General features: G+C 48.2%; 2 protein-coding genes across 7 annotated transcripts; one reads left to right on the top strand and one right to left on the bottom strand.

The window, feature by feature from the left end:
* Positions 1-377027: 377027 nt before the first annotated feature.
* On the bottom strand, positions 377028-491939 carry LOC119962943 (gamma-aminobutyric acid receptor subunit alpha-6-like). 6 transcript variants are annotated; one of them, XM_038791276.1, is made up of 10 exons: positions 491909-491939; positions 459281-459418; positions 458993-459111; positions 458219-458286; positions 457415-457635; positions 457213-457295; positions 456382-456525; positions 456038-456190; positions 396558-396817; positions 377028-381312 (listed from the first exon to the last, which is right to left on the bottom strand). In XM_038791276.1, exons 2-10 carry the CDS (start codon positions 459361-459363, stop codon positions 380770-380772), a joined length of 1674 nt encoding a protein of 557 aa, XP_038647204.1. In that variant the 5' UTR covers positions 459364-459418; positions 491909-491939; the 3' UTR covers positions 377028-380769. The 6 variants fall into 6 exon arrangements, with proteins under 6 accessions (XP_038647204.1, XP_038647202.1, XP_038647203.1 ...); XM_038791274.1 differs by lacking the exon at positions 491909-491939 and adding an exon at positions 461067-461228; XM_038791275.1 differs by lacking the exon at positions 491909-491939 and adding an exon at positions 460366-460509.
* gabrb1 (gamma-aminobutyric acid type A receptor subunit beta1) lies at positions 461179-895924 on the top strand. Its single transcript, XM_038791278.1, has 9 exons — positions 461179-461323; positions 461414-461505; positions 461721-461788; positions 730451-730671; positions 785201-785283; positions 847406-847543; positions 851224-851376; positions 859302-859549; positions 895421-895924. Exons 1-9 carry the CDS (start codon positions 461244-461246, stop codon positions 895766-895768), a joined length of 1431 nt encoding a protein of 476 aa, XP_038647206.1. The 5' UTR covers positions 461179-461243; the 3' UTR covers positions 895769-895924.
* The last annotated feature ends 255 nt before the right edge of the window (positions 895925-896179 follow it).

Below are 896179 nucleotides of genomic sequence, written 5' to 3'. Positions count from 1 at the left end.
TCTTTGGGCAAGAATCCTCCCTCTGTTCCACTGATCCTTTCATGTGCATCCAACATTCTGCCTCCAAGTGTACCCCCCCATCGGGACAATGACCTTCCCTTGATCTTGTCATTGAGAACTGTCGACGGGTCATTGGCCTTCTTAATTTTCTGCCCCCTTCACCCATTCCAACCACTCTCTTTTCGAACTTCCTGCTCTTCACTCCGTCGGGTCTAACCCCGACTTTGTCTTCAAATCTGCCGACAAAGGGGGTGCTGTTGTTGTCTGGCGCACTGACCTCTACCTCGCAGAGGCTGAGCGCCAACTCTCCGATACTTCCTCTTACCTCCCCCTGGACCATGACAAGACCACTGAACATCAAGCCATTATCTCCAACACCGTTAGCGACCTCATTTCCTCCAGATGCCTTTCCCCTACGGCTTTCAACCTCATAGTCTCCCAACCCTAAACAGCCCACTTCTACCTACTTCCCAAAATCCACAAAGGTGACTGTCCCAGCAGGCCCATTGCATCAGCATGCTCTTGCCCCACCGAACTTATTTCCTCTTATCTTGACTCCATCCTCACTCCTCTGGTCCATTCCCTCCCCACCTACATCCGGGATTCCTCTGATGCCCTGCGTCATATTGACAGCTTCCAGTTCGTGTGCCCTAACCGCATTCTATTCACCATGGATGTGCAATCCCTCTACACCTCCATCCCACACCAGGATGGCCTGAGAGCCCTTTGCTTCTTTCTCGAAAAGAGACCCGGACAATTCCCATCCACCAACACTCTCCTCTGCCTGGCTGAACTCGTTCTATCTCTCAACAACTTCTCCTTTAACTCATCTCACTTTCTCCAAATCAAAGGTGTAGCAATGGGTACCCGCATGGGTCCTCGCTACGCTTGCCTTTTTATGGGGTATGTGGAACATTCCTTGTTCCAGGCCACTCCGGGCCCCCTCCCACAACTGCTTTACCGATACATTGATGACTATTTTGGTGCCGCGTCATGCTCTCGCCCGGACCTGGAAAAATTCATCAACTTCGCTTCCAGTTTCCACCCCTCCATCACTTTCACCTGGTCCATCTCAGACACTTCCCTTCCCTTCCTTGATCTTTCTGTCTCCATTTCCGGCAATAGACTATCTACTAATATCCACTACAAGCCCACTGACTCCCACAGCTATCTGGACTACAGCTCTTCACACCCTACACCCTGTAAGGACTCCATCCCTTTCTCTCAACTCCTTCGCCTCCGTCGCATTTCTTCCGATGATGTCACTTTCCAAAATGGTGTTTCAAAAATGTGTTCCTTCTTCCTCAACCGTGATTTCCCACCTACAGTTGTTTACAGGGCCCTCAACAATGTGCGGTCCATCTCCCGCGCCACTACCCTCACCCCCTCCACTCCCTCCCAGAACAAGGATAGAGTCCCCCTCGTTCTCACATTTCATCCCACCAGCCTCCGTATGCAAAGCATAATCCTCTGCCATTTTCGCCAACTCCAGCGTGATGCCACCATCAAACACGTCTTCCCTTCACTCCCTCTGTCAGCATTCCGCAGAGACCGTTCCCTCCGAGACAATCTAGTCCACTCCTCCACCATACCCATTACCTCTCCCATCACCCATGGCACCTTCCCATGTAATCGCAGAAGATGTAACACCTGCGCCTTTACCTCTTCCATGCTTAACATTCCAGGCCCAAAACACTCATTCCAGGTTAAGCAGCGTTTTACTTGCATCTCTTCCAATTTGGTCTACTGCATTTGCTGCTCCCAATGTGGTCTCCTCTATATCGGAGAGACCAAACGCAGACTGGGTGATCACTTTGCTGAGCATCTTCGGTCTGTGCGCATTCAGTATCCTGACCTTCCTATTACTTGCCATTTTAACAAAAGACCCTGCTCCCATGCCCACATGTTTGTTCTTGGCCTGCTGCAATGTTCCAGTGAAGCTCAACGCAAACTGGAGGAACATCATCTCATCTTCCGGTTAGGCATACTGCAGCCTTCCGGCCTGAACATCGAATTAAACAACTTCAGATGATCAGCTCTACCCCACCTCGACCCATTTGCTTTCATCCCATTTCATTTTATCTGTCTTTTACCATTTCTTCCTTTCTTAATATATATTTAATTCCCCCCTCCCCCCAATCTTTCCTTCACCTTTCTCCTCTTTGCTTCCCCCTTCCCCTCTCCCAACATCTACAGTTCATCCTCTGATGTTAGTCTCCCTGCTGTCTGACCTTTCACATCTTTTGTCCTCTCTGGGGACTGCCATTTGCTCTCTTTCCCCTTGGTTTCTGTGGCCATTAGCACCCAGTTTCCCTGGGTTTCTGTGGCTGTGACTCATCTTTCATTCTCACTCCACAATATAAATATTTCCCACTTTCTCTGTCTGTTACCTTTGACAAAGAGTCATCGGATTTGAAACGTTAGCTCTTTTCTCTCCCTACAGATGCTGCCAGACCCTGCTGAGATTTTCCAGCATTTTCTCTTTTGTTTCAGATTCCAGCATCCACACTAATTTGTTTTAATCGAACCCGGGCCCCTGGAGCTGTGAGGCAGCAGTGCTAACCACTGTGCCACCGTTAGACCTATACTCTTTACCATTTAGAAGAATGAGAGGTGATCTTATTGAAACATACATGATTTTGAGAACACTGGACACAGGCTGAGGGGACCTTTATCTCATGGGGAAACCTAGATTTAGGGGAACAATTCAAAAATAAGGGGTCTCCCATTCGAGACAGAGATGATGAGGAATTTCCTCTCTCAACGGAGCATTTGTCTTTGGAATTCTGTTTCCCAGTGAGCAGTGGAGGTTGGATCATTGGATATATTCATGGCAGAGTTAGGCACATTTTTGATTGACAAGGGGGTCGAGGGTTCTGGAGGGGAGAGGCTTTTGTAACCCTCAAGAGAGTCATGAGGTGTGGACTGTCAGGTTCCCTGTGACCTCGGAAGAATATGAGCTTCCCCGTTAAAGGGGCAGGACTTTCCCTTAAAGGGAAGCGAACCGGACTTGGACATGGGTCAAAGGGGGAGACCCTTCGGGGAGTTCAGTTGTATATTGTAGTTTATTGTGTGATTAAAACCTTGGTTAGCTTTCATCTTCACTTCCTTGTGATCGCTCTGTCTGGATATAACACTGCCCACAGGGATAAAGTGAAACTGCCGGCAACACTAATTTCTCAGGACTTAGCCCACTTTTCATCAGCTTCAGGAGGCCACTTTACCAACGGCAGACATGCCACACATAGGGAAGTTGGAGGTTTTTAATGCAGGTATGGATGACTGGTCACAATATGTGGAGAGAATGCAATATTTTTTTCACCCCAATGCCATCACTGGGGTGAGCGCCAGGCGACCTTCCTCCTCACGGCCTCCACATACAGCGTGATCAAGAACCTGATCAATGCAGCCACCTAAACTCAGGGGGAGTCCATGACGGAATTTCTGGCCTGCTTGTGGATGCTCACAGAGCTCTGCGAATTCGGGACATCACTGTCTGAAGTCCTGCGAGACAGGCCGCTTTATGATATTCGCAACACGGCAATTCAGAGAAAACTATCAGCCAAACCACGGCTAGACCTGCAGAGGGCAATTGAAATAACTCTATCACCATCATCTGATAGCGTAGATCAAGGTGTGCAGGAATTGCAGGACAGTCTAGGGCATTCAACTTCCAGCAGAGAAACAGCTTCTCAGTGAGATGAGTCTAATCCTCGACCCTGGGGCGCAATTGCCGAGAGCCGAATCAACATCAGAGGGGCTGGGATGTTAGACAGGTGTTTTCCCCCACACCGGAAGACCCAGACCACTAAGACAGCAATAAAATTGACCACTAGGACCGTGGTGAGGAGCACCCGAGATATGGCCCGCCCTCCTGCTGCCCCACCAGGTATGGCTGCCCTCCCCAAGCTCAGACATTTTGTGGACGAGACTGCTGATGACTACCCAACAGCTGAATTGCATTGCTGCACCGAGGATAGCGCCAATACGAGTCATGCTCCGCATAAATAGCCACCCAACCTTAATGGAGTTGGATACATAAGCTACCCGTCTCAATCATCAGTCGCCCCACTGGCGATTGAACCCGGTCGGGCATGCAAGCCTTATCTTTGTAGGACACGGACGCTCAATTAGCCATCTGTACCAGAGTGCTGTTGCCGATTGCCAGAACTTGTTGATGACAAGGTGCAGGCAATTCAGCAGGCCCCCATTCTGGACGGCCCAACAGAATTTCATTCATTCCTCAGACTCATAAACTATTGTGGGAAGTTCATCCCAAACCTCATGATCCTATTGGCCCCTGCACTGTTTGCTGATTTACCATGGGGTCCATTGCAGCAGGTGGCCTTTGCCGTGGTAAAGAAGCAACACTCGTCTTCACAACTGTTTACCCACTTTGACCTTGCCAGACCGCTGCTAATCACCTATGATGCCTCACCTTATGGCGTCGGAGCAGATTTGGCTTAGCGAATGGACAACGGCATGGAACAGCCACCGTTTTCCTCTCGGACTCATGCCGCGGCCGAGCGAAATTACGCCCAGATCGAGAAGGAAAGGTTGGCCATTGTGTTTGCGGTTAATAAATTCCCACAATGCAAATGCTTTCACGGTGTTGATGGATCACAAACCCTTGCTGGGGTTGTTCAAAGCAGGCAGGGTGATCCCTTCCTTTGCATCCACACGGATTCAGCGATGGGCTTTATTGTTGGTGGCTTATGAGTATGTGTTAGACCATCACCCCAAGACAAAGATCCCTTATGCAGACACTCTGAGTCAACTTCCCCTGCTGACCAGGCCATCGATGCCCACTTGCGCCAACGAGGTCATTGTAACTTTACATTTTATGGACAGGTTCCCCGTCACTGCATCCCAAATACGTGCTTGGGCCCAGACAGACCCCAGCTAGCCCGTGTCTGGCATATCATTTTGTACAGGACCCAATAGGGCCCAATGACCTGAATGCCTTCATGAGAAAGAACTCAGTATAGAAGATGCTATCCTTCTATGGGAAACGTGTGTCATGGTCCCAATGAAGGGCCGTAGCCCCATTTTGGGGATCTCCATAATGGTCACCCCAGGGTATGAAGAATGAAAATGCTGGGGGGGGGGGGCGGGGGCTACATATGGTGGCCAGGCATTGACACCAAAATCGAGAAACTCACCCAACAATGCGGCCTCTGCCAGGAGCGCCAGAAGCTTCTGCTGGCAGCACCCTCCAGCCTTGGGAATGGCCAGGGCAACTTTGGTCTTGGTTTCATATTGGTTTTGCTGGCCCTTTAAAGGATCGATGTTCCTGACTCAAAATGGATGGACTTTTACCGCATGTTTTCGATGATCTCCAAGGCCACAATGGAAAGGCTCTGACAGACATCTAGCACGCACAGCATATCGGAGGTCCTCACATCGGACAGCAGAATAGCGTTCACCAAAGCAGAGTTTGGGAACTTTTTACAGACAAACAGGATTCACCACATCCTCACTATAGCACCCGGCATCAAACGGGTTGGCCGAGCTGGCGGTCCAGACATTCAAGCGGGGAATCCAGAAACAGAATACGGGTTCCCTCGAGGTACGTCTGACACGGTTCCTTTTCTGTTACAGCACGCCACCATGGGGAGGGGGGCGCCATCAGAGTTGCTCATGGGGCGGCGCCTAAGCTTTTGCTTGAGTCTCGTATTGCTGGACATTGGTAGGAATGTTCACAGTGGGCAGGAATCATCAGAATTGGACTCTGGTGGGGCAGCTTGATGGCGCAGTGGTTAGCATTGCTGTCTCATGGCGCCGAGGTCCCAGGTTCGATCCCAGCTCTGGGTCACTGTCCGTGTGGAGTTTGCACATTCTCCCCGTGTTTTCGTGGGTTTCGCCCCGACATCCCAAAAGATGTGCAGGGTAGGTGGATTGGCCACACAAAATTGCCCCTTAATTGGAAAAAATGAATTGGGTACTCTAAATTTATAAAAAATAAAAAAAAGTATTGGGCTCTGGTAGGCATATGCCACATCAGCGACAATGTAATGAAATGAAATGAAATGAATATTGCTTATTGTCACAAGTAAGCTTCAAATTAAGTTACTGTTACAAGCCCCTAGTCACCACATTCCGGTGCCTGTTCGGGGAGGCTGGTACGGGAATTGAACCGTGCTGCTGGCCTGTCTTGGTCTGCTTTATAAGCCAGCTCTTTAGCCCTGTGTTAACCAACCATGTGGGTTCCGGGTGTCGGAATTAAGCAGACGATACGGGCATTGTACATGGTACGGGCGCAGGATCGAGCATCAAATCAGCACGCAGATAACTAATGTAACCATCTAAAATGGCTGCCGGCAAAGAATGTTGGGAATTATGGCCAGGTTTGGGACACAGACAATCTGCCGCTTGTACCTTTGCAAACGGCAGCCCAGAAGTATGCAGGAATTCACACCTGCAAATGGGCCATTCAAGGCAATTAAAGTAACAATGGGACCACCAGGTCCATCGCATCATCTTCCAGACTAGGTGGCACCGAGCTCCTGCTTGGAGTCCTCCTAGGATTGACCACTGAGTGCCCACCCCAAAAGTGATGCGACCAATCAGAGGGTGGAGCCCTGAGGAATTGATTGACAGTGACCCAGAAACTGCCCACAAATGGGGCGGGGGAAACTCAGGCCAGTTAAAGGACAATGAAGCCATGATTTTTGCCTCTTTTGGGATCGGCCTGTGTGCGACCAACTGCAGCAGAACAACCAAGTTCAAGGACCCTCGACCATTCCTGAAGGACGAGCCCTGCTGAGACGAATGCAACAACTTCCAAACCAGCCACATGGACCCGGATAAAGGCCTTATCTCGCACAGTGCCGGTCACTCCAGGTTAAGTAAAGGTCATCTTGGTCGCTAGGTGTAGTTTATTATTGTGTTATTGGCCATGCTAAATTGCCCGTAGTGTCCTTAAAAGTAAGGTTAGGGGGGGGGGGGGGGGGTTGTTGGGTTACGGCTATAGGGTGGATACGTGGGTTTGAGTAGGGTGATCATTGTTCGGCACAACATCGAGGGCCGACGGGCCTGTTCTGTGCTGTACTGTTCTATGTTCTATGTTATTGCATAGAGATACAAGTCTTGTGTTATTAATAAACTGTGTATTTGAGCTAACATATTGGTGGTAGCAGGGTAGCATGGTGGTTAGCATAAATGCTTCACAGCTCCAGGGTCCCAGGTTCGATTCCCGGCTGGGTCACTGTCTGTGTGGAGTCTGCATGTCCTCCCCCTGTGTGCGTGGGTTTCCTCCGGGTGCTCCGGTTTCCTCCCACAGTCCAAAGATGTGCGGGTTAGGTGGATTGGCCATGCTAAATTGCCCGTAGTGTCCTAAAAAAGTAAGGTTAAGGGGGGTGTTGTTGGGTTATGGGTATAGGGTGGATACGTGGGTTTGAGTAGGGTGATCATGGCTCGGCACAACATTGAGGGCCGAAGGGCCTGTTCTGTGCTGTACTGTTCTATGTTCTATGGTGTGGTCATTTGGTAGATATAATAAACAGCTTGTGGTTCACGCAAAGTAAAGAAGGCAACACTAAGTTCAACCGTCATTTAGAATTCATACAGTGCTAAAGGAGGCCCTTTAATCCATCGACTCTCTGAAAGAGCAACCCATCTAGGCCCACTCACCCGCCCAAGCCCCGTAACTCTACCTAACCTACACATCTTTGGACACTAAGGGGCAATTTAGCATGGCCAATCCACTAACCTGCACATCTTTGGACTCTAGGAAGAAACCAGAGCACCCGGAGGAAACCCCAGCAGACATGAGGAGAATGTGCAAACTCGCAACAGACAGTGACCCAAGGCTGGAATTGAGCCTGGATTCTTGGCGTGACGAGACAACAATGCTAACCACTGTGCCACCGTTTTAATTTAATGGAATAATTGCAAGAGAATTACAGTAACATTAACAATTGGAGGCAGTTTTCAATTTTTAATTTAAGTTTTACTGTTGGCAGTAAGTTATTTGAAAAAAACAGTTTGACAGTAGTATTTACATACACTTGCATTAAAATTATCACAACAAGCTTCTAAATATATATAAATATCTCAAAGAATGCGTTGGGAAAGTGATGCCTACTTTCAGATTAGCAAAGGTTTCCACCTTCACAGAGATCAGCAGCAGTTTACAACCTAACACCTCTGAATTCATATTGACATGAGATACCCCAGAAGTGCTGTTCCTTTAAACTGGAAGAGTTCTTCACAACTTTAGTTCTTGCATTACAGAGAAGACCAATTTTTGTAGACTATTTGTCCAGAAGTACCAGGAAGAATGTGAAAATGCGGATATTGGAAATAGATATAGATACATCCTTTGAAAAATAAATCCATGTGCACGATAGTATGACAACAGACGCATCTGGAGGCAACTGTAGCTCGGCTACATTGTCCCAGTGATTGCTGAAAATGAAAAAAAAAATTGCCCAGGTGATATGTGCTATGCTTTTAAGCTAGTAACAGGTTGATCAGTTGTCAAATTATTAGCTAACGGTTATTCTTTTTGGCTGAGCTTAAATAAGTTTTCTTTTAAATTTTGATTAATTTGACATGCCTTGTGATGGGAGAATGAAAGCAAATCAATCTTCTACGGTTTGATAATTGTGTATTTGAGCTGGCAGATTGAGTGCTCTCCACTAACAATGATTGACCAGCCAGCATTGTTCATCCAAGGACCCTCATGTCATGATGTGCACTCATGCACATAATGAGATACAGACAGGCAGTGACAGACACCCAGTAAAGCCAATCAACACACAGGACAGAACACAACCAATCACCAGGCAGAATGCTAGAGGGGGGTTTCCCTCTATAAAACACACAAGACATCAGCACTCTGCCTCTTTCCACTGGTGACAATTGTAGTGACAGTCAGAGTGTATATATCAGTTAGCACCTTCTACACATGATGTGGAGGCTCAGAGCTAGTCTGGTCAAGTCAGTTATAGTTAGCACGCTTAGATTAGTAGAGCGTCAACCCACAGCGAACTGTGTGCACTGCTCAACAAGTTCAATAAAGTGTATTGAACAAACATCAAAGTTTGGAGTCTACTTTCCTGTACAACTGCATCCAGTTGCAGTCCATGTTACCCCAGGGTGAATAACACGACACCTCAGACAAAAGACTGGAAGTTGTGAGCACTCCAATCTACCTCCAGGTGACCATGAAAGCTAATATGCACATGGATGGCCTGGCTAAAATGTGATGAGAAGTTTACCTGTGCATGTTTACTCGAGTGACACAAAAGCTCCCACAACAATATTTCAAAGAAAACTCAAGGAAGATCTTCCTGGTGTCCTGGCCAATATTTATTTCTCCAACAACATCACTGAAAGTACACATTGGGCAGGATTTAATGGAAAAAAAACAGAATCCCATTTTGTGAGTAAATAGCAGCATGTTTCTCAGAGCCTGCAGCTCCAAGAACAACCCCGCTATCAAACAGAACTTTGTTTTTTTTTTTGGGAGCCACCCCCCGTGAGGAACGCCCCACCGAGGCTACACTTACCTTAATTTCCGCACCTTTGTTTTGATGCGGCACGCTCCCGCCGGCAGCGGGATGTTCCATCTCAGCATCCAGCCAATGGGGTTTCCAATTGTCGGGAAATCCGCGGACATGAGTGCCCTGCCAGTGAAGCGGAGGATCCTGCCAAAGGAGAATCCAGCCCTGCGTATCTCATCCTGGGCAGGGTAGCTTGCTTTGGATACGATTGAGCACTGTGATGGACTTCTGTACAAATCGGATAGCCAGCTGTTAAAAAAGGACACATGTGCAAAGCACTATCCTAGCAATTGCAAATATATATAGTTCTACATAACTATATTGCGCTGGAGACAGATGATCAGGTGACAATATTGTTGCGATGCGAGCTCCACAGACTAAAATCATGTAAAATGTCTCTGAGTGCTCAACAAGGTGGAATGGTGGGCATGGAAAGAAGTTAGAAGTGGGGAGGTTATCAAACACATAAGCAAATAAAATGGGTTTAAAGAAATATTTGGAGTCAGACAGAAAGGTGATAATTAACGCAGCCGGCAATTATTTGAAAGATAAGCCTCCGATACTGGAGTAGAAGTCTAAAGTTAAAATAGAGAATTCATAAAGGGAAGTGTAGTTGGGGAAGATTGCTCAGATAGATTGGAGGAAAGCTGTGGAAGGGACGGAAATCAGGATGAAGGTCCTGAAGTGAATTTGCACATGGCACCAGTGAAATTTGTCAAGGACTGGGGAAAAAGCAAAGGCTGTGGAACGTGACTTGGGGTGGAAGTAGGGGAGCCATTAGATCAAGTGTTGGATAGGGCAATTAGGGAAGAGCAACAAATGCTGGACTTCCAACGATACTCAGATAAAATGAAAGAAAAAAGAAAATATATATTTTTTTGTTCGCAGGATGAGGGTGTCACTGGCCAGGTCAGTATTTGTTGCTCACCCCTAATTGCTCTTGAGAAAGTGGTGATGAGTCATTTTCTTGAACTGTTGCAGTCCACATAGTGTAGGCACACCTACAGTACTGTTAGGAAGAGAGTTCCAAGATCATCACCCAGCAACAGTGAAGGGACAGCGGTGTAGTTCCAAGTCAGGATGTTGTGTGGCTTATTGGGCAACTTACAGGGGGTGGTTTTGCCATCTCTCTGCTACCTTTGTCCTATTAGGTGGTAGAGGACAAGGGTTTGGAAGGTTCTGTTGATGGAGTCTTGGTAAGTTGCTGTATTGCATCTTGTAGGTGGCACATACTGCTATTACTGTGTGCCTGTGGTGAAGTGAGTGAATGTTGAAGCAGTGGATAGGGTTCAAGCCAAGCAGGCTGCTTTGCCCTGGATGGTGTCAAACTTCTTCAACATTGTTGGAGCTACACTCTGTTATGGGCCAGGGTTTAGAGAACCCCAAAATGTATCATGGAGTTCACCTAACCCACAACTTTTATTAGATTGTGGTATGGGGAGCACACGGTCCACTCTACAGGTGTGGTACAGCAGAAATGGAAAAGTGTTTTTTAAAGCAAAACAATGTTTATTTTATGAACTCAAGCTAACCTTTTTACAACATACAGTGAACATCTTAGCAACCATTAATTCAAATACAACCCCCAAAGACTACAACACTTTGTAAACCTTTAAGCTTTCCTTTTTAACATCCATACTACTTAAAAACAAAACCTTTATCAGAAGCACATCAGGTTAAAGTCACTACTGAAATCATTTATAATTCTGAATTCACCAAATGATCAAGAGACAGTCTTTTGATGGCAGAGAGAACAGCAGTAAACCTGCTTGGTCTGGCTTCAGTTCCAACACTGAAAACGAAACTAAAACACACCCTGCAGCTTGCTCAAAAGCAAAAGTAAAAAGCTGACAGACAGCCCAGCTCCACCCACTCTCTGACATCACTGCAGTAGTAAACACCCATTTCTTAAAGGTAGTCTCACATGACAACTCATCCAGCCAAGCGGCGGTATTCCGTCATACTCCTGACTTTTGCATCATGAAGAGGCTTTGGGGTGTCATTAGGTGAATTACTTGCCACAAAATTCCCTGCCTCTAACCTGCTCTTGTAGCCACATTATTTATATGGCTGGTTGAGTTCAATTTTTGTTCAAAGGTAAATATAGGGGCGCGATTCTCCGCACCCGCGGAAAATCGCGAAGTTGGCCGTGAAAATGGCCGAGTTTTGCGACGGCCCGACACGACCCATTTCCCGAGGTATTCACATCCGGGAAATGGGCTAGGAACGGGCCCGCGTCAATCACGTGCGCGATGACGGCAGAACGCGGCGACGCTACGAGCACGCCAACGTGACGCCGCCCGACGCCGTAAAAAGGCGCGAGCGAGCACAGAAACTGTAGGCCAAGATGTCGGAGCTGAGGAGAGCAGCCCCGCGATTTGTAGAGGCTGATGTGGAGATGCTGCTCGATTCCATCAAGCAGAGGAGGGGCATCATATGCCCGCGTAGAGGTTCGCCCATCCTGCAGCCCCTAACCACTTTTGAGCAGAGGGCCCTGGACCTTGTTGGCGGATCTGCTACTCGGGAGACCGCGCAATGCGAGGTTGGCGGAGCTGCAACAAGTGAGACAACCCTGCATGACAAACACCCCCCCTCCCCCATCCTCTGTCCCTTCACACACCCTGCCCACTGGGATACCTCCCCCATCCTCTGTCCCTTCACACACCATGCCCACTGGAACACCATCCTTTGTCCCATCACACACCCTGCCCACTGGGATACCTCCCCCATCCTCTGTCCCTTCACACACCCTGCCCACTGGAACACCTCCCCCATCCTCTGTCCCTTCACACACCCTGCCCACTGGGATACCTCCCCCATCCTCTGTCCCTTCACACACCCTGCCCACTGGAACACCATCCTTTGTCCCATCACACACCCTGCCCACTGGGATACCTCCCCCATCCTCTGTCCCTTCACACACCCTGCCCACCGGAACACCTCCCCCATCCTCTGTCCCATCACACACCCTGCCCACTGGGATACCTCCCCCATCCTCTGTCCCTTCACACACCCTGCCCACTGGAACACCTCCCCCATCCTCTGTCCCATCACACACCCTGCCCACTGGGATACCTCCCCCATCCTCTGTCCCTTCACACACCCTGCCCACTGGAACACCTCCCCCATCCTCTGTCCCATCACACACCCTGCCCACTGGGATACCTCTCCCATCCTCTGTCCCTTCACACACCCTGCCCACTGGAACACCTCCCCCATCCTCTGTCCCATCACACACCCTGCCCACTGGGATACCTCCCCCATCCTCTGTCCCTTCACACACCCTGCCCACTGGAACACCTCCCCCATCCTCTGTCCCTTCACACACCCTGCCCACTGGGATACCTCCCCCATCCTCTGTCCCTTCACACACCCTGCCCACTGGAACACCTCCCCCATCCTCTGTCCCATCACACACCCTGCCCACTGGGACACCTCCCCCATCCTCTGTCCCTTCACACACCCTGCCCACTGGAACACCTCCCCCATCCTCTGTCCCTTCACACACCCTGCCCACTTGGACACCTCCCCCATCCTCTGTCCCTTCACACACCCTGCCCACTTGGACACCTCCCCCATCCTCTGTCCCTTCACATGCTGCCCACTGGGACCGTCCAGCAGCCTGCCGAGCAAATCTAAATAACCCGTTTCATTCTCTTCCCTAGGACGTGATGCCGAACGACCAGGGCCGTCTGGCTCCAGACGGACACAGGCATCTGCCCCCACCTCACCCGGGGCCGCACGACAGAGGGTGCCTGATCAGCGGGGAGTCCCATCCTCCCCAACAGAATCTGTGGAGCAGGACGCCCAAAGGGCGGCGACACCGCTAGATAAAGATATGGCCTGCGAACGCCCTGCGGCCTCTCAGCGGGCCGATGACATCGAGGAGGCGTCCACCCAAGACGACCTCGAGATTGCGGCACAGCTTTCTCCCACACCATCCACCATCCCAGAGACACTCATCCCGGCTGGCCTATTTAGTGATGAGGCTCCTGGGTCACAGTCTGGGTCGCACATCACAGCTGAGCAGGTGGAGGTCGGAGCAGCCGAGGGCCCAGACTGGCGGAGGCCAGGCCAGGCCCAGCATGCAGCTGGCTCCCAGACGTTTTCAGAGTTCCTGGACTTTCTCAACCCACCCGCACAGCCGATGCATCAAGAAACCCAGGGACACAATGACGGGATGAGGGCTGTCTTCCAGACTCTGCAGACGCTGTTCGAGGAGTCGAACCGCGTCCAGGAGCAGGGAGTGGTGCCGCTCATGGCAGAAACCCAGGCCGACACCGCACGGGTGGCATCCGCGGTGGAGGCAATGGGTGAAACGGTTTCGGCCATTGGTCAGGTTATGCAAGACGTTGGGCTTCACGTGCAGGCGTCATCCTCGGCCCTGGACAGGGCTGCCCTCTCACAGGCAGCAATGCGCCAGAGCCAAAACGACATTGCCGGCGCGCTGCGGGCCTAGGCCGAGTCTCAGCAGGTCATGGCCCAGTCGCAGCACGCCATGGCACAGTCCCAGCAGTCAGTTGCGGAGATCATCAACCGCCTGACACATGTGCTGGATGGCGTCGTGCACTCACAGGTTGAGGTCGCACAGTCCCTGGCGGGAATGTCTAACTCCCTGGACTCCGTCTCTGCAAACCTTCGGATCCTGGTGGATACCGTTGCAGGCCTCCAGGACTGGCAGCGCCAGGTGTCGGTGGCGCAACGGGGCACCTCCCCGCTCGCACCTCTGTCCCAAAGTGAGGCCCGGTGGCCACCGGGCTCCCCGAGGGAGGAGGAGGTTTCGGGGCCCGTCCCATTAACTCCATCACGGGACGTCCCGGAATTCTCGGCCTCCCCCCGTCCCATCCCTGGTGCATCGGGTGGGCAGCAGGCAGAGCAGGGTGGCACAACGTCACCTGAGACGCCCGCAGAGCAGCCTGGCCCATCAAGGCCGGGTCGCCCCAAGAAACGCTTGCCGAAGGAGAAACTAGTCGAAGGGTGCGATTTGCAGCAATCCTCCTCCACTCCTGCTGTATCATCTGGGGAATCACTTAGACGTAGTGGTAGGGCCCGTAAGGCAACAAAGAGAGACACCGAGTAAGTTGGCACGGGTGAAGGGCACAGTTTAGTTGTAGGGGATAGGGCACCTGTAAATGTTTGTTCACATTAAACGCACTGTTCCACCTTACTTGTAATACCGTGTGATTGTTCCACAGCCACAGGATTCGTGATGGTGACCGAGTGTCGCTGGGGTTGACGAGCGGTGAAACTTCGGTGCCGGGTGTGAAGTCCCTTCCCCCCCCCACCCCCTCCCACAACTAGCCCACGCGGGCACGTGATAGAGTGTCCGTGACGATCTCAGCGGCCACCAAGGTGGATGGTTCAGCTATTGCCATGGGTCAGAATCTCTCTAACAATTCTGAGCTCACAGCTCTTCGCAGAGCGGGCTGTCATCATTCCACATGGCACTGATCACACCCGCTGACACAGCCATCAATGTTGTGCCATACCGTCTGGACCCAGTAGTAAGGGTGATGTCTAAGTAGAGCAGTGTACACTGAGAGGGGGTGGGGGGGGGGGCTGTGGTGGTGGCAGTTGAGTGTTGACCCTCTGCACGACTAGCGATGCAGGTGGTGGTTTGGTGTTCAGCGGGGACGTCACATGTGACGCGTGAACCGTGCTGCCACCAAGGCGTCGCGTGCCCGCCGTCCTCACCGGGTCCGTCGTGCCGCCTCCTGGATATTACCAGCACCTGGGTCGTGTCTGCGTGCTGCGCCCGCCACTCCGCCAGCCTCCTCCTCCTCCTCCTCCTCCCTCTCCTCCTCCTCCTCCTCCTCCTCCTCTGTGCTGGCACCACTGCCACTGGCTTCTCCCTCCGCCTCCTGCAGCAGGTCATCTCCCCTCTGCATCGCGATGTTGTGCAACGCACAGCAGACCACAACAATGCGAGCGCCCCTGTCGGGCTGGTACTGCAGGGCCCCTCCGGAGCGGTCCAGGCACCTGAATCTCATCTTCAGGAGGCCAAGGCAGCGCTCCACCACACCCCTGGTTGCTGCATGGGCCTCGTTGTATCGTGTTTCCGCATTGGTCTGAGGCCTCCGTATAGGCGTCATCAGCCAAGACCTCAGCGGATAACCCCTGTCGCCCAGCAACCAGCCCCTCAGCCGGGGGGGGGGGACGCCCCTCAAACATCACAGGGATGTACGACTGCGCCAGTATGTAGGAGTCATGCACACTCACTGGGAACCTTGCACAGACGTTCATGATCCTCATGTGGGGGTCGCATACCACCTGGATATTCATGGATTGTGTCCCCCTTCTGTTTGTGAACACGTCCCTGTCCCCTGCAGGCGGGCGCATGGGGACGTGAACACAATCGATTGCCCCCTGCACCCTCGGTATCCCGGCCACGCTGGCAAATCCACGAGCTCGTGAGTGTTGACTTGCTCGGTCCTCGGGAAAGGTGATGTAGCGGTCCGCGATGGCATAGAGGGCGTCGGTCACATCCCGGATATACCTGTGGACCGATGACTGGGAGATCCCGGAGAGGTCCCCGCTCGGAGACTGGAAGGAGCCGGTCGCATAGAAGTTAAGAGCGACCGTCACCTCGATGGCAACCGGGATCGCGTGTCCTCCCCCCGTTCCACGTGGGGTGAGGTGCGCCACGAGGTGACAGATATGTATCACCGTCCGCCTACGCAGCCGGAGTCTCCTCCTGCAGGTGATGTCTGTCATTGTTAGGAAAGAGATCCGGACACGGTACACCCTCGGCCTTGGTCGTCGCCTCTGGCGCCGTGGTTGCACCCTCACTCTCTCCTCCTCCCCCTCCTCCTCCTCCCCCCCATGCTGCTCGACGACTGGCAACTCCTCGGCCCTTCCCTCTGCTGCTGCAGCTGGCCCTGCATCCACTGCGGGTTGTGGGTGTGGATGCTGCTCCATCTCCAAATGCTGTACAGCGGCCCCAACCACTGCACAGAACATAGCCGTTCTGTTCACAGACATTGTGCTAACCTACAGAAGGGTGGTGGGGGGCAGAGAAACGGGACATGTTAGATGGAGGTTAGTCGACACCTCGGCAGCCGCCTGCCACGGGATACCTGTGTGCCCCGGTGGCCTGGTCGCGCTGCTGACACGCAGGCAGCCTAACCCCTGGTCACTTTCTGCATCCAACGGGCTGTTAACTACGTCCTTCTCACCGGTGCGTCAGTGGCCTGCGGCCGTAAGCCACAGGGCAACCAGCGCCGTGTACTCGTGACCGGCACGCCATGGCATGGTGGCAGACATTTTGTAACCGGGGTTGGACGGGTCACTCGCTCACTCTCTCCCTACCCCCCCCACTCCCACTCCCCCCGTCTCCCCCACTCCCCCACTCCCCCCTCCGTCTCCCCCACTCCCCCCTCCGTCTCCCTCACTCCCCCCTCTGACTCCCCCACTCCCCCCTCCCCCTCCCCCACTCCCCCCTCCGTCTCCCACACTCCCCCTCCGTCTCCCCCACTCCCCCCTCCGTCTCCCCCACTCCCCCCTCCGTCTCCCCCACTTCCCCCTCCGTCTCCCCCCACTCCCCCCTCCGTCTCCCCCACTCCCCCCTCCGTCTCCCCCACTCACCCCTCCGTCTCCCACACTCCCCCCCTACCGCTCTGGACCCCCTCCCCCGCTCTGGACCTCCCTCCCGTTCTCGGGGATGCCTTCCCCGTTGTGGCCAGACTCCAGCAGTGCGCTGAGCGGTGCGCTGAGCGGTGCGCTCACCTCCTCGAAGCTCTCGTCAGCCAGCACGACTGGTTGACGAACTTGAAAAGCAGGTTTGTTGGCTGGTGTGAAAACAGTGCGTGATGACGTCGGGACTTTGGCCCATCCGGGCCGGAGAATAGCGGGGGGCCAATAAGTAGCGATTCTGGTCGTGTCGGGGGCGCGTTCGAGGCCTTTGCCGGGAATGCCGACGTTTAGTTTGTGCGGGGTTCTGAGAATAGCGGGAGGGCGTCGGGCCTGCGTCGCCGTGAAAATTTGTGCGGTGCGCTATTCTCAGAACCGGCGTGAGTGCGGAGAATCGCGCCCCTGGATGTTAATAGTGGAGAGTTCAGTGATGGTATTGCCATTGAATGTCAAGGGGAGATGGTTCGATTTTCTCTTGCTGGAGATGTTTATTGCCTGGCACTTATGTGGCATGAATGTTACCTGCCAATTATCAGTCCAAGTCTGAAAGTTGTTCAGGCCTTGCTGCATATGGGCATAAACCAGTGGTTCCCACCCTTTTTCTTTATGTGACCCATAGATCGTCATCAAAAGCTTTTGCAGAGCACAATGCACTCAAGCTGTTTTAAACATTATTTTTTACATTGCCCATGGCTGCCAGGAGTCAAACTTATGAATCAGTGGGTATTAAAAAGCAGCTATCCAGGGTGTTTGTGAAGCAAATTACATTGCGAATAATAGTGTAACATTGATTATGATACAAACGAGGTACACATATTTATTTTTCCATGGATCACCTGCAGGACCTTAGGTTGGGAACCAGTGACACAGGTTATTTGAGGAGATAAAGTGATAAAGACAGGAATAGGTATTTCTGTATTTCTGAGGGAAGAGCTATGAGTATGAGCAGACAAAGAGATGGAAGGAAGGAATCTTGGCAACAGTGCTTCAAATCGAGCTAAAACTCAGCTTGGAATTGAACAGGATGCTGGAGTTGTTTACCTCTATTTTATTCTGTCAGGGATACCAGAAGGCTGATGAACTCAAGTGCTGGCAGGAGACAAAATAGATAGTTTTCGTTTTGTCAACGTTGAGGCTGAAGGGAATGTTGATGCGTTTAGAACTCAATATCTGACAGGCAATCCGAAAGTAAGACAACATCCTTGACATGAATGATGGAGACAGAAAGACAGGGCTGTAGAGGTTGAAAGTTTGCTCACAGATCAAGTTGTAAATTCAGAAAAAAAACAATGAGAGAAGACATAGCTGTCTGTTCACAAATTAGCTTAACTTGCCTGATAATTTAAGATATGCTCTTTTGCATAATTCTCTGACCCTTTGACACATGACATTCTGAGAGTGCAAAGTGCAATAAAACCATAGAATCCCTACAATACAGGAGGGCATTCAGCCCATCGAGTCTGCACCATGAGGAAATGCACGCAGACACGGGGTGAACATGCAGATCCACACTGACAGTTACCCAAGGCCGTAATTGAACCTTGGCACTGTAAGGCAGCAGTGCGAACAACTGCACCATCAAGCCACTGCTGATTTGCCATTGTCGCCAGGCAATTTTATTGCATGGGATGAAAGGGCAACAGCTGTGTTATTGGGAACGTGGAATAGCAAGATCAGGGATGGCAAAGTTCATTGCTTTAAAAACACAGCCTTTTAATTTATAAATCTGGTCAAATGAGCATTATTCCCTGCTTCTGCGCAAGCTCCAAGCCCTCTATGTGTTCATCTCATACTTGACATATACTAATGCATGCATATTCCTGCAGGGAGAGACTCTTTGGCATTGTAAAACTGGTGCCGGAAGGCAAAATCCACAAGACCCGCTTTTGAACCCAGCCCCCACAATTTACAAAGGAGGAAACAGGGGCAGGTCAAACTTTGCACAACTGTGGCTCACAAAGGCAGCAAAACATGAATAGTTGCCTTCAATCTGATCTGGTTTTTGGAAGTAGAAAATGGGAAATATGACTTGTGCACATTAGACCTGGTAGGACAAGGTCAAAACTTACTGAAGTTCTTCAGAGTGGTCGGGATATCCTATGTGGGAGGTAAGGTGCCCTTTACGGTATGAGGGCAGAATTTTCCCCAAAAATGGACAAAGTGTCAGGTTCTGAGTGAAAATCGGTGGGTTTCTCCCCAGACAAATAGCCAGGTTTTCTCTCCAGATCTTCTGACACTTTCTCAAAGAAAGTAGGTGGGTGTGTTTTGCGCCAACACGCAAGGGCTCCCCGATCTCAAAGTGGAAGTGAGCCCCCCACACCATCGCCAGCATTAGGGATTCAGTGCCCCCCTCCACCATCGCCAGGATTAGGGGTTCAATGCCCTCCCCCTCAGTTTTATCAGCATTGGGGCTTCAGTGGTTTCCCCCCCACCACTATCACTGGCATGTTTGCATAGTGGGAATCCCCCCCCCCCCTTGGTGGGGTTCCTTGAAGGTCCCACACCTGGCCCAGGCCCAGCCCTCTGGTGAAGTTGGCACTGCCAGGGTGCCAAGTCAAGGCACTGCCCTGCCATGTCCCTAACCACCCAGGGGCTACACTGGCCTCCATGCCCTGGGCGTGGTCACCTTGACTGCTGGAGAGCAGGAGTGATTCCTGCCAGCATGACATTCTGAGATCTCCACATCGCAAATCAAGTGATGGCCCTCTCCCGTAGGTTAGTGGGTGGGGGTGAGGGGGGGTTGGGGGGACATCCATATGGCCAGTGGTGTTCTGTGTATTTATGGGCCACAGTGGGCAGTCAGTGGGGTGCACAGCTAGATGGCTGCCTTGCGGGCATGAAACCCTGATTCTCTACCCTCTCGTGATTCACAATTCCAGCATCACTAGATAGAGAATCCAGCCCATGGTATCATTTGGGACAGGTAAAGTGTCCTTTGTGACTGTTAAAAGTAGACATGAATGTGCATAAAAAGTGGAAAAACTCATTGGAAATGACAAGTTGTCTGGAGCTGTCAAAGGACCTGTCAAAGGGAAATGGCAAGAGAGACATCAAGATGTCAAGGCATTTAACTCGTTCAACGATTTAAAAGAAATCTTCATTGTTAAAAAATATTAGTGCTTGCTATTTCACTCTGTCTGTTGATAGGGGTTACCATTACCAGATTGCATGACGGATTTCATACCTTACCATTATCACAGTGGGGTGCCCTTCAGTTCACAGTTTGATTGACTTATAAAATCTTTGAAGTGAGACTATTAATGATTGTTCTTCTAGGAGATTAAAAAAGGTAAATACAATGACTGGATTTTTATGAAAGAGAGTATTTTAAAAATACTAGTGAATTTATCAGTATACAGTTAAGAACTTTATTTAATCTCAGCTTGAGGTCTTCCATGATCTTCTGAATGTGCATGACCTCTTTCAAAATCTTTATTCTGCATCCACACCCCTAAATCCCCACATAGGAGTGCTTCAGTAAGAAAGCAGAAGACACACATCAACAGGAAGAGTCCTGATGAATCAAGCAGAATTATCTCAGTCAAAGATCACTCCTGAGCAAGGTACAGCCATCTCAGATTGACAACTTGAAGGCTAATTGTATGTTTATCTGAAACTCTTTTGTTTACAAATCTCACAGAAGCTATTGGGACCCACCAATCAATGTCCTCGGTTTCCAAATTTAAGGAAGAAGTATAGCAGTTTGAAAGTCCAGAGGGGTAAATATTGGGGTGATGATGATGGTTTTGAAAGTCAGGTAGCATGGGTGGGGTGCAGGAAGTGAATTTGGGCAGTCAGGGGTTAAGTGATAGTAATAATAATAATCTTTATTAGTGTCACAAGTAGGCTTACATTAACACTGCAATGAGGTTACTGATAAAATCCCCTAGTCGACACACTCCAGCGCCTGTTCAGGTACATGAGGGAGAATTCAGAAAGTCCAATTCACCTAGCAAGCACGTCTTTCGGGACTTATGGGAAGAAACCGGAGCACCCGGAGGAAACCCACGCAGACACGGGGAGGACATGCAAACTTCACATATACAGTTACCCAAGCAGGTATCGAATCCAGGTCCTGGCACTGTGAAGCAACAATGCTCAGCACTGTGCTACTATTACGCCCCATAGTAGGGATGCCCCACAGTACATAGTAAGGCCAGGGCAGCAGGAAGTGGCTGCAATACATGATGCATTCAGCATAGGCATGGGAAAGGTAAAAGAGAAACCTGAGAAAGGCAGGAATGATTATATTTGTGGAATCTGCAGTGGGGTTTGTTTATTGGGCAAGGGGGGAAGTAACAGATTCAGCTGGTCAATGGTCTTTATTTTGGTGACAAAGTTAACTGCTGGAATAAGTCTTGATCAGCTCTTCACCAATATAGAAATGTCAGCAACAGGTTGTGAAAGGAAGGAACAAAACATTATCATACGTTTCGCTTAAGAAACTATTCTAGATAAGAGGTAAGCTGTAGGGGATTTAGTTAGGGGGCGGGGGGAAACATCTCTGCCCCTTCTACATCCGTCATATAGAACATACTGCAACTCAGTAGACAACCTGCAGGCTGAAACTGTCATTTTGTGAATGATTTTAATTGTCTTGATAGGTTTAAATCCGACATGACTGCATACAGAATGCAAAGCTGCTGTAGTGCATATTTTATTGGTATTGATTCCAACTGCAAGGATTACAACGCGCCTTTGTTTCAACATATTGCTCCTGTTTTTCTGACATGTGTGGCAATCCATCTAAAACCGAGAATAAAAAAAGGAGCATACGGCTATGGCGCTGCCATTAAAATTGCAGCCAATAATGTGAAACAGTGGTATTTGCATTCAATCTTGCACTTGTACTTCATAATGATAACCGTTAATTGCAGTCAGTGTCTTACTGAAAGCTAAAATCAGTGTCTGTTTTATTAAATCCTGATCTGACGTTTGTTTTTAACCTTAAGTTTATTTGTTGTCATTGCCAGAAGTTAGATTGAAGCCTGGAAAACTCTAAAAAGAAAGTGTTGATGGTCTTGGCCCAAGGCAGAAACAGCAAATTACAGCAGTGGAACTGTAAGGCTTTGGAGAGAATCGCAAGAGAAATACCTAAGACAGATGCTGACCTGGGAATTCCCCGTGTGATGGAGAACCTCTGTTAGCCCATTCAGTATAATGAGCTCCCTGGCCATATACAGCCACTAAGTGTCTCATTTATAATGGTAACCTGATGACTAGACATTATGCTTATTGGATATTGGCAAGATTTCAACTGTCACAGAGTAAACTGTAGCTGTCTCTGAATAAACAATCACAGATGCAGTGGTAAATAAACATTTTAAACATGAATCGTTTCATCTTTAGCTTTGCAACATCAATTGATGATACATTTCCATTCTTGTTGCCTGATTTTGTCATGCATTGAATTAGCAATTTAAATTATTGAAAATTATTTTTCTACACAGACACCAACTTTTGGGCCAATCCCAGATGACCTTTGCAAGTTTGACTTCAATACTTAGACCCACCTCAGTTCGAGACAATCAGTCTTTGGACTGTTTCCAATGCCTTCGTGAATTTATCCAGTGAATATTTGAGCCATAAAATCCAGGAAACTCTTGCATTACACATTATATAGGTAATGAAAATCAGTTTCTCTCAGCTAACCACAGTTTTTAAAATGTGAGTTTGTTTTCGTTTTGCAGGTTGGATCTTGTTATTGGATAGGTCTTCCAGATGATTCCCTTATTTCCCATTTGTTTAATTTTTGGCGTTATCACTTTGATCCATGGATGCTTAATGGAAATGGATCTTTAATTCAAGCAGCAGAGGGAATGAGGAATTCAAAATGTTTCAACAGTACGTGGTACTAGTTTTCAAGCAACATAACCCAGACTCTGTGGCACCCAAGAGATAGGTGGGACTCAGTTCGATGGGTAGCTGGTGGTCAATGAATTGGCCAAAAGGCCATATTGTGCCTGGTAACAGGTAGTGGTTGTACCCTGCCTGATTGGGATGAATTCCAGACCTAAGGAAAGCTGAGTCTGGTCCCTGGACACTCAGTGGGTAGGAGCTGCTCTCTCTCTTGTGCTTCCTCCAGAAAAGCTACTGTATTTCTGAAACTGCAGTGAAAATCATTACAGACTGGAAATCAGAAATCTCTACCTGAGAGCCTGGTTTGAAGGAAAGTGTGCTGGCAACAACCATCTGAAACAACAACTCTTATCTTTTACATATTATTTTCACCTCTCTCTTTCACTCTGTATTTGTTTGTCATGTGTGTGTGTGTGTGTCTGTATGTGTGTGTGTAGAGGGTGGAGGACAAGTTGGGATTAGGAATTAAATAATAGTTAACCAGTTGTATTTGCTGCTTATTTTATTATAGTTCTTGTTATAAATATAAAGCAATTGAGTTTACATTTACAAACCTGGTGACTGTAACTATTGGGCAACCAAGCGACAAAGACTTTGGGTATTGTTCTGAGAATTATTGGTTAATTCATTTGTTTTGCGGTTCCGGGTCAAAGGGGCCTGGAATTGACCGCACCCTAGCCCAGGGTGTTGTAAAAATGCCCTCACTTTAAAATTGGTTTCATCCTGTTCTCCATGTTTGCTCAAGTACAGATGAACATATGAACATACAAACATAAGGATTAGGAGCAGGAGTAGATCAATCGCCTTTCAAGCCGGCTCCACCATTCAATAAGATCACGGTTCATCTGATTACAACCACAGCTCACATTCCCGCCTCCACCCAACAACCTTTCACCCCCTTAAGAACCTATCTAGCTCTGCCTTCAAAAACTCAGTTTCCACTGCCTTTTAAGGAAGAGAGTTCCAAAGACTCACAAACCTCTGAGAGAAAATAATTCTCCTCATCTGTCCCCGTGAGTGACCCCTTATTTTTAAACAGGGGCCCCTTGTTCTAGATTCTCTCCCAAGAGGAAACATCCTCTCCCCATCCATCCTGTTGAGACCCCTCAGGATCTTACACATTTAAATCAGGTTAGCTTTTATTCACTTTCTTGAACTCAGTGGATACAAGCCTAGTCTAATAAGATAACCCACCTATTCCAGGTATTAGTATGTTAAACCTCCTCTGAACAGCTTGCAATACACTTAAACCCTTCCTTGAAAATTATGTGGAGATGCCGGCGTTGGACTGGGGTGAGCACAGTAAGAAGTCTTACAACACCAGGTTAAAGTCCAACATGTTTGTTGTTGTTTGTTGCAAACACTGTTGTCGTTTGTTTCGGAGCACTGCTCCTTCCTCAGGTGAGGAAATGAAATGAAAATCACTCATTGTCACAAGGAGGCTTTAAATGAAGTTACTGTGAAAAGTCCCTAGTCGCCACATTCCGGCGCCTGTTCGGGGAGGCTGTTACGGGAATTGAACCGCGCTGCTGGCCTGCCTTGGTCTGCTTTAAAAGCCAACGATTTAGCCCTGTGCTAAACAGCCCCACTGGGGCTGTACTCCGAAAGGAGCAGTGCTCCGAAAGCTAGTGTTTGAAACAAACATGTTGGACTTTAACCTAGTGTTGTAAGACTTCTTACTGCCCTTCCTTGAATAAGTAGACCAATACTGTGCACAGTATTCCAAATTGGTCTCATTGATGTCCTGAAGAACTGAAACCTCTCTAATTTTGTAGACACTTTCCTTTGCAATAAATGTTAACATTCCATGAGATTTCCTCATTACTTGCTGGCCCTGCATACCAGCCTTTTACGATTCATGCATCAGGACACCTATGTCCCTTGCATCTTAGAGCTCTGCAATCTCTCATCATTCAGATAATTGGCAGGATCCTTTGTTTGAGAGACTGTTCTCCCGCCGGAGCTGAATTTAAGGAATTTGTTCTGGATAACATCAAAGGAGTATTTAGGATTGGAAGTCAGGCTTCAGGGGGCTTTAAACATATAAGCCATGATTATCCCGATCGGCGTTAAGTGCTCATGCCAGCAGGAAAATCAAAGTGATTCCCGTTGGCGCAAGGAGCAACCCTGACTTGCAATTGACATGCCATTAAATGGCACTTAGCAAAGATTCTACCCTCAATCGTGTTTTCAGTACAATTCAATGGCCCACCAGGGTCTTGCTGGGACTGAAAGAGGCAGGAATAGGGCAGGGTTCTCTATTTGGGAGACTAAGGGCGAGAATCCCTATAGCCCGACAGCGAAATCACGATTGGCGATTGGGCGGAGAATGGCTTCCAACATCGGATTTGGGGCCGGCGCCAGTTTGACATTGGTTCGCGATGCTTTGCCCCCTCTAAATCAGTGCCATCGGGATGTGCGTCGCACCATTGGCGCGTGATTAGCCAGTTCACCCGCAATGCTTCATCCCCAATGAGCTGGGTTCTGACGGCACGGGCCATTTGTGGTCCCAGTGGTCGAGGACCTGAAGTGCCAGCTACGGCCAGTGTCCAGAGCCTCCACACTCCTCCGGAACCCGTGCCGCTGGCCGAGGGGCTGATACTAAAGCTGGGGGGAGTGGTGAGGGGTGCCAGGGGGTGGGCTGTGGGATCGGGGTGGGTGGGTTAAGGTTCCTGCATGGCCGGCGGCATGTTTCCCAGCATGACCGGTGCAGCTTGACAGCCCTGCGCATGCACGGCCAGGGACTTGGCGATTCTCTGGCTGTTATCCGCACGATCCGCAGGTGTTCCACAAAGCACCGGTGCTCACCCCTTATCGATACCGGAATCGGTGAGGGATTCACGCTGATTTTTCTGTCGTGAATCACCCGCCGATTCTCCATTGCCGCTCGCTCACAATGGCCGCCCATGTTTCTACATTTTTTCTTGAGGCCTATCCAAATCTCATGTTGTCTACGAGCAATGCCAATAATGAGATGCAAAAATTCCACGGCTAGGAATCGCTTCCTGATTTGCGTTCTCCATTCAACTCCGGCACGCTAGAGTACTGAGTACAGTCCTAGTCACTGCATTACAAGATGGATGTGATTGCACCATAGAATCTTATAAGGATATTGCCAGAAAAGTAGGATTTTTGTTATGAGGAAAGATTGGATTGGTTGGAGTTGTTTTCTTTGGAACTGATGAGGCCGAGGAGAGATTCAATTGAGATGTCTAAATTATGAGGGACTTGGTTAGAGTAGAACAACCTATTTGCCTGAGCAGAGCGATCAAAAACCTGGGGTCTTGGATTTAAAGTCATTGGTAGAAGGATTAGAGAGGAGTTGACACAACGGGCTGGATTCTCTGTTTTGAGAAACGGTTTTGGAAAACAGGCATCTAAAGGCCACAGATTCACTGTCTTGCAGGGGGCTAGCAGGCAGCTGTTGTGGAGCTCGCAGCTCCAGCTGCCGATACGGCCCCCCGCATGCCTGCATGCACACGGTGGTGGCCTCCAGCAGCCGAGCCGTGCTCCATGGCAAACACAGCCCATGGACCTGGACCGCCGAAATAGTGCCCCGCATCAGCCACTCACCACACCTAGAATAACCGCGTGTGCCTCATGGCCTGAGGTGGTTTTCAGGGGGGTGGATAATAGCGGAACCGGCGGCGGTCCCGATTTCATGCGGGAAAACGGATTCCCCGCCCCGTCGCCAAATGCAATTTCGGTGTTGGGGTGCGGAGAATCCAGCCCAACACATTTTCACACAGTGGATGGTGGGTTACTGGAATTTGCTGCCTGAGAGTGTGGTAAAAATACTTGTACATACACTTGAAGTGTTATAACCTCCAGGGCTATAAACCAAAAGATGGAAGTAAGATTAGGCTGGATAGCTCTTTTACCGCCAGTATTATCACAAAGGTCTGAATGGCCTCCTTCTGAGTCATAAATTCTCTCTGTTTCTACATTTTTTTCTTGAGGCCTATCCAAATCTCATGTTGTCTACGATCAATGCCAATAATCAATTTGGGCAGAAAATTTAAAATGCTGCACAGTTAGGGGCAATTTGATGGTTGCGGTCTCAGTTCAAGATTCAAATTAATAACTGTTTGATCTTTGGTCTTGCAAGTCATGACTTCATTTTAATCCCCTGACTACTCTTTACTTCTGTGCTCACAATTATGGGAAAAGTCTCACATTTGCACTGAAGAAAACATGATTGAGGAGCATATTGAACGACGTAGAATGTCAAGGCTTGTAGATGTTAGTGGAATATTTATGTTTGTCTCTGAGCATAGAACTAGAGAATATAGGAAAAGATTTTGCGTGGTCTCTTATAACCTGGGTTAGAAATTTGCAAGTGTCCAGTGAGATTAGCCAATCATTAAAACTTTTGCCCACACATATGCTGAAGACATGAAATAGAGTCCCTGCAAAAGTAACTGATGCTGCAAAAATACTACACACTACAAAAAAATAAATGACAGTGAGCAAGATCGAAAGTGAGTATAAAACAAGGTAATCAAAAAACCGTGAATCCATTTCTCTCCTGTGTTGCTGGTATAGGATAAGAAAGTTCCCCTTGGAAGTGAACCAACATGAAGAGCATGTTGACATTACATTGAATTTATAGCACAAAACAGCATTCAGCCCAACAAGTCTGTGCCAGTGTTTATGCTCCATGTAATTCTTCTATCACCCTACTGCTTTTACCCCTTCCTCATTTACTCCTCCATCATCCCCTTACAAACATTTATGCTATTCATTGCGATTGCTCTATTTAATAGCAGGTTCCAATGTTTAACTACTCTCCATGTAAACAAATTTCTCCTGAATTCGTTCCTGGATTTATTATTAATTATCTTAAATTCATATATCTAGATCTTGCTCCCTTTTTGTGGAAACATCTTCTCTACATCTACCTTATCATTGGGTTCACAATCTTTTTTTAAAAATTAGAGTACCCAATTCATTTTTTCCAATTAAGGGGCAATTTGGCATGGCCAATCCACCTACCCTGCACATCTTTGGGTTGTGGGGGCGAAACCCACGCAGACACGGGAAGAATGTGCAAACTCCACACAGACAGTGACCCAGGGCCGGGATCGAACCTGGGACCTCGGTGCCATGAGGCAGCAGGGCTAACCCAGTGCGCCACTGTGCTGCCCGGGGTTCACAATCTTAAAGTCCTTTATTGGATCACTCCAATCCTTCTGGGGTTTTGATCGGCCTTTATAGAGAATACATTCACTCGCGAAAATCAGTTGGTGTGGTAAAAGTTCATATTATCTGTGGAAGGGGTAAATTGCTGCCTATTCTATTCTTATGTTCTTATGTGTTTCAATGCCATCATTGGCTATCAGTATCCATTACATTAGTCAAGGGGCTGCACAGTAGCACAGTGGCTAGCACTGCTGCCTCACAGCACCAGAAATGTAGGTTTCATTCCAACCTCAGGTGACTGTCTGTGTGGAGTTTGCACATTCTCCCCGTATCTCTGTGGGTTTCCTCCGGGTGCTCCGATTTCCCACCACAGTCCAAAGATGTGCAGGTTAGGTGGATTGGTTATGCTAAATTGCCCCTGGGTGCTGTATGGGGATATGATGGGGATTGGGCCTAGGTGGGGTGCTCTTTCAGAGGGTCGGTGTAGACTTGATGGGCCGAATGGCCTCCTTCTCAATTGCAGGGATTTTATCATTCTATGAAGAGTTTTTTTTAAAAAACTGAATCAAAATACATTCGTTAACTTCCAAAAAAGTGCTCAATGTATTGGTTAAACTGAATGGATTATAGGCTGAATTTGCTTTTGATGGTACAGATGACAGTTAGAAATGGCTAGAGCTATTCTGGTTAATACGGTCATGTGAATCTCTGCATGGAATTATTGATATGCTCTATTACTCTCTATGCAACGTCCAGAATCTTCATATTATCTTCTTTCATGTAAAGGAACCTGGTATTTCCCACTGCCTTAGTACTTATGAAAAAATGAAATGAAAAATGAAATGAAAATCGCTTATTGTCACGAGTAGACTTCAATGAAGTTACTGTGAAAAGCCCCTAGTCGCCACATTCCGGTGCCTGTCCGGGGAGGCTGGTACGGGAATAGAACCGTACTGCTGGCCTGCTTGGTCTGCTTTAAAATCCAGACATTTAGCCCAGTGAGCTAAACCAGCCCCTTACTGTTCCACAATCATGCTTTTTGTAAAAGATTTGATGGATTTATTCAAATAAGAAGACAAACCTTTTTTGCAATAATAGTTACACTACAAGCAGTATCGATTGGAGACCTATCTGATGATGCAGCTTTGTTGTTTCTGATGTTTGCTACAGCCATGTTGCAAACTAAGTAAGGATATTTTCCTTAAAACAGATGTACTGAATCAATGCATTACGTGACTAACACAAGATGAACTATTTTTGAGATTGAAAGATACCAGACTTCCAATATGGTGCACAAAGTTATGCCCAAGGAATGCAAATTTGAAATATTTTCAGTTTTTACATTATGTGCATATATTTGCTGCACTCCACATGGCAGATTTGCATTTTCATCAGTTACAAGTCAATGCCAAAATGGTCCTATCCAATTAACATTGTTCTGCGAACTCCCTCCCATTCTTTCTGGTGCATTTGATACATTTGACCATGTTATCCACTATCTTCTTCTGATGCCTTTACTTAATTGGCCGGCACATGAACAGTTGCCCTCCATTGCTTAATATCTATCCATCCAAAACCAGTCAGAGCATCTCCAGCAATAGCTACCCCAGCAATCACCTTAAAGATTTTCAAGGATTTCAACTTTGATCTTGATTTCCTTCTCATTTTCATGCTTTCCTACGCTAATATCATCTGCAATCCATCTTTCATTGACGATAAATGTCTTCAGAGAAGTTACACATGTAACAGTTTGCAAGGCGGATGTTATTACATTGTCTTCACATTGAGGATGACCTCCATTGTGTTGTGTGGCATTATCACCGTGCTAAATGCGATAGACTTCGAACATATCTGGCAATTCAAGGTTGGGCATCCATCCTCCTCTCTACCATTACCACAACACCAGGGTGTCAATGAAGAGTGCACGAGCAACATCAGGCAGACCGAAAAATGCAGTGCCAACCTGGTGAAGCTACAACACAGGACTACTTGTGTGTCAAAAAGCATAAGCAACAAATATTAGACAGAGCTAAGCAATTTCACAGCAAATGCATCAGATCTAAGCTCTACAGGTCTGCGACATCCAGCTGTGAATGATGGTGGACAGTTAAACAACTCACTGGAGGAGGAGGCTACACAACTATCCAATCCTCAATGATGGAGGAGCTCAGCACACATGTGCAAAAGACAATGCTGAGGCATTCGCAACAATCTTCAGGCATAAGTGCCGAGTGGATGATCTATCTTAGTCCCTCAGAGGTCCACAGCATCACAGATGTCAGTCTTCAGCCAATACGATTCACTTCACGTGATATCAAGAAATAGCCGAAGGATACTGCAAGGCTATAGGTCCTGACAATAATACTGAGGATTTGTGCTCCAGAACGTGCCGCACTCCTAGCCAAGCTGTTCCAGTACAGCTACAACACTGGCATCTACCTGGCAATATGGAAACTTGCCCAGGTCTGTCCAGTACACAGGACAAATCTAACCCAGCCAACTACTGCCCTTTCAGTCTCTCCATCATCAACAAAGTGACGGAAGGAGTCATCAACAGTGCTATCAAGCGGCACTTACTCAGAAATATCCTGCTCATGGACACCCAGTTTGGGTTCCGCCAGAATCACTTAGCTCCTGACCTCATTACAGCCTTAGTTCAAACATGGACAAAATACCTGAATGTCAGAGGTGAGGTTAGAGTAACTGCCCTTGACATCAAGGCAGAATTTGACCGAGCATGGTACCAAGGAGCCCCAGCAAAACTGGTGTCAATGGGAATCAAGAGGAAAACTGTCCTCTGGTTGGTGACATACCTGGCACAAAGGAAGATGGTTATGATGGTTGGAGGTAAATCCTCTCAGCTCCAGGACATAACTGCAGGAGTTCTTCAGGGTAGTGTCCTGGGCCCAACCATCTTCAGCTACTTCATCAATGACCTCTCTTCCATCATATGGTCAGAGGTGGGGATGTTTGTGGATGACTGCAATATTCAGCACCATTTGTGACTCCTCAGATAATGAAGCAGTCAATGACCAAAAGCAGCAAGACCTGGATAATATCCAGGCTTCGGCTGACAAATGGCAAGTTACATTTGCACCACACAAGTGGCAGGCAATGGCTATCTTCTACAAAAGAGGGTCTAACCATGGCCCCATGACATTCAATGGCAGTACCATCGCTGAATCGCTGAAACTGAATTGAACTAGCCATATTAATACTGTGGCTACCAGGGCAGGTCAAAGGCTAGGAATCTTACGGTGGTAACTCACCTCCTGACCCCCTCCAAAAGCCTGTCCACCATCTACAAGGCACAAGTCAGGAGTGTAATGGAATACTCTCCACTTGCCTGGATGAGTGCAGCTCCAACAGCATTCACGAGGCTCAACACCATCCAAGACAAAGCAGGCTGTTTGATTGCTCCCCCTTCCACAAACATTCAAACCCTTCACCATCGGCGAACAGTGGCAGCCATGTGTACCATCTACAAGATTTACGACAGGAATTCACCAAGGTTACTTCGACAGCACCTTCCAAACCCACAATCACTACCATCGAGAAGGACAGGAGCAGCAGATACCTGGGAACATCACTACCTGGAGGTTCTCCTCAAAGTCACTCACCACCCTGACTTGGAAATATATTGCCGCTCCTTCACTGTCACTGGGGACAAATCCTGGAACTCCCTTCCTAACAGCACAGCGGGTGTTCCTGCTCCTCAGTAACTGCAACAGTTCAAGAGGGCAATTCACCACCATCTTCTGAAGAAAAAGTAGGGATGGGCAAGAAATGCTGGCCTAACCAGCGACACCTCCATCCCGTAAATGAATAAAAAAAGAAGCACTGGGCACTTCCCATGCTAAATTCAAGATGTATAACTATATAGTTTATAACAAACATGTAAATTTATTTCCATTTTTCTTATTCTGACTGGTATAACCAGTGGAAATATAATTCAAATTTAGTCCTGAGATATCATTGGCAATAGCCAACTTTAATTATTGATTATGTCAAAATGCAACTTCTTCAAATCACATGACTACAAGCTGCATGTGGTACCCCAAGTAACATGGAGAGATTCATTCCCTCTCGACACATTCATATAAGTTCCTGCCTGTGTTATGTTAACTCAATGGTATTCTGTTTATTTTAAAATAGCAGAGAGATTAATTTATGTAAATCCAGTCTACTAAAAATAGCAGAGAAGTTACATCCAGCATTGATTTTTAAAAGGAATTATGTCTGTATGCTGACAGATGCCACAAGTGTAAAGTTAGACTGAGGCGGGTGAGCATGATGTGTTCTCATGACAATCTTCTGCTCTTTATTTTAAGAAGTACTGAGCTATTTAAAGTAGAAAGTAGAGGAATATAGAAATTCAACAAAGAGCAATTGTGATTGTATCATGTTAATTTGTAATGTTTGGAAACATTAATATTTCCCTGTGTTATCATTTTAAATGAATTGCTTAGATATGTTTTAGTCATAGAATCATACAGCACAGAAAAGGCCCTTCGGCCCATCGCGTCTGTACCAGTCCAAAAACAACCACCTAACTATTCTAATCCCATTTTCCAGCACTTAGCCCATAGCCTTGGGATCGCACATGCATATCTAAATACTTCCTCCATGTTATGAGGGCTTCTCCCTTCATCGCCCTTCCAGACTCCCACTACCGTCTGTGTGAAAATGTTTTTCCCTCACGTCCTGTCTAAACCTCCTGCCCCTTACCTTAAATTTATGCCCTTTGGTCATTGATCCCTCCACCAATGGGAAATGTTTATTCCTGTCTATCTATGACCCTCATAATTTCATACGTCTCAATCATGCCCCCCCCCCGATTATAAACAAACTTTATTAAAACGAAATAAAACACTATTTCAACTTTTACTTCAGATCTAACACTATAGATTAAGATTGCCATTTTAGTCACCACTGCTGAGAAATTGCATATTATATTTGATGAACTCAATCATCATTGAAGAATCAAATATAGGTAGCAATCAAGGAGACCTTTTGTTGATTGCAAAGGTCTCAAATATTTTCTAACAGATGTTTCACAATTTTTACATTGCGTTACATTATGTTTTTTTTCTTTCATGGTATGTGAGTGGCACTGGCTAAGCCAACATTCGTTCTAATTGCCCTTGAAGAAATGGTGGTGAACTGCCTTTTTGAATCACTGGAGTCCATGTGGTGTTGGTACATTCACAGTGCTGTTAGGGAGGGAGTTCCAGGATTTGATCCATTGAAGGTGAAAGAATGGCAATGTATTTCCAAGTTGGGGTGGAGCATGAGTTGAAGGGGAACTTGTGTGAGTGTCTGCTACCCTTGTCATGGGGAACTGGCTTGCCAACTGGCACAAGCACTTTTGGGCCCCATCAACCTCCATTTCCAGTCCCTGGCGGGGACTGGAAATCCAACCAAAATCGACTGCAAAGGGTTATATTTAGATTCGGTGAGTGGGAAAAAATTTGACAGATGGAGTATAATGTGGGAACGTGTGAGTTTGTCCATTTTGGTTGGAAGAATAAAAAAGCAAAATATTACTTAAATGGGTAGAGATGACAGAATGCAGCAGTACATAGGGATGTGGGTGTCTCATACATGAAATGCAAAAGGTTAGTTTGCAGAAACAGCAAGTAATTAGGAAGGAAAATGGAATATTGGTCTTTATAACATTGGTGAAACCACACCTAATAAAAATAATAATAATAATCTTTATTGTCACAAGTGGGCTTACATTATCACTGCAATGAAGTTACTGTGACCTAAAGTACTGAATATAATTTGAGGCTCCTTATTTAAGCTAGGATGTAATTACATTGGAGGCAGTTCAGAGAGGTTCGCTCGGTTTGTTTCTGGGCTGATAGGCTTGTGTTCTAACGTGAAGTTGAGTAGATTGGGCTTATGCTCACTGCAATTTTGAATAAGAGAGGTGAATTTATTAAAACATCAGACTGTGGGGGGCTTGATAGGGTATATACTGAGATTATTTTCCCTTCATGGGAGAAACTAGAATGAGGGAGCATAGTTTCAGAATGCGCAGTCACCATTTAAGATAGAGATGAGAAGGAATTTCTTCTGAGGAGGCTCATACTTTTGTACCACAGAGAGCTATGGATGATGGGTCATTAAATATATTCAAGGCTGAGTTATACAGATTAATGAATTAAAGGGGAATCATGAGGTGGTGGACAGGCAGGAAAGTAGATTTGAGACCAAGGTCAGATCAGCCATGAACACATTGAATGGTGGAGCAGGCCTTTGGGGGAGGGGGGCGCTCGGAGAGGGCGCCTTCTGGCCCAGTCCTGTTCCTATTTCTTATGTTCTTAAATCCTGGAGATTATTTTTGACAGACCCCTTGAAACCTTTTGTGAACACCCAGAGGAAATGCACACAGACACGGGGAGAAAGTGCAAACTTCACACAGTCACCCAAGGCCGGAATTGAACCCGGTTAACTGGCACTGTGAGGCAACCGTACTAACCACTGCACGTGCTGCCCCGTGCTTTGTCAGAGTCCTCAAAAAATAAATTGTGTGATGAGATGTAGCGTTAACAAAAGGAATTCCACCCCTTCAGTGTTCAGTTATTGTGCACCCACACGCAGTGTATAATGAGGCTGGATTTAAGGTTTCTGGGGCGCGATTCTCCCGACCTATGAAAAATCGGGAAATCGGCGGGAAAAACGGGCGCGTTTGACGACGATCGGGAAGGGTCCATTTCCCGACGTATTCACTTCCGGGAAATGGGCTAGTAACGTGGCCGCGTCAATTACGTGCGCCATTATGATGGAACGCGGCGACGACACGAACACGCCCACGTGACGCCGCCCGACGCCGTAAAAAGGCGCGGGCGAGCACAGAATCTGTTGGCCATGATGTCGGAGCCTAGGAGAGCTGCCCCTCGGTTTGTTGAGGGTGATGTGGAGGCTCTGCTCGATGCCGTCGAGCAGAGGAGGGGCATCATCTGCCCACGTAGAGGGCATCGCCAACCTTCCGGCGTGGTACGCCAGGCCTGGCGTGAGGTGGCTGCTGCCGTTAGTGCTGTGGGGCAGAACCCTCGCTCTGCAGAGCAATGCAGGAAAAAGCTGCACGACCTCACCAGGGCTGCCAGGGTAAGTGCCAAGAGGGTGCCCCCTGGTCACAACCATCCCTCTCCCCTTAACTTAATCACCCACCTGGCACAGGGGGGTGGAGGGGGATTGGGGCAGAGTTAATTGAGGGTGGTTCACAAAGTTGTCACAGACCCAGCGCTTTGGCCTCCGTGGAGAGGTGGAATGGTCTTATGACAACTTCACCCCCAAACTGTGCCAGTATCTGAAAGGACTGCTGATACCTGCCGTATTGTAATGATCTACCTATGTCCCCTCCCCCAACAGGCCAAGTCCGCTCACAACACCCGTGAGCGGCACAAGACTGGAGGGGGTTCGCCCACTGGGATACCTCCCCCATCCTCTGTCCCTTCACACGCTGCCCACTGGGACCGTCCAGCGGCCGGCCGAGCAAATCTAAATAACCCATTTCATTCTCTTCCCTAGGACGTGATGCCGAATGACCAGGGCCGTCTGGCTGCAGACGGACACAGGCATCTGCCCCCACCTCACCTGGGGCCGAACGACAGAGTGTGCTTAATCAGCGGGGAGTCCCATCCTCCCCAACCCAATCTGCAGAGCAGGACGCCCAGAGGGTGGCGATACCAGAAGCCACAGAAATGGCCAGCGAACACCCTGCAGACTCTCAGCGGCCCCATACCATAGAGGAGGCGTTAAATACAGACAACCTCGTGCTTGCGGCACTGCTATCTCCCACACCATCCATCATCCCAGAGACACTCACCCCGGTGGGCCACTTAGTGATGAGTCTCCTAGGTCACAGTCTGGGTCGCACATCACAGCTGAGCAGGTACAGCAGGTGGAGGTCGGAGCAACCGAGGGCCCGGACTGGCGGAGGCCAGGAAACGCCCAGCATGCAGCTGGCTCCCAGACGTTTTCTGAGTTCCTGGAGATTCTCAACCCACCCGCACAGCCGATGCCTCAAGAAACCCACGGTAACAATGACGGGATGAGGGCTGTTTTCCAGACTCTGCAGACGCTGTTAGAGGAGTCGAACCGCGTCCACGAGCAGGGAGTGGTGCCGCTCATGGCAGAGGCCCAGGCTGACACCGCACGGGTGGCATCCGCGGTGGAGGCAATGGGTCAGGTTATGCAAGACGTTGGGGTTAATGTGCACGCGTCATCCTCGGCCCTGGACAGGGTTACCCTCTCACAGGCAGCAATGTGCCAGAGCCAAAACGACATTGCCGGCGCCCTGCGGGCCATGGCCGAGTCTCAGCAGGTCATGGGCCAGTCGCAGCAGTCAGTCGCCGAGAGCATCAACCACCTGACACACGTGCTGGATGGCGTCGTGCACTCACAGGTTGAGGTCGCACAGTCCCTGGCGGGAATGTCTAACTCCCTGGACTCCGTGTCTGCAAACCTTCGGATCCTGGTGGATACCGTTGCAGGCCTCCAGGACTGGCAGCGCCAGGTGTCGGTGGCACGACGGGGCACCTCCCCGCTCGCACCTCTGTCCCAAAGTGAGGCCCGGGGGCCACCGGGCTCCCCGAGGGAGGAGGAGGTTTCGGGGCCCGTCCCATTAACTCCATCACGGGACGTCCCGGAATTCTCGGCCTCCCCCGTCCCATCCCTGGTGCATCGGGTGGGCAGCAGGCAGAGCAGGGTGGCACAACGTCACCCGAGACGCCCGCAGAGCAGCCTGGCCCATCAAGGCCAGGTCTCCCCAGGAAACGCTTGCCAAAGGAGAAACAAGTCGAAGGGGGCGATTCGCAGCAGTCGTCCTCCACTCCTGCTGTATCATCTGGGGACTCACGTAGACGTAGTGTTAGGGCCCGTAAGGCAACAAAGTGAGACACAAAGTAAGTTGGCACGGGTGAAGGGCACAGTTTAGTTGTAGGGGCTAGAGCACCTGTAAATGTTTGTTCACATTAAACGCACTGTTCCACCTTACTTGTAATACCGTGTGATTGTTCCACAGCCACAGGAATCGTGATGGTGACCGAGTGTCGCTGGGGTTGACGAACAGTGAAACTTCGGTGCCGGGTGTGCAGTCACATAAATTTACTAATTGCACACTGACAAATGATAACAAAAACTTTTTTTATTCAAGACTCACAACAATACATATAAGTTTCAGGGAGTTCTACATGCACAAATTACAAGGGAATCAACACAAATCCTAATGTTCTGTGACATCACTTCCTGCAGTGAAGGTACACAGTCACTATTTACACATTCCATAGAAGCAATATCACAACACTATTCAAGCTTGCATGAGAACATCCCACTGCTCAGTCACAGCCTGAAGGAGGATGTATAGGGAGTCATCATCAAACCGTGTGGACACCTGGCTTCTGGCCTCTTCTAGATGCCATTAGAACATAGAACATAGAACATTACAGCGCAGTACGGGCCCTTCGGCCCTCGATGTTGCGCCGACCTGTGAAACCATCTGAAGCCTATCTGACCTACACTATTCCATTTTCATCCATATGTCTATCCAGTGACCACTTAAATGCCCTTAAAGTTGGCAAGTCTACTACTGTTGCAGGCAGGGCGTTCCACACCCCTACTACTCTCTGAATAAAGAAACTGCCTCTGACATATGTCCTATATCTGCCACCCCTCAATTTAAAGCTATGTCCCCTCGTGTTGGTCATCACCATCTGAGGAAAAAGACTCTCACTGTCCACCCTATCTAACCCTCTGACTATCTTATATGTCTCTATTAAGTCACCTCTCAGCCTTCTCCTCTCTAACGAAAACAACCTCAAGTCCCTGAGCCTTTCCTCGTAAGACCTTCCCTCCATACCAGGCAATATCCTAGTAAATCTCCTCTGAACACGTTCCAAAGCTTCCACATCCTTCCTATAATGTGGTGACCAGAACTGCACACAGTACTCCAGGTGCGGCCGCACCAGAGTTATGTACAGCTGCAGCATGACCTTGTGGCTCCGAAACTCAATCCCCCTACTGATAAAGGCTGGCACACCATATGCCTCCTTAACAGCCCTATTAACCTGGGTGGCAATTTTCAGGGATTTATGCACCTGGATGCCGAGATCTCCCTGTTCATCTACACTACCAAGAATCTTGCCATTAGCCCAGTACTCTGCATTCCTGTTACTCCTTCCAAAGTGAACCACCTCACACTTTTCCGCATTAAACTCCATCTGCCACCTCTCAGCCCAGCTCTGCAGCTTATCTATGTCCCTCTGTAACCTATAACATCCTTCAGCACTATCCACAACTCCACCGACCTTCGTGCCATCTGCAAATTTACTAACCCATCCTTCTACACCCTCTTCCAGGTCATTTATAAAAATGACAAACAGCAGTGGCCCCAAAACAGATCCTTGCGGTACACCACTAGTAACCGAAATCCAGGATGAACATTTGCCATCAACCACCACCCTCTGTCTTCTTTGAGCTAGCCAATTACTGATCCAAACCGCTAAATCACCTTCAATCCCATACTTCCGTATTTTCTGCAATAGCTTACCGTGGGGAACTTTATCAAACGCCTTACTGAAATCCATATACACCACATCAACCGCTTTACTCTCATCCACCTGTTTGGTCACCTTCTCAAAAAACTCAATAAGGTTTGTGAGGCATGACCTACACGTCACAAAACCATGTTGAGTATCGCTAATCAACTTGTTCTTTTCAAGGTGATTATAAACCCTATCTCTTATAACCTTTTCCAACATTTTACCCACAACCGAAGTAAGGCTCACAGGTCTATAATTACCAGGGTTGTCTCTACTCCCCTTCTTGAACAAGGGGACAACATTTGCTATCCTCCTGTCTTCCGGCACTATTCCTGTCGACAAAGACGACATAAAGATCAAGAACAAAGGTTCTGCAATCTCCTCCCTGGCTTCCCAGAGAATCCTAGGATAAATCCCATCTGGCCCAGGGGACTTATCTATTTTTACACTTTCCAAAATTGCTAACACCTCCTCCTTGTGAACCTCAATTCCATCTAGCCTGGGCGACTGTACCTGAGTATTCTCCTCGACAACATTGTCTTTCTCCAGTGTAAACACTGACCAAAAATATCCATTTAATGCTTCCCCTATCTCCTCTGATTCCACACACAGCTTTCCACTACTATCCTTGATTGACCCTAATCTTACTCTAGTCATTCTTTTGTTCCTGATATACCTATAGAAAGCCTTAGGGTTTTCCTTGATCCTATCAGCCAATGACTTTTCGTGTCCTCTCCTTGCTCTTCTTAACTCTCCCTTTAGGTCCTTCCTGGCTAACTTGTAACTCTCAAGTGCCCTAACTGAGCCTTCATGTCTCATCCTAACATAAGCCTTCTTCTTCCTCTTGACAAGTGCTTCAACTTCCTTAGTAAACCATGGTTCCCTTGCTCGACAACTTCCTCCCTGCCTGACAGGAACATACTTATCAAGGACACGCAGTAGCTGTTCCTTGAAAAAGCTCCACATTTCGATTGTACCCATCCCCTGCAGTTTCCTTCCCCATCCTATACATCCTAAATCTTGCCGAATAGCATCATAATTGCCTTTCCCCCAGCTATAATTCTTGTCTTGTGGTATATACCTATCCCTGCCCATCGCTAAAGTAAACATAACCGAATTGTGATCACTATCACCAAAGTGCTCACCTACATCTAAATCTAACACCTGTCCGGGTTCATTACCCAGTACCAAATCCAATGTGGCCTCGCCCCTTGTTGGCCTGTCTACATACTGTGTCAGAAAACCCTCCTGCACACACTGCACATTAACTGACCCATCTATAGTACTCGAACTATAGTATTTCCAGTCAATATTTGGAAAGTTAAGATCCCCCATAACAACTACCCTGTTACTCTCGCTCCTGTTGAGAATCATCTTTGCAATCCTTTCCTCTACATCTCTGGAACTATTCGGAGGTCTATAGGGTGACCTCTCCTCTCCTGTTCCTAACCTCAGCCCATACTACCTCAGTAGACGAGTCCTCAAACGTCCTTTCTGCCGCCGTAATACTTTCCTTGATTAACAATGCCACACCCCCCCCTCTTTTACCATCTTCTCAGTTCAGTTCTTACAGAAACATCTAAATCCTGCAACCTGCAATAACCATTCCTGTCCCTGCTCTACCCATGTCTCCGAAATTGCCACAACATCGAGATCCCAGGTACCAACCCATGCTGCAAGCTCACCCACCTTATTCCGGATGCTCTTGGCGTTGAAGTAGACACACTTCAAACCAGCATCTTGCTTGCCGGTGCCCTCTTTCGAACTTTTAACCCTATCCCTGACCTCACTACTCTCAACATCCTGTACACTGGGACTACAATTTAGGTTCCCATCCTCCTGCTGAATTAGTTTAAACTCCCCCCCGAAGAGCACTAGCAAATCTCCCCCCCAGGATATTGGTACCCCTCTGGTTCAGGTGAAGACCATCCTGTTTGTAGAGGTCTCACCTACCCCAGAATGAGCCCCAAAACCCTCCCTCCTGCACCATCCCTGTAGCCACGTGTTCAACTCCTCTCTCTCCTTATTTCTCACTTCGCTAGCACGTGGCACGGGTAACAACCCAGAGATAACAACTCTGTTTGTTCTAGCGCTCAGCTTCCACCCTAGCTCCCTGAATTTCTGTCTCAAATCCCCATCTCTCTTCCTACCTATGCCGTTGGTACCTATGTGGACCACGACTTGGGGCTGCTCCCCCTCCCCCTTAAGGATCCCAAAAACACGATCAGAGACATCACGAACCCTGGCACCTGGGAGGCAACACACCAACCGTGAGTCTCTTTCGTTCCCACAGAACCTCCTGTCTGTTCCTCTAACTATGGAGTCCCCAATGACAAGTGCTCTGTTCCTCTTCTCCCTTCCCTTCTGAGCAACAGGGGCAGACTCTGTGCCAGAGACCTGTGCCCCATTGCTTACCTGTGTGAATGAGCAAAAATGAACCAAAACGGAGGTGAGGGAGGAAGTGAGGTGATGGGGGTTGGTGCCTGGAAGAACTGTTATCTTTTCCTCCTGTATTATGCGGTAGTGGCAGGAATGTAGCTGCCACCGGAGTTGTTATGCAGACAACTGGTTTTCTGCCCTTCCACCTTGTGTGAGGCATTTGAACTTCTTGCAGCATCCATCCAAATTGTCAAGGTTAGAATCCTGTAATTGACTGCCATGGTTATCTGCTCCCATTGCATTCACAGAATTTTCCTGAAAGCCTCCTGTGGATTGATAACATCTCTCCCTCTCTCAGAGGATACAGCAGACTTGGGCGGAGAGATGGCAGATGGAGTTTAATTCAGATAAATGTGAAGTAATGCATTTTGGAAGGTCTAATACAGATTGGAAATATACAGTAAATGGCAGAACCCTTAAGATTATTGATAGGCAGAGGGATCTAGGTATACAGGTACACAGGTCACTGAAAGTAGCAACGCAGGTGGAGAAGGTCGTCAAGAAGGCATACGGCATGCTTGCCTTCATCGACCGGGGCATTAAGTTTAAAAATTGGCAAATCATGTTGCAGCTTTATCGAACCTTAGTTAGGCCATACTTGGAATATAGTGTTCAATTCTGGTCGCCACACTACCAGAAGGATGTAGAGGCTTTCGAGAGGGTACAGAAAAGATTTATCAGGATGCTGCCTGGTATGGAGGGCATTAGCTATGAGGAGAGGTTGGAGAAATTTGGTTTGTTCTCACTGGAACGACGGAGGTTGAGGGGCGACCTGATAGAAATCTACAAGATTATGAAGGGCATGGACAGAGTGGATAGTCAGAAGCTTTTACATAGGGTGGAAGAATCAATTACTAGGGGGCATAGGTTTAAGGTGTGAGGGGCAAGATTTAAAGGAGATGTACGAGGTGCGTTTTTTTACACAGGGGGTGGTGGGAGCCTGGAACTCGCTGCCAGGGGAGGTAGTGGGAGCAGATATGATAATGACTTTTAAGGATTGTCTTGACAAATACATAAATAGGATGGGAATAGTAGGATATGGTCCCCCAAAGGGTAGGGTGTTTTAATTCAGACGGGCAACATGGTCTGTGCAGGCTTGGAAGGCCGAAGGGCCTGTTCCTGTGCTGTAATTTTCATTGTTCTTTGTTCTTTGTTCTCTCCAGCTTCTGCACCAAAGCCTCCAATGCAGCTTTAGAATGTATTGGAGCTGGTTCTCTGACCATTGCATCAACCTTACATATTTCCCAAGTCTAACTCACTTATTCAATGACTTTCCACACCTGTTCCAGTCAAAATGTACTAGCTTTAAGTAGCTGGAACTCTTGTTAGCCACTCAGCAACGCACTTAAGTGCAGGCTGCACACTCACCGGTTAGTCGTACATCGCAATCTCTGCGATTGTTTTCGGAGTTATTCAATTTCACAGCCTCAATATCTTAAAAACCAGACTCTGGAGTACAGCAAACAAAACAGCTTAATTTCAATGAAGAAAATGCAAATGAACATTTGCTTAGGTAATGGTTCTGATGTTTGGACTCCTCTGGTGTTTTTGTATGAGCCACAGCAAGCTAAACCACAGGAGGAGATGGGGAGGACAGTGATGACTGTTAATAAAGCAGTACAAACGTAGCAGGCTTTGATTGAAGAGCTCTTTATTTGGAGCCTTTGCTGTGGGAGTCAGGATAAATTAAATGTAGTTGAAAACTTTCATCCTTTACTTTTATGAGTCATTAATGTTGTTGTCTATTAGTTTCCCCTGAAATTGCCGAGCAAGCCACTCAGTTCAAGAGCAATTAGAGATGCAACAAACGCTAGCCTTGCCAGTGATGCTGACATCCCATAAAAGAATAAATTTAAAACATTTGAAATGACGGTTCCAGCAATAAACACAACTTATATTTTCTACAAGCCTTTAACATGACAAAGACTGCCAAATAGATGCTGAACAACATTGGCAAAAGAATTAAAGGGTGAGACTGAAGGTATCATCAAACAGTTAGGTTTTAATGGGGCTTCTGAAGGTGTAGAGAGGACAGCTAGGCAGCAATGTTGAGAGAGAGAGATCCAAGTTGACTGAATATTACTTTGTGAAGTGGAGGAAGGATATAAAAGAGGTGTGAGTCAAAAGAATAGAGGAGATACATTGACAAACAAGACTAGGAATGATGCTGAACTCATTATTAAAGGGTATCCACAAATTCATTGCAAAGGGAACTTGATATGTTCTTTAATAAAATAATATTTAAAGAGTATAGGGAGCAAGGAGCACCAAAACTGTAATGCAGCAATGTTCCATGATTCAGTGCAACAGATTTCTGTCTTTGTAGAGTTCAATTATTTGGCATTTGATTAGGTGTGGCTGGTATCTGTTCTCTGTGTGTTTAATTAAACCTGGCTGTGTACTGGACAGCAGATATTTTAAAGCATTGAATAGAACTCGTGTACACACATATGATGTGACGTATTAGCCTGGACAAAGTGGCCTTCAATAAGTCTAAGCAGCGGGTGGCCAAGGGGATTGTTCGACCCAAGTGCCTGATCCTTTACCACAGCTATGTTCACAACCAGATGGCCCTGGAGAGGGAGCATGCAGTCTCCACTGATATTCATTATTAAAGGGTTTAGTTTAGTTTGTTAAGTTCCCTTTGACGTTTTGTTTCAGTTACAGTGCCCCACCAATGGCTGACCCCTCTCTCATTATTGTTGAACTAAATGATATTTTTTTTCTATTCAAAAGAGTATATATAGGGACATCATTTTAATTTAATTTGATAAATTTTCTTTAACGTTTTGTCTTTTTGTTACAATGCCCCTTTAAGGAGATTTCAACTAGCTAATTAGTTTTATTGGTTTTTAAGGAGCATATAACCTGGAGTGTTGGCTTGTTCACATGGCTATCAACAGGTCCAGTCAGCAGACAGTCAAGGGGAGTCATCCGACCTGACCATCTGCCTCTCTACTGTGGCTATGTGTTGAAATCTACCCGTGGTTAAGTGTAGTCTCGTACACCTAACTAAGTAGAAATTTGCACTACACGTCTCGGATGTGAAATGCAATCTTTATTGGGTGTCTATTGATTGTAATTGAGTTTGAAATCTTCTTGTTGTTACAAATCAAATATTGTCAATAAAGCCCCTGCCAGCAGAAGACATTAAGAGATATAATTAAACTTAGTAGCGTACAAACGATCTGAATTTTCAAAAATACAGTAATGGTTTCTTGCTCAAAGCAAAACAGCTTGTGCAGACTTAGAGTTACAGTGGAAATATGAAAATACGAAATTAAGATAGTAGATAGCTGGGCAAATAGTATAGAGTGATTCTAGAATAGAAAATGGCTGCCTGGACCACTATCTTTTAGGAATTTGTTATCAATCTGAGTCAATCTTTTTCTGCCCCTGTAACATGCTGATTGGTTCAGATGAGTTTCCAATACATTTGATTCGATGCTTGGGTTGTCAGTTTTCAATGTGCAACATTATCTCGTTGAACTTTAAAGTTAATATAAATGTTGCATGTGGAATTCTTAAATGTGTATTGGAATGCAAACTCTGCTCTTATCATTGAACTGGTATGTGCTGAAATCTGCAACTCCTTTCTTTTGAACAATGGAGAGGTCATATGAACTATAATGTCAATTTTACCTTCAGTAGAAATATTGCATTTGCTTCTAGTTCGACTGCAAATGTTTCAAATGCTATGCTTTTATTTCTGCAAGCTAGGTGCTTTTGCAAGCTGAGGTGATGGTGTGATCATTTTGCAGTCTATAATGGGACCCATTTAAAAAAATTTTTGAACTGGGCTTTAATATTTATAACAAAATGGTTAATTAATGATCCTTTTACCGACCTGAAATAGCAGGTTTCCTTCACTATGCTAGACACCTGGGGCGAAATTCTCCCCCCCCCCACGACGGGTGGGAGAATAGCGGGAGGGCCTTCCCGACTTTTTTGACGCCCTCCCGCTATTCTCCCCCCCCCCCGCCGAAATCCCGACACGAATCGCTGCCGCCGTTTTTTTTACGGCCGGCAGCGATTCTCAGCTGTTAGAAGGGCCGAAGTCCCAGCCCTTTACGACCTTTTTACGAACGGCAAACACACCTGGTCCTGCCGTTCGTAAAAACGTCGTGACCACCTGGAAAAAAATAACCATGGCACCGATTGGCACGGCAGTACCACGGCCGTGCCAAGGGTGCCATGGGCCCGCGATCGGTGCCCACCGATCGCGGGCAGCGGGCCCGATGCCCGCGCACTATTTGTCCTTCCGCCGCCCCGCAGTATCAATACGCGGGGCGGCTGAGGGGCAACCCGGACCGCGCATGCGCGGGTTTCGCGCAAAAACGCGATGACGTCACCCGCGCATGCGCGGGTGGAGTCTTCCCACCTGCGCATGCGCGGCTGACGTCATATGACGCGTCAGCCGGCGCTAAGTCCGACAAGCGGGCTTAACGATTTTCGTTAAGCCCGACTTGTCGGAGCCTCCGACGTCGGGCTGCTAGCCCCGACGGGGGACCAGAATCGGTCCCCCGTCGGGAAGGGGCGCGATGCCGTAAAACCCGCCCGGGGCCTCACGGTAGCATGGTGGTTAGCGTCAATGCTTCACAGCTCCAGGGTCCCAGGTTCGATTCCCGGCTGGGTCACTGTCTGTGTGGAGTCTGCACGTCCTCCCCGTGTGTGCGTGGGTTTCCTCCGGGTGCTCCGGTTTCCTCCCACAGTCCAAAGATGTGCGGGTTAGGTGGATTGGCCACGCTAAATTGCCCGTAGTGTAAGGTTAATGGGGGGATTGTTGGGTTACGGGTATGTGGGTTTAAGTAGGGTGATCATTGCTCGGCACAACATCGAGGGCCAAAGGGCCTGTTCTGTGCTGTACTGTTCTATGTTCTATGTTTTACGGCAGTTTGACGATTTCTCCCGTTTTGGGAGAATTTCGCCCCTGGTCGTGCGTCGGTGTGCTTCAGGCTTTCCGTGCCGGTGGATACCACATGGGCTGGGGTGCATCATCACCTCAGGAAATTATAATTTAGTTTGAGTTCTGAAGAATTACTAATTTGACTCGTTATCAACGGCAACCTCAATAGTGGTAAGAAAGGAAATGTGTAATTTCCTGAAGTACCAAGCAAAGCGGGTGAGCTCCCTGTCATCATGAGTAGCATAGATAAAAATAGTGAAGCCAAAGTAAAGAGGAAGATAAATACAGAGAAAAGGTGAGAGAAAAGCGAAAAAAGGAATACTTTATGGCTTTACTTATACTATATTGAAGGCTGGGATATTGGTTGCAACTTCAGATCAATGCAAGTGGAAACAGCTGGGGTTGTTATCAAGTTGGTAAGACAAAAGATTCAGACATGTGAATTCAAAGTCAATCACAAATTGTCCACTGCTGGCCTCCCACTGCTGGTGCATTTCCTTCTGTGGTTACCAAGGAACACAACACAGTTATTCAGAAGGGAATTGAATGCTATCTAAAGGTTTCCTTTAACATTTCAATTCTTGTGATGGTGCTCTGTCAAGGGCTGTCACCCTCTCTCGTTTGATTGATTGATTAATTGATATTTATTGTCACATGTACAGAAGTACAGTGAAAGGTATTTTTCTGCGGCCAAGGGAACGTACGCAGTACGTACAAAGTAGACAAAAAGAATAATAAACAGAGAACATTGACAAATGGTACAACAACAAATAGTGATAGGGAACAGTGCAAAACAAGGGGCAAACAAAGCAAATACAAGAGCAGCATAGGGTGTCATGAATATTGTACTTACAGGGAACAGATCAGTCCGAGGCATAGTCATTGATGAGTTTAGTAGCTGTGGGGAAGAAGCTGTTCCTGTGTCTGGATGTGCGGGTCTTCAGCCTACTGTATCTTCTGCCTGATGGAAGGAACTAGAAGAGGGCAAAGCCTGGCTGTGAGAGGTCTCTGACAATGCTGTCTGCCTTCCTGAGGTAGCGGGAGGTGTATACAGAATCAATGTGGGGGTGGCAAGCTTGTGTGAAGCGTTGGGCTGAGTTCACCACAGTCTGCAATTTCTTGCGATCTTGGACCGAGCAGTTGCCATACCAGGCCGTGATACAGCCGGATAGGATGCTCTCTATCGCATATCTGTAGATGTCTGTGAGAGTCGATGCAGATATGCTGAATTTCTTTAGCTCCCATAGGAAGTAGATGTCATAATATCCACTCATCTATATAATGAGATGCAGACAGGCAGTGATTGACACACAGAATGACCAATGAACACATAACACAGAACAACCTATCAACAGACAGGACACCACCACTATAAAGCTCACAGGGCATTAAGACTCCCGTTCTTTTCGGGACCCAGACACTGAGACAGTCAGAGTGCACAAGTCAGTGGACATTATTGCCATGTGGTAGCTAGTAAGTCTGGTTGAGCCAGTAAGAGGTCGTCAGTAGGATTAGTAGAGTGTCAACCCACAGCTGAACATGTACTTCGTTTAAATAAAACCGTGTTGGATCATCTCCGGTGTTAGGCATTTGTTTCTAGCTTCCCTGCATCCAGTTGCAGCCAACGTCAAACCAACCCGCCTAACATATCATGGACCAGAGTGATATTAATCCTGCTGAACCTACCTCGAGTAAATCTGCAACGACCGAAAAGCGGCCATCCAGCGACATGGAAAACATTCAGACTCCTCCGCAGCTCCGCATCTCCGGCAACCTCGCCGCCAATTGGAAGATCTTCAAGCAAAAGTTCCTCCAGTATATCGAGGCCTCCGACCTCGAGGCAGCATCAGATTCAAGGAAGATCGCGCTATTTCTCTCTACTGTGGGGGATCACGCCATCCATATCTACAACTCGCTTACGTTTGCCGATGGCGAAGACAAGACGAAGTTTAAAACTGAAATTCGACAGCCCCTGCGACATTTAAGTGAATGAGAGCTTTGAACGGTACATCTTCCAACAGAGGCTTCAGGGTAAGGATGAACCTTTTCAGTCCTTCCTGACCCAGCTCCGCATCCTGTCGCAGTCATGCAATTACGGCTCAGCGGCTGATTCCATGATCCGGGATCAGATCGTTTTCGGGGTCCACTCCGATTCCCTTCGGCAGCAGCTCCTTAAAATCAAACAGCTAACTCTCTCCGTCGCTATTGAGACGTGCGTGGTCCATGAGCATGCCAAGAATCGTTCTCCCACATCAGGGCGGCGGAAAGTTCAAAACTGGCCTACCACAAGGCAGAACGGGTGCAGGCCATTGAAAAAATGCTAGGAAAAAATCCATCGAGGAGAGTGGCCGTTTTGCGCGCTTTTCCCGGGTCCCAACGCATAGGTGCCACAGCCAGGTGGCTGACGAGGCTGACAACCCTAATGCGCAGGTGTGTACATCGGCCGAATGCACTGCGCATAAGCATTGGCGCATGGAACGCACTGACGTCAGCGTTATGACGTGTCCGAATTGTGGCTCCACCGATTTAAAGCGGCAATGCCCAGCCAAAGGACGGCAATGCCTACAGTGTGGGAAGCCTGGCCATTACACGGCCTGCTGCAGGTCCGCTCCACCAATTATCAGCCAGTGGTCCAAGATACGGCGCAGAAGGATCCGTTCGGTACAACAAGACATGCAGGATACTGATCCCGACAGCCCAACGGATCCCGATGCTGATTACCTCGAATCTCCATATCGGGTGGGCATCATAACCATACGCGAGCTGGTCTCCACTCTACCTGCAACCCGCCTTTCAATCCTCAGTGTGGATCCCGACGACGAGTGGTGTGTTATTCTCACAGTCAACCAGTCTCGCATCTGGTTTAAACTGGACACCGGCGCGTCTGCGAACCTCATATCGCAGTCAGATCTCAACAGCATCCGTGACCAACCCAGCATTCTTCCACCAGCATGCCAACTCCTCGACTACAATGGCAATGCCATAGCTGCCAGTGGATCGTGTCAGCTAGGGGTATCTCACAAGGAATTCAAGGCAACCTTACGATTCGAGATCGTTTGGCCTGAAGGGCGTCCCCGCTCGGTGCCCGCACCTGCAAGCTCCTGAATCTGGTCCAGCGAGTCCACACCATGTCCTCGACACCGGCGACCACCTCGACTGATGTGAATCTCCAGGCCGAGATAGACGACATCATCACGCAATACCATAACGTGTTTGATGGAATGGGCATGCTCCCATATCGCTACAAAATTCTGCTAAAGCCGAACGCCACCCCAGTGATCCATGCACCATGCCGGGTGCCAGCTCCTCTCAAGGATCACCTAAAAAAAGCAGCTGCAAGACCTCCAAGACCAGGGCATCATCTCAAAGGTCACGGAACCAACAGACTGGGTTAACTCCATGGTATGCGTCAAAAAGCCTTCTGGTGAACTCCGCATTTGCATTGATCCCAAAGACATGAACCGCAATATCATGCGGGAGCACTACCTGATCCCGAAGCGTGAAGAGTTGACCAGTGAGATGGTTCATGCCAGATTCTTCACCAAGCTGGATGCCTCCCGGGGTTTCTGGCAAATACAGCTGGACGCGTCCAGTCGGAAGCTGTCCACGTTCATTTGGCCGCTATTGCTACAACCGCACGCCCTTCAGTATCATATCAGCTTCCGAAGTATTTCATTGCATCATGCAGCAAATGGTGGAGGGCATTGAGTGGGTGCGAGTCTATGTGGATGATGTCATCGTCTGGTCCACAACATCCGAGGATCACATTGCCCGCATCAGACAGGTCTTTCAGTGGATTCACGAAAATGGCCTCCAGCTCAACAGAGCCAAATGCTCGTTTGGTCAATCCGCTATCAAGTTCCTGGGTGACCACTTATCACAACACGGGGTGCAACCTAATGCCGACAAGGCGTTGGCGATCAACGCCATGAAGACCCCGGAGGACAAGAAGGCAGTCCTCCGCTTCCTCGGGGTGGTGAATTTCCTCGGGAAATTCATTCCAAATTTGGCAGCCCACACCACGGCCCTCCGGCATCTCATAAAGACGTCAACAGTGTTCCAGTGGCTGCCCGCACATGAAAAGGAGTGGCTTGAGCTAAAGGCGAATCTCACCACAGCCCCAGTACTGCCGTTCTTTGATCCAACCAAGGACACCAAGATATCTACTGACGCAAGCCAGGACGGCATTGGGGCGGTGCTCCTTCAGCGAAACAACTCCTCGTCCTGGGCTCAGTGGCATATGCCTCCAAGGCCATGACGCCGACCGAGCAACAGTATGCCCAGATCGAGAAGGAGTGCTTGGGTCTCCTGACAGGAATAGTGAAGTTTCATGACCACGTATATGGCCTGCCGAAGTTCACAGTGGAAACAGACCAAAGGCCTTTCGTCCACATAATCCAGAATGATCTAAATGACATGACGCCTCGGCTGCAGCGCATTCTTTTTCGTCTCCGCTGTTATGACTTCGAACTCGTCTACACACCGGGTAAGGAGCTGATCATTGCAGATGCCCTATCCCGGTCCATCACCACGCCGTGTGAACAGGGCGACTTCAGCTGCCACATAGAGGCACAGGTGCAGTCGTATGCCAGCAACTTCCCAGCCACTGATGAACTTCTGTCCAAATATGTGAAGAAACTGCCAAGGATCCTCTCCTGAAGCGCGTGATGCAATACCTCGCCCATGGCTGGCAAAAGGGGCAGTGTCCCCAGTTCTTTAACGTAAAGGGAGTCCTTCTCAAACTGGACAGGATCGTCATTCCTCAAAGTATGTGAGCTATGGTGCTCGGGAAGATCCATGAGGGTCGCCCTGGGGTCGTTGCCTGCCACGAGGACACCGATCTGCCAGCGATCCCACCTGTCCACAACACTGCCGCAATGCCAGCAATCCCGCCTGTCCAAGTGCCGGCCACTCCTGCTCCATCTCTGCGGCGATTGACCAGAATTCGGCACCCGCCTCAAAGACTGAATCTATCGATTTTATTTTTGTAAATTACATTTAGAACAAAGAAAATTACAGCACAGGAACAGGCCCTTCGGCCCTCCCAGCCTGCGCCAATCCAGATCCTTTATCTAAACCTGTTGCCCATTTTTCAAGGATCTACTTCCCTCTGTTCCCCGCCCGTTCATATATCTGTCCATATGCATCTTCAATGATGCTATCGTGCCCGCCTCTACCACCTCCACTGGCAAAGCGTTCCAGGCACCCACCACCCTCTGTGTAAAAAACTTTCCACGCACATCTCCCTTAAACTTTCCCCCTCGCACCTTGAAATCGTGACCCCTTGTAATTGACACCCCCACTCTTGGAAAAAGCTTGTTGCTATCCACCCTGTCCATACCTCTCATAATTTTGTAGACCTCAATCAGGTCCCCCCTCAACCTCCGTCTTTCCAACAAAAACAATCTTAATCTACTCAACCTTTCTTCATAGCTAGCACCCTCCATACCAGGCAACATCCTGGTGAACCTCCTCTGCACCCTCTCTAAAACATCCACATCCTTCTGGTAATGTGGCGACCAGAACTGCACGCAGTATTCCAAATGTGGCCTAACCAAAGTCCTATACAACTGTAACATGACCTGCCGACTCTTGTACTCAATACCCAGTCCGATGAAGGCAAGCATGCTGTATGCCTTCTTGACCAATCTATCCACCTGCATTGCCATCGTCAGGATACAATGGACCTGAACTCCCAGATCTCTCTGTACATCAATTTTCCCCAGGACTCTTCCATTGACCATATAGTCCGCTCTTGAATTAGATCTTCCAAAATGCATCACCTCGCATTTGCCTGGATTGAACTCCATCTACCATTTCTCTGCCCAACTCTCCAATCTATCTATATTTTGCTGTATTCTCTGACAGTCCTCTCTATCTGCAAGTCCACCAATCTTAGTATCATCTGCAAATTTGTTCATCAGACCACCTATACCTTCATTTATCATTTATGCATATCACAAACAACAGTGGTCCGAGCATGGATCCCTGTGGAACACCACTAGTCACCTTTCTCCATTTTGAGACACTCCCTTTAGTTTGCTCTGTACCTGCACGATAGACACCCTCCCATGTTTAGCTGTTCGTTAACTCACCATTTGTACATAGTCAGGCATGTATATACCTTCACGTTTCATAACTTATTTTTAAAAAAGGGGAGATGTCATAACCTCCACTCATGTAAATAATGAGATGCAGGCAGGCAGTGATTGACACATAGGATGACCAATGAACACACAACACAGAACAACCAATCACCATACAAGACACCACCAACTATAAAGCTCACAGGGCATTAAGACTCCCGCTCTTTTCGGGACCCAGACACTGAGACAGTCAGAGTGCACAAGTCAGTGGACATTATTGCCACGTGGTAGCTAGTAAGTCTGGTCGAACCAGTAAGAGGTCGTCAGTAGGATTAGTAGAGTGTCAACCTACGGCTGAACATGTACAGCCGTTCGTAGTTTAAATAAAACCGTGTTGGATCATCTCCTTGTTAGACGTTTGTTTCTAGCTTCCCTGCATCCAGTTGTAGTCAAAGTCAAACCAACCCGCCTAACACATCAGTAGAGACGTTGTTAGGCTTTCTTGACTGTTGCATCAACGTGAATGGACCGGGACAGGTCATGGCAGGAACTTAAAGCTCTCGACCATCTCCACTTCGGAGCCATTGATGTATTGTTTAAATTGCTGATATTTCCATTTTATCAAAAGAGAATAACCTGGATTGTATCATCTCACCATATCTCTGAAATATAAAACACAACAATATTCACTGTTCAGGCAGTTTTATAGAAGATCAGGTTGTACTGTTCTAGAACCACCGATTTTCATTCATGACTTGAAGCAAGTAGCATAATCATGGTTATCAGAGAGTTGAGAATGATGGAGAAAAGGTAGAAATAGGTGGCAATGTATCTATTCCCTGTGGTGACATCCGGAAGGACAAAGCTGCTGGACTGGGCATGAGACAAGTTGTGGGGGAAAAGCCTATTTGACCACATACTCATGAATCCATCTGCCACTGATGCATCTGTCCATGACAGTATTGGTAGGATTAACCAACACACAGTCCTTGCGGAGAAAAAGTACTGTTTTCACTTTGATGTTACCCTCCATCATGTGTGTCTTTGACTATGCCAAATGGGATAGATTTCAAACAGAGCGAGCAACTCAAAACTGGGCACCAATAAAATGCTTTAGGCGATCAGCAGTAGCAGAATTGTATACACTGACAATCTGCAACTTCATGGCCTGGCACATCCCGCACACTACCATTATCTTTTAACTGGGGGACTCTACATTGGTTCAATCAAGAGTGCAGGAGAGCATGCCAGGAGCAGCATAAGGCATACCAGTCAACCTGGTGAAGCTTCAACACAGGGCTAAGAAACGGCAGAAGCAGCATAATATAACAATCCTTTAATAAGACCGAGAGATCTGCAGTGCGGCAACCGAAGAGGAAAGAGTTAAATTGGACACCTCAGGATGGCCGCTGCCTGAGACTCGACATGTATGCTCAAGCCGTCAGGAGTCCCGTCAATGCTAGATTCATGAGTTGCATTCACAAGACCGCCCCAAATGTCACACAAGCACAATGCAACGCCATTGTTGACCAACTCTCAAGACCAACTGCAACATCGTCATCAAACCAGCAGACAAAGGAGGGGCCACCGTCATACTGAACAGAACGGACTACTGCAAAGAAGTATACTGGCAACTCAACAACCAGGAACACTACAGACAGTTCCCCGCAGATCCGACCAAGGAACACACCCGCCATCTCAACAGACTGATCAAGACCTTGGATCCGGACCTTCAGAGCACCCTACGTGATCTCATCCAACGTACTCCCCGCGTTGGAGATCTCTATTGCCTCCAGAAAATACACAAGACCAACACACCAGGCCATCCAATTGTATCAGGCAATGGGACCCTGTGTGAGAACCTCTCTGGCTACATCAAGGGCATTTTGAAACCCATCGTAGAAGAAACGCCCAGCTTCTGTCGCGACATGACGGACTTCCTGCAGAAACTCAGCACCCACGGACCAGTTGAACCAGGAACACCCCTCTTCACAATGGATGTCTCGGCACTCTACACCAGCATCCCCCATGACAACAGCATTGCTGCAACAGCCTCAGTACTCAACACCAACAACTGCCAATCTCCAGACGCAATTCTGAAACTCATCCGCTTCATTCTGGATCACAACGTCTTCACCTTCAACAACAGGTTCTTCATCCAAACGCACGGAACTGCCGTGGGGAACAAATTTGCACCTCAATATGCCAACATCTTCATGCACAAGTTTGAACAAGACCTCCTCACTGCACAGGACCTTCAACCGACGTTATATACCAGATACATCGTGACATATTTTTCCTTTGGGCCCAAGGAGAAGAATCACTGAAACGACTATACGATGACATCAATAAGTTCCATCCCACCATCAGACTCACCATGGACTACCCTCCAAAATCGGTTGCATTCTTGGACCCACTCATCTCCAAAAAGGATGGTCAGCACTTCGCTTCACCGCAAGCCAACGGATAACCTCACGATGCTCAACTTCCACCCTAAATACATTAAAGAAGCCATCCCCTATGGACAAGCCCTTCGTATACACAGGATCTACTCAGACGAGGAGGAGCATAACAGACATCTACAAACACTGAAAGATGCCATTGTATGAACGGGATATGGCGCTCGACTCATCGATCGACAGTTCCAACGCGCCACAGCAAAAAAATGCACCGACCTCCTCCGAAGACAAACACGGGACACAACCGACAGAGTACCTTTCGTCGTCCAGTACTTCCCCGGAGTGGAGAAACTATGACATCTTCTTCACAGTCTTCAACACGTCATCAATGAAGATGAACATCTTACCAACGTCATCCCCACACCCCCACTACTTGCCTTAAAACAACCGCGCATCCTCAAACAAACTATTGTTTGCAGCAAACTACCCATCCTTCAGAACAGCGAACACGACACCACACAACCCTGCCATGGCAACCTCTGCATGATGTGCCAGATCATCAACATGGGTACCACCATTACACGCGAGAACACCACCCACCAGGTACGCGGTACATACTCGTGCGACTCGGCCAACGTTGTCTACCTCATGCACTGCAGGAAAGGATGTCCCAAAACGTGGTACATTGGCGAGACCATGCAGACGCCGCGACAACGGATGAACGGACATCTCGCGACAATCGCTAGGCAGGAATGTTCCCTTCCAGTCGGGGAAAACTTCAGCTGTCAAGGGCGGCCTCTGATCTCCGGGTAAGCGTTCTCCAAGGCGGCCTTCAGGACGCACGACAACGCAAAATCGCCGAGCAGAAACTTAGAGCCAAGTTCCGCACACATGAGTACAGCCTCAACCAGGACCTGGGATTCATGTCTCATTATATTCATCCCCCACCATCTGGCCTGGGCTTGCAAAATCCTACCAACTGTCCTGGCTTGAGACAATTCACACCTCTTTAACCTGGGGTTACCCCTATCTCTGGATCTGTAAAGACTTAATTACCTGCAAATGCTCGCATTCAAAGTATTGTCTAGCGTCTTTGACTATATATATGTTTCTGGAACCTACCTCTTCATTCACCTGAGGAAGGAGCAGTGCTCCGAAAGCTGGTGATTTGAAACAAACCTGTTGGACTTTAACCTGGTGTTGTAAGACTTCTTACTGTCCTTTAATAAGGCTCAGGGACTCCGAAGTAAGTAAAAGTAAACAACATTTATTTTACAACAATTAGAGACATGAGTACCGATAGAACCTCACTGGGTACTCTCTCTCACCTGTCAGTTGGTTCCAGACGGGCCGACCTTTTCGTTCACTATTCCGCCCCCAGCGGGGAAGCTTGCACTTCTCAAGGAGAATGGGGAAAACAATCACCCCTACACCATATGTCCCGTGCTGATTATTACATCCCCCTCCTCCTCCCTGCCAAAGTCCGAAGACCCTCTCGAAGGATGATGATGTGATGAAAAGACGACAAAGTTGCAAAGATCGGCGATGAAAAGAAGAAGAAACCAGTGCAGCACTTGCAGCATTTGGCCGACGAAGGCTTTTCGGTTCCGGCAGGTCACTGTTGGGCGGATGAGTAGGATCAACCAGCCTGTACCTTGCCGGCAAACAACGTTTATGGCAGGAGGGCCTGGGCGGATCATCAGCCGAGGGAGGTCTGCGATCCTGAGAGAAGGTGCAGCAGGAATAGATGTACAGTCAACATTAGAAGAGGCATCAAGTGAGTAACGAAGGCATAGAATGTCAAGACCAGTCAAGTAATGAGGGAGTTTGGCAACCAAAAGAGAAAATGCTGGAAAATCTCAGCAGATCTGGCAGCATCTGTAGGGAGAGAAAGGAGCTAACGTTTCAAGTCCAGATGACCCTTTGTCAAAGCAAAAAGACATAGAGAGTGGGAGATATTTATACTGACGGGTCAGGGAATGAAAGATATGTCGTAGCCACAGAAACCGAGGGGAAAGAGTACTATTTGTCTCTCTCTACAGATGCTGCCAGACCTGCTGAGAGTTTGCAGCATTTGCTCTTTTGGTTTCAGATTCCAGCATCCGCAGTAATTAGCTTTTATCCGAAGTTTGGAAAGATTGGATGGTATTCATTTTAATACAAGCAGTCTGACGATCAAGGCAGATCAATTGAATGCTCGGCCATAGGCCGAGGAGGAGGCCTCACGGTAGCATGGTGGTTAGCATCAATGCTTCACAGCTCCAGGGTCCCAGGTTCGATTCCCGGCTGGGTCACTGTCTGTGCGGAGTCTGCACGTCCTCCCTGTGTGTGCGTGGGTTTCCTCCGGGTGCTCCGGTTTCCTCCCACAGTCCAAAGATGTGCGGGTTAGGTGGATTGGCCATGCTAAATTGCCCGTAGTGTAAGGTTAACGGGGGGGATTGTTGGGTTACGGGTATACGGGTTACGTGGGTTTAAGTAGGGTGATCATTGCTCGGCACAACATCGAGGGCCGAAGGGCCTGTTCTGTGCTGTAATGTTCTATGTTCTAAAACATAGGGGCCTGGATTCTCTGAAGATCCGCGCTGAAATCACGAAACGCGATCGACCAGAGAATCGCCAGGATTCTCCAGGCCCAGAAAAACCAAGGGCCACACACACGGCAGCTTCCATTGAGGGCTGTGCCATGAAACGATGGCCCTGGCAGCAGGGATGGGGGCACTGATGGGGCAGGGATTGAGGCATACATGGTTGGACCGCGTGTTGCCAACCGGGGCGACCATGTACCCCATGGTACCTGGTTGTGCACAGGTGTATGTGTCATGATACCATTTTGTGTCCCCCATCCCCTGCAGAGTATAATGTTTAGGCACCACCCAGCAATGCTGGCCGCAGTGGTGGAGGCCGCAGCCGTGCATGCAGCTGTGTGGCAGCGTGAGCGCATGCGGCTCAGAGAGGAGGTGGAGCAGAGGAGCAGGCCGAAGAGGGGCAGGTGCCAGCTGCTCAAGCTGGAGGGCCGCCTGCCCCACAGGCCGAGGAGGAGGAGGAACAAGATGAGGAGGAGCAACAGGACGAGGATGAGGAGGAAGAGGGGGAGGAGGAGGAGGTGGTGCCAAGGAGGCACCTGATGAGGCCCCGCGTGTACCGGCGTCGCATGTCCTTTCAGGAACTCCCGCACCAGGCATGCAGGAGGCGACTGCGGGTGAGGTGGGAAACCGTCGCTCACATCTGCCACATGATGGCACACCTGGCACCATGTGGGACTGGGTGGGGACACCCGCTACCGGTGGCCATCAAGGTGACAGTCGCCCTCAACTTCTACGCCACGGGGTCGTTCCAGTCGCCAAGTGGGGACCTGTCCGGCATCTCTGAGGCATCGGTCCACAGGTGCATCCGTGCCATCACCGACGTCCTGTATGCCCTGGCGGACCGGTACATCCAATTCCCTGTGGACCGGGCCCACCAGAATGCCTGGGCAGTGGGTTTCGCTGCCGCCGCCATGATGCCCCGGGTCCAAGGGGTCATCGATGGGGTGCATGCCGCCCTGCGTCCACTGGAAGGTAACAGGCCAATTTTCACGAACAGGAAGGGGTACCACTCCATGAATGTTCAGGTGGTCTGCGCTCGATACCCGGGCAGTGTGCATGACTCGTTTATCTTGGCATAATCATTCATACCAGGAATATTCGAGGGACACCCCCCCTCCTTGGCTTCGGGGCTGGTTGCTGGGAGACAGGGGATACCCATTGCGGTCGTGGCTGATGTCGCCCATACGGAGGCCATAGAGCAACGCGGAGAACCGCGACCACGAGGCCCATTGTGGCACCAGGAGTGTGGTCGAGAGGTGCTTTGGGGTCCAGAAGATGCGCTTCAGGTGCCTGGGGTGTTCTGAAGGGGGCCTCCAGTACGTGTCAAGGAGGGCTGGCCGCATTGTTGTGGCACGCTGCATCCTCCACAATATACCCCAGTAGAGTGGTGATGTGCTGGAGGTGGATGAGGAGCAAAGGAAGGCATCTCCAGATGAGGAGGATGGTGTGGAGGGGGACAATGGACAGGACATGGGGGCTGGACATGCACGGGAGGCTGCACTATACCATCGGCAGGGCCAGCGAGCAGGGGACGCTTTGATCGTCGCACGTTTCACCGACTAGTGGGGGGGGGGGAGGGGTTTGCTGTGTAGGGGCACAGGCACCACAATACGGCACCACCTCACCACCGACCACCCTCACCTCTCACACCACCGGAACACCCTCTGGCATACCACCTCGCCATTACACATCCACCCGCGGCACAACAAGCTGGGGGCACAGGGTTGCCAGTTACAGCGGGTCTGGTCCATGGGATGGAGGATGATGACAGCCCGCTCTGTGATGAGCTCCGTACTCCACATCATTCGACAATGTCTGATTCATGCCCACAGTAACACCCTCCACCTGGGTGGTCCCTGCGTGCGGGCAGGACACGCCATCACATGGCCCTTCCGTTTTGCTGGGGACAGTGTGATGGGTACGTCCGGCAGGGGGTGGGGGGAGGTGGTGCTTGGGTGGCTGCACTGGGGCTCAGTCTTCCATTACCCCAACTCAATATTCAGTATTCCAGGATACAGGATATTCAGGCTCGGAAGGGAAGGAGGTAAAAGAGGAGGAGTTGTGATGTGACCATCAATTCACATGAAACCAGGAGTAGAAGTAAACTGTGGCTTTAATCAACTAGAACAGTGCCTGCCTGCGACTGGACTGTTAGTGGGAGCCGCCTACAGAGCGACTGCTCTTTATCCCTCCCCTCAAGGGGTGGAACCAGGGGCGGAGCCCACACAGGCCCCAGCATACTACATTATAGGTAATACCATACAATGGTCCATAGGTGGAGCCCACATGGGCAACAGCATAATACAGATCAGCAAATGGTGAATTGTTACAGCAATACATTCACCACAAGGTGTTGCAATTTTGATCAGGGAATCAATTGCAGCAGTGAGGAAGGACGACATCTTAGAAGGTTCTTCAATTGAAGCTATATCGGTAGAACTTAAAAAACCAAAAAGGAGCAATCATATTGCTGAGAGTGTTCTACAGTATAGGCCCTTTAACAGTCCGGGAGAAATAGAGGAGTAGATATGTAGGCAAAGTGTAAAATAATAGGGTAGTAATAGTGGGGGATTTCAACTTCCCCAATATCAAATGCGGCAGCCATAGTGTGAAAGGTTCAGAGGGAGTGGAATTCATAAAATGCATCCAGTAGAACTTTTTAAGCAAGTACATAGAAGGACATACAAGAGAGGGGGCGGTCCTGGACTTAATTTTTGGTAACAAAGCTGGACAAGTGGTTGAAGTATTATTTTGCAGACAATGATCATAACTCCATTAGATTCAAGGTTGTTATGGAAAAGGGCAAGGATCGGCCTGAGATCAAAGTTCGAAACTGGGGAAGGCCGATTTTAATAAGATCAGAGATGGGGAGAAATTCTCCAGTAATGGGCTATGTCCCCACGCCCACGCGAAAACGCACACAAATCACTCTGGACTTACCTGGAGTAAGTCCACGGTGATTCTTCAATTTCCAGGGGGCTAGCACAGCCCCAGAGTGCTCCTCATAGCTCCGGCTGCCGATATGGGGCCCTGCACTTCCGGTCGGGAGTCCGCGCATGCGCAACATGGCCAACCCACACTGCAGACCGGTACCAAGAAGATAAGCCCCTCCCAGATCATGTGTGCCCGCTGATCGGTGGCCCCCGATCGGAACCCGGGCCGTCGTGGACCCCGGGCGAAGGATCTCCCCGCCCCCCACCAGGACTGTGTCCGCAGCCGCCATGCTGAGTGCCCGTCGGGTGGAACCATGAGAGAACCACGCCGGCGGGAACTCGGTCAGTTGACTTTGGAGAATCACCGCGGGGGCCTTTTTCAATGACCCCCGACCGGCGACGCGTCAACCGCGTGCGCCCGATTCTCCTGTGACCAATCGCAGGTTTGACGCCCATTCTCCACCCCTGCTCCGAGCGCTATTCCGGCGTGGAGGCTCAGAGAATCCCGCCCTTGATATGGCCAGATGTACTGGGAGCAGAGACTTTTAGGTAAATCTGTGAGAGAGCAGTGGGACACGTTCAAGAAGGAAATGGGAAGAATACAGAGTCAACAAGTTCCGATCAAGAAAAAGTGTTGGAGCAACAAATCCAGTGAACCCTGGATATGGAGGGCTATACAGCATTGGACCAGGAGAAAAAGGGAGGTTTATGGTAGATAACAAGGACTCAAAACAGCAGAAGGCCTAGAGGTGTATAAATGTGCAAGAGGGAAGTTAAAAAGGAAATTAGGAGAGCAAAAAGGGGTCATAAATGGCTAATGACAGGTAAAATAAAGGAAAATCCTAAGTTGTTTTACATGTAAATTAAGGGTAAAAGGGTAACTAGGGAAAGAATTATTATGAGAGAACTTTGATACTGACTGATTGTTTAAAGGGTTTAAAGGTTGCATATGGGATGAGAAACCAAACAACCACATCCCAGAAAGGACCCCCAACCCGTGTGCCTCCAGCCCAGCACAAGCCCCCCTGACCCCACCTCCCATTGAGAGCTGCTGGACCATTTCAAACAGAATGAAGTGCTTTCCAATCAACTCCCTTCACAATTGAGTGACTTTAAAGTGGTGAGCTAGAAGCTAACAGCACTTAATTCTGTTTGAAGTGGCCCAGGGGCTGTCAATCAAAACTTGATGTTTATAAACATTACAGTTAGTTTCGCAGCTGACCACTTCAAAATTACTCAATCTTGAATGGACATGAATGTAACAATGCTGCCAGCTGGGGTATGTGGAAGTTGTCAATCACAGCTTAGTAAAATCAATATCAAAGAGAAGTGAATGAATGACTTGCAGATCAAAAATATGAAGGAGTTTCAACCCAGCTAACTGTTTTTCTCTTTCCAGTAATTGACAGGGGCTACTTCCTTTGCCTGAGCCAGCAGGTGTATTGCCCAGGTGAGTGTTAGAGCAGTGACTTTCCTTCACTGCCTCTTTCTGGACTGCTGTCCAGCTTCCAGACAGGAGACTCTCTTCTGGGGGACCCAGCTGCGGGACCTCACTCTCAGGCCGCCCACTCAAAATTGCAACCCTCGGAAATTCCTGACAATGCAAACATTTATATGGCTATGGATTGGGAATCACTTCCTGATTCGCGCTCAAATTAGGTGCAATTCAGTTCTGGTAGGAGAACATAGTCTCACAAAGGAAGAATCCTAGATCCCGCCTCTCTCAGTTCCAGTGAGACTGCGGTGGGCCAGTGAATGGCACACCCAGGTCGCTCCTAACACCAATGGGAATCATTCTAGGTTTCCTGCTGGCGCGAGCATTTAGTTGCCGATGGGCAGAATCATGGCCGAAATGGTTAAAGGCCCGTGAAGCCTGACTTCAAAACCTGAAGTCTCCTTTGATGTTATATAACAAATTCCTTAAATTCCGCAGAACCTCCCCATAGAAAATCATTGACATGCATCATAAAAATGCCCCAACTTTCTCTTTGTGATACCAGTAGAACAATGTTAGATCTGTTTTCAGTTGAGTACAGTCACCTTTCAGCAAGGGAGGCCTAACATGAAATACCATACCCTTGGTGCATCTTTCAATCTATAAATGTATTTGCTGTTCCATCGCTCACTTCTTTTGGTGATTTCAAAAACATTTCTCTTTGATATTTTTCACCCAGTAAAAATACAGCTTTTATATTGATTGACCTATATTACCATGAATGTGTGATTAAAAGAGCGAAGAAAATTCCCAAGATCACTTTTTCAGCCATAGGGCAAGTCCATTCTAATACCTTGATCTCCAATTCTCTTCAAAACCCAAAGAAATTAATCTTCTTTTATCCTTATGTGTCCGATCGAGAAGTAAGTTTTCCACACATATCCATCTCTATAGCAAGGTTGGCTGTTCCCAATCTGGCACTTCAGAGTGCACACTTTGTGTGCAGCCACCAAAACGTCCTAATCGTAAGGGATTATAATTCTATCAGTATTCCTAGATTGCTCTGTATTCCTTGTTCTATTGCACGGCCTAGTCAAGTCTTTGACTCTACTTGTTCTCCGATCACTTTCTGGACTACCACTACTGGATCTCTCCCTCCCTTCTATCACCAGTACGTGATTGCTTCCTAATGCCAGAGTCACTCCCCGATCCACTATGGAGACTCACACCGTGTTTTCTTGCTTTCCACTAATTTACCTCATTTTGACAGTCCATGATCTTGTCTCTTGTTCATCATCTTGAATATTGAGCCAATGTTTGAATTTTACCAGTGACATTCCCAGCTCTCCCTCCAATGGTCCCATCCTCCCATTCATTCAGCCTTTCTGGTAAGTATGTTACCCAAGTATTGACTATGTGCTTTGGAGACAATATCCTTGTTCTGTGAAACTGTATCACTTTGTCTATCATTATTGGTCCTTTTTCCTCCATATTCTGTTCCCCACAACTGACTATGTGAGATACTGGGTACCTCATCACCTTTCAATAATTGCTCAGATTCTGAAAGTTCACAATCAACCCTGATGAATGGACCCTAATAGATTGACTACCATGTTCGAGAACTACTGTTTTCCCATCATACCATATCACCCCACCCGGACCTTTCCACTCTTTCTGATCCTCTCTTTTATAGTATACTGATTCCCAAGGATTAAATGTTATCTCGGATGACCTTCTGTGATGCTATAACAATCACAGAATTTTCTCTGAGACTTTTGCCTCGGTGAGTGCTCTTCACCATACATGTAGGGCATTCATGTGTGCAGAACGACAGAACTCATTGTCGAACTATCTAAGACCGGGAACAGTCACACTACATAAAATATATTTCAGGATTCTGCCCATAGACTAGCTGATACAGGCTTACCACCCCCAAGATCTGAAGTAACATTTTTACATGGACTGTCCATGCAAGGGAACATGTTGGATTGCAATTTGGTTGGTCAGCTAAGATTTTATTCAGCATCTCATCAATTGAAAGGACTTTCAGTTCCAGTGTGCATAACTACAATGTCCATATTGTTGCACATGCATCTAAACTCACCATCAGCAAATTCATCAGCGGCTGCTCCCGATTCAATCGCTATCCATTTTTTCGGGCAATTACTCTTTCGTTTTTACCATTCATTACTGCAGGGTGGCAGAATGGTTAGCACTGTTGCCTCACGGCACCAAGGTCCCAGGTTCGATCCGGGCTTTGGGTCACTGTCCGTGTGGAGTTTGCACGTTCTCCCCGTGTTGGCGTGGGTTTCACTCCCACAGCCCAAAGATGTGCAGGCTAGGTGAATTGGCCATGCAAAATTGCCCCTTAATTGGAAAAAATAAATTGGGTATTCTAAATTTATTTAAAAAAACTATAGAAAGACTGGATCTTGTTACCATGTCTATAAAATGCAGGATTAAAGTGTTTCCATCGTCATCTCACATCTTTCAGTCCACAGCTATTTCTTCACTAAAGCCTCATGTGAATGGGAAACTTACAATAGGCTGTGATGGTGTCTTTGAATGCTTTTTATACATGTCACATTTTTCACTCATCTCTTCTCAAATGAGCTTTGTGTTTTTTTCTTATTCATTAAAAGGATGTGAACTTTGCTGACGAGACTAGCATATTCATTGCTCATTCTTAATTACCCTTGAGAAAGTGGCGATGAGCTGCCTTCTTGAACCATGTAAGACGTCTTACAACACCAGGTTAAAGTCCAACATGTTTGTTTCAAACACTAGCTTTTGGAGCACTGCTCCGAAAGCTAGTGTTTGAAACAAACATGTTGGACTTTAACCTGGTGTTGTAAGACTTTTTACTGTGCTCACCCCAGTCCAACGCTGGCATCTCCACATCATCTCCACTTCTTGAACCATTGCAGTTCATGTGACATTAGTACACCCAAAGTGCTGTTCAGGAGGGATCTCCAGGATTTTGATCCAGCGACAGTGAAGCAATGGCAATATATTTCCAAGTCAGGATGGTGAGTGACCTGGAGGGGAAATTGCAGGTGATGGTTTTCCCATGTAACTTCTAGATGGTGGTGGTCATGGGTTTGGAAGATGCTGGCCACGATTCTCTGGTCCGGCGCCAGAGTACCGGTGCCGGTTCCGAGACCTGATTCGCGGGTCATTGGGGAGTCAGCATGGCGCTGGAGCGGCCCACGCCGCGGGTTCACGCATGCGCAGTTGGGCTGGTGCCAACTAGCGCATGCGCAGTGGCCTTCTTCCCCGCGTCAGCCCCGACGCCAAATGGCGCAGGGATCCAGGAGCCGGCACAGAGGAAAGGAGGTCAAACGACAAAGAGGCTGGCCCGCCGATTGGTGGGCCCCGATCGCAGACCAGGCCATTATGCAGGCCCCTCCCGGGGTTGGACTCCCCTCCTCCCACACATGCAGCCCCCGGACCCTTCAACCCTGAGGTCCCGCCGGCCCAGAGCATGTTAGAATGGCGCAGGCGGACTCAGATTTTTTTTGGACGGCTGCTCGGCCCATCCGGGCCGGAGAATCGCAGCGCCGCCAGAGGATCACCGCTACGGACATTTGCGGCGATTCTCTGAGCGGCTCGGTTCCATGCACGCCCGCTCGTTTTTTCACGGGCGGGAGAATGGCGTCCCGGCATGGGGGCGGCCTAGCGCGATTCACGTGGCCCCCCCCTCCCCGCCAATTCTCCGGCCCGGCGGGGGGGTTGGAGAATCGCGCCCGCTGTATACGGTGCTTTGGTGAGCTCCTGCAGTGCATCTTGTAGATGAGACACACTGCTGCTGCTGGACATCGGCGATGGAGGGAGTGAATGTTTGTGGAAGGGATTTCAATTAAGCAGGCTGCTTTGTCCTGGAAGATGTCAAATCTCATGAGTGTTTTTGGAGCTGCGCTCATCCAGACAAGGAGACAGTATTGCATTACATCCCTGACTTATGCCTTGCTGATTGCAGGCAGGCTTTGGACAATCAGGAGATGAGTTACTCGCTGCAGGTTCCTAGCCTCTGACCAGCTCTTGTAGCCGTAGTATTTATATGGCTCGTCCAGTTCAGTTCCTATTCAATGGGAACCCCCGGGATGTTGATAATGGCGGATTCAGTGATGTAATGTCATTGAATGTCATCATTAACTACCTCTGAAATCTTTTGTAGGGTTTATCAGTCTGTATCAAAAGAGATGAACAACTTGTCAACATGACTTTAAGAATATGTTTTTTTCTCTCAAACACTTATCATCTGATGCCATTAACACATCTTTAACATCCTTATTGAGATGCTAGGTTTAGTTAAAATGATGCAATAATATCCTGGTTGGGTAAATTGCAAATCAATTGACTTTCCAAAGATAATTGCTTTATTATGTTTCATGTCCAGTTTCATTTATGTTTTTTTCTAAGAAGGCTTGTGCAGAAACAGCAGCATTGCAATACTAATATATCTGGACTAACACAGTGACTGACTCCAGCTATTCTGCATGCAATCTCCACTTTTTTTCAATAACCTCAATGTGTTGTCATATCCAAACCTGAAGCAAATAGAATTTTCATATTCTCAGACCTTACTTTGATCCTTATTATTGAGTGCACATAAATAACATTTTAAACAATCCATTCCACGTATTGTTGATGTGCAACTACCATTCAACAATGGCACAATGTAATAAATTGGAACTCATACACTCATTACCGAACTGAAACTTTCTGTGACCAGTACAATTACCTCAGCCTGATCAATATTATCAATTTCAACTTCCGAATTTTGTGTGATGTTGCTTCAAAAACCCTCTTGTTCCACTTTGGACAATTTACCCTAAATGTGAAACGTCTGTCAGCGGTTTTCCGCTATTCCTGGGGTTCATTTGTCTATGATTATTGTTCCAATCCTGGTGTCTGCCAGATGTGGCAAAAATATCTCCATCCTCATTTATTTTGTCTATAGTTTGTCTGTTGCCTGCGCCCCAGATCTGAATGGTCTCAACAGGCTGTGATCATTGAGTCCTCTGTCTTCTGTGACGCCGCTGATTGCCCCATTTGTCATAAGAAGGCTGCTGGAAATCACTGCTTTTTCCAGGATATTTTTTTAAAGAATCAAATATATGATCCAAAAGTATGTTTTTTTCTAAGGATCTAACTCCAGAGATAGCGATAGAAATGGCAATGAAGGTAATGGAACGCCTTATGAACCTTCAGGAATTCGAGGTCACAGCGACCAGTAGATTAGGACAGTGTCCAGTATGGGAAGAGGAGATTAGAAGATATCTCAAAGGGAAAGGATGGCCCCTTTGGAGTGAATTTTGTGCGAATGATGAAACAGATCCCGGAAGTATAGGGCATACTTGGTGGGAGAACCTGACAGAGATCCATAAAAAGAGCTTAGGGAAAGCTCGTAAGCCGATGGCAATCATGTCCTGCTTGGCACAATTGTGAGGCACAGAGGAGGTTGTGAGGACGCTCCGCAGAGAGATTGATGAGAGAGACAAGAATAGTGAAGGAAACGTGAGTGAGTATGAGAAAGAAAACAGGGAATTGAGAGAGCAGATAGCGGCGAAGGACAAGGAGATGCAGATGTCAAACAGGCACACCAATCTTGTCTCACCCATTTAAGCAGCTTTCAGTCGTAATATGATAAGGCCTACCAAGACACGCAACGTGCTCAAACAGGGACTCCAGTCAAAATTTGTTTCAGTTTTGGACATTAGCAAAGGCTTTGGGTCCATTCCATTGGATAAAGTGTGCCAATATAAATTTGCTTTCACCTTCCAGGGACAGCAATACACGTGGGCGTGCCTTCCACAAGGCTTCCACAACTCCCCCCTCCATTTTACACCGACAACTGGCGAATGATTTAGCCAAATTTTCCCGACCCGATTGTCTGATCCAATATGTAGATGACCTGCTTCTACAGACAGACACTAAGAAAGAGCGCATTTTGATTCTCAACGTATTATTAGGACTCCTTCAACAAATTGGCTGTAAAGTGAACCCCAAAAAAGCTCAGATTCTTCAGGAAAAAGTGATTTACTTAGGAACAATGATCACACATGGCAAACGCGAGATCGAGTAGCAACACATCGACTCCACCATCAAATTTCTAGGACTGGTTGGTTACTGTAGGAATCACATCGACGGTTTTGGCACAAAGGCAGCGCCCCTATCCGAACTTCTCAAAAACAAGCACCATGCGAATGGCTTCCACAGCACATGGATGCCATGGATGCATTAAAAAGAGCCCTCAGCACAGCCCCACGTTACAGGTCCCAGATCCACTCTCCCCGTACGCAATTGAAGTTGCAAGTACGACCGAACCCTTTCGGCCGTACTCCTCCAAGAAAGACATGATCATTTAGGCCCCGTTGCATACGCCTCACGAGTACTAGATCCAGTTGAGCAAGGGTTTTCTGCCTGTGAAAGGCACCAGCTCACAGTTTTTTGGGAAGTTCAATACATCGCCTACATTACGGGCCACAACCCCATCACCATTTTAACTGAGCACACCCCAACACAACTCCTACTTGATGGTAGATTAATGGACCCTTCTCTTACAGGGATGGGACATTACGGTAAAGAGGACAAAAACACATACTTTCCTCGCTGATAATTTACACTATTCAGGTACCCCACATGAGTGTGAAATAATAACCACAAAACACAACACAGGACCCTTTGTACCAAAGTCAGCTCCCCCGAAACCAGGAACGACACCCCAGAGACCACAGCCCACAGACATGGACGCACCCCTAAGGATTTATGTGGATGGCTCCTCCACAGTTTTAAATGGAAAAAGGATTACGGGTTGTGGTATATATGTAGAGGACATGCAGGGACGCACATTATAGGGAATATCCTTGAAATTGCCAGGACATTGCGGCTCACAGGCAGCAGAACTGGCAGCTGTAGCGTATATTGTAGAACACCCCGACTCGTTCCGGACCCCAGCTGACATATATTCCAACAGTTTATATGTCTGCAATAGTTTGACAGAATTCCTACCCCTGTGGGAATCTAGAGGATTCGTTTCTGCAGACGGAAAACCCCTACCCTCAGCCCCATTACTCCAGCATATCCTAAAGACAGCCAAAGATTGGAAATATGGGATTATTAAAGTTCGCAGCCACCATCGTTCTTCCCCCCCTGGTAACGTTAAGGCAGATGCCCTAGCAAAGGCAGGTTCCAGACATGGTCACTTTTGGAATCCTCCCGAGAGTGCCCCAGTACACTCGGTTCAGGTCTCACAGACCAACATTCAGGATTTAGCTCAGGCCCAAAAGGAAGACGCACAGCTCAGGGAAGTTTTAAAAGGCAACTTCCCAGCCCCCTACAATAATTACAAGAACACATTGACAACACATGATGGTGTGATTTTAAAAGAAGGAATTTATGTAGTCCCCAGCCAGGACAGGAATCAGATTATTTGTCAATTCCATGACAACCATGGACATCAAGGCATAGAAGCAAACCTAGCCCACCTCAGGCCTCTCTGCTGGTGGCCTGATTTAAAAGCCAATGTAACGCACCACATTGAAAACTGTTTAATCTGTGCCCAGAACAATCCGGACAGATACGCAAGGAAAGGTCAGTTTAGTCACACCCGCCCCGTTAATGGCCCCTGGACGAATTTGCAGATTGATTATATAGGACCCCTACCCCCCTGCAGGAATGGTTTTAAGTATGTGTTGGTGGTCATCGACACCTTCACAAAATGGGTGGAAGCCTTTCCATCCAGAACAAACACAGCCAAAACAGCGGCCAAAGTCCTCACCCAGCACATTTTTACAAGATGGGGACTTCCACGCAGCAGAGTCAGACCAAGGCTCACATTTTACGGACGAGTGATGAAAAACGTCCTTACAATTTTCGCAATCAAACAAAAATTCCACATTGCATACCACCCCCAGTCAAGCGGCATAGTAGAGAGAATGAATAGGACTTTAAAAGCAACCCTAAAGAAAATGGTGCAGCAGCACAATAGCACCTGGGGCAGAGTTCTCCCCTTTACACTGATGTTCATAATAAATACGGTATCCACGTCGACAGGATACACCCCCCACACCCTCATGAATGGATGACCCATGAAAAGGACAGAATATTTATTAGGACTGGATTTGGCCAGCCCCGCAGTCACCGCCCTCACGCATGAGAAAGCAGTTCAGCAGATTATCGAGAATGTAAAAGCAGCCCAGCTCGCTGCAGCTGTTAGGCTTGGGACACGCAAGAAGAAAAGCAAAGTTTGCTTTGACAAGACAGTACACACCACAGAATTTGTAGTAGGGCAACAGGTCATGCTAGCCCTATACAGCCCCAGTTCATTTCTTTCCCCCAAATTTGTAGGACCGTACTCCATTTCTGATAAAGTCAGCCCCTCCCTATATAAAATCACCTATCCCAATGGCAAGTCTGCGTGGTTCCACATAAACCAGCTTAAGGCTTATGGCTTGCAGTACAACCATTCACACCACATCTCGCTCGCAGCAGCAGATGAACACGCCCCGCCCACGAATGACCTTTTCCTACCCTCCCCCAACCAGTCCAACCCATCGTCACACACTACTTCGACTCCACCCCCAGAGGCACGGCTCCGCCTCTCCCTTCCTCCAACCAGCAGCGACAGCGACAGCTATAGTGACAGCGATAGCGACAACCCCAGCATGCCACGGCACAATTACACCCCTGCACCAGGCCCCAGTCCCAGCGACTCTGAACAAGATTCCAGCGACCCCTTCAAGACCACGTACATTAAAGCCCCTGATCCAGATCCACTGCCCGACGGTTATGGATTGCCCCCTAGCACCTCCAACTTCGACACGGAAGACCACGGATGAAAGAAGAGAACATGAAGACGACATCATGGTCTACATTTGGATCTTCGCGGGATCCCGACATTTGCGCGTGGATGCGACTCCCCTGACCCCTACCCCACAGGACGTGAATGTTTCCCATCCCTGCCACACACCACACCCAGAGACAACAACTGATACACCAACCTGGTGTGACAAGTTCATCACCTGGTATTCCCTGTCCTACGTTGTAGAAGCACGGCGCTGAGGTCCCAGGTTTGATCCCGGCTCTGGGTCACTGTCTGTGTGGAGTTTGCACATTCTCCCCGTGTCTGCGTGGGTTTCGCCCCCACAACCCAAAAATGTGCAGAGAAGGTGGATTGGCCACGTTAAATTGCCCCTTAATTGGAAAAAATAATTGGGTATTCTAAATTTATAAAAAGAAAAAAAAAAACTATGGACAATGTTAGGAAAACAAGCAGGCACAGAGCCTGTATGCATATTGGAGAGACAGCTCCCAGACGGAATTGGAACTATAGGCCAATTAACACATTAATGGCCCATCTCCGGGAACAAAGGAAAGACACTCAAGCAACCGATACTGTTTCAGACATCCCAGCGCCAGTTCCCCTAACCCAAAGCCAGGCCAACGGCCACCTAAGACACGCCCAGCCATCAGGGCACCCACCCCTTTATTGGTCAAGATCTATAACAGTGATTGAGAAGCGGCCCAATTAATTGGGGCCAAGTTTAAGGCCCACCTAAAAGCGCGCGAAGCCCCTCCGGGTATAAGATGGAACCCCCACGAGAGAATCGCTCTCTTGGAATTGGCTCTCAAAGCGGAGAGGCCCTTCCACCAGCTGCACCAGAAGAAAGTAAGTTCAAGGTCAAAGCTTGTTACCAGACGGATGACCTTAGCTGTTCTCCTGTACCTCTTCGAACCCAAAAACCAGATCCAAACAATGGCCATTGTTCCTCTGACTGAGTGGGCACCCAAAGTTAAGTATAAGCGTAAGCATTAGAGATAGTTTAGTTTGTAGTACTTTGTGCATGAGTAGATCTTACTGTGTGTGTAAATAAATAGTATTGACTTTGAACTAACTAGCTGGTGTATTGGCTCTTTGATCAGTTTTCGGGTATGAACCTTGTGGCGGTATCGAGAGATACCTGGCGACTCTAAGGCATAAACATAATTAGGATTGAGAAAGGCAACCATACTGACCGCCATATATATAACCAAATACATATGGCAACACGGGTAAAACTGTTATCAGACAGTATTACAACCAATGAAAACACGCTCACGATAATTTATTTCATTTTTAATGAGTAACAGGTTTAAAGTAAGTTGCAAAAGAAGCAAATGTGATGTATAAAACAAACCTTTTCACACAATGAGTGGTTTGGGTCTGGAATGCACTGCCTGAAAGTGTGGTGGAGGTAAATTCAATCGAGGCATTCAAGAGGTTATTAGATAATTATTGGAATAGGAACAGTGTACGAGGAAAAGACAGGACATGATGATCGTTTGGAGAACTAGTGCAGACACGATGGGCCAAATGGCCTTTTTCTGCGCCGTAACAATTTTGTGATTCCGTGTGAAAAGTCATTCAATGCATTTAATTAATTATCCAATTTGTTTTCTGTACAACATCCATCCAGTTTTCCTATTTTAAATTTGTATCAAAAGCACAACATATCCATATCATATCAAGCATTTTTTAATTATTCTTTTTATTTTATTTACACTGTTGTAGATTTTTGTATGACTGACATGGAACTTCATTAGATTTTGCCTTTTGTTATATGGCAATACGATATTAATGACAAATATTGACAGAAAATGTATCAACTCCCACTGCTTGTGTTTGTCTTCAGCTTGCTGCCTTCTCCATCATATCCAAAGGATGCAGGCATTGGCAAATCTCCATTTCCCATTTATTTTGATACAGAACATTTATGTTTTCCACACATCTGTGACTAGGCGTGAATAATTAGATCAGTTATGTGACCTGTTTATACGTTAAAGAAACAGTGGTTTAAATAGTGTGATGTACATTCATTTGTTTTCAATTCACATTCTAGTCGGATGCAATTTTTATTACATTTGTTATGTTGATAGTGTGCTGTTGTCACCAATATATTAACAATGCATTAGAAGCAGTGGAGATTACTGCTTCCCTCATTTAAAGTTCCTTCATGAAACAAGGAAATGATTGTTAATATATTGTGAAGTATCGGACTCTACAGGCATTGAATTATAATGACAATGCAGCTAATAATAGAAACAGAGCACATTTAAAAATAATGGCTTTGCAACTTTATAAACCTATGTCCTGCCAATGCAACCTTAAAACGATGATAACGTAACCTGATGGGATGTTAAAGTAATTTGATTGGTAAAACGATATCATAATTTACATTAGTTTTGCGCAGTCCTGCACTCCTTTGTTGGCTATAAGCCCCCCATGTTAGGATGCCAAATTAGTGGAAGGTATGTAAAAACATTTTAATATACAGGGCAGAGAATTTCTCCATGGTATTATGTATTATGGGGAAAATTAGTGTAGGAAAAATCTCAAGATGCTTCATGAATGCAAAAGGATTAAGATGATGGCAAGAAATGAAAATAGTTGTTTCTGTTAAATATTATGGGCGGGATTCTCTGTAGTCCGACGACGAAATCAGGAATGGCAATCGGGCGGAGAATAGCTCCAGACGCCGGATTCGGGGCAGGTGCCAGTTTGACACAGGGTCGCGATGCTTCGCCCCCCCTCCAAATCGGCATCATTGGGACGCACACCACATGCAGTCACAACAGCGTTGGTACGTCATCAGCCAGCCCACACGCCTCCGATGAGCTGAGTTTCCGACAGCGTGGGCCACGAGTGGTCCCAGTGGTCAGGTGCCTGGCGTTCCGGCTATGAAGGGAGAGAGAGGGCCTGCGGACAGTGTCCAGCGCTGCCACACTCAACCAGATCTGTGCCACTGGCTGGAGGAAATGCTTAGAAAATTAGAAGCACAAAGGTACTTGGGAGTCCTTGTTCATGATTCTCTTTAGGTTAACGTGCAGGTTCAGTCAGCAGTTAAGAAGGCAAAAGCAATGTTAGCATTCATGTCCAGAGGGCTGGAATCAGAGATGGTTTCGCGCCGATTTTCCCCTCGTGAAACACCATGTATCCTCCGTTGAGAGTATTGAGCCTCAATGCTCAGGAACAGAGAATCCAGCACTATATTCTTTGATTACTGATATACCTGGCTCTCTCCTTCCCTTGTTTACAACAAATCTTGACTCCTTGCTCTGGCACAGCACAGAAGGCATCTCGTCCAAGGTAGCCTTCATTCCTTAGCCTGGACAGTGAGTAATCACAAGCTATTCCACCACCTGAGCATCACAACCAATCTGAGTTGTCTTTAATTGACATTCATAAGTTGAGTGGCCGACCAACAGAAGTTCCTAGAAAGTACCGAAAAGCAGAACACTTGGCCATTTTACCCCATCCTAATCTTCGAGCTCAAAGGCCATTTCTGTCCTCACTATTTACTGCCCTGGCTGAGCTGAGTCAGTATGGTGGACTGGTAATGAATTCTGTTCCTGACACAAGACCTGGCTTGGATCTAATTTAATGAAAAAAGTAAACCCATACATGAAGGTCCTTCGCCAGGTACTTGTCTTTCTTCAATTGGGGTCTCCTCTGTTCCATGCAAATAGGTTACTCTGTTTGATCTTATTGCAAAAATGAGTATAAAATTTGCCAGGCCCTGTCTTGACAACAAGGGCCTCACATGCAGCCCAGTGGCAATCGGAGAATCGCCAGCGTGATTCCTGCTTTGTCAATGGAAGGCGTGTTGCAGTTCAGCAGTTCAGCAGTTCAGCTGAAATGTTATAATTTTCGTAGGTGCATGGTCTCACAAACTTCATCTTGTAGGGTAGTTAGAGAGTAAGCTACAGCACTGATTCCTAAATGAAGAAGGCTGAGCTATTGTAAACCTCACAATGTCAGTGAATACGAGAAGTATATGAGGAAAGGTGGTTTTCATCTTACAAACATATAAACAGACAGACAAGGAGCACGAGTAGGCCATTCAACTCCTCTAGCCTGCTTCCCATTAAATAAGATCATGGCTGAACTGATAGCAACGTCAAATCTGCTCTCCGCCTGCTCCCATAAACGTATCACCACCTTGCTTACCAAGAATCTACCCATCTCTTCCTTAAAAATGTTCAAAGACTCTGACCAGCAATCTCCATTTGGGAGACTTCTTCTCCCGCCGGAAGTGAATCGCTGCTGGTTTGCGCAGGTACTAGATGCAGCTCCCAGAAGTCATTCCCTCTCCCTCGCCGTGCACATTTTTACATGTCAGGTGCTCAAGGGATTCTGTTCTGAATCCTACTATCGGGCCAATACTGAGATCCGGGCGGCTGGCTCCCTACACCCTGCAATGCAAATCCTGCCCTCCACCATCCGCTGACAAGTAGGGTCATTCTCCCCCACCATGGAAATTGCTAGGTCACCTTTCCCCACAGCACGTTCGCATAAATGTGACCCAACACCCCCCCCCTCAGGAACCCCTAACCAGACCCCCATCAGAGCCCCACATCAGACCTCCCCCCACCAAAGACTCCCACCAGAGTCCACATCAGAGACCCCCATCAGAGATCCCCATCATCCCCTATCAGACCCAGATATCAGAGACTTCCCACATTAGATATCTATCCATCAGATCGTCCCGCCATATGATCTAGCTATGAGTGTCAACTCTTAACCACTTCAAAGGCAGTTAAGTGCTTTCTGTTGTGAAAAAGGGAAAGTGAAATCACTTAACTCTGAGATGTTTATAAACATTGTGGTTAGGTTCAAAGCAGGGAACTTGAGATGGTTAAAGCATGAAGGGAAATAAACAATCCAGACACCTGGCTGGCTGGAATCTATTACTCTGTCAATTACAGCCTACTAAAAGCTATATTCCTTTGAAAGAGAATACAAATCTTGCAGAACAAAGGATCTGAGGGGATTTAAAGTGTTGTGATGTGGTTTTGGCATTCTATAAAATAAAAGCTGCTACTTTCTACACCTCTCACTGAGGTAGCAGTTGCAAGGGACAGGTTAGTGAAAAAACAGTGATTGTTCACAGCTTCTGCATCGACTACACTTTAACTTCCAGGCAGGGGTGACTGATGGGAGAGGTCTCTGATAATAGGGGGGGGTCTCTGATTGGAGTCTCATATGGGAGGTCTCTCATGTGGTATCTCTGATATGGGGGTGCATGATGGAAGGGTCTGATGGGGTCTGTGATGGGGTATCTGATAGGGTGTCTGATGGGGGTCTCTGATGGAGGTCTCTTGTGGGGTACTCTTATGAGGGTGCCTGATGGTGGGGTCTGATGGGGGGCTGGGGATGGGTTGGGCAGTATTTGCATTGTGGGTGCGTGGGGGCCTGATGATGAACTTTTGAGGTACCTGCTTTAAATACTTACCCCCTTGGCTCATCTGAGGTCTACTGCATGAGGTTCACATTGGCAAATACTTGCCCTACCAATCCATATCTGCGTGTATCCCGGCCCAGAAGTCCATGAATCTTTCCCTGGTGTCAACACTTAGGGCGCAATTCTCTGGCCTCGTGGCACTCTCGCACAAGCATAACAAAGCCAGTGGATAGCAGGAGAGGCCAAAAACAAGATCCGAACCAGACGCCAAACAGATTGTAATGCAACCCGCCCCCTGTCATAGGTGTATTTGGGATCTCACCATTGCGTGGTAAGAAACCAATTATCACCACTTAAACCCCGTTTCCATACAATTATCCAATGGCCTCCTGTCATTCGGCGGCCTCCGCAGCAAGTGCTCATGCTGGAACTGATTAGTACTCCTTTTGCAAAACATGAACCTGACGGAAGGGTTTCTGTGGGGAGCCGAGAAGATGAATAGCCATCTTTGCTCACAGGCAAAGAGCCCGGGGGTGCTGGGCTTGCCACCGCAGTGCTCAGTCAGGGGTGGGGGAATCTCGACTGGGAGTGGGGGACCCTCCTCTGTGGTGGGCTGCCATTGGGGGTGTGGGGGTTGCACAGGGTGGGGCAACCACTCACGGCGACACCATGTCAACTACAGAATCGTTTACCAGTTCTGAAGGCAACCCTTGTCCCTGCCCATCAGCCCCACCAGCCACCCAGAACCCCCACCGACTGCCAAGGCCTCTGTTCCTAATAGAGAATTGTCAATAGTGGTTAAGTGAGCACATCACACATTCCAAGTGGCATCCCGCGGGTGGGTGGGCCATGTAGCATGTGGGAGTCATTCCCTAGCATCCCAATCAAACCTTGTTGCATGGACACTGTGCTTGAACACTGCGGGGGGGCAACACCACACATGCAGCAGCCAACATCCGAATGCCTAGGGGATGGAACACAGCTCCATGGACAGGTCCACGGTCGTTAGGGTGGATGAGCACCACAGGGAGGGGGTGTGGATGCCTGGAGAGATGGGCAAAGGATCCAGGGGTCAGCCAGAATTGCGTAAGGAAGTGACAGAGGCACCGTAATGGTTTTGTGAAAAGGTGTTTAATGTGTTGTACAAACCCCACTCCCAATGGGCCGCCCCAATCCTTCCACCCAAGCTCACCTTCCCCAGTGCCCCCAATGACCCTCAATGTGCTTTGTCCTCCTAAGTCTTGGTGTTTCCCATAGATGCATATCAGAGGAGGAGGCAGCCAGTTGCCTACCAAGCCCCATGGCCTTCGATGCCCCTGGCAGGCCTCCTCTGGTGGCACTGGGGCCGTAGAGTCCGGGCTCATTTGTCGGTGGCACATGCACAGCCATGTTCCCTGACTGGGAGACGTGACCTCATCAGAGGGGTGGAACTCGGGGGAGCTGGTGCCCACTGTCACCAACTGGGATGGGTCTGGTTTGGCAACCCCACCTTCTCCTCCTGATTGGTGCCCATTGAGCCCTGGGGTTCACGTTGGGATGGAGGGGCAGCTGGATCGAGACCCGGCTGCACCTGCATCATCTGGCTCTACCAGCCCTGGCGGCTCCCCATGGTCTCCACTATAATGTCGACGCCCTCGGCGATGCTCCTCAGTAGTGGGCCAAGCTCTGCAGTGCCTTGGCAATGGCCACCTGTGACTGGGACAAGTTACCACATCGCCTTGGCCATGCCCATCCCGCAGAACTTCATCAATTGCAACTTGGTGCTGGTTCACATTAATGTGTCAGACATTCTGGGCGGAATTCTCCGCTCCCGCGCGGCATCGGGAAGGCTGTCGTGAACTCGGCCGAGTTTCACGATGGCCTCGGAGGCCGCTCCTCGCACCCTATTCACCCCCCCCCCCCCAAGGGGCTAGGAGCGGCGCTCCGTAAATCTCGGCCGGCGGGCCTTGACGCTTGGGGAATCACTTAGACGTAGTGTTAGGGCCCGTAAGGCAACTAAGATAGACACTGAGTAAGTTGGCACGGGTGAAGGGCACAGTTTAGTTGTAGGGGCTGGGGCACCTGTAAATAATTGTTAACATTAAACGCACTGTTCCACCTTACTTGTAATACCGTGTGATTGTTCCACAGCCACAGGAATCGAGATGGTGACCGAGTGTCGCTGGGGTTGACGAGCGGTGAAACTTCGGTGCCAGGTGTGCAGTCCCTGCCCCTCCCCCCACCCCCTCCCACAGCTAGCCCACGCGGGCACGTAATAGAGTGTCAGTGACGATCTCAGCGGCCACCAAGGTGGATGGTTCAGCTATTGCCATGGGTCAGACTCTCTCTAACGATTCTGAGTTCACAGCTCTTCGCAGAGCGGGCTGTCATCATTCCACATGGCACTGATCACACCCGCTGACACAGCCATCAATGTTGTGCCATACCGTCTGGACCCAGTGGTAAGGGTGATGTCGAAGTGGAGCAGTGTACACTGAGAGGGGGTGGGGGGGTTGTGGTGGTGGAAGTTGTGTGTTGACCCTCTGCACGACTAGCGATGCAGGTGGTGGTTTGGTGTTCAGCGGGGACGTCACATGCAACGCGTGATCCGTGCTGCCACCAAGGCGTCGCGTGCCCGCCGTTCTCGCCAGGTCTGTCGTGCCGCCTCCTGGACATCACCAGCACCTGGGTCGTGTCTGCGTGCTGCGCCCGCCACTCCACCAGCCTCCTCCTCCTCCCTCTCCTCCTCCTCGTCCTCCTCCTCCTCCACCCCCTCCTCCTCCTCCTCCTCTGTGCTGGCACCACTGCCACTGGCTTCTCCCTCCGCCTCCTGCAGCAGGTCATCTCCCCTCTGCATCGCGATGTTGTGCAGCGCACAGCAGACCACTACAATGCGAGCGACCCTTTCGGCCTAGTACTGCAGGGCCCCTCCGGAGCGGTCCAGGCACCTGAATCTCATCTTCAGGAGGCCAGGGCAGCGCTCCACCACACCCCTGGTTGCTGCATGGGCCTCGTTGTATCGTGTTTCCGCATTGGTCTGAGGCCTCCGTATAGGCGTCATCAGCCAAGACCTCAGCGGATAACCCCTGTCGCCTAGCAACCAGCCCCTCAGCCGGGGGGGACGTCCCTCAAACATCGCAGGGATGAACGACTGCGCCAGTATGTAGGAGTCATGCACACTCCCTGGGAACCTTGCAGAGACATTCATGATCCTCATGTGGGGGTCGCATACCACCTGGATATTCATGGAGTATGTCCCCCTTCTGTTTGTGAACACGTCCCTGTCCCCTGCAGGCGGGCGCATGGGGACGTGAACACAATCGATTGACCCCTGCACCTTCGGTATCCCGGCCACGCTGGCAAATCCACGAGCTCGTGAGTCTTGACTTGCTTGGTCCTCGGGAAAGGTGATGTAGATGTCAGCGATGGCATAGCGGGCGTCGGTCACATCCCGGATGCACCTGTGCACCGATGACTGGGAGATCCCGGAGAGGTCCCCGCTCGGAGACTGGAAGGAGCCGGTAGCATAGAAGTTAAGAGCGACCATCACCTTGATGGCAACCGGGATCGCGTGTCCTCCCCCCGTTCCACGTGGGGCGAGGTGCGCCACGAGGTGACAGATATGTATCACCGTCTGCCTACTCAGCCGGAGTCTCCTCCTGCAGATGATGTCCGTCATTGTTAGGAAAGAGACCCGGACACGGTACACCCTCGGCCTTGGTCGTCGCCTCTGGCGCCGTGGCTGCACCCTCACTCTCTCCTCTTCCTCTTCCTCCTCCTCCTCCTCCCCATGCTGCTCGACAACTGGCAACTCCTCGGCCCTTCCCTCTGCTGCTGCAGCTGGCCCTGCAGCCACTGCGGGTTGTGGGTGTGGATGCTGCTGCATCTCCAAATGCAGTGCAGCGGCCCCAAGCACTGCGCAGAACATAGCCGTTCTGTTCACATACATTGTGTTAACCTACAGAAGGGTGGTGGGGGCAGAGAAACGGGACATGTTAGACGGAGGTTAGTCGACAACTCGGCAGCCGCCAGCCACGGGATACTTGTGTGTCCCGGACGTGCTGCTGACATGCGGGCAGCCTAACCCCTGGTCACTTTCTGCATCCAACGGCCAGTAAACTATGTCCTCCTCACGGGTGCGTCAGTGGCCTGTGGCCGTAAGCCACAGGGCAACCAGCGGCCGTGTCCTCGTGACCGGCACGCCATGGCATGGTGGCAGACATTTTGTTACGGGGTTGGACGGCTCACTCGCTCACTCTCTCCCTACCCCCCCACTGCCACTCCCACTCCCCCCTCCATCTCCCCCACCCCCCTCCATCTCCCCCACTGCCCCCTCCATCTCCCCCACCCCCCCTCCATCTCCCCCACTGCCCCCTCCGTCTCCCCCACTCCCCCCTCCATCTCCCCCACTGCCCCCTCCGTCTCCCCAACCCCCCCTCCATCTCCCCCACTGCCCCCTCCATCTCCCCCACTGCCCCCCATCTCCCCCACTCCCCCCCATCTCCCCCACTCCCCCCCATCTCCCCTACTGCCCCCTCTGTCTCCCCCACTCCCCCCTCCGTCTCCCCCACTCCCCCCTCCGTCTCCCCCACTCCCCCCGCTCTGGACCCCCCTCCCGGTCTCAGGGATGCCTTCCCCGTTGTGGCCAGACTCGAGCGGTGCGCTGAGCGGTGCGCTGAGCGGTGCGCTGAGCGGTGCCCTGACCTCCTCCAAGCTGTCGTCAGCCAGGCCGACTGGTTGACGAACTTAAAAAGCAGGTGTGTTTGACGCCGTGTAAACAGTGCGCGATGACGTCGGGACTTCGGCCCATCCGGGCCGGTGAATAGCGGGGGTGCCAATTTGTAGCGATTCTGGTCGTGTCGGGGGCGTGATGGAGGCGTTTGGCGGGAATGGCGACTCCGAGATTTTGCGGGGTTCGGAGAATAGCGGGAGGGCGTCGGACCAGCGTCGCCGTAAAAATTTGCGACGCCCGCTATTCTCCGACCCGTCGTGAGTGCGGAGAATCGCGCCCTGCATCTTTAGTCTCAGGAATGGAGAATCCCACCAAGGTTTCGAGAATGGCTCAAAATATTTTGACTTTTTTTTTACATAAGTGGTAATTGAGTCAATTGATGAATGAACACCGCATCTGCTGATATATTCTGGCCACCTTTCCAGGACTGTGCACTATACAGCGTTCTCTGAACTTTTTCCCTCATATTTTTAGTAGCCTGTTTGACTATCTGCTAAGTCCTTGTTTTGTTTGAAATAAGTGCCCTATTATTTCCCTTCCTCAACAATGCAGGCTTCTTTCATAATATACATCAGGAGGACCAAAGTCGGTCACTCTTCTCAACAGATTCCACCTTTGCACTATTAGATTAACTGTGAATATCATGTATTGTAAAGGTCAAACTGCTTATTTCCTGTTCTTCAAGATTCTGAACTGTAACTATAGGCACTGAGTATTCATTGGGTATCTTAATTTACTGCCAGTGGAGATTGAAATTGTTGCTCATTAGAAAGTGTCACGTTACTGTACGGACAATAATGAAGACATTTACTGACAAGGACACTGTTGTGTATTCAAGTTTGCTCCTGGTTGGACAGGTCACTTTAAGAGTCTGATCAGGTGACGTCTTTAAGTAGTCATCGGTCATTTGTGTGGGAAAACGGGCAGTCTACCCTACTACCCTACCAGCCTGTAGAGTAAACACCTTTCCAATAAAGTTCTTGTTTATTTTTACCTTTGTGGTTTTCAAGCCTATCCTTTAAAAATACAAAGAAAACGGGCGATGAGAACTTCAGAACCGCAGTGGCCGGCTCCCAGAGAAATAAAAAAATATAGAAAAATCGTCAATCTGCACATCGATATTAAAAAAGGATAAAAAGCCAAAAACTAAAAGCGACACCAAAGCTGGCAATGAAGGGTTGCCAAATATCAGTGGCAGCCATCGAAGGAACTGAAATGTAAACATAGATTTTGGAGGAAACAACGTCAAAAAGGAGCTCTCCATGTGCTCTGCCTGGAACAATCTGGAGCACCGAGGGTGGCAATTATCCTACAACAATAGTTTAGAGCTGGTGGTTTTCCAAAACTCGGAAGGAAACAGGTTGAGTCCAGGAGTACCTTGTCTGAAAAAAGAAGCGAGGTAGTGCTCAAAATGTTGTAGCACATCAAGCTTACGCAAGCCCTTTCCAGAGTAAAAATTATGACAATGTTTGCCATCATGGAATCATATGATGAGAACACCGGGTGGTGGAGTTCATACACTGAAAAATATATTATTTTGTTCAAGTGAATAAAATTGCATATGATATTTTAGTTCCAACTTTGCTGAGCACAAGTGGGGGGTAAAACATTCAACTTCCTGGGAAGTCTGATGCACTCAGCAAAAGGAGGCTCAGGGAAGCACGGTGGTGCAGTGGTTAGCACTGCTGCCTCACGGTGCCAAGGACCTTGATTCGATCCCAGCTCTGGGGTCACTGTCCATGTGGAGTTTGCACATTCTCCCCATGTTTGCTTGGGTTTCACCCCCATAACACAAAAGATGTTCAAAGTTGGAGGATTGGCAACGCTAAATTGCCCCTTAATTGGAAAAAATGAATTGGGCACTCTAAATTTTTTTTAAAATCAAACATAAAAAGGAGGCTTGAAAATCTATGATGAGTTTGTGGAAATATCGCAGGACCACTTCTCACCTAAACCTTTGGTTCGCACCGAGAGGTTCAGGCTCCATAAACATAACTGCCAAGAAGGTGAATTAATCATACAATTTGTATTTACTTTGAAGACATTTGCTGGGCACGGTGAATTTGGAGACTTGAATGACACCATTAGATACAGATGAGTGTGTGAGTTCCGAAGCGTAGCTATCAAAAAAAGGCCGGCATGAGAAAGAAACTTCAACCTAAAGAAGGCTATAGAAGTCGTGATCTTTGTGGAATTAGAAGCTAAGGAAGCCCAACAACTAAGTTCAAGCATTAGAGTCCATAAAGTGCCAGCTGAGAGCCGAACACAGACATATATTCAAAATTGCCACCAATGTACAAAAACTGGGCATGCAACTGCAGACTGCTTGTGCAAAGATGTAAAAATAATACTGGAAAAACCAAGAGCCAAATGTGTCAAATGGAAAACCGAAATAGAGGGAAAACAGATGCACATGATACAAAAAGATGTGAGAAAGGACCAGAGTGCTTCATTGGGATGGTGTGGGAAGACTGGGTCGCGTGGGGTAATGTCTATTTAATTATTATTGTAAGTTGTCTTTTTACACTATGTTAATATTCACTCTAGTTTGTTTTGTTATTATTGTTACTACTGTTTTATTATAAAAATTCTGCAAAACCTTAATAAAAATACTTTATAAAAAAAGGCTAGGTCAGTGCCGTACGCCATCAGGCCTGAGGTCAAGGCAGAATTAGAGAGACTGGTCAAGATAGGGGTCCTCAAAGCCGTTAATGTAAGTGATTGGGTCATGCCAATAGTATATGTGATGAAGAAAAATGGTTCAGTACGCCTATGTGACAATTTTAAGGTCACTATCAAACCAGAGCTGTGTTCAGAGCAGGACCCTGTGTTTAATTGATGATTTATTTGCTGGATTGGCTGGAGGCTAGCATTTCAGTCAAGTTGACCTTTGTCAAGCTTATCTCCAGATAAATGCGGATCAAAATTCATAACAATATTTGACAATCGTGACACACAAATAGCTATTCAGATATAAAAGACTTCTATTTGATATCATGTCCGCACCTGCGTTGTTTCAATGTGGCATGGATCACATTTCAAAGCAGACTAGGAGACCAGTGCTACTTAGATAATATCTTAGTTACTGGAAAGAATGGAGAAGAACACCTCCAAAATATAGATGCTACATTCCAGAAACTAGAAGATTACAGACTAGTAAAGAAAATGAAATGAAAATGAAATGAAAATGACGTTACTGTGAAAAGCTCCTAGTCGCCACATTCTGGCGCCTGTTCGGGGAGGCTGGTACGGGAAAGAAAGATAAATGTGAATTCTTCAAATCTTGTATTGAATACCGGGTCCACGTCATAGATGCAAAGGGACTCCACAAATCACCTTCAAAAGTAAAAGCAATTAACTGAGGCACCCGCAGCTCAATATGTAAATCAAATTTGATAATTTTTGGGCTTAGTAAACTATGATGGAAGGTTTGTCCCTAATCTAGCAACTTTTCTCAAACCTTCATACAACTTATTGTGTCGAAACAGCAAATGGAAATAGATGGATCAGTGCAAGAAGGCCTTAATACAAGCTAAAGAGACACTATTAAGTGAGACACCGTGATACACTTTGATCCGAAGTTACCCTTGCAACTGTCTTGTAATGTATCGATTTATGCGGTGGGAGCAGTGGTTTCTCACATATGGCCAATGGTGAGGCAAAGCATTTGCATCAAGATTCTTGAACAAAGCAGAAATGAACAATGCACAGATAGAGGAGGAAAGTCTAGGCATAATTTTCAGAATCAAACTTTCTTACCATTTCCAATACCTATATGGAAGGAAATTTACTTTAGTAATGAATCATCAACAACTGGCAATGATAATTTGGCTACACTCCAGTATTCCATCTCTAGCAGTGAGCTGGATGCAGAGATGGGCATTGTTGTTGTCAGAAATATCGTCAATCAAATCTTCATGGAAACTCTGATGGATCTTCTAGATTACCTAATCAATTAATGTTTGAGTGGTAATACTTTCTTTTTCGAAGTCGAAAACATGCCTGGAACCTCAAGACACGTCAAGCAATGTACCAGAAATTATCCACTATGGTCAGAGGTTATGGGACATGGTTCTTCGTGCCAAGACCGTGGGAGCAAATCCGGAGTTGAAGCATTATGTTATCCGAAGACTCAAACTATCCATACAGGCTGATTGTCCCCTCTGGGGAATGAGGGTTACCTACCCCCCACTGTTAAGGAAACGTGTCCTAAACCAACTCTATGAAGGTCATTGTGGGATAGTAAGGATTAAGGAGATAGCCAGAAGCTATTTTTGATGGCCAGGGCACAGTATCAAAATCAAGGAAAGGTGGGCATGTATTCGGCTTGTGCCATTACACCCGTGAGAATGGCCAGAAGGACCATGGCAAAGAGTTCATATAGATTATGCCAGACCATTCGCAAGACAAACGTTTTTCATTGTAGGAGACGCGCACTCAAAATGGTCTGAAATTGCCATTATGAAGATTACATTCACAGAGAGAACAAGAGAAAGACTGGGTGAGATTTTTGCAAGATTTGCTTACCCTGAACAACTTGGTAACGACAATGGGCCACATCTCATTTCGCGAGAATTCACAAATTATCTAACGGAGAATGGAATCCAATACATCTGACCCATTCCTTATCATCCTGCCACAAATGGGCTTCCCGAAAGGTTTGCTCAGAAAATGGTAACTTGTGAGCTAGGAACATCGTCTAAATGGCCACGCCAATTTCTGATGAATGTACAGGAATACATCACATCCCACAACCCAAAGATTTTGAGCATTACTCCTGGTAAAATGTCAGTTACGTACAGCGTTTGATTTGCTGAAACTGACGAAGACAAGAGAGATTGTTGAGAGGAAACAGCAAAGTCAGGTTTTCCAATGTGAGAAAAGGTCAGGAAATATTGACAAGGAACTATTCAACTAGTGAGAACTGACTACCTGCCATTGTCTTAGCAGAGACAGAAATTATCTCCTACACTGTTCAAACTTGGGATGAGATAGTGCGGAGGAGACATACTGATCAACCTTTAGCAACGAGAAGTAGTTTGCCAGAGACAGAGTCAAGCGAGGGACTGCAGAAAACTGTGCCAAATGAAGACCTAGACGTATTTTTAAATGAGCTGCATGGTTCATTTAAATAAGTTGTTCTGGTCATGTCCAGTGAGGGTGAGATCCAGATCGCGACGTCTTGCGAGACGCTTTGAGTGTCGCAAACCTCGCGAGTTTCAATGGCCTTGTCCTGACACCAAGTTTGTGCAATGAAGCCAATGAATCGCACTCCTGAGTTATAATGTTACTATATTCAATATTTCTCTCCAGCTGCCTGAGCTGCTGAGTGTTCTCTGCATCTTCTAAACATGCATCTGCATTTTCTAGATTCCCAGCATCTGCAGTATTTCATTTTGTTGATGTCCATAATTTTGTTCTGCATGAGACAGAATGGAAAACATTGTCACAATGCATCTACCGTTGTGTTAATTTCATAGCATTTTCTTCATTTACACTTTGATTGCAACAAAATATTTTCTGTTGGAGAATCAAAAAAGGATTCCTATTATCAACAGATTGCTTGTGAGGTCTTCAATAAAATAATATGGAACTGTGGCAACTGAATACAATCTCTGAAATCACGAGCAACTGTTATGGGTAGCATTGTTGCTTCACAGCTCCAGGGTCCCAGGATCGAATCCCGGCTTGGGTCACTGTATAGAGTCTGTAAGTTCTCCCTGTGTGCACGTGGGTTTCCTCCGAGTGCTCCGGTTTCCTCCCACAAATCCCGAAAGGCGTACTGTTAGGTAATTTGGGCATTCTGAATTCTCCCTCTGTGTACCTGAACAGAAGCCGGAATGTGGCAACTAGGGGCTTTTCACAGTAACTTCATTGCAGTGTTGATGTAAGCCTACTTGTGTTGCTCATTCTGGGTGAGTGTGCTTAACGCTAAATTTGGCTCTGTTTCGTAACTAAGCTCTGGAGACGCCAGGTATCGTTAAGATACCATCACAAGTTTCAAGGTCAAGTTCAAAGAAATAAAACCATACACCAATTAGTAAGTTCAAACAAATGAGTTTATTATAATACAATTATAATCTACTCATGCACACGCTAAGATGACTAAACTATTCCTACCACTAAATAAACCAATACTTATCTTAAAGGGAACTGCCGGATCAGGGGACAAGGCCTCTTGCTCTGCACTGGTCCGCAGACTTCAGGTTGGTATGGGTTAAAAAGGGGTCAGGAGTGTCTATCTCTGGTAGCGATCGTTGTGAGACACTTACTTGCTGGCGGCTGCTGTCCCAAACCTCTCCTCTCTCTTGGTCAAGGTCTTATAGAACATAGAACATAGAACAGTACAGCACAGAACAGGCCCTTCGGCCCTCGATGTTGTGCCGAGCCATGATCACCCCACTCAAACCCACGTATCCACCCTATACCCGTAACCCAACAACCCCCCCCCCCCTTAACCTTACTTTTTAGGACACTACGGGCAATTTAGCATGGCCAATCCACCTAACCCGCACATCTTTGGACTGTGGGAGAAAACCGGAGCACCCGGAGGAAACCCACGCACACACGGGGAGGACGTGCAGACTCCGCACAGACAGTGACCCAGCCGGGAATCGAACCTGGGACCCTAGAGCTGTGAAGCATTTATGCTAACCACCATGCTACCGTGCTACCGTGCTGGTAAAAGCTGGTCGAGAGGGCTGGTCCAGGGAGGAGGGCTGCTCAATAAGAACAAACTAAGTTTGGGACCTGTCTTTTATAGGTCCCAGGGTTTCGCGCCCTTTTGGGCGGACCCTTTACCTGCTGGGAATCGATTGGGTCTCTTCCCAATCGATTTGTTTGAATCCCCCCAATACTAAGGCTGTCCCTCGGCTACTGGGCAGGCCTTCAGGTGCTTTGTTTTCAAACCCCGTTGGTGCCGGGGTGTCTGGTTTCCCACACACTGTTGCAATCACTTCCCTATTTGTGTCCGTTGCCCCTGGGATCGTTCCATTACTATGTTAACTACCCCGGAGATTGCCTCATTAGTATGCGGAATGTTCGTTTCGGTGCTGTCTGCTCTCTTCGCAGACAGAATACACATTGGCTTGGTGCAGCCTGCTTGTGCTGCAAACTTTGTCCATTTTAACCTGCAAGCTTTGCGTTCCTCCATTTTGTATTGAGGGAATGGCCAACTTCGGTGGCTACACTTGTGACAATAAAGATTATTATTATTATGGCCCCTTTGGGGACCAAGGACTGTGCTCCATACTTTTCCCCCATTACACAGCTGAGTATGAACATCCCCGAGTAATTGGAGACGGGGTTTCCCCTTAACAAGGAGAAGCTAGTAAGAAGTTTTACAAAACCAGGTTAAAGTCCAACAGATTTATTTGGAATCACTAGCTTTCGGATCGCAGCTCCTTTATCAGGTGATTCCACATCAAGGGGAAACTACATCAAGGGGAAACTACATCCAATCACGTGATAGGGAAGCATTATCGTTGGCAGGTGATGTCTGTGCAGGAGCAGGCACCATTTTAAAATGGCTTCCAGCCCTGCCTGCACAGTTTCAATACTCTTTCACTGCCTCTCTTACAGCAGTATAGTGATGAACTTGAGAATTTAGCCATACACCTCAACGCCGAAAAAAACCTGGATCTGAGTGCTCCATGTTCAAAAACTACCCTTGCTACAAGGCGGGATTTACCGACCAGCCCTCCACGTGTTTTTTTGCGATGGAGGTGGCCCACCAGCGGGATTTACTGACCCTTCGTTGTCAACAGGATTTTGCAGTGACTGCACCCCTCATCGCTGGGAAAGCCATGCGCCGGTGTGGGACTGGAATGCGCCGTCAGCAGGGACAGCTGATAGATAGTGCCCAGCGATCTCTCCCTTGCTGCCGTTCCTCCGGCCTTGTGATACTTCCTGTTCAGCTATGGCTTGGCAGCACGGTAGCACAAGCGCATAGCACTGTGGCTTCACAGCGCCAGGGTCCCAGGTTTGATTCCCTGCTGGGTCACTGTCTGTGCGGAGTCTGCGCATTCTCCCCGTGTGTGCGTGGGTTTCCTCCGGCTGCTCTGGTTTCCTCCCATAGTCCAAAGACATGCAGGTTAGGTGGATTGGCCATGATAAATTGCCGTTAGTGACCAAAAAGGTTAGAAGGGATTATTGGGTTACGGGGATAGGGTGGAAGTGAAGGCTTAAGTGGGTCGGTGCAGACTCGATGGGCTGAATGGCCTCCTTCTGCACTGTATGTTCTATGTTCTTATAGCTTCTAACATTTTCCCTCGACATATGTTACGTTAAATGTTCTGTAGTTTCCTGCTTTTTGTCTCCCTCCCTTTTTGAATCAAGCATTAGCTATTTTCTAATCTAATGAAGCCATCCCCGAATTTTGGGAATTTTGGAAGGTTAAGAACAAACACCAACTATCTCACGAGCCACTTCTTTTTGAGGCCCTAGGATAAATTCCATCAGGACTCGGGGCCGCAGCTCCAACAATTTTCTCAGTACCACTTCCTGGTGATTGTAATTTTCCTCCCTTCCTTCCATTTCCTGATTTACAGCTATTTCTGGGAAGTTACTTGTATCTTCTATAGTGATCTTCTTTACACTGTTTTAAAATACCTGTTCAATTAATCTGCCACTCCTTAAATTCCATTATCAATTCTGCGGGCTCACTTATTAAAGGCATTATAGCAGGGCACTTGGAAACACTCAAGGAAATCATGCAGAGTCAACATGGGGTTTGTGAAAGTGAAATCACATTTAACCAATTTATTGATGTTCTTTGAAGAAGTAGCATATGCTGTGGATAAAGAGGAACTGGTGATAGGCTGACCTGAGGTTTGTGAGAAGGCATTTGATAATGTGAGACTTCACAGGTTATTGTGGAAAGTAATAGCTCATGGCGTGAGAGGTAACATATTGGCATAGACAGACGATTGGCTAGTTTGAGGAAACAGAGATCAGGCATAAATGGGACTTCTCCTGGTTAGCAGGATGTGGCGAGTGATGTGCACAAGTGACTACTATGCAGGTACAGCAAGTAATCAGGAAGCCTAACAGACTGTTATCATTTGTTGTGAGGGGAATTGAATTCAAAAGAAGGGAGGTAATGCTTCAATTGTACAGAACATGAGTAAGACCATGCCTGGAACATTGTGTACAGTGTTGCATTGGAAGTAGTTCAGAAATTTTTAAAAAACTAATACTTGGATTGTGTGCGTTATCTTATGAGGAAATATTTGATAGGTTAGGCTATATCCACTGGAGTTTAGATTAATAAGAGTTGACTTGATTGAAATATTTAAGATCCTGAGGGGTCTGAACAGCGTTGATGTGGAGAGGATGTTTCGTCTCGATGGAGAATCTGGTACTTGCGACCATTGTTTAAAAATACGGGCTCACCCATCAGGCAACATGGTGACACAGTGGTTTGCACTGTTGCTTCACAGCACCAGAGTCCCAGGTGGACAGGCACACAGCACCATTGCCGCAGCCGGAAAGGCAGCCATGCAGCTGCGCATGCCGTAACAGCCCACTTTAAACCTGGGGCCAAGGGTCATGTAGGAGTCCCCTCCAGGGCACCCCCCTAGGTGCCCTCTGGTCCCAGCCAACCCATCACCTGTGTGGGCATGCTCCAGGACAACCAGTGCCATTTGGTAACTGGGATGTGTGTGGGGTGTGTAATGTGTATGTGCGGCTGCAGCTTGTCAGCTGCCCGAATGTCGACCACGGGCGTATCCGCACCATTTTTCAGTGGAATCGAGTGTATTCCACGCGGCACCGGTGTTAGCCCCTCAACGGTAGTGAAATCGGTCCAGATGCAGAACTGGTTTTTCTGTCATAAAAGTCCATGATCCTCCGTTGGCACCAAAACTTAGGGCAGGATTCTCTGTTGGCCGACCCCGAAATCGGGAACAATGATTGGGTGGAGAATAGCTTCCAACGCCAACATCGAGGCAGGTGCTGGCTTGCCACCAAATCTCGATTCCCTGTCATCTCGAGAACGGCATCAATGTGTTTCACTCCACGCATATTTTAACCACCGTTTGCATATTATTAGTGGGCCCACCTGCGATTCTCCGCCTCCGATGTGCCGACCGATGGCTGGGTCCACGTGTGCTTTTAAAAATCATGAACCTGGCGTGGTAGCTGCTGAGAGAGAAAGAGGAGGTAGGACATGGACAGGAGTGACCACAGGCTGCCAGCCGGACACTGGCCGTGCTGGCTGGGGTGGAGGGCCCTGCCAGGGCAAGGGGGGGGAGAACGTGGGGGGTTATAGGCTGAGTGGCCGGGGTGACCCTCCACGGGACTCAAGCTGCGTCCAGGCACTGACTGCCATTATGGTGGGTATCTTACTGTGCACCCACTGACCACCCACCTTAGTCCCTGGTCTTGCCCTGTGTCACCAGCTGTATGGGTGCCCCCACCACCGCACCTCACCACCTCGCTATACCATCTTCTGTCCATGCCCCTATAACTAAACTGTGACCTGCACCCGTGCCAAATCAACTGGTGTCTAACCTTCTGGCCTTTCTGGCCCTGATACTATGTCCAGGTGGATCCCCAGATGGTACAGCAGGAGTGGAGGCGGCCTGCTGTGATTCCCACCCTGTCACCTGAGTCCCCACTGCGGACGTCTTCCGGGGTGACCGAGCCTGGATGGTTGCTACTCGAGTGTTCTGGGTGGCGTAGTGCCGCCTTGTTCTGCCCGCTGCCCACCAGATGCATCAGGGACAAAGTGGGGGGTGTTCTGGTACCTCCCCTGCGGGCGTTACTATCACCTCCTCCTCCCTTGGGGTGCCTGAAGGCCCCCAGGCTACTCTCTGGGACAGGGGTGCGAGCAGAGCTGTCCCCTGAGGCTCCCCCGCCACCTGGTGCTGTCAGTCCTGGTGACCCCCTTTGGTCTCGACCAGGTCCGCATGCTCACGGCCATGGAGCACAGTGAGTGGACCATACCCGTCTGGGACTGCGTCACATCACGCTGTGACTGTGCCACCTTCGGGGTTTTGTGTCACGTCAGCCAGTGAGTGCGCCAGCTCCCCCTGGGACTGGGCCACCATCCTCTGTGTCTACGCCACGTTGGCCAGCACCTGGGCAATGCCACTGACGTTGCCAGCCATGGCCTGCTGTGAGTGGGACATGCTGAGGAGCGCCGCTGCAATGTCAAAGTGGCTCTGGCACATGACTGCCTGTGAGAGGGCAACCCTGTCCTGGGCCTCAGCCAGCACCTGCAGGAATGCTCCAGGCCTTGGACATGCTGATCCATAGCCAAAACCCTCTCTCTCAATGCCTCCACCACGACGTCACCTGTGTCTATTGGCCTGGGTGGAACACATGGTCGGAACCACCCCCTGCTGCTGCACGCGATTGGGCTCCTCCAACTGCACCTGCAAGTGCTGGATGCTCACCAACAACCCCTTATATAGCACCTGGCTCTGCTCTAGATCCATCTGGATGACAGCTCGATCCTGGGTTTGGCCTGGCCTCCGACTGTCCGCCCCCTCGGGTGCTCCGACCTCAATCTGCTGTACTGGGTCAGCTGTGTGGTGCGCACCAGACAGTGTCTCAGGGGCCTCTTCACTAACATGCCCAACTGAGGTGAGTGTCCCTGGGATGGTGAAGGGTGTTGCAGACAGTTGTGACGGAAAATCACTGTCATCCTCCAACCCGAGCTCTCAGCGTCACTGCTCAGCTCACAGGATGGGGGGCTCTGGTTGTGGCATGGGCTGGGGGCGGGAGACACCTGATTGTCCCGCCTCATCACCAGCAGGTCCTGCAAGACACAAGACAAGATGACAAGATGCATGATTACATCATGGGCAGGGGGAGTGGGGGTGGATGTAGGGTGAGGGTGGTGTGGGGTGATGGTGTTGTCGTGAGGGTGGTGTGGGGGTGAGGGTGGTGTGGGGGTGAGGGTGGTGCGGAGGTGAGGGTGGTGTTGTCATGAGGGTGGTGCGGGGGTGAGGGTGGTGTAGTGTGAGGGTGGTGTTGTCATGAGGGTGGTGCGGGGTTGAGGGTGGTGTGGGGGTGAGGGTGGTGTGTGGTGAGGGTGGTGTGGGGTGAGGGTGGTGTGGGGGTGAGGGTGGTGTGGGGGTGAGGGTGGTGTGGGGGTGAGGGTGGTGCGGGGGTGAGAGTGGTGAGGGGGTGAGGGTGGTGTTGTCATGAGGGTGGTGCGGGGTTGAGGGTGGTGTGGGGGTGAGGGTGGTGTGGGGTGAGGGTGGTGTGGGGGTGAGGGTGGTGTGGGGGTGAGGGTGGTGCAGGGGTGAGAGTGGTGTAGTGTGAGGGTGGTGTTGTCATGAGGGTGGTGTTGTCATGAGGGTGGTGCGGGGTTGAGGGTGGTGTGGGGTTGAGGGTGGTGTGGGGGTGAGGGTGGTGTGGGGGTGAGGGTGGTGAGGGGGTGAGGGTGGTGCGGGGGTGAGGGTGGTGCGGGGGTGAGGGTGGTGTGGGAGTGAGGGTGGTGCGGGGGTGAGGGTGGTGCGGGGGTGAGGGTGGTGCGGGGGTGAGGGTGGTGCGGGGGTGAGGGTGGTGCGGGAGTGAGGGTGGTGCGGGAGTGAGGGTGGTGCGGGAGTGAGGGTGGTGCGGGAGTGAGGGTGGTGCGGGAGTGAGGGTGGTGCGGGGGTGAGGGTGGTGCGGGAGTGAGGGTGGTGTGGGGGTGAGGTTGGTGCAGGGGTGAGGGTGGTGTGGGGTTGAGGGTGGTGTGGGGGTGAGGATGGTGTGGGGATGAGGGTGATGTTGTCGTGAGGGTGGTGTTGGGGTGCGGGTGGTGTGGGGGGTGTCACGGGGAACTGCAACTCAGCAGTGTGGTGAATGTACTTCTTAATAATTCACACTGTATTGTATTGTGTCCGTGTGGGCTCTGTCTGTGAGTCGTTGCGCGGCTCTGCCCATAGGGGGAGATGAGGAGCTTGTACAGGGCTCCACCCTTGGCTCCGCCCATGGCCCCTCCCACTACCGAAAGTATAATGTGCTGCAGCCGTGTGAGCCTGCCCTCAGTTCTTCTGGTCGCAGGCAGGCTCAGTTGTAAGTCTATTAAAACCACAGTTTACTTCCAATTGTGTCTCGAGTGAATTGATGGTCACATCAAGCAGGGTCTCACTTCCTCGCCCATGGCTGACCTCCACCTCGGCGACCTCCCGTTCCTCCAAGCCGCCGGCCACATCCAGGGCCCTCTGCTTGGCCAAGGTGAGGGGCCACAGGTCTGGTGGACCCCCTCATGTCTTCTCCCGCTGCCGGAGGTTATGTGCGGCCTTCTCCTGTGGGGGGGGGGGGGGGGGGGGGGGGGGTGGACACAGGACACAAGTGTTAGTCCGGCGCATGCAGCCCAAGGCTGGGTAGCTGGTGGTCACAGTGGCCAAGGCACCCGGCCATGGCGGCTGGTATGGGTGCTGGCATGTGCGGCAGGGTGGAGGTCCGACCATCCTTTGGGGGGAGGGGGGCATGTTGCAGGTATGTGTGTGGTGGGTGGTGCCAGGGGCACAGTGCTGCCTACTCACCCTGGCCACCCTGAGGAGGTTGTGAAGTTTATTGCTGGCCAATGCGGGCGACGTTGCCCACGGCGCTGACTATCTCCTCCACCTGCGCCCTGGCATGATAAACAGCGGCAGCTGGCAGCCTCCTCCCCGGACCAGGGTATAGAATCATCCTCCTCTCTGCCACAACACCCAGGAGGGTCTCCAGTTCATGGTCAGTGAAGTGTGGAGCTGCTCTACTTACAGCCAACTTGTTGGCTGGGATGCTGTGTGTTGGAGGAGAATTGTTTATGTGTGGCTGCAGCTTGTCAGCCTCCTGAGTGTCAATCACGGACCTGGCGAATCTGGAACCGTTTTTCATTGGACTCGATTGCGTTCCACGTGGCACTGGTGCTGGCCCAGTAATAGTAGCAGAATTGGTACAGGTGTGGCGGCAATTCGCCAGCACCACTCTTCCACAACCGACGGTGAGATGCCGGACATAAGGATCCTCTCCTCCTTCGAGGAGCCCTGGAGGTGACTGGGGTGGCCGATGACAGAGCAGGTACCCTTGGGAAGGCTGGTAGACGCCACAGAGGTGAGGAACCACCAGGCTCCACCCGGGGGATCTGTGCAAGTGTGAGTTGTTACTGCCTTACTGACTGACACATCCCTCAAACTGACCATTCTCCCAGAGGTGCTCCAGCCAATGGTGCCTGTCCATCCTGGGCACCCCCTTCTCCAGCCTCCTATGAGAACACCTCAGAAGAATGCTCTGAGGAAGACACAATCGAGGCATCACATCTGTCATCCCCACCCTCCACCAGCGCAGATACACGCACGGAAATGTTAGTTGTCAGGCTTCTGGGGCACATTCTGGTGAGCACCACTGCTGCTACTGTACATCTGGTGGAGACAGGAACCCCAGGCGAGACAGCAGTCAGAGGGCTAGTGGATCCCAGGACCAAGCTGTGTCCCATCCTGATGCTGAGCCTGTAGTACAGAGGAACCCAGAGCTGATGAAGACAATAGGGACCAACCTGGGTGATCAGAGGGAAATATCAGCATCACTCCAGCAGTGCCATGGCTGATTGGAGTAGTCCCAGAGGCTACAGGTGCTAGACACGTTGCCGGCAATCCGTGGCACCAAAGCCAACATTGCTGGAGTGGCACCATTAGTGAAGGTGTCCGTGGCATCGTACAGTCGGGGACGGCCATTGCTGAAGGTCTCGACAGAATGTCCAACTCGCTAGGGGATGTCACCCAGTACCAGGCCGACCTTGATGAGGTCATCCAAGGCCATCCCAAGGTGAACCCCATACGCACCAAGTGGGAGGATGAGGCGCTAGGTGCCAGGTCAGACCCGTCCCATGGACGAGGGACAGCTCCCTGAGTTCCACTCCTCTGAGTGAGGTGGCGTCTCGGGGTCAGCACATAGGACAGGACAGCACGGCTGTGCATGAGTCACCGACAAGTGAGACGGGGCCCTCTGGCCCCAGAGCCACCAGAAGATGCCCACCAGGGGCATCGAAGGCCATGAGACAAGGTATGCAGCGGGCTGCCTCCACCTCAGATGTTCATCCTGGGGACACACCAAGACACAGTGGTCGAACTAGGAGCACAAAGCATGTTGAGGATCACTGAAAACACTGGAGAAGGGGTTGGAGTGTGTAAGTAGGGGGTGGGGAGGGGGGTGGAGGTTGGGAGAATTGGAGGGTCAGCTCCATCAGGAGTGGGATTTGTACAATACATTAAACAACATTTCGCAAAACCATTATGATGCCTGTCACTTCCTTCTGTAATGCGGGCTGACCCCCTCCCCTCCCCGTGGCACTCACCAACCCTCTGGCTGCGGACATGTCCCCAGAGCTGTGACCCATCCTCTGGATGTTCGGATGTTGCGTTTGTGGTTGTTGTGCCTCCCGTAGTGTCCATGCGTAAAGGTGTGATTGGGATGCTAGGCAATTACCCCCACATGCTACATGGCCCGCCCACCCACGGGAATCCACTTGGCATGTATGAAGTGCTCACTTAACCATGATTGCTAATTCTCGATTAGCAATAACTTCAGTCGTGCAGCCAAAGGCCTCGGCAGTCAGTGGCAGTTATGGGTGCTCATTGGGAGTGGACAAGGGTTGCCCCCCAGGATGGGTAAACTATCCAGGGATTGGCATGGCGTTGGCGCGAGCGGTAGCTCCCGGTTGCCCCCCCAGCGCACACCTTGCTGAGGCTCCGCCACCCCCAGCCGATTGTTCTTCCCCCCTCCCCTACTGCCCACAAGCACTGGGGTGGCAAGCCCAGCACCCTCGGGCACTTTGCCTGTGAGCAAAAATGGCTACTCACCTCCTTGGCTCTCCACAAAAGTACTACCGCCAGGTTCACGCTTTTCAAAAAGAGGACTGATCAGTGCCTGCGTGAGCACTTGCTGGAGAGGCCACTGAATGATGGGAGGCCGTTGGATATGGGGTCGCTCACGTTAATTGTATGGAAATAGGGCTTAAGTGGTGATGATTGGTTTCTCGCCATGCTACAGCGAGATCTCGATTTTGCTGATGAGAGTGGGCCAGTTGCATCGCAAACGTTTTGGCACTTGGCATGAATTTCAATTTTGGCCTCTCCCGTTATTCACCGCATTCATTACGCTTAAGCGAGAGTGCAATGAGGCTGGAGAATTGCGGACAGAGTTTACCAACAGTCTTGTCTCTCGCATCATCTGTCAGCCCAGATCCACGACTACCACATCTAAGATGTACAATGATAATAACAGTGTAGACAGATTTTAGATCATTGTAGAATCTCGTCCAGTCTTTGTACCCCGTATGTGATTTAAGTTAATCTGCTTTCTCATCCAGCCAAGTGTCTTGGATATCACTCTGAACTTGCATTGGAGAGTCCTATCGAAGTTTCAGTCAGCCATTGTGCTTGGATATGGTGATTTGTCATTGAGCAAAACCCTACAAAGGCTTTGGCCGTGATTGTCTGGCCCGGCACCGACTCCAAAACGGAGTACTTTACTCTGGAACCGGCGCCGGTTCCGAGACCCAATTCTTGGGTCCTCGGGGACGCCCCCCCCCCCCCCCCCCCCCCCCCCGCCACAGGCCGTCCCTGGACCCTTCAACCCCGAGGTCCCACCGGCCCAGAGCAGGTTAGAACGGCGTCGGCGGGACTTAGACTCGGACCCCTGCTTAAAAGGGGTTGGGCCAAGGGCCTCTTGAATAGTGGAGTATACTATATCCCTGAAGGTTGCTCAAACATCCTCAATGCAGCAAGTGGTCATTTTCACTGTACATGGCCAATTCTCGAGTTTCTCCAGGAGAGATTGCTTCTTGGCTGAGTGTTTGAGCTATGAGACATTGAGATCATTTTGGACCTTCATCCCAATGGTTGTCCAGGAGATAGATCTTGATCCTTAGCTTTGAAATGATAACACAGTGATCAGTCCCGAAGTCAGTGTTCCACATGGCTTTTGTTACACGTGCATCCTGCCTGTCCTTCTGCCAGGTGATGACATCTTCAATTAGATGCCAATGTGTGGAAAGGGATGCATCCATGAAGTCTTATTGACTTCAGTGTCATAATATACACCAATATACAGTAGTCCCCCGTTATGTTGGGGTCCAAGACAGCCACCCGCATTGCATCCGAGCCGCGGATAGCCTACGAAAATTTTGAAAGAGCAACACATGGCCAGATAATGTTCTGCTGCGGGAAAGAATAATTACAAGTGAACCTATCAGGGTAGTTTCAGGTATTGTGGATGTAATAGCCTTACAATGTAAGAATGGAAGGGCGTTTTAAATAAAAAACATCAAAGTTCTTTCAAGTTTTAAATTTATTAAAAAATACCACTCAAAAATATATACAATAATACATAAAATAGCACTTACAAGCATATTTTAAAAAATAATTTAAATCACATGAAAAAGTCTGTGAGTTTCTTCTGGCACATCCCCTTCCTCAAAGAGTGAAAAAAGTTGGGGTCCATAAGCACCCCCGCCGTATATCGCGAACCGCGGTATTGCGGGGCGCGGTATAACGGGGGACTACTGTATCATGGTGCAGACACACACACACTGATGGACATACACTAGGACCAATCAACATGCACAAACACCGCAGCCAATCACCAGTTAGAACACATGCACTATAAAGACAGAGGGCATCACTTTTCCCGCTCATTCTGGATGTTGCCTCTCAGAAGCACAAGAGCTTATCAGTCACAGTACAGATTCTCACCACGTGCTGAGTGATTCAACTGGTTCGGACAGGCACAGGTCACTAGTTAAACTAGCATTGTGTAAACCCACAGTAATAGTATGTCTAGCATTTTATAAGAGTTACTAAAATAGTGTTGAACTATCTTCAGTGTTGGTGGCCTATGTCTACTTCACAGATCCAAAGTGCCCAACACATCATGGTGCCAGTAGTTGAGGGATGTTAGAACTTCTGAGACCTACCTTCCAGTGATCAGCCTTCCACCAGTCTTCAGCCATCCTGCAACATGGACAGCATTCGCCAGCCGCCGCCCCTCCGCATTACCGGCAACCTGGGTTCCAACTGGAAGATTTTTAAACAGCGCTTCCAGCTCTACCTCGAGGCCATAGACCTGGAAGCTGCCTCGGGCGCACAAAATATTGCTCTCTTCCTCTCCACAACCGGGGACCACACCATCCACATCTTTAACTCGCTCACCTTCGCCGACGGGGAAGATAAATCTAAGTTCAAGAGGGTCCTCGCCCAACACATCATTCAGGAGGTGGAAAACTGTGTTGATGATTAAGAGCTCATGCTCAGCACACATCTTCAAAAGGAGACCATTACTCTTACATCTGCTAACACCGATCATTCTGATGACCCCTTCCCATGCTTGGTGAGCTGCACCAACATCTCACATTGAACACCAAGAATAAGAAACGTGTCAGTAGCAATCAAGGAATGGAGATTATCATAGAATTTACTCCTGATTTCATCAGGGTTTGTTATAGTTGGGCAGACACACTGATGTGATTTGCTTGTCTGTTGCCATGCAGGGGGGTTTAAGCACCATCAGATGATCACTAATACTATTGGGAAGACAAGCCAACTTACTGACGAGATAGAACATAGAACATAGAACAGTACAGCACAGAACAGGCCCTTCGGCCCTCGATGTTGTGCCGAGCCATGATCACCCTACTCAAACCCCCGTATCCACCCTATACCCGTAACCCAACAACCCCCCCCCTTAACCTTACTTTTTAGGACACTACGGGCAATTTAGCATGGCCAATCCACCTAACCCGCACATCTTTGGACTGTGGGAGGAAACCGGAGCACCCGGAGGAAACCCACGCACACACGGGGAGGACGTGCAGACTTCGCACAGACAGTGACCCAGCCGGGAATCGAACCTGGGACCCTGGAGCTGTGAAGCATTTATGCTAACCACCATGCTACCGTGCTACCCCCTGTTCATGACAGCTCTGCACCACTCTTATTTTCCATCGTCACTCCAAAAGAATATGTAACCTGCACCAATCACCTTGAGCTGATCCTCTTCAGACATTGGAAAGCCTTTGGACCACCATGCCCTGGGATATCTGATTCTTTCTGAGGGAGGCAACAGGAGCAGTTCTGCTCCTAGGTCAGGTTGTTGTGGTGTTGTTCATGAGAGTGCACACTTTCCATGCACCAATGCTGACAGGTGTCACTTTTACTTTCTTTGTTGAGATTGATTTTCGTCTGCATTAATGGGATACCTGACCGGGGAGGTGTAGCAGCCAATGTTTAGGGCAACTTTTCTAGTCCCTTCCTCATACTAGGGAGGTGATCAGTGTTGTCCTGAAAAGGGCTGCTAAGTCACTCAGGGGGCTGCTGAGTTCCACTTCTGCTTCATTACAGTAAAAAACATCCCGATGGCCTGTGCCGCTTGTGTGCAGGCTTTTGGCTATAGTTCCCAGTGAATCCACATCTGCTTCCATGTCATTTTCCCATTAACAGATGAGAAATAGATCATGAACATGGCTGCCATGCGAATTGGATTATAATGAGATAGGGTTGTGTATTGTCAGCCTCAGTCCTTCATCCTATCGTGTCTTAGTAGCAGGATGGGTCTCGACAGCTGGAGATAGATCTGGATGCCATGAGTGACTAGGACATCTTCAATGCCTGTGCCTTGTCAAGCTCTATGCATGCCACAATGTGGTGCTGACTTCCCATTAAGACCATTGGAGCAGTCCACTGGAATCAGTCTTGTATGCCAAGATAGACAAATCTCTAAATCACTAAGTGTAGGAGAGCCGATGACTACCCTTACCTGGTTTGGTCAAAGTGGTTTACTGGGGTATGGTCCCTGTTGCATCCTGACAAGTACTTGGAGCTCCAGGTGAGCTGTGTGAAGGTGAGAACCAATATAGAATGAGCCACTCCAAAGAGAGCAGCAAACCCACCAATGACAGGTGCTAATGCCCCCTTATACAACTTCTATCCCTTACACTTCAGCGTAGCGTGGCATATGATCACCCAACATGAATTGATTGGACTGAATGGATGTTTTCTTAATGTAATTTCTTTGGGATAAATTTTCATTTTCACAAATTGTTGGTAATCTGGCCAAGCGGGTCACATTTTAACCCCACCGAAATCAATGGAATGAAATTGGTGAGCTGTATAATAGGTGGACTATCCGGTTCACCAGACTGGAGAGCTTTCAAACCTGCCTCGAGAACAGCCTCTCCTCCCAGTGTCACAGAAATTGTACATTTAAAATCATTGCTTTTATTTTTATTGTAGGTTTTCTTTTCCAGATGTGACATAGAAAGTTGCAGGACGTTCTGGCTACAGGACATTCTGGAGGGGGAGGGTGAACAGCCCAGTTGTCGTGGTACACATCGGTACAAACAACATAGGTAAAAAAAAGGGATGAGGTCCTAAAAGCAGAATACAGGGAGTTAAGAAATCGGACCTCAAAGGTAGTGACCTCAGGATTACTACCGGTGACACATGCTTGTCAGGGTAGAAATGACAGGATATTAGGATGCATATGTGGTGTCAGTGGGAGGGTTTCAGATTCCTGGGGCATTGGGACCGGTTCTGGGGAGGTCAGACCTGTACAAACTGGACGGGTTACACCTGGGCAGGGCTGGAACTGATGTCCTAGGGGGGCTATTTGCTAGAGCGGTTGGGGAGGGTTTAAACTAAAATGCCAGGGGAATGGGAACCTACGCAAGGAGTCAGAGAAAGAGGGAGCAAGGACAAAACCAAAAGATAGAAAAGTGAAGAAGAAATGTGATAGGTGGAGAAACCAAGGACAAAATTCAAACAGGGCAATAGAGAAAAATATTGGGAGCAAGGCAAGCATTGTGAAAAAGACCAACTTAAAGGATCTGTGCCTTAATGCACGGAGCATTTGCAATAAAGTGGATAAACTAATCGCGCAGGTAGATATAAATGGGTATGATATAATTGGGATTACGGAGACATGGCTGCAGGGTGACCACAGATGGGAACTGAATGTCCCAGGGTTTTCAGTGTTTGGGAATGACAGGCATAAAAGAAAAGGTGGTGGCGTGGCAGTGCTGGTTAAAGAGGAAATTAACACAATAGTGAGAAAGGATATTAGCTCTGATAATGTGGAATCTGTATGGGTAGAGTTGAGAAATACCAAGGGACAAAAAGCATTAGTGGGTGTCATATATAGACCCCTAAACTGCACTGGTGAGGTTGAGAATGGCATTAAACGAGAAATTAGTGATGCATGTAACAAGGGAATATCGGTGATCATGGGTGATTTTAATCTTCACATAGATTAGGCAAATCAAATTAGCCACAATGCCGTAGAGGAGGAATCCAGGACTGTATACGGGATGGTTTTCTTGGCCAATATGTGGAGGAACCAACTAGAGAGCAGGCCATCTTAGACTGGGTATTGTGTTATGAGAAGGGAATTATTGTCAATCTGGCTGTACAAGACCCCTTGGGGATGAGCGACCATAACATTGTGGAATTTTTTATCAAGATAGAGAGTGAAGTAGTTGATTCGGAGACTAGGGTGCTGAATTTAATAAAGGGAACTACGAGGATATGAGGCATGAGTTGGCCTTGATAGATTGGGGAGAGTTACTTAAAGGGATGACAGTGGATAGACAATGGCAAATATTCAAGGAACGCATGGGTTAATTCCTGTTTGGCACAAAAGCAAAGGGGGTAAGAGGGCCAATGTAAGAGGGCCAATCCATGGCTTACAAAGGAAATTAGAAATAGTATCCGATCCAAGGAAGGAACATACAGATTGGATGAGAAAAATAATAGGTCTGAGGATTGGGAGCAGATTAGAATTCAGCAAAGAAGGACAAAGGAATTGATTAAGAACGGGAAGTACAGTACAAAAGGAAGCTTTGAGGGAACATAGAAACTTACACTAAGAGTTTCTACAGACATGTGAAGAGAAAGAGATTGGGAAAGAGAACTGTAGGCCCCCTACAGACAGAAACAGGGGAAAGCATAATAAGGGACAAAGAAATGGCTGAGCAATTAAATACATACTTTGGTTCTGTCTTCACAAATGAGGACACAAATCAGATCCCAGGAATGTTAGAGAATGAAAGGTTTAGTGAGAGGGAAGAACTGAGGGAGATCAACATTAGTAGAGAATGGTGCTGGGAAAACTGGTGGGATTGAAGGCGGATAAATCCCCAGGGTCTGAGAATCTGCATCCCAGAGTGCTTAAGAAGTTGGCTCTGAAAATAGTGGATGCATTGGTGGTCATCTTCTGCGATTCTATAACTGTCCCTGCAGATAGGAGGGTAGCTCACGCCACTCCGATATTCAAAAAGGGAGGTAGAGAGAAAGGAAAAAATGGTAAAAGACAGTTAAAATGAAATGGGATGAAAACAAATGAGTCGAGGTGGAGTAGAGCTGATCATCTGAAGTTGTTGAATTCGATGTTCAGGCCGGAAGGTTGTAGCGTGCCTAACCGGAAGATGAGATGTTGTTCCTCCAGTTTGCGTTGAGCTTCACTGGAACATTGCAGCAGGCCATGAACAGACATGTGGGCATTGGAGCAGGGTCTTTTGTTAAAATGGCAAGCAACGGGAAGGTCAGGATCCTGAATGCGCACAGACCAAAGATGCTCAGCAAAGCGATTGTCTGCGATTGGCCTCTCCGATATAGAGGAGACCACATTGGGAGCAGTAAATGCAGTAGACCAAATTGGAAGAGATGTAAGTGAAACGCTGCTTAACCTGGAATGAGTGTTTTGGGCCTGGGGTATTAAGCATGGAAGAGGTAAAGGGGCAGGTGTTACACCTTCTGCGATTGCATGGGAAGGTGCCATGGGTGATAGGAGAGGTACTGGGTATGGTGGAGGAATGGACTAGATTGTCTCAGCAGGTCTCGGCAGAATGCTGACAGAGGGAGTGAAGGGAAGATGTGTTTGGTGGTGGCATCACGCTGAAGTTGGCGAAAATGGCAGAGGATTATGCTGTGCATACGGAGGCTAGTGGGATGAAATGTGAGAACGAGGGGGACTCTATCCTTGTTCTGGGAGGGAGTGGAGGGGGTGAGGGTAGCGGCGCGGGAGATGGACCGCACGCTGTTGAAGGCCCTGTCCACAATTGTAGGTGGGAAATCACGGTTGAGGAAGAAGGAACACATTTTCGAAGCACCATTTTGGAAAGTGACATCATCGGAAGAAATGCGACAGAGGCGAAGGAGCTGAGAGAAAGGGATGGAGTCCTTACAGGGTGTAGGGTGTGAAGAGCTGTAGTCCAGATAGCTGTGGGAGTCAGTGGGCTTGTAGTGGATATTAGTAGATAGTCTATTGCTGGAAATGGAGCCAGAAAGATCAAGGAAGGGAAGGGAAGTGTCTGAGATGGACCAGGTGAAAGTGATGGAGGAGTGGAAACTGGAAGTGATGTTGATGAATTTTTCCAGGTCCGGGCGAGAGCATGACGCGGCACCAAAATAGTCATCAATGTATCGGTAAAGGAGTTGTGGGAGGGGGCCCAGATAGGCCTGGAACAAGGAATGTTTCACAAACCCCATAAAAAGGCAAGCGTAGCGAGGACCCATGCGGGTACCCATTGCTACACCTTTTATTTGGAGAAAGTGAGGTGAGTTAAAGGAGAAGTTGTTGAGAGATAGAACGAGTTCAGCCAGGCGGATGAGAGTGGTGGTGGATGGGAATTGTCCGGGTCTCTTTTCGAGAAAGAAGCGAAGAGCTCTCAGGCCATCCTGGTGTGGGATGGAGGTATAGAGAGATTGCACATCCATGGTGAATAGAATACGGTTAGGGCCCACGAACTGGAAGCTGTCAATATGACGCAGTGCATCAGGGGAATCCCAGATGTAGGTGGGGAGGGAATGGACCAGAGGAGTGAGGATGGAGTCAAGATAAGAGGAAATAAGTTTGGTGGGGAAAGAGCATGCTGACGCAATGGGTCTCCTGGGACAGCCCTATTTCTGGATTTTGGGAAGTAGGTAAAAGCGGGTTGTCCGGGGTAGGGAGACTATGAGGTTGAAAGCCGTAGGGGAAAGGCATCTGGAGGAAATGAGGTCGCTAATGGTGTTGGAGATTATGGCTTGATGTTCAGTGGTCTGGTCATGGTTCAGGGGGAGGTAGGAGGAATTATCTGAGATTTGGCGCTCAGCCTCTGCGAGGTAGAGGTCAGTGCGCCAGACAAGAACAGCACCCCCTTTGTCGGCAGGTTTGATGACAAATTCGGGGTTAGACCCGACGGAGTGAAGAGCAGAAAGGTCAAAAGGAGAGTGGTTGGAATGGGTGAGGGGGGCAGAAAAATTAAGACGGCCAATGACCCGTCGACAGTTCTCAATGAAAAGATCAAGGGAAGGTAATTGTCCAGGCCGGGGGTGGGGGGTGGGGGGTGGGGGGGGGCGGGGGGGGGGGGGGGGGGGGGCGGGGTCCTCTTGGAGGCAGAATGTTGGAGGCACATGAAAGGATCAGTGGAACGGGGGGAGGATTCTTGCCCAAAGAAGTGGGCACGGAGACGAAGGCGACGAAAAAAGAGTTCAACATCATGTTGAATTCATTGAGGTGGGGACGTAAGGGTACAAAGCTGAGTCCTTTGTTGAGAACAACCTGCTCAGCCTTAGAGAGGGGAAAGTCAGAGGGTATGGTGAACACGCAGCAAGGCCTGGGATACATGGGATACGAGGGATTGGGACTGGTGGAGGGCTTGGGATGGGCAGTGTTGTTGATATTGGGAGAAATGGGGTACGAGGGATTGGGACTGGTGGAGGGCCTGGGATGGACAGTGGTGTTGATACTGGGAGAAATGGAATACGAGGGATTGGGACTGGTGGAGGGCCTAGGCTGGGCAGTGGTGTTGATACTGGGAGAAATGGGGTACAAGGGATTGGGACTGGTGGAGGGCCTGGGATGGGCAGTGGTGTTGATACTGGGAGAAATGGAATACGAGGGATTGGGACTGGTGGAGGGTCTGGGATGGGCAGTGGTGTTGATACTGGGAGAAATGGGGTACGAGGGATTGGGACTGGTGGAGGGCCTGGGATGGGCAGTGGTGTTGATACTGGGAGAAATGGAATACGAGGGATTGGGACTGGTGGAGGGTCTGGGATGGGCAGTGGTGTTGATACTGGGAGAAATGGGGTACGAGGGATTGGGATTGGTGGAGGACCTGGGATGGGCAGTGGTGTTGATACAGGGAGAAATGGAGTACGAGGGATTGGGACTGGTGGAGGGTCTGGGATGGGCTGTGGTGTTGATATTGGGAGAAATGGGGTACGAGGGATTGGGACTGGTGGAGGGTCTGGGATGGGCTGTGGTGTTGATGAGTTGTTGAAGCTTGCGTTCCTTAACATCTGTAAGAAATAGGAAAAGATTCTTGTTAAGGCGTCGAACGATGCCAAGGATGAAATGAAACTGGGGACAGGGACAGCTTTGAGAGAGAGTAAGACAGCGCTGCTGGAGAGGGATGTCGAGTGTCTTCATGTGGCGGAGCATGGCACTGAGTGTGGCTTTCAGGATGCGGTGAGAGCAGCCATTGGAAGAATGTTGTATAACCTGGAGGTATCTGTAATCCTGGAGGTTACATGCAGGGTGGAATTTAAGTTGAAATCCCAGAGTATTGTGTGCAGTTTTGGTCTCCTTTTCTGAGGAAGGATGTTCTTGCTCTCGAGGGAGTGCAGCGAAGGTTAACCAGACTGATTCCAGTTATGGCGGGACTGTCATATGAGGAGAGATTGACTAGGTTGGGATTGATCTCGCTGGAGTTCAGAAGAGTGAGGGGGGAATCTCAGAGACTTATAAAATTCTAACAGGACTAGACTGGGTTGATGCAGGGAAGAAGTTACCAATGATAGGTGTGTCCAGAATCATGGGTCACAGCCTGAGAATTCAGGATAAACCATTTCAGACAGAGATAAGGAGACATTTCTTCACACAAAAAGTGATGAGCCTGTGGAATTCATTACCACAGGAAGTAGCTGATGTTAATACTTTGAATATATTCAAGAGGCGGCTGGATATAGCACTTGGGGAGAATGGGATCAAAGGCTTTGGGGAGAAAGCAGGATTAGGCTACTGAGTTGGATGATCAGCCATGATTGTGATGAATGGCGGAGCAGGCTAGAAGGGCCAAAAGGCCTCCTCCTGCTCCTATCTTCTCTGTATCTATGTATTAAGTGGTACACAATGTCTGAAGTGTGATGGACTTCTGAATTAAGATGGACAATCTTTTGTATTATCTGTCAATACAACAGGGGGGAGTTGAACTTGTATTGTCTGGGAAACTGAGTGATCGTGAATAGGCAACTCATTTTACCCTTTCCCTCATTTTCTTGTGAAAGAATACTGAGGCAAGATATAAAACAGGCTGTTGAGTCCGTCTGTCGCCTGTTTATCACCCTGCATGAAAAGTTAAAATTATTCCCCGATGGTTAACAAAAGGCGTTTCTTCACGGAATATTAATTAAAGTAGGAACAGTTTAATTGCACCAATAAAGCATGAAACATGGCTACTTTCAGTATATGTCCAATTACATTTTATCTATCATGTTGTCTGTGCCTTGTGCACAGCAGGATTGTAAATGCAAACAAGGGCATGCCTTCTTTTTGCTTACTTCTAATCCAGCTGCAGTTCCATCACACTTGATTAATGTATCAATGCACAGCTAATGGACTGTTTAGAATTCTCAATGTTTTGCAGAATAAAAAAGCAACCATTCTGCAGAAAATGCCAGGCTGGTAACTTGCAGCCTTCTCAAACTGCACTGATTTAAACCTTTAGAAAGGGTTGCAAACAAACATGAAATGGATGAGGTTTAAGCGTATCCAAAACTGACATTACTTGGAAGTGTGATTGTGCAAATACAAGGGTGGCACGGTGGCACAGTGGTTAGCACTATTATTTCATAGCACCAGGGACCCGGTTCGATTCCCGACTTGGGTCACGGTCTGTGTGGAGTCTGCACGTTCTCCCCGTGTCTGTGTGGGTTTCCTCCGGTTGCTCCAGTTTTCTCCCACAAGTCCTGAAAGACGCGGGCCGGTATTCTCCCAGAATCAGTGGGGTGGCCCGTACTGGTGCCAAAGAGCGGCGTGAACCCCTCTGGCATTGGGCCGCCCGGAAGTAGCGGAATCCTCCGCACTTCCGGGGTCTAGGCCAGCGCTGGAGGGGTTGGCCCGGCGCCAACTGGTGCCGAGGGGCCTCCGGCAGTCGGCGCGAGCTGGTGCATGCGCAGGACCTCCAGCGTGTACTGATGCATGTGCAGAACCGCTGGCGTGATCCCTGCGCATGTGCAGGGGGTTTCTTCTCTGCGCCGGCCATGGCGGAGCTTTACACAGGCCGACGCGGAGGGAAAGAGTGCCCCCACGGCACAGGCCTGCCCGCAGATCGGTGGGCCCCAATCACGGGCCAGGCCAGCCCTAAGGCCGGATTCCCTCATGCCCCCCCCCCCCCAAGGGCTCCGCTAGCCGCCCTCCAAGCCAGGTCCAGCCGGTATGGACCATGTCTAATCCACGCCGGTGGGACTGGCCGAAAACAGGTAGCCGCTTAGCCCATCAGGGCCCGGTGAATTGGCGGGGGGTGGGGGTGGGGGCACTGCCAACAACCCCGACTGGCACGGCGCGATCCCTGCCCCCGCCCGAAAACTGCCGCCAGAGAATTCGGCCACTGGCGTCGGAGCGGCGGGGCGGTCTTTACGCTGCCCGGCAGGAGGGTCGGAGAATCCTGCCCATGCTGTTTGGCGAATTGGACATTCTGAATTATCCCTCAGTGTACCCTTACAGACGCTGTAGAGTAGCAACGAGGTGATTTTCACAGTAACTTAATTGCAGTGTTAATGTAAGCCTTCTTGTGACACCAATATAGATTATTATTATTACATGCTGTATCTTTTTCCTGTAGGATAGTTTCACAGAACCCCAGAGCCATGTTCATTTATGGCATTCAATGCTGCCATTATTAGGCTTTGCCCTGTGAGGTGAGTCTCAAATTCTGAGTACATGTTAAGTTCTTGCATTTATTAACTTGATCGCTTATTGGTGTTCTCTTGCTCATCCAGCACTGCAAACCTTAAAAAACCCATTCAAATTCCAACTCAGAGAGGCTCAAAGGCACAATATTAATTCGGTGGCCAGGGTATTGAAATAAATATCATAATCATTGCTTGCTGTGATGGTGTTGTTTTTCTTTATTTCTTCATGGGATGTGGGCAGACGTGGCAGGGCCAGCATTTGTTGCCCATCTCTCATTGCTCTTGACTGAGTGTCTTGTTAGATCATTTCAGACAGACGTTAAGAGACAATCACATTACAGTAGTCCTGGAACCATAAGTGGTCAAACCAGACAACAAAGCCGATTTTCTACCCCAATGGACCCAAGTGAACGAGATGGATTTTTATAAAAATCAATGATAGTTTCACAGTCACCATTCTCGAGACTAGCTTTGTATTCCAGATTTTGTTTTTCTTTTATTTGAATTAATTCCACCTACTGCCCACAATGGGATTTGAACAACGTCCCCAAACCATTAACTTGGACCTCCAGTCCAGTGACATTACCACTATGCCAACATGCCTGTCCTACTAATTAGCGGCCATTTTAACTGCCAGCTCTGTCAGCGTTCAGTTCACCACTGCAGGCTGGCGCCGATCTTATGAGCATTTAAGTATCGTAACTATTGCTCGCAGTGATGGTGTTCAATACCTGGATCCCCAGTAAAACCAAGCAGCGGGCAGAATGGCAGAAGAAGCCTGGGTACTTATAAATGTTTTATCTCCTGAAGCACCCTTGGGCCTCTTGGAAGGATTCTTCCTGTTTATTCGCATATTTCCCCTTTCTTTTATTTTGCCATTATTATTTTTGACCTATGAATGATTTACTTTGATTTTTTTTCACCCCTTTCTTTCCCTCTGTGTTTGTCTGCTTTTTGTGTGTGTGCAGAGTGTGGGTGGGAAGTCAAAGTGGGGAATTAGGAATTAGATAATAGTTCATCAGTTGTGTTTGCTGCTTATTTCATTATAGTTCTTGTTATAAATAAACAGTAATTTGGATTACATTTACAAACCTGGTGACTGTAATTATTGGGCAGTGAAGGGCCAAAGACTTTGGGTATTTTTGTCAGAATTATTGGTGAATTCACTTGTGTTGTGACTCAGGGTGAAGTGGAGCTGCAATTGACCACTTACTAGCCCAGGGTGTTGCAACACAATTTGGGGGCTCGGGTCCTGTATTTTTGAATGGAAGACAGCAACGTTTGGGTTACAGTATAAATTGGGCAGAGGCACCGAGTTCGAGCATGAAAATAAATTCAAAAGAATAGAGATAGAGCTGAGGCAAAAAGAAAAAGAAACAAAATGGAGATGAAGCATAAAGAAAAGGATTTTAAAAAAGAAATGGAGATGGAAATGAGGCAGTTAGACTTAGAGTGATCGAGGAAAAAGTCAAAGAGAGAGCGGAGAAAGCAAAAGAGAGAGCGTTCTGGATTAAGGCCTAGTAATTAATGGGGAGCTGCCAGAAAATAGAGGGGACTTAATCTTAGAATGGAACCCAGTGGCGATACATCTAAATTTATGCAGGCCCTCTCAAAATTTGATGAGAAGTACGTAGAAAATATTTTTAGGACTTTTCAAGAAAAACAACCCAAATGGAGTGGCCAAGAGAAAAGTGGACCTTATCCATGCAGAGTAAATTGATGGGCTGGGTACAGGAAGTGTATGATTCCTCATCAGAGTGGGTGTCTAAGGATTATGATGAGGTAAAAAAGGTGCATATGAATTGGTTCCTAAAGCATTTAGGCCAATGTTTCTGAATTTAAGGAGAGAGTTGGGGCAGACGTATGCCGAATTTGAAAAGGGTTAAGGACAACAATTTTGATAGATGGACACAAGCAATGGGAGTTGCAACTACCTATTAGGTTCTGAAAGAGGTCATTCTTGTCATAGTATACACCAGTATATCATGGTGCAGACACACACTGATGGACATACACTAGGACCAATCAACATGCACAAACACCGCAGCCAATCACCAGTTAGAATACACACACTATAAAGGCAGAGGGCACCACGGTTCCCGCTCATTCTGGGTGCTGCCTCTCAGTGGAACAAGAACTCATCCAGTCCAGCACAGACTCACACCACGTGCTGAGAGAATCAAGTGGTTCGGACAAGGCTTAGGTCTCTAGTTTAAGTTAGCATAATTTAGACCCGCAGTCATCGTGTGTTAGTTAGTTAGAAGTTAGTTAATAAAATTGAGTTGAACCTTCCTCAGTGTTGGTAGTGTCTGTTCATCTCACAAGTCTACACTAGCCAACACTTCAATTCTCTTAGAGGAATTTAAGAATTCCCTATCTTCTATGATGAAAACCCAGGTTTGATTCCCTGCTGGGTCACTGTCTGTGCGGAGTCTGCACGTTCTCCCCGTGTCTGCGTGGGTTTCCTCCGGGTGCTCCGGTTTCCTCCCACAGTCCAAAGACGTGCCGCTTAGGTGGATTTGCCATGCTAAATTGTCCTTAGTGTCCAAAAAAGGTGAGGAGGGTTTATTGTATTATGGGGATAGGGTGGAAGTGGGAGCTTAAGTGTGTCGGTGCAGACTCGATGGGCCGAATGGCCTCCTTCTGCACTGTATGTTCTATGTTCTATGTTCTAACCCATGTTGAAGACCAGAGGGTGAAGACTGCTAGACAAGCAGCAATTATGGCTGAAATTATGAGCTTATCCATAAATTTAAACCTTTGTTCCGTCACTCCCAGAATTTTGAAACGGATAGGAAGTAGGAGGGTGAAAAGAAGGTAGCCAAGATAAAGAATGGATAGCTGGGAATGCTCTGAGATCTTCCCCTTAGACCACAAAGGAAGGTACTGAAGGTGAAGGTGAGACTCCGTGTAGTAACAAGGTGAGACATGTTTGTTCAGTATGTTGGAGTTGCAAAGAAAGCCCATTGGACTAATGTGGACTAGTGTAAGAAGGATTCCAAAAAGGGAACAAAAGCGGAGAATGCTACAGGGCAGACTGTAGCTTTAACTGGACTCAGGACACCTGAGTGAAGAGGTTGAATTCCGAACGGATTACAGAAGATACAAAATGGATGCCGCCTGTTGTAATAAATCTCCTCCTAACCCAAGCAGTCATGTACAACTCCAAAAGTGTACCTACTGTCTGTCTAAATGTTCACTGTCTTGTTTTCTGATAACTCTAGCGCTTTGGTGAGCGCCATTCCTTATACTCTGTAGCGGATAGGGTATTTTGGCCTCCAGGCAGCTTGCCATGTTTGCTGAACCAGGCAGCTTCCAGTTGGCCCCGTTTATTCCAATAGTTACATTGTTTCTCAACCTTCTTGCCCTTACATTCCTTCGCGAAGTGGCCCATTTTTCCACAATTGTGGCATGGCCCTTTCTTAGGCTTCGCTCCGAACTCCCACTTGGCCACGGCCGCCACCTTTTCCTGTTTTACTTTAACTCTGTAGGTGTCTTCACCAGCGCACCCATCTACCCCGCGCGCCCATTCCACTAAGTCATCATAGTTCCTGGTTGTCACTACGCCCAGTTTAATGATGGCCTGATGTTTACTTGACAAGCCGTTGTTGAAGGCTTGTATGAATGCCGGGTCTGTCCCAACAGCGTTGGCTTGGCCCAAACTTGCTTGATAAACCGTAAATAGCCGCTCCCCATATTCTGACGTCCCCCGCCTTTTCTTTGTTTGGTGGTACTGTAGTGATCTTACTCCAGTTTGTGGGTGAATCACTGAAGACTTGTTGGACTTCCGCCTTAAAAAGCGTGAAAGCTGGCTGTTGGGCGTCTATCTCATCTGTGGGAGACACTGCGTGGGTCCAGCATCCCCCGCTAAAATTCCTGGACTGCAGCAACTGCAGGACCGCCGGCCACAAATCGCCACTTGTCCGCCGGACATGCTACCCTTACTAGTTGGTGAATGTCTCTTAAGTGCAGTCGGTGACCAACCCAGATGGTATTGCGTTCCGTCCAAAAGTTTAAATTCTGGCTTCAGGGCTGAAGTTTTCCCAGGAGGGTCATAATTTGTTGTCTTTCCCCTGGGGTGAATGGTTTGTAACTGGCGGTCGGGTTTGCCAAGGTACCTCCTCAGTTCACCGGTGCCACATCGACCATCTTCTCAGTCTCCTCACTAAGAGGGTCAGTTGGTTCTATACTATCAAATGGGGGCAGGGAGGTCGTGTCCAGACACGGCCCCATTCTTCCCCCTTAATACAATTTATACTCTAATTGCTTTATGATTTTTGTTTGACACTTCACTCTCGTCTCTAGTTCTGTTTTCTTCTGTTTTACCACATTTACTTGTTCTATTAGTCCCGCCAATTGATGTATCAAAAATACCCCTGTTTTCTTGATCTTGTCTTTAGTTTGTTTTGTCAACCAATCTCTCTGGAGTTCCAAAGTGATACATCCCAGTCGTCCTTCTGCATCTTTTTAATTAACGACTGTCGGTCTGTCATATAAGAGTTTATCAGGGAGCCCTGAGCCCCTTTTAACTTCTTTCGCTGCCATTATTAATTTACCTACAGTCCCTGTGTGATTGGAGAGTGTTTATATCTAGACAGTTCCCCTATTCTTTCCTACTGAGAATATACAGACTTCTTATAGTACTCATGGCGAGGTTCCCAGAGTTCCGGCAGCGTCCTCCTCCATTCCCGGGAAGGTCCCGACGTGCAACTCTTGCCTCCGCGGGCGGGTTCCACAACACCCCCCTTTTCTCTCTGATGCCTAATTACCTGATAAGGGCCTCACAACATTGTTCTTTAACATACCTCCATCAATCACCTCTCGCACCTGTAAACAATCTCATTCGTTACTTCTCAACATGGCAGTATCACATTACAGTTAAACCAGTTGGGTCACTTCTCTCACTCACGTAGTCTGTCCACTATTTTGGTTCTTCCGGTGCTACATCCCTGATCTTGCCGAGTGTCTCTAATTTCTGGGTGGTTATAGTTTGACTGCTCACCCCATTCACTGACCCGAACGACTGCTCAGTTCCATGACATCCTGCCGACTACGCCATATTGTAGGTGAAAATATTCACGAATAGACCTTTGAGTGAGTAAAGAAGCAATTTATTAGTTTTCAGAGCTCTGGGAGAAAAGGCCTTTGACCCTCACAGTCTGTGCAGCACCTTTTCTCGCCTGAACTGAGGTCGCACTGGGTTAATATACAGAAGGAAAGCGGAATTTGTTTGCATTCACATTTCCAGATACCAAATCAATTCTGTTTGTGTCATAATTCATAACATGCATCTTCAATACCATGGGCGAGATTCTCCCAAAACGGGAGAAATCGTAAAGCTGCCGTAAAACCCGGGCGGGTTTTACGGCAGCGCGCCCCTTCCCGACCAGGGACCGATTCTGGTCCCCGGTCGGGGCTAGCAGCCCGACGCCGTAGGCTCCGGCAAGACGGGCTTAACGAAAATCGTTAAGCCCGCTTGCCGGAGTTAGCGCCGGCTGGCACGTCATATGACGTCAGCCGCGCATGCGCAGTTTGGAAGACTCCAACCCGCGCATGCGCGGGCCGGGTTGCAAATCTCTAAAAATACAGACGTCATCGCGTTTTGCGCGAAACCCGCGCATGCGCGGGCCGGGTTGCCCCTCAGCCGCCCCGCGAATGGATACTGCGGGGAGGCGGAAGGACAAGTAGTGCGCGGGCATCGGGCCCGCTGCCCGCGATCGGTGCCCACCGATCGCGGGCCCATGGCACCCTTGGCACGGCCGTGGTACTGCCGTGCCAATCGGTGCCATGGTTATTAATTGCGAGTTTGTGACGCCGTTTTTACGAACGGCAAGACCAGGTGTGTTTGCCGTTCGTAAAAACGGCGGAAAGGGCTGGGACTTCGGCCCATCTAACAGCTGAGAATAGCTGCCGGCCGTAAAAAAACGGCGGCAGCGATTCGGGTCGGGACTTCAGCGGGGGGAGGGGAGAATAGCGGGAGGGCGGCAAAAATGTCGGGAAGGCCCTCCCGCTATTCTCCCACCCTTCGTGGGGGGCGGAGAATTTCGCCCCATAAGTGACTACAAGTTAGCTCCTTTGGCCTCTAATTGGCAGTTTGCCTTACCCAATCAATTCATTATATAGATAACGGTTACATAAAGTCATGGGGTCAATAGTCCAGCCATGTTGAAACATGTCCTTCCTCATTCCTTGCTAGTTCTTTAATTTGGGGGCCCTTTGTCAGTTACAAATCTCTAAAAATACAGACATTGGGTAAAGGTTGCCAACGGCTCATTGTCTCTCCGGATGCATCTGGTTGTGGATCACTTGTTTTGCACAAAGCTTTACTACTTCAGCAGAAGACATTGATAATAACACAGGGTCAAGAACATTGACAGAGTCCATTTTATATCAGGCGGCATCCATTTTGTATCTTCTGTAATCCGTTCGGAATTCTACCTCTTCATGTCGTAAACTATGCTGCGGGAGCAGATGTGAAGAATGAGTTCGATAAGAGATATGACGGGTATGTGTGCAAGGGGAAGATCATCTCCCTTTCCTCAACTGATGGAGCCAAGCCTATAACTATCTTAAGGAACACAAGTGCTACTCAAACTCTCTTACCGGAGAAAGATTTGGTTTTCCCACCAGAGAGCTCAATGAAAGCTAAGGTATTGGTGAATGGGGTAAGTGGAGATTATATCCCAGTTCCATTGTCTAAAGTACAATTGGAGTGTGATTTAGTGTCAGGTCCAATGGTGGTTGGGGTGTTAAAAAGTTAGCAGTGAATGGAGTATATTTACTTTTGGAGAATGATTTGGTAGGAGTGAAGGTTGTAGCTTCATCCTTGATTACAGAGAGTCTGAAACAATTTCCAAAAATTTCTCCCCAGTGTGTGGTGACCAGGGAGATGGGTCAACAAGGTTCACCAGAGATTAAAGTTAAACCACAATAAGAAGGTATAGTAGCCGAGACTAAGCTTGAGAATGAGGATAATTCCGATTAAGTGCTTGGTAGGACTACCTTAATTGAAACTCAGGAAGCAGATCCAGAGATACAGAGATTGGCACAGTCAGCTCTCACAGAGATTGAGGCTGGAGGGTTCCAGACTGCTGCTGCTTGAAGAACGGAGTTCTGATGAGGAAGTGGAGACATCCTCATCGACCTGCAGATGAGGAATGGGCGGTTATCCATGAGATATTGGTACCACCCAAATATCATAGGGAGGTCCTAGGATTGTACATGAGATACCAATGGCAGGACATCTGGAAATTCGGAAAATTCAGGTCTCAGTCAACAGGCATTTTTCTTGGCCAGGACCGCACAAGAATGTAGTGCAATTCTATACAACCTGTCATACCTGACAATTAATAGTCAAACGACAGCATGTGATTAAACTCGCACCATTAATTCCCATACCCGCGTTTGAGGAACCATTTAGTCGGGTGTTAGTAGATTGCGTCGCACCATTGCCTAAACAAAGGCATGGCATCAGTACATTCTTACGGTAATGGGTACGACTACTTGATTTCTGGCAGCCACCCCTTTGTAAATCATTACAGCGAAGGTAGTAGTAGAAAAATTGACAGTTTTTCACACGCCATGTTTTACTCTTGGAAGTCCAGTTGGACCAGGGTTCTAACTTCATGTCAAAGATTTTCCAGGACATAATTTGTGATTTGGGTATCACAGTTAAAATCGACCATTGATCATCCACAAACTCAGGGAATTTGGAGAGGTATCATCAGACTCTCAAGACAATGATTAGGGCCTATCGCCATGAATATCCAAGAGAATGGGAAAAGGGTTGGATTTTTCACTGTTTGCCACGAGAGATTCTCCGAACGAATCCACTGAGTTTAGCCCATTTGAGTTGGTTTATGGCCAGCAGATATAGGGTCCGTTAAAACTGATGAAGGAGAAGCTTCCTGAACCGGAAGACAATTTGTCAATGTTGAATTATGTACTGATATTTCTGTAAAGGCTCACAGGAGCCTGTCGGGTAGCCTGGGAGCATTTAAAGGTTTCTGGGCCAAAATGAAACTGTGTGCAGACAACAAACTAGGTCCCGGACCTGAGGATGAGGTATTAGCAGTGTTGCTGACGCCTCTGAAGGTGAAATTCAGTGGATTCCTATCAGGTAATTAGGAGAGTGAGTGAGGTAATTTACTTAATCAGTACTCCAGGCCACAGGAAGAATGACCGGTTGTGCCATATAAACTTGTTAAAGAAATACTATCGTAAGGAGGAGGAGGGAAAGGGGCAATTGTGTCAGGTGGTTCAAGTCATGGAAGAAGACAGTATTGGGAAGAGAGAGGTAGGAGAAGAGGGAGATGGTACACAGAAAGACCCTCCAGTAGTACGATTAATAAATACAGATATCTTAGGACTATTAGACACCTTTTTGCCGCATTAGGACAGCAAAAAGACCCACCAAAGACACTGGGAAAATATCAACAGATTTTTAGGGACACCCAGTGTGCACTCCGTTAAGTAGTCACGATGTAGAAATTGGAAACTCCGAACCGATAAAGTATTACTCGTACCAGCTGAATCCAAGAAAACTGGCTCATTTAGAGGCAGAGATCCAATGTCTGTTGGAAAAGGACTTAATAGAGCCCAGGCGGAGTACAAAGAACAAAAGACAACACAGCACAGGAACAGGCCCTTCGGCCCTCCAAGCCTCAGCACTTCCGAGTGCGTGCCCCTCTATGCCCATCCTCCCATGTATTTGTCAAAAAGCCTTTTGGACCCCGTTAATGTCTCTGCTTCCACAACTTCCCCTGGCAGCGCATTCCAGGCATTCACCACCCTCTGTGTAAAAAACCTGCCTCGCACATCTCCTCTAAACTTTGCCCCACAGACCTTGGGCGGGATTCTCCAACCCCCCCCCCCCCCCCGCTGGGTCGGAGAATCGCCGGGGGGCGGCGTGAATCCGGCCCCCGGCGGCTGCCGAATTCTACGCACCCCCCCAAAATCCCGTCGACGTGAATCATGCCACCCACCTCGCAGACTAGCGAGGCCCGGGGCGGCGCAATGGGCCCCAGGGTTGCCCGAATTCTCCAGACCGGATGGGTCGAAGTCCCGCCGATGTGACCACGGGTCATGTCGACGTAAATCAAACCACCTATTTAAAGGCATCAACCAGTCGTGCTGGTTGACGCTGGCCAGCGCAGAGGTTGGGCTCGGCATGGGGGGGCGTAGGAGAAGTGACGGCACAGCCGCAGTTGGTGGGGGGGGTAGGGGGCGCAGGACCTGTTGGAATGTGCGTGCCGGGGGGGGGGGGGGTTGGGGAGGAGGGGGTTTGGGGAGGGAGGGTGTTTGGGGAGGGTGGGGGGTTTGGGGAGGGTGGGGGGTTTGGGGGGGGGGCGTGTGCCGTGGAGAAGAGTGCAAGTGCCAAGGAGGAGATGGCGCGTGCTGGGGAGGAGAGGGCGAGTGCCGGGGAGTAGAGGGCAAGTGCCGGGGAGGAGAGGGCGTGTGCTGGAGATGGGGGCGGGTTTGGGCAGGGTTTTCGCCTGGCCAGGTGCTAGCTTCCAACAGGCTCGAACATGCAGCCCATGGCACCTGGCTGCATGGGGGTGGGGGGGTCGGGGGGGGGGGGGTGGGCAATGATGGCATGTTGTCTATCCCCCCTAAGCCCACCCCCCACCCCCTGCAGGCCATTATGTTTGGTCACCACCCAGCGATGTTGGCCGCCGTGTCAGGAGTCGCACTTCTACATGTTGCCCTGGGGAGCAGGATGAGGAGCGTGGCAGGGAGGTGGCAGAGGCTGCCGCAGAGGAGCATGCTGCAGGGAAGCAGGTGGCAGGCGCCCAGGCTGATGGGCCGCCCGCTCGACAGGACTAGGAGGAGGAGGTGGTGGTGCCACGGCGACGGAGACGCCTGATGAAGCCCCGTGTGTACCGGCCCCGCTCATCATACCAGGACCTCACGGACTGGGCATGCAGGAGGAGACTCCAGGTGAGCCAGGAAACCGTCGCCCATATCTGCCAACTGACAGCACCCCTGGCACCGCGTAGCACTGGGGGAGGACACACTCTCCCCGTAGCCGTCAAGGTTACGGTGGCCCTGAACCTTTATGCCACGGGGTAATTCCAGGCACCGAATGGGGACTTGTCCAGCAACTCACAGGCATCGGTGCACCGGTGCACCGTGCAGTGACAGACGCCCTATATGCCATTGAGGACCGCTACATCCAGTTCCTGTGCACCGGGCCAGCCAGGATGCCCGGGCAGCGGGCTACGCTGTGGCGGCCTGAATACCCATGGTCCAGGGGGCGATCGATGGGATGCACGTCGCTGTGCGGCCACCTGCGGATAACAGGGCCGTGTTCACGAATAGGAAAAGGACGTATTCCATGAACATTCAGGTGGTCTGCGACCACCGCACGATGATCCTGCACATCTGCGCCTGGTACCCGGGCAGAGTAAATGATTTATTCGTATTGGCGCAATCTTTCATCCCCATCATGTTTGAGGGGCGCCAACCACTGTTGAGGGGCTGGTTGCTGGGCGACAGGAGTTACCCCTTGCGGTCGTGGCTGATGACGCCTATATGGAGGCCACAGACTGATGCGGAGAACAGTTACAATGATGCCCATGTACCGACCAGGGGTGTGATAGAGAGGTTCTTTGGGCTGCTAAAGATGCGCTTCAGGTGCCTGGACCGCTCTGGTGGGGCCCTCCAGTACCTGTCAGATAGGGTCGGCCGCATCGTTGTGGTCTGCTGCATCCTGCACAACATAGCCCAGCAGAGGGGCGATGTGCTGCAGGAAGAGGAGGGGGAAGGGGAGGAGCAGCAGGACGAGGCGCAGACCTCCCCAGATGAGGAGGATGGGGGCAAAGGTCAGGACAGATGGGCTCAGGGCAGCACGACGGCCTAGTGGTTAGCACAACCGCCTCACGGCGCTGAGGTCCCAGGTTCGATCCCGGCCCTGGGTCACTGTCCGTGTGGAGTTTGCACGTTCTCCCCGTGTCTGCGTGGGTTTCGCCCCCACAACCCAAAAATGTGCAGAGTAGGTGGATTGGCCACACTAAATTGCCCCTTAATTGGAAAAAAATAATTGGCTAATCTAAATTTATAAAAAAAAAAGGACAGATGGGCTGGACATGGGCGGGAGGCTGCCCACCGTTACTGGCTGGACCAGCGGGCACGGGACAGGCCCGGACTAGGGAGGGGGGGGGAATCGCCGAGTATGGCCACAGACTGCACACTACGGCACCAGCCTACCACCTTCATCCCACCCATCCACCAGCCTATAACCACCCTCACCCCACCCGCATGCACACCACCCCTCCATTGCACATCCACCTGCGGCACAACGAGCCAGGCTCACACGGTCGCCGGTGGAAGCGTGTCTATTACAGGCCATGGAGGATGATGACAACCCGCTCTGCGATGAGTTCTGGGCTCTACATCGTTGGACAATGTCTGACCCAGGGCCACAGTACCACCCTCTACCTGGACCATCCCTGCATGCGGCCGTGACACTGCAATGCACGGTCCCGTCGTCTGCCCAGGGGGATGGCGAGGGCGACCGGGGGGAGGGGGGGCACACTCACCCGAGACCAACGTTCTATCACCCCTCACACACACACTGGCGCTCACCTCACACCACACCCCCGCACGCATTGGACAGAGCACAGAGGCAGCTTCTGTAGGTGTGAAAGTGATTCTAATAACAAACAGTTCATACACGTGCCCTAGCCCCTAAAACTAATCTGTGCCCTGTACAGATCTTTTTGGCCTTCCGGTCCCTTTGACTAGGTCTAGGTAGTTCCCCGGATGGTACAGCAGAACTGGAGGTAGACTCCTGTGATTCCTGCCCTGTGACGAGGGACCACTTTGGCGGCCATTTCCTGGGGCGACCTGGCCTAGATGTGCCAGGCTGCGACTCAGACGACTGGGATGGCGAGCTGCCTGCCTGTCCTGCCCGTTGCCCATCAGATGCACCTGGGACGGAAGGGGGGAGTCCGAGGTGTCACGGTGTTCCGGGACCTTCCCCACAGGGGGCCCTGGAACGGGCCCCAGCACCTCCTCCTCCCTCGTGGTGCCTGATTGTCCCCGGGCCTCTACATGGGTCAGGGATGCGAACGGACCTATCATCCGATGCCCCCCCCCGACACCTGGCGCTGCAGGTCCTGGAGACCCGCACTGGTATCAACAAGGGTCTGCAAGTTTGCAGCCATGGAGCACAGGGAGTTAGCCATCCCTGTCTGTGTCTGGGCAACGCCGGCCAGCACCTGGGCAATGGCGCCGATGCCCTCAACGATGTTGAGACTGGGCCATTGCCTGCTGGGACAGCGCCATGACCTGCTGAGACTAGGCAACGGCATTGAGCACCTCTGCGATCTTCTGCTGGCTCTGGCTTACGGCTTCCTGTGAGAGGGCAGCCATGTCCTGGGCCACGGACGGCGCCCGCACGGAACGCCCCAGGCCTTGCATACTGCGACCCATGTCTGACACCGTCGCACCAATTGCCTTGACCTCGGACGCCACCCATGCGATTTCGGCCTGGATGGCACGCATGACCGGCACCACACCCTGCTCCTGCATGCGGGTGGATTCCTCCACCTGTGTCTGCAGCTGCTGCAAGCCAACCATCACCCCCTTCGATCATCCCTTAGTCCGTGACTGCATCGCATCTATGGGTGGTGTGGCAACTCCAGGAACCCGGGACCCGCCTGGGCAGCAGATGGTTGCTTGTGCTGGGCTGACCTCTGACCACCCGGCCCCTCGTCTTCTCCTGTCTCCGCCTGCTGTACCGGGATGGCTGTGTGGTACGCAACAGTTAGTGTCCCGGATGCCTCATCGCTAAATTTCTGCCTGGTGGGGGGAAGGGGGGAAGGGGGAAGGGGGAAGGGGGACCCCCGGGGGAGGGGGCTCCATGGTGGCCTGGCCAGTGATCGGGGCCTACCGATTGGCGGGCGGGCTTTTCCTGGTGGGGGCATATGTTCCTCCGCACCGGGCCCTGTAGCTCTCAGCCATGTTGCATCGGGGCTGGCGCGGAGAAGGCAACTAGCACGTATCGCGAACTCGCGGCCAGCCGCAGGGCGCATGCGCGGACCCGTGGCGCCCCTTCTGACACCGGTATCTGCAGCTGGAGCAGCATGAGGCTCTTCAGTGCCATGCTGGCCCCCTGTGCAGCGCAGGATCACTGCTCCTAGGGGCCTGTTGAATCCGTTGTAAAACGTGACGGCATTTACAACAGCATCAACACTTAGCCTCAGGATCAGAGGGCGGAATTCTCCGCTCCCGGGAAAAATCGGGAGGGCCGTCGTGAACTCGGCCGAGTTTCATGACGGCCCCGGAGGCCGCTCCTCGCCCCCTATTCTCCCCTACCGGCGGGGCTAGGAGCGGCGCTTCGTAACTCTCGGCCGCGGGGGCGTCGCGTCGAGAATGACGCGGCCGGTGCGCCTAATGACGTCAGCCGCGCATGCGTAGGTTGGCCGGTTCCAACCCGCGCATGCGCGGCTGGCGTCATGACGCTGACGGCATGACCCCCGTGCATGCGCGGTGGCCATCTTTCCCCTCAGCCGCCCCGCAAGACGTGGCAGCTCGATCTTGCGGGGCGGCGGAGGGGAAATAATACGTCCGATTTGGACGCCGGCCCGACGATCGGTAGGCACCGATCGCGGGTCTGTCCCCTCCTGAGCACAGTCGTGGTGCTCTTCCCTTTCTAGGCCACCTACAAGCCCCAAACGGGCTTCTCACTCCCGTTTCACGACGGCAGCGACCAGGTGTGTTTGCCGCCGTCGTGAAATGGCCGCTCGGCCCATCTGGGTCGGAGAATCGCCGGTCGCCGTGAAAAATGGAGAGCGCCGATTCTTCTGAGCCGGGGGGGGGGGGGGGGGGGGGGGGGGGGGAATCGCAAGGGGCGCGACGGGGGTGTGAATTTTGTCGGGAGGCCCTCCCGCGATTCTCCCATACCGCGTGGGGAGCGGAGAATCCTGCCCAGAGAATCCGGCCCAAGGGCCTCCTACTCTCTCTCCTCTGTGTTTTTTCCAGAAAAGCTGTGCGTGCTGTATTTCTGAACTTGCAGAGAGCCTGAATGAATCTATCCACAGGAAAACTATTACAGACTGCAAAGAAAGGCCAGAACCAGCTAAGTCTCTCTCCCGTAAGTGCTGTATTTCCAAAAGTACAGAGACCTGACTGAACCTACAGTAAAACACAAACTAAAAGCAAGTTTTGAAGAGAAGTAAGGTGCAAGAAAAAAACATCTGAAACAATTACTCTTTTTTCCCTTTTACTTTTGATTTTTTACCCCTTTCTTTCCCTCTGTATTTGTCTGCCTTTGTGTGTGTGTAGAGTGTGGGTGGAAAGTTAAAGTGGGGAATTAGGAATTAGATAACATTTCACAAGTTTTATTTGCTGCATATTTCATTATAGTACTTGTTATAAACAAACAGCAATTGTGTTTATATTTAAAATCCTGGTGACTGTAATTATTGGGCAGCCAATGGCCAATGGCTTCGGGTATTTTTATAAGATTTATCAGTTGATTGTATTCTCACTCTGGGTCAAGTGGAGTTGCAATTGACCATGCACTAGCTCAGGGTGTTGTAACATTCATATAACTTGGGCTTCCCACCCCTGACTGCCATTTCCCCAGTTCCCTTCATTTACATGCAAGGGGCAGAGGGACTGTTCCCACAGCTCCCTGATGGCAGTATCTTGCCACCTGAAATCCCAGTTCCACCTGACTTCTAGGTAGCAACTTCTGCCACATTCAGGCAGCAGGCTGATTTAGCTGTGTCCTTGATTTCTCCTGGTCCCATGTTAGGAGGCACTTAGATATCTTGCTTACGTTCCTGAGTTAAAACTGGGGATGAGGTACCTCATCCAGTCACAACAGCCTCTTAAACTAATGCAATCCCTGGAAACCATAGAACAATAGAATTTCTGTAGTGCGGAAGGAGGCCATTCATCTTATTGAGTCTGCACTGACTCTCTGCTAGAGGCCCTCTTCCTCACCCTATCCCCACCTAACCTGTACATCTTTGGACACTGAGGGGAGATTTGACATGGCCAATCCATCTAACCTTCACGGCTTTGAATCATGGGAGGAAACAGGATGAACCAGAAGAAATCCATGCAGACGGGGAGACAGTGCAAACTCTGCACAGTCACCCAAACTGAACCCGGGTCCTGGTTCTGTGGGGCACAGTGACATCGTGCCGCCCTAATCAAGTGACTAATGGAGTGACAATTGTTGCCTGTACGGTTAACTGCTAAATTGGAGTGATTTATTTTGGCAATCTAATAATAAAAACCCTTCTTTAGCTTTTTCTGTAGAAAGGTATGTAGCCCGTGGTTGGTCCAATTTATTGTGAAACATAAAAGCAAATGTCCCTTCATTCCGTTGGTTTCAAATTTCAGTTTTTTCCAATGAGCTACACTTGAATTATCAATATAATTTGATTTTAAAAATTGACAAAGTTTGCAAACTCATATAAAGACATTTTACAACACTATAGCTTTGTAACAAGGAGGGTGGAGAGGACAAATTCACCCTGTTGATTTATTTAATTACGTTTCTCCTGACCTTTGCTGTGGCATTATTATTTGGACTGAATTTTGGACAAAGAATTTGATGAAAAGAAGAGAAAAAAAAAGAAACTTAATAAAATACTGTTAGTTGCATTCTCATATAAAGTTACTAGTCAGGAATATAGATATTGTAAAGAATCACAAACACAGGTAACTCTTGTATTTTCATTCATGTTTCATTGGTCTTTATTTTCTCTCTTCCCTCCTCTCCTGAAAGTACAAGCATGCAGTTTGACAGGATGCTGGCAATCATCCCACATTTATAATTGTTTACTTTCTGGGCTAGAGAGGTTGATTGACAGTAATGAACAATTATTGGAATGTTAAAAGAGTTCTTACATTATTAATTATGCTACTTAGCATTCTGTGGTGAGTTCTGTGAGGAATTGATGTGTAAATGCAGCAACCTCATGAATATCATGAGGAGGTTGAACTCAAATGCCATTTCCATGATGCAAATGGTAGAACGGTGCAAATTGCTCAGCAAACAATCATTGCTGGGAGATTTGTGCATTAATGACTCTGTGCATCTTTCAGATGCTCTTATTTTTTTCAGCAAGATCTGGATCAACTTTTCTATATGTCCACAATTTACAGACATTGTACCCGCCCCTGGTTCCATACAGCCATTGGGTTATTTTCCCTAAGTTGGGAGGCGGGGCACTGAAGGGTTGGTTACAGTCTAGTTAACAGTCCAGTTAACATGGCGGGTAACTGGTTAAACTATGTTAGAAAATGAAATGTCGCTATATTTGTACTGGTAAACATTAGAAGTAAGATATAGATTTAAGTGGGCTTAATTTAATGTTTCTGTGTAAGGAAGGATAAAACATATGGTTAGATTCATGCTGGAAAAAGGTGTTTGTGTGTGCTGGGGTTGGTTCAGTTCAAATTGTGCTTCTAGAGAGAGTTATGGCATGAAGGGTAAATAGAGGCAGACAGAAGTAGCAGTGGTTGCTTGGCAACTGGGAGCCTTTTAAGGTAGAAAGACTTTTGAATTTAGTTTTTAGCTGAATTTATTGGCATTTGAAGATAGTACACTGGGGAGTGAAAGAGAGTGAGAGAAAGATACAGCTGCAACAACTAGAATTAATGTGGGAAAGCAGACTTCCGAGGTAAATCAAAAGTTTGATGGCATTTCCATAGAGTCTGGGAATTGATAGTTTAAGAAATTGTGAACAGGTTGTATAACAGTCAAGAAAAATAAATTCTGAAAAGAGACTTGCAAATCCTGGATACTGGATTAATTGTTAAAAGTTAAGTGGTGGCTTTGTTTAAAAGAGTTATTTGAAAAACCCAGACTGGTTTATTAGCTTAGAGTGCAGACATCCTATCCAGTACGTGCCCATCACTTTTAAATCCCTCTAGTGTTTTAATTACCTCCCTTTTTCCATGGCCTGAGTCGCATCTTACTTTTTGATAAAGGCAGATGCAAAGTATTTATTTAATACCTCCGATATTCCGATGCCTCCATGCGGAATTTCTTTTGTGGTCCCTAAAGGGCCCTACTCCTCTTTTCAGCATCACTTGACTATATGTCCAAAGAAGACTTTGCGATTCCCACTTATGCTAGCTGTCAGTCTCTTTATATAAGCTCTATTTATTTCTCTTATTTGCTTTTTCACCTCCCCTTTTAACCATTTATACTCAGTTGGGTTCTCCATTGTATATACTACTTGACATTTGCTGTAAGCTTTCTTTTTCTTCTTTTGCTTAATCTCTCTCTTTTATCATCAAGGATGCTCTGGTTTTGTTTTACAACACCAGGTTAAAGTCCAACAGGTTTGTTTCAAACACGAGCTTTCGGAGCACGGCTCCTTCTTCAGGTGAAAGAAGGCTCGTGTTTGAAACAAACCTGTTGGACTTTAACCTGGTGTTGTAAGACTTCTTACTGTGCTCACCCCAGTCCAACGCCGGCATCTCCACATCCTGGTTTTGTTTGTCCTCCCATTTCCTTTGGAGGGAATATATATTGGCCGAAGTTTACCGGCCCTTCCTGCTGGTGGAATCTTTCTTTCCCACCAATGGTTAACCTTCAGGCACATTCACCAGTGCTGGAGAATGTGGAGCATGGATAACCCCGAAGACATCAGATGGCCCCACTACCAGTCAATGGTGGGCTGCCTGGGCCTCTGGAAAATATGCCACGGGGGATGGAGAGGAGGGTGGAAGATCCTGCTCCTTGACCTCTGCCTGGAGTATCACCTCTTCATAGGTACCCTATCGCTCAGCTGCCACTTTTCATGACAACCATTGACTCTAATTTAGTTGAGTCTCTGAATAAGCCACTGAAATAGGCTTTCCCCCAGTGAATTATTCTTAATCTAGATTGTTCTTTGTCCATTTCCATAGTCAACCTAAATCTAAACCTAAAAGTGTGCTCCCAAACTGAATCTTGCCTGTGCAAATGCCATTTTTGGCCTTTCATCAGGTATAACAGCCATTATGGGATTTGCACCCATGACTAGCATGGCCTATCCCTTTTGGGGATTCTTCATCTCTTTCTGTTAATACTGATGTGTTGAGCCTGTGTAGACCTTCATTACCAATTGCTAAAATAATTTTAATGGCCTGCTTGCCTGGTTCAGATGCACATGAATGAAGAAACAATTGTGCACTATTTAAACATTTTGGCCTGGATTCTCCACCTCCTGTTGGTGCAAGTGAAGATTCCCAATGTGGCGGAGAATCGAAAAGTTGGGATTAGTGTTGGGAGGCGCCTAACCTAATGCAACGCTCCAATCCCCTCGCTGGCAGTGGGATTGAGGTTTGCGTCCATGTGCCAGCAGGAGGTTGGAAATGACTGCAAATGGATCTTAATGACCTCATTGCATGAATTTAGCAAGCCAGGCACTCTATTGTCTGGCCCTTCATGATTCTCCGGTCCCTTGAGCTGGGAATAATGTCGGCAGGGAATGGTACAGGTCCCACCAAACGTTAGCCTGTCATGGTGGACCTTGTGGTGGGCCAAGGGAGTATCTCCTGCAGGGAGTTGCCCCCAGAGTCCATCTCAGGGCCACATTCCTCCCCAAAATGCACTATCTCCCCACCCCTCCTGTACAAGACCCCCCCAATGACCCCCCCCCCAGAGACCCCCAAAATGGGAGAACACCCCCGCAAGAGACCCCCTTAATAAGGAGAACCCACAGGGATCCCGTTAATAGGGAGAGTACTTGGGGACCCCCTTGAAAGCGAGATGCTTCCCAGGGATTCCTTTAATGGGGACCTCCTAACTGAAGGGATCCCCCACAGATACCCCCAACTAAAGTAATATTCCACAGGGATTCCCTAACTAAAGGATCCTGCCCACAGGGACCGCTAACTAAAATAACCCCCTACAGGGATGACATGACTAATGGGACCCCCTCCCCTTATAGTCAACCCCCCTCAACCAGAAAAGAGATAGCAGTCCAGACAGGGGCATTGACAAAATACAGCTGCAACACTTACCTGACATCTCCACATGTCCATTCCTAGAAGGTGAACAGCTGTAACCTGTGTTTGAACCCCTCAGATCAATTAGTTGCAAGCCATTTATTCATTTCTAGTAACGGGTTGTGAATGACTGCTTCCACAAAACAGCTGCAGCCTTGATTGGTTCATCTCCCTTCATGGATGAGTGACTCTAAATGCTGAAATCCCAATGGTTACAAACATCAACCACGTCAAGGAGCAGTAAGCGCATTGCAGTCACACGTCTGAGTGATTGGAATGCACTTAGTGATTGGAACGCAGTTAGTTTAAACAGTGGGTCCCTTTGGATAGGGGCCCCTGTAGGGGTCCTTTTAGTTTGGGAGTCTCTGTGGGGTGAGGTCCCTTTAGGTAAGGTGGTCTCTGTGGGGTCCCTCTAGTTAGGGGATCTCTTCAGTTAGGGAGAACTGAGGGTGTTCCGATTCACAGGGTCCCTGGGGGCTCTGGCTATTAAGGGGGTCACTGGGGGGCTCACCCTATTCATGGAGTCCCTGAGGAGATCTTCCTATTCAGTTGGTTCCTGGGGGGATCCCCCTATTAAAGGTACCCTGCAGGGTGTCTGCCATTAAGGGGGTGCTTGGGGCGTTTCCCTATTCATGGGGACCCTGGGGGGGTCTCCCTATTAAGGGAGTCCTTGGGGGAGTCTTGCTCTTAAATGGGTCCATGGGCTGGTCTCCTTTTAAAGGGAGTTTTGGGGAGGGTTTCCCTAGTTAGGGAGGAAGAGGGGTCCCCCATACTTGGAGGAAGAGGGGTCACGTGGCAATCCGGGGTTGGGGGACTGCTTAGTGGTGTGGAGGGGGGGGGTCTTGATTTATGGTGCGTGACTGGTGTGAGGGGGTGAGAGGCCAATTGCGGGACTTCGCTATCAGGCCACCCGTGGGAATCCCTCATATTCCTCGCCATGCGGAAATGTGTATGGCATGGGTTGCTGAATGACTTCCTAATTTGAGCTTCCAGGGGGAATGTAAATCAGTCGTAATTCGCCTCCGGTGGGAGACCCTAGGGCTGGATTCTCCGATTTTGAGGTCCGCTGGTTTTCTGATGAAAAGGTTGGTGCTGCCCCTGCACCGATCCTCCGACTGGTGAGGGGTGGAGCATCGGGGAGGGCCTTCAGGTAATGTCGTGAGGCCATCCCAACAGCGTGCGGCGTATTCCTCTATGACACCGATTTGGAGGGGGCGGAGCATCCGCAAACAGGCACCACCCCGATTCAGTCATAAACAATTGTTTGCCCCGATTGCCGCTTACAATATTGGCGTTGGGCAACGGAGAATCCCGTCCATTGTCTCTCAAACGGAGAATCTAACCCTTCGAATTCAGGCAGCATGCCATTTTAAATTGGGGAATTTTGTGAATATTTTGACGATATCCTTTTGACTTTCTTTCTTCTACAGCACTTGTGGCAAGTGTCGCTTGCAGGTGCTTTTCTGAAGTTCCACCCACAAAAATGAGTTGCAATGGGAACTCATGACAGAGCAGTGCTTTCTATTCAATTTATTGTTTAGCAACTCCCAGGACCATCTATTATAATCACAACCTTCTCTGGCCCAGTTTTTATGATTTTTTTGGGGGTGTTTTTTGTTAGACTCTTCCTTGCTTGCTATTGATCCGGCCCACACCCCGGTCACTCACATTGCCTGACTGAGCTAACCCACTGCTTATCCTCGCGATATGCTAACCCACTCATGGAACTGGGAGGCAATCAGCTGCAATTTCAGCATGAGGGATCCGTCAGCTTTCTAATTGCGTACTTGCTCATTACAGTGTCTCCAAAGCTTTCCTTCTTAGTCACCATGCTGTGTTTTCACCACTCTCTGACGGTGGTGCAGTCTGACCAAAACATCAAGGGTCCTCTCATAGGATAATAAGGACAGGTGGAAGCCATTTAGCCCCTCGAGCCTGTCCTGCCATTTACTGAGATCATGGATGATTTTTTGCTAACTCCATATACCTGCCTTTGATCCATATCCCTTAATATCTTTGCTTAACAAAAATCTATCTATCTCGGATTTAAAATTTAGATTTAGAATGATTTTCCATTTAGAAAGGACTCTGCTCTACCCTTTTTTGGTCCAAAATGGATAACCACACACTTGCTTACATTGAATTCCATCTGCCACAATTTTGCCCATTCACCTAGTCTGTCAATATATCCCTGCAATTTTATGGTATCGTCTAGGCTGTCTATAGTGCCACCTCTAATGCACAATCTTAGCTGTTACCATGCCATACCTGTACTTACTCTTGCTGCCACCAGTCTTATCGCTGCTGATCACCATATGTCATTATAATAATATAATACCATGGGCTTATTTAATGTACAAGACAGAAGACACCAATCACTCATAAGGGATTTGGTAAGATTTTGTGGATTCACTTATTAATACTAGGGACATAACAACAGGGATACAGAGATAGAAAGCTTGAAGACACCAGGGTTGGGATTCTCCCCGACCCTTTAGCGGCTAGGCCCGCATCGGAGTGGTTGGCGCCACGCCGACTGGCGCCAAAACCGGCGGCAACAGCCTTTGACGCCCGGCGTCAGGGCTGGCTGAAAGACTTTCGCCAGTTCGCACATGCGCCGGTGTGTCAGCGGCCGCTGACGTCACCACCGGCGCATGCGCGGTAGGGGGGTCTCTTCCGCCTCCGCCATGGTGGAGGCCGTGGCAGCGGCAGAAGAAAAAGAGTGCCCCCACTGCACAGGCCCGCCCACCGATCGGTGGGCCCCGATCGCGGGCCAGGCCACCGTGGGGGCACCCCCCCCCCGGGGTGCGATCGCCCCGCGCCCCCCCCCCCACCCGGACCCCGGGGGCCCGCTCGCGCAGCTACTCCCGCCGGCACCAGAGGTACTCCAATTCCCACCAGCGGGCGAGGCCTGTCAGCGGCGGGTCTTTGGCCCATCGCGGGCCGGCAAATCGCCTCGGGGGGCACGCCGATCGGTGCGGGGGGCACGGCGCGATTCCCGCTCCCGCCAATTCCCGGGTGGCGGAGAATTGCGGCCACGGCGGGGGCGGGATTTACGCCGGCCCCGGCGATTCCCCGACCCTGCGGGGGGTCGGAGAATTCTGCCCGGGATCAAATGACACACTTCCCTTCGAGTGTTGTCATACTGATGTTTCTTAAAGGTATATTTTAACATATGCCCTTTTCCCTTCCTACCATCTAAGTCTATAATGGGATAAAGTCCCTCCCCATAATTCCTCAATAATTCTTGCCCCTCTCTGTAATTTCCTTCCAAATTTTTTCCTCTACATCCTTCCCATTAGTTGGTGGCCTCTCGGCTAAAACAAGCAATATATTGCTCCTTTTTGTTCTCTAGCTTTAGCCAATGATGTAGATTTTTATTCTTAGCCTATATTCAACTTAAATAATACATGTAAGAAGTTTTCCTCTGCAAGCTACAAGTTACAACTTCATAAATGCAGATTAAAAATTTGTTATGATTTCACTTAATTTGCTACGCAGAGAAAATCACCCTCCCATTTTGGTTTGCTGGTAGCTATAATCCTAGTACCCTTGACTACGTGCACAGATTTGTTCACTTCTGCAAATACTAAGTCTCAGTTTATCTTCAAGTGACTGTTTATTTCCTCTCTAATCTCAGTCATGTTATTTGGTTGAGGGAAGGAAAAGTGCGAAGTGATTAAAGTCAAACAGAGTGGCAACGGCACAGAACACGGAATGAAAACAGAAAAGGATAATACAATTAGAATTAAATTTGGGAAAAATAACACCAGGAAGGCATTACAAAAAAAAACAATCTATACAGGACTGATCATGAAAGTGGAGTCCACAGTACAACACGTGGACTGTAGTACCTACTATGAGGTGACTGAGTATTCATGGTGGGAGATTTTACAAGGTGCGATTCTCTTTATTAAATATTTATTCTGGCTCTGTTTATGGGTTCAAATGACAGCAGGGGTCAATAGTGCATGATTACCAGCTGTCTACATCTATTTTACATAAGTATTCATTTGCACATTAAAGTTAGATGTTCCAAATTATGCATGCAAATTATGAAAATAACTAAAACCACCTGTACATAGAAGAGCATAAAGAGGTGCACATTAAGCAATAATCTCCAGTAGTTAGCAGTTGACAACAGTCATTTGGTCATATGTTTCTGTTCTGTTAACTATTGAATTTACAGGCCTGCTTAATGTTCATATCTATCAACAAATGGCTATTACCATTACAACTAGTGATAATTAGTGTTATAGAAAGACGTAATTGCAGCACAATACTCCAAACTATACAAAACAAGGTTAACAACTTTAATTTAATGATTCTTTAAACAAAGGTGAGAGATGCATGTGTTTAGAATTTCTGAGCCCAGTGCCCAGCCCAGGGCAAGAAAATAGAAACTAGAATAAAGCATCTTCTACTCTTCTCTAACAAAATACCGCTCCAACCAGAGGAAAATACTCCATTCTGGGCAAAAGGCAACATTCCCTTTTCTCATTCCCTCTTATCTTTGCGGCCATATTCATTAGCAGGTGGCTCATTTGAGATCCATCAATTTTAAATTACTTAGAAGCCCCACAAACATCAATGAAAAAAAAATCCAAAATTATGGTCTGGATTGGATACCAGGGGCAGGATTCTCCGACCCCCCACCGGGTCAGAGAATCGCCCGGGGCCGGCGTCAATCACACCCCCACCGTGTCCCGAATTCCCCACCACCTGAGAATCGGCAGGGGCGGGAATTGCGCCGCGCTGGTCGGCGGGCCCCCCGCGGAGATTCTCCGGCCCACGATGGGCCGAAGTCCCGCCGCTGACAAGCCTCTCCCGCCAGCGTGGATTAAACCACCGACCTTACCGGAGGGATTGGCGGCGCGGGCAGGCGCCGGGGTCCTGGGAGGGGGGGCGCGGGGCGATCGGACCCAGGGGGTGCCCCCACGGTGGCCTGGCCCGCGATCGGGGCCCACCGATCGGAGGGCAGGCATTGCCGTGGGGGGCACTCTTTTTCTTACGCCTTCACCATGGTCTTCACCATGGCGGAGGCAGAAGAGACCCTCTCCCCTGCGCATGTGCCGGTATGACATCAGCAGCCACTGACGCTCCGGCGCATGCATGGACTTACGCCGGCCGACGAAGTCCTTTCGGCCCCGGCTGGCGTGGCGCCAAAGGCCGTTCACACCGGCCGGCGGAGCGGTAACCATTCCGGAGCGGGCCTAGCCCTCAATGTGAGGGCTTGACCCCTAAAGGTGGGATGCCGGAGTGGTTCACGTCACTCCAACACGCCGGGAACCCCCGCCCCGCCGGGTAGGGGAGAATCCAGGCCCAGATCATAAAACTAAAAGAACCACTGCTGCCTCACGGCACTGATGACCCGGGTTCAACCCCGGCCCCGGGTCACTGTTTGTTTGAAGTTTGCACATTCTCCCTGTGTCTGCCTGGGTCTCACCCCCACAACCCAAAGATGTGCAGAGTGGGTGGATTGGTCACCCTAAAATTGGAAAAAAAATAATTGGGTATTTAAATTTAAAAAAAACACAAAAGTTAAAGATTAATGTTCCAACCCTTTACTCTTCAGGCCTTTCAAAGCTTCAGGAAAGTTAACACACATTCTAATGTTTATCTGAAGTCAAAAAACTGAATCAAATTTGCTGTGGAATGATCAAAAGAGTTTAACTTAGGTGTCAAATGGTTTGACCATCTAGCAAAACAATGACTAATTAATACTTGCACTCTTTAAGACCTAATTGTGCATAAGCATCTTGAACAATTTTACAACTGCAGTCACTATTCTTACATAGCAGTTATTCCATGCTACTAACATAGTTCCACAAACATCCTATTCTCAATGATGGAGGGGCTAGCAAACCAATACCAAAGACAAGATTGAAGCATTTGCAACCATCCTCAGCCAGAAGTGCTGAGTGGAAGATCTATCTCGGTCTCTGTCTCACAGAAGTCAGTCATCAGCCAATTCAATTTGCTCCACATGATATCAAGAAATCGATGAGGTACTGGATATTGCAAAGGCTATAGGCCCTGACAACATTCCAGTACTTGTCTAGAACTAGCTGCATCCTTAATCAAGTTATTCCAGTACAGCTACAATATTGGCATTTAACTGGCAATGTGGAAAACTGCCCAAGTATGTCCTGTTAATAAAAACCAGGACAAATCCAATCCGGTCAATTATGGCCCAATTAGTCTACTCTCGATCACCAGCAACGTGATGGAAGATCCCATCAACAGTGTTATTAAGCTGCACTTACTCAGAAACAACCTTCTCACCAATGCTCAATTTTGACACTGCCAGCAGCACAGTGGCGCAGTGGTTAGCATTGCTGCCTCACGGCACCGAGGTCCCAGGTTCGATCCCGGCTCTGGGTTACTGTCCGTGTGGAGTTTGCTCATTCTCCCTGTGTTTGCGTGGATTTCAGCCCCACAACCCAAAGATGTGCAGGACAGGTGGGGATTGGCCATGCTAAATTGCCTCTTAATTGGGAAAAATGAAATGGTTACTCTAAATTGGTGTTTTTCAAACCTTTTTTCCGCGGACCCATTTTTACCAACTGGCCAACCTTCGGGACCCACGCTGGCCAACCTTCGCGACACAGGCCGGCTGACCTTCACGACCCATACCGGCCGACCTTCGTGGCCCATGCCAGCTGACCTTTGCGACCGATGCCGGCCAACCTTTGCGACCCATGCCAGCTGACCTTCGCAACCCACTATTTTCTCTTGCCTTGTTTGCTGCTGACAAAATGGAGGAATCGCAATTGCGCCCAAAGCACGTGATGTCAATGTTTGGGGGGCATGACCTGCTCACTGCCTCCCTTCAGACAGGAAGGTTACATAGAATTTAAAAAAAAATCTTCCGCGTCTACGATTGTGCAAATTTGCAGGCAACAGCCGCAGCAGCCGCTTTTAACCTTCTTTTGTTGTATTCCCAGTTCTGGCCTCTTGTGCATTATTTCCTTTGCTCCACAATTAGCGGCTGTACTGTCAGCTGCTATTGCCCTAAACTCTAGAAAATCTTCCTCAAACCACTCTGCCTCTTTACCTCTCTCTCTCACTTCTTTTAAACCTCTCCGTCCATCGCGGCGCTCCCAATTGCGCAAATTCACGTGCAGCAGCCGGCTTTCAACAATGCCAGTTGCGAGCGGCCTTCAAAAAGGCCGCAACCACATAAAAGAAATGCGGCCGCACTGCGCATGCATGCCCGCTCATCGGTGCGCATGCACAGATGTTTGCACATGCATGTTGGTGCAATATCCCAGCACCTGAAGTTCTTAAATGCTTTTCTTTGTGGGATGCCTGATTGCATCTGAAGAAGATGCAGCAATATAAATTACATGATGATGAATATCAGTGGATTTTACATCAAATTTCCCTTTAAACCACCAGGCCTTCCACGGCAGCCGGTGGAGTGCCAACAACTCCGGCGCGGGCCTAGCCCCTCAATGTTAGGGCTTGGCCCCTAAAGGTGTGGAGACTTCCGCACCTTTGGGGCGGCCCGACGCCGGAGTGGTTCATGCCACTCCATCACGCCAGGACCCCCCGCCCCGCCGGGTAGGTGAGAATCCCGGCCCTGGTCTTGCCCGGCGGGACCTCAGCATCAATGGATCCTACGGCGGCCTGGTGGGGGGAGGGGGTTCCAGACCCCGGGGGGGGGCCTCCGCTGCGGCCTGGCCCGCAATCGGGGCCTACCAATCAGTAGGCCGGCCTCTTGGGCTGGCGGCCTCCTTTGTTCTGCGCCAGCCCCTGTAGCCTTACGCCATGTTGCGTTGGGGCGGGTGCGCAGAAGGGAGCCACCACGCATGCGCGGAAATCGCGCCGGTCCCACTGCGCATGCATGGACCTGCGCTGCCCATCTGGTGCCGGGACCGGCAGCAGGAGTGGCGTAGGTTGCTCCAGTGCCGTGCTGGCCCCTGTAGGGATCAGAATTGATGCTCCTGAGGCCATGTTGACGCCGTCGGGAAACGCAACGGCATTTACAACGGCGTCAACACTTAACCTCAGGATCAGAAAATCCCACCCATGATATCCATCAGCTCAATTTCAACTGATCTCCCCGGCCAGCAATTCAGAAAATGAGGTCATTGCCTCCCTGGAGAGACACAGTCTGTGAAGGCACTGAGAGCTGATGATCATTCATCTTTAGCCTGTGTACCGTCTGATAGTATCTCCTGCTACCACAGACTGGCTGCTGGTGTTGTCTGTTTTGTTCTGGCCTTGGTGCAGCAGCAGGTCCTTCATCTCCCTAGATCACAGTGCACACCTGTACCTGAACATCTGGCCTCCTCTGTTTCCTTCTCCTCAGTTCATCCTCACTAGTGGAGCTTCCTCCAGAGTATATAATTGTGATGAATGGTTACTGCACCTTTAATGTAATGATTCCTTTAAGACCGGGTTTGGAACCCTGGGGGACTCCGCCTCCGGCTCCACCCCCCAGGGAGCCATATATAAGGTATGACAAGTGGGCAATGTGCAGTGAGCACTCTTCTCGGTAGCTGACTGGTTCTCTGCTAATTAAATCCTTTGTATTACCAAGCATCTCTCTGCTATTTCTGTGGGCAAGGCCAGCACCCACGTCAGCGTTGCCCAGCCCGCTCCGCTATCTGCAACGACTGCGGAAAGAAGGGGCATTTCGCAAAGGTCTGCTTGACTGGGCCCAAGGCCCAGAAACAAAAGTCTCATCGGGCCTAAAAATTGAGCTCCCAGGCCCACAGGCCCCACAATGCGGCTGTGCGCCGGCGGGACACGCCCCCCTTCTGATGCGTCATCAGCCTTATGCGAGTCATGGGGGTGGCCATCTTGGCGGCGGCCATCTTGAAAATCCAACATGTGCGACCGATGGCGGCAGCCATTTTGTGACTCTGGGTGGCCATTTTGTGAATCTGATTCCGCTGAGGACTCTGACTACCCGCAACTGGGAGCGATCACCCTCGACCAATCACGGCCGAAGCACCTGCGGAACTCCATGATGCAGGTCCAAATCAACGGGCGCGACACTCCCAGCCTCTTCGACTCCGGGAGCACGGAGACCCAGAAACAGTAGGGTGCTGCTCCTTGCGTACCTATCCCACCTCCCAAACTGTCGCCCTCGCCTCCAGGTCCCACTCGGTCCAAATCACAGGGTATTGTGTCACGAACCTCGCGATCCAGGGCGTTGAATACGCCCGTTTCAAACTTTATATCCTCCTTCACCTCTGAGCCCCCCTGCTGCCCGGTCTGGACTTTCAGTGTAGCCACCGAAGCCTGACACTGAAGTTCGGCGGACCCCTGCCCCCACTCACGGTATGTAGCCTTGCAGCACTTAAAGTTGCACCACCCCCACTCTTCGCGAACCTCACCCCCGACTGTAAGCCCGTCGCCACCAGGAGTCAGCGGTACAGTGCCCAAGATATGACTTTTATTAAGTCAGAGGTTCAGCGGTTGCTGAAAGAAAGGGTCATAGAGGCTAGCAACAGCCCCTGGAGAGCACAAGTATTGGTAGTCCGGTCTGGGGAAAAGAAATGGATGGTGGTGGACTATAGTCAGACCAGAAACCGTTTTACGCAGCTCAATGCGTACCCCCTTCCCCACATAGCAGAAATGGTTAACCAGATCGCCCAGTATCGGGTATTCCCTACAGTTGACCGAAAATCCACCTACCATTAGCTCCCTATCTTCCCGGAGGACCGCCTCTACATGGCCTTCAAAACAGCCGGTCGGCTTTTTCACTTCCTCAGGGTCCCTTTTGGCGTTACAAATGGGGTCTCCATTTTTCAAAGGGCGATGGACCAAATGGTGAACCAGTACAGCTTATGGGCTACTTACCCGTACTTGGACAATGTCACCATCTGTGGCTATGACCAGCAGGACCACGACGCAAACCTAAAAATGTTCCTCCAGACTGCTCGGGCCCTCAATCTAACCTACAATAAAGAGAAATGTGTTTTCCACAAAACCCGACTAACTATCCTCGGCTACGTCATGGAAAACGGGGTCCTAGGCCCAGATCCCGACCGCATGCGCCCCCTTAAGGGACTCCCCCTTCCCCGTAGTCTCAAGGCACTCAAGCGGTGCTTGGGGCTCTTCTCCTCTTACGCCCAATGGGTCCCCAGATATGAGGACAAAGCCCGGCCACTCATTAAGACCACGGTTTTTCCCCTGACGGCTGAGGCCCGGTCGGCCTTCAGTCGTATCAAGGCCGATATCATCAAGGCCGCCATGCACGCGGTGGACGAAACCATCCCCTTTCAGGTAGAAAGTGATGCATCAGACGTCGCCCTGGCTGCTACCCTCAACCAGGCAGGCAGACCAGTAGCGTTCTTCTCCCGAACCCTCACCACCTCGGAAATTCGGCACTCTGCAGTCGAGAAGGAGGCACAAGCCATAGTGGAGGCCATGCGACACTGGAGGCACTACCTAGCTGGTAGGAGGTTCGCCCTCATCACCGACCAACGGTCGGTAGCCTTCATGTTTGATAACGCACAACGGTGCAAAATAAAAAATGATAAAATTCTGAGGTGGAGGATAGAGCTCGCCACCTACACGTACGATATTACATATCGTCCGGGGAAGCTCAATGAGTCCCCAGATGCCCTGTCCCGTGCACATGCGCCAATGCGCAGAAAGACCATCTGCAGGCCATCCACAATGACCTCTGCCACCCGGGGGTCACCCAGCTTGCTCATTCATCAAGTCCCGCAATTTACCTTACTCCACCGAGGAGGTCAAGGCCATGACCAAGGCTTGCCAGATCTGTGCGGAGTGCAAACCGCACTTCTATCGACCAGACAAGGCTCGCATGGTGAAAGCCTCTGGGCACTTTGAGCGACTAAACGTGGACTTCAAAGGGCCCCTCCCGTCCACTAACCCCAACACCTACTTCCTCACTGTCATCGACGAATTCTCCCGCTTCCCATTCACTGTTCCCTGCCCCGATATGACCTCGGCCACCGTACTCAAGGCACTGCACAGCATCTTCGCTCTGTTTGGTTTCCCCGCTTATATCCACAGCGACCGGGGTACATCGTTCATGAGCGATGAGCTGCGTTGATATCTGCTCAGCAAGGGCATCGCCTCAAGCAGAACGACGAGCTAAACCCGCGGGGAAACGGGCAGGTGGAGAGGGAGAACGCGACAGTTTGGAAGGCTGTCCTTCTAGCCCTATGGTCAAGAAGTCTCCCAACCACCCGCTGGCAGGAGGCCCTACCCAATGCCCTACACTCCATTAGGTCGCTCCTCTGCACGGCCAAGAACAAGACCCCTCACAATTGCTTGTTTGTCTTCCCCAGGAAGTCCACCTCTGGGGTCTCGCTTCCATGCTGGCTGACGACTCCGGGACCAGTTCTACTCCGGAGGCACACAAGGAGCCATAAGGTTCTCTGCTAGTTAAAGCCCTTGTATTACGAACCATCTCTCTCGAGTTGTAATTGAGGGTATCTCAATAATCCTTCTGAAGACAGTGATTTAAAAAATTATTTTGTGGATTATGGGCATCACTGGCTCGGCCAGCATTTATTGCCCATCCTGAGCTTCCCTTGAGAAGGTTTGGTGAGCTGCCTTCTTGAACCACTGCAGTACTTATGGTGTAGGTACACCCACAGTGCTGTTAGAGAATGCTTTAGTACCAAGTTAGAATGGTGAGTGACTTGAAGGGGAACCTCCCTGTGGTGCTGTTCCCAGGTGGCTGCTGCCTTTGTCTTTCTGGGTGGTAGTGATTGTTGGTTTGGAAGATGCTGTCTAAGGATTTTTGACAGGTTCCTGCAGTGCATCTTGTCGATGGCATACACTGCTGCTGCTGTGAGTTGATGGTGGAGGAAGTGAATATTTGTGGATGGGGTGCCAAACAAGCGGGCTGATTTATCCTGAATGGTGTCGAGCTTCTTGAGTGTTGTTGGAGCTGCAATCATCCAGGCAAGTGGAGAGTATTCCACCATACTCCTAACTTGTGCATTACAGAGTGCGGACAGGCTTTGGAGAGTCAGAAATTGAGTTAGTCACCACAGGATTCCCAGCCTCAGACCTGCTCTTGTACCCACAGTATTTTTATAGGTAGTCCAGTTCAGTTTCTGGTCAATGGTAACCTCAGGATGTTGATAGTGGGAAATTCACTGCCAGTGTTGAAATTCCAAATGTTATTAATGCCGATCAACTGCAAAATTTCCCAGAGGTCTCTCCTACTCTCAGCAGCTGTCAGTTTCTTTTTCCAAAAGTTGTCAGTTGCTGAGAGTGGGAACTGTTTGTAGGATTGGAGGAGCAGCAGGGGTGCGGAAGAAAGAGATACTCTTCCAATCGCAGATCCTCTTTTGTCCACTTGTGCACTGGCCTCCAATACTCTCCTGATAACTTACAGTGCTGGACGGGTGATAACTCCCCTGCAAATGCCAGCCTAGCTCTGGCAGAGAATGTGTGCTCCTCCCTCAAGATAGAAACTTTTATATGCTTCGTCTTGCTGAGAACAACACAAGGATGAGACATTGGTTAGGTTTGACAGGATAGAATTCTTCTTCCAGGACAGTTGGAAAGAGCTCTATATGTTGGATAGCTTCGACTCCGTACTTATTGGGCAACTTTCCGTAACACAGCCACAAATAAAGCGGCATTGGAGCTGGAAAATTTCACAAAAGATGATCCGCTAAGATGTGTGATGTGTGAAGCAAGCAATGTTGCAGTGACGCAGTAAAGGACGCTCATCTGGAGAAGGAGTGTAGTTGGAGTTTTTACTTTGTATCTGAAGCTGCATAAGCCATGTCAGGAGGTGCTTGATGCTGGAACTCAGTGTAAGAATCATAGAGGTGGAAAATCCTCCATTCTCCAACAGACTTCATTCTGATGTGAATAATTTAGCTGCTGGTTAGGGAACTGATTTTAAAAAAAAATTTTAAAACACACTCGACCTCAAAGCTTTTCCAGCCAAGCAGGTGTGGTGAAGATTTCTGTAGTAAAGCAGGAGATTCATTTTCAGCATGACCACGTGAACTTGCCGCCCTGGTGATCTAATCTCCCCAGTAGATAATAAATACGTTGCTGGCGTAAGTAATTGTTTGTACATCTATTAGAAATCATTAGGGTTTTCAGCAGCATCAAATTCACAGGTCTAAAAGGTTAAGAAGTTTTAATTTGTGCTCTTTAGTTAAGATTTATGCAACAAAACAGAAGCACCTGCACACAGGAGGCTGGATTCTCCCAAAGTGGGACTATATCCCACACGCCGGAGTAAAAACTCTAGAGATTCCTGGACAAAAGTACAGCTAATTCAATGCCCTGCAGGGGGCTAGCAGGGACCCAGAGTAATTCACGCAGCTTTAGCTGCGGATGCGACTCCCGCACTTCTGGTTTTGAGTCCGCGCATGCGCACGGCGGCAGCCTCCAGCGGCCACGGCGAGCTCAATAGCGGTCTCGGACCGCGGAGGCAGGCATAAAAATTATACCCCCCCCACCCCCTCCCAATCAGCCGCATGCCCGAGCATCTGACCGCGCGGATCTAACCCCCAGCCCCCTATAAGGCCCCCCCCCCCCGTGTCCGATGCCCCCGACCACCGAAACCAGGTTAGTTCCATGCCATGGGAACTCGGCCAGTCAGGAGCAGAGGATCACTGGCCTGGCCTCTGTCAATGGGCCTCCAGCCGTGCGGTGTACTCCGCGATCACGGCAATTCTCGGGTCCCAGAGAATCGCCGGCCCAGCACCGAGCCCGATTTTGACGTGGAATTGGAGCGGGATTCTCTAGTCCTGAGGCTAAGTGTTGACACCATCGTAAACGCCATCGCATTTCTCGACAGCGTCAACATGGCCTCAGGATCAGCAATTCTGGCCCCTACAGGGGGCCAACACAGCACTGGAGCGATCCACGCCGCTCCAGCTGCTGATCCCGGCGTGAACTGGGCTCCGCAGGGTCCGCACATGCACAGTGGCACCAGCACCGTGGCACCAGCGCCAACCCACGCATGTGCAGTGGCACCTGTGGCAACTCGCGCATGTGCAGTGGCACCGGCGCTAACGCACACATGCACAGTGGCACCCGCGCCAACGCACACATACACAGTGGCACCGGCGCCAACGCACGCATGCACCAAGTCTCCCTTCTCCGCGCCGGCCCCGACACAACATGGCGTAGGGCAAAAAGGGCCGGCGCGGAAGAGATGAGGCCCCCAGCCCGAGAGGTGGGCCCCGATCGCATGCAGGACCACAACTGAGGCCCCTTCCAGGGTCGATTCCCACCTCCCCCCCCACAGGCCACCCCCGGACCCTTCCATGCTGATGTCCCGCTGGCTGAGAGCAGACTAGAACAGCGCCGGTGGGACTTGGGTTTTCTGCTACGGCCAATCGACTCATCCCGGGCCGAGAATCGGCGGGGGAGCCGGGTGGTTTGGAAAATCGCGTCCCAGCGTCGGGGCGGCGTGACACGATTAACGCCGCTTGCGGGGATTCTCCGGCCCGGCCCCGGGCTGAGAGAATCCCACCCTGGATTCTCAGCCCCCGCACGGAACATGATTTTGATGTGGGGCTGTCGGGATTCCAGTCCAATAGATGTATTAAATTTAATAACTGTGACATCCCACATGGCCTTTTTTAAAAAATTGCAGATTTTAATTTGCCCGTTTTTGTGGCTCCCAACATTTATAAAAGCTTCCGCTCTGCAATATTAGAATATTAATTTATTTGGGAAAGTTAAAATAATACATTCTGTGTCAGTAAAAAGAATGTTGCTGTATAAATAATGGTATTCATTAGAAAGCACCAATGTTTTTAGTTGCTGCATCTTAATCCTTTTCGCTTTTCTGACAAGTCATTTCTAACAGTCTTGAACAAAGGATGAACTGGTTTCGTAGAAGTTTGAGTCTATTCAAAACCCACACTAACTAACAGCTATCTATATTTTCAATCCAGCCATGACCCCACAGCACAGACTGAGGTCATCACCTCACTTGTACACTGCTTCCTTTCTGGGATGTCAAGCCTACCAGTGAAGCATGCACCACAGCACATTCAGGAGATCTCATAGAATACTGGTCACTGTTATCCCACTTAATCTGAGAAGCAGATTTAGTCATCTTTCTCAAAGTAAAACTGCATGCCTAGCCCAGCAAAGCTCATGGGGCTGAGATTGGACTTGGTCAGGACTGTCAAACAGGACAAATTGCTTTAATTTCCCATTATGCCACACAGATATTACTGAATCAGTGGGACTGGGTAGGAAGCGGAGTGTATCACGGGTGATGATGCGACCATCAATTCACTCAAGGACACGAGTGGAAGTAAACTGTGGCTTTAATCATCTTATAACTGAGCCTGCCTGCGACTAGCTGAACTGAAGGCAGGCTCGCAAGACCGCAGCACTTTATACTTCTGGTTGTGGGTGGAGCCATGGGCGGAGCCATGGGCGGAGCCAAGGGTGGAGCCCTGTACATGCTCCTCATCTCCCCCTGTGGGCCGAGCCACGCAATAGCTCACAAATGGAGCCTACAGGGACACAGTGATACACAGTGTGAATTTATATTATACATTCACCACATTCACTCCCTGTTAAAAAAATCAAGTCCGGCGGGGATGATGGGTCTATACGTTGAGTCGGTCTGGTGCTCGAATCGTTCGCTGGGACCGGCGGAGCACCGGAGTTCCAGCGCTTCAGATGGCTGTGTGCTCATGTCCGGTGTGAATCCGAGGGTGGACTCCGGGGGTGGTTCATTCCGAGCTTCGTTCCTAACCGGTGTGACGGGTGAAAGGGGGTGCAGGAAAACTGTAGGCACCGGGGCACAGGGCGTGGGAGGTCGGGTGGGGTGTGGTGTGAGGGGTACCTCGGCGGCAGTGGTAGTAGTAGTGGTAGATCCTGCAGGCGCCAGGTCCCGGAGGGAAACGGTGTCCTGCCAGCCATCGGGGTGCTCGATAAATGCGTAGTGGGGGTTTGAATGTAGTAGTAGGACCCTCTCTATCAGCTGGTCTGTTTTATGTGTCCGGACGTGCTTCCGAAGGAGGACAGGGCCCGGTGTCCTCAACCAAGATGGAAGTGAGGCCCCCGTGGTAGTGCCCCACGTAAGAGCTGCTGGACTTCGGCTCTAATAAATACCTTGTCCTGCAGGCTATAGCTCCTGCTGCGAGTGGCCACAGGTTTGCAGTTAGTGGTGAGGTTAGCGAAGAGTGGAGGGGGGTTGATTTTTAATGTTGCTAAACTGCATAAAGTGAGAGGGGGAAAGGGTCCGCCGAAGCTGAGTGTTAGGCTCCTGAGGTTACACTGGAAATCGAGCCCGAGTAGGAGAGGGGCGCAGAGGTCTGGGAGTATATACAATTGGAAGTTGGAGTAGTTGGCGCCCTGTATCGTTAGTGTTGCAATAGTGCGCCCTTGTATCTGGACAGAGTGCGACCCCGAGGCGAGGGAGATAGTTTGCCGTGCTGGAAATATTGGGAGCGAGCAGCGTCTTACCAGGTCTGGGTGAACGAAGCTCTCGGTGCTCCCGGAGTTGAAGAGGCACGGTGTCTTGTATCTGTTGACTTGAATGGACATCATGGAGCTTCTGAGGTGCTTTGGCCGCGACTGGTCCAAAGTGACTGCCTTGAGCTGCGGGTAGTCGGTGGCGTGGTCAGCGGTGCTGGAGCGGCCCCGTGATGACTGTTTGCGGAGGTCGTAGTTGTCGATTTGAATATCGGGTGATGGCCAAGATGGCGGTTGATCGCAGGTGGCGGGCGGCGAGGAAGATGGCGTCCAAGATGGCCACCTCTGTTGATTGCACGTGGCGGGCGGCGAGGAAGATGGCCCCCAAGATGGCAGCCCCCATGAATCGCACATGGCCGGCCGCGTGTGGGAGGACTGCCAAGATGGCGACCCCCATGAGTCGCACATGTCGTGTGGAGGCGGAGTCGGCAGACACGCTGCCACATTGCGGGGTCTGAAGGCCTGTGAGTTGGAGGGTCAATTGTTCTGGTTAGCGTTCGAGTTTGAGGTTTTGGTTTTAGCCAGGCAGACCTTCGCAAAGTGTCCTTTCAGCCCGCAGCTGCTGCAGGTCACGTTGCGGGCCGAGCAGTGCAGCCGGGGGTGTTGGGGCTGGCCGCAAAAGTGGCACGATAGCCCTCCGTGGTGGGCGGGTGGCCGCGCAGCGCAGGCCTGGGGTAGTCTCTGGTCGGGGGTCCACGGTGGTCGGCTGGGAACGGGTTTAAGCTTCGAAAAGCGACCTCTAATGAGGTCACTAGTGTTACTGTGTCCTCCAGGTTCTGGGCCCCTTTTTCGAGGAGACGCTGCCGCACATAGTTGGACTGGACCCCTGCAACATACACATCTCGGACGGTGAGTTCCATGTGCTGGGAGGCTGTCACAGCCTGGAAGTTACATTCCCGTGCTAGAGATTTCAGGTCGCGCAGGTAGTCTTCTAGCGACTCAGAAGACTACCTGCGGCGGGTAGTAAAAATATCCCTGGCGTAAACTTAATTTACGGGCCACACGTACAGGCAGTCGAGTATCGCGAGGGCCTCGGTGTACAAGTCGGTACTATCAAGTTGAGTTGAAATACGATGGCTCACCCGTGCGTGTGGAAGACTGAGTTTCTATTCTTCAGTAACAGCGGAGGTAGTCGACGCAGCTAGGTAGGCCTTGAAGCACAGAAGCCAATGCAGAAATATTTCCTTCGCTGCTGAGGCCTGTGGATCGAGTTCCAGTCGATCAGGTTTGACGGCTGATTCCATGGTAGTTTTTTAAGTCGATTAAATTGATGCGACCATCAATTCACTCAAGGACACGAGTAGAAGTAAACTGTGGCTTTAATCGACTTACAACTGAGCCTGCCTGCGACTAGCTGAACTGAAGGCAAGCTCGCAAGACCGCAGCACTTTATACTTCCAGTTGTGAGTGGAGCCATGGGCGGAGCTCCTCATCGCCCCCTGTGGGCAGATAATCAAATGGAGCCCACAGGGACACAGTAATACACAGTGTGAATTTATATTATACATTCACCACAGGTGACTCAGCCAACTCTCTCCAAACTCTGCAACATTTCTCACAGCCTTTACACTGAGAGCAGCCCCTACCTGACCTGGGGAACTGCAAGGCCTACTCTTAGGTGAAATATTGCAAATTTACAGTTAAATGGACAAATTGGAAGGTTGTCAAGAAACCTCTTCTACTGGGATTATTATTGTGATTATTTGTTTCATCAGAAGGCTGTGAGAAACTGTAAGTGGAAGGAAATGAAGTCAGGGACTCCGCCACATTGTCAGCTGTAACTGCATTTATGTTCAAGTGCTGTTTGTTTATGTTGAACATGCAAACTCCCACCATGTAAATGATCTGTGTTTTAATTGTATCCGGTGTATTTGTAACCTGATGTAATTGAAATCTTGGAATTAGTTGTGCGCTGTACAAAAATAGGCCCATCTGGTCCATTGATGGAGTCCCCACTGCTGCAATTGAGAGGAGGTCGAGGCTGCTGTTTTCTGATCCGCTGGTTATGTTCTTCATTTCCTTATTTTATTTCTGAGGATTTTTTTACCAAGCTGGTTTTCAGTAACTCTGTGTGGTGTGGTGCTGTCTGCTCCTCTTTCTCTCTCATGCTGATTACACTGTAAAAATGATCTGGCAATGCACTTCACCTTAGGTATGGGAAAAATGAACAAGTTATAATGTCTGAACAGATCTGCAGATGTGAGTGTACTGCTGAGGACTTTCTTTTGAAGCTCTCATGTTATTGTCCCTTGAAATTGCTAAGATCTATTGTATGCAATATACTGTAGAAATCTATGGGATAGGACAACACCGTGCTTTCAGTGCATTGCTCCAGCACCTCCAATCACAGCTTCTAACTCCCCTCCTCTTGCCACACTTCCTGAGACAGAATCTATGATTGGACAAGAGTTGGCGGGAGGGAGCCTGTTGAGAGCTGGGGCAGTTAGTTCTTGCCATTCCCGCTGGCCACTATGCAGGCGTCCTTCAGCTGCGCTGAACGATTTGTGACAACATCATTTGGGGGGGGGGGCAAGGGGAAGAAATAAAAAATAAAAAGCAGGAGAGAGCCTCCACCTGTAACGAGGTGAGAGCTGATCTAGAGTAGCTGTCACTCAACCTCACCACAGGCTGGATCTTTCTGTCATCCATGTCCACAGCACAAGCCACTCCCGGGGAACTGGAACTTTGCTTCCAGTGGTACTGAGTTATCTTGAGCGAGGTGAGTGGTACGTGGAGGGAGGGAGTAGGTTGTTTCAGGACAAGCGAATGAATAGGGCCATGAGACCATAAGACATAGGAGCAGAATTAGGTCACTTGGCCCATCAAGTCTGCTCCGCCGTTCAATCATGGCTGATATTTTCTCATCCCCATTCTCTTGCCTTCTCCCCATAACCCATGATCCCCTTATTTATCAAGAACCTATCCATCTCTGTCTTAAAGACACTCAGTTATTTGGCCTCCACAGCCTTCTGCGGCAAAGAGTTCCACAGATTCACCACCCTCTGGCTGAAAATATTCCTCCTTACCCTCTTCTCCACCCTGCCCTTCCGCCCTTCCTCTTTCCCTTGTGCAACTCTCCAACAAAGAAACAATGCAAGCTGCTGCATGAAGAGTCTTTCTTTTCCGTACAGAACAGGTAGTCAAAATGTATGAGACAAAACCTTGCAATCGGTGTTGCAAATATAGAATCTTACTGGGTTTGGATTCCCCGTGTCCTGATTAAAGTAACCTCTGGCACTTCCTTCTTTTCACTAATGTCATCGGTGTTGAGTTTAACTGACATTGAAGTAGGAACTTGAGGTTGTCCCTGTGTCTAATCATAAGGTGCGATGTTGCTTTCCTCAACAGTGTCCGTTAGTGTCGGTATTGTAGGAAAGGCCAAGTCATGTCTTTGTAGGTTTGAACCTGGACTTTCCAATGGCACTGATTCCAGTTTTCTAGCCAGCATACTGGTCTGCATGTCTCATCCAGATAGTGTCATCTCTGGTCTGGACAGTATAAGTGACAGGTCCAGTCTGTGCAAGGATTGTGGAGGGCCCATTTCTCCCTGTGGAGTAATTCCAAGCCAAAACCTCCGGCCCTTCGTGGAAAACTCTATGCTTTGTCTTGCTTTCCCACCATTCTATTTGCACTTGCTGTTGCTTTTGTAAGATCTCTTTAGTTTTTTGAGGTTTCAACAGATCAAACATGGAAAGTAGTTGCCTTTTAATCCTTAATAATGCAGGAGAGGACTTAATGTTTTGAATATCATTCTCTTATAAGAAACTGTTGAATTTTTGTGAGACAAATTGATGTCCGTTGATGTGTAACAGTTGTTCAGGAAAAAAAATCAACTAAACACTTCTCGCAGCTTCTCAATTGTCTTCTCCGATGAAGTAGATTTTATCACAATGACCTCTGGCCACTTGGTGTGAACATCGGCCATTACCAATAACATATGTCCTTCAAAAGGTTTTGCAAAATCCACATGCACGCCTTGCCAAGCTTCATCAGGCCATTCCCAAGGGTGCATTGGTGCTAAGTGTGACAGGGTTCTTACCTTCGCACAGGAACAACATGCTCTAGCTTTCACTTCAATTTCCACGTCTAGTCCAGGCCACCAGAAATTACATCTTGCTATTTCCTTCATGCATACATGTAGCTTCTCGAACACTCGCTTCCTCAATGGTGTGGAATAGTTGTATTGAGTCCCGATAGAAGACTTCCTGATTGTACTGACAGCTCCAGTCTCCTGGAGTGGTCGGGTTTCAGGTTAGGTGCTGGTTGCGAAGTCTTCCATCATAATCCCATATCCATTACGGATATGGTAAATCGGATTGCTCTGAGTGTGTTTCCTCGCTTGTGTGTTGACTATTTGTTCAAAGTCGAAGATAGTCCCATTTGAGCAGTCTGATAAACTACCTGGCAGTGATAATTTTGAAAGCCCTGTATTGGCATGTAGATGTGGCTGTCGGTACTTAATGGTATAATTATGTGCAGACAAAAGCAATGCCCATTTTTGAGTTCTACCTGCGTCAAGTGACGGAATCCTGTGTGTGGCCAAAAATGGTAGTTTATGCACGATGGTTCGCTAACAATGTGAACTTTCTTCCGTACAAGAATTGATGGAATTTCTTGGGCGAGATTCTCCGACCCCCCACTGGGTTCTCTGGACCCCACTGGACCCCCCCCCCCGCTGATTCTCCGGCCAGCGATGGGCCGAGTGGCCGCCCGTTTACGGTTTGTCCTGCTGGCATAAATTAGAGTTGGTACTTACCGGCGGGACCTGGCTCCGCGGGCAGCATCCGGGGTCCTTGGGGGGGCGTGGGGGGATCTGGCCCCGAGGGGTGCCCCCACGGTGGCCTGGCCCGCTGTCGGGGCCCACCGATCCGCAGGCGGGCCTGTGCCATGGGGGCACTCTATTCTTCAACATCGGCTGCTGTAGACCTCCGCGATGGCCAACGCGGAGATGAACCCCCTCTGCACAAGCACTGGGATGATGCCAGCAGACGCTGGTGCTCCCACGCATGCGCCAACTCGCGCCGGCTGGCAGAGGCCCTTCGACGCCTGTAGGCGTGGCGCCAAGCCCCTTCCACGCCGGCCGGCGCAGCACAAACCACTCCGGCGCCGGTCTGGCCCCGATGCCAGAGTGGTTCACGCCACTCCTTCGCGCCGGAGTTGCCCGTCCCACCGATTCCCGCAGAATCCCGCCCCAATACTCCAAAATGATCCTAATACTTCCCTTTCAATCTGAACATAGTTACTTTCAGATTTGGTCAAGGTTTGAGAAGCAAAGCAACAGATCTTTCTTCACCCAAAGGCATGATGGCACCGCTCCTACACCATAAACAGATGCATCGCAAGCTAACTGTTGTGGTGATATGCCTATAAGCTATATCATAGGTGGAAGGTGTCGATCTCTAACCAGCAGGTGATGGTACTGGCACACCATGCGGTCTCTAGACTAAAGTCATGTGACCTGTGACTCCAATACAAAGAGCGAGACATCCGGCCATCATCAGAAGAAGATTGAGGGTAAGAAGACAGACATGTGAATTGTCAGTGCTAGGAATTGTCAGTCCAGTTCCAGAGGAGTAGTTAGCAGACTCAATGACAACGTGCTCTGTATCAGATTGCTATCTTACCACATGAGACATAACGAAAGATTCTGGTTTGGACAAGTCGCAGTGTTTCGTGGACTCCTTCGTGAAGTACAAGAGACCAAACAAACTGTAAGGGTAACGTCGGATCAAGATGCGTAAGAACTTCAGATTTAAGTAACATTTCTTTGGCTATACAGAAAAGCATCCTTGCATTGATCTAACCTCTTCCACTTCTTGTTCTGGGCCAAGATGTTAGGTAATTGTCTCAAATTTGTTGCCAAGTCTGGGACAAGTCTTCCATAGTAGTTTAACAATCCCAGGAAGGGAAGTAACTGGTTAATATTCTGAGGTGCAGGGGCCTCTGTCATGGCCTTAACCTTTGAAGGAGATTTGTGAAGGCTGTAGCATCACCCACATGTCCCAAATACTCAATGGAGGATTTGGAGATCTCGGGTGGAATTCTCCGCTCCAGCGTGGCCTCGGAGGCCGTTCCTTGCACCCTATTCCACCCCCCCCCCCCCAGGGGGCTAGGAGCAGCGCTCCGTAAATCTCGGCCACCGGGCCTTGACATTTGCGTCAGGGCAGAGCGCCGAGAATGACGCGATGGCGGCGCCTAAGTGACGTCAGCGGCACATGCGCAGGTTGGCCAGCTCCAACCCGCGCATGCGCAGTTGCCGTCTTCCCCTCCGCTTCCCCACAAGACGTGGCGGCTTGATCTTGCGGGGCGGCAGAGGGGAAAGAGTGCGTCTCTTGGAGACGCCGGCCCGACGATTGGTGGGCACCGATCGCGGGCCAGTCCCCTCCCGAGCACGGCCGTGGTGCTCACTCCCCTCTCCGCCCCCCACACGCCACAAAAGAAACGTTGGCGCCATGTTCACGACGGCAGCAACCAGGTGTGGTTGCCGCTGGCGTGAACAGGTCGGGAACGCCAGGCCGCTCGGCCCATCCGAGCCGGAGAATCGCCGGTCGCCGAGATAAACGGCGAGCGGCGATTCCTCGAGCGGGGGTGGGAGAATCGCGGGGGATGCCAGGGCGGCGTGTCGTGAGTCGCCCGGCCCTCCCGCGATTCTCCCACCCAGCGTGGGGAGCGGAGAATTCCACCCCTCATACTTGTCTTTACGGACTCTCAGACCGTAGTTTTCCAAACTCTATCTGGATAGTGTAGTCCAGATTTCAAAGGTGTTCCTTTTTATCTCTTCCAGTGACTAGGATGTCATCCAGATAGCACTGGACTCTGCCTAGTCCACTCAGGATCTGATCCATTGCTCTTTGAAACAATGCAGGGGCTAATGTGATACCGAACGGCAATCTTCGATACCGAGATGAGAATTATTGTGTCATAAATGTCAGAAATTCCTGTGACTTCTTGTCCACATTCATCTGCCAGTAAGCTTGGCTCAGGTCAATGTTGCTGAAATGTTGGCCTCCTGCCAATCCTGCGAACACGTCATCAACATGAGGTAACGAGTACTGTTCAGCACATAACTCTGGATTTATGGTGACCTGGAAATCTCTGCAAATCGTTACGGATCCATCTTTCTTGATGACGGGAACAATTGCCGCATTCACACTGATGCTGACAGGTCCCAAGGCTCCAGATTTCACAAGTCGCCCTAATTAGCCTCCACCTTTGGATAAATAGCATATGGTACAGACCTTGCCTTCAAGCATTTTGCTTGGCTTCCTTCTTTAATTTTAAGTTTAACCATAGTATATTTCATGCTCCATAATTCACCATTGAACACAACAGTGTGCTTCTTTAAAACGTCATAATTTTTGTAAGGTTGGATTCTCCATTGGTCATCATGTTGACTTCAGCCCAGTTCAGCCGAATCTTCTCCAGTCATGTTCAACCCATCAACACTGGATAGTTTCCTTTTTCCAAATTTCGAGACTTCATGTGCTTTCAAGTTCAATGGAGCCACTTATCTTGTATATGCCTTCAGTACTATCCTTAACAGTCTGAAGGGAATATGTTTAAGTTTCTCGTTGTAGTCAATCTCTGGCACCAAAGAGACTGCTGCCCAGAGTCAACTTCCTGCCAGCTGTCCATCCAGCAGTGGATTGACTCAGTATTGGTGTGTAGTACCAGCAATGGCTTGCACATTCAATGGTAATTCCTCTTCTGACTGTGAGTCACTTCATTTTCATCGACCCTTTTGTACAACATTGACATCTCTGCTTTTATTTTGTTTAAATATTGCCTTGGTTTGTTCTTGCTTCTTGTTTTTACTTAGACTTAATTGTTCTTTCTGCTGGCACGCACTATGTGTCCTTTTTTCCACAGCTTTGACAGAACATATCTTTGCACCAATATTCAGCAGCAGAATGCCCTGGCTTTACACATGGGTAATATGAACGAATCTCAAGACTCTTGGGTGTCGAGTCAGTAGCCATTTTGTGTATTCAAGTACACAAACTCAACTGCTGAGCTTCCTTTGCAGTCAGCTCCACAGAAACAGTGATTTCCATAGCCTTCCGCAGAGTAACATTACTCTCAGTTAGCAAAGTTTCCTAATCACTTCGCTGCATAAACCACAAACAAATCTGACTCAAATAGTATCATTCAGCATATCTCCGAACTCACAAAATTCTCCAAGTATTTTAAGAACAGCCACAAATTGCGCGATTGACTCCCCCTCTTCTTGGTTTCTTTTATGGAATCTAAAGCATTCTGCAAGTACCAAGGGTTTAGGTGGAAAATGTGCTTGGAAGATATCTACAATCTGCTTGTACATCTTAATGCCTGGCTTCTCAGGTTACACTAAACTATGGTGGAGTTAAACGTTTTATGACAGCCACGTAGGCCACAGGGAACATTGCCGATGGTCCCCGGATTACGCGACTGCGGCTATTTTTGTTAACCAAATAAAATCCTGTTTGTATGCAGTCTGGCCTTGGCAGAGTTATTACACACACCCCATCATGCTCAGGAAAGCGGGCACCATAATATCTTCAACTATTTTGTTTACCTGCGCAAAATAGTCAAAACGCTCTGTAAAGGAATTCTATCGCTCCACGTTTTCATCAAAGAGTTTCACGTTGCCGAAAACCCCCGCCATTTCTTTTTACGAATGGAGGTTTCCCGTCTGCATACTTCACAACCACATTTTCAGCACCTACAGTGATTCCGTCACACACAAGGCAACAACCCAAGGTCCAGCCTCATACTTATCCTAAACAACTGTATAATCCGTTTTGCAGGCAGGTCATCTTTACTCACATCCACCTCACCCATTAGTTCTCCATAACATGTGTCATACCGGGTGAAAGGTTTTCCTTTCTAACTTTTCCTTTTCCATCTTTTTTCGGCAAATTCCTTCTTCCTAGGTGGTGAGCGAATGTATGTGCATAGTCCTCAATACCAGTTTCTATGTTGTGTTTTGGCGGTGTGAGGTTTAAAAGCACAAAGCTTTATTTACAGTGTGTTATCCCTTACATGACTTTTCCTCTCTCCCTGTTTCCTGCACTTGAAGTTATGACCTCACTTCCGCTAGATACATTAATACAACAGAGCTTCGTGTGAGCTAATAAGAATTAATGCAAATACAAAACACTCCACCTCACCTGTCTTCTCACCAGCTCCTTCCAAGATAAACTACAGAGGCATGAGAACTGCTATTTTGGTTTTCAAATGCTCAGATTATAGAATTGTAGAATACCTACAGTGCTGAAGAAGGCCTTTCGGCCCATCAAGTCTGCACCAACCCGCTGAAAGAGCACCCTACCCAGGTCCACTCCACCTCTCCATCCCCATAACCCCACCTAGGGCGCAATTCTCCTCCCGGGACCCGATTCTCCCCCCGGACGGGGCTAGCAGCGCGGCCCCGTGAAGCATGGCATCGCGAGCTTAGCGACCGTCGCTGAGCCCGCACGCCAAGCGTCACGGCGGCTGACGTGCACGATGACGTCACCTGCGCATGCGCGGGTTGGACATCTCCAACCCGCGCATGCGCGGATGACGTCATCGCGCATATGCATCAAACCCGCCCATGCGTGGGCCGTCATGCCCCTCAGCCGCCCCGCGGGCTGATCCTGCGGGGCGGCGGAGGAACAAATAGTGCACGGATATCGGATCCTCAAATTTCTATGTCTCACTGGCTGCCCACACAGCTTCCAACCACTGAAAACTTAACCTCATCAAAAATTCTGCTGTCAATGTCCTAACTTGCGCCAAGCCACATTGATCCCTCTCCACTATGCTTATTGACTTACATTGGCCCCAATCCAGCAACTACCAGCTTTTTAAATTCCCAACATTGTGTTCAAATCTTTTCATGGTCTTGCCTGTCTCTATCTCTATAATTTCCTCCAGCCGTGCAACCCACCAATATCTTGTGTTCTTCTAATTCTGGCCTATTTTGCATCGTATTTTGTGATTCACCATTGAAGGATGTGTCTTCAGCTCTCTCGAGTTCTGGAGTTCTTGGTCTCCTCATCTCCCTCCTCCTTTAAGTCTCACATTATAAAACCTTACTCTTTGGCCAAGCTTTCATAGAATCATAGAATCTCCCCACCTAAACTTTTGGACACTATGGGGTAATTTAGCGTGGCCAATCACCTAACATGCACATCTTTGGGCTGTGGGAGGAAACCGGAGCACCCGGAGGAAACTCACATAGACAGGTAAGAAAGTGCAAACTCCACACAGTCACCAGAGGCCAGAATTGATCCAGCAGTGCTAAACACTGTGCCGCCCCCAACTCAGTCAAATATCATTTTTATGCATTGTGGTGTCAGATTTTCTTTGATAATGCTCCTCTGAAACACTTTGGGATGTTTTTAACTATGTTAAAGACATTTTATATAAATACATGCTGTTGTTTCTGTTGTCTGGGGAGCTACTTGGCACAGTCATAGCGCAGCAACATGATCTTATTCACTAGATACAGTACACTTAAATTAATGTGAAAGTCAATGACAAGTAAATAACAGCTTCTGGTTGCCTTACGCTTCTGAACATTCATCAATAGCTGACTGTTTTTTTAAAAAAAGAATCACTGCTCTATAAACCCCCAAATCTACATAAATCAATTTCCGAGGTTCACAATGTGCTTGTCCTCCCAAGACCGCAGACACAGCATAAGCCTTTCAAACGAATATCAATTTTTGTTGATTTTTATTTACATGGGTGCAGAGTGCAGAATAAGCACAAACACAAATGGACAATTCTAATGATTTTCAGAGGAAATGTTAAAAAGGTGGTGAAATTCAACGTTGGTGGGGCACAGATTGCAGGTTTTGCATGTCGCTGCCAGCTGACATTTTGCCTGGTGGGTGAGGGCACATACAATGGTTAGCTTACCACCCTCCTGCCCAACCGCAAGTTGACCTCCACAATACCTTGGATGGGCAACCCACTCACGGTATGTAATTAAATAGTAAAATGTCAATTAGGCTTGTTAGAAAGCCTAATGATATGGATAATATGTTGCCCATGTCATAATACAGCTGGCACTGCCAGACTAGCAGACCAGGTTTTTCTTATGGCAAGTAGACAGGAAGGAATAACCTTATTCAGGGGGTGTGATCTGTGACAGTAGCATCCACCACTGAGCTCCATTAGATTGGTTGGCAGTTTCCAAAGGAAGGACTTCCTCTCACTGGTGTGTGTGTGTGTGGGTGTGGGGTGGGGGTGACGTGGAAGGCTCACTACCAGCCACTTTAATAATAATGATCAATAATCTTTGTTATTGGGCATCACGGTGGCACAGTGGTTAGTACTGCTGCCTATGGCGCTGAGGACCCGGGTTCGGATCCCGGCCCTGGGTCACTGTCTGTTTGGAGTTTGCACATTCTCCCAGTGTTTGCATGGGTTTCACCCCCACAACCCAAAGATAGGTGGATTGAGTTAGGATTAGGGCTAAATTACTCCTTAATTGGAAAAAAATAATTGGGTAATATAAATTTAAAAGAAAATAAAAATAATCTTTATTATTGTCACAAGTAGGCTTACGTTAACACTGCAATGTTACTGTGAAAATCCCCCAGTCGCCACACTCCGGCGCCTGTTTGGGTACTGTGGTGGTATGATTAGCATAGCTGCCTGCCATTGGTGCAGAACACGAGGTCATGTGCCTCTCGACCAGTTGGTTGAGACCAGTCATGTGACGGCTCCCCGATTGGTCGAGAGGCTGAGTTAACCCCGCCTCCAGGGCAGGGTATAAATACCCAGTACTCCCGGCGGTCGTCCTTCTACTGTAATCGACCGCAGGGCTTAACATCTAGTAGATTAAAACCATACTTTTGTTCAGCAACTCGTCTCGCGTTCAATTGATGGTACATCAGGTTCACAGAGGGAGAATTCAGAATGTCCAATTCACCTAACAGCACTTCTTTTGGGACATTGGGAGAACGTGCAGACTCTGCACAGACAGTGACCCAAGATGGCAATCGAACCTGGGACCTAGGCGCTGTAAAGCAACAGTACTAACCACTGTGCTCCCGTACCACCCACACCAACAGGGTAATAGCTTGTTCCAGTCAGATCAGCTTCCAGCCGGGTGGGTGAGTGTGGCGGACCCTCCGGGGGTGAGTGAGTGTGACGGGCCCTCAGGGGGTGGGTGAGGGTGGCGGGCTTCCGTCCACCACCGCCCCCACCTTTAAAATATAAACCCAAGTAGCAGAAAAACAACCCCCATATACCTCAATGGGAAACAATCTTGAGTGGGTGGACAGGTGATCTACTGCCATCAGTTTTATTGAAGTTAAATTTCACCTACAAAGTATCCACAAAGAGACCTACACGTCAGACCAGTTGTTTAATGTTTCATCAATGTTTCTTTCAGCATCCTAAACACCGGTCATTGGTTAAAGTGACAGCAAAACTGAAAGATTTCCTCTTGCTTTCCGGAGCACCACCCAGCCCAGTGCATACCTGCTGTGAACCTGGTTTAGTTTAATGAGACTCCAGAGAAAGTTAGTGAATGTCCCTCACCCGACTCCCGATGTGCCCACAGAATAAAATCAGTCCTCATGTTTTTGTCTTTTTGTTATTCTGATTTTTAAATGATTCAATATGAAGAATTCTTAACATGTTTCTGTATTTTAATTTTGCACTTATATGTTAAATGAAATGAAATATTTTCGCCACAATATAAAAACGGAGATGATCTACATCTGGAATCCGAAGACTAGACCTTTTACTGTAATTGGAAAACCCATTTTTCCTATTTACGAGTCAATAGCCAGACTCTATTACTCTCACCAGCTGCTGGCAGGTGCTGATACCGGATGCTTTATTACTAGTGTTTTTGCTCTCATGATTATTGTGTAGTGAGCATCCATGTATTGTCTCATTTCCCCTCTCCTTATCTGATAGTCGGGTAAATGTTGTGAGATTCTCTTGCTAACTTTTTTTGTTGTGCTCTGAAAAAGCAAGTGAACTGAGAAGGTGACCTGGGCGCATAGAGTTCATCACATCGTTCACGACTGGAATCCCATTGACAGATTCACTTTCCCGAATGACATTAATGATTATCCAGCAGCCTGCACACTCAGTTTCCAGTGTTAGTTCACAAATTCACATTTCTTGAGTTCAAGTTCACAAATTGTCATTGTGGGATATGATAAATGTAAACTCTGTCTTGTCCAATACTATAACTGCTCGGTTTTTGTACCCTTGTTTGGAAACTCATATTTGGTTGTTAGAACATACATATTGTACCAAATGCTCAAATTATACACTGAATAATGTTGAACAAGTAAAAGAGATTTGTTTTCATAGCCTTATGATGGATAACTTTATATTGACTTGGATTTTGTGGTCAGCAATGGCATTTATTGCTGACCTCAAAGAAAGCAGGCTACAAAGACCGAACAAGCTCTGTGAATTTCACCTTTCCTGGTGTTAATTTCATTCACAGCAAGGGATCTCTGGTGCCCAGCAATTGTGACATAATCAAGCAGGCTATTCAGCCACTCATGTTGAAGAAGTCTCATTGGCAACAAACCAGGAAGTAACAAGTAGGATTTATTCACTTTTATACTTTTACAAGGAATGAGATAAAGGCTGGAATATACATGCAGAATTATTAGGATATCATAAACAAACTTAAAATACATATTTTCTTGGAATTGAGAAATTTGACATCTCAGAAATATAAAATTTAGGTTTTAATGACTAGAGAGGTTGTTCAGAAGTAATTATGATATAGTGCATTGTTAAATGGGCAGCACAGTGGCATTGTGGTTAGCACTGCTTCCTCACAGCACCAGGAACCCATCTTTGATTCAGGCCTGGAGTCTGTCAGTGTGCAGTTTGCACGTTCTTCCAGTGTCTGTGTGGGGTTTTGCCGGGTGCTCCGGTTTCCTCCTACAGTCCAAAGACGTGCTGGTTAGGTGGATTGGCCATACTAAATTGTCCCTTAGTTTGCCTGTGTGTGAGTGTTGCTATGCTTGATGTGGTGTAATGCCCCTCAAGCTAAAAGCCCTGGTGACAGACTAGCAACATGTTCCAGGAATAATTAACTACAGAAACAGATAAAAGTCTGACCTATGCACCGTCAGGGTGTAGAATGTTTGAGAGAGGTAATGTTAAATAAAAGAGTTACACCTAATTCAGCAAGGCATAATATTTTTAAAAGTTAATACATGAAGAGAATGTAGAATGGCAATTTATGTCAATTTCTAATTGATTCCCATTTGTGAAGACTTCAATAGTGCATCCTGTCGAAGAACAAGAATCACTGAGAACAGCTTCTTTATTTTTGCATTTAACTGTGCACTCGTAGATACCAGAAATTTCTTTCAGTTTAGTGCAGAAATGACTTTGAACACAGAATATTTAACTGTCATTGCAATTGCAAAATCCAGGCCATTATATAAGCAATATAATTGTAGGTACTGTAGAACAAAAAAGTGCAGAAATATTAGTAGGTTAAGTTAATGAACAAAACTGCGGCAAATTATTTTCAATGTAGGCAAATAGAAGAGTGCCCATTTTGTATCTAAAAAGAATAGAACAAGGTTCTTTATAAATAACGTAAAGCTAGAATTCATGGCAACCCAAAGGGACTTTAAGATCCATGTACATAGGTAATTCAATTGCCATTGAAATGTACAGAAGATTGTTAATAAGGATAATGGATGCTGGCCGTTATATTAATAGGACAGTTGTACAAGGGAATAGTCGTTATACTTCAGCTGTACAAAGTCATTGCCATGCCAGACCTGGAATGCTATAAGCAGTTCAGAGCATCATCACTTCAGGAAGGATTAGCTTTGGAGAGAGTGTCATGTAGATTTACCTGAATGATACCTGGACTTCAAGAATTAGGTTAGGAGAAGAGGTTATACACAGCAAGGAACTTAGATGGTAAAGGGGTGATTTGATCTAAGTTTTCAAGACGTCAATGGGAATAAATAGAGCAGATAGAGAGGCATCAATTTTGCTAGGTGGGGAACCTGGAACAAGAGAGCACAATCTTAAATATTAGACCCAGACCTTTCAGGAGGGAAATTAGGAAGCAAGTCTACACACAAATTGTGGTTGAAGTTTGAAATTATTTTTGGAAAATGGCAATTCATGCCAGATCAGCTGTTAATTTTTAATCTGGGATTGATAGATTCCTGTTAACTAAAGGGTTTTTAAAGGATGTGTTAAAATGCCCATGGAGATAGGTGAATATTATCCAAGATCTCAATGAATAGTCATGATGTGGAGATGCCGGCGTTGGACTGGGGTGAGCACAGTAAGAAGTCTTACAACACCAGGTTAAAGTCCAACAGGTTTGTTTCAAACACGAGCTTTCGGAGCACGGCTCCTTCTTCAGGTGAATGGAAAGGCTTGTTCCAGAAATGTTTATATAGACACAGTCATATATAAGCAATATAATTGTAGGTACTGTAGAACAAAAAAGTGCAGAAATATTAGTAGGTTAAGTTACTCTGCAAGTCCAGGCTTGTTGGTGGGGGCCGAATCATGTCGCATTACATTCGGCCCCCACCAACAAGCCTGGACTTGCAGAGGCCTACCGACTGAACTGGCTTGGGACAATTCACACCTCTTTAACCTGGAGTTACCTCTCTCTCTGCATCTTTGATGATTTGATTGCCTGCAGGTGCTCGCATTCCGGGCATCCCTGACTGTGTCTATATAAACATTTCTGGAACAAGCCTTTCCATTCACCTGAAGAAGGAGCCGTGCTCCGAAAGCTCGTGTTTGAAACAAACCTGTTGGACTTTAACCTGGTGTTGTAAGACTTCTTACTGTGCTCAATGAATAGTGAAATGCACTCGAGGAACTAAATGGCCTAATGCTGTTTCTATGGGCAGAGTTTAACATGGACAAGGGTGTCCCTACCGTCACAACGAAAACTGGTGGCACCCTCTTGACCCAATCTCCATGAGTCCCTAAATAAATATGCCTAATTGGCAATGGTATCCCTGCCGCTGGGCTCATGGCCCCTCCGGGATATTAAATTGTGTAACCTTCCGGTGCTCCCAAGAATTGTTGGTACAGATAATCACAGATGGATCCTCCATAGTCAGGTCAGTGGGATGGAAATGATGTCCCAGGAAGGCACTGGTGTGGCAGGATGCAGGGTGTCAACATCAAGCCAATGTTGTTCCTTTGTTTAAGAAGGGTGCCAAGGATAATCCAGGGAACTACAGGCCGGTGAGCCTTACATCAGTGGTAGGGAAATTACTGGAGAGAATACTTCGAGACAGGATCTACTCCCATTTGGAAGCAAATGAACGTATTAGCGAGAGGCAGCATGGTTTTGTGAAGGGGAGGTCGTGTCTCACTAAATGGATAGAATTTTTTGAGGAAGTCACAAAGATGTTTGATGCAGGTAGGGAAGTGGATGTTCTCTATATGGACTTCAGTAAGGCCTTTGACAAGGTTCCTCATGCCAGACTGGTACAAAAGGTGAAGTCACACGGGATCAGAGGTGAGCTGGCAAGGTGGATACAGAACTGGCTAGGTCATAGAAGCAGAGAGTAGCAATGGAAGGGTGCTTTTCTGATTGGAGGGCAGTGACTAGTGGTGTTCTGCAGCGATCAGTGCTGGGATCTTTGCTGTTCGTAGTATATATAAATGATTTGGAGGAAAATGCAACAGATCTGATAAATAAGTTTGTGGATGACACAAAGGTTGGTGGAATTGCGGATAGCGATGAGGACTGTCAGAGGATACAGCAAGATTTAGATTGTTTGGAGACTTGGGCGGAGAGATAGCAGATGGAGTTTAATCCGGACATATGTGAGGTAATATATTTTGGAAGGTCTATTACAGGTAGGGAATATACAGTGAATGGTAGAACCCTCAAGAGTATTAACAGTCAGAAAGATCGAGGTGTACATGTCCATTGGTCACTGAGAGAGGCAACACAGGTGAAGAAGGTAGTCAAGAAGGCATACGGCATACTTGCCTTCGTTGGCCGGGGCATTGAGTATAAAAATTGGCAAGTCATGTTGCAGCTGTATAGAACCTTAGTTAGGCCACACTTGGAGTATAGTGTTCAATTCTGGTTGCCACACCACCAGAAGGATATGAAGGCTTTAGAGAGGGTGCAGAAGAGATTTACCAGGATGTTGCCTGGTATGGAGGGCATTAGCTATGAGAAGAGGTTGAATAAACTTGGACAATGGAGGTTGAAACAATGGAGGTTGAGGGGTGACCTGATAGAAGTCGACAAAATTATGAGGGGCATAGACAGAGTGGATTGTCAGAGACTTTTTCCCAGGGTAGAGGGGTCAATTATTAGGTGGCATAGGTTTTAACGTGCGAGGGGCAAGGTTTGGAGGAGATATACGAGGCAAGCTTTTATACACAGAGGGTAGTGGGTGCCTGGAACCCGCTGCCGGAGGAGGTGGTGGAAGCAGGGACAATAGTGACATTTAAGGGGCATCTTGACAGACACATGAATAGGATGGGAATAGAGGGATATGGACCCCGCAAGTGTAGAAGATTTTAGTTTAACGAATAGCATAGTTGGCGCAGGCTTGGACGGCCAAAGGGCCTTTTCCTGTGTTGCACTTTCCTTTGTTCTTTGTTCATTGTTCCCTGCAGGAACTCCCTTCCTGATACCGGGTATTTGGCCTGGTCTCAACTTGCCCCGACGCTGACGCACTCATTCCCTTGAAAATTACACCATTCTCACATTTTAGGGGTTCCGCTCCTTTTGGTGAAGCAGTACCTGCAAAATTTCAGGCTCATTTAGTATATCAGTTGTTAGCATACATTTTGTGTCATGATAATTAACTAACAATTTCTTTAAGTGAGTCAGTTCATGCAGGATGTAATCCCTCAGCCAACAACATGGGCTGGATTCTCTGGTCACCGACGCCAAAATCGCGATGGGCGAATGGCCGGAGAATGCAAGTTTCCGACCAAATTGGGGGCGGTGTGATGCTCTCGTGATGCTCCACCCCCTCCAAAGCGCCACGTATCGACGGCCTCAGGACATTGCCTGAGGCCCGCCCCCCCGATGCTGCGTCCAGACCGGCCTAGTTCCCGACGGCGTGAGTCTCTCATAGTCTCATCCATTGGGAACTCCACGTGGCAGCTACAGACTCAGTCCAGTGCCGCCACAGTCGGGGGCGGGCTGACCCATGGGGAGATGGGGACATTATTCGGAGCTGTGGAGCAGTGGGGGCTGGTCCGGGACACGCAAGCTGGCAAAGGGGGAGTACTATATCGTGGGCCGGGTCCGCAAGCGGCTGTCACCATGTAGCACGGCGCGGCTGCTGCAGGCCTCCCCATGTGGGGCCACGGATCGGCAATCCTCCAGGGTGTATCGGCAGTTATAGCCGGGTGCTCTATGCTGCCGTCCTGCTAGCCCCCAACTAAATGGGGAATCGGTGGCCGTTTTGCATCATTTCTTCTGGCGTAAAACGCCACCATTCCCACGTCGACGTGGGGACATAGCCCCAGAATCGGAAAATCCAGCCGTCCCATATTAAACCCAAGATTTTGGGGGGTGATTCTCCGCTCCCTTGACTAAGGGCTGGATTCTCTGATTTTGCGGCTATGTCCACAGGATCTGTCTGGTCTTACGACCAAAAAGTCGTTGCTGCCTCCGCATCGATGCTCAGGATGTCACCTGAGTCTATGGCTGTGCACGCACATAGCTGCGGCCGTGCTGTACAATATGGCACAGCCACGCATGGACCTGGCCTGCCAAAAGCTGCCATCCGCCTGCCAGTGGAATGATGGCACCGCCGACTGTGGCAGCGCTGAACACAGTCCTCAGCCGCCAAGCGAAGTCTGCAAAAAGTGAACCTCACGCTGTCGGAGACTTGGCCCATCGGGGGCGGATTTCGGGGGAGAACCTCAGGTGACACCCTGAGGTCGTCTCGATGGCATGAGGCGTACTTCTCGAGTATGCCATTTTTGATTGGGCGGAGCATTGGAAAAATGGCGCCGCCTCCGATTCCGGCTTTAAAATTGATTCTCCGGCTGATCGTCAGTGGAAAATATCCTCATTTTTGTGGAGCCCAAACAGTTAATTAGCAGGTTTTATTAGTCCTTGTGTTCTAGATCCTGTGTTAGTACATTGGGTGCCTTGCAATCTTGGCAACTAATATTGATGAGGAGACATGGGGTAGTATATGGGACTAGACCAATAGATATTTGGTATGCAACTGAATGAAGGAGAGTCAGTTCAAGATATTGCACCACTTGATCTGTGTCAAGATTCAATCCTATTGGTCTGTTGTAGTTAAAGAGCTTGAGGGGATATCTGGCAGAGCCTCAGAATTTGATCCTTTGTTCTGAATTGTTCTGAATTTTGGGCCTTCCAAATAGGAGAATTATTAACGTTAATGAAAAAAGGCTGTATAATATCCTAACTTTTGCAGCTCATAAAAATATCCTCTTCTCTTTGATCAGTGACAAGTATCTTTCAATTTAAAACTGGCATAAATTAGTTATGGAGTGTATCCCTATGGAGTTACTGACGTCTGTGATCTGTTCTAAATCTGATACATTCCGTAAAGTCTGGGACCCCGACCTCAAATTCATAGGCTCCACTTTATGTCATCTGCACCTGCAAGGTTTCCCATGAGCCATATTTCAAGTTGAGATCTCACTTTGCAGAAAGATGTTCAGCTTGATATATTATCCTATCTTGTTTGTATGGCCTTATCCTCTTCCGCTCCCATTTTCTGATCAATCCAGTGTTAAAATATTTCTGTAAATGTAAGAAGAAGCAAGAAGGACGGCTGCTCTAAATTCATCCTTCTTGCTTCTTCTTACATTTACAGAAATATTTGTTGTGTACTATATCAGTTGTGTTTTGAAAATGTTGCTGTGCTATTTGTAAACAATTACAAATCTCTGTAAAGAAAAACAAAAAAAAGATACCCAGAGGTTAGAAATTGTTTTGTTTCTTTGAAATTATTCTCTCACGGTCTCATCTGTTGGGAACTCGACGTGGCGGCTACAGACTCAGTCCAGTGCTGCCACAGTCGGATGAGGGCCGACCTACTCCTGTAAGACAGGACCATCAGAATTCTTTGATTTAAATCGGAGTTTTGGACGATTCCCAATGCAGGGCAATTACCTAAAGGAAGTTTGAACTTCCCAAGCAATTGCTGTGTGGGAACCGGCGTAATGTTGGGGTACCTGCCCACCCCCCACCCCCCACATCGGGTACAGCACCCTGTCTCAGCACAATAATCCAGTCGATTCATAATTTGCTTCTACTTGAACGACATTCACCAAAGAAAGAATATTAAAAACTTGTTTTATTTCCCCAACTGTCTAAAAGCTTAATCATTGCTTTAATAATGGCTCAGTAGATAGCTTTAATTAACGCTGCTGGAGAACATTCAACTCACTTTCAAAATACTAGAATCATGATGCTTTTGCCTTTTTCCTTGATGCTGTAGGTTTTGTCAAGTGACACAGACAACGTTTGATTCACTCTTCCTTAAACTGTTTTCTCTTCATACCGTGGCTTTCTTGCTGTAACTCTGACAAGAGCCTTTCAGAACCCATAGGAAAATAACAAGAATCCAGCTGCAACAGGGCCTTACTGTTTCTGGGATTTCTTTTGAGTCATTCTTGAAAGGAATTTGCAGTAGCCTGCCCCTTTAAGGAGGCAAGTGCTGGAGGGTCATGTGACCCAATCAGCCAATTGGACCAGAACATACAAACCCTGGTGACTCAGCACAGGTTTCCCAGTTAGTCTTGGAGTCTTGAAACATGGCAGCCTTTTATGTCACTCTGTATATAGTTATTCACTTTTTAAAAACTGTTATTCGCTCATAAAATTGGTGGTGGCATGTCTGTCAGAATATTACATTGGCGATGAGGGTCAATTGGAATGCCTTCCTACTGCTACAGGAATTGGGAGAGCAGACCTTGTTTTAAAACCTGTCCTTGGAAGCGAACTCATTCTGCAGTCTGTGAGTAAAAATACCCCTTTTTAGCAGACTAGAACCATTTGGCTCTAAAATGGAGCAATGGGCTCCATATATCGAATGCCTCTGACTTCACCAGATTCCCCATACCCCAAAACTTTTGAGGAGCCTGTGGAATTACTTAAGGGACATTATTACCCGTAGCCCACGATAATAGTGCAATGATACATAGATACATAGAAGATAGGAGCAGGACGAGACCTTTCGGCCCTTCGAGCCTGCTCTGCCATTCATCACGATCATGGCTGATCATCCAACTCAATAGCCTAATCCTGCTTTCTCCCCTTTGATCCCATTCTCCCCAAGTGCTATAACCAACCGCCTCTTGAATATATTCAAATATGTACAAATTCAGTTCAACAACAAGGGCCCCAGAGGAGACAATTGCAGCGTTCGTGACTCACCGAAACAAACAACTGAACAATGTGAGTTCGGGTCTACACTCAACAACATGTTGAGAGACAGGCTGGTCTGTGGTGTTAACAACACGGCTGCATAAAAAAAATGTTATCAGAGGCAGAGTTTGCCTTAAAGAAGGCATTAGAGGTCACCCAGGCAATGGAAAGTGTCAAACGGGGATGATGGATTTACAGAGAGTGCAAGCAGGCAAGGTCCACCAGGTTTGATGGGAAACCACTGGCAGTCATGCTGCCAGATATGAAGGTGCGGAAAGTAATGATAAAAGAAGCTTGGAGCAAAAGAGAGTTCAGGGATATAGGGAATTTGGTCCACAGAGAAAGAATGCCAGTGTGGGGAGATCATTCAAGGAAATTCAGGGAGACTATATGTTATGCCTGCAAAAGGAGAGGGCATATTAGGATGAAATGCAAGACTAGGGAGAGCCATCAAAATAAAACTCCCGACTTCAGTACAGAGTGTTGATATGATCTTAGATATGCAGTTTAAACAACGTAAAAGTGGGCAAGGCACCACCAATTATGATTGTGTTGATGGGAAATGGTCAACCACTTCGAGTGAAGGTTGACACCGGGGCCACCATGTGTACTGGGGAAGCTTTATGAATTGTAGGAACAACCACAATACCCGTAAGCTATCGGCACCAGTCAGCTCAACTGCCTCTAATAGTGGGGGGCCAAGGGCCAAGTCTGATGGGCCAGGATTGGTTTTGCCAAATTAGATTTAATTGGCAAGAAATCTTCCAATTTAACGAAGGAGGTTTGTATGACATCTTAAAAAATATTAGGAGGTTTTCCAAGACGGGTTAGGCAAGATACACAGCCTGAAAGCAAAGATTTATGTTGCTCCTGAGGCCATGCCCAAGTTTTTCAGTGCCTGACCCATCCCCTATGTCTTACATAGGAAGGTTGTGTCTGAATTCAACTGACTAGAATTAGGGATCATCAAACCTGTACAGTTTTCAGAGTGGGCGGCTCCAATCGTGCCAGCGATGAAGCCAGTTGGAACAATTTGTATGTGCAGAGACTGCAAATTAGCTGTAAATCAGGCAGCCAAATTGGACTGATACCTAATACCAAGAATTGAAGATTTATTCCTAAAATAGTAGGAGGTTTAACTTATACTAAACTTTACATGAATCATGCCTATCAACAATTAGATTTGATGTAACATCCAGGGAATTTATTATTATCAACACCAACAAAGGCCTGTACCAGTAAATCTGGTTACCTTTCGGAGTCTCAACTGCATGTGCGATTTTCCAGCGCGCAATGGAAAGTTTATTGCAGGACCTATCCAAGGACATTGTGTATCTAAAGGACATCCAAGGACAAAGACGATGTAGTGATAATAGAGTGTCCAAAGAGGAGCATGTAGCAAATCTCAAAGAAGTTTTTAAAAGATTTAAGAAGGTGGGAATAAGAAGGCTGAAAAGAGAAAAGTTTATGTTCAAACTCATGAAGTGACGTACTTAATGTTCAGGGTAGACACCCAAGGGCTGCACCCTATGGAGGAGAAGTTTAAAACAATTAAAGATCCACCGACCCTCCAAAATAAGTCAGAATTTAAATCCTTTTAGGAATAGTGAACTATTACGCCAGATTGATTCCTAAATCTTTCCATAATGTTTGCACCCTTACACACACTCCTCAAGGAACACCAGAGATGGTATTGAAAAGATCATCAGAAAGAAGCCTTTGAACAGGTTGGACTAGCTTTACAATCATCCAGTCTCTTGGTCCAGTCTCTTGGTCACTCTTACCTGAGACTCATCCCCTTCTGGAATTGGCCCATAAATGGAAGATGGTGCAGAAAGGCCTATTGCCTATGCTTCGAGGTCTTGGACCGCTGCTGTACAAGCTTACTCTCGAGTCTAAAAGGAGGGATTGGCCATATATTTGGGGTGAAAAGGTTCCATCAATATGTCTATGAATGACATTTCATAATTGTTACCGAACACAAACCCGTGTTGGAATTATTTAGGGAGGATAAGGCCATTCCACCCATAGCTCTATTGTTAGCAGCCTATGAGTACACATTTCAACATAGGCCGGGGACCCACATTTCAGACATGAATGCTTTGAGCCGCCTTCTCCGACCTCTTAGTATATCGCCTCTGCCAATACCACAAGAAATTGTCCTTGCTTTGCACTTTTTTGACACATTGCCAGTGTCGGCGAGGCAGGTCAAGCTTTGGACCCAAAAGGATCCCTCTATTACCTTGAGTCAAGCACATGGTCCTTCACGGCTGACAATATGATAACAGGTCTGCGCAGTTACGTCCCTTTCAAATAAGAAAAGACGAGTTGAGTTGTGAAGACGGGGTATTATTATGGGGAGCAAGGGTGATCATTCCCACTCTCGATAGAAAGCTATTATTACAGGAATTGCACGGTGCCCATCCAGCGTCGACGGAGGTGAAGATGCTCACATGCAGTTACGTGTGGTGGCCCAGGATGGATATCAACACAGACAATCTGGTCAAACAATGTGACCAATGTCAAATGCAGCAAACCCTGCCATCCACGGTCCTCATGCACCTTTGGGAGTGGCCAGGTCATCCCTGAGTGAGACTACACATCACTTTTGTAGGCCTGTTTATGGGCTGTATGTTCTTGCTCATCGTAGATGCCCACTCCAGCTGATTGGAAACAAACAAACTGAAGTCCACGACTTCCTCTGCAACGGTAGAAAAATTGCAACAGACCTTCGCCACCCACAGGTTGCCCAAGGTTCTGGTCTCAGATAATGGGACTTTTACAAGTTAAGTATTCCAACATTTTATGAGACCCAAAACCATTTCATATACTGGCACTGCTCCCTGCCACCATGCTTCAAATGGACTGGCTGGGAGAGCCATTCAATATTCAAAGCTGCCCAGGAGAAAGTCATCAGCTCCTTCACAATTCAGACTGGCCTGGTTCCTGCTCACTTATCAAACTACACCTCATGTCACCACAGGTTTTTCACCTCCCAAGTTACTAATGGGCAGATGCATCAAAATACATTTGGGTCTTATATTTCCTAATTTGGTGGTTAAACAGAATGCACAGAGGAAACATCACAACTGGAAGAAAACTGAGAGGACATTTGAAATGCATGCTTTGGTGCATGTGAAGAATTTCGGTCCGAGCCCAAATTGGACCCCGGGAACAGTCGTGGCCAAAACAGGTCCAGTGCATTATGAGATAGCTGTTCAAAGAAAAAGGGTAAAAAAAAAAACACCTGGACCATTTGAAAAGAAGAGAACTGCACACAGAACCAAAAGGACAGTCTGGCCCTCGTAGACTTCTGCACTGATCATTCGGCCTATCAAATCTGCACAACCCCTGGAAGGAGCACCCCACTTAAGCCTCCATTCTATCGGCTTAACCCAGTAACCCCACCTAACCTTTTGGACACAAAGGGCAATTTAGCATGGTCAATCCACCTAGCATGCACATCGTTGGATTGTGGGAGGAAACCGGAGCACCCTGAAGAAACACATGCAGACACGAGGAGAAAGTACAAACTCCACACAGACAGATACCTGAGGCGGGAATTGAACCTGAGTCCCTGGAGCTGTGAGGCAGCAGTACTAATCACCACCATCACTGGTCAGCATGGATGAGAGTAATGCTGCAGCAAGCTATCCAGAGGCAGAACCCAGGAATGTTCCAGGGGGAACTAAGGAAACTATCTGCATGGATCCACCTTCACAAATCGAGCGTCAACACATTTGAGGTTCAAACCAATATTGCCTCCACTGCTGAAGCACCCATTAGTGAATTCCTGACTGACTTACCCTATAAAAGATTGTGTTGCGATCCATTTGTTGGCTATTATTGTAAATAGTCCCAGTGTTATTGAAATGTGTTACTCAGGAACTTAAATGATAAGGAATGTGGTAGCATGTCCATTTAAGGGGGCAAGTTCCCAGAGGTTCATGTGATCCGATCGGCCAATTGGGCCACAGCACACAAACCCTGGGGGTTCAGTGCGCAATTCCCAGCTAGTTGGGAGTTTGGAGCCTTCTTATTTCACACTCTGTATGTAGTTATTTACTTTAATGAACCGTTATTCATTAATTAACCTGATGTTCACCCATCTGTCAGGATATTACAGCCTGAAGTTCAGTTTCTGTTTCCCTGGGATTATGTGCAGGATCAGAGACTGATCACGTTTTTTGAACTGAAGTGTAACAACCTCTAGGTTAAAGAATGGAGGTTAAAGCCAAGGAAGCAGTTTGAATCCTCAAAGGCTGGGCAATCATTGTTTTAATTGGATTCTCTTGCTTAGTGCCTTAGTAGGGGCAGGGTGTCTCGGGTTGGGGGGTGGGGGCGGTGGCCACATTACCCATTCAACACTTTTGCAAACATTTAGACCGGAAATGTCCTGCCCTGCTGTGGTGGGACCCACCATGGGAGATGCGGCGAGCCAGCTAAAAGTCCAATGACTTGCTATGTAACTGAGATGATCCCGGCAATGGGTGGGACTGCAAAATGGGAACCTTGTAACACAGTGGTTAGCACAGTTGTTTCACAGCTCCAGGGTCCCAGGTTTGATTCCTGGCTTGGGTCACTGTCTGTGCGGAGTCTCCACGTTCTCCCTGTGTCTGCGTGAGTTTCCTCTGGGTGCTCCGGTTTCCTCCCACAAGTCCCGAAAGACATGCTGTTAGGTAATTTGGACATTCTGATTTCTCCCTCAGTGTACCCAAACAGGCACTGGAATGTGGCGATGAGGTGATTTTCACAGTAACTTCATTGCAGTGTTAATGCAAGCCCACTTGTGACAACAATAAGGATTATTTTTATTATTGTTTTACGTCTTCTGGTTTACATAAGTTGGAAATAATCACACCTTAGACTCAAAATGCTGGAGCTTCATTGAGTATTTCTTTCAGCTCTCCATGTGGCTGGTGGACTGATAGACTGAGACATTGTCACTCAGCACCTGATTACAGTGCAACAGCAAAATGTGGCAGCCCAGATGTTCATTCTCACATCAATGAGTTCCTATTTCTTTAAGATTAGTAGTTGTGGAACAATATGGCATCACTCTTCCTTTAAAAAATTAATAATTCCTTTATGTCAAGGTAACTGTTCCAATCATTAACCTTTTTGCTAAATGGTCGACCTATTATAAACACCTTCAGAATATTTTATAGTTTGTTTACTTTTCTAAACATATTATTCACGGTATTGCTTAGGCGCTACAATGATATGTCCCCATCTTGTCACATTTGCAATAATCGCTCTCAGTGGTGATTTGGCTAGCTGCTCAGAGAATGTTGTGTGTGTTGCGCCTGGTGTCGAAGGAGCCGTGTTTGATGTTGTCAATGTATCACTTGCTGGTAGCATTGTCGATGTTGCGCTGCTTGTTGGTGATGCTGTTGGTTTTGTCTCGGTGTTTAATGATGCTGTAAGTATTGTTGATGATCTTTCCTGCTTTTCCAGCTCAAATGTCAGTCAAATATGGACTCTGCTTCTTCTCAGTTGCTTCCCGCTTTCAGTCTCAATGATATATGACCTCAGAGTCTTAGCTTCACCATTAACTTTTACTGGGTTCCAGGTTTTGAAGATTAGATTCTGTACTTGTACAATTTGTCCTTTCAAAAACTCAGGCAGGGATTTGGCAGGCTTATTAAAGTGAATGTGAATCAGTGAATAGTTGAATTATTGTTGTCTTACTTCCTTCTAATCACTTTGAGGTGGTATCTTGCTTGGCAGAGTAGTCTTCTTTCTTCCATTTAAAATTTCTGCAGGTAAGTTCATGTCTGGACAAGCAGAGTACACTTCATGGATATGCTGCACCTGTATAGCACTGAGGAGGGAGTGGGAGGGGGAGAAAGGGAAATGGGGCAGAATTCTACATTCCCTTGATGGCACGTCTGTTGGTAGATGACGGCTGTAAAATTCATCAGATGGCCTTTCCACTGGGCTTTCACCTACCCTGAACTTTCGCAATGTTATTGTGGGACAGGTGAGGCCTTGGCTGGCTGGCATTTTCCCCAGTTCAGCTCTTTAAGTAGCCAATTAATGACCACTTAAGGGCCATTTCCCACCCAGACTCAATTTTCAGGCTGGTGGGAGGAGTTCAGGCGCTGGGAGAAGTCAGAAAAGTGACCCTGCTTGGGCCCCGGGTGGGACGTATGCTGTGCCTCCATCAGTAATCTTCTTTTAACTTTGGGTTCCTCTACTCCCTTCAAATGTTCTTGTCACTGTGGGTACCTCATTTCTAGCCTCTCCACCAACATCCCTACCTCCCTTTACTCACCTCACCCACCCCCAACACCCGGCCCTCACCTCCACCACCTGCCACCTCACACAAAGATGTCTCAGTAAAGATGTGCTGCTCCTGGCAGGGGCCCTCTCTCCCCCCCCTCCCCTGCATCAACGCTCATTGCAGCAAATCTTCTCCAGTAATGAGGAGGCCATGGTCTGCAAAAGTGTAGAGTGGCTGACCCACCTCAGAGCTTTGTTGAAGGAACACACTAGGACTCCGAACCCTGAAGGGGGCTGTTGCAGACGAAAGCTTATCCTGCTTCTCTAATCTCTATGACAAGCCCATTCATTGGCAGGACACATTCAGCTCTCTGTCAGACAGCAGTCAGACATATTGTTGAGGATAAGAAGAGCATAATTGTTATAACCTGCCTAATTACTACTGGCTGGGGACTAATGGCAATCCCACAATCCTTAGTGAGTATGAGCTTCCCCAATGAGGGGGAAGGAGAAATCATGAGCAGAGTCACCTGCATAAATAGAGCTGGCCAGTGCAGAACCAGCGAGAGAGGAGTAAGCAGTGGAGTACTGCTGCTGTTGGATGTAATTGTAAATACATTTATTTCTTTAGATTCTACAAACTTGTGCTGGATTCTTTGTGGCCCTCACAAAAATCGCCCTGCCCTCAGTGCTAGACATCATCATTGTCCTGCAGAGTCTGGCCATTGGCTTTAGTGCACTGCCCATGAACTTGGGCACCATCACCAAAATCCACCGGTTGCACCACAGTGATGATGAGATTTCACACCCCATGGTGGGAGAGTTCCTCACTCGCTTGTCCTGCTTGTCCCCAAACTGAGAGGCGATGAGGGCATTCCTAACTTGTCCGCCCATGTGAGCCCTGGCCATGGCCATATCTCAACTCCGATGGGACCCTGGAGAGTCCCAGATACCTTTCCCCACGTGCTCCGCTCTCCCCCAAACCTTGCGCCAGGGCAATTAAGTGGATACCTGGACCCAGCATCTGCATCCTCACAGGGCACGTCAAAGACCTTGAACGGGGCAAGTGATGATAGACTTCACCATGAAGCCTTGCATTGGAATACACATCAGTGTAATCTGTGTAATGTTAACGCTTGTATGTGAATTGGATTTCAATGCCCGGGCCCAATGCTTCCAAAGGATTAAGAGCTGGCTCCAATTGGTGGCACTGATATGTAGCTCTACAGATTGAATTGAAACAGTTGTCTAGTCATTGATGGTGAGGTGGAGTATCAGGCCAATGAATGTCTCTTATGGAAGATGAGGCACAGTTTATTAAAGTGAAGGCTGCAATTAGCATGAGAAGTACACGCCCGACACGCTAATTCCTGACAAGTGGATTTGAACAGTTTATCTCCTTTAGCCTGACAGTGCTGCCTGGGGGGGTTCTACTCACAATGCAGCCATGCTCCCCCAAGTTAAAGAGACTTCATTCCTGAGTTGATCTTACTGTGTCCTTCACGTCCTCACTGGTGCACCCCCGAGCAATGAAGACCCTGGAGATTAATGGCTGCCCAAACGCTCACCTCCGATATCCTCTTGGAGGGAAGGCCGCCAGGTTCACGCTTTTTTAGGCATGTTGTATGATGTCATGCCTGCATCCGCTGAATATTCAGCGAGCGAGGGAAGGTCCTGAATGAGTGCTCCCGGGTTCCTGCGCTCCCTGACGCGCACTCTTCCACCAGAGAGGATGGGTGAAAACCACCAAATCCCAATCACGCCAGAGAGAAGCATATTTTCTGATTCTCTCTGAATTTTGAGCCCATGCTTCATTTCTCACTGACAGCTTAAAATCACCCCCATTGTTTGGAATAGAATTTGATCATGTGTTTCAATGGAAAAATTTGTAATCAAAGATTGGAATGTTTATAAATCTTGATTGTTGGCTTATTCACATGGAGTAATGTCAAAAATTCAAATTGATCCAATATATTTCTAATTGGATGTTGACAACTAAAATAGGAGAATTGAATCGACAAATTCACAGTAATTTCTGCTCGCAATTTATTCTGCACACTCTATGCCATGGCATAAAACTAAAAAGTGGAGGGTTATATAATTTATTACATAGTATTTACAGCACAGAATCGGCATTTGTGATACATTGCAAAGCATCACTAATTATCACTTGAGATTTTTGGTATCACCTGGTGTGATAGTCGTGGTGTCAGCTAATTACGCCCTTAATGAGTTACATTCATGGACAGCTAATTGGGTTGGTCCTATGGGAAGCAATTGCTCTTTGAGAGGAACAAATTAGCGATAAACTTTTATTGTGACGCCACAAGCTCTAGTATTACAGATGGAATCTGTTTCTGGCTGCACGAATAAACCCTTTGAACTGCAGAAAGTAACAAAGGTCTGTACAAATAATAAAAATGAAAAAAAATTTGAAATCTCAGTAAATGCCTGTGTAAATTCAATTTGATTTTCCCTTTATTTAGTTTGTCCTCTGAGTAATTGTAAAATTGATATCTCTTTTACTTGAGTTTAAAATACAGCTTAGAAACTGAATAAATGATTTTGCTGCCCAGTGCTGAATAAGATTCTAGATATGAGCACCATCCCAGATGAGCAATAAATGAATGAAAGCTATTGGACAAATTCAAACTGTGTTTAGACTGATATAAATTGGCTGATTCCACTCACAGAGACAGTAAAGGATAATACTGAGAAAAGGAGATTGTTACAAATATGGATGTTGCTATGGGAAAAACATAAGTCCTATTGTCGTAATTATATATGTGTGCAAAGTATAAGGGGGAGAATGGGGGTTGCAATGTAACTGGTCTGTATTTGGTACCGTCACTGTGGAAACTGGAAGACGATATCAGCAATGTCAGCAATCTCATACCAGAAATCTCGCCACTTAGTAGAAAATTTCTTTGTGAATTATCACAATGAAAGAATGAAACAGGCAGTAGAAATAAATGATATAATGTTAACCTGGTTTGGTCATTTTTTTCCTGATCCACAAGGTAAGGACCACCAGTGCTGGCAATGTAACACACTTTTCTCCTTTGGACACCTACTGAACGGCAGGCTGGGTGTGCTACTGATATTGTTGAGTAACTGGTCTCGATAGTGCAGTGGTTTGGGACTAATTCTCTGGAAATTGGCCAACCTTGAAGATCTTAACACAGTTTTCTGAATTAGTTTCAGATTATATTAGATTAGATTTAAATTTATTGTCACGTGTACCGAGGTACAGTGAAAAAATTGTACTGCATGCAGTCTAGGTCGATCATTCCATGCATGAAAATAAACATAGGACTTACGATAAATACACAATGTAACGACATAGACATTGGAAGAAGGATACAGAGAACAGTGCTAACAACAGTAGAGAAGTTGCGTGGAGAGATCAGTTCAGTCCATAAGAGGGTAATTCAGGAGTCTAATCACAGCGGGGAAGAAGATTTTTTGAGTCTGTTCGTGCGTGTTCTCAGATTTTCTTATCTACTGCCTGATGGAAGAGATTGGAAGAGAGAATAACCTGAGTGGGAGGGGTCTTTGATTATGCTGTCCGCTTTCCCCAGGCAGCGGGAGGTGTAGATGGAGTCAATGGAATGGAGGCTCGTTCGTGTGATGCACTGGGCGGTGTTCATGACTCTGTAGTTTCTCGCGGTCTTCGGTCGAGCAGTTGCCACACCAGGCAGTGATGCAGCCAGACAGGATGCTTTCTATAGTGCATCTGTAAAAAGTAGTACGGGTCACAGTGGGCATGCCGAATTTCCTTAGTCTTCTGAGGAAGTATAGGCGCTGTTGCTTTCTTGGTTGCAGCGTGGACATGGTTGGACCAGACAGATTGTTGGAGATGTGCACACCCAGTAATTAGAAGCTGTGAACCATCTCCATCTCGGCACCATTGATGCAGACAGGAGTGCGTACAACACTTCGCTTACTGACGTTGATGACCAGCTACTTTGTTTTAATGACATTGAGAGAGAGATTGTTGTCATCGCACCATACCACTAGATTCTCTATCTCCCTCCTGTCCCTGACTCATCGTTATTCGAGATGTGACCCACTACGATTGTGTCATCAGCAAACTTGTCGATGGAGCTTGAGTCAAATTTTGCCACACAGTCGTTTGTGTATCAAGAGCATACTAGGGGGCTAAGTACACAGCCTTGCGAGGCCTTGGTATTGAGGATTATAATGCAGGAGGTGTTGTTGTTTATTCTTACTGATTGTGGTCTATGGGTCAGGAAGACAAGGATCCAGTTGCAGAGGGTGGCGCTATGTCCTAGGTTTTGGAGCTTTGATTTGAGCTTGGCTGGGATTATGGTGTTGAAGGCGAACCTGTAGTCAATGAATAGGAGTCTGAAAGGAGTCCCTGTTGTCGGGATGCCCCAGGGATGAGTGTAAAGCCAGGGAGATAGCATCTGCTGTGGACCGATTGTGGCGGTATGCAAATAATAATAATAATATTTATTGTCACAAATAGGCTTACATTAACACTGCAATGAAGTTACTGTGAAAAGCCCGTGGTCGCCACGTTCCAGCGCCTATTCGGGTACACAGAGGGAGAATTCAGAATGTCCAATTCAACTAACAGCGTCTTTCAAGACTTGTGGGAAGAAACCGGAGCTCCGGGAGGAAACTCACACAGACACAGGGAGAATGTGCAGACTCCGCACAGACTGTGACCCAAGCCAGGAATCAAACCTGGGACCCTGGTGCTGTGAAGTAACAGTGCTGACCATGTACTACCATGCTGCCCAGTTGATTGCAGTTGATCAAGGCATTCTGGAAGTATGGAGCTGATGTGTCTCACCATCAAACTCTCTATGCACTTCATAATGATAGATGTCAAGGCAATTAATAAAGGTGCAAAATAAACTCCCTCCTTCCTTTTGTTTGATGCATTCTTAGAGCCATTGGGCTGGATTCTTCGATTATCAGCCTATGTAATGACGCAGCTTGGAAACGGCGGCGTTTTATGACCGGAAAATCAGCGCAAAATGGCCATCAGTGTTCCGTTTGGTGGGGGGCTAGCAGGCAGGCAGCATAGAGCACCGGCTCCAGCTGCTGATACGGCCGGAGAATTGCCGGGTCCGTGGCCGTGCATGTGCACGAAGGCGGCCTGCAGTGGCCGAGCCGTGCAACATGGCGCTGGCTGCGTGCTGGCCCGGCCTGCCAAATAGTGCCACCCCAAGACAAACCCCCACCTGTGCCCCCAGCCCCTGCCAAAATCCCTCCTGCCCGCAGATCTGCTCTCCTTCGACTGTGGCACCTGGACTGAGTTTGCAGCCGCCAAGGCCGAGTTCCCGGAAAAAAAGAATAGCATGAGAGACCCACACCGTTGGGAACTTGGCCGGTCGGGGACGGAGCATTGGGCGCTGGCCCTCCGGTAACGTCCTGAGGGCTCGATACGGTGTGCGGCGTACTCCGAGAGTATGCCGCTTTAAAGGGGGCGGAGATTCCCGAAAGCAGTGCCGCCCCTGATTTGGTCGCAAACTGGGATTCTCTGGCCGATCGGCGAATACGATTTCAGCGGGGGAGATCGGAGAATCGCGCTCATTATTTCTAACGCCACACTTGTTTCATTTTATAGGTTTTGAAATCCATTAAGTAAGTAACTTGATAGTAAATCCCTCACACTTGCTTAGCATTTTCTGACCAACTAATATATAACCAATCTATAATCTCGGACTCATTTCTTTTTTTTTTAAATTTAGAGTACCGAATTCTTTTTTTTAATTCAGGGGCAATTTAGCATGGCTATTCCAACTACCCTGCACATCTTTTTGGTTTCCCGGGGTAAGACCAAACACAGACATTGGGAGAATGTGCAAACTCCACACGGACAGTGACCCAGGGCCGGGATCGACCCTGCGTCCTCAGTTCTGAGAGGCAGAAATGCTCACCACTGCGCCACTGTGCCACCCTCTGGACTCATTTCTTGACGATATTTTTTGAATAGTTGTGTTCTGGATTGTTTTGAGATATGGGCCAGGAGAGAAATGGAAAGCCATGTGAGACAAATAAAGCATTGGCAAAAGGGGCCTCAAGACCAGGAGCGACGTGCTCCAATTTCTTATATTCTTAAATGATTGGGAGCAGTCGGACTGGGTGCAAAGAAATGAAAAGAAAATCGAAGGGTGATCCTACTGGGAAGCAGGTTAAGTGATTGGCTGGTGAATATTTATGTGCTCTTTTGGGGAGTGTGTCACGTGCTCTGGAGACTGCAGGAAGTGGCAACAGCTTAAATGATTATAGCTCAGACCTTGGTAGCAATGCTTGGGAGGAAAACAGTGAAGTATCAAAATGCAGTCATTTTAGGAGATTTCATAGTGGGGGAGGTGTTATGGGCCAAGGTTTAGAGAAACCCAAAGTGTATCATGGAGTTCACCTGAACCGCAGCTTTTACTAGATTGTGGTATGGGGGGCACACAGCCCACTCTACAGCTGTGGTACAGCAGAAATGGAAAAGTATTTTATAAAGCAAAACAATGTTCATAACAATGTTATTAACTCAAGTTAACCTATTTAAAACATAGTGAACATCTTAGCAACCATTAATTCAAATACAACCCCCAAAGAATACAACACTAAGTAATCCTTAAGCTTTCCTTTTAACATCCATAAGACAAACTTTTGGCACATCCGGTTTAAATTCACTACTGAGAACAGTTATCATTCTGAATTCACCAAATGATCAAGAGATAGTCTTTACATGGCAGAGAGAACAACATTACACCTTCTGTGGCTGGCTGCAGCTCCAACACTGAAACGAGACCAAAAAAACAGACACACCCAAGCTTTTCTCAAAGTGAAACTAAAAGCTGACAGACAGCCCAGCTCTACCCACACTCTGACATCACCGCAGCAATAAACACCCATTTCTGAAAGGCACTCTCACATGACTGGGGGAAATGCCCAGCATAGTCTGTGAGTAAAGTAAATCATGGAGAGGGTGCAGAATATTCTGTTGGGGAAGAGAAATGAGCCAGAAATGATGGTACATGTCGGTACCAAGGACATAGTCAGAGCAGGTATTGAGGTCCTTTGGTCTACATAGAACATAGAACAGTACAGCACAGAACAGGCCCTTCGGCCCTCGATGTTGTGCCGAGCCATGATCACCCTACTCAAACCCACGTATCCACCCTATACCCGTAACCCAACAACCCCCCCTTAACCTTACTTTTTTTTAGGACACTACGGGCAATTTAGCATGGCCAATCCACCTAACCCGCACATCTTTGGACTGTGGGAGGAAACCGGAGCACCCAGAGGAAACCCACGCACACAGCGGGAGGACGTGCAGACTCCACACAGACAGTGACCCAGCCGGGAATCGAACCTGGGGCCCTGGAGCTGTGAAGCATTGATGCTAACCACCATGCTACCCTGCTGCCCTTTCAGAAACTAGAGAGGATGCTAAAAAGTGCCAGTCCCACATTCGATAGAACTATAATGAAGTATACTATGGAGGCCGGTTTAGCTCAGCTAGTTTGTGATGCAGAGCAAAGACAACAGAGCAGGTTCAATTTCCTTACCAGCTGAGGGTATTCATGAAGGCCCCGTCTTCTCAATCTTGCCCCTCACCTGAGGTATGGTGATCTACACCACTGGTCAGCTCTCTCCCCCCCCCCCCCCCAATGGCGAAAGCAGCCAATGGTCATCTTTGGCCTATAGTGACTTTACTATCGTGTAGTGAAATTATATATTATATAATATAGTTCATTATGTGAAGTTCATTATAGCGTAAGTATAAATAGGATAACAGGAGGATCAATGTGTGGCTTGAGGCATGGTGCAGGAGGTCGGGCTTCAGATCTTGGGGATATTGGGACAGGTCCGTGGGCAGGAGGCAGGTATTCAAAAGGAATGGGTTGCATCTCAACAGGACTGGGATCACAGCAAACGTGAGAGGTTCACGAACGTGGCTGGCAAGGATTTAAACTAAATTTGCAGGGGGATGGGCACCAGCATGTAGAAGTAGAAAAGAAGAATAAGTTGCATAAAGATGTGTGAGTGTTAAACAGAGCTGTAAAGATACAGTTGCCATCAAATTTGTTTGGCAATTTGTAAGTACCATCTGACCAATCAGAACTGGGCAGGATTTGAGCAAAAAAAGATCTGACAGGACTTGCGAAGAGGCCTGGCACATAAACGAAGGCCTTCAGTGAGCGAGACACAGTGTGCATTTTGTGGACTCAATAAATCAATCAACCTGGTAATCAGCACAATGTGTTTACCTGCAGAATGAAACTGCTGATAAACAAAGTTGTTGGGCGGAATTCTCCATTTCTGAGACTGAGGGCTGGATTCTCCATTTCAATGGCTAAGTGCCGTCTGGAACGGAGAATTCGCAGGAGTTCTACGCAAAAAAATTTGGCGCTAGGGCAGCACGGTGACCTAGTGGTTAGCACAACCGCCTCACGGCGCTGAGGTCCCAGGTTCGATCCCGACTCTGGGTCACTGTCCGTGTGGAGTTTGCACATTCTCCCCGTGTCTGCGTGGGTTTCGCCCCCACAACCCAAAAATGTTCAGAGTAGGTGGATTGGCCACGCTAAATTGCCCCTTAATAGAAAAAATAATTGGGTAATCTAAATTTATTTAAAAAAAAAAAAATGGCGCAGATCACGCACCGATTCCGGGACCGGTGAGGGGCTAGCAACAGCGGTGGGTGAAGCTCCCATGCCACAAACGGTCGGAGAATGGCCTGCAGTGGTCGCGCCATACAACATGGCACTGGCCGTGCGCCGACCTGACCCGCCAAAAAACCCTAACCCTAAACCCACAGGCCACCCCCTGGCCAATCCCCACCGGTCCCTTACCCCTCGTGGAAGCTCTGCCCCAGTCAATGGCAAGGATCCCGGCTGAGTGTGGCGGCGCTGCACACAGTCTGCAGCCATCACACCGGGTTCCCGACCACTGAGACCACACTTGTCTCACGCGGTCGGGAACTCGGCCCTGAGGGGGCGGAACATCGCACGACAGTCTGCTGATGACACGTCAATGACGCGCGACATGATTACGCTATTTTGGAGGGGGTCGAGCATGGCTGATCGTCGTCAAACCAGTGCCGGCCCCGATTTGGGCGTCGGAGTGGATTATGATATCGGCATCGGTCAACAGAGAATCCCGTCCCACGTGTTGACACCAACGCAGAACTCGTGGATTTGCACGACAGAATAACTGACGTCACCTCTGCACTGATTCCGCTACTGCTAAGGGGCTAGCAGCAACGCCACGTGGTACACAATCGATTCTAATGAGAAACGGTGCTGGAATCGGCAGTTTCGCGATTGACACTCAAAAGCTGACAACCTGCAGCCGTATTTACACACGGCACTTCCCACACATTCCCTCCCAGCCAGCAAGATGGCAGTAAGAAGAGCGGCACCAAGGTTCCCGGATGCAGAACTCCAGACCCCCTTGGACGCCGTGGAGCAGAGGAGGGTGACCCTGTACCTTAGCCCAGGAAGAAGGCTGCCAGCTGCCGTCGTTCACCGTGCCTGGGCACAGGTGACAGAGGTCGTGAGCACCATGGGCTACACTGTCCGGATGGGCCAGCAGTGCCTGCAAAAACTGCACAATCTCCTCAGGGCGGCATTGTGCCGGGTGATAGTCGAACTCCCACCCTGCACCACATGCCGGTACTGAAGCCACCAGCTACCCACTTTAAAATGATTAACAATAGTATGCCTGTTTAAAAGAAAGTGCAAAAAAACTTAAATAAATGTTCTGCATACCTTTACAACACTTGTTCATAAGTTACCTGTTGTTTTCAATCTAAATCTGCTTTTTAACTGCCTGCCCTCAATGGGCATTCCCTAGCTGGCCGCAGGGCTGCACTCATCCGTGCCAGGCTGATGCCTGCGCAGACCATGGCTTTGGAGTCCCCAGGCTGCCACAGATAAAGGAGGAATAGAAGCATAATTGGAGCGCAGGTACTTGCGCATATTTCTCTTTTTAAATTAGCGGCCTGTGGCTTCCCGCCACAAGCAGGGTGTTACAGGCCATTGAGTACAAAAGCAGGGACGTTATCCTGAACGTTGATAAAGCTCTGGTTAAGTCACAACTGGAGTGTGGTAACCAGTTCACCACACCACACCACAGCAGACATCATCTCCCTGGCCATACATTAATCCCTGGAACATCTCGACAACAAGGACTCCTACATCAGACTCCTATTTATTGACTACAGTTCCGCCTTAAACGTCATAATCCCAGCCAAGCTCATATCAAAGTTCCAAAACCTAGGACTTGGCTCCTCACTCTGCTACTGGTTCCTTGACTTTCTGACCCACAGACCACAATCAGTAAGAATAAACACCAACACCTCCTCCACAAGAGTCCTCAATACCGGGGCCCCACCATGCTGTGGACTTAGCCCCCAACTATACTCCCTGTACACACACGATTGCATAGAAAAATTTGGTTCCAACTCCATCTACATGTTTGCTGACGATACAACCATCGTCGGCCGGATCTCGAATAACGACGTGTCTGAACAGAGGAGGGAGATAGAGAACCTAGTGGAGTGGTGCAGCGACAACAATCTCTCCCTCAATGCCAGCAAAACCAAAGAACTGGTCATTGACTACAGGAAGCAAAGTACTGTACACACCCCTGTCAGCATCAATGGGGCCGAGGTAGAGATGGTTAACAGCTTCAAATTCCTAGGTGTACACATCTCCAAAAATCATCTGTCCTGGTCCACCCACGTCGATGCTCCCACCAAGAAAGCACAACAGCGCCTATACTTCCTCAGGAAACTAAGGAAATTCAGAATGTCCACATTAAGTCTTACCAACTTTTACAGATGCACCATAGAAAGTATCCTATCTGGCTGCATCACAGCCTGGTATGGCAACTGCTCGGCCCAGGACCACAACGTACTTCAGAGATTCGTGAACACCGCCCAGTCCATCACACGAACCTGCCTCCCATCCATTGATTCCATCTACACCTCCCGCTGCCTGGGGAAAGCGGGCAGCATAATCAAAGACCCCACCCAACTGGCTTACTCACTCTTCCAACTTCTTCCATCAGCCAGGAGATACAAAATTCTGAGAACACGAACAGACTCAAAAACAGCTTCTTCCCCGCTGTTACCAGACTCCTAAACGACCCTCTCATGGACTAACCTGATTAATAATAATTGCTTATTGTCGCAAATAGGCTTCAATGAAGTTACTGTGAAAAGCCCCTAATCGGCATATTCCGGCGCCTGTTCAGGGAGGTCGGTACAGGAATTGAACCCGCGCTGCTGGCATTGTTCTGCATTACAAGCCAGCTGTTTAGCCCACTCTGCTAAACCAGCCCCTAATAATAATAATAGTTCTCCTAGGAGCAAAGGTGATTAAGGAGAGATTTGATAGAGTACAAGATTGTGACAGGTTTAGATATGGTCTAAAAAGAAAAACTATTCATATTGGCTTATGGTACAAGGACGAGTTAAGGTTTTGGGCAGGAGATTCAGAGGGAATGTGAGGAAGAATCACTTTTCATAATGAGTGTAATGACCTGCAACTTGCTGCCTTGTTTGGGAGCAGAGACAATCAATGATTTCAAAAGGCAATTATGTGGCCATTTGAGGGAAATAACTTGCCAAGCTGCAGGCATAATATGGGAGAATGGTACTGACTGGATTGCTCGACAGAGATTTGAAGGGTCAAATGGCCTCCTTTTTTTAAAAAACATTTTTATTGAAGCATTTGCCTAATTTTTATAACAATAACAAACAAAACAATAACATAAACATCAACATGGTAAATGAGACATTTCCCACGCAACCCCTTCTTTACATCCTTTAACCATATTGCACCTAGCCGCACCCCCCCCTCCCCCACCACCCCTTCAGAATGCTGCTTTTGCTGGTATTTTAATTTTCCCCGAGAAACTCGACGAACGGCTGCCACCTCCAGGAGAACCCCACCATTGACCCCCTCAAGGCAAACACTTTATTTTCTCCAGCTTGAGAAACCCAGCCATGTCACTGATCCAAGTCTCCACATTTGGGGGCTTCGAGTCCCTCCACGTTAAAAGGATCTGTCTCCGGGCTACCAGGGAGGCAAAGGCCAAAACGTCGACCTCTTTCACTCCCTGAACTCCCGGGTCTTCAGACACGCCAAAGATCGCTATCTTTGGACTCGGCACCACCCGCATACCTAGCATCTTGGACATTGCCTTGGCAAACCCTGGCCAGAATCCTCCAAGCTTCGGGCATGCCCAAAACATATGGACATGGTTTGCTGGGCTTCCCGCACACCTCGCACATCTGTCTTCTACCCAAAAAACTTGCTCACCCTCGCCGCCTTCATGTGTGCCCGGTGGGCCACCTTAAACTGTATTAGATTGAGCCTGGCACATGGTGAGGACGAATTAACCCCGTTTAGGACGTCCGCCCACAGACCCGCCTCTAACTCCCCACCTGTCTCCTCATCCCACTTGCCCTTCAGTTCCTTCACCAGGGTCTCCTCCGCCTCCAACAACTCCTGATAGATCTCTGACACTTTCCCCTCCCCCACCCAGGTACCGGACACTACTCTGTCCTGTATCCCCCGTAGCGGGATCAGCAGGAAAGCCAACATGTGTTTCCTCAGAAAGTCCCGGACTTGTAAATGTCTGAAACCATTCCCCGGCGGCAGCTTGAACTTGTCCTTCAGACTGGGAAAACTCCCGTCTATGAATAGATCTCCCAACCGACTAATTCTGCTCTCTGCCAACTTCGGAATCCGCCATCTATCCTGCCTGGCACAAACCTGTGGTTATTGCAAATCGGGGTCCAGACTGATGCACCCTCCACCTTCTTATACCTCCTCCATTGCCCCCAGATCCTCAATGCCGCCACCACCACCGGGCTAGTGGTGTAACGGGCCAGTGAGAATGGCAGAGGTGCCGTTACCAGTGCTCCCAAACTGGTGCCTTTGCATGATGCCGCCTCCATCTGCTTCCATGCCGACCCCCCCCCCCCCGATTACCCACTTCCTAATCATCGCTATATTCGCCGCCCAGTAGCAGTTGCAGACGTTCGGCAGCGCCAACCCACGCACCCCCCCCCCCCCCCCCCCCCCCCCCCGCCCCCCCGACTGCACTCCAACAACATTTTCTTCACCCATGAGGTTTTATTCGCCCATACAAAGCCCAAAATAGCCCAAAGGCCTTAGGGATGAAGATGGGGAGGCACTGGAAGACAAACAAAAATCTGGGGAGCACCGTCATTTTCATGGTCTGCACCCTCCCCGCCAGCGATAGCGGGAGCATATCCCATCTTTTAAAGTCCCCCTCCATTTGCTCCACCAGCCAGGTTAGGTTGAGCCTGTGTAATGCCTCCCATTTCCGAGCCACCTGTATTCCCAGGTAGCGAAAGCTCCTCTCTACCATCTTGAGTGGCAGCTCCTTCAGTCTCCTCTCCTGCCCCCTTGCCTGGTTCACAAACAATTCAACTGGCCTCCTTTTGTGTTATTATGACTCTGGGCTTCCATGTTGTGCTGAGTCACAGAGGGGGTGAAAATTATTATTGTTTCGATTACTGCCCAGGTGGGAAACTTGTATTGTCCCTCAAAAAAAAATCAATGTCACAGGCTAAATTTAGCAACATTTTAATTATTGTATTGAAATAAAACAGCAATGAAATGCAGTAACAACACAATCAATCAATTCTAAATTGATGTTACTGCATGACTTACATGTTTACCCTCTTGTTCTCGCTAGTGTGCACAATTCACGAGCAATCTAAAGTAGCAATTTAGACAGCAGGATACATTTCCATGACTGCATGGTGAACCTTGCAAAAAGCACCCATCCTGAAATGAATGGATAGAAAGTCATGCACCAACAAATTTCTGATATTCCAGCAACTATGAGCAAAGTCCCACCAGGGCCACAAGAGGCTCGATTCTCCGTTTTAGAAACTTAGGGCGCGATTCTCCCAGACAGGGAGAAATCGTAAGGCTGGCGTCAAATCCGGGCGGGTTTGACCCCAGCCTCCCCCTCCCCGACCGGGAACCGATTCTGGTCCCCGGTCGGGGCTAGTATGCCGCGGCCGTGAACTCCGGCATCGCGGGCTTATCGAATTTCGTTAAGCCCGCTTGCCAGAGTTTGCGCCGGCTGACGCGTCACATGACGTCAGCCGCGCATGCGCGGATTGGAAGACTCCAACCCGCGCATGCGCGGATGACGTCATCGCGCATTTGCGCGAAACCCACGCATGCGCGGGCCGGGATGCCCCTCAGCCGCCCCGCGAAGTGATACAGCGGGGCGGCGGAAGGACAAAGAGTGCGCGGGAATCGGACCCGCTGGTACTGCCGTGCCAATCGGTGCCATGGTTGCCAAGATCGGGACTTTACGGCCGTTTTTACGAACGGCCAGACCAGGTGTGTTTGCCGTTCGTAAAAACGGCCGTAAAGGGCTTGGAATTCGGCCCATCGGCCAGCTGAGAATCGCTGCTGGCCGTAAAAAAACAGCGGCAGCGATTCGTGTCGGGGGTTGGGCGTGGGGGGGGCAGAATAGCGGGAGGGCGTCGGACTAGCGTGGCCGTAAAAATTTACGACCCCCGCTATTCTCCGCACCGTCGTGAGTGCGGAGAATTGCGCCCTCAGTCCCCACGCTAACGTGAAAAAGGTGGGGCGCGATTCTCCGCTCCTCACGCCAGGTGGGAGAATCGCGGGAGGGCCCCCCGACAAATTTCACGCCCACCTCGCGCCCCCCCGCGATTCTACCCCCCCCCCCCCGCTCGGAAGAATCGGCACTCGCCGTTCTTCACGGCGACCGGCGATTCTCCGACCCGGATGGGCCGAGCGGCCTGCCGTTCGCGACCGTTTCATGACAGCGGCAACCACACCTGGTCGCTGCCGTAGTGAAACGGGTGTGGAGATGCCGGTTTGGGGCTTGTAGGGGGCTTGGTGGGGAATGAGCACCTCGGCTGTGCTCGGGAGGGGACAGGCCCGCGATCGGTGCCCACCGCTCGTCGGGCCGGCGTCTCAATCGGACGCACTATTTCCCCTCCGCCGCCCCGCAAGATCAAGCCGCCACATCTTGCGGGGCGGCTGAGGGGAAGATGGCCACCGCGCATGCTTAGGTTCAAGCTGTTAGCGTTGTGACATCAGGCGCGCATGCGCGCGTTGGAGCCAGCCAACCTGCGCATGTGCGGCTGACGTCATTAGGCGCGCCGGCTGTGTCATTCTCGGCGCGACGCCCCCGCGGCCAAGATTTATGGAGCGCCACTCCTAGCCCTGCTGGGAGGGGAGAATAGGGGGCGAGGAGCGGCCTCCGAGGCCGTCGTGAAACTCGGCCGAGTTTCACGACGGCCCTCCCGACTTTTCCCGGGAGCAGAGAATTCCGCCGCTGGTCTTTTACACCAGGAAAACTGGCGCAAAACAGCCACCGATTCACCGTATTGCTGGGGGGCTAGCAGGGAGGCAGCTTAGAGCTCGCAGCTCTAACAGCCGATATGGCCTGAGCATTTCCGGTTCTGTGGCTATGCATGCACTTGGTGGTGGCCTACAGCGGCTGTGCCGTGCTTCATGGTGGACTCAGCCCGCGGACCTGGACCGCAAATGTAGTGCCCCCCTTTGACCGCTCGTACGCCCCGGACCGCCTACCTACACGTGCCCAGCCCCGAATGAAGCCCACCCCTGCCCGCGGATCGGCCCTCCCCTGACTGGCAGCACCGGACTGAGTCTGTAGCCGTCACATTCCCGGAAGGTGTGAGAACACCTAAACCACGCCGTCGGGAACTCAGCCGGTCGGGGATAGAGCACCGTGAGAGGGGCCTCAGGCAATGGCCTGAGGCCCTGAATAATCGGCACGGCACATTCCTGGAGTACACCACGTTTCAGGAGGCAGAGAATACAAAAATAGGCACTGCTCCCGATATTGCCGTCAAAACGGATTCTCCGCCCCGTCGCCGAACACTATTTCAGCATCGGGGAGTGGAGAACCCAGCCCAAGGTTTCAGGTAATTTACCCCAAAATTTAAAATCATCAATGCTCCATCAGAGCTCTTTCAGTTGGCGTGTGTTTCTTCATCAGTTTTCCCTTCCTAATTCTGGTGTTTGAAAGAGGTCCTAAATATAACATGGTGGCAAACACTGCCAGTTACTGCAAACACATGGTAAACACCAATAGATTCATTTTCTGGCCTCACGCTGCTGGCTATCTTCAGCCAAATTCTGTCAGTTTAATTGTGATGGGGCAGAAATCTATCTTTACCATTTCTGACCTTGCCAGTTTATTCAGGGTCAGGGTGGAAATTCAAAATTTAAGTAGCAGAGGTGGCATGTGATCTGCTCGCCAAAGGAAAGGAAATGGGCAAAGTGGCTCTGGCAAGTTGTTAATGTCATAGCCATCACCATCAGCGAGAGAGTTTTGCACATGTGCCTCAGTATTCCCTGTAGTAAAAGGACTGAAAATAGGATGCCACAACTTTTTTGAGAGGTCCTGGCCTGAACCCAGGGCTTGGACCTGCACGTGCATCCCATTTTTGCTGCTACGCTGACTTCTAAGTTGAGTTCACCCTGGTGGCCCCACCACTGAGTGGACCAAGGGATTTACCGCTATGGGTAATCGCTTACCTTAGCCTGATCAGCTTTGATGTCAGGGGTTATTTTCTGGGGTGGATGGAAGGTTTGATCACCCGATGCACCATGAGATTAATGGGAGGCAGTGGAATTCCTGTTGGAGATCTGGCATTCAATGATCCTGCTGGGATTTCTGCCTCTATCGGGTCTCCTGCAGCTGACATCCTGCAGTGAAGTATCATTGGAACAGATTGTGGTGGCCATCTCACAGAGAGACATATACTGTAATCATGACAGTTTTGGGTGCAAACTGCAGGAAGTAGTGATGGCCAGCTTCACATTATCAAGAGCAAAACTGTGAACAATCCTGCAGGAAGGATTGTAACCCATACAGAGCCATATTCACTGTGCTCTAACAAAGTGTGCACTTCATAAGAGAATTCCCTCTCACAGTGTGGATGAGTGAACAACCAGGATTTATTCAAAGCAGTTCTGTTCAAAGTCAAAGACTAAGGCAGCTATCATGCCCATTGCCTAACCGCCTCCACTGGTATTTTACCAATGGTGGGGCAGTGTTGGACAACTCAGCCACCTTTGAGGTAGAGTGTGCCCCCACCTCGTGATGAAGCTGCAGGGTACCCCCCAGTAGTCTGTCAGAGGATTGGGGGTGGGGGTGGTTGATTCCCCCCCTGTTATGGCCCCCTGTTCCCTACAGAAGATCCCCCTGTGGAAATGGCCACTGGAATGCCTGCCAATTGCTGCCAACCCCCCTCATCAGGGTCTGCCTGACGGGCCCAGCAAGCCTGTCCCACTTACCTGAACTCCAGTCCTCCATCGCTAGCTGGATCTGAAGCTGAGTGCTGTTCCAGCACAGGCCACTGCTCCTCTTAGTACTACTGGGACTGAAGAGATGCAGTTATTTGACTGACTGGAAGTTCTTGGAGTTGGGACTGTCTTGACGGGGTAGCAGCCACAACCTAAGGGCACTGATGTGTGGTGAGAGTGACTGCCTTTGACATCAATGTAGCATTTGACCGAGTATGGCATCAATGGGAATCTGGTTGTAGTCATTCCTAGCACAAAGGAAGATGGTTCTGGTGGCTGGAGGTCAGTTTCAGGATATCACTGCAGGAGTTGCTCAAGGTAGTGTCCTAGGCCCAACCATCTTCAGCCTCTTCATCAATTTCCATCCTTCCAGCATAAGATCAACAGCGGGTGATTGCAAAATGTTAAGCACCATTCGCCAATCCTCAGATAATGAAGCAGTCCATGTCCAAATACAGCAAGACCTGGACAATATCCAGGCTTGGGCTGATATGTGGCACGCTACATTTGTGCCCTACATGTGCCAGACAATGACCAATATCCAACAAGAGAGGGTCTAGCCTATGCTCTTTGACATTCAATGGTATTACCATTGCTAAATCCCCTCAGTCAACATCCTGGGGGTTGCCATTGATCAGAAACTGAACTGGAATAGCCACATTAATACTGTGGGTAGGATTTTCCATACAACCCATCATTTGTTTTGTGGGGGTGAAGGCGACCAACCATTGGCCAGCGGTGGGATCTACTGGTCCCCGCCACTGTCACCGGGGTTTCCCGTTGATTGGACCCCTCGCCGCTGGGAACTCCATGGCAGGAATATGCCATCGATGGGACTCAAACATCCTGCCGGCATCAACGACCGGAAGATTCCGGCATGTGACTCCAAAAACCGGTCCAAGGACAGGAATCCATCAGCGAGTAACTCACTTCCTAACTCCCCACAGACTGTCCACCATCTGCAAGGCACAAGTCAGAGATGTGATGGATAACTCTCCACTTGCCTGGATGACTCAAAAGATTGAAACCATCAAGGACAAGGCAGCCTGCTTGTTTGGCACCCTTTCCAAAAAATTCACTGCCTGCACCACCGACTAACACTGACAGACATCTACAAGATGCACTGCAGGAACTCACCAAGGTCCCTTCTACATCACCTTCAAACCCACAAACACTACCATCTTGAAGGACAAGAGCAGAAGATACCTGGGAGCACCTTCTCCCAGAGGTTCCTCTCCAAGTCACTCGCCATCCTGAATTGGGAATATATCGCCATTCCTTCACTGTCACTTGGTTAAAACCCTGGAACTCCCTTCCTAACATCACAGTGAGTGCACCCATATCACATGGACTGCAGCAGTTCAAGAAGGCAGCTCACCACCACCTTCTGAAGGGCAACTAGCAACAGGCCTAGCGAGTGATGTCCACATCAGGTAACTTAATTTTAAAATCTAATTGCTTGCATTATGCAGAATAGTGTTGTGACTCCCAGGCTCGGTGGAATCACGCTCGTTCTTGACTTTCTAGCTGGGGTCATTGTCTCAGCTTTAAATCCTGGCCATACTGGCTTTTTTGAAGAGTAAAGTCTAAAACATCCACCAGAATTGGGCTGATTGCCAGACTCGGAAGTGGGTTCTGTCTGGACATTCACTTATTTCCAAATTTAGGACATTAATCTAAATGTGGAAAGTGCTAGCTGCTCATTTCTGAGTCTTTGGTCCTCTTAAAACAAAACAGCAAATAGAAAGCTCCTGGTTCACTGACATTGTTGGTATTTAAACAGAAACAGCTACCGACTTAGCGATTCTCCAGTCTCCAGGTGCTGCAGACAACCAGTAAATGAACACAAAACTGTCTGACTATCCAACAGGAAAATAATGCGCCAGATCACCTGATGCTTCTTTGAAATTTTCAGGGTTATGAGGAAAGAATGGAATGCAAATCTTTGGCAAAGAGGTGACATAGATGTGATGGGCTAAATAGCCTTTTTATGTGCTGTATCATTCCTTTGGTGGGATTCTCTGGTCTCTGACATCGAAATCGCGTTCGGCAGGAGAATCCATGATGGTGCCGAAATCTAGGGTGGCGCCGCTTTTGCGATGCTCCACCCGCTCCAAAACGGCGTACTACGCTGCATGCCGTTGGGATGGCCTCAGGATATTTACCTGAGGCCCTCCTCGATGCTCCGCCCTCAATCGGCCAAGTTCCCGACGGTGTTGGTTGTGTGTGGTATTTTCTTTTCGGGATCTCGGCGTGGCAGCACGCCAAGTCCAGCGCCACCACAGTCGAGGGGGGAGCCGATCTGTGGGCAGGGGGGGCTTTGGCGGAGGCTGGGGGCGGATTGCTGGGGAGTGGTCAGGGGGGTGGGAAGTCTGGTGAAAGGTGGCCACTATCTGGCAGACGGAGGATTGGTGGCCGTTTTGCGCCGTTTTTACGGTCGTAAAACGCCACCTTTCCCACGCCGGCATCAGCACTTAGTCTCAGAATCGGAGAATCCAGCCCCATGATTCTACTCCTGAGTCATTTACATTTGATTTCAAACAGGCAAGGACTCTGCGCCCACTCTGTAAGAAAACCAGAGTAATCTTATAAAACTGTGCAAGCATCAGGTGGAGTTCCAAACTTTATTGGACTTATACTCCTTCCTCTGCTCTGTGCTAGGAAAGAAGTGATTCCCTAGGTGCAAATCAGAGGACCATCAAATGCTTCCATTTTTATTTTGATGCTTTTATATGACTGCACAACATTTGGGAACTAAAGACAAGTTCCTTCATTAGGAGTTAATAAACACAGAGGGTGGGATTCTCCACAGCCCGATGCTGAAATTGTGTTTGCCGATCGGGGGGGGAGAATGAATTTTCGCGCCAAAACTGGGCCCGGCGCTGGTTTGATGCCTGTCCGCCATACTCTGCTCCCATCAGCCGGCCCACCCATGATTCTCTGCCCCCGATGGGCCGAGTTCCCGACGGTGCGGGACACGTGTGGTCCCAATGGTTGGGAACCTGGCATGCTGGGTGCGGATTGTGTCCAGCACCGCCACACTTGGCCAGGATCCGTACCAGGCGGGCGTCTGCTAGCGCTGGAGGGGACTAGTGAAGGGTGGCCAGGGGGTGGGCTCTGGGGTCGCGGTTTGCAGGTAGGTTATGTGCACGGTCGACGCCATGTTGTATGGCATGACCGGTACAGGTTGTCAACCGTGCGCATGCGCAGCCTAGGACCCGGCAATTCTCTGGCCATTTTCTGCGTGATCTGCGGGCATTTCACGCGGTGCCAGTGCTAGCCCTTCACTGGTACCAGAATAGGTGAAGGGTTCACACGATTTGCCGGTCGTGAAACACCATGGGTCCCACGCCAGCATCAGCACTTAGCTGAAGAAACGTAGAATCCATCCCAGAAGAGAAATATTCATTGAAAACCTCGCCCATCTCCTCTGGTTCCACACATATGTGTCCACCTTGGTCTTGAGGGGTCCTATTTCTTTCTAGTTATTCTTTTTCCTTTAAAATGCTTAAAGAATCCCTTTGGATTCACCTTAATCGTCTCTGTAAAAGCTACCTCATGCACTTTTTTGCCCTCCTAATTTCCTTCTTGAGTATCTTCCTGTATCCCCTGTACACGTCCAGGGAATCCTTTTGATTCCAGTTGCTTATACCTGAGCCATACCTCCTTCTTTTTCCTGGCCAAAACCTCAATATATTTTGTCATCCAGGATTCCCTACTCTTGCCAGCCTTTCCCTTCACCCTAACAGGAACATATGGACCCTGAACTCGAGCTATTTCACTTTTAAAATCCTCCCCCAGGGCAGCACGGTAGCATTGTGGATAGTACAATCGCTTAACAGCTCCAGGGTCCCAGGTTCGATTCCAGCTTGGGTCACTGTCTGTGTGGAGGCTGCACATCCTCCACGCGTGTGCGTGCGTTTCCTCCGGGTGCTCCGGTTTCCTCCCACAGTCCAAAGATGTGCAGGTTAGGTGGATTGGCCATGATAAATTGCCCTTAGTGTCCAAAATTGCCCTTAGTGTTTGGTGGGGTTACTGAGTTATGGGGATAGGGTGGAGGTGTTAATCTTGGATAGGGTGCTCTTTCCAGGAGCCGGTGCAGACTCGATGGGCCGAATGGCCTCCTTCTGCACTGTAAATTCTATGACACTTGCCAGAGGCCCCTTTGCCCTCAAACAAGCTATTCCAATCAACCCTTGCAAGCTCCTGTCTAATTCTAACAAGATTTAACTTGCTCCAATTTAGAACTTGCACCTGTGGACCAGTTTTCCAAAACTATTTAAAAATTAATAGAACTATGGTAGGACCATCCACATACTGCCTGAGGAAACTTTCCCAAACACACTTAACAAATTCCATCCCATCTAAGCCCTGAACACTATGGCAGTCCCACCCTATGTTAGGAAAATTAAAATCCCCTACTATGACAACCCTGTTACTCCTGCAAGTCTCCCCAATCTCCCTGCATATTTGTTCTTCTAATTCTCATTGACTATTTGGGGCCTATAGTACAACCCCAATAAGGCCACCGAGCCCTCCTTATTTCTTAGTTCCACCCACAAAGCCTTGCTGGATGATCCCTTGCTTATTTCATCTCTGACTACTGCCGTGATGCTCCCCTTAATCAAAAGTGCACCTCCCTTTCCTCCACCTCTGTCCCACCTATAGCACCTGTACCCTGCAACATTAAGCTGCCTGTCCTGTCCTTCCCTTAGCTATGTTTCAGTTATGGTTATAATATCCCAGTCACATGTACCTATCCATGCCCTGAGTTCATCAGATTTACCTGTTTGCCCACTTGTATTGAAATAGATGCAATTTAATCCAACAGGTTTTCCCTGCTCCCTGCCATGCTCCTGCCTATCATGCCTACTCAGCTTGCCGTTACTGGACCCCACCCCCCTGCCAATCTAGTTTAAACCCTCCTTTGTGGCACTAACAAATCTGCCCCTCAGGATACTGATCCCCCTCCAGTTCAGATGCAACCCATCCCTCTTAAAGAGGTCACCTCTGTCCACAAGAAATCCCAATTATCTAAGCATCTGAATTCCTGCTCCCTGCACCAATTCTTTAGCCACGTATTCATCTGCCATATTCTCCTGTTCTTACCCTCAGTAGCATGTGGAACTGGAAGTAATCCAGATATTACCACCCCCAAGGTCCTGCTTCTTAACCTTTTTCCTAGCTCTCTATAATCACTCCTCAGCCCTATTTCTATTTACATCATTTGTGCCAATGTGCATAACGACTTCTGGCTTCACCCCCTCCCCTTGAGAATGTTCTGCAGCCCTCAGAGATATCCTTGACCCTGACACCCGGCAGGCAACACACCTTCCTGGATGTCCTGTCTGTCCCCCTAACTATCAAGTCTCCTATCACTATGGTCCTGTTTACCTTTCCCCTTTCCCGCTGTGCCCCAGAGCCAGTCGTAGTGCCATAAATCTGGCTACTGCTGCTTTCACCTGAATGGTCATCCCTCCCAACAATATCCAAAACAATATACTTGTTTACGAGGAGATTTATTCTTATTCTTATACATTTATTCTTTCACAGTATGTGGGCATCACCGGCTCGACCAGCATTTATTGCACATCGCTGCAGTCCATGTGGTGTAGGTACACCCACAATGCTGTTAGGAAGAGAGTTGCAGGATTTTGACCCAGCGACAGTGAAAGAACAATGAGATATTTCCAAGTCAGGATGACGTGTGGCCGAGAGGATCTTGCAACTGGCGAGGTTCCCTTGCATCTGCTGCCCTGCTCTTCTGGTTGGTAGAGGTTGCAGGTTTAGAAGCTTTTGTCACTGGAGCCTTGGTGAGTTGCTGCAGTGAAGTGTAAATCATAACATCAAGTTTCTGGTTCCTCTTGCGTGTCACATACATGTTTGGTAGGACTTGTCCGAGCATAGGATGCTGTTGCCTGCAATAGGCAGAGATCTTATTAACAATATCATAATGATATAGATGAGACACGAGTACAACACCGCACCTTTTTCCAACCATAGCTCAAGCTGCTGTGCTAAATCTATTGTTACAACCAGGTCAGGACGCATGCCTGATGGTATTCCTGCTCCATTCGCAGACTTCTTCTTCATACTGCCTAAAAGCAACGAGGGTATTGTAACAAAGGACATTTTAAAATAGTGGTTCTAGTCACATTTTCTCAGTGATGAGTATTTCACAGAAGGTAATTGATTAGGTCATGTCTGGATAGACATTGGCTATTGTGTTGTGGCCTCGGCGATTTATCCAGCATTAACTTCTGAATGGACCATTCTTCCCTGAGATGAGCTCGGAAGAAAACATTGACACCTATTGATAACCACTTCCCAGTAAACTACCCGTCTCCGCCTGAAAGATAACTTTATAGAAGTGCAAATGGTGTGAATACTAGTGACAAATGTTAGTTAATTATTTAAGTAATTCTTGACACCAGCAGGTGTGAAATTCTATAGCAAGTTTGACTTGTCATATAAAAATTGTAATCCATATTTGAAACTTCAAGAAATTGACAAATTTGTAATACCTGACATACCGGGTGATCTGTGACAGCCATCTTAAGTCATGTATTAGCTTAAAAACTAACCAGAATATTTATAAATGTCTAGCTATGATTGGCAGGTCCTTACCCCAGCAAAAGACGTTAAGTGCTTTCTGCTGAGAAAATGAGGAAGTGAAAGTATTTATCTCCTGGACGATTATAAATATTATGGTTAGCTTCACAGAAGGGTACTTGAGATGCATTCAAGCATGAAGAGAAATTGAAATAAACAATCCAGACACCTGGATGTCTGGAAGCTATTCCCCTCTCTGTTACAGCCTACTAAAAGCTATTTCTCTTTAAATGTGAATAGAAGCCTCACAGAATAAAGTATTTGAGGTGTTTAAAGCTTTGTGATATGTTTTGGCTTGCTATGAAGTAACAGCTGCTAATTTCAAAACTTCTGTCTGAGGCAGCAGGTGTAAGGGGTTGGCAAGTGAAAATGTAGTGATCTTTCACTGTTTCTTCCTGGAATGTTCTGTAGGTTCCAGGCAAGGGTGACTGATTTGGGGGGGGGGGGGGGAAGTGTCTCTGATATGGGGAGTTCTGATATGTGGTCTCTGATGGGGTTTCTGATGGGGGTGGGTTTCTGATGGAGCGGTCCTCTGCTGGGGGTATGTTTGGGGCCGGGGGGGGGGGGTTATGGGGATCAGGTCATCCTCAAGCGTGTGTGTTCTGGGGTGAGTGGCCCTTGCTTCCCATGCTGGAGGGTGGGGGGAGGATACCCCTACTTGTCAGTGGGGGAGGGCAGGATTTGCATTAAGGGGGGAGGGGGGCCTGCTGCTGGACCACGTAATTGAACCATCTGCTCAAAATGGCAGCCCAATACTGGGATTCATGTTTCCCACCATGCATAAATTTGCATGGCAAAGGAGAGGGTATCACATACCGGGCCCCATTCCTAGCACCAGCGCAGACCAGGAGCAATGCTACTCCGATGGGAGAACTTGGTTTCCCAAACAGAGCATCCAGCCCATGGTATTATTGTGACTGATCCAGTCAAACCTCTGATCAATGGTAATGCAATGTTAATAGTGAGAGAATACACGATGGTAATGCCATTGAATGTCAAGAGGAGATGGTTAAATTCACTCTTACTGGAGATGGTCTTTGTCTGGCACTTGTGTGCCATGAATATTATTTGCCACTATTGCGAAAACACTATCATCACAAGCAATGCAGCAATTCGAGGAGAAAGTTCAGCCCCATTTATATCATGGCATTTGTGTATGACTAATAAATATGACCGTACCAGCAGTGCCATATCCCCAGAACACTTAAGAAAATAAAATTAGGAGGTTTATTTTCTGAATGCTACATACCACCCACGATTGAAGAAACAGTTAATAGAATACAGCTACAGTGACTCCACCCACGTAGCACCAACCATGCAAAAGGTAAAAATGTTACTGCGAGATGAACTTTTCTTTTTGCATTGTTGAAGACTTGGCAGAGTTCTAGAACTGTGCATCTGTCACTTCCTGCAAAGAAGGTGGGCACGGTGCCCTGATTAATACCAGCAAAATCACCTCCCTAACTAAGCCCATGGCCAAAAGAAACTAATGACTTCCATGAAGTCTACTCCCACTAGCAGAGCAGAGCTGGTGGGTGGAAAGGTTCCACAATTTTTTTTTAACACTACTGAGTTAATCTCCAAATCAGGAAATATGATGTGGTGTAAGAATTCTATGGAGCTGAAACTCTGTTCTCACTGTTTCTCTCAGATGCGAGGGAAATTAAACCAGAGAGAAAAATTTAGGTCCTTGCTTCATTTTTTTCCACTGTAAGTTTATCCCTAGCTCTAACTCTCCCCTTCAGTTCATCCCTGGTTTCAAATTTAACCTGTACGCTTATCACCCCTTCTTCCTAACCTGTTGAAACTGTTCTTTTTATTTTTTTCCAGTAAATTGATGGTGTTATAAGTTAGTAGTTAGTGAGTGAGTTGGGGAGGTAGTCAAAGAGAATAATATCAAATCAAGTGAAAGTTAGGGTCCGACTAAAGAATAAAGTAGACAGAATCAACATGTTGGGAGAATAAATATATTATTCTCAATGTGCACATTTATAGCAATCCTACAACACAGGATGCCATTCGATTCTGCATCGGCCTTCCGAAAGAGAACCCCACCTAGGCCCACTCCCCCACTCTATCCCCACAACCCCGCAGATTGATCATGGTCAATCCTCCTAACTTGCACATCTTTGGACAGTGGGAGGAAACCGGAGCACCCGGAGGAAACCCACACGGACACAGGGAGAAAGTGCAAGCTCCGCACATCACCCGAGGTCAAAACTCAACCCGGGGCAGTTGTGCTCTGAGGCAGCAGTGCTAACCATTGCGCCACCGTGCCGTCCACTAGAAAAGGAGAAGTTAAATTTCGATCGTATTCTGGCCATTTCAACATGCTTTACAATAAAATACAAACTATTTCAAACAAAATCTCATTAGCATCTCTAGATTGCATCTTGAGTGTTTAAAAACTTACAGACAACAAGAAAAAAAGAAAACAATCAAACACTGAAATTGTTACAGCAAGGGTCAGACATCTCGGGCAGGATTCCCCCCTACCTGGCGGGCGGTCAGAGAATCCCGCCCTTCTCTCCTGCATTTAATGTTTGAAATGTACATTAGAGAAACTGGGGTTCTTTAACCTCAAGAAAAGACAGTTGTACGGATTAAATAGAAGTATGTAAAATAGATTATTTTAGCCCCACATTATGTGAGTGCTCTAAGCAGACAAGCTCCCTCCCTCCATATGTTAGTTGCTGGAAGTGCTGCAGCTGGAAGGCATATCTCTATGTTCAAACATTCTAGACCACCACAATCTAAATGAAATGCAGCACACTTTCAGCTGGCGCCACCTGCAGGAGATAGATATAAATGCATTGCAGTGGAGTGCAACCTTGTATACAAAACATATGGGGTTAAAAACATCTGTCTGTCAAAGTCTAGTCAAGATGATTCATCCTTAGCCTAAGCCTAGAATGAGAAATATTAAGCATCTGGGATCCATTTGTGAAGGACTTGGTCGGTGCAATTCCCCTTCCAACTCTGAAAACATCTTACAACCGTGTGGGTTTTTAAATTCTTTCATGAGATATGAACATCGCTGGTGAGGCCAGTATTTGTTGCCCAAACTTAATTGTCCTTAAGATGGTGGTAGTGAACTGCCTTTTGAACCATTGGAGTTCCTCTGGGCAGGCACACCCACAGTGCTGTTAGGAAAGGAGTTTCAGAATTTAGACCCTGTGAAGGTGAAGGAGTGGAGATTTGATTACAACTCACGAATGTGTGTGGCTTGGAGGGGATCTTGTAAGTGGTGGTATTCTAATGGATCTGCAGCCCTTGTCCATCTACATGGTTGAGTTTCGGGGTTTAAAAGATGCTGTCTAAGAAGTCTTGGCAAGTTACTGCGGTGCATCTTGTGTGTGGTACACACTAACTAGTGGTGCAGGAAGAGAATATTTAGGGTGTTGGATGGGCTACCGATCAAGCTGGCTGCTTTTCCCTCGAAGGTGTTGAATTGAGTGTTGTTGGAGCTGCATCCTTCCAGAGAGGTGCAGAATATTCCACCACATACCTGACTTGTGCCTAGTAGATGGTGGAAAAGCTTTAAGCAGTCAGAAGGTGAGTCACTCAACATAGAATTCCTAGTCTCTGACCGGCTCTTGGAGTCACAACATTTCTGCAGTTGATCCAGCTCACATTTTGGTCAATGGTAGTCCACAGAATGTTAATGGTAGGGGTTTCAATGATAGTAATGCCATTGAATGTCAAGGGGAGATGGTTAAATTATCTTTTGTTGGAGATGATCATTGCCTGGCATTTGTGTGGCATGAATGTTACTTCACTTGTTAGAGAATGCAGGGCGATAACAATGGCCCAATCAGAAGCAGACAAAGCCAAGATTTCAATATTTGTCTTGGGAGGTTTACATTAAATGTGTGGTCATGAACATAAGAATATAAGAACGAGGAGCAGGAGTAGGCAATTCAGCTCCTCGAGCATGCTCTGCCATTTAATATGATCTTATCTCGAACTCAACTCCACTTTCCTACTCGTTCTCCGTAACCCTTCAACCGGTTACAAATTAACAATCTGTCTGTCTCCTCTAATTTACCCAATATCCCGGCATCTACTGCATTCTGGTGTAGTGAATTCCACACATTCATGGCCCTTTGAGAGGAGTAATTTCTCCTCATCTCTGTTTTAAATATGCTTCTCATTGTACTAAAAGATCTCTCATTCTAATTTGAAATGGATGCCTGTTTTATACTCTGCCTAATTTACGCTCGTCTGATGTATATCCTGCTGATTAGGGGCTGGATTCACTTTTTCAGAAACTAAGTGCTCCCGCCAGTGACAAATCAGGACTGTGTCACGCTGGGGGTAGGAGTGTCACTGAGGTGGAATTCTCATACATTTACAATGCAAAATAATGCATAGTGGCGAATATGCCAGTTTCCCTGCACTTACTGAAGACCATTTAGAGCGAGAGCCCCAATCCTCGCAGCTAGAGTCAGGCCGCCTCCACCCTACAATGCAAATGTTGATTCTCTGTTGACAGGGGAGCACCCCAAACCCCTCATCGTGGAGAGGCATCCTCCCCACATCACGCACATATAAGGGTGAACTCTCCCACCCATCTCCCCAGTCCCCCACAGGCCACCTCAGCCACCCCTCTTCAGGCCCTGCCTGCTGGCATTGTCAATGGTGCATTGCCCCCTGGCACCATGGCAGTGACTCCCTAGCCAGGCGCACTGGACCACAAAGGGGAGTAGGTCAGGGAAGTTAACCCATCACTCATGTGCCCTTCTGTCACTGCAAGACTGCAGAGGGGGGATCTCCCACTTGTCCTGGGGGGTTAGGGGGGTTCCAGCTATGGATAACGGGTTGACCCCTGGAACCTCCTCCTGGAAGTGATCCCATGTCTGGTCTGCCCCTTCCAGCTCTGGGCAACTTGAAGATCACTTTTGACATGATGTTCTTAAGCAGCACTCTGTTCAAAATCTTCATTCTTGTCCGACCTGTTTAAACTCTGAAGTCCTTCGCATTCTGAACTGCTCTGCCTGACAGCTGATGAGCAGACCAATGAAGATTCAAGCCAGGAAGACTTTCCCTCCCCTCAGTCCTATGCTTTAAAAACTGCTGCTTTTTGAAGTGCCTGAGCCTTCCTAGAAAGCTGACAATATTCGAAAAGCCTTGAAATCTCCTGAGATCCTTTTGAAATGCTTAACATCACTTCAATTTCACAGTGCAGTATCTTGAACTAGCCTTTGATTCACAGTTTAATTATTTAAACACAGCTGGAGGTTTGTTTATTTATCTTTCCCTTCACGCTTGAATGCATCAAAAGTACCCTCCATTGATCTTAACCACAATGTTTATAAATGCCGGACGCTTCAAAAACGCTAAGTGCTATTTGCGATTCATTAAGAGGAAGTGAAAGCACTTTGCCTTTTTGAAGTGATGAGCAGCTGTCAATCAGAACATGGTTGTTTCTAAACGTTGTGGTCAGAATCAGCTGTGCTTGTCAATACTTGCTGCCCAGTGCCAATCCCATTTTTGGGCCAACGCAGCATTCTTTGCCTGATTTTAGCGGCGGGGAGCGGTGTATCCCGCCCTCAGATTCTGTCCAATTCTCTTTCCTAACAGGTGGCATGGTAGCACAGTGGGTAACACTGTTGGTCGCAGCTCCAGGTTCCCAGGTTCGATTCCCGGCTTGGGTCACTGTCCGTGTGGAGTATGCACGTTCTCCCCGTGTCTACGTGGGTTTCCTCAGGGTGCTCCTGTTTCCTCCCACAAGTCCCGAAAGATGAGCTGTTAGGTGAATTAGACATTCTTAATTCTCCCTCTGTGTACCTGAACAGGCGCCGGAATGTGGCAACTAGGGGATTTTCACTGTAACTTCATTGCAGTGTTAATGTAAGCCTACTTGTGACAATAAAGATTATTATAAAATTGTAATGACTTTAACGGGAAAGAAAATCAGGCAGAATGTAAAATGAGCTGCTGATACTTGATTGACTGGTTCCAATGCTGACCAAAATAAATTCCACACTTGAGTACTCTAATAAGCTTGCGTTCTTCACAATTCCTGACCCAACAGCACCCCAGAGAACAGAAATTCCATTAAATTCACATTCGACCCAACAAAGACACACCAAGAAATCAAATGGAGCAACTTTCTCATCATCTAACACTCTATGAAGTTCAATCCTCTTAATGCAATTTAATTTAAATTACCTGATAATTCACTTTAGTGAGTTATTTGTGTTACCCTAATTCAAATTATTTGATTATTCAGATTTAAAATTTTAAAATGTGGCTTTGAATTATTAGGGATAGATTGCAATTAAAATATCCTACAGATTCATTAACTCTTTTATGAATATAAACTGTTGAAACATCAGAAGAATAAAATAATTTGAATGCACAGAAAAGAGATAAAGCCTGTTAGGACAGCAGGACATAAATAGAAACTGTCTGATGGTGACAGTAAATGCCCACAAAAAGAAATAAATTCTTGGAATAGAATTCTGGAAACAGTCATGGAGAGGAATCTACTCAATCAAGATTATCCAACATGTGGTTCGAGGGCCAAATGCGGCCCATGGAGACAGTTTTCAAAATGCCAGTCAAACAGGTAAATTAGAATGAAATATTCTTCATGGAGCTGCTCATCCAATCACAGGCTATTTTTTCCCTCCATGTTGACCTGAGAGACTCACTCGTGGAGCAAAAGTGGGAGAGGAACAATCTATGTTTGGAGGAACAGCTAACACCAGTAAGGGTGAGATTAGAGCCTGGGAAGCCAAGGGTCAGGGATCCGGGGAGCCTGGGAGCAGGGCTTAGGGCTCAGGGAGCTGAGGACTATGGAGCCCTCAGGTCATGGGGAGCCATGACTGCTGAACAAGGCCCAGTGAGCAAGCATTTCGAGGCACAGCACCGAGCGGAGGTGTTGGGGAACAGAGGTGCCAGGGACCTAGCCATCCAGAACAGGGTGTAGGCATTCCGGAATGGGGCATGAGGCAGTGGGAGTGGGACTCACTGTGTGAGCAAGTGACTGGAGACTTTGTAGAAGACAGATTGTGATGAGAAGAGAGAGAGTGGGGGATTTGGGGGTGTGTGAAAAGAGGGTGCGAGGGGGAGAGAGTGAGAGGGGAGGGTGTATGAGGAGGTGAGGGACAGTGGGGAGAGAGTGTGAGGGGGAGAGAGTGTTGAGGTGAGGGGAGAGATTGTGAGGGATTGTGGGACAGTTAATGATTGAGAGGGGTGAGGGATTGTGAGGGGGAGAGAGTGTGAGGGAGCCTGAGGGGATGAGGGAGTATGGGGGACTAACATTGCAAGGGGAAGAGTGTAAGAGGGAGAAAGGGTAAGGGGAAGAAAGGGGAAGGGGAGAAAGTGTGGGGGGGGAGAGAGTAGGATGGAATGTGAGGGGGAGAGAGTGTGTGATAGGTGAGGGTGTATGAGGGGATGAGGGAGAGTGGGAGAGAGTCTGAGGGTGGAGCGAGTGTGAGGGGGTGAGTTGGTGTGGGGGAGACATGTGGGGAACAGAGTGTGAGGGAGGTAAGGATTTGAGGAGATGAGTGTCAGAGGAAAAGTGTATGAGGGAGGAGTGAGCGTGAGGCAGGAGGGAATGTGAGGGAGAGAGAGTGTGAAGGAATGAGGAAGAGGAGGTGTGGGCAAGAGGATGTTAAGGAGAGATGGGAGATAGAGAGAGAATGTCAGCGGGGAAAAGGGAGTGTGTGTGCTGTGAGTAAATATGTATATAAGGCTTGCTGCCTCCCAATATCAGGGTTTTCATTTACTCTCACCCACACACAGCATCATGCACTCTCATCCACTCTCACAGTGACTGCGGGTAAGTGAGTGACTACACTTGAGACTGGGATTGAGCCAGAAACACGCACTCTCACCCTGTTACACTATAATACTTATCTTTAGTGACAGCTTTATTTTTGCTCATTTCTGACATTTGCTCATTAACCTTTGGAGTGAGATAAGTATTGAAAAGTGCCCCCAGCCCCCTTCATGAAAGGCTGGACAAGCCTGTACTGTACGATGTGACTGGGTTCTGATGTTTCTTTCGGATAGTTGAGCTAACATGAGTCTGCTTCATCTATATTCACCTTGTAATTTAAAGCTGGTTCTAGAAACTCTCAATGGCGCAACATGTAAATGTATCATCTAGCAGGGTACTGAGTGTCAGACAGCTTGAAACTGGTAAAGGAATAGGTTAGTTCTGTAGGTTTTGTTTACCTGGAACTGCTCAAAGTTTTGTTTCCCTGGAAATGGAGCCAGTGGAATGATTATTCTAAGATGCCGGCCCTGATACCTAGCTAGAAAAGGAATCCATGGGCAGGTTAAGCCAAGGGGAGTGCAAGTGTTAGAAAATTAAAAGAAACAGCATGGAGCTATCTCCCCACGCATTAAGCCCAGCGAACTTCCCGCGAATCTCGGAGAATAGTGGGAGAGCCACGAAACGCGGTTGTGGCAGGCACCGATCAGAGCACGATGCTCCACGCCCACAGCATTGGATGGAATTTGGATCACACCAAAATGAGTATTTAAATATTCATTTCTGGGTTTTAGCCGGTGTCTCCCAGCTCTCGGGACTCACCACTCTCGCCGGCGCAGTGTGAGGTCGGCGTGGCTTCAGACTGTTTTTCAAAAATGGAAACTAGTCATAATGGCCAAGGGTGGGGTGCGGGAGGGTTGTGTGTTCGGAAGCCATTGAAGCCGCCGGGTGGTCGGGCAAATGGATAGGTATTGCCCTTGCACTGCCCCCGCCACCCAGGCAGTGCTAACCTGGTTGACACTGGCAGGTTTGTAGCGGCAAGGGGCAAGGCCTGAAGTAGGCGACCCAACAACAGGGTACTGCTCAATGTAGAAGGCAGGAGGTCAATGCCCCAATGCCGGCAAGGATGGATGTGGAGTGGGGGTGCTGGATCACCCTCCTGTCTGCATGGTGCAGGGACGGGGGGCAGTCACCGGACATTTAGTGGTGGGGGAGGTTGCCTTTCCAGGGTCAAGGGTTGGGGTTGTTGCCCATTTCTGAAGGAGAGAGCAGTCACGATGTCCATACGGGAGGAGAGAGGGGGACTTTCACCTTTAAGTTTGGGGTGCCTCAATCGCTGAGGAGTTGGTCTTGCCAGAGAGCGCGATTCTCTGGACACATTGCCCTCTCGCGAGGCCAGTGAATAGTGGGAGAGGCTGAAAACGATAATCGTGCCAAATGCCAAACAGCTTGTGATGCAACAGGCCAGCTCCCGTAGGCGAAATCGGGATCTTGCCATAGCGTGGCGAGAAACCAATTTGCACCTTTTAATCCCCATTTCCAAACAATTAACAGGAGCGATCCCATATCCAACGGCCGGCCGTCATTCAGCGATCTCCCCAGCAAATGGTCACGCTGTTGTCGATTAGTACTCCTTTCGAAAAACGTGAACCTGGCGGAAGGGCTTCTGCGGGGAGCTGAGGAACTGAGTAGCCATCTTTGCTCACCGGCAAAGAGCCCGAGGGCACTGGGTTTGCCACCCAGTACTTGGCAGGTGGTGGGGAACCCTCGGCTGGGAGGGAGATCCTCGGCTGGGAGGGGGGGAACCCTCCACAGGGGTGAGCCGCCATGGAGGAATGTGGGGTGGGTGGGGGGGAGAGGCGCTGGGGAGACAACCACACACGACACCACCATGCCAACCCTTGGATCGTGTGTACTCATTCCGGGGGCAACCTTGTCCCTGCTCGCCTGCCCCACCAAACACACATAACCCCCACTGATTGCTGTGGCCTCTGGCCACGCGGCTGAATGCTGCTGATAATAGGGAATTAGCAATCCTGGTTAAGTGAGCACTTCACACAACCCAAGTGGATTCCCGTGGGTGGGCGGGCCAAGTAACACATGGGAGTCAATATCTAGCATCACAATCACACCTTGACACCTGCACACTGTGCTTGAATACTGTGGGAGGCAACACCACACACGGAGCAGCCAACATCCGAACAGCTAGTGGATGGGACACAGCTCCGGGGACATGTCTGTGGTGATCTCTGTACATCAATATACATGATCAATCTATGTAAAGCTGGTACAGGCAATTGAACACTAGATGTCTCACTATCAGGACCTATATAAATAACTTTCCCGCTCTTTCTGAGGAGTGTGTATCAGGAGGGCAGAGAGAACTGACATAGGAAAGCTGGAGAGAGAAGTTATTAGTTATCAAAGTATTGTATAATTTAATTAGTTATATCTACAATTGTTTATTTGTTTTACTAGTTGAGTATTAAGTAAAACAAACTCATGATATTTATTTATATTACTCAATAAATTAGTTTATCTTTACAAGAAGACTTTGCTCATTTCAACAATTTGGCTGGTTCAAAAGAGTAATATATATATATTACACAAAGTAATATAACAATGTCCACAGCTGGAGGGTGGGTGAGTGCAACAGGGAAGGGACCAGTGCCCTGTCCAGGTGACATTTGGCGGGATTCTCCCAAAGGGAGACAAAGTGCCGATGCCGGAGTGAAAACTGGAGTGTTTCACTCCGGCATCGGAGGCAGCTCCTCGCCCCCTATTCTCCCACCCCCAGGGGGCTAGGAGCGGCGGCGCGTCAATCTCGCGCGCCGTGCCTTGATGCCTGCGTCAAAGCGGCGCCACCTCAATGACGCGGCCGGTGGTGCCTAAATGACATCACCCGCGCATGCGCAGGTTGGCCAGCGCCAACCCGCGCATGCGCGGTTGCCATCCTCCCCGCCGCTGCCCCGCAAGACGATTCTTGCGATTCTCCAAGCGGCCCGTCGCAAAACGCGACACGCCGTTTTGTGGGGGGGGGGAAGAATCGCGTGCGGGTGCCAGGGCGGCGTGGCGTGAATCGCCCGGCACTCCCACGATTCTCCCACCCAGCGTGGGGGTCGGAGAATCGCGCCCATCATGTGTGTATGTCCGGGGTACAGCGTCTGGGCACCCTGGGGCAGTCGATCATTCCCGACCTCTTCGAGGAGCACTCCAGGATAGCCAGCTGACTCTCGGGGGATAAGGGATAGCCGCTGAGGGCCTGGCTAATGGAGCCAATACGGATCTCAGAGCCCGAAGTGGAGATCTGATACAGCGAGGCTCATATGGCCACTCGGGCTGTGATCGAGCGGTGCATCAGATTCCTCAAGATGCGGATCCGATGCCTTGACCGCTCTGGTGGTGCCTGCAGTACACCCCCCCAAAGGTTCACTCACTTTGTGGTCTGCTGTGCCCTCCACAACCTCGCACAGCTGCGAGGCGACAGGCTGGAAGTTGGGGATGAGGAACATGTGGCCTCCTCCTCCGAGGAGGAGGATGAAGAGGAGGACAAGGTTGATGAGGTGGCGCCGGACCAGCAGGGGCTGGCGGACGGGCCCGGAGATGAACAGGAAGACCAGCCGGAGGCTGAAGGACAGGCGGCAGCAGCAAGGGTCTGGCAAGCCCAGTGGGGCAGGGACACCCTCATATTCACCTGATTTACATAGGATGTGGCCTGGTCCGTCAACGCTACCTTACCCACCCCCACCTCCCAGGGTCTGTGTAACATCACTCCAGGATGCTGAGACTGTGTCGGCACCGTCAGCGGGTCACAGTTGAGGGCAGGGTGGTGATGGTAACCCGCAAAGAGCTGAGTGATCCTCAATTCCATGCCATAGTCTGACCCCTGCCTGTCTGCTGAGTGCTCGCTCACATCCATCACCTGCATGTAGTGTGCCCGGGGCAGTGGGGGTGCACGGTGGGATGCCTGGAGAGATGGACCAAGGGTTTCGGAGGTAGGCCCTCATTGTGGAAGAAAGTGACAGAGGCGTCATATTGCTTGTGGTCAATGATTTTTAATATGTCAGGGGTGTTTAACAATGCCCCACTCTCCCAATGGTGCCGCTCTGCTCTCCCCACCACCGCCTACCTAACCCCCCTCCCCTGGTGCCATCTGCGATCCTCAACATGCTGAACCTCCTTAGCTCTACCGCTACATCTAGGTGTGTCCCCAGGACACCCATATGAGGTGGAGATAGTCAGCTGCTTACCTCGTCCAGTGGCCTTCGATGGCCAATGTAGCCACCTAAGATGGACACTGGGCTACAAAATGGAGAACTGCTAAGGCTGCAGGGAGAAAACAGTCTTAGCAAGGACAAGCAGTTTGCAGAAGGCTAATTAGCATTCTGCACGTACAGAAACCAGTTTATGGCCAGGTGCAGAATCTCAGCTAAAGGTGTAAATGGCAACAACGATTTGCATAGTAATGAGGTGATCCAGATCTAGGCCCACACAATAGAAACATTTGGGTTTGAATGGATACTTTGAGTGGACGCCCAGACGAAACGGCACCATAAGTATCCATCACAAAGCACCATAGAGACTGCCCCACCCATCGAGAAGCGACCCTCAGATTGGGGGGTTTGGAAAATATCGATTGGGAGAAGACCCAATCGATATACAGCAGGTAGAGACCGCCCCGAAGAGGCACGGACTTTGGGGGGACCTATAAAAGTAGACCCCGCACATGGTCCGTCCTGTTGTTTGGCTCCGGCTTTCTGTTGTTTGGCTCCGGCTCTCTCCTGTCTTCATCGCTTTGCTGATACATCGCATCCTGACTCCAGTTCCATCACCAGCCGTTGAGCCACCAGCCATCGAACTGTAAGTTTCACCACGACGCTCGCTACGTGAACCAGACTTGCTAGACCCTGACGACCTCTAACTTTCTGAGAGTTGCAGACCAAGAACGGGATGAAGGCCTCGCTCCCTGACCTTGCCTGTTCCTGTTTAGATAAATATTTTAGTCGTTTAGTTTAGAAGTAACTTAGTCTTTAGCGTATGCATGTGTATTTATTATATTTGTTATAATAAATATCAATCGTTTGAACTTACTAATCGGTGTACAGTTTTATTACTTTGAACCTGACCTTGATATACTTGTGAGGTGTCTAAATACGGCACCTGGCGACTCCGAGCAGAATTACATACACAGAGCTGTAGTAGTGTTAAGCACACGGCCTTTAAACGGAGGCGTGTTAATACACTCCAATAAAACGCGTAATACACTCAAGTAAAACGTGCAACAGTGTGTCCCCAGGACACCCATATGAGGTGGGGATAGTCAGCTGCTTACGTTGTCCAGTGGCCTTCGATGGCCCTGGTGGGCTTTCTGTGGGGGCTCTGGGGATGGAGGGCACCAGCACACTTGTTGGTGATCCTGTCCCATGTGTACTCATCAGAGGGGTGGAACTTGGGGGAGCTGATGGCCACCATCCCCACTCCAAGGAGTGGTCCAGGTTGGCACCAGTGCCCTCTACCCCCACTCGGTGCCATAGGCCCTCGGAGTTCACCTCGGGATGGAGGGGCAGCTGGTTTGAACCCCGGCTGCCTCTGCATCATCTGGCTCTGCCAGCCCTGGCGGCTCCACAAAGTCTGCTTAGCACAGGGCTAAATTGCTGGCTTTGAAAGAAGACCAAGGCAGGCCAGCAGCATGGTTCAATTCCCGTATCAGCTTCCCCAAACAGGCACCGGAATGTGGCGACTAGGGGCTTTTCACAGTAACTTCGTTTGAAGCCTACGTGTGACAATAAGCGATTTTCATTTCATTTCATTTCATTTCTTGTCAACCCCTCAGCGATGCTGCTCAGTGATTGGGCCATACTCTGCACTCCCTTGGCACTGGGACAAGCTCCGCAGTGCCACAACCGTTCCCATCTGAGAGCGGGACCTGTCCCGCAGAACCTCCATTAAGGTCAGCCTGGTACTGGGTCACATCCCTAAGTGTGTCGGACATACTGCCATGGCCCTCAGCCATGGCCGTCACTGAGCGCACGACGCCTTGGACACCTCCACTAATGGTGCCAACATCGTGCACCAGGCTCTCCGCTGCGGTCACCATCCAAGCAGTGCTGTCCTCGGTGCCAGGCATTTCCGGCGACATCTCCTGTGCTCAAAGCCTCTGGGACTCCTCCAATCAGCTGTGGACCTGATGGAATTTCGCTGACAACACTCTCTGAATGTCCGGGCCACTCCCTAACCTCACCATCAGCTCTGAGTAACCCTGTTCCAGAGGCTCAGCATCTAACCTGGACCCAGCTGGATCCTAGGAGCCAGCAGATCTCAGATTGCTGTCTCGCCTGGTGGTTCCTGCCTCCACCTGATGTGCCCCAGAAGCCTGTCCACTAACATTTTTCACTGAGATGCGTGTCTCTGCGTTGGTGGAAGGTGGGGTTGACAGCTGTGACACCTCGATCGTGGCATCCTCGGAGCGTGTGACAGGTCCTCTGGATGAGGCCTTGTGGATCCTCACCTCTATGGCATGTGCCAACCTCTGCATTGGTGATCGCTCTGACCTTGGCCACCCCCGTCACCTCCAGGACACATTCCTCAAGGGTGGTGAGGATTTGTATGTCCGCATGCCTCCGCCAGTCTGGGACATCTCCCGATGATTATGGGAGAGCTTCTCCTGTGGAGACACAGGGAGGACATAGTTACCCGCACGCGTGGTTCACTGGGGCGGGAGGGGGCGTGTGAAGCAAGGGTAGGGGTGAAGGGAGTGTTGGGAACTGCAAAGAAGGTTGGGGGGGGGGTGGATGCACGCATGGGGGCGGAAAGGTCTCTGGGAAGGGGGGTAGCATTGATGTCAACTCACCCGTGTTGCCCGGTGTTGGTCGTTGACCTTCTTGCAAAACAGAGGCCAGTCCTCCTCGTTACACTCCCCGAACTAAAGGTCACAACCGCTTCCCACTGGCTGCCCTGTGGCTCACCCTCTGGGACCCTCGGAGGAACAGGACTCCACCGCATCGAGGAGCCTGCCCAGGTCTGCATCCCCATAATCTCAGGGCCGGTCTTCTAATAATAATAATAATCTTTATTAGTGCCACAAGTAGGCTTACATTAACACTGCAATGAATTTACTGTGAAAAGCCCCTGGACGCCGCACTCCGGCGCCTGTTCTGGTACACTGAGGGAGAATTCAGAATGTCCAATTCACCTAATAGCACGGGCAGAATTCTCCACTGGTGGCCAAAATCGTGGAGGCCATCGTGAACTCGGCCGAGGTTCACGACGGCCTCTGGGCCCGCCCCCCGCACCTAATTCACCCCCACCCGGGGGGCTAGGAGCGGGTTGCCGTCGTTCCCAGCCGCGACCTCGGCCGCCGGAAATGACGCCTGAACGGCGCTTCGCGGATGACATCAGCGCGCAGACGACGCGAACCCGCTGTGCCGTCTTTCTCCACCGCCACCCGGCAAGACATGGCGGCTTGATCTTGCCGGGCGGCAGAGGGGAAAGAGTGCGTCCGTTTTGGACGCTGGTCTGACGATCGGTGGGCACCGATCGCGGGCCTGTCCCCTCCGGAGCACAGTCGCGGTGCTCCCGTCCCAATCGGGCCTCTGGATGCCCCAAACAGGCATCCGGCGCCCGTTTCACGAATGCAGCAACCAGGTGTGGTTGCTGCCGTGGTGAAACGAGCGTGAAGGGCCGGCCGCTCGGCCCATCGGGCTCGGAGAATCGGCGTTCCCCGTTTTTCACGGCAAACGCCGATTTTTCAGAGGGGGGGGGGGAGAATCGCGGGGGCGCCAGTGGGGGTGTAAAAAATGTCGGGAGGCCCTCCCACGATTCTCCCACGCCACGTGGGGAGCGGAGAATTCACGTCTTTCGGGACTTGTGGGAGGAAACCGGAGCACCCGGAGGAAACCCATGCAGTCACAGGGAGAACATGCAGACTCCGCACAGACAGTGACCCAAGCCAGGAATCGAACCGAGGACCCTGGTGCAGTGAAGCAACAGTGCTAACCACTGTGATATCTCTCAGCGCCATGGCTGCAACCGGACTGGTGTTGGCTCTGCAAGAGCTGTTTAAGTGCTGCTCGACCTTGTTAGCGAGGGACTGCGAGTGCGGGCATGACAAATCGACTGGCCTTCATTAGTGGGGTGAAGATTGTGAGGCCTTGTTAAGTGGATCAAAGAACATTGAATAGCAATGCCAGCCTCGCCAGGGACAAGTGGCGGAAGCTCGTGGCCATTCCCACTCGGTACCGCACAGAGAAATCTTTCCAGCGAATCGGGCCCTCAGTCTTTCAGTCTTTACTCCAAAAGAAATATGAGCGAATTCAGTGAGAATCACTCCAAGATCCAGAAAAATGCGCGCGGGTTTCTCCGGTTTCCCAGCGTATGAGGAATGAGGCGCGGTGGCAGGAGGCAGCGCGGCGTTCACTGGCGGTGGGATTCTCTGCTCCCGCCGCTGTCATTGGGAATTCCCATTGATGCCACACCATGCCACCAGGAAACCTGCGGCTGGGGTGCGTTGCTGAATGGACCATTAAATCCCCCGGCCAGTGAATGGCCGGAGAAGTCCATCCATGCAGGATTGCAGCGGGAATAGCGCCAGAACAGCTGGCAGAAATCTCACTGGTTTCCCGTATGAAATAACACTAAGGGCGGGATTACCCATTCTGGAGACTAAGGGCGGAATTCTCCGCCCCCGCGCGGCAACGGGAAGGCCATCGTGGGGGCTAGGAGCAGTGCTCCGTAAATCTCGGCCGCCGGGCCTTAATGCTTGTGTCAAGGCGGCGCGCCAAGAATGACGCGACGGCGGCGCCTAAGTGACGTCAGCCGCGCATGCGCAGCTTGGCCGGCTCCATCCCGCGCATGCGCGGTTGACGTCACGACGGCTGCCAGCTCCAACCCGCGCATGCGCGGTTGCCGTCTTCCCCTCCGCTGCCCCGCAAGACGTGGCGGCTTGATCTTGCGGGGCGGCGGAGGGGAAAGAGTGCGTCTCTTGGAGATGCTAGCCCGACGATCGGTGGGCACCGATCGCAGGCCAGTCCCCTCCCGAGCACGGCCGTGTTGCTCACTCACCTCTCCGTCCCCCACAAGCCACAAACAAGATTTGGCGCCATGTTCAAGACGGGACGTCAGGCCGCTAGGCCCATCTGGGCCGGAGAATCGACAGTCGGTGTGAAAAATGGCGAGCGGCGATTCATCCGAGCGGGGGGTGGGAGAATCGCGGGGAGTGCCAGGGCGGCGTGTCGTGAGTCGCCCGGCCCTCCCGCGATTCTCCCACCCGGCGTAGGGAGCGGAGAATTCCGCCCTAAGTGCTGCCGCCACTGTAGAATCACAGGAACTGCACGGTCCCACTAGGAGCGCAGGCCAGCCCACGTGCAGCCTGCCCAGTTCCTGGCCCAGCAGTCGTCTGATTCACTGGGTTGGGATTCGCGTTCAGACACAAACAGGCTGGAGCAGGGTTTAAACTCTCCACTCAGCGCAGACTGTCATTCCAGCCAAGACGATGGCTGCTCAAAGAGCAGCTCCAATGTTTCTCGAGTCAGAGACACCAACAAAAGAAACGCGCATGCCAGCCGTCCTGTCCGATCTGAACCGGTGCTCAATAATTGTTATGTTGTATGTTTTTTGATATATAATATGACTTGTAGTGTATAGTATCTTAAACTCTGAGTGAGTAAACTCAACATCCCACCATATTGCTTTCGCCGAGCCAGAATGATTGATTAGATATTGCTAACTCTCAAATATCTTTCAAAGATTAAGAATAATACACACAACCGACCAGTGCCTCTTGGTTCAGAAGAGAAAACACTATCCAAAAACTTCGACCAGAAAGTAGGTGGATATTGAACAAAATGGAATCGGTGTGGATTAGGATGCCATTGGACCCAGATAATAGGCAGATATCATTGTTTGTGCTTTCATCTCATCAATGTTCAGAAAGATGAGCATTACTACTCACTACATGAGAGCTCAAAAGAATTCTACCACTCAAAGCAGTCATCTTGAGGTTTGCTGTCAGGACTGATGCCGTTTTGCTCACGATCTATGTAACTTTTGAGGTATTCAATAGAGATTTTCTAATTCTTAGCTGAGAGACACTCCCACCACTCCCTCCACACTCTTTACCGTGTATCTGCTGATTCACAATCAGTTCGCTGTTGTCGGAAAAAACTTTATGAATTATTCTTTGGTCAGAGTTTGCAACGAGGAGCTGCTTATGAGTTCCTCAGACAAACAGTCTGACTCTCCCACAAAGACTCGCTCACACACCGGCAACTTTAGCATGAGAATTATGTTTTAATGATGAAGAATGAAAGTGCTAGCAGGTTGGAGTCTCTCACTTGCGTGGCAGCAGATCAAACAAAAATGACTGCTGGGCTCCATCTGCCGCTGATGCATTCTCCCAATTCAACTGCTAATTAACAGAGCGTGGGGAAAATAACATAAACAAACATAAAGTCCAAACCCAGAAAAATGGGGGAAACTATCTTGCTTCACGGAGCAGTTTTTCTCATATGGATTAGCTGGCACAACTCGTGCAGCACCCCAAAATATGGTCAAAATTAAGGAAACACAAAATGCGAAGGGATCTATTTCATGAACACAAATTTCAGTTATGTTTTTCTTTTAATATTGAAAATATTTTGTATCAGGTGAGAGAGAATCATAGATAACAATAAATAAGAGATGAAGCTGAGTCATCGGGCTGAATTTAATGGTTGCACTGGTTGTCCGACCACTGGGTGGAAAGTTGATGGCAACCCTCCCATAGCGATTCCCAGGAACCCTGATGGGGTTTATAGCCAATCAGGCATCTACCCGGTCAGTGTTAGGCTTCCCTGATCCGGGGATTCTCCCACCCCCCCAGCCGGGTCGGAGAATCCTCGGGGGCAGCGTGAATCTCGCCCTGTCGCTCCGACGCCGGCTGCCAAATTCTCCGGCCTGGTTCTCTGGTGGGGATCACGCTTCGCCGGTCGGGGGCCGTTCTCCAGGCCCCGATGGGCCGAGCAACCGTCGTTTCCTAGCCAGTCCCGCCAGCGTGAAATGGACATGGTCCATCACGGCAGGACCTGGCTTGTAGGCCAGCTAGGTGAGTCCTGGGGGGGGGGGGGTGGCGCAGGGGGAACCGGCCCTGGGGGGGCCGTCACGGTGACCTGGCGCGCGATCGGGGCCCACCAATCTGCGGGTTGGCCTGTGCCGTGGGGGCACTCTTTCCTTTCGTGCCGGTCTCTGTAGGGCTCCGCCATGGCCAGCGCGGAGAAGAGTCCCCCCCCCCCCCCCCGCACATGCACAGGAACACGCCGGCCAGTCTGCGCATACACGGAACCACGCCAGTGGTTCTGCATATACGCCAACTTGCACCAGCCCGTCAGCGCTGGTTGGCACGGCTTTAACACCTCCGCCACCGACCTAGCCCCCGGAAGTGCAGAGGATTCCGCTCCTTCCGGTCGGCCCAACGCCTGAGTGGTTTGCGTCGCTCTTGGCGCTGGCATTGGGCCATCTGGCCAGTTGTGGGAGAATCTCGCCCCTTATGTTCAGAGAGCTGCTGGCCAAACGGAGGCTGGCAGTCCTTTAGCAGCAGCAGCACAACTGGGAGTGTGGCCACTGCTAGTACTGCAGTAGGCCCAACATTGAAGAACAGCCAGGGTAATGTTCTTGTCGGATGTCCTGATCAATATTACAAGAATACTTGGAGCGAAAACTATAAATGATTTCTTAACATTAACTGCACTGTGGGTCAAATATATGCAAAACAACAGATGAAAAACAGTATGAACATGCACAAGCACCTGCACCTCTTCTGGATTGCCTCAAAAAGGAGCTGGACAGAATGACAAAATAATTTGCGGAACGTGACACATCTCAAGGTTTCTGGCAGCTAAAACTAGAGGAACAAAGTACAAAGTACGGCACTTTTAATATACCATGTGGTATTGCTTTCTGGGAATGCCGTTTGGCATAATTTCAGCATCAGAAATTTTTCATTGAGCCATGGAGCACATAATCGAAGGCATCAAAGCTGTACATCTGTACATGGATGATATTATCATTTGGGGCTCAACCATGGAAGAGCACAATAGGAGGTTGCTTAAAGTTCTAACTTGCATCAGCAGAAAAGGGTTGAAGCTCAAGAAGCAGAAGTGCCAATTTGGAGTAACTGAGATCACATTCCTCAGTGACAAGCTCTCATCGCAGGACATTGAACCTGACAAGGACAAAATCCAAGCAATTCTCAACATGCCAAAAACGACACAACAAGAAAGCCATCCGACATCGCGCAACAATCGCCAGTCAGGGATGTTCCCTTCCAGTCGGAGAACACTTCAGCAGTCAAGGGCCTTCAGCCTCAGATCTTCGGGTAAGTGTTCTCCAAGGCACCCTTCAGGACGCACAACAACGCAGAATCGCTGAGCAGAAACTTACAGCCAAGTTCCGCACACATGAGTACAGCCTCAACCAGGACCTTGGATTCATGTCGCATTACATTCATCCCCCACCATCTGGCCTGGTCTTACGAAATCCTACCAACTGTCCTGACTTGAGACAATTCACACCTCTTTAACCTGGGATTACCCCTCCCTCTGGATCTTATAAAGACTTAATTACCTTAAAATGCTCGCATTCAAAGTATTGTCTTGCATCCGTAACTTTGTCTATATATATAGAAAAACATAGACAAATACAGCACAGAACAGGCCCTTTGGCCCACGATGTTGTGCCAAACCTGTGTCCTATATTAATCATAGATTATCATAGAATCTACAGTGCAGAAGGAGACCATTCTGCCCATCGAGTCCGCACCGGCCCCCGGAAAGAGCACCCTACCCAAGGTTAACACCTCCACCCTACCCCCAGAACTCGGTAACCCCACCCAAGACTAAGGGCAATTTTGGACACTAGTTTAGCATGGCCAATCCACCTAACCTATACATCATTGGACTGTGGGAGGAAACCGGAGCACCCAAAGGAAACCCACACACACACAAGGAGGATGTGTAGACTCCGCACAGACAGTGACCCAAGCCAGAATCGAACCTGGGACCCTGGAGCTGTGAAGCAATTGTGCTATCCACAATGCTACTGCGCTTCTCTTAAGAACAAATTAATCTACACTCCATTATTCTACCGTAATTCATGTACATATCCAATAGCCGCTTGAAGGTCCCTAATGTTTCCGACTCAACTACTTCCACAGGCAGTGCATTCCATGCCCCCACTACCCTCTGGGTAAAGAACCTACCTCTGACATCCCCCCCTATATCTTCCACCATTCAACTTAAATTGATGTCCCATTGTAATGGTTTGTTCCACATGGGGAAAAAGGTCTCTGACTGTCTACTCTATCTATTCCCCTGATCATCTTATAAACCTCTATCAAGTCGCCCCTCATCCTTCTCTGTTCTAATGAGAAAAGGCCAAGCACCCTCAACCTTTCCTCGTAAGACCTACTCTCCGTACCTGGCAACATCCTGGTAAATCTCCTTTGCACCTTTTCCAAAGCTTCCACATCCTTCCTAAAATGAGGCGACCAGAACTGCACACAGTACTCCAAATGTGGCCCTACCAAGGTTTTGTACAGCTGCATCATCACCTCACGGCTCTTAAATTCAATCCCTCTGCTAATGAACGCTAGCACACCATAAGCCTTCTTCACAGCTCTATCTATTTGAGTGACAACTTTCAAAGATCTATGAACATAGACCCCAAGATCTCTCTGCTCCTCCACATTGCCAAGAACCCTAAGGTTAACCTTGTATTCCGCATTCATATTTGTCCTTCCAAAATAGACAACCTCACACTTTTCAGGGTTAAACTCCATCTGACACTTCTCAGCCCAGCTCTGCATCCTATCTATGTCTCTTTGCAGCTGATAACAGCCCTCCTCACTATCCACAACTCCACCAATCTTCGTATCATCTGCAAATTTACTGACCCACCCTTCAACACCCTCATCCAAGTCATTAATGAAAATCACAAACAGCAGAGGACCCAGAACTGATCCCTGCGGTACGCCACTGGTAACTGAGCTCCAGGCTGAATATTTGCCATCCACCACCACTCTCTGACTTCTATTGGTTATCCAGTTCATTATCCAACTGGCCAAATTTCCCACTATCCCATGCCTCCTTACTTTCTGCATAACCCTACCATGGGGAACCTTATCAAATGCCTTACTAAAATCCATGTACACTACATCCACTGCTTTACCTTCATCCACATGCTTGGTCACCTCCTCAAAGAATTCAATAAGACTTGTAAGGCAAGACCTACCCCTCACAAATCCGTGCTGTCTATCCCTAATCAAGCAGTGTCTTTCCAGATGCTCAGAAATCCTATCCCTCAGTACCCTTTCCATTACTTTGCCTACCACCAAAGTAAGACTAACTGGCCTGTAATTCCCAGGGTTATCCCTATTCCCGTCTTTGAACAGGGACACGACATTCACCACTCTCCAATCCCCTGGTACCACCCCTGTTGACAGCGAGGACGAAAAGATCATTGCCAACGGCTCTGCAATTTCATCTCTTGCTTCCCATAGAATCCTTGGATATATCCCGTCAGGCCCGGGGGACTTGTCTGTCCTCAAGTTTTTCAAAATGCCCAACACATCTTCCTTCCTAACAAGCATCTCCTCGAGCTTACCAGTCTGTTTCACACTGTCCTCTCCAACAATATTGCCCCTCTCATTTGTAAATACTCCACCCTCGCTCTAGTCATTCTCATATTTCTCACATATGTGTAAAAGGCCTTGGGGTTTTCCTTGATCCTATCCGCCAAAGATTTTTCATGCCCTCTCTTAGCTCTCCTAATCCCTTTCTTCAGTTCCCTCCTGGCTATCCTGTATCCCTCCAGCGCCCTGTCTGAACCTTGTTTCCTCAGCCTTACATAAGTCTCCTTCTTCCTCTTAACAAGACATTCAACCTCTCTTGTCAACCATGGTTCCCTCACTCGACCATCTCTTCCCTGCCTGACAACGACATACATATCAAGGACACGTAGTACCTGTTCCTTGAACAACTTCCACATTTCACTTGTGTCCTTCCCTGACAGCCTATGTTCCCAACTTATGCACTTCAATTCTTGTCTGACAGCATCGTATCTACCCTTCCCCCAATTGTAAACCTTGCCCTGTTGCACACATCTATCCCTCTCCATTACTAAAGTGAAAGTCACAGAATTGTGGTCACTATCTTCAAAATGCTCCCCCACGAACAAATCTATCACTTGCCCTGGTTCATTACCAAATACCGAATCCAATATGGCCTCCCTCTGGTCGGACAATCTACATACTATGTTAGAAAAGCTTCCTGGACACACTGCACAAACACCACCCCATCCAAACTATTTGATCTAAAGAGTTTCCACTCAATGTTTGGGAAGTTGAAGTCACCCATGACTACTACCCTGTGACTTCTGCACCTTTCCAAAATCTGTTTCCCAATCTGTTCCTCCACATCTCTGCTGCTATTGGGGGGCCTATTGAAAACTCCCAACAAGGTGACTGCGCCTTTCCTATGTTTATGGAACACACCTCTTCATTCACCTGAGAATGGAGCAGTGCTCCGAAAGCTAGTGATTTGAAACAAACCTGTTGGACTTTAACCTGGTGTTGTAAGACTTCCTATTAATGGAGTAGTACTACAGTGGAACACAATAATTATACCTTAATCTCTTTGCAAGGATGTGCTTAAGAAGATCCCTGTCGCAGGATTCTCCAAGTCTCCACGCTGAAATCGCGATCGGCGTGGGGCCAGAGAAGTCAACAGGCTGCCCACTCCCGAACCTTTTCTGCCTATAATACCGCTGTCCCGGCCTCACAGCCTGTTCCTGAGAAGGGCAACAAATTCAGCTCGTCATATGAGAATGACAGAGGTAACCATGGTCTAGATTCTCCGTGACAACACCGAAATCGCAAAACGCGATCGGTCGGAGAATAGGCTTCGACGCCGAAATCGGGCTTGACGCAGGTTTCACGCCGATTCGGAATTCTCCGGACCCCACAACTCGACGAAATTGCGTCACCTGCCACGCACCCCGGAAGTGCAGTATGCATCTGCCCCGACGATCATTTCTCCGGGGCCTCAGCGATCTGTGCCCCGGATGGGCCGCTTTCCCGAAGGCGTGTTTCTAACATCCTTCAAAAAAAATGTGAAGCCGGCATGCTGGCTGAGGCGGGGGACGGGGGGACGGGGGGACGGGGGGACTGTGGGCTCCCGTATTGGACATCGCATGTGCTTCCTGCGGGGTGGGGGGTGGGGGGGAGGGGGGGAGGGGGGTGGAGCCCTGCCAGGGCCAGCGGAGGGGAGGGGAAAACAGAACAGGCCGAGCAGCCGGGGAGCTCCCGGCATAACAGGGGCGGTGCCCACGCTCCGAGCCCCATTATGGCAACCATCTTGTTGGCCATCTTATTGGCCACCTTCCCCAGCCACACCCCTTCACCCTGCCACCCCACGCAACCGGCGGCACCCACCTGGGGACCACCCAGGGCCACACTGACGGCAGCCCCCAGTGAGGGCATGCAGCCCTGTGGCAGCAAGAACTCGGCAGCTCACAGAGGAGGCAGAGGCTGCAGCAAGGGAGCGGGCTGCAGAGATGCAGGGGCCAGCCGCCCGACAGGACGAGGAGGAGGAGGTGGTGGTGGTGGTGCCAAGGAGGCACCTGATGAGGCCCTGCGTGTACCGGCGCCGCATGTGCTTTGAGGAACTCCCGGACCGGGCTGCAGGAGGCCACTGTGGATGAGCAGGGAGACAGTGCAACACACCTGCCACATAATGGCACACCTGGCACCACGTGGGTATGGGGGAGGACACCCGCTTTTGGTGGCCGTCAAGGTGACGGAGGCCCTGAACTTCTACGCGATGGGTCTTTCCAGTCGCCCAGTGGGGACCTGTCCAGGATTTCACAGGCATTAGTACACAGGTGCAACCGTGCCGTTACGGACGCCCTGTATGCCCTTGCTGACCGGAACATCCAGTACCCTGTGGACTGCACCCACAAGGATGCCCAGGCAGCGGGCTTCGCCGCCATCGCCAGGATGCCCAGGTCCAAGAGGTAATCGATGGGGTGCATGTCACCCTGCAGCGACCTCTGGATAACAGGCCACTGTTCACGAACAGGAAGCGGTACCACTCCATGAACGTTCAGCTGGGCTGTGACCATCACATGAGGATCCTGCGCATCTGCGGGCGATACCCAGGCAGTGTACATGACCCATTTGTTTTGGCACAATCTGTGATCCCCCACATGTTCGAGGGATACCCCTGCCCCGACTGCAGAGCTGGTTGCTGGGCTTCAGGGGTTACCCGTTGTGGTCATGGCTGATGACGCCTATACGAAGACCCGATACAATGATGCCCATTGTGCGACTAGTGGTGTGGGCAAAAGGTGCTTTGGGTTCCTGAAGGCGCGTTTCAGGTGCCTAGACTACTCTCGAGGGGCTCTCCAGTACAAGGCAAGGAGGGTCGAACGTATCGTTGTGGTCTGCTGCGTCCTCCAGGATATAGCACAGCAGCCGGGTGATGTGCTGGGGGAGGAGGAGGGGGACAATGAGCGGGACATGGAGGCTGGTCAGGCATGGGAGGCCGCACAATAGAACCTCGAGGGCCAGCGAGCACGGGCCACAATAATCGAGACACGTTTCACCAACTAGGAGGGAGGGGTTTGCTCTCCAGGGGCACGGACACCACAACACCACACCCCCTCACCACCGAACACCCTCACCTCCCACACCACCGACCACCTTCACCTCCCACACCCCTCACCACCGAACACCCTCACCTCCCACACCCCCTCACCACCAAACACCCTCACCTCCCACACCCCCTCACCACCGACCACCCTCACCTCCCACACCACCGACCACCTTCACCTCCCACACCCCTCACCACCGAACACCCTCACCTCCCACACCCCCTCACCACCAAACACCCTCACCTCCCACACCCCCTCACCACCGACCACCCTCATCTCCCACACCCCCGAACACCCTCACCTCCCACACCCCCTCACCACCGAACACCCTCACCTCCCACACCCCCTCACCACCGAACACCCTCACCTCCCACACCCCCTCACCACCAAACACCTTCACCTCCCACACCACCGAACACCCTCACGCCCCACACCACCTCACCACCGAACACTCTCACCTCCCACTCCCCCTCATCACCGAACACCTTCACCTCCCACACCACCGACCACCCTCACGCCCCACACCACCTCACCACCGAACACTCTCACCTCCCACACCCCCTCACCACCGACCACCCTCACGCCCCACACACCCTCACCACCGAACACCCTCACCTCCCACACCCCCTCACCACCGAACACCCTCACCTCCCACACCCCCTCACCACCGAACACCCTCACCTCCCACAACCCCTCACCACCGAACACCCTCACCTCCCACCATTGACCACTCTCACCCCCCACACCAGCAAACCACCCACATGCATACTCCCCTCTGTTATATATACCTGCGGCACTATGAGCCGGGGGCACTGGGTTGGCGGTGACAGCGGGTCTTGTCCATGGGCTGGAGGATGATGACAGCCCACTTTGCGATGAGCTCCATGTTCCACATCGTTAGACAATGTCTGACTCATGCCCACAGTGGCACCTTCCAACTGGGTGATCACTGCATGCGGGCTGGCCAGTCCATTACACAGTCCTGTCGAATCGCTGGGGATGGGGTGGTGGGGACGATCGGGGGAGGGGGGGCTGCACGTTCCACCCACTGGGCCTCACTCGTCCACCACCCCTCACTCCCAGTGGCCATCACTGACCATCCCACCCCCACACCCATCAGACAGAGCACAAAGGTAGGTCTGAATGGTGTTAACCGGTGTTAAATGTGAAGAGGCATATACAGTCTGCCCTAGCCCCTATAACTAAACTGTCTCCCACGTGTCTGCGCCATGCCAGCCATCACCTGGGCAATGCCGCCGACACTCTCAGCAATGGCCTGCTGTGACTGGGCCATCACCTAGGCAATGCCGCCGATGCTCTCAGCCATGGCCTGCTGTGACTGGGCCATCACCTGGGCAATGCCGCCGATGCTCTTAGCAATGGCCTGCTGTGACTGGGCCATCACCTGGGCAATGCCGCCGATGCTCTCAGCCATGGCCTGCTGTGACTGGGCCATCACCTGGGCAATGCCGCCGACACTCTCAGCAATGGCCTGCTGTGACTGGGCCATCACCTGGGCAATGCCGCCGGGCTCTCAGCCGTGGCCTGCTGTGACTGCTGTGACTGGGCCACGCTGAGGAGCGCCGCCGCAATCTACAGGTGGCTCCGGTACATGATTGCCTGTGAGTAGGCAGCCCAGTCCGAGGCCACGGCCCCCACCTGCGCAGAATGCGCCAGGCCTTGCACGCGTTGACCCATGTCCGACACCGTCGCCCCCATTGCCTCCACCGCAGACACGACTCGTGCGGTTTCGGCCTGGGTGGTACGCATGACCAGCACCACTCCCTGCTCCTGCACGCAGATTGCCTCCTCCATCTGCATCTGCAGGTGCTGCAAGCCGGCCGTCATCCCCTTCTCTAGTCACTGGGTCTGCCTGCACCTGCACTATGGGTGGGACTGAATGTTCCAGGAGCCCGGGGCCCGTCTGGGCAGTAGCTGGTTGCTGGGGTCAGCCTCCCCTCAGACCGTCCGAACCCTCGGCTGCTCCTACCTTCATCTGTTGTGTCAGAACGATTGTGTGGTGCGCACCAGTGAGTGTCCCAGGAGCCTCTTCACTAATTTGCCCAACCGAGGTGATAGTTGTCATAATATACACATCAGTATATGATGGTGCAGAGACACACACTGACTGATACACTGCAAGACCAATCAACACACACAACACAGCAGCCAATCACCAGCTAGGGCATGCTCACTATAAAGCCAGAGGGCACTAGTTTTCCCGCTGATTCGGGATGCAGCCTCTGAGACGGACAGAACTCGCAGCTAGTAGCACAAACATCCACCATGTGCTAACAGGTTAGACTGGTCTGGATAGGCATAGGTCTTCAGTTAATCTAACATAGTGTCGACCCACAGTGCAAGTATGTTCAACAGTTCTTAGCTAAATAAAATAGTGTTGTACTATTTCAAGTGTTGGTAGCCTGTCTATGTTACTGCTGAGGTAAACGCAGTCTCCACAGATCACCCAACACATCAATAGTCTCTGAGATGATGGAGGGTGTTGGGGACAGCAGTGATGGAAAGTCTGTGTCCTCCTCCGACCCGAGCTCCAGGGTCTCCTGGGTCGTGGTGTCCTGGGTCGTCTCAGACAGAGGACTGATGTTCCGGCTGCTCTCCCCGTCGGTGCTTGGCTGTCTGGAGGGCACCTCTCTGGCAGTCGGGGATGGGGGGGAGCCCAGGATGGGCCGTCCCATCCCCGGCTGGTGCTGTAAGACACAAGACAGCATGTATGGTTAGACACCCAGATGGGGGTGAGGCATGAGGTGGTGAGGGCTGGGGTAAGGGGATGAGGGGTGTGGGGTGAGGGGGGGCTGGAGTGTGTGGTGAGGGGGTTTGGAGTATGGGGTGAGAGGGGTTGGGGTGTGGAATGAGGAGGGTGTGGGGTGAGGGGGGTTGGGATGGGCACACATTTGTCGTGAGGGCTGCAACCGGGTAGGGGGGTCGCACTTTGTGGCGCGCCGCCGACCTCCACGTCGGCGACCTCCTGTTCCTCCGGCCCACCGGCCATGTCCAGTGCCCTCTGCTCAGACATGGTGAGGGGACGTAGGTCTTGTGGTCCCCCTCCAGTCTTTTCCCACGCCTGGCAGTTGTGCGCAGCCTTGTCCTGGGGGGATAAGCAACAGTGTTAGACGGCCCGACGTATGCAGCCCACGGTTTGGGTATCTGATGGATCAGCGGCCAGGGCACCCGACCATTGCGGCTGGCATGGGTGCAGCCATGTGGGTCAGCATGGGTGTCTGACCGTCCCCCTGGGGTGGGGACCCGGATCACAGTTGTGTGCAGGGTAGGATAGTTGGTGCCAGGGGCACAGCGCTGGGTACTCACCCTGGCTGCCCTGAGGAGGTCCTGCAGTTTCTTCCTGCACTGGTCTCCAGTCTGAGCCACCTCACTCACAGCGCTGATGGCACTGACAGCGGCTACCGCCTCCACCCAGGCATAGCAAACGATGGCGCCTGCTGACCTCCCTCCCGGCCTGGGTACAGCACCAGCTTCTTCTCCTCCACGGAGTCCAGGATGGTCTCCAATTCGGCATCCCGGAAGCGCGGTGCTGTCCTCCTTGCGGCCATGTTGGCTGCGCCGCTTGTGTGTGTGTGAGGAGGAGAATGGTTAATGTGCAGCCGTGGCATCGCACCAATCACGAAACTGGCGAATCGGCCGCTAACAGCGTGTTGTGGTTCCCGCTACACCCGTGCTAGCCCCTTGGGAGCGGTGGAATTGCTGCAGCTGTGGACCCGATCACGCCGTTGTGTAACTCCACCGTTTTCACGGCTGCGTCAACACTTAATAATAATAATTATTATTATTGTCACAAGTGGGCATACATTAACACTGCAATGAAGTTACTGTGAAAAGCCCCTAGTCGCCACATTCTGGCGCCTGTTCGGATACACTGAGGGAGAATTCAGAATGTCCAATTCACCTAACAAGTACTTGTGGGAGGAAACTGGAGCGCCTGGATGAAACCCACGCAGATACAGGAATAACATGCAGACTCCACACAGACAGTGACCCAAGACGGGAATTGAAACTGGGACCCTGGCCCTGTGAAGCAACAGTGCTAACCACCGTGCTACAAGTGCCACCCTTCCTCTCCAGAATGGAGAGTTCAGCCCCATATTTTCGCTTTAAAAGCTAGCTTTTTGATATTAAAGGACAAGAAAAAAATGGAGAGATGGTGGGCTTTTGATCGGGAGTTCTCTCGTGAATATTCAAACATTATGGGGCAGTCCCAAAAATATAACCCGTATGAGAGGTTTTCAGCCTTTCATATGCATAGTTTCAGCAGTGCAGTCTAACTGTAATAACTGTGAACTTCAAATAGAAGCACAACAGGCTTGAAATACTCAGCAGATTATTATCAGGCAGCATCTATCAGGCAGCACCAACAGTCTGTCCTGGTCCACTCACGTTGATGCAACAGTCAAGAAATTCCAACATCTCTACTTCCTAAGGAAGCTAAAGAAATTTGGCATGTCTGCATCGACTCTTACAAACTTCTACAGATGTGCGATAGAGAGCATCCTATCCGGCTGCATCACAGCCTGGTATGGCAACCGCTCGGCCCAAGATCGCAGGAAACTGCAGAGTGTGGTGAACTCAGCCCAGCGCATCACACAAGCTTGCCATCCTCCCATTGATTCTGTCTACACCTCCCGCTGCCTCAGGAAGGCAGACAACATTATCAGAGACCCCTCCCACCCAGGCATTGCCTTCTTCCAGACCCTTCCATCAGGCAGAAGGTACAGAAATCTGAAGACCCGCATCCAGACATAGGAACAACTTCTTCCCCACAGCTACAAGACTCCCCAACGACTCCCCCTCGGACTGATCTGTTTCTTGTAAGAACACTATTCACGACGCCCTAAGCTGCTCTTGCTCATGTATTTGCTTTGTTTGGCCCCTTGTTCCGCACTGTAACCAATCACTATTTATGATGTACCATTTGTTAATCTTCTCTACCGCAGAACCAGTTGCCACCTGATGGCGGGATAACATACATCCCAACCAGCGAGGAGACCCACAGTAGACCCCACTGAAGGAAACAGGACAGAGGCCACAGAGCCTATCACTTGACATGAGTTTACAGCAGCCACCAGTACCCCTGTTGACAGGAACAGACGGTGAGGATCGAGGCTCCCCACCTCATAGTCCTGGTGCCACTCACTGATGGAGACAAAGGTGCACTGCAGACGTCAACATATCGAGGGGGTCGGGTGAGGGGTTGGTGGTGTTGGGAGGGATGTCTTAATGGTAACGCAGCAGTACAACACAACATGACTATATAACCTGGTGGCTTTGGATGGGCAAGGAAATACTCATCTTGCTAACGTTTCTTCTCTTTCCCCGCCCCCAACCCCTGCAGAGAATGAATTTTGGAGGATAGTCAGCAATGCTCATTATTCTGCTAGCTACAGCTGCCATTAAGGATGCACGGAGGTTGGAGGCACAGGGCCAACTCAGGGAAAGCCTTGCACAATAGGAGCCTGCCCCTGAAAAACATGGGCCAGCCAGTGAGGCTCAAGTAACGGCCAACGAACAGGCCGAGGAGTAGGTGCGATGGAGGTGCATAGGGCACGTATATACCGTTGGCACCTGTCATAGAATCATAGAATCCCTATCGTGCAGAAGGAGGCCATTTGGCCCATCGAGACTGCACCGACCCTCTGAAAGAGCACCCAACTTAGGCGCAGTCCCCCGCTCTATTCCTGGAAACCCCATCTAGTCTTTGGACGCTAAGGGGAAAATGAAGCATGGGCAATCCACCTAACCTGCACATCTCTGGACAGTGGGAGGAAGCCGGAGAACCCGGAGGAAATCCATGCAGATACAGGGAGAATGAGCAAGCTCTACACAGACAGTCACCCAAGGTCAGAAGACCAAGGTCCCTGGTGCTGTGAGGCATCAGTGCTAACCACTGTGCCATCGTGCAGCCTCAGGCATATCGTTCGAGGAGCTGCCAGACAACCTGTGCCGCTGAAGATGTCAACTAAGCAGCGAGACTGTGCACCACCTGTGCCAGATGGTGGCACACCTGGCACATGGGAATCTTGAGCAGGATACCTGCTCCCGGTTGCCGTTAAGGTGAGCTTTTATTCTAGACCTTTCCAGGGCTCGAGCGGGTACCTGTGTGGGATCTTGCGGACACTCGCACACACGTGCATCCGCAATGCTCGATATCTCATCACGAACTATATAACATTCAGTCTGGACCAGGCCCACAAGGACGCCTGGGCAGCAAGATTTGCCACCATTTCTGGCATGCCCCAGGTCCAATGGGTGATCGAGAGAATGCAGTCCCCCTCCGAGCACTGGTCTGTCAGGAGGTGCCCTTCATCAATTGGAAGGTGTTTCACTCCCAGAATGTGCAGTTGGTGTGATACCACCAGCTGCACACCAGGCACGCCTGTGCCTGATACCCAGGCAATGTGCACAATGCTTACATCCTGGAGCAGTCTGAGCTTCGAGGCACCTTCGAGGCTCTCCCTTGGGTGAGGGGTTGGCTCTTGGGTGACAAGGGTTACCCGCTGATGTCATCGCTAATGATGTAAGACCGGAGGCCCCAGACTGGGGCTGTTTAGCACAGGGCTAATTCGCTGGCTTTGAAAGCAGATCAAGGCAGGCCAGCAGCACGGTTCAATTCCCGTATCAGCCTCCCCGAACAGGCGCCGGAATGTGGCGACTAGGGGCTTTTCACAGTAACTTCATTTGAAGCCTACTTGTGACAATAAGTGATTTTCATTTCATTTTATTCTCATGTGGAGTCTGGTTATAAGGATGCCCATACAGCAACCAGGTGTGTCATCGAGCGGTGAATCGGCTTACTGAAATACGCTTCCGATGCCTGGACTGATCTGGTGAGACTTCCAAAAGAAACCCATGAGGCTCTCCGGTACAGTGCTGGGCTGCTGCATCCTTTGCAACATCTCTCAGCAGAGGGGTGACATGCTGGGGGAGGTGGAAGAACACCAGACCACATCTGACAAAGAGGATGAAAGGGCGTTGAGAATGAAAGAAGTGTGCAGCCCTGGCTGGTAGGGCACATCACCCAACGTGTGCTTCAGGACGGCTGAACACGGGACAACATCATCATCTCCTGATTTTGCAACTAAGGGATCTCACCATCGGCAGCTCTGTTGCCCTGTCCCACCTCTCAATTCCCCCACACTTCAAAATGGAACCGCATAACCATTCACTTCTTCCCTCTTGATCAGCCCTCGACACCACCTCCCCTGTTCCTCAGCCCTTCATTCCCCCTTTCCTGTCCCTCAACCCTTCACTCCACCTTCATCCTAGCCTTCCAGTCCTTCCCACTTCCCGCTCTACCTTCCTCCTCCGGAGGTTCTATCAGCATCACCACAGGGTGTTGGCCCGGGCAGGTAGTATCAGCAGATCTCGTCCAGAGGACGGAGGATGATGACATCTTGCTCTGATGAGATGAGCTCTGGTGCTCCCCAATGTCTGATGTTTGCCTCCTGCTTTTAGGATCACATTCCACTGTCCGCCCATGTGACCCCTGCATGTGTGCTGACCGTTCCATCTCATGGGTTCCTATATCCTTTTGGGGGTGGGGGGTAGAGAGGGGATGGTGGTGGTGTAGGGGGTTTCAGGAGATAGTGAATGGTTAGGGCTCATTGTAAGCTGTCATATAAGGCGGGCTCACACTTCTGGCCCCACGCTCTGCCACTTCTCCCTGAGGGTGACACCATGTGAGATGTTCATGTGTCATCGGGCCCTGCCCTGACCAATCCTCCAGTTCTCCACCCCCCGCCACATACTCTCAACACGGCACACCCTCTACACCAAGACCCAACCCATCCCTCACACCTATCAGACAGAGGCTAGAGGCAGGTCAGAATGTTGGTGAAAAAGAGTTTAGTGGTGAGTGTATACATTGTTGTCACCTGACCCCTGATTGTCACCTACGCATTGCACCCATGCCAACATAAGTGTTGTCTAACTTCCTTATTTTACGTGGCCTACCCCTCCTTCTAGGTGTAACCCCAGGCAGCTCATTGGATGTAGAGGCGACCTGCTGCTTGTTTCTGAACTAGGGAGTATCTGAATTGCCAGTGGCATCCCCAATAGGTAAAAATAAATTATCCGAGGATCTTCAATTTATATTTTTGTACTTTTCTCCATCTGGAATTTCCTTTCTCCCTTGCCTGAAACTCTAACTTTGCTCTTCTCGGTGACTTTTGACTAAGATAACCAATAAGTAGCCAAGCGGGTGGATACAGTGCTTAAGAAGGCTTAATTGCTGAAGCATAGAATTTAAGAGTGGGGTGATTATGCTGGAACTGTATAAAATGTTGGTTAGGCCACAGCTAGAGTATTGTGTGCAGTTCTGGAATCTACATTACAGGAGGGATATGATAGCACTGGAAAGGGGACAGTTTTCCATGCTGTTGTCTGGTCTGGAGAGTTTTAGTTATGAAGAGAGATTGGATAGACTTGGATTGGTTTCCTTGGAGCAGAGGAGACTGAGGGGGGACAGGATTGAGATGTATAAAATTATGAGGACATAGAGTAGACAGGAAGAAAGTTTTCCTCTTGGTAGAGGGATCAATGACGGGGACATAGATTTAAGGTAAGGGGCAGGAGGTTTAGAGGGGATGTGAGGAGAACCTTTTTTACCCAGAGGGTGGTGAGAATTGGGAACTTGCTGCCTGAAAGGATGGTGGAGGCAGTGACCCTCATAACATCCTCATAGATGTGCATTTGCTATCCAAAACCATACAAGGCAATGGGCCAAGTGCTGGGAAATGGAATTTGAATAGTTAGGTGGTTGTTTTTGACCAGCGCAGTCGCGGTGGGCCAAAGGGCCTTTTCTATTTTTTATGACTCTCTGAAACTGGTCTGTTTCATAAATAAAACCAGGGGTGGCATGGTGGCGCAGTGGTTAGTACCATGGCGCTGAGGACCCAGGTTCAATCCCGGCCTTGGGCCACTGTCCGTGTGGAGTTTGCCCATTCTCCCTGTGTCTGCGTGAGTTTCACCCCCACAACCCAAAGATGTGCAGGTTAGGTGGATTGGCCATGCTAAATTGCCCCTTAATTGGAAATAAAAATAATTGGGCACTCTAAATTTAGTAAAAAAAAGAAATAAAAACAGGGAGTTCCCAAAAAGCTCAGCAGATCTGTCAGCATCTGTGGAGAAAGAATCATAGTTAACATTTCAAATCCATTAGGACTCTTATTCACAACCTGGTCTATTTCAGGTTCTATACCTTCGGCCTTTTCCAAGTCCAGGGTAAAGCTAAGAGGCTAAGCAAGCATCTTTAATACTCCGGTCTTTGTCATGCTATTATAATGATACAATACTTGGAGTTATTTACTGTGCAAGATACAAGGCATCAACACTCATAAGGGATTTGATAAGCATGGTGTGGGTCCATTTATTAAGAGTAGGCACAGGAGAACAGTCATACATAGCTATAAAATGTGAAGTGCTCTGCTGAAAGAAAGTGAACTAAGACTGGATGACATGACACATTTCCCTTCCGGTAATCTCAGGCTGATAGTCTTAAAGCCATATTGCAACATCGCCCTTTCTTTTTAATGATAGCACCCTCCAAAAAGGTTATTTAGTTACTTGTCCATAAGTGCGTAGAATTGATGGAATACAGAGTGTCCAATGTGTAAAGATAATCTGCTGCTATGCCCAGATTTTGTAATGGTAACCATATATGGAGGCGTCTTTAATTGCTCACCATGATCCGAGAGCTTGTCATTCTTGGATATTTTTCCTTGTTACATTAAGGATCATGTCCTTGATGTAATTGGACTGTACGGTAGTTGGGGGAGCTTGAAGAGATCTGAGTTGATCTTGGTTATGCCTCACCATTGCACCTTTGTGTGCAATGACTTCATAGGACCTTGGTCCTAAACAAGTTCTTGTCACCTCGACTGGTTGCCATGTACCTTCTGTGAGATCCCAGATGTGAACTCGCTATCCCAACTTTAAACTTGGCAATTCTATGCCTACATTTTTATTGAGCATATTGGCCATCTTCTTGCTTTGTTCTTCCCACACCAGTGATATCTTCTGTGACAAAGGCATATCCTGAGAGAGTGCATGTAATGTGGTGTGTGTGAGCTTAGAGGAGGTCCTGGCTAACTGATAGCCAAAGAGGAAGTTGTTAGAAAGTATCATCTGAATGGGGCACAAAATGTCGGTAGCTCTTGAGACTTCTTTGTGAGATGTACTGACCGGTAACCATAGTTGCCATTGATTTTCAAGAATAATTTGCACTTGCAAATCTTGGATTAAATTCTTCTTATGTGGGTATTTTGTCATGGCAACATTTAAAATCTGCATTTCAATGTTGTGGATCAAGGCATGTTCTCAATGATCCATCCCTCTGTATGGCAGGTGATTGAGCTGCTCCAATTTGTGTGCTCTTGTACTCTTCTAATTGACTCTATCTTTCTTCATTTTGTCTAGTTCGACCTATAATTGGTTTTGTATGTGAATGCTGCACTTATGTGGTGGATCAATTGACAGGTTTTCATTCTCCTGAAGTGTAATATTGTAGCTCCCTTGAATCTGCCAATTTCAGCAAAATATACAGCATATTTCAATATCAGGTTTTGGACAGCGATGGTGAGACTAGTTTTTGATGTTTATCTGCCTTGTGACGTCTGAATGATTGCACAGATTGTTCCCAGTGTGAGGTCATGACATGCTGGTAGACCAACAATCACTGGGCTTTTAGTTTCCATGGGAGGATTGATTGTATTTGCATTCCAGGAGGATCCTGCACATGGAATAAGTAAACTGTTGTACGCAGATAAACTCACAGTAAAAGTCTCACCAATACCTTCCACATTTGTGGATTCATGTCTTTTAGAATGGAAGTAGTGCACTGGCACTTGTCCCTGCATCAGTCTTAGCCAATAACTAATTCTGACCAACTTCCATGATACAAATAATTTGAATCTTAGCAAAGACTTCAGATGGTGTGATGGCACCAATGTTTTCCATAAGATTGACAATGTGAAACATGTGATTCCCCCCTTGTCCTCTCGCCGTGCACATCATCGGCATTTTTTTGCTTTATCAATCCCCTCATATACATGTTTCTGATGCGATACCAGATGGTCATTCTTATTGCTTGAAGTTACTTGTAATGTACAGTCTGTTTCAATCAGTGCATGGCTCTCTGTACTGAATTAGCATTTGTTCCAGTGCACTCCTCTGCCAATGGCTTTTTGTCATATACTTTGTGGAATTGATGGAAAGCTGGGCATTTCTTTGGTGCAAGTAGATAGCCACACCTTCCACATATCCTGTTAGGTTTGGGTGTTCCAGTGAGTGCGTCAACAATTGGGATTGTACTTGGGACTTGCAAGCCTTGTCAACCCACAGAGATTGATTGATACTTACATTCAACTTTGAATAGCTCTTCGATGCTATATATTTTGGGTTTGTCTGGTATATAGTTCTGGAATGCTTCCATCTGAGTGGAAGCCATCATCAACTCAACAATTCTGTCTGGTAGCTCTGCATTTGAAAAATCACAGTAGGTCCCCCTTTCTTTGCATCTGCTGATGAAGTGGTCTATGGATTCTGTAGGCTGTTGGCACAATTACATGAATGCTGGTCGATGAATATGTGAAGTTTAACCTGATTCGGAACTAATCTTCAATGTAGTCCACATCATTTGTAGATCCTTTTGCTCTTTTTTGTTAATCCTGATAATGTTCAGCCTGTGTAGACCAGTGTTTTTCAAACTTTTGTCCGGTGTCTTGTTTTTTAAAAATGGCCGCCTCTGGCGACCCACACCACGTTCACAATAAATGCTCCATGGTTACTTCTTCAAACATCACATTCATTGTTCTGTTTTATCACTTCTGTATTATTAAATGTAAAAAAATGTAAATACAAATATATTTTCTTTTTTTTTTGTTATTTGGAGATTTAAATAACTTGAAATAAAAATCTCTGCACAGATCAGTGAGCGAGACTTTTGATCGCAGACTCCTGGGTTGTTTGAAGGGAGAATGAGGAATTTCTTGGAAACACGGCTGGATTTTGGGTTGATGGGGAAGGACGGAGACTCACCATTAATCGCAAAGTCAGTCTCACTGAGAGAACGACTGTTCTCAGAAAGTGAGCGGAAAGCGGTTCCCCATTTAAAATATACATCAAACCCCTTGTGCACACACAATACGACTTTAAACATAAATTGACAAGGTTAAGAGTAACTGAAACTCAACAGACATCAACAAGATTAACTGTCGCAGAAATTGAACCAGCACTGACAACGTTAATGGTAACAGATATTCAAAATTAATTGACAGTGGTAACAGTGGCAGACATTAAACATGCATCCGATTCAGAATGTTAACCCTGAAGTTGATCTCTTTGTGTGATCATTGACTCTGTGCTTCCTATGAGCAGATGCATTTCCCCCCGACTGGGATGGATAGCATTCCCAAACTCACACCCGTTGCCCCAGAGCCAAGTTCAGAATGGGACAAACATAAATCAGCGTTGTGACAATGGACCAATTGAATGGTGGGGGGTACCCCACAGTCTACACAAGAATTCTGTGAAATCCTGTATATGGCAGTGCTCCAGCTAAGAGTTACTGACTGGGGTGCTTGTGGAAACATATTCCAGTCAGCAGTCACTTGGTTTGGGTGGGAGATGCAGGCCTGGAAAAAAAGAGCGTGAAGCACTGCTGGAAACTAACACTGTGCAGGAGGAATATCTGCTGGAAATAAATTGAAAGATAATTTATTTTTTTCTTTTAAATTCTTCGGCTGTAGGTGCAGGTGTGACTAACCTGACTGATCAGTTGCTATAGAAACGGGAGTGGCTGCCGTCGGTGGCGGTGACTAGAGTGACCCAGGGATGCAGAACGTCCACAGTACCGGCCTGTACATCAGCCTCGTGTGGCCGCACACTGTACTGCAGCCAGGATTCACCCAGGGAGAAAATGGGAAACAAGGTCAGGCGATCCTCGTGGATCATTTTTTTGCAGACCTATTTGCGACCCATTTCACATCATCCCGCGAGTGGGTCGCGACCCCCACTTTGAGAATCTCTGGTGTAGACTTTTATTCCCATGACAGGGCAATTCTTTTTAGCTTGCTTGTAGTTCAGACTGGTTCAAGGAACAATGGCCCGAATTTCTGGCCCCACTGTGGCGGTTTCACCCATGGTGGATGCGGCAAGGATCCACCACCTGTTAAGGGGAGGCAGTGACATAGTGGTATTGTCTCTGGATTAGTAATACAGAGATTCGGAGTCATACTCTGGGGACTCGAGTTTGAACCCCACCATGGCAGATGCTGAAACTTGAATGCAATTTTAAAAACCTGGAATTAAAAGTCAAAAGATGACCATGAAACCATTATCAGTTGTCATAAAAACCCATCTGGTTCACTAATGCCCTTTCAGGAAAGAAATCAGCCGTTCTTACCTAGTCTGGCCTACACGTGACTCCAGACCCACAGCAATGTGGTTGGCTCAGGGATGGACAATAAATGCTGTCCAATGATGCCCACAACCCAGGAACGAATAAAAAAAAAGCCATTCAAATGTCTGTTGACTTCAGCTGGACTGGAAGGTCTTGCTGGCAGGAGGGGCCAGAAAATGATGGCCCAGAAAATTCTGGCCCATAGCTCTGTGCGTTGTCTAAATTTTTTGAATTCAGATAGTAGGTCAGCTGCATCCCAGTTTAAACTGGGGAATTTTACGGGCATTCTGACAGTACCACTTTGATCTTCCTCCTTCTTCTGAAGTGTCTACTATTTCTTCTGCAGCACTATTTCATCACTGTGTCTCCAAAGTATTCATTCTCAGTCACCATGCTCTATTGTTCACACTCCCCAATGCTATGCTGTGACATTGTGGTCTGACTAAAAGATTGAGGGTCATCTCATACCATGCAACATGATCTAATGTTGTTCACTCCGTCATACCTGTACTTAATCCTGCTGTCTTACCAATGCTGATCACCACAAGGTGTTATTATGACAATATAATATAATGAGCTTATTTACTGTATAGGACCCATGGCACAAATTGCCAAACGGGATTTGGTGAACATTTTGTGAGTTAATTTATTAAAACTAGGCACATGATAACAGTTATAAACAGATAGAGTGCTTGAAGACCTAAGAGCTGTATTCCGTGCTGCACTCAATGCAAAAGTGAAACTAAGACTGGATCACATGATACATTTATCTTCTAGCGATATCATGCTGATATCCCTTGAAGGCATATTACAACAGCCTTCCATGCTTTATGACATATATTAAGCTCTACTTGCTTCGCTATGGATTTTAGCAGTTCTTCAGTTAGGAACACAAACGTAGTCCAAGTTCAGTCTTCCTGTGGGGCAGCACGGTAGCACAGTGGTTAGCACAGTTGCTTCATAGTTCCAGGGTCCTAGGTTCAGCTCCCGGCTTGGGTCACTCTCTGTGCGGAGTCTGCACTTTCGCCCTGTGTCTGCGTAGGTTTCCTCCGGGTGCTCCGGTTTCCTCCCACAGGCCAAAGATGTGCAGGTTAGGTGAATAGGCCATGCTAAATTTCTCTTAGTGTCCAAAAAGGTTGGGTGGGGTTACTGGGTTACAGGGATAGGATGGAGGTGTGGGCTTAAGTGGGGTGCTCTTTCCAATGGCCGGTGCAGACTCGATGGGCCAAATGGCCTCCTTCTGCACTGCAAATTCAATGATTCTATGAATACTATTGTAGAAAAGTAAGCCATCTTACTTTCTGTTGTTAGTATTCACAAATTTTATTGTTGTAATCACTTTTGGGTTTTGGTTCAACAATGTTGGCAATGTCATTTTTCCCTTTTACTTTCAATTTTCCTTTAAAATCAGATTTGGCTGATTTGCTCAAATGGATTTAAATCCTGGATGCAACTCCCAATTCTGACATGAACGGACTGTATTTGCTCTCTTACTGCCTGTAATTAGTATATTTTGTATGGAAAGAAGTACGTTGTTTCTTCCTCTTGTGTGTATTCCAATTAAATAATTCAGCAGCAACCTTCTGTGAGTTGGAAATAAAGAAAGTTATTTATTCTTACACAGTAACCCAAAATTAAAACAACATCACACACTCGATTTCACGCACACATGCATACACACACTCACACACAAAGATTTAATACATATAAAAATAAGTACTCTTCCCGATTACAGTTAATGCAGTCTCTGTTTTACAGTTTCCAGTCTCTCACATGCCAAGCTGGTTTCCTGAATGGTTTCAATAATTTGACGTTGAAGTCAGGGTCTTTAAGCAGGATAGGAGGCTTCCTGTCATTGGATTTTTCGGATATTGGTTCTTCAGTGAAATTTGAAACTGGAAATAGTTTAAGTTCTTTGCCTGTTTGATGATTTGCACCTAGTTTGAGACTCTGGTTCTCAGACTAAGAGGTGACTGAGGTTCTGATGGATCTGCTGGGTCCCTGTGGGCAGCATGGTAGCACAGTGGTTAACACTGTTGCTTCACAGTGCCAGGGTCCCAGGTTCAATTCCTGCTTGGGTCACTGTCTGTGTGGAGTCAGCACGTTCTCCCTGTGTCTGCGTGGGTTTCCTCTGGGTACTCCTCTTTCCTCCCACAATTCCCGAAATATGTGCTGTTAGATCATTTGGTCTTTCTGAATTCCTCCTCTGTGTACCCGAATGTGGCGACTAGGAGCTTTCCACAGTAACTGCTTTGCAGTGTTAATGTAAGCCTACTTGTGACAAGAAAGATTATTATTATGAAACCAACTTTGATCACATGACTGCTGAGTTGACACTTCTGCGGCCCACCCAGTCTAGTTGTTAAATGCGTTTAGAACTATTTAATCCAGGAAAACTGCATTGCCTGGTCACAGTGAATATCAGAATCTCAAAGAAATTACTGATCATGTACTATTCAATACATTGGAGTAGGAACCCAGGACAATCTCCCCTCTCATCTCCGGTCTGTTAACATAAAAGGGGGGATACTCCGGCCCCCCCTGCTGGTCCGTAGAATCGCCGGGGGGGCGGCATGAATCCCGCCCCGGCTGGCTGCTGAATTCTCCGGTGTCGGGGGTTTGGCGAGGGCAGGAATCGTGCCGCGCCAGTCGGCGGCTGCTAGCAGCGGCCCCCCGCCCCGGCGATTCTCCGGTCCGTGATGGGCTGAGTGGCCGCCCATTTTCGGCCAGTCCAGCCGGCGTAAATTACACCAGGTATTTGCCAGCAGGACCTTGCTGCGCGGGAGGCCTCCGGGGTTCCGGAGGGGGGAGGAATCTGGCCCCGGGAGGTGTCCCACGGTGGCCTCTCCTGCGATCGGGGCCCATCAAACCACGGGCGGGCCTGTGCCGTGGGGGCACTCTATTCCTCCACGTCAGCTGCTGTGGTCCTTTGCGATGGTCAATGCGGTGAACCCCCCCTGCGCATGCGCTGGGATGACTTCAACACACGCTGGCACTGCCGCGCATGCGACAACTCACGCGGCCAACGAAGGCCCTTCAGCGCCAGTTGGCATGGCAAGCCCCTTCCCTGCCGGCCGGTATGGCACAAACCTCTCCGGCGCTGGCCTGGCCCCGAAGGTGCGGAGGATTCAGCACCTTTGGGGCAGCCCGTGCCAGAGTGGTTTACGTCACTCCTTCACGCCGGAGTTGCCCTCCCCACTAGTTCACGGTGAATCCTGCCCAAAGTCTCTGAAGAAACTAAAAGCCCTTTTGCATCTCAATGATTAACAGTGTTTCCATAGTACTGGACAAGATTGTGTTTGTTTAAAAGATTGGGAATGATAATACAGAGACAGCTGTTATATCACACATTAGATTATAAATAACCTACCTTTGACTCAATTTGATTGTTTGCTCTATGCAACTCAGAACCAGTCAGCATCTTCAATTATTTATGCAGAACAAACTTTTCAACATCATTTCTTTTACATGGCTTCAATCGATTTGTCAGAAAGCACCACGTTTCAACTTGAAGTTGAGCAATGATGACCATGTATTTTGGAGGTTTTTATTTTAAATTAGCAGGTTCCAGTCATTTGCTCACTCTTCCATTGATTGCTTAGCAACTTGAAGAATCTATAATGAATTACTGCACACTGCAATGCTACAAGGTTCATTGCAATAAATAAATTAAGCGATAGTGCTGCGACTGTAAGAGTGTGAGAGAAAAGATCAGCCAGAGTTCCTGCCATTGATATTATATAGTGATCCCGGTCAGAAAATATGAAGAACATTCATCCTACACCGTGTGGTCAAATAGCCTGCTAATTCTTTTTTTAATCTCACGAGGACTGCCTTCTTGGTTGCAATAGTTGACGGAATTATATACTTGTGGTGATCCCAATTGACCCTGCTAGCTGAGCAGTTAAAGTCAACTTTCGCTTTGATTCCTCGTGAATATTAAAACATCTTCTTCAGGTCCACCACTACCAACACTTTACTCATGCACCTTGAAATTTCTCAAATGCTTATGCTTTGCTAAGAACATTTTAAGAAGTGTTAACCAAATTTAGTTTACCCACATGAAGTACAAATGTTTTCAAATAATCTTCCACAAATTAGATGGCTTGTATGTAAATTGCAAGTGCTCCGAATACAGTGGCCTCATGCTTAGTCCTGTGATTGGGAGAGGTGACAGAGAATAGCCTTGTTATTTCCTCTTGGGCCAAACAGCTATCTTAGAACATAGAACATAGAACAGTACAGCACAGAACAGGCCCTTCGGCCCTCGATGTTGTGCCGAGCCATAATCACCCTACTGAAACCCACGTATCCACCATATACCCATTACCCAATAACCCCCCCCCCCCCCTTAACCTTACTTTTTAGGACAATACGGGCAATTTAGCATGGGCAATACACCTAACGTGCACATCTTTGGACTGTGGGAGGAAACCGGAGCACCCAGAGGAAACCCACGCACACACGGGGAGGACGTGCAGATTCCGCACAGACAGTGACCCAGCCGGGAATCGAACCTGGGACCCTGGAGCTGTGAAGCATTTATGCTAACCACCATGCTACCGTGCTGCCTTGACAAGTGCACTTTTGTGCCACAGTTAACTGAACTTCTCATCAGTCTCTATTCAATAATAAAAGAAATGTTTCGATCAACAGAACATATCATTCATGCTTTCTGAACATTAAGGTTTCCACAATCAGCACATCTGTCAGTGTAATGGTCAGGAGGCTCATCTACCTGCATCTTAAGTTCTAATTTAATTATCACTGGCCTAATGTCCTGTCAGGTTAGAATCACAATAATGCTGATTGGAATGATCCAATGAAATATTGGGAAGACTGAAGCCATTGTTTGGAGACCTCACTGCAAACTTGATCCCTCCCTAAATGCTGACTGTTTGCAAACTTGATGTCTTATTTGAGCCTGAGATAAGCTCTGACCGCATTTCCACATCATCACTAAGACTGCCTATTTCCCCCTCTCCTGCACCATCCAATCCTACCCTCGCCTCAGCTCATCTGTGACTGACACCCTCATCAATGTCTTTGTTATTTCAAGACGTAACTATTCCAATGTACTTCAGTTTGACCTTCTACTTTGCAGCCTCCCTAAACTTGAACTAATGCAAAGCCCAATTGGCCCTATTCTAACTTAGCCATCGCCCCAAGTATATTTATTTTCATTTCAAAGGGTTGTGAAACAATTTGCATAAAGTTGGTTTCAATAGCCCAACACTGAGGGTGCGACTTAATGGCCGCGATGTGCCTGGCAAGAATCCGGGCGGGCCAGTTAGATCGCGGGTGAGGCTCACAACGGGAACCCCACTAGGCACCGAGCTGTTTGCCATCTAACCGCCCCATTCCCAATGGCGGGATCCAAACCCTGCCTAGACATGGTGTGAAGCTAATTGAGGCCAATTAAGGGCAATCTCCATTTCATTAGCGAAATGGAAGCCTGATCTAACCGTGAGAGGTCGCACTGGCACCGATTAGTACGGCACAAATGTGGACCAGATATCACAGCCCCTGAGAGGTCTCCAAGGCCATTAGGACAGGCCAGGGTCTCACCCTGGCTTTCCCTCTGACACCCGGGCATCTTGACTGTCAGACTGGTATCTTAGTGCCTGGGTGCCAGGGTGGTACTGCCAAGGTACCAGGGCCTGAGGGGGGCCAGGCTCATGAAAGGAGGGTTAGGGGTATGAAGGGTAGGGGGGTTAAGGGAGAGAATGAAGGGCTTCTGGAAGGTTGGCAGAGCGTGAAGGTTGGGGGTTCAGATTGGGGTGAGCCTGGAAGGGCGCATGGGAAGGTGTGAATAAGGGGGCCCTCAGTGACCCCATAGTGGGGTGTTCTCACTTGGGAGGGTGTGGTATGCCCATGGATGTTGGAGAGGGTAACATTTTCCATGAGTGGGGGTCTGGCGAACCCTCAAGCTCATTTGGAGATCAGGACAACCTTTCAAAATGGGAGACTAGAGAGAAAGTCCCCAAGGCCCCAAAAAATAGCCAAGGGTACGATTGAATCAAATGGGGGCTATGTCCCATAGTGAGTGTGTTTAGCCCTGTGTACCCTGGCACTCGCAGTGCTGAGAAACACAATACTATCTAACATGACTCCGGTTAGATATGAGGCCTCAGCGGAGAACCCGAGGCCGAGGTCACACTCAGTCCAGATTGCTGCACTGAGGAGTTCCACTCACCGAAATTCCTCAGTGCAGGGAGAGATTTGGATGCCACTTTTAAATGGCATCCCGAACTCTCAAACCCCCCCCCCCCCGACGCAACACCCAAACACATTCCCCAAGCCTCAATTCACAGTAAGGGGCTCCCTGGCCCCACTCTCACATCCCTCGCCCATGCATGGCACCCCCAGCCAATAACTACTGTGCAGAAAATGCAGCTTGGCACCTTGACAGTGCCAGTCTAGCATCCTGGCAATGCCCCTACCAGCTGGCAGTGCTACCTGGGCACATTGGCAGAGTCAGGCTGGTACCCAGATAGCAGAGGGCATGTATCTGGGGGCCCCGAATCTCCTGGGAGACCCCCATGAGTGCCGGTCCATCTGGTCCCTATTTGTGAAGAGCAGTACGGAATGGCGTTTACCCAATATCTCCAAGGCAAAGGAGATAGATCCCAAAGCTTGGTTACCTCTGAAAACTGCATATTAAAGTGAAACTGGCTGTCTCGCTCTAATTAACAGATTTTCGAAAAAGCAATCCCGCACCTAATGGGCAGGCTTCACATCGTGATGCCTCACAAGATCCTGTTAAATCTCGGGAGGCATGGCAAGCCGGGTAGATCCCAGGAACGTGGGGCGGGATTCTCCGAACCCCCGCCGGGTTGGAGAATCGGCAGGGTTGACTTGAATCCCGCCGGCTGCTGAATTCTCCGGCACCGGGGATTTGGCAGGTGCGGGAATCACGCTGAGCTGGTCGGTCTGGCAGCGGCCTCCCTGGCAATTCTCTGGCCCGCGATGGGCCGAGTGACCGCCCCTTTTCGGCCAGTCCCGCCGGCGTATGTTACGACAGGTACTGTCGGCAGAACGTGGCTCTGAGGGCCCCCGGGGTCTGGCCCTGGGGGTTGCCCCCATGGTGGCCTGGCCCGTGATCAGGGCCCACCGATCCGCGGGCGGGCCTGTATCGTAGGGGCACTCTATTCCTCCACGCCAGCCGCTGTAACAGTCCGCGATGGCCAGCACAGAGATGGCCTGCGCATGCGCGGGGATGATGCCAGCACAAGCTGATGCTCCCGCGCATGCGCCAACTCTTGCCGGCTGGCGAGGCCCTTCGCGCCAGTTGGCTTGGCGCCAAGACCCTTCCGCGCCAGCCGGCGTGGCACAAACCACGCCGGTGCCGGCCTAGCCCCTGAAGATGCGGAGGATTCCGCACCTCCGGGGCGGTCCGATGCTGGAGTGGTTCATGCCACTCCTTCGCGCCGCAGTTGCCCACCCCGACGATTTTCAAAGAATCCCGCCCATGGTCTCCCATCATTTACCAGCAACATTGCCCACAGTCCACTGCGTTTTGGGAACAGCATGCCCGTAAGATCGCGCACGAAGTGTGGTTAGATCATGGTGGGGAACTTGCTGACAGAGCCAGGGAGAAACTCCCAGCCACACCTGCCCGAAATAGCACTTGGAAAATTTTCTGTTGATCGCACCCTGAGACTCCTTGGGCGGAGAATACGCTCCAACGCCAAAATGGCGGGAGGCGCCGGTTTGACTCCAAATCAGGATCATCCAGCACCCAAAAATGGAGTACATGTGTCGTTCACCATGTTTAAGCACCGTTGGCATATTAATAGTGGGCCTGACCCTCTATTCTCTGGTGTCTCTGCAATTCACCCCCACCGATGGAAGGATTCCGGCACGGTTCACTTGTGGTCTTAGTGGGCGGGAACCCACGTGGTGGGTGCGGACTGTGTCCAGCGCTGCCATAGTCAGCTGGGAGCAGTGCTGCTGGCCAGGGGGGCTTCCGCGAGGGCTGAAAGTCTGGTGGGGGGTGGTCAGGGGTGACAAGGGGGGCAGGTCGGGACTGCACAAGGCAGCGAGCGCTGCAGGTGGTTGCAGTGCACATGCACGGCCACGGATCCGGCCATTCTCCAGCCATTTTTGTCATGTGAGCCGGGAGTTTTACTTGGCGCGGTTGCTAGCCCCTCACTGGTCGTAGGATCGGTGAGGGTTCGGAGCCGATTTTTCCGTCGTAAAACTCCACACATCCTGCACTGGCATCAACACTTAGTCTCAGAAATGGGTAATCCAGCACCTTGGCTAAGATCCATTTCAACAGCTCAGATGTAACAGTGTTTAATGTATTTTTATGGACTATGAAATTCCTCACAACCTTCAGCACTTAATCTATTATTACATCATTATTGTGCTGAAGATAGCTGGATAAAAATCACCTTTGTCCTTTTAATGTAGTATAATCCTTGCTCATTTTAGATGTTTTGGTTATCTGCCTTCACAAGGCCCTTGGGGCATAGCAGTGGCACTCAGTTAGTGGTCAGGAACTTCCTCTGATTTTCTCTCTCGTTTTGGGAATTACTTGGTCTCCACTTTGCATCTGCTCATTGTTGCTAGAGCTGAAGCCGGACTCCACTTACTGCACTGCACATGGATATTTCAGCAAACTGCATCACCACACTTTCTGAATCATTTACCACTGATGGTACCATCAATTCACTAGACACGTGCTTTAAGATATGAACAGTGGTTTTACTCTACTTACAACAGAGCCAGCCTGTTCCGCGTTGCACTCTCGATGAACTGAACGACTGGCTCTGAGCATTGGTATTTATACAGCAGTCCAGGGGGAGGAGTCGTAGGCAGAGCCAAGGGTGGAGCCCTGTACAAACTCCTAAGCATTACCAGCGCTACTCCCCCTAGTGGTCGGGCAACACAACTGCGCTTACAAATGCATGGTCTCATGTATATACAATACAGTGTGAATTACGGAGTTACATTCACCACAATCACCTTATCCTGAATCACAAATAACTCAGGTTAAGGTGGGCAGAGAGAAAAGAAGTGACATTGCTGATTGCCACACTTAAGTTTCAAGAGAATCCAATTGATACGAAATGACCTATAGTTTGCAGCACACAGTCCATCCAGCCGAACAGGTTTATGCTGGTGTTAGTGCTGCACAGAAGTCTCTTCCCACATTACTTCACCTTACTCTGTCAAGATATCTGATTATTTTATTCTTGATGCTCTTAATGTAGCTTAAATGCATTTATACTAATAATTTCAACTACCCCATGCAGTAATGACTTGATGTTTGAATCATTCTCTAAATTTCTCCTTGAATTATATTAGAACGCTTTACATGTTCCGGTCGCACCTGCCTGGAGATTAGAAATTTCCTCCCGAAATCAATGGACCTTCAAATGGTCTGTCAAATTCTCCTCCTCCCCCCCCCCCCCCCCCCCCCCCCCCCTCCCTCCTGCGCCCCCCACCCACAACGATTCCTGCAGTGGGCAGGGTCGGAAAATTTACTCCATGTTTTAAATCTCATTTTAATGAAAAACATTAGCTACTCGGTTGCTTAAAATTTTGCTTGGTGAACAATTGTAATCAATGGGTTGAAAATCAGCAAGTTTCTACAGTGGACATGTAACGTACAGAACTCCCCAGAATGTTGAACATTATCTCCATAGAAATGAGTTCCTGCTGTTAACAGATTCCTGAATGACCCTCTTAGGGTCTGAACTGATCTTATGGACTGAACTGATCTTTCTATGCATCTTCTCCACAGTTGTAGCACTATATACCCCATACTTCACCGGCTGTCTATGTTTCTGTATTTACAATATGTATCCTCATGTATTTATCGTATGATCTATGTTTTCATGTATGAAATTATCTGGACTGTTTGCAGGTCAATACAAAGAACAGGCCCTTCGGCCCTCCCAGCCTGCGCCGATCCAGATCCTTTATCTAAACTTGTCCCCGATTTTCCAAGGTCTACTTCCCTCTGTTCCCGCCCATTCATATACCTGTCTAGATGCTTCTTAAATGATGCTATCGTGCCTGCCTCTACCACCTCCGCTGGAAAAGCGTTCCAGGCACCCACCACCCTCTGCGTAAAAAACTTTCCACGCACATCTCCCTTAAACTTTCCCCCTCTCACTTTGAAATCGTGACCCCTTGTAACTGACACCCCCACTCTTGGGAAAAGCTTGTTGCTATCCACGCTGTCCATACCTCTCATAATTTTGTACGCATGACAATAAACCCAAATCTAAATCTAAATTCTGTGTTAAATGGAGTAGCCACTTTAATCCAATTTCTCTCCATTATTTTATATTCTCCCTTTTTGAGTACTTAGCCAATTCCATTTTGCCTCAATAGCAACTTGTGATAAAGCATTCCATATTGTAATAATCATCTGTGTGGAAAAGGTTCCTTAATGATTCCTATATTATGATTACCTTTACTGGCAATTTTGCCAGATTCAAAAGGACACCCAGATGACACACAGTCAGAAAATATTGGAGCATGAGCTATTTTTAGTTACTGAAGGAAATGAACCACAAAAACAAATGATAGATGCACACGCAAATGATCAAAATAGCACAGCAGGAGAGGTACCATAAATTGGTAATCTAAAATGCTTCTAGTAAATTATGGGTGGGAGTTCATGACATCTTGTTCAATCCCACCAATCCATCAGGGGGAGCAGAAAGCCACTATAAGCATCTTTCATTAATATTCTCCTTATTTCAATAGATTGTAAAAAATGAAAAATAAGATGGAGCAACATGAAAAATTCGAGCAGTGGGGGGAGCTTCTGCCGATGGTGGTGGAGAATCAGCTTATCATTTTAAACCTCTCCTAGTTATCTTTTCCATTCAGTTTGTTGCTCATTCTGGGCGAGTGTGCTTAACACTCAATTTGGCTCTGTTTCGTTCGTTAGCTTTGGAGTTGCCAGGTATCGTTAAGATACCACCACAAGTTAAGTTTCAAGGTCAAGTTCAAAGCAATAAAACCATACACCAATTAGTAAGTTCAAACAAGACACGTTTATTATATTACAGTAATCTACTAATCATGCATATAAAACTATAAGACTAGGCTAATCCTACCACTAATAGGCCAAATACTTATCTGGATAAAGGGGACTGCCGGATCAGGGAACAACGGCCTCTAGCTTTGTCCTGGGTCCGCAGGCTTCCAGTAGTGATGGACTACAGGGGGTCAGGAGTGTCTACTCTCGTAGCGTGCGTTGTGAAACTTACTTGTTGGCGGCTGCTGTCCAGACCTCTCCTCCTCAAGGTTCTTCTGCTGCAATGGTGTTCTGCTGGGAGGGCTAGCTGGTCAAGGAGAGGCTGGCAGAGAGAGAGAGCTGGGGTCGTGGTCTCTGTCTTATACTCCTCTCAGGGTCTTGCGCCCACCTGGGCGGACCCGCTATACTCTCGCAATCGATTGGGTCTCTTCCCAATCGATTGATTTGAATTCCCCAATAGCGGGGCAATTCCTCGATCACTGGGGCAGTTCTTAGGACTTATTGTTTTGGACTTCTTTGGCGCTGAAAAGCCTGGCCTTCCATTGAATGTATCGATCTGTGTTTAACTTGTTTCCATTGTATCTGGGGATTGCCTGGTATCGCCTCATTAGTATGCTAACTGCCTTCTTTTCATAGTGCTGTCTGGTTTCTGCAGCAGTCAAAACTGGTTTCTGCAGTAGTCTGAATATACAAGCGCTTTGCAAGCTGCTTGCTTTACAACATGTCCAATTTCCCTGCATTCCTTGCAATCTTCCATTTTGTGTTGGGCAGTGGCCACCCCAGGTGGCTACAAGTTCAACAGACAGAAATCAGGAGGGGTGCAGAATTGTATGTTATGGCTCAATTGGTTGCCTTTGAGTCAGAATGAGTTCAAGCCACACTTCAGCCCAAAGATCAAGGTTGATGTTTCAGTGCCATATTGAAGCAGTGCCGCACTGTTGGAGCTGCCATGTTGCAGATGCAATGTTAAACTGAGATCCCCATCTTCTCTTTCAGGCGATGTTGAAAATCTTGTCACTACTTTGGGGAGGAGAAGTGGATTATAGCCTCATGTCTTGGCCAATAGTTTTCCCTTAGTCAACATCACTGAAATAGATTGTTGGTCATTATCACATTGCTGTTTGTAGGCACCTTTCTTGCTGCTATGTTTCTGACATTATAACAATGATGACACGTCAAAAATACTTCATGGTGTGCAAAGTGTTATGGGATGTCCTGTGGTCAAGAAAGGTGCTACATAAATATAAATATTTCTGTGATCACTCGTTTTACACTGTCACTTAAAGTTAAAATTATCCCTTCGGACTCCAAATAGGAGGATGAGATAAGCAAATGAGAGGTTCTTAGTGGACAACAGTAAGTAGAATGTGGAAATAATCCAGGAGTTTAGCATACTACAAGACATGAATAATGTGGTTATATGCAAATTATTTAACATCACCTTTGACTATATTTTTAGAAGATGAGAGTTCATATTGGCAGATTTCAAGTGAGACGAGAAGTTTAAAGAGTTTGATGCATGATATGTTTTCCATCAGAGTTAATCAAAGGAACTGGGTGAATGTCTGATTTGAAAGTTGATGAAATTATGATATGCATAGGTATGAAAATATTCATCAGGAATGTAGGCCCAGTCCTTCTCTGAACCATTGCTCGATTAACTGAAAAGATAACTGGTCAAGATGGAAATTTAGAACTTATTGTCAGATTGATATTGTGTGAAGAATTGGTGAGCTGGAGGTGATAAAGAAAAAACAACAGAGGCTGCTTGAGGTGCAGGTGGGGTGAGGGAGTTGGGATGAGAAGAGGGAAAGTTGACAAGTGTTAAAACCTGATAATTGGTGGCTGGGGAGTGGGGATCAGACAGTATGCATTGGATCAGCCATTCCTCAGGAGTGCTGGTACTCAAACAAATGACCTATTACCTTATTAACAACTAAAACCTTGAAGAAAGAACATTTATTATTAGCAAATACAAACATGCGATTTAAGAGTGGGCGTAGGCCATTCGTCCCCTCGAGCCTGCTCTGCCATTTGATGAGCTCATGGCTGATATGCTTATGGCCTCAACTCTACTTTCCTTTCTACTCGCTCTACCCTTTGACTCGGTTGCAGATCAAGAATCTCTCTAAGTCAACCTTAAAAATATTCAATGACTCCACTACTTTCGGGGAAGAGAATTCCACACACCAATGGCCATCTGAGAGTAAATAATTCTCCTCATGTTCATCTTCAGTGGGAAACTCCTATTTTTGAACTGTATCCCCTAGTTCTAGTCTCTCCCACAAGAGGAGACATCCTCTCAGCATTCACCCTGTCAATTCCCTCAGGATTTTATATGCTTCAATAAGATCGCCACTCATTCTTTTAAGTTCCAATGAAGGTATCATCCTGACTTGAGACTCCAGAAACAAGTATTCTACTCGGAACTTTGACACGGCAAGTGAGCCGCAGGAGGGCTGAGGAAACACGTCAAGGACACCCTCAAAACCTCCTTGCAAATGTGTTACATCCCCACTAAAACCTGTCAACTCAGCCACCCTTAACCCAGTAATCTGTTGAGTAAACATTCTCCCAATTGCTTCAAATGCAGTGATACCCTTGTTTAAATAAGGAGACCAAAATTAGACTCACTCTTCCAGATGTGGTCTCACTAATGCCCTATGCAATTGTAGCAAAACATCCCTACTTTTATATTCCATTCAGGGATGGCACGATGGCACTGTGGTTAGCACTGCTGCCTCACAGCGCCAGGGACCCGGGTTCAATTCCAACCTCAGGTGACTGTGTGGAGTTTGCATATTCTTCCTGTGTCTGCGTGGGTTTCCTCTAGCTGCTCCGGTTTCCTCCCACAGTCCAAATATGTGCAGGTTAGGTGGATTGGCTATGCTAAATTGCCCCTAAGTGAGGTTTTGGCGATAGGATAGGGGATTGGGTCTAGTTAGTGTGCTCTTTTAAAGGATCGGTGCAGACTCAATGGACCAAATGGCCTCTATCTACACTGTAGGGACTCTATGATTCTATAATTCCCCTTATAATAAGCAACAACATTCCATTTGCCTTCCTAATTACTAATTCTCCTCATACATTTCATATTGAGAAACAACAATTTGTATTTGCATAATGCCATTGACATAATCAAATGTTCCAAGGTGCTTCACAGGTGTATAAAGCAAAGTATGACACTGAGATGCATAAGGAGATATTTTGTCAGATAACCAAAAGATTGATCCAAGAGATATGTGTTAAGGAGTATCTGAAGGAAGGTAAGTGAAGCAGAGTGTCAGGGATGTGTCGGGCTGGTTTTCAGAATTTGGGGCAGGGCCATCAAAGTTCGCGCAACTATAACTGGGAATGTACAAGAGGCCAGAATTAGAGGAGTGTAGATATCTTGGAGGGTTATGGGGTTGGAGGATATTACAGAGTTAGGAAGAGGCAAGGCTATGGAAAACAGTGGTGAGGTATAGCTGGGTGTCATTAGTATACAAGTGAAAACTAACATTGTGCCTTTGGATGATGTTGCTGAGGAACAGCATGTAGATGAGAAAGGGAATAAGATCAACAATAGATCCTTGGAGAACACCAGAGGTAATGGTATAGGAGCAGAAAAAGAAGCCATTGCAACTGATTATTTGGCTACAATTAGACAAGAAGTGTACAACAGTGGAAAGGCACTGGTGGAGGTGGTGTAGTTGATGGTGTTTATAGGCATGGGCAGCACGGTGACGCAGTGGGTAGCACTGCTGCCTCACGGCGCCGAGGTCCCAGGTTCGATTTCGGCTCTGGGTCACTGTCTATGTGGAGTTTGCACATTCTCCCCGTGTTTGCGTGTGTTTCGCCCCCAGAACCCATAGATGTCCAGGATAGGTGGATTGGCCACGCTAAATTGCCCCTTAATTGGAAAAATTAATTGTTATGCTAAATTTATATGAAAAAAAAACTGTGTTTAAAGGCTGCAGATAGGTCAAGAAGGATGAGGATGGAAAGTTTAACTTAGTCGTAATCACAGAGGATGTAATTTGGGACTTTTGAGTTGTTTCAGTACTGTGGTAGGGCCAGAAACCTGATTGGAGCAGTTCAAGCACAGAGTTCCGGGAAAGGTGAGAACAGATTTGCAAGGACTTTGGAGAGGAGAGGGAGATTGAAGATGGGACAATAGTCTGCAATAATGGAGGGGTCAAGGTTGGTCTTTTGAGGATAGGGTGACAGTACATTGTGCCAACCAATAACCATTGCACTGCAAGGCAGCATCAAAATTGAATGATGGCCGTTTCATTAATGTCATACCTTTCATAATCATGGGACTCCCAAAGTACTTTGTAACCAATGAAACACATTTGAAATATAGTCACTTTGGAATGCAGGGAAACCTAGCAACCAACTTTACACATAGCAGGAACTTAGAAACAACATGCGGCCTTGGTTTAATATCTGAACTATGAGACCCCCAAATGTGCAGCACTCCCACAACACTGCACTCATGTATCACCCTAGATTATGGCTAGAAATTTGCATGAAACTGCTCTAAACTTGTCAGGAACCACGCTCTAAGTAGGATGGGAACACCATGGAAATTCCTGGCCTATGTACTCAAATCTCTGGTCTGGGAACTCCCTTCTGATTCAGAGGCAGGAGTTTTACTACTGAATTGAGGCTGACAAAGAAGAAAAAATTAATATAAATAACTCAAGAGGCAAAGATTAAGCGATACCAAGCTTAGCTTTTAAACGGCAGAAGATTTGTGGTAGTAATTATAGGTAGGGAATTTCACAGTTTTGAAATCCTGGTAAATAATGGGTTTGAAGAGCAGAGATGTGTGAAAAAGCTGTGATTTCAACACAGTAGAGGTGTAAGGAGGAACTTACATATTTGTCATGTTTTATATGCTCTCTCGACACACTAAAGGCAAGTCAGAAAACAGGCACAATTGAACAGAGTCAGCCATCTGAGCACCATACGTAATGAACCTCATAGTAGGGGTACCAGTACATGTGCCAATGTTAAGAAAGAAGAACATAGCGATGCTGAGGTAGAAGAGGAGGAATGAATAACAAGAGGTCAAACAGTACAATACAGAGCTCCGGCATGCTAACTCCCCTTCATGCAATAAAAACAGAAAATTATGAAAATATACAGCTAGCCCATCAGTATCTGTAAAGTGAAAAGACAAGTTAATTTTTCAAATGTAAATCATTCATCAGAACTGGATCACATACTTGCAGCAGTGCAGCAGTCTGAGAAGACAATTCAGTGTTCTAACAGTTAAATAGGACATGGTTGTGCATGGCTGGTCCTTTTAATGCAAAATATAAAAACAAAACATTAAAATGCAATGACTTCATAATTATTATAATTAAAATAGGATGAAATTGGCAGGCCATAGTGTGCGTCTGAGGTTTTCTTTGTGAAAACTTGCTGCAGATTGTGAATCTGTTGATTAAGATTCAACACAACATGCACGCTTTGGTGTCTGCAAAGAATCATCATGAAAACAACTTTACAAACCACCCACTAAATGCCAAAATTAGCAGGTGCAATTAGCAGATAGATGGAGCTGCCTCCAAACCCTCTTCAGAAACCACATTCTGGCATTTTCAAATTCCATATGTGTGGAGTGTCAGAAAATGTGATATTATTCACAGCTTTATTTCTCCCAATGATGCACAAAAACGTTAACCCTTTCACACATTCTGTACTTGAATTGGCTCCTCTGATTTCATAAAGTCATCTTTGATGGCAGAATTCCAAATATAAAATTAGCAATCTATCAGGAGCTGCGCAATTGTTTCATCTTCATGAGAAAATAGAAATAATTTCTTCAGGATATTCGACATTGCATTTGTCGCTGTAAATCTTGAGTTCTGCCGTTCCATTGTCCTCTTCATTAATTCTGATACAAAATAGATTGAGGTTCAAAGTACATCCTTTTATCTTTCACTTGAGGCTTCACAGGAAGGCCCACAAAGTCTGATCCTCAAAATAGAAAGCGTGCTTACAGCTTGCCAAAGACACATTTATTTGATGAGAAGGAATCAGTGCCCTGTGTCTGAAACGAATGTGAACATTTCAATGGAAAAAATTAGGAGCAAGAGAAAAGAAAAGTGAAAGTTTGTAGGAATTTATTCTCATCTCATCAACAGTTCACGCAGACTGTTTCAGCATTCCAAGGGCATTTTGCATCCAAAATGGTGCCTGCGTTGCAAGATGCACTGGATGGAATCTTCCTGAGGTTGTGCGTACATGCATATTGAACATATGCGGGTTAGGCAGATCACGGGGCAGGATTTTTCGGATGGCAGGGTTTTCCCACCCTGCGACCTGAAAAGTCAGTGGGGAACGAGTTACTGTCAATCACAGCAGCCGCACAACCTTTCAACACTCAGAGGAGCTCCCCATGTTTGCGTGGGTTTCACCCCCACGACCCAAAGATGTGCAGGGTAGTTGGACTGGCCACGCTAAATTGTCCCTTAATTGGGAAGAAAGAATTGGGTACACTAAATTTATTTTGAGAAGGCATTCAGAGGAAGTCCTGCCTCTGAGAGCTGTTTGCCAATCTGATTGGTCAGCAGCTCCAAAGCCCCAACAGCACCAGGAGCAGCAATGGCCAGGACCGGGGCAACAAGCAGTCCTCAGATTCAACGTCCTGGGATCCAGGACCAGGTAAATGTGGGAACCTCTTGGTGGGGAGGGCAGGTGAGGCAGAGGAGGGAAAGCAGGCTGATGCATGATCAATTGAACAAAGACGAGAGTTGGATACAACTGAGGCTTTATTGCTCTAAGATGTGTGGCCTCCCACAGCAGCTGGCGAAATGGCTGCTGCATGGGGGGGACACATATTTATATTCCGCCTACTGGGTGGAGCCAGCAGGCAGGGACTACCGGTGAACCTGTAGTACAGGTCCTACCTTACATCACTTAATAAAGGTGTAACAGTGGTTTACCACATTACCGTCATATCGGGGCATGGGATGGCGAAGGGGAATCTGGAGTACTCATCGACCACACTGAGAAAATTCATGTTACGGTCGGTGGAGGGGCTGCGGGGTTCAAAGGTGCAGGAGGCCTTCACCAGGCGCGCACGGTCCGGCCGGTAGAAGTGCGTCTTGCACTCCGCACAGACCTGGCAGTTCCTGGTGATTGTCCGTACTTCATCGACGGAGTAGGGCAGGTTGCGGGCCCTTACGAAATGGTACAACCGTGTGACTCCCGGGTGACAAAGGCTGTCGTGAAGGGTCCGGAGTCGGTCTACTTGTGCGCTGGCACATGTACCTCGGGATAGGGCGTTTGGGGGCTCGTTGAGCTTACCGGGGCAATACAAAATCTCGTAATTGTAGGTGGAGAGCTCAATCCTCCACCTCAAGATCTTATCATTCTTGATCTTGCCCCGTTGTGTGTTATTAAACATGAAGGCTATCGACCGTTGGTCAGTGAGGAGAGTGAATCTCCTGCCGGCCAGGTAATGCCTCCAATGCCGCACAGCTTCAACAATAGCTTGGGCCTCTTTTTCGATGGATGAGTGCCGAATTTCTGAGGCATGAAGGGTGCGGGAGAAGAATACCACGGGTCTGCCTGCATGATTGAGGGTGGCGGCTAGGGCGACGTCAGATGCGTCGCTCTCTACTTGAAAGGGCAGTGTCTCGTCTACTGCGTGCATCCCGGCCTTGGTGATATCGGCTCTGATACGGGTGAAGGCCTGTTGTGCCTCGGCCGTCAGGGGAAAGTGGGTGGACTGTATGAGTGGGCGGGCCTTGTCCGCATAGTTTGGGACCCACTGGGCGTAGTATGAGAAGAACCCCAGGCAGCGTTTGAGGGCCTTGGGGCAGTGGGGAAGGGGGAGCTCCATGAGGGGGCGCATGCGGTCGGGATTGGGCCCCAGAACTCCATTCTGGACCACATAGCCGAGGATGGCTAAGTGGATCGTGCTAAACACGCACTTCTCCTTGTTGTAGGTGAGGTTTGGGAGAGTGGCGGTGTGAAGAAATTTGGCAAGGTTGGCACCGTGGTCCTGCTGGTCATGGCCGCAGATGGTGATGTTGTCTAGGTACGGGAAGGTGGCCCGCAGTCCGTACCGGTCGACCATTCAGTCCATCTCCCTTTGGAAGACCGAGACCCCGTTGGTGACGCTGAAAGGAACCCTGAGGAAGTGATAGAGGCGACCGTCTGCCTCGAAGGCAGTGTATGGACGGTCCGATTTATGAATGGTGAGCTGGTGGTAGGTGGATTTGAGGTCTACCGTTGAGAAGACCCGGTACTGTGCAATCTGATTGACCATATCAGATATGCGTGGGAGGGGGTACGCGTCGAGCTGCATTTACCGATTGATGGTCTGGCTGTAGTCCACGACCAGTCTGTTTTTCTCCCCAGTTTTAACGACTATCACTTGGGCTCTCCAGGGATTGTTGCTGGCCTCGATGATGCCTTCCCGAAGCAGCCGCTGGACCTCGGACCTGATAAAGGTCCTGTCCTGGGTGCTGTACTGTCTGCTCCTGGTGGCGACGGTTTTCAATCCAGGGTTAGATTTGCAAAGAGGGAAGGCGGATCGACTTTTAGGGTCGCGCGACTGCACACAGTGAGGGGTGGTAGTGGCCCGCCGAATTTTAGGGTTAGGCTCTGGAGGTTGCACTGGAAGTCCAGGCCTAGTAGTAGGGCAGCGCAGAGGTTAGGGAGGACGTAGAGGTGGAAGCCGCTGAATTCTACGCCCTGGAGCATGAGTGTGACCATTCAGTACCCCCGGATCACGATGAAATGGGATCCGGAGGCCAGGGAGATTCTTTGGTTGGCGGGCTGTACCGCGAGGGAGCAGCGCCTTACCATATCTGGGTGGATGAAGCTTGCAGTGCTCCCGGAGTCCAGCAGGCAAGAGGTCATGTGGACGTTGATTTTCACGCTGGTCGATGCTGTGGCCAGGTTGTGCGGACGAGACTGGTCGATTGTCACTGAGGCGAGTCGTGGTCGGTCATCGCTGACGTCGGATGATGGGGAGCCTGGGGGGGGGGGCCCAGGTCCTGAAATGTTGTCGCCGTGTGCCGTGGGGAAGACAAGATGGCGGCGTCTGAAGATCTTGAGGGGGACAAAATGGTGGCGCCCATGGGCCGAACGTTGCGGGGGTTGGACAAGATGGAGGCACCCATGGGCCGCACGTGGTCTGAGGGGGGGAGTATGGCGGTGCCCACTGGCCGCGCGTGGTCCAGGGAGGTAAATATGGCGGCACCCACTGGCTGCACGTGGTCAGGGGAGGTGAAGATGGCGGCGCCCATTGTGCATAGACTAGGGGGATGGGGGCGACAGCGGCGACTGCACGGGCCTGGCACACCGCGGAGAAGTGCCCCTTTTTACCGCAAGCTTTACAAAGGGCAGCGCAGGCCGGGCAGCGTTGGCGAGGGTGTTTCTGCTGGCCGTAAAAATAGCATCGGAGGCCCCCGGGGTGCGATGGTTGGCATGCGGCGCAGTTGTACTGGCTGAGTAAGGCCCCAGCTGGGGCGGCCGTCAGTGGGGTCCATGATGCATAGAAGGGGTGGGTCCCTGGCTGGGGATGTAGGCCTGAATGTTGCTCGAGGCGACCGTCATGGAGAGCGCTGGCTTCTTTTTCTCAGCTAGATCGAGCATGGCCCCCTCTAACGGTCTTTGGCGTATGAGGTCCGACCCAATCCCCGTAATGAATGCGTCCCTCATAAGGAAGTTAGAATGTTCAGTGGCCGTAACGGCCTGACAGTCACAGTCCCGGATGAGTGGGATTAGAGCCTGCCAGAAGTCTTCGATGGACCCACCAGGGAGTTGAGAGCGAGTGGCGAGTACGTGCCTGGCGAAGAGCGTGTTCGTCTTCTGCGCGTAGTTTTCTTTGAGAAGCGTCATGCCTTCAGCGTAGTTCGCCGCATCCTGGATCAGCGGGAAAACGGTGGAGCTCAACCTCGAGTACAGGATCTGAATCTTCTGAGCCTCCGAGATAGCACTGGGCGCCGTGTTGATATACGCCTCGAAACAAGCTAGCCAGTGATTAATATCCTTTTTGGCGTCGCTTGATTGTGGATCCAGCTGCAGGCGATCTGGCTTGATACGGAGGTCCATTTTTAGAAAATCTTAGAGCAATAAATTGATGCATCATCAATTGCACAAAGACGAGAGTTGGATACAACTGAGGCTTTATTGCTCTAAGATGTGTGGCCTCCCACAGCAGCTGGCGAAATGGCTGCTGCATGGGGGACACACATAGTTATACTCCGCCTACTGGGTGGAGCCAGCAGGCAGGGACTACCGGCGAACCTGTAGTACAGGTCCTACCATAAATCACCTAATAAAGGTGTAACAGTGGTTTACCACACAGTCAGAAAAGGAAAAGAAGAAGGAGGAAGAGAAGGAGCCAACTAAAATAACCGCTTTCTGATCAGGGATCTCCATGACTGTCTCATCGATGGGGATATCAGTAGATGCAACCCCAATTTTCACTCACTGATGTAAGCAGCGGTGAGACAGATCAGACAAACCAGTGATGAAGATTTAAGGAAGAATTTAATGGAAAAATCTCTAAGTTCATTTGTGCCGGGTTTTTCAGCGAGTTTCCCACCGCTATCAAACAGGTCATTTTTTTGGGCGCTGGGGTGTTTCTCACCGGTTTAGCCCATACTCGGAGGGCGTGAGTTAATAGTTGCTGCGTTTGAGGGAGAGCGCGACATGGTCGTTACGTCGTGGGAGAGGCCAGAATTGAGAACCGCACTGGGCACCGATCTGTTTGCGATGGAACTGGTCCACTCCCATTGGCGAGGTCAAGATCTTGCCCGAGCGTGACGAAAAACCAGTAATCATCACTTAAGCCATATCTCCATACAATTAATGGGAGCCATGCCCTATGTAATGGCCTCCCCTGATCTAACCAGCAAGTGGTCACTCGGGTGCCGATTAGTGCCACTTTTTAAAAATGTGAAACTGCTGAAACGGTTGCTCCGGGGACCCGAGGAGGTAAGTAGCCATCTTCGCTCATAGGCAAAGAGCTTGGGGACACTGCAACTGCTCCCCAATGCTCAATGGGGTTGTGGGAGCCCCCGGGTGATGTGCTTATATGCTGGGTCTGTGAGGATTGCGTTTACCAGAGCAGTGAGAGAGACAGGCTACCAACACTTGTAGAAGTTGAACTCTATTTTATTTAACTATGAGCTGTTAAACATACTTGCACTGTGGGTTGACACTATGTTAAGTTGACTGGGGACCTGAGGCTAACCTGACCAGACTATACTGCTAGCACATGGTAGATGCTCATGTTGCTGATCACGGGCTCTGGCTGTCTCAGAGGCTGCATCCCAAGAGAACGGGAAAACTCTGGCTTTATAGTGGCCGTGTCCTGTCTGGTGATTGGCTGCTGTGTTCTGTGTGTTGATTGGTCATTCAGTGTGTCAGTCAGTGTCTGTCTATGCACCATCATATACTTGTGTGTATATTATGACACCGGGGGCTCAGCCTTAGTCAGGGTGGGCCTCCAAGGTGGGAGCAGGGGGGTTGTGGGGAAGGGGGAGTGCTACCCATGGGCTGGGCTCAGGGTGGGCAGTGGGTGCCTCAGTGCCCGCGGGTCTGCCATGCAACCCCAGCCCCTGCCCACCTGCCCTACTAACCACCCATAACTCCCACTGACCTCAGAGGCCTCCGGCCATGCGGCTGAAAGCTATTGCTAAATGGGAATTGGCAATCGTGGTTAAGTGAGCACATCACACATCCTAAGTGGATTCCTGTGGGTAGGTGTGCCATGCAGCATGTGGGAGTTATTGCCTAGCATCCCAATCAGACTGTGCTGCCTGAGCACTGCGGGAGGCAAACCTAGGACACAGCGACCAACAGCCGAACAACCAGTGGCTGGGCCCCAGCACCGGGACATTTCCACGACTAGACGGTGGGTGTGTGCACTGGGCAGGGGACCAGTACCCAGTCCAGGTAATGGTGCATACAGGTGTCTGGGGTACATGGTCAGGGGTCCAGTGAACAGGTGCCTCCGCTGTGACCTGGAGGTGTGTGGACAGGGCATGTTGAGGGGGGAGCAATGGGATGGAAGACACCGCTGGTTGACAGTCTCACACCCATTCCCAATTCCTCACAGATATTACAGGGTGTGGACGATAGCTCGGACCCAGCAGAAGCTGACCTTGTTGTGCTGCCTACAGGCCAGGTAGCCAGATACTGGAGGAGGCGATGGCAGCAGCATCCACAGAGACGCAAGGTGGCGGCCCATGTGCAGGACCAACCCCACCCCATACCCTGAAGACCTTGTTGCCCATCAGGTAAAGGAGGGGGAGGCCCGCGATGGCAAAAGGTGTACAGGCGTCGGTGACATGCATTGCCGCCGTCTTCTCCTGTGCCTGTAGCCACTGGGGCTCCTCCAAGCGGCTATGAACCTGCTGGAGTGTTGCTGACATCTCCCTCTGAATCTCACGGCTGCAACCTAATATCTCCATCAGCTGCAGGCAAACCTTTTCCAGAGGCTTAGAACCTGACTGGGACTCACAGGTTCCTGGGATCCAGCAGCCCTTTGACTGCTGTCTCGCCTGGGCGTTACTGCCTCCACCTGATGTGCATCAGCAACTGTGTAGTGCTCACCAGAATGTGTCCCAGGAGTTTGACCACTAGCATTGCCCACCGAGGTGTGTGTCTCCGCACTAGTGGGGGATGACAGCTGTGATGCATCGATGGTTGCATCCTTGGAGCTCTACTTCGAGGTGTTCTCATGGAAGGGGGGGGGATGGAGGAACAACACTGGATGGGCCGCCGCCGTTGGCTGGATGTCCAGCGGGAGAATGAACATGTGGTCAGTAGAAGGGATGGGTCAGTCAGTAAGGCATCAACAATTCACGTGTGACACATCCGCTGGGTGAGGCTCAGTGGATCTTCACCTCTGCAGCATGCGCCGACCTCCATCTTGGTGACTGCTCTGTCCTTACCCGCCTAACCCCCCCCCCCCCCCCCCCCCCATGTAACATTGGACGCTTGTTCCTCGAAGGCGGTGGGGATTCTGATGTCTGACACCCTGTCAGAAGTTTGGGCCCTCTCCCAACCATTGTGGGACAACTTCTCTTGCGGAGACTTAGAGAGGGCATCGTTAGCCGCACGTGTGGTTCACCATGGTGGCAGGTGGGTGTGCATGTGACGGAAGGGTTGAGGGGGGTAAAGGGAAGGCTGGGGGTGTGAAGGAATGGTTGAGGGTGTGAAGGGAGTGTTGGGGGGGGGGTGAAATGAGGGTTGGGGGCATTTGCGTGGGGGTTGGGAAGGTTTCGGGTGGGTGTGCGTGCCAACTCGCACGTGCGGCCGGGTGTAGGTCGTTAACATTCTTGCATGACAAGCATGTTATACTGCTGCAGCATAACCTCCCTGCTCTGAAATTCAACACCTTGATTAATCATGGCAAAAATCCCATAGGTTTTCTTAACCACCTTATCTACCTGTCCTGCTGTTTTCAGAGATCTGTGAACATGCACACCAAGGTCCCTTTCATCCTCTGCACTCCCTAGGCTCCGACCGTTCATCACATTTCCCTTGCCTTGTTAGTCCTCCCAAAATGCATTACCTCACACTTTTCATGGTTAATATCCATTTTCCACCCTCCTGCCCATCTAACCAGCCCATCTATATTGTCCTGTAATCTAAGGCGTTGCTCCTCGCTATTTACCACACCACCAATTTTTTTTGTCATCTGCGAATTTACTTATCATAAGTCCCACATTCACATCCAGATCATTAATGTATACTACAAACTTCAAGGGACCAGCACCAATCCCTGCAGAAAACCACCGGACATAGGCTTCCAGTCACAAAAACAACCTTCTGCCTCCTACCACTGAACCAGTTTTGGATCCAGTTTGTCAAATTGCTCTGGATCCCATAGGCTCTGACCTTCTTCATCAGCCTTGTGGGACTTGTCAAAACCTTATTAAAGTCCATGTAGACTACATCAACTGAACTACCCTCATCTACGCACCTAGTCACCACCTCAAAAAATTCAATTAGAATTTGTAAGACATGATCTCACTTTGACAAAACCATGCCAATTATGTTTGATTAATCTTAACCTCTCCAAGTCGAGATTAATTCTATTACAAAATTTTTCCAGTAATTTCTCTACCCCTGAAGTTAGATTCACTGGCCTGCAATTTCCTGGTTCATCTCTACTTTCCTTCTTGAGTAATGGCACCACATTAACTGTCCTCCAGTCCTCTGGCACCTCTCCTGTGGCCAGAGAAGATTTGAACCATTTTGTCAGAGCCGCTGCAATGTCATCCATTGCCTCCCACTCCCTGGGATACATCTCATCTGGCCCTAGGGGTTTATCAATTTTTAGGTCCATTAAAACTGTTAATACCTCCTCCCTCTCAATGTTAGGTCGTACAAGTAAATCACAACACGCCTCCCTGATTTCTATACCTATGTCATCTTTCTCTGTAGTGAACACAGATACAAAGTACTCATTTAAAACCTCACCTATATCATCCGGTTCCACACACGGTGGTCCTAATGGGCCCTACTCTTACCCTGGCCGAACCCCCTGCCCTCAGTATACTTATAAAACACCTTTGGATTTTCCTTTATTTTACCCGCCAGTGCTTTTTCATGTCCCTTCTTTGCTTTTCCGAATTTCTGTCTTAAGTAACCCTCTGCACTTTCTATGTTCCGCTGTTTTGAGCCCTCAGTATCTGCCATACGCCTTCCTTTTTAACCGTATTCGATCCTGGATATCCCTTGACATCCTGGGTTCTCTGGACTTGTTACTCCCACCCTTCACTATCATGGGAATATGTTAGCCCTGTGCTCTCTCTGTTTCCTTTTTGAATGAATCCCACTGCTTTGCTGTAGATTTTCCCACAAGTAGTGTCTTGTTAAAATTGGCCCTCCCCCAATCAAGAACATTAATATCCGGTCTACATTTGCCCCTTTCCATAATACTTTAAATGCTACTGAGTTATGGTCATTGTTTACAAAATGCTCCCCCACTGAAACTTCATCCACTTGCCTCGCTTCATTCCGTAAAACCAGATATAGCATCTTGTAGATGCAACCCTTGTAGGACTTTCTATGTAGTTGCATATAAAGCCCTCCTGGATGCATTTTAAGAATTCTTTCTGCCCTAAGCCTTGACTATCCCAGTTAATATTGGGGAAGTTGAAGTCTCCTACTATTGTTACCCAATTTTTCTTACAATTCGCAGAGATTTGCCCACATATCTGCCCTTCTACCTCTCCCTGGCTGTTTGGGGGTCTATAGTGCACTCCCAGCAATGTGATTGCCCCCTTTTTGTTACTATGTTCTACCCACATGGTCTAGGACCCGACTAAGATATCATTCCTGAGTACTTCCATGATGCTCTCTCTAATCAATAAGGAAATTCCTCTTCTTTACCTCCCCCTCTATCATGCCTGAAATGTCTATACTCGGGGAGGTTCAGCTGCCAGCCCTGCCCTTAATTCAACCAAGTTTCTGTGATCGCAATAATGTCATAACTCCATGTGCTGATCAACAGTCTTACCCGTCAGGCTCCTTGCTCTGAAATAAATAAAGTTTAGCTTACCAGGCCTACCAAGTGCCTTATCAAACCCCTGCCTGCTCTGCCCACTAGCCTTGTATATCCTTTCTATTTCACTCCATCTTCTGACCCATTGTACTGTTCCTCCTGACAAATTAGTTTAAACCCTTGCCAGGAGCATGAACAAACCTCCCTGCTAGGATATTTGTCCCCCTCCAATTCAGGTGCAACCTATCCTGCTTATACTGGTCCCATCTCACCCGGAAGCGATTTCAATGATCCAAGTATCTGAAGCCCTCCCTTCTGCACCATCCTTCAAGCCACATGTTAATCTGACCTATCCTCCTATTTCTATACACCTTCATCTGCACAGGAAGAAATCCCGATATCACAACATTAGAGGTTCTGGTTTATAACCTTTTGCCTAACTCTCTAAATTCACACTCTGTGACATCCTTGTCCCCACCACCCCCACACCACCCTCACCCCCACACCACCCTCACCCCCACACCACCCAAACACCACCCCCACCCCCACACCACCCCCATACAACCCCCATACCACCCCCACCCACACACCACCCCCACAACACCCTCCCCCCACCCCCACACCACCCTCACCCACACACCCCCACACCACCCCCACCCCCACACCACCCCCACCCAACCCCACACTCACCACCACACTCAGCCTCAAACTCACCCCACACCACCCCCACTCCGTCCCCACCCTCACCCTCACCCCCACGCCACCCTCACACCACCCCCACAGCACCCTCACACCACCCCCACCCCCACACCACCCCCACACCACACCCACCCTCACACCACCCTCACCCCCACACCACCATCACACCACCCCCACATTACCCCCACACCACCCTCACACCACCCCCACCCTCACCCCACCCTCACACCACCCCCACATCACCCCACCCCACCCTCACACCATCCCCACCCCCACACCATCCCACACCACCCTCCCCCACCCCCAAACTACCCCCACACCACCCCCACACCACCCTCACCCCCACCCCCACACCACACCACCCTCACACCACACCTACACCACCACCACACCACCCGCATCCCCACCCCCACCCCACCCTCAGCCCACCCTCACCCCACCCCCACCCTCACACCACCCCCACACCACCCTCACCCCACCCCCACACCACTCTCACACCACCCTCACCCCCACACCACCTTTACACCACCCCCACCCTCACCCCACCCTCACACCACCCCCACATCACCCTCACCCCACCCCCACACCACTCTCACACCACCCTCACCCCCACACCACCTTTACACCACCCCCACCCTCACCCCACCCTCACACCACCCCCATACCACCCCCACCCACACCCCACCCCCACACCACCCTCACCCACACACCCCCACACCACCCCCACCCCCACACCACCCCACCCAACCCCACACTCACCACCACACTCAGCCTCAAACTCACCCCACACCACCCCCACTCCGTCCCCACCCTCACCCCACCCCCACACCACTCTCACACCACCCTCACCCCCACACCACCTTTACACCACCCCCACCCTCACCCCACCCCCATACCACCCCCACCCACACACCACCCCCACAACACCCTCCCCCCACCCCCACACCATCCTCACCCACAGACCCCCACACCACCCCCACCCCCACACCACCCCCACCCAACCCCACACTCACCACCACACTCAGCCTCAAACTCACCCGACACCACCCCCACTCCGTCCGCACCCTCACACCACCCCCACCCCCACACCACACCCATACCACCCCCACCCCACACACCACCCCCACAACACCCTCCCCCCACCCCCACACCATCCTCACCCACAGACCCTCACACCACCCCCACCCCCACACCACACCCACCCTCACACCACCCTCACCCCCACACCACCATCACACCACCCCCACATTACCCCCACACCACCCTCACACCACCCCCACCCTCACCCCACCCTCACACCACCCCCACATCACCCCCACCCCACCCTCACACCATCCCCACCCCCACACCATCCCACACCACCCTCCCCCACCCCCAAACCACCCCCACACCACCCCCACACCACCGTCACCCCCACCCCACACCACACCACCCTCACACCACACCCACACCACCCCCACACCACCCGCATCCCCACCCCCACCCCACCCTCAGCCCACCCCAACCCTCACCCCACCCCCACCCTCACACCACCCCCACACCACTCTCACATCACCCTCACCCCCACACCACCTTTACACCACCCCCACTCTCACCCCACCCTCACACCACCCCCACATCATCCCCACCCCACCCTCACACCATCCCCACCCCCACACCATCCCACACCACCCTCCCCACCCCCAAACCACCCCCACACCACCCCCACACCACCCTCACCCCCACCCCCACACCACACCACCCTCACACCACCCCCATACCACCCCCACACCACCCGCATCCCCACCCCCACCCCACCCTCAGCCCACCCCCACACCACTCTCACACCACCCTCACCCCCACACCACCTTTACACCACCCCCACCCTCACCCCACCCTCACACCACCCCCACATCACCCCCACACCACCCTCAACCCCACACCACCCTCACAACATCCCCACCCCCACACCACCCCCACCCAACCCCACACTCACCACCACACTCAGCCTCAAACTCACCCGACACCACCCCCACTCCGTCCGCACCCTCACACCACCCCCACCCCCACACCACCCCCACCCCCACACCACCCCCACACCACACCCACCCTCACACCACCCTCACCCCCACACCACCATAACACCACCCCCACATTACCCCCACACCACCCTCACACCACCCCCACCCTCACCCCACCCTCACACCACCCCCACATCACCCCCACCCCACCCTCACACCATCCCCACCCCCACACAATCCCACACCACCCTCCCCCACCCCCAAACCACCCCCACACCACCCCCACACCACCCTCACCCCCCACCCCCACACCACACCACCCTCACACCACACCCACACCACCCCCACACCACCCGCATCCCCACCCCCACCCCACCCTCAGCCCACCCCCACCCTCACCCTCACCCCACCCCCACCCTCACACCACCCCCACACCACCCTCACCCCACCCCCACACCACTCTCACACCACCCTCACCCCCACACCACCTTTACACCACCCCCACCCTCACCCCACCCTCACACCACCCCCATATCACCCCCACCCCACCCTCACACCATCCCCACCCCCACACCATCCCACACCACCCTCCCCCACCCCCAAACCACTCCCACACCACCCCCACACCACCCCCACACCACCCTCACCCCCACCCCCACACCACACCACCCTCACACCACCCCCACACCACCCCCACACCACCCGCATCCCCACCCCCACCCCACCCTCAGCCCACCCCCACCCTCACACCACCCCCACACCACCCTCACCCCACCCCCACACCACTCTCACACCACCCTCACCCCCACACCATCTTTACACCACCCCCACCCTACCTTTACACCACCCCCACCCTCACCCCACCCTCACACCACCCCCACATCACCCCCACACCACCCTCAACCCCACACCACCCTCACACCATCCCCACCCCCACACCATCCCACACCACCCTCCCCCACCCCCAAACCACCCCCACACCACCCCCACACCACCTTCCCCCCGCCCCCTGGCCCGTGGTCTAATGCGTATCGACTTCAGCCTTGCAGGACCTGCCGATGATGGGGGGCGGGCAACACCATAGGGGCCCGCCCCATCACCAGCAGATCATGCAAGACCGAAGATGGGACGCATGATTGGGACGGGCCCTTCTGGTGTCGCCAGAGCCCTGGGTACCGACCAGCTACGATGATACCAACATGTACACGAGCCAGAAACCTGAGACCCAGGACACCCCAGAGCTAGAGTCTGGGGATGACACTGACTTCCTCTCACAGCTGTCTCCAACACTCTCCTCCATCCCAGAGACACTCATCTCGGTTAGGCACTTTAGTGAAGAGGCCCCTGGAACTCTATCTGGTGTGCACCAGATGGATGCTCCAGTACAGTAGGTGAAGGTAAGAACTCCCAAGGGGGCAAATGGTTGGAAGGCAGGCCGACCCCAAGGACTAGCTGCCCTCCAGACTGGTTTTCGGCTTCTGGAACAGGCAACCCCATTCATAGTGGAGATGCAATCGCTGAGCCAAGAACTACATGAGGGGTTCTCGGTGAGCCTCCAGCACCGGCAGGTGCAGGTGGAGGGGTCCAACCACGTGCAGGAGCAGGAAGTGTATCCGACCATGCGTGGAATCCAGGCCAACACCACACCGGTGGCATCCGCAGTGGAGGCTTTGGGGGTGACGGTTTCAGCCATGGATCAGCATGTCCAATGTTTAGGGCAATCTGTGCAGGTGGTGGCCGAGACGCAGGTCAAGGCTGCCCTTTCACAGGCAGCAATGTGCCAGGGCCACCTGGACATTGCAGCAGCATGTCTGAGCATGGCCCAATCACAGTGGGCCATGGCTGAGAGCATCGGCGGCAGTGCCCAGGTGCTGGCCAACGTGGCACAGACACAGAGGGTGGTGGCCCTGTCCCAGAGGGAGATGGCGCAGTCACTGGCTGATGTAGCACAGTCCCAGACGGATGTGGTCCACTCTGTGTTGATATGCCTATGGGCTATTTCATAGATGGATTGTGTGCAACCTCCAACCAGCAGGTGGAGGTGCTGACACCAAATGCGCTCTCAAGACCAAGATCATGTTACCATTGACTCCCATATAAAAGTGAAGACACATCTGGCTTCAGCAGAAGATGGCAGAGGGTAATAAACACGTTTATTTAACACATAATTTAACACGTTATATGCAAGTGAATTGTTGGTGCTCGGTGCAGATTCCAGAGGAGTAATTAGCAGACTCCACGATAATGTGCTCTGTAGCAGATTGCTATCTTACCGCATGAGACTCCATAAAGATCCTGGTTTGGACAAGTCTAGATGTTTGGTGGATTCCTTCGTAAGGCATAGAAGACCAAACATAACATGGTACCATTTGTGCTGAAGATTTAAAGATAGCAATGGCAATGACAACGTTAGGCATTCGGCCAGAAGACTGATCTGCAGCCAGAGGCGACCCAACGTGGAAGGAAATGCTGAAGCTCGAGGTGGGTGGACTGAGGACTCCCCATCAGTTTCAAATGTCCAGTGAAGTAGATAAATACTGGTGGCTGTTCAAACAGCAGTTTAAACTTTATGTTTTGGCCCTGGGACTACAGGACCAGCCTGATGAAAGGCGAATTGCATTGCTGATAACGATGGCAGGTCCACAAGCGCTTGAACTGTATAAGTTGTTTGTGTTTGATAATGAGAAGGCTCAAAAGAAATTTAATGAGGTGATGAAGCACTTTGATAAGCATTGTTCTCCTCAGAAGAATGAAACGTTTGAATGCTACATGTTCCGTATGCGTTCCCAAACACCTGGCGAATTATTTGGCAGTTTTGTCGTGGACTTGAGGCTGAAGACCCAGTCAAGCAACTTCAGCGACCTGAAATCTTTGTTAATCCGCGACCAAATTGTCTTTGGTATAGCTGATGATAAGCTTTGGGTGATATTGTTGCGGGAGTAAGATTTGCTGCTGGAAAAGGCAGTGAGGATTTGCCAGGCGAGCCAGATGGCTGTACAGAGAACAGGCGCACTCTGCTCAAAATATTTTGGCACCAACTCGGAAGAAGAAGCCAGTGGCATTAGTGCTGTGAGGCACGTCATGAGAAACGTGGTCTCATTGCGGGCAGCCATTTTAAGCGGCCGACAGGAGCCGCCACCTTGTGCCAAAACGACATGCCTAAGGGCAATGTCCAGCCTTTGGAAAAGTTTGTTCCAGGTGCAGCCATATTGGGCATTTTGCAAAACAATGCTTACTGCGTTCTAGCATGGACCATGCACGAGCGATGCATGCAGTTGATGAGATTAATACGGACGAACAGTTTTTCATCAATCTCATCGTGGCGAGGAACCAGAAGAGTCTGAACAACAAAGATGAAAACAAAATCAATTGAAGCTAGTAAGAACTCTCCAAAAACCTTCACATCCACATTGAAATCGATGGTGATACTGAACAATTCTTTCATACTTTGTGACTTAGACCCTAAAGCGACAGCCAATCTCCTGAGTTGATCTGCTTTGTAAAAGTTGAACGCGCAGTGGATCTTCGCTGATCGGCCAGGGCTGATGATAGACTTCGGAACAAGAACTATGGAGACCTTCGATGCTTGCGAACTGGTGCTCTCAGCGGCAGGCATGAAGCATACACTACTCTTTCACATTGTAGACATAGACGTTGACTCCGTACTTGGTATAAAATCATGTGAATCCCTGAATCTAGTCGAGCGATATGTGTCCCAGAAGGTGGCTGGTCAGCTGAGCACAGTGGATCCCTGAAAGACATTACAGTGTGCACGGTGTATGAGGATTCGGGAGAAACCATAGTGGAGATCGACAAATCAGACAATGGGACGGAATGGTGGCAGCTCCACAAGTACGGTAGCGCAAGTGGATAGCACTGTGGCTTCACAGCTCCAGGGTCCCAGGTTCGATTCCCCCCTGGGTCACTGTCTGTGCAGAGTCTGCACGTTCTCCCCGTGTCTGCATGGATTTCCCCCGCGTGCTCCCACAGTCCAAAGACGTGCAGGTTAGGTGGATTGGACATGCTAAAATTGCCCTTAGTGTCCAAAAATAGGTTAGGAGGGGTTATTGGGTTATGGGGATAGGTTGGAAGTCAGGGCTTAAGTGGGTCGGTGCAGACTTGATGGGCTGAATGGCCTCCTTCTGCATTGTATTTTCTATATTCTAACTGCCAGTGAACAATTCACAACTCTTGTTAACAGTCTTCAAGAACGTGCACAGGCTCAATGGCATGATACAAGATCATTGTCATAATATACATCAAGGTATATGATGGTATGCAGACAGACAGTGATTGACACACAGGATGAGCAGTGAACACACAGAACACAGCAGCCAATCACCAGACAGAACACGACCACTATAAAGCCAGAGGGCACTAGTTTTCCCGCTCTCTTGGGATCCAGCCTCTGAGACAGTCAGAGCCCGTGAGCAACAACTAGAACAAACACCATGTGGCAGTAAGATAGTCTGGTCAGGTTAGCCTCAGGTCTCCAGTCAAGTCAGCATCGTGTCAAGTTGGTCAGGTTAGCCTCAGGTCTCCAGTCAAGTCAACCATCATGTTAAAGCATGTATTATAGTTAAGTGTTCAATAAAATCGAGTTGCGTTTCTTCAAGTGTTGGAAGCCTGTCTCTCTCACTACTGCAGTAAACGCAGTCCTCGCAGACCCAGCTTACCCAATGCATCAATCATGATGAACCCATATTACAGCATCTGTGAGATATGAGTGTTAAATGGACAGAACATGGGAAGCCGTGAAGCTTGACTCTGGAGTTTACATTTGAGCCTGAGTATTTCACAAATGAGGTGATCACTAAAGTGTATCAGTTTGTCTTGAAGACGCTTAAATCAGTCTTTGCTGAACCACAAATCATCGGTTGCACAGGCTGCACAATCGACTGGAGGGAGGGCAAAACTATCACGATGTGAACAATCCAAACAAAACCCAAGCACAAAGGCCGGAGCACTCCAAGAACAGCGACAAGTACTATACCAGATGAGGGCAGCATGTGGCACCGTGGATAGCACTGGGACTGCGGCGCTGAGGACCCGGGTTCGAATCCCGGCCCTGGGTCATTGTCCGTGTGGAGTTTGCACATTCTCCCCATGTCTGCGTGGGTTTCACCCCCACAACCCAAAAGATGTGCAGGGTAGGTGGATAGGCCACGCTAAATTGCCCCCTTTTTTAAAAGAAACATTTTATTGAGTTTTTTTTGGTTTTACACCAACAACAAAATAAATAATATACATAAGTCTATAAACATAGTGCATAAAGCCTGCTTCCTCCCTTACAGGTCCCACCCCTATTAACCCCCTACTCTAAGCTAAATTACCCCCCCCCCCCCCCCCTGCCTTCTGCTGACATTTAATTTTCTGCAAAGTAGTCGACGAACGGCTGCCACCTCCGGGCGAACCCTAACATTGACCCTCTCAGGGCGAACTTGATTTTCTCCAGACAGAGAAAGCTAGCCATGTCAGTTAGCCAGGTCTCCGACTTCGGGGGCTTTGAGTCCCTCCAAGCTAATAGTATCCGTCTCCAGGCTACCAGGGAAGCAAAGGCCAGAACGTCTGCCTCTTTCTCCTCCTGGATTCCCGGGTCTTCCGACACCCCGAAAATCACCAACTCTGGACTCGATGCTAGAGTTGTTTTTAACACCATGGACTTGATGTCTGCAAACAACTGCCAGAATCTCCTGAGCTTTGGGCATGTCCACAACATGTGGACATGTCTCGTTGGCCCCCCCATTGCATACAATTGCATACCTGTCTTCTACACCAAAGAACCTGCTCATCCGGGCCACTGTCATGTGAGCCCGGTGAATGACCTTAAACTGTATCAGGCTGAGCCTGGCACATGTTGTGGACGCATTGACCCTACTCAATGCCTCCGCCCAGAGACCATCTATCTCTATCTCTCCTCCTAACTCCTCCTCCCACTTGCGCTTCAGCTCCTCAGTCTGCGTGTCCTCTGACCCCATGAGCTCCTTAAAGATGTCAGAGACCTTCCCTTCTCCCACCCACACTCTGGAAACTACCCTATTCTGAATCACCCTTAGTGGTAGGAGCGGGAAGGTTGAGACCTGTCTACGTAGGAAGTCCCGCACCTGCAGGTACCTAAATTCATTTCCCTTCGCCAATCCAAATTTCCCCTCCAGCTCCCTCAAGCTAGGAAAGCTCCCCTCTATAAACATATTCCCCATCCTCTCAATTCCTGCCTTCTGCCATCTCCGAAACCCCCTGTCCATCCTTCCCTGGGCAAACCAGTGATTGTTACAGATTGGAGACCAGACCGATGCTCCCTCCGCTCCCACATGCTTCCTCCATTTCCCCCAGACTCTCAGGGCTGCCACCGCCAGGGGGCTGGTGGAGTGTCATGCCGGCGGGAACAGCAGAGGCGCCATTATCAACGCCCCAAAACTGGTGCCCTTACATGAGGCCACCTCCACACACTCCAATACTGACCCTACCCCCACCACCCACTTCCTGGTCATGGCTATATTCGCCGCCCAATAATAATTACTGAAGTTGGAAGCGACAGCCCGCCCTCTCCCCGACTCCGTTCAATCATTCCCTTTTTACTCGCTTTGTATGAGCGGGGTCTTGCCCGCACATACAAAGCCTGTGATAACTTTCTTAACCCGTTTAAAAGGTCCGTGGAATAAAGATGGGGAGACACTGGAACACAAACAGGAATCTCGGAAGGACCTTTTTCTTCACCGCCTGGACCCTCCCAGCTAGTGACAACGGGAGCGCGTCCCACCTCCAATAATCGTCCTTCATTTGGTCCACCAGACGGGCCAGATTAAGTTTGTGCAACCGTTCCCATTCCCGCGCTATTTGGTTACCCAGATACCTAAAGCTTCCCCCTACCACTCTAAACGGCAATTCCCCCAGTCGTCTCTCCTGTCCCCTTGCCTGGATCTCAAACATCTCACTTTTCCCGATATTTAGTTTGTACCGCGAAAACCAGCCAAATTCCCCCAGAGTCCTCATGATTTCTTCCATCCCCTCCACTGGGTCCGATACATACAGGTCTGCGTGAAGTGAGACTCTGTGTTCCACTCTCCCCCAGACCAACCTCTTCCAGCCCCTTGAGGCTCTCAGTGCAATTGCCAGCGGCTCTATAGCTAGCACGAACAACAGTGGGGAGAGTGGGCACCTCTGTCTTGTCCCCCGATGTAGCCTAAAATAGTCCGATGTCGTCCTATTCATCCGTACGCTGGCCACAGGAGCCTGATACAGCAACCTGACCCCGTCAATAAAGCCCCGCCCAAATCCGAACCATCCCAGTACCTTCCACAGATATTCCCATTCTACTCGATCAAAAGCCTTCTCTGCGTCCATTGCTACCACTTCCTCCACATCCCTACCCTCTGGGGGCATCATGATCACATTCAGCAACCTTCTTACATTGGACACCAACTGCTTTCCCTTAACGAACCCTGTCTGGTCCTTCCCAATCACGTCCGGAACACAGTCTTCAATCCTAAAGAATAACATTTTGCCCTACAGTTTGGCGCCCACATTCAATAGGGATATTGGCCTGTAGGACCCACACAGCTCCGGATCCTTATCCCGCTTCAGAATCAGCGAGATCGTGGCCTCTGACATCGTCGGGGGAAGCACCCCTCTCTCCCTGGCCTCACGGAATGTCCTTATCAACAGCGGCCCCAGTAGCCCAGCAAACTTTTTATAGAACTCTACTGGGTACCCATCCGGCCCTGGGGCTTTACCGCCTGCATGGCTTTCAGCCCCTCTGCTATCTCTTTGATCCCGATCGGGGCCCCCAGACCTTCTGCCAGCTCCCCGTCCACCTTTGGGAAATTCAGCACCTCCAAGAAGTGCCTCAGCCCCTCCGGCCCCGGTGGGGGTTCCGACCCATACAGCCGACTATAAAACTCCTTAAACGCCTTATTCACCAGTGCTGAGTCTCCCACCAGGTTCCCGTCTCCATTCTTTACTTTCCCTATCTCCCTGGCTGCCTCTCTCTTTCTCAGCTGCTGTGCAGGCATCCTGCTGGCCTTCTCTCCATACTCACAGATCGCCCCCCTCGCCTTTCTCAGCTGCTCCACCGCCCTCCCTATGGTTAACAAGCCGAACTCCGCCTGTAGCCTCCACCATTCCCTTAAAAGCCCTGCCTCTAGGGTCTCCGTATACCTCCTATCGATCTGTAGTATCTCCTTTACCAGTCAGTCCATCTCTGCCCTGTCTGCCTTCTCCCTGTGGGCCCGTATCGAGATCAGCTCCCCTCTAACCACTGCCTTCAATGCCTCCCAGACCACCGCTGCCGAAATTTACTCCATGTCATTGACCTCCAGGTAATTCTGAATACATTTCCTCAACCGCCCGCACACCTCCTCATTCGCTAATAGCCCCACGTCTAACCGCCAGTGCGGGCGCTGATTACTGTCTTTACTAACCTGTAGGTCAACCCAGTGCGGGGCATGGTTTGAGATTGTGATCGCCGAGTACCCCATGTCCACCATCCCCGTCAGAAGAGCCCTGCTCAGAATGAAGAAATCAATCCTGGAGTACACTTTATCCACGTGTGAGTAGAAGGAGAACTCCTTTACTCTTGACCTCCCAAATCTCCATGGGTCCACCCGCACCATCTGCTATATGAACCCTTTTAACTCCTTTGCCATGGCTGGCACCATGCCCATTTTTGAGCTTAACCGGTCTAACCCAGGGTTTTTTATTTTATTTATTTATTTTTTAATAAATTTAGAGTACCCAATTATTTTTTCCAATTAAGGGGCAATTTAGTGTGGCCAATCCACCTATCCTGCACATCTTTTGGGTTGTGGGGGTGAAACCCACGCAGACACGGGGAGAATGTGCAAACTCCTCACGGACAGCGACCCAGGGCCGGGATTCGAACCCGGATCCTCAGCACCGTAGGCAGCAATGCTAACCACTGTGCCACCGTGCTGCCCGTCTAACCCAGGGTTAATAACTGTATTGAAGTCCCCTCCCGTGACCAGTTTATGTGAATCCAGGTCCGGTATCTTCCCCAGCATGCTCTTTATAAACTCCACATCGTCCCAGTTTGGCGCGTATACATTTACTAGTACCACCTGCACCCCCTCCAATTTCCCACTGACCATAATGTACCGGCCTCCCCCATTCAAAACTATTCTTCCCACCTCAAATACCACTCGCTTGTTGATCAGGATCGCGACCCCTCTGGTCTTCGAGTCCAATCCCGAGTGAAAAACCTGTCCGACCCAACCTTTCCTTAACCTAATCTGGTCATAGAACGTACAGTGCAGAAAGAGGCCTTTTGGCCCATCGAGTCTGCACCGGCTCTTGGAAAGAGTACCCTTCCCAACCGCACACCTCCACCCTATCCCCATAACCCAGTAACCCCATCCAACATTAAGGGCAATATTGGACACTAAGGGCAATTTAGAGTGGCCAATCCACCTAACCTGCACATCTTTGGACTGTGGGAGGAAACCAGAGCACCCGGAGGAAACCATGTACACACGGGGAGAATGTACAGACTCCGCACAGACAGTGACCCAAGCCGGAAATCTAACCTGGGACCCTGGAGCTGTGAAGCAATTGTGCTAATCACTATGTCACTGTGCTGCCCTACTCAGCTACTCTAAGGTGCCCATTGAGCCCTCTTACATTCCAGGTGATCAGTCTGATCAGATAGGTCATCGCCCCCCCCCCCCCCCTTCGTCGATCAGCCATCCACCCTCTTGGGCCAGTCGCCAGCCACCTAAGCCTCCATTGGCCCACCCCCAGGCAGCCTCCGCCCCGACCTCCTCACTGTCCCTCAGCAAATGGCCCACCCTCATCAGCAGAACATTTTTCCCCCTCCCGCCCTAGTAACAGCACAAAATAAATCAACCCCTTTGATAGGCCAAACATCTGCTCACCCCCCTGCTACGCTTCCGTAACCTAGCCCAATCAGCTAGCTTAGTGGCCCCAGACATTCTCCTACCTATTGTTCTCCCCCCCCCCCCCCGCTCATACATACATATTCAAATGAAAAACAATCCCAACTCAATTGTCCTCCAGAGATAAACAAAAAAACAAGTTGAATACAACAAAAAAACAAAGACCAAGCAAAAGATCCAGCATCTGAACAAACACACTTCCATCCCCCAACATTGTAAATATAAACTTTACCTCACTCAGCTCTGCAGCTGGCCCCAGATCCATAGAGCAGGCATATCAAATAACATCCAAAAAAGCAAGAAACACAAAACTTTCTTTTGAAAAACATAAGTACTACAGCAAAATTTAGAATTCAAAGTTCTCAGTCCGACACCAGTCCAGCGCTTCCTCAGGCGACTCAAAATAGAAATGTTGCTCCTCGTATGTGACCCAGAGGCGGGCCGGATATAACAACCCAAACTTCACCTTTTTCCTGAAAAGTGTCGACCTGATCTGGTTAAACCCCTCTCTTCTCCTGGCCACCTCTGCACTCAGGTCTTGATAGATCCGCAGGATACTGTTGTCCCATTTGTAGCTCCGTGTCTGCTTGGCCCACTGTAAAACGTGCTCCTTATCCAGATATCTGTGGAATCTCACCACCATTATCCTCGGTGGGGGGGGGGGGGGGGGTCTCCCATTTGCGGCTTCCTTGCAAGCGCTCTGTGAGCCCTGTCCACCTCCAAGGGCCGGGACAATGCCCCATCCGTCAGCAGTTTCTCGATCATGGCTGCTATATATGCCCCAGCATCCGCTCCTTCGGATCACTCTGGGAGACCAACAATCTTCAAGCTCTGCCGACGGGACCTGTTCTCTCTAGGTCCTCCACCTTCTCCAAGAGCCTTTTCTGCTGGTCTCTTAGCATGCCCACCTCCACTGTTGTTTGATGTTCCTCCTGGTCAGCCAGTGCCTTCTCTACTTTCTGGATCGCCCGATCTTCGGTGTCCAATCTAAGTTCCAGCTGCGAAATTGTCTCTTTAATCGGGTCCAAGCAGTCCCGCTTCTGCTTGGCAAAGCCCTCCTGGATAACTTGCATTGACTGCTCCATTGACCGCTGGGTCGACAAGCCAGAGGTCCTGTCCTCCGCCATGCTTCCTCCCGGTGCTGCTTCATCCCAAGCCTTCTCTGTCCTCTTGTTTCTGCTTTTGCGAGCACTTCTAGTCCTCCTCGCCATGCACTGATGTGGGAGTTCAGTTCACAATTGCCTCTGTCATCAGTTTTTCAGATCAAGTCCGGTAAAACATCGGGGGGAAAGGTCCAAAAGTCCGACCCGAGCGGGAGCCACCAAATGTGCGACTTATTCCTTCATAGCCGCCACCGGAAGTCTCGCTAAATTGTCCCTTAATTGGAAAAAAAATAATTGGGTACTCTAAATTTAAAACATTTTTTAAAAAATGAACTGTACCAAATTAATCGTTCGTCAATTGGGGGAGTATTTTGTGTATTTACGGCCAGATCCTATCAGCAGAGCGGGCTTCATTGAATTATGTAAAGGTGAAATAGGAGGGTGAATGAGGTCCTATTCTGGATGATGGTGTGCAGCGAGGTTCTTCGCAGGATCAACCCCATGTCCTCTTGTGCTTGAGTTAGTTTGATCCAATTCAAGGTGGTGCACAGGGCTCATCTAACCAAGGCAACGCTGAGTGGATTTTTCTCTGGGCTGGAGGACAGGCGTGAGCGTTGTTCTCGGGGGCCGGCCAACTACATTCACATGTTCTGGTCCTGTCCCAAGTTAGTAAGCTTTTAGGTCTCTTTATGAAACAGCATACTTCATGTTGATCTGGAGCCATGTCCGCTGGTGGCCATTTTCGGAATATCAGACTCGTGGTGCTGCAGATGGGGTGGGGGTGAAGGCGCATATCCTTGCCTTTGCCTCGTTAATAACCCAGAGACAAGTTCTGCTTGGGTGGAGGTCTCCTACTCCACCCGGTTCCTCGGCCTGGTTGGGTGACCTCATGTCGTTCTTACATTTGGAGACGGTCAAGTACACCACTGTCCGTGTGGAGTCTGCACGTCCTCCCCGTGCCTGCATGTGTTTCCTTCAGGTGCTCCGGTTTCCGCCCACAGGTTCCGAAAGACGTGCTTGTTAGGTGAATTGGACATTCTGAATTCTCCCTCTGTGTACCCGAACAGGTGCCGGAATGTAGTGACTCGGGGCTTTCCACAGTAACTTTATTCCAGTGTTAATGTAAGCCTACCGCTGACAATAATAAAGATTATTATTATTATGATGAACGCAGATGATAGAAAATGGCGCAGAATGAACAGCAGCCTTACTGGGATCTCGAGGTTTTACGACCCATGACTCAGGAGCAAACCTGCGGAAATGTGGCTTTTACCATAAAGAGGAGAAAACAACTGAGAATCTTTGACATACAGGTGCCTCATAATTATTAGGATGCCCCTGTGGTTGACCACATGTGCTGCCTTGAACTCCACCCACTCAAAAAGACCCACCTCCCACTGTGTGGTCAAGGTCGGTTTGGAAAAATGATGCACGTCATCTTTCAAACTCACTCCACCATCTTCTATGACCTTCCCCCCCCCCCCCCCCCCCCTCTATGACCCAGGTTTTGTTCTGACGAGGGTGGGGCATGCCTGGAACGTGTTGCCAGGGGAGGTTGTGGAAGCAGATACATTAATGGGGTTCAAAAGGCTTATTGACAAACACATGGATTGGATGTGTATAGAGGGATATGGCACAAGGACTTGCTGAGGGTTTTGGCAAAGGTTGGTATCATGACTGGTACAGGCTTGGAGGGCCGAAGAGCCTGTTCCTGTGCTGTATTGTTTTTTTGTACTTTGTTCTTTGTAACCACAATCTGCAACCTCATGGCCCAGTATATTCCCCACTCTACCATTACTACCAAGCCAGGGGAATCAACCCTGGTTCAATGAAGATGGGTTGAGCATGGCAAGAGCACATCGGCATACCGAAAAATGAGGTTAACCTGGTGAAGCTACAACACGGAATTACCTGTGTGCCAAACAGCATAAGCAGCAAGTAATGGACAGAGCTGAGCGATTCCACAAAGAACTCATCAGATCAAAGCCGTGAATGGTGGTGGACAATTAAACAACTCACTGGAGGAGGATGCTCCACAAATATCTCCATCCTTAATGATCTTCAGCCTGAAGTGCCAAGTGGATGATCCATCTCAGTCGCCTCCAGAGGTCCCCAGCATTACAGATATCAAGCTGCAGCCAATATGATTCACTCCAGGTGATATCTAGCAATGGCTTAAGACACTGGATACTGCAAAGGTTATGGACCCTGACAATATTCCGACAAAAGTACTGAAGACTTGTGCTCCAGAACTTTCTGCACCCCTAGCCAAGCTGTTCCAGTACAGCTACAACACTGGCATCTACCCGGCAATGTGGAAAATTGCCCAGGTGTGTCCTGTACACGGGAAATGGGACAAATGTAACCCAGCCAATTACTGCCCTATCAGTCTACTCTCCATGATTAGCAAAGTGATGGAAGGAGTCATCAACAGTGCTATCAAGCGGCACTTACGCAGTAATAACCTGCATATGGACGCTCAGTTTGGGTTCCGCCAGGGTCACTCAGCTCCTGGCCGCATTACAGCCTTGGTTCAAACATGGACAAAAGCACTGAATGCCAAAGGTGAGGTGAGAGTGACTGCCCTTGACATCAAGGCAGAATTTGGCCAAGTATGGCATCAAGGAGATTTAGCTAAACTGGAGTTAATAGGAATGAGGGGGAAACAATCCACAGTTCCTCGGGGTAGTGTTCTAGGCCCAGCCAACTTCAGCTGTTTCATCAATGATCTCCCTTCCAGCATAGGTCAGAAGTGGGGATGTTTGCGGATGACTGCACACCATTTGCAACTCCTCGGATAATGAAGCAGTCCATGTCCAAATGTATCTACCCATCAAAATAAGTGTGTTGACACAGGAATTTCAGACAAGCACCTAAGGTATTTGTACTCTGCAAATATCCATTCAAGGCCTGGGAAACCTTTGGAATATTTGTAAATTTCAGAGCCCACTCCCCCACTTGCCCACCATTGAAATCAATGGGATGAAAGTTGGACATTTTCTACAATGGACGGAAGATCTGCCATGCCAGATTAGCAACCAGGTGGTGAAGTTGAAGGTGACCTCATTTCAGAGCCATATTAAGAATTCAGGTAGCCTCAGAAACCATTGTCCCTATCTGGGGCAATCTGAGATATTGCTGCAGTGGTACTGTTACTGGACTAGTAATCCAGAGACCCAATGTTTGAATCACGCCACGGCAGATGGTGAAATTTGAATTCAATAAATGTCTGGAATTACAAATCTAAGGATGACCATAATTGTCAATTGTCTTAAAAATCTATCTGGTGACTCCAGCCCCAAAACAATGTGGTTGACTCTGAATGTACTCTGACATGGCCCAAAAAGCCACTTAGTTCAAGGGCAATTTGGACCCAGTCAGCGATGCTCACATCCGATGAATTAATTTTAGAAAGAGAGATTTCAGCATTAATGTGCTCTTTTGGATTAAAAATTGTCTTGGTGGCAGGAGACAGAGGGTGTTGATCGAAGGTTGACGTTGTGACTGGAAGCCTGTGTCCAGTGGTATACCGCAGAACTGGTGCTGGGTCGCTTGTTGTTTGTAGTGTACCTTAATGATCTAGATGGGAATGTGGGTGGTATGATCAGTAAGTTCACAGATGACACAATTGGTGGTGTGGTAAATAGCGAGGAGCCTTAGATTCAGAACGATATAGACGGGCTGGTCAGAAAGGCATAACAGTGACAAATTGAATTTAACCGTGAAAAGTTGCATTTAGGGAGGACTAACAAGGCGAGGGAATATACAATGAACGATAGGATGCTAGGAAGTACAGAGGGCCAGAGGGATCTTGGGGTGCATAGTGTAGCCACCTGAGATGGCCACTAACGAACACAAAATGGAAGACTGCAAAGAATGCAGGGAAAACGGACATGTTAAAAAGCAAACAGCTTGCAGAGCAATTATGTATTGGGACAACTGCAGAAACCAGTTTCTGACTGCTGCAGAGACCAGGCAGCGCTGTGAAAGAGAAGTCGTTAGCATACTAATGAGGTGATACCGGGCAAGTCCCAGATACAATGGACACAAATTAAGTATCAATCGATACATTCTATAGGAGACCAGACCCAGTGGCGCCAGAGAAGCCCAGGACAGTAAGTCCTAAGAACCGCCCCAGCAACCAAGGAACGGCCCTATGATTGGGGGGTTCAAAACATATCGATTGGGAAGAGGCCCAATCGATCCCAAGCAGGTAAGGGAGTCCGCCCAAAGGGGCTCGGACCCCCTGGGACCTATAAAAGAAAGGTCCCACACATGGTTCAGTCTCCTGTCTCCGGCCTCCGGCTCCAGCCTCCGGATGTGCGGAGGATTCCGCAACTTCCGGGTGGCCCGACGTCAGAGTGGTTCGCGCCGCTCTTGGCGCCGGTCCGGGCCGTCCTGCCAATTGCAGGAGAATCCCGCCCATGAAATTTGCATTTTTAATTTGCAATATGGAGGTTATGCTGCAACTGTATAAGGTGTTAGTGAGGCCACACCTGGAGTATTGTGTTCAGTTTTGGTCTCCTTACTTGAGAAAAGACGTACTGGCACTGGAGGGTGTGCAGAGGAGATTCACTAGGTTAATCCCAGAGCTGAAGAGGTTGGATTACGAGGAGAGGTTGAGCAGACTGGGACTGTACTCATTGGAATTTAGAAGGATGAGGGGGAATCTTATAGAAACATTTAAAATTATGAAGGGAATAGATAGGATAGATGCGGGGAGATTGTTTCCACTGGCGGGTGAAAGCAAACTAGGGGGGAATAGACTCAAAATAAGGGAAAGTATTTTTAGGATTGAGTTTAGGAGGAACTTCTTCACCCAAAGGGTTGTGAATCTATGGAATTCCCTGCCCAGTGAAGCACTTGAGGCTCCTTCATTAAATGTTTTCAAGATAAAGATAGATAGTTTTTTGAAGAATAAAGGAATAAAGGGTTATGAAGCGGGATTCACCCGAATCCCCGCGATGGCCCAATGCCGGTATAAAAACCGGAACGAACCACTCCGGCATCAGGCTGACTGGAAGTTGTGTAATCTTCCGCAATTCTGGGGGATAGGCCGGTGCCGGAGGGGTTGGTGCCGCGCCAACCCGCCGGCGCGAGTTAGCGCATGCGCAGAACCGCCGACGTGGTTCCGCGCATGTGCAGACCGGCCGGCGTGTTCTGGCGCATGCACGGGGGCTCTATTCTCTGCGCCGGCCATGGCGGAGCCCTACAGAGACCAGCACAGAAGGAAGGAGTGCCCCCAAAGCACAGGCCGCCCGCAGATCGGTGGGCCCAGATCGCGGACCAGGCCACCGTGGGGGCCCACCCCCGGGGCCGGATACCCCTGTTCCCCCCCCCCCCCCCCCGCCGAGGACCGGACCAGCCGGCCTACCAGCCAGGTCCCACTGTGTGGGTCCATGTCAATTCACGCCAGTGGGGCTGGCCAGAAACGGACAGCCATTCGGCCCATCGGGGCCCGGAGAATTGCCGGGGGGGGGGGGGGGGGGGGGGTTTGGGCGGGAAAGTGGAGCTGAGTCCACAAAAGATCAGTCTTGATCTCATTGAATGGCAGAGCAGGCTTGAAGGACCAGATGGTCTACTCCTGCTCCTAGATCTTATGTTCTTCTATGGCTGTGCATTGATTATTTACTTGTAAATACATTCACAGAAACATCCTTTGCCATTTATTTTATCTGATGGAAAGACTTATTTAATTGAACAAATGAGGGCCACCTTACAAACTTGTGCTTCCAGTCGAGTCTCACACAGCAGTGAGAATGAATAAGATTATACCAAAGTATTACCTAATAATGCTTTATGCATTAAACCACTTATATTGATAAAACATATCATTTTAATGATATGTATTGGTTTTTGGTGTCTACTGTGAAAACTGTTTGTTCACTTAATTCTGATTTGATTTATAATAGCAATATAACTGCAAAGAATACATTTAGATTAATTTGTTGTTCACTTTCAGATTCTAAGTCAGCCTTTTAAAAGTGGTGTGGAGGTTGGGGGTGCTGGTGTTGGGGTGGTGTGGGGAGGTGGGTTAGTGGGTGGAATGGGGGTGGTGGGGTAGTGTGGGGGTGGTGTGGGGGTTGTGCCACACGTGCCATAGGGACAACTCAGCTCAGCAGGGCTCACTTGATTCCCCGATGCCGACTTCCTCCTCGGCGACTGCCCTTTCCCCAGCCCACCGACCAGGTTCGGTGCCCACCACTCTGCGACAGTGAGGGGCCGTAGGTTTGGTGGGCCCCCTCCAGTCTTCTCTCTCTCCCTGCGGTTCTGTGCCACTTTCTCCTAGGAGGGGAGACAGAAATTGCACCATGTGAAGCAGTCGGACGCGGACAGTACAGGGGGTGGGCAGCAGGTGTCCTTTGTGAGGCCACAAACCAGCTGCAGCCTTGATTCATTCATCACCCTTCGTGGATCAATGATTTGTGAAACCCTAATGTTTACACGCATTGACTACACCAAAGAGAGGGAAGCTCAGTCCCCAGGGCCTGATGGGATCTACCCCAGAATACTGAAGGAGGCGAGAGAGGAAATTGCTGAGGCCTTGACAGAAATCTTTGGATCCTCACTGTCTTCAGGTGATGTCCCGGATGACTGGAGAGTAGCCAATGTTGTTCCTTTGTTTAAGAAGGGTGGCAAGGATAATCTAGGGAACTACAAGCCAGTGAGCCTTACATCAGTGGCAGAGAAATTACTGAAGAAAATTCTTCGAGACAGGATCTACTCCCATTTGGAAGCAAATGGACGTTTTAGTGAGAGGCAGCACGGTATTGTAAAGGGGAGGTTGTGTCTCACTAACCTGATAGAGTTTTCCGAAGAGGTCACAAAGATGATTGATGCAGGGAGGGCAGTGGATGTTGTCTATATGGACTTCAGTAAGGCCTTTGACAAGGTCCCTCATGGCAGACTGGTACAAAAGGTGAAGTCACACGGGATCAGGGGTGAGCTGGCAAGGTGGATACAGAACTGGCTAGGTCATAGAAGGCAGAGAGTAGCAATGGAAGGGTGCTTTTCTGATTGGAGGGTTGTGACTAGTGGTATTCCGCAGGGATCAGTGCTGTTCGTAGTATATATTAATGATTTGGAGGAAAATGTAACTGGTCTGATTAGTAAGTTTGCAGACGACACAAAGGTAGGTGGAATTACGTATAGCGATGAGGACTGTCAGAGGATACAGCAGGATTTAGATCGTTTGGAGACTTGGGCGGAGAGATGGAAGATGGAGTTTAATCCGGACAAATGTGAGGTGAGGCATTTTGGAAGGTCTAATGCAAGTAGGGAATATACAGTTAATGGTAGAGCTCTCAAGACTATTGACAGTCAGAAACACAGGTGGAGAAAGTAGTCAAGAAGGCATACGGCATGCTTGCCTTCATTGGCCGGGGCATTGAGGATAGGAATTGGCAAGTCATGTTGCAGCTGTATAGAACCTTAGTTAGGCCACACTTGGAGTATAGTGTTCAATTCTGGTCGCCACACTACCAGAAGGATGCGGAGGCTTTAGAGGGTGCAGAAGAGGTTTACCAGGATGTTGCCTGGTATGGAGGGCATTAGCTATGAGGAGAGGTTGAATAAACTCGGTTTGTTCTCACTGGAATGACACAGGTTGAGGGGTGACCTGATAGAGGTCTACAAAATTATGAGGGGCATTGACAGAGTGGATAGTCAGAGTCTTTTTCCCAGGGTAGAGGGGTCAATTATTAGGGGGCATAGATTTAAGGTGCGAGGGGCAAGGTTTGGAGGAGATGTACGAGGCAAGTTTTTTACACAGAGGGTAGTGGGTGCCTGGAACTCGCTGCTGGAGGACTTGGTGGAAGCAGGGACAATATTAACATTTAAGGGACATCTTGACAAATACATGAATAGGATGGGAATAGTGGGATACGGACCCAGGAAGTGTAGAAGATTTTCGTTTAGATGGGCAGCATGGTCGGTGTCATGCTAGGTGCACTGGATAACACTGGCTGCAACTGGATGCAGCTTAGATCAGAAAGATACTCCAGACCTTGAAGTTCGTTCAATCAGGTTTATTGAACTAATAGCACAGTTAGCTCTGTTCTCTGTGAGTTCAACTCTCTGCTAACCTAAGTGTGGTTACTCTGTCTGACTGAACCAGACTAGCTCTTAGCCATGTGGTGGAGGTGTGAGATTGTAACAATACCCTTGACTGACTCTCTAGATGTTCATCAGTGAAGAGAGGGGGAGTGTGAGTGCCTCGTGTTTTTATAGTCAGATCCCACCCCTGAGTGTCCTGCCTGCTTATTGGTCATGTCCTGTTCCCTGTGTCCATTAGCTGCTTATCTGTGTCTGCCTGTATATCATTATGTGTGTGTTGGCATATCATGACAGTCGGCACAGGCTTGAAGGGCCGAAGGGCCTGTTCCTGTGCTGTACTTTTCTTTTTTCTTTGTTGTTCTTTGTTCATTCCAAGCACTAAGTACATTCCAATCACTCAAATGTGCAATTACAATACATGTACCTTTCGTTGATGTGGTCAGCACGGTAGCACAGTGGTTAGCACTGTGGCTTCACAGCTCCAGGGTCCCAGGTTGGATTCCCGGCTTGGGTCACTGTCTGTGCGGAGTCTTCACATTTTCCCTGTGTCTGCGCGGGTTTCCTCCGGGTGCTCCGGTTTCCTCCCACTAGTCCCGAAAGACGTGCTGTTAGGTAAGTTAGGTCATTTGGACATTCTGAACTCTTCCTCTGTTTACCCGAACAGGCGCTGGAATGTGGTGACGAGGGGCTTTTCACAGTAACTTTGTTGCAATGTAAGCCTATTGTGACAATAAAGATTATTATTATTACATTGCGGTTTCACCACTTCGTTACTGATCCATGAAGGGAACCTAAATTGTAGTCCCAGTGTACAGGATGTTGAGAGTAGTGAGGTCAGGGATAGGGTTAAAAGTTCGAAAGAGGGCACCGGCAAGCAAGACGCTGGTTTGAAGTGTGTCTACTTCAACGCCAGGAGCATCCGGAATAAGGTGGGTGAGCTTGCAGCATGGGTTGGTACCTGGGATCTCGCTGTTGTGGTGATTTCGGAGACATGGGTAGAGCAGGGACAGGAATGGTTGTTACAGGTTCCAGGATTTAGATGTTTCTGTAAGAACAGAGAAGATGGTAAAAGAGGGGGAGGGTGTGGCATTGTTAATCAAGGAAAGTATTACGGCGGTAGAAAGGACGTTTGAGGACTCGTCTACTGAGGTAGTATGGGCCGAGGTTAGGAACAGGAGAGGAGAGGTCACCCTGTTGGGAGTTGTCTATAGACCTCCGAATAGTTCCAGAGATGTAGAGGAAAGGATTGCCAAGATGATTCTCGACAGGAGCAAGAGTAACAGGGTAGTTGTTATGGGGGACTTTAACTTTCCAAATATTGACTGGAAATACTATAGTTCGAGTACTATAGATGGGTCAGTTTTTGTGCAGTTTGTGCAGGAGGGTTTTCTAACACAGTATGTAGACAGGCCAACAAGGGGCGATGCCACATTGGATTTGGTACTGGGTAATGAACCCGGCCAGGTGTTAGATTTAGATGTAGGTGAGCACTTTGGTGATAGTGATCACAATTCGGTTATGTTTACTTTAGCGATGGGCTGGGATAGGTATATACCGCAAGGCAAGAATTATAGCTGGGGGAAAGGCAATTATGATGCTATTCGGCAAGATTTAGGATGTATAAGATGGGGAAGGAAACTGCAGGGGATGGGTACAATCGAAATGTGGAGCTTTTTCAAGGAACAGCTACTGCGTGTCCTTGATAAGTATGTACCTGTCAGGCAGGGAGGAAGTTGTCGAGCAAGGGAACCGTGGTTTACTAAGGAAGTTGAAGCACTTGTCAAGAGGAAGAAGAAGGCTTATGTTAGGATGAGACATGAAGGCTCAGTTAGGGCACTTGAGAGTTACAAGTTAGCCAGGAAGGACCTAAAGGGAGAGTTAAGAAGAGCGAGGAGAGGACACAAAAAGTCATTGGCGGATAGGATCAAGGAAAACCCTAAGGCTTTCTATAGGTATATCAGGAACAAAAGAATGACTAGAGTAAGATTAGGGCCAATCAAGGATAGTAGTGGAAAGTTGTGTGTGGAATCAGAGGAGATAGGGGAAGCGTTAAATGGATATTTTTTGTCAGTGTTTACACTGGAGAAAGACAATGTTGTCGAGGAGAATACTCAGGTGCAGTCGACCAGGCTAGATGGGATTGAGGTTCAAAAGGAGGAGGTGTTAGCAATTTTGGAAAGTGTAAAAATAGATAAGTCCCCTGGGCCAGATGGGATTTATCCTAGGATTCTCTGGGAAGCCAGGGAGGAGATTGCAGAGCCTTTGTCCTTGATCTTTATGTTGTCTTTGTTGACAGGAATAGTGCCGGAAGACTGGAGGATAGCAAATGTTGTACCCTTGTTCAAGAAGGGGAGTAGAGACAACCCTGGTAATTATAGACCTGTGAGCCTTACTTCGGTTGTGGGTAAAATGTTGGAAAAGGTTATAAGAGATAGGGCTTATAATCATCTTGAAAAGAACAAGTTGATTAGCGATACTCAACATGGTTTTGTGAAGGGTAGGTCATGCCTCACAAACCTTATTGAGTTTTTTGAGAAGGTGACCAAACAGGTGGATGAGGGTAAAGCGGTTGATGTGGTGTATATGGATTTCAGTAAGGCGTTTGATAAGGTTCTCCACGGTAGGCTATTGCAGAAAATAAGGAAGTATGGGATTGAAGGTAATTTAGCGGTTTGGATCAGTAATTGGCTAGCTGAAAGAAGACAGAGGGTGGTGGTTGATGGCAAATGTTCATCCTGGAGTTCAGTTACTATTGGTGTACCGCAAGGATCTGTTTTGGGGCCACTGCTGTTTGTCATTTTTATAAATGACCTGGAAGAGGGTGTAGAAGGATGGGTTAGTAAATTTGCAGATGACACGAAGGTCGGTGGAGTTGTGGATAGTGCTGAAGGATGTTATAGGATACAGAGGGACATAGATAAGTTGCAGAGCTGGGCTGAGAGGTGGCAGACGGAGTTTAATGCGGAAAAGTGTGAGTGGTTCACTTTGGAAGGAGTAACAGGAATGCAGAGTACTGGGCTAATGGCAAGATTCTTGGTAGTGTAGATGAACAGAGAGATCTCGGCATCCAGGTACATAAATCCCTGAAAGTTGCCACCCAGGTTAATAGGGCTGTTAAGAAGGCATATGGTGTGCTAGCCTTTATCAGTAGGGGGATTGAGTTTCGGAGCCACGAGGTCATGCTGCAGCTGTATATATTCTGGTCACCACATTATAGGAAGGATGTGGAAGCTTTGGAAAGGGTTCAGAGGAGATTTACTAGGATGTTGCCTGGTATGGAGGGAAGGTCTTACGAGGAAAGGCTCAGGGACTTGAGGTTGTTTTCGTTAGAGAGGAGAAGGCTGAGAGGTGACTTAATAGAGACATATAAGATAGTCAGAGGGTTAGATAGGGTGGACAGTGAGAGTCTTTTTCCTCAGATGGTGATGACCAACACGAGGGGACATAGCTTTAAATTGAGGGGTGGCAGATATAGGACAGATGTCAGAGGCAGTTTCTTTACTCAGAGAGTAGTAGGGGTGTGGAACGCCCTGCCTGCAACAGTAGTAGACTCGCCAACTTTAAGGGCATTTAAGTGGTCACTGGATAGACATATGGATGAAAATGGAATAGTGTAGGTCAGATAGGCTTCAGATGGTTTCACAGGTCGGCGCAACATCGAGGGCCGAAGGACCCGTACTGCGCTGTAATGTTCTAATGTTCTAATGAATGAATCAAGGTTGCAGCTGGTTTGTGGAAGCTGTCAATCACAACCTACTACTAGAAAGTTATGAATGGCTTGCAACTAATGGATCTGCAGCATTGAAACACAGGTCACAACTTTTCTCCTTCGAAGAATGGGCACGTGGAGCCGCCAGATAAATGTTACAGCTGTAATTTTTTTACTGCCCCTGTCTGGACTGCTCTGTAGCTTCAACTCAGAGGTCTCTTTTCTGGAGGGAGGGTGTGGGGTTGGGTCCCCCTAGTCTGGGGTTCACTGTGAGGGTTCCATTTAGTCTGAGATCCCTGTGGGGGGTGTTTCTTTAGCTCGGGGTTCTCTCTTGGTGGGGTCCCTCTAGTTAGGGGGTCTCTGTGGGGAGTTCCTTCAGTTAGGGGGTCCCGGGAGGGTCCTGTCATTTAGGGATCCTTGGGGGATCTCCCTATACAAGGGAACCCTGGGGAAGGGGTTCTCTGTATTCATGGGGTCCCTGGGGGGTCTTCCTATTCATGGGATCCCTGGGTGAGGCATGTGGGAGGGCTGGTAGAGGAGGGGTGGGCAGGTTGCGCATTGTGAGGGGGGAGGGGGGCCTTCAGATTGATCTTGGGGGCAACCCCCCGAAGGGGTTGCCCCGTAAGGTCAAGCACGTCAAGCCCACGCTGATAAATACCAGAAGTGATCCACACCCACGGGATTCCGCCCTAGGGGAATGGAGAACCATGGAGGGTCAGATAAGAGGGTGCTGGGCCCACTACATTCATTTACATCCTCCCACTGGTGCGCGGTTGTGAACCTCAATTCTGGTGCCTTCAGGAGGTCAGAGCATTGTGCTCAGATCAGCGCCGGGGGTCAATACAAATTTTCGCTCGCGCTCAATTATCCGTCCCATAGGAAAGTGCACTTCGGGTGTCGCAGGATCGAGAATCCAGCTCTACGTTCTCCTGTGGAGTTGAATTGCACCTGATTTTTGCTCCCGCAAATGAGCAGGCAATTCCCAATACTTCGTCATGCATATTTATACACGGCGAGGATTGCGAGAAATTCCTTAGGGAATCCTGCTATTGGGCTGCCAGTTTGAGTGGATGGTCCGATAGCAAGGTTCCCCAACTGACTACCCACCCCACTTCGCAACTCAGCCCCCCATTTCTCCCTTTCCCCGCAGCGCGCTTCAGTCCCCTACCCCTGGGTTCTCTGGGTCCATCCTCTCCTCCAATACAGGAGTAACCCAACCCCCCCCCCCCCCCCCCCCCGCCCCGAGACACCTAAATAAATGGATTCCCCAAGAGACCCCCAAAATAAAAGGACCCCCAGAGACCCATTAAATAGAGACGCCCCAGAAAACCCGCATTGATGCCCTAAATAAAGAGACCCCTCACAGAAACCCCCTAAATAAAGAGACCCCCCAGAAAAGTGTCCCCTGTCAGGAAGCCCCCATAAGAAAGACCCAAGTCAGGAAACCCCCCAAAGAGAAACCCCTGGCAGGAAGCTTCCCAGAAGAGAGATTCCTGTCAGAAAGCCCCCGGAAGAGAGACCCATGTCAGGAAGCTAAAGAGCAATCCAAACAGAGGTAGTAAAAAAATATACTGCTTTAACACTCACCTGGGCAATACATCTGCTGGTTTTTTTTTTATAGAACAGTACAGCACAGAACAGGCCCTTCGGCCCTCGATGTTGTGCCGAGCAATGATCACCCTACTTAAACCCACGTAACCCGTATACCCGTAACCCAACAATCCCCCCATTAACCTTACACTACGGGCAATTTAGCATGGCCAATCCACCTAACCCGCACATCTTTGGACTGTGGGAGGAAACCGGAGCACCCGGAGGAAACCCACGCACACACGGGGAGGACGTGCAGACTCCACACAGACAGTGACCCAGCCGGGAATCGAACCTGGGACCCTGGAGCTGTGAAGCATTGATGGCCTGGAAGGGAACTTCCAGGTGGTGGTGTTCCCATGCATCTGATGCCTTGTACTGTGCTGTACTGTTCTATAAAAAATTGGTTCAGGCACACAAAGCTTGAAGTTATGGCTAGAGCACTTCAGAGTTACTCAAGCATTAAGAGAGGTGAATGGAGCAATGCTGACAACCTTGTGTGTGTGTCTGGAAGGTGTCAATCACAGTCTGGTAAAATCAATATCAAAGAGAAATTAATGAATGGCTTGCAGGTCAAAGATCTGAGGCGATTTAAATTAATTAATTCAGACCGATATGCATCCTCCCACTGGCATGGTGCACGAACCTCGATCCCCAACGCCAGTGGGGGCCGGAAGCATCAGAAACAGATCGACACCCCACTCCAAACCAGTTTTCTTCACCATCTCTGGATTCTGCGCCTCACCAGGAATCTGCTACCGACAGCACAAGGCAGAGAATTTTGCCCAGTGAAGGAATGGGATATATGGTGAATGGCCTGGAAGGGAACTTCCAGGTGGTGGTGTTCCCATGCATCTGATGCCTTGCCCTTCTTGTAGTTGATATACACAGCTGCCACTGTTTGTCGTTGGTGGTTGGAGTGAATATTTGTGGAAGGGATGCCAATCAAGTGGGTTGCTTTGCCCTGGATGGTGTCATGCTTCTTGAGTGTTGGAGCTGCACTGATCCAGGCAAGTGGAGAATATTCCATCATACTTTTGTCTTTTGCCTTGTATAAGGTGGACAGGGCTTGCATAGTCAGGTGGTGAGTTACTGGCTGCATGATTCCTAGCATCTGATCTGCCCTGGTAGCCACAGCGTTTATATGACTGGTCCAGTTCAGTTTCTGGTCAATGTTAACCTTCAAGATATTGATAGTGTGGGATTCATCGATGGTAAAGCCATTGAATGTCAAGGGGTGATGGTTACAATCCATTTTGTGGGAGGTGGTCCTTGCCTGGCACTAGTGCGGCATGAATGTTGCTTGTCACACGTCAGACTAAGGCTGAATATTGGCCAGATCTTGCTGCATTTGGACATGGATTGCTACAAATAACTCAGACATGGACCATGCAGGCAGCATACAGGAGAGCATTGAATGATCATACCCAATGAGATTCTGGGTGTATTGATCGGCCTGAAAAAAGGTATACGTAAAGTGGAATTGCTGCTTTAAGAAGTAAAGCAATTTTGCTGGTTCATTTCACAGCGCAAATCAAGACAGAGTAAAAGGCCGAGAAAATGGGGAGGATGTGTCAACCTAGATTTCCCATCTGTGCTCACAAATTAGGATTTCTAGATTGGCATTTTGTGTGGTCGTCCATGATGCAAGACTTACATTGTACATGATGCACAATGGCAGGGCCTTTCATTAAAAGTGAATTTTGGGTTGTATGCACCTTGCATATATTTTTCAATGTTCAAATGTGAACTATGTCCATTTATATAATTGTACTCATGTGAATGTGTCAAAGGCTGTGAGGTAATGGTGCATCTAAAGAAAAACATATAAAGGATTACATGAGATGTTTTTGAAGTAATCTCACTCTTTTTTTCCTTGCTTTACTTGACTTTATTTCTGTTGGTGCTTAGGTTCTCTTAAATCATTGCACTAATTATTCCATTACTGGCACCAATGGGTTTCTCACAGGGAATCCTCTGTGGGAGCTATTTAATAAAAAAACAATAGAAGAATGACACATTCAGGTCATGCAAGAAATGTTCTAAACATCTTCAGGTGGTGATGAACAAATCTTGTTGTGATAACTAATTAGCATATATAAAGATTCCTATTTCCAGTAAAAGTTGGTATTGCAAGTCTGATGGCATTAATTTAAGATTTCAAAACTCCTCAAGAAATTGTAATATTGGGTGCTTCCTCAATCAGAGTTTGTCATACCTCCAGTGGATCTGAATGAAAGAAAAAAAAAGGCAAGGTACAACAGCCAACCACATCCCAACAGCTGCACTCACCCACTGAGCATTATTGTACCTACCTGGTGATGACTGTGGAGAATTATCTTCACAGAGTCCAGGCCAAATGTAAAACTGTCATCTACTTCTACGATACCTAAACTACCTGCAGCTTAAGGCAAGAGCTAACGATAGCACTCACTAAGACCTGGATGTACCATGTAGTGAGGCACCCTCCTTGTATCAACCTTATGCAACACTAACTTTCATTAAGTGGGCATCAAAGGCTAATATTGCACAGAGGTTTGCCATACAGACTAATGCCTGCATTCTGGACTTCCTTTCATTTCTTTTTACCACATCCACTGCCCCTCAGTCTACGTTCTACTGCATTTGGACCTTCTCAAAGATGTTAAAAGTATATGTCATCCTATTCTGACACCGTCCATTAATTGTTTTTTAACTTTAAACTTTATTTATGTACAATCTTCTAAACCCTCCGCTGCAATCATCATGGGTGATTTTAATCGACATATGGATTGAATGAATCAAATTGGCAAAGGTAGCCGAGAAGATGAGTTCATAAGAGTGTTTGTGGTACAATTACTTAGAGAAGCACATTCTAGAGTTAACCAGAGAGTGGACTATTCTAGACCTGGTAATGTGCAATAAAACAGGTTAATTAGTTAACTCATAGTGAAGGATTCTCCAGGGAGCAGTGATCATAATATGACTGAATTTCACATTCAGTTTGAGGGCAAAAGAGTGGGTCTTAGAGAGTATTTTAAACATAAATAAAGGCATACAAGGGTATGAAGACAGAACTGGATAAAGTGTGAAATTAGATTAAAGGGTAGGACAGTAAAGATGCAGTAGCAAGCAGGTTAGAGTCATACCTGGCACAAAGGAATGTGGTTGTGGTGATTGGAAGTCAATCACCTCAGTGTCAGGACATGACTGCAGGAGTTCCTCAGGGTAGTGTTCTAATCGCAACCATCTTCAGCTGCTTTATCAATGACCTTTCTTCCATCTTAAGGACAGAATTGGGGGTGTTTGCGGATGACTGCACAATGTTCAGCACCATTCGTGACTCCGCAGATAATGAAGTAGTCCATGTCAAAATGCAGCAAGACCTGGACAATATCCAGGCTTGGGCTGACAGGTGGCAAGTTACATTCATGCCATACAAGTGTCAGACAATGACCATCTCCTACAAGAGAATATCTAACCAACACCTCTGGATTTACAATGACATTACCATCGCTGAATCCCCCACAATCAACATTCTGAGGATTGCCATTGATCAGAAACTGCACTTGACTAGTCATATTAATGCTGTGACTACCAGGACAGTTCATAGGCTAGGAATCCTATGGAATCCTACCTACATATAGAGGTAACTCCTGACCACCAAATTGTCCTACCCTTTAATCTAATTTCCCAACTCACTCTATCCAGTGCTCTCGTCATACCCTTGTAATTACCATCTACAAGGCACAAGTCAGGAGTGTAATGGAATACTCTCCACTTGCCTGGATAAGTGCAGCTCCAACAACACTCAAGAAGCTCGACACCATCCAGGACAATGCAGCTTGCTTGATTGCTCCTCCTTCCACAAACATTTAACCCCCCCACCACCAACGAACAGTGGCAGTCGTATGTACCATCTACAAGATGCACTGCAGTAACTCACCAAGGTTCCTTAATCAGCATCTTCCAAACCCACGACCATTAGCATCTAGAAGGACAAGAGCAGCAAATACATTGGAACCCTACTGCCTGGAGGTTCCACTCCAAGTCACTCACCACCCTGACTTGGAAATATATTGTCATTCCTTCACTGTTGTCGGGGCAAAATCCTGGAACTTCCTAACAGTACTTTAGGTGTATCTACACCTCAAGGACTGCAGCCGTTCAAGAAGGCAACCCACCAACACCTTCTGAAGAGCAACTAGGGATGGACAATAAATGCTGGCCTAACCAGCAATGCCCACATCCCATAAATGAATAAAATAAAGCATTTTAGGAAATATGTCATTATACTTAGTGACTCCAAAAGGATGCACCATCCTTGACTGACTAAAAATGTTAAAGATACTATCAAATTGAAGGAAGAAATGTACAATCTGCAGAGATTAATGATAAATCAGAAAATTGGACAGAATTAAAAAACAGCAAAGTATGATGTAAACATAAGAACATAAGAACTAGGAGTAGGAGTAGGCCATCTGGCCCCTCGCGCCTGCTCCGCCATTCAATGAGATCATGGCTGATCTTTTGTGGACTCAGCTCCACTTTCCGGCCCGAACACCATAAACCTTAATCTCTTTATTCTTCAAAAAAACTATCTATCTTTATCTTAAAAACATTTAATGAAGGAGACTCAACTGCTTCACTGGGTGAGGAATTCCATAGATTCACAACCCTTTGAGTGAAGAAGTTACTCCTGAATTCAGTCCTAAATCTACTTCCCCTTATTTTGAGGCTATGCCCCCTAGTTCTGCTTTCACCCGCCAGTGGAAACAACCTGCCCACATCTATCCTATCTATTCCCTTCATAATTTTACATGTTTCTATAAGATCCCCCCTCATCCTTCTAAATTCCAACGAGTACAGTCCCAGTCTACTCAACCTCTCCTCGTAATCCAACCCCTTCAGCTCTGGGATTAACCTAGTGAATCTCCTCTGCACACCCTCCAGCACCAGTACGTCCTTTCTCAGGTAAGATCAAAACTGAACACAATACTCCAGGTGTGGCCTCACTAACACCTTATACAATTGCAGCATAACCTCCCTAGTCTTAAACTCCATCCCTCTAGCAATGAAGGACAAAATTCCATTTGCCTTCTTAACCACGAGTTGCACCTGTAAAACAACTTTTTGCAATTCATGCACTAGCACATCCAGGTCTCTCTGCACAGCAGCATGTTTTAATATTTTATCATTTAAATAATAATCCCGTTTGCTGTTATTCCTACCAAAATGGATAACCTCACATTTTTCAACATTGTATTCCATCTGCCAGACCCTAGCACATTCACTTAACCTATCCAAATCCCTCTGCAGACTTCCAGTATCCTCTGCACTTTTTGCTTTACCACTCATCTTGGTGTCATCTGCAAACTTGGACACATTGCCCTTGGTCCCCAACTCCAAATCATCTATGTAAATTGTGGGCAATTGTGGGCCCAACACTGATCCCTGAGGAACACCCTAGCTATTGATTGCCAACTAGAGAAACACCCATTAATCCCCACTCTTTGCTTTCTATTAATTAACCAATCCTCTATCCATGATACTACTTTACCCTTAATGCCAAGCGTCTTTATCTTATGCAGCAACCTTTTGTGTGGCAATTTGTCAAAGACTTTCTGGAAATCCAGATACACCACATCCATTGGCTCCCCGTTATCTACCGCACTGGTAATGTTCTCAAAAAATTCTACTAAATTAGTTAGGCATGACCTGGCCTTTATGAACCCATGCTGCGTCTGCCCAATGGGGCAATTTCCATCCAGATGCCTCGCTATTTCTTCCTTGATGATAGATTCCAGCATCTTCCCTACTACCGAAGTTAAGCTCACTGGCCTACAATGAGGGAGAAATATGAGTATGAGGGAAAAATACAGCTAGAATTAAAATACAGGCAATTAAGAGTTTCTACAAGTATGTAAAAATTACCTAAAGTGATTGTTGGTTCTCTAGAGAATGAGAATAGGGAATTAATAATAGGAAATAAAGAAATTGCAGAATTGTTGAACATAATTTTGTACCTGTCTTTACAGTAGAAGACACAATAAACACTCCAGAAATATTTGAAAATCAAGAGGTGGAAAGAAGGGAGGAACTTGAAACAATTACAATCGCCCGGTAAAGGGTACTGAGAAAACTAAAGACTGAGAAGTCCCCAGAACCTGAAGGCCTATATCTCAGGGGTTAGACAAATGGCTGCTGAGATAGTACAGGCATTGGTGATCATTTTACAGAATTTCCTAGATTCTGGAAAGTGGGAAATAGTGAATGTAACTCCTCTCTTCAAGTGAGGAGGGATGCAGAAAGCAGGTAAATTTAGGCCAGTTAGTCTAACATCTGTGATAAGGAAAATGCTAGAATCTATTACTAAGGAGGTTATAGCAGGGCACTTAGAAAAGCTTAGTGAAATCATTCCCTTGATTAAATTTTTATCAGAGCTATTTGAGGAAGTAACAAGCAAGGTAGATAAAGGAAAACCTGTGGATGTGGTGTACTTGCAATTCCAAAAGGCATTTGATGGAGCGTCACATCAACGGTCACTACAAAATAAGGGCCACGATTCTCCGCAACCACGATGGGTGGGAGAATAGCGGGAGGTCCGCTCCCGCACCTCCCGCTATTCTCCCATTCCCCTCAAAATGGCATGTCCGGTTTTCCAACACGCCGCTCGGAGAAACACGGGCCGCCGTTTTTCACAGCGGCCCGTGATTCTCCGACCCGGATGGGCTGAGCGGCCTGCCGTTCCCGACCTGTTCACGATGACGGCAACCACACCTGGTCGCTGCCATCGTGAACATGGCGTGCCAGGCAAGATCGAGCACCACAATCGTGCTCGGGAGGGGACTGGCCCGCGATCGGTGCCCACCGATCGTCGGGCCGGCGTCTCAAGGGGACGCACTCTTTCCCCTCCGCCGCCCCGCAAGATCAAGCCGCCACATCTTGCAGGGCGGCTGAGGGGAAAGACGGCAACCGCGCACGCGTGGGTTTGAGCTGTCCAACCCGCGCATGCGTGGCTGACGTCATTAGGCTCCGCCGCGGCGTCATTCTTGGCGCGCCGGGCCTTGAAGCCAGGGACAAGGCCCGGCTGCCGAGTTTCCCGGTACGGCCCGCCTATCCCGCCGGGTAGGGGAGAATAGGGGACCGGGAGAGGCTTCCGATGCCGTCATGAACCTCTCCAGGTTTCACGACGGCGTCGGGCCTTGCGGAGAATTCCGCCCATGGTCTTTTCAAGTAAATTTGATTGTGATCTGTAAACAATGTGGATAACCTCTGATGATAGAAATAACTTCACCCAATCTTCTTTAATTTCGAAGTATTGCAGCCTCATTCCGGTTCAATCTGCACTGACCTCAAGGCAAACACCAGATTGCAAGGCTGGCTGATGGACAAACATCATTTCTTGACTTCTGCTCACACAGGATGGCTGAACCTATTTGCTTTTCTGCTTTAGCCATGTGATCAGTTTATTTTCCTGCAATTTTGTGTTTTCCACAAACACTGATTACTGTTCAAAAGTTGAAATGATAGTTCCACTACTTTATCCTCCGAGTCCTGTGGAAAACAGTCACAACAAAGTGTATTATTCCCATCTAATGCACAAACAACATTTCGCATGCTGAAAATGTGGTTTAGTATGTGGATAAATCAAGTTGAGTGTTGTAATGTACATCTCAGAAGATTTATCTCTTTATGCTCTATAGTGTCCTTCAGAACATCACCGTCCACTGAGGGATAATGTTAACCTTTAAAAGGAACAGATAATTGCTTTTAAATCACAGGCAGCAGGTCTTAGTGTCCCTGCTGAACCAGGGCTGATTTCTTTTGTGACAAGAAATTTAAAGACCCAATAATTGCCCATCATTTTGCAGAACAGTAAGAATTTAATACTTGCTTTAGATATTACTGTTCGAGAGACTTTATTTACCGTTGATTGCGAAATAGTTAACTTCAGTATGATTTGGCAGGCCTTTTTTGCTTGGCATCTTGGAAATTTATCAGAGGAGAAGAAAAAATAAACTGAAAAAACTATATTGATTCAGTGTTTACTTAGGATGTGTGCACATGCTCATTCTGTCAGTTAAACCTGGGTGTAGGACCAAGGCTGACAATGCATAACGTGACCAAAGCTGAGAACATCAGGCTAGAATAAATGACGACAAGGGTTTTAAAATTCAGTGCACTGGAGGTGGAAGGAAACACTGAGGGAAGAAATGGGTCACACCATTTTCAATGCCTGAAAATACATTGGGTGCGATCGAACAGCCTCGTCATGCCCGAATCAGAGACGTGAGGTAGGCGGTTAAATCTCGCGAAATACCTCTTGGGATAATTGTGATGCTCGGAACGTCTCGCGAGAGCTAATGGGATTTTGCGAGGTATCGTGATCTAGATCTTGCCCTCGCTGGGCAAGATCCAGATTTGCATTGTTAAGCGCCTGATGCTCCTGAGGTCCAGGAACAAACGTCCGCGCCTGGCAGACCTCGTCATGGTGTCATTTAGCACTGGTCCACTCAAGTGTGGAGCAGGCATAACGGCACTTGGGGGGATCTCCCAGGCAATCAGAGGCCCTCGGGTGGTTGTGCTCTGGGCAGGCAGTTCCCTGGCACGCCTGCCACCCTGGCGCTTTGGCACTGCCACACGGACACCCCAGCAATGCCACCTTCACATTGCCAGGGTGCCGGAGTGGCACTGCCAGGCTGACTAGGGCACTTCCAGGATGCCAGGGTGTCAAGCTGGCAGTACCAAGGTGCCCATGTGCCAGGTGCCAGTGCCAGGGATCGGGCCCCAGGGTGCCCTGCCATTAAGAGATGGAGTGAGGGGGAGGTGCTTGAGGACCCCCTCACAGGTATGTTGGGGCTTTGGGGGTTGTCCGAGGGCATGGTGGGGAGTCTGAGGGAGGTCGAGAGATTGAAATGACGTTTAAAAATGCTCAGATAGTCAGTGCAGGAAGCGAGGTCAGTGTGGCCTCAGTGGAATGATCCTCACCGAGGCAAAAAAACACAATCCCGTTCGATTACGGGGTTGTTCTCGACCTGCAGGCCGAGCCGCCATACGAGTCCAAAACAGGACTCTTTTTTGTCCTATTAAATTTCCTATTGGGCAGCACGGTAGCACAAGTGGATAGCACTGTGGCTTCACAGCGCCAGAGTCCCAGGTTCGATTACCCGCTGGGTCACTGTCTGTGCGGAGTTTGCACGTTCTCCCCGTGTCTGCGTGGGTTTCCTCCGGGTGCTCCGGTTTCCTCCCACAGTCCAACGATGTGCAGGTTAGATGGATTGGCCATGCTAAATTGCCCGTGGTTAGGAGGGGTTATTAGGTTACGGGGATAGGGTGGAAGTGAGGGCTTAATGTGGGCCAGTGCAGACTCGATGGGCCGAGTGGCCTCCTTCTTCACTGTATGTTCTATGTAAATCTATGTAAATCGAGTCCATTGTACTTGGACTGGAGTATGATGCTACTTTGATTGAGTTTGTATTTAGCATTAGAATTCAATTGGTAAGAAAATTCAGAAGGGTATATTGAAGGCAGCCAATCTTCAACCATTAAGTTTTATGTCTTGGAAGGCAGAGGGGAATAAATTGGCGGCACTGTTTCATTGACAGCAGTGAAAGATTGAAAATTACTGAAAGAGATTACTGACTTGGATCCACCAATTCAATGCACTCTTGTCATATTTCCAGTTTGTACCAAATTGCGGAAAAGGACATCAGCCAAGGATCTGTAAAGTTAGTTAAATGTAGTGGTCCAGGGCTCCCAATAAGTTACGTTGGCCTTTCCTGCTCAATTGGCTTGAAATCGGCCAAACTAGCACAAAGTATCAATGAATTTCAAATGCACGTTCTTTCACGCTGGTTTAGAAAACATTGCTTTTGAAGCCAGGTCAGCCTTACCACAGAGCTGATCAGGCCTCAGTCCCTCGATCAACTTTATCAACATCTTGATTGCACCTATCTACAGGTTCTTCAAATTAAGAACTGCGTTTTATATGCCCCTCCGGGTGTGATTTTGGCAGGAGGCATGTAAAATAGGATGTGTGCCTACTCCTCCTTCCCACCCACCCCTGAGTTCATCCCAATAATATTGGAGATGACTAGGCAACAAAATTGGCAGCCAATAAATAATCAAGGGTCAATTAGATTTGTTACCAAGCTAATTGACCCTGATAATACGCTGCCCATGTCATAAAATGGATGGCAATGGGCTGTTGGATGGCAATGGGCAGCCCAATCTTCAAAGAGCAGGATGGAAGGTGGGGGATTCCATCTTTAGGGGCTGCCGTTTGCAGACTCCTAAAATAAAACACACCTTTTCTTCCCACTAGTCTGCACCCTTAAATCCCCCCCCCCTCCCCCCCACCGTCCCGCTCTGCCATCCTCCTCCCAAACCTGTCCAAACCCTCCCTGCTCAAGATCCATGGGCCTACTTCTGTTTCTCCGCTGCAGCCATGGCAATGGCCATTAATGTGTTCTCGATGCTGCCAGGATGGATTGGCCAGCAGCTCCCAAGGATAGGTCTTCCATCCCAATGAGGGCTGGACGTCCCACACTGGTGTTGTTTCGGCTGCCCCCCAACAGTTTATGTTTATGGCTGCAGGACAGGTCAGTGTGGAATTGTTCATCTCACAGCCCCACACCAACTTTGCTACCAGGGTGGAGGTGGTGGGGAACCCCCTCCCTGACTAATGTTATATTCTGCCCTAAAAAAAAAAATTCTCAAAAGAAACATAGAAAATCGGAGCTGCAGTAGGCCATTTAGCCCATCAAACATGCTTCATCATTTAATATTATCATGGATGATCCTCTATTCAAATCCATAACTCCGCTCTGAGCCCATACCTATTGATGCCTTTAGTGTGCAGAAATCTTTCTATTTCTTTCTTAAATGTATTCATACCTTACCAATTATGATTTGTGTTTGTGATTGTGCAAATGAATTTGACCAGGAACTTGAAGCATGAAATTCAATTCAGGAAACTATTGCACTGTGCACCCAGCTTGTAGATTTTGTTCAACTCAGAAATTCTACCCCTGTATGTAAGTGGACAGGCCAATAATCGATGAAATTCAACATAGTCAAATGTGATAGATTGGACTTAGAAAATGAATGATATCAATACTCTATGATTACTTCAAATAGCGAAGGAAAGAGTAGGAAGTGACCCGGAGGCCTCAGTAAATTCAGTACTTTGAATGCCCACTGAATCCACAGCAACAATTAATAAATGGAAATCAGTAGAGTACAAGTCAGAAAGGATGATGCTGAAACTGGAGAGTGCTTTCTTCAGACACCATCTTCAGTATTGCCTTCAGTTTTGCTCACTGACACAAATGGAAACATTCAAGCAATTGATTCGGTGATTCATATCAGAGACACCCCCTAATTCTTCTGCATACTAACATTTACTAATTCCACACTTTAAAAAAAATGTTTTCTATTCTTCCTGCCAAAGTGGATGATAGCATATATTTCCACATTGTACATCAATGTGCCTTTGTAGCCACTTTGTCAACCTGCCCTACTCCTTTCAATGATCTGTGCACGTGTTTCTGTTTCCATTAGAATTTTACCCATTATTTTCTATTGTTCCTCCTCATTCTTTCTAGCAAAATGTATCGCTTCTGTTGTAAGGGTTTGTTCAGTAGGTCTCATGAATAGACATGGAATTTTAAAAGTAGTGTTTGTTGGCAACACGTAACTGTATACATATCTCCAAGTTATAGTGCAGACTACCAGCTAACTGCACGTTGATTTTTCTCAAGTCTCTCCATACAGCTCTGTGAGTACCATGTGTCCCCTTACAACACTGTCCAAAGTCCTCCCACAGTCCAAAGTTGTGCATGTTAGGTGGATTGGACATGCTAAATTGCCCCTTAGTGTTCAAAATGGTTGGTATGGTTACTGGGGATAGGGTGGAGGTAGGGCTTAAATAGGATGCTCTTTCCAAGGGCTGGTGCAGACTCGATCAGCTGAATGGCCTCATTCTGCACTGTAGGGATTCTATGAATATTAGCAGTCCACTCCACACGACACTCATCCCAGCCAACAAGATGTCAGCACGGAGAACAGCAGCCTGGTTTGTGGACGCAGAGCTCGAGACCCTGTTGGGTGCCATGGAGGAGAGATGGGCCACCCTGTACCCCGTCATGGGAAGAAGGTTGCCAGCTACCGCCATACACTGAGCCTGGCTCATGTGGCAGTGGCCACCGCCATGACTGGACAGCAGTGCCACAAAAAGCTGCACAACCTCCTCAGGGCAGCCAGGATGAGTGGGCTGCACTGTGCCTAGTCACAAACTCCCGTCCCAAACACCCATCACCTCCCCCCCACCCGGAGGGTGACCAAACACCACCCGCCGGCAGTGTGCACGCTTCCCACCATGCACCAGATGCCAGCACCAAATCGGCCACCATGACCGGGTGAAGTAGCTACGGAGGCCACCAACTACCCAGCCCCTGTGCTGCATGCGTCCGACTGCCTAATACTTTGCCCCTTCTGTTTCTGCCCCTCCCCAGGAGAAGGTGGCGCACAAGCACCAGGAGAGAAAGAAGACCTGTGGCACCTCACCACAGGGAGCAGAGGTGGTAGTGCAGGAGAGTGATCATTGGGTGGGTGGAATGGGTGTGGGGTGGGACGGGGTGTTCGTGCCATTGTCTTGGCCCCCTAGTCCGTGAACCTGGAGGTAATTAGGTGCCCCGTACGCACCTGCCAGGCACATACATTGTATGGCCTCCTGTGCCTGCCTGGGCCCCTTGTCCTGCCCATCCCTTGCATTTGTCTTCCTCCTCCAGCACATCACCCCTCTGCTGCGCAATGTTGTGGAGGTCTCAGCAGGCTACCACGATGTGGGAGACCCTCCTAGCGCTGTATTGGAGGGCTCCTCCAGAGTGGTACAGAACCGATCTTCAAGAGGCCGAAGCACCGCTCGATCATCCCCCTGGTGGCTGCATGGGCTTCATTGTAGCGGGTCTTGGCGTTGGTCTGTGGCCTCCAGATAGGTGTCATCAGTCACGACCGCAGTAGATAACCCCTGTCGCTCAAGAGCCAACCCCTCACCCGAGGGTGCGCCTCAAACATGTCAGGAACCATTGAGTGTGCCAGGATGAAGGCGTCATGCACACTGCCCGGGTATCATGCCCAGACATGCATGATGTGCAGCTGATAGTCACAAACCTGCTAGATGTTAATCGAGCGGAACCCCTTTTGGGTTGTGAAGACTAGTCCGTTATGGGCAGTGCTCGTCTTACTTTTCAGGGAATCCTTATGGTCTAACTCCTCATTTACTCTCATTGGTTTCTAATTCTTAGCTGAGACCTCCTGGTTTGTTCAAATAGATGTATGTTACTTAGAGGATGATTTATTAATCAAACATTGGCTATTACTTAAGATTTTCTGATGTCCATCAAATTTACTTCAGTGTCTACGTGCGCCAGATTACTAGAATGGGAATCTCACACCACAGCTAGCCATAAACCTTGCTGTAACTAATTATTTGATACATTCTTCTTACTAAATATATTGGAATACAATAGTCTATTCATTATATGAAACATTCGTTGAAACAATGTCCCTAAAGTTCAATAGTTTATTCATTATCTGAAACGATGACTGTCTTTTCACAGTCATGGCCTTTTGAATAAATCTATTCTCTAGCTATGCACTCAATCAGCACCTATAGACATCAATTAAATCAATGAATCAGTAAAGCAATAACCTATCAGGTGCCCTATTTTAGGGGCTACTGTGGTCGTTGCCCTTGGTTGGGCTGCGTACTCCCTACCGGCGGGCGCCGGCGGTTGTGGGGGGCATCAGTGGGATGGGGGGGTGAAATGCAGGGATGGTGGGGTGCAGGATAAGGGGTGCAGTGCTGGGTTGGTGGGTGGGGGCACCTATACGGCAACTGGTGGGTCACCCCATCACCCCTGCTGCCCCCTGGCCCTGGAAGATTCCCCTGCAGTGCCAACATGACACCCTAGCACTGCCCTGACACCCTGGCAGTGCCAATATGGCACTGCTACAGTGTCAAGTTGGTACTGGCACGGCACCAGTTTAGCACTTCCTGGGTGACAGGGGCACAGCAAGGGCATTGCCCTGACCACCCAGGGGCTCCAATGGCTTCTGAGCACCCCGGTGTGGCCATCCCATCTGGTCTCCTTTATTGGAGACCAGTACTAATTTGTGCTGGTGTAAGGCCTCACTGGTGCAGCCAGTTACTCCCGGAAGCCGGGAGAATGCCACCACAAATGGGCTGCGAGTCCATAAGACCATAAGACATAGGAGTGGAAGTAAGGCCATTCGGCCCATCGAGTCCACTCCACCATTCAATCATGGTTGATTTCAAATCCATTTACCCGCTCTCTCCCCATAGCCCATTATGAGTCATTATGGTTATCTGAATCACACCCAACGAGGGCGTGGTCCAGGCCCCGTCAGTCACCATGGGACGGGTGCACCATGCACGGCTTGGCGCCTGGTGAAAAACCCGTTTCTCGCCTCTCCCGCTATGCAGCCAAGCGCAACAGGATTGGTGCCAGGCACAACGGGGTGGGAAAATTAAACCCAACAACTGTAATGCTTGCTTCATGGCTCAGAAGGCTCCCTCTTGAGGCTCCTTCCATTGCCACCACCGATTCTTCCTTAATAGTTGATGTAATGGTGCCAACACTGTGGCTAGATTTTTTTAAAACTTTCATAGTAATTGATCATAACAAGTAAGGACTTAAGCTCACTGATATTTTTGGGTGCAGGGATATCTTGTATGGCCTTGCCCTTTTCTTCCAAAGGGTGCAAGTCCGTCGCATTAATGCAAAATCCTAGGTACGTCACTTCAGAGATCTGAAAAGTATGTTTCTCGTGTTTTAGCCATCACAAAACCTCTTCAATACCTCCTGCCGTTTGTCCAGTTCTCGTGCAGTGCTGATGGCTGGCACCTTATCAAGGTAAACCATCACACTGGGAATTTCCTAAAGCAGATTTTCCATTGTGTATGGGAAGAAAGTGCAGGCTGCAGCAATGGTGAACGACGGTCTGATGTACTGGAAGAGGCCTTCATGGGTATTGATTGAAGCAAACTTCTGAGACTCGTCATTCAACTCTAGTTGCAGGTTGGCATTGCTGAAGTCCAATTTTGAATAGGTGAGATCTCCCACCAGCTTGGCATAGAGGTCTTCAATTGTGGGTATCCGATACCGATCGCCTTAGGCATCTTACAGACCCAACAAATCCTTATCGACCAAATAAGTTCAAGGACAGTCACACTTTGAAAACTGGATCGGTTTGATTATACCCAGCTCTTCCAATCTCTTTAGCTCTGTTTCAACCTTCAGATGCAATGCGTATGGCACTGGTCCAGCTCTGAAGAACTTGGGTGCCAAATCCGGATTGACATATATCTCGATTTTAACACCCTTAATTCACCCCAATTCTTTGTGGACGATGTCTTTGTACCTCCTTAAGACATCTTGGAGGACACTGTCAATATTTTCAAGAGTTCCTGCCAGTTGAGCCGAATATTCTGTCACCAGTTTCTTCTCAATGGACAGGGTCCATATCCTTCTACATCAACCAAAGGCAGATTGGCCTCCTACCCTTTGTAGACCACTGGGGTATTGGTTGTCCTGAGGATCTTCAAAATCTCCCTGTATGTGAAAACCTTGGCTGTAGTACTCTTTAAGCTGAAAGACTGTTCCTTCACACAGATATTGAAAGGTCTGCTCACCCACTATTGTCACTGAAGCCCTGATGTTGCCTTCAATTTTACGGGTGTACAATTTACACTGAAGACAATTTCAATCAGGGTTGTTTCATTCAATTGGTCAGTATTCAACCGATACATCATATTCCCTTCTCCAGAACTCTTCTCCATTATGTTCAGTGGTGTTGTGGACTGCTGCTGCGGTTGTTTGTTTTTGCAATGGTACCCTTTACCTTCCCAATCACATGCTTCAATGCCCTCCTTTCAGTTCCAACAAAAGCACACAAAATGGCAGATGAACCTCCACAACTTAGTTTGACACTCCAATTCCTTCTCACTCCTTGGGATTCCGGTCCTGTCTTGTTGACAGTGTCTGGTTCTGCACTGTGCCTGTTGATCCCATTGAAGACATTGCAGCCATACCGTCCCATACTTGGTTAACCTCCCATTCAGGCACGCTTTGTAACTCAGCAACACCTTTTTCGGTGCACTCCATTGCCTGAGTCATCTCGGTCACTTTTTTCAAAGAATTGTGGTCTCCACCAGAAGCTTTTTCTGGATATTAAGGTTGTGGATCCCACAAACCAGCTGCTCTCGCAACATGTCATTAAGTGGGGTCCCGAACTCACAATGTTCAGTGAGCGAGCTGTTGAAACCTGGCTATGAAGGCTGAGACAGACTCTTCATGGTACCTCACTATAGATAAATTTTACAATGTTGGAGGATAATCAAGGGCATTGGGTTGTAAAGTTCTTTCACCAATTTCACTATCTGGTCAAAAGTCTTCGAGTCAGGTGCCTCCGGGGACGTGAGGTTGCCAGTCAAATTATAGGTCTGGAACCCGCAAGCTGTTAAATCTATCACATTCTGCTTGACCTCACCTGCGATCTCATTCACTAAAAGAAGAAATGGAATTGTTTGATGCATTGACTCCATGACTCAACCCCTTGGCCAAATGAGTCTAGTTTCCCAGCAATAGGTATTTTCACTCACGGTTTAAATGATTCCGACTCTTTCTCAATTGCTCCTTCCTTTCCCCATCGATTCACGTTGACTGTCAGCTTTGATCGGAAATTTCTACCTCGTCACCAATGTGGTGACTCGAGGCATACACTGGAGCTTTCCGGAGTGAACAAAAGGCCAAGGCAGTTAGATAACAGGCACAGAACACACACTTGGCAGATGGAATATAATGTAGGAAAATGTGAAGTTGTGCACATTGGAAGGAAGAATAAAGGAGCTGAATATTACTTAACATAGAACATACAATGCAGAAGGAGGTCAATTGGCCCATCGAGTCTGCACCAACCCACTTTAGCCCTCGCTTCCAACCTATCCCCGTAACCCCATAACCCCTCCTAATCTTTTTGCTGGCAGCGTAGAGCACCCAGCTCTAGCTGCCGATATGGCCGGGAGAATTGCCGGGTCCGTGGCCGCGTGTGCTACATGGCGGCCCGCGAAATTGTGCCATCCTTTGGCCGGCTCACATGCCCTGAACCACTAAGGGCAATTTATCATGGCCAATCCACCTAACATGCACGTCTTTGGACTGTGGGAGGAAACCGGAGCACCCGGAGGAAATCCACGCAGACACGGGGAGAACATGCAGACTCCGCACAGACAGTGACCCAGCGGTGAATCGAACCTGGAACCCTGGTGCTTTGAAACCACAGTGTATTCACTTGTGCTACCGTGCTGCCCTAGAGCCATTTAAATGGAGAAAGACTGCAAAAAACTTCATCACAGTGGGGTTTGGGAGTCCTTGTGCATAAATCATAAAAATCTAGCATGCAAGTTCTGAAGGTAATTGGGAAAGTAAATGGAATGCTGGCCTTTATTTCAAAGGGAATGGAGTACAAACGCAGGGAAGTCCTGCTAAAACTATACAAGGCACTAGTTAGAGCACACCGAGAGTGCTGAAAACAGTTTTGGTCCCCTTATCTAAAGAAAGATATACTGACATTGGAGGCAGTCCAGAGAATGTTCACTCGGTTGATGCTGGGTGTGCAGAGATATTCTTAAGAGGAGAGGTTGTGTAGATTGGGTCTGTGCTCAATGGAGTTTATAAAAATGAGTGGTGACTTGATTGAGACACATAGGATTCTCGGGGGCTTGACAGGGTAAATGCTGAGACAATGTTTCCTCTTGTGGGAGTATGGAGGACAAAAGGGCATAATCACAGAGTAAGGGGTCACTCATTTAAACTGAGATGAGGTGTAATTCTTTACCATAGAGGCTGTAGCGGTTGGGTGGTTAAGTATGTTCAAGGCTGAGATAGACAGATTTTTAATCAGTAAGTGAATCAAGGATTGTGGGATATGGCAGGAAAGCGGAGTTGAGGATTACATAGTGGGGCTGGATTCTCCAATTATGGGGCTATGTCCCCACACCGGAGTGGGAACGGTGGTGTTTTACACCAGATTAAATGGCGCAAAACAGCCCCCGATTCCCCGTTTTGCTGGGGGCTAGCATGCTGGCAGCGTAGAGCACTCGGCTCTAGCTGCCGATATGGCCCGGAGAATTGCCGGGTCCGTGGCTGCGCGTGCTACATGGCGGACAGAGCCCGCGGAGCCGGCCCGCAAAATAGTGCCACCCTTTGGCCGGCCCGCGTGCCCTGGACCATCCCCCCCACAGTGCCCCCAGCCCCCAATAAAGTCCCCCCCCCCCCCCGGCTCGCTGATTGAATGCACAGCCGCCACGCCGGATCAGACCACACGAGACCGACGCCATCAGGAACCCGGCCGCTCGGGGGCGGAGCATCGGGGGGCGGGCCTCAGGCAATGTCCTGAGGCCGTCGATACGTGGTGCGGTGTACTTTCCAAATATGCTGCTTTGGAGGGGGCGGTGCATCGCAAAAGCGGCGCCGCCCCTGATTTGGTCGGGAAATGTGGTTCTCCAGCCGAACGGCAAACGTGATTTCGGCATCGCCGACCAGCGAATCCAGCCCCAGATCAACCACAATCTCAGTGAATGGAAGGCACAGTCAGTGGGCTGAGTGGCCTACTTCTGCTCCTGCGTCTTATGATCTTATGAAGTTCGCAGGATGCCTGGCTGGCACTTGTCCTCCCTGGGCAGCACGGTAGCACAGTGGTTAGCACAGTTGCTTCACAGCGCCAAGGTCCCAGGTTCGATTCCCGGCTTGTGCAGAGTCTGCACGTTCACTCCGTGTCTGCGTGGGTTTTCCCCGAGTGCTCCGGTTTCCTCCACAGTCCAAAGATGTGTAGGTTAGGTGACTTGGCCATGCTAAATTGTCCTTAGGTTAGGTGGGATTACTGGTTTATGGGGATATGGTGGAGGTGTGGGCTTAAGTAAGGGTGCTATTTCCAAGGGCTGGTGCAGACACGATGGGCCGAATGACCTCTTCTGCACTGTAAATTCTATGATTCTATAGGTTCTCAATGGCATCTCTCGGACTCCTTGAGGAGAAGTTGAGGTTCCCTGTCCTCCTCTCACCAAGGCATTGCTGCACTTCATCCATACCTGCAGTGACAAAGTGCCGATCCTCATATCTATCTCCCATCCACTGTGCATACTGCTGGCCCTTGGTCTCCCAAAGCACTCGCAAGAGCATGGACAGACTCCTCCAGCTTTCGGTCCAGTCTGCGGATGACCTCTGGCAACTCTGCCTGAAAGTCCTTTGCCTGCCTCTGCATCTCTAACATGTCTCTTAGGACTAACTCCAGAGGCTCCTTATCTGCATGGGCCTGAGCAGGAGCCTGGACTCCAGCGGTGCTCCAAGTGTGAGCGACCTCAGTTATCATCTCCTCCACTATCTGTGGACCAATGTCAGTGATGTGCTCACCAGGTTCTGAGCCGAAGCTTGCTGAAGAATGTGGGCCTACCAAGGGGAGTATATCTGTGCTGGTGCAGAGTGCAGGTAAATGCTGTGACGGTGCATCCTCTGAGCCTTCTACGACATCCTCCTCAAAGGTTGGGTTGGAGATGGAACTTTGTTGGGTCTGGGTTGATGGCCTATTTTCTTTCTCGTACCGAGGGAATAGAGGAAAGAAAGATTTTGCGAATGCCTAAACTGGTTTCTTAATTAAATCAATGCCTCATACTTTGGGCCCAGCTTATGACTGCAGGCCGGAGGCATCCTCTCTGGCTGCCTGGGGGAGTCCTGTCTCGCCTTCAGAACAGGGGTCCTCCTGCTCTTCCCTGGGTATCATATGGGGTGAATTCTACTTCCAATCTGGGAGCATTCCTGTTTTTGTGGGAGTTATTGCCCTGCAGAAGGACAAAAGGATGAAATGTCATCCCAGTGTTTGCATGAGCAGTTTAAGCAGCTGCAGAGCCTTCCCCAGTAAGTGATTAAGAGGCAGGATGTTCTGCAATTGACATAAAATTGAGAGCATGAAGTGGCTGGCACACTGTCAGAGCAGATGTCCCATCTGCTGGCAAGTGCTACGATCCAAACTCTCATGTGACATCCCTGTGTATTCACATACATAGACTGCCTGATGCCTTTATTAGTGTTGGTTTGCAATGAGGAGATGGTGCCACTTATCCTGCGGAGCACAACAGGTCATTCATCGTCTTACGACACCAGGGGCACTACCCTCGCTGCAACCTCCACCCAGGCCGCTGTGATCAGGCAGGAGAGGCTCCTGATGCCATCCCTGGCAACAGCACCTCCCGCCTCACTGAACCGTGGGGCGGTGTGTTGCTTTACCCTTTTGGATTTGAGCAGAGTCCAGAGCTCCAAACCTGCAGTGAGTAGTTGGATGTCTGGGTGCCCTTGAAGAGTAGTTCCCGGAGTTTTGAACCTATGAGGTAACAGCAGGATTGGTGACTTCCTGCCTGCCACAAATTTTGCCTTTCTCCACATGGATGCATAGGTGATGAGCTGAATAGTGTAAGATTGCAGGTGGCCAGCCCCTTGTGCCCCAGCAGAAATCATTCCCACTTATCAGCACCAGCCACTGAACTTAGGCATAATGGATGAAATTCTCCATTTGGGGGACTAAGTATGGACGCCTGGGCTGAATTGCTTACGGTTCACATTCCTGTTGGGGGCACTATTTGGGAGCAATTCAGGACATGCCGGACATGCCAATAGACCACGCAAATCTCGAGCCATTCTCATTCCTGCCAACGTCAGATTTACTGTGGCCAGAAGTGGTGCTGAAGAGCTTGGCAAGCTGCAGCTGCTTAGAAGCACTTCACTCCCCACACACTCTCATTCAAGCCAAGAAGATGGCTTACAGAAGAATTGCCCTGAGGTTCACTGAGACTGAGCTTGATCAAATGTTGGATGCGGTAGAGGAGAGGCGAGACGCCCTCTTCCCCAGGGTGGGCAGGAGGCTCAAACCAACAATTGTTAACCAGGCCTGTGGGGAGGTGGCCGAGGCAGGAAGTGCTGTGATCCTCATTCATCAGGCGGACTGACATTGCAGTGTCGGAAGAAGTTGAATTACCTCCTTACGGCTGCTCGGGTGAGTCACCTCTGTTCTCCTGGCATCACTCACTCTCCCTTAACCCTCACATCTCACCCCTCCTCCCATAGAGGCCAATCAAAACCTACTTGCCCGCATCTCGCTCACATCCCACCCTGCACCAAACCCCAATATCTGAAATGTCCTCTTTGACCAGGTGCCTTGCACACACAGCTACAAACACCCCCTGTAACTCGGCTCCACACATCTCAACGTGTCCCTTAAGTGTCCCCAAGGAAAAGTCAACCCATAACAGAAGAGAGTGGGAGAAGACTGGACCTTCGGGGCTGGATTCTCCAATTTGAATACTAAGTGCTGACACGGCTTGGGAACAGCGACGTTTTATGCCAGAAAAAACAACGCGAAAGCTGCACCAATCCTCCATCTGATGGGAGGCTAGCAGCCACCAGCATAAAGCCCACAGCTTTACCTACAGATACGGCTGTAGAATTGCTATGTGGGTGACCATGCATGCACACGACGGCGGCCTGCAGTGGCCGCACCGTGAAACATGGCGGGGCAATGCGTGGACCCAGCCTGCCAAAAACCGCCCCCCTTTGACCAGGCTTGCCACCCCCGGACCACCCCCCAATAGTGCCCCCAGCCCCTGCCAAAGCACCCCGTGCCCATGGACTGGCTCCCCCCCGACTGTGGCAGCGCTGGACTCAGTCCGCAGCAGCCACGCCGAGTTCACGGAGAAAAAAGGATAAGTGTTCCACGCCGTCGGGAACCCGGTCCATTGGGGGCAGAGCATCGGGGGAGGGCCTCAGGTTACGTCCTGAGGCCGGCCCAATGGCGTGCGGCGTACTCTTTGAGTACGTAGTTTTTGAAGGGGTGGAGCATCTCAAATGAGACGTCGCCCCCCGATTTCGGCGCAAACTGAGGCTCTCCGGCCAATCGCCGAACGCACTTTCAGCTTCAGCGACCGGAGAATCCTGCCCCAGGACTCTCAGCCCTGCCAAGCAGAGGGCAATGGAATTAACCGGACACATGCAGGAGAGTGCTATATCCAAGGCAGAGGTTGGCATGCAACATAGAGTAGAGTGATGTCCCAATAGCAAGTGAGTCATCCCTCTTCCCCAGACCACTCCATCCCAAGATCTCATCATGTGTCTTGGCTTTTGTCTTGCAGGATCATTATCAGACAATGCTGGCCTGTCTACGGTACCTCGCCCCAGTATACGAGGAGGCAGTGACATAGTTTTATTTTCACTTGACTAGTAAATCAGAAAGCACGGGTAATGCTCTGGGGATCCAGGTTCTAATCCCACCACTACAGATGGTGAAATTTGAATTAAAAGTCTAATGATGACCATGAAACCTGGGCCAGAGGGATGTAGCACAGTCCCAGAACCTGGTTCAGACAAGGATGGGCCTCCATGACTGGAAGTGCCAGGTGATGGTACAGGGTCTGGCGTTCACTTCGGCCTCACCTCCATCCCATGGAGTAGCCTGGGGGCCACCAAGCACCCAGAAGGAGGAGGAACTGGTGGGGCCCATGCCAGTGTCTCCTGCAGGGGAGGTGCTGGAACACCTCAGCACTTCTGAATCCCCCCACCTGACATTGATACATCTGATGGGTTGCGGGCAGAGCAGGGTGTCATCTCCTCATCTGTGACATCTGAAAGTCGGTGAGGCCCATACAGATGTAGGCCTTCCAGAGAACGGCCTAAAAGGTACCTCAGACTACAAGGCGAGATACACAGCAGGCCGCCTCCACGTCTGATGTGCTGTCTGGGGTCACACCTAGAAAGAACGGTAGGCCACATAAGGTAAGAAAGTTAGACACCAGTTAAGTTAGCACGAGTGCAGCACATAGGTGAGAGGTAGGGCTCAGGGCACAAAAAAGATATCGTCACAATTAAACCAACATTCCGACCTGCCTTAATCTTATGTCTGAAGGGTGAGGGATGGGCAGTGCTGGGTGTAGAGGGTGATCTGGCTGGGGGGTGTGGGAGGTTGGTAGTGTGGGGTGTGGCTATTGAAGGATGGTATGGGGCACAGCCCTCAGGACAAATGAACGTTCCAACTGGGCTCACCCTCAGAGGTGACAGGAAATGGGGTCAGAATTGGGAGGCTGCCTCGTGTGACAGCTTACCCAGTGAATGACCCATCATCGCTCACCATCTCCATAACCGACCCCGCCACCTTCACCCTCCCCCTCAAAGATACATGGAGCCATCAGATGGAATGGCGAGCACAAGGGCAGGGATTACTTGGGCGGAGAGTGGAATGTGATCCTGGTGTAGGAGTCAGACTTTGTCAAACGAAGAGGAGTGCCAGAGCTCATCTCACAGCGAGTCATCATTCTGCTCTGTCTCATGGACAAGAACCCCTGATACTGTCTGCCCAACACCAACACCCTGTAGCGATGCTGAGTGGGCCCTCAGTGGGGGGAGGGGGAACTAGGGAGGAGGGTCAGGGGAGAAAGTGAGTCACTATGGGGAAGGGTGCAACACTAGGAAGGTGGTGGGGGTGTGGGGAGAATGTGGAAAGGTGGGACAGGGTGGTGGTGCTGCCAGTGGCCAGTGGCTCCCGAGGAGGCAAATCTGGAGGTGATGAGGTCGTTCCATGTGTGGCGGCCTTGCAGCACACATTGGGTGGCCTGCCCTGCTAGCCCAGGCTCCATGCCCATTCTATCTGGCCATCCACCTCATCCTCCTCGTCAGATGCGGCCTGGCGTTCTGCATCTTCCTCCTGCATGTCCACCCTCTACAGCGTGATGCTGTGCAGGAAGCAGTAGGCCAGCACGATGGTAGAGACCCTCCTGGGGCTATATTGGAGAGCCCCACCGCTGTGAACCAGGCCTCACAAGCACATTTTGGGGATGCTGATGTACTGCTCAATGATGCTCCTGGTTGCTGCATGGGCATTGTTATAACCGGTCTCCGCCTTGGACTAGGGCCTCCAGACAGGCGTCATTAGCCGAGACCTCAGGGGATAACACCTTGTCACCCAAGAGCTGACCCTCACCCGAGGGAGCACCTCGAAGGTGCAGACGTGCATGATGTGCAGCTGGTGGACACACGCCAAGCGCATATTCAGGGAATGGAAGCTTTTCCTATTGATGAAGGACACCCCATGATGAGCCAGTCGGGGGAGATGCATGTCATACATCACCCCCTGAACCTGGGGCATGCTAGCAATAGCAGCAAATCCTGCTGCCTGGGCATCCTGGTGTCTGGTCCAGACTGAAGTTTATATAGTCTGCTGCCCGGGTGCATAGGGCTCCATCACAGCGTAAATGCAGCTGTGTACGGATGTCTGAGAGATCCTAGACAATTCCCCGCTCAGTCCCTGGAAAGCGCCAGATGCATAAAAATTCAGGGCGATCATGAGCTTGAGGGCGGGTTTCCTCCATCTTACCGTGATGCCAGGTGCGCCATGATCCGGCACAGGTGGCACACGGTATCCCTGGTTGTCCAAAATCTTTGGCGGCACAGGCGGTCAGGCAGCTCCTCAAAGGACAGGCACTGACGGTATACACATGTTCTCCTTCGCAGGGCAGCACGGTAGCGCAGTGGGTTAGCACTGTGGCCTCATGGCGCCGAGGTCCCAGGTTCGATCCCGGCTCTGTGTCACTGTCCGAGTTTGCACATTCTCCCCATGTTTGCGTGGGTTTCGCCCCCACAACCCAAAAATGTGCCAGCTAGGTGGATTGGCCGCGCTAAATTGCCCCTTCATTGGAAAAAATGAATTGGGTACTCTAAATTTATAAAAGAATAAAAAAAATGTTTTAAAAATGTTCTCCTTCGCACCTCCTCCTTGCACTGGGAGCCGGCACTCAAGCTGGCTGGGAGCCGGCTGGCACCTGCTCTTCCAGGGCAGGCTCCTCTTGTGCAGGGCCCTCCCCGAGTAGGCCCTGCTCCTTCAGCCTCCGTGCGTCTGCAGCCAGGTAGATAGCGAGTATTGCTGGCTGTACTCTGAAATTCATAACAATAATAATAATAATCTTTATTGTCACATATAACACTGCAATTAAGTTACTGTGAAAAGCTACATTCTATTGGAGAAAAGAGAAGACATGTTAGCAAGATGAGTATTCCCTTGTCCATCCAGATACAACAGACTACTTGGTGACCGTCAGTTGCACTTCAGTTCCAGACTAAATATGCTCCCCCCCGCAAACCCACCCCCACCCCTCAGCTGCCAGCTGCTCCCCCTGATATGTTGCACACTGCACCCCATCCCCATCAGTGAGTGGCGCCTGGGAGCCTCTATCCTCACCACCCGTCCCTGTCAACAGGGGTACTGGTGGCTGCCACAACCGTGTTAGCGATAGGCTCTGCAGCCCCTGTTCCCCAGTAGGGTTTACTGAGGGTGTCCTCATTGGGTGGGCTGTGTGTTATCCCACCAGCAGGGAGACACCTGGTTGTGAGGTGGAAAAGGTTACCGTGTGTCGCCAATCACCTCCATACTTAGAGGCATGTGCGAAGGCAGATCCTACAGATGGGGTTGAGTGAGGGGGTGTACCAGGCAGCATGGTAGCATAGTGGTTAGTACAGTTGCTTCACAGCTCCAGGGTCCCAATTTTGATTGGGTCACTGTCTGTGCAGAGTCTGCACGTTCTCCCCGTGTGTGCGTGGGTTTCCTCCGGGTGCTCCGGTTTCCTCCCACAGTCCAAAGATGTGCGGGTTAGGTGGATTGGCCATGTTAAATTGCCCTTAGTGTCCAAAAAGGTTAAGTGGGGGTTACTGGGGCTAAGGTAGAGATGTGGGGCGCGATTCTCCGCAACGGCGGAGAATCAGGAAGGCTGCCGTGGAAGAGGCCGTCACCCACAGCAGCCTCCGCGCCCCCTCCCGGGACCCGATTCTCCAACCCCATCAGGGCTAGGAGCGGGGCCCTGGGGGTCTCTGCGGCGCGGCCTTGATGATGGTCGTCAAGGCCGCGCGGCAAGAATGACGCGCGGCTGGCGCCTGTATGACGTCAGCTGCACATGCGCAGGTTGGACGGTTCCAACCCGCGCATGCGCGGATGAGGTCATCACGCAGACGGCTCCGACCCGTGCATGCGCGGAGCCGTCTTTTCCCTCAGCCGCCCCGCAAGACGTGGCGGCTTGATCTTGCGGTGCAGTGGAGGGAAAATAGTGCGTCCGTTATGGACGCAGGCCCGACGATCGGTGGGCACCGATCGCGGGCCTTTGCCCTCCTAAGCACGGCCGTGGTGCTGCCGTGCCAATCGGGTGCCTAAAAGCCCCAAACGGGCTTCTGGCACCCGTTTCACGATGGTGGCGACCAGGTGTGGTTGCCGCCGTCGTGAAAAGGTCATAAACGGCCGGCCACTCGGCCCCTCGGCCTCGGAGAATAGCCGTTCGCCGTGAAAAACGGCGAGCGGCGTTTCGGGGAGCGGGGCGAGCGTGGGGGTGGGGGGGGAGAATAGCGGGGGGTCGTAAAAATTGTTGGGACGCCCTCCTGCTATTCTCCCAGGCATCATGGGGAGCGGAGAATCGCGCCCGTGGGCTTGATTAGGGTGCTCTTTGTAAGGGCTGGTGCAGACTCGATGGGCCGAATGGCCTCCTTCTGCACTGTAAATTCTATTAAATTTTATGTCTGCTAGGAGGTTAGCTGAAGTGTGAAGTGGGTCTTGGGCGTGACACATAGGTTGTGACAGTCTGTACAGGGACAAGTTGGATAGGAGCAGGGCTGCAGGGAGAAGGCAGAGCTTGGAGTCAGATGGTGGTGCTGTACAGTGGGTTAGCTGATAGTGTCACTGGTGAGGCCTCCGCCCTGAGAGGAACAGTGTTCCAGAGAAGGTGCCAAAGGCCAAATGCATGTATCCCTTGTTTGGAGTGAGCTCTGCTATTCCCTTGCAATGATGAATGCACTGAGGAGAGCCAACAACTTGTGTGCCACTGGTTGAGCTTGGCCACGCCCATCCTATTAATTGGCAGCCACCCGCCAGCAAGCTCCCCCTCAGCAGCCATGACGCCCAGGCACTATTTGAAAATAACTGTTATAAATCGCGCCAGCATAACACCCGCCTGGGTCATACGGAGTCAAATACGGCAACTGTATCTTTAAATGCATGCAAATGCCAGTGTTGCATACCCCCGCTGGAGGGTGCCCAGGCATGCGACTTGAGCACCAGGGAGGGGCCGGAGCTTGGCTCCCAAATTGATACTGGGCGTGGACCTCGATTTTGTCTGGCCGTCTGATTCTTTGCCCGATCGCGGTTAGCAGCGTCATGAGGTGGAGAGTTTCACTCAATAACGGAAGATTTCACCCTTTGAATTGAAATGAAATTTCTGGGGTGTTGATGTCAAACTAAAGGATTGTGCTGTGCAATATTAAAAACAATGAGGCAATGCTTTTGAGCAGTATTCATTAGTTTAGGTTAATACTTTGATTTAAATGGAGGACAGGGAATTTAAGAAAATCAAGTTAATATATCAAATACTAATATTGTACATTACAATTTTATGTCTCAGGAATCTAAGACTTTTTATAACAAATTGAAATAGTGGGCGTGGTCCAACGGCCAAGATGTCCCCGAAAAGCAACTCACAGCGGCGCAGCGTGGCTGATAGAAGCCGGGAGACCCCGCTCCCGGGGTCCACCCTGCCTGTGGCAAATCTGCATATTAAAGTTAGGCAGCTAGTCTCACTCTAATGTGCAGATTCTCGAGATAACAAAGGCATTGGGATCTTTCCCTTTTGCCTCAAGCGAGCGGCATTCAGTATTGATCCCGACAAACGGGGACCAGACGGAATGACATTTGTGGGGTCTCCCAGGGGATCGGAGGCCCCCAGCTGCATTCCCTTTGGGCAGTGTGGTACCCTGCAACTGTTGGTGCCACTTGGGCACCCTGGCATTGCCAACCTGGCATCCTGCTAATGCCAGCCTGGCGCCCTGGCATTGCCACCTGGGAATCAGCATGATATTTCCAAGGTGCCTGTGTGGCACTGCCAACTGGCAGGGGCACTACCATGGTACCAGGTTGGAACTCCCAAGCTGACAATTTGTGTGTGCTCGTGATGTTTGGGGGGGGCGGGACCCCTCCCATTGGGTTGGGGACCCTCCCATAGTTTGTTGTGGCTTGGGGGGGTAAGGGGGTTGTATCGGGGCCTCAGAGATCAGGACGCCATTTAAAAATTGCCTTGCAAACTCTCGCTATACTGAGGAGTTCCAGTGAGCGGAGCTCCTTGGTGTAGCAAATGGAGCTATGTACAGTCCTGACCATGCATTCCCTGCTGTGAGTGCCATTGTGTAGCCTGGTGTCTCTTGGCACTGTGAGCACGGGGAAACACACTTCTAAATGCATCTCTATGGGTCTTTGTTCCCATTTAGTTGAATCGCGCCCAGTAATTTATTTTTTTTCTCAACCAGATCCAGATTTACATATTTACGTGAGTAGTTGGGGGCTGTGATGTGTGAGGGGATGGAGCTATGTGAGGGGGCAGTGCTCTTTGAGAGTGTGGAGCTGCTGTGTGAGGGATATGGCAGTGAGGGGTGGGGTCGTGAGGCATCAGGACTGAGGGAGCGGGTGGAGCTGTATGAGGAGGCAGAGCTGTGTGAGGGATGGTGTTGTGTGAGGAGTCGGGGGCTGCCCTGTCCTTGTGAAGTGGGATGGGGGGGGGGGGGGGGGGGGAGCTTGAGGACCCCCTGACAGGTAATTTTGGGGCGTGGGGGGGGGGCTGCGGTGGGATGTCCAAGAGGAATCGAGAGGTCGGGGCAGCATTTAAAAATGGCAAGCTAAGCTAAGTGCGGTCTCAGCGGGGTGTTCATCGCTGAGGCCAAAACAAACAGATTCCCGTTTGAAAGCCGAGTCATTCTTGACGCTGCAGCTACCGAGAAACACCCCGCTAAACAGAGACTCTGTTATTTTCCTGTTAAAATGCGGCCAGGATTATTTAGCTCACTTGGCCAGATAGCTGCTTCGTGATGAGAGCGTGGCCAGCAGTGTTGGTTCAATTCCCGTACCAGTTGAGGTTATTCATGAAGGCCCCGCCTTTGCAATCTTGCCCCTCGCCTGAGGTGTGGTGATCCTCAGGTTAACTCTCCACCAGTCAGCTCTCCCCCCTCAAAGGGGAAAGCAGCCTCCGGTCATCTGAGGCTATGGTGACTTTACCTTACATTATTATTTATGTACTTGTGATTTGGATACAGCTTATTGCTTCCGTGCCTTTGCCTCGGTGCTGAATAACAGTTATGCATGAAAAAGAGCACAGTAGACTTAAACTAATGCCGACTACTTTAAGTTTAAGTCGGACTTTGGCAGATTTTTTATCGTCAGAGTCCTGCTTTTTTAAAATTCGTAAGTTACCTGATGTCATTTAACTAATTTCTTTAACGTATTACAGCTTGAAAAATTTAATTCTGTAATATTGCAATTGCCCATTTATAAGGTGCACCATATAATGAAATCTGGAAGTTAATTATAGTCCCTATAATACATCAGGTAATTTCTCATATTATGGGATAATTAAGATCAGTTGAGTAACTCACAACAAATCAATACTGTTGCAAAGACGGTGTGATATCTGTGAGGGTCGGTGTAATACAATGAATGCAGTCAATCCTACTTCTGTTTGATTGAGAATGTTTTAGCATGGCCTTTTATTAAAGTGGAACTTCTTCCAATGAGATCTTTTAATATGTGTAATAATGACCTGTGATCCAGTGTCATGGACTAATTATTCAAAGAATGTGAACACAAATTACATCTTGCCAGTTTGAGAATTAGATTCCAGTTTAAAACGATCTGGAAGCAAAAAGGAGCTGCTATCAGTGAAAGTTAAACTGTCAGATTGTTGTAAAACCCAAATGATTCACCAATGTCCATCAATATTTGGTTCTCATCCCGAATTGCCTTTGAGAAGGTGATGGTGAGCTGCCTTCTTGAACCGCTGCAGTCCATCTGGTGTAGGTACACCCACTGTGCTGTTAGATAGAGAGTTCCAGGGTTTTGACCCAATGACAGTGAAGGAATGGTGACATAGTTCCAAGTTAGGGTGGTGAGTGACTTGGGAGGGTGGGGGGTACTTGCAGGTGGTGCTGTTCCTAGGTGGCCGAGGTCATGAGTTTGGAATTTGCTGTTGAAGTAGTCTTGATGAGTTGCTGCATCTTGTGTACACTGTGCACCGGTGGTGGAGAGTAAATGTTTAAGGTGTGATGTGGGGAGCCAATCAAGTGAGCGGCTTTATCCTGGAATTATTTTTGTTTAAACTACTCCTTCAGCCAAATAGTCCTTCTTAAGTTAGTTCAGCCGTTTTCTTTCCATCATTGCACTTTGTTTATATCAAGAATCATTTCACAATCTTACTTAAACTTTCACAGCACATTGACACTGTGTAATTCCTTAACTCCCTCTATCTTCCCTTCCTAGAGCAGGGAACCAGTGTCCTGCAAGTCGAGGACTGCTCTTGCATGATGGAAATATAGCTCTTTAACTGACTTGTTTAATGGCCTTTCCCATGCAATCAATTCTGATGTGTGAGACGCAAAATAGCAAAAGACTCAATCAAACACATACCCCTTGATTTTAACTTCCTATCCAGTGGAGACCAAGTGGGGCGGCAGTTGAAGTCGAGTGGCAGACTTGCTTACTCCTTTCCCACCCAGCTGCAATTTTAAAATGTTGGCAGCAAGTCACTCTACCTCAAACTGACAGGACCCTCTTTAAATATTCAGATTGGACCCCAGCTGGCCATTTTAAATTGAGACCTGACAGGCAAAGCGATGCCCACCATACTAAACCTGTCAGGAGCAGCAGCCAGGGCCAGAACAGGCACAGTGAGGGTGTTAGTTTTGCATTTCAATAACAGAAGTTGGAAATAATAGCCTGGTTATGTTAACAGCGTTGCATTCAGTTCATGCTAAATTTGAAAGTATTTACATTATTAAATGTTGAAAATGATTCCTGCCTAAACAGGCTGCAAACTAATCATCTGCAAATTGGTTGACAGACCATGACAGAGCATGTCCTGGACAACAATTTTGCATTGTTTCATGCAAATACTCAAAACCAGATTAGATTTAAATATAATTTGAATTAATACTGTAGAAGAATGAAGGAGAACTACAAATTTTGTATCTATTTGAAATACCTTCCCAGTTTCAGTGGTGCGAGTTACTTGTATAAGCAATCCCCATGTCATATATTCGGAAGGACCAAACTAACCAATGTGTAAGTGTTCAATAAAATAACTCGGGGCCTGAATTATAGGATCCTCTCATTATCAGAATCAGGGGCAGGATTCTCTCAGCCCAGGGCCAGGCCGGCGCCATTGGCGCCGCCGTGGTTGGCGTTGGTGAAGGCAGAGGCTGTGACTAAGTGCTCCACAATTGACCCCTCCCTTAGAACAAAGAACAAAAGAACAAAGAAAATTACAGCACAGGAACAGGCCCTTCGGCCCTCCCAGCCTGCGCCGATCCAGATCCTTTATCTAAACCTGTCTCCTATTTTCCAAGGTCTACTTCCCTCTGTTCCCGCCCGTTCATATACCTGTCCAGATGCATCTTAAATGATGCTATCGTGCCCGCCTCTACCACCTCCGCTGGTAAAGCATTCCAGGCACCCACCACCCTCTGCGTAAAAAAATTTCCACGCACATCTTCTTTAAACTTTCCCCTTCTCACCTTGAAATCGTGACCCCTTGTAACTGACACCCCCACTCTTGGGAAAAGCTTGTTGCTATCCACCCTGTCCATAACTCTCATAATTTTGTAGACCTCAATCAGGTCCCCCCTCAATCTCCGTCTTTCCAACGAAAACAATCCTAATCTACTCAACCTTTCTTCATAGCTAGCACCCTCCATACCAGGCAACATCCTGGTGAACCTCCTCTGCACCCTCTCCAAAGCATCCACATCCTTCTGGTAATGTGGCGACCAGAACTGCACGCAGCATTCCAAATGTGGCCTAACCAAAGTCCTATTCAACTGTAACATGACCTGCCAACTCTTGTACTCAATACCCCGTCTGATGAAGGCAAGCATGCTGTATGCCTTCTTGACCACTCTATCCACCTGCGTTGCCACCTTCAGAGTACAATGGACCTGAACTCCCAGATCTCTCTGTACATCAATTTTCCCCAAGACCCTTCCATTGACCATATAGTCCGCTCTTGAATTTGATCTTCCAAAATGCATCACCTCGCATTTGCCTGGATTGAACTCCATCTGCCATTTCTCTGCCCAACTCTCCAATCTATCTGTATTTTGTTGGATTCTCAGACAGTCCTCCTCGCTATCTGCAACTCCCCCAATCTTAGTATCATCTGCAAACTTGGTAATCAGACCACCTATACCTTCCTCCAGGTCATTTATGTAGATCACAAACAACAGTGGTCCGAGCACGGATCCCTGTGGAACACCACTAGTCACCCTTCTCCATTTTGAGACACTCCCTTCCACCACTACTCTGTCTCCTGTTGCCCAGCCAGTTCTTTATCCATCTAGCTAGTACACCCTGAACCCCATACGACTTCACTTTTTCCATCAACCTGCCATGGGAAACCTTATTAAACGCTGCCCCAGAGTACACCAGCTTTATAAACAGAGTGGTGGGTTGGGCTGCAGGGAAAACAATTGTGAGAGGCAGAGATCAATGCAAACAGAATTCCTATAGGTCTTTGATTCAAATCCATTTCCATGACACATCATTGTTTGGATTTAAAGGTTGTTGCTGCTATTTGCAAATTAAGTTAAAAGGTACAATAACTAATTTTCCTCACAGTTCAATTTGCCCTTAGCTTTGAGGAAGAAACTGATGAAGACCTGAACGAGTGGAAGAGAAATCCCTGAGAGACAGGAGTCATGAAGTTGGACACTTCAAAACATTGGTACCAGTGTCAGAAGGTCTGCTGTATTCATTGCTCCTATAAGCAGTATGCATATCTGGCAACTAGATATGAAATCTCTTTTTACATGGGACACAGTAGCTGTGAAGGTAACAACAGATCTACATTTTTACGCAACTAGCTGTTTCCAAGCAGCATATGATTATGTAGATAATCAGCATTGCATAACAGCATTAAGGAGGTGGCAGATACCTTGTACAAGCAAGGCACAAATTTCTTATATTCCCATTATAGCAGAGATAGCAACCACTGCATCATTATTGCGGTGGGATTTCACAAGAATAGGATGTTGTTGATGCCACCATGTAGGCCCTGACTGAAGAGGCCCAAAGATTCATCATCAAGAAAGGTCTCCATTTGTGAATTTACTGCTAATGAGTGATGCTCGTGATCTAGATGCTGAGGTTAATGCTCGGTGACATGGTTTCAAATCGCACCATGGCAACTCATGGAATTTAAATTCAATTAATAAAAATAATCTCAAATAACAAAAAAAGCTGTGTCTCAGTAATAGTTACCATGAATTTATCATCAATTGCTGTAAGGTAATCAACAATTGTTTCCTCTAGAAAGGATGTATGCCATGTCTATAATCCATAATTCTGTTGGGGAGTATTTGCAATACTCACAATTTTTAAAAAATAAACGCAGAGTACCCAATTCTCTTTCTTTTCCAATTCAGGGGCAATTTAGCATGGCCATTCTGCCTACCCTGCACATAAGAACATAAGATAAGAACATAAGAACTAGGAGCAGGAGTAGGCCATCTAGCCCCTCGAGCCTGCTCCGCCATTCAATGAGATCATGGCTGATCTTTTGTGGACTCAGCTCCACTTTCCGGCCCGAACACCATAACCCTTAATCCCTTTATTCTTCAAAAAACTATCTACAAGAACATCTTTGGGGAGAATGTGCAAACTCCACGCGAAGAGTGACCCGGGGCAGGGATCGAACCCAGGTCCTCAGCGCCATGAGGCAACAATGCTAACCACTGCACCTCCCTGCCACCCTCAATACTCACAAATAATCACACTCCGAGTGCTACACCTTTTCAATGTTTTCAAAAAAAATATAAAAAATGCCACGAACAAATAAAAAAAAACTAAAGGCTTTATAAAAATAATCAATAAAAACATCTGCAGCCTTCATAAATCAAAATAAGTTTCATTCCTTTCCTTTGTAATCAGTTTGTGACCATGGATTCAAAATTATACATGTGACTGACTATTACACTGGTAGTGTAATATTACAAATCATATCTGTGTGGTGTTTGCAAATGTTGCATTGTTACTGATGAATAAAATTACAAAAAATATAAGATATGTAATCTATACAAATAGACTAGCCTTAGCTCCTTTGGTTCCATACACTTTTCTAATTCTTCTATGATGTTCATCAGGTATTTGCAGGGATTAGATAGAAACATTTAGAAAACTGGGAAGAATACAGTACATTGTTAGCTCAGATTTCAATGGGTGATTACTATCTGATTCCAACTGAACCAAAGTGTTTAATGGAGCCAAGATTTTTAACATAAATGTGGAAAGTCTATAAAGAAAATTGGGATTAAGCGACAAAATGCAATATAATTATAATATTAATGAACTTCAAATTGATTTGGTTATTGATATCATTTTTCATGGTTTGATCCCAAATGAAGTGTAATAGGAAAGAAGTAGAATTTTATGACTTTTGTTCTTTATCAGGGGCCAAATTCTCTAATTTGAGATTTTGTTGAATGTGAATTATGGTCTTGCTTCAGATGTTGCTAAATTTAACTTAGATTTATGAGCTATCACAGTCCATGTCTAAATACTTTATAATGTGACAGGCCAATTAGCTTGTGTTTTCTTTATTGCCTGCTGTATTTTTCCCATACACTGTCCCTTCTATGCAGAGTAAAAGCTTCTTGGTTCTTTATTCAATGTAAAAAATGTCACTTGTGCTTCACAGTACCGAAATGTTGTGTCAGCAATTTTCATGTCACTATCATCCTGTTTGTACTTCAAAATGAGACAATTGCAGGTCAGAAGAGCATGACTGAATGAAGCAGCAACTTAATGCCACCAGTTTGGATTCTAGGCCCCCATAGCCTCTTGCTGCAAACAGGGAGGAGCTTTGTCAGTGTACCTGGATCAAATGACTTTGAACGCCATTTCTGCCTCGGCGTACCAGGTTATCTCTAGTTCCTGTTTTCAGTCACCAAATGTGGGCAGCAGAAGTTGAAAGGTGACCACTGGAAAATGTTCATTGGAGCGACCCTCGGCAACAATCAGGGAAGTTGAATGTGGGTTTGGAATGCATTTTAATGCAAGTGACTTTAATGCTTTGAGGTTTAAAGACATCTGCATTTAACACTCTTGTTACTGCAGGTGCTGCACCAACTTAGCCTGCCCTGCCCGAGTTTCCACGGTACAATTCACCAAACTGCCTACAATGCAGCATTTCTTTTACTGACAATTCACCAAATTAGTGTAAACATGACCCAACCATAAGGATGGCATGGGTCCCAAACTGATACATTCAGGCAAGCACAGCGCAAACCAACCACTTACCATTAACTCAATTGTCCCTGAATTGGTAAGCCATTTTTGTCTTATTGCAGCACCACAACAATGTTAGTTCAACATCATACCCGTGTTCCAAGAGCCCATCCACTGAAAGTACCAGGGATTGCAGCATTTCACACTGACTGATTTGGGTGTATACCACTGTCCTTCATCATTACTGTGTTAAAACCAAGCAATTCCCATCCTAACACCATACAAGCCCATGGCAGCACAAGAATGTTTCAGGGAGGTGAATCACCATATTTTCTACACAATGTTTCTTTGTCAGTATCTCCCGGAGCCGGAGAGCAAATTTAAATGGCCAAGTTATCACTGAAAGAATTTAAAGTGAATTCAGAAGAATCTGTTTGATGCACAGATGGTTATGATGTAGAAGTCTTGAAAATCTTCAGAGGACCATTGTGGGCCCACTGTAACGTCAGTGTGGGAGCCAGTAGATCCCGTTGGAAAAGGGAAATAAGTGGAACTAGATCTCTGCCCTTTCTAGGATTTTGAGTGCGATGGGAAGAGCCTGTGTCTGTCGACACAAAGTCAGATACAGGGACTCTCTACAGCAGGGAATTCCCACGTCTATGTCTCTTTGGAACTTGGATATTGCTGGAAGCCGATGCCCCAGGGAGTTGAGGTGTATTTGCCTCCAAATAGTGATAAGTGTATCCCACATTGGAGGAGTGCTCCTGGCCAGGCAAGCAATCTTACACTCCCAAAAGCCAGTGGTGAAGGATGATACTGGGGCCAATCCTTATTTAGCCTTACATTTATTTACATAGTGAAACATTACAAGCATACACCTCCTACTTGAACCACATCACAGATCCAGTAAATGCCTCTTTCTGTGTACTCAAGGGAAACTCTAATTAATGCCCATTGCCTGCAAAATGCAAAATTCTGCTCTTGATTTCAATGGAGAGGAAAATCAGAAAGTTTTTATAATGAGTCGCTGACCTTCAACACCAGCTGTATGCCTGGATGGCAAGTTAAAAATCTATCCCATTGTGTTTCAGACTGCAGTGAATCAACAGAAAATGGCACTCAGGTATCCGAATGGATGAGGGGAAATATCACTGGACATTTGTTGGTGAGAATTCCATTTACAATAAATACACTTGAGGGTAATTTTGACCTTGGCTGATAGTGTAAACTGGATGATATCAAAACTTCTGCCCATTATACACCTCTGCCAATTCTTTTCCCCATTGGATTCAAGCAGCTGATTTGATATCACCTGTTTCACATTATGGTCAATAGTCCGAATTACTCCCATTGTATGCATTGAAATAAAAATCTGAATGAGTTATTCAGGCAGCACAAAACTCTTGTTTTTTGATAAAGTATTTTTATTCAACAAATTTTCAACAATTTTACAATATAAAACAACCGAACAAAAAAAACCCCAACACATCTAAACCACCCCCTCCCTCTCTCAATAGTCAATGGTAACCAACTCAGGAAAATGTGTGATGAACAAACCCCAATAATTGTAGAAACTGTCACTCCCCCCCCCCCCCCCCCCCCCCCCGCCCCCCCAGAGCAAACTTCACTTTCTCCAGGGCCAGAAACTCCAGCAGGTCCCCCACCACGCCGAGGCACAGGGTGGAGAGACTGACTGACTGAGTTAATGGTAAGTGGTTGGTTTGCGCTGTGCTTCCCTGAAGTATAAGTTTGGGACCCATGCCATCCTTCTGGTTGGGTCATGTTTACACTAATTTGGTGAATTGTCAGCATTGTGGATAGCACAATTGCTTCACAGCTCCAGGGTCCCAAGTTCGGTTCCCGGCTTGGGTCACTGTCTGTGCGGAGTCTGCACGTTCTCCCCGTGTGCGTGGGTTTCCTCCAGGTGCTCCGGTTTCCTCCCACAGTCCAAAGGTGTGCAGGTTAGGTGGATTGGCCGTGCTAAATTGCTCTTGGTGTCCAAAATTGCCCTTAGTGTTGGGTGGGGCTACTGGGTTGTGGGGATAGGGTGGAGGTGTGGACCTTGGGTAGGGTGCTCTTTCCAAGAGCCGGTGCAGACTCGATGGGCCAAATGGCCTCCTTCTGCACTGTAAAATTCTATGATTCTATGAAAATTCTATGACTGCAACAAGACCCCCCCTATGAGCGATCAGTGTGGCGAAGGCTAAGACATCTGCCCCCGCACCCACCTGCAGCTCTGGCCAGTCTGACACCCCAAATATTGTTTCTAGGGGACCGGGCTCCACGTCCACATGTAAAACCCCCAAAATGATGCTGAACACCTCCTCCAAAACCTTTCCAATTTCGGGCAAGACTAAAACATAAGTACATGATTCACAGGGGCCCTCCCACACCACTCACAGCAGTCCTCCACCCCTTTGAACAGCCAGCTCACCCTCGACTTTGTGACGTGCTCCCTGTACACTACCTTCAGGTATATCAGCCCCAGCTTTGTGCACAAAGTCGAGGTGTTTACCCTCTGCAGCACCTCAGACCACAAACACTCCTCCAGGACCACCCCCAACTCCTCGTCCCATCTTGCCAAAACCCCCTCCATGCACACCCCCCTCCTCTTCCAAGATCCTCCCATAAATTGCCGAGGCAACCCTTCCTCTCCAAACCCACCACTGGCAGCACCATGCAACTCCAACAGCGAGGGGGCAGGAGCTATCAGGAAGGTCGGGAAGACCTCCCTCGTAAAGTCCCTTACCTGCATATACCTAAAGCTTTTACCCTGTGCCAGCCGAGATTTCTCACCCAAATCCTCCAAACTTGCAAATTGTCCTCGCAAAAACAAATCCTTCAATTCCTTAACTCTTCCCATCCACGAAACCTTCCATTCATCCTCCCCGGCTCAAACCCATGATTCCCCGAAATCAGCATCACCCCCGACCAAGCTCCCAACTTAAAATGGTGTCTAAACTGTCGCCAGATATTCAACGTGGTCACCACCACCGTATCACCCTGTCCGTATACTTCCCTGGGCCATGAAGAGTGGTGCCATTGCCAGCGCCTTAAACCCCCGACCCCTGCAAGAGTCCGCCTCCAACCTCACCCACAAAGCGCCTCCCTCCCTGCTCCAGCACCAAACATTCTCTGCATTTGCTGCCCAATAATTTTTTTTTAATAAATTTAGATTACCCAATTATTTTTCCAATTAAGGGGCAATGTAGCGTGGCCAATCCACCTACTCTGCACATTTTTTGGGTTGTGGGGGCGAAACCCACACAGACACGGGGAGAATGTGCAAACTCCACACGGACAGTGACCCAGAGCCGGGATCGAACCTGGGACCTCAGCGCCGTGAGGCGGTTGTGCTAACCACTAGGCCACCATGCTGCCCCGCTGCCCAATAATAATAATACAACAAATTTTGAAGGCCTAACCCCTCATGAGATGCCACCGACAAAATGGCAGCCCCTCCACCCCCACTCCCATTCTCGGAGGGGAGACCACAAGATACTCACTTTTCCTATTTTCAATTTGTACCCTGACAAAGTCCCAAATCTCTGAAGCAACCCCATTATACTCCCCATCGAAGAGCTCTGCTCTGAAATATACAGCAACAAATTATCTGCAGATAAGGGCACACTATGTTCAACCTCTCCCCTCACTATCACCTTCCAGAACTCCAAGCTCCTCAATGCAATAGCCAAGGGCTCTATAGCCAGTGCAAACAGAAGGGGGATATGGGGCATGCCTGCCTCATACCCCGGTGTAAAGCAAAATACACTGAGTTCATACAATAAGTGCGCATGCTTGCCATTGGCTTCTTATATCAGCTGCACCCACGCCACAAACTTCTGCCCAATACCAAATTTTTCCAATACCGCCATCAAATAACAGCCGATCAAACACCTTCCCCCCTTCCAATGCCACCACCACCTCCATCTCCCTCCCCTCTGCCGGGGAAAGCACCACATTCAACAGCCTCCTCACATTCGAGCACAACTGTCTTCTCTTTATAAACCCCTTCTGGTCCTCCCCAATCATGTTTGGGAGGCACCCTTCCAGCCTATATCTACATTCAGCAGAGATATGGGCCTGCACGACCCGCACTCCACCAGATCCCTTGACCTTCTTTAGCAACAGCAAGATGAAGCCTGTTGCATTGTTTGCGGCCAGGCAACTCTGTCCATCGTGTCCTCGAACATTCCCACCATCAATGGCACTATCCTATCCTTAAATCTTTTATAAAATTCGACCAGAAACGTATTGGGCGCCGCCACATTCCCTGCCTGTTTCCTCCCAATCGCCACCTTCACCTCTTCCTCCCTTACCGGCTCCTCCAACCCTACCCTCTCCGCTTCCCCCAACGTTGGACACTCCAGCCCACCCAGAAACTCCCTCATCTCCCGCCCCTCCTCCGGTGGCTCCAACCTATACAGGTCTCCATAGAGCTACTCAAACACCTTATTAATCTATTCCGGAGCCAGCCCGAATTCCTCCGTCTTATCCCGTACCTGAACTATCTCCCTCACCGTGGCCTCCCTCCGGAGCTGACATGCCAACATGCTCCTATACTCATGGATAGCTCCCCTCACCCTTCTCAACTGATGCACCAGTTTCCCCATGAACAATAGGTCAAACTTCACCTGCAACTCCTTCCACTTTGCCGAGAGGCCCAGGCCCCAGCATACCTTCCATTCACCTCCACAATCTCTTCTATCAGTCGTTGGTGTTCCTCCCTCTCCTCTCTATCCATCTTAGCCTTAAAATAGATCACCTCCCCTCTTGCCACTGCCTTCAGATCCTCTCAGACCACTGACCGTGAGTCCACCCCCGTGCAACTAAATCCCACATACTCCTCAATCATCTTCCCTATCTTGTCACAGGAGCTTGGGTACGCTAGTGACCCCACATCCATTCTCCACCCCAGCCTCTGGACTGCCCCCTTCTCCAAAACCACATCCATCCAAAGTGGAGTGTGATCCAAGATCACAATTGCCGAATACTCCGACCTCCTAACCCCAGCCAACAGCACCTTTCCCATCACGAAAAAGTACCTTATGTACCAGGGAGAAAAACAAATATTCTCTATTCCTTTGGTGTAAATGCCTCCATGGGTCCACCACCCCCATCTCCGTAATGAGTCCATCCAACGCTTTCACCCCACCCCTCCCCCGACTAGGTCAGCAAACGTAGCTAGGACCTGTCCACCTTCGGTTCCAACACTACGATCAACTCATGGGTGTCTAGATCCGGGATGGCACCCAACACTCTCTTCACAAACCTGCATCGTCCCAATTGGGGCCATATACACTCGCCAGCGCCATCAACCTCCCCTCTCACGCACCCGTCACTATCACATGCCTGCCCCCTGATCAGCCACCACCTTCTCCATCTGAAACCTCACCCTCTTGCCGACCAATATCGCCACCCCCAAGCCCTACTGTCAAACCCCGAGTGAAACACAAACTCATCCAACCCTTCCTAAGCCTCACCTTATCCTTCACCCTCAAATGGGTCTCCTGCAGCATCATCACATCGGCTTTTAAACTCTTCAAGTGTACGATAACTCTCAATCTCTTCACTGGTCTCCCTAACCCCCTCAGGTTCCACGTCAGTGTTCTGACTATGGGTCTCTCACCCCCAAACCCCCCCCCCCCCCCCCCCCCCCCCCCGGCCCGCTCCTATCTGCCATCCCCACAACTCCATGCCCTGCCCATCCTGCCAGGCCCGCCCAACCTTTTGTTATCGTCAAACCCCTCCCATCCGCTCAGAGTCCTCCATCCACTTCTTCTTGCAAACACCTCACCCAGTATCAATCCCCTCTTTACACCATTCACACTTTACAGGTCCATCGAGACCTGCTCCACCAGGCCCTACAACCACGGCCCCACTCCCCACCACATTCCTGTTCACTAGCCAATCTTCGTTTGCATTTGCAGTGACCCCTACCCCCTCCTCAGTAAAACAGCCCCACATACCCCCCCAAAAAAACCTACCTTATATCAAAGAACAATACAAAAGCACACCCATCGAAAAAAAACAAACACATGTAAACAAATGTAAGCAATCCCCCCATTCAAGAAGCAGAGGAACAAAACTCCAATCAAATAGAAAACCCCTCCATAAGAAACACACAAACCCCGTCCCCACCAACCAAGTCCAAATCCCAACCCTCATCTCATTCCCAGTCCTTCCGCCTTCACAAACGCCTCCGCTGCCTCCATTGTCTGAAAATAAAAATCCCTCAAGTTGTGCATCACTCTCAACTTCGCGGTGTAAAAAACTCCAAACCTCACTCCGCTGCCATACAAAGTTGCCTTCACCCATCCAAAGGCCGCCCGCTTTCTTGCAGCTCTGCCATCAGATCCTGGTATATTCGTATACCAATGTCTTCCACTTCACCTCTCATCTCTGCATCGACCAGCTCAAGTCCTTCTCCTTCATGTGGAACCTGTGAAGGCAAACTATAACCGCCTTTAGTGGTTCATTCATTTTAGCATTCGGCCTGAGCGACTGATGTGCCCCGTCCAACTTGTAGCGGGAAGATTCTTTCCCCTCCCCCATCAACTTCCCAAACATCTTTGCAAAGTACTTGGTCAGCCTGGGGCCCTTCACCCCCTCAGGCGGTGCATGATTCTCAGATTTTGCCTCCTTGACCTGTTCTCCAGGTCCTCCACCTTAGCTCTGAGCCCTTTGTTGACCTCCGCAACTCTCTGTAGCTCCTCACCAATCGAGATGAACTAGTCGTTTTGTTGCAACAATGCCTCCTTCACCACCTTCAACTTCTTCCCTTGTTCCCACACCTCGACCAACGTCTTCATCGCTACCACTTTTACCAGGGCAATCGCCTCTTCTACCCACTCTTTCATCGCAGTCATCATCTCCCTCCGAAGCATCTCCATATAAACAAAGAACAAAATGAGAACAAAGAACAATACAGCATAGGAACAAGCCTGTTCCAAACAGCCTCTTCAAACTCCACCGACATCACCTCGGTCAGAGTTTCCACTGAGAGGGGAGTGGCCCCACCTGCCAACCCAACATCTGCCATCATTCTTCCTGCAGGACTCCCAACCTCGCTCGATGGTGGACTATCGCTTGCTCCCTTCTTTCCAGCACCCTTCTTATGGGCCTTCGACATTTCACATCTTACTTATAACTTCCCGCACCAACTCATTAACACACTACCCCTGAAACTGGGCATAAAAATCCAAAACCAGAGACTCCAGCAGGAGCCACCTAATGTGTGACCTCCACCTACATGTCGTCACTGGAAGTTTCCCAATAAAAGGCAAATGAAATGCAAAATTCATTTCAAAGGTAATTCAATTGTAATCTACTGCAGAATATGGAACTGGCCCAGGATGAATATAAAGTAATCATACGTTGCCATTTTTAATATAATGGCAACATAAAATGATTGCTGTTAATCTTTGTATTCACTTTATATGCAGTAACCTGCAAAGTGGATTTCCTGCCTGTTGCATATTTTGTATCTCAGAGCTATGCAGGCAAATAATGTGTACAACAGATTTTATTTTGAATTGTTTATTCCATGGCTTACAGTCCTTAGCTTCCAGCAACTTTTAGTACATTTACTTTTCTCCGAGTCCATATCCAGGCATAACTAATCAAGCACAGTGAGCATCAATAGGAAACAGACTCTCATAATCAAACTAGCAACAATTGAGAATGACACCATAAACTATAAATCCAGACCAAATTTATTTTATTGATTTCAATTGTATAAAATTTAGACTGGTTCTATCGAGGGCAGGAAATCTACTCTGCCGGATTAACACTGGTGCAAGCTAATTTTTAAAATGCTATTTGGCTCGAATTCCTTACCTTTCAAGCTGACCCATTACATAAAATTTGTCCACTTATGGTTTATGTAATGTTAATGCTTGATGATTTTGCTTGGCCGCATGGGAGCACAGGTTGTAATATAATTCTTCTAAGATTTTTTTGGTTTGACTCATTATCTCTGATACAAAACCACTTTCCCTGCCAACTACTTCAAAGGGACTCACAGTGTTAAAGGTAATAGATATAAATTGTTCATGTATGATGGCTCAGTTGGACGTTTGATGTAAGTATGTAATAAGGCTGGTTAACTATACCTCAGACCAAAGATTCCTCACAAGAGATTGATACATACAAAAGGTTCATGCTCTTTGGATTTAACAAGCTAAAACTATCAGGTGCAATACGAGTGAGCTCATCACATTAGAAACCGATCAAGAAATAATTCAAACTTATTATGTATACAGTATATTTGAAACAGGAATTTAAACCAGACATATGCAATGAATATCTTCATTGTGCTGAAGAATTGTCTTGAAAACATTGGCTTGAATTTTCAGGAAGGCAAGCACTCAGCACCCGGGTAGGGGATTCCCTGGAGGGGGTGGAGAGAGGGGGTGATCTCGGTGTTGGAAGTAGGCTGGCGTGGGTGCGGTTGGGGGAGGGCAGGAGCTCTCTAGTCCCTAAGGACAAGGTGCCCCTAACCTGAAAGGATCTTCAGATTATATTTCACCGCTCACTACTATATTTTTCAACCTCTCTCCAACCTAATCTCCATGGTCCAGTAAAGTGCAGCCCATTAAATTAGTTTTTCTCTCATTAGGTGCTACTAGACCTGCCGGCGTACCCAATACACTTGTGATCTCCAAAGGTGAAGAAGGTAAATGTATTTAATTGGCAAAATGGCAAATATTCAGAACTGGAAGTCCTGACTTTGATTAATAAGACTGAAATGGCCTGGGGTGGCATTAGGACATCTAAGAGCGGAGAAAGTAGCCATTTTACCCACTCTCGACTGCTAATTATTAATTTGTGTCTGTGGGTATTGGGTGAGAGCAGAATTGGATTTGACTCCAATTTAATTTCCTTGTCCTTTCTCCATATCCTTTTACATTCCTCCAGTTCAAATGTTTATCCGATTCATTTCTAAATGATCCTTCTGATGAAGTTGTTCTTTTGGCACAGTTTACCATGAGTACATGGCAGGAATTTAGATGGGGAGACCTGTGGACCCCACAACATGTGGATGGAAATTGCTGTTGTACCCACAAAGCTAATAATTGGCCTCAATTGTTAATTAAGTTTTACCTCACCTCAACTGACTACCTGCCACTTGCGGACAGGTAGTCCTTCCACCTCCAACACCACCTCTGGCAAAATGTGCCGGCACTGGCATGCCACCAAACAGTGGGAAATTACATGCCCACCTGATTCTTACCCCCAAATCGAGGCACAAATCCCGCGCAAAATCTCAATAGATGTAAGTTTGAGGGTCTCTTGTAATGAAGGAATGATCCGCAATGGACAGCAAGTTAAAACATTCACACCAATAGCTGTCTTTTGTAATAGAAAAGTAGCAGTTTTCTGAAGCAGAATATTGTGTGACTAGCACAAAGTAAAAACATGACGGCCGCAAAATTTGGCTCTCTAGCAACTAAGGCAACCTCCTAAAATCAAGAAAACAGATTGTCAATTGCGTGATTATAATGGCAATGCAATCACCTCATTGGGACCATGTTAATAATTGGTGACAAATCACAACACTGCCATATCACTAATATTTGAGATTGTTGAATCAAACAGATCTTCTCTCTTAAGTGCACAAGCCTGTCAGGATCTTCACCTAGTGCAAAGAATTTATAGCACAAGTTCACATCGTCCACCAGTTTAGGAAGACATACAAGGAATTCTTGATCGCTTTCCTCACGTCTTTGAAGGCATGGTCAATATAAAATTGAATTGAAGCCAGATCTCATATTCAGCAATACTCCACAGCTTTACTGATAGAAATTAGATAAGGAAGTATAAATAAGGAAGCATAAAGATAGGCATGGACTAGTTGGGCATGTTTTCGAGCCATGTATTCTATGCAATTCTGTGGAAAATAATCAGAAAATGCTTCAAATACAGAGAAGGTCAGCCAACATCGGTAGAAAAATGAAAACAGAAAATGCTGTATAAATTCATCAGGTCCAACAGCACATGTGGAGAGAAACAGAGTTAACGTTTTGAGTCTAAATGATCCTTCTACAGCACGGTAGCATGGTGGTTAGCATAAATGCTTCACAGCTCCAGGGTCCCAGGTTCGATTCCCGGCTGGGTCACTGTCTGTGCGGAGTCTGCACGTCCTCCCCCTGTGTGCGTGGGTTTCCTCCGGGTGCTCCGGTTTCCTCCCACAGTCCAAAGATGTGCGGGTTAGGTGGATTGGCCATGCTAAATTGCCCGTAGTGTCCTAAAAAGTAAGGTTAAGGGGTGGGGGTTGTTGGGTTACGGGTATAGGGTGGATACGTGGGTTTGAGTAGGGTGATCATGGCTCGGCACAACATCGAGGGCCGAAGGGCCTGTTCTGTGCTGTACTGTTCTATGTTCTATGTTCTATAACTGAAGGAAGATAAAAATATAACAAATTATATGGTTGGAAAGGGGGTGGAGGAGGTGGGGAAGAACAGAAGACCAGGGATAGGTCAGGGCAAAGGACATTCTAACAAATTTGACATGGACAAAAGGCAAAAGGGGATGTTAATGGTGTCATTAGGGGATGAAGAATGCTAAAAGTGACAAAAGGTGAGAAAGCAGAATGTGTGAATGGGAACTCCTGGGAGTAACAGCTGGAAGGAGAAAGTATCTGCTAATTGTCCAGGTCAACTCTTCATTACAGAACAAAGAAGAAAGAACAAAGAAAAGTACAGCACAGGGACAGGCCCTTCGGTCCTCGAAGCCTGTGCCAAACATTCTGCCCATCTAAACTAAAATCTCCTACACTTCCAGGGTCCGTATCCCTCTATTCCCATCCTATCCATGTATTTGACAAGATGCCCCTTAAACATCACTGTCATCCCAGCTTCCACCACCTCCTCCGGCAGCGAGTTCCAGGCACCCACTACCCTCTGTGTAAAACACTTGCCTCGAATATCTTCTCTAAACCTTGCCCCGTGCACCTTAAATCTATGCCCCTAATAATTGACCCCTCTACCCTGGAAAAAAGTCTCTGACTATCCACTCTGTCTATGCCCCTCATAATTTTGTAGACCTCTAACAGGTCACCCCTCAACCTGTGTCATTCCAGTGAGAATAAATCGAGTTTATTCAACCTCTCGTCATAGGTAATGCCCTCCATACCAGGCAACATCCTGGTAAATCACTTCAGCACCCTCCCCAAAGCTTCCACATCCTTCTGGTCGTGTGGCGACCAGAAATGAACACTACAGCTGAAAATTAAAAGATTGGCAAGAATAAAAGAAAGATTTTGCACTCATATAGTGCCTTCCATGGTCTCAGCATGCTCCAAATGCTTTGCAGCCAGTGAAATATTTCTGACATGTAGTCACTGCTGTAAAGTAGAATTGGAGAAGGGAAGAGTGGAGGCAACAGTTGGTCATGAATAATCATTCCGTCATCACAAGCAGGTGACAAAACCTCACGATAGCACGCTCAGCCCTCTGTCAGTGCCTGCAGCTGACTGCTGTTATCACTCTTTGATTCAGGTCTTCCTGTAAACGGTCACACTATCTCAGCTTTGGCATTCCAAGATATCATATCCATGCTTATTCCATCAATGTCTAACTAGTATTCAGTTGTAGGGCACACATACCTCTGTTATCACTATCTGCTCACTAAATAATGCTGTATTGCAGTGAACAGACTGTACCTTCTCGTTAACTCATTGCTGGGCAATCTATCTTTCCAGCCAGCATACAAAAATATGGTTGTGCGAGAAATCAAACTGTGCACTTAAAATGCCATTATTCTGTAACATTCTCTGAGTGGTTAGTCAGTCGGTATTAGATGCTCTGTCGATATTTGACATGACCAGGTCAGTTGAGGAAAGTCAAATTGGGCAGCGTGTAAAAGCATCGATTGATCTGATCACATCAGGAAAGTTAAGTTAAAATTATCCCTACGACCTGTCTCCCATTCCACATCGATGCTCTCTGTATTCACACAACCATTCAAACAACATGCCCAGTATACGGCGCAGTCTCTCTTGCACCCACCATTCTGCCATTTGTTGTTTTTTATCTCAGTCTGATACACCAGCGCTCCCAATAGAAGAAAGTATCACACAGGCCCCCTGTGTTCTCCTGATCAATGTTTCCAGAAATCCATACACACAGATTCCAGAGATGCAATTGGTGCATTTGAGAAAGCAATGCCCTGTAAGTAACAGTTCCAAGGCGAACAGAAGTGAGTCGTGCTTGCGGAGGCGAATCTGTCTTTGACATAAGGCCTAATTGCACTCTCACTCTGCGTGAAATGGATAGAATCATATGTCGTAGCTCGCTGTGGCAATGTGGAATTGCTGAACACCATCAATTTTCTGAAAACCCTGAAGCAAGATCAAGAGCAAGTTAAGCATTTTTTTTTTCTGCAAAGCTAAAAATGACTGGCACCGTTGCTTGCTGCTGGGTTGTTTAAAAAAATCAACTTCTTATTTTCAGAGAGAAGTTGTATATCACTCATCCCTCGCCCTGTTGATTGTCAGAGGAAGTGCAAAGTGGGAAAGCTGCCCTGCCGTGTCTGCATAAAATCTGGCATGCTAACTTTGGGTTGTGAATTTGATGCTAACGCTGCAGTTTCTCTGAATACGGTAGGTGGGTGAGTGCCGAAATGGGCAGTCCACCTGTCATTTTTAAAAAGTCATTACCAGGCAACTAAGTTTGTTAAAAGGTCAACTGACCGAATATTATACTCCCACTCCTACCATCCTGCATCTGGTGTGGGCAGGATGGCGGGAGTGGGGGTGTCCACTTTTTCACCATCTGAGGTGCAAAAGGAGGAAGGAAGGGAGCATATCCTTTGGGATGTCCTATTGAAGGTAAGTCTTCATCCCACTAAGTGGGGAGGTGGGGGGTGGGGGGGGGGGGGGGGGGGGGGGGGAGGAGTCCCACTCTCTGCTTGTTTAGGCTGTCCGCAACATGTTAAAAGTTGATTGATTCACAACTGACTTTTCCAACAGTGTTGGCCAGGGTGGGGCCAACACTGGCCGAAGAGTTATCCCCATGGTGATAACTAGTGCTACATGTCGGTTAATCAGTTCGACAAACAATATTCAAGTTCGTCAATAAATGCAACCATACAGCAATGCCCCTAACCCCAAAATGATTTATTTTGAATCTCTTTCAGAAATCATCAAGCATTTTTGGGAAGAAATTCGTCACAAAGCCTGCATGAGTGCAGATTTTTATTTCACTTTGAGTCTGTGCCTGATCACAAGAAAGCAACTAAGGTCCAAACTTGGTGCCCGTGCCTAATTTATATGTAATAGGTGGGCTGCCAACTCCAGCCAAGCTGTTGACAGTAAAAACAGGAAGTGCTGAAAAACTTAGCAGGTCTGGCAGCATCCTTCATGTTGCAAAGAAGAGTCATATTGGCCTCGAAACGTTCAATCCGTTTCACCCCTCACAGATGCTGCCAGATCTGCTGCATTTTTCCAGCACCTTCTGATTTTAGTTCAGATCTCCAGCATTCGTGTGTTTTGCTTTTATTTTACTGCCCACTTGTAGGTTGTCCAATGGAGGGTTTCAGATTGAATGTTGTTGATGCCATTTAAACGGAGTCTTAAATGTCTCACCATTAAACCTCTTGGTGAGGTTGGTAGCAGTTTTAGAGTGCCTCTGTAGCAATTGAAGAATGAAAGACAAGGCTGAAGCATTTGCAACCATATTGAGGAGTGCCAAGTGGATGATCTATCTTAATAGTAACACTACAATGAACTTACTGTGAAAATCCCCTAATCGCCACACTATGGAGCCTGTTCGGGTACACAGAGGGAGAATTCAGAATGTACAATTCACCTAACAAACACGTCTTTTGGGACTTGTGGGAGGAAACCGGAGTGCCCGGAGGAAACCGGAGTGCCCGGAGGAAACCCACACAGACGGAGAAAGTGCAGACTCAGCACAGACAATGACCTGAGCCGGGAATCGAACCTGGGACCCTGGCGCTGTGAAACCTTGGCGCCAACCACTATGCTACCATGTCTCCAGTATCACAGATGCCAGTCTTCAGCCAATTCACTCCATTTGATATCACTTTCATTATTCTGCCAAAATGCACCTTCCATTTAAAAGGTGTGTGCCGTGTTTAAATGGTGTCATCATCAGACACAAAAGTTAAGGCATGAAATCCCATCAAGAAAAATGTGTCAACCGTGGCTAACAAAGGAAGTTCAAGATTGTATTAGATCAAATGATGAGGCTTATAAAGTTGCCAAAAAAAGTAGCAAGCCTGAGGATTTAATTCAACAAAAGAGGATCAAGAATCTAATAATGAAACAGAGAATAGAATATGAATGTAAAATAGCGAGCCACATGTAAATGGACTGCAACAGCTTCTTTAGGTATGTAAAATGGAAACGATTCACAAAGACAAATGTGGGTCCATTACAGGTGGACACAGGAGAATTTGTAATGGAGAATAAAGATGCTAAATAATTATTTTATATCTGTCTTCATTGAGGCAGATACACAAAACCTCCCAGAAATAATAGAAAACCAAAGGACTCACACAAATGAGGAACTGAAAGAAATAAGTATGAATAAAAAAGTTAAAAGAAAAATTAATGAGTCTGAAAGTTGACAAATCCTCAGGACCCGATGATCTACATCCCGGAGTGTTGAAAGAAGTGGCAATAGAAATAGTGGATGCATTGGTGGTCATCTTCCAAAATTCTAGATTCCAGAATGATGCCTGCAGATTGGAAGGTAGCTAATGTAATCTCACTGTTTAAGAAAGGAGGGCGAGAGAACACAGGAAAATCCAAATCTGTTAGTCTGACATCAGTAGAATGGAAAATGCAAGAATCTATTATAAAGGATGTGCTAACTTTACACTTAGATTATGATCTGATTGGGTAGAGTCAACATGGGCAAGTGAAAAGGAAATCATATTTGACAAACCTGCTGGAGTTTTTTGAGGATGTTAATGGCAGAATAGATTAAGGGAAACCGGTAAATGTGATGTATTTGGATTTTTAGAAAGCTGAAGTAAAAGCAGAAAATGCTGGGAAAACTAAGCAGGTCTGGCCGCAGCGATTATTACTATTATTATTATTGTCTCTGGAGAGAAGCAGTTTGAATGTGTCAGGTCTGTAATCTTTCATCAGCACTTGGAATAGTTAGAAATGTAGTACATTTTGAGCAAGTGCAAGTGGGGAGGTGGGAAGAAGGACAAAAGGGAAAGTTAGGGCAGAGTATCACAAAATATTTCATGGTGCAAGGACAAAAGGAGTGGTCATGGACGAAGTAAAGAAACAAAAGATGTGTGCAGAGGAGGTGATGTGCTGAGATGTGACAAGAGGTTAATTTCAGGGTCAACTATGGCGCCAAGTTTGCATCCAGATCGTTTAGCCTCATGAAATTGTCATGGAAAGGGATGAGGTCAGTAGTTAGAGGCTGGAGTTTGGAGCAGGGACGAAAGATATTGGGCGGAATTCTCCGTCGGCTAACGCCGGAATCGCAAATCGTGGTCGGGGGGACGAGAAAGACTCGTGTTTGGTGTGTTGCCTCCCAGGTGCCAGGGTCCGTGATGTCTCGGATCATGTTTTCGGGATTCTTAAGGGGGAGGAGAAGCAGCCCCAAGTCGTGGTCCACATAGGCACCAACGACATAGGTAGGAAAAGGGATAGGGATGTAAGGCAGGAATTCAGGGAGCTAGGGTGGAATCTTAGAGCTAGAACAATCAGAGTTATTATCTCTGGGTTGTTACCCGTGCCACGTGCTAGCGAGACGAGGAATAGGGAGAGAGAGCAGTTGAACACGTGGCTACAGGGATGGTGCAGGAGGGAGGGTTTCAGATAGCTGGATAATTGGGGCTCATTCAGGGGTAGGTGGGACCTCTACAAACAGGATGGTCTACACCTGGACCAGAGGGATACCAATATCCTGGGGGGAAAATTTGCTAATGCTCTTCGGGAGGGTTTAAACTAATTCAGCAGGGGGTTGGGAACCTGAATTGTAGCTCCCGTATACAGGAGGTTGAGATGTGTGAGGTCATGAATAAGGTTTCAAGGCTTCAGGGGTGTACCGCCAGGCAGGAAGGTGGTTTAAAGTGTGTCTACTTCAACGCCAGGAGCATCCGGAATAAGGTGGGTGAACTTGCAGCATGGGTCGGTACCTGGGACTTCGATGTTGTGGCCATTTCGGAGACATGGATAGAGCAGGGACAGGAATGGTTGTTGCAGGTTCCGTGGTTTAGATATTTCAGTAAGATCAGAGAAGGTGGTAAAAGAGGTGGAGGGGTGGCATTGTTAATCAAGGACAGTATTATGGTGGCAGAAAGGACATTTGATGAGGACTCATCTACTGAGGTAGTATGGGCTGAGGTTAGAAGGAAAGGAGAGGTCACCCTGTTGGGAGTTTTCTATAGGCCTCTGAAAAGTTCCAGAGATGTAGAGGAAAGGATTGCAAAGATGATTCTGGATAGGAGCAAAAGTAACAGGGTAGTTGTTATCGGGGACTTTAACTTTCCAAACATTGTCCAATGTGTGCAGGAGGGTTTCCTGACACAGTGTGTAGATAGACCAACAAGAGGGGAGGCCACATTGGATTTGGTACTGGGTAATGAACCAGACCAGGTGATAGATTTGGAGGTAGGTGAGCACTTTGGTGATATTGACCACAATTCGGTTACGTTTACTTTAGTAATGGAAAGGGATAGGTATATACGGCAGGGCAAGAGTTATATCTGGGGGAAAGGCAATTATGATGGGATGAGGCAAGATTGATATGCATAGGATGGGGAAGGAAACTGCAGGGGATGGCACAATTGAAATGTGGAGCATGTTCAAGGAACAGCTACTGCGTGTCCTTGATAAGTATGTACCTGTCAGACAGGGAGGAAGTGATTGAGCGAGGGAACGGTGGTTTACTAAAGTAGTTGAATCACTTGTCAAGAGGAAGAAGGAGGCTTATGTAAAGATGAGACGTGAAGGTTCAGTTTGCGTGCTCCAGAGTTACAAGTTAGCTAGGAAAGACCTAAAGAGAGAGCTAAGAAGAGCCAAGAGGGGACATGAGACGTCTTTGGCAGGTATGATCAACGATAACCCTAAAGCTTTCTATAGGTATGTCAGGAATAAAAGAATGACTAGGGTAAGAGTAGGGTCAGTCAAGGACAGTAGTGGGAAGTTGTGCGTGGAGTCCGAGGAGATAGGAGAGGTGCTAAATGAATATTTTTCGTCAGTATTCACACAGGAAAAAGGCAATGTTGTCGAGGAGAATACTGCGATACAGGCTACTAGACTAGAAGGGCTAACAGTTCATAAGGATGAGGTGTCAGCAGTTCTAGAAAGTGTGAAAATAGATAGGTCCCCTGGGCCAGATGGGATTTATCCTAGGATTCTCTGGGAAGCTGGGGAGGAGATTGCTGAGCCTTTGGCTTTGATCTTTATGTCGTCATTGTCTACAGGAATAGTGCCAGAAGACTGGAGGATAGTAAATGTTGTCCCCTTGTTCAAGAAGGGGAGTAGAGACAACCCGGTTACTATAGACAAGTGAGCCTTACTTCTGTTGTGGGAAAAGTCTTGGAAAGGCTTAAAAGAGATAGGATTTATAATAATCTAGAAAGGAATAATTTTATTAGGGATAGTCAACACGGTTTTGTGAAGGGTAGGTCGTGCCTCACCAACCTTATTGAGTTCTTTGAGAAGGTGACCAAACAGGTGGACAAGGGTAAAGCAGTTGATGTGGTGTATATGGATTTCAGTAAAGCGTTTGATAAGCTTCCCCAAGGTAGGCTATTGCAGAAAATACGGAGGCATGGGATTCAGGTTGATTTAGCAGTTTGGATCAGAAATTGGCTAGCTGTAGACGACAAAGGGTGATGGTTGATGGGAAATGTTCAGCCTGGAGTTCAGTTACTAGTGGTTTACCACAAGGATCTGTTTTGGGGCCACTGCTGTTTGTCATTTTTATAAATGACCTGGAGGAGGGCGTAGAAGGATGGGTGAGTAAATTTGCAGATGACACTAAAGTCGGTGGAGTTGTGGACAGTGCGGAAGGATGTTGCAGGTTACAGAGGGTCATAGATAAGCTGCAGAGCTGGGCTGATAGGTGGCAAATGCAGTTTAATGCAGAAAAGTGTAAGGTGTTAGGTCATTTTGGAAGGAGTAACAGGAATACTGAATACTGGGCTAATGGTAAGATTCTTGGTAGTGTGGATGAGCAGAGAGATCTCGGTGTCCATGTACATAGATCCCTGAAAGTTGCCAACCCAGGTTGATAGGGTTGTTAAGAAGGGATACGGTGTGTTGGCTTTTATTGGTAGAGGGATTGAGTTTCGGAGCCATGAGGTCATGTTGCAGCTGTACAAAACTCTGGTGCGGCCACATTTGGAGTATTGCGTGCAATTCTGGTCGCCGCATTATAGGAAGGTGTGGAAGCATTGGAAAGGGTGCAAAGGAGTTTTACCAGGATGTTTCCTGGTATGGAGGGAAGATCTTATGAGAAAAGGCTGATGTACTTAAGGCTGTTTTCGTTAGAGAGAAGAAGGTTAAGAGGTGACTTAATTGAGGCATACAAGATGACCAGAGGATTAGATAGGGTTGACGGTGAGAGCCTTTTTCCTTGGATGGTGATGGCTAGCATGAGGGGACATAGCTTTAAATTGAGGGGAGATAGATATAGGACAGATGTCAGAGGTAGGTTCTTTACTCAGAGAGTAGTAAGGGCGTGGAATGCCCTGCCTGCAACAGTAGTAGACTCGCCAACATTAAGGGCATTCAAATGGTCATTGGATAAACATATGGATGATAAGGGCATAGTGTAGATGGGCCTCAGAGTGATTCCACAGGTTGGCGCAACATCGATGGGCCAAAGGGCCTGTACTGCACTATAATGTTCTCTGTTCTATGTTCTATCTGTGCCATAATGGAGGCCCTATATGCCCAGGTGGCACAATATATGAACCTAAATATGGACCGAACCCATCAAGTTGCAAGGACAGCGGCATTTACCACCATCACAGGTCCAGGGAGTTTTTAATGGGATGCATGTCCCCCTACGAGCACCGCCACAGGAGGGGGTTTCCTTCACAAACTGGAAGGGATTCCACTCCCTTCAATTTATAGTTGACGTGTGACCACTGGCTACACATCATGTACGCTTTACCACTGGGTAAAGTGCATGACCCCTTCAATCTGGCGTTTCCCAACACATTTGAGGCACTGTTGAGTTGGTCACACACTGGGTAGGCCCTATCTCATGTCGCCCACATATCTGGCCCCATCCCCCGCCTCCAAGGCAGACGCCTGGGTAACCTCCGACTACTCAGGCCCATGTCCAAATCCAACATCCACACCCCACACCGCCAGCCTCTGTTCTGCCCACTGCCCATCGGTGGGCCGGGGACAGGTGGTGGAATTCAGAGCTACTGAGGTGTTCTAGCACCTCCCCTAAGGGAGTCACCAACATGGGCACCATAATTTCCTCCTCCCTCAGGGCTCCTGCTGGCCCCTGGTCTAGTCCTTGGGATGGGGGTGTGGCCTGAACAAGCTCCCGGGGATCTCTCGCCACCGGGCACTGCCGGTCCTGGAGACCTGCTCTCGTCTCGTACAGGGTCTCAATGTTCGCAGCCATGGAGAACAAGGACTGCACCATGTCCCTCTGGGACTGTGCCACATGACCTCCGGAATTGTGCCACGTCTGCTGGAACTGTGCCACGTCCTCTGGGACTGTGCCATGTCCCTCAGTGACCGGCTCAGGCCAGCCAGTGGCCAATGCCCAAGATGCAACAGCCATGACCCATTGTGACAGGGCCACGCTCTGGAGTGCCGCAGCATTTTTCAGGTGGCCCTGGTGCATGGCTGCCTGTAACATGGCCGCCCTGCCCTGTGCATTCCCCACCTCCCACACAAGGTGCCCAGGCCTAGGACATCATGACCCATAGCCGATACTTCGGTCCCAAGGCTCCACCGTGGATGCCACCATTCGATGTTGGCCTGGGTGGCACACATGGTCGGCATCGCCTCCTCCTCCTCCTGCAGGTAGTTGGACTCCTCCACCTGCACCTACAGGCACTGGACGATTACCGACACTTCCTGATGTAGCTCCCGGCTCTGCACATGTATATCCAACATCGATGAGATCATCCTTCCTATAAGCGCAAGAGCTGTCTGGTTGGCAGCTAGCCCTGAGGCCAGGCTGCCCTCTGACCACCTGCCTCCTCGGGGGTTCCTACCTCCACCTGCTGTACCACAGCATGTCTGTGGTGCACAACAGATAGTGCCCCAGGAGCCTCTTCACTAACATACTCAACCAAGGCGTGTGTCTCTGGGATGGGGGAGGGTGCTGGTGACAGCAGTACCAGGAAGTCAGTGTCATCACCGGACGTGTGCTCCGAAGTATTCTGGGGTTGCAGCTAGGGCACGGTTCACCAGCAGGTCCCGCCTCATCGCCAGGTGACTCAAGGGATGCGATCGGGAGGCAAGAGACACCAGATGTACCCACCTTATCGCCAGGTGATCCTGAAAGACAAAAGACAAGACGCATGTTTAGATCACAGGTGGCCTGATGTGGGAGGGGGAAGGGTGCTATATGTGCCAAAGGGGCATAATAATAATATTACTCTTTATTGTCATAAGTGGGCTTACATTAACACTGCAATCAAGTTACTGTGAAAAGCCCCTGGTCGTCACATTCCGGTGCCTGTTCCGGTATACAGAGGGAGAATGTCCAAATTACCCAACAGCACATCTTTCGAGACTTGTGGGAGGAAACCAGAGCACCCAGAGGGAACCCACGCAGACACGAGGAGAACGTGCAGACTCTGCACAGACAGTGACCCAAGCAGGGAATCGAACCCGGGACCCTGGAGCTGTGAAGAAACAGTGCTAACCACTGTGCTAGCGTGCTGCCCATAGCAATTCATTGAGGGATTACTTGGATCGCCTATGCTGACCTCTGCCTTTGCGATTGCCCGCTCTCCAACCCCACAGACCAGGTCCATCACCCTCTCCTCTACGATGGTGAGGGGCCACAGGTCGGCGGGCCCCCACCTGTCTTCTCCCGCTCCCTGCAGAAGTGGGCCGTCATCTCCTGGGAGGACAGATAATGGACAGTGTGAGACCCTCCGACGTGGGCATTGGAGGGGGTCTGTGGCCAGTGGCCTGCCTGTGCATGTGATGGTGTGTGGTGGGGGAGGGGTGCGAGTGGCCTACCAGTGGGGTTCAATCACCCTCTGGGTTGGGTAAAGGGGGTTTCTATGGGGGGTGGGACAGGGGTTGGTGTCAGGAGCACAGTGGTGGTGGGAACACACCCTGACTGTCTTGAGGTATTGCCCACCTTCACCCGGCACTTCCTACCAGTTCGCCTGGTGAGGTCCGCATGTGGCGGGGGTGAAGGTGATGGATGTAGGGTGGGACGGGGTTGGTGCCAGGGGCATGGAGCTGGTAACTCATCTTAGCTGCCCTGAGGAGGTTGTGCAGCCTCTTCCTGCACTGTTGTCCGGTCTTGGCGATAGCATTCCGGGGTCCATAGCATTCACAGCCTGTGCCACCTACGCCCTGACCTGATTGACGTTGGTTGGTGGCAGCCTTCTTCCCTTCCCGGGCAACAGGATTTCCTGCCTCTCCTCCATAGCATCCAGCAGTGTCTCCAGCTCTGCATTGGCCAACCTCTGTGTCACTCTTCAGGGTGGCATCTTCATGGCTGGAATGTGGGGAGTGGCATGCTTATCTGCGGCTGCAGCTTGCCAGGCTCTCGAGTGCCAATCCCGACCCCAGCAAATCATACTCTGGCATGCATTGGGATTGCACTAGTTCCACATGGCACTGGTGCTGGACAATTACTCCTGGACTGGCGCCCCCATTGTGACTGTAGAACACTCACGATTCAGTCCCAGTCTCAACACCTAAATAGCTTCTAAAACAGATTCCCACCCAATGGCTTCAGTCTTCTGGATTCTTCAAATAAAGATCTGGGGCAGGATTCTCCATCCCCCCCCGCCGGCAATGGGACCTTCCATGCTAGCAGGCGGCCAATGTGGTTTCCCAATGTGGCGTTCCCACATTGTCGGGAAACCGCGGGTGCGGGAGGGCTGCCTGTTAAGCGGAGGATCCCGCTGACAGAGAATCTCACAGATGATTTTATCTAGCCGTTTTCATGACCACCAGACATGTCGAAATATTTTACCATTAATAAGAACGTAAGTAATAGGAGCAAGAGTCGGTCATTTGGGTTTTGAAGTGTAGTCACTGTTGTGATGTAGGAAATGTGACCAACTTGCACAAAGCAAGCTCCCAAAACAGGGATGTGAGGAAGATCAAATCAAATCTTTTTCTGGTCTTACTTTGAAGGATAAATATTGGCCAGCACATGAGAGTAACTACCTTGTTTTTCTTCAAAATGTGTGTCATGGGAACTTTCACATCCACCTTGGAGGGTAGATGGGGGTTCTGTTTTATCCTGTAAAAGGCAGCACTTTTGCCAGTGAAGAACACATTAGTACTGTGGAGTCAGCATTGAGGTTTGTGTTTTTGAACTCAGAACCTTTTGACCTAGGACCTAGCACTACTAACTGAGCCACAGCTGAAACCGCTTTATGATTGGAGGAAATTTCTGCTTATCCTGTATTGAATGCTTATATCAGATCACAAGCTTCCAGTGTGCTGCTCCTTCATCAGGTTAAGGAGCAGCGCTCCAAAAGCTTGTGATTTCAAATAAACGTGTTGGACTTTAACCAGGTGTTGTGAGACTTCTTACTGTGCCAACCCCAGTCCAGCGCCGGTATCTCCACATCATGCACATTGAATGCCAGTAAGCAGCCTGATAATTTAGTAATAGTGGAGGTAGAGCTGGATATCATCCATGTTTATTAAAAATGTATTCTTTTGCACCTTGTGGGTGACATCTGCTTGGCCAGCATTTATTTATCATCCCTAATTTCCTTGAGAAAGTGGTGGCGAGTGTCAATTTTGAACCATTGCAATCCGTGTGGTGTGTGGTCAGGTGAACCATGATCTCCAAGATTATTACGGAAATATTTCTATTTTCTTTTCATGAATATGGATAAAAACTCAAAATGTGGAAGCCATGTTTAAACCTAGCCACACCCTGCAATTTGCAAACTGCAGAGCTGGAACAGACTGTATTCATGCAGCAAGGCCTTGGACAATCAACTTCCTGTCGAAACCAGACAGACCTGGGACTGCCTGATCATGTGCTAACAGCCAATTGTTTCAGAGTGAACCGTTATTTACATCTCCAGTGAAGCCACATTGTTTCAGAACGAACTATTGTTTAAACCTCCAGAGAACCTGCTTTGTTAGGAGAATGCTGCGCAGACTTAGTGGCCCAGCTCAGTCGGGGGCCAGAGGCATAGCCTGACCAGAACAACACCTGAAAGGTGAAGGTTCAAATCCCTGTTCTGTGGCCTCCAAGTATGGGGAGCAGGTACCTCATTGCACCTTCCTGCCCCCAGGTGATGCTAGCATTGGACACAGGCCATAGAATCTTTGAGAAGGGCGCCAAGTGGAGTATAAAAAGGACAAACTAGAATCCCAGCTCTCTCCCTGCCTTTGTACCTTCTCCGACAGTGTCTTATGAGAGACTACACCAGCAAGATGACCCGAAGATTAGAACCAGTCCCAGACAAGGGGAATCTCAAATCGATGGCTGCAGATCTTGAAACATCAGCCAGCTCACAAAATACCGAGTAACAGACTGTCCTAACCTCATTGAATAGGCATTACCAGTCCTTTTCAGACAAACGCTTCATATACAGTGATAGGAATCCATGGATAGAGTGTAGCGAAACCTCGACAGCATGTGCAGGTAGCTAGTGTCGATTTGAGACTTTATTTATAGAGAGTTTGTTAAGCATTGGGCGGGGTTCCCCATTTCTGAGACGAAGTGTTTCTGCCAACACAGAATTCATGAACTTTCACAACAGAAAAACTAGTGCCACACCTGGACCAATTCCGCAACTATTAAGGGACTAGCACCGGTGCCACGTGGAACACAATCGATCTCAATGAAAAACGGCGCAGGATTCGCCGGGTCCGTGATTGATACTCGAGAGGCTGACAAACTGCAGCCGCACTTACACATTGCAATCCCCACGCACACACATCCCAGCCAACAAGATGGCACTGGTTGTGCTGGAGCACGCCCATACAGCTGATGGGTCGGCTGGGGCCCGCCCCGTCAGTAGGGGGGGGGGGGGGGGGTGTCCTCTGGGGGGACAATTACATGAACCATGGCACTAAGTTCAAAGTGAGCTGTTAGCAGTGTGCGCAGTTGCATGGCTGACTTGCCAGCTGCAGCAATGGTGTTCCATGCCCGTCTGTGTGTTCCGGAATGCATTGATGCTGCTGTCGAGGTGATGGAGAATTGCGATTTGGCGTCAAATCGGCGTCTGCCACGATGTCAGCTGAACCTATTCTCCGCCTGATCGCCTTTCTCAATTTCGGCATCAGCCAACAGAGATCCAGCCCATTCTTTTCCATAATAAAATGAAGTTGTGTTGGACCTTCACCTGACTCTTGTCTCCTTTGTCTATCTCACTGTGTAATGCACCTGAGTTAAAAAGGGTTACTGCAAACTGGGCAATGTCAATCGCGGTACATTTACACATTTTTTACTTTACGATAGTAGCTACAACCACAATTTTGTTAAGGAGGGAGGTCCAGGATCCTGAGCCTGCGATAGTCAATGAATGGTGATATAGTTCCAGGTCAGAATGGTGTGAGGCTCGGAGGTTTGTGTTTCCATGCATCTGTCACGGTCTAGATGATAGAGGTCGTGGATTTGGAAAGTGCTGTTGGACGAGCTTTGGTGAGTTTCTGTAGTGCAACTTGTAGGTGGTACACACTGCTGCCGATATGTGTCAGTTGTGAAGGGACTGAATGTTGAAGGTGATGGTTGCGGCGCCTATCAATAGTATTGTTGAAGCTGGAGTGTTGTTGGAGCTGGAGTCAGGAAATTAGTTACTCTGTACTTTTTCCAGCCTCTGACCTGCTCTTGTAGCCACAGTATTTATTTGGCTGGTCGATTCAGTTATCGGTCAATGGTAGCCCCCGGGATATTGATAGTAGGGGATTCAGTGATGGTAATGCCATTGCACGTCAAGGGAAGACTCTCTTGTTGGAGATGGTTATTGTCTTGTAGTTATTTGGTGCAAATGTTATTTATCATCCATTACCTCAAGCCTGGATGTTGTCCAAGTCTTGCTGCATTTGGACATGGAATGCTTCAGTAGCTGAGTGGTCATGAGTGCTGCTGAAGTTTGTGCTGTCATCAGTGAACATCCCTACTTCTGATATAATGAAAGGAAGGTATGGATGAAGCAGCTAAATGTGGTTGGGCCTAGGACTCTACCCTGAAGAAGCCCTGCAGCACTGTCCTGGGAGTGAGATGATTGACCTCCAACAAGCGCACATGGTTTGGGCACAGGAGGCATCTTCCATGTTGCCAGGCTATTGACCTTGTCGCGTGAGATTGAATTTACCATGACTGCTATCAGGAAATGCGGCATTGATGCATGATTTATTGTGCATGGCTGCACACCGGCTGAATGTTGAAGGAGTGGAATCCCCTCTGCTTGCAGTACATCTCAGAGTTGCTAAGAGACACACACAAAGCAAAGTGCATACAGTCAATGGCGCCCTATGCCATGGAAGGCTACAATTCTCATAAAGCCACATGCTCCGTCCACCTGCTTCTCTCTGAGCCTCAATGATTTTCCTCATGCAACAATGAACAGCAAACTGGGAGGTGTTCCAACTTTCCCTATACCCGCCTTCCCTGAATGGGACTGAGAATCGTCACATAATATCCAGCTATAATTTGTTTTTTGTAATGCTAATTGAGGGATGGATATTGGCCAGGGCGCCAGAGATAACTCTCCTGGTCTTCTTCTACACTACGCACCTGCCGAGGAGAGCAACTGGGGACTTGGGTTGAAGGTCTCATTTAAAAGTAGCATCTCTAATAGAACAGCACATCCTCATTGAAGTGTCAGAAGAGATTTCGGTGCTCCAATCTCGAGTGTATATTGAACCCACAATATTTCTGAATCAGAGAAGAGTGCAACACACTGTGCCACAGCTGACACTAACAGCTGGTAGATTTCACTGAGGATGTATTTAGTGAAGCACAGACATGTTATACATTGTTGCATGCTGAGGATCAAGTAGGAAAAGTGCTCCCTGAACACCCTGAGCAAACTTGCTCTCCCGTTGAGAGCCCTGATTCCCCTCCTTCTCTTCCTTCTTCTAGCAGATGGCTCCGCATGCTCTCTCTTTTATCTCCCAGTCATGCTGTACTCCAACGAGAATGACTACGAGTGAACAAACCTGGGAGCAACTGCTTTGTCAGAGACCTGGAAGTCAAGACAGAGCTCTTTAGCAAATACCACACCAATCCATGTGGACATTGATGCTCTCTAAAGTTATTTAAAGTTGATCAAGGCTTGTACAATCATAGCAACAGCCACTGTTAAAAATTGTGCAAAATCAAGATAAAAAAATAAAACAGGAACAAAATAAAATGGGGAATTGCTAAGTCTGTTGTCCGAAGGAGGTTTTGATATGCGAATTAGCATACCAGTAAGAAACGCACGTGTTTACAATGTGATGAGGGGAAAACAATGGGTATAGAAGTCACTTCAAAGTGGAGAGATAAGGGAGTTGGCACTTATATGCTAAAAAGCCCGGTCCACAGGGTGGGTAACATCAAAGGGAAATAATGATATATCCATAGATACAATAACTGGAGAAAGGGACAGAGTAGAGGCAGCTACCACCACAGCCACACATGGCTGCAGAAAACAGTCTACTTTAAAAACAGGTTATTGCTAAAAGGGCAGTTGGTTAAAGTTGCTGAAACTGAAGCTAGTTTTCCCAAATGTGGACAAATAACCTGCGCATGGTAATTATCCGCCGCATTTAGTTCATAGAGTTAAATAATATTGGATGTTGTTCGGGAAAAGGGATGCCTCAGAAATCAGGAAATGTGGGTAGTTGTGTAACTTCATGTATTGCTGTGCGTGTATAGCCAGTGTAGTTAGGTGTACTGTTGTTGTGTATTATGGTCCTTCTGGTCATGTGTATTTCTTTTAAGTTAATAAATATTCTTTGTTAATTGATCACAAAATGACTGGACTATTTCTCCCTGGTTTGCATATATTTTTTCACAATACCAAATTTAAAATGTGCACGAGTAAGAACTGGCGTTCGAAGTTACCCTTCTGATTTTTGGGATACTCTTGCGTTTACCATAAGCGGGGCTCTTAACAGCATGTTAAAACCAATCAGCAACCAACCTGAAAATAGCAGTAGATCTCATTAAATAACCCATGTGGTGGGTTCCTTTCTGCACCTGAATGAATGTTCAAGCAAGCATGATTAAGAGAATAATTTATCTGCCTCTGCATACTTCCCAAGGGACATTCATTGCACATGAACGGATCCCTTCAGCAATATGACATCCGGCACAACTTGCACCAAAACTGTTCATGCATACCATGGGATGCCATTTTGGACATCTAAGGGCACTCATAGCAGTTTATAAAAAGGCACAATGCATACAGCTTTTCTATGCAAAGACTTCATTAGCAATGTTTTTTTTAATACATTTAGAGTACCTGATTCCTTTTTTTCCCCCAATTAAGGGGCAATTTAGCGTGGCTAATTCACCTATCCTGCACAACTTTTTTGGTCCTGATGGTGGGACCCATGCAGACAATGGAAGAATGTGCAAAGTGCACACAGACAGTGACCCGGGGCCGGGATCAAACCCAGGTCCTCGGCGCCGTGAGGCAGCAGTGCTAACCACTGAGCACTGTATCATTCTATTAGCATTGTTATTAACAACAGTGACACAGATTTAATTAGAATGTCAGCAACCTTACTCTGAGGCCAACATTTTCCAGGCCCTCCCTCAACCCTGCAGTGGATTTTCCCACAGAGGGTGTGGCCTCCCATTCGCTGCCAGTGGGATCTTCCTGCTAATGACAATTTGCATGGCACACCCATCCCGCTGCTGGGGAACTCAGTGAAACTGGAGGATCCAGCCAGCTGAAAGTGCCGGAAAATCCCGCCCCTGTCATTTACAATAGTTTTGTTGTATGGTGCCTATTATTTTAGCCAGGACACAGTACAAGTAAGACAATGGCTAGGATCTTTCAAACCCTTTAGCTTCGGGCAGGTTTAGCAGCAGGAGCAGATAATATCATGAACAGTCCAAGGGCGAGTTTTGCATTGGCGTGAAAGCTTGACGCAATCGTTCCCTCCCCCCATCAGTCCCGCTGCTACTTTTGCGGCCAACAGAAGCACCCCCGCCAACGCTGCCCGGCCCGCGGCGCCACTTGCAAGCCCTGTAGCAAAAAGGGCCACTTCGCAGCAGTGTGCCAGGTCCGCGCAGTCACTGCTATCGCCCCCTCCCCCCTGCCAAACGCACAATGGGGGGAGCGATCTTCTCCTCCCGGGGCCACGTGCGGCCAGTGGGCGCCGCCATCTCCTCCCCCTCAGTCCACGTGCGGCCATCTTGTCCACCATCTTGTCCAGCGCCACCAGCGTGCGTCCCATAGGTGCCGCCATCCTGTCCTTCCCCAGCAAGGTGCGCCCCATGGGAGCCGCCATTTTGTTCCCCACAGGACCTCCGGACGCCGCCATCTTGTCTTCCCCACAGGGCTGGAACGCCAACTACATCCCACGATCTGGGTTGCCGACGCTCTCCATCCGAAACCTCTGACGACCACCCACAGCTTGCCTCGATGACGCTGCACCAGTCTCGTCCACACAACCTGGCCACTGCTTCGACAATGGTGAAAATCAACGGCCAGGCGACCTCTTACCTTCTGGACTCCAGGAGCACCGAAAGCTTCATACACCCAGATATGGTAAGGCACTGCTCCCTGGCGGTTCACCCCGCCAATCAACGGATCTCCCTGGCCTCCGGATCCCACTCTGTCCTGATCCGAGGATTCTGTACGGTCACTCTCACAGTCCAGGGCATAGAGTTTAGTGATTTCCATCTCTATGTCCTTCCCAACCTCTGCGCACTATTGCTGGGCCTGGATTTCCAGTGCAATCTCCAGAGCCACACCCTCAAGGTCGGCGGGCCCCTACCTCCACTCACCATTTGTGGCCTCGTGACCCTCAAGGTTGACCCACCCTCCCTCTTTGCCAATCTAACTTCGGATTACAAACCCATTGCTACCAGGCGCAGACGGTACAGCCCCCTGGACAAGGCCTTCATCAGGTCCGAGGTCCAGCGGCTGCTTTGGGAGGGTCTCATCGAGGCCAGCAATAGCCCCTGGAGAGCTCAATTGGTAGTAGTTAAAACTGGGGAGAAACACAAAATGGTTGTGGACTACAGCCAGACCATCAATCGGTACACGCAGCTTGACGCGTACCCCCTCCCACGAATATCTGAGATGGTCAACCAGATTGCGCAGTACCGGGTCTTCTCAACAATTAACCTGAAATCCGCCTACCACCAGCTCCCCATCCGTAAATCGGACAGTCCGTACTCTGCCTTCGAGGTGGGCGGTTGGCTCTATCACTTTCTTAGGGTTCCCTTCGGCGTCACTAACGGGATCTCGGTTTTCCAAAGGGAGATGGACCGAAAGTGGTTTGCGGGCCACATTTCCGTACTTAGATAATGTCACCATCTGCGGCCATGATCAGCAGGACCACGATGCCAACCTCGCTAAATTCCTCTGCACCGCTACTCTTCTCAACCTTACGTATAATAAAGAGAAGTGTGTGTTCAACATGACCCGCTTAGCCATCCTCAGCTACGTAGTCCAAAACGGACTTCTGGGGCCCGATCCCAACCGCATGCGCCCCCTCATGGTCCTCCCCCACTGCCTCAAGGCCCTCAAATGCTGCTTGCGGTTCTTTTCGTACTACGCCCAAACTATGTGGACAAGGCCCGCCCACTCATACAGTTCACTCAATTTTCCCTCGCGGCCGAGGCACAACAGGCCTTCGCCCGTATTAGAGCAGACATAGCCAAGGCCGGGATGCATGCAGTAGACGAGACACTGCCCTTTCAAGTAGAAAGCGACGCTTCAGATGTCGCCCTAGCTGCTACTCTAAATCAGGCAAGCAGATTGCGCCTGGTGAAGACTTCCCGCCCCTTTAAACGCCTCAGCGTGGATTTCAAAGGGCCCCTCCCCATCACTGACCGCAACATGTATATTCTCAGTGTGGTCGATGAGTACTCCAGATTCCACTTCACCATCCCATGCCCCGATATGACGTCTGCCACCGTCATCAAGGCCCTCAACACAATCTTCGCCCTGTTCGGTTTTACGTCTACTTCCACAGTGACAGGGGATCCTCATTCATGAGCGATGAGCTGCGTCAGTTCCTGCCCAGCAGGGGTATCGCCTCCAGCAGGACAACCAGCTACAGCCCCCGTGGAAACGGGCAGGTAGAGAGGGAGAACGGGACGGTTTGAGGGCCATCCAGTTGGCCCTACGGTCCAGGAACCTCCCAGCTTCCCGCTGGCAGGAGGTCCTCCCTGTTGCACTACACTCCACCCGGTCACTACTGTGCACCGCCACAAATAACACACCCCATGCACGTCTTTTTACCTACCCCAGGAAGTCCACATCCGGGGAGTCGCTCCCAACTTGGCTGGCAGCTCCTGGACTGCTCCATAGGCACGTCCGACACCACAAGGCGGACCCCTTGGTGGACAGGGTACACGTGCTCCACGCCAACCCCCAGTATGCCTACGTAGAGTTCCCCAATGGCCACCAAGATAATGTCTCCCTCAGGGTCCTGGCACCGTCAGGTTCCAGCCAAACACATTTCCCCACCCATGCGCCACCGGGAGGCGGATTTCAGGTTAATCGCTCATGAATACTCCCCTCCCCGGCGCAACCAACATTAACCCCACCAGGTCCATCCCTCCTTCCCCTGCCCACGCAAGAGGACGAAGAAGATTTCGGCACACTCCCGGGGTCTTCTGACTGCAGGCCAGCACCAGCACCGCCAGCACCAATGTCGGTGATGCCAGCACCGCCAGCACCGACATCGCCACCACCGTTATGTCGCTCCCAGCGAATCGTCAAAGCACCAGATCGACTGAACCTCTGACGGGCACAGGACCATCAAAATTTACATTTTTTTTCCTTCTCCACTCATTTTATAAGACACTGTACATAATTCGCAACATTGTATATAGTTTCACACCACCCCCGCTGGACTCATTTTTAACAGGGGGTGAATGTGGTGAAGCACTGTGTACACCTGTATTAGGGGATGTAAGGTAGTACTACATGTAATCTGTACTACAGGTTCGCCGGTAGCCCCAGCTGGCTGGCTCCACCCACCAGGAGCTGTATAAATATCCTCCATTGATCTGTCATTTCACCAGCTGCAGTAGGAGACCATCTGACTGCAATATAGCCACAGTTGTACCCAATCTGAGTCTTTGTGCAATTGATCGTGCATCACACCCCTGAGAACTTCTTTGAATATTCCACCGGGTATATTGCCTCCAGCCGATCTACTACTTCTACAAGCCCAATTGGGGACCCCAGGCCCTCCACCAGCTCCTCATCAACCTTCGGGAACTCCAACCCTCCCAGAAACCACCTCATTCCCTCCTCCCCGGTTGGGGAGTTCCGACTCATACAATTTGCGATAAAACTCCCTGAACACCACATTCACTCCCGCTGGGTCCAGGACCGTATTCCCAATTATATCCTTCACTTTCCCATTTACCCGTGGATAACAGCCTGAATTCCATTTGCAACCTATGCCATTCCTTTAGCAGCCCTTCCTCCGGGGCCTCTGCATATCTCCCGTCGACCTGCAGGATTTCTTCCACTAGCCTTTCTATCTCCTCTCTGCCTTCTCCCTATCGAGATAATCTTCCCCCCTGACCACTGCCTTCAGTGCCACCCAAACCGCACCTACCGACAACTCCCCCGTATCATGAATCTCAACATACCCCCGGGTGACCTTCCTCACCCGCTAACACACCTCTTCCTCTGCTGTCATGTGAGAGTGGGGCCTCACGGTAGCATGGTGGTTAGCATCAATGCTTCACAGCTCCAGGGTCCCTGGTTCGATTCCCAGCTGGGTCACTGTCTGTGTGGAGTCTGCACGTCCTCCCTGTGTGTGCGTGGGTTTCCTCCGGGTGCTCCGGTTTCCTCCCACAGTCCAAAGATGTGCGGGTTAGGTGGATTGGCCATGCTAAATTGCCCGTAGTGTAAGGTTAATGGGGGGATTGTTGGGTTACGGGTATACGGGTTACGTGGGTTTAAGTAGGGTGATCATTGCTCGGCACAACATCGAGGGCCGAAGGGCCTGTTCTGTGCTGTACTGTTCTTCTTCTATAGTACCTTTAAGAAATGGGTGTTTATAAAAGGGTATGTATATAAATATCTGTAGTGAGTGTACCTTTAAGAAATGGGTGTTTATTACTGCAGTGATGTCAGAGAGTGGGTGGAGCTGGGCTGTCTGTCAGCTTTTTACTTTAGTTTTAGGCTGTTTGCTGCAGGTGTAGGTTTTCCGGGCAAGATTCGAGTCATTTACGAGCTGGGAAAAGGACTTTGAACTCAAAGCAGTAAAAAAACAGCCATGTTTGGGGCTGCAGGACCTTGACTAAACTTCCCAGCAACCTCAGCCCTGTGTGTGTGTTTAGAGGGGCAACTCTCGAAATCCACAAGTAGCAAAAACCCAGACAGGCCGGTGATTAGTTTATCTGCAAGATAAAGGAGTTTGTGACATCACCAGGCTAGACCTGCAGGAGAACAATGCACTTGAGATAGTTTCAATACAGGCATTGATGGCCCTGGCCCAGAGGGAAGATAGAACCCATTTCCTTAATGGGATAGCATTCAGCAAAATCCGGAGAGACAATAGGGTGCAATTAAGCCCACCTGATACCGAAGATAACGAGGTTAAGCCCACGTATGCTTCAATGGGGGCTGAAGATCACAGTAGCAGATAAGGCCGTAGCCCACTTGATACCGAAGATAACGAGGTTAAGCCCACGTATGCTTCAATGGAGACTGAAGACCACAGTAGCAGATAAGGCCGTAGCCTTTACTTGGTGTATAAAAAGGATGGTCAGACCTGCCAGGGCTCTGTCTCGTCGCTGCTCTCCTGGCTGCTGATCATCATCATCGTGCTCCTGCTGCCTGCTTTTTCATTTGTTCCAGCACGCAGCCTGAGACCCACTGAGCAGTTTAAGTTGAACTTGGATTGTGAGTATCCTCTGGAAGTTGGCGAAGTTCCCAAGATTACTATAGTGGATGAGGCTTTTGGGGAAAGGGGGTTGCACGCATCTATCATAGTTTTAAGACACTGCTAACATTGTGTAAAGTAAGCTTTTACGTGGTGCCCGTTTAGTATTCCTTCCATAGTCATAGTTTTGTAAAGCATAAGGCATTTAGTGGTGTTTTCTAGCATTTGGTGATATTGACCTTGAACGTTTAATAAATACCTATATTTGGCTTTCAATTGGAGTCCGTTTTGAGTTTTCAATTCCTCACCAACGATCTCTGACCAAGTCACAATAGTAAATATCCCTTACCATAATTCCGTGTCTAGGACCGAGGGGTACCCTGGGCGCCTCGAAACCGCCCACTCAGGAAAGACTGCCAGATAAAGATGGGCAGAGACTTTCCTTTCTTCTCTCTCCTGGGGGCGCTGCTCAAGTGGAGTAGGCGCAAGGTGGTTGTGAGTCCACCGGTAAGAGAGAGAGGATCACCCGGGCAGTGATGGGGCTCGGACAAAGGGGTGTCAAGCCCAAAAAAAGCCCATTGGGTGGAGTTAGAAAGGGGGATCCCACTACACAGGGTGTGTTTTAGTTTTGTTTTCAGGGCTGGATAGCTGCAGTCACAGCCAGAAGGTGTGTTAGAGTCTCTCTCTGTACTCTAAAGACTGTAAATGGATCTTGGTGATTTAAAACTAATAAGTGACTTTTACCTAATGTGCTTCTGTTAAAAGGTGTTTTAAGTCTTACAGATGTTAAAAGAAAAGCTTAAAGGATTACTTAGTGTTGTATTCTTTGAGGGTTGTATTTGAATTAATGGTTGCTAAGATGTTCACTGTATGTTTTAAAAAGGTTAACTTTGAGTTCATAGAATAAACATTGTTTTGCTTCAAAAAATAATTTTCCATTTCTGCTCTACCTCCACACTGGCCCATAACACCGCTAACAGTCCCACATCCAGCCTCCACTGCGGGCGCTGAGCCCTGCTTTCATTCACTCATAAATCGACCCAGTGTGGGGCATGGTCTGACACCACAATTGCCAAATACTCGACATCCATCAACCCTGCCAACGACGTCTTGTCCAACACAAAGTAATCTGTTCAGAAGTACACCTTGTGCACATGGGAGCAAAACAAAAATTATTTCACCCTCGGCCTGCTAAATCCCCACTGATCCACCGCCCCCCCCCCCCCCCATGTGCTCCATGAACCCCCAGAGCTCCTTAGCTGTAAACAACACCCTCCCCAACCTCGAGCTCGACCAGTCCAGTGTTGGATCCAGGACTGTATTAAAGACCCTCCCAAATGTGCGACCTCTCTCCATGGCCGCCACCGGACGTCCTGCTCCTCATTCTTAAGTTCTTATGTGGTGTGGGGCAAGAGTGGTATGGGGTCTTGCTGAAGATTGCAAAGTAAGGACTGGGCATCCTTGCAGTTGCCAGGACTTGAGTCAGTGGGCTATGAGAGGCAGCTTAAGGCAATGAATGGGACAAGTGTGGTCATTAAGAGACAGATGCTAACTGTCAAGTCTATGTATTTGATACCACATTGAGGAAAATATACAAAACATGGAGCCTCGTGAACTGTCATTCTTCTTGCTCACAGACAGGAGAGAAGACGGCATCAATGGGGGTGCCATGCTCACGAAAGGCAGGAGCAGAACCGTGAAGAGAAAGGGGGGCAGGGCCTGCTCCTCACGCAAAGGATGAAACCCAGATGGCCGTTGCTCAGAAGCGTCTCGCTAGACCCAGGGTCCACAGATGGCACTCAACATACCTGTAGAATCCCGAGAGGCAGAATGCCAAATACGCCGCATGTCCAGGGAACTGATTGGTCATATCTGCCACATTCTGTGAGATGTGGCACCATGGGGACTTGGAGGGCATCCACCGCCAGCGCCATTGAAACTTACCGTGACACTTAAATTTTTGCACCAGTTGCTGCTTCCAGGGCTCCACTGGTGAACTCTGATTTTGTGAGCCTCTGTACACAGGTGCATCCAGGAGGTGATGGACGCAATCTTGACGAGGACACATAACTTTGTCTATTTCGACCACGACCAGGCATGCCAGGATGCAAGAGCAATGGACTTTGCACAAATCTCTGGTTTCTGACAGGTACCATTGCAGGTGCAGGTGCCATCAACTGCACTCACGTGGCATTCAATTTCCATGACACCGGGTCATTCCAGGCCTGTTTGGCATCTCTTCAAACAGAAGCGATTGAGCTCCTGCAGGAGAACATAATCTCTTGGACGGAGAATTCTGTCCAAGATATGAACCAATCAATCCAATAAAAATAATTGATATCAACATCAGTAATTCTGCAATTTCTACGTTAATTTCAGAGTCACCAACCATTCCACACTTTGTCTGGAGCAATTATATTACTGCACAGCTGCAGGTCCTGTTCAATGTAGGTATATATTCCCCCTCAGTAAAAGATGCACCCACTGTGAGTGCATGTTTGAATGCATCCATTTTTTTTATCCAATAGTATTCTCTGGGAAAATAACACAAGTAACAATTTTTCCTTTAGACTGTGAAATACCCCTTGCTCTATTAGAATGTTAGTGAAAATGTTTAATCTTCAAGCAAAACATTCCTGACTGAGATATTTTTGTATCTAAAATGTAATTTGAAACATTTCAGTGGACGTTTCTAGCAGTTGTCATTTTGGACAACTCTCCAAAATCTAAAATGGTTCTTCTCTACATACAGGACTTTCCCATCAACAAGCCAGAAATGCTTAATATAATCTGTGTCGTTTTGAACTAGGTCTATATCTACTGGACCTTTGTTTCGAACTCCAATTGCAGTAATGTAAGAGGCCATTTTAAATCAGCTGCCAAGTTGGTAAGCTTTTCATTCCCAACACATTTTTTACTCTCATTTATAACTGGTATATTTTGGAAATAACTGTTCTATATTTACCATTATAGTGACTATTTTCATTTATAAACATCTACTGATCTACCAATGTGACTTTTGCAACATAATGAACAATAATAATGGAATGTATATACAAATGTGACTTATGTATCAATTATTGTGGCCGTGTTAGATGTAATAACTAAATGCCACTGTAATATGCACTGTCTGCAACTTTCTAACTAATTTTCCTATTTCCACATGGTAACCGCAATTCTTCTTAGGAAAATCTCTTCAGATTATTATGGTTCTTTGTGGGTAACTGCATTCTTTTCCGTGACTTTTTGAAAGTAATATTTTCTTCCTGTTTTTCGATCCCCTGCTGAGGGAATTGGAAAACAATATGTGCTGTCCTTTACTAGCCTTGTTCTTAATTATTATCTGGGAAATTTTTGAGACTGATCCAGGGTCAATCAATCTCTAATCTTGCCTCCCCACTGTGAAATTGCTTTCCTCCATTCTGCAACTCTTCATGCGGCTGGGACCGAAGGTGTGACTCACACATAGAGTATCATACGTCCTACTTCTGCAATTTCTACAATAATTTCAGAGTCACCAAACATTCCACACTTTGTTTGGAGCAATTATATTACTGCACAGCAGCAGGTCCTGTTCAATGTAGGTATATATTCCCCCTCAGTAAAAGATGCACCCATTGTGAGTGCATGTTTGAATGCATCCTTTTTTTTAAATCCAATATCATTCTTGCTATGCCATCATTTCAGCTGTGTTACCACAACAGGTTTCATTATGATGTATAATCAGCTGAAGGAATTACTAATTCTAAAGAAAAAGGTACATTGGTCAGAGGTTAATTTGAACAACGGTATTTATATTTGTTAAGTACACCTACACAATTCCTATTTTAGACCAGGAAAAAGTAATTATGTTTTCTCATTCTGTCAACAAGATGCAAAATTGAACTTTGCAGGTTGCCATAGGATATTACTGCCACAGGTAATTCCACACATCATAATATTATGATAGGCTATTTGCATATTAGTCATTAAAAGATTTTTTTTACATCAGAAATGAAATATTGTGGTGGTAAGAGAATGTTAAATTAGAGACTGACCAGTTGGTTTTAACAGTCTTACTTTTTTTTCCAATTAATTTGTGGAATGTGAGCATCCCTTGTAAGGCTAATATTTGTTGCCCATCCTTGAAGGTCCTTGAGAATGTGGTGCTGAATCTCCTTGAACCTTTACAGTCTATGTGATGTAGGTACACCCACAGTCCTGTTCGGTAGGAAGTTCCTTGATTTTAACCCAGCGATATTGGAAAGTACAGTGATACAGCTCCAAGCGATAGTCCCAAAAATTGGGATAAATTTAGAATCCAGCAAAGGAGGATTAAAAAGATGGCCGGGATTCTCCCCTACCTGGCGGGGCGGGGGGTCCTGCCGTGATGGGGTGGCGTGAACCACTCCGGCGTCGGGCCACCCCAAAGGTGCGGAAGTCTCCGCACTTTAGGGGCCAAGCCCTCACCTTGAGGGGCTAGGCCCGTGCCGGAGTGGTTGGCGCCCCGCCGGCCGGCGGGAACGGCCTTTGGCGCCACGCCAGCTGGGGCCAAAAGGACTTCACCGGCCGGCATAAGTCTGCGCATGCGCCGGAGCGTCAGCGGCTGCTGACGTCATGCGCAGGGGAGGGGGTCACTTCCGCCTCCGCCATGGTGAAGACCATGCCAAAGGCAGAAGGAAAAGAGTGCCCCCACGGCACAGGCCCGCCCTCCGATCGGTGGGCCCCGATCGCGGGACAGGCCACCGTGGGGGCATACCCCGGGGCCAGATCGCCCCCCCCCAGGACCCCGGAGCCTGCCCGCGCTGCCTGCTCCCGCCGGTAAGGTAGGTGGTTTGATCCACGCCGGCGGGAGAGGGTTGAAAGTGGCGGCACTTCGGCCCATCGCGGGCCAGAGAATCACCGGGGGGGGGGGGGGGCCGCCGACTGGCGCAGCATGATTCCCGCCCCCCGCCGAATCTCTGGTGGCGGAGAAATCGGGACACGGCGGGGGCAGGATTAACGCCGCCCCCGGTGATTCTCCGACCCAGCGGGGGGTCGGCGAAACCCCCCCAATATACAGAGAGATAATAAAATACCAGGGCAAACTAGCGAGGAATATAAAAACTGACAAAAAGAGCTTCTTTAAATGTATAAAAAGGAACAGAGATCAAAGTGAAATGGGCCCATTAGAAAATGAATCTGTGGAGATAGGTATGGGGAAAAAAGAAATGGCAGAGGAGTTAAACGGATATTTTGCATCAGTCTTTATGGTGGAAGATCCTTCGAACATTCCATTAATACTAAAGAATGCAGGGGAGGAATTAAATATTATCACCATCATCAGAGAAGTAGTATTAGTCAAACTAGTGGGGTTGAAGGCTGATGAGACACCTGGCCCTGATGGCTTGCACCCTAGGATCCTAAAAGGAATAGTTACAGAGATAGTGGATACATTTTCCAAAAATCTTTGGATTCTGGAGAAGTATCAGAGGATTGGAAAACTGCCAATGTGACACCCCTATTCAAAAAGGGAGGGGGAGAAAAGCATGCAACTACAGGCTAATTAGCCAAACATCTATTGTTGGAAAAATGTTGGAATCAATTATTTTTTAAATTTAGAGTACCCAATTATTTTTTTCCAATTAAGGGGCAATTTAGCGTGGCCAATCCACCTACCCTGCACATCTTTGGGTTGTGTGGGTGAAACCCATGCAGACATGGGGAGAATGTGCAAACTCCACACGGACAGTTACCCAGGGTCGGGATTCAAACCTAAGTCCTCAGTGCAGTGTGCAGCAGTGCTAACCACTGTGCCACGTGCCACCCCAGAACCAATTATTAAGGAAGTAATAGCAGCCCATTTCAAAAATCATAATCTAATCAAGCAGAGTCAGCATGGCTTCATGCCTGACTAATTTGCTAAAGTTTTTTGAGGAAGTCTCAACCAGAGTTGATAGAGGGGAACCAGTAGATGTTTTGTATTTGGACTTCCAGAAGGCAGGCAACAAGGCACTTCAGAAAAGGTTAGGTTATGGTGTTGGGGATAGTATATTGGCATGGATAGAGAATTGGCTAATGGGTAGGAGACTGAGTGGGGATAAGTGGCTCTTTTTCAGATGGCGACCTATAACCAGTAGGTTTCACAGGGATCAGTGATAGGACGACAACTGTTTACAATATTTATTAATGACTTGGGGGAAGCAAGTGACTGTACAGTAGTCAAAATTGCAGACAACACAAAAATAGGTGCAAAGGCCTGTTATGAGAGGGATGCACACAGTTTGCAAATAGATATTGGTGGGTTAAGTAAGTGGGCAAAAAGTTGGCAGATGGATTATAATGTTGGAAAATGTGTAGTTGTTCATTTTGAAAAGCAGAACAAAAGAACAGTGTTGTTTGAATAGAGGAAAACTGCAGAAAGCTTGAACCCAAAGGGACATGGGGGTACTTGTGCACAAAACACAGAAAGCTAGCACATAGGTGCAGCAGGTAATCAGGAAGGTTAATGGAATGTTAGCTCTCATTTCAAGGGGGTTGGAGTATAAGAGAAGGGAAGTCTTGCTGCAACTGTGCAAGGTACTGGTGAGCTGGAGACCTGTGACTGTTTAAGTCCCCTTATTTAAGGAAAGGTATTTTTTAATTGTGGCGGTTCAGAGAAGGTTCACTAGGATGATCAGTGGTATGGCGGAATTGTCCTGAGCAAAGGTTAAACAGGTTGGAATTCTACTCATTGGATCTTAGAAGAATGAGAATTGATCTCACTAAACAATGAGGATTCTTAAGGAATTTGACAGGGTAAATACTGAGAGGATGTTTCCCCTCAGGGGACAGTCTTAGGACTAGAGGGCATGGTCTCAGAATAAAAGGATGCCAATTTAAAACTGAGATGAGGAGGTATTTCTTCTCTCAGAGGTTTCTGAGTTTTTGGAACTCCTTTGGGGCCAGAGAATTTGTGTATATTTAAGGCTGAGATAGATAGATTCTTGATCTGTAAGGGAATCAAGGGTTACGGGGAAAGGGCAGGAATGTAGACGTGAGGAATGTCAGATCAGCTATGATCCTATTAAATGGCGGAGGAGGCTCAAACGGCAAAACGGGCTAACTCCAGTTCCTATTTCTTATGATCTAAGTCAGGGTGGTATGTGACTTCAAGGGGAACTTAAAGCTGGGTGGTGTTCCCGTGTGTCAGCTTCCCTTGCTCTTCTATTGGGTGAAAACTACAGGTTTGGAAAGTGCTATGAAGGAACATTGGCGAGTTGTTGCAGTGCATCTTGTAGATGGTGCACATTGCTGCCAGTGCATATTGGTGAAGGAGGGAGTGAGTTTTTAAGGTGGTGTATAAAGTACCAGTCAGGTAGGCTGTGTTGTCCAGGAAGGGTTCGAGATTCTGAGTCTTGTTGGCGCTGCTTTAGAACATAGAACATAGAACACTACAGCGCAGTACGGGCCCTTCGGCCCTCGATGTTGCGCCGACCTGTGAAACCATCTGAAGCCTATCTGACCTACACTATTTCATTTTCATCCATATGTCTATCCAGTGACCACTTAAATGCCCTTAAAGTTGGCGAGTCTACTACTGTTGCAGGCAGGGCGTTCCACACCCCTACTACTCTCTGAGTAAAGAAACTGCCTCTGACATCTGTCCTATATCTATCACCCCTCAATTTAAAGCTATGTCCCCTCATGTTGGTCATCACCATCCGAGGAAAAAGACTCTCACTGTCCACCCTATCTAACCCTCTGACTATCTTATATGTCTCTATTAAGTCACCTCTCAGCCTTCTCCTCTCTAACGAAAACAACCTCAAGTCCCTGAGCCTTTCCTCGTAAGACCTTCCCTCCATACCAGGCAACATCCTAGTAAATCTCCTCTGAACCCTTTCCAAAGCTTCCACATCCTTCCTATAATGTGGTGACCAGAACTGCACGCAGTACTCCAGGTGCGGCCGCACCAGAGTTATGTACAGCTGCAGCATGACCTTGTGGCTCCGAAACTCAATCCCCCTGATGATAAAAGCTAGCACACCATATGCCTTCTTAACAGCCCTATTAACCTGGGTGGCAACTTTCAGGGATTTATGTACCTGGATGCCGAGATCTCTCTGTTCATCTACACTACCAAGAATCTTGCCATTAGCCCAGTACTCTGCATTCCTTTTACTCCTTCCAAAGTGAACCACCTCACACTTTTCCGCATTAAACTCCATCTGCCACCTCTCAGCCCAGCTCTGCAGCTTATCTATGTCCCTCTGTATCCTATAACATCCTTCAGCACTATCCACAACTCCACCGACCTTCGTGTCATCTGCAAATTTACTAACCCATCCTTCTACACCCTCTTCCAGGTCATTTATAAAAATGACAAACAGCAGTGGCCCCAAAACAGATCCTTGCGGTACACCACTAGTAACTAAACTCCAGGATGAACATTTGCATTAACCACCACCCTCTGTCTTCTTTCAGCTAGCCAATTACTGATCCAAACCGCTAAATCACCTTCAATCCCATACTTCCTTATTTTCTGCAATAGTCTATAGTGGGGAAACTTATCAAACGCCTTACTGAAATCCATATACACCACATCAACCGCTTTACCCTGATCCACCTGTTTGGTCACCTTCTCAAAAAACTCAATAAGTTTTGTGAGGCATGACCTACCCTTCACAAAACCGTGTTGACTATCACTAATCAACTTGTTCTTTTCAAGATGATTATAAACCCTATCTCTTATAACCTTTTCCAACATTTTACCCACAACCGAAGTAAGGCTCACAGGTCTATAATTACCAGGGTTGTCTCTACTCCCCTTCTTGAACAAGGGGACAACATTTGCTATCCTCCAGTCTTCCGGCACTATTCCTGTCGACAAAGACGACATAAAGATCAAGGACAAAGGCTCTGCAATCTCCTCCCTGGCTTCCCAGAGAATCCTAGGATAAATCCCATCTGACCCAGGGGACTATTTTGACATTTTCCAAAATTGCTAACACCTCCTCCTTTTGAACCTCAATTCCATCTAACCTGGTCGACTGAACCCGAGTGTTCTCCTCGACAACATTGTCTTTCTCCAGTGTAAACACTGACGAAAAATATCCATTTAACGCTTCCCCTATCTCCTCTGATTCCACACACAACTTTCCACTACTATCCTTGATTGGCCCTAATCTTACTCTAGTCATTCTTTTGTTCCTGATATGCCTATAGAAAGCCTTAGGGTTTTCCTTAATCCTATCCGCCAATGACTTCATGTCCACTCCTCGCTCTTCTTAACTCTCCCTTTAGGTCCTTCCTGGCTAACTTGTAACTCCCAAGTGCCCTAACTGAGCCTTCATGTCTCATCCTAACATAAGCCTTCTTCTTCTTCTTGACAAGTGCTTCAACTTCCTTAGTAAACCACGGTTACCTTGCTCGACAACTTCCTCCCTGCCTGACAGGTACATACTTATCAAGGACACGCAGTAGCTGTTCCTTTAAAAAGCTCCACATTTCGATTGTACCCATCCCCTGCAGTTTCCTTCCCCATCCTATACATCCTAAATCTTGCCGAATAGCATCATAATTGCCTTTCCCCCAGCTATAATTCTTGCCTTGCGGTATATACCTATCCCTGCCCATTGCTAAAGTAAACATAACCGAGTTGTGATTACTATCACCAAAGTGCTCACCTACATCTAAATCTAACACTTGGCCGGGTTCATTACCCAGTACCAAATCCAATGTGGCCTCGCCCCTTGTTGGCCTGTCTACATACTGTGTCAGAAAACCCTCCTGCACACACTGTACAAAAACTGACCCATCTATAGTACTCGAACTATAGTATTTCCAGTCAATATTTGGAAAGTTAAAGTCCCCCATAACAACTACCCTGTTACTCTCGCTCCTGTCGAGAATCATCTTTGCAATCCTTTCCTCTACATCTCTGGAACTATTCGGAGGTCTATAGACAACTCCCAACAGGGTGACCTCTCCTCTCCTGTTCCTAACCTCGGCCCATACTACCTCAGTAGACGAGTCCTCAAACGTCCTTTCTACCGCCGTAATACTTTCCTTGATTAACAATGCCACACCCCCCCCCCCCCCCTCTTTTACCATCTTCTCTGTTCTTACAGAAACATCTAAATCCTGGAACCTGCAACAACCATTCCTGTCCCTGCTCTACCCATGTCTCCGAAATTGCCACAACATCGAGATCCCAGGTACCAACCCATGCTGCAAGCTCACCCACCTTATTCCAGATGCTCCTGGCCTTGAAGTAGACACACTTCAAACCAGCGTCTTGCTTGCCGGTGCCCTCTTTCGAACTCTTAACCCTATCCCTGACCTCACTACTCTCAACATCTTGTACACTGGGACTACAATTTAGGTTCCCATCCCCCTGCTGAATTAGTTTAAACCCCCCCTGAAGAGCACTAGCAAATCTCCCCCCCAGGATATTGGTACCCCTCTGGTTCAGGTGAAGACCATCCTGTTTGTAGAGGTCCCACCTACCCCAGAATGAGCCCCAATTATCCAGGAAACCAAAACCCTCCCTCCTGCACCATCCCTGTAGCCACGTGTTCAACTCCTCTCTCTCCTTATTTCTCACTTCGCTAGCACGTGGCACGGGTAACAACCCAGAGATAACAACTCTGTTTGTTCTAGCTCTCAGCTTCCACCCTAGCTCCCTGAATTTCTCTCTCAAATCCCCATCTCTCTTCCTACCTATGTCGTTGGTACCTATGTGGACCACGACTTGGGGCTGCTCCCCCTCCCCCTTAAGGATCCCAAAAACACGATCAGAGACATCACGAACCCTGGCACCTGGGAGGCAACACACCAACCGTGAGTCTCTTTCGTTCCCACAGAACCTCCTGTCTGTTCCTCTAACTATGGAGTCCCCAATGACAAGTGCTCTGTTCCTCTTCTCCCTTCCCTTCTGAGCAACAGGGACAGACTCTGTGCCAGAGACCTGTGCCCTATTGCTTACCCCTGGTAAGTCATCCCCCGCAACAGTATCCAAAACGGTATACTTGTTATAGAGGGGAACGACCACAGGGGATCCCTGCACTGCCTGCCGGTTCCCTCTCCCTCCCCTGATGGTAACCCATCTACCTTCTTCTTTTACCTGAGGTGTGACTACCTCCCTTTAACTCCTCTCAATAACCTCCTCCGCCTCCCGAATGATCCGAAGTTCATCCAGCTCCAGCTCCAGGTCCCTAACGCGGCTCTCAAGGAGCTGGAGTTGGGTGCACTTCCCGCAGATGTAGTCAGCAGGGACACTAGAGGTGACCCTTTCCTCCCACATTCTGCAGGAGGAACATTCAACTGCCCTAGCCTCCATTCCCACTGAACTAACTTCCCAACTACTGAAAAATAAAAATAAAAAACTTGTTAGTTTAGCAATCCAACGGACAGAACTTTTTTTTTGGTTAGAGGAGGAGGATGGGTGGGAGACACTACGTAAGTAGTGTTTCGGGTAAAGCTGTCACTCAAGAACAGCCCCTTCACAAACCACCTTCAACTTACGCTGACCGCACTGCACGTATGCAAATCTCCCCAGAACAGCCAATCAGAAGCTCTGCTCTGCTGCCCTCTGCTGGATGCTTGCCTTCCGTCGAACTCCTCGGGTCACTTGTGCAGGTGCACCTTCAACTTACGCTGACCGCACTGCACGTATGCAAATCTCCCCAGAACAGCCAATCAGAAGCTCTGCTCTGCTGCCCTCTGCTGGATGCTTGCCTTCCGTCGAACTCCTCGGGTCACTTGTGCAGGTGCACCTTCAACTTACGCTGACCGCACTGCATGTATGGAAATCTCCCCGGAACAGCCAATCAGAGGCTCTGTTCTGCTGCCCTCTGCTGGATGCTTGCCTTCCGTCGAACTCCTCGGGTCACTTGTGCAGGTGCACCTTCAACTTACGCTGACCGCACTGCACGTATGCAAATCTCCCCGGAACAGCCAATCAGAAGCTCTGCTCTGCTGGATGCTTGCCTTCCGTCGAACTCCTCTGGTCACTTGTGCAGGTGCACCTTCAACTTACGCTGACCGCACTGCACGTATGCAAATCTCCCCGGAACAGCCAATCAGAAGCTCTGCTCTGCTGCCCTCTGCTTTCATCCAGGCAATTAGAGAGTATTACATTACACTCCTGGCTTGTGCCTTTTAAATAGCGAACATGATTTTAGCACTCGTGAGATGACCCTCTTTCACCAGCACTTTCCAAACTCACAATCTACTTGGAACAAAGTCAGCTATTGCGAGGTGAGTTACTTACCACAGAATTCCTAGCTCTGAATGGCTCTTACCTCTGGCTCAGTTCATTTTCTGGCCAATGGTGATTCCCGGGATATTTATGGTGTGGGATTAAGTGATGGTATTGTTATTAAATATCAAGCAGAGTTGAGGATTCAGGTAGCGAGGGAATGGGGCTCCATAAGTGGAACTTAACAAAGCTGGTGGAGGAGGCCAGGGAGGATCTTGAGAGGTGGGATACACTGCACTTAACGCTGGTGAGGAGGGTCCAAGTGGTGAAAATGAATATTCTGCCGAGGTTCTTGTTTATCTTTCAGGCTCTCCCGATCTTTATGCCAAAGGCCTTTTTTCGGAAAGTGGCACGATGATCTCGGACTTTGTATGGGTGGGGAAGGTGCCGCTGGTGGGGAGGACCCTGCTACAGAGGCAGAGGCAGCAGAGGGGTTGGCGTTGCCGAACTTTCTCCATTATTATTGAGTGGCGAATGTTGACAAGGTGCGGCGGTGGTGGGAAGGAGTAGAGTGAGTTAGGATGGAGGATGAATGTTGTAAGGGGTCTAGTTTGAGGGCTATGGTGATGGCAGTATTCCCAATGGCTCTGAGTAGGTATTCAGGGAGCCCAGTGGTGCAGTCCACGGTGAAGATAATGGAATCAGCTGAGGAGGCATTTTAGGATGGAAGGGATGTCGGTGCTAACGGCGCTGTGCGAGAATCATAGGTTTGAGCCGGGGGGAGGGGGGGTGGATAGTGTATCTCGGAGGTGGAGGGAAGTGGGGCTGGTCAAGGTGAGGGATTTGTATTTGCAGGAAGGGTTCACCTTCTGGAGGAGCTAAGGGAGAGGATAGAGCTGCTGAGGGGTAGTGAGTTCAGGTATGTGCAGGTTAGGGACTTTGCATGTAAGGTCTGGACGGGGTTCCCTCGGTTGCCGGGAAACATCCTGCTGGAGCGACTGCTGCTTCTGGATGTGGAAGGGGAGGGAAGAATTGGGGATATATACAAGTGGCTGGGGGAGCAGGGAGGCAAGCGGGTGGTGAAGATCAAGGAGAAATGGGAAGCTGAGTTGGAAGGGGAGATCAATTGGGGAATGTGGAGTGAGGCACTGCGAAGGGTAAACCTCCTCTTGTGCAAGGATGAGCCTGATACAGTTTAAGGTGGTGCACAGGGTGCATATGACTCAGGCGAGAATGAGTTGGTTCTTTCAGGGGTAGCAGATAAGTGTGAGCAGGGGCCAGCGAATCACGCGCACATGTTTTGGGGTTGTGAACAATTGGGAAGTTTCTGGGTGTGAGTATTCGCGGTCTTAGTCAGGATAGTGGAGGAGGGAGTGGACCCAAACCCTTTGGTGGTGATATTTGGGGTTTCAGAGAAGCTGGAGCTCATGGAGAGGAGGAAGGCCGATGTCATGGCCTTTGCCTCTCTGATTGCACGGCGGCGAATTCTGCTGGAGTGGTGGTCGGCATCGCCACCGGGGGTAGCAGCATGGTTGGGTGACCTGTATGACTTCCTGCAGTTAGAGAAGATTAAGTATGAGTTATGTGGCGCAGCAGGGGAGTTTGAGAAAAGGTGGGGGATGTTTATGACCGTGTTTGAGGGGCTGTTCCTTGCAGGGGGGTGAGGGGTGGGTGGAGGGGGAGAGGGTGACAAAGGGGAAAAACCTGTACAGACTGTATTGCTGATCGTAGGGAAGCATGAATCCTGGGGTGTTTATTTGCTGTAACCTGCTTTTATACATGTTTGTAATGAAATATGAATTTTTATGAAATATCAAGCGGAGAAGGCTAGATTCTCATGGGAGATAGTTGTGTGGCATACATGTTATTTTCTACTCATCAGCCCAAGCTTAAATATTATCCAGATCTTGTTGCATGTGGACACACATTTCTTCAGTATCTGAGGAGCTGCAAATTGTACTGAACATTGTGCAATCATCAGCAGACATCCTCACTTCTGATCTTATTTTGGAGGGGGTGATCGTTAATGAAGCAGCTGATGATGGTTGGGCCTAGGACACTACCCTGAGAAACCCTTGCAGTAACTATTGGAACCAAGGCTTTTGTTTTCAACAACTACCTTATTTCTTTGCACTGGTATGACTCAAATCTTCAAACAGTTTTCCCCCGATTCCCATTAGCTTCAATTTTGCTAAGTTTAACACTTTAACATCTCTCTTTGATCGGTCAAATACTCCTTGGTCACTCCGAACTCACCACGGGAATTCAGATCTTCTGTCCATATTTTTACAAAACTTATACTAAGATCTGGAGCTAAGTGGCCATGGGAGACCTGAACAGAGCATTAGTGAGCACGTTATCGCTGAATAAGTGCCAATTGATAACATTGTCAACGGCACAGAGAACACAGAACAGTACAGCACAGAACAGGCCCTTCGGCCCTCGATGTTGTGCCGAGCAATGATCACCCTACTCAAACTCACGTATCCACCCTATACCCGTAACCCAACATCTCCCCCTTAACCTTACTTTTTTAGGACGCTACGGGCAATTTAGCATGGCCAATCCAACTAACCCGCACATCTTTGGACTGTGGGAGGAAACCGGAGCACCCGGAGGAAACCCACGCACACACGGGGAGGACGTGCAGACTCCACACAGACAGTGACCCAGCCGGGAACCGAACCTGGGACCCTGGAGCTGTGAAGCATTGATGCTAACCACTATGCTACCGTGCTGCCCCTACCATGATGGCACCTTCCATCACTTTTCTGATGATTGAGAATAGATGGATGGGGTGGTAATTGGCTTGGTTGGATTCGTTCTGCTTTGTGTCAAAATACCCAGGCAACTTTCCACATTGTCAGATAGGTAAGCTATACTAAACATTTTGTTTGGTCAATTCTACAACCATGTGTATTGTCCTGAACAAAAAGAAAAAAACAATTACATGGAGTGAGAATGTATGCTTCATAATTATGAGGAATTACTAGCTGATTTATTCCAAAACCTTGATTTAATCACATCAAGTAAGGGGAAATGGTTTAGTATCTGTGTTTACTATTTATTTTGGCTATAGCACATACACATGTAATATACAAGCACTCAGTAAAGGCTACTTTTCAAGTAAAATTGTAAAATATATACATTCCCATGTATGAATCAATAAAGAATGATTCAATAACATGCAAATAGAAAAAGTGGATCACATAGTTTCTCACAAGGGATTTAATGACTAACTATATCCTTGATGGTATTGTACTGATACCAGTTTACTTCTGATTGTTTTTTCCTCTTTTGCACTTGGGTAAGGAGAATAGAACACCAGGAACAAAGACCATTCCACCCATCTCAATTAATATATGCAAACCTGAGTATGCTGCATTGTAAGTGCTTGATCCTCCCCATCCAATCTTCTTCTATATGACCTGCGCAAGGAATTATTTAATGTTCAAGAGCAAGCGAGAAACCTCTCCCTTTATTCAATGCTCAGATCTGAAATATGACGTATTTCTTTTACCCATGATTTGAGAAAATAAGATTTACATGTTTATAGTTCCTCCAGTAATATAGCAATAACTTTATCCAACGATATTCTGATCTACTTTGCACCATTTTTAAAAAAGAAACCTTTTAAGAATTGTTAAGTGACTGAAAAAGATATACACCATAAAGATTCCACTACAGCTAGAAGTTCATTTTTGCCAGATGTCCGGTTAGCCCTCCAAAATTGTGATAACTTTAACAACATTCACACTCACATTGAGAAATTCACTAGATATGAATATTGCTTTAATAATCCATTGATATTTTAAGTCAAACCCCAAAATTGAAACAACATGAATAATGCGTGAAGTTTTTTGCTTTCAAAATAACATTGGTCTCGGGCCTGCACTTTTCAAGTACATGATATGTTAGTCAACCGGCACATTTATTCGGTATCGCTTTCAAAAAATACATTTAAAGTGTTAAAATGTGCATGTTAACATTACATTCTCTTCCATTGTGGCTGTTTAACCTGTAATTGATGTAATACAAAGTCTACAAAGTGTAATTTTACATCCAATCAAATAAAATAAAAGGGCCTGGCATAGTTAAATGCTATAACAACAAGCATTTTTAAATACTTTATTCATACAATAGTTTCTATTTTTTGCAGGGGCTTCATTAGAAGGTAGATAACAGTGAGGCACACATTATTTCACAAATATGAAAACTTTAGATTCTCAAGAGAAGGAATGTGAAAAAGATTACAGAAAATAGTCCTTTAATGACTGAAATCAAATGAGTTAACTTGCAGAGATTCACCATGAAAATCGTCTATAAAGTGATCGGTAATGATAGATATATTTGTATTTGCTAACATATTTATTTAAAATATTTATACATTATATGTACAATCAAATGCCACAGTTACACAAGACGTCAATCAGTAGCACAACCTAACTTAGCACAGAACTTTGCAACAGAGCAATGCATTCATCAGGGGAGAAACAACACATAGGAAACAGTAAGATGTTCCATGTGATTCCAAACATGGTTTTAGGTTTCTTTATTACCCTAAAGTCTATTTGCAGCTTCTGATATTAACATCAAATATTTGTAATCCTAAAGTTTGACAGAATTCCTCCAACACCTTTCACAAATTATTTCCTGCTGTTCCTTCAGTTACTTTCTTTATTTTTGCAAAGCCCAGTGATTCCAACAGAAAACAAACATGGACCAATGTTTCGGTCATAAACTGGTAATAGAGCACCAATACATGCTCACAATAAGAGATGATACTGTGGACTGGAAATACCATTCCTTTATTCCTATAGTATGTGAACGCTGGGAAAAAAACAATCATAGTGATTTAATATCTTTACTTTACTCTTTTAATGTTTATCAAAAAGATATTGTACCCTTTCATCCTTAAGTGTCAGTGTTAACATCGCATTTACCCATTTATATATTGGTCATAATAGATAAACATATTGGTATCCTTGAGTTAGAACGTACTGCTATCTTTTATCTCTAAGTTTATCAAGTATCTCAGCAGATGCTCTTTTTCATTTGGGATGGTGACTTTGCTACATAACAATTAGATTTAATGAAAACACACTCATGAGATGGTCAAATAGTTCAAAATGGCTGACAGAACCTAACATGTTCAAAATTCAAATAGCTGTAAAGAGATTAAGACCTTGATGATCAAATGATTGTTATTGACTAAGAAGTAAAAGTGAATAATAAAACACAGTGGTTAGAACTGGTGCCTCACAGCGCCAGGGAACCGGGTTCAATTCCGGCCTTGGATGACTACGTGAGTTTGTACATTCTCCCCGTGTCTGTGTGGGTTTTCTCCGGGTTTTCCGGTTCCTCCGACAATCCAAAGATGTACAAATTCGGTGGATTGGCCATGCTAAATTGCCCCTTAGTGTCCAAAGGTAGGGTGGGGTTACGGGGATGGGGCAGGGAAGTGGGCCGAGGTAGGGTGCTCTTTCAGAGGGTCAGTGCAGACTTGATGGGCCACATGGCCTCCTTCTGCACTGTGTGGATTTTATGATTCTATGAATTGCTTTTAAAGTAGTTCAAGGATCATTGAAATGAGCTGACAAAAAGACTGATATGAAGAGACATTTATCAAGATGTTATGAAATGTTTTGTGAAGATAGAATCGTTGTAGAACTGACATGATAATATAGTGGAAGAGAAAGTGATGGGAGCAGTTTTGGTTGAAATTATTAAATATAGAACAAAATAATAATAATTTGGCCTTGGCTGGTAATAAGCAGGTCAGGGTGCACAAACAGACAGGTAAATGCAGAGGCAAAGTACAATAGGCAACATCATCACATCAAAGACAAATCGAGATGGGGACAAAACACTAACAATACTTTAAAGACAATAAAACATATATCTTACACTTTTTGCAGCTTGGTGGCATAACTTTCATGCTGCAGAACATATACACACCACAAACATATATGTATCCCTGTCTCTGACTAATCTTCCAGTCTCATGTTGATGAACATATTATAGGCAGAAGTCACATTGCAAAGCATAGATCAATGTAAATGTTTGTAAAAAGGGATTACAAATTAAAATAAACATCTGCTGATACAAAAGCAAAATACTGCAGATGCTGGAAATCTGAAATAAAATCAAAACTGCTGGAAATACTCAGCAGGTCAGGCAGCATTTCAGGTCTAAAACACCGTGAGCTGGATTCTCCGATTGCTGACGGCGAAATCGTGTTCGCCGATTGGCCGGAGAATCCGGTTTTACACCGAAATCGGGGGCAGTGTTGTTTTTCAGTGCTTCACCCCATAAAAAATGGTGTAATCACTGAGTAGGTTGCACGCCATTGGGACGGCCTCAGAATGTCACCTGCGGCCCTCCCTGACGCTCCACCCCCCGATGGGCCGACTTCCTGACGGCATCAGTCGTGTATCTTCTCAGTTTTCGGGGCAGTTATCTGGCAGGCTGGGGGCTTTACATGACGTGGCTGCGAGCTCCCCACCAGCGGAGCATCGGTGAGGGGGCGGCAGCATCATTTTTGTTGTAAGACCAGACGCTTCCTCTGGACATAGCCGCAAAATCGGAGAATCCAGCCCCATGTGTGGAATTTTTCCAAATATTAGCAAAGACCGATAGCAGGTGGGAAAAGTTGCATTGAAGCCACCGGCATCAACAGCGGCTTTCTCCAATATTCAGGACATAGTGTAAAATAATTAGTGAGGTGGGACCTGCGAGGTCACGCTGAAGGCAGCAACTTAGTTTTTTGAAGATTTGGGGCACCATTTCTAAAGGCGACCAAAGTGCCCAAAAGTACATATGGAATACCCCCCACACAACCTCCCCACCCATTGCCCAGGAACTGCCCCATGGCACTGCCTGGGCAGTGCCAGTGGTAAGTATCACAGGGCAGTGCCAACGGGCAGTGCCCAGTTAGTTCCCAGGCATGATCCTCTTCCCTCTGAACTTGCTTGTGCTCCTCTGGGAGGTCTGCCCGCCAGGTGCACATGTTGGGAGACAAGTGGTAATTCACCCCAGTCTGAATTCATGCCTCATCAACCGGACAGGGAATGATACCGGGAAAGAGGCTTGATAATTATATGTAAATGTATGGAAATTAGGTAGGCAATATTGAACATTGGAACATGGGCACTTTGGTCGCCTTTAGTTTTGCGCATACGCGCTGATGATCGTGGGTGCATGCGCAATGTGACTGAATTTTTTTTACATGTTCGCGGCCATTCTAAAGGCCGCTTGCAGTCGGCGTTATTAAAAGCCGGCTTCTGCGCGGGGATTTGCGCGATCGGGAGCGCCACGATGGACGGTTCCGCGACCCTCCCGACACCCGCCCGCGAGTCGCGCCCCCAAGTTTGAAGAACACTGGTCTAAGACAGTTAAAGTGACCACCAGCATATAACCAAGAAGTGGTCTCTGCCCTGGAAGTGTTTGGCAGGACAGGCAGTGGCTGTAGTTGTCCTTGTTATAGGTATACACAATATTTAAAGATGACTTGAAGGCCTCACAGATGGAAAGCCCCTCAATCCTTCCCCACCCTCGGCCCAGGAGTGACTCCCAAATTCGAACACTTCAGACCTCCGACCATGCCCAACCCCCTGGGGGGGGTTCCCACTCCCCACTCTCCCCAAGCGCTGCGGCAGCAGCTCCAGTGCCCTTGGACTGCAAGCCAGAAAATGAAAATGGCTACTCAACTCCTCAGATTCCCATAGCAGCCAGTGCACCAGCTTCAACTTTCTAAAAAGAGTAGCAAAGAACGCTTGTTGATTTCTCACTGGGGAGCTGGTTATTTCCCAGGATTCCATCACATTCGACTTCAATATCGCTAATGAGATTAAAATTGATGCTAATTGGGGTCAATGATATACACAACATATTTGGGCGTGAACTCCCCATTGGGAGCGGACCAGTCAGACAGCACAGTTGTCACGAATCTCGATTTTCGCCTTTCTCAGTATTTAACCGGGGCGTCCAGATCCGCGCCAAGCGCAATGTAGTGGTTAAATCACTCCCTGAGTTAACTTTTTTAGTACGTATTACTTTTCTTCAAAGTTAGACTTTTCTTCAGCAAATGACAAAATCCCTTGAATTAAGTTTTTTTTTAATGGATTTTTAAAGATCTGGCCACGTTGGACCAGGGAGGGAAATTCTCCGACCCCCCTCGCCCGGGGCTGGCGTCAATCCCGCCCCCGCCGTGTCCCGAATGCTCCACCCCCCGAGGGCGGGAATTGCGCCACGCCAGTCGGCGGGCCCCCTGCGGCGATTCTCCGGCCTGCGATGGGCCAAAGTCCAGCCGCTGACAAGCCTTTTCCACCGGCGTGGTTTAAACCACCTCTGGTACCGGCGGGATTGGCGGTGCGGGCGGGCTCCGGGGTCCTGGGGGTGGGGTGCGGGGCAATCTGACCCTGGGGGGTGACCCCACGGTGGCCTGGCCTGTGATCGGGGCCCACCGATCGGCGGGCGGGCCTGTGCCATGGAGGCACTCTTTTTCTTCCGCCCCCGCCATGGCCTTCACCATTGCATGGGCGGAAGAGACCCCCCTGCCCTTCGCATGCACCGGTATGACGTCAGCAGCCGCTGTCGCTCTGGCGCATGCGTGGACTTCCACCGGCCGGCGAAGGCCATTCGGCCCCTGCTGGCGGGGTGCCAAAGGCCGTTCGCGCCGGCCAGTGGAGTGGGAACCACTCCGGTGCGGGCCTAGCCCCTAAAGGTGCGGAGAATTCTGCACCTTTGGGTAGGCCCGACGCTGGAGTGGTTCACGCCACTCCGTCCCGCCGGGACCCCCCGCCGCGCCGGGTAGGGGAGAATCCCGGCCCAGGTTGGTAGATGCTACTTAGGCACTGGCAGTAACTGAAGAATCCTGAGTGTAGCAGGCATATCACCACTCGACAGCGATTTATTTCATCGAGGGACCTAAAACAGGCATGAGGTCCATAATTTACCTGTGTAACATGCCTAGCACCAGTTTTCGGTTGACGGGACGGATAACTTTATTGTGGGTGCAACGTTTTTCAGATGCCCTTGGGCTGCAGTTCACTGGTCCCCAAAATTGAGCATCCTACATGTCTTTATGCCGAAATAAAGAGTGTAATGTATTCCAAATTCTACATTGAATTGGTTCAATGTGCTCCACTTATTCCAAAAATTCTTTGCACTTTCAGTGAAATGAAATATAAATTAAAATGACTGTGCGTGAGGGCCATCTTTTTTGTGCAACTAGCCCATTCAAATTACGAAAATGGGAAAATTAAGCACAGCCTGCCTTCCAAGCTCTTGGTGCTGTGGGCCATCTCAAGCCGATTTTTGTGAAATGTGCGCCTGATGTAGATTGTAATAGAAATTGGGTGTGATCAACTGGTATCCCAATGTTGCAAGTCAGAACAAGTTACTTAATCTTGCAAATCTTTGGTAACACCATGGTTGGAACTGAATGCAGTTTTGACATCTGGACCGGGATTCTACGAGCCCCCCGTGCCGCAATTGCGCCCGTCGCGGGGACGGAGAATGGGACGTCGGACCCGCGACGCCTTTGTGCGATTCTCCGGTGACCAGAGAATCGCCGCCAGCCGCATGCACGCGATCGACGCGGCGCTGGTCAGGGGCCTTTGAAAGAGGCCCCGGGGCAATTCTCTGCAGTCGACCGGCTGCGTTCCCGCCGGCGTGGTTCTCATATGGTTCCACCCGGCGGGAGCTCGCTGTCGTGGCTGCGGTGGCCGTCCTGGTGGGGGACGAGGGGAACAGTCTCCGGGGGAGGGGGGGGCCTCTACGACGGCCAGGCCCACGATCGGGGGCCTCCGACCGGCGGGCATGCGTGATCTGGGGGGGGCCTACCTTCCTCTGCGCTGGCCTGCTGTGTGGGTCCGCCATGGCGCGCGGGGCTGGCACCGCAGGTGGCTGCCACGCGCATGCGTGGACCCACGGCCGGAAGTTCAGGGCCCTGTATCGGCAGCAGGAGCTGTGCAGTGCACGCCGGGGCCCTGCAAGCCCCCTTAAAATTGGAGAATCACTCCGGACTTTTTAGAAAAAAGTCAGGAGTGATTCGTGCCCGTATTCTGGCAGACATTGGGAACATAGCCACGTTATTGGAGAATCCCGGCCCTTATATTCAAATAGTTGATCATGATTTAAATAGAAGAGCAACAATTATAATTCCTAAGAAGTGAAGTGTATAAAATTGAAATAATTTTCATTGAGAAAGCCATCTTGAGGAACAATATGGCCTAGTTCCTTAAAATGCTGAACGGCACCACTAATGACTCATATGGGAACTCTCATTTGAATAATTTTAGAATTATTTTTCAAACCTCGTCTGCTTCATAACCAACCTTTAGTGAGTGGAACATCCATGTTGCACAGTCCACCGAGTTGGGCAAAAAAACATTGGGCTGGATTCTCCCATCGCCAGCATCCTCCGCTTCACTGGCAGTGCACTCACGCCCGCGGAATTTCCCGACGGTGTGGGGGCGCCCACAATGAGAAATCCCATTGGCTGGCTGCTGGGAAAACGGGTGCAGCGGGATGGAGAATCCCGCCCATTGACTCTGGAGCACCCAGCTCTATAGTGGAAAGCCCAAGTTAAAATGGTGGCAGAGCAGAAAGGGGAGCGTAAGACAACCGTCTTGATTTCATAGGGGCAAAACTCTCTTTCCTTGGGCAGAATCTTCTTTAGGAATTGGTGCTCTCGCCTGCTGGTTGGAGAGTCAGCGAGGGACCCACACTGCCCCTTTTCAAGAAGGCCCACAAAGCTACACGCCAATCAGGCAGTGACAAGGCCAGCGGTAGGCCTTCCTCTGTAATTAAGACCCCGGTGAGGATACCTTACTTACCGAGAGCTGCCAACCAAATAGAGGCCAGCAGCTCTTGTGCTCTACAGTGCCACTGTGATGGGTGTAGATGCTGCTGGAAGGACAGGCACAGGAGTCCCAGGATGGCGGAGCAACCCAGGCAACAAGTAAGTAATGTGGAGAGGTATGATGCGTTTTGATGGGTGAGGATCATATTGAGAGGGCTGAAGAAGAAAGGACAGCAGTGTGGTACTCAACAGGCCCCCATATTCTGTTCCCAGTCTCTTGATCAAGCATTGAGTGTCTTTGATCTAGCAAAGCCACACCCTCCCCCCCCCCCCCCCCCATATCCAAAAGGTGACAGGTTAGTCACATGGTTTCAGCTGTCGTGTGCATCACATGGCAACAGGTCCACCTGCAGCTAGGTTGTCATTAATTAGTCACTTAAGGGCCTCCGGCAGAATTTAATTCTGGCAGAGGCAAGAAGGCAGCAGGATTTCAGTACATCCCCATCCGCCTAATTAAATACCCTACCCGTCTCCAAGCTTTGTCACTAGAGAGAGCACAAGGTTCCTACCTTTGTTGCTTCCTGTTTTGGGCTGCAGCATCTCCTTATACTATCATCATGCTGTCCATTTCTCAGGCCATTACCATTCTTGTTTCAAAAAAAGAAGTGGAATTGGCTGTACAGAAATATATAATCAACGAAATAAGCCACTGGACACATGAGAGTCACATGATCACGTCCTAGTGCAGCCTAACATCATAGTGTGGGAGCATCGTGAATTGACGTTGAGTGTGAATACCATGGAAATGTTATCTTTTCCTTGTGGTTTAACTGTTCTGCTTTTGTCAGTTTTTACGTCCTCAAAGGTTGTGTCCCCTCCCTGACACTGGGAGTGAACACAGGTTCACCAAAGATGTTCTAGCCTCACCTTATTTTAGCAATTTCTATTGATGCTTCATAGGCACTTTTCCAACTATTAGAAACACACTCACTTTTTAAAATTTTGTCAGTGTTTCCAAACATACCTTGAAACAAAATATAATTTGAAAATAATAGTTGCTATAAAAATACCAAAAGATAAATTATTTTTCTTTTTTATATTGTGGATAGCCTGAAAAAGAGGACATCGCACCTTAAAATATGTTAACCTGCCACAGAAAATGTAATATTTTGTTGAATGGATCTTCAAGCCGCAGAATTAAAAGTTTCTTTAACTTCACTTGAGTCCAGACATAAAACCAGAAATCAGAAACGCAGTTCTGAAGAAGGTTGTTGCTGGTAACTTGAATTTACCATTTCTCCTTCAGACGATGAAGAACCTGCAGCATATTTCTGTTTTGTTTTCTTAAATAAATATGTTCATCGGGGTGTTTATTCTTTGTGCCACTCCTTTCTTGTCATTGCTGAACACCTTCATATATTGCACTAATTCTTTATTTGAACCTTCGGCAAATTATTATGCCATGGAGGAGGATAACAACAGCAATACAAACTTATCCTCAGCAATAAGCTATGGTAGTTCTATATGTGAGTACAGTTCAATTGAAATCAGCCATCACTGAGAATCCTGCTCTCTGTACACAATAGATTAATAAACCTTAAATGAAACCCCTGCATTATTTCATGGATTATGAATTGTTCTAAAGGATAAAACAACTTTTCTGTGGCAGCAGAATTACAAATCATCTGCTGTTTTTTCCATGGTATCTTTTGAGAGGTAGACTACCCAGTAGACCATGTTAAATGCTCCAAATGTTACCGGAAAAAGTATGCGAGCATATTTGTCAATTTTGCTAGTCCCACTATTTGCAGGTGAAGCTGCAGGAAGGGCTGGGGCAGACACAACAGTGGTGGGTGAAGAATGCTTTGAGGTTTGTCCAAATAGTCTGGAAGGTGGCAGGTTCTGTTCGAGTGCTGCTCCACATTGCTGATGAACCGGAGTGGGTCTCAATGAGGTTAGTGTGGGAGTGCAAGGAGGAGGTGGTGGTGTGCTTCTCATCAATGGTAGTGTAGGGGATGCATGGGTGTGCCCAAATTTACTAGGACTTGGCACAGAAGAAGGAGGCGCAATAGTTGAGAGGGGTACCTGGCCAATTATGGACGGTCTTGGTATCACACCCTTGCTATCATTCCGCAAGTAATCTCTTTGACTGCCAAGAATATCGGTTTGCACCAAGAAGTTCATTCTCTTCCTCAAATTGCCGTTTGAATCAGGGTGCTTTAAGAGAGGGAAAAAGAACATTCCTTCAATAGCAGAAAGTAAAAATTCACATTGCTCGCTAAAAATAATTGCGTGTAATTGATTTTGTGAATCAAACAACAATATATCTCTAAGCTTAATTTTCTTCCGCCGCTCATCAGGTAAAACTATTTAATTACTTTAGAATCTGGATTCCCAACTACAATCTCAAGAGAACCAACTGTTCCAATATCTGTTCAGTTCATTTTCAAAACTAAAAGACTGAAGGCCAGCAGCTGTGGGAATATTGATTTTGATGCCCTGTACCCTGAAGCAAAGCTCATTGTCCCGACAAATGTATTTTACCCAGGAACCATTAGTTTGCATCAGTACGTCACAAAGTAGAACTCCAATCCACAGGTGGCTATAGCAACAAAGGACTAAGCAGAAAAGCTTTGTTTATCCATAGGAAAGGGAAATTTGAGAGCAATTTATTCATATTGATTTTGCATGTCTATTATCCCCATCCAGGTCATCGAAATTGAGTTGCATAATAGGGTTGATTATACTGGGAAGAAGGGAAATTACTCTAAATTGTAAATATATGCAAACTATGTGTAAATTTGTCCAGTAGGAGTCTCAAGGTTACAGAACAGGACTTTCCAAGGTTCAAACTTCAGTTTGCACTGAACTAGTTAATCTCAGCCAGTTGGAGGTATGCAAAATGGCCACAGTTTCCACTCCTGATTGCCAGCCTAAAATTGTACAAAAGTTCAAGGTTTGAAAAGAACATGGCACTGTCTAGTCCATCTTCGAACCATCACAATTTTACCTTTAAGGTAACATTGAGAAGCTGTCAACAAACTGCTCTAAATGACGAGAGACCAAGGCTCTTTCTCTCTATCTCTCGCAGGTATCCAAGCAATATCAGTATGGAGTCAGTGGTCCTGGCTATTCTGCTTATTACAATGCTGGAGGAGCACAGACTTCAGCAGCAATATACGGGGCACCCGGGAAGACATAGCAGCAGGAGACTAGGTAGCCGCAGGGCAGGCTTAGGGGCTGATGACTGCACCTACCAGGGGGCATGAATGCGCAGAAGGAGGCTGAGGATGTAAAGGACCCGAGTGCCCTTCAGGGAGCTATTGGACCAAATGTACCATAGAAGATTCCACCTCACCAAAGAGACTGTGCAGCATCCGTGCCACATCCTTGCCAACTTAGCGCCACATGGCAGCAGAGAACACCCACTCCCTGAGGTTATAAAGGTTACAGCAGCTCTCAATTTTTGCACAACAGGACCATTCCAGGGTTCACGGGTGACCTGTGAGGCATATCACAGATATCCGCTCATAAGAGCATCTGTGAGGTCATGGGTGCACTCTATACAAGGGATTTGGACTTTATTTATTTTGATCTGGACCAGGCACAGCAGGACGAGAGGGTACGGTATCTGGCAATGTAGCTGATCTGCCACAGGTGCAGGAGGTGATCGACTGCACCAATGTCACCCACAGGAATGGGTTTCACTCCCTCAATGTTCAGCTGGTGTGTGACTACCACATGCTATTCATGCACATGTGTGCGCATTTTCCAGGGAGTGTACATGATAGTTACATTCTCGGGCAGTCACAGATCCCTGGTACTTTCAACCGTCACCCCAGGCTGCAGGAATAGCTAGTAGGGGCAAGGGGGTATCCCCTGAGATCCTGGATGCTGATACCAGTGCGGTGGCCATAGACTGCAGCAGAGGTCCAGTACAACGAGGCTCACAGTGACCGCGGTTTGTGATAGAGCAGTGCAGTGGCCTCCTGAAGCTGCGCTTCTGCTGCCTCCACAGGTCTGGTGGGGCCCTCTAGTATGGCCCTCAGAGGATCTCCCACATCGTGGTGGTCTTCTGTGCCCTACATAACCTGCTCTACAGTGGGGCGGTGACCTTCATGAGGAAGACCTCATGAAGCGGCACATGTGCTCGGATGAGGAGGACATTCAGGAAGGGGGCAAGAAAGAGGCTGCTGAAGATACCGAGGATAAAGGCCGAGCGGGGGATGGTGCGCTTGGGCAGCATGCCTAAAGACAATTGCTCCTGTTTTATGGAATAGGACCTGCATGTTATCTGTAATTGAAAATATGGAAAGACATGTCATTTGTAACATGGAATTCTGGCAATACCTGATCTAAGAAACATGAGAGAATGTCGGGGGAAATCCCACAAAGGGTTAACAGTAGCTGCAGGAGATGGCTGTGGAATGCAGATAGCCTTTGTCAAACAGGCTTAGCAAACAAAACAAGCAGGTCTTTCAAGTCACAATTGAGTGAATTTTAGTATACAACTAAAAGCAATGTTTCGCACCTCCTTTTGAAGTTAGAAAAGTTTGAAGTTAGACGGGCCCCACCAGACCTTTTGCAGATGAAAAAGAATGGATAAGGTTTTCAGCTGAATTATGTGACAAATGTTTAAATGTGAGGCAAGTCTTTTAACTCACCACCGATTGAATTTTTAGTAAAAGCTAAAACCTTCATTGAAGTTAAGTAAGCAGATGGAAAAGAATGGATGAGGTTTTCAGTTGGATTAGGTGACAAATGTATAGATGTGAAGTTCTGCTGACATCAGATAAATTAAAGAAAGCTGCAGACAATGTGTCTACGGGAACACATGTTAGACCCAAATTAAAGTCAAAATTATGAGCTGGGGACACAATTTGATCATGATAAAACTATAGAAATGACAGGAATCAAAAGTCACACCACTCTGTGAAAGTCAAAGCATTTGTGAACATCACAAAGGATACAATGTAATCAGAGATCTATGAGCTGAGGCCATCCTCAAAATGAATACTTAGTAGTGTTATAAAAATTCAGATTAAAGGTACCTTTTACAATCCAAGTGAAATAAACGTTACTTTACAATAAAGTCATAAAAACTTAATAACTGTTAGAAAGATATATAAGCCCTGAGAAAGGGGGCGGTAGGCAGAGAAGCAGAGAAGAAACAAGAGAAGCAAGCAGACAAGCTCAGAGTCAGCTCTCATAGCTCGGTCATGGGAAAGGGACAGAGCAAAGCAGCCGAGCTAAAACAGCTAATACAACTGAGAAAGACCAAAAACTAAATAAGAGAGAGAGCCAGCTCTCACAGCTCGGTACATGGGAAAGATAGAGCATAGCAACCGAGCAGAACAGCAAATACATCTGAGGAAGACCAAAAGTTAAAGAAAAGTGATTGTCAAGGTGGACCTGAATATCTCTTTAACCAACCAGGAGAATCCGGAAGCAAGATCTTTTTACTTTTCTGTAAAGACAGTGATTGCATCTTTTAAAAGAAAAAATATAATAATAAAATAACTTAAAAGTTTTAACCTGAAACAGTGGTTATTACAAAGCCTACTTTACTTACTTAGCAATGCAGGACCCAGGATATCGATGCTACTAAGTGATAAGTAGGTAAAATTCTGTGAAGGTATGGGTTATACCGGGGGATAACTTAAAAACGTAGTTTCACCTGAATAGCACCCACCTAAGCCTGCACAGGAGTCAGGGAGTGAGAATCCCTGTTCACCATTTAGAATGCCGGCCCTTTTTGGTATAGGGGGAATTCTAAGAATAGTGGTGAGTTTTTAACTTCATGCCCCCCCCCCCCCCTCCCACCTCCCAGGATGTCGTAACCCCTCTGTGCCCAGAGGATGAATGTTGGAGAGATCTGAATCTTCAGGGTGATGGGGCTGGGGAGTCCTTGAATGCCTGATACCCAGTCAATGCAGGAGGGTGATGATGACTCGCAGTGAGGAATGGTCTGTGATACTCCTCAGCTACTGATTATGTCTGACTCCTGTCAGCCTGCTGCCAGCACGCTGACTCCCCGGCTCATGTCTGAAAAAGGTTCTGCCCTACATTCAATTGTCCCTTTGTTCGAGAGAAGGAATAGAGGCAAGGGTCTAGAGTTCAATAAATCATACCTGAGACCTATAATTGCGAATCAATCATTTTCACTGAGGGCCGAACATTTTTGCGGGCAAGGAGGCCCAGTAAGAACTGTGTCTCGATGGGGATAAGCGCCATGACGCTGGGAGGAGTAAATAACGTGAGGTGCTAACAATAACATTTAACTCAGGAACATGTAAAGACATTACAAGTGCTAATTACCACAACTACCTGTGCCTAACATCACCCATGCCAAGCTGTGCCCCAACAATTTCCAACACTTGCGAACCCTTCCATTATGTCTGGGTGTGTCCCTAGGATGCACATCAGAGGTGGAGGCGGTCTGCTGCCTTCCATGCCCTGTTGCCAGAGATGCCATTGGTAGGTTGGTAGGGGTCCTCTTGCGGGGGGGGGGGGGGGGGGGGGGGGGGGGAGGACCTGGCGGGCCCCGGTCTACATTTGCGTGGCACAGGTATTGCATTATTATGTCATCTTGTTCTGCTCACTGCACCTAAACAGTCTCAGGAAGGGGGATTCATTCAGATTGCCTGGTCACTCCCAGGTTCTTCGGGGTGGAAGGCCCCCAGATGTGCTCCAATGAATCCCCCTCCCTCCGTGGGCCCCTTAGTTACTCCACGGGATGGAGGGGCAGCTGGAGTGAGCACCTAAAACCTCAACGTCATCTGATGCAGCCAGTCCTGGAGGCCCGTCATTGTCTGAACCATGCAGTTGAACCCCTGAGACATGGGGTCAGGAACTGCGCCACGCTTCGGAGTTCTCCTGCACAGATCTGACCTCCTGCCCCAGATTTCCCACTGCGGGTACCACCGATGTAGAATTAGCCTGGGTGACACACATTGCCAAAAACATCTCCTGTGACAGAAGACTTTGGGACTCATCCATTCAGCCTTGCATTCGCAGGAGTGTTGGTAAAAACCCCTCCTGAAATTTGCGGCTCTGCCTTTGCGCCTCCAGCAGCAGAGGGATGAACGTGTTCAAAGGCTCGGCACCTGGCTGGGGCACAGCTGAGTCCTGGGATCCAGAAGATCTCCAACTGTCCAATCCCTGGGATGTTCCTGCCTCCACCTGATGTTCATCAGAAGCTGTGTGATTCACACCAGATAGTGACCCAGAAACCTGCTGCTAGTTTTGTTTACTGAGGCGTATGTCTCTGTGATGGTGGATGGTTCACATGATAGCTGTGATGCTTCATTCATGTCCTCCTCCAAGGTGGTGTTGAAGACGGGTGGTGAGACACTGCTGGTACACGGACCAGGTTTTTCAGGTGATGTTCCTGCAAGACAAGGGACATGGTTTTAGTGCAAGCCTGGTCAAGGGCTTGGACTACAAAGAATTCACTTGAGACTGGTTACCTGAATAAAGGTGTAGTGGCTTCTCACTTTTCCCACGCAAGCCCACCTCGCTCTCGGCACAGGCCCACTCCAGCTCCCACCACTGCAAGCTCCATGGCTCCCTCATTGTATGGAGTCAGGATCCTCGACTCGGTCATCTCACCACCGTTTTTTTTTCACTTGCCGCAGTTGTGGGCGGGTTTTTCCTGCAGGAACATAAATAATGAGAGCTGGACGCCTGGCAGGTCAGAGGTTGATGGCACCAGGCATGTGTGGGCACTATGCCTAAGCAGGGCTGGATTATGATGAGTGCTGAGGGGTTTGAGGATGCTGGTGAGGAGATAGATGCTGGTGCCCTGCGGGGTGGCGGTGTGTGGGATTGGGGTGAAATTCCAGGGTGGGGGAACGTGGTTGCAGAAGAATGGAGTGCAGAGAGGAGACAGGGAGAACACCTTAGCTGATTGGAGTAGGTCATTCATCTTTTTTCTGCTTTGCTCACCTCTCGTCTTTGTCGGGCTTCTGGCAGAATAATAGCAAATGTTGTGGAGACATTTAAATGCACCGCCCCCTTCATTGAAATACTCAGATGACCTCTGGGACAGGCAAATCAGACACTTTGCGCCTCAGGCGCGCTGTTGTTTACGTGGGAAAAAAGTAATTCTTCTAAGAGTAGCACAGTAGTTAGCACTGTTGCTTCACAGCGCCAGGGTCCCAGGTTCGAATCCCGCTTGGGTCACTGTATGTGCGGATTCTGCACGTTCTCCCTGCGCCTGTGTAGGTTTCCTCCAGGTGTTCCAGCTTCCTCCCACAAGTACTGAAAGACGTGCTTTTTTGGTGAATTGGACCATTCTGAATTCTCCCTCTGTGTACCCGAACAGGCATCGCCGAGTGTGGCGACTAGGGGATTTTAACAGTAATTTCATTGCAGTGTTAATGTAAGCCTACCCATGACAATAATAAAGATTATATTATAAAATTGCTGTCTGGTTCGCACCACCAAAGCCAGCTGGAAGCGTTCCGATTTTCTCGCCATAAATGACACTTTGTCATTTTTCTGGAAATTTCTTTTTCTGAATATGCCTTCAAGGAGCAGAGTTCCATCTGAGTAAAGTGAAATAACCATGAGTGGTTAATTATCATTGTTATCATCAGTCTTTCCCAGCATGCATAAGTACTGATCAGCCAACTACATAATCGGAATTTGTCTCTTTATCTTGAAGGAATTTCGGATCCATTTTTGAAAATTATTTGAAGAAAGATTAAAGGTTTAATTTCAAAAGCTTCATTCAATTAAGGATCATATTGGTCCTTTTTGAGTGACGTAAACTGTGTGTTCGTTTGACCTGGAGGAAAAAGACACCCATCCATCATACAACGAATACATTTTTATTCTATTGAAATCAGTGGTACATAAATTGGGTGGATTCTAGCACAGGCAGATGAATAAGCTCTTCCACACTAAAACACAGATAGAAAGATAATATGACTCTACTAACGTGCGAATGAGTGTGTGATTGATTCTAACTTGCTGAAATTGCAAAGATAATGGATTCAAAATTGACTTGCTTCCCAATAAGTTCCAATAAACCTCCCACTGCCATAGAACCTACCACTGGGAAACTGAAGTGCCCACTCTTCAGGCTTTCAACATGCAAATCAGGAACCTGTGACTAACATTGGACTCCCATTACCATTGCAGAATAGAACTGGTTGGAGTGTACTCTTGAATGTACCTTACTGCCTGCAACTAAGTAGCCTTTGAGCTAGTGCATTTGTAGAAGTTTGGCAAAACACATTGGTATGCCCATTGGGTTTGATTTATCTGAAGCCTCTATTTTGATCTTATTGCTGGTCGAATGAAAGGCCATGAGCATGCTCCCTCAATCAGTTATTCAAAAGTGAAATTCAATACCTGTCTGTCTGTCTGTGTGTGTGCCTGTTTAAGTGTGTGTTCCTATGTCTGTTTGTGTGTGTAGTGCACACAAAAATAATGGGCGCGATTCTCCCAGACAGGGAGAAATCGTAAGGCTGGCGTCAAATCCGGGCGGGTTTGACGCCAGCCTCCCCCTCCCCGACTGGGAACCGATTCTGGTCCCCGGTCGGGGCTAGTATGCCGCGGCCGTGAACTCCGGCATCGCGGGCTTAACGAATTTCGTTAAGCCCGCTTGCCAGAGTTTGCGCCGGCTGACGCGTCACATGACGTCAGCCGCGCATGCGCGGATTGGAAGACTCCAACCCGCGCATGCGCGGATGACGTCATCACGCATTTGCGCGAAACCCGCGCATGCGCGGGCCGGGATGCCCCTCAGCGGCCCCGCGAAGTGATACAGCGGGGCGGCGGAAGGACAAAGAGTACACGGGAATCGGACCCGCTGCCTGCGATCGGTGCCCACCGATCGTGGGCCCATGGCCATGGTTGGCAAGATCGGGACTTTACGGCCGTTTTTACGAACGGCCAGACCAGGTGTGTTTGCCATTCGTAAAAACGGCCGTAAAGGGCTTGGAACTCGGCCCATCGGCCAGCTGAGAATCGCTGCTCGCCGTAAAAAAACGGCGGCAGCGATTCGTATCGGGAGTTGGGCGTGGGGGGGGGGGAGAATAGCGGGAGGGCGTCGGACTAGCGTGGCCGTAAAAATTTACGAACCCTGCTATTCTCCGCACCGTCGTGAGTGCGGAGAATTGCGCCCAATGGGTGTGATCCTAAGCTGACTGATCGGGAAACGATATTGGGCGGAGAATAGGTTCAGACGCCAAAATTGCGGCGGACACGTATTTGACACCAAATCGCAATTCGCCGTCACCTCGATAGCGGAATCAGTGTGCACCGGAACGCAAGTACAGTATACACCGTTTGTATATCATTATATCATTTGCAGGCCTGACCGGGTATTCTCTGGGGCCTCTGCAATTCTCCGCTTCCGATGGGCCGAATTCCCGATGGCATGGTTCACTTGTGCTTTGTGGCTGCTGAGGGAGAGAGGGGGTACGGAAAGTGTCCAACATCGTCATAGTTTGTTGAAAGTAGCTTTGCTGGTTGGGGGGGAGGGGATTCTGCCAGAACCAGGGAGAGTAGCGGAGGGTGGCCAGGAGGTGGGGTCTGGGGTCGGTTGGACATTCACAGAACGCCATTGCCACAGCTGGAAAGGCAGCCATGCAGCTCCGCATGCCGCTGACTGCCCACTGTGAATTTAGGGCCATGGGTCGAATAAATGCCCGCAGGCCACCCCCTAGGTGTGCTCTGGCACCAGCTGTCCCATCAGCAGTATGGGGGTGCTCCAGCACAACCAATGCCATCTTTTTGGTTGGGATATGTATGTGTGGGGAGTGTAATGTATATTTGCGGCTGCAGCTTATCAGCCTCCCGAGTGTCAATCATGGACCCGGCAAATCCCGCACCTTTTTTCATTGGAATCGATTGTGTTCCATGTGGCATCGGTGCTAGTCCCTCAAATGTAGTGGAATCGGCCCAGGCACGACAGCAGTTTGGCTGTCGTGAAAGTCCATCAATCCTGCCCCAGTGTCAACACTTAGTCTCAGAAATGGGAAATCCAGCCCAATTACTTTCCTGTTGCAGCTTTTTTTTTGTGTTCAACAAGCTTCAAAGGAGTACAGTGAGCTCAGAAAGTCTCAAATCTCAGTAATTTAAATCAAATAAAATCCAGGCTCTATCCAGACTTTAGAGACAATCCAATCGACATTAAAGTTATTGGAGTATTGTGTACAGTATTAGTCTCCTTATTTAAGGTAATTCCCTAAATACGTTAGAAACAGTTCAGAGGTTTACTAGACTAATATCAAGAATGTGTGGATTGTCTTCTGAGGAAATATTGAACAGGTTGGGCTTGTATCCACTAGAGATTATTCAAGTAAGTGTCATAGAATCATAGTCTACATCACAGAGTCATAGTCTACATCACAGAGTCATAGTCTACATCACAGAGTCATTTCGGTATCCACTGCCAGTGCCCCGGAGAGTCGCTAGAGGACTTCCTGCACAACTTAAAAGCCCTTGCTCGGGACTGCAACTTTCAGGCTGTAACTGCCTCCCAGCATATGGAACTCGCTGTCCATGATGTGTACGTTGCAGGGGTCAGGTCTAACTATGTGCGCCAGTGACTACTCAAAAAGGGTGCCCAGAACTTTGAGGACACGGTAGCGCTAGAAACCACTATGGAGGTAGCGTTTCAAAGTCTCAACTCATTCCCCGCAGACCAAGCGACCCCATCGTGGACCCCCGACCAGCGACTGCCCCAGGCCTGTGCCGCGCGGCCACCCACTCACTATGGAGCGCCAGCGTGCCATTTTTGTGGCCAACCCCAACACCCACGGCAGCACTGCCCGGCCCGCAACGCGACCTGCAGCTGTTGCGGTCGAAAAGGACATTATGCCAAAGTATGCCTGGCAAAATCAAAACCCTCTAACTCCCCCGCAGTCCAGAACAATCGCTCCCCCAACTCGCAGGCCTGCAGGCCCCGCAACATTGCAGCGTGTCTGCCGACTCCACCTGATATGTGCGAGTCATGGGGGCCGCCATCTTGGTCGCCATCTTCCTCACCGCCCGCCATGTGCGATCCACGGGGGTGGCCATCTTGGATGCCATCTTCATCATCGCCCGCCATGTGCGATCAACGGGGGCCTCCATCTTGGCCATCGCCCGATGTTCACCTCGACGACTACGACCTCAGCGGACAGTCATCACGGGACCACTCCAGCACTGCTGATCGAGCCGCCGACTACCCGCAACTCAACGCAGTCACTTTGGACCAGTCGCGTCCGAAGCACCTCAGGAGCTCGATGATGTCCGTTCAAATCAACGGATAGAAGACACCATGCCTCTTCGACTCCGGGAGCACTGAGAGCTTTGTACATCCTGACCTGATAAGATGCTGTTCGCTCCCTATCTTCCCTGCACGGCAAACTATCTCCCTCGCTTGGGCTCGCACTCGGTCCAAATACAAGGGCGCACCGTTGCGACTCTAACGACTCAGGGCGCCAGCTACTCTAATTTCCAGCTGTACGTACTCCCCGACCTCTGCGCCCCACTCTTACTCGGGCTCGACTTTCAATGCAACCTCAAGAGCCTCACACTCAGCTCCGGCGGACCCCTTCCTCCTCTCACTATATACAGCTTAGCGACTCTAAAAATCGACCCCCATCCACTCTTCGCTAACCTAACGGCTAACTGTAAACCAGTAGCCACCCACAGCAGGCGGTACAGCCTGCAGGACAGAGTATTCATCCGAGCCGAAGTTCAGTGGCTCCTACGAGAGGGAATCATAGAGGCCAGTAACAGCCCCTGGAGAGCTCTGGTGGTGGTCATCAAGACCGCGGAAAAGTTCCGGATGGTGGTTGATTATAGCCAAACCATTAACCGGTTCACGCAACTCGATGCGTACCCCCTCCCCAGAATTGCAGACATGGTCAACCAGATCGGGGTTCGTCCTTCATGAGCGACGAGCTGCGTCAGTACCTGCTTGACAAGGGCATTGCCTCGAGCAGAACTACCAGCCATAACCCCAGGGGTAATGGGCAGGTGGAGAGGGAGAACGCGACGGTCTGGAAGACTGTCCTACTAACCCTCTGGTCCAGGAATCTCCCGACATCCCACTGGCAGGAGGTCCTCCCCGACGCGCTCCATGCAATTAGGTTCCTCCTGTGCACTGCCACTAACCAGACTCCTCACGAACGACTATTTGTCTTCCCTAGGGGCACTACCACGGGGGCTTCGCTCCATCTTGGTTAAGGACACCGGGCCCGGTTCTCCTCCGGAAGCACGTCCGGACACACAAAGCAGACCCACTAGTAGAGAGGGTACTACTGCTACACTCGAACCCACACTACGCCTTTATTGAACACCCCGACGGCCGTCAGGACACCGTTTCCCTCCGGGACCTGGCGCCTGCAGGATCCACCACCACCGCCGAGGTACCCCTCACACTACACCCCACCCAACCCCCCATGCCCTGCGCCCCCACGCCTATAGGTTTCCTGCGCCCCCCTTCGCCCGTCGCACCGGTCAGGAACATAGCTCGGACCGAAACACCCCCGGAATCCACCCTCATATCCACGCCAACCGTCACCACCCAGCCACCCGAAGAGGCTGCAACCCCGGTGCTCCGCCGATCCCAAAGGACGACTCGGCCACCGGACCGGCTCAACCTGTAGACCCGTCACCCCCGCCGGAATAGATTTTTTTTACAGGGGGTGAATGTACTTCATATAATTCACTGTATAGTATTGTGTCCTTGTGGGCTCTGTCTGTGAGCCGTTGCGCGGCTCTGCCCATAGGGGGAGATGAGGAGCTTGTACAGGGCTCCACCCTTGGCTCCACCCATGGCTCTGCCCATGGCCCCTCCTACTACCGGAAGTATAAAGTGCTGCAGCCGTGCGAGCCTGCCCTCAGTTCTTCTGGTTGCAGGCAGGCTCAGTTGTAAGTCTATTAAAACCACAGTTTACTTCCAATCGTGTCTCGAGTGAATTGATGGTCACATCACACAACAAGACAGGTCTGATGCTGGGTACTTACCAGGGTCCTGCCGTTCGTCATGTACTACCTTGTCTTGTTTGTTCTGCCCAATTGCATTGCCTCACACTTATTCGTATTACAGGCAACTTGATAGAAACCTTTAAGATCCTGAGGGCTCTTGACAGGATGAATGTGGAGAGGATGTTTCCTTTTGTGGGAGAATCTAGAACTAGAGGCCACTGTTTGAAAATAAGAGGCTGGATTCTCCATTATTGGGACTATGTCCCCACTCCAGCATCAAAACTGTGGAGTTTTACTCCTGAAAATCCTGGATTAAAGGGACACAAATTCCCAGCTCCGAAGGAGGGGGTAGCAGGGACCCAGAGTAACTCTCGCAGCTTTTGCTGCAGATACGGTCCCCCGCACTCCCAGGTCAGAGGCCGCATATGCGCACGGCGGCGGCCTCCGGCGCCGTGCTTCATGGCGGACTCGGAACGCGTAGGTAGACCCACAAAGGAGACCCCCCGATTGGCCGTGCGTCCGACCCTGTCTGCCCGCACAAACATTCCCCGGTCGCCTATAAGGTCCTGCCTGGCCTCCGCTCCGCCCTTTCTCGACCTGGGCGGCCGTGGACTGAGTCCACAGCCGCCATGCGAATATCCCGACCGGCTGGAGCACATTAGTTCCACGCTCCCGGGACTTTGGCCAGTCGGGGACGGAGGATGTTGGAGTGGGCCTCGGACAATGTTCCCCAGTGGTGCAGCGTACTGCCGGTGACGTCGCTTTTTGTGGCCCACACAATGGGCAAACCGGCACCGGTCCCGATTTCTTGCAGGAGCATCGATTCTCCACCCCCGAACCGGCCGCCATTTTGGTGTGAGGGTGTGGAGAATCCAGCCCAAGCTGTTTCTCCATTAAAGAGAGAGATGAGGAGAGATTATTTTTCTCAAAGGGTCACGAGTCTCTGGAACTCTCTTCCTCAAATGGAAGTGGATCAGAATCTTTCAATAATTTTACGGCAGAGCTAGATAGATTCTTGATTAACAAGGCGGGGGTGAGAAGTTATTGGGGGTAGGCAGGAATGTGGGGTTGAGGTTACAATCAGATCAGGCATGATCTTATTGAATGGCGGAACAGGCTCAAAGGGCCGAGTGGCCTACACTTGCTTCTAATTTGAATGTCCGTATGTATTGGTTTACGCAAATCTTTGTATGCCATTTATAGATCTATGCAAAAGATTATTTACAATATATGCAAGCAATATTAGTGACTCAGAGGGGCCAGTGGAGAAGCCAGTACATAAAACATAGAACGTAGAATTTACAGTTCAGAAGGAAGCTATTCGGCCCAGCAAGGCTGCACCGGCCCTTGGAAAAAGCACCCCACTTAAGCCCCACAGCTCCACCCTATCCCCGTAACCCAGTAAACCAACCTGACCTTTTTTTTAGACACTAAGGGTAATTTAGCTTGGCCAATCCACCTAACCTGCACATCTTTGGACTGTGGGACGAAACTGGAGCACCCGGAGGAAATCCACACAGGCACGGGGAGAACGTGAAGATTCCGCACAGACAAGTGGCTGGTTTAGGGGCTGGTTTAGCTCACAAGGCTAAATCGCTGGCTTACCAAGCAGGCCAGCAGCACGGTTCGATTCCCGTACCAGCCTCCCCGGACAGGCGCCGGAATGTGGCGACTAGGGGCTTTTCACAGTAACTTCATTGAAACCTACTCGTGACAATAAGCAATTTTCATTTTCATTTCAATGGCACAAGTTGGGAATCGAACCTGAGACCCTGGCGCTGTGGAGCAACAGTGCTAACCACTGTGCTACTGTGCTGCCCTTGTGCTACGAGCTATATGTGACAGCTATAATTTGAGGCATGTTGACTTGGTTTCGGTCCATATGAAGGTTTCATCCAGTGCTATGGCATGTGCTCCATTATTTGTTACATAAGGTACCCTCAGCTGACCCACTACTGGATCAGTATGTCCCTTGCAACAATACTGGCCCGCATGGATTCCTCTCCATGTTTTTCCCTTGGACTCTGTCATGCCCATCTGCTGTGCCATGATGGCCATGCATGAGAACCTGGCAGGCAAACATTGCATCAGACCCCGAGAGTGAAAAGGCATCGGAATCTCATTTCAGCAGGCCTGTTGCCTGCTTATTCAGTGTCCTGGGGTGTGGGTGGCTTTCATTATACCCAATGCTGTGGCTCTGTTTGAGGATTTCTCATTTGGGTTTGAGACCATCTCCTCAGAGTGTAGCCCTTGTCTCCCAGAATCTGTCCACATACCTGGGAGTTGGGGAAGAAGAGTTGAGGGAGCTTTGAACTTGTGAGTATAAATAAGTCCTGCAGCTTCCTGAAAGCTTGCGCAAGTCCTTCCATGGTCACAGACCACCTGGACATTGATGCAAGGTATCTTTTGTTAATGAACATGTCTGGTCAAACCACGGCTGTCTTCATGACCATTTGGGTGCAGTCTATGATACTGTGAAGCTTGGTCTTTTCTGTCAAGAAACTGATGAAGCCAATGACCCCTGTGAAGATGTCATTTGCAACAACAAGGCTGCAGTACAGTAGTGAGCAATGGACTGAGATATTCCACAGAGGTAGCAGCAGAACCCTGAAATGAAGCTGAGGCGAAGATGTTGAACACCACAGTCACCTGCTGCCGACAGGGCCTGCCAATGAGTGGTTTGATTATTGTGGAGAGCATTTATTATCTCCCTGGCCAGTTGTCCTCTCCTGTAATAATGTTCGGACATCCCCAGTTAGGTGAGCCTGTTATGGTACACACGGAGACACAGAGCTCGGAACAATCCTGGCTCTTTCTCCTCGGTGCTGGCTGCAGAGGCTGTAGCTGCTTGGCCTGAATGGCATGCAGATATGAAGGAACTGCATCCATGTCCAATGGCAGACTTCTTCCCTCATGGTCAAGATTTAGCTGGGCTGAATGGACTGATGCCCCATTGCTGGTAGAATTTTGCTCAGGCTCTGTTTATTCAGGGACCATTACGCTGTCTCCATCCTTTTACTGTTTCAAATACGGGCCTTTCTGAGGCTGTTCTGGTCAAAGTACAGTGCTTACTTGCATCTTTTTCAAGATTTCCCAACAATGCTGAGGGCCCTCTCACTGCATTGCCGTCTGCACTGAGGAAGCAGGGTTACATTGCCTTCCGGACTTCCACTACCACCACTAAATAGAAAAAGGACTACTTCAGAAGTCCCTTTCTATGCATGTAGGTTCCAGACCAGTCCCATTTACCACATCACTGAAGATTACCAGTGTTAAAAATGTGGTGAGGTTTCCAGATCTGGGTCCACTCACCTTTTATTTCGCCCACCAATGTAATTTAATGCCTGTCAGAATGGGGAAAACTGGGCCCATGTTTCAATTGCTCACTGGGTAAACTCCGTGATGTGGGGGGAGGGGGGGTGTCAGATAATATTTAACGGCTACAACATTGAAATTAAAGTTTTTTTTAAATTAAAACTAACGACACCATTCTACAGCATTACAATAACTATTGACAAAGTTATTACCTGCAGTACAACCTCCGAGGCAGACACTGTCTTTATTGGAGTCAGTGGAGATGAAGCAAGGGACTTGGATGCCCTTTTTTTGGCTTTTTCAGCTTGTACATTTGTGAAGTAGTTAACAGCAGCAAATTCGATCAGAGCAGAGAAGACAAATGCAAAACAGACTGCAATGAACCAGTCCATAGCTGTGGCATAGGAGACCTTTGGCAGAGAGTGTCGAGCACTGATGCTCAGTGTTGTCATAGTTAGGACCGTTGTTATACCTTTAATTGAAAAAATATATTGTTTAATTGTAAAAGAATATAAGCAGGAATTCCAAGCCCAAGAACAGCAATATTATATAAGTATTTTTTTGTAAAATGCACATTTAAACTATTCTTTTATATTAAGTATATTGTTATTTTTATAATAATCTCCAATGTCACATCTGTGAATTCAAAGTGTTTGTCAGGGCATTCAAGTCAAACTATGGCCGAAGAAAATAACCTGGCGCTCAAACAAGGTTAGGTAAAAAATTACATTCTGTATCATTTAAAATGACAAAGACCACTGGGGCTATCCCCATTTCACAAGTGTAAAAATTAGGCTTAAGTGTTGAATGTAGCAGGCGGAATGTGTGTACATTCAGCCTCAGAGGTGTATTTCCTGCCCGCCTGGTAATTTTTCCTGTACAATATAGGCATTCAGGACCCATGCCTGAAACTGGTGTTAACATTTCTGAAATGTTTACTTCTAATTTTATTGTCGAATTGGGAAGAACAGGAGTGTTATTCATAGGTAGTTTCCACTCACCAGTTGCCCTATCCTGGTTGCCTCACATCATTGTGTCCACACCCCCTTCACACCCCAACCCCGGGCCTCAATCTCATAGGAACATAGGAATTAGGAGCAGAGGTAGGCAATTCATCCTTCGAGCCTGCTCCGCCATTCAATCAGATCATGGCTGATCTTTTGCTAGTCTCAAAGCCACCTCCCTACCTGTTCCCCATATCCTTTTAACCCATTTTTAAGTCAGAAATATATCTATCTCCCTCTTGAAACCATTTAATGATTCGGACCCAACTGCACTATGGGGCAGCGAGTTTCACAAATTCACCACCCTCTGCGAGAAGTAGTGCCTCCCCATCTCAGTTTTAAATCTTTGAACCTTTTAAACCTTTTCTCCCCTTTGCTTCCCCCTCCCCGCACATCTGTCACAGCTTACCCTCTGATGTTATTTTCTCTGCTGTTTGGCCTTTCACACTTTTTATTCTCCTATGGGACTGCCATTAGCACTCTTTTCCCTTGGTTTCTGTGACTGCGACTCGTCTTTCATTCCCTCACCCCACAATATAAATATCTCCCACTTTCTATGTCTTTTAGCTTTGACAAAGGGTCATCTGGACTCGAAACATTAGCTCTTTTCTCTCCCTACAGATGCTGCCAGACCAGCTGAGATTTTCCAGTATTTTCTCTTTGGTTCCAGATTCCAGCATCCGCAGTAATTTACTTTTATTCAGATTTAAATCTACCGCCCTCAACCTAAACCTCATGTGCTAGATTGCCTCACAAAGGGGGACATTTGGTCAACATTTACTTTATAAATCCCTTTTAGTATTTTATGTACCTTGATCAAAACCCCTCTCATCCTTCTAAACCCTAGCGAGTGTTAGCCCAATTAGAAAAAAAAATGTATTTTATTACAAGTATGAATCAAAACAGATAAGAGCCAATGAACACCCCGGGAAACATACTTCCCAACAATCAACTATACAGATTTTTCCCCTTTTTCTCCCCCCCCCCCCACGACAAACAGCCCCTGAAACGCGGTCACACACATCCCCCACCTTGCCTCAAACCCCCCTGAAGAGCCCCTTAACTCATACTTTATCTTCTCTAATCACAGGAAGCTGTACAGGTCACCCAACCAAGCCACTACCCCCGGTGGCGACGCCGATTTTTCACAATCCCGGCCTCCTTCTGCACTGTAAATTCTACAATATCTATGATGTGTGTGTGATTGTAAGCCCAATTTTTAAATTACTTCATATGTCAACCCCTTCATCCCCGGAATCAATTTGGTGAACCTCCTCTGAACTGCTTCCAATATCACCATATCCTTCCTCAAATAAGGAGACCAAAACTGGACACAATACTCCAGATGTGGTCTCACCAACGCCCTATACAATTGTAACAACATTTCTCTACTTTTATACTCTAGTCCTTTTGCAATAAAGATTAACATTCCATTTGCCTTTCTTATTACATTTTGTACCTGCATACAGACTTTCTACGATTCATGAGCAAAGACACCCAGATCCCTCTGCCCAGACTCATTTTGAATCTGCTTTCTATTTAGATAATGATTTGCCTGACTATTTTTTCGGCCAAAATAGATAACCTCACACTTATCTGCATTAAACTCCATCTGTCAAATTTTGGGTCCAACCTCCTAGCCTATCTATATCTGTCTGTAAAATCTTTAGCTCCTCTTCACTGCCTCCTTTCCACCTATTTTAGTATCATCCACAAATGTTGCTATGTTACACTCTGTCCCTGCTTGCAGATCATTTATATAGATTGTAAACAGTTGAGGTCTGCGGACTGACCCCTGCGGCACCCCACTAGTTACAGTTCGCCAGCCAGAGACGGACCTTTCAGTCAGCCAGTTGACAATCCAATCTAATATTCTACCCCCAATCCCCTGCGATTTCACATTCTGAATCAGTTTTTTATGCGGCACCTTGTCAAATGCCTTCTGGAAGTCTAGATATACCACATCCACAGGTTCCCATTATCCGCCTTGATGTTTACATCATCAAAGAACTCAAGTAAGTTTGTCAAGCGTGACTTACCCTTCATAAAACCATGCTGACAATGGTGGATTGAGCTTTGTCTTTCCAAATGTTCAGTCATCTCCTCCTTAATGATTGAATCCAGCAACTTCCCACCACAGAGGCCAAGCCGGTCTATAGTTTCCTACTTTTTGCCTCTCTCCAGTTTTAATAGGGAGTTACATTGGCATGTTTCCAATCCACTGGGACCTTTTCAGAATCCAGGGAATTTTGAAATATCATAACCAATGCATCCACTATGTCTGCTGCCACCTCTTTTAATACCCTGGATGCAGGCCATTAGCTCCCAGAGATTTATCTGCCTTTAGTCCCCTTAGTTTATTCAGTACCTTCTCCCTAGTGATGATTATTGCACTATGTTCCTCTGCATTAACCTCAGTTCTTGGAAATGTTTTATTATCCTCTACTGTGAAGACAGAGGCAAAATATTGGTTCAGTGCCTCCACCATCTGTGTTACCCATTATTATCTCACCAGTATCGGCTTCGAAAAGGCCAACATTTAGTTTAGCTATTCTCTCCCTCTTTATATACTTATAGAAGCTCTTGGTATCAGTATTTATGTTTTCTGCTAGTTTACTTTCATAGTTCATCTTATCTTTATTAATTCTATTTTTAGTAGCTTTTTGCTGACCCCTAAAGTTCTCCCAATCCTCCAGTTTACCACTATCTTTTGCAGTATGGTATGCCTTAGGTTTTGCTTTTATGTCCCCCTTGACTTCCTTGTTTAGCCATGGAACGTTTTTCTCCTTTTACAATTCCTCCTCCTCTCAGGAATATACTTTAATTGAGAGGTGTTTAATACCTCCCTCCCTGAACACCCACCATTGTTCCTCAACTATCCCACCCTCAATTATTTGTGCCCAGTCTACTTGGGCCAACTCTTTCCTCACACCTGTTTAATTACCTCTGTCGAACGCTAAAGCTCTAGTTTGGCACACTGTCTTCTCTCGCTCCTTCCAAGAGGAACAATAAGGCTATTTATCAACCCTTCTTCATTATGCAACCACCACTGGTTGGCTCCATAACATATTGCTCCAAGAAACAATCCCTCATGCACTCTCTGAAATCTCCCTCGAGGCTACCTTACCGATTTGGTTCATCCAGTCAATATGCATGTCGGGGCTGGTTTAGTTCAGTGGACTAGACAGCTGGTTTGTGATGCAGAACAAGGCCAGCAGCGTGGGTTCAATTCCTGTACCAGCTTACCCGAACAGGCGCCGGAATGTGGCGACTAGGGGCTTTTCACAGTAACATTATACTTGTGGCAATAAAAGGTTATTATTATTCAAATCACCCATGATTACCACTGTGCCCTTCTCACAGCCCTCATTATTTCTTGCTTTGCACTATGCCCCACTTTGGAAGTATTGCTCAGGAGCTTGTAAAGACTCCTACCAAGGAGTTTTTTCCTTTGTCTTTTATTTCCATCCATATCGATTTAATATTTTGGCCCTTAGTGCCAATATCATTTCTTCATACAACCTTGATGCCATCTTTAACCAATAAAGCAACTCCACCTCCTATTCCATCCTGTCTATCCTTTTGGAATACTGAGTACCCGGGACATTCAACTCCCAGTCCGGTCCTCCTGTAACCATGTTTCAGTAATCCCCACCAAATCATACCCATTTGTCTCTATTTGAGTCCTCAGCTCATTGACCTTATTCCGAATACTGTGTGCATTTAGTTACAAGGTTTTTAATATGTCCTACTGATTTGTCTTTTCCTTGCAGGATTTCCTTGTGCACTACGCTTTTCACACATTCTGACCTCCTTCATTAATCTATGGTAACACTCAACCTCATCCCCAACTTTCACTCCCCCAGTCATTTTAACTTTTTATGTTTTCTTACCCCTCGGTAGTCGTTTGACTGGCCCTGCCTGTTCATCCTATTAACCTCTACCTTCTCCTCACATGCTGACCTGCTGCTCTGGTTCCCAGTAACCATCATATTTCTTGTAGTTTTACACTTCCTTTCTCCCCCATTTGCTCATATAAAGTCCTCAGTGTATGAGCAGCTGAACGAAAACCCCATCTATTCTCACTCTGTGGTGTAGAGGTTGGGTCTTTAAGTGTGTTCAAGGCTGAGATAGACAGATTGCTAATTAGTCAGGCAATCAAGGGTTGTGGGGAAAAGGCAGGAAAATGAAGTTGAAGATTATCATATCAGATCAGTCATGATCTCAATGAATGGCAGAGCAGACTCGATGGACTGAATGGTCAACTTCTGCTCCTACCTTATGGTCCAATCCTAAATTCTGGGATCATTTGGAAAGCTATACACAGCCACCGGTATCTGCAAGGGCGCAAGTACTTGCTGCCCTTGTCCTTCCACACCACACAGACTTCAGAAATTCAAGAAGGCAGTTCACAACCACCTTCTCAGGGGCAATTAGGGATAAGTAATGAATGCTGGTCTAGCCAGTGCAGTCCACATCCCTTGAGTGAATAAAAAATAAATAAATAAAAGACAAGCCAGCTCAACCAATTACCCTCCCAAAGTGGAACAGAGTCCTTTAGAGCCCACAATAGATGCCGGTGTGCCAGACATGGCTTAGTTAGTATCACTCATGCCTCTGAATCAGAAGGTTATGGCTTCAAGCCCCAATTTGAAACTTGACCATAAAAATAAAAGCTAACGCTCTATGCTTAGCAGAGAGCACTATCATCGGTCCCATCTTTCAAATGAAATGTTAAACTGACCCCTATCTGCCCTCATAACCGGATAGAAAAGGATCCCAGTGCTATCTTGAAGAAGACCAGTGAAATGATCCCAGTGTCATGACCAATCCCTCAGATAACATTGAAAAAAAACAGACTTACAGTCCCATTCCTGCTCAAACTCCGTCTGCAGACACATTTTCTGGATCTTTCACTGGTTGGTCCAAGCCTCAAATGTTTCAGGCTCATTGTGACATACAGGGTCTTGTGGCTGACTTGGGTCCTCAATGTAATTTTGAGGGATAATTGGGCAGAGTGTGCAATGCATAGTCCATCCAATTGTACCCGGTCCTGAAGCAGAAGGTGCCTGGCAAATTATTTGGGTGTTGAAAGAGAATGTTGAATGGTCTGTCTGCAGCAAGACCTGCATATCTGATAACCAGTTCTCCATTCAAGGCACCTGATCTTGTACCAGTATGATTGACAATGGGATGCTCTTTGGCAATAGTCGACTAACCATAATAGTATGGTAGGAATGAACTTGCACTCCACTTGTTTCCCAGTCCATCCATGCCTGATGTTCAAATCTACCCTATCAGAGGATAACATCCCCGACAATAATTTGCAACAATCGAACAGAAGGCAAATAGCATTTTACAGTAAAGGAGTGTCAAAACCAGAGAATGAATATGACATGGCAGGAGGTGGAATTTAAACTAAATAAAATCTCTGGAATTAAATGTGTAATGATGACTATGAAAGCATTGTTGATTGCGGTAAAAAACCATCTGATTCACTACCGTCCTTTAGGAAAGGAAATCTCCTTACCTGGTCTGGCCTACATGTGACTCCAGGCCAACAGCAACATGATTGACCCTTAAATGCCCTCTGAAAGGGCGCAGCAAGCCACTCAGTTGTATTCAACCACTACAAAAGCATGAAGAAGAAATGAAACCAGACGGACCAGGCGGCTTTGACCCAGGCATCGGAAATGACATCAAACTCTACCCTGTTAATGCTGCAAAGTCCTCCTTCCTAACATCTAGTGGGGGTGGTACTAAAGTTGTGAGAGCTGTCTCACAGACTAGTTAAGCAACAGCCTGACAGAGTCATACTCACAGAATCATACCTTACAATGTCCCAGACACCACTATCACCATTTCTGGGTTTGTCCTTTCTCACCAGCAAAACCTACCCAGCAAAGGTGGTGGCACAGTGGTATACAGTTGGGATGGAGTTGCCCTGGGCATCCTCAACCTCGACTATGGATACCATGAAGTTTCATGGTTTCAGGTTAAACATGGGCAAGGAAAACCCCTGCTGATTACCACATACCGTCCGCCATCAGCTGATGAATCAGTACTCCACATGGAGGAACCAATGAGGGTGGCAAGGGCGCAGAATATACTCTGGGTGGGGGACTGCAATGTCCATCACCAAGAGCGGTTCGGTAGTACCACCACAGACTAAGCTGGCCGGGTCCTAAAGGACATAGCTGCTAGACTGGGACTGCAATAGGTGGTGAGGGAACCAACAGGGAAAAACATACTTGATCTTATCCTCACCAATCTGCCTGCTGCAAGTGCATCTGCCCATGACAGTATTGGTAGAAGTGACTACCACAAAGTCCTTGTGGAGAAAAGGTCTTGTCTTCACATTGAGGATACCCTCCATCGTGTTATGTGGCACAAACACTCTGTTAAATGGGATAGATCATAGAAGGCGGCCCATCAAGTATGCACCAGCCCCTGGAAAGAGCACCCTATTTAAGCCCACATTTCCACCCTATCCTCGTAACCCAGTAACTCACCTCATCTTTTGGACATTAAGGGGCAATTTGGCATGGTCAATCCACCTAACCTGCACATCGTTGGACTGTGGAAGGAAAGCAGGGTACCCAGAGGAAACCCACGCATACACAGGGATAAAGTGCAAACTCCACACAAACAGTCACCCGAGTCCGGAATTGAACCCAGGACCTTAGAACTGTGAGGCAGCAGTGCTAACCACTGTGCTACCGTGCTGCCCCCAATCATCCAACAGATCTAGCAACTCAAGATTGGGCATCCATGAGGTGCTGTAGGCCATCAGCAGCAGCAAACATGTACTCAACAACAATCTACAACTTCACGGCCTGGCATATCCCCCACTCTACCATTACTACCAAGCCAGGGGATCAACCCTGGTTCAATGAAGAGTGCAGGAGGGCATGTCAGGAACAACACCAGGCAAATGTCAAAATAAGGTGTCAACCTATTGAAGCTACAACACAGGACTACTTGTGTGCCAAACAACATAAGCAACAAGTAATAGACAGGGCTAAGTGATTCCACAATGAACGCATCAGATTGAAGATCTGCAGTCCTGCCACATCTAGCCATGAATGGTGGTGAACAATTAAACAATTCACTGGAGGAGGAGGTTCCATATATTTCCCATTTCTCAATGACGGATGAGGCCGGTCATCTGTGCAAAAGACAAGGTTGAAGCATTTTCAACAATCTTCAGCCAGAATGCCCACTTAGTGCTCCTCACTCTTCTTGATCCTCGATGGATGATCCACCTTGGTCTCCTCCAGAGGTCTCCAGCATCAGATATCAGTCTTCAGCCAATACAATTCACTCCATGTGATATCAAGAAACAGCTGAAGGCACTGGATACTGCAAAGACTATGGGCCCTGACAATTTTCCGACAATAGTACTGAAGACTTATGCTCCAGAAATTTCCGCACTCCTAGCCAAGCTGTTCCAGTAAAACTACAACACTGGCCTTTTTCCAACGATGTGGAAAATTGCCCAGCTGTGCCCTGTACACAAAAAACAGGATAAATCCAACCCAGCCAAAAAACACCCCTTCAGTCTACTCTCCATCATCAGCAAAGTGATGGAAGAAGTCATCAACAATGCTATCAAACGGCACTTACTCAGCAATAACCTGCCCATGGATATTCAATTTAGGGGCTGCCAGGGTTACTCAGCTCCTGACCTCATTACAACCTTGGTTCCAACATGGACAAAAGTATTGAATGCCAGAGATGAGATGAGAGTGACTGCCCTTGACATCAAGGTAGCATTTGACCGATCATGGCATCAAGGAGCCCTAGCAAAACTGGAGTCAATGGGAATCAGGGGGAAAACTCTCTGCTGGTTGGAGTCATACCTGGCACAAAGGAAGATGGTTGTGGTGGTTGGAGGTCAATCATCTCAGCTCTAGGACATCACTGCAGGGGTTTCTCAGAGTAGTGTCCTGGGCCCAGTCATCTTCAGCTCCTTTACCAATGACCTCCCTTCCATCATCAGGTCAGATGTGGGGATGTTCTCAGATGACTGCACAATCTTCAGCACCATTTGCAACTCCTCAGACAATGAAGCAGTCCATGTCTAAATGCAGCAACCTGGACAATATCCAGGCTTGGGTTGACAAGTGGCAAGTTACATCCACGCCACACAAGTGCCAGATAATGGCTATCTCTTACAAGAGAGGATCTAATCATTGCCCCTTGACATTCAATGGCATTACCATCGCTGAATCCCTACAATCAACAACCTGGAGGTTACCATTGGTCAGAAACTGGACTAGCCGTATTAATACTGTGGTTACCAGAGCAGGTCAAAGGCTAGGAATCCTACAATGAGTAACTCACCTCTTGACCTCACCAAAGCCTGTCCACTATCTACAAAGCACAAGTCAGGAGTGAATTGTGCCTGGTATCTTTCAAGACCTCAGGTCATTCCAATGTGCCAGCACAATTGGCAGCACAGTAAATAAAATAAAACGTCGCCATTGTTGTAATATATGGAAAATAATGTTCTTAGTCATTCGGAGGTCAGTGGATCTGCAAATATGATTGATGAAATTGCAGTTGTAGTAACTGGTGGCAGCTGATCTCTGAGCATGCCTTCTTCCATCTTGTACTTCTTCAAACAAAAAATACCGTATTTGAGATGGATTTAAAGCAGGCCTATCATTAATTTTACCTTATTTTGTTTATTTCTTTCATGTCTCACATAATATCTGATTTCACAGGCTGAGTTTGCTGACTTGTGGTTCCTTGAGGACCCATGAAATCTGTATTGAAAGAGCTCATAACTCACCTTGCCTTTTTTTATGTTTGTTGTGCTGAACTTCTGTCGATGCTTCATTTGTGGTCAACTTCCAGTTCTCAGAAATAACACAGTGAAAGGCACAATGGCTCAAATTATAATCTGAAGGTGCATCCTGCACTGCTGGGTGGGAGTGCAACTGTGAGGTTGGCAAACCCAGAAGGGTCAGTTTCCTCAATGTCCTGCAAAATGTAACAGCAGGAGACCTTTAAGTGGCCCAAGGGCATCGCAGGCCACAGAACATAGGAAGCAGCAGGCTGCGTCCTCCTCCGATGTGCATCCTAAGGACATGCCTAGACTTAGTAGTAGACCACGAAAGATTATGAAGAGAGAGGAGCACTGAGTGGGCACTGGGGTGGGCGGAGAGGAGTATTATCTGTAGCTCGGGGAAATGGAAATTTCAAATGTTTACAATTAAAACATGTCACACCTGATACATGGATGGGTGTGAGCATGCTGTCAGCAGAAAGGCAGGAGTCAGACTATGGGAGAAACTGAGGACCATCGGAGCTAACCTCACAGTAGTTATCATCACTCTTCTGCCTTGTATATTGACCTTCAACGCTTCTTCATCCCTGAGCATGACCGTGGGGCTCAAGGTGACTCCATGGACAGGGTGCCTTCTGTGGCACACTCTGGTGAGAACAACACAGCTGCTGATGCACATCAGGTGAAGACAGGAGTTTCCAAGGGAGTCAGCTGTCGGAGGTCCAGATGCCGAGTCTCTGGACAAGGTTCTCCCAGAGCTGATGCAGATGATAGGCAACAGCTGTGAGATTCAGGACTGGGTGTCAGTGACATTCCAGCGACTGAAAGGCTGATTGGAGGAGCCCCGAAGCCTTCATGCTCAGCAGATGGTTCCGGCATTGCATGGCAACTGCATTGGAAAATCTGGAACACGATGTCCGAGCCATGAGTGGTGGTGTCCAAGGTGTTGCTCCGTCTGTGACAATCATGGCTGAGGTCCTTAACATCATGTCGCAGACAGAGGTGGACACTGCTGAGGTACTCCAGAGCGTGGCCCAGTCACAGAGGACCATCGCTGAGGGGATCGACGCTATCGTGAAGACAATGGGGAGCCTCCAGGATTGGCAGGACCAAATGAATCAGGGGCTTCTGAAGCTCACTCCAGCTGCCCCCCTGTCCCATGGAGTCAACTTTGGCCACACGGGCATGCTCAAGGAGGAAGAAGCGCTGAAGCCCATCCTGAGGCCTTCCACCAAGGAGACTAAGACGGTCTCCTGTCCTTCTGAATCCACCTCTCCTGACACTGGCGCATCTTAAAGGCAGTGGGCTGAGCACTGTAGCACAGAGACACCTGTGGCACCAGTAAGTAGGCTGGTGCCCCCGTCTCCCAGTCCTCAAGAAGGTGACCGCCAAGGGCATCACAAGTCACAAGGCGCAGAAGGCAGCAGGCTGCCTCCACCTCTGATGTGCATCCTTGGGACACACCTCAACATAGCGCTCAACCATCGAGGATCAAGAAGAGTGAGGAGCACTAAGTGGGCATTGGTGAGGTCACTGTCCGGCTAGGGGAGTTCAAATCTGTGGCATTAAAATATTCACCAGTAAAACATTTCACACTTGAAACATGTGAAGCCTCTGTCATTTTAATTTCACAGTGGTCTACCTGCACCCCTGCACCCTGTCCCCTCCACCACCCCCCCCCGCTCTGCCACCCTCCGCACAGTGCTCCAAGATCAAAAGACCCGATGCAGAGTCTGCAGGGAGATGGGTGTGAGCGTGCTGTCAGCAGAAAGACAGGAGTCAGACTTCATCAGAACCTGAGGAGGACCAGACCTTTCCTCACAGTGAGTGTTTATCATTCTTCTACCTTGAATAGTGACCCACTGACAATGCCGACACAGGCCCATTAATTCAAAGTTACCAAGGGGCAGCTGGAGTGAGCTTCAGAAGCCCCTGTAGTGATGTTACATAGACCTTTGGATGGGGGTACAGGGTGGTCCGGAAGGGGGTGTGTAATGTGGAGGGCTGGGTGTGGGGGTAGAGGTGTCGGCTCATGTGAATCTAGAGATTATGAGGGCCTCCCTGGTCGAGCTGGCATGTTGGACCCTTGCCGCTGCCTGTCTTCTATCCTCCTGCACCTCCTCAGGCTCAACCTCCAGGCTCTCATGGTCCTCCTTCTCCTCCTCCCCCTCAGACGACGCCACATGTCCCTCTGTTTCCACCTCCTCCTCCTCCAGCATGTCGCCTTGCTGCTGTGCCCAATTGTGGAGGGCAGAGCAGACTACACAAAATAGGATACTCACTGGGGGTATACTGTAAAGCCCTGCCAGAGCATTCCAGGCAGTGGAACCACGTTTTCAGTGGTCCAATACACTGCTCAAGGACAGCAGGGGCAGCAGCGTGGGCGTATTGTAATGGTTCCGCCCGGTCTCAGGTCTCCACTCTGGTGTCATCAGCCATGACCTCAGTGGGTATCCCTCGTCCTCATCGAGCCAACCTGTCATCCTGGGGTGGTCCTCAAAGACCCCGGGGATTTCCGAGCCAACTTACTGAACATGCTATCCACGATTTCCTCAGCATTGTGGATGCTCCGAAGTGAATCCACCAGCAGCTCCAGAGCCAGCAAGCAATCTTATGATGCCAATTTTACATTCTCATTGCTTTACAATTTTTCAGGATATGTACATGAAAACATACACATTATAATGTGTAATATGGCTCACATGATGGACAACTAGTGGGTGCATTTTATGTGTTCCACCGGGTGTATTTTTGGCAGCAGAGGTTACGTAAAATAGGATGGATGCCAACCAACCCCATTCCACCTCCATGATACAACGGAAGTCGCCAATATTAATAGCCTGCCCGCCATATTTAAATACTGGTCAAGAGTCAATTAAGCTTTTTATCAAACTAATTAATCTTGATACTACGCTGCTATGCCATCAACTGTTTGGCAAATTCACAGGTGAAGACAGCGGGCGATCGAGCGGGTCATCCAGCTCGACTGTCTGCCCCTCTTCCGTGGCTCCATTTACGGCTGGGTATTCCTGGAGAGGGAGCATGCAGTGTCCACTGGCACCATCGAGGCCTTCCAGGCCCGGTAGACACCGCAGATTCTATGGCGCTTTATCAACCCTTTTAATCATTTTTGGATTACATTTTTAAAGTTTCCTTCACTCTTTGTTTTTTTTTAGGTGTGTGCCCCTTTCAGGAGCAGCCCCTTTTAATTTTTCCCTCAATTTGTTTACGTTAGAAATTAGTTAGAACTCAAAATAGTTCAATTGTTTGGCACAGGCAGTCAGGCAGGAGTGGGCAACCCGATTGTTTACATCCCTTCCAGTGTCCCTGACTCCTTCATGTGAAGGAAGTGTGTTCCACTGCAGCTCCTGTCAGGTTGCTTGACGGCTCTGGAGATGCAGGTGGATTCACTTCGGAGCATCCACAATGCTGAGGAAATCGTGGATAGCATGTTCAGTAAGTTGGCCACACCGCAGATAAAAATGACTGATGAAGATAGGGAATGGTGACCATGAGACAGAGGAAGAATAGGAAGGCAGTTCAGGGGTCCCCTGGGGTCATCTCCCTCCAAAACAGATATACCGTTTTGGATACTGTTGGGAGTCATGGATCACGAGGGGAGGCGGCAGCAGCCAGGTTCATGGCCGTGGCTGTCTCAGCTGCACAGGAGGGCAGGAAAAGGAATGGCAGGGCTATGGTGATAGGGGATTCAATTGTAAGGGGAATAGATGAGCGTTTCAGTGGCCGCAAACAACTTTCCAAGACAGAATGTTGCCTCCCTGGTGCAAGGGTCAAGGATGTCTCAGAATGCTGCAGGGCATTCTGGAGGGGGAGAGTGAACAGCCAGCTGTAGTGGTGCATATAGGCATCAACAATATAGGGAAATAATGGAATGAGGTCCTACAAGCTGACTTTAGGAAGTTAGAAGGTAATTTAAAAAGCAGGACCTCAAAGGTAGTAATCTCAGGATTGCTACCAGCGCCACGTACTAGTCAGAGTAGGAATCACAGGATAGATAAGATGAATACATGGCCCGAGGGATGGCTTGAGGGAGGGTGCAAGAAGAAGGGATTCAAATTCCTGGGACATTGGATCTGATTCTGGGGTAAGTGGGACCAGTACAAACCAGGCAGTCGGCACCTGGGCAGGGCCAGAACCAATGTCCCATGGGGAGTGTTTGTTAGTGCTGTTGGGGAGGGTTTAAACAAATGTGGCAGGGGGATGGGAACTGATGCAGGAAGTCGGGGGGGGGGGGGGGGGGGGGGGTGGGGGGAAGTAAGGTGGGGGCAGAAACAAAAGGCAGTACAGGGAAAAGTGTAAGGCCGAGAAACCAAAGAAAAATATCAAAAAGGGCCACATTACATCATAATTGTAAAAGAGCAATAAATATAAAAAAAGCAAGGCTGAAGGCTTTGGGTCTCAATGTGAGGAGCATTTGTAATAAGGGCCGGGGTTCTCCGAGCCTCCGCGCCAAAATCACGCTCGGCGCGGGGGTGGAGAATGGGGTCTCAGACCCGCGGCACCAGGACGCGATTCTCCGCGGACCAGAGAATCGCCACCAGGCTCGCGCGCGATCGAGGCAGCGCTGGTCGGGAGCCGTTGAAAGAGGTCCCCATGGCAATTCTCCGCGGTCGACTGGCCGAGTTCCCACCAAGGTCCGCTGGCATGGTTCCAACCTGGTTCCACCCGGCAGGAATGTGGGAGTCTTTTAAGGAAAGGTTGATTAGAGTGCAGGACAGACACATCGCTGTGAAAATGAGGGATAGAAATGGCAAGATTAGGGAACCATGGATGACGGGTGGAATTGTGAGTCTAGCTAAGATGAAAAAGGAAGCATACATAAGATCTAGGTGATTTAAAACTGATGAAGGAATATCGGGAAAGTAGGACAAATCTCAAACGCGCAATAAAGAGGGCTAAAAGGGGTCATGAAATATCTTTGGCTGACAGGGTTAAGGAAAATTCCAAAGACTTTTATTCGGATATAAGGAGCAAGTGGGTAACTAGAGAAAGGATTGGCCCACTCAAAGACAAAAGAGGGAATGTATGCATGGAGTCAGAGGAAATGGGTGAGATTCTTAATGAGTACTTTGCATCGATATTCACCAAGGAGAGGGACATGACGGATATTGAGGTTAGGGATGGATGTTTAAATACTCTAGGTCAAGTCGGCATAAGGAAGGGGGAGGTTTTGGGTATTCTAAAAGACGTTAAGGTGGACAAGTCCCCAGGTCCGGATGGGGTCTATCCCAGGTTACTGAGGGAATCGAGGAACGAAATAGCTGGGGCCTTAACAGATATCTTTGCAGCATCCTTGAGCACGGGTGAGGTCCCGGAGGACTGGAGAATTGCTAGTGTTGTCCCTTTGTTTAAGAAGGGTAGCAGGGATAATCCAGGGAATTATAGACCTGTGATCTTGACATCAGTGATAGGCAAACTGTTGGAGAAGATACTGAGGGATAGGATCTATTCACATTTGGAAGAAAATAGACTTATCAGTGATAGGCAGCATGGTTTCGTGCAGGGAAGGTCATGTCTTACAAACCTAATAGAATTCTTTGAGGAAGTGCCAAAGTTAATTAATGAGGGAAGGGCTGTAGATGTCATATACATGGACTTCAGTAAGACGTTTGATAAAAGTTTCCCATGGCAGGTTGATGGAAAAAGTGAAGTTGCAAGGGGTTCAGTGTGTACTAGCTAGATGGATAAAGAACTGGCTGGGCAACAGGAGACAGAGAGTAGTGGTGGAAGGGAGTGTCTCAAAATGAAGAAAGGTGACTAGTGGTGTTCCACAGAGATCCGTGCTCGGACCACTGTTGTTTGTGATATACATAAATGATCTGGACGAAGGTATAGGTGGTCTGATTAGCAAGTTTGCAGATGATACTAAGATTGGTGGAGTTGCAGATAGCGAGGAGGACTGTCAGAGAATACAGAAAAATACAGATAGATTGGAGAGTTGGGCAGAGAAATGGCAGATGGAGTTCAATCCGGGCAAATGCGAGGTGATGCATTTTGGAAGATCCAATTCAAGAGCGGACTATACGGTCAATGGAAGAGCCCTGGGGAAAATTGACGTACAGAGAGATCTGGGAGTTCAGGTCCATTGTACCCTGGAACGCAGGTCGATAGAGTGGTCAAGAAGGCATACAGCATGCTTGCCTTCATCGGACAGGGTATTGAGTATAAGAGCCGGCGGGTCATGTTACAGTTGTATATGACTTTGGTTAGGCCACATTTGGAATGCTGCGTGCAGTTCTGGTTGCCACATTACCAGAACGGTGTGGATGCTTTAGAGAGGTTGCAGAGGAGGTTCACCAGTATGTTGCCTGATATGGAGGGTGTAGCTACGAAGAAAGGTTGAGTAGATTAGGATTGTTTTCATTGGAAAGACGGAGGTTGAGGGGGGACCTGATTGAGGTCTACAAAATTATGAGAGATTTGGACAGGGTAGATAGCAACAAGCTTTTTCCAAGAGTGGGGGTGTCAATTACAAGGGGTCACGATTTCAAGGTGAGAGGGGGAAAGTTTAAGGGAGATGTGCGTGGAAAGTTTTTTATGCAGAGGGTGGTGGGTGCCTGGAACGCTTTGCCAGCAGAGATGCGGGCACGATAGCATCACTTAGGATGCATCTTGACAGATATATGAACGGGCGGGGAACAGAGAGAAGTAGATCTCTGGAAAATAGGCGACAAGTTTAGATAAAGAATCTGGATCGGCGCAGGCTGGGAGGGCCGAAGGGCCTGTTCCTGTGCTGTAATTTCCTATGTTCTTTGTTCAGGAGTGGGATAAAAAAAGGAATCAGTTTATCGCTGTTAACCTGGTTGCAACAATTTTTGAAAGTTAAGCATTGGCCCATGAAAGGCTGAGACAGATGAAATGCCTGTAAATGGCAGGAGACCCCTTTTCTAGGATCTACTTGGCTCGCCACACCTCGCGAGTTCTAACACGATCCTGTGAGAGGTTGCCGATGTGAATCTCGCCCATTGTGGCCGGGGCCACTTTGTGGTAAATCTGAATATTAGAGTGAGACAGCTGGTCTGGGCAGGGTAGCACCCTAATGTTGTTGCTATCACCCTGGCAAAGTGCCCAGGTGGTGCTGCCAGCTAGCAGGGTCACAGACAGAGTGCAAAGCTGGCACTGCCAAGGGCTCGGGGTGCCCTGGGAGTGGGGGGTACGGGTGGGATCCGAGGACTCCTTCATTGGTGTGTTAGCATGAAGGAATCCCAGTGAGCAGTGCTATCCAGTGAAGAAAACAGGACTAAGTGTGGCTTAGGCCGTGAGTTCCAGACCCCACGTTTGCCATTGAGTCCCCCAATGGCCATTCGATAGGGGGGTGTTTATTGGCGCTCCAACCGCCAGGAAACATCCAGATAATCGTGCACACTATGGGACTCTTCCTATTTGGGTAGAATGTGCCCTTTGTATGTGTCTTCCCAGTAGAAGACACAAAAGGTCTTCCGGAAATAATGAGGAGTCTACCAAAAATGAAGAACTTTTAAAAATCTGTGTAAGTGAAGTAATAGTGCTGGAGAAATTAATGGGAGTAAATGACAACTGATGCCCTGGATTTGATCTGCCGCATCCTCGGATTTTAGAAGAGGGAGCTGCAGAGATAGTGGATGCATTGGTTTTATTCTAACATAATTTGTTGAATGTTAGAACAGTTTCCTAGAATTGAAATGTAGCGAAAATAACCCTATTATTTCAGAAATGGGAAAGGTAATAAAGAGGGAGCGTCAGCCGAACATCAATAGTAGGCACAATGCTAGAATCTATTATTAGGATAACAGGACACTTAGAAAATCATAATATGCTTAAGTAGAGTCAACCTGGGTTTATGAAAGGATATTTGACAAATCTATTAAGCATTTTTTTGAAGATGTAACTATAGTAACTGTGCTAAATACAGTAGGATAATGGGAAAGCAGTGGCTGTGGTACAGGAAGCATAGATTTAAGGTAAGGAGCAGGAGGTTTAGAGGGGAATGAGGCAAAACCTTTTCACCCAGCGGGTGGTGGGAGTCTGGAACTCACTGCCTGAAAAGGTGGTGGAGGCAGAGACCCTCATAACAGTTAAAAAGTATTTAGATGTGCATTTGCGATGCTAAAGCATACAAGGCTATGGTTCCAGTGCTGGAAAATGGTATTAGAATAGTTAGCTGGTTGTTTTTGATCGACGAACACACAATGGGCTGAAAGGCCTTTTCTGTTCTGTAGACTTCTATGGCTCGAGTGTATTTGAATTTTCAAAAGACATTCTATAAGGCTCCACATAAAAGGTTATTTAATCAAATTAGGACTCATGAGTTTGGGGTAATATGTTAGTTTAGGTTAAGGATTGATTAATGTGCAGAAAAATGAATTGACATTTTGGGTTGGTAGGCTGTAATTGTGGAGTATTGACATGATCAGTACTTGGGCATCAACTAGTTCCAATCTATATTAACTGTTTAAATGAAGGAACTGACTGTAAAATATTCACATTTATACTGAGTTTAAACCCTTCCACACAACATCAGTTAACCTGACGAAGAGAATATTGGTCCCTACTCTTCTCAGATGCAACCCATCTACCTTGAAGAGGTCATCCCTGCCATAGAACTGGTCCCAATTTCCCAGGATGGAGGCTTCCCTCTTGCACCATGTCTCTAGCCGTGGATTCATCTCCCATATCCTCCTACTTCTATTCTCACCAGTGAGTAGTATTGGAAGTAATCCAGATCTTTCCATCTTTGAGGTACTGCTTTTAACATCCTACCTATCTTCTAAAATCCTGACTTCAGGATCTCAATCCTTTTCCTTTCTATGCTGATGCTTCCACCATGCACCACGACTTCTGGCGTTTTCCATTCCACTGAAAGAATATTCTGAGTCCTCTCTGTAATGTCCCTTATCCTGACAGCAGGGAAGCAATATACCACACAGAACTATAAGACCATAAGAAACAGGAACAGGAGGAGGCCATTCAGACCTTCGGGCCTGCTCCACCATTTAATAAGATAATGAGTGATCAATCACTCACTAAGTTCACATTCCAGCCGTGTCTCCATCACCCTAAATTCCCCGGCTGATTTAAAAACCTATCGATATCAACCTCGGACTCGGCTTCCACAGCTCCCTGGAGTAAACAATTCCAAAGGTTCAACACTCTTTTGAGAGAAGATATTCTTCCTCAAATCCGTCTTAAATCAGCACCCCCTTATTCTATTCCCCATAACTGTGGAATCCCCAGTTACTGCTGTGTGCCTATACTCTGCTGTACCGACTGTGGAGTCCTTTGTTTCATGGTGCCAGGCTCAGTGATAAATACCATCGAGATGTTGTCACCTTTATTGATATTCAGTGTTGATAATTATTTTGAGAGTGCCGCACTCCTAAAGGATTCCTGCACTGCCAGTCTCTTCTGAATTACTATCAACTCATTGCCCCAAAACCTCCGAAAATCTATGACCCAACAGGTGTTCAGCCAGCTGTTCCTCAAGCTCAGAAACCCTCACCATGAGCTCAAGGCATGTCCTGCACATGTAACCCTCTAGGACGCAAGACGTATCCTAAAGTGCCCACATAGCACTAAAATTGCAGTCTCAGGTCGCAACAACAGATTGTAAATTAACCAGAAATTTGATTATTCACTGTACTGAACACAAAATTGCAAAATCAGAGAAGTTACACCGCCAAAGGAGGCCATTCGGCTCATTGTGTCTGCATCAGCTCTGCGCATGAGCATTGTGACTTAATGCCATCCCCTGCCTTTTCCCTCACCCCTGCACATCAAATAATCATCGATAGCTTTAAGTTCCTGGGAGGGGGTCACCATCACCAAGAGCCTCTCCTGGTCCACTCACATTGATGCAGCAGTCAAGAAAGCCCAACAACGTCTCTACTTCCTACGAAGCTAAAGAAATTCGGCATGTCTGCTTAGACTCTCACAAACCTCTACAGATATGCCATAGAGAGCATCCTATCCGGCTGCATTACAGCTTGGTATGGCAACTGCTCGGCTGAAGTAACTACAGAGTGTGGTGAACTCAGCCCAACGCATCACACAAGCTTGCCACCCTCACTTTGATTCTGTGAACACCTCCTGCTGCCTCAGGAAGGCAGACAGCATTGTTAGAGACCCCTCATACCCTGGCTTTGACCTCTTCTCAACCCTTCCATCAGGCAGAAGATACAGAAGTCTGAAGAACCGCACATCCAGACATAGGAACAGCTTCCTCCCCACAGCTAGTAGACTCCTCAACGACTCTCCCTCGGACTGATCTGTTCCCTGCAAGAACAGTATTCATAGAATCATAGAATTTACAGTGCAGAAGGAGGCTATTTGGCCATTCGTGTCTGCACTGACCCTTGGAAGGAGCACCCCATTTAAGCCACAGCTCCACCCTATCCCCGTAACCCATTAACCCCACCCAACCCAATTTATTTGGACACTAAGGGCAATTTAGCATGGCCAATCCACCTGATCTGCATATCTTTGGGTTGTGGGAGGAAGCCAGAGCCACCGGAGGGAACCCACACAGACACAGGGAGAACGTGCAGACTCCGCACAGACAGTGACCCAAGCCGAGAATCGAACCTGGGACCCTGGAGCTGTGAAGCAACTGTGCTAACCACTGCACTACCGTGCTGCCCATGATGTCCTATGCTGCTCTTGCTCATGTATTTGCTTTGTTTGGCACCCTGCTCCGTACGTAACCAATCACTGTTTGTCAATGTACCATTTGTCGATGTACTCTGTCTATTATTCTTATTTTGTCTACTATGTATGTACTGTGTACATTCCCTTGGCCGCAGAAAAGTACTTCAGTACATGTGACAATAAATCAAATCAAATCAAATGCCCTCTTGAATGCGTCAATTGAGCCTGCCAACATCACACTTCCAGGCAGTGCATTTCAAACCCAAACCACTCATGTGAAAAAGATTGTCCTCACATCTCATTTGTTTCTTTTGCAAATCAATTTCAATCTGTGCCCTCTCATTCTTGATCCTTTTGGCAGTGGAAACAGTTTCTCCCTGTCTACTCTGTCCCCTCATGATTTTGAACATCCCAATCAAATCTCATCTTAGCCTTCTTCTCCCCAAGAAGAACAGCCCCAGCCAGTCCAATCTATCTGCAATATTGAAATTTCTCATCCCTGAAACCATTTCTGTAAACCTCTTCTGTACTCTCTCTAATACGTTCACATCCTTCCCAGATTATTGTGCCCAAAACTGTACAGAATACTCCACCTGAGGCCGAAGTAATATCTTATATAGTTTCAGTATAACTTCCTTACTCTTGCTCTCTATGCCCCTATTTATAAAGCCCAGAATACTATATGCTTCATTAACTGCTCTCTCCACCTTTCCTGTCGCCTTCAATGATTGACGCACATAAACACCCAGGTCCCTCTGCTCCTACACCTCCTAAAGAATTTTACACACTTATTTTATGGGCAGCACAGTAGCACGCACAGTTGGTTCACGCTCCAGGGTCCCAGGTTCGATTCCCGGCTTGGGTCACTGTCTGTGCGGAGTCTGCACATTCTCCCCGTGCCTGCGTGGGTTTCCTCCGGGTGCTCCGGTTTCCTCCCACAGTCCAAAGATGTGCAGGTTAGGTGGATTGGCCATGCATAATTGCCCTTAGTGTCCAAAAAGAAGTTGGGTGGGGTTACTGGGTTAGGGGGATAGGGGGAGGTGTGGACTTGGGTAGGGTGCTCTTACAAAGGGCCGGTGCAGACTCTATGGGCCAAATGGCCTCCTTCTGCACTGTACATTCTGTGATAGTGCCTCTACATGTTCTTCTCCTCAATGTGCATCACTGCATTGAACTTCTTCTGCCAGGATTTATTTTAAAATTCTTTCATGGCATGTGGGAGTCGCAGGCTGTGCCAGCATTTATTGCCCATCCTAATTGCCCTTGAGGGGCAATTAAGAGTCAACCTCATTGCTGTGGGTCTGGAGTCACATGGAGGCTAGATCAGGTAAGAATGACAGATTTCCTTCCCAAAAGGACTTTTGTCAACCAGATTGGTTTTATGACATTCGACAATGGTTTCACTAGACTTTTGATTCCAGATTTATTTAATGTAATTAAAACTTCACCATCTGCAGTGACGGGATTTGAGCCTGTGTCCCCAGAGTATTACTTTAGGGTTCTTGTTTACTAGTCCAGTGACAATGCCACTACACCACTGCTTCCCCACGGATTACTAATATATACCATGAAAAGTAAGGGTCCGAGGAACTCCACGACACACCTTCCTCCAGCCTGAAAAATATCCATTGACCATTTGTCTCTTCTTCCATGACTTCCAAGATATCTAAGCAAACTCAGCAGATGGTTTTGTGGAGCACACTACCCCTCCCTCTGGCCCTCTCCCTCTCACTCATGTTATTTGTCAACTTTCTCTGCAAAAAGATTGGGCAGAGCGTCAGTGATTGTGGTGGTACTGCCTTAGGTTATGTGCCTGCAATAGCTGAATAGTTGAAGGAGTCTGGAGGCAGTGAGAGCTGGGTCTGCAGCTGGCTGTATTGGAGTCGTGTGTGGGTAAGGTGGGAGATGTGAGTATTAGATTTGAATCCTGAATTGCAGAGATTACCGCTATGTGAGTGATAGAAACGTTGTACATCGAGCAGAGTGAAGTGGGCAGTAGTACAAATATTTATTCTATGTGATTTAATACATTTTCGTGTATTATTAATATAAATACATCAGGCTACCATTCAAGGTATTTTTTTAATGCAAGGGATAAAAATAAGCTGTTCCATGCTAAAATACTGCCCACTTGTGCTGGTTCATGGAGATTTTAGATTTGTAATTTTACAAATGAGTTTGAGCGGAATTCTAAGTACTATTTTCTCCCAGATTCCAAATGCAGTCAAAACAAAAAAGCTACCCACGCTATACCTATGCGCACCACAAACTGCAACAACTTCATCTGCATTGCTACGATTTGCATATTACAATAAAATTCTCATTGCAAAATCCTCTCCACATGTTCTTCATATACATATGGCAGCAATTTAGGTCAACAACAAGTTGCAAATCTGTTGCAGTGTAGCAACCTGGAATTGGTTAGATGGGTTTTACATGTCCAAGTTATAGAATGAGAATATTCAAACAGTAATGAATAGTTATTTTATGATATGAAGGATCAAAATTGGCCAGTAAATGCGTCAAAATACACCGGCCATTCTGTGTATGCGCGGAAATACGCCAACCATTGCGGAAACTCGCACCGACCCTTCGGCGCCGGCTGGAGCTGCGGGAACCACACCAGCGTCAACCTAGCCCCCTAGAAAGTGGGCAATTCCCCACTTGCGGGGGCCATTGAATCCGAAGTGGTTGGTGCTGGTTTTCCCGCTGGCGTGGGGACATAGCCCTATTTTTATAGAATCCCACCCATGGCATCAAGCGTGAGCTGAAGGTGATGTTATCATGCACGCCTGTTCTCCTCCCCAGTCCCTTTTCTTCAAACAAACCTTCCCTTTTGGTTTGCATGCATTCAGATACAAAGGAGCCGCTGGTTGGGCAACTTCAGCAGGGACAGGAGGATGAGGAAGAACTACTCCATGGAACTGATGATACACTGCCACGTGATCTTACACTTGATCTTACATAAGCACATGATAATAATAATAATCTTTATTGTCACAAGTAGGCTTACATTAACACTGCAATGACGTTACTGTGAAAAGCCCCTAGTAGCCACATTCCGGGGCCTATTCGGGTACATAGAGCGAGAATTCAGAATGTCCAAATTACCTAGCAGCAATCTTTCAGGGCTTGAAGGAGGAAACCGGAGCAACCGGAGCAACCCCATGCAGACACGGGGAGAACATGCCGACTCCGCACAGGCAGCGAACCAAGCCTGGAATCGAATATGGGACCTTGGGGCTATGAAGCAACAGTGCTAACCACTGTGCTACTGGGCCACCCAATAACATACCTGCACTGCTAGGCCTGAGAAATTGCCTGTTTTTGGATTGACCAGCAGTCTTTGGTGGTTAGACCTCCACCATTAAGCAGCCTGATTGTAATTGAATTTCATCAGGGCTTTTGAAAATGGCCAAGGCTGGTTTCCCTGGCTTGCTGGCTGGTGGATACTACCACTACCATTCAATTCAACCCCTTGCATTGCCAGGTTTGATCCAAGTGACAAACTCTAAAGTTTACTTGTTCTATTATGCCACAGCATCACTTAATATCTTGATCTGTGGTCAAATCCACAATTGGCCATTTGGTGTAAAATGACCACAGCACTGTGCAATTGAGCAGTCAGGCTCTTGTTCTTTACCTCATAGTAGAAACTGTTTTTATCCCTGGCCAGTATGTATTTAGATACAAACATAATTGAACTATACTTCATCGTCTTTAGTTGAAAGAGGCAACTCGATTAATTATCTGTATTTTCTGAATTGTTTCTCTGCAGTTAGAACCACAGAACCACAGAATTTCGACAGCGCAGAAGGGGGCTATTTGGCCCAACGAGTCTGCACCGACCCTCTGAAAGAGCACCCTGCCCAGGCCCACACCTCTGCCTTAGCCCTGTAACCCCATAATCCCATCGAACCTGCACACCTTTGGACACAAAGAGGCAATTTAGCATGGCCAATCCACCTAACCCGCACATCTTTGGACGTGGGACGAAACCAGAGTACCCGCAGGAAACACACCTGACACAGGGAGAAAGTGCAAACTCCACACACAGTCACTCAAGGCCAGGATTGAACCCGGGTCCCTGGAGGCATGAGACAGCACTGCTAACTACTGTGTCACTTGAGGGATGTTCATGCAGGTAAACATGATGTGGAGATGCCGGCGTTGGACTGCAGGTAAAGGCACACCCTCCATTGTCAGTATTTATTAGGATGCAGGTAAAAGCTATTCGTGCTCCTCTCTAAACAAAATGGCCAACCAGATGCTAAAGTTAAAGAGTTTTCTCTCAATAAAACATGAGTTTATAATGCCCATACTCATTTTGCATAGATGTGTTACAGCCAACAGACACAGGAGACTTTGTATTGTAATAATCTGGTTCAGAGTTGGAGCCAGAGATGCAATGTCACTGTCTAACCTGTTGCACCACCTTATGCCTTTCTACAAATTCTGTAAACCCATCAATGCCTGGGGCATTCCTGCAGACGGTTGTCACATTAATTCATCAAAGAATGAAGTATCACAAAGCTCACTATCCTATTCTATTCAAATTGATTTTGTTGGCCTAAAGGGCAATTGTGGAATTATAACCTTAAACATTTACTTGGAAAAATAAATATATTCAGTTTCTCAATTGGAGCAAAGTGTTGAATTTTTTTTCATCTATAGTTGGTACAAAGGGAAGTGAAAAGTTGGACATAAGAAATTCATCATGTTGGTTAGATAGGCCATCCATTAAATACCAACAGAAATATCGCAAAAAGAGAGGAAGCTGAAGCGTAAATTAGATAACTTTCTTCCATGTCCTGTATTTCTAATACATGGGTTCAACAAATAATAGGGCAGGATTCTCCATCCCCAGGATGTGCAGAATGAATTTCCCGATAGGACAGAGAATTGGGCATGGAGCAAAATCAGGATGGATTGCCATGCTCCGAACCCCACTGGCGGCGTGAACGAGTTCCACGCCGCAAGCCAGCGGAGTATGGAAATAAATGCAAATGGTTCGTAATGACCAATTTGCATCTGTTTCGCGGGCCCAGCACCCTATGCTCGCTCCCCCCTGTGGTGAATGTGTAACCACTATAATTCACACTGTACATTACTGTGTCCCTGTGAGCTCCATCTGTGAGCCGTTGCGCGGCTCTGCCCACAGGGGGAGATGAGGAGCATGTACAGGGCTCCGCCCTCGGCTCCACCCCCTTCAGGAAGTATAAGTGCTGCGGTCCTGCGAGTCCTTCAGTTCAGCATAGTCGAAGGCAGGCTCAGTTGTAAGCCGATTAAAGCCACAGTTTACTCCAACTCGTGTCTCTGAATGAATTGATGGTCGCATCAATTTAATCGGCTTTAAAACTACTATGGAATCAGTCCTCAAACCTGACCAACTGGAACTCGACCCACAGGCCGCAGAAGCAAAGGAAAATTTTTTTGCATTGGCTTCAGTGCTTCAAGGCCTACCTGGCTGCGTCGACTACCTCCGCTGTTACAGAAGAACAGAAACTATCATTAAACACTCTGTTGAAAATATATTTAACTTGTCATACACCATTACATTACTACACGTGAAGTTGTAAATATCTCTGGAACTCACCAGCAAAATGATTCCCAACTACAGACAAGACTTCTCCATGGTTTACAATCCTCTGAGGTGCCGTGGACCGCATTTTCTACAAAAATGGGCCCAATTCCATGGAAATAGTGGGCTCTTTAAAAATGTCCACCCCATAATAAAGTAGGCAAGGGCAGGATTCCTATGTGTGTGTTCACTGCCTGCACCTTTATCCCAAATGCATAAAAAATCCTCATTGCTTTTTTAATGGTATTTTAATTCTGGACCCATACATAAACAAAGCAATATTCCAATACAACAGCCTAAGAAACTGATTTAAAAGCTGTTGTGAACACTCTCCGAAAATACATGCTAGCTGTAAGATTAATAGACCTTCGACAAGGACATTTGTTCCTCAGATATAAACACTGCTATGTAACCTCTGCTATTTCTTTCCTGCTTTCCTGGATCCGAAGATCAATCTCTCCCTCTATCTCCCTCTCTTGCGTTCTTGAACTCTCTCTCATTTTATTTCTTCCCATGTATAGAAGATATGTAAATATATACTTCTATCACGTGCATTGGTATATAACTGTAAAATGTAGACTGCTTGGTTTGATGTTACTGCCTGAAACAAATTAATTTGATTTAATTGGTGCAAGTAACTTAAGCTTTGCTCAATTGTATGCAGTAAGGAACCTGGTGAACCAGGTCTTGGAATGATTTCTCCAATGTAATTCTGCTACTTAGCTATTGTGCTGCCTGGCAGCTATTAACTGTATTCAAGTAAACCGATTTAGTTCTAGTGAATCATGCTCGGAACTCCACTGAACTTGGGGCTTCAATATTGCCCTTAGGGTGTACCCTAAAAGAATTGGGATGAGAGTCCCTTGGTACAGTTAAATACATACGATGGAAGGGGCTGGTTTAGCATAGTGGGCTAAGTAGCTGGCTTGTAAATGCAGCACAATGCCAGCAGCGCAGGTTCAATTCGCGTACCGGCCTCCCCGAACAGGTGCTAGAATGTGGCGACTAGGGGCATTTCACAGTAACTTCACTGAAGTCTACTTGGAGCGGTAAGCAATTAATAAGGAATTAAGTTTAATTTTAAATTGCTATTTATTCTCTAAACAATCAGAAATATATGATGGTCTGAAGTCTGTGCTTTCAGATAACCATAAAACAATATTTATCTTTTCTGTAGTCAGGAAATATAAGCCACAATTAACAATGGATGAGTACCTAAAGGTAAAAGATGAACTATAAGTTATTTGGATTAATGGTCATGTACTTTTTACTATTGGTCTGCTGAGATGAAGAGGAATTTCTTCACTCAGAAGATGGTGAATCTTTGGAATTCTCTATCCTAGAGGCCCGTGGAAGCTCAATCAATGCGCATGTTTAATACAGAAATCAATAGATTTTTGGACACTAATGACTTCAAGGGTTATGGGGATAGTGTGAGAAAGTGGTGTTGAGGTAGATGATCAGCCATGATATAATTCAATGGCGGAGCAGACTCGATGGGCTGAATGACCTACTCCTGTTCCTATGTTTCTATTTTTCTGTGAACATGTGCAAATGTGACAAGAGTTCTGGAAAACACCACCAATCAGCAAGAATACAATAATCTATCTTTCCTCAAGAGCTCTGCGCTATGTGTTTCCTGCTGAGTTTCAAGAACAAGACAATCAGAATTTTCAGAAGTACAACATTCTCAATCGCCATATTGCTCAGAGTAAACAGCCTTGTTTCATCTCCATGACAGTGGTAACTGTATCCTGCCAGATAACAATTCAATCTTTTTCTCCTATATATTGCAGCACGGTAGCATGGTGGTTAGCATAAATGCTTCACAGCTCCGGGGTCCCAGGTTCCATTCCCGGCTGGGTCACTGTCTGTGTGGAGTCTGCATGTCCTCCCCGTGTGTGCGTGGGTTTCCTCCGGGTGCTCCGGTTTCCTCCCACAGTCCAAAGATGTGCGGGTTAGGTGGATTGGCCATGCTAAATTGCCCGTAGTGTCCTAAAAAGTAAGGTTAATGGGGGGGGGGGGGGGGTTGTTGGGTTACGGGTATAGGGTGGATACGTGGGTTTGAGTAGGGTGATCATTGCTCGGCACAACATCGAGGGCCGAAGGGCCTGTTCTGTGCTGTACTGTTCTATGTTCTATCACCAGCACTCTTTCAATAAACATAATCAACATATGGGGCAGGATTCTCCCCAACCCGACAGGGTGGGCCGTACCGGCGCCGAGGAGTGGCGTTAACCACTCCGGCGTTGGGACGCCCGGAAAGTGCGGAATCCTGCGCACCTTCAGGGGCTAGGCAGGTGCCAGCAGGGTTGGTGCCGCGCCAGCCGGTGCAGAAGGGCTTGGCGCCACGCCAACCGGCACCGAAGGGCCTCCGCCCGCCGGCACGAGTTGACGCATGTGCAGGAGCACCAGCATGTGCTGGCGTCATCCTAGCGCATGTTCAGGGAGTTCTTCTCCGCGCCAGCCATGGCGGTGGTTGACTGCAGCCGGTGCAGAGGGAATGAGTGCCCCCGTCGGCACAGGCCCACCTGCGGATCAGTGGGCCCCAATCGCGGGCCAGGCCACCATGGGGGCACCCCCCGGGGCCAGATCCCCCCTCTCCCCCCCCCCCCCCCCCCTCGAGGACTCCGCAGGTCAGCCACAGAGCCAGGTCCTGCCGGTACGGACCTGGTTTGATTTACGCCGGCGGGACAGCGGGTCGATCGAGGGCCCTGTTCGTCCTCTGCGATCGTCGTAGCTTCGGCGGTGATGCAGGCGCCGGCTCGGGCATCCGTGGCTCCAGGAGCATGGCTTTGGCTTCTTCGGCAGCTTCATCACCCCTGGATGGGACCGGTGGGAGGACCGATCCACCTGGGAAGGGGGCGGCTGTGGGGTGCGCCGGTGGGAGGGAGGGGTGGTGGTGGGGGTGGGGATCCAGCGGGCGCCAGGTCCCGAAGGGAGACCGTATCCTGTTGGCTGTCGAGGTAGGCGTATTGAGAGTTAGCGTGAAGGAGATGGACCCTCTCGACCAATGGGTCCGATGCGTGTGCCCGCACGTGTTTGCGGAGCAGGATGGGTCCAGGAGCTGCCAGCCAAGTCGGGAGCGAGGTCCCGGAGGAGGACTTCCTCGGGAAGACAAGGAGACGTTCGTGAGGTGTTTGGTTGGTTGTGGTACACAGCAGTGATTAGATGGAGTGGAGAGCATCAGGAAGGACCTCCTGCCAGCGGGAGACTGGGAGATTCCTGAACCATAGGGCCAGTAGGACGGACTTCCAGACCGTTCCGATCTCCCTCTCCATCTGTCCGTAACTGGGGTTGTAACTGGTTGTCGTGCTCGAGGCAATGCCCTTGCTGAGCAGGAATTGACGCAGTTCGTCGCTCATAAAGGAGGACCCCCTATTGCTGTGTATGTAGGCGGGGTAACCGAACAGTGTAAAGATACTGTGGAGGGCTTTTATGACGGTGGCTGCGGTCATGTAGGGGCAGGGGATGGTGAATGGGAACCGGGGGTACTCGTCAATCATGTTCAGGAAGTACGTGTTGCGGTCGGTGGAGTGAAGGGGCCCTTTGAAGTCCACACTGAGGCATTCAAAGGTACGGGAAGCCTTTATCAGGTGCACTTTCTCTGGCCTGTAGAAGTGCGGCTTGCATTCCGCGCAGATTTGGCAGTTGCTGGTGGCGGTCCTGACCTCCTCGATGGAATAGGGCAGGTTGCAGGGCTTGATGAAACGGAAGAATCGAGTGACAGAGGTCCTCGTGGAGGGTCCGGAGTCGGTCCACTTGTGCGTTGGCACGTGTGCCGTGGGATAGGGCATCAGGAGGCTCGCTTAGCTTCCCGGGACAATACAAGATCTCATAGTTGTAGGTGGAGAGCTCGATCCTCCACCCTAAGGTCTTATCGTTCTTTATCTTGCCCTGCTGTGCATTATAGAACATGAAAGCGACCGACCATTGGTCAGTGAGGAGAGTGAATCTCCTGCTGGCTAGGTAATGCCTCCAGTGCCGCACAGCTTCTACTATGGCTTGGGCCTCCTTTTCAACTGAGGAATGGCGGATTTATGAAGCGTGGAGGGTTCGTGAGAAGAAGGCTACGAGTCTTCCCGCTTGGTTGAGGGTGGTAGCCAGAGCTACGTCGGACGCGTCGCTCTCGACTTGGAAGGGAAGGGATTCATGGATTGCGTGCATCGTAGCCTTTCCAATGTCCGCTTTGATGCGGCTGAAGGCCTGGCGGGCCTCTGCCGACAGGGGGAAAACTGTGGATTGGATTAGTGGGCGGGCCTTGTCCGCATAATTGGGGACCCACTGGGCATAATATGAAAAAAATCCCAGGCAGCGTTTCAGGGCCTTGGAGAAGTGGGGGAGGGGGAACTCCATAAGGGGGCGCATGCATTCGGGATCTGGGCCTATAACTCCATCATGCACTACGTAGCCGAGGATGGCTAGACGGTCGGTGCTGAACACGCATTTGTCCTTGTTGTAAGTTAGGTTAAGGATGTTTGCGGTATGGAGGAATTTATGGAGGTTGGTGTTGTGGTCCTGCTCGTCGTGGCCGCAGATGGTGACGTTATCGAAGTACGGAAAAGTGGCCCGCAAGCCGCACCGGTCAACCATTCGGTCCATCTCCCGTTAGAAGACCGAGACTCCATTTGTGACACCAAAGGGAACCCTTAGGAAGTGGTAGAGCCGCCCATCTGCTTCGAATGCAGTGTATTTACGGTCGCTAGGGCGGATGGGGAGCTGATGGTAGGCAGACTTGAGATCCACTGTGGAAAAGACCTTGTATTGTGCAATCTGATTGACCAGATCAGATATGCAGGGGAGAGGGTACGCGTCGAGCTGCGTATACCTGTTGATGGTCTGACTATAATCGATGACCATCCTATGCTTCTCCCCGGTCTTTACAACCACTACTTGAGCTCCCCAGGGGCTGTTGCTAGCCTTGATAATGTCTTCCTTCAGTAACCGCTGGACCTCAGACCTGATGAAGGTCCTGTCCTGGGCACTGTACCGTCTGCTCCTGGTGGCGATGGGTTTGCAATCCGGGGTGAGGTTCGCAAAAAGGGAAGGCGGATCGAACCTTTAGGTTCGCGAGGCTGCAGATAGTTAGGGGGGTATAGGGCCGCCGAATTTAAAAGTTAAACTTTTACATTGGAAGTCTAACCCTAGGAGCGTGGTCGCGCAGAGGTGAGGGAGGACGTAGAGGCTGAAATTTTTTAATTTGCTTCCCTGGACAGTGAGGTTCGCGACACAGAACCCTTTGATCTCCACTGAATGAGACCCAGAGGCCAGGGAGAATCTTTGATTAACTGTGTGGATGGGAAGAGAACAGCGCCTTACCGTGTTGGGGTGTTTGAAGCTCTCTGTGCTCCCGGAGTCGATTAGGCAGGATGACTTATGCCCATTGATGAGCACGGTCGTCGTCCCAGTCATGAGCGTTCGGGGCCGAGACTGGTCCAGGGTCACCGAGGCAAGTCGTGGCAAAAACTGGAAATTTTCTTCGGGCAATGAGTGGTCATCCGAATCGTGGTCCTGAGACTCCAGCCAAAATGGTGCTGCCCACTGGTCGCACATTGCTGGGGGTGTGCAAGATGTCCATCCGTCGCACGTGGTCCCTGGGGAGCAAGATGGCGGCGTCCGGGGCCCACACATGGCTCTGGGAATGGAAGATGGCGGCGCCCGCTAGCCGCACATGGCTTGTAAAGAAGAAAGAAAGAAAACTGCTTATTGTCACGAGTAGGCTTCAAATGAAGTTACTGTGAAAAGCCCCTAGTCGCCACATTCCGGCGCCTGTCCGGGGAGGCTGGTAGAAGGTTGGGGTGGCAGTCCCGTTTCGTCCCCGGAGGCAGCGGCGACCGCCCGGGCCTGGCATACCGCCACAAAATGGCCCTTTTTGCCGCACCCTTTGCAGGTGGAGGAGCGGGCCGGGCAGAGCCACCGGGGGTGATTGGCTTGCCCGCAAATATAGCAGCAGAGTCCCTCGCGATTGCCTGGTAGTCATGCCACGGAGTCGGCCACGGGGGCGTTCCACACTGCCCAAGGGGCTGCCGCGCGGTCGGGGACGTACGCACGGGCGTTTCGGGAGGCTACATCCAGGGAGTTAGCAAGGGCCCGTGCCTCCTTGAAGCCTAGTGTCTCTTTTTCTAGCAGCCGCTGACGGATTTGGGAGGACAGCATACCTGCAACGAATGTGTCCTGGATCAAATGTTCTGTGTGGTCGCTGGCTGAATCTTGTGGGCAGTCACAGTTCCTACCTCACACCAGGAGCACACGGTAGAAGTCCTCCAGCGATTCCCCGGCGATTTGCCGCCTCGTCGCTGGCAGATGTCGGGCGTAGACCTGGTTTACTGGGCGAATGTAGTGTCCTTTCAACTGGGCCATCGCGGCCTCAAAATTGTCCGCATCCTCGATGAGGGTGTAGATCTCTGGGCTCACCCTCGAGTGAGGAACTTGCATCTTCTGGTCCTCCGTGGGTGTAGCTGTGGCCCCTGAGTTACCCGTTGAAGGTCGCCAGCCAGTGTCTGAAGGTTGCTGCTTCATTTGCCGCGTGGGGGCTGAGTTGCAGACCCTCCAGCTTTATTCAGAGCTCCATTCTTTAAAATCTAGTACAATACATTGATGCTCGATCAATGACTCCAGAAGCGAGATTGGATGACAATTGAAGGCTTTATTGTACTAGATGTTTCCCCCACCAGCGCAGGTACAGAATGCAGCTGCTGGGGAGACACAGAACCAGCAGGCAAGCTTCACCAATGATACAGCAGTCTCAGGTACCTCCGACACCAATGGTCTTACAGCATTGTCCAGGGTACGGTAATACCCCTAATACCGACTACCACACAACTGCATTAATCTTACGTTCCTAGCACAGAAAGGTCTAACCACAATCAACTTGTGGGCTGACAGCTCAGCTACATTTCTCCAATGCTACACACAGTGGGCTCGCCTCACAAATTCCACCAGCTGGTAAACTTTGTTTTTCACTGAATCCGTGAATTAGAGATTTTCTGCCGCTTGAAACACAGGACTGCAAAACCTATCACTCGTCCAGCCAACCTTTTCAGCTGTTCTGTTTAATGTAGATCAGTTGTGGCTATCAAGCCAAGGAATACAATGTTTGCAAGTGAACAGTTTTAAACAACATCATGATCAATATTTCTTGACAGTACTATTGATTTGGTCTGCTCACTGTAGCTTTTACCAAAACGATTTCTCAGTGACAGACACCTTTTTTTCGGCATTACTTTTACTCTGAACCTCATCGGGAGATGCAAAACTGAAAATCACTTCCATTTGTACTAAAAACAGGAGATATCTATGGCCCATCTGGCTTCCAAATGCATGATAACCATGATGGAACCATCAATTCACCAGACACGTGTTTCCGATTTGAATCTAGGCTTTAATCGACTTACTTCAGAGCCAGCCTGTTACCCGTTGATGAACTCTTAGTGAACTCAGGCTGACTCTGGACAAGGGTATTTATACAGCAGCACTAGGGGGAGGAGTCGGGGCAGAGCCAAGGGTGGAGCCCAGTACAAGTTCCTGAGTACTCCTGGAGCTACTCCCCCTAGTGGTAGGATAGCGCTACTGCGCTACAAAGACAGTGTGAATTATCATATATATATATATATATATTACATTCACCACAAACCAACAACACTTTCACCTGAGAATATTCAAACTATGTGTTGTTTGTTCGCATTTCACCAGAGCAATCTGCAATTTTCACCAGGATTGGAGGTTGTCAGTGTCAAACAATCAGATCAGGTGAAACTGGAAGCTGTCAGAACCAATCAGATTGGTTGAAGTGAAATACTGGAAACTGACAAAAACAAATCGATCAGTTGAAAGTGCAAATTGATGTTGTCAGAAGCAATCAATCAGACATTTACTTTCTCCCACTTTTGGTTGCACACAAACTTGAGGAAGAATAGTTTCAGGATGACTTCTGAAAAGGTATCATTACCCATGCATGTAATTTGTTTACGACAAATGACCTTATGATTTTCAACTTTTATAAACTTCTCATTTTTAGCAAAGGAACATTCTGCAGCATGCCTGGCAGGTGTCTGAGTGAAGTTTATTTCTTCAGGTTGCAAAATGTTTCCAGCGTGATATCATTGACACATTAAATTTCACTGACTTTCATTGATAGGGTTTAGAAACAATTTGGGGCAATCGAATGGCCACGCTGCACTGGAAAAGCAGCTAGCCGTGGTGCAGCGTGGCCACAAAAAGCTGGGAGACTCCACTCGCGCGGATTTACCCAGCTCACAATGCGATCTTGCGAGATGTTGTGATGTAAATCCCGCCATTGTGGGTGGGATCACTTTTTGGCAAATCTGCATATGAGAGTGAGACAGCTAGTCTCACTCCAAAGTGCATTTCCCGAGGTACCCTGAGACTTTGGGATTCATCCTCTTTGCGTCAGATACCTGGGCGAGTGCCGTTAAGCACTGGTCCTCACAAACATGGACCAGACAGAATGGCACTCATGAGGGTCTCCCAGGGGATTGAAGGCCTATAGCTGCATGCACTTTGGGCATGGTAGTGCCCTGGCTGCTGGTGCCACTTGAGAACCCCGGAAGTGCCACCTAGGTGCTGGTATGGCACAGCCAAGGTGCCCATGTGCGATTGGGCTGGGAGTGCCCTGTGTGGGTGTTCAGCGGGGGTTGTGGTCAGGGCCCTCGCATAGTGGGTTCAGGCTGGGGTGTTATTTTCAAATGGCATCCCGATCTTTTGCTATACTTGGGGGAGTTCCAGCGAGCGGAACTCCCAGTGCACAAAACGGGGCAATGTTTGGCCATGGCTGCGCATTTCCCCGTTCAGGCCCCTTATGTAACGTGAGTCATGTTGAATAGCATGTATTTCTCGGCACTGCGAGGAACTGCTGGTAAACACATGGCTAAAGGCGCTTGCGAGGGACGTTTAGTTCCCTTTTAGGAGAATTGTGCCCGACGATTTTACTTTATTTTGGAGATTACATTGAGCTTTCCTTAATTAGCAAGGTTTCAGCATCCACAGTGATATGTTGTGCAGGCCAACATATTGTTTGTCTATGTGCCTGATCATGATCATAGAACATACAGTGCAGAAGGAGGCCATTTGGCCCATCGAGTCTGCACCGACCCACTTAAGCCCTCACTTCCACCCTATCCCTGTAACCCAATAACTCCTCCTTTCCTTTTTGGACACGAAGGGCGATTTAGCATGGCCAATCCACCTAACATGCACGTCTTTGAACTGTGGGAGGAAACCGGAGCACCCGGAGGAAACCCACACAGACACGGGGAGAACGTGCAAACTCCACACAGTGACCCAGCGGGGAATCGAACCTGGGACCCTGGCGCTGTGAACTGTGCTGCAGTTCTATTTTCAGTCTGTTCATGTGTGCATGTTAAATATCCAGGAATGTTCAATAAGGTGCAGTAATTGAAAGAGAGCCCACACTACCTGTGGTCAACACTGGTTCAAAGGTTTAATTTTGGTGACATTGGCTTATTCCTTATCCCTTCTCAAATTATAGAAATTAAACTAGTTAGGTCAGTGTGCCCCAAATTCAAGTAAACACTATCTGCCCCTGTGTTACAATGGAATCAGGATCAAAGGCATGATAAATGGAGTCACCGGTTCTGTGATTGTAGAATACTTTACAGGGGTTAGTGTATGCATGTGTTGGTAAACACAAAATAATATAAACAACCTGGGTTAGGTTCTCAATGAAAGGAGCTGAACATTTTCAGCCTGTCCCGAAATCCCAATAATTACTTTTATTTCATTCTTAACACGTTGGTAACCCCTCATGCATAGTCACTTATAATTTGAAAGTAAGAATTCAAATGAAGTACATCAACAAAGTCAATGATTTTGGTGTGGGATATGACCCTAGCCACTGCCAGAAAAAAAATATTATAGCCTGAAGTTTCCATTAAGTTTTTGCTCGGGTTTTTTGGGCACAATTCAACAGAAATTGACACAACCGACACAAAGGATTGAAGAATTTTACCCGACATTGCATTCGTTACCAGTCTATTTAAAAGTAGGGCCCCAGCAACAAGGTTTTTATAAATTTAGAGTACCCAAGTCAGTTTTTTTCTAATTAAGGAGCAACTTAGCGTGGCCAATCCACCTAGCCTGCACATCTTTGTGTTGTGGGGGCTAAACCCACGCAAACACGGGGAGAATGTGCAAACTCTGCACGGTCAGTGGCCCAGAGCCAGGAGTGAACTGGGGACCTCGGCGCCGTGAGGCAGCAGGGCTAACCCACTGCGCCACCGTGCTGCCCAACAGCAACAAAGTTGACCATATCCCCAAAATAAATTAATCATCAATGGGAGTTTCCGGCACTTTTGTGTTTGAGGATGTCATGAAAAATTAAGGTTTGTCTTTTGGGTGCATTTGAAAAGCTTTTTTAATATAATTACATTTTAATTTACTAAGAAATGGACCACTGTGCCCCAGTGTGGCCTTGACGGACTGTTTCTTGCTGAGGCGCAGAAAATGAAGCAGAGTTATCTTCAAGTTAGGAACTTTGCGAGAAAGGTCTGGAGGAGGTTCCCTAGGTTGCCAGGAAACACCCTGCTGGAGTGACTGCTGCTTCCGGATGTGGAAGGGGAGAGAAGAATTGGGGATATATACAATTGGCTGGGGGGAGCAGGGAGGTGGGCGGGTGGCCCAGTATAACTAGGAAATTGTTCTTTATTATAATCTTTATTAGTGTCAGAAGTAGGTGATGCACCATCAATTGGACTCGAGTCGTGAAGAAGTTCCAAATATCAAGCTTTAATGAACTAGTTGTGTGCCCGGCAGTCGACTTACAGAGAAAGGCCGACTGCCGGCTGCTACGGGTTCTTATACCCCGCCTCGTAGGAGGGGCTACTGGCCTCTCGGCCAATCAGCGAGCAGTCACATGACTGACCTCAGCCAATTGGCAGAGAGACACATGACCTGCCTGAGCCAATGGGCAGCGAGTCCTCTGCACCAATGGCAGCACTACTCTGAGGTACCGTAAACCTCCTAGTCATACCACCACTGTAGGCTTACATTAACACTGCAATGAAGTTACTGTGAAAATCCCCTAGTCGCCACACTCTGGCGCCTGTGCGGGTACAACACAGAGGGAGAATTCAGAATGCCCAATCCACCTAACAAGCACGTCTTTTGGAACTTGTGGGAAGAAACCGGAGCACCTGAAACCCCACGCAGACACAGGTAGAACATGCAGACTACGCACAGACAGTGACCCAAGCCAGGAATCGAACCTGGGACCCTGCTACTGTGAAGCAACAGTGCTAACCACTGTGCTATCGTGCCGCCCTCTGTTATTTTTAAGTCGTTTTAAGTCATTTAAAATCAGGTTACTCAAAGCTGGTTCATTGACTCTGTATTTAAAAATGATAATGTATCCTCGCCGAATTACTACTCTTAAATATATCAGAGTATTTTTTGAAACAATTATTTTGGAAATTACATTTTAAAATACTATCTGATTGTACCGATTCAGAGCCGGTTTTGTATTTGATGATATTCAGATTAGTTTGAATGGAAACTCAACCAGAAAAGCATTTCTCCAAATGGCCATAATTTTAGGCGCACTTTGTGTCCATCTTACTGTTTCTGCTGAAACAGAATGCGATTTAACGGAAAGAAACAGTCCCGTATCAAGCATGTTTAGCCGGTGTCTTCTGGTGTTAGCCGCACCGTGAATGTCCCCGCTATTAAACGGACTCTGCTTAATTTCTGCGCCTCAGCGAGGAACGGCCTGTCGAGGCCAAACTCAGTCCACTTTCCAGCACTAACAAACTGTCGCCAGCTCAGGAAGAGATTGCGGAGCAATTGTTAAATGGAGTTCCGATCTCTAGAACACCCCACCGCAGCATCTGGACCCTCCCAGTGCCTCAACTTACCAATGAGGGGATCCTCGAGCCCCTGCACACTATCTCATAAGGGCAGGGCACCGCCAGGCCTGATTCCCTGCATGGGCAAGATGCCACCTGGCACCCTGGCATTGTCAGGCTGGCACCAATCTAGCACTTCCATGGTGCCCAGCTGTCACTGATAGAGTACTATGCTGACAGTGCCACAGTGTCTGGGTGGCATTGGGGTGCCAAGAAAACCACCCTGGCCCAGAACCCAACCACCAAGGGCCCCTGATCGCCTGGGAGACCCCTCAAGTGCCGGTACACCCTTGTCCACATTTGTGAAAACCGCTGCTGAACGGCGCCCGCCTGGGGTCTCCAAGGCGAGGCCATAAATTTCTGGGTAGATCTGGTGTAGACATGGTCAAGTGAGACTAACTACTCACTTGAATATGCATGGGCGGGATCCAGATCACGACGCCTCGCGAGATCGCATTAGATCTTCCAAGGGCTGTAGGGAAAAGCAAAGTATTTCCGTTGAATGAGCTGGGACAGCGGGCTAATTTAGGAGGATTCAGGTAGCAAGGGAATGGTCGGGGCTCCATAAGTGAAACTTAACGAAGCTGGTGGAGGGGGACAAGAGGATCTTAAGAGGTGGGATACACTGCACTTAACGCTGACAGGGAAGATCCAGTGGTGAAAATGAATATTCTACCGAGGTTCTTGTTTATCTTTCAGGCTCTCCCGATCTTTATTACCAAAGGCCTTTCGGAAATGGACACGATCATCTCGTGACTTTGTATGGGTGGGGAAGGTGCCGAGGATGGGGAGGACCCTGCTACAGAGGCAGAGTAAGATGTCAGGTGAAAGAGCAGTGGCTCCGAAAGCTAGTGTTTGAAACAAACCTGTGGACTTTAACCTGGTGTTGTAAGACTTCTTACTGTGCTCACCCCAGTCCAACGCTGACATCTCTACATCACAGAGGCAGAGGCAGCAGGGGGGGGTTGGCATTGCCGAACTTGCTTCATTATTATTGGATGGCGAATGTGACAAGGTGCGGCGGTGGTGGGAAGGAGAAGGGGTAGCGTTAGGATGGAGGAGGAATCTTGTAAGGGGTTTGATTTGAGGGCTATGATGGTGGCAGCGTTACCAATGGCTCCGGGTAGGTATTCAGGGAGCCCAGTGGTGCAGACCACGGTGAAGATATGGAATCAGCTGAGGAGGCATTTTTAGGGTGGAAGGGATGTCGATGCTAACATCGCTGTGCGAGAATCATGGGTTTGAGCCGGGGATGGATGGATAGTGTATACAGGAGGTGGAGGCGTAGTAGGGCTGGTCAAGGAGGGATTTGTATTGGAGGAAAGGTTTCGCCAATCCAAGCTAAGGGTGAGGGTAGAGCTGCTGAGGGGGAGTGAGTTCAGATATCAGCAGGTTAGGGACTTTACGCCAAAGGTCTGGAGGAGGTTCCCTAGGTTGCCGGGATACACCCTGCTGGAGTGAGTGCCGCTTCTGGAAGTGGAAGGGGAAGGAAGAATTGGGGATATATACAAGTGGATGAAGGAGCAGGGAGGTGAGCGGGTGGTGAAGATCAAGGAGCAGAGGGGAGTTGGGAGGGGAGATCAATTGGGGAGTATGGAGTGAGGCACTGTGAAGGGTAAACGGGACCTCCTCCTGTGCAAGGATGAGCCTGATACGGTTTAAGGTTGAGCACAGGGTGCATATGACTCCTTCTGTCATATCCTTCTGGTTTAGCATAGTGGGATAAACAGCTGCCTTGTAATGCTGAACAAGGTCAGCAGCGCTGGTTCAATTCCCGTACCGGCCTCCCCGAACAGGCACCGGAATGTGGCGACTAGGAACTTTTCACAGTAACTTTATTGAAGCCTCTATGTGACATAAGCGATTATTATTACTATTATATGACTCGGACGAGCAGTAGATGAGTGTGAGAGGTGTGGGCGGGGGCCAGCGAATCATGTGCACATGTTTTGGGGTTGTGAAAATTGGCAAGATTCTGGGCAGGAGTATTCGCTGTCTTAGCCGGATAGTGGAGGAGGAGGTGGACCCGGACCCTTTGGTGGCGATATTTGGGGTTTCAGAGAAGCCGGAGCTCATGGAGAGGAGGAAGGCCGATGTCTGGCCTTCGCCTTTCTGATTGCACGGCGACGAATTTTGCTGGGGTAACGGTCGGCATTGCCACTGGGGGTAGCGGTATGGCTGGGTGATATGTACGACTTCCTGCGGTTAGAGAAGATAAAGTATAGTTAACGGGTTCAGCAGGGGAGTTTGCGAAAAGTTGGGGATGTTTGTGACCGTGTTGGGAAGGAGCTTTTCAACGCAGGGAAGTGGGGGGGGAGGGGGAGCAGGGTGAAAAGGGGGGAAAAAACTGTCAGACTGTATAGTTGATTGTCGGGAAGTATGTTTCCTGAGGTGCTTATTTGCCTGTAACCTGTTTTGATACATGTTTGTCATACAATACATTACATCTCCCAGGGCGTAACGAGGCTGGTAAATCGTCGTGAGAGGCCTCTCGTGAGACTTACTGGCCTTGTTACATCCCGAGTCGGGCACATGAGACCGACAGTTCACGCCCAGAAACTCTCCTCCACTGTCTTCAGCAATCACATCCTTCCTTCAGCAATTCTAAATTCACCAATGTTCAAATCTATTCAGGGGAGATAGTGGCATTATAGTAATGCCTGGAACTAGTAATCTAGAGGACCAGTTTCAATTTTCTGAGGATACAGGTTCAAATCCCACCATGGTCGTTGGGAGAATTTGAATTGAATTAACAAACATGTACAACTACTGTTGATTATTGCAGGGTCGGGGAATCGCCCGGGGCCGGTGTAAATCCCGCCCCCGCCGTGGCCGGAATTCTCCGCCACCCGGGAATCGGCGGAAGCGGGAATCACGCTGCGCCGATCGGCGTGCCCCCTGCGGTGATTCTCCGGCCCGCGATGGGCAACGTCCCGCCGCGGACAGGCCTCTCCCGCCGACGGGTTTAACTACCTCTGTGCCGGCGGGATTGGCGGCGCGAGCGGGCCCCCGGGGTCCTCCCACGGTGGCCTGGCCCGCGATCGGGGCTCACCGATCGGCGGGCATGCGCCGGTGGTGACGTCAGCATGCACGGACTCACGCCGACTGGCGAAGGCCTTTCGGCCAGCCCTGACGCGTGTTATGAAACCACTCCGGCGTCGGGCCGCCCCAAAGGTGCGGCGGAGAATACCAGCCCTCACATTGAGGGGCTAGGCCCGCGCCGGAGTGGTTCCCACTCCGCCGGCTGCGTGAACGGCCTTTGGCGCCACGCCAGCCGGGGCCGAAAGGACTTCGCCGGCCGGCGTAAAGTCCGCGCATGTGCCGGAGCATCATGCGGCTGCTGACATCATCCCGGCGCCTGCGCAGGGGAGGGGGCTCTTCCGCCTCCGCCATGGTGAAGGCCATGGTAGAGGCGGAAGAAAAGAAGTGCTCCCAACGGCATAGGCCCGCCCGCCGATCATTGGGCCCCGATCGCGGGCCAGGCCACGTGTGGGGGCACCCCCGGGGTCAGATCGCCCCGCACCTCCCCCCCCCAGGACCCCGGAGCCCGCCCGCGCAGCCCCATCCCTCCGGTCAGGTAGGTGGTTTAATCCACGCCGGTGGAGAGGGCCTGTCAGCGGCGGGGACTGTTCGGCACATCGCAGGCCGTAGAATCGCCACGGGGTCCGTCCGACCGGTGCGGGGGGTCCGCCGAATCTCGGGGGTGCGGAGAATGCGGGACACGGCGGGGGGTGGGATTGATGCCGGCCCCGGGCGATTCTCCGACCCCGGAGAATCCTGCCCCTGATTTATCCTTCTTCCACTGTCTTCTTTTAGGCATCTTGAGCATGAGCATTTGAAGGGTGTGTTTAAACATGTCATTATGAACTTTGCTGTTAAGTTTCAAATGTGGAATCTGAATTTACAGAGGACATTGATGGTTCCAAAATAGACAACCAGAGACCTGAACTCCTGATCCCAGCCACAGGTTAATGAGAGGTCATTATACGGGAAGAGTGAATGTCCAATTGGAAACAGGATTATTGTGATGCGGCTCCTTTGAGGGGCGATCTTTCGCTGGCCTAGGGACCCCCTTGGGGCCTATCACATGGGAGCCAAACCAATGGGGGTAAAAGCGAGGGGCCATGGGAGTAGGGGCCCAAGCATATGGACCAGGAGTCAAGGAGTAAAGACCTGTATGATCGACCTCTGTGCCTGTATATAGCTAAACCTTATTGTTGTTTCCATTAATTCTCTTGGTTGTGTAAGAAGCTTCCTCGCATAATTATATTTTTATCTTACACATGTTATGGTAGCCCTTTCACTAGAAAACCTTTACATGGCAGACGGAAAACTAGGAAAAACCTTTGCTATAGTTATATTCCATTGCTCATTTAATTTATTATTTTTTTTACCCTGTTTTATATCTGGGGAGTTGAACTGAGGGGCTAGGTCTGGTTCAAGTGTAATAACCATGGCTTATCTTGTTCTCTTCACTGAATGTTAAAAGTCTTCTCCTCACTTTTGGCTTTCGGAATTCCACTGGTTGCTACTAGTACCAAAATCGTAAATGTTTTCTTTTTTGACACATTTACAGATCATGAGAAATAGTAAGCAGAGTAAACCTGGAATGTGTTGATTGAATTGCTACAGGTAGCAACTGAACAAAATCATTTCCACAGTTATCTAAGTGTATGCTGTGTGAATATTTATAACCAAACTCTTGTCATGATACTTTCAGACTGATCTGCTGCTCGTATATGCTGTTTGATGTAACATGAAGATCAATGGCCTCATTTTTAATTGAGTCTGCAATTCCCCAAAGATAAAGATGCTTACAATTACTTAATTTCCACTTTATCTATGAATATTCATTATTTTTCAGTCTCTTTACCGGAACAAAATTTGTACTAAAACTCGCTTCTTTCTTTAATTGCTGAAAATGACTGTTACAGATTAGATCTATAGAACAGTAATACGCTTGAAAGAATCAAGAGATAATTCAGCATATGTGTTTAGGTCCAAAAATCCTCATGTTCTACTCAATGAATTAATTTTGCTCCCCTCAATCGCAGAGAAAAATAACAGGAAATCCAATTGTCACTATTATTTCACGATGACATTGGGTAATGCTGCAATATGGATTATTTTACTGCACTTTTAATGTCAATATTTTCAACACATTACTGTTACTATCATCTTAGATTTAAGGTGATAAATCAACACTCTGTTTTCGAGGAAATTAAGTAGTACTCACAACTGGAATTAAATTAACTTGCTGACAGTAACATTCAAAATGATTAAGCTTTACTAGGCAATTTTTCTTACAATTTTTAAGTTGTCCTCATACTAACTTATGCAGGAACAATACATAACTAAGAATGCGCATTGGTTTGCAAAGACGAAGTGTCCCGAACATTTCTTACTTATTGTTTGTTTATCACTTATTCAATAAGTTCTAGCAATTTGATAACGTACCTTTTTCAGAGGTGCAAAACAGGAGTCAAATCTTTCTAAATGGTCAGTGGAATGTGCGTGCACATTCCGAGAATGAGGTGTATGTTTGTCATGTTGGCGTAGGAACAAAACAGGCACCCAGAGCATGTGACTGAACATTTATTAGGCTCTTTACATGAATAAATAGTGGCCTAATGATATTTTAATTCCCATCTTGACAATTGTTCAGTCACACCCTGGCTGGCTCCACTGAAAAAAAAAAAACAGGTCCTTAACATGCATCTGCAGCTCCCACCAAAAAGGTAACATTTTTTAAAATGCCTACCTAAAGGTGGAGGCCAGGAGGAGCAGGAGTGTTCCTACGAGAACACACCTAAATCATAGTTGCTGTTGGATCCTCTCCTGTCACTGTTCCCACCCTCTCTTGATCTGCTACTTTCCCACCTCCTTCCCAATCATTGCCTCCTTGCTGCCGATGATTGCTTCCTCATCCCTGTCCCAAACTCTCCCTTGACCTCTTTGCCATTGTCCCGCCCTATCTTCTCAATCACCCCTTTGTCCTTTCCTCCAGTCCCCTTATCTCTGATTGTCCCGCTTGCCTCAATTACACCTCCTGCTGTAAGGTCTACCTGAGGGGCCATGACTTGCAAAACACACCCTGGAAATCAAAATATGTTCACTAGTGAGCTGCACGGAGAGACCTACGCAGGTATATGAGCTCGCCATTACTTGAGGATATCAGGCCCATAGCAGGTGGGTAAAATTAACCAATGCCCATTTGAAAGTCATGCAGGTAGTCCATTGTGCTCATCACTCTAATTGTGGCATTGCAGCCCCTCAGCAGCTAAATGACTGCACGCTCGGCAGTGACCGAAGGCCCTGCATGACTAGCACCAATTAAGTTAGCCCCCACTTCTTAAAGAGGAGGTGCATTCTGGCTGTAGCAGCTTGCTCACATGGCAGGGAAAACATGTGAGGGAGCAGGAAGAATCCAGAGTATGCGGAAGCACACCAGAAAAGAGGGATCTTTAAGTCATTAGTTAAAGGAGGATCTGTTATTCTGGGTTTATCTTGGGATTCATTGGTTTTTTGCTCTGGAAGGGGATCTTGTTGAGACAGTGGTCTTTTGTTCACACACATTAGTTTACATACTATTATTTCAAAGGTTAAATAAGACCAAATCAAACCTGGAGCTGCTCTCCGAGATGTTCACACTCCTCTCCTCAGTGAGTGGCATTGCTGTGACATAGCCCATTACGCACATGTGCATTAGCTATCATTAGAATTACCCTTTCCGCCACAGAGGAGAGAAAGGTAACACAGGGATCCAGGAGACAGTCCAAACAAATAGTGGGAGAAGATAGCTACAGATGTCACTGCCAATACTCTGGGCCAGAGGGGTCAGGAAATATCAATAATCTCACATGAGTGATCAAGATCAATTAAGTCATCTTCAAATGCTATATATCAACTGCACCACCAGTCTCACACACTGATTAATGCACACACACAGTCACTCATCCTCAACAAATCTGAAATCCATAACAACCATATGCTTCTCTCACCTCATGCATTAGCATACTGGAATGCATCACACCACATCTCACAGCTTCCACATGCACACCATCATACACATTGCAACATACTCACTGGCATTTCTCCCTTTCTTTTGCTGGATTCCTGCAGGCTGTGTAGAAAAACTTTCTAAACTCAGTTTCAAAACAGCCAACAATTTTAGCTAATAGGTAGTAAGTAACATTCACAACATACACATGCCAGGCAATGACCATCTCCGATAAGAAATAAGCTGGCCATCTCCCCTTAAAGTTCAACTGCATTGCTACCACTGAATTGCCCCATCAATGTCTCGCGGGTTACCCTTGACCAGAATGTCAACTGGGCCAGCTACAGTGGCCATAAAAGCCGGTCAGAGGCTGGGGTGGGGGGGGGGGGGGGGTAGGGGACAGCAAAGGGGGAGGGAAGGGGGAGGAGGAGAAAGGGGGAGGGAGGAGAAAGGAGGACAAAGAGGCCCAGGAGGTGGGGAGGCAGAATTAATCCAAATTCCTGCTTATTTCCTCAGACTCTTCAAAAGGTTCTTTCTCCCCAGGATTAGAAAAGGTGCCTTGATAATTCACAGCGCAGAACCCTTTCTGCGCTGTGAATTATAAAGGCAGAACCCAGAAACTTTGCCAAAAGATTTCCCCTCTCTCTCCGCGCGTTTTTCCTGTTGTTGTGAAACTGACCTGAAATCGCAGAGGCTGAAGCTGAAATAGACAAACCCAGACACATCTCCCACCCAGGGATCCCAGCATTTCCCTCTGCATTCTAACCAGGCAATATTCCTGGGTTTAGGCAGATTGCAATATACTCACCAAAGCCCTGCTCTCAGCCAGATGACGGACGGGACTCCCTCTCTCTGTCTCTCTCTCTCTGTCTGTCCCCACAATCTCCCTCTCTCTCGCTTTCTCTCAAACAAAGACAAGGCAGCTGGGAGGAAGGGGAGCCTTGAGGAAGATCTGCTGATGCCCCCATCCATGGATGCCCGGGGCCAACGCACCGTCGCCCCCCCCTGCACGCCGCTGCCCCCTACCCCATCCCCCCACCCCTACCCCCCCCCACACCCCCCACCCACCCCTTACCCCCCACACCCCCCCACCCACCCCACCCCCCCCACCCCCCGCACACCCCCCCCACCCCTACCTCCCCCACCCCTACCCCCCCACCCCTACCCCCCCCACCACCACCCCACAAACGCCGGTACTCTCTCCTCCCCCCCCCCACAAACCCCGGTACTCTCTCTCCCCCCACCACCCCACAAACCGCCGGTACTCTCTCCTCCCCCCCCACAAACACTGGTACTCTCTCTCCCCCCCCCCAAACGCCGGTACTCTCCTCCCCCCCCCCCCCCCCGCACTCGCCCTAGGTCACTGAACGGCGTCAACCATCATCAATGGTTGACGCCGTTTTAAAGCTACTGTGTTTTTCGCCGACGTGGCCACGGGTCACTTCGGCCCATCCGGCACGGAGAATTTCTGACTGAAAAATCAATGACTTCCCGCCGGCGCCAGCTGTTCTCAGAGGCTGCCGGCGGGATTTGCACAACGCCGGTTTTTGGCCGCTCGGAAAATTTGAAACCCGGCGGGAGCGGGAATAATGCCGCCGCTGGCCGATTCTCCGACCCTGCGTGGGGTCGGAGAATTTCGCCCAAGGTCAGAAGACCCATGGGAACACCACCACCTGTGAGTTTCCCTTCAAAACGCATACCATCCTGACTTGAAGCTATATCGCCGTTCCTTCACTGTCGCTGGATCAAAATTCTAGGACTCCCTTTCGAACAGCTCTGTAGGTATAACTACACCAATGAACTACAGTGTTTCTATCAGGCAGCTCAGCACCGCCTTCTCAGAGGAATGACAAGAAATGCTGACCATAACATAATTTTAAAAAGGCTCCAACAATTCCAAGCAGCCAAAACTAATACCTAGAGTCTTAATAAAAGCAAATTACTGCGGATGCTGGAATCTGAAACCACAAAGAAAATGCTGGAAAATCTCAGCAGGTCTGGCAGCATCTGTAGGGAGAGAAAAGAGCGAATGTTTTGAGTCCAATGACTTTGTCAAAGCTTTGTCAAACATAGAGCCTTACCAGTTTTCACCTGCTTTCTGGGTGTTTATGGACTGTTTTTCTACACAGGCTTAAGAAGGAATGAACAAATGTTCTCGGGTGCCAATTTTCCAAAAGGACACTCCTACAGGCAAGATATTTATTTACATGTGAATGCAGAATACATTTAAAGGAGCTTCCAGAACTGCTTAACAAGCATGTTAAGCAATATTGTGATGGTCACGTTTTGAGTACTCTTCCAACACTGGATGTCTGATGGAAGACCAATAAGCGTAAGGCAAATTTTGCACCTGATAACTGGGCAAGTCGCAAATAAATTTCTACCCAAATTTATCCTCAATTGTACCTAGTTATTACAGAATTGGGATTCATCTGATGCATAACCAGAAAACTATTGTAACAAAATGCTTTTATGCTGATATATTTTCTTACAGAAATATTGAGTTTTTAACATTTCTTCACAGGGCATGGGCGTCACTGACTAGGCCAGCCTTTGTTGCCCATCCATAATTGCCCTTGAGAATGTGAAGATGAGCTGCCTTCTTGAACCACTGCAGTCCATATAGTGTAGGTACACCCACAGTGCTGATAGGGAGGGAGTTCCAGGATTTTGACCCAGCGACAGTAAAGGCGATATATTTCTAAGTCAGGGTGGTGAGTGCTGGGAGGAGAACTTCCAGGTTGTGGTGTTCCCGTGCATCTGTGCCCTTGTCTTTCTAGATGGTAGTGGTTCTGGTTTTAGAAGGTTCTGCCTAAGGAGCCTTGGTGAGTTCCTGCAGTGCATCTTGTAGATGGTACACACGGCTGCCACTGTTCGTCGGTGGCGGAGGGAGTGAATGTTTGTGGATGGGATACCAATCAAGCGGGCTGCTTTGTTCTGAATGGTGTCGAGTTTCTTGAGTGTTGTTGGAGCTGCACTCATCCAGGCAAGTGGGGAGCATTCCGCCACACTCCTGACTTGTTCCTGGCAAATGGTGGATCGTTTGGGGATTCAGCTGGTGAGTTACACTGTGCAGCATTCACAGCCTTGTAACTGTAGTATTTATATGGCTAATCCAATTCAGTTTCTGGCAATGGTAACCCCAGAATGTTGAAAGTCAGGGATTCAACATTGGTAATAACAATGACTTTAAAGGGCAATGGTTTGATTCTGTCTTGTTGGAGATGATCGTTGCCTGACAATTGTGTGGCATGAATGTTAATTGACACTTATCTGCATAAGCCTGAATGTTGTCCAGGTCCTACTGCATATGGACATGGACTGCTTCACTATCTGAGCAATCACAAAGGATGCTGCACATTGTGCAATCAACAGAGAACACCCTCACTTCTGTCCTTATGATGGAGGGATGGTCATTGATCAAGCAGCTGAAGATGGTTGCGCCTAGAACACAAACCTGAGGAAATCCTGCATATCCTACTGAGATGATCAACATCCAACAACCATTTTTCTTCATTGTTGACTCCTCGGTATGACGCTGAATAGTGGAGAAATTTCCTGATTCTATTGACTTTGGTTTGCTAGGGCTACTTGATGCCATACTCAGTCACATGCTGCCTTGATGCGAAAGGCAGTCGCTGTCACCTCACCTCTAGAGTTCAACTCTTTGTTCGTCTTTGAACCAATGCTGCAACGAGGTCAGGAACTGAAAGGCCCTGACAGAATCTAAACTGAGCATCAGTGAGCAGGTTATTGCTAAGCAAGTGCCACGTGATAGCACTGTTGACAACACCTTCCATCACCTTGTTAATGATCGAGAGTAGATTGATGGGGCAGTAATTGGCTGGTTTAGATTTGTCAGGGTGTCTGTGGAAAGGGCATACCTCACAGATACCATAGATCTACTGCTTCAAAGTCATCATAAATCCTTTTATGTTTCATCAACGAATACTTGAAACAAGCATTTCTAGACTAATCAGAATTATTGTCAAAATCAAATCAATGTGTTTAGGTGCTAGAAAGGTCATTATTTATGATTTTAACTTTGCTACACTGCTCAGTGGTATTAGCTTGGTACTAACGTGTCAGAGCTAGAAATGGCTTTGGAAAATGAGAAGGCTCCAAATTAGATTTAATGGATGGAAAACTTTACAAAAGAAGTATGGAGCAAGACAAACAAATGGGACAAGGGCGGTTGTCTCTGTGAAGAGTAAACCCATCACAAGCTGGTTAGCCAAACAGATTGTTTGTGTATAAGTAAGTATAATAAAGAAGGAAAATGCAGAGTACTGTTTATATTTAGTATCCACATTAAAGAAAGGAAGTAGAGCCATTGGAGAAATTTTGCAAAGCTGAGACCATAGCTGAGAGGTTATAGCTATGAGGAACCGTTGAATAGACAGGGCTTCTTTTCCCGCAAAAAGGCAAACAAACCTGATAGACTTCTTTCAAATTACAAAAGGACTTGATAGGGTAGAATTAGAGAAGATGTTCCCAGATGTGAGGTGGCCAAAACTAGCGGTTCTAGATATGAGACACTCATTAAGTATTCAATAGGGAATTCAAAGAACCTTCCTTACATAAAAGTGAGGTTTGAATGTGGAATTCACTTGCACAAGGAATAGTGGTGAGTAGCAAAGATGTAGTTAAGAGAAAGTTAGATGAACATATTAGTAAGAAAGGAATACAAGATTATGCTGACGGGTCAGAAAAGAGGACAGGTTGAGGTTCTTGTAAATATTAACCACTTCAGTGGAATTGCCTGTTTTTGTTATGTACATCCTAAGTAATTATTGAGAACTGACCTGATGCCTCTAAGTCAACAGTAATGACAACAAATGATGACATGGAATTCATTTTTTGATTAACATTTTAATTGTCTGTATTTGGCACAGCACTATGTATTCGTAGAGTAAAATTAACAGGGCATTCTATGCACCCTGAAGTACAACTCAGCAGAATCTGTAGTCTACCAAATGTGTGTATCTGGTTTTTAATAGCCCATCCCAGTCCGGCAAAGGTTTTGAAGATTATCTGTGCTTTTTTGTCTTTTCTGGCCTATCTGGCCTACTTTCCAGTTATGACATTACACTTTGCCCCACAGTTCTTAGCACTTTGCAACTTAATAATAATTTACAACAATCTAAATTACACCAAACTTTGAACTGTGTTATACTCTTTACAGAAGAAGTCACAGAATCAAAGAAATGTTACAGGGCAGAAGGAACCGATTCAACCCACCGTATCTGCGCTGGCTCACCAAATGAACAATTCACTAGTGCCATTCTCCTGCCTTTTCCGTGTAACTCAGCACATTCTTACTTTTTCGATAACATTCCTTCTCAAATGCTTCAACTGAATCTGCCTCCACCATGCTCTCAGGCCATGTACTCCACACCTTAACCACTCACTGTGTGAAAAAGTATTTCCTCATGTCGCCTTTGCTTCTTGTACCAATGGCTTGAAACCTGTCCCTCGGTTCTCAATCCTTCCACCAGTAGGATATTTCTCCCTATGTATTCTGTCCAGACAACTCAAGATTTTGAACATCTCTATCAAATCTCCTTTCAGCCTTCTCTTCAGCAAGACAAAGAGTTCTAGCTTCTTTTTTTTTTAAATTTTATTCTCCACCTTTTTCACATTTTCATCCAAATTTAAACTCACCAACAATCACCAAAAACAAATACAATGTCAAACCCCTGGTCAACAATCCTCTCCACCAACCCCTAAACAGCCCCCAATATTTTAAATACAAACATCAAAGAAAGGAAACAGGAATCCACCATCCACCCATATATAGTCATCAATAACATACACAGTCCAAACATATGAACGTGGTTTACGGTCCCTCCACTCCCGCAACGCTCACAAACATCCTCCACCCCCTCAAAGAGTTGCCTCATCCTCGCCTTTCAGTTCTATCAGCCCCAACCTCGCGCACAAAGTTGAGGCATTCACCCTCCGGAACACCTCCTTCATGCTCTCTCCCAACTCCTTCTCTCACTTTGTCTTCATCCCCTCCAGCGGTGCCTTCTCTTCTCCCAGAATCGCCCCATAAATTGCCGACACCACCCCCTTTTCCACTCCCCCTGTCGTCAGCACCTCCGCCAACAGTGTGGGGGCCCGCGCCACTGGGAAGCTCTGTCTCTCCTTCTTATCAAAATCCCGGACCCGATAAACCTAAACGTTTCCCCCTGCCCCAACCCATATTTCACCTCCAGCTCCTTTAGTCCCGCAAACCGGCCCCCCAGAAACAAATCCTTTAGTGCCCTAACTCCCTTCTCCTCCCACCTCCGAAAACTCCCATCCCACTTCCCAGGCTCAAATCTGTGATTCCCCGAGTCCTAACTTCTTCAATTATTCTTCATTACTGAAGTTCTTCATTCCTGGAACCATTCTCATGAATTTGTTTTGCATTCTCTCCAGTGCTTTCACATCCTCCCTAAAATGCAAAACCCAGAACTGGATGGAATAGAGTTGTGGCTGAACTAGTGTCCTATAAATGTTCAAAATAACCTCCTTGCTCTTGTACTTTATGCCCCTTTAAATAAGGTATAGAACATAGAACAGTACAGAACAGAACAGGCCCTTCGGCCCTCGATGTTGTGCCAAGCAATGATCACCCTACTCAACCCCACGTATCGACCCTATACCCGTAACCCAACAACCCCCCCCTAACCTTACTTTTAAGGACACTACAGGCAATTTAGCATGGCCAATCCACCTAACCCGCACATCTTTGGACTGTGGGAGGAAACCGGAGCACCCGGAGGAAACCCACGCACACACGGGGAGGACGTGCAGACTCCGCACAGACAGTGACCCAGCCGGGAACCGAACCTGGGACCCTGGAGCTGTGAAGCATTTATGCTAACCATGTGATACTGTTTGCTTTATTAACTGCTCTATCAACCTGCCTTGTCACTTTCAATCACTTAGGCACATGTACACACAGGCCCCTTTGCTCCTGCACCCCCGTAAGAATTGTACCCTTTATTTTATATTATTTCTCCATGTTTTTCCAACCAAAATGAATCACTTTACATTTCTCTGCATTGAAGTTCTTCTTCCATCTGCCTGCCCATTCCATCAACTTGCCTATGTTTTGTGATGTTCTACATTATCCTCCTCACAGCTCATACTGTTTCCAAGTTTCATATCATCCACAAACTTTAAATTGTGCCCTGTACAACTCAGTCAAGGTTATTAACATAAAGCAGGAAATGTAAGGGTCCCAACAGTGGACCCTCAAGAACTCCACTACAAACCTTCCTCGAGCCCCCAAAATACATTAACTATTACTCTCTTTCCCGTCACTCAGCCAACTCTGTATCTATGTTGTTTTCATCTTGTTTATTTTGTGAGCTTTAACTTTGCTCACAAATTCTGTTTTGTGACACTACTCATGACCAGGGCCCAGGAGAGTGAGGTGCAGACAATGCCCCTGGGGTCCAGGTGGCACTGGAGCTCCTTGCACTAAACGGGGGGGGGGTTGGATTCTCCGCCATCAGGATGCACCATTTTGCCGGCAGCCCGTGGGGTTTCTCGATGGCGTGGGGCTGGCACACAATGGAAAACCCCGGGCTGGATTCTCCGCAGACCTGCGCCGAAATCGCGTTTGGCGCGGAGGCGGAGAATCAACTTTTGCGCTAAAATCGAGCCCCGTGCCAGTCCAGCGATTCTCCGGGACCCGAGAATCAGCGTTTTCGTGAAGTACTCCGCGTAGCCGGAGGCCCATTGCCAGAGGCCCGCCCAGCAATTCTCTGCTCCCAACCGACCAAGTTCCCGACCCCGTGGTTCTAACCACCTATTGCCATTCGGGAACCTCGTGTGGCGGCTGCAGACTCAGTCCGCGGCTGCCCTGGTGGGGGGCAGGAGGATCGGGCATCGGGGGGGGGGGTCTTATGGGTGGCCAGGGGACACATCGAGCCAGTCGGATCTTCGAGCGCACAGCCGATCAGAGGACATACATCTTGCAGCTACCTCCATGCTCCAAGTCCGCCATGGCGCTCGACACGGCTGCTGGAGGCAGCCACTATGCACATGTGTGGACTCGAAACCGGAAGTGCGGGGGCCCGTATCCGCAGCTAAAGCTGTATGAAGCTCCCGGGTCCCTTCTAGCTCCCTGCAGGGCATTGAATCAGCTCAAACTTTCTTCAGGAATCTTCGGAGTGAAACCAGAGAATCCAGCCCCAGGTTGTGGGGCCTTGGAGGGGTGGGGGAGGTTGGGAGATGTTGGAAGGCTGGGATAAGTTGGGGGACGTTGGAGGGTTGGGGGTAGGTTGGGATATTTTGGAGGGATGGGTAGGTTGAGGATCTTGGAGTGGTGGGTATAGGTTTGGCAATGTTGGAGTGTTGGTGGGAGGTCGGGGGGTGTTGGAGGGATGGGGCAGATTGGGAGATTTGGAGGTATAGTGGCAGGTTGGGGATGCTGGAGGGATTGGGCATATGTTGGGAGTTTTGGAAGGGTGGGAGTTCTTGGAGGTGTGGGAGTAGATTGAGGGGCTCTTGGAGGGGTAGAGGTATGCTGGAGGTTCTTGATGGGGTGGGGATAAATTAGGTTGTTAAGGGGGTAGATTGGGGAATGTTAGAATGGTAGTGCTCCTGGAGGGGTGGAATGAGGTTGAGGGATGTTAGAAGGGTGGGAGTAGGTTGTAAGTTGTGAGACCTTGGAGGGGCTGGGGGAGGTTGGGGCTTTTGGGCATTGAGAGCTATCCATAGTTACCTTGCAAACAGATGGTGGAATCCTGTTTGGTGTTCTGTTTATTTTGCTGATGAAAGATTACTGTGAATGGTCTTTGGGGTCTGGGGTGAGTTTGCCGGGAAAGGAGTGGGTAATGGGCTCATCATCAGTAACCTGGTTTATCCTGCATATGACTCTCAAGAGTCCTTTCTATTGACTTTAATCCTGTCCTTTAATATGCTTACCTATTCTCTCACTCTATCTTGGTGTTTTTATGGGATTTTTGAAGTTTGAAATATTGTGATAAAGTTGTGTTGCATAATAGATAATGAAGGTTTTTTGTGGTGTGAAGCAGCATTCAGCCAAATTTTCAGACATGCTGATCCAACATCCTCAACCTACCCATCCCTCCAAAACATCCCAACCTACTTTCAGAGAAACAATTGTAACCATCCAGCCTTTGTCTTCCGGCCTCTTAAACACTGCATTCCACAGAGACACCTGAGGCTTCCAATGCTTCTCACTGACAGTGAAGACCTATGTGATTCAATCATTCCTCTTTGTTGCTCAGGAAACTGTTTAGTTTTCTGCTCTATGAGTTTACAAATAAAAATAGAATCTATTTCTACCCCTTGTATGAAAGAATTATATTGAATAATATAATACACCCAGGCAGGAAAATGTTGCCTAATTCTTCTACAGAGTGGAAAAGACCTTTTGCAGTTTATCTGGGTTGCAAGTATTGAATATTTCCTCCAAATATGAATTTATTGTTATTGTGTTCACATGGTGCAATGTGCAGAACATGTTCATGAGGGCTGAGGCAGTCACAAAAATCAGTGTTATCATCTGTACAGTGTATAAATAACTAATGGGATATCTTCCAGTCAATTTAACATTATTGCACAATGCCGTCAAAGAAAAAATTATACTCTCTGGTTTTTTTAACAGTAGTAGTGTGATCACTTATAGTGTGCACACAAACTAGCACTGCATCATATCATTGTTCCTCTTAATATTAATGAACCATGCTGCATTTTTATTGGATGATATTTGAAACCAGGTGCCAGCAATGGGCGTCATCATTTTACTTGTACCTTTTGTGATTCATGAATTGTTTGGTGAATCTTGAAAGGAGAAAAAGGGGAGGGTTAAGGAGCGGTTGGGGGGCTAGGGATGGGGGGATGGGGTTGGAGTCTGGGGAATAAGGCGCCTGGAAAGAGGAGAAGTGCCAGGACCCATGATTTTTCTCCCTAGTCACGCTCATGACACTTTTGGAAGTCCATGTACACCACATCATCTGATTTGCTCTCATCAACTCTCCCTGTTACTTCTTCAAAATGTCCCAACAAGTTAGTTTCAGTTAAACACGGTTTCCCTTAAGATGTAAATGTAGGATTTCCTTAATCAACCCACATTTGTCCATGTGGCTATTAATTTTGCCCCGAATTATTCTTCCAGAAGATTCCTCATAACTGAAGTTTAACTAACTGCCCTGTAATTGCTGGGATTATCTTTACCTTAAAATCGTGTCTGTAGTTCTCTCGTACTCAGACACCATTCCTGAGTCTGAGAATCACAGACAAATTCTGACCAGTGCCTCTGCAATTTTCACTCTCGCTACCCTCATCTTCCTTGGATCCATCTGATCGAGCCCTGGTGCCTTCTCCACTGAAAGTACAGACAGCCTATTCAATACCTTTTCTTTATCAAATTTAAACATTTTTAGTGTCTGAATTACCTCCTCTTTCACCATGGTCGGTGTCGCATCTTCTTCCTTGGTAAAAACAGATGTGGAGTATTCATTTGGTTATCTCCGCTATGTTCTCTGTCTCCATGCATAAATTTCATTTATGGTGCCTGATCGACCCTGCTCCTCCTTTAACCAACCTTTAGCTATTTGAATGCCTATTAAAATAAACTTTAGGATTCCCTTTTACGTTGGCTGTCAGTCTCTTTTCGTACTCCCTCTTTGTTTATCTTATTTGGTTTTTTCACCTTACCTTTGAACCATCTATATTCAGCCTGATTCTTAATTGTATTTCTACATCTGTCATAAGCATACTTTCTGTTCTTCATTTTAATTTCCATCTTTCTCTTCCAGGGTGCTCTCGATTTTCCCTACCTTTCCCTTTTGAGGGAATACACCTTAACTGTGCTCCGAGCATCTCTTCTTTGAAAGTAGCCCATTGTTCCGCTATAGATTTTCTGATCAACCTTTGGCTCCAATATATTCAGCCCAGATCCGTACTTGCCCCATTGAAGTTGCCTTCTCCCAGTTAATTATTCTTATTCTGAATTGTTCTTTGTCCTTTTCTAAATTCAGCCTAAACCTTCTGGTGCAATGATCACTGTGCCCTACATGTTCATGGTGCCAGGGACCTGGGTTCGATTCCCGGCTTGGGTCACTGTCTGTGAAGAGTCAGCGCGTTCTCCCCGTGTCTGCGTGGGTTTCCGCCGGGTGCTCCGGGTTTCTCCCACAAGTCCTGAAAGATGTGTTTGATAGGTGCAGCTGATATGTGACCATCAGCTGCGCATCATGCGCGTCTATTCCCAATACCCTGGCAGTGTTCATGACTCCTTCATCCTGGTACACTTAACGATTCCTGACATGCTGATACGCCCCCCCCCCCCCCCCCCCCCCCCCCCCGCTGGGCAGTTGGCTTCTGTGTGACAGAGGTTATCCACTGCGGGCGTGGCTGATGATACCTCTCTAGAGGCCACAGACCGACACGGAGCCCCGCTACAACGATCCCCATACAGCAACCAGGGGCGTGATCGAGCGGTGCTTTGGCCACCTGAAGATGCAGTTCCAGTGCATGGATCGCTCTGGAGGAGCCCTCCAGTATGATACTGAGAGGGCCGACCGCAACATGGTGGCCTGCTGCATCCTCCACAACATCGCGCAGCAGAGGTGTGATGTGTTGGAAGAGGAGGATGAAGGCCAGGCCTCGTCCAACACGAAGGATGCGGGTAGCTCGAGGGTGGGCAAGACGCTTGGTTAGACTGCGGGCCGGGGGTGGAGGGGGGATGAGCGTATGGGTGGTGATGCGGAGGTATTGCAGGGTGAGGGTGTGGTTGGGGGTGAGGGTCGTGTGGGGGTGAGGGTGGTGATGGCATGAATGCGGTGTTGGGGTGAGGATGGTGTGGGGGTGAGGGTGGTGGGAGGGGTTGGGGGGTGGTTGACACCCCTGTCACGGGGAACTGCAACTCAGCAAGGTCTCACTTGTTTGCCTGCGGCCAAGCTCCATGTTGGCAACCTCCCTTTCCTCCGGGCTGCCAACCACGTCCAGGGCTTCTGCTCGGTCACGGTGAGGGGCCGCACTTCTGCTCCTTGATCGTCAATCTTTGTCAATCCAAGTCAATCCTTGATTGACTTTCAAGATGGCGCCGAAGAGAGGCGACTCTCTGCAAGCTCTCCCCAACAGATCAACTTTTTACTTAATTTATACTCATTCTAATCTTTTAAAAAGTAATTCTAAAGCTATCTTGTGTTGCCCTATTTTGTATTTTCTTGTATTTTCTTGAATTTTGTTTAATTCCCTTTTCTTCCCATGTACTGAAAGATCTGTTGAGCTGCTTGCAGAAAAATACTTTTCACTGTACCTCGGTACATGTGACAATAAACAAATCCAATACAATCCTCCACCGTGTCCAACAGGGTCTCCAGCTCTGCAACTGTGAACTTTGGGGCTGCTCTCTTCACTGCCATCTTGTTGGCTGGGATGGTGTGTGTGTGGGGAGAATTGTTTATATGTGGCTGCAGATTGTCAACCTTTGGGTGTCAATCACAAAACCAACAAATCTGGCACCGTTTCCCATTAGAATCGATTCTGTTCTACGTGGTGCCGGTGCTAGCCCCTTCGCAGTGGCAGAATCAGTCCAGGTGTGGCCGGTTTTTCTGTCATGAAAGTCCACAAATTCTGCGTTGGCATCAACTCTTATTCTCAGAAACGGAGAATCCTGCCCCCTTACTTTTGAGGTTTAGCTTTTGAATTTTCAACCTAGCTCCCTAGATTCTGACTGCAGAACCATATCCCCTGTTCTACCATGTCATTCATACCAATGTAGACCAGGAAAATAGTGTATGGGCCCTTTTCCATCCATCATAACAGGTAGATGGAGCCTCATCCTTGAACCGGGGGAATATCTCATCCAAAGGACACTGCCTCCAATAGTGCAGCACCATCTCAATACTGCATTAGAGTTTAAACCTTTAATTTTCTGCTCAAGCTCTAGAGTAGGTATTGAACTTGGGACCTTGTGATGTAGAGGTAAGAGTACTACCTAAGTTTGAATTGCAAAGCTAAAATAAACACAATACATGTCGAAGACAAATTAATTTTCTTGAATAATCCAGTGTTTGTGACATGTATTGCCAATGTAGTACTTTCAGATGGATAAAGATATCCCAAGTTCAACTGTATTTCAGTATTGAGTAAGGTGACCACAACTGGGACACTAGTTGAGGCCTTAAAATTAGCATTAGTGTCTCTAGCTAAAGTGTGAAAATTCAACCACATTTCGTTTGTCTGGTTGCAATCTCATGTAACTCTGTTGAAATATAGTTATGTGTGTGTTTGTATGCATGCGTATGTGCTTGTGGGTGCATGCATTTGTGTGTGTGTGTGTATACATGTGTCTGTTTGTCATGTCTCAATTTCAAACAGGATTAGACTCAGATTCCTTCCACAATCAACAACAATTTGTATTTCAATAGCACATTTAAAATGGTAAATTGTACATCAGCAACAGTCAAGAGAAAACTTGAAAAGTAGAGAATGAAATTCAGTTTGTTATGTCAAAGATATTGGTGACTGGATTTGTTGGTTCTGATATAGCAGATGGTATTTAATGGAGCCAACAGGGCTTTCAGTCATGGCTTGGAGAGTGGCAAGAGTGCTATCACCTGTTTTAAGGCAGGCCCACCGTATCACCAGCCACTCTGTCAGTTAACTGGATAGCAGTGGGCCTTCCCCCAGATTAAAGACCGAGGGGGTGGAACTCCCGAGCCAACTGCTGCTGGTCAATCAGAGGCCAACAGTCCTATTGAATGGCAGTGTCACCAAGGACGTGATGACTGCTGCCAGTACTACACACACCCAAAGTCTCGTTTGGTTGCTGGATTCTATGAGTGAGTGTTGGTGGGATGGGGTGTCATGGAATGGGGTCACATTGGGAGGAATGGGGAGGAAGGGCAGGGTGTAGGTAACAAGGTTATTGAGACGGCCTTCAGCACCTCTCCACCACCCCTCACCAACTCCATCCCCGCTTCGCAATGCCAAGTCCCTCGACCAGGAACATAGTGCCTTTGAATGGGTAAATGCCTGGAGGTGGCAAGCAACCCCATATAGATTTGGTTAATGTGCTCCCTGTATGGCAAATTAATCCTTGTCCGCTGTTGTGTTAATACTAGCGGTGGCAGGAATGGGCTCTTAAGTGGGCATTAATTGTTGATAGGGCAGGAAGACTGACCACAGGCCCTTCTGCTGCAGATTTAATTGAGGTGGAGGTGAGATGATGACGGAATCTCCACCCTCCCACCTGATTAACTACCTCCGTCAAACCTGCCATGGCAAGGGCATTCAATTCCATCCAGTCATCCTGTTTATGTTAATCCTAAAACAGCAATGTGTTCCAGTCCCGTTATTGTGAAACCTTAAATTTTTGGCCCAACTCACATCAGCCCATCGACTTCCCAAAGACTCCTTTGGCCCAGAGTGGAAGTATTATAATCATACAGCAAATAGCATCCTTGTGATTAAATTAAGAAATGTGGCAACAGGAGGCAGTATTGAAAGGCATCAAAATGTTAATATTTTGAGGTAACAGAACCTCATGCACAAATCAGGTGTTCTTGAGTAATAATGGAATTTCTTGATTAAAAAGGGGATCAGGGGTTATGGGGAGAAGGCAGGAGAATGGGGATGAGGAACAAATCAGCCATGATGAAAAGGCAGAGCAGACCCAGCAGGAAAAATGGCATAATTCTGTTCCTATATCTTGTGGTCTTATGGTTAAACGTTCAATATTGGATGTGGAGAGCGAGAGAGGGAAATAAAATGGAATGATGTAATAACATAGTTTTATGGATTAAGAGTACATACCAAAAACTGTTCGTGCTGGAACAGACTCTTTGTTAATCCAAAAAGAGACTTGAGAGAGAATGACCGTCATAATGCAAGGTATATAAGTCTGAATCATGAAATAACCCATTTTTCTTCTCAAGTGAAAATGGACAGTCATCACCACATATTCTCCTAAAAGAAAGAAAAATATATATAGAACTCCTTTCCATGAGTATTGATTTAGGTTTTAATTGTAATCAGCAGTTTTGAATGAAATACAATAACAATCTAGCAATACCTTTGCAATATTAAACAGAAATATGCCTTCTAGTGCTCAGAGATTGTGACATTTATTGAAGAAATCCATAACCTTGTGTCTTTACCTGTAATGGATTTAACAGTGCCACTTGATACTGTTTGTCCAACAAGATCATACTGCACCAAGCTAGAGGACTCTTTGGGCACCTCCACTGATCGTTCAGGACCTTTTGTCCATGTATATATCATCTCACTTTTAGGATATGCATCTAAAACATATTGAAAGACTGAACTTATAATAATGTTAGTCCACAACAGTAATGTAACGATTTGTGACATAATGTATCCTGCTGAAGTTTCCTCTTTTTAGCTACATTTAAGTGATTGAATTGTTGCTCTTCATTGCTAACTCTCTGAATATTGTTCAAATTCTTCACCAACACAATAAACTTTGCAATGTGAAAACTTATTAAGCTTAGGACTTTAAAAAAAAAACTATTCCATTGTTGCTTAAATATTTGAAAGATTTCAATTATAATATGCAAATCTATTTTGATTTTATTGTAATTGTTTAATTAAGATAAAACAATTACTCAAAATAGTGTAAAGATATGATCTTATAAGTATCGCTGATGATTATAACAATTAGCCCATTCATATTAATTTACAATATGTTCAACTACTTATCCATTTTGTTTGCTTCATTCCTTCAAAACTATTCCGAACACAGATGTACAATGTAAAACACATCATTTGTTCTGTCCTTTTTAAGAAATTCTAATGTATCTGTAATTGCAAACGTGACAAACGCATATTTATTTTCCACATAGGTCACAGAAAAGAGTGACTTGAAAATCCATGCATGATTTCAACCGGATGGTTAAATAAAATCTTGAACTCTACCAGTGAACATTTGCCTTCCATAGTTAAGCCAAAAACAAGATCACGCAACTCACAGCTTCCAAATTTAAGTGGACAAGCATGGCCATCCATTGGGAAATCAACCAGTTTCATAGGACATTCTGCATTTATGGTAAGTCTAAAATCAAAAAATACAGATCATCTGAAATTAGTTTTAAATTGAAATGATCATCTCTCATTATTTTAGTTATAGTGGTTTAAAAAAAGGCCTGACGTTATGTAAAGTGTAAAACATACCTCATCGTGTACAGAATTGTACCATTCTGCATGATTCTGAACAGCTTGTTTGGAGCTGTCATGTTGTGGGAAATGGATTTTTTCCCGTTCCTAAAGAACGTATCAGGTGTCCACACTTTAGTGACCATCATGTTATTGAGACGAAGAATTTCAATAGGGCCATCGTACTTCAGCCTCTTGTCCACCCAGGTTTGGCGGAAAAACACATCCATTGTGTACTCCTTAAATGGAAACGGGGAATAGGTAATATGGATGACTAAAGTAAAGCACTATATGATATAGCGTACAAAGGAGTTTTTTTTAGTATTATAGCATTTACTTAGATTCCCATACAGAGCGCCGTTATGCACCTGCGAGATCTGCCCATTTCCTGTGTAAAACATTATTTGGTGTTCAGCCTATGTTGAAGCACTGTACAAACAGCACGCAACGCAGAACTAACTAATGACTGGAACCCACATGGGTTACAACACGCTATTGAGCTTGATTCTTTTTACATTTTGCTTTCAACTAAGATGAATGGTGATGCATTCCACCAACCATCCATTCAACTTATTTCCGAGGTGAATGTTTGAATATGTTTGCTCTCAATACATGGGGATCCTAACATAATGATGGGTATTTCCGAAAGCAGCACCGACAGTTCTTTCGTCCGATGATCTGCATTAAATGTTCGGGTTGATATTTTGACTTCAGGCAAACAATAATGGAACGCGCAAACCTTTTTTTGCAAAATAAATAAAATAAAAGTCTGAAGACGGAATATCTATTTGCAACATTGAAGTTGGAAAGGTGGGATCCTACCATCTCGACATCAGACACTGGCCCAAAGCTCGTTACGTAGATATCTGTTTTGACTTCGGTAACAGCACCTGTAGAACAGGAAGTGCAAGCCTTACTATTTTAATAGGAAGAAACAAGGAGGTGACCAGTGGCCACTTATACCTTTATTACTTCATCATAAATCACAGCACAGCGTGAGGACCGTGCTCGCTCAGTTTGAGGTGCATTTTATTCATTCTTTCCACTGTCACTCCCAAGTTCTAATGGCAATAATCAGCAAGCTACACGCTTTAGGATTCTCATATCGTGAATACGCTTCGTTCAGTGCAACCAGTGCATATCCTCAACTTTTGACAGTCTGCCTTCCTTCCCAGGCACACTTTTACATATTTAGGTTAAAAAAAATAAAAACGCCTTTCACATCGAAAATCTTCGGAACATGTTCACAAGGCAGAAACATACGTCTAACATTCATTCCAAACACTCATTTCAGTCACCCGCTGTTAAAATAAAACGCAAGCGCTTGACGGTCATATGGAATTTGCTCACATCTTCCTTCTCACCAGTGAGCCCTCCAGAGTAAACCCGTGGATGTTTCCCCTGAACAATGCCTTCGAATTTCAGCTATCTGAGCGCAGGAAGGTTGCACCTCACCCCCCGCCCCCAGTAGATTAATAGCCCTCTTTATAATGACGGTCTGGATCGGATCAGCCGAAATGTTACCATCATTCCACAAATGGCAATTTGCTCTCATTCGTCAAGCTACAGAAGTGGAAAATAAATGTTCGACCGTACCCCCAAATCCAGGTCTCAATCTGTTGTCATAGCCGTCCAGCAGTCTGTCCAGGATGCGAGTGAAATTTTCTGGGTATAATTTCTCATCTTTCTTGATCTCTCCAGAGCTCTCACCTATACTGCAGAGTGAATATATAAAAACCGCACAGTGACAAGGCAACAGCTCTTTGCCCGACACCTCATATTGATCTTTTTAGATCCGAGCGCCAGATAAAGACAGTAAAAGCAAGTAGACCCAATAAACAGTGTGAAATAAGGCGAAAGGATCGCTTTCCTTCCAATACTTACCACGCTGTCACGTAGATAAAGTAAAGCAGAGTGGGAATAGAACTGGAAGACATCCTGATCACAGTCTCCTTGGCAGGAACCATCTTTGCATGCCATACTTTAAGCCTCTTCCCGTTCCCCGTCGCCAATTGCCTTGTCCTGAGGAGAGATCAGAGCTGTGAGAAAAGACACATGGGCACTGGTGCTTGTGGAGTGCCTGCCTGCCTCCTCTCCTGTCAGGCAATGGCTCCTCGCATCAGCCCCCAATCTTTGGCTTTTAGTAGCCGTTGTGTGGCGATCGATGGCGATGGGCTGCGGAGTGCAGGGTCAGAATTAAAATGTAACTTAATATCGCCGCGCATTTATCAGAAACTCTTCTGTTAATCGTGTTCTATCACCTGCTGCATGTTAGTGGGGGGGGGGGGGGGGGGTGGCAAACACAGACCTGCTGCCAAGTATTTCTGGCTGGAGATGAACACGTACAAACGAAGCGGTTCCCGTACTTTTGCACAGGCGCCTTGCAATAGTTTTGCAGTCGAGTGTGTGGATAGATATTGATAAGCACCTAGAATGGAATTGCATATGTCATGGTCGGTTTGCCCATGAATTATGCCACTGCTGGCATTGAACTGCCGCCTGCTTTGTCAGTGTTACGCCTCTCGACCCCAGTCTCGGGTGCCTCCTCTGCTGTCGGGGGAGGTGTTCCTGGGCGCAGGGAGGAAGAGATGATTGCATTTCCCGGTAGGAGCCGAGGTAAAGAGGAAAGGGGGGGGGGGGGGGGGGGATAGAGGAAAGGACACTGAACCCTTGAATGGTCAGCTCCTATGACCATCGGGCTCTCGGGTGTACCAGGAAACCTGCTTAAGCCCCAACATTGGTTTGTTTTTGGACTGAATCGAGTCAGGCAAAGGCGTCGCCTCACTGACAGCATCATTTTCTGGAGTTCCCTGACCAACTCCTCCCTGTGAAGAGCCCAGTTCACTGGAGAGCCCAGTTCGATGTAGGAACACCCTGGCCTTACCTCATTGTTGTCACCCGTTTCACCCACCCCACACAATAAATCATCTGGAATATTTCTAAGTGTTAATCTTAATTTGTGTCTTTACCGTTTGAGATTAAAAGTTGCACATTCCAGAGTCAAAAAGAGCTAACAGTGAAACCGCAGTCATAGAAAAATGTAGTGAGAAATATGTCATCTTCAATTCAAATATCTTTTAACGTTGCCCTCTCTTTATCAGTACCGGGGTGTCAAATGCAGTCCCTTTTTTTCTATCCTTCTGAGTAAAATAATTGACATTTTCGAAGCGAAAAACTTTGACTCCCCGAACTCTCCAAATTTGTTGTGACATCGTTTTTTTTAAATTGTGTATCCCATCAAACATCAATTGTTCGAGTTGAATGATGGAGTTTTTTTCCCCTCATAATGAAAGCTGCCGTGAACACATTTGGGCGACTTGTATCATTTAAGGCGGGTAAACATCGAGGATGCGTTGGCAACAGGAGCAAGAGTTTGGAGTGATCGTTACATGGTGGCTCCGTGGCCGACTAACATGGTGACATTGAGACCGGCTGTGCGGCGCCGTACGAGGAGCAAGCTGTATTTGGAAAAAAAAAAGGTTGATCCCATTCGGCCAGGGCACAGTTTTGAATGTCATTTCCATCCCCTGAGCTACACTAGGCACCTCAAAGCAAAGCTGCCCTTCCTGCTGAAGAGAATCCAGCTAACCGGGAGTGGAGACCTCGTGATTTCATTAGCATAATAACAACCCTGTGATCATTTGAGATAGAGAGAGAGAGAAAAAAATACCTTTAAGGGTCTGATTGTTTGACTATTTTACAAGGAAATTGTTTCCACAGCAAACAGTCCATTTGATGGTGTGGAAGCTGCGCGCATGCGTTGCCGCCTCGGGATTATTGCACTGCCTTGGACTAAGTTGCATTCCTTGAATCTTCGCTTTAGACCTTTCAATAATCAAAGTTAGGAATGTGGAGAGTTCAAGACAGAGGGTGCTTCGCGGCCGTGTCGATCCCCGTGATGATGGCTATGGTTTGTTACGCACAGAGGTGAGCTCGGATCTCTAACCATTCCTTGCCATTGTTTTGTTTTCTCTGCCTCACATTTAGTGCCAATGAAATCCACATTTCTTCCCTCAGAGTTAATGAGTCCACCAACATGTCACATGTGAAAGACACCGTGGATAACTTGCTGAAAGGATATGACATTCGTTTAAGACCAGATTTCGGAGGTAAATCAGCTCCTATCGGTACAGTCCCATATATGTGCAGCTCCCATTCTCCACCAGTCAGTAGCTAGTCAACTAAACAAGATTTACTGTATATATGAGAGAGAGAGAGAAACTACAGCAATACAACATCTGCTGCCTGTGGCGATGTGCAACAATGTTATTTTTCTAAGTGGATTGCAATATAGCACAAGCAGATAATGTATTTTTACCTCAAGGTCTCCCTGTGGACGTTGGTATGAACATAGATATTTCCAGCATAGACATGGTCTCTGAAGTCAATATGGTGAGTGCACTCTTTAAATACCAGTCTGTGGAAATGCACACTGCAAACGTGTTGTTTTAAATATGTTCATCTATTTTAAATGCGTAATTCCGCATTGTTTACGAGATGACTCGATTTCGATAGTTCGTGTGGAGCCGTTTCCCGGATATTTCGTTTAGTGGGGGCGGGGGTGGGGGGTGGCGTTGTTAAATGAGTTTGTAACTGCAACTGGAGCAATAACTGTATCGATACGTACTACTGCTATGCCGATGTGACTCCTACTTAAATCTACTAAAAGTATTGCAAGTAGGCGTTTAATTTCCTATAATGTATAATACCGCCATCTGGTGATTGTAATAATTCACTACGTTTCAGTGCCTTTGACAGATCATGCCCATAACGATTATGCAGGGGGGTTCAGTGGCACAGACAGATCTTAGCCCTGGCACAAATGACCCAGTGCCCAGAAGCGCCGATAATGTCATGTTTGAGATAACACCAGTTGCAGAGCCCTGCAATAGCTGCGATTTCATGTAGCCCATCACGCTGACAAGGAAGGGTCTTGTGGTGTGTCCACAAAATGAAAGTCTACATTCGCAATATTCTCCCCTGTTGTTACATGAGTTTGTAACTGCAACCGAAACAATAACTATATCGATAAATACTACTGCTGTGCCGATGTGGCCCCAATTTAAATCTACTAAAGGTATTGCAAGAAGCGACTGTTATTGAAAGATCAAGATAAAAGAGTAAATCCCATCCTGCAGACCTACCACTATGATTGAAGAGAGTAAAAGCATTTAGTGATGGATCATGAGAAGAGTCAGGCCCAGGGAGGCAAGAACTGTTTAGGGATGAGGTGAAGCAGGAAACTTGAACCATCAATCTTCATTATAATAAGCATCATGGGGGAAAGTTGTGTAGGGCATGATATTTGGAGTAAAATAGAAAAGTTCAAGAAACAAGGAAGATTTCAATTGAGGGAGAGGGCCGAGAGGAAAAGAGGAGGACAAAATCTCTTATCAGGCAAATGTTATTTTTTTGTATTTAGTCCAACAGTGTGGAGGGATGTTGTGAAGAGATGTGATAATGTATTAAGTCTGAGCCAAATGAGGCACATATAAGACATTTTAAAGATATTGAGGAGAACAGAAACTCTACTGCATCCAGCAAAACCTATCTTTGTCATCTAAAGCAAAAACAGAACATGCTGGAAAAATGCAGCAGGCCTGACAGCATCTCTGGAGAGAGAAACAAAGTTAATGTTTCAAGTCCGAAAAGAGTGACTCTTTGAGTCACACAGACTCAAAACATTAACATTGTTTCGCTCTCCACAGATGCTGCCAGGCCTGCTGAGTTTCTCCAGCATTTTCTGTTTTTGTTTCAGGTTTCTGGCATCTTGAAGTGTTTTGCTTTTTTTTTTATCTTGGACATCCATTGCAGATATTTCTAACTCAAGTTATTGGTTGTATGAATATCAAGTGGATTATTGCAAATAAAAGTGCTTCAATTTTTTTGTTGCTGCATTCATAGAATTGTATTTAAATAAAAATCCTATTGGAATTCAAAAAATAACTACATGCATTGAGTGGCAGTTATATTCCAGAAAATTATTTGTAATTCTACATAAATTCCATAGAAAGCTGTTTGGATGAGTTGAGTGTGAGGAAAGTTTTAATTTGTACATGAAAAGAGCCAAAAGTATTTGATGAGTGAGTTTGGTCTGTTCAGAATGCGAAAGATCAGATGAATATTTTCCCTAGTGTTTGTGCTGCTAAAATCAGATGCCGGATATCAATATTTACCAACTCAAACAATTTCCCTGCATATTTTACTTGTGTGGTTTATAATAAATGATGAAAGTGACATAAATTCTTCATGAAGTCTATACACTCGCAGAATACATTTTTATACACCACATATCTCCTTAGTGAACTTAGCAGTGAGTCCTTTTCGCGTCATCTGAACTAACCGATTAGTGAAGTTCTTACACCATTCATGAAAAAAAGCCTGTCAAAATAGAGCATATTTGTATATTATGGGATATCAAAACATAAATTGATTAGGGTTGAAGGCTCATGATCAAAGTAGAAACAATCAAGGCATATCTCTCCAGTTCCTAGTACATTCATTTATAAATCTCATTGATCTCTTGCTATCATGTTTGCATAACATCTGAACAAATAAGGAGCAGCAATAACCCGCTCAAGCTTTCTCTGCCATTCAATAATGTCATGGCCGATACATACATATTGTAATGTTCCTGAGAAACACCAAGGAAAGTTTGAAATTCTGCAACAACAGAATAAAGTTTGATCAACAAGTAAATTAATCTCTGGAACTGCATATCTACTTGAGAATTTTCAAAGATTATGTTTGCTGTGTGGACTAGTACTATTTTTAAACGTGGCAATTGAACAGTGAAGCACTGAAAAGGTATTCTACAGAATGAAAAAAGCATTATTCAGCCCAAGTCAGCTCCAGTGGGCCTCTTAACATCATACAAACATATTGGTTGGAATATTCTCACTGTGTACCCACGGTGTTCCGTTCCTTTTAAAGGATTTGCATGCATCCGCAAGGGAAACTATTCAAAAATCTAGATCTGATCAACGAGTTAATATTTCCTCAAATTTATTTTAAAATAATGAAACGAGGATGCAATCGATTTGTCTTTCATACTGATTGGATACATTTGTAAACAATTAATTATAACATCTTAATGAAAAGCCCTTTAACATCAATTCCCCCTCCCAAATAATTTTGTGAGTAAGACAGAACTTGTAGATGGACAACATTAGTCACAAAGAAATATTTAGATAGTACAGATAATATATGCACATATATATGTAGCAAATCATTTGTACGACAATGAGAATTGAGTTGGGAGCTGGCACTCACACTCACACTCCATAATATCACCAGTATATATAATGACGAAAGAGGCCTGAACATTTATTCTATCTTTGTACCAAAGAATAAAAATACATATTTCCAGAGCAGAAACATACTAACATAGTAATGTTACATTTTCCTGACTGATATTACCATATCATACAAAACATATGAAAGCTTCTGAATTTTACTTTTGCTTGAATTCACGTAAGGTCAAATAGATTACTAATTATGCAAAGTTATGTATGTAATGGACTGAAATAATAATACATGTTTTAAATAAAAATACTTTCCGGATAATGTCTATTTTATGATATATCGAATTACCAAAATGCTCCTGTCATAAGGATAAATCACATATTATTTCCCCAAAAGTTACTGAAAGTTTTAATTTGCCGAGAAATGCAATTGATCGAACAAAAACATGAAATCATAGAATTATAGAATGGTTACAGCACAGAAGGAGGTTATTTGGCCCATTGAATCAGTACTGGCCTTCTGAAGGAGCAATTCACTGTTGCCCTGCAATTGTATCCTTTTCAGATAATGATCAAATTCCCCTTTGAGAGCTCAACTGACCCTGTCTGCGCCACACTCTCAGGCAGTGATTTCCATTTCGCAACCACACTGCATGGAAGTGCTTTTCCTCATGTTACCATTGATTCTTTTGCCAATTACCTTAAAACTGTACCCTCTTGTTCTCGATTCTTCCACCAATGGGACCAGCTTCTCGCTGTCAGTGCTGTGGGAGGTCGGTTAGCTCAGTTGGCTGGACAGTGGTTTTGTGATGCAGAATGATGCCAACAGATTGGGTTCAGTTCCTGTACCAGCTGAAGTTACGATAGAGGTTCAACCCTTTCATTTGCCTGAAGTGTGGTGAGATTCAGATTAAATCACCACCAGTCAGCTCTCTCTCTTTCTCTCAAAAGGGGAGAGCAGCATCTGGTCCTCTGGGACTATGGTGACTTTCATTAACTTTGTTCAGATCCCTCATGTTTTTGAATACCATTATCAAATCTCCTGTCAACCTTCTCCAAGAATAACAATCCCAACTTCTCCATTTATTCCAATCCAAAGAGATGCAGATTAGGTGGATTGGTCATGCTAAATTGCCCATTAGTGTCCAAGGATGTGTTGGTTAGGTTACGGAGTTACAGGGATAGTGTGGGGTGGACAGGGGAGTGAAGCTGGGTACAGTGCATTTTCGGAGGGTCGGTGCAGGCTCGATGGGCTGAACGGGCTCCTTCTGCATGTAATGATTCTGTGATTTCTATGTAATCTCATCTCTGGAATCACTCTCGTAAATGTTTTCTGCACCTTCTCTGATGCTTTCACATTTTTTCTAAGATATGGTACCCAAAGCTGTAAGCTGTACACCAGCTGAGGATGAACCAATGTTTTATACAGGTTTAGAATAATTTCCTAACTTTGTACTCTATGCCACTATTGATAACGTCCGGGATGTCCAATGCTTTCTCAACTTTGTTGTCAACCTGTTGTGCCACCTTTAATGATTTATGTACATATAACCCAGCTCCCTTTGTTCCTGCACCTCTTTTATCTCCCATTCCTAATTGCCCTTGAGATGGTGGTGGTAAGCTGCCTTCTTAAGTCACTGCAGTCCAATTGGTGTGCGTACATCCAAGTATTGGTTGGAAGGAAGGTACAGCACTTTGAGCTAGTGGCAATGAAGGAACGATGATATAATTCTAAATAAAAATGGTGTGTGGCTTGGACAGGAACTTGCAGGTGAAGGTGTTTCCATGCATCCGCTGCCATTGTCCTTAAAGGTGGCAGAGGTTGTGGGCTTGAAAGGTGCTGTGCTGTTCAAGGAGCTTTGATGAGTTTCTGCAGTGTAACCATCTTCCTTTGTGCAAGGTGGGACTCAAACCAGCAGAGACTTTTCTCTCTGATTCCCACTGACTCGAGGTTTGGTCATACTGCGTGATGCCACACTTTGGTAAAATGCTGCCCCGATGTCAAAGGCAGTCACTCTCTCCTCACTTCTGTTGTCCATATTTGGATTAAGACCGTAATGAGGTCAGGAGTTGAGTGGCCCTGGCGGATCCCAACCTGAGTGTCAGCAAGCAGGTTATTGCTGAGAAGGTGCTGCTTGATGGCACTGTTGATAACACCTTCCATTACGTTGCTGATGATCCAGAGTAGATTGGTGTGGCGGTGACTGGATAGGTTGGACTTGTTCTGCCTTTTGTAGGCACAACATCACTGGAAAATCTTCCAGATTGCCTGGTGGATGCCAGTCATGCTGTTGTAGCCATACTAGAACAGCATGGCTAGTGGTGGGGAGGCAGCTAATTCTGGATCACAAGTCTTCAGTGCTATTGCCAGGATATTGTCAGTGTCCACACCCTTTGCAGTATCCAGTGCTTTCAGCTGTTTCTTGATATCATCTGAAGTGAATCGAATTGGCTGAAGCTTGGCATCTGGAACGCTGGGAGCCTTGGGGAAGGCCGAGATGGATCATCCACTTGGGTCTTCTGGCTGAAGTTGACTGCAGACTTCCTTGTTAAAAACTGATACAAAGTATTAATTTACTACCTCAGCTATTCCCCTCTTCCTCCATGTATAAATCCCCATTTCTGCCCGTAATCAGCCTACCTTTCATCTTACCACACTTTTCTGTTTATAGGACTACAGAAAACTTTTGGATTCCCTTCCTTGTTAGCTGTCAGTCTCTTCTCATACTTTCCCTTATCTCCTCTTATTTACTTTTTCCATTCCTCTCTGAAACATTTATATTCAGCCTTGTTCTCAATTACATTATCCACTTGACATCTATCAGAAAGACAGTTTTCCTGTTTCATCTTAATCTCGACCTCTAGGGAACTCTGGATTTGTTTGCACTTAATTTCCGTTCTGTGAGAATGTGGGCGGGATTTATTGACCACCCAGCCGCGTGTTTTTGGGTGGCAGAGGCGGCCGCCAGTAGGATCAATCGACCCTGCCATTGTCAATGGGATTTCACGGTGGCAGCACCCCTCGGTGCGCAGGCGTGGCATCGGAATTTCCCGCCAGTGTGAACAGTTGGTAAATCCCACCCTGTTTCTTGACTGAACTTGACTGTACAATATCTCTTTAAAGGCATCTCATTATTCAGTATAGACAAATCTACGATTCAATCTGGACATCATCCATTCTTACGCCACTTAAGACTGGTTTTCCCCAGTTAATTATTCTTGCTCGCCATTGCTGCTTTTCTTTTTCCTCAGCCAGTCTAAATCTTATGAAATAATTAACACTGACCATAATATTCTCCTTCTGACACCTGATCCTCTTGGCACAGCTCATTCCCAAGAACGAGATCCAACTATGTCTCCCTTCTCATTGGACTGGAAACACACAGCTGGAAAATTATCCTGAACGCACTCAAGAATCACTTGTCCCCCTCTGCCCTTTGCTCTATGACCACCCCAGCTTATTCAGATAATGGTTATAACTAACCATTATTATAACTAACCTATGGTTTTTGCATTTCATAGAATTTACAATGCCATTCGGCATTCGGCCATTCGGCCCATTGAGTCTGCACCAGCACTTGGAAAGAGCACCCTATCCAAGCCCACACCTTCAAACTATCCCTATAAAACCAATAACCCCACCTAATCCTTTGGACCCGAAGGGCAATTTAACATGGCTAATCCACCTAACCTGCACATCTTTGGACTGTGGGAGGAAACCGGAGCACCCTGAGGAAACCTACGCAGACACGGGGAGAATGTGCAACTCCGCACAGACAGTGACCCAAGCCGGGAATCGAACCTGGGATCCTGGAGCTGTGAAGCAACTGGGTTAACCACTGTACTACCATTCTCAGCCCTCCATTCTCAGATTGTGACCCTGGTTCTGGACTCCCCCACCATCAAGAACATACTTCCTGCATCTACCTGTTAGAATTTCATATGTAAGTCTACGATCCCCCCTCTTTCTTCTCAACTGTAGTGAATATAATCCTAACCGACTCAATCTCTCCTCATATGTCAGTCCAGCCATCCCAGGAATCAGTCTGGTAAACCTTAGCTGCACTCCCTCCATAGCAAGAGCATCCTTTTCACATAAAGAAACCAAAGCTGCACAGAATATTTCAGGTGTGGTCTCACACATGCCCTGTAAGACACCCTGAATCCTCTTGCTACTGAAGGCCAACATACCACTTGTCTTCTTCACTGACTGCTGCATTTGCATGCTTACTTTCAGCGACTGATGGACAAGGACGCCCAGGTCTCACTGCACATTCCCCTCTCTCAATCTATATCCAATTCAGATAATAATCTGCCTTCCTGCTTTTGCTACCAAAATTACATTATACTGCATATGCCATGTATTTTCCCACTCACTCAAATCACACCGAAGCATCCCTGCCCCCCCCCCCCCCCAACTCACCCAACTTCGTGCCATGTGCAAATTTGGAGATATTACATTTATTTCCCTCATCTAAATCACTATTGTACATTGTGGATAGCTGGGGTCCCAGCACAGATCCCTGTCGTACCCCACTTGTCTCTGCCTGTCAATTTGGAAAAAGCCCCGTTTATTCCTACTCTTTATTCTTGTCTGCCACCAATTTTCTCCCCATCTCAATATGCTTCCCTCAATTCCATATGCTCTAATTTTACACGCTAATCTCTTACGTGGGATCTGGTCGAAAGTTTTCTGAAAGTCCAAATAAACTACATTCACTGGATCCCCCTCATCAACATTACTAGACATAAACTCGAAGAATTCCAGGAGATTTGTCAAGCATGAATTCTCTTTTGTAAATCTATGCTGACTCTGTCCGATACTGCCACTGCCACTGTTTTCCAAGTGTTCTGCTATTAAATGTTTTATAATAGACGCTAGCATTTTACCCACTACTGACGTCTGGCTGATTGGTCTATAATTGCCTGTTTTCTCTCGACATCCCTTTCTAAGTAGTGTGGTTACATTAGCTAGCCCCCAATCTGTAGGAACTATTCCAGAGTCCATAAAATCTTGGAAGGTGACCACCAATGCACCCCCTATTTCTAGGGCACCAGAATCTGAGGAGTTATCAGCCTTCAATGTCATCAAATTCCCCAACACCATTTCCCTACTTATGCTTACTTCCTTAAGTTTCTCCCTCTCACTAAACCCTGTGTTCCTCAACATTTCTGGTACATTATTTGTGTCCACTGAACAATGTAATTGCACCTTATTCGTTCTTTAGCTCTAGCCAATGTCCTTGTCCCCTCGGGACATCAGAGATTGGAATTTCCCACACAACCTGACATTGTGCTAACACCCATCATCGTGTGTTCCATGGCAGCAGAGGCGGCCTGTCTTTGACTGACTGGGGAACTTTTGGTCCCACTGTTGTCAATGGGGTTTTACATTGAATGCATCCTTTGCTTTTGGGAAACCAGCGTCGATGCACCTTCGGCGTGACTGGAAGGTCCCAATGGCGTGAACGGCCAGAAAGTCCTGGCATCTCTGTTCAGCACTGCAGCTCCACAGCATGTCCCCGTCACAGAGGAATGTGTCCAAGACGCAGATGCATATTAGCAAGGCACAGTATAGCATGACCTGGTCACAGAGGGGCGTCGCTGAGGGTGTCCACACCATGGTACAGACAATGGGGAGCCAGCAGGCCTGGCAGAGCCAGGTGAAGCAGGGGCCTCTGGAGCTCAATCCACCTGCCCCTCAATCCCAAGGTGACCCCCTGTGCCCTACGGGAACAGATGGGCATGAGGGAGTGCCGGAGGCCAACCCGGAGCCGCACTACAGGGAGACGCTGGCAGTCACCAGCTCTCCCGAGCCCCCCTCCTGACAATGGCGTGTCTTGGGGTCAGTGGGTGGAACAGGGTGGCACGGTGAGGCAGGTCCCAATGGCTAGTCAGCCAGGGCCTTCCAGCCCCAGGCCCTCCAGAGGATTTCCGCCTGGGGTGCCAAAGGCTATAGGTGCAGTAAGCCAAAGGTTAACACCATCCAGATGTGTACCCTGGGGACACACCTAGAGATAGCGGCACAGCATGGAGGGCAAAACGATACTAAGAGGATACTGGGGGGTAGGGGGAAGGGTAGCACCATCTGTAGCTACGGACAGTTAGGGTCATGATTGTTGACCATTGAAACACATTACACCCGACATGTGAAGCCTCTGTCACATTATTCCACACTGAGGGCAGACCCGCAGCCCCATACCCCAGTTGCCTTTCCCCAGTCCAGCCCCCCTAGGCATGATGGTTCTGGTTCGGCACATCCCTCCCCCCAAGGCACACCTCGTGCTGGTGATGCAGATGATGGGTGTGAGCACAATGTCAGCAGACAGACAGAAGTCAGACTATGGCATAGATTGATGAGCACATAAGGTTCCACACGATAGGCTATTGCAGAAAATAAGGAAGTATGGGATTGAAGGCGATTTAGCGGTTTGGATCAGTAATTGGCTAGCTGAAAGAAGACAGAGGGTGGTGGTTGATGGCAAATGTTCATCCTGGAGTTTAGTTACTAGTGGTGTATCGCAAGGATCTGTTTTGGGGCCACTGCTGTTTGTCATTTTTATAAATGACCTGGAAGAGGGTGTAGAAGGATGGGTTAGTAAATTTGCAGATGACACGAAGGTCGGTGGAGTTGTGGATAGTGCTGAAGGATGTTATAGGATACAGAGGGACAAAGATAAGCTGCAGAGCTGGGCTGAGAGGTGGCAGATGGAGTTTAATGCGGAAAAGTGTGAGGTGGTTTACTTTGGAAGGAGTAACAGGAATGCGGAGTACTGGGCTAATGACAAGATTCTTGGTAGTGTAGATGAACAGAGAGATCTCGGCATCCAGGTACATAAATCCCTGAAAGTTGCCACCCAGGCTAATAGGGCTGTTAAGAAGGCATATGGTGTGCTAGCCATTATCAGTAGGGGGATTGAGTTTCGGAGCCACAAGGTCATGCTGCAGCTGTACATAACTCTGGTGCGGCCGCTCCTGGAGTACTGCGTGCAGTTCTGGTCACCACATTATAGGAAGGATGTGGAAGCTTTGGAAAGGGTTCAGAGGAGATTTACTAGGATGTTGCCTGGTATGGAGGGAAGGTCTTACGAGGAAAGGCTCAGGGACTTGAGGTTGTTTTCGTTAGAGAGGAGAAGGCTGAGAGGTGACTTAATAGAGACATATAAGATAGTCAGAGGGTTAGATAGGGTGGACAGTGATATTCTCTTTCCTCGGATGGTGATGACCAACACGAGGTGACATAGCTTTAAATTGAGGGGTGGTAGATATAGGACAGATGTCAGAGGCAGTTTCTTTACACAGAGAGTAGTAGGCGTGTGGAACGCCCTGCCTGCAACAGTAGTAGACTCGCCAACTTTAAGGGCATTTAAGTGGTCACTGGATAGACATATGGATGAAAATGGAATAGTGTAGGTCAGATAGGCTTCAGATGGTTTCACAGGTTGGCGCAACATCGAGGGCCGAAGGGCCTGTACTGCGCTGTAATGTTTTATGTTCTATGTTCTACGTGCATGATCTTGAGGTGTTGGTCGCACACAAGTTGAATGTTCAGGGAGTGGAACCCCTTCCTGCCAGTGAATGGCGCACCCGGGCCGCCCAGTGCATGCAAGGTGACATGCATACCATCTATTACCCTCTGGACCTGAGGCATCCCAACAATTGCGGAGAATCCTATTGCCTGGGCATCTTGATGGGCCTGGTCCAGGAATGTGTTTATATAGTCAACTGCCCAGGAAAACAGGGCATCGGTGACTTCATGGCTGCACTTGTGGGCTGTAGATTGGGATGTGCCACACATGTCCCTGCTCGAACATTGGAATGAACCCGAGGTAACAGCGGAGAACAAGCTGTTTTTGAATCTGTTAGTGCATGTTCTGCATCTACTGCCCGATGGAAGAGGTTGGAAGAGAGAATAATCCGAGTGGGAGGGGTCTTTGATTATGCTGCCCACTTTCCAAGGCAGCAGGAGGAGTAGACAGAGTCAATGGATGGGAGGCAGGTTTATGTGATGGACTGGGTTGTGTTCCCGACTCTCTTGGGCAAAGCAGTTGCCATACCAGGCTGTGATGCAGCCAGATAGGATGCTTTCTATGGTGTATCTATAAAAATTGGTAAGAGTCAATGTGGACATGCCAAATTTATTTAGTTTCCTGAGGATGTATAAGCGCTGTTGTGCTTTTTTGGTCATAACATCAAAGTGATAGACCAGGTCAGATTGTTGATGATGTGCACACCTAGGAATTCCAAGCTGTCAACTATCTCCACCTTGGCCCTGTTGATGCTGACAGGAGTGTGTACGATACTTTGCTTCCAGTGGCACACTGGTTAGCATGGCTGCCTCACAGCTCCAGGGACCCGGGTTCAATTCCAGCCTCGGGTGATTGTCTATGTGGGGTTTGCATTTTCTCCTCCTGTCTGCGTGGGTTTCTGCCGGGTGCTCCGGTTTGCTCCCACAGTCCAAAGGTGTGCAGGTTAGGTGGATTGGCCATGCTAAATTGCCCCTTCATGTCCAAAAGGTTAGGTCAGGTTACGGGGATAGGATGGAGACGTGGGCTTAAGTAGGGTACTCTTTCTAAGGGCCGTGCAGACACGATGGGCCAAATGGCCTCCTTCTGCACTGTAAATTCTATGATTCTATGATTCCTGAAGTCAATGACCAGCCCTATAGTTTTGCTGATGTTGAAGGAGAGATTGTTATCATTACACCATGCCACTAGGTTCTCTACCTCTCTCTTGTACTCTGACTCATCGTTCGAGATCCGACCCATTACAGTCATGTCATCAGCAAACATGTAGATGGAGTTGAAGCCAAACTTTGCCACACAGTTATGTGTGAATAGGGAATGTAGTAGGGGGTGTTGCTCGTTCTGGGTGAGTGTGCTTTACACTGAATTGGCTCTGTTTATTACTTAGCTCTAGAGTCGCCAGGTATCGTTATGATACCACCACGAGGTTCACGTTCAAGTTCAGACCAATGACTCAATACACCAGTTAGTAAGTTCAAAACAAGACACGTTTATTATAACACAGTTATTTACTACTCATGCATATAACTCTAAAAGACTAGACTATTCCTACCACTAACAGGCCAATACTTATCTGGAATAAGGGAACTGCCTGATCAGGGAACAATGGCCTCTTACTTTGTCCTGGATCCGCAGGCTTCTTGTTGGTGTGGACTAAAGGGGTCAGGAATGTCTACTCTCGTAGCGTGCATTGTATGACACTTATTTGATGGCGGCTGCTGACCAGGCCTCTCCTTCTCAAGGTCTTCTGCTACAAAGGTGTTCTGCTGGGAGGGCCGGCTGGTCAAGAAGAAAGAATCAGTCCTGGGACCTGACTTTTATAGGTCCCAGGGGCTTTGCGCCCTTGTGGGCGGACCCTCTATAAACTTGCCATCGATTGGGTCTCTTCCCAATCGATTAATTTGAATTTCCCCAATAACGGGGCTGTTCCTCGATCACTGGGCGGTTCCTTCCACCTTATTGGTGTCCTTTGTCTCAGACTCCACTGGTGCTGGAATGTCTGACCTTCTATAGAATGTTTCAATCTCTTCTAATTGTTGTGTCCATTGTGCCTGGGAATCACCGGGAATCGCTCACTTAATATGCGCAGCTCGTTAGTTACAATGCTGTCTGGTTTCTTTAGCAGCTAGAATACACGGGGAATTCTGCAAACTGCTTGTCTCTTTGCAACTGTCCATTTTTCCCTGTAACCTTTGCGTTCTTCCATTTTGTGTGAGGAAGTGGCCAACCCAGGTGGCTACAGGGGCTAAATATGAAGCCTTGTGGGGCTCCAGTATTGAGGACTATCGTGGAGCAGGTGTTTTTTATCCTTACTGATTGTGGTCTATGGGTCAGGATGTCGAGGGTCCAGTTGCAGAGGGTTGATATGAGCTTGGTTGGGATTATGGTGTTGAAGGGGGAGCTGAAGTCAATGAATAGGAGCCTGACGTAGGGGTCCTTGTTGTCAAGACGCTCCAGGAATGAATGTTGGCCAGGGAGAAACTTTCTGCTGTGGACCGGTTGTGGCGGGATGCGAATAGTTAATATCCTTTTTTTTTTCAAAAATGAATGATGAACTTTGAACATATTTTCACAACCATCCTTCTGATCCAAAACTGAGCAGATATTTGTTAAAAATCAAGATTAGTGAGACATGGTAGTGATTTACCACAAACACAATATCAATTGGATGTTTCTTCTGTCAATATTATTGTGTAAATGTTCAACATATTTGAATCACATATATTGATGGAATTGAGCTACTTATGGTAAGTGGGTTAAATAGCAGAGAATAATTTGATATGTACAAAAAAACCATTTGTCCAATCTCATGAATGGTAATATTAGTCTTACTCTGCAAATCTCCATGCACCGATAGTCCGTAGATGTGTGAGAATTTGTTCATTTAATTTATTATTTTTGACTGTAATTTATGATGTTATTCCAAATTGTATTATATTCATTCATGTGTTCTGGGCATCACTGATTAGAACAAAATTTATTGCTCATCACTAATTGCTCTTGAAAAGCGGGTGGTGAGTTGCCTTCTTTGTTCATGGCAGTCTACAAAGTGCAGAAACATCCACACTGCTGTTCCAGCATTTTGACCCAGCGACAGTGAATATATTTCTGAATCATGATGGTGGATGGCTTAGAGGGGAACTTCAGGTGGTGGTGTTCTCTTGTGACTTTGCCCTTGTCCTTTAGATGATAGGAGTTGTAGGTTTTGAAGGTGCTGCTTAAGGAGCCTTGGTGGGTCCCTGAATTGCATCTTGTAGATGGTACACGCTGCTTCACTGTGCATTGGTGGTTGAAGGAGTGAATGTTTGTGGATGGGCTGTCACTCAAGCGGGCTGCTTTGTCCTGAATGATGTCAAGCTTCTTGAGTGTTGTTGGAGCTGTAATCATCTGGTAAATAGAAGAGTATTCCACCAGATTACTGACTTGTGCTTTGAAGATGATGGACAGGCTTTGGTGGGATCAAGAGGTGAGTTATACATTGCAGGATCCCTCGCCTCTGACCTGCTCCTGTAGCCACAGTATTTATATGGCTAGTCCAGTTGAGTACTGGTCAATGATAACCCCTAAGATGTTGATGGCGGGGAATTCAACAATGGTAATACCATTGAATGTGAAGGGGTGATGGTTAGACACCCTCTTGTTGGACCTGTTTATTTCCTGACACATTTATGGTATGAATGTTACTTGCCACTTGTCAGCCTAAAGCTGGATAATGTCCAGGTTTTGCTGCATTTGGACATGAACTGCTTCAGTATCTGAGAAGTCACGAATAGTTCTGAACATTGTTCAATCACCAGCGAGCATCCCCATTTCTAACCTTATGATGGGAGGAAGCTTGTTGACGATGCAGCTGAAGATAGTTGGGTCAAGGACACTACCCTGAAGAACTCCTGCAGTTAATTCCTGGAGCTGAGTTGATTTATTTAATGAAAATCCAACTACTTGGTCGGATGTTCCAATCTTAACTATAGGCTCTGCGTTCTAAGTTCATGTATTATAAACTACTAACAGGAAAATTATAGTGAAAATTGTCTCTCATATTTTAGGTTTATTTCCTTTGCCTAAAAGCTTATTAACTTTAAATGTTTTACGCTCATGATACCAATTTGTATTAATGCATTTCAGACCCTCTGCTCAAATAACTGGAATTATAAATTCTAAAGCAAGATTCCAACTGTGATATCAATTTGTCACAATTTGTAAAAGGAAACTCTATGTACAGACTTTAATACTTTTGAACATATTAGTTCATTAGTTGTTTGTTTACAAGATGTGTGATTTAGATAATGGGTTTAACTGTATTGCAACCAAATCTGCTGATAATATAAAGATGTAAAGGAAAGTAAGCTGTGAGGAGGATACAAAGAATCTGCAAAAGGATATGGTTAGATTAAGAACGTTGGGCAAAATATTTGGCAGATGAAATATAATGTAGGAACATGTGAGGTCATTGACTTTGGCAGGACGAATAGTAGAGCAGAATATTATTAAAATAGAGAGAGGATGCAGGATGCTACAGTACAGAAAGGACCAGGGTGTCCTTGCACATGAGTCATGAAAAGTTAGCATGGGGTACAGCAAATAATTAGAAAGCTGTAAGGGTCCTTTTTCTTTTATTTTGCTGTTAATATTTTTGCTCTATGGATGATTAATGGACATGTCTCTTTAAGACAAATAGCAAAATCCAGAAGTTACAGGAGAGAACAGTTCTGCTAGTCTCTGCTTGTTTAAACAGGAGCTCCAGAATTGTTGGCATCAGAGAGAGAGATGGGTTGGGACTCGGTCTGATTGATTGGCGGGTGGCCAATGAATTGGCTCAAAAGGCCATACTCAGCCTGGTAACAGGCTGTGATTGGATTCTATCCCAGGGGAATAATTTCACAGTTCCAAGGAGTTTTAATTTTGATCTTAGCGGGCCAGAGACAAGAGCCTGCTGTCTCTCTCTCTCGCGAAATTCTCTGAGTGCCATATTTCTGAAACTACAGGGACCTGAATGAATCTATCTGCAGAAAAAGCATTGCAGGCTGCGAACCAAGACCAGGACCTGCATTTTCTCTCCAGAAAGGTTGTGACTGCTGTATTTCTGAAACTTCAGAGACTTGAATGAATGATCCTGCAAACAGAGACTTTAAACTAAAAGCTTGCTGTGAAGGAAGGTTTGCTAAATAAAAACTACTATCTGAAACAAATATTATTTTTCTTTTTACTTATGTTTTCTTACCCCTTTCATCCCTCCGTGTTTGTCTGGCTTGTGTGTAGAGGGAGGGTGCATGTTAAAGTTGGGAATCAGGAATTAGACAATAGTTAACCAGTTGTATTTGCTACAGATTTCATCATGGTTCTTGTTAAAAATGAACAGTAATTGAGTTTACATTTAAAAAGCTGGTGACTGTAATTATTGGGCAGCCAAGAGCAAAAGTATTGAGTATTTTTCTAAGAATTATTGGTTAATTCACTTGTGTTGTGACTCTGGGTCAAATGTGGCTGAAATTGATCACACACTAGCCCAGGGTGTCATAAAAAAGGAAAATAGAATGTTGGCCTGTATTGCAAAGTGAAGTATAAAATTAGGGAAGTCTTGCTAAAACTGTACAGGGAATGGGTGAGCTCACAGCCAGAGCACTGAGTAGTACAGTTTTGGTCTCCTTACTGAACAGCAGGTAAACTGGTATTGGAAACTGTTTAAATAAGATTTGCTAGGTTGATTCCTGAGATGAGTGGGTTGTCTTTTGAGGAAGGTTTGAGAAGGTTAGATTTACACCCATTGGACTTTAGAAGAATGAGAGGTGGTCTTATTGAAAGATTCTGAGGGGGCTTGACAGGATGGATGCAGAGAGAATGTTTCACCTTATGGAGAAGTCAAGATCTAGGGAACATAGTTTAGAAATTAGGGCCGGGATTCTCCCCTACCCGGCGGGGCGGGGGGTCCCGGCGTGATGGAGTGGCGTGAACCACTCCGCACCTTTTGGGGCCAGGCCCGCGCCGGAGTGGTTCCCACTCCGCAGGCTGGTGTGGACAGCCTTAGGCGCCACACCAGTAGGGGCCGAAGGGACTTCGCCGGCCGGCGTACGTCCGCACATGTGCCAGAGCATCAGCGGCTGCTGATGTCATCCCCGCGCATGCGCAGGGGAGGGGGTCACTTCCGCCTCCGCCACGGTGAAGACCATGGCGAAGGCGGAAGGAAAAGAGTGCCCCCATGGCAAGGGCCACCCACCGATCGGTAGGCCCTGATCGTGGGCCAGGCCACCGTGGGGGCACCCCCTGGGGCCATATCGTTCCCCCCCAGGACCCCGGATCCCGCCCGCGCTGCCTGCTCCCGCCGGTAAGGTAGGTGGTTTGATCCATGCCGGCGGGAGAGGGTTGATAGTGGCGGGACTTCGGCCCATCGCGGGCCAGAGAATCGCCGGTGGGGACCCGCCGACCGGCATAGCGCGATTTCCGCCCCCGCCGAATCTCTGGTGGCGGAGAATTCGGGACACGGCGGGGGTGGGATTGACGCCGGCCCCCGGCGATTCTCCAACCCGGCGGGGGCTCGGAGAATCCCGCCCTAGGTGTCTCCCATTTAAGACTGAGAGGAGGAGAATTTCCCCTTTCAGAGGGTTGTTTGTGGAATTCTCTTCCCCAGAGAACAGTGGAGACTGGGTCATTGGATATTCAAGGGTGAGTTAGATTTTTGATCGACAAGGGAATCAAGGATTAATGGCGGAAGGAGGGGGAAGACAGGAAAGTGTATTTGCGTCTACATTCATATCAGCCATGATCGTATCGAAGGGTGGAGCAGACCTGAGGAGCTGAACAGCTTACTCGTGCTCTTATTTCTTATGTTCTTGTGTGTTCCAGTCTCATGTAATATAATTCATAAATGAATGAATGGATGTCTCATTACTGCTACATGTACATCATTGGCATTACATTGTCTATGGATTTTGCAATTTAGGCATTTCATATTGATTGGTAGAAGTACAGTTAGTTCTGGACACACAATCTCTTCACGGCTAATGATGATTCTGATTATACCCTATTCCAATAAATAAAGGCTGTCCTGGACATTTTTTGGTGATCATTTTGAACCAAATAAATGTATATTGAACAATACAGTACAAAACAAACAAGTCAACTGTAAATACACTTAACTACCTTAATGCTTATACACAGTTAAACTTATCCAGTTACAAATCCCTCTATTCTCTTAATCTCACAGCTAAACCTCCCCAAACAACATCCCATAGGTGTTAATCCAGCAATAGTTACCACACCAGACACATATCTTTCAGAGATTGTAAAATAAATTTAGAGTATCCAATTATTTTTTCCAATTAAGGGGCAATTTAGCATGGCCAATCCACCTAGTCTACACATCTTTGGGTTTTAAGGGTGAGACCCATGCAAACAGGGTGGAACGTGCAAACCCCACACAGACGGTGAACTAGGATCGAACCTAGGTCCTCAGAGCTGTGAGACTGTAATGCTAACCACTGCACCACTGTGCCACCGCATATTTTTCAGGGCTGCTTCCGACTTAGGATGGAACAATTGATTTCTCACTCAGGCTTTTCTCCAAGTTCATAGAATCATAGAATTTACAGTGCAGAAGGAGGCCATTCGGTCCATCGATTCTGCACCAACCCTTGGAAAGAGCATCCTACTTAAGCCCATGCCTCTACCCTATTCCCGTAACTCAGTAAGCCCACCTAACCTTTTTGGACACTAAGGGCAATTTAGCATGGCCAAACCACCTAACCTGCACATATTTGGACTGTGGGAGGAAACCAGGGCACCTGGAGGAAATCCACGCAGACAAGGGGGAGAATTTGCAGACTCTGCACCGACAGTGACCCAAGCAGGGAATCGAACCTGGGACTCTGGAGCTGTGAAGCGACTGTGCTAACCGCTGTGCTACTGTGCTTCCCTAGCTTGTAGGAAGTTGACACAATTTCCTGCTGTGGGTTGAGTTCTCAAAAACAACTAGCTGGCAAAGGGTGAACTTGTCCCTGATAAACTGGTTTCCCTTTGATCTTCCCTCATCTCAACTAAGCTTCTCAGAAATCAACCTTAATTATCTTCATTTTGTGAGTTCACCTTTTCACATGTAATTGTGAAATTCACACCTCATCACTTGGGGAATTGAAGTGAAGGCTGAAGTTTGAGGGGAGGCTCCGGAGTGGTGTTAGCCAGCTGTTATTAGAATGCTGCTGATTTCACCCTATTAAGGTGGACAAAGGGGTTGTGAAGCATTTTCATACAAGCAAGTACCATTGGGGAGATAATGGCACCTACTTAGCTAGCAACTGCCATAAATATGGTGCCATGTCAAAGGTGAACTGTTAAATTACATAAAATCAAATTGAGTTAACAGCCGAAAAACAGTGGGCGGGATTCCCTGTCCCGTTGCACCAGATTTCTGGTGTGGCGTACTCCTGCTGGCAGCAGAATTTGTCGTTCCTCCAGCTGGCCAATAGGGTTTCCCGTTGTGGGCAGCTCCACGCCGTTGGGAAATCCCCGGGTGTGGGTGCGCTGCCGGCGCAATGGAGAATCCTGACAACTGAGAATCCACCCCAGGCCGCAATTGAAGCTGACTCCACCACACCTCCAGGCTGTGCATCCCAGATCCAAACCACTTGTGTGAAAAAGATTTTTCACAGTTTTCCCCTCCACAAATGCTGCCAGACCTGCTGAGCTTTTCCAACACTTTCTGTTTTTACGTCTCTATGACAATGTTTCTCACAAAGGAAATCAATGTCATGGATCAATAGCACAGAACTACAGAGCTCTTATGGGACAGAAAGAGGTGTAGGTCCACCGTGCCTACACCTATTCATCTAATTCCCTCTTGAATGCCTTGATTGAACCTGTCTTCACCACATTTCCAGGCAGTACATTCCAGACCCGAACTGCTCACTGCGTGAAAAAGTTTTTTTCTCACATCACATTTGCTTCTTATGCAAATCACTTTAAAACTGTGCCCTCTCGTTCTTGAGCCTTTTGCGAGTGGGACCAATTTCCCCCTATCTACTCTGATTATCTCTATAAAGAATAGTCCCAACCTCTCCAATCCATCCTAATAACTAAAGTTTCTCAACCCTGGAACCATTCTTGTACACGTCTCCGACACTCTCTCCAATGCGTTCACATCCTTCCTATAGTTTGGTGCCCAGAACCTTACACACTACGCCATATGAGATCTAATTAGTGTCTTGTATAAGTTCAGCATAACCCCCTTGATCTTGTATTCTATGCTCCTATTAATAAACCCCAGAATACTATGGGCGCAATTCTCTGCAAATGCGGCGAATTGTAAAGGCTGCCGTGAAACTGGCCGTGTTTCACGGCAGCCTCCGCGCCCCCTCCCGGGACCCGATTCTCTCCCCCCCCCGGGCGGGGCTAGCAGCGGGGCTCCGTGAAACACGGCATCGCAGCCTTAGCGACCGTTGTTAAGTCCGCGCGCCAAGTGTCACGCCGGCTGATGCGCACGATGTCGTCAGCCACGCATGCGCGGGTTGGACGGCTCCAACCCGCGCATGCGCGGGGCCTTCATCTCCCTCGGCCGCCCCACGGACTGATCCTGCGGGGCGGCGGAGGGAGAAAGAGTGCGTCCGTTACGGACGCACTGCCCGCGATCGGTGCCCACCGATCGCGGGCCCATGCCCCCCTTGGCATGGCCGTGGTACGGCCGTGCTAATCGGGGCCCTGGGTGCCCAGAACAGGCATGTTGCGGCCGTTTTTACGACGGCAGCAAGCAGGTGTGTTTGCTGCCGTAAAAACGGCCGTAAAGGCCTGGGAACTCGGCCCATCGGCCTGGGGAGAATCGCTGTTCGCCGTAAAAAACAGCGAGCAGCGATTCGTGTCGTGGGGCGCCCGTGGGGGGGGGGGGGGGGGAGAATAGCGGGAGGGCGTGAAAAATGTTGGGGACGCCCTCCCGCTATTCTCCGACCCGTCGTGGGCAGCGGAGAATCGTGCCCTATAAGCTTTATTAACTGCTCTCTCCATCTGTCCTGCCACCTTTAATAAGTTCTGTACATATACAACTTCTGCTCCTGCAGCCCCTTAAGAATCTTAGCCTGTATTTTATATTGTCTCTCCATGTTCTTCCTACCAAAATGCATCACCTCACACTACTCTGTATTGCCACATATCTCCCACTCAACCTACTTGTCTGTGTCCTTTTGAAGTTCTGCACAGTCCTCTTCAGTTTACAATAATTCCAAGTTTTGTATCATCTGAAAACTTTGAAATTGTCTCCTACACACCAAGATCTAGATCATTAATATATATCAGGAAAAGCAAGGGTTCCTGGGGAACTCCACTACACACCTTCCTCCAGCCTGAAAAAGATACATTGACCATTACTCTCTGCTTTCTATCATTCAGCAAATTTTGTATTCACGTTGTTACTGTCCCTTTTATTCTATGAGTTATGACTTTTCTCACAAGTCTGTTGTGTGGCACTGTATCGAATGTCGTTTGAAAGCCCATGTACACCACATTAACAGCATTACCCTGCTCAATTTTTTCTGTTACCTCCTTTAAAAAATCCAGCAAGCTAGTTAAACACAATTTTCGACTTTAGAAATCCATACAGGTTCTTACTAATCAACCCACATTTTTCCATGTGACTCCTAATTCTATCCTGAATAATTGCTTCAAGAAGCTTGCCCACTACTGATGTTAAACTGACTGCTCTGTAATTTCTGGGACTATAAGTGGGCAGCACGGTAGCATTGCGGATAGCACAATCGCTTCACAGCTCCAGGGTCCCAGGTTCGATTCCAGCTTGGGTCACTGTCTGTGCGGAGTCTGCACATCCTCCCCGTGTGTGCGTGGGTTTCCTCCGAGTGCTCCGGTTTCCTCCCACAGTCCAAAGATGTGCAGGTTAGGTGGATTGGCCATGATACATTGCCCTTAGTGTCCAAAATTGCCCTTAGTGTTGGGTGGGGTTAATGGGTTAGGGGGTTAGGGTGGAGGTGTTAACCTGGGGTAGGGTGCTCTTTCCAGGAGCCGGTGCAGACTCGATGGGCCGAGTGGCCTCCTTCTGCACTGTAAATTCTATGTAATCCTTACAACCTTTTTCGAACAAGGGTGTAACATTTGCAATTCTCCAGTCCTCTGGCACCTCCCCAGAGTCAAGAGGAGACTGAGGATTATGGCCAGTGCCCCTGCAATCTCCATTCTCACTTCCTTCAATATTCTTGGATACATCTCATCCGGTCTCAGTGCATTGTCAATTATTGGTATTCAATTATACCTCCGTGTCAATTTTGAACCCTTCTGGGGACAAAGATTCCCTGTCTGTTTCCTTGGCCTGGATAGCATCTACCACCTTGGTAAAGACAGATGCAAGGTATTCATTAAATACCCCAGCCATGCCCCCAGCAGCCATGTGTAAATTCTCTCTTTGGTCCTTAATCGGCCCTATTCCTCCTTTTACCACCCTTTTACTATTTATGTGCTGCTATAAAACTCTGGGATTCCCCTTATGTTGGCTGCCTGTCTTTTTCATAATCCCTCTTCGCTCTCTAATGTGCTTTTTCACCTCCCCTCGGAACCTCCTGTATTTCTCTTGGTTCTCAACTGTACTTTTTCCCTGACACCTGTCGGAAGCATACCTTTTCTTCCTTATCTTAATTTCTATCTTCTTTTTCATACCGCGTCCTCTGGACTTGTTTTCCCTATCTTTCCCTTTGAATGAAATGTACCTTGACTGTGTTCAGACCATTTCAGTTTTGAATGTAGCATGTTGTTAACCTACAGTTTTTCCCACCAACCATTTGTTCCAGTCTAACTGGCCCAACTTGGTTCTTACTCCATTGAAGTCAACTCTCCTCCAATTAATTATTATTACTCTGGATTTCCTATTCTTCTTTTCATTCTTAATCCTAAACTTTATGATAAAATGATCACTGTCTCTTAAATGTACCCCGCTCATGCTGCAGAATCTTCCCAACTGGCCGTCAACACACCCCTGACGTGCATTTCCTGGCGGCGAGGGGTGCATTCAATGGGAAACACCATTGACAACTGCTGGACCCCCCCCCCCCCCCCCCCCCCCCCCCCCCCGGGGCTAGGAGCAGCATTGCGGGAAACTCGGCCGCCGGGCCTTGACGATTGCGTCAAAGCGGCGCGCTGAGAATGACGCGGCTGGCGGCGCCGAAGTGACGTCAGCCGCGCATGCGCAGGTTGGCTGGCTCCAACCCGCGCATGCGCGGTTGCCGTCTTCCCCTCCACTGCCCCGCAAGACGTGGCGGCTTGATCGTGCGGGGTGGCGGAGGGGAAAGAGTGCGTTGTTTACAGACGCCAGCCCGACGATCGGTGGGCACCGATCAAGGGCCAGTCACCTCCTGAGTATGCCCGTGGTGCTCGATCCCCTCTCCGCCCCCACAGGCCCCACACTTACCTGTCGCGTGCTGTTCACGCCGGCAGCGACCAGGTGTGGTTGCCGCCGGCGTGAACCCATCGGGGTCGTCAGGCCACTCGGCCCATCCGGGCCAGAGAATCGGCAGTCGCCGGGAAAAACGGTGAACGCCGATTCTCCGAGCGGCGTTTCGCAAAACGCGACACGCCATTTGGGGGGGGGTGGGGGGGGGGGGGGGGTGGTGGGAGAATCGCGGGGGGTGCCAAAGCGGCCCACCCGCGATTCTCCCACCTGCCGTGGGGAGCGGAGAATCGGGCCCCATGTGTGGGATTCTCTGATTCTGGGGCTATGTCCCCACGCCGGTGTGGGAATGGTGGCGTTTTACACCAGAAAAAAAGGCGTAAAAAGGCCACTGATTTCCCATTTTGCTGGGGACTAGCAGAAAGGCAGCACCTGGCTCTAGATCCGATATGGCCTGTAGAATTGCTGGGTCCGTGGCTGCTGGCGGTCTGCAGCAGCCGCGACATGCAACATGGCGGCAGCCGCTCACGGACCCAGCCCGCGAAATAGTCCCCTACATCAGCCAGCTCACACCCCCCAGCCCCTGATGAAGTCCCCCCGCCCGTGAATCGGCCCTCCCGCGACTGTGGCAGCACTGGACTGATTCTGCAGCCGCCACGCCGAGTTCCCAATGGATGAGACCACACGTGTCGCGCGCAGTCGAGAACTCAGTCGGTCGGGGTCGGAGCATCGGTGTCGGGCCTCAGGCATCATCCTGAGCCCGTCGATAAGTGGAGCCCCCTCTTTGGAGGGGCAGAGCATCGCGATAGCGGCGCCGTTCCCGATTTGGTCGCGAACTTTGATTCTGTGGCCGATAGACGAAAATCGCGGCAGGCACCGGTTTGACATCAAATCACGATGCTCCGTCACTTTGAAAACGGTGCAATGTGATGCACGGCGTGCATACGTTAAACACCATTTGCATCTGATTAGTGGGCCTACCCTGCCTCCGATGGGCTGAGTTCTCGATGAAGCAGTCCACATTTGTTCTCTAAAATTGTGAACCTGGCGTGGTGACTGCTGAGAGAGAGGGTATATGGACAGTGTCCAACATTGCCAGTTTGCCGACAGCCATCCCGCTGCCTGGTCGGCTTCTGCCAGGCCCGGGGGGAGTAGTGGAGGGTGGCCAGGATGTGGGCTGTGGGGTTGGGCTGGTTGGACATGGAACATCATTCCTGCAGCCGGCAACAACCCACTTTAAACCTAGTGCCAGGGGTCATATAGGTGTTTTTTAAACATGGAAAAATTTGATTATAATGCAATACTCCTTTAATCCCACCTCGGCATTACAAATACTCACAGATTTCAGCATTAACATGGATTACAAAGTACATCTTCATCTGCAATGGTCTCATTAACACACAAAGTGACTGTGGTTAAACACAAGCACTACGCTCTGAACCCAAGTTAGTGTCTGTGGTTTTCTCCTCAGAATCCCCCAGATGATTGTCACGTGGGAGTTTCCAAACTCCACTCCCAAGCACAGTGGTTAGTACTGTTGCTTTACGGTCCCAGGTTCTATTCCCACTTGGGTCACTGTCTGTGTGGAGTCTGCATGTTCTCCCCGTGTCTGCGTTGGTTTCTGGGTGCTCCGGTTTCCTCCCACAAGTCCTGAAAGACGTGCTTGTTCGGTGAATTGGTCATTCTGAATTCTCCCTCAGTGTACCCGAACAGGCGCAGAATGTGACGATGAAGGGTTTTTCACAGTAACCATTGCAGTGTTAATGCAAGCCTACATGTGACAATAGTAAAGATTATTATTATTATCCTCCCTCATAAGTATGCTTTCCCTTAGTGGTTTGCATTTCGAAATGCAGCCAAAGTTTTACAAATGACACTTTTAACGCAAGCATCTGCTCCACTTTTAACAGCAAATCCAGTCCAGGATTTTACACCAACCCTTTTAGGTTTCCTCGTCTGAACTGCTTGACACAAACTACGAGATCCAGCCAATGAATTCAGTTGTTATTTCACCTCACATTTCACAGGCTGTAGTAAAATCTCACAAACCTGAAAATCACTTCAGATGTCTTTTTGGTCTCTCAGCCTCCTTCTCAGCTCTGTCTGTCTTTGCTGAAAATGTGCTCTTCTGCTACCTTAAACTCAGACACGTTGGAAATTTATCTTAATTTCTCTAGTTTCCTCTTTCTAGCTGCTCCAAGATCTCTGCACTTGTTTTCTTAACCAGTATTCCATGGTATGACTTTTCTTCTAGGAATGCTGAGAGAGATGTTCCCTCTCTAGCCTTCTGAACCAACTACTTCAACAGATCTCTGAGGGTTGAGTTTTCTTGAACTACAATCAAATCTGCTAAACAAAACTTAAAGGGCTGGATTCTCTGTCAGTGTGATCCTCCGTTTTTCCAGTAGCATACTCATGCCCATTGATTTTCCGACGGTGTCGGGGTGCCCACAATAGGAAACCTCATTGGCCGGCTGGTGGGACAGAAGATCCCACTGCTGGCAGGGGTGTGCCGCACCAGACACCGGGTGCAGCATGACAGAGAATCCCGCCCACAATCTTCGCTACCTTACAAGGCCCAGCTACTAAGCAACACCCACATGCTTATGCCTATTATTTATTCTTCATGCTGTAGTCCTTTCGAAGTACAATAGTCACAGTTGGAAATAACCAACCCCCACACATACAAACATCTTTGTCCACCATGATTCTAACCATAGGTTTTAACCTTCCAAGCACAAAACCATTCAATTAAACACACTTTAAACAAATCCTATTTCTACTGTTTGCGAATACAAATCTAATTCCCTCAAAACCAGCTGTATTTTCCTAACACCATTCCCTCTCTGCTTCCAGACCCTTAAACTGCGGTGTGACTACCTCTCTGAACACACTATCCATATAGCTCTGAGCCTTGCAGATGCATCGCACTGACTCCAGTCGCCGCTTCATCTCTGAAACCTGGAGCTCACATTTCTCCAGCTGGCAGAACTTCCTGCATGTATGGTTCTCTTGGACACCAGTAGCTACCATGACTTTGCATATGCATTCCACTCAACTACCCTGATGTCTTAACTTTCCTTCACTTAAGTTAACTTTATTTGACTTTGATTACTTCTATTACCGTACTATATTGGCCCTAACTTTTCTTTAATCCAGACGCTGTTTTGTCACTTACTGCCTCTTACGCTGAGCACCTCACGGTCAATCAACTTTCTAGTCTCCTGTGACATTTTTCTTTTCACTGCTGCTTCACAGCAGCTGAAATACTCACCAACTAACTTGCTCTTCCCCGGCAGCAAAGTAAGATCACTTTCTGACAGTTCAACCCTCATGGCAAATAGAGAGTATTCCATCACACCCTTGACTTGTGCTTTGTAGACATGATATTTATATGGCAGGATGCTGATAGGGGGATTTCAGCGACTGTAATTCCAATGAATGTGAAGGGAGGTGGTTAGATTCTGTCTTGTTGGAGGTGGTCATTGCCTGGCATGTGTATCTGGCATGTACAGGCGGTGTGTGTATGTATGTGTGTACATGTGCAGTGTGTGCATATGTGTGAGCGTGTGTTTGTGTGCATAGAATCCTTACAGTGCAGAAGGAGGCCATTCGGTCCATCGAGTCTGCACTCACCCCACCCAAAAGAGCACCCTACCTAGGCCCACTTCCCCACCCTATCTCCATAACCCCATCAAACCATTGGATACTATGGAGTAATTCAGCATGGCCAATCCATCTAACCTGCACATCTTTGGACCATGGGAGAAAACTGAAGCATCCAGAAGAAACCCATGCAGATATGGCAAGAATGTGAAAACCCTACACAGCTGCACAAGATCGGAATTGAATCCGGGTCCCTGGTGCTGTGAGTGTCCCTGTGTGTGTGTGCACATGTGTACATGTATGTATGTATGGGTGTGGGTCTGAATTATTGAATGAGGGTTATTGCTTGATGTCATGTTTTTATTATTCTTTACAGATTTAGTGACCAATTAATTTGCTTTTTCTTTGACTCAAGAAAACTGTGGTTAATTGCCTCCTTGTTGCTCATACCTTAAATAGCTAAATACATTCTGATTTAGAAAAGGCATATCCTTGTGAAAAAGAAACATAAACTTTTGTTGCAGGCAACCAATGAGGTTGAATAGAGAGGATCCAGTTCCATTCTTCTCACATGGCCTGTGTGTATAGAACATAGAACATAGAACAGTACAGGCCCTTCGGCCCTCGATGTTGTGCCAAGCAATGATCACCCTACTTAAACCCACATACCCGTAACCCAACAATCCCCCCATTAACCTTACACTACGGGCAATTTTAGCATGGCCAATCCACCTAACCCGCACATCTTTGGACTGTGGGAGGAAACCGGAGCACCCGGAGGAAACCCACGCACACACAGGGAGGACGTGCAGACTCCACACAGACAGTGACCCAGCCGGGAATCGAACCTGGGACCCTGGAGCTGTGAAGCATTGATGCTAACCACCATGCTACCGTGAGGCCCCATGTGTGAATGTGCGTGTGTGTGCATGTGTCTGTGTGTGAACAAACTGTTACAATACAGTTGGAACATTGGCATCCGTTGGACAACGTGGAAAATTGCACAGGAGTGTCTTGTCCACAAAAAGCAGGACAAGTTCAATCAGTTCAATTGCTTCCCAATAGCCTACTCTTGATCATCAATAAAGTGATGCAAGCTGCCATCGACAGCACAACCAAGCAGCATTTACACTGCAATAACCTGCTTACTAATCATTAGTTTGGGTCCCAACTGGGCTCCTGACCCGTTTACAACATGAGAAATGAATTGAACTCAAGAGGGGAGGTAATAGTCGCTGCTCTTGAGGTCAAGGTAGCATTTGACCAGATGTGGTAGCAATGTGCCTTAGCAAAATGGAAGTCAAAACGAATCAGGGGGGAAAGTCTCCCCTGGGTCTGCTTAGCACACAGGAAAATGTTCCTGCTTATTGAGGTCAATCATCCCAGCCTTGCGACATCACTGCAGGAATTCCTCAGCATAATCTCCCAGGCTAACCATTTTCAGCTGCTTCATCAATGGCCTTCCTTTCATCATGAGGTCAGAAATTGGGATGTTTGCTAAAGACTGCACAATGTTCAGCACAATTCCTGGCTCTTCAGATACTAAAGTAACCCTTAGGCAAATGCAGCAAGACTTGGGCAATATTCAGGATTAGGCTGACAAGTGGTAAGTAACATTCATGCCACACAAGTGCCAGGCAATAACCATCTCGAACAAGAGAGGGTCTAACCATTGCCATTGACATTTAATGACATTACCATCATTCAATCCCCCACTTTGGACATTCAGGGGGATAACACTGACCAGAAACTGAACTGGACCAGCCATATAAATACCGTGGCTGCAAGAGCAGGTCAGAAGCTAGGAATCCTGTGGTGAGTAACTCACCTCCTGACTCCCAAAGCCTGTCCACCATCTACAAGGCAAACGTCAGGAGTGTGATGGTGTACTTTTGATTTGCCTGGATGAGTGCAACTCCAGCACGCAAGAAGCTTGACACCATCCAGGACAAAACAGCTCACTTGATTGGCATTCCATCCACCACTTAAACATCCATTCCTTCCAGCTCTGTTGCATAGTTGCAGCAGTGTGCACTTTATACAAGTTGCACTGCCAGGGAACACCACCACCTGCAAGTTCTCCTCCAAGCCAGCCACCATCCTGACTCGGAACTATATTGTCATTCCTTCATTGTTGCTAGAGTAAGATCCTGGAATTCTCTTCCCACTGTAGTGTGGGTGTACCTGGACCACGTGGACTGCAGCAGTTCAAGAAGGCAGCTCATTACATTATGGATGGGCAACAAAAGCTGACTTTGCCAACAATGCACACGTCCCATGAAAGAATTTTAAAAAATATTTATTACAACTGAATGATTTTCTTCCTTTCCATTTCATTGATCATCGTAATACCTATTTTTTGCTTCATGTTGAAAAGAACCAAATGTCTTGTTACGTGACAATTGCTCATATCACATTTTTGCATTGCACCTTTCATCGGAAGCAACAAACGCTGCATTTCGAAACAAATAGACTTTTCTAATTGCTATAGGTTCATCCATTTTCATAGAACATATTATCCGTAAAAATCCTAGCTAATATAACGGCTGTGCTCATCCTACATTGTGTTTGTTAAAATAATTAAGTTAAACAGCATCTTTAAAGAGATGTAATTAGTTAGGATTCTTCTCTGCATGTTTCAGTAGGTTGGTTTAATTAGTTGCCATAAAAATGCAATAAATGGTTTGCCATATCATTTTCCAAATTCATACTTGCAATTGTGTCCATGTATAATTCAATCTGATCAACAGGAAAGGACAAATAAAGTAACTGACAATTTATGATTTGCTCTGAAAATAATGGTCTGGTTTACCATGCATCCCTGGGAGATTTATGGCAGCAATGAACCGCAGGTACCTGAAAACTTTTATTTTAAGCAAGCACTTCTTCATTTGACAGAACACATTCATTTGTTCTCTTTCTGATGTGCAATACCTTGGTGAATCTTGTGTATTACGGGGTGGCTCATGGCGCAGTGGTTAGCACTGGGACTACAGTGCTGAGGACCCGGGTTCGAATCCCGGTCCTGGGTCACTGTCCGTGTGGAATTTGCACATTCTCCCCGTGTCTGCGTGGGTTTCGCCCCCACAACCCAAAGATGTGTAGGTTAGGTGGATTGGCCATGCTAAATGGGGCTGGTTTAGCACAGTGGGCTAAACAGCTGGCTTGTAATGCAGAACAAGGCAGCAGTGCAGGTTCAATTCCCGTCCCGGCCTCCCTGAACAGGTGCCGGAATGTGGAGACTAGGGGCTTTTCACAGTAACTTCATTGAAGCCTACTTGTGACAAAAGCAATTATTATTATTAATTGCCCCTTAATTGGAAAAAAAAATTTGGGTACTCTAAATTAAAATAAAATTAAAAAAAGTTTTGCATTACCAAGTAAAGGAAAATACAATGGATGTTGGAAATCTGAAATAAATACAGAAAATGCTGGGTCTACTCGGCTGATCAAGTGGCATCTGTGGAAAGAGATCTGCTGAGCAATTTCAGCAATGTCTGATTTTATTTATGTTACATATGTGGGTTGTTGTGTTATGCATGGTTCCTTTCAGAGCCAAGTCATGTGATAGTCCATGACACCATCGGCTACTTCGCAGGCGTTTTCCCCAAGTCTAGATCAGTGTTTTTCAAACTTTATTTCCCAGAACCCACTTTTACCAACCGGCGGACCTTCGGGGCCCACGCTGCCCGACGTTCGCGACCCACGCTGACCGACCTTAATGACCCACGCCTGCCGACCTGCGGGACACACCATTTTTTCTTACCTTTAATGCAGCAGGGGAGCATGCTTGGTGTTGATGATCTCACTTGCTTTATCATTCAATGTTACATTTCTGCGAAAGACTTCAGCTGACGATTTAAGTTCTCGCTGCATCCTTTGAAAAAAAATCAAGAGGTTTGTCCTTGAACTCGCCATGCCTTCATATGCCTTTGAATTTTTGAGGGTTTTAAACTTTCATGTGCCAGTACTTCCCTGAATTTAACACACATGGGGCGGAATTCTCCTCAAGGCCGAGAGGTTCACGACGGCGTCGGAGGCCACTCCTGGCCCCCTATTCTTCCCCCCCCCCGGGGGGCTAGTAGGGCCGTGCCATAAATCTCGGCCGCTGGGCCTTGTCGCTGGCGTCAAGGCCCAGCGCCGAGAATGACGCGGCCGGCGCACCTAATGACGTCAGGCGCACATACGCAGGTTGGCCGGCTCCAACCCGCGCATGCGCGGCTGACGTCACGCCGGATGACGGCTCAAACCCGCGCATGCGCGGTTGCCGTCTTCCTCTCCGCTGCCCAGCAAGACGTGGCGGCTTGATCTTGCGGGGCGGCGGAGGGGAAAGAGTGCGTCCCTTTGAGACGCCGGCCCCTCCCGAGCACGGTCGTGGTGCTCACTCCCCTCTCCGCACCCCACAAGCCACAAAACAGCTGCTGGCGCCATGTTCACGCCGGCAGCGACCAGGTGTGGTTGCCGCCGGTGTTAACCGGTCGGGAACGGCAGGCCGCTCGGCCCATCCAGGTGGGAGAATCGCCGGTCGCTGGGAAAAACGGCGGCCCGCGATTCTCCGAGCGTCGTGTCGCAAAACACGACACGCCATTTGGGGGGGGGGGGGGGGGGGAGAATCGCGGAGGGTGCCAGAGCGGCCCTCCCGCGATTCTCCCACACGACGTGGGGGCGGAGAATCACGCTCATGGGCTTTGCATCCTGATTTGCATTGGTACAATTAAAGCTATACCTCAAGAAATCATCTTTGTACTGCTTTGTTCCCGATTTTAGTTTCTTCTTAATTGTTTGTTCACCAGAGGCCCTGGAGCTCTGGATACAGCTCACACCGGCACTGCTTTGCCTGCCATGAACTCTCCTGAGAATCCCTCTCCAGCAGATTCAGTTGTGAGATCCTGGTCTGTTTGTACCTTGACCCTCTCTTGTTTATTACAAAATAATCCATCTTCAGTTCTTCACAAAGTCCTGTTGCTTGCTTGCTGGCAGCTACAAAATGGAGGAATTTCTCCTCCATGATTTTGTGCCCAAAGCAGGGATGTACAGGTACATGTGCTGGATGTGTGGCCTCTCTGCTGCTGTCTTTGGCCGAAAGACTCGTTCATTCATATTTAAATGCCAGCCGTTTTTTTACTTTGAAACTTTATTTCCAATACCTGATTTTTCCAAGTTTATGACTATTTACTACTGAAAATTAAAACAATTTCAGCTGACCATGGGCATGCTTACATTTACACACAAACTTTGTTTTAAATATGTTCCCATTTCTTTATAAATTTGAACAAGTATAGAGAAAAGCAGACCAAGGCAGGCCAGCAGCTCAGTTCAATTCCCGTACCAGCCTCCCCGAACAGCGCCGGAATGTGGCGACTAGGGGCTTTTCACAGTAACTTCATTGAAGCCTACTCGTGACAATAAGTGATTTTCATTTCATTTTCATTTCAGAAGTACCATCTTGTTTTTACTTTACAAACTATGACTTTAGACGAGATGAAGTAACTTGTCAAACACACACAATGTCACAATATTTCTTACTGGTTCCACTGCATTGCATTATCCAAAAATTCAATTAATCTCCTTCTCCATTCTCAGCAAAAGCAATTACTTCTTGGTTTCCAGAGAGTGGCGACACAAAGTGATGACTGTAGGTTTCTTCCAGTGTTGACATGTGTCACCCATATTGACTGGCATTGTTTGAACATTATTCCTTGCTGACACACCTGGCCTGGCTTCCCTCTCACTGTCCAGTAGCTGCATCCACCCCAGTTACAGATCACTTCCCGACCAGTACTTCACGTCGTGGGAGTGCAAGCGGACATTGTGCCGGCCGTTGAACAACTTGACCACAGAGCCGCAGGTTGCATACTGTCAGTCGGCGGTGGGGGACGAGCATGCAGAGCACTAGCACCAGAGCGGAGCTCCAAGCTGGGGCCACCTCTGTTAGCATCGCGCACCCACGTGGTTGCCTGTCAGCCCCAGTCCCCCCCCCCAGCATGCACGTGGTGACCAGCACACTGCCCTGCCTCCTGCCGCCCCGCCCCCTCAAAGGCCCAACCAATCGGGGACTGCCTGTTGCCAATATTCTTAAAAGCCGATTGCGGCCATTGGGGATTTCTTCCTGCAATCGAGGACACCACAACCGATCGCTCCACAACCCTCCCGACACCCGCCCGCGACCCTGATGCATTGCCATCATGACAGGAAAGATAAGTGTGATTTCTTTCAAATATCCATACCATATTTAGCCACCTGATCGATAGCAAGGGTACACAAGGCACCTAAGAAGATGGAGGTTATTATGGAGGTCCCACGACCAACAAATGTAACACAATTAAGGCTGGATCAGAGTATTAAACTTGATGATCAGTCATGATTGTAATGAATGGTGGAGCTGGCTCGAAGGGCCAAATGACCCCCTCCTGCTCCTATTTTCTACGAATGTTTTCTATGTTCATTTGTTTATCCTGCAAGTGCAAATTCACTACCAAGAAAAGTGGTACCAACGGTGGTAAATGTTTCCAGATAAAGTTTAAACTTTCTGCTTTCTGTTAAGAATGTGAAGTTTTATTGCTTTTAAGTAGTCAGAGATCAGGTTCAATTCCCAGCCACCAGAAGTAGCATTTGGATGAAAGGGGTTAAAAGGAAAGAAGAACAAAAGGTGTGTAAATGTGATTAGGGTCGGGATTCTCCGCCCCGCCACATTTCTGCCCCGACCGGCAGGCGGGATTCTCCATTGTGCCAGCCGGTCAAAGGGGTTTCCCATGGTGGGGCAGCCCCATGGGAAACCTCTGGGCGCCGACATAACGGAGAATCACGCCGGCGCCGAATCCCACCCTAGATCTATTTGGTTGAGTTGGTGCTCAACACTGCTGACTAATTGAGCTGAATGGTTTCTTGCCATATTGTAACTTCTATGTATTTCTATGTATTAGATCCCCATGTGGCACTTTACAAAGGATGTTGAGAAGTGTTTGTTTTTAAATAGCAAGTGCAGTCAAAAACAATGCTGATCCCAGCTCGTCTTACAGGGCACTATTTCTGGGGTCCCCAGGCTGGAGATGTTGGCTGAGAGAAGGAATCCTTATGGAGAATTAGTCTCCTGACAGTCATTATCAAAAGATACATTTGAGGAATAATTGCATGAGGTTAATGTAAGTAAAAATATTGAGAGATGAGAAACAGACTACTGATACACTGTTGCAGGTTTTATACTTTGTACAATGTAAATGCTACCCTAATCTGTAAGCTAACAATAAAAGCAATAGTTCACCCATTGATAATTTTAAAAATTAAGTTCTTCTGCCATAAGTGAAGTAAGTCAATGAAGGAAAGATTGGGCTCTGGAATGCATGTCTTCGTGTTATGCATAACCTCCTAATGGCAGAAAATGGCATTCAAGAAATGCACGCACATTTCCAATGGGCAGTGGCTAATAACTACACTATCAATTTAAGATAATTGGTTGAGCTCATGATGTGGCTCATTTACACTTGCTAGAAATGACATATAATGTTATTATATGGCTCAGGATTCATACGCCGGGACCTGTTCATTGCAGACATAAGAAGGATTTTCAAGCCTTGACCAGCATGGTGTTAGTGTTCACATGCATTATAGTATGTTATTCAGTTGATAAAGTGCTCTTTTGCATTCAACAGTATTGGGATTCTGATTTAAAAAGTTATCCAGGCATTGCTGTTTGAGTGTTACCCTGAAATTAAAAAAACTACATAGTGGTCAGACCTCTTTGATAGAAACTCCCGAGAGTCTTTGAAATAAAAAAGGAGTAGATTGCTGGACATCTGGTTCGGCAACTTTAAAAACTTGTATTGTATTGAGATCTGTAGGATTTGTTTATTCAGCTGTGCAATGTAATCCCCTTATAAATGATTTGCTGAGCTCCAAGGCGCAATAAGGGATTTAGTTCAGTCGGGATTGTTGACACAGCCATGGTAGAAGCTGTCAGGCGTGTGATGGAATACTCTTCACTAGATGGTATAGCTCCAACAACGCTCATTAAACTACAGGAAAAAGCAGCATGCTTTATTGGTGCCCCATCATCAAACATTTACCAATGCACAGGGGCAGCAATGTGCACCATCTACAAGATGTACTGCGGGAACCAAGGCTCTTTCATCAGCGCTTGCCAAACCCATAATCACTACATATAGAATGACAAGAGCAGCAGCACATGGAAACACCACCAGCTGAAAGTTCTCCTTCAAGCCACTCACCATCCTGACTTGGAAATATATTGTCATTCCTTCACTATTGTTGGATCAGAATCCTGTAAATATATCCCTAACAGCACTGTGAGTGTATCTAAACTACATGGACTGCAGCAGTTCAGGAAGGCATCTCATCACCACCTTCTGAAGGGCAATTAGGGATGGGCAACAAATGCTGGCCTAGCCAGCGGTGTCCATATCCCATGCTTTGTTTTACTCACAGTTTATGAGCAGGCAGCACGGTAGCATTGTGGATAGCACAATCGCTTCACAGTTCCAGGGTCCCAGGTTCGATTCCGGCTTGGGTCACTGTCTGTGCGGAGTCTGCACATCCTCCCCGTGTCTGCGTGGGTTTCCTCCGGGTGCTCCGGTTTCCTCCCACAGTCCAAAGATGTGCAGGTTAGGTGGATTGGCCATGATAAATTGCCCTTAGTGTCCAAATTTGCCCTTGGGGTTACTGGGTTACGGGGATAGGGTGGAGTTGTTGACCTTGGGTAGGGTGCTCTTTTCAAGAGCCGGTTCAGACTCGATGGGCTGAATGGCCTCTTTCTGCACTGTAAATTCTATGATTCTAAAACATTTTAAGAGGTTTTTGAATGATTGTTTGTTTATTTTGACAGATTAATGAGCATTCTGATGAGTCAGATTTTTTCAAGTGGAGTTTCAATAACTATGTTCTTGCTTGACTGTTTTATGAGCTTCTAAGAGGAACAGATTATTTCAACTGAAATTTTAATGGTTCTACATCTTTTCTTTTACTTTCTGAGCATTTCAAAGACTTCCTAGTGTTATTATATGGCTCAGGATTCTCTAGACTGGGTGATTGAAAAGTAACTTACTATTGTGTCTTTGTAATTCTTAATGCACGTGTGTGTGTGTGTTGCAAGGTCAGACGCAGGTTTACCTTTTTAAACATGCTTATCTCTTTATGGGGGTGGCCTTTTAACTGAATGAAGCAAATCCCTTTTTGTTTTAAACTCAAGGACGATTTTCTTTGCAATTCGTACGTAAATTATTAAGCCCAGGCATTGAATAAATGCCTTCATCCTTACAAATTCACCTGTTACGGTCAAACCTGGAGTAGTAGGGTAAAGGGAATCAGTTTTACCCCTTTTCGTGTGGCTGTACCAGTGGATAGTGCACAACAACATTATTGGACAGATTGTCAGTACTAAAGGAAGGGACAGTCTTCTCCAGCAAAACTGTGCAGCAGGTTGGAACAAAAAGCTGATACCTGCATTGATTAAAAATAAAAGAAAGTTGAAAGCATCTTTGGAAAAGCTTTGTACACTATTATCAGAACCTTTCACTGAGTTGTAATACCATAAAAAATCTTACATTCATAAAAATCTACTTGAATTTTTCGTAGGTTTAGATTACTTAGAACATAGAGAACATAGAACAGTACAGCACAGAACAGGCCCTTCGTCCCTCGATGTTGTGCCGAGCCATGATCACACTACTCAAACCCACGTATCCACCCTATACCCGTAACCCAAACAACCCCCCCTTAACCTTACTTTTTAGGACACTACGGGCAATTTAGCATGGCCAATCCACCTAACCCGCACATCTTTGGACTGTGGGAGGAAACCGGAGCACCCGGAGGAAACCCACGCACACACGGGGAGGACGTGCAGACTCCGCACAGACAGTGACCCAGCCGGGAATCGAACCTGGGACCCTGGAGCTGTGAAGCATTTATGCTAACCACTATGCTACCGTGCTGCCCACTTTGCAAAACATTCTTCATGCTTCACAATATGAACTATCTGGAGTGCAGTGATATAGCTTATAGAGAAACATTTGTAGCTTGCAAAACTCACTAATAAACTGGGTGGACAGAAACTGGAAAATGGCCAATTCTGGAACTCGCCAGCTCCCCAATCATTTTGTGACTGTGCAAATTTCCATACTGGTCTCCAGCCAGTATTGTTCGCTTTCCCTCTATTATGTGAGCTTCAATAGACATTGAAAATAATTTCAAATGACACATTACAATGCTGCCATTAGCAGCTGGAATTCGTGCCAATGCTAAAACCTCCTGAAAAATTATGGCTGTCGGGAAAGAGATTCTTAAAGGTATGCTGGATTTTGCCATCTTAATGTAAAATATTGGCAGCAGTTCAAAACAGCCCTATTAGTCAATTTCATGCAAGACCATGAAGAAGATCATGAAGGTATACCGGAGAGAGCAGACAGAGCCAGAGGTGAACTATCTGATTTAGCCTCATTAACATTCAGCTGGCAAACCCATCATCCATTAAAATCGGGAAAGCAGGAGGTCGCCTCTCACTGGAGACCAGAAGGAATGGTTTCTAGGCTAAAATAGGTGATCGGGGCACACAAAGTCAATGGAAGGAAGTTTGTGCCAGGAATGGGGCCTGTCGGACTCTGTCCACTTCACCCAAAAGGAAACAGTGTTTATTTTTTCATGCTTGTATTATTCTTGCCCTTGATATCCACTGGCAAACTGTTTTGGATTGGTGCACTGCTCAGAACCCAGGTTCATGCTGTCATCAGGTCATGATGTCACCAGAGCCCTTTCTATAGATAAAAATAGATCTCCCCGCCCCCACCACCCCCCCACCACCACCACCACCACCAATCCCAGCTCGAGGTCTCCTTGCTGTTTGAAATTTAAAATTACAATCATAGAACATACAGTGCAGAAGGAGGCCATTCGGCCCATCGAATCTGCACCGACTCACTTAAGCCCTCACTTCCACCCTATCCCTGTAACCCAATAACCCCTCCTAACCTTTTTGGACACTAAGGGCAATTTATCATGGCCAATTCACCTAACCTAACGTATTCGGACTGTGGGAGGAAACCGTAGCGCCCGGAGGAAACCCACGCAGACACGGGGAAAACGTGCAGATTCCACACAGACAGTGACCCAATGGGGAATCAAACCTGGGACCCTGGTGCTGTGAAGCCACAGTGCTATCCACTTGTGCTACCGTGCTGCCTGATAAGATTGGGACAGGAATTCAATGGGTAAATTCCAAACTCCTCTCTAATTTCTCCCATCTGGTGTCTCCCAGATTTGGGGGATGGGTTAAAGATCCCCATCCAAATTCCATGTGCTGAATTGGCTGGTGGCAGGGGTGTGGACATTGACCTCATGGCTAGGGATGAAAAATCCAGCAAGATGCCTGATCAGCATCCAATATCCTTGCTGGAGACATCATTGTGTGATGAAGACAAGATTGGGCTCAGCCGAGTTAGTTCCCTTTTAGATCAATTAGCCCACAGACATTGGGGGTCCACATTGCAGGGTAGAGAATATACCAGATTGCAATTGAGCCACATTCAAGGGACAGTCAGAACCCTTCAGGAGAAAGGTAAAATCTAAGGGAGTGTCAAAAATTTAAAAGAGAACCTGGATAAACATCATTCTTCTGAGGCTGCCTGCAATATACTGTCTTTCAATTACGAGGTTTATAAGATTGTTATATTTTGGAACTGTGCCTTGAATTTCACCCTTAGGGTGATCCCAAAGTCGGTGAAGCCGGAAGCTGATGTAAATCCTGCTCCCGCCAGAGATCCCTTTGTTAAAGCAATATAATAATAATCTTTATTAGTGTCACAAGTAATTTTACATTAACACTGCAATTAAGTTCCTGTGAAAACCCCTGGTCACCACACTTCGTCTCCCATTCGGGTACACTGAGGGTGAATTCTGAATGTCCAATTTTCCTAACAAGCACTGGCGCGATACTCCGAAACGGAGAGAAACAGCCGACGCCGGAGTCAAACCTGGAGTGTTTCACTCCGCCGTCTAAGGCCGCTCCTCGCCCCCTATTCCCCCCCCCCCCCCCCCCCCCCCCCCCCCCCCCGGGGGCTAGGAGCGGCAGTGCGCGAAACTCGGGCGCCGGGCCTTGACGCTTGCTTCAAAGCGGCGCGCCGAGAATGACGTGGCCGGCGGCGCCTAAGTGACGTCAGCCGCACATGCGCAGGTTGACCGGCTCCAATCTGCGCATGCGCGGTTGCTGTCTTCCCCTCCGCTGCCCCGCAAGACATGCCGACTTGATTTTGCGGGGCGGCGGAGGGAAAAGAGTGCGTCTCTTAGAGACGCCGGCCCGACGATCGGTGAGCACCGATCGCGGGCCAGTCACCTCATGAGCACACCCGTCGTGCTCGATCCTCTCTCCGCCCCCAACAGGCCCCACACTTACCTGTTGCGTGATGTTCAAGCCGGCAGCGACCAGGTGTGGTTGACGCTGGCATGAACCGGTCGGGTTTGTGTGGCCGTTCGGCCCATCCGGGCCGGAGATTCGCCACTCGCCGTTTTTCAAGCGGCGTGTTGCAAAACGCGACACGCCATTTTGGGGGGGGGGGGGAGAATCCAGGGGGATGCCAGGGCGGCATTTCGTGATTCGCCCGGCCCTCCCGCGATTCTCCCCCCCGGCGTAGGGAGCAGAGAATCGCGGCCCACGTCGGGAGTTGTGGGAGGAAACCGGAGCACCCAGAGTGAACCCACGCAGAACGTGCAGACTCAGCACAGACAATGATCCAAGCCGGGAATCAAACCCGGGTCCTTGGCTCTGTGAAGCAACAGTGCTAACCACTGTGCTACCATGCTGTGCGCTAACTGCAACCAAACCGTCTCCGGCTCAACGTCCCCACCAGAAAATGTCCTTGATGCTACACAACTTCGTGGACTCACCTGTGTTCCTACCACTTCTTTCAAATTTAAATGTTGAGCAATCGCGTCAATTATCTCCACCTCCCTAGCTCTAGCTGAGGTCACTGTTTTAAATCCCTTGCCAATGCAACCAGCTTCCCTTTTCAAAACTTTTTAAAATAAACCAGAGATAAGTCATCCACCTGAAGAAAACATTTAGTAGTTCCAGAGCAATCCTGTTCTATCACTACAAACCGGGGGTCGGAGAATCGCCCGGGACCGGTGTCAATCCCGCCCCCGCCGTGTCCCGAATTTTCCGCCCCCCGAGATTCGGCGGGGATGGGAATCGCGGCACACTGGCCGGCGGGCCCCCCGTGGTGATTCTCCGGCCCGCGATGGGCCGAAGTCCCACTGCTGACAGGCCTCTCCTGCCGGCGTGGTTTAAACCACCCACCTGACCGGCGGGATTGGCAGCGCGGGCAGGCTCTGGGGTCCTGGGGGGGGGCGCGGGGCGATCTGACCCCGGGGAGTGCCCCCACAGTGGCCTGGCCCACGATCGGGGCCCACCGATCGGCGGGCGGGCCTGTGCCGTGGGGGCACTCTTTTTCTTCCACCCCACCATGGCCATCACCATGGCAGAAGCGGGAGAGACCCCCTCCCCTGGGCATGCGCCGGTATGACATCAGCAGCCGCTGACGCTCCGGTGCATGTGCGAACTTACGCCGGCCGGCAAAATCCTTTCAGCCCTGGCTGGCATGCGCCAAAGGCCGTTCACGCCAGCCGGCGGAGTGGAAACCACTCCGGATCGGACCTAGTCCCTCAATGTGAGGGCTTGGCTCCTAAAGGTGCGGAGAATTCCGCACCTTTGGGGCAGCCCGACGCCGGAGTGGTTCACGCCACTCCGACACGCCGGGACCCCCCCCCCCCCCCGCCCCGCCAGGTTGGGGAGAATCCCGGCCCTGGTGTCTCATACTTTATTCTGTAACCCAAACTTTGCCATCTACCTTTCCAAAGATCCCGGACGAGCTCCAAAATTATGTTACAACATCCTGGGCTTGTGTTCGATGAATTTGAGGACACCCGCGTACGGTGGCCATCAAGGTGATGGTCGCCCTAAACTTCAACGCTGAGTGGGGACCTGTCCGGGATCTCACAGAATGCGGTGCACAGGTGCATTCGTACTGTCACAGAGGCCTAATATGCTCAGGCAGCACAATACATCCATTTCCATGGAGACCAAGCCCACCAGGATGCCCGGGCAGTGGGGTTAGTTGCCATCGACGGGATGCCCCGGGGCCAGGGGGTGATTGACGGGATGCATGTCCCCCTACGAGCACCTGCAGATGATAAACCACTCTACGCAAACTGAAAGGGGTTCCACTCGATGAACGTGCAGCTAATATGTGACCATAAGCTGTGCATCATGCACGTCTACGCCCGATACCCAGGCAATGTGCACGATGATTTCATCCTGGCACACTCGATGATTCCTGACATGTTTGAGACACCCCTCCCCCTGGTTGGGAGGTTGGTTGATGACGCCTATCTGGAGACCCGCTACAATGACGCCCATGCAGCGACCAGGGGTGTGATTGAGACATACTTCGTCCTCCTGAAGATGCAGTTCAAGTGCCTAGACTGCTCTGGAGAGGCTCTGTAGTATGGCACTAAGAGGGTCGGCAGCCTGCTACATCTTCCACAATGTCACGCAGCAGATGGGCGATGTGCTGGAGGAGGAAGATGAAGGCCAGGCCTCGCCCAACAAGTAGAATGTGGGGGAGGGCAAGGGTGGATAGCACATAGGGCCCAGGCAGGCATGGGAGACCGCACGACGTGTGTGCCAGGGCAAAAGCGCACGGGACGCTCTTATCGCTTCCAGGTTCACTGACTGGGGGGGGGGGGGGGGGGGGGGGGGATTGGCCAGGGCATGGACACTGGATCCCCTCCCTCCCACCCCTAATGCCGACTCCAACTGCAACCCTCTCTGTGATACATACCTGCCGCACTTCAGGGAGTGGGCCCTGGGTTGGCAGTAACAGCGGGTCTGGTCCATGTGGTGAAGGATGATGGCAACCCGTTCTACCATGAACTCTGGTGCTCTGCATCGTTTGACAATGTCTGACGCCTGTCCACGGTCGCACTTTCCACCACCCACCTGGGAGATCCAGGCGAGCTGGTCATTCTATCATATGGTCTCAGCGAATCACTGGGGTATCCTCAGTGTGGAGAAGGGACTTTGTCTCCACACGGACTGTGTGGTGGGTCACATCTACCGATACTGTCATGTCTGTACAGATGCATCTGCAATAGGCAGGTTGATAAGGATGAGGTCAAGTATGTTTTTTCCTCTTGTTGGTTCCCTCACCGCCTGCTGCAGTCCCAATTTAGCAGCTATGTCCTTAGGACCCGGCCAGCTCGGCCTATGGTGGTACTACCGAGCCACTCTTGATGATAGACATTGAAGACCTCCACCCAGGGAAAATTCTGTGCCCTTACCACCCTCAGTGCTTCCTCCAAGTGGTGTTCAACATGGAGGATACTGATTCATCTGCTAATGGTGGCCAATACCTGGTAATTAGTAGGAGGTTTCCTTGTCCATGTTTAACCTGAAGTCATGAGACTTCATAGTGTCCATAGTCGAGGTTGAGGACTCCCATCCCAACTGTATACCACTGGGCCACCACCTCTGCTGGGTCTGTCCTGCCGGTGAGACAGGACATGCCCAGGAATGGTGATAGTGGTGTCTGGGACATTGTCTGAAGCTAATGATTCTGGGAGTATGACTATGTCAGGCTGTTGCTTGGCCTAGTCTGTGAGGCATCTCTACCAACTTTGAAACAAGCCCTCAGATGTTAGTAAGGAGTGCTTTGCAGGGCAGGTCGATAGGGTAGAGATTGTCGTTTCCGGTGCCTCGGTTGATGTTGGGTTGTCTGTTCGGTTTCATTCCTTTTTCGTGTTTGTGTCGCAGTTGAATACAACTGAGTGGCTTGCTGGGCCATTTCAGAGGGAATTTAAGTGTCAACCTCATTGCTGAGGGTCTGGAGTCACATTAGGTTTTTTTAGCACACTTTTCTTCACAGAAAGCTTGCAGGTTAAAGTCTCTGTTTTACAGCCTATAATGATCTGTTCTGTAGATTCCTACATTCAGGTTCTCAGTAATTTTGAAATACGGTACTCAGCTTTTCTGGGGCGAGATAGCCCTGACAGCAGGCATTCTGACGAGAGATAAAAGCAAATTACTGTGGATGCTGGAATCTGAAACAAAAACAAAAAATATTGGACAATCGCAGCAGGTCTGACAGCATCTGTGGGGAGAGAAAGGAGCTAACGTTTCGTTGACTCCTTGTCGAAGCTCACAGTCAGGAGCTGTAGAACACCGCAGAATTGGCGGGGAAGAGCCAAATCTGCTCACAAAGCATGAAAGTGATGCATGGAGCTGGAGTGCCACTGGCCAGCTCACTCCACTGGACATGGTGAAGCGATGGTCTTCAATGAAGGTGGGAGTGCTGGTTACAGATGCTTGTGCTATGGGTACTGCAAACATAACTACCCAAGCCCACACCTCCACTCTATCCCCGTCACCCAACAATCCCACCCAACCTTTTTTTTTTGGTCACTAAGGCCAATTTATCATGACCAAGCCACCTAACCTGCGCACATCTTTGGACTGTGGGAGGAAATCGGAGCAGCCGGAGGGAACCCACGCAGACATGGGGAGAATGTGCAGACTCCACACAGACAGTGACCCAAGCCGGGAATCGAACCTGGGACCCTGGAGCTGTGAAATAACTGTGCTAACCACTGTGCTACCGTGCTGCCCATTGATGCTCCGATGCAGGTAACACCATGCAGCAGGTCTACATTGTCCCCTTAGTACACCTAGCATGCAGGGACACTATGATTGAATTTACTGATCTTTTTCCTTCCTTCCACAGATGCACTAGCCGCAGGAGCAGCCAGCAACCCTGAAGACTCCCTGTTAAGCTCCCAGGAAGACATCACACCTGAACCAGCTTCACACCCTCTTGGAACTAGGCACCAGTGCAGACAATCACACATCTGTGGGCATTACGTCATTGTGTCTGCAAAGAGTGCAATTTGGGGAGTGTACATCACAACTGCATGAGGAGCTGACAGAAGTTGAGACGTCCCATGGCGCCGACAGTGGAAGCATTGCTGGAGACCAGGACCATGCGGAGTCCGAGGCAGAGGATGAGCCCCTGGAGATGTCCTTCAGGTGGAAGGTGCTGTATATTCAGCGGGATGTGTGGGGAGATCTGGTGAAGATTCATGAGGGCCTGTGTGTCATGGCATCCGTCATTGAGAAATCAATGCGTAACATGAACACTGTATTTACCCTACGCACCGAGCACATGAGAGCTCCATTGAGAGCATGGTTACTCTTGTGGAGAGGCTACTTTAGGGACATCCTCAGGGATTCCAGGAGTCATGCTCAAGCCAGCACACTGTCTGTGACCAGTTTAAGAGATGGATGTGGCCCCTAGACTCTCTGCTGGGTGTCTGTCCCTCAGTGCTGAGCAGGGAGTTGCAGACACATGTCATGCTGGTGGAGGAGCTGTTTGCATCTCTGCGGGCTCCTCTCAGGGCGCTCTGAACAAGGGCAACCGTTCCTCTGCCCCTCTGCCAATGGCTGCTGCATCTGATGATACCACAACATCATGCAACTGGATGCTCCTTCCCACCCAGAGCCAACTCAGGCCTGGTAGGCAGACAACACCCATCAAGGTCATCATGGCCAGCAGAACAGCGAAGTCAACAGAATGCCTCCAATGCGGCTGCCAGCGAGGGGGGACACCATGACATAACACCCGCAGGCATAAGTTTAAGGCACCAGAAACACAGCAGGGCCGTGTAATGGGTGACATTACTTTTGTTCTGTTTTAGGTTCTGTTCGTCACATAAACATCTTCCTGAATTCAGTGGGCTGAGTTGGCCGCATGCTTTCAACGGTGGCCAAATGTTGCACAGGCTTGGAAGCTGAAGGCTTTGTGCAGCACTTCTGGGTTAGGCTCTGAAGGAAAGTTTTATTGTGAGTGAGACATTGTCATTGGATTGAGTCAGCCTCCATACCTTAGATGCCTTGCTGGAGGATGGCTGAATCAATGCTTCTCTCACATTTCTGTCCCCCCGAAAGTTCATATTTTGCACCTCAAAGTTCTTAATTGGCTCTTTAATTGCTGATGGTTGTACATCTGATTCAAACATGTGACCATCAGCCTTGAAATTGCACAATGATATTGGGAAACATTCCTGACGTCTTCTTGCAAGATTTTACCCACTTCAGGGACAGGATTCTCTGACCCCCCCCCCCCCCCCCCCCCCCCCCGCCCCCGGCTGGGTCGGAGAATCGCCGGGGGGCGGCATGAATCCCACTGCACTGCTCCGTCGCAGGCTGCCGAATTCTCCGGCGGCTGTTTTCGGGCAGGGGCGGGGATCACGCTGCGCCAGTCGGCGGCCGTTGGCAGTGCCCTCCCCGGCAATTCTCCGGGCCCCGATGGGCCGTGCGGCCAACCGTTTTCGGCCAGTCCCGCCGGCGTGAAATGGACATGGTCCATCATGGCGGGACCTGGCTAGAAGGCCGTCTACTGGAGTCCTCGGGGGGGGGGGGGCGTGGGAGGATTCAGCTCCGGGGGGGCCCCCACGGTGGCCTGGCCCGCGATCGGGGCCCACCGATCTGCGGGCGGGCCTGTGCCGTGGGGGCACTCTTTCCCTCTGCGCCGGCCTCTGTAGGGCTCATCCATGGTTGGCGCGGAGGTGAAACCCCCTGCGCATGCGCAAGAATATGCCGGCGGTTCTGTGCACGTGCCAGAACACGCCGGCGGTTCTACGCAAGCAGGGGACACGGCGGCCCTTCGGCGCCGGTTGGCATGGCGACAACCCCTCCAGCACCAGCCTAGCCCCTGGAAGTGCGGAGGATTCCGCAACTTCCGGGTGGCTCGACACCGGAGTGGTTCGCGCCGTTCTTGGCGCCAGCGTCGGACCTGGGAGAATCCCGCCCCAGGTGTGTGCCTGGCCATGACAGGTAAAATTCTGGGCTCTGTCCTTAATTTAAAGTGACCTGTTCTGAAGTCTGCCTGACAGCAAGCCTTGCTGGTTTGATTGTTAGATAATAAAAGGGGCCCAGCTTACTTTAATTGGAGAAAGGTGCAAGGTGCTTATACTTGAAGACAATGGCAGCAGCCTGTGTGCTAACAGTGGACTGACTCTGAACCTCCAAAGTCCGAGAAAAACGTTGAGAATGCCAGGTTGTAAAGAGTTGAGCTTTGAACTGCCCATTTACTTCCAAGATAAAAGTGAGTTGTAATTTCAAAGATAGCTGATTAGCATTTCTACAAGGATACAAGGCCCATCCGATTCACATTACCATGGAGATGGGCTTTGAGAGGGGAAGTATTTCTCAGATATTCATGAAAACTTACAGACTAGGTTTGTGTGCCTGAAATTTGTAGAGGGAGAGCAGCTATAGGCAACAAGATGCTGAGGTTCACTAGGCAGGAATACAGATGGGAACTCACATTCAGATTAAAAATAATAAATTCATGAGGGGTTAAAACAAGGCTGGAAGATTTGCCCAGCTTACACTACAGAAAGAACCTCTAAGAGGAAAAACTATTCATTGTGAAAGACAGTTCTGAGATTAAAAGCTCCTGGGCTTAGAAAGGAAAATAACACAAGTAGACCCTTGGGAGCGAAGAATTACTTTGAATTGGTTGTGGGAGAATTGAATGTCTGCTTCAAGGAAAATGTCAAATATATCTGAGTTTCCGGTTGTGCGAAAAGAAAAAAAATCGAATGTTCTGTTTTGTGGTTTAAGGTAAAAGATAGTGTTTAATCAAGAGTGCTTTTTAGTTTGTGTTATAGTAAAAGTCTTAAAGCATGAAATCTTGTACTGTCATCATTTCAGGCATCAACTGGAAGTTCAAATTTAATTTTTTTAAATTATCGGTCTCTGCAGAGATCGTAACAGCTGTGAAATCAAAATAAAACAGGATGAAAATGCACAACAGGTCAGTTAATATCTGTAGCAAGAAAAGATTGGTGTAATTTTTCCCATTCATACAAATGGTAATTTTACAGAAATTTCTCCTACACATCTATAGTTATTGGACAGTAGAACGTGACAACAATTTTAAAGTAGAATTCAGTGTCAATCATTAGAGTCACTGAAGGTCTATCCCATGAATATTTGGATTTATCAGTGCTGCTTAACATAGTCACACTGTAGGTGAATTGGTCCAGTGGCTAAATTTGATTACATCCTACGTTTCGGCAAAGATTAAGCCACCTAATTGTTGCTATTATTTATTTTCACAAAATTTTAAAATAACAAATAAGCAAATAACCATTGTCAGTAAATCAAATAGCGTAGCTCTGATGTGATGCCATCAGCAGTTCCATCACACACACCCATTTTCTATAGCACCTCACTGATCGTTGGTATGGGGTTTGATAGAACCATTCCATGCCAGACCTGATCACAGTCTTGATGCAGACATGAACACAAGAGCTGAATGATTGAGAAGAGGTATGAGCAGTTGCTCTCCACAATCAAGGACAACATTTGGTGCTAAGGGACCCTCATTAAACTGAGGTTAATGGGACTCAAAGCAAAAACACTGCATTGGCGTCTTCCTGATGCAAAATTAGCTTCCTTGTTTGCGGTGGGATCAATAATCGCAGCCTCAGGAAATCATGGTGGAAATTTTCCAGGAAGCATCTCAAATATGGAACAAGTGTAAAATACATGCAGGCAAACCCCACTGACCTTTTCTCCCGGTGCCCCAGTTGCCTTGACTACTGCCCCTTTGAGGAACATGGCACAGGAGAAGGGGTGGGCTTAAATTTGATGAAACAGTCTCTTAATATCAGAACAACAAGCTGAGGGGTGCAATAAAGATGTCCTAATAATGTCTCCGTATGAGATAGCTCTGACCACCTGCAACATAAGTATAGTGGCGCGAGGGGACTGGGAGGCTATTGAGGATGGTAGAAATTGTCTGTTATTGCAGGGCGTTGTGATCCCAGAGTTGCAGAAGCAAATACTATTGAACAAAAATTTGAATTTTCCTTGGCTGGGTCTCTTCAGTTCCATCAGCCATCACCCAGGGAACTGATCAGATTGTGCACCTGTACAGATTAAAATTGAGGATGATGGGATCTGGGTGAGACATCAGGGATATGATTTCAACTCTAACCCATTCCATTGGTTTCCATTGGATGGATAGGGTTAAAATTGGTTTTCATATAAATGCCAGATCATTATTTTTACTTTATATGAATCCTATTACATCCATCAGCCCTTTTAATTATGCAATCTTTACAAAGACATTTTGCAATGAATATCTCCCTGTTCCCAAAGCCCCATTATAGATTAATATATTTGCTGTTATCTTTGATTCATTGGCTTCCTTCTGGTTATAAAGAGGAAATTCTGTTTTACAATTCAGACTATCCTGCCAAGCACGAATTTAAATGAAATTCTTTAAATTAGCATTTGATGGCCGACATATTATTAAGACAATATTTAAATTTTGCCATTGACAATCGAGCAAACAAATAATTGTTGTTAAAATAGTTCTTTGCTCAAATCAATAAATCCATGAACTGTGCTGAAACAGACAGAATCTGGATAAGATGAAGGAACTGAACCTGCAGATTGCCACCCACCTGATTCCACTTCTTTGGGAATGTGTGATGCAGCGTCAGATGCTTGTCATCTCATTGTTTAGTCTGTCATTCTGTCTGCTCCCTCGGACATCAGTGGCCGACAAACCACCCTGAGCCTTGTACAAATTTTTATTTGGCAGGAATCTGAGTGCCAAATCAGGATTTTTGGATCATAAAAGAATTTTAACCTCTGTCTATGACTCTAAGACTTCCAGTTTACATTTGACGACTGTTGCTGTGGCTGAAAATTAATCCTGGTGCCTTCAAAAGGACAGGATTGTACTGGAGAGAATGCAGAGAAGACTGGTAAAGAAGAGTCCAGGACTAAGGATTTATAAATAGAGACTCACAGAGCTGAACTCGTTTACATTGAAGAAGATTGAGGGATGGCACAACATTAAATATTAAGTAATTTTGATTTTCCAGATACGAGTTGTTCTTTTGACTAAGGCTGTGATTATGGAATTAGAGGACCAAATTTCCAAGTTATTGAGCCTAAAGTGAGACAGAGGGCTGGATTTTATGACTCCCAAGGGCTGGTTTCCGGCAGGTGGAGGGGAACACGTAAAGTATGTCCATCACCTTTCCACCCATCCTCAACCCATTATACGGTAGGTGGGCAAGGGCCAAAATGAGCAGCTTCTCCACCGTTTTTAAATAAATAATTAACGGGCAATTGAACTTTTTAGCAAGCAAATTGACCCGAGTAATACACTTCCCAGTTTAAAAAACAAGAAGGAAGGGAGTTACTTTCTGTCGGGGATGCCCTGTGCCCATCGAGGGCACCCGTCCCTAACATGTTACCGTTACCCTCCTTCCTCCGCATCTGGCCTGCAAAACCTACCCTTTACCCCCTTCACGTCTCTTCCTTGGCTCCCTGATCTCTCCCATCCAATGGCTCCAGCTTACTTCACTCCCGAACCCATGTCCTCTTCATGTCAGGGCCTACTTGCAGCACCAGCAGTGCCCACTACTCAGTTCTGCCACGATTGGGACTGCCAGTCTGATTAGCCAGAACATCTTGAAGGCAAAACCTCCTCGCACTGAGGGGCAGAGGTCCAACTCTCACTGTTTTCATACTACTGACAGCATTTTATTGCTATGGTGTAGTCTTGTTGAGCATCGGTTGGAGCAGCACCAACTTTCCTTTGGCGGGGGAGGGGGTGGCATGGGGAGGAAGAGATGATCAATCCTTCTCCCCTCTCCCCCCCACCAGCATTCACAACCCCTCCCACACCCATGGTCAAATTTGTGGAAGCTATCTTTTAACATTTTAATATTTAAAAATAAGTGGGTAACTCCTCTACAAAATAATGAAAGGAGAAATTTTAATCAAGTGTATTAACTGCTTGCTCATTAGTATCCCACTATTATCCTCCAGGGGAATCAGGTTTTTAACATGATATTCTTATCTTCCTGTCCAGTGGCAAAGGGAATAATGAGAGAATCCCACTTGCACATGGCTCACGGGACTTATGGGGTGGGAATGACTACCTTCCCCGTGGTTCTTGCGGAGTATGAGCTCCCCTGCTAGGGGACGGGAGAACTCCATTCAGCTATGTATAAAAGGTCGGCCAGTAAGGCACTGACAGGAGGAGACCCGGTAGGGATCTACCGGGAAGTGTATATAACGTCACTGTAAATAAACCAAAGTTCTTTGTTCTTATTTGGTGTGTCCTTATTATCGGAGGTATTATCGTTTGCAGAGATCTGACTCTAACTCTACGTGACATCCACTGTCTATGCCTATGCAACATGGAAACAAGGTTTGATTGTATTTAAGTAAAGCCAGATACTGTGTTCAGAACCTCTGAAAATGCTCTCGGCTTTCTGTGCCCATTTGAAAAAGGTATTTTAATCGAGACCTGAGCTGAAATGTTTGCAGTAATTTCCTTGAATGTGCTGAAAAAATAATTCCCCGCTTTTTCCGTTGGTTTGTTTCTTGTCAGTAATGCCATGTTGGGCAGTTACCGGTGAACTTGTTAATTCTGTGTTGAAACTGAAAAGAAGTTACATCTGCATGAGCCCTCATGTTACTCATAATCGTGGGCACCTTTGCCCTGACAGGCTTGATTGTCATCTGTATGGGCACTCCTCTAGCATCTGCTCCAGGTTTACAGGTTTTGCAGGAGGATGGGAGGAAACATGCCAGACAATCATGTTGCCATAGTCAGGATTTAACAACAATCAGCCCTTACAGGTGCAAACATTCACAGCAGAAAGAATTTCATAAGACCTGCATTGAGAGACATTGATTTTCCATAGAAGCCGTCACAAAACTAGACACAATACTTCAACCAGTTTTAGCAGATAATTTCCTTGCAGGAATGGCCCTGTCAGTGTCTGTCAAAGTAATTGCTATGTGACTCCATAGTCTTTGCAAGCAGCAGTTGGCAATGTATGCAACAAAGCTGCAGGTCACAGTTGGATCCTACAGGTCGTAGATTACTTGTTTGCACAGGCTACTCAATTATCTATTCCCACAAGAGAAACACACAGCAGCTCAAATTCACTGTGAAAGACGGCAGTAAGCACAGCACCTAGATCACATGCCAGGAGCCATCCCTGGCATAACTATTAAGTGATACCAGCTAGCACGTAAAAGTAGGCTTTAATAGATTACGGGCACGATTCTCCGCCCCCACGCTGGGTGGGAGAATCGCGGGAGGGCCACTCTGACCCCCCCCCCGAGATTCTTCCACCCCCCCCCCCCCCCAAAATGGCGTGTGGCGTTTTGCGACACGCCGCTCAGAGAATCGCGGGCCGCCGGTTTTCACGCGGCCCGCGATTCTCCGACCCAGATGGGCCAAGCTGCCTGCCGTTCACGACCGGTTCACGACGGCGGCAACCACACCCGGTCGCTGCCGTCGTGAACATGGCGCCAGATGCTCGTTTGGGGCTTCTGGGGGGCGGAGAGGGGAGTGAGCATCACGACCGTGCTCGGGAGGGGACTGGCCCGCGATCGGTGCCCACCGATCGTCGGGCCGGCGTCTCAATGGGACGCACTCTTTCCCCTCTGCTGTCCCGCCAGATCAAGCCACCACGTCTTACGGGGCAGCGGAGGGGAAGACGGCAACCGCGCATGCGCGGGTTGGAGCCGGCCAACCCGCGCATGCGCAGCTGACGTCATTAGGCGCGTCGGCCGCGTCATTCTCGGCGCGCCGGTTCTTGACGCCAGCGACAAGGCCCGGCGGCCGAGATTCACGGCACAACCCTCCTAGCCCCCTGGCGGGGGGAGAATAGGGGGCCAGGCACGGCCTCCGACGCCGTCGTGAACCTCTCCGGGTTGTTGCACGTTTTACTTGAGTGTATTACGCGTTTTATTGGAGTGTATTAACACGCCTCCGTTTAAAGGCCGTGTGCTTAACACTACTACAGCTCTGTGTATGTAATTCTGCTCGGAGTCGCCAGGTGCCGTATTTAGACACCTCACAAGTATATCAAGGTCAGGTTCAAAGTAATAAATCTGTACACCGATTAGTAAGTTCAAACGATTGATATTTATTATAACAAATATAATAAATACACATGCATACGATAAAGACTAAGTTACTTCTAAACTAAACGACTAAAATACTTATCTAAACAGGAACAGGCAAGGTCAGGGAGCGAGGCCTTCGTCCCGTTCTTGGTCTGCAACTCTCAGAAAGTTAGAGGTCGTCAGGGTCTAGCAAGTCTGGTTCACGTAGCGAGCGTCGTGGTGAAACTTACAGTTCGATGGCTGGTGGCTCAACGGCTGGTGATGGAACTGGAGTCAGGATGCGATGTATCAGCAAAGCGATGAAGACAGCAGAGAGCCGGAGCCAAACAACAGAACGGACCATGTGCGGGGTCTACTTTTATAGGTCCCCCCCAAAGTCCGTGTCTCTTCGGGGCGGTCTCTACCTGCTGTATATCGATTGGGTCTTCTCCCAATCGATATTTTCCAAACCCCCCAATCTGAGGGTCGCTTCTCGATGGGTGGGGCGGTCTCTATGGTGCTTTGTGATGGATACTTATGGTGCCATTTCGTCTGGGCGTCCACTCAAAGTATCCATTCAAACCCAAATGTTTCTATTGTGTGGGCCTAGATCTGGATCACCTCATTACTATGCAAATCGTTGTTGCCATTTACACCTTTAGCTGAGATCCTGCACCTGGCCATAAACTGGTTTCTGTACGTGCAGAATGCTAATTAGCCTTCTGCAAACTGCTTGTCCTTGCTAAGACTGTTTTCTCCCTGCAGCCTTAGCAGTTCTCCATTTTTGTAGCCCAGTGTCCATCTTAGGTGGCTACAGGGTTTCACAACGGCGTCTGGCCTGGCAGAGAATTCCACCCCATATTTCCACAAAAGTGCCCAAAACATTGAATTTACTGCAGTCATCACCACATGTTGCCCATGCCCAAGCCATCACTGGCATTGCATTCAACCTTGAATAAATAGCATTTCTCCTCAAGCTTTGTATTTTTTTTCATTCATTCATGGGATGTGGGCATTGCTGACAAGCATTTACTTCCCTAATTGCCCTTGAACTGAGTTGCTTGCTAGGCCATTGCAGAGGGCATTTTAAGAGTTAACCCTATGGCTGTGGATCTGGAGCTACATGAAGGCTAGACAGGCAAGGACGGCAGATGTACTTCCCTGAAGGACATCGGTGAAGCAGGTGGATTTTTATGATAATTGGTCATCTTTGGAGACCAATGAAAGCATTCCAGAAAGAAGTAAATACTCGGGCTTCCTTCCATCTCAGCCAGTGGATGCACCTCTGTGGTGTCCTTAAATTATTATACTCACCATGGTGGTCTACAGCGACATCAATTGATCTCATTGTATTGCACAGTTACCAATTATGGATTCATACAAGACAGGTTTATTGACACACTTCTGACGTGTTGAACTACACAGTTACATTCATAAACAGGTCAAATGAGGTTGAAAACACTGGTCTTATCAGCTCAGCCCCCCCGGCCCAACTGACCTCCCTCCTCATTTGTGATTTGTGCTTCATTGTGGTGAATGTATTCACCTAGTGCATGAGCTGTCTGTATAATGATGTGACCTATGACCTGGAAGGGATGATATGGTCCACTTCCAGGTACTGTACTGGAACCCCGGTGGGCTCCGCCTCTGGCTCCTCCCTCACCAGGGCCATATATAGACCGGCCACCTGTGAGTGGCATTCATTTATACAGCCGACTCTGGCAGGCGAGTTCATGGTTATTAAAGCCTATTTTTCACTCGTTCTCACCATCTCACAGTGAATTGACGGTATTCATTAAGTGCCCTTTCCTGAAACTCTGCCACCCCTCTGGCCCCTCCATCCTTCAACAGACCCCTCCCCCCACCAATTGGATACCCAAAAAGATACACTTCATTTTCATCCTCCATTTTGACACAAGTTTACATGGAAAAAAGTCATGAAGGTTATCTGCAACACAGCATGTTGAGAAGTAGTCACATGTTTACAGTCTTGCCTAAGTTAACTTGCTTGGCTGAAAAAAATGTCTTCCTCACCTAATCAGCCACAGGTAAAACTGAATTTGTACACTCTAATTTCTACTGATATTGCTCTTGCCTTCTTCTTTCAAAAGAGCAACTCTTCATTGCAGAACCTCTTCATGCCTGATTACTCTTCTCCAGCCATTTCTTGAAACTTTACAGGAGCACAGTTTTCAGTATAATCAACATATTTGCAAAGTTTTTTTTAATCAATTTAGAGTACCCAATTCATTTTTCCAATTAAAGGGCAATTTAGCATGGTCAATCCACCTAGCCTGCATATCTTTGGGTTTTGGGGGCGAAACCCAGGCAAACACGGGGAGAATGTGCAAACTCCACACGGACAGTGACCCAGAGCTGCGATCGAACATGGGATCTCAGCGCCGTAAGGCAACAGGGTTAACCCACTGTGCCACCGCAGTGCGTAAAGGTGATGAGCTGGATAGCCTACCTCCAACTCTGAATATTCTCCAATATGTTACACGCTAAGTACTGGGAGCACATTTAAACTACAGCAGAGCTGACATTGTTGGGCAATGTCAGCTTATTTGCGCTGCATCTGTTTGCAGTCATCCAACAACTACTGATCCCAATCTTTAATGAGACAGGATATTAAAGCAATAAGTGTGTGAGCAGTTAAACATCTGATTCCCAGAATGCTGTGGGGTTTTGTCACGTCTACCCTACAAACCTTTTTATACCTTTCAAGACCTATCAGCTTACCCCATCAGTCTTTTTGTTCCTGCTGAAAAGGGGCCCAGTCTGTTCAGTCTTGCCGATTTAGGAACAACCGTTCAGTTCTGATATATTTCTAATATTTTTCTTTCGCACATTCTGCAGTGACTCTATCACTTTTATCATATGGACACCAGAACTGTTCACAATAGTTCAAGGGTTGGCCAAGTGGTTTCTATTAATGTTTAATATTACTTCCCTGATTTTCAATTATATGCCCCTGGAAATGAACCCTTGCTCCAATTGCCTCCTTTATGGTTTCTTTAGCTTGTGTTACTGCTTTTAAAGCATTGTGTTTATGTTGTGCTAGTTCATGGACACTTGCCATCTGGTCTTACGCCACAGCTGCAGAGTGGTGCGCCTCAAGCTGTATATAGCCAATTGTCTCCCTTTCATGGGAAGAGAGGCCTGTGGTCCTTTGTGGACACTGGCTAATTGCTTACAAATACACCCCAGATCCTTCTGCTCCTCTGTCCCATTTAAACCATTTATTTTCCAAAGGGTATGTGGCCTCCTTATTCTTCCTACCAAATGCTGGTTTAGCACAACAGCTGGTTTGTGATGCAGAATAAAGCCAGCAGTGTGGGTTCAATTCCCGAACAGGCGTCGGAATGTGGTGACTAGGGGCTTTTCACAGTAACGTCATTGAAGCCTTCTTGTGACAATAAGCAATTATTATTAACACTCATTTGTCTATATTGAAGCTCTAGTGCCAATTACCTGCTCCTTTGGCAAGTTTATTGAGGCATACCTACCTGTATTTTCTCATGGTCTTCCTCTGTTTTAAAAGCACTCACAAATTTGATGCCGTCCGCGACATTTGAAACTGTGCTTCCATTCAGTTATAGTCAGGTTTGAGAAGTGGTGAATGTTCAGCAGGTCACAAAGTTAGGCACTTATCGTTTTCGTATCAGCAGGTCCAATTTATTTACATGTGGACTTAGACTAGGAAACAAGCTGAGCATTGCAGCATTTATTAAAGAATAACTTCCAATGCTGATCACTGGTGCTCACATATGTAGAGAAAGACGATCCGCTGCTTTGCACCCTGTTTTGGGGTCTTGCCTCCTCCCAACTGAATCTCTGTGTGCACCCTCTCTCTGCCCTTTGGATGGACATGTGACTGAGGAATAAGCAGACAGTGTTACTACGGCTGTTTCTGCTCCTGGTGGTGTTGGTGCTCTTGTCCCCGCCCCCCCTGCCATCAGAGGTACAACATGGAGCTTCATAAAATGCTCCTAGACCCTGGTGAAGGCTGGCAGCAGTGCGTGCAGCTGAGGTTGAGTGAAATACAAGACAGGTTAAGTGCCTTCTAGGAGGTTGATGGTTGATTATTTAAATATTTTAATTACTTACCCGATTTTTCCATGAGGCGTTCCTGTTTGCCTTCAATCGTGCCTCGGTAAAACTCAGTAAACTCGGTAAAGCGTGGAATGATGTTAGGATATCGCTCAATGTCATTTTTTTTTTTTATAAATGTTTTTATTCAGTTTTCGTATTTTATATTGAACAAATTACAAATTGTTAGGAGAGAGAAACAAAAAAAAACAAACACGCAAAAATTAACATACATATTTACAGGTAAGCATCTTCGTAGTAGTAACTGCACCCCCCCCCCCCCCCCCCCTCAACATGTTTATTTAGCTTGGTTTTGGGCCTTAGCTAGCCATCGAACACCCGTAACGAACCTGTAGCCCCCCCCCCCCCCTCCCGCTACCTTCCCCCGACTATTCTTCCTCTTGTACATTGGCCACAAATAGGTCCCGGAACAGTTGCATGAATGGCTCCCACGTTCTGTGGAAGCCGTCGTCCGACCCTCGGATGGCAAATTTGATTTTCTCCATTTGGAGAGATTCCGAGAGGTCGGACAGCCAGTCCGCAGCTCTGGGCGGTGCTGCTGACCGCCAGCCAAACAGGATTCTACGGCGGGCGATCAGGGAGGCAAAGGCAAGGGCCTCCGCCCTCCTCCCCAGGAATAGATCTGGCTGGTCTGAAACCCCGAAGACCGCCACTATCGGGCATGGCTCCACCCTCACCCCCACCACTTTGGACATAGCCTCGAAGAAGGCTGTCCAGTACTCCACAAGTCTGGGGCAAGACCAGAACATGTGGGCGTGGTTGGCCGGGCCTCTTTGGCACCGCTCACATCTGTCTTCCACCTCCGGGAAGAACCTACTCATACGGGTTCTTGTTAAGTGGGCTCTATGTACCACTTTTAGTTGCGTCAGGCTGAGCCTTGCGCACGTGGAGGTGGAGTTGACCCTATGCAGTGCTTCGCTCCAGAGTCCCCACCCTATCTCCATCCCCAGGTCGTCCTCCCATTTCCTCCTTGTTGCGTCCAGTACGGTGTCGTCCCTATCTACCAGTCGGTCATACATGTCACTACAGTTCCCTTTCTCTAGGATACTTGCGTCCAGTAGGTCTTCCAGTAGTGTCTGTCGTGGCGGTTGTGGGTACGTCCTTGTCTCCTTTCGTAGGAAGTTTTTGAGCTGCAGGTACCGTAGCTCGTTCCCCCCAGCTAGCTGAAATTTCTCTGTCAGTTCGTCCAGTGTTGCGATCCTGTCGTCCGTGTATAGGTCCCTGACTGTCAGTGTTCCCCCGTCCTGCCTCCACCTTTTGAAGGTGGCGTCGGTCAGTGCTGGTTTGAACCTATGGTTGTTGCAGATGGGAGCCCTGTTCGACATTTTGGTCAGGCCAAGTTGCTGCCGCAGTTGGTTCCAGGATTGGAGGGTGGCTGTCACCACTGGGCTGCTGGAGTGTTTTTTGGGTGGGGATGGGAGTGCTGCCGTGGCGAGGGCCCGGAGGGAGGTTCCCATGCAGGAGGCCTCCTCCGCACGCACCCACTCAGCTTCTGGCTCCTGGATCCATCCCCTTACTCGCTCGGCTGTTGCTGCCCAGTGGTAGAATTGTAGATTCGGGAGGGCTAACCCTCCCCTAGTTTTTGTTTTTTGTAAGACCTTCTTTGGGATCCTAGCATTTTTACCCCCCCATACGAACGCCATGATGAGTTTGTCCAGCGCTTTGAAAAAGGCCTTGGGGATGTAGATCGGAATGGATCTAAACAGGAAGAGGAACCTGGGCAGTACGTTCATTTTGATCGTCTGAACTCTCCCCGCGAGGGAGAGCGGGAGTGTGTTCCATCTTTGCAGGTCCTTTTTAACTTCCTCCGTCAGGCTGGTGAGGTTCCATTTGTGGATCCCTTTCCAGTCATGGGCTATTTGGATCCCCAGGTAGCGGAATTTATGTCGGGCTTGTTTGAACGGCAGCCCCTTTAGTGCTGCCCCCCCCTCCCCCCCCCCCCCCCCCCCCCCCCCCCCCCCCCCTTGCGGGTGTAATGGGAAGATCTCACTTTTGCTCATGTTGAGTTTGTAGCCCGAGAAGGCTCCAAACTCTTTCAGGAGCGCGATGATTCCGTCCATGCTGCTTTGTGGGTCCGAGATATAGAGGAGCAGATCATCCGCATAGAGTGAGACTCTGTGCTCTCTACCTCCCCTTCGGATCCCCCTCCAATTTTTTGCTGCCCTGAGCGCGATTGCTAGCGGTTCAATTGCTAGTGCGAACAGCAGCGGGGACAGTGGGCATCCTTGTCTGGTGCCCCTGTGCAGCTGGAAGTATTGGGAGTTGGTATTGTTGGTCTGTACACTCGCCATGGGAGCGTTGTACAGGAGCTTTACCCAAGCGGTGAACCCTGTTCCAAGCCCGAACCGCTCCAGTACCTCTATGAGGTATTTCCACTCGACTCTGTCGAAGGCCTTTTCTGCGTCCAGGGAGACGATCACCTCTTGTGTTCTCTCCCCGGAGGGGGTCATTATCACGTTCAGCAGGCGCCTGATGTTCGCGGTCAGCTGTCTACCTTTGACAAAGCCCGTCTGGTCCTCTGTGACCACCTCAGGTACACAGTCTTCTAGCCTTTTGGCTAGGATTTTGGCCAGTATTTTGGCGTCTGCATTCAGCAGAGATATGGGTCTGTATGACCCACATTCCGTTGGGTCTTTGTCTTTCTTAGGTATCAGCGAGATTGAGGCCTGTGCTAACGTGGGTGGCAACGTGCCCCTAGCTAGCGAGTCTGTGAACATCTCCCGCAGGTGCGGGGCCAGCGCTGTCGCAAATTTTTTGTAGAAGTCCGCCGGGAATCCGTCCGGTCCCGGCGCCTTCCCCGCCTGCATGGAGCTAATGCTCTCCATGATCTCTCCCAGTGCTAGTGGTGCTTCCAGATCCCGTTTTCTGCCCTCTCCCACAACTGGTATGTTCAGTCCGTCAAGAAACCGGTTCATCCCAGCCTTCCCCGTTGGGGGCTCTGAGGTGTACAGCTCTTGGTAGAAGGCCTTGAAGGTTTTGTTAATCCTCTCTGGTTCTGTTTCCAACGTGCCTCTGGTATCTCTGATTTGCGCAATTTCTCTGCTGGCTGCCTGCTTTCTCAGCTGGTGGGCCAACAGGCGGCTGGCTTTGTCTCCGTGTTCGTATAGGGCCCCGCGTGCCTGGCGGAGTTGGTGTACTGCTTTCCTGGTGGAGAGCAGGTCAAAGTTCCTTTGTAATTCTTTTCTCTCCGCCAGGAGTTCTACAGTCGGGGCCTCGGAGTATTTATGGTCTACCTCCAGTATGGAGTCGACCAGCTTCTGCCTAGCCACCCTTTCCTCCCTATCTCTTTGCGCTTTGTAGGCTATGATTTGCTCAATGTCATTTTTAAGGGATGACATCCTCACATGTACCCAGATCAACCTTCCCTTGCCTTGGAAATTCCACTCTTTATTTTGCATTTTTGAACAATTTTTATATTCATGAGAAATATTGTCAGCTCCAGAAAATTGAAAAGAGACCATACTCCAAATGAGCTCCTTTTGAGTCGTCTCAACTACCAGCACATACTAGGGGCACGATTCTCCTGAACAATTTCTAAGTGCGGTACCGAGTGGGAAATGCTGTGAGCTTCCCGGCGCTCGGCCCGTGAGGCCGGCAATGTTATTCAACATTAATTGGTCCACTTAACGAAGCCCCATGGCCTTCTTGCCGCAATTGAAGGCTCACCAGCAGATTCGCCGGCATTGCGCTCACCAGCCCTCCGCTAACAAGGCCGAGCAGCACTTAAGCAACACTTGCTCAGCCAACCCCAGCCAACTCGCAACAATGGTGCCCAGGAGATCGGCCCCAAGGTTCGGGGTTGCAGATCTGCGCAGACTCCCAGACACAGTGTAGGCCAGGAGAGACGTCTAATTCCTCCGTCTGTCCCGGAGGGTCAGCCACAGGGCAACTAGTGCTGCCTGGGGCGGCAGCTGTGAATTCTGGGCGTGTGACCAGGAGGACTGCCCTCCAGTTTTGGAAAAAGGTCAATGACCTACACCGGGCAGCACGAGTGAGTAGATCTTTCTGCCTCCACGCAAGCATCCACCCCCCAACTCTCCATGCGACCCCAACACTCCCTCCACACCCCCCCCCCGCCTTCAACCCCCCAACCCTCCCTTATTCCACTTCTCAGTTCAACCTCCCCCAACCCTTCCTTCACGCCCACCCCCTCCTCCCACCACTGTGAACCACTCGTGTGGCTAATGGTGCTCTCTCAGTGTCTCCTTTGGAAAAGCTCTCCCACAATCGCGTGCAGAGGGCCCAGACTGGTGATGGGGTGCTGGACTTAAGAATCCTCATCTCCTTTAAGGAACAGGGTCTGGAGGTGACTGGTGTGGCCGAGGACAGAGCAGGAGGAAGCTGGCAGGCGCCGCTGAGTTGAGGAACTACCGGGCTCGACTCGGACAACCTCTCATACATGAGTTGTTATTGCCTTACTGACTGAACCATCGCTCCCACTGACCACGTGTCCATTCTCCCGCAGGTCCTCCAGCTGACGGCACCGGCACATCTCGGGCGGTCCCCTCTCCAGCCTCCCATGAGACCACCTCAGAGGGGAGCTCCGAGGAAGACATGATCGAAGCATCACAGCTGGCATCCCCACCCTCTACCAGTGCAGATACACGCACCTCGGTTGGAAATGTTAGTGGTCAAGCTTCTGGGGCACAATTTGTTGAGCACCACACTGCTGCTGATGTACATCAGGTAGGAACCCCCAGACAAGACAGCAACCGGAAGTTTGCAGTATCCCAGGACCCAGATGGGTCTCAGCCTGATGCTGAGACTGTGGAAAAGGTCATCCCGTAGCTGATGGCGATGTTAGGGTGTGGCCAGGACATTCAGAGGGAGATGTCAGCTACACTCCAGCAGATCCATGGCCGATTGGAGGAGTCCCAGAGGCTACGGAGCCAGGAGATTTTGCCGATAATGTGTGGCACTGAAGCCAACACTGCAGCTGCAATGGAGAGCCTGGTGCATGACGTCGGCACCATTAGCAAAGGTGTCCATGGCATTGCGCAATCAGTGACGGCCGTGGGAGAAGGTCTCGATAGAATGTCCGCCTCGCTGGGGGATGTTACCTTGATGAGGTTCCGCGGGATAGGTCCGCTCTCAGAAGGGAATGGCCGGGGCACTGCAGAGCATGATCCCTGTCGCAGGTGGGCATTGCCGAGAATGTCCCAGTGACTGAGGAGCACTGCCGAGGGCGTTGACACAATGGTCCAGGCCATGGGGAGCCACCAGGGCAGACAGCCTGATCTGATGATGCAGAGGCAGCCGAGGCTCAAACCAGCTGCCCTTCCGTCCCAAGGTAAACCCCAGGGCCCAATGGACACCGTTCGAGAGGAGTAAGTGTAGGCTGGCTAGCAATCCGGACCTGTCCCATGGAGTGGCGATGGTGGCCGCCAGATCCCCCAAGTTCCACCCCTCTAAAGAGGCCACGTCTCACATTCAGCACCCAGAACACGGCAGCATGGCTGTGCATGCGCCGCCAACAAGGGCGCTGGGGAACCTCCGGCACCAGAACCCCCAGAGGACACCTGCCAGGGGCATCGAAGGCCACAGGATAAGGTAAGCAGCTGGCTGCCTCCACCTCTGATGTGCATCCTGTGGAATCATCTAGATGCAACGGTAGAGCTAGGAGGGCAAAGCACATCGAGGATCACTGAGGGCACCGGGGGAGGGGGTGGGAAGGGTAGGTGGGCGGCACCATTGGGAAAGTATGGAATTGTAAAATGCAATAAACACCCTTGTGCACAACTAATATATGCCTCTGTCACTTTCTTCAACAATGTAACTGGCCTCCGAACCCTTGGCCCATCTCTTCAGGCATATCCCCCTTTCCCGGCCACACTGCGTCCAGGTGTCTGTGAGTGAGCATTTCAGCAGACAGGCAGGGGTCAAAATATGGTATAGATTGAGGAGATTGGCGCTCAGCTCTCTGTGGGTTATCATCACCCCCCTGCCCTCGACAGTGACCCATATGTGGTGCCAACAAAGTTCCAGGACCCCAAAGAGAAGTAACGCATTCCATGGGAGGGTTGGGGATGGGGGCAGAGGGTGAGTCAGGTAGCGATGACAGACCAGGCCAAGTCCTTAGTGACTCAGGTGAGTATAAGGGCCTCCCTGGCTGTCTGGGCTATCCAGACCGTCGCTGCCACCTGTCTGCAGCCTCCGTCTGGTCCTCCGGTGCCTCCCTGTGCTTATATTCTAGCCCCTACTAGTCTGGCACCACCTCATCGTCCTCCTCCTCCTCTGAGGTGGCCATTTGTTCCTCATAACCAACCTCCAGCTCGTCACCCCGCTGCTGTGTGAGGTTGTGGAAGACACCACAAAGCAGGCGACCCTCCGGGCGGTGTACTGCAGTGCATTAATTAAAATGGTTGGAAATTAAATTTCCAATCTTTGCTTCCAGTGAATAAGACTACCCACCCAGAATAGAAAGTTCGAAAGTTGCATTGGCAACAGCTATTCCCTGATCACTGACAGCTTGAGCTTCCTTTATACGGCTCCAACTTTCTTCACTCAGTTAACAAAAAAAACTAAATTGTATGGTGATTACATTCTGCTTTCCAAAACGATCTTTCCTCAAGTGAGACTGCCAGCAACTATTAGTCCCAAGCCATCTGCAATATTGCACCTTTGAATTACACCCAGTGGGAACTGCATTGAGACTGGCCAAATTCATTTCACTTGGAAGCAATGAGAGCTAGCAGATAGAAAAGAACCTTGCTCCATTAGTTAGGGTTGAATTCAAACTCCGCTCAAAACTAATTCAATCCAACTATGCCATTGCCTTATTTATTGAGAGATTAGTGCATTGAACCCGCAGATTAAAGGCAGGATTTTCTGATAATTTGTTTTGGAATTTCTGCAGTTCCTGAAAATTAAGCAAATTAAGCTTATGTAGGGTTGAGATGCTTCAGAATTTGCACGTTCACTTGCGTTTTCATTTTGCTGTGGCACAAGATTCAGTTTTGTTCCTCATTGCCTCACTCCGGTCTCAAGAAGCCACAAAACCAAAGGCAAGAGAGCCAAGGGCAATAAGAAAAAAACAGGAACACAGAAATACTGGAGGGAAAATAATAGTGAGCAGACAGAAAGAGGAGCAAATGAGAGCAAGTTCTTAATCCTAGGAACGATAGCATTGTGATTATGTTGCTAGACATTGTTATGATCCTGAGATGCACGTTCAATATCAGCATGTTGGCTGGGAATTGTAAAGTCAGTTAATGAAGTTATATGGAATTTAGAAACCAGCATAAGTAATGGTGACTATGTGACTATCAGATTGCTGTAAAAAACCATCTTGTTCACAAATGACTTTTAGGGAAGAAAATCAGCCATCCTTACTGGGTCTGGTCCATTTATGACACCAGTGCCACAGTGTGGTAAACCACTGTTACACCTGTATTAGGTGATGTGAGGTAGGACCTGTATTACAGGTGTGCCGGTAGCTCCTGCCTGCTGGCTCCGCCCAGGAAGAGGAGTATAAATATGCGTGTCCTCTATTCAGCAACCATTTCGCCAGCTTCTGTGGGAGCTTACTGCAATAAAGCCACAGTTGTACCCAATCTGAGTCTTTGTACAATTGATCATGCATCACACAGTAATGTAATGGACTCTTAACTACCCTCTGAAATGGCCTAGCATGCCATTTAATGGTCAAGGACAGTTAGGGATTACAAAAAATGTTGAAATAACTACCGATGCCCACATTCCTGTTAATTAATTATATTAGTTTACAATGTTATATATTTCCAAGCAAGACAATGTATGAATTATGTAAATGGATTTATTGGCCCAGACTTTCATCCTCAGGCTGGGTGTGCAGAGCTGAGTGATTTCCCACCTCTGCAAATCTTTACAAATGTCCACCCACAGGATAGATGTTTGGTTGGGGGTGGTCTGAAATAGGAGTCAGGGCAGGCAACTCCGGAACAAGCGTGGAGGCTGCCGGGTACAGAGATGGGATGGGCAGAGTGCCTGCCTCTGTGCACTGGCACTGTATTTGAATGAATAAAAGAGAGTTTGTGTGCAAAAAAGCTTAATAATGTTTAATTTTAACAATCCCAAACATTGCCTTACCTCTTACAAAGCATGTCTTACCTCTCCCAAAATGTCCTGGACCCTATCCAAAGGTGTACCTTTCCTGTCCTAAGAGCTATCCAAACGAATCCACCGAATTCAGACCTCCTCCTCCTGCCCGTTCTAATCTGCACACTTCACTTTCACACTCCTTTCATTCCAGGATCCCTTTTATGTGGCAGCAGCTAGTGATTTATTTGGCCATCTGCTTCCGCAAATCGGATATGTGTGAACCCCAGCCCGACTCCACTCCCGCCCCTGTAAAGGTGGGAAATGTTGGTTTCGGCCATTTCCAGGATCTTCACCACAACGGAGAGACTCTCCATCTGGCCAACATCTGAGCCCTTGGTTTTACAATCATTTTGTTGTTGCATCTACAATTTGTACTTGCAGGAAAAACATTTTGATTGGTTCAAACCATTATTAAACCACAACAGTGAGTTATTTTGTAATGTTAATTAAAGCATTATCTTTTTTTTCCTGAAAGACAATATAAAGGTAACAGTTCTTTACTAATCATCACGTTTTTACATCTGTGCAAAAATTGTCTGAAGGTAGTACATACGAAATACAATATTTCAATAACATCTTTCAGAAACAAAGCATAGATCCACAAATTTTTACTCTCGTCACCCAGTGAAAATCCAGCCCTAGTTGATAAGGTGGCAATCATCTCTCTGATGATTTCTTAGTGAAATCAGCTTGGCCATTCTCAACCCAGTGGGTTCTCTGTGGCATTTCATTACAATTTCAGTGCATAAACTCAAACGTAGCACCAATGTAGATCATTTGGCAAACAAAACTTGTACAGATGCTATTAAAGGTTTATTTTGTAGCTGAAATATATTAAGCAAAACGTTAAAGAAGGAGCTCCAAATTATACTAAAATGAAGGGGCTTAATTTGTGTCATGGAGGTGGAAAACTGGAGTTGTGTTTATTTTGGGTTAGAAACCCGCCTTCGCTGGTAAACCGATTTGAGTTCAGGTTTTCACATGGGGTAGCTCTTAACTGCTAAAGTCATTGATTTCTTGTTCACTTAGAGCTAATAGAGGATGAAGCAAAGTCAGATGACATGTGGGACTGATTTAGACTCCCCACAGCAGCCATCACTGAGGCTGCTGGTTATGTCCTGAGGGAGAAATCTACAGTTTGGGTCAAAGCATTGCACTGTGCCTGAGGTAAGCAATATGCCACAGGGAGGGGCTCAGGGTAGGGCTGCCCTTCCACTTCCTCAATGCGAACCTAGATCTAATGCTGGAGTCCATGAGTTAGGGAAGAAATATCCTTTTGCCAAAAAGTGGAAGGAGGAGGCCACATCATAAGAGACATCTCTCTGTTTAGTGTCCACTCCCTCCAAATACAGTAACTTCATTGAAGCCTACTTGTGACAATAAGCGAATATTATTATATACTTTTAATACCTCATCTGTCACCTCTCGCTCTGGGTCAATCCCCAATAAACTATCTCCTTCCAGGGCTTCACCATCCTCAAGATCCATACTTTGGAGGACTATGTAGTGGAGAGTGGAACGGCCCACCACAATGACAAAGATCCTTGCAAGGAACGAAGAAGAAATGGGGGGGGCATGACCCGACTGGGCTAAGCACTGAAATTGCCTCTTCAAAAGCCTCATGATCTGCTTATTGGGTTGTCGATCGAGCAGGTGGCACTGTCTGTATCTGCTTCTCTCTGGAGCGTCTGTCAGGGATTCAGTAACCACCTCTTTTCGACACCTACCCTGTCCTCTAGGATCCAGGCATACACTTTGGAATTTAACTGAAGGTGTGAGCTTTTGAACAGTGTTAATTGTCCTCAGTAGGAAGGAGAGTTGGTATATTTACTTGTCATGCTGACCAAAATGCACCCACAGTTATGTTCTTGTTATTCCTATTTAACCGACAGTTCTAATTTTCAATGTTAGTAAAAATAGAAAATGGCATAAAGCCAACTGTATTTCACTGACACAACAACAGTTCAAGATATTTTTCTCACTAAGATCATTCGAAATAGGTGCAGGTTTAGACTAGTCAGCCCCTTGAGCTTGCTCTACCTTTCAATAAGATTAAGGTTGATCTAATTATGGTCATAACTGAATTTCCCTGCCTGCCCCCAATATTCCGCGATCCCTTGTTGATCAAAAACCCATCTAACCCAGCTTTGAATATATTCAATGATCCGGTTTCCACTAGTCCCCAGGGAGAAGAATCCCAAACATTAACAACCCTCTGAAAAACTAAATTCCTCTTCATTTCCATCTTAAATGGGAGCCCCCTGATTTTGAAACTTTTCCCCTTTTTCCCTTCCACAAAGGACAATAGTAATAATCTTTATTGTCGCAAGTAGGCTTGCATTAACACTGCAATGAAGTTACTGTGAACAGCCCCTAGTCGCCATACTCCGGTGCCTGTTCGGGAATACAGAGGGAGAATTCAGAATGTCCAATTCACCTAATAGCACTTCTTTCGAGACTTGTGGGAGGAAACCAGAGCACCAGTGGGAGAATGTGCAGACTTCGCACAGATAGTGACCCAAGCCAGGAATCTGTGTGCTGTGTGGTAGTCACCACTGTTGTATTACATACTGCATACGAGGGTATTACGGTGAGGCCCCTGTACTACAGGTACGGGGGTAGATCGCTGGTTCCACCCAGTAGGTGGAGTATAAATGTGTGGGCGCACCGAGCTGCAGCCATTTCGGCAGCAGCTGAGGGAGGCTCCACATCTCTGCGTAATAAAGCCTCGATTACTCTCTACTCTTGTATCGTCGTATGCATCATGCTGTGAAGCAACAGTGCTAACCACTGTGCTACCTTGCCGCCCATCGTCCTCCTATCGTCGTTCACCCTGTCAGGCTCCTTCAGAATCTTAAATGTTTCAATACCTCTAATTCTTCCAAACTCCAGTGAGTATCAGCACAACCTGCTTAACCTTTCCTCATAAGGCACATCCTTACCTTTGCACTCTTCTGAGTTTTGCTGCAATGGCCTCTCACTTGTACCTAGTCCTTGCAAAAAATACATAATCAGCAGAAGAAGCCAATCTGAACACTAGCACCACTTCTAGAACAGCATGCAATGGAAAATCCCCCCCCCCCCCCCCCCCCCCCCCCCCCCCCCAGCCAACAGCACTTTTACAGTAAATGGACAGTTTGATTGTCAATCAAACAGCCCACTCAGTGCTTACAGAGAAAGAGTAACAATCAGCTGGTCGAAAATTCTACTTCATTGATCATTCACTGAGTACAGCTCAGGTCAATTCTCTGTATTCTTTTCAATGCTAGCTGACGTCATTGTACGTGATACCAATACGATAATAGTCAGTGATTGATCAGTAATATTGTCAACAGAACTTTCTAGATGAATTAATTGTATTTCAGGCTGTAGATAGTTTTTGCATCAGTAATGAATAATGTGAATAAAATATAACTAGCTCAATTGTCTGTTCTCTTGAGAAAACTGTCACCTAAATGAGTTTGGAGTTGCTTTTTAGCCAAACTATTTTGATTATTTGAGATCTTGGTTTTGTATTTAAACTCCAATAATTAGGGACAAGACCAAGGAGATGAGAGGATTGATTTTTTCTATTCTTGCTTACAATCAAGGTCTGGACTGGGAGAAGTAAATGCTGAATTTTTCCCATTGCGGATCAAGAAACAAGGGATTGAAAGGGAAGTCAATGTCAACTAAAAGATGGCAGAGTTTAAAAAATACAATTTATATTGCACACAAGTTATTAATGAAATAAATAAATTCAAATCATGTAGTGCTGTGCTGTAAATCGATTAACTGGGGTTAAACTCCCTCTTTCAAAGTTGGAAATTGCAAGTTATTATTCATAGATATTACATAATCTCTTAAAGAACATAAGAACGCATGGAATGCGGAGGCAATCGAGATAATGAGGACCATTTTACATATAGGCAAAGAACAGTTTGCTGTGGCACTAACTCCACCCAGGCTACCCAGTTTCCAGAGAAGATAAAGCTCTCTGAATTTGTTTCCCAGCCGACAACAGCTATTATGAAAAACAAAATGGTGCATCACAGTCACTTAATGTAAATAAAATTGTATACTGGAATGTAAAGGTTTGTTCCACTTATCATTTGCACCTACTTTTTAAAAATAAAATTGGATATTGGGGGAAAATATAATATTGGGCTATGAATGCAATTTCACAGTCCAACACAATTCAACTCTGGCCAATTACAAAGTGTAGAGGAGCCATTTACTAGTCAAGTGGTGCATTCAGCTTCATAGAGCATAGCTTTCATCCTTCACACAGTAATCATTCTCTCAGTTTACATAGAACCATACGTAGAAAATAGAAGCAGGAGGAACCACTCGGCTCTTTAAGCCTGCTCTGCCTTTCATTATGATCATGGCTGATCATCAAATTCAGTACCCTGATCCCGCCTTCCCCCATATCCCTCGATCCCTTTAGCCCCAAGAGCTATATCTAATTTCTTTTTGAAATTAGACAATTCTTTGGCCTCAACTACTTTTTGTGGCAGTGTATTCCACAGATTCATCACTCTCTGTGTAAAGACATTTCTCCTCACCTCAGTCCTAAAAGGTTTACCCCATATCCTCAAACTATGGCCCCTCGTTCTAGACTACCCCACCATCGATAAAATTCTGTCTGAATCTACCCTGCCTAATCCTGTTAGAATTTTGTAAGTTTCTATGATATCCCCTCTCACTCTTCTAAACTCCAATGAATATAATCCTAACCGACTTAGTCTCTCCTCATATGGCAGTCCCGCCAACCCAGGAATCAGCCTGTTATATTACCCTTGGTGGTAATATGTCGTTGTTCTTTGCCTTTTGTTCCGGAATGGTCCTTTGAGTTAATGACAAAGAATCCACCAATCATTAGATTGAAAAAAAACTAACTTATTGGATGACAATTAATTAAATGAAGCTCGCACACGCTATTGAGCTATAGTTATTATTAATAATAATATAATATTGAATCTATCTAGCAGTAATCAATAATCTAGTAGTCACTAATAATCTCCTCGTGTTGACTCTCTCTAATCCAATCTACTCCTCATGCTGTTCTCAGGCTTTCACATTTGCTAACTACCCAGCATTCCCTGAGGTCTGATTTATATACTGAGAACTGGCGGTGCCCTCTAGTGTTTGAATTACACAGAGATGTAATAATTAACCCTTCACTGGTTTGCCTATATACATATCATTACACAACCTGGTAAATCTTTGCTGCACTTCCTCTGTAGCAAGAACATCCTTTCTCAGATAAGGACACCAAAACTGCACACAATATTCCAGATGCGGCCTCACCAATCCCTATACAATTGCAGTAAAAATTTCTGTTCATATACTCAAATCCTCTCGCTCTGAAGGCCAACATATCATTTGCATTCTTTACTCCCTGCTGCACCTGCACACTTACTTTCAACAGCTGATGCACAAGGACACCGAGGTTTCGCTGAATATCCACCTCTCAATTTACACCCATTCAAATAATAATTTGCCTTCCTATTTGTGCTACCGAAGCAGATAATCTCACATTTATCCACATTTTACTGCATCTGTTGCGCATATGTCCAAGCCGAAACATCTCTGCATCCTCCTCACAGCTCACCCTGCCACCCAACTTTGTATCATCTGCACTTGTGGCGATAATGCATTTAGTTCCCTCATCCAAAGCATTAAAATAAAATGTGAACAGTTGGGGTCCTAGCGCAGATCCCTGCGATACCCCACTATTTACTGTCTGGCAATCAGAAAAAGAGACATTTATTCCAACTTTTTGCTTCCTATTTGCTAACCAGCTTTCTATCCATCTCAAGACACTATCCGGAATTCCATGCACTTTAACTTTACATATTAATCTGCTATGTGAGACCTTGTCTTAAGTGGGGGTTACTGGGTTACGGGGATAGGGTAGATACGTGGGCTTCAGTTGGGTGCTCTTTGTAAAGGCCTATGCAGACTCGATGGGCCGAATGGCCTCCTTCTGCACTGTAAATTCTATGATTGTCGAAGGCCTTCTGGAAGTCTAAATAAACCACATTCACCGATTCTCCTTGGTCATCTCTACTAGTTACATCTTCAAAAAATTCCAGTAGATTCGCCAAGCATAATTTTCCTTTTTTAAATCCATGCTGACTTTGTCTGATTACACACTTCTTTCCAAATGCTGTGCTATGAAATCCTTGATAATGGACTCTACCAACTTCCTTACTACCGACGTTAGGTTCACTGGTCTAGAGTTCCATGTTTTCTCTCTACCTCCCTTTTTGTATAGCGGGGTTATATTAGCTACCCTCCAATCTGCAGGAACCATCCTATGAGTCCAAAGAATTTTGGAAAATGAGCACCAATGGATCTACTATTTCTAGGGCCACTCCCTAAGCACTCTGGGAAGAAGATTATCAGACCATGGACATTTGCCGCCTTCAATCCCATTAATTTCCCTAAAATAATTTCTTTACTAATACTAATTTCATTCAGCTCCTCACTAAAACTTGTTTTTCTCAGAACTTCCGGTACATTATTCATGTCTTCCTTTGTGAAGGCAAATAATTAATTTAGTTCTTCAGTCATATCTTTGTTTCCTGTTATGAATTCCCCCGTTTCTGACTGCAAGGGGCCTACATTAGTTTTTAGCCTTCTTTTTCTCTTTACATACCTAGATAAATTTTTACAGTCAGTTCTTATGTTCCCCGCTGGCTTACAAATTGTATTTTCCCCTTCTTAGTCAATCCCTTGGTCTGCCTTTGCTGAATTTTCCAAATCCTCAGGTCTATTGTCTTTTTCTTGCTAATTTGTATGTCTCTTCTTAAATCTAATACTATCTTTAATTTTCCTTGTAACCCTTGGTTTGGCCACAGTTCCCTATCTACTCTTGAGCTAAATATGAACAAACAACTTTTGGAGTTCACCTATTCCTTCCTTATATGCCTGCAATTGCCTATCGCTGTCCTTCCTTTCAGTAATGTTTCACAGGCTCATGCCGCATATGATCATCTTTACCTCTATTGACGTTCAGCACTGTGGTCTCAGAAGCAACTTCCTTACCATTCACCTTGATAAACAATTGTACCATATTATAATCACTCACCCCAAGAGTTCTCTCACAACTAGATTGCCAACTAATCCTTTCTCATTGCACAACACCCAGACTCAGATGACCTGTTCCCTTGTTGGTTCCTCAACATATTGATCCAGAAAAGCATCCTGTATACACTCAAGAAATTCCTCCTCTATTGTACTGTGACTAATTTGAGTCACCCAATCTATATTTGGTTAATGTCACCCATAATCACAGATCTTCCTTTATCACATGCATCTCTGATCTCCTGTCTAATGCTATTCCCAACTCTTTCACAAAGAGTCCACACCGAGGAGGGCGCCGGTGTCTCTTGGTGTCTGGCTGGACCTCGTGCAACCGAAGTATCGGGTTGGGTGGTGTTTATCTGGAAGGTGAATGCCATTTCCGACACAAACGTTGCAGTGGCTGAAATTCCTGAGGCTGTGGTTCCAAAGGCTCCCCATCGGACCTTCCTGCATTTCAGCTCTCAGGTCGAGTCGACGACCTCAGTCATGTCAGCATCTCGACCACCTTAGCGCTTCACCGTGACCTGATCAGGCAGCAAATGCAGTTTGAGACAAAGTTCCTGAGGTGGAGGACGTTTCCGAAGAATTAGTCGCCTAGACCGAAAGTGATCAAGGTGCTTTCTCATGATCGGACCTTGGACTTGCACCTGGCAAGAAACCGGCCCTGTTTGGTAGAGGATAACACCAGAGACCCACTGGGCGCATCAGTAAAATTTCAAACAAACACCGAGTTTCTTGTTATACTGTGCCTGGAAGGTCGAGCAACGCCATTGCTGTTCCTTTTGTGGCGCACTTTCGCGCCCACTCTGGAAAAACCATACTCAGGTAGGTACAAAGTCTCCAGCCAATTTCAGCGCGGGTCACTCCAGTTAGTGCGTGTGGTGTGGTCTTGAAGCAAAACAAGAAACAAGCCAGCCTAGTGTCCATTGATCCAGAAGACAGTTTCTTAAGGGCTTGCTGAAATGGTTGCACTACTTGCTCTGCGAGGCCATTAGAAATCAGGTGATACGAATATGACACACACCATTCGCTTTCAGAAACCCGGCAAACTCGTCACTGGTAAACGGAGTGCCATTATCTGTGACAAGCATTTTGGGGATGCTGTGCAGGCAAATCAATGTCTCAAAGGTCGCCCGGAATGTGGTCACTGCCATCCTGTGTGCTGCTAGCTACTTCAAATGGGCGTCAATCAACAAGAGGAACATGGATTCTTCAAATGATTGGCAAGATTGGCATGCAGCTGTGCCCATGGCTGTCCTGGCCATTCCTAATGAAGTAGAGGCGCAGCCAATGGAAGCTTCTGATGCACTTGGCAAACACAGCTCCGTGAGCCCATATTCTCAATGTCCGCATCCAGACCTGGCCACCACACATAACTTCGTGCAGGCATTTTCATTTTGGACACGCCTGGATGTCCATTCTGGAGGCCCTTTAAGATCAACTCCTGACCTCTGCCAAAGACAACTATGTGCATACCCCACAGCAGGATACCCTCCTCCACACTGAATTTGGACAACGCGGACATAAATGCCCGCACTCACCTGGAAGCTGTGGACGCTGCCCTCCGTACAGTACCACATGCTGAATGTTTGATCGGATTGGATCTGTCTGGATCCATTCATGCCGTGACAGGCAAGGTGTCCATGAAAGTCAAAGTTGCGACTACCTCGACCGTCCTGGGGGTTTATAAGGTGCCAGGCGGTAAAGGCAGGTGGCTCAGTACGTCGGCATTCATGATTTGAGTCCCCGACCTATGTTCAAAAGAATACTCATAGGCGGCTATTAACAGGGCCCAGCACTGGATCCGTGCAGAGGCAATGGGCGGAATTGTCTTTCCCTTCTTGAAAAATTCAAGGACGGGGGGGAATGTGCAAACTCCACAGGGACAGTGACCCGGGGCCAGGGATCGTACTCTGGTCCGCGATGCTGTGAGGCAGCAATGCTAACCGCTGTGCCACTGGCCCATGGGTAGTTAATCATTCACACCCCGTAAGACCCATTGGAGTAATAACATTGTTGCTCTTGTCCTGGATGGAAGTGGCCGTGCGTTTGCCAGGTGTTGCCTAAGGAACCTTGATGAGTTACTGCAGTGGATCTTGTAGTTGCCACCGTTTGTTGGTGGTGAGGGATTGAATGTAGAAGTAATAGCAGTCAAGTGGCTCACTTTGTCCTGGAGGTTTTTCAGCTGCACTCATCCATGTAAATGGAGAGTATTCCATTATACTCCTGACTTGTGCCTTGTAGATGGTGGACAGGCTTTGGGGGGGAGTCAGGAGGTGAGTTACTAGCCGTAGGATTCATTGCCTTTGACCTGCCCTGGTAGGCACAGTATTAATGTGGGTAGTCCAGTTCAGTTTCTGATCAATGGTAACCCCCAGGATATTGATTGTGGGGAATTCAGCAATGGTAATGCCATTGAATGTCAAGGCATGTTCCAGCATTTGCTGCTTTTATTTCAGGTTACCCAGATTTGCATTTCGATTTTTCATTTTATTTTTAGCCCAGTGGTCTGATCCACATGTCAAGTACTTATTGACATAATAAGTTTATTCCTGTAAGAGGAACAAACAATCAAATTCTGATCGCTAAGATAGAATTTTACAGCACAGAAACTGGCCATTTAGCCCAAATATCAATGCTTCATGTGTGACTCCTCCCACCTTGTTTTCTACTGTACCTCCATTTGTGAATAACTCTAACTTAATGGAAATAATGTGTTGTAACAAGTTTTCATTATGACGCTTCACCATATCTTTGGAGTGGAGGACTAAATCCCAAGTGGGACAAAAAGTGACAATTCTGAGTGAACTATTATTTTACAATGGATCTGGGATTTAGATTTATTGTCCCGTGTACCAAGGTACAGAGAAAAGTATTGTTCTGCGTACAGTCCAGGCAGATCGTTCCGGACATGAAAACATAGAACATGCGATAACTGCATGAGGATACACAATGTAAATACAGAAACATAGACAGCGGGTGAAGCATACGGTATATAGTGCTACAACTGTAGAGAATCTGCCGAGAAAGGCCAGTTCAGTCCAGCAGGTCAGTTCAGGCCCTAAGAGGGTCATTTTGGAGTCTGGTAACGGCGGGGAAGAAGCTGTGTTTGAATCTGTTTGTGCGTGTTCTCAAACTTTTGTTGCCCGTTGGAGGTTGGAAGGGGGAATAGCCTGGGTGGGAGGAGTCTTTGATTATGCTGTCCCCTTTCCCAAGGCAGCAGGATGTGTAGACAGAGTAAATGGATGGGAGGCAGGTTCATGTGATGGACTGGGCTGTGCTCACGACTCTCTGTAGTTTCTTACAGTCTTGGGCCAAGCAGTTGCCATACCAGGCTGTGATACAGCCAGCTTTCTATGGTCCACCTATAGAAATTGGTATAGATCATTGTGGACATGTCGAATTTCCTTAATTTCCTGAGGAAATGTAGGCGCTGGACTTTACTGAACTTTCTAATATTGATAGGGTAATTTTCCCTGTGCCTGTTTAGTGCAGGGTAATATAAAATATAATTAATGATGCAGATGACGCTTGAAAATATTTTTGCCTCCCAGAGAATTCCATGAATTATTAATGTATTATGATGCTGTCATCCAGTAGTAGAATCTTCATACAATCACTAGATTTAAAATGTCTTGTGTTATTTGAATTTCAATTCATGTTCATGGTCATGTGTTTCTTTTGTACATGGTGAAGTACTTACATCAGTACGTTTTTCTATTCCTACCTATGCCTTCATAGAATATAACTATTGTACTACAAGTGTGGGAAGGTCTGGGGCACAGTGGGTAGCTGTCTGAGTCAGAAGCTCTGGGTTCAGGTCTCTGCCCAGGGTTTGATAGCCAAGAAAGGTGCATTCATAATGTGGCCACATGGTTGAGTGTCAACCTGCAAAATCCTTAAAATACACACCAATGGCAGGTGGTAAGAATGGGGGAGTCCCCTGGTCCGCTATGCTTGATACAGAGTGATGACCCTCAAGCTATAAGAGTCTGGTGCTGGAAAAAACCTTGCTATGGGAACAGAAATGGAGAACTACGTGAGGGAAGAGGAGCATCAATACAAGCCAATTTCCAGAATTCTCCGGCCGGTCGCTGGTGGCGGGATTCCAGGAATTTTTTATTTGTTTATTTTTCCTTTACCTGCACAGGAAATCCAAGTACGACCTGGGATGCCAAGAGAGAATACCAGACCAAGCTAGAATCACAGACTAGTGCTACAGACTCTCGGTGGTTGTGGCAAGGTCTGAACAACATAACGGGCTACAAAGCAAAGGGGGACACCTATACGACCCCTGGCGCCAGGTTCAAAGTGGGATGTTAGCGGTGTGCGCAGCTGCATCATTGCTTTGCTGGCTACTGCAATGGTGCTTCGTGCCCATCCACCCCGCCCCAACAGCCCACCTCCTGGCCGCACCCACTACTCCTCCCAGGCTTGGCAGAAGCCCCCCGATCAGCGGAACAACTGTCAGCAAACTATGGCGATGTTGGATATAATCTATACCCTCTCTCCCTCAGCAGCCGCCATGCCGGTTTCACGATTTTTAAAGGCACAAGTGAACTTCACCATCGGGAATGCGGCTGATCTGAGGCGGATAATCACAGAGGCCCTGTAGAGTATCTGAATGGGACGGCTAATGATATGCAAACGGTGTCTATTATAGAGCGGAATGAACCGCATTGACGTCGTTTTCAAGGTGACGGAGAATAGCGATTTTGCGTCAAATCACCATCTGCCGCGATTTTGGCATCGGAAGCTATTCTCTGCCCACTTGCGTTTCCCGATTATGGCGCCAACTAACGGAGAATCCCACCCATTGGGCGCGATTCTCCCAACGGGAGACTGAGTGCCGACGCCGGAGTGAAACCCGGAGTGTTTCTCTCCGGCGTCGGAGGCCGCTCCTTTCCCCCTATTCTCCCCCCCCCCCTCTGCCCCCCACAGGCCCCACACTCACCTGTCAAGCGCTGTTCACACCGGCAGCGACCAGGTGTGATTGGCGCCTTAGTGAACCGGTCGGGTTCGGCAGGCCGCTCGGCGATTCTCCGAGCGGCCTGTCGAAAAACGCGACACGCCATTTTTGGGGGGGTGGGAGAATTGCAGGGGAGTGCCAGGGTGGCGTGGCATCATTTGCCCGGCCCTCCCGCGATTCTCCCACCTGGCGTGGTGGGCGGAGAATCGCGCCCATTGTGTCCCAAATGGATATATCCGGCCATAAGAACAAGCAGGGCCACCCTGTTGCTCGTGGTGTCAAGATCCCAGCCCAGTGCACAGTATGGAAAGTAATTCTGAAGGGGGTCTAAATGGCTTTGAGTTGAATAATATAAAAGTTGCCCCTATCTCAATAATACTGATGGTCAATGCTCGCCTACTCAAAATGTAGGATGCAACTGCACTGGAGTAGTGGGAGAGCAAACTTATCAATATCTACAGGGAGTGTCACAATCCCTGAGATTAAAAAAACATTACTGTCAAGCTGGCCACGTATACGGGTGAAGCTATACATATCTTGGGAACAAGAACAACCTAAGTAGGTTATAAGCTGCATTCTGCCTAACTGCCCTTGATGGGCGCCGAGGTTGGCTTCAGGAAATTAAACTAAATTGACTAGAAATTTTAAATTAATGAACGAGATCTACATGAAATTCTCAGAAGGTCCCAAGAGGTATTTAAAGAAAAATTGTGCAAAATCCAAGGCTTGAAGACCAACATTCATGTGGATTCAGAGCAGCGTTTTTCAACTGTTTTTCCAGGGACCCATTTTTACCAACCGGCCACCCTTTGGAACCCACGCCGGCCGACCTTCGGGACCCGCGCCAGCCGACCTTCGCGATCCACACCGGCCGACCTTCGCGGCCCATGCCAGCTGACCTTCGCGACCCTCCATTTTCTCTTACCTTGTTTGCTGCTAACAAAATGGAGGAATCGTAATCGCGCCCAAAGCACGTGATGTCGACGTTCGGGGGATGTGACCTGCTCTCTGCCTCCCTTCAGGCACGAAAATTACATAGAATTTAAAAAAAAATCTTCTGCATCTCCGATTGTGCAAATTAGATTGCGCATGCGCACCAATGAGCAGACACGCATGTGCAGTGTGGCCGCATTTTTTTATATGGTCGCGGGCTTTTTGAAGGCCACTCGCAGTAAGCATTGTTAAAAGCCGGCTGCTGCGGCTGTTGTCCGTGAATTTGCGCAATCAGGAGCACAGTGACAGACGGTTCCGCGACCCACCCGACACCCGCCCGCGATCCACCTGCAGGTCCCGACCCCGACTTTGAAAGTGCCTGATCCGGAGGCTGCACCAAAATTGTATAGAGCCTGATCTGCACCTTCTTCATTGCATAAGAAGGTGAAGACCGAAGTTAGATGATTAGAAGATTTGGATGTCATAAAGCCCATGCAATCTGCAGAGTGGACAGCTCCCATTGTGCCAGTGGTCAAGCTGGATAACACTGTGAGAATATGTGGAGACTACAAAGTAACAATAAACTGGATAGCAAAATGAGGCAGGGGCCCTATAATTAAAATTGAGGACTAAAACATGAAGTTGGCTGGGGATCTAACATATACCAAGTTAGACATGAGTCATGTGTACCAGCAACTAGAGCTGAATGCCACTTCCAGGGAATTTGTCACTTAATACACATATGGGCTTGTACTAGTACAGCAGATTGCCATTTAAAGTCACGTCTGTGAGTACATTTTTTCAATGTACAATGGAGAGCCTATTGCAAGATTTGCCTCAGATAGTCATCTATTTTGATCCTATGCAGGGCAGCACAGTGGCGCAGCGGTTAGCACTGCTGCCTCAAGGCGCCGAGGTCCCAGGTTCGTTCTCGGTCCTGGGTCACTGTCCGTATGGAGTTTTCACATTCTCCCCGTGTTTGTATGGGTTTCACCCGCACAACCCAAAGATGTGTAGGGTAGGTGGATTGGCCACGCTAAATTGCCCCTTAATTGGAGAAAATGAATTGGGTACTTTAAATTTTTTTTAAAAGAGTATTTTGATGCTATGCCAAACACTGGGGCCATAGGACAGGTGTACCTAACTGGCCTGGAGGAGGTTTTAAACTGGATTAAGATTAAAAAGAGAGAAATGCACTCTTCAGGTGAGTGAGGTGACTTATTTGGTTTGTAGAGTGGATGCATCAGGTTTGCATCCGATTTGGAAAAGGTGAAGGCCATTAAGGAAGCACCCACCCTGAAGAATACATCCAAGCTAAAATCTTTCCTTGGAATGGTAAATTACTGTGGGAGATTCATTCCAAACCTGTCTACAATGTTGGTACCTTCACATGCATTATTACAAAACACCGAAGATGGTACTGGAAGGCGCAGTAAAAAGAAGCATTCAGATAAGTGAAGTAATCCCTAGGATGCCTTTTAGTCCATTTTGATCATTCTAATGAAATCATTCTCATTTGTGATGCATCTCCTTATGGAATTAGAGCTGTCAAATAAAATGAGTGACGGGTCAGGAAGGCCCATTGGCTACGCTTCGAGGACCCGAACTGATTCAGAGAAGGCAGACTCACAAATCGAGAAAGAGGATTTGGCTGTCATTTTCGGGATTAAAATGTTCCACCAATATGTTTATGGTCACCATTTTACCATACTCACTGATCATAAACCCTTACAAGGACTGTTTAGAGAAGATAAGGCAATCACTCTGATTGTGTCTGCAAGGATACAGCATTGTGTTTTATTGCTGGCCGCCGATGACCACACCTTCCAATACCGGTAAGGGACACATATATCAATGCAGATGCATTGAGCTGTCTGCCATTGCCAACAGGTACGCCACCTCCAGCAGTGCCACAAGAAATTATCTTAGCTTTGGATTTTCTTGATACATAGTCTGCGGAGCAGATCATATATTGGACTCAAAGTGATCCAGTATTATGCAAAGTAAAACACATGGGGCGCGATTCTCCGCTGCCCACGATGGGTCAGAGAATAGCGGGAGGGCCTTCCCGACATTTTTCCTGACCTCCTGCTATTCTCCCCCCCCCCCCCCCCACGGCCGCCCCACGACACGAATCGCTGCTCGCCGTTTTTTTACAGCGAACAGCGATTCTCCCCTATCCGATGGGCCGAGTTCCCAGGCCTTTACGGCCGTTTACACAAACGCAAACACACCTGCTCTCACCGTTCGTGAAAACGGCTGCAAAGTGCCGTTCCCGACAACCATGGCACCGATTGGCACGGCTGCACCACGGCCGTGCCAAGGGTGGCATGGGCCCGCGATCGGTGGGCACCGATCGCGGGCAGCGGGTCCGAAACCCGCGCACTCTTTGTTCCTCCGCCGCCCCACAGGATCAGTCCGCAGGGCGGCTGAGGAGCATGACAGCCCGCGCATGCGCGGGTTTGACGCATATGCGCGATGACGTCATCTGCGCATGCGCGGGTTGGAGCCGTCCTAAGCGACGGTCGCTAAGCCTGCGATGCCGTGCTTCGCGGGGCCGCGCTGCTAGCCCCGACCGGGAGGGAGAATCAGGTCCCGGGAGGGGGCGCGGAGGCTGCCGTGAAACACGGCAAGTTTCACGGCAGCCTTTACGACTCTCCGCATTTGCGGCGAATCGTGCCCATGGTGATTTTTCATGGCTGCTGTTACGATAGAATGCCTGAACAACTAAAACCTTTTCAAACAAGGGAGGATGAACTGAGGTGCGAATAGGGCATCCTTCTGTGGGGAGTGAGCATAGTCCTCCCCATGCCTGGCAAGAAGTTGTTACTGATAAATTACACAGTGCCTACCCAAAATATAAATATTGGCTCGCAGCTATGTTTGGTAGCTTGGTATAGATGCTGACATAGAGAACATGGTTACACACCACAACCAATGCCAGGTACAACAAAATTTACCATCCACAGCCCTTTGCACCCTTGGGAATGGCCAGGACAGCCATTGGTAAGATGTCAGGTGGAATTTATAGGCCCATTTATGGGTACAATGCTCCCACTTATAGTGAACGTGCACCAAAATGGCTGAATATTTATGAAATGAAGTTTACGGTTTTTGCAACAATGGAAAAGTTGAACAAGTTCAAACTTTTCCACCCAATTTGGCAGAGATGATGGTTTCAGACAATGGAACAGCAATTGCGAGCAAGGAGTTCCGACATTTCATGTCTTCTACTGAAATTAAACATATTCGTACCGCACTTAACTACCCTTCATCGAATGGACTCGCTGATAGGTCTGTACAAACCTTTAGGGCAGCCGTGAAAAAGCAAACACCAACATACCTGAAGACAAAATTGGCACATTTTCCCATTCACTATAGCACAATGCCACACATGAGCACTGGAGTTATTCCTAGCGAGTTGCTGAAGGGTAGCCATATGAGGACTAGGTTGGACCTGGTGTTTACTGATTTGGTGGGGAGGTGGAAAAGTGTTCAAAAGAAGAATCAGGATTTAACAAGAATTGAGAGGACATTCAAAGAGATGATCGAGTATATGTAAAAAGTGTTGGGACTGGCCCGAGTTGGGTCCCAGATGGCCAGAAGAGGCCCGGTATCATTATGGGGTGGAAGATCAAGATAAAATACTAACAAAGCATTTAAATCGCTTGAGAAGAAGAGATTCACATAAGGAGAGGGATCATTGGCCACGAGACACCAAAAACTCATGGGAAACCTCCCTGGAGGATAAGAAGAGCAAACACAGGGTTTTTGCAACTGTGATTGTAGGGCACACCCGAGGGAAGGCTGCCAGAATTGGCAGGACATGTACCGCCCAGGCCTGAAGACAAAGTCACCTCAGGCCAGGACTTTACAAATCAACCAGCCTGAACAGGAAGAACTAATGCAATTGAATTACATCACTGCCCCCAAAATGGCCCCAATCTGGATCAAAGTCCAAGTCAACGGTCACCCACTAGCCATGGAAATAGACACAGAAGCTGCTATTTCCATTAAAGGGAACAGACTTTCAGCATACTCTGTGATGCAGGATTTTAGAAATATTGAAAGATAAACGTTTGTCAATTTAAGGGTTAAAAGCCTGGGTTGGAGTGTGTTTGACTGCAGTAGTCATGTTTTTCAAAATAATCTTGTTTTGCAAGACCACAAAGCTTTTAGGAGCCACAAGTGAAATCACTTGTTGTTACCCACGTTAGCACAGGCCTCAATCTCGCTGATACCTAAGAAAGACAAAGACCCAACGGAATGTGGGTCATACAGACCCATATCTCTGCTGAATGCAGACGCCAAAATACTGGCCAAAATCCTAGCCAAAAGGCTAGAAGACTGTGTACCTGAGGTGGTCACAGAGGACCAGACGGGCTTTGTCAAAGGTAGACAGCTGACCGCGAACATCAGGCGCCTGCTGAACGTGATAATGACCCCCTCCGGGGAGAGAACACAAGAGGTGATCGTCTCCCTGGACGCAGAAAAGGCCTTCGACAGAGTCGAGTGGAAATACCTCATAGAGGTACTGGAGCGGTTCGGGCTTGGAACAGGGTTCACCGCTTGGGTAAAGCTCCTGTACAACGCTCCCATGGCGAGTGTACAGACCAACAATACCAACTCCCAATACTTCCAGCTGCACAGGGGCACCAGACAAGGATGCCCACTGTCCCCGCTGCTGTTCGCACTAGCAATTGAACCGCTAGCAATCGCGCTCAGGGCAGCAAAAAATTGGAGGGGGATCCGAAGGGGAGGTAGAGAGCACAGAGTCTCACTCTATGCGGATGATCTGCTCCTCTATATCTCGGACCCACAAAGCAGCATGGACGGAATCATCGCGCTCCTGAAAGAGTTTGGAGCCTTCTCGGGCTACAAACTCAACATGAGCAAAAGTGAGATCTTCCCAGTACACCCGCAAGGGGGGGGGGGGGGGGGAGCACTAAAGGGGCTGCCGTTCAAACAAGCCCGACATAAATTCCGCTACCTGGGGATCCAAATAGCCCATGACTGGAAAGGGATCCACAAATGGAACCTCACCAGCCTGACGGAGGAAGTTAAAAAGGACCTGCAAAGATGGAACACACTCCCGCTCTCCCTCGCGGGGAGAGTTCAGACGATCAAAATGAACGTACTGCCCAGGTTCCTCTTCCTGTTTAGATCCATTCCGATCTACATCCCCAAGGCCTTTTTCAAAGCGCTGGACAAACTCATCATGGCGTTCGTATGGGGGGGTAAAAATGCTAGGATCCCAAAGAAGGTCTTACAAAAAACAAAAACCAGGGGAGGGTTAGCCCTCCTGAATCTACAATTCTACCACTGGGCAGCAACAGCCGAGCGAGTAAGGGGATGGATCCAGGAGCCAGAAGCTGAGTGGGTGCGTGCGGAGGAGGCCTCCTGCATGGGAACCTCCCTCCGGGCCCTCGCCACGGCAGCACTCCCATCCCCACCCAAAAAACACTCCAGCAGCCCAGTGGTGACAGCCACCCTCCAATCCTGGAACCAACTGCGGCAGCAACTTGGCCTGACCAAAATGTCGAACAGGGCTCCCATCTGCAACAACCATAGGTTCAAACCAGCACTGACCGACGCCACCTTCAAAAGGTGGAGGCAGGACGGGGGGACACTGACAGTCAGGGACCTATACACGGACGACAGGATCGCAACACTGGACGAACTGACAGAGAAATTTCAGCTAGCTGGGGGGAACGAGCTACGGTACCTGCAGCTCAAAAACTTCCTACGAAAGGAGACAAGGACGTACCCACAACCGCCACGACAGACACTACTGGAAGACCTACTGGACGCAAGTATCCTAGAGAAAGGGAACTGTAGTGACATGTATGACCGACTGGTAGATAGGGACGACACCGTACTGGACGCAACAAGGAGGAAATGGGAGGACGACCTGGGGATGGAGATCGGGTGGGGACTCTGGAGCGAAGCACTGCATAGGGTCAACTCCACCTCCACGTGCGCAAGGCTCAGCCTGACGCAACTAAAAGTGGTACATAGAGCCCACTTAACAAGAACCCGTATGAGTAGGTTCTTCCCGGAGGTGGAAGACAGATGTGAACGGTGCCAAAGAGGCCCGGCCAACCACGCCCACATGTTCTGGTCTTGCCCCAGACTCGTGGAGTACTGGACAGCCTTCTTCGAGGTAATGTCCAAAGTGGTGGGAGTGAGGGTGGAGCCATGCCCGATAGTGGCGGTCTTCGGGGTTTCAGAACAGCCAGATCTATTCCTGGGGAGGAGGGCGGATGCCCTTGCCTTTGCCTCCCTGATCGCCCGCCGTAGAATCCTGTTTGGCTGGCGGTCAGCAGCACCGCCCAGAGCTGCAGACTGGCTGTCCGACCTCTCGGATTCTCTCCAAATGGAGAAAATCAAATTTGCCATCCGAGGGTCGGACGACGGCTTCCACAGAACGTGGGAGCCATTCATGCAACTGTTCCGGGACCTATTTGTGGCCAATGTACAAGAGGAAGAATAGTCGGGGGAAGGTAGCGGGAGGGGGGGGGGGGCTACAGGTTCGTTACGGGGGTTCGATGGCTAGCTAAGGCCCAAAACCAAACTAAATAAACATGTTGAGGGGGGGGGGGGGGGGGCGCAGTTACTACTACGAAGATGCTTACCTGTAAATATGTATGTTAATTTTTGCGTGTTTGTTTTTTTTTTTCTTTCTCCTGACAATTTGTAATTTGTTCAATATAAAATATGAAAACTGAATAAAAACATTTATAAAAAAAAAAATCACTTGTTGTTTGGCTAGAGGGAGTCCCTGGGGAGTTAAGGGCGGGATTCTCTGATCCTGAGGCTAAGTATTGACTGCGTCGTAAACGCCATCGCGTTTTACAATGGCATCAACAGGCCCCCAGGAGCAGTGATCCTGAGCCCTACAGGGGGCCAGTACGGCACTGGAGCAACTCACGCAGGTTCAGCTGCCAATACCGGCGTCAAATGGGCACCGTGGGTCTGCGACCGGCGCGCATGCGCGCTAATTTCCTTCTCCATGCCGAGCCGATGCAACATGGCGTAGAGGTACAGGGGCACGGTGCGGAGTAAAATGGGCCCCCACCAGGAGAGGTCGGCCCGCCAATCGGTAGGCCCCAATCGCAGGCCAGGCTATGGTGGAGGCCCCCCCCCCCCCCCCCCCCCCCCCCCGGGGTCGGATCCCCCCTCCCCCCCACCAGGCCGCCCCCCGCAGGATGGACGCCGAGGTCCCGCTGGGTAAGACCATATGTGAACGGCGCCGGCGGGACTCGGGCCTATCTTGGAGGCCACTCTACCCATCCCGCATGGAGAATCGGCGACCACGCCGGTGCCAATGGCACCGATTCTCTGGTGACCGGAGAATCGGCGGACCGGCGTTGGGGTGGTGTCGTGTGAATCGCGCCCAGCCCGCCGATTCTCCGACCCGGCCTGGGGTCAGAGAATCCCGCCCAATGTGTTTTCAGTTTGGGAGATGAATGCCATTGCTGGGTGGAGCTAAGGCACTCAGTCATTTTGAGAAAGATTTTGAGTTGAGTACTGATCTGGCTACCCTTTAGACTGCAAGCAAAGTGTTTTGCTCTCACAGTAGGATAGTTTAAAACAAGATTAATAATATGTAAATCAGTGCAGACTTGTCAGAGGATGAAGGGGGCAGCTGAAACAAACCAGTTGAAACAGTTTTTTGACGACATTGAACCAGTGTCTGAAGGGATTTTAACAGGAGACAAATCTGTTCTGGTAAGCAAGTATTGCTCTGTGCCATTGGGATATGGGATGGATTTAGAGCTATACGGTTTATCCTTTCTTGTTGTTTAATTGGGCATAGAGATAGTAATTAAGGGTATTATATTTACTGTACTTAGTAGCATTGTTGAATGGGTAATTGTTTTATACGATTATGGGGAAAGAATACTTCGCTCCAGGAGTGATTGCACGAAGAAATAGGGATTTGGTATTTTAAAAGCTATTTTTGGGTGTGATGATAAGGCGAAGTGTTAACACGGTCGTAAATGCCGTCGCGTTTTACGACGGCATCAACAGGCCCCCAGGAGCAGCGATCCTGAAGTTAAAAAGAGTTTAATACCGTGTTAAGCTTTGTTTTAAAATACCAAATCCCTATTTCTTCGTGCACTCACTCCTGGGGCAAAGTATTCTTTCCGCACAGTCTTACAAAATAAATTAAAATATTAGGGTTTCGGTCCGGAATCCGAGCCACTGTTGGGGTCTGGTCTGGGATCATAGTAACGTGGAGTGGGAATTTTGCTCCTGGGCCTGCGAGATACCAGGAGCAGGCTGGCTACATACACAGGGGAACCATTACCCATCATGGTAACCACAGTGACTCCAGTCGCACATGGGCAGCAGCCGGTCTGACTCCCCTTAATAGTAGTACAGGGACTGGGACCCAGCCTTTTGAGAAGAAAGTGGTTGCAAAAAGCTGTCAAGAGTGGCAACAGATTTTGAAGATGGGCATCGGGAACTTACACAAAGTCATAGGGAAATATCCTGCGGAATTCCAGGAAGTCCTCAGAAAAATGTAAATTAAAGGTGCTAGGGCACAAATCTATGTCGACCCAGCCCACGTATTTCAGGACATGGCCAGTCCTATTCCCAATTCACCAAAGTAGAGTTCAAATTATAGCGACCGGAGAACCAAGGCATCATATGCCTGGTACAATTTTCAGAATGGGCTGCGCTAATGGTCAAAGTATTGAGACCTGAAAAGTCAATACGCCCTTGCGGTGACTATTAGATGACCATGAACAGAGCCTCCTGCTTAGACCGATACCCCATGCTACGCATCAACAACCAAATGCAAAACTGACTGGCAGCCACATATTCACAAAACTAGATAGGAGCCATGCATACCTCCAACTGGAGCTTGAGGCAGCATCTATAAAATATGCCACTATTAATACCCACAAGGGCTATATGAATATACTCGCCTACCTTTCAGAGTATCATCGGTGTGTGCTATTTTCCTGAGGTTGATTGAAAACATCCATCAAGGATTGTCCAGGATGGCAATATACCTGGATGACCTTTTAATCTCAGGAGGCACCACGAACGAACATTTGGAAAATTTGGAGGCCGTCTTATGGTGACTCTCCAACGCAAGTGTCCGCCTTAAAAGAGAAAAATGTGTTTCAGGCAATTGAGGTAATGTACCTCAAGTACCGAGTTGACAAGGACGCCCGCACCCCATAGAAGACAAGGTAAATCCCATAAAAGAAGTTCCAACTCCAAGCAACACAATGGAACAAATGTTATTGCTAGATCTCATAAATTATTCTGGGATTATTAAATTATGAATCTAGCCACATTGTTGGCACCCCTGCACACACCTAAAATAAATCAGAAGTGGTTGTAGAAAATACCACTAGTCAAAGCTTTTGTGAGGGTAAAGAAGCAACGACTGTCATCTGATGTATTGCCATTTTATGACCCCTCAGGACCACTTGTATTGATGTGTGAGGCCTCCTTATGGAGTAGGAGTGGTAGTATCTAACTGATGGGACAATGGCACCGGGTGGCCAATCGGGTAAGCATCCAGGAACCTGGAAGAGGCAGAGAGGAGATATGCACAGATTGAAAAGAGGTATTGGCCATGGTATTTGCTGTAAAGAAGATATGTCTACGTATGGCTCTTCACCATCATCACAGACCACAAACCTTTATTGGGCCTCTTGGACAAGGCAATGCCTCCCATCGCCTCAGCCTGGATCCAACACTGGACATTATCATTGACGTTTTACGAGTACACGCTCGTAAACGCAAATAACAAATGCAGATGCCCTGAGTCGCCTGCCATGCTCGCGAGTCTGTCTTCCTACCAGTGATGGATGGAGTCATTATGACTCTAGAATTCATAGACACCCTGGTGGTATCTGTCACACAGATCAAAAACTGGAACCAAAAGGACCCTACACTGGCAAAGCTCCACCGCGTTGTCCAAAGTGGTGGACTGCATGGACACCCTACAGAGGACTTAAAAAGCTTTCTCACAAAACAACAGGAACTAAGTGTGGAAGACGGCATTATCCTATGGTGAGCTCGAATGACCGCCCCACACCCAGTTAGCGTCCAATATTAGAGAAGTTATATAGCAGCCACCTATGAGTCTCAAAAATTAAGATCTCGCACAGAGCTACTTCTGGTGGCCTGGACACAGTGCAGACATTGAGAGCATGGTGAAACAATGCCCTTCAGCCAAGAGAACAAGAAGCTCCCACTGTCGGCCTCGCTGCACCCATGAGAATGGCCAGGAAGAAGCTGGGTACAAGTGCGTGCAGATTTTACCGGGCCTTTCATGAGATCTATGTTTCTAATCTTAATTGATGCCCATTCCAATTGGATGGGCATGCATCGAATGGTCCCAACTACTGCCAGTGCCACCATAGAGAGATTCCGTCAGTCATTCAGCACAGAATACTGGAGGTCCTTGTAATGGACAATGGGACCTCATTCACCAGTCGGTAATTCCAGACATTTATAAAGTTTAATGGAGTAAAGCACATCCATACAGCACCATATCACCTATCCTCAAACGGCCTAACTGAATGAGCGGTCCAAACATTTAAGATCGGCATGCAAAAGTTAAACACAGGCTTGCTCAAGACAAAACTAGCGCGGTTCCTCTTTAATTATGGAACCATGCTACACACCACAACAGGAGTTGCACCAGCAAAATTGCTAATGAGGTAGCACCTCCAGACCAAATTCAGCTTAATATTCCCCAACCTAAGTGGGAAGGTAGAGTCAAAGTAAGAGGCCCAGAAGAAAAACCACGGCAGCCAGAGACCAGGCAGGGTCTTGAGGCCGGGAGGTATTATCCACGTCCATAACTTTGGAGATGGTTCCCCTTGGATCCCAGAAGTCATTATAGAGAAACCAGGGTTTGTGTCATATAAGGTCAAATCCAGGGAGAAGACCTTAAGGAAACATGTACACCACCTCAGAAGCAGGGTACCACCCACTGAGGGAACTATTCCTAGCGAGTCAGCACCCTCAATATCCTTCATGCCAGCCAACAGGCAGCGCCCAAGAGTCAGTCAGCAAGATGACGGGGACTCGGGCTTCAAAACAGAAGTGGAAGTGACAGAACCGCAGCCAGATGTCACTGTCCAAGAAGAGACCCCAGCAGTAGTCCTTCGACACTCATCATGGAAGAGCTGCTCCTCCATCTGCTATAGGCCTCCCCGACCTGGCCCTACTGATGGTAGATACACGGCCACATGCGAAGAGGCAAAGAAGGCCTCCTCATAATGAAAGTGAGGGAGAAGATTCAGACTTGGTTGGTGGGGGTGGGTGGGTGAGAGATATGATAGCTTCCACAAGGACCCCAATAGATCTCCTCGTGGGGCTCATGGACAATGCATTTCCCTGGTAGCGGACTGAGGCCCGCCTAGCTGGGACTCATTAACTGAACCCTTTAAACGCCGCTAGCCCTAACATGGATTAGCAGTGCTGGTAGTCATGGGTTGGGACTCTATTACAGTACTCTGTGTGAGTGGCTTTACTATTGTATTGTAAATAAACTGTTAGCCTCCCTGCGCGTGTTTCCTGGTTTGTCACAGTTATACTCTGTACATAGTTCATTTCTTACAATAAATATTTTGTTTAGTTACTAAACTAGGTGGTCGCCCATCCTTGAATTATTACAGAACCAAATCTACTGAATGCCAAAATCTAACAGACAAGAATTCACTTCTTACAACTTTTAGTTTTAACAATAAAAGCAAAATCAATGTAAACCAAGTATAAATTAATAGACAAACCAGTGGTCAGTATTGTAATATTTCCGCACGGGACCTATGGCGTGGGAATGCATACATTCCCTGTGATCCTTGCAGAGTATGAGCTCCCCGCTAGGGATGGGGGAACTCTATTAACCTCTGCATAAAATGTCGGCCAGTAAGGTACAGACCAGAGCAGGAACCCAGCAGTGATCTACAGGGCAGTATATTGTATTGTTAATAAAGCTATGTTTCTTAATTTTTACTCGGTGTGGACTCCCCGGCGCCGGGTCAGAGAATCCCGGGGGACACGAGAATCGTGCCCCGCTGCCCCAACATCAGCTTCCCCATTCTTCGGCGCCAATTCTCGAGGGCCCTGCCATGCCAGTCAGGGGCCGTTGACAGCGCCCCCCCCCCCCCCCCGCCGATTCTCCGGGCCCCGATGGGCCGTGGCTGACGAGTTTGGCCGAGTCCCACCGGCGTGGGTTGCTCAGGTCCCACAAGGCGGGACCTGGAAGGTGAGTTTGTGGGAGCCATCCTAGGGGGGGTGGGGGCGGGGGTGGGGGGGGGGGGGCACAGTGGCCTGGCCCACGATCGGGTCCTACCAATCGACGGGCGGGCTGGTTCCATCGGGGCCTATTTTACTCCGCATTGGGCCCCTGTAGGGCTCCACCATATTGCCCGGGGGCCGGCGCGGAGGAGGGAACCCCCGCACATGCACGGAAATACGTCGGCCATTGTGCGCATGCACGGAATTACGCCAGCCGTTCTGCGCATGCGCGAACTCGCACGGGCCATTCCACGCCGGCTGGAGCTGCAGGGACCACTCCAGTGCCAACCTAGCCCCCTAGGAAGGGGAGAATTCCTCACTTTCGGGGACTGTTGATGCCGGAGTGGTTGGAGCCACTTTTCACGCAGGTGTGGGGACATTGCCCCATTATTAGAGAATCCCGCCCTAGGTGTCCTTGTTAAAAATATATATTACAAATTGTACATTAAATAGCATATACAACAAAGATCGGGCTCATAGATTTACTAGACAGCCCACTCAGCATATGTTGCATCAATTTCATCCACAAAGTCCTTCAAAGCTCTGTCTTCCTCAGATAGGATTCTAGCTCATAAGATTTAGCCAGCAATTCCCATCCGGCAGCAATTCCCAATCAACCCGAGTTTCCTGTGTAGAATCTTCAACAAAATTGCATACTTCTCCAGAATCTTCTCAGCTCTGCTCACAACAGTGTTGATGATGTGGATCAATCAGGACAACCTTTATCTGAATCCTCAGTGACAGTGCTGTGCACCATATGGCCAAGCTTTGACAAAGAGTCATCCGGACTCAAAATATTAGCTACCTTTCCTCTCCACAGAAGCTGTTAGACCTGCTGAGATTGTCCAGTATTTTCTGCTTTTGTTTCAGATTCTAGCATCTGCAATAATTTGCTTTTATCTTATATGGCTGGGTCTGTTCAGTCAATTACTTTAAATAACAGAAAATGTTGAAGAAACCTTGTATTGCCTATTGCCAGCTCCTTGATCCAGCCTTCATTTTCTGCAACCTGCCTCCATTGCACCACTGGGTGACCTGAGACCTGATGGCTCTGTGTTTTTATTTTCTTTCAGTCAGTGTCAAATTCCCCAGAAACCTCTGCTGTGGGATGCTCCGTCAGTGGGATCCTCCGCTTCACTAGCAGCGCACCCACGCCCACGGGTTTCCCAACAGTGTGGGATGCCCACAATGGGAAATCCCATTGACCGGCTGCCGGAATAGAGGATCCTGCTGTCGCCAGGGGAGCGCCAAGTTACAGGAGCACTAATTAGTTTTGAAGAAGAAGACAAAACATTTACTGAACATGTAAAAATTAGATTGTGATACACTACTCCTTTACTCCCCCCTTAGATTAATAATTACACATAGATTTTAAGATGAACATTGTAAGCTGCAATAGTCTCATTAACACACAAAGTCCGTTTTAAGCATGCAAGATGACTCCGGTCAAGTACACTCACTCTGCTCTGAACCCAAGTTATTGTCTGTGGATTTCTTCTCAGAATCCCCACCGATGATTGCCACATGAGAGTTTCCAAACATCAATCCCCAAAAACACGCTTTAAAATCTTCTGTCGCAATAATACTTTTCCTGAGTAGTTTGCATTCCGAAATCCAGTCTAGGTTTTCCAAAAGGCACACTTTTTTTTTATAAATGTTTTTATTGGGTTTTTGAACAAGGTATAATTACCATTATGTACACAGAATAAGAAACATATATATATATATATACACATATTTAGAAGAGAAGGGCACACCCCCAAAAGACACACTTAAGCAAAGCTTCTGCTTTACTTTTAACAGCGAATCCAATCTAGGTTTTACATCAGCACCTTTGGATGTCTTTGTCTTGAATCCTGTACAAACTGTTCACAATTGCTTTAACTCCCAATTCTCAGACTCCAGAAACATTTGATTTATCTCTGAAGTCTTTGGCCCCACTTTAATCAGGTTATTGCAATTCTCTGTTTAACTCAGAATATTTGCTTACACTCCTTTGAATTCTTCTGAACAATGCCTAAGTCTCTGTTCTCTTAACATCAGTCGTCTTAAGACATTCTTTCCCAATTCTCTGGTTATCTGGATTGTAACTTGTTCCTTAGGAAGCTTGCATCTTTGCACCTCCCTTGTCCTGTTCAGCTTCTCCTGGCAGAGTTAAGTCCAACTACCAATAAATTCAGCTAAACTAAGAATAGAAAGACTTCCTACCTTAAAAGGGAGCTTCCTACCTCCGGTTGCTAAGCAACCCCTGATACTATTTATTCTTCATGCCGCATCCCTCTCTAAGCATAACAGAATCACATCTGGATTTGAAACTAACCCCCAAATATACAGACACCTTTGTCCAGCATGAATCTAATTATAGGTTTTACCTTTCCAGGCACATAAACATTTAATTAAAAACACTTAAAACTATACCTTATTTTTAATGTTGACCAATACACATATAAATTCTTCAAAACTACCTTTGTTTTCCTCACAACATCATACTCCATTCTGCATCAAGCCCAGGGAGTCAGAACTTGCCTCACACTACTATATGCTGGAGCTGAATTGAGAACAGTGAAAAGTATTTTTCTGAGAGCAGCTCAACAGATCATTAAGTACATGGGTGGAAAAGTTAATAAAAGAAAAAATATAATCGGGCAACACATGGTATACAATGTAACTGCATTAGCACAGGCTTCGGATGAAGCTTACAGGGTGTAGTGTTAATGAGGTCAGTCCATAAGAGGGTCATTTAGGAGTCTGGTAACAGCGGAGAAGAAGCTGTTTTTGAGTCTGTTCGTGCGTGTCCTCAGACTTCTGTGACTCCTGCCGGATGGAAGAAGTTGGAACAGTGAGTAAGCTGGGTGGGAGGGGTCTTTGATTATGCTGCCCGCTTTCCCCAGGCAGCGGGAGGTGTAGATGGAGTCAATGGATGGGAGGCAGGTTCGTGTGATGGACCGGGCGGTGTTCACGACTCTCTGAAGTTTCTTACGGTCCTGGACCGAGCAGTTGCCATACCTTGCCTTGATGCAGCCAGATAGGATGCTCTCTATGGTGCATCTGTAAAAGTTGGTGAGGGTTAATGTGGACATGCCGAATTTCCTTCGTTTCCTGAGGAAATATAGGCGCTATTGTGCTTTCTTGGTGGTAGCGTCGGCATGGGTAGTCCAGGACAGATTTTTGGAGATGTGCACCCTTAGGAATGCTAACCATCTGCACCTCGGCCTCGTTGATGCTGACAGGGGTATGTACAGTACTTTGCTTCCTGAAGTCAATGACCAGCTCTGTAGCTTTGCTGGCATTGAGGGAGAGATTGTTGCTGCTGCACCACTCCACTAGGTTCTCTATCTCCCTCCTGTATTCTGACTCGTCGTTATTCGAGATCCGGCCCACTATGGTCGTATCGTCAGCAAACTTGTAGATCGGGGTGGGCAAACTACGGCCCGACAAAGGTTTTTATGCGGCCCGCCAATGAAGTGCTCGGAATCATAACCGGCATTTTTGAAAAGCCGCCGGGGAAAAGCCGCTGAAGTAAATGAGCTTATTGAATAAGCGCATTTACTTCAGCGGCTTTTCCCCGGCGGCTTTACAAAAATGCCGGTTATGATTCCGGGCACCTCATTGGCAGGCCGCATAAAAACGCGCGTAGTGGGGTGGATGAGTGGGGCTGTCTCATTGGTCGGTTTAGTTGGGTGTGCGACCAATAGGAGTCCAGGTTACAAACAATAAGCCTTATTATTGTTTGTAACCTGGACTCCTATTGGTCGCACACCCAACTAAACCGACCAATAAGGCAGCCCCACTCATCCACCCCACTACGCGCGTTTTTATCGTTGACTCAGCTAGGCTGTGCTTCTGTCAGTGTTAAGGATCAGCACAAGCAACTTGACACCTGATTTCAACAAACTGGTAAATGACTGCAGTCAGATGCATCATTCTCATTGACATTGCTCTGTTACTTACTGAGTTACTTTGTTTTTCAAATAAATGTGCTTTTTTTTCTTTAAAGACCTTTTATTTTGGCTATTTAAAATATTAATTATTTTACTTAATATACTATGCGGCCCTTTAAAATAGTGAATTTCTGACTGTGGCCCTTGCACGGAAAAGTTTGCCCACCCCTGTTGTAGATGGAGTTGGCACCAAATTTTGCCACACAGTCATGTGTGTACAGGGAGTAGAATAGGGGGCTAAGTACGCAGCCTTGCGGGGCCCAGGTGTTCAGGACTATTGTGGAGGAGGTGTTGTTGTTCATTCTTTTTGATTGTGGTCTGTTGGTCAGAAAACCGAGGATCCAGTTGCAAAGTGGAGAGCCAAGTCCTAGGTTTTGGAGCTTTGATATGAGTTTGGCTGGGATTATGGTGTTGAAGGCGGAGCTGCAGTCAATAAATAGAAGTCTGATGTAGGAGTCCTTGTTGTCGAGGTGCTCTAGGGATGAGTGTAGGTCTCCACGGGCCTCGGAGGATGTTCAAGCCTGCAGGAAAAGATAAAAGAGAGAGGTTAGTAATAATGTTAGTCTTAGAATTAAATTTTAAAAGATTAGAACGAGTATAAGTTAAGTCAAAAGTGGATCTGTTGGGGAGAGCTCGCAGAGAGTAGCCTCGCTCCGGCGCCATCTTCTGGCGAATTTTGTGACAACATAGAGCTGAATACATAATTACATTGTTAAAGAGACAAATAATCCACAGAAAGACTGGAAAATTCCACAAAAAATGGAACCAAATCATTCCACTAACCCTAACCTTTTTGGGCACTAAGGGCAATTTAGCATGGCCAATCCACCTAACCTGCACATCTTTGGACTGTGGGAGTGTGGTGAATGTATTTCTGTAACAATTCACCATGTGCTTATCTGTATTATGCCACCTATGGACCATTGTATGGTATTACCTATAATGTAGCATGTTGGGGCCTGTGAGGGCTCGCCCCTGGCACCGCCCCTTGAGGGGAGGTATAAAGAGCAGCAGCCCTGTAGGCGGCTCCCACTAACAGACCAGTCACAGGCAGGCACTGTTCTAGTTGACTAAAGCCACAGTTTACTTCTACTCCTGGTTTCGTGCGAATTGATGGTCGCATCAGGGAGGAAACCGGAGCAGCCGGAGGAAACCCACGCAGACATAGAGAGAACGTGCAGACTCCGCACAGACACTGACCCAAGCCAGGAATCGAATCTGGGACCTAGAAGCTGTGAAGCAACAGTATTAACCACTGTGCTACCGTGCTGCCAAAGACAGATGGAATCACACATTGGAAGAAACAGTTTAGAAGCATTTGAGATGTTATGGAATATGGTAATCCATATGAAGGCAACTGAAGTTGAGCTTCATGGCTTTTTTCAGTGATAAATGGGGGTAGTGAAATTACTAGCAGATGAAAACGTGGAATCAATATCCCCAAGACACGAATATTTTCAACACAGCCAGTGAATATCTCATCAGTTTCTTACAACAGTTAAAAGCAGAATTCGTGGCCTGACATTTTGTTGAGAATAATTTGCATGTGGTATATTTTCCCAAGGTGGTATTTTAGAATCCTGCCGACTATTCATAGTTTCTGCTCTTACTCTGTTCTATGGTAAAGCTCAACGTCGTTAGACAATTAGATTTATAATCATGCATTGTTCACACCAAACTGAAATGAACACTTCGTAAAAATAAAGCCAAACCGCACTTGTAATACAATTTTTTGGGAAGCATTCCAGACGTACAAACAATTACCTACTTTTCATGTACCTTATTTTGCATTGGTGTAACACTAGGCAAACAGAATTGCCAAGAGTCTGACCTAGCCCATTAGCAACATGTATTAGAAATTCAGTCATGCCCACAATTTCTGACCATTAAAAAGAACAAACGTATACATTTACCCCTCACTTGTCTTCTTTAAAATCCATGCAGTAAATGTTTCTGATTGAGATGTGTGTTTGCTGTAGGATCCTGAGAAAATATTATTATTAATCATATAAATATATATTTTTTGATGCTTTAGAAGAGTTCAAGCAAATTCTTATCAGCCTCCTGAGGCAATTCATAGAAAAGACGTTGTATCTCGTCTGGTGAGGGGAGAAAATTAAAGAGCTTTCCTGGTCACCGTTCAGTTGTCCTTGCAGTAAATGTGATGAACCATGTTCCATGTGATCAGGGTTGATGTGGGATCCTGACTCCACATCATCGTTAAGGGATGGAACTGTCTACTTGCACCCAACCCCTTGCCTGTGAAAGATTTCTCCCGATTGTCAGTGCACAGATTTGCCGGCCTTCCTGGAGCTCATCAGGTTGAACATGTTGGGAGGGATGCAGCGAATTAAACACAAGTACGAGAACTAAGTGTTGTTAATGCTGGTAATCAGAAATATAAAACAGAAAATACTGCAAATACTTAGCAGGTCTGACAGCATCTGCATGGAGAGAAAGAGACCTTGCTTAACTGTTTCTCACTTTAAATATGATGCCAGGCCTGCTGAGCTTTCCCAGTGTTTTCTGTTTTTATTTCAGAGACAATTTCAGTGATTGATGGGCTAAGCCAGTGACAGGCTGGAGAGCCTGTAAATGTTGAGAGCCTTTGTCTAAGTGAAACAGGTTTACTCAAGAGGCTTGTTCAGAGCATGCTTTCACTGCTGAAGAGGTCATTTCCAAGGCTTTAGGAGGTCACTGCCGCTACCTTGGATTTTCTTGACATTGAACTGCATTTCTCTGCTGTCAGCCTTCTGAACAGCTTATACAGCTCTACCTTGGAGCTCTCATTGGGAACAAGAGGAGCAACACCAGCAGGAACACCACCACCAACAGCAGCAGCTGTCTTCTGCTTAACCACCTGCCAGACCCAGGACTGAGGGAATGAAAACACAGGAGGAGTTACACCCAGCACAAGGTCTACAGCCCTTGAATTTGATTTCTGAATATATCTGATCTCAGGTTTTCATGACAGGAAGTTGCTGATATTTGCAGTTTCCTGGAAAAATCCGCCTTGCCAGGTGGACCAGGTGGGAATGCAATGCAAGTAGCCACCATTGTCATGATATCCCTGAATTTCTCTGCCTCCAGCTCCTTCCAGGAATCAGTTAGTGACATCTGTAAAATCTCACAATCTGCTCCCTCTGTTACTGTGGTTTTATCTTGGGATTCATTGCTCCTTACTCCAGAAGAGATCTTACGGAAGGCAAGTCTTTTATTGAAAACGCATTTATTTAGATACTAATTATTTACAAAAGTTAAGGAACACTAAGACATAGCTGGAGTTACTCTCGAAGATACTTTTTTAGATATTTTCTCTCAGTGAGTGACATCACTGACATAGCTCCTTAAACACATTCCCAGTAGCTATCACTGGAGTTACCCAAGATGCACTACAGGAACTCACCAAGACTCCTGAGGCAGCACCCTCCAAACCCACAATCACTACCATGTAGAAGGACAAGGGCAGTAGGGAACACTTGGATGTAGCTCTCTAAGCCACCCACCATCCTGACTTGGAAATATATCGGCGTTCCTTCATTGTCGCTAGGTCAACATCCTGAAGCTCCCATCCTAACAGCACAGTGGGTGTACCTACACCACATGGACTGCAGGGGTTCTGGAGCAGCACAGTAGCACAAATGGATAGCACTGTGACTTCACAACGCCAGGGACCCAGGTTCGATTCCCCTCTGGGTCACTGTCTGTGCAGAGTCTGCACGTTCTCCCCGTGTCTGCGTGGGTTTCCTCCGGGTGCTCCAGTTTCCTCCCACAGTCCAAAGGTGTGCAGGTTAGGTGGATTGGCCATGATAAATTGTCCTCAGTGACCAAAAAGGTTAGGAAGGGTTATTGGGTTACAGGGATAGGGTGGAAGTGAGGGCTTAAGTGGGTCGATGCAGACTTGATGGGCCGAATGGCCTCCTTCTGCACTGTATGTTCTATGTTCTAAGAAGGCAGTTCACCACTCACAGACAATTAGAGATAGGCAATAAATGCTGAACTAGCCAGCGAAGCCCACATCCTTTGAATGAATAATATCCCTTTACACAGCCAGAAGTGCATTTCATGTTTGCTAGGACCTCCTCTTACACCCATTTTGTGACTGATGAGGCAAGTCAGGGATGAGAGGGTCCTTGGATTTGCTGCTTTGGCTGAATTCCCACAAATAGTGGGAGGCATAGACAACCCACGTGACAACCAAGGCACATACAGATCAATCAGCAAGATTTGTCAATCAAAAATGCTTCCACTCTATTGATGTTTGGCTGGCGATTTTTCCAATTAGGGTGCAATTTAGCATGGCAAATCCACCTACCCTGCACATCTTTGGGTTGTGGGGGTGAGACCCACACTGACACGGGGAGAATGTGAAAATTCCACTCAGGCAGTGACCGGGGGCCAGGATTGAACCGTGCCGTGAAGCCCTATTATTGAATGTATTTAAGATAGGAATAGATATTTGGTTTTTCAGGGCATAAAGTTTACAATAAGTGGAATTGAAGCCCAAGATGAGCCCTGATTGTATTAAGTAGCGGAGCAGGCTCGGCAGGCTATATGATCTATTCCGGCTCCTATTTCTTGTGTTCTTCTGATTACCTGTTGTGTCCTGGCCAGCATTGTACAGCTGAGAGAATTGAAACTGCACAAAGAGGAAGGTGATCAGCCTTTAGAAGAGATGAAGGAAAAGAAGCAGGGGGAAAGTAGAAAAGGAGTAGGGCAAAAGTAGAAATGGAGTAGGGCAAAAGTAGAAAGAACCTGATGTGGTAAGTGTATCTACAGCTACCAATTTCAGGGTCACACAGGGTAGACTTATGCAGCTAATTTGAGGCAGTGCAGCTATCTGGCATAGTAATGCTAAACACTGTGTCCACAGCCAAGCTGCCAGCACCAAGCTCAAGGAAATCCCACTGTCAACAATCCATACTACTCACTGACACCTTTGAAATACTTTTTGAGATTTGTGAACATTGAATATGTTATGGTAGGGCTGATGGTAAATAACGAGCTGCCCCAATCCCCAGAATGGAAACTCGAGACAGCTGCCAGAATGATTTTCATTTTGCAATTTGTATAGGTGAGATCTTTAAATCTAGAAATTATGGGTGGGATTCTCCCAGCCCCGTGCCGGGCCAGAGGAACCCTTCGAAAAGGCCACGCCGCCCCGACGCTGGCGCGCGATTCTAGCAGTGCAGAGAATCAGCGCCATTGGCGGCGGCGTGGTTGGTGCGTCACTGGTCGCGGGCCGCTCTACGTGGCCGGCCCGCCGATTCTCTGGCCCGGATGGGCTGAGCGGCCGTAGGAAATGAGCCGAGTCCCGCCGACCTGCTCTAGGCCGGCGCGACCTCAGCATGCAAGGGTCGGTGGCGGCCTGTGGGGGAGGGAGGGGGGTCCGACCCCAGGGAGCGGCCTCCGATGTGGCCTTGCCCGCGATCGGGACCCACCGATCGGCGGGCCAGCCTCTGTGGCGGGGAGCCTCCTTTCCTACGCGTGGGCCTCTGTAGCCCTGCGCCATGTTGCGTCGAGGCTGGCACGTTGAAGGAGGTCCCTGCGCATGCGCGCGCTGGCGCCACTGCGCATGTGCTCATTGGTGCCGGCGCAACTGCAAATGTGCGGATCCCGCGGCGCCCAGTACACGCCAGGCTCCGCAGCTGGAGTGATGCGAACCGCTCCAGCGCCGTGCTGGCCCCCTGTGGGAGCGGCCCGTTCGCTCCGTCGTAAAACGCAACGGCGTTTACGACGGCGTGAACACTCTGCTGCGGGACTGGAGAATCCCGGCCCAGGTCTCCAACTACTTGTGATGATTTTACAGGGAAGTAAATGCTTATTAAGAAATAAAGTGAAAAAAATAGAATTACACTGAAACGCAAAAATGTCTTCAGACGAAGACAATACTTTAAAACAGTTCCAAAAGATCTACAAATTTAACAAATTTCAGAGATGACCTTCCCTTTTCTTTTCCGCAACTTCCAAAGATGTCCAAAGCAAAGTCCAACAATGTGCAGGTTAGGTGGATTGGCTATGTTAAATTGCCCCTAGTGTCCAAAAAATATGTGTAGGTTAGATTAAGTGATAATTGGGATAGGGTAGAATAGTGAGCCTGGGTGGACTACTCTTTCAGAGGGTTGGGGCAGACTTGATGGGCCAAATGGCCTCCTTCTGCCTTGCAGAGATTTTATGATTCTTATCGATGTTTTGATCTATAAAATCCCAGTAATTCTTCACCACACATTACCTTTGCTTTCTCTTGGGCTGTCCTCTGAGGTTGAAAATAGCTGGTTATTCAAGTATAGCCTTGTTCACACCACTTTCTGGGAGTTCCGACCAGCTATTCCTGCTGTCTACAGGGAGATCTACCCCCTCACATAAAATCTCCTTAAATATGCTCTTTCCCTTTGATCTCCCCATTGTCTAAAGCTGTCTCTTCAGAAATGCCTTCTCCCAGAATGTATTAAATTCACTTGTTTACTTTAGCTCTTCGGATTTAAAAGAAAAGTAAACACACCCTAATTTTACTTGACTACCTTAAACCTTTTTTGCAGCCTGTATATATTCTCCTTTGAACCATTTACTCCTGTTATTGCCTTACGTAAACATCTGTTTGAAGTTCCTCTGGGTTCATTACCGTATCAACCACATAATAAATATTGTTGGTTTAGATTTTCAGTCACCCACTTTTACTCAATTACCATACCAAATCTGCAACAGTCTAAGAAATATGACACTGATGTTACCAACAGAAAATATTACATTATTACAAATTCCTTCTTTTCTATTTCCTATAGTTCTGTGTGATGCAACCACTCTGTCTTTAGCAGATTTTCAAGCAGGTGGCTCCTTTTCCTGCTCTGACTGCTGAGATGATTGTAGCAAACATCCTCAGGGTTTTGGAGTCTGTGATGCTTCCACCAATGACTACCTCACTCGCATCTAAGGCGACAGCATGCGGGACGCTGACTGACAGGGTGCAAATGTGCAGGAGTGTGAACATATTGAGCTAAGTCACAAAATCCATGTCTGCTTTCTCTATCCTTCCTTGCATGGCTTATCCATGCTCGCCAAGAGTTTGAGACCACTTTGCTGTGAGGTGCTGAATGGAAAAGGCAAGTATTTCCTTCACCCTACTTAAGCTGGCAGACTGAGTGTTCAGACCCCTTGGTTTCCTGCTATGGTTTAGGTTTCATGTAGGTGGTCACTTCTTCCGTGGAGGTGGCAGTTACTCAAAGACCTGAGTGATCATGGCATTCATGATGAAGTTGGACTCCTAAATCTCTCTGAGTTTGTGCAGTACCTCTGGAAATGCTGACAGAATCTCACACATTTTCTGTTGCTGCTCCAGAATTGCAACCTTTGTTGAGGGATGAGCCCAAGACTCAGGATCTGTGACCAACTGAGCAGCCCTTGGAGGGTCCTGAACCCCATCCCCTCTCCCCCACCCAAAAGGGTGTCTCCATTGCTGTCCCCGACTCGAACACCTGCTCCCTTGTGATGTGGGCCTCACTATGTGGCAATCCAACTACCTATCCTGGAGGCCCCACTAAGATGTGCCCTTGAGCCCCGTGACAATGCTTCCTCAGAGTGACTGACCAGCTCTGAGGAGCCTTCAGCATTAAATCCTGCACCAGTTCCTGCATGGTCACTTGAAGGAGCTGAAGGAGATGAAAAGCATGAAGTAGAACTAACAAGATGAGACGTTTCTCAATCATCATAGTGTGGATTGTCCTTTTTCATTGCCTGTGGACATTAAGTCAATGTAAGTGACTGTTGGTTAGCACATGGCTGTGTGATATTTAATTCTACCACCAAATAGATGGGAGAGCCCCACTTTTCCGTCACAAATGGTCATGTATGCCAAGACTCTGCTCATCTCCAGTGTATCCTCCCTTACAGCAATCAGCGTGGTGATGACCATTGGACAACCTTCTGTCCTCTGCCTCTTCCTGATGTTCTGCACTCCTCCTGTTGGAGAGACAGCAGAAAACCGAGAGTGGGACAACTGTTAACTTTTAAGAGGAAAACAGAATTTGTGGAATGTTACAGTGAGGTAATTGCTGTGTTACAGCAATAAGAGGCAGCACGGTAGCATTGTGGATAGCACAATTGCTTCACAGCTCCAGGGTCCCAAGTTCGATTCCGGCTTGGGTCACTGTCTGTGCGGAGTCTGCATATCCTCCCCGTGTCTGCGTGGGTTTCCTCCGGGTGCTCCAGTTTCCTCCCACAGTCCAAAGATGTGCAAGTTAGGTGGATTGGCCATGATAAATTGCCCTTAGTGTCCAAAATTGCCCTTAGTGTTGGGTGGGGTTACTGGGTTATGGGGATAGGGTGGAGGTGTTGACCTTGGGTAGGGTGCTCTTTCCAAGAGCCGGTGTAGACTCGATGGGTTGAAAGGCCTCCTTCTGCACTGTAAATTCTATGAAGTTAAGGGTGAATGTGTTGTGTTTTAGGTTTTGCTGGTCTGAGGAGTGCTATGCAGGAGAAAGCTGGGAAAGTCAGAATGTGGGGAGCTGGCACTTCATTGTGGCATATGACTAAGCTTTCCCGCACTGATAAGGTACTTGAATCTCTTGCAGCAGTTGCATCCAGGACGGAGACACCATACTCTTGCTACTCGCCTCACCCGCCATTTCCAGCCACATTGCTTGGTCTCCAAGACAGGCCTCTTTCTCCCACCAACAGGAAGCAGAGGGCACAATCCAATGGCCACGCTGTGCTGGAACAGCAGCTCCCGAAGTACAGTGTGGCTGACAACGCCCGGGAGACCCCGCTCCCGGGATCTACCCGGCTTGCAGCGCCTCGTGAGATCCAACGCAATCTCGTGAGACGTCGCAATGTAAGTCCCGCCCATCGTGGGCAGGATCACTTTTTGGCAAATCTGCAGTGAGTCTCACTCTAATGTGCAGATTCCCGAGGTACCTGAGGCTTTGGGATTCATCCACTTCAACTCATAGGCCTCGGGCAAGTGCCGTTCAGCACTTTTCCCTGCAAACGGGGACCAGACAGAACGGCACTTGTGGGGGTCTCCCAGGGGATTGGAGGCCTCCAGTTGCATGCCCTTTGAGCAGGGTGGTGCCATGGCACTGCTGGTGCCCACTGTGCACCCTAGCAGTGCCAGCCTGGCACCCTGGCAGTGATACCTGGTTGTCAGCCTGGCACTGCCAAGGTGCCCAGGTAGCATTGCCAGCTGACATGGGCACTATCAGGGTGCCAGGTTGGCACGCCAAGGTGCCAATGAGGCTTTTATTGCACGTACAATATTGGTCTGGGGTGCCCTGCATGGGTGTATTCGGGCTGGAGGGGATATTGCTTCGGGAGCCTCGGAGAATGCGTCCCAATCTCTCACTACAATCAGGAGTTCGGCAAGTGGAGCTCCCCAGTGTAACACACGGGCTAATGTGCGGCCTCGGCTGTGCGTTCCCTGTTTCAGCCCCTTATACAACTCAAGTCGCTTTGAATAGTCATGTGTTTCCCGGGACTATGAGTGCCAGGAAACATGCAGCTAAACGCGCTCACTACGGGATTTTGTTCCCATTTGGGTGAATCATGCCCAGAGTCTCTGCGATGATCCCCACAGCCTAGAAGCTGGATGTCCAGTGAGGTATCTGAGAACAGTGGGGACAGCCTTCACTCATTGCCACTCCACCACTCCCAACAGCACTGCGGGTGTACCTACTGCTGCAGTTCAAGAAGGTGGCTCACCACACCTTCTCTGGGGCAATTAGCGCCAGGAAATAAATGCTGGCCGAGCCTTGAAAGAATTATAAAAGAACGGGCAGCTGTAAAGTACTTCCACCCTGACCTTCGCAGTGTCCCTTTAACAAATGAAACACCAACTGTCAGGTGCAGGTTGTCATCACCACACCCTTCAGTTGGGCAAGAAAGCTAGGAAAAGGATGCTGATGTCATGCCAAAGTTAAAGAGGTGATGAAAACCCCACTGCTAGAACCTTCCGGCTCCCAATGCACTGACAGCCTCCCCCAATGTGAGTGGGTTGAAACATTAACATCCAGCCCAATGATTACCTCAGGCTTGAACACAAGAATTGTCTCACTTTAAAATGAATCAAGACACTGGTAAAGGTAATGGAGTTTGGAGACATATTCATGCAGAATGATCCATGCAGATGTGGTGCCAATCAGAAGTCAGTATTCAGTAACTGAATGCCCCATCTTCACCTTGATTGTGTTAGCCTGAGAGACTGACCTCGCTATTTACATAGTATTAAACATGCAGCCTTGGAAAAAATTATAGAAATAAGTTGCAAACAATATTTACTATATTGCCCTTAAAGCATCATATACTGCAAGTTAAATATAAGCCCAGCCTTGCTTGAAGGGTCTCTGGCCATCGAACTGATGAATTGCGAATGGAATAATGGAATCTTTTAAGAGAAGATTTAATGATTAAGTCATTCATTCAGCAGTGTGTATGAAAAAATCTAGCAGTTATTTATGTATTAATTTGCCTGTGTTATTATACACAATGTAATATATCTCCAAAGCTTTTGTGCCATGTTACTTTGTCCTCAGGAAGGAATTATGAGATTTCAGAAGTGTTAGTCACTGTCATTACAATTAACTGAACAGCGTTAAATGAAAAATCCAGCTTATTGTGATAATCATTGTGCTCATTGCTAAATAGTCTTAGCATCATTTATTTTGCTTCCATAGGAGTTGCTGTCCATTCTCATGGGATGCATACTCATTTGTTCAGTTAAAGATGAGCATTACGTAATCTAACACTTGGGCAAAATTGGTCAATTCAATGAATGTGACCAATAAGACTTTTCAAAAGCATTAGAGACTGTTAGCCAAGGACGGGGGAAGGGCGGAGTATTTCAAAATAGAAATCGGCTTCGGAGTGGCAAGGTGACACAGTGGTTAGCACTGCTGTCTCACAACGCCAGGGACCCGGTTTCAATTCCAACCTCGAGTAACTGTTTGTGAGGAGTTAGCACATTTTCCCCGTGTCAGCGTGGCTTTCCTCTGGATGCTCCAGTTTCCTCCCTTAGTCAAAAACTGGGCAGGTTAGGCAGATTAGCCATGCTATATTAGTGTCCAAAGGTTAGGTGGGGTTATGGGGATAGGGCAGAGGATTGGGTCCAGGTAGGGTGCTCGTTCGGAGGGTCGGTGCAGACTCGATGGGCCAAATGGCCTCCTCCTGAACTGTAGGGATTCTATGACTTCCACTCTCTTCTGGCTTTAACATGGCGACTGATTCAATATTTTGTTGAAGCTGTGTGGATGAATTTAAGTCTTGTGGGCTGGATTTCCACTGTTTGCGGCATGTACATGATGGGTTACAGGGGAGGCTCATCTCCCCTCTGGGCAGGGCCGGCTCAAGGTACCGGCAACTCGGGCAGTCGCCCAGGGCGCCATGTGCTAGGGGGCGCCATCAAGGAGTGCGTGACAAATTATTTCATAATTTTTATGAAGTATTTATCTGACTGTTTTTATTTATTTTACAACGCAGTGTCTATTTTTACGTGACCGACCATAAATCATTTTCTGTTGGCTATTTTTACTTGAATTCCGGTCAAGTCAAGTGCGGGACCCACGTAAAAATACAGCCCCTGGGCTAGGAAGCTATTTTTTACGTACCACAGACGATTTTACAAACAGATGTGATCTCGATGTGAATATAGCTATTAGGTACACTTCTACCATTAGGTCGATGTTAGTAAGAAATAATATTTCAGAAAAACCAAATGCTGGTGTAAACTGTGTAATATAGACGAAACTGGGACTATTTCGTTATATTAAAAGAACATAAACGTGACATGCCTAACTGCAACACAAATAATGCTAACTTTGTTCATGCTTATGATAATGATTAATGGCCATCAAACTTACCGGAACTCTAGTGAAATGATTGTCAAATGTAATGATTACAAAATACGAAGAATTTTAGAGTATGTATAAGGGCGCCGAAGTTCAGCTTGCCCGGGGCCCCAGCAACCCTAGGGCCGTTTCTGCCTCTGGGCTACCTGTCTTGCTTAGATGACTGCCTGGTGTCAGTGCTACATCATCAAGTACTTCATAAATTAGCATATCTTCTGTTCACCCTTTATTCTTCAAGAGGCACTTCCCGCGAGAAACGCAAATCAAGTTTCCCAAGTCACTTTTAATTGAGTCACGGTATTTTCGCTTTAGAATCTTCGCAATTGCTCCCACCCACCCTCTTTCCCCCTCCTCTCTGCTCACTGACTGTAGCCTGATCCTTTCAACATCGCTTCGCTCCCACCCAGGAAATGGAGAAAAAAAATTAAATGAGGTCCTGCCATTACATTGAACTGAACATCTGAGTTATCTGGATTTCGCAGCCACTATGAACCCCATCCCACCCTCCCCTTAAATATGAAGACCAAAGTAAATACAACCGCAGTGCTAACATTGAAATGTACCAGGAATGCTCCTGCTGCACCATGTTTGCTAAGCTCTAAACATAATAGCTGGTGACACATTCAATTATTTAACGTAATTCCTTATATTTATTCACTTTTTAACATTGAATTTATACACAGACGGCCAATAATTGATCTAAATTTAAAATACTTTATTTTTATCTCTTGACTTCAAAGGCTTTTATACCATTAGCATTCCCAGAAAATGAAAATGTAAACCCAGTGACAATGTAACTAATTCTAGCATTCTAGCAAAATGATACATTGTCGTTATGGAGAGTGTTTGACATGTGATACCATCAGAGCCCAGAAATGATGGAATAAAACGGAACAAACCTTTGCAGTAAACATGTGGTTCAGTTGCCATGGAGTTTAGACCTGTATCTGTCTGTTAATGTTACTGCTACCGTAAACGGACATTTTGAAAGCAGGAGCTGACTTCTAAAAGCTTTGTGTGCGAACTGTATTGCATATTCGTCAGCTATTCATTATTCTGAGGCATAGAACATTTGTCATTGAGGTAATGGTTTGAAAAACATCTCAAGAGCAGAGTAGTCAAAGCAACTGTCACAGCATTAAAATCTGACGTTATGTAATAGGAAAACAGGACATCATCACGTCTGACTAGCTAGGGTGATGTAGCTTGTCTGCTGCAGAATCTTTGCTTCATGTTAAATGATGACATTTGGACAACAAATAGAGAAAGATTTTCTAATGACTTCCAAGTGCTGGTACAATTTCCACCGTATTGAGTGATGTTTTAAAACCCAGTAAAGTACAGAACAGTTAGGTGAGGCAGCAAATACACTTATGTTAAAGGTAATTACCTATAACAGCTTACTTAAAATGAAAATAGATTAGCTACAATAGCCACTCAAGCAGTATTTTTCTTCCTTTAAACTCACTACTACGAATCGCAAAGGCAGTGCCATAGTTAAACTGGGGTCACTCCTTCCAAGTGAATGTAAATGATCTGATTGTCAATATTGGAAGACGAGCAGAGGAGTTCTCCCCTGTGACCTGAGCCAATGGCCGCGATTCACCCAAAAAAGACTAAGGGCGTGACCTAACGCTGTGTTGCACCCAGGGTAGATCTGTGTGAGCTGGTTATATCGCAAGAGAGGCCAAAATCGGGATCTGCGCCGGTGCTGGCCAGCCTCCGATCAAAACCAATCCGCTCCCGTGCGAGGTTCCAATTAACAGCAATTGAGGGCAATCTCCATATCAATAACAGGATGGACGCCCTGTCTAACAGCCTCCTGAGATCTAACCGGCTCCCCAGAAGGAGGTCACGCAGGTACCCTTTAGCATATTTTAAAACGGGAAGCTGGCAATATGGCTGCTGAAGGGGATCGGAGGAAGTGAGTAGCCATCTTCGAAATCAGACACAAAGTGATCTACTATCAATTACGCAAAGACGAGATTAGGATGTAATCGAGGCTTTATCACACTGGGATGTGTGGCCTCCTACAGCAACTGACGAAATGGCTGCAGTACGGGGAGCACACATATTTATACTCCGCCTACTGGGCGAGCCAGCAAGCAGGGATTTACCCCCCCTACCTGTAGTGCAGGGGCCTTACCGTAAAGCACCTATATCAACATCCTATATATACAATGTATACATCAGTGGTGACTACCACATTCACCCCTTGTTAAAAAATGAGTTCAGCGAGGGTGGTGGAGAACTATGTACAGGAAATTGTGTTTTAAAATTACAGATAATATTACAAATTCAGGTGGTCCGGTGCCTTGATCTGCCTTCGAGAGCGCCGCAGTGCTGGTGGTGACTCAGGCGGCGGCTTGGTCTTCGGTGACTCCGGGAGCGTGTTGAAATCCTCTTCATCCCCGGGTGGGAGCAAGGGGAGGACGGATTGTGCTGGAGCGGGGGCTGCGGTGGGGTGCGCCGGGGGAAGGGAGGGTGGCGCCGGGGAAGAGGGGGGGGGAACCAGCTGATGCCAGGTCCCTGAGGGCGACTGTGTCTTTGAGGCCGTCGGGATATGCTATGCAAGCGTACTGTGTGTTGGTGTGGAGTAGCTGTACCCTCTCAATCAACAGGTCCGCCTTGTGGAGTCGAACGTGTCAACGGAGTAGAACGGTCCTGGAGCTGCCAGCCATATCAGGAGCGAAACCCCGGAGGTGGACTTCCTAGGGAAGGCAAAGAGACTTTCATGGGGGGTTTCATTAGTCGCGGTGCACAGGAGCGAACTGCATCGGGGAGGACCTCCTGTCAGCGGGAGGCCGGGAGATTTCTGGACCGTAGGGCCAGCTGGACGGCCCTCCAGACCGTCCCATTCTCCCTCTCCACCTGCCCGTTTCCCCTGGCGCTGTAGCTGGTCGTCCTGCTCGAGGCAATGCCCCTATTGAGCAGGTACTGGTGCAGCTCATTGCTCATGAATGAGGATCCCCGGTCGCTGTGGACGTAGGCGGCAAAACCGAACAGAGCCAAGATGGTGTTGAGGGCTTTGATAACGGTGGCAGACGTCATGTTGGGGCATGGGACGGCAAAGGGGAATCGAGAATATTCATCGACCACATTGAGAAAGTACGTGTTGCGGGCGGTGGAGGGGAGGGGCCCTTTGAAGTCCATGCTGAGGCGTTCAAAGGGGCGGGAGGCCTTCACCAGGCGCGCACGGTCTGGCTGGTAGAAGTGCAGTTTACACTCTGAACAGACCTGGCAGTCTCTGGTGATAGCCCTGACTTCCTCGATGGAGTAGGGCAGGTTATGGGCCTTGATGAAGTGGTAAAAACGGGTGACCCCTGGGTGACAGAGGTTGTCATGCAGGGTCCAGAGTCGGTTCGCTTGTGCGCTGGCACATGTACCTCGGGACAGGGCATCGGGGGGCTCATTGAGCTTACCGGATGATACAAAATCTCATAGTTATAGGTGGAGAGCGCGATCCTCCACCTCAAGATTTTATCGTTTTTGATCTTGCCCCACTGTGTGTTATTAAACATGAAGGCAACCGACCGTTGGTCAGTGAGGAGAGTGAATCTGCTGCTGGCCAGGTAATGCCTCCAATGCCGCACAGCTTCAACAATGGCTTGGGCCTCTTTGTCGACGGAGGAGTGCCGAATTTCGGAGGCGTGGAGGGAGCGGGAAAAGAATGCAACGGGCCTGCCTGCCTGGTTGAGGGTGGCGGCCAGAGCGACGTCTGATGCATCGCTCTCCACTTGGAATAGTAACGTCTCGTCAACCGCATTCATCGCGGCCTTGGCAATGTCGGCCTTGATACGGTTGAAGGCCTGGTGAGCCTCGGCCTTCAGAGGAAAAACAGTGGATTGAATGAGTGGGCGGGCCTTGTCCGCGTAGTTTAGGACCCACTGGGCGTAATACGAAAAGAACCCCAGGCATTGTTTGAGGGCCGTGGGGCAGCGGGGGAGGGGGAGTTTCATGAGGGGGCGCATGCGGTCGGGCCCCAGAACTCTGTTCTGGACCACATAGCCGAGGATGGCTAAACGGTTTGTGCTGAACACGCACTTCTCCTTGTTATACGTGAGGCAGTGTGGAGACATTTAGCAAGGTTGGCGTCATGGTCCTGCTGATCGTGGCCGCAGATGGTGACATTGTCCAGGTACGGGTAAGTGGCCTGCAGTGCGTACCGGTCAACCATTCGGTCCATCTCCTGTTGGAAGATCGAGACCCCGTTGGTGACGCCGAAAGGAACCCTAAGAAAGTGGTAAAGGCGGCCGTCTGCTTTGAACGCAGTGTATGGGCGGTCCGCCTTACGGATGGGGAGCTGCTGGTAGGCAGATTTCAGGTCTACTGTCGAGAAGACCCGGAACTGAGCAATTTGATTGACCATATCAGATATGCGTGGGAGGGGGTACGCGTCGAGCTGCGTGTAACGATTGATGGTCTGACTGTAGTCAACGACCATCCTGTTCTTCTCCCCAGTTTTGACTACCACTTGGGCTCTCGAGGGGCTGTTGCTGGCCTCGATAATTAGGCTCTGAAGGTTGCACTGGAAGTCCAGGCCAGGTAGCAAGGCAGCGCAAGGTTGGGAAGGACGTAGAGGCGGAAGCCCCTGAACTCCATGCCTTGGACAGTGAGAGTGGCGATGCAGTACCCCCGGATCGCCACAGAGTGTGATCCGGAGGCCAGGGAGATTCTCTAGTTAGCGGGGTGTACCGCGAGGGAGCAGGCCTTACCGTATCGGGGTGAATGAAGCTCTCAGTGCTCCCGGAGTCCAGCAGGCAGGAGATCTCGTGTCCGATGACCTTTACTTTAGTTGAAGCCGTCGCGAGGTTGTGTGGTCGAGACTGGTCAATCGGCGGCGGTTGCAGGCCATGAGCGGCCGGATGAGGTGCTCGATGGGCAGGGGTCCTGAGTTGGGTAAGATGGCGATGCCCATGAGCCGCACATGCTGTGGGAGAGGCAAGATCGCGGCGCCCTGGGGCTGCACGTGTCGGGAAGAATGCAAGGTGGCGGCGCCCGTTGGTCCTGGAAGGAACAAGATGACGGGGCCCACGGGCGGCATGTGTTGTGAGTCGAGCAAGATGGCGGCGTCCACTGGCCGCACATGGGGGGTGCCGGGACAATAGCGGCGATTGAGGGGACCTGGCACACTACAGCAAAATGTCCCTTCATGCCACAGGCCTTGCAGAGGGCGCTGCACTCGGGCAGTCCTGTCGGGGGTGTTTTGATTGCCCACAGAAGTAGCATTTGGGCCCCCCGGGGCTGGTTGGCTGCCGCGCGGCACATGTGTGGGGTTGGCTGAGGGTGGTCGCTGATGGAGTCCACGATGGGGTGGCCATCTGCGGAGTCCACGATGCACAGGGGGGGTGGGCTGCGCGGTTGGGAGCATCTTGCGTGATGCAAGTTTTTTGGTCGCCGTGAGGTCGAGCGTGCCTCCTCTAAGAGGTACTGGGGTATGTAGTCAGACCCTATGCCTGTAACAAATACGTCTCTCATTCGCAAATTTGAGTGTTCCGTGGCCGAAACGACCTGACAGTCACAGTCTCTAACTAGGGCGAGCAGGGCGCGCCAGAAATCTTCCACCGACTGACCGGGAAGTTGGCGTCATGTGGAGAGGAGGTGTCTGGCGTAGATTTTGTTAGACCGCTGAGCGTAGTTTTCCTTCAGTAGCGCCATGGCCTCTGTGTAGGTCGGCGCGTCCTGGACAAGTGGAAAGACGTTGGAGCTCAGCCGCGTTTAAAGGATCTGGAGCTTCTGTGCTTCTGGAATTGTGTCTGGCGCAGACCCGATGTACGCTTCGAAACAGGCTAGCCAATGTTCGAAGTCCTTTTCAGCGTTGTCTGCTTGAGGATGCAGCTGCAGGCGATCCGGCTTGATGCGGAGGTCCATCTCTGAAAACTCAGTGTAATAAATTGATGCACCATCAATTACGCAAAGACGAGAGTAGAATGTAATCGAGGCTTTATTACACTGAGATGTGTGGCCTCCTACAGCAGCTGACGAAATGGCTGCTGTACAGGGAGCACACACATTTATACTGCACCTACTGGGCGGAGCCAGCAGGCAGGGATCTACCTCCATACCTGTAGTACAGGGGCCTTACCGTAAAGCACCTATATCAACATCCTATATATACAGTATATACATCAGTGGTGGCTACCACACAGAGCCACAGGGCTCTGGAGCCTGAGTTGGGGAGAGGGTGGAACGTGTTGGGGGGGGGGAGGCTGGGCGCCATTAGTTGGAGGTCACCGCTGGGCTGGGGGGGAGGAGCTCAGTGCCCATGGGTCCAACAGGCCACCCCCTGGATTGCAAACACCCATAACAGGGGCAACTTCAGCCACTGCCTGTCTGTCCCACCGAACACTCCCAAGGCTGAGCCCTGTCCGCAATAATATGGTGCAGGTCACTTTAACTCCCCCCAACCGTGAGCAGCCTCTGGCTGCACAGCTGAACACTATTGCTAGGCCGGCATTTAGCCCTCCCTCCTCCTGGATGGTGCCCATATGGCCCTGGGTGCCACCTTGGGATGGAGAAGCAACTGGAGTGAGCCTCAGAGGCCTCTACGTCATCTGGCTCTGCCATCTGTGATGGTTCCCCATTGCCTACAACATGGTGTTGATGCCTTCAGTGTTGCTTTTCTGTGACTGGTCCATGCTCTGCAGTGCCTCGGCAATGTCCGCCTGAGACTGGGACAGGCTCTGCAGTGCATAGGCAAGATCTACATGCACCTGGGACACGTCCCCAGCGACTGGGACATGCTGTCGAGGCACTCAGCCATGGCCATCACTAACTGGGCAACGCATTGAACACCACTACTCAGGGTGCTGAAGCCATGCTGCAGGCTTTCCACTGCAATCACCATCCTAACAATGTTTGCCTTGGTGCTATGCACTGCCGGAAATGTCCAGCACTTTGGGACTCTGTCAATTGGCTATGGACCCACTGAAATGTCCCTGGCACCATCTCCTGAATCTCGCGGCCCACCCTAGCATCTACATCAGTTCTGGGAAAACCTTGTCCAGATTTTCGGCATCTGATTGGGATCCAGCAGACCTCCGACTTCTGTCTCCTCTGGATATTCCTGCCTCCACCCAATGTGCATCAGCAACTGTGTGGTGCTCACCAGATTGTGCCTCAGAAGTCTGTTCACTAATGGCGGCCACCGAGGTGTGTGCCACTGCGTTGGTGGAAGGAGTGGGTTACAGCTATGACGTCTCGACGGTGGCATCCTCCGAGGTCTCCTCTGAGGTGTCCTCTTGGAAGGCAGGTGGGAGGGGGTGCAGGGGCACCCAGATGGGCTGACAACTTCCAGTGGAGATCATGTGAGAGAATGGACATGTGGTCAGTGAGAGGGAAGGAGCATTGTGTCTGACATGAACAACTCACTTGCGCCAGTACGGTCGCCAGCCACTGGCTCATTGGGGGGTTGGGAGGTCCAGGGCTGGCATGCCAGGTTGACACTGCCAGGGTTCCCGGCTGCTGAGGGCAATGCTCTCTGTGGAGACCAATACGGATCAGCGCCCGAGTGAGTTCTCGCTAGTGTGGCTGGAGACTCCCGGGAGCCAGGAGAATGCGGCCTCAAATGGGCCATGCATATTTAGGTGAGCCTAATAGCTCTTTTAATTACGATTATCTCGAATACGCCCAGCGAGGTTGTGATCCAGATCGCGCCGCGTGCAGCAAATAGGGTTACTCGACATCGGCTCAGTGCAGGGCTCGAAGCCAGTTTTGGGCCTCTCTCGCGATGCACCCTGTGCCATGTGATTGCCGCCAGGTGCAACGAGGTGGAAAAGTCACACCCAATGTTCATCCCACAATCTAATCATTAGCACATTGTTGCATCTCATACATCCAGGGTGTTTAATGGCACAATCTCACTCCGGAACATGAGGGTCACAAAAGGTGCATCAATAATGTGGCCAAACAGGTTGATTATCAGCCTGCAAGCCCTCCCAATATGCCTACAGGCTGTATACTGTGGAAAGCACCCTCCTTACTTTCACGGACTACCAGTAAAATTTTCCTCCAAAATTACTGAGTGTAATTTCGATTGTGACCTTCCGACACCTAATTTTTTTTTGGAGCTTGGGGTGATTTGTGCCTTGTTTGAGATGTGTGAGACCCAAAGATGGCCATTCATACCGGCATGGCAGCCCCCACCTCCAATCACCGACGTTCGCCCCCCTAAATCGCAGGTACCTGCCCCCCTAGCATGCTGGCTGTGCCAAACTGGCTATGAATGGCCTGCAGATAGTAGATCTGTGGGAACCAGTGGCAGACACAGTTGCTCTACTTCGAGGAATGGACATGCTGAGCTACAAGGTGAGTATTACAGCAAAATGCTTGTGTGGCCTGCTCTCTAGCTTCCGGACAGGGGTCCCTTTTCTGGGGGGGAGAGAGAGGGGGTGCTGTGGAGGGGGGGGGTCTGTGTGGGGGTGTCTGTGTGTGGGGGGGGGGGTGGTCAGTGGAGAGGGTTCTTTTAATCCTTTAAGCAGGGGGTCCCTGTGGGGAGTCCCTCTATATGGCAGGGAGGCACGCCGATGTGTGGTGTCAGGGAGAGGCAGGGGATGGGCTGGGGTTGGGACATGGATGGGAACGGATGGTCTCTACCATTGTGGCCCTGGTTTGATGGACCTCGCAGAACCCCGTTGGTCCATGGCGAGGACCAGCACGGCTGGGCCATGATTGTACAGACCACAAGTGAACCATGCCCATATGATTCCCGGCCGCGGAGACCAGAGAATCACGGGAGGGCGGAGCGTAGGGCACCAGGCCCCCTAAATAGATGCAAATTGGTCATTATGACTCATTTGCATTTATTTACATGCTCCCGCATGTAAAATAGCCAGTAAAGGGTCACCTGATGTGAGCACGAGAGCTGTTGCATTTTTGCGAACTCTGGCTGTGCTCATCTTGTGATGCTCCATTTTGTCCTGGTGCACACTTTGGGCACAATTCAGCAGACTCAAGTTAAAGCCCGCTGAACGGCGCATTTAGCAGGTGTTTCTTGACAGCTGCAGCACCGAGATACACTCCGCTATCCAACTGCACTTTGCCAATTCTTTTGGCCTCCATGCCGAAGCTACATTTAGAGGAAAGGCTCCTCACAGATTGGGGTGCTATTTTGTCCGTCTGCCCCGATCTTTTTCCCCCTTTCAGGGCTCTATGCTCTTTCTACACTCCCCCCCCCCCCCCCCCCAACCTTGGCAAGGCTCCTGGACCCCCCCTCTTCCTGGCAAGCGTCCCCCTGGACCAGCCTGGCACCCTAGCAGTAATACCTAGGCAATGGTGCCAGGCTAGCAGTGCCAGGGTGTCAGGCTGGTATACCAAGGTTCCCAGGGCGAGTGCCAGGGTGCCATCCTGCCGTGTCCCTGATCACCAGGGGGCCTCCAATGGCCTGGGAGACTCCCCCAGGTGCCATCACGACTGGTCCGCGTTTGTGTGGACCAGTACTAAATGGCGTCCTGGCAAAGTCTCCCATGTGTGGCAGGGTAATGGGTAGATGGTTGGATTAGAGTTGAATGGTAGGGTTCGTTAAGTCTTCACTGAGATGAGTTTGAGGATAGCCCCCCAGTTAGAGCTAACCATATTGGATTTTTATTTTGTTTTCTTGTTATTTTTAATTTAAGAAACTGTGCCTGTCTCCTTTGATTGTCTGGGCTATTATGTATCCTTTGGAGGGCTGGACTCTTTCTGACTCTTCCTTGACGTTGGAGTTTCAACTTTGGGTCTTTAAAGCTATTAGACTGGGAAGAACTGAGAGGAGGCACACTCTGAGGAAGGTTTGGCTAACCCATGGTTTGTCTGTTGAAGAGAGAGATAGTTTGCCATGAGTTTGCGTTGTCGGAGCCCTTCCCCTCATATGAGGATATGTTTGATGGGGGAGTTCGAGGCCCTCCTCCTCATGATTCTTATATGGTGGTTTCCTGAGTCCTCCTTGTTGTGGTTGGGTTTTCCATGTGGAAGCAATGCTTATGTCTCTGTTGAGGCTGCGCTGTCATATTTCATAGTATCCTTCTTATGTTGGCAGATAGCGGGGGAGGCACGGTGGAGCAGTGGTTAACACATCTTCCTTACGGCGCCAAGGACTTGGGTTCAATCCCGGCCCCAGGTCACTGTCCATTTTGCACAACTGCACATTCTCCCCGTGTTTGGTCTTACCCTTACAACCCAAAGATGTTCAGGGTAGGTGGACTGGCCATGCCCCTTAATTGGAAAAAAATAATTGGATACTCTCAATTAAAAAATATATATTTTTAGAAATGATGGCGGACAGTGCTGGGTGGTGGTTAATATTTTTAGGTCAGCTCGGGATTTCCTCCCTTAGGGGCTTTTTTCTTCTCATCAACTGGGTACGCAGGGTGCTGTTACTAATCCTGGTCCGGTCCAGCAGTTCAGGGGAGGTTCCTTGGTTGTGCCAGGGAGGAGGGAATCAGCCCCAGTCCCAGAGCACACAACTGTTGGGTGTCTTGACGATTATTCCCTTTGGTGATGGGTCTCCCTGGCTGGGGCTGATGTAATCATCCCTTTTTATTATGAGTGTAAATGGGAGTGGAGCACTGCCCTAGATGTGGAGATGTGCAGGACCAGTTGGGTTTAGGCTGCTGTGTGTCGTTGGTGCCTTTGGTGCTGTTAGAGCTGAGGAAGATATATATGGGTGCAAGCCTGAACATGGCGTGGAAAATGTATCCTGAGCCCTCGTGGTAATTGCCAGCAGACACTGTGTGGGAAAGTGTGCACCATTTTACCATGTTTTCATGCCTTTGTCCAGTTTCAGCTTCTGGTCGGGCTTACAGAGGCATCAAGTTATGTCTAATCATTGTAGAGAACCAGTCCTGCTGTTGTTCACCTGGCCCCCTTTGTATTCATGTACGCTGAGCCATTTTTCCTTGCTTACTGTAATGCATCATTTTCGAAATGTTATTGCATTGTTTGCAAAAATGTAAAACCTTAATAAACATACTTTGGGGAAAAAAAGCAAATACATTAGAAACCCCTATGATAAATTACAGTTGGGATTTTTGAGCATTTCTGGAGGCAGTAATGATATGACTTCAATTACATCTGCATATCTGAGTTTTCAAAATGAGTTGTTGCTTGCCTGAAGCTACAGGAACTCGTCACTTCTTGTAGCTTTGAATATGCAATCTCCAATTAGTCTTTCAAGCAGCTCTACAAGGCTTTAATATCAGCCGCAGCACCTCAAGCAACAGGCTGGGCAATAGCAGCAATGTGGGGGCAACTATTCTGCGGAGGTTCTTGCTTATCTTTCAGGCTCTCCCAATCTTTATACCAAAGGCCATTTTTCGGAAAGTGGACACGATCATCTCGAACTTTGTATAGGCAAGGAAGGTGCAGAGGGTAGGGAGGACCCTGCTACAGAGGTAGATGCAGCAGGGGGGGTTGGTGTTGCCGAACCTGCTTCATTATTATTGGCCGTGACTGTGGACAAGGTGAGGCGGTGGTGGGAAGGAGAAGGGGTAGAGTGGGTTAAGATGGAGGAGGAATCTTGTAAGGGGTCTAGTTTGAGGGCTATGGTGATGGCAGCGTTGCCAATGGCTCCGAGTAGGTATTCAGGGAGCCCAGTGGTGCAGACCACAGTGAAGATATGGAATCAGCTGAGGAGGCATTTTAGGATGGAAGGGATGCCAACGCCACTGAGCGAGAATCATGGGTTTGAGCTGGGGGGAGGGGATGGATAGTGCATGCAGGAGGTGGAGGGAAGTAGGGCTGGTCAAGGTGAGGGATTTGTATTTGGAGGAAGGGTTCGCCAGTCCGGAGGAGCTAAGGGAGAGGGTAGAGCTGCCGAGGGGTTGTGAGTTCACGTATCTGCAGGTTAGGGACTTTGCACGAAAGGTCCGGAGGGCGTTCCCTAAGTTGCCGGGATATACCCTGCTGGAGCGACAGCTGCTTCCGGATGTGGAAGGGGAGGGAAGAATTAGGGATATATATAAGTGGCTGGGGGAGCAGGGAGGCGAGCGGGTGGTGAAAGTCAAAGAGAAATGGGAAAGGGTGTTGGGAGGGGAGATGAATTGAGGAGTATGAATTGAGGCACTGCGAAGGGTAAACGGGACCTTCTCTTGTGCAAGGATAAGCCTGATACAGTTTAAGGTGGTGCACAGGTGCATATGACTCGGGCGAGAATGAGTGGGTTCTTTCAGGGGGTAGCAGATGAATGTGAGAGGTGTGGACAGGGCCCAGCGAATCATGCGCACATGTTTTGGGGTTGTGAAAAATTGGGAAGATTCTGGGTGGAAGTGTTCGCGGTCTTAGCCAGGATAGTGGAGGAGGGAGTGGACCCGGACACTTTGGCGGCGATATTTGAGGTTTCAGAGAAGCCGGTGCTCGTGGAGAGGAGGAAGGCCGATGTCGTGGCCTTTGCCTCTCTGATTGCACGGCAGCGAATTTTGCTGGAGTGGCGGTTGGCATCGCCACCGGGGGCAGCAGCATGGTTGGGTGACCTGTACGACTTCCTACGATTAGAGAAGATAAAGTATGAGTTAAGGGGCTCAGCAGGGGAGTTTGAGAAAAGGTGGGGGATGTTTGTGACCGTGTTTGAGGAGCTGTTCATCGCAGGGGAGTGGGGGAGGTGGGTGATGGGGAGGGGGTTGAAAAAGGGGAAAAATCTGTACAGGCTGTAAAGTTTATTATTGGGAAGTATGTACTGGCTGTAACCTGTTTTGATACATGTTTGTAATAAAATACATTTTTTTTAAAACTAAGTGTGGCTACCAGAACTGCATTCTGGATCAATAAAAATTTCCTGGCTGTACTCAATATATTTTTATATCAAGGGCGCGATTCAGTGCACTGAGTTGCACTCAAGCGACAGCTTGACGAGGCCGATGAATAGTGGGATTGGTCAAAAATGAGAATCGTGCTGGGCACCAAACCATTTGCGATGCAATCAGCCCGCCCACATTGCCGAAATCGGGAGGGATCCCGCTTTTGTGTGGCGAGAAACCAATAATCACCATTAAGCCCTGTTTCCATACAATTAATGGGAGCCAGCCAATTTCCAACCATCTCCTGTGGTGCAGCAGTCTCTCCAGGAAATGGATACACTGGCGGCAATTAGTAAAAAGGTGAACCTGGCGGAAGGGATGCTGCGGAGACCCGAGGAGGCGAGTAGCCATCTTCGCTCACAAGCAATGAGCCCGGGGGCACTGGGCTTGCCGCTTCTGTGCTGGGAGGGGAGTGGGGGACAAAAGGGGGGGGGGGTCCATCCTCAGCTGGGGTGGTCCGCCATGGGGGGCAACCATGTGCAGCTCCGCCATGCCAACAATTGTATCATTTGTACGCATTCCGGGACCACCCATAACGCCCACTGACTGCGAAGGCCTCTGGCCATGCGGCTGAAAGGCTCTTGCGAATAGGGAAATTGCAATCGTAGTTAAGTGAGCACTTCACACATCCCAAGTGGATCCCCGAGGGTGGGCGTGCCATGTGGCATAAGTGAGTCATTGCCTAGTGTCCCAATCAAACTGTGATGCCTTATCACTGTGCCTGAACACTGCAGGAGGCAAAACCACGGGTGCAGCAGCCAACATTCGAACACCTAGGGGATGGGCCCCAGTACTGTGTGAGTCCAACGGGGAGGGGACCAGTAATGTTATGTGCGGGTGTTAGCGGTACCATGTCTGTGGTCCGGTGAGTGGGGGGCTTCACTGCGGACATATGTGGGTGGGCAGAGCGTTCTGGCTGTGCGGGAGGGTCAGTGGGGGAATGGATGGTCCCGGGGTGGGAACTACCACTGTTTGTCAGTCTAACACCCCCTCCCCCCCCCCCCCCCCCCCCCCCATGCCTTACAGATATTGAATAATATGGACGGTATTTTGGATCCTGCTGAACTTGCCCTAATAGTGCTGCTCGCAGGCCGAGCGGCCAGGCGCCGGAGACAGCAGCAGCAGCATCGACGGAGGTTCGAGGCGGTGGTGGATGTGCAGGGCCCCGCCCAGCACTCAGAGGACGCTGCCGCCTAACAGAGACGCAGAGGGTGAAGCCCACGATGGACCAAGGTATACAAGACTCGTTGGTCATTTGAGCAGCTGGCGGACAGCACGTGCCGCAGGAGGCTCCGACTCAACAAGGAGATGGTGCAGCACCTGTGTCATGTCCTTTTAGACTTGGCACTACATTGAGAAGGAGGATACCTGTTCTCCATCGCCATCAAGGTTACTGCATCCCTGAATCGTGGGGCCAGTCCTCTCGGTGCCATGGCTGCGAGCTGAGTGGGGTTGGCTGTGCAAGTGCTGTTTAAGTGATGCTCTACTCTATTAGCGGGGGGCTGGCGAGCGCGGTCCCAGTGAATTGGCTGGGGAGCCTTCATTTGCGGCGTGAAGCCCATGAGGCCTCCTTAAGTGAGCCAATTAACGTTCAGATTGCGGTGATTGTCTCGCCAGGCCGAGCGCCAGGAAGCTCACGGCAGTTCCCGCTCGCTACCACACTTGGAATTGTTTTGGGAGAATCGCGTCCTGAATCAAAGAGTATGGATCAAAGGCGGGTAAATGGACTTAAAGTACAAATCAAGCAATATCGAACTAAATGCCAAAACAGGCTCAAGGGGCTGAATAGCATATTCCTATTCCAACCAATCTGGGAAATACTAATAGAGCATCACTTCTTACACGACAAAGAAACAAACCATTACTATATTTGATATGGGAAGGTGCATCAGAAAATCTTTCCTGCCAGGTTTACAATGGACACACAAACAGATTTTATTATATTTTTGGAGTCAAACTTACAGATGCCCTTCTGTTTATCAAAATAATTTTGTTTGTAATCTTGCCATCAATTAATCAAATTCTGCTACCACCTTTCTCATGGGCACAGGTGGTGTTCACATTTGAAATGATATTTTGCAATTTAAAACCTGCTGCCCATGAGAAGACAACAGTGTGAATTACCACTGAGACTTAACAGATGAAAGTGTAATAACCAATTTGCAGTAAGCCCTATTGATTTTCTTCTTGAAAAAGAATTGTGCGCTACACTGGTGGTAATATTTGGCTGCATTTGTTTTTATTTTGCTATGTCATGAAAAGTAATATGTCTTCTGCCGATGAGGGAAGCATCAGACATGGTGTGTTACTGCTTTATTGCATTATTATTTTAGTCCCTTCACAAGGCAGTTAGGAGTTGCCTGACTTATGACACATCAAGGCTCTTATTGCTTTTTTCAATTCTGAGCTCATTCACTTTAATAGCTTCGGTAAAGTCTGCCTGATACAACAAAATATTTAATGCAAGATAAAGTTATGTGAGGAAGCTTGACCACATAGAAAATTCAATCGCCTCTTCCTAATCGGTCTTTTTATTCTGAAGGCAATGGCCTTATATTTTGTACCCTTCGTGCAGCATCACAAACATTATTTGTGCCGGTTCAGTTTATTATTCAGTCCCTATAAACACACACTTCACTTGTGCCACAGATTGTATTGTCAAATTCCTGTTTCTTGCCCATTGCTTTGAACAGGCAGCACTCAATAGTGGTCAATGTTACTAAAGCCGAGCAAGACATTAATTCAGCTTCCAGTTGTTTATTGCATTACACAAAGTATTTTACTGCGGCCCACCTCCAGCTCCTGGGAACAGCAAGACTGAAATTGCTTTGGGGGAAAGTGCAGACACACCAATCAGGGTTTTTCTTGTGATTTACATTCTTGTTTTAAAGGGGTTAACCCTTCTAATAATGTAGTAGAAAGAGGAATTTCTGACAAATGCACAAAGTATTTATGCTTATTGTTATTCCACACTGTAATTTGAAGGTTATATCTTCAGATGGCTCAAAGGGGGATGTTTCTGTGGCCCAATTTACTGACAGACCCCAAAAGCTAGGATTTCTGGATCAATCCTAATAAATAGTACATTGCAAGCTGTTGGCCTAAATTAGCACAGCCCCTGGAAGCTCAGCAAAGTGATAGACAACTTGTGAAGTCTGCTGCTGAACACTTACAGGGATATAGTCATCATTGTGGATAGAAATTGCTGTAACCTTTATAAACAAATATTTTTTAAGCATATTTTGGCCATTACAGAGATTAATTATATCCTAACAGAATGGAGTCAAGAAAGTGTCTGGCAAAAATACATGTGAATAGAGGAAACTGTGGGCAGGAAGTTGGATTACAAAGTAGGTATGCTATTGCAGATGATAGATGTGAGTAGAGTGCAGCACGGTGGTGCAGTGGTTAGCACTGCTGCATACGGCGCTGAGGATCCGGATTCGCTCCTGGCCCCGGGTCACTGTCTATGTGGAGTTTGCACATTCTCCCCATGTCTGTATGCGATAGGTATGAGGAGAGATTTTCTGTTTGACACCTCACAAGAGGACTGTATGCTTGGCAGGTGATAATCCCCAAGCGTACACTGCTGACCCAAAAACTGTTGTCGGAGGAGTTGGTGCAATTTAGTGAAGATGCAAAAGTATGAAACAGGCCATTGGCCCAGTTATATGTGCCACAGTGCTGCTTGCCAGGCTGTTCTACATTTACTGCTGGCATATGCCAAGCCAGCACTAATATTTAATTGCTTATCATTAATGTTCATAAAGGCACAGATTAACCACAAATTAATACTGATATATTTGGCCCACTTACATTTTCAAATAAACAAGTTGACACGGTGGCACAGTGGTTAGCACTGCTGCCCCACAGCGCCAGGGACCTGGGTTCAATTTCAACCTCAGGTGACTGTGTGGAGTTCGCACTTTCTTCCCATGTCTGCGTGGGTTCCCTCCGGGTGCTCCGGCTTGCTGACACAATCCAAAGTTGTGCAGGTTAAGTGGGGTTACGGGGAGAGGGTGGGGGAGTGGGCCTGGATGGAGTGTTCTTTCAGAGGGTCGGTGCAGATTGGATGGGCCAAATGGCCTCCTTCTGCATGTAGGGACTCTATGGTTCTGTTCTATCAGTGGGAAACTTAGTTCGAGGTCAGTAGGTAAGTTCTGAAAATGTAAGAAATAAGAGCAGAAGTAGATCATATAGCCTCAGGTCGGCTCCATTATTCAATATGAACCTACCTTCTGTCTCAATGCCACTTTACAGCCCTTCCCTATTTGCCCTGGTTCGCAGTAAGTGAAAAATCTATCAAATGTTGGATATACTGATGGTGGAGCATCCACAACCTTCAGGCGTAGAGAATTCCTAACATTTGTCTATTGTGGTGATTGTAGATCTGAGTAGATGCAATACAACTGAGCAAGCACTAGAGGGAGCACGGGAGAGCTATAAATACACAAGGACAGGAAGTGAGGACACACTTCACGGAAGGGAGAACTGGTAGCAACACAGACACACAGACAGACAGCATTTGAGGTAGCTGTAAGTTAAGCTCTGAAGACAGAACAAATTCACAATAAAGCATCTTCTCCAACTTTGAGACTACGAGCTTTATTAAGACATGAGGAACAACACATGGTACCAAGGAGTGACTTTAGACGCTTACTACAAGACAACTTAGCTGCAGACACAGAAAGACCAAAATGGCAAGAAAAACTCCTACTGGACATTCGACTTGAGAAGACATCGCTTATTCGAGGATGTGGCTTGGAACCCTACCTCAGCTGGACATGACTGGCAATGTAAGAAATGTCTGGAAAGTACTTAAACAAATGTTCGATTTTTATATCATAGCTAATGATGTAGCAGCAGCCTCAGACTAAATTAAAATAGCAATGCTCATCGCAGGACATGAAGCTAGGAAAGTATATAATGGATTGAAATACTCAAAAGATGAAGACAGCAACAACTTACAAATAATACTTTAAAAATTTGAAGAGTACTGTATGGAATTTGAACAGCAAGGCATGCTCAGAGGCCAAACTGCACAGAGACTCTGAGTGATGCAAAACTCAAACAATCACTATCAAAGCAAAAAGGGTTCAGTCAAGAAATCGCGAGTGAAAAGTACAGATCAAAAAGAAGAAATAACTTGAATTTTTCACAAAGCCAAAACACTGAAATCCAGTACAGATCGAAAGGAAAAGGTAACTTACAACTTTCAGAAAGAAAAAACGCTGACATCCGTGATAAAATGGCGTCGGAGCACATTTTACAGTCTCTGGAAGACAAAGAACTAAAATCTGCGTATGTGCAGGAAACAGAAGCCGCGTATGCGCAGTTTAAAAAAGTTTGTGTTGCTGATTGTTATGCGCATGCGCAGTCTCAAAACCGCACAGTAAAGGAAGGCCGATTTGCGCATGCGCAATGGATTCCTACGCATGGCGTCACGAGCGTCATGACGTCTGAGCATCCGGACCATCCCTACTTAAAAGGGAAATGCCCGAAAATTGAAAACAAGATACTTAAAGCTGTAAAACCAAATTTTCTTGCCTCAGAACACAGAAAAACGCCTGAACTTAAACCAGCAGTTGAAAATATCTCTCACAACACCCTGAAAAAAGCAGTCTGCACCACCCAAAGTGAAGAGAACAAAAAGAGATCCGAAACAAAAAAAGATGATTTGTTTTTCGAACAATACTACTCAAACATGGCTGAGTTATTCGGATATGCAAAAAATGATGAAGACAACGATACCAAATCCGAAGCAAAAAAAGATGATTTGGTTTTCAAAGAATACTAGTCAGACATGGCTGAGTTATTCGGATATGCTGATCACAGCATCAGCGACACGGTCGCAAAGCTCAACACAAATCTACTCGTGGTAGATGAATCCAACACCATGGTGCCATGGCAGATCGTCGATACATTGGATGACAGCAATACCCAAGACGAAGACGACGCCACATAGAGAGCACAAAAAGACTTCACAGAGAGAGCGATGACAGGCTCCACAGTGAGAGTGATGAAAGACTCCAAAAGGGAAGCAAGCAAACACTCCTTGGCGAACACCATGCATGAACAAGACCATGAAGGTCAACCCGCCGTATCTGAGCAACCGCAAGCAGACTATGAAAGTCTACCAAGCTCACATAATCAAGAAGAAGACAATGTACATTTACCCACTGCATGCAAAAACAGTGACAAGGTGATCACACTCGACATACAGGAGGTAAGAGGATCACAGCAAGACTGATAGTTCTCAGCTTGTCTGTACAGAAGCACAGAGTAGGGCCACCCAAGAGTCCAGAGAGACCACGCCAATAGAAACCATGAAGATTTTGACTCCAGAAGAGGAGCGCCAAAAGTCCAGAGAGACCACGTCAATTGAAATCATGAAGAATTTGACTCCAGAAGAGGAGCACCAAGAAAGCAAAGACGACAAATCAAATCCACCACAAATGACTGATGTCACCAGCATCAATGCAACATCAGATCATTCTCACCATTCTCGAGACGAAACGTTCAATGTAACAGATTCCACAAAGGACACTCGCACCAATAACTGTGACAATGACTCAAATTATCCACACGGGACACTCAATTGAGCATAACAAGAAAAACAAAAGCCACAAGAAGCACAGCAGAAACGAGAACAACAACAGCAAGAACAAAAGCAACATAAAGCGCGATAAGAACAACAAAAATCGCAAGACACTGCAGAAACAAGAACAACAACAGCACCAACAAAACCTACAAGCACAACGACAAAAACTACAAGAAGAATAACAAAACCAACAAGAAGCATAACAAAGATAGCAACAACAACAAAGACAGAAACGACAAAAACAGCAACAAGAACGGCAACGAAAACAACAGAAACAACAGCAATGAAACAATGACTTGTACAAAATGGTACAACTCTGCACATGAAGGACAATGCCACAGCACACTGCAAAGCAATGACAAGACTACAAACATGCCATGGGACGACAACGAATCGCACAAACTCACATCTGTTCCAGAACAAGCAAGCCAACCAGCTTTCAAGGCAGATGACATACTAAATCAATACCACAAGCAGAGAAAAAAGTCCATGTCAGTCAACATCAGTGGTTCGACCATGCAAAAACCATGGGATGACGTATTGGTTACTTAAAATAACAAGAACACTGACAACATTCACAACGGAGTTGCAATATCAATATCACCACGTCAACAACAAAAGAAAAAACTCATTGAACAAATTCATCACGTTTGGACTCATAAATGTTTTTATTAAGATTGGACAACATAATATAAATTGGCTTTGTAAAATATGCAATAGCACCATCACTTGTATAGATACACATCATAAGTAACTGTTTTGTACAATTTTCTTTAACGATGTACAGAAAATATGTAAAGAAAAAAGGGGGGATGTGGTGATTGTAGATCTGAGTAGATGCAATACAACTGGGCAAGCACTAGAGGGAGCACGGGAGAGCTATAAATACACAAGGACAGGAAGTGAGGACACACTTCACGGAAGGGAGAACTGGTAGCCACACAGGCAGACAGCATTTGAGGTAGCCGTAAGTTAAGCTCTGGAGACAACGAATTCACAATAAAGCATCTTCTCCAACTTTGAGACTACGAGCTTTATTATGACACGAGGAACAACACATTTTCAAATTAATACTGATATATTTGGCCCACTTGCATTTTCAAAGAAAAAAGTCGACACGGTGGTACAGTGGTTAGCACTGCTGCCTCACAGCGCCAGGGACCTGGGTTCAATTTCAACCTCAGGTGACTGTGTGGAGTTCGCACTTTCTTCCCATGTCTGCGTGGGTTCCCTCCGGGTGCTCCGGTTTCTTGACACAGTCCAAATTTATGCAGGTTAAGTGGGGTTACAGGGAGAGGGTGGGGGAGTGGGCCTGGATGGAGTGTTCTTTCAGAGGGTTGGTGCAGATTGGATGGGCCAAATGGCCTCCTTCTGCATGTAGGGACTCTATGGTTCTGTTCTATCAGTGGGAAACTTAGTTCGAGGTCAGTAGGTAAGTTCTGAAAATGTAAGAAATAAGAGCAGAAGTAGATCATATAGCCTCAAGTCGGCTCCATTATTCAATATGAACCTACCTTCTGTCTCAATGCCACTTTACAGCCCTTCCCTATTTGACCTGATTCGCTGTAAGTGAAAAATCTATCAAATGTTGGATATACTGATGGTGGAGCATCCACAACCTTCAAGAATAGAGAATTCCTAACATTTGTCTATGTGAAGAAATCTCTCTTTGCCTCCATCCTAATAATCAGCCCCTTATCCTAAGTGTGTGCCCCCGATTTTAGAGATGGTCTATAAGCTTTTTTGCGATATATATAGCGTACATGGCCTTCAAAAGGGCATTTGTTATATAATAGCCCTTTTTGCAAAGCCCGTGGAATAAAAGGGTCAGTGGCAGCTTGGATACCAAGTTAGCTGAGTGACAGAGAACAGTTGTGATTGGCTGTTTGTTGAACTGGAGGAATATACACAATTGGTGTTCCCCAGGTGCCGCTATTAGGAACACAGCTTTTCTTGAAATATGTTAATAACTTAGGTTTGGATGTGCATAGCATAATTACAAAATTTACAGATGACACAAATTTGAAAGTGCTACGAACTGTGAAAAGGATGGGGCCTCTCTTTGCCACTGATTCTTTTCAATCCCTGGTGCCTGGGGCTCCCATTCTCTTCAATCAGTTGGTGCTCCCCATCACCTCTCCTTTTAAATCCCTGTTGCTCAGAGTTTCTGCTGAGAAGCAGATAAGGCCAAGTCCGGTATATCTTAAGAAACATGTGTAGGCCCAGATCCAGCATCAATTTCAGTGATCGAGCTAACTAAAAGAGAATTCCAGAAACCGGGCCAATTCAGTTTAGATTATTTTCTTTAATAAGAGAGGTAAGTGAAAAGTGAGATTTGCTGACTTCCGGTGGCGGCTATGGAGTGAGAGGTCGCATATTTGGCAGCTCCCGCTCATGGTGGTCGTTTTGTGGCGTTTACGCCAGTTTGTTGCAGGAATATTGTAAGAAAAAGGTGCCGAAGTGAGAGCAGAAGAGAGTAACCCTTAGTTTATGGAGTTGCGGTCCAGAGGTACTCCAAAAAGAATGAACCAGGTGGTGGTGGCGAGTGAGGAGCGGACAACCCACGTGGAGATGGTGGACGGGCAGGGTCTGGCCCTGCTGCCTCAGTGCTTGATGGACCAGTTGGTGAGCTTCTTACCTGAGAAGTTCACTAAACAGCGGAAGGAAAGTGTGGAGGACCTGGCCCGGGCAGTGGACTCGATCAAGGCAGTGGTTGACAACATGGAGACAGGACTGGCAGCCCAGCGACAGGCAATCCAGAGGTTGAGGAGCAGGCGGGGGAGCAAGAGGAACAGTCCACCTCGATGGCAGCAGAGATTGGGCTGATGCGTGATCAGCAGAAGAGACTGCTGGAGAAAGTGGAGGACCTGGAGAACCGTTCTCGGAGGCATAGCATCAGGATCGTGGGTCTGTCAGAGGGAATCAAAGGATCGATTCCGGGTGCGTATGCTGGGAAGGTGCGTTTGATCGGCCATTGGATGTGGATCGGGCCCACAGGGCACTGAAGCGCAAACCCCAGGGGGGTGAGCCTCCGAGGGTGATGGTACGATTGCATCAGTTCCTGGTAAGGAACGCATCATGAGGTGGGCCAGGCAGACGAGGCGATGCACTTGGGAAGATATTGAGATTCGGGTGTACCAAGACTTGGGAGCAGAGCTCGCGAAGAGGAGTGCGAGCTTTAATAAGGTCAATCGGCCATGTACAAGAAGGGCGTAAAGTTTGGACTACTGTTCGCTTGCCTATGGGTGACCTATGGGAGCCGCGAGTTGTACTTTGGCTCGGCGGAAGAGGCAGCAGACTTTATGAAGGAGAATGGACTTTAAAACAAGGGGGGTGGCAATCCTGGTCAATAAACGGGAGGCATTCGAGATGGGGAAGGTAGAGGCAGACCCAGGGGGTAGGTATGTTAAGGTTAGTGGCAAGTTAGAGGAGATGGCCGTGATATTGGTAAATATATATGCCCCTAATAGGGATGACGTTGAGTTTGTTGGACAGATACTGGGGAAGATCCCAGACCTAGATTCACGTTGACTGATTATGGGGGGAGATTTCAATACGGTCCTGGATCTAAGGCTGGACCGGTCAAATTCTAGGTCTGGGAATGTATCATAGAACATAGAACATACAGTGCAGAAGGAGGGCATTCGGCCTATGGAGCCTGTACCGGCCCACTTAAGCCCTCACTTCCACCCTATCCCCATAACCCAATAACCCCTCCTAACCTTTTTGGACACTAAGGGCAATTTATCATGGCCAATCCACCTAACGTGCATGTCTTTGGACTGTAGGAGGAAATCGGAGTACCCAGAGAAAACCCACGCAGACACGGGGAGAACGTGCAGACACCACACACAGTGCGGGGAATCGAACCTGGGACTCTGGCGCTGTGAAGTCATATTGCTAGTCACGTGTTCTACCATGCTGTCCACATCAGCTATGGCAAAGCAGCTTTGGGGGTTTATGGAGTGCATGGGGGGGGGTTGATCTGTGGAGATTTGGGAGGCCAAGGAGGAAGGAGTTTTCATTCTACTCCCATGTGGATAAGGTGTATTACTGGATAGACTTCTTTGTGATGGATAAAACGCTGCTGGCTGAGGTAGTGGATGCTGAATATTCAGCAATAGTGGTGTCGGGCCACGCCCGCACTGGACTTGCAAGTTAGCAAAGGAAAGGCCCAGCGGCCGCAATGGAGGTTGGATGTGGGGCTGTGAGCAGAGGAGGAGGCGAGTGAGCGGGTGAGAGAGGCCATTCAGGGATATATAGGGATCAATGTCACGGGTGAGGTTTCATCCAGGGTGGTTTGAGAGGCACTGAAGGTGGTTATTAGAGGGGATTTCATCTCAATTCGGGCCCACCAGGAGAAGGCTGAGCAGGCGGAGTTGGAGAGACTGGTAGGCAAACTTTTACAGGTGGACAGGAGGTACGCGGAGTCTCCGGATGACGGGCTTTTGAAGAAGCATCAGAGGTTGCATAAGGCGGAGGGACAGCTGAGGATGGTGAAGGGGGCGGTGTAGGAATATGGGGAAAAAGCCAGCAGGATGCTGACGCACCAGCTGAAGAAACAGGAGGTAGTGAGAGAGATCAGGAAAGTGAGGAATACAGGGGGAAGGCGATTCTGGATCGGGGGGGGGGGTTTGCAAATGATGTGTTTCGGGAGTTTTATGGTAGATTGTATAAATTGGAACCACCAACCTGGGTGGAGGGTATGAAATGATGTCTGGGGGGGGGGGGGGGCTGGAGTTTCCAAGGATAGATGAGGAGTTGGTGGAGGATTTGGGAGCCCCAATTGGGCTTGGGGAGATTATAGACGGGCTGTGGGTGATGCAATCGGATAAAGCCCCGGGACCAGACGGGGACCCGGTTGATAAAAGTTTTCCGGGCTGATGGAGCCGCTCCTGGTAAAGGCTTTTAATGAATCAAAAGAGCTGAGAGTACTCCCCACAACGTTATCGCAGGCATCGATTTCACTGAATTTGAAGCGGGATAAGGATCTGGAGAGCTGTGGTTCGTATATGCCAATCTCCCTGCTAAATGTAGATGTGAAACTGCTGGCAAAGATCTTGGCCATACGTATAGGGGATTGTGTTCCGGAGGTAATAGGGGAGGATCAGTTGGGATTTATTAAGTCACAGCACCTGACGTCCGATATTAGGTGGCTCCTACATGTAATAATGATGCCTGCGGAGAGGAGCAAGGTCGAGGTGGTGGCCATAGATACAGAAAATGCCTTTGATCAGGTGGAGCGGACGTATTTGTGGGATGTCCTGGGAAGGTTTGGGTTCGGGCAGGGATTTGTGGATTGGGTCCGATTGCTCCTCAGGCACGGGTGGCAAATGTTAGGACAAACCGGGTTCGATCAGAGTATTGTAGTCTTTGTCGGGGGACGAGACAGGGGTGACCACTCTCCCCACTACCATTAAGCAGGGCTGTTTAGCACAGGGCTTAATCGCTGGCTTTCAAAGCAGACCAAGGCAGGCCAGCAGCACGGTTCAATTCCCGTACCAGCCTCCCCGAACAAGCACCGGAATGTGGCGACTAGGGGCTTTTCACAGTAACTTCATTTGAAGCCTACTTGTGACAATAAGCGATTTTCATTTCATTTCATTTTCATTTCATACTGTTTGCCCTGGCCATAGAACCTTTGGCAATGATGCTGAGAGCATCAAACATTTGGCGGGGGATAGTGAGAGGAGAGGTGGAACATAGGGTCTTGCTCTATGGGGATGATTTGCTCCTTTATATAACAGAACCGTGGGGGGAGTTGCAGGAATTATGGGAATACTGGAGGAATTTGGTTGGTTCTCAGGTTAAAAATTGAATATGGGCATGAGTGAGGCCTTTGCGTTCCAGGCAAGTGGACAGGAAAGAAGACTGCAGGAGATGCCATTCAAACTGATGGGAGGGAGTTTTAGGTACCTGAGATTCAAGTGGCAAAGGACTGGGGTCAGCTTCATCGACTAAATTTGGGCAGGTTGATTGAGCAAATGAAAGGGGACTGCCGTAGGTGGGACGTGCTCCCGCTGTCATTGGCGGGGAGGGTACAGACTGTGAAAGTGACAGTCCTCCCGAGATTGCTGTTTGTGTTTCAGTGTCTTCCAATCTCCATCCCCAAGGCATTTTTTAGGAAGATTAATGCGGCGACTGCGGGTTTTATATGGGCCGGGAAAGCCCCGAGGGTGAAGAAGGTCCTTCTTGAGAGGGGGCGAGGGGAGGGGGGGCTTGGCCCTTCCGAACTTTATTAATTACTACTGGGCGGCTAATATATCGATGGTTAGGAAATGGGTAGTGGGGGAGGGGTCGGGATGGGAGCAAGTGGAGGCGACATCTTGTAAGGGCACTGTTGTATTACTGGGTTGAAATAATATATGTTACTGGTTGCTGATGATCCTGAAGAATATACGAGTCTTTGATGTAAAGAAAACAAATTTATTAAGTAACAATAAAACTAATAAATGAATTTGACACTCTACTGAACTATCTATAGAAATAAAGTAATGAAATATAACTACATAAACTGTATCTGAACTACACATGTTGCCTAAGTTGTGATCTATCTATACTACACTACTGCTATCTAGCCACTCCTGCGTAGAAAGAGAGCTGATATTTATACTGGATCTTGTAATGCCCTCTAGTGGTAGTGTTACAGCTAGATGTTATAATTAACCCTTTAGTTATATACACTTGGACCTATCATTACAGGCAAGAGCCTGAAGGCTTTGTTAACAGCACCTCTGCCATTCTCGTTGGCTTGGTACTCCACAAGCCCAGTGGTAGTGGCAACCTGAGAGTGTGGGGGCAATGGAAGCAGCACATGAGACTGGAGGGAGCGTTAGTATGGTCACCGATCTGCGATAATCACCGGTTTGTTCTGGGGGGGGGCTGGACGGGGGATTCAGGAGGTGGCAGCGGGCAGGGATTGAGAGATTTGGGGATCTCTTCATTGAGTAGGGTTTCCCGAGCCTGGAGGAGCAAGAGGAGGAGGTTGAGGTGCCGGGTGGGAACAGGTACCAGTACCTGCAGGTACGGGATTTTATCTGGAGGCAAGTCTCGACCTTCACTTGCCTTCCACGAAGGGGACTACAAGATAAGGTGATGTCTAAAACAGGAGTTGGGGAGGGGAGGGTTTCGGAAATATATAAGGAACTAATGGAGTGGGAAGGGATCCTAATTGGGGAGGTGAAGAGGAAGTGGGAGGAAGAGCTGGGAGGGGAGTTGGAAGTCGGGTTATGAGAGAAGGCCCTGAGGAAAGTCAATGCATTCTCATCGTGTGTCAGGCTTCGCCTGATCCAGTTCAAGGTGGTCCACAGGGCTCATGTGACTGTGGCCCGGATGAGTAGGTTTTTTGAGGAGGTGAGGGACAGGTGTGGGGAAGGTCCTGCGAACCATGTACATATGTTTTGGCATGTCCGAGACTGAGGGGATTTTGGCAGGGATTTTCAGATGTCACGTCAGAGGTCTTGGAAGGGAGGGTGACTCCGAGTCCAGAGATGGCAATATTTGGAGTGGTGGAAGATCCGGGAGCCCGGTGAGAGGCCGACGTTTCGGCCTTTGTCTCCCTGGTGGTCCGGAGATGGATTTTGCTGGGATGGAGCCTCCAAAGTCGGGGGTTTGGGTCAGTGACATGGCAGGGTTTCTTAGGTTAGAGAAGATTAAGTTCGCCTGAAGGGGTTCATTATAGGGGTTTGCTTGGAGGTGCAGCCGCTCATCAACTTCTTCAAGGAAAACTGACCGTCAGCAGGGGGGCAGGGGGGCATGGAAGTGAAGAATAAGGTCAGGGAATCTAATGTATGGGTAGTTAGGATTTAGGGCTGGGGGAAGTTAGGTATGTTATTGTAGGTTTTTTGCGTGTGATGGATCTCTGTTGTGTAAAATGTGAAAATGCTAAAGTTATAAATGTCTCAGTAAAATATTTTCCAAAAAAAAAGTGAGATTTGCTGTTACTGACAGTCTGTACATTTACTGTAGAATAAGGAAGTTTAAAGATTTATATCTGACCTCATCTCCTAAAGTGTTCACTCATTCGGCTTTCAGAAAAATAGAGTAGTGCTTATAAAGTCCCGTATGGAAGGTGGTGATAGCAAATCCATGTACCATTATCAAAACCCCAACATATAACTGTACGTCGGGCAGTATATCAAATGTCAGATTGTAAGGGTTGCATAGCCTGCTTAAAGGAATGATTATTGATGCTGAATCCAAGGTTGATTTTTTGTAATGGTGGGAGGAACTGGAACCCAGCAGGTTTCCATTCCTTTCACACAAAGAAATTACAGATTACATCTGCTGGGGAGGGTTTTTATTTGTTCTCCTACCCAGATCCACTCTTCATAATCTTCAATTCATTCAAATCTCTATTCCACACTCACCTGCCCTCTTATCCTTGGCTTCCATTCTCTTAACACTTCCAATTTAAAATTACCATCCTTGTGTTTGAATTCCTGTATGTTCTTGTTGATTGATTGATATTTATTGTCACATGTACCGAAGTATAGTGAAAAGTATTTTTCTGCTGGCAAGTACACCGGACGTACATAGTAGACAAAAAGAATAATCGACAAAGTACACTGACAAAGAGTACATCGACAAATGGTTACAGCACGGGATGAGGGCCAAACAAAGCAAATACATGAGCAAGAACAAATAGGGCGTCGTGAATATTGTTCTTACAGGGAACAGATCAGTCCAAGGGAAACACGTTGAGGAGTCTAGTAACTGTGGAGAAGGAGCTGTTCCTATGTTTAAATATGTGGGTCTTCAGACGTCTGTATCTTCTGCCTGATGGAAGGATCTGGAAGAGGCCAAAGCCTGGGTGGGAGGGGTCTCTGACAATGCTGTCTGCCTTCCTGAGGCAATGGGAGGTGTATACAGAATCAATGGGAGAGTGGCGAGCTTGTGTGATGCATTGGGCTGCGTTCACCACACTCTGCAGTTTCTTGTAATCTTGGGCTGAGCAGTTGCCATACTAAGTTGTGAAGCAGCCGGATAGGATGCTCTCAATGGCATATGAAATGAATGAAATTAAATGAAAATCACTTATTGTCACAAGCAGGCTTCAAATGAAGTTACTGTGAAAAGACCCTAGTCGCCACATTCCGGTGCCTGTTCGGGGAGGCTGGTACAGGACCCGCACTGCTGGCCTGCCTTGGTCTGCTTTAAAAGCCAGCTATTTAGCCCTGTGCTAAACCAGCCCCGAAGTTTGTGAGAGTCGATGCAGACATGCTAAATTTCTTTAGCTTCCGTAGGAAGTAGAGACTCTGTTGGGCTTTCTTGACTGTTGCATCAACGTGAGTGGACCAGGATGGACTGTTAGTGATGGTGACCCCCAGGAACTTAAAGCTATCGACCATCTCCACTTCAGAGCCATTGATATAGACGGACGGACGGGAGGGCTATTGTACAACGCTTCCTGAAGTCGATGATCAGTTTCTTGGTCTTGCTGATATTTAGAGGGATGTTGTTTTCGGTACACCATGCAACCAAGTGATTTATCTCCCTTCTGTAGTCTGATGCGTCGTTGTTTGAGATACGACCCTCTACAATCTTATCATCCTCAAACTGAGAATTCGAATTGGAGTTAAATCTTGCCACACAGTTGTGTGTGTATAGGGAGTACACACTATCTCTAACCTCCTCCAACTCAACAGATTCTGGCATTGTCTGCATCCCCTTCTCTTTACACCACCATTAGCCAACATCTCTTCAGCTGTCTAGGCTCCGCCCTCTGGAACACCTTACCTAATTTTCACGACCTCTTCACTTTCAGTGCACTCCTTGAAACTCATTTCTTTGACAAAGCTTTTGGTAACTTATCCTAGTATCTGCTCATTTAGCTCAATGTCCATTAATTCATCATTCCACCTCTGCAAATATCTTTTAAATTTAAAGTGCCCAATTCTTTTTTTTTCACTTAAGGGGCAATTTAGTATGGCCAATCCACCTACCCTGCACATCTTTTGAGTTGTGGGGGTGAAACCCACGCAGGCACGGTGAGAATGTGCAAACTCCACACGGACGGTGACCCGGGGCCGGGATCGAACCCGGGACCTTAGCACCCTGAGGCAGCAGTGCTAACCACTGTGCCACTGTGCTGTCCTACACCTGCAAATATGAATACAATTTGTTGGTCAGTGTTTCTTCTGCCATTCATGCATTTCCATTAGTTTTGTGCATATATGTTAATCGAACCATATGCACCAACAGGCCCCCAAGTCTACTGAGAGCGGACATAATGAGACCAAAATATATCCCATCAGGGAGAATGATGAGCTTATGAGCATCGGATCTGACCTCTCAACCTTGCACCTCATCGATTCAAGATCTTTGTTCTAACGGACTAGTGAAATCCACCCCACCCCTGATCAGCACCCTCACCCCCACCCCTGGAGCAACAGGATACCAGTCCACTATATGAACAGATGAGAAATGACAGACATGATTTAATACAAGCAAAAATATTCCACAAAAATGCCAATAACAATTAGTGACAGAAGCCTGCACTAAAAGATAGTTTCGACCTGGAGCAATTTGATTTATGAAGATAAATTTAGAGGTTGTACGTTGCTGAACTTTTATGTCCTCTCTGAGAAACAGTAGAAAGATAAATCACCTGGAGTGGTAAATCTATAGTGCTGTATAATAAAGCAGTCTCATCTGTTGAGGTCATTGTTAAGGGACTTTCATGTATAAACAAAGGCAAAAAACAATTTTGACGAGTGCAGAATTTACAAATTTCTGCTCCCAGCATCTAGCTCAGCACGTTCTTCAGAGTTTCCCATCTATTAAAACGAATGGATGAAGAATCCTGAAGCACCTGCTGATCTGAATACCTGACCTCCCAGTATGTGCACCTACATCGTGCTCTGTGCCTGGGGAGCAAATTCATTTCAAATCGCCTCCATAATATTGCATTGGCAGTCTTACCTGCTGCTAAAACCTTACTATGTTCAACATCACAGCCTGACATCTTTGCCAGAGAACCAAAGGGGCAGCCTTAGTCTGAAAGTTTCAGATTTCAAGAATGAGGCTGATTAAAAACTCTCAGTTGGAGGGGAATCTTGTACAGAGAGAAATATATTCAGTTTAAAGTGTTTACCATTGTACTGTATTGTGCACAGTGCTTGTTTTAAGGGTTTCTGTATCGCTAAAGTAAAAAGCATTTGTCAAATGATTCCCTCCATTGCTGCTGAGCTATTCCTGGAAATGAGTGTCAGACAATGAGACCCTCACTCACTATACAAGTCAGTTTTACATTAGATGCGATTTAGCGATCGCGTTGCGCCCGGCGTGGATCCGGGCGTACCGAGAGAGAACAAAATTGAGATTCGGGCCAGGCGCAAACCATTTTGTGTTTCATCCGGCCCACTCCTGATGGTGAGTTCCAGACCTCACCCAAAATAACGAGAATGTCATTAACCCTAATTTGCATTAATTTCAATCTCATTAACGAGAATGAACTCAAATGCAGTGTCCTCCTTGGAATTACCTGACTCCCCAGCAGGAAGTCACAGGGGTGTTGTTCTGTACTTCTTTCAAAAACGTGAAGCTGGCATAATGGCTACTGAGGGGAAGTGAGGTGGTGAGTAGCCATTTAAATTACCGGAGGCCAGCTCAAGGGCACCAGAATGGGAACCATTAAGGAGGATTGGGCTTGGTCAGTGGGTTGAAGTGTTTGAGATCGGGGTCACCCTGGGTTGAGGGGAGGGGGGTGTGGGGGGGGGGGGGGGGGGGGTGAGACGGCTTTGCGTCTGTGAGGCTTTCAAGCTATCTTTAAATATTGTGGAGACCCAGAACAGGGGCAACCACAGCTGTAGCCTGTCTGTCCTACCAAATTCTCCCAGGACAGAGCCCAGCTGCAGCTTCTCTCCTGAAAGACAATTTCACTCCCTTTGACTGTGAGCAGCCTCTTCAATTTCACAACTGAAGGCTATTTCAAATGAGAGATTAGCCTTTTTACTTGTGAGAGCACTTCACGCTTCTGAATTCTCAAGTGCCTCCTCAAAGGCACAGGTGCCAAGTCTCAGCTGTCAATAATCAAACACTAAAGAACAGGGCTTCACCACTATGGATCCTCTTGCGTCCAAAGGGTAAGTTTGTGGATTAGTGGAGGGCAGCTGAGCACAGGCTCCTTAATGTTCCCGGCAGAGGTCTGGGATCTATGGGCTCTTGGTATGACCAGGGGTGAGTGTGCAGAGCAAGGTTTGCCAGCACAACTGGCTCGCTGGACGGCACTCTGAGAGAAGGCGGGACAGTCATGGTAAGGTGGGGAGGCTTGAGGGATTTGACGGTCCCGGAATGGAAGCCCTGATTGTCAGTCTCGCCCCTTCTCTAATTCCTTCCAGATATAACAACATTTGCTGGTGTTGATCCCAGGGCAGCTGCCATCGAAGGTAGTAAAGCCAACTCAGGATGGATGCGGCATCCCATGTGTAGGGGGCCGCCGCACACCCTGAAGACCCGGTCGCCCATCAGGCTGAGGAGGGAGCCAGAAGGGGAGACCAGTGTCAACCCAAGGTGTACAAGCATCATTAGTCATTTCAGGAACTGACAGACAACATACGCTGCAGAAGACTCCATCTCAATAGACACACAGTGCAACACCTGTGCCAAATCCTCGGGGACATGGCACCCTGTGGAGCAGATCGACACCCTCTCCCAGTGGCCGTTAAGGTCATTGCAGCCCTAAACCTTTATGCCACCAGGTCCTTCCAGGAATCAAGCGGGGAGAGCAGGAGAGACCCTCATCAGAGACGTCCTAATTAGAGAGCCCCCACCTGAAAGCCTCCCATACAAGAGACCCCTGCCTGGAAACCCCCCATAATAGTCCCCTGCCTTCCCAATGTTTAGCTTAAAGCAACTAAAGGGTTTATCCTGTTTATCATTCATAGCAAAACATAGAAACAGTTTGTGATTTTGTTACAAATTGCACAGAGGACATCTGCCTGGGTGTTCATTTAATACAATGCAAAAAGAACTAAAGTTAAATTGTACAGACAATTGTTGTTGAGCTAACAGAATTGTAATACTGATTGCAGTGTCTTTTCTGAAGTAAAATTAGCTGCTGGAACAAGAACAATGAAGTGATTTGAAAATAAGACATGCATCTGCAATTGAGCATTGGTAATTGGAACAGATGTTTCAGTCCACAGCTTGATCGAAAATGACAGACTTCATTAGTCTGAAGAAATAAACTAGCAAACCTAAGACATATTGTTCATAAGTTCACTGATTAAATTTGTTCAAAGTATGGGTCAAAAAGCATATTAAAACATTTCAAAATCAGTGCATTTGGCAACAGATTTAGGATTATACTGTAATTGGATTTCTAACATCATACAAAAAATTACAAATAGTACTTGAGGAAAATGTCAATCTATTGTAACCCTTGTTAATGGACAGAACTAAGTTACATGTTGGATGCCTCAGTTAGAAAATAAACAATCAGTCTGCTTGTGGGAATTAAGCAACTTGACTATAAATCTTAAGGCATGTGAATTGCCAGGATTTAAATAAATATTTCAAGAAATGTAGTATGTTTGGTGTTGGAATTTAAATATATAAAATTTTAACTACTCACCCAACTCAAACAACCCTTTTGTGGGGTTTAAAATTACCCCCAAAATGTATCTGCAGGAACAGCTGTTTCCATGGAATAAATCAGGATAGTACGATTCAGATCTTTAACAGTTCGCACTGAATCCGTTGCAAGATATTTAGAACTATGCAATGCAATGATTAAGACAAAAAGAAAACTGATGCAAATAGTATCGCACTTTTCTGTGTCCTGTTAACTTTTCAAAATTGTGATGTTAAACTATTCATTGCAGGTTCACTGAAGAACGACCACAGTGTCAATTCACAAATTAGATTAGCAATAGAAAATGCTGGAAATGCACATCGGGTCAGTCAGCACCTAGAAAAAGGAAATTATGCTTCATGGATGGCATTTCTTTGAATAAATGCAAACTGGTTGCTGTCTTTTCTGGACTTTAGGCTGTTTTTATTTCAGATTTTCAGTTCCTCTTTCTTATCTGTAAAAAGTACATTAGGTATGTTCAACAACCAGCTCCCATTCAGTTTCACACGGACAAAGAGCAGGAGCAGGTCATTCAGCCTCTTGAGCCTGCTTCACCATTTAATGAGATTGTGGTAGATTTGATAGTAACCTCCAAACAGCTTCCTGCCTATCCCTGATAACCTATCACCTCCTTGCTTACCAAGAATCTATCCACCCTCCGCCTTAAAAATATTCAAAAAACCCACTTCCACCATATTTTCAGAATGAGAATTCCATGACTCTTGGAGAGAGAAACTTTCATCTCACCTCCATTTTAAATGGGCGACTCCTTATTTTTAAACAGAGATCCCGAGTTCTAGATTCTTCCCCAAGAGGAAACATCCTCTCCCCATCCACCCTGTCAAGACCGCGCAGGATCTTCTATGTTTCAATCAAGTTGTCTCTTACTCTTCTTAACTCCAGCAGATACAACTTATCCTGTCCAACCTCACCCCATTGAAACAGTCTACCCATTCCGGTAAACCTCTAAATTGATTCCAAAGCATTTGATTCCTTTCTTAAATAAGGTGACCAGTAGTATTCCAGATGTGGTCTCACTAGTGCCTTATATAACAGAATCATAACCTCCCTACTTTTGTACTCAATTCCCCTTGCAATAAATGGCAAAATTCTATTAGCTTTCCTAATTACTTGCTGTACTGCATACTAGTATTTTGCGATTCATGCAATATATTATGCAGTAGGTTTCAATCTGTCTGGTAGTATTCACTGGGGCCCTGAATAGAAACAATGAACATAATTTAATGGAACCCACTATAGAATCCATAAAATCCCTATAGTGCTGAAGAAGGCCATTTGACCCATCGTGTCTGCACCAACCCTCCGAAAGAACACCCTACCTAGACCTACTCTCCTGCCCGAACCTCATAATCCTCCATAATCTGCCCATCTCTGCCCACTAAGGAGCAATTTAGCATGGCCAGTCCACCTAACCTGCACATCTTTGAATAGTGGAGGAAACCCGGAGGCTACCCACGCAGGCATGGGGAAAATGTGCAAACTCCACAGAGACAGTCACCCAAGGCCAGATTTGTACCCAGAACACTGGTGCTGTGAGGCAGCAGTGCTGACCACTGTCACCACTAGAGAAAACATGATGGCAGGGGAAAATCAGGTGGGAGCACTGCCATCAGATTCCTGGCATCGGAAAACTGCCCCCAATTAATTGAGGGATGGGATGGGCCCAATGCAGGAATCCCTCCTGCCAGCAGCAGGATGTCAATTAGGCTGATTAATTAATCACTTGAGAGCAATTTTCCTTCAGCCTACCAGAATTTAATGGTGGTTCAGGGATTTAATGGGCTCTGTCATGTCTCCCAAGGGCCTGCCAGCAAAATCCATCAGGTTTGCTTGGGCCTCATGGGTGGAGTCCCTAATTTGTCAGCCACTATGGTTACTGAAATGCATGCCTCAGCTCTTGCCTCTTTCCCCTCTTCTCCAGCCCCACGGCCCCCTCCTTATCCCATTCATCAATCCAAGATTCCAGCATCGATCCCTGTGCTGGGCCATGGAGCATTACAGCAGCAGCCACTGCTCCTGCTGCTGGCAATGGAGAGCTGGGGTGAACCTACCACCCACTGGGGTCTTGATTGTGTGGAAGGCCCAACACTGGACAGTGCCTGAGAGCCCTCAAATAGAATCAGCACTCCGCAAAGAAGCAGGGCAGCGTTCCCAACCAGCAGCTGGTACCAAACTGTTCCTAGCACTAAATCTCAGCCAGTCGGTGAAAATTTGTTTTTCATAATTTTTCAAAATGGATTAAAATATTTTCTTATTCAAATGATAATGTTATCAGGAACTCTACCTCTTTAAATTCAACATTTTTGGAGGAATGCTGTTCTTTGAAGCATTTAATATATTGTAAGTCGTATGAATCTGTATTAATATAATTTCAGCACATCATCAACACAACCAGAACGAAGATGCCAGTGTGAGAATTAAATTCCAGCTGCGGTTTCCCACTGGTATTGATGGGGTTTAAATGGAGGAGGTGATCTCTTTGAATGACAGCATCTGATCCTCGTTCAATACTCCCACAATTTGACATTGGCATACTTTTTATAGATTAGTCCTGAATTAGTACTGAATTGAACCTTTCCTCCTGCCTAGCATATTTGGTCCAGGACTCATAGCTTTAGATGGGTACAGTGAGGTTGCTTGGTATACTCACAGTTTGGTGTCCTCAGTTAGGTTGCTGTCAGTCCGTGTCTCAAGCTTGGGCATAACAGGTACAGCTTTTGCAATACATGTGTTGATTTAAGCAATAAGTGACAGATTACTGGTGATTGTGGAGCCTAGATATGCGAAGCTAATCACAGTCTCCAGAGTCACATTGTCAATACTAATTGATGGTGAGGCGGCATTTGCCTTCCTAATGCTGATGGTCAAATCTATGTCTTTACAGGTGTGAGAGAGTCTGTCTATTGGCCACTATTTTATATGGAATGGAATTCCAGTGCAACATGGTCAGCTCAGAGCAACTCTCTCATGGGGATTTGGTGGACTTTTGTACATTTGTCTTGGGATATCAGCAGGCACGATTGAACAGCCTTTCGGTCAGTTCTAGTGTGGAAGTATGATATAATATAATCTTTATTAGTGTCACAAGTAGGCTTACATTAATACTGCAATGAAGTCACTGTGAAAACCCCCTAGTCACCACACTCCGGCGCCTGTTCAGATACGCTGAGGGAGAATTCAGAATGTCCAACTCACCTAACAAGCACATCTTTCGGAACCTGCAAGGTAGCACAGTGGTTAGCACTGTTGCTTCGCAGTGCCAGGGTCCCGGGTTCGAATCCGGCTCAGCTCACTGTCTGTGTGGAGTCTGCATGTTCTCCCTGTGTCTGCGTGGGTTTCCTCCGGGTGCTCCAGTTTCCTCCCACAAGTCCCGAAAGACATGGGGCGGAATTCTCCGCGCCCCCCCCCCCCCCCCCCCCCCCCGGGGGTTCGGCGGGGACGGGAATTGCGCCGCGCCGGTCGGTGGACCCCCCGGCGATTCTCCGGCCCGCGATGGGCTGAAGTCCCGCCCGCCGCTGACAGGCCTCTCCCGCTAGCGTGGCTTAAACCACCTACCTGACCGGTGGAATTGGCGGCGCTGGGGGGGGGGGGGGGGGGGGGACAGGGCGATCTGACCTGAGATTGACAAAGAGTCATCCAGACGCGAAATGTTAGCTCTATTCTCTCTCTTCACAGATGCTGTAAGAAGTCTTACAACACTAGGTTAAGTCCAACAGGTTTATTTGGAATCACTAGGTTTCGGAGAGCAGCTCCTTCATCAGGTGAGTCCACTCAGAGATGAATCGCCTCTGACTTGCGGTCGCCCTGGGAGCACAAACCAGGGGCAGTTCACTAGCTCTTACCATGTATATTTATGTATAGCGTGGATTGTGTCACGAATCCCACTAATGGGCCGCCATCTTGAGTTGGCCGCCCAATAGCGAGGTCCAGCGGCTGAGCCCCCCCCCCCCCCTCCCCCCAAAACTCCTGCAATGCAATTCAGCATCACACCCACCACGGGACTTTTCTGGGTCACCCTCATCCCCTCCCACAGTGCGAAGATGATCCGATTCCCCCCCCCCACTGACCGCCATCAGAGAACTCCATTGCAGAGACCCCCACCTGACACCTCACATAAGAGAGACCCTTGCCTGGAAGCCTCACATATGAGAAACTCTTTCCTGGAATCCTGCTGTGAAACTAACCACGATGTTTATAGACACCTAGCCATGATTGACAGCTCTTGGACCACCCTGCTTCCAGGCACGGGTCTCTATAATGAGGGGCTTCCAGGCACGGGTCTCTATAATGAGGGGCTTCCAGGCACGGGTCTCTATAATGGGCTACAGGCACGGGTCTCTATAATGAGGGGCTTCCAGGCACGGGTCTCTGTAATGGGCTACAGGCACGGGTCTCTATAATGAGGGGCTTCCAGGCACGGGTCTCTGTAATGGGCTACAGGCACGGATCTCTATAATGCGAGGTTTCCAGACAGGGTCTCTGCATTGAGGGCTTACCGGAATGGGTCTCTATAATGAGGGGATTCCAGGCACGGGTCTCTGTAATACATACATTCATGCATTCAACATACAGTACAGAAGGAGGCCATTCGGCCCATCAGGTATGCACCGACCCACATGATGGGTTTCCAGGTAGGCATCTCTATAATGAGGGTCTTCCAGGCAGGGGTCTTTATAATGTGGGGTTTCCAGGCAGGGTCTCTGCAATGGGGGCTTCCAGGCAGCGGACTCTCTTATGGGGACTCTCTGGTGGGGGTCTTTCTTATGGGAGGTCTCTAATGGAAGTCCCTGAAATGGGGGTTTCTGTTGGGGGTCTCTCTTATCAGGATTTCTGGCAGGATCTCTTTAATGGGAGGATCTCTGAGGGGAGGTGGGGTTTCTGCGGATGGGAAATGGACAGGATTTGCATTGTTGCGGGGAGGGACGCCCTCTGATGCACCAGCTCCCAAAAGGAGTTACTCGCTTGGCCCACTGTAAGGTCCACCATGGCAGGGTCACATTCAGAAATATCTGCACCAATTCTCGCCCACATGAATCCGCCCAGAGGACCGGAGATTCATGCGGGCTTGGAGAAACCAGTGCCCAGCTTGTTAATAAGATGCAAACGGATCAAATTGACCCATCTGTATCCTCATTCTGGCGTGGGGACCAAACCTTGGTGTCACCGCCAACAGGGGACACGAACATTGGAATGGTCTTTTGTTTTTTTGGCCGAGACTGGATTCTCCACCACATCGGGAACTCCACTACTGGCAGTGGGCAGCGGAAAATCCAACTCTAGCTTATACTTAAGTCGAAGGGTTGGTTCAGACATCTGGGGCTGGATTTTCCTGTCCTGACATGGGATTGATATGATCCCGACATTATAAATGGCAGGCCTACTTCTGGTGGCAGCAGCTCTGATTGGTGCAGCAAAGGGTGGATTGTAAACTCACATGCTGCTGTCCCAACTTTCCTTCTCGCATCCTTGTGGAAGTGAACATTTCAGAATGGTTTGGAGGGGAGAACCCTATGAAAGATCAATACAATAAATGCCTCCACAAAATATTTTCTAAAAAAAAAATTGCTGGGGGGGTGGCGGATGTTGGTTATATTGTTTTGTTCTTGTTGAAACCTAATCTTTAAAATTGATAAAATTATAAATGCCTCCACAAAATATTTTCTAAAAAGAAAATTACTTTAGCATCCTTGATATCTGTTTTTACTACAGAGAATGATCATCATGCTTGGATTGTAAGTGGAATTAAATAATGTGTTTGCAAACTTGTTACCTCGGACAACTGATGAGGTAGCGAAGGAAAGAACAGCATTTTTAAAGTGGAAACATCTTTGGATGTATTACAGTAGACTATCCATGGGAAAGTGGTACACCATATTGTATAATTTGGAAAGCCTAGCTTAATATAAAATCCAGGATGTAGAGATGCCGACGTTGGACTGGGGTGAGCACAGTAAGAAGTCTTACCACACCAGGTTAAAGTCCAACACGTTTGTTTCAAACACTAGCTTTCGGAGCACTGCTCCTTCCTCAGGAAGGAGCAGTGCTCCGAAAGCTAGTGTTTGAAACAAACATGTTGCACTTTAACCTGGTGTTGTAAGACTTCTTACTATAAAATCCAGAACAGATTGTATGACATGTCCCCATTGCTTTCAGTTTTCTTGATTTATAGTTCAGCTCATAATCTGTTTGGCTGTGAGTTTTGCTAAATCTTTGAAGTTCCGCATATCCACCTGTTTGGCTGTTGAAAAGATTTGACAGGTGGCTGAGCTTCTTCCTCTATTCACAGTGATTTATTTTTACCCAGCTTTTCAGAGGAATATCATTTTGAATGCTTGGTTGCCTTTAAAATCCCCAATGACGGCAGCATGGGGGTGGCGCAGTGGGTTAGCCCTGTTGCCTCATGGCGCTGAGGTCCCAGTTTCATTCCCGACTCGAGGTCACTGTCCGTCTGGAGTTTGCACATTCTCCCCGTGTTTGTGTGAGTTTCACCCCCCCCCCCAACCCAAAGATGTGCAGGCTAGGTGGAGTGACTACGCTAAATTGCCCCTTAATTGGAAAAAATGAATTGGGTGCTCTAAAAGTTTTTTAAGAATCCCCAATGGATTCTGCTCAGCAGGTATTATTTATATAATTGTCCAGAAGAATGTTAGTGTGTTCATTTTGACAGATTTATTAGCTTCTGAAGAGATGTTTTAAAAAGGCTATTGAAGTAATGTTTGATCATGTTGACAAACTTATTGGGCGGGGTTCTCCGTCCCACCGCACCCGTTTTCTGCTGCGGTGTGCTCCCGCTGGCAACGGGATTCTCCGTCCCGACAGCCGGCCAATGGGGTTTCCCATTGTGGGGCACCCCCATGCCGTCGGGAAATCCGCGGGCATGAGTGCGCTGCCAGCAAAACGGTGGATTCCACCAATGCAGAGACCAGTCCATGAGCTATTCATAGAATTCCTACAGTGCAGAATGAAACCATTTGGCTCACCTTGCTATGCATCCCACAGACTGCCTGTCATTGTCCCTGGTTATGCAGAATGATACTGGCCGTATGGGTGCCCCAACACCCCCCTGCACCCCAGCATTCCCACCACCAACCGCCCCTCCACCCCAGCTAGCCACCACCCGCCAGCAGGGCAGCACGCGGCCCAACCAAGGGCAACGCACACAGTAGCCCCTGCAGCAAGGTGCTGAACGGGTGCTGCAGAGTGTACTGCTGACATGGGTAGTGCCAGCCACCGGTATGCCTGGCAGCAGGGACAGGTGCTAGGGCCACAGGTCCCCACAGTGTCAGGCACCAACAAGGCTGGGAGCGGTGGGCAGAGTGTCAGGGGAACGGTCGGAGGTGGGTGTGGGGATGGGAGGTTTGGGGGTTACGAGGACATGCAGGGTCAGGGGCTGCAGTGCAGACCAGGGCCACCGTGTATTCCAGTGGACCTAGATGGGCACAGTGGTACGCACCATGCTAGCATGTCTGACCTTCATCCCATGCAGGAAATGGATTTCGGAATTCAACCAGGAATGGTGGTCTTCATTCTAATTGTCACAGCCCTGAGGATGCGCTGAGGGTGTACGAGCAGGAGCTGTTCAGGGAGGACCTTGTAGCGGCAGAGCCTTCACCAGAAGAAGAGGCAGCAGATGAGAATGGGAAGCCAGCCGCTCAACAGGCCAAGGAGGAGGATGTGCCAAGGAGGCACTGCATGAGGCCTTGTGTGTGCTGGCAGCGCCTGTCATTTGAGGACCTGCTGGACCAGGCATGCCGTTGAAGACGCTGATTGAGCAGAGGGACAGTGTGACAGATCATGCCGCACCTGACACCGCGAGGAAATGGGGGAGGACACCTGCTCCCGGTGGCCATCAAGGCAACGGTCGCCCTGAACCTTTACGCAACAGGGTCCTTCCAATGGCTGAGTGGGGTCTTGTCCAAGGTCTCACAGAGCTTGGTGCACAGGTGCATCCGTGTCGTCACGGAGGCCCTATATGCCCAGTCACCACGATACATCAAATTCAATGTGGACCAAGCCCACCAGGATGTCCGGGCAGCCATGTTCGTTGTCATCGCGAGATGCCTCACGGTAGCATGGTGGTTAGCATCAATGCTTCACAGCTCCAGGGTCCCAGGTTCGATTCCCGGCTGGGTCACTGTCTGTGTGGAGTCTGCACGTCCTCCCCGTGTGTGCGTGGGTTTCCTCCGGGTGCTCCGGTTTCCTCCCACAGTCCAAAGATGTGCGGGTTAGGTGGATTGGCCATGCTAAATTGCCCGTAGTGTAAGGTTAATGGGGGGATTGTTGGGTTACGGGTATATGGGTTACGTGGGTTTAAGTGGGATGATCATTGCTCGGCACAACATTGAGGGCCGAAGGGCCTGTTCTGTGCTGTACTGTTCTATGTTCTATGTTCTATGCCACAGGTCCAGGGGATGATCGACGGGATATATGACCTACTACGAGCACTGGTCCATGTCAGGCTGGTCTTCATATACCAAAAGGGGTTCCACTCGATGAACATGCAGCTGGTGTGTCTTGCACGTCTGCGCCCGATACCCCGGCAGTGTGCACGACGCCTTCATCCTGGCACACTCGACGGTTCCTGACCTCTTCAAGGTGCACCACTGGCTATGGGGTTGGTTCCTGGACGACAGGGTTTATTTACTTCTGTCATAGCCGATGACGCCTACCCGGAAGCCGCAGATCAACGTGGAGACCCGCCACAACAACGCCCATGTAGCAGCCAGGTGCGCGATCGAGCGGTGCTTCAGCATCCAGAAGATGTGGTTCAGGTGCCTGGACCACTCTGTAGGGGCTCTCCAGTATAGTGCTAGGAGAGTCTCCGAGAGTCTCCCACATCCTGGTCGCCTGCTATGTCCTCCATAACGTCGCATAGCAGAGGGGGTTGTGTTGGAGAAGGGGGATGAGCACCACCCCGCCCCACTGATTACACCCTCCCTGCATAACCCCACTCACCCTTGCAACCCCTCCTTGATACCTACCTGCCTCACTACGGGATGTGGTCCAGGGTTGGCAGTGACAGCGGGTCTGGTCCATGGGATGGGGGATGATGACAACCCGCTCTGTGATGCTCTGGTGCTCAGCATCCTTTGACAACATCTAGCTCCTTCCCACGGTCGCACTTTCCACCATCTATCTGGACATGCGAGCTGGTCATTCCATCACACAGACCCATCGAATCCCGGAGGTAGTATGGTGCTGCCTTGTTCTGCCCGCTGCCACATGGATGGCACTATCTCCTGACCCTGCAGGCATTTGGACTCTTCCAACTGCACCTGGATGCGCTGGATGGTTGTTGACATGCCCTCATTAAATCCCTGCCTCTGGGACTGCACCTCCACAATAGATGGGACGGCTCTTTCCAGAAGCCCAAAACCCATCCTGATGGCAGTTGGGCCGCCCTCTGACTGTCTGCCCTCTCAGGGGTTCCTACCTCCACCTGCTTTACCACGACATATGTGTGGTTCACACCAGACAGTGTCCCAAGAGCCTCTTCACTAACATGGCCAACCGAGGTGAGTGTCCTTGAGATGGTGAAGGGTGTTGGAGATAGCTGTGATGGAAAGCCAGTGTTATCCCCAGACCGGTGCTCCGGGAGAGAGAAAACACACAGTGCTCGACAGTCGGATGCATGTGGCACAGGGGTGGGTGGCTGGTGATCTTCGTGGCCAGGACATGGCCGGGTTGGATGCTGGCAGGGTGTGCAGAGTGGGGGTTCAGTGACCTACCCCCCCCCCCCCGCCCCGAGTCGGGGTATAGAGATGGGGGGTTACGGGTGTGCGAGATGGGGGTTAGTGCCAGGGGCACAGTGCTGCTTACTCAACCCTGGCCGCCCTGAAGAGGTTGAGTAGCTTCTTGCAGCACTGCCAGAGTGGCAGTGCCAAGGTACCAGCTGGGCAGTTGCTGAGGTATCCGGGTGTCAGGGGGAGAGCCAGAGTGCCACCCTGCCCTGTCCCTGACCACCCAAACAATGTCAACGGCCTGGGAGACGCTCCAAGCACTATCCTGCCCATTCCTCGCTGGTGTGGACCAGCACTAATCATCGCCTGCGGGAACTTTTGTTGGCAAGCCGTTTTGATCCCAGAAGGCCATTGGATACGGCGATCATCTTGTTAATGAATGGAGTCGGCCTTTAAGTGGTGATTTGGTGGGTTCTCGGCAAGCCGAGCTGAGTTCCGGAATCTGCCGTAGGGAGCAAGCCGCTTGACGTCTGCCGAGCTTCGTAATTTAGGCCGCCCCTGCAATCAAACCAGCTCGCATGGATTGTCGCCACGTGACGAAGCTGTTAAATCGCGCCTGAGGACTGTATGTCATTATTCACCAAGAACACTGTGCACTACTCATGAATCAATTATGCATATGTTAAGCTCTTATTAGAATGCTGATCCAAGGGCCCTTAACTATTGTCTCTGCAGTGACTGGAGTACTCTATCTACAAACTAAAATAGCACTTAATTGCGAAATCGTGAATGCATCAAAGCAAATTAATTCACACGACAGGTGAAGGATTAATGTGGAACGGTTTTATGCAAAGAAAATAAATGAATTTCTAAATTAGGTAGAATATGAGTTGAATATACATCTGAGACCAGGAAAGTGCACCAACCTGATACTGTAATCACAATAGATACATAGATCATTCTTGTGGCTAGCCTTTTTCTATTTCCCTGTGTTCTTCACATTCTGAGTGGGCATCAGCAGGCATCATTGTGGGAGGATAGGAAAAATGGAGAGTCGTTAATAGTTGACAATGCCTACCAATAGCAGGGCTGGAATACCTTTCTTTGTTTCCTGTTCACTTCCGTTTCTGTTTCTTTATATTAACAGTTTCAGAATTTGAACAACCAGGATAAAAAAGCCTCAGAAAATTAAATTTTCTAGCTGGAAGGGGGCAGGGCGGGCTCGATTTCACACCTCTCCCCTAACACAAGAACAATGGATCAGTTGTGCCATGTGTCCATTGGGATTGCCAAACCATTTCCAGGGTTGTGTTTCTGTTTATTTGTCCATGGGATGCGGACATTGCTGGCTGGACCAGCATTTATTGTCCATCCCTCAGGGTATTTAAGAATCAACCACATTGCTGTGGCCAGACCAGGTAAGGACAACAGATTTCCTTCCCTAAAGGACATTTGTCTGCCAGATGGGTTTTTACGACAATTGACAGTGGTTTTGTGGTCATCATTAGCCTTTAATTCAAATTTCCCCATTTGCCAAAGGTCGGATTCAAAACAGGATTCCCAGCGTATTACTCCGGGCCTCTGGATTACTAGTCTAGTGACAATACAACTATGCTGCCATCTCCCCCTGAATGCAGCTGAGGAGCTGCAGGCATAAAATGGGCAAGTTCAGCATGGCACGCCTGTTGGCAGACTGGGCACTCCTGCGTCTCTTCCACCCTCACAGAGGATCTTCGAAAAATATTCCTTTGCCTTTGTACCACTGATTAGATCACTCCACCCATGGAAGTAACCAAGGCAGAGATGTTGAGGGATTCTGTACCCCTCACCATCTCTGTATGGTTATGGATTAAAAACAATCTCCCTGCTGAAGCCAATGCGCTTTGTGCTCATCCATTCACTGCCACACTTCCATCAGACAGACTATGGGCATTACTACAACAGCAAAAGTATCTTGCTCCCCTCTACTTTCAAGAGCATAAAAGAATATTTTGGGTAAATACTTTAAGGATTAAAATGTATATGGGGCAGAGTCCATTGATTTTACATATTTCTAGATGAGTAGGGTTAATGGCTCCATTTCATGATTTCTCAGCTTTCACAGTTTGGTTTTGTCAAGGTTTTTGATCATTTTGTTATTTGTATCTGCATTTAGATACACTCCAGTTTTTAAATCTGCAGTTTACATAGATAGCACTGTGAATATGGATTTTTCACCAGAGAAAAGGGATGGGCTATATGCAGCTAATTTTGTTGTGTTGAATGTGGGCATTGTGTGCTGCAAACTAGACCTGGGAAAATAGGGAAAAGTTACCCAAGTACTACAGTTCAGCTAATAGTTGCATTTTACAATGATGAAACTGTGGCCTCGTCAGTGATACAGTGATACAGGGAGTGGCACAGTATCAAGGGGTAACACAGTGGCAGTCACAGCACCAGGGGTCTGGGTTCAATTCCGGCCTTGGGTGACTGTGTGTGTGGAGTATGTGCTTTCTCCCCGTGTCTGCATGGGTTTTCTCCGGGTACTCCAGTTTCCTCCCACAGTCTAAAGACGTGCAGGTTAGAGTCAAAGAAGTCTACAGCACAGGAATGGCCCTTCAGCCCATCGCGTCTGTGCTGGTCAGAAACAACCATCTAACGTTTCTAACCTATTTTCCAGCCCTTGGCCTTGTATGCCTGCGCATTGCAAGTGCACATCTGAATACTTGTTAAATGTTATTAGGATCTCTGCCTCCACCACCCTTTCAGGCAGCGGGTTCCAGCCTCCCACCACCCTCTGGGTGAAAAAGCTTTTCCTCACATCCCCTCGAAACCTCTGCCCCTTGCTTTAAATCTATACTCCCTGGTCATTGATCCCTCCACCAAGGGGAAACGTTTGTTCCTGTCTACTCTATCTATGCCTCCCTCTACTGGGGGTCTCTGATTGGAGAGTCTGATAGGGGGGTGGGTCTGGTGGGGGGGGGGGGGGTTCTGATGGAGAGGCTGGGGGCTGCAGTGGGTACGACTTGCATTGTGAAGGGGAGTCCAATGGATTTTGGGGGCACCTACCTTAAATCCTTACCCCCCCGCCCCCCCTTGGCCCACCGTGAGATCCACCGTGTCAGGGCCACACTGGTAAGTACTTGCATCAATCCACTCCCGCGTGAATCCCAGCCCAGAGGGCCGGAGCATTATGGAGGCGCGGAGAATTCCGTTAATGCAATGCAAATGGCTCATTTTGTGCTGATGTAGGAAAAATCTATCTTCGAAAGATGAATAGATAGCGGGCTGTATTCTCAGCCACAGCCACCAGTAGCGGAGTTCCCAATGTGGCGGAGAATTGAGCATCAGGGGGAAAACGGGTTCGCCGTCCCGCGCGAGGCGTGACTCTTGATGCTGCCTCCAGCAGGGGGACAGAGCACGGAAAGGCGCCAGGCACCCGACCCATTTTCCCCTGATGCTCAATTCTCTGCCACATTGGGAGCTTTGCAACTGGTGGCTGTGGCTGAGAACACAGCCCGCTATCTATTTATCTATAGTAGATAGACTTTTAGTCCATCAGTACAAAAAAAATTGCACAAGCTGTCTTGAATAATCTAAGCAACAGAACTGTCGCCCTTTGCTACAATCTTTTACATTCATTCTTGCATGAGATGTGGCGTCACTGGCTAGACCAGCATTTGTTTCCCATTCCTAATTGCCCTTGAACAGAGTGGCTTGCTCGGCCATTACAGAGGGAGTTAAGATTCAACCACATTGCTTTGGGTCTGATGTGACACAGGCCAAATGAGGTACGGATGGCAGATTTCCTTCTCAATGGGACATTAATGAACCAGATGTTTTTCTTGATGATAGTTTCATGGTCTCCATTACTAAGACTAGCTTTGTATTCCAGATTTATTCATTTGAATTCAAATTGCAGCAGCAGTAAAGATGGGATTTGAACCCATGTATATCGAGCTTTAGCCTGGGCCTTTGGATTACTAGTCCAGTGACATTACCACTATGCCACCATCTCATAGTAAAAAATGGCAAAAGAATGATTGGTGCACAAAGATGTACATCAGGGACTAGTGAACAGGTTTATACAACATATGTGCTTCTGTGCTTATCTCGGGGTCAATTAGAATAATCTTACTCCAGCTTGATTTATCTCATCTGAACCTAGGCAGCTGGCACCATGGATAAGAGAGTTCATTCAAAGATAATGCTCCTCCAGTAATACTAAACTAAGTTGATGACTGATTTGGTCATGTCCTGCATTCTTAACTTTGGATAAACAAAGAGGCAATTGGAATCCAAAGATTATCGGAATTTGATGATCAGGTTAGATATATACATCTGAATTTAGGAACAGGATTAGGCCATTCAGCCCCTCAAGCCCACTCTACCAGTCAGTAAAATCATAGCTGATCTGATTGTGTCCCAAAATCCACATTCCTACCTACCCTCGATAACCTTTGACACCCTTGTTAGTCAAGAATCTTATCTACTTCTGCCTTAAAAACATTCAATGACCCTGCCTGAGATGAGATGAGCAAAAAAATTTCCTCATCTCCATCTTAAATGTGAGACCTCTTATTTTTAAACTGTGTCCTTGAGTTCTTGTCTCTCCCACAAGCGGAAACATCCTATCAAGTCCCCTTAGCATCTTACATGTTTCAACAAGATCACCTCTCATTCTTTTAAACTCCCAAGTGTTCACGCCAACCTTTCCAACCTCTCTTCATAAAATAACCACCCCTCACCTCGCCCCCTTCCCAGGTATCAGCCAAGGGAACCTTCTCTCAAATGCTTCAAACGCATTTACATCCCTTCTTAAATAAGACCAGAACTATACACAGTCGTCCAGGTGCAGTCTCACCAACATCCTGTACAATTGTAGAAAATCATCCCTCCTTTTCTATTCCATTCCCCTTGCAATAAACAACAAAATCCCATTTGCCTTCCTCTCATTTGCTATACTTGCATACTAACATTCTGTAGTTCATGTGAACAATTTAAGATGCTTCCCTGCCTCTCTGGTGCACCATCACCACCAACGAAAATTCACGATCAATTTAGTATACAAATTGAGGCAATTCTCTGCTCGACAAAATTGCTTATCATTGGATGTATTTTATACTTAAAAAAGGTACAAGTATGCTTAATTTATGTTCCTTTATAGAATATAAAACAGCAGATAAATTGGGCTGATTTGAAGGCTTCAATGTCTCTCAAAATGACAATTGTAGATCACACACAATTTGCTGCTGCTCCTCATGGCTTTCTTTGATAAATTACTGCCGTGCAGAATTTACATCCAGTCCTCCAATTACGACGGGTACGATTTTCCCATCACATCACGCCCGACTCTGTGCCAAGCACAATGAGTGGATCCCAGTAGAGCTCCAAATCAGGATCCACGCCAGGTGCGAAACCTTGCGCAAGTCACCCAACACGCAGTGCTCAGTGTCGATGTGCATCACACCCTCACTGGGCTTGAACCAGATAATGATATTCAGATGAGCCATTAGGCTTATTTAAATACCCCAACACTATATTCACCCGACATTCAGCTCCCCAGTGCGGGAAAACTTCCTGAGCGGGATTCTCCATCGGCTGACAGCGGAATCGGGAAATGTGATTGGGGGGAAAATCGGTTTTGATGCCGAAATTGTGGCAGGTGCCGGTTACATGTCTAGTCTCAATTCTGGGGTGCCTCATCAGCGCCGTCAATGCATTCCACTCCGCACGTACAGTAAAAGCCGTTGGCATATCATTAGCAGGCCTGACGCGGTATTCACAGGACCTTCGCGATTCTCGCACTGTACTGACCACCCAACTTGCCCCCTGGTTCTGCAGAGTGCCATCGGCTGTATCTGTGAGGGTGTTGTGGGGGTGAGGGTGGTGTTGTGGGGGGTGGCGACACACGTGGCACAGGGAACTGCCACTCAGCGGGATCTCACTTCCTTGCCTGAGGCCGATCTCCACACCGGTGATTGCCCTTTCCTTGGGCCCTCCGACAATGTCCAGGGCCTACACTTCTGCCGCAGTGAGAGGTGCAGTTCCGGTGGTCCCCCTGTAGTTTTTTTTCCCACTCCTTGTGGTTATTGGGGCCTTCTCCTTGGGGGGCAGGAGGAGAACAGAAAATGCACAGTGTTAGACAGGTGGGCAGCTGGTAACTTCAGTGCGGCTGGTAGCCTCCTTCCACAGCGAGAGCACAGGGTGGGGCGTCTCTCCTCGGCATCCAGGATAGTCTCAAACTCGGTGTTGGTGAATCGTGGTGCCATGTGTCTTGCTTTAATCTTGTTGGCTGGGATGGTGTGCATGGGAAGTGAAGTGTGTATTTGCGATTGCAGCTTGTCTGTCTTCTGAGTGTCAATTGCAAATCTGGTGAATCCTGCAGCGTGTCTCATTGGAATTGATTGTGTTCCACGTGGTGCCAGTGCTAGCTCCTCAACAGTTGCTGCTCGGTCCATGTGCAGCACCAGTTTGCTGTCGTGGAAGTCCACGAATCCTGTGACGGCATCAACACTTAGGGTTGGATTCTCCGATCGCCGACGCCGAGATCACGTTTGCCAATCAACCGGAGAATGTGTTTTTACGCTGAATCAGGGGCAGTGCCGTTTTTCCAATGCTCCACACCCTCATAAGCAACATACTCAAGGGGTACGCAACACGCCATCGGGAAGGCCTCAGGACGTCAGCTGAAGCTCTCCCCCGATGCTCTGCTCCCGATGGGCCGAGTCCCCGACGGTGTAGGGCGCGTTTCCTCACAGCTTTTGTGGATCTCGCCTTGCAGCTGTGGACTGTGTCCAGCATCGCCATAGTCGGCGGTGGGGAGGCGGCGGGGAGTAGTTCCACTGGCAGGGGGGCTTCAGCAGGGGCTGGGGGACTGTTGGGGGTTGGTCCGGGGGTGGCGGGCTGGGTTACAAGGGGGCAGTTATTAGCAGGCCTGGTTCGCGCACAGCCAGCGCATCTGTTGTACGGCACGGCAACCCCGCCGTGCACATGCGTGGCCACAGACCTGGCCATTCTGTGGACATATCGCAGGTAAAGCCGGGGGCTTGACGCGCTGCGGCTGCTAACCCCCCTCCGGACAGAGGATCGTGCGGGGGGACGCCGACGTTTTGGGCGTAAGACCGGATGGATCCTGCGGACATAGCCGCAGAATCGGAGAATCCCGCCTCCTAAGTATGGGCTCAATGGGGAGAAGCTCTCCAATGTCCATAAAAAGGCTAAGTGCATATCTCAGCACTGCGGCTCTCGAGAAACACCTCACCAAATGCACCTGAAACTAGACTTCGAAATTTTTCCAGTGACTCACATCCCACCTTTCACGATTTATTTTTTGTGCATATATATGTCCATTCACGTGTGTCTTTGGGGATGTCAGTGTCAGGACCGTTGAGAAAAATATTTAAGACTTTTGATGCTTTTATATGAACATGCAAACTAGGAGCAGAAAGAGGCCACTCGGCCCTTCGAGCCTGTTCCACCATTCAATAAGGTCATGGCTGATCTGATTGTAACCTCAACCTCATATTCTTGCCTCTCCTCTGGCTCTCGCTCAGCAATATTCATCCTACTCTCGCTCGCTGTGTCCTGCTTGCTGCCTCCCGTTCAGTTTTTCTATTTGCTGCCTCTCTCCTGCCTCCCTCGGACTGCCCACTCTTTGACTCCCTGTCATTGCTTGCCCACTGGCCCGCAACCCTCTCCCAGCCTGTCGGCCAAGGCACAACATGGATTAGATAGAGTAAAGCAGCACACTGCCCATTTAAATTATCAGAAATACCTGCCTGCCCCCCATCAGAACTGAAAAGTGCTGCTTTCTGTAGCATTAGACTTACATTTTGAATCAGTCATGAACTGCCTCAATCTCGTGAAATAATTATCTGATGCAAAATCTGCTGACCGATTGCCATTTTTATTTTAAAAGGGCAGATTTCTAAAGAGAAAAGGCTATAGCATTGATTATAGTTTCCAGTTCAGAGTGTAACTCTTTTCCGTTGAGTTTGATCTTTGATACAGGCCCTTGCCTGGGACATCACTTGAATGACATTGGTGCAACATTATGTAGTCGGAGTGTGCCCTCTGCAGAGGTGGATCCCGAAATGAGTCGGAGCAGAGTCAGGATGCAGAAAAAGATGAATGGAGCGGCAATCCGATGAAAGATCGGTCGGCATTTCTCTCTCTCTCAATTACATTAGCCTGCCAAGTATGAGCACATGGGGTTAGTGGGAGTAAAGGAAAGCATGTTCTGATAAGGTTCCAACCCCCATCCACCTAAATCATTGAAAGCAACTGACAGAAGCTTAGACTATCCTTGCTATAATATTTGCAACGCAAGGAAAATACATGCCCTACTAGAGGTGGATTTAAAGTTCGTGAGGCGCTGTGCTCACTTTCTGCCCCTTCCAACCCTACGCCCTTTTCCACTCTGCCATCCTTGCTCCATCTGAACTCCAATTTTCACTTTTTGCTTTCAATTTTCTACATTTTTGACTGGCAGACTGATAGTGTCGCTTCATATTGCTAAAGAAACTGATCTTGATTTTAATGAATTGTCTGAAAGAGCAGGTATCTGCACAGTCAATCACATATTTTTATCAGCTTCAATTCAAGCTCTGAAAAAATTAGATTCATCTTTTAAATATGAAGCTGCGATTATGGATTTCAAACAACGGTCACTGTACTATTTTCTCCTGCTCATTCCTCCATTCCCCTTTACAAAAGCTCAAACTCTCCCTCCACGCAGACCTCAGCACCATCATAACCCTCCTTCATTCAAAATGCAACCGGACTCTCACACTCTCACTCTCTGCAAGTCTGCAATCTTGGATAACCCTCTCACACACTCTCCTGCCCCTACACCCTCACATTCTTCTCCCCCATCCCCTCACAATCCCCCCAACCCCTCACGCTCTCACAATCTCACTCACCTCGCTCATCTGGGGTCTTCGAGGCAGCAGCCTGCATCGCTCATCGTCTGCTCAACCTAAGGCTTGATTCGGGGTATCGTGCCTCACTCATCGCTGTTGCTGACCTGCCATGTGTTGTGTCTCAAACCTGCTCACCTCACCTGCTCCGATCGATAGCTGACTCACCTCGTGGTAGCTTTCAACACCTCTCTGTTGCTGGCCTGTAATGCATCGAGTTGCAAACCTTTTTTTTTAAAATTTAGCGTACCCAATTATTTTTTCCAATTAAGGGGCAATTTAGCGTGGCCAATCCACCTAACCTGCACATCTTTTGGGTTGTGGGGGTGAAACCCACGCAGGCACGGGGAGAATGTGCAAACTCCACACAGACAGTGACCCAGGGCCGGGATTCGAACCCGGGTCCTCAGCGCCGTAGGCAGCAATGCTAACCACTGTGCCACCGTGCTGCCCTCGAGTTGCAAACCTGCTCGTCGTGCTTGCACAGCTCGGCAGCTGACCTCACCTCCTGGTGGCTTTCACTGCCTCACGTCTTGCTGATGGTGGCCTACCCTCAGCCCTGGGTAGAATAGCCTGCTTCTCTCACCTGCTACCCCACTTGCCGCTGACCTCACCTCCTGGTGGCTTTCACTGCCTCATGCCTTGCTGATGATGGCCTGCCCTCAGCCCTGGGTTGAATCAGCTGATCGCCTCATCTGCTGCTCTCCTCGGCGGCTCTTTCAAACTCACCAATCAGAGTCTGATTTAGCTCTGCATTGCTTGATAATGAGCCTATCAGCAAATTCAGAGTATTCAGGCTCTGATTGTTTTCCCAGTGCATCGGGCATTAGTCGGGCATGTTTCATTGTAAACCTGCCAGTGCTCGCTACCATTTTTACAAAGAACAAAGAATAATACAGCACAGGAACAGACCCTTCGGCCCTCCAAGCCTGCGCCTACCATGGTACCTGCCTAAACTAAAACTGTCTGCACTTACAGAGTCCGTATCCTTCCATTCCCACCCTATTAATACATTTGTCCTGATGTCCCTTAAATGCCACTATTGTACCTGCTCCCACCACCTCCCCAGGCAGCGCAATCCATGTATTTACTACTTTTAGTGGGTACATTGCTCTGAATGCCCTTTTCCCACAACAGGCAATGGCTGGTAAAGCACCTGCAGAATGGGTATTTTCGGTCTATCCCTATCCTCTATCCCTATCTGGTTATTTTTGCTCTATCCATACCTCTCTGTCTAATAAGCCACTCACACTTCCCAAAGTTGGAGCAGATATTGGCAAAAAGCTTTTACGCCGGCGATGGAGACAGGATATGTCCAGAAAAATATGTGGGAAATCAGATTCTCCTGAAATAAGCAGAGCACTGAAGGCACTACAACCAGGAACTTTGAGATTAACATTTAAGTGGACAACGATTATCACATTTTAACCGAGATAAGTGACCGGCCGTTTTAAATGTGGATGTTGTAAGTGCTGGAAAATGTCAATGTATCTAGTGTGGGTGATTTCAGACTTTGTGTATCACTGTTGCTGAGCACTGTGTCCATCAGCAGCACATACTGGAAACTGGGCACACAATAAATATGATTCTCATATTTGACTAATTTGACTATGCCCGACTAATGGGGCGGCCCCGTGTCGGCCGATGCACTGGGAAACTAATCAGAGCCTGAATACTCTGAATTTGCTGATAGGCTCATCAACAAGCAATGCAGAGCAAAATCAGCTGGAAAATCATGCAAAGCACAAAACCAAACTATTAAATTGTGCTACCAAGACTCTGCAACAAAAGCACTGAGTTTGAACATTACTAATTTATGAGTAATTACCGTCTGTGTGATTAAGAACATGCATCAGCTCAGTTACAATGAGAAACCAGCTCATTTCCTATTATACTAAAACTTTACCATTGTCACAGGGTGGATATACTTAACTTTTTGTTTAATTGGCCTCACTTTTTAAACTAGAACATTGAATCAACTATTAATCTCTGTATGACTCTGCTCATCTTACTTCACATTTCCTCCAATAGTTTTCAAAACAGTGGCATTGGTCTTTTTTGGTTAGGGCAACATTTATTGTCCATCCCTAATTTCCCTTCAAAAGGTGGTGGTGAGCTGCCTTCTTGAATTGCTGCGGGTGTAGGTACATCCACGGTGCTATTAGGGATGACGTTCCATGATTTTGGCCCAGCAACAGTGAGGGAACGGTGATATACTTCCAAGTCAGGATGATGAGAGACTCGGAGAGGAATGTCCAGTTGGTAGTGTTCCCATGTGTCTGCAGACCTAGTCCTTCTAGAAGGTAGTGGTTGTGGATTTCAAAGTTGCATGGAGCATAACCGCAGCCAATTTTGGGTTTGTTGGTGAACACATCTTAAAACCATTTTATGGTTATGGTTATCCACTGCAGGGTTTAAAGGCAGGGATGTATATAAACTCTAACAGGTTGCTTTCCAAACTGTGACTTACCTGGGCACCTGGGTGTCGTGGGACTGCTTGTAGTCTCATCTGTGGCTGCCTGGCACTTCAGATATTACAGAGCTGTTGGCTATCCAGTTGGCTCGTGGTTCTAAGGCAGGACGTCCCACCAAGATAGGACTGGAAGTGACTTTTTATCCGAGGGCGGAACAGGGACAGTGGTGCCCTGTGAAATCCAGCCCACAACTGTGAGATGCTAAAAGTGAACTTCAGCATGCTAATTAAATTTAGAACCAGTCAATGCATTGGATATTAACATCAATCCTGGAGTACAAACAGCCTTTTAAGGAGAAACAATGCACCATATCGATACAGCAGTTTTTTAGATATTTTATGGGAAGATGAAATTGTGCTCGACAGAACAAAGAATCCAATAAATTTTGCCTCATGCCACGCATGGCAAGGGAAATGACAATTTTTAAGGGCGAAATTCTCCGACCCTCAGCAGGGTCAGAGAATCGCCTGGGGGCGCCTAAAATCCCGCCCCCGCCGTGGCAGAGATTCTCCGCCACCCGGGAAGTGGCGGGGGCAGGAATCTCGCCACTCCGATCGGAGAGACCCCTGCGGCGATTCTCCAGCCCGGATGGGCCGAAGTCCTGCCGCTGGGAGGCCTCTCCCGCCGCCAAGGTTTAAACCACCTCTGGAACGGCGGGATCAGCGGCGCGAGCGGGTCCTGGGGGGGCAGGGGGCAATCGAACCCCGGGGGGTGCCCCCACGGTGGTCTGGCCCGCGATCGGGGCCCCCCCCTCAGAGTCCGGGCCAGTGCCCTGGCTGCTCTATTTTCTTCCGCGGCCGCCACGGCCTCCGCCATGGCGGAAGCGGAAGAGAACCCCACATCGCGCATGCGCCGGCACTGCCGGCGCATGCGCGGACCGGCGAAAGCCTTTCGGCCAGCCCCACTGCCGGGGGCGCCGGTTTTTTGCACCAGTCTTCTGGTGCAAACCGCTCCGGCGCGGGGCTGGCCCCCAAAGGTGGGGAGAATTCCCCACCTTTGGGGAGGCGCGACCCCTGAGTGGTTGGCGCCACTCCCCTACTCCGGCACCCTCCGTCACGCCGGGTAGGGGAGAATGCCGCCCTTTGTTTCTATATATATTGGTGGCAGTTCTGCAGGGGCGGCATTCTCCCCTACCCGGTGTGACGGAGGGACCCGGAGTAGGGGAGTGGCACCAACCATTCAGGGGTCGCGCCTCCCCAAAGGTGGGGAATTCTCCCCACCTTTGGGGGCCAGACCCGCGCCGGAGCGGTTGGCACCAGAAGACCGGCGCAAAAAACCGGCGCCACCGGCAGCGGGGCTGGCCGAAAGGCTTTCGCCAGTCCACGCATGCGCCGGCAGTGACGTCAGCGGCAGCTGGCCGCTGACGTCACTGCCGGCGCATGCACGATGTGGGGTTCTCTTCCACTTCCGCCATGGCGGCCGCGGAAGAAAATAGAGCAGCCAGGGCACTGGCCCGGACTCTGAGCGGGGGGCCCCGATCGCGGGCCAGGCCACGTGGGGGCACCCCCCGGGATTCAATCGTCCCCCCGCCCCCCCAGGACCCGGGGGCCTGCTCGCGCCGCTGAGCCCGCCGTTCCAGAGTTGGTTTAAACCTCGGCGGCGGGAGAGGCCTCCCAGCGGCGGGACTTAGGCCCATCCGGGCCAGAGAATCGCTGCAGGGGCCTCTCCGATCGGAGTGGCGAGATTCCTGCCCCCACCACTTCCCGGGTGACGGAGAATCTCTGCCACGGCGGGGGTGGGATTTTAGGCGCCCCCAGGCGATTCTCCGACCCTGCTGGGGGTCGGAGAATTTCGCCCCCTTATTTAAACTCATATTCACAAAAAATGGATTGAATACTGGAGACAATTTCATTTCAGAAATTCTGGTGGATGAAAAGGACAAACAAAAAAACACAGAAGTAAGAGGGAGCTTGCAGGTAGCTCACCATTGATTTAATAATTGGTTTTGGTTGAAATCCTTTCATCTGCAAGAGACGCTGGTAATGCAGATTCAGAAATTTTACATAGTCAGATGAGTTCATCTTGTGCAGTTTCTTACCATAGAATCCCTACAGTGCAGAAGGAGGCCATTCAGCCCGTCAAGTCCGCACCAGGGTCCGCACCAAGGGCAGCACGGTGGCATAGTGGTTAGCACTATGGCTTCACAGCGCCAGGGTCCCAGGTTCAGTTCCTGGCTTGTGCCACTGTCTGTGTGGAGTCTGCACGTTTTCCCTGTGTCTGTGTGGGTTTCCTCCAGGTGCTCCGGTTTCCTCCCACAGCCCAAAGATGTGCAGGTTAGGTGGATTGGCTATACTAAATTGCCCTTCAGTTAGATGGGGTTGTTAGGTTATGGGGATAGAGTGGAGGTGTGGGCTTAAGTAGGGCGCTCTTTCCAAGAGCCAGTGCAACACGATGGGCTGAATAGCCTCCATCTGCACTATAAATTCTATGATTCAAACCTTTGAAAGAGCACCCCACCTATTCCCATTCCCTTGCCCTATCCCCATAACCCCACTTAATCTGCACATCTTTGGACACGAAGGGTCAATTTATCATGGCCAATCCACCTAACCTGCACATCTACGGACTTTGGAAGAAACCGGAGCACCCGGAGGAAACCCATGCAGACACGGGGAGAACATGCAAGCTGCACACTGGAATTGAGCCCGGGTCTCTGGTGCTGTGAGGTAACAGTGCTAACCAGTACGAACCACTGTGCTGCTAATGATGTTGATTCTGGGAATACTTACTTAAGCACAGTTTAAAACAGACCACTGATTATTTTAATGATAAAGGAGAGGCGGCGGGTACAACTATCAGCAATCTCCCTCCATTTTCCTATAGTTTTAAATTAGTTCCTCCCTTGGGAAGACAATTTCTCAGGGGGAACTTGAAACAGGCCAACATCTTCTCATTAACATACACAAGCACCAAAGTCTGTTGTATGCAGCCTCCCTTATGCCTAAAAATCATTCAAGGACATTATGGTAGCTTCAGGCACCCTTGGGGCACAAGGCATAGCCCTTTGGAATTGAAAATTGTGCTCCCATTTTCTGTCGAAAATGGGCACAACATAGTTATTTTCTGCAACAGAATGTTCTGAGTAATACTGTCATGCAAATGAGATGGTAATTACTGGGAGTGGCTCTGTATGTCCATATAACCTTCATAAGGTCAAAATGATGGTTTAATTCTGCCAGTGTTTTGTTGCTGACAAAGATGGAAATAAACTGTAATGTGGACAGGCATTATGGAAGTGAAATTGTTCTGGAGCGGTGGTGAGAAACGGGGTAATAAAAATCAGCAGCCCATGCATAGCAGTCAATTAAATCAATGGTAAGGAAAATCAAATGCAAAATGTAACGTAAAATGGGCGACTGATTCACGCAAAGACCAAATTCACCTCCAGACATTCAATGGTTAGAAAGGAAATTGTTGTCCCTTGTGGCTTATGTCAGGCAACACTGCAAGATAAAGTTGTCTTATTACACAGAATATAAGGCACAGAAACAGGCCAATCAGCCCATGTTGTCCATACTGGTGTTCATATTCCACACAAGCCTCTTTTCATTCTATCTGCCTGACTTTGGCCTTTCAGCTTATCGTTCTGCCTACTTCTGTTCTCATGTACTCGTCTAGGTTGCTTGATAGAAATGTAATTCCAGTTTCATTGTCAGCCTTCTTAATTGCTTTGCTGACCTGTGATCTTACTTTTAATGACTTGCTCACCAGTATCTCTCCATCCATTTGCGCTTCTACCCCATTCATATTCATTTTCTGATTTCCTAAAGTGTAGGTTATGTTTCTATTTTTCCCACTAAAATGCATCGCCTCACATTTATCAGTGTTAAATTTGATTTGCTCAGTCTGCATGTTTTCTAATGTCTTCTCGTATTATGCTGAATTCTTCTTCAGTGTTACTTATGCCCCCAAGTTTGGTATCATCTGTGAATGCTGATATTGTGTTCCTTCTTCCGAAGTATAAATCATTAATGTTCATTATGAATAACAGTGGCCAAACACTGATCATTGTGGAACACACATTTTCTACTTCCTTCCAATCTGAATATTGCCCTTTTGCCCCTTCTTCTAATTTTTAGCCAATTTACTATCCATTAGCAATTCGTTACCTGACTTCAAATGAGTTTTGTCACCAGTTTACCATGTGGTTCCCTGATCAACAGTGCTGTCTTTATGCTTCAGACTATTTGACCAGTTATCTTCCAACTCATTTACCCAGGTGCCCTTACTTAAAGAACAAAGATAAATACAACACAGGAACAGGCCCTTCGGACCTCCAAGCCTGTGCCAGCAACGCTGCCCATCTAACATAAAACCTTCTATGTTTCCAGGGTCCTTATTCCTCTATTCCCATCCTATTCATGTATTTGTCAAGCCACCCCTTAAACTTCACTATCGTACCTGCTTCCACCACCTCCTCCGGCAGCGAGTTCCAGGCATCCACTACCCTCTGTGTAAAAAACTTCCATCGCACATATCTCTTCTAAACTTCGCTCCTCGCACCTTAACCCTATGTTCTCTAGTAAGCGACTCTTCCACCCTGGGGAAAAGCTTCTGACTATTCACTCTGTTCATGCCCATCATCATTTTGTAGACATCTATCAGGTCGCCCCTCAACCTCTATCGCTCCAGTGAGAAGAAACCAAGTTTATCCAACCTCTCCTCATAGCTTATATCCTCCATAACCAGGCAACGTCCTGGTAAACATCTTCTGCACCCTCTTCAAAGCCTCCACATCCTTCTGGAAGTGTGGTGACCAGAATTGAACGTTTTATTCCAAGTGTGGCCTAACTAAGGTTCTATACAGCTGCAGCATGGCTTGCCAATGTTTATACTCACTGTCCCAGTCAATGAAGGCAAGCATGCCGTATGCCTTCTTGACTACCTTCTCCACCTGCATTGCCACTTTCAGTGGCCTGTGGGCCTGTACACCCAGATCCCTCTGCCTGTCAACACTCTCAAGAGTTCTGCCATTTACTGTATATTTCCCACATATATTAGACCTTCCAAAATGCTTTACCTCACATTTGTCCAGATTAAACTCCATCTGCCATCTCCCTGTCCAAGTCTCCAACCGATCTATATCCTGCTGTATTCTCTGGCAGTCCTCATCACTATCCGCAATTCCACCAACCTTTGTGTCATCCGCAAACTTACTAATCAGACCAGTTACATTTTCCTCCAACTCATCTATATTAATATTTCAAACAGCAACGGTTCCAGCACTGATCCCTGAGTAATGCCACTAGTCACAGTCCTCCATTCAGAGAAACACCCTTTCACTGCTACCCTCTGTCTTCTATGACGGAGCCAGTTCTGTATCTATCTTGCCAGCTCTTCTCTGATCCCGTGTGACTTCACCTTCTGTACCAGTCTGCCATGAGGGACCTTGTCAAAGGCCTTACCAAAGTCCATGTATTAAATATCCACTGCCCGACCCTCATCAATCATTTTCATCACTTCCTCGAAAAACCCGATCAAGCTAGTGAGACACGACCTCACCTTCACAAATGCATGCTGCTTCTCGCTAATACGTCCATTTGCTTCCAAATGGGAGTGAATCCTGTCTCTAAGAACCCTCTCCAATAATTTCCCTCCCACTCACTCATGAGACCAACAAAGGACCAGAGTAAATTCGTAGTTCGTAGTTCAGCTCAATGTTATTACCGAAGTTTATGATCCAAATTCTAATCACACAACAACCCTTAAATTAACTTATAAATATTATGGTCTATCTGAGACTCCTGCTTCTTGAACTCAGGGCCTTCTTCGTGAAGTTGGGTCTTGCACTCCCTCTTCTGTTGTCGCCGTACCTTCTCTTCGCTGGGGTGGACTCTACATTCCGGGTGGAGTCTTCACTGAGAGTGGCTTCCAGGTGTCGTGTCTTGTCCCACCTCTCTTCTCTCTTTCGGACCTTTCTGGAAAGTTCACTGTCTTCCAGCCAATCGGTCATAGGAAAGAGGGGGGGGGGGGCACAGCACCCAATGGGCTTGCTGATTCCACGTATGGAAGACGCCAGGTGCCACCTTGGGCACCATACTCAGTTGTACGGAGTACACTGTGGTGAATTATAAACCTAGTAATTCACACTGTGTTGTATCATATGTATTGTGTCCTTGTGGGCTCTGTATACGAGCCGTTGCGCGGCTCTGCCCATAGGGGGCGATGAGGAGCTTGTACTGGGCTCCACCCTTGGCTCCGCCCATGGCTCCACCCACGGCTCCTCCCACTAACCGGAAGTATAAAGCTCTGCAGTCATGAGCCTGCTGCCAGTTCATCTCGTCGCAGGCAGGCTCAGTTGTAAGACTATTAAAACCACTGTTCACTTCCAATCTTGTGAATTGATGGTCACATCACACACGTAACCCTTTCCATATATGGTGGTGAAGCACTGTTGAGTCTGATCGATACTTGACCTAAAGTGTCTGTGATTGGCCGAAACCAGCCAATACATAAAACACTGACCTTAATTGGCCAAGGGCGATCACCTCGAGTCCCGACTTTCAGGCCAAGTTCAGACTTGCCCTTGTTCACCTTTGATTAGTGTCTGTGTGTATTCGGCCTGTCTATTGCATTGCCTTTGTCTATCTTTCTGTCACTTTCTCAAAGAAATCTATCAAGTAAGTTAATATGACCTGGCCTTTCTGTAGCCAAGCTGACTATTTTTTATGAGACTCCTGATTACTAGATGCTCTTCGATTAGTTCTTTCAATATAAATACAAATATTTTTCCCACTGGCATTAAACAGGTTGTTCTGGTTCCCACATTTTGTTCTATTGCTCTTTTTGTCTTTAGAAACAAGATTATCTGCATGCCAATATGGCACTTTAATGATATATTTCTATATAAAATGAGTGCCTCTGTTATCTCTTCACTGGTATTCTTCACTATGCGTAAGTGCATATCATCAGGGCATGGATATTATCCATCCTCTTTTAGTTTTGCTCGTTTACCAGTAATTTTTCCCTTTCTATCTCAACTATATTAATATTCTTTTAAAACTTTTCATCCAGTGAAGTGTGTATTTCCTTTTCTTCTTTAATAAGAACGGAAGCTCTATTTAATACCCCTGAGGCTAACCGTGAGTTTATCTTGCTCATCCTTTAGTGGTCCGACGCCTACTTTAATTTTCCTTCTATTATTTTTATGTCTATAGAAAGCTTTGTAGTAACAGAAACAACATGCGACCACCAGTGGGTAAAAGCAACGGATGGTTTATTTAGAGGCAAAACGTTATTTACAAATTACACACAGGCACTTTACTCGACCAGATAGCAACTGCAAATTTTCTCCCGAACCAGACCTGGGGTGAAAGTCTCCGACCCCCAGCAGGGTCGGAGAATCACCTGGGGCCACCGAAAATCCCGCCCCCGCCGTGGGACGGGAAGTGGCAGTGGCGGGAATCTCGCCACTCCGATCGGCGAGGCCCCTACGGTGATTCTCCGGTCCGGATGGGACGAAGTCCCGCCACTGGGAGGCCTCTCCCGCCGCCGAGGTTTGAACCACCTCTGTAATGGCGGGATCAGCGGCGCGAGCGGGCCCCGGGGTCCTGGGGGGGGGGCGGGGGGGCGATCGAACCCCGGGGGGTGCCCCCACGGTGGCCTGGCCCACGATCGGGGCCACCCTCTCAGACTCCGGGCCAGTGCCCTGCCCTGGGTGCACTCTTTCTCCTTCCGCGGCCGCCACGGCCTCCGCCATGGCGGAAGCGGAAGAGAAACCCACATCGCGCATGCGCCGGTGGTGACGTCAGCGGCAGCTGGCCGCTGACGTCACTGCCGGCGCATGCGCCGACCGGTGAAAGCCTTTCAGCCAGCCCCGCTGCTGGGGGCGCCGGTTTTTTGCGCCAGTCTTCTGGTGCCAACCGCTCCAGCGCGGGGCTGGCCCCCAAAGGTGGGGAGAATTCCCCACCTTTGGGGAGGCCCGACCCATGAGTGGTTGGCGCCACTCCCCTACGCCGGGACCGTCCGTCACGTCGGGTAGGGGAGAATCCCGCCCAAGAACCTTTCAGATGGATACAGATAGGTTAGGAGAGTGGGCCAGAATGTGGTGCATGGAGTTTAACGTGGATAAGTGTGAGGTCATGCATTTTGGTCAAAAAAGTGGGAAGGCAACTTATTAACCGTGGTAGTCAGTATTAGGGCTATTACGGTACCCAGGTTGATGCTGTAAGACCATTGGTGTGGGAGGTACCTGAGACAGCAATATCATTGGTGAAGCCTGCCTACTGGTTCCGCCCAGTAAGGCGGAGTATAAGAGTCTGTGTCTCCCTAGCAGCTGCATTCTGTACCTGCGCTGCTGGGGGAAACATCTAGTCCAATAAAGCCTTCAATTGTCATCCAATCTCGCTTCTGGAGTCATTGATCGAGGACCATTAACTAAATGGGGAGAAACTTTGGGGTGCTCCGATGCAGAGGGATCTGGGTGTCCTTGAATCACAGAAAACAAGCATGTAGGTGCAGCAGATAATAAGGAAAGTAAATGGAATGGTGGCATTAAAAGCAAAAGGAATTGAGTATAAACGTAAGTAAGTGTTGTTGCAACTAGACAATGCATTGGTGAGACCGCACCTAGAGTATTGTGCACAGTTTTTGTCCCCTTATTTGAGGAGAGATGTAGTAGCATTGGAGGCTGTTCAGACGAGGTTTACTGGGTTGATTCTACAGATGAGGGGTTTGTCGTATGAGGAGAGATTGAACAGTTTAGGCCTATACTCTCTCGAGCTTAAAAGTATGAGGGGAGATAAAATTGAGGTATTCAATATGCTAAAAGGTGTGGATAAAGTAGACGCGGAGTAGATGCTTTCTCTTGTAGGGCATTCGGAAACGAGAGGTCATAATCTTAGCAGAAGAGGTTACAAATTTGAAACAGATTTGAGGAAAACAACTACACCAAAAGGGTTGCGAATCTGTGGAATTCGCTACCCCAGAGTGCGGTGGATGCTGGGACAATGAGTAAATTTAAGGAGGAGATGGACAGATTTTTAATTGGTAATGGGTTGAAGGGTTATGGAGAACGGGTAGGACAGTGAGGTTGAGGCCTTGCTGGGATCAGCCATGATCACATTGAAGGTGTTTAGGCTTGGGAGGCTAAATTGCCTATTCCAGCTCCTAGGTCATGTGTTCAGGGGAGGAGATGCTCTGGCTGATTTTGCAATCCAGCTCTTGGTCTGTAGCATTGCAGGTAATAGATGAAGAACATATCAGCCATGATCGAATGACGGAGCAGACACGATGGGCCGAATGCTCCTTTATCTTATGAACTTATAAACTTATGAGTTCTAGCAAAGTGTCCAGGCCTCACAGTCTGATTGGAATGCTAGGCAGTAACACCAGCCTGTGACATGGCATACCTACCCAGGAGAATCCACTTGGGAGCTGTGAAGTGCTCGCATTAGTAGAATTGCCACTTACCTATTAGCAATAGACTTCAGCAGTGCGGCCAATAGCTGCCACGGTCAGTGGGTGGTTTAAGTGGCCCTCAGCATATGACCACGGATGGGGATTTGTGACTGCCAGATTTCGAAGATGGCTAACCATCTCCTCGGGCCCCCACAGCAGCCATTGCGTTAGCTTCACATTTTTAAATAGGTGTACTAAACGGCGCCGGTGTGACCGCTCACTGAGAGCCAGTTAGATCACAGGAATCTGTTTGAGAGGGGGTCCTTCCCCATATTGGATTGAGGTTGGCCTTAATTAGTGATTATTGGTTTCTTGCCAACAGGAGCAGGCCAAAGGAAACCTATCGGCGCCTGGCGTTGTTCTCGATTTTGGCCTCTCCATCAATCTCACTGGCTCGCTTGGGTTGGTGCCCGGCCCAACGTCGCCTGTAGATCATGCCCCCCATGTAGGTTACTTAGCAGCCAATTTAATAACAACAAACCTCCAGAAACAACAATGTGATAATGACCGGATAATCAGTTTTAATGAAGCTAATTCAGTGACAAATACTGACCAGGATACCTGGAATAACGTTTCGGCAGAATTCTGTTCTTTCTGCTGCCTTGTCTCAGTTATCCTTACTGTATTCAAATTATCTCTGCAAATTATTGTCTCCAGTTCATCCATTTTGCTTCGAATGCTATGTAGATTGCTGTCCCAACAGTTTAAATTGATTGTATTTATTATTTCACTCTCTTTCTGTCTGACTTTATCTCCACTCTGGCCATTTGTGGTATCCTTATTTATTTCTTTAGAATGCCCTTTAGTCCCTTGATTCTTAACAACAGTTCCCTCCCCCACCTGTTATTATTTTAAAGCCTTATTCAGCCTAGTTATCCTATCTGCTGCTGGGCTTTGAACCCAGCCTGATTCAGATGCAGCTTGTGGCTGTTCGTGCACTGGTACCAGTTCCTCATGATGTTGAAAGGAAGTGTTTTTCTAATATATTGACTTTCCTAACCTGTTTTCCCCTATGCCAGTTTGCACTTGTCCCAGGTAATAATACCAGGAGAGCCTACTTTACAGTTTAGCTCCAGATTCCTGATACTTCCTTAGCAGGAGCTAGTCCCGAATCTTTCCGATTTCATGGACCCACCCATTCCTTTCCCAGATTCTTAGTTGGTAATTTTCCAAAGTTCCTTGCTGTGGCTCCAGGAAAGTAAACACCTCCAGGATTCTTGTAAAGGATACTATTTATCCCACTAATTCCAGAAGCCCCTTTCAGTAAAACCATTCTATTCTGCATCTCCTCTCCTTGGGCTGCCTCCTTGTACTGACCTAAGTATTCTGGTTATATTTTGCACAGTCTTTTTCCTCAACCTTACAGGTAATCATCTTGTTTATGTACATTGCAAAAGTGCATGTCTGCAGGATCCTTCACTATTCCTCCCATTTTCCCCTTCCACAGATGACTAACATTTATACTCTCCCCTTCTGGCATTTGTGTCTTCCTCTGTTATATGGCTGTACTGTGGAGTAAATTATCTGTTAATTTCTATTATTTCCTTTGTTTTCCTGGTAACTCCAACGCTGCCTCCATCTCACCTACTCAACCATAATGTCCCAAGGCAGAAACAGCCCTTGCAGAACTGATTGTCTGGGGCAATCAATTTGTCCTCAGACTCCGACACACTAATCTCAACACATTGCCTACAATGTATTATTTATTACGACTCTTGATGAATTAATTAATGTGTTAACTATCTGTAGTTAATTCCTTGAGTTAATTGAGTACTCAAGGTCTAGGTCTCTTAGAGGTATGAATTTCTGTGGGACTTTTACTCGGTGTTGGAAGAAACATTACATAGTTTAAAATGAGCACTTATAGAATTTCTTCAGCTTGGATACTTTGCATTTGATATTTGTCCAGCTAAATTGGAAGCTAATTGGGCTGCTGTACACCCCAGGTGTTACTGTCACCCCTGCTGTGTATCATGGTTGAGTTCCAGTCACATAATGCTACAGGCTGACCCACCCAGGGCAACTCAACATGGCACAACAGATGGCACATTAGAAATTGTACAACAAGCACCAATGGGTCAGCTCACAGGGTTAGAGACAAAACGTTTAGTATTTTTATTATCAGAACTGTTCTTCTGCAATGCTGCTTTGTTTTCATGACAAATATTATACCTAGTACTCACATATACTGCTGTGATTCTCTGTTACGTCCCCAGTCATTGGCTTGGTGTGTAACCTCCTCTCGTGTTGCTGTAGTTACACGCACAACAAACTCTCACAAATTTGTGATTCCATCATTAATTCCTTTGATATTTTTTCTTTTTGCTACCAAGAACAGATGTTGTTGGTTCTGTTATGGCTCTCAATACTCAATCCCCTATCACGGCACGGTGGCACAGTGGCTAGCACTGCTGCCTCACGGCTCCAGGGACCTGGCTTCAATTCCAGCCTCGGGTGACTGTCTGTGTGGAGTTTGAATTTTTTCCCCCTATCTGCATGGGCTTCCTCCGGCTGCTACGTTTTCCTCCCACAGTCCAAAGTCCTGCTAGGTGGATTAGCTATACCAAATTGCCCTTAGTGTCCAAAAACATTAGGTGGGGTTACTGGGTTAGGAGAATAGGGTGGGGGTGTAGGCTTAGCTAGGGTGCTCTTTCCAAGGATGATGCAGACTCGATGGGTCAAATAGCCTCCTTCTGCACTGTAAATTCTCTGATTCTATGATCTCATTTACACTGACCTATCTTGCATAAACAGCAGGATTATTTCTGTGTTAACTCTCTCAGAGTATGTCACAAAGTGCTCTTCTTGGGTAATCCCTTCGGATCGAGGATGACTTGCTTCCATCTCTGGTTTGATGAGCTTTGAGAGTCCAATACATGTTCTGAAAAGGTCAGGTTTGGAAGGTCAGGTTATTGTGTTGTTTAGAGGCTTGTGCGCTGTGTCCTATTTCACCTCTATGTGTTCGCAATAAAGTCTCTCAACGTTTTTGGTGTCTTCCCAAATTAATCTTCTCAATTTGGTCAGCCATAAGCCAGGGTCTCCCAAGTGATGGCAGGGTGTCTGCCCTTCTCATGGATGCCTTGGGACATTCCCAACAAATTTCCACTGTCTTCCAACTGTGACCGATTGCTGAATCGAACATTTGTTTTGGGACTCGAGTATCGGGCCTACAAGCAATATGTCCAGTCCAGCAGAGCTGGTTTGGAGTGATTAGTCTTTGCCGAGAAGAGGTTGCCCAGATACTGAAAATGGTCCATATATTCCGGGATCTTGCTATTGATCGTAATCGATTGGGGAAGGAGGAGATAGGAGATAGTTGGAAGAGGACTTTAACTTTCCGTGTGTTTAGTGAAAGTCTCATTTTCTCAGATGCTTCAGAGAAGGAGTCAACAATGACCTGGAGCTCAGTTCCTGAGTGAGCATGCACACCAGTGTTATCTACATACTGGACTTCCATGACTGAGGTTAGAGTGCTTTTGGATTTAGGTGGTATATGATGAACAGTTTTCCATCTGTTCTGTAGATTATTTCCACACCTATGAGTAATTTGCTGGAGGTGAATTTCAGTCTTGTTTGGTCCCAGTCTTAACTGAGAGAGAATTAACGGTGGATCAATACGTGAGCATCACAGCTTGCATGTCATTGTGGAATAGGCAGAGGATTTCTGAGGGAAGCCATGTTTGAGGAGGATACACTAAAACCTTACAGTTGACAGCCATAGGTTTTCATGAGGTTGAAAAAAGCTGTGTACAGCAGTTAGTGCTATTGCTTGCATTTTCTTGGGGTTGCCATGCAGTGAAGGTTATGTCAATGCACCTCTTAATTGGCAAAAACGGCACTGCAACCACGGAAGGCACTCTTCAGACACTGGGAAGAGGCGATTGGGGAGAATCCTTGCAATGATCTTCACTGTGGCAGACTGCATAGAGACTCCTCTATTTATGATAATGGGCCTTGTCTCCTTTCTTGAATGTCGTCATGATCAAAATATCCCTGAGATCCACTGGCATGTGCTCCTCTTCCTAGATGAGGGGCATAAGGTTGTGCACCTGTGCCAGGAATGTTGTTTTCAGAATTTCAGAAGGGATATTAAGGAATGGAGCTTAGGGTGTTCAAATCAAAGGCAGAATCTTGGTTGAGGAGTTTTTCTAAGTGTTCTCGCCAGTTATCACTGTCTGCCTCACTATCCTTAATGAGCTTCCCTGCATGTTTGGCTCGCAGTGCATTGGGTCCTTGAATGCTTGGCTTGACAGTGCTAAAGGAACCACACATTTCATTTGTTCTACGACTTGTTAGATCCCTTTATTTATAAACATTGTGGTTAGGTTCAAAACAGGGTACTTGGGATGCAGTCAAACATGAAGGGAAATGAAAGTAAACAATCCAGATACCGGCTATCTGGAAGCTATTACCTGTCAATCACAGCCTACTAAACGCTATTTATCTTTGAAAATGAACAGAAGCCTTGCAGATCAAAGGATCTGAGGTGGTTTAAATGACGTGGTTTTGGCTTTTATTAAGTAACAACTACTGCTTTCGACACATCTGTCTGAGGCAGCAGCTATAAGGGGCAGGTGAGTGGAAAAAGCAGTGATTTTTCACTGTTTCTGCCAGGACTACGCTTTAGTTTCCAGGTAGGTGTGACTGATAGGGGGGGAGGGAAATCCCTGATATGGTGGGTCTCCAATATGGGAGAGTCACTGAAATGGGGGTCTGATGGAGGTCTCTGGTGGTGGTCTCTGATAGGGGTCTCTGATGGGGGTTTCCAATAGGAGCTTCTGATGTGGGGTCTGATTGGCATCTATTATGGGAGTTTCTGGTGGGGTCTCTGTTCGTAGGGTCTCATGGGGGTGGTCTAATGGGTGAGGCTAGGGGTGCGACAAGATGGATTACCATTGTGGCAGCAGGGGGCTGTCTGATGGACTTTGGGGCACTTTCCTTAAATACTTATCTCCTTGACCCACCATGAGCTCCATCACATCAGGGCCATGCTTGCAAATACTTGCACCATTGCACGCCTGTGTGAATCCCGGCCCAGAGGGCTGGAGCATCACAGAGGTGTGGAGAACCTGAAGGTGAATGGAACATCATTGGGAATTCTTGCTAATTGCACTCATTTACAGGCATTAAAGGAGGCTCCAAAAATGAGATTGGAACTTTCGTGGACAAGGACGGTAACAGGAAATATTGAAAGATTTTGAATGATTTTTCTTTTAAATTTCCAAGCTGAACCAGGAAATAGTTTTGTACATATTTTTTAATTGTTTAGCTGACATTGTGATATGTTTTTGCACTAAAACCAGGTCCAGTAGTGTAAATCAAACTTTACCAGGTTACAGCTTTTAAATAGTTCAAGGATTATTTTTTATGCAAAATGTTCTGAAAGAAATTATGGCCGAGATTCAACGGCCTTGCACACCCGACTTGGCGTCAGGATAAGGCTGTTGAATCTCGTAAGAGACCTCTCGCGAGATTTGTGATGCTCTAAACGTCTCGTGAGATTCAACGGATTAAGTGTTCCACGTCGCGTTCTGGATCTCGCCCTCACTGGGCAGGATCCAGATATGGCTCATTAAAGTACACTTTTACCATATTCACCCAGCACCCAGGACTCGGGGGATCTCCCAGCCCACTGGAGACCCCCGGGTGGTTGGGGGCAGGGCAGGCTGGCACCCTCTGGCACTTGGGGATCGTGGCGCTGGCACCCTGGCAGTGCCACCCAGGCATCCTGGCAGTGCCATGGTGAAGATGCAGGCTTTCGAATGCCAGTCCCGACTCCAATGAATCAGACTGCATTATGCATTGGAATGGTGCTAGTTCCACGTGACACCGGTGCTAGCCCATTAACAGGTCCTGAATTGCTCCCGGACCAGCACCACTTTTGTCAACATAGAACATAGAACACTCGATATTCAATCCCGGCGTCAGCACTTGGTCTCTCAGACGGAGAATTTCGCTGCATATCCTTACGTTTTAATGCGAAACAACAGTGAACATGATGAGTTAAATTAGCTGGGTTTTTTTTCTTAAAGATTGAAAAGTATTCAAAGATTTTTATGCTGCCATTTGTTTCAGCAATTCAACATTTGTCTTTCATTATTTGAGAAAAGAAATATCCAACAACAGGCAGATTCGGTGAGGACTCACCTCTGCAATAAATGTGTTGCCAGCTGAAAAATTCAATGACACCCTCAACCTTTAAGGAATTGGTTTCTAAAGGTCTACAGAATTTCATCTGGAGAGACAGAGATATACAACAATGGAGAGTAATAAAAGATTGATGGCATGTGGTGAATATAAGATGAAGGAAGTGAGGCATGTATGAGATGAAAACTTTAGAAGGGAAAAGGGGCTGTGATCATGGATCGCATGAAATTAATTCATTGCTTTTGCAGGTCACAGGAAACTCTGAAAGCATTAGGTTTATGAAAAATTGGCTTTGAAGGATTCTCATCAGTCCTCCCGTATGTTCACTGTCATTTGCAATGTCAAATTTTAATTGGAATGTGGTCTGATCTATGAAGTAAAACTGAATACTTCCAATTGTCAAATACAGGAAGAATTCTGGATTGCCACTAATGTTAAAAAAATGATAAATGTAATAATAGAGTGATGTTTTAGAAGTGTATACTGTGCTTAAAGGGGGAGGGCGAACCAAGGGCAATTGCCACAAATATAATTCCCTGCTGTAGATATTCTTTGTTAGTCTGAGTCACTCCTGTAAGCAGCTTGACTACTTGGGCGCGTTTCAACCGAAACATTTCAAAGTGTCATTTTGGGCGCATTTGGCAGGGCGTTTCGCATCGGCTTTCTGGGTGAGACCTACACCGCTATTCAACCAAACACTCATTTTTTGGGGCCTTGGAAATTTTCTCCCCAATCCAGCCCACACTTATTTAAGACAGCCTCTCAAGGAATTCTGGGAAAGGGTGAAGAGAACATGGAGAGAGCAGAGTGAAAGTTGTTTGGAGATATATAGCACGAGGTCAAGTCATAGTGTAGGTAGCAGTTAGATAGAATATTGAATACTGTAGTACAGATTCAATATCATTTTGTTTACCATCTGTAGCTCAGTTGCGCGTGTGAACTTCATTTAATTAGAAATGTAATAATAAATTAGTTTTGTTTCAATCTTTTGATTGGCATATTCTTTGTCAACACTACATCGGGTCATTCTGGAAGAAAAGACAAAAGAATACAACAAACTAGTCGTGGTAATATAACAGCAAGATGCCAGGCTGGTGGTGCCCAAGTGCCAGAGGGAGAGCCAGGGGGCCACCCTGCCCTGTGCCAATCACCCAGGGGTCTCCAATAACCTGGGAAAACTCCCAGGTGACGATATAACTGGTCCACGTTTGTGTGGAACGATAAGAAACAGTGCCTGGTCCAGGCCTCGCTGGGGAGCCTGTTAGTTCCCAAGCGCTGGAAGAGTACGGCGCAGACCTAGTTGAATTATCCCAATGGCTCATTTAAATATGTATATCTGGATCTCGCCCGGCGAGGGTGAGGTCCTGTTCACAACGTGAATCTTGCGAGACGTTAGGGCGTCACAAATCTCGCAAGAGGCCTCTCACGAGATTCAAAAGCCTTGCTGTGCCACAAAGTTGTGTGTCACAAGCCGTTGAATCGTGCCCCTTATATTTAAGAGTGAGCCGTTTTATAAAAATGTAACTAGGGATATAGTAATAGTATTCCTTAGTGTTTTTAGTTACTCATGTGGTTCTTCAATCTCTTTGAAAGCAGTTCAAAAAAATAGCTGGTGAGCTGAATTCAGATGTGTATGATTAATATGCTGTGTTCCACAAGTCACAGATGGAACGGCATCAGTCATGATCAGATTTATTTAATTCAGTCAGAACAGGTTGCCGTCATTCAATTATTCAGAGTAACGAACATGCAATGCTTTCCCACATCAGAGGTTTGTCTTAAATCAAGTATAATTTCTCACTGTCCTCTTTCATTCAAATTTCCCTTAGCCATCGTTGGGCCCGTTTGCACTTGTAACAAGCGTTCTTTTTTTTAAAAAGCTACCTATCTGCGTTTCGGTTTAAGTTCCCTCTGTGCACACAACAAAGAACCAGAGAATTCTCAATTTAGTAGATGCAGGGATTTTTCAAAAATAAATTTAGAGTACCCAATTGTTTTTTTCCAATTAAGGGACAATATAGCGTGGCCAATCCACCTACCTTGCACACCTTTGGGTTGTGGGGATGAGATCCCGGCAGACACGGGGAGAATGTGCAAACTCCACACAGACAGTGACCCAGGGTCAGGATTAAACCCAGGTCCTCGGCGCCGAAGGCAGCAATGCTAACCACTGTGCCACCCTGTGGGCGTAAGGGTTTTACCAGTTGCCGTGACAACTGACGAATAGCTTATTTCTAAGGAAAAACCTCACAGAACATGTTACCATTTTAATCACCTATCTTCCCAGTGCTCTTTTTTAATCTTGTGTAAATACACTGCGAGTTTGAAAACGACTCATTTCTCAACCCCTCTCTGTAGAAAAATGGCAGTAAAACCACAAAATATGATGGACCTATTCATCTACCCCTGACCCCTAACAGAAAAATACCTAGATTTATATAAACCCACTGAATATCTTGCATGCAACATGTATTTCTTTTAATTTTAGGCATATCTCTATTAACCCTTTTCATCATGGTTTCGCACTTGCCAAATGATACTTTTCTCTGAATTAATTTATTTGAACTGAATTTATGGATATCAGATAGAAATATAAATTTTATTACTCTGATCATGTGATCATTGTTTAATTGACAGTTTAATTGAAAGTTACATTCTGAATTTACCTCTTCCACTCTTTTTTAAAAATCTTTTTATTGGCATTTCTCATATTTATAAACAATTGTACACACATCATGGGCGGGATTCTCCGATCCCCCCGCTGGGTCAGAGAATCGCCAGGAGGTGGCGCCGGTGCTGTCCGAATGGGCCCCCAAATGGGCCCCGGTGCTGCCCGAATTCTCCGGGCCGGATCACGGACCATGGGTCACGCCGGCGTAAATCAAACTCACCTATTTAACGGCGTCAACCAGTCATGCTGGTTGACGCCCGCCAGCGCGGTTGAAGGGCTCGGCATGGGGTGGCCGCAGGAGAAGTGACGGCACGGCCGCACTTGGTGGTGGTGGGGTGGCGCAGGACCCATTGGAGTGTGCATTCTGGGAGGGGGGGTTTAGGGAGGGGGGGTTTGGGGATGGGTTTGTGGGGAGGGGGGTTTGGGGACGGCGGGGGGTTGGGGAGGGAGGGGGATTGGCGAGGACGGTGGTGTTTGGGGTGGGCGGGGGGAGGCGCGTGCTGGGAAGGAGAGGGCGCGTGCCGGGGAGGAGAGGACGCCTGCTGGCGGGGGGGGGGGGGGGGTGTTGGGTGGCGTGTGCCGTGGAGGAGAGGGCGAGAGCCAGGGAGGAGAGGGCGAGAGCCGGGGAGGAGAGGACGGGTGTCGGGGAGGAGAGGGTGAGAGCCAGGGAGGAGAGGACGAGTGATGGGGAGGAGGGGGCGAGTGCCGGGGAGGAGAGGGCACGTGCTGGGTGGGGGGGGAGCGAGTGCTGAGGTGGGGGGGGGGGTTTTGGGGAGGGTGTCCGCCTAGCCAGGTGCCAGCTTCCAACAGTCGCGACCATGCAGCCCTTGGCACCTGGCTGCGGGGGGCGGGGGGGGGGGGGGGGGGGGGGGGGCGGTTTTATGGGCAATGATGACGTTATGTTTGGTCATCGGCCAGCGCTATTGGCTGCCGTGGCGGGAGCCGCACATGTTGTCCTGGGGGAGCAGGAGCGTGCTAGGGAGGCAGGCGCCCAAGCTGGAGGGCCACCCGCCCAACAGGACGAGGAGGAGCTGGTTGTGCCACAGCGACAGAGATGCCTGATGAGGCTCCGTGTGTACTGGCCCCGCTCATTGTACCAGGACCTCACAGACCGGTCATGCAAGAGGAGACTCCGGATGAGCCAGGAAACTGTCGCCCATATCTGCCACCTGATGGCACATCTGGCACCGCGTGGCACTGGGGGAGGACACCCTCTCCCCGTGGCTGTCAAGGTTACAGTGGCCCTGAACGTCTTTGCCACTGGGTCATTCCAAGTGGGGACTTGTCCGGCATCTCGCAGGCATCGGTGCACCGGTGCATCCGTGCAGTGACAGATGCCCTATATGCCATTGAGGACCGCTACATCCATTTCCTGTGCACCGGGCCAGCCAGGATGCCCGGGCAGCGGGCTTCGCTGTGGTGGCCAGGATGCCCATGGTCCAGGGTGCGATCGATGGGATGCACGTTGCCATGCGGCCACCTGCGGATAACAGGGCCGTGTTCACGAATAGGAAGGGGACCTATTCCATGAACATTCAGGTGGTCTGCGACCACCGCATGAGGATGCTGCACGTCTGTGCCCGGTACCCGGGCAGCGTACATGACTCATTCGTATTGGCGCAATCTTTCATTCCCACCATGTTTGAGGGATGCCCCCTGGCTGAGGGGCTGTTTGCTGGATGACAGGGATTACCCATTGGGGTTGTGGCTGATAACGCCTTTACGGAGGCACAGACTGACATGGAGAACCGCTATAACGATGCCCATGCGGCGACCAGGGATGTGATAGAAAGGTGCTTTGGGCTGCTAAAGATGCATTTCAGGTGCCTGGACCGCTTTGGAGGGGCCCTCCAGTACCCGTCAGATAGGGTCGGCCGCATCGTTTGGTCTGCAGCGTCCTGCACAATATAGCCCAGCAGAGGGGCGATGTGCTGCAGGCAGAGGAGGGGGAAGGGGAGGAGAAGCAGGACGAGGCGCAGACCTCCCCAGACGAGGAGGATGGGGGCAATGTTCAGGACAGACAGGCTGGACATGGACAGGAGGCTGCCCACTGTTACTGGCTGAGCCAGCGGGCACCATGCAGGCTGATAGCCGTCCAGTTCACGGACGGGGGGGGGGGGGGGGGGGGCGTGGGAATCGCCGAGGATGGACACAGACTGCACACTACGGCACCAGCCTACCACCCTCACCCCACCCCACCACAAACCACCCTCACCCCACACACCTCCAGCCTACCACCCTCACCCCACTCATCCACCAGCCGACCACCCTCACCCCACCCACCAACCACCCTCACCCCACCCGCATGCACAGCACCCCTCCATTGTACATCCACCTGCGGCACAACGGGCAGGGCTCACATGGTCGCCAGTGGAAGCGGGTCTATTACAGGCCATGGAGGATGATGAAAACTCCCTCTGCGATGAGCTCTGGGCTCTACATCATTGGACAATATCTGACCCATGGCCACAGTACTACACTCCACCCGGACCGTCGCTGCATGCGGCCGTGACACTGTAGCGCATGGTCCCATCGTCTGCCTGGGGCGATGGCGAGGGCGACCCGGGGGGGAGGGGGGCACACTCACCCAAGGCCAACATGCTATCACCCCTCACACACACACTGGCGCTCACCTCACACCACACCCCCACACCCATCGGACAGAGCACAATGGCAGCTTCTGTAGGTGTGAAAGTGATTTTAATAACAAACAGTTCATACACATGCCCTAGCCCCTATAACTAATCTGTGCCCTGCACCCATGCCAACTTACTCAGTGTCTAATTTTTTGGTACTTTTGACTACGTCTGGGTGGTTCCCCAGATGGTACAGCAAAACTGGAGGTGGACTCCTGCGATTCCTGCCCTGTGACTAGGGACCACTTTGGCGGTCGTTTGCTGTGGCGGCCCAGCCTAGATGGGCCAGGCTGCGGCTCGGGTGACTGGGATGGCGAGCTGCCAGTCTGTCCTGCCCATTGCCCACCAGATGCATCTGGGACGGAAGGTGGGGGGGGGGGTCCGGAATGTCACGGTGTTCCGGCACCTCCCCTACAGGGGTACCCGGAACGGGCCTCAGCACCTACTCCTCCCTCGGGGTGCCCGATGGCCCCGGGCCTCTACGTGGATCGGGGATGCAAACGGACCGAGCATCCGACACCCCCCCGATACCTGGCGCTGCCAGTCCTGGAGGCCCGCCCTGGTATCAACAAGGGTCTGCAAGTTTGCAGCCATGGAGCTCAGGGAGTTAGCCATCCCTGTCTGTGTCTGGGCAACGCCGGCCAGCACCTGGGCAATGGCGCCGATACCCTCAACGATGGCCTACTGAGACTGGGCCATGGCCTACTGAGACTGGGCCACGGCCTGCTGAGACTGGGCCATGGCCTGCAGAGACTGGGCCATTTCTTGCTGAGACTAGGCTATGGCCTGCTGAGACTAGGCCACGGCGTTGAGCACCTCTGTGATCTGCTGCTGGCTCTGGCTCATGGCTTCCTGTCAGAGGGAAGCCATGTCCTGAACCACAGACGCCAACCGCACGGAACGCCCAGGCCTTGCATACTGCGCCCCATGTCTGACACCGTCGCACCCATTGCCTCCACCACAGATGCCACCCGTGCAGCTTAAGTGCTGCTCAACTTTGTAAGCGGGGGGGGGGCTTGCGAGCTCAGTCCCAGCGAATCGGCTGTCGAGCCTTCATTTGTGGCGAGCAGCCCATGAGGCCTCGTTAAGTGGACCAATTGACGTTGAATAGTGTTGCCAGCCTCGCTGGGCCGAACGCTGGAAAGTTCAAGGTAATTCCCGCTCGCTACCACACTTAGAAATCTTTCCGGAGAATCGTGCCCATAGAAATCTTTGTGTTGAATCACGATCACTATGTTTAAACCAAGTTGTCAAATTATATTGGGCACTCAATTATGTTTTAACTGAACTTAACCAGGAACCTTCCTAATTATACTTTGTTAACTGCCTTTTGGATTACCATACTGCATTTGAACAGTCATTTTCCTCAAGAAAGTCATGTTGATAACTGTTTACAGCGATGTTGTTTTTGCACAAATAATTCATTCTCAACATGTGGATGATGCTGGTGAGGCTATATTTCATTTGCCGTCTCCAGTTGCTCTGAGAAGCTGATGATGGACTATCTTCTTGGCCTATTGTACTCCAAAGTGATGGGAGCGCTCCTGCAATGGTGCTAGTTACAGAATCCACAATATTGACCCAGTTAGAATGAAATAATGGCAATATACATCCAAGTCAAGACAATGTGAGACATAAAGGAGCAAAAGCAACATAAGGGAAAACTTGTTCATTTAGCTAAGGTCTGACATGCACTGCCTAAGAGCGTGGCGAAGACAGTTCAATCAAAGCATTCAAAAATGAATCAAACTATTATCTGAAAAGGAAGAATGTGCAGGTGTTGTGGGTGGAAGGTGGGAAAATTACACAAAGCAAATTGCTCATTCAGAGAAACATAGAAAATGGGTGCAAATTCGGCCCTTCGAGCCTGCACCATCATTCAATTTGATCTTGGCTGATAATGCAAACTCAGTATCCCACTCCCGCTTTCTTTCTATACACCTCGTACCCTTTAGCTGCAGGGACCATGTCCAACTCCCTCTTGAATATATCCAACAAACTGGTCCGAATAGCTTTATGTGGTAGAGAATTCCACAAGTTCATAACTCTCTGAGAGAAGAAGTTGTTCCTCATCTCAATTCTGAATGGCTTAACCCTTATTCCTAGGCTGTGACCCCCAGTTCTGGATGTCCCCAACATTGGGAATATTCTTCCCGCAAGCCTGTCCAGTCTATGTTTCATGGAGAACCTCTCTCATTCTTCTAAATCCGATGTGGAGATGCCAGCGTTGGACTGGGGTGGGCACAGTAAGAAGTTTTACAACACCAGGTTAAGGTCCAACAGGTTTGTTTCGAATCACTAGCTTTCGGAGCGCAGTTCCTTCCTCAGGTGAATGAAGAGGTGGGTTCCACAAACACATCGACAAAGCCAATGATGCAAGGTGATACTTTGAATGCGAGTCTTTGCCGGTAATTAAGTCCTTACAGGTCCAGATGGTGCGACTGGAGAGAGGGATGATCACAGGTTAAAGAGGTGTGAATTGTCTCAAACCAGGACAGTTGGTAGGATTTTGCAAGCCCAGGCCAGGTGGTTGGGGGGGGGGGGGGAATGTAGTGCTACAAGAATCCAAAGTGCCGGTTGAGGCCATTATCATGCGTGTGGAACTTGCCTATCAGTTTCTGCTCAGTGATTCTGCATTGTCACGCGTCCTGAAGGCTGCCTTGGAGAACGCTTACCCAATGATCAGAGGCTGAATGCCATTGACTGCTAAAGTGTTCCCCGACTGGAACGGGAAGGGGAAGTTGTCGCAGTGTCTGCATGGTCTCGCCAATGTACCATGCCTCGGGCCATCCTTTCCTGTAGCGTATGAGGTAGACAACGTTGGCCGAGTCGCACAAGTATGTACCACGTACCTGGTGGGTGATATTTTCACGTGTAATGGTGACACCCATATTGATGATCTGGCACGTCTTACAGAGGTTGCCATGGCAGGGTTGTGTGGTGTTGTGGTCACTGTTCTGAAGTCTGGGTAGTTTGCTGCAAACAATGGTCTGTTTGAGGTTGCGCAGTTGTTTGAAGGCAAGTAGTGGGGGTGTGGGGATGGCCTTGGCAAGATGTTCGTCTTCATCAATGATGTGTTCAAGGCTGCGAAGAAGATGTTGTAGTTTCTCCACTCTGGGGAAGTACTGGACGACGAAGGTTACTCTATTCATATTTGGTTGATTGAAGTTTAATCATGAAAATAACTTATTTTTTCACACATATCAATTTTGCTACAAAGACAGTTCATAGAAGCCGCCATTAACTCTGTGCCCAGTTAGGAGTAGTATCAAATGCAGCCAAAATAATTTCCAGCACTCCCTTAATAAATTGGATATTGAAAACATCAAAAATAAATTATTTACTTCTGCACCAACCCTTTGCATTGACTTAAAAAAAATACTGGGCATGATCAAACTGACTGAAGTTAAAGTCCGCTGGCAGGTGCATTTAGCGGAGTGTTTCTTGGTGACTGCAGCCCTGAGAACCATTCCCCTCTCCACTTTGCTCTTTTATTTGGCCTCAGGGAGATTCTCTCCGCTGGAGTTACATTTGGAGGGACATCTTGCTGGCGAGCTTCAGCACAAAGCAGGGTGCAATTTTGAAAGGCTGCCCTGATCTTCCACCCCCACGTTTCTGCCACCCCCCCCCCCCCCCTCAACCTTGGGAAAGTCTCCAAGAATCCCCTCACCACCCCCTCCAAGTGGCAAGGCCACCCCCATGCCTTACCCATGATAGTGCCAACTTTGTACCTGGGCACTTTGGCACTGCCAGCCTGGCACCTTGGCAATGCCCCTGGCAGTGCCATGGTGCCTAGGTGTTGGTGGAGTACCCAGGGTGTCACCCTGCCCTGTCAGTGACCACCCGGGGATCGCCAATAGCCTGACAGACACCCAGGTGCCATTATAGCTCGTCCAATTGTATGTGGAGAAGTACTAAACGGCGCCCGAGAAAGGTCTCCCAGGTGCAGGCGGTGAGTACTGAGCGCCAGCTGTTCCGGCATCTGGATATTTAGATGAGCCATTAGGCCTATTTAAATATGCTGATCTGGATCTTGCCCAATGAGGGCAAGATCTAGATCGCGCCGGACGGAGTGCTATCGGCTCCCTGCCCGGCGCTGAGCACGATTGGGGCTCGGGCGCAATTCACCTGTTGCGCCCAGATCCAACCTGTACCACTAGACTATTATGGTACAAATCTATCAATTATAAATTTAATGGTTCAGTTCAAACGTCAAACTCTGTCTCCCAAACTAAACATTTCAACACATGCCAAAGAGTCATTGCTTTCTGACGACAGGATTTACAAATACTCTGGACAAACCAACATATGTTCAGATTCACATTACGCCTCTTTTAACACAACTATTTTTGTCAGTTTTGCTTCTGCACAAGCACTAATGTGTAACTCTATTTTCAGGGCTCAATCTGACTTTGGAATAAAATGAAGTGCATCAGGTCTGAATTATGCCTTAGCTCAGGATTTACATCAGCGTTGGTGTAAAGTAAAACACTTTCACAGTGACAGGTGTAGTGTAAAGAGAGCTTTATTATTCCACCTGCTAACTATGCCCAAGATGTTCCACTCAGCTGTCTGGATTGTAAATAGTTTCAACATAAGCATTTCCATTGGAAGCCTTCATTTGTACAATCTGGTGGACTTGAAACTGTAATAATCTTTATTATTGTCACTAGTAGGCTGACATTAAGACCGTATTGAAGTTACTGTGAAAAGCCCCTAGTCACCACACTCTGGCGTCTGTGCGGGTACACAGTGGGAGAATTCAGAATGTCCAATTCACCTAACAAGCACAAGTTTCAGGAGTAGTGGGAGGAAACCGGAGCACCTGGAGGAAACCCACGCCGACATGGGAAGAACATGTAGACTCTGCACAGGCCCAAGCCGGGAATCGAACCCGGGACCCTGGCGCTGTGGAGCAACAGTGCTAACCATTCTGCTGTGCGATTATGTAGCTAATTTCTCAGTTGGTGGGAATCCGCTCACAAAGAACATTTCCACAAGGGTCCTTTGTAAAAGGTACTTAGTGCCTCGTGAAGGGACCCAGCATTAAGAAGGGAGTGTGCCTGCTGAGAGCCATCCCGTTGCCATCATCCAAACAACACCCCCTCTCCTTGCTGGTGTCACCCCCTCCCTGTAACCCCCAACCTGCTTCACTTGACTCTCCACAGGGATCCCACAATTTATCTCTGCTGAAGGTCTCATAGTATTACCAACAGCAGCCACCACTCCTAATAGTGCTGCCGACAACAGAGAGCTGCTGGCCTCTGATCGGTTGGCAGCTCTTGGCAAACGGGATTTCTCCTGCCAGGGTCCTAAGTCCCGGGTCAGCTGACATTGACCAGTTAAGAGTCTGACGGGCACTTGGTTTAGTCGGGCCTCCTCTAGCAAAGCGATGCAGATTTTACACCAGTTCTCCAACCAGTGGGTGGGACCTGGGTCAGGAACATTAAATCCAGCCCTCAGTTGTCCTTGCGCTTTGTATTGACTCACGGTAATTGCTATGCAGGTTGATAGATAGCACTTTATGAATTGCATACTTGGGTCATCCACATAGTATATATCCATAAATTATCTGGCAACTTTCTTAAGGTGTGCTTTCTTCTACAACCTCTGTTCCCAGGCCATATCAGGATTGAGGAAAGAATCTCGTTGTATCCTTGTGTCATCCAAAATAGTCTAACCAGTTTTTTGTACCAAGTATTACCCTATCACTGGGAACATGGTGTACCCCAGGGAGGGGCAAGGGCTGTGTGTGTCAAAGAAAAAAACACAACTGGCGGGATTCTCCGTCCCGTTGCACTCGTTTTCTGCCTGAAGTGGGATCCTAATCCTGACAGCCAGCTAATGGAGTTTCACATTGTGGGTACCCCCACGCCGTCGGGAAAACCACAGTCGTGGGTGCGCTGCCTGCCAAGCGGACAATTCTGCCAACGGCGAATCCAGGCCAACTTGTGTATAAGCCTGTCTCACAGGAATGTCCACCACACCAACTATATGATCCATTGTGAGATACTAGGTGTATGTCAGGCACGTGCAGACATTGGGAAATATAAGTGAAGAACCGCCATCTTCCTGTATCACAGTAGAAGCGTCCACTCATTAACCATGAACAACTGATTGGGCATCTGTACGCCACATCGAGATTGAAGCACAGAACTACTTTGGGTCAATCATCTTATTGAGACCTAATCATCCCATGCAGGGCTCCTGATGTCAGATTTTTTGGATTCCATTTTGGCCACCTCAGTGATGTGTGTAGCATTTCCTCGACAAGGCTGCATTAACCACCATGCAAAAAGGGCAGGAAAAGCAGATGGACCCTTACATCTCCCATTGGTTTCATATTCAGACCCTTTATCACTCCTGTCTTCAATGTTTCCTTTCAAAAGAGAAGGTAAAAGGACAAGTAGATCCAGGGCATGATGCTGCCTTTCTCAGAGTTGCACTGGAGGAGGTTAACAAGGGGCACTGAGCACAGCTCCAGCAGGAGGTTCCATCTTAGGGACATTGTCAAGAGGAGCAAAAGCAGGAGGTCAAGAAGAGAGATTTCCAGATCTCAGGTTTATTGCAGAAGAGGGTCCTATTTTCAAATGACTGAGAGGAATGGTGATCATGCCTGGACTTATGCCAAGATCTAGTACATTACAGTAATGGCGACCACTGATTGACCATGGTGATACAGTGGTTAGCACTGCTGCCAAACAGCTCCAGGGACCCAAGTTTAATTGCAACCTCGGGTGACTATCTGTGCGGAGTTTGCACTTTCTCTCCGTGTCTTCTTTGGTTTCCTCCCGCAGGTTAGATGATTGGCCATGATAAATTGTCTCTTAGTGTCCAAAAGGTTACCTGGGTTACTGGGTTATGGGGATAGGGTGGAGGCATGGGCATCAGTAGGGAGCCCTTTCCAAGGACTGATGCAGACTCAATGGGCCGAATGGCCTCCATCTGCACTGTAAATTCTATGATCTATGAACTGATTGGTCATCAGTATGCCCATCAGAGATTGGAGCACATATGCCACATTCATTGTAAAGACCCGATGCCATGCCGTCTACGCAGCCATCTCAGGATTCCCTAAAGTGCACAGTGCAATCGACTGCTCCCATGAGGCAATACGGACTCCCTCCCAGAAGCCCCAATGTAATTATGCTGAGGCAGATTGCTTGAAGTCCATATTTCATGAAGTCGCGCATGGTGTGTTGAAAGGATTTTGGAGAAGGAAGGGGAGGATCCAGTTGTTGTGGTCCATACTGGGACCAGCAAGTTAGGCAAGAATAGGCAAGAGGTCCTGTTTGGGGATTATCAGGAATTATAGAACATTATGGAACATCCAGTGCAGAAGGAGGCCATTCGGCCCATCGAGTCTTCACCGACCTTAAGCTTTCACTAGAAACAAAATTAAACAACAGGACCTCGAGGGTTATAATCTCTGGATTATTACATGAGCCATGTGCAAATTGGCATTGTGATGAGAAAATCAGGTAAGTAAACACGTAGCTGAAGGAGTGGTGCAGGACAATTTCGTGGGGCAGTGGCATCAGTATTGGGACAGAAGGAAGCTGTACCGGTGGGATGGGCTCCACTTGAACGGGTCTGGGACCAGTGGCCTTACAGAAAGACTAAAAAGGGTGGTCACGAGGACTTTAAACTAGTAAATAGGGGAGAGGCCTCGGGGGAAGTCAACACAGTTTCAAAAACAAGTGATAGGACCGAGAGTAAAGAAGCAGTCAGGAATCCTACATCAGGTACCACAGGTAATGGCAAAACGATAAGAAGTATGTTGCTTAAACCAGAGGAGAGAAATATTAAACAGATGAATAAAGCATCAGTGCTGAGGGTTAGGTTAGAGTGTATGGCACAGATACACTCTAACCTATATTCAAATTCATGGAGTGTAACAAATAAATTAGATGAACTGCAGGTACAAATTCAAATCGCACATAATGATATAGTAGCCATTACCGAGGCATGGCTGTGAGATGGTTAGGACTGGGCACTTAATATACCAGGTTATAAGATTTACAGGGCGAATAGATAAAATGGCAGAGGGGGAGGGGGGGTGTAGCCTTACTGATTAGAAACAGGACCAATTCATTAGTGAGAGAGGTTATAATGAGGGAAAAGCATCCAGTGGAGACTTTGTGGCAGGAACAGAAGAACAGTAAAGGATCTAAAACTCTAATAGGTACTGTGTACAGCCCCACTCATCGCTGCTCAGAAATGCTAGATTATATAAATGCAGAAATTAGGCAAGTGTGTCACAAAGGCACAGTAGCATTAATGGGGAGATATTAAATTTGGCATGGACTGGGAGAGGCAGTCGAGCGCCTGTCAGAAATGTAGTCAATTTCTGAAGTATGTCAGAGGTAATTTCTTACATTAATATGTCCTGGATACAACAAGAGGACAAGAAGTATTGGATTTAGTAATGAGTAATGAGCTGAATTTAATTAGTAACCAAATTGTATATAAACATTTATCAAATAGTGATCATAACATGGTCGAGTTCAATGTAACGTTTAAAAGTGAAAAACTCAATTCAGCTACTAGATTTTAGATTTACGTAAAGCCGACTTTAATGAGATGAGACGGAGACTGTCCACATTAAACTGGGAAAATCTGCAAATGGGTAAAACAACTGAAGAACAGTGGAAGATGTTTAAGGAACCATTTAACACAATGCAGAACGAGTTTATACACCTGAGAGGGAAAAGCTCTGTTTCACAATAAAAACAGCCTTGGACAACGAAGGAGATCAGGGGCAACTAAAAGAAAAGGCTTGCAAAAATGCAAAAAACAGCACACGTCCCGCCGAATGGGAAAGATACAAATACCAGCAAAGGACCACAAACCAGCTTAGAAGAGATACTAAAAGGGATTAAGAATGGAAACTTGCAAAGGACATCAAAATTAATAAGAAGTTTTATAGTTACATAAAGGGAAAAAGGGAGATCAGGAGCAATGTAGGCCAGTTAAAGAATCAATGTGGGGATATTGTCAGTGGGGGACATAGTGGATATGTTGCATAATTACTTTGCCTCAGTATTTACAGTAGTAAAGGAGGATAGCTTGCTGGAAGTCCCGAGGACATTAATAGCGGATTTAAGACAAGGACTAAATAAAATTAACGTAAGCAAAACATTGATAATGAGGAAATTCATGGAACTAAAGAGTGACAGATGCCCAGGACCTGACAGTTTCCATCTAAGGGTATTAAAGGAGCACATTATAACTATAATCTTTCAGAGTGCCCTAGATTCAGAAGTTGTCCTTTTGGATTTGAAAATTGTCCATACCACTCTGCTCTTTAAGAAGGGTGAAAGAGGAAAACCAGGGAATTACTGACCAGTTAGTCTAACATCTGTGTTAGACTATTGTTGGAGTCTATAATCAGGAATAGGGTAACTGAGCACCTAGAAACGTTTTAGTATGTTGGGGAAAACCCACATGGATCATGAATTTTTTGAAGAGGTGACTGAGGTGGTGGACTGGGGAATATCTGTGGATGTTGTTTATATGGACTTTCAGAAGGCATTTGATAACGTTCCACATAAGAGACTGTTAACCGAGGTAAAAATCCATGGTACTGAGGGCAAATTACTGACTCAGCTGGGAAAGTGGCAGGCGACAGAAAATAGGGATAATGAGTAGATACTAATATTCACAGGATGTGACTAGTTCGGCGCGATTCCGCAAGCGTGTTGCGTCCAGTATGGATCTGGACGCAATCTGGGAATTGTGTGAGAGCCCCAAACCAGGATCTGTGCTGGGCGTATACCGATCGTGAGTCACCCGACTCACTCTACCCGACTCACTCTACTGGGCGAGATTCAGAAATGGTTCATTTAAATACCCAAACGCCGGATTCACCTGGTGCCCGGGAGTCAATGGCGATGCCAGAGAGGCATCACCAGGGTGCCATTTAACATCGGTTTCCACAAGCATTGTCCAGGTGTAACAGAAGCTCGGGAGATCCCGACGGCCATTAGAGACCTCTGGGTAATTGGGGACAGAACAGACTGGTACCCTAGCAGTCCCGTTGGCATCCAGGCACCTTGGCCCTGCCAGCATTGCACCTGACAGTGCCACCCTGGCACTGCCAGTGCGCCTGAGGCACTGCCAGGATGCCAGGTTGGCACTGCCTGGGGTCAGGCCCGGGGGGGGGGGGGGGGGGGGGGGGGGTCTTTCCCATTGGAGGGAGGTGAGGGGAGGTTATGGGGATGAAAGAAGGTTAGGGGGTGAAGGGGCAGGGGTGGCGTCCAGAAAGTGAGGGGCCTGAAAGTGAGGAAAGGATGCATAGATCGGTGCTGCCATTCAAAATGGTCCCCCGATCTGCAAGGAGCCAGCAGGAAATCTCTCTGAGTGCAGCCTTGGTAGGGAGAAACTCCCTTCGGGACAAATAAGTGGGTAAGTGCCAATGAAGAGTGCGGTGAATCCTGGCGCTGTAGTGTCTCTGAAACGGAGAATCCAGCCCGAGGTTCTGTTTCCACTGGTTGGAGATTCTAGAACTAAGGGGATTGACTAGAAATTTGGTCCAGACCATTCAGGAGGGATGTTAGGAAGCACTTTTGAAAATAAAGAGTGGTTGAGGTTTGGGACTGACTTCCACAAACGACAATTGATGCTAGATCAGTTGTCAATTTTAAATCTGAGATAGGTAAATCTTTGTTAAGCAAAGATGTTAAGGGATAATTAGGTCACAGATCAGCCAAGATTTTATTGAACGATGGAGCAGGTTCAGGGGTTGAATGGCCTACTCCTGTTCCTATTTTCCATATTAGTTGTCAAAGAAGTAAGTACATAAAATGCTGGTAATACTCAGCAGATCAGGCAGCATGCTGAAAAGTAATTGGCCTGAAGCGTTAATGCTGTTTCTCTGTCTGCAGACGCTGCCTGTCCTGCCGAGTATTTTTAACGCTTTCTGTCTTTAATTCAGATTTCCAGCATCTGAAGTATTTTGCTTTCGTACTAATTACCAGTAAACGATGTTGTCGGCTGAAGGTAATTGAGCTGATCAAGCCGATTTTAAAAGGGAATGCTTGCCACCCTGAAGGTGTGCAAGAAAGATGGTAACTGGGAGGTTAAGGTCCTGCACAATTAACCCAGAGGTTGTAAATTGACCTTTCTTCCAGCTCTGCATCTGTGAACCGGGATTGTGAAATTGAATTAATTAAATCTGTTATTTGCAGGCTGGAACCAGAAAATGGCCATGAAAGGTATGAGGTTGTTGTAAAAACCTAACTCTTCATTTGTTCTTCTAATGTCCATAATATTGGAAAACTGCGCCAGCGTCAGTTCAGCAAACATGTAAGCTGCTGATGGCTGAAGATAGTCAACCCTCTGAAAGCTCTACCTGAGAAATGATTTGTTGCACCATCTACCCACAACATTTTCCCACTGCTTAAACTCACCGCTACCTCTCTGATCACTGACCTACTGGTTGTTAATGGAATCTATTCAGCGTTGTAGATGTGTGGGGATTATTGTTGACAGCACTGTTTTCTAGCAGACTGTCTGAGGCTGCAACGTCTTCTGGTGAAAAATCCCCAAATTTAAAAATAATTGTCTCTTCTCCTTAGCACTCGTGCTTTCAATTTTCTACCATGTAAATGAGGAATAAAAGGATACTTATAAAATACTTCAAATGCCCTAATCTTAATGTAGTTCTGAACTGTATAAAACATTTAAATGCTCGCTAATTAGAATGCATAATTACTTTTGATTACACTCATTGCCATGGTGGAACCTTACCCTACAGAAAAGCATTATGTTATAAATAATTAAAATATTGAGCACTGTTACATAATGCACTTCAGTGATTCTCTATCACTAGAATAGCTTTTCGTTTATGAGCAGAAGCATCATTAACCCTTTTCAACTTTGAGAATCTCCAGTTCTGCCACGTCTCGTGTAAATTGCCCCCAAAAACCAACTTATTGCAGCTCCATAATTGCAGGGGCACTGTTGGTCTTGAGCAGTCGGGCAAAATGGACAATAACAATTGTGTTAAAAATGTAAATAAAACATATTGCCAATGTAAAAAAAAATAACGGATCGTCAACCTGGCTTTACGCCCTGCCTGATTTCCAGTTCTATTGCACACCTTATATAAAGCTCCTCTGAATTCCAATTGAATTCCAATTCCACTGCCTTTCATCATCAGAAACAATTCCCGGATGTAAAACATACCTCCTAATGTTATCGGAGACCAGGGACTATATTGTAATGAAGGCCAGGAGGGTGCAGGAGGTTGGGGTGGCAGGATATATTTTTTTAATATAAATTTAGATAACCCAATTATTATTATTATTCCAATTAAGGGGCAATTTAGCATGGCCAATCAAACCTGCACATCTTTGGGGAGACATGGGGAGAATGTGCAAACTCCACACGGACAGTGACCCAGGGCCGGGATTCAAACCTGGGTCCTAGTGCCGCAGTCCCAGTGCTAACTACTGTGCCATATGGGGTGGCAGGATTTATGCCAGGGATTCCAGAAAGGCTGCATTGACATTTTTTCACTGTTTTCCCCAGCTGCAGTCAGCCGGTTTGTAAAGCTGTCTAGTTGTCAAGCATGTTGGCCATCAGTGTCAGGCCATAGCCAAGGAACAGAAAAGAAGGGAGATGGAAGGGAGGTCGTGGAGTGGTGGGTCAGAAATCTGAGGGATTGTGGGTCTGACATTTGGGATCAGAGGGTGGAGTTAGGGGAACCAGAAACCGGGAGATCAGGAGTTGTGAGGGCAGGCACGTGGTAGATCTGAAACCTGCATGACTGGAGGTTGGGTTTTGGGGGACTCAGATTGGAGGCTCAGGGTTTTGGGAGGAATAGTGCATAGGGGCCCAGAAACTGGGGATAGTGGGATTGGAAGGAGGGGAGATGTTGTAAGCTGAGTGTGTTGGAGCTGGGAGATTCGAGGCCTCGGCAAGGTCATAGGCCCCATGGGAAGATTGACACAGATTGGTTAGAGATCATAAAGGTTGGCTGGGGGGGCAGGTTTTCAATTAAGATGGCCTCTTAAAAACGAAATTGTCTTTAAAAGATCTAGAATGGGCCAAGTGGCCTCCTTCTGTACTGCTATAAATACTGTGCTACAAGAGCAGGTCAGAGGCTAAGAATCCTGTGGCGAGTAACTCATCTCCACCTCCCCAACGCCTAACAGCACTGTGGGTGTACCTACACCATATGGACTGCAGTGCTTCAAGAAGGCAGCTTATCAAACTTTCTCAAGGGCAACTAGAGATGGGCAAAATACTGGCCTAGCCAGTCTAGCCGTAAAGTGCCTGCACAATTTATGCTAATCCTTATGACATTGTGAGAGCAGGTGGAAGTGACATCCCACCATAATCACAATGATGGAATTCAACCTGAGGAAATGTAGGGCATGATCAAACCAAACGGGAACGATGTCCCACAGTGAGCACGTTTATCCACGTGCTTTCCGGTGCCCGTAGCGCTGAGAAAAACAATGCTACTTAACGCAACACCAGTTAGTTACGGGGCCTTAATGGGGAAAGCACGGCCGAGGCCGTACTTAGTCCCATTTCCTGCACTGAGGAGCCCCAGTCTTGAAACTCCTCAGTGCAGGGAGAGATCAGGGCACAATCTCTTGACCCCTGGACGTGCCCCCTTCAAACCCCACACCCCACCCCACGTGCACAGGGTGCCCTGCTGTGCAAGAAATGTCAGCCTGGCTCCTTGGTAATGCCACTTGAACACCTTGCCACTGCCAGGGTGCCACCCTGCCAAGAGGGCAAGGACCTTTGGGCTTACAATTCCCTGGGAGACCCCCATGAATGCCATTCCATCTGGTCACATTTGTGAGGCCAAATAGTGAATGGCACTTGCCTGAGGTCTCCAAGGTGAGGGGGATAGATCCCAACGCCTTGGTTCCCTCTGGGAACCGCATATTAAAATTAAACTAGGCAGCTCGCTCTATTATGCAGATTTACCAAAACATGATCCCACCCACAATGGGCAGCTTCACATCGCGACGTCTCACGAGATCACGTTAGAACCCGCAATGCGTGGTGAGCCGGGTAGATCCCGGGAGCGGGGTCTCCCGGCATTTACCTGCCACGTTGCGCCGCGCTGCACTCCTTTTCAGGACAGTGCGGCTGGTAGATCGTACCCATAGATTACAAGCAATGTTAAATTACTGGAAATGTAACCTCATCATTGATTTAACCTATCCTGCAAAAGCCAGCATAAAAAAAGCATTTCAACCAATGTACAGTCAATCACAACATGCATGATACAGCCTATTCAGGATGGCTGAAGATCTTACATGGAGATATTATTCATAAATGGAAGGAAAAGGTGTTTTGGAGTTTGGAGAGTTAACCATAAATATTGGTACACTATCTCGTGTGCGGAGCCAAGTCAGATTAAAGATTTTTGGATGCATTTGAGCCCCTTCTTTGTCAATCAACAAAACACAGTGTCATGTTCTTTCATAAGCTGTTATCTGCTGAAATATTGTTGATTGAAATCTTTTTTGTTCCCTGCACCTTTTACAGAAGCAGAGATATATTACTATTTCCAGCCGTTGAAAATATGTTACTTTGTCTGGGAAGATTATCAGATTATTTTCTACCTGCAACACAGTAGCACAGTGGTTAGCACAGTTGCTTCACAGCTCCAGGGTCCCAGGTCTGATTCCCGGCTTGGGTCATTGTCTGTGCAGAGTCTGCACGTTCTCCCCGTGTCTGCGTGGGTTTCTTCCGTGTGCTCCGGTTTCCTCCAACATTCCAAAGATGTGCAGGTTAGGTGGATTGACCATGATAAATTGCCCTTAGTGTCCAAAAAGGTTAGGTGGGGTTACTCTGTCATGGGTGTGGGTTTAAGTGGGGTGCTCTTTCCAAGGGCCGGTGCAGACTTGATGGGCCGAATGGCCTTCTGCACTGTAAATTCTATGATTCTGTGCTAATGGTCTGGAGACCACAACTTGCAGCTCCAAATGGGAAGATTTTGTAAAGGGCATGTTTTAATGCATTTCTTGCGCTGTCCAAATATTTGAGGATCAAATTCAGTAGTAGTAGTTTTTCCACATACAGTGATGGTGGTGCAACATATCTCGGTTGGGCTCACAGGGAAAAAAACATTGCCAGTATTTGAAGTTTCTTTCGATGCCATGCCCTAGCCAGCACTCCAATTTCTTACTGTCCCAGTGAATTAGAAATTTTGACAGAATTCCAGGAAATTAGCTGTCATGCGGTTGGTGATACTTCTTGTATTACAAATTACCTGAATGTTTAGGAAGATTTCTGATCATGGCAAAATATTTGTATTCTCTGTGGGAATACTTTATAACACATGTGAGCCATACATGGTATCCAGGACACCTCCCACTGTCGAGTTTTATGCACCATGGTTGTATATCAGGAAACTAGGAACATTTTAAAGAATGACAAATCATAGACTGTGTCCATCAATTTTCCAATAGGCGCACCCAACATATGGAGCTCTGCCACAGGAGCACTAAAGATAAACCTTTACCTCCATGTAAAATCATATCTTATTGGTTCCTTATCTACTAGAATAACATATATAAAGCAAGTGGGTAAATTTTCCAGTCTCAGCTTTGAGACAATGGGCCTCGATGCATTGCAAGCTTTGCAATTTCAGAAGCTAATATAATGTTGAAGCTGAGCTCCAAACATTAATGGGCCTTGTGTTAGAAGCTTGCCTAAAGGGGAGGCATCTGAAGGTTTCAGCCATTTCAAAATAAGTGGCTGCACGCGAGAATAAATGTGCCTTTCTAGCAGGTGCATGGGGCTGAAAACTATTAATACCCTTTCTAAATTAGGTGGTTAGCTAAGTAAGTACTAATAAAACAATGGATGGCAAAAATAAGGTAATGAAATCTAAAAGCAAGTAATGAACAGGTGCAGCTCCTGAACTCAATGTTCGGTAGTTGGTAAAGTGGAGATAATGCTGCATTTGGTGGCTGGAGGAAAGATTGCCCTAAGTGGTACACCAAGGAGAAGTGTGAAGAACAGCACAGCAGGAGTGACAGCCAGAATCAACAAGCTGGGCGCAATCTTCTGATAATTTGTCATAGTGTCAGTTTCAGCAAGAAAACCAGTGTGTAGCTCTCTAGCCAGGTTTTCTCTCCAAATTTTCTGTGCACAGAGGATCTGGGGACGTGGTTTCCGCCGTCACTCTGGCAGGCCAGAGCCTGATAGAGCTGGCAAAACCTGCTCCACAAAGGTCAGGGTATCAGCTTTAAACATTAGCCCAATCTGCACTTGAGCTGAACCAACCCCTACCCCCAATAGACACTGGAGACCCCCACAGGCAATTCCACCCACCCAGGCATCAGACTCCTCTCATCGGATCCCGGACCACGCGGACGCAGCCGCTGACCTAGGAAATGACAGAAACGCGCCGGTCTACAGGTGAGACTAAAACAACATGGTTTCAAGTTTCCTCTCCCCAGCATACACCTGGCAAACATCCAGGCTGGACAAGCTGGACGGGCTTAACGCTAGACTTAGCTCTCAGAGGGAAGTGAGAGACTGCTGTGTGGAGACATGACTCACTCCTGCCTCACAGGACTGTGTCATACAACCAGACGGCTTCTCAATACACTGAATGGACTGCACAGCATTCTCGGGCAAGGCAAAGACTGGAGGGGTTTGCCTCCTCATCAATACCTCCTTCTGCTAAGTGGATACTCTGGTGAACTACTGCTCCCCGGACATGGAATACCTGATTGTGAAGTGCCACCCCTACTACCTTCTGCGGGATTTCACTTCTGCCATCATCACAGCGGTCTACATCCCACCCCAAGTGGAATTGAAGAAGGCGCTTGATGAATTGTACACCGCTATAAACAACCTTGAAATGGAATAACCAGAGGCCTTGTTCATCATGGCCGGTGACTTTAACTAGGCCACCCTCAAGAGTGTACTGCCAAAATCTCACCAACAGATCTCTTGTCCCATCAGGGGCCCTAACATCCTTCATCACTGCTACATGAACATCAAAGGCACCTACCGCTCCATCCCTCGACCACATTTCAGAAACTCGGGCGACAAGACAGTGCTCCTTCACCCGGTGTACAAGCAGAAACCTAAGCACGAGGTTCCCACCTGCTTCAAGAAAACCACTATCATACCTGTGCCAAAGAAAAACTTGACTGAATGTTTCAATGACTACTGTGCAAAGGCCTTGACACCTCTTCTTATGAAGTGCTTCAAGAGGAGACATATCAGGCTAGATTCTACGATTGCCGATGCCGAAATTGCGTTCGGAGATTGGCCGGAGAATCAGTTTTTACGAAGAAATCGGGGGCGGTGCCATTTTTTGGATGCTCCACCCCCTCAAAAACAGCATCACCGCTGAGTACGCCGCACCTCATTGGGACGGCCTCAGGACATCAGCTGAGGATCTCTCCCGATGCTCCGCCCCCGATGAGCCGACTTCCCGACGGTGTGGGGCGTGTGTGTTCACAGTTTTCTGAGACCTCGTGTGGCGGCTGTGGACTGTGTCCAGCGTGGCCACAGTTGAGGAGGGGGCGTTCCACTGGCCAGGGTTGCTTCAGCGGGGCTGCTGGGGGGTGGTCCGGGGGTAGCGAGGGGGGTTACAGGGGCACACTATCTGGCAGTCCGGGTCCACACGTGGCTGGTGCCATGCTGTACAGCGCGACAGCTGCAGGTCATCGCCGTGTACATGTGTGTCCACGGACCCGGAAATTCTCCGTCCGTATCTGCAGGTAAAGCCATGGGCTTTACATGGCGCCGATGTTTTGGTTGTAAGACTAGACACATGCTCCGGACATAGCCTCAAAATCGGAGAATCCAGCCCATCAACTCCAACCTTACAGATTTCCTTGATCCATTGCAATTCGCCTACCACCACAACAGGTCTACAGCAGAAGCTGGCGCTAAACACATCCCTGGAGCATCTCAACAACAAGGACTCCTACGTCAGACTCCTGTTCATTGACTACAGCTCCGCCTTCAACACCATAATCCCAGCCAGGCTCATAACCAAACTCCAAAACCTAGGACTCGGCTCCTCCCTCTGCAACTGGATCCTCGACTTCCTGGCTCATAGACCAACAATCAGTAAGGATAAGCAACGACACCTCCTCCACGATAGTCCTCAATACCGGGGCCCCGCAAGGCTGTGCGCTTAGCCCCCTACTGTACTCCCTATACTCACAAAACTGTGTAGCAAATTTCGGCTCCAACTCCATCTACAAGTTTGCTGATGACACCACCATAGTGGGTCGCATCTCAAACAGTGATGACTCAGAGTCCAGGAGGGAGATAGAGAATTTAGTAGCGTGGTGTAGGGACAACAATCTCTCCATCAATGCCAGCAAAACTAAGGAGCTGTTCATCAACTTCAGGAAACAAAGTGTTGTACACACCTCTGTCTGCATCAATAGTGTCGAGGTGGAGATGGGTTTGAGAGCTTCAAATTCCTAGGTGTGTGCATCACCAATAATCTGACCTTGTCCACCCACTTCAACACTATGACTAAGAAAGCACAACAGAACCTTTAATTCCTCAGGAAATTAAGGTAATTGGGCATGACCACATTGACCCTTACCAATGTTTACAGGTGCACAATAAAAGGATCCTATCTGGCTGCATCACAGCCTGGTATGGCAACTGCTCGGCCAAAGGCCGTAAGAAACTACAGAGAGTCGTGAACACTGCCCAGTCCATCACGAGAATGTGTCTCCCAATCATTGACTCTGTCTATACCTCTCGCTGCCTTGGGAAAGCTGCAGCATTATCAAAGACCCCTTCCCCTGGCTTACTCACTCTTCCAAGTCCTTCCACCGGGCAGGAGATACAAAAGTCTGAGAACACGCACAAACAGATTCAAAAACAGCTTCTTCCCCGCTGTTACCAGACCCCTGAATGACTCTTTTATGGATTGATCTGATCTCTTCAGACATCTTCTCTATAGAGTAGTACAACACTCCTGTATGCTTCACTTGATGTCTGTGTCTATGTATTTACATTATGTATTTATGTTTCACTATGTATTTTTTTCATGTATGGAATGCTCTGTCTGGACTGTAAGCAGAACAATACTTTTCACTGTGCCTCGGTACACGTGACTATAAACAAATCCAATCCAATCTAATTACTCGCGGAGATCATAGAATTTACAGTGCAGAAGGAGGCCATTCTGCCCATTGAGCCTGCACCGGCCCTTGAAAAGAGCACCCCACTTAAGCCCACATCTCCACCCCATCCCCGTAACCCAGTAACCACACTTAACCTTTAATAATAATAATAATTTCTTATTTCCACAAGTAGGCTTCAGTTACTGTGAAAAGCCCATAGTCCTTCCTTTTTGAACACTATGGGCAATTTATGATGGCCAATCCACCTAACCTGCACATCTTTCGACTGTGGGAGGAAGCCGGAGCACCCGGAGGAAACCCACGCACACGCGGGAAGAACATGCAGACTCCGCAGAGACAGTGACCCAAGCCGGGAATCGAACATGTGACCCTGGAGCTGTGAAGAAACTGTGCTAACCACAGTGCTACCGTGCTGCCCAAATGGAGATCTATCTCCATTTTTAGGCAGCCCACCTTTCTGCAATAGTGGGTCAGTGATGTTGGGTGCATTTTCAATATGGCACCCGGACACGACAATGGACTATGTGCCGTCCAGGCCTGCCTCACCACTGAGTACAGCGTAAAACACCCGGGCATTAATTAATGAGGTTGTGGTCAGACAATTTGCATGTTTTCCTATCGGCCGCCACAACGAGAAACATTCCAGGTTCTTACCCCCTCCATGGCACCTAGTCTGAAAATGGGAGAATTCCGTCCCTCGTGATTGGAAGAGAGCAACTCCTTGCATTTTGTAATATATTTTTAAATACTTCCAGCATCTGACTTTATTATACTTTTGCTTCTGTTAAGAATTCCAAAACAACCGTTTTTCAATTAAATGAGAATCAAGGTCTGGAAAGACTGTATAATTATTCACCTTTGAAAGGATGTTATGAATCATCATCTTGATTTGAATATGGATATTTAAGCAGAATTTTTTTTTTAATAAATGTTTTTTATTGGGTTTTTGATCAAGTATATTTACCATTATGTAACCAAAATAGAATATGTATATATATGCATACATAGAAGAGAAGGGACCACGCACAAAAAAAGAAACAAACAACAAAAAAAATGTTCGAATAAAATAACTGGTAGAGTATTAAGTGCTAGCTCAACAACAGCCGCTCTGTACAATTGCCAGTATTGTTTTTAGCACATAAGTAGGCATCTGCTTGTGGGGGGGGGGGGGGGGGGGGGGGGGGGAGTGGGGGGGTACATATAGATTTGGGCGCCGGGGAACAAATACAGAACAATTACAGAGGGCAATACGCAAATGAATCTGGTGTTGGTGTTGCCGCCTGCGTCTCCCGGACGGTTTTCGCTGTCGTTGTCGCCTCACGATCACCTCCGCTTCAGCCGTTCGTCCTGTCTGTCGCCCAGATTTTCCTTGTTCTCTGCTCCTGTAGATGACAAGTTTGTTATTGTTTCCCGCGCCCTCCTTCCGGCTGTCATTCCCTTGCCTCCCTCCCCCCCCCCCACCTCACTGGTTCCCCTCTATTGTTCCCTGTCTCCTCCCTCTTCCACCCCCTCCCCGCCCCCTCCCCCACCCTTCTCCTGTGGTTCACCTTTCTTTTCTCTTGGGTTTAGCTGCTACCCCACCCCGCCCCAGTCTATCCCTCCCTCCCCCGCCTCGGCTAATTTCCCCTGATTCTTGGCTACCTGGCTATTCTGCTTGTTCGTTGGCCACAAACAGGTCCCGGAACAATTGGTTGAATGGCTCCCACATTCTGTGGAAGCCGTCGTCTGACCCTCGGATGGTGAATTTGATTTTCTCCATTTGGAGAGATTCCGAGAGGTCAGACAGCCAGTCTGCAGCTTTGGGTGGTGCTGCTGACCGCCAGCCGAACAGGATTCTACGACGGGCGATCAGGGAGGCAAAGGCAAGGGCGTCTGCCCTCTTCCCCCCCCCCCCCCAAAAGGAATAGATCTGGCTGGTCTGAAACCCTGAAGACTGCCACTTTCACTTTCGGACATTGCTTCGAAGAAGGCTCTCCAGTACCCTGCAGGTCTGGGACAAGACCAGAATATGTGAGCGTGATTGGCCGGGCATCCTTGGCACCGTTCACATCTATCCTCCACCTCCGGGAAGAACCTACTCCTACGAGTTCTCATTAAGTGGGCTCTATGTACCACTTTTAGTTGCGTCAGGCTGAGCCTTGCGCAGGTGGAGGTGGAGTTGACCCTATGCAGTGCTTCGCTCCAGAGTCCCCACCCTATCTCCATCCCCAGGTCCTCCTCCCATTTCTTTCTTGTTGCGTCCCGTACGGTGTCGGCCCTTTCTACCAATCGGTCATACATGTAGCTACAGTTTCCTTTATCTAGGATGCTTGCATCCAGTAACTCTTCCAGTAATGTCTGTCGTGGTGGTTGTGGATACGTCCTTGTCTCCTTTCGTAGGAAGTTTTTGACTTGCTGGTACCTTAGCTGCTTCCCCCTGGCTAGCTGAAATTTCTCTGTCAGTTTGTCCAGTGTGGCGATCCTGCCGTCCGTGTATAGGTCCCTGACTGTCAGTGTCCCTCCGTCCTGTCCCCACTTTTTAAAGGTGGTGTCAGTCAGCGCTGGTGTGAACCTATAGTTGTTGCAGATGGGAGCTTTGTCCGACATTTTGGTCAGGCCAAATTGCTGCCGTAGTTGGTTCCAGTACTGGCGGGTGGCTATCACCACCGGGCTGCTGGAGTGTTTTTTGGATGGGGCTGGGAGTGCCACCGTGGCGAGGGCCCGAAGGGAGATCCCCTTACAGGAGGCCTCCTACAGGAGGCACCTACTCGGCTTCTGGCTCCTTGATCCATCCCCTTATTCACTCGGCCGTCGCTGCCAAGTGGTAGAATTGTAGGTTTGGGAGGGCTAGCCCACCCTGGCTTTTGTTTTTTATGGGACCTTCTTTGGGATCCCTGCAATCCTCCCCCTCATACGAACACCATGATTTGTTTGTCTAGTGCTTTGAAAAAGGCCTTGGGGATGTAGATCGGATGGATCTAAGTAGGAAGAGATACCTGGGCAGTATGTTCATTTTGATCGTCTGGACTCTCCCCGCGAGGGAGAGTGGGAGTGTGTTCCAGCTTTGCAGGTCCTTTTTTTACTTCCTCTGTCAGTCTGGTGAGGTTCCATTTGTGGATCCCTTTCCAGTCATGGGCTATTTGGATCCCCAGGTCGTGGAATTTATGTTGGGCTTGTTTAAACGGCAGTCCCGTTAGTGCTCCCCCCCCCCCCCCCCTCCTTGCGGGTGTACCTGGAAGATTGCGCTTTTGCTCATTTTGAGTTTGAAGCCCGAGAAGGTGCCAAACTCAGGAGCGCGATGATTCCATCCATGCTGCTTTGTGGGTCCGAAATGTAGAGGAGCAGGTCATCTGCATAGAGTGAGACTCTGTGTTCTCTGCCGCCCCTTTTGATCCCCCTCCCGCTTTTTGCTGCTCTGAGAGCGATTGCTAATGGTTTGATCCCTCTGGTGCTCTCTCCCAGGATGGGGTCATTATCACGTTCAGCAGGCGCCTGATGTTTGAGGTTAGCTGCCTACCTTTGACAAAACCCGTCTGGTCCTCTGCAATCTTCTCGCCTTTTGTATTTTGGCCAATATTTTGGCATTTGCATTCAGCAGTGAGATGGGTCTGTATGACCCACATTCTGTTGGATCTTTATCTTTCTTAGGTATCAGCGAGATTGAGGCCTGTGCTCACGTAGGTGGCAGTGTGTCCCTCACTAGCGAGTCTGTGAACATCTCCCACAGGTGCGGGGCCAGTGCTGTCGCAATGTTTTGTAGAAGTCCACCGGGAATCCGTCCGGTCCCGGCCCGTTCCCCGCCTGCATGGAGCTAAAGCTGTCCATGATCTCTCCCAGTGCTAGTGGTGCTTCCAGGCCCCATTTTCTGCCCTACCCCAGGACTGGTATGTCCAGTCCATCAAGGAACCGTTTCATCCCAGACTCCCCCATTGGGAGTTCTGAGGTGTACAGCCCTTGGTAGAAGGCCTTGAAGGTTTTGTTAATCTTTTCCGGTCTGTTTCTAATGTACCTCTGGTATCCCTGATTTGTGCAATTTCTCTGGTGGCTGCCAGCTTTCTCAGCTGGTGTGCCAACAGGCTTTGTCTCTGTGTTCGTATAGGGTCCCACGTGCCTGACGGAGTTGGTGCACTGCTTTCCTGGTTGAGAGCAGATCAAAGTTCCTTTGTAGCTCTTTCCTCTCCGCCAGGAGCTCTACGGTCGGGGCCTTGGAGTATTTACGGTCTACCTCCAGTATGGAGTCGACCAGCTGCTGCCTAGCTGCCCTTTGAGCCCTATCTCCTCGAGCTTTGAAAGCGATAATTTCCCCTCTTACTTTAGCGCTTCCCAGAATGTGGAGAGTATGACCTCCCCGTTTTGGTTGTTCTCCGTGTACTCTGCTATGGCCTGTGATATATTTTCGTTGAAGGCCTTGTCTGCTAGTAGGGCAACGTCCAACTTCCATGTGGGGCGTTGGGCCCTGTCCGTCCCCAGCCTCACGTCCATGTAGTGTGTAGGGTGGTTGGATATCACAATTGCGGAGTATTCCACTTTGTCTATCCCCAAAAGCACCATTTTCCCCACCACAAAGAAGTCAATTCTGGTGTATACATGTGCACTGGGGAGAAGAAGGAGAACTCCTTCTCCCCTGGGTGGGTGAACTTCCAGGGGTCCACCGCTCCCATCTGTTCCATAAAGTGACCGAGCTCCCTTGCCATGCTTGAAGTTTTTCCCGTCCTACCCTGCACTCCTCTTGCTTACTTTCCATTCTCCACTACTCTCGTTCCCTCGTGCTGGGACCTGGTCTCCCACCTGAAGCGGGCCCTCAGGTAGTACTGTAGTTTGCTTTTTGTTCAGGGTGCACACGCCGTGGTGGGGGCGGGGAGGCCTGGTGTTGTCTCACCCCTCCCTACCCCCACCCCATCGGCGTGTTGTTGCCCCTTGCCAGGGGCTCTTTATTTCTACCCTAGCTGTTGGTTTGTCCATTCCTCGACAAACTTGTTTGCTTATGCGAGGGCTGTGAAGGAGCTCTTTCTTGGTATGTAACCCAGAGTTTTGCTAGGTACACCATACCAAAACGTACATCTTTCTTGTGAAGAGCTGCTTTCGCTCTATTGAATTCGGCAGAATGGTAATACAAAGCATTTTTACCCAAACAGTTGACTAATTACTTGAATCATTTCTTAACATTTTCAAATTTTGTGGTGTTAATTATGAAAGCTACACACTAAAACATTGGATTGTAAATATTAATATGTTCTACCTCATATTACTTCAGATATTATTTGTTTCATGGAAACCTGTGTCCAGTGGACTCCTGCAGGGATCAGTGTTGGGGCCCTTGCTGTCTGCGGTTTACATAAATGATTTGGACATGAATGTAGGCGGGATGATCAGCAAGTTTACGGATGGTACGAAAATTGGTGGGGTGGTAAATAGTGAGGAGAATAGACTTTGGTTACAAGTGGATATGGACGGGTTGGTCAGATGGGCTGATCAGTGGCAAATGGAATTCAATCTGGCGAAATATGAGGTGATGCACTTGGGCAGGACAAATAAGGAAAGGGAATACATGATGAACATTAGGAACCTGGGAAACACCAAGTCCCACCGGCGCGATTTCCGCGCATGCACGGTGTCTCCCTTGTCCGCGCCAGCCCCGATCCAACATGGCGCAGCAGTACAGGCACTGGCGTGGAAGAAAGGAGGCTGGGAGACAGAGAGGCCGGCCCGCCGATTGGTAGGTCCCGATCGCGGGCCAGGCCATATCCAAGGTCACCTCTGGGGTCAGACCCCCCCCCCCACAGGCCGCTCCCGGATCCTTCAACGCCGAAGTCTCGCCGGCTCAGAGCATGTTAGAACAGGGCCGGCGGGACTCGAGTTTTTGTTTACGGCCGCTCGGCCCATTCGGGCCGGATAATCACATAGAGCGGCCCCCGACCGGCGCCGCGCCGACCACGCTGGCCCCAATGGCGCCGATTCTCTGTTCGGCTGCGGAGCGGCATGGCGCGATTCGCGAGGTCCCCTGGCGATTCTCCAACCCAGCGTGCTGTCGGAGAATCCCGCCCATGGTATATTTGCCTTTATTACCTGAAGCATAGATTTTAAGAGCAGGGAGGTTATGCTGGAACTGTATAAAACATTGGTTAGGCCACAGCCAGAGTATGTGCAATTCTGGAATCCGCATTATAGGAGGGTTGTGGTAGCACTGGAAAAGGTGCAGAGGAGATTCCCCAGATGTTACCTGGACTGAGAGTTTTAGTTATGAAGAGAGATTGGATAGATTTGGTTGGTTCCCTTGGAGCAGAGGAGACTGTTGGGGGACATGACTGAAATGTATAAAATTATGAGGGGCATAGATAGAGTAGACAGGAAGAAACTTTCCCCCGGGGTGGAGGGACCAATGACCAGGGACACAGATTTATGGTGAGGGACAGGAGGTTTCGAGGGGATGTGAGGAAAAGCTTTTTCACCCAGAGGGTGGTGGGAGTCTGGAGCTCACTGCCTGAAAGAGTGGTGTGATGTGTTCACAGATGAAGGTTCAACTCAATTTTATTAACTACTTCTAACTAACTAACACACGATGACTGTGGGTCTAAATAATGCTAACTTGAACTAGAGACCTAAGCTTTGTCCGAAACAGTTGATTCTCTCAGCACGTGTTGTAAGTCTGTGCTGGGCTGGATAAGTTCTTGTTACACTGAGAGGCAGCACCCAGAATGAGCGGGAACCGTGGTGCCCTCTGCCTTTATAGTGTGTGTATTCTAACTGGTGATTGGCTGCGGTGTTTATACATGTTGATTGGTCCCTGTGTGGGTCCATCAGTGTGTGTCTGCACCATGATATACTGGTGTATATTAAGACATCCCCCCTTTTATAAAAAAATGTTGATCTAGGCATGTGTTAATAAATAGTGTGGGTGTGTGGAGAATGTACCTAGCTACGTGTGAGGTGCGAAGACATATGTACAAAGCTATATACAGGGAACAAGACTATTTACAGAGGAAGGTGCCTGGTGCAGATGACTACCATGAACTGGAACAACCAACAATCTATTTACAAATCACTGGATAACGAATGCAGCAACAAAGAATATGGGAAAAAGAACATTTCAAAAAGTCCACATGTGGGCAGAGTTCATAAGTTCAGTCTCTGAGGTGGGTGACAAACTCTGGTTGACCGCCTCAAGGGTGGGGCAATGGCTGGCGTCTCAGGAGCCGGGAGGACTGCAGCACTGTCAGGGGCAGGCAGAGTGACCGGAAGCGCCACGCAGTCCACGGCGGGATCAGTAGAAGAGCTGGTCGGAGGATCCCGTGACGACCCTGGAACCAGGCGAAGAGCACGCCTGTTGCGGCGCCGAATGGATCCATCCGGTAAGCGGACCAGGATGGAGCGGGGTGCCACCTGCTTTAGAACGACAGAAGGTGCAGACCAGCCACTATCCGGGAGGCGGATGCGAACCTTGTCGCGTGGATGGATGTCAGGAAGGTCAGCAGGCCGTGAGTCATAGGAAGTTTTCTGCTGCAGTTGAGACTTGTGCATGCGGTGGAGCACGGGGACATGGTCGAGGTTGGGAACAAGAATTGATGGCACCGTCATTCTGAGGGTGCGGTTCATTAGTAGCTGAGCAGGCGACAGGCCGGTGGAGAGTGGGGCGGAGCGATAGGCCAGCAGAGCAAGATGGAAATCTGAGCCAACGTCGGCGGCCTTTCTGAAGAGCCGCTTTACGATGTGGACCCCCTTTTCCGCCTTCCCATTGGATTGGGGGTATGGGGAACTGGACGTTACGTGCTGGAAATTGTAGTGTCGGGCGAAGCCGGCCCATTCCTGGCTCGCAAAACAGGGGCCATTGTCTGACATGACCGTCAGCGGAATGCCATGTCGGGCCAATGTCTCCTTACACACCCTGATCACAGCCGAGGATGTGAGGTTGTGCAGCCTGATGACCTCCGGGTAACTGGAGAAGTAGTCGATGATGATGACGTAGTCCCTGCCCAATGCATGGAACAATTTGTTGCCCACTTTGGTCCAAGGCTATGTGACGAGGTCATGGGGCATCAGGGTCTCCCGTAGTTGGGCGGGCTGAAAATGCTGGCAGGTAGAGTAGTTGAGCACCACATTGGCGATGTCATCATTGATGCCCGGCCAGTAGACAGCCTCTCTGGCCCTGTGGCGGCCCTTCTCGATCCCTAAGTGCCGTTCATGGAGTTGCTCCAACACTAGCTGGCGCATGCTTTGTGGGACGACGAAGCGATCCAATTTCAGGAGCACCCCGTCGACAACCGCTAGGTCATCGCGGACGTTGTAAAATTGCGGGCATTGGCCCTTGAGCCACCCGTCCGACATGAGGCGCATCACCCGCTGCAGAGGTGGATCAGCCGCTGTCTCGCGGCGAATTTGCATTAGTCGTGCATCCGTTGTTGGCAAATGAGAGGCTGCAAACTGGACGTGAGCGTCTATTTGGCAAATGAAGCCATCATGATCACATTGAGTTGTGATCGACCTTGAGAGAGCATCGGCAATGGCAAGGTCTTTGCCCAGGGTATAGATCAGTTGAAAGTCGTACCTGCGCAGCTTGAGTACGATACGCTGGAGGCGAGGCGTCATGTCATTCAGGTCCTTCTTGATAATATTTACAAGAGGGCAGTGGTCTGTTTCAACCGTGAACTGCGGGAGCCCATAGATGTAGTCGTGCAACTTCACGACTCCGGTGAGAAGGCCGAGACACTCTTTCTCGATTTGTGCATAGCGCTGCTCTGTTGGAGTCATCGCCCGCGACGCATACGCAATGGGGGCCCATGACGAGGCCTCGTCTCGTTGCAGGAGCACGGCACCAATTCCCGACTGACTGGCATCAGTAGAGATTTTGGTCTCTTTTGTCGGGTCGAAAAAAGCCAACACTGGGGCCGTGGACAGCTTGGCATTCAACTCCTGCCATTCACGCTCGTGAGCAGGGAGCCATTGGAAATCTGTGGTTTTGCAAATCAGGTCTCTGAGGGCCGTGGTGTGTGAGGCAAGATTCAGGATGAACGTCCCGAGGAAATTCACCATACCCAGGAACCGGAGAACCGCTTTCTTGTCCTCGGGCGTCTTCATGGACGTGATTGCTGCAATCTTGTCCTCGTCCGGAAGCACCCCCTGGTGGGAGATGTGATCCCCAGAAACTTGATACTTGACTGGCCGAAGGAGCATTTGGCCCTATTGAGACGGAGGCCGTGTTTGTGGATGCGCCTGAAAACACGCTGAAGGCAGGTGATGTGTTCCTGCGGGGTGGTTGACCAGACGATAATATCGTCGACATATACCCGGACGCCGTCGATCCCCTCCATCATCTGCTCCATGATCCGGTGGAACACTTCGGACACAGAGATGATGCCGAATGGCATCCGGTTGTAGCAGACCCTGCCAAAGGGTGTGCTGAACGTACACAGCTTCCTGCTTGACTCATCTAGTTGGATCTGCCAGAAGCCCTTCGAGGCATCCAGTTTTGAGAATAGCTTGGCGTGGGCCATCTCGGACATGATCTCCTCCAGCTTCAGAATCGGGTAGTGTTCCCGCATGATATTCTGATTTAAATCTTTAGGATCAATACAGATCCGCAGCTCGCCGGACGGCTTCTTGACATAGACCATGGAGCTTACCCAGTCTGTGGGTTCCGTGACCCTAGAGATGACTCCTGGTCCAGGAGGTCCTGGAGCTGTTGCTTGAAGCGGTCCTTGAGGGGCGCTGGGACTCTGCGAGGTGTGTGAACGACAGGCATGGCATTGGGCTTGTGTAAGACTTTGTACGTGTAAGGGAGCGTGCCCATGCCTTCGAAAACATCATGGTATTGCTGGATGATGGAGTCGAGCTGCGCCCTAAAGTCTGTGTCAGAGGATGCAGGTGTGTCGCTTGAAGACAGAGAGTGAACCCTCTGCACTAAATGGAGCAGCTTGCATGCCTGCGCACCAAGCAAGGAGGCTTTTGAGGCAGCAACAATCTCGAACGGGTGACTGACTGTGTGAGCACGAACTGTGTCACCTCAAGGCGGCAGGAGCCGCTGGCGGCGATGGCATTGCCATTGAAGTCGAGCAATTTACTCGCAGATGGCAGGACAGCAGGCTGTACGCAGAGCTTGCGGAAATCAGATGACGCGATGAGATTGGCCGAAGCGCCAGTGTCCAGGCGGAACCTGACAGGGGACCGGTTGAACGTAAGGGTGGCACACCACTCATCATCCTGGCTGACACTGTGGACGTGGACAGGTTCAGTGCCACGGTTGGGGGACATCCTGTTGGTAGTAATGACGCCGATTTGGAACAGGACCTGTGGGTCATTGCAGGCACAGTCGGAATCAAGGTCTGGAGTAGGTTCATTGATGGCAGGCTGGATAACCCTGATGTCTCTGTGGGGCTGGGTGGACCTTCAAAAAGCAGCAGGCAGGGAAGATCTGCGCATTGCAGCGTAGTGGCCTCGTTTGCCACACTGCAGACAGCGTCGGGACTTTGCGGGCCATTGCCGCTTTAAGTGGGCGGAGCCGCAGTTGCCGCACGCCGGAGCGTCGGGACATTCGTCGCGCCACCGCACATACACAGGGCGATCCAGCGTAGCACGCACCTGCGTGAAGCGGTCGATGACGTTGGCACGCTCTCTGCGTGTAAGCGCGGGACTCTGCGAAAAACGCATGAAATGGCTGCCATCGTTCAGATCCAGAGCCTGAAAAGATTTAATCCTTTGGACCCGTTCTGCCCCGTAAGGGGCTTGCCGCGCCGTTTCAGCAGCCTGGATGCAGGAGTAGCGCGTGGAGGCATGTTCATGAAGTACACAGGTCTCAATGTCCGTAAAGAGAGTGAGCTGCTTTACTTTTAGTAGCTTCTGGTGCAGGGGCTCAGATTGAACACCAAAACAATCTGGTCACGGAGCATGTAGTCAGAGGTGGACCCGTTGTTGCAGGACTGCGCAAGGACACAGAGGTGGGTGATAAAGGACTGGAAAGGCTCGTCCTTACCCTGAGTTCGCTGCTGAAACATGTATCTCTCGAAGCTCTCGTTGACCTCGACCGCGCAGTGGCTGTCGAACTTCAGAATTATGGTCTTGAACTTCGATTTGTCCTCCCCCTCATCGAAGGTGAGCAAGTTGTAAATGTGCAGAGCATGGTCACCGGCTGTGAAGAGGAAGAGTGCAATCTTACGTGTGATGGGCCCACCTGGCAGGCAGCTTCCAGGTCCCTGGCTTCGAGGTACAGCTGGAAGCGCTGTTTGAAAAGTTTCCAGTTCGAGCCCAGATTCCCGGCAATGCGGAGAGGCGGCGGCGGGCGAACGGAGTCCATTCTGTAGGATAGCTGGAGACTGGTGGATGGCAGATCACTGAAAGGTAGGTCTCAGAGTGCGAGCATTCCTCAACTCCTGGTATCATGAAGTGTTGGCTAGTGTAGGCTTGAGAGATGAACAGACACTTCCAACACAGATGAAGGTTCAACTCAATTTTATTAACTACTTCTAACTAACTAACACACGATGACTGTGGGTTTAAATAATGTTAACTTAAACTAGAGATCTAAGCCTTGTCCAAACCAGTTGATTCTCTCAGCAAGTGTTGTGAGTCCGTGCTGGGCTGAATAAGTTCCTGTTACACTCAGAGGCAGCACCAGAATGAGCGGGAACCGTGGTGCCCTCTGCCTTTATAGTGTGTGTATTCTAACTGGTGATTGGCTGCTGTGTTTGTACATGTTGATTGGTCCCTGTGTGTATCCATCAGTGTGTGTCTGCACCATGATATATTGGCATATTTTATGACATGGTGGAGGTAGAGACCCTCATAACAGTTAAGAAGTATTTAGATGTGCACTTGTGATCCCAGGGCATACAAGGTAATGTGCCAAGTGCTGGGAAATGGGATTAGCGTAGTTAGGTGGTTGCTTTTGACGGGCGCAGATTCGATGGGCCCAGGGGCCTTTTCTGTGCTGCATTACTCAATGTTGATTAATAATTTAGTCATTATCAATTCAACGGTAAAGATCACACTGGACTGAATCTTGCTGGAAACATAATGCCATAAAAACAACGCATGCCATTATTAATGCTAGCCAACTCACAAGATTGAGTGATATGTTAAGAGCTGCGACCCTTGCTCGTCAATTTACGACATTTCTGCATTTGTTTTGCTCAGACTCCTTCTTAACCTCTCAGTTATTTTTAAAAGAACTTGCTACATTTAGACATTAATTGTCCATTAAAATCATCAGAGATCATTAGGGCCAGCAATTAAGGATGCTGGAACCCTTTTAGCTCTGCAATATTGGTTAATGAAATGCCAATCATCCTCTTTTTGCCCAGAAAGGGAACAATTTAAACTATTCAATCTTACTTCTTGCAAGTAATAAATCCTTCTTGGAGATTTATTCAAAATTCCACTCCAAATTTGAAATATTTTTCCTTACTTTTTAAATGCGTTTCTTCCTTCTCTCTCTTTGTGCAATGTTTCTTTCCCTCTCTCTCTTTTCCCTTTCTGTTCTTTGAGTTGAATTCAAAATTGCTAGTTGTGGCCATTGCTGAGGCTGCAGCTGCAGCGAGGGAGCATCTCAATCTTTCCGTGGACCATACATAGAGTGCCCATAAGTGATCCTGTTTAGAGGCTACCACATTTGACTGGGCTGTCTCATTGCGTGGCAGTGGGCCCACCTGTGCTGAAACTTACGGTGGGTTTTTCCAATCCCGCCCACCGCAGGACTGGAAATTCCCACCTGAAGTCAACGGGCCTTTTGCTAGACCATCACATTTTCCATTCCATCCAAGGTGCTGATTGCCCGGGGTGGTTGTGTGCGTGGGGGTGGGGGGGGGGGGGGGGTGATGAAGGTCCAGCAGCCATTGGACCTTCAAGGATGAGGGGGACCCAAAGTTAGAAAGGGGCTTCTGATGGAGGTGACCCCCATCCCGCACCTTCCCACCAGATGCCTACACCCAATCATTTTCAGACATCCTCCATGCCCGGGAAATCTTCCTGCCAATCTAATAATTGAGACCGGGTGGGAAATGGCCCTTTAGCAGCCAATAGTTTGCCATATCAGGGCCACAATTGTGCATGGGAAGGCAGCCCGTTTGATGTATTGTCTGCCCCAGTGTAAAATCACAATCACGATATATAGTGCTACTAGCTTCGAACAGGAGAACTCAGACTTTGTGGCACGCAAGAGATAGGGTGGGATTTGGTTCAATTGGTTGGCTAGTGGCCAATGATTTTATCAAAAGGCCCTGTTTTGCCTGGTAACAGATGGTGGTTGGACCCTGCCAGAGTGGGGTGATTTCCAGAGACCTAAGGAAAGAAGAGTTTGAATCTTGGACACTCAGGGAAAAGGACCTGCTCTCTTTCTCTCTCTATCTCCGCCTCTCTTTCTCTCGTATTTTCTCCAGACAAACTGCTGTATTTCTGAAACTGCAGAGGTTTCAATGAGTCTACAGTAAAAACTATTACAGTCTGGAAATCAAAAATCTAGACCTGAAAGCCTGGCTTGAAGGAAAGTTTGCTGGAAACAGCCATCTGAAACAAAAACTCTTATCCTTCACTCTTACTTATTATTTCACCCCTCCCTTCCCCTCTGTGTTTGTATGCTGTGTGTGTGTAGAGGGTGGGGGCAAGTTAAAATGGGGGATTAGGAATTAGGTAATAGTTAATCAGTTGTATTTGCTGCATACTTCCTTATCGTTTTTGTTATAAATAAGAAGTAATTGTGTTTAAATTTACAAACCTGGTGACTGTAATTAATGGGCTGCCAAGGGCCAAAGACTTTGGATATCTTTCTAAGAATTATTGGATAATTCAAGTCTGTTGTGACTCCGGGTCAAGGGGGGCTGGAATTGACCGCATCATAGCCCAAGATGTTGTGACAATATGTATTAAAAAGAGCAGTGGTCTTAATAGCTACCGTTGCATGTATTCCCACAATCTCACCACTACTCTCTGCTTTCTTTCCCTCAGCTTATTTTGTATTCACGCTGTCACTTCCCTTTAACCCCATGAACTAATTTTGCTAACAAGTCATTTGTGGTATTTTGCCAATCGCTTTTTGAAAATCCATAAATAAAACATCAGCTGCACTACCCTCAACCTAACCTCTTGTTTCTTCATCAAAGAACTCAATCAAGTTAGTCAAACATGATTTTCCTTTCGCATACTCATACTGCTTTTCCACATGCCAATTAATTTTATCCCAAATTACTGTCTCTAAATGTTTCCAGATTGCTGACATTAGGTTAGAGGATTGCTAATGTAACACTCAAGTAGGTGTTACATTAGCAATCCTCCAGTCCTCCAGCAAGATCCTAGTATTTAAGGAGGATTGGGAGATTGTCGCCAGAGACTCTGCAATTCCGCCCTCACTTGCATCAGTAACTGAGGATGCATCGTAACCCGACTGGGTGACTTTTCTACTTTGGAGACTCTTAACCTTTTAATTATCCCCTTATCCATTTCTTCCTGACCTGTATTGTGACAATGTCCTTGATTATGTTGGCAGCATCCTCTTCTCTAGTGAAGGCAGATGCAAAGCATTCATTTCGTGCAACAGTCTTCCCCCGCAATAATACCACCATTTTAATCCTTAATTGACCCGAAGCTTCCTTTGACAAACTACCCTATTACCAGATGCTAGTTTTATTCACTTATTAAATGTAGTGAATACAAATTATTTCTAAGCATAGTGACCATTTCACTAGACAAAATGCAACAGGGATAAAATTACCCCCAAAAGTACTTTTCAAAATAATAATCTTGTGGTCCAGTATTAATCAAAAGAGAACTAGCTATATCTCATCGGAACCAACTTTCACAACTGTGTCGAAATATGCTCAGTTGGATCAATGTACCCATCAATTAACCTAACAGTAGGTGTACTCCAACTTCATTATAACAAAATCCTCCAGTCATATTTTGCTCATGACCACATTGAGGCATAGAATGGAGCATGAAAAATGTTGAAGTGCTTTACAGTAAATATTTTTCTCTGCTGCCTAAGATCATTTGTAAAAATGTTGTGTATTCAAGTACATAGAATCCCTGCAGTGCAGAAGGAGGCAATTCAGCCCATCGAGGGTGCATCGATCCATATCCCACCCTATCCCTGCAACCCCATAATCTAACCTTCACATCCCTGGACACTATGGGGCAATTTACCATGGCCAATGCACCTACCCTGTACATCTTTGGATTGAGGGAGGAAACCAGAGAACCCAGAGGAAACCCACGCACACATGGGGAGAACGTAGGAGCTCCACACAGACAGTGACCCACGACCGGAATTGATCCCAGATCCCTGGCGGTGTGAGGCAGCACTGTTATCCACTGTGTTATCATGCCGCCCAAATCTTTGTCTGGCACATTTGTTCCTTTGTGCAATATAAAAATTCAAAATATAAGTTTTGGCACAGTGGTTAGCATTGCTGTCTCACAGCACCAGGGACACGGGTTTGATTCCAACCTTGGGTGACAGACTATGTGGAAGAACAAAGAAAAATTACAGCACAGGAACAGGCCCTTCGGCCCTCCAAGCCTGCGCCGATCCAGATCCTCTATCTAAAACTGTCGCCTATTTTCTAAGGATCTGTATCCCTTTACTCCCTGCCCATTCATGTATCTGTCTAGATACATCTTAAATGACGCCATTGTGCCTGCCTCTACCACCTCTGCCGGCAATGTGTTCCAGGCACCCACCACCCTCTGCGTAAAGAACTTTCCACGCATATCTCCCTTAAAATTTTCCCCTCTCACCTTGAAATCGTGACCCCCCTAGTAATTGAGTCCCCCACTCTGGGAAAAAGATTCTTGCTATCCATCCTGTCTGTACCTCTCATGATTTTGTAGATCTCAATAAGATCCCCCCTCAACCTCCATCTTTCTTATGAAAATAATCATAATCTACTCAACCTCTCTTCATAGCAAGCGCCCTCCATACCAGGTAACATCCTGGTGAACCTCCTCTGCACCTTCTCCAAATGATGCATCCACATCATTTTGGTAATGTGGCGATCAGAACTGTACACAGTATTCCAAATGTGGCCGAACCAAAGTCTTATACAACTGTAACATCCTGCCAACTCTTGTACTCAATAGCCCTTCCGATGAAGGCAAGCATGCTGTATGCCTTCTTGACCACTCTATCAACCTGCGCAGCCACCTTCAGGGTACAATGGACCTGAACTCCCAGATCTCTCTGTACATCAATTTTCCCCAGGGCTTTTTCATTTACCGTATAGTTCGCTCTTGAATTGGATCTTCCAAAATGCATCACCTCGCATTTGCCCGGATTGAACTCCATCTGCCATTTCTCTGCCCAACTCTCCAATCTATCTATACTCTGCTGTATTCTCTGACAGCCTCCTTCACTATCTGCTACTCTACCAATCTTAGTGTCATGTGCAAGCTTGCTAATCAGACCACCTATACCTTCCTCTAGATCATTTATGTATATCACAGACAACAGTGGTCCCAGCACGGATCCCTGTGGAACACCACTGGTCACAGTTCTCCATTTTGAGAAATTCCCTTCCACTACTACTCTCTGTCTCCTGTTGCCCAGCCAGCTCTTTATCCATCTAGCTAGTACACCCTGGACCCCATGAGACTTCACTTTCTCCATCAGCCTAACATGGGGAACCTTATCAAATGCCCTACTGAAGTCCATGTATATGACATTTACAGCCCTTCCCTCATCAATCAACTTTGTCACTTCCTCAAAGAGTTCTATTAAGTTGGTAAGACATGACCTTCCCTGCACAAAACCATGTTGCCTTTCAATGATAAGCTCATTTTCTTCCAAAAAGGAATAGATCCTATCCCTCAGTATCTTCTCCAGCAGCTTCCCTACCACTGACGTCAGGCTCACCGGTCTATAATTACCTGGATTATCCCTGCTACCCTTCTTAAACAAGGGGACAACATTAGCAATTCTCCAGTCCTCCGGTACCTCGCCCGTGTTCAAGGATGCTGCAAAGATATCTGATAAGGCCCCAGCTATTTCCTCTCTCACTTCCCTCAGTAACCTGGGATAGATCCCATCTGGACCTGGGGACTTGTCCACCTTAATGCCTTTTAGAATACCCAACACATCCTCCCTCCTTATGCCGACTTGACCTAGACAATAAAAGGTTATTATTATTATTAAAAGGTTAGGTGGGGGTTACTAGGTTGCGGGGGTAGGGTGGGGATGTGGACCTAGGTAGGGTGCTCTTTCAGAGGGTTGGTGCAGACTTTATGGGCCAAATGGCCTCCTTCTGCACTGTGGCAATTCTGTGATAAGAACATGTGGGTCTGGTAAAGATTTTGAGCTCCATCCTTTGGGCCTGCAGTCTAGGAAATGTCATATCTAATTTTTTTTTTTGTCTTATAAATTTAGAGTACCCAATTTTTTCCAATTAAGGGCCAATTTAGTGTGGCCAATTTACCAACCCTGCGCACCTTTTAGGTTGTGGGTGAACAAACATGGGGAGAATATGCAAATTCCACACAGACAGTGACCTAGAGCTGGGATCGAACCTGGGACCTCGACGCATGCGGCAGCAGCACTAACCACTGCACCATCGTGCTGCCCTGGAAATGTCACATCTCATGATACATAGCATACTCACCTACTAATATTTCTCCAGATACTTATGCAGATTGTTCCTGCAATCTGCTTATACAATGCGCACTTGGCACTGTTAGCACTATTGCTTCACAGTGCCAGAGTCCCAGGTTCGATTCCTGGCTTGGGTCACTGTGCGGAGTCTGCACGTTCTCCTGTGGGTTTCATCCGAGCGCTCCAGTTTCCTTCCACAAGTCCTGAAAGATGTGCTGTTAGGTGAATTCTCCCTCCGTGTACCCAAACAGGCGCCAGAATGTGGCAACTAGGGGCTTTTCACAGTAACTTCATTGCAGTGTTAATGTAAGCATACTTGGGACAATAAAAATTATTATAGCTTTTTCTTCACTGTCTGCTCCATATATTAACTACCCTTAGCAGATAGTAGTTAAACCCATACTGTCTTTTCGCCTCTGCTTTCTAACTTTGAGGCCATGTACTCATGCAGTATCTATGACAATGAAAAATATTGAAGACTGCATGTCTATACTCATTTAATCGATCTGTCCCTTTGTGTCTACTGGACTAGTTTGGAGAGCTGAATGTGGTCTCTTCCACAGTCTGCCCAAAGACAAGCCCACGAGACCAGGTTGCCATGAGGACAGGGGCCCTACTCAAACATTATTCAAAATTAGGTGCAAGCTTGAACATCTGGAGAAAAGAAGAGGAGGCCGCTTTTCCTGCTGCACTCAAACTCACAAATTCTCAGCGTGAATTTTACCTTTTGAAATCAGCACCGCTGACCTGCTGCAATTACATAAAATCTGGCCTGATGACATTAGATCGCTAACCTGATTTCATCATTCTGGTCTCTGATAATATTGAAGTGGTAGCAGCCAAAATTGGATGTAAAATACCCATTTGTGAAATAACAATTAGCAAGACAGTGTACAGGAAAACATTCAGAGAGAGTTACACCAGGTATGAGGAGGTTTTGCAAAGGTGGATTAAAAGACTGCAAGTGGGACTATGACTGATGTTGCCTTTTTCTACCTACTGTAAATATGACAGTCAGTGAGGTTTCCCTCCTTCCTTTGGATATCAATATTCTATTGCTCAGAGTCGCCAGGTATCAAATGATACTACCACAAGGTTCAACCAGCTATCGATCAAAGAGCCAAACACCAGTTCGTTATTTCAGGGTCACGGGTACTTTATTTACATGCACAATTAGTCATGCAACATAAACACTACTAGTTAAACTACACCTATCGACTTGACAACCTGTACTTAACTTCAGGCACCCGGCTTAGGTCAGAGGAACAGTGGCCGCCGTTCGATTCTAGATCTATTGACTCTGTAGAAATAACTGCTGATCAGCTAGACTTATCCGTCTGGCAGCGAGCATTGAACTTGAACTTGCTTCTGGTGGTGCTGCACTTGGAAGCAGACGTAGCCGGGGTGCCAGGTCCAAGAGAGGCCGAACACATGGTCGACTCTCTTCTTATTCTTGGGGGTTTTCGAGCTCTTTTGGGCTCCTTTAGTTTGGACCCCACTAATTGGGTGATCCCTGATCACTATGTTCGAATCAAACCAATAAACGGGTGGGTGCCTTGATGGCTGGGCGTGTTGCAAGCGGTAATTGACCCTGTTGGTTACGCTTCCCTAGTACAGGGAGTGGCGCCGAAATGTCTGGGACTGTACCGGTCACTCAAGTACCAGTCCTTTGTCTGGTGGAGATGGTGTTGCTCGTTTTGGGTGAGTGTGCTTAACACTCACTTGGCTCTGTTTCTCGTTCTAAGCTCTGGAGTCGCCAGGTGCCGTAAAGACACCGTCACAAGTTTCAAGGTCAAGTTCAAAGCAATAAAGCTGTACACCAATTAGTAAGTCCAAAACAATTAGAGTTTATTATAACACAATTATAATAACACTCATGCACACGCTAAAGATTAAACCTACTTCTACCACTAAACAACTAATACTTAGCTAAGAAGGAACTGCGAGGTCAGGGAACAAGGCCTTTGTTCTGGTCTGGTCTGCAGGCTTCGGATCACTATCAGTCGGCAAGGGTGTAAGTAATGCCGGTTTCAGGTAGTGGTCGTCGTTAAGCACTTACTTATTGGCGGCTGCTGCTCAACGGCTGATGTAGAAGACAGGGGTCTGGAGGCTGGAGTCGGAGGCCGGAGACAGGAGACTGAACCATGTGTGGGACCTTTCTTTTATAGGTCCCAGGGGGTCCGCGCCCCTTTGGACAGGCTCCCTCACCTGCTGGGGATCGATTGGGCCTCTTCCCAATCGATATGGTTTGAACCCCCCAATCCTAGGGCCGTTCCTTGATCGCTGGGGCGGTTCTTGGGACTTATTGTCCTGGGCTTCTCTGGCTCCACCGTGTCTGGTCTGCTATTGAATGTATCGATTGATACTTAATTTGTGTCCATTGTACCTGGGACTGGCCCGGTATCACCTCATTAATATGCTAACGGCTTCTCATTTACAGCACTGCCTGATCTCTGCAGCTGTCAGGAAACCGGTTTCTGCAATTGTCTCAATATATAATTGCTCTGCAAGCTGTTTGCTCTTTAACATGTCCGTTTTCCCTGCACTCTTTGCAGTCTTCTATTTTGTGTTCGTTAGTGGCCATCTTAGATGGCTACAATGGGCCATCAAATGCTAATCGGTTGGGGGTTTCGATACCGTCTGGATTCCTCAATTGCAAATATACATTCAGGCTCTGAGCCTGCCTGAATCTGGCATTGTCCATTTTCCCCGCTATGCTTTGCGACCTTCCCTGTTCCTGGTTGCAAGTGGCCATCCCAGATGGCTGCACTGACTTCAGCAGAATTGTCTGCTGGAGAAGGTGTGATTGTTTAAGTTGCTTTAATAATCATTTTGAGCCTTCACTGAGACATATTGAGAACCGAGAGGTAGGTGCAAAGTGAATTTTTTGTAGCTCAGTGTTGGAGTCTGAGATTGGTGACCCCATGGACATTGTACATTCTGGAGGAAGCTCCTCCTTCAGTGAGGTGAAGGAGATGGAGGAGGAAAACTGGCAAGAACAGGTATGTCCAGGAAGTTGTGAACAGCTGAACAAGGGTCTGCGGGGCTCAGGACAACAGCAGGCAGGTGAAGGCACTAAACTGTTACCAGCATATACTAGTAAAGGATGGCAGATCTCCAAATGTCAGAGTGCCAGTGCCTGCGAAGACTCAGCATGCTCCATTTTCTTTCTGCATTATGTGTGGAAATGCTAGAAGTGCTTGCTCAATTAAGTCAAGGAACTGTCGGTTTTTCATTTGGTAGGCAGCATGGCTGATGGCATATGAGGACAAAATTTCTGCTTTCAATGAAAAATCTTCAATGGTTGCATCGTCACACTACTGCCCATCAAGAAGTGATCTCTATGACAGTGAGTGCAGCTAAGTTGTGTACGTTGAGAATGATGTTCAAAGGATCAAGTCTGATGATGACCAGATCCACTGGTGCCAATGTTACGATCTTGGATGTCACTAGGACATCTTGTGACATGGTTTGTTCTGAAAGAAAACGTTAGTTACACAAAGTTTATGGCAGCAGCAAAGCCAAAATAGTTTTCTGTCTGACTCGTTTACCTGTCCCAAGCTATGATGCCTGGGGCAGGAGGGTCATGTCTCATGGTCACCGCACACTCGTGCTTTGAAATCCCCCATTAGGTGAAAATGTTCTGGCTTAGGATTCTGCTGACAGCAGTCTCAACCTCTCACAGAAGGAGTAGGGGTTTCTCCGTCCATCTGCACCCATTGTTTGGTGCAGAGTGCCCCTGCTAGCAGCGGGATTCTCTGTCCCGGCAACCGGCCAATGGTGTTTCCCAATATGGGTACCCCCCACACCGTCAGGAAATTCACAGGCATGATCCCGCTGCCAGCGGAACGAAGGATCCCGCCGACAGAGAATTCAGCCCCAAGTCTTTCACCTCTGCACTGGAGCACAGCATTGTGGCATGGATACTCATGAGGTTAACCGGCCCTGTTTGAATTTAGAGGTGGGTGGAGAGAGCACATTCTGAATCATTTGTGGGATTTCTATCATAGTGAGTGGTAAATTTTGTCCAGCAAAGCCTGTACCTTGCTCACATTTTCCCTCTGAATTCTTTCCCTAACAGATAAAAAATATTTTACTTTCAGTGATCCGCTCTCCGCAAGCCTGGTCTCTTGTAGGAATGCTGTGTTGATGTTCTGTTTAACAAGTTCCTTGTTGATCACAGCTGTCTTCTGTGTGTTATTGGCTAGCTGCCAGACGTCTGTTCATCTTGTACACATATTCCCGACGTACCAGCTTGCTAAATGATGAGATGACATCTCTCTCCTTCTCTCTGGCTCTGAAGAAGTTATACGAACTCAAAATGCTAACTCTGTTTCTCTCTCCACTGATGCTGCCAGACCTGCTGAGATTTTCCCGAATTTCTTGTTTTGGTTTCAGGTTTCCATCATCTGCAGTATTTTATTTTTATCTTCCTCCTTTTACATTTGTTTTCTTTGTCTGGTGTGATGCACTCAGTCCTCTTTTTGAGGAGACACATTCAGCTTCAAGCACCGACTGAGGAAGATGGGTCATGGTGAATCAATGCCTTACTAGTTGGGGTCTGCCTGCCTTGAGGTAGGTGATGGCAGGCCAGTGTGACATGATGGACCCTCCCATCGGAGACAGCCCATAGCACCCATTCTCTACGTCAATCAAGTAGGACACATCACTCATAATTGTTATCCTTAATCTTATATTAACACTCTGCAATAATTAGATAATCTCTCCAGGGCACCAGGACTTTAGCTCCTGTTCTCAACCTCCCAGCTTGACACCAAAGAAATCGCAGATGATACAAAGATGAATTGTAGAGCAAAGTGTGCAGAGGACACTGAAAGTCTGCAGAAGGATATAGATAGTTTACGTGAGTGGGCAAAGGCCTGGCAAATAGAGTACAAAGTTGGTAAATGTGGGGGGCGATTCTTCAATATGGAGCCCAAGTGTTCGCGCCATAGTGAACGCTGTCGCGTTTCACGATGGCGCGAACCGGGCCCGGGTACGACTGATTCTGACCACAGGGGGCCAGCACGGCGCTTGAACCACTTCTTGAACCACTGCAGTCCCTGAGATGTAGATACCGACAGTGCAGTTACAGAGGGGTCCCTGGATTTTGACCCAGCGACAGTCAAGGAACAGAGATATATTTCCAAGTCTTGGTGGTGAGTGACTTGGAGGGGAACCTCCAGGTGGTGGCGGTCCCACGTATCTGCTGCTCTTGTCCTTCTAGATTGTAGTGTTTGTGGGTTTGGAAGGTTCTTACCTAAGGAATCTTAACGAGTTCCTGCAGTGCATCATATAGATGTTACACATGGCTGCCACTGTTCGTCACTAGTGGAGGGAGTGAATGTTATTGGAAGGAGGAACAATCAAGAGGGCTGCTTTGTCCTGGATGGTGTTGAGCTTCTTGAGTGTTGTTGGAGCTGAACTCATCCAGGCAAGGGGAGAGAATTCCATTGCACTCCTGACTTGTGCATTGCAGAAGGTGGATAGGTTGTGGGAGATTAGGAGGTCAGTTACTTGCCATAGGTTTCCTAGACTTTGACCTGCTCTGGTAGTCACATTATTAATATGGCTAGTCCAGTTCAGTTTCTATGGTAATCTCCAGAATGTTGATTTCAGGAGATTCAGTGATGGCAATGCCATTAAATGTCAAGGGCAGTCGTTAGATCCTCTCTTGTAGGAGATGGTCATTGCCTGGCATTTGTGTGGTGCCAATGTAACTTGCCACTTGTCAGCCCAAGCCTGGATATTATCCAGGTCTTGCTGCATTTGGACATGGACTGTTTCATTATCTGAAGAGTCACGAATGGTGCTGAACATTGTGCAATCATCCTCAAACATCTCCACTTCTGACCTTATGATGGAAGGGAGATCGTTGATGAAACAACTGAAGATGGTTAGGCCTTGGACACTACCCTGAGGAACTCCTGCAGTGATGTTCTGGGGCTGAGATAATTGACCTCCAACAACTACAACCATCTTCTTTTGTGCCAGGTGTGACTCTAACCAACAAAACTCCAGTTTTGCAAGGGCTTCTTGATGCCATATTGCGTCAAATGCTGCCTTCATGTCAAGGGCTGACACTCTCACCTGATGTTTATAAACATCAACCACTTGAAAGAGAGTTAAGTGCATTCCACCAGCCCGCTTTACACTTGAGTGGTTTTGAAGTGTTCAATTTACAGCATTGAACTCTTTCCCAGGTCTTGCATTGTGTGTAGGGTGGGTGGGAGCGGGGTGGAGGAGAGTGGCCCTTGGATGGACTTACCGCTTAGCCCACCGCGAGGTCCACCACATCAGGGCCACACTGGGAAATACCAGTAGTAAATCTCACTCATGTGATTCCCGGCCCAGAAGACCGGATAATCAGGCAGACTCAGAGATTATGGAGCCCGGCCTGCTAAGTGGATGCAAATAGGTCATTACAACTCATTTGCATCCTCCCACTGGCGTGTGGGTGCAAACTCGATCCCGCCACCAGTGGGTGGCCGGAGCATCACAAACGGGCACCAATCTTATTTTCTCCTGGCCGCCCAGTTCTCTGCTGCATTGGGAGTCCTGCTACCATTGGTGGAGAATCCAGGCCTCTGTTTCTCTGCCCATTGATGCTTCCAGACTTGCCGCGTCTTTCCAGCGGTTTCTGCTTTATTCCAGGTTTCCAGTAGCCACAGTTTTTACTTTTATTTTACTGTGTCCAATACTGTTCAGCCCCCACCCCAAAACAAGCCTCTTCACATCTATTTGTATCACATTACCCCAAATATCTACACAATGTTTTTGGCTGCAACTCTTAGATGATTTTGCAGAAAGAGAGAGGATGAATATCTCTCTATGTTGAACACTAAATAATCTTCACAGACAAGAATATGTAGTAACGGATGCAAAATGAAGTAATTTTGGTGAGACTAGATAGAATATGTTCTTGTAAAGGCCAAAGCTCCCTCGACCCACAACTAAAAGTAAAGCCGTCTTTGCATTCTGAATGTTAGCACCTTATTGCCAATCATCGTTGCACAAGACAAATCCTGCATTCTGAAGCATTGCCTCATTGCCTGCAGATTGTCATCAGTACAAGATGATTTAGTAATTGTTCTATAGGTACATTGTTCTGAAGCTATTCTCTATCACTGAATAATGGAACCCATTCTTTCTTTGCGGACTTCTAACATGCTCCTCAGTCACTCTCTCACAAAGGGGAATGATGTATCTTCTATTATGACAAATTGTTCCAATTTTGATGAAGCTTAAAACTATCTCTTTTAACAATCAATTCAAACTTCAAAGTTTTTTTGTCCAGAGGGGAAACCATTATACTGAATAATCAGTGGGTGAGGCACTCTGTGCATGACTGCGCCACTCCCACACATAACGAGTGAGCATGAATATGAAGTAATTTTGTGCATTAGCTGTAATGGACTATTGCTCAGAATCTCAAAATTGCTCTGGGGAGTAATCTGGTTTGATGTAGTTTAACACTTTGTCTCATTGCTAATGTTCTTTTTGGCTTGTTAAGTATTAATTAAAGGAAAATGTACTCGTATCTGCTCAAAATTCAATATCAGAATAACATCTGCATTAAAATTGGCATTAAGATTGTAGAGAGAGTCAACAGAGGGTCAGGTCAGCTCACTGCAGGAGACACAAGAGATTCATCTGTTTCAGTCCACGTGGGAATCAGCAATCTCACTATTCCAGGCAAGTTAACAATGAAGTACAATAAAGTAAAGTCAGGAAGATCAATAGCCCTAAAATCTGCTACCACCAAAGATAAACATGTCTACGGCAGAAAACAGATTTACCATCACCTTACAAAATGTGAGCAGACAATGGCCATGAATGTAACTCAGCAGCCCCTGTAGTTTCAGCGCTACATGTCCCGGTTTGGTACTGACATCAGCAGCATGCTCGCACACTTTTGGCATGGCCTGCAATGAATGCCATTTAGGGAAGGTCAGTAACATGAGAGGAAATGGAGCAACAGCAGCGCAGAAGAGGAAAAGCTGTTTGCAAAAGGAGGAAGAGAAGGGGTAGAAAGTCTGTCAGCAGGAGACTGTGGTGTTCTTTGTGTGGCTAAATTCAGGATGGTTGTCGTAGTGTTCACAAAGACTATAAAATAGCTTTAACTTGAACAAAGGTATAAATTTATTAAGACTACTAATTTGGATTTTATACTTACTCCTACATAATATACAGTTGATAATCAACATATAATCAACACTCATCTACTACTAATCTCTACACTATTACATTAACTATGATCTGCTCTCACTCACACCATCTTTCCTTCAGTATGTACTCTGGCTATTTCCTGCACTTCTCTCCCCTAAGGCTTAGCATCAATGTCTAATATATGTGTACATCTAGCTCCCCCTGGTGGTTGATTTAAACACTTCATTGGGGGCTGGTTTAGCACAGGGCTAAATAGCTGGCTTTTAAAGCAGACCATGGCAGGCCAGCAGTGCGGGTTCAATTCCCGTACCAGCCTCCCCGAACAGGCGTCGGAATGTGGCGACTAGGGGCTTTTCACAGTAACTTCATTTGAAGCCTACTTGTGACAATAAGCGATTTTCATTTCCTTTTTCATTTAATTAACCCTTATAGTTCTTACATTTATGAAAATGTCACAGAGACCTTATCCATCAAGGATCTTCCAGGAGTACTCCTCCGGCCTCAACCTAAGTCAGGACCAGTGAATGTGTGGCAACTCCATTTTACAGATGGAGCATGCACATTGCTTTGCCAGGGTAATGTACCAACGGCTACAAACACATGGCTGACATTGTGTGGAAGCTTTGAATTCTGGGTATGAGGTATGCAGCTGTGCTAAATGTATGAAGGAAAGCTGAGACTATGAATGCAAGGTTTGATTTAATAGGTGACGATGGGGCATGCAGTGATTAAAACAGTGTGTGCGAATAGCTGTTCAATTGTAAGGATATACTTTATGAAGATGGATTAATTGATCTTGATCACTCATGTGAGATTATGAAACTTCTTTCTGCACTGCATCCAAGTCCTCAGGGCGAAACTGCTTGCATTTACAGTTTATTTATAGTGCATCTTCACACACACGCTTTTTTCCCTTTGGGGAATAGCGGGGGTAGTGGTGGAAGGATTCCCGAGGTGATTATCAGCCTGTTTAACTGCATTATGAATGCTGCTTCCATGGCCAATAAGTCCTGGTGTTAAACTTGAATCCAGAGCTTCTGGTCCAGAGGTAGAGATGCTACCACTGACTGTGCCACAAGCCCTCCTGCATTTGTAGTGATAGATGTCCATTCCCACTACCTTCTCACTGCCTTTCTGGAGGACCTTCCGGCCCTGTTTGAATGAAATAATTCTCTCGTCCTTTCTACTTCTTTCATCATGATCTCTAGTGCTGAATGGGGGAATCTTGACATCTGGCCTGTTCTTCCTGCTCAGACATTCCAGCCCAGCAGCATCTAGGGCATGCTGCAACCACAATGCCTCTCCCCTTTAGTAGGTGCAGGCTAGCTTTAAGTAATGTTAGCCTCAGTTGGGCCCTCTGTTTTGACATATCACCACTCAGCAGCACATTTAGCATTGTGCTGCATGGAGCTATCCTTTAAATTCGCGTGACATTTGCGTGCTGTCTGCATCACAATGAATAAGCAGAGATTAATCAAGCATCTCAATCCCTGCACATTTTACTGAGCCTCAGTCGTTTTTTTCCCCTGTGATTGTGCTAATATTAGCTGTGGGTGTAAATCTGATTCAAACTGATGAATGAATAATCTCTTCAACTGAAATCAGCTGTGCACCCATGTATACTACCAGAATTGAGTTTACAGAAGCTATGAAAGTATAACAGCACAAATGCCTTTCAGGCAACTGGAGACTTGGGATCAATTTGTTTGTTAACACTGCTGCATAGCTAAAGTTACAGGTTCTTTTTTTACACCCCTGACTACATTAAATCAACACTGGCCTGTAGCAGGAGTAGGAAACACACAGGGTTTTTTTGAAAGCTGTAATATTCCTCAGCCCAGATTTTCGCCACAATGGAGTGCCTCCTTGTCATGGCGAAAATCACAGAAATGACCCAATTTCTTAATTCCTTTTCCCAGATCTGGCATTTCCCATTTTTACAGGGAGGGGACTGGAGACGGGCTGGGGATCACACGTACCCAAATCGCGGATGCAGCTGGCCATTTAAATCACCAGCTGCCTTCACTGACTTCCAATTTTTTGAATCTTAGCTGCATGACTCCTGGATTAAACAGAGCAGACTAAGTGAGATGACATCTATTACTTGGTGGATTCTAACTGGCCTGACCTTTACCTGTGCATGTAATATTAATTAGCTTATCTCTCATAGTTGTAGAAAAGCCTTAGCTTTAGGGCATGTAGGGTTTCTGTTGTGGGAGACACAGATGGATAACATAGACAGTTGAGTATTTGTAAGTAGTTTATTAAGAAGCAACAGCTTAAATATGATCCATTAGCTAAATAGACAAGGAAAGTATACAAACCGTGACAGTGGAGAATGGTTCACTGATCCCAGAGGATGAATGGATGGTGGATACAGAATGTGTTGATCTCAGTAACTTGTGATGACATGCTTTCTAGCTGAAGTGTTAGGGTACTCGACCCACCCCCATCTTCCTAGTTCTTTTCTGGCCTATCTGACATCTGAATAAGGCTGGCAAGAACTGCTACCTGATGAAGTCTGCCCTGTTGCCAAGCTTTATATATACTTTATTTCTATTAGTTTGTCCTATGTCAATCACCCATTCAAACCCTTTTGGCCAACAAATGTCAGGAGGGATATCCAAAATGTCAGAGTCAGCAACTTTTTCCCCATGTCCGTCACTTTGACCTGCGGTCACGTTTTTATTTACCTCCTGCTGGAGATTATTTGCTAGACATAGAGTTATACAGGTGGAAGATTTCCTGCTATCTGCTCAGGAATATTTGTAGAGACTAGTGGTCTCAAAGTGAATTGTTTAATTATTGTGACCTTTATCTCTACCTTGTCCTGGTCCCTGTCTTTTTCAAAAAAAAATTTTGAGAGAAAGAATTTATGCAAAGCTAGCTAATTCCTTTAGAGTTTTATACAATTCTAAGCAAGCCATTTTTTAAAGGTCTCTATTTCTTAGTTTGAGAAGGAAATATCCTTATGAATTTCTCATAGCTAATATCTAGCTAACCCAGCTACATCTAAAGCATAAACTAATTTGCTTAGTTTCTTGATTATATATCGTACATAACAATAATAGCTTATTGTCACAAGTAGTCTTCAATGAAGTTACTGTGAAAAGCCCCTAGTCGCCACATTCCGGCGCCTGTTCGGGGAGGCCAGTACAAGAATTGAACCCACGCTGCTGGCCTTGTTCTGCATTACAAGCCAGCTGTTTAGCCCACTGTGTTAAAGCAGCCCCTAACATAACTTACTAAAGCTACCAGAATCGCTTGCTAATTAGCAATTAGATTGGCCTTCCCCATCTGTAGAACACCTCACTCAATGATACTTTGTATCCTTTTGCAGGAGTGCTGTTAATTTCTAGTTTATTACCGCATACATACAAATAAAGCAATGGATTGTGCATGGGTTTCGAGAATTCTCTGGGACTGTCATTTAGTGCATAAAGGATCACCCATAAAGGGGCCACGCTATCACATTCCTCTTCCCTTTAAGTTCCCTTACAGATCCTTTAAATATAAAGGCAGAAATACTCTTACTTACAATTATATTCAAACAAATGGAGTCACAGTAAGGGAGCTCAGATCATAAGGTAAGTCTATCAGGTGACTTCCTAACTCTTGACGAACATCTCAACTTGGCAACTGGCTTTTCCAGTCCAGAGACATTCAAGTCTGCAGCAAGGGAAGGCAAATTGGTAGAGTCAGAGGTAGCGGCAGTACTGACAACCGCTTCAACTCCTTCTGCAGCCCCTGATGATTCCCCTTGAATAGATCTCGGTTCTAACGCCACTGGCTCGGCAAGTGGTATACTGATAGCTGGAATAGGGTCCACACATCCATTTGTGGGAACGACAGTTTCACTCCTTCTCAGATGATCAACATGTTTTCTCGTTTCATGGCCCTGTTGGTCGATGACATAGGATACTGGCGTAGTCCTGGCAACAATTCTCCCAGGCACCCATTCTGGCTCTCCACCAAAGTTCCGCAAGTACAGTAAATTGTGTGCTTGAAATGACCTGTTCTTCTTGGTGGTATCGTGGTGGCCTTTTTCTGAGGCTTGCTTAGCCTCCACCCTCCCTGACAAATTTGGAAAAATGAGGTCAAGCTGGGTCCAGAGGTGCCTGCCAATTAACAACTCACCAGGAGTAACCCCAGTGGTGGTAAGCGGGGTTAAATTGTACAAGACCAAGAAGTCCACTAAGTGAAGCACTGGTTGCCGATTAGCTTGCTTTTTCATTGACGCTTTGAACGTTTGGACCACTCTTTCAGCCAGCCTATTTGATGCAGGGTGGTAGGGGGCTGTCCTTACAAGCTGGATCCCATTGGACTTAAGGAAGAGTTGAAACTCTTGGTGAAGCGCCGGTAATAAACATATTGATAAGATTTTTTTATGGTATAAATGATGGCCGGACTTTCTTCATCAATCTGGGAATATTTCCTCCCAGTATCTAACAGTATTCTGGATGTGAAGGCAACAGACTTTCCACACTATCTTCCATTTTGTGCAAGTACTGATCCAGTGCCATTTGGTGATGCATCACAAGTGACTACGGTGGGTTTATCCGGATTGAAATGCATCAGCAAGACCGACGGCTGCAGGGCCTGTGTGAACTGATCAAAAGATATTCCCACTTCCAACGTTGGTGCTTCTTCAGCAGTTGATGCAGGGGTGCCAAAATGGCAGACAAATTAGGTGCAAAATAGCTATAATACGTGACCATCCCTAAAAATCTTCTGATGTGCAGCACGGCATAATAATGGAGGGTCGGAGATTGAAATAGTCGCTCACAGGTTGTACCAACTGACCAAAGGACTTAGAGCCCGGAGCGTCCGGAGATATTAAGCTTCGCACAAGGTTATATGTTTGTGGGCCGCAAACCGTAAGTAATTTACTTTCTGTTTGACTTCGCCGTGATTTCATTGGCAGCAAAAAGGTATGGAAGCCTTTTCACATCTTGGCCCCAGCTTTCAACCTCCGGATAAAACAGCCATTCGAAGAGTGGAAGTTGTCTGTGGGTGGCAACATCTGCTGCGTCTGGCATGGATCGCACTGGCGCACCATGCTTTCAATATCTTTATCTTTGCTGGGCCACCAAGTACAGCTCCTAGCTAGTATTTTCATTCTTGTTTGGCCTGGATAGGCACTATGCAATTCCTGCAACAGTGGCTCACTTTCTGGGAATTGTACCACCACTCGGGAACCCCAGAGTGTGACTCCATTCTCACAAATGAGTTCATCTTTGTGAGTGAGATGACGCTTTTACTGGTCAGATTTATTGTGCGGCCACCTGGTCAAGATCATGTGCTTCATTTTGGACAATACTGGGTCACGTTGCATCCAGTTTTTTTTATACGATCTGACGATGCTGCAAAAGTGTCAAGAAAGTTTTGTGCCAGGACGATTTGTTGAGGCACCGGTGATGGTGCCAGGTTCTTTGGACGTGGGTGCCGATGCAGCACATGGGGTGGCAGGGTGGCACAGTGGTTAGCACTATTGCCTCATAGCACCAGGGATCCGGGTTCAAATCCAGCCTCGGCTGACTGTGTGGAGCTTTCACTTTCTCACCATGTCTCTGTGGGTTTCCTCCAGTTTATTCGGTTTCCTCCCACAGTCCACAAATGTGCAGGTTAGATGGATTGGCCATGCTAAAAAAATCTCCTCAACGGCCAAAGATGTGCAGGGTAGGTGGAGTTACGAGGATAGGAAGTGGACTTGGGTGGGGTGCTCTTGAGAGAGTTAATGCAGACTCGATGGGCCGAATGGCCTCCTTCTGAACTGTCGGGATTCTATGTGTGTAAGTGGCCTATGCTAAAAGATGTAATTGTGGGCTGCCAGCAACATGTGTCACGACTGCCCCTATGACACCAATCTGTAAGATTTGGGGTTTGGGAACCACAACCAAGAAAGACAGTCGCATATTCGTAAGTAATTTTAATGTAGTTTATTAAGGTTTTTTTAATTCATTTTTTTACAGCATTTCTTGCCCATCCCTAAATGTCCTTGAGAAGGTGGCGATGAGTTGCCTTCTTGAACTGCTGCAATACATATGGTGTAGGTACACCTACTGTGCTTTTAGGGAGGGAGTTCCAGGATTTTGAACCAGCGAGAGTGAAGAAATGGCGATATATTTCCAAGTCAGGATAGTGAGTGACTTTGAGAGGAATTTCCAGGTGGTGGTGTTCCCATGTATCTGCTGCCCTTGTCCTTCTGGATGGTAGTGGTCGTGGATTTGGAAGGTGCTGCCTAAGGAGCATTGGTGATTTCCTGCATCTTGAAGATGGTACACACGGCTGATGGAGGGAGTGAATGTTTGTGGAATGTGTGCCTATCAAGCGGGCTGCTTTGTCCTGGATGGTGTCGAGCTTCTTGAGTGTTGTTTGCGCTGCACTCAGCCAAACAAATGGAGAGTATTCCATTACAGTGGAATTATGAAGCAACAGTTTAAAGATGATTCACTACCTAAATAGTCAAGAAAAGTATATGAACCGTGACAGTGGAGAATAGTTCACTGATCCCTGAGGAGAAATGGATGGTTGATACAAAGTATGTTGATCCCAGTAGCTTCTGATGTCAGCATTCTGCTCTCTAGTCCAACTGTTTGGGAACTCTTCCCCTCACACCCTTTTTCCTCAGTCTTCCCAGGTCCATCTTCTATCTGACCAAGACGGCTACCAGCTGAGAAGGACTGCCCCCTATCTGTGAGCACTCGTTAGTACACTTTATTTCTAGGGGCTGGTAGTTTACCCTACAGCAATAATCTGTTCAAGATGTCAGCGTGGTCACCCCTTTCCCATGTCCATCACCTATGTTTGAGGTCACTTTTTTATTTGCCTCATGCAGGAGGCTGTTTGCTAGATATAATCATAATAATCTTTATTAGTGTCACAAGGAGGCTTACATTAACACGGCAATGAAGTTACTGTGAAAAGCCCCTGTCATGATCTCTGTATGTGTTAATACATGTTCAGTTAATGTAAAGTAAATACAGATAGATGATCACTAGATGGCAGCACTAACAGGAGCTCTATAAGGAGTTTCCCGCTCTTTCTTTAGTTAGTGTATGTGGAGAACAGCTAGAGTGAAGATGTGATCACATCACAGTGTAGTGTATTATCATAATTGTTAGTTTAATCTAAACTTACTTATTTGTTTTACTCGTCAAAGTATTAAAGTGAAAGAACTCACAAGTTAATTATATATTACTCAATAAACATTTGGCCATCATCTGGAAAACTTCGACTATTTCTCATCAGAAATCAATACAACTCGGCAAAACAAAAGAGTAATATTTATATTACAATTTAGTAATATAACAGCCCCTAGTTGCCACATTCTGGCGCCTATTCGGGTACACTGAGGGAGAATTCAGAATGTCCAAATTACTTAACAGCATGTCTTTCGGAACTTGTGGGAGGAAACCGGAGCACCCGGAGGAAACCCACACAGACACGGGGAGAACGTGCAGACTCCGCACAGACAGTGACCCAAGCCGGGAATCGAACCTGGGACCCTGGCGCTGTGAAGCAACAGTGCTAACCACTGTGGTACCGTATGGCACTGGCAGGCCTCCTGCTAATGGCTCAGGAATGTTTGTAGGATCCAGGGACCTCAATGCAGGGAGAGCAATCTTTGTAACTTCTACCTTTGTCATGATCCCTGATTCCTTAGAATTGATTATGTTTTGTTTCAGAGAGAGGATTAATGCTGTGTCAGTTAATTTCATTAGAGTTCTACACAATTCTTAAAAAGATCAATTTCCGAAAGGTCCTTCTTTCTGACTGACATATCTGCATCAAAATTATAAGGGGTGTTTTAACAAGTCCATTTTGCCAGCAGGAGCCTAATACTTCAGCAGCAGAAATTTGACATTTGGAAATCACTGCCTGCACACCCACGATTATTAAAATTAATGATCAGAAACTCACACTCCTGAATTTTCAATTTGTACTGTCAATGTACAAAGTTCCCCGTTGTCAGTACGGAACCATAAAATTAATACTAATGGAAAAATGTTCAGCTTGTCATCCTGCAATGAATAAATATATATTGCTCTCTCTCTCCCTCATTCTCGCACACTCTCTCTCTTTCTCACTCTCTCTCTCTCATTCTCTCTCACACACACTCTCTCTCATACACACACTCTCTCATTCGCACTCTCTCTGTCTCACTCTCACTTACTCTCTCTCACTCTTACTCTCTCTCTCAGTGCATGGTTGCCCAGATACAAAGATAATGGGGTGGATTCTCCAGTCAGCGACGCTAGAATCGCAAATCGCGATCAGGCGGAAAATCGGGCATCAGCTTAAAATCGCCCCCAATGGGCCGCCATGTTCTGGTGCCTTGCTGGTGACGTGAACATGTACCACACCCGGCACCAGTGTGAGCATGCAAAACGCAGTGACATGCGTTAACGTATCATTGACAGGCTCAACCCAGTACTCTCCCCCTCCCGTAATACTCCACCCCCACCAGGTAGAAGTGATGCCAGTGCGGTTCAGTGGTGGTATTAAAAAGCAGGGACCGGGTGCCATGGCTGCTGAGGGAGAGAGAGGAGATAAGAACAGTGTCCAAACTGCAACAGATGGCGGACAGTTGTGCTGCTGGCTGGGGACCACCTGCCAGGGCGAGGGGGAGTAGCAGGGACAACCAGGAGATGGACTGTGAGGCCGGGTGTCCCCTGGGACCGGCGTGTCCGGGCAAGGACCGACATTTCCACAGCCTGCAAGGCAGACATCTGGCTGCGCACCCCGCTGAGTGCTCACTGTGTCCAGTAAATGTGAAAGGCGCCACCGGCCGTATGGGTGCCCTCCCACCCTAGGCTACCCCTTAGAAACCCTCAGACACCAGCTGACCCATCAGTGGGTTAGGCCTGGTCCAGCGCAGCCAGTGGCCCACTAGGTGCTAGTATTCCTCAGTGCCCCATGATGCCAAGCACTGATGGGTCCAGGGGGTGCAGTGGGTCAAGGTAGCCTTGAGTTTATCGGCAGCCTCTGTCATTCGAGACCTGTCGGACTGAGCATGTCGCCGACGACTATGGAGTCACAGGGAGACCATGCAACATCTCTGCCAGATTATGGAGCAGCTGGAACTGCGGAGGTATGGAGGAGGACACCCGCTCCCAGCAGCTGTTAAGGGGACGGTCGCCCTGAACTTCTACGCCAGAGGGTCCATCCAGGGATCTCACAGACCTCTGTACACATTATATCCGCGCCATCATGCATGCCCTATATCTGGGCAGTGCAATATATAAACTTCAATGCAGGCCAAGCCCACCAGGTCGCCCGGGCAGCGGGATTTGCCGCCAACGCAAGCATGCCTGAAGTCGAGGGGATGATCGATGGGACACATGTCCCCCTACCAGCACCATTGCCTGAGGGGAGTGCCCTTCAGAAACCACTCCATGAACATGCAGTCGGTGTGTGACCACCAACTGAACTTCATGCACATCTGGAACCAATACCCGGGTGATACCGGTGGTGTGGTGCAAGGGAGAAAATTATGCAGTGTTGGGAGGTTGTGCGGGGGTGGAGGAACTGAATGTTTTCAGTTCAATTCAGTTATCCACTCAATAGTGTCAATTGTTCTGCATTTATTTTAATGGATTGCTTTCTCCAAACACTTGCTCAGCTTATTGTTAGGCTGTAATGGTATTACTCCTCTGTGAATTTGGTTTCAGACTATTGCCCATGAGTATCTTCTCCCATAATGCCCACACAATGCTTTGTCGGCTTGCTTTCTGAATGTATCTAACAGCACTGAAACTGCATTCCACATCCAAATTGACCTTTTTTATTGCACTTGCTGCATTTTCTCACACAAGTAAATCTGCTGGTAACTCTCTCTGCTAAGCCATTACTGAAATTCAACTTCAATTTTTCACACTTTTGGGAATGGCAAAACTTTCAGTTTGTCTACAAAATCCAATTTGGTGCTTTATCACCTGAGTTAAGCACATATATTTTGAGGCAAAAAGTCTACCGTGGCCAGGAGTAACAAGAGCGCGTTTACATTTTAAATGTATGAGTCAAGAAGTTAAATCAATTTTTCTGTGTTTTAAAGATTTTCGATTGGTTTCCACCCTATCTTAAATCATCTGACAATACATTGGTAACACAGGAAAGGGCGATGTAAAGGGAGCGGTCAGGAAATTGCACAATCATGCTTTCGACTTACTTGTTCAGTTCTTTCGGTCCACCATTTTCTGATTCAAGATTTTTAAAATTCATCCACAGGATGAGAAGATCCTGGTCAGGTCAGTGTTTATTGCCTGACTCTAATTGCCCTTGAGAAAGTGGTAGTGAGCCACCTTCTTGAGTACAACTAAATAGCGTGCTAGGTCATTTTAGAAGATTGTTAAGAAGCAACCACAAGGTTATGGGTCTGAGTCACATAAAGGATGGCAGTTTTCCTTCCCTAAAGGATCTTAGTGAATGAGATGGGGTATACAATAATCCAATAGCTTCATGTCACCATTATTCATACCATCTTTTTATTCCATGTGCTCAGACTTGAACTCATGTCTCCAGGTTACTTCTCCAAGGTCTGGATTGCTAGTCCAGCAACATAATCGCCAGGCCACTGTAATCAACTGAGTGTGAAAGCATTGAACCATAAATGTTCAGAAGGAGACCATTTGGCTCACTATGTCAGAGTCAATTCTTTGATAAAACAATCCAAAACTAATTTGATGACTGCTCTCTCCCTATTGTATCTTCCTATAGTTAAATATTTGTCCAATTTTTCCTTACAATCTGCAATGGTCTCTGGCTCAATTATTCCAAGATCCAACCTTCTTCGGTGCAATAAATTATCTCAAAACCTTTCATTTCACTGTCTCATGTGATGATTTTAACCATGATCATCCAGTCTGTTCATCCACTACTTCCTTTCACTCAAAGTGAAACAATGCTGATGTAGGGAGTGGGTCTGGTGGTGAGAGAGAGTGGGGATGGTGCCACACTATGCAGCGGAACCCAGATTCACTACGTTTTCACCCCTTACATGTACCATCACAAATTGTTTCCCAAGCTTGTGAATACTTTTAAGTCCCAACTCCTATCACATTAATAGAACTCTTTGGGAGCTGTTCTGAGCACACCACCTGGTGTAATGATGCACTTTCACAGACTTAATTTGTGAGTACAAAAAATATTTATTACTATGAAAACAGCAACCTCATGGCCGCACCTTGCTCCCTACTTGTCTCCTGTCTATGAGGGGACTACACCCCATGAGGTGATTATCCACTCTGAATCCCAATTGGTCCCCCAAGCCAGGTGCCTCTTACTCTGCTGTGTTGCTCTGAAAGAGACAATCATCACATCCCTCCCATTTTAACTCTTTGATACAATCATTAATAACTAAATTAGCCAGTCCTGAATTCTAACTAATCATTATGTACATGAGTTGGAAAGTTATAAATCAAGTCTTTGAAGGGGTTTTTTGTTTCTTGTGGAGCAGTGTAATTCTGCTGTCTGAGATGCTTCCACAGGATTGACATTAACAGGAACTGCAGTAACAGATACATCGTCGGGCACAGGCAATGCATTGCTATTTGCTTCCACGGAGACATCTATAACAGGTCGATCAGGTACTTTGGTGCTTATGGGTTCGAAAATATTTCTCGATGGCAACAATGACCGCTGGAGTGTCTCTCTACTCCTCAAGTCATCTACATGTTAATGAACGATCCGTCCCTCCACATCCACTTGGTATGAACGAGATCTGGTCTTAGAGTCAATGGGCGCAATTTAACACCCAAAAAGCAGAGTCCCATTTTGGGTGTGTATAGCAGGGTCTTTCTCACTGCCTGCAATGCTGAGAATGACTCCGCTATCAAACGGGACTCTTGGGTTTTTTGGCCTTGGTCGAGAAAGCTCTAACGAGGCTGCACTTACCTGATTTCCTGCACTGATGAGCTCAGCCAGGGCGGTACTGCCAGGATGCCCAGGTGACACTGCCAAGGTGCCATCCTGGCAGTGCCAAGGTGCCCAATTGACAGCAGGACCGTCCTGACTAGAGCCCGACCACTTGGGGGCCACTGATGGCTTGGGAGTAAACCCCCCCCCCAGGTGCCATTACGCCTGGTCGACGTTTCTGTGGACCAATGATAAATGGCACCATGGTGAGGTCTCCCAGGCGCGGGCATTCGTTCCCAGGCCAAGGGAAAATCCGGCACCAAAATATTAACATGAGCCTAATGGCTCACTTAATTATATAAATCTGGATCTCGTGAGGGCAAGATCCAAATCGCAGCATCTCGCAATATCTCATTAGATCTCGCGAGGCATTCCAAGTGACGTAAATCTTGCGAGCGCCTCGAGAGAGAGAGATTTAATGACTTGTTGCATTAGCGCATCGGACGGGTCAAGGCCGTTTGATCACGCCCAATAATTCCAGAGATCCAACTTGATCCATCACCAAAGTTTCATATTATGACACCATGCCATATTATGTGCTTAATGTGGGTTTGTTATGTTGCAGTAGTGAAGGCTCATGATAAGATCTTGAGACTTGTATGTTTAAAAATAAACACTTTTATTGGTAGACTTTAACTATGTACAGTTTCAAATATAGTCTCTTGCATGGAGCTGTTCCATGCAGCCTTGCTGCTGACTGAGTTCTATCCTAGATTGCTCCCTGACCATGTGGCTACATACATCACGCTATGAGCGGTGCCATACTCCAGTCCCATGTTGACCCTTACTGTGCTGAGCACCTTACATTATAATGCATGCAGGCACATATCATCACAATACGACACAGTCTTATGTCTTGACAGTTCTTTCACAATCTTGGTCTGTCACGTGTAAACCAGGGGCTGGTTTAGCTCACTCAGCTAAATCACTGGCTTTTAAAGCAGACCAAGCAGGCCAGCAGCACGGTTCGATTCCCGTACCAGCCTCCCCGGACAGGCGCCGGAATGTGGCGACTAGGGGCTTTTCACAGTAACTTCATTGAAGCCTACTCGTGACAATAAGCAATTTTAGGGGCTGGTTTAGCTCACCAGGCTAAATCACTGGCTTTTAAAGCAGACCAAGCAGTCCAGCAGCACGGTTCGATTCCCATACCAGCCTCCCCGGACAGGCGCCGGAATGTGGCGACTAGGGGCTTTTCACAGTAACTTCATTGAAGCCTACTCATGACAATAAGCGATTTTTCATTTTTCATAAAGGAATGTTCATGGTACTCTGTTTCTGGTACTTAGGTCCTGTGATAACATTTCTTCTCTTTCCAGCATTTCAATTCAGCATCATTTTCATCAACCAATTTCTAAAATAGTTTCTTGCGCTTTTCCATTAGCGTGATAATTTCAGCAATCTCGTTCCGGCATGTACTCATGGTATCTATCTCTGTCTGAATTGCAGATTTTTCTGCCAATTTCAATGTTTTCACCTCTTCAGTTTATTTACGCAGTTCGTCCGGGGGTGGGGGGAGGAATCCATTATGAACATCACTGGACATATACATTTCACAAATGGAACCTTCATTTCAACTTGACTTAACTTCAGCCAATACCCTTTTCAGCTTTGTTGTTGGGCAGGTCTGTCTCTGACAAAGTATTGACCTATTTCTATTCGATAATTTTCTCATTGCCCTCCTTCTGGGGTCTTTCATTGCCCTCCCTCTGGGGTCTTTTGTTGCCTTTCTTCTTGGGTCTTTCATTGCCCTCCTTTTAGGGTCGTTCATTGTCCTGCTCCTGGGGTCTTCTATTGCCTCCGCTTTGAGGTCTTTTTTGAGAGTTTTCCTCTATCTGAGATTTGTCTTTTGCCATCTGTTTGGGGTATTCTATTGCTTCCTTTCTGAGGTATTTGTTGTCTCTTCTCTGAGGGTTTAATTGCCTCTTCTGAGGCCTTCTAATGCCTCTTCCTTAAGGTCCTCATTGCCTCCTGTGAAGTCTTTAATTGCCCTCTGAGGTCTTCCATTGTGCCGTGTTGCCCTTAAAGGAGGGAAAAAATTACATGCTTGATCTTAAGAAAGTCCCAACATTACTGGATGTGAAGATTTATTATCAATCCCAGATTATCAAACTAGTTTTCTTCCTGGGTCTTAGGTTTCGCTGTTGCTGCAAGAGTGTTTTGCTTCAACTGCTACCACCAGATCAGTGTGGGCACCCCTGTAGTGGCTCTACAAACACAGGGCATTTGCTTAACTATGTAAACAACACGAAAAACATGATTTTTGGACAGGGATGATAACTAGGCACAGCTACAAGAAGAAATCTCATCTAACCATATTGCCTCTCACAGATTCTGTAGAATTTCAGGCCCAACTATTTTGATTTTTCCAATGATTTTGATTGAGAATTTCAGGCCCAAAGTGTCTGAAAATAGCTGTTCATTCCAAAGGAAAAATGACCCACTTTATTTCCTGAAGTTGCATGCAATAAAGAGTTAATCAGACTAACTAACCAGAGGACCCCAGGTTATTGGTATGATAATGTAAGCAAATTGGACATGGTTATAGCACCTAAGACTTGTTTGTAATTGTTACAACCATGAAGTAAATGACATGCCAAGGAGAATATTTGTAGATTGTGCGTTTGTTGTACGTTTTCCAAGATTTCTGAATGAGTGTCAGCTTCTACTTAAAACATTTCCTCTGACTCCCTACTGTCCTACTTCCTATCATCTACTGCTTATAAAGTGCAGCTTTGGAAAACCATTCATTTGACATGTGAACAATCCAACTGTGCCTGTATAACTATTACTTTAATGCGAAGTTGGCAATCTGGAGCACGTCAATGTTCATTACTCCGCCTTGCCACTTAATTTTGATGAGAGATTGCTTTTGTCTTTCATGGAATCTTTCCAACTGTTTCATATGCTGATAGAAAATAGTCCTGGAGTTGCAGCCACGTGAATGAGTCAGGAACTGAATAGAAAAATAAATTCATATCATCTGTCTCCTTAACTTCACACCATGTCGATTGTAATGTGTTGGTGCGAGCAGTTATTTGTTGTTTTTACTTTTCTGATGTGGTTACTTTTTTTCCATCTGAACGCATTGTCTAGATCAGTCATTTTCAAACGCAGGGTTGTGACCCCTGGATGAGTCGTGGTGAGTGTTGGGAGGGTCGCGGGGCCATGGGTGGTGGCATTCCCGATCGTGGGAAGTCTTGTAGCTGTGTCCAAAAGCCGTGCCCGGCTTTTAAGAGTGCCAGCCATCCCACATATGCGCGCCCCCTCAGCAGTGCACAGGCCCGGAGCCCAACGTGGCAGACCGCCTCCTCCTGATGTCAGCGCGCTAATCCTGGGGCAGATTTTTTTTTTTAATCGATGGAGTCTTCCCTCCAGAAGCAGAGAACAAGTCATTGATGTCACATGCTCTGGGCATGAAAGATTTGTCCATTTTGTGCTCCCAGCAAGCAAACAACAGGACTGAAGAATTGAAAATGGATGTTTCGGAATAAGGAAGAGAGGGCCAAAGACACAAACAGGCCTGAATCTCACAACTAAATCTGCTGGAGAGAGCTGTTCAGGAGCGTCCACAGCAGGACAAGCAGTGCTGCTGTGAGCTCCAGGGCCTCTGGTGAACGACTCATTATGAAGAAGTTGAAATCAGGAACAAAGCAGTAAAAAGATGATTTCTTGAGGTATGGCTTTAATAATTGTGCCAATGCAAATCAGGAACCAATGCCCATGTGTGTTATATGCCAGGAAATACTGGTAAATTAAAGTTTAAAATCTCAAAACTTCAAAGGCATTTGAAGACTAAGAATGGTGAGTTCGAGGACAAACTTCTTGATTTTTTTTTCAAAAGATGCAACTTAAATCGTCAGCGGAAATCCTTCGCAGAAATGTAGCATTGAATGACAAACTGACTGAGATTGTGAGGACCAAGCAGGCTCACCTATCACATGAAAAGAAAGAAAGAATGGTGTATTGCAAAGTTCACAAAGGTCGGCCGGCGTAAAAGGATGATGTTGGTCCCAAAGGTCGGCTGGTTGGTAAAAGTGGGTCCCAGGAAAAAAAGTTTGAAAAGCACTGGTCTAGATTCATAAGACTATCTGTGGATTTTTCCTTAACAATAATAGCAAAAACGTCCATTTGTATAGGACATTTAGTACAGTCAAACATCCCAAAGCTCTTCACATGAGCCTCATCCATCAAATTTGACACCAGGCCAAATAAGGAGATAATAGGACAAGTGACCAAAAGCTTGGTCAAAGGGGGTAGGTTTTAAGGATCACCGTAAAAGGATGATGTGTGAATAGAACTTGATGAAAGTTAGGACATGAGTAGCAGAGTTTTGGGTGAGGCAAAGTGTGTGGAAGATGGGAGATTAGTGGGGAGTGTATTGAGATAGTTCATGGCTGATAGCCAAGACTGAAACTAACAAAAGCATGGATGAGGGTTTCAACAGCAGGTAAACTGGAGCAGGAGCAGTTTTGGGTGATGGCACAGAGATGGAAGTGGCCAGTCTCAGTGATGGCATGGATATGTAGCCAGAAGCTGATCTCAATGTCAAGTATGGCACTAAGGTTGGTAACAGTTTCAGCTTCCGGCATGGAGATGGTGACTCAGGAATAGAGTTTGTGGAGTGGTTGATAACCAATATTTAGTTGGAAGATAATTGTTTTTATCCAGTACTGGATTTCAGACAGTCTGACAATTTAAAGAGACTGAAAGGATCAGGAATGTTTGAAATAGAGATTGGTATAAGTAAGTTTTATTTGTATTTTACGGGTGTTAGGAATAAGATATGGTTTTAAGGTTTAATTTTCATTTATATTTCAGCATTTGCGTGTTATAAAGGGGGGAATGTAATAGTTAGTTTCACTTTAAAAGCTGCATATATTTTAATGACGTTTCATGACTCTTAAAATAGGAAAATTAGGCTGTAACGCAGCAAGAGATGACCCACAGATACAGGGGAAAACAGAATAGCTGTTTTTAATTCAGTTGGAAGAAGGTGACTGTTGAATCCGCGGTAACCAGAAAGCATAGGCGGTAGCAGAAATTTACAAACAAGGTTTATTACAATAAAATTCCAAAACTCCTCCACTCCCCGAAGGGTCTCTTTCCCTGACCCAGCCGGGGTTTATATATCGCTGGAGCACTCCTTCTTAAGGTGAAGCCCCGCCTGCTTGAAGGGAAATTCATATTCCGGGGATGTCATGGGAAGCCGTATGATCCAGCTCCCGGGACCTTCATTGGGGTTATAGCAGTGACACAGAAGAAAACATCAGTCTACAGAAACTGCTGGAAGAGGCAAGACATGCAAAGGTACAGAGAGCAGGTGCCAAACTAAAGTTCCAAAAACCAGGGAGAGGGTCAAAAGGAAGTTCCAAAGAGACCTTTTAGTCAAAGGGAAATAGTCTGGGAAAATGTCCTGCTCAGTGAAGTTAAGAGTGAGGACCAGAGGTTCTAAGTAAAAATACAGGCTTGCATCGTGAAGACCTGGAACAAAGCGGGTTTACAAAAAGATGAGAAGAGTCAGTCAAAGATTTAGATTTATTGTCACGTGTACTGCGGTACAGTGAAAAGTATTCTTCTCCGTACAGTCCAGTCAGATCATTCCATACATGAAAAACATAGGACATACAATAAATACACAATACACAGGGTGAAGCATATGGAGTATAGTGAGATAGTATTATTTTAGATTTAGGCAGCACGGTGGTGCAGCGGTTAGCACTGCTGCCTGCGGCGCTGAGGATCTGGGTTCGATCCCGGCCCTGGGTCACTGTCCGTGTGGAGTTTGCCCATTCTCCCCATGTCTGCGTGGGTCTCACCACCACAACCCAAAGGTGTGCAGGGTAGGTGGATTGGCCATGCTAAATTGCCCCATTTTTTGGACAAAATAACTAGGCACCCTAAATTTAAAACAAAAATTATTTTAGAATTAAGTTTTAAAAGGTTAGTACGGTTATAAAAGATGTAGGAAGAGGATTTTTGTAGGAAGAGCGCTTGCAGAGTGTCGCCATGCTCCGGCGCCATCTTGGATTAATTTGCTTTAATCCCATGGTTGTTGCCCGGCCTGGATTAAACACGGGACTTTTGGACTCTTAATCTGACATCTCCAATGGGTATTTACGAAGCCTCCCCATCCATTCTGCTGCCTCAATTACCCTCCTATTATCAGCCATTATTTACCGGTTGAGGCATTTCTCATCAATTTGCAGATTTAGCTGAAGATCAAGAGTCAAAGATTTCTCTCCTGCTCACTGGGACCCTGAAGGCCCGCCCACTCCAGCTACGTAAACAAGACAGCGCCACATGTACACTGCCCCTGCTGGGCCTATTCTCAGGAAAGATCTCTGAGCTACAAACCTTGGGCCTACGGGGTCATATGCCGGACTTGGGGCATACACTGGGTGTTTATGAAGCCTCCGCTCCCTCCCCACCCTCACCTCCCAGCTCCATTGCTCCCTCCACCCTGCCCGCTCTCTCCCATTCACAAAACCCTCTCCTGCACTCACCCGCCTCTGAGTAAGGTGACACTGTGCATGTTGTCATAATATGTACCCATGCACATCATGAGGCAAAAGCAGGCAGTGACAGACACCCAGGTGAACCAATTAATATACAGAACAGAACACGACCAATCATAAGGCAGGACACCAGAGGGGTGCTTCCACGTATAAAACACACGAGGCATCAGCACGCTGTCTCTTTCTACCGGTGATAGCTGTAGTGATAGTCAGGGTGTACAAATCATTCAACACCTCCTACATGTGGATCAGAGCTAGCCTGGTCTAGATAGTTAGCGTTAGTTACTTAGGATAGTAGAGAGTCAACCTACAGGCAGCTGTGTGTTTCATTACTAGAGTTCAATAAATCTCATATTGAACCAATATCTACGTTTGGTGTATACTTGATCAGTTAATTGCATCGTATGCAATCCATGTTACCCCAGGGTGAACAACACAACATGATACCAGAAGTGGCTACTGCCTCTAAGTAATTTAAATTTGAAAATTCACTGAAGACCAGCAACTGCCTTGCAGGAGCAAGGAAACGATCCAGGCATCTCCACAGCTCCGGATCTGCGTGAACCTTGGCTCCAACTGGTGGGTCTTCAACCACAAATTCAGTCTATACCTTGAGGCCTCGGGCCTCAAAAGTGCCTCCAATGCTCGAAAAATCGCGCTGCTGCTGTCTACTGCGGGGGACCAGGCCATCCAAAACTTTAGTTCGCTCACTTTTGCCGACGGTGAGGACAAGGCAAAGTTCCAGACTGTCCTCGCCAAATTCGACAGTCACTGCGAGATCGAGGCAAATGAAAGCTTCAAGCGTTACATATTCCAGCAGCACCTTCAGGGTAAGGATGAGCCTTTTCAGTCTTTTCTTACTCATCTTCGCATTCTAGCGCAATCCTGCAACTATGGAGACACCGTTGACTCCCTCATCAGGGATCAGATTGTGTTTGGCGTCCAGTCCGTCGGCCTGCAGGAGCAGCTCCTAAGCATAAAAATATGACCCTGTCGGTGACCATCGTGACATGCAACAGTCCACGAACAGGCCTGAAGTCGGCAAAGCAGGACCAACTTGCCTCCCACGAGGCTGAAAGTGTACAGGCCATCGCCCAAATGCGTGGCCTGAGCATCGATGAAGGCGGCCATTTCGCGCGCTTTTCCAGGGGTCTCACGCATGCGCACCACGGTCGGGAAAACGAAGCGGCCGAAGACTACACTGCTCAGGTGCGAGCGGCGGCTGACCGCGCTGTGCAGGCACGACGATGCGCCGAGCGTAACGACGTCGACGTGATGATGTGCCCCAACTGCGGCACCGCCCATTTAAAGCGGCAATGCCCCGCGAGAGGCAGGCGATGTCTCAACTGCAGGAAGCTTTGCCATTATGCGGCTTTGTGCAGATCTGCACCTCCGACAGGGGGTCATCGATACCAGGTCCAACGAAGTAGAGTTCAAAGTGTGCAGCAACGGCTGCTGGACTTGGAACCGGATCCCATCACCAATCCAGAGGATGACTGTTCCGGCCATTCATGTACCTGACCTGGATCACCTTCCAGTGCTGCAAAAGATGCAGCAGATCAGAACCCAGCAAAATATTACATATGATGCTCACGCTACGGATCTGCCAGTGCTCTCTCCAAAGGATTCTGTTCACATCCAGTTGCCTGGTGGAGGCTGGTCAGCTCCAGCTGTTGTTGTTCGACAGGCTGCTTCCAGGTCATTCATGGTTTGCATGATGGATGGATCTATTGTAAGGTGTAACAGAAGGGCACTACGCAAACTTGCCTGCCCACCACCGGATCTCACTTTCCCAGATGTCATTCAGCCCGATCTGGATACCTCACTTCACGAGGCCACCCGCCTGGCTGCATACCAACCGGTCAAGACACCATCAACTCCGCCTCCACCTCTCAGGCGGTCCACAAGAATCCATCGACAGCCTCAACGACTGGACATATATATGCTGTTATATTTCTGCACGCTAGACACCTTACATGTACATATTCATCCACTCACTGATTTTGTATATAGTTACTCTTGTAAATATGTTGTTTCTTCTCTAAGCAACCGACAAATGTTTTTTAAAAAGAGGAGGATGTCATAATATGCACCCATGCACATTATGAGGTAAAAGCAGGCAGTGACAGACAGCCAGGTGAACCAATCAATATACAGACCAGAACATGACCAATCACAAGACAGGACACCAGAGTGGCGCTTCCACCTATAAAACACACGAGGCATCAGCACTCTGCCTCTTTCCACTGGTGATAGCTGTAGTGATAGTCAGGGTGTACAAATCATTCAACACCTCCTACACGTGGATCAGAGCTAGCCTGGTCTAGATAGTTAACTTTAGTTTACTTAGGGTAGTAGAGAGTGTCAACCCACAGGCAGCTGTGTGTTTCGTTACTAGAGTTCAATAAATCCCATATTGAACCAATGCCTACGTTTGGTGTATACTTGATCAGTTAATTGCATCGTGTGCAATCCATGTTACCCCAGGGTGAACAACACAACAAGTGTTCTGGAGCGTTCAGCACTGCGCCTGAGCACTGGCCTCCAGCAGAGTGAATGGGGCACATTCACAAGCGCGTGGAATGTTGGGTAACAGCACCGCAATCAAAGCATTGAATAAGATCAGTGACTCCTTACGAGAGGCCTTTGAACAGTGGTTTTCTGTTGAAATGGCTGGAAAGCTGAGATATTGCATCGAAGGTGAAGCTTGAATGCACGTGGTGCTCCAAAGGAAAAGAACATCAGAAAGAGAGGTTGCAACCCCCGAATTGGATTCTTGATTAAGACATCTGAGAGATTTTGTAATAGGGAGAGGATTCAAGAGCGATACACATGGCTATTCAACGCGACTCACGTTGTATAAGGAGCCTGATTGGAGAAGGTGTGGCCGGGGCTGCACACAGCCCCATTTTGAACAGTGGGGATCTCTGCTCACCAGAACTCCCCAGTATAGCGAGAGGTCGCTGATCTCCGAGGCACCCGAAACAATTCCTGACCACCACCCACCCCAGCCCAGAGGCACTGTGGGAAGGTCCTGGCCTCCCAGGCACCCCCCAACACCCATGGCGGGCATCCCCGGCCCGAACACGCATATGCAAAATATGCAAGCTTAGTACCTCGGATGCGCCAACCTTGCATTGCCCCTGCCAAGGTTCCCAGGTGGCACTGCCAGGGTTCCCAGATGGGACCAGCAGTACCAGGGCATCACCCTGCCCAAAGGGCATGCAGCTGGGGCCTCCGATCCCCTGGGTGACCCACACAAGTGCTGTTCCGTCTGGCCCCCATTTGTGGAGATCAGAACAGAACAGCACCCGTCCGAAGTAGCTGAGGCAAAGGGGATGAATCCCAAAGCCTCAGGTACCTCGGGAACCTGCACATTAGATGAGGTTTCCTGCCTCACTCTAATATACAGATTTGCCAGAAAGTGATCCTGCCCACAATGGGCGGAATTTACATTGCAACATCTCGTGAGATTGCGTTGGATTTCATGAGGTGTGGACAGCGGGTAAAACCTGGCGGCAGGGTCGCCCGGCTTTCACCTGCCATGCTGCACCGTGGGCGAGCTGCTTTTCTGGCGCAGCGTGGCCTTTGGATCGCGCCCCTTGTTTAATAGATGTTTTATTATTTTGTTTAAAAATACATCAGCAGACCCTTGTGATTCTATTCAGTAGCCGCCCTCCATATTTCTAAAAAAAATAAAAGTTAGGATCTACCAAATCAGGTTCCACCCTGGGATCTGCTTTGTCCAGTATTAAGATCAGTTGGGATTGTTAGAAGAGTAATGATGACAGGACAGCGAGAACGGCACCAATGTCCATACGGAACAAGATATGTTTTCAGATGATGTCACTGAGGGCAGCAAGTAGATGAGAAATAGGAAGAGGCCAAGGATAGATCCTTGGGGTACACAAGCATGGGAGTGGGAAGGGAAACCATTAAGAAAACTTTAAAGGTGAGAATGGAACCAGGTGAGTGCGCTCCCGCCCAGATGGATGAATGAGTGGCAGCATTGGAGGAAGAGGGTCAAGCATATCAAAGGCTGCAGACAGGCCAAGAGAGATGAGAAGGTGTAACTTACCACATCATAGTTACTTAGGATATTACTTGTGACTTTAATAGGAGCCATTTTAGTGCTATGGGAGAAGAAGAAGCCTGATTGGAGGTTTCCTTGCGATTCCTTGCAGGCGTACCACATACAATCTTATGAAGAACTTAGTTTTTTTAAGAAAATGGTCAATGCAAGAGTAAATCAGTAAATCAACTGATAATTTGTTGAATGCGTCACCATTATCGTCAACAATAATAAATGTGTCCATCAGACTAAAACTTGTCCAATAGCACTCCTGTTTTGCTATGTTGAAGGTGCAATAAGTTATCGTTTTAGATATTATTCTGCATTCATCAGACTTTAGAAATTACATCGACTGGACCACAGATGGGAAGGCAATTGCATGGTACTTTGGGCATTGTTTCGCTTACAAGGATGACTAAAAGTTGATTTAATATAATTAGACTTGCAAGGTTCCCCGCAATTAAGAAAAGATGTCCCTGGTCAGGATCTTGCAGTCCCACTGAGGTCTGTGGTGCTTTGCATGGGATGGGGGGGGGGGGGGGGGGGGGGGCACTTCCGGCAGGACCAGAAGATGCCACATGCAGGAGGGGTCAGAAAATTCTGCCCAATGGCTCAGATCTTCCTCCGTGTTTCTCTATATTCTGTAATGTACAAAAAAATTCATTCTAACAAGTTGTCACATTACTTTACCATTCACGTTCACAACAGCCCAGCACAACAAATTGAGAATTAAATTAATCTCAGCTCTCTAAAATGATTAGGAAAATCGTACCGACAGCACTAAGCAGTTGTGCAATTAAACAATATATTTTATCGTTCTCAAGCACTAAGTCAGCCTGCATAAGGTTTCAAAATTCTAATACTGGAGGTGGGAAAACTACAGATCCATTAGGTAACAGTCAATTACACTATTTAAAAACTCCAATTAAGCAATTTCTAATTGCTGCTTTCATTCAGGTAAGAACAAATACTCAGATATAAAGTGCTAAGAAAGAGAAAACAGAGGCTGTTGAGTAGTTAATTGTCTTTACACCAAGTAGCATGTTTTCTGGTATTTACTCCCTCAAAAGTACCACATTATGTCCATTATTATCAGGGTTCAAAACTGATGTGGAACCCCATACCTCCTCTAGTTTTCCTATCTATTTTCAGTGCCATCTACCCATTACCTCTTGATGTATTATCTGCCCAAACGTTTTCTGATTTGGTGCTTGTGACATTATGTGAAATGTTCAGAATACAAAGGGCTAATGTCATATCATAATTAACCACTAGATGGAGCTAGATGCAGAACTATATAAAGCACTGACTCACAGGCTTCTGGGAAAAGGCTGGAGATGAGCAGTGAGAGAGATCAGACCACAGTTATAGATAAGAGTGTAGAGACTAGGTTTAGTTGAGTATAGATTATAGATTACCAGATTATTGTTTATTATAGGAGTAAGTGGTCGAGCTTTAATAAGTAGTGCAAATAAAAGTTAGCTTTGTTAATGAACTAAGCTTCTGTGGTCTTTGTGAACACTACAATATCCATCCCAATAGCAGCTTGCACTTTGACCTTTGATTATTTTGATTACTCAATTAACATAAATGTTAATTTTCGGTGTCTATCATGGTAGCCAGCTAAAATCACAGGATAATAGTAAAAGCAAGAAAGATTCTGGCCCCAGATTTCTGGCAGACACCTGCTGGAACTTACCCCAAACTAACTATCTGAACCAGAATCTACCATTATTGTGCCAAAAGAAAGTGTTAAAGTACTCCTGATGTCAACAAATTAAAGGCATCTCCATTATTTTTCTAATATCAAAATCATAAATCCAATCAAAATTAGCCTTTCATCAAAGTCTGTGGTAATAAGTACTGGAGGAGAACTACGTTTGTTCATTGAGCTGCTTATGTCTTAAATGTCTCAAAATGATTCAGCCATGGCCATAGGATCATTACAACACAGAAGGATGTCATTCCACTCATCGAGCCCATGCTGGTGCTTCACACAGTGAATTATCTTTTTACTGAATAATGTGGCTCATGAGTGGACAAACAGATATTAGTAAATTAACAACTGACACCAGATTTACCAGAAAAGAAAGCTTGCATATAGAACAAGAACATAGAACATACAGTGCAGAAGGAGGCCATTCGGCCCATCGGGTCTGCACCGACTCACTCAAGCCCTCACTTCCAACCTATCCCATTAACCCAATAACCCCTCCTAACCTTTTTTTTTTGGACACTAAGTGCAATTTAGCATGGCCAATCCACCGAACCTGCAGGTCTTTGGACTGTGGGAGGAAACCGGAGCACCCGGAGGAGACCCACGCGGGCACAGGGAGAACGTGCAGACTCCTCACAGACAATGACCCAGCGGGGAATCAAACCTGGGACCCTGGCGCTATCCACTTGTGGTACCATGCTGCCCAAATATATATTAGTAGCTTGTTTGGTATTCATATCCATGGCTAAATATGGCTTAAACCTTCCTATTCTTTCCATGGCTCAGCTATGGTCTTCTCTGAGGACATCGTGGAAATCAGAAACTGCCGAACCAAAGCCTCTTGTAATCGCTGTCTACCCTACCATGCATCTCCATGGGATAACTGCCAGCAATTGTTGTCCAAAGTGAAGAATTGGGGTTCGGAAATGCCAGAAGAGCAGACCAGAGGAGGAGAGCATTCAGGTGGAGATTTTGGGTTTAAGAAGATCATGATAGTATGTATCAAGGCCTATTCCTTGTCTCCCTTTCAGGCAGAGAACACGATGAAGGAAGCTTCCCCCAGAATGTAGTCCACTTGAAAGGAAGACAAGCCGATCTATCGGGCAGGCTTCCAGGTGGGGAACCTGTATGGGAAAAAGACACGCAATGTTGTTAAGATTGCACAGCAAAAGGGCAGCACGGTGGCCTAGTGGTTAACACAGCTGCCTCACGGCGCTGGGGTCCCAGGTTCGATCCCGGCTCCGGGTCACTGTCCGTGTGGAGTTTGCACATTCTCCCCATGTCTGCATGGGTTTCGCCCCCGCAACCCAAAAATGTGCACATAGGTGGATTGGCCACGCTAAATTGCCCTCAATTGGAAAAAATAATTTGGTAATCTAAATTTATAATAAAAAATTTTTGTTTTAAAAAGATTGCACAGCAAGGACAGCATGTGGCGCAGTGGTTAGCACTAGGACTAAGGCGCCGAGGACCCGAGTTCAAATCCCGGCCTTTCGGTCACTGTCCATGTGTAGTTTGCACATTCTTCCCGTGTCTGCGTGGGTTTCACCCCCACACCACAAAGATGTGCAGATTAGGTGGATTGGCCACACTAAATTGCCCCTTAGTTGGAAAAAAAAATTGTTGGGTACTCTAAATTTATTTTTTTTTAATTGCAAGCATTACTGGTGACCAAAACATCTCCCCTGCCCTACTCACAGAACACATCCCACTCACAAACATCACCCCTGTCAGGATCAGGGCTCTTGGGCGGGATTCTCCAATAATGGGTCCCCTCGCCGGCATGAAAAGCGGCGCCAACACTGCAGCGTCAACCGTACACAATAATGGGGAATGCTCCCCTTCCTAGGGGGCTAGGTCGGCGACGGAGTGCTCCTCGCAGCTCCAGCCAGTGCTTAACGGCCGGCGGGAGTTCGCGCATGTGTGCTTCGGCCGCCGTATTTCCACGCATGCGCGGGGACCCCTTCCCCGCGCCGGCCCCCGGGCAATATGGCGGAGCCCTGCAGGGGTCCGGCGCAGAGGAACATAGGCCCCCACGGAACCAGCCCGCCCGCCGATCGGTAGGCCCCGATCGCAGCCAGGCCACCGTGGGCCCCCCTGAAGAAAAGTACTCGTTCAAGACCTCTCCTATCTCTTCAGACTCTACACAATCTCCCGCTACTGTCCTTGATCGGACCCACCCTCGCTCTAGTCATTCTCATATTTCTCACATATGTGTAAAAGGCCTTGGCGTTTTCCTTGATTCTACCCGCCAAAGATTTTTCATGCCCTCTCTTAGCTCTCCGAATCCCTTTCTTCCGTTCCCTCCTGGCTATCTTTAATCCCTCAAGCGCCCTGTCTGAACCTTATTTCCTCAGCCTTACATAAGTCTCCTTCTTCCTCTTAACAAGACATTCAACCTCTCTTGTCAACCATGGTTCCCTCACTTGACCATCTCTTCCCTGCCTGACAGGGACATACAGATCAAGGACACGTAGTATCTGTTCCTTGAACAAGTTCCACATTTCAAATGTGTCCTTCCCTGACAGCCTATGTTCCCAACTTATGCACTTCAGTTCTTGTCTGACAGCATTGTATTTGCCCTCCCCCCAATTGTAAACTTTGCCCTGTTGCACGCACCTATCCCTCTCCATTACTAAAGTGAAAGTCACAGAATTATGGTCACTATCTCCAAAATGCTCCCCCACTAACAAATCTATCACTTTCCCTGGTTCATTACCAAGTACCAAATCCAATATGGCCTCCCCTCTGGTCGGACAATCTACATACTGTGTTAGAAAATCTTCCTGGACACACTGCACAAACACCACCTCATCCAAACTATTTGATCTAAAGAGTTTCCACTCAATATTTGGGAAGTTGAAGTCACCCATGACTATTACCCTGTGACTTCTGCACCTTTCCAAAATCTGTTTCCCAATCTGTTCCTCCACATCTCTGCTGCTATTGGGGGGCCTATAGAAAACTCCCAACAAGGTGACTGCTCCTTTCCTATTTCTGACTTCAACCCATACTACCTCAGTAGGCAGATCCTCCTCTAACTGCCTTTCTGCATCTGTTATACTATCTCTAATTAATAATGCAACCCCCCCCCCCCCCGCCTCTTTTACCACCCCCCCTAATCTTATTGAAACATCTATAACCAGGAACCTCCAACAACTATTTCTGCCCCTCTTCTATCCAAGTTTCCGTGATGGCCACCACATCGTAGTTCCAAGTACCGATCCATGCCTTAAGTTCACCCACCTTATTCCTGATGCTTCTTGCATTGAAGTATACACACTTCAACCCATCTCCGTGCCTGCAAGTACTCTCCTTTGTCAGTGTTACCTTCCCCACTGCCTCACTACATGCGTTGCCATCCTGAACATCGGCTACCTTAGTTTCTGGACGACAAGTCCGGTTCCCATTCCCCTGCCAAATTAGTTTAAATCCTCCCGAAGAGTACAAGAAAACCTCCCTCCCAGGATATTGGTGCCCCTCTGGTTCGGATGCAACCCGTCCTGCTTGTACAGGTCCCACCTTCCCCAGAATGCGCTCCAATTATCCAAATACCTGAAGCCCTCCCTCCTACACCATTCCTGCAGCCACGTGTTCAACTGCACTCTCTCCCTATTCCTATCCTCGCAATCACGTGGCACCGGCAACAAACCAGAGATTATAACTCTGTCTGTCCTGGCTTTTAACTTCCAGCCTAACTCCCTAAACTCGTTTATTACATCCACATCCCTTTTCCTACCTATGTCATTGGTACCAATGTGCACCATGACTTCTGGCTGCTCACCCTCCCCCTTAAGTATCCTGAAGACACATCCGAGACATCCCTGGCCCTGGCACCCGGGAGGCAACATACCTTCCAGGAGTCTCATTTGCGACCACAGAATCTCCTATCTATTCCCCAAACCATTGAGTCTCCTATCACTATTGCTTTTCTATTCTCCCCCCTTCCCTTCTGAGTCCCAGAGCCAGACTCAGTGCCAGAGACCTGGACACTAGGGCCTTCTCCCGGTAGGTCATCCCCCCCAACAGCATCCAAAACGGTATACTTGTTTTGAAGGGGAATGGCCACGAGGGATCCCTGCACTGTCTGCCTGTTAGTTTTCTTTCCCCTGACTGTAACCCAGCTACTCCTGTTCTGTACCTTGGGTGTGGCTACCTCCCTTTAACTCTTCTCTATTACCCCCTCTGCCTCCCGGATGATCCGAAGTTCAACCAGCTCCAGCTTCAGTTCCCTAACACGGTCTCTGAGGAGCTGGAGTTGGGTGCACTTCCCGCAGGTATAGTCAGAGGGAACACTGGTGGTATCCCTCACCACCCACATCCTACAGGAGGAGCATGCAACTGCCCTAGACTCCATCCCCTCTTACCTTACAGAATATAGCTGCCCTGTGGACCAACTGGAACTCCCCCCTTCGACTCTGCTCCCAGTCAGCTGTACTCTCTGTAAACTCCCGGCTCCCTTCTCGCCTAACTCCTTCAGTCACCAAACTCACTATAGCAGTCAAATGCACCCAGATTCAGCACTCCCTCAGTCATCAAACTCTAACTATAGCACTCAAATAGACCTAAATTCCGCACTCCCTCAGTCACCAAACTCTCACTACAGCACTCAAATGGACCCAGATTCAGCACTCCCTCAGTCACCAAACTCTCACTATAGCACTCAAATGCACCCAAATTCAGCACTCCCTCAGTCACCAAACTCTCACTATAGCACTCAAATGCACCCAAATTCAGCACTCAAATGCACCCAAATTCAGCACTCAGTGCAAACAAAGTCTGCACTGTAGATGGCTCAACTTTATACTGTGACTCTAGCCTCTGAAAACTAGCCTAATCCAATTAACTAATTAACAAGCTCCAGCTGCAAGTAGTTACAAGTAGAACCTTTGTTTAAAGCTGATTAAAAATTCACCTTCTTCTCAACCAAACAGCAACTTTTAAGTTAATTAACTAAATAAAAGAAAGACTAGACTTTAGATAAAAATAAAAATAAAGCCTTAATATCCCTCAGTCACCAAACTCTCACTATAGCACTCAAATGCACCCAAATTCAGCACTCAGTGCAAACTTGTGTCTGGAGATGACTAAAGCATTTGCAATGGAAAGATCCTCTTGATCGGGTGTCGGGAATTAGAAACCAAAATAAAAGAAACTCTAGAGTGTGATAGCTTCAGGATTAATCCCCAGGTCAGAGATAAACCCTGACATAGAGACAAGCGGATCAGGAAGGTGAGCATTTGGGTAAGGGAGTGCAGTAGGATTGGATTGGATTTGTTTATTGTCACGTGTAGCGAGGTACAGTGAAAAGTATAGCTCTGTGTACAGTTCAGACAGATCATTCCGTACAGGAAAAGAAAATAGACAGGGCAAACATAAAATACACAATGTAAATACATAGACACAGGCATTGGGTGAAGCATACAGAGTGCAGTACTACTCAGTAGAGAGGGTGTGTGAAGAAATTAGATCAGTCCATAAAAGGGTCATTTAGGAGTCTGGTAACAGCGGGGGAGAAGCTGTTTTTGAATCTGTTCGTTCATGTTCTCAGACTTTTGTATCTCCTGCCCGCTGGAAGAAGTTGGAAGAGTGATTAACCTGAGCGCGAGAGGTCTTTTCTTATGCTGCCCCCTTTCCCGAGGCAGCGGGGGGGTGTAGATGGAATCAGTGGATGGGATGGGAGTTTGTGTGATGGACTGGGCTGTGTTCATGACACTCTGAAGTTTCTTGCGGTCCTGGGCCGAGCAGTTGTCATACCAGGCTGTGATGCAGCCAGATTGGATGCTTTCTATTGTGCATATGTTAAAGTTGGTAAGGATTAATGTGGACATGCCGAATTTCCTTAGCTTCCTGAGGAAGTATCAGCGCTGTTGTGTTTTTTGGTCATAGCATCGACGTTGGTGGACCAGGACAGATTTTTGGAGATGTGTACCGTTAGGAATTTGAAACTGTCAACCATCTCCACCTCGGTCCCGTTTATGCAGACGAGATGTGTACGATACTTTGAATCCTGAAGTCAATGACCAGCTCTTCGGTTTTGCTGACATTGAGGGAGAGACTGTTGTTGTTACACCACTCCATTAGATTCTCTACCTCCCTCCTGTATTCTGACTCATCGTTGTTCGAGATCTGACCCACTATGGTCGTGTCTTCAGCAAACCAGTAGATGGAGTTGGAACCAAATTTTGCCACGCAGTCATGTGTGTACAGAGCGTATACTAGGGGGCTAAGTGCCCAGCCTTGCGGTGCCCCGGTATTGAGGACTATCGTGGAGGAGGTGTTGTTGTTTATTCTTACTGATTGTGGTCTATGGGTCAGGAAGTCGAGGATCCAGTTGCAGAGTGAGGAGCCAAGTCCTAGGTTTTAGAGCTTTGATATGAACTTGGCTGGGAATATGGTGTTGAAGGCGGAGCTATAGTCAATAAATAGGAGTCTGATGTAGGAGTCTTTGTTGTCGAGATGCTCCAGGGATGAGTGAAGGGCCAGGGAGATGGCGTCTGCTGCGGACCGGTTGTGGCGGTCTGCAAATTGCAGTGGATCTAGGCATTCTGAGGGTATGGAGTTGATGTGCCTCATGACCAATCTCTCGAAGCACTCAATTACGATCAATATGAAGGTCACTGGATGATAGTCATTGATGCACGTTGCCTGGGTCTTCTTTGGCATCGGTATGATGGTGGTCTTCACATACCTGATTTCCCTTGAGAAACTGATGGCGAGCCACCTTCTCAAACCACTTCACCCATTTTGGTGTAGGAGCACCCATAGTTCTGTTAGGATGGGAGTTCCAGTATTTTGACCCAATGGCAGTTAAGGAACGGCAATATATTTCCAATTCAGCTTGCTGAGTGGCTTGGAGGGGAACTTGCAGATGCTGGTGTTCCCATGTGTCTACTGCTTTAGTTTTCTAGGTGGTGGAGATCATGGATCAAGGGAGTCCTGGTAAGTTTTTCTCATGCACCTTGCAGGTGGTACACACTGCTGCCGCTGTGCATCAGTGGCTGAGTGTGTGGATGTTGAATGTGGTGGATGGGAACACCAGTCAAGTGACCTGTTTTGTCTTGGATGGTGCCGAGCTTAGAAGGTGTTGTCGCAGCTGCACTCATCCAGGCAAGTATGGAGTATTCCATTACACTCCTGCCTTTCAGACAGTGAACAGGGTTTGGGTGGGGGTCAGGAGGTGAGTTACCTGCCGCAGGATTTAGCTGACCTGCCTTTCTAGCCACAGTATATATATGGCTGTTCCAGGTCAGTTTTTGGTCAATGGTAACCCCCCAGGATGTTAATAGTGCAAGCTCAAGGGGTTAATTAGCTCACTCCTGTTCCAGTATTCCTAGCAGAGTTTCAGCAATGGAGGGTCATGTTCTCTTTAAGTTGCATGGCCACGTAGCAGCCCAAAATGTCCCATGCAGGCTGTTCACAAGTTGGCCACTTTAATGTACTGTGTGTGTACAGTTGCACAAAGGATGTAGAGGCCTGCACATTTAAACAATTACGTTGTACACAGTAAGGAACAATCCAAGAGTACATAGGTGGAGATCCTGAAGTAAACAATACTGCACTGGTGAGAACAATCAGTCTTTGAGATGGATTGGATATGAGTTTCAAAGCTCATCTCAGCGTCCAACAGGGGGCAAAGACTGTCTGAAGTTTAGTTCCGTCTGAGCATGTGAGCATGGTAGGGAGTAGAAACAAAATTTGTAGCAGGAGAACAAAATTATGACTTCTTTCCACTGCTATGAGCATAATGCCTTCAAACAGCATGTAAGCAATTGATGGATTGAAAAAGTGATGGAAAACGATGGAAGATATAACTTAAGCATAAATCTTAAAGCTGATTCAATGCCTGTGGCTGGTGTTGACTAGGATCAGCAGGTAGATAAGGATGATAAGGAAGCCAATTAAAAACCTTTTTGCCCCAAAGATGACAGTGTCGGTGTGTGAAGAAAAACAATTGAGAGTCAGATTGGTAACGTTTAATTGCAGGATTAGAATAATGTTTTGGCATGCCAGGTGAGATGCCACCCACCCTGTATTGTGGGGGTGAGCTTGGGGGTGGGTGAGAAGGTGATGTGGGTGTCTGTGGGGGGGGGGGGGGGGGGCAGCTGCCCTAATTTGCATGCTCCCCCACTGACCTCCTTGAAAACACCCCCGGTGTGGATAGGCAAGATGCAGCCCAAGGGGTCAGAAATATTAGTAAAATATCTGCATTTGATGCTTGAGAACCTCCTTCAATCTGAATACAGTTTTGGCATACATTCATTGCTGCCAAGGCAGATGTTGCACTTATTATTCAGCAAGATTCCAGCTTTAAATCAGAAGTTATTGTTTGCCTCTTTTTTATATTATTAATCATTTTTCAATTTACCACTAATTGTTTTACTTGGATCCGGGTTTATACTGCTTGATGGTTTTATTGTAACATTAGGAAATCCTTAGTATCAAATTTTATGATGCTTATTTTAGGTTGAATTTTAGAATGGCATAGATTAGGGATTATTTTATCTATTATTAGAGAAAACTGCATGAGTGTGATGACCTCCATCCTCAAATTCTTACAAAACTTTGTTCCAGGAGACTAGCTCTTCAAATTTAATGAACCATATTAATTGGCTAATTTTCACTCACGGCCAATGGAGAGTCTTCTTCATCATTAGCATATACTGAAAAACTATTGCCATAAATTTACCTTGTGTTTGTGCTTCATTTGCATTAAGGGATGCTTGTACTTTAATTGTATTTTACTCCTGGGTTAAAGTACATATTTGTTGCAGTAATATTAGTAAAGAACTTCGGTTAAAGTACCCAGACTGTGTGCCTGCTAAATCTGTAATTAAGAAGTCGTAAAAGTGTGAGGTCATTATGGATTTTAACCACTTGATTGGTTACAGATAAAGTGCAAATTAAGTCACGTTTAGTTGAAGGGCTAATGGAGTCGTGTTTAGTTAAAAGGCTAATGGAGTCGTGTTTAGTTGCTGGAGATTCCCTAGAATGTCGATAATTTTTGCGGGGAGTGGTGTTTAGTCCTCGCTAAGTAGGGCATATAAATTACAGGAATGCAGATGATTTGATTAGTGGGATAAGCCAGGTCTGTCTGTAGTTTTGCAGTCTGTTATAGGATTTTAAATTGAACATAAGATTTGCCAAATGTTGTAGGTTGAACAGAAATGTACTGGATCTGCTCTTGAAAGGAACTCTCTCCAGAAGTCTCTACATGGCTCAGCAAGTAAACCTGTTTTGATAACTTGATCTATAGGTGGCATTTGAACTGTATTGAGTTGCGTAATTGGAATTAGTGGCAGGTGTAGATAGTAAGTTTAAGTTTTTCCTTTCATTTAAGAACTGTCTAACTGATAATTGTAAAGCTATTTCTTTGATGTTAATGTGCCTAATTCTGTGCTTCAATTAACGTTTGTTTGAACATAAAACTTACCTATTGGTTGGAGTCATCACTGCTGGAGTGAAGTATCCTTCCCTCACAGTAGTACCCATTTAAAAAATTGTTTGGGGTTCTCGTCTGGTATCTTAAAAAACGTTGGTGTCTGGTTCAGTATCTTAACAGGACCAACACTGGAATTCCTAGATTTGCTAACATTCCACAGCTGAGGAAACAGTGGCAATTATATCACGCCCGTGTTTGCCACGAGTGAAAACAGTGACATGAGTGCAAAATATTGCGAGAATATTTCGAAAAACAGGAATGTCGCCGGCAACGTCTCATTTTCCGATGCTCTCCCCCCCATCACCAGTGACATAATGAGGCTCCCGGCCTAATTTCAATACATTTCCATATTAATAGTAGACTTCCCCGCCATTTTGTCCCCCCCCCCCAGCATTTGGAATCCCCCCATCGCCGATGTGACATTTAGAACTGCTTTACAAAAACAGGAACCAGGCAAAGGGAACCATCTGGGGGCACACAGTTAGGTAAATCCCCGGGTGAAGTGGGACTTGCCCAAGAGGTACCCTGGCATGCCCCCTGGTACCCTGACAATTCCCCTGTCACTGCCTCTTGGCATTGCCCCGGCACCCTGGAACAGTCCCCTGGCACTACAAAGGTCTATCAGAGGTCAGAAGGGAACCCTGTTCTCTGGATTCCTGGCTTCCAGTTTTTTCCCGTCCCTCCCTGCCAGCATGATGACATGGACACCCCCAGGTTGTTTCTGCAGAGCGCTGGATTATCTGAAGAGAAAAGCTGGCTGTGCAGTTTAGCAGCTGGATTCTAATTTTTAACACCTCAGCTAGCACTCTGTACAGAGATTGGAAAATTCAACCCAGCCAGATCCACCAATCAGTATCATACAATGGTACAGCACAGAATACTTAGTGTAAATGGAGGTCATTCAGCCCATCAAGCCCGAATCAACACTCTGAAAGAGTATCCTATCCACTCCACAGCTCCATCCCAGTAATCTCACCTCGCCTTTCTACACTAAGGGGTAATTTAGGATGGCCAATCCACCTAACCTGCACATCTTTGGACTGTGGGATGAAACCGCAGCACCCGGCGGAAACCCAAGCAAAAACAAGGAGGACATACAAATTCCACACAGTGACCCAAGGTCAGAATTGAACCTGGGTCCCTGGAACTGTGAGGCAGCAGTGCTAACCCTGGGCGACCGTGCCACACAAGGAGGCCATTCAGCCCATTGTGCCCGTCTTTGAAAGAACTATGCAATTAGTTTGACCCCCTGCTCTTTGCCAATAGCCCTGAAAATATTACCCCTTCAAGTATTCATCCATTTTGACTTCCGGTGGCAACTGGCGAGAGAAAGTTGCACATAAGGTAGCTTCCGCCATGGTATGTTTTTTGGACTTTTTAACCTGGTTCCCAGGGATTTTGGTTATCAAAACCGGCCCATCGTATGAGATAAGGAATTTGTCGGCAAAAATATTTTGAAATCTATGAAGAAGGTTGGGGGTAAGAAGATTACAAGCGATAATCCTTTGACGGAGCCAGAAAGCCCACGAAGCCCAACAGGAGGGAAGGCAGCGGTCCCAGCCTTAGGTGAGGCTGTTCATAACATGGTGGAAACGCTGACTGCGGTGATAGCGCAGAAGTTTGAAAAGCAGTTTGCAAAGCATATTGAAGTGCAGGGCAGGGTGATGATGGATACCCTTAAGCGATCAATTGAGGAGGCAGGAAAACCTCAGAGACGGTGAAAGAGATGGCGAGGCACTGTACGGTGTGGAGGCTGCCTCGTCGTGGAATGGGGATTAAATCACCTTGTTAGAAGTTGAGATATTGCTAATGGAGGAGAGGAACAAGACACTAAGGACAAAGGAGGATTACTTGGAGAACAGGTTGAGGAGACAGAACCTCAGAATCGTGGGGTTACCGGAGGGGGTGGAGGGCCTGAAGCCGACTGAGTACTTTTCTCAGATGTTTGCCAAGATTTGGGGGCTGGGGGTGGGGGAGTTGTCCCCTCCAGCATTGGATTGGGCCCACCGAATACTATCATATCTGCTACCTCCCCTAGCAGCAAGTTCCAGGCTCCCACCATGCTCTGTGTAAAAAAAATCTTGCCTTGTACATCTCCTTTAAATCTTGCCCGTTGCACCTTAAACCTATGTCCCCGAGTAATTGACTCTTCCACCCTGGGAAAAGGCGTCTGACTATCCACTCTGTCCATGCCCCTCATAATCTCCAACAATTTCCCTACCACTGACGTAAGGCTCACCAGCCTGTAATTACCTGATTTCTATCAGGTCGCCCCTCAACCTCCGTCATTCCACTGAGAGCAAACATATATATGTATGAAAAACGTTGAGATTTTTCTTAATCCTGCTGGCCAATGACATTAGATGACCCCTTTTAGCCCTCCTTGCTTAAGTTTCTTTCTACTTTCCTTGTATTCCACATTTTCTTCATCTGTTCTCAGCCTCCTAGCCTTGACAAATGCTTCCTTTTTCTTTTTGACTAGGCTCACAATATATCATAGAATTTACAGTGCAGAAGGAGGCCATTCGGCCCATCGAGTCTGCACCAGCTCTTGGAAAGAGCACCCTACCCAAGGTCAACACCTCCATCTTCTCTTATCCCCATAACCCAGTAACCCCACCCAACACTAAGAGCAATTTTGGACACTAAGGGCAATTTAGCCTGGCCAATCTACCTAACCTGCACATCTTTGGACTGTGGGAGGAAACCGGAGCACCCGGAGGAAACCCACGCACACACGGGGAGGATGTGCAGACTCCACACAGACAGTGACCCAAGCCGGAATCGAACCTGGGACCCTGGAGCTGTGAAGCAATTGTGCTATCCACAAGGCTACCGTGCTGCCCCTTTCGTTATCTTTCATTATCTAAGATTCCCAGTACACGCCATATTTATCCTTCATCCTTACAGGAAATTGCTGTTCCTGAATTCCTATTAACTTACACTTGAAAGCCTCCCACATGCCAGGTGTTGATTTGCCCTAAAACATCTGCCCCCAGTCGACATTCTTCAATTCCTGCCTAATATTGTTGAAAGTACCCTTCCCCCAATTTAGCACCTTCATCTGAGGACTACACTTATCTTTAACCATCAGTACCCTAAAGCTTACTGAATTTTGGTCACTGTTCTCGAACTGCTCCCCTACTGAAACGTCAATCCACCTGGCCAGGCTCATTCTCCAATACCAGTCTACTATGGCCCCTCCCCTAGTTTGACTATCTACATCATGTTTCAAGAAGCCCTCATGGATGCTCCTTAAAAACTCTGCCCCATACACACCCCTCGCACTAAGTGAGTCCCAGTCAATATAGGGGAATTTAAAATCACCCACCACAACAACCCTGCTACTTTTAAACCTTGCCAAAATCTGCCTACATATCTGTTCCTCTTTCTCCCGCTGGCTGTTGGAAAGCCTGTAGCAAACGCCCAACATTGTGACTACACCCTTCCTATTCCTGAGCTTTGCCCATATTGCCTCGCTGTATGAGCCCTCCAAGGTGTCCTCCTGCAGTACAGCTGTGATATTCTCTTTAACCAGTAGTGCAACTCCCCCACTCCTTTTACACCTTTCTCTATCCCGCCTGAAACATCTGTATCCTGGAAAATTAAGCTGCCAATCCTGCCCTTCCCTTAACCAAGTCTCTAATGACAACAACATCATAGTTCAAAGTGCTAACCAAACTCAAAATTCATCTGCCTTACCTGTTACACTTCTCGCATTGAAACAAATGCACTTCAGTCCACCAGACACACTTTGATCAGCAACCACGCCTTGCCTGCTCTTCCTCTGAGTCTTACTGGCCCTACTCTCTTGTTCCCCTCAACCGCACCCTGCCTGCTCTTCCTCTGAGTCTTACTGGCCCCACTCTCCAGTTACCCTCAACCACACCCTGCCTGCTCTTCCTCTGGGTCTTACTGGCCCCACTCTCTAGTCTCCCTCAACCACACCCTGCCTGCTCTTCCTCTGAGTCTTACTGGCCCTACTCTCCAGTTACCCTCAACCACGCCTTGCCTGCTCTTCCTCTCAGTCTTACTGGTCCTACTCTCTAGTTCCCGTTCACTACTTCACCTTTTCTTTGGTTCCCACCCCCCTGCCAAACTAGTTGAAATCCTCCCCTGTGACACTGGCAAACCTCCCAGCCAGAATATGTCTCCCCCTCCAGTTTAGATGCAACCCATCCTTCTTGTATCAGTCCCACCTGCCCCAGAAGAGATCCCAATGGGCCAGATATCTGAAACCCTCCTTCCTACACCGGCTGTTTAGCCACGTGTTGAGTTGTACTATCGTCCCATTTCTCGCCTCAATGGCACGTGACATAGGGAGTAATCCAGAGATTATAACCTTAAAGGTTTTGCTTTTTAACTTTCTACCTAACTCCCTGTAGTGCTGCTCCAGGACCTCATCACTTTTCCTACCTTTGTCATTTGTACTAATATGTACCACAACCTCTGGGTGTTCGCCCTCTCCCTTTAGAATGCTTTCTGCCCGTTCAATTACATCCTTGCACCAGGGAGGCAACACACCATCCTGGAGTGTCTTCCACGTCCACAGAAGCGCCTATCTGTACCCGTAACTATAGAGTTCCCTATAACTATTGCTCCAGTGCTCTTTGTCCCTCCCTGCTTCACAACAGAGCCAGCCGTGGTGCCACTGCTCTGGCTGCTGCTGCTATCCTCTGACAGTACATCCACCCCCCCCCCCCCCCCCTCTCAAACAGTATTCAAAATGGTTTACTTGTTAGAGAGGGGGACGACTTTAGGGGATTCCTGCACTGACTGCCTGCCCATTCGAGCAGTCACCAATCTATCTGCCAGCACCTTGGGTGTCACCACATCACTGAAAGACCTGTATATGATGCTTTTTGCCACCTTCATGCTCCGCAATACATCCAATTTCTGCTCCTATTTATCCATGCGGTCTGTGAGGAGCGTGGACTTTAACTTGATTGATGGATTTGATTAGGGCTTTAATGGGGTTGGTTTGAGAGGGGTTATAGTTTGTACCTGTTGTATGTCTGGGAGTGAGGGGGCTAATCTTGTTGGGGGAGGGGGTCGTGCTCAAGACAACGGAATGTGGAATACATGGTCCTTTAAGCATTGTAAGGGTTGGGTTTTGGTTGCTCATCCGTAGTCATATGAACTGGGAAGTGTTGTTTTTCTTTATTCTTTGAACATACACCACAGGTGGAGGGGTTACCTTTGCTAACTGTAAAGTTTCAATCGGAGTGAGGTGGGAGGGGGGGGGGTGGTGGCTGCAGCTTCTTGGTCCTGCTTGGGCAATGTCCAGTGAGCCTAGCTTACTTGGTTGGTTGGGGAGTGGGGGTTGGGGGAGAGAGGAGGGAATTGTTTTTCTGGAAAGCCTTTTGGGGGGAGTAGGGTTGGGGAGGTACCTGACTGTGACTATGGGTGTTAACGTGTCGTATCTTAGGGGCGGGGTTGGTGGCTGTCTTGGGTGGGTCCTGGGCCCAGGCCTACCGGAGGTGGCACCCTTTCCTTTTTATCTTTAGGAATTGGTCACAGTCAGTGGGTCGGGGGGAGATGGTCTCGGATTGGGTTTGTTTTTGTCTTCAAGGGGAGGGGTTTGTAAATGGTATTTTATTTGTACGGATTTGTTTATTTTGTGTTTTATAAAAATGAAAACTTTAATAAAAGTATATATTTTTAAAAAAGTATTCATCCATTTCCATTTTGTACTACATTATTTAATCTGCTTCCACTACCCTTTCAGGCAAAGCATCCAGGTCATAACAGATGTAATGAATAATACAGTGAAAATAGCACAATAGATAGAGGAATAAATAAAGGACATCACAATAGAGGATGCTTTGCTTTCAACCTTTAACAAGTAATACCAGGACGATATACATTTTCTTTGATGAACACCTCCAAGGAAATTATTTGGCAAGATTCACCTATTATATGTTTCCCAGGTCCAATTTATCACTTTCTGAAAGACTGTTAAATGATGTGGCAATGCTTTGTCATCACTTCCCACGCCTGCAATTAACCACCTTGAAGGCAAGACAGACTGAACAATAGGGCCAGTATGGATGTTCTTGAACATCGTAAACCACAGAAATCTCTTTCCTCATAAAACTTAGAAACAAGTCGTGTGAATGGAACTTCAAGGATTGCTCTAAGGCAATCTATTTACTAGAAGGCAAACCATGGAACAGTGGTTGTGGAGGAGTGAAAGTAAAACACAGAACTGCAGCGCAAACTGAGAATTCCATTGTCAGGGGAATACAAGGGTGTTTTTGTAGTCACCCAGATACCATCATGAGGGGCATCATGAAGAGGCAACAAAAGATTTGGGAGATCAAGGGGAATTATCAAATGTCATCGTTCCTTTGAAACTAATAGCATAGCAAGAACTAGAATTGTGGTCATACAACAGAGGTTTCAGGAATTAAGAAACAAAGGATACAAATAAGGGAGATAATTGCATGACTGGGGAGATATTAAAGTGGAAAAAATGTGTGGAACACTGAGCTCCAGCACAATAATGACCTGTGCAGAACAGACAAAATTCACATGAACAGAGCAGGGACACCAATATTCTCATTGGGAGAGGTGTGGAGGAGAGTTTTTAAAAAAACATGGAAGGGCAACGGCAGAAATAAAACAACGGAGCAAAGAGAACAAAAAGGGAAAATAGTATAGGAAAGATGAAAGAGAATTATAGAATGATACACCACAGAAGGAATTTCTTTCAACCCAGTGTGCTTGTCCATTGTGGAAAATAACAATGTACAGAATCAAGGAAGGGAGATAAAATAGTCAAATAGTGTGTGTTATAATGCCCATGAATTCAGTATTAGCCAAAGACTACAAATTGTTGGGGGATCATGGTGTGATATGACATCATTAACACAAATGTGGCTTAGGCTGGGAGGACTGAGAGCTAAGAGCTCATGGTTAAAATACACTACTGGAGGATTATGTAGGACAAAATCAGAGGAATGGGAGTATTAAACAAAGATGACAGAGGGAATCCTTTACAGCTGTATGTATCTGTGTAGAATTAAGGAATGTGTCATGTAAGACACATTCTTTAAGAAAAGTGTGTTTTATCAAATGGCTGCAGTGATGTCATTGTGTGGGTGGAGCTAGCCTGTGATTCTGTCTTTTACTTTCATTTTGAGCTGGAAGCTTTGTGGCTCTAAGTTTTTTGGTCTTGTTTACAGTTGGGAGCTGCATTCAAACAAAAATGGTGTATTTTTGGTCTCTGTTTTTGCATGCTAAAGAATGTCTCCAGACCACTTGATAACTTCAAAGTAATACCTGTTTTGTGTAAGGAATTCAAATCTACTGTTTTTGTAGAAAAAGGGTGTTTGGCTTATGGATTTTGTTAGGAAAGTTACTACGGGTTACCTATAGAATACTGTATCGTTTGGGGGGGGGGGGGGGGGGTATTTGTGTTGGTAGTTGATAAGATGTTTACTGTGTGTTTATAAAATGTTAACTGGATTCATAGAATAAACATTGTTTTGTTTAAAAATACTTAAGATCTCTGTTACGTAACACCTGGAAAGTGGGCCCTTATGCACCTCATAACCAAAATCTATTCAAAGTTGTAGGTCAAGTGAACTCCATGATATACTTTTGTGTTCTCTGAACCAGTGTTTTTCAAACTTTTTTTCCGTGGACCCATTTTTACCAACCGGCAACCTTCGGGACCCAACCCGCCGACCTTCGCGACCCACCATTTTCTCTTACCTTCTTTGCTGCTGTCAAAATTGAGGCATCGCAATCGCGCCCAAAGCATATGATGTCGACGTTCGGGGGTGTGATTTTCTATCTGCCTCCCTCCAGGCCAGAAGATTACATAGATTTTTTAAAAAAATCTTCTGCGTCTCCTATTGGGCAAATTCGCGGGCAACAGCCGCAGCAGCCAGATTTTTTTTTACAAGTTTAGGGGGGGATTTCATTTGATAAAACTTTACAGACAAAATGCAGAAACTGAAAATGTTTTCATTCTCTAGAAGTTGGAGGTTCACCACATTTCACCGAAACATTACAATTAAAAATGTAAAAAAATAAAAAACACTTAAAAATCAATTAATTGATAAAGCTTCCAAATACTACCTTGTTTTTGAATGTTTAAAAATAAAGATAAAAAAAGTTGACATCTCTTGGTTGAAGTTACAGCTCCGGTGAATCCATTGTTGGATCACTCACCATTCTTGGAGTAAGAGACTTCCACTTCATCAGCATCAAAGTTCAGAAAGCAACCAATCACATCATTCTCCCAGAACATTTTGCAGCCGGCTTTTAACGATGCCGGCAGCTGCAGCCTTCAAAAAGGCTGCGACCAGATTATTAAAAATGCGGGCACGCTGTGCATGCATGCCCACTCATTGGTGCGCATGCGCAAAACTCTGCACATGCGCATCGATGAGCGGGCACGCATGCGCAGTGCGGCCACATTTTTAAATATGATTGTGGCCATTTTGAAGGTCGCTTGCAACCGGCATTATTAAAAGCCGGCTGCTGCGGCTTTGCGCGCGGATTTGAGCGACCAGGGGCGCCGCGACGGACATCTCCGCGGCCATCCCGACACCAGCCCATGACCACCCGTGGGTTGTGCCCCAGACTTTGACAATGCCTGCTCTAAACCCTGGTCCATAACAAATAGGAAGGGAGCTTCTGGGCGCTTATTATCGAAGGCTGAACAATGGAAAGGAGATATGGAACAAAATAACTTGAAAAATTAGAGAATAACATAGAAAGATGTAGAGAAATGACAGTTGCCGACTTTAATTACAAAAAGATAAACTGGTGATAAAAGTGAAAAAGAAGTAGGGGAAGGGGGTTCTACAATGTGTACATGGCCGCTGTCTAAATCAGTATTGGGGGGAGGGAGCGGCCACACTTTCCAGTGGGATTCTCCTGATCGTTCACCGTAACTTTGGCAGAAAAGGAACAAAAACCACAGAACAATGGCATGTATGAAGCGCCGGTGACTGCTGCTATATTGTGGAAGAGTCAACATTTAACAGATCAAAATTGCATTATAAATTTTAAGATATCATTTAACATTTGTGAATGCTGCCATACAAACATGGCCAAATATCCTGACAGCAGGTTTGTGGATAGGAGATGTGCCATGCACATAACTTTTAATGATATATCAATGCCTTTGTGTGTGTATGGCTGTCATCCATCCCATGAATCAGTGCAGATGGCATTGGCTTAGCAATGAGTATATGCTGATGGAATTTGTATGCTACAGGATCTCTGAGTTGACGTTCCTGTCAAGAGATGTCAAGGATATGTTTGAGACAGCAAAGGTAGAAATATTCACTCTTTCCTCCTGTCTAGCAAGTGGTGTCCAGGTCATATCACTTTAGAGGACTGTGCTGAGGACACAGGCTTGGTATACTCACAGTTTGGTGTTTTCAGTCAGGTTGCTGTTGTTCTGCACTCCCTTACTCAACTTTGGACACTGCAGGACACTGTGATGTGTGTGTGGATTCAGCATCAAGTGACAGATTCCTGGTGAATGATATTATGAGGTTATCAACAATCTTCAGAGTCATGATGTTGATGCTGATTGGTGGCAGTATGGCAACATCATGGACATTCTGTATGGCGAACTGGTACTGAGCCATGACTTCCTGGACTCCACTACAAGTTATGCAGATATCTAACAACTGGGAGACAGTGGCGCACTACTGTGAGCTCTGCAGGCTGACTGTTTGGAAGTGCTTTGGATGAGGTGAGCTTAAACAAAAAGCTCAGTTGGCCGAGAAGAGAGTCCAAAGAAAACAGAGGCCAGTGAAAGCTCTACCTTCTCAGCCCGCAGTCTTCCTTTTCAGTGACTGTAGCAGAGTCCACAATGCCAGAGTAGGGTCCCTGAGCCGCACCAGGTGATGCTTAACACAGAGTTGAGCATCTGGTGTAAACCACCATCTTACAAGACGGAAACCATGAATCAATGATCTTAAACCTATTCCTGATTTTAAACAACACACTTGACATGGTAAAAATAAATGCAACAAAGTTCTACGTGTTTCTTCATCCCTTTTTCTGTCTTTTTGCTCTTCTCTTTGAAGAAGGCAAATCTTGATACAATGAAATCTGGATCTCGCCCAGCAAGGTCGAGATCCAGATCGTGATGTCTCACGAGATCTCATTAGATTTTGTTAGCTCTCGCAAGGAGTTCTGCGCATTGCAAATCTCGTGAGAGGCATCTCACGTGATTTAACGTCTTTGTTACGTTACAGAGTCGGGCGGGTCGAGGCCATTCAATCGCGCCCTGAGTTTATAGCCTGGAATTGTTAAACTCAATGTTGAGTCCAGAAAGCTATAAAGTGCCATTGCTTTATTTTCCCTTCATTAGCCGCGGTATAGCAGCTTCATCAGTATTTACATGCAGCATAAAATGGCAATCAATCAGGGAAAATAGCTCCTCAAGGTCCTGCAAAAATAAAATGTATCCGCTCGTGTTGCTGTAATACTCCTTATGAATCCCTGGATGCAATTTCTCCTCCATGCATTATGAATGAAGGGAATACTCTGCAAGATGTTCTGTTTTAATCTAAAATCTAAAAATGCATTTGACTACACAAGAGGTCTATGGTCAGCATGTTACAATCTAATTACACAAAAACAGTGAGTGCAGCTTGCCATGACCCAGGGCTGCTTACTGCTGTAGGGGAGTAATGTTAAATTGACCTCTCAGAGTTGAATATGAAAATGTTTTTTCCTTCTTTCTGTACAGGATTATACTCTGACAATGTACTTCCAGCAAACCTGGAGAGACAAAAGACTATCTTACTCTGGAATACCTCTGAACCTCACTCTAGACAACAGGGTGGCTGACCAACTCTGGGTTCCTGACACGTATTTTATTAATGACAAGAAGTCATTTGTACACGGAGTTACAGTGAAAAATCGAATGATTCGCCTGCATCCGGATGGCACGGTCCTCTATAGCTTGAGGTTTGGATTAATTATACTTGAACAGTTACATATGAAATGAAATGAAAATCGCTTATTGTCACAAGTAGGCTTCAAATATACAGTCTGGGACTAAAAATAGATTATGTATATTCATGCAGTTTACCTGTTCCTAATACAAGATAATAATATTTTGAAAACCTTATGCGGTCAGATTATTTCTCTTCCTCTCTCACATTTACTGCAACTCCACTATTTTTCCAGGTCGTCCCTGATCACTCACTATCTAAAAGAAAGAGTAATTGCTTTCATGCAGTCGGTGTGGTAATATGCATCACTGTAAATACACAAGGGGTTAATGTAAACACACTACAACTAAGTAAACACCAGAGGGAGCACCAGAGATATCATGACATGCAGCTAATGAGCACGTAGAATAGGACACGACCAATGGGAAGCCAAGACATCCAGAGGTGACACTACCACAAGGGGGCATTACACAATCCATATATAAGGACAGGGCACACATGCTCTGTCTCTTGCTGCAGGTGACACTTAGAGAGTAGGATAGGGGCAGATCAGAAGCATCACACCCACCACGTGGCTTAGCGCAGACTGGTTAGTTAGACTGAGTTACTATAGCAAGATTAGCAGGAGAGTCGAACTCATAGAGAACTGTGCTAATGGTTCAATAAATCACATTGAACTTACTTCAAAGTTTGGAGTATTTTTTGGTCAAAGCTGCATTGAGTTGCAGCCTGTGTTATCCCAGAGTACATAACACAACAGTCAGATTTTCCAGCAATTAGGAATGGATATGTGTGGTGCGCTTACCTCCCCAACCAAATTCCCAGTAGAAAGCCCTGTGTTGTAAAAGCCACAATAGTTCAACAAATTTAAAGATTTATATGTGAATCAACGGTCTCATATGTAAGAGGCAATGAAGATATGCACGGCAACAGCGTAGATTTGCAGGAGTGACTGTGTAGACATATACATATGGCAATATGTATATCTGAAAATGAATATGTACATACATGTGAAAGGGCAATTTGGATCTAAATATGAGAGACAGTGTGGATATTTGTGTGAGTGGGAAGTGTGGATATTTATATGTAGGAAAGCAATAGTGCAGAGCAGAAAAGATATGCAGACAAGGGGCTGGATTCTCCGCCGGCGGGATGCTCCATTTTGCCGGCAGCCCAGGGCTTTCCCGACGGCGTGGGGCTGGCCCACAATAGAAAACCCCATTGACCGGCCAGCGTAACAGAGCATCCCGCCAGCAGGGTGAAACAGAAATGTGGCAGGGTGGAGAATCCTGCTCAATAAGTCTGTGAAAAAGCTAGTATAAGCACCGAGGGTGTACTTACATTATGTGGATTTCAGTGGTTGAAGAAGATGGCCCTCCACCACTTCTTCAAAGACAGTTAGGGATGGGCAATAAATGCAGACTTTGCAAGTTATGCTCACATCCCTGAAAGACTTAAAATGAAGTACTTACGTAGGTGGATAATATACATGGACCACTGTGGATAATTGTTGCCTTGACGTGCTGCCATTATTTTCACCAGAGGAGAATGTTTCTTTTTAAATTATGAAATAACTAACCTTTCACGAATTACAGTCCTCTGTATAGTTTCTGAAATAACGTAATTTAAAAAGATAATTGCAAGAAGCAATGAAACAATTATTTTGTGAAGTAAATGGGCTTCTATTTACTATACACTGACGAAATTTGAAGCTACAACAATCCTCGAAGGGGTAATCTCTGTTTTTTTTAATCCAGCTTAAGGACCTAAAGGGTTATTTGATGGATCATCACCAAGGCAACAGAGACTTACAGCTTCTTTGTTTTCGAAGCTAAACATCTAGCTGAGTATGAGTGTGCAAGAATGAAGCATAATGTAGTGAATCTTCAGGAACCTTGGAAATGGCCTCGATTTCATGTTTGGAATTTTATGTGCGAAAATAGGGAGACAATTCTTTTCATTGCATTAATGTGCCAAAGGGTTGTGATAGTAGGTAAATTCAAGTAAGATCCAATATAAAATCACAGCTTTACCTTCCCAGCACCTCTCTTGAACCCTCCACTCCCTTTGATTTGTCACACTGCTTGTCTGGCATTCAATATTGGATGAAAATACAATTCCAATAGATTTCTATGGGCGTGATTCTACGGAAAGGTTTCTAAGTGTGGTAACGAGCAGGAACTGCTGCGAGCTTCCCGGCGCTCGGCCCAGCGAGGCCGGTAACGCTATTCAACATTAATTGGTCCACTTAACGAGGCCCCATGGGCTTCTCGCCGCAAATTAAGGCTCGTCAGCCGATTCGCTGGCACCGCGCTCACTAGACCCCCGCTAACAAGGTCGGGCAACACTTAAGCAGCTCTTTCTTAGCCAACCCCAGCCAGCTCGCAACAATGGCGCCGAGGAGACCGGCCCCAGGATTCGGGGTTGCAGATCGGCGGAGGCTCCTGGACACAGTGCAGGCCAGGAGGGATGTCCTGTTCCCCCGAGGGTCTGAGAGAGTCAGTTGCAGGGCAGCAAGTGCTGCCTGGGATGAGATGGCGACAGCTGTGAGCGCCGGGAGTATGACCAGGAGCACTGGCCTCCAGTGCCGGTAAAAGGTCACTGACCTACACCGAGCAGCGTGAGTGAGTCGACACCAACGCTGCCCCCTTTCCCTCCACACCCCCCGCCCCAAGACCTTTCCGCCCCTACGCGAGCATCAACCCTCCCCAACTCTCCATGCGACCCCCAAACCTCCTTCCACCCCCTTCCCCCTTCAACCCTCCCAACCCTTCCTCAAATGCCGCCCTCCACCCCACCCAGCAGTGTGAACCACACGTGTCGCTAATGTTGCCCTCTTTGTTTCTCCTCAGGAAAAACTCTCCCACAATTGCCGGCTGAGGGCCCAGATTGGCGGTGAGGTGCCGTGGACATGTCACCAGAGCTGTGCCCCATCCTCTGGGTGTTCGGATGTTTGCTGCTGCGTGTGTGATGTTGCATTCCACACTGTTCAGGCACAGTGTCCAAGCACCAAGGTGTGTTTAGGATGCTAGGCAATGACTCCCATACGCTACATGGCACTCCCACCCATAGCAATCTACTAGGGTTTTGTAACATGCTCACTTAACCACGATTGCCAATTCCGTATCAGCAATAGCCTTCAGCCGCACTGCCAGAGGCGCCAGCAGTCTGTGGAGGTTATAGGTGGTCGGAGGGGCAGATGGGCAGGGAGGCAGGGACAAGGGTTGCCCCAGGAATGGATACACACGATCCAGGTGCTGGCATGGTGGTACCGTGTGATGTTGGCCCCACAGTTTCCCCCTAGCACCTCCCCCCCCCACCCCCACCCTCCCATGGCAGCCCACCCCTGTGGAGAGTTCCCCACCCCCCGCCAAGCACAGGGGTGGCAATCCCAGCACACCCGGGCTCTTTGCCTGTGAGCAAAGATGGCTACTCACCTCCTCAGCTCCCCACAGAAGCCCTTGCACCAGGTTCACGTTTTTGAAAAGGTGTACCAATCAGCGCCAGCGTGAACTCTTGCTGGGGAGGCCGCTGAATGACAGGAGACCGTTGGATATGGGGTGGCTCTCATTAATTGTATGGAAATAAGGTTTAAATGGTGATAATTGGTTTCTCACCACACCTCGGCGAGATTCTGATTTTGTCTACAGGAACGGTCCGGCTGCATCGCAAACTGTTTGACACCTGGCGCAGTTCTCATTTTCAGCCTCTCCTGCTATTCATCACCAAGGCAACCCACTTCTAACATGTAACATTCATCCTTAGCTCAGCTGCTGCTGAAGCCCACATCTACGTCTTTGTTTCTCCTCGACTCAACTATTTCATTGCCATTTTTCTTGCGAAATTGTTTTTTTACGGCGGAGGCAGCCTACCAGCAGGATCTACCATCCCACCGTTGGCCCCCTGACAGCCCCCCTCGTCTCTGGGAAACCTGTGCAGTGGTGTGGAGCTTCATGGAAGGGCCGAGCGTACTGTGCCCAACTCGTTCATCACATTTAAATGCACCCAAATGAAGATTTTGCATGCCACTGCCAGCGCAGGTGCAAACCTTGTTATTGCCACCAGCGAGGAATCGGAGCATGGTGCCCGAATCGGGGTCTGGCACAGACCTCAAATTTGACCGGATGCCTGATCTCCACCTGATTGTGGTTGGTGTTTGCAGCGTCGCGAGGTGGAGAATTTTGCGCTCGTCTCCCATTCACCCATCACAACAGCTACATGCTGGCTCTCAGTCTGGCAATGACTCATCCTTGTGTTAAACTCCCCCAATCTCTGTAAACTGCTGAACTCTACACCCCCTGAGATATCTTTGTATCTCCAATGCTGCCTAATCAACAGGGCCTAGATTTTATTGTTCTGCCATTATTAGAGATGGGCAACAAATGTGGTTATTCCTGTGACACACGCATCCCGTGAAATAATTTTTTTTTAAAAAAGACTTCCAGTTGCGGTGATTGAATGAGCACATTTGACATCACCGCTTGAGGCGTTTTTTCCGCTCCCTTTCCGTGTCTGCTGGACGGATGTGTTGGTGGAAAAAGGTGTAGATGTTGTGTGGAAAGGGAAACTCCACTGGTGGAGTCAGTGGATGGAGGCGCGGACCAGAAGTGGGTCGAGAAGGAAGGAGCTGCTAGAACAAGAAACTCAGGAGCTGCACAGTGGAAGATAGCGGAGGGTAAACGGCTGGCCCTACCAGCCCAATGGTCGATGGAACAGCTGGTAGACTTCCTGAATGAGAGGTTTAGCCAGCAGAGACGGGAGGCTCAGGAGGACCTGGTGAAGGTGGTGGACCCGCTAAAAGCAGGGATTGATCGGGTGGAGCAAAGGCTGGAGACCCATCACCAGGCGTTTCAGAAAGTGGAAGAGAAGATGGGGGAGCATGAGGAGCAGCTTACCTCGTTGGCGGCCGAGATCGGGATGATGAGGGAGCCCCAGAAGCGGCTAAAGGAGAAGGTGGAGGATCTGGAGAACTGCTCCCGAAGACAAAAGTGAAGAATTGTTGAGATACCAGAGGGCATCGAGTGAGCGGACACTGATTCTTATGTAGCCAAAATGTTGGATCAGCTGATGGGGGAGGGGGCCTTCGATTGGCCCCTGGAGGTCGATCCCGGGTATAGGGTGCTGGACTCACACCGGCTGATTATTGGGGGGACTTTAATATAGTCATTGAGCCAGGGTTGGACCACTTGAGACCATGGTCAGGGAGGGTGTTGGCAGTGGCAAAGGAGCTGAAGGGGTTCATGGAGCACATGGGGGGAGGACAGGTTGCGGCGGGGGGGGGGGGGGGGGGGGGGGGGGTGGACCAGTGGTGGTTTGGGAGGCCAAGGGCGAAGTAATTTTTGTACTTCTCCCATGTGCACAGAGTGTGTCCGTGGATCAATTTTGTTGTGGTGGACAGGACTCTGCTGTTGGGGGTGGTCAACTCTGGGTACACGGTGATTGTGGTCTCGGACCACTCGCCACACAGGGTTGGCTTGCAAGAGGACCGGGGGGGGGGGCCCAGCACCCGTCATGGAGATTGGATGTGGGTGTATTAGTAGATGAGGAGGTGTCTGAGCGGGTAAGGGTCGCCATTCATGGGTATGTGGAGCTGAATGGCATAGATTCAGCAGCCAAGCTATGGGAGGCGCTTCAGGCAGTGGTCAAAGGGGAGTTTATATCGGTGTTGGCGCATCGGGATAAGACGGAGTGAGCTGAGATGGTGAGGTGGGTAGAGGAGACTCTGCGGGTTAATAGGAGGTGTTCGGCGGCCCCGGAGACAGGGTTGTTGATGGAGAGGCAGAAACTCCAGATGGAGTTCGAGCTGGTGTCAATGGGGAAGGCAGTGGGGCAGTTGCAGAGGGCCAGGTGGGAAGTATATGAGTATGGGGAGTAGGCAAGCAGGATGCTGGCTCACCAGCTTAGGAAGCAGGAGGGGGGCGAGGGAATTGGAAAGGAGAAAGATGGGAGAGAAAGAGCTGTGGTGGGGGTGAATGGAGTTTCAAGGAATTTTATAAGAGGCTCTTTGAATCAGAGTCCCCGGCCAGGGAGGAGGGAATTCAGCGACTCCTAGACTGGCTGGAGTTTCCCACGGTAAAGGGGGTCCCCATTGGATTGGTGGAGGTAATGGAAGGTAAGGGGACGACGCAGGCAGGGAAGGCCCCAGGCCTGGATGGATTCCCGGTGGAATTTTACAAGATATTTTCTGGGGATATGGGGCCCCTGCTGTTAAGGGCATACAACAAGGTGAGGAATAAGGGAGAACTTCCCCCTACATATCATAGGCTTAATTTTGAAGATGGATATGGACCCAAAGCAGTTTGGGTCCTACCGCCCGATATCGCTGTTGAATGTGGATGCCAAACTGCTGGCAAAGATCTTGGCCTTGCGGATTCAGGACTGTGTGTCTGGGGTGATTGGGAAGACCAGACTGGGTTCGTAAAGCAGAAGCATCTGTCGGCTAACGTTAAACGTTTGTTGAACCTGATACTGATGCTCCCCCCCCCCCCCCCCCCCCCCCGCTAGAGGGACAGGAGGTGGTGGTCGATATGGACGCGGCGAAGATGTTTGATTGGGTGGAATGGGAGTATCTGTGGGGAGTGCTGGGATGATTCGGGTTTGGTCAGGGGTTTGTGGATTGGGTCAGATTGCTATACGGAGCGGTGGTAGCGAGTGTAAGGACAAATTGGGTAAGTTTGGGGTATTTCGGGCGGGGCGGGTGTAGACAGTGAAATTGATGGTACTCCCAAGGCTCGTATTTGTTTCCCAGATCCTCCCAATCTTCATTCCAAAGTCGTTCTTCAGGAAAAGTAATGCTCTGATTTTGTGGTTTATGTGGGCAAGGAAATCTCCACAGGTAAAGAATAACAAAGAATAATGAGAGAATATAGAAACACTGAATTTTTATGTTCATATCTTCTGTTTTTTCTTCTTCCTGATGCATGATTTGCTTTAGCTTCCTGAAGAAAGTGCATGCATTCACTTAGCTACTTCATACACATAGCCAATATCTGGGTTAATGCAGATATTTACTAATTGTTGAAGCTCTTCTGAATAATGGTCAGAAGGAAGAGGAGGATAATCACATTGTTCGATCTTTTTACAGAGAGAATATAGGTTCATCTTATCACCGTAGAATGGACTTTGGAGTGCAGCCATCTCATATAGCAGACAGCCTAGTGACCAGATGCCAGATTTGAAGTTATATCCATTTTCATGCCGGAGAGGGGACGCAGCAGTGGGGGAGGGGTGGGGGAGCTGACCTTGCCAAATATAATGAATTATTATAGGGCAGCGAATATAGCCATGATTAGGAAGTAGGTGGGGGGGGGGGGGGGGGGGGGGGGGGTCGGCATGGGAGCGGTTGGAGGCAGCCTGTTGATAGGGACAATGTTGATGGCACCTCTGCCGTTCTCGCCAGCCAAGTACTCCCTGAGCCCTGTGGTGATGACGGTCCTGAGGGTGTGGGGACAGAGGCGGCACCTTCACCCTCTGCACCTTGGACATTACCTCCATGAATTCCCGCCCGAACCCCTTCAGCTTGCCCAAACCACGTGAACATGGTTCAGAGGCCTCCCCGCGCACCGCCCACAACTATACTCCACCCCCTCAAAAAATATGCTCAGCCTGGCCACCGTCATATGCGCCCTATGCACTACCTTGAATTGAATAAGGCTAAGCCTAGCACATGAGGTTGGAAGGTGCGTCGGTGTGGGCACCAGGGGGGCTTGGACACGTGGTTTCGAGGGTGGTGACTGGCAGGGATTGAGCGGCTTGGGGATCTTTTTGCAAGAAGCTTTTCAAGTTTATAGCAATTGGAAGAGGAGTATGAGCTGCCCGGTGAGAATGGATCCGTTACTTACAGGTGTGGCATTATGTGAGGAAGCAGGTGCCCTCCTTTCCCGACCTGCCACCCTCGGGGCTACAGGACAATGTGGTATCAAAAGCAGGAGTGGGTGAGGTTTAGCTCACTCAGCTAAATCGCTGGCTTTTAAAGCAGACCAAGCAGGCCAGCAGCACGGTTCAATTCCTGTACCAGCCTCCCCAGACAGGCGCCGGAATGTGGCGACTAGGGGCTTTTCACAGTAACTTCATTGAAGCCTACTCGTGACAATAAGCGATTTTCATTTTATTTTCATTTAAGGTATCCGAGATATAAAAAGAGTTAATGGACTGGGAGGGAGCCCCGATAGGGGAAGTTAAATGGAAGTGGGAGGTGAAACTGCGGAGGGGGGGGGGGGGGGGTGGGATGGAGGCTGGGTTGTGGGAGGAAGTTTTGAGAAGGGTGAACGCTTCTTCCTCATGTGCTAGGCTTAGCCTTATTCAATTCAAGGTAGTGCATAGGGCGCATATGATGGTGGCCAGGCTGAGCATATTTTTTGAGGGGGTGGAGTATAGGTGTGGGCGGTGCGCGGGGAGGCCTCTGAACCATGTTCACGTGGTTTGGGCAAGCTGAAGGGGTTCTGGCAGGAATTTACGGAGGTAATGTCCAAGGTGCAGAGGGTGAAGGTGGCCCCGAGTCCAGAAATGGAGATATTCGGAGTTTCGGAAGTCCCAAGAGTCCAGGGGGGCGAGAGAGGCCAACGTCTTCACCTTTGCCTCCCTGATAACTCGGAGACGGATTTTGTTGGAGTGGAGGGACTCGGGGCTGCCAGGGGTGTGGGTGAGGAACCTCGCGGAATTCCTTAGGCTGTAAAAAAATTAAGTTTGATTTGAAAAGATCCGTGGATGGGTTTTCCCAGAGGCGGAAGCCGTTTATCGACTTCTTCAAGGACAGTTAAGGTGTCAGTGGGGGATGGGGGGGAAATAAAGGGGTTAAAATGGGGGAGGCAGGATGGGCGGAGGGAAATGGCAGGGAGGATCGGGCGGTTGAGTGTTATTTATTTGTTATGAGGTTTCCTGTTTGTTCTTATTCTGGTTATGGTTGTGTTTAATGTATGAACAAAATGCCTGAATAAAAATATTTTTTTTAAAAAGGAAAGAATTTAAACAAACATTGACATGTATTGTCATTTTGGTGGGTCGTGGCCTCCACCATCTGAAGAGTTGGCGGAGAACACATCCGCACCGATTCCAGAAGCCCCAATGTCATTTTATGCTTTAACGAGTGTTGATTTGCATAAGGCCGGACTTCTGTCCCTCACATGGAAAATTGCTGGCTAATCAGATTAGCTGCCAGCTCGCCAGTCCCTCCAGGCATGGGGCTACGGTGGCCAAAAGAAGCACTCGTCTCCGAAACCGTTGGACAAGATTCGTGGCAGGGTACCCTGGGCTTGGTGGGTAGGGAATCTCTAGAGAATCAGTCGGGATCTCGGGGGACAGGCTTGGTGGGGGGGGGGGGGGGGGGGGGGGGGGGTGGCGTTGGGAAGGGAAATCTGGTGGTGACTGGGTCTTAAGTTGAGGGAGCCCCCATCCAGAAGGAGGGTTCTGTTTGAGGCACCCCCCCCCCCCGTTCCTGTCCGAGATCCAACAATCTTTATTCACGTGTTTTCCCCCCTGAGCTGTCATTTACCCGCCAGCCTAAAAAGATGAATGTGGGGGGAAAAGGTTCTTTCATGGCCATTAAGGGCCTTGATTGGGCTTCTCGTCCAAGGCCCTAACTGCCCAACGTAAAATCATAACCAATTTGGGATGGGGGGGATCCCAGAGGGAATCTGTTTGTGCCATTTCATGCTCCGCCCACTTCAGAACCCATGGTGGGAGGGAGGGGAGAGTATAGAATTCTAGCCATTGGCTGCTATACCTTCAGGTGCCGTGGGCCTAAACACTGGAATTCCCTCCATAAATATTTCCACTTCCTGTTTCTCTTCTCCTTTAAGACACTCAGTAAAATCTTTCTTTTTAATCGAGCTTTTAAACACTTGACCTACGATCTCCTTATGTAGGTTGGTATTAATTTTTCTGCATTAATTGATTTTGTGAAGCGCCCTGGGACATTTTACTACATTAATGTAGCTTTATAAATGCAAGTTGTTATTCCTATTGAACAAGTTTATGATCAGTTAACTTACCATGGTATAATAATTTAATAAATTTTAATGGTCCAAAAATTAATCAGCAGATTGCGTTGTGTAACACAAGGGAGTATATGACATATCAAATACGTGCTTACACTCCAAAAATAACATTATGCATCTGATGCCAGTCTATTAATAAATTGTGAAGAATAACTGATTAAAAAGCATGCCTGATATGCTGTCATTTAAAAAACATTTTATACGTTGTACAATTATAACTGTTACAATATTGGTACTACAGCAACTTCATTTAATGCCTTTGAAAGTGATCATAGGATCACTACAATGCAGAAGGAGGCCATTCGACCTATTGAATGTGTACCGACTGCCTGAAGGAGCACCGTACCCTGGCCCAATTCCCGCCCTATCCCTGGAACCCCACCTAATTGTTTGACACCAAGGAACAGTTTAGCATGGCCAATCCACCTAACTTGCATAACTTTGGACTGCGGTAGGAAACCTGAACACTCGGAGTAAACCCACGCAGACACGGGGAGAAAGTGCAAACTCCACACAGACAGTCACTCGAGGCCTGAATTGAATCTGGGTCCCTGGCGCTGTGAGGCAACAGTGCTAACCACTGAGCCCCTAGACCGTCTGCCATATTATTGGTTCTACATACTATCATTAAGTCAAAGATAATGTAAGAGATAATACAACTGATAAAAGACATTAAATATAAATACAGGGCAGGAACAAAACAGACTAATTTTATATAAATTAGGGGCTGATTCATTAATTTTATAAATAGGGGCTGGTTTAGCACCGGGCTAAATTGCTGGCTTTGAAAGCAGACCAAGGCAGGCCAGCAGCATGGTTCAATTCCTGCACCAGCCTCCCCGAACAGGCGCCGGAATGTGGCGACTAGGGGCTTTTCACAGTAACTTCATTGAAGCCTACTTGTGACAATAAGCGATTTTCATTTCATTTCATTTCAAATTAATTTAAGAAGCAATATAAACGCAAACCATGTATGACAAATTTGATTCATTCATTAATGTAAGAACAACGAGGGTTTATGAAGACAGTACAGTTAATGTTGTGTGTTTGGGCCTTCAAAAGACATTTGATAAAGTTTCACATAGTAAACATAACAGCAAAATTAAAGCCCAAGATGTTAAAGGGACAGTAACAGTTTGGATACAAAAATTGGCTAAGGCAGAAAGCAAATAGTATTGGTCAATGGTCCTTATTCTGGGGGGAGTTGTTCTATATATATTGTTTTATATATAACTAAATAATGCAATTATGAAGGGTGTACAAAACCAGATAAACCTGGGCGCGATTCTCCGCTCCCGCGGAAAATCGCGAAGTCCATCGTGGAATCGGCCGATTTGACGACGGCCCGATACGCCCCACTCACGAGCTATTCACGCCCCGGAAATGGGCTAGGACCGGGGCCGCGGACCTCATGTGAAAAATGACGCCATAACCCTGCGACGCCCGAATGACGCCCCGACGATGCCCACGTGACGCTGCTCTGTGTCGTCAAAAGGCGCGAGCGAGCACAGCAACGGGAGGAGAAAGATGTCGGAGCCACGGAGGGCCGCCCCGAGGTTTGGAGAGGCAGATATCGAAACGCTCCTGGATGAGGTGGAGCAGAGGAGGAGCTTCATCTGCCCTAGAAGAGGGCACCGCCACCCTGCCAACGTAGTGCGACGGGCCTGGCGTGAGGTGGGCACTGCCGTGAGTGCAGTGGGGCAGAGCCCTCGGTCTGGGGAGCAATGCAGGAAGAAGCTCCACGACCTCACCAGGGCTGCCAGGGTAAGTGCCAAGAGAGTCACAACAATCCTTCCCCCCCCCCCCCCCCCAAGTACTTAATCACCCACCTCCCCCCCGGCACGAGGGGGAGGGGGGCAAAGTGAGTGGAGGGTGGTTTACCAAGTAGTCACAGACCCACATGAGCGCTGCGACCCCCTGGAGAGATGCAATGGTTTAGTTACAACTTGACCCCCCAACTTTCTCCAATATGCGAACGCCCTGATGATACCTGCCGAATTGATGATCTATCTATGCCCCCCCAACAGGACAGGACCGCTCACAATACCCGGGAGGGCAACAGGACCGGAGGGGGTTTGCCCATTTTCCACCCCCTGACCACGTTTGAGCAGAGGGCACTGGACCTTGCTGGGGGATCTGCCACCCGGGAGGTCGCGCAAGGCGAGGTTGGAGGGGTGAACCAAGTGAGACAGCCCTGCATGACAACCCCCCACCCCCCCCCCCCCATCCTCTGTCCCTTCACACTCCACCCACTGGACACCCCCCCCCCCCCCACCCCCATCCTCTGTCCCTTCACACTCTGCCCACTGGACACCCCATCCTCTGTCCCTTCACACTCTGCCCACTGGACACCCCCCCCCCCCCCCCCAATCCTCTGTCCCTTCACACTCTGCCCACTGGACACCCCCCCCCCCCAATCCTCTGTCCCTTCACACCCTGCCCACTGGACACCCCCCCCCCAATCCTCTGTCCCTTCACACTCTGCCCACTGGACACCCCCCCCCCCCCCCCAATTCTCTGTCCCTTCACACTCTGCCCACTGGGTACACCCCCCATCCTCTGTCCCTTCACACTCTGCCCACTGGGTACACCCCCCATCCTCTGTCCCTTCACACTCTGCCCACTGGACCCCCCCCCATCCTCTGTCTCTTCACACTCTGCCCACTGGACCGTCCAACGCCCGGCCGAGCGTTTCTAAATAACCCCGTTTCATTCTCTTCCCTAGGACGTGCTGCCGAACAACCAAGGCCATCTGCGTCCAGGCAAAGACAAGCACCTGCCACCACCACCACCACCGCACCCAGGGCCGCACGCCAGAGGGTGCCGGGAGCACAGTCAGGGGTGCCATCCTCCCAAACAGATTCTGTGGAGCAGGAGGCGCAGAGGACGGTGACAGAGGGAGAGGGAGAAATGGGCCGCGAAGGCCCTGCGGCCGATGACCCCGACAACATTTGTACGGACGAGGACCTCGAGCTTGCGGCAAAGCTATCTCCCACACCATCCACCATCCCAGAGACACTCACCTCGGTTGGGCAATTCAGTGATGAGGCTCCCGGGTCACGGTCTGGTTCGCACAACACAGCTGAGCAGGTACAGCAGGTGGAGGTCGGAGCAGCCGAGGGCCCGGACTGTCGGAGGGCAGACCAGGCCCAGCATCCAGCTGCCTCTTAGACGTTTCCTGGGTTCCTCGATTTACTTGACCCACCCGCACAGCCGATGCCTCTCGAAACCGTTGCCCCACCGACACCTGGCGCTGCCAGTCCTGGAGGCCTGCAACGGTTGAGGTCACAGGTTGACGTCGCACAGGCCCTGGCGGGAATGTCTCACTCCCTGGACTCCGTCACTGCGAACCTTCGGACCCTGGTCGATACCGTTGCAGGCCTCCAGGTCTGGCAGCGCCAGGTGTCGGTGGGGCGACGGGGCACCTCCCCGCTCGCACCTCTGTCCAAAAGTGAGGCCCGGGGGCCACCGGGCTCCCCGAGGGAGGAGGAGGTTTCGGGGCCCGTCCCATTAACTCCATCACGGGACGTCCCGGGACGCTCGGCCTCCCCCGTCCCATCCCTGGTGCATCGGGTTGGCAGCGGGCAGAGCAGGGTGGCACCACGTCATCCGGAACGCCCGCAGAGCAGCCTGGCCCATCAAGGCCGGGTCGCCCCAGGAAAGGAGTGCCGAAGGGGAGACATGTCGAAGGGGCCGATTCGCAGCAGTCCTCCTCCACTCCTGCTGTATCATCTGGAGAATCACTTAGACGTAATGGTAGGGCCCGTAAGGCAACAAAGAGAGACACCGAGTAAGTTGGCATGGGTGAAGGGCACAGATTAGTTGTAGGGGCTAGGGCATCTGTAAACTCGGTTAACCATTAAACTCACTGTTGCACCTAACTTGTAAGACTGTGTGATGTTTCCGTTGCCACAGGAATCGTGATGGTGACCGAGTGTCGCTGGGGTTGACGAGTGGTAAAACTTCGGTGCCGGGTGTGCAGTCCCTTCCCCCACCCCCACAGCTACCCCACGCTGGCACGTGATGGAGTGTCCTTGACGAACTCAGTGACCACCGAGGTGGATGGTTCAGCTATTGCCATGAGTCAGACTCTGTCTAACGATTCTGAGCTCTCAGCTCATCGCAGAGCGGACTGTCATCATTCAACATGGCACTGATCACACCCGCTGACACAGCCATCAATGTCGTGCCATACCGTTGTGCCGCAGTGGTAAGGGTGATGTAGAACTGGAGCAGTGTACGCAGAGCGGGGGGGGGGGGGGGGGGGGGGGGGGGGGTTGGTGGTAGTTGTGTGTTGACCGTCTGCGCGACTGGCGATGCAGGTGGTAGTGTTGGTGTTCAGCGGTGCCGTCGCGCACGACGCGTGAATCTGGCTGCCACCAAAGCGCCAACCCGTGCATGCGCGGTTGCCGTCTTCCCCTCCGCTGCCCCGCAAGACATGGAGGATTGATCTTGCGGGGCGGCGGAGGGAAAAGAGTGCGTCTTTCAGAGACGCCGGCCAGATGATCGGTGGGCACCGATCGCGGGCCAGACCCCTCCTGATCACCCCCCTGATGCTCGATTCTCCCTCCGCCCCCCGCCCCCCACAGGCCCCACACGCAGCGGTCACGCGCTGTTCACGCCGGCAGCGACCAGGTGTGGTTGGCGCCAGCGTGAACCGGTTGGATTCGGCAGGCCGCTCGGCCCATCTGGGCCGGAGAATCGCCGCTCAACTGGAGCGGCGATTCTCTGAGCGACCTGTCGCAAAACGCGACACGCCGTTTTTGGTGGGGTGGGAGAATCGCGTGCGGGTGCCAGGGTGGCGTGGCGTGATTCGCCCAGCACTCCTGTGATTCTCCCACACGACGTGGGGGTCGGAGAATCGCGCCCTCAATCTGACATGATTGCTCAAAGCCCACTTCAAAAAGAAACTATGGAGACAATGGGGAATTGCCAGCCAGCCGGGATATACAACCACAGATATTCAACCCCCCTCCCCCGTGAAAGATCTGAAAGATCCCCCCCCACCGTGGAAGACGTTAAAGACCCATTTCTGTTGCTTTCTACTACAATGAAATGTGCCTAAAGGTTTCTGCATGAAACATCAAAACATGCAATTATTTGTTCTACAAAATGACGACAGCAGACATTGTAATCAGATTCATTTGGAATATATATCTACAGCACTGGGTTTTAAGAACTGGGCGTTACCAAGCCAATAAGGACAGATGTTTGGAAAAATACTTCAGCCGAGAAACAGGCTGAAGAGAGATCTCTCACGTGCTCTCTCTTTATCGCTCCCTGGGAATAAGCACAGCATCCAGTTCAAGAAATCAGCACACTCAAGACCTACCAATGAAACAAACACTTGTAAGAATGACAACATCTTCTGTAACTACCTGCTCCAAAATTGGCTGCAAGATTTAATAATCTTGGCCTCGGAGACAAGCGCATGACTTCTAACTGTATGCTCATTTAATTTTTATTTGCACTCTAACTTTCATTACTTCTGATACCTGTGTGTGTGTGTACGACGTCACATCTTTTATCACTTTTTCTTGGGTTTAGTGACTAATAAGCTTGTCCTTTCTTTGACTGAAGAAAACCTTTTTGATCAACTCCTTATTGTTCACTGCATAGATAGTAAAAAATACATTTGGATTTGAAAAAGGTATCCACAGGGAAAATAAATTGAAAAACCTTGGGCGCGATTCTCCGCACTCACGACGGGGCGGAGAATAGCGGGCGGCGCAAATTTTTACGGCGACGCTGGTCCGACGCCCTCCCGCTATTCCCCGAACCCCGCACAAACTCCGAGTCGCCATTCCCGCCAAACGCCTCCATTACGCCCCCGACACGACCAGAATCGCTACTAATTGCCCCCCCCCCCCCCCCCCCCCCCCCCGCTATTCACCGGCCCGGATGGGCCGAAGTCCCGACATCATCGCGCACTGTTTACACGGCGTGAAACACACCTGCTTTTTAAGTTCGTCAACCAGTCGTGCTGGCTGACGACTGCTTCCAGGAGGTTAGCGCACCGATCAGCGCACCGCTCAGCGCACCGCTCGAGTCTGGCCACAACGGGGAAGGCATCCCTGAGAACGGGAGGGGGGTCCAGAGCGGGGGGGAGTGGGGGAGATGGAGGGGGGAGTGGGGGAGACGGAGAGGGGAGTGGGAGAGAAGGAGGGGGGAGTGGGGGAGAAGGAGGGGGGAGTGGGGGAGAAGGAGGGGGGGAGTGGGGGAGACGGAGGGGGGAGTGGGGGAGACGGAGGGGGGAATGGGGGAGATGGAGGGGGGAGTGGGGGAGATGGAGGGGGGAGTGGGGGAGATGGAGGGGGGAGTGGGGGAGATGGAGGGGGGAGTGGGGGAGATGGAGGGGGGAGATGGAGGGGGGGAGTGGGAGTGGGGGGGGTGTTAGGTAGAGAGTGAGCGAGTGAGCCATCCAACATCCGTAACAAAATGTCTGCCACCATGCCATGGCGTGCCAGTCACGAGGACACGGCCGCTGGTTGCCCTGTGGCTTACGGCCACAGGCCACTGACGCACCCTTGAGGAGGACATAGTTTACTGGCCGTTGGATGCAGAAAGTGACCAGGGGTTAGGCTGCCCGCGTGTCAGCAGCGCGTCCAGGCCACCGGGACACACAGGTATCCCGTGGCTGGCGGCTGCCGAGTAGTCGACTAACCTCCGTCTAACATGTCCCGTTTCTCTGCCACCACCACCCTTCTGTAGGTTAGCACAATGTCTGTGAACAGAACGGCTATGTTCAGCGCAGTGGTTGGGGCCGCTGCACTGCATTTGGAGATGGAGCAGCGTCCACAGCCACAACCCGCAGTGGATGCAGGGCCAGCTGCAGCAGCAGAGGGAAGGGCCGAGGAGTTGCCAGTCGTTGAGCAGCATGGGGGGGGAGGAGGGGGAGGAGGAGAGAGTGAGGGTGCAGCCACGGCACCAGGGGCGACGACCAAGGCCGAGGGTGTACCGTGTCCGGGTCTCTTTCCTAACAATGACGGACATTATCTGCAGGAGGAGACTCCAGCTGCGTAGGCGGACCGTGATACATATCTGTCACCTCGTGGCGCACCTCGCCCCACGTGGAACGGGGGGAGGACACGCGATCCCGGTTGCCATCAAGGTGACGGTCGCTCTTAACTTCTATGCTACCGGCTCCTTCCAGTCTCCGAGCGGGGACGTCTCCGGGATCTCCCAGTCATCGGTGCACAGGTGCATCCGGGATGTGACCGATGCCCTCTATGCCATCGCTGACATCTACATCACCTTTCCCGAGGACCAAGCAAGTCAAGACTCACGAGCTCGTGGATTTGGCAGCGTGGCCAGGATACCGAGGGTGCAGGGGGCAATCGATTGTGTTCACGTCCCCATGCGCCCGCCTGCAGGGGACAGGGACGTGTTCACAAACAGGAGGGGGACATACTCCATGAATATCCAGGTGGTATGCGATCCCCACATGAGGATCATGAAGTCTGTGCAAGGTTCCCAGGGAGTGTGCATGACTCCTACATACTGGCGCAGTCGTTCATCCCTGCGATGTTTGAGGGACCTTCCCCCCCCGGCTGAGGGGCTGGTTGCTAGGCGACAGGGGTTATCCGCTGAGGTCTTGGCTGATGACGCCTATACGGAGGCCTCAGACCAATGCGGAAACACGATACAACGAGGCCCATGGAGCAACCAGGGGTGTGGTGGAGCGCTGCCTTGGCCTTCTGAAGATGAGATTCAGGTGCCTGGACCGCTCCGGAGGGCCCCTGCAGTACCAGGCCGAAAGGGTCGCTCGCATTGTAGTGGTCTGCTGTGCGCTGCACAATATCGCGATGCAGAGGGGAGAAGACCTGCTGCAGGAGGCGGAGGGAGAAGCCAGTGGCAGTGGTGCCAGCACAGAGGAGGAGGAGGAGGAGAGGGAGGAAGAGGAGGAGGAGAGGGAGGAGGAGGAGGAGGCTGGCGGAGTGGTGGGCGCAGCACGCAGACATGACCCAGGTGCTGGTGATGCCCAGGAGGCGGCACAACAGACCCGGCAAGGACGGCGGGCACGCGACGCCTTGGTGGCAGCACGGTTCATGCGTCGCATGTGACGTCCCCGCTGAACACCAAACCACCACCTGCATCGCTAGTCGTGCAGAGGGTCAACACACAACTGCCACCACCACAGCAATAGCTGAACCATCCACCTCGGTGGTCGCTGAGTTCGTCGAGGACACTCCATCACGTGCCCGCGTGGGCTAGCTGTGGGAGGGGGTGGAGGGGGAAGGGACTGCACACCCGGCACCGAAGTTTCACCGCTCGTCAACCCCAGCGACACTCGGTCACCATCACGATTCCTGTGGCTGTGGAACAATCACACGGTATTACAAGTAAGGTGGAACAGTGCGTTTAATGTTAACAATAATTTACAGGTGCCCTAGCCGCTACAACTAAACTGTGCCCTTCACCCGTGCCAACTTACTCAGTGTCTATCTTAGTTGCCTTACGGGCCCTACCACTACGTCTAAGTGACTCCCCAGATGATACAGCAGGAGTGGAGGAGGACTGCTGCGAATCGCCCCCTTCGACTTGTTTCTCCTTGGCCAAGCGTTTCCTGGGGCGACCCGGCCTTGATGGGCCAGGCTGCTCTGCGGGCGTCTCGGGTGACGTTGTGCCACCCTGCTCTGCCTGCTGCCCACCCTATGCACCAGGGATGGGACGGGGGGAGGCCGAAAATACCGGGACGTCCCGTGATGGAGTTAATGGGACGGGCCCCGAAACCTCCTCCTCCCTCGGGGAGCCCGGTGGCCTCCGGGCCTCACTTTGGGACAGAGGTGCGAGCGGGGTGGTGCCCCGTCGTGCCCCCGACACCTGGCGATGCCAGCCCTGGAGGCCTGCAACGGTATCGACCAGGATCCGAAGGTTTGCAGACACGGAGTCCAGGGAGTTAGACATTCCCGCCAGGGACTGTGCGACCTCAACCTGTGAGTGCACGACGCCATCCAGCACATGTGTCAGGCGGTTGATGCTCTCGGCGACTGACTGCTGCGACTGGGCCATGACCTGGTGAGACTGGGCCAAGGCCTGCAGGGCGCCGGCAATGTCATTTTGCCTCTGGCACATTGCTGCCTGTGAGAGGGCAACCCTGTCCAGGGCCGAGGATGACGCGTGCACATTAACCCCAACACCTTGCATAACCTGACCCATCGCAGAAACTGTTTCACCCATTGCCTCCACCGCGGATGCCACCCGTGCGGTGTCGGCCTGGGTCTCTGCCATGAGCGGCACCACTCCCTGCTCGTGGACGCGGTTCGACTCCTCTAACAGCGTCTGCAGAGTCTGGAAGACAGCAATCTTCCCGTCATTGTTTCCCTGGGTTTCTTGAGGCATCGGCTGTGCGGGTGGGTTGAGAAACTCCAGGAACTCCGAAAACGTCTGGGAGCCAGCTGCATGCTGGGCCTGGTCTGGCCTCCGCGAGTCCAGGCCCTCGGTTGCTCCGGCCTCCATCTGCTGTACCTGCTCAGCTGTGATGTGCGAACCAGACTGTGACCTAGGAGCCTCATCACTAAATAGGCCCGCCGGGGTGAGTGTCTCTGGGATGATGGATGTTGTGGGAGATAGCAGTGCCACAAGCCCGAGGTTGTCGCAATTTAGCGCCTCCTCTATGGTGTGGGGCCGCTCAGAGTCCGGAGGGTTATCGCTGGCCATTTCTGTGGCTTGTGGTCTCGCCACCCTCTGAGCGTCCTGCTCCGCAGATTGAGTTGGGGAGGATGGGACTCCCCGCTGATCAGGCACCCTCTGTTGTTCGTCCCCAGGTGAGGTGGGGGCAGATGCCTGTATCCGTCTGCAGCCAGACGGCCCTGGTCATTTTGCATCACGTCCTAGGGAAGAGAATGAGACGGGTTATTTAGATTTGCTCGGCAGGCCGCTGGACGGTCCCAGTGGGCAGGGTGTGTGAAGGGACAGAGGATGGGGGAGGTGTCCATGTGGGCAGGGGGTGTGAAGGGACAGAGGATGGGGGAGGTGTCCAAGTGGGCAGGGTGTGTGAAGGGACAGAGGATGGGGAAGGTGTCCAAGTGGGCAGGGTGTGTGAAGGGACAGAGGATGGGGAGGGGTGGGTGTTTGTCAAGGAGGGTTGTCTCACTTGCTGCAGATCCGCCAACCTCGCATAGCGCGACAATCCGGGTGGCAGACCCCCCAAGGTCCAGTGCCCTCTGCTCAAATGTGGTGAGGGGGTGCAGGTTGGGCGAACCCCCTCCAGCCTTGTGCCGCTCACGGGTGTTGTGAGCGGACTTGGCCTGTTGGGGGAGGGGACATAGGTATATCGTTACAATACGGCAGGTATCAGCAGTCCGTTCAGATACTGGTACAGTTTGGGGATGAAGTTGTCATAAGACCATTGCATCTCTCCACGGAGGGCCCCAATCCCCCTCCCCCCCCGTGCCAGTGGGGCAGGTGGGTGATTAAGTTAAGGGGGGAGGGATGGTTGTGACCAGGGGGCACCCTCTTGGCACTTACCCTGGCAGCCCTGGTGAGGTCGTGCAGCTTTTTCCTGCATTGGTCTGCAGAGCGAGGGGTCTGCCCCACAGCACTGACGGCAGCAGCCACCTCACGCCAGGCCTGGCGCACCGCGCTGGCATGTTGGCGATGCCCTCTCCGCGGGCGGATGATGCCCCTCCTCTGCTCAACGGCATCGAGCAGCGCGTCCACATCAGCCTCAACAAACCGAGGGGCAGCTCGCCTGGGCTGCGACATCATGGCCGACAGATTCTGTGTTCGCCGTTGCCTTTTTAAGGCATCGGGCGGCGTCACGTGGGCGTGTTCGTGTCGTCGCCGCGTTGCTTCGTGATGGCGCACGTAATTGACGCGGCCGCGTTACTAGCCCATTTCCCGGAAGTGAATACGTCGGGAAATGGACCCTTCCCGACCGTCGTGAAACGCCCCCGTTTTTCCCACCGATTTCCCAATTTTTCGTAAGTCGGGAGAATCGCGCCCCTTTGTTTTGACCAGCCAAGGAGGTTGAATAGAGGGCAGCCAGTTCACTCATCCTCACCTGGTCATAAAAGGCGCTGGTTTAGCTCACTCCGCTAAATCGCTGGCTTTTAAAGCAGACCAAGCAGGCCAGCAGCACGCTTCGATTCCCGTACCAGCCTCCCCGGACAGGTGCCGGAATGTGGCGACTAGGGGCTTTTCACAGTAACTTCATTGAAGCCTACTCGTGACAATAAGCAATTTTCAGTCATTTTCATTTCATTCAATAGTTGAAAGAAGTATTTCCTCATGTCACCTTTGGTTCTTTTGCCATTCATCTTAAATCTGGGTCCTGCGGTTCTGGACCCTTCCACCAATGCAAACAGTTTCTCTCAATCTACTTTGCCCAGAACCCTCATGATTTAAGCACTTGTATCAAATCTCCTCTAAATTTTCGCTTCTCTAAAGAGAACAGCCTCCATTTCCCCAATCGGTCATCAGAACTGAAGTCCACATCCACAGAGCCATTCTTGAAAATATTTCCTGCACCCTCACTAATACCTTTACCTCTTTCCTTATTCAAAGCCATATGTGAAGCTTTGCACCTAAATCTACGGGCACTCCTAGGTTCAACAGTAACATCGGAGGTGAGCTCTCAGTTTGAATAGGACTTCCTGCAGGATCCTATTTCAATGGATGACAAAATTCTCACAACTGCACAACAGGGGCAGCACGGTAGCATGGTGGTTAGCATAAATGCTTCACAGCTCCAGGGTCCCAGGTTCGATTCCCGGCTGGGTCACTGTCTGTGTGGAGTCTGCACGTCCTCCCCGTGTGTGCGTGGGTTTCCTCCGGGTGCTCCGGTTTCCTCCCACAGTCCAAAGATGTGCGGGTTAGGTGGATTGGCCATGCTAAATTGCCCTTAGTGTCCTAAAAAATAAGGTTGGGGGGAGTGGATACGTGGGTTTGAGTAGGGTGATATATTCTATCTCTTAAAATGGCTACAACAGTCATTTAAAAGAGCAGTATAGTTTTCACAGCCATATCCCATAAGCAGCTTTCGGCAGGTGGGATTTTCACCCCATAGTCCATATGTAGTTCAAGGGTCTGACACATAAAGTGGGAGGTTTTTTAAATTCGTACATGGGACGTGGGCGTCGCAGGTTGTGCCAGTTTTTATTGCCCATCCTTAATTGTCGTTGGGGAGGCAGAAACTACATTGCTGTGGGTCTGGAGTCACATGTAGGCCAGACCATGTAAGGATTACCTTCCCCAAAGGACATTAATGAACCAGATGGATTTTTCCAACAATGGTTTCAATAACCATCATTGGACTTTAATTCCAGATATTTTTTATTGAATTTAAATTCCATCACCTGCCATGATGGGATTCGAACCTGGGTCTCTGGAGTATTAGTCTCAGTAACTGTGGGAGGAAACCGGAGCACCCGGAGGAAATCCACGCAGACACGGGGAGAACGTGCAGACTCCGCACAGTGACCCAAGCCAGGAATCGAACCTGGGACCCTGGAGCTGTGAAGCAATTGTGCTAACCACTATACTACCATGCTGCCCTTGGTGAATTGGGTACTGGCGGTGCGCCAGTGGTATTAGTGAACATTTATGCGCCAAATTGGGAAGAAACAGATTTTATCTAAAGGGCTTTGGCAGCTATCCCTGATTTAGACTCGCATCAGTAGATTATGGGGATGGTTTCAATTGTGTATTAGATCCAAGGATGCACAGGTCATGCCCCAGATCTCTGGTTACTTCTGGGATGACAAGGGAGTTGGCTGTGTTCATGGAACAGATGGGAGGGGGGTGGATACATGGAGATTTAGTCACTCAAGCGAGAAGGAGTTTTCCTTCTTCTCTCACATGCACCGGGTCTACTCCTGGGGGGCTGGTTTAGCTCAGTGGGCTGGACAACTGGGTTGTGGCCAGCAGCGCTGGTTCAATTCCTGTACCAGCTGATAATTCTGAATTATCCCTCTGTACCCAAACAGGCGCCGGAATGTGGCGACTAGGGGATTTTCACAGTAACTTCATTGCAGTGTTAATGTAAACCTACTTGTGACAATAAAGATTGTTTCTATTTCTACCACAGAGTAGATTTCGCAATAGTGGGGAAGGTGGTTACTCCCTGGGGTAGTTTGACTCGGTGATAGTAATATTGGACCATGCTTCACACTATGTGGATATGCAATTGGAGACGGGCCATTCCCAGCAATCCCCCATGGAGTTGAACATATCACTATTGGCAGATAAGGGGTTTTGTGAAAGGGTGGCTTCGGCCATGCGGAATTATGTAGATTCCAACCAGAATGGGGAGGTCTCGTCTTCCACGTTCTGTGATGCATTGAAGACGGTGATCAGAGGATAAATAACATTGTACAAGGCCCAGAAGGATAAGGCTGGCAGTGTTGAAAGGCAGAGGTTGGTAGACTTAATATTGGAGGTGGATGGGTAGTACTCCACGGTCCCTACGGCAGCGTTGGCAGAGAGAAAGTGGCTACAAATGATGTTTGAGTTTGAATTGATGGGGAATGCGGTGAGCCAGCTTCACCTTTCGCAAGGAACATTTCATGAGTACGATCCAGTCGATTAATGGCTCACCAATTGAGATGGCAGGCAGCCACACAGGAAATTGCCCAGATTAAAGATGAGGGGGGACTTCCGGTGGCAGCCATGGAGTGAGTGGTCGTACATTTGGTGGCTTCCACTTGAGGTGGAGTTGTTTGGTCCTTTTCACCCGATATAGGGTGTGTTTGCTGGTGCAAAGTGCACAAACAGTGAGAGACAGGAATTCTCCTCCGGTGGAGCCGGTTTATGGCTTCTCAGACGAGGAGTGTAACGAGCAAAGGGCAGCAGTCTGGCCAGGGGGACTTTCAGAGTGCATCAGAGGGAAAGATGGCGGAGGGCGCTGGGGTGTCATTGGCTGCCCAGTGGTCTACCAAGAAAGTGGTGGAGTTTCTGAACGCCAAGTGCTAGCAGGAGAGGTAAAAAGCTTTAGTGGACCTGGCTAAGGTGGTGGATCCGATCAGGGCAGCCATTGACAGAGTGGAGCAAAGGCTTGAGGCGCAGAGTTCGCTGGTCCAGAAGATGGAGGAGTCGGTGGTGGACAGGTTGGTCTCGTTGGAGGCAGAGATGGTGCTTGTGGTGGAGTGTCAGAAGCAGCTGAGGGACAAGGTAGAGGATCTGGAGAATCGCTCCAGGAGGCAGAATCTCCGGATTGTGAGGCTGCATGAGGAGATTTAAGGAATGCAGGCCGCAAAGGTGCCAGAAGTCCCTCATTTGCCAGACCAGCCAACCACTCAGATAGTTACCATGACACTCTCGAGTAGATGGCAGTCAAGATGAACCAGCAACAAGAAGAGCCTCAACATTTTGCTCCAATGTCAGTTGGAGGGATAAACCCTAAGACCACAGAGCGGACACTGCAGTTCCCCAGCCAATATGACAGTGCCTCAAACGCTGTTGAAACCGAGTAGCACCCAGCTATTGATGACAGCACCACACAGCCAAATACAAAGATGGGCTTACTACCAAGCACACCCTCACAACTGTAAGGCCAATCTTGCATCCCAGTTAGCATTGCAGCGAGCCGCATGAGGGAAAAAGAGAAAAAAATATATTATAGAGACAGATCCAGAGTTCATCCATCCTGTGAAGAGCGGAATAAACCAACTGTCACTACAATTTTTAATAGAATTTACAATGCAGAAGGAGGCCATTTGGCCCATCGAGTCTGCACCGGCTCTTGGAAAGAGCACCCTACCCAAGGTCAACACCTCCACCCTATCCCCATAACCCAGTAACCCCACCCAACAATAAGGGCAATTTTGGACACTAAGGGCAATTTATCATGGCCAATCCACCTAACCTGCACATATTTGGACTGTGGGAGGAAACCGGAGCACCCGGAGGAAACCCATGCACACACGGGGAGGATGTGCAGACTCCGCACAGACAGTGACCCAAGCCGGAATCGAACCTGGGATCCTGGAGCTGTGAAGCAATTGTGCAATTGGGGAATCAACGAAGAGTAATTCAGTGGCAAAGAATGGAACAAGAGGATGAAAAGACACACAGATGCCAGAATTCAGCAAAGTTTACCTGCAGCGACATTACTCCTATGACAGTAGTGAAAACAATGTAGGGAAAGGATATAAGGCCTCAAAAACGCATGAACCTAAAACTTAGCCATGATGTGGAGATGCCGGCGTTGGACTGGGGTGGGCACAGTAAGAAGTCTTACAACACCAGGTTAAAGTCCAACAGGTTTGTTTAAAATCACTACCTTTCGGAGCACTGCTCCTTCACCTAAGGAAGGAGCAGTGCTCCGAAAGCTAGTGATTCGAAACAAACCTGCTGGACTTTAACCCGGTGTTGTAAGACTTCTTACTAAAACTTAGAGACCTGGAAGGTGGGGAGAAGGGATAGTATCAATGATGTAAATACATGGAGTAAACTGGGATAACTTGTAAATACTTTGAATAAAGACTTGGGGGAGGTGTCTGGCACATAAAATGTAATGTGGGACTGAGTACAATGCCTGCCACACTGTGATGAAAAAGAATACCTGACCCACATCTAGGGGTCAGTATAATGTTGGACAGAGCCAGGTGTAGAAGCAAGCATGGAGACAGCTTCTGGTTTGGACATTTACCTATGTCTATAGTTTCTAATCGTTAATAAATACTTACTGTTGAACTACATTAGACTATGAATACCTTCGTAAGACCTACTGAACTATGCCCAAAAGTTAAAAATAGGGAAGTTCTCCCACTGGCCTGTTTCAAGCACCTGAGTGACACAGGTTGTGGTAGGCCTTCTTGAGAAGAGGCAACACGGCGGTCTCGCCAGCTCTGTCTGCTCATCGAAGCGGTTTCTCAGGGAGTGACCATTTTCACATATTAACAGCTACTTGGAGCCAGTGCTGGGAGCTGGGTAAAGATGGAGACCAAAACAGGATGAGCCACACCACTTGTGTGAGGTGCCACCCTTCCCTTACACCCTTCACACCCCAAAAGCATTGATAATATTCACTTTACCCACTGCCTGTGGTAGCGAGTTCCACATTCTCATCACACACTGGGCAAATAAGTTTCTTCTGAATTCCCTATGCGATTCCTCGTGATTATTTTATATTGATGGCTTCTGGTTGTGCTCTTTCGCACAAGAGGAAATATTCTCTCTGTATCCACTCTAGCAAAACCTTTCATTATTTTAAAGACGTCTGTTAGATCATCCCTCGGCGTTTCTTGATGAGAAAAAATACCTAGCCTGTCAATCCTTTCCTGATACGTCTTCCCACCATTTGGGTCTCCTTGTAAATCTTCACTGCAGCCACTCCAGTACTTTTATATATTTTCCACAATGGCGGCAAATACGGCACACAGCACTCTCAGTTCAATGAAGAGTCATATTGAACTCGATATGTTAACTCGGAGCACGATCCAACAGAAACATTTCTAAGTGTCATTTTGGATGTGTTTGGCGGGGTATTCCTCAACGGCCGAGTTGGTGAGATTGGGGCCCGTATTCAGCCGCACTTAGTGCTGAAAATGAGCCCCCATGTGAATGTCGCCATGACTGACTGTCTCACTCATACCTCAGCGTCTCACTGCTAACAAAAGGGAGCTGCTTTCAAATGCTGCCTGAATACTCACTCCCAGTCAACTCACAAGCATGGCAGCGCGCAGATCTGCTCCTCACTTTGGAGCTGCCGATCTTGGCAGGCTACTTGATGCCATTGATGAGAGATGGGATATCCTGTTCCTCCAAAGGAATCGCAGGCCCAGCAGCAGGGTCAGCAATGCCGCCTGGGAGGCAGTGATAGCGGCTGTCAGTGCGGGCAGCATGTCAAGGAGATCCAACGTAAAATGAAGACCAATCACCTGCATCAAGCTGCAAGGGTAAGACCACATTTCTCCTGGCATCAGTTCCACCTGCCACTCTACCCCCACACCACAGTCTCACAAACCACTGGCTGACACCTCGCACCCTCCCTACACCAAACTTTGTGATTGTTCCTCAGAACCTCCTGGCACCCACCAGCACAACCCCTTCAAGTCCAGGTGCAGTGCCCACACATTTCACCTGCCATACACCCCTCTGACCCATCAAGTGAGTGGCTCACTATGTCCTCTCTTTGTCCCCACAGAAGAAGATTTTCCGTAATAAATCAGAAAGGGCCAAGACGAGGGGGGGGGGGTCCCTGAGATCCGAGTCCTCACCCGCTATGAGGAACGGGCCTAGAGTTCGCGGGCTTTCCGAGGAGAGATCAGAGACTAACAGTGAGTTTGGCTTGCGCCAAAGAGGTGAGGATTAACTGCCCCTTCACCCAGGTGACCTGTCTCAAATGAGTAGTTCATGTCAGACAAAATATTATTCCTTCTCACTGACCACATGTCCATCATCTCACAGGATCAGCATCTGATGGGGCCGCACCATCTGGAGTCGATCCCACCCCTGCTACCCAAGAGACCACCTTGGAGGAGAGCTCCAAGGAGACCACCGGCGAGGTGTCACAGCTATCACCCCCACCTTCCACCAGCGCAGAGACATACACCTCGGTGGGCAATATTAATGGACAGACTTCTGGGGCACAATCAAGTGAGCACCACACAGTTGCTGATGCACATCAGGCGGAGGCATGAACATCTAAGGGAGTCAGCAGTTGGCGTTGTGCTGGATCCCAGGACTCTGCTGAGTCCCATTCCGATGACAAGCCTCTGGACAAGGTTCTCCCAGAGCTGATACAGAAGATAGGACACAGCCATAACATTCAGGAGGGGATGTCAGCTACAATCCAGCAACTGGAGAGCCGATTGGAGGAGTCCCAAAGGCTTCGGTCGCAGGAGATGTTGCCGACCACATGTGGTACCAATCCCAGCACTGCTAGGGTGGCGACCGCAGGGGAAAATCTGGAGCACGACATCCGCGTCTTGAGTGCTGGTGTCCAAGGCATGGCTCAGTCTGTGATGACCATGGCTGAGGGCCTCGACATCGTGTCACAGTCGCTGAGGGATGTGTCCCAGATACAGGTGGACATTGCCGAGACACTGCAGAGCCTGGCCCAGTCACTGAGGAACATCACTGACGAGATGCGGCTCCTGGACGGACAATGGCACTGATACGTGGAACAAGTCATATATTGATGGACAGATCATTTCTATGGCTAAGTTCTGGACAGGATAACACATTCTCAGGCTTATCGCACATTTCTGTTGAGGAACCTACGAGGGGCGATACCGTGTGTTTGTGTTTTTGTGAAAATGAATTGATATAGCTTTGTATTGGTACCAATATGGAATGGTAACATTTCCTTGTTGTTTCATGGTTAGTGTTATGTGGAATGTTACGAAGTTGAGAGAAGGTATATGTGTCGGGGAGGCTCAGGGGATAAGAGAATTCCGAGGTGGAAGCCCTTGCTGACTCATAGACCACAATCAGTGAGAATAAAGAACAACACCTCCTCCATGATTGTCCTCAATACAGGGGCCACACAAGGCTGCATGCATAACGCCCTACTATACCCCCACTACACACACGACTGTGTGGGAAAATTTGGCTCCAACTCCATCTACAGGTTTGTTGATAACACGAGCGTAGTGGGTCGGATCGCAAACAACGACGAGTCAAAGTCCAGGAGGGAGATAGAGAACCTAGTGACATAATGCAATGACAACAATCTCTCTCCCAATGTCAACAAAATAAAGGAGCTGGTCATTGACTTCAGGAAGTAAAGTTTTGTCCACGCCCCTGTCTGTATCAATGGTGTTGAGGTGGAGATGGTTGACAGTTTCTCGATGTGTACATCACCAACAATCTATCCTGGTCCAATCACAGCGCCCATACTTTCACAGAAAATTAAGAAAATTCAGCCTCAATGACCCTTACCAATTCTATAGATGTACCATAGAAAGCATCCGATCTGGCTGCATCACAGCCTGGTATGGCAACTGCTCAGTCCAAAACCGTAAGAAATTACAGAGAGTCGTGAACATAGCCCAGCCCATCACACAAACCTGCCTCCCACCCATTGACTCTGTTTACACTCCATCCCAGCGAGGACACAGGATGGCATCAGTGCTACGTACTCACAGCCTTGGCGCTCCTGGAGAAGGAGGACACCTGCTCTCGGTGGTCGTAAATGTCATCACAGCGCTGAATGTTTACGCCACTGGATTTTTCAAGGCTCAAGCGTGGAAGTGTGCGGCATATCACATGCTACAGCCCACAAGCGCATGCATGAAGTCACGGATGCCCTGCGTGCTGGGCAGCTGACTATAACAACTTTGAGCTTGACCAAGTCCATCAAGATGCCCAGGCGGCAGGATTCTTCGCCATCGCTGGGATGCCCTAGTCCTGAGGTAATTGATGTCATGCATATCACCTTGCACGCACTGGGAAATCAGGGAGTGACCTTCATTAATAGGAAGGGGTTTCACTCCCTCAATGTTCCACTTATGTGCGACCACCACCTCTGGATCGTGGACGTGTGTGCACACTTCACAGGGAGCGTGCATGACAACTACATCCTGGGACACACGGAGACCCCCAGTGTCTTTGAGGACCATCCCTGGGTTGGCTCTTGGGGGATTAGGGATGCCCATTGAGGTTCTGGCTGATGGCAGAGTGCAGAGGCCAGATACCGATGCGGAGGCAGTGGCATAGTGGTCTTGTCACTAGACTAATAATCCAGAGACCCAGGAAAATGATCTGAGGACCCGGATTTGAATCCCACCACGGCAGATGATGGAATTTAATCTCAATAAAATATCTGGAAATAACGATGACCATGAAACCATTGTTGATTGCTGTAAAAACCCATCTGGTTCACTAATGTCCTTTAGGGAAGGAAATCTGTCGTCCTTACCTGGTCTGGTCTGTATGTGACTCCAGACCCACAGCAATGTGGTTGACTCTTTAACTGCCCGCTCAAGGGCAATTAATTAGGGATGGGCAATAAATGCTGCGCAGCCTGCGATGCCCACGTCCCATGAACGAATAATAACAAAGACCCAATATAATGAGGCCCATGCTGCCACCCGGGTTGTTATTGAGTTGTGCATCAAAGTGCTCAAAGTGCAGTTCTGATGCCTGGACGGCTCTGTTGGTGCAATGAATATACCCCATGAGAGGGTCGCCCACTTTGTGATGGTCTGCTGTGTCTCCACAACGTGGCACAGCAGTGGGGCGACATGCTGGAATAGGAGGATGAGGAGGGGCGGGATAAGGGGCCAAACCTCCCATACCCCACACCCCTCCCCGACTACCCTGTTCCACCCTTCTTGGGTCAATGTAATATCACCCCAGGGTGATAGGCCTGTGCTGACACTGTCAGCGGGTCAATATACAAGGCAGGAGAGTGAAGATCACTCGATTTGATGTTAGTTCTGGTGCTTCTCAGTTCATGCTAAATTCTGGCTCCTGTCTTTCAGCTGACAGCGTACTCACACCTATCACATGAATGGGGTCTCCATCGGGGGCTCTTGATCTCAGACCCTGTGCCCAGGAGGCACAGATGCCCTGGGGTCTCCGCGGGACGGAGGGGATGCTGGAGTGAGCTCCAGAGGCCTCTGCGTCAACTGGCTCTGCAGGTCCTGGCACCATCCCAATGTCAGCACCACAGTGTTGACGCCCTCAGCAAAGCTCCTCAGTGACTCAGACATGCTCTGGAGTTCCTCGGCCATGTCCACCTGCATCTAGGACATGTCCCTCAGCGATTGGGACATGATGTCGAGGCCCTCAGCCACTGACTGAGCCACACCTTGGACACCTCCACTCAAGGCGCTGACGACATGCTCCAAGCTTTCCACTGCGGTAGCCACCCTAACAGTGTTGGCCTCGGTGCCAAGCATTGCCGGGGCCATCTCCTACACCCAGAGCCTTTGGGAGTCCTCCAATCAGCTATGCACTCGTCCTCGTGTCACTGACATCCTCTAATAAATCTCATGCCTGTGCCCTTACGTTAGCACTGCTGCCTCCCAGCTCTGAGGTCCCAGGTTCGACCCCGGCTCTGGGTCATTGCCATGTGGAGTTTGCACATTCTTCCCGTGTTTGCCCCCACAACCCAAAGATGTGCGGGGTAGGTGGATTGACAACGCGAAAAGGCCTTTCGTTGGAAAAAATGAATCGGGTACTCTAAATTTATAAAAGGAAAAAAGAGAAGAAAGACGGCATTGTGAGCCGTGCGCTTGGTGCATCAGTGGGGGTGGGTCTATGGCAGGTGGCATATGTGGGAAGTGTACCTAGATATAGAGGGATTGTGCTGGTGGGGGACAGGGTGTGCTAGCATATGCACGGTGATTGGATGTGGGGAGGGTGCGAGGTGATGCCAGGGAGCCGGTGTTAACTTACATTTATGGCCTAGTGGAGGGCGTTGTTCTTCTTCCTGCACTGTACTGCCACTGCCTCCCAAGCAGCATTGGCTGTCCTCAGCCAATCTGACCCCCTCAGGGTAACAGGCTGTTCCATCTCGCCGCCGCATTGTCCAGAAGCCTGGCCAGGTAGGCATCCCCGGAACATGGAGCAGGTCTACGTGGAGCCATGCGCGTGTGCTGACTTGGAATGAGTTCAGAGGGAGCGTTTAAAAGCAGCTCTCCCTTGTTAGCAGGTAGCTGTCGGGCGTGAGTCTGGAAAATTAGCTGGCAGGACAACCAGTACCGACATAAATCCCGTGGGGTATCATTTTGTGGCACTAAGTGCTGTTAAATACGATCCGTGATCTCTCCGGCTCGGCATTCGGGAAACACCCAGGAAGTCTCGTCCGAGATGACACTTAGAACATTCTCCATTAAATCACGCCCGTTGTTATGATTGCAACGCCTAAATCTTACAGTAATGATTCCAGCGCTAACTCTTGTAGAACACCACCTCCAACTTTCTGAATAACTACATTTTACTCCCACTTCTGTTTTCTGTCTTGAAGCCAGATAGCAATCCATTTGAACAATTGTCCCTCCCAAACTCTATTTCTCTGCCCTTTTCATTAGTTTTTTCATGGGTCAAAGGTCTTTTAAAAATCCAGATAAATGAAATCCACTGGATTACCATTGTCTACACCCTCTGTTTCCACCTCAAAAAATTCAATAAATTTGGCGAAGCAAGATTTTCCCTTTTGAATCCATGCGAACCATTCAGAAATGAAAGGTGGTGCTGACAGGTTCTGGGTGACACACAACATATATGTCAAAGGGAAGTGCCAGAGCAAAAACACAGATCATTCATAAAGAACCAGCAGTAAGAGTGGACGATCAACGAGTAATTAGACCTCTCATATATACTTCTGTAGTTGTACTATATTTTAAGCTGACTGATGATGAAGCACATAATGGTACTTGGATGTGACATATAGGATAATAGATGGCTTTCAGTTCAGGGCAGTCATTCAGTTCAGTAATGACTACAGAAACCAGGTGAGCAAAGTCTGAACAGTTTTAAATGTCAAGGGAAGCAAGATTGAATTACTGCTTAGGTGGATTGAACTGAACTCACTAACAGCTGTTTGCTATTCTTTAGAACAATGTGGGTTTTTGTAAGGCATCAAGGAGTGATGTCAATATATTAAAGAACCTTCAATTGAGTTGGTAACCAGAAGACAAAGAATTAAGGTAATTTGGATTTGGATTTTGTTTATTGTCATGTGTACCGAGGTACAGTGAAAAGTATTTTTCTGCGAGCAGCTCAACAGATCATTAAGTACATGAAAAGAAAAGGAAATAAAAGAAAATGCATTATAGGGCAACACAAGGTACACAATGTAACTGCATAACACCGGCATCGGGTGAAGCATACAGGGGTGTAGTCAGGTCAGTCTGTAAGAGGGTCATTTAGGAGTCTGGTGACAGTGGGGAAGAAGCTGTTTTTGAGTCTGGTCGTGCGTGTTCTCAGACTTTTGTATCTCCTGAGGGGAGATGAGGAGAGTTTTTTTTACCCAACAAGTTGTTATGATCTGGAATCTGGAAGAAGCTGGCATCCTATCTGATGATATAATGGCATTATTTTTATTTATTTATTTTCTGGATACGAGCCCTCAGGTAGTCCTGGTGGATTTTCCTCTTGAACCATTCCAATTGGTATGATGATTGCACTCCCACATTGGTATTAAACATGAATTCCAAGAAATTGGATTAGTAATGAGAAAGAATAGTGAAATCTAGCTATGTTAGAATGGTGTGACTTGTAGAGGAATTTAGAGATTATGATTATATAATAACTCAAAAGGGAGCTGTCAGGTGAGTTTATTTGCAAGTACATGCTTAGCACTGCATCTCACTCCCAATGCAGACCTTGCTGGGAGGATAGCTCTGATCAGGCCCTGAGTTGGGCCTGCTTTTATCCACTGCCTAAACGAGCCCCAGGTGTTTGGCCTCCTCCACCTACCGAGGGAGCTCGTATTCTATGAGTCCCACAGGGAGATCAATGACTGTTTCCCCATAGTCCTCATGGGGAACACCCCTCGTCCCCAGATTATGAATGTCCTCCATCAACTGCCACTGGTTGAGGCCTTCTAGAGAGCTTAGTCCATGGCTAAGCATCCACTTGCGCTGGATCTAGGTAGGGTGGAGTGTAATGTTGCTTCCTGGCTGACGGCCGCAGGGGAACCATAGGGTCTTCACTGCCGGACATACTGTCGTCTGCCGGCGCGGATACCTCCGTGTCCATATTGGAACCAGAGTCGTAATACTTTTGCTGGGCCGGACATGACAACCCGGATGGCTGGACCCTCAACTCATGGGGTGGCCCATGTTGCAGTGACAGCAGTACTACCACGTGGGGCAGCATAACAGGCAGCCTCATGGCTGTCAGATAGTCCACATACTTCGTAAGGATCTTGGGCTTGGACCCTATATGAGACCAGGCCAGTCTGGCCCAACACCATAAACGCTGCCCTAAGCATGGAACATTCATCCCGACACCCCTGCACTGAGATGATTCTTCTGCAACCCCAGGTTTGGAAGGGTAAGATCCAAACTATTCAGAGTCGTTATCCCATCAAGAGTTATATTGGAGCAACCCGTTGGTCACATGTGACATTGTACAGCGATTGAATAAGAAGCTCGCCAACTGCGTGTCCATAGATCCGGTCATCAGCAATTTCAGACCTCGTTTAAAAATTTGGACTGCCCTCTCTGCCAGTGCATTAGAGAAAGGATGATATGGCACTGTACGCATGTGCTGGATATTAGTGCGCCACACAAAAACGGCAAATCCTCGCTGGTAAAGGGAATTCCATAGTCCGTAACCAGCACCTCCAGAAGTCCGTGGGTACAAAAAGATCGCTCGAGCTTCTCAATAGTAACCCTGGACATTGTGGAAGACATTCTGAAGCGGTGCTCTTGTCCTCCTGGAATAGGCCGAACAACGGCTTGTGGTCCATTCTGGTAATGAAATGATGTCCATACACATATTGATGGAATTTCTTAATTCAAAAGATAACTGCCAGACCTTCCTTCTCAAGGGACCAGCAACTTTCTCGAAGCAAATGCAATGGGGCATTCTGTGCCGTCATTCGACGCATGGGCTAGCAATGGCCTGATGTCATAAGGGGAACTATCACATGTTAAATTTGGGGTTTTAGCCAGGTCATAGTGTGTCAAGAGTTGTTTGGAAGATCGGCGTCTCTTTATGGCCGCAAATGTCTCATCCTAGGATGCGCCCAGCACCATTTCTGGTCTTTCCACAACAACACATGCAATGGGGCCCATAGGGAGGCTAGGTTTGTGATCAACTTGCCATAATAATTACAATGAGATCCAAGAAGGACCGGAGCTCAATGTCGTTCTGCAGGGTGGAGACCCCGTTTATAACCCGGAGTCTATCCTGGACTGGGTGCAGTGCATCACTATCCACATAGTATCCGAGGTAGCTCACTGCCTTGACACGGAAGAAACAGTCCGGCGTCCACATGGGCAAAACAGCGGAGTATCTCCTGGAGATTTGTCTTGTGCTCCTGCTCCATGGAACCGGTAGTAAGAACGTCATCTAAGTAGACGCCAACCTTTGGATGGCAGGCCCTATAAGATGTTTTTCATCACTCTCTGAAATACCGCAGGGGCTGACGAAACGCCAAACAATCCTCAATGTGTATTTATCGTGGCAAACCTTCAAGACTCCGGGTCAAGCTCCACCTGTAGGTACCTGTGGCTCATATCGAGTTTTGCAACAAAGCAGCCAGCCAAGCATATAATCGCCGCCCCGGGGCATTGGGTCACGGTCCAATTGCGAAGCCCTGTTTACAGTAAACTTGAAGTCCCCACACATTCGGACGGTTTTATCAGATTTCATCACCACCAGCGCAGCCCATTCCGCAAGCTGTATGGGTCGGATGATTCCTCGAGCTTGCAATCATTGCAGTTCTGTGTCCACTTTAGGAAGTAACGCATACAGAACTGACCTCACTCGGAATTATTGGTGCTGAGCAGTAGGCTTGATATAGAAGTGGACTCAGGTACCCTTAATCCTGCTCAAACTTGCCTGAAAAACCTCCAGATATTTATTCAACATGTCTTAAACATTTCCAGAGCCCATTCAAAACATTTGTTGCCAATCAAATCAACGGGCCCTCAACTGGTCTCTTCCCAGTAAATTTGGACCCGGACTATGTCCAACCACTCAGGGCAGGCGGACCGCCTGCTGTCCAAATGCTACCAGCGTCATGGTGGTCCCCACGATTTTAACAGTTACCCGTGTAGGCGGCCAGTCGAGCCTTGGTATCCCGCTAGGTCAGCGGTATGATTTCCATACACAGCCGTTGAAAAGTGTGGAGGTCCACAATGGAGACGGCAGCCCTATAATGATCTCCATTGGTAATGGGTGTCCATTAATCTACAAAGTAATCCGAATTGTTGCAACCCTTGGAGAAAAATACAATTCAACTGCATCAAGCAGTCACCGTTGCCGTCGTCCTGGGTGCCCACATGCAAAGCCCTCGTCCGGGGTTGCTGCTGTTGTCCGGCTGCCTTGACCCTCACAAGAGCTTCAACAACAATGGCGGCATGATGGCCAGCTCTCAGTATCCTCCTCAGGCAAGGTATCCCACTGGGCAAAGCCAGCGCTCGCAACATAAGCTCCGCCATGAACCTGCCTCAAGGGCTGCTCCGCCGGACGAATTCTGGCTGGACCTGCACCGTGCCATGACCAATATGGAGTCCGAACGGAATGGTGACCCAAGCTATGCACACCATAATCAACAGACCTTTGTAGATCCTGTACACCCTTCTCTGCATCTTCACAAGAGAGGGAATGTTCAATAGCTTGCTTTAAATCCAGCGTAGTTTCTGCTAACAACTTCAGTTAAGTGGCCGAATTATTGATACCACACGCAAGTCTGTCCCGTAACAAACTGAGAGGGTCTGCCCGGATGCACAATGCCCAGCCAAGTGCCCCAAATGAGTCTAAAAGTCTGTAATCAGCTCACCAAGGAGCGTATTGCCATGTTAAACCAGTGCCTTTCCATAATCACAGGCAGTTTGGGGTGGTAGTGGTCCGAAGCCATTGCACAAGTTCATTGAACGACCTGGAATCCGATACAGCCGGGTAGGTCAAACTTTTGATGATTCAAAATGTCTGGACCCCGCAGGCTGTCAGAGGGAGAAGTTTTTGTCGGTTTTCTCCCAACATACCATTTGCTTGGAAGATGTATCGCATGCGCTCTACATACTGATTCCAATCCTCCAGCCCTGCATCAAAGGCATCTAATTTACCGAACAACGGCATTTTAAACAATACGACGTACCGCACTCAATCCGAACTTCCAGCAGATAGGTGAATCCATGGGCAAGTCCAGGACTTCATAAATCCTCATCGCCATTATATCTCATAAAGAAGTTGTTGGTAATGAAGGTGAATTTATTTACATATTTTCAATGACATGCTTAGCACAGCATCTCACTCCCAGTGCAGACCTTGCTGGGAGGATAGCTCTGATCAGGCCCTGCATTGGGCCTGCTCCTATCCCCGGCCTTAACGACCCCCCTACCTAGGGAGCTCGTATTCCATGAGTCCCACAGGGATATCAATGATCGTTTTACCAAGGTCCTCATGGGGGTTATGATAGATTAGAGAATCAGAGAAAGAAACAACATAAAGTGGGCCATTCAGCCCACTTTGCCTGTGCCAGCTCCTTGAAGGAGCTGTCCAAATAGTCTCACTCACCTGCTTTCGCCCCAAAACTTTTCAAACTTTCCCTTTTCAAGTATTTATTCAGTTCTCTTTTCAATATTGTTACTGAATCCGCTTCTACCACCCTTTCAGGAAGAGAATTCGAGATCATAATAGCTCATTAGAATAAAAAATTCACCTCGCCTCCCTTCCACGTCCCAGCCCTCACCTCCCCGCCCAACTCCTCCTCCCATTTGCACTTAATCTCCTCCACCGGAGCACCCTTCCCTCTTCATCAGCTCACTGTAGATATCCAACTTCCTCCCCTTACCAATATCATCCTCCGACGACAACCTGTCCTGCAACTCCGTTTCAATTTGAGTAGCTGGGCCCAGCTCCGTGCTACCCGGATTCCGAGGTACCAAAAACCCACCCCCACCACACCCCGCTCTTCTCTATGTTCAATTTGTACCCCGAAATCAGGCCAAATTCCCTCAGGGTCTCCATAATCCTTTCAAAGCTGCCCACTGGGTCCGGAATGTATAGCAACAGACATACGCACACAGCGAAACTCTTGTGCTCAGCACCACCCAGTTCAATCCCTTTCCAGCACCTCGGATTCTACGTGCCATTGCCAACGGCTTGATTGCCAAGGCAAAAAGCAACAGGGAGAACAGGCATTCCTTCCTTGTCCCCTGATGTCCACCCACGTCGCCGCTATCACCAAGAAAGCACAACAGCGCCCGTACTTCCTCAGGAAACTAAGGAAATTTGGCATGCCCACATTAACCCTTTTCCAATTCTTACAGATGCACTATAGAAAGCTTCCTATCTGGCTGCATCACAGCCTGGTATGGCAACTGCTCAGCCCAGGACCGCAAGAAACTTCAGAGAGTCATGAATACCGCCCAGTCCATCACACAAACCTGCCTCCCATCCACTGACTCCATCTACACCTCCCGCTGCCTGGGGAAAGTGGGCAACATAATCAAGGATCCCTCCCACCCGGCCTACTCACTCTTCCAACTTCTTCCATCAGGCAGGAGATACAGAAGTCTGAGAACACGCACAAACAGACTCAAAAACAGCTTCTTCCCCGCTGTTACCAGACTCCTAAATGACCCTCTTATGGGCTGACCTCATTAACAGTACACCCTGTCTGCTTCATCCGATGCCAGTGCTTATGTAGTTACATTGTATACCTTGTGTTGCCCTATTATGTATTTTCTTTTATTCCCTTTTCTTCCCATGTACTTAATGATCCGTTGAGCTGCTCGCAGAAAAATTCTTTTCACTGTACCTCAGCACACGTGACAATAAACAAATCCAATCTAATCCAATGCAATTATTTTGCCTCTCTGATAGCCTTAAATCTTTGTCTGCCGGTTACCAACCTCATTGCCAGTGTAAACAGTTTCTCCTTAATTACTTTTTTAAGAATATTTTCAAAGCTTTTTATACACACATATATATGCATAAAAATATCAGAAGGCCAAAACATCAACATGGACAAAAGCCACAAGCACCAACCTCCCCAAATAGCAACATCTCACCGCACCCCGCCTTCCTAACTTTTTCCCCTTTATCCTCCCCCCCCCCCCCCCCCCCCCCCCCACGCATCCCCCGTGACTCCTCAATCCACCTTGAAGAAACCAATGAATGGCTTCCACCTCCAGGTGAACCCCTCCTCCAACCCCCGCAAAGCAAACTTGACCTTCTCCAACCTCAGGAATTCTGCCAGGTCGCTCACCCAAATCCCCACCTTCGGCAGCTCCGAGTCCCGCCAACACAACAAAATCCGTCTCCAGGCTATCAGAGAGGCAAAGGCCAATATTTCGGCCTCTCTTCCCACCTGGACTCCCGGATCTTCTGACACACTCAATATCGCCACCTCTGGACCCAGGGCCACAATCTGCTGACCCTACATGCTTGTGGGGCACCCAGGTAATGCTCACACTAAGACAGTTTTTGGCATGGGTCATGTCAGGTGTGGACAGAAGCAGCAAGGACCTAATTTTTCTTCCATACCAGCACCTCGAGATGAAATGTGCAGCCAAGGATTTTTAATCTGGAACAATATTGTATTAGAATACTCTTCCGATAACATCCAACGTGGAGTTGGAAAATTGTCTGAGGCAATAATGTTGAAAGACAGTTGAATTTATCAAAGGCTTGACTGAAGGTGCAAGTTAATAACAAAAGTAATTGAAGTACTGCATCGATTATTCAACCGACGCATGTGTATTGGTCATGGGTAACTGACAAATAAAATTTATATTCCGCATTTTCATTTGTATTCCCCTATCTGCTATTTCTGAAGTCGCGCGTAATATAGTGATAGTAATTTAAGAGAGGCAGTGACGTAGTGGGATTGTCACTGGACTAGTAATTCAGAGACCCAGGGTAATGTTCTGGGACCCAAGTTTGAATCCCAACATGGCAGCTGGATATCCAACTGGATATGATGGCCATAAAACCATTGTTCATTGTCGTAAAAGCCCATCTGATTCACTAATGCCCTTTAGGGTGGGAAATCTGCCATCCTCACCTGGTCTGATCGACATGTGACTCCAGACACACAGCAATGTGGTTGACTCTTAAAATGTCCTCGGGGCTGGGCAATAATTGCTGGCCCAGCCAGCGACGCCCACATCCCATGATGAATTAAAAAAATTAATTGATTTCACATCTTTTAAAATTCAGAAGCAACCAGTTTATGTTTTATACAGTCCTTTAGTGCCAAAATTCTCTGTGCATGGTCCTGTGGCTGCGTGTATGTGTGTTTCTGTGTGTGTGTCTGTCTGTCACTTTGAAATAATTAGGCTATTTAATTTGAAAAGCAGCCAGTTTTGCAAACATTAACACTTAGCTCCATGAAGTGTCAGTGGATTTTAGATTTGTTACACTTACTACACTACTCATGCACAAACTGGCACCAAATCAATTTGTGACAACATATATCTTCATAATTCACAGTGACAGTCTATTATTCCATATTTGCTCACTGATGTGCACAGGGTAGTGGGGAAAATGATTACATTATCAGCGAGAACGTACAATGAGAAAGAATATCATCCCATATTTATTCTGGCAGCTGCTACACCACAGCATTGGATTTTGAATGGAGAATTACTTTTTAACTTTTAGCCTGAGCAGACTATCACGCTCTGGTTTCTGAAGTTTCTGAAGCAGGTTTGTCTCAGATAGTGAAGGAATGTTTCAAGTAATTGGTGAACCATTTAATAAGTGACATTGATGGCAAAATAACACGGCACGGTGGCACAGTAGTTAGCATTGCTGCCTCACAGCGCCAGGCACCCAGGTTTGATTCCGACCTTGGGTGACTGTTTGGAGTTTGCATATTCTTCCCATGTGTGCGTGGGTTTCCTCTTGGTGCACCAGTTTCCTCCCATAGTCCAAAGGTATGCAGGTTAGGTGAATTGGCCATGCTAAATTACTCCTTAGTCCCCAAAGGTTAGATGGGATTGCATGGTTACGGGGATAGAGAGGGGGAGTGGGCCTATGTAGGGTGGTCTTTCAGAAAGTTGGTGCAGACTGGTTGGGCCGAATGGCCTCCTTTTGCAATGTAGGGATTCTATACAACATGAAATAATGCACCTACCACATATCTAATCATACAGGAAAGATGGTACAAGATTCAATAACCAGCTTGTGCTGAATTGGGGTATCTCAACCTGGGCAGAAATTGGACTCTTACAATTGGCAAGATGCTCTGGTGATATAGAAGAGAAAGTTTGAGCGACAGCTATCCCATGACCTTTGCTCGAAAGTGGACCTGTGTCAACATTGTGTGACTGTGATAAACTCAACCGTGGATAACTTCATGACTACACTAGTTGGGTGGGCTCAGACATTAACAACAGCTACGGAAGTGAAATATTGCAGAATTGTTGGTTCCTGTGCAACCATAACGTGGTTAGCACAATTGCTTCACAGCTCCAGGGTTCCAGGTTCAATTCCGGCTCGGGTCACTGTCTGTGCGGAGTCTGCACATCCTCCCCGTGTGTGCGTGGGTCTCCACCGGGTGCTCCGGTTTCCTCCCACAGCCCAAAGATGTGCAGGTTAGGTGGATTGGCCATGATAAATTGCCCTTAGTGTCCAAAATTGCCCTTAGTGTTGGGTGGGGTTACTGGGTTATGGGGATAGGGTGGAAGTGTTGACCTTGAGTAGGGTGCTCTTTCCAAGTGCCGGTACAGACTCGATGGGCCGAATGACCTCCTTCTGCACTGTAAATTCTATGAAGTTCCTTCCAGAGAGGAGAGGGTAAAAGGTAGGAAAAAAAATCAGTAACTGCTTATTCTATTACTCAAACCTCTGCTCTCATCCAGCCTCTCCCTTCCAGAATGACATCAATAGCGTTCCCCTGGTCCTCACCTTCCACCTCACCAGACTCCACTTTCAATGGAAAATGTTCTTCCATTTCCACCACTTTTAGCGTGATGAAACTATCAAATACACCTTCCCTTCCCCTTTCAGGAGTGAACCATTCCTACTGTGACACCATGGTCTACCCCTCAGTCCCTTCCCACAGCACCTTCACGTGAAAGCACAACAGGTGCAACAGCTGCCCTTTTACCTCCTTCTACCCCATCTTCCAGGGCCCCAAACACTCCTTTCAGGTGAAGCATCATTACACATGTGCTTTTTTTTTCAATTTAATGTACTGTGGTTTAGTCTACATTGGGAAGACCTAACACAGATTGGGTAACCATTTTGCAGAACAACTCTGTTTAGTCCACAAACATCATGCCATGCTTCCAGTCACCTATCATTTTCATTTTCGCATTTGGCCTTTCTGTCCTCGGGCTCTTACACTGCTCTGAGGAAACTCAGCCGGAGCTTGAGTAACAGCCGTTCTTTTGATGAGACACTTTACAACCTGCTGAACTCAACATTGAGTTAAACAATTTCAGATTATAACCACTGGTCCTTTTTTTGGTGATAATTTTGCTGTTTTCATTTACAGTTCTTCTAAACCTATCTATTGTTTCTTTACGTATCACATTCTCATCATTCACATAGCCATTAAATCTCTCTTGCATTCCACCCTATCACAGGCCTTCCTTTTCTTCTTTCCACACCATCCTCACCATCATAGCCCTGCACCACTTTACTATCCTCTGTACTTGCTTAAAACCTATTACATTGTTAACATTTTCCAATTCTAACAAAAGGTCAGAAACATTGGGTGGAATCTTCCGACCTCCATGGTGAAGAGCTTGGAGGTGGGAAAGGCATGTACTTAACTGCAACCTCACTGCCTTCCTGCCTCTGCCAGATAGTTAGGTTCTGGGTGGGAAAGCCCGTGGCCGACCTCGTGGCCCCACTGCCAAAAACAACGGAGCCCAAAAACAACGGAGACCGCGCGCGAGGACCCGAACGTGCTGCAAGGTATTCCCGCGCCCGCAGAACGCCGGGACCCATCCGGATCGCAAACTCACCCCCCCAGCAACCCCACTACCTCAACCAGCGCCCGGGGCCCTGCCAGACGCGACCCCGGAAATGTAAACCGCGCCCTGGACCTCGCTAGCGCCCTGGACTCCGCCAGCGCCCTGGACCCCGCCAGATGCAACCACCTACCTTCCACAAGGGCGGACGTCTCCCATCGGATCCCAGGATCATCCAGCAGCAGCCGCCGACCGAGAAAGCGAGGGAAACGCAGCGGTCTGCAGGTTAGACTGAAGGAACGCGGTTTCAAGACCCCTCTCCCCAGCATACTCCTGGCAAACGTCCAAGCGATTGAAAACAAGCTGGATGAACTTAACGCCAGACTTACCTCTCAGAGGGAAGTAAGAGACTGCTGTGTGCTCTGTTTCACAGAGACATGGCTCACCCCCGCTTCACCGGACTGTGCCATACAACCCGAAGGCTTCTCTATTCACCGGGCGGACCGCACGGCATCTTCAGGCAAAGCGAAGGGTGGAGGGGTTTGCCTCCTCATCAACTCCTCCTGGTGCTTGGATGTCGTGACCCTGGCGACCTACTGCTCCCCAGACCTGGGATACTTGACCGTAAAGTGCCGCCCATACAATCTTCCACGTGAGTTCACTTCAGCCATTATCACAGCGGTCTACATCCCACCCCAGGCAGAAGTGAGGAAGGCGCTGGATGAACTGTACACAGTCATAAACAACTATGAAACAGAACACCCGGAGGCCCTGTTCATTGTGGCCGGAAACTTCAACAAAGCCAACCTCAAGAGTGTACTGCCAAATTTCCACCAGCACATCTCCTGTACCACCAGGGGCGACAACACTCTTGACCACTGCTACTCAAAAATCAAGGGCGCCTACCGTTCCATCCCCCAACCGCACTTTGGGAAATCAGACCATAAGACTGTGCTCCTTCTCCCGGCTTACAAGCAGAAACTCAAGCGGGAGAATCCAGCTAAGAAGGTTGTGCAGTGCTGGTCCGAGGAGACAGAAGAGCTCTTACGTGACTGCTTAGAGACAGTGGACTGGTCCATATTTAAGAACTCAGCGACTAACTTAAATGAGTATGTCACCACCGTCACAGACTTCATCAGCAAATGTGTGGACGACTGCGTGCCAAAGAAAGCAGTACGTACGTTCCCCAACCGGAAACCATGGCTCAACCGCGAGATTGACTCCCTACTGAAGGACAGATCTGAGGCGTTCAAGGCAGACGACCCTGTCCTATACAAGAAATCCAGGTACGACCTCCGCAAAGCCATCCGAGATGCCAAGAGAGAATATCAAACTAAGCTAGAGTCACAGACAGACTCTCGGCGGTTGTGGCAAGGACTAAGCAACATAACGGGCTACAAAGCGAAGCCGAGCAGTATCTCTGGCAGCAGTGCACCCCTCCCCGATGAACTTAATGCATTCTATGCTCGGTTTGAGCAGGTAACCAACAATCCGCTATCGAGTGCCCCAGCAACCCATAATTCACCCATACCCACCATCACAGTTTCCGAAGTCAGATCGGCCTTCCTGAAAGTGAACCCACGGAAGGCGATGGGCCCGGACGGGATCCCTGGTCGTGCACTCAGAGCCTGCGCGGACCAGCTGGCAGAGGTTTTCACAGACATCTTTAACCTATCCCTACTCCACTCCGAGGTCCCCACCTGCTTCAAGAAGACCACCATCATACCGGTACCAAAGAAGAACCAGGCAACGTGCCTCAATGACTACCGTCCGGTGGTCCTGACGTCAGTTGTAATGAAGTGCTTCGAGAGGCTGATCATGAAGCGCATCACCTCCATACTCCCGGAACGCCTTGACCCACTTCAATTCGCATACCGTCGCAACCGGTCCACATCAGACGCCATTTCCCAGGCCCTACACTCATCCCTAGAGCATCTCGAAAACAAGGACTCCTACATCAGACTCCTATTTATTGACTACAGCTCCGCCTTCAACACCATAATCCCAGCCAAGCTCATATCAAAGCTCCAAAACCTAGGACTTGGCTCTCCACTCTGCAACTGGATCCTTGACTTTCTGACCAACAGACCACAGTCAGTAAGAATGAACACCAACACCTCCTCCACAATAGTCCTCAATACCGGTGCCCCGCAAGGCTGCATACTTAGCCCCCTACTCTACTCCATGTACACACACGACTGCATGGCAAAACTTGGTTCCAACTCCATCTACAAGTTTGCTGACGATACGACCATAGTGGGCCGGATCTCGAATAACGACGAGTCCGAATACAGGAGGGAGATAGAGAACCTAGTGGAGTGGTGTAGCGATAACAATCTCTCCCTTAATGCCAGCAAAACTAAAGAGCTGGTCATCGACTTCAGGAAGCAAAGTACTGTACACACCCCTGTCAGCATCAACGGAGCCGAGGTAGAGATGGTGAGCAGTTTCAAATTCCTAGGGGTGCACATCACCAAAAATCTATCCTGGTCCACTCATGTCGACGCTATCACCAAGAAAGCACAACAGCGCCTTTACTTCCTCAGGAAACTAAGGAAATTCGGCATGTCCACATTAACCCTTACCAACTTTTACAGATGCACTATAGAGAGCATCCTATCGGGCTGCATCACAGCCTGGTATGGCAACTGCTCGGCCCAGGACTGCAAGGAACTTCAGAGAGTCGTGAATACCGCCCAGTCCATCACACGAACCTGCCTCCCATCCATTGATTCCATCTACACCTCCCACTGCCGGGGGAAAGCAGGAAGCATAATCAAGGATCCCTCCCACCCGGCTTACTCACTTTTCCAACTTCTTCCATCGGGCAGGAGATTCAGAAGTCTGAGAACACGGACGAACAGACTCAAAAACAGCTTCTTCCCCACTGTCACCAGACTCCTAAATGACCCTCTTATGGACTGACCTCATTAACACTACACCCATGTCTGCTTCATCCGATGCCAATGCTTATGTAGTACATTGTATATATTGTGTTGCCCTATTATGTATTCTCATGTATTTTCTTGAATTCTGTTTAATTCCCTTTTCTTCCCATGTACTGAATGATCTGTTGAGCTGCTTGCAGAAAAATACTTTTCACTGTACCTCGGTACACGTGACAATAAACAAATCCAATCCAATGCAATCCAATTGAAGCCCTTTAGTGGCCACTTAGTGACCACTTAAAGGCCTCAATGCGCTGCTGAGATTACCCGTCATGGCGGTGGGAACTGTCACCATACAGCATGCATGGCAGCTAAGACTATGCAGCCAGTTTTTCACCTCCGGGGGGTGGGGGGTGGGGGGGGGGGGGGGGTGACAGTGTCTTCAATCAAAGACATTCAAGGCTTAATCAAGGGACTGGGTATTGGGAAGGTGGGGTAGGGCTACTGAGAGCCTTGCGTTTTCTGTTGACCCACACCACGCTCCACACGAACCTCACTCAGTGAATCAATTCCCCCCCCCCCCCCATATTACTTAACTGTGGCCTAGTTTGCTCTGTGATCCTGGGACTCTAGTGCATGGCCTTTCTGTAGCAGCCATGGCCTCTCCAGTGGCGCTGCTGAATAGAAGAGCTGTCAGCCGCCAATTAAACAGCAGCTTTTGGTATATGGGACTTCTGCGCCCAGGATACTGATTCTAGGAAAAGGTCCACCTCTGACCTTGTCCCTGCCTGATTGGCTTATGGTTCACCAGACATACCCAAAAAAAGAGGTGGCACAGTTCTCTCGCTGAATCTCCAGCGAGTCCCTCAACACCTCAACCAGAATCCGCCTGTTAACTCTGTTTAACTCTCCACAAATGCTGCCTCACCTGCTGAGTACTTCCAACATTTTCTACTTTTATTTCTGATTTCCAGCACCTGTTGGATATTGCCTTTGTTTCACCATACCATCTTATTATGGCTTCTCCATCAGAGGAAATCATTTCTCTCTATGTACAAATAAACTTGTGGATGTTCTCTGTCTCAAATCCCTTAATCAATTGAAACACTTTGATTAACCCACCTCTAAATTGGCTGCACTTCTTCCCCACAAAAGCCATTACATATCCATCCTCGTGGTGCACGTTACCTAAAACTGAATGCATTTATTCCAGATGCAGTCTTATGGGGTTCTGTGCAGCAGAAGCATTAGTTCCTCCTTCTTATACTTCAGCCTGCTTGAGTTAAGGGCCAACTGACAGAATGTCCTGGGAGGCTCAAAGGCAAGGAATTGTTTGAGGTGAAACTTCTGCCGATCCTTTGACACTGACACTGTTCCTATCCAAAATCCAGAGATCAGAACAATTTGAGTTGCTTTGGCAAGAACCTAATCCATTCCTGATCTAAGTGGGGCTTGGTGGGCTGGGAGACAGATTTGTGTTGTGGCACCTTACTCTATGTTGACATTCCTGCAACACTGACACGACAGCAAAGAAAACATCTTTCTCTGTGTGTCACATGGAGCTGGAAACCATCCTTAAGGTTTTCACCACATTCCCTTGCCCCCAAAAGTCGTGGCAATGCTAAAGATCTAGGAAAGACATGTCCACTGATTGTCACTAAGCAGTCTTCAATATTTGAACCTCCTTTGACTTATTTTATTTCTCGATTTTAATTACTAGGATAAGGTACATGCAATTTCTTAATAAAATCCATTTAAATACTTGGCTTCAAAAACTTATGTAACTTTTAGAGTGGAGTTGGATTCAACAAAAGTATTATTGATTTCATTTGCATACAAGGGAGTTTATCCAAGCTTGCCATTATCAATAAGACAGTGTGTTAATTAACCTATTTTCTTCCCTCAAATTTAAAATATTCTAAATTGGAAAAGAACAATTAGCGTGTTCCTCAGTAGCGCGTCCTCGCCGGCAGCAGGATTCTCCGTTCCTGTCAATGGGATTTCCCATTAAGGCCACCCCACACCGCCGGGAAAACCACAGGTGTGGGTGCTCTGCCAACGGAGAGTCCCACCCACAAGATTTGAGTCAATTACAATACTTATCCTGTTTAAGTTAGATACTGAATAGTGCTGTTTAAAAATGTTATCTTATTCAGTTGGCAGTGTTTAGTTAACTGTTTCCATTTTGTGTGCATATGCAGAAGAATGTGTTTGCTCCCTAGAATCCACCATGTCCATGTCTTTAAAGTGCCTAGTTTTTGATTAGCTTAGGAGTATGTTTTATATTCCAGAGTATCTATCCTGAATCAGAAATATTTTTTTTTGTTTTAGAAACATGATTAACATCATTCAGATTTGGAAGCTTCTAAATCTAGAGTCTACTAAATCCTCTTCCTTAGTCTGTCACTCTGCAACAACTTGCACATATTTGCCCTACATTGCTGGCTAATATGCATACTATCAGGGATCATCTGTAGGACTGAAGAAATATTATTCATTTGCAAGATGTGGTCACTGCTGGCCAGGCCAGCATTTATTGCTCATTCCTAATTGCCCTTGAGAAGGTGGTGAGGACACTTACTTGGACGGCTGCAGGCCAAGTGGTGTAGGTACACCCAAAGTGCTGTTACGAAGGGTGTTGTAGGATTTTGACACAGTGATAATGAAGGAACAGCGATAGATTTCCGAGTCAGGATGGTGTGTGTCTTGAACGAGAACCTGCAGACGGTAATATCCCCAAGCACCATCAGGCATTATGATATGGCAAGTCATGAACTTACAGATTGTGGTTAAATACAGTTTTGCTGCAGATGGCCCAAAGCACTTCATAGATGAGCAGTTTTGAGTTACTAGATCTGTTCTCAATTTATTCCATTTAGCTTAGTGGTAGTGCCACACAATGCGATGGAGAGTATCCTCAGTGTGAAAATGGGACTTTGGTTCCACAAGGATAGTGGTGACTCTTAATAATACCGTGATGGGCAGATGCATCTGAGACAGGTAGATTGGCGAGGTTGAGGTCAGAAATGTTTTTTCCTCTTGTTGGTTCTCTCACCTCCTACTGCAGACCCCATCCAGTAGTTATGTCCTTCAGGACATGACCAGCTTGGTCAGTAGTGTTGCAACCAAACCATTCTTGGTTATGGTAATTGAGGTCCCCCCACCCAGAGTACACTTTATGCTTTTGTTACATTTAATGCTTGCTCCAGACGGTGTTTAACATCAGCAGAGGGAGATTGGTAGGTGGTTATCAGCAGAAGGTTTGACCTGACACTATGAGATGTCCCACTTGCTTGTATACCATTGTGTCACCATTTCTGGTGGGTCTGTCCTGCTGGTTGGACAGGACACAACATGCAATGATAACATGATGATGAAGGAGTCTGGGATTTTGGCTGTGAAGTATGATTCTGTGTGTATGGGTATGTCAGACTGTCCCTTGTCGTGTTCCCATGACTAGGTCAATACTGAGTGGTTTGTCTAGTTGTATTCTCATTGTAATTTCTTGTGGTGGCTCGATACAATTGAGTGGCTTGGTAGACCATTTCAAAAAGCAGTTAGGTGTCAACCATATTGCTGTGGGTCTGGAGGCCAAATGAGGTAAGAACAGCAAATTTCCTTACCTAAATTTCAACTCTGGAGTTAACAACAGAAGGGACAATTGGTAGTCATTTATAGAGAACTAAATGTTGATACTTATTCAAAGCATATCAAATTATCACTGTTATTCCATGCAGAATGCGATGACCACCCCAAACCTTTATCTCTGTCTCTAAAAATGTAAAACAAAGGCATTAGATTATGAAGGGCTTTCATAGTGGCAAACAATTTTCGCTTTTCCGTAAGTCTATTTCCATGCAAAGAGCTTTGTAATATGCAAATCCTATTGTAAAGTATATATTTGCAGTAATGACTACTATGATAATAATTTAATTTAATTTAAGAGGTAGTGAATACAAACAAGGATTAATGTTGTGAAGCAAAGGTTCCACGGGGCAACCATGCTCAACAAGAGCATGGATCATAGAATCTGGGAGAAAGCCAGATCCATGGCATTAATCTTTTTCCAGGGATTGGACTTTATCACCAGAAATAGAGGGAATGTTGTGAATTAGAAACACTGATATCGGGCACATACAATTCTGCAATGAATGTTCCCTTCAGTGGCTTGAGAAGTTGCACTGTGACTTCTTGAAGCAGAACCTTGATTCAAATATTGATAGTTACCTAACTCTCTCCTCCATCTTCACTCCATTCTTATTTCTATCAATTTATTTTCATTTCTTCCATCAATCTGTTTTTTCCTTCACCTTTGTACCCCCCACCCCACCCCACTTGAGCCATCTGTTCCTAGGTACCCTTTGACACACTGCTTACCTTTGATCTGACATTAACACATTCTAATTTCTTTATGTGCCACTATCAGCATCCTAGTTAACCTTAATCACCCTCATTTGTCTTGCTGTCCATGACATCTTTGTCAATCTCCATCTATCGCTGGGCCTCTATTCAGACCCACTGCTCCACACACTACAGTATAAATCTGATCCTATTTCCAATTCTCTCCAGCTTTTTCAGAGTCATCCAGACTCAAAACATTAGCTCCCTTCTCTCTCCAGAAGATACTGTCAGACTTGCTGAGATTGTCCAGTATGTTTGTTTTTGTTTTAGATTCCAGCATCCATAGTAATTTGCTTTTATCATTTCTATGTTTAGATAGTTGCTTCTACAGGAATTACTTGAATCTTTCCTACAAATGGAACACAAAGCGACCTTTCACCTCTGAGGGGTTAACAGCTCAGAAAGATATCGGTGGAAGTGATTTTCACTGGTATGGTAAACCACTCCGAGAGAAAAGTCAACAAATCTGCACCCACCAATTCTACCTTTGCCCAAAGTCAAAATTATCCCCTGCCATTGTAACCAAGTGGTTCCCTGACAGTTGGCAACTGCCTCACCCAAGTTCTTATGACTAGCATTTATCAATGATGAAGAGAAAACTGGAAATATTTGGAACGTAGATATGTAGCCAGATGTCTTCTTTTCAACACCATTACATGATGAAAAATTAGATTTGATTCAATACCAAACACGTCAGTTGTATGTCTGAATTAGGATCACTCAAGAAAAATGAACAATTCTTTCAACAGCATCATTGTACAAAAACTATTCACCTGGAAGTTAACAATGTATTCTAAGAGACCTATCTAAGGAGGGAGATCTGCAATTTCTTATCTGTTTAAATTGTCTCTGAAAATAGTCTTGTTTTCAAGCAGGGATCAAAGTTAGCCAATGAGACAACAGATTAGCAACTCCACTATTTAATTCATCAAATTGCGTGAAAAACAAGTTAGAGAAGAAACTATGCATCTGCTCTCTAATGTGGTTCCAGGATAACTACCCTAAGCATTCCCAGGCTATCCAATCAGATATTGAATCCTAGGTTTACTGTGACACAGGAATCCTGATATGTTCCAGAGTAAGGTTTCTTGATAAATGGACGCTCATCTTACAGCAAGTATTCATGAGGCCACTCAGGTAAGCATACCTGAGCATAACTCATCTCCGCTATTTCAGTGACCGACTGCACATCTGCAAAAGTGAGAACAAGGACAGAAAGTGTTGGAATCACTCTGGCAGCATGGGAAGAACAGACCGGTGAGCATTTTGGGTGTAGACCCTTCTTTGTTTGAAGGGTTCATACCCGAAGTATCAACTCCAGAGATGTTGTCTGCCCGGCTGAGTACTTCCAACATTTTCTGTTTTTACTTCAGATTTTCAGCACCTGTATTTTCTTGTTTCTGCCTTCAAAATCGATGTTTGTTTGGCAGACACCAATATTTCTCACAGTTACATGTGAGTATGAATTAAATAAGTCCAGGGGGTCAACAGAATTGAGCAACAGGCTTGCAGAGAGTCCATTATTTTCAATGCTGAGAAGGCAAACTAAATAGTTCTGCCAGTAAGGTTGGGCTGCATTGCTGCACTCCAGTTTACTTCTCGATAAGGTGCCAACCATTCATTAGTTATACCTGCATCTGTGACACAGTAATCAAATCAGAGGTACACAAATGAGAACAGGTAACTGGACAAGTTAACAGAAAAGTGAACGCCCTCTGAGAAGTCCAATCCTGTATACCACAGCCAGCAACATTAGTACTCTTCAAAGTCACAAAGATCACTGCACCAAATGAAATTGGCCTATTCCATGCAAACACTGCAAGGATATGACTGAGGTGTCAGACCTGTACAAGATAATTACCAGGACAACATCAGATTTGTCCGCACTGATACCGGATCTCCACATTTATGCAAAAAACACAAACGCTGCTGCAGTTGAACTTTAGTATCAGTCAAAGAGCTTTCAGCAGAATAGCAGTGACAAAGTTTCACAGGCCTGAAATCCCAGTTTCCAAACACTTCCAAGCCAGACATCCCAGTTTTACATTTCCAAGTCAACATGACATTACACTTTTATTTGCAGCATCCTGCTAATATCTTAAAAAACATCATGTCAACATTTTATTTTTAAACTGTCAACTATTATAAAAACTATTGGGCTGCATTCTCCATTTCTGAGGCTAAGTGCCGACGCCAATGGAGGACCCGTGGTGTTTAACAATAGGAAAATCGGTGTAAACCCTCTGACCTATTCTGGTACCGGTGAGGGCCGAGTGTGGCGCCGCTGGATTCTGACCGCAGACAGCACGTCAGGAACACAGCCCATCGGAGGCGGAGCACCACGGGTGGGCCAGCAGATGATGCGCCGACAGCATTGCAGCTGCACGTGGCGCGGCCCGATGACGCTGATTTGGAGGGGGCGGAGCATCATGAACCAGCATCAAACCTGCCTGCCCCATTCTCCGCTCGATCACCATTCCCGATTTCGCCGTCATGTTACGGAGAATTCCGCCCAACGTGTCTTGCTTTTTCCAAACAACAATCTATGGTTTTAGTGAGGTATGTGCTGTCAAAATAGCAGCTTTATGGTACAGGTTTTAGCAACGCCTCGCTATCTTTCACTCCCTTTCCATTTAAGTTTCACTTGATGCCTGCTGGGTATCAATGCTTAGGAACCAAACCATGTAACAGGAACACAAAGGGCAGGATTCTCCACACCTGATGCCGATATCGCATTCGGTGGCGGGGCGAAGAATCCAGTTTCCCGCATGAAATCGGGGCCAGTGCCAATTCAGCGGCATACTCGGGGGAAAAAGCCACGCCGATTATCGACCACCAGTTGGAGGCGGGCCGATTGGAGGGCAGGGGGGCCTCATCCACGGCTGGGATATTTTTGAGCGGGTCATCCGGTTCGGGCGCGTGGCCGAATGCCTTGGGCCATTATTTCCACAGTGCAGGTCCGCGGTCTGAGTCCGCCATGGAGTACGGCGCGGCCGCTGGAGGCCGTGCGCATGTGCGGCCTCTGACCATATCTGCAGCTGGAACTGCGAGCTCCACAACAGCTCCCTGCTAGCCCCCTGCAAGGCTGTGAATCTGTGGCTTTTTGACGCCAGTTTTTCTGGCGTAAAAGACCACAGTTTTTACGACAGCGTGGGGACATAGTCCTTGAAATGGAGAATCCAGCCCAAAATTGTCCTCAAGAAATTGAGCCTAATACAATATACATATTATATATAATCCAGTCCAGAAAGACCATTAGTGCCAAAACATGCTGAACAACATTTATGGAAGGGGAGCAATGGGCCAATGCCAATTAGGCAGACATAATTGACTGCTTGCAGTGAGGCCACAGGAAGACTCTCAGTAATCAGTTGAAGAGTCAGGGGAGGAAGCCTCAATTCTCAGTTGAGGGTTGGGTCAAAGGAAGAATTAGTTAATGATGGGTTGGTTCATTACCTTTAAGTTGGTTCCTTCAGAAATTAAGACAGCAATTAGGAGGACAAAGGTTGGGTCTGACATCTTGTCAGCCAATAGGAGGTTGGGGTGACTGAGGTTGTCAGCTTAAGGACTATTTTCAGGGCTTGGGGGAGAACTCCTGCTTTGCCTTGGTGCATAAGGAGTTCTAAAGAATGCATTTCTTTAAAAAGTACCTTAGGCAGTCAGACCTCCCATCTTACATTCTTTGCCAGGCATCTATTAACATGACCCTCCCCCAAGCTTCAAATAATTTTACTTTGTGATGCCATCTTTGAATGTTAATGAAGTGCCACCAGGCTTCTATGGCCTAATTTGGTGCTGCAAACTATAAATGGCCAGTAATGAGAGGGGGTTGCTAGTTCCGGATAATTTAGGCTCCACCTTTTCCATCGATCAGAGGGTAGGGGATTATTAAATTGTGGCCATTGTTTCTCAAACTCATAGATACGAAGTATGAAATATATATTTAACATAGCTACCACCCACTGGCAGAGGTTGCATTACATCACTTTAATCGGCAAGTAAGATGATGAGCTGGATTCCCCGATCCTCCTGCCTGCTGTTTCTCGGTGGCATGCCGTTTCTCGGTGGCATGCCGTTCGCTGGTGGAAGGATTCTATACTCCCATCGTTTGTCAATGGGATTTCCCATTGAAGCCACTCCACGCCACCAGGAAACCTGCAACTGGGAGTGCGCTGCCAGCAGAAAAAGAGAATTGCAATGGCCGGAGAATTCTGGCCAATGTCTTTTGACCTTAGAGAATATATCATAGAATCCCTACAGTACAGAAGGAGGCAATTCGGCCCATCAAGTCTGCACCAACCCTTTGAAAGAGCAGCCTACACAGGCCAATCTCTCTCCCTATGCCTGTAACCCCAACTAAGGGAAATTTAGCATGGCCAATCCATGCTAAAGTTCACTGTTCACAGTTCACATCTTTGAACTGTGGGAGGAAACCGAAGCACCTGCTGGAAATCCACGTAGACACGGGGAGAATGTGCAAACTCCAGACAGACAGTGACCCAAGGTCGGAATTGAACCCGGGTCTCTGATGCTGTGAGGCCGCAGTGCTAACCACTCTGCCATCAGTAACTCATGCAGATTTATCAGAAGTGTAAGTGAGCCGCAGCTATTTTATGTTTGGCAGGATTTCCCTTTTCTGTTATCCTACTCATGCATAACTTCTGAACTGGAATTTATTTGGGTTATTTCGCATGAATCCTTCATGATATGATCAAACACAACAGCAACAAAAATGCGAAGCACCAAATTGTAAACAGTGCTATTACAAGGATTTTCAGAAACTGTTAGAAACATATCCTGTTCTTCTGTTACAGAATCACAACCACAGCAGCATGCATGATGGACCTGAGGAGGTATCCTTTGGATGAACAGAACTGCACACTTGAAATAGAAAGCTGTAAGTGATCCCAATGTGTTCATTGCTTCATTGTAAAGCAGCAACGATTGATGTCAAGTTGTTGCATTATGATGAATGTAACAACCAATTAATAGAAAATAGACTGTTAATACTAATCACTTCTGCTGTGGTCTGATGCCACAATATCAGGAGATTTGATTGGAAATCTATACCGTAGATGACATTTGCACAGACTTTCTACTTGCCAACCTCAATGTTCAGCAGCTGAAGGATGCAGGTTTGGCTGTAGTTCAAATCCAGCTCACACACAGCTGTTCAAACTACAGAAGCTTTCACAGTCACAAAATGCATTTAAAAAGGAATTTAACCATTTCATTGTATTAACATTTTTTAACCTCTTTTCATTGGTTGATCAATTGGCCTTGAACATAATATTTCAAAATATTGTAGGACAGGATTTTCCCACCCTGATGCTGGAGGGACAGGGAAATCTGGCTCGCCTCTTGTTTTGGGGTCAGAAAATCTCGCCTGAAAGTGCCCATCTATTTTATGCACAGCCAGAATACTAATCGTTAATATAAAACACACCCTTTGATTCAGGGAAATGGTTTTAAAGCAACAAGCTGCAATAAGGCACAGTTTCATACATAGGAACATGAGTAGGCTATTCAGCACCTTGAGCATATTCCGCCATTCAATGAGATCACATGTCTGAACTCCTTTAATATCTGCTTTTCCTCCATATCCCTGAATACTCACAATAAAAAAATTACCGATCTTAGTCTTGAAATTTTTAATTGTTCTAGTATCCGCCTCCGTTTGGGGAATGATTTCCCGATGCCCTTTGCCCTTTGTGTGAAAATCTGCTTCTGGATTTCACTCCTAAATGGCGCACTCTGAATACTAGATAATGCCATCTTTTAGTTCTGAATCGCACCATGAGAGGAAATAGTTTCTCTGTAACAATCAAATCCATTATCAATTTGGTAGGAAAAATGTGAGAGGCAATATAAAATAGAATATTATTCTAAAAAGGATGTATGAACAGTGGGAACTGGAGACATACGTGCACAAATCACTGAAGGTGGGAGGACAGGTTGAGTAAGTGGTTAATAAAGCACACAGATCCTGGGTATTATAAACAGGGCTGTAGAGTACAAAAGCACGTAATTTATAATAAACCTATATAAAATTCTGGTTCAGACTCACCTGGAGTATTGTAACTATTTCTGGGAACCACACATTCGGAATGATATGAAGGCATTACAGAGAGTGCAGAAAAGATTCATGAGAAATGTTCCAGGGATGAACATAGATTGGAGAAGCTAGAGTTATTTGTCTTGAAAAAGAAGCGATTAAGAGGAATATTCAAAAACATGAGGGGCGGGATTGTCCACTGGCTCTTGCTGAAAGTGCAAAATGTGATTGGGCGGAGAACAAGTTTCGACACCAAAGTCAAACGGGCACCAATTTGACGCAAATCGCAATTCTCCATCATCTTGATAGCGGCGTCAATGTGTACCGGAACGTATGTGTAGTAAACACTGATTGTGTATCATTAGCAGGGTCACCCAGTATTCTCCGTAGCCTCCGTGATTCTCGGCCTTCCCTGGGCCAAGTTCCCGATGGCATGATTCACTTGTGCTTTAAAAAATCGTGAAACTGGTGTTGTGGCTGATAAGGGCAAGAGAGAGAAGGTAAGACACAGAGAGGAGCGACTGTAGGGTGCCAGGGCCAGGGGGAGTTGGGCCAACTGGCCGGGGTGACCCGTCACAGGACTGGGGTGATGCCCAGGCACGGACCACCATTACCGCGGCCTGCAAGGCAGCCATCTTGCTGCACACCCCACTGACTATCCACCTTGTCCCCTGGTTCTGCAGAGTGACATCGGCTGTATGGGTGACCCCACCTCCCCACCATCACACCCCACCCTCTGCCACAACCCCCTAGCCTCTATAATTAAACTGTGCCCTGCACCTGTGCCAACTTAACTGGTGTCTAACTTTCTGGCCTTATGGGCCCTAACGCTACGTCTGAGTGCTTCCCCAGACGGTACAGCAGGAATGAAGGCGGCCTACTGTGATTCCCACCTTGCAACCTGGGTCCCCGTTGTCAGGTGGCTTCTGGGCAACCAGGCCTGGATGGGCCCAGCAGCTGTTCACGTATCCCATTGTGCCACCTTGTTCTGCCTGCTGCCCACCAGATGCACCAGAGACAGGAGAGGGGAAGTCCGAGGTGCTGTGGTGTTCCCCTACCTCCCCTATGGGAGTCATCGGCATGGAGTCCATCACCTCCTCCTTCCTAGGGATGCACGATGGCCCCCGGGCTACTACATGGGACGGGAGTGTGAGCGGAGCTATCCCCAAGGCTACCCCGCCTCCTGGCGCTGACAGTCCCTGGAGGCCCACTCTGGTCTCGGTCAGGGTCCGCACACTCATGGCCATGGAGCACAGGGAATGGACCACCTTCACCTGGGACTGTGCCACATGATTCATTAACTGTGCCATCACCTTCTGGGTCTGTGTCACATCAGCCAGTGATGGCGCCATCTCCCTCTGGGACTGAGCCACCTCCCTCTGGGACTGAGCCACCTCCCTCTGTGTCTGTGCCATGATGGTCAGCGCCTGGGCAATACCGCCGACGTTCCCAGCCATGGCCTGCTGAGACTGGGCCACGCTCAGGAGCACATCTGTGATGTCCAGGTGGCTCTGGCACGTGATTGCCTGTGAGACGACAACCCTGCCCTGGGACTCTGCCAGTACCTGCACAAAATGCCACAGGTCATGGACATTCTGACCCATGGCCAAAACCGTCACCCCCAATGCCTCCACTGTGGATGCTACCTTTGCGGAAATGGCCTTGGTGGCACACATTGTTGGCACCACCTCCTGCTGCTGCTCACGGATGGACTCCTCCAACTGCACCTGCAGGTAATGGATGCTCGCCGGCAATCCCTCATGTAGTCCCTGGCTCTGTGAATTCATCTCCACGATCGATGGGACTGTCCGATCCAGAAGCCCGAAACCCAACTGGTCGGCCCTAGTACCTAGGGTCAGCCTGCACACCGACCATCCACCCCTCGGGTGTTCCTACCTTCCCCTGCCGTACCGGAGCAGCTGGGAGGTGAGCAACAGATAGGGTACTAGCAGCCTCTTCACTAACAGGCCCAACCGAGGTGAGAGTTCTAGGATGGTGGAGGGTGCTGGAGATAGCTGTGATGGAAATCACTGTCATCCTCCGACCCGAGCTCCGGGGTCTCCTGAGTCTCAGGGTGGAGGGCTGGTGCCCGAGCTTCTCCCATCGCTGCTCAGCTCCCGGGGGGCGCTCTGGCTGTGGCTGAGATGGGGGCGGCACACGTTAAATGGACCCGCCTCATCAGCAGCAGGTACTATAAGACACAAGACAAGATGCATGATTAGACTGGGAGCCGGGGGGTGTGGGTGGTGGGGTGGGGTGGTGTGGGGGTGAGGATGGTGTGGGGGGGTGAAAGTAGTATTGGTGGAGGTGAACTCCACCTTGGCGATCTCCCTTTCCTCTGGGTCGCCAACCACGTCCAGGACCCTCTGCTCTGCCACAGTAAGGGGACGCATGTCCAGCGGTCCTGACCCCCTCCTGTCTTCTCCCACTCCCGGTAGTTGTGCACAGCCTTCTCCTGGGGGTGGGGGGAGGGGACACAGAAAACGGCAGTGTCAGACAGCCTAACACATGGAACACAGTGGATAGGTAGCTGGTGGCCTCAGTGGCCAGGGCACCAGGCCATGGCGACTGGTATGGCCGCCCTGAGGAGGTCATAGAGTTTTTTTGGCACTGCTGGCCAGTCCAGGCGGTGTTTCCGACGGCGCTGAGCACCTCTGCCACCTGTGCCCAGGCATGCCGAAAGGTGAGGCTGGCAGCCTCCTTCCCTGGATGTGGTATAAGGTCGTAGCCCTCTCCTGCATGCCATCCAGGAGGGCCTCAATCTTTGTGTCCATGAAATTTGGGGCCACATGTTTTACTGCCGTCTTGTTGGCTGGGATGGTGTATGCGGGGACTGAAGTGTGTATATGTAGCTGCAGCTTGTCATCCTCCTGAGTCTCAATCGCGAAACCAGCAAATCCTGCACCGTTTCTCGTTAGAATCAATTATGTTCCACGTGGTGCCGATGCTAGCCCCTTAACAGTAGCACAATCGGTCCAGGTGTGGCGCCAGTTTTGCTGTCATTGAAAGTCCTCAAATTCTGCATTGCCGTTCACACTTAGTCTCAGAAACGGAGATTCCCGCCCGAAGCATCTGGACAGAGTATACAGGGAAACACTATTCTCACTGGGAGGAGGATTAAGAGCCAGACAGCATCAATTTAAAATGTTATGATTTGACAGGTGGGAAGTGTTGTGCAAAACAAATCCCAAAGGGAAACTTGACAAGCTATCACAACTCTTTTTCTTGTATTTTTACCACAAGAAGATATGTCTACTGAATCCAGAAGCCAAGAATGCCCAGAACATTTTTGAAGATTTTAAATATTAAATTAAAATATTATTAACAAATGAAAGCAAAATTAAATACACAAGATTATATTTATACAGTTAAAATTAGTAGAATAGGGCCGCACAATGGTTAACACTGCTACCTCACAGTGCCAGAAGCCCGGGTTCAATTCTGGCCTTGGGTGACTGTCTCTGTGGAGTTTGCACGTTCTCCTCGTGTCTGCATGGGTTCCCTCCAGGTGCTCTGGTTTCCTCCCACGTTTCAAAGATGTGCAGGTTATGTGGATCGGTTGTGTTAAATTGCCCCTTTGTGTTCAAAAGATTACGTGGGGTTACTGGGTTATGGGGATTAGGTTGGGGAGTTGGCCTAGGTAGGGTGCTCTTTCCGATGGTCAGTGCAGACTCAATGGGCCAAATGCCCTCCTTCTGCACTGTAGAGATTCTATGATGAAAATTAGTCTTACAGAACATTCCCCAAAAAGGCTTTCTGATGAGATAGCAAAACTGTATAAATATTTAATCTGTAAAAATTCCCAGTAACTTGACTATAAGGCAACCCATCTGTTGATATAGGGGAGTTATATCACTGGGCTCCTCTCTCTATCACACTCTGTTGTTGAAATACAAAAAAACTTTGAAACCAAACTGTGCTTTCTGAAAAAAAGCAGATATTTTTCTGGACCAGTTGAAGCTCACTTTCTCTCTTTAAGTACAGAGCACACTCCAGGAAGTCTTACATGGCCACTCCCAATACAACTCCCAACCTCTCTCTAAGTAGTTCTTTCCTCTTTCATCTTTATTCCATTGTCCTTAACCTTCTTTGAAATTTTCTTTTTGCAGAATCTAAAAATATTTTATGTTTTCCCTTTTTCCACTCTAAAAATAAAATTTTGTAACCTCTTTTTATGACCTTCTCCAAATTATAAACCGCTTTTACGTCCCATATGGGATTCGACAACTAAAAATCCAATTCCTTCCTTAACTCCAAATGCAAATTTCTAACCAATGTTTATGTACTTATAGAAAGCCCAGCTTGGCCATATTTACCTCAAGTGGATGCCTTTGGCACCCAGACTTTTTTGATATGCTCACCCTGCAGACAAGCTGACTTCAGTTTAATTAAATTAGTCACACATACAGTCACAAGCCTACTTCACAAAATAACACAATCAGCACGGTAGCATTGTGGATAGCACAATGGCTTCACAGCTCCAGGGTCCCAGGTTTGATTCCGGCTTGGGTCACTGTCTGTGCGGAGTCTGCACATCCTCCCCGTGTGTGCGTGGGTTTCCTCCAGGTGCTCCGGTTTCCTCCCACAGTCCAAAGATGTGCAGGTTAGGTGGATTGGCCATGATAAATTGCCCTTAGTGTCCAAAAATTGCCCTTAGTGTTGGGTGGGGTTACTGGGTTATGGGGATAGGGTGGAGGTGTTGACCTTGGGTAGGGTGCTCTTTCCAAGAGCCGGTGCAGACTCGATGGGCCGAATGACCTCCTTCTGCATTGTAAATTCTATTAAAAATTGTAGTGACAGTTGGTTTATTCCGCTCTTCACAGGATGGATGAACTCTGGATCTGTCTCTATAATATATTAGACTGGTGCAGACTCGATGGGCCGAATGGCCTCCTTCTGCACTGTAAATTCTATGATCTATGAACCCCAAAAATATTTTTGAAGTACCATCTTTCTTCACAAACGTTATGAGCAAAAGAAGCAATGGTGACCTTCCTTACACATCATATTTGGAATGTACTGTCTGAAGAGCCAAATTCAATCGAGGCCTCAAAAGAGAATTGGATAATTATTGGAAGAGAAAAACTGCATGGCCATAGGGAAAAGGCACTGGATTGGGACAAGGTGAGCTGATCTTGCAGACATCTCATCGACACATAGAACATAGAACAGTACAGCACTGAACTGGCCCTTCGGCCCTCGATGTTGTGCCGAGCAATGATCACCCTACTCAAACCCACGTATCCACCCTATACCCGTAACCCAACAACCCCCCCCCCCCTTAACCTTACTTTTAGGACACTAAGGGCAATTTAGCATGGCCAATCCACCTAACCCGCACATCTTTGAACTGTGGGAGGAAACCGGAGCACCCGGAGGAAACCCACGCACACACGGGGAGGACGTGCAGACTCCGCACAGACAGTGACCCAGCCGGGAACCGAACCTTGGACCCTGGAGTGTGAAGCATTTATGCTAACCACCATGCTACCGTGCTGCCCCATCAACATTGGACCAAATGGTCTCTTCTTATGCTCTAACCATTCTAAGAATCACAGGGTGGAATTCTCCGCTCCCGGAAAAAATCGGGAGGGCCGTCGTGAACTTGGCCGAGTTTCACGATGGCCTCGGAGGCCACTCCTCGCCCCCTATTCTCCCCTCCCGGCGGGGCTAGGAGCGGCGCTCCGTAAATCTCGGCCGCGGGGGCGTTGCGCCGAGAATGACGCGGCCGACGCGTCTAATGACGTCAGCCGCGCATGCGCAGGTTGGCCGGCTCCAACCCGCGCATGCGCGGCTGATGTCATGACGCTGATGGCACGAACCCGCGCATGCGCGGTGGCCGTCTTTCCCCTCAGCCGCACAGCAAGTCGTGGCGGCTTGATCTTGCGGGGCGGTGGGAAGGAAATAGTGCGTCCGATTTGGACGCCGGCCCGACGATCGGTGGGCACCGATCGCGGGCCTGTCCCCTCCCGAGCACAGTCGTGGTGCTCTTAACCTTTCTAGGCCACCTACAAGCCCCAAACGGGCTTCTCACTCCCGTTTCACGACGGCAGCGACCAGTCATGTTTGCCGCCGTCGTGAAACGATCGCGTACGGCAGGCTGCTCGGCCCATCCGGGTCAGAGAATCGCCGTTCGCCGTGAAAAACGGCGAGCGCCGATTCTTCCGAGCGGGGGGGTGGGGGGACAATTGCGAGGAGAATGTGAATTTTGTCGGGGGGCCCTCCTGCGATTCTCCCACGCCGCGTGGGGAGCGGAGAAACGCACCCATGTTTTCTGATAGCATCATGCTGGAAGTAGAGGGACTGGTAGAGCCATGCTATTAGACGCTATTTGGGTAGAAAGTGCGAACATGGGGAACCCTACCACGGCTCTGGGAGGGAAGGTGGAGGAAGGGGTAGACGTGTAGGTAATGGAATGGACACAGTTGAAGACGTCGCACAATTGAAAGTATGAAAGGTAGCATATTCAGAAATGATCCATTCTCTGGGTACATTTGCTTTGGTTTATTGTCCCACTTCCACCCGCTTTGATCATTTTCTCTATTATCATTTAATCTCTCCCTCATTCCGCTCCATCACACATCTAAACTTCTGCAGGGATTTCTTTTTCTTCTCTTCCCCTTTCTCTGCCTTTTTACTTCTTTAAAACTTGTTACTTTTTCATGTTTTCAGTTTGAATAAAAGATCATCAACCTGAAAACTAAGTTTCTACCTGCACAGATGCTGACCGACCTGCTGAGTACTTCCAGCATTTTCTGTATTCATTTTAGATTTGCAGAATCCTTAGTATTTTGCTTTTGTACATCGTAAGTCTGATTTGAGACCTTAATCTCCATTTGATGTCAAATGCAAAGGAATTGGGACTCCCTCCTCTGATCGTCTAATACCATTCCTGTGAAGAGTCAATTCAGGACATGACAACAAGACTTATGCTGCAGCTTTAGTATTACAGTGAAGAGGACTATTCACAGCAGTGCTAACATTGCAGTGCAAATAGAGTCAGATGATCATTTTCAGTAAATGGCAGAACAAACCCTGATCAAATCCTACAGTGCCTAATGGATGACTGAGCAGATCCCCAAACCAAGGTTCCCCATCTGCCTGTGGTCTTATTTTGTTGCAAACAATTGAAATTCTTTTATGAGCAAGCCAAGTAGGATAAATTAAACTGAAATACAAAAAACTAATATCTTTTGAAATATATAGGACAGAAATGCTCGTCTCCCCCTCTTGCCTTTGACCATTATTATTATTATTAGAAGTTCTGTCTCACCGATGTAAAAAAAATTAACATTTGCCTTTTCTGTCAGCACAAACAGAGATGAACTAATTTGATTACTGTTGATCTGGTAACCTATACGCTATGGACGATTTAATATGCTTATACTAACACAGCACCCTCTGTTGTTTTAACAAGGATGTTAATCCTGTTTAAATAGCTGTTAATCCTGTTACTCTAAATGTATTAACGTCTCTGTGAAAATAGGGGAAAGAAGAATTTTCTTCCTATTCATTAAATGTTTGTACAATAAAAATCAGTAACCTCATCTATGGTATGTTGGATGGGGGTAAAGGATCATTGAAGTATAGAACAATAGAAATTTACAACCCAGAAGGAAGGCATGAGGGCGGCAGGGTGGCACAGTTGGTTAGCTCTGCTGCCTCACAGCACCAGAGTCCAGGGTTCAATTCCGACCTTGGGTGTCTGTCTGTGTGGAGTTTGCATTTTCACCCCATGTCTGTGTGGGTTTCCTCCGGGTGCTCCGGTTTCCTCCCATAGTTCAAAGAAGTGCAGATTATGTGGATTGGCCATGCTAAATTTCCCGTTAGTGACCAAAGATTGTGTAGGTTGGATAATGTTGTGGGGTTACGGGGATAGGGTGAGGGAGTAGGCCTAGGTAGAGTGCTCTTTCAGAAGGTCAGTGCAGGCTCGATGTGCGGAATGGCCTCCTTCTGCTCTGTAGGAATCCTATGGTACTGTGGCCCATTGTGTCCTTTCCATCCGCCATAATCCCACTTTACAGCTTTTGGTCCATAGCCTATAGATTACCACACGCAAGTGCATATCCAAGAATTTTTCAAATGCAATGAGTGTTTCTAACTTTAACACTATTTCAGGCAATGAGTTCCCGATGCCCACCACCCTTTGAGTGAAAACATTACTGTTCAAATTCCTCCAAACCTCCACCCCTGAGCCAAAATCTATATCCCCTGGTTATGGACCCTTGAACCAGGGGAATAGGCCTTCATATCCACCTCACCAAGACCATTCATAATTTTATATACTTTAATTAGGTCTCCCCTCTTCCTTCCTTGTTCCAAAGAAAATAGCACCAGCCTATCTAATCTTTCCTCACATGTAAAATTCTCCAATCCAGGCAACTGCCTTGTAAATCTCATCTGTATCTGTTCTGGTACAATAACAATTTCCCTACATTGTGGTGACAAGAACAGTATGCAGTACTCCAACTTTGGCCTCACTAGTGTTTAATAGATGTCCAGTATAACCACATGGCTCTTGCATTCTATGCATCAGCTTTAAAGAAAAGTATCCCATAATAAAAACATAAAATGCTGGAAAAACTCAGCAGACATGGTAGCAGCTGTGGAGAGGGAAACAGAGTTAACGTCTTAAGTCCATAAGACTTCTTCAGAGCTCTCTTCCCTTAGGTTTCTCAGTATCCTAACATTTATTAAGTATTCCGTTGTCTTGATGCCTTCCCCAAATACATTGGGCGAGATTTTCCGCAAATGTGGAGAATCGTAAAGGCTGCCGTGGGACAGGCCTTGACCCACGGCAGCCTTCACGCCCACTTCCGGGGCCGCTTCTCCCCCCCCCCCGTGCGTCACGGCGGCGCTGCCTTGACGATGGTCGTCAAGGCCGCACATCAAGCATCACGCCGGTTGACGGTGCCGATGACGTCAGCCGCGCATGCGCAGTTGCCGTCTTTTCCCTCAGCCGCCCCGCAAGACGTCGTGGCTTGATCTTGCGGGGCGGGAGGGAAAAGAGTGCGTCCGTCACGGACGCACGGCCCCCTTGGCATGGCCGTGGTACTGCCATGCCAATCGGGCCCCCAGGTGCCCCAAACGGGCATCTGGTGCCCTTTTCACGACGACAGCCAGCTGGTGTGTTTGCTGCCGTGTTGAAACGGGCATGAAGGCCCGGCCGCTCGGCCCATCGGCCTCGGAGAATCGCCGCTCGCCGTAAAAAATGGCGAGCAGCAATTCGTGGCATGGGTCGGGCGTGGGGGGGGGAGAATAGCGGGAGGGCGTGAAAAATGTCGGGAGGCCCTCCCGCTATTCTCCCACCTCGCGTGGGGGGGGGCGGAGAATCGCGCCCATTACCTCACACTTCTCCAGACTGAACTTAATTTGCCCCTGTTCTGCCCACCTGAGCAGCCCATTGATATCTTCCTGCACTCTCTAGCTTTCTACCACACACCCAATTTTTCTTTTGCCTGAATTATTCTTAATCATAACTCCCTACTCAAGTCCAAATCATTGATATACACCACAAAAAGCAAGGGAGTGCTGTGGTATCCCATTGAATACCACACAAACACCCATTGACTATTACCCTTTGCTACCTGCCTCTGGGGCAATTTGGATCCACCTTGTCACTGAGTTGGAAAGAATTTGAGGCTCCCATGACTAATTTCAGGGGTGTCCCGTAAATCAGAAGGGTATCTTTTTTTATCACTAACATCACTATTATAATTAATCTCATTTGATTTTCAGGGCTGTTATGATCCAAGGTCAGACCCCAACAATGGCTAGAATATTGGACTGAAACCTCAATATTTTAGTTTATTTGTAAGACTGTGCTGAAAGAATGATTTGCTCCAGGAGGATTGCAATAAAAAATAGGGCTTTGGTATTTCTAAAATAAAACTTTATTATAAATACAATATTAAACTTTTAACTTCACATCCGAAAAGGAACAGCTTACAATTACCCCTTAACACAACTATACAATTTCCCATTAAACAACAAGAAAGGAAACATACAGCTCTTAATCCATCTTAAAATTAGTGGGACATAGAGTAATACTTTCTTTATAAAACAGATTTGGCTCCAGTTAGAAGAAGCCCTTCAGACTCTTGCTGAATGTCTTCAAATAGCTGCATCAACTAGGTTGTTTCAGTTTCTTCCTTGTCGTCAGACAAGACTGCCCTGCTTTAAAATATTATTACTCTTTCTTTCTTTCAACTATCCTACTTGGAAAGAATTACGGACTCGTTGTGCGCGAGGAAGTTGTGGTGTTGATTCAGGCGTCGGTTCGGTCCTCGGGGACTCCGGCAGCGTGTCGACCTCATCTTCATCCATGGGTGGGACCAAGGGGAGGGCGTCGGGGAGGACCTCCTGCCAGTGGGAGGCCGGGAGATTTCTGGACCATAGGGCCAGCTGGACGGCCTTCCAGACCGTTCTGCCGCTCCACCTGCCCGTTTCCCCTGGTGCTGTAGCTGGTCGTCCTGCTCGAGGCAATGCCCCTGTTGAGCAGGTACTGGCGCAGCTCATCGCTCATGAATGAGGATCCCCGGTCGCTGTGGACGTAGGCGGGGAAACCGAACAGAGCAAAGATGGTGTTGAGGGCTTTGATGACAGTGGCAGAAGTCATGTCGGGGCATGGGATGGCGAAGGGGAATCTCGAGTACTCGTCGACCACATTGAGAAAGTACGTGTTGCGATCAGTGGAGGGGATGGGGCCCTTTGAAGTCCATGCTGAGGTGTTCAAATGGGTGGGAGGCCTTTACCAGGAACACACGGTCTGGCTGGTAGAAGTGCGGTTTACACTCTGCGCAGCCCTGGCAGTCTCTGGTGATAGCCCTGACTTCCTCGATGGAATAGGGCAGATTGCGGGCCTTTATGAAGTGATAAAAGCGGGTGACGCCTGGGTGACAGAGATCGGGAGAGGGCATCGGGGGGCTCGTTGAGCTTACCGGGGCGATACAAAATCTCATAATTGTACGTGGAGAGCTCGATCCTCCACCTCAAGATTTTATCATTTTTGATCTTGCCCCGCTGTGTGTTGTTAAACATGAAGGCTACCGACCGTTGGTCAGTGAGGAGAGTGAATCTCCTGCCGGCCAGGTAATGCTTCCAATGCCGCACAGCTTCAACAATGGCTTGGGCCTCTTTGTCGACGGAGGAGTGCCGAATTTCGGAGGCATGGAGGGTGCAGGAAAAGAATGCCACGGGCCTGTCTGCCTGGTTGAGGGTGGTGGCCAGAGCTACGTCTGATGCATCGCTCTCGACTTGGAAGGGGAGCGTCTCATCAACCGCGTGCATCGCGGCCTTGGCGATGTCGGCCTTGATATGGTCGAAGGCCTGGTGAGCCTCGGCCGTTAGTGGGAAAACAGTGGAGTGAATGAGTGGGCAGGTCTTGTCCGCATAGTTAGGGACCCACTGGGCGTAGTACGAGAAAAACCCCAGCCATCGTTTGAGGACCTTGGGGCAGTGGGGGAGGGGGAGTTCCATGAGGGGGCGCATACAATCGAGGTCGGGCCCGAGAACTCCCTTCTGAACCACATAGCCGAGGATGGCTAATCGGTCCATGCTGAACACGCACTTCTCCTTGTTGTAGGTTAGGTTGAGGAGTTTGGCGGTGTGGAGAAATTTGGAAAGGTTAGTGTCGTGGTCCTGCTGATCGTGGCCGCAGATGGTGACGTTATCCAGGTACGGGAAATGGCCCACAGTCCATACCGGTCAACCATTCGGTCCATCTCCTGCTGGAAGACTGAGACCCCGTTAGTGACGCCGAAGGGAACCCTAAGGAAATGGTAAAGGCGGCCGTCCACCTCAAACGCGGTGTGCTGGCAGTCCACCTTGCGAATGGGGAGCTGGTGGTAGGCAGATTTCAGGTCCACTGTCGAGAAGACCCGGTACTGTGCAATCTGATTGACCATATCAGATATGCGTGGGAGGGGGTACGCGTCGAGCTGTGTGTACCGGTTGATGGTCTGACTGTAGTCAACAAGCATCCTGTTTTTCTGACCAGTTTTCAGCACTACCACTTGGGCTCTCTAGGGACTGTTGCTGGCCTTGATAATACCTTCCCGCAGCAGCCGCTGGACCTCAGACCTGATGAAGGTCCTGTCCTGGGCGCTGTACCGTCTGCTTCTGGTGGCGACGAGTTTGCAATCCGGGGTGAGGTTCGCAAACAGGGAAGGTGGGTCGACCTTAAGGGTCGTGAGGCCGCATACAGTAAGGGGTGGTAGGGGCCCGCCAAATTTCAGGGTTAGGTTCTGGAGATGGCACTGGAAGTCAAGGCCGGGTAGCAAGGCAGCGCAGAGGTTGGGGAGGATGTAGAGCCGGAAGCAACTGAACTCTACGCCTTGGATGGTGAGGGTCGCGGTGCAGTACCCCCGGATCACCACGGAGTGGGATCCGGAGGCCAGGGAGATTCTCTGGTTGGTGGGGTGGACCGTGAGGGAGCAGCGCCTTACCGTATCGGGGTGGTTGAAGCTCTCAGTGCTCCCGGAGTCCAGAAGGCAGGAAACCTTGTCCCCAGCGACCTTCACTGTCATCGAAGTGGTTGCGAGGTTGTGCGGTCGTGTCTGGTCGATCTGGTCTGGTGACGGAGACCAGATGTGGCTGGTCAGCAGCAGCTGCAGGAGGCTCCACATCTCTGCGTAATAAATTGATGCACTATCAATTACGACGAGACGAGAGTAGAGAATAATCGAGGCTTTATTACGCAGAGATGTGTAGCCTCCCACAGCTGCTGCCTAAATGGCTGCAGCTCAGAGAGCCCACACATTTATACTCCGCCTACTGGGCGGAACCAACAGGCAGGGATATACCCCCGTAGTTGATGCCGCGTGGAGAGTAGGTACCTGCCGTAGATTCCGTTGGTCTGCTGAGCATGGTTCTCCTTCAGTAGTGCCATGGCTTAGCGTATGTCGGCGCGTCCCAGATGAAGGGGAAGATGTCTGAGCTCAGCCGCGTGTAAAGGATCTGGAGCTTCTGTGCCTCTGAGGGTGGGTCAGTCGCCGATTCAATGTATGCCTCGAAGCAAGCTAGCCAATGTGCGAAGGCCGACTTGGCGTTGTCTTCTTGAGGGTGCAGCTGCAGGCGATCAGGCTTGATGCGGACATCCATCGTTTTAAAATCTCTGCGTAATAAATTGATGCACTATCAATTACGACAAGACGAGAGTAGAGAGTAATCGAGGCTTTATAATGCAGAGATATGCAGCCTCCCGCCGCTGCTGCTGAAATGGCTGCAGTTCGGAGAGCCCACGCATTTATACTCCACCTACTGGGCGGAACCAGTAGGCAGGGATCTACCCCCGTACCTGTAGTACAGGGGCCTCACCGTAATACCCTGGTATGCAGTATATAATACAACAGTGGTAACTACCACAATCTTAAGAGGTGTAATGGCTGTCGGGAATCCCGGAGGAGGCCTCTCCTGAGATCGACCAGCCATGTCCCGCCCCAATTCCAGCAGGATGTGGCCGGTAGATTGTGCCCATTATCTCTGCAGGCTGTAAAAGCACATTAACTACCCAGGGACTTACCCAGGCAAACTACTCTGCATTAGCCTAGACAAATAAACACATTCCTGTGTCAATTTCACTTACTGGCTGCTAAAACCACCCAGGCTCTGCAAACAGAATTCTTATCAAACAAACATATTCTAACCCCAGGCTTTTAACCCTTAACTTGTCCACCACATTTATAATCCAATTTCCCCAACACCTTCCAATCGTCACGGGTGTCAATTAAATTAATTTATTCTTAAGGGTGGGGTGACAGTTGGTGATCTTGTCCAATTTGCACTCCATTTGCCTGTTTTGTGAATGTGCTAACTTCTGTTGAGATGAGATTCCATGGATAGTGGCAATTTTCCAGTACCATGGAATATGTAAATAAACCTCGACAGCAGACATGACAGCTGAGTCCAATTCTGTTCTGATTTGATATCCCTGAACACACACACACATTTTTCCAGAGAATTTAGAAGAGAGTGATCAGGAACTCAAACACTGGGTGGGATTCTCCCCTACCCGGCGGGGCGGGGTTCCCGGCGTAGCGGAATGGCGCCAACCACTCCGGCGTCGGGCCTCCCCAAAGGTGCGGAATTCTCCGCACTTTTGGGGGCTAGGCTCGCGCCGGAGTGGTTGGCGCCACGCCGACTGGCGCCAAAACCGGCACCGGCGGCCTTTGACGCCTGCCGCCGGGGCTGGCCGAAAGGCCTTCGCCGGTTCGCGCATGCACCGGTGCGTCAGCTGCCGCTGCCGTCACCACCGGCGCATGCGCGCTGGGGGATTCTCTTCCGCCTCCGCCATGGTGGAGGGTGGAGGCCGTGGCGGCGGCAGAAGAAAAAGAGTGCCCCACAGAACTGGCCCGCCTGCCGATCAGTGGGCCCTGATCGTGGGCCTGGCCACTGTGAGGGCACCCCCCGGGGTCCGATTGCCCCGCGTCCCCCCCAAGACCCCGGGGGCCCACTCGCGCCGCCGATCCCGCCGCCACCAGAGGTGGTTCAAACCATGGCGGCGGGAGAGGCCTCTCAGCGGTGGGACTTCGGGCCATCGCGGGCCGGAGAATCGCCGCAGGGGGCTCGCCGATCGGCGCAGAGGGCACGTCGATTGGCGGGGCGTGATTCCCGCCCCCGCCAATTCCCGGGTGGCGGAGAATTTCTGCCATGGCGGGGGCGGGATTTTCGCCGGCCCCGGGCGATTCTCCGACCCTACGGGGAGTTGGAGAAATTCGCCCCCTGATCTTTTACCCTCATTAACTACACTTTAGGAGGATGTGAAATCATTGGAAAGTGTGCAGAAAAGATTCACGAGAATAGGTCCAGGCACGAGGAATTTCAGTTATAATAATGGATTGGAGAAGTTAACACTGGTTTCCTCAGAGAAAGGAAGGTTGAGAGATTTGATAGAGGTGCTCAAAATCATGAGGGGCCTGGACAGAGTGGATAATAATAATGATAATCTTTACTAGTGTCAAAGATAAGGAGAAGCTGCTCCCATATGAAAGAATGAAAGGGTACAGATTTTAAATAATTAGTAAAAGAAGCAAAAGTGAAGTGAGGAGAAACATTTTTATGCAGCGAGTGATCAGGGTTTGAAATGCATTGCCTGAGAGTCTGGTGGAGGAAAGTTCAATTGAAGCATTCAAAAGGGCATTAGGCAGTTGTAGCAGTTGTATGAAAAGGAAGAGTGTTCAGGGTTCCAGGGTGAAGGCAGAGAAATTGCACTAGATGACTTACTCAATCCGAGAATGCATACAGACATGGTGGGGCCAAATGGCCTCCTTCTGCACTGTGACCATTCTGTGATTCAGATGTTGAGGTCAAGATATAGCAACCAAGCCACTGCCTCAGCTAAAATCGGCTAATTCACCATTGACCCGAGGCTAAATCTGGGACTAGCCCTGCAGCCCATTGGGTATAAAAATGGATCATTTAAATTAGATGTTTAAGATGATTAAAGGAATTGATAGGATGGATGAGGTGCTGGCGGGGGGCGGGGGGCGGGGGGGGGGGGGGGGGGTTGGCATTGGAGGGAGCAAGGTTGAGGAAGTAAGAAGAGCAAAGAACTCAGTATGAGGGACAGAAAGAGGACAGGAAGTGTTGCACGGAACCTGGTAACAGGAGTTGGGGGAGGAGAAAGGAAAGCAGGAAGAAAGTGAGTAGGAAAGCGACAGGGAGCAGAACAACTAAGGGACAATTAGAAGACATGTTCATCGAGGAGCATCCACAAAAAAGTACTCCAGTGAGAGGCAAATAATCGGTGGGCAGGCTGAACAACAAAGCAGGTTTAAAAAAGGCCTTCACCAAGATGTTCATCTTATTACATTGATACAGTGCCACCTAGTGATAATTGCTAAGATTACATAGAACATAGAACATAGAACAGTACAGCACAGAACAGGCCCTTCGGCCCTCAATGTTGTGCCGAGCCATGATCACCCTACTCAAACCCACGTATCCACCCTATACCCGTAACCTAACAACCCCCCCCCCCCCCTTAACTTTACTTTTATTAGGACACTACGGGCAATTTAGCATGGCCAATCCACCTAACCCGCACATCTTTGGACTGTGGGAGGAAACCGGAGCACCCGGAGGAAACCCACGCACACAGGGGGAGGACGTGCAGACTCCACACAGACAGTGACCCAGCCGAGAATCGAACCTGGGACCCTGGAGCTGTGAAGCATTTATGCTAACCACCAAAAATAAATAGAAGTTAATTGATAGTCAAGTAACATGAGGGAGCCAAGTTAAGTGAATAGATTACATAACATTATTTTGTTATGTTAGCATTTGTTTGGTGTTCAGTAAACTTCTTAAAAAACATTAAATCAAATAAAGAGTCAGGGGTCAGAACAAAAGAGAGTAATGACTGTCTTTTCACATTTGTTGCTCACATTTTTGTTTAATCACATGAGTTTTGAAACCTGTTAATTATTTCTATCAGCTGACAGTTGAAACAGTGCTATATGAATTCAGTACACCTGTAAGACAGGCTTTCTAACTTTTAACCGAGGGAGTGAGGCAAATATGTTCCACGGCAACATTTCATTAAAATTGTATTTTGAGAACAAAGCCTCAGATGAAAAAAGATAGGGAGAGAAGGAAAGAGACGATAGGAGGGGAGAAAGATATGTTGAGAGGGAAGGAGGCGATAAGAGGGGAGAAAGATGGGGAGAGAGGGTAGGAGGCGATAGGAGGGGAGAAAGATAGGGAGAGAGGGTAGGAGGCGATAGGAGGGGAGAAAGATAGGGAGAGAGGGTAGGAGGCGATAGGAGGGGAGAAAGATAGGGAGAGAGGGAAGGAGGCGATAGGAGGGGAGAAAGATAGGGAGAGTGGGTAGGAGGCGATAGGAGGGGAGAAAGATAGGGAGAGAGGGTAGAAGGCAATAGGAGGGGAAAAAATAGGGAGAGGGTAGGGGGCGAGAAATATAGGGAGGGTAGGAGGCGATAGGAGGGGAGAAAGATAGGGAGAGAGGGTAGGGGGCGAGAAATATAGGGAGGGTAGGAGGCGATAGGACGAGAAAAGATAGGGAGAGAGGGTAGGAGGCGATAGGAGGAGAAAAGATAGGGAGAGAGGGAAGGAGGCGATAGGAGGGGAGAAAGATAGGGAGAGAGGGTAGGAGGGGAGAAAGAAACTCTAACCTCTCGGCTATCATTCTTTATTTATTTTCATGGTTCTCCTTTACCAAAATTTCTGCAAGGGTACTTGATAGTTTCTGCTAGGTCATGCTGTTAATTCCAGTTAATTTACCTTTGGTTGTTCATAGCAGCACAAAGTTTTAAATTATGGCCAGCATAAAACAGATTCCCTTAACCTTTGGCCAAAAATCCTACCAATACCATGAACAATTACATATGGTTATTTTTTCCAATGAATTTGTTTCAACTGTATTAATAAAACTGATTACCGCTCCTAAATATATCAAGGAGTATTTTTCGATGCAAGGAAAAAATAGAGATTTGAAGGCACTGCCCAATTGTGGTAGTTCACAAATTATTTTTATGGACTGGATATTACCTGCCTTCTCCAGGTAAATTAATGTGGGGGAGGGGTGATGTGGTGGGATTGGGGGTGTAGCAGAGGGGGGACAGGGACACACCAGTCAACCCCACTGCCTTCCCATCTGCACCCCCCCCCCCCAAAATCGGCAGCCCATTCACCATATTTAAGTAAATAATCAAAGGTAATTTAAGCTTGTTAACAAGCCAATTCACCCAATAAAACACTAATCACATCACAACATGGTTGGTGTGTGCAGTCAGACAGTAGTAGGCAGGCGTTTTTTTTTTCTTTTAATCTATAAGGGTGGGAAGAAAGTGAGGTATTATATTTGGTCTGTGCCCTGTGCCCAATGGGATGCAGCCTCCCTAAGATAGCACCCCACATTTCATCGCACCGACCTGCTGTATAAAACACACCACCTCGCTCTCCCCTGACCCTCTCCATGAACTGCCCAAACCCTCTTCCCCCAAGACACTAGACATACCTGCCCGGGGATCCTCTGGGACTGGTTGCAGCCCCGGCAACACCCAATGATGCACTCTTGATGTTGCCTGGACTGCTGGATATGCCAGCCAATCAGATTGATTGCGTATTGTGGATGCAGGATGGGCTGGCATGGAGTGAGTTGGCTCTACCTTACATTGCCTCTGCTGGCGGTGGGGTGGGGGGTGGAGGAATACAGCCTTCACCCCCCATCTCCCTCCGTAATATGCTGCCCAATGTTAGTGGCAATGCAAATGAGTTACAGTGGACAATTAAAGGATAAATTCAACTCAGAAAACTGCTGTAATGTTGCTGAAAATTGAGCTCAATTTCAATGATTATATCCAAAAACAAACCCAGCATGGTTTTAAATTCTGCATTTTTATTCAAGTTCCACACCAGGATTTAAGGATGGTGCAGTTCTTCCTTAAATGCCAAGTGCGTGGACTATCAATCATTGAATTGGACAATAAGAAGTCTAACAACACCAGGTTAACGTCCAACAGGTTTGTTTCAAATCATTAGCTTTCAGAGCACTGCTCCTTCCTCAGGTGAATGAAGAGGTATGTCCCAGAAACACATATATAGACAAAGTCAAAGATGCAAGACGATACTCTGAATGCGAGCATTTGCAGGTAATTAAGTCTTTACAGATCCAGAGAGAGGGGTAATCCCAGGTTAAAGGGGTGTGAATTGTCTGTAGGATTTTGCAAGCCCAGGTTAGATGGTGGGGGGTGAATGTAATGCAACATGAATCCAAGGTCCCGGTTGAGGCCATACTCATGTGTGCGGAACTTGGCTATAAGTTTCTGCTCGGCGATTTTGCGTAGTCGCGCGCCCTGAAGGCCGCTTTGGAGAACGCTTACCCGGAGATCAGAGGCTGAATGCCCTTGACTGCTGAAGTGATTGTTGCGCAATTGGATTGGAGTTCATGATATTAGGAAACTAAACACAAGAAAGGCCTAAAATACTAAAATATGAATACAGTATATGCTGGAGAAAATACTCAGCAGAGGAGGCAGTATTTGTGCAGAGAGAAACAGAATTAATGGGCTAAATTTCTTGTTCTGCGATCAGGTCCCAAACGTTGGGCTCATTTCAGGTCCCAACACTGAATGTTGCCAGTGTGACACATTGGATGCAAGAGAAATAGCCAATTAGTGGCCCTGGAGCACACAGTATGTACAATTAAAGACAGCGTCATGCTCCTGAGACCCAGAGGTCAATAGGAGCCCATTAGCTCCTATGGATTGGCCTACCCAGCATTAGAGATGGGCATTGTCAAACAGGTAGGAGAAAGCACACCTCAAGGTGGAGGCGCCTTCTCAAGGTTTATAAAATGTATCCAATAAAAACTGGCAATAGGTGCAAGAGTGGCATTGTAGAGCGACCTGTAACTGTGACCATTGTGACACACAGCTCACAACTGTGAGGGTGTAACAAACAATACTGTGCACTAACACACTTGGTCAGCAGTCTCCTTTCATTAGAGGTGGCAGAGGTGCCTTAATAGGCCTAATTGGCTACGTGCTGCTTGTGGACAGGTAGCCTTTCCAGCTCCGAGCCAGCATCTTTCAATATGGCCCGGAGAAGGGAATATGCCAGTGATGCACTATCAATTACGCAAAGACGAGAGTAGAATGTAATCGAGGCTTTATTACACTGAGATGTGTGGCCTCCTACAGCAGCTGACGAAATGGCTGCTGTACGGGGAGCACACATATTTATACTCTGCCTACTGGGCGGAGCCAGCTGGCAAGAATCTACCCCCGTACCTGTAGTACAGGGGCCTTACCGTAAAGCACCTATATATACAATATATAAATCAGTGGTGACTACCACAGCCAGCAAACTGACACACCATGTTCTGTGTTGGGAAATCGTAGCCACAAGCACCTCCAGTCCTGCCTCCTCTGGAGGGCTAACATTCTACCTTCGGCTTCTGGTTTCTCCCAAAGCTGCCTGACTTGCAGAATGTTTCAATATTTTCTGATTTGATTTCAATTTACAGCGTTGATAGTATTGTGCTGTTTCTTTCTATAAAATATAAATAATGTTTTTGAAATTTGTAGTTTCTGTCGACGCCCATGGAAAATGCTATAAACTACTCGGGTAAAGAGTTTTATGGGAAAATCAGAAAATGGATTGCGTTTCGTGCAAACCATTAAAAGATAACCTTCAGTAACTTTCACTGTCCTAAAAATGATTTCCTTGAGGGTTTTCATTCTTAGTAACATTCCATTGGATGTTGGTGGGCTGGAAAATACTAAACCCTGAAACCCTCTGTGAATGACTACTCTGCTGTCAGCCTCAACTATTTCTGGAAATTGTATATTCTGGTGAATGCTAGGAGCTGTGATCTGCAAGTTTCAGTCTACTCACGTAACAATGATGAATCTAGATTGCTGTATAAACTCAAGCCTCTCACTTAGGGACAGCAGAAAACATGGTGACAGGCATTTTAAGGACATTAAAAATTAGAGAAGTTCAATGTTTGTTCTGCAAACACTGTAATTTTTTGTGTCTGCAAAACTTTACTAATCCTATTTCCTGTCATACGCTTAATACGATGAAAAAAGATGGTGGCAGAAGGGACTATTTTACAATAATTTGGGGTGATCAGATTGGTTTTCCTGCCCTTTTGTTTTTTGCTGCCTTTCTTGATTTTGTTGAAAAATGATTTTGATTCCTGTTTGACTATTACTGAATGTATTCTGACTATCATTCAAACTGGTATAATATGAAATTTGAGCAAAATTAGGGGAGACTTGTTTGACACAAATGTTTGCATCTGGAAAATGTGTGATGGACTTAACACTCAGCTTGTTATCTCCAATTTTTCCTTTATCCCAAGAAGATAAAAGCTTGGTTTTGGAAATGGACTCAACTCTATCATTGGTTCTACTATATCATTCTTTGTCCTACCATATGCTATATCCTATCACACCTTCAATGAACACTCCTGGTCCTGTCATCAGTTTCTACTGATTTATTTTGCCACTTTAAGGACTGTCATGAATTTTTCCAGTTAAGGGTGTCACTCTTAAGTTGAAAGGATGCGACCATAAAGACAGAATGGTACAGACAAAGCAGACCACAAGAAATAAGCATTTATATCTAAACTCCCCATTCAACGTAATGTCCTATCTGACACTGAAGCCTCGATGAAAATAATCAAATCAGAATGCTTCTTCGTTTTCAATGATATTTCTGTTCATCACTACTAAAGGTTTCATAATGTCACCTGTAAATTCATGAGCAGCTTGGCACTAACATGCAGTTTTATATTAAAGGATTAATGTATGGCCACTTTCATTGGGTGGGAATCAGGCACAGCGGAAGTCACCTGCCAGATGGAAGCGATTTGGGACCCAAGCTTGGCCGGGATATTTTGGTTGGGGGAGTTCCCATTTCTGTCATCCAAGGAGTCGGTGACAAAAACATCCCTGCCCATACTGACTGCCCGTCAGAATGTAATATTGTGTAATACCATGGCCAGAATGTTATAATCGTTCACTCCCCTGCCTATTCTGAGCAGGAGGGAGAGCGAAATGTCTTGGACTGAATTCCCTCTGGGTTCCCACCTGTCCTGACCCCACAGCAATTTTGCATTAGGGCGGGCAAGGCCTCAGACGGTAAGCGCAACTTGGTCCCATATCAGGGCCTCAAGTCACCAATTAAGGGCCACTTATAGGCCGTTTCCTACCCTGCCTCAACTTTTCAACTGGCAAGTAGATTGTAGCAAAATGGGAGAACCCTGGAAATAAGAAACATTTGGGGCGGGATTCACCGTCGGCTGACGGCGCAATCCAGAAAGGTGAATGGGCGGAAAATCGGTTTTGACGCCAAAATCGTGGTGGGGGCTGGGTTTGTGCTACATTGCAATTTTCCGGTGCCTCAACAGTGTTCCACTCCACACATACAGTAAACACTGTTTACATATCATTATCGGGCCTGACCCGGTTTTGTCTGGGACCTCCACGATGCTTCGCCTCCACTGGGGGTAATTCCTGATAGCATGGTTCACTTGTGCTTTTAAAAATCGGGAAACAGGCACCATGGCTGATGACGGAGAGAGAGGTAGGACATGCAGAGGCGCGGCCATGGACTGCCGGTCCTGACACTCGCTGGGCTGGTTGGGGGTGGGCCCTGCCAGAGCTAGGGGAGGGGGAGTAATGGAGGGCCGAGCCGTGGGGCTGGTGCGACCCCCCCATGGGACTGGGGCGGTGTTCAAGCATGGACCACCATTTCCGCAGCCTGCAAGGCAGCCACCTTGCTGCGCACCCCTCTGACCACCCACTGTGGCCCGTGGTTCTGCAGAGTGACACCAGCTGTATGGGTGCCCCCAGCCTCCCTGCACCCCAGCCCACACTCTACACCCCTGCACCCCAGCCCCCACCCTCCACCTCACCACCCAGGCACTCCAGCCCCGTACCCAGCCATACGACCTGCACCCCACCCTTCGCCATACCACCACCCCCCATTGAGCCTCCACTCTCCAGCGGGGCAGGACACGGTCCACCCAACGGCAATGCCCACAGTAGCTCCGACAGGGGGGCAGTGGGCAGGGACTGTGGAGTGTACCGCTGGTAAATGCCAGCCAATGGTAACCTTCGCAGCAGGGACAGGCGCCAGGGCCAGAGGCACCGACAGGCAGCGGTTCGCCACAATCACGAACATGCCCTGGGTCGCCCTACGATCACCTGCTGATGACAGGCCGCTCTTCACAAACCAAAAGGGGTTCCACTCATTGAACTTGCAGCTGATATGTGACCATGAGATTCACATCATGCACACCTGCGCCCGATACCTGGTCAATGTGCACGACGCAATCATCCACATTGTTTGACAATGTCTTACTCCTGCTCATGGTAGCACTTACCACTGTCCACCTGGGTGATCACTGCATGCGAGCTAGCCATTCCACCACATGGTGCTATCAAATTCCTAGGCTGGCATAGATGGGGACAGTGATTGAGGAGGGGGGGGGGGGGCACCGGAGCGGTGAGCACTGGCTGAACTGCAGTCCTTGGGTCAAGCCCATCCATAACCTTCACTCATCCCCCCCCCCAAACACTCCCTCTGCGGCCAGTCCAGACCAGCCCATCCCTCACAGCCCTCTGCCAGAATATCGAGGCAAGTTGTAACATTGCGCATAGGTCTTTAATGTGCACAAATTTATGCAGGCCAGTGCCCTCGTCCCTATCGCTATATTGTGCCCTCCACCCGTGCCAACTTATGTGGTGTCTACATTTCTGTCCTTACAGGCCCTAACGCTATGTCGAGGTGAATCTCCAGGCGGTACATCAGTAATGGAGGCGTCCTGCTGTGATTCCCGTCCTGTGACCTGGGTTCCCATTGGCGGGTGTCTTCTGGGGCGACCGGGCCATGATGGGCCAGGCTGCTGCTCGGTGTCCCAGGTCGTGTTGTGCAACCCTGATCTACCTGCTACCCATATGATGTGCTAGGGACAGGAGGGGGGGATTTTGAGGCACTGCAGTGTTCCAGCACCTCACCTGCGGTAGTTACCGGCACAGGCCTCATCACCTCCTCCTCCCTTGGGGAGTCCGGTGGCCCCCGGGCTACACCATTGGACTGGAGTGAGAGCAGAGCTAACCCCTCAGTCTCCACCGCCACCTGGCACTGCCTTCTGGGTCTGTGCCATATCAGTCAGTGACTGCGTCATCTCCATCTGGGTTTGGGTCACCTCTCTCTGGGTCTGTGCCATGTCGGCCAGTGCCTGGGCAATGCCACCAATGCTCTCAGCTATGGCCTGCTATAACTGGGCCATGCTCTGGAGCGCCACTGCAATGTCCAGGTGGCTCTGCCATATGGCTGCCTGTGAGAGGGCAACGCTGTCCTGTGCCACGGCCACCGCCTCCACAGATTGCCCCAGGCCTTGGACATCCAGACCCTTGGCCGAAACCTTCAACCCCCCAAGGCCACCACTGTGGATGCCACCCGTGCGGTATTGGTCTGGGTGGCACACATGGCCGGCACCACCTCCTGCTGCTGCATGTGGTCGGACTCCTCCAACTGCGCCTGCAGGTACTGGATGCTCGCTGACAACCCCTCATGTAGACCCTGGCTCTGTGACTGCATCTCCACAATCAATGGGACCGTGCATTCCAGAAGTCCAAAACACGTCTGAACAGCAGGTAGTCCATGGGGGACAGTCTGCCCTCCGACCGTCCGCCTCCTCGGAGGTTCCTATCTCCACGTGCTGTGCTAGAGCACGGGTTTGGTGCACATCAGCTAGTGCCCCAGGAGCCTCTTCACTAAAGTGCCCAGCCGAGGTGAGTGCCTTTGGGAGGGTGAAGGGTGTTGGAGACAGCAGTGACGGGAAGTCAGTATCATACCCGGACTCGAGCTCTGGGTATCTCGGGATGCAGGTCGAGGGCCCCGTCCATGTCGGTCTCATCCTTGTCGCTGGTCGATGCACGGGTTCCAGCTGTGGCTGAGGACAGGGGCAAGGGACACCAGAAGGGCCCGCGCCATCACTAGCAGCTCCTGCAAGACACAAGACAAGGCGCATGATTGCTTTGCGGGCCAGGGGAGTAAGTGGGTGGTGGGGCGTGTGGGTGGGGGGAGGGGGTTTTGTGAGGAGGGGGGGGAGGGGCTGATGGTTGAGAGGGTGTGTGGGGGAAGGGGGTGTGGGAGTCATGGTGGTTGTGGAGTCGGGGTGGTGGTGGGGGTAACTACAACTCAGCGGGGTCTGACTTCCTCGCGCGCTGCCGACCTTGCCCCAGCAACTGCCCTTTCTTTGGGCCCAACCATCACAGCCAGTGCCCTCTGTTCTGCTGCAGTGAGTGGCCGCAGGTTCGGCAGTCCCCCTCCAATCTGCTCCCGCTCCCGTCGGCTGTGTCCAGTCTTCTCCTCTTCTCCTGGGGTGGGGGGGCACACAGAAAACCCACAATGTTTGGCAACCTGATTCATGCAGCTTAGGGAGTGGGTAGCTGGTGACTTCAGTGGCCAGGGCACCCGGCCATGGTGTCTGGTATGTGTGCTGGCATGTGGTGCAGGGTGGGGGTTTGACTGCCCTCTGGGGGGATGGGGGGCTAACAGGTTTGTGGGACGGGATTTGGTGCCAGGGGCACAGTGCTGACTCACCCTGGCTGCTCTGAGGAGGTTATGCAGTTTGTTCCAGCACAGATGGCCGGTCTGGACAGTGTTGCCCACAGCGTTGACCACCTCTGCCACCTGCATCCAGGCCCAGTGAACGGCAACGGCTGGCGCCTCCTTGCCACCCTCGGGTACAGGATTGCCCGCCTCTCCTCCACAGCGTCCGGCAGGGTCTCCAGTTCCGCATCGGTTAATCTCGGGACCATACCTCTTGCTGCTATCTTGTTGGCTGAGGTTGTGTGTGTGGGGAATCTGTATATGTGGTTGCAGCTTGTCAGCCTCCTGAGTGTTAATCCCGAACCCGGCGAATCTGGCACCGTTTCTCATTGGAATCGATGGTGTACCACGTGGCGCCGATGTTAGCCCGTTCATGATCATTGAATTGGTCCAGGTGCAATGCCAGTTTTGCTATTGTAGAACGGCACTAATCCTGCCCTCACATCCACATTTAGTCTCAGGATCGGGGAATTCAGCCGTTGATCTACATCTCTGGTGGGAAGAGAAACCCCTTTCTGCCTCTGGTACCTCCACCTTAAGGCCAGTGACCTCCAGACCTCCCTCCACCACCCCCCCCCCCCCCAGCCTTTCCCCAAGACCCCTAATTCCGCCCCTTGTGGCACCCCAAGCCTTCCTTACCTACCCCCCCTGCCCATGGACCCATTTCCCTTTACATAGAATTTACAGTGCAGAAGGAGGCCATTCGGCCCATCGAGTCTGCACCAGCTCTTGGAAAGAGCACCCTACCCCCTACCCAAGGTCAACACCTCCACCCTATCCCCATAACTCAGTAACCCCACCCACACTAAGGGCAATTTTGGACATTAAGGGCAATTTATCATGGCCAATCCACCTAACCCGCACATCTTTGGACTGTGGGAGGAAACCGGAGCACCCGGAGGAACCCACGCACACACGGGGAGGATGTGCAGACTCCGCACAGGCAGTGACCCAAGCCGGAATCGAACCTGGGACCCTGGAGCTGTGAAGCGATTGTGCTATCCACAATGCTACCGTGCTGCCCCAATACAGCCCCTTCCCTTAATCCAGTTTCAGGCTGTTTGGTACATTTCCTCTTCAAGCCTCTGCAGTGCTGTTGCTGCGGAATTGGAGAACAGCAAGCCAATCTGATTCACCAACAGCTCTCTGAGGTGGGACGTCCTCCCGAGTGAGGCGTGGAAGTCCTACGTTATGCCAATCAACGGTCGTTAGAGCTGAAAATGGCATCTGGGCTGTTGAGTTGGCGGGGTGTGTTCCCAGCCAACTCTTCAGATGACAGGGACCATGTCACTGCCATCTTAAAAATTGAGACCCATGTTGCCATGGTTCCTGCTGGTTGGCTACATTTGGCTTTGTTGGCCACTTCAAGCACACTTGTGGTCAACATTACAGATGGATCACCCCATTATCAGCCCTCAAACATCCCACAGCTCAGCTTGACGAATCCACGTCAAAAAGATGTGAATTCAAGTAACATATCATATCCCCCACATCATTTCACCAGAAATAATTGCACTATGCAGTTCTTGTTATGTGGATAATATCAGAACCCCACCAAAAGCAAAATGATTTGATGACATTGGTAGGGGAAGGAACATCATAGAGACTCGGTGATCCTCTTCCGATAGAGGTGCAGATCTTGAACATCCACCTGAAAGGTAGTCTGAACCATGGTTACATCTCATCCTTTGGACTGGTCCCCTTACAATGCAGCATTTCTTTCGCAGTACAAGTTACTGCTGACTAGATAACATGGCAAAGTCGTAAAGTGGATGTGAACTGACAACTACCTAACTCAGAAGTAAGAATGCTCCCTTTCGAGTCAAGGTGAGACTTTGTGAGGTACTCAGCGAAGGGATGCAAGAGACAATTAGAGATCAAGTAAATCTGTGGTGTTATAACATACCCTAATGATTGGGAACAAGGCAGCAGCAGCAGAGTTCTCTGACCAGGTAAACTGCCCTTTCTATGATGAGAAACAGCACATGATGTGAAGTAGCCTAAAGGAAGGGAAGGAAAATAACTTAAAAATACAATGTTGTCTGAGTCGATCAAAACTATTCTGAAAATGATTCATTCTATTCTGACAGATGCCAGAAACACTGTTATCCATTATTGAGATTGTTGCTTGCTGGTTTTATACAACTATCTTCTTGATATCCATAAATTTTATTATTAAAAGTGAAAATGAACTATTCCATTTTTCGTGTTTCATTTTACTTTTTTCTCAGAAATTAACCCATTTTCCCTCAAACCGTTTTCTAAAAACTTAATTCCTGCTAATCAATCAGTGTAGGTATTTTTCTCTGAATGATAGGATGTTGAGGGAAATATTCAACTTATTGTCCATGCATAAAAACAAACATTTGCAGGTTGGCCATCTATTATAAAAACACCCGCTTTGTGTTTCCACTGATAGGGCATTTTATCTGCAGTGATCATTTACCTCGACAGTACATTGTAAACCTACCCCATATACATTCTGATCCGGCGTCCAGAGAAAGCTAGAAAGTTATACAGCTGGGTGGCTTATTGAGATTTTTCCACTTTCCTCAGAGATACAATCTTTCTTATAAATTGTCAGCCCAATTTCATGGAAGTGGAATAAGGCAGCCAGTGATCTTTCTCCATGAGTGCAGTATAAATGATAAATGCTTCACTGCAATAAAACATTGATGCAAGCATCCAGAAAATAATATAACATAATAATATAATAACAGTCTGCTATCACTTTTGTAGCTTTCATTTAGGAAGAAAAAGGTACAAGAAAATGATGCAGGAATATTTCTATATGACTTGTATTTTGCTATGGAACAAATCATTTGGAATGATCCATACACTTTTCTTGAGTGGCAGAAGACTAATAAGGTATTTTACTCTGAAAGGGAGTTGAAAATATTCTTTGTATTGCGTATGCTCATAAATATAGTCTAATTATCAGTGCTATGTCATTATCTAATATTTGAAGGGCAAATGATAATTATGAGGGAACCAGCACCATAACCATTGCAGTTATTATTAAACTATTATTTGACCTGCTAAACACTTGATTAAAATATTGTGTGAATTTTTTTGTAAATTTATATTTTAAATGTGCAATTGCCTTGACAATTTATGTTCCATTATGGTACATATTTATGAGCAATGAATGGTGAATTAAGGAAGTAATGTCGTATTTTGATAGGATCATTATAGTTTTGATCTGGATAATAATGCAGTGGAACATAGACATAGATGATGAAATTTACCTCCAGTGTGTCAGCTCAACCATCGGCCAACTGAGGAAAAAAGTATTTGAGGACCAGGATTTCAAACCCAAGACTACGGTCATGATTTACCAGGCAGCCATGAAACTCACACTCCTATATGTTATATTATCCTATATATAACTGCCTCAGTTACTAGAGGCAGATTAGTAGAGTGTCGAACTCATTTAAGAGCATCGTTAATCGTTCAATAAATAGGTTAAACTTATCTCCGAATCTGGAGCATCTTTCAGCAGAGCTTACATCAAGTAGCAGCTTATGTTACTCGAAGTAACATAACACAACATGGTACAGGAGTGACTGCTCAATCTCCCTAGTTCAACTCAGCAAGGTTAGAGACAACCAGCTACCGAATCCAGGCACAATGGACAAGATTTAGGCTCCTCATCAACCCAGGACCACCGGTAATCTTAGTGCTAACTGGCGTTCATTCAAACAAAAATTCCAACTATACCTGGAAGTATTCGACCTAAATGGTGCGACCGATGCTCGGACGGTGACCATGCATGAGAAATCTTCAACTCGTTTCAATACTCAGAAGGGCAGGACAAAACAAAATATCAGACCATCCTGGACAAATTCGACAGCAAGAAGTCTTACAACACCAGGTTAAAGTCCAACATGTTTGTTTCAAACACTAGCTTTCGGAGCACTGCTCCTTCCTCAGGTGAATGAAGAGGTATGTCACATATCTCTTCATTCACCTGAGGAAGGAGCAGTGCTCCGAAAGATAGTGTTTGAAACAGACCTGTTGGACTTTAACCTGGTGTTGTAAGACTTCTTACTGTGCTCACCCCAGTCCAACGCCGGCATCTCCACATCACAAATTCGACAGCCACTGCGAGGTGGACACGACCGAAATATTCGAGCGCTACATCTTCAAGTAAAGGATGCAAGGTAAATATGAATTCTTCAGTAGTTATCTAACTAACCTTAAGCTGCTAGCGCAATCCTGCAACTTCGGTGACATAACTGACTCCATGATTAGAGACCAAATCGTTTTTGGTGTCCACTTTGATCCTCTGCGAGAGCAATTGCTGAAAATCAAGCATATGACCTTAAAAGTCGCTATTGAAACGTGCACTGTGAATGAGCACTCACAAAATCGCTACTCACAATACAAAAATGCTGAGAGTGAAAAACAAGCCTCCCACGAGGTGGAGAGTGTTCAGGCCATCTCCTCGATGCAGCGCCTCCACATTGCCGACGGCAGCCATTTGGCGCGCTCATCCCGGGGACCGACACATGTGCAATACGACCGGGAATATGAAACGGCCGAGAACCGCACCACGCATGCGAAGTTGCTAAAAGAGCGCACAGTGAAGGAAACTCTGATTACGCATGCGCAATCCATTCCTACACCTTACATCACGAGCATCAGAGGCTCCGGACCACGCCCACTTAAAGGGGAATTGTCCGAAAAAATTTTAAAAGAGTTTTAAAGCTACAAAACACAATTCTTTCACGACGAAAGACAGAACATTGCATGAACTTCTACCAGCAGTTGAAAATAACCTCCGCAGCACCCTGGAACAAGCAGTTTGCACCACCCAAAGTGAAGAGCACAATGACCAATCCTAAACAAAAGAAGATGATTTGTTTATCGAAGAATACTACTCAGACGTGGCCGAGTTATTTGGATATGATGATCATAAAAGCATCAGCGCCACAGTTGAAGAACTCAACATGACTCTACTCATGGTTGATGAATCCAATACCATGATGCAATGGCAGATCGGTGATACATTGGATGACAGCAACCTGTCAAATACGCAAGAAGAAAACGATGCCACACAGCGAGTACTGACTGACTCCGTTGAGAGAGCACAGATCGATTCCACAGAGGGACCACTGCACGACTCCACACAGAGAGCGATGAAAGCCTCCACAGAGAGAGCGATACAAGCCTCCACAGAGAGAGCGATACAAGCCTCCACAGAGAGAGCGATACAAGCCTCCACAGAGAGAGCGATACAAGCCTCCACAGAGAGAGCGATGAAAGCCTCCACAGAGAGAGCGATGAAAGCCTCCACAGAGAGAGCGATACAAGCCTCCACAGAGAGAGCGATACAAGCCTCCACAGAGAGAGCGATACAAGCCTCCACAGAGAGAGCGATACAAGCCTCCACAGAGAGAGCGATACAAGCCTCCACAGAGAGAGCGATACAAGCCTCCACAGAGAGAGCGATACAAGCCTCCACAGAGAGAGCGATACAAGCCTCCACAGGGAGAGCGATACAAGCCTCCACAGGGAGAGCGATACAAGTCTCCACAGAGAGAGCGATACAAGCCTCCACAGAGAGAGCGATACAAGCCTCCACAGAGAGAGCGATGAAAGCCTCCACAGAGAACGATACAAGCCTCCACAGAGAGAGTGATACAAGCCTCCACAGAGAGAGCGATGAAAGCCTCCACAGAGAGAGCGATACAAGCCTCCACAGAGAGAGCGATACAAGCCTCCACAGAGAGAGCGATACAAGCCTCCACAGAGAGAGCGATACAAGCCTCCACAGAGAGAGCGATACAAGCCTCCACAGAGAGAGCGATACAAGCCTCCACAGAGAGAGCGATACAAGCCTCCACAGAGAGAGCGATACAAGCCTCCACAGAGAGAGCGATACAAGTCTCCACAGAGAGAGCGATACAAGCCTCCACAGAGAGAGCGATACAAGCCTCCACAGAGAGAGCGATACAAGTCTCCACAGAGAGAGCGATACAAGCCTCCACAGAGAGAGCGATGAAAGCCTCCACAGAGAGAGCGATACAAGCCTCCACAGAGAGAGCGATGAAAGCCTCCACAGAGAGAGCAATAAAAGCCTCCACAGAGAGAGCGATACAAGCCTCCACAGAGAGAGCGATACAAGCCTCCACAGAGAGAGCGATGAAAGCCTCCACAGAGAGAGCGATACAAGCCTCCACAGAGAGAGCGATACAAGCCTCCACAGAGAGAGCGATACAAGCCTCCACAGAGAGAGCGATACAAGCCTCCACAGAGAGAGCGATACAAGCCTCCACAGAGAACTCGTTGGCAGACTCCAAAATGGAAGAAACTCAAGACTCTGTAGCGAAGTCCATGCATGAACAAGACCAGCAGCAGACTATGAAAGTCTACCAAGCTCACGTGAACAAGAAGACTATAAAAGTCTACCCAGCTCATTTAACCAACAAGACGACACTGAATGTCTACCTACTGTATGTGAGACAAGTGACGAAGAAATCACAATTCCCATACAAGGTGTGCAACACCGAACGCATGACTCTGATCAAGGTAGTGCTCCAGATCAAGACGATGACTACCTGGATAACACAAGGCATCATCACGAAGTGCGAATACACCACACCGGGTACATTGCAAGTCCAGTCAATCCTTGCCGAGGATTTCGAGGACGAATGGAATGCAGAGATGGATGTCAACCAATGCCCATCCAGTTCAAACGAGACACAGGTGCCTCTGCCAACCTGACCTCACAGTTGGGCTTCAAGAGAATCAAAAAGGATCCCAAGCAACTGAACCTCATCCGATGGGTCTACACCATGACGCCGTCTCATCCGGATCTTCAGGCGAGCATCAATGACATGCAGACCCAGTACTCAGATGTCTTCAGCAGGATAGACATAGAACATACAGTGCAGAAGGAGGCCATTCGGCCCATCGAGTCTGCACCGACCCACTTAAGCCCTCACTTTTACCCTATCCCCAGTAACCCCTCCTAACCTTTTTGGTCGCTAAGGGCAATTTAGCATGGTCAATCCACCTAAACCGCATGTCTTTGGACTGTGGGAGGAAACCGGAGCACCTGGAGGAAAACCACACAGACACGGTGAGAACGTGCAGACTCCGCACAGACAGTGACCCAGCAGGGAATCGAACCTGGGACCCTGGCGCTGTGAAGCCACAGTGCTAATCACTTGTGCTACTGTGCTGCCAAATGGATGGGCACGCCAAAAGGATGGGCACGCTTCCGCACGAATACAAGATTCTACTGTGGCCTGACATCAAAGCAGTGGTCCACGCACCCCCAGCAGTCCCTGCTCCACTGAGGAAGCGACTGAAAGCAGAGCTCACCAGCCTAGAAATGAAAGTCATCATCTCTATGGTCACCGAACCAACCGACTGGGCCAGCTCAATGGTGCCCGTAAAAAAGACTTTGGGGGACCTACGCATCTGCATCAACCCCAAGGATCTAAACAAAAACTACAAGCACAACAACAAAAGCAACAAGAACAACAAAAACCACAAGAAGCATCAATACCACAAACACAGAAAAAAGTCCAGGTCAGACAACAAAGATGACATACGGAATTTCTACCACCAGCATAGAAACAAAAGTCTAAATAAGACAACAAAGTGATTCGACCATTCGAACACCTCATTTAAGAGCATTGTTAATCGTTCAAAAAAGACGTTAAACTTATCTCCGAGTCTGGAGCATCTTTCAGCAGAACTTACATCAAGTAGCAGCTTATGTTACCCGAACAGTGACTACACAACACAACAGTGACTACATTGGAATAAAATGGTAAACTTGTGATACTGAAGTATATAATTTATCAATAGAAAAAGGGAAGTGAAATGTTTACAGTAAATGTGATAGAGATGTTGAAAATTGTGAGGAGGCTGGACAGAATAGATACAGAAACTGTTCTTACTCGTAAAAGGATCAAGAACGAGAGGGCACAGATTTAAACTGATTTGAAAAAGGTGCAAATGAAACGCCATTTTTTACGGGATGTGGGCTATGCTGGTGGGCCAGCATTTGTTGCCCATCTCTAATTGCCCTGAGAAGGTGGTGGTGAGCTGCCACCTTGAACCGCTGAACCCTGAGGTGTAGGTACATCCACTGTGCTAATAGGGAGGGAGTTCCCGGATTTTGACCCAGCAACAGGGAAGGAACGGTAATATATTACCAAACCAGTATTGTAAGTGACTTGGGTGGTGTTCCCATGTATCTGGTTTGGATGCACTGCCTGGAGGGGTGGCAGAGGCACGTTCAATCGAGGCTTTTGAGAGGGTACTGGATGATTACTTGAATAGAAACAATTTGAAGCGGTACGGGGAAAAAGTCGGGGAATGGCAGTGAGTCATGATGCTCATTTGGGGAGCCGGTGCAGACAAATCAGACCGAATGGCCTCATTCTGAGAAGTAAAAATGTTGTGATTTATTCACGTAATTGCTCCTAAAATTGAAGTGGCATAAACCACATCTGTTGTCTGTAGGCATCAGCTTCCACCTAAACTGCCTACCCTCAACAGGACCTGTCTATTCACATTGATGAAAGCTCGGCAAAGTGGATCGATTTTACTTTGTCTTTCATCAAGGTTAGCAATGAGCTATAGATTTACACAATGATGACACTTTGATTACTTTATGTTCATTATTTTGTTTTTTTTGTGATTACTGAGTTGCTTCTTCTTTTTTTTTTAAATAATTTTTATTGAAATTTTTCGATACAAACATTTACCCCTATTACATTTTAAATTATAACACCACAAGTCCCCCCTGGAAAAACCTCCCCACGCCCTCCCCCGCGCGCACCCCCCCACCCTCCCTCCCCCCCCCCCCCCCCCCCTCCGCGCTATCAGTCTAGCAACCAAACTGTTTTTCCATTTCCGCCGATGGCCTCGGGCAGTCCTTGCCCGCGACCCCCCGCTGACGTGCTCCCTTCGTTGCTATCCCCCCCCCCCCCCCTCCCTTCCCCCCCCCCCCCTTTTCTCCCCGGGTTGCTGCTGTTTCGGCCTCCGGTTCCTATCTCTGATCCAGAAAGTCAAGGAAGGGCTGCCACCGCCGGAAGAACCCCTGTACCGACCCTCTCAGGGCGAATTTGATTCTTTCCAATTGGATGAAGCTTGCCATGTCGTTTAACCAGGTGTTAACGCTTGGTGGCCTTGTGTCCCTCCACTGAATCAAGATCCTTCTCCGAGCTACCAAGGACGCAAAGGCCAATATTCCGGCCTCCCTTGCCTCCTGTACTCCTGGCTCCACCCCAACCCCAAAAATCGCTAGCCCCCACCCTGGTTTGACCCTGGTTCCCACCACTCTCGATACCGTCCCCGCCACCCCCTCCCAGAACTCTTCCAGTGCCGGACACATCCAGAACATATGTACATGGTTCGCAGGGCTTCCCGAACACATAACACACCTGTCCTCCCCCCCGAAGAACCGACTCATCCTAGTCCCCGTCATATGGGCTCTGTGCAGCACCTTAAATTGGATGAGGCCCAACCTTGCGCACGACGACGACGAATTGACCCTCTCTAGGGCATCCGCCCATGTCCCATCTTCTATCTGCTCTCCCAGCTCCGCTTCCCACTTGTCTTTCAGCTCCTCTATCGGTACCTCCTCCACCTCCTGCATTATTTTGTAGATGTCCGAGACCTTCCCTTCTCCGACCCAGGCCCCTGACAGCACCCTATCACTCGCCCCTCCATCGGGAAGCAAGGGGAATCCTTCCACCTGTTGTCTGGCAAATGCCTTCACCTGCAGGTATCTAAACGTGTTCCCCGGGGGGAGCTCAAATTTCTCCTCCAGCTCTCCCAGGCTCGCAAACCTCCCCTCTATGAACATGTCCCTCAGTTGCCTGATGCCCGCCCTGTGCCAGCTCTGGAATCCCCCGCCAGTGTTCCCCGGGACAAATCTGTGGTTCCCTCTCAGTGGCGCCGCCATCAGACCCCCCACTTCCCCCCTGTGTCGCCTCCACTGCCCCCAGATTTTAAGGGTGGCCGCCACTACCGGACTCGTGGTATACCTTGTGGGGGGGAGCGGCCATGGTGCCGTTACTAGCGCCCCCAGGCTTGTATTGCCGCAGGACGCCCTCTCCATACGTTTCCAAGCTGCCCCCTCCCCCTCCATCACCCACTTGCGCACCATCGATGCGTTCGCCGCCCAGTAGTATCCGGAAAGATTGGGTAGCGCTAATCCTCCACTGTCCCTACTCCGTTCCAAGAAAATCCTTCTCACTCTAGGGGTGCCATGCGCCCACACATAGCCCATAATGCTGCTAGTTACCTTCTTGAAGAAGGCCCTGGGGAGGAAGATGGGCAAGCACTGGAACAGAAACAAGAACCTCGGGAGGACCGTCATTTTGACTGACTGCACCCTCCCTGCTAGCGACAGCGGTACCATGTCCCACCTCTTGAACTCCTCCTCCATCTGCTCCACCAGCCTTGAAAAGTTCAGCTTGTGGAGGGTCCCCCAGTTCCTTGCCACCTGCACCCCCAAGTACCTGAAGCTCTTTACTGCTCTCCTAAAGGGGAGCCGCCCAATTCCCTCCCCCTGATCTCCCGGGTGTATCACAAAGACCTCACTTTTACCCACATTTAATTTATATCCCGAAAAGTCCCCAAACTCCGCTAGTATTTCCATTACCTCCGGCATTCCCCCTTCCGGATCCGCCACATACAACAACAAATCATCCGCATAGAGTGATACCCGATGCTCCTCCCCTCCCCTTGTCAGTCCTCTCCAACCCCCTGAACCCCTCAGTGCCATCGCCAACGGTTCGATCGCTAATGCAAATAGTAAGGGGGATAGGGGGCATCCCTGCCTGGTACCTCGATGGAGCCCAAAATACTCCGACCTCCTCCCGTTTGTAACCACACTCGCCATCGGGGCCGAATACAGCAGCTTCACCCACTTGATAAATCCCTCCCCAAACCCAAACCGTTCCAGCGTCTCCCACAGGTATTCCCACTCCACCCTATCGAATGCCTTCTCCGCATCCAGTGCTACCACTATCTCAGCCTCCCCCTCCACTGCTGGCATCATAATTACATTCAACAGCCTCCGGACATTTGTATTAAGTTGTCGTCCCTTTACGAAACCCGTCTGGTCCTCATGGATTACCCCTGGCACACAATCCTCTATTCTGGTTGCCAGGACCTTTGCCAACAGTTTGGCATCTACATTCAAGAGGGAGATAGGCCTATAGGACCCGCACTGTACAGGGTCTTTGTCCCGCTTCAGGATCAAGGAGATCAGGGCCTGTGACATTGTCGGGGGCAGAGCCCCCCCCTCTCGCGCCTCATTGAAGGCTCGCACCAGCACTGGACCCACCAAGTCCACATACTTCTTATAAAATTCCACCGGGAACCCATCCGGCCCCGGCGCCTTCCCCGCCTGCATCTGGCCTATCCCTTTAACTAGTTCCTGCAGCTCTATCGGCGCCCCCAGCCCCTCCACCCGTTCCTCCTGGACCTTTGGGAACCTCAATCTATCGAGGAAGTTCTCCATTCCCCCCCTCCTCCTGGGCGGCTCAGACCGGTACAATTCCCTGTAGAAATCCCTGAAGACCCCGTTCACCTCTTGCCCCTTCTGCACTACGTTCCCTCCCTTCTCTCTCACTCCCCCAATCTCTCTGGCTGCATCTCGCTTGCGCAGCTGGTGTGCTAGCATCCTGCTCGCCTTTTCCCCGTACTCATAGACCGCACCCTGTGCCCTTCTCCATTGCGTCTCCGCCTTCCTAGTGGTCAGTAGGTCAAACTGGGCCTGTAAACTGCGCCGCTCCCTCAACAGCCCCTCCTCTGGTGTCTCCGCATATCTCCTGTCCACTTCTATAAGTTCCCCCACCAGTCTCTCCCTCTCCTGCCTCTCCTTCCTTTCTCTGTGTGCCCTTATGGAGATCAGCTCTCCTCTGATCACTGCTTTCAGGGCCTCCCATACTACCCCCACCTTCACCTCGCCCGTGTCGTTCGTGCCCAGATATCTCTCAATGCCCTTCCGGACCCTTCCGCACACCTCATCGTCCGCCAGCAGCCCCACATCCAGGCGCCACAGCGGGCGCTGGTCCCGTGCTTCCCCCAGTTCTACCTCTACCCAGTGTGGTGCATGGTCCGAAATCGCAATGGCCGAGTACTCCGTGTCCTGCACTCTCGAAATCAGCCCCCTGCTCAGTACAAAAAAGTCTATTCTGGAGTACACCCTATGGACGTGGGAGAAAAAAGAATACTCCCTCGCCCTTGGCCTGCCAAATCTCCAAGGGTCTACCCCCCCCATCTGCTCCATGAACCCCCTTAGCACCTCCGCCGCTGCCGGCCTCCTATTCGTCCTGGAACTCGATCTGTCCAGCCCAGGGTCGAGCACTGTGTTGAAGTCCCCCCCCATGATCAGGCCTCCTGCCTCCAGACCCGGAATGAGGCCCAACAGGCGCCTCATAAAACCCGCGTCATCCCAATTCGGGGCATATACATTTACCAGCACCACATTCTCTCCCTGCAGCCTACCCTTCACCATCACGTACCTACCCTCCTTATCTGCTACCACCTGCGCCGCCACGAACGACACCCTCTTTCCCACCAAAATCGCCACCCCCCGGTTCTTTGCGTCCAAGCCTGAGTGGAACACCTGTCCCACCCACCCCCTTCTCAGGCGCACCTGGTCTACTACTCTCAAGTGAGTCTCCTGCAACATTGCCACATCCGCCTGCAGTCCCTTTAGGTGTGAAAAAACCCTTGATCTCTTGACCGGTCCGTTCAGCCCCCTCACATTCCAAGTAATCAACCGGGTCGCGGAGCGACCCGTCCCTTTCCCCTGTCTATTAGCCATGTTCTGTCCCCTGTTCGCCCCGGGTCGACCCTCCCCTTCTGACCCGTTCCCCATGGCGATGGCCCCCCCACTGAGTTGCTTCTTCAATGTAAATGTTGTGCTGAGATGAAAGTAACAACTGAATCCATTTTCTTTGGCCTGAATTATTCACCTGTCAGGTGTGTGCACACGGCAAGCCCGGAAGCCGCCGTGAAATAAACTTCCAGCTGCGATTGGCCCCGGAGCATGCTTTCACGCTAGCTGGCCAATTCTTCTTTAAATTCATTTTTTACGGGATGTGGGCTATGCTGGTGGGCAAGCATTTGTTGCCCATCTCTAATTGACCCCGAGAAGGTGATGGTGAGCTGCCATCTGGACCCGCTGCAGTCCCTGAGATGTAGGTGCATCCACTGTGCTAATAAGGAGGAAGTTCCAGGATTTTGACCCAGCAACAGTGAAGGAACTGTGATATATTTCCAAACCAGTATTGTAAGTGACTTGGGTGGTGTTCCCATCTATCTGATGCCCTGTCCTAGATGGTAATGGTCCTGGGTTTAGAAGGTTCTGCCTAAAGAACCTTGGTGAGTTCCTGCATCATGTAGATGGTACACATGACAGACACTGTTCACATTGTGGAGGGATTGAATGTTAGCGGAAGGGGTGCCAATCAAGCGGGCTGATTTGTCCTGGATGGTATTGAGCTTCTTAAGTGTTGTTGGAGAGAAAATGGTGAGTATGACATTGCATTCCTGACTTGTGCCATGTAGGTGGTGGACAGGCTTTGGGGGGTCAGGAGGAAAGTTACTCACCACAGGATTCCTGACCTGCTCTTGTAGCCACAGTATTTATATGGTTTGTGGTTAATGATAACCCCCAGGATTCTGATAGTGGGGGGGGTTCATCCACTCGGCACTTCTGGCTGAAGATTGTCGCGAATGCCTCAGCCTTGTCGTTTGCACAGATATGCGGGCTCCTCCATCATTGAGACTGGCGATATTTGTGGATCCCCCTCCTTCAGTGAGTTATTTAATTGTCCACCACCATTCACGGCTGGATGTGGTTGGACTGCAGAGCTTAGATCTGATCCATTGGGTGTGGGATCGCTTAGCTTTGCCTATCACTTACTGCTTATGTTGTTTGGTATGCATGTCCTGTGTTGTAGCTTCACCAGGTTGACACCTCATATTTAGGTATGCCTGTTGTTTCCCCTGGCATGCTCTCCTGCACACTTCATTGAACCAGGGTTGACCCCCTGGCTTGGTGGTAATGGTAGAGTGGGGGATATGCCAGGCCATGAGGTTGCAGATTGTAGTTGAGTACAATTCTGCTGCTGATGATGATTCACAGCACCTCATGGATGCCCAGTCTTGAGTTGCTAGACCTGTTTTGACTCTATCCCATTTAGCACAGTGGTAGTGCCACACAACACAATGGAGGGTGTCCTCAATGTGAAGATGGAACTTTGTTTCCACAAGCACTGTGCGGTGGTCACTTCTACCGACATTATCAGCACTGGGGCAGCACGGCAGCACTGTGGCTTCACGCACCAGGGACCCAGGTTCGATTCCTGGCTGGGTCACTGTCTGTGTGGAGTCTGCATGTTCTCCCTGTGTCTGCGTGGGGTTCATCCGGGCTGCTCCAGTTTCCTCCCACAGTCCAAAGACGTGCAGGTTAGGTGGATTGGCCATGATAAATTATCTTTAGTGTCCAAAAAGGTTAGGAGGGATTATTGGGTTACTGGGATAGGGTGGAAGTGAGGGCTTATGTGGGTTGGTGCAGTCTCGACGGGCTGAATGGCCTCCATCTGCACTGTATACTGTATGTTCTATCATGGATAGGTACATCTGCAGCAGGCAGGTTGGTGAGAATAAGGTTGAGTGTGTTTTTCCCTCTTGTTGCTTCCTTCACCACCAGTTGCAGTTCCTGTCTAGCAGCTATGTCCTTTAGGACCTGGCCAGCTCAGTCAGTCGTGGTGCTACCAAGCCACTCTTGGTGATGGATATTGAAATTCCCCACCCAGAGCACGCTTTGCACCCTTGCCACCTTCAGTGCTTCCTCCAAGTGATGTTCAACATGGAGGAGTACTAATTCATCAGCTGGAGATTTCCTTGCCCATGTTTGACATGGTTGGGGGCAGTTTTGTGTGGCAGGATTGGACTGGTAGAGAACCTTTGTTTACCAGATGTTTAGTCTGGGGCCCATTCTCTCATCTGCCTTGGTGAATACGTAAACAATGGTTTGTAGCTCGGCCTTTGAGTGTGCGCACACACAGGCGTTGTCTGCAGACAGCAATTCAATGACAGAGTTTGGGGTGGTCTTGGTTCTGGCCTGGAGGCGTCAGTGTTTCAACAGTTTCCGGCTTGTCCAGTAGGTTAACTCCACTCCAGTGGGCAGCTTCAGGGTGACAGGGTGGAGTGTTGCTGCAAGGAAGCTGGAGAAGACACAGTCCTGTTTGATCCCAGTTTGCACACGCGCTGGGTCAACCTTCGACGAGAAATACATGTGGCAATGTTGGATATTTTCCACTCTCACAATAGCCAGCATTGTGGACTCCCCCTTGTTAGTATTACAACCGTGCCTCACTCACGTCAGCAAGATAATGTTTCCCACACAGCCAAGTGCTCTGACTTTGTCCACATGATTCTTTGCCATTTGCACGCTGCTGAAATTGATGTAAATGCACAATGGCCATTGACATTTCAAAGGAGACCAAAGCACACGGTTAGCAGAATTTAATAGTCATAGTAATGGTTGGGACCCACTAACTAGAGAGCAGATAGCAACAATGCCATGGCCATTTCCGGGGGCACCAATGGGATTAAATCCTGAATCAGGTAGTCTGTTGCATGTCTTCTGGATTGCCAGGTCCCACAGAGCAAATATCCCGCCTCTGAGAGCATCCAGCCAATCAGAGACCAGAAACTCATCAGGTCTTGCAGCACCATCAGGAGTGGTGATCAGTGCCAGAATTGTGATCAGCCTGAGGAGAAGAATGGCCACTGGAACCTCAGAACACAGGTCAAGCAGGCCCCAACAAGGGGCCACTCTATTATTGATAGGCGTAGTGTATAGACTTTCAAATATTAGCTAGACTGTAAGAAAGGGTATAAGTCAACAAATAATAGGAGCATGTGAAAAGAATGCAGAAGTAATTATGGATGACTTTAATCTTCATGTTGATTGGGTTAACAAAATTAGAAAGTGTAGTTGCGACAATGAATTCATAGGTTGCATTAGGGTCAGTTTCCTACACCAACCAGGGAACTAGCTATTTTGGATCTGATAATGAGTAATGAGGCAATTTTAATAAATGACCTCAGAGTAAAAGATTCCCTCAGAAGTAGTGATCTTAACATGACAGTTTAATATTCACTTTGACAGTGAGTAAGTTGAGTCGGAAACAGCTGTGATTAACTAACTTAAATAAAGGGAACTACAATGATATGAGGACAGATTCAGCAAAGTGGACTGGGTGGGTAGATTAGCAGGAAAGACAGTAAACAAGCAGTGGCAGATTGAACAAAGTTATCCTCCTGACTGTCTGCAATGCCCCGACTTTTGGAATTATAAAGAGTCTTACTTAGCCGACCACACCAGACTTCAAACCTTTTGACGAGCTGGTTGCATTGGTAGCTGAACAGCATGAATATAAATATTCCGTTATCATGCAGCGGTTTAATATGGCAATGTGGATTCCAGGTCAATCAGTCATTAACTTTTTGACCCGCCTCAGGCAACTGGCATTGCAAGTTAATGCCATCCTCTCCCAAATGTTGACGGATAGGCTGGTTGGTTTGTGGGATAAACAACACGGCCATTCAGAGGAAGCTGTTGGCAGGCCCATCTTAGATTATCAATGGGCCATCGAGTTGTCACTGTCCTGTGAGCATGCACAGAAAGGTGTGCAGGAGCTGCAGTGGTCCATAGACTATTGCATCCATAGTTTGCACACACACACACACACACCCACCCCCCCGCCCGCTGTTCCGAACTCCCACTGCAACACGGGGCAATGCCGGTTGGATCCAATCAGCTCCCAAATTGCAACCCCATAGGCAATTCCACAGCTGGACTAAGGATGCAGGAGCCACTGAAGACCTACGGGGTACCTCCCTCAAGGACGAAGGGGAGAGCCGACAGCATTGCCAAATGTGTGGTCAGAGGACATGTAATGGACAGAGCCACCAAATTTGGTGCAGAGAATGCTGTCCAAAGCAGCTGCTGAGATCGCCATCAGTCAGGGCCTTGGATGTGACACCCCCCCCCCCCCCCCCCCCCCCCCCCCCGGGCCCGGATGAGGAGGACTGTTTGTTGCAGCTGAACTACGTCACAGCCCTGACGGTAGTGCTGATCCAGATCACATTATAAGTACATAGCCATCCCATAGTGATGGAAATGGACACTAGAGTTGCTATCTCCATCATGGACCATCAGGCCTTGTGACAACTTCGCACAAGCATCATACTGCTGAAGTTGTGCAACACCAAGGTGAGGTTGGTGACCTATAACAACGGGCCATTGAGGATAGTGGAGCCCAATGTAACTCCGTTAACACACAGGCACCAGTCGGTCCATCTTTCCTTGGTTGTGTTACACAGGCCGTGGACCAATTTGCTGGGGTGTGATTGGTTGCGAGTCCTCCGTTTCAACTGGCAACAGGGTTGTTGAGTGGGCATTGGGAATCTATATGACGTATTGGGCAAATATCCCAAAGTGTTCCAGGAGGGTCTGGACATTTTAAAAAAAGGCCAAGGCCCATATCTATGTGGATCCTGATGCTCAGCCCCGGTTCTTTAGGATGAGACCTACCCCCTATGCATTGTTTACCAAGGTTCACATGGAGCTACAGCGCCTGAAGGATCTGGGGATTATATGCCCCATACAGTTTGTGATATCAGCCGTGCCCATGGTGTCGGTGATGAAGCCCGACAAATCTGTCTGACTCTGCAGAGATTACAAGCTCACAGTAAATAGAGATTCATGCCTGGACCAGTACCCGATGCCTTGAGTGGAAGATTTGTCCGCAAAACTAGCCAGAGGGTGTTCCTTTACGAAACTTGACATCAGCCACACTTATTTACAGGTGGAACTAAATCCAGCGCCCAGAAAATTTGCAATCATGAACACCCATGGAGGGTTATTTGAATACACCCATCTCCCCTTTGGGATCTCATATGCCCTGGTGATTTACAACATGTAATAGAAAGCATCCTGCAGGGTCTGCCGAAGTTGGCCATCAATGTTAATGGCGTGTTCATCATGGGCTCCACGGAAAAGGAGCGTATGGATAACCTGCCAAAAGTGCTCAAGCAGTTTTCCCAAATGGGCACCTGACTAATGAGGAGCAAGTGCGTGTTCCATGCTCGGGCGGTTGATGTACGTAATCTCAGGGTGCACAGGGATGGTCTAAACCAAGGAGAGCAACGTTTGCGCTATAAAAGGGACCCCACCCCCAAAAAGCACCACTGAACTCTGGTAATTTCTAGGCCTGGTAAATTATTATGGAAAGTTAATCGCCAACCTGTCCACCCTATTGGCTCCACTCCACACACCGTTGAAGAAAGACCAGAAGTAGTTCGAGGTGTCTCGCAAGACACACCATTCACCAGAGTAAAAGACAGTCTGTCACCCACACGGCTCCTCCCTCACCATGACCATTCAGCCGCTAATTCTAACATGTGATGCCTTCCTCTTAAGGCATTGGGGCGGTGCTCCCCACAGATGGGACGATGGCACGGAAAGCCCTATTGTTATTCCCTCAAGGTCTTGGCAGAATGATGATATTGCCGATAATCGAGAAGGAGAGCTTAGCGGTAATATATGGAGTCAAGAAGTTCCACCAATGTATTTACGGGAGGCACTTCTCTATTGCGACGGACCACAAGCCTCTGCTCGGTCTTTTTAGGGAAGTTAAAGGAATTCCATCCGTTGCAACAGCCTGAATTCAGAGTTGGCCGCTTCTACAAGCCGTGTATGAATATTTGTTTCAACACCGCCTGGGTACGCAGATTGCCCATGCCACACTCTCTGTCATCAACCATTGCTCATGAGTTCCCCATTCCCACCAATGGCGGCAGAAGTGATTGCAACTCTTAATTTTATGGATACCTTGCCAGTGACAGCTACTCAGGTGCAAGCATGAACGAGGCAGGTTCCAAGACCAAAACAGTTCCACATGCTTTTGAGCTGCAGAATGCAGGGGCCTCTCCTGTAGTCCGACATCTTTTGCCCAGAAGCTCTCAGCTTGGAGGACAGTGTCATATTATGGGGTGGATTGTCATCCCACCACAGGGTCAGGAAACCCTGCTGAAGAACCTATACAGTGGTCACTCGGGTGCCTTTAAGATGAAGCTGCTGACCTATAGTTATGTCTGGTGGCCCGGCATCGATGGGGACATTGAGAGCTGATTGGTGTGCCAAGAGCATCAGAAGCTCCCGCCGGCAGCCTCCCTTCATCCATGGGAATGGTCGGGATACCCATGGGTGCGACTGCATGCAGACTTTGCAGAGCCTATCATGGGGTCCACGTTCCTGATCCTCGTGGACACCCACTCGAAGTGGCTTCACGTATACAAGATGACCTCGACGACGTCCACAACCAGTGCAGGAAAGCTCAGGTGCTCATTCAGATCCCCTGGGATTCCTGATGATGGACAATGGGACACCCTTCACAAGTGATGAGTTCACCATGTTTACAAAAAGAAACAGCAGCCAGCATCTTAGAAACACCCCGTAACACCCCTTATCTAACAGCCTAGCAGAAAGAGTGGGCCAGACTTTTAAAAGGGGCATAAAGAGGCAAGCCATAGGCTCCATGGACACAGGACTAGCATGGTTCCTTTTTAACTCCACACATGACAATGGGGGTAGAGATACGGATGGGCAGAAGGTTTCAGACCTGGTTGAGCCTCACGTTCCAAACCTCGGCAGGAAAGTAGAGGTGCAGCAGAAGGTACAGAAGTAGCATGACTGGCGGCACTTTCACTCAGGGGATGTGTTTTATGCCCGTAACTTTGGCTCCCAGGTGTCATGCTGGAGAGTACAGGACCAGACTTCTATAAAGTTAGAATTCAGGGAGAGTTCAGTGAAAACAGTTGGACACTTCAAGAAGTGGGACCCCGCACTACACAATGCCAACCGGCCGCATTGATGTCCCCTCCATGCTGAGAACTGCCTCTCAGGGAGCCTAGCCATCATTTTCCCAGCACCCAACCCAGCAGGAGGAAGATGTCTTGGAAATGGACACAGAAGTATCCATACAGATGGACGACTTTGCGTCCGGGTCCGAGATCTCCGTGATAACACTTCGGAAGTTGCCAGAAAAAGGCGATCGATGAACCGATAACGCCCGCCTGACTCAGAATCACTGCAAGCTGCAGCACCGCCTCGGATGAAGCCACGCAGAAGGCCCCCACATTGACGGCTGAAGGGGAGCTTTGGGACTTAGGGGGGAAGGGTGGCATAACCCCCACGAGGACCTCGGGGAAACCATTATCAATCCTTGTTCCACTACCGCTGGCTTCATCAAGTTACTAAAGGCCACAATCCCAACGGTTTCAGCGAGCACTGCTGGGACACGACTTAACAGCCAATTGGCTGCTGTATTCCTGGAGGAACAGCCGGCAGTGTTACATTAATGCCAGTTAAAACAGAGACACCGGTGCAGCGTAAAATTCCAAACTGTACACATGTCAATGCACTTTTAATAAAGTTCACTTATTCAGAATTTAACAACAGTAAGCCATTTTGCAGATAAATTTTGAGCCTTGTTTGCTCTTTTTCTAGAGAATAACACTGCCAGATTTAGAATTTTAAGTGATAGGGCTGGGCCCAAAGCAAAGCTGTAAAGAGTTGAACCATAAACTGAGAGACACAGGACGGGATTCTCCGTGGTCCGAAGCTAAAATCGGGAAAGGTGATTGGGTGGAGAATCAAAAACCCGTGAAGCCAATATCGTGGCGGGCACAGGACACACACCACACTGCAATGCTCCGGCGCCACGACAGTGGCATCAATGCGTTCTATCCGCTTGTACAGTAAACATTGTTTGCATATCATTAGCGGGCCTGTTCAGGTATTCTCCATGGCCTCCACGATGCTCTGCCTCCACCAGGGGAATTACCGACAGTGAGTTTCACTTGGGGTTTAAAAATTGTGAAACAGGCGCCGTGGCTGATGAGAGAGAGAGAAGGTAGGAAACAAGGGGCTGGATTCTCCACTCCCGATGCCAAAATCACGCTTGGCAACAGAATCCATTTGGTGGCAAAATTGGGAGCAGCGCCAATTTTTGAATTCTCCGCCCCCTGAGCCGGTTATCCACGGCCTCAGAACATTGCCTGAGGCCTGCTCGTGGTGCTCCGTCTCCGACCGGCCGAATTCCCCACGGCATTGGACTCTCATGGTCTCATCCATTTGGGAACCTCGCATGGCAGCTGCGGACTCAGTCCAGGGCCACCACAGTCGGGGGTGGGCCGATCAGCGGGCGGGGGGGGGGCTTCATTCGGGCTGGGAGCACTGTGGATGGGTGGTCCAGGGAGCACGAGGGGCCGATTGGCGACACTAATTTGGCGGTCCAGGTCCCGCGTCCACCATGGAGCACGGCGTGGCCGCTGCAGGTTGCTGCCGTGTGCATGCGCGGCCTCTGAACTGGAGGTGCTGGGGGCCGTATCGACAGCTGGTGCTGCGAGCTCTAAGCTGCCTCCCTGCTAACCCCCAGCAAAATGGGCAATTGGTGGCTTTTTACGCCAGTTTTCCAGGGTTCAATGCTCGTGGTCATGGAGCACAGGGAGTGGACCACCTCCCTCTGGGACTGTGTTACATCATGCTGCCACTGTGCCACTACCTTCTGGATCTGTGCCACATCAGGCAGGAACTGCGCCACCTCCATCTGGTTCTGTGCCACATCAGCCAGCACCTGGGCAATGCCACCGACGCCCTCAGCTATGGCCCGCTGTGCCTGCGCCATGCTGAGAAGTACCACTGCAATGTCCAGGTGGCCCTCGCACATGGGGCTTGTTTAGCACAGGGCTAAATCGCTGGCTTTTAAAGCAAACCAAGGCAGGCCAGCAGCACGGTTCAATTCCCGGACCAGCCTCCCCGAACAGGCGCTGGAATGTGGCGACTAGGGGCTTTTCACAGTAACTTCATTTGAAGTCTACTTATGACAATAAGCGATTTTCATTTCATTCACATGGCTGCCTGTGAAAGGACAGCCCTATCCTGGGTCTCAGCCACCACCCGCACAGAATGCCCCACGCCTTGGATATGGCCAAAACGTTCACCCCCTCTCCCCCTAGGCCTCCACCATGGACACCACCCGTGAGGTGTTGGCCTTTGTGGAAAGCTGGCTGGCACCATCTCCTGCTCCTGCAGGCACTGGATGGTTCCCGACACCCCGTCATGTAGTCCCTGGTTCTGCGACTGCATATCTCCACTAGAGATGAGACCGCCGTTTCCAGAAGCCCGAAACCCAACCAACGGCAGCTAGTCCCTGGCTTCGGGCCACTCTCCAACCATCCATCCCCTCGGGAGTGGTGTGCACTAGATAGTGCCTCAGGAGCCTCTTACTAAATTGTCCAACCAAGGTGAGCGTCTCTGGGGCGGTGTTGGAGAAAGTTGTGACGGAAAGTTAGTGTCATCCCCGGACTGGTGTCTCCGGCTGTGGGGCCGAGGGCTCCAGTCCGTGTCTGTGTCGCCCTCCTCCTCACTGCTCTCCTCCTGGAGTTGGAGTTGGGTCGGGGGCTGCGGCAGGGGGCAATACAAGCGCCCGCCTCATCAGCAAGTGATCCTGCAAGCCACAAGAATTGACCCATGATCGGACCGTGGGTTGGGGGTGGCAGAGTGGCTAGCACCGCTGCTTTGTGGCCTTGAGGATCCGGGTTCGATCATGGCCCCGGGTCACTGTCCGTGTGGAATTTGCACATTCTCCCGTTTCTCCGTCGGTCTCAGTCCCACAGCCCAAAGTTCTGCAAGTAGGTGGATTGGCCACGCTAAATGGCCTCTTAATTATAAAAACAGAATTAGGTACTTTAAATTTATAAAAAAAATAAATTACTGGATCATGGTTAGGGAATGGTGAGTGGAGATGGAGGGGCTGTGGGGATGGTACGGGTGTGGGGGGGAGGGTTTGGTTGGTGATGGGTTGGGGTGGTGGGTTGAGGGGCTGTGGGGGTGATGGGGGTGGTACGGGTGTGGGGGGAATGTTTAGTTGGTGATGGGTTGGGGTGGTGGGTGGAGATGGAGGGGCAGTGGGAGTGATGGGGTTGGTACGTGTGTGGAGGGGGTGGGTTTGGTTGGTGATGGCTTGTGGTGGTGGGTGGAGATGGAGGGGCAGTGGGGATGATGGGGGTGGTATGTTTGGGGGGTTGATGGGGTGGGGTGGTGGGTGAAGGGGGGCTGTGGGGATGATGGGGTGGTACGGGTGTGTGGGGGGGGTTGGTTGGTGATGGGGTAGGGTGGTGGGTGGAGATGGAGGGGCTGTGGGGGTGATGGGGGTGGTACGGGTGTGTGGGGGGGTGTTGGTTGGTGATGGGTTGGGGTGGTGGGTGGAGATGGACGGGCTGTGGGGATGATGGGCGTGGGGGGTGGTGTGGGGTGGGGTGGTAACATGCGTGCCATGGGTAACGCTTATATGCGGCTGCAGCTTGTCACCTCTCAAGTGTCAATCCGGGATCTGGCGAATCAGATACCATTTTCCATTGGAATCAGTCGTATTGCAGTGCTAGTCCTTTAACTGTACTGGATTGGTCTGGGAAGGGCGCCAATTTTCCTGTCGTAGAACACCACTGATTCAGTCCCGACATCAGCACATAGGGCACGATTCTCCCAAACAGGGAGAAATCGTAAGGCTGGCGTCAAAAACGGGCGGGTTTGACGCCAGCCTCTCCCCCCCCCCCCCCCCCCCCCACCGGGAACTGATTCTGGTCCCCGGTCGGGGCTAGCATGCCGCCGCCGTAAACTCCGGCATCGCGGGCTTAACGAATTTCGTTAAGCCCGCTTGCCAGAGTTTGCGACGGCTGACGCGTCACATGACGTCAGCCGCGCATGCGCGGATTGGAAGACTCCAACCCGCGCATGCGCGGATGACGTCATCGCGTAACCCGCGCATGCGCGGGCCGGGATGCCCCTCAGCCGCCCCGCGAATGGATACAGCGGGGCAGCGGAAGGACAAAGAGTACGCGGGAATCGGACCCGCTGCCCGCGATCGGTGCCCACCAATCGCGGGCCCATGGCACCCTTGGCACGGCCGTGGTACTGCCGTGCCAATCGGTGCCATGGTTGCCAAGATCCGAACTTTACTGCCGTTTTTACGAACGGCCAGACCAGGTGTGTTTGCCGTTCGTAAAAACGGCCGTAAAGGGCTTGGACTTCGGCCCATCGGCCAGCTGAGAATCGCTGCTCGCCGTAAAAAAACGGCGGCAGCGATTCGTGTCGGGCGTGGGGGGGGGGGGAGAATAGCGGGAGGGCGTCTGACTAGCGTGGCCGTAAAAATTTACGACCCCCGCTATTCTCCGCACCGTCGTGAGTGCGGAGAATTGCGCCCATAGTTTCTGACAGAGAATCCCGTCGACAAGCTCCAAGTATCATTCTTGACCTTGATCTCAAGATAAATGTGCTTATTTTGTCTCACTTGTTTGATGGTTGGGGAGGGGAGTGAGAAAAATGGTTTTGACTTGTATCAAGCCAAACTACCATCACGGTTGCGCCCTGTGTCCTGGATTTAACCACACCTTCTGGCAAGCCACTCATGTACTGATATTAAGTTATGCAAAGTGGACCTCTCCCCTCCAAACCCGACTTCAGAGGGAAAGAATTACAAGAAAAATGTAGAGGGTCTCTATTAACCAACACAATTTTGTTAATAGAACTGCTTGTATATTCCCTGTCAAAAAAACAACTACATGTTGAATAGAATCACAAAAATACAGAATAAATGGTGTCATTTCCTCCAGCTTGTGTTTGCTGCAAGTTCACTGATAATGTTGACAGTGCTGCGTTCACCATGGCAACTGGATCTACCAGAGCCGCCACCAAAAAAGCAAGCGGCTTACTTCATTTTTAAACAGTGATGATTCTTGAATGTTACATAAATTTCTTAAATATGGACTTACTGCAAAAGCAACGATTTTAGTTTGTTAATGGAAAATCTGTACTCATCCACAAGAAACAACATTGAAATATCGCCTGAAGAAAATATAATAATAATAAACATTTTGCCATACAGTTGACTTTCTTAGGAGGAAATTAATTTCCTGCCATATATTTATTTTTAATTGAACATTCAGCTAAAAATTATGATTGTAAAAGGAATAATTTAATAAAATCAATAGTTTTGCTTACTATCTGTCTTTGAGCAGGCCAATACATTAATCATGAAGAGCACCCCGTTCCATCTAAACCGTGCCCTTCATCTAAGGTGTGGTGATCCTCAGGTTAAAACCAGTCAGCTCTCCCCCTCAAAGGGGAAAGCAACCTATGGTCATCTGGGGTGACTTTACCTTTACTTTACATCAAATATATACACTAATGCTATTTATGTGGGCTGGTTAGCTCAGTTAGCTCGAGGGCTCGGGTGTGGTTCTTCAAGGATATCGCCTGATCCCCACCTGACAGCAATATACAACCAACCCGAGTTCCATGGGTACAGTTTTGCCAGAAATTTCACACATCACAGAATCTCCTCAACTCAGTGTGGATGGCATAGGTCCAGCAGTTTTATCTTCAAGTAACTGAAACAGTTGCAGCAACAGTGTATTTGCTTATTCTGAGCTCCTGCCTTGCGTCTCTGTCTTCTTTGGCCTGCCTGTACTGCACCAATGTTGTCATCAACTTCTACAGGGCTCTGATAGCTCTCTCTCCTTTTATGTAGTTTCAACCATAAACTTTGCTTTCCAATTTCAGTTTTAGTTTCCTTCGCAACTGGAAGGATCTGTTTCCTTTATTCACTTTCCCTTTCCAATTACGGTTTCTTTCTCACTGACGTTTTGCCCGCAAATTCCATCACTATTGCAACTGAATGAATAATAACTTATTGTCACAAACAGGCTTACATTAACACTGCAATGAAGTTACTGTGAAAATCTCCTAGCCCCTTCCGTGCCAGCCACTGTAACATTCCGGCGCCTGTTCGGGTACACAGAGGAAGAATTCAGAATGTCCAAATGACCTAACGGCACGTCTTTTGGGACTTGTGGGAGGAAAGCGGGGCACCCGAAGGAAACCCACGCAGACACAGGAAGAATGTGCAGACAGTGACCCAAGCCAGGAATCGAACCTGTGTTCCCCTGTCCTGTGTCCATCTCTTAAAACCTGGGACACTGGCGCTGTGAAGCAACAGTGCTAATCACTGTGCTATCGCCGTTCATTACAGAAGGTGTAAATGAGGACTGGAAGATGGTGAATATTATCCCAATGTTTGTAAAGGTATAGAGATGGGAACCTAAAAATTACAGATCAGTTTGCCTAATTTCAGTAGCAGGGAAAATGTTTTGAGAATTCTGACAAAATGTCTTTGATATTCATCAGATCAGTGGGGAGCCATCAAGAATACTGGGCGGGATTCTCCGACCCCCCCACCAGGTCGAAGAATTGGCGGGAGGGGCGGCGTGAATCCCGCCACTGCCGGCTGCCGAATTCTCCGGCGCCGGCTATTTGGCGGGGGCGGGAATCGCGCCAGTCAGGAGCCACTGGCAGCACCCCCCCCCCCCTCCGGCTGGCGATGGGCCGAGTGGCAGCCCGTTATCGGCGGGTTCCGCCGACATATGTTAGGAGAGGTACTTACCGGCAGGACCTGGCTCTGCAGGCGGCCTCGGGGGGGGGGGGGGGGGGGGGGGGGGGGGGGGGGGGGGGATCTGGCCCTGGGGGGTGCCCCATGGTGGCCTGGCCCATGATCGGAGCCCTCCAATCCGCGGGCGGGCTTGTGCCATGGGGGCATTCTATTCCTCCGCGCCAGCCACTGTAACGGTCCACAATAGCCGGGGCAGAGATGAAACCCCTGCACATGCACTGGGATGATGCCAGCACACGCTGGCGCTCCCACGCATGCGCCAACCCGCGCCGGCCGGTGGAGGCCCTTCGGCCCGGTTAGCATGGCACCAAGCCCCTTTCACGCCAGCTGGTGTGGCGCAAAGCACTCTGGAGCCGGCCTAGCCCCTGAAGGTGCGGAGGCTTCCATTCCTTCGCGCTGGAGTTGCCCGCCCCTCCGGATTCCGAAGAATCCTGCCAATCTGTCAAAAATAATCAGCAAAAATTCAAATGCATCACAAATCTATTGAATTATTTGGGAGGCAATTAACTTTGGTTGATAAAGACAATAAACTGATTGAAGTTTTAGAAGACATGTATATTTAAATGGACTACAGGATCTCTGGATGCTTCAGCCATGGCTCAGTGCTAGCTCACACTTTTATCTCTGAGTCATGGTAATAAGTTCAAGATCTACTCCAGAGATTTGAGCACCTACTCTAAACTGGCACTTCTATGAAGTGCTGAAGGAGTGTGGTACTGTTTGAGGTGCTGTTTTTTAGCTGAGATGCTGCATTATTCTGACAGGATGCCAGGACTCTTTCTTTCAAGCAGTCTAAAAAGATTTCTCTTTCTCAAAATGGAGAATCCAAGACATCTCTGTACAGCAAGTATTCCTGATTGCTAACTTTTAAAAAATGGATTGGGACCGGAGATGGTTTTGTTGTTTGAGTGGAAATAAAGATAGCAGTTAAGGGTTATTGTGTCACTGTATTGATTAGCATTGTTTAAGGGATAATTGTAAGCTATTTTCTCATGTGATGTTAAAGACATTTTAATGCTGTGTTCCTAATAAAGTTTGTTTTAATATACCATGGGCTAGATTCTCCATTTTGGAGACGAAGTCCCCCGCCGACATGAAATCTGTGGTCTTTAATGCCATGAAAACTGGTGTAAAATGGCCACCGATTCCCCGTTTTGATGGGGGGCTAGCAGGGAGGCAGCGTCAAGTTCGCAGCTCTAGCTGCCGATATGGCCCTCAGCATTTCCACTTCCGAGGCCGCACATGCGCACGGTGGCGGCCTACACTCTAGTGGCAGGATGGAAAAGGATCACCCTTATACTGATCTGACTCCACAAATTGTGAAAAATTATAGTAAAAGGAGGTCAGACTGGACTTGCAATTTTTGACACTGTTTTAAAAGCAACTCCACTTTTGTTCCATATCAATCGTCCCAGAGTTTTTTAAACTGATCTGAAAACTCACTGACTTAAGTGTTCACCATTGACAATGCGCCATATAATTTCCGGGGCTTGCTGATAACCTCGTAAAGCTCAACAGGAGTTCACTCAGCAGTACACAATGTCAAATACTGCCTTCGTAGCACTTACTGTGTGAAAATTGAAACCCACCAAAATTACAGTTTATGTCAGCACTGCAGGACTTGTATGAATTTAAAACACAATTAAAATAAAATTGAAGAGCGCTGCAACACTACTGTGAATTCCAATAAGGGATGATATCTGTACAAAAGACAATAGTATTGGCAAGTGCCTTCAGCCAAAAGTGCCAAGTCGGTAAATCTACTTGGACTTTCCCCAGGGTTCCTATCACCGTTGATGTCAGCATTCAGCCTTTCCATTCACTCCATGTGACATTAAAAAGTGCCTGAATAAATAACACAGCAAAGGCTAGGGCCCAAATTAATATTCTGGCCAGAATGTGGATACCAGAACTAGATTTCCCTCCCACAGCTGTAAGTTTGTATGTTGTGTCATAAAGGGGTCGAGAGGCTTTTATGGTTGAACAATAACTGCTTAGTAGTAACATATAACTATAAACATATAGGGCTGGATTCTCCATTTCTCCAGCAGCCCAGGGATTTCCCGATGACGTGAGGCTGCCCACAATGGGAAACACCATTGGCCAGCTGGCGAGATGGAGAATTCCGGAGGTGCGGGATCTGGTGCGGCGGGACGGAGAATCCCGCCCATAATATAGGATACAGTCCTGACTAAGTGCTATCTCCATGTTGACTCACTGCTATGCTCTACTCCTCCCATGTGACTCTCTACATTATAATCTAAGTGGCATCGTTTCCCCTGTCACACATTTTCCCTTAGTTTCAAACACCCTAATACTACACCTCTACCCGAGTCTTTACTCAGATGTATCTCCAGTAATAGTTACATGCTAACGCTTCTCTCCCCCGGTCTCTGACTGTACAGATTCAGATGATATGGAGGTGGACATAGAACATACAGTGCAGAAGGAGGACATATGGCCCATCGAGTCTGCACCGACCCACTTAAGTCCTCACTTCCACCCTATGCCACTAACCCAATAACCCCTCCTAACCTTTTTGGACCATCACCTCTAGTTAACCAGTCTGATACTTTGACCATCTCACCAAAACCAGAACTCCCTGCAAACTCGCCACTGACTATACTCCTGGATGAGTGGGACTCCAGCAGGGCCAACGTTTGCTTCTCATAAGCAGTCAGGACTTCAATGATGGGTATACCCCACCTGTACAGGATCACAAATTTCAAACTATCATATGGTATGCATCCAATCCATTTATCGACTAGTGCTTGCCAACCTGGAGCGAATGTTCATGCATCATAAGGTGATCCTGCCAACCACCGTCAGCTAATTAGACCATTGCTTGACATGCACAATGGCTGTGGCCTTGTAGAATTGTGCTACTTTTCATGAGGAGCTAACCGTAACTACTTCCTGCATTTGCTAATGAGGCCTGTGTCACACTAGATAGAGCAAGATTGCTCATACTGATGTCGTACACACCCCCTGGCCGACCTCATGAGGGCACTGAGCCTTTGGTTGCATTGGAACCATGTCCTTCTCACCACATCAACACTGTTGACCTTATCGGCCACTGTGCAGCACAAGTCTGGCTGGGTTTCCTTCTCTTGCCAATGCTTTACATGAGCTGCACACAGGAGGGAACCGAGGATGGCCTTATTGAATCTGGGGGCAGCTTTTCCCCTTCTAGAATTGCTCTGATGGCACAAACATTCATTCCTGCACAGATGTCATCAGTGTACAAATAAGGGTGTTCTGCGATGGCAGGTCAAGACGGTGCCAACTTCCAGCTGTGGAACATGATGTCGGCGCCTGACCATATCATTCAGCTCAGGATACGACCAGTTGATATTATTCAGTGACCCTGCAAGCAAACAGAAAATAGAAGTGATGGCAGGTCTGTGCTCAAAGAGATCTACATGATTTATGTCTTCGCACTGCTGAAGACAAGAACTTGAGTACAAGCACTCCATTGTTGGAAGTGCCATTCTTTTGATGAGATGTTAAGTGGAGGTTCCAGCTGTCCTCTAAGTGGAAGTAAAATGTACCATCCTACTATTTGAATAATACAGGGAGTGCTCTCAGTTCCTGTCCAATATTTGCCCTTCAAAGAAAATTACCAACACAGATTAGCTGGCTATTAAACACTGCTGTTTGTGGAACCTTGCCAATTTCCTGCTGTGCTTGCCAACATTGCAACACTTCTAAAGTACTTCAATGACTGTGAAGTACCAGAGGTGGTGGCATAGTCAAGAGCGAGTTGCCCTGGGTCTCCGCAACATTAACTCCAGACACCGTTAAGTCTCATACCATCAGGTCAAACATAGGCAAGGAAGCCTCTTGTTTATTACCACCTATCTCACTCACCACTGCTCCACCCTCAACTCAGCTGATGAATCAGTACCCCTCTATGTTGAACACCACTTGGAAGAAGCATTGAGGGTGGCAAGGGTACAGAATGGACTCTCGGGGGGAAATTTCAATGTGCATCGCCAAGAGAGGCTCGATAGAACTACTATTGACCAAGCCTAAAAGGACATTGGATCTGCAGCAGGTATTGAGGGAAACCTACTTGAACTTGTCCTGACCAATCCAGCTGTCACCTGCATCTGTATGGGTAGGAGTGGCCACCACACAATTCTTGTAGAATTGAAGTCCCTCCATCATGTGTGGCACTACCACCATGCTAGGTGGGAGAGATTTCAAACATACCTAGCAACTCAAAATTGGGCATCCATGGGTCGCTGTGGGCCATCAGCAAAACTGTATTCAACCACAACCTTTAACCTCATGGCTCAGCATATCCCTCATTCTATCAAACAAGGGGATCAATCTTAGTCCAATGAAGATTGCAGGAGAGCATGCCAGGAGCAGCACCAGGCAGACGTAAAAATTAGGTGTCAACTTGATGAAGCTACAACACATGACTACTTGCGTGCCAAGTTGCGGAAACAGCAAGTGATAGACAGAGCTAAGTGATCCTACAGCAATATCTAAGCTCTGCAGTCCTGCCACATCCAGTCGGGAATGGTGGTGCACAATTAAACAATTCACAGGAAAAGGAGGTTCCACAAATATCCCCATCCTCAATGATGGAGGATCCCAGCTCATTACTGCACAAGACAAGACTAAAGCATTTTCAACTATCTTCAGCCAGAAGTGCCAAGTGGATGATCCATCTTGGTCTCTTTCTGAGGTCCCCAGCCTCACAGATGCCAGTCTTCAGCCAATTTGATTCACTTGACTTAGTATCAAGAAATGGCTGAAGGCATTGGATAATGCAAAGATTACGGGCACTGACAACATTCCAGCAATAGTACTGAACACTTCTTCTCCAGAACTAGCTGCACCACTAGCCAAACTGTTCCAGAACAGCTAAAGCATTGGCATCTACCAATATAGAATGCCTAGTAGATATGTCTTGCCCACAAAATGCAGGGGGAACCCAACTTCATGGTTTAATCGGGAGATTCGCTCCCTACTGAAGGCCAGGTCTGAGACGTTCAAGACAGGCGACCCGGACCTATACAAGAAATCTAGATACGACCTCCGCAAAGACATCAAGGATGCCAAGAGACAATACCAGGCTAAGCTAGAGTCACAGACTAACAACACAGACTCACATTGGTTGCGGCAAGGCTTAAACAACATAATCGGCTACAAAGCAAAGCCGAGTAGAATCTATTGCAGAAACACACCGCTCCGCGATAAACTCAATACATTCAATGCTCAGTTTGAATAGGAAACCAACAAACTGTTGTCAACTGCCCCAGCAGCCTCAAACACACCCATACCTACTGTCACAGCTTCTGAAGTCAGATCGGCCTTCTTGAATGTGAACCCTCAGAAAGCAATGGGTCCAGACGGAGTCCCTAGTCATGCACTCAGATCCTGCGCAGACCAACTGGCGGGTGTGTTCATGGACATCTTCAACCTCTCCCTACTCCGTTCCGAGGTCCCCACCTGCTTCAAGAAGACCACCATCATACCAAAGAAGAACCAGGCAACGTGCCTCAATGACTATCGTCCGGTGGCCTTAACATCTTTAATTATGAAATGCTTTGAGAGATTGGTCATGAGACATCAACCCAGAATGCCTTGATCCACTGCAATTCGCATACTGCTGCGACTGGTCCACAGCAGATGCTATCCCTCTGGGCCTACACTCATTGGTGGAGCAGCTCAACCACAAGGACCCCTATATCAGACTCCTATTCATTGACTACAGCTCCGCCTTCAACATCATAATCCCAGCCAGGCTCATAACCAAACTCCAAAACCTAGGACTCGGCTCCTCCCTCTGCAACTGGATCCTCGACTTTCTGGCCCACACACCACAATCAGTAAGGATAAACAACGACACCTCCTCTACGATAGTCCTCAATACCAGGGCCCTGCAAGGGTACACACTTAGCCCCCTACTCTACTCTCTACACAACTGTGTGACAAAATTTGGCTTGAACTCCACAACAGTGGCTATACTTCCTCAGGAAACTAAGGAAATCTTTCATCAACACCTCAGAAGAGAAAAAAGGCCTGCAAAAAGGCTGACTGTGAAATGTTAGGATTAGTAATTGTAAACTCAAAAATCATGACCTGACTCAGAAAAGTAATTTGAAAGAGAAATTAGATTCAAAAAAGCATGCAAGAAGAAAAGGAGACCCACAGACAAAATTACAAAAAAACTTTGGAAGGACCTTAAATGGGCAATCAGAGGCAAAGAGAGAATTTGAAATAAGAGCTGCAGATAATAAAATTGCAGCAAACCTCAGGCTGATCATCACAGAAGAAGGAACAAATTTGTGCTTACCATTCAGTCGCATTGACACAAAGCATGCCTAATCTATCCTACCATCAGTTGCCTCAAAGATCCAAATGAAAGAAAATTACCTTAGCATAATTGGCAGAAAAAATCAGGAAGAGACTAAATTGGTGCTGAGACTGGGTGGATGAACTCACACAGAACTGAATGTCAGCTGAGTGCCAGACAGCTGGAATGCTCCTCCGGTGCACTGTACTTGTATGGAAGCAGCTGCCCAAATCTTTTCCTCCCAGGCCATCTACATGCCCAGATGGAGTCCAACTTTGGAGGGAATGGGAACGCAGCTGTATGCATCTCATGCCTGCACCTGTGCACTGAGTTGCTGAGACTGAGGCTGCTCATCCTGGATATGAGAAATCACCCTTTGCTACCTAAATGAGGTGTCAACCTGCTGAGGTTACAATACAAGATTACGTGCATGATAATCAGCAAAGGCATCATGCTATGGCCAGAGTTAAGTGATCCCACAACTAATGGATTAAATCTAAGCTGAATGGTGGTGGACAATTAAACAATTAACTTTAGGAGAAATCCGCATAAACATCACCATTCTCAATGATGGGAGAGACCAGCACATCAGTGCAAAAGACTAGGTTGAAGCATTTGAAGCCATCTTCATTGGAGACCCTCAGGTGGTCGAAGCCAGGGCAGGGTGGCACCCTGGGACTCATCCTGGCACCTGGGCACTTTGGCACTTCCAGCCTGGCACACTGGCAGGGTGTTTGGGTGGCACTTCCAGGATGCCAGGAGCACTATCAGGGTGTTAGGCTGGCAATGCCAGAGTGCCCAGGTGCCAGGTTTGCAGTGACAGGGGTCAGGCCTGTGGTGCCTTGCCAAGTTGAGGAGGTTCCTGGGGGCTTCCCAAGATTGGGGGGAGAGGGTCAAAAAGGTGGGGGGAGGGCCTGAAAGGGGGTGGGGAAGATCAGGTCTGCCGGACAAAATGGCGCCCCGATCTGCAAGAAGCCTTCCCAAGTTCGCTAGCAGGCAATCCCTCTAAGTAAGGACTTGGTAGGGAGAAATTCCCCAAGTATAAAAAAAATGGCAAAGTGCCATTGGATAGTGGGATGTTTCTCAGCACTGCAGCTAATACCCCGCTAAACGCACCCGACAGCGGACTTTAGCTTAAGTCCACTGAATCAGGCCAACATTTCAGATTGATGACCTTTCATCAGACCTGGAAAATGTTCATGATATAACAGGCTTTCAGCAAGTACAAGAGGGATGTAAATGCATTGGAGGCGGTTCGGAGGAGATTTACTAGATTGATACCTGGAATGACTGAGTTGTCTTATGAGAAAAGGTTGGGAAGACTAGACTTGTTTCCACTCGGGTTTCGAAGAGTGAGTGATGACTTGATTGAAGTAGATAAGATCCTGAATGTTCTTGGCAAGGTGGAAGTTGAAAGATGTTTCCTCTTGTGAGTGCATTCAGAAGCAGGAGGCACAATTTAAAAATTAGGGGTTACCCGTATAGGATAGAGTTGAGGAGCAATTCTTTCTCTCAGAGAGTGTGTGACTTTGGAACTCTCTGCTTCAAGAGACGGTGGAGGCGGGGTCACTGAAATTTTAAAGGTGGAGGTAAATATCTTGCTGGGCCAGAGAATCAAAGGTTATCGGGGTCGATGGAGAAACACAAAGAGATCAGACTTGTTTATATTGAATGGCAGAGTAGGCTCGAGGGGCCGAATGGCTCCTATTTTGTATATCTTCGTATACCTACAAAAGCAGAAAAATGGGTAAGGGGACAGAAGAAAAGGTATGTCTGACAGCATTTTCACTGTAAATAATATTACAGCAAATGCAGAGTGTGGGTTGCAGAAGGATGAGTTGTCAAGGCTTGTGAACCTTTATTAAATCCAAACGTTCATTAGCTCACAGTACCTAAATGCTCACAATATGGTTTTTGACCTTGTGTATTCCCAGACGTGTCACTATGCTATAAATTATTGTAGGACATGATGGAACGTATTTTGTGTTGCTTCACTCAATTGCAAGTAGTGAGTGCCTTCTGCTGGTTCCCTCCAGATCTACACAGAAAAGGAGCGCGATTTAACAAAACTAGATAGATGAAATGAATGAAATGAAAATCGCTTATTGTCGCGAGTAGGCTTCAAATGAAGTTACTGTTAAAAGCCTCTAGTCACCACATTCCGGCGCCTGTTCGGGGAGGCTGTTACGGGAATCGAACCGTGCTGCTGGCCTGCTTGGTCTGCTTTCAAAGCCAGCGAATTAGCCCTGTGTGCTAATTCCCCTATCGATCGCATTTAGCCGGGTGTTTCCCGGCACAGGCAGCGCCGAGATCGACCCCGCTATCAAATGGGACTCTGCATCAATTCTGGGCCTCGGGGAGGAATGCCACTCTTAGTCCTGTTTCCTATACGAACGAACTCCGCCGATATGCCAGGTCCATGTTTGTGGAAACCTATGCTAAATGGAGCCCAATCAGGATCTCCTAGGCAAGACTGTTAGGTCCCAGGTGCTGGGTAGATCTGGCGTATACATATTCAAGTGAGACTAACCGCTCACTTGAATATGCAAATCTGGGTCCTGACCTCAATGCGGCAAAACCAGATCGCGACGCCTTGCGAAATCTCGTTTCACCTCACGAGGTGTGACAAGGCCGGTAAATCTGACGAGAGGCCTTTTGAGAGATTTACTGACCTATCGTATCCCAGGTCGGGCACGGCAAGGCCGATAAATGTCCATAAGAGTGCTTGTCATGTCAGTTACTTGCAGAATGACTGCTGGCGCGTGCACAGGAATCCTGTAAATAGCCACAGTAATTGGGAATGGTTAACCTTTTGAAATATGAAGCACAACTGCATTGCTAATGGCAGCTTTCACTTCATTTGATTCTGATATTTTTGAAAAGTGAGGTCTTCATTTATCAAAGCACCGACAAAGCACTTGGGCATCTTTCCACTGTGCTGAAGGAGTATAATTCCTTACCAATTATTTCCTTTATTTTGTAGATGGGTACACAACAGATGACATTGACTTTCAATGGACAGGTGGTAACTATGCAGTCACAGGAGTAGAGAAGATTGAGCTGCCACAGTTTTCTATTGTTGAGTACAAGCTGGTTTCAAAGAGAGCAGTTTTTGCAACAGGTAAGCCATTCAATGCAAAATAAAGGCTGTATCAATCATTTATGTTGCTGAGCTCCATTTGTTCTTTCATGGTAGTTAATGACCCAGATGGATGGAAATTCTTTGCATTGCACCTGTCTTTCATGCTTAGAATAGTGACAAGTGAAGCAGGTTAGCAGTGGGACGTTATGGAAAATTATTAGTCCATGATGAGAAGATTTGGGGGTTTTCCCACTCAGAGCTCTTCAACAGCTGCCAACTAAATGTAAGTTACAAAGGTTGTTGGGAAATAAAAGTTTTGTGGAGTTCGGAATGTAGGATACTTCCCGTTCCACCCTGACACAGCAGTCTCAGTGATGAGCTGGGGCTGAAAATAATAATAATAATAATCTTTATTTGTGTCACAAGTAGGCTTACATTAATACTGCAATGAAGTAATGGTGAAAATCCCATAGTCGCCACACTTCGGTGCCTGTTCAGGTACACTGAGGGAGAATTCAGAATGTCTAATTCACATAACAAGCACCTCTTTCGGGACTTGTGGGAGGAAATCGGAGCACCCGGAGACACGGGGAGAACATGCAGACTCCGCACAGACAGTGGCCCGAGCCGGGAATCGAACCTGGGTCCCTGGCGCTATGAAGCAACAGTGCTAACCACTGTGCTACCACGCTGCCCAACCATATCATATTAACTTCTAATCAATAACTAAGGACAGCACGGTGGCACAGTGGTTAGCACTGCTGTCTCACCGAGCAGAAGTCCCAGGTGCGATCTCGGCTCTGGGACACTGTCTGTGTGGAGTTTGCACATTCTCCCGTGTTTCCGTGGGTTTCCCCCTCACAACCCAAAGATGTGCAGTCTAGGTGGATTGGCCACGCTAAATTGCCCCTTAATTGGAAAAACTGAATTGGGTACTCTAAATTTTTTTTTTAACTCTGAATCAATAACCTTCAAGTATCACAGGCTTTCGTGAGCTATAAGACATTCTGCATAAGTAAAAGATGCTTATATGCATTAACAAAAGCCATGTCCATTCAGAATTAGCCAATAACCAAGTCTTGGGCATTAAATTTGGATCTGTAGCACCATTTGCTCAGAAGGCCATGGGCCAAGTGCTGAAAAATGCGATTAGAAATAGTTAGTGGTTGCTTTAGACTGGTGCCGATGCAATGGGCCAAATTGCCTTTTCTGTGCTGTAGACTCTACTCTGTAACACTGGAGCCAGTGCTCTGGAATCTGGAGGATTTTTGAATGGGGCGTACTGCTTCAGCAACAATAAACACTGCGGATTGGGAAGACAATCGAGCAGACATGCTCTCCATGCGCCAGAAGTGTTCCAGCTGGTCAGATCATGATGTCAAGCAGCTAGAGCAGCTGATTTGACGCATGATTTACAAACTTGCACCATTCAACTTATTCACTTGTCACTCATCAAAAAATATGCATAAAGCTGCAAGAGGATCCCACTACTATCATTGTTTGCATGTAAGTTGATTTCCACTAACTGCTTTTATTGTAAAGACTCTGGAAGCACTGTGGAGTATTTTTGGTAGTGTTGTGGTTAATTACTAGATTTGGTAGAGAATGTTGCTATATCCTCACAGGGAGGGCCGGAGGTTTGATCCACACAAAGGCTACAGGCGATGGGAGCTACAGACACAGTGCCTCTGGATCTGCAACAAAACAGGGTGATGGAGTAGAGACTGCAGGGAGGTCAAGCTTCATGCCAAGCCCTCGGCTAAGTTGGAGCCCGACAACTACATGTTCCTTGACCATGACAGACCAGTCAATTTCAGTGTGCATCTTCATCAGCATTTTCCTTTACGCTAACTCATTGAAGCCCTCATCTGAGTCCACTTAGCAGAACTCAACTGCAAACATGCCTTCTGGTGAGCTTGGGCAGTTTTCCTGAGATGCAAACCAGGCAGCTCTAAATGAAGACAGAGGTCCAATTTTAGCCCATCTTTTACCTCCACGCACAATAGGAGAAAGATCTCCAAAACATCTTGAGGAACACTTTGTTAAATCCATTTGAATATTATTCAAGGTTGTTCTTTAGATTTGGACATAACTAGAATAATCTGCCATACTCCTGTTTCCTTTTAAACAATAATTGGATGTATGGCCCGCAAAGGAACAAAATTATTTCAGCGATTTGGATCCCCCCCCCCACTCCAACCCCCCCCCCCCCACCCCCCCACCCCCCCCCCCCCCCCCCCCCCACTCCCCCCCCCCCCCCCAACCCCCATGCCAAGGAAGGGGAATAGGGAGAAGGGAAGGGAAAAGGAATGTCTTCATTTTTTCTGATTATAGTTGCGTTTTAACAAGAGGAAAATCCAGATTTTACATAAATTGATCAACAATCCTCAGCCCGGAGTGGGAAAAATGGAAGAAAAGTTGGTTTACACCAGTGCGAACAATCCTCACATCGGTCAAGAGGAGGCTGGTCACTAATGATGCTGATGACATTAAAAATGAGTTATTCCTATCACCTTAATCATCTGCTTTTATGGAGGGGCGGGGGAGGGGTGTGGGGGACAACCAACAAATAACGAACGCAGGCAAAAGGACAAGGGGAGGAAGAACCAATGCCAGGTCAGCAGCTGCACTCCTCCTTATCCTGATTCCACGGGAAGATTTCTATATTTTTCCATTTTTGGTGGTGGTAACTTATTCTCAGACTGTAGTGAAGAATCTGAGCAACCAATTTACTGGAGGACCTTAAACAATGCTCGGCCTATCATTTATGTATGTAAATTAAGTACCTGTTTCAGGTGAGCTGCATAGGCTCCTGAGAAGCTGCCTCTACCAGAATACCCTGCCACTGATTGAACAAGGACATTTCCCAATGTTGACCCATAAAACAAGATTCAATTTCTTCGCAGATCACTGCTTTATGATTCTAGTTTACATTTTTTTATATTATGTTTGATTCCATGCTACAAGTGAACAGGATTAGGAAGAAAAGAGACATGCTTCAGGAGCTTTGTTAGGACATGAAGTCATTGCTATAACTTCATAGCCAATCGGTCGGAGGACATTATTTTGACCCACCAACATACAAATGGTGTAGCTGATCTCTATCACTCGTTTCCATTTCCTGAATATTTTACCAAGTTATTATTATGTTCTATGTTATTGGCAGGATAAAGAAAGCGAACAATTTGCAGAAACATTGCTTGATATAAAAACAGAAAATTCTGAAAACAGTCAGCAGGTCAGGCAGCATCTGTGGAGAGGAACAGAATTCATATCTCAGTCCAATGATGACCCTTCATCAGAACAGGAGAAAGATAGAAATGTAATGGGTTTTGACCAAGTGAAAAGCAAAGGGTGGGTGGAGAAAAGGAAATAAAAGTAAAGTGCTGCGGATGCTGGAGATCTGGGGTGGGATTCTTCGTCCCATTGCACCAGTTTTCAGGTGAGGGGCGCCCCGCGGCAGCGGGATTCTCCGTCCCGCCAGCCAACCAATGGGATTTCCCATTGTGGGCAGCCCAACGCTGTCGGGAAATCCCCGGGCATGGACACGCTGCCGGGGCAACGGTGAATCCCGGCAAAGGAGAATCCAGCCCCTGAAATCTGGTGCAGGGCAGGAGAGATTAAATGATAAAATGTTTTACTGGTACAAGAGCCAAAAAGGTGTGGTCATGGGCAAAGTAAATTATTTACCTTTACCTATTTTTCTATTTATTTTTTAGGTTCTTATCCAAGACTATCACTGAGTTTTCGACTGAAAAGAAATATTGGCTATTTCATCTTGCAAACATACATGCCCTCAACTTTAATTACAATATTGTCGTGGGTATCCTTCTGGATCAATTATGATGCTTCTGCCGCAAGAGTTGCACTAGGTATTGAAATAACAGTCAGCAATCTAAATCACTGTGTGAGATGTAACATGTTAACTTATATACATTATATATGGTAATGGATATTCCAGGGTGAAGGCCAATGTGTGCAGCGTGGAGGCAAAGTAGCGAGCTAGACAGATTACCAGAAGTTTGCTCTACAAACTCAGGGTGCTCGTAAAGTAACTTTAAAAGATAAAAACTACAAATAACCACTTGGTACATGTTAAACATGCAATGGTGGGATGTGGGAGAGAGCTCCTCTGGGATACCAGTCTGTAAACCTAGCCATTATATTAACTAACATCACGGTGCAGAGCTATAACGAGGCCTTCCTACATTGGGAAATCCAACTTTGCAGACTCATCTGAGACTCGGCTCAGAGTCCAGTGAGAAGAGAGGTTGAATTCTCCGCTTCCCACCGGCTGCAGCAAGAAAAGCGATTGGGCAGAGAATAGCGTGCAAGTGAAAAATCTCTTGCGCCCGCACCGATTCTGAGGCCATGATCCAGTCCCCCGTTGGCGGTGCTGGTGAGGTTTGTGCCCTACGCCGGCAGGCACATGCAAAACTAACATTTGCATGGATTTAAATCTCATTAGTGGGTTGGACGCTTCATGCTCCACCCCACCGTGATGCTCCGCCCCTCTCAGGTGGAGATCATTAGAGCACAAATTTGTGCACGTATTTACAAGCGGTACCTGAGCACCATGGCAGTTGACAGGGAGTGAGAGGCTAAAAGAATTCTCATAAACTCTCAAAGATTGTCGGACTTGCTGGGCACTGGCTTCCTGGGCCAGGACGAGTAGCAGGGTGCGATTTGGTGCCAAGCCTGTGTACTCGGGGTGTCCCCCCTCGGGATTGGGGTGGCCAGGCACAGACCTCCATTGCTGCAGTATGTGATTTAAACCCCTCTGGTGCCACTTACAGGCTCCTGGCTGTTCACACTGCTCACTGTGTCCTGCAAATGTTCAGAGTGTCTGGTGATGTGGGAGCCCTCCGGAAACACTCTGGAAACACTCATATGTCAGCAATATCATCAGGCGTGACCATGCTCAATCACCGGCCCACCAGTCCTCAGTGTAATCCCACTGCAGAGAAAACAGGGGATTAGCAGATCTCACTCCAACCAAAGGACACCAGCACCATGCCCTATGGAACACACTGCCCCTCTCAGCTCAGAGGCCTCAACAGTGACACCGACCCTTCAGGATCCCGAGCTGTCTCCTCCTGGTGAGGCCGGAAGCACTGACTGCCTCTGTGATGCACAGTCAATGGACACGAAACGTAGATGAGATCCAAACGATAGGCTTTAATGCACAAGATGTGTGCCCGGCAGCTGACGTACAGAAGAAAGGCCGACTGCCGGGAAGCACGGGTTCTTATATCCCGCCTTGTAGGTGGAGCTACCTACCTCTCAGCCAATCGGCTGAGAGGCACATGACTTCCTCAGCCAATCAGCTGAGAGGCACATGACTTACCCGAGCCAATGGGCAGCGCGTCTTCTGCACCAATAGCAGCTCACTTCCAAGGTACCGTAATACCCCTAGTCATACTACCACACTCTGCCACCTCCTCCCAGGTGCTGTTAAAGAGGGCAGGCTTGAGTCTGCGGCCCACCCTGGGGAAGAGGGTGTCCACCTCAGACTCCCAAAAATGGGGAGCAGGTCTTCTCTGAGCCATATTTGTGGCTGTAATGAGAATATGATGAGTGGCGCACTTAGAAGTAGCTCCAGTTGTCAGGCTATTTAATGTTATTTGCAGCCCCAGCGGTTACACTGCCCACTTGACTGGGAATTGCTTCCAATTCACACCGGCAGAGTGCTGGACCATTTACATGTCCTAGACTGCAGAACAAATAGCGCGCCCAATGGGAATGGGAATTGCACACTATTCAGTCGCGCCGGGAATACTCTCCCAAACAGAGAATTCAGCCCGAGGTGTATGAACCTTCAGCTAATCATAAGTTGGTCTCAGTAGTGGCGGGGGAGCTGAATCCAGACAAGAGGAGTGATCTGGATTGCAGTGTGGCATGTTTTCATCAGTAGCTTACATTTTAAAACTGAACATAGGAATTTATCAAAAATTGACATAAAGTGTGACAAATTAAGTTTTGGCTGACAAAAAAGTATAATTTGGCTCCTGGATGGCAAAAACTTGGCCATTACCAAAAGCTTGCAGCTTGGCTATACTTCCCACCACCTACCCCACCCAAACTACTGCAGTGATGTGAGGCTCTTACGACAAAGTCACACATAGAATTTCCACAGTGCAGAAAGAGATCATTTGGCCCATCCAGCCTGCACCAACCCTTTGAAAGAGCACCCTACATAGGGTCACTCACCTATCCCCATGACTCCACCTGACCTGCACATTTTTGGACACTAAGGGTCAATTTAGCATGTCCAATCCACCTCACTTGCACATCTTTGGACTGTGGGAGGAAACCAGAACACCCAGAGGAAACGCACGCAGACACGGGGAGAACATGCAAACTCCACACAGACAGTGACCCAAGTTTGGAATCAAACCCGGGTCCCTGGTGCTGTCCAGCCAATACATGATCGAAAAACATAGTTTCATTCTCCACATGAATGCTGATGACACACAGTTCTAACTTGCCAACATCTCTCTCAACTCTCCACCACTTCTGTGTTGTCAGACTTATTGTTTAGCGGTCGGTTGAGCTTCGTTGTTTTGTGATGTAGAGCCGAGGCCAACAGTGTGGGTTCAATTTCCATACTGCCCGAGGTTATTCATGAAGGCCTGCCTTCTCAACCTTGCCCCCCCCCCTGAGGTGTGGTGATCCTCAGGTTAAATCAGCTCTCCCCTCAAAGGAGAAAGCAGCGTAAGGTCTTCTGGGACTATGGCAACTTTATACTTCATGTTGTTTGCACAGATCCCACACTTCAACTCAAAACTTTGTCTTAGTTTAAATCAGACTGTTTGCAACCTGGATGTCCTATAGGATCCCAACTCAAACTTTTCACTCCATGGACAGAATTTTCTATTCCGGGGCTAAGTCCTATCACGGGGGGTGGGAAACAGAAGTGTTTCACGCCTTGGAGGCCGGTGGGAATTTGCACCGTATTTCACGATACCAACCTTATTAATTATGCAGTCAAGAGTTTCCTGATGTTTTTTGCGGTGTAGCTGGCTGGATGATATGCACCCTACTATTATATCCTGATGCCATATTCAAAATACGCCCAGACACCAACGTACCCATCATCAGTGGAGGAGCGGGCCTGCTATCACAAGGAGCTCTGGCCCCCAGATTCAGTGACGCATCCTTGGAAGTCGTTCTCAGTGCTGTGGAGGCCTGGAGGGGGTTCCTCTACACAAATGATGGAAGGAGAAGGCCGAGGCGACACACCAACCCTGCATAACAGGACGTCTCCAGGGCCTCCACCAGAGGACTGCCCTGAAATGCCGAGAATAGATGAATGACCTCATTTGCTCCACCAGGGTAAGTGAACCCTCAGCTGCTCACACTCACCTCCCTGAATGATGGAAGGGGCATGGGCCTCAGTAACAAGGGTACCGTCTATATGGACCACGTATAAAAAGCTACTCAAAGTGATACGGTGATGCCTGCTAACCCTACTGTAGTCCATCTAATCGGCAGGTGGAGAGGCCATTGTGGATCCGTGACCCTTCAACACAGAGAGCTCAGATGCAGTATGGGACTGTGGAAGGGGGTTAGACACAGAGTACCAGCAAGCACTGCTGATGACATGTCTCTGTGAGCCTTACCCTTCTATAGAAATGGGCTCACCACTCTGGAGGGTGTTGTCCCAGAAAGCATCCTATCGGGCTGCATCACAGCCTGGTATGGCAACTGCTCGGCCCAGGACCGCAAGAAACTTCAGAGAGTCATGAATACCGCCCAGTCCATCACACAAACCTGCCTCCCATCCACTGACTCCATCTACACCTCCCGCTGCCTGGGGAAAGTGGGCAACATAATCAAGGATCCCTCCCACCCGGCTTATTCACTCTTCCAACTTCTTCCATCAGGCAGGAGATACAGAAGTCTGAGAACACGCACAAACAGACTCAAAAACAGCTTCTTCCCCACTGTCACCAGACTCCTAAATTACCCTCTTATGGACTGACCTCATTAACACTACACCCTGTATGCTTCATCCGATGCCAGTGCTTATGCAGTTGCATTGTATATCTTGTGTTGCCCTATTATGTATTTTCTTTTATTCCCTTTTCTTCCCACGTACTTAATGATCTGTTGAGCTGCTAGCAGAAAAATACTTTTCACTGTACCTCGGTACACGTGACAATAAACAAATCCAATCCAATCCAATCCAACCAACCCTTGTGGGCAACCTACAGTACATCAATCGGATGGCACATAATCCAGTGGGGTATGTGTAAGACTGGAAGCATAAGAAAGATACCTGAAACCCAATATCTCTCAACCCCATCTTCTCTCTTTGTGCAGGAAATGTTGAGGCACAACAGGAAAGATAGAGAGAGAGTGAGTTAAAGAAAGAAAGGTTCTACCTTGACCTCAAGAACATCATTGACTTTGAGGAGCGGGCAGCCCAGCTGGAAGAACCAGTCAGTGGAGATGGAGAGGTCAGCGGGCAGCTTCCATCCAGTCAGGATCCATGCATGTCTCATGGAAAGCTATTGGTCATGTTGGAGGCAGCTCTGCTGTCGCTCCCTCTCTTCTCGCTCACTTTAAGATGTCAGCAAGAAGAGGGAAAGGGAACAAGAGACGTCCCGCCAGCAGTGCCTCCAGCCCAAAGACTACTGAGGACATGGGGGAGGAGGAAGATAGTGCACCTGGAGAGCTGTCACAGCAGTCATCCGCACACTCCACCAGTGCAGAGACACACACCTTGGTGGGTACTAGATGGAGTTGAGACCGAGCCTCACATTTTGGTGGTCACTGCATGGACACATGTCCACAGCAGGAGGAGGCAAAGTCACTCACACGCATTGGCATGCAGAGAACTGCTTGGGAAGAGACACCTGTGAGATTAGATTTGGATGACGAACCTCGGGGATAAGCCCTGCACGAGATGCTGGGAAACCAGCGAGAGGGATACAATGGAGTGGCACCTGACAGGGTGGAATCTATCCGCCTGCTTTCTGGTGAAGTGGTGCCAACATGTGCACGCATCAAGGCCTCCTTGGAGAGGATGGGGAACGCCTTGGAGGATCTGGACCAGCAGAATGCCCAGTTTCCCGCTGAAATGCATGTAGATCTGCATTCCATTGCTGTGGCAATGGGCGAACTTTTGCTGCAGCTACGAGAGGGTATGGGGCACTTCAACCTCCCTCCATCTGCCCCTTGTCCTCAAAGAGTCAGGCAGGTGTCCTTGGGCACCCAAAGGGAGATGGAATGGTTTATGGACACCCCTGGAACCTCTAACATTCAGCCTTGCCCTTTGTGACCACAGAGGGAGCAGCTGCCTCACAGAATGAAAGCCAAAGTAAGCCTGGGCCCTACAGGCCTCGGGACTCCAGAGGATGCCCACCGAGGTCATCCATGGCTAATGGTAAACTGGTCAGCAGGCTGCCTCCACCTCTGCTGTGGAGGCTGGGGGATCACCTAAAAATGGTCACAAATGCAAGATTAAGAAGTTTTGAATTCACGTGGCTGCAGGGGTGCACTATGAATATCACTGCTGCACCTGGTTCTCCAGGATCCATGGTCACTGGAGATCTCCCTCCTGATCTCCACATGGTGCACAAGACCTTCTTCAGATAAGTACCAACATGTCATGTCCATGCCATGTTGGTCCAGGCATGAAATCCTACAGATGCACGGATGATTTGGTGCGGGGGGAGTTTCTGGTCAAGCCTACATCTTCATCCCTTAAAGTGACACAAATTAGTTTCACGTCAGTCTCTGATAGGGATGACGCCTTGCCATGGTGAGCAGGAGCACATGTGTCCACCATCATTTTCCACTGGTGAGAAAATTATTTTTCAGCCCCAACCGCATTGTCCGCCCACCTACCATGGGGGGATTGGAAAATTCTTCTTCACAAAAATTGCCCACTTCTATAACATTACTGGCATCCACCCATACTTTAGACCAGCTACTCCAGAGCCCTCATTCATGTCACATTTCTGCCACACAATTGCCATGCAATGACCATCTCCAACATGAGAGAATCTAAGAATCTTTCACTGACGTTCAAAACAATTACCATTGATGAATTCCCTACTATCAACATCATGGAGGTTATCATTGACCATACATTTAACAGGACTAGCCATAGGAATACTGTGGTTAGAAGAATTGGTCAGAGGCTGAGAATTCTGCGGCGAGCTAACTCACCTCCTGACTCCACAAAGCCTGTCTACAATCTACAAGGTACAAATCAAGAATGTCATGGAATACTCTCCACTTGTCTGAATGACTGCATCTCCAACAACACTGAAGATGTTCAATACCATCCAGGAAAAGGCAGCCCATTTGATTGGTACCCCATCCACCACTTTAAACATTCACTCCCTCCACCAGCACACACAGTGACAGCAGTATGCAACATCTACAAGACGCACTCAGCAACTCACCTTCCATACATATAAACTCTACCACATAGAAGGACAAGGACAGGACATGCATGGGACCACCGCCACCTCTAAGGTCCCCTGCAAGCCGCACGCCAATCAGACTTGGAATTATATCGCCGTTCCTTCACTTACGATGGTCCAAAATCCTGGAAATCTTTCCTAAAAGCATTGTGGGTTAACCTGCACCAGATGGACTATAGTGACTCATCGCCATCTTCTCAAGGGCAAACAGGGATGGGCAACAAATGCTGGTCTAGTCAGTGGCACTCACATCCCATGGAAGAATAAAATAAAAGCTTTTGCCACCCTTTGTAACTTGAGCTCATCCAAACACTGCTGCCTTCTATGCAATCCATCATCATGTCCAGTTTATTCATCATCCTGAACTACATTTATTTCCATTCTCCTAAGGTTTCCAATTCCAATTTGAAATTCTAAACCTGGAGTTTAAATCCCTTTGTGGCCTCACCCTGCCTATAGCCCCTTTCAGTCCTCTTACCTCCCACACCAAACGTTCTGTTCCTCTGACAATGGCCCAATGCATCCTTTGTCCCTTCACCCCACAATTGGTAGTTGTACCTCCAGCCACCCAGGGTCTCTATTTACCCACCTCCCATTATTCCTTTCAGACCCTATTTAAAGCTGAGCTCTTTGATCAGACTTTTGGTCATTACTCCTATTGTCTCCTTCGTGGCATATATATTTCCATGAAGCAACATGAGATTTTCTATCTTCTTTTTTTTTAAATTTAGCGTAGCCAAACAACCTACCCTGCACATCTTTGGGGTGTGGGAGTGAGACCCACGCAGACACGGGGAGAATGTGCAAACTCCACATGGACAGTGACCCGGGGCCAAGACCAATCCCAGGTCCTCGGTGCCATGAGGCAGCAGTGCTAACCACTGCGCCTCCATGCCGCCCCTTCTATTTAATAATAATAATCACTTATTGTCACAAGTAGGCTTCAATGAAGTTACTGTGAAACGCCCCTGGTCGCCACATTCTGGCGCCTGTTCAGGGGGCTGGTACGGGAATTGAACCTGCACTGCTGGCTTGCTCTGCATTACAAGCCAGCTATTTAGCCCACTGTGCTAAACCAGCCCCTAATAATAAGCTTTTATTGTCACAAGTATGAAGTTACTGTGAAAAGACCCTAGTCATCACATTCCGCTGCCTGTTCGGGTAAGCTGGTACAGGAATTGAACCCGCGCTGCTAGCCTTGTTCTGCATCACAAGCCAGCTATTTAGCCCACTGAGCTAATTATTTTAAAGCCACAATATCTGTGTGAGTGTGCAGATGTAAAACTTTTAATGTTATAGATAAGCATAAATGTATTTAAATACTGCATATTGATTTTTATTTCTCCAACATTTCACAGGAATCACAACGGTACTTACCATGACAACTATCAGCACTCACCTCAGGGAAACCCTTCCCAAGATCCCCTATGTTAAGGCCATTGACATTTACTTGATGGGTTGTTTTGTATTTGTATTCCTGGCTTTATTGGAGTATGCCTTTGTCAACTATATATTCTTTGGAAGAGGACCACAGCTTCAGAAGAAAGCAACAGAGAAATCCACACAGCCCCACCTGAAAAGCAGATTGGGAACCAACAAAACTCAGGTAACACGATAGGGATCTAAGAGTGCAGATGTGCCCTGGGAGTTCCTTTTACAAGGGAATCAATTTGCCGGGTAAGTTTTCACCTTTGCTGCTGAGATAGTAATTTAGTGCAATCGATCACTGACCCATTGTAAAACCAATCTGATTTTTATTCCATAATGCCTCCATGCAGCAAATTTGAAAAGCAACTCCACACATTTTTCATTGTTCCAGGGCCCAATCCAAGGCCCACCTGGAGGGGCCCACATCCCACAGGCATCCTTCAGTGGGCCATTAATCCTGAACTGCTGAATGAAAAGTTGGGTAGATGGGAAATCCTGGACCCTTGGTTTTGTTAGGTCTACAGAAACCGCAAGTTTGAGCAGAAGCTGGCATGTCCAACCACATGACCAATTTCCAGCCTGCCTGGTTGGTGCATCTCAGAGTTCCGGCAGGAGTGCACCAATCAGGTCAAGGATTTGGGGATAAATTTTTAGTTGTTCCACACCCCCATACCCCACACCCCAACACCCCCACCAAAGAATAATGGTGGAGGGTGCTCATAAATACCAGCATCAGCCTGTGGGAAAATTACACAATGCTATTTCTGGCATACCAGGTGACATCAGCCGCCTGTTGCCAGATCATGTTGGTTTTTTTTCATTTGTTCATTGGGTGCAGTGTCACTAGCTAGACCAACATTTGTTGCCCATCCATAATTGCCTTTGCGAAGGTGGTGGTGAGCCACCTTCTTGAACCCCTGTCGTCCCTGTAGTTTAGGTACACTCACAATGCTGTTAGGAAGGGAGTTCAGCAATAGTGAAGTAATGGTGATATAGTTCCAAGTCAAGATGGTGTGTGGTTTGAAGGGGTACATGCAGATGGTGGTGTTCCTCAGCATCTGCTACGCCTATCCTTCTGTGTGCTAGATGTCACGGGTTTGCAAGATGCTGTCAAAGGAGCCTTGGGTAGTTTACTGGGAAGTACAAGCTCTGTAAGGAAAGATATACTAGAGAAGTCTTAGAATGATGAACATATCTTAAAGGAAAACTTCACAACAAAGATGAAAGAGTTGTGGAAAGACTTATTAACTGTGATCTTTCAAAGTGAAAGTGTATATTTCCAAGCAGCTTTAAATAATTTCAGGCGTGGTGCCAAATGTTTTAAGTCTCCCCAGGAGGGGAGAGACTTTGATCGTTAGGTCGTTGCTTCTGAGATTGCTGAGATGATTTTCTTGCAAACACTCCAGGGCACTTTCCCTTTTCTGACATTTAGAAACCAAAAAAACTCATTGTGCACTTAGCACTTGAATTCTGTATACTGACTACCCAGTCATGCCTGGATAAAGTTGCTTACTCAACAACAAGATGTCGTGAACCAACAATGCTTACATTGCTTTCAACCAAAGTGATTTTTGTACGGCCACAAAGAAACCACACCGCGTTTTTGTGAAAAAAAAGCTTACTGTATTTTACAACTACCATTATATGCATAAAAGCAAATTACTGCGGATGCTGGAATCTGAAACCAAAGAGAAAATGCTGTAAACTCTCAGCAGGTCTGGCAGCATCTGTAGGGAGAGAAAAGAGCTAACATTTCAAGTCCAGATGACCCTTTGTCAAAGCTGGACAATTATATTGAGCTCCAGTATCTCCCTACTGGGTTTTCCTTAGTCGGTGCCTTACTGGCCAACTCTATTTACACAAAGCCAGACATTATTAGAGGTCCCTCACACCCTTATATTCTGCCATATTCCATACCCTGTGGACCTCGCAGAATATGTCATAGTTTGCAAGGTCCACAGGGTAGTTAATCATTCCAATCCCGGAAGCGTTATAACATCCCTCCCCACAAAGTCCAAAGAACCCTCTGAAGACCGTGGTGAAGAAGGACATCAGACTCTCTTGACGTTTGGCTAGACATTGTGCAGCTGAGGTATCGGGTCGGGTGGTGTTTATCTAGAAGGTGAACCCCGCACGACCGTTGTGGCGGCTGCAATTCCCGAGACTGCGGTTCCGAAGGCTGCCTATCGAAGGATTCCTGTCTTTCCATGTCCGAGTCTATGACATCAGTCATGTCAGTACCTCGACTCCCTTGGGACTCCATCATGGCCTGATCAGGCAGCAAATCCACCTAGGTGGATTGGCCATGATAAATTGCCCTTAGTGTCCAAAATTGCCCTTAGTGTTGGGTGGAGTTACTGGGTTATGGGGATAGGGTGGAGGTGTTAACTTTGGGTAGGATGCTCTTTCCAGGAGCCGGTGCAGACTCGATGGGCCGAATGGCCTCCTTCTGCACTGTAAATTCTGTTTTTTAAAAATGTAGTTTGAGAAGGAGTTACGAGGACCAGGAAGTTTCCGGAGAAGTGGTCACGTAGACCGAATGTGATCAAGGTGCTTTCACATGAAACCGGCCCTGTTTGGCAGAGGATAACTCCAGAGACCAGTTGGGTGCTGTCAGCAATGTTTCAAACAAACACTGAGCCACCTGGCACAAAGTGCCTGGGCGGTCGACACTGAATGGGGCAACTCTGTTGCTGCTCCTGGTTGTGGCACACTTTCGTACATGTGTCTGGAAAAATCATACCAAGGCTCAGGCCCATCAGCATTTCAGCAGGCACCACTGCTGTGCACGTATAGGTTTGGATCCCATCCTTGTCACCAGTTTTATAAGGCCATGAATAGTCCACATCGAGTTTTGTAGAAACAAAAACTTACTTTATTTTACAACTACTATTACTTACAGTTCCAGGAGCTCCCTACTGGGTCTTTCTTCTTCAGAGCATTACTGGCCGACTAATTCTACATAGCCAGACATTGTTAGAGGTCCCCCACCCCTTATTGGGGAACTCATATTCACACGGAGTAGTTAATCATTCCTGTCCCATAACACACATGTGGGTGAGAACAGTGATATTAACAAAGGTACCTGTCGAGATGTTGACTATCCAACATCTGCATAAGAAGAATTACGACAGCTGTAAGTCCTGATGTTATAAGTGCATGTGACCATGCAGCCATTGCAGTATGGTGCAGTTTGCACACTAATTTATAGAAATAAGGATCATATTAGGAAACACAGACTCAATGGGCCAAATGGCCTCCTTCTGTGCTGTAGGGGTTCTATGATTCTATGACACCTACCGGAAGATCTTAACGCGATGGCCAATGGTTCAATTGCTAAAGTAAATAGAAGCGGAGACAATCGCTGCCCCATAGCCCTATTCAGCAGAAAATAACCCAAGTTCAAGGTATTTGTGTGAACACTAACAGTGGAAGCCCTATACAGTAAATAAATCCATGATACGGACCTTTGCCTAAAACCAATCCTCCCCACTCCACGCTATCAGAAGCTTTTTCGGCGTCCATGGAAACAATCACCTGCAGTTTGGGTATTTGAGAGAGGGGGGAAAAAATATTTAACAGCCAACGTATATTGACCAACAATCGACAAAGCCTGTCTGGTCTTCCGAGATCACCTCTGGGAGGCAGGGCTCCAATTGCCATGCCAGCACGTTTGTAAGTAATTTAACGTCTGCATTCAAAACGAGATGGATTGAAATGATCTACATTCTACATAGGGTCCTTGTCCTTAAGGATCAGAGAAATAGAGGCCTACACAAGTGTAACGGGCAATGAAACCTGGGGCAAGGAGTCATTGAACATATTGAATATTAAAATCCTGCAAACCTCTTTTTAAACTCTTTGGGAAATCCATCAGGGCCAGGAGCTTTACCGTGTGCATTAGCCCAATGCATTTCATAATTTCCTGAGGGCTAATGGGGATTCCAACTCCTCCCATCTCTCCCTATCCACCAATGGGAAGGGTAGCCCATCCAAAAACTCCTTCATGGCTGAACCCTTCTCCGGATGCTCCGAGCTATAAAGATCCCGATAAAATGTATAAAAAGCCACGTTGACCTTAGGCGGGGCGGAAACCAAACTGCTACCCGAGTCCCTCATCTGCACAATCTCCTGGGAAGCAACTTGCCGCCTCAGCTGATGAGCTAAAAGGCACTGACCTTCTCCCCGTGTTCATAAAAATCCCCCCTCAAACGTCACAGCTGGCTCACCGCCTTACCTGTTGATAACTCAAATTACGTTTGCAAGTAACTCTGGGGTTTGGGCAAGCAAGTACTGATGGCCCACCTTAAGCCACTCAACCCTCACAATCCTTTACATGTATGCTTTGTCGGCAATATCTCCCCCTTGATGACCACCTTGGGGGCGTCCCACAACATAGCAGATGAAATAAACTCACTCTTATTAAATTCAATATATTTCCCAGTGACAGAAGACATGCGTTTGCAAAATCTCTTGTCCACCAAAAGCACCGTTTCCAATCTCCATGGTGGGTGTTGGGGGAGACCTGACTCTAGGATCAAATCCACAAAATGTGGGGCATGATCTGAAATCACAATTGCCGAATGCCCCGCCTTCTTCACCCAGTTGAGAAGTCTACCCACCACAAAGAAATATGTGAGCAAACCTGACGGACATAGGAAAAGAAAGAAAAAAATGTATCCCTCAGGTGCAAGATTAGCTGATGCGAAAACAGATCCAGAATGGAGGCGAGCAATGTGTCAATAAAACCCTTATCATCCCAATTTGCTGCACAGACATTAACCAGGACTGCCATGGTAGTCGCCATGGACCCACTATCAATTACATGTCTGCCACTAGGATCAACCAATATTTTAGCAGCTCAAAATTGAATCCCTTTATCGATCAGAATTGCCGCCCCCGGGCCCTACCGTCAAAGCTTGAGTGAAATACTTGGCCTACCCACCCCTTTCGTAAATGTGTCTGGTCCTTTACCCATAAATGAGTCACCTGCATTTTGGTAGATCAAATCAGGGCAGGACCTACGGAGCTAATGGTAGGGAGTTGGGGAGAGTTACAGAACAAAGAGATCTAGGGATACAGGTTCAGAGCTCCGTGAAGGTGGAGTCGCAGGTGGACAGGTAGACAGGGTGGTGAAGACGGCATTCAGAATGCTTGGCTTTAATAGTCAGAATATTGAAAACAGGAGTTGGGACGTCGTGTTGACGTTGTACAAGATATTGGTAAGTTCTGGTCACCCTATTATAGGAAGGATAATGTTAAACCAGAAAGAGTGCAGAAGAGATTTGCAAGAATGCTACCAGGACTTGATGTTCTGAGCTATAAGGAGAGGCTGGACAGGCTGCGACTCTTTTCCCTGGAATGTAGGAGGCTTAGGGGTGATCTTATAGAGGCCTATAAAATAATGAGGAGAATGGATAAGGTAGATAGTCGACATCTTTTCCCAAAGGTAGGGGAGTCTAAAACCAGAGGGCATAGGTTTAAGGTGAGGGGGGAGAGATACAAAAGAGACTAGAGGGGAAATTTTTTCACAGAGAGGGTGGTGAGCACCTGGAATGGGATGCCAGAGGCAGTGGTAGAGGCGGGTATGATTTTGTCTTTTAAAAAGCAGTCAGACACTTACATGGGCAGGATGGTTGTCCAGAGACAAGGAGTGCAGTCAATGGGTGTGATGAACGGTATTAATAACTGCAGTAAACGGTACCTGACCTTTAATACCATGCCCCTTTAAGATGCTTGGAACCCCGGGGGACTCCGCCCCTGGCTATACCCCCAGGAAACGGTATATAGGATAAGGCTCCATGTGGTGAGCACACTTCTCTCGGATGCTGTTCAGTTCTCTGTAGATTAAAGCCTTTTGATTACCGACCTCGCTCTCGCGTCGTAATTGAGGGTGCCTCAATGGGAAATCCCGCAGGCGGGCTGCCTCTGCCACCAGAAAACCCGTGGTGGGTTGCTCAATAAATCCCGCCTGTATTCACCATCAGCAAACTATCTCTGCCCCTCACCCCCTTCCCCCCACCCCCTTGTCCCCAAACAATACGACACTCAAATGTACATACAAATAACAGTGAGGTGAACAAAAACCACTAAACCCTATTTCTACTAACCATAACCATAAAACAGAATGAAAACACTAAGCTCATTATCTAAAAACAAGCTAATATAATGAGCTGCAGCTACCCCCACCACTCCTCTGCATTTACCAACTCTTTGGCTAGCAGGGCAGCCCCCGCCCAGAGTGAAGGAAAATACTTACAAAAAAAACACAAAGAATAAAAAAAACTTAAAACATCATACTCCAACAGGGAGCTACATATTTCCCATAATAGTTATAACACGAAGAACAAAAGCCCCCATAACATTAAGACCCCCCACTCAAATCCAACTTTCGAAACAGTCATCCCTCACAAGAACAAAGAAGTGTGAATATGTACAAGGAACCCCAACAACGCCCCATATCCACATGCCCAACCCCAACCTCCTAAAACCTCCATCAACTCGCACCCAACCCATGTTTTTTCACAAAAGATTCCGCCTCCTTTGGCACATCGAAGAAATAGTCTAGCACCTCAAAGGTCACTCTGAGCTGTGCAGTGTGCATAACCCCAAACCGAACTCCACTCTTATGCAGGGCAGCTTTAGCCTTGTTAAACACCGCTCGCTTTATTGCCAGCTCCGCACCAATGTCTTGATAAAGCCTAATGGTATGGCTTTCCCATTAATAGGCGCAATATTCCTTAGCCTGTTCACAAGGCCTGTTCCTTTTCCTGGAAGCTGTGGAACTTCACAATAACACCCCGTGGTGGTTCGTTGGGACGGGGCTACTGTTGGAGTGTCTGGTGGTCTCGATCCAGCTCGGGAGGGGATGTGAATCCACCCTCCCCCATCTTCCCAAACATCTTTGAAAAGTATTCTGTGGGATGGGTCTTCCATTCCCTCTGGCAACCCCACGATCCGATTATTCGGCCTCCTGGAACTATTCTCCAGATCATTCCCTTTGGCCTTCAGTGCCTGTTTCACACCGGCCATCTGAGACATCTCAGCTTCTAGAGAGGCAATATGGCGCTATGCTGGCAGAGAGAGAGAGAGAGACGCCTCTGTGCCCTTTATCGCTGGACCGTGCACTTTTACCATCTCGTTGGTCTTCTCCAAGCCAACTGAATGGTAGCCAGGGCATCTTCCATTGATTTACAGAGGTCCCCAGTCACAACTTGTCATTGCTTTTCGAATTTCGCCAACAAGATGCCGGTAAGCCTCTTGGCTGTTAGTAGAGTGGCTGGAGTCTCAGCAGTAACCTCCGCCATTTTCTCCACTGAAGAGCCCGAGAAGCCTTCAATTGCGTCAACGAACGTCTACCTTCAAATTTCTTTACCCTGGTCCTTCTGGGAACCTTATACCATCAATCAAGTTGGACTGTGCCCAGAAGCCTGTCTACTAACATTTCCCACCGAGGTGTATCTGCGCTGGTGGAGTGTGGGAATGACAGCTGTACCGCGACTATGGTTGCAACCTCAGAGCTCTCCTCCGAACGGTTCTCCTCGGAGTCAGAAGAGGGTGCCCCAGGGATGGGCCGGCGCAGTCAGCTGGAGGACCTGTGGGAGAATGGACATGTGGTCAGTGGGAAGGATGGGTCAGTCAGTAAGTCAATCCCTACTCATGTTTGACAGGTCGTCCGGGTGGAGCCCGGTGGTTCCTCATCTCTACGGCGTCCACCAGCCTCCGTGTGGCTGACTGATCTGTCCTCAGCCTCCCGGTCACCTCCAGGGCATGGTTCTCAAAGGAGGTGAGGATTTTTAAGTCTGGCACCCCTCCACCAGTCTGGGCCTTCTCGCGACGATTATGGGAGAGCTTTTCCTGAGGAGACACAGAGAGGGCATCGTCAGCCACACACGTGGTTCACAGTGGTGGGAGGGGGGGGTGGAGGAAAGGCTGGGGATCGTGTGGGGAGTTGGGGTGTACGCTCCCTATCGGAGGGGTGGGGGCAGCATTGGTGTCCACTAGTATGTGCTGCCCGGTGTAGGTCGTTGAACATTTTTCGGCACTGAAGGCCAGACCTCCTGGTCACACTCCCGGAGCTGTCAGCTGCTGCCACCTCATCCCAGGCAGCACTGGCTGCCTTGTGGCTGACTCTATTGGACCCTCAAGGGAACAGGACATCCCTCCTGGCCTCCACGGCATCGAGCAGCCTCCCCAAGTCAGCATCCCTGAATCATGGGGCTGGTCTCCTCAGCGCCATTATTGCGTGCTGGCTGGGGCTGACTGAGCTTAAGTGCTGCTCAACCTTGTTAATGGAGGGTTGTCGAGCACAGTCCCGGCGAACCTTCATTTGCGACGAAGAGCCCCTGAGGCCTCGTTAAGTGGACCAATTAACATTGAATTGTGTTGCTGGCCTTGCTGGGCAAAGCGCCGAGAAGTTCACGGCAATTCCCACTCGCTTCCACACTTAGAAATTTTTCCGGAGAATTGTGCCCCATGTTTTGTTTTTCAAAAATTGGCATACTCACCTATAGTACACTATGAAAACATGGTTGCAGCAAAATACATGTCAAACACAAAATACTAAAATTATCAAACATACTCCCCAGTCTAACAGAAGTTTGCACTGACTCAAATATCTAGTTTTGTCTTTGAATTAAAAAATCTCATCTCGACAGTAAACCTTGAACTGTTCTAGTTAAGCACAGTCTTTATGTCAAATACTCAGTTGCCTCTATAGTAGTGAAGTGGAATGTAATAAAACTGAAGAATTGCTGGATATTTCATTCACATTTTGTCTTAATGGATATGAATAATGGACTATTCAGTACTTACTGGTATAAGGCACATGCACAAAATTGTCGTAAAACTGCAAGACTTCATGCACTAAGTATTTTTTTGTTGGTCTGAGAAATCCTGGGGCAGTAAAATAATTGAGGATTGCATATTTCTGATTTCCATTTTAACCAATTGCTACTTTAGAATGGTAACCTTTCCTGAAGCTGTTCTGATGCTGTAACGCATGAGGTGATGTTTTCTCCCGTGTACATGCTCAGTGTGTTTGCTATTGATGAATAATCATATGAAGTCACATCAGATGCAGACTTTTACTGAATGCACGTTCCATGTCGATTCACCAGGAAAGTTATTCTTAATGGTCCCACCCAAGGCAATAGTTTGAAAAGTCCAAATGCATCACAAACAGCGGAACCTTTTTGCTGAATGAAGCTGCTGGTCATATTTCGTCACCTGTGAATGGAAAAAATAGAAATGTTAATAAGTGGAACCCTGAGGGAGTTCACTGATAGTTTCTTGGTGGAAAGGGGTTAGGCATCTTTTTATTGGCTGTTTTGTTTCATTATGCTCTAGCCAAATCAATATTTTCTAAGCCCTGTCAAAGCTAAAATTAAAGATCTTTAAGTAGATCAGCTCTTTAAAAAGCAAGATTGATTTTGCTGAAAAACACAATACCTCACTCTACCCAATTCTAAGCTCTCATATATCTAACTGAACTTGATTTTACAGTTGGACAGTATATCTTGCCAATAGATGGGCTCCTAACAGCGCCTCCAAGGGGGGGAAAAAATTATTTTCTTCCTCACGTCCATGAAATGACAGTCATTTTAATGTGGAAAGTGTTATATGCAAAGATTATCAACACATAATTTTTTACGTTCAATAGTCTACTGTTATTTATTCTTCATATATTTTGTAATTTCAATGCACTAATCCTTAGTCACACAATAGAAGGCATTATTTGCTGTGCAGTCAACGTATGTTAGACATATACGTTAATTCTACTAATTAAGAATATATTACTTCCGCGAAAGCTGCAAAAATCCTGTTCAGAATAAAATATAATGTTCCACAGCACTCACATTCTTGATCATCATGGCTACTAGATTTGAAGAGAGTTAAATCACAGTTTACAGTCTAAATTGGAGACGGAAATCTATTTTTGCTCTTAAATAATAACAGGTTGCTCTCCAAAGATTTAAAAACCCTTCAGTGTGTCAATTAAAGCTATTAACTGGGCATCTGCAAGCACTCATTTCCATTTTTTCAAATACAGCTAGATGAAGTAAAGGCTCAGGAAGCTTGGATTGGATTTTGTTTATTGTCACATGTACCGAGGTACAGTGAAAAGTATTTTTCTACGAGCAGCTCAACAGATCATTAAGTGCATGAAAAGAAAAGAAAATAAACAAAATACATAATAGGGCAACACAAGGTACACAATGTAAATGCATAGACATCGGCATCGGGTGAAGCATACAGGGGTGTAGTGTTAATGAGGTCAGTCCATAAGAGGATCGTTTAGGAGTCTGGTAACAGCGGGGGAGAAGCTGTTTCTGAGTCTGTTCGTGCATGTTCTCAGACTTCTGTATCTCCTGCCCGATGGAAGAATTTGGAAGAGTGAGTGTGGTGATATGTGAGTAAGCCGGGTGGGAAGAGTCTTTGATTATGCTGTCTGCTTTCCCCAGCCAGTGGGAGGTGTAGGTGGAGTCAATGGATGGGAGGCAGGTTTGTGTGATGGACTGGGCTGTGTTCACGACTCTCTGAAGGGAGCGGTATCAGGTGGGGGGTTGTGGGTGGGGACCCAGCAGGTGCCAGGTCTCGGAGGGAGACTGTGTCCTGTTGCCCATCGGGGTGTGCCACGTAGGCGTACTGTGGGTTTGCGTGGAGGAGGTGGACTTTTTCAACCAAGGGATCTGATTTATGGCTCCGCACATGCTTCTGGAGGAGGACGGGTCCAGGAACTGTCAGCCATGTTGGGAGCGAGACGCCGGAGGTGGACTTCCTAGGGAAGGCAAACACACGGTCGTGAGGGGTCTCATTAGTAGCAGTGCACAGGAGCGACCAGATGGAGTGGAGCGCATCGGGGAAGACCTGCTGCCAGCGGGAGACCGGGAGATTCCTAAACCAAAGGGCCAGCAGGCCGGCCTTCCAGACAATCCAGTTCTCCCTCTCCACCTGCCCATTTCCCCGGGGGTTGTAGCTGGTCGTCCTGCTCGAGGCAATGCCCTTGCTGAGCAGGAACTGACTCAGCTCATCACTCATGAAGGAGGATCCCCGATCGTTGTGGATGTAGGTGGGGAAACTGAACAGGGTGAAGATGCTGTGCAGGGCCTTGGTGACCGTGGCAGAAGTCATGTCGGGGCATGGGATGGCGAAGGGGAACCAGGAGTATTCATCAATTACATTGAGGAAGTACACGTTGCAGTCGGTGGAAGGGAGGGGCCCTTTGAAGTCCATGCTGAGGCGCTCAAAGGGGCGGGAGGCCTTCACCAGGTGCGCTCTATCTGCCGGTAGAAGTGCGGCTTGCACTCTGTGCAGACTTAGCAGTCTCTGGTTACGGTCCTGACCGATGTACCGTCAATTACCACGAGGTGAGAATAGTGAAACAATCGAGGGTTTATTGCACAGGATGTTGTGCCTCCTGCAGCTGGAACCAGAATGGGAGCAGAGCAGGAGAGCATACACTTTTATACATCGCCTGCTGGGAGGAGTCAGCAGACTGGGAATTACTGTGGTACCTGTAATACAGTGGCATTACCGTAATACATGCAATGTGTTACCAGTGGTGTTTACCACACCAGGCTGTGATGCAGCCAAATAGGATGCTTTCAGTGGTGCATCTGTAAAGGGTGGTAAGAGTTAATGTGGACATAATGAATTTCCTTAGTTTCCTGAGGAAGTATAGGCGCTGTTATGCTTTCTTGGTGGTAGTGTTGACATGGGTGGACCAGGACAGAGATGTGTATCCTTACGAATTTGAAGCTGCTAACCATCTCCACTTTGGCCCCGTTGATGCTGAGAGGCCTGTGTACAGTACTTTGCTTCCTGAAATCAATGACCAACTCTTTAGTTTTGCTGGCATTGGGGGATAGATTGTTGTTGTTGCACCACTCTACCAGGTTCTCTATATCCCTCCTGTATTCTGAATCGTCGTTATCCAAGTTCCGGCCCACTATGGTCGTATCGTCAACAAACTTGTAGATAGAGTTGGAACCAAATTTTGCCACGCAGTCGTGTGTGTTCGGGGAGTATAGTCGGGGGCTAAGTCCACAGCCTGGCGGGGCCCCGGTATTGAGGACTATTGTGGAGGAGGTGTCGTTGTTTATTCTTACTGATTGTGGTCTGTTGGTCAGAAAGTCGAGGGATCCAGTTGCAGAGTGAGGAGCCAGGTCCTAGGTTTTGGAGCTTTGATATGAGCTTGGCTGGGATTATGTGTTGAAGGCGGAGCTGTAGTCAATAAATAGGAGTCTGATGTAGGAGTCTTGTTGTTGAGATGCTGTAGGAATGAGTGTAGGGCCAGGGAAATTGCATCTGCTGTGGACTGGTTGCTGCGGTATGCAAATTGCAGTGGATCAAGCCATTTTGGGAGTATAGTGGTGATGTGCTTCATGATCAACCTCTCGAAGCACTTCATTACAACTGACATCAGGGCCACCGGACGGTAGTCATTGAGGCACATTGCCTGGTACTTCTTTGGCACCGGTATGATGGTCGCCTTCTTGAAGCAGGTGGGGACTCAGCGTGGAATAGGGACAGGTTAAAGATGTCCGTGAACACATCTGCCAGCTGGTCCGCGCAGGCTCTAAGTGCACGACCAGGGATTCCGTCCGGACCCATCGCCTTCAGAGGGTTCACTTTCAGGAAAGCCGATCTGACTTCGGAAGCTGTGATGGTGGGTATGGGTGTGTTATGGGCTGCTGGGGCAGTCGACAGCGGATCATTGCTTTCCTGCTCAAACCGAGAATAGAATGCATTGAGTTCATCGGGGAGGGGTGTGCTGCTGCTGGAGATACTGTTCAGCGTAGCTTTGTAGCCCGTTATGTTGTTTAGTCCTTGCCACAACCACCGAGAGTCTGTAGCGCTAGTCTGTGACTCTAGCTTGGTCTGATATTCTCTCTTCGCATCTCGGATGGCTTTGCGGAGATCGTATTCAGGCAGTTAAGCAGCTTGTTCACCTCCTGAGAACTTTTTAAAATTCTTTCATGGGATGTGGGTGTTGCTGGCAAGGCTGGAATTTGACTGTGGGTTTAGGCTTCACATGAGTCTAGGTGGCACAGTGTTTAGCACTGCTGCCTCATAGCACCAGGGACCCGGGTTCGATTCCAGCCTTGGGTGACTGTCTCCCTGGGCGGGATTCTCCCATTCGGCGGCAGAGTGTCCACGCCGTCGGAAACACAGGGGGTCAGCACAGCGCTGGAGCGGTTCACACCGCTCCAGCCTTCCATCCGGCGTGAGCTGTGTGCCATGCCAACCCACGCATGCACAGTGGTGCCAGCATCAACAAGAACATGCGCAGTGGTGCTGGCGCCAATCCGTGCATGCGCGGTGGCCTCCCTCAACATGCCGGCCCCGACGCAACATGGCGCGGGTGTTCAGGGGTCGGCGCAAAAGAAAATAGGCCCAGGGAGCAAGCAGCTGGCCTGCCGATTGGTGGGTCCCGATCGCGGGCCAGGCCCTATCAGAGGGCTCCCCCCCCCGACCATGTGCGCAGAGTTCCCACCAACTGCGACCAGGTGTCGATGGCGCCAGCAGCCACTCGGCCCATGCGGGCCGGAGAATCGGCGGCCCGGCCACCTAGAGCGGCCCACAACCGACATTGCGCCAAACGCGCCGGCGCCGATTCTCCGTTCCGCGGAGAATCACATGCTGGCATCGGGGCGGCATGGCCCATTTGCGGGGATTCTCCGGCCCAGCGCAGGGCTGGGAGAATCCCACCCCCTGTGTCTGCCTGTTTCCTTCAGGTGCTCCCGTTTCCTCCCACAGTCCAATATTAGGTGGGATTGGCCTTGCTAAATTGCCCCTTAGTTTCCAGGGATGTGCAGGTTAGTTTCTGGGTTTATTGGGTAAGGGCGGGGTGGGCTGGGAGCGGGCCTGGGTCTCTTTCGGAGAGTCAATATAAACTCGATGGGCCGAAAGACCTTCTGCACTGTAGGAATTCTATGATTGATGTGGACCAGATCAGGTAATAATCGCAGATTCCCTTCCCGAAAGGATTTCATTGTTCCATATGGGCTTTTACAACAATTGATGATAGTTTAGCAGCCACCACTACTGAGGCCAGCATTCAATTTCAGATTTTATTAATTGCATTTTATTGCAGCAATTTTAAACCCATGTCCTCAGAGCATTAGGCTGTATCTTTAGATTACTAGTCCAGTGACATTACCACTACTCCACCATCTTACCGTATTATAGGGAATTTATGCAGTTATGTCATTACCACTAAAAAAAGCCCATTCTCATGAGATCCCACCAGCTCTTCAGCAGAGGCTGCAGGACGCTGTGAGCTCGGTGCTTGTATACAATAGGACTGAAAAAATTCTGTTCTGCAATCAGCCTCGTTACATATTTAATGTGGGCTCCAGGCATGAATGGACATTTTTACTTGAAGATAATACATTGTTTCTGAGCTTTAGAAAGAGAAAGATGCCTTAAGGATGGCTCAAAAGAGATTAAGTCTTCATTCCTGGCTCCTTGACATCATTGTGACAGCTGCAAGCACTAGCAGAACAAAGATTCAATGAAGTATATGAAGGAAATGGATTAATTATCGACCACATAATATACACATCTTGAAGCAGCACTTCGGATGCCAGAGCTGCTTATGTGGTGGGAGGAGGGCTGGTTAGCTCAGCTGGTTGGACAGTTTTAGCATATGGGTCAGATTAAAGCCATCAGCACATGGTTTGATTCCTGTTCTGCTTGAGGCAGACTCAGGATTTGCCTCCTCTCCCTAATCGTAGTAAAAAAAAATGCCAGATTGGCGAACAGCTGCCAAGAACCTTTCTTCCGTCAGGGAGCTGAAGATGTAGATACATGGACGTAGTGCTGGACAGCTTTAGCAAATGGCCACAAGAGTGACATCAATAATGCTCCAGATTTGGAGGATGTTGCTATTTTGAAAAACAGCACCCTCTCATTCTGTTTTGTCATTCCACTGGGGAAAATGATCCAAGTGTTTACCTCGATGTCATCATGCTGCACGTTGATTGCGGCCTCCCAAGGAAGCTTGTAATTAAATTATGGTGGAAGGTGTCTTCTGGTCATATTTCAGCAGCCAGGACAATTCCTTCACTGCCTGTCTGGTGAAGCAGGCAGCAGAAGCAATTTTCCTCAGACCTTCCCAAACAGATGCGCCGAATTTCAAGGGTGAGTTCAGTTTCCTTCTTGATTGATATCTTGCATTCCTCCTTTCATTCTCCTTCCAAAAATAGAGAGAAAGCCCACAGAGTTTGCATTATGCATTTCATATTCTGACACTCAACTTTTGTAAACAAAAGTGAGCATAAAAATTTTTTAAAGATAAATAGTGAGCAGCTAAAGAAAAATGGTACGACAATAAAAATTTATCCAGGAAAATCCTGCAGATGAAGTTCTGTTTACCTTCCTCAAACTTAGAACACATTTTAACTAATTTTATTATTTTAGCACCTATTATTCATTGGAGCTGAGATAAGAATTGACTGGGACTGGTGCTGCTAAATCAAATCATGACTTTGTGTTAGCGTTTTTGGCCCTCAAATAATGTTGCTTTGCTTGATTGACACCGGTCAACTGGAGTCACAAAGTTCCCTTGACTCACTTTCGGCGCGGTTTTCCCACCTCAATCCGGGCATGCTGGGTGAATCACGGGAGAGGCCCAAATCGAGAGCCGTGCTGGATGCAAACTAGTTTGCAAGTCACCCACCCACTCCCGATGGCGAGTTCCGGATTTCACCCAAAAATGGCAAGAAGGTCATTAAGCCTAATTTGATTTCATTTCAATCTCAGCAATGGCCTTCAGTGACATGACCATACTCTGGAGTGCCTTGGAAATGTCCACTTGTGTCTTGGACACAGGCCTCATCGATGGGACATGATGTTGTGTCCCTCAGCCATGGTTGTCATAGACTGAGCCAGTGCTTGGTAGCGTCACTTAAGGTGTGTCACTTAGGGACTGGATTCGCTCACTGGGCTAAATCGCTGGCTTTTAAAGCGACCAAGCAGGCCAGCAGCACGGTTCGATTCCCGTACCAGCCTCCCCAGACAGGCGCCGGAATATGGCGACTAGGGGCTTTTCACAATAACTTAATTGAAGCCTACTCGTGACAATAAGCGATTTTCATTTTCATTTCATGCTCCAGATTTTCCACCACAGTCGCCAACTTAGAGGTTCACCTCTCTGATGCAAGCTGACTATGCTGTCAGTCACTGCTCTTTCCTCGGGCAATCCCGTGATCTCCGGACCAATTCCTCTTAGAAGGTGAGGACTCGGATCTCTAGGATTCCTCCAAGTGCCTTCATACTTTCCTTCTTATTATAGGCTATCTTCTCCTGCGCGGACAAAGAGTGGACATTGTGAGCCACTCGCTTGATGGGTCGGGGGTCTTTAGCAGGTGGCATATGTGGGCTCCGCAGCTAGACATGAAGGGGCTGTGCTGGTGTGTTCCAGGGAGTTCTGAGGTACAAGCTTGAGGATCAGATATTGAGAGGGTGCGAGGTGTTAGCCAGTGGGTTTGGGGGAGGATGGGGGTTTGGGAATTTGAAGGGTCGCAGGTGAGATTTCTGACTTAAGAAAGATGGTAACTTACCCTTGCATCTCATTGGAGGTCATTCACCTTCTTCTGACATCAGGCAGTTGCCCTCCTGGTCATGCTGCTCGCACTCACTGCAGCTGCCACTGCCTCCCAGGTGGCTGACCCTGCTGCTGGTCCTCTGACCCCCATGGGGAAAGCAGGGTGACCCTCCTCTCAACAGAGGCATCGAGAAGCCTGGTCAAGTCAGCATCCCTAAAGCGAGAGCAGGTCTCGACTGAGTCAAGTAGCAGTACCTCATAGAGGTGCTGGAGCGGTTCTGGCTTGGATCAGGGTTCACCTCCTGGGTGGAGCTCCTATACAATGCTCCCATGGCAAACACACGGACAACCAACACCAACTCCCAGTACTTCCAGCTGCACAGGGGCACCAGGCAGAGATGCCCACTGTCCCCACTGCTGTTTGCTCTAGCGATCGAACCACTAGCGATTGCTCTCAGAACAGCAAGAAACTGGAGGGGGATCCAAAGGGCCAGCAGAGAGCACAGAGTCTCACTCTATGCAGATGACCTGCTCCTCTACATCTCAGATACACAAAGCAGCATGGACGGAATCATCGCGCTCCTAAAAGAGTTTAGCGCCTTCTCGGGCTACAAACCCAACATGAGCAAAAGCAAGATATTCCCAGTGAACCCACAAGGGGGAGGGACAGCACCAGTGGGATTGCCGTTTAAACAAGCCCAACACAAATTCTGCTACCTGGGGATCCAAATAGCCCATGACTGGAAAGGGATCCACAAATGGAACCTCTCAGCCTGGCGGAGGAAGTAAAAAAGGACCTGCAAAGGAACACACTCCCACTCTCCCTCGCGGGGAGAGTCCAGACGATGAAAATAAACGTACTGCCCAGGTACCTCTTCCTGTTTAGATCCATTCTGATCTGTATCCCCCAGGCCTTTTTCAATTCACTGAACAAACTAATCATTTGTATGGGGTGAGAAGAATGCTAGCATCCCAAAGAAGATCCTGCAGAAAACAAAGTCCAGGGGGGCTAGCCCTCCCAAACCTACAATTCTACCACTGGGCGGCGACGGCCGAACGAGTAAGGGGATGGATCCAGGAGCCAGAAGCCGAGTGGGTGCGCGCGGAGGAGGCCTCCTGCAGGGGGACCTCGCTCCGGGCCCTAGCCACCCCGGCACTTCCATCCCCACCCAAAAAACACTCCAGCAGCCCAGTGGTGGTAGCCACCCTCGGGTCCTGGAACCAACCACGCCAGCAATTCGGCCTGACCAAAATGTCCGACAAAGCTCCCATGTGCAACAACCATAGGTTCACACTAGCACTCACCGACGCCACCTTCAAAAGGTGGAGATAAGACATGGGGACACTGACAGTTAGGGACCTATACAACGACGGCAGGATCACAACACTGGATGAACTGACAGAGAGACTTCAACTAGCTAGGGGCAACAGACTACGGTATCTGCAGCTCAAAAACTTCCTGTGGAAGGAGACAAGGACGTAACCACGAACACCACGACAGACACTACTCGAGGAGTTACCTGATGCAAATATTCTGGGTAAAGAAAACTGTAGCGACATGTACAAATCTTTGCAGGTCCTTTTCACCTTCCTCTGTCAGACAAGAACCCGAATGAGTAGGTTCTTCCCAGAGGTGGAGGACAGATGTGAACAGTGCCAAGGAGGCCCAACCAACCATGCCCACATGTTCTAGTCTTGCCCCAGACTTGCTGGGTATTGGGCAGCCTTCTTCGAGGCAATGTCCAAAGTGGTAGAGATGAGGGTGGAGCCGTGCCCGTAAGTGGCGGTCTTCGGGGTATCAGACCAGCCAGATCTATTCCTGAGGAGGAGGGCGGACGCCCTTGCCTTTGCCTCCCTGATCGCCCGCCGTAGAATCCTGCTCGGCTGGCAGTCAGCAGCACCACCCGAAGCTGCAGACTGGCTGTCCTACCTCTCAGAATCTCTCCAAATGGAGAAAATCAAATTCACCGTCCGAGGTTCGGATGATGGCTTCTTCAGAACATGGGAGCCATTCACCCAATTGTTCCGGGATCTGTTTGTGGCCAACGAATTAATTAGCTGATGAATAATCAAGCAGCCAAGAGCCAGGGGAAAGTAGCCAAAGCAGGAGAAAAGAGAAGGAAGGAGGGAAAGACCCCAGTGGGGGGGGGGGGGGGGGGGGGGGGGAGAGACAGTGCAAGGGGGGATAGCCAAACACAATAGAAAAGAAAAATGAGGTGTAAGGAGGGAGGGGGGCATGGGAGGGAGGGGGACAGGGAGTAGGGGGCAAGACGGAAAGACAGAGGGCAAAGAACAATAGAGGGGAACCTGGGGGGGGTGGAGACGAGGCAGCACACACTGGGAGGAGAGTGAAGGAAATGACAACGACCATGACGAACACAGCGACAGAGAGCATGAAAGTACAGCAGGAAGAAATGACGAACAGCCGAAGCAGTGCCAAAAGCACGACAACAGCGAAAACCAACCGGGAGAAGCAAGCAAAATCGGGGGCGCCACCAAGGCTCCCCCCCACCACCCATCCAGTTCTATTTTGTAATACTGGTGTTGTATGTACTCTCTCTGGTAAAAAAAAAGTAGAAAAGAAAGATGGGTGCCCCCCCCCCCCCCCCCCCCCCCCAGACATGTATAAAGTTATAATTGTCTCTCCATTGCCTCATTGTATATACACTTCCCCAGTTTTTACCTTCCCACACCCTGGTTTATTACTGCGTATTAACGTGATCTTGCTAATTATATAGCACTGTTGTTTTTACCGTGTTTGTATTACCGTCTCTCTTTTTTCCCCTCCTTCTTCTTTATGTACACCTGTAATTATACCATGTTTGAAAACCCAATAAAAAACATTTATATAAAAACGCAACTCAATATTAACCAGAATTCTCTGGCTGTCCAACGGCGTTAGGATTCTCTGGTGCCCCCAGTGGTGACCCTTCCCCCGCCCATGAGTTTCCTGGTGGCTTCAATGAGAATTTCCATTTACAGCAATAAGAGCAGAGAATCCCTCCACCCACAAGTGGCGCATCACCTCCTGGCACCGAGAAACAGGGGGCTGGGAAGCTGGAGAACCCAGCCCTAACATACAGTTTCTTTTGCAAGCTCTGCAAAACACTGTAAATAAATATCATTAACAATATGTCATAAATAGATGGGAGCACGATAGGTTACAGTTTTATTGGGCTGTTTGTTCCTTACTATTCAAGAATTTCTGACAACAGCATCTACTCTTATATGGATGTTGGGGAAAGTTCAGGAAAAGCTGATTATTTTTCATGCTTCATTATATTGGGACGTTGCTGGCAAAGCCAGCATTTATTATTCATCTCTAATTGCCTTTGAGAAGCTAGCGATGAGTCATTTTATTGAATTGCTGTAGTCCATGGAGTGTGGTAAAGGTACAACCTTGGTGCTGTTAGATAATAATATAATAATCTTCATTGTCACAAGTAGACTTCCATTAACACTGCAGTTAAGTTACTGTGAAAAGCCCCTAGTTGCCACACTGTTCAGGTACACAGAGTGAGAATTCAGAATGCTCAATTCACCTAACAGCACGTCTTTCGGGGCTTGTGGGAGGAAACCGGAGCACAGACACGGGGAGAACGTGCAGACAGTGACCCAAGCTGGGAACCAAACCTGGGTCCCTGGCACTGTGAAGCAATGATGCTAACCACTGTGCTACCGTGCTGCCCATGGTCGGTACTTCAGAATTTTTACCCAACAATGATGAAGGAATGGTGATATATTTTCAAGTCAGGATGGTGTGTGACTTGAAGGGGAACTTGCAGGTTATGGTGTTCCCATGCTTCTGCTGCTATTCTCTTTGTAAATACTAGAGGTTGTGGGTTTGAAAGATGCTTTCGAAAGAGACTTGGTAAGTTGCTGCAGTGCATCTTGTCGATGGTAAACACTGCTATCATTGCATATCAGTGTTCGATGGAATGAATGGGTAAGGTGGTGGATGGGGTGCTGATCAAGCATGCTGCTGTCCTGAATGATGTTGAGTTCCTTGAGTGTTAACTCAGTCGGAAATGCACTGGTCCAGGCAAGTTGCAAGAATTTGGACCGGATTAAAATTTAGGGCTGCTGGTACCTTTAGTCAAGTAAACGCTATGGGCGGGATTCTCCGACCTCCCAGTCATGCGTTTCTCAATGACAGGAGGTGGTGCGTCACTCGCTGGCAGCAGGATCCTATGGTCCTGCCTCTGTCAATGGGAATTGCCATTGAAGCCGGACCTTGCCGCCGGTAAAGCTGCGGGAAGAGGTGCACTGCCAGCGGGAGTGGAGAATCCTGCTGCCAGCGAGTGGCCAGAGAATTCTGGCCTATATCCCAAATTCACAATTTCTACTGATGCTGCTGAGCTGACCGACAAATTATAATCAAGCGATGGAGACAATCAGGTGTATTGAATCAAAGTAGAATTTATTGAACAAAAAATGGTAAATATACTTAACAAAAGGCAGTGAAGACAGCGAGGATATTCCTATTCCCCTGAGAGTGCAGATCCCGTGAATTGCTGATAACACAGGTGAGCTATTTGTCTTTATCCTGATTTGACCAGTATCTCAGGAAAGTTGTCACCTGTTATGGGCCAGGGTTCAGAGAACCCCAAAGTGTATCATGGAGTTCACCTGACCCACAACTTTTACTAGATTGTGGTATGGGAAGCACACGGCCCACTCTACAGGTGTGGTACAGCAGAAATGGAAAAGTATTTTTTAAAGCAAAACAATGTTTATTCTATGAACTCAAGTTAAGCTTTTTAAAACATACAGTGAACATCTTAGCAACCATTAATTCAAATACAACCCCCAAAGAATACAATACTAAGTAATTCTTAAGCTGTCCTTTTAACATCCAGAAGACTTTAAAAAACCTTTCAGCAGAAGCACATCAGGTTAAAGTCACTACTAAGAGAGTTATTAATTTTAAATCACCAAAGGATTGATTTAAATTCTTTAGATTACAAAGAGAGACTCTAATACACCTTCTGGCTGTGACTGCAGCTATCCAGCTCTGAAAACAAAACTAAAACACACCCTGCAGCAAACAGCCTAAAACTTAAGTAAAAAGCTGACAGACAGCCCAGCTCCACCCACTCTCTGACATCACTGCATTAATAAACACCCATTTCTTAAAGGTACTCTCACTACAGATACTTATATACACACCCATTTATAAATACCCATTTCTTAAAGATACTCTCACATGACACACCATAGGAGTGATGCTGTGCCAGTGATGTCTTGAAACCGTATCCCTAATTCTGTAAGTCCTTGTGCCATATTTAGACATGGCTTTTATTAACCTTCTTCCGACCAATGAGAAAGGATGAGCCGGCACCCAATTAAGTTAATGAACCTTATTGGTTGATCACAATAAAATTTTACATTTTTCTTTCATGAAGAAATGCCTTTTCCAAATCAGTATGTGTTTAACTATAAGAAATAAGGAGCCAATCAAATAAGTTTTCCTTGAGCTGAAGAACCAGCAAGTTTATTAACCTTTGAACCAGAGAAAAACAAATAATAGAGAGGATGTCAGGACTTCAGCCCTCCTGCAATCATTTCTTCCCTGCTCTCAACCTTTCCCCTCCAACACACACACACACACACACACACAGGTATAGGTTTCAGAGATATGGGAACTGGAGCCCAATGGAAAGAAAAGGTAAAATAATATACAGTTGAGTGTCCTTTGATTGTCCTTGACGTGTAGATTTTAAACATTGCGGCCAGTTTAGGTTAACTGGTTTATTGGGTGTTGGGTGCCGGTAAAAGATAGTACAATTATTACCAAATCTCAGTTTGCTGGTATTTTTCTGGTAAAGTTGACTTCTCAAACTGGATGATACACCTTTTCCAAAAGAGAGAGAAAGAGAGAGCACAGCTTTCAACCTGTTTCCACTGCTGAACACTTTCTTGATGCTGCCAAGTGTCACTTGCAAACTCTCTGCAGTGGCTGCAACCTCGCCTTGAAATACTTCACCCATTGTGTATTTCCAAGGGGTTTTGGGTGTATCTGTCTGTGGCAGCCATTGTTTCACTCTCCAGCACATTACATTTTAATGTATCTTCCTTTGACAGTTACTTGTTTTGATAGGTGTCTAGATTATAGGAATTGTCTCTCTCCTCACATTTCCAGAGGGTGCACCTTCAAATGTGGCCTTGCATTTTAAAGCATTTTGCTTGAGGCAGCACGGTGGTGCAGTGGTTAGCACTGCTGCCTCATGGTGCCGAAGTCACAGGTTCGATCCCGGCTCTGGGTCACTGTCCGTGTGGAGTTTGCTCATTCTCCCCGTGTTTGCGTGGGTTTCACCCCCACAACCCAAAGATGTGCAGGCGGGGCAGATTGGCCACGCTAAATTGCCCCTTTACTGGAAAAAATGAATTGGGTACTCTAAATTTATTTTTTAAAACTACCTCTGACCAATCTTTCAGTCACATATCCCAATATCTCCATATGTGGGTCGGTGTCAGATTTCATCTCTCAGCTCTCCTGTGAAGCACCTTCAAACATTTGACTATTTTAAAGTTGTTATATAAATGGTAACTATTATTGTTCTTGCATTGGTGTTAATATGAGTTGCAATCAATCCCAAAAGGGCAGATAATTGGTGCTATTAACACTACATTAATACCGATGTTCTAAGATGCTCTTTTTACAGAATGTGCCACACTAATAACATTGCAATGTGAATTTGATTAATGTACCAATATTATGGTTGAAAGTCAGAAAGGAATAACAGTCTGCGGCACCCATTCACCAACCTTTGGTAAACATTGTGCTCATTAGAATGATGGATGTTCGCACTGGAGAATGGGCCAGTTTTCCATTATTTTGGGAAACCGATATCAGAAATAAGCATTTATGGATCAGTGAGAGCCCAGTTAGAAACAGAGGCAGGGATTGTGTCCTGCTCACAGGGGTGGTGAAGCCCCATCAGTTCTATGTGAGTGGCTTGATGCAATCGAGTGCTTTCAACCGCTTAAATGGCTTACCCTCCCTGCAATTGAGGTCTCCAGAGGTGGAAGCCCTGCCTGCCAACAGCAGCTAACCAATCAGAGGCTCGCAGCTCCTCATGCAGCCAGCACCAGCGTGACCAGTGGCTGCTGATGGCATTGCATCCCCCAGAAGAGCAGGATCGCCGTGAACGCCCAGTCCAAAGGTGAAGAAGAGTGGGCGAGGGTCGCTAGGTTGGGGTCATGTGATGGGGACGTGGGGAATGGAAGCAAAGCCGTGCCCCTCAACTGAGCACAGAGAGCCTGACCGTGAAGGCCCCCACACCTGATAGGGTTTACTAGGCAGCCTTGCAAGGATGCAGAAAAGCCATGTGGTTCACGTCAAATTCTTCAGGGCTCAGAAATATTGGATGTCAGTTGGCTCAATAATGAGCCTAATTGACATCCCACTGCTGGCAGTCAAGAATTCACCATCAGTCCCTTCCTCCCACCAACTAAATTGGCGAAGGTTCTCTCACCTCAGTAGACTAACCTGCCCCATGATAAGTGGGCCTGGCTGCCACGATGGGCTGCATTAAATCCAGCCCAGAGTAACAATTTCCCCTATTCCGTCACAACAGTGGACTTCAGCACCATCTTCAAATGTTCTACTAATTGCAGTTAATCAAAAAAGCATACATGCCTTACTTTTTCTGGCTGTTCCTTACAGAAGTAACATGAACCATCACTGTACTATCAACAGGGCAGAGCCTTTTGTACTTTGCAACCAAAGGTTAAAGTATCAGCAGTTAGATGAAAGAATACATGTCACACTAGACTATTTATTCTGTTCCACAGTGGCCATGGCTTCGACTGGTGGGGGTCCAGCTGCCTGTGGATCCACCATGCCAATCCCTGGATTGTGTGTACCCGTTCTGGGAGCAACCCTAGCCCCTGCCTGTTTGTCCCATTGACCACCCATAACTCTCACTGACTGTGGAGGCCTCTGGCCGTGCGGCTGAAGGCTATTGCTAATTGGGAATTGGCAATCGTGGTTAAATGAGCACTTCACACATCCCAAGTGGATTTCCATGGGTAGGCGGGCCATGTAGCATGCAGAAGTCATTGTCTGGCATCCCAATCGGACCCTGATGCCTGAACACTGTGCCTGAGCACTGCGGAAGGCAACACCACGGACCCAGCAGCCAACACCCGAACACGCAGGGGCTGAGCGACTGTACCAGGAACATTACTGCAGCAGGAGGGTGGGTGAATGCACTGGAGAGGGGACCTGCTCCTGGTCCAGGTAATGTTATGTGCGGGTGTCTGGGGTGCAGGTTGAGGTGTTCAGAGAGCAGAGACTCCTGCTGCAGTCAGAGGGTGTTGGCAAGGCGTGCCGGGTGGGGGGGTGGGTGTGGCAATGGCGGGACTAGAGGGTCCCTGGTTGTCAGTCTCACACCCTCTCCCAATTCTTTACAGATATTGTACGGTCTGGATGATATTTTGGACCCAGCGGAACTTGCCCTGGTGGTGCTGCTGGAAGGCCAGGCAGCCAGACAACGGAGAAGGCGGCATTGGCAGCACCATCGGCAGAGAGTCGAGGTGGCGACCCATTTGCTGGGCCCCGCCCCATACCCTGTGGACCCAGCCACCCATCAGGCCAGGGAGGGACCCAGAGAGAGAGGCCACCGACGGCCCAACGTATATAGGCATCGCTGGTCTATTGAACAGATGACTTCTATGCCTCAGGATCATTCCAGGGCTCGAGCACGGACTTGTGTAGCATCTCACATGCTACAGCCCACATGTGCAGCTGTGAGGTCACAGATATTCTGTTTGCGCAGGCAGCAAACTATATCGACAGGATGCCCCAGGTCCTGGGGCTAATTGATGGCCCGCATGTCACCTTGTGCTCACCGGGCCGCCTGAGAGTGCCTTACATCAACAGAAGGGGTTCCACTCCCTGAACATCCAGCAACGACCAGATGAGGACCATGCACTTGTGTGCACACTTCCCAGGAGTGTGCACAACAGCTACATCCTGGGGCAGTCGGACTTCCCCAACCTCATCGGGGACCCCAGGATGGGCAGCAGGCTCTTGGGGGATAAGGGGTACCCGCTGGGGACCTGGCCAATGATGCCAGTATAGAGGTCGGTGACTGATGCGGAAACACAATACAACGAGGCCCATGCGGCCATTCAGGATTTTATTAAGTGGTGCATCAGACTGCTCAAAATGTGGTTCCAATGCTCAACCCGTTGACAAAGGCAGGACCAGAAAATCCCGCTGGCGGGCTGCCTCCTCCGCTGAAAAACACGTGGCGGTTTGCGCAGTAAATCCCGCCTTGATTTTTAATAATGGATCAGACACAGTTGGCAGTCTATGGATGGATTCTCAGTTTGAGAGACTAAGTGCTGACACCGAGACTGAATGGAGTCTCGTTACCGATGGGGTGCGACTGCCAGGGCTATTCAGGATATGCAAATAGGCCAGCACTAGCGCCACGTGGAACTACTGCAATTCCAACTCACGCCAGTGTGTGATTCACCAGGGTCGGGATTGGCACTTGAGAGCCAACAAGCTGTAGCTGCATATAAACACCCAACTCCCCATTCCAGCCATGGACATGGCACCCCAGAGAGTGGCCCCAAGGTTCACGGACGCAGAGCTAGAGATATTGCTGGAGGTAGTGAAGGAAGGCAGGCACTCTGTTCCCATGGTGAAAGGAGGCTGCCATCCACTGATATCAACCGGGCCTGGGCAGAGGTGGCCGTGGCTGTGAGCACCGTGGGTCCCACCACAAGGACCGGAAAGCAGTGCCGTCAGAAGCTACCTGACATCCGCAGTAGAAGTCGTAGGTGCAAGGTCACGGCCATGGGTCAGGATGTCCACGGCCTGGGTTACTCTGTGCGGGCAGTGGCTGAGGCGCAGGACAGGGCAGCCTTGTCACAGGCAGTCATGTACCAGGGCCACATGGACATTGCTATGTTGCTCCAGATCATCGCCCAGTCACAATGGGCCATGGTTGAGAGCGCGAGATCATCGGCGTGGCACTGGTTGGTCTGAGCCAGTAACGGAGGGACCTGGCACGGACACTGAGTGATGTGGCACAGACCCAGAGAGAGGTGGCACAGACCCAGAGGGACAAGACACAGTCCTAGAGGGATGTGGCACTCTGCCTGTGCTCCACGGCCGTGAGCATTGAGACTTTGGTCAAGAAGAGGGCAGGCCTCCAGGATTGGCACTGCCAGGTGACGGAGCCCCCAGAACCCGCTCCAGACATGCCCCCATCCCAAGGAGTAGCCCGTTGGCCATTGGGCACGCCGAGGGAGGAGGAGGTGATGGGGCCTGTGCCAGTGACTCCCGCATGCAGCGCCTCTGAATTCTACCACCCCCCACTTGTCCCTGGTGCGTTCGATGGACAGCGGGAAGAACAGGGTGGCACCACGCCAACTGTGACACCCAGAAGACTGCTTGGTGCATCCAGGACCAGTCACTCCCAAAGTGCCGAAGTGGGGCAGAATTCGTACATTCTTCGACAGCAAAACTGGCGCCACACTTGGACCGATTCAACGACTGTTAAGGAGCCAGCACCAGTGCCACGTGGAACACAAATGATTCCAAAGGGAAACTGTGCGGGATTCGCCGGATTCGCGATTGACACTCAGGAGGCTGGCAAGCTGCAGCAGCATCTGCACTCTTCACTCCCCACACACCATCCCAACCAACAAGATGGCAGCAAGGAGAGCGGCCCCCTGTTTTACAGACGCTGAACTCTAGACCCTGTTAGAAACAGTGGAGATCAGGCAGGCGACCCTGTACCCCGGCATAGGAATGACGCTGCCACGCTGTGCCTGGGTGCAGGTGGCAGAGGCCGTCAGTGTCGTCAACAACAACATTGTCCGCACCGGCCAGCAGTGCTGAAGATACTGCACAACCTCCTCAGGACGACCAGGTGAGTAGGCACCACTGTGCCCCTGGGATGAACCCTCATCCCATATACCCGTAACCCTACCCCCCCCCCCCCCCCCCCCCACCCAGAGGGTGGCTGAACCCCCTCCCTGCACCACATGTCGGCACCCATACCGGCTGCCATGGCCAAGTGCCCTGACCACTGAAGCCACCAGCTATCCACCCCCTAGGCTGCATTTATCAGACTGTCTAACTCATGCATTTTCTGTTCCCTCCCCACAGGAGGAGGCTGCCCCTGACCGCTGGGAGTGGGAGAAGACTGGAGGGGAACTGCTGAATCTGCGGCCCTTCACTGCAGAAGAGTAGCGGGCCCTGAATGTGGTCGGTGGACCCGAGAAAAGCGCTTTCCGGGGTGGAGATCACCGTCAGGCTAGGAAGTGAGATCCGCTTAGCTGCGGTTCACGTGACACGCGTATCACCCCCCACACCGCCCACACACCATCCTCACCCCCACGCCACCCTCACCACCCACAGCCCCATTCCACAATCCCTCTCAAACACACACTCCTACCCCCTCCCCAACACATCCCCCCCTCCCACTCCCCTTCTTCCCCCCCCCCACTTCCCTGCCCGTTGTCTAATCATGCATCTTGTCATGTGTCTTGCAGGACGTGCTGATAATGGGGCGGGCCTTTCTGGTGTACCCTGTCCCCAGCCACAGCAAGGGCCCAGGTACCGACCAGAGATGATAGCACGGACGCGAGCCATAAGACCCAGAACATCCCGGAGCTTGAGTCCAAGGATGACACAGAACTCGCATCACAACTGTCTCCAACACCCTCCATCAGCCCAGAGACACACACCTCGGTCGGGCACTTTAGTGAAGAGGCTCCTGGGGCACTATCTGGTGCACAACACCTGCATGCTCTGGTACAGCAGGTGGAGGTAGGAACTTGCGAAGGATGGACTGGTGGAGGGCAGGCCTCAGGGACAAGCTGCCATGCAGATGGGTTTCAGGCTTCTGGAATGGACAGTCCCATCGATCGTGGAGATGCAGTCACAGAGCCAAGGACTACATGAGGGATTGTCGGCGAGCATCCAGCACCTACAGGTAGAGGATCCAACTGCATGCAGGAGTAGGAGGTGGTGCCTGCCATGCATGCCACCCATGCCATGGTGTCAGCGGTAGAGGCCTTGTGGCCGAGGATTTCGCCCATGGATCAGCACGTCCAAGGCCTGGGGCACTCTGTGCAGGTGGTGGCTGAGGCACAGGACAGGACTGCCTTCTCTCAGGCAACCATGTGCCAGAGTCAACTGGACATTGTAGCAGTGCTCCTGAGTGTGGTCCAGTCACAGTGGGCCATGGCTGAGAGTGCAACAGCATTGCCCAGGCACTGGCCGACTTGGCACACATACAGAGGGATGTTGTCCGGTCCCAGAGGAAGATGGCACAGTCACTGGCTGATGTAGCACAGACTCCAGGGTGATTGTAAATTCAGTGGGTGATGTAGCGCAGTCCCAGATAGAGGTGGTCCATTCCCTGTGCTCCATGGCCGTGAGCATGCAAAGCCTGGTCGAGAGCAGTCCTCCAGGACTGGCAGTGCGAAGTGGCGGGGAGCCTCAGGGTTTGGGTCCGCTTGCACTCCCGTCCCATGAAGTAGCCCGGGGGCCGTCAGGCCACCATAGGGAAGAGGAGGTAATGGGGCCTGTGTCAATGACTCCCGCAGGGAGGTGTCGGAAGACCGCAGCCCCTCGGCCTCCCCTTCCTGTCCCTGGTTCATCTGGTGGGAAACAGGGTGGCACCAGACCACCTGTGATATCCATCAGCATCCAGGCCCGGTCACGCCAGAAGATGCCTGCCCAAGGGAACCCAGGTCACAGAGTGGGAATCACAACCGTTGACAGACCTTAAAGAGCATCTCTTCAATTCATTATGATAAAGGGGGCGTGGCTTCACTAGTATTACGCTCACCACTTGTCCTCCTGACTCTGTTCACCACTGGATTCAAACTGGAGCTGTCCCAGCCACAAACGTTATGCTCTTGCCATCAATTCCTCAATCTCTGTCTCAAATTAATCAGACTGTTAAAAACCGAGCATCCTACTCAACCCTGACTTGAAACTATATTGTCTTTTCTTCACTGTTGCTGCGTCAAAGACCTGGAACTCCTTTTCTAACAGTACCGAGGGTGCACCTACATCACATAGAACATAGAACAGTACAGCACAGAACAGGCCCTTCGGCCCTCGATGTTGTGCCGAGCCATGATCACCCTACTCAAACCCACGTATCCACCATGGACTGCAGAGGTTCAAGAAGGCAGCTCCTCACCTCCTTTTGAAGGGCAACTACGGTTGGCAAGAAAGGCTGGCCTGGTCAGAAATGTCACATTTTATAAAAGCATAAAAAAATACTAAAGTACACTTCTGACTCCATATCATTGACATCACAAAAATTTTGACTCCTTATTTCTATCTGCCTATCTTTGCCCACCCCATCTCAGTCCGGCAGCTCCTCAAACAATCATCCATGCATTTCCCATTTTGAGATTTGACTGTTCTAATCATCTTCAAAAATCTTTCATTCTCCATCCGTCCATTTCTTCAACATATCCAAAGCTCAGTCTGCAGATGTGAGTATTGGCAGGTAGGCACAGAAAATCATTCATTCATCATAGTGAAACTGTCATCTCTTCAGGAGACATCTGATGGTAATGGTATTGCAAGGAATAAATGACATCAATTTAACATAGAGGATAATGAGAATCTGGGTGCCATTGGGATAAAAACATGAAAATAGACCAGAACGGTAGCACAAGTGGATAACACTGTGACTTCACAGCGCCAGGGTCCCAGGTTCAATTCCCCGCTGGGTCACTGTCTGTGTGAGTCTGTACATTCTCCCCGTGTCTGCGTGAGTTTCCTCCGGGTGCTCCGGTTTCCTCCCACAGTCCAAAGACTCACTCCTAGGTGGATAGGCCATGATAAATTGCCCTTAGTGACCAAAAAAGGCTAGGAGGGGTTATTGGGTTACGGGGATAGGGTGGACGTGAGGGCTTAAGTGGGTCGGTACAGACTTGATGGGCCGAATGGCCTCCTTCTGCACTGTATGTTCTATGTTCTAAGATGAAATGGCTTAAAAAAAACTCCAGATAGCAGGCAGATATAACTTTTTAAGTTGGGGCTTCGTCTATTCTTTCCATAAGCTAAAATGGTGTGTTGCATGCACATTGGCTAGGGGAGCAACTGTTTCTGGTGCACAGGTATTCAGCACGTACAACCAGGTTATTATCAGGGCCTATAGTTTCTGTCACCAATGCATTCCAGTCATGTAGAACTGTTATAATGAGTGAAGTTAGATTGCCTATTTGGCACTTTTGACCAACGACATTGTTGCAAGCAGTTTGGCCTTTGACTCTTTCACTTTCATGCATGGAACCTTCCCCTCCTAATAATTGCTTAATTGTCCACCACTTTTTTCAACTGGATATAACCTGAATCAATGTAGAAGACTCCCAGGAAACTATGCACCAGTTCCAAAATGCTTATCCTGCTAGTGGCAAATGACATACTCAGGAGGCATCTGAATGTTGCTTTTGTAAGTGTGACTACATCAGCATTGTGTTCCTAACCTGAGCAAACCTGTGCCAGATGCTAATAGAGACCATGGGCGGGATTCTCCGACCCCCCGCTGGGTCGGAGAATCGCCAGAGGCCGGCGTCAATCCCGCCCCCGCTGTTTCCCGAAGTCTCCGGCACCTGAGATTCGGCAGGGGCGGGAATCGCGCCGTGCCGGTCGGCAGGCCCCCCCCCCCAGCGAGTCACCGGCCCGTGATGGGCCGAAGTCCCGCCGCTGTCATGCTGGTCCCGCCGGCATGGATAAAACCACCTACCTTACCGGCGGGACCAGGCGGCACGAGCAGGCTCCGGGGTCCTCGGGGGGGCACGGAGCGATCTGGCCCCGAGGGGTGCCCCCACAGTGGCCTGGCCCGCGATCGGGGCCCATCGGCGGGCGGGCCTGTGCCGTGGGGGCACTCTTTTCCTTCCGCCTTCGCCATGGTCTTCGCGATGGCGGAGGCGGAAGTGACCCCCTCCCCCTGTGCATGCGCGGGGATGACGTCAGCAGCCACTGATGCTCCGGCGCATGCGCTGACTTCCGCCGGCCGGCGAAGTCCGTTCGGCCCCTGCTGGTGTGGCACCAAAGGCCATTCCCACCAGCCGGCAGAGCACCAACCACTCCGGCGCGGGCATCGCCCCTCAATGTTAGAGCTTGGCCCCTAAAGGTGCGGAGACTTCCGCATCTTTGGGGCGGCCCGACGCCAGAGTGGTTCACGCCACTCCATCACGCCGGGACCCCCGTCCCGCCGGGAAGGTGAGAATCCCGGCCCATTTCAGAGTAAACTATACTGCCTGAGTAATGTTGTAATTCAATAACTAAATTACTGTGAATAGCTATGCTGATTTTTACCTTGCAGGTACAGGTACCTCATGCCTCGTGTAGCGGACCTGTACACGAAGTTAACGGACGCCACTCCTTTACAAAGCTGGACCTGAGCCACACATACCTCCAGCTGGAGTTAGACGCAGCGTCTCGAAAATCAGTAAAGTCACCATAGTCCGAGATGACCATAGACTGCTTTCCCCATTGATGGGGAGAGGTGACTGGCGGTGATTTAACCTGAGGATCACCACACCTTAGGCAAGAGGCAAGGTTGAGATGATGGAGCCTTCATGTATAACCTCAGCCGGTACAGGAATTGAACCCACGCTGTTGGCCTTACTCTGCATCACAAACCAGCTGTCCAGCCAACAGAGCTAAATTGGCCCCGGCTTCTTGAAAATACGTTACTGTCAACACCACAGGGGCTGGACAAGTACACCCAGCATCTATTCGGGGTGTCATTGGTTTGTGCAATTTTCCAACGAGTAATGGAAAATATCCTCCAAGGACTCGTCTACCTGGATGATATACTTATCACATGACCCACCGGGAAGAGCACGTGGGCAACCTAGAAGAGGTTCTTCGATGGTTTTCATACGTGGGTGTTCACCTGAAAAAGTGCATCCTCTAGGCTAAAGGGATCACATATTTGTCGATAAGGGCAGGTTGCATCCAGTGGATGAAAAAGTCCAGAGCATCAAGGGAGCTCCAACACCTGAGAATACGGCAGAGCTGAGGTCGCTCCTGGGACTTGTCAACTATGACGGGAATTTATTTTTAAGTGTTTTTATTGGTTTTCTCATTTTTATATTCAACTTGTACGTCAAATTACCAGTTTCATAGCTGCACATAGTACCAAACAAAAACAACGAAGAAAAAAATAAAATTAGAAAAGAGCGATAAAGCAAAGAATGAGAAAAACAAAATACAACCAAGGATCATTATAAATATATACCCATCTACATGTCGCCAACCCCCCCCCCCCCCCCCAACTCTGTGGCTGCAGGCCCCTAGTTGGCCAATCCGCACTCCCTGGTGTTGAGCATAACGTGTATTACCCATCATATTGCTGCTCGCTCTGGCTTTCCATTTATCCTCGGGCCTGTCCCCTGTGGCCATGGTCTTTTTAACAAGCCTTTTGCACCCCCTCTGTTCCCGCCCCCTTCTCTTCCCTATCATTTACAATATGTGGCTCATCTGTGCCCGCCTCCCGCTCATCTCTACTGGTCGCAGGTATTACAGGAAGTTTATCCCAACCCTGGCTACCCTGCTGGCGAAGCTGCAGGGTGCTCCTAAAAGAAAGAACCAGAAATGAGTGTGGAAAGCGCCACAAGTGGAAGCATTCACCAAGTTGAAATGACAGCTGTTATCTTCAAAATTCTAAACACGTAAGGCTGCTTATCCTCATGTGCGACATCTCTCTATATGGTGTTGGGGCAATGTTGTCCTATCGATGGGACTGAAAGACCAATAGCCTATGCGTCCAGGACCCTGGCCGATGCAGAGCTTTGTTGTGCGCAGATTGAAAAAGGTCTGGCTGTGATTTTTGGGGTGACATAATTACACCAGTACATCTACGGCCATCATTTTACTGTAATCCTAGATCAAAAACATACTCGGCCTATTCAAGGAAGATAGATTAATACCACCGATAGCCTCGACCAGGATACAACGGTGAGCTTTGCTGTTGCAGCGTACAAATGCACATGTGAATATCATCCTGGCGCACAGATTGCGCCCGCGAATGACCTTAGTCAACTCCTGCTGTCTGTAAGACGGTAGCGGACGAAGTTGTGCTAGCATTACCTTTATGGACACATTACCCTTCACAGCCGCTCAAATCCGCTCATGGGCCTAAAAGGATCAAACATTGGCTCAGTACTTTCAGAGGACATTATGGTCAGATACATACCTCCGGCAGGATCCCCTCGACATTCAATGCAAAAAAGATGCTCCTCGACATGATACTTGCCCCTGACATGGCCCCACAGGAGATCCCCTCCACCACCGGCCACTGAGGGACCTCCCTGTGGGCCTCGTGGAATATGCGTTCCCCTGTTAGTCGGTGGAGGTCTTTCAGCTAAGACTGGTGGAAATCAACTTATAAAAGCCAGTCTAGAATGGTAGTCTATTTTGGGACCTTGGAGCTGTGGCCTTTACTTTTGTTGTCAAATTAAATCTCCTTTGAATTTACCTTCCCGGGCCTCCTGAAACAGGACTTGGAGCAACCCTCATGCAGCAAGGACAACCAGTTGTGTTTGTATCCAGTGAATTAACACAAACTGAATTATGCTATACATAGATTGTGAAGTAGTGCCTGACTATTGTCTTTGCTTGTGAGCATTTCCATCAGTACCTGTTTGGGAGAGAGAAAGTGATGGTCGAGTCTGACCGCAAGTCACTTCAAAGCATCTTTCTCAAACCACTTCTATCTGCTTCAAAGTGTTTACAAATGAAGTTGCTTCATTGCAGAGATATCATTTGGAAGTAAAGTACAAACAAGGGAAGCAGATGTACATTGCCGATATGCTGTATAGAGCTACACTATCTTTGAAGGAAGTTGATAATATTTGTACCAAACGTGAAATCTTTCAGATTCAACAAGAAGCAATGGCACAACCACAGTCACAGTTGACCAATATTCAGAGTATTAGGAGTTAAACCAGCTGACGTCGATGAATACCAGTGAGATTGCAGACGCCTGAAACCACACTTCAGTTTTCAGACATTGTGATGAGTGACAATGGCCCTCAATTCATCAGTGAGAAATTCACACTCTTGATCAAAGATTAGAAAATTCAGCACAACATGTCATCTCCACACTATGCCCAATCAAATGGAAAGTCAGAGGCAGCAGTGAAAATTGTCAAAGCATTCATCAAAGCATTGACTAGATGCCTTGCAATGTGCTGAAATGTTAGAGTGGAGAAACATGTTCGCTGAACGTATGGGAAGTTGTTCATTCCAACGACTAATGTCAGGCTGTACCCAGACTACCCAGCAGTTAAAAAACTACTGAGGCCAGGAGTGACAAGATCAGAGTGAAACAACAAAGATAGATTTCACTTTGATAAATCTCCCTGTACCAGGATGAGTATCAGGCAGTCTCCACACCAGATGAACGGGAACGGGAACTCTACTAAACTCAGCGAGGTCTCAAACTGGCTGGATGAGGATGGATATGTTGCCGCTACACAGATTTTAGTTGGCTGTTTTTTTTTAAAATTCTGATCCTGGGGGTGACTGGTCTAGCAGCAAACTATATTGTCAAATTTTCATTGGTATGTACTGTACAGAAACCAAATGGGGCAAGTGGGAAGCTGGAGTTTAAACCGAAGCGTAAATAAAACTGATACTCGGGGTGAATTGCTTAGTCTGACAGGGTGGTAGTATCGCTGATACCGAGTCCCAGATGCAACCTTGATAAGCTTGTAATTTAATATTGCCACCAGGTTTAAGGGCAGCACGGTAGCATTGTGGTTAGCACAATTGCTTCAGAGCTCCAGGGTCCCAGGTTCGATTCCCGGCTTGGGTCACTGTCAGTGTGGAGTCTGCACGTTCTCCCCGTATGTGCGTGGGTTTCCTCCAGGTGCTCCGGTTTCCTCCCACAGTCCAAAGATGTGCAGGTTAGGTGGATTGACCATGCTAAAATTGTCCTCCGTGTCCAAAATTGCCCTCAGTGTTGGGTGGGGTTACTGGGTTATGGGGATATGGAGGTGTGGACCTTGGGTAGGGTGCTCTTTCCAAGAGCCGGTGCAGACTCGATGGGCCAAATGGCCTCCTTCTGCACTGTAAATTCTATGATCTATGAGCTTTTATACTGATGTTCCATAGTGTCAACACCCAGGAAACATCATAAATATACCAGGTCCTTGGGAACTCACACTCAGAATTTTGGTCAGAGTCAGTATCCAGAGAGACAATTGGGCTGAACAAGTGTCCTGCCATACCCCTGATTCTGCTGCTGCACCACGGGAATTTCTGAGCCCTTACAAATTACAAGGTCAAAACTGTCAGCTGCATAAAGGAAGTCAAGTTTTAAATCAAGGTGGCCATGGGTTGCACACAGGAATGACACTTAATTACTCTGCAGTTTGTGAAGTGCGTCTAACTCTATGTAACAAGCAGTAACATCAGCTACTGATCACATTGCCTAAATCAACATACTTCTCTGTTTCTCAAAATGTTTCTCTTTTCAAACACAGGTGGACGCTCATGGAAATATTCTCCTCACAACTCTTGAAATTCGGAATGAAGTGAGAGCTTCCGAGGTGCTGACGAATATCAATGATCCAAGAACGACCATGTTTTCTTATGATGGTGCCAGCATCCAGTACAGAAGGTCAGCCACAAGCAGGGGTGGCTATGGTAGAAGCACAATAGAAAGGAACATGGTTCAGAAGAAGGGACGGTTGCGGCGACGAACATCACAACTGAAAATTAAAATCCCAAATTTGGCTGATGTGAATGCCATAGACAAATGGTCACGGGTGGTCTTTCCTGTAACATTTGGGTTTTTTAACTTGGTTTACTGGCTCTATTATGTACACTAGCTCAAACATTATGTACAGTACGGGTAGAATTCCTTCTTATTTTCTTTTATTAACCCTTAAAGAACTGTAATAGCAATATAGCAACAACCTTAAGGTAAGATATTCAGCCCCAATATTGTTTTCCGAATTAAATACATAAATATGTTTATCAATGAACTTGTGTCTGATCGCTATGAATGATTTGGCTTCAAATAATTTTCTGTACATAAATACTTAACTTCTATTGGTAGGTATTCAGGATTTTCTGCTTTACATATTTAGGGCTGAATTTCATGGTGGTGATCCCACCCACCCTATTGTAAGCCGGTAGCAACCTGCCACATCCATTTTCAAGAATCCTGTCAGTATCAGAGGTCAGGCACTTAACTGGCTGTCTTCAGGATTGATTTGCCTTAAGGTAAAGATTATGCC

Source organism: Scyliorhinus canicula, chromosome 3, assembly GCF_902713615.1.
Source record: "Scyliorhinus canicula chromosome 3, sScyCan1.1, whole genome shotgun sequence".
Lineage (NCBI taxonomy): Eukaryota > Metazoa > Chordata > Chondrichthyes > Carcharhiniformes > Scyliorhinidae > Scyliorhinus > Scyliorhinus canicula.
Note: the sequence above shows the minus strand (reverse complement) of the source record. Positions and strands in the feature narration are given on the sequence as shown.

Coding starts and splice junctions, on each gene's coding strand:
- LOC119962943 (XM_038791272.1), bottom strand. CDS start 459,841: ATGCAATTCCATTCTAGGTGCTTATCAATATCTATCCACACACTCGAC. Junction 459,112..459,280: donor TTTATCTACGTGACAGCGTG/GTAAGTATTGGA, acceptor TTCACTCTGCAG/TATAGGTGAGAGCTCTGGAG. Junction 456,191..456,381: donor CACTGTTAAATCCATTACAG/GTAAAGACACAA, acceptor TCTTTCTTTTAG/GAGAATATGTGGTGATGACT.
- gabrb1 (XM_038791278.1), top strand. CDS start 461,244: ATGTGGAGAGTTCAAGACAGAGGGTGCTTCGCGGCCGTGTCGATCCCC. Junction 461,506..461,720: donor TTTAAGACCAGATTTCGGAG/GTAAATCAGCTC, acceptor TTTTACCTCAAG/GTCTCCCTGTGGACGTTGGT. Junction 730,672..785,200: donor ACGGTCCTCTATAGCTTGAG/GTTTGGATTAAT, acceptor CTTCTGTTACAG/AATCACAACCACAGCAGCAT.